We start from the raw sequence: 996030 nt of genomic DNA, 5'->3' as shown, positions 1-996030 counted from the left end.
GTGTATAAGAAATGAGGAAGCCACCTTTGCTCTACAATCTGATGTGAAGAATCTGCCAATGTGGTGCGGTGTAAATAGCCTGAATATAAATGCAAGTAAGTGTAAATATATGAGAATGAGTAGGTCCAGAAACCCCGTCACGAATAGTTATAAAGTAGGGGAGGAACATCACTCCGCAGTGCACTAATTTCAAACTTTTCTCTCTTTCTTAATCCGTTTACCGTCCAGGGTTGGTTTTTTTCTTCGGACTCGGAGAGGGATCGCACCTCTACCACCTCAAGGGCAGTGTCCTTTGGGTCGGGGGATAAAACTGGGGTGATGACCAGTACCTCGCCCAGGCGGCCTCACCTGCTATACCCAACAGGACACTTGTGGGGGTATGGGAAGAGTGGAAGGGATAGACAAGGAAGAGGGAAGGAAGCGACCGTGGCCTTAAGTTAGGTACAAACCTGGCATTTGCCTGGAGGAAAAGTGGGAAATCACGGAAAACCACTCCGAGGATGGCTGAGGTGGAAATCTAAATTTCGTGGTAGAGCCGGGAATCGAACCAGGGCCTCCGGAAGTGACAGATAATCACACTATCCAAAGAGGCGGACTTGTTTTAAATTACTTGGTATAATTATCGGTGACAATTTAAAGTGTGAAGAGGCAAGGTGCAAGGTAACAAACATCCTGGGGTTGCGAAATAGGAATTTAACAAGCTTCGGTCCACGAGCAATAAGGTCAGCTTATCCTTGCATGGTTCGGCCCGTACCGACGTAGGGTCTACGATCAGGGATGACGAACAGTGACACGCGAACACGATTTCAGTGGCACGGTACATGACCATATTAACATTTTTGTATACGCCTTGTACTATAACTATGCATATCTCGTGCATCGCATAATCATTGTGTTCACGTGTAAGAAACAAATATCGAAAATCCAAATTCTAGTTCCATTCCGACGTGCAATATGACAACACTGATAGGTCCGGAAGTCTAGTGAGATAACAGTGTCAGATGCGGCCGGCGAGCCCTTTACTGACACACGACAGTCAAGTTAAGGCCTCTACACACGACCCAATCTGCTGGGCCCGATCTGCAGGCAGTTGGCGCGGTAAAAATCTGGTGCTGCTCTCCACACGACACAATCTGCAGGGCCCGATCTGCAGTAGTGATGGGTCATTCCATTCATTTTACTGATTCGATTCATTTGATTCCGTTCACGTTACTGAATCGATTCAGTGATCCAATTCACTGCACATTAGAGTCACCGCTCCTACTGCATCTGTGTAGTATGTACTGGTAAGACAGTAGCAACAGCATTCATTGTTTGCTGCTGCCATCTGGTCTTCATACTATGAACTCCTCTCTTAGAAAAAAACAATGCTAGTCACACTAATACATCGAAGGTTTCCGGCGACGCAGGATGGGAAAGGTCCTGAATTAGGAAGGTAGCAGCCATGGCCTTAATTAAGGTACAGTCCCAGGATTTCCTGGTGTAAAAATGGGGAAACTACGGAAAACCACATTAACGGTTGCCGACGGTGGGATTCGAACCCACCATCCCCCGAATGCAAGCGCATAGCTACGCGATACTAACCGCACGTCAAACTCGCTCAGTCAGTTTTGAAAATATGTACTGTATTTTTTCTATCAGCAGAGGATTTTTTTAAATCGTCATATTTTGTATAGGCTACCCAAGATGTACAGTAGCCCACTGGTTTTCTGATTCAATATACTGTTGGTTGAGTTATTGGTCAGTCGGCTCACTTACTGTCCACATATTATTGAAGTCTTGTGCAACGATATGACATACGAACTGAGACAATACTGAACCGTTCTTCCCAATATAAAACAGGTAGTTTTGAGTGGTCATGAGAATGACTCATAGTCATAGGGCAGGCTAGAGTCGAGTTTAATTAATTGTTAAATGTCAACTAAGTTATAATACTAAGATTCATTAAACCAATAAATAGTACAACCTAATAGCCTATACCTACTTACTAGCTACTTTAGAATTATGTTTTGACTACCTTTTTAACACTGAAGATAAATCCATCTATTATTTAAACCTCCCTGTAAGAAGAGGACAGTGAATGCAAATGGGTATTATTTTCAAATGAGTTGAGCTCGGGAGTCCATTTAGCGTACGATTCTTTCAGTGTACCGTGGCTCTGTATGTATTGCTTCAGAGGAAGCCCGGCTCTCCGCCAGTGCCCACTGTCCAGTGTGCCGATAAGGAGCCGTGTCTATCTTGTGTCTCACTGAGCCGAGCTCGTTCACGATTCTTTCGGTGTGCCATGGCGCCGATAAGGAGCCATGTGTGTCCTGTGTCTCACTGAGCCGCGCTCGTTCACGATTCTTTCGATGTGCTATGATTCACTGTCCCGCTGCAGCGGAAGCTCGGCTCTCCGTCAACGTCTAGTGAGTGCGCCACTCAGCATTGTCCGCTGGGAGTAAGCTGAATCGTGTGCCGTGAGCTCGCCGTTCCTGTGAATCGATTCACTCGGACACTTGAATGAATCGATACACTGCTTCGAATCATGCATTCAGTAGCCAACACTGATCTGCAGTAGGCTGGCTCGCTCTGGCCTGGAAACGCGTGGTCATGGTTCCTTCATTTTCTAAATTTCAAAAAACAGGAATTGCATTGACTTTGTTATCATTGAAGACGATACGAAAGAGAAAACAGTGGGCTAAAAGGTGGTTATTACAGAGAAAGAAATTATCATACAAATATTATGAAAGAACTAGAATCATTCGATTTTAGAAATTTTCTGCGAATGGATATCGATACTTTCATTGATCTGCTCTACCTGGTGGCACCTTTAATAAAGAAACAAGACACTATAATGGGTGAAAGTGTGAGTGTTCAAGAGCGATTAATCGTGACTCTAAGATTTTTAGCTACTTGAGCGAGTTACAGATATTTGCAATTTAGTGCAGCCGTGTCACCACAGCTTTGCCCGGCTCCATGGCTAAATGGTTAGCGTGCTGGCCTTTCGTCACAGGGGTTCGATTCGCGGCAGGGACTGGAATTTTAACCACCATTGGTTAATTTCCCTAGCACGGGGCAGCCCGTGGGTGTATGTGTTGTGTTCATCATCATTTCATCCTCATCTCGACGCGCAGGTCGCCCACGGGAGTCAAATCAAAAGACCTGCTCCTGGCGAGCCGAACCCTTCCTGGGATCTCCCGACACTAAAAGCCATACGCCATTTCATTTGATTTTACCACAGCTTTTGTCTAAAATAATTCCATAAACATTTTGCGCTATTTTCAATAGTCTGAAGGGATACATAAAAGTAAGTGACTAAAATATATATTTCTTTAATGTAAGAGTATTTATTTCTGAAATTACGTATGAGTAGAAAATACGAGAAGAAACTAACCTAAAATGATAAACTAAATTAATCTAAACTATATTATTGTATATAGTGAACTACTAATCTAACTGAATCTGCTCACTGCCCTCTGACACACGTCGCACGTGCTAGGTGGCGACGAGGCAACTGATAGCTTATCGGCTGACTTCCGGAGTGTAAGTTGGGAGATTGTGTGGTCGGCCCGACCAACCACCCGACATGTGTTTTGTCGGCCAATCTGGTCCCAAGAAACCTACACACCACCCAATCTGCAGGGACCCTGCAGATCGGGCCCAGCGGATTGGGTCGTGTGTAGCGGCCTTATTAGTCAGTCAGTGATGTGCAACTTGTGTGTCGTTTTCTGGTGGTTTTGTATACGGACCTCGTAAACATGTTTTTGGTGCCGAAAGAAACTTAACGAAAGTAGTGACCGAATTTTTCAAGAACAGTGGACAAGGGAATTCGGAGTAATAGAAAGGAAAGATAAAGCTGCGTGTTCCCTTTTTTTCGGAAACAGTTGTATCCCGAACATTTAATGTAAAGCGCCATTTTGAGACGAATCATTCAAATGTTTGTCCCATGCGAAATGAAGAAAGAAGAGAGTTCATCTCACAAAAAGTGGAACAATATTCAAAACAAACTAGTTCTTTTGTATCATCTTTCCGGCCAAGGAATAATATCAGTGCGGCTAGTTTCCACCGCCTGTCTGTCTGGGAAAGTTTTCATTCCCCGTCCATAGGGCGGGGCGGGCCCCCTAGAGAGTTACGCTCTCTCTCGGGCTGGGAGATGTGTAGAGAGAGTGAGGTGTGATGAAGGAGAAAGATGGGAAAACGAAGGAGTGTGGAATGAAAGCGGATGGGGCCTCGTGGCTACGTAGATGGGATTAAAGGGATGATGTGTGCTAGGGGTGTAGGTTAGAAGAAAGTTCCAGGGTGGAGATGCAATGTGAGGAGATGAAGGGTAATTTTGATATTAGAGAGGGAAGTGGTGAGAAAGCTAAGGAGGTCTAATGTCAGAAGGGGTGGGAGGAAGAAGCTAGTTTGGGGAGGCGGTGGACGAACAGGTTGAGGGGGTGGAACAGGTGGAGGGGTTGGCCGGGGACGACGGTAGGAATTGTTGCGTTGGAAGCGAACAGTTGGGGGTGGAGAACGAGAGGGCTCCACTCTGTAGTGATGACTGTAGAGACGGGCACCGGTGCTAACCAGGTGTTGGACATCATCTTCAGTAGGAAGGTGTAGCCGCACCATATATGTAGGTCCGTTGGCGTTGTGAATTCGAAACGCGCGACGGGCGGGGACGCCTGGTCTTTGGAGTTCACGTATAATGTCCCTTTCGGAGATGGCAGGTTCGATGCCACGGAGAACACAGCTAGATACGGCATGGAATGATGGTGGAGGCTACTGGGGCGATGAAGGTGTGGCGGCGGCTGCTACGGTGTCTTCTTGTGAAGATGGTGATGGCGATGACGGTGCTGCGGTGGTCGAATCCAAGGAGGTGGGAGGGAGTTGCTGGGGACTAAGTTGTGCGGAAGTCGAGGAAATTATGAGAGATGATGACATGATGGACAAAGGGTGGCAAGTTGTGGTAGTAGTGACGGGAAAACGGGATGAGGTATAGACGGACGTGGTAATGGTTGTGGTGGAAGTAGTTGTGGGGTAAGTGGAGAGGGAAGGCGATGGCGGCTGCGGCGGTGTCCGGAGTTGAGATTCGTTGACGGTTGGAAGAGAAGATGGGTGTGCGAAGAGCTGATCGATGATGTACGAAGGAGTATGCACAACTTCGTAGAATCTGTGGTTAAGAGTCGCGCCGACGGCTTGGAGGCTTAGCATTTCGTCCACGCTGCGTAGATAGACCAGAATCTGAGTTGATAGTAAGGAAGTGGAGCCATCCAAGAGCCTGAAAACATCATGTACTAGGACGCCCGCTGTGCGAAGATCGGTGAGAATGTGTTCTTCAGAAAGGGCGGGATCCACATCGGGAATAAGGCAGGTATACATTGTCGTTTGGGAGGCCGGCTTCCAACTTGGTGTCTGCCGATATGCTGAATTGGCTCGGCGAGGTGCGGAGTTATAGTTGTAGCGTCACCCCGACCGATCAAAAATAGTGGATATTGTGGAAGTTAAGTCCTCTTATATAGAGATGTCGACGAATGATGAGCATTCCCACCCGTAGTTTCCACCTGTCTCACTGCATAGTACAGCATGGGAAACCGCTTTCTGACGGTGAGTTCTTGAAGGAGGCTTTCTTATTGTCGTCCGACACATTATTTGAAGACTTTCCTAACGAACAACAAATAATTAAGAGAATTAAAGAAATGCCAGCCTGCAGAAATACTGCCAAGGATAGAATGAGTGAAGATGTTTCGGAGCAATTGAAAGCTGATTTGGATAATGTATTCAATGCGTCTTGATGAAAGCTCGGATGTGACCTCACAAGCAAGGTTAGCTGGGTTTTCTTTTTCGATTTCCTTGTGGAAATGTGATGAGGGAGGAATTAGTTAATTTCCTGAACTTACGAACTATGACAACCGGGCAAGATATATTGAACGAAGTGAAGCTAGAACTTGTATTAAAAATGGTGTTTGACTTACAGGAAATTGTGTCCGTGACAACTGATGTTGCCCCAAGTATAGTGGGTGTTCATAATGGGTTTGTGGAAGAAGTTAAACACCCAATTTTACAGTTCCATTATTTATTACACCAAGAAGCCCTTTGTGCAAAAGAAGGTATGAAGTCATTTGAAAGTGTACTCTCGGTGGTAACTAAATTTGGGAACTTCATTTCTGCACGTGCTCTAAATAATCGCCAGTTCTTGAAGATGTTATACGAAGTGGAATCTCAATAGGGCGGACTTACAGAAAGAAAAAAAGGACAATAATATTTGCTGGCTGAGTCGTGGGCAGGTACTCCCGAGGTTTGTCGAGCTCTTGGCCGAAATTCGCTTCTCCATGACAGAAAACAGGAATAATTTCCAGAACTCATGGACCCTATCTGGCTGTGCGATTTAATGTTTCTCGGTGATTTTACAGCAATATACAGTGATGTTAATAAGGACCTGAAAAGAAAGGGACATACTGCAGATGGATTGTTTGAGATCATAAAATCATTTCAAAGAAAACTTGAAGTATTCGTCAGGGATGTTGAAACAAAGACATTTAAGTACTTTCCTTCACTTGAAGTGCAACTTGAATTGATGTCAAATTTTGCAGATCAATTAACTTTTGAATACACAAAAAAGTATTTGTAAGAAGTATGTGGACGTCGTACAAAATTCAAAACAAATAGATTCCAAGAGATTTTCCGAATTTCGAGATTTGGAGAAAACGTTTGCACGTTATTTCATAACCTCATATGGTACAAATGAGTGATATTAAGGTCAATATTTTTGACTAGTTAGATAGTTGATTGAATTTCAAGAAAGCAGTACATGGGTGAACAAATTCGTATAACTTGGTGAAACATTGGTAAAAATTGAGTGTCCTATTGATAGTGAATACTCTCTCCAGAAGCCAGAGAATTTAATACTTGAACAATGGAACAGCTTCCCACAAAAGTTTTCAGCTATGAAGAAACTTGCTACAGCGCTACTTACTTTGTTTGGGTCATCATACTCCTGCGAGCAGCTATTTTCTTCAAAAGCCTTTGTGAAGTCAAGTTACAACAGTTAGAAGCAGTCTTGGTTCAGAACTACGTGCATCGTGTGTGGTACTGAAGACAACAAGTCATGAACCTAACAGAAATGACATGGCTACTAAGATTCAGCAAAAAGTTTTACACTAAATGTGAGAACGATATTTCACTTAAAGTCCATTGGCACTTTTTGATTTTTATATCTAATAGTACTTAATGAGGAAGTGTGTTACAATGGGCGCTTATTACAGTATATGTTTTTACAAATAATGTTAGGTATTCTTAAAACTTACAAAAAATGTATTTTTGCAGTATTTGCAAATTACGACCACGGTACACACAATCAAATGTAATACTTATATCTAGTAAATAAATAAATAAATAAATAAATAAATAAATAAATAAATAATGCATTAATACAAACAGTTCGAAATTAGGAAAGTAAGTCGTTGTTGTCGGGAGGGAGGAGGCAGATGTAGCATTCCTTGAAGGAAAATAGCAGGTGGCACAGTAGACAGTTGGGAATAATAAACCAGACTTGAAATGGCACGCCAGTTGGAAAAGGTTCGCCATCCCTGGTCTACGTGCTTGACATCCCACAACAGCGGAGAACATGGGCTGGCTGCAAAGAGTACAGCGCCGCGCCGAAAGGCTAATTAACCGTCACTCCCCCCCCCCCCCCTCCTATCTAATAAGGTTACCTTCCATTGAGACAATAGTCAAACAAACTGACCTGACCTTTCTCTGGCATTTCCTCTCTGTCTCTATAGAAATCCATCCCTTCCAACGGCTATCGCTTATTTATCGCTCGGCTCGGAGAGCCCAAGGCCGTTTGCACACACGCCGGTTTAGGACGGCCGGTAAAAAGTCGGCCGTTCACATTCCTTTACTGGAGTGAAGAAGCTTATGGCTCATTTCACATAGTCCGGTAAAGGCCTGTTTTCACATGTAGGACTGTGCTGCGACTGTGCTTCGACCGTGCTGTGTCGTCCGCAATCGCCAAACAGTATAAACCATTCCATTTACATTGAACAGCAGTTGAGTATTTTCACATGTAGGACTGTGTCCCTACCGTGTTGGTACCGTGCTGTCATGGATCGCCAAGCAGAGCGATTATGGCCCACACAGTCGTCGCCTGGTCTCAGCACAGTACCACATGTGAAAATTAGAAACGGTCGCCCTAGTGTCGCCAAGCCGGACTTCCGTCTTATTTCGGTGGTAATCGGAAGCACTCGGTCGTACGTGATCCAGTGACCAACGAGCACAGAATAACATAGAGTGCGCAATGCACTGTCTGAGTACTGTGCTCGTTGGTTGAGATACATTGTGTGATAGTCTGCAGTAGTAGGGTGACGCAGTTGTCTTCCTTAAAAATAGACGAACAAGTGATAATTTTAGTTCAACAACATGAATGCCTTTATAATTCTTATTTCTCTTCTTCTTTTGTTGTAAAACAATGTACGCTGCGCAGGCAATAACTACGTCTTCTTCGTTCGGATCCATGTCTCCAACCTGTGAGCACAGATGCAATGAACAAGGACCACATGACCACAGCACAGTCGCAGCACAGTCCTACATGTGAAAAGACAGAGTAGGCGACACCGCCGTAGCACGGTCGAAGCACAGCCGAAGCACAGTCCTACATGTGAAAACAGGCCTTAACGGCAAAGAGCATGTCCGGCGCCGGCTTGCTGCCGGCCATTACCACTGCAGATGCTCCGGTGCCGGGCCGGTCCAAGGAGACCGTAGCATACGTGAGTTTATGCAGCATACGTGAGTTTATGCACGTTTGCACACAGACAGATTTTTATCGGCCGTCCAGTAACTCAGCGCACTCGCTCCAGTGAAGTTGTTGGTTCGCGTTCGTGCTTTGTGTTTTGTTTCTGTCGTAAAATGATAGAAGATATTGACAATGATGTTTTCATTTCTTTAGTGATGGCCAAACCTGTATTATGGGATAAAACTCTTGATACATTCAAAGACAACTAGAAATGCCTGGCGTGAGGTTTTCTTAGATCTGAATCCTGTTTTTGAAGAGACGGAGGATAAAGAAAAAAATGCATATGGTAAGTAAATGTAACTTTATTAAATTGCACTCATTTCATGTACGGTACGTTTCTAAAGCACTTGAACATTTTAAAACTACTGTAAACACTGAAATTCAATGAAGTGTAGCTAACTATGAGGTTAGTCGAATTTCTTTTTACGTTTATACAAAAGGTTCTTCGTGACACAAGACATTAGAGCGTAGTTTAAATTCACCTTATCATTAATGTCTCAACCTATTTACGTAAACACAGCATTAGTTGATGCAGATATTGTATATATTGTGTTTGGATAAACGAGTGGTTTTAAAGATATTTGTGGTTGAAATTAAACATAATTGAATCATAATTGAAACTTAACTAAAAAACACAAAGAACTCAAGATAATATATATAAAAATCGTCATGTAAGCATAACCGAGTGGTTGAAATTAAAAATTATTATTACATTTTAACTTATACTTAACACTTGTTACAAATAATATTCAAGTAAAATAATCTGAAGCAGTTTTGAAATCTGCCTGCTTTTATACCCCACATGAGATGCTATCCCTTTTAGATTTTGGACATTTGCCAAGGCACAGACAGCTCCAACACTTGATAGGAAGTACTTACTAAGAATGTTCCTAACAGTGTTTGCTGACAGACCTCCTCGTGTGTTCTCTTGTGGCACATCCTCCAGACCTGTGATTGTAGTGTTATCGTCAACCAGATATCCATCCCTTTCTCGTACAAAGTTATGCAGTATAATACAAGCATTGTCAATATCTACAGCAAAATCAGGATGTGCATTAAGAGCTAAGTGAAATACTCGCCACTTATTGGTGAAAATGCCAAAAGCGCACTCTACATAACGCCTAGCTCTACACACTCTTTTCTCCAGTGTGAGATGAGTTCCACCAAAAGGTCTCAATAGATGTTTGTGTAGACCAAACGCTTCGTCTCCTACAAAGAAATAGGGTACCTTCGAGCTCTTTGTACCTGAGAGACATTCCTCTTCTGGAAATGGTTGGGAAATGTTTCAATTGATTTCCGCAGACCGGATTTCTTAAATATAGAAGAGTGGCAGTCCTTGCCATAGCTCCCAACGTCGACAAATACAAATCTGTATTTTGAGTCTGCGACCGCCATTAGCACCTCGGAGTAATAATCCTTGTAGTTAAGATACAGAGACCCACTGGACACGTAATGTGTATATGTTTACCTTCAACTGCTCCTAAGCAATGGGGGAAGTTGGCAACGGCTTCAAAATAACACGCTATAGATTCCCAAAGCTCTTTTGTAGGCTTAGGGATACATTCCGATCTCATAACTGACCATATCACTTTGCATACATCTCGAACTATCTTCCTAGGAGTAGAAACTCCAATACGATAGGTATAGTGTAGGCTGGTGAATGTACACCCACTCGCCAAGTATCTGAAACCAAATAACCATTTAGTTGTAACTGACCAATGAAAATATGTATATTAAAACAAAAAATATGAGTTCCCCAACGTTTATAATAATATTATCATTTTGTTTTAGGCAAAGAAATAATAATAATAATAATAAGGGGAAATCTTCGCGACGCATATGCGAAATCTAGGAGGAAAATCCAAGATAGCAAGAAAAGTGGAGCAGGAGCGAAGAAACCAACAAAATACGTTTTCAATGACCAATTACACTTTATGGAAAAATTGTACGACTCAAGGGAAACTGTGGACAGTTTAAATGGACCTGAACCAGAAGGTAGGGAAAATGAGAATTTGTTCGGCCTGCAGAAGAAAGGGAGTTAGGTGAGCACATGACTACAAACGCAGCAGAGGAAACACTTACAACTATATCACGATCACGGAAGCATAGGAACTTAGATGAGGTTGATTTGAAAATGATGAAAGCCGTTGAACCCCCCAAATCAAACAGTAAGATGTCCTTTTTTGAGAGTATGCTCCCTCACGTGGAAAAATTTGGAGAGAGTGACATGCTTCATTTTCAAATGGGAGTGCTGCAGGTTATTGCCAATATCAATGATTGAAAAAATGGCATCTCAGCCTTCCCTAATTTTCTCACAGCCTAATCTCGCGATATTTGATCACAATAAGTCAGTACCTCAGCCTCAGAGAAACCCTATTTTTCTTCCATCAGACTATTTCAATGCCTCAGACAAACCCAAATGTTTTCCCTCACGCTACTTCAGTGCTTCAGACAAACCCTAATGTTTTCCACCAGGTTACATCAGTGCGCCAGACAAATCCTGAAATTGTTCAACCTTCTTATACAATGCCTCAGCCTAACACTAACAATTGCCATCAGACTACATACTTCACTGCCATCCCCTACACAGCAGTTGACAACAAACCCTAGCACTTCATAATTGCAAACTTCATTTTTACTCATCCTGGGAAAAGTGATAGAAAACGGCCCCTTTTATTAGCATAACAACTCAAGAGACAGGCAGTTCTCCAGCACGTGACAGTTACTCAAATTCCACCTGCCTACAATCTCCGCAATCGTCCACATATGATGACATGGACTTTGCTAATGTATAGATAACGTGCCGTAATTACTGCTCAGTGCTCGTGTCGCAAGTAAAGAATTTAAGTAATATTTATTTCACTTTTTATCTCTGTTGTCATTTCAATGTTAGTAGTAGTGAAGTGCGTTTGCAACATATTTAGCTACCAATTTAGCGGTTATTCCATTCCTGCTAATACGATTTTCTATTTTAAAAATTAAATTAAATTCATGTTGTAACCGAAATATTAATTAGTATTAAACTTTGAAAAAGTATTGTTTTTAAGTTTATTGTTTTACTAACCTTAATGTCACAGCTAACATTTTAACAGGCTGGATGCAGTATCTCATCTTCGTATTTTGACGTTGAAGAACATCCTTGAGTCTCGTGTGTAGTTCATCACATGAAGGAATGGACATACGAAACTAGTTGAAGATTTTATTTTCATCATTTCGCATATCATCAAACAACGTGTAGAATAATCCAACTTGCTCTCTTCTTTGCTTGATAGGATGAACTCAATGAAGGTGACCACGTCTTTTCTTTTTACGGCGATAGTACAACCACACTGCGGCAAAATTTTCCCGATCCCTTGTGAACCAGTGTTTACTCCCAGGTATCAAGAAGAGAACTGACGAACGTCGCCGCAAAAAATCGGCCTGTGTGAAAAGTCTCGATGTGGCGATAAATATCGGCTGACTTTTTATCGGCCGTCCAAAACCGGTGTGTGTGTGTGTGTGTGTGTGTGTGTGTGTGTGTGTGTGTGTGTGTGTGTGCGCAAGCGGCCTAGGAGTTACCCTTTGTCCGACTTTCGCCCGTACCTCTGCCTTCCAGAAGAGTTTCTACTGGAGTTTAGTATAGCTATGGAACTTGCTGACAGCAAAATTTCAGATTTATGTAAAGAAAAATGTAATTTACTGGAACTGCTGCATGTGTCTGTGAGTGAGTGGGTGAATGAGTGACAGATTGGTAGTGTGAAATGAAGCATGTGAGGAATGAGTGAATGGCAGACTGACGTAGCGAAAGGAAGTATGTGAGCACAGGAATGTGTGAATGACAGACTGGTAGAGTGAAGGAGGTATGTGGCACAGGATTTATAGGATGAATGGGGGATTAGTTAACTGTCGATAGAGAGAATGAACGAGGAGTAAGAAATTAATTATACATGTATATCTTGCACAGTGTTTTTAAGTTATAAACAAATACACTGACTGACAGAGCAAATGCAACACCAAGGAGGAGTGGTTCGAAAGGGATGAAAGTTGGGGAAAAAACAGAGACGGCACGGACGAATAATTGATGTTTATTTCAAACCGATATGCAGGTTACACAATGCGTACGGCATCGACTCATTAGGATGTAGGACCACCGCGAGCGGCGATGCACGCAGAAACACGTCGAGGTACAGAGTCAATAAGAGTGCGGATGATGTCCTGAGGGATGGTTCTCCATTCTCTGTCAACCATTTGCCACAGTTGGTCGTCCGTACGAGGCTGGGGCAGAGTTTGCAAACGGCGTCCAATGAGATCCCACACGTGTTCGATTGGTGAGAGATCCGGAGAGTACGCTGGCCACGGAAGCATCTGTACACCTCGTAGAGCCTGTTGGGAGATGCGAGCAGTGTGTGGGCGGGCATTATCCTGCTGAAACAGAGCATTGGGCAGCCCCTGAAGATACGGGAGTGCCACCGGCCGCAGCACATGCTGCGCGTAGCGATGGGCATTTAACGTGCCTTGAATACGCACTAGAGGTGACGTGGAATCATACGCAATAGCGCCCCAAACCATGATGCCGCGTTATCTAGCGGTAGGGCGCTCCACAGTTACGGCTGGATTTGACCTTTCTCCACGCCGACGCCACACGCGTCTGCGGTGACTATCACTGACAGAACAGAAGCGTGACTCATCGGAGAACACGACGTTCCGCCATTCCCTCATCCAAGTCGCTCTAGCCCGGCACCATGCCAGGCGTGCACGTCTATGCTGTGGAGTCAATGGTAGTCTTCTGAGCGGACGCCGGGAGTGCAGGCCTCCTTCAACCAATCGACGGGAAATTGTTCTGGTCGATATTGGAACAGCCAGGGTGTCTTGCACATGCTGAAGAATGGCGGTTGACGTGGCGTGCGGGGCTGCCACCGCTTGGCGGTGGATGCGCCGATCCTCGCGTGCTGACGTCACTCGGGCTGCGCCTGGACCCCTCGCACGTGCCACATGTCCCTGCGCCAACCATCTTCGCCACAGGCGCTGCACCGTGGACACATCCCTATGGGTATCGGCTGCGATTTGACGAAGCGACCAACCTGCCCTTCTCAGCCCGATCACCATACCCCTCGTAAAGTCGTCTGTCTGCTGGAAATGCCTCCGTTGACGGCGGCCTGGCATTCTTAGCTATACACGTGTCCTGTGGCACACGACAACACGTTCTACAATGACTGTCGGCTGAGAAATCACGGTACGAAGTGGGCCATTCGCCAACGCCGTGTCCCATTTATCGTTCGCTACGTGCGCAGCACAGCGGCGCATTTCACATCATGAGCATACCTCAGTGACGTCAGTCTACCCTGCAATTGGCATAAAGTTCTGACCACTCCTTCTTGGTGTTGCATTTGCTCTGTCAGTCAGTGTATAAAATAAATATTCAAGAATTGAAAAGAGAAATAACGGCGTGGCCTACCTGTCCTGTGAGACGTTCTAGTGGTTGGTCACTGGTCGTTGAAGTTGGCGTACTACCTTTCCTGCCGAGTGGTCCTGTAGGGAGGTAATTAGTAGGTGCGTACTTGGTCCCGGAACTCCCGAAATGAGAAGATTAAGTAAAAGCTACTGTTCTTTATTAATGAGGACGACGACAACTACTATATACAAGATATATACAAGTTCTCACTATGTTGGTCTGACGGGAGCTTGCTCACTAGCCTACTACTCTGCACTAAGATCGAACTCTGCCTTGCGGCACTTTACGTACAACTGCTTCTAGTTCACTGTCAAGAGAGCTCGAGTGACTGATCGAGAGAACCTCCCTGTCATTTTGGTTTCGGGTTTTATCTACCCTCAGTCAAGCAAAGGTCAGTCCCTTCCCACTACCTTAGGGGCTGGACTATGAGCGTTACCTAGCTATTCGCCCTGCTGAGTGGCGCCCTCTGGGTACTAATATCTCCATCTCTTACTCTGGACTTTCGTTTCTCTCTCTAGACCGGAAAATAACTGCACTGGAAATGCTAGCTTTGATCCCTTTGTTGGTCGAGCCGAGTGTTCTTGTACGGTCTGCTTAGACACTGGTTTGTCAATAACAAACATCTGCTCTCGTCAACATGTTGTTATTGTAGGCGCGTGAGGCAAGATCTCTGCCTGACTAAGACTTTTCTTTATTCTGATTTACTGGAACATTTCTCCTTCATTCCAACTATAAAAATATAATAGAATTAACATACTATTATAATGCCATTACAAGATGTCCCTTATTACTAACTCATACTCATATACTGGCTTCTTCGATACCATGGGGTTGAGTCCCGACTGTCGTTTATCGGACCGTCCACGGGTTCGTCCCCTGGGGAGGTCGGTATACACGACATCTCCCCCTTAGGGAAGAAATGGATGCAACCCTACATTGCGTCAATTTCTGTCCTGTACTGTTTACACCCTGGTGTCGTCTGTGCGCCAGGATCTGCGACTCTGTGGTGAAGGGGAAGGTTGTTCTCTAATCTGGTCAACACTTGTATTTATTTCTGCTGCTTCTATGGATCTCACAGGCCTACCAGTGCGTCCCTCAGTAGGCCTGGAGTGTAATTCCATGATTTCCTCAGACATCTCCGAGGTCCCCGGATCCACCTGGGATGTTCGAATATTGTTAAATCTTCATCTGATGTCTTAACCTTGCCTCAATTCGTAATGACTGTTTTATGCAAATATTTGGGCAATCAGCCATCTCTTCGCTGGAAACTCTAGTTTTGGATAACAACCAATTACAACAATATCATCCTAAAGTTAAACTTATGATACTAATGACAATCCAAACAATGTATGTATACACATTAATGTGTTGATATATCAACTGTGCAAGCATTTCTTCTTCCTTTTGTTTCACCATTTCTTCCACTTCATCATTCTCATGGGTAGCCCATTTTAAATCGTCAATGTGATTCGAAAGGTTATTCAACAACAACTTATTCATTTACGGTAATTGTTCTAAATTGATTTCACTGCCTATCCGTTCACAACAGTCATAATCAAGTCTTACTTCCGGTATGAAATCCTTATTCTGTGTAGTGTTTACTTCACCTACACCTTGTATTTTGCTATGCGGGCTATATATTGTACAGCCTGTACTTAACACAAGAATACCAGTGCTTGCTAACCTCATATCACTGGTGGTATCCTCACACATACACGTTATTTGGTTTCTACTGGGGATACACACATATATTTATTCACTCTACTGGGTATCCACACGAGCTGTTGAACGGCGAGTACTCTTTCATCACAATTATTTGGAATCTGATTAACTCCATTGAGTAGTTTTATCGCACAATTGTTTTGGGCGTATAACGTATTAATGGGGAATTTAACTAGACACAATTTCCATCTGGGCGTTACTATTTTGCATTGCTTTACCTGCTCTTTATCCAATTGAACATACCTTTGTTTTTCCTTGTCTATAAGGATATAATCCTTGGTCTCCTGAATATAAACAAAATGGTGTGGGTTGCCTTTCATATAGGTGGGAATGGAATCATGTGATACAACGTATAAGTCACTCTATCTGTAAGGGGTGTCCGTATAACATACACTAAATAATTCTTATTTGTGAACACTTCCTCCGTGGCTACTTTGTAGATCAAGTAACCGTAAGCTTATCTTAAATCAAATGGCAAGGGTCATCCTTTAGAGAAACCTCCCTGAGCTTTCTTATAACCCTTAATAATGTCATCTGGTGAAGTTATCTGCACTTGATTGACTCCTACCTGTGCATTAATTATACATCACTTTATCGTATGGCAAGTATAAAAAAGAAAAAGAAAATTTACACTATATACAAGGACAAAAATGTTGGTAGCGTTCACATTTACAAATCAGTGTCTTGCTGCTGTAGCCATGGTAGCCATTCTAAGAAGTGGGTTATAGCACTGATGACATCTTGGGCTGGTCCACCATACTTCCTCAGAGGGCACTCCTCAATAATATGCTGCACTGACTGGAAAGGGGCTCCGCAATCACAGGCAGGGGTTTCTCGAAGTCCCCACTTATGTAGCATGGCATTATATCTGACGAGGCCTGTTCTTAAACGGTTGAGTTTAGACAAGACCGACTACAAAATATCAGACCTTAATGTTTCTATCGATTGGGAGGAAAATGGCGACTTCGTGGGCGAGCGTTTGAGACATGTGGTTGGTTCATATCTGTGTTTACATTCTGCTAAAGAGTGTTATATTGATCGAGTTATTGAAGTATGAAGTATATGTTTGGTAAAATAGTAATCTATAACGGTTTATTAGTATGGTGTTTTGTTAGAAGTTTATATGATGGTATTTTTAATGTATAATAATGTTTATGATTGCCGTGCTGTAACATAACAAAAATGGGTCGTTCCTGCTGCGTTCGTGGTTGTAGATCTAATTATACCGTTGCTGAAGCTTTTAAATTCCCTGAAGATAGATCTCTACAGGAGAAATGGATAAGAAATATTCACCGGGAAAATTTGGAAGTCAAAGACCAAACTATTGTAGGCTATGAGTGTAACCAAAATTTGTGGTTAGGGAAGATCTCTTTTCAACCGATAATGGTGAGCCTATTCGTTTTTGTTTTCTCATTCAGTCGGAGCAATTTCATGTAAGTTGAGGATAAGTATTAGTTTCTATGTAGAATATAAGTGTGTGAGTGTATTTATATGGGTCAGTGGTCACTAGGATCTGTAATTATACGCAGTCATGTGAGAATATGTTTGTTTTGATCGTGTTGAGAACCGGATTTAAATTAAAAGAGAAGTGAATTAGGAACATACATTGTGAAGTAGTGTGCATATGTCATTTGAGAGTAAGTCTGAGATTAGGGAAGACTACTTTTTTTCTAACTTTAATTGGTGGACCTATTCGTATTCCTCGAAAAAGTTAATTTCGTTAGATGATAATTGATATGGTGATGTTCCTTCAGTGTCTATGCGCTTCAAAGTGTCGTGTGATTTAGATGCAATTGTATTTTGAAAGAAACTGTGCTTACCTGCGGGAACATTTGGCTAGATCTTGGTGAATAACAAAACTTATAGTGTGACAGATGGAGCAATCTGTACACTGTTACACAAAAGAAATAGTGACTTGCAGGGATGATTGTGGTGGTGATTATTGTTTTAAGAGGAAGTACAACTAGGCAACCATCCTCTATACAATATTAATCAGAGAGAAAGAATGGAAGGCGTCCGAAACTTCGAAAAATGAAGGTATCGGCCGAAGGAAGACAAGGGCCCCGAAAGGGCATGAAAATGAAAGACTCCCTAGGCCTCCATACGTAATACCGTCGGGGTCTGAAAAGAACAAGGGTTGACCAAGGGAGATCGGATAGGATAGATGAAAGTGAGGAGCCTGGCACAAGTAAGTGGAAGCAATGCCAGGACTCAGCTGAGGGTCCCGTGGTCGCTAACCCACGCTCCAAAGTTCAGAGCCCCTGGGACCCCTTTTAGTCGCCTCTTACGACAGGCAGGGGACACCGTGGGTGTTATTCTACCACACCCACCCACAGGGGGGACTTGCAAGGATTAGCTTCGTTTGTAACTCAGGGGTTTTATTGTACCAATACCTTCCGATTCATGCTATGGATATCTGTTATCAAGCAGTCTACACCAAATTGAAGCTCGTCCATGTATGTTAAAGACATCATTGTTTAGAGTCAATAGAGTTGTTTTACTCATGTCCTTAAATGGGGAAAATCCTATTATATCTTTAGTGTTTGAACGCTTCATTGCAAAGTTTTCCATCATGTTTGGAAATGCTACTATATCATACGTAAACATATGATTTAAGAGTTTCCAGTAAGGAAGGCTAAACATCACCGGGTCTGTTCATTGGGCTGGCATAATCATTTCGGGTGTACTTCATTTTCATCGAGTGCTGAACATTAGAAATTGTCGACCACTTCGAAACTAAGGCAACACGTTATGTTTCATGTAGTTCTTATGTATCGCGATTGACATGTCTAAAGCATTTGATAGGGTGGATCATGGGAGACTACTGGCAAAAATGAGTGCAATTGGACTAGACAAAAGAGTGACTGAATGGGTTGCTATATTTCTAGAAAATAGATCTCAGAGAGTTAGAGTAGATGAAGCTTTGTCTGGCCCTGTAATCGTTGAGAGGGGAGTTCCTCAGGGCAGTGTTATCGGACTTTTATGTTTTCTTATATATATAAATGATATGAGTAAAGAAGTGGAATCGGAGGTAAGGCTTTTTGCGGATGATGTTATTCTCTATAGAGTGATAAATAAGTTACAAGATTGTGAGCAACTGCAACGTGACCTCGAAACGATTGTGAGATGGACAGCGGGCAATGGTATGTTGATAAACGGGGCTAAAAGTCAGGTTGTGAGTTTCACAAATAGGAAAAGTCCTCTCAGTTTTAATTACTGCGTTGATGGGGTGAAAGTTCCTTTTGGGGATCATTGTAAGTATCTAGGTGTTAATATAAGGAAAGATCTTCACTGGGGTAATCACATAAATGGGATTGTAAATAAAGGGTACCGATCTCTGCACATGGTTATGAGGGTGTTTAGGGGTTGTAGTAAGGATGTAAAGGAGAGTGCATATAAGTCTCTGGTAAGACCCCAACTAGAGTATGGTTCCAGTGTATGAGACCCTCACCAGGATTACGTGATTCAAGAATTGGAAAAAATCCAAAGAAAAGCAGCTCGATTTGTTCTGGGTGATTTCCGACAAAAGAGTAGTGTTACAAAAATGTTGCAATGTTTGGGTTGGGAAGAATTGAGAGAAAGAAGAAGAGCTTCTCGACTAAGTGGTATGTTCCGAGCTGTCAGCGGAGAGATGGCGTGGAATGACATTAGTAGACGAATTGGTTTGAATGGCGTCTATAAAAGTAGGAAAGATCACAATATGAAGATAAAGTTGGAATTCAAGAGGACAAATTGGGGCAAATATTCATTTATAGGAAGGGGAGTTAGGGATTGGAATAACTTACCAAGGGAGATGTTCAATAAATTTCCAATTTCTTTGAAATCATTTCGGAAAAGGCTAGGAAAGCAACAGATAGGGAATCTGCCACCTGGGCGACTGCCCTAAATGCAGATCAGTATTGATTGATATTGATTGAATTGAATTATGAGAGTGAATAAATTGAGGAATTTCGCACCTTAAATTATTTTTAAACATTCAAAATGATGTTATAAATATTATTTTAAAAGTTTTATAATGTATTTCCATCTATCCAGCAAAGTGTAACCTAAGAGAAAACGTTATTTGACTAAGTGAAATTTCGAAATAATCAGCTTGTTGTTCTCTTTTGCTGTGGGGCTGTCCATCTAGTCTAGCAGAATATGTGTGATTCTAGTTGATTACATGTGATGAGTAGTTGTTCGCGAAGCGTTTTCATAGGTGTAGCAGTGATTTTCCCTATGATGTTACATTTATCATGTTAAATTACCACCGTTTGCAAAATATGTACGTGATCTTTTCGTAACTTCTGGCGGATTGAACCAGATATTGTGTAGCTCTTTCAGTGGTATCAACACAAGTAATTTAATGTCACGCCGGGCTGAGTGGCTCAGACGGTTGAAACTCTGGCCTTCTGATCCCAAGTTGGCGGGTTTGATCCCGGCTCAGTCCGGTAGTATTTGAAGGTGCTCAAATACGCCAGCCTCGTGTCAGTAAATTTACTGGCAGGTAAAACAACTCCTGCGGCACTAAATTCCGACATCTTCGAAAATCCTGAGTTGGTTTATCGTCGAAATGAAGTTTTTGCGTGCTACCCTAACCTTCATCAGACGGCAGCTACTGCGCCCACGATGTCCACCATCTTGGTTTTGATATTACGGTCTGATATATTGTAGTCGGTCTCGGTTTAGACCATTGGTGTCTCTTCAGGTGAAATCCAGTTGTAGGGTCTTGGATGCCTTGGTGTTTCACACATGCAGAGCTCCAGCTTTGACGCCATTTTTCCTGGATATTGAAGCCAGTTATGTCATTCCATATTGGGTTCCTTGATTTAAGACGAGAAGGAGGTAGGTCAGTAAGGACCTCATGGATTGTGAGATTCTGTGGATGATCAGGATGGTGTAACTTTTTGCACTCGCGTATAGTTGCTTCCTGTCGTCTCAGTTCCGGAGGTGGTATGTTACTGATAGTATGTAGCCACGGGATTATGGTGGATTTTAGTGTGCCTGTTATGGTTCTCATATATTCGTTCAAATGGACGTCGATCTTCCTAGTATGTGCGCTACGTTGCCACACCGGGGCACAATATTCAGCCACTGGATAAACCATGGTGAGGGCAGTAGTGCGTAGTGTGGATGCATCAGCTCCCCACGTAGTACCAGCTAGTTTCTTCATGATGTTGTTTCTTGACTTAAGTTTCTGACTTGTATTTTCCATGTGTTTTTTTTATGTTAAAGAACGGTCTAAGGTGATGCCAAGGTACTTAGGCTTGAAATTATGTTTAAATCTTTGTTGGCAGAACACAACGTTGAGCTTTCGGTGAGCTATTTGGTTACACAGATGGGATGAGCATACTTCTGTCTTAGCGGGATTTGGGCGAAGTATCCACTTCGTGTAGTATTCATTCAAGGTCTCCAAGTCATTGGAGAGAATGCTTTCCCCCTCTTCTAATGTGACAGCTTGGACAGCGATGGCTAAGTCGTCAGCATAGCAGAATTTCTAGCTGATGGTGTCAGGCATGTCACTGGTGTACAAGTTGAAAAGTAGTGGGGCTAATACAGACCCTTGAGGTAGTCCATTATTTACTTAAAAGACTTGCTCGTCTTTTTTCCTATGGTGACCTTGAAGTAACAATTTGTCAGCATGTTCTTCAGAAGGGCTGTAAGTTTTCGGCAGCGTGTATGCTTTTCAATTTTGAATAGCAGTCCGTCCAGCCATACTGTATCATATGCCGCTGTCAGGTCAACAAAAGAGACAGATGTCTTTAGCTTCTTCTGGAATCCTGCCTCAATATATGATGTTAATGCTACTATAATACTTGTTTACACCAGCTTCGTTTGGTTCTGAAACCCGCCTGGTATGTTGGTGTTATGTCATTTATTATTTCCTGGATTCGGTTGAGGATAAGGCGTTCCAACAATTTGTAGCAGACACTCAGTAGTGCAATAGGACGGTAATTTGAGGGGTCATCTGCTAGTTTTCCTGGTTTGAGGATAGCCATGATGTGAGCCATCTTGAACTCCGGGGAATGATTCCAGTCTCTAATACGTCACTGAAGAAGTTCTTGAGCCATATTTTCCCATGCTTCCCAAGATATCTTACGAATTCAGGGAAAATGACATCTGAAACTGCAGCATTCCTCATTTTTAGCTTTCTCAATTTCTTCTTGGCTGAATGGATTAGCAAGAGTAGACTCATTTTGGAGGCTGTTATCCAATTTCTTCATCTCTCTCTCAATGTGTTTCTTCATAGCGGGGTCTATTGGAATTTTGTCAGCTCTTGATTTGATATTCAGCGCCATTTCATTTGGTAGTATTCCTGGCTCCTTTTTGCGTATGTTTGAAGCAGCGCCAAGTTTCCTAAGGAGGGTCCATGCTTTTCTGCTGGAGTGAGTAAAGCTCAGCTGAGAAGTTAGATCTCTCCATTTCTTTTTTCTTCCTTTACTCAGATCTTCTAATATCCCTTTTCCCATTTCAGGATCTCCAGTTTTCTGATAACTATCATACATTTTTTCGGTAGTTTTATCCGAGCATGGAATATACTGCTTCCTGAATCCCCGGTGGATGTTTCGCTTAGCTGCACCGATGACAATGCCTACAAATCTCTTGTAATTTTCTGCCTTCGGGGAATCCATGTCAGATTACTATTTACTTCCGATCTCTACTGGTCCCAGTTTGCCTTATTGAAGTTCCATCTTGGTTTATGTATGGATCTGACAACTGGTATTTCAAGACCTACACTATATTGATAAGAGTGGGTCTGTGTTGGCTTCTTGGAAAAATGTTGAAGGACTTTTCTTGTGTGGTCTATGGGGAGTTTTCTTTCACCTTTGGAGACAATAACCATATCAGGGTTGGTGTCAGATTGCCATCTAGCAGAGCGGAATGTTTTCTCTGCTTTAGCATCAAAACTGAGATACAGGTCTTGGCTATCACACCACATAGCCAGTTTTCTCCATTTTCATCATTGCCTGGGTAGCCGCAGGATGTGTGACGGCTGTAAAGTCTCCTACGTATATGCAAGGAGTGGGCAGTGAAGGCAGTGGTGTAGTTGGCCAGTTGGAGTGAGGTGGTTTGTAAACTGATGCGATAGTCATATGACCTAGTTTAGCAGTGATTATTTCTATATCTTTCATTCCTTGGGAGTTCACTTCTGAAATGTTGCAAATATTATTTCTGGCATACATGATTGATCCATGGACAGGTGAGAAAAGGCTTGCTATAATTTTGTATCCTGCAATCTTACCCCTGCTTTCCAAATCTTCCTCTGTCAAACGAGTTTCTTGTATTGTTAGGATGTCAATTTTCAGGTTATCAGTTAGTTTACTAAGGTATTCACATTTGTCTTTTGACAGGCCTTCTGCATTTAACTGTAAAATGTGAGCGCTGGTTCCAAGCTTCCTTGTCAGTTGGCTCTGATAAGTGCCTTTGGTAGATTTCATATTTGGTTTCATCTTCTGATGTAACTTTGATTGACCGTGCGAAATCCAAGATCTAGTTCGGTCACCTATTTTTGTAGACTATCAGCCGTCCTGCATAAGCAGTCCGTTGCCCAGAGTACACCATGAGGAGGTTATCTACACGTCGCAACACTGTAATGCTCATACAGTTGTATGAGAAGGCCTTCAATTTCAATCAAACGTCTATTTACTGAATTTTCTAATTCTACTTCTTTAATTGTTTCTGTAATCTGAAGCGTGCCATTGACAAGATAAGATCTAATTTCTGCAATATTCTGAGTTAATCTCTGTTCGTTTGCAGTGTTGTTCATAGATTGCAATGTAGATTTTACCATTATCATTTGTTCTTTTGCAGTTTTCATGATTGAGATTTGTTTTGGTTCTAATCCACATATTTTGACGCGTATTTCTACGCATGGAACAAACGGCGTTAATCAAGCCTGGCTTTCGCCTAGTGTTTTCAGTTTCCCCTATTGGTTTAGTAAGCCGAGTAATTAATTCCTTTGATTCCTTAATTCTTTGTAACTGTGCACTTAAATTTTTAACATCCTGCTGACACGTTAATTTAGTATTTCTTTCTAGTTGTGTACATACTAATTGAGTCCAGTGTATGTGTCTTTTGACATTCGAAAACACATCATTCAGTTGATTCAGATTCACATAGGTAACCAGTGTCCATTCAGTATGGTATAATTGTATCTCGCCCTTATTGTCGAAGTATGTCCCAGGAGTGTTTTCGTATGGTGTCACCTGGACATCCAGCACTTCTCCGGCTATTTAGTAGCGGGATGACGTCAAGGCTATCACTGCTGCTATGGTGGAGAACAAACAATACTAGCATTTGTGCCATGGTCTTCTGTCTACCTGCAAGGGGAAGGCAGGACATTCGTTACCTTTCTACCTATAGATATTTAAGCTTTCCACATCCCATTTTGCTTGTCTACAAATACAGTTTCAAACGGTTCTTATGTACCTTAACCCTTCTTCCCATTTTGTTCAGTTGTAAGGTGCAATTTACCCCTGAAACTTCTGCTATCTCGTAGGGAATTTAGAATGGCGGGCTTAGCTTCCTGGATTTTTCCCCTTCGCAATGCATCATCGCGCAAGAGAACCTTATCGCTTTCCTGAGAGTTAACCTCACGTTGCCTTTTATCTTAGTGTTTTTCTCTTACGAGGAAGAGATTTGGAGGCCAGTTTTAATGGCGATTTCATAAAGTTTCTCGATGGCATATCTGGCTTTCTCAGGCATCCCGGTAATTATCGCTAGGTTTTCAGCAAAGCAAACCACTTTATTATTATTATTATTATTATTATTATTATTATTATTATTATTATTATTATTATTATTATTATTATTGATTCCGATAAGGCCTGCTAAGAACCACGTGTCAATTTCAATTCAATTCTTCATACTTTGTTGTTTTCTCTTCCATTTCTTCCAATATTCTTTCATCCTTTCACTATGCTGTTTCTGTCCTCGGACCACTTCGCACGAGGTTTCGTGTTCAATCTTCCTTGGAATCCTTCCATACTTACTACCCTCTTTCTAAAAATATCTCTGTCCACAGTTTCTTTTTCTCTTATATTATTTCTTTCTAAATCTTTCTTTACTTCTTGAATCCAGCTAGTTGTTGCTTTTTTGTCCCAAAGGTACTTGAAAATTATTTTTGTTGATCTGGAATTATCCATTCTGTAAACATGTCGAATTCCTGGTTTCTGTAATGTTTTCTATGTTTCTGTATATTTCATAATTAGATCTTAATTTCCATACTTTTGTCGTTTTCACAAGGCCTAAGATTTTTCTCATGATTATCCTTTCTAGTACCTCAAGTTTATCAAATCTATAGTTTAGTACCAGGCATTCACTTGCATATAGGCATTCCGGTTTCACCACTGTAGTAGGCCTATAGTGCCTTGTTTTAAGATTTTTAGATAGACACATTATTATTATTATTATTATTATTATTATTATTATTATTATTATTCGTCATAGCAGTGTTCCCAGTAGCCCAGATCGAGTTACGGAACACCCGCCTCGTAACATGGCTTAAATAACGACTGCCGTCTCCACCCTTAGTTCATATATCAGCCGCGACGATAAATCTCCGGGAATTTGTGGTAGCGAGGTACAGACTGATCTTGCTGATTCCATGGTCGTAATGTAACAGCAAGGCCAACTATGCATCGCTGAGCAGTTCCGTTACTTCCTGTCTTAAACATGTCAGACACTACTCTAATTGCAACCTGTTCATCCTCATTCCACCCACAGAGTTGTGGGAGATATTTCCACAATGCACAAAGTGTATCAAGAATCAACTGCAATATTTCAGGAATGTATTCTTCATAAAAAAAAAAAAAAAGAGAGGCTATGACAACATGGACCCGGACATGTATAATTACAGAATTATCCGAACTTTTCGTTCGTTCGTAATCAACAGCAGTCGAATACATTGCAGGTTTTACATGTCCCCGAAGATAAAAATAAATAAATAAATAAATAAATAAATAAATAAACCACTGATCTGCATTTAGGGTGGGCGTCCAGGTGGCAGATTCCCTATCTGTTGTTTACCTAGTATTTGCTAATAATTGAACATTTTCCTTAAAAAAATTATTCCAATCCCTAACTCCTCTTCCTATAAACGAATATTTGCCCCAATTTTTAATCTTGAATTCCAACTTTATTTTCATATTATGATCTTTCCTACATTTAAAAACACCACTTTTAATTCCGTTCGGATTCTTGTTTGGCTGACATGGAAGATGCGGGGAATATAGTAACTGATCCCTGCTGCAACTTTGAGACTGTTTCTCGGCTATCCCAAGGCCTCGGACGACTTAAAAACACCACTCAGACTTATTCTTCTACTAATGTAATTTCACGCTATCTCTCCACTGACAGCTTGGAACATACCACTCAGTCGAGCAGCTTGTCTCCTTTCTCCTAAGTCTTCCCAGCTCAAACTTTGCAACATTTTCGTAACGCTCGCTACTCTTTTGTCGGAAATCACCCAGAACAAATCGAGCTGCTTTTCTTTGGATCTTTTTCAGGTCTCGAATCAAGTAATCCTGGTTGATTGACAGGACTGGCACGTAACAGTATTTAGAAAAATGTTTCTCAATGCTTTTATATGGAAGTGAAACAATAAATAGTGCAAAAAGAAAGAAAGACAGATATTATTTCGCTAGTGGCTTTACGTCGCACCGGCACAGATAGGTCTTATGGCAACGTTGGGATAGGAAAGGGCTAGGAGTTGGAAGGAAGCGGCTGTTGCCTTAATTAATGTACAGGCCAAGCATTTGCCTGGTGTGAAAATGGGAAACCATGGAAAACCATCATCAGGGCTGCCGACAGTGGGATTCGAACCTACTATCTCCCGGATGCAAGCTCACAGCTGCGCACCCCTAACTGCATGGCCAGAAAGAAAGAAAGAAGGAAGAAAGAAGAAATAGAAGCTTTTGAAATCGGGTTAGGTCGCAAACATGTTGCTGGCGAGGAGGGTAGATCGGATTACAAATAAAGAGATACTAAATGAAGTTGTTGAGAGGAGAATTTGAAGAAATTTGACTCGCAGGAAAGACAGTTTGACAGGGCACACCTCGAGACACCCAAAGTTTGTGCAGTTCATTTTTCTAGGAAATGTAGGGAGTAAAAGCGTTCGGAAAAGGTATGAACATCAACATGACAGAGGAGAGTATAGGTCTAAATGGGACGCAGTAGTTATATAACGATAAAGTCTCTGTTGTGGTATTGAACATGGCGAACAGATTAGAGTAACCTGTGTATGGGGTGCAGTAGTTATATCCTCCCGAGGCCTGCAGGAGTTTTGGGTCAAATTCCATAAAAGTGATTTTATTTTTCAAACTGTTCGCTTAATTTGTCCCTATCACACAGGGAACCTATATCCTTTTAGTTCACGGTAATTACCACAACGTACAGGTGCGTAACGAAAGTGGTACGAGTCCGCCTGCCAAAATAAAAATTCGGGCCCCTCAAATCAAATTATAAATTAAATTAAGTATAAAGTATAAATGTAATTTCAGCAGGTAGAAATGGTCAAGTCATATGATCAAAGGTATTAAGTTATTCGTTATGGTAAGATTATTATTAAATAACGTTTAATAGGTTTCTACCGAGCTCGATAGCTGTAGTCGCTTAAGTGCGGCCAGTATCCAGTAATCGGGAGATAGTGGGTTCGAGCCCCACTGTTGGCAGCCCTGAAGATGGTTTTCCGTGGTTTCCCATTTTCACACCAGGCAAATGCTGGGGCTGTACCTTAATTAAGGCCACGGCCGCTTCCTTCCAACTCCTAGGCCTTTCCTATCCCATCGTCGCCATAAGACTGATCTGTGTCGGTGCGACGTAAAGCAAATAGCAAAAATAAATAAATAAATAAATAAATAAATAAATAAATAAATAAATAAATAAAGGTTTCATTTGGCTGCCTCCTTGGTCTAACGGCTAAGTTGCTGACCTGCCAACTCGAACCACTTAGATGTTCGAACTTAACTTTAATTGGTTTCATTTTTCAGTAACTAGAGAACTGTACTTTGTAAACAATACCTTCATTTCGGTTATAATAATTTATTTGATTAAAACACAGACAAATTTACGAACAAGCTTAAATTTAAAAATATTCAAAAACGTTTGAAATATAAAACCGCACAACTTATAAGCCTAGTCTCTTAACTTCGCGCAAAGAGAGCTCACTCGAAACTGAGTTGACTGATTGTTATTACACCAAATTCTTATTGGCCTTATACATTTTGTGAAATGTGACAACAGTTACATATTATGCAAAATGTGTGCACATTACGATCCCAGGTGCACTACACAACAAGACGGTATCATGTTCTAACTAAAATATGTTATTTTTTTACCAATTCTCATTGCCGTAATTATTTTTCAATATTTTTGTAAGGAGCGTGTTGCGGTGTTGCGAGAGACGACGAGGGCAAGCATTGCTTACAGCTGTGCTGCGTTACACACAAATTATTTCGACTGATTCTACAAAATCGCCCCGATTATTTTCATGTAGTAAGGCCCTAATGTCACGTCCCTGACAACGTACTGACATTTCCTGAATTGATACTACAGCCATGAATATGCGCTTCTTCCGAATGTTTATATTAATCGTTTATTTATTATAAATACTTTTATTAGTGGAAATGTAAACACTGACACTGAACGATGCAATCTGTAGACGCTCCATCTTGTTTGTGCCTCTCTGACTGTGTTTTGGTGAAGTCAGGGAAGTGACAATCAAACCACTACAGTAAATACATTTCCTACTAATTGAAATACAGACACTCAGTGATTGCTTTTTGCGGACGATTTGATATATTAAACTCTGCATCCTTTCAAAACGACATTAGGTTCAGGAGGATGTAGAGTTGAAGTTAAGACTGGATAGGGAGAATAGAGAGCTGCATGAAACCAGTCTATGGACCGATGACACACACAGCAATAATTTAGCGAAGAAGCTGTTGTAAGAAAAGTTTCATTTTACGATATACAAAGAAGGTTTATCAAACCTGATGATTAAATCTCGTCCTCTGACGTCAAGATAACGACATGCCACAGGGATCGTTAAAGTCGACCTTAACAACTCTTTCGTATAGAGACCTTCACATTCCTGAAGAATTTACAAGGCAAAGGTCAAATTTATAATGGAAGTTTTCAGTCGTCACAGTAGGAATTGACGTTACGGTGTGCTATAATAATAATAATAATAATAATAATAATAATAATAATAATAATAATAATAATAATAATAATAATCCCTAGAGACATCTGCCCAGAAGGAACTTTAGCCTACCAAGCAACCACTGCGTAGCCCGAAGGCCTGCAGATTATGAAGTGAAGCGTGGTCAGTGCGACGAATCTACTGGCCCTTTTTCTTCGCTTTCTAGACTGGGGCCGCCATCCCACCATTTGACGGCTACTCAATTGTAATCAGTTAATCACTTAGGCTGCGTGCACCTCCAAGCAGCTCTAACGTCCTGGTAAATTCCTATAATTCCCTGGTCTGGCCGGGAATCGATCCCGAAGCCTGTGGGTAAGAGGCACCCTTTCTAACCTTCACCGCGGGGCTGGCTTATAATAACATAGGCTACATACACATTCAAGATATAAATCTGACCAAAATATGACTTCCGATTGAGATAGCTAAAAATAAAATTCAGGAAACTCAATCGTCAAAAATTACCAGTGTTTCGCCCAGAGTGCGGGCTCATCAGTTGGATACCGCACCTTTTCCAAGACACTGGCCGGCTAGCACGCCGGTAGCGACACCATCGACCTAGGGAGATGTTTTCATTCCCCTTCCCAAAGGGAAGTGGCGGGCCACCTAGAGGGTAACGCCCTCTCTCTGGCCAGGAGAGTTGACGGGGTTGTAAGGTTTGCTGGAGTTGGGAGATGGAAAGGGGGACTTTTGTTTTTAGAGAGAGGTGGAGATGTGGCCTCTCGGCTAAGGAAAGTGCTGTTCCGCAGTGCTTTACTGACATAGATACATACATATATACAAAGATTTATGAATATGAATATTTATAAGAGATACATGTGCGACTTTACAACCAGGTTGCATATGATGGTGTAACGAAGTGAGGGGTTGAACCCTTGAACTTACCATTCCATCGTTGGTCGGCCACGGCTGCTACAGTAGAACAATTTAGAACTCTTAAATCATGGGTCGTTGCGGGAATAAATTCGGTCACGATCTTAACCAAACGATGGGGTTCAGAAGAAAGCCTAACTACTTGAAATGAGGAGCAAAAATGTGCTTACTAACTTTTATTAAACTGAAATAGCACGATAACATAATTAATTTAATATGCATTCTTGCGAAAAAAATATAAATTATTGGGTTTGAATGTTCCAAACACAGTCACATTACATAACGTCAATTTGTTTCTTACAATGCCGAAGATTTACTTCAGAGAAGCTAATATGTCAGTGGACAGCGAAACTGAAAAACTGAAAAAGGGGAAGACCTGAAAACCGGGCACCTATTATTCCAAACAAGAACTGAGAGTTAATCCACACGATCCGTGGAAAATCTGACTTTCAACAAGTAGAACGCCCGATTTCCTCTCAATTAAGGTTATCCACCAGTCAAATACCCTTCACGGATACGGAACATCCGCCGAATGGACCCTTAATCGAACCAAACTGACTATCAGTTGCTTTGGATAGGTTGCGAAATATTATGGGAAAGCATGGTGTTCACTACAAGTTAACAGCATCATTCACTATTGAAATAAAATCCCACCATGTATTTGTCATTCATGACACCCTTAAGTGATAAGATAATCCCGATGCTAACTGTGCATCACCCCAAACAGCTGTTCGGAAGGAACCAACAACAACTCCGGGAGGATCTTACGTTAGATCGTTCTAAAGGAACAAAACTGCGAAATGCAGGAAACAATTACTAATCATGCATTTAGAAGAAATGCCAAACACTGAAGTTAATCAAAAAGTGAAAAGTCACTTGAAAATATTATTATTGAACCGATTTTCAGGTTAGAAATGGGTTTGTTATGCTTAATAAAATTACCAGTCCACGCTAAAATTTACTACAAATTTAAGGAATTCTTTCCCTTGAAAACAATGCTACCAGTACAGATCTCTCTATTTACTGTCTGTCCCAACACACTACTATAAAGTGATTACTTACTTACGTTAACTATGAATAAAAATGAAAGTACGACAAGATTGGAAATAAATATGTTACTGGCTGACGAATCGAAACCGCATTCGCAACTCAAGTCTCACACTAATACACTGAGTGTCAATATGCACACTACCAAACGAGAACGGACGTTAAAACGAGAAAACAATAAAGTCCGTAAAAATAAATTAACATCTCGAAGTCATTAACGCTTAACACGCACGAAGAATTACAGTAAAAGCATTTAATCTATGTCGAGCCGATATCCAACACTTGGACAGCCCTCACTTCTCTGATAGCAGTCCCGTTATCTCAATGGAGAGCTCCGCATTGACCCTCGTCATAAAATCATATCGTATTGTAAATGCTACCTTTCCCCAGGCCGCTTCAAGAAACAAAACAAAAGAACATCTAAACTGAGACTTGAGTGTGTACAGCTACCATCCCAGACCTATCGTCGGGCTCACTTGAAATCTGTACACCCTAACCGTAATCATTATATACATGATGCCTTCCAAATTCTGTCGTCGGGCGTGACCTAGGACGTCTCATCACCAATGACTCCAAGAATAACACGTGACGTCCTAAATCTATCGTCGGGCGTCAAAGTGGGTCGTACTACACCTCTCTCAACATATCAGGCGAACAGCAATTTCAAACAAACTCTGATATTCAACACTAGATTTGGTCAGACAAATACCACACGACGGAACCAACGTCTCCATTATCAAAGGAAAGCAAGTCGAAATACAGTAAATATCTACCTCTCGAAAAATATAGTAAGTGTCTACCTCATTATAATATGTGAACTCAAAAATAAATAGACGTGACGACCGATTCTCCACCTCGAACACAATCTCAGCCTGTGCACTGAAGTGTTAGGGAAGCAAATGAAAATTCCCAACACACGTTTACCCTTTTAGTGGATGCCTTCAAAATAATAATCATCACCACCGCATTCGAAATTCTCAGATCGCCTATCATCAATTCCAACCATCTTATCAATGACTTCTCCAGTGAACAAATTCAATATAACCCAACCGTGTGTCCAAAGTGCTCGTTAATCCTTGAGGCCGCTCATTATCTTATCAAAAATCACTGGATGTTAACTACCCAGACTTTAACATTTACTAGAGTCGTTTTCACTTGGAATCGTTCTATAAATTTACAAGGCTTCACACCATAGTCGTCTCAAATTCGGATTGATCACGGAAACAATACAGCCTGTCACTACACAGCCTGTTTCCTAAATACTTCCTCTACAAAAATACAGCTTGCTTCAACACACTTTCTCATCGCTTTATTCCAGCGGTACCACTTCTCTCTCATCTCCACGTACATATAAATCCATCGCTCTCAATCCCTTTTCCTTCACGACCCTTTTCATACTTCGATCCCCTGGTGAAAACGACAACCATTATTAAAACACCTCTTACTTTACTATTATTACGATTTTCGAACCTCAAGAGTCCAAGAGCACACATCGACCTTTCGCAACACTGGTATACACGATGTCTCAAAATTTTCTTCCCATTAATAACTGTGACTCTAACAAAATTTATTGACATTATCTAAATATGCTTACGATCCTTGTAAATATAACTGGTTAAATGCAATTTAACAGAGAAGAATTTCCTTATCCCGCGGTAAACATTATTATTATTATTATTATTATTATTATTATTATTATTATTATTATTATTATTATTATTATCGACCAACATTTATGAATGCAACTGACACCTGAGATTACGATATTCGCCACGACAAATTTACACTTATAACGTTCACAAATCCGCACTTTGAATGATATCTCATCTCAACACAAAATTTTAAGCGTCGCATTTCACCGTTCTTGACATGAATTTTACACACTGAAATTTTCACACGCAGACCAAAATTTACAACGCCTTTCGCCTGATAAATACGAATATCAACCCGACAAGCATCTGGAAAATTTGTTTAGGACAGACAGTAACTAACTAACTACAACATAATATAAATTAGACAGACCTGCACAATGGTGACATTCTCAGCATTTTGGTTACATCCTCACCAGCAAACTCGTACTTAGCCACTCATTTTCACAGATAACATTTTCATCTTCAAAATATCACTCATCCAAACACTACCCTTCACACACACGAGATTAAAATTACCATATAAATAATGCACTTTCTCTGTAACTTGCACCACGAACTTCCCTCGTCCTGCAGTCGACTACAACTGTCTGATGCTTTCTCAGAGTGGTTTCTCTCTCCGTTGTTTCAATAAGAACAGGTGTTCAACCGATAAAGGGAGCAGAACTCCTCTGCGTAGCTTTCCCCAGACCCTCTTCACTTACAAGAGTACATGAAATGATAAAATATAAAATCTGCTGTGTATATTATCCAGCCTACACCTTCTCAGTTCGTCTGCAAACGTTCACAAATCCCAATCACTTTCTCTCCTTAACCAAATATATGGACCTTAGCCACGAACATGAATTTAGATATTTGTCGGTCAATCTGGCGCGAATTGGCGCAAGCTCCCGCGGCTCCAAGTTCCAGATCGACACTGAAAAATCTACGGTGGGGGTTTCTTTTATAATTTCCGGAAGGACGCTATCCCCTCTATGAGGCTTGGTTGTGTAATCTGCCAATTTTGCTTCTAATAAGCCGATTTTGATAAGACTTGTCCCAGAACTCCGGACAGACTTGCACTTATGTTCGATGTTAATTTTATAATTTTTCCACACTCACAACACGGGGAATAAATTGTTTCTGCCCGTGCGTTTCGCGCGTTTTCTTCTGCCCATGACCTTGGCACGTGTAGCTGGTTCGCTGATCTCACGCTAACATGCACTTGGGCTTAACTGCATTTAAAGTTTTCCCTGGTGTCACTAACTTCACAGAGGGTGTATGAATAATTTTGCTTAGTTATTTCTTCATTTACTATATTATCAAAATCCCTCGTTGTGCAGAATTCCACGACTTTACAGAATTGTCGGGCACTCGAGTCCCACCGAGGTGTCCCGGCAATTCACGAGCTCGCCGTGAGGAAGAACCTTTCCACGCGACATCAGGCTCTTGGGAGCGCAAAATGGCTGCCCTCAAACATACAGTAGTTTCTGAATACCAAATAAATATTTGAGAAAAAATAAAAATTTTTCTCACCGTAGAATTATGGGTTCAGGGTTTCGTGAAGTTTGAGGGAGGATGTGGAGTGCTAACATGTGATACAGGGATGAGAAGTTTATCAGGGAGGTGAGTAGGAGACTTAAAAGGTTAGATGGAGGAGGGGGTAGTGGGAAGATCGTGGGTGGGGGTGGTGGGAGGTTTCTATGTGGGGGTGGTGGATAGTTGCTGAGTGGAGATGGTCGAAAGCGAATGTGTGGACTGGGATGTTGCAGAGGGGGTGCGGGCCCGGGGCGTTTTCGGTGGTGGGGTGATTTATATTGGTTAGGAGTTTGGGGCGGGGAGCGGGACGGTTCTATCCGGTGGTGACGGCTGTTGAGATATACACCTTGGGCGATGAGGCGCTGGACGTCTTCAGGCGTAGGTAGGTGCAGGCGTACTAAGTACGTTGGTCCATCATCGTTGCGGATCCTAATGGCTTTGTTCACCGGGAGTCCTGCTTGTTGGAGATCTTGGAGGACTGCTGCTATTGGTAGGTAGGGTTCCACGCCGCAGGTAACACAGCTTATGTTGTTCAGGCTGGGCTGTGGTGATGGAGTTGGCGGTCGTGCATTATCTGGTGCTGATGGTCGTGTATTGTCTGCCTGGATTACAGTTGCCTCATTTGGCGGCGTTGTTGCTTCTTCCCGCTGGCCCTGGGCGGGGGAGGGTGGGGGTGGTATGCCATTAGGTGAGAGGGGTGGGTTGTAACTGTGGTGGTGGTGGGAGTGTTGAAGGTAGAATGAGAGGAGGTGGTAGTAGTGATGGTGACGGTAGTTGTGATGGTGGTCTGGGAGGTATAAGGAGAGGGCGGCTGCTTTTGGTGTGATGTGCAACTAGTGGGGGTGGCAGTGACGATGGCGGCGGCATGTGCCTTCATTAGGTGCTCGAATAATTTCTCTGGGGTAACTCTTACTTGATGTAGCTGTCTTTGGATACATACCCCATTATCTAGAGCGTTGTAACAGTCCTCCAGCGATAGGTAATATAAGAGTACTTCCCTTGTAGGTTTGCAGCTTTCATTCAGTCTAGCGGTGGCGTAGGCGCCGGTCGGGCGAAGTTCCTTGAGGATGTCATCTTCCGGAATAGCTGGATAAATATCATGGGCAATGCAGGTGTACATTATAGGGGAGGCCGACTTCCTCTTGGTGTCCGGCCTATTTGCTTTTTTGCGTCGGCTGGGTGCGTAATTAAAGGTGTGGCGCCACCCGGCCGAAAAAGTGTTTGTGGGTGTTTTTAGGGGTACACAGTCCACTTTCGGAGTCCGACATCACTGTTTTGTTTACAAGTTTTCATTCCCCACCCTGAAGGGGTGGGACGGGCCACCTAGAGGGTGTCACCCTCTCTCTGGCCAGGAGAGATGACGGGGTTGAGAAGGTGAGAGAAGAGTGAGATGGGTAAAAGTCGGTATGAAGAAGTTAAGGGGATGAGAATAAAGGATGTGTAGTTTATCTAGTGCTTTATAGACAGATTTACAAATACTTGTAGGAGAGAAGCCAAGAAGGGAAGGTTTAATCAAGGTTGCAAGGGATAAGATGAAGTGCAAGGATGTGATAGAAGGAGGAGTTAACAAGAGAAGTGAGTAGGAGGCTAAGGAGATGAGAGGTTGGCGATGGTGGCGAAAAGTAACGGGGTGGGTGTGGATAAGTTCGGAGATGTGGACTAAGTGGTTGAGGAGGAGGGGCAGGTCGGGGACGGCGACAAGGTGTGGTATGTCGGGGCGAGGTTTGGGGAGGCGAGCGAGATGATTTAACTTGATGGTGGCAGCCATATAGGTTTATCCCGTTGTCGATGGGACGTTGAGCGTCTTCGGAAGTTGGAAGATGGAGTCTGACTAAGAAGGTCGGACTGTCGACGTTGTGGATGCGAAACGCTCTTCGCACAGGCAGTCATAACTGGCGGAGTTCTTGGGCGATGACGTCAGCTGGTATACGTGGTTCCACACCGCGAACGACGCAGCTATACAGGATATTACGATCCGAAGGCGGTGGCGTCGATGGTGGACGTAACATACTTCCAGGAGTATCAGGAGTAATAGTTCCCTCGGCAGGTAGCTGATGAAATGTGCTCTAGGGACGTGATAGATCAGGGGAGGGATGGGGAGAGAAGACATCATAAGGGGGAAAAGATGGGACATCGTTTTGGTGGTAATAGTAGTGTTGAGTGAGGTGTGCGCAGAGGTGGTAGAAGTGGTGGTAGTAGTAATGGTAGTAACGGGGATGGTGTAACTAGAGGACGAGGGTGCTGGTGATGACGGGGATGGAGGGGCTGCGATGGGCGAAGCGGCTGTAGCCGGTGCGTTGTCCATGAGCTGCGCGCAGATGTTGGGAGGAGTAGATTCCACACGGTGAAGGCGATGTTCGATGAGCGCACCATTATCCTGAATGTTGAAGTAGGCATCTGCAGAGTCGATATACAGAAGTACATCCGGTGATGGAGCAAGGCCGTCGTAGAGTCGTGCGGCACTATGAACGCCGAGCATGCGGAGATCGGTCTGGATGGCGTTGTCGGAGATTGCAAGGTCACCATCACGGACTATACAGGTATAATACATGGCGGGAAAGCCGACTTCGAACTTGGTGTCTGACCAATATGCTTTGTTGGGTCGGCTGGGTGCGATGTTAGAGTTGCTGCGTCACCCGGCCGAATCAAAAATAGTTTGAGATGAGGTAAAATAGAAGACAGTATACTGTAGAGACAGACGACGAAAGAGTGTTGTCGAGAAGTGATGTGACACCACTGTTTTTTTCTAGTTTTCATTCCCCACCCTGAAGGGTGGGGCGGGCCACCCTGAAGGCGCCTTCACTCTGGCCAGGAGTTTCGGCAGGTTGGAGAAGGAGTGATGGTATGGGGAGGAGGGTAATTTGATGTATGGAATTGGGAGGTGTGTGCAGATAGTATTTAATTATCGGGGATGCGTACAAGGATGAAATATTCAGAGGAGAGTGCAAGGGTGGACAATATATGACTTAAGAGAGACATGACGGAACTGAAGGAAGAGAAGTTTTAAGCAAGGGGGTGATGAGGGAGTTGAAGAGCAAGGAGATGAAACACCGATGAGAAGGTTACAAGAGAAGTGAGTAAGAGTCCGAAAAGGTCAGTTGGGGACGGTGGTGGCGAAAAGAAGAAATTAGTTGGAGGAGGCCGTGGACTAACGGGTTGAGTAGGTTGGACGGGAGGAGGGGTCGGCCGGGGGCGAGGAGGGGTAGTGTAGGTTTGAGAGCGTGCTGGTGGTGAACGAGAAGGCTCCACTCTATATCGATGACCATAGATGGGGGCTCCGGTGGCAATGAGGCGCTGGACGTCGGCGACAGTCGGGAGGAGTAGACGTACCATGTATGTTGGTCCTGAACCGGTTTGAATGCGAAACGCACGACAGGCGAGGATTCCGGCGGCGTGAAGTTCTTGTAGGATGTCCTGGCTGGAGATGGAAGGGTCGAGTCCACGGATCACACAGCTGGGGAGACCATGATGAGAAGTGAATTGCTGCGTGGGCGATGATGACGGTTGTGCTGCTACGACGTTGTCTTGAAGCGATGATTGAGGCGATGGCAGCGTTGAGTCGGTGGATGCCAAGGGGTTGTTAGGAGGAGGGAGGGGGTTTACCGTCGCAGAAAATGTAGAAAGTGGAAAGCAGGAGGTCATAATGGGCGATGGGTGGCAAGTCGTGACAACTGTAGCCGGTACATGAGAGGAGGACAAAGGCGTCGTGGTAGAAGTCGTAGTGGTGATAGTTGTTGTAGGGGAAAGGGAAGAGGAAGTCGATGTGGGTTGTTGCGAGATTATGGTCGGCGGCATGTGGTCGACGGGGAGGGTGGTGGGGTCAGCGGAAAGTTGGGCAAGTATGGATGGAGGAGTAGATTCCACGGGGTAGAAACGGTTATGAACGGATACGCCGGCGTCGATGAGGCGCTGCTGGTTGTCCAACGTTGGTATGCAGAGAAGAATCAGTGGAGATGGCAATGAACTGGTGCCGTCCAATAGTCGGTAGGCGTCATGTATGCGGAAGCCAGCGGAGCGGATGGCGGTGTAGATATCATCTTCGGAGATGGCTGGAGCAATGTCTAGGATGGCGCAGGTGGACATGGCGACAGCCAACGAGGCTTCAACCTATGTTTCTTGGGAGGTCGGCTGGGTAGCAACTATAGATGATGGCCACCTGGCCGAAAAAAAAAGACGAAGGATGCGTGGACGTAAGTATAGTCCGATTTGGAGATGAAAAGCCTGTGCGTGTGTCCCCCACAGTGGGCTTTGAGAATCTCTCGTGAGATTCGGACACCATTTATTCTTATTCTTTATTCAAATAGTTATTTCATTCCTGCCCGGTAAGGGGCAAGCGGGCCACCAGCTAAACATGTAGCTCTTTGGCCGGTGAGTGAGTACATAAAAGTAGAATTTTGGAACACATACATAGAAGTATGTCTCGTACATACTGAAAACAAAACAAAGTCAAATACTGATTGAGACAGAGAAAATGTAAAACATACACAAGTATATAACAAGGAAATAGTATGTGATTTCTTCCATGTCAGTCTATTTTTCATCGATTTCGGTTGGCACACAAAATATAAACACACAACACATCGTACTGAGAGAGAAATGTCTTCAGTTCATCTTGATGTGCGATACGAAAAACACTATGGTGGAAGCAGAAGAAAATGAACGAACACTAGTGAAACAATGAGGACGCGAAAAACACAGAATGATGGAAAATGAACACGGATAGAGATGACACTGGTAGTGTCGTAAAGCACTCGGACACAGATATTGGAGGCCGGTACCACTGCCACGAGGAGCATCATAACATCCAGTAAAAGAATAGTAAGAATAAAAAGGCAGTGGAACAGAGGGGGAAGTTACGTGATAGGGGTGGGGAAAAGGTAAGAGATAGCAGGAGAGCGGGCATTATTAAGGATAGCGGTGGCAAGAGGAGAAAGGTTGAGGGCTTCTTTAATCGCAGAATGATTGATGGCTAGGGCAGATTGTAACTATTTGAGACGAAGATCATGGACATGAGTAAGGATGCTGGGGAAAGAATAAAGAGGTTGGAAGTCTGCAGAAGGGGTGTCAAAGGGGGGATGGTATGCAATACGCATAGCATGTCTGTCAAGTTTAAGCAAGGTCACGTATTGTTGTCTGTCAGCTGTGAACCAGGTCAGTGAACTGTATGTTACGACAGGTCGGATACAAGATTTATAAACTGTGAGGATTTGGGAAGGACGGAGGCCCCACGTTTTACCAGTAAGAATACGTAGGGCTCGGAAGCGTTGAATGGCACATTTGTAGACTTGTGTTAAATGATGTTTCCAATGAAGGTTGTTCTGGAATTGAATACCAAGATAGATTAGGTATTAGTTTCTGTTCGTGGAGTATTATACAACGTTAAAAGAACTCGGTGACGGGGCCTAGAGAGGCGGGATTTTTTCCGAAACACAATAAATTGGGTCTTGTTGGGATTAACAGCAATATGCCAGGCGTCGAACCAGGAATCAAGAAGGGAGAGGTAGGTCTGTAAATAACGGGTAAGAGTAACAGTTGTAGGTGTAAGTGCAAGGATAGCCAGATCATTGGCATATTGATAGAGTCTTAAAGGGGGGTCGGGATGTGGGATATCATAAGTATATAAAATATATAAAAGTGGGAAAGGGGGAACCTTGGGCTACGCCGCAGTCATACGAAAGGAATAGGAATGGGTACCACGGATGAGGATCTGTGCTAATCGATGATGAAGATAGTTGAAAATAAATCGAATGATAGTAATAGGAATGGGGAGATGGCGTAACTTAAAAAGCAACCCGGCATGCCAGACTGAATCAAAAGCCTTATTCACATCGAGGCAAACCAAAGCGGCAGTTTTACGGGGGCGAAGATGGGCATTGAGAGGAGAGGAGATGTGAAAAGGGGTGATCTTGAGTGGAATGATGGGAACGAAAACCTGCTTGAGAGGATGGAATACGACATAGAGAGTCGAGATAGGAGGAAAGTCTCCTACTCAGAATCCCTTCTAGGAATTTGCTGAGGACAGGGAGTAAGGAGATTGGGTGATAAGACCGAATGTCAGATGGGAGTTTATAGGGTTTTAGGAATAAGAGAAGATTGGCGTTACCCCAATGATCGGGGTACGCGCCAGTATAGAGAATGTAGGTGTAAATAATGCTAAGAAGATTAAAAATAATAGGAGGGGCTTCTTGAATATGACGATATGAGATGGTATCTGAGCCACGGGAGGTGTTTTTCCGATGTTTTAGGAAAAGCCGTATATCATTGGGTGTAATGGGAGCATTTAATGGATGAGTATAATCAACATGAAAAAAATGATGGAATGAAGGTTGAAGTTCAGGGAGGTTAGGATCAGAGTAAGCACTGATGGTGGGTTCGTGAGGATGATGGAAATTAGGGGCGTGGGAGGGGGAAAATAGTTTGATAATAGTCAGCGAAAAGATTAGCCTTGTCTTGGTCAGTTTGTGGATGATTGGGGGGATGTGTAATAGGGTAGCGAGGAAGAGGGTTGGTAGTTTTGGTTAGTTGTCGAAAAGTCGTCCAAAAACGTCGAGGGTCGTGATAATCTGCTAGCTCAGTACACTTGTCGGACACCATTGCAAGCCACACATGTGATAAGCGCAATGCAGTGCCGACGTACTAGGGGAGAATTGCATCTTCACTTGCTATATTGCCCTCCCGGGCTAGCATGACCAAAATATGGCTTTCGATTGAGATAGCTAAAAATATAATTCAGAAAACTCAATCGTCAAAAATTACCAGTGTTTCGCCCAGAGTGCGGCATGGGCTCATCAGTTGGATACCGCACCTTTTTCAAGATATACATCTTATGCACGAGTCCACTGCCCTCTGAAGTTTCATTATTTGTTCTACAGTTGCCACAGTTAGTACAGTACACGAACTAATCATTGGAAACAGGGTGTTTGAATAAGTGTTTTCACACTATGTTTATTTTTTTCGGGTATGGAGACAGTAGTGGCGATTAGAAGGAGCAAGGGGGCAGTTTCCCCTCTCTCCTCCTCCACTTGGTGGAGAAAACATTACATTTTTTATTCCAGTTTAGCCGGCCGGAACTAGGAATTATAGGAAATATTTAAAAAAGGTATTTTCACAAGTCGTGTTGTTTTATCAGCTAATTCTTTCCTTCATTATCTTTAATTAGCATGGGCGGTGCGTGGTATTGTTGCAGGGCTGCACAACTCCCAATAATCTTGACTTCATTTGTCGTCTTTTCTTCTAATGTTTTAGTTTAATAAACCTAAAATGTATTCGAAAACATGTTATAATCAACCACCTTCGGTCGTTCTCTGTACTAATGCTTCGTAACGGACCAACAAACGCTCCTGGCTTCGAATCAAACTCAGGGGGTTTGCTTTCCTACGGCAACTCCCTAGCAGACAGCGCGGCGCAATGTACCTCAGCAGGAACGAGCCTAAGCCTGCACACATCCCTCACAATTTTTTCGGCTGGGTGGTCCTCTTCTCATCTACGACTCAGTCGGCCCAAGAATAATCAATAGTCAGACGCCTCGTTGGCTGTCGCTTCCCCTCTCCACCATGATGTATACCTGCCTCGTCAAGGACGTGGGCACCACTTTCTCAGAACTATTCATTCAGCTTGAACTTCGCCAGTCCGGCTCCCCAGTCTTCGACGTTCTCCGGCTCCGAGAAGGATCAAATCCTCAACTTTCACAGCAGGTCCTGGCCTTCTTCACCAATCCAGTTGCCACGGCAGCCCTCATAACCAACGGCGCAACAATCTACGGCAGACAACATGAAGTGATCCCTACTCCCGAGGAAATCTTACAGGAAAGGCGCCATCATCCTAACCCCATCTCCACTGTTCATGTCCGTCACCCTCGTACACCCCAACCGTCTCCACCGCCCCCACCTCCATTACGTCCACACTCACCACTACTACTACCGCTACCACCACCTTCACCACTTCTGCTCATTCTCCCCCGTATACTTCTACCCATAATGCCACTACTAGCCACCCCTCTCCTATCATGTCCACACCCACCACCTCCCTATATACCACATTACCCAGTCCCCAGCAGCCCCCTGCCAACTCCCCGGATGCCACCACCCCAGCTCAGCAAGCCTCTCACGGACAAGCAGCCGCTGCAACAGCCCATCACCAGCTTCCATCGCCGAGCTGTGTCATCCGTGGCGTTGAGCCTGCCATCACCGAACAGGACCTATTGAACGAACTTCAAATGGCAGGCGTCCCAGCACTTCGAGCATACCGTATATTCAACGCCAATGGCCCGACGTTCATGGTCCACCTACAACTTTCATCTGATGACGACGTCCACCATCTTATCTCCAACGGCGTCCGACTTCATAGGCGAACCTACAGAGTGGAACATTCTCGCTCCCCACCCCGTGCCGTACGCTCCCCTCCTCATAACCCTCCTCATAGTCCCCAACCAATCTCGCCACCCCCCTCCCCGCAAACCGTTTACCTACCTGCTCCCCACCCCACCTTCGTCCTACCGCCCCTCCCGATATTAGACTTTCTTTGTCTTCTCGTCACCTCCATCACAAATATCACCACATCCCTCTACTACCTTATGTCGCAACACTACCCCAGTCCTTCTTCCTACAACTTCATACCGAACCCGCAAACTGTACAAGCACAATACATGTAAAATCTCTTGTATGTCATTCAATGTAACACATCTCTTTCAATATTGCGCGCCCGAGATACGTAAATCATTCTCTTGTCATTCTTAACTTGGTGTTTGTGAGGTTCTGCTTGGGCGGGGTGTTCTGTGTGTCTTCCCTGGGGCCCGGCTTGTTGTCGCGATACCCTTGCGCCACTCCATTATATTTTCTCCTTTTCTTGTATGTACAAGACATACAACCATCTTTTTCTTCAATACTTTTCTTCTTAACCGAAGGCCTAAGAGCTCCTAGTTGAGCTGATGGCCCGCTCCCTCCTAGTATGAGGAGTGGGAATAAAATCACCTCTTGATGATGATGATGATGATGATGATGGTGATGATGATAAGCCTGCATAACATCAGGTAGCATGCTCGCCAGTATCGGTCTCAGGGAGTTGCACGAGACTAGCAAGTCCCCTATCTAGAAACAGTTCCAAATGACCCCGTTAGATTGCTCTACTCTGCGGAGATTACTTCATTCCTACTTTCTCTCCTCTTGCAAAAGTAATTCATTTCCATTTTTAAAATTTACAAATTTAATTTACGTTGCACCGACGCAGATAGGTCTCACGGCAATGATAGATAGGAAAGGGCTAGGAGTTTCAAGGAAGCGACCGTGGCTTTAATTATGGACTTATTTTATTAAGTTTTTGAATTTGTGCATTAATGATTACGGCGAGAGAGTCAATCTATCGAGTTAAGTTTTATAATAAATTATTTCAAATTTATGTTTTATTTTTGTTGTTAATGTTATATTGTACTTTTAGAAGAATGAGCATGTTTTCTTTCTATTTATTTTTTGAAAGTAGCTTGATTCCTACTTTGTTTTTAATTTTGGGTTGAGGATACCAACCTGAGCGATTACAAGCAGGAGTATATTTGTTGTATTATACTCTATTAGCTTATTTGCCCCTGTTAGTAGGGTTATTTAATGTGTACAGAATTTACGGTAATTTGGATTTAAGTTTATTGAAAAATGTAGATTTATTTAATGTTATGTTTTACTTGGTTTTAATCTTGACCTTTTTGGTAAAAATTCCAATATTTCTTGTTCATTTATGGCACCATTTGCCTGGTGTGAAAATTGGAAACCATGGAAAACCATTTTTAGGGCTTCCGACAGTGGTGTTCGAACCCACTATACCCCGAATACAAGGTCACAGCTACGCGACCCTAACGGCAGGCCAATTTGCTGGGTAATTTCTTTTTTACGCCATACCAGAGCCCCCACAATATTACCAACATCTTGCCTCAATGAAACAAAGGACGGCAAATTTTCAATTCAGCCAGGCTGAGTGGCTTAGGCCTTCTGACCCCGACGTGGCAGGTTCTATCCTGGCTCAGTCTGGGGGTATTCGAAGGTGCTCGTATACGTCAGCCTCGTGTCAGTAGATTTACTGGCATGTGAAAGAACTCCGGCACCTCGGCGGCTCCGAAAACCTTAAAAAGTCCTTAGTGGGACATAAAGCCAATAACGTTTTTATTTTTTAAGAGTAACTATAATCTAGTTACAGTGTATAATTAGCCTCTTATTTCCTGGGTTGTAATTGCCAGATATATTACAGTTTTAGTAGGAATGTAGTTCATTACTTAACGATAATGCAGTATGTTGTTATTTCTATAAGCTATAAAAATGTGACGCTGGAAATTTTGGTGCAACACCCACCAGCCGCCACTGTTAATTAGGAAAATTGTTAGCGGAAATACGCACAAAATGTCCTTCGTCGCGGCTAAAGTAGTGGACACTTTGTATGTGCTGTGAGGAAGTGTAGCAGGGGTATATTTATTTTGCCAAGGTCATGGTTCACCCGCTTGCCGCGCTCATTCGTCAGTCTGGCAGTCTCTTTAGTGTCTATTCGTTTCTCAATGTTGTAACGGTTCAAATCCCTTTACAAGGTGATATCATTATTATTATTATTATTATTATTATTATTATTATTATTATTATTATTATTATTATTTCATCTGTGATATTATTATCTTTTTTTTGCTAGTTGCTTTACGTCGCACCGACACAGATAGGTCTTATGGCGACGATGGGACAGGAAAGGGTTAGAAGTGGGAAGGAAGCGGCCGTGGCCTTAATTAAGGTATAGCCCCAGCATTTGCCTGGTGTGAAAATGGGAAACCACGGAAAACCATTTTCAGGGCTGCCGACAGTGGGGTTCGAACCTACTATCTCCCGAATACTGGATACTGGCCGCACTTAAGCGACTGCAGCTATCGAGCTCGGTTATTATTATCTTATGTCCCTATTATTATTATTATTATTATTATTATTATTATTATTATTATTATTATTATTATTATTATTTTATCTGTGAGATCACTATTATTATAATTGTTATTATTGTTCAATTCAATTCTGCAATGCTTCTCGCTTGCGTGATTGTAGTCAAATTGTTACGTATATATGTGTGTGTAGATTAACACTAAAAAACATGTACAGTAAGAGTTGCTGTATATCAGATGTGGATGTAGTGTGTGCAATAACTTGTGACATTGTAACATTGCGAAATACTGTTGGAGTAACTGCCGAGTCATCGCTCTGTCATCGTGCGTATTTAGCGGTGAGCTCACTTTGTTTGAGAAACCCAGGATGCCGCAGGCGGTTTCACCATAGTGTGAAACAGTTTGAGGCGGGTGGGAATAGACCATAGTTATTTCTGGAGATTGCGTAGGTGTGTCAACCAATGGTTATAAATACTAGGACCAGCGTCTTATAGTTTCAGTCAACGGGATGGAGAGGCCTCAGTTCGTCATTAGTCATTAGTCAAACGGAAGGTGAACAGTCAATAAGTCAAATGGATAAGTGAACAGTGACGGAGTCAACTGGAAGGAGAGGCTACAGTTGGTCGGTCACTGCAGTTGGAAGGAAAGGCTTCCGATGAAGTCATATAGGACAGACTTACCAGGACGTCATCTGGATGGAGAAGAAGCAGTCACATGGATACTAGTCAGTGAAACAAAAAAGATGCATCACCAAATTAGGTTTGATACATTTACAGCAAATACCAATTCAAAGGAATGCGTCGTAATTACACTCAAAGTGTTGAAGGTACAATCAAGTGAACCAGTGAGAGATAAATTTCGTGTATAATTATTAAATGTCCGGTCAAGAAGAATTCAAATATATTCATGCCTAGTTTCTTTCAGGTGCAATGTCATAATTTCATATTCTCATCTGTTTTATCGCAGCAAGACTTACTAATTTTTCTATAGAATTCAATTTAAAGAATATATTTTGTTGTATCAAATTAATTTATCGTTTTATTTCCAGAGTAGAATTACTTAACCTCAAATTTAATGGGGGAACCGAACGCCAATATCCTTTTCCCAGAACTTATATGGTATGTTGTCAAAAGTAAGCTTATTACCCTAGATATTCAAGAATCTCATTCTCTTATTGCTGCACTGAGTTGTAGCTGGCGCCCTTCAAATAACGTATGTGTAAGTAATCAGGTAAGAACCAAGTGTGAGTACAAGGAACAACGATTGAGTATTTTATTTAATGAATATTAATTTTCATATTTTCAATTTTAAATTCAGGTTTATATATTTTAAAGTATCTAAGCGAGTTAGGAACACTTACAGTGTGTAGTCAAATACTAAATGTTTTTTAATTGTACAGTCATGCTGTACTTCTTTGTAATTGTAATGCATGAGTAATGTTGTTCCTTTTGCCCTTTTCTTCTTGCTGTTTGCTTTACGTCGCATCGACACAGATAGGTCTTATGGCGACGATGGACAGGGAAGGCCTGGGAATGGGGAGGAAGCAGCCGTGCCCTTAATTAAGGTGCAGCCCCAGCATTTACCTGGTGTGAAAATGGGAAACCACGGAAAACCATCTTCAGGGTCGCCGATAGCGGGATTCGAACCCACTATCTCCCGGATGCGAGCTCATAGCTGCGCGCTCCTAACCGCACCGTCAACTCGCCCGGTATGTTGTTCCTTTGGTGAAAGTGTGATTGTATAGTACTGAATCAAAATCCCCCCCCCCCAAATAAAACCAATTATTACCGAACTCAAGTTGATAAACTGCCAACCTTTACCTCTCTGTTGAAATTCGCTCAGAGAATATAACAAAAACTCACCATTTTGTAAACTTTTCTTTTTAAGGTTCGATGTATATAGCTCCACCCCTAGCGATACTATATCCCACAAACCCGGGTAATTTTCGTTGTCTGCACATTTTTGACTCCCACCCACCCACTTCTAATTCCCAATCGACGCTTAGTGATACATATAATTTTCTGCAGAGAAAGGTTGTAGTAAGGATGTAAAGGAGAGGGCATATAAGTCTCTGGTAAGACCCATGTAGAGTATGGTTCCAGTGTATAGGACCCTCACCAGGATTACTTGTTTCGTGCACTGGAAAAATCCATTGAAAAGCAGTTCGATTTGTTCTGGGTGATTTACGACAAAAGAGTAGCGTTACAAAAATGTTACAAAGTTTGGGCTGGGAAGACTTGGGAGAAAGGAGACGAGCTGCTCGACTAAGTGGTATAATCCGAACTGTCAGTGTAGGGATGGTGTGGAATGACATTAGTAGACGAATAATTTTGAGTAATGTTTTCAAAAGTAGGAAAGATCATAATATGAAGACAAAGTTGGAATTGAAGAGGGCAACTTGGGGGCAAATATTCGTTTATTCCCTGGGACTATTTTCCTACATTTTTGCAAGCTCTAGTCAGTTAGCCGTTACACTTGCCTTCGCTCTTTTTTATTACTTTCTTTTATACTGTCATTCCTTTGCGCATGGTACTCCTCCTGTTCGTATATCATTTATACACAGTCCAAAAAAAAAACAGGGGAACATGCTTTTGAACGTATGCCATATTCCACAAAACAATACCTCACACCCAGGTATGTTACCAACTAAACCTTTATTCTGTACCGTTGAAGTATACAAGAGAACATCGATAGATTTGCGTTCATTTTCAGAACACAAACGGAAATGTCCAAATAGGGGAGAAAACAAAGTGATAACAGTCTTCCAGGGTGTATTTTTATCACAGTTGGAGAGCTTGAGTATGGTGTATGTCCTCCACGAGCATTTATCACAGTTGGCACCTACGTGGCATGCTCCGTATAAGTAGACGGAGGTCACGTTGCGGTATCAGATCCCATCCTTCAATGAGAGCCTGTTCGAGGTCTTGGAGAGTCTGTGGTGGAACAGAACGCCCACGAACACTTCTGTCAAGCGTATCCCACGCATGCTCGATGGGATTAAGGTCGGGACTCACTGCTGGCCATTCCATCTCTTGAATGTCCAGTTCTCTCAAGACAGCTCTGGTGTTGCGCGCTACATGAACCCTGGGATTGTCGTGTACGAGTACGAATTCAGGGGCAACACCGTATGCAGCAACCAACACATGCTGTAGGAGTATCTGCTCGATGTACCCCGCAGCGGCAAGATTACCACGGACGACGACAAGATCCGTACGGCCATCAATACTGATGCCACCCCACAACATCACAGAACCTTGTCCGAATCGGTCGCCTTCCTGGACAACATTTGGCATGTACTGCTCACCACAGCGTCTCCATACACGTTGGGGAAATCTGGACTCGTTTGTGAAAAATACAGGTCTCCTTTGGCGAAGTTTCCAGTTGACGTGGGTACGGGCAAACAGAAGGCGAGATGCGCGATGTTGCTGCGTTAAACGGGACATTCGAACAGAACGTCTGGGTCGTAAGGACACTTTTCTTAACCTGTTCCTTACTCCAGTGACCCTCCTGAGGTCTTGTTTCAGTTCTTTGGCAGTTGCTGAACGACACCACAACGCACAGATGGTCAGATATCGTTCATCCTGTGCGGTTGTCATGCGTGCACGACCTTGTCCAACTCTCCTTGTGAATTGATCTCTCACAATCTAGCTATTCCACAAGCGTTGAGTAACTGACGGAGAGACATTGAGATCCACAGTAACATGACGAAAAGTGACGGCCCTTGCGACTTGAACCTCGTTAAGATGTCTCATGGGATGTGCTGGTTGACGTACAACGTACTCATATGACTGCAGTAGTCTACATACCTCAGAACGACACACGGACGCAACGCTATTCATTTTGTTTCGAGGGGTCACCTGACAGTTTAATGCATGGCTACGCCTACAGATGGAATATAATTTCAATTTGACATCCCTGAGTAGCTAAGGTCTCAAGGTACGCTGTACGACCATTAGAATCCCATCTACCAAATTAACGTTTGCATACCAGACGTTAGAAAACATGTTCCCCTTGTTTTTTTTGAAATGTGTGGTATGTATTGAGACTATTAGCAATATTATCTTCCCAGGGACCTTGGCTGTTCTCTTAGCGGCAAACATACAGTAGTTGACGGCCATCTACTTCTTACTCTACTTGGAAACACCGGCCTTTCCTTAGTACTTTCAACGGTACGTAAAATCGTTGGCTGAATGGTCAGCGTACTGGCCTTCGGTTCAGAAGGTCCCGGGTTCGATTCCCGGCCGGGTCGGGGATTTTAACCTTAATTGGTTAATTCCAATGGCCCGGGGGCTGGGTGTTTGTGCTGTCCGCAACATCCCTGAAACTCACACACCACACATAACACTATCCTCCACCACAATAACACGCAGTTACCTACACATGGCAGATGCCGCCCACCCTCATCGGAGGGCTGCACTCGGCTAAAATAGCCACACGAAATTAATTATTAATCGGAGAATAATGCACTACAATCTACTTTTATTCACGCGAGTGAAATGGTAGTTTAGGTAAAGGTGCCAATAATTTCATTTTTTAAATACCTATGTTACTGGTCCTATCGAAAAGTATTACATACCGTAACAAAAGTTATATAGAGAATACAAGTTCCAATCCTTTAAGGCGGGTACAGACATGCGCGCAACTCTGTAACGTAACCTCGTCGCGCCAAGGTTAAATGGGACAATGATACGCATCGCGTTTGCGAGGTAAATTTTTCCACCGCGCACTGCAGCCCGTAACGCATAACCTACTAGCGTTCTGAGCTAGTGCAGCTTTCAGACACGGAGATAACTGCAACAACCTGTAGTTATTTGCATTATGTAAGCAAACCGAAACGGAAACACAGGCGATGTTGGCAACCCAGTTATATACAACAGGGTGGTGCGAATTTGCTGGCTGACATGAAGTTTCAGACAGTTAGTGGGCATTTAAAAAATGTTACCAGAATGTCTCCTACAGTCTGATACCATATTTTATACATAATATTATATAGTTTTATTTATACACACCTGACCCTGTTCCCACGCTCTTCTTTACTTTCCCTTTGTCGCTTTCGGAGTGAAGAAAGCAAGGACGTCATTTTCTTCCGGCATACCTCGGTCATTGTGCTCAGTTCCGTCGCCAGTCCCTTCCAATCATAATTCCTTAATATTTCGTTGAAATGCCTGGGATGGCCAGCTAGCCACAGATTTTCCTTACATCTGTACGTTTCAATAAAATTCAGTGTGTTCTGTTCGGTCCACTCCATGTTTACTGATCAAACAAAGGCTAACGCGTGTTGCGTGACGAGGTTCTGTGTACGTCTAAGCTTGCTGTAACTTCCTCGCTTGCAGCTCTTTGATGCGACGCGGAAAAACCGACAATCAGTGGAAAGCAGCGAACCTCGTTCCGTCTCGATTAAGTTACTCAGTACGTCCAGACAGGAGCGCGACGCGGTTACGTTACGATTTTCTGTTGCAAGTCCGGACGCGCCTTTATGTCTTATACAGTTTTTTTTTTTTTTTTTTTTTTTTGCTAGTTGTTTTACGTCACACCGACACAGATAGGTCTTACGGCGACGAATATACAGTTTTACCGTTCCGACTATGATAATAGAATAATGAATTTAGACTTTTGTTGCTTAAACCATATCAACGTCAAGCATTGTTAACATGGAAATAATGTGTAACTGGCAATGGTTTTTGTCATGATTGTTTTAAGATGTAAAACCACGTGGTCAACGGTCCGTATCGACAAGGAAACATGTGAAGATGATTATAAGAAATGAAAAAATAGCGATAAGGAACGATCGCTTGAAAAAAAGAAAAACAAGAGGGAGTCATGAAAGAAGGCAGGCCTGCTTTTACATTAGATGCTCTAATATTCCAGAGTCGGAAGAAGACTAAATGTGAAGGTCTACAACATCGAAAGCTCACAAAATTGATCAACAATAACATTATTTGAATTACTTAATTGTTTTAATTACTGCATTGATGGGGTGAAAGTTCCTTTCAGGGATCACTGTAGGTATCTAGGTGATAATGAAAGGAAAGATCTTCTATGGGGTAATCACATAAATGGGATCGTAAATAAAGGGTGTAGATCTCTGCACATGGTTAAGAGGGGTTGTAGTAAGGATGCAAAGGAGATACCCCAAGTAGAGTATGATTTGAGTGTATGGGACCCTCATCAGGATTACTTGATTCGAGAACTGGAAAAAAGCTAACGAAAAGCAACTCGATTTGTTCAGAGTGATTTCCGAGAAAAGAGTAGCGTTACAAGAAGGTTGCAAAGTTTGGGCTGGGAAGACTTGGGAGAAAGGAGAAGAGCTGTTTGACTAAGTGGTATGTTCCGTGCTGTCGGTGGAGAGATGGTGTAGAATGACATTAGTAGACGAATTTTCTTTCTTTGCTAGGGGCTTTACGTCGCACCGACACAAATAGGTCTTATGGCGACGATGGGATAGGAAAGGCCTAGGAGTTGGAAGGAAGCGGCCGTGGCCTTAATTAAGGTACAGCCCCAGCATTTGCCTGTTGTGAAAATGGGAAACCACGGAAAACCATCTTCAGGGCTGCCGACAGTGGGATTCGAACCCACTATCTCCCCGATGCAAGCTCACAGCCGCGCGCCTCTACGCGCACGGCCAAGTAGACGAATAAGTTTGAGTAGTGTCTTTAAAAGTAGGAAAGCTCACAATATGAAGAGAAAGTTGGAATTCAAGAGGACAAATTGGGGCAAATATTCGTTTATAGGAGGCGTAATTAGGGATTGGAATAACTTACCAAGGGGTATGTTCAATAAATTTCCAATTTATTTGCAATCATTTAATAAAAGGCTAGGAAAACAACAGATAGGGCAAATGTGATCTGGGCGACTGCCCTAAATGCAGATCAGTAATGATTGATTGATTGATTGATTGATAGATAGATAGATAGATAGATAGATAGATAGATAGATAGATTGATTGATTGATTGATTGATTGATTGATTGATTGATTGATTGATTGATTGATTGATTATGTTGAACACTAGCTGATATACCCATGCTTCGCTACGGAATTCTGAGAAAAGCTGTCTTTATGGTTTTCCCAACTGAAGTCAACATAGGTCATTACTAGAGACGAGAATTATAAGCACTAAAACAGTTAAAATTGACAGACATATAGGCTCTTAAATTAGTCAAAATAGACATTTAAATAGGCACTAATGTGTAAAATAGGCAACAGAATAGGCACGAAAAATTACTTATAATTTAATAACACACTCAATTACTATTAAAGAAATTTACAAGCAACGTTTCAATGTTTTCCGGTAACAATCTTGTTTTCTTCTCATGCATAATGTTTTTGTACTGACAAGTGAGAGAAAGATCTCTCAACATTACATGAAGTGATTGGACAAAACTTCAATGAAGTCGCTTCGTCTGGTTTTATGTCCGGCTCCATGGCCAAATGGTTAGTTTACTGGCCTTTGGTCACAGGGATTCTGGGTTCGATTCCGGCAGGGTCGGGAATTTTAACCTTAATTGGTTGATTTCACTGGCACGGGAGCTGGGTTATGTGTCGTCTTCATCATCATTTCATCCTCATCACGACGCGCAGGTCACCTGCGGGAGTCAAATCAAAAGACCTGCATCTGGCTAGCCGAACTTGTCCTCGGACACTCCTGGCACTAAAAAAGCCATACACCATTTCATATCTGGTTCTATTTCGCTGACAGCGCTTGCCTTCATAGAGGTTCGGTCAAAACTTCCCCTGACTTCTTCCACAATCCTAAATGACTCCACCAGGGGCATGTCACAAATTGCTCCCGGCAGCTTGTTGAAATTTGAAGATGCTCCGGTTTATGCAGGGGCATATTAGCTCCCAACATGGCAGTGCATAGTTCTGAAGATGGTTGTTGTTCACTGCCCAAAGTGGATTGGTAGAAAGGCTGCGTTGATACAGATTTCTGTACTCGCATCAGATGCATCGCAGTATTTCTAAGTTGATCTATGTGGTATTTTTCTCACACTTGATCTGAAAAATAATAAAATTGACATAAATTACATTATCCCTATATTTTAAATTTCTGCAGTTAGGTTAATTGGCAATAATGCTTAGTACGGTATATATCATGCGTTTGTTTAATAAAAAAGAGACTATTACAGATTATGTTTCTAGAAGTACAAAACTTTAAAGTAGGAACAAGGGAATTAGTAATTTACATGGAAATATGTCCTCAAGGATTTTCAGTTATAATTTGGCAGTATCATGTCGAGTTCACCGGGTGAAAAATATAATAAAAAAGACGTGAAACGATACCATAGTAGTATAAAGGAGAAATCCGTCATTTTTGTCTGCCAAGGATTTATATAGAAGAATGAAAACGGAGGCACTATAAATCTCAGATTTGTGAACATTTTGTTTCCATTCGCCGGGTTTGGTCAGCCGGGTCAACTGTCATGAAGACTATTTTCTGTTGCCTACAATAGATCCTGCATCATGTGTGCCCACAAGGCCGCCACCCTCGTTGAAAATTAAAAAAACCACGCAATTCGAAATTGTCGTGACATGCGCCCATAGCCTTACTTTTGTCACAATTTAGCAAGACTCTAGAGGGGATGCTAGAGGCTTGTTAACCTGGGAGCTTACGCCCCTCAGACTCTCTTTGCTTCCCCAGACCCCCCCACCACAAGCACAACGATTACTTACCGGACCTCACCAATCCAGATCAACGGTCTTTTCGCTGGCCTAGTCGTGTAAAGATAGTCTTGGCAACCTCGTAAAACACGCTGTGGTATCGTCCTAACCGGGCTACATTGGATCTGCAACCTGTGTTTCACGAAGGCTTAGCGAAGTGTATTAGAATTCACGATTTTTTTTTTAAAGGGAGTTTTAAAAATTGCGTTTCAGTTGTAAATCTCTATCTTCACAGGAAATGAATCACGGTTCAAAATACCGATTTTCACCGGGCGAGTTGGCCGTGCGCGTAGAGGCGCGCGGCTGTGAGCTTGCATCCGGGAGATAGTAGGTTCGAATCCCACTATCGGCAGCCCTGAAGATGGTTTTCCGTGGTTTCCCATTTTCACACCAAGCAAATGCTGGGGCTGTACCTTAATTAAGACCACGGCCGCTTCCTTCCAACTCCTAGGCCTTTCCTATCCCATCGTCGCCATAAGACCTATCTGTGTCGGTGCGACGTAAAGCCCTTAGCAAAAAAAAAATACCGATTTAACTTTCATCCATTCTGTGATAAGAGACCACTGGCGTACCAACTCCTCGTTCAGTAATTTAATGATTATTTACAGTTTAGCAATATAAATTATTGAAAGTTCACGACTAATACAGCAGTGCAACAAAACAACTTGCCGCAATACATAAATATTAATAGGCCTATATATGCTACAATGAAATGTGATCATAGTTCTCAATCACAAAAAAAGTAAAAGGAACAAACGAACTTACCTCCTTACAGCAAACTTGACAGATCCGTAGTGAAATTGGGATCCCCTATGATCCAATGCTTCAGCCAGTAGGACTTCGACGATTTTTCTTTGGGCATTGCCGCAAGCACACTTCTTTTTCTTCTTGTTGTTCTCCCACTTCACAATAAATCACAACACGTTTTGAACATAAAGCGTACTCGTACAACAGTTCGCATAGAAAGGGAGGTACAGAACATATGGATTGTGCAACATAGTTCAACGTTGACTGGTTCTCGCATATGTCTTAGGAGGTTGAAGGGGTTGAAGGCTTCGAGGTCAAATTGTTCCTTGTTTCTCCTGATGGAAATTTCCCTAGAACTATTTCTGGTGACTTCTGAGAATCCCCATTTTTGTTCGTGGTGTAAACAGATATTTATAAAAGAGAAGATAATTTTGTCGAGCACACTGGCTACAATATAATGCACTGGAATAAAATCGGCTGTTTTAAAATACAGTCAAAAGGCATAAAATAGGCAGTTATACTCCAAATAGGCACAAACCCCTGAAATAGGCATTTATAGGCACAATAAAACCAACGAAATATAGCTAAAAAGACCCCAAAACGGATTTATGTCTCAAAAGCCTACGTTTTCGAACACAGGAATAAAATAGTCAAATAGGCAAATTCCCGTCCCTAGTTATTACGATGGCGTCAGTACGAATGTCGCGATTAAAAGCAATGCTGTCATATGAAATACTGAATCAAATGAAAAACCACAAATTTTGCCACTTTTAACGAAAGGTACTACGCTGCCGATCTAACAGTTCAAAGTTCCAGAGCCTGAATGACCAGGCCACAGACAGCCGCGAACACTAATAATAATCATCACCACCACTCTTATCATAGTCGGTATGGTAAAACTGAGTAAGACATATATGATCGGAAATTGTATTCTCTATAACCTTTGTTACGCAGTACTGTTTGATAGGAGAAATAACATACGTATTTAAAAATTAAATTTCAGGTGCTTTCCCCATAATTACTATTTCATCCAGTGTGAATAAAATTATTTATAGCGTACTCTGTAGTTCCTTATTCCCCCACTTTACATACCGATTTTCATTAAATTCTGTTTACCCATTTTCTCGTGGCTTGGCGCTGATATGGACTTTGGGTTGTAGTAAGGTTGTAAAGGAGAGGGCTTATAATTCTGTGGTAAGACCCCAACTACAGTATGGTTCCAGTGTATGGGACCCTCACCAGGATTACTTGATTCAAGAACTGGAAAAAAATCCAAAGAAAAGCAGCTCGATTTGTTCTGAGTGATTTCCGACAAAAGAGTAGCGTTACAAAAATGTTGCGAAGTTTGGGCTGGGAAGAACTGGGAGAAAGGAGACGAGCTGCTGGACTGAGTGGTATGTTCCGAGCTGTCAGCGGAGAAATGGCGTGGAATGACATTAGTAGACGAATAAGTTTGAGTGGCGTCTTTAAAAGTAGGAAAGATCACACAATATGAAGATAAAGTTGGAATACAAGAGGAAAAATTTGGGCAAATATTCATTTATAGGAAGGGGAGTTAGGGATTGGAATAACTTACCAAGGGAGATGTTCAATAAATTTCCAATGTCATTGAAATCATTTAAGAAAAGGCTAGGAAAACAACATATAGGGAATCTGCCGCCTGGGCGACTGCCCTAAATGCAGATCAGTATTGATTGATTGATTCATTGATTGATTGATTGACTTAGTGATACTACTGATCTGTGTACCCTTTATTTACAATCATATTTATATGATTACCTCAATGAAAATCTTTCCTTATATTAACATCTAGGTACTTACAATGATCCCCAAAAAGAACTTTCACCCCATCAACGCAGTAATTAAAACTGAGAGGACTTTTCCTATTTGTGAAACTCACAACCTCGCTTTTAACCCCGTTTATCATCATACCATTGACTACTGTCCATCTCACAACACTATCGAGGTCATTTTGCAGTTGTTCACAATCTGGTATCTTATTTATTACTCTGTACAGAATAACATCATCTGCAAAAAAGCCTTATCGCTGATTCCGTTTCTTTACACATATCATTGATATACTGTATGTAAGAAAACATAAAGGACCAATAATACTGCCTTGAGGAATTCCTCTCTTATTATTACAGGGGTAGATAAAGCTTCGCCCACTCTAATTCTCTGATTTGTATTTTCTAGAAATATAGCAACCCATTCAGTCACTCTTTTTTTCTAGTCCATTTGCACTCATTTTCCCCAGTAGTCTCTCACGATCTACCCTATCAAATGCCTTAGATAGGTCAATCGCGATACAGTCCGTTTGACCTCCTGAATCCAGGATATCTTGCTGGAAACCTACAAGTTGAGCTTCACAACAATCCAAATTCATGAATATCTGTGTTATCATAGCCAGTACGGCAAAATGTTTATGACATAAATGATGGGAAATTTAATTCTGTATAACTTAAATTATGTAGTATTTATCAATAGGACCAATAATAGCACAAATATTTGAAAAATAAATTTTAGGCCTTCCCCTAAACTATCATTTCACTCGGCGTGCATAAAATTATGTGTGACCTAGATTATAGCGACTTATTCCCCGACTTTATATACCAATTTACATTAAATTCTCTTCAGTCGTTTTCTCGTGACGCGTGTATGTACATACATTCATGCATACATACAAGTAGACAGACAGACAGACAGAAATTACGGAAAATTAAAAAGTGCATGTCCTTGTTACTGTGGTCACGATCGATACAGAAATATCATTGTTTTTAAATTCTGAGCAATGTACAGACAAAACTCTTTTATATACATAGACTGTTGTGAAGTGCATGTCCGTTAGATGGGTGTACTGCCGCGTCCAGAGTAAAACAGCCTGCCTGAATATTGGCGGAAGCTAGCTGGAGAGTTAGATAAATATGCACATGCTATATGATTGTCCCGTCAACGACAGATACTGCAGCTAGTTATTTAATAAAAGACTAATTAACCAACAGATAGGGAATCTACCACCTGGGCGACAACCCTAAATGCAGATCAGTAATGACTGATTGATTTATGATCATTCTAGTTCAGTGTGTCATTCATGATGACACTTAGGTTCTTTACAGACTTTTGAGAAAGTATAGCTTCACCACAGAGCATCGGGGGAAGCACAGGCGTGATATTTAGAACATTTAAAGCACGAATTCGATCGGAAGTGTCCTACATACAGTATAGAGGTATCCTACAAGAGAAGCTTCACGGTGTTCTGTACTCAGTGTTAGCGGGCTGCGATGCTCCATTCAGTCAAGTGCGTGCTGAAGGAGGGAAGATGTTGCTATAGCAACCACTGCTCCCGCGATGGGGGAGTTAGTCCCCAACACGCCGGTACTCTAAAAACAGCGCTTTGTGCGTCACAGATGTCGGTATGGAGGAGCAAAACATTTTTCCACTGGTGTGATGTCATTAAAATTACGTAGCTTGCTCAGCACTCAGATGGAATGATACTGCATATTCGCTCAGTGCCGAAAAATAGTAACGGCATTAATATTAAAATATTCATTGGTAATGACTAATGAAACAGTTGTTATTTTCTTAACCTTTAACTGGCAGGGTGGACTTGAAGTAGTATGGTGGTAGGAGTCAAAATGACCCGAACATATTTTTTTTTTTACTTTTTCTTACTAAACAGGTTCAGTTATTTTACCAATATTATTATTTATGGTGGCCATGATCGTTGAGGTGTCGAGTCTATTTGGTCTGACACCATGATTGGCCGGTTCGAATCCCGCTTGTTGAAAAATGTTCACCATTACAATGTTGGCCGGCATGGTTGGAGAGGTGGTGGTATACAATTTCTAACCACTAGATTGCGTGCCAAGAGCCTGGATTCAGTTCCAAATCTCTCGTCAGCCTTCATATGGAGTGAGAGCATATGACATTGTTGATGGTTGTTCGCCCATCGGATGGAGACTGTGAGCTTTGAGCAGACAGGAGTAGGTTACGTGCCGGCACCGGTTTTCACCCTCTCCCTTCCTACTATCACATATCACGTCATCCATTTCATCGCATTAACTCCTGTGAGGAGGTTGACGTCAGGAATGGTACCGTATTTGGTCGTAAAAACTCGCTCTGACGATTGATCTCACTTCATACCAGGCACTGTAGAGAAACGGGACAAGGGTTGGACATGAATAATAATAATAATAATAATAATAATAATAATAATAATAATAATAATAATAATGTATGTTAGGTATTCAGCCCGAAGGGTGGTTGGATACTCAACAGCTCCGCCAACAGCTGTCATTGATAGCTTAGACATCACTGAAGAGGCATACTAGGGAAATAAGGAGTGAATAGTTTCCCGTTGCTTTCTTCACCGAGCCGGAAGTTGCTATTGCATATGTCAGCCAAGCCCACTGAAATGCATGCACCAATCGACCCTATGAGCGATATTTTCATACCACACATAACAGGGACTGGCTGCATAAGGAATGGTATTACTAGCATCCCTCATACCTCGGTCACTTTCACGTATTAAAGTCAAGGATGGGACTGAGACAGTTCAATGAAAGTAACAAATTTATACTAGCCTACACCAGAAGACATAGTACACTATAAAAACTACATCTCGCCATCAAAGGAATAATAATAATAATAATAATAATAATAATAATAATAATAATAATAATAATAATAATAATAATAATAATAATAAGGGCTTTCGTGAAGAACAACAGCAGAACAGCGGGTGGACAGCAGAAAGAAGACAACGACAATGGACTGCAAAGAAGGCTTCTAAAAATGTGTAAATGTTGCTTATTATGGTCTCTAATGGCCGTAAACGTCTAAAATTAATAATAATAATAATAATAATAATAATAATAATAATAATAATAATAACCATCATCATCAGCGCCAGGATTTTGATGAACTAAGTTGTTTAAAAATATATTTGTGATATGGCGGCAAAAATCCAGTAAAATGGTCGAAACTTTACCAGTTGACATAGATTTTAAATTAAATTTTACAATCAATTTACTAATTGAGTTGGTACAGCCTATGTTTATGTTACAGACATTATAATAAGCTCTTGGCCTTTTGTCACGTCAAGCAAACAAGGTGAGATTCTTTACGTTTCGCAGAGAAGTTTGCTCCACGTCTTCCGAAGAAAATCTCGACTGTTCACGAGCAAGACTTCTACAGTGGAGGTGTCTCTCCTGGAATGTGGACATTTCCAAGAAGTAAGTGGTGAACAAGTGGAACATAAAGGACGTTTGACGGAACCAATTGAAGACTGGTGTGAAACAAGGATGTCTACTTTCTCCCGCACTGTGCCTTATGACTCTTGATGTTGTCATGAGAAGCACAATGAATTCGCGATTGGCAATCCAGTGGAATCTTATTCAACGATTGGAAGATTTGGACTTTGCCGACAACCTATGCTTACTTGCTCATAGTTGTAAAGATATGAAAATTAAGCTTAAATACCTGGAAACTGAGGCACAGGAAGTTGGACTTCGGATTAACATTGTGCCCGTTCGCGTGTTTAAATGTGCCCATTCGCACGTCCACGACAGATTACAAAATGGCGCCGACCTAAGGTATGGGCCTTGTAATCTAAAGCGAGCAAGGAATAGTCGCCTGCTACGATGTCTCAGAGGGCCATATACTTCATAGAATGATCGTGTATTCGGGTAAGACGGACAGTGGACGGTGCACAGTATTGTTTCCAAAAAAAAAAAATAGAAAAACATCATTATTGAAAATCTTCATCTTGAAATCTGCACGGCCTCGAGAGCGGACGATATCACCGTAATCGTAATATTTCATTTGGAGAAGCAAAGGATTGCGTATTAAGGAAAAGAAGAAATACAACTATTGAATGAGAATAAAGTATCAGTCTTCACCAAAATTCAAAAAAATCGGTTAAGACGAAAATATAAGTATTGAAGTCGTTACGCAGAAATTACGAATACGACGAAGAGCTACAAAGGAAATTATATTAAAAATTAAGGATAAACGTCGTCAAAGAAGAATAGAATAATGGCAGAATATCGTAATATTATTAGCTTCAATTTTGAATCTGTCAAGAAGATGATCAAGATGATGCACTGAACTCACATGATGGACCGACCTGGGAACAATTCATCTTGCCAGACGACCAGGAAATGACCAGGAGATGTCAAGGAAGGCGACGGGTAACCAGATAGAACTACCAGAGTATTGGAGCGGAGGACGTTCCAGATGACATACTCGTGATCAAACCGAAGACCCATCTACATCCAATGGGAATGGAACAGCTGGACCAGGGACAACTTAGAGCGAGCTAAGTCATTCATAACATTTTATTGCATAATTTTTGGTTTGCTTACACATGTACCTTAGGTATGTACTGATGGCAAATTGTAGACCGATAATTTGGCAATGCAAGCGTTGATTATCAACTAAGTGTGAGATAATTAAGTCTTAGTTACGAGTGAATAACATAGCAGAAGTTTTTGCTATATCGACGGAAATACTTGTAGGAAGCGTGAGGTTTGAAGAGAAATATGAAACAGTTGATTGAATTGACATAATAAGAGATTATAGAGTTTTCATTGATGTAATGCAAAAAGTTCACGTCACGAATGGTTGTGCGCAGTGTTGTAAGATACATGGAATTACTCATTTGTTTGGTCCATAATTAGGGCAATGAACTCGTCTGTAGGTTAAGTTGATCTGCGACTTGTATATTTTATTAAGAAGCAGTGTGGTATTTTAACGTAATCGTCAAGTTGGGAAACGCGATATATAATTATGGAGGCTACGGTGTTTATATCAGATTGATATTGTTATGAGAATATGAATATGAGATTGGAGGAAAGTTACGAGTTGTATATTGTGAATTGGGAAGGTTTGTACGCAATGCAGGACCATCGTGTATCTGCACGTTAAGTTTGTGCCACACTACAAGTGAATTTTATGTTTTATTTGCGTAAGAATGCCCACACCGCAGGAGCTGCACAAGCCAAGGTACGAACTGGATTTATTTGTATAGAAGTAAGCTCGTGACGTAATTACATTTCAGTGTAGATATTTTATAATGTATATTAGAATTCTTCGACTTTTAACAGCTGTAGTTAACCAGAAACAGTACGACACCGATATATATATATATGAGATTATGCTTTTCCAAACCTCGCAGCAAAGCGCTTCCATGTTAATTGCAAGAGAGTAATGTAGCTTGCATTGGGGTTGAATGTTATTGAAATATAACTACTTAATAGGACATTGAACCGATAAGGGCATGTGTGGGACAGCCAAAGATTATGCTGAAGTTAGATAGATAGCTAGATCAGTTAATATTCTCCGTTTAAAAGTACATTTTTTTTAACGAATTTCAGCTAGGTAAAGGCTAGAGTAGGAGCCGTATTTAACAGGCACTAGGAAAGAATGCCTTAGTTCATAAGTAGTTTTCAAAGCACAACGAGATCCTTACAACAAAGTCATGACTTCGGATTTTATTAAAATTTAACTTGAAACATTCAGATTTATTTTCGAATACCGATAACTCAAATTAGATTTACTTAGACGAATTCCAATTTATTCACACTAGACTTATTGGTGTTTTTGTGATGCATTGCGGATGGATATTATATCCATGTGAGATTGCTTAAATAAGACTAAAGAAAGTGGACTTTCGAAATGAGTTTATTGTGTCGATGTTTTTACTTACATTTCAAATGCGAGGTGGAACTCGAATAGGACCAGTGATCTGTTGTAAATATGTAATTTTAGAATTTCAATTTCGCAAAGGAACTGATCATTTATTAATTTAAATACTGAATTCTATTTTCTTGTTTATCATACGAGCCAGCGCTGACTCATCTTCTCAATCATATTACCAGTTAATTTAAATACTGCGTTACATAATGTGGAAATTGGTAATTTAGTATTTATTAATAAATATTTTGGTATTTTTCTACAATTGCTGGAGTCAAGAGTTCTTTAATTATTTCCTAGATTGTAAGTTAATGTATAGCGATGTAAGATATGGTGTAATTAAGTAATCATTTAACCATGGCAAATTTCTTGAGGTCGAAACTTTAAAAGGTAGTCGGCGATGATTATTATAATGTCGTGAGTAACGTTGGGTGACATCCGTGGGTCGGATTTCTCTTGGACTCACGTTAAGCGTACTCTACAGTAGGATTACATGTCCTACTAGCCATAATTAAACCCTGAGGTATCCGCTGAGCAACTCCATTGCGTCAATTTAGGCTGTCTATCGACAAGTTAGAAAATGGAGGTATCGGGCAAAGAATGTTTAACCCGTTGGTTGCATTTAATCGGTCGCCCTATGTGGTGCCACAACATCTGATAGAGGCAACAGCAAAGGTTCCACCTACCTTTGGGTTACATTTAATTGGCTGCCCAATCGTGGGGCCTAACTGAAGAGAAATACTTCGCGGCCACATTTAATTGATGCACAACCGTGAGGCTATTTAAGAGAAAAACACCGCGGGATAGCACATTAAGTTGTCGCACCAACGTGAGTAGTTGAGAAAGACACCGTGCGAGTATAATGCATTGAATTGGAGCACCAACGTTGACAAGAAGTGAAAGACACCGCGGGACCGGCGAGAAAGAGATTGAATATTAGAATAATTTAGCTAGCTCCTATACTGTGACCGTGAAGAGAAGTCGCCGTGGGAATGTATTGTCATGGAATACAATAAGTTCAGATAATATTGATCAACATAAATAATAATATGTAGAGGTATTGTATGGAAAGGATTTATTAGGTTTGTAATATTTGCAAGATATATGACGAGGATCTGTGAAGGAGAAGGAGGTATAATATATATGAGTATAAAGTTATATTAAGCGAAATGGTCAATGTTGAGGAGTGATTGAGGTTTGTTAAATATTTATTTTCTTCTGGTCATGTTAATAATATGAGTTAATTTTAAGTGTTTTTTGTTTTAAATATATTGCATATGTTAAATACTATGTAGGCTTGTGAATACTGTAGGTTGGTTGGATGCCACATAGTAACAATTTGTTTTCTTCTTTGAGATCAGTTCCGGAGTGAATTCAAAATGATAAAATCCGAACTCATGGTCTAGTTGTTCATGGTCTACCTGGTAAGATGATGTTGTTTCCAGCAAGGTCCATCCATATCATATGTGATTGAAACCAAGAAACTTTAAGCTAGTGCACGATAGTGACATAAGAGACTATTTTAGTATAAGTAGTTTAAGGAGTTGTGAATTGTGTTATATATATGTATGTGTATTTATACCCTGTGAACTTGGAGTATTGCTAGGAAACTTAGAGTACCTTAGGAAAATTGAAATTTTTTTAGGAATTTAAAGAAAGCATAATAGCATAAATAGAATTACTTAACGGAATTATGGCGATGCAAGGAAGAGTACAGACCAGAAGGGGACAGGAAGAAGAGATGAGAGAAATACAGGAGAGACACGACGGAACCCCGATATGGTTCTTAGAGTATTTGAAAAAGCAGGAAGAAGAAAAACAGAAGGAGAAAAAGGAACGCGAAGAGAAGGAGAAAAAGCAGGAAGAAGAAAAACAGAGGGAGAAAAAAGAACGCGAAGAAGAAAAACAGAGAGAGAAACATGAACGTGAGAATGAGAAAATAAGACAGGAAGAGGAGAAGGAAAGAAGACGAGCAGAAAAGGAACGAAGATTAATAGAATGGCAACAAAAACAAGTTGAGGATAGAGGAAAGGAAATACAGGAATTATATAAGAAACAGGAAGAGTGGCAACTGAAGCAGAAGGAGATTATGGAGGAAATCGTTAGCAGAATAGAAAGCGAACATAAAGGGATGATTCAAGAATTAAAAGGGAAACAAGAAAAGATGACTGAAGAATTTTTTGGAGTTAGGAATGAAATACAAGGTTTGCGTGCCGAGTTGACCGAAACCATGGAAAATAAAAACCAAGAGATGCGAGAGGAGATAAACAGAATGAGGACAGAAGTGGCACAGAATCCGAATATCATCACAGCACTGGTGGATGAAGAAATTGCCAAACTGAATGACAAGCTAGAAGAAATCAAAGGCACTAATGAGAAGAAATGGGAAGAGGTAAACGAAATAAAGAAGAAGATAACAGAAGGACAGGAAACTATCAAGAGATTAGAAGATGAGAAGATAAGTGAAATAGCGAAAGGCATGGAAGGTCTAAGCCTGAAACAACAAGACTTAGTAGGAAAATTTAACCGAGCTTCAGATCAGGTGGCCGACAAAATAAATGAACTGAAGGAGAAAATGGAAACTGATAAGGCTGATTCAGAGCGGAAGATGGAGAAGACCGATGAGGAAATGAAACAAATAAGGAAAGAACTTCAGGAGATGAGGGTAGAAAACCAATCGGCGAAATCCGTGTTTTCGAACTCAAGTGAACGGCAAAGAGTTATGGAAACACAAGTACAGGAAAGAGAAAACACACCTTCAGTAATGATCGATTCGAACAGGCGAGACATAGAAATGATGAACGGAAGTAACCAGAGTGATAGCACTCCCATTATTAATATTATTAAAAATTATGATGATCGGCCCAAGCATTTCGACGGGTCAGCGAAGATCTCTCCCAAACAATTCCTTAGAGATATCGAGGAATACTTTAGGGAAGGGAGAATACAGGAGGATAAGAAATTACGAATAATTGAGAAACACCTAGATGGGAACCCGAATATATGGTTTCGAGCTTTTAAATACACTTTTCACACTTACGATGAATTTAAAGCTGCTTTCCTGAGAAAATTCTGGGACTCAGAAATACAACAGCAGTTGAGATTGGAGCTCTACTCTAGGAAATTTTCTAATGCAGGGCAAACACGTTATTCCGATTTCTTTTCCTACCAGTTTCACCGTTTCCAAGACTTAGATTGCGCACCAAGTGAGTTAGAGGCGATAAAGACTATACAGAGACAACTACCGTTAGAGGTGCAGAGGTTGTTAGCTGCCACGGATATACAGACCGCTGTAGACATGGAGAAACGGCTGAGGCAGATTGACATGACATCATCATGCCTGGTAGAAAGAAATTCCAGAAATATTAGGCAAGTAGAAGCGATTAATACTATTAAGCATGAAAGCACGAGCGGAAGAGTGAGCGGATCTGAACAAGACAGGACGGAGAATCAGTTCAACACTCAAGATAACGCACGAAAAAGACATTGTTGTAGATGCAGCGGAGAACAACCTGCGAGATGGGAACCAAGAGAGCACAGAAGTAACCCACAATACAGGAACAACATTCGATATAATAGAAATAGGAGCCAACCCTATCCAAGAAATAGAAAATGGTATAATGAAAAACGACGGCCTAATGAGTATAATAGAAATGAAGAAAATAGAAGATATATACAAGAGCTTAGAGAGCAAAGGCAAAATAAGACCCGATGGGAGGATGCTATTAGAGACAAAGATATTAATGGTGACCTCGAAGGAGCCGAGAGTCTCGAGCTCCAAGAATTTAAGAGGAAAAGAGAAGAGGAGAGATATAGAGAAAACAATACCCAGAGAGGTACGCCTGATTCCGAACCATCGGTTTAAAAAAAAAAACGCCAATGGAACAATAACTCAGCTGGAAGATGTAAATGATCGGGAAAATAGGAACATTGTCAAAATTCGTAGTTGGATAATAATACAATTTGATCACTGGGACAGAATATTTAATATGCCATTGGAAAGGAAGCCAGATCCACAGCAAATAGAGACTATGATAAAGGAAAAACTACTGGAACAGTCACGAAAAAGATTAAAGAGGATGCAAAATAAGAAATTCCATGCACCTTATAAACGAGGTGATCTTGTATTAATTAAAACGGTACCAATATCGAATGCACCGAACAGAGTATGTGCGAAGTTCCTACCATTATACAACGGCCCATATAAAGTAGAGCATGTGCTAGGAAATAATGCATACGAATTAACGAGCATGAATGGAAAGTACAGAAATGTATACAATGCCTCTAACATCAAGCCTTATTACCAAGAGAATGAGACTAATGGAACCACAGAACTAGAAAAATAAAGGGACAAGAATGTAAAAGCTACATACCAATATCAAGTTATCGTCTACAAGTCATTAGAAATTACGATTTATTAAGCTTATTGTAGAAAAGAATCAACTGATTACATAAGCACAGTCGAATGTAGCAAAGAACATCTCTAAATCAGGAGCGATAATAAACGGTCGATATATTAAAATCGATTTGCCAGTCGCAATAGGACAAGGAATATGTATAAGAAGCGAAGGCACATTTATGATTTGAGTTTAAGTAAGGAAAATATATTGTGACCAATATATTTTGTTCGGGACGGGGGATAATAAATGTGCCCGTTCGCGTGTTTAAATGTGCCCATTCGCACGTCCACGACAGATTACAAAATGGCGCCGACCTAAGGTATGGGCCTTGTAATCTAAAGCGAGCAAGGAATAGTCGCCTGCTACGATGTCTCAGAGGGCCATATACTTCATAGAATGATCGTGTATTCGGGTAAGACGGACAGTGGACGGTGCACAGTATTGTTTCCAAAAAAAAAAAAAAAATAGAAAAACATCATTATTGAAAATCTTCATCTTGAAATCTGCACGGCCTCGAGAGCGGACGATATCATCGTAATCGTAATATTTCATTTGGAGAAGCAAAGGATTGCGTATTAAGGAAAAGAAGAAATACAACTATTGAATGAGAATAAAGTATCAGTCTTCACCAAAATTCAAAAAAATCGGTTAAGACGAAAATATAAGTATTGAAGTCGTTACGCAGAAATTACGAATACGACGAAGAGCTACAAAGGAAATTATATTAAAAATTAAGGATAAACGTCGTCAAAGAAGAATAGAATAATGGCAGAATATCGTAATATTATTAGCTTCAATTTTGAATCTGTCAAGAAGATGATCAAGATGATGCACTGAACTCACATGATGGACCGACCTGGGAACAATTCATCTTGCCAGACGACCAGGAAATGACCAGGAGATGTCAAGGAAGGCGACGGGTAACCAGATAGAACTACCAGAGTATTGGAGCGGAGGACGTTCCAGATGACATACTCGTGATCAAACCGAAGACCCATCTACATCCAATGGGAATGGAACAGCTGGACCAGGGACAACTTAGAGCGAGCTAAGTCATTCATAACATTTTATTGCATAATTTTTGGTTTGCTTACACATGTACCTTAGGTATGTACTGATGGCAAATTGTAGACCGATAATTTGGCAATGCAAGCGTTGATTATCAACTAAGTGTGAGATAATTAAGTCTTAGTTACGAGTGAATAACATAGCAGAAGTTTTTGCTATATCGACGGAAATACTTGTAGGAAGCGTGAGGTTTGAAGAGAAATATGAAACAGTTGATTGAATTGACATAATAAGAGATTATAGAGTTTTCATTGATGTAATGCAAAAAGTTCACGTCACGAATGGTTGTGCGCAGTGTTGTAAGATACATGGAATTACTCATTTGTTTGGTCCATAATTAGGGCAATGAACTCGTCTGTAGGTTAAGTTGATCTGCGACTTGTATATTTTATTAAGAAGCAGTGTGGTATTTTAACGTAATCGTCAAGTTGGGAAACGCGATATATAATTATGGAGGCTACGGTGTTTATATCAGATTGATATTGTTATGAGAATATGAATATGAGATTGGAGGAAAGTTACGAGTTGTATATTGTGAATTGGGAAGGTTTGTACGCAATGCAGGACCATCGTGTATCTGCACGTTAAGTTTGTGCCACACTACAAGTGAATTTTATGTTTTATTTGCGTAAGAATGCCCACACCGCAGGAGCTGCACAAGCCAAGGTACGAACTGGATTTATTTGTATAGAAGTAAGCTCGTGACGTAATTACATTTCAGTGTAGATATTTTATAATGTATATTAGAATTCTTCGACTTTTAACAGCTGTAGTTAACCAGAAACAGTACGACACCGATATATATATATATGAGATTATGCTTTTCCAAACCTCGCAGCAAAGCGCTTCCATGTTAATTGCAAGAGAGTAATGTAGCTTGCATTGGGGTTGAATGTTATTGAAATATAACTACTTAATAGGACATTGAACCGATAAGGGCATGTGTGGGACAGCCAAAGATTATGCTGAAGTTAGATAGATAGCTAGATCAGTTAATATTCTCCGTTTAAAAGTACATTTTTTTTAACGAATTTCAGCTAGGTAAAGGCTAGAGTAGGAGCCGTATTTAACAGGCACTAGGAAAGAATGCCTTAGTTCATAAGTAGTTTTCAAAGCACAACGAGATCCTTACAACAAAGTCATGACTTCGGATTTTATTAAAATTTAACTTGAAACATTCAGATTTATTTTCGAATACCGATAACTCAAATTAGATTTACTTAGACGAATTCCAATTTATTCACACTAGACTTATTGGTGTTTTTGTGATGCATTGCGGATGGATATTATATCCATGTGAGATTGCTTAAATAAGACTAAAGAAAGTGGACTTTCGAAATGAGTTTATTGTGTCGATGTTTTTACTTACATTTCAAATGCGAGGTGGAACTCGAATAGGACCAGTGATCTGTTGTAAATATGTAATTTTAGAATTTCAATTTCGCAAAGGAACTGATCATTTATTAATTTAAATACTGAATTCTATTTTCTTGTTTATCATACGAGCCAGCGCTGACTCATCTTCTCAATCATATTACCAGTTAATTTAAATACTGCGTTACATAATGTGGAAATTGGTAATTTAGTATTTATTAATAAATATTTTGGTATTTTTCTACAATTGCTGGAGTCAAGAGTTCTTTAATTATTTCCTAGATTGTAAGTTAATGTATAGCGATGTAAGATATGGTGTAATTAAGTAATCATTTAACCATGGCAAATTTCTTGAGGTCGAAACTTTAAAAGGTAGTCGGCGATGATTATTATAATGTCGTGAGTAACGTTGGGTGACATCCGTGGGTCGGATTTCTCTTGGACTCACGTTAAGCGTACTCTACAGTAGGATTACATGTCCTACTAGCCATAATTAAACCCTGAGGTATCCGCTGAGCAACTCCATTGCGTCAATTTAGGCTGTCTATCGACAAGTTAGAAAATGGAGGTATCGGGCAAAGAATGTTTAACCCGTTGGTTGCATTTAATCGGTCGCCCTATGTGGTGCCACAACATCTGATAGAGGCAACAGCAAAGGTTCCACCTACCTTTGGGTTACAACATTAAGAAGACGAAGGAAATGCGATTGTGAAACCGAAATAACACTCCGTTGCATTTGGATGGGCATGTTATAGAGAGAGTGAATAGCTTTTACTACCTAGGAAGCATTGTAACCAACGAGCTAGAATAACATAGAGGGGCTGTATGCCTGTCATCAGCGCCCCCTGCTTGAAGCAAGTTGATAAGGGGCAGCCATGTTAACGGTTGTCAAAACAAAGTGAATTGGCGCGAGAGCATATGTTGAGGTGACAGGGAGATCGTGCATGCCAATTTAATTCCCTAAGTTTTAAGAAGTGAAAACATAGATTCTCGCTTTCAAGAACGCCAGCCGTAAGCTCAGCGTATGGTTGTACTAATCGGAGTAATAGAACCAAGGATATATCGTACTTTAAGTACGTATTACTGAATTATAGCCGAGATTCCTTTTTGTAATTTCTGTTTGTAATTAAATCCATTTTATTGTTTACTTAGCGAAAGTACGGATAGCCACGGTAATAGTTTATCGAATTTTGTTTCAGATTTCGTTTAAAGAACAAGGAATTAACGGAACAATGCGTTGTGAGGGCGAAAAGAGATAAATGGTATCCCACTCAATTCAGTTGCTTATGCTCTGTACATTTCCAGCCCTATTTAATTTTCATTCACATTTACAAATGAAGGAAATGGAGCGCCCACCACCAAGAAAACGTAACCACACAAAAAAAAAAAACAACTTATTTCGTTCAAACGTGCACCAAGTATGGTAAATACAGTATTTTACTGCTATTTTTGAAATGTATACAGCCTTTATTGTAGATGTATGTTGCCTTGGTTTTTAAAACTATGCCACACTTCATAATGGACAACTTTCAAGCTTACCTTTCAGCTAGTAATCCCAGTATGATATGGTAATGGGAAAAACATGATATCCCCCCTATATTATAATAAATAATTACACTAAATGATTATTGTGGTAAGGTATTCATGGGCCGCCTCTGTGGTGTACTGGTTAGCGTGAGCAGCTGCCACCCCTCGAAGCCCGGGTTCGATTCCCGGCTCCGCCACGAAATTTGAAAAGGGGCACGAGGGCTGCAACGGAATTCTATCAGCCTGAGGAGGTCAACTGAGTAGAAGTGGGTTCGACTCCCACCTCAGCCATCCTCGAAGTGATTTTCCGTGGTTTCCCACTTCTCCTCCAGGCAAATGCCGGGATGGTACCTAACTTAAGGCCACGGCCGCTTCCTCCTCCCCCCCACAAGGCCCCTGTTCAGCATAGCAGGTGTAGCCCTCCCTCACAGTTGTATACCCCGACCCAATGTCTCACGCTCCAGAACACTGTCCTTGAGGTGGTAGAGGTGGGATCCGTCGCTGAGTCCGTAGGAAAAACCAAGGATAAACAGGGTAAACAGATTAATAAAGGAACACAGTACTCATGAGGATGCAATAATTTTAAAAATATGAACAGAATGAGGTTGTAACCTATTGTAGGTCCCTATGATTTTAAGGCTTCCTGTCATAAATGTTTATGTCCATCGTTTTTATTCTAATTTACGCTTAACCACAACAGCCAAGCAGGGTAACGCTCTTGTTCCGATTTCGAGGCCTATTCGTATGTCACTGTGCGATGATTTCGAACTATCCTACAATCAACTGATCGTGCTGTTGGCCTCGTGCCGCAATATGATGAAGTGGCGGTATTCGCTTTAATGCTTCAAGCTTTCGGCAACGGTCTTTAATTCTCCCCCAGTGATTCTAAAATGCGTATTTTCTACACTTTTCGTCATTTAAATGCCATGCCCCCTTGCTTGTGTGACAACAGGAAATATGGCGGACGTTCGTTCTATTAGCTTCACCCAGGCAGCGCTTCCGCCTCTCTTATGTTATTCTAGCTCGTTGATTGTAACGGTTAACGGAGGGGCACATGAAAATGTGACCAGCCAACACCTCCTAGATAATAAGGCCTAACAACAGCGTAGTGACGTCACGCTACGGAGGCGATGGCAATGCAGAGAAACGCGGAACATAGTTAAACACAGACATGAATTTAATATTTTTTGCCAATGGAATAATTTATTTACTAACAAATAGCGTTTCAAATTTGAAGGATATTGAATTATACTGTCGTTATTACCGTATTTTAGTGACTCTGCCATTAAAGGTAAACAGCAGACAGTTGTAAAACACGACAGCATTTTGCAATGTTAACTCACTTAGGCCGAATTGCTAACATTACAACAGAATGTTACAAACATATTTCAATTTAAATAGGTATTACGTGATCTTAAAAGAAAACTAGCACGTATAATATTAGCATAGGCCTAACATCTAAGCTGATGTAGCATCACTGGCAGTATTTGCACATGAGCCTACAATGTTTCCTCTCTTGAAGTTCATGTATGGTTTAATGAGAATTTCACCTGCCATCGATGTTACTAATTTGTAATTCTGTTCGAAACCTTTATGTATTCCAGAAAGTATGTAAGTTTCTAACCTAATATTGGACTACCATTCGGACTGGAGCCTACCCTTTTAAAAGTATTGACATATTGTGGCAACATTAAATTGCTACTGTCTCATAAATTTGTAAAAATCGCACGGCGCAACAGCCCCGAAGGGCTTGGCCTTGATCCTGCTCAGCCCGAAGGCCTGCAGATTACGAGGTGTCTTGGGTTCCGCATGACGAATCCTTTCAGCCGTTATTCTTGGCTTTCTAGACCTGGGCCGCTATCTCACCGTCAGATAGCTCGCAAATGTAAACACGCAGGCTGAGTGGACCTCAAACCAGCCCTCAGATCTAGGTAAAAATCCCTGACTTGGCCTGGAATCGAACCGGGGCCTCCGGGTAAGAGGCAGGTATTATATCCCCTCACCACGGGGTCGGCCATAAATTTGTAAACATGAGGAGATATCAGACAGAAGGTTGAACAAATAACAAGAAAACCATGCACATACTCCTTTATGAACTAAGAAATGTTTTAACTATGGCTATTAAATTAACTGTGGGGACATCATCCTCGGTGTCCAATTCACCAACTAGGACTAGAATTAACTTATTTATTGAATCTTTCTACACATTGTTACACTCATTCCTTGTGATGCAGCTATGATGTTTTGTAACTAAAGAATATACCGCATTTATATTAGTAATTTTGTCCACATATACATTAGAAATATTTTTACTTTAATAAAACCCGTTTAGAATAAAGGCCATGTCTTATAAGATGATTACATATGCCATGCAGTATGGTTTCCTTGATGTATCGACGTACAGAAAAATTACTTACGTTCCCTTCATCACAGTACAACAACCATCAGGTAACAACGTGTTTATTGTACTTTTCAGCTGTGTTGAAATTTTGTGTATGAGATATGTACTATCTTCAATGGCTCTGTTTATTGCTCCTTTCTATTCTACATTTTTGCCTGGTTCTTTTAACTACTCCTCTTCCAAGACCATGATTGTCAGAGACAGCAGTGGCTTATATCTTTTCCAACTGCCCATCATATTTATAGTCACATTCTGGCAGGATCAGTACCAGTTACTTCCCATAAAATATCACAGACTGAAATGTCTGTGGCATACCTGTAAAATAATGTATCACCGTGAGCGAAATTCGTGCATTTACAGAGTGAATCGGCCTACACCAGCAGCTCCTGTAGGTGGTATGTTTTAATGCGTATAATAATAATAATAATAATAATAATAATAATAATAATAATAATAATAATAATAATGATAATAATAATAATAATAATAATAATAATACCGTTGAAATAATGCATCCCATGATTGTGATCTAACATAACCTTATATCATTAAAGAGTAAATATGCCTACATATCACCAGCTGTTGCGTGTAGTTAAATACGTCAAAGGCCTATACTCATTATGATTGTGTGAGAATGTAATAATAATAGTCACTCACCATTGAGTTATTAGTAAATCTGTGGTCTTGTCTTGGAATTGCACGTAAACATATCTGCCGCATAACCTCGTCTTTCGTAAACTTAATGCATGCACTTCGTTATCACTGCCGGAATTCTCCTTCAAGTTGAGTACGCGACACATCAGTACCATTACGTACAACGGTATTAACAATTGGCACCATTAAACGAATTAAAACTCTTCTAATTTCAGCGTTACATGGCCAAACTCATTGCTGTGTTATTACTGAAAAGGTTCAAGCTTGCCTCCCGATTTTGACGTCACAGTATGTTCCCAGAACAGTTGTGAGGCCTTATATATCTAGGAGGTGTTGGACCAGCCGTATGAACAAAGCTAAGGGTGCGTTCGCAACACTCCGTCCCATATGGAGGTCTAAAGAACTCAGTATGAGAACAAAACTGCGAATCTTCAATAGCAATGTTAAGTCTGTGCTGCTTAATGCATGTGAAACCTGGAAAGTGACCAAATCTTTCACATGGAAGATGCGGGGATATACTGGCCAGAAGTGGTGTCAAATGAGGAACTGTGGAAGAGAACGCACCAATTACCGATTGAACAGCAGATTAAGAAAATAAAATGGCAGTGGATTAGCCATACACTGCGTAGACCTGATGGCAGCATAGCAAAACAAGCTCTCGAGTGGAATCCCCAGGGGCAGAGGAGAAGAGGAAGACCTAAGACGACATGGAGGAGATCAGTACAGATAAAGAGTGAGCAGCTTGGGTATACATGGGGAAAGCTGAAACATATGGCACATCACAAAAGCAAATGGCGAAACCTTGTCTCGGCCCTATGCTCCTCAACAAGAGTTTAAGAAATTAAATCAAGTACGAATAAATCAAGTGGTGAACAAAGTTTCTTTCGTTGTGAAGATTCTCAAGTCTTCGTATTCATCCTCATTTGAAGTTGCGATCATATCAAATGCGAGACGCGAAAATGCTTCAGAATCCTCAAACATGTAAGAAAATTACTCAAAATAATAAAATAGTCTACTAAATTCTATAAAATGACAAAATAATGACGTGTAGTTTTAGAAAGTGACCACAAAACAAAATGGCAGAAAATGGCCTAATAAATTAGCATTTCTACAATGTGGAAACCTATGACCAGGATTTCTGCTTTTTTTTTTTTTTTTTGCTATTTGCTTTACGTCGCACCGACACAGATATGTCTTATGGCGACGATGGGACAGGGAGGGCTCTGAGTGGGAAGGAAGCGGCCGTGGCCTTAATTAAGGTACAGCCCCAGCATTTGCCTGGTGTGAAAATGGAAAACCACGGAAAACCATCTTCAGGGCTGCCGACAGTGGGGTTCGAACCTACTATCTCCCGAATACTGGATACTGGCCGCACTTAAGCGACTGCAGCTATCGAGCTCGGTCAGGATTTCTGTACAAGTTAGCAATGTCTGTTGTGAACCAAATAAAAGATGGCATGTTATCAACATCCTAGCCCTAATAATAATAATAATAATAATAATAATAATAATAATAATAATAATAATAATAATAATAATAATAATAATAATAATAATCATAATAATAATAATAATTGTACCGGAAGGTACGCCTCAATGACGCGCATTTAAAACTAGCACCTAAATGAACTCCTCTATTGGTAACACAGTGAAACTGAAACTACACCTACTTAGAAATTTAATCAGAAGATGTCACCACTAAAATATCGGGCAATTTTGTTATTGTGCAGTTGCCTACACAGAATGAATTTATCAGTGTTTTGGTTGCCATTCATCAAGAAGTTTGGACATTTTCCCACAGATGACACCACAAAAACTATGATCATGCACCTTGGTGCGAAGTGAAAGAACACTTGATTTAAAGAAGTTTTGTATTCATAAGTTTTTTCTAATTGATGTTCATTTATTTTTGGGTTGGCAATATTTTCTTTTCCTCTCCGCCAGTTTTGAATCTAGCCAATCGCCAATTTCTGTAATTAATTTTCTGCCAATCACTCGCTTCTTGTTCGATGCTGAAGTGTAACTTTGATTGGACCAATTAAATGGAGAGGTTGTGGCTGGTTTATTCATGAATTATGTCGAACCTTCCCTGAGGGTTTATAAACTGCGGCTTTTCACGTCTCTTGGCCAATTGATCGTCATCTTACTAAGTGTGCGTGTCAAAGCAGGAGGCGGGCGGCCTCTTGCATCAGTCTGCAGTACATCGACAAGGTAATGGCCACATAACATCTTCTTTTTTTCAAACTCCGCAGTTTAACCCGAGGGAAAGGTCCGAATCCTTAACTATGTAATCTACTTTTCTAACAATGTAAATTTCAGCCGGCTAATGTAAAAACTTAAATCTTTAACTGTAAATCGGTGATAGAGAGTGGTGTACCCTCTCGAGCTCCCCTTCATCTTGGTTTGAGGTGACTACGTTTCATAACTGTTTTTCATCCTGTAACGTGGTAATGTAATTTCTATACGAGTCACCTGAGTAGTTTGGGAATAGCCCCTGTTTCATCGGCCTAGTGCCCTTTAGGTTTTTAAATTTTCACTATCTTGGAGTACTGTACGCCTCCATTCAATTTGTGTTTCGGGCAATCTACTTAACTTGTTCTTTTCCGCAAAGGCCCTGTAGGTTGGGTACTAGATACCCCTGTATAACATTCAATTTGTAAGTTGTGCCTTGATGGCGAGTGATAGTAATTTTCTGATATTGCCTTGAATAGGCTAGAAGAAACTGAGAGCCTGTTAGCTCTTTTTCAATTTTGGGATTGTAACGAGTACCTCTGGAAGGCTAGACATTGTATTTTGGGAGCAAGTGCTCCATGAATTAGGGGAATTTCTGCCCTTGAGTAAATTTGTGCTGTTTGTAAATTTGAGCTTGTAGCTCTGGAAATGTAAAGCTAGGGGCTTAAAGCCCAAGGTGTTAAGGTTTTGAATCTTGGATTTTTCCCCAGTCCTGTTTAATGTTTGCTACTTGTACATATTATTATTATTATTATTATTATTATTATTATTATTATTATTATTATTATTATTATTATTATTATTATTATTATTGTTACGGAGTTTTCCGTGGTAGGTAGAGGTGAAAGAAGGTGCGGGTGTGAATAGGTCTCCAGCTACGAAAGCAAAATTAATTTAAAATTTAACAAGGTTATATTTTCTTTTCAAAAACAAGAAATAACAAGCATGGCGGGTACAAAGTAGCAAGTCAAAAAGGGTAGTTACAATATTTACAGGAATTGGGCTTCGCGCCCTGATTTTACACAGCTTGGGCAATCAGCTCAGTTTTACCCCAAACACGAGTTTTAACAGAGGGGCAGAAAACCCCATTCATACCTAGGAGCCCTTGCTCCAAATTACACAGAAAAGCCTCCACGAGGCATACAACACTTAATTTTCAAAAGAGCCACTCGCTCTCAAAATTTAAGCCTCTCCCAGGCCACACCAAACTCCACCTTCAAGTTGTCCTCACTGGACATAGACACAGGGGTACAATACCCAACCTACTGAGGTCTATTAAATGAAAAGGGGCAATTACATGACCTCTAAAATAACAATTTGAGAGGAGGCGATCTTGCACTCCTAATACACTTGTTTTTAAAAACCTAATCTGGCTCTAGGCCACTAATGCAAGGGCTAATCCCATACTACCGAGGTGACTTTAGAAAAGAGCAATTTGTTTTACATTAACGAAGAATAGGTTGAGAAAATAAGTTCACCTCAAGACAATGTGAGTGGGAGCTCGAGAGGGTTAGCACTCTCTATCCCAATATGCAGCTTAAAAGAGAATAGAAGAAAAGATCGTTACATTTTAGGAAAAGGTTACATGGAGAAACGCTTCGCACCCGCCCCGAGAGTTAAACTGCTGAGCTAGCAAAGAAAGAATTTATTAATCGGCCATTACCTTATTGATGACCGCTGCCGAGGAAAGAGGCGCTTCCCGCCTCCTGCTATGTACTTTATACACTGAAAGATGGAACAGAAGTGGCCCGGAGACCCTAAAATCAGCAGTTTAAATCCTCTCGCGGAAGTTTCTAGGCGTTAGGGGAATGAAAACACCCGCCCACAATTACTTTATTGGCTAGGGTACAGAAACATATCCAAGATGGGGGAAGATACATCGGATTGGTCGGAAATTACTAAAAGAAATTCGGGATTGGATAAATCTAAAACAAGGGGGAAAAGAGGGGTATACAGCCAACTTAAACAATAACAGAAAGAAATTTAGCAAGAAACAAACATTTGAAATAAAAATTTCTCCAACAAAATAGTTCTTTGACTCCGCACTAGGTTGCACTATTGTTGATCTTCAGTAGTGTCCTCTAGAAGAGAAAGTTCACACTTCTTACTTCAAGCGAAACAAAAACACATCAAAAATGACACAGTTCAAAAACTCAAAATTTTCCACGTGGTGACATCTTCTGAGAAGGTAAAGAATTAATAGCGTAGATAAAGTTCAGACTTCCTCCAGCAGAGGAGTTTCAACTGGCGCACATTTTAAATTAGCGGAGTGGAGGTGTACCGCCCGGTACAGACCTCCCCCCCAAAAGTTCCTCCCGGGGTGACACATGAAATTGTTTGAAAACAAAGTCCAAGTTTTGATGTAGATATGGAGATTAATTGCCAAAATAATTTATAAGATTTTCTTAATTTGGTTTGATTTAGTTTCAAAATTTGTTGTTGCAGATGAAGAATAGTTTTTAAGTTTGTAGAAGTAGAATTCTGAGGATAAACTTTTAATACTTAAAAGTGATGAAAAATTTTGCAATGTCCACCAAATATTGCTGTTGAATTCCCGAGTGTAGTCATTGCTTATCGTAACTGTCCATGTAGTTGAGGTTGATGAAGTTGGATGGCCAGACCGGCCGTTGCAGCTTGCGTCCAAAGGAGGCCGCTCGGACCCCTCAAGTACCCTGAGATACCGCTCGCCCGCACTATGAGGGGAGCAGTGGTGTTGAAACACGCCGCGCCCGCGGTGAACATATACAGGCTGCGGGCAAGTAGCAGGTCGTGCGCCGCACATCAGCCTTGGCCGGGAGGAGAGCTCCGGCTCGCCGTGCACATGTCCTCGCTGGGGCCGAGGGGGCCCGTCCTCGAACCCAGCCGCGGCACAGCGCCGCGCGGCTGCGGGGGCACTGAAACATTTAAGCTAGGCGGCAGAATTGTGTTGGACCATCATGTTTCTTTTGAGGGCACAGGCATGTAGAGAGATAGAGGGGCCAGCGGCGTGCAGATATCCATGGCATTTCATCTAAGCCAGCCACTGTGTGTAGTGGAGCAGGAGACGGGAGCGTGGTAATGGCCGTGGCAAGGACAGGATGGCAGTTTAACAAATCGGGGGAGGTTTTACAGAAATGCTTACATATAAAATAAAATAGAAGGAGCAGAATGCCTTAAGAGTGGAACTCAAAAAAAAAATATAACCTTCATATTCCTATCAAATTATATGAAGCAAGTTGACACAAAATTTACACCGGTTTTACCTGGGACAGGTGAAACCTAAATATCCTCTCGGTGGCTGGATTGCTTACTAACAATGTAACCGGCGTAAGAAAATCGAGAATGATGCATGGCCCATGAAATCTGGGGGCAAGCTTGCCCGCGGGAACAAAATTCTTGACCATCACCTGGTCACCTACCTTCAAAGTGGTGGGTCTCCGTCCACGATCATACTTTTCTCTAACCTTTTCATGAGATACCTTAAGATTGGCTTTAGCCTTCTTCCAAAGATCTTTAATATTATCCGGATCTATTGTCTCGGGTAGAATGTCACTCAGAGACCAAAGGTTAGAGAGCGGCGTGTTGGGAACAAACTTGAACATCAAGGAAGCTGGAGTGAACTTATGAGATTCATGAACCGCCGAATTCAAAGCAAAAGCTAACCAATGCAGGGACGTGTCCCACCTGGAATAATCTTCATGATGATAGGCAATAAGTGCGGACCTGAGATTACGATTAACCCGTTCAGCCAGAGATGGTTGAGGGTAATAAGCAGAAGTAGTTACATGAGAGATGGATAAGTCAAAACAGAATTTACGAAATAAGTTAGATGTAAAAGCCTTCGCATTATCAGATACAATATATTGGCACGGACCAAAAGAAGCAAAAATAGAATTTAAGCAAGTAATGGTAGACTGAGCGGTAGCCAGCTTAGTCGGAAATAACCAAGAAAATCTGGTAAAACCATCTACACACACAAGGATGAACTTGTTGGCATTACCCTTTGACTGGGGGAATGGTCCTACATAATCAATATACAGGCGTTCCATGGGGCGTGACGCTTGCTGAGAAGACAAGAGGCCTACCTTGGTGGACATGGTCGGTTTACTAAGCAAACAGGATTTACAAGCCTTTACTAGTTCACGGATTTCACCGTCCATACCTTTCCAGATGAACATTTCACGAATCTTTTCACGAGTTTTAAAGATACCAAGATGCCCTCCTAATGGGGTCTCATGATAATACTTGAAGATCATAGGTACAAGAACCGCTGGAACAACAACTTTCATCATCTTATCATGCCTCGAAGGGCAACATAGAACACCATTCCTCAGAACATAAGGGACAACATGTTCCCCAGAAGAAAGGGTTTCCATTATCGGAGCCAGCGTCGGATCTTCACGTTGGTATTTCTCGATATCCCTAAAGAGCATGGGAGCATCTGTTAGGATGGCAGTAACCTTAGATAGTATGGACTCGGAAGGTGATGAACTGTCGACCGGTTCGTGGGTCTCGACGTCGTTAGAAAACATACGGCTGAGTCCATCAGCAACAACATTTTCGGTACCTCTGATATGTCTAACATCAAACTGGAAGGCAGAAATACGGATGGCCCAGCGGGCTATACGACCAGTACGACGCGGCCTACCTAAGACCCAGCTTAAGGCTTGATTATCTGTCTCCAGGTCGAATTTGACATGTTCCAGATAGAGACGGAACTTCTCTAAGGCGAATAAGACTGCCAAACCTTCGAGCTCATAGATGGAATACTTGGCTTCTTGAGCCGACAATGTCCTAGACGCATAGGCGATGGGGCGCCTCCCTAGTTCAGTCTCTTGAAGAAGGACTGCAGCTACCGCTGACGACGATGCGTCGGTTTGGACAATGAATTTCTTCGAGAAATCAGGCATAGCAAGTACAGGGGCATTACAAAGAGCTAATTTAAGGTCTTCAAAAGCGGCTTGTTGAGAAGGTCCCCACTCGAATTTGATGCCTTTCCTACGAAGAAGGTTTAAGGGCGCCGCTCTATTAGCGAAGTTAGGAATAAACTTCCTGAAGAAATTCACCATACCAATGAACCTGGCGATACCTTTAATGTCTTTGGGAGGTTTAAAATCACGGATGGCCTGTGTTCTAGAATGATCGACTGCTACACCATCCGGTGACACAATGTGCCCTAGGAAAGACATAGAGGGCTTAGCAAAGGCAACCTTGGACAACTTAACAGTTAACCCAGCCTTACGAAGGCGATCGAGAACTTCTCGCAGATGATCTAGATGTTCTTCAAAAGTCTCTGAAAATACGACGACATCGTCCAAGTAGTGATATAAGTACTCAAATTTGATGTCGGAGAAGACCCTATCTAGTAGCCTAGTGAGTACAGCTGCTCCCGTGGGGAGCCCGAAAGGCACGCGGTTGTATTCGTATAAATTCCAGTCCGTGGCAAACGCTGTAAGATGTTTAGACTCTTCGGCAAGGGGAATTTGATTATAGGCCTGATTCAAGTCCAAGATAGTAAAGAACTTGGCCTTACGAAACCATGAAAAACAAGAATGAAGGTCGGGAAGGGGCACAGATTGTAACACCACCTTCCGATTGAGAGCCCTGTAATCAATGACAGGCCTGAAGCCCCCTTGGGGTTTCGGGACTAAAAAATAGGCGAAGAATACGCTGACTTAGAGGGCCTAATAATACCGTCCTTCAACATCTGATCGATGATTTCTTTTAGAGCCTTCATTTTAGGTGGAGATAGCCTATAAGGTGGAAAACGGACAGGAATCGAATCCGTGACCTCAATTTTGTATTCAATAAGGTCAGTAACACCAAGATTATCAGAGAACACCTCGGGAAACGACTGACACAATTTGCGAATACTATCAGCCTGCTCCTCAGGTAGATGTCTAAGGTCTAACAACATCTCATCCTGGGTAGGCGAAATAGAAGAACATGATGCAGAATTACACTTTAATAGAGGGATATTACAATTAGAGGCAAATTTGAAAGTGCAAGACCTACTCTGAAGATCGAGCACAAGACCAGTGTGAGAAATAAAGTCCGCTCCCAATATAATGGGGCAAGACAAGTGCTTGGCCACAAACAATTTAACTTTCCATGTGAATTTAAAAATACGAATTTTGACATATAAGGAACCGAGAATTTCTAATGGAGAGGAATTAGCCGAAACGTATTGGATCGCCGACAAACAATAGTTAGGAAGTTTACAAACAGATTTCAATTTTGAATACCAATCAGCCGAAATAATAGAACAAACACTACCTGAATCTAAGAGAGCTGTTATAGGCTCGTTATTTAACTCAATTTTGAGAAAGGGGACCGGTGCGGGGGTATCCGCCGCAATCCTAAGACACTCTTTGGGACCTTCAAAAGATGAATTTGAAAATTGCTCGTTCCCTGAATTTACAACCTGTTTACCCGGGGCTGAGTCTCGGGAAGATGGATTAATCGACTCAGCCGAAGCCACTAGTCACTTTTTATTATTGGCATAGGTGGAATTTGCACCAGAAGTTGAGCAGGAGGGGGTGCTATTCGAATTGGGACAATTCTTGGCGATATGTGAGAAAGCCCCACATTTAAAACAGCCTTGTGATGACCCAGCTCCATTCCTTGTCCCACTTGACTTGATCAGTGGACACTTGTTGCGCAGATGGTCAGGCGACCCGCAAGCATAACATTTACGGGGATTGACTGGTCGGCGAGGTGGAGGCCGAGTATTACTAAAGGAAGGCGGGGGTTCTTTCGCGACACGCAAAGAATCGGCGTATCTAACTCCTTCCGCTGAGACGGCCAATGCTTCAAGTTCAGAGAAAGTTTGCGGGCACGCCGCGAAACACAAATATGACCTGTAGGGTGGTGAAATCCCTTCCACAATAGCTTGTACAATCTGATCCTCAGGGAAATGAAGAGCAAACACCCTAGTATAAAACTTAATGTCCTGTATGAAATCAGCCAAGTTTTCATCCAAGCGTTGTACACAGTAATAGTACTTCTGAATAAGGGAGGACCTGGCCCTAGCCGGGATGAAGTTAGCTAGCAAATGGGCATGGAAATCCTCAATAGATGATTGCTCGGCAATGGCTCTTACGATTTTATCTGAGAGAATACCAATAGCATACGGATAGATAATTTGCAAAATTTGACATGGAGAAAGAGAAAACACAAGGGCATGATCCTGAAATTCAACTAGAAATCTTAAAAATGAAATTACATCACTGGTGGTATTAACGGAAAACTTAGAGATACCTCTGAGCAACATTGCCAATGGATGAGGCAAGCTGCTAAACCCTGGTGACATAGTAGGTAAAGGTTTCAATGGCAAGGAAGTTAATTCAGAACGGATGTTACTCAATGATGCACGACGTTCAGATTCGTTGTCCAATGGGGCAGGGATAGTTTGAGCAGCAACGGTTATCCTATTAACTTCTCCCTTGGGAGGCACTTCCTCACTACCTGCATTCACTGTGGTGGGTAGATCGCTTTTGGGAGGAACCTCCCCAGTTAACAATTGAGTGACCTTGCTAGATAATTCAGACATATTTTCAAGCAGCGTACTAGCTTCCTTCTTCTGAACGTCATTCAACTTTAGAGACAAGAGATCGTTAACTCTATTCGAAAAATGATATAGCCTAGCTTGCACACGCTTAATTTGATTAGGAGAAGGATCATTTTCAACAAAAAAAACTAACTACAGAAGCTAGCCCAGTAATATTCTCCGTGATCGTGGAAAGAGAGTCATCAATTTCTTTCTCTCCCAAATTGGGGATGGAAATGGGCAAATCTAGGGACTCTCTAAGCTTGTTTGTGTCTACTGCAACCGTGCCTCCAGATTGTACATTTCTAATAGTCAATTCATAGATCAACTCCTCCTTGCGCAAATAGTTAAGATGGAGAACATCGCGAGGGCCGGGCATGGTGACAGAACAATTTTGAAAAACTCAAAAAATTCCAGCAACTGGGAAAATAGTTAGAGTTCGGAACAAACAATGTTTAGCCGTCAAAAGTGGCTAAATTGAGACCCATTCAACCACGCTCTGCTACCACTTGTTACGGAGTTTTCCGTGGTAGGTAGAGGTGAAAGAAGGTGCGGGTGTGAATAGGTCTCCAGCTACGAAAGCAAAATTAATTTAAAATTTAACAAGGTTATATTTTCTTTTCAAAAACAAGAAATAACAAGCATGGCGGGTACAAAGTAGCAAGTCAAAAAGGGTAGTTACAATATTTACAGGAATTGGGCTTCGCGCCCTGATTTTACACAGCTTGGGCAATCAGCTCAGTTTTACCCCAAACACGAGTTTTAACAGAGGGGCAGAAAACCCCATTCATACCTAGGAGCCCTTGCTCCAAATTACACAGAAAAGCCTCCACGAGGCATACAACACTTAATTTTCAAAAGAGCCACTCGCTCTCAAAATTTAAGCCTCTCCCAGGCCACACCAAACTCCACCTTCAAGTTGTCCTCACTGGACATAGACACAGGGGTACAATACCCAACCTACTGAGGTCTATTAAATGAAAAGGGGCAATTACATGACCTCTAAAATAACAATTTGAGAGGAGGCGATCTTGCACTCCTAATACACTTGTTTTTAAAAACCTAATCTGGCTCTAGGCCACTAATGCAAGGGCTAATCCCATACTACCGAGGTGACTTTAGAAAAGAGCAATTTGTTTTACATTAACGAAGAATAGGTTGAGAAAATAAGTTCACCTCAAGACAATGTGAGTGGGAGCTCGAGAGGGTTAGCACTCTCTATCCCAATATGCAGCTTAAAAGAGAATAGAAGAAAAGATCGTTACATTTTAGGAAAAGGTTACATGGAGAAACGCTTCGCACCCGCCCCGAGAGTTAAACTGCTGAGCTAGCAAAGAAAGAATTTATTAATCGGCCATTACCTTATTGATGACCGCTGCCGAGGAAAGAGGCGCTTCCCGCCTCCTGCTATGTACTTTATACACTGAAAGATGGAACAGAAGTGGCCCGGAGACCCTAAAATCAGCAGTTTAAATCCTCTCGCGGAAGTTTCTAGGCGTTAGGGGAATGAAAACACCCGCCCACAATTACTTTATTGGCTAGGGTACAGAAACATATCCAAGATGGGGGAAGATACATCGGATTGGTCGGAAATTACTAAAAGAAATTCGGGATTGGATAAATCTAAAACAAGGGGGAAAAGAGGGGTATACAGCCAACTTAAACAATAACAGAAAGAAATTTAGCAAGAAACAAACATTTGAAATAAAAATTTCTCCAACAAAATAGTTCTTTGACTCCGCACTAGGTTGCACTATTGTTGATCTTCAGTAGTGTCCTCTAGAAGAGAAAGTTCACACTTCTTACTTCAAGCGAAACAAAAACACATCAAAAATGACACAGTTCAAAAACTCAAAATTTTCCACGTGGTGACATCTTCTGAGAAGGTAAAGAATTAATAGCGTAGATAAAGTTCAGACTTCCTCCAGCAGAGGAGTTTCAACTGGCGCACATTTTAAATTAGCGGAGTGGAGGTGTACCGCCCGGTACAATTATTATTATTGTAAAGGAGGTACACCCGCCCGCTCATTGAAAATAAGCGCCCATTGGAAGGCTTTCTATACTTAAACTCCGAAACTGCTACTGGAAGAAGTTGAAACTTTTTTCGACAGAGGTCTCTATGGTCAAACCTGGTACTCCCTCCGATGAGAGGACGGACAATTACAATTTAAGATAAATTTAGTATTTATTAGTTGGTAAAACTGCACTGCTTGTAAATTCTTTTTGGTGTTCTTAAGTTATCAACACATGGAGGAGATCAGTAGCGTAACAGCTTAGGTATACATGGGCAAAGTTGAAACACATGGTACATCACAGAATCAGATGGCGAAACCTTGTCTCGGCCCCATGCTCCTTATGACTCTTGATGTTGTCATGAGAAGCGCAATGAATCGACGATTGGGAATCAAGTGGAATCTTATTCAACGACTGGAAGATTTGGACTTTGCCGATGACCTATGCGTACTTGCTCATAGTTGTACAGATATGGAAATTAAGCTTAACTACCTGGAAACTGAGGCTCAGGAAGTTGGACTTCGGATATTAATGTACCGGGTGGTACATCTTTACGCCGCAATTTTAAATCTTCCACCAATAAGTACTCCTCTACAGGAGAAACTCTGAACTTTAAAAACTGGATCAAATCATTAGTTTCTCAGAAGATGTCACTACCATAAATTTTGTGATTACAAAGTTGTCAATACTGTGTGGATTTCAACTTGTTTTGTTTTCCATTAATCAAGAAGTGTGGACATTCGCTCATAGATGCCACCGCCTTAAAACTATGTTCATGCACCCTGGTGCGAAGTGTAGGAACTTTCCTGAAGAAATTTTGTATTCATAAGTTTTTGTTTTTATATGTGGGTTGGCAATATTAATCTTTTCTTTCCACCTGTTTTGAATTGAGCCAATCCAGAATTTCTGTAATTAATTTTTGACCAATCATGTATTTCTTCTTCGAGTTTGAGTGTATTTTCAAGACGGACCAATAAACAAAGAGGGTGTGGCTTGATTATTCATGAAAGGTCTCGAATCTTCCACGAGGGTATAAAAACTGCTGATTTTCTTGTCTCTCGGCCACATCATCAACATTTACCTTAGTGCATGGACGTGTAGCAGGGGGTGGGTAGCGCCTCTTCCTTCGGGCGGCAGCTCTTCAACAAGGTAATGGCCGTTTAACATTTTTATTTCTTGCTAGCTCAGCAGTTTAACCCTCAGGGAAGGTCCGAAACCTTTTTATTATGTAACCTATCTCTTAAACGTGTAAAATTTTGTAAAACTTCACATATTTTTAACTGTAAATCGGGGATAGAGAGTGCTTTACCCTCTCGAGCTCCCCTTCCTTTTGATTTGAGGTGACTACGTTTTCGTAACTGTTTTTCTGCTCTTCCTTAATGTGTTAAATTTATTCTGTATACGAGTCACCTCCATAGTTTGGGAATAGCCCCTGTTTCACCGGCCTCGCGCCTCTTAGGTTTTAAGAAGTTTCATGTAGGAGTGCAAATTTACGCCTCCATTCTATTTTGCATTTTGAGCCATTTTCTTAACCTATTCTTTTTCAACGAAGGCTCAGTAGGTTGGGTACAAGATACCCTTGTTTCTTTGTAAGTGTAACTTGAGGGCAGTTGATAGTAAAGTTTGTTGTGGCCTTTGATAAGCTCAGAAAATTGAGAGCGGGTCAGCTCTTTCTGATGTGGTAAAAGTGCCTCTAGGAGGCTCGATATAGTTGTTGGAGCTAATGCTCCTTGAATGAAGCGGTTTTCTGCCCTTTGATCAAATGTGTGCCTTGGTAAAGTTGTGCTAGCAGCTCAAGGATTGTAAAATTGTGGCTCGAAGCCCCGACCTTGTAAAGACCCCGAAACTTGTGTTTCGTTGGTAAAATTATACCTTGTACCTGATTATTGGTTTGTTGTTGACTTATTATTTGTTAAAGTTTTTTTTGAAAATATAACCTTTAATGAAATTTTGATTTATATCTCAGCATTGTAGTTAGACCCATTCCAGCCCGCACCTTCTTTCACCTCTGCATTTCACGGGTATCCCCGTAACAATTAACGTTGAGAAGACGAAGGAAATACGATTGTGAAACCGAAATAACACTCCGTTGCAATTGGTTGGGCATATTATAGAGAGAGTGAATAGCTTTTGCTACCTAGGAAGCATTGTAACTGTGAACGGAGGGACACATGAAGATGTGACCAGCCGTCTGAACAAAGCTAAGGGTGCGCTCATAACACTCTCTTTACGCCAGCTTCATATTTCAACCAATAGGAAATTTTGTACATTTATTTAAGTAACCAAACAGAATCTTTGATATTGATTAAATTAACCAATAGGAATTTTGAGTTTGTCAGGGCCTCAGCCCAGAGAAATCTGGAACCTTCCTCTCCGCTATAAAAGCTGGGACCGTTCCCGCCATGTTGTCTTTGTGATCGCTCCAGTCGAGAGGTTTAGAGTGTGTTCGTAACGGGGGAAAAGGGGAAGGGCTGCCTCGTCCATCTTCGGGAGGTCCACCAGCTCGAGGTACCGTAATGGCAGATTCTGTTTAACCATGTAATATTCTTTGAAAGCTAACTCGAGGGGGAGGTTTCAAATATCTTTCGTAATGTAATTTTTATTTCTCAATGTAAAATCTCAAACAAGTCTTAAGAACTTAACCGAACTTAGGGAATAAAGAGTGAGTTACCCTCTTGTATTCCCTCTCAACTTGATATTGAGGTGACTATAATTTTAGTAATCTTTAAAATCTGTCTTAATTTTGTAAAGTTTCTCTCTATCTAGTCACCTCCATAGCCTCTGTAACTTCGGGCCATAAGCCCACAAAGGGTTTTAAGTATTTTCATGTGAATTTCAAGGAGTGTGACAGTTCGCCTCCTAACATTTTGGTTTTTGTCCAGTAACTTTAATTTTTTGTTTTTAACAAAGGCCACGTAGAATGGGTACTTGTTACCCCTTGTAATGTCAGCTTCTTCTTTTTTAAATTTTGTGTCTTGATAAATCAGACTGTTGAGCGATTAAGACAGTATCTACTGTTTGGTTTTGTTAAATATATGTAGGTACTTTAATAGGCCTGGAACTTGCAATTTTGGAGGATAGTCTTCTAGGAAGTAATTGTGTAGAGCAAAAACGCTCTTTCTACTGATCTAAAAATTGGGACCTCCGTCTCCGTGAGTGTGGGTTGTTAATGTTGTAACTAGGGAGCTTCAAGCTCAAGTTGTTAAATGGTTGTTATCTGTTTATTCGAGATTTTTCTAATTTTGTTACTCAAGCTCGCGAGTTAGACCTTGTACCTGATTTTGTTATTTGCTTAGCAAAGTGTAAAGTTTGAAAAGAAGAGAAAAAGGAGGAAAGAAATATATTCCGAAATTTTGGAGTTTTAAATTGCTATTTAATCTTTTCTCTATCCACCCATTCATGCCCGCACCTTCTTTCACCTCTGCGTTCCACACAAGCTCCGGAATAATAATAATAATAATAATAATAATAATAATAATAATAATAATAATAATAATAATAATAATAATAATAATAATAATAATAATGGTGTATGGCCTCCAGAAAGGCCTGGTGCAGGTAGACGGCCTATAGGTGACCTGCATGTCTGTGAGGATAGGGCCCTACCTAAGATGATTTCTAATGATGAAGATGGCATACACACCTATTCCCGAGCTAGACCCAATTAACCAATTAAGGTTAAAATCTCCGACCCGACGGGAAATCTAACCCGGGACCCTCTGGATCAGACGCCAGAACGCCAACGATTTAGCCATTGAGCCGCGCACATTACAAGTAGGATATGAAAATGAAAATCCACAACCTGTTTCCAGTCATTCGGCACGGACAGGAATGGAATGAATGAAGCCCCCATCTAGCGGCGAGGATAGGAATTGTGCCGGCTTCCGAAGCATGTCGTACTCCTCTGGGGCAATTATTAATGACTGACAGATGAAATTAAATGCAATTGGAGAGTGTTGCTGGAAAGAAAGATGACAGGGAAAACCGGAGTACCCGGAGAAAAAACCTGTACCACTTCCGCTTTGTCCAGCACAAGTCTCGTATTGTGTGACAGGGATTTGAACCACGAAACCAGCGGTGAGAGGCCGGTGCGCTGCCACCTGAGCCACGGAGGCTTAAGCAGGGCTGTATTCCCAAAACTTTTACAGGGTATACTCTAAAGTTAGGCCATGTCTAATTCCGATTTTCATATTGCCCCTGACCCTAAAATTAGTGGTTGGCACTTCATATACAACCGACTTTGCACAGTATGACTATCTTCGTTTTCATATTTTCTTTTTTGACTCAAACTACCCATTTTCAGAGTCTCTGTGGCTCAAATGACCACGCGCCGGCCTTTCACTGCTGGGTTCCGTGGATCAGATCACGGTCACTCCATGTGAGATTTATGTTGGACAAAGCAGAGGCGGACAGGTTTTTCTCCGGGTACTCCGTTTTCCCTATTATCTTTCATTCCAGTAACGCTGTCCAGTATCATTTCATTTCATCTGTCAGTCATTAATCACTACCTCAGAGGAGTGCGACAGGCTTCGGCAGCCGGCACAATTCCTATCTTCGCCGCTAGATAGGGGCATCATTCATTCCATTCCTGACCCGGTCGAATGACTGGAAACAGGCTGTGGATTTTCATTTTTTCACTACCCATTTTCAATCAACGATCCTTCTTTCTTGTTGCTAAAGAGCGTGTTGCTCCCGCAGGCCGCACTCGTCGGCGGCGGGCTACGACGCTCGGTTTCGGCTCTCGAGCCAGCCAGCTCCCTGGTTGATCCTGCCAGTAGTCATATGCTTGTCTCAAAGATTAAGCCATGCATGTCTCAGTGCAAGCCAAATTAAGGTGAAACCGCGAATGGCTCATTAAATCAGTTATGGTTCCTTAGATCGTACCACTTTACTTGGATAACTGTGGTGAAAATGAAATGTCGTATGGCTTTTAGTGCCGGGATATCCCAGGACGGGTTCGGCTCGCCAGGTGCAGGTCTTTCTATTTGACACCCGTAGGTGACCTGCGCGTCGTGATGAGGATGAAATGATGATGAAGACGACACATACAGCCAGTCCCCGTGCCATTGGAATTAACCAATTAAGGTTAAAATCCCCGACCCGGCCGGGAATCGAACCCGGGACCCTCTGAACCGAAGGCCAGTACGCTGACCGTTCAGCCAACGAGTCGGACGATAACTGTGGTAATTCTAGAGCTAATACATGCAAACAGAGTCCCGACCAGAAGTGGAAGGGACGCTTTTATTAGATCAAAATCAATCGGTCGGCTCGTCCGGTCCGTTTGCCTTGGTGACTCTGAATAACTTTGGGCTGATCGCACAGTCCTCGTACACAAATAAACTGTTTTTAAACACTATGTCCCTACAGAACAGTGTTGCAAACTCAAAGTCATGGAAAGAGGTTAGATCGACCCACAGCCACAAAACTGATCAATATACCAATGTTTTATGAAGTTACGTAATATGTACTTTTAAAATACTCAAAGCTACGCAATAACAGTGCCGTCCTGTACAATAGGCACCTCCTTTTTCGACACTATATTATAAAATACGCCAGTAAAATTTATTGGTAACACTAGGTACAAATAGATCAAACGGACATGCTCGATACCTCGTCGTCTAAACTCATGGTGGGTTGAACCAAGACCAACTACAATTACATCAGACCGTAACCCAGATGCAAATATGGCGGACATCGGTGGGCGATATGAGAGGTTAAGGGGAAGATTGAACGTGTTTATTGTGAGTCACCTAAAGAAAACCTCACAAGTCGAAGTCATAAAATGCAACTCATTAACTCAAAATATGAATAATTATGCACCAGAAGCAGCGTTATCACGTAATTCTATTGAAAATCTAATTGTAATTTCAGTGGGAAAATAACGAAGGGAAAATTATTTTATCAACGTCAGGTTGAAGAAAACAAACACACACACACACACACACACACACACACACACACACACACACACACACACACACCCACACACACATTTCACTTAGGAAACTCCGGATAGCAAATAAGATAAATAGTTGTCAACGAAAAACATTATTAATCTTACATGAAGTACAATGAAACATTATTGTTAGCCACAGCCCATTAGTTATGTAAACATTTCTCAAACAAAATTTCAACTCTCCAAAATTCAATCAATCAATCAATCAATCAATCAATCAATCAATCAATCAATCAATCAATCAATCAATCAATCAATCAATCAATCAATCAATCAATCAATCAATCAATCAATCAATCAATCAATCAATCAATCAATCAATCAATCAATCGATCAATCAATCAATCAATCAATAAATCAATCAATCAATAAATACTGATTTGCATTTAGGGCAGTCGCCCAGGTGGCAGATTCCCTGTCTGTTGTTTGTATGATACTCTTGAACATTCAAAGTACTAGTCACCTTAAAACTCGCCGGAATCGATGGCATACCATATTCTCGTAATTTATAATAAAAAGGGAGGTAATTCTCATTTCAACTAACGAGGAATGGGGTGAGGTTTTGTTTACGTACGGTATATCCGTTGTAAAACACAGAAAATTATTCAATTTCATCATCATGTATCCTTTTGAACTGATCTTCATATCTCAGTTGTAACTCTGGGTCACGAGTTTTCGGATTTTTCCGGGACTGATTTAATTTTGTAGTTAGATACGTTGGCTTACTTGGTAAAATGCTAGGATAGACATAATTAGGTAACTTCGTAAGTTAGCGTGACACCCGAACTGGATCAACACCTTTTACGGGTTTGATATCTTCCGTAACAAGAAATTTGATGTCAAAATGATTAATACACACAACACTGGTATTACTTGGTTTGATGTTTTCTCTATGAATTCACCTAACCATTTTACCTTAATATTAGGTCTTTTGGAAATCTGAATACTGAAGCTTTTGCTCTCCTACTGTAATTGGACTTTCATCCAGGCACGCAGTACATACCACCTATCTGATCAAACTATAAACATACTGCACAGGCAACTGCCAATATAAAAACAACTGGTTCTGAGAAGAACATGAGGACAATAACCTTATCATTATCACCACCAGAATTGTTCGAATACATACGCTTTTTAAGAACAAATCGATTCTTGCGGCACTGAAGATTATAAATAAATATAATTTTCTATTAATAATATTCAAATTTCCGTACATATTTGGCAACAACATGAATTCCACTAATCAAAATCAACACAAGCTAGCACTCTAATTGCCGCCATTATCGGAAGTTTCGATAGGTTGGTTAAGGTCTGAGGTATTGTGGTTGGTCTTGGTTGAACCAGGTTGAACTGTGTTTGTATCGTCTGTAACCACAGACGTAGGTATTTACCATTCTACCACACAGTATTTTGCCGAAAATAAAAGTGAAATGTGAATAAAAACAACATAAACCAAAACTTCACGTAACACAGTAACATCTCAAAAACAGACACCATGGTGTTCAGGAAAGGAGGGAGAGAACCCGCCTCAGCAGAGACCTTCATTCGGGATAAAAAATTAAAGATAGTATCAGACTTCAAATATTTAGGCATCACCCTGCAATCGAGCGCATATTGTTTCACAAAACATGTCACAGAAAAGGCAACTCAAGCAATGATGGCAATGCATGAAATAAAAGACATTAAATCACTTAGTCTGGAGACAGCAATGTTGCTATTCAGAGTAAAAATTCTTCCAATAAGGACTTATGGCATTGAAATTATCAGGACACATTTAACAACGAGGAACTTATCAACCTTGGAAAAGGTGAAAGCGAACTATATAAAGAAGGTGATAGGTGTATCAAAAACGACACGATCTAGACTTGTATATCTGCTCGCAAGGGAATCATTTCTCATAGAAGATTTCAGGACAAGTATGTCACTACCGAACACCGGTGCATCAAAGAAACTGCTAGCAAATCTGACGGAGAAGAGAGAAGAAGTCCAACCAGACTTCTATGGCACAGGGGCAATGATAGATCGCTCGTGGACAAAAGCTAATATTGAATTAAGACATGCCATTACAAGATTAGCAGTTCACGGTTTTCATCACCTACTCTGCAAATCAAAACACTTCCATGACCCAAGTATAGAATGTGAGTGCAAACTATGTGGAAAAACATGTGAACAGTACCACATTGAATTCTGTACAAGAAGAACAATGTCTATAAGTGATAATGCAAATATGTAACCCATCAATGTAACCTATATTCTCTGTTATGGCTATTTGGCTGCATTAAATATATTTATATATGTGTACAGTGGATCTGTAGTGGCGTAAGATGGCAGCGGCCGCAAGTTTTCGGCTTCACTAGCACCAATGCTGCGAGATACAGCGCTGCCAGTCTCTCTGCTATTTGTCTGGGTCTGTAACAATGATTGCCGTCTGTACTGGTAACGACCGCGCGCGGGTAGGTCGCTACTAGCAAGTTGCTAGATATTTCGATGGTTCACATAGTACAACGTTCATGATATTGTAAGCGTAATACTTAAGTAGGAATGGTAAAACTCAGTGGCAGAGGAGCGAAATTAAATTTAAATCAGTAAAGTAAAGGAGAAAGTATACGCAAAAAAAGAAAAAAAAAACAGAAGGTATACTCTACCGCATGAAGTTTAGCAGAAGGCATGCGGCGTATACCCGCGTATACCCTCGACTGCAGCCCTGATTACAGGTAGGATATATTTTATGAAAATAATAATGTCTTACGATAGCTGAATGTGTGTCTACCCCTTAGTCCCATTTCCAAATGCGAGGTCAGAAATGAGCTGAGAAGAAATTATATCGGATGTTTTACGCCCGGATGCTCTTCCCGACACAAACCTCAGTTGATGAAATATGATGGTGAATGGAACTTGGTAAGGAGGTGGAAGGAGTATGCTGTGGCCAATGGACGGGAACTGTACCAACATTTGATTGCAGGTGAAAATCGGAAACCACAGAAAACCATTTTTTGGACAATTGGCGGCGAGGTTCGGACCCTCTCGTCTGCAGCATTCAGAGTTTGGCTTCATAGCCGTAATGCATTAACAGCCACGGCTACTCGCTCGGACTAAAATACAAATTTCATCAAATTAGAGTTTTTACAAACGATGTTACCAGAAAAAGAATGTATGGTTGATTCGTAGAAACAGGTCGACGTTTGTAAGTGGCATATTGTTTTGTACCCTTTTCTTTCTTTTCCTTTGGTCAAAGTTTGACGATAGACTTTCCCAGTAGCGGTTCGTGACTCAAATGGCAGGTGGGACTAATTTGGGTATTATTATTATTATTATTATTATTATTATTATTATTATTATTATTATTATTATTATTATTATTATTATTATTATTATTATTATTATTGTACCAGGAGGTACACCTCCGCTCCGAATATTTAAAAGAAGCGCCTAAACTAAACGTGAAACAGCTACAGCATGACGTTGGGACATTAATCAGAAGATGTCACTCATAAAAAACAGAGTATTATGTTATTTTAAAGTTTCCTAAACTGACTGGATTTATTTATTTTTTGTTTTGGTGTACAGCAAGAAGTTTGAACTTTTCTCCATAGATGTCTTTACAAAAACTGTAGTCATGCACTCTGGTGCAAGATGGAAGAATTTGTGATTTAAAGAAGTTTTGTGTTTCTAGGTTTTCATAACTATATCAACGTTCATTTATATTGTTATTTCAAGGTTTGCAACACTTTCTTTCGAATGTGGCCAATTAGAAATTTGTGTATTTATTTTTCAGTCTGTCATAGGCTTCTTGTAACTTTTAAACTATCTAATAAAAATGAGAGGGTATGTCCGGATTTAGTCCAGAGCCTTCTGGAACCATTCCTTCGGGTATATAAGCTGCGGCTTTTTCAAGCTACCTTGTCTTATTGATCATCGGAGTACTGAGTGTGTGTGTTAAGACAGGAGGCAGGGTGCCTCATCCTTCGGCAGGCAGTACATCAGCCCAGGTAATGGCCACCAGTTTTCTATCTTTGTAGCTGTCTCCGCAAACTTATCCGAGGGGAAAGAACTGATCTTTAACTATGTAACCGTTTGATTTCTAAAATGTAATCTCCTTCCTCTTCATGTAAAATTTCATAAAGTCTTAAAAATTGTAAATCGGGGATAGAGAGAGCGTTACCCTCTCGAGTTCTACTTCAACTTATCTTGAGGTGATTACGATTTTGTAACTGTTTCTTTTCCTGTAATGCATTAAATTAACCTTTCATTCTAGTCACCTCAGTAGCTTGGGATTAGTGTCTGTATCATCGGGCCGCGAGCCCAATCAGGGTTTGATACTTGGTTTTCTAGGAGCGCAAGTGTACGCCTCCATACATTTTGTGTTTGGGCCAGTAATTTAACCTGTTCTTCTTTCCATGAAGGCCCAGTAGTTTGGGTAATATATACCCCCTGTGTACAAATATTGTAAATTGTAGGTTGGGCCTAGAGAGGCCAGAAATTGTAAGATTTTCGTGTAATGTTGCCTTGAGTAGGCTGTAAGAAATTGGGAGCACAGCCTCCTTGGTTGAAATTGGAGAGCATGTAAGCTCTTTTCTGAGATTGCTAATATTACTGTAATATTGAGGGGTGCCTTTGCAAGGCTGTAAATTGGAACGGTTGGACCAAAGTGCCCTGGAACTTTGTGTCGAAGTAAACGCTACATTGGCGACATTGTAAATTTGTAAATTAGGTGCTTGAAGCCCAAAGGTGTTAAATTCCCTATTCTGGGGTTTTCTGTTTTTGTATCAAAACTAGCAAGATACCCGTGCTTCGCTACGGTATTATACTGAAATTTATAATTGAATGCTTAACGTTTTACATATAATCCTCCGAAATTCGCGATCTGACTCGTTTTCTGAGAGAATCCGCCAAAATTCGCGATCTGACTCGTTTTCTGAGAGATTACGGCAAAGTTACTCCCAGTTTTCAATCTTTCTTTCCAGCAATCGATTTCGTACTTCCCGGGCTAGGTCCAGGTATTCCACGCGGTCAGTTGGGACCCTAAATCTTTGCCATATTTTCCTATAAGCATTTTTAGTATGGATCAAATCCTGAAGGAGATCCGGCGTGGTGCCGTCCTGGGTGCCTTGGCGGTACTGAACTATGTAACCATTTGATTTCTAAAATGTAATCTCCTTCCTTTTCATGTAAAATTTCATAAAGTCTTAAAAATTGTAAATCGGGGATAGAGAGAGCGCTACCCTCTCGAATTCTCCTGTATTCGTAGTCATTACCAGGCCAGGACCCGTTTCCAGCGCGGTCCGCACAATTTGGCGACGGTAAAGAACATTATTATTATTATTATTATTATTATTATTATTATTATTATTATTATTATTATTATTATTATTAGATGTTCTGGACCCCACAGCAAGATACAAGACCGCTACTTGGCGGTAAATTACATCTGCTGTCATTGTTGACAATGTGACCAGCACCATTGTCGCGCGTAGGCAATTTTGCGGGATTTTTGGCGATACGAATGACATACTTCCGTGTATTATTGACCTTATTATAGAGGTGAACAATTTGACGGTCAATCTCATTCCTATCCTTTATTTAAAATGTGTTTAAATTGTTATTTACATGCCAGGAGAGTCTACTGTAATCTAAGAACGTTCTCCGAAGGAAAAGATGGCTGTTGAAATCGAACCCAGGAAAGATTAAAAACGATCGGTTTATGATCAGAATAAGTACATCGAACATCTACAGCCTGTTTCCAGTCATTCGACAGCGTCAGGAATGGAATGAATAAAGCCCCATCTAGCGACGACAATAGGAATTGTGCCGGCTGCCGAAGCACTCTTCTGGGGCAATGATCGATGAATGACAAATGAAGTGGAATATTGGACAGTGTTGCTGGAATGAATGATGACAGGGAAATCCGGAGTATCCGGAGACGGGAGAAAAACCTGTCCCGCCTCCGTTTATACGCAGCACGAATGTCACATGGAGTGACCGGGATTTGAACCACGGAACCCAGCTGTGAGAGGCCGACGTACTACCGCCTGAGCAATGGAGGCTCCTTATAAGTACATTATGAACAGTAAAATAAATTGGTCTCACCTCCTTTTACACCCCACCGTCATTAAGTATATTTACTCCCCCCCCCCCCAAAAAAAAAATTAAAAGAAGGCGTGTTTTTTTATGTTCAAAGGAGATTCCAAACACAAATGTTCACGTCTATTACCTTCAGTTTTGAGATATAAGTATCCCCATAAAAACAATTCACTTTTTTTCACTTCCTTTCACACTCCTCCCCCCCCCCTAAGTGATTTTCCGGCAAAAAAATTACTTGTTTCTTTAATAGTAAAGGATCTTCTAAATACCAATTATCACGACTCTAACTTCTTCAGTTTTTGATCTATGTGTCCTCGTGAAAGGAATTCAACTCCTTTTCATTCCCGTCCCGCAAAATGCGTTTTTCTTTGTTTTCAAATGAAATCCAAATACCAATTTTCACGTCTGTAACAACTTTATTTTTATTAGATGTATGTATTCTCATACAATTAAGTCAATTAATTTTTCAATTCTTTCACTCCCCTTCATTAGATTTTCCGAAAATACGTGGTTTCTTTATTTTTAAAGCAGATTCCAAATATCAAATTTTACGTCTGTAACATCTTCATTTTTGAGATATCAGTAGTCTAATTAAAAGAAATCAACACCATTTTCAGTCATTTTTACCCCCCTCCCCTCCACCCAAGTGGTATTTCCGAAAACTAAAAATACACGTTTCTTTATTTTTAACAGAGATAAAAATACCATTTTTCACTTCTGTAACATGTTAAGTTTTTTTATATATATACTGTAGAAATTCTCATTTTAAAATTTCACTCCTTTTTATTTCCCCTTAAGTTTCCAATAAAAATCACCTATGTTTCTTTACATTTACAGGAAATTCCAAATATCCACTTTTTACGTCTGTAACATTTTACATTTCTCAGATATTCTGTAGATATAGTCTTTCGAAAAATTCACCCCAATTTGTCACTCCTGTTTATCTGCCATTAATTGGATTTTCCAAAAGCAAAAAAATACGTGTTTCTTTATTTTAAAAGGAGATCCCATATACAAATTTTCAGTTCTGTAATATCTTCAGTTTCTGAGATATATGTATCCTCATTAAAGGTATTCAACCCTTTTACATCCCTCCTATTGGGATTTAGTGAAAACAAAAAATACGTGTTCCTTTATTTTTAAATGAGATTCTAAACACCAATTTTTACATCTGTAAACTTTTCTAGTTTTAAGACGTAGACACACTCAGTTTTAAAATTTACCCCCATTTTCACCCCCCGCCCATTATTTGGATTTTCCAAAAACGAAAAAAATACCGGCTGCTTTATTTTTAGAGTAGTCCCAAATACCAATTTTCAGGTCTGTAATATCTTCAGGTTCTGAAATATAAGTAGCCTCATTAAAGGCATTCAACCATTTTTCACCCTTTACCACCCTTCCTATTGGGATTTTCCGAAAACAAAAAATTACGTGTTTCTTTATTTTTAAAGGAGATTCTAAATACCAGTTTTTACACCTATAAACATTTAAAAGTTTTGAGATATAGATAAACTTATTTTAAAAATTCAACCCCTTTTTACCCCCCATTAATTGGATTTTCCAAAAACAAAAAAAAAACGTGTTTCTTTATTTTTAACGGAGATCCCAAACACCATTTTTCAGGTCTGTAATATCTTCAGGTTCTGAAATATAAGTAGCCTCATTAAAGGCATTCAACCCCTTTTTCACCCTTTTCCACCCTTCCTATTGGAATTTTCCGAAAACAAAAAAAATACGTGTTTCTTTATTTTTAAAGGAGATTCTAAATACCAATTTTTACATCTATAAACATTAAAAGTTTTGAGATATAAATACACTTATTTCAAAAATTCACCCCCTTTTCACCCCCCATTGGTTGGATTTTCCAAAAACAAAAAAGTACGTGTTTCTTTATTTTTAAAGGAGATCTCAAACACCAATTTTCAGGTCTGTAATATCTTCAGTTTCTGAGATATAAGTATCCTCTCTGTGATCCACGAAACCCCGGTAACAATTATTATTATTATTATTATTATTATTATTATTATTATTATTATTATTATTATTATTATTATTATTATTATTATTATTATTATTATTATTATTATTGTAGCTTTGTTGCTTTTGCTGTGGTATATACACGCATATTGAACGTTGTCATTACATTTTTATTGGCAGTATCAGCACAGTTAAGCATGCGTGATTCTAATTCTAGCTAATACTGTAGTAAAATACTTTAAAAGTTACCTTATTTATAAAGGAACTGCACTCGTCGATTCTTCCGCTATGTAAACAAATCAGTCACTTTTCGGATGAATTCCGGAATCTCTACAATGACATCCTTATGAGAACTAAGCACAGCTAATGCCTTTAAACCTTCTTGTCCCATTGAGTTCTTTAGGTAAGTTTAACTCGTTTTAGAGTAATGAAACAACTTTCCGATTCCGCGGTTGAAACTGGGGTTGTAAGAACTATTTCTGCCAGTTTGTGTACTTCTGATGAGGCTGTTTTAAGATTGTTTTCCTTATTTAGGATCCAAAGAGAAAGTACACTCGTTACACATGCAAGCATGTCATTCCTATAAAGCACAGTTAGTTCACTTTCTAACTTATTCTTCATAAGCATGGGATAATATTTCATTGTTCTGGCTACAAGTGCCCTAAGAAAGTCAACTTCATGTTCTACGAAAAATTGTGGATCAATTAAAGAAAAGCATTGTGTGTGCTGCGCTTCTTCGAAACGGGATTTCATCTGATTCACAATATGTCACACGCTTCATTAGCATCGGCACTTTGTTCACTTCTTTCTGCACAGGTTTTGTTGGGTGTTCAGAATTTCGTTCCAACTCAGGTAAATTCCTTCTCATGTCATTTATTCCAGTTTCGAAATGCTGAATTGCAGTACGAACATTTAGGGCATTGGTTAATAATTTCTGCAGTGTGTTGAACTACAGAATGTCAACGTGTATCAGAACGGAATTTTAAAAATGAGAAAAAATATAGAAATTCCTCATCATTCAGAAGATTAGCTAGTCCTATTACCTCTCTAACTGTTACGTCATCCCAACCATCGTCATTTTGAATGGTGTCAAAACACTCAAGAAGAGCATCCTTAATGTTGGAGACAGTATTAACAATTCTGCTATGAAAACATCAGCGCATTTCTACAGTATTAGGAACCGCACTGCTGCAGACACATATTAATAAATCGGTGCGCTTGGAATAAACAGAAAAAAAATGGAAATCCCGATATATTGATGAAAAGCAACTTCACTGATTTCACAGTCGAGCACGCTTTCTCTATTAGCAAGTTTAGCTGATGGGCGTAGCAGTGAATGAAATGTGCATGAGGAAATGCATCTTTTATCTTTACCTGCACCTCATTCCCCACCCTACCCCCAACTAAACACGGCAGCACCATCGTAGGACTGAGCAGTTAACTTCTGTTCTAGCTTGTACGGTTCTAATTGTTGTTTCAGAACTGACGTTAAACCGTCTGCAGTTCGATCTGGAATACGAAAAAAGAAAATGAATCTCTCAACTCGGCCACTACGAGGAACATATCGCAACAACATAATTGTGACATGCATGATATATCTGAAGTTTCATCTGCCTGAATGGCTACATATTTAGCTCTTTGTATTTCCTGTAATATCGTCTCTCTATAGACCGCAAACATACAATCCAGTAATTCATTCTGAATTGTTTTCCAGGTATTTTTGATTATGATGATGCGTGTTGTTGAAAGGGGCCTAACATCTAAGGTCATCGGCCCCCTGAGGTTTTTTTTTTTTTTTTTTTTTTTGCTAGTTGCTTTTACGTTGCACCGACACAGATAGGTCTTATGGCGACGATGGGACAGGGAAGGGCCAGGAGTGGGAAGGAAGCGGCCGTGGCCTTAATTAAGGTACAGCCCCAGCATTTTCCTGGTGTGAAAATGGGAAACCACGGAAAACCATTTTCAGGCCTGCCGACAGTGGGGTTCGAACCTATCTCCCGAATACTGGATACTGGCCGCATTTAAGCGACTGCATCTATCGAGCTCGGTCGAGGTATTTTTGATAATGTAGAATTGATAAGGTGATCGCTTAGAATGCTATCTAATGCCGTTAGTTCCGACAACAGATCCAAGAATACCCCTCGATTGAGTGAATTGTCACCTTCGTTATGACCTCGAAGAGGTGGTGCATGTATTTTTCAAAACATAATACAGTTAATTATCCTGTTTAAAATGTGTCTGTTCTTATCTACAAGTTCATTGTGACGCTGATTTGAAACACGGCAGCCTTCATTTAATTGAGTCAAAATGTTTACACAACCAAAAAGATGATATTTTACGTTGATTTCAACAAGTTTTTCCGAAGTTTCGTGTTTCTTAACTCTTTCTGATAGATGTTTAAGATCAGTTATGCCTGTCACAGTACAACTAGTTTACCCACCAAACAATAAGTACACGAAACAGAAAAGCGACTTATTGTCTTCACTCACAGTCAGCTATATAAGCACACGAAACGGAAAAGCGACTTATTTTCTTCACTCACAGTCAGCTATATTTCTAGAAAATAGATCTCAGAGAATTAGAGTAGGCGAAGCTTTATCTGACCCTGTAATAATTAAGAGGGGAATTCCTCAGGGCATTAATTGGACCTTTATGTTTTCTTACATATAACAATGATATGAGTGGAGAAGTGGAATCAGAGGTAAGGCTTTTTGCAGATGATGTTATTCTGTATAGAGTAATAAATAAGTTAGAAGATTGTGAGCAACTACAACTTGACCTCGATAATGTTGTGAGATGGACAGCAGGCAATGGTATGTTGATAAACGAGGTTAAAAGTCAGGTCGTGAGTTTCAAAAATAGGAAAAGTCCTCTCAGTTTTAATTACTGCCTTGATGGGGTGAAAGTTCCTTTTGGGGACCATTGTAAGTATCTAGGTGTTAATATAAGGAAAGATCTTCATTGGGGTAATCACATAAATGAGATTGTAAATAAAGGGTACAGATCTCTGCACATGGTTATGAGGGTGTTTAGGGGTTGTAGTAAGGATGTAAAGGAGAGGGCATATAAGTTTCTGGTAAAACCCCAAGTAGAGTATGATTTGAGTGTATGGGACCCTCGCCAAGATTACCTGATTCAAGAACTGGAAAAAAATCCAAAGAAAAGCAGCTCGATTTGTTCTGGGTGATTTCCGACAAAAGAGTAGCGTTACAAAAATGTTGCAAAGTTTGGGCTGGGAAGAATTGGGAGAAAGAAGACGCGCTGCTCGACTAAGTGGTATGTTCCGAGCTGTCGGCGGAGATATGGCGTGGAATGACATTAGTAGACGAATAAGTTTGAGTGGCGCCTTTAAAAGTAGGAAAGATCACAATATGAAGATAAAATTTGAATTCAAGAGAACAAATTGGGGCAAATATTCATTTATGGAAGGGGGAGTTAGGGATTGGAATAACTTACCAAGGGAAATGTTCAATAAATTTCCAATTTCTTTGAAATCATTAAAGAGAAGGCTAGGAAAACAACAGATAGGGAATCTGCCACCTGGGCGACTGTCCTAAATACAGATCAGTATTGATTTATTTGATTTTTGCCACTTCTCCTTGTCAAATCAAGATAACACAAATGTTCTTTTCTGATTCTTGCAACTCTGATGAAGTTTAAAATCTCTAGGTTGGTGCGCGCCATAACTTTTTACCTCTATTTTTTCTTCTAATTTTAATGATGAGAATGGAGATTTCGCACGAGTATCTACCCCATTCATAATAAAAGACAAGTTATTAATAATTTCACCACGTCCTTTTCACTCTTTTAAATCAATGTTAAACAAAAACTATCTACCCTCCACAACTGCTGAAAGCGAACTGTAAACTAAAATTTGAAACGTGTCGACAGCTTCACTGTGTGAATTGTCACCAAAACATGATTAATGAGGTTAGAAGAATATAAGTGAGTTTGCAATAATTTCGACGTAACACCCGCCGCTACAACTTCGTCTACCTATATTGTTCTTTCTTTATTGCAGTAGCCCCTAGTTTGACATTTTAAAATGCATTGAAACGTTCACTCCCTCAAAGGTTAACTAACCTTCAAAACAGTTACTAATATTCACTGTGAGGACTGAGAGCGAATTAGCCCGTGTGTCAGGATAAACGTACAAAATATGTAATACAATTATACTTTCATTTTCTCATATCATTAATTACTTCAAAACAGTGGTACTCAGATATACATTTGATCTCATTAAATTAATTATCTAAAATATAAATAATATAACATTTCTAAACTCTTATGTCCAAAAATCTGGTGGGGCTAAGCCCCTTTAGCCCTCAATGACGCACCGCCCCTGGACTTTCCACATAATGTTTACTATCATATTACAGTATCTTCAAATTCTGCTGCGTTGTTATTGTTATTTGTCCGGTTCCATGGATAAATGGCTGGCATGCCGGCCTTTAGTTAATTGATCTGACTCGGGGACTGGGTATGTGTGCCGTCTCCATCATTAGGTTAAAAACATAAATCATACGTGACCCTGAAAACTCATAAATCTTATAAAACAATATCTATCAACTAAAAAAACAAGTCTAAACAAAACCAACGCCAATCTCACCTCATAAGACATTGTCTGAGCTGTACGCAAGCCCGTTAATAAAGCATCATTTTAATTAGATCACCCCGCAATTATTACGGATTAGAGGCTATCTATGAAAGTCTTTTGACCTTACAGCAGGTTTCAAGTTGGCTGATATTTACCTCGAACAAACTTCAGTTATTACAAGTGACATGGTAGTACATTCATAACTGCTGAAGTCAACACGCCTTTAGGCGTGAATTCGAAAGACCTGCACCATACGGGATAATAATAATAATAATAATAATAATAATAATAATAATAATAATAATAATAATAATAATAATTGTACCTGGGGTACACCCTCTCCGTCCACTTAAACTGCACGCCTTCTATAAAGTCATCTATGTAATTGAACTTAAACTAATGTTTTACAAGATACTTGGATGTTCAACCGCTAGATGTCTCTATCGTCGGTTTTGTTGCTCCCCCTAGTGGGTCGAACTCTAATTAAGAAATTTGTATTGTGACAGGTGGCAAATCTTAAGTTCTAATTTCATGGTTTAAATGCAGATTTTCGGCAAGTCTGAGGACTCTGTTCAAATCCCCGCTGGGAAACATATAATGTAAGGGAACAAAGAGTGATTTCCCTCCGTTGATTCTGATTCAACTTGGTATGGGGTGAATAAAGTTTCTAATCCTCTAAAATTCTTACTCTTCTGGTATTTAATGTTTGTCATCTAGAATAGGCTTAGCCTCTGTGGTTTTAAGTGTTTTCTATAAGGAGCGTAGGTTTTTTCTGCCTCCTTGCATATTGTTTTTGGCCAATCATTATCAACCTTTTTATTTTTTACATTATGGCCATTTAGTATGGGCACTTATTGCCCCTGTTTATGTTTCTGGAATAGAAAGTGAATAAACTGTTGAACAGAAGTGACTGTAAATACATAATTTGAAGTTTGTCAGGCATAATCTTGTGGTTGTAAGAAACTTGTGCCTCTCAGAGGCTGGACTATGTTAACTTTTGGAGCTCAGAATCCTAGGCTAGGTAAATTAGTGGAGCAAACATGCTCTTATCAATAGTGTTCAGAGCTATAATGCTCATTCCCTGTATGTTACCGTGTTAATGATTCTCTCGAGTTCTGTACCTGTTTTTGGACTTTAAGTCACTGTTGTTGGAGCTGACGAACTCAATTATTATATTGCTGTTGTTTATTTAGATTTTCTGTCCATCAAATTTTAAGAAAAAAAGGAAGAAAAGAAATAACATTTCAAAATTGAGTGCTTTAAATTATGTTCTGGTCATTTCCTTATCCGCCATTCATCCCGGCACCTTCTTACACCTCTGCGTTCCACGATATTTCCGTAATAAAGATAATAATAATAATAATAATAATAATAATAATAATAATAATAATAATAATAATAATAATAATAATCATCACCATCAACAAAATGAGCAACTCTTTCACATCCTGAAACGGGAGAACATATACTGTATCCTTCGAAACTCTAAACAAGGTGTACTGGGCGAGTTATCCGCGCGGTTAGGGGCGCGCGGCTGTGAGCTTGCATCCGGGAGATAGTGGGTTCGAATCCCACTGTCGGGAGACCTGAAGATGGTTTTCCGTGGTTTCCCGCAAAGCCACTTGAATAAATAAATAAATAAATAAATAAACAGGGTGTACACACATCGCAACTTCCATGAATGAATACAGTTCACTATTAGAGGCTATGTATGAAACTCTTTTGACCTTACAGCAGGTTTTAAGTTGGCTGGTATTTACCTGGAATGAGCAAACCTTCCGTAATCTTGATTGACGGACCTCACCTTTTGCTTCGCTTCGAACGCATAGTCACTTCATATAGCAACTTCTCGTAGTGATGAGATAATCGACTACAAAATAATAGCTTATTCGATTATTTAATTTTATTCGATTATTTTTCGATTATTCATTCGAGTGAATGAGGCAATCGAATAGTGAATTTTTTCCATTAGATTATTTTTTCGATTTTTCAATCTTAACTCCATTCGAATCAGTGAGGCAATCGAATAGTGAATTTTTTTCCATTAGATTATTTTTTCGATTATTCATTTGGAACTGCATTCGAATGAATGAGGCAATTGAATAGTGGATGCTTTCGAAATAATCGAATGAAAAGTGATGTTAATTCACTCGTTTAGTTTCAACATTTGGACATACGTTTGAAAAAAAGACGTATTTCTATTTTTCAAAAGAGTTCATCTATTCGTCTATTTCAATCGATTATCCATCCGATACACTTATACCAAGAAGTTAATTCATGACGCATCCAAATATTCTATGCGATACAATTGAATGATATTTGAAACTCATTCGATTATCTAAATAATCGGATGTAGGTTATTGGAATATTAAAAGTATTTGATTATGCCATCACTACCTCCTCGCAAACAAGGGTCTAACGCAAACTTCAGCTATTACAGGTGACATAGTAGTACATTCATAATAGCTGAAGTCAACGCTATTTTGAATGCAAGCATGCAAAATTTCACGTATTGCGTAGTACACGTGTCGTATTGCGACTACTACTCACTGATTTAAAATCTATAAATCTGAATTAAATTGAAATACAATCCATATTCATGAAATAAAATACTCAATCGTCGGACTATGTACTCACACCTAGTTCTTACCTAATTACTTACACATACAATATTTGATGGACGCCAGCTACAACTCAGTGCAGCAATGATAGAATGAGAGTCTTGAATATCTCTTTTTTTTTTTTTTTTTTTTTTCTGTACGTCGCACCGACACAGATATGTCTTGTGGCGACGATGGGATAGGAAAGGTCTAGGAATGGGAAGGAAGCGGGCGGTCATGGCCTTAATTAAGATACTGCCCCAGCATTTGCCTGGTGTGAAAATGGGAAACCACGGAAAACCATCTTCAGGGCTGCCGACAGTGGGCTCGAACCCACTATCTCCCGATTATTGGATACTGGCCGCACTTAAGCGACTGCAGCTATCGAGCTCGGTTGAATATCTCTAGGGTGTGGGTTAATAAGCTTACTTAGACAGCATAACATATTATAGGTTCTAGGAAAATGAGATTGTCGTTTTGTTTCCCAATTAAATTTGAGATTATCTAATTCTACCATTGAAATAAAACGATACATTAATTTGATCATCATCATCATCATCATCATCATCTGTTTACCCTCCAGGTTCGGCTTTTCCTTCGGACTCAGCGAGGGATCCCACCTCTACCGCCCATTAATTTGATACTGAACAGAATTCTTTAAATTTTGACTTTAAATAGCAAGATTTGCTGCGATAATTTACATTATAATATAAAATTATGACATTACAACTGAAATAAACTAGGCATTAAATTTGAAATCCTATTGACCGGACATTTAAAAATTGTACAAGAAATTTATTCCTCACTAGGTCACGAACAGTAACTTCAACACTTTGAGTGTTATTACGACGTATTCCTTTGAATTGGTATCCTGGCGAGTTGGTCGTGCGGTTAGGAGCGTGCAGCTGTGAGCTCGCATCCGGGAGATAGTGGGTTCGAACCACACTGTCGGCAGCTCTGAAGATGGTTTTCCGTGGTTTCCCATTTTCACACCAGGCAAATACTGGGGCCGTATATTAATTAAGGCCACGGCCACTTCCTTCCCATTCCTAGGCCTTTCCTGTCCTATCGTCGCCATAAGACCTATCTGTGTCGGTGCGACGTAAAGCAACTAGCAAAAAAAAAGTATCTCAAGCCCTAATTTGGTGATGTATCCTCTTTGTTTCACTGACGAGATATAGCATGGCCTGAAATTAGATTCACACTTCATAATCAAATTTACAAGTAATTCACTGATAACTGTTAGTCTGCATTCATTATTCATTCATTATTCGCCTGTCATAGAACTGACACAAAACATCGATCGATCAGATATACGAAACACACTCCGAACATTTAATCCACATGGTGACTGACTACTAAGTATCCATGTGACTTGCTTCTCCAACTCACAGACTGACTACTACCATCTCAGTAGTACTCCGTATGGCAAGGCTCTGTACCTAACTGACTTCATGGCAAGTCTCTCCATTCAACTCCAACTAACTGACCGACTGAGGCTTTATCTTCCAAATGACTGACACTATAAGAGACGGGTCCTAGTATATATAGCCATTAGCTGTCACACCTGCGTTATCTAAAAAAATAACTATGATGTTACTCCCACCCGGCTCCAAATGTTACATACTATGTTAAAATTGCCTGAGGCACAATAGGAACTTCCCTAAAAATGAGCTCATCGCTAAATGCACACAATGACAGAGCGATGAATCGACAGTTATGGTAGCAGTATTGCTAGTGGCTTTTCGTCGCACCGACACAGATAGGTCTTATGGCGACGAGGGGATAGGAAAGGCCTAGGAGTCGGAAGGAAGCGGCCGTGGCCTTAATTAAGGTACAGCCCCAGCATTTGCCTGGTGTGAAAATGGGAAATCACGGAAAACCATCTTCAGGGCTGCCGACAGTGGGATTCGAACCCACTATCTCCCGGATGCAAGCTCACAGCCGCGCGCCCCTAACCGCACGGCCAACTCGCCCGGTAGGCAGTATTGCAACATGTTGCAATGTCAAAAGTTATTTCACACAATATATCTATATCTGATATTATGCAGCAACTCTTACTTTACATGTCTTTAATGTTAATCTACACACACATATAAATATAGCAAATTAACTACAATCACGAAGCAATAATCAATTACTACACAGCGAAATCAGATTACAGAATTGAATTAAGTAATAGTAATAATAATAATAATAATAATAATAATAATAATAATAATAATAATAATAATAATAATAATAATAATAATAATAATACAGATATAATCTTCTAACGGGATTTGAACCGTTAGGTTACGTCGCGCATTCCTATCTACGAAATGTCACTGTAAAATTTGTCACAAATGGAACATAATAATTGCTTTTACACAGTTGAAGTCTAAAACCTGCGGTAAATTAAGAAATATTTTATTTTTGGAGAATATTATGTACAGCTACTTTACTACTTTACAAGTACCTTTGGTGCTACGCTCACAGTAACACACGTATGTCTTTTGTTTGTCTTACACTTTCAACAATTTCGTGTGTGATGTCTGTGTTCACTGAAGTTCTTTGCTTTCGTTTCATTGCTTCAGTTGTCAATGACATCATTTCCTGAATTGTATCGCGATATGCAAGATTTAATAGGCGACAAAAAGCTATGGCCAATGTATATAAGAAGAATTCTGTGGACTAGTGATTTATTGGTCCAGGGATCATGTTATTTTTCTTTCAGCAAAAATCATTTTTGTGGTGCCTGAGATATTTCTCTGTAATGTGCAGCACCAAGTTGTTGAATGGGTCCTTAGTTGTTTTTCCGTAGAGTTCCAGCCACATCACTAAAACATGGTCATTTGCCTCATTGAAGAACGAAATAACATCGTGAATGTTGTTGACCTCCATTTTGCTGTTTGAATTGGCCACTCTAGTCATATGGATAAAGATAATGAGAATCCACAGACATAGCACTCCCATTCCTCGGTGCTAGCCCTGGACCTCAAGAAATTAACAAAAGACGGCACCAGCAGCGGAATACGACATAAAGGAGTCCTGTCAACAAGCCTTATGTATTTCTCTAATAACGACGGTATTTCTTAATTTACCGCAGATTTTTCACTTCATTTAAGTAAAACCAATTATCCCATTCCTCGGTGTTAGCCCTAGACCTCAAGAAATTAACAAAAGACGGCACCAGCAGCGGAATACGACATAAAGGAGTCCTGTCTGCAGGCCTTAAGTATGTATTCATATTTCTCTAATAACGACGGTATTTCTTAATTTACCGCAGATTTTTCACTTCATTTAAGTAAAAGCAATTATTATGTTCCATTTGTGACAAATTTTACAGTGCCATTTCGTAGATAGGAATGCGCGATATAACCGAACCGTTACAATATGTCATTTTGTGGGATGGAGAACCAAACCTGGTGCACTTGGTCAGTCAAATCAGCAACGGTTCATGCTAGTATTGGATGACGCTGGATTCGTAGTCCCATACTGTAACAGTAAATTTGGTACTTTGGTAGAGATGAGACGCAGGGCGTGTACCAGTCGCTGAAGTGCATACAGAGGGAGAGGGTTTGTTTAAAAGAAATCTTAAAGACTTTTGTTTCAGAGTTTATTAAAAAATTGAAATTAATATCACCTCTGTACAGCGTATACAGTTGAAAACGTTCCTCGTCTTATGGCTGGCGATGTCCTTAGATTCCGGCAGCTCCATTTCCATAGCAGCGAACCACCATTCGTCCCCCGATGGAAGTTCTAGAAGATCTATTCGGTGCTTTGTAGATCCATGGCGTCGAGGTAGTCCTTGTAAATGGTGAACATGAATGAACATCGTTCAGCTCTGGGCGAGTTAGTGCAAAGGCTGCTTCTGCACAGATGATAGAGTGTTTATAAATGCTTTTAACAAAGTCCAAACACAAATGTCTCGGTGAAATGTCACTTAACTTTATCACGTGTCAAGTGAAAGAAACATTCACAAAATAAAGTCCACTCGGAACTGATTGTCCAGTTTAAAGTTACTTAAAGTTTGTTGCACCTATGACAACATGAAGTAAGTTCATTGAAGCACTGTTCAATTTAAATGAAATAAAGATGTTCCGCTCGTGAATCAAACTCGTTCACGTGTTGAAACCAAAAGACGAAATTAACTGAGTACTGACAGTCCTTGGTTTGACTGTCCATAAACTAAATGTACACTGTTCATTAGAATGGAAATGCACTGTTCATTAAAATAGAGATGCGCTGTTCACACCTGCACAGTTCACAGTTCATGACCACAGCTTACGGATTGGTAAATTAAATTTGGATTAAACACAGTTTATAACTTAAAGTATCGAGTCCTCGGCAAGGAGCAATCAGATTCAAGTCCATAAAATTTCAATTTCGAACACTCGAAAATGTTTGCGGGTCTCGGACACTCGTATAGAGTAACAGTCAATAAATAATGTCCAGACGATACACAATTCACCTCACGTCCTATCGGAGTAAAAGGTTGTCACAATATAAGGAAATCTGAATAAGTCCACATTCAACGTGACTATATTAAAGTCCACGAACTTGAAACTTAGCAGCGGCTTCACGCTCGATTACCACACCCGCGAACTGACGGTGCGAATACTACAGTCTAATGTGCTTATAGAAATCCCGGCCACAAACTGGTATCACATTCTGCAGCGCACTGCTGCTCACTATAACATGCTGCAACACACACTCACATTCACTGATCTGCTGAGCGAAGCAGCACGTATTTATATTTGATCCGAAACTCGTAGAACATTCTCCATCAATCCAGGCTTTGTAGTGCAGCGAGGCATGCCGTGACGTCACCCGCTCACTACGTCACACGCGCGCAGCTGTTGCTCGCTGCCTAGTCAGTTCTTCGTAAGCAGTCCGGAGCATAACACGTAAGTTTAAGATTTTCATAACGGGGACTTAGTCTGTACCGCCGTTACCGGTACATCTCCCCCTCCTCCTGGGGAAAAGAAAATTCGATAGGATTTTCTTTTAATGATATTCTCTCCTGAAATATTTCTTTAGGTTGGCTGCATTGTAAATGCCCTCGATGCTTCCATCCAATTTCTTAATTTTGTATGCCCCGTTCTCGAGAACCTCTGCAATCCTATATGGTCCTACATAAAGCGGGCAAAACTTTGCATAAATGCGAAGTTCAGGATGTGAAACAGCTGGTTTTCTTATCAAAACATAATCATTGACCCTAAGTGGTTGTCGAAACGCGCGGTTTCGGTATCGGTTCTCTCTGATTCTAGCAGCGTGTCTGAGCTTCTCCCTTGTTGCGTCCACGCGAGTCTGATGAGTAATTGCTGGATCTTGAGGTGATGGTAATACTTGGTCCCATGGCCTGTCAGGCATGACATCTCTATGTACAGTCATGGGGATGTCCTGCGTAGACTCATGAACAGTTGAATTTACACATTGCTGCATCACGGGTAAGACTTCGATCCATTTCCAGTGTTGAGTTCTGCAATACAAACGGCAAAACCTTGCAATCTCGCGCATGATTCTCTCAGCGGGATTAGCCTCTGGGTGTCGAATAGAATTCATAATGTGTCTTATACCGAGTTCTTCAAGTACTGTTTGGAACTCCATAGATGTAAATTGGGGTCCATGATCGGTGAGTAGGAACTCCGGTTTTCCCATCTCTGGAATAATGTTTTTCTTGATCCTTCGGAGGATGTTTCCAGCATTAGCCTTCTGTATGGGCAGTAGCATCGTATACTTAGAGAAGACATCTACTGCCACCACAATGTGCCTGTTGCCGCGGTTCGCCTTGGGGAGTGGCCCATATAGGTCTAAAGCCAATATTTCACCAGGTTTTTCGGGAAGAAGTGGCTTTGGAAACTCCCTTAATAATCTATTATTAGGCTTAGTTCGTTGGCAGACATCACAGGTTCGGAGAATGTTTCTAATATCACGTCTCATGTACTCCCAAGTGAACTTTTCCTTTATGATCATCATTACTTTATCCGTGCCGGCATGTCCAGATATTGAATGACAGTGCCAGATAATGTTGGACCTTAAGCGTGGAGGAGCATAAATTCGGCGTTTGGTTTTGGCATGATCAAGATACTTATACAGTAATCCATCATGAAAGCAAAAAGATTGAGCCAACATTGAGATGCGAAAATAGTCATCGTCATTTGCAGGAATCAAACCCTTAAAAAATCTAATCAATTCTCGGGACTTCCTATCTCTCCCCTGTGCTTGAGGTAAGTACTGTAATTTCCTAAGAAATTCCTCATCTTCGTTGCTCATGACTTCTATGTGATGACTAGTGACGACATCGACCGGATTGCGGCTTAAAGCATCAGCTAGGATGTTCTTCCTTCCTGGTCTGTGGATAACAGTTATGTTGAACTGCTGAATAAAGAGTGCCCACCGGGTTACTCTCTCGCTAGTTAGATCAGAAGACATGATAAATGTGAGGGCTTTGTGATCCGTGTAGATGGTCACGGGATACCCATATATAATCTTCCTCCAGTACAACAAGGAATATACAATAGCAAGAGCCTCAAGTTCCGTAATAGTATAGGACCTCTCATGTGGTCTCAACTTCCTGCTCATGAATGAAATAAAGACGCGGACATCAGGCTTCTCAGGATCGATTTGGTATAGCGCCGCGCCGATGCCTACGGAGCTGGCGTCGCACTCAAGGCAAAAGGGCCATTCAAAGTTAGGATATGCTAACTGTACGCTTTCCTGAAGCATCTTCTTTGTTTCGGAAAAAGCCTCCTCGCATTCTTTTGACCATTTCCACTTATTATTTTTCTTGAGCAGCAGCTGCAAGGGTGCTACTGTTTTGGTGTAATCTGGGCAATGCTGTGCAAAGAACTGACATAGTCCCAGAAATTGTCTCACATGTTTAATTTTTGTGGGTTTCGGGAAATCCAAAATACTTTGGATCTTGGCCGGATTAGGCCTGATCCCGTCTCCACTAATGAGGTGACCCAAGAACAGTACCTCTGTCTTAAAAAACTGGCTTTTACAGGCATTTATCTTAAAATTTTTGGTTTTGAGTTCGTCGAGTACCTTATTAACGTCTTCAATGTGTTGCTCTAAGGACTCCGAAGCTATTAGGATATCATCAACATAAATCGTTGCGATTTTTTTAATCTCATCGGATAATTGATTCTCAAGAGCCCTGATGAGAACTGCCCCTGAATTTTTGATCCCGAAAGGGAGACGATTGAATGCATATGTAATGTTTTCGAAAATGAAGCCTGTGAATTTCCTGCTATCCTCTGCCAATAAAATGTGAAAGTAAGATGACGTCATGTCCATAGTAGAGAAGAGCTTCATGCCTCTAAATTTCCGGATGACATCCCTGAGTGAAGGTGGGTGGTCATGTTCCAATACAAGTCTGTCATTGAGCATGCGCGCGTCTAGGCACAAACGCAGACTGCCATTCGGTTTTTTTACAATAGCCAAGGGATTTAGATACGGAGTGACACATTTAGAAATGATACCATTATTTTCCATTTCCTTTATCACAGTCCTGGCTTCTTCTCGGTACTTCTCAGGAACTGGATAGGGCCGTTTTTTATAAGGAGAGGTGTCCTTGACATTCAATTGGTATTCAAAATCTCTAATAACGCCTGGTTTGTCGTCAAAAACTTCAGGGAATTTCTCAAATATTTGTCGAGTTGCTTTTGCCACACGGGAATCGAACTCTGGGCTTTCAGCCGCACTGGTGAGAAATATGAAGTGATCACGACCTTCGTCGAACACATCCTCAACAATGGGCACTTCCTGGCCCTCGACGGGTCCCTCTTGACCGGGTCTACCCTCTTCGCAATTTATTTCATCGGCAGGCAAAGCATCGCTCATCTTGCCTCCGGTTTCTATGAATGGGGTACCCAGACCTTGGCACTTCAAATTATTACAGTCTACCAGCTGCAACTCTACAGAGTCGATATTAAAAAATCGTATGACGTTGGCAGGATAATCAATGATTCCCCCATACTTGGCTAGGAAATCTGACCCTAGGATGACGTTGAATTTCATTGGCGAAATAACTAGGAATATATGCTCGAACTGGACACCTTCAATGTCAAATGTAACAAAAGCTTGAAATTTACATTTGATATGCCTGTCCGGTACTATCCCTTTAATTTTAATCTGTGCGACGGGTATCAATAACATGTCTTCTCCTCCCTTCAACATTTCAATTAACCTCTCAGACATCAATGAAGCTTGAGCTCCAGAATCGATTAAGGCAGTTACATAAAGGGTATCCAAAGTAATATTAATAACTGGAAGGCTTCGTTGGACCTTCGGTGTTGTAGGAGTGGGATCTTCATACAAGAGATCTGAGTCATCCAAGTACCAGTAATTAATATTAGTGACACAAATTATTTCCCCTCTACTACGGTTTTCAGGCAATCTTATTGTTGTGTTGTCGAAGTTTTTTTTTTAATTGCGCCTGTCGATTCGAGGTTGGTCGCAGGCGTCGTGTTCTGTCTTCTGGCATGCTCTTGATATTCTAAAGAGGTAGCGCCAGGTAATCCTTCATCCCGGTTTCGATTCTGGATATATTCGCGAGTTTCTCTCCATCTTCTTTCGATCTCGGCTCTCGGCGAATCTCTATCTCGAGTAAGTGATTCGGTAGGTTTCTTCCACGTTTGATTACGTCTATAAGGCGCACTTTGCCTGTATGGACGTCTCCTGAATCGTCGGAAATGAGATAACGGATCTCTCCGTGGTTCTACTTCCTCACGGGGTTCGGGATTCGATCTTGGCGGGTTATTAACTTCGACATGGTTAGTTGCAACCTCTTTCGTCTTAGTAACCCTAGGTAGATTTTGTGTATGTGCAGTGTCAAGTTTCCTTAATAAATCATCAAGTTGTTCTAGGTCTTGAACATTGGCTGCCACAAGAATTTCTTGTACATGCGCCGGAAATTGTAAAGTTATTACCTGTATTAACTCCTGTTCTGGCAAAGGAGGATCAAAGAATTGCATCTTCTTTAATTGGGAAATGAGAAAATCAGAATATCGTGAAGAATTAATAGCTGTGTTGTATCTCCTAGAGTATAATTGTAACTTAATCAAGTGTTGAATTTCCGAATTCCAAAACCTCTTCAACAAGGCTTCCTTGAATTCATCATAGGTTTTAATGTTAAATTTAAATGCTGTGTACCAATTTAGTGCTTTCCCTTCCAATAATCTAGAAGCTATCCTCAATTGATGATCGGATCGTACTTTATTCTCTTGAAAGTACTCTTCAATATTGAGAAGGAATTCTTTCGCTGTGTACTCTTCCTTTCCGGAAAATTTTGCAGGTTTATCGTCTGATAATTTTAAAACAGTGGACATGCTAGAAGTATCTCCGCTAGACCCTTGACACTGATGTGTAGACACCTCCTTCTCCACCTGAGAGATTCTATTATCAATCGTCTCTATTTTTCCTTGCAATTCGACCTTGATAGTCTTAACTTGCCCACGGATGGAGTTTTCCACGCTCTGGACTTCCTTTTCGAGGTCCTGCTTCACTTCATTTACATCGCGGCCTATGCGAATGATTTGAGTATGTGCGCTATCTAATTGGTTTTTTACAAGCTTATCTGTTTCCTCCTGCCTTGTTTTAAGTAAATTGACTTCATTACTTATTTCCTGAAAGTTAGTCTTAAAAGATTCATGGATGTTATCCTGAATAGAGGCTATTTTTGCTTGTGCCTGTGATAACTGACCATGAGATTCTTTAAATTCTGCCTTTAAGCTTTCAACTTCCTTAATCAATTGATGTGAGGTGGGAAAAGAAGCTTTTAAGTCTTCAACTATTTGTAGTTTAAGGTCCTGTTTTACTGTTTCTAAGTCATGGGTGAGGCGTTCGTTTATTTCCGTAAACTTAGAATTAATCTTCGCATTAGTTTCTGAGAATCGTTTTTCAATCTCGGAACCAGCTTTAGTAAGCCTATTTTCCAAATTAGCATTAACTTCGGTAAACTTGGTATTAATTATTTTAGTTACTTGTGTGATACGACTTTCTAAGTTGGCTGTAGTTGCAACCTTAGATTCGTTAATGCGAGCTTCTAAAGTAGTACCTAATTGAGCAGTTACGGCATTGGCCTCATCAATACGAGTATTAATCTCAGTAACACGAGTACCTAATTGAGCCTCTGATTTGGCAATACGTTCATTTAAGCTAATCTTAAGAGCTTCAATAGCAGCTAAAATATTTTCCATTTTGACGGTAATGTATTTAAACCAAGCAACAAGAAAATCATAAATCACTTGAAAAGAATTCAGATATCACCATTATTGTCCAATGGTTAAAGTTCATGTTCAAAGTCATTCAAACATTCTCAAAAGAAAAATCTCCAAGACATTTAACACACAAAAATGATCCCATATCATTAATAACACTTCTTATTATAGAGAAGTTAAATCTTGTTAGAAAGTTCACTGTAATATTAATAGTTATTCCACATAAAGCACTGGAAATGTATCTGAATTAAATTACTAAGTCACACGATTTAGTGCGATTTTGTCTATCACTGCACTTCTTAATTATTACTAGTACTTCAACATTGAGTCTAGAATGGTTAAGTGTCAATTTAATGTCTACTGCACTCATAATTAAGTTCTGATATTGCTGAAGCGCTAATTTCTAATTTTACTGCACTCCAAATCGGCCCCGATACGACTGGGGCGCCAATTTCTACCCCTCTCCTCTGTAACAGTAAATTTGGTACTTTGGTAGAGATGAGACGCAGGGCGTGTACCAGTCGCTGAAGTGCATACAGAGGGAGAGGGTTTGTTTAAAAGAAATCTTAAAGACTTTTGTTTCAGAGTTTATTAAAAAATTGAAATTAATATCACCTCTGTACAGCGTATACAGTTGAAAACGTTCCTCGTCTTATGGCTGGCGATGTCCTTAGATTCCGGCAGCTCCATTTCCATAGCAGCGAACCACCATTCGTCCCCCGATGGAAGTTCTAGAAGATCTATTCGGTGCTTTGTAGATCCATGGCGTCGAGGTAGTCCTTGTAAATGGTGAACATGAATGAACATCGTTCAGCTCTGGGCGAGTTAGTGCAAAGGCTGCTTCTGCACAGATGATAGAGTGTTTATAAATGCTTTTAACAAAGTCCAAACACAAATGTCTCGGTGAAATGTCACTTAACTTTATCACGTGTCAAGTGAAAGAAACATTCACAAAATAAAGTCCACTCGGAACTGATTGTCCAGTTTAAAGTTACTTAAAGTTTGTTGCACCTATGACAACATGAAGTAAGTTCATTGAAGCACTGTTCAATTTAAATGAAATAAAGATGTTCCGCTCGTGAATCAAACTCGTTCACGTGTTGAAACCAAAAGACGAAATTAACTGAGTACTGACAGTCCTTGGTTTGACTGTCCATAAACTAAATGTACACTGTTCATTAGAATGGAAATGCACTGTTCATTAAAATAGAGATGCGCTGTTCACACCTGCACAGTTCACAGTTCATGACCACAGCTTACGGATTGGTAAATTAAATTTGGATTAAACACAGTTTATAACTTAAAGTATCGAGTCCTCGGCAAGGAGCAATCAGATTCAAGTCCATAAAATTTCAATTTCGAACACTCGAAAATGTTTGCGGGTCTCGGACACTCGTATAGAGTAACAGTCAATAAATAATGTCCAGACGATACACAATTCACCTCACGTCCTATCGGAGTAAAAGGTTGTCACAATATAAGGAAATCTGAATAAGTCCACATTCAACGTGACTATATTAAAGTCCACGAACTTGAAACTTAGCAGCGGCTTCACGCTCGATTACCACACCCGCGAACTGACGGTGCGAATACTACAGTCTAATGTGCTTATAGAAATCCCGGCCACAAACTGGTATCACATTCTGCAGCGCACTGCTGCTCACTATAACATGCTGCAACACACACTCACATTCACTGATCTGCTGAGCGAAGCAGCACGTATTTATATTTGATCCGAAACTCGTAGAACATTCTCCATCAATCCAGGCTTTGTAGTGCAGCGAGGCATGCCGTGACGTCACCCGCTCACTACGTCACACGCGCGCAGCTGTTGCTCGCTGCCTAGTCAGTTCTTCGTAAGCAGTCCGGAGCATAACACGTAAGTTTAAGATTTTCATAACGGGGACTTAGTCTGTACCGCCGTTACCGGTACAATACGTGCGAAATGGGCGAAAGGTCTGGTGAGGTGGTGGTGCCGTGGTGGTGGTGGTGGTGGTGATTAATGTTTTAAGAGGAAGTACAACTAGGCAACCGTCCTCCAAATAACACTAATCAGAGAGAAAAAATGGAAGGGATACGACACTTCAAAAAATGAAGGTATTGGGCAAAGAAAGACAAGGGCCACGAAGGGCGTGAAAATGCAAGACTCGCTAGGACTCGAGTGCTCTAACACTGTCGGGGTCGGAAAAGAACAGGAGTTGGCCGAGGGAGGTCGGACATGATAGATGAAAGTGAGGAGCCTGGCACAAGTAAGTGGAAACAATGCCAGGAATCAGCTAAGGGCCCCATAGTCGCCAGCTCACGCTCCCAAGTTGAAAGTCCCTGGGGGTCCTTTTAGTCGCCTCTTACGGCAAGCTAGGGATACCGTGGGTGTATTTTTCGTCTGTGTCCTCCACCCAGAGGGGGCTGGGGGAAGTAAGTGGAAGCAATGCCAGAACTCAGCTGAAGACCCCGTGGTAGCCAACCCACGCTCCTAAGTTAAGAGCCCCTGAGGCCCCTTTTATTCTACCCTTACAACAGTCAGGGGATACAGTGAGTGTTATTCTACTACCCCTACCCATAGCGGGTATTGTTGGAATTCTTGGTTGCAACAAATATAAGCAATAAAACCAACTATTATTCAAACATTTGTGCTTTATGTTACGTGAAATGCTTTTATTCTTTTTATTATACGTTTAAAATAGTTTCATCCGTATCTAGACCTCAAGATAACTGAGATTTTGTGCAAGGTACAGATCACATGTCTAAATACCTACTGTTAGGTTTTTATGATTTTGAGTTGCGCTACATATTTAGTATAAGGAATAAATAGTGATCTTTTGTGCGGGGTTAAGCTCTGAATGCCTCAGAGGAGAAGACGCTGCTATACAGAAGACGAAGTTCTCTCTCTCCACCAGTGATCTCAGCGAGTAGGAACTCGGAAACAGCTCATAACTCCCATGTGTTCACCAGCGATAATGAAAAGGGCGTCATAGGTTACATTCCGAACGGTTTGTCGTTAAGAAAATGTTGCTCATTAGCATGGCGTGCTTAGAGACCGCCAGCTTCTTGGATAAGTATTCATCAACTTCGGAATACCGTACTTAAAAGAGATCTTTTAATAGCTAATTTTGAGCTGTCGTTACCACAGTCTAATATATTAGACTGTGTCGTTACTTCTACATAATCAGACTCGTTGCGATGGTCTTACCGCCGGAAACCCAGCTAGACTATCTACCTCCTCCTTTTAGATAATAAAAAATTAACATTTTCAAAAGGAGGTTCTAAGTTCATAATAAAACAGGGTTAGTAAGCTGTTAATTTCAAATAACTCACAAACCGTTAAAAATCTCGAAAATCTGTTTTCAGATGTAGTAAGCCTACGTAATGTTTCCAAGTGGCTAAGCTTGCCTGGTACCGAGGGGAGTTCGCACGAACTGCTTCTCATCCCGGTGGTATTTGAAGGTGCTCAAATACGTCAGCCTCGTGTCGGTAGATCTACTGGCACGTAAAGAAACTCCTGCGGGACTAAATTCCGGCACCTCGGCGTCTCCTAAAACCGTAAAAGTAGTTATAGGACGTAAAGCAAATAACATTATTATTATTATTATTATTATTATTATTATTATTATTATTATTATTATTATTATTATTATTATTATTATTACGAACTGCTTGTCTCGCGACTTGCAGTCATGAAGAGTGTAGGTACGGTCAAGAGCAATTATTTACAGTGGCGCAACGAATATATTAAAATGTAAAATCTACGAATCTTTGTATATAAAATAAGTGTTTCGTCTATTCATTTCTGAGAATTTAAAAACAATGGTATTTCTGTATCGGTCGTGTCCACAGTAAGAAGGAAATGCTCTTTTTAATTTTCCGTAATGTCTGTCTGTCTGTCTGTACACGCATAACGAGAAAACGGCTGAAAATAATTTAATAAAAATCGGTATGTAAAGTCGGGGGATGATCCACTACAATCTAGGCTATAAATAATTTTATTCACACAGAGTGAAATGGTAGTTTAGGGGAAGGCCTCACATTTAATTTTCAAATATTTATATTATTATTGGTCCTACCGATAAATACTGCATAACTAAGTTATATAAAATTAAATTTGCAATCATTTATGTCTTACATGTTTACCGTACCGGCTATGATAACACAGATATTCATGAATTTATATTTTTATTGCTAAGTCCATATCAACGCCGAGCCACGAGAAAATGGGTGAACAGAATTTAATGAAAATCGGTATATAGAGTCAGGGAATAAGAAACTACAGTCTAAGCTGTAAACAATTTTATTCACCCTGGATGAAATTGTAGTTTAGGGGAAGGCGCCTAAAATTTATGTACCTACTGTATGTTATCGGTCCTATCGAGAAGTACTACGTAACAAAAGTTATAGAGAATACAATTTCCGATCATTTACCGTATCGACTATGATAAGAGTGGTATTTCAGAGTCGGAAGAAAACTAAATGTGAAGGCCTACAATATTGAAAGTGCATAACATTGATCAACAATAACGTTTTATTGACTACTAGCAAATGTACCCGTGCTTCGCTACGGTATTCTGCATTGTATACGAATATTGAAGTAAATACTGTGCATGCAGTAAATAAGATTGTTTTAAAACAGCATGTCTCTTAGCGTTATCCGAGAAACAGCATGGAGAGGTCCCCATACGTAGTTTCCAATGTAAAGTGCTTGTTGCGGATTTGTGATGATAACGACAGGCTCACTTGCCTACTGCCATTCACAATCAAGTTGGGAAGTTTACATTATAATTGCAGGCCCCATTGCCTACTGCGCAGTCAGAGTCGATTTGGGGAGTTTCCGTTGAAATGGCAGCCCCCTTTCCTACTTCCAGACATATTACAAATTGAGGAGTTTTTATTATAATGGCAGGAAACTTCCCTACAACCTGTCAAAATTGAGTTGTGCAGTTATCATTATAATGACAGGCCCCTTTTCCAACTGCCAGCCAGCTTACTGCCAGTCACACCAAGTTGGTGAGTTTCCATCAAAATAGCAGGCCAGTATGCCTAATGCCAGTCACATTTTAGATGGGTACATCTGTTTATAACTGCGGGAACGCTTGCCTACAGCCAAACACAATCGGGTAAGGGGAGTTTTGAACAAAACTCCATGCTCCCTTGCCTTCTGCAAGTCAAATCGAGAAATGAATTATTCATTACAATGGTAGGCCTGCCTTATTAATGCCAGTTACACAGGAATTGGAGAAAGACCCCATTCCTACTGCCAGTCAGAGTCGGTGTGGGGAGTACTGATTACAATAGCAGACACTCCCTTTCTCGATCGCTACAAAATCGACATAATTGAATACCGGTATATATAGTTCGACATACGAAAGTATGTGCTTGTTTACAATATTGCAGACCTTCATTTACAGATTAACTGCTGCTAAACGGTACATCATATCGAGAAAGGATTGTACCATAAGACGCCGGATTTAGCGGCCTAAATTGCTGGTCTTATGATATCTCATCTATTCATGGGTCAGATTGAGTTAGAAACGTGGAATAGGGTAAAATTTGTGTAAGGTTATCTCACATTGCATTGCTTTTCGGATAATTAAGTGACAGCTACATACATAGCATTTGGCTGGTATATGGCTACTGGGTGGACCAATTTTCGTTTAGAGTTTGATGATTCTATCTTTCCTATAAGTGATGGAAGGTATGAATTATGCATGTGAAAAGTCCAAATTTAACATCGAGAAATAGAGAAAAATCAAACGTAAAAAGGATAGAAATACGACAAAATGTCGTAAGACCAAGGTTGTAGATCACTCCAAATTGAACGGGGATTGTGCCAAACGTTATGTGATAATACTTCCCGAAGGTCTGCACCATCATTAAAATTGCCTCCATATTTCGATATTCTTCGGGATAAAAAGGGAAAAATTTAAAGATCTTGGAAGTTTTCCGTCCGTTACAGGCTAAAACGTATAATTTTGCCAAATTTCAATATCCTTCTTCGACTGGCAGATTATGCCGCAATCTGGGTTTTCGGTGAGGAGTGTAAAAATTAGGACTTTCAAGAAACTAAACCAAAAAATATGCAGATGGACATTATTACCCCTTAAACGTGTAGCTGTACGAAAATTTCGCCAAAATAGTCAATGTATAGGCAAACAGTCGTTACGATTTTATTTACATAGATAGAAAAGGAACCTGCTCCACGTACAACACCTTTTGGGCTATATCCGCTGGACTTAACCTGAAAAACGAACCGTTTATTATATCTCCCTTATTAATCCTCCTGTCGAAAAAATGCACATGAAAAAAGTTTTAGAGATGGAATTCCATCACGTTTGGTCGATTTCCAGTCAGGTTGGTTTTGTACTGTATACCTATATTGTGTAAGAGTAAAATCACCATTTCGGTTCCCGATAAACCGCCAGTCCATTCCGGGAACATGAAAAGTTATTGGCGATTAACACCTACCGTTGGACAGGTGGATGTTAATGTAAAGTTTGACTCAAATATCTTCAGTAGTTTTCAAGTTGTAAAAAAATACGCTTTACACGCACCCGGTCTTGAGTTAAGTCCGGTGGGACCTGTACCGGAAAACGGTCCATTAATGATATCTCCCTTATTAATCCTCGTATTGAAATGATGCACATGAAGAAAAAGGCTTAGAAATTAATTTCCATTAAGGCAGGTTGTGTATATTTTGTAGGAATGCAAAATCACGGTTTCGGTTTCGTATAATCCCCCAGTCAATTCAGGGATTTAGAAACAATATTTGCCCTAAAACCTACCAAAGGACAGGTGGATTCTAAATATCAAGTTTGGTGGAAATATATCCAGTAGTTTCCAAGTTATAGACAAACAGACAAACAAACAAACAGACAGACACCAAAATTGAATATATGCAGATGGTCATTATTACACCTGAAACGGGTAACTGTACGGAAATTTCGCCAAAATTCTCAATGTACAGACACACTCTAGAAGTGCAGACCTTTATTTCGATAGTTACTGCTTTGAAACTGTACGACGTATCTACAAACGGACTTCACCATCAGACGCCCCTTTCAGTGCTCTACATGGTTGGTCCTATGACATCTTCTCGTATCTCCTATATTTATGGGTTAGATTGACTTAGAGTCATTGAATGGGGTGAAATTTTGTACAGTTTTCACATACTACTTTATATTTGTGACAGCTAAAATCATAAAATTTGGCTATAACATGGCCAATGGTCATGTCAATGTGCGTACCGAATGTCATGATTCTACCTTTCCTATAAGTGTGCCAAATGATATATACGTATAAAAGTACAAAATCAACTTGAAATCGAGAAATACATCCGTATTTAACGTATTAGGGATAGAAATACGACGAAAAGTCATAGGACAAAAGTTGTAGATCTCTCCAAAATGAAAACGCCATTTGCTTTCTGACTTGTGATACGACTTACTGATTAGCCACCAATTACCCCGAAACAAAGGTCTGCGCCGTCGTTAAAATTGCATCCATATTTCGGAATTTTCCTGGGCCAAAAGTTATACATTTGCATAGCTTAGAATATATCCTCAAAGAAAAGAGTGTCCAGCATTCGGGATTAGCACTCGCATACATACGTGGTAATTAAGGAAGAAAATAATACAGTTTAGTAAGTTGAAATTAATAGAAAATGGATTATAACTGAGGACATCCGGATGACGACAAATATGTAAATACCAAGTGAATGTATTGGAAAATCAAATGCTACTCAATAAATTATGCCGGTGTGAGTTATGGATATAAGAAAGCGGTAATTGGAGAGAAATTTAGGCGCAGGGATTCTTACGTAATCAGATAAGAAGATGAATATTTGTGTTATTACTTTAGCTATTCGAGGACGGTTATAACCTCCAATGATATTCCGCCAATATCCCGCAGAATGGCCGATTGACGACTCTCTTGCTTTCTACCCAAGGAACAACCACGAATTTAAAGGAATGGTGAGGAAAATGGCAATACGGTACTTCCCTGCTGGCAAGCAGTCAGAGACGTTTCCATGGTAACCTATATATTCGTTTTCGTTCTGTCGGTCACTCAATGCAGAGCATGGTATCGGCAGAAAATAGTAAATTTCTCCGTCATTTGAAGAGTAAGATAAATTATGAACATAACAGAAGTTGTTTATAATGAAGAGACCTTTCACATACGGTCCACAGAGTTTACAGAAAATCAATAGTATAAGAGAAAATGGAGGAAAACCGTTGTGGTTTTCCTATAAAACCCCCGTCTTTTCAAAGATTTTAAAATGACATGCATATCGAAACCTTCCCCGGGATGAGTATACTCCAAATATGAAGTTTGGTTGAGATCTATCCAGCCGTTTCGACGTGATGGTGGAACAAACAGACAAACAAACAAACAGACACGAAAAGTAAAAACCACCGATTCGGTCTTGAGTTGACCTAAAACGGATAGATATTTGAAAATTTTGCAAAACAAAAGGAATTACAGACAGCGGACCCCCTACAACTTTATTTATAAGATTGTTTGCTGTGATTTTCTTTCTCTCTTATGCTGCCACTCAACTCCGATAGATGGGATTACTGCTGCGTACCGAGTATAACAGTCTGACTGAATATTGGCGGGAAAAAGCTGAGGAGTTAAATTTTCTTCTTTAGGATGCCATTCTTCTGGTTCATACATTTTCTGATACTGCTGGTACGTAACACACTGGTTCATCATAGTATTCCAGTAGTATCCCTACTCTGACGCGCTGTTTTGAATGAGCAGTGTGCACACTGAAGCCAGAAGCTCAATTAGTAATAGTCAAATTAGCAGTGAAGAGCGAGTTTCTACTCTGGCTTGGAGGAAAAATTTGCGGCCAGTGTGGTGAATTGACATTTTTCCGACTCATCGGGTACTCCTAGGAAACACATTAGTAAAAGGGAATAGTTTTTACCCTAGGACTCTCCACTATTCGAACATCCCCCCCCCCCCGAAAAAAGACGAAGAGTGTTCACGGATAACGGCTGTCTGCGGCTTGGTCATTCCAGCTCTGGAAATTTGGACTGTTAGATCGGCAGCGTAGTACTGTTCGTAAAAAGTGCGAAAATGTGTGGTTTTTCATTTGATCGAGTATTTCATATGAAAGCATCGCATTTAATCGCGCTATTACTACTGACGTCGTTGTAATGACCTATGTTCATTTCAGTTGGTAAAACCACTAAGACAGTCTTTCTGAGGAGGTAAAAAGGCAGGTGGGGAGTGAGTGTCTGCCATCATAATGAAAACTCCCCAACCTGATTGTGACTGATGGTAGGTAAGCGGGCCTACCATTACATTAAAAATTCCCTAACACAGTCTTCATATGAGACTGAGCTATGCAATTTAATATAATCTTGCTAACAACGCATGCACTACCTAACTTAGAATTCTGTATACAATGTAGAATTTCGTAGCGAAGCACGGGTACATCACCTAGTTAGTTATAAAGTTAATTTTTCATCAAAATTTGTGCATAGTAGATCTTAAATGCACTATAAACCAAGAAAATGTACTTTTCTAACTAAAATATGATATTTTGGTATCAGTTTTCATGGCTCTAATTACAATTTGATGCAAGCCTTTTGTGAGGAGAGTGTCGAGTGAAGTGGTGTTGCGAGAGGCCGCGGGGGGGGGGGGGGGAGCATTGTTTACAGCTGCGCTATAACAACTGCTGCTAGAAGGCGATTCCTCTACGTACAAATTGTAAAACAAACTATTTAGACTGATTCTATAAAACTGCCCTGACTTTTCCCGTGCAGACTGGCATTAGGCTAGATACGATATTCTTCTTCTTCTTCTTCTTATTGTACCGGGCGGTACACCTCCACGCCGCTAATTTAAAATTTGCGCCAGTTGAAACTCCTCTGCTGGAGGAAGTCTGAACTTTATCTACTGGATTAATTTTCAAGTTTCTCAGAAGATGTCACTACTTGGAAATTTTGGAGTTTTTGAACTGGGTCATTTTTGATGTATTTTTGTTTTACCTGTAGTAAGAAGTGTGAACTTTCTCTTCTAGAGGACACTACTGAAAAACTACAATGGTGCACCCTAGTGCGAAGTGAAAGAACTGTTTTTTGGAGAAATTTTTATTTCAAAAGTTTGTTTCTTGTTAAATTTCTTTCTGTTATTGTTTAAGTTGGCTGTATACCCCTTTCTTTCCCCTTGTTTTGTATTTAGCCAATCCCGAATTTCTTTAATTAATTTCTGACCAATCTGATGTGTCTTCCCCAATTTGAATATCTTGCTTAACCCTAGCCAATAAAGTTTTTGTGGGCGGGTGTTCTCATTCCAAAAACGCCTCGAACTTTCCGCGAGAGTATATAAACTGCTGATTTTCGGGTCTCCGGGCCACTCCAGTAACAGCTTTTGGTGTGTAAAGTACGTAGCAGGGGGCGGGAAACGCCTCTTTCTTCGGGCAGCAGTTCAACAACAAGGTAATGACCGTTTAATAACTTCTTTTCTTGCTAGCTCAGCAGTTTAACTCTCGGGGCGGGTCCGAAGCGTTTCCACCATGTAACTTTCCCTAAAATGTAAAGACACTTTGTATTTATTCTATCTTTTAAACTACATATTGGGATAGAGAGTGCTTAACCCTCTCGAGCTCCCACTCATATTGTTTTGAGGTGAACTTATTTTTCTCAACCGATTCTTCCGTAACAGTAATGTAAATTGTTTCTTTCTTAAGTCACCTCTTTAGTATGGGATTAGCCCTTGCATTAGCGGCCTAGTGCCAGATTAGGTTTTTAACAAGTGTATTAGGAGTGCAGATCGCCTCCTCTCAAATGGGCATTTTAGAGGCCATGTAATTAACCTTTTCTCACTTAATAGGCCTCAGTAGGTTAGGTATCTTACCCCTGTGTTTATGTCCTTAGAGGACAGCTTGAAAGTCGAGTTTGGTGTGGTCTTTTATAGGCCGGAACTTTGAGAGCTAGTTGCTCTTTCCAAAATAAAATTGTGTTTTCTGCGCGCCTCGAGGAGGCTTTACTGTGTAATTGGGAGCAAGTGCTCCTGGGCATGATTGGGGTCTTCTGCCCCTTTGTTGAATTTCTGTATATCGTAAGATTGGGCTAATTGTTCAAGTATTGGGTTTGGCTCTCGGAGCCCATCCTGTAACTTTGTAATTGTACATTCTCGAATAGTGGCTTTGCTACTCTGTACCTGCCATGCTTGTTATTTCTTGATTTTACAAAGAAAATATAACCTTGTTAAATTTTATATTAACTTTAATTTCGTAGCCTGAGACCTGTTCCCCCGCACCTTCTTTCACCTCTAACTACCACGGAGATCTCCGTAACAAGTGGTAGCAGAGCGTGGTTGAATGGGTCTCAATTTAGCCCCTTTTGACGGCTAAACATTACTTTGATTCGAACTCTAACAATTTTCTCAGTTGCTGGAATTTTTTGATTTTTTCTGTTTCAAAATTGTTCTGTCATCATGCCCGGCCCTCGCGATGTTCTCCATCTTAACTATTTGCGCAAAGAGGAGTTGATCTATGAGTTAACTATCAGAAATGTGCAATCTGGAGGCACGGTTGCAGTAGACACAAACAAGCTTAGAGAGTCCCTTGATTTGCCCATTTCCATCCCCACTTTGGGAGAGAAAGAAATTGACGACTCTCTTTCCACGATCACTGATAATACTACTGAGCTAGCATCTGTAGTTAGTTTTTTTGAAGAAAATGATCCTTCTCCTAATCAAATTAAGCGTGTGCAAGCCAGGCTATTTCATTTTTCAAATAGAGTTAACGATCTGTTGTCTCTAAAGTTGAATGACGTTCAGAGAAAGGAAGCTAGTATGGTTCTTGAAAATCTTTCTGAATTATCTAGTAAGGTTACCCAATTGTTAACTGGGGAAGTTCCTCCCAAAACTGATCAACCCGTCACGGTGAATGTAGGTAGCGAGGAAGAGCCTCCTAAGGGAGACGTCAATAGGAAAACCGTTGCGGCTCAAACAACCTCTGCCCCATTGGACAACGAGTCTGAACGCCGTAACTCATTGAATAATGTACGTTCTGAATTAACGTCTTTGCCACTTAAACCTTTACCGACTATGTCACCTGGGTTCAGCAGCTTGCCTCATCCATTGGCAATGTTGCTCAGAGGTATCTCGAAGTTTTCTGTTAACACCACCAGTGAAGTTATTTCTTTCTTAAGGTTTTTAGTTGAATTTCAGGATCATGCCCTTGTTTTTTCTCTTTCCCCATGTCAGATTTTGCAAATCATCTATCCCTATGCAATAGGTATTCTCTCAGACAAAATAGTTAGAGCCATTGCCGAGCAATCATCGATTGAAGACTTCCACGCCCACTTGCTAGCTAACTTCATCCCGGCTAGGGCAAGGTCCTCCCTTATTCAGAAGTACTATTATCGGGTACAGCGCTTGGATGAAAACTTGGCAGATTTCATCCAAGATATTAAGTTCTATATTAGGGTGTTTGCTCTTCACTTCCCTGAGGATCAGATTGTACAAGCTATTGTGGAAGGCATTTCACCATCCTATAGGTCATATTTGTGTTTCGCGGCGTGCCCGCAAACTTTCTCTGAACTTGAAGCATTGGCCGTCTCAGCGGAAGGAGTTAGATGCGCCGATTCTTTGCGTGTCGCGAAAGAACCCCCTCCTTCTTTTAGTAATCCTCGGCCTCCACCTCGCCGACCAGTCACACCCCGTAAATGTTATGCTTGCGGGTCGCCTAACCATCTTCGCAATAAGTGTCCACTGATCAAGTCTAGTGGGACAAGGAATGGAGCTGGTTCATCACAAGGCTGTTTTAAATGTGGGGCTTTCTCACATATCGCCAAGAATTGCCCAAATTCAAATAGTACCCCCTCCTGCTCAACTTCTGGTGCAAATTCCACCAATGCCAATAATAAAAAATGACTAGTGGCTTCGGCTGAGTCGACTAATCCCTCTTCCCGAGGCTCAGCCCCTGGTAAACAGGTTGAAAATTCTGGGAACGTTCAATCTTCAAATTCATCTTTTGAATGCCCCAAAGAATGTCTTAGGATTGCGGCGGATACCCCCGCACCTGTTCCTTTTCTTAAAATTGAGTTAAATAATGAGCCTATAACAGCTCTATTAGATTCAGGCAGTGTTTGTTCAATTATTTCGGATCAATGGTATTCAAAATTGAAATCTGTTTGTAAACTACCTGACTATGGCTCATCTCCTGTTCAATATGTTTCGGCTAATTCATCTCCATTAGAAATTCTAGGTTCTGTAAATGTCAAAATCCGTATTTTTAAATTTACATGGAAAATCAAATTGTTTGTGGCCAAGCACTTGTCTTGCCCCATTATATTGGGAGCTGACTTCATTTCTCACACTGGTCTTGTGCTTGATCTTCAGAGTAGGTCGTGCACTTTCAAATTTGCTTCCAATTGAAAAATCCCATTATTGAAATGTAATTCTGCATCATGTTTATCTATTTCGCCTACCCAGGATGAGATGTTGTTAGACCTTAGACATCTACCTGAGGAGCAGGCCGATAGTATTCGTAAGTTGTGTCAGTCGTTTCCAGAGGTGTTCTCTGATACTCTTGGTGTTACTGACCTTATCGAATACAAAATTGAGGTCACAGATTCGATTCCTGTCCGTTTTCCACCATATAGGCGGTCTCCACCTAAAATGAAGGCTCTGAAAGAAATCATCGATCAGATGTTGAAGGATGGTATTATTAGGCCCTCTAAGTCGGCGTATTCTTCACCTATTTTTCTAGTCCCGAAACCCCAAGGTGGCTTCAGGCCTGTCATTGATTATAGGGCTCTCAATTGGAAGGTGGTGTTGCAATCTGTGCCCCTTCCTGACCTTCATTCTTGTTTTTCATGGTTTCGTAAGGCCAAGTTCTTTACTATCTTGGACTTGAATCAGGCCTATAATCAAATTCCCCTTGCCGAAGAGTCTAAACATCTTACAGCGTTTGCCACGGATTGGAATTTGTATGAATACAACCGCGTACCTTTCGGGCTCCCCACGGGAGCAGCTGTACTCACTAGACTGCTAGATAGGGTCTTCTCCGACATCAAATTTGAGTACTTGTATCACTACCTGGATGATGTCGTCGTATTTTCGGAGACCTTTGAAGAACATCTAGATCATCTGCGAGAAGTTCTTAATCGCCTTCGTAAGGCTGGGTTAACTGTTAAGTTGTCCAAGGTTGCCTTCGCTAAGCCCTCTATGTCATTCCTAGGGCATATTGTTTCACCTGAGGGTGTTGCAGTCGATCATTCTAGAACACAGGCCATCCGTGATTTTAAACCTCCTAAGGACATCAAAGGTATCGCCAGGTTCATTGGTATGGTGAATTTCTTCAGGAAGTTTATTCCTAACTTCGCTAATAGAGCGGCGCCCTTGAACCTTCTTCGTAGGAAAGGCATCAAATTCGAGTGGGGACCTTCTCAACAAGCCGCTTTTGAAGATCTTAAATTAGCTCTCTGTAATGCCCCTGTCCTTGCTATGCCTGATTTCTCAAAGAAATTCATCGTCCAAACCGACGCGTCGTCGTCGGCGGTAGCTGCAGTCCTTCTTCAAGAGACTGAACTAGGGAGGCGACCCATCGCCTATGCATCTAGGACTCTATCGGCTCAAGAAGCCAAGTATTCCATCTATGAGCTCGAAGGTTTGGCAGTCTTATTAGCCTTAGAAAAGTTCCGTCTCTATCTGGAACATGTCAAATTCGACCTGGAGACAGATAATCAAGCCTTAAGCTGGGTCTTAGGTAGGCCGCGTCGTACTGGTCGTATAGCCCGTTGGGCCATCCGTATTTCTGCCTTCCAATTCGATGTCAGGCATATCAGAGGTACCGAAAATGTTGTCGCTGATGGACTCAGCCGTATGTTTTCCAACGACGTTGAGAACCATGAACCGGTCGATAGTTCATCTCCTCCCGAGTCCATGCTATCTGATGTTAATGGCATCTTAACAGATGCTCCCATGCTCTTTAGGGATATCGAGAAATACCAACGTGAAGATCCGACGCTGGCTCCGATAATGGAAACCCTTTCTTCTGGGGAACATGTCATCCCTTATGTTCTGAGGAATGGTGTTTTATGTTGCCCATCGAGGCATGATAAGATGATGAAGGTTGTCGTTCCAGCTGTTCTTGTACCTATGATCTTCAAGTACTATCATGAGACTCCATTAGGGGGGCATCTTGGAATCTTTAAAACTCGTGAAAAGATTCGTGAAAGGTTCATCTGGAAGGGTATGGACGGTGAAATCTGTGAACTAGTTAAGGCTTGTAAATCCTGTTTGCTTAGTAAACCAACCATGTCCACCAAGGTAGGCCTGTTGTCTTCTCATCAAGCGTTGCGCCCCATGGAACGCCTGTATATTGATTATGTAGGACCCTTCCCCCAGTCGAAGGGAAATGCCAACAAGTTCATCTTTGTATGCGTAGATGGTTTTACAAGATTTTCCTGGTTATTTCCGACTAAGCTGGCTACCGCTCAGTCCACCATTACTTGTCTAAATTCTATCTTTGCTTCTTTTGGCCCGTGTCAATATATTGTATCTGATAATGCTAAGGCTTTCACATCTCATTTATTTCGTAAATTCTGCTTTGACCTGTCCATCTCTCATGTGACAACTTCTGCTTATTACCCTCAACCATCTCTGGCTGAACGGGTTAATCGTAATCTCAGGTCCGCGCTTATTGCCTATCATCATGAAGATCATTCTAGATGGGACACGTCCCTGCATTGGTTAGCTTTTGCTTTGAATTCGGCGGTTCATGAATCTCACAAGTTTACTCCAGCTTCTTTGATGTTTAAGTTCGTTCCCAACACGCCGCTCTCTAACCTCTGGTCTCTGAGTGACATTCTACCTGAGACAATAGACGCGGACAACATTAAAGATCTTTGGAAGAAGGCTAAAGCCAATCTTAAAGTGTCTCACGAAAAGGTTAGGGAAAGATATGATGGTGGACGGAGACCCACCCATTTGAAAGTAGGTGACCAGGTGATGGTCAAGAATTTTGTTCCCGCGGGCAAGCTTGCCCCCAGATTTCATGGGCCGTGTATCATTCTAGATTTCCTTACGCCGGTCACATTATTATTAAGCAATCCAGCCACCGAGAGGATATTTAGGGTTCACCTGTCGCAGGTGAAACCTGTATAATTTCTGTGCTAACTTGCTTCATATAATCTTGAAAGGAATATGAAGGTTATATTTTTTTTAGTTTTCACTTTTAAGGCATTCTGTCCCTTCTATAATATTTTGTTTTATATGCAAGCATTTTGTAAAACCTTCCCCGAACCGTTAAACTGCCATCCTGTCGTTGCCACGGCCATTACCACGCTCCCGTCTCCTGCTCCACAACACACAGTGGCTTGTTAATGCCATAAATATCTGCACGCCACTGGCCCCTCAACCTCTCCACAAAGCCTGTGCCCTCAAAAAATGATGATGGTCCAACAAATTCTGCCGTCGAGCTTTAATGTTTCAGTGCCCCCGCAGCCGCGCGGCGCCGTGCCGCGACTGGGATAGAGGAAGGGCCCCCTCTACTCCAGCGAGGTCGACTTGTGCACGGCGAGCCGGAGCCCTCCTCCCGGCCAAGGCTGATGTGCGGCGCACATCCTGCTACTTGCCCGCAACCTGTATATGTTCGCCGCGGGCGCGGCGTGCTTCTACACCACTACTCCTCTCATAGTGCGGGCGAGCGGTATCTCAGGGTACTTGAGGGGTCCGGGCGGCCTCCTCTGAACTCAAGCAGTGGCGGCTGGTCTGGCCGTTAAAATTATCAACGTTTGAAGTACATATCCAGCTATATGGACATTCCAGTTCAACATTACTACCTTTTCTTGGATTTTACTGCAATACCTGGTGGACTTAGAGAATTTTTCCTCAACTTTAAAAACTAAAGTTTTCCTTCTGAATTCAACTTCTACAAACATAAAGACATTACTTCAGCAGTTACTACGAGAATTTTTGAAACTGGAACAAATCAAATTTCAACAATTTTGATAAATGCTTCTGCAATTAATCTCCATAGCAACATCATAACTTGGACCTTGTTTTCAAACAAAAGTTTATGTTCTTCTGTGTTACCCCTTGGAGGAACTTTTTTTGGGGGGGGGGAGGTCTGTACCGGGCGGTACACCTCCACGCCGCTAATTTAAAATTTGCGCCAGTTGAAACTCCTCTGCTGGAGGAAGTCTGAACTTTATCTACTGGATTAATTTTCAAGTTTCTCAGAAGATGTCACTACTTGGAAATTTTGGAGTTTTTGAACTAGGTCATTTTTGATGTATTTTTGTTTTACCTGTAGTAAGAAGTGTGAACTTTCTCTTCTAGAGGACACTACTGAAAAACTACAATGGTGCACCCTAGTGCGAAGTGAAAGAACTGTTTTTTGGAGAAATTTTTATTTCAAAAGTTTGTTTCTTGTTAAATTTCTTTCTGTTATTGTTTAAGTTGGCTGTATACCCCTTTCTTTCCCCTTGTTTTGTATTTAGCCAATCCCGAATTTCTTTAATTAATTTCTGACCAATCTGATGTGTCTTCCCCAACTTGAATATCTTGCTTAACCCTAGCCAATAAAGTTTTTGTGGGCGGGTGTTCTCATTCCAAAAACGCCTCGAACTTTCCGCGAGAGTATATAAACTGCTGATTTTCGGGTCTCCGGGCCACTCCAGTAACAGCTTTTGGTGTGTAAAGTACGTAGCAGGGGGCGGGAAGCGCCTCTTTCTTCGGGCAGCAGTTCAACAACAAGGTAATGGCCGTTTAATAACTTCCTTTCTTGCTAGCTCAGCAGTTTAACTCTCGGGGCGGGTCCGAAGCGTTTCCACCATGTAACTTTGCCTAAAATGTAAAGACACTTTGTATGTATTCTGTCTTTGAAACTACATATTGGGATAGAGAGTGCTTAACCCTCTCGAGCTCCCACTCATATTGTTTTGAGGTGAACTTATTTTTCTCAACCGATTCTTCCGTAACAGTAATGTAAATTGTTTCTTTCTTAAGTCACCTCTTTAGTATGGGATTAGCCCTTGCATTAGCGGCCTAGTGCCAGATTAGGTTTTTAAACAAGTGTATTAGGAGTGCAGATCGCCTCCTCTCAAATGGGTATTTTAGAGGCCATGTAATTAACCTTTTCTCACTCAATAGGCCTCAGTAGGTTGGGTATCTTACCCCTGTGTTTATGTCCTTAGAGGACAGCTTGAAAGTCGAGTTTGGTGTGGTCTTTTATAGGCCGGAACTTTGAGAGCTAGTTGCTCTTTCCAAAATAAAATTGTGTTTTCTGCGCGCATCGAGGAGGCTTTACTGTGTAATTGGGAGCAAGTGCTCCTGGGCATGATTGGGGTCTTCTGCCCCTTTGTTGAATTTCTGTATGTCGTAAGATTGGGCTAATTGTTCAAGTATTGTGGGTTTGGCTCTCGGAGCCCATCCTGTAACTTTGTAATTGTACATTCTCGAATAGTGGCTTTGCTACTCTGTACCTGCCATGCTTGTTATTTCTTAATTTTACAAAGAAAATATAACCTTGTTAAATTTTAAATTAACTTTAATTTCGTAGCCTGAGACCTGTTCACCCCCGCACCTTCTTTCACCTCTAACTACCACGGAGATCTCCGTAACAATTATTATTGCGAGGAATCTGCGAGGTTCCTTAGAGGCATTGCGGGTCCCAACGTTACGCTACTGATTATTTAATTTGATTAATAACTCATTTTTATTACAACGTTCTTTTCAATGCATCAAAAAATAACAAAGACTCACTTTACCATCGATTCCAGACTCAAAAAAAAAAGCTAATTTCATTGTTTGATCATAAGAAGCTATATATATCATATATACATTATGTACTGACTTTGTTTCTTGGTTCCTAAAGCTCACGCCAGTCATCGTAAGTCTTACAGGGTGTCTTGGATGGCAGCCATCTTACGTCCAACAAGGTGTTCTGTGCTTACACCACTCCTATTCCAGTAATTAAATTACGAAAAGATTTCAAGATACTTGGAAGGAAAACGGATAACACGACCTGAACGAGAACTCTTTTTTATTGATCCAGAGTCAAGTTATTTTGATGTCGGTTGTGGCTGATCATCACTTGAGGTTCTTGATGTTAATTGAGATGTGGCTGGGAGATCTACCACTGGAACATCAGACGGAATGTTCGCAGGTTTCATTCTACCGATGGAGATGTTTACCTCTTTGTTCTTAATTGCAATGGTAAAATATTTCTCGATTACCCGATATGATCCCTCATAAGGTTTTCGATAGATGACTTGATCCATATACTCTGACGAAAACAAGCCTGGAACTGTGAAGATTTTTATGTACAAACTAGCAAATGTACCTGTGCTTCTCTACGGTATTATACATTGTATACGGATATCGAAGTAAATTACTGTACATGAAGTTAATAAGAATTTTTAAATTGTATGCCTCTTGGCGTTATCCGAAAAAAAAAGCATAAGAAGGTCCGCAGACGTTGTTTCCAATGTAAAGTGCGAGTTGCGGAGTTGTGAAGATAACGACAGGTCCACTTGTCTACCGCAATTCACTATGCGTAACGTCAGTCACATTTTGATTGGTGAATTTGTTTGTAATCGGGGGCACCCTTACAAGGGGGAACCAATACCTAATGATAAAGAGAATCACGTAAAAGAGTTTTGAAAAAATGCACGCTCCCTTGCCTTCTGCTAGTCAAACCGAGTCGGGAATTATTCATTGCAATGGTACACAGGCGTCGGAGGAGGACCCCATTCCTACTGCCAGTTAAAGTCGATGTAGGAAGTACTGATTACAACAGCAGACGCCCTCCTGCTGGCAGTCACTATTGATTTGTAAAGTATTAATTACAATGTCAGACACACCCCTTCTAGATCGCTACAAATCGACTTAAATGAATAAATGTAGATCGTCATAGGGAGTATATGCATGTTCACCTTCATCTTGATATGGGGGAGGGGATTAAAATTAGCACTTTTAGGAAACTTTTAAGCCCATGAAATCTATAGCTTATCGTTCTGGATAAATATCACCGACTGTGTTCTTATGCAGATTTGAAACTCCCAGCGTGTCCCCCTCAGAGAATTTTGAAAATTTTAGATTTTTCTAGGGATCCTGAAGTCATCAGCTTGTCTGGTACCAAGTTCTAAGTTTCCAGGATGCCTAGAATGGTCTCATTAATTCACGCCTGTTTTCATTTTATGCCTTAATTTACACATATATATATCGTATATAGATCGCGCCAAACTAACTTCCATTAATTAATATGGATTATATTTCACCCGTTTCCCTAGTGGTTCTAGGGGCGTCTTACTCCCACAGTATGTTTTCCAGGTAGTAAGCCTGCTTGAAAGTCATACTGGAACATACACACGTCCATTATCTCTGCCATTTTTAACAATTTATTCTTTTTACCCTTTTTCACCCCTATACCAAAGGGGGCTTAAGTTGGACTTTAAAAATCCGCAATGTTACTATTCATCTCAGCGACCAGGAAAACTATGGATTCGGCAGTATATTCGATAATTATTATATCTCACACCCCGTCCCTCCACCATAAAGGGGCTAAACTTTGAGTTTAAAAAATCGGGAGTGTTACTATTCATCTCAGCGACCACGAAAACTATGGATTCGACACTATTTTTGATTAATTTTATATCTCAATACCCCCTCGCTCTCCACCACGAAGTGGGATGAGCATGGACTTATGGTTATATAAGGAGTCTCACTCTTCATCTCAGCGAACCCGACAACTATGGATTCAATACTATTTTCGATTATTTTTATGTATCACTCTCGCATTGCCCCTCAACACGAAGGGGGCTGAACTTTAGAAAATTCCGGAGTGTCACTATTCATCTCAGTGACCCCAAAAGGTATGGATTCGACACTACTTTCGATGATTTTTATATCTCAGCCCCTCGCTCCCCGCCCCTAAGGATTCCTGGGGGTGTCCTACCCCCACGTGGTTTGCCTCCTGATACTAAAAATTCGAAGTGTACAATTCACCTCGGGGACACCGAAAACTATGTATTCGATACTATTTTCGGTCAATTTTATTTACCACTCCCCCTCGCCCCCAAATCGAGTAGGGAATTGTTCATTGCAATGGTACACAGGCGTTGGAGGAGGACCCCATTCCTACTGCCAGTTAAAGTCGATGTAGGAAGTACTGATTACAACAGCAGACGCTGAACTTGGACTTATAAAATATCCGGAGTCTCACTATTCATCTCAGCGACCCCGACAACTATGGATTCGACACTATAGTCGATTATTTTTATATAACACATTCCCATCGCCGCCACCACGAAGGGGGCTGAACTTGGACTTTAAAAAATTCCGGAATGTCACTATTCATCTCAGCGACCCCGAAAAGTATGGATTCGACACTACTTTCGATGATTTGATATCTCAGTCATCTCGCCCCCCCGTCCCTAAGGGTTCCTGGGGTGTATTACCCCCAAGCGGTTTGTCTCCTGATACTAAAAATCCGGAGTGTCACTATTCATCTCAGCGACCCCGAAAACTATGTATTCGACACTATTTTCTAATCACTCCCCCATCGCCCCCCACCACGAAGAGGGATGAACTTGGACATAAAAAATATCCGGAGTGTTGCTATTTATTTCAGCGAGCCCGAAAAGTGTGGATTCGACACTATTTTCGATTATATTTATATCTCATCCCCTGGGCCCTAAGCGTTCCTGGGGTGTGCTACCCCCACGTGGTTTGTCTTCTGATACTAAAAATCTGAAGTGTACAGTTCACCTTGGCGACCCCAAAAACTATGTATTCGACACTATTTTCGATTAATTTTATATATCACTCCCCCCTCGTCCCCCACCCCCAAAGGGGGATGAACTTGGACTTAAAAAATATCCTGAGTCTCACTATTCATCTCAGCGACCCCGACAACCATGGATTCGACACTATTTTCGATTATTTTTATATATCACTCTCCCATCGCCCCCTACCACGGTGGGGGCTAAACTTGGACTTAAAAAATTTCAGAGTGTCACTATTCATCTCAGTGACCCCGAAAAGTATGGATTCGACACTAAGGCTTTCTGGACTGTCTTACACCCACGTGGTTTGTCTCCTGATACTAAAAGTACGGAGTGTACAATTCACCTCGATGACCCCGAAAAACATGTATTCGACACTATTTTTGTTTAATTTTATTTATCATTCCCCCTCCCCCACCCAACTTTGACTTCTAAAAAATCGGTAGTGTCACTAATGATCTCAGCGACCCCGAAAACTGTGGATTCGGCACTTTTTTTCGATTATTTTTGTATCTTGTCCACCTGACCCCCACCCCTAAGGGAGCTACGGATGGCTTACCCCCACTGTGCTCGTCTCCAGATAGTAAGTTATAAGTATACCAAGTTTAGGTGAAATTGCTCCAGTGGTTTAGGAGATGTGTCATTTACACACACACGAATGCATACATACATACATACATACATACATACATACATACATACATACATACATACATACATTTTTCTATATAGTAAGATGACGTGTCTCGATTTTCATGACTTCTTTCACTGGTTTTAATCTTGCTATTTCTCGTTGTCGCTTACTGACAAAAGACGGAGATTCTTTTTGGTGTGTCGAATCTGTTGTATGTCCGGCGCTCCCTTCTCGCTCCGCCAGCCAGCTGCACGCGCGCCTGTGTATCATTCTGCTAGCTTCGACGCGCAGCCCTCAGTGCGCGTGCCTGACCATCGAGTGTACTATAAATAGGAGCTCCCTGCCTGATCACTTGCCCACTTGCCCCGGTGTCCAGCTCCAGAATACACCCTACGTCGAGCACGGAGGCTACTCCTCTTGAAAATGTGCTTCGACCAGGTGGACTGAATTTCTGGCAGTACGAGGTCTCACCTCTGGTCACCGCTCCCTTACCTGTTTCCGCTGCCTATGTTCCGTAATTCTTTTACAAGCCATTTTCATTCCCTAAGTTATGCAAGCTCCCTTAGTTTCGCTAGGTGGAATTTCTTCAATCAATTGAACTTGCTTTTTTGGAATTCAGGCACTTCAACAAACAAGGACTCTCATGAACATTTATATTTGTGTGCCAGATAGTTCTCGACTATCAACGTGTCAATTCACAAAGACTATCTTTTCGAGATAGAAGTGTATATAAAGACTGCAAACCTGTACATATTGTATAAAGACAGACTTTTCTCAAGATTCAATATTCCTTTTTGCTTCAAAATAAATTTCAGTTATTTGTGTAAATATTATAAAGTGAAGCAAATAAAGTTGTGTTCTGTAAACTTCAACCTTGGTTACAACAGAATCATCAAAGAAATGACCAGGCAATGTAATTGTTGAGGCATCAATCATTTGGGAAATAGAACAGTTTGTTTCTTCTTTAACAACACATCTTAATCCTAAAAGGACTGTAGGCAGAACTTCTGTCCATCTGGACACACTGTGAGCACTATTAGGGTCCTACAGAAGGTCGTTCGGGATCTCTGGGAACGATGTTTGAAGGGCAATTAGCTTATAAAAGCCATGTCTCCACCAACGATCATGCTAAATTGGAAAGCCAGCATTTCTAGCTATAGCCCGACAACGTAATTTCCATTGCAGCAGACATTGTCGCATGCCTATCTTATCCCACTGCTCCTGACAGGCTTTTCAGAGGCCATTGATAGTACGTGGAAGTCTATTTCTTAGGGCCCTTTTTATGAGTCCAGAAGGACAGAAGTCCATGGGTGACTCATCGGGTGCCTTCATCGGAATGCCAGTAAAAGGAAATGCGTGGATTCCAGTTTACATCTCTATTCTCTCTAAGAACAGACGAGTGGAGAGGTGTGGCCACTGCTGCCATACACGTTGTACCGTAGATACCTGTCGGCCAACACGTGCAGTGACAGTCCTTAGCGATACTCCAGCCTTACACAGCCCAATTATCCGAGCCCTCTCAAACGGCGACAGTTGTTGATAGCGTGCTCTTCTCTGTCGTCGAGGCATGTTTGACGGGGAACACTTCACTGCACAGACTGCAAGTCAACTACGCTACACCAGAGTCCGTATACTGGAGTTGATTCCTCCGCGACCAATCACGTAGCAACAATCCAATGGGTATGAAACTTTGATCGTTTACATACCTACATGGCATCGTTCCATGTCTTGAAAATCAACACAAACGACCAATGCCTTCATGGTGTTGCATTTTCCATTTTCTTAAGTGTATGTTTAGCATCGGAAAGGGCTGTTATGTTGCCCTCCCAGTAAGGGTCAATCCGCTTCGGCATCGTTGCAGCTAATGTCACGAAACTCTACACACACGTTCTCAGTACTGACGTGAATCATCACTCCGCGTTTTGACGTGCTCCAATTGAGAACAGCGCCGCCAGAGGCGTTCTAACTCGTCACCAGAGATCCCGATCGACCTTCCGTACAGAGAGGATTGGAGCAGAATCATCGCCTCCAACTGAACAGCGACGATGCCTCTTCCACTTTCGAGGCACAGGGGATACACTTCCCTCTCGAGAACTTGAGATTCGTGGAGGCGGAGGACTACCAAACTTCGCCAATATCTACTACTGGAGGTGGGGCAGACTGCTGCACAGGCTGACAGTGTTCAGAAGTTAAACCAGAGTATAATAATAATAATATTAATAATAATAATAATAATAATAATAACAATAATAATAATAATAATAATAATTAATAATTATTATTATTATTATTATTATTATTATTTCGTGTGGCTATTTCTAGTCAAGTGCAGCCCTTGTAAGGCAGACCCTCCGATGAGGGTGGGCAGCATCCATCATGTGTAGGTAACTGCGTGTTATTGTGGTGGAGGATAGTTTTATATGTGGTGTGTGCGTTACAGGAATGTTAGGGACAGCACAAACAGCCAGCCGCCGGGCCATTGGAATTAACTAATGAAGGTTAAAGTCCCCGACCCGACCGGGAATCGAACCCGCGACCCTCTGAACCGAAGGCCAGTACGCTGACCATTCAGCCAACGAGTCGGACTAAACCAGAGTAATGTGGAAGGATAGGTGGTGACCGAGGTGGTAGATCTTCTTTCCGCTAATGGAAACGTTAAGCCTTGCAGATTCCTTAGTAGTATTCAACAGGAGGAGGGTATGTGCCGACATCCTCAGTATCATCTAGGGCTCGGTAGTTGAGAAAAACATTTTTTTTTTCTCGAGTGTCCGAAGACGAGGCCCAACATAATATATGTTCATTCTGGGTCATTGAGGACCAGAAAATGCTGGGTTTTATTAGTCTGTTTTGCCTTTTTCGGCATTTTTTGCTTATTGGACCTTTTTAGACTATGTTTTGGTCTTACCGGCTTTTTTTTGCAACTTCACCTTCTTTCGACTACATTTTTACTGCCCATTCTTAATTCGAACCATCATTACTTCATCCATTACCTCTTAAACATTTTGTTTCTAGTAAATACATATATTTGAACCATATCTGACAAGAGAGAAGATGAAATGAAAATGAAATTCAATGAAAAAATGATACTGGTGCTTGAAGAAAAACAGGAGTATCAAATTAAGTGTAAGATAAGTAAAATGTTTAAAGGACGCCATTTTTATGTGAGTATTTTTGAAAAAGATGTCACCTGCTTCAAGTATGAACCCTTAACATCCATTGATATGGAGAGGACTGCGTCTGCAGCAGAAATTCGAGCGGCAGTTGACACCACAGTGACGCAACGATCTGTTCGAAATCGGTTACGTGAAGGACAGCTCCGAACCAGACGCTCTTCGGCGTGCATTCCGCTTACCCCAAACCACCGCCGCGCCGTCTGCGACTTCAGTTGTGTCAAGCGAGAGCTCATTGGAGGGTGGAATGGAAGTCCGTTGTGTTTTCCGATGAAAGCCGGTTCTGCCTTGGTGCCAGTGATGGCCGTGTGTTAGAAGGAGGTCAGGTAAGCGCCTGCATTCCACCTGTCAGCGGCGTCGACACAGTGGACCTACACCGGGAGTTCTGGTCTGGAGAGCACTTTCCTATGACAGCAGGAGCACTCTCATGGTTATCCCACTCACCCTGACTGAAGATGTGTATGCCCGTCTGGTGATTCGACCTGTTGCGCTGTCATTCATGAACACCATTCCCGGGGGTGTTTTCCCACAGGATAATGCACGCCCCCATGCCACTGTTGTAACCCAACGTGCTCTACAGAGTGTCGACATGTTGCCTTGGCCTGCTCGATGCCCCGATCTGTCCCCAATCGAGCACGTACGGGACATCATTGGACAACAACTCCAGCGTCATCCACAACCGGCATTAACGTCCCTGTATTGACCGACCAAGTGCAACAGGCATGAAAGTCCATCCCACAAACTGGCATCCGGCACATGTACGACACACAATGCGTGCACGTTTGCTAGCCTGCATTCAACAGTCACGCGATTACACCGGTTGATAATAGACCAGCATGGCATATTTGCGATGGGTTTTCTCGCACGGATATTAACCTGTTGTCTTGTACCTTTAATCAATTAAATATGTTACCTCGACAAATATATTGCCAAAATTACCATATTCTACATTCCTTATTTCATGGTGTTTTCATATTTTCTTTTCCGCTACTGTATGATTTCCAGATATACTACTTTCAAATTTTTTAAAATACAAAATATCCATAGCGGGTTCGCTAAATTCATTCTAGGAGGAAAAAATTCATTTTCAATTCTGAAAGTACTTTCTGTAACAGCACTGAATTCCTTTTTAAATTATGGTTACCTTAAATATATATAACTAGCAAAATACCCGTGCTTCGCTACGGTATTATACGGAAATTTATAATTGAATGCTTATTGTTTTATATATAATCCGCAGAAATTCGCAATGTGACTCGTTTTCTGAGAGAATCCGCCAAAATTCGCGATCTGACTCGTTTTCTAATAGATTACGGCAAGTTTCCTCCCATTTGTCAATCTGTCTTTCCCGCAATCGATTTCGTACTTCCCGGGCTAGATCCAGGTATTCCACCCGGTCAGTTGGCTCCCTAAATCTCTGCCCTATAAGCATTCTTAATATGGATCAAATCCTTCAGAGGATCCGGCGTGGTGTCGTTTTGGGTGCCTTGGCGGTACTGAACCCGCGGCCGGTCTGCATTCTTAGTCATTACCTGTCAAGGACCCATTTCCAGCGCGGTCGGCACATTTGACGACGGTCCAAAACATTATTGTTATTATTATTATTATTATTATTATTATTATTATTATTATTATTATTATAGATGTTCCGGACCCCACAGCAAGATGCAAGACCGGTACATGGCGGTAAATTACATCTTCTGCCATTGTCATTGTTGACAATGTGACCCGCACCATTGTCGTGCGTATGCAAGTGTGCGGGATTTCTGGCGATACGAATGACATACTTCCGTGCAATATTGGCCTTATGAAATGAAATGTCGTATGGCTTTTAGTGCCGGGATATCCCAGGACGGGTTCGGCTCGTCAGGTGCAGGTCTTTCTATTTGACACCCGTAGGTGACCTGCGCGTCGTGATGAGGATGAAATGATGATGAAGACAGCACACACACCCAGCCCCCGTGCCATTGGAATTAACCAATTACGGTTAAAATCCCGACCCGGCCGGGATTCGAACCCGGGACCCTCTGAATCGAAGGCCAGTACGCTGACCGTTCAGCCAACGAGTCGGACATTGGCCTTATTATAGAGGTGAACAATTTGACGGTCAATCTAATTCCTATCGTTTATTTCGAATGTGTTTAAATTTTTATTTACATGCCAGGAGAATCTACTGTAATCTAAGAACGTTCTCCGAAGAAAAAGATGGCTCTTGAAAACGAACCTAGGAAAGATTAAAAGTGATCGGTTTATGATCAGAATAAGTACATCAAAAATCTACAGCCTGTTTCCAGTCATTCGACAGGGTCAGGAATGGAATGAATAAAGCCCAATCTAGCGGCGAAAATAGGAATTTTGCCGGCTACCGAAGCACTCCTCTGGGGCAATGATCGATGAATGACAAATGAAATGAAATATTGGACAGTGTTGCTGGAATGAATGATGACAGGGAAAACCGGAATATCCGGAGAAAAACCTGTCCCGCCTCCGTTTTGTCCAGCACGAATGTCACATGGAGTGACCGGGATTTGAACCACGGAATCCAGCTGTGAGAGGCCGGCGCGCTGCCGCCTGAGCAATGGAGGCTCCTTATAAGTACATTATGAACAGTAAAATCAATTGGTCTCACCTCCTTTTACACTCCACCGCCGTTAAGTTTATTTACCCTCCTCCCCCCAAATTAAAAGGCGTGTTTCTGCATGTTTAAAGGAAATTCCAAACACCAGTGTTCACGTCTATTACCTTCAGTTTTGAGATATAAGTATCCCCATAAAATAATTCACTTTCTTTCACTTCCTTTCACACTGCTCGCCCCGCCCCCCACCGAAATCAATTTTCTTTCAAAAATACTTGTTTCTTTAATAGTAAAGGATCTTCTTTCTTCAGTTTTTTGTTTATGTGTTCTCATGAAAGGAATTCAACTCCTTTTCACTCCCGCCCCCCCCAAGATGGTTACCACCCGAAAACGCGTTTTTCTTTGTTTTAAAGGAGAGCCAAATACCAATTTACACATCTGTAACAACTTTAGTTTTTATTAGATGTATGTATTCTCATACAATTAAGTCAATTAATTTTTCAATTCTTTCACCCCCCCCCACTTCATTGGATTTTCCGAGTATACGTGTTTCTTTACTTTTAAAGCTGACACCAAATATCAAATTTCACGCCTGTAACATCATCATTTTTGAGATTCAGTAGCCTAATTAAAATAATTCAACACCATTTTCAGTCACTTTAGCCCCCTCTCCACCCAAGTGGTATTTCCGAAAACTAAAAATACACGTTTCTTTATTTTTAATAGAGATTAAAAAATACCATTTTTCACTTCTGTAACATGTTAAGTTTTTTGAGATATACTGTAGAAACTCTCATTTTAAAATGTCACCCCTTTTTAGTTCCCCTTAAGTGGATTTTCCAAAAACAGTTCACCTATGTTTCTTTACATTTACAGGAGATTCCAAATACCCACTTTTTACGTCTGTAACATTTTAAGTTTCTCAGATATTCTGTAGATACAGTCTTTCAAAAAAAAAAAAATCACCCCAAATTGTCACTCCTGTTTAACCGCCCTTAATTGGATTTTCCAAAAAAAGAAGAAATACGTGTTTCTTTATTTTTAAAGGAGATCCCGTACACAAATTTTCAGTTCTGTAATATATTCAGTTTCTGAGATATATGTATCCTCATTAAAGGTATTCAACCCATTATTCATCCTTTTACACCCCTCCTATTGGGATTTACAGAAAACAAAAAAATACGTATTCCTTTATTTTTAAAGGAGATTCTAAATACCAATTTTTACATCTGTAAACTTTTAAAGTTTTAAGATGTAGACACACTCATTTTAAAAATTCACCTCCCTTTTCACCGCACATTATTTGGATTTTCCAAAAACGAAAAAATACCTGTTTCTTTATTTTTAAAGTAGATCCGAAATACCAATTTTCATGTCTGTAATATCTTCAGGTTCTGAAATATAAGTAGCCTTATTAAAGGCATTCAACACATTTTTCACCCTTTTCCACCCTTCCTATTGGGATTTTCCGAAAACAAAAAATACGTGTTTCTTTATTTTTAAACGAGATCCCAAACACCAATTTTCAGGTCTGTAATATCTTCAGTTTCTGAGATATAAGTATCCTAATTAAAGGCATTCAACCCTTTTTTCACCCCTTTTTACCCCTTTTCACCTCTCCTATTGGGATTTCCCGAAAACAAAATAATACGTGTTTCTTTATTTTTAGTGAAGATTCTAAATACCAATTTTTACATCAGTAAACTTTTAAAATTTTGAGACATAGATACACTCATTTTAAAATTTCAATCCCCTTTTCACCCCTTTAGCGACGGAATATCCAAAACTCCTCTCTTAGCGAGCACCTGCATCTTAATATGAATGTGTCCCCAAAATTTCATTTCTTTATGTCCAGTAGTTTTGGCGTGGCGATGATGAATCAGTCAGTCAGTCAGTCAGTCAGTCAGTCAGTCAGTCAGTCAGTCAGTCAGTCAGTCAGTCAGTCAATCAGTCAGGACAAGTTATTTTATATATATAGATGTCTGATAGAAGAAATATTTCACTCAAATATTCTTGCACTGTATATTGTATACCACCAGTATCGTGCATTTTTAAACATTATATTCCTTCGTTAAACATGTCATTAAAACTTAAATTATGAATGAATTTCCGTCGCATTTTTACGTCCTTTTTACCACTTGTATTTTTATACTATTTTTTAGCAATTTATAGATCTTCAAATTCCGAGCCCTAATCATCACACACCCAGACGCACAGGTCGCCCGTGGGTGTCCACTAGGAAGACCTGCAGCACGCCTCTCCGTAGACCTCATGTCATGACATTACTGTCCTAACGTGTAGCATGCCTGTCTCTTACTCGCAGACACTGGATTCCATTCGTGGCCTGAGCGCTGGTTCTAGGTCCACTTAGCCTACGTGATTAAAAGTGAGGTGCTATCTGACGATGAGATGGCGAACCTGGTCTAATAATAATAATAATAATAATAATAATAATAATAATAATAATAATAATAATAATAATAATAATAATAATATACCTCCCTTTCAAAAACGTTTAATGATTTTTGTAATTCCTTATACATTTCTTAAAGTTCAAACTTTATAAAATTAAATCTAAAAATTCTAAAAGCACATTTTCTTGTTTTGGAATGAATAAATATTGAAAGTACGTTTTCCAATTGTCATAAAAAATATTCCTTGTTTTACTCAAAGGTTCAGCAAATTAACGAAATCTTTATATAGGTATACGGCACTATTTCATCCCTACATAATTGTAATATACAATAAATTAAATTTGACTAAATTCTGCTCTGCTCTATTTAATAGGTTTGTTTGTATAATTTGAAGTTCTTCGTCATTAAATGAGGACTTGCATTTACATGGGCGCCCATATGACAGTTTGTAGGGGGAGGGGGGTGCAGACCTGGGGGTACGTAGTATTAGATAAATGGGGACTTGTATTCTGCGGTAGAATAACCCACGGTATCCCCTGCCTGTTGGTGGGGGACGGCAAAACCGCTTCTACGTAATACTGACTTTTAAATCATTTTCTTGAAAGGAAAACACCTGACTACACTAGATTTTTGCCTTTACCTGAGAGCTAGAGTGGGGCCGCGGCCCCACCTTGCCCCCGGATATGGGCGCCCTGAGGCCTCCCTTTAATGTGGAGCCCTTGTGGAAGGGCGGGATAGCTTCTTTTCTAAATGAAATGGAAGTAATATTCAGTAGGCATTTGAGATAAAATATATTGGCAGCCTGATGTGGTCGTAACATACAGTAACTTACCAAGCGAGGTGTTCAATAAATTTCCAATTTCTTTGCAATCATTTAAGAAAAAGCTAGAAAAACAACATAGGGAATCTGCCACCTGGGTGACGGCCCTAAATGCAGATCAGTAGTGATTGAATGATTGAAAAATACAGCAGAATACAACCCTAAAGTGTAGCACAATACTTAAACTGCCTTTTATCTAAATTATACATGTGGCCTGTTATTAATGTTTTTGGTTCCTAAATACTACCGTGCATAGAAAGGTTATATCCCAAAAACGTAATTATTAATGGTTTACTGTTAGGCGTAGTACTATATTTAAAATTAAAAATACATTATTACTCAACTGAAGATAAATACGATTTAACTTCCGGCTTGTAGTAGTTGCTCATAGGGACGGATAGTATACTATCTAATCAAATGAAAAACGAAAGACAAACAGTTAAAAAACTTTAACAAGTGAACTTACTACCGCGTAATTTCCAAACGAATGCTATTACTAAACTAGAAAATTAAGATCGAAATCCAAGCAGATAAACTGTCGATTGAATATAAAAACTGGGCTAAGTGACAAAACCTAAGTTCTCAGATAAACAGAAAAAAAAAACATTGTCATTTTCACAATTTTTATTTTTTCTTCCGAAAAAGCGTAAAAAGGTTAGAAGCACTTACATTATAAACACTCATGAAAGCTTAATGTTACCTAAGAAATATTTGTGTTGTAATTACCTCTTTTGTCTGAACATTTTATGAAATGAGGTATGTACCAACCCCTGTTCCATTAAAACCTGGCTAAGTGCCGTTAAAGTATCACAATAATGAAAGACAAAATTTACAAAAGCAGAGTTAGCAAACAACAGATATGGATAACGTTTCGATAAAGAAAGGAGAAAATATTTTTTTAAATGATTTTTATTCATAAAAACTAAGTACTCAAATCATAATAATAGCAGGCCCTAAGTAAAAAGTAGTGTTCATGAAAACTTTATTGTGGAAACAATTAATAATTTGAAAACAATGTAGTACAGTACTTTTCTTTAGGCTATAATAATGGTTATACAAATATTAAAAGTTTTAACGCGTAAACGGTGTTCTTCAAACCATGGCTATTGTGTTAGTTCAGTGTAAAAATGTTTGGTTTCTTCCTTTAGGTACGGAATCATCTTTTTCAGATCTGCCTTCTTTTCAGGCTTCAGTCTTGATGTCATTCCCAACCTTGGCAGTTCAAAGTTTCTTATAGTTTCATTCGTTACCCCTTTTTTAAACACGTTAGTTTTTGCCCAGAGTTGCGTATAGAGCTCTTGGACTTTTCTTGGTGACTGACCCAAACAACCTTAGGAATTTCTAAAGTTGTCGTATTTAGGCAACTTTCAGCTGCTGCGCTGAAGTCATAAAAATATTCTTCATCCATCAAAGTTGTTTTATATATATATATATATATATATATATTTTTTTTTTTTTTGTGCAAGCTGAACAGAGAAGTCAGACAACATCCAAGGGAACCTCACATTTCTCAACTCTTTTTCTTCTTTCTACGAGACCAAAGTTGCAGTTGTAAGCTTAAGTAGGAGTGGCCTGGGACAACATACTTATGTTGAACCTCATCAACATAGTTGTTAGAAACCAAATATACAATAGCATCCTGTTCTTATTTTGGCCCCCACAGTTGTTGCTCCATACGATAAGTTTTTTCTTGTTTGTTATGTTACTGCTTCTGAATGTGCAACTGGGAATTTCATTGCCTCCCCGGCCACTAAAAATCTCATGCCAAACAAACATAAATCCCTGATTGTTGTCAGCCATGTGCAAACCCAGATTGAAACAAGACAATTGTCATAAGTAATATATTTGACAGTGGGTTAGTGTTGGTAAAGAAAACACTTGCTGCAAGTCGACTGAAATTGTACAGGTATCACTTACGGGAGCAGCTGATTCTTTGCGATTTAGTTTCATCATTTCCCTGGCTCACTCTGCTTTCCTGTGGTGAATTTCCAGTGAGGTTCGGTGTAGTTCGTTGTTTCTCTGGTCATTTTGTACTTTTTTATGCAACAAATCGCAAGTATTACACGTGTCTTTTGTCGGTTTCCGAAATCTTAGGTTTGGAAAGTATTTTCTCACTGTTTCTGAGTAAAACCGGTACCGTACTGAACTGCAGTATCATGTAACTACAAAACCAGTCACATGACGCTTGGCACATAGCGCGGATTTTGATACATGGTAGGTGGCTAAAGTTTGAACTACTTCTGGACTGAATATCACATAGCCCGGTTTTTACTGCACAGGTATAGGCACATAGCCCACGTTTTAGCAATAAAATGGAATTTGATTGTTTTGGCACTTAGCCCGGTTTTTATATTCGGTTGACAACTAACTTAGCTGTAAATGACAATATCAGCTACTAACATTGTTATAACGATAAAGGAAGGGCGATGAAACAAATAGAGGAATGGAGGAGTTAGACCGGCAGTCTCAACAACCGCACGCTGTTCCCTTGTAGACAACCATAGTGCGGGTTAATCAAAGCAATGTAAAACCTACACTTTTCTATTATGTTACTTACAAACACCAGAATACAAAGATAACCACTAATACATTGTAGGCGTTTCTCAAGTACAACCAGACATTTTGGTTGGCTTATTTCATTTGCTTTTCGCTTTTATATTCATTTACTTTTTTTTTTTTTTTTTGACAACTACGCCTTGGGCCTCCGCCCCGGGGCCCCAAGGGAGGACCGGGCCCCGGAAAAATGACCCGAGAAAACCGGCCTGTCTACGGTCCTGGCCAGGGGCGTAACGAATGCAGTAGAGGCCCGCCTGCCAAAATATAAATTCGGCCCCCACAAATAAAATATAAAAACCTATGAATAACTAAATTTAGCTACAGCAGTAGAAATAAGTCAAGTTATATAAACAAAGGGATTATTCGTTATCTTAAGATTATTTAATAGGAAGGCATGAGAGGAGTGGACCACGGCAGAATAGCCTGGAAGATTTTTACTATATTCTTTCTTAATCAGTTTACCCTCCGGGGTCGGTTTTTCCCTCGGACTCAGCGAGGGATCCCACCTCTACCGCTTTAAGGGCAGTATCCTTGAGCGCGAGACATTAGATCGGGGCATACAACTGGGGAGATTGACCAGTACCTCGCCCAAGCAGCCTCACCTGCTATGTTGAACAGGGGCTTTGTGGAGGGATGAGACGATTTGAAGGGACAGGCAAGGAAGAGGGAAGGAAGTGGCTGTGGCATTAAGTTAGGTACCATCCCAGCATATGCCTGGAGGAGAAGTGGGAAACAATGGAAAACCACTTCAAGGATGGCTGAAGTGGGAATCGAACACACCTCCACCCAGTTGACCTTCCGAGGTTGAGTGGACCCCGTTCCAGCCTTCGTACCACTTTTCAAATTTCATGGCAGAGCCAGGAATCGAACCCGGGCCTCCGGGGATGGCAGCTAATTTTGCTAACCACTACACTGTATTAATAGGTTTTATTTGACTGCCTCCATGGTTTAACAGCTACGTTGCTGAGCTGTCAACCAGCACCACTTAGATGTTCGTACTTAAGTTTGGTTTCATTTCTCAGTAACTGCAAAAGACTCGGTTATGATCAATTATTTGATTTTAAAAAACCTGTTCAAATAAAGCTTGAAAAATATCAAAGCACACAACTGATAGGCCTAACAGAGAGCTTGTTCAAAACTGAGTTCGCTGATGGTTACTACAGTATACGAACTTCTTATTGGCATTATACATTATACCGAAGTTCTCCACCCACTGATAGGTGGACAGAGCACTTCACGTCTATTCTACACACCAATGACATACCCTCATCTGTCCCTCAGACCACATTAGGCAACGCAATGAATATAGAACACTTTACAACTGATGAAGTAAATAAAGTAATCAACCAATTGAAGAACGGCAAAGTGTATGGACCGGACGGCATATTCAACGAACATTTGAAGGAAAATAGTGCATATCTTGCTGAGGACTGGACTGTCTTACTCAACCAGTGCGTGGCTTAGGCTAAGATACCAGAGAAATGGAGATACTCCATCATAAAACTCCTATACAAGGGCAAAGGCAAGATGGATGATCCAAATACTTATCGAAGTATAGCTTTGGAGAATACCGGGCTCAAACTCCTCTCCACTCTAATACTTAACCGACTAACAGCTCTAACGGACTCAGTGATACCTGATGAACAATTTGGCTTCCGGAAAGGGCACTCAACCACTCATGCTATCCAATGCCTAATAGGAAACATTACTGAAACTCTCCATCTTCCAAAAGGAAAACTTAATGTATTGTGTATAGACTATGCTAAAGCATTCGACTCTCTAGACTGGAATGAACTAAAAAGTAAACTAGCACAATTTATAGGTCAGGATCACTTACTACCTATACAGGATAATTCATTCACTCCTATCAAAATTTTTTATATACATTGACGACTACCTGTCTAGATCAGAGGCAATCCAGCAGATGATGGGAGTGTTGCAGGAAGATCCTTTAACTTCGATATTGTTCAACATTGCCACAAGGGACTAGTTGAATCAATCACCAGTGAGGAGGTGTCCATTTACATATATGCTGATGACATGGCATTAGCCTCAACATCACATAAAAAGCTACAGGAATTGTTTGATAAACTTATAACTTGATCGAACACAAACAGTCGAAGTATTAATTTAGAGAAAAGTGTCCAAATGACATTTAGGAGAGGTGGGAAACTACCAGCTGCAGAGTATATAAAATTCAAGAATAAAGATCTTGCTAGGGTCAATTCTTACAAGTACTTAGGCTTGAATTTACAATCAAACGGAAAAGGCTTCACCAAACACACAAGAGACAAAGCAGCCTCAGCAGTCGCAGCAATGAATGACATCAAGATTCTTCAACAATTATCTATACATTCTATAGAGACAGCAATAGCACTGTTCTACATCAAGATCTCCCCCATCATGACATACGCATTAGAGATTATCTGGGAGTACCTAACAAAGGACAACCTAGCTGTACTAGAATGAGTGAAGGCCACGCATCTCAAGAAAGCTCTCTGCCTGGCAAAGAATGCTCCTTCGAGGTTAACCTATGAGCTGACAAGACAACCCTTCTATATAGAAGATCTACGATTAAGAATATCATTGCCTTCCATGACACAATACCAAGCCTTACTTCAAGAGCTACAGGATAAAAAAGCCAATATTTGGATACATTTCTACCGAACAGATGCCATGATGGCATCAGAATGGAAGAATTCTGGCTATGACTTGCGACACACCATGGCATGCTTCACGGTCCATGGATTTCACTACAAAATGTGCAATAGGAAGTACTTCCACGAACCAGATGGAAAGTGTGTTTGTAAACTGTGTGGAAAATTTTGCCAACGGTATCAACGGAGAGCTGTGCTCCAAAAGAACAGTATCTCTAGTTGAACTATGCAATTAAGATAATTTATCTTTCCTATATGCACATTGTGCACTATCCTCCTATAATTAATTATACATTGTTGTCTAATAAATGTGTCAACAAGAATACTCATCGATATGGTCATGAAGTGGACTACTTGCAATAATAAATGTGTGTAAAAATTTCAATGTTCCAATAAAATTTGTGCATAATATTATCTCAGGTGCACTATAGTTCTGTTTCTATGAGTTTTGACTTGACAGTTAACCGGAAATCATACATTGGTGCCAAAACTGTTACGAGTACAAACAGCTGATTCATGGCACATGAATTGAACAGAAATGTATGTACTCGAATATAAGTCCACAATCAATTATTCTTTGTAGCAACCTGCTTAACTCACATAAGATTAACAATAACGCATAACATATTTAGGATAAGGCTATACGATAATAATAATAATAATAATAATAATAATAATAATAATAATAATAATAATAATAATAATAATAATAATAATAATAATTGTATGGTCTCAGCTACCGTTTGCAGACATTTCGATTTGATGCCATCTGACTGTCTGCTCGTCAATTTCGACGTTCCGTTTTACTCTAGGTCCGCTAGACGGCAGACAGAGTAAACCGGATCTCTCTTGGGTGTCTATAGCTGAGATTTAATTAATTTTGTCGGGTAAATACCAAATAATAATAATAATAACTTAAATGTTTCCACCTTTTCAATACAATATATTCACAAAATTACAAAATTATACGGTACTAGTTTCGACCCATCTAGGGGTCATCATCAGCCGTATTGGAGCGCTTGGGTACATGTTTACAATATCGAAAGAGTGGATGGAGTGATCCGGTTGCAAATTGAACTTGTTTAGTTTTTCTACTAGCTCAGATGTGTTTTTAATAGACTTTTTGGATAAGAATTGATAATTATTTCTTAAGAAACATTGGATGAATTGTGATATTCTGTATAAGGGGCTCGGTCTATAGTTGATAATTGGCCGGATGGGAATTCCGGTTTTGTGAATTTTGGGAAGAGCTTTAGCAGTGGGGAGTCCTGGGTTCATATGTATGAGTTTGGATTTTTCCTGTTCGGTAAATAAAAATGAAGTGTTTTTAAGAGTTTGTTTAAGTAGTTTTTGAATTTTTTGGGTGGGGTCTTTTTTGATTATGGAAAATTCTTATCCAAAAAGTCTATTAAAAACACATCTGAGCTAGTAGAAAAACTAAACAAGTTCAATTTGCAACCGGATCACTCCATCCACTCTTTCGATATTGTAAACATGTACCCAAGCGCTCCAATACGGCTGATGATGACCCCTAGATGGGTCGAAACTAGTACCGTATAATTTTGTAATTTTGTGAATATATTGTATTGAAAAGGTGGAAACATTTAAGTTATTATTATTATTATTACTTATATATTGTTCAATACGGACCAAAAACATGAAATTCATAACCATCAATAAATACCAAATGTATCACCAGAGATCTTTTACATGCCGACATCGTACGACATGGAGTGTCGAATGGACTTTCTTCCGCCCTTCAAAAATCTGACTACCTCTGCCGGGTTTGAACCCGCTATCTTGGGATCTGGAGGCCGACACTCTACCACGGATCCATCAATGCTCAAATAGAAAAAATGCAAGAAAATGCAATGAAATGAAATTTCTTCTCACCATCAAGAAGAGTTCCGGTTGCAGATAGATTCAGTTTCTCCTAAGGAAGGAAAATATTCTACAAAGGGAATACACCACTCATTTCTGAGTGGTGAACAATGTTATACCCATGCCTTCTAACTCTGGGTACCATGGGCTGGTTTTGTTTCACAACATGTATGAGATTCCCCCTTCCTCATGTCATCGCGAACCGACATACAGAGTCCGCCAGAAAAATGTATACACCCTTTGTTAGACAATATCGGGATATGGACATTGTCAACTGTTATCATTGTTTTTAAATCTTGTGGTATGGTCTTTCGCTCAACATATGTCGGTAGTTGCATCACGATAGCGGGAAAACAAAATGGCTGGAGCATGCTTGACATTCGACCAACGAAAGTACATTCTGAAGTGGTTTATCAGGTTTGATAATGCCACTGAAGTGCAACGTCAGTGAAGGAGGGAGTTTGAAACAGAACCCCCAACACGCCTAACAATTAAATGTATTACTGGGAAGTTTGAGGCGCATGGAACTATTTATGATATTCACAAAGGAAGATCGGGAAGAACACGCACAGCTACCAGTCCTGCTTTGTCGGCTCACGTGTTGGAAAGTTTTCCTAATTCTCCACAGAAGTCTGCTACGCAATGTGCATGGGAAGTGGGGATTAGCAGTACAAGTGTACGACGAATTTTGAAAACAGCTAAGTGGAAAGTTTACATCCCACAATTACTGCATGCGCTTAATGAGGATGATCCCAATCGTCGAATACAATTTTGTGAATGGTATCAGCAAATGGTAACCCAAGATGAACAATTTCTGATGAAGTTAGTGTGGTCTGATGAAGCCCAGTTTAAATTTAATGGAACAGTGAATCGACATAACTGTGTCTACTGGGCTCTGGAAAATCTGCATGTTCATGTGGACAAGGCGGTTAATCTACCAGGGGTTAATATCTGGTGTGGACTGTGATCGAGGGGCTTACTAGGACCCTTTTTCTTTGATGGTACTGTCACTGGAGCAGTGTACTTGGAAATGTTACGCACATTAATTTTACCAGCTGCACGTGTGCTTTATGGAGCCAATGATGAAGTCTTCTACAACAGGACGGGGCGCCACCACACTGCCATGTAACAGTGCGAGCTTTCCTGGATGACAATCTGCCGGAACATTGGATTGGACGATGAGGGCCCATTGAGTTCCCCCCACAGTCGCCAGATCTTACCCCTATGGACTTTTACTTGTGGGGAACTGTGAAAAATCAAGTCTGTCGACGTAAGCCATGCACACTGGAGGCCCTTCGCCAGGAGATTACAGTGGCATGTGCAGAGATCCCCATTCAAATATTGACGGACGTACAGTAGTTGCAGTGACCGCTTGTCTTTTTGCTATGAGTGTTGGTGCATTATCAAGAATTACCGAGTGAACTGACAAAGACCGCGAAAAGAACTGAGCACAATACAACGCACAGCTGATAGCACGTGGTTACAGTAAACAACAGATCGACAACACTGGTAACCAGAACTCAAGTCTAACACGCTCTATTGGAGTGATCAGCTGCCTATGACTGGTTGTTTATTAATTCACTTAGCCTCCGCCAAAAGGCAGCACACAAATGTCAAGTCGAAACTCATAAGAACTGAACTATACACATTAACCAAGGATCATTTCTTAACCAAAATATGACATTTCGGTATCAATTTTCATTGTTGTAATTATTTTTTCAGTAATTTGGTGCTGGTCTTTTGTGAGGAGCGTGTCATGGTGTTACGAGAGACGGCAATGGCAAGCATTGTTTACAGGCTGTGCTGTGTTACTCACACAATAAATTGCTGCCTGATGCAACTAAGGGGATATTCCTCTATGTACAAATTGTAAAACACAAACAACTATTTCAATTGATTCTACAAATGGAAAATTCTAAGTTCCCATGGAGGGAATTAGATATTTTTCACCAATAGAGCATGTCAAAAACAGATCAGATGTAAGGCTTTTCACTCTGATGAGTCTAGTGTCAGACCTAAGATGAAACACTGGTTAATAGAGCAAACACCTGAAAAGCCTTACATCTGATCTGATTCTACAAAACCGCCCAAATAATTTCTGTGCAGAGGTTTTTGCTATTTGCTTTACGTCGCACCGACACAGATAAGTCTTATGGCGACTATGGCCTTAATTAAGGTAGAGCCCCAGCATTTGTCTGGTGTGAAAGTGGTAAACCACAGAAAACCATCCTCAGGGTTGCCGACAGTGGGGTTCAAACCCACTATCTCCCAGATACAAGCTCACGGCTGCGCGCCACCTACAGCACGGCCAACTCGCCCGGTCGTGCAGAGTGACATTAGGCTGGATATATATTTATTTATTTATTTATTTATTGCGAGGAGTCTGCGATGCCCTTTAAAAGACCCGGGCCCGCATAGCAGGCCTTGCAGGCACTAACGTTACTCCCCTGCTTATGGCATTATAGTGTTCTTACTTTCGTATAATGCGGAATCTCCTCAATGCAGAAAAGGAAGCAAAAATGAAAATAATTCTTTAAAATCTACTTGTACAATGCGGAAAAGGTTAAGAACTGATGTACAATATTTATGCATTTCTGGCCCTGGTATGATCAATGTCATTGTTTGGACAGACTGACATACGTGTTTGGAGAAAGTGATAATACGGATGGTGGAACGAATGAAGCGCTTGAAAACGCATATGCAATTTCCAATTTGTAATGAACAACTTACTACCCACCACATTTTCGAATAAGCTACAGGCCTTCTAGCAGTGAGGAAGGCCAATAAAGAGGTGGAGATGAAAGAAGGAGACAAGCAAGAAGATTAAGATCAAAACAAGATCTGAACCCACGAACAGACTCACAGTGTTTTTGTGATGTAAATCAATTTGCCCCATTACATCTAACTCTTCCACTCTTCTTAAAGTAATGCACTCAGCTTAGGACTGCATTCAGAAAGACATGATTAGAAAGAAGAGGGAACAAGTTTCTTTGTTTGATCTGTGGAAGAAAGCTTAGTGTTGTGAAGTGCTGTATCGAGTTTTAAGATGGAAATACTGCAAGTTTAAGAAGCATATATCCAGTGTTCTGAAATGGTATCATGACAGTGTCAAAATGATATACTGTGTATCATTCTGCACGTAATAATAAAGCGCAGTAATAATAATAATAATAATAATAATAATAATAATAATAATAATAATAATAATAATAATAATAATAATAATAATAATAATAATTAATAATAATATTAATAATAAACAAATCAGTGTATTACTGCAGTACTACAGACATCAATCTGGATAGCCGAGCATTATGCGTAGGCAGATAAACTCTCAATAATATTTAAAATTGTTGTTTACTGTTTTAGACAAAAAAAGGAAACTCTGATGAGCAAGTTTTACTATACTACTACTACTACTACTACTACTACTACTACTACTACTACTACTACTACTACTACTACTATGTTACTGGTCTTACATCCCACTAACTAATTTTACGGTTTTCTCAGATGCCGAGGTGCTGGAATTTTGTCTTGCAGGAGTTACTTTATTTCCCAGTAAACTCTACTGACATGAGGTTGACATATTTGAACACCTACCAAGTTCGGTCCGGAAGGCCAGCACTCTACTGTCTGAGCTACTCAAACTGGTGAGCCTGGTGTACAAAGCCACGACAGTCAAGACAATTTGTCATGCTGACCACGTGTCACCACATAATCTGCAGGCCTTTGGGCTGAGCAGCAGTCGTCCGGTAGGCCAAAGACCCTTCGGGGTCAGTAGCATCAAGGAATAATTTTGGTTATGTCCCCCTTTATTATATTCTTTTAACCCTTTCTCATTATCAATGTTTTTACCAAATAAATACAACTTTGGTTTAATTTCAAAAATTTGATTCCTAGTTGTACTTCCTCTTAAAACAATAATCAACATCAACTCAACAACAACATCTGCCACAAAATTTGAAAAGTGGTACGAGGACTGGAATGGAGTCCACTCAGCCTTGGGAGGTCAACTGAGTAGAGAGAGTTTCGATTTCCACCTCAGCCATCCTAGAAGTGGTTTTCCGTGGTTTCCTACTCCTTCACCAGGAAATGCCGGGATGGTATCTAACTTAAGGCCACGGCTGCTTCCTTCCCTCTTCCTTGCCCATCCCTTCCAGTTTTCAAATCCCCCACAAGGCCCAGGTTCAGCACAACAGGTGAAGCAGACTGGGTGAGGTATTGGTCCTTATTGGACATATTTGTCCCGAACAAGTAAATTTATAATACCAGTATAGTTGGTCCGTTATTGGACATTATAAATTTTCCAGCTAACTCATTCCTGGTTGCCAGCATTTCGCCCCAGTGTGCTAAGTTGGGCTCATCAGTTGGTAAATAGCACACCTACCAAGCGCATGGCTAGACGGACCAACGATATTGGTATTATAAATTTACTCATTCAGGATAAATATTTTAGGTTTCCTATGGGAATCAACATCTATACCATCTGATGGCCAGGCAGGCATCAATTTTTGAAAATGAGACAAAGTCTCTCATAGTGCATTGGCACTGCCGGTGGCTCCAATTAGCCTACGCAGTGGCCTCCACGGTATGCACTAGCCATGCATCTTGGTAGGTGTGCTATTTACCAACTGACGACCTCAACTTAGCACACTGGGGTGAAATGCTGGCAACCGGGAATGAGTTAGCTGGAAAATTTATAATGTTCAATAATGGACCAACTATATTGGTATTATAGTCATCTAGTAGGCGAAGGGCAGTGCATAGTGGCACTTCTGATGGGATAGTGAGTCACTGTCTCAGTCTCACTTGAGAATGTTTCGGAACAACTGATACTCAGTGTTCCGGAAATTAACTGTGCACCGGCACAGTGTACTGAAACAAGGATATAGTGCCCAACACTAAAACCTGCTACGACAGATTCATATCACCTCCTACCAACCCCATAGAGAAAGGGGACAAGTGTAGGACATACAACAGAATATGACCTTTCCACGTGTATTTGTTAATGTTGCGCAGCAGGTTACACCAAACTAATTATAAGACAGCACAAATTTCAAGCTGGTGGGCCTGAAAAATAAACAATTATTTTAAGGTATTTTCAGGTAGTTTATAAATTTATTTATTCAAAATTATTTTAAGGTATTTTCAGGTAGTTTATAAATTTTATTCAAAATTAGTTTTTGCAGACTGAAGAAACTAACAGTTATAGATTAACTGAGTCGAAAGTGAAAAGAGATGGCTTCAGATTAAAAAAATCCTTTGGTATTGCCTAACAATCCTAGTTTTACTATCTTCCTATCACAATGTTTTTTAATTACGACAAGACAGCTTAAGGATCGCTTACCGTATAGCCTACTACTAATCTCTGCATTTTCTCTATATAGCTCATCTGATTTTACCAGAACTGTGTATATTATATCCTTCCCTGCTGTTGGTTCCATCACTTTGTGATTCAGCTGTCCTTCCCAGATTAACATATTTACCATTACTTCCTCCATCCCATCCTTGAAGGGAAAATTCATGAATGAAGATCTATGGGGAGATGGTGAAATTCTTGACATAGAGGCTTGTGCTGATTCTATGGACGAACTGCTATTGAAATATTTCAAGCTGCGGTTTTGTGAGTAATCTTAATTAATTGGATTGCCTACATTCTTAGGGAAGGGAAATGGCATCCTAAGAAGAATGAAAAGGAACAAGAGATGATTCAATTCATGCAGAGAAAGATGGGAATATGATTAGAAACACATAATAGGATAAACACTAGGATAGGACAGCATCAAAGATGGAGCAACAGAAAAGGAGACAAGAACAAATATAAAACACAGAAGTGGTGATGGTAGTGATTATTATTATTATAATTTTTTTTTTTTTTTTTTTTTTTACAACTGGGTAAAGGATGATTCTTCAATCACTGGTCACTCCTGATCAGTCCCATTTCTTCTCAGCACCAGATAAGCTTGTTTCTGCTTCCCCACTTCATTGATCACTTCAAATGATCAAAGGCCTCATCCTTTCAAGATGAACTTCAGTTTGGAGAATAGAAAAAATTTACTGGGCTGTAGCTTACGTGAGTAGGGTGAATGGTGAATCATAGCTGTCTTTGTGTTCATCAAAAATTTGCAAGTAAAATGCTATATGTGTACTGGTGGAGGTTTCAGGAATTTTCTCTATAAATCTAATCTTTTTCGCCAGACGTTTTCTCCTCAAAGTCTCAAGATTTGATGATAATATGAGTACTATTGGCTCACCATTTGATACTCCTGTAGGAATTCATGGACTGAGTGAGTTGGTTGTATGGTTAGGGCTGCTCAGATATGAGCTTGCATTTGGGAGCTATAGGGCTGTTGCCCAGGTGACAGAGCCCCTATAAGTTGGTTACCACCTTACCAGTTCTCACACTCCTCAGCAGTTGCTTTAACCCTTTGCACTTGTATGTCAGATATGTTGCAACATAAGTTTATTCCAAGAACAGTTCACGTTAATGGCATCATTTCAGCTTTCAGCAATTATTGGACTGTATCACGTATGTATGGTACCAGTTTACGGTCTGTGGAATGTATTTTTTCATCCAAGATGAGGGGCTACTGAATGGAAAGCCACACTTCATCTAGGCACACACTTGAAATATTACAAAGGAATATACTAAGTCCAGTAATAGAAAGAACAAAGAAAAGCAAAGAGAAACCCACATCTTTTTCAAAATCTTTGCAATGAAACTAGGCCTTCGTTGAGATGTTCTATACAGAGTGTAAAAATAAACATCAAATCAAAATCTCTTTATTTGCAAATGAGGTGTCTACCTTGGGCGCAAATGGTACACTAAAATACATTATTGTTAAGCACTAAATTTTAAATTAACAAGAGAAGAAAATTTTTCTAGAATACAATAATATACAATTTACACTAACAATTTTTCTATTAAACAAACAGATCATCCTTAATAAATTTATATTGATTACAAAATTCTACTTATAATATCTCCTATACTTACAAACATAGTCGACTCATATACAGTATGTGGAATTACTTCAAATAATACTATGCAACTGGTATAAGATTAAAATTTACATTGCATTTATTTACTTATTTTTTTAAATACCCATTTTGGAACCTAAGTAGCATAACGACCTGCTGCGTCTTAACCAGAGCCCCTTTTGCCACCACTTTTCAGAGTTCCTGAAGGTCCTTCAGAGCTACCGTAGCGGTCCCAGGGCCCTCAAAGTCCCCACTGTACTTCACCCCTACAGGCAGTCCCCTACTTTGGCTGTCCAAACTCCATGGACCAGGGGATGGAATTAATTTTTTCACACACATTTTTTATTTACAATAGCCTGCACTGGTCTAATGCCCTCTAACATTTCATTTATTTTCCCCATTGCTGTTTATTCTTTTCTTGAATATCTGTATAGATTTTGGAAAAGGATCAAACACCACCCCTGGTAAACTGTTCCACTCCTTCACGCCCTTCCAATGAATGAAAATTTACCCCAATCGCTTCTGCTAAAATTCCTTCTAATTTTATACTTGTGGTCAATTCTGCCAATATAATTATTTTCCAACTGAAGCCTCTCACGGATTTCTTGCCATGCTTCTTCTTCTGTATAGGCTCTATATAATCCTATAAGTCTAGTTTTCTCCCTTCTCTTACTTGAATATCTGTATAGATTTTGGAAAAGGATCAAACACCACCCCTGGTAAACTGTTCCACTCCTTCACGCCCTACAGGCAGTCCCCTACTTTGGCTGTCCAAACTCCATGGACCAGGGGATGGAATTAATTTTTTCACACACATTTTTTATTTACAATAGCCTGCACTGGTCTAATGCCCTCTAACATTTCATTTATTTTCCCACCCAAGTTCCTCTAACATTTCTGATACACTACTGTTTCTCCTGAAATCCCCTGTTACAAATCTTGCTGCTTTCGTCTGCACACTATCTATTTCTTTTATTAGGTATTCTTGGTAAGGATCCCAAACACTGTTTGCATATTCCAATAATGGACGAACCATACTTAAGTAACTTTTTTCTTTTATTTCTTTGTTGCATCCTTTAAGTAGCCTCATTATGACATGTAACGATCTGTATACTTTACCAACAATGTCATCAACATGACCCTTCCGGTGCAAACTACTTTCAAATCTCGCACCTAAGTATTTGCACTTGCCATCTTTTGGAATAACTACCTCATCCAAAGTACATTCAAATTCAGTTTTAAAGCTCCTGTTTGGAAATGTTGTAACAGTTGATTTGCCTCCATTAACCTTCATATTATTTTCTTCAACCTGGTGTTGGATACTATCCAGGTCCCTTTGTAATTCTGAACAATCATCAATATTATTTATTTCCCTATAAACAATTATGTCATCTGCATACAATCTTATTTTTGATGTTATATTGTTCCCTAAATCATTTGTGTATATTAAGAAACGTAACGGACCGATTGTACTACCCTGTGCAATTCCCTTCCAAACTTTCTCTTCCTGTGATATATTATTTCCTACTTTGACTTTCTGACCCCTTGAATTGAGAAATGTTCTTATTCAATGTATAACCCTTACATCCAATCCTATTCCCTCCAATTTCTTTAATAATATTCCATGTTCCACTCTATCAAAGGCTTTGGAAAGATCTATGGCTATGCAATCTAACTGACCTCCTGAATCCAACTGATCTGATGTGTACTGCTGAAATCCGACTAGTTGTGCCTCACAAGAAAATTTATTTCTAAATCCATACTGGCTCCTCATGAACCAATTTTTATCATCACATATCCCTCTGATGTACTTTGCTATTAAACTCTCCAGTATTTTACAAACTATACTGGTCAGGCTGATTGGTCTGTAGTTCTCTGGTTTTCTTTTATCACCCTTTCCTTTATAAATTGGTATTATTATAGATTCCTTCCATTCTTTTGGTATTACACTATTATTTATGACATAGTCAAAGAGAAATTTTAAATAAGGCACTATGTACCATCCCATTGTCGTTAATACCTCCCCAGTAATTTCATCACTTCCTGCTGCTTTTCCTTGCTGAAGCAGTTGGATTTCTCTGAAAATATCTTCATTTGTGAATGAGAAGCTTCTTGTTTCCCTATGTGTCTCTCCCTCTCTATCTTCTGTTACTGTTTCCAACTCCTAACAATCTTCTACTGAATCTCTGAATTCCCTACTAAATAGATTTACTTTCTCAGTATCTGTTAAATAGTGTTCACCCCCTTCTCCCACCATTGTAGGAATTTGGATTCCTTTTCCTTTTTGATTCCTAATATATGAATACAGCTTTTTCCATTTCCCTTTGTGGTCATTAGCCTCTTGATGTATGCCATTCATATATTTCTCTTTTGCTTCCATTTTCACTCTATTCAGTTCCCTCATTAGCTGTTTTCTAGTTTCTCTATTCTCCCTACCCTCTTTGGTTTTCCTGTTTACTATTCTACATTTCCTTTTTAATTTTATTATTTCCCTTGTATAATAAACAGGGTCTGAGGTCATTTTACCCTTCTTAACAGGTACAAATCTCTTCTCTCCTTCCCAAATGATTCCTTTAAATTTAGCCCAAAGTGTATCCACATTACTCCCTTCACTTATCCAACAACTGAATTGTGATTGAAGGTAAGTCCCAAATTCATCAACTTTAGTTTTTCTGTATAATTTCTTGTCTTGTGTGATCCTCTTATTAAGCATTTTTGGTACGAGTCCTACATCCATTATGGTCACCTTATGGTCACCTATTCCTTCAATTACCTCAGTTTTATCAACAATTTCCCATGGTTTAACCAAGAATACATCTAGCAAGTTATTGAGACGAGTCGGTTCTTGTACTACTTGTGTAAATCCTCCCTCCCAAATTAACTTATTTGCCAGTTTCTGTTCATGGGCTTTACTTGCAGCTCCATTCCATTCAACTTCAGGCAAGTTTAGATCTCCCCCAATTATTACCATATCATTATTAGTGTTTTTATGAGTATAATCTATTATTTTCTCAAATATTTCCATGTCTCTTTCCTCTCTTCCAGGCCTATATGTTGTTCCTATAATTCCCACCTCCTTCATATTATCACAAACTAATTTTATCCCTAATATTCCATCCCTTTCATCAGTAAACCATTCATGTGAACAATAAGTTTCCCTCACCAAAATAAACACCCCCCCCTCCCTTTATATCTCCTCGGTCTCTACGATAGACTGTATACCCTTCTGGACATACTTCTCTTTTACCCACCCCTTCTCTCAACCACAATTCCACTCCTATCACCACATCAGTCTCATAAGATTCCATCAATGTACCGAATTTTAATTGTTTATTTACTACACTCTGACAGTTTACGAAGAGCAATCTCAGACCCCCTTCCTCCCTAAAACTTGACTGTTGCAATTGTGTAACATTTGACTCATGAGTTGAGAACGTCCCTGGAACCCAGATCCTTGTACATAGATCTTTATTTAACACGTTCCGTGCGGTTCGGGTCACCATGTGCCCCGAAACATGTTACTCTCCTCCGTCGGTGCGAACTTCCTAGAATTGCGAAGTAAGTAACTACGTCCTAGTTACGAATTTCTGTTAACTAATGGCAACCTAGTGTTCCAATTGAAGTAAAGGATCGAGGCATACTGCTAGTTTTGATCGGCCCACCGGTGACCCGAATGAAGTTTTTTTCATCTTCCATTCATATCGCTTCGGGTCACCCTGAGTCCCGATTGTTGTCTGACCTATATTTTTACGCGGGAATCGCTTAGCGCGGTTACGGTGAATTAAGCCTAGAGTGTTGCTGCCCGCAGATGGTAGATTGTTGTTTAAGGAGTACCACCCTTCTGATATCTGCTTTCTACATTGCTCGTAGGAAAGCCTATAGAGGTTACTGGAGTAGTTATTGATATATTTATTATCTTCTGAATATAATATTTACAAGCAATTTCACGTCCTTTTTAGGTATGGAGCTTTCACGTTCTGACACACCGGTGGCACGGAAAAGAAAGAGGGTTAGGACAGCACTGGGGTAGGCTTATATCACGTTCCGTGCGGTTCGGGTCACCATGTGCCCCGAAATATGTTACTCTTATCCGTCGGTGCGAACTTCCCAGAATTGTGAAGTGAGTAACTACGTCCTAGTTACGAATTTCCGTTAACTAATCGACAACATAGTGTTCCAACGGAAGTAAAGGATCGAGGCATACTGCTAGTTCATGATCGGCCCACCGGTGACCCAATTATTTCCGGGGTCATTTCTGTTTCACGCAATTGTTGAATCGGAACACTGTCGCACAGGTAAATACGCTGGAATGTCTCCTCAACAATAACGCACACAACAAGTGCACATGCATGGTTTAGGATGTCATACTAGGGAGTAAACAAAGTCAAATTTGTCAGGTCACCGGTGACCCGAACCGATAATAACTAAAGGCAGCATCGGGTCACCGGTGGGCCGATACGACGTAATATTAAGTCATCGAAATTCACTGCCGCAGGGAACGTGTTAAGGATCTAAGTTTTCTGGCAAGTTTCCCTGTATATGCCAGTTTAGTGGTATGGGTTTTCTTAAGTGCATATTAGTTTGCAAATCTCTGTTGATAATTGTAGCAATTTGTCTACAGAGATGCTTTTCCATTACCATTCAGATGTAACCCATGCCTAGTGAACATTTGCCTGCCAAGACCTAAAGTATCTACTACATAGACATTTCTAAAACTCTTAAATAATCTCTTGATTTTTATATTTACATCATGTACAGCTTTGTTCACACACGAGTCCTCTAAAAGGTCATACCTGGGTGGCACATTAACTACAATTACTTTTGAGTCAGATAGTTTGGAAATCTTATCTCTGAGGGTCGTAATTATTTCCTCACTTTCATTTGCAGCAATGTCATTTGTACCACTCACAATCACCACATAATTGTCCTTCTCTAACACAGGATCACAACTTGAAAGGACATCTTCAGTTTTGGCACCTGGTTTTATTAGTCCTAAAACCTCAGTTTCTGGATTATAACGGAAGCATACCAAAAAATCTTCATTTCCAGATTTATGTAATCACTTTATTTCAGTTGTTGTTCTGATTTAGACGTGAGAATAAATAGAACTCCACCCTTACTTTTACTGAAAAATAAATATGAGTAGAGTGTAAACAGACAAACTTATTCAATTACTAAGGGTTAAACCCATCAAATAGGCTGCTTGCATTTTTATTTACCACTCTCCACTGATTATAATTATTTTTTAAAATTTCCCCCATACCTCTCTCATCAACCATATGGTACTGCTTAATAGTCCTTGGAGTGGGGGCCAGTCTCTTTTCAATTTTGACTTAGTTAACATATTGTTGTGGAATATCCACCATGTTGTTTTGGAAGCGGGAGGGATGAGTTAATTTGGCTCCACCCATGAGCGAAACTATTGGCCTGCCCCTCACACTGTCCACCTCTACGGAAGGACGAGCCAGAAGTAGGAAATGCCTGACCTTTCTCTTCATCATCCTAGAAGTCTTTTTTACAATTATCTTTATGTTGCACTGACACAGAGGGTCTCATATGGTAGGAATTACTCAAAGGATGTTCCACCAATCAACACAGAAATGAAAATAATAAACAATGACAAATAGGTCTTATGGTGATGATGGGATAGGAAAGGCTTAGGAATGGGAAGGAAACATCTGTGGCCTTAATTAAGGTACAGCAAGCATTTACCTGGTATGAAAATGGGAAACTATGGAAAACCATCTTCATGGCTGCTGACAGTGGGGTTCAAACCCACTGTCTCCCAGATGCAAGCCTAGAAGTCTCTAGAGGGATAAACCAAGAGTGTTCTGGATTGATCTCGAGCCGCTAAGCTCGCCTATATAAGCTGTACACGTGATCAGTGAGCAGTCTGTTATTGAGTCGAGTCTCTCAAGTCTGTCTGTAGTGAAGTCAAGTTAGTTTGTGAGTGTCTTGAGTACTGTGTCATATCTTTGGTATGATGAAGACCAGCAAGTGATGTTGAATGAAGACTTATGGTGTATGACTGATGAATGAATGCCAGTGATTCATTGTGACAGACAGTGTATGACGTGAATAATTGTGAAACTATGTAATATGTAGTTTGTAAGCTGTTGCACTGGGGTGATTGTGTTGGTAAATAATAATAGTGGAATAAATCATAGTATTAGAGTTAAACATTACCGGTTGTGTCTAGAGAGATGCTTTTCCATTACCATTCAGATGTAACCAATGCCTAGTGAACATTTGTGTTGGCCTTCTTTGTTACAAATAGTGTCACAGGTGGGATAAACTGGTAGCATATTTAATAGTTTGTAGAAATTTCCAGTAATAGCAAAATGGATGCCCAAAAATAATAAATAAGACCAGAGGCAAACTTAATTCTAGCCAGGAACAACTTAAAATTGAGCTTACTTTCAAGCAGGACCAATACGTTAATGAACTCAAAAATGAACTTCAGTGTGAGCTAAAATTGAGTCAGGAAAAAATTAAGTGCAAACCAAAATCAGAAATGAGTAAACTTAAAGGTGGACAGTTTAAGTTAGAACAGGAATGTGTTCTCTTGAAACAAAATTAAAGAGTGACATCATGCAAGACATTAATGAACTGATCAAGAAGCAGTTTAAGACAATACCCCAGGCTGTGTAATCTAGAGTTCAAAACCTGAGGAAGGAAGTGTGTGCCTTGTGCTGAAGGATGATGGCCACAGAAACCCAAACAAACCTCATCAGCAGCGATAGCAGTTCAGCGCCGTGAAGGTAAAACCTCCGTGTCCTTGGAAATGTTTTCCCCAGTTTGAAGCAGAAGTGAATATTGATCATATTTTGATGTCTTGACAATCCCAATACACACTTCCACACTTGCAAACCAACAGCTACTGAGTTGTTTCAGAAATTTGTGACAAATGGCTTGTTACTTTGGAAGGATACTACCACACAGTGCCACTTACTGAAAATCGCTAACAAGGAGAGGCCAGACCCTGTGTCCAACCGATTTCAACGAGCTTCAATGTACCTGTTGAGGAACACTCAGCCGTAACTCATGTATTAAGGTTTTAGGTCAATAGGCTAAATTGAGGACGAATGTTATGACGCAGGATCCACTTCGGACCAAGTGGAGATGATAGAACACTAAAAGGCAAACACATTTTACCTAATAATTTCCGAAAAAATTGATGAGTCCCCCATTTCCAATGCGACACACATATATTTGAAGATTTACAGCTTTGTTCACACACGAGTCCTCTAAAAGGTCATACCTGGGTGGCACATTAACTATAATTACTTTTGAGTCAGATAGTTTGGAAATCTTACCTCTGAGGGTCGTAATTATTTCCTCACTTTCATTTGCAGCAATGTCATTTGTACCACTCACAAGTGGTAGCCGAGTGGTCACCATATTTGTCTACGAACCTCAACAACAAGAGTTCGAGTCTCACCGTAGCTATACTTTTTTTGTGCAAAATGAATTATTATTTGAGAGGACGTGAAGATAAAACTGCGAATAAAAATATTAGGTAAACTGCAGTGAACTTTTATTTTCTACCTCATATATATATGTACTGTATATATAGAGAGATCCAGCAGTAGCTGTGAGAATGTTTAGGTCTATATTAATTTCAGATAGAAAATAAAGTTTGCTGCAATTTGTGTAATATTTTTGTTCCCATTTTTATCTTCACATTCCCTCAAATATTCATTTATTTTGTACAAGAAATATGGCTACAATGAGACTCAAACTCACATCTTTGAGGTTTATAGACAAGTATGGTGACCACTTGGCCACCGCTCCACTCTCCAAGTATACATGCGTTGCATTGGAATCGGGAGACACATCAATGTTTTTGGAAATTATTAGGTTGCGGACCTAACATGTTTAAGTAAAATTTGTTCACCTTGTAGTGTTCTGTCACCTTCCCTTTGTCCAAAACAGATCCTGTGTCATGACATTTGACCTAGTTAACAGTAACACAAGTTACTGTTGAGTGCCCCTCCAAAGGTACATTGAAGCTCATTGAAATCAGTTGGCCACAGGGTCTGGCCTCTCCTTGTAAGACTTTGCATCTGTGCAGTGTTATTGTTTATTGTTTGAACAGGCCTCATATGTCTGTATTAGATTTATTCAGTGCAATAGACTTGATGGTTCTTCATTTTCTTTACTGCTGTCTCGACTTCTATTTCTGAAAACAGAAAATCACATGGAATGCTTCAGGAATGGAACTTTCTGTGTGGGTGAGAATGACTTTACTCACCTGTTAATGCACTTTATGCTTCATGGATCTTAAGAAGTCACATGGTATTTTGAAATGTGGGCTGAAAAACGTAACATATATATAAAATTTAATTATTTTATTCCTGATATATATACTCTTTAATTTTCCATATTTTCTTCACAAAATGTAACAAGGGACTTAGCAATTTACAACTGCCTTATTCTCATATTATTATATTAATAATTTAAATAATACCCTTCAATTCCATGCTTCAGTGTTTTGTGATCATGCCAGTGTAGGATTATAAAGTGTGTGATATTTTCAGTCAGGACATCACAGTATTGTATAATTCTGCACTGTTTATTCCTAATTCCTGAATGAGTACTACCAAATATAACAGAACAAAAAAAGTAAACAGATATTGCTATAGGCTTAAACACAGGTAATGTAGCCTATTAATTAGTTACATTAATCGTTTGATTGTTTATACAGTTCATTTATTGTACATTTTCTGTTGATGGAGTCATTCAGATTAACATATCAAGTGAAGTACATATAGTAACAGAGCATTTCATTGGAGTGGTTATATATCATAAACATACAACTCAAAATTGAGATTCTGAAGATGTCTGATTCATGAAGTTAATACTAATAATCAACTAAATTATTCCTGTTCATTGTTGTCATTGAGTGACAAAAGTAGGGGGGTCCTTATCTAAGATACATCTCTACAAAGCCTTAATGCCTGATATCCAGTTGCTTTTACAGCCTCCATGTGAAGTTTGCATGCAGGATCTTTGTGGATAACAGCCCAAGTTTCATTTTCTTGTAAAATCATTAACAAATCATTTTGAATTCATATATTTGAGAACATTTCATTGAAGACCAAACAAGAATGTGAGCTGTGTCACATCACCTGAACAACACAAGAAATCAAGAACCTTCTGAAAAAATTAATACCTTCTTCTTTCAGCCAGAAGAAGAAGTACCGGTATGCAACATTTCACAAGTTCCTAGCCAATTAGGGTTGCCATTTGCCGTGGATTTCATGGGCAATTCATGAGTTTATAGAGAAACGAGAATGTCCATGTTGAAGAGACAAAAGTCTGCAATATTTTACTGTAATTATTTATTGTTGGAAATTCTGAAAGTCAAATTCATGTAATTTGAATTTGCCACCAAGTATCTATAAGCCATCTGGAGCAAAAGTGTATCTTTGATCCTGGGCAACAGCATTCTGAACTGCTCAAAATTGTAAGGTATTATTTCCCTGCTTCTGGGCATAATGTGAATGAAAAAATGATCTTTTCTTTTATGTCTGCCCAATGGACAGAAGAAAAGAGCTGGTTAACACCAACATCTGTAAGTACAATACAACATGAAACACATGAGTTGCAGTGAGTCTCATAGGCTTATTCAAAATCAAACCAAGTTCCTTTTTTTCTGTTCTTGGTACTGAGAAATAAAATGCTCAGTACACTTTTTGGTAGTAATACACATTCTCATCTTTAAATGAAGTAGATAAAAATACCAATATTCGTGTGATAAATGATACCTTGTATCGACCATACTAATAAGTAAACTACATCATGGTTTTGGACTCTTGGATTATGGCAACCCTCTAGCCAATGAAATTGAGATATCTTAATAAAACAGATGCTGGTGATCTTTCAAGGACAAGAAGAAGAGGAAATCAACAGGAAATATATTAAACTATCCATGTTGATATCCATTATGTATAGTAAAGATAAAATCATACACTTAATTGCACCAATTTCACTTCACTATTCACATCATATCTGTCTAAATGCAGTGGGCACTATCATTCAACTGTTCCTATTCTGAAGTTAAAAGTAGAAAGTGTTCCATCAAGTAATTTGTAAATCTTTGAAGAGTATAATGGAAATGGTTAAATTAAATGCAAGACATTAATTCTGTTCTTACGGTACTTGTTTCTCTCAGATTTACACAGGGTGTTAAAGAAAGGTTAGATGGTTTTGCAATATTGTTGTGCAGAGACCCATTTGGGTGGAAATGTTGACTTTGCATGCAGTGTGTTGTCAGGTTTGAAACTTTTCAGTAACAATGGATAGCATTTGTTGTGGAGATTTATTTACAAAAATAATGATTTTGTTATTCTTACTCAATGAATATTTTGCAAGCATTTCAATACTTAACAGAATTAGAGAATTCTTAACCACGATACTGTGAAGCTGTGGGTTACAAACTTTTGAGAAGCATCTTCTGCAATTGAAAGGGAACTGCCAAGCAGAGAACTTAGTGTCAGAAGTTCTAAACACAGTGAATGTGTGCCAGTCAGGTGGTAAAGACAAGCTCACCATGATTAGTACACAATTATGCGCCTGCATGAAGAACGATTGATCGTGCTGTCCATCAGTGTTACATGAAGATTTCAATTATCGTCCATGCAAAAAGGCGTTACTGCCTGTTTCAGGCAACTTGAACCACATAGTGCTAAAATATGATTAGGTTCATGATAGCAGGTATAGCTCCATGGTGTTCATAGTCAACTGTTGGAAATAGTTCTCATCAGAGAGTTACCTAAAACAGCTTGGATGAGGTCTATTGTAGCAGTTTATCTTGCATAACATCAATTTATTATTTACAGTATTTAGTAAATGACATTATACAAAACACTTAACCTTAGGAAATTAACAACAATGGAATGCTAATTTAACTGATGAGCAACAAGAACACTGAACATTTTCATTGTTAAATAAATCCTATTTTCCTTGATTTGGTGGAGAGCAAACACTTCCAAATAAAAAAAGCAGTGAGGGGAGAGGTATTATCATGGATACTCTGAAGTGCTGTGAGAAAGATGAGAATTGCTTTCAAAATGGTGACACATTGCCAAAACTGTTCATTCTGAAAGAATAAGGTATATTTTGAAGAGAGAGTTCATTTGCGGTGCATGCACAAAGCTTCATAATGCCAGCCTCTTTCTTTCTTCCAACCCTGTTATATGGCTGACATACTATATTGCATTATAAAGTTCTTTTGAATGCCCTGTATGATTAAACTTAAGCAGAATTTCATGTCACATGAAGCAAATTTCCATTCTACTAGTGATGCCAGTTCTCAAAATTGTTGTTACCAGACATCACAAAATTCTCGAGAGATTCACCTCCTGAGAAAGTTCTTGTTGGATGCTGCCTGTCACGTTATAGAGTAATTGGGCCATATTTTCTCAAGATCAAGCAGGTATATCAGTGATAGTGAGCTGAGTGCTCTACATTGAGATGTTCATTAATTTCTTAACTTGGAGCTAGAATGACATGGACTTGAAATCCAGATTGTCTGGTTCTAGCAAGATGTGGCACCATCTCATACATTGGAAAGTGCCATGGCTGTACTGAGAGAATGTTTCCAGGTCTCCTCATCTCCAGAAGGGGGGAGACCTGCAAGATCCCCATATTTAAATGCTTGTGACTTCTTTCTCTGGGGTATCTTAAGTAAAAAATAAGTCAAAATAAACCAGAGGCAATAGGAGACTTGAAGAGGAATGTAAGAGATGAAGTAGAAGGAATTTCACCTGCCATGCTGCATTATAACAAATTTATAAATTATGATCTACATTAGTAAAATAAACAAAGGGAATGAACAAAAGTGTGATGTGCAACACATTTGTACTCTAAGCTTTCAAACTATGTCCTCTTTCTGATAGGTTTTAATTTTCTAATTCAACTGTTCTGTATGCTTTTCATGTTCTTCACTATCTATTTTTATGCTTTCCTTTTTAATCTACTGACTGAGAACGCATACCCTTGATAGAATGAGATTTTAGAAACACTGTGATTCAAATAATAATCAAATCCAGTTACTGAGTCATAAATACAGTTGTCCAATCCCTCCATTCTTTTCGTTATGGAGGTCTTACAAGGAAATAGGCAGTGGTGTGCACTGAACACCAGCTACCCCAGCGCTGTTGGGACAAAGAATTTTGTATTAACATTTCCTTATTATTCCTTAAAATGTTTCTTTATCAATTTAAAACAATTGCAAACAGCTAAGTCAAGACACGTACAGCCGTTTGCTCTACCACAGTTTCTTTGCTGGCGTGAAACCAGTCCAGGTCTCTCCAGCGAGCTGGGTTCCTTTGCCGGCATGAAAGAGAGCTACCCAGCGAAATTCAAGTTGCTTGGTTGATGTACCGCTTTAAGCCTCCATTTCTCGGCGTGGCAGGGTGATAGCTGTTGGTGGTCGCTTGAGATTCACAGTGTCTTAAGGTGGGGAGGAGTTAGCTTGGGCATATCTTAGTTGTAATAGCTAACACTCGAAGTGTTCAGCGCCCCACACCAGAGGCTACAAGAAAAAATAGTATAGTCACTTGCAGATAGTCTTGCTAATAAAAATAGCTATTTTTGGATTCCGGCATGTATGAATTTTTTGGGAGCAATTCATTGATACCGTGTATAGAGGAAGTTTTTTCATACATGCGGAAAAATATTTAGGTTGCCCAGTGTGAACACAGAGCCAAGTGCGAAGTACAAAAGATTTTGTATTTCGTTGTTCTGAATGAGTGGGTTTTCTAGTAATGCTAGTATATTGTGAATTTTCGTAGCATTCCACTTGCATTATAGGTGAAGTTTTCACAAGTTCTGTGGCATTCTTCGTGAATATGACAATGGTATACATCGTGAGGAACTTTTTATCTCGTTTTTCATTGCTGTACCTACACTAAGTAAGCGAGTGAAAGTGTAAAACTGGCGACAGTAAAATACCTGCTGAATTTTGCTCATTCAGTTTAGGTTAGGCTTATTTTAAACAAAAGTCCCAAAATATTTATGCGAAAACTATGACTGTACTATTACAAAGCAATAGCAAGTGAAATTGTAAGTAAAGTATTTAAAATTTGCTGTAGCTTAAGTTATGATAGTGTCGTCACTGCCGTGAATACCAATTTGGAAATATGTGTGAGTATGTGGTTGAAAATATTCTTATTCAAAATTATAATTTCATAATTTCTTCAATACCTAAATTGTCTTATTCATTTTCTGATCTGTTTGCTTATTATATTTCCACTCAGTTATCGAGTGTGTTTATAAAATAGTAATGTTGGCTTTAGGGAGACTGGTTGGGCTGCAATTGCCTTTTTTAACATTTTTGCGGCTGGGGGTAATGGATGTGTTCACCGCACGCCACTGGAAATGAGAATGTGAACCAATGATAAAAAATGACAGAGGGAAAACCAACCATTTTGAACATGCAACATCCAGGACACCTAATTGCAAGTTAGCAAGTATAAGCATTGGTCCTTCATATGGTTATCTAACAACACATAGTATAACAGTGATGAAGTACAGCCTACTTTTGTTCTGGCTAGTTTCACTCAGGTAAGAAGGAAGGACTCCTCTCCTATAGCAATATCTATGTACTCTTGTTCACCATTTAATAATACAAATAGATTTCTATGTACAGTAATTATTAACTAATGTTAAATCCATCAATCTTCTATTCTTCCCATTCCTTTATATATTACCTTAACAATCACATCCGACTTCTTTCTCAGTGTTCTGTATTTACAAAGTGCACAGTGTCACAAAGTGAAGCCTCACCTTCACTGTCTTCACTTAGCATTCATTAGAAAATTCATTTCACTATATACTCCTAATTTGTGATGTTCAAATCTATAAAATTTCAAGAGTTCATATGAAAGTGTGGTACATCTGATAGATAACTGAAAAGAGAATATTATTTTAAGTTTTCATAGATGAAATTGGAAAATATGGCCTCAAAATAAATCTTATTCTATGTGAATCCTGTGAACTATATAAATAGAGTAGAAACTGGTTTATACATAACTGGAGGACCCATGCTGATCTTCAGCATTCATTATAAATAGGTCAGGTAACTCATCTTGATATGCCTGTTATAATCATATTATTTTGCCTGCCCTTTCCAAATGGTTTTATGAACATTTAATAAGAAGTATGTTATGGTATGCCACAGTTCGTAGTCAGAATTCATCTATTCTGATGTCAACATACCATCTGTTTGGTAAAATTATATCCATACTGTATACAGTATTCGCTTTTTTCATCCTACAGTTCTTGATGTAAAGCTTGATAGGTGTCTAAATTCAGCCAACTTTGAGTAATCATAAAATTAAATCATTATAAGATGACTCCAGTAATTGCAGGTGAAGGCTTACCCTAACCCGCAATACATTCTGTACCTGGTTGTCTTGTGAGCTCATAGGTTAATCTCAAAGGAGCATTTTTTGCCAGGCAGAGAACATGGCCTTCACTCTTTCTAGTGTGCATAGGTTATCCTTTATTAGGTGTTCCCAGATAATGTCTAAGGCATATGTCATGATGAGGTCTGTTTGTACGTAGACTTTTTTTTTAGTAGCATGTAAGTTATTAGGAACGCTCTGCCATCTGTTGAATATACGGTATTTGGAAGCTGGGAAAAGTTAGAGAATCCAAGAGGATTTAGTAGAGAATAGTACTCTTCATGATCAGATGAAGTGTACACTGTCTGGCTTTACAGGTAGTAATCGAACATGGCTGCATGGAATGACATTACTTAGGATGAAAATAACATATATCAGAATATTAATGAAAGTGTTAGTCACTTAGCAACCTGCTAAGTACAGAATGTATTGCCTTCACCTGCAATTATTGGAGTCATCTTATAATGATTTAATTTTATGATTACTCAAAGTTGGCTGAATTTACACACCTATCAATGTTTCATGATTCACTGACAGGTAATTCTGGGGAGAATAAAACAAAAATGAAGCAAATCGGTCCAGTAGAACAGACGGACGGATTTGCCAAAGCTGTTTTTAGCAAACTCTTTTAATATATAGATTCAAGAGGAATGATTTGAACTTATAATTCAGAACTACTTGTAAATGAGTTTGTGTTTCTAATAATGTTATTATGCCTATGTCTCGCTAATTGCTTTTTCAGTTTTGGAGATGCCAAGGTGCCAGAATTTTGACCCACAGGAGCTCTTTTATGTATGAGGCTGGTGTTACTAGATTGAGCTGGGACTGAACCTGCCAACTTGAGCTCAGAAGGCCAGTGCTTTACCGTGTGAGCTACTGAGCCTAGCAAGTTTGTGTTTCTTTTTAATTCCTGCAAGTGAAAAATAAAAACCTTATTTTCATATATTGATTTCATTTTGTATTATAGTTAAATTTAAATTATACGTATAATACACCATGCCCAGGGCAATTCATCTTACTGTAAATATCAATTATTTACAAGTAATTAACACGTGGTTTACTGGTCAGATGTATTTTACTTATGAACTTCTTTAAAAAACCTTGCTGACTTACATATATAATTTATTGAAATTCCAATCTTATGGCAGAATTTCTATACATAATATTGCTTTGAAAGCAAATCACCAAAGTGTGGCAACTGAAATTACATTCTCTAAAATGGAGAATATTTTGGAATTACAGAAAATCCTTCCTGGGTGTTGGACAGAAGTCCTGGGAAAAAGGAGGACGTTTGTTGACCCTGCTCTGGTGCAGTAGTATGACTTCCTTTTTGTGCTAATTTTGATTGTAGTATAATACATATGTACTGCATTCTGAGAGCAAGAATGGAATAATAATACAGACAACTCAATCCAGAGATCAAAAATTTGTTACACATAAATGAGAATTACTTTTAAATCAGAAAACTATTGAATGGAATTTAATTTTTCACTGGGGCTTGTATTATTGGTACATATGGCCCTGAGGTTCACTCAGCCTACACCAAAAATAAGTACCAGGGTAATTCCTGGGGGCAAAGGCGTTCAGGCGTAGAGCTAACCACTCTACCCCATCACGTGCCGAGGTTAACAATGGTGGAAGTCTTTACCTTCCACTCTTCCAAGGGCCTTCATGGAGGTGGCTTTGCTTTGCTTTTTTGGCTTGTATTATTATTATTATTATTATTATTATTATTATTATTATTATTGCCTGCCTGGTGGCCATGGTCATTAAGGTGTTGAAGTCTCAATGGTCTGACACCAAGGTTAGCCGGTTCGAGTCCCGTTAGTCGAAAAAAAATTCACCATCAGAATGTTGGCCAGTAGGATAGGGGAGGTGGTGGTACACAATTTCTAATCACTAGATTGCGTACCAAAAGCCTTGATGAAATTCCAAATCTCTCCGCAGTACTCATATGGAGTGAGGGCATATGACGCTGTTGATGGTGATTCGTCCATTAGGATGGGGACGTTAAGCCTTGAGCAGATCGCTATTCGACAGGAGTAGGCTACGTTCTGGCACTGGGTTTCACCCTCTCCCTTCCTAGTATCATATATCAAGTCATTAATTTCATCTCATTAACTCCTCTAATGAGGTTGAAGTCAGGAAGGGCATCTGGTCATCATAAAAACCCACCACGACAGATTCATCTCACCTCAACTCATACATTAATCCGTAGAGAAACGGGACAAGGACTGGATGAATAAACATTATTATTATTATTATTATTATTATTATTATTATTATTATTATTATTATTATTATTATTGTTGTTGTTGTTGTTGTTGTTGTTGTTGTTGTTGTTGTTGAGGAAAGCAACGGGAAACTACCTCACTCCTCATTTCCCTAGTATGCCTCTTCAGTGATGTCTGGGCTATCTATGATAGCTTTTGGTGGAGCTGTGGGGGATCAGACCAGCCTTCGGGCTGAATACCCAACATACACATTATTATTATTATTATTATTATTATTATTATTATTATTATTATTATTATTATTATTATTATTATTATTATTATTATTATTATTATTATTATTATTATTATTATTATTATTATTGACTTTGCAATACAGAAAATGAATGGTTCCTTCATGGAAACCGGGAGATGTGGGTACGTTATGGTCCCAGGTATAATTCTGTTACCATATGTTTTTTCAGAAGACTGGAGAATGTATCAGTTATAAATTAAGTCAAAAGTAGAAAGGAATGGCTTCATATTTTAAAAAAATATTCTTCTTTGCATGTTACTGAAATGTACAACTCAGTGCATCAGCAATCAATGCCAAGAGTTAACTGGAAAGTCTGAGTGTAATACATGCACAAATAGGCCGTACATTGATTGTTGTGTTGGAAAGCATTTTAATGGTGAAAACATTTCTTAGCAGACAAAGTAGGGGTCCCCATACTACAAAAAATGTAAAACTATGCAATTTCCTCAATTGTGCCAAAAGTTGAAGGGCTAAAGGGCTTGGAAATGCTTCAAATTATGAGTCTTGTATATCTCTATTTAAAAAAAAAAAAAAAAAAAAAAAAAAAAAAAAAAAAAAAAAAAAAAAAAAAAATTGAAAATCACTTCCTGCCTAAATGCATTTCCGGTTTTGATTTTTGAAAAATGTCAGCACCAAATGTGTTTCATAAGGGCATGAGTGAAACTCTGCATTGACTCACATTAGCAGCCATAGTGGTGCTTAAATGAAACAATACATTGACTCACATTAGTGCTCATAGTGGTAGAAAAAGGAAAATAAGGAATATATGCTCATACTTTATTATATTTTATTGACCTAAAATTTGTAGCTCATATCCGTTGGATGTTTTCAACAATGAGTTCCTTGCCTGAAGGGCTAGAACTGTGGATTTTTTTATGCTGCTCCTGATCGGAAAGATCATGTACTGGTACAGGAACTTTGTTGGAAAGAAACTTCTATATTGTTACCAGGCTATACCGAGACTTGACTGATCCAGGAGTCTGTTGATCTCACAATCAACTGGGGAGGTAAACAATTAGAGTAGTCAAATACCTGAATGCAGTGAAGATAATGCCAAGTGAGACCACCCTCCATGACTGCACACTATCTTGTTTGGAAGATGATAGGAGATGATTATTTCTAAAACTGACTACTTTCTTGGAACTCTTCTCATGTGCTCCCGACATGTTGAGTTTCGCACTTCGTATTATCAAAGTCTTGCTTGGTCTTAGAAGGAATAAAATGTACTGGGGATGAAAGTTGTAGCACTTAGTACATCTTAAATGATAACAGTTTAGCATCAGCAAAATGCTAAGGGAAATGGAATACGTACAATTCTGAAAATGTGTAAAGCACCAACAATTCATAAAGGTACAAACTGTGGCAGTGCCAGTAAAGTACCACATATAAACAGAGTGAGCAGAACAAAATCATGAGAGAGAACTTAAAAAAACAACATTATTCTTTAGTTTACCCTTAGAATGCAAAATATGGTCTAATCATATCATTGGTTAAGATACATTACTAACTTCTTACAAGTCAGGGAATGTTGTAACTGTATCACATTTGAATAGGAGGTACAAGCTACAAGGTCATGAAATGAGACAAATTAATATATTCTTTGGAGCACTATCAGTAGTAAATGTAGACAGGGAAAAGGAGTCCACCAGTACACAACTTGAGAAGGAAATACTGAGTTATTTGATGGAATATGATGAAAATATGCAGAATTAATCACTGTGCTTGAAAAGTATGAAAACTAAAAAATTAACCTTACAAATTTTGGGAAATTCTGGTTCTTTGAAAGGATTAGAAAATTAAAATTTCAAGTGTTTATGAATTTTTAAAGAAATTCTTCAACTTCAATATATATAAAAAGAAAACAGGGAGATGCAACAAATATTCCTCATATAATCTACAGAAATGGATGATGATGATGGATCTACAGATTATGATGGAAGAAATGAAAGGAATAAGAGTGTGTACATTAAGGTAAACTAGCTTGACACCTTATGTTGTGGAATCTGTATGACTGGCTGACACCCAAAGGGTTAAAATGAATGTCTCAGGAAAGACATGTGTTACTGAAATTTTTGTAGAAAAATTCACAACTCCTAAAAGACCAAATATTACCAGTAATCAAAGTCACAACTCATTTTAAAAAAATATGAAAAGTGAAGCAGTCACTGGGGTTTTAAAACAAAATTAAATCTGTATCAACATCCTTTTATGCACAAATGTTTAATTGTATAGTAGAGTGAATGAACTATATCAATAATAATGTATCTGTAAACAATTAACATTGTTTTTCCTATTAACTGATATTCCCACTATTCTGATGTCTTGCCAGACCATTTATGTCAGATAAGCGGGACTCTACTTCATACTGTTTTATTTTTCCATTTAAACTCTTTGGGCTACAGCCTGCCTTTATGTCAGCTTCAACAGAATGACAAAGTTATGTCCTGTTAAGTGTGTGTTCTGTATTATTGAAGACAAGTGAGGTTTAGGACAAAGAAGCTATAAAGATGATTCAGTGTGCTGTTCTGGTGGATTTACATAGAGACAAGTGCAACTGGGTCCGATAAAACTAAACTAAAGTGATAATGTGAAAATGATAAAATTGAGGTGATAAGCAGCTATGATTGGTTGAAATTCCTGGTATTCTTATATTGATTAGTCATCGATGCATGAGCTAAACAGTTATTTTAAAATGCAAAAGGAATTTGAAATTTGAACAGGATTACATTAAACTTGGCTAAATGTGGAAAATCATAATACTAAACATAATGTACCTATACAACAAATCAATATCTTGGAAGAAATAGCCAACAAAATGAGTTTGAGAATCTCTGAAAAAGAAAAAAAAAAAAATTACAAACAAAAATTGCTCCAAAATTTTTGACCTCACATATTAGTCGAATAAAGAAAGTAAAGAAATAATTCAAGAAAATGGTTTAGAAAAATCTGCTGTGGAAGAAAGGTTACATAAGACGGAAAGAGCGTATATGGCATCACTAAGAATTTTTACTACAAGAAATGCTTATCTAAAAATGTTAAAATACGACTCTACAACACAGTGATGAAACTGGAATGCCTTTCTGCAAGTGACAGTTCTGAACTATAGTTTAGATAAACTGGAATGTGAGAAAAATCTTAGGACCAATGAAAACAACAGAACAAAGGAAATTGAGAAGTAATGTAGATATATACCAGAAAGAAAAATAACAGAAAAAATAAGAAGAAGGAGATTGCTAATTTTTTCAACATATCTATAGAATGGATGATAACAGATTGACAAAACAGATATTCAAGTACCTTTGGGACAAAAAGTCAACAACGAGCTAGATACAAGAGGTCAAGAAAGATTTGGAGGGAAATAAAATAAGAGGAAACTAGAGAAAGAGAGATTAAAAAAATGTTTTAAGAATGGAAGGATTCCAAGGAAGAATGAAAAGGAAACCTTGTCCAAAGTGGTCTGAGGAGAGAAGAAGAAAGCATAGTGCAATAATGAAGGAATACTGGAAAGGACGGAAGAGGAAACAACACGGAAGGATGAATTGAAATTGACATGTGGTCCCTAGCAGGCCTTATCATTAATAATAATAATAATAATAATAATAATAATAATAATAATAATAATAATAATAATAATAATAATAATAATAATAATAATAATAATAATAATAATAATAATAATAATAATAATAATGTACCTGTAGGGTTTAAAATAATCTGAATTAGAGCATTACAAAACTTATAACATAATAAGGTACATACTTTTACGCATAATTAATTATATATATAAAACAAACAGTGGCTGATGATCGTGAACAACTTGCTTTACGTCGCACCGACACAGAGAGGTTTTATGGTGATGATGGGACAGGAATGGGATAGGTGTGGGAAGGAAGTGGCCGTGGCCTTAATTAAGGTACAGCATCAGCATTTGCCTGGTGTAAAAATGGGAAATCACGGAAAACCATCTTCAGGGCTGCCAACAGTGGGGTTCGAACCCATTATCTCCCGAATACTGGATACTGGTCGCACTTAAGCAGTGTGATCGTGAACAAGATGGTTGGGGGATGGCACTGAAAGGGCTCATGGGGTAGAGCTGTCCAGCAAATAATAATCAAATATTGTGGATAATGTGACATGGCAATAATGATGTAACTGATATGGATTCACTCTTTTTTTGATAGTTCAAAAGTTAAACATTCTACCCGTAATCAGCAAGCTCTTATTAAAGAATGTGTTCCTTTCATCCCCAGTACGAAGACGTAGGTTACTGTTGCATCCATTGTGAACACTGCAGCTGCTTGAAGCAGGCGTTTGAGGCACGTATCGTGGCTGAGCTGGAGTCTAGTCCATGGCACTGGGCTCCCAGAAGGAAGTAATATACACAAGTGTTCACCAGGGAGCACTGTGCAAGACATTGAACCACTGGCTTTACTATGCACAACTGTATGCAACTGTCCAGCAGCCAATAATTAACCTGAGCTGGAATTAAGCAGGTGAAAAAGAAAAGACAAAAATATTTCACAGATTTTTCCAACTTGCTCACCTATAAACACTTGTACAGCATGCTTTGGATATACAGGGTGGTTGAAAACAATGTGAACCGGTTATATGAGCGCTACAGGGTTGGTCATACTGATAAACAATTCATTATGTAATATTAGCTTCATTCCCTGTTGACAGAGGCATGATTTTTTCGCATTAACGATAAATGGGAGAAAAAATATTTTGAAATATCTAACAAATCATATAATTCTGGTTAAGAAATCAGTGATTTTTTTTCATTGAAAAAAAGTGGCATATGGCTTTTAGTGCCGGGAGTGTCTGAGGACATGTTCGGCTTGCCAGGTGCAGGTCTTTTGATTTAACACCCGTAGGCGACCTGCGCGTAGTGATGAGGATGAAATGATGATGAAGATGGCACATACACCCAGCACCCGTGTCGGCGAATTTAACCAATTATGGTTAAAATTCCCAACCCTTCCACGAATTGAACTCTGGACCTCTGTGACCAAAGGCCAGCATGCTAACCATTCAGTCATGGAACCGGACTTGTTTTCACTAATTATAGCGAATTAAAACGACAAGATAAAATGCCTATTCTGTTTGTCATTCACAACAATAATGAGAAAACAAGAATGTTTCAACTGTTGAAATTGGTACCAATTACAGACTGTTATCTCTTCTTTACGACAAAAATGCAATAAACCTCTCACGACCACAACTTTTGAACTTTCATAAAGAAAAACATGCTTTCAGCGAAGTAATTTTGTTAAATTTTTTGCAATGATGTATATCTATCGGCTTGAGTTCAAACTATGCAAATGCTGACTTCTGTTGCCTTCCACAGATTTATTGAGGAAACAAAAATGTTTGTGAGACTGGAACTGGTACCAGACATAGGTTACAAGGAAAAGCAATGATGACCATCATACTTGAACTGATGAATGAAACATACTACCTTTCACTGAAGTAAATGAATCACTTCTTTACATTCTGGCATATGAAAACACATTATTTCCATCGATAAGCATGAGACACAACTTCTTCTGCTGAGTCTGAGGAATGTCACCTTAATACATTTTGATTATACATGCTTCATTGTAGGTATTTCCATGGTAAAGATATGATTCGAGTAAGATGGAATTTCATATGCTTGGTTCTTTGCCAATAAAGTGCCTCTTATTCAATGAGGTGAGATTGTCATTTTGTTGCTTGTAAGAACATTAACGATTTGTATTGGCATATGACTAAACCAAGTCCTACTATCTTCTTTCAAGTTTTCACGTATTGAAAGATAGTAATTTTGACTGTCGAAGATGAATAATTTGGAAAAGATAATTCAATATCTCAAGCTGTTGTCACTTTATCAGCTGCTGAAGTCAATGAATCAGATCGCTTCCCAGGCAAATTTAAATGGGCTTTTTTGCCGTGGTGTTGCTGTATCTGCAGGTGGCTTAGACTGGCTTGAGTGTAATGTCGAGAAACCAACATAAACACTGTGAGCTTCAGCTGGTATCACTGAAGCGTACCTGCTGAGGTGTGATCCTGTCAGTTCGGAGGTTCATGTTGAAATTCTGCCCATGGAAAAGTTTTTTCTTCTATTGGCACTCTCAAGCACTCTTATGCCATGTGCAGATTTATCAACACCACCTCGCAAAGCGCATTTGAATTTGCCTGCAAAGTTATCCGATTGGCTAACTTCAGCAGCTGATAAAATGATGATGGCGAGAAATATCAAATTAATTTTTTCAAATTATTTATCAGTATGACCAACTCTCAAATGCACATATACACAGTTCATGTTGCATACAGCTCAGTAAGTTGGGCTGCTTAAAGTAACACGAACTTCAGAGAGGTAGATTTTAATCCATATGCTCAATGTGCTGGCAACTTCCCTGCTTTATCTGTGCAGGGATGTACTCTAAAGGAGAAAGCATCGAGTAATGGAATGAAGGAAAATAAATAAACAGTGCAATTTTGTTAATGAGCAGCATAATTTTTTTTCTACAAATGATGTTTAAAATATCTGTTAAGTATGGCTTTGTAATTTTATGATGATTATGATTATGATCATGGGAGAAAAATATTATAATTTGGTGGTTCCAACAGAAGAAAACTCAATTTGAATTCTAATTCTTTAAATAAATTATATTACTCCAGTTGGACCTTTTATTTCACACAAAATGTGGGGGTGAGTGGAGAAGATTATCCTGAGAGTGGAATCTCTGAAGTATAGGAAGTGCAAAATAGGAATAATTATTCCGTGATGGTTGCCAATAACCTTCCTTGAGGAGTATGCATCAGAGGTTCAAAAGTATAACAAAGATATATTCATTTGTTTAGGGTTTTATTGCCAGACGAAGACATGGGTAAGAGTGCCAACTCATTTTTCACCTCTAAAGTTTACCTTAATGAAAGGTAATCAAGAATAGTGATATTCATGAGAGATTAAGTAAAAGAGGTTATTCTCTTCTGCCCACCACTGACCTTTGTAAACATCGGAGAGAGTGAACTGGTCTATAAGCCTAGAAAACATGATGTTGGTTGTTGAAATGTAGCTATCAACAACAGTTTAACAACAGCCAACATCCACTCATTGTAGAGAACCACTCTTTCCATAAGTGTGTCAACAGACCAGAAACTATTTTTTAAAATGATAAATTATTCCCAACTCTTTGACATATGGATGTAATTCTAAACAGGATTGAACCTCTCAGTTGTGAGTGTTACTGACTGCAATACACAAAGCTTAATGTATAATTTGACCTGGGTGGGGTATCATTGTTCAAATAATATGAAATATTTACTCTTACACTTCTTTTACATTAGTGCAGTCATAAAGAAATCACACAGATGATACAGGGTCTTTATTTTAAAGTTGTGTAAAGTAAACATGATGCAGGTTGTATGATGATCTTATCAGGCATAGCCACGAAGTGGAATTATCTGCACCCTCAGGCCCTGAGTATGGTGATGTAATGTTAACATTGAGATCACAACCTTGACAGACAACATGCTAAGTAACAGAATATTCCAAGTTTACTCCGAGAACAGCTGAAGCCAATTCCACAAACTGAATAATGGCTTACCACAAGGTTCAGTTCTTTCACCTGCTCATTTTAATTTGAACACCCATGATCTTCCTAAAAGTGTCCCACAAATTCTTATTATGTGCATGATATCAATCTCACTGTTCAGTGTACCAGTCTTGCTGAAGCAGGGAAAGTTCTCATCCAAGGCCTTGCAGTTCTGGATTTCTACTTCTAAACATGGTGCTTGCAACCCAACTCTCAGAAAAGTGAAGTAACTGCTTTTCACCTGGACAACAGGCTTGCAAACTACTTCCTCAGAGTCATTTTTAGAGATAAGGCATTAAAGTACAATGCCACCCGTAAATATCTGGGGATGACTCAGGATAGACCTCTAACATACACAGCACATCTACATAAATCTGCTGCAAAACTGAAGAACCGCAATATCCTCCTTCAGTGTTTAGCGCCGAAACATCACGGGGTGCTGATGCCAACGCACTGAGAACAACTGGTCTAGCGCTTACCTACTCTTCAACCGAGTATTGCTCCACGGTATGGCTTAACAGCTGCCACTCTCACCATGTGGATGTTCAGCTCCACCACAACATGCAAATCATAACTGGTACATTGCTTGCTGCTCCAGTCCAGTGGCTTCCAGTGCTGAGTAACATCCTGCCTCCTCTGATCAGAAGATAAATCTTGTTCATTTGTGGTCAAGAAAGCTCATAAACATAGCACATGAAGATGTAAGTCAACTAGAACATCTAGACTGAAGTCCTGCTAAGCAGCACATAAAACTGCCTTGGAATTGAAAAAAATCACTTCAATGTTTGATATAACTTGCCAAATGTTCTCCAGTAGTTCTCCTCTTGTGTGTGTGTTGTTGGCAAGCATACATTCTTATTTTTAATATACCTTGTAGGTAATAATCACGTGGATTCAAATCAGAGAATCTAGCATGTCAGTTAATCACATAATCTTTGAAAACTTCCTTACCACTGCCATGAATCTATTAGCAGTGCATGTCAATCAGTTACCAATGATCTGCATTTAGGGCAGTCACCCAGGTGGCAGATTCCCTATCTGTTGATTTCCTAGCCTTTTCTTAAATGATTGCAAAGAAATAGGAAATTTATTGAATTGGTAAGTTATTCCAATCTCTAACTCCCCTACCTATAAATGAATATTTGCCCCAGTTTGTCCTCTTGAATTTCAACTTTATCTTCATCTACTTTTAAAGACACCATACAAACTTATTTGTCTACTAATGTCATTCCACACCATCTCTCCACTGACAGCTCAGAACATACTGCTTATTAAAAAGTTACAAAATAGTTTATTAATATCCACCTGTTCAATACAATTGCATCCTATTTTAAGGATGGTATTGTATTGAACAGGTGGATATTAATAAACAGAGCCCAGATTTCCATGCAAATGCATGTTTTAAATATGTTGGTTACACGTCTCAAACTTTGCAAATATTCGTTTTGTGACTTAATGATTCCAAATAAGCATTCTTTTTCCATGCATGTTTGCATGTTTTGTCCTTTTTAGGAGAAACTTCATGCATAATGCACATTTTGAATATTTTGGATTTAACAGCAAATATTTGGACGTTTATATTGCATAATCTGAATTTTCTTCTGACTTTGACTGTATATAATGTTAAAGTTGCATGATAGTGTCTTTTATGAATGTTAGTTTGCAGACGTGTTGTTCACTTATAAAATTAAGATCCTGCATCATAATGAAGTATTGTGGTGTAAATTTGCAACAGCAGGGGGACTTAAACAATGTAGTAAGATGGACAATAGACAATGGTATGAATGTAAATGGGATGAAAAGTCAAGTTGTAAGTTTCACCAAGAGGTAAAGTCCTCTTAGTTTTAATTATTGTGTTGATGGTGTGATAGTACCTCAAGGAGAGCAATATAATTACCTAAGTGTTAATTTAAGGAATGATCTTCATTGGCATAATCATATTAACAAAGTAGTTAAGAAAGGTTACAGATCTCTTCACATGGTTATGAGAGTATTTAGGGGTTGAAGTAAGGATGTAAAGGAGATGGCGTATAAGTCTCTGGTAAGACGAGAGTTAGAGTATGGTTCCAGTGTTTGACACCCTCACCAGGACTACTTCATACGAGAAATGGAAAAATTCAAAGGAAAGCAGCATGATTTATTTTGGGTGATTTCCGACAAAGGAGTAGTGTTACTATAATGTTGCAAACTTTAGACTGGGAAGACTTGGGAGTAAGAAGATGAGATGCTCAACTGTGTGGTATGTGTTAGATGTTGATTCCCATAGGTTCCCTATGGGACAAAGTCTCTCAAAGTGCATTGGCACTGCCGGTGGCTCCAAGTAGCCTACGCAGTGGCCTCCACAGTATGCACTAGCCATGCGTCTTGGTAGGTGTGCTATTTACCAATTGATGAGCCCAACTTAGCACACTAGGCGAAACGCTGGCAACCAGGAATGAGTTAGCTGGAAAATTTATAATGTCCAATAACGGACCAACTATATTGTAGTGATATGTGTCAAGCTGTCAGTGGTGAGTTGGCGTGGAATGACATAAGTAGAAGAATAAGTTTGAGTTGCACTTTTAAAAATAGGAAAGATCATAATATGAAGAGAAAGTTGGAATTCAAGAGAACAGATTGGGGTAAATATTCATTTATAGGACAAGAAGTAAGGGATTGGAATAAATTATCAAGGGAAATGTTTGATAAACTTCAAAGTTCATTGAAAATATTTAAGAAAAAGCTAGGCAAAGAATTATAAATAAATGTAAATATTAGGTGTAAACAATTGATAGGGAATCTGGCATCTGGGCAACTACCCTAAATGCAGATGATTGATGATTGATTGATTGATTGATTGATTGATTGATTGATTGATTGATTGATTGATTGATTGATTGATTGATTGATTGATTGATGCCTATCCTCTTTCTTATGTGAAGAGTCGGATTCTTTAAAAGCGCATGGATTAGAATACATAATCGTAGAGAGACCCTGGAAATTACTCTCGTTGAAAGATCTTCTCTATTAAAAAAAGTTAAAAGTTGATGATGATGCTTGTTGTTGAATGGGGCCTAACATCTAGGTTATTGTCCTCCAATGTTAAAAGAGAAAGAAACAATTACTCAATTTAAATAGCAGTTTGTACTAAATGAGATTTCTGCATAGAACACAAGATGATGGATGGGCATGTTACTTAAGTACTATTTAATTCTGTTAATTCCAACCAGCAGAATAAGTACAGAATAATATAGGCCTTAATCACAATGTGCATAAGTTAAACCAGTGATATCAACGTCATTTAGCCATGTGTATGTCTTCTCTGGTGGTGGCAGTTATAATGGACAAGAGTTCCTAGTTCCTACTGCAGGGCTGCCATGTGTACCACCACCAGAAGCCCACCGTGATCGAAACAGTTCCAGTGCCCTCTGATGCTACTGCGGCGCACAACGCACTTCAACATCGCCAGCCATCTCGCTGAACTTTTTGTCGATCGGGATCCGATCGTCGTACAGAGTCGGTGCTTGCAGGATGATCCCAGCTGTGCCGACCAGGACTGCCAGGGTAAATATCCATAAGAAGAGGCGATCAAGCACCATGGCTACATACTTCCAGTCTTCTTTCACCTGAGAACAATTTCATAAGATCATATTTTTCATATTAACAGTTACATTTGATAATAATATAATAATAATGTTAATTTTTTTATATCCCAGTAAGTGCTTTTCAGAGATGCCAAGGTCCCAGAACTTTGTCCTGCAGGAGTTCTTTCATGTGCCAGTAATTCTAGCAAATACCACCAGACTTAGTCATGACTGAACCTGCCAAGCTGGGGTCAGAAAGCCAGACACTCAGATCGGCAGTTACAACTGCTGAATGACAGAGAAACATGGGTGGGAGACGCTCACGCTGGGTATTCGTCCTGTGGACACACAGCATGTAAGAGGGTAGGCGAGCGATCAATATGTGCGCTTCAGCGACAGTAACATTATGGTTACGTCACAGGCCGTGAATGTAAATGAACAGTGAATATTCTTTGAGCATTAAGTGAATAGCACCTTTTACTGGTGCACTGAAATCCAGGTAATTTTCAGTGTAAGAAGTTGGTTATTGCTTGATGATGCTTGTTGTTTGAAGGGGCCTAACATCGAAGGTCATAGGCCCCAAGTTGGTTATTTCTGTTCTGTTTATGTGTATTGACAATAAAGAGTTTACTGATACCACAAAAATATATTTGTACTCTATGCAATGAATTACAGTTTTCACAATTGAGGAATTAGATACAATAACAGTGTAAGTCTACTTATGCTGTTATTGCATGAATACAGTTTCTGAATTCCCCAGTCCAGGCCTTAGTTTGCTAGGATGCCACTACAGATCAGGAGGTCACTAAAACCAGCACCATGCGCTACGCTGTTATTATTGCATGAGGCATGCTTCATAAGCACAAGTTCAGTTGCCGCCAGTTCTTTGGCTGGAGAATATGTCATCAAGTGGAAAGGAAGGATTTGTGAATGGTAGCTTGCATCCAGAACCATTCAGTGCAGTAATGGCATCACAGTTAGTAAAAGACTGGCTATAAGCACTTTGACCTATGTTTCTAAGAATGCTGTCTGCTAAAGGCAATAGATTCATGATACAGAAATTTGTGCGGCTTCATTACGACAGACCGACCGACCGACCGACCGACCGACAAATCCTGATCTGCATTTAGAGCATGTTGTCCAGGTGGCAAATTCCCTATCCGTTGTTTTCCTAGCCTTTTTTTTTTTTAATGATTGCAAAGAAATTGGAAATGGTGTTGTATCAGGTCACAGTTCTACACTCCTAACTACTTAGCATTTACCTTCTTAAAGAGGAATATTACTAGCTTTCTCAAATTTAATTATTTGAGTCTACTTAATGTAAGAAAACCTGGTGTAAAAGCAGACAAAATGGTTGATGTTCTTTCACAAATGAATTACTTAAAAACCTGAAAATGTTGAGCGGTATGAGAAAGTCATGTCAGTGTGTAATGATTCTGTAGAGTTTGATGATGCAGCATGTGAAGATGAATAATCATGATTTTAGTCAATGATATGTTATTAGCAAAGTATTTAAAACAATGGGTGGGTAGGAGACAGGGATCTATGCCCAGATGGCCTTCACTTAAACCGCAGTGATACATATAAGTTAGGAAACTTGTTTAGAAGGGTTATAGGCAGGTACATTCAGGGAAACGGGATGGCTTAGGGAGCGGTGTTAAGCAAGCACGGAACTGGAAATCAAGTAGGGATGACATAAAAATGTTAGTGCTCAACTGTAGAACCATTGTAAACAAAGGAATTGAATTAAGTAATTTAATAGATATATACTTACCAGGTGCCTTTGCTGGCAGGACCTAGTGTTTACAGTGCACTATGTCTTCTGGTATGGGCTAGAGCAATTTTGTTACTTTCATTGACCTGTCTCAGCTTTATCCTTAGCTTTGACAAAATGAAAGTGACTGAGGTATGAGTAATGCTAGTAATGCCATTCCTTCTGCAGCCAGTCCCTGCTATGAATGGTGTGAAAATATTGCTCATAGGGTCAGTTGGTGCATGCATTTCAGTGGGCTTGGCAGACTGATGTGTAATAGCAACTTGTGGCTCGGTGAGGAAAGCAACGGGAAACTACCTCACTCCTCATTTCCCTAGTACGCCTCTTCAGTGATGCCTAGGCCATCTATGACAGCTGATGGCGGAACTGTTGAGGATCCAACCAGCCTTCGGGCTGAGGACTAAACATACATACATACATACATACTTACCAGATATTGTAATAGGAGTTGAATCATGGCTGAGAAATGATATAATGGATGCAGAGATATTCTCACAGAACTGGAGTGTGTATCGTAGAGATAGGATAGGAATGGTAGGAGGGGGAGTATTCATTCTGGTGAAAGAAGAATTTGTAAGCTATGAAAAAGTTAAGGATGAAAAACATGAAATTCTGGGTGTAAGGCTCTTCTCTAAAGATAATTGGCAACTTGATGTCTTTGGAGTGTGCAGACTGGGAAAGGGTAGCGTTGAAGCTGATTCAGAATTATTTGATAAGATAATCAGCTATGTTGGAAATGATATGGAAAGGAATGTGATAGTAGCAGGTGATCTCAATTTAACCAAATGTAAATTGGGAAGGTAATGCGAATGACAGGAAGCATGACCAACAAATGGCAAATAAGTTAATATGGGAAGGGCACCTGATTCAGAAAGTGATGGAACCAACTAGAGGGAAGAATATTTTGGATGTGGTGCTGATAAAACCAGATGAGCTCTATAGAGAAACCGAAGTAATAGATGGTATTAATGATCACAAAGCTGTTTTTGTCGTAGTTAAAAATAAATGTGAAAGAAAGGAAGGTATTACATTTAGGACTATTAGGCAGTACCATATGGCTGATAAAACAGGCATGAGGGACTTTTTAAAAAGTAACTATGATCAGTGGAAAACAGTAAATAAAAATGTAAACAGACTCTGGGATGGGTTTAAAGCAATTCTTGAGGAATGTGAAAATAGGTTTGTTCCTTTAAAGGTGGTAAGGAATGGTAAGGATCCACTATATTATAACAGAGAAGTAAAGAGACTAAGAAGGAGGTGCAGACTGGAAAGAAATAGAGTTAGAAATGGTTATGGAAGTAAGGAGAAATTGAAGGAACTTACTAGGAAATTGAATCTAGCAAAGAAGTCAGCTAAGGATAACATGATGGCAAGCATAATTGGTGGTCATACAAATTTTAGTGAAAAATGGAAGAGTATATATAGGTACTTTAAGGCAGAAACAGGTTCAAAGAAGGACATTCCAGGAATCATTGATGAACAAGGGGAGTGTGTATGTGAGGATCTTCAAAAGGCAGAAGTATTCAGTCAGCAGTATGTAAAGATTGTAGGTTACAAGGATATTGTCCAGATAGGGGATGTGAGTAACACTAAAGAAGTATTAAAATTTGCCTATGATAACAATGACATTTACAGTAAGATATAAAAGTTGAAAACTAGAAAAGCAGCTGGAATTGATAAGATTTCTGGGGATATACTAAAGACAATGGGTTGGAATATAGTACCATATCTGAAATACTTATTTGAGTATTGTTTGGTTGAAGGAACTATACCAAATGAATGGAGAGTTGCTATACTGTAGTATAATAATTTCGTGTGGCTATTTCTAGCCGAATGCAGCCCTTGTAAGGCAGACCCTCCGATGAGGGTGGGCGGCATCTGCCATGTGTAGGTAAGTGTGTGTTATTGTGGTGGAGGGTAGTGTTATGTGTGGTATGTGGGTTGCATTGATGTTGGGGACAGCACAAACACCCAACCCCTGGGCCATTGGAATTAACCAATGAAGGTTAAAATCTCCGACCCGGCCGGGAATCGAACCCGGGGCCCTCTGAACCAAAGGCCAGTACGCTGACCATTCAGCCAACAAGTCGGATGTTGCTATAGTAGCCCCTGTGTATAAAGGAAAGGGTGATAGACATAAAGCTGAAAATTACAGGCCAGTCAGTTTGACATGCATTGTATGTAAGCTTTGGGAAAGCATTCTTTCTGATTATATTAGACATGTTTGCAAAATTAATAACTGGTTTGACAAAAGGCAGTTTGGGTTTAGGAAAGGTTATTCAACTGAAGCTCAGCTTGTAGGATTTCAGCAAGATATAGTAGAGATATCCTAGATTCAGCAGGCCAAATGGACTGTATTGCGATTGACCTATCTAAGGCATTTGATAGGGTAGATCATGGAAGACTACTGGCAAAAATGAAAGTGGACTAGAAAAAAGAGTGATTGAATGGGTGGCTATATTTCTAGATAATAGAACTCAGAGAATTAAGAGTAGGTGAAGCTTTATCTGACCCTGTAATAATTAAGAGGGGAATTCCTCAAGGCAGTATTTTTGGACCTTTATGTTTTCTTATATATATCAATGATATGTGTAAAGAAGTGAAATCAGAGATAAGGCTGTTTGCAGATGATGTTATTCTGTACAGAGTAATAAATAAGTTACAAGATTGTGAGCGGCTGCAGGGTGACCTCGATAGTGTTGCGAGATGGACGGTAGACAATGGTATGATGATAAACGGGGTTAAAAGTCAGGTTGTGAGTTTCACAAATAGGAAAAGTCCTCTGAGTTTTAATTACTGCGTTCATGGGCTGAAAGTTCCTTTTGGGGATCATTGTAAGTACCTAGGTGTTAATATAAGAAAATACCTTCATTGGGGTAATCACATAAGTATGATTGTTAATAAAGGGTACAGATCTCTGCACATGGTTATGAGGGTATTTAGGGGTTGTAGTAAGGATGTAGGGTCGCCTCTGTGGTGTAGTGGTTAATGTGATTAGCTGCCACCCCCGGAGGTCCGGGTTTGATTCCCGGCTCTGCCATGAAATTTGAAAAATGGTACGAAGGCTGGAACGGGGTCCACTCAGCCTCAGGAGGTCAACTGAGTAGAGGCGGGTTCGATTCCCACCTCAGCCATCCTGGAAGTGGTTTTACGTGGTTTCCCACTTCTCTTCCAGGCAAATGCCAGGATGGTACCTCACTTAAGGCTGCGGCCGCTTCCTTCCCTCTTCCTTGCCTGTCCCATCCAATCTCCCCATCCCTCGACAAGGCCCCTGTTCAGCATAGCAGGTGAGGCCACCTGGGCGAGGTACTGGTCATTCTCCCCAGTTGTATCCCCCAACCCAAAGTCTGAAGCTCCGGGACACTGCCCTTGAGGCGGTAGAGGTGGGATCCCTCGCTGAGTCTGAGGGAAAAGCCAACCCTGGAGGGTAAACAGATTAAGATAAATAAGGATGTAAAGGAGAGGGCATATAAGTCTCTGGTGAGACCCCCAACTAGAGTATGGTTCCAGTGTATGGGACCCTCACCAGGATTACTTGATTCAAGAACTGGAAAAAATCCAAAGAAAAGCAGCTCGATTTGTTCTGGGAGATTTCCAACAAAACAGTAGCGTTACAAAAATGTTGCAAAGTTTGGGCTGGGAAGAGTTGGGAGAAAGGAGACGAGCTGCTCGATTAAATGGTATGTTCCGAGCTGTCAGAGGAGAGAAGGCTTGGGAGGACATCAGTAGATGAATAAGTTTGAGTGGTGTCTTTAAAAGTAGGAAAGATCACAATATGAAGATAAAGTTGGAATTCAAGAGGACAAATTGGGGCAAATATTTGTTTATAGGAAGGGGAGTTAGGAATTGGAATAACTTACCAAGGGAAATGTTCAAGAATTTTCCAATTACCGAGCTCGATAGCTGCAGTCGCTTAAGTGCGGCCAGTATCCAGTATTCGGGAGATAGTAGGTTCGAACCCCACTGTCGGCAGCCCTGAAAATGGTTTTCCGTGGTTTCCCATTTTCACACCAGGCAAATGCTGGGGCTGTACCTTAATTAAGGCCACGGCCGCTTCCTTCCCATACCTAGGCTTTTCCTGTCCCATCGTCGCCATAAGACCTATCTGTGTCGGTGCGACGTAAAACAACTAGCAAAAAAAAAAAAAAAATTTTCAATTTCTTTGCAATCATTTAAGAAAAGGCTTGGAAAACAACAATCTGCCACCAGGGCCCGCCCTAAATGCAGATCAGTAGTGATTGATTGACAACAATAATGCAAAATCAAAATCCAAATTATATACTTTTTATCGGTTTTTGTTTTTCTTTTGTGTGGATTTTAGGAAATCACTTTGTAAATAATAAGAGGAATAAAAGTTACTGTTAAAAAATTCTAATTTTTTAATGTTCCAATTTTTTTGTTGGAGAGAGAGTGGTGGTGGTGGTGGTGGTAGTGCTGGTGGTGGTGGTGGGGTGGTGGTGATGCGGGTGATGGTTGCAGTTACTGTAGCCTAATACCTTAGTTGGGGAGAGTACAGCAACCAATCTCTCTCAGCCCTTCTTACAACAAAGAATAAAAAAGTTAAATAATAAATAAACATCAACTTAAATTTTTAAAACTTTTTTAAAATTTGACACATTTTCAATCTCTTTAGGAATCTGGTAGACATTTTAGAGATCCCAGGTGGGATAAATTGTCACTTCTGTCCTCCTATAGTGAGCAATCATGCTTTCCTAACACCCTGAGTAATACCGGTATATGACAAAATCTATGGCAATATTCGTGCTTCATGCAATAAAAGCATATAAAATAACATTTTAAACATTTTTAATAACTCTTAAATAACAAATATTCCTGTTAACTTGGAACATTTATAAACTTCATGCTTCTGTTTCTCCAAATAATGTAAATCTACTTATGCTGGTATTGCATTCAACTCCTCAATTACAGTATATTTTAAGAGGGGGTATGCTTCAGAAACATTTCTAACATAATGAGAAGTAAAGTGGATGAGCTCTGGCCTGTTGTTTGAGTTTAAATTATCTGATAAACTCATTAACAATCCAATAATGTTTACTGGGAAAAAATTAGTTAGATTATTTATTTGAAGACATACTCTATATCTACTTGTTACTGCAATTAAAGCATTGTTGTACTGTACTTTTTTTTTTTTTGCTATGGGCTTTACGTCGCACCGACACAGATAGGTCTTATGGCGACGATAGGATAGGAACGTCCTAGGAGTTGGAAGGAAGCGGCCGTGGCCTTCATTAAGGTACAGCCCCAGCATTTGCCTGGTGTGAAAATGGGAAACCACGGAAAACCATTTTCAGGGCTGCCGATAGTGGGATTCGAACCTACTATCTCCCGGATGCAAGCTCACAGCCGCGCGCCTCTACGTGCACGGCCAACTCGCCCGGTATACTGTACTTGGATAGTATATATCTGTGTCATCACTAGTGATAAAAGTCACTCACTATTTAGAGGGTGGCCATCATTGATGGACGTCTGATGATAAGTTTTAAATACTATTTTCAGAAACTCAATTAACAGGGAAAGTCACATAGCATTACAACACTGAGCAAAATCAAGTATTAAATGGGTTGATATACGTAAATATTGGGTCAATGGATAAGTTTGTGTGGTTCTCATATTTTATATTTTATTTGATTTTATTTTACTGTCACGCACTGTAACTCACAATCACAATCACCTTCACTCTCTATGACCTTCTGCCAACATTCAGGTAGCAGTTGAATGCCTCACCTGTAGAAATGGTTTGGTTTTGACTGGAAGAAATCTGTTAGCCATTGGTCAAGAGAAGCTCCAGCAGGAAACACTTGCCCCTGAATGTGTTTAGAAAGAGAGCGGAAAAGATGGAAATCTGAGGGGGCAAGGTCAGAGTAAATATGAAGGATGAAGAAGAGGTTCCCAGCCCAGTTCAGCACTCACACCTTTGGTCAATTGCACTGTATGTGCACGAGCGTTATCATGGAGCAATAAGACTGGTTGTTATTCTTTCTTGTCAATAGCAATGGCAAGCCGTCTTAGCTGGTCATCATACACAGCAGAGGTAATTGTTATGTTTTTCAGAAAAAGTTCATGGTGAAGAATGCTATCTTTGTTCCACCAAACACACAACATGATTTTCTGTGGATGGGCACTATCCTCGGCATGGGGAGTTGCTTTTTTGATGGGCTGAGCCACTATTTCCTCTTCTTCATGTTGACATACAGGCACCATTTCTCGTAACCGGTGACAATGTTCAAAAGGAATGCTTCATGCCTGTCATAAGCCAACCGGTGCCGGGCAAGTAATGATGAACAGATGTTTACTCGTTGATTTTTGTTACTGTCACTTAGCACATGTGGTACCCATATACCCAATTTCTGTACCTTACCCATAGAATGTAAATGGCGTACAATAGTTGACTGATCGCATTCAAAAACTTGTGCCATTTTCTGCGTTGTTTGACGAGGATTCTCATGAACAACTCATTCAAGCAATTTTTGTAAAAATCTGAAGGTCTTCCAGAACGTGGATCATCAGAGAAGTCAAACCATCCTGCTCGAAAGCAGTAAAACCATTTTTGTGCTGTTCTTTCAGCAATTGCTTCATTCACGTACACTTCACAAATTGTTCTCACAGCTCCTGCTGCACTGGATCCTGGATGTCGGAAATGCTCACTTTTCTCAACTGCTATATCTGTTTGTCTGAAATATACACAAATAATAATTTCACAATCAAGAAAACCTGTGTTTCACAACACACAAACTCCAAACTCACTTAAAACAATGGAATAATGATAAGCAATCCCTTTACACCGCATTGTTGCCATCCCAAAAGAATACCGCATGAACTTATGCATTGACCTTATACATTATGATTTACTGTATGAAGAACATAAATTTCACTTTTCTCAGTGGAAATTATGTCATTTCCATCCAAGAAATCATAAATCCACCCCATATATTTGTACACTGTAACACAAAACATTTAACGTGTCAGTTTTCTTTGAATGTGTAAATACAGGAAATTAAAATCATGTCTGTTAATATCGAGCCCAGCCCTTGTCCAGTTCCTGCCAGGTTGGGGTGTTGATGGCACTTCTCCACCATTGCCTCCCCTTCACAACTCCTCTTCAGTAATTGTGTTTCAGTCCAGTCTTCTTATTCTTATACTGTTCTTGACGGAGTCCATCCATCTCGCTCTGGGCCTTCTTCTTGCCCTCTTTCCTTCTAACTTAGACTCTAACACTTGTTTTGGTATCCTTCCCTCCTCCATCCTCATAAAATGTCCAAACCATCTCAATTTATTCTTCTCTATCCTATCACTCAGGTTTTCTACCCCTATCTCTTTCCTGAACTCAACATTTCTTACTCTGTCTTCCCTTATCTTCCCTACCATACTCCTCAGGAACTTCATCTCACTTGCCTGAATTTTACTCTCATTTCTTGCTGTCAAAGTCCAAGTCTCTGATGCATGATATAGGGGTACATTATCTCTTTACATTTCATAGGAACTTCTCTGTTCCACACCAGGTTCCTTACATACTGCTAAAATGTACGTGTACCCTTCTGCTGATCTCCTTATCCAACCTTGCATCTTGTCTGGCTCCATGGCTAAATGGTAAGCATGCTGCCCTTTGGTCACAGGGGTCCTGGGTTCAATTCCCGGGCAAGGTCGGGAATTTAAACCATCATTGGTTAATTTCGCTGGCACGGGGGCTGGGAGTATGTGTCATCTGCATCATCATTTCATCCTCATCATGACGCGCAGGTCACCTACGGGAGTCAAATCAAAAGAACTGCACCTGTCAAGCCGAACATATCCTCAGACACTCCCGGCACTAAAAATATGCCATTTCATTTCAATTCTATTTCCTTGCATCTTGCATTATTTCACCTCCCAAACATTTGCAGTATTCAACAACCTCAAGGTTTTGTCCCCTAGTACTAACAATTCCTTTTCCTTCTCTTTCCCCTCTTGTCATCACCATTGTTTTGCTCTTCTCCACACTGATTTTCATACCATATTTCTCAAAATTGTTATTTAAAGCGTCAAGTTGGATTTGTACTTCTGTATTGTTTACTCCCTAGATCACTTTGTCATCTGAAAACAACAATATTTTCATATCCCGTCCATATCATGCCTTTGTTTCCTTTAGAATTTCATCAATAATCATCACAAACATAAGTACAGACACTGCACTTTTGTATGCCTTCTCTAGATCAAGGAGTATAATCACCAGATTGTTTCCATATTCCGACTGAATTTCCATCAGTAATCTCATGGTAAGTATAGGATCTATTGCTGACCTGCCCTGTCAAAATCCACACTACTCTTTTTCTAAATTTCTTTCCACCCTTCCTTCCATCCTCCCTTCTATTATTCTCTCCAATATTTTGGCCCACTATGAATCAAAAACTAATAATTTTAAAAGTTTTTGTTTGTTTGTAATTCGTCGTTGTCGGCAGTTACTCGTTTCTGAGTTTACAGATTTCCTGGCTAATATCCCACTTTTTTTTTCTTTTTTCTTGCCATTGGCTTTATATCACACCGACACAGATATGTCTTATGGCGACGATGGGACAGGAAATGGGTAGGAGTGGGCAGGAAGTGGCCATGGCCTTAATTAACGTACAGCCCCAGCATTTGCCTGGTGTGAAAATGGGAAACTACGGAAAACCATCTTCAGGGCTGCCGACAGTGGGATTTGAACCTACTATCTCCCGAATACTGGATACTGGCCGCACTTAAGCGACTGCAGCTATTGAGCTCAGTAATACCTCACTTCAATTCACAGCAGTTTGTGTTTAAACTTCCAGTGAGTGTACAGGCCAATTCTTGTGTAGAACATACGTCCACACATTGCGCAGCTGAGGGATGGGGGAGATCTTGGCTGGGTTTGGCGAAGTTGGCGTTCCCATTGTTTAATATCTTCATATCTGCGGCGTTCTTGTTCGAAGTGTTGAACCGAGCCACAGGCGCTTTACCGCCAAAGTAAACGGTCCTTAGCAAGTGTTTCCCAAGTTTGTGGGTTTATTTCTGTCATCTTTAAGGTTTGTTTCAGTTGGTCTTTGAAACGTCTCAGGGGGGCACCCTGTGGTCTTGAACCGGAGCCAAGTTCACCGTAGAGGATCAGGTGCGGCATTCTGTTTGTGATTATAGTGCATGTAGTAGTAGCAGTATCTGTTTTTAAATATGCTGTATTTCAATCAACATTTCGTTGAAAAGGTGTGAGGAGAGCTTCTTAGTCACAATCAAATGTCACCGCTCCTTATTCCATGCTGAATGCATTCACTTTCTTGCTTGACCGTGACATATGCTACATAGCTGCCCACATTTCAGACAAGTGAGCCTGGTTGCACAGGGCTAGCTCAATGGGCACCCAGCTGAGTAGCTCTGTGTTAGTGGCTAGAAGGAGGGGGACGGGGAAGAGCAATTATAAAAGATTCTGAAATCTAGTCAACAGAGAGCAAAGAAAGCTAATGAGATAGTGCAAGGAACCAGTTCCTTTCCGCTCCTCCATTCCCTTACCCCCCCACCAACAGCATGTGGCAACCCATCCAAATCTTGACCACGCCCAATATTGGAGCAGGCTCAAATGATGTACTGAAGAGACTAACAGAGAAATGATAGGAGCAGAGGAGAGGAATTGCAGAGAAGCAATCTTTGGATTGAGGATTAAGATGGCAGTTGAAATTATTTAAACTGGGAAGAAAGACAGGAACTTGGTAAAAATATGAATTTACATTACCTTTGTGGAGTCTTCGAGCATCCTTGTATGTTCAGCAATGAAGCGCACACAGAAGCAGCTCTTGTGCACTTCAGGTGGACATGTGGAGTGAGAGAAGGCTGGGTTACGTAGCACTGGGCTTTTGTTGCTCTCTTCTGCAGACAGTGATAACTCTTCAGATTCGGAATGGATTGCACTCACTACAGCTGGCCCGTGGATCTGACAGCTGCCACCAAATGGGCCACCATCAGCTAGGCTGCAAAGTAAAACAACTAGGAATGTTAAATCTGAATACATTTCAGTGCCAATAATATTACACCCTTATTTCATAATTATACCTATTCTGGCCAAAAGTACTGTTTACAACAACAATATATGAGGAATATAAGTGTAAAGTGGTGTTGTTCTATGTTTCACATGAACCTAGGAACCACAGAAAATGAAATCATTTCAGAACTAATTTTACAAAAAACAGAGAAAACATTTTGGACATAAAAATATTTGATCCGAACATTATGGTAATAAGGTTTTTGCAATTACATTGAATTACTTAAATCTTTTGCTGCCAGCTGCCTGAGCAGCTTGCCAGTGCTGGAGCCTAGCCACCTACTTGACTGCTCAGTTCTACGTTAGTGCATATTAACACATTCACTCCCAGCTCCGTCCATGGGCACTGTGTCTCGCAGTCCAGCAATATTTAAATGCCGCGCTGGAATCAAATTCGCCCTCTCCAAGCCAGCATCTAGCGACAGGTGTACAGTAAAGGAAACTGGTCATTAAGCTGTACTGGTATTGGCCTAATTTTGTAGTGCCTATCTGCCTGTTGTCATTGAAATCAAGGAAGGACATTATATTTTTGAAGCGGTTCCTAGGCATTGTTTTTAGAAAAAATTGGAGTTTCAAAAGTGGGATCCTCTGCCCAGTACATTTTTATATCTGGCTTCCTAATAATACCAGTAATGAACATTAGCCCTAAAAATTGCTTCAATTCTGACACTGAAACTGGTTTCCATGTCAGCATTACTGAATACATCACGAATGGGCGTGGCACGGTACTAATTACCTGTTCTGCGTACAGATTTGTCTGATCACAAACATATGTGATAAAATCTTCTACAAAATTTTATTGATGAAACACATCACATTGTCTCTGTTCTGAACGTCGATATTTAAACTGGCATTGGCCACGAACTTTGGTAAAGGAGGGTGATAACTCGGCAACTCATCAGACACAGTTGGTATGTCATTATCAGTGCGAAATAAAGAAGTCTCTGCCTCCTCATTTTCACTATCACTAGAATCTGATTCTGGAATGAGATCATTACCCGAATCTTCAGCTTGCAATAACTCGGTCATTTGCTTGAAAGATATAAATTCTTTACTTGCCATATCTACTTTGTTACATCACTCAGTGCCACTTGATTTTCAACTGTGCAGATAAGAGAACTGGAGACCAGCACATGTTTACTTAGATCACAAAGCCCAGACCGTAGAAAATTACCCGTAAGCTGTTGTGAAAATGTTCATCCGCCCGTTATCTACCGGGAAACTGTTATACTGCGTCATCTAATGTACTTTTGAATGTACAAAGTTGGCGCAAATTAAAATCCGACTAAGGTCAAGATCTACAGCAAGAGTGCTCAAGAACCTAAGATATCTACAAAAAATTATCTTCACTAAAAAGTGCTACATGAACTTCAATTATTAATTCTTCAAGAAAAATGTCATAAGTGTTACAATTTCTCTTTAATGTTTTTTGTATGTTGACTTCTTGCCATTTTTGTATCGGCTGATGATGACATGGATGTATGTCGAAACCAGTCCCATAACATATTAAACATGTTGCAACATTAATTTGTGCAATAATTTTTTATTGTATTGAATAGGTGGAACATCTTTCTCTTTTAGCATTGTAAGGTCGGATATGGTATTTTACACACATGAAACCTAATCCATCCATGGTCAAATATGGGACTAATGTGTTAAAGAAACCTTATTAAAAAAATATTTACAAAAGACAGAACATCACCTTCCTCACTGTTTTTATTTACATCCATACATATGTTGAATATTAGAGCCTATGGATGACAGAAAGGATACTTGGTCATTGTTTGTGGCCAGATTACTATTCACCCTTCCAGCATTTTAACTGTGCACATAATCCCACTCACTTTCACTATCTGAAGCTATCATATCGTTATTGTGCAAAATATCACACATTTCTTCTTCTGGAATCACTCTTATTACTACAAAATGTATTTGTTTTAAGCTTTGTCTACTATACAACCACCATTGCTTGCAATTTCAATCAGTTTGAGAAGTGCCAAAATTGGCTTCTAAACAATGAGTAAGTAGTAAAAGAACACAAAGGAAGGATTGTACAGTGTCGAGAAAAGAGGACACTCGAGACATCTACCAGAAGAAAAAGAAACTTCTAGGAAGAACTCTTTTGGTCTCTGAAAACACAAGCATATTGTAGGATGCTACACTGAACAAGTGCTAAACGACTTTACTTCTCTACGTGAGTGAAGGTGTTAAATAAGGGAACATTATTGCAGATGTCAAATCTGAGGGAATCATGTGTATGATGTTCACAGATCGTATTGTCCTGTGCGGTTTGAAGAAAGCGGAGAGAGAAGGGAAGCTGGAAAACTGGAGAATGGATCTTGCAGACAGAGGGTTAGAGATTAATAGGCAGAAAAGTGAGTACATGAAATCTGGAGTGTCTGATGACAGGAATGGATGGATTCAGATGAGTGGAGCAAGGCTGAATAATGCTGACACTTATAAGCACCTGGGGTTAACAGTGGCCAAACATGGAGATCTAAGTGCATAAAAGACCCATATAAAACAGGAAGCCTGGATGAACTTAAGAAAAATGTTGGTAGTACTCTGTCAAATGACTGGTTACTAAACTTAAGGGAACTGCATAATTTTATTTATTTATTAATTAATCACATGGCTTCTCATGACAGGAGTGTCTGAGGACATGTTTGGCTCGCCTGGTGCAGGTCTTTCTATTTGACGCCCATGGGGGATCTGTGTATGATTATGAAAATGAGGTAGGGAGAAGGTGAAACCTAGTGTCGGCATGTAGCCTACTCCTGTCCAGTAAGACCAAGGAGTCTGATCGAAGCTTTATGTTCCCATCCAATGGACGAATCACCATCAATATTATCATATTCCCTCACTCCATATGAACACTGCGAAGAGTTTTGAAATTGAATCCTGGCTTTTGGCACGCAATCTAATGATTACTATATACCACCATCTCTCCTACCCTGTTAGCCAACATTCCAATGGTGAATTTCTTTTTCAACCAACAGGATTCGAACTGGCTAACCACGGTGTCAGATAATTTAAACTTAATGCCTTAATGATCATGGCCACCAGGTGGGCTGGGAACTGCTCATAAAATGGTGGTTAGACTTGCAATACTATACACGGCAGAGTTATGAGTCATCAAGAAATCTGCAGAGAAGAAACTCGATGTGACAGAGATGAAGGTGCTAAGGTTGATGTGTAGGGTTACAAGCAGCAGTGGCTGGTGAATTCTCTGACTGTACAGGTTATAAACACCATTTAATTCTATGCTATCATGTTTATCCAAAGAAGAATCAACAGTTAAAAACAAAATACAAGATACAAAAAGAACAATAACTATCAAATCCGCAAAAATTCCTGGATTTTCCAAATTCATTGCCTCATCATACCCTCTAAGCACAAGCTCAAGTTTCCCACTAAACTTAATTGCATCAATTGACTTACTAAGAATGTAATGATTTTTGACCACTTATTCATTGAAATGTTTTGTATGCAGAATGTAATCTACAGCTTATGTTTACTTTCTCAAGTTTCACAAATTCAGCACTGCTATGTATATGAATTTCACTCATACTATGGCTCTCACTAAGGTACTTTGTGTCTAAAACACCATCCAAAGTCCATGCAGGATCACAAATATTCATCACGAAATAGGTGTAACAAAAGAATGCATTCCTAATATAACACACATTCAGCCAGTCATTGAACTTATAATGGGAAGGATTCAGTTTTCTAGAGATCCTTGCCCATTCTTAGGTAGTGTGTAAATTACAGAAGGTCCTGCAGATCCCAACCTCTTCAGTTGTAATCTACAAAGTCATTCCTGCCATTAGTTAATATAGTATTCATGCTTGTCCTATAGTGTATCAACCATACATTAAGTATAAACAAATATTAAACATTTTTACTGTCTAATACTGAGCAGTGTCCAAGCATGAGGAAGTACAGTGGCTACGAATCCGAGCTCTCCATTTGTGAGGCGAATGGTTTCCTATTTTCACTTCCAGGAAAGCTCCAGGACAGTTCCTATTCATAAGCCACAGCCAAAGAAACAGAGAGAGAGAGAGAGAGAGAGAGAGGGAGGGAGGGAGGGAGGGAGAGAGAGATTAAAATTCATTTTCTTTTTATAAACTTTTCTTTTCATCTTCATTCTATTCTTCTTCTATCCTTGTCAGGCCGGACTGAGTGGTTCAGACAGTTGAGGCTCTGGCCTTCTGACCCCAACTTGGCAGGTTCAATCCTGGCTCAGTCTGGTGGTATTTGAAGGTGTTTAAATACGTCAGCCTCGTGTGAGTAATTTTACTTTGATTTTATTTTATTTCTTCTATCATATTTCTCCCACATTGCCTTTGATTCATCTGATGACCTTGCAGTCTGTTTGGCAATGCTCAGATGTGTGTTGAACAGGTAACATCTTAACTCGGAAGGCTAGTGCATAGTGAGTCATCTGGTGTCAAATGAGCTTACCACTTACAATAGACCAACAGTCAAGTATTCTCAAATTCAAACCATCATTATTAGAGAAGTCTTCCTCATGGACACACGTGTTTTTCTTCTAAAGAGAGGGAATGTCTCCATGAAACAAAGAAATCCTCCTTGTTTTCTTTGACATGGCAAAACTCCAAAAGTTACATTATCACTCTAACAATGTGGGCTATGAAACCATAAACCTAAGTAATAAAATATGTTTGTGGACATTGTACTGTCTGCTCCAGTGATTTCAGTGGACAATATACAATTTGAAATGTCATTTTCATTTCATTTACACTAGGTCAGCACATGGTTTCACACAATTCGATTTTACAGAACGAAAGAGCACGTGAATATCTACATGAAACCTCATAAGACTCAATTTTATCCTGGGGTGGACACATTACTGTTTGCAATGATACTCTTTGTATGATTGAGCAAGTGGTTGTGCTGTTTTGGTCACAAAGCTATTAGCTTGTGGGTTCGAACCCTTCTTTCGGCAACCCTGAAGATGGTTTTCTGTGGTTTCCCATTATCACACCAGGCAAATTAATTAAGACCATGGTTGCTTCATTCCCACTCCTAGCCCTTTCTTACACCATCATCTTCACAACACCTACCTGTCTTGGTGCGATATAAAGCAAAATTCTATAAAAGAAAAAAAAAACTCCTTGTATGGAGTACAGACTGAAAAAGAGAAATAAAACATTTAGGTATGAATGAACATGTACTATTTATACTAAGAATTTAGGTATACTATTCAAAATATCCACCTTTCTTGAACAAAGAACTTTAAGAATTTGGGTATACTATTTAAAATGTCCACCTCTCTCGAACAAAGGACTTTAAGCTTGCTCCCTCGCCTTGTATTGATAATATCACGCTCAATGTTCATGGGAATATCAGCTACAGCAGCCTAAAGGCTTCTTTTAGGCTATCAATTTTCGAATGTCTCTTCATGTAGACCATTCCTCACGCACTAAGCACAATTTATGATCCAAAGGACTGGACCTGGACTACCAGACAGCCAATCAGCATCAGAAGTAAAGTCAGAAAAATTTGCTTCCAACCATTTTTTGAGTGGTCTTGGTCTTGTATGCTGAAACAGAGTCCTGCTGAAATTTCTAATTCCATCCCATGAATAAAGTTTGACTTAAGGGGATTACAACAGAACATAACATTGAGTTTTGATACACTTTAGAGGATGTTTTGACACTTTTCTCTTTCAAAAATGAATGTCTGAGATGCCATAGTAAGAAACTTCCCACCAAACCATCACTGATGCTGGATGATGAGCACTCCAGATTTTTTAAGCTACTTGACGAGTTGTGAGTACACCTGGGGCATGATGGTTGAAGTGTTCTTCAGTTGTGAAAACTTTCTGATCATTACAGAGAATTTTCTTATGACCATTTTGCATGAATCACATAAAGCAGAGCTCAGCATTTGATCAGCTTCTACTTCTTCAATTGTGTTATTAGGAAGGGCTCAGTGCTACAGAAAAGTGCTTTCAGACCAAGTTTACTTCTTAGCACCCTGGACATGATTTGTCTCGAAACGTTCATCTCTCGTCTTTTATTTTCATGCAGGATTTCAGCTAATTTTCTTATATGCTACCAAATGGGATCACAGCAAAAACAACAGAACTTGGCAAGTATTTTGTAGGAGTATTTATAGCCAGACCACTTAAAATATGTATAAGGGGAAATCAAAAAGTTCAACGACAATACAGTCCTGAATTGGGATGCCAATAAGGCTAAAATTGCCGTGAGCATTGAGGCACTCATTCCACCGACGCATCACATTGAAGATCCCCATGTGGTAAAATACCATGTCCTGATGCATGAAGAAGTCCGTAAATGCCTGCTGCATATCATCGTCCAACAGGAAGCGTCGATGCTTCAAAGTGTTTTTGAGGGGACCAAAGGTGTGATAATAGCATGGGGAGAGATTAGGACTATAGGCCTCATCCACTGCCCGCTTGTTGTCCATAACTGGATGAGGCTTGCCTCTCAGATCGACTGGTGTCTTGTGTCAAAATGTGACCCGAACGGAACATGGTGCACCATCCAAACAAGGTGGTTTTTGACAAACTTGCTGCCCCATACACAGTCTTCATTCTCCGATCGATGTCCACTGGTGTTTGCCCTTCGGAAGCCAAGAACAGAATAACAGCATGTTGGTTTTGTTTGGACGCATTTGGTAACGTCACCATAGTTCATGTGGCCGCATTTAACGCACGCACCTTGACACGACACGATACGACATGACTGCCACACTAATACCTTTGCCTACCATGTCTGTGCTTGTATAGCTGCATCAGAGTCGCGCTACGTTGCATGTTTGCTGCAACAACACCCTCAAGCGGAAACTTTTTCATCATGCCTTATACATGTGTAAAATTTGTACTCTTTTACGTTCCTTTCCATTACGTACATACAATGAGAATAGGATGAGAAATGGAGGCATGACTGGGTAAATTGGATGGAACCATACTTGCCCCAATATGGTGAAGAAAAGGTATCAGATGAATTAAGGTATGATCTTAGTGCACAGGTACATGAGAAGAGCCAAAGAAATCAACAACACAGTAGATAGTAATTTCACTGAGGTTTCAGAAATAATTTGTACAGTAAGAAGGAAAATGTCATACCAACAAGCATGAATATAAATGTTCCTAATTGCCTGAAACATATCTGAATACTTGAGAGCAGAAAATAAACAAGATTTTTCTACTTCATCACATCAATTTATATATAAAATGTCTTCAAGTTGTAACTGTTATTAAGAAGTTCTTGATAGTATTTTCCATTGTCTCCTACAGGGTTTCTCTTGTAAACCCAGACCGAATTCATGGTGTTTGTACTCTGTGCAACGGCAGCTGCCTCAGCCAAACTTACATCACACGCAGCCGCCCTGCTTTAAGCGTGTATACAATCTTAAATGGGATCTTACCTTATAAAAGATGCTGGCAGTGTTGTCCTTCCTGGGTTATACAGGCATTATATCTGGTAACCACATTCTGGCTGATGCAAGTGAGTTCTGCCACTGTGCTATTTCTGATTTCATTCGTAATGTTTTCTTTCAGTTCCTTCAATGTGTGAGTATTTGTTCGATACACTTGTTTCTATCAGTTTACCCCCCAAGTAAGAATCACACACTATTAGATCTGAAGAACGAGAGGGAAATAGACCAGCACTGATCACTCTGTCTGCAAACACCTTCGAGGTTGTAAGAAGGGAATCTTTTGCTATTTGAGCAGGGGCTGAATCTTGTTGAAACCACCCACATGATTTTTCTTCTTCTGTTAACTGATGGAAGAACAGCATCAAAATGTCATCTTGGTACCTCTATGCATTTACGGTCATCTCGAAAAAAAAAAAAAAGGCCCAATTATTCATCTTGCACTAACAGCACACCAAACACCAATCTTCCTATCATAATGAGGGACTTCATAAACACTATTAGGATTTTCTGCACACCAATAGACCGAGCTCAATAGCTGCAGCTTAAGTGTGGCCAGTATCCAGTATTCGGGAGATAGTGGGTTCGAACCCCACTGTCGGCAGCCCTGAAGATGGTTTCTCGTGGTTTCCCATTTTCACACCAGGCAAATGCTGGGGCTGTATCTTAATTAAGGCCATGGCTGCTTCCTTCCCACGCCTAGCCCTTCCCTGTCCCATCGTCGCCATAAGACTTATCTGTGTTGGTGCGATGTAAAGCGACTTGCACACCAATAGCAAGAGTTATGATTGTTCACACGACCATTAAGATGAAACCAGAGCTTTAACATATGAAAATACAGTGTTTCCATGATAACTGTCTCACTATGTTAACAGCTGAGATTCAGACTGGCCACTCATGCTTGCCAGGTTGAACACGTGCAGGTTGCCTTCAAGGTCAAGAACTATTCATGCACCTCCCATACTGCAACTACCGTAGCCCAGAGTGCAAACACCATGCGTTCGGTCTGGGTTTATGCATAGAAAACAAATGGAAAGCAGCAACTTACTGCATAAGCATGTATACATAGAGAACATATGAAAGAAACACATTGGTTAAAAATTTTCAGCTGAAATCTCACCGGAGGAGGATGGTGGTGATTCAGCACTGGCCGCAACATTAGATAACTACTTCTTTATTTTTCATTCTCTTGTCTCATTTATGTTTCTCTGTTTATCTCACAACAGCATCTACTTCGTCAAACATGAACACCACCATTCTTTTTGTATCCTCCACTGACGAAGACTGAAGCTAAAAATTTTGGACCCATCCTTTTCTTTTATGTGTACTCTATCCCTGTGCACTTACATGGTAAGTCTCCATCTATTTCCTATATTTATTTATATTTCACTTGAGTTATCATTTATCTTCTCTATGTTATTATGTTAAACACTGACCTGCCAGGGGAGAGGTCCTCTTTGGTAGGGGAGCGCTGGCGAGATGCTGGCCCACTGGAGTCACGTTTGAGGCACATGGGTGGCTCGTCGTCACTGGCTGGGGCCGAAGGCTGGTATGGGTAATAACACGGCGGTACTTCCTTACCCCGAATGGTGTGCATCAGCACTCTCCCTGCACTGTATAGAGATAAGATCATAATTTATTGTCTGCCTCATTCCTGGGATTTCAATGCTGTAGGAATTGTTACAGGGGAAATGGGCAACTATTCTTAAACCAGGGGAAGTTTTCTGGATCACTTGACTTCAAGAAATATTTTAAAAAACAAAACAAAAATCCTGCTCCAATCCTGTAATTAAAGACTAAGGAGTCGTGTTTGTGATGGCAGTTCAATTATGTGTAAAATGCCATCTTTATTGTGACATTGTGTATAGGCTTGGTGGTGACCTAATGAGGATAAAATGAATGATGAATATGTCAGAAACACCCAAGCCTATTGTGATATTTCCTTGAAATATGTGAAGTTGGTATATATGTTTCCTTGTGGTGACAAAAATTCAGCATCATTGCCATTTGGACAAAGCTATCCATAGTGTAATTTGTTTCTACAAGGTTGTCAGTCATGTATCTGTCAAGGTGGTGTTATGACCAGTGGCGTATGCTGGGATCAAGACATGGGCTACCACTAGACTTACGTTACCCCTTTTCCATGGTTGGTTTAGTGAATGTCAAGCCTTCAGCATTTTGAGCTGCATCCAACAGCCAACGGAGAAGCCTGCTGTGTTGTTAAGGCTGCTTCACAAGCTACTGCCATGGCCTCTGCTACTGCCAATGCTCAACCCCTGATCAGTGGAGATGGTAGCGTAAGGTTTTTTAGCAAATTAAAGTCCGGCTTTGTGGGTAATTGGATAGAATGCTTGCCTTTGGTCCGATGGCCCCGGTTCAATTTTCAGAATCAATCCCCTCATACTGTTAATTCCCCTGGCTTGGGGACTGGGTGTTTATGACATATTCGTCATTCATTTTATCCTCATTAGGTCACCACCAAGCCTATACAGATGCCATGCACCATTATTATTATTAAATGAAAATGTTGAATTATACAGCGATCGTACACATCGTTCACTGGTTAATTAGCTTCCTCGGGAGATCAGTGGTGGGGTCCAACCCATGATCACAGGTTTGATTCCAACCAACAAAAGAGAACACTAAACCTGAAGGATTGCATTTCATTTTAGCCGATCTACCAATAAAAAGAAACCTATATTGCTCCTATAACAGCAATCCTGCAGTGTCTTCCTAGAAGGATGTAGAAGTAAAAAGAAAGGAAATACCAGCACTCTGTTATCCATATAATTGCGTCAGAAGTATGAGGTTAGGAAGTATATAAGATGAGTAGCGCGTGGCTGATAGATAGCAGCGGCGATCTGACGCACCGAAGCCTAGCACACATATCCCCACGTCCCTGCTCCTATGCAATATACAGCAGCAAGCCGCGTGGGGCGAGTCAAGGGGAGAGGGACGAGAGTCTGGGCTGAGTATATGCCACGGGTTATGACCCTTCATCTCTTAGAGAGAAAGTAAACCCACCTGCCTGTACGCGATGCTAGGCAGTGATACCGGACTGAACTTTACTATGTGATATCAACCTTAAAGGTCATGCTGGACAATATCATGGCAGGCAGCGGTAAATGCCAGAAGAATGAGGTAGTGATTCAAGCCTTAGTATAGTATAGGTACCTTCTTCTGGTTCAAGAGACTGCTTTAACTAAATTTCATGATATAAATTTTAACATAATTTGAATGTGTCTTTTATTATTATGATACCTTGTTTGTGGTGTTCTCTCTTTCATAATCTTGCTTGATTAAATGATTTCTTTGACATTTTTTCTCTCCCTTTGATGCAGTGTACTATCTAATTGCTTAATATCTATGCTGTAGTTATTGTAACTTGATTTGTTTTTATTTTGTGTTTATTTTTTGAATGCTATTTTGTTGAAAGTGGATCTTTCTTTTGTTTATTTGCATTGAAGTGTTAAGTTGACTTCACTTTACTTTTTATGAAATAATATTTATGGTAATACCCTCTGTTTTCTGCCTATAATTTAGTATACCTCACTCAGACCTAAGACCTCCACCCTTCTTTCCTGCTACATTTACAAACAATTAATTGTACCAGTACTGTGTGAGAATTCTGTATCGTTTATGGGTAATACAGGAACAAACAATGGTACAATTATCAGTTAACAAAGACAAAATTTAAAATTCTAGTGGTGTTCACACAACATTAGTACCATGGTTACCACTTGCATCACCAATATCTACGTGCAGTATGACTGTCCTATGTTTTCTCGCAGATGACAAAGTACAACAGTGCCACACTCGCATGTAGACCCATGGTATCTCTCACGTTATGGTACTAATCACAAGTAGTTTCATGGTTCTAGTTCCATCATCCCTTGGTCACTCCTTTTAGTCACCTCTTACAACAGGCAGGAGATACTGTCGATTCATTTGCATTCCCCATGCACAGGGGGTTAGGAATTAAGCACTCGGTCACACTCAAGGTCAAGATCAAAGTAGCCAAGACGCACACCAAAACACACTGTTTGCTGGTTCCACTACAAATTCAAAGGACACGCAAACATGTAGTGCCTACTCAATCATGTTCTTCTCTGCACAGACCCCTAGGGACACAAAATCGGGAAACCTCAACTCAACGCGACACGAGATGAGAAGGCCTAGATGTCATGCCGCCAGTTCGTAACTGACAGCAATAGCCTACTTGGCTAAGATTTTTAGTTGGTTCTGAAGCAGACACCTCAGTCTTACCCACAACACAGTCAGAACGGAAGACTCTTCATAAGCAGCCACAAATTATTCGTTACACAAGTAATTCAATTACTTTTACTCAATTATCTACTTCTGAACTCTGATTTCCAACCACTAAAGCATTGCTTTTCTCGAGTAGTGACTATTCACTTCAGTGGGCGTGATACCACTTTGAATGACGCCACCAAAACATTGCCACATTAATAAAGGGGTATGATCACTGTGGTAGAAAGAAGACTATAAACAGAGTGGCTAGCATGTCTGCTACAGCACTCTGGCTGGCACCAAGCCGAAATGGCGTTGCCATAACACGGCCAACTGGATCCCACGGTGTGTTCAGCTAGCTAGAGTGACGCATCAAGTCAGCTGTGGCCATACTTTAAGCACCCTCTGTATAGATTCGTCAGCTTAAGGTTTATTTACACTTAGCAGTGACGTGACCGTGGCGTGACTGGCACGTGCTTCGACCAGTGAGCCGGAAGATATTCTTGTAGGAAATTGAGTGGCGGTGTTCACACTCGCCCAGTGCCGGTCTGTGACAGTGCGGTCAGTGCTCCCGTCGGCACCGTACAGTGACAGTCAGGTTAGTTCCCACCGATATTTTTCTCATTTCACAAGTTACAATTAATTTAGAACGTCTTTTTGTCTAAGTTAAAGATGAATGATGAAAAGCTTATTGAACTAGTGCGCAGTTATCCTGTGCTGTATGATCTGTCCAACCCCAAGTACATGGACACGGATTTTAAGAATAATATATGGAGTAAAATAGGAGAGAAAATGAAAACAGATGGTACGTAAATGCGTTAATTTTATGAATTTATACAGTAAACATGGCTAACGTTTGTACATTAATGTACAAACTTATGAGATCCACATAAAGAGTTATTAGATCCACCTGGAGGTTTTTAGTCTCTTTGATCGAGAGAGTTGATGACCTAGGGAGCGATCCATTCTCAGAGCTGAAGTATTCTGTGAATAACTCTCTGGACCGAAATGCATGTGACGTAGCATTCCCACATTGCAGTTCTAAATTTTGTAGTGTGCTGTCCTCATTCCTCGACTCACATTCTGAGGAGCGTAATTATAACTATTTCTGTCATATTTTTTCATAAAGTTATGCAAATATGCACATGGCAAGAATTACGTTATCAATGTTTTCTGGATAAGCCTGAATACGCCTATTGTAAATCTGAAAATTTTGTGACAAAATACCAAAATTATTTTCTGATGTGCTCTGCATGCGACTCAAACGATAGTTGAAGTTTTGCTTACGATCATCCAAATTGTCACCCGGATATGGTCGCATCATGTAGTCTTTAAGCGGGAATGCTTCATCAGCGACAATAACATATGGAACTTGAATATCTGTATTTGGTATCATAGATTTTTCTGGTACATTCAACGACCTTTGTTGAAGTGCTTTACCTAAATTTGAATTAGCAAAGATTCTCCCGTCACTGTTCCCACGGTATGCCCCTACATCAACTGCAAAAAAGTTGCAATGAGCATCCACAAGAGCCACCAAACAATGGAAAATATTTTTTTGTAATTAAAGAATAATGATCCAGAGTTTGGAGGGGCCTGGATAACAACGTGTTTACCATAAGTTCCATATATCATAAAAATCAGTAGCTATGTTCTTCCACATTTCTGCTGTTGGTGTAGGCAACAATTCCTCTATCAGATTTTCAGTAATAATCTTACAGGTTTCTCGCATGATCTTGTCAACTGTACTATGAGCCATGCGATAGCTAAAGGAAATCGTGTTTAGCGCATCCCCAGTGATCAAATGCCTGCAAGAAAAGAAAAACCAATAGCAATAAATTACTTTGAGTTTTTATGCTCTCATTCATGTGTGTCTAGAATTCGATGTATATTTTCCTATAACAGAACCTATAGATGAGTTTACGATTTAATAAATAATAAATCAAAGCCAGTGATTTATTTTCAGGGCAGTCTTGTAAAACCAGATGGGGCAACATAAAGCCAATTTTAGGAAGTCTCTAAGGAAGAATACTACTGTGAGTGGTCAAAAGGCAAAATCTAGGAAACTCTACAAATATTCAGAGCAGCTGAGTTTTCTTGAAAGAATTAATACGAGGGAGACCAGGAGCAACATTGGTGATGAGGTAGGAAACCAGGACCTATCAGGAGATGATGACGAAAATTACAATACAGACAACAATGAGACACAACAACTTTCTACATAAGTCGACAGTCCAGTGAACGAGCAGTTCCAATGTCATACGCTGTCTACTCCAATACAAACAGGTTCCTTATGATACTTGACATCATAAGAAAAACTAAAACTAAAACTAAAACTAAAACTGTCATTACAAAACAAGAATCCTCCTAAAAGTGCCACTGCTACTGTTAAGGAGTATCTTCTAAAAGAAAAGGAAAGTATGGGATCTCCATCAATCCAATCACCAGGATCCTGTTGACGCCCTTTTATCAGGAATAGCTCCAGCATTGAAATAGCTGCCCCCACGTTACTGGCATTGCGCTAAAGTGGATATATTTGCCGCTGTGCAAAAGTACGAGCTTAAAATGCTCAGGGGAGAAGAGCCAAGTGCAGGATCATCCGCAGTTTCTCATTCTCATTACTCTACTCCAACTCTGGACAGCCTTCTACTGCAAGAAGCTACAATGAATGTGTTGTAGTGCATGAAAATCAAGGGTTAACAACTGGTCAAAGGCAACCGGCAACTTCCCTGAACTACTCAGTGCAATAGTATTTTGAGAATTATTGACAGGAATAAATACATATCGAAACTGTAATTGAACCAAAATACATTTTTACAGATGAGTGTTTTAAAGTATGAAAATATTTTTTGTAAACTTTGATTAAAATAATAATTTATGGTACCAAATATTTGTAAAATACCACTTCAGTTTAAATTATTGCATAGAATTATTGTATAAAAATTATTCAAAATATTTGTACACTTAGTTGAAGTTTATTGTTTTCAAAATAAAATGTTAAAATTTATATTGTAATGCTATTCTACCTTACATACCTCAAGCAAACTGCGAGTCGTTCCCTCGATGGCTTTTCTCCAATTTTGCATCCTGTTTTTTCAGGTTGACTTCCAGTTTGCTCAACAGAATGTTAAATGCACGTTCTGACATTCAAAGTATTCGTGAAACTTTGATCAATCATCCATCAATTCCTTATAAAGAGTGGCGAATTCCCCTTCTGTTCTTCTCTTGTTCCAGGCCTGATGAACCACTTCCATTTTCTCACTTGTTGCTCCTCTTCTTCATTCAAAACAAGAGCAATCATCCATAAATCAGTTTTTGAGAGTTCCGCCATTTTCCGTGGTACTATAGAAAACACTGTCTGATGCCGATCACGCCACGTTAATAGTGTGAATGGAAAGCACTGTGAGATCACAGGCGGTGGGATTATGCTCCGGTCACGTCACGGTCACGTCACTGCTAAGTGTAAATAGACCTTTATCGTGCGTTATTTGCACCGCCGTCTTGATTCTCCTATACTGCCTGCTGTATGCGAGGCTTTTTGCGAAAATGCTGCGACAAAATTTCTCTGTTAGATGGCAGGCATAGACGCACAATGTTCTAAATGTATTCTAATGACGGCAGCCTATAGAACACTATGCAGTATGATCATATGTTCACTGAAGCTCATAAATTACATCAGTAATATTAAATATTGGCAATATTACCTGTATGAAGTCGCAGCTGACCTCTTCACGTCACAATTGAAAGATTTTCTTGAATGTCTTCTAGGCTAGGATGGACAAGAAAATTCCTAGTATACAATTTGTTAAAAATGTATATTGTATGTACATTCTATATAAAAAGGAAAAAGAAAAAGAAATAAATAAATGAATAAATAAATTGCAAAATCCTTAGGCATAAGCAAAATTCCTCTCCCATCTCTTCCTTCTTCACATCCTTTACCCACCTCCTTCTTCCATCATATCTCCCCAACCCGCCCGCATCTCTTGGCCACCTCTAGGTGGCCCACTCCACCCCTTCAGGGTGGGGAATGAAAACATCGATAGATAGATAGATAGATAGATAGATGGTCCTGGATGAAGGCTTGGAGTGGTACCATATACTGAGTGGTTAACATTTTAGTCTTCTTGCCAACGCAATATCGGTTAATAGAGGTCTTACGAACTTGGTTAGGATAATATCACTAACAGTTTGCTGATGTTCTTTGACCTCACACTGTAACAAAACACATTTTGAAAGGAAGTCGAAAGTCCTTGTATTACGCTTGTAAGTTTGAAGGACTTCAACAATAGGGCACAGCAGCTTCAACGAACTCCTGCAGATGCTTCAAGGTTTTGGGTATCAAACTCCTCCTCTGTTCTAATGCATAATCAGTTCCATTTAGTGGTGCTGAAAGTCTAGGGCAGTGAGATGTTGCTGACGCAAATGTCACAATCCATCCTCTCTTCAACAACACGAACCAAGTACCCACAAATTAGGATTTGATTTCCTGATTCTAGTGTGATTAGGATATTATCATCTGGGTATTTGAGGTTGTCCAAAATGTTGACAACGTTTGTTTTATGATTGTCCGTCACAATTCTTATCACAAGTAATCCACTATCCACCACGGCTTTAATCACCTTCTGAAATAAGGTGTAAAAGCTACAGATGCAAGATTAATTGGAGGATATCCAATTACTTCCTTTATAGGTCCTTGCCTAGATATAGCTGACGGCCGCTTTTATCTTAATTCCCTTCTTGAAGGTATTTCATGGAGTAATATCTCTCCTAGCTGCAAACCACCTTGCTGAGATTGGCAAAATGGTACACAAAAGTTGAATATTTTGGGGAAAGAATCTGAAGTTTCTGTTCTACAAAAAAATATAACTTACACAAACGGAAAGAAACAAGTACACCTTAAAATCACTTTTAAAATATCTATAAGCATAACATGATTAATTCATTTCACAGTTCTATACAAAATATCTCTTGTATGAACAGAAGTGAACAGACATGTTTACTCATTGCACAAAATAACTCGGCTTTTCACACACATGCATGTACCAATAACACATTGTTACACCCACAGACAGCGATGATTGTGCATCTACTACTGCACTGTTACTGCTACTTGAAGAAATATTGGTATTCACGCCTTCCTGTGTTAAACTAGCAGCATAGAGCAGGCAGTATAAGAGGATTGAGACGGTGGTGGTTATTTGGTATGATTTGCTAGAAAGCATTGACTACCATCGTTAGAGAAGTTAGTTGTAGCGTTATTTGTTGATAGAGGGAGTGCGGCGATCGAACAGTTCTATAAATGATTTTGTATGGTATGCTCCCAAGTCGGTGAACTTCCTGTTTAAAATGATTGAAAGCAGGAGAAATTAGCCGGTCTAGAAAGCCAAGAATAACGGCCGAGAGGATTCGTTGTGCTGACCACATGACATCTCATAATCTGCAGGCCTTTGGGCTAAGCAGCAGTCGCTTGGTAGGCCAAGGCTCTTCAAGGTCTGTAGTGCCATGGGGTTTGGTTTTTTAGGAGAAATTAGTAGTAGCAAAGAAGGAAAACTGTTGATAGATTGTGTGAAGAATCGTGAGATGTTGTATAATATGAAGATAATTTTTAGGCTATTGGTTCAATACATAATGAAATAATACTGATGTAATATTTGAATAGATTAGCTCAAGACACACCAGTCCTATATTAGCTTTACTGTTCACCATCAAGCCGTTCATAATTTACTTTCTGTTGTGTAGCGTAATTCATCATATTAGGGCCACTAGATTACGGCACCACTACCCAAAGAAACAACTAGATCTACACTGTGCTCTAGAGCTAGCTGGAGTGATGCATCAAGTTGGCTGCAGCTCAATACAACCAAAGGCAAATACACTATAGAGAACATGCACCACTTTGCGAGATATTGTAAGACGTTGATTGCCAATGCACATAGCAAGACGGCCTTGAAACTGAGTGTAGTGGTGCACTAAACACTATAAATTATGCCAAAATTGCCAGGTACCACGTTATCTTTAATTAAAAAGTGATTACAGGAGTTTTCCCATTTCACATTGGATGGTAAATTATATTCTGTGATGTTTGCAGCAAAGAGGTGAGTGAAACTTGTTTTATATTTACCCCTAATCAGTTATAATCAATTTAGCAAAATAAACATGGTATTTTAATTGATGCCTATTAAAATGCATAAAATTGAAGCTGTATAAAAATATTTTAGAACCTATTTGAGAGTCTATTTTACGCAGCAAAAATTACATTTAAGCATCTAAAATCTGAAGTCTAGTAATCACTATTGCATGTTTCTGTGGAGGTTGGAAGTGTAGTGTGTTGTCTAAATATGAAAAGAAAAGTGTTGGAACAAACACAGACCTCCGAGCCAGAAGAATTAATTAGACGCTATTAAAATTCCCAATCAGGCCAGGAATCAAATCCGGGACCTTCTGAACTGAAGGCCTCAACGCTGACCATTCAGGCAAGGATTCAGACAAAACAAAATCATTATTGAGTTTAATTATTTCTATCAGTATTAACATTCAATTCAATCAACATGCAACAAATTGGGACAAATATTTGTTTATAGGTAGGGGAGTTAGGAATTGAAATAATTTACCAATAAATTTCCAAATTCTTTGCAATAATTTAAGAAAAGGCTACGAAAACAACAGAGAGGAAATCTGCTTCCTGGGCATCTGCCCTGAATGCAGATCAATGTTGACTGATTGATAGTGATTTGATTCAACTTGATTTGATTCAACTTTCGTACTAGAACAAAGCAAAAATCATTATTTAGTTTAATTATTTCTATCAATATAACATGCAACTTTTGTAGTTTCAATCTTGCCACCAGGTGCGCCACTGTCAACGTCTCTCTGTTTAGTATGGCAAAACACGGAAGTGTCCAAGTATTGTCTATAGTGTATTTACCACAGGCATAAAAATACGTACACTAACAAGAATTTTCCAAACAACAGAGGCTCTGCTAGGCAGGCAGGCAGAGAACTAGGCCAATTATGTATTTTGCACCCGTATGCATGTTAAGTCCTCAGCACTAAGGCTGGTTGGATCCTCAACAGCTCTGCCATCAGCTGTCATAGATGGCCTAGGCATCACTGAAGAGGCATACTAGGGAAATGAGGAGTGAGGTAGTTTCCAGTTTCTTTCCTCACCGAGCCAGAAGTTACTATTACATATCAGTCTGTAAAGCCCACTGATATGCATGCACCAACCAACCCTATGAGCAACATTTTCACAGCATTCATAGCAGGGACTGGCTCCATAAGGAATTTTGCACCCACTTAATGACAATTTTTTTACACCCATGCCACTAATACTCATTTAAATATTGCAATGATGCTAATGCTATCATTTATAAGAAAAACAAGAAAATATTTTCACACGGGTAACCTATGACATGTGAATTACTCACGTGCTATCGAAGGGGTACTGTGGACGCCGCATGACCAGGAGACGCGGGAGAATGTGGATGAACACCCGCTTCACCCACGGCGCCATCTTGTGAGTCTGTGGTGACCGGAAGTGAACGTTGAGCACCACCACAGTGACGCATATGCTGTGAACAAAATGAAGAGTCTTAGCTCAGTGTATTTGTATATTGAGCCCTCAGTCTGAAGGTTCCACCATCAGGTGTCACTAAAGAGGCGTATTAGAACTAGAGAAATGAGGAGTGAGGTAGTTTCCCTTTGCTTTCCTCACTGAATTACAAGGTGATGTTATAGTACTCGGCATTTTACTACATAGACTGGCTGGACGAGCTCATACAGCGCTCCTAGCTGAGGAAAAATGCAACACGTCAGCCACGTTTCTTGGCGCCACTCGTCTGCTGCTAGTTGTCAAAAAAAAAAAAAAAAAGATACCTAAGCCGTTGTCCGCGAAAAATAAACATACATAAATATATGTCAGTGGAAATACGCTCCTCATCGCCAGATGTTTCAATCCAGGCTTGGGTCAATGACATACTTTCATATGTGTGTACACCTGTTATGCTATGTGACCCCCTCAGACGGATTCTGATGGTTCCGTCAGCTTACGCTAGCGCTGTACCGCATCCGGTGTGCCATCTGGTGATGAATGAACGTACCATTTCCACTTCTGAACGTCTAAATTCAAACCTAATTGTTTGAGAAGGCTTTCTCGTGAACAGTCGAGATTTTCTTCTGAAAACGCAGAACAAAGTTCTCTGCGAAATGTAAAGAATTTCACCTTATTTTCTTGACATGGCATAAGGCCAAAAGCCTATATCATGTCTATAAGTACGAGCCGTGAAAGCACCAATGGCAACATACGACAGTTATACCATGCGGACATATTTGCGATGCAAGTGGTGACCCATTCAACGACCTATATTGTACATTACAACAACCTATATTATACTACATAGACTGGCAGATGACCTGCCATATTTGAAGAACGCTGACAGCTGCTCCGCATATTTCGTGGGGGCATGAAAAGAAAAGGTGGCGGGGCAACGTAATGTATAATATAGGTCGTTGAAACATGAATGGGTCACCAGTTGCATCGCTAAAATCTATGACTGTCATATGTTTATTTCTCGCGGACAAGGACTTAGGCATCTTTATTTCTTTTATAACTAACAGCTGACGAGTACCACCAGGAAACATGGCGGACGTGTTGCAATTTTATTCAGCTAGGAGCGTTGTATGAGCCCGTTCAGCCAGTCTATGTAGTATAATATAGGTCGTTGAGTTATACGGTACACTAAAAAGCAAATACCGTATTGCCGACCTACTCTCTCTCTTTTTTTTTTTTTTTTTTTGAATGGCTCATCACTGCTGACAACTTGACTAGTTACAAATTGAAATCACGAGACATAACCGACAACAAACTAACCCCAATATATCAATAATGGAATTTCCCTTGCCCAAGTAAATGATCAATCAAGATATTCATAATTAAGTCAGTTTTCAAGCTCAGTGAAGATATAAGGAAATACTCTCTCTCACCCTTATTCATTTTAATGTTACCGGTATATATCTCTGCCTTTATTTTGATATAAGTACGTATTACCAATACAGTAGAGACAATATGCGACACTCAGCGAGATATCGAGGGACAGCTGTTAGAGCTCTCTCTAGCGGATTGACCTGAGAACTATTGATTCTGTCATAAGAGCACATGTATTTGTGTGTGACATTTTTGGTGTTATTTATGCGTTTCCAATGAGTTGACATAATTAAATAGTAGCGTGTGTCATTCCCTGATATCTCCTCTCAACATGAGAAGAAAGGTATGTGCTGTGTTTGGCTGCAGTAACTATGAAGTAGAGAAGAATGCGCGGTCTTTCTTCCATTTCCCTCGTGACAAGAAAATGTAATATTGTGTTTGTATATATATTCTTCCAGTGACAAAGAGATTTTTATAGTACTTCATAACCTTCTGAACTGCTCGACCCATATTTTAACTGGTTTAAAATATAATATGCATATTTTATTGTATAGTGCAGCAGTTAACCTTCAATACTGATGTCTTGTTGTAGGTGTGATCTGTGGGTTTGATTTAATTCAGGAAAATACATATGCATATGAGTGTGGCTGGTTGTGTTCCAAGTTACCCCATTTGGAATGCTGTAATGCGTTGTCAAGCACTGAAGGAAATATGGGTGATTTAAGAAATGTACATATTTTGTTGAAACAATATGATGATGCAAATTTGCTTTACCCTAATGTAATGGCATTATGGCAAGCATTGCTTATAGGGAAAGTTTGAATGTTTTTGAGGCTAAATTTATAGATTTTCTTTCTGTTAGTAGGCTTCATGTTAAGAGGAAAATTGTCTAGCTCTTAAATGCAAATTCGCTGAATCATGTGCGTAAGGAATGTGCCGATATTTTTGTTGAGAAGTGTTTTAATATGATACAATACTTTTAAATGAGAAAAAAAAATCTAACCGTGAATGTTCAGGCAAGAATTCTAAAGCTAAAAAAGTAATGTATAAATGAAAGATGAAGCCCTTTCACAGCAGTCCATTTCACATCTTGATTATATGTCTAATTTCAGTCTTTAAATAATAACCTGTTAAATGATTCTTCATTCATTTATCCAGAATTGCTTTAGCAACTTTGAAGTTAATATCTTAGTAACACTTTCTTTCTAGACGTAATTTATTTATCCATTTCCGTATATACATTTCCATTGATATTTGAATTTAGCGCGAATTTTCAGGTCAAGCCACTAGGAGCGCCACTTGCTACTTGTCTCCCATTTTAACAAGGCTAAATCCGGAAGTGTCGCGTATTGTCTCTACTGTATTTGGTATTACTATAACCGCATTCTTTGGTGTTTGCCTCGTGTAAATAAGACAGATCCCTTCTTGAAATTTTTTATTATGTGTCGGAGTGATATGAAACCACGCTGTAATAATACACACAGGCAAGTACATTACATGCACATATTCCGTAAGTTAATAAGAATACACAAAGGCTAAGTTTGCAAACCGTACAAAAGTCGTAACAAGACAAAGTTAAGTTACGTTAGGTTGATGACAACATTTCCTTCCATTTCATCTGAATTGATCTTTGTAGAGCAGGTAACGTTGATTTCCTTTTCGGAGGAGTTATTGCAGATTTTCCTTGCTTCTCATACATTCTAATCGTATTCTATACATACGGATTGGACGAAATACCGTATTAATAAAATGCTGCGTTCGTCATATAACACCAACTACCGTACGTTATTAAATGCATTGTTCGAACATGCCACAGTTCTGATACTACCCAAACAGATTTACAATCCTACAGAAAAAGACAATATCCTTTACTTATACCTGCAAATGTACGGTAACACTAGTGATTTTCATAATATGGCAGTGGCAGAACGCAATCTCGCAAGTGACGAAAAAAACAAGAACAAAACATAATAATGACTACATAGTACCATCCTGCAAGATTAATACTAACTGTAAGACATCGTATCTTCAAGTAGGGTCCCTAAACTATATGGTTAGCGACACTGAATAGAATCCAACAGTTAGAAAATAACTATAAATCAGTACCTTCAGTATTATCAGGGGAGAAAAATGAGATTTTACCCTTAATGGCAGGGACTATACATTCAGTCCGTTAAACCAAATACAGTAAAGATAATGCGCGACACTTACGGATATAGCCTTGCTAAAATGGGAGACAATTCAACGGTGGCGCTCCTAGTGACTTGACCTGCAAAAATCGCGCTTAATTCAAATATCAATGGAAATGTATATACGGAAATGGATAAATAGATTACGTCTAGAAAGAATTATTGAGATATTAACTTCGAAGTTGCTAAAGCAATTCTGGATAAATGAATGAAGAATTATTTAAAAGGTTATTATTCAAAGACTGGAATTAGACATATAAACAAGATGTGAAATGGACTGCTGTGAAATGGTTTGATCTTTCATTTATGCATTACTTTTTTAGCTTTAGCATTCCTGCCTGAACTCTTACGGTTGGATTTTTCTTTTTTCTCATTTAAAAACATTGTATTATCACATTAAGACACTTGTCAATAAAAATATCGGCACCTTCCTTACACATATGATGCAATGAATTAACATTTAATAGCAGGACAATTTTCCTCTTAACATGAAGCCTACTAACAGAAAGAAAATCTATAAAATCCCGGCACCTTCCTTACACATATGATGCAATGAATTAACATTTAATGGCTGGACAATTTTCCTCTTAACATGAAGCCTACTAACAGAAAGAAAATCTATAAAATCCCGGCTTTAATCTGAGAAGAGGGATAAAAGAAAGAAATGTATGAAAATGTTGTCGATAGTGATGCTTTGAGGAATATTTACGTACAATTAGAGTAAAAATGTAACATACCCTTGGCTGTATAGACGAGGATTTTTAAAGTCGCTGGCCTGGAAATGATCTGAACAGATCTTATGATTCTTATATAAGCGTAACGTCCCTTCCTTCTTGTACACCTTATCCAAATAACTTATGTGACATTTCAAAACCCACAGATCACACCTACACCAACACATCGGTATTGAAGGTTAACTGCTGCACTATACAATAAAATATGTGTATTACATTTTAAGCCAGTTAAAATATGGGTCGAGCAGGTCAGAAGATTATGAAGTACTACAAAGATCTCTGTCACTGGAAGAATATATATGCAAACACAATATTACTTACATTTTCTTGTCACGAGGGAACCTGAAGAACGACCGCGCATTCTTCTCTACTCCATAGTTACTGCAGCCAAACACAGCTCATACCTTTCCCTTCATGTTGAGAGGAGATATCAAAGAATGACACACGCTAGTATTTAATTATGTCAACTCACTCAAAACGCATAAATAACATCAAAAACTTCACACAAAAATACACGTGCTCTTATGACAGAATCAGTAGTTTTCAGGTCTACTCGCTAGAGGGAGCTCCAATAGCTGTCCCTCGATATCTCGCTCAGTGTCGCGTATTGTCTCTATTGTATTTGGTTAAACCCACTAATTGTCATACACCAACTTAACCTACAAGCCGTAACTTATTTTCAGACCATTTATCACAGGTACAGGCTACACCAGGAAGAGTGATAGGAGAACCTGTCCTAAAAAGACATACTTCGATAAAACGACATACTGGTCGTTTCTCGTGAATGACGCATTGGGCAGCACTTACCTCTAGCTGGAATTATTCATGAATTGGTAAGACTGGAACAGAATTTAGAGCATTGCTGCTGTTGACGCGGTTTTTGTGTAATAGTGAAAATCCATCAACATCAGGTCATTGAATTATAAAGTAAGTGTAGATCTATTACCAAATATGTTTATTTCAAACAGCGTAACAAGTTTTTTACATATAGGGTAACTAAAAACATTCATTCTGATTATTTTGTGGTCTTTACATAACCCCTCACACAAGGCGTTTTTGAGAATTGCTGTGATGTGTTTGAGGTTATCAATGTAGGAAAAATGACATACTGTGCCCCAAGGTAAAATTACATAACCGGAGAAAATTTTTAATTTCATTTTGCTCCTCCGCATTCTTAAACTATTGGTAATTAGACGAATAGGACTAACATCACAGATGTTGTTGTTGTTGTTGTTGTTGTTGTTGTTGTTGTTGTTGGTGGTGGTGGTGGTGGTGGTGGTTGCTTAAGCTTTTGGGGTTTGGGAAATTTGTGGTCCTCAACCCGTTATTATTATTTTCAGAGATAATGGTTGGGAGTTACAAAATAACTAGTACTCGACAACCATGGAATAAAACAAACACGAGCAATGCCCCACAAGCTGCGCTGAGGAGGAGAATTCTAGAGAAAAATAAGAAAAATGAGAAGGGACAGGGTCGTTATCATACTACTTTTCCTTTGTTCCTGGAGGTTGATCTTATACAGCACATTCAAGATCTTTAATCTAGTCTTTTTGATTTACACTGGATGATGTTAGAAGGCTAACCTGTCAATTGGCTGAAAGTAATGGATCAGATCATCGTTTTAGCTAAGAAGAGAAGATGGCAGGTAGTATATTTCTGATAAATTCTAAGCTATACGTTAAAAAGCTGAAGGATAGTGGCACTAATTTATTACAAATGCGTCGATCTTTTCTGTGCTGAGAATGGTTACGTGGTTTTCGGAAGAGGCAAACCGAACTTTCATTGAGGTGACCAGAAGCAACTTCAACAGGAAGAGCCCGAGCATTCAATAAGCCGCTAGTCTCTACGTTTTTTTGACAAATTAGAACTTGTTCTTGCTCAGAATGATATCCATTCAACAAGGATTTACAATGCAGATGAATCGGCTCTCACCACAGTTCAGAGGCACCAGAAGATTCTAGCGTCTAAAGGCATAAAGCAAGTTGGTTCTATGGCCAGTTATGAAAGGGGTCAGCGTGCGACAGTGGTATGCTGTATGAGCTCTGCTGGAATTTTCATTTCGTTTGCTATAATATTTTCAAGAAAGAAGTTCATAAACAAACTTTTTGATGGAGCACCTCCAGGAACATTGGCTCTTATAAACGAAATGGGCTGGATAACAGGAGAACTGTTCCTTTAGTGGTTGAAACACTTCCAGTAACATGTTAATTCATCTAAAGGTCAGAGGGTGCTTCTTCTACTCGATGGCCATGCTAGTCATACGTATGGTTGATGTGCTATCATATGCTAAGAACAGTGGTATCATCATGCTCTCGTTTCCTCCTCACTGCACCCATCGGCTTTAGCCCCTGGATGTGGCATTCTTTTAACCACTGTTACAATTTTCACATATATTTCTAGAACTTACGATTGTAAACCATGTGATTATAAGCAGCTGTATTAGATTGTCACTACGTCAGGATTGGACGATGTGTACGTCATTGGGTCATGTGGCCGTTCAAACAAAGCTATCTCATTGGCTACTCCTATCTCGCCTATTCACAGCCTAAGCTTTCCCTTGACCTCCAGTCAATCGTCGTGTAGTCTGCACCCGTATCATTCCGACTCCTTAGCTGATGTGGTACTTTAAAAATAACGTTTACTTCTACTGATTATCTACCTCAAGGTGTTCCATACGTAAAAATTGGCGACGAGGTAAAAATCGTCACATTGCAGCGAGTGCCAGTGCTTCCTCATGGCAACAAAACGTTTCTGGTCTGTTTTCACTGTGAGTAACGCAACATAGTACAGTCCGATGTCTCGGGCCTTCTCCTGAAGCAACGTAATATTGGGTATGCCTTTCACTCCATGCCCTTAGACAACAGTTTTTTCGCCGCCTTTTCAACTTTAGCTCACTTATATCACGCCATGTCTTTAATTGGTAATATTGGACCATTTGACAGTTCGGAAGAAACTTGGTCAACCTACGTGGAACGCTTTGAACTTTACGTACAGTGCAATGACATTCCGAATGCTAAAAAGGTTAGTACCTTTCTAACAGTGGTCGGTGTTAAAACCTACAATTTACTGAAAGATTTAATCACTCCTGATAAACCTTCTGAAAAATCCTTTGAAACCATTGTTAAAATTGTCCAAGACCATCTCCATCCTAAACCTTCATTTATAGTTGAACGATATAAATTCAGCAGGCGAGATCAATTGGAACATGAGACTGTGTCAGAATATATTGTTCAACTAAAGCAGTTATCCAAGTATTGCGAGTTCGAGGACGAACTTCCTGATTATTTACGGGACAGATTAGTCAGTGGCATCCGTGATGAATCCATCAAGAAACGACTGCTGTCGGAGAAGAACCTCACATTCCAGAAGGCGGAACAGCTGGCGTTATCATTGGAAGCAACTGACAAGGATGCAGTGTCCTTGGCCTACCACACCACACCAAGACTGCAGAAGTTTTCAGCACGGCATTCTCCACGCAGCAATGTACCTAATGTGTCATCACGTGTTGTGAAAGTGTCTCAGTGTTTTTCTTGTGGTCATAAAGGTGGGCATTCTACTACTAAGTGCCGTTATCGTGAATATATTTGCAATTTTTGTCGGAAGAAGGGTCATTTAGAGAGGGTTTGCAAGTCAAAAAAATGAGCAAGTCTCAATTTCAGGTAAAACCAAACATGCTTACAAATAATCCTTCAATTTCTAAGGGAATTAAGAAACAACAGGGAAACAGACTTAGACCCAAGCAACATTATGCAGACTTACATGAACCCAATGTTAGTCAAGAAAAATTGTGTGATGAAGTGTATGATATTTCTAACATTTTTCAGTTTGATGAAAATGATCAAATCATTCAGCCTAAGTTAGGTAAAATAACAAAAATTGAGCCCATTAGAGTAAATTTAATTGTTGAAGGAAAGCCAATTAACTTTGAAGTAGACTCTGGTGCTTGTGTGTCTGTTGTTTCTGAAAATTTTTATAAGGCTAAATTAAGTCATGTAACATTGATTCTCACAGACTTAGTTTTAAATTCTTACACCAACGAGAAAATCAAGCCTGTGGGTAAGTTAGAAGTAAATGTTAAATATTAGTCCCTGGAAAAGAGTTTAGATTTGTATGTTATTAGTAATGGATCTAATCCTCTCATGCGGCGTGATTGGATAAAAGAGCTCCAAGTTGTTATGAGCATTCCCAGCAGTGTAAACAACGTAAACTTATCGAATGTAAAAACCAATGCAGAGTCTAAATTAGTGCAAGACTTATTTAATGAATTTCCAGAGGTATTCACTAGTAAATTATGCTGCTTTAAGGGAGACCCAGTAAAACTAAACCTTAAGCTAAATGCAGTACCTAAGTACCATAAACCTAGGTCAATACCATATTCTTTAAGAGAAAAGGTTGAACAAGAGTTGAAAAGTTTAGTGGACGAGGAAATTATGTCCCCAGTATCCTGAAGTGAATGGGGCACTCCGATTGTTCCAGTATTAAAATAGAATGGTAAAATCCGTATTTGCGGAGATTTTAAGGTCACTTTAAACCCCTTTCTAAAAGTAGATAGACACCCAATATCTAGAACTGAAGACATCTTTGTTGTCTTACAAAAGGGAATTAAGTTTTCTAAAATAGATTTGTCATCAGCTTACATGCAGTTGTGGTTAGACGAAGAAAGTAAAAAACTATGTACTATAAGTACACGTAAAGGGTTATTTGCTTACAACCGTCTTTGTTATGGAATCTCGTCACCACCGGCTATTTTTCAAAGAGTTATTGAACAAATACTACAAGGTATACCAGGTGTGGCCTCATTTCTTGATGATATTATTGTGACGGGAGCAAATACAGCAGAACATTTGTCAAGATTACGAGAAGTTTGTAAACGCCTAAGTAGTCATGAGTTGACTGTTGGTAAAGATAAGTGCAAGTTTTTCTGTGCCAGTCTAGAATACTTAGGCTATGTCATAAGTAAAGATGGTTTAGCTACAGCCAATGATAAGGTCAAAGCAGTTGTTGAGGCTCCAGTTCCTAAAGATGTTACACAACTTAAAGGATTTCTTGGTCCGGTGAACTACTATGCTAAATGTATCCCCAATGTAGCCACTGTTCTTACACCCTTGTACCAGCTCCTTAAAAAAGATGCAGATTTTCACTGGAATTTAGCTTGTCAAAAATCTTTTGAATTAGTCAAAGAAAAATTAGTTTCGGCTAAGGTACTAGCACATTACAACCCTGACTTACCAATCAAGTTGTCATGTGACGCGTCACCTTATGGCATTGCAAGTGTTTTAAGTATAATAGAAAAAGATGGTACTGAGAAACCAATTTCTTTCGCAAGTAGAGTCCTAAACTCAGCTGAAAAAACTACTCTCAGATTGATAAAGAAGCCTTGAGCATTGTGTATGATGTAAAGAAGTTCAATCAGTATTTATGGGGAAGATATTTTACTCTGTGTACAGATCACAAGCCGCTTCTAACCATTTTTGGTCCAGAAAAGGGCTTACCAGCCTTTGCAGCAGGTAGATTGCAACGCTACGCATGTTTCTGTCAGGTTATGACTATGACATTCAGTATGTTAAATCTCAATGCCATGGCAATGCAGATGGCTTATCTAGGCTACCTTTATCAGCCAATCATTTTGAGGATGTTGATGTTAATTTAGAGTATGTAGGTAGTTACTTACAATGCATAATGGAATCTGATGTTCCGATACACTTTAACGATATACGTATTGAGACCCAAAAAGACCAGGAGTTAAACAAAATCCTAGGTTATGTGTTGTACGGATGACCTACTACGCCAGATCCAACTTTAAGTAACTTTGTTAAAAGGCAAGCTGAGCTAACTGTAGAACAAGACATTTTGATGTGGGGCTACAGAGTCGTAATTCCAAGGTCCTTGAGAAAGTCCTTGTTAAATGAATTACACAGTGGACACCTTGGAGTAGTTAAAATTAAATCATTAGCTAGATCGTACTTATGGTGGCCTTCAATTGATAAGGACATCGAAGCAGTAGCCAGCAGTTGTTCAGCGTGTCTTGCCCAGCGAGATAGTCCTAATAGAAGTACACTTCACGTATGGGAATTTTCACCCAATGTATGGCAAAGAATTCACATAGATTTTTTAGGACCTTTCAAAGGAAAACTGTATTTAATTGTAATGGACGCTCATAGCAAATGGTTGGAAATTGAAACAGTTAACTCAACTTCAGTTAAGCAAGTCATTGAGAAATTGCGTCCTATGTTTTGTAGATTTGGTCTTCCCGAACTCATTGTTAGTGATAATGGCCCTCCCTTTTCCTCTGAAGAATTTTCTCGATTTTTGAAACGAAACGGAATAAGGCAAACGTTGATAGCACTATACCATCCTGCTTCCAACGGGCAGGCTGAGAATGCAGTTAAAACTGTGAAAAAACGTTTAAAATGTGCAATTTTTGAACATGAAGATGTAAATTTAGCTTTGAGTAGATTTTTGATAGCTTTTCGTAATGCTGTACATAGCACTACTAATGAAACTCCTGCTAAGCCAGAGATGGCAAGCCTTTACCTACCAGCGTGTCAATTAAGGTCTTGTTTAGTACTTTTTGCTGTCTAGTGTGCCCCTTATTTGACTTCATTTAGCTATTAGACTGCATGTTTAATGATTTTATTTTACAAAGATAACTGAAAATTAGACTTTAAAGAGCATATAATTTAAAGAATAAGGCATATTTTTTATTTAACCTATAATGTATAAAAGATATGACCAGATAATTAATTGATACACATTTCTTCATTGAAGCGTAATGATAAAATATGCTACGTTGTTATATTTTCGACCTTTTTATTATATGTTAAAATCACAGTTTTGTAACTTATTTATTTATTTATTTATTTATTTATTTATTTATTTATTTATTTATTTATTTATTTATTTACTTATTTTATATGGCATAGCCTGAGTATTAAGATTCGTAATTACATATAATTAATTATAAAATTAAACTTAAATAATAGTTACAAACAAAGGTAAATTTCTGAGAGTTACTATAAAGAAAACATTAAATACTAATTTTTTTACATCTTTTAGAAAATACATTTCTACTATTTATGTCTCCAATTACAGCCGGAAGGGAATTCCAAGAGAGTATGGCTGCAGAAAAACATTTAAAATATGTTGATATGTTGTCTGATGTGCCTCAAAAGTCGGGTTCGCGTGTCACCTAGTAATACGCGTGTCATAGGTTTGCCATCCCTGTGGTAAGCTAATGTTCAATCGTCCTTTGAGAACTAAGTTAGATTTGATCAGACCTAATTTGCAGAAAGCTGTAGCAAATAAACAGGACGAACAAATAACTAACGCAGGAGGCAGTTACACTAGACAATTAACTATAGGACAACCGGTATTAGCTAAAGACTACAGAGGAAGAGATAAGTGGGTAGAAGGTAGGATTATACATAGACTTGGCCCAGTTACGTATTTAATTCAACTCGAGTCTGGGTTGACTTGGAAAAGACATATAGACCAGCTAATAGGGTTACAGTCAGGGCCCGTTGTTTTTAGCTCTGACCGCTGTAGGGCTAATCCTTTACAGCGAAGGACGTCACAGTTGATTCTCCCTCACTGACCACTCCTCTACTGACACCCGCCTCTGAGTTCCAACAGAGTTCTCCTACTTCTCGCTCCCCTCCACCCTCACAACCTGTATCACCACCACGTCATAGTCCAGTTGCAGCTAGCAGACGATCTCTGCCCACCCGCACAGGTAACTGTTACGTCACCTGTCGCAACTAGACGCTATCCAATTCGAGACAGGAAACCTATTGTAAGGTTCAATTCAGAATAGGTCACTCTTTCGTATTGTATAGTATTGTATAGTAAGATAGTATATTAAATTGATGTGATTTTTCAATTTGTATGGTTGTTTGTTTAGTTACATAATCACTTGTTGTATTTGGTATATATTGGCTTGTTTTGTGTTTTCTAATGAATGCTTACGATACTACATTGGCCTGATCTGTTGTAATCAAGATCTTAAGGAGGAAGGAATGTAATATATTCTGTTACAATTTTCACATATACACTGATTGACAGAGCAAATGCAGCACCAAGAAGGAGTGGTTCGAAAGGGATGGAAGTTGGGGAAAAAACAGAGACGGCACGGACGAATAATTGATGTTTATTTCAAACCGATATGCAGGTTACACAATGCGCACGGCATCGACTCAGTAGGATGTAGGACCACCGCGAGCGGCGATGCACGCAGAAACACGTCGAGGTACAGAGTCAATAAGAGTGCGGATGGTGTCCTGAGGGATGGTTCTCCATTCTCTGTCAACCATTTGCCACAGTTGGTCGTCCGTACGAGGCTGGGGCAGAGTTTGCAAACGGCGTCCAATGAGATCCCACACGTGTTCGATTGGTGAGAGATCCGGAGAGTACGCTGGCCACGGAAGCATCTGTACACCTCGTAGAGCCTGTTGGGAGATGCGAGCAGTGTGTGGGCGGGCATTATCCTGCTGAAACAGAGCATTGGGCAGCCCCTGAAGGTACGGGAGTGCCACCGGCCGCAGCACATGCTGCACGTAGCGGTGGGCATTTAACGTGCCTTGAATACGCACTAGAGGTGACGTGGAATCATACGCAATAGCGCCCCAAACCATGATGCCGCGTTGTCTAGCGGTAGGGAGCTCCACAGTTACTGCCGGATTTGACCTTTCTCCACGCCGACGCCACACTCGTCTGCGGTGACTATCACTGACAGAACAGAAGCGTGACTCATCGGAGAACACGACGTTCCGCCATTCCCTCATCCAAGTCGCTCTAGCCCGGCACCATGCCAGGCGTGCACGTCTATGCTGTGGAGTCAATGGTAGTCTTCTGAGCGGACGCCGGGAGTGCAGGCCTCCTTCAACCAATCGACGGGAAATTGTTCTGGTCGATATTGGAACAGCCAGGGTGTCTTGCACATGCTGAAGAATGGCGGTTGACGTGGCGTGCGGGGCTGCCACCGCTTGGCGGCGGATGCGCCGATCCTCGCGTGCTGACGTCACTCGGGCTGCGCCTGGACCCCTCGCACGTGCCACATGTCCCTGCGCCAACCATCTTCGCCACAGGCGCTGCACCGTGGACACATCCCTATAGGTATCGGCTGCGATGTGACGAAGCGACCAACCTGCCCTTCTCAGCCCGATCACCATACCCCTCGTAAAGTCGTCTGGCTGTTGGAAATGCCTCCGTTGACGGCGGCCTGGCATTCTTAGCTATACACGTGTCCTGTGGCACACGACAACACGTTCTACAATGACTGTCGGCTGAGAAATCACGGTACGAAGTGGGCCATTCGCCAACGCCGTGTCCCATTTATCGTTCGCTACGTGCGCAGCACAGCGGCGCATTTCACATCATGAGCATACCTCAGTGACGTCAGTCTACCCTGCAATTGGCATGAAGTTCTGACCACTCCATCTTGGTGTTGCATTTGCTCTGTCAGTCAGTGTATTTTTAGAACTTACGATTGTAAACCATGTGATTATAAGCAGCTGTATTAGATTGTCACTACGTCAGGATTGGATGATGTGTACGTCATTGGGTCATGTGGCCGTTCAAATAAAGCTATCTCATTGGCTACTCCTATCTCGCCTATCCACAGCCTAAGCTTTCCCTTGACCTCCAGTCAGTCGTCATGTAGTCTGCACCCGTATCATTCCGACTCCTTAGCTGATGTGGTACTTTAAAAATAACGTGTACTTCTACTGATTATCTACCTCAAGGTGTTCCATACGTAAAACCACTGAAGACATATTATAATCAAGATCCAAATGGCTCAAATCTCAACCAGGAAGAGTTGTTACCTAGTACCCAATGGCTGGTTTGTTTTCATTATCCTATGGCAAAGCAGCTTCAATTCACAATGTTACCAGCGGGTTAGCCAAAACAAGCATCTGGCCTTTAGATCGTGATGAGTTTCCAGATCATGTCTTCTGCGCAGCAGCAGTTACTGAAAGGTCTATGCAAATCGAGCAACACGAGGAAGCAAGCCAGGAAGACCAAAACAAGACAAACGGTGAAACGTAGGAGAAGGCTGCAACAGCATCCTTTTCACCTCCTCAAGTTCTGTAATCCCCTCCAGTTTCTCGTGTGCAACACCGTGATCTTCTAGGTCTTTTCCAATTGAGAGTAGGCCTACATCTACTGTCTGTTCACCGTCTTCATATATCAGACCAGTTCAGATACCTCCAATTCCTTCTGCATCACACACTGGATGTGTCTCAAGAAAACGGAAACATGAAGCGTCTCAAATCCTGACTAGCAATCCATACCTCATTGAAATAAAAAGTAAGGCTGCAGAGAAGAAGAATAAGGTAGTATCAAGGCAAGGAAAAAGCTTTCTTTAGGTGCTACAGTGACGAAGACGTGGATATTGATGCTGATTATGACAATGATGTACCATGTCTCTATTGTAATGACTTATTCAGTAACTATACATAAACCAAGGGAGACATGGTCAAAGTGTACTAAGTGCATTGTGGACGCACAATGAGTGTGCTGGACTCTCAAAAACATCAAAAGCAATTATTTGTGAGTTGTGGGAGTAATAAATCTTTTTTACTTGAGATATTCAGCAAGTACATCATTTTTACCAAGTACCTTAGATAACATGACACAGTAACGTTTTTTTGGAAATATTCAAATTAAAAGAGGCAGAAACATTACATCAATACTTAAGTTATGCCACAATAGTGCTCTTTCCTAGGGTTATTAATGTTCAAAAAATAAATTTATCTAAAGAATTATGTCTAGAGCAGTATTTTTATTTTATATTATGCCATTTTAGGACAGGTTCTTCTACTGGCATCGTTCATATTTCAAAGATTAGATTGAAACAAGTCGATGGAAATAGCAAATTGGTTATATTTTTATTTGGTTATATTAGTATGACGTGCCTTCGGTGGGCGACACCTTCGGTGTATGCAAAACTGCGTGTACGTGGGGACACCCAATCCCCGAGCAAAGGGAACTATTCGTTCAGGATTAAAATTCCATGATCCAGCCAGGAATTAATGCAGACCATTTAGGCCTTGTAAGATGGATCTGAAATGTATAGTAAGATTTTGAAGACTAATATACGGATAGCCTTCGGTTTTCAAGAGTCACTAGGTTCGATTTCCGGTCGGGCCAAGTGCTCCAGGATTTAAACTGCGTATGGTTAATTCCCCTGTCTAGCGGACCAGGTGTCTGTGGTAGTATTAATATACATTTTCCAACCATCACAGTAACATGCGGTAATGAGTATATCTCTCCACATAGAGTTGGCGTCAGGAAGGGCATCCTGTCGTAAAATTGGGCGCAATCCACATTAACCTACAATAGGTATTCATATAAGGAAAGATCTTCATTGGGGTATTTGGGAAAAACAAATTCACAAGGTTGTAAATAAAACTTAGAGATCATTTCGTAGGGTAATGAGGGTATTGAGGGGTTGTAGTAAGGATGTAAAGGAGAGGGCATATAAGTCTCTGGTAAGACTCCAATTAGAGTATGATTTCAGTGTATGGGACCCACACTAGGACTAATTGATTCGAGAACTGGAAAAGAACCAAAGGAAATCAGCACGTTTTGTGTGGGTGATATCCGACAAAAAGAGTTTGGTACGAAAATGTTGCAAACTTCGGACTGGACGACTTGGGAGTAAGGAGACGAGCTGCTCGACTAGGTGGTATGTTCCGAGCTGGCAGCGTAGATACGGCGAGGAATGACACTAGTAGATGAATAAGTTTGAATGACATTTTTGAAAACAGTTAATGATACCACTGGTATTCAAGAGGACAAATTGTGGCAAATACTCGTTCATAGGAAGGGGAATTAATTAGGTACTGAAAAAAAAAAAATAGATTTCCAACTTCTCTGAAATCGTTTAAGAAATGATTAGGGAAGCAACTGTTAGGGAATTTGCTACCTGACTGACAACTCTAAAAGCAGATCGGTGGTGATTTTTCAGTAGAGTTACCAAGCAGAAAGATGGAGTGGAATTACATTAGAAAAACAAATACATTTGAATGGAGTTTTTGACAGCAGATAATTATAAAGTTGGAATTCAAGAAGACAAGTTGTGGCAAATACTCGTTTATAGAAGAGGAGTTAGGGATTGGAATAATTTTGATTTCCAACTTCTTTCAAATCATTTAAGACACGATTAGGGAAACAACTGATATGGAATTTGCCACCTGGGTGACCGCACTGAATGTATACCAGAGGTGATTGATTAATAGAGTTATCGACCTCCCTTGGTCGGTCAACTCTTGTTCTTTTTCGATCCCGATTATATTAGTTTTATCGAGGTTTAGGGAGTCTTTCATGTACACGCCTTTCGTGGTCCTTGCCTTTTTCCGGCCGCTATTAGCCGTGGGCGACTAGTGGCGCAACTAGTTGCTCTGGCGAGTCACGGACCATTGGATCAAATGGAGTCTATTAGCCGCGGGCGACTAGTGGCGCAACTGAGCAACTAGTTGCCTGCCGTCATCTGAGCCGGCAACTGCTCTGGCGACTTTTAGGCCGCTATTAGCCGTGGGCGACTAGTGGCGCAACTAGTCACTAGTTGCGCCACTAGTTGCCAGTGGATTTAAGTACCGGGCGATCAGTGGCGCAACTTGTGAATACTTGCTCGGTTCATACCGGGGAATAGCCAGTTGAGAGAATGGCGTCCTACGAAGAACTTCTTCTTCGTGAGCATCTATTAAAAAGGAAAAACCGAAGGGTTAGGAAAGTGCGGAAACATCCTATATTTGTTTCTCGGCTGACTAGAGGATTATATTATACATTGTTTGACGATCTAAATGAGGATGACAGTAAATTTTTCAATTACCTGCGCATGTCAAAGTCGTCATTTTGCGAACTGCTTGGCCACATAAAAGAAGAAATAGCGGAAAACGACATACGACTAAACAAGTGTTTCCCAGTTGAGCTGTAATTCACTAATAGAGCCATATAATGGATCAATGGTACTTGTAAATGTAAACGATTATAGAATTTATATGGGCATTACATACTGTATTTCCATATAAGAGTAGTAAACTTTTTATAATACTCACACACCGGGCGAGTTGGCTGTGCGGTTAGGAGCGCGCAGCTGTGAGCTTGCATTCGGGAGATAGTGGGTTCGACTCCCACAGTCGGCAGCCCTGAAGATGGTTTTCCGTGGTTTCCCATTTTCACACCAGGCAAATTCTGGGACTGTACCTTAATAAAGGCCACGGCCACTTCCTTCCAACTCTTGACCCTTTCCTATCCCCTCGTCCCCATAAGACCTATCTGTGTCGGTGCGACGTAAAGCCACTAGCAAAAAAAATATAATACTCACCTAAAGTTCTTTAAAATGCTGTTCCAAGAATTCAGTGTTTTTATTTTGTCAGTGTAGGCCTAAGCTTCAGTTCTGGAATCCCAAGTGACCGGTTTTCATTCTAAGTCAAAAATGGTCTTCATTATTTATTTGACTTTCAAATTATTTTGCCATCTCCTTCATTTGCTGTTGTAGTTTATTTGATGTCTCCATGTTCAACAAATAAACTATCACAATAAGTAAAATATTCACTCTGCCACAGCACGAGACCAAACAAGGTAATGAAGATAATGGTTAGGTGGATCGCTGATTCAATTGCGTTCCATCGTCCGCATTACGTCAAGCTGGTGTGAGAACACGAACCTGAGTGACGTTTCCGTATGCGCGGAGAGGTACATCCGCCGACTAGTTGCGCCACTAGTCGCCCACGGCTAATAGGCTACATTTACTGCAATGCCCCGTCACGCAGTTGAGCAACTAAAAGTCGCCAGAGCAGTTGCCGGCTCAGATGACGGCCGGCAACTAGTTGCTCAGTTGCGCCACTAGTCGCCCGCGGCTAATAGGCTCCATTTGATCCAATGGTCCGTGACTCGCCAGAGCAACTAGTTGCGCCCACGGCTAATAGCGGCCTTAGTTGCTCAGCTGGGTGACGGGGCATTGCTGTAAATGTAGCCAATTAGCCGTGGGCGACTAGTGGCGCAACTAGTCGTCCGATGTACCTCCCCGCGCATACGGAAACGTCACTCAAGTTCGTGTTCTCACACCAGTTTGACGTAATGCGGACGATGGAACGCAACAGTCAGCGATCCACCTAACCATTATCTTTCTTCATTACGTTGTTTGGTCTCGTGCTGTGGTAGAGTGAATATTTTACTTATTGTGATAGTTTATTTATTGAACACGGAGACATAAAATAAACTACAACAGCAAATGAAGGAGATGGCAAAATTATTTGAAAGTCAAATACTGAAGACCATTTTGAGGTAGAATGAAAACCGGTTACTTGGGATTCCAGAACTGAAGCTTACACTGACAAAATAGAAACACTGAATTTTTGGAACAGCATTTTAAAGAACTTTATTCCAGAATTCGAAGCAAAACCCGTAGGCGAGAAGAATGCTCTAGGTGAGTATTCAATTTTTTTTGCTAGTGGCTTTACGTCGCACCGACACATATAGGTCTTATGGAGACGAGGGGATAGGAAAGGGCCAGGAGTTGGAAGGAAGCGGCCGTGGCCTTAATTGAGGTACAGCCCCAGAATTTGCCTGGTGTGAAAATGGGAAACCATGGAAAGCCATCTTCAGGGCTGCCGACAGTAGGATTCGAACCCACCATCTCCCGGATGCAAGCTCACAGCTGCGCGCTCCTAACCGCATAGTAAACTCGCCCGGTATTTGCGTATTATAAAACGTTTACTACTCTTATATGGAAATATGTAATACCTATATAAATTATATAATCGTTTACATTTACAAGTAACATTGATCCATTATATGGCTATATTAGTGAATTACAGCTCAACTGGGAAACACTTGTTTAGTCCTGTGTCGTTTCCCATTATTTCTTCTTTTATGTGGCCAAGCAATTTGCAAAATGACGACTTTGACATGCGCGGGTAATTGGAAAATTTACTGTCATCCTCATTTAGATCGTCAAACAATGTATAATATAATCCTCTAGTCAGCGGAGAAACAAATATAGGATGTTTCCGGACTTTCCTAACCCTTCGGTTTTTCCTTTTTAATAGAAGAGCAAGGAGAAGAAGTCCTTCGTAGGACGCCATTCTCTCAACTGACTATTCCCCGGTATGAACCGAGCAATTATTCACAAGTTGCGCCACTGATCGCCCGGTACTTAAATCCACTGGCAAGTAGTGGCGCCACTAGTCGCCCACGGCTAACAGTGGCCTTACTTTTCCAAAGTGTCGGACCCCTCCCGTTTTTTTCTTCTGATTAGTGTTAATAAAGTATGGTTGCCTAGTTGTACTTCCTCTTAAAACAATAATCACCACCACCACCACGTACCACCACCGCCACCACTATCACCACCTTCAACTTAGGAGTCGCCAGCCCGCTCCACCCCTTCAGGGTGGGAAATAAAATCTTGTTCGCACGCTGCTGATTTTGGCTAGCCTTGCAGCGCTACATTCAGGAGGCAGAGGGGATGGTCCCCACCATCAGCTATCCTGAGAATGATTTTCCGTGGTTTTTCATTGTCCTACACTAAGGTGAATGCCGAGACTGTTACTAGTAAAGGCCACGTCTGCACCCACCTCACCTTCTCCGCAAATTTCACTGACCTGAGGGACGGTGTAAACCGTCTAGGAAAGGGTTTCCCAAACTTTTCGTCTCTGAGGCCGCCTGAGCACATCGCATGTATGCCCAAGGACGCCTTTGTCACACACACACACACACACACACACACACACACACACACACACACACACACACACACAAAATAAACCAGAATTTTGTAATTATACCATGTTTGATTGTATTCTAATAATGTTTGACTTGGCCCTTGTCTTTCTTCGGCCAATACTTTAATTTTTCAAAGGGTCGGACCCTTTCCGTTTTTCCCCTCTGATTAGTGTTAATAAAGGATGGTTGCCTAGTTGTACTTCCTCTTAAAACAATAAACAGTATTTCCTTTCTAGAAATTGTAGGGAATACGGGATGTCATGAACACATACGTCGATCAGGAACGTGGAGTTGTGATACTTTCATGGGACTTCCTGGAGCTAAACATGCCACTCCATTTGATTATCAAAAAAACACACACATATATATAATTCAGTTTATTTTTGACTTTCTCTCTGCCAAGATACTTTGGCTAGTTGATCTTCTTCAAGGTAGGACAGTTCATGTTCAGTTCAAAGAAGGGGTAAAAGATTACTAATTTATTTTCTTATCTCTACGAGTATTTCGCGTTCGTTGTTACTAGGTTCGTTATTCTTGTTATCAGTAGCAGTGCGGGCAGCTATCCAATCCACTGTTCGCTGTAGCCATAAAGCCAAGTTGAACTGTCATGGGCTATGATCGTTACCGCCCTCCCCCACCAATCCCATTGTGGGTGGAAGATTAATAGAACATCTCTTGCCTGTCGTAAGGGCAGCTAATGCGGTCTACACAGGCTTGTACTTGTGCACATGATCCGGGCGCAGGGTGGCAAATCTTCTATTCATCGGGTATGAACTTATTTATGCCAGGCATTTCACTTACGTCTATCCTATCCGACCTCCCTTGGTCAACTCTTGTTCTTTTCAATGCCGACCAACAAAGTGATGGGGACTTGAACCGACTAACCACGGTATCAGTCCATAATAGAGTTGACGCCTTGATCATGGCTACCAGTCGGGCTTAACGTTACCGTAGTAATGACTAGAATTTTTTTTAACACGAGGGTGATGTCCGACATATTGATATTCTGTAATTTGCCAAGCGTGGTAAGAGTACGGCCGCCTGTGAGAGGTTCCTTACAACAAAATATACAGGAAAACTTCTTCTCCTTCTTTATCTGTTTACCCTCCAGGGTCGGTTTTCCCCTCGGACTCAGCGAGGGATCTCACCTCTACTGCCTCAACTGCAGTGTCTTGGAGCTTCAGACTCTGGGTAGGTGGATACAACTGGGGAGGATGACCAGAACCTCGCCCAGGCGGGGGGGGGGGGGGTGATGGGAAGATTGGAAGGGATAGACAAGGAAGAGGGAAGGAAGCAGCCATTTCTTTAAGTTAGGTATCATCCCGGCATTTGCCTGGAGGAGAAAGGCAAGGAAGAGGGAGGGATGCGGTCTTGACCATATTAAACTTGCCTGAAGAAGAAATGGGAAACCACAGAAAACTACTTCGAGAATGACTGAGGTGGAAATCGAACCCCCTTCCCCTTTACTTCGTTCCAGTGCTCGTAGCACATTTCGAATTTCATGGCAGAGCCGGGAATCGAACTCGGGCCTCCAAGGGTGGCAGCTAAATCTCATTAACCACTACACCACTACACCACAAACCTAACAAAGGAAATACAATAGAGAGTTTGCTTACCATAATAACAATATAACAAAAACAATAACAATATTGAAGAACCCAGAAAAACAGAAGAGCCATTAAATACAAGTACAAGAGAACCTCTGAACCTTTGATCATCAAGACACCCGTGAAGAGCCACACCCCACAGTTCGTAGCGTTCGGCGCCCACCCGTCACCATTTTTTCGGAACACATTAGCGACATTTTAATTAGAATGATGGGGGAACGTAAAATTGAACAACAATAGAAATTATTTCAATTAACATTATATAGGCAGCCTATACGATTTTGCAAATATCATTTTGTTTCATTGAGCTGAATTAAACAGGGTAACAGAGCAACAAAAATCGTCCCTATAACATATGTATTTCTAAGTTTGTTACATTTGGTTTCCTTTAAAATATTGTGGTTGCCACTGCCACCCCTTGCCACCCACGAATTACGTCCATGCTGAAATTGTATGTATGTCCAGCACTCTTATCCCGTTTCTCTACAGGGTCTGGTATGAAGTGAGATGAATCTTCGTAGCAAGCTTTTACGACCGGATGCCCTTCCTAATGTTAACCTCATCAGGGGAGTTAACGAGATGAATAATGTGATGTATGATAATAGGAAGGGAGAGGGTGAAGATGCCAACACATAGCCTACTATTGTCGAAGAGCACTAAGGGGTTTGCTTAAGGCTTAACGTCTCCATCTGGCGGATGAATCACCATCACTCACTCCATATGAACACTGTGGAGAGGTTGCAATTAAATCCAAGCTTTTGGCACGCAATCTGGTGATCAGGAATTGTTTGCCATCACTTATTCCACCCTGCCGGCCAACATCTGACGATGGACATTTTTTCGACGAACGGGACTCGAAACGGCTAACAACATGCGCCAGTGGAAGGAGTGCACAGGCGTCACAATAGTGATAAGGAAGAATATTTCAGTAGCTGAGAGTAGTACATGGCCCTAGAAAGGACCTCCCATTTAGGCTAGTTAAACTTAAAAAATCAATCACTCACATCTGATCTGCATTTAGGGCAGTCGTCCATGTAGTAGATTCCGTATCTGTTGTTTACCTATTCTTAAATAATTTCAAAGAATTTGGAAATTTATTGAACACCTCCCTTGGTAAATTATTCAGATCTCTAACTCCTCTTCCTATAAACGCATACTAGCCCCAATTTGTCCCCTTGAATTCCAACTGTTCATATGTTCTTTCCTACTTTTAAAAACACCACTCAGACTTATTCGTCTACTAATGTCATTCATTACTGACAGCTCGGAGCATACCACTTAGTCGAGCAGCTCGTATCCTTTCTCCCAAGTCTTTCCAGCCCAAAGTTTGCAACATTTTCGTAACACCACTCTTTTGTCGGGAATCACCCAGAACAAATCGAGCTGCTTTTCTTTGGAGTTTTTCCAGTTCTCAAACCGAGTAATCCTGGTAGCGTTTCCAAACAAATTCAGTTGCAAAGAAGACTCCTCTAATTTTCTATTAACCCTTATCTTTTCAAGGTAACGATATATCGGTACCCACGGTTTCTGTGAAAACTGACATGGTAAAGATCCATCGTTACCGGCCTTTGTTGTTATTATTTCGTTATTTACGTTATTTTGCACGAAATAAGAACAACACAGTTTCAACTCACGTTATACTCCGAAGAAAACTGCCGACTAACCGTATTTATAGATATTCTTAGAGTTTAAAACATGTGCTCACTGTTTACGTCCCTTTTTTTGTTGATGATATTGATTATATAGTGAAATTAAGGTATCATATGCATCTATCTTTAGGAAATTTAAAAGTTGAAGTATCCGCAACGGCATAGGCCTAGTTCGATTTACAACCAGGAACGCAGCAGGAACGATCCATTTCGTGAAATGCTACAGTACGGCAATATATACACACTATTATATACTAACAATACCATTATGTACACTCCTAACAATTCACCATAATAAATCGTTATAGATCACTATTTTACCAAATATATACTTTATACTTCAATTACCGGTACTCGATCAAAATAACACTTTTAACACAATGTAAACACAGCCATGAACCAAGCACATGTCTCAAACGTTCGCCCACGCAAGCGCTATTTTCCTCCCAATCGATAGTAAATATTAAGGTAGCAAGACCGACTCCAATCCTCAGACCGTAATATATATAAAACATGGCGGCCGAAGTAGCCGGATTGCTGGTATTGGCGGTTACGTCGCGCATTCCTATCTACGAAATGTCACTGTAAAATTTGTCACAAATGGAACATAATAATTGTTTTTACACAGTTGAAGTCTAAAATCTGCGGTAAATTAAGAAATATTTTATTTTTGGAGAATATTATGTATACCTACTTCACTACTTTACAAGTACTTTTGGTACTACGCTCACAGTAACACACGTATGTCTTTTGTTTGTCTTACATTTTCAACAATTTCATGTGTGATGTCTGTGTTCACTGAAGTTCTTTGCTTTCGTTTCATTGCTTCAGTTGTCAATGACATCATTTCCTGAATTGTATCGGGATATGCAAGATTTAATAGGCAACAAAAAGCTATGGCCAATGTACATAAGAAGAATTCTGTGGACTAGTGATTTATTGGTCCAGGGATCATCCTATTTTCGTTCGAAGAAAAATAAAAAACATTTATTGGTCCAGGGATCATGCTATTTTTCTTTCAACAAAAATCATTTTTGTGGTACTTACGATATTTCTCTGTAGTGTGCAGCACCAAGTTGTAGAATGCGTCCTTAGTTGTTTTTCCGTAGAGTTCCAGCCACATCACTATAACATGGTCATTTGCCTCACTGAAGAACGAAATAACATTGCGAATGCTGTTGACCTCCATTTTGCTGTTTGAACTGACCGCTCTAGTCATATGGACAAAGATAATGAGAATCCACAGACATAGCACTCCCATTCCTCGGTGGTAGCCCTTGACCTCAAGAAAATAACAAAAGACGGCACCAGCAGCGGAATACGACATAAAGGATTCCTGTCTACAGGGCTTAAGTATGTGTTCACATTTCTCTAATAACGACGGTATTTCTTAATTTACCACATATTTTTCACTTCATTTAAGTAAAAGCAATTATTGTTATGTTCCATTTGTGACAAGTTTTACAGTGACATTTCGTAGATAGGAATGCGCGATGTAACCGGTAATGGCTAACGCGAAAATATCACGTACATATTATATAAACGGCGGTAATTTAACATGATAAATGTAACATCATAGGGAAAATCACTTTTACACGTATGAAAACGTTTCGCCAACAAGTAAGCACCACATATAATAAACTAGAATCACATGTATTCTACTAGAAAAGAGACCAACAAGCTGATTATTTAGACATTTCAATTCGTCAAATAACGTTTTCTCTTAGATTTCGCTTCGCTGGATAGATGAAAATACATGATAAAACTGTTAAAATGATATTTCTAACATCATTTTGAATGTTACAAAATAAACTAAGGTGCGAAATTCCTCGATTTATTCGCTCTCATGAGAACTGTGAAACATAATTTGTTGCCTTAGTTTTGAAGTGGTGGACAATTTCTTATATTCAGCACCCAATGAATGGGAAGTACACCCGAAATAATAATGTTATTGGCTTTACGTCCCACCAACTACATTTTTACGGATTTCGGAAATGTCGAAGTGCTGAAATTTAGTCCTGCAGTAGTTCTTTTACGTGCCAGTAAATCTACCGACACGAGGCTGACGTATTTGAGCACCTTCAAATACCACCGGACTGAGCCAGGATCGAATCTACCAACTTGGGATCAGAAGGCCAGCGCCTTAACCGCCTGAGTCACTCAGATCAAGTACAACCCGAAATGATTATGTTAACCCAATGAACGGCCCTGGTAATGTTAATATAATGTTGACATATGGCATAACAGCACTTCATACAATGATAGTAACCTTAGTAATGAAACGTTCAGACACTAAATATATAATAGGTTTTTACCCATTAAAGAACATGAGTGCAAAAACTCTATTGACTAAACATTGATATTTAACCACATGGACGAGCTTCAGTTCGGCGCAGTCTGCTTGATAACAGACAGCTACAGCATGAATCGGAAGGTGTTGGTAGTGTAAAACCCTACGTTACAAACCCAGCTAATCCCTCTAAGTCACTATTTCTTTTGTATAACAGTATAGATTGCTCCATCTGTCACACTTATAAGTTTTGTTATACTCCAAGATCCAGCCAAACATTTCCGCAGGCAAAGCACAGATTATTGTAAAATACACTTGCATCTAAATCACTAGACACTTTGAAGCACATAGACACTGACGGAATAACACAATATCAATTATAGTCTATCTACGTTAATATTTTTCGAGGAACACGAGTATTTTGGAAGTAGAGAACTGGCTTCCCTAACCTCAGACTTATTCTCAAAACGATGTATGCACGCTACGGTTTTGCCATGGACTTCAAAATAATCACGATGTATATTCCTAATCGATTTCTTTACTAATGTTCTATTCCATAGGAAACTTAAGAACAGTTATATTAGAGGCATTGCCATAGTTAGACTAAAAACTGCTCCACCTAGTGCACTCATAAAACAAGCACATTCTCACATTATTGCGTATAATTACAGATCCTATGTATCCACTGACTCATATAAATACACTCGCACACTTATATTCTACAAAGAAACTAACATTTATCGTCAACTTTCATAAAATTACACCGACTACATACGATAACAACAAACCAAAACAAACCCATATTTACAACAATTCCGGCTACTCGATTCGCTATCTTTGAAGACCGAGAGTAGCATTAAGGTCTGAGGATTTGGAGTCGGTCTTGATTGTAGTCGGTCTTGCTCAGACCTTAACCGACCTATCGAAACTATCCATAATGGCAGCAACTGGAGTGCTAGCATGTGTTTGTTTCGGTTTGTGTAAGTCGTGTTGTTATCAAATATTTACGAAAATTTGAATATTATTAATCGTAAATTATATTTATGTATAGTCTTGAGAAAGGCTATAAATCCTCTTTCAGTGTCATAAGAAGCTGTTTATTCTCAAAAAGCTTATTTATTCCAACAATATCGGTAGTGATTAGGTTAATGTTCATTCTCGTTTTCTTCCCTGAAAGTACTTTCTTTATTTTTAGTTACCTATGCATTATGTTTATAGTTTAATGTGCTGTGTGCCTGGATGTAAGTAAGGGGTAGGGCACAAGCTTCAGTGTTCCCGTTTCCAAAAGACCAAGTATTAAGGCAAAAAGAGCATTCTTAAGGAAAACTTCGAACCAAATGATAGGCCTAATAATGTTGTGTGCATTAATCATTTTGAAATCAAATTTATTGTCAGGGAATATATTATGTACCCATAGAAGGTGGTGATCTAATTCGAGTGCCGCGCAAACTTCCGAAGTTAAAAATAACGATGCCTATCCTAGCATTTTCCCCTACAAGCCAACGTACCTTACCACAAAGAAAATGAAATCAGTTCCGGAAAGATCCGGAAAATCATGATCGAGATTTATGATTTAGAGACTAAAATAGTCTTAAAAGGTGGTGCAAGAATGATGTAATTACTTGTCAACGTTTTACAATGAACGTGCGTAAACTAAACCTAACCCCAATTACCGTGAGTGAAAATGAGTATTATATTCTTTTTTTAAATAAAATACTATTGTGTCATCAATTCTGGTGAGTTTTAAGGTGACGAGTGCTTTAGATGGTCAAGTGTATATCATACCAATATCACTTGTACCTACTCAACAATCCAGGTGGATTTTGGAGGGTTGAAATTTTGTTGAAGAAATTTGTTTGAGTGTTTTACATAATGGGCTGTGGGTAATGGTGGTGTTGCATAGTATTTCATGTAAGGTTAATAATTTTTTTGTTGACATTTATATATCTTATTTGCTGACCGAAGTTTCATATGTGAAATATTTTTATACTGTGTGTCTGTTTCAACCTGACGTTGATAAAATAATTATCCCTTCCTTATTTTCCCACTGAAATAACAATTAGACTTACAATACACGATAACGCTACTTTTGGTGTTTAATTCTTCATATTTTGAATTGTCTGTGTCTGTTAGGTCATCAGCCCAGAGGCTGGTTGGATCCTCAAATAGCACCACCAAAGGTTATAAGGAAACCGCAAAAACCAATGGCAGCACCAAAATGAGGCGTACTAGGCAAGACGAGGAGTGAGGTAGTTTGCCATTGCTTTCCTTACTGGGTCAGAAAGTGCTATTGTTGCACGACTGACCCTATGAGCAACCCCTTTCATAACACTCAGATGCACTAGTCGTGCTCTGAATGTCATTACTCAGCACCACCCATACTCCACCAGCTTCCATATTGTCACAGCCATGGATGAGACTGGGACTTCGGTGAAAGCTACACTTTACTCTGGCCTGAATTAGTGAGTTGCATTTCATGATGTTCTACTTGTGATCTTTTCTTTAGCTGACTCGGAATAAATCTGCATAACCTCTCATATCGCCCACCGGTGACCGCCATGGTTTTTCTGGATTACGGTCTGATATAATTGTACCGTACGCGCACCTTTTAGCGATACATGGACACCCTAGTGCTGAATAGGTCGACCTCGGGTATCTTCGAGATTCGTATTGGCAACCTTTGAAACACAAACTATGAATCGCTTATGCATCGCTGTGTGACATCTGGCGTACACTTTACGTACTAGTACTGTTGTTTACATAGCAAAGCCAAACTATAGAATTCATGCTGGGAACAAGATTTGCATCGAGAAATGTTATATAATGTTATATAAAGTGTGTATGAAACAGTTGTTGACTTAAGATAATAAAGGTTTAGAAAATTCATATCGATCGATTCAGATTTCATTTTCATTCAGTTGGCAGTATAACCGGAACCGAAAGAGCTCCCTCCTTTCTCCACCCTCGTACAAAGAAATATCGCTAAAAGGTGCGCGGACTATAGTTGGTCTTGAATCAGCCTGTCCTCAGACAGAACGGAAGGGCGCGTACCGGGGTATCACGAATCTTACGTAAACGTTGCACACACGTTAAATGAGCCAAGAATAACAGAACAGAAAAATATTTCTTTCGGAAATTAATTAATGCGATCTACAGAAAGCGTTAAAGTTTGCACGTTTGGATTGGCGCGTTCGGATGCGCAGGACTGCGGCGTGTGATGGGTTCATTCGTCGAAAGATCGCGCCACTGCTCTTTTCCTTTCCGTTAGTAATTGCGTAGCACGTCGTGAAAATGATGTAGCGGCATTAAGAGAATATAATTCCTACATTGACTGTGGGTCAATAAAGGCAACAGAATAAGGTTGTTGTAGTAAAAATAAAGGTTAATCTGTAAAATAGGGGATGTTACACACAAAAGGAAGCTACTCCTTATAGCTTCTGCCACAGAACACCAATGACACTCGTGCTAGAAATGTTGAAAACACAAAGTGGTTCTACAACCACCACACCTAACGAAGCGAGGATAAGGGCTTAATATCACATGTTCCATATTTTTCTTCCAATGCAAAAATAACTTTGCCTATGTTGATTACCATTATACAAACAACCACTTGTCCCATACAACGACTATAAGCGTATGTCAGCTGTTGGACAGTGCGAGTTGCGTGAAGTGTCTGGAGTAGCAGCCGCGCTAATCCAAACATACGCACTTGAACGCTTTCTGTAGGTCACACGAGTTAATTTCCGAAATAAGTATTTTGGCCATTGTGTTATTCTTGGCACATTTAAAGCGCGTGCAAAATTTACGTAAGATCGGCGATTATCTGGTACGCGTCCTTACTTTGTAAGACGTACTTTCGGTCACTTCCACTTATCGTCAATAATCTTGGATAACTAACCGCACGCCATTCGTGAGTACGGCTGCTGTATACAATTTTAAAATAAGCATCAACTCGCCTTGAAAACAAGTTTAGTCATATCATCTCAGCAAGCAATGAACTCTCCTCAACTACTGGTCCATTTATTAAAAACAGTTTGCGGCCTGCGGTTTGAAAGCTCAAGGATGAAAGAATGTTACTAGGCATTAACCATGAGCGCATGACGTCACAAGATGATCGCTAATTTGGAGTGGAAAATTACTGGTTAGTCGTGCGGCAAAATTAATAAAGCTCAGGAAGGCGTGCGCGTAGGTAGAACGTTGTGTGCTAATAGAGCTCGACGAGTTCTGTAACATAAAAGTTAGTGAGAGAACTTACAGAGACTAAGTATTGAACCTGGACAAATTTTCCCTACACATTCAAAAATATCGAAATATCTTCAAAGGTAAACGCTCATAAAGTGAAAGAATTATCCACAAATTGGGGTACTTTAAGCGGTTATTTTAAGATCTCTGTACTGAAAGCTTGTGGTGCTCATTCCTTTTTTTTTATCAACACTACAAACATCCTACTTGGGTAAGATGTTTTCTGCCGAAAATCTCAGCGGTAATGTAGGATGTAAAGGAGAGGGTGTATGGGTTTCTGGTATGACCCCAGTTAGAGTATGATTTCACACCAGGACTATTTGATATGAGAACTGGAAAAGATCCAAAGGAAAGCAGCGCGAATTGTCGTGGGTGATTTCCGACAAAGGAGTAGTGTTACGAAAATGTTGAAAACTTTGGGTTGGGAAAACCAACCAACCAACCAACCAACCAACCAACCAACCAACCAACCAACCAACCAACCAACCAACCAACCAACCAACCAACCAACCAACCAACCAACCAACCAACCAACCAACCAACCAACCAACCAACCAACCAACCAACCAACCAACCAACCAACCAACCAACCAACCAACCAACCAACCAACCAACCAACCAACCAACCAACCAACCAACCAACCAACCAACCAACCAACCAACCAACCAACCAACCAACCAACCAACCAACCAACCAACCAACCAACCAACCAACCAACCAACCAACCAACCAACCAACCAACCAACCAACCAACCAACCAACCAACCAACCAACCAACCAACCAACCAACCAACCAACCAACCAACCAACCAACCAACCAACCAACCAACCAACCAACCAACCAACCAACCAACCAACCAACCAACCAACCAACCAACCAACCAACCAACCAACCAACCAACCAACCAACCAACCAACCAACCAACCAACCAACCAACCAACCAACCAACCAACCAACCAACCAACCAACCAACCAACCAACCAACCAACCAACCAACCAACCAACCAACCAACCAACCAACCAACCAACCAACCAACCAACCAACCAACCAACCAACCAACCAACCAACCAACCAACCAACCAACCAACCAACCAACCAACCAACCAACCAACCAACCAACCAACCAACCAACCAACCAACCAACCAACCAACCAACCAACCAACCAACCAACCAACCAACCAACCAACCAACCAACCAACCAACCAACCAACCAACCAACCAACCAACCAACCAACCAACCAACCAACCAACCAACCAACCAACCAACCAACCAACCAACCAACCAACCAACCAACCAACCAACCAACCAACCAACCAACCAACCAACCAACCAACCAACCAACCAACCAACCAACCAACCAACCAACCAACCAACCAACCAACCAACCAACCAACCAACCAACCAACCAACCAACCAACCAACCAACCAACCAACCAACCAACCAACCAACCAACCAACCAACCAACCAACCAACCAACCAACCAACCAACCAACCAACCAACCAACCAACCAACCAACCAACCAACCAACCAACCAACCAACCAACCAACCAACCAACCAACCAACCAACCAACCAACCAACCAACCAACCAACCAACCAACCAACCAACCAACCAACCAACCAACCAACCAACCAACCAACCAACCAACCAACCAACCAACCAACCAACCAACCAACCAACCAACCAACCAACCAACCAACCAACCAACCAACCAACCAACCAACCAACCAACCAACCAACCAACCAACCAACCAACCAACCAACCAACCAACCAACCAACCAACCAACCAACCAACCAACCAACCAACCAACCAACCAACCAACCAACCAACCAACCAACCAACCAACCAACCAACCAACCAACCAACCAACCAACCAACCAACCAACCAACCAACCAACCAACCAACCAACCAACCAACCAACCAACCAACCAACCAACCAACCAACCAACCAACCAACCAACCAACCAACCAACCAACCAACCAACCAACCAACCAACCAACCAACCAACCAACCAACCAACCAACCAACCAACCAACCAACCAACCAACCAACCAACCAACCAACCAACCAACCAACCAACCAACCAACCAACCAACCAACCAACCAACCAACCAACCAACCAACCAACCAACCAACCAACCAACCAACCAACCAACCAACCAACCAACCAACCACCCACCCACCCACCCACCCACCCACCCACCCAACCAACCAACCAACCAACCAACCACCCACCCACCCACCCAACCAACCAACCAACCAACCAACCAACCAACCAACCAACCAACCAACCAACCAACCAACCAACCAACCAACCAACCAACCAACCAACCAACCAACCAACCAACCAACCAACCAACCAACCAACCAACCAACCAACCAACCAACCAACCAACCAACCAACCAACCAACCAACCAACCAACCAACCAACCAACCAACCAACCAACCAACCAACCAACCAACCAACCAACCAACCAACCAACCAACCAACCAACCAACCAACCAACCAACCAACCAACCAACCAACCAACCAACCAACCAACCAACCAACCAACCAACCAACCAACCAACCAACCAACCAACCAACCAACCAACCAACCAACCAACCAACCAACCAACCAACCAACCAACCAACCAACCAACCAACCAACCAACCAACCAACCAACCAACCAACCAACCAACCAACCAACCAACCAACCAACCAACCAACCAACCAACCAACCAACCAACCAACCAACCAACCAACCAACCAACCAACCAACCAACCAACCAACCAACCAACCAACCAACCAACCAACCAACCAACCAACCAACCAACCAACCAACCAACCAACCAACCAACCAACCAACCAACCAACCAACCAACCAACCAACCAACCAACCAACCAACCAACCAACCAACCAACCAACCAACCAACCAACCAACCAACCAACCAACCAACCAACCAACCAACCAACCAACCAACCAACCAACCAACCAACCAACCAACCAACCAACCAACCAACCAACCAACCAACCAACCAACCAACCAACCAACCAACCAACCAACCAACCAACCAACCAACCAACCAACCAACCAACCAACCAACCAACCAACCAACCAACCAACCAACCAACCAACCAACCAACCAACCAACCAACCAACCAACCAACCAACCAACCAACCAACCAACCAACCAACCAACCAACCAACCAACCAACCAACCAACCAACCAACCAACCAACCAACCAACCAACCAACCAACCAACCAACCAACCAACCAACCAACCAACCAACCAACCAACCAACCAACCAACCAACCAACCAACCAACCAACCAACCAACCAACCAACCAACCAACCAACCAACCAACCAACCAACCAACCAACCAACCAACCAACCAACCAACCAACCAACCAACCAACCAACCAACCAACCAACCAACCAACCAACCAACCAACCAACCAACCAACCAACCAACCAACCAACCAACCAACCAACCAACCAACCAACCAACCAACCAACCAACCAACCAACCAACCAACCAACCAACCAACCAACCAACCAACCAACCAACCAACCAACCAACCAACCAACCAACCAACCAACCGTGCATTGTTTGTGAGACGTATCAATCTATCATTGTTCACTGTTAAAACAATATATACACCTTTCCTAGATAAGGCACTGTGTGTTAATAAATACACATAATATATCATAATTATTAGGGCTGTAAGAAAACACAAACGTGCTCGACTAAGTGGTATGTTCCGAGTTGTCAGTGGAGAGATGGTGTGGAATGCCATTAGTAGACGAATAACCTTGAGTGGAGCTTTTAAAAGTAGGAAATATATTAATATGAAGATAACGTTGGAATTCAAGAGGACAAATAGGGGTAAATATTCATTTATTAGTCGAAGAGTAAGGAACTGGAATAATTTATCAAGAGAAATATTCGAAGTTCTTTGAAAACATTTAAGACAAGGCTAGGTAAACAATTCATAGGGAATCTTCCACCTGGACGACAGCCCTAAATGCAAATCAGTGGTGATTATTTTTTGTTTACTAGATACCACGACTGTGCAGGTGAAGCTACGTGTAGAAGCCAGGAAATACATGCATTTATGTTTGTACGTCCTGTCCGTTACACACCTAGTCTTCTTGTGGAGGAAGATAGTCCTTCGGCTACAAGAGAATGTTACCGATCTGAACGGACGTCGTTTTAACAAAGAACATTCGCAAGTTTCAACTGCAGCAGATCTGGATGACAGAACAGTTAATGAAGGGCCTATTGTTTCGTGGCGCTCATTTATCACGTCTGCGAGATACCGCCCATTTTCTTATCCTACCCGCACTCTTTACTCAGAACAGAAGCTGCTGGCATCGGGGTATCCCAACATTACTTATTATAAACACCGAGTGAGATTATAGAAAACACGTAAAAGACTCTAAGTTCTTCCAGACGCATCTTCAACAAACCACCGAACAGTGGACAGAAACAGTGAAAGTTCTGTTTTGTTGTGAGATTACACAACACCCCATGTAGCATAAAGAGTGTTCAATAATTAGCAGCAAGCCGAGCACATAAATACCCTGTCCTGTTCTCGTTTAATGTGTTTTCCAATTCTAATAGCGCATAAGCCACCTCATCAAACTGTCGTTTATGTTACGGGTTTGATGACATACGAGGTGATATGTAACGAGTGACGAACCTTTGTGCCAATTAATTCTGCAATAAACAAATGATCGGTTTGGCATTAATTCATACAGCGTCGTTAGGAAGACAACATTACACAATGTAAGGTTCATTTACAAAATGGACATAACCATCGTTTCTCACGGGAAGTGAAGAACCTTTGAAATGAAATGGCGTATGGCTTTTAGTGCCGGGATTGTCCGAGGACATGTTCGGCTCGCCAGGTGCAGGTCTTTTGATTTGACTCCCGTAGGCGACCTGCGCGTCGTTATGAGGATGAAATGATGACGAAAACAACACATACACACAGCCCCCGTGCCAGCGAAATTAACCAATGATGGTTAAAATTCCCGACCCTGCCGGGAATCGAACCCGGGACCCCTGCAACCAAAGGCCAGCACGCTAACCATTTAGCTATGGAGCCGGACTGCAGAAACTTTGATTTTAATATACTGTACGTCGCCGTTTTTGTAGACTTGACCTGTTTAAACACTAGGAAAAACGGCCGAATGGATTTTTGTAAAAGTGTCCTCTTTTAAACATACAAACATACATCTTCATTATAGACTGTTGTGCCTTTGCTGGCGGGATGTAGTGTTTACAGTGCACTATGTCTTCTGGTATGGGCTAGAGCAATTTTGTTACTTTCATTGATCAGTCTCTGTCTTATCCTTGACTTTGACAATATGAAAGTGACTGAGATATGAGCGATGTTAGTAATGTCATTCCTTATTCAGCCAGTCCCTGTTATGAATGTTGTGAAAATATCGCTCATACGGTCGGTCGGTGTATGCTTTTCAGTGGGATTTAATAGAAACGTCTGGCCCGGTGAGGAAAAGAACGGGAAACTACCTCACTGCTCATTTCCATAGTATACCACTTCAGTGACACCTAGGCTATCTATGACAGCTATTGTCGGAGTTGTGGAGGATCAAACAAGCCTTCGGGCTGAATACCCAACATACATGTCTTTCAGCGTTCAGTCTGCAATCCTCATTTGCAACGAGCTTTGTGGCCTCATGTACTTCTACATGAAAGTTAACATGAAAGTCCACAGCCTGTTTCCAGTCACTCGAACGGGTCAGGATTGGAATGAATGAAGTCCCCATCTAGCGGCGAGTATAGGAATTGTGCCGGCTGCCGAAACTTGCCCCACTCCTGTGGGGGCAATGATCAATGACTGACAGATGAAATGAAATGATATTGGCGAGTGTTGCCGGAATGAAAGATGACAGGGAAAACTGGAGTACCCGGAGAAAAACCTGTCCCACCTCCGCTCTGTCCAACACAAATCTCACAGGGAGTGATCGGGATTTGAACCACGGAACCCAGCGGTGATTTTTTAATCACTGAAATAACATCGCATACCTTCTCAACACGTGAAGTTGCTGTGTGTGTTGGCGCTATTAATGTCTGCAGTGGACTGAGCGATGGGACAAGCCCTTTCACCACAAGTTTAGGGAAATGTTCCCGCTTTCTGGTCGGTCGTAAACCGAAGCATCGAAGTATGAGATGTTGAATGTTACGGGAGGAGTGATAGGAACCACAATAGAACGAAGTGTACAATTGCAGCCAGGTCTACATCTACTCTACACTTCTCACTGGAGTAACAAATAAATATTCGGGCCCCCTCAAATAAAATGTAAGATCCTATGAATAACTAAAACAAATTCAATAACAGCAGATAGACGTGATGCAATGTATTGGTCAAGTTATATAAAAGGGGATTATTCGTTACTGTAATAATAAAAATGTGTTTAATAGGTTTTATTTGATTGCCTCCGTGATTTAACGGCTAAGCTGCTGAACTACCCACCATGAACCATTTAGATGTTCGAACTTAACTTTAATTGGTTTCATTTAAGACTAACTACAGAACTGTACTCTGCACTCTTGGTTACAAAAAAAAAAAAAAAAAAAAACCACACACAACAAATACCAATAAAATAAAATAAAATAAAATAAACTGTTCACATAACTTTTTAAAATATATCAAATCGTCCATGCCACGCGCCCTCGCTTGTCAGGGGCCGGACACCTGCCCCGAAGGGCGGCGAATCAACTCCGCGCGCACACATACCGTCGAGTCGTCGGCCGGAACACCGGGGGTCTGTCCGACAAACACGCCTTGCGACGCGGACGAACAAGCTACACACCCAGGCCTTAGACCGACACCCAACGGGTCGCGACGTCCAACGAGGGGAGAAGTGCGGCCCACCGACCTCCCCACCACTACCCGGCCGAGTAGAAACCCGTTACCACCCTGACGCCGGATTGCTCCGTGCAGGGGGACGGACCCATCTGGCCAAAGCAGGGGAAGAGGCGCGGATAAGGCTTGAATCTCCCCGGTTGAGGTATTTTCGGGTTTTTCACGTTTACCCCCGAACGGTTTCACGTACTCTTGAACTCTCTCTTCAAAGTTCTTTTCAACTTTCCCTCACGGTACTTGTTCACTATCGGTCTCGTGGTAATATTTAGCCTTAGATGGAGTTTACCACCCACTTAGGGCTGCACTCTCAAGCAACCCGACTCTAAGGAGAGATCCTCCCGGAAGCCGCAGCGGTCTCTACGGGCCTGGCACCCTCTGCGGAGCGTGGCCCCATTCAAGAAGGACTTGAACTCGCCGCAGGTTCTCGGGATAAGTGGACCCTCCCAAATACCACATTTCTCGGCAGGGTGAACCTGCGAGATTCGGTGCTGGGCTCTTCCCTGTTCGCTCGCCGCTACTAAGGGAATCCTTGTTAGTTTCTTTTCCTCCGCTTAATAATATCGCATAACTAATAAGCCTGGTCTATTATTAACTTCACGCAAAAAGAACTCGTTTGAAGTTGAGTTGACTGATTGCTAAATGTGCGACAAAAGTTAATGTTTTGCAAAATTTGTGCATAATACGATCTCAGGTGCACTACACATCAACAGAGTATCGTTTTCTAACTAAAATATGATATTTTGATATCAATTTTCATTGCTGTAATTATTTTTCAATAATTTGGTGCAGGTCTTGTTTGAGGAGCGTGTCGTGGTGATTGTGAGACGTCAAGGGCAAGTAATTGCCCCACATACAAAACGTAAAAAAATAGAATAAAAGGCCTGATTTTACAAAACCGTCCCTGATCCTTTCCGTGCAGAGTGACATTAAGCTAGATATATATTATTTTTTTGCGACGAGTCTGCGTTCCTGCCCCAGACACGGTGTTGAAGCTTGGACACTAACCGATGCAATGGAGATGAACAACCAAGACTTCGAAATGTACGTCTACAGGCGCCTGCTCAAGATCACGTGGGTCCAGCGAAGAAGTCCTTCGACGTATGGATTGTCAGCTTGAACTCGAGTTTACCGGTAAGAACAAAAAACTGCAGTGCCTAGGTCATAAAATGCAAAATGAGCCGAAGTTTTCAGCTCTTCTTGCAAGGAAAGATTTACGAGAGAAGAGTACCTGGCAAGAGGAAACCTCTTAGTTGGATGACACTCGCAGGTGGTGAGACATAGCGTCCAAGGAGTTCCTTAAGGGGGAGAAATTCAAGACAACATCGCCATGCCGATCGCCGACAGGTGGTGATTTTTGTTTTAAGAGGAAGTACAACTATTATCACTAATCCACGGACATCGGTTTTGTGTGAAAATGTATATTTTGTTTGCCGATATGTAGATCCTCCAAAACCTACAAGGAAGTGAGTTCGAAGGCGACATTGGAAAAAATTATTTAATAGTGCATATATATATATGCCTTTTTGAGATTAGTGTATACATTTCAAGTTTCGGATTTATTCTGCATATTTTCGACTTGTATTATGCATATTTTAATGTGTTTTAAAAGCATACGTACTACATACATACATACATACATACATACATACATACATACATACATACATACATACATACATACATACATACATACATACATACATACATACATCATCATTGTATGTATGTTGGGTATTCAGCCCGAAGGCTGGTTTGATCCTCTGCAGCTCCGCCAACAGCTGTCATAAATAGTCTAGGCGTTACTGAAGAGGCGTACTAGGGAAATGAGGAGTGAGGTAGTTTCCCGTTGCTTTCCTCACCGAGCCAGCCGTTGCTAATACATATCAGTCTGCCAAGCCCACTGAAATGCATGCACCAGCCGACCCTATGAGCGATATTTTCACACCATTCATAACAGGGACTGGCCGCATAAGGAATGGTATTACTAGCATCACTCATACCTCAGTCACTTTCATATTGTCAAAGCCAAGGATGAGACTGAGACAGGTCAGTGAAAGTATCAAATTTGATATAGCCCATACCAGAAGACATAGTGCACTGTAAAACACTACATCTCGCCAGCAAAGGCATACATCATCATTATAGACCATTATACCTTTCAGCGTTCAGTCTGCAAGCCTCTGTGAATTTACTAAACGTCACCACAATCCACTATGTGCAACTAATGCTGTGACCTCATTTAGTTCTATACCTCTTATCTTTAAATCGTTAGAAACTGAGTCTAACCATCGTCGTCTTGGTCTCCCTCTACTTCTCTTATCCTCCATAACTGAGTCCATTATTCTCCTACGTAACCTACCCTCCTCCAGTCGCCTCATATGACCCCACTACCGAAGCCGGCTTATGCGTACAGCTTCATCCATCGAGTTCATTCCTAACTTAGCCTTTATCTCCTCATTCCGAATATCCTCCTGCCATTATTCCCACCTGTTTGTACTAGCAATCATTCTCGCTACCTTCATGTCTGTTATTTCTAACTTATGAATATGATATCCTGACTCCACCCAGCTTTCACTCCCGTAAAGCAAAGTTGGTCTGAAAACAGACCGGTGTAAAGATAGTTTCGTCTGGGTGCTGACTTCCTTCTTACAGACTACTGTTGATCGCAACTGCGAGCTCACTGCATTAGATTTACTGCACCTTGATTCAATCTCACTTACTATATTACCACCCTGGCAGAGCACACATACTAAATTCTCGAAATTATCTATCTGTTCCAGATTTGTTTCACCAATCTGACATTCATATCTCTTGGAATTCTTACCTACTGACATCAATTTAGTCTTCGAAAGGCTAATTTTCATACCATACTCATTGCACCTATTTTCAAGTTCCAAGATATTAGACTAGCCGACCCCGTGGTGTAGGAATAGCGTCCCTGCCTCTTACCCGGAGGCCCCGGGTTCGATTCCCGGCCAGGTCAGGGATTCTTACCTGGACCTGAGAGCTGGTTCGAGGTCCACTTAGCCTACCTGATTAGAATTGAGGAGCTATCTGACGGTGAGATAGCGGCCCCGGTTTAGAAAGCCAAGAATAACGGCCGAGAGGATTCGCCGTGCTGACCACACGACAGCTGGTGATCTGCAGGCCTTCGGGATGAACAGCGGTCGCTTGGTAGGCCAAGGTCCTTCAAGGGCTGTAGTACCATGGGGTTTAGTTTTTGGTTTAAGGTATTAGACTGCAGTCTTTCGGCACAATCTGCCATTAAGGCCAAGTCGTCAGCGTAGGCCATACTGCTTACTACATTTCCACCTAACTGAATCCCTCCCTGACACTTTGTATCTTTCAGCAGATGATCCATGTATAGTACGAACAACAAAGGTGAAAGATTACAGCCTTGTCTAACCACTGTAAGTACCCTGAACCAAGAACTCATTCTACCATCAATTCTCACTGCAGCCCAATTGTCAACATGAATGCCTTTGATTGATTTTGATAATCTACATGGGCGCCCGCAGGATCTTTTCCAAGGGGGGGCACATTAACAATTTTCTTGAATATAAATACCAATATAACGTCAGCAACATTAAATTTTTTACAGAAATTTGCGAATATAACAGATGCTAGATGACTGTCAGTAAGTTCAGTTTATGAAATAATCTGGTATGATATTAAACAATTGAACATCAACTTTTTAGAATTCCAGGGGGGGCAAGCGCCCCCCCTTGCCCCCCCTTGCGGGCGCCCATGATAATCTACCCTTAATCCCATAGTCTCCTAGTATGGCGAACATCTTTTCCCTCGGTACGCTGTCATATGCTTTCTCTAGATCTACGAAACATAAACATAATAATTAAGAGGGGAATTCTTCAAGGCAGGATTATTGGACCTTTATGTTTTCTTATATATATATCAATGATATGTGTAAAGAAGTGGAGTCAGAGGTAAGGCTTTTCGCAGATGATGTTATTCTGTACAGAGTAATAAATAAATTACCAGATTGTGAGAATCTGCAATATGACCTCGATAATGTTGTGAGATGGACACTGAGCAATGGTATGATGATAAACGGGGTTAAAAGTCAGGTTGAGAGTTTCACAAATAAAAAAATTCCTCTCAGTTTTAATTACTGAGTTGTTGGGGGTGAAAGTTCCTTTTGGGGATCATTGTAAGTACCTAGGTCTTAACATAAGGAAAGATCTTCGTTGGGATTAATCACATAAATATGATTGTAAATAAAGGGTACAGATCTCTGCACATGGTTAGATGGTATTTAGGGGTTGTAGTAAGGATGCAAAGGAGAGGGCATATAAGTCTCTAGTAAGACCCCAACTAGAGTATGGTTCCAGTGTATGGGACCCTCACCAGGATTACTTGATTCAAGAACTGGAAAAAATCCAAAGAAGAGCAACTCGATTTGTTCTGGGTGATTTCCGACAAAAGAGTAGCGTTACAAAAATGTTGCAAAGTTTGGGCTGGGAAGAGTCGGGAGAAAGGAGACGAGCTGCTCGACTAAGTGGTATGTTCCGGGCTGTCAGTGGAGAGATGGCTTGGGAGGACATCAGTAGACGAATACGTTTGGGTGGTGTCTTTAAAAGTAGGAAAGATCACAATGTGAAGATAAAGTTGGAATTGAAGAGGACAAATTGGGGCAAATATTCGTTTATAGGAAGGGGAGTTAGGGATTGGAATAACTTACCAAGGGAGATGTTCAATATATTTCCAATTTCTTTGCAATCATTTAAGAAAAGGCAAGGAAAACAACAGATAGGGAATCTGCCACCTGGGCGACTGCCCTAAATGCAGATTAGTAGTGACTGATTGATTGATTTTCAGTGAATACTTTGCTTGGTATACTAATCATTGAGATACCTCGATTGTTGTTGCAATCCTTTCTATTCTTTGCTTATAGGTAAGTGCAATTACTGCTTGTGTCCAATGTGAAGGTACCTTACCAACACTCCTTGCTAATTTTATTACTCTATGAAGCCATTTCATCCCTGCCTTCCCACTGTATTGCACCATTTCGGGTCTAATTTCATTTATTCCTGCTATTCTATTCAAGCAGATTTCAAGAAGAATGTACAGTAATTAACGCCGTGAACTCTTTCGGCAATGAAACAGTACAAAGAGAACTAGCACTTATCAAGACTCACCTCCAAACCATACCAGCTGGAATCAATCAAGAAGTTAGAAACACGTGGGTTGCGTCTTGGTGATTCGTTAGACATTATGGAGAACGTGAAGCGTGAAATGTAAGGTATCCCAGGACACCTCGGATTCCGCTTGCAAACAAAATATCGTGATGTCCTTGAACGAAATGCGGACTACGATATCAGGGTGGCTGGTACCGATAATGTGGATTTACTAGAATGTTTAACACCTACACACGCTCCCGAATTCAAGTAGGCCTACTGTCCTGTAACATCCGTAGATGTAGGGAGATTATTCTCCACGTTGAAGCTGGTTTTAACAGACAGACACCACACATTTATAACGAAAAACTTGGATAAGGCTGTTTTGATATACTGAATACAAATTATGGACAGGGAAAGTAGAATTTGCAGTTTAAAATGAAAGAGAAATTGTGTGTATTTTAGTGTGTTTCTTCGTGTTCGTGTTTTTTACAAAGGTTTCTTACAACCATATTAATTGATTTATCATGTGCATTAATCAACGCACTGTGTCTTATCTAGGAGACGTGTACATATCGTTTTAACAGTGAACACTGATACGTCTCACAAACTCTGCTCGGATTGTTTGATCTAGTGGAACAGCCGCAGCTGTAAGCAGTGTGATTTTTTGTTTTTCATTTTGTTTATTCATGATAATGATTTTATGTATTGGTGTGGGTGAATCGCGTGAGTCCAGTAAAGTAATGTTACGTTTGCATTTTATACAAGTGTTTAATAACATGAAAATAAGTGCATACGTAAATGCATATTTCACCACTTTTTGCAGCTTAGTTGCAGATTATATTGGTGATTTATACAGCATATAAACCCGATGAAATGACATGGCGAGTATAAGTTCGGCTTGCCAGGTGCAGGTCTTTCGAATCGGCGCCCTGCACGTCGTGATGAGGATGAAATGATGATGAAGATTCCTGACCCTGCTGGAATCGAACCCGGGGCCCTTGTGACCAAAGGCCAGCACGCTAACCAATGAGCCATGGAGCGGGACTTACAAATTCGATGTCTTTAATGAGAGAGGAAAAAGGAAAATGAAGGAATCGATAAAAGGTAGGGAAGGGACGGGCCACGAAGGGTGTGAAAATGTAAGAGTGTCTAGGCCTCGTAATCCTAACAGTCAGCGTCGGAAAAAAACAAGAGCTGACCAAAAGAAATCGGATAGAAAGGATTAAAGTGCAGAGAGTATATAAGTAGTGGGTACAATGTCAGCCTCTGCCACCCATGCCTGGGCCCCTTTTAGTCACCAGGGGATACCATGCGTGCCACCCACAGGAGTTCATCACCGTCATCCTTTGGAGTATTGAATGGACTTCTTTCCGTCCTTCAAACATCCCGGGTTTGAACTCGTATTCTTGGGATCCAGAGGCCAACACTACCAATAATTTACTGATGAAGCTGATCGTATGCAGGCAAATAGAATCTACGAGCGAGTGTATATTACATTCTTACAACTGGTTCGTTCAGCGTTGTCTTGTGAAACTGATTACTAGGGCTCGCAAGTTGAAGACATATAAATTGCCTAAAAGACCTACAAATGTACAGAAAAGAACCTAAAACTGGAAAAAAGGACGTAAAATGCGATCCAAATTCATTCATAATTTTAGTATTAATTGTATATTTTGGGCCGATGACCTAGATGTTGGCCCTTTTAAACAACAAGCATCATCATCATCAATTACATATTTAATGCAATATAATAAAATGCAAAATTCTGGTGGTATGCAACACACAGTGCAAAAATAAATGAGTGAAATATTTCTTCTCGTTGGGTGAAAATGTGACTTTTTCTGATTCTCACAAATTTTGACATCTTGTAGTCTGTTCTATCACATACCAATTGCATGTTTTGGTAAATCGTCCGGAACATCCTGTAATGTCGTTTAAATATCATAGTGACAGCTAGGGTTACAACCCCTTTTTCTGTCATTTCAACATCGTAGCTTTTAGTTTGTAATTTCGCGGCATCAACTTTCGTAGAAAAATTTTGTGTTGGCTAACCTGTCCAGTGACATGTGGCTTTGCTGCATTCATTTGTTCATTAGTGTGTTTGCTACTACAAAACATCGCACGTGTATTTGTGAAGTGAAAACTAATGTCCTTGAAGATGCCTAGATCACAGAGAGTGTACAAAAAATGTCATGGAGGTCCGGGGAGAAAAAGCAAAACACTAACAGATAGTAATAAATAATAGTAATGCTCCAGTAGTAAATATTGCGTCAGGTGTTAGTGATACTACCAGTAATTTGAGGTAAGATAATTCGCCCGAAAGTTCTGCCGAAGGTAAACCTCAACTTCCCAGTTCTTTAAGAAGAAAACTCTTTTCTGATCATAGTGATAACAACTTTCAGGTAAACACAGAGTGTGAAACTGGTCAGGGGAGCTATGGAAATCATCGGGGTGCGACAATTAAATAACAAGACTGCGCCCCTCCTACTCCTTGGTCGCATGGTGGGAGGTTGTCATTGGAATGTAGTTGACCTTGATCCTTCCTGAGCAAGCACACTTCGTTTCAGGAAGGTGAAAGCAAATGCAGTAGAGATAATACGCGACACTTACGGATTTCGCCTTGCTAAAATGGGAGACAATTCTACGGTGGCGCTCCTAGTGACTTGCCCTGAACAAATCGCGCTAAATTCAAATATCAATGGAAATGTATATACGGAAATGGATAAATAAATTAGTCTAGAAAGAAAATGTTATTGAGATATTAACTTCGAAGTTGCTAAAGCAATTCTGGATAAATGAATGAAGAATTATTTAAAAGGTTATTATTCAAAGACTGAAATTAGACATATAAACAAGGTGTGAAATGGACTGCTGTGAAATGGCTTGATCTTTCATTTATGCATTACTTTTTTAGCTTTAGCATACCTGCCTGAAATCTTATGGTTGGATTTGTCTTTTTTCCTCATTTAAAAACATTGTATCATCACATTAAGACATTTGTCAATAAAAATATCGGCACATTCCTTACACATATGATGCAATGAATTAACATTTAATAGCTGGACAATTTTCCTCTGAACATGAAGCCTACTAACAGAAAGAGAAATCTATAAAATCCCGGCTTTAATCTGAGAAGAGGGATAAAAGAAAGAAAAGTTTGAAAATGTTGTCGATAGTGATGCTTTGAGGAATATTTACGTACAATTAGAGTAAAAATGTAACATACCCTTGGCTGTATAGTCGAGGATTTTTAAAGTCGCTGGCCTGGAAATGATCTGAACAGATCTTATAATTCTTATACAAGCGTAACGTCCCTTCTTTCTTGTACACTTTATCCAAATCGCTTCTGTGACATTTCAAAACCCACAGATCACACCTACAACAACACATCGGTATTGAAGGTTAACTGCTGCACTATACAATAAAATATGCCTATTATATTTTAAGCCCGTTAAAACATGGGTCGAGCAGGTCAGAAGATTATGAAGTACTATAAAAATCTCTGTCACTGGAAGACTATATATGCAAACACAATATTACTTACATGTTCTTGTCACGAGGGAACCTGAAGAACGAAAGCGCATTTTTCTCTACTTCGTAATTACTGCAGCCAAACACAGCACATACCTTTCCCCTCATGTTGAGAGGAGATATCAAGGAATGACACACGCTACTATTTAATTACGTCAACTCACTGAAAACGCATAAATAACACCAAAAACTTCACACAAAAATACATGTGCTCTTATGACAGAATCAGTACTGTTCAGGTCTATCCGCTAGAGTGAGCTCCAATAGCCGTCCCTCGATATCTCGCTCAGTGTCGCGTATTATCTCTACTGTATTTGTGAAAGTCTAATGGGGCTTATGGTTCCAATCTGTAGCTGGCTTCAGGTAGTTTTAGTCTCTTCTTTTAGATGGCGCTGGAGGTCATTCATAACGTGTAAATAGTTATATACAGGTTCCGTAGATGGCATGCAAGTAAGCATGAAATGAGCGATGTTAATAATTAAAGGCAGTTTGTCTCAAAGTGAAGTATTTCAAGTATTTCAAGTCTAACCTCAATCAGTGGGCCCTTCTAACAAATTAATTAGTCATATAACGTCAATCATTGTGAAGATAATATTGCTGGATTGCATCGAATTCGACTTTAACCAATCGATTAACCTTGTTGAAACATATCGATTTTAATCGATAATTCCCATGATGATACAGTCAAATACAGTAGAGATAATACGCGACACTGAGCGAGATATCGAGGGACAGCTATTGGAGCTCACTCTAGCGGATAGACCTGAACGGTACTGATTCTGTCATAAGAGCACGTGTATTTTTGTGTGAAGTTTTTGGTGTTATTTATGCGTTTTCAGTGAGTTGACATAATTAAATAGTAGCGTGTGTCATTCCTTGATATCTCCTCTCAACATGAGGGGAAAGGTATGTGCTGTGTTTGGCTGCAGTAATTACGAAGTAGAGAAAAATGCGCTTTCGTTCTTCAGGTTCCCTCGTGACAAGAACATGTAAGTAATATTGTGTTTGCATATATAGTCTTCCAGTGACAGAGATTTTTATAGTACTTCATAATCTTCTGACCTGCTCGACCCATGTTTTAACGGGCTTAAAATATAATAGGCATATTTTATTGTATAGTGCAGCAGTTAACCTTCAATACCGATGTGTTGTTGTAGGTGTGATCTGTGGGTTTTGAAATGTCACAGAAGCGATTTGGATAAAGTGTACAAGAAAGAAGGGACGTTACGCTTGTATAAGAATTATAAGATCTGTTCAGATCATTTCCAGGCCAGCGACTTTAAAAATCCTCGACTATACAGCCAAGGGTATGTTACATTTTTACTCTAATTGTACGTAAATATTCCTCAAAGCATCACTATCGACAACATTTTCGAACTTTTCTTTCTTTTATCCCTCTTCTCAGATTAAAGCCGGGATTTTATAGATTTCTCTTTCTGTTAGTAGGCTTCATGTTAAGAGGAAAATTGTCCAGCTATTAAATGTTAATTCATTGCATCATATGTGTAAGGAATGTGCCGATATTTTTATTGACAAATGTCTTAATGTGATGATACAATGTTTTTAAATGAGGAAAAAAGACAAATCCAACCATAAGATTTCAGGCAGGTATGCTAAAGCTAAAAAAGTAATGCATAAATGAAAGATCAAGCCATTTCACAGCAGTCCATTTCACACCTTGTTTATATGTCTAATTTCAGTCTTTGAATAATAACCTTTTAAATAATTCTTAATTCATTTATCCAGAATTGCTTTAGCAACTTCGAAGTTAATATCTTAATACCACTTTCTTTCTAGACGTAATTTATTTATCCATTTCCGTATATACATTTCCATTGATATTTGAATTTAGCGCGATTTGTTCAGGTCAAGTCACTAGGAGCGCTACCGTCGAATTGTCTCCCATTTTAGCAAGGCGAAATCCGTAAGTATCGTGTATTGTCTCTACTGTATTTGATACAGTATTTGTGTTGTTTGAATTCCAAGTGCTCATGTGCTTGTGCTGTAAATCTTTGTTCCTTGTGCTTGTTTATTTGAAATATATCTTCGCCAGACCTTCTGAAATCCTGTATTTTCTGTTTGAGTACACATCAGGGGCTGAAAGCTGAATGGTTCTATTAATGCAGTTCTATATATTTCCTGTCTCAGTGCATTTAATTCTGTTATTTTTATTTTCATGTGGTACTTGGATATTGATGTGATACCCCATTCTCTTGCATATGGTGTGGTCTGCTGTCTTGCTTTCGAAGGGATTTCTTATTTGTTATAATATCAGCTTTGTGTTAATGTGTCAGTCATTCATTTGAAGTTAAAACTGCTTTGAGGTGTGTGGTTGTTCTCAGTAACATAGTATGCCATACGAACTAGGGGTATCAGATCATTATTTACAATATAGTAAGTACTTGGAAACAAAAATATATAAATTACAATGTATTGGGCATAGAAGTAGTAGAACTGCGTTATTATTGCCAGCGGTTTGCGGGGGGGGGGGGCGAGGGGGAGAGGCTGTAAGCATACCCGGATGTGCGTCACTGCGCTGGATGTCGTTTCTCTGCGCTATCTGTTGATAATAGCGGTAAGATAGTGCACAAAATGCGCACTGTGGCGCTATCTCTGACGGGGGACTGAAACTACTAGCGCCGAGTGGCATGGTACCGAAATTTATCACTGAGTTTCATCTCTATTCTATTCTATCCTCTTTGCGTCGTTTCGTCGTTCTACCTGCTTTAGTTTGCTTTTGAGACTTGGTTGTAGCGGACGCTGTTGTGTAGTCGTGCCGCGATCATGGTGGACATAAAACTCGAGCTGCGCATTAACATGAAATTCCTCACAAATGTCATCACAGGTGACGAAACACGGATTTTCCAGTATGACCCGGAAACAACACGTCAATCCATGCACTGGAAAACCCTCTCATCGCCAAGAATGAAGAATGAAAAAAACGCGAATGAGCAAATCAAAACTGAAGGCAATGTTGATCGTTTTTTTCGATATTCAGGGTGTTCTGATGATTGAATGGGTTCCTGAGGGTCAAACCGTAAATCAGCAATACTATAAAGAAGTCCTAATCAAGCTAAGGGAAAAAGTAAGGAAGAAAATACCAGATGCATGGAAGAACGGCCCATGGATTCTTCACCACGACAACGCACCAGCCCACAACGCCCTGTCTATGAAGCAGGTTTTAGCTGACAAGCGCATTCCTGTGCTAGAACATCCTCCGTATTCGCCTGATCATGCTCCGTGTGACTTTTATCTCTTCTCAAAAGTGAAAAGTGTATTGAAGGGGACACATTTTCAGTCTGTGGAACACCTAAAAGTAAAAACGGCAGAGTTGTTGCGTAGGGTGACAAATGATGACCTACAGCATTGCTTCGAACAGTGGAAGGCACGTATGGAACGGTGTATAGATAGGGGAGGGGAGTATGTTGAAGGGGATAACAGTGTATTGTAACTTTGTTTGCAATAAATCACCTTTTTCACATCAGTCTCAGTGCTCAGAGTGATTGCGTGAAGTGCAAACACTGTAGTGAAGGTAAGGTAAGCTTATATGAGGATAATAAACAAAGGAAAGGCTTAGCAGCTAAATTAGTGCTGAAGTGTATGGATTGTGATATGGAATGTGAGTTCTACACTTCTGTACAGACTCCACATGGATTTGAGGTAAATATTAGTTTCGTGTATGATATGAGGTCAATGGGAAAACGATATGAAGCAAGAAAAAAATTATGTGCAATGATGAACTTGTCCAGATCATTGATGCAGAAAGAGTGAAGAAATCAGATCTGCAATCTGAGGCGGCCATTAAACAGTCCAGGGTAATAAAAAAATTCAAGAAGAGGGCCAGGAAGGTGAAATTGATGATCCAGATGAACCTGAATATGGACCAGGCATACACTGAGGTACTGTTACTTTGCATTTTATTCCAAGCTACAGTTTTCAATGTTCATGTACCTTTTTCTCAAAACCTATTTATGCTAGAAAGTTGAAATTTTACCAGTTATTCTCTTGTGGTTGTTTAACTTTAACCCATTTTGTTAGGTCTCTAACATAAATAATGACAAAGTTGTGGTCTACAAACTACTGAAAATTTTTGATTTTTTCCTTCAAATTTTAAATCTTCTTTTGGCATCTGTGTGGCTAGAAACTCTTTGAGACAATGGGATAATGAACAAAATTCATCATTCTATTAGTACGCCAATTTTTATCAATACAGGTTTACTAGTTTATTCAAAAAAGGTACATGAAGAAAGCATACTTTAACATTGCAGAGATAGGGTGTACCCTTAAGAAAATGAATTTCTTGTTTGTTAAGAAAAGTACTTGAAAAATTTATAGTGAATTTTTTCACACCTTGAATTAATTCAGCGAACCCCCAATGGACATCTCGGAGAAAGAAATTGAAATGAGTATAACTGGAATCATATTTGGATTAACCACACTAGGGTTACAGAAATGGGAATTCGGAAACCTTACGGCAATTGGCTCCGTAGTATATCAGAATAATCATCTCCAGGTTCTTAGGTGTAAAGGATCGTCGGTTTCCAGACAGCACGTTGCGAAACATCGAGAAACTTCTCTCCTCATCAACGGATGTTACGTGTTCATACTTGAATCAACTGAGATATTCCTCTTTCCAAAAACACTCATCAAAATATTCGCCTTTCAATAGTTCACTTATCTTGCACATAATTTGATACCCCTGGTTTTTTCAAGCACTAGTTTCATCTTTTAATTTCCATTTCTCTCTTTTTAGAGATGGTTCACATATATGTATTCACTAGAGAAAAGATATTTAAGAGGTGATGGGTGAACTAACGACGATACGAATTGAGAATGAGCGGTAAAAATGTAGTCGGAAGAAGGTAAATAATCACATAAATGAGATTGTAAATAAAGGGCACAGAACTCTGCGCATGGTTATGAGTATGAGGGTATTTAGGGGTTGTAGTAAGAATGTAAAGGAGAGGGCATATAAGTCTCTGGTAAGACCCCAACTAGAGCATTGTAGCAATATATGGGACCCTCACCAGGATTACTTGATTCAAGAACTGGAAAAAATCCAAAGAAAAGCAGCTCGATTTGTTCTGGGTGATTTCCGACAAAAGAGTAGCGTTACAAAAATGTTGCAAAGTTTGGCCTGGGAAGACTTGGGAGAAAGGAGACGAGTTGCTCGACTAAGTGGTATGTCCCGAGCTGTCAGTGGAGAGATGGCGTGGAATGACATCAATAGATAATTAAGTTTGAGCCTCACAATATGAAGATAAAGTTAGAATTCAAGAGGCCTAAATGGGACAAATATTCGTTTATAGGAAGGGGAGTTAGGTATTGGCATAAATTACCAATGGAGGTAAACAACAGATAGGGAATCTGCCACCTGAGTGACTGTCCTAAATGGAGATCAATAATGATTGATTTATTTATTGTAAACTTGCAAAAAAAGCTATTAAGTCCTAAAGAGGCATAAAAAGAACCAATAAGCTAGAAAACGCCGAATAAAGACAAATAAAACCTACCATTTTCTGGCCTATAATGACCCAAAATAAATATATGCTATGTTGGGCCTCGTCTTCGGACATTCGAGAAAAAAAAAGGATTTTTTTTCTCAACTTAATAAATGTTTTCATTCCTCCCCTGAAGCCTCCTAGGGGTTAACGCTGTCTCTCAGGCCAGGTTTGTTACGGTGGAGGAGATGTGCGGAGTGGGTGAGAGGTTTGGCGACAGTAGCCTATACTCAGGAAGTAAAGAATACAGGGAGCTGCCCGCTACACTTCTCTCTGTGGCTATCGCTTGAAGCCAACGGCCACGCCCCCCATTGTTAGCAAACATGGCAATTCTTACGTTGTGGATATATACAAACTAAGACATTGTCTCGGGAGTAGGAAAACTTTGAATCGCTCAATGAAGTACAATAGTTTTCAAAATAACACGGCGATTAGCTGTAACAACATTTTCTGGCAAACAGATCTATTAATGCTTTTTTACTGAGCTCTAAGGAAGCGTTTCTCATGACCCGCAGCCTTAAATCTACCCTCTCGCTAGTTGACTATCGGTACTAATAAACTGAGTATCTTAAAAACAGAACATGCAAATGTTCATCAGATATCAGTAAAGATAAGGATTAGGCTATTAATAAGGGCATACCGCAATCTGAATGCTTTACGAAAATGCGCAATAAATCACCAAACTGGGAATAGCAACATCGCTTACTACATCCTCTGACACAAGTGGAAACAATGCAGAATTCAGCTAAGGGCCCCTTGAACGCCAACCCACACTCCGAAGTTAAGAGCCCCTTAGGCCACTTGGACGCCAAACCACACTCCGAAGGTAAGAGCCACTTAGCCCCCCTAAATAGCCTTTTAAGACACGTGGTGGTAAATAAAATGGCATATGGCTTTTAGTGCCGGGAGTGTCCGAGGACATGTTCGGCTCGCCAGGTGCAGGTCTTTTGATTTGACTCCCGTAGGCGACCTGCGCGTCGAGATGAGGATGCCACGATGATGAAGACGACACATACACCCAGCCCCCGTGCCAGCGAAATTAACCAACGATGGTTACAATTCCCGACCCTGCCTAGAATCGAACCCGGGACCCCTGTGACCAAAGGCCAGCAGGCTAACCATTTAGCCATGGAACCGGACACACATGGTGGTGATTATTGCGTTAAGAGGGAGTACAATTACTAGGCAACCATCCTCTATTAACACTAATCAGAGAGAAATGAAGATATCGGCCAAAGAAAGACAAGGGCCATAAAGGGCGAGAAAGTGGAAGACTCCCTGGTCCTCGAATGCTCTTATAGCCTCGGGGTCGGAAAAGAACAAGAGTTGACCATCGGAGTTCGGACATGTGATTACAATTAACCTGGCACAAGTAAGTGGAAGCAATGCCAGGACTCAGCTAAGGGCCCCGTGGTTGCCAACCCATGCTACCAGATTGAGAGCTCCTGGGGCCTGTTTTAGTCGCCTCTTACGAAAAGCAGGGGATACCGTGGGTATTGTTCTACTACCCCCAACTCCACAGGGACTTTTACGACAGGTAGTGATTATTGTTTTAAGAGGAAGTACAATTGGGCAACTCTGCTCTATTAACACTAATCAGGAGGAAAAATGGTAGGGGTCCGACCCTTCGAAAAATGAAGGGATCGGCCAAAGGAAGACAAGGGCCACGAAGAGCGCGAAAATGAAAAACTCTCTAGGCCTCGAGTGCTCTAATTCTGTAGGTAAGAAGCGAATGCTTCGAAAATAGCAGGTAAGTTATTGCATTCCCCTTCAAAACAAATTTCTTCATGGACCGATCAAACAGTTCCGGTTTGAATGTGCTGAACATATTCTGGTGTATGGAGAAGTTATCCAATTTTCCCTCCTAAAGGCCTTTATCCACTCTGTTCTCCTTTTTTCATGAACAGGAAGCCCCAGGAAAAATTAACGATAAACAACAAGTCTAACCTAAACATTCTTACGAAAAGTGGACGGTGCTTTTGAGACTCCAAAATACTAGCACAATAACAATGGAGGTAATATACTGTACTACATATTACAAGCCATACTTAGAATCTTACTTGTGAAATGTTATTCCAGGAATATTGTTGGGTTTCTGATTCGTGCAACCGTATGCACAACACGACATTGTAAGAGCTACAACATCAACTAAATATTAGTATATTTTTTACGTTTTAGCGTATTGTACAGTGTTTGCATCTGAAAATTCCCGCAATTATAACTTGTGTTCGCCGTTTTCATTTCAGTGAGCTGTGACAGATTTGACTATCAAAAAATAGCATGAGCATGCGTTCTCGCGCCTATTTACGACCACGGCCCCTATGTAGACCACTGTCATTGGGTTTCACTCTCAGAGCTCCAAGTCATCTCCCTGTATTATTTACTCCCTGCCTATACTATACTCCGCACTGCTTTACTTCTAAATTGACGTTTCGGCCGATTTTGGCTCTATCTGGTTGTTATGCGCTGAAACATAGACATCCAACCAATCCTAAGCTGCCATTCATATCGACTTATGTCGGTAGTGTGCGATCTCGAAAACCAGTTGCCAACTCTAATATTTACATTCAGCACGTGGTTAATCTATCTCGCTCAGCGTGTGTGGTATTCTGTACTGTTCGCGATCTTTTGGATTTAACTTCAGTAATTTGTGTTTCTCACATTAGTGCTTATCTCTCTACATGGGCGCCCGCAAGGGGAGGGGGGAGGAGGGAAGGCGCTTGCCCCCCCTGGAATTCTAAAAAGGTTGATGTTCAATTGTTTAATATCATACCAGATTATTTCATAAACTGTACTTACTGCCAGTCATCTAGCATCTGTTATAATCGGAAATTTCTGTAAACAATTTAATGTTGCTGACGTTATATTGGTTTTTATATTCAAGAAATTTGTTAATGTGTCCCCCCCCCCCCTGGAAAAGATCCTGCGGGCGCCCATGTCTCTCTAGTATAATACAGTTTAGCACAGCATAAGTTAGTACAATATAGGTTTTGTAGTTCAGTGTATAAACATAGATGTAGTTTTATTTACGTTCGTGTATTGGTTTGTGTACTTAGTTCGTGCGTGTTTAGCATGTCTCAGTGTAGTTCGGGAAAGACAAGTGGCATGAAATTGACTCGGATCAGTGCAGTGTTCCCTTTGTAGGCCATAACCTCCTTCCTGTGTCAGCCATTAGGGGTGAATGATGTGTTATTTCCTCGTTCTTTTTTATTCTTAATAATGTATTCTGTTTTAGTGTCGGAAGTTGTTAGTAAGTGCAGTGTTTGTAAATTTGATTTCAATCCCGATTCATTAGCTTTCCTGAGTACGGTATTACATTTTACGAGGACTGTTTACCACGGGCATATTGCATCAGCTGTTCTTGCGGCGCACTGGCAACAGATGTAAGGCGGTGCTGATTTGTTTTGCGACACGTCAGTTTAGGAGTAGAGCCGTGCGGAGTAGGGGAACTGTCCCAGGATTCGAGCCCTACTGATTACATATCATAGAATTCCCAGCTTTCATAGTGATTCATTTGTTAGACAGGAAGATAAGAGGGATTGAGAGTTCTGACAAAGTGGCCTCTCAATAAATGAAGTGTCTCTCTTTACATTTGATATCAAGGATTATCTCCTATTGCAGATTTCAGATGAAATGAGTGTATTGATTCAAGCCTGGCAAATATTTATGTTTCTGTCTGCGATGGTACCAACAAAGTAGAGTCGTGCATGGCCGACTCGATGCGTCGCTCTAACTAGCTGTATAAGGGGCGCAACGAAGGATCCAGTCGGCCATGAGTCGTGCTACTGCACGAGGGCAGATTGTTCCGTGCCATGCACGTCTGTCAGTAGCATTCACATTTAGAAACGATCTATCAATAAGTAATCAACATTTCAGGATCCTCAAGTAATTTAAATACCGTGCTTTTCAGAAGCACTGTATTTCGTTGACTCTTCTTACTGAACTCCGGGAATTTCACAGACTCTTGTGTACAGCAGTGTATGTTGTATCTGGACTCATGCCTATACTGTAGTTGAGCCCACGAGAGTTGGAGTCTGACATTTGATCGGCGAAAGTAGTTACTACGAGCTACACTGCATTGTTATAGTTACCTCCATCTGCGGCATATCACCCTTTCATACAGGCTGACTATTTAATCAAATATGTAGGCCTAATGTAATTCAATAAACTTTGACCCGTTCCTAAGCTCGAGCTAATAATTCCAGCATTTAAGACAGAACACGTCATTGCCGATAAATATGAGATTTCATAATCACTAAATTGACAATAACTTCAACAAATACACATGTTAAATACGTAGAGAATAGAACTGTACAACTAGCCACCGATTAACTTACAAAATCATATTCAGGAAACAAACACGTAAACAATTACATAAACCAGCAACAACTAACACAACTAACACATTACCACTCCGAATAATATCACAAAAGCGACTGAGAGCAAGCCAACCCACGTGGCGATAGCTTTCTTAAATGTGGCATCTCTGTTATCATTGCCATAGCAACAGACCCTTTTCGAGCAGCGTTAGTCAACTTTTTCTCGCCGAGGGCGCTAAACGTCAGATTAAGACCGTAATATCAAAACCAAGATGGTGGACGTCGTGGGCATAGTAGCTGCCGACTGATGAAGGTTAGGGTAGCACGCAATAACTTCATTTCGACGATAAACCAACTCACGGTTTTCGGAGATGCCGGAATTTAGTTCCGCAGGAGTTCTTTTACCGTTTACTTACCGACACGAGGTTGACGTATTTGAGCACCTTCAAATACCACCGGATTGAGCAGGAACGACCCATTTTGTGAAATGTTACAGTACGGCAATATACAAACTATTATACACTAAAAATGCCATCACATACACTCCTAACAACACACCATAATAATAAACCGTTATAGATTACTATTTTACCAAATATATACTTTATACTTCAATAGCTCGATGAAAACAACACTCTTTAACAGAATGTAAACACAGATATGAACCAACCACGTGTCTCAAACGTTCGCCCACGGAGCGCCATTTTCTTCCCAATCGATAGTAGCATTAAGGTCTGATATACGTATTGTAGCAAGCCCGCCTGGTGGCCATGATCGTTAAGGCGCTGAAGTCTAAAACGGTCTAACACCGAGGTTAGCCGGTTCGAGTCCCGTTGGTCGAAAAAATTTTCACCATCAGAATGTTGGCCGGCAGGGTAGGGGAGGTGGTGGTATACAATTTCTAATCACTAGATTGCGTGCCAAAAGCCTGGATTAAATTCCAAACCTCTCCGCAGTGCTCATATGGAGTGAGGGCATATGACGCTGTTGATGGTGATTCGTCCGTCGGATGGGGACGTTAAGCCTTGAGCAGACCCCTTGGTGCTATTCGACAGGAGTAGGCTATGTGCCGGCACCGGGTTTCACCCTCTCCCTACTATCATATATCACGTCATTCATTTCATCTCTCATTAACTCCTCTGATGAGGTTGATGTCAGGAAGGGCATCCGGTCATAAAAAACCGCCACGACAAATTCATCTCACCTCATACCCGACCCCGTAGGGAAACGGGACAAGGGCTGGACAAACAAACAATACGTATTGTAGCAACACCTCCTAGATATAAGGCCTCACAACCGTTCTGGGAATGTACTGTGACGTCAGCATCGGCAGGCAAGCTTGAACCTTTTCAGTAATAACACAGCAATGAGTTTGGCCATGTAACGCTGTAATTAGAAGAGTTTTAATTCGTTTAATGGTGCCAATTGCTAATACCGTTGTACGTAATGGTGCTGATGTGTTGGGTTCTCAACTGTAAGGAGAAATGCGACAGTGATAACGAAGTGCATGCATTAAGTTTCCGAAAGACGAGGTTATGCGGCAGATTTGTTTACGTGCAATTCCAAGACAAGACTACAGATTTACTAATAACTCAGTGGTGAGTAACTATTATTATTACATTCTCACACAATCATAATGAGCATAGGCCTATGACGTATTTAACTACACGCAACAGCTGGTGATATGCAGGCATATTTACTCTTCAATGATATAAGGTTATGTTAGCTCACAATCATGGAATACATTATTTCAACGGTATTATTATTTTTATTATTATTATACGCATTAAAACATACCACCTACAAGAGCTGCTGGTGTAGGCTGATTCACTCTGTAAATGCATGAATTTCGCTCACGGTGACACATTATTTTACAGGTATGCCACAGACATTTCAAAGTCGATGATATTTTATGGGAAATAACTGGTACTGATCCTCAGGAAAAACTCGTAACTACTTCTCTTCCAAGACCATGATTGTCAGAGAATGCAGTGCCTTATGTCTTTCCGAACTGCCCATCATATGTATCGTCACATTCTGGAAGATGAAGAGAAGAACCAGGCAAAAAATGTAGAATAGAAAGAGGAGCAATAAACAGAGCCATTGAAGATAGTACATATCTCATACCGTACACAGAATTTCAATCCACACTCTTACACAGCTGAAAAGTACAATAAACATGTTGTTACCTGATGGTTGTTGTACTGTGATGAAGGGAACGTAAGTAATTTTCCTGTACGTCGGTACATCAAGGCAACCATACTGCATAGCATATCTAATAAGACAGGGCCTTTATTCTAAACGGGTTTTATTAAAGTATAAAATATTTCTAATGTATATGTGAACAAAATTACTAATACAAATGCGGTATATTCTTTAGTTACAAAACATCATAGCTGCATTACAAGGAATGAGTGTAACAATGTGTAGAAAGATTCAAGAAATAAGTTAATTCTAGTCCTAGTTGGTGAACTGAACACCGAGGATGATGTCCCCGCAGTTAATTTAATAGTCGCAGTTAAAACATTTCTTAGTTCATAAAGGAGTATGTGTATGATTTTCTTGTTATTTGTTCAACCTTCTGCCTGATATCTCCTCATGTTTACAAATTTACGGCCGACCCCGTGGTGAAGGGATATAATGCCTGCCTCTTATCCGGAAGCCCCGAGTTCGATTCCCGGCCAAGTTAGGGATTTTTTCCTAGATCTGAGGGCTGGTTCGAGGTCCACTTAGCCTACGTGATTACATTTGCGGGCTATCGTACGGTGAGATAGCGGCCCTGGTCTAGACAGCCAAGAATAACGGCCGAGAGAATTCGTCCTGCCGAACACAAGACACCTCGTAATCTGCAGGCCTTCTGGCTGAGCAGGGCCAAGGCCAAGCACTTTAGGGCTGTTGCGTCGTACGATATTTACAAATTTATGAGACATAGTAGCAATTTAATGTTGCCACATGTCAATACTTTTAAAAGAGTAGGCTCCGGTCTGAATGGTAGTTCACTATTAGGACAGAAACTTACATACTTTCTGGAATACATAAAACATAAAGTTCAAGGTTTCGAACAGAATGACAAATTGGTAACATCGATGGTAGGTGAAATTCTCATTAAACCATACATGAACTTCAAGGGAGGAAACATTGTAGGCTCATATGCAAATACTGCCAGTGATGCTACATCAGCTTAGATGTTAGGCCTACGCTAATATTATACGTGCTAGTTTTCTTTTAAGATCATGTAATGCCTATTTAAATCGAAATGTATTTGTAACATCCTGTTGTGATGTTAACAATTCGGCCCAAGTAAGTTAACATTTGCAAGATGCTGTCGTGTTTTACAACTGTTTGCTCTTTATATTTAATGACAGAGTCACTAAAATACGGTAATAACGACAGTATAATTCCGTATAATTTAAAATTTAAATGCTATTTTTTAGTAAATAAATTATTCCATTGGCAAAAAATATTTAAATCGTGTCTGTGTTTAACCATGTTCCGCGTTTCTCTGCATTGCCATCGCCTCCGTAGCGTGACGTCACCACGCTGTTGTTAGGCCTTATTATCTAGGAGGTGTTGATTGTAGTCAATCTTGGTCAGATTCCAACTCTCGTGGGCCCAGCTATAGATATATCTAGGTATAGCACGCATCGATATATCCGATCAGAAAGTAGGATGGGCTCTTCAGGCTAATGAAAAAAGGTAATAGTAATTATAATAAAATTAGTAACTTTTCAGCTGTGCTCTAGAATACGTGATGAGGGAATGGTATAAGGAAAATTCTAAGAACATACAAAATGAAACCAAGAAAATTCAATTAAACTTAACTTGCTTGGGATTCGCGGACGACTTAGCGACATTCAAGAAGCTAGGAATCAAATAAGTCGGCAAAATATAGCACCAAAAAGGACCCCATTTATCTCATTCAAAAAGACTGAGATAACAGAAAATAACAGGAAAGTAAAAATAGTGAAACAGTTTAAATACCTAGGAGAAATTACAACATACAACCTGCATGGCAAGAACGAATAAAATTATAAAAGCTCAAAAATGAACATGGTCGATATACAGTAAAACAAAATTAAAACGTTACAAGATGGTGATTCAACCAGACGTAACATACGGAAGCGAAACTCTCTTTAAAGTCACTCAGACAAACAGAATAGACAATATCCTAAAAGTAGAGAGAAGTATAGCAAGGATATGCATAAATAAAAAATATCCAAAAGATGGACAATGGTGGATAATGCCAAATGAAGTGGTGTACAGAGAACTGGAGCCCATCACAAATCCTATATGGAAGAAGAGAATCTCTTTTCTGGTCGCATTATGAGAACACCAGAAATCTGAAGCAACAAGTAGGATGGATTAAGGAAATTGCGAATGGGAGAGGATATGGAAGAACTAGAAATAACTCTGGACGATTTGCTAAACAAAACAGAAAAGTTAAAGGAAATGAAGAACATAAAAATAAGATTTAAACCAAAAACAGACAAACGAATAGGGTATTTACAGATGAGGAACGACAGAAAAAGGTTAGAACGAATGAAAAACTACTGGGAAATTCGGAAAGGAAACTTGTCGAAGAAAATAACCAGAAAATGATTGACTCAAGTGTTTCACTGAGGCCGTAAAACATAATAATAATAATAATAATAATAATAATAATAATAATAATAATAATAATAATAATAATAATAATAATAATAATAATATCCGTATGGGGATTTACCAGTTACCTCCATCGGCGCGTCCCATTGGAGTTGGGGAAGCTCGCTGGCTCTGCCGCCAGCAGAGTCAGAGGGTAGTAGGGAGATAAAATACCACCGTAAAAAAAACTGGTCCCTTGTCAGGGTTACGACGAAGACTGGTAAATGACCTGAAGCCAGAAAACATCTTGAGGCAACCTCTAGGGCTAACAACCCTAGTTGTAAAGGATGGGTACCCGTCCAAAGCAAAGTCAAGTCAAAAAGCATGATGGCACAACATTTCAAGAAACATACCCCAGGGGGTAAATCTTCGGATAAATCCCTCGACGTGAACGCCACGGCGCACGAGTCTCGTTCGGATTCTGGGGGAGACTCGACATCATGCAAGAGACGAGTCGGAGCGTCTCGGTGTACCCCGAAGAGTCAAAAACTCAGGCCAAAATCTAAAGCCTTTCTAGCAACTTACAACATAAATTCACTTACACAAACTGGCAAGCTGAAAACCCTCACCAAAGCTCTTTACGAAAATCAGATATCCATAATGGCCCTACAGGAAACAAGGTACCCAGATGGAGAGATTTTTGAATCCGAAGGCCACCGATTTTTCAAGAGCAAAGCGCAAAGAGAAATCCGCAATGGAGCAGTGATGCTTGGAACCGCGTTTGCTGTTAGAACCGAGATTCTTAAATCGGTTGCAAATTTCGAACCTGTGAATGACAGATTGTCTATACTCACAATTAAATGCGCGAACAAAACCTACGCCCTAGTTAACGCACATGCTCCTACAAACGATAAGAACAAGTCTGATCCAGACAAAGTTGATAATTTCTGGGACCTACTGGATGAAAAGTTAAACAAAATCCCCAAACACCATGTCAAGCTTCTTTTGGGTGACTTCAATGCCCAAGTAGGTCGTGAACAGAAGTACAAGAAAGTTATAGGAAATTACCCTGCTCACAAAAGAACCAATCCCAATGGTAAAAGACTGGTGTCCATTTGCGAAACTCATACCTGCAGGTCATGTCTACCCACTTTCGCCATCTACCCAGAAAGCAAATGACTTGGCGTTCCCCCGTCCAAACTCTCGGAGAGTTCCAAATTGATCATGTTGCAATCTCCAGGAGAAACAGCCCTGAGATTATGAATGTCAAAATAAAGAAAGGCATCAATGTGGCCTCAGATCACTATATGTCTCTAATCAAATTCAAACCAATTCCCGCAAACACAAAGAAGACAACCAAACAGATCACACGCTTCGGCAATGATAAACTTCGGCAAAGGGTCGAGAAGCTCCAGGAGAAGGCTAGACCAAATGACTGTGACTTTAACAACGCCAAAAGTCTCCTTGTTGAGGCCGCCAAAGACGTTGCAGAAATCAAGAGAAGCAAAAAGCATGCCTGGTGGAATGGTACCTGCGAATCAGTCCTCCAAGAAAGACTCAATGCGTGGAAACAGTACTACTCTACGAAATCAGAAAATGATTGGGGAACCTACAAATCCCAACGTGCCCAAGCAGCTAGGGTGTTCAGAACTAAGAAACGTAAATACGAGAAATCTCTCATTGAAAAGATAGAACAAAGCTTTAGGAAGAATGAAAGCAGAGAGTACTACAGAGCCTTCAGACGCAAACTCACTGGCTATAAACCACCGTCTCTATGCTATGATGGCACAGTGGCGACGTCAAATGAAGAAAATTGCAGCATTCTGGCAGACTACTTCAAGAATTTACTTAATTGCTCTAAACCGCAAAGCCCCATTGAGACCAAGGAACCCTTACTCAGGTACCCAGATTCCAGACCACCCGACAGAGATGAAATCAAGCGCCGCATTGCCCGTCTCAAAAATAACAAAACCGAGCTCCATAGCTGCAGTCGCTTAAGTGCGGCCAGTATCCAGTATTCGGGAGATAGTAGGTTCGAACCCCACTGTCGGCAGCTCTGAAAATGGTTTTCCGTAGTTTCCCATTTTCACACCAGGCTGTGCCTTAATTAAGGCCACGGACGCTTCCTTCCCACTCCTATCCCTTTCCTGTCCCATCGTCGCCATAAGACCTATCTATGTCGGTGCGACGTAAAGCAAGTAGAAGAAAAAAAGTGCCGGGGAGGACTCAGTAGTAGCAGAACTATGGAAATATGCCCCAGAGGAATCACTTGATATTTTGCAAAAGCAAATAGAAGAAATTTGGAACAAGGAGACCCTACCCGAAGATTGGAAAATAGCTTTGATCCATCCATTACACAAAAAAGGCAACATGAAGAACATCAACAACTACAGAGGAATATCTTTGCTGCCCGTGACTTACAAAATTCTATCACTTGCCATCCTGGAGCGTTTGGAAGCTCAAGTCGAACATCAAATAGGTGAATACCAAGGAGGGTTCAAAAAAGGTCGCTCAACAGCCGAACAAATCCAAAATCTCAAAACGATCATCAGATATTGTACACTAAGGTCCAAGCAGCATGTGTCTGTCTTTGTAGACTTTAAGAAAGCGTACGACTCCATTGACCGGGAAGTCCTGCTAAACATCTTAAATGAATTTGGAGTTGATTTGAAACTGCTGGCATTAATTAGAGCCACCCTGACCGATACAAAATCCAAGGTGAAGTTCCACGGATGTCTCTCGCATTCCTTTGACATCAAAACAGGAGTCCGACAAGGTGATGGGCTATCCCCGATACTCTTCAACTGTGTTCTTGAAAAGATCATCAGAACCTGGCGGGTGAGATTACAGGAAAACAAATACAGTCCATTGAGAATAGGAACCAAATCCAAGGGGATCGCAACAGACTGCTTAGCATTTGCCGATGATATTGCTGTTCTCTCAAACGACATAGATCCCGCTAGAGCTCAAGTTGAAATTTTAAAGGAAATTGCCGAACAAACTGGTTTGCAGATATCTTTTGAGAAAAGAGAAGTAATGACTAACATCAAAGAGGCTCCACCAAAACTCCATAAAAAATACGGGGACATCACCCGAGTAGACAAATTCAAATACCTGGGTGAGATCATCATGAAAAATGGACTGGACAAAGAAGCACTTCAGGAGCGAGTACGCAAACTGGAAATAGCCTACCAAATATCCGGCACAATCTACAACAAAAATGCCTTTCCCAAAACACCAAGATACGTCACTATGAAACAGTTATGAAGCCAGTAGTTCTATATGCAGCCGAAACCCTGTCTCTAAATGCCAACAAAGGACTCCTTGAAGAACTGGAGAAAAAAGAACGCAAAATTGTGAGAGGAATCTTGGGATCAAAGTACAGAAATGGAATCCATCAAATGAGATCCAACGAGGAAGTCTACAGCAAAATAGAGAAAATTACCGACACAATCAGAAAAAGACGGGCACGATTTTACGGTCATCTGAAAAGAATGGACGGAAGAAAGTTAACTAAAGAAATCTTTCACTTTTTAGATTCAAATCCCAAAACCACAATTCCCTGGTTTAGAAATACCAAAGAAGACCTGCAAATGCTACATATCTCAGCTGAAGACGCCCTTAAGAGAGATCTCTTCCGCAAGAAAATATTGACGAACGGGCTAAACCGAGATGAGCAACCGAAGAGAAGACACGGTGCTCCTTGGACAGAGGAGCGTAAGCAGGCCCACTCACAAAGAATGAGGGAAATTTGGGCTCTAAAGAAGGCCAAGTTCAGTGTCAAATGCCACAAGACTTAACGTGGTCCTTGATGGCCCCAGCGAATTATATAATAATAATAATAATAATAATAATAATAATAATAATAATAATAATAATAATAATAATAATAATAATAATAATAATAATAATAATAATAATAACGAACCGGCGCCACGATCTACGGGTTGTGAGCCTATCGCTTATCGAAACGCCTAGGGTTCGATTCGTAACCAGGTCAGGGAATTTTTAAACCTAGATCTGAGGGCTCGTTCGAGGTCCACTCAGCGTATGTGAACTCAATTGAGGAGCTATCTGACGGTGATAGAACGGCCGAGGTCTAAAAGGACAGGAATAACGGCCGAGAGGACAGGCGGTGCTGACCACTCGCCCCTCGTAATCTGCAGGCCCTCAGGTTGAGCAGGAGTTGGTTCGTAGGCCAAGGATCAGCAAGGCTGTAGGGCCATAGAGTCTGACTATGTTTGGTTTACTTTGAAGAATAAAAGTGCAAATGAATGGATATGACATTCAAATCATTATTCATGATGACGACGATGGTTATTTATTTAATTAATTAATTTATTTATTTACTTATTCATTTTTGTTTGTTTACAAGTGGCTTTACGTCACATCGACACTGTCTTACTTCGACGATGGAACAGGAAAGGGCTAGGAGTGGGATGGAAGCGACCACAGCCTTAAAGTAAGGTACAGCCCCAGCATTTGCCTGGTGTGAAAATGGCAAACCACGGTAAACCCTCTTCAAGGCTGCCGACAGTGGGATTAGAACCCACTATCTCCCGAATACTGGATACTGGCTATTGTTGTTTTAATGGGCCTAAAATCCAGATCGTCACCTCTGTGGTGTAGTGGTTAGTCTGATTAGCTGCCATCCCCGGAGGTGCGGGTTCGATTTCAGGCTCTGCCACAACATTTGAAAAGTGGTACGAGGACTGGAACTGGGTCCACTGAGCCTCGGGAGGTCAAGTGAGTAGAGGGGAGTTCGATTCCCATCTCAGCCGTCTAGAAGTAGTTTTCCGTAGTTTCCCACTTCTCCTGCAGGAAAATGGGGGGATGGTACCTAACTTACGCCCACTGCCGATTCCTTTCCTCTTCCTTGTGTATCCCTTACAATCTTCCCATCCCCCCATAGGGCCCCTGTTTAGCATAGCATAGGAGGCCGCCTAGGTGAGGTTCTGGTCGTGCACCCCAGTTGTATCCCTTACCAAATGTCTCTCGTTCCAGGACACTGCTCTTGAGGCCGTAGAGGTAGAATACCTTGCTGAGTCCGAGGGAAAATCAACCCTGAAGGGTAAACGGATTAAATAATAATAATGATAATAATAATAATAATAATAATAATAATAATAATAATAATAATAATAATAATAATAATACATTTTCCAAAGTCAAATTCTTGGGAGAATTGTCGGCTCCTTTTGAGATCAAAACTGGTGTCCGACAGGGTGACGGACTGTCCCCCATACTGTTCAATTGTGCCTTGGAGAAGGTAGTCAGAGAATGGGATAAGACAACTAGTGGTGGAATTCGATTGGGATCGGTAAACAAGGGTATCAAGATCAAATGTTTCGCTTTCGCAGACGACATGGCCTTACTAGCTGAGACGTGGGAGGAAGCCAAGGAGCAGTCCTTCCAACTGCTGAAGCAAGCAGAGAAGATAGGTCTCAAAATCGCCTTTGGAAAGACCAAAATAATAACCAACATTAAGAATCCTCCAAAATATTTGAAAGTGGGGGAACAAAAAATAGAGATCGTCACAGATTTCAAATACCTTGGTGAATGGATCAGTTGGAATGGTCTTGAGAAGAAAGCAATGGAATCTCGGCGAACCAAAATAGAAACAGCCTTCCAGCTTACGAAAGACACCTATAACAAAAAATCCCTCTCCTGGAATTCCAAGATCAGACATTATAATACAGTAGTCAAGCCTGAAGCCCTGTATGCTGCAGAAACTCTATCTATATCTATGCATGGTCCAATGGAAAAGAGATAAAGGAAAGGAAAACTCTACGAAAAATTCTAGGCCCCAAATTTCATAATAACGAACTTTCACACATCCGCAATGAAACTCTGTATAGGAAATCAGAAAGGATTTCTGACACAATAAGGAAAAGGAGAATTGACTTCTATGGCCACATCCTAAGAATGGATCCGAAAAGGATAACTAAAAGAATCTTCGACTATTTCCGTAATAAGAAAACCAAGCCGAACTGGTTTAAGGAAACTGAGAAGGACCTACGAGAATTCCAAATTACAGAAGAGATGCTTGTAGATGGATCTGCAAAGAAAATAACCAAAGATAAAATGAGGTTTCAGGACAGGGTGAAGCCCAAGCGACTATACAGAATTTCTGAAGAAGAGAGGAAGGCAAGATCTGAAAGAATGAAAAAGTACTGGGAGGACAGGAAAACACGACTCACTAACCATTGATTGATCTATCGTACCCCAAAGAGGGTGAAACGGATAAGAATAATAATAATAACAACAGTGTTTTGAGTAATTTAGGTGAACTCAAAATAGAACCCAGGGAATTACTGGAGAGGTAGAGGGAATATTTTGAACATCTTCTCAATGTAAAAGGAAATCATTCTGGTGGTGTTGCAAACAGCCAAGCTCATGGGGAGGAGGAAAATGATGTTGGTGAAATTAAGCTTCAGGAAGTGGAAAGGATGGTAAATAAACTCCGTTGTCATAAGGCAGCAGGAATAGATGAAATTAGACCTGGATTGGTGAAGTATAGTGGGAAGGCAGGGATGAAATGGCTTCATACAGTAGTAAAATTAGCGTGGAGTGTTGGTAAGGTACCTTCAGATTGGACAAAAGCAGTAATTGCACCTATCTATAAGCAAGGGAACAGGAAGGATAGCAACAACTATCGAGGTATCTCATTGATTAGTGTACCAGGCAAAGTATTCACTGGCATCTTGGAAGGGAGGGTGCGATCAGTCGTTGAGAGGAAGCTGGATGAAAACCAGTGTGGTTTCAGACCACAGAGAGGCTGTCAGGATCAGATTTTCAGTATGCGCCAGGTAATTGAAAAATGCTACGAGAGGAATAGGCAGTTGTGTTTACGTTTCGTAGATCTAGAGAAAGCATATGACAGGGTACCGAGGGAAAAGATGTTCACTATACTGGGGGACTATGGAATCAAAGGTAGATTATTAAAATCAATCAAAGGCGTTTATGTTGACAATTGGGCTTCGGTGAGAATTGATGGTAGAATGAGTTCTTGGTTCAGGGTACTTACAGGGGTTAGACAGGGCTGTAATCTTTCACCTTTGCTGTTCGTAGTTTACATGGATCGTCTGCTGAAAGGTATAAAATGGCAGGGAGGGATTCAGTTAGGTGGAAATGTAGTAAGCAGTTTGGCCTATGCTGACAACTTGGTCTTAATGGCAGACTGTGCCGAAAGCCTGCAATCTAATATCTTGGAACTTGAAAATAGGTGCAATGAGTATGGTATGAAAATTAGCCTCTCGAAGACTAAATTGATTTCAGTAGGTAAGAAATTCAACAGAATTGAATGTCAGATTGGTGATACAAAGCTAGAACAGGTCGATAATTTCAAGTATTTAGGTTGTGTGTTCTCCCAGGATGGTAATATAGTAAGTGAGATTGAATCAAGGTGTAGTAAAGCTAATGCAGTGAGCTCGCAGTTGCGATCAGTAGTATTCTGTAAGAAGGAAGTCAGCTCCCAGACGAAACTATCTTTACATCAGTCTGTTTTCAGACCAACTTTGCTTTACGGGAGCGAAAGCTGGGAACAATGGCAGGAGGGTACTCGGAATGAGGAGATAAAGGCTAATTTAGGAATGAACGCGATGGATGAAGCTGCACGCATAAACCGGCTTCGGTGGTGGGGTCATGTGGGGCGAATGGAGGAGGATAGGTTACCTAGGAGAATAATGGACTCTGCTATGGAGAGTAAGAGAAGTAGAGGGAGACCAAGACGACGATGGTTAGACTCGGTTTATAACGATTTAAAGATAAGAGGTATAGAACTAAATGAGGCCACAACACTAGTTGCAAATCGAGGATTTTGGCGACGTTTAGTAAATTCACAGAGGCTTGCAGACTGAACGCTGAAAGGCATAACAATCTATAATGATAATGTATGTATGTATGTATAATAATAATATAGTCACTATTGAAAATAATTACGGACATTATATTGTCAGATTATGTCATCGGATGTCCACCATCACGACAAAAATGTATAATTTGTTCTACGATGATCGGCCTTTTTTAGAATCCACCTTGTTATTCTCCCCTTTCTGGACCCAGTCGAGGCTTTGCGCGGTTCAAGAGGGCTATGTATAGAATTTTGTATGTTATTGAAAGAAAATAAATTCCTGGGTAGTTGTTGGGGTCTGTTTTGCTTTTTTGTATAATTTATGACAGCTGCCTTCCAATCAGCTGGTATTTTAATGTTGAGAGCATTTCTTAGCCAAGTAGGGGCCCATACTATGAAAAAGGTAAAATTGAGCAATATCCTCAATTGTGCAAAAAAGTTGAAGGGCTAAAGTGCCCGGAAAGTTTTCAAATTGTGAGTCTTGGATAGCTCTATCAAAATAAAAAACAAATTTCGAAAATCACTTCCGGGCTAAATGCAGTTCCAGACAAACAGCCTAAAATCGCTTGTTTCTTTAATCGCTTTCTTTCTTGATTCAAATCCTAACCAAATTCACTTATTTACATGATTCTTTCTGTAATGTGTTCCTTGGTTCAATACCCGCAGTGGTTTTTTGATTTTTGAAAAATTTCCACATCGAATGTAGTTATAAGGGCTTAAGTGAAACTCTGCATTGAATCACATTAGCGCTCTTGGTGGTAAAAGAGGCAACCAGCTTATTTAATCGACCGGATAACGAAGAGAAAAAAGGATTATAATTTTTAGGAGTAAATAAAGAAGATATTCTCATACTGTATTATATTTTATTCAGCTAAAATTCGTAACTCATGTCCCTAGGATGTTTTCAACACTGAGTTGCTTGCCTGAAAGGCTAGAACTGTGGATTTTTGTTCACGAAGTTAAGATCAGTGTATTTATAGTTTTCGGCTGGATTTTCTCTTTGTTTTAAAATATTGCCATATCTCCTCCTACCTCAATAAGTTATTTTGGCTATATTATAAGTATAGCGTTCTACGGAGCGAAACAGCGGTTTACTTGAGAGATGACCTTCAGTACCTATCATCCTGCTGGTCTTTTCAGTCTAGCCTAAGCTAGCGAACGTGCTGAGTGGAGAGTGGAGAGTGACTGCGGTTATAACTGTGCTACTGGTAATTGGGGGGGGGGGGCTGGTGGAAATAAACTCCTGCCCGAATACTAGTGGCAGCCTTAGCTGGGAAGACGTCGAGAAGATTAGGGAGCAGGTGAAGGAAATAGTCAAAGAGATGACAAAAGAGCACAAACAGATGATGCAAGAAGTCAAGGAATACGGAGACTTCAAGAAGTGGATACAAGAAAAAAACAAAGAATCAGTTACCAAGGTAAGAAGTAATGAGAAAGGAATGGTGATGCGAAGAGGGAAAGTAAAAAATCTGGAAGAGGAGGTGTCGAAACTAAAGAAAGAAGCAGAAGCCAGCAGTCAGGAACGCATGAAGAAATGCATACTTATATATGGTGTGAAGGAAGATAAAAAAAAGCAAAGTGGACATAATCTACAAAGTGGTGGACGTGATTCCGAGTAAAATGAAAATCAATTACAGTGAAGTTGACATAGACGACGCCGAAAGCGTAGGTAAAGATAGAGGTCATAGACCAATAAGTTATTATCGACTCCGATGGCGGACATTGTGCCAAAAATGCGGGAAATCTACAAGGAGAAAAAAATTGGGTCAAGAGGGACATGGGAAGGGAAGGAAGTGGAAACTTGAAAATTTTAAAGAGACATTTAGTGAGAGCCAAACATCAAGGGCTGCCGGCACACATAAAGGGACAACAGCTGGTGGTTTCCAATGGAAGATGGGTTCGAAAGTGGCCAGAGACAAAACTGCAAGCAATGGAGGAGAAACTCAAGACGGAAGAAGCCATGGGGACAAGATAAGGGGGAGAACAGCTTGCAGACCGAACGGAGGGACGAGACGAGGTAAAAGACAGTGACCAGTGCAGTGCGGGAACAGAAGTAAGAGCCCGGGAGGTGGTGGAGGAGGGAGTCTCTCAAGAAGCGCCAAGGGCGGAGTGCAGTGGACAAGTGAATAACAAATGTGAAGGTTCTAGGGACGGAATGAAGGAAGAGAAGCTATGTTTAAAGGGAGAAGTATGAGTTTAAGAGACCTGTGGGGTATACAAATAAAGGTACAAAAGACAAAGAGAGCAAATAACGCCCCAAAATATAAAGAAAAGAGGTAACTGAGATAGAAGGAAAGAGGGCCATAGTAACGAGAAGCAAAAATAAGGGAGGAAATGGAGACGGTTGGGAGGGCAAGTTTAATAACTAGATTGGTAGATAGGGTTTGTAAGTATTGAGTGATTGTTAAGTAAATTAGGTAATACGAAGGTTAAGGAAGTAATGGAAAGCTTCGACATTGTGGTACTCATAGAGACGTGGCTGGAAATAGGAAAAGAGATAACGTGGGAGGGGTTTGTGATCAAGTATAAGTCCAAGAAAAAAGAGCGCAATAAGGGGAGAATGCCGGGGGATAGTAGTGTTAACTAAGGAAGAGATTTGTGAACTAGTAGAGGAGATCGAAAATGAGGTGGAAGAAATGGTTTGGCTTAGGTTTAATATGAGAAAAGAAAAATGCAGAGTAAAGAATGTATGTTTGGCGTTTACATACTGTCATCCTAAAAGCTCCTTATACGCGAATAACAAATCGTTTAAAGAGGTATTATTGGAAATGAACATTCTAAGGGGGAAATTTGAAGAAGATGGAATCTTATTATTTGGTGATTGGAATGCTAGGATTGGAGAGCAGTGCCCAATGTTTAGAAAAGTGGATGAGATAAAAATAAGGGGAGGAAGACGAAGTGAAGGTAAAGAAAAAAATATCTACGGAGCAAAACTCTTGGAATTGTATGAAGTAGGGAATTTTTTACATTTTGAACGTTTACTGAGAGGGGGATAGGGAAGGAAAACTGACATATATTACAGCCCAGGGAGGATGCGTTATTTATCTAGTCATTAGCTCGGAAGATATGTTAGGGCAATTTAAAGGATGGAGGTAGGTGATTGGATTGAATCCCATCATTCACCGGTTTGGGTATTGATAGAAAGAAGTGTGGAAGAAGTAACGAAGGGAGAGATAAAGAGGGGAATCGGGAAGGGAAGAAGTTACATTAAATAAAATAAACAGATAATGTAAAACGGGAATTATAGAAAACGAATTAGAACTAATAATGGGTGGTTGGGAAGTTGCTTTGAGGAAAGATAATATTGAGAAAGCGTTGGAATTAATTGAATATCCTATTAAAAGGGTAGCTCAGTTGGACAAAGACAGGAGAAATAAGAAAAGGGAGGTAGGGTGGTATAACAAGGAATGTGAGGAATTAAGAAAAACATTTATGACATCGCTGAAAGTATTTAGGAAAAACGGAGGGAGTATGGAAGGAGAAGTTTTCTGTAAATTAAGGGCAGGATATAAACATAAAATTGTGGAGAAGAAGAAACTATGGATGAAAGAACAAACCGAGTTAATAAATAGGGAATGTAGGATGAATCAACCCGAGAGTATGGGGTAAAGTGAACAGGATCAATAATTGAGGAAAGAGGTTTGAGAAACCGAGCATTGAATATGACCATTGGGTGATCTACTTCCGCGAATTATTAGGAGGGAAGAATAATTGGAATTATGAACTAGATAAAGTAATTGCAAAAGAAGAAGTACTCGAGTTGATAGGCAAATTAAGGATAGGTTGGCGGGGGGAAGGATCGGAATCAATAACCAGTTTTGCAAAGAGATAGGTAAATACGGACAAATGATTGAGGGCATAGGGTGGATCATGGGAGACTACTGGCAAAACTGAGTGCAATTGGACTAGATAAAAGAGTGACTGAATGGGTTGCTATATTTCTAGAAAATAGATCTCAGAGAATTAGAGTAGGTGAAGCTTTATCGGACCATGTAATAATTAAGAGGGGAGTTCCTCAAGGCAGTATTATTGGACCTTTATATTTTCTTATATATGTAAATGATATGAGTAAAGAAGTGGAATCGGAGGTAAGGCTTTTTGCGGATGATGTTATTCTCTATAGAGTGATAAATAAGTTACAAGATTGTGAGCAACTGCAACGTGACCTCGAAAATGTTGTGAGATGGACAGCAGGCAATGGTATGTTGATAAACGGGGTTAAAAGTCAGGTTGTGAGTTTCACAAATAGGAAAAGTCCTCTGAGTTTTAATTACTGCGTTGATGAGGTGAAAGTTCCTTTTGGGGATCATTGTAAGTATCTAGGTGTTAATATAAGGAAAGATCTTCATTGGGGTAATCACATAAATGGGATTGTAAATAAAGGGTACAGATCTCTGCACATGGTTATGAGGGTGTTTAGGGGTTGTAGTAAGGATGTAAATGTGTGGGCATATAAGTCTCTGATAAGACCCCAACTAGAGTATGGTTCCAGTGTATGGGACCCTCTCCAGGATTACCTGATTCAAGAACTGGAAAAAATCCAAAGAAAAGCAGCTCGATTTGTTCTGGGTGATTTCTGACAAAAGAGTAGCGTTACAAAAATGTTGCAAAGTTTGGGTTGGGAAGAATTGAGAGAAGGAAGAAAAGCTGCTTGACTAAGTGGTATGTTTCGAGCTGTCAACGGAGAGATGGCGTGGAATGACATTAGTAGACGAATAAGTTTGAGTGGCGTTTGTAAAAGTAGGAAAGATCACAATATGAAGATAAAGTTGGGATTCAAGAGGACAAACTGGGGCAAATATTCATTTATAAGAAGGGGAGTTAGGGATTGGAATAACTTACCAAGGGAGACGTTCAATAAATTTCCACTTTCTTTAAAATCATTTAGGAAAAGGCTAGGAAAGCAACAGATAGGGAATCTGCCACCTGGGCGACTGCCCTAAATGCAGATCAATATTGATTGATTGATTGATTGAAAATTATTCAACAACATTTTCGAAGGTGGTAAATTTCTAAAAGAGTGGGGAACTGGAATTATATGCCCGATTTACAAGAAGGCAGTAGAAGTATACCAAGTAATTATAGTGGGATAACTCTATTGGACACATTAGGCAAGATTTACACAGATGTATTAGCAAATAGATTAAGGGATTGAGCGGAAGAGAAGTCGGTGTTATCAATTTTTCAGGGTGGTTTTAGGAAAGGCAGAAGGATTTCGACATTGAAGATTATACTAGAAAATACCTGAACAGGGAAAGAGGCAAAGTATACTTAGCTGCCGTAGACTTAAGCGTTTGATACTGTAAGTAGAAAGCCTGAATAGAAAAAACTAGGAAGGTTGGGGGTATCAAGGAAAATCATAACTGCAGTAGAAGCGATATACCTGAATGTTTATTGTTGTATTAAACTAGAGGAAAATATATTAAGTAGTCCGATGGATTGTAAGATAGGATTAAAACAGGGATGTAAATTATCGCCGATTCTATTTATATTGTTCATAAGTGATATATTGCAAGGGCACGGAGGAATTAATTGGGCGGTGCCGGTGATGAACGGCATAGAGATCCCAGGACTGATTTTTGCTGACGACGTGATTATGATGGATTTAAAGGGGGAGGGGGTGCAGAGGAGTTAGAGCAAGGTTTTGGAATACGCTAGGGTGTGTTCACTGAAAATTAACAGAAATAAATCAAAAGTGATACAAAAAATAAAGGAAGGAAGATAGAAATGATGATTGAACAAGTAGATAAATTATGATATTTGGGAGTGATTATAAACGGATCAGGCGGATGGGAAGATCAAATAAAGAGAATGAAATGGAATGAGAGGCAGCCCTCTCAGTTGTTAAAATTTTAGAGTCAAAGTTCCCGGGGTAAATTATAAAATACTACGGCTAGTAATCAGGACATAGGTTTTGGGTAGAGTATCATATGGGGCCGAATTATGGGGTCTCGAGGAAAAGAGAGATACGGTAAACCAAACTGTTTGTAGATTTGGCAAGGTGATAATGCGGATTCCGCAGTGCACAGCGAATGCCAGAGCGGTGTTAATGTGCGGGGAATCTATAGAAATAGAATATGCTAACAGAGTACTCAACTACTGGAAGCGTTTGAAAAGGGGAGGGGGTGAAGTGCTGCAAACCGGGCGAGTTGGCCGTGCGTGTAGCGGCGCGCGGCTGTGAGCTTGCATCCGGGAGATAGTAGGTTCGAATCCCACTATCGGCAGCCCTGAAAATGGTTTTCCGTGGTTTCCCATTTTCACACCAGGAAAATGCTGGGGCTGTAGCTTAATTAAGGCCACGACCGCTTCCTTCCAACTCCTAGGCCTTTCCTAACCTATCGTCGCCATAAGACCTATCTGTGTCGGTGCGACGTAAAGCCGCTAGCAAAAAAAAGAAGTGCTGCAAAAGGCTTTCCAACAACAATGGGAAAGTATGCATACTGAGAACTGGTTATCAAAAATTAAAAGGTATGTGGAGACGATTGGGATGGGATATATTTGGAATGATTTCTGGAACAGGAAGGGCGGTAGAAGCCAGAAAGCGATTATAACGATGATCCACAGAAACAGGGACAGATAGAAAAAAAGCAGAAATAGAGTATCCCTCAGCGTATTCAATACGGTAATTGCAGTCACAGAGATAAATATAAGGATCGGGGATAGTATGATGAAAGGAGGTATATTGTGGTGGCTTATGGGATTATATACAAATAAAGGGTGGATAAAGAACAAAGATAAATCTTTATGTATATTATGAGGGAAGGTGATCGATGACTTACACTCGGTAGCTCAATGCAAAGAAAAGGAGAAGTTAAGAGGGGAGCTTTTGCGATAGTAATAAAGAGATTGTGGCGGTATAATTTAAAGGGGACTGGTATAACTACTGCCATCTATGACTGTTAGTACGTGTGGAATTTAAAATGTATCATTTAACAATGCCCCATGAACTGCTAGACGGCAATTGGCTGCAATTTGTTAATTGTGGTACTTCTAATATCTTGATTGGACGAAGTGGAGTAATTTCTGCGGCTTTTATTCCTTGACCCTGCGAAGCGCTAGTCAATTGTGAACGTGCGTTGACTTGTGGTCCTACTCTGTGAACAGAAAGTCTACGAATTTAAACGTATCTGACTGAAATATTTACTATACTGTGCTAATGGCGATGTGTTGATAGTTCCTACGGTATTGTATGAAAATACCTCAAATTTGGTATTCATCGGTCGAAATAATATTTGAAGCACTTTAAAAGTGTTCCACTCTAAATTTCAAGATGATATCCGGTATGTACGTTGACGGCCTTAAAACCAAAGAACCTGTGGTCTCCGTAATTAAGTGTTCTTTCAGCATTATATTTTAAGGGGACCTGGGACACATTTTGTCGGTAAATGGATGAAATTGTCGAAATTTGAATTCTGGCATAAATACATTACAGTCACTCTACATAACAAAAGTGGTTTTGTGCCGCTGTGACTATTTTTGACGTGGTTACAGCCGTTTTTAAATAGCTCTGCATAGTCATTTAATTCTCGGCTATCTGTGTCCCTTCCGTTCCCTCTTTACAGTAGCATTGAAATGACACTGTTTCTGAATATTGCAATATATACAGCAATCTGTTGACTATGTTATGAACTACTTAAACCTACAATTTAGTCAACATAAAACTTTACATTTTAGAACATGTTTATAATTATATCCATTCTAGTGAACATGTTTGACTTGAAAAATTCTATGTGTTTTTAGAAGTAGTGTTTTAATATGTTTGACAGTTGTATTCAAATGCATATATTTAATAAGTTAGTGGACAGCCGGACATCGGCCTATACATTTCCTTGTTTACACTAAAGAATGTGGCATGCGCTACACAACTGTGCTTTCTGATGGGGATGCCAAAACATTTCTCCACCTTTCAAATGAAGCAGTATATGGACCAGATGTACAATTGAAGAAAGAAGAAAGCATTAACTATGTTGCAAAAAGGATGGGGACTGGTTTGAGGAATTTGGTGAAAGAGTGGAAAGTAAAAGGAACTACACTTGGTGGAAGGGGGCCTGGAAGTTTGAAAGAAGCGACTATCGTGAAGCTCACAAATTATTATAGGCAGGCAATATGTGCAAATATTCCCTCAGTAGATAATATGAAATTTCCAATATATTCCACACTATACCATTACTCCTCCACAGATGAAGATCCTAAGCATATGAAATCCCCCCAAGGACCTGAATCATGGTGCTTCTACAACAAGAGTATCCAAAATGGACAAGCCCCTCAAACCCACAAAAAATTGTCAGTTCAGTTCACAACTGCAATGCTGCTGAAAATTGTGCCTGTAGACCAAAGGCTGGCATCAACAGAACTTCTGTCTAGATGTTGTAGAGGGGCTACTCAAAATGCCAATTAAAGTCTTCATGCACGTATATGGAAAAGTGCCCAAAAGAAACCTTTGTGTCCTCAAAAAAACTTGGAATAGCTGTTTCTAATGCAGTTGCAGAATACAACATGGGATGCAGTGCAACACAAGAAATGAAAATGGCTGTAAGGAATTATAAACTTTTACCAGTATCCACCAAACTTGTCACACAAAGTGATGAAAGAAGAAAATTTGACAGGCAGCGGTCAGTCACCCAACAAAAGAAAACAGCCAGGAAAAAAACTGAAAATCCTCAAGGTACACAGGGAGGAAGCCAAGAAGGAGCAGGAGGGTAGGAGGTATAGTGCTGGTGAATTTTAAGAGATTTGTAAAGGCCATTATGAAAATTTTTAATGGTTTTAGAACTAAAATTCATTTAACTCAAAACACAATTTTTTTAACCTGCAGTGTTCCATGCGGGTCAAATCACAACCTATATTTACCAAAGTTTGTATGTAGCTTCTATGTGACCTAACAAAGAAATTGTGGGATGGATTTTGCATTCTTCTTCAATATACTCATTTTATGGGGCAAGATATACAGAAAATTAGTGGAAAATTACATAAAATAAAATTAAAAAATTGAAACAGGAGTTAATTGAGCAACATAGGGTGAATCAAAAATTCCTTCCTTGAGTTTTTTATGTTATAAGGAAGAATCATTTCACAAGTTTTCAAACTCTCAGGTAAAAATCCATCCCACAGGGAACTTTTTGAAAGTTGCCTGTTTTGCGAGTGTCATAAACACAAAGTACATCATATCTTATAAACTAATAAGGATATTAAGCTGAAATTAAGGTATGCCCTTTCCATTATAGCCCTACATATTCCATAACAATTTCATTGTGATTGCTCAAAAATTGTGGAAAATAAAAAATGTGTCCCAGGTTCCCTTAAAACTATTCTAGGCTCTGCTAAGGCCTAGTAGCATATTATTATTATTGTTAATATTTAAATTTGTCGTTCTCAGATGTGTTCTACCTAACTTAATTTTCTTAGGTTATTACTATTATTATTATTATTATTGTTATTATTATTATTATTATTAATAGGTGCTCTTGGAACTCATTTTCTATATAATATTGAAGGTGCTATTATCTGTTTGGAGCATTATTTCCTTTAACGTTACGGATTTATTCTGTTTCTTGTAACCTTAATTCTTGCTATTGTTGTCGTTGCTCCATCTCACAACGGTTATGCCATTGTTATATCAAGATGATAAGACAATTATGAAATAATTTGATAAGCATTACATCACCGTTACGAATTGATTGCCTTCGTGAATCAGACGCTTGTGTGGTGCAAAGGTCAAGAGCTGATTGATGATGACTGTGGTTTATTGTTCCTCATATTAAATAATATTGGCGATGTGCTTTAAGGAATGTTGATTGCTACGCTATTTCTTTCGTTTAATGTGTGATGCGATTTTGCGAAATTAATTCTTTTTGGCGTGATATGTCGTGTTTTGACATGTCGCCGACTTGTAAATTTTCTTGTTTCCTACTTCGCCTTCTACCACTTGTGCTATTTTGAATTAGTTGGTTGGGATGTGTCTTCTTCCCTTCTGGTTTATCTTCTTAATTTTAATTCTTGTGTGACCTGTAAATGGTGTTGTTATTTTCAATGCTCTTCAATATTCTAGTAGAAAAATTTTGTCTACTAAAAATGGTGCTCCGTTCTTTTGAAAAAGTTAATTGAGAGCTCTCAACCCGGTATAGTCATATTACCATTGATTTAAAGGTTTTCGTCTTACCAAAAAAGGAACTGCAGTTAGCGTGCAAAATATTTTTAAAAAAAAGGTTTGTGATTTAATATGGTTCCAGTGAATAAATTGATTTCTTATTCTTTATTTAATTATTTAGTTAAATTTTGTTGTTTCTTTTAAATTTTATGGATTATATATGGGTATTACTCTCTTTTTTAAATATTCTTATTTATTAAATTTTATGTGGTCAAAACGATTCAGTGTATCAGCTTTGTCCTATTCCCCTGGATCCACCCTCTGTTGAGGTTTCTTTTGACCTTTGGTTCTGCCCAGATTCCATCGCTTCCCTGTCCTGTGTTTGTGTTTTTATAAAGCCCTACCCTAATAAGGCGTGATCTCGTGCTGGGATGGCCTCTTGTCTCTTTTGTGGTAATACTGGAAATCGAAACCGAGTTTTTGCGGTCTTCTGCCGTCAGTTGCTTGATTGTCCTTTTCTTCGGTTGTTGGTACGCCACAAGATATTAAAACAAGGAGATGGATAAAAAATTCTAGTGTGGGTGATTAAGGAATGGTACAGGGGTGGAAACTTAAACCGGTATTTAAGTGCTGTCAAAAGATTATGTGTAAAAGAACTAAAAGAAGGAGGGACATAAATTCATAAAGGAAGAATGAAAAGTAGATGGGGATAGAAACTGTTTAATTAGTATTGTGGTGGCTTAAGAAAAGGTGGTCAGATTTAGAGTAGAATTAGTGTAGATGTAAGGGTGGCATCTTACATGCGGACTGGTGTTCCGCCCATGTGAGAGGTAACAACGTAGATTTAGTGTTTTAGAGTTTAGATGTAGGGGTGGCGTCTTGCATGTGGACTGGTTTTCCACCCACGTTTAGTTAAGTATGTGGATAGAAAATGCTAAGACAGTAAGTTACAATGAGGGAAGAATGAGGAAACTTGGTCTTGAATGGTATGCACGTAGCGGCTGATGAAATGTTAATGATTGTCTCAGCAGGTAGTGGCATAATGTAATACTAGACGTGCTGACACAACCAGGTCAAAGAAGTGGACATACTCAGCGATTGACGAACGTTATGATTGTAGCAGCAAACCTTAATACAGTAGGTTATGATTAGAGTGAATAAGGTATGTAAGCAGAGTAAGCATGTAAATTTGGGCTTGCTGTCACAATCAGGTCAGAGGAGGCAGCTCAGCGGCCTCCCTTGGGGAGAGGTGTTTTTTATTCCAAGCATATGGTTAATACTAGGGTTCACGCAAAATTTCTGATTGGTGCCTGGCGCGTCCTTGACTAGATGGGGGCACTATTATTCCTATAATGCTTATTGTTTAGTATTTAGGTGGAGAGTAAGTTGAAAGAGCTTGTTTATGCTAGACTTTCTTTTAGTAATGATAGACCATATTGTGAAAGTAGATGTATAACGGAAATATATGAATGGTAAGAGGTAGTTTAAGGAAGTGAGATGGTAGAGGGTAGGACACAGCTGAAAGAGGGAGGGATAGGTCTGCCCTATCCTAAGAATGTATGGTCAGAACGTTTGCATGTGTAGAATAGATGGTAGGACGTGAGCTGTCAATGCGACAGCGAAAATTGAGTTACGGTGGACCACGTGCAGAGCTGGTTATCCGCTCACATGTGGCCGGTCGCATAATGGAACGGTGAGGAATTTAGCATTGTCAGCTAGAAGGGTCTGTGGGGTCACAGTAGGGGCACCATGAGAGAGGGTCCGGCGTGGCGTCCCAGCGAGGGTGGCTTATTCCTCACCAGGGATGGATGACACGGCCGGTCAGATTTAGAGTAGAATTAGTGTAGATGTAAGGGTGGCATCTTACATGCGGACTGGTGTTCCGCACATGTGAGAGGTAACAACGTAGATTTAGTGTTTTAGAGTTTAGATGTAGGGGTGGCGTCTTGCATGTGGACTGGTTTTCCACCCATGTGAGAGGGCACACAGTAGATTTAGTATTTCAGAGTTTAGTTAATTATATGTATGGGTGGCTTCTTGCACGTGGACTGGCTATCCGCCCATGTGAGGAGCCACATAATTATGCAGGGGTGGCGCCTTATATATGTAGCTGGCGATCCGCCCATGTATGAGGGGCTACATAGTAGATTAAGTATGTTTTATTGTTTGTCTGTATTCTGTAGTGTTCGTTTTAGTAGTTACTGTAATTTTGAATTTGGCATAGTGGAACATGTAACTGGGGCGAAAGCCTGTTTTGTTCAATAAAAGATTCATACTCTGGTCTCATACCTATCATCCATAAATAATCACCAAACAAGGTCATTAACTCCCAGAAACGTTTCCCTACCCATCACACTACTAGTTACAGTGATTCATTATCCCCGCTACTATCCGCCTGTGGATTTCGCTGCCGGCTGAAATTCGACATTCGTAGTAGGTACTCAGCTGCTCAAAAGAAGGTGTTGCGAACATTAATTACGTATAAGAATAATCTAAAGGATGTATGGAAGACAATTTACTTTCTTCATGTAAATATTAACCGTAGGAACTAGACGATAAGCATCTATTCTGCAAGTTACGTAATTTTAGCATGCTGTAAAATTTAAAATGAATTAAATAGTGTATTATGGTTGGGCATAATAGCAGGCTCTATAGTCTGAGCCACGCCGTAGAAAACAAGACGATAATAAATAAATAAATAAATAAATAAATAAATAAATAAATAAATAAATAAATAAATAAATAAATAAATAAATAAAATGACTAAAATGAAGATTTGGGTGAGAGGTTTTCTTTCGCTATTTGCTTTACTGTTTGTATTTCGTTATTGAAATCCGTTTTGTTCTATGGGCATTGTTCTGTGTGTCATTGTATGCAGAACTGAATACAGACCACCATCGCCAATAAATATGGACAGCAAATTGCACTAGAATTGCTTATCTGTTATTGTAGTTATCGACTGGCGATCTCTCTGCCCTGGGGACTGGGCGGCAGTTCTCACCTGCCAGCTCGGTCTAATCCCATTTGTGAGGTTCTGATTGGACTACATTCACTCTCCTTGAGACCCAAATGAGATTATAGACTGCTACTTGTTTATCTCCAATACAAAAAGCGTCTCCTAATTCAGGCACAAGCCGCAATGGAAGTAAAAAGAGTCTAACTCACACCTACTTCTCTGCTATAGCAACAGATCTAGTAGTAGTATATTGTATGGCCTCGGCTGCCCAAATGCAAGCAGTTTCAATTGCTGTCACCAGCACGACAAACCCTGTTGGCGGGGGCGGTATTATACGTCTTCGTTATACTCATGCTAGCCGATGATGAGAATGCATCTGATCTCGTCATTCACATCATGTGCGACAGCAGCCTCTTAAGCCTTTCTTGACCATTGAGGTTTCCAAGCTCCACTCTAACAGTATCTGACGGTCAAGGACTTGCTTGTCCCATCTCTGAGATAGGACAGAATGTAAGATCAGGCCTGTGTTTACATCAAGTTGAGGAAGGTCTGGGACGTATAAAGTTTGTAATGTTCATTTGTGCTATAATGAGAAAAAACCTTCTTAATAATCTATCATGATATTTACAAGAGCTAAAATGAAAATACACTAATTTTGACCAGTATTTGAATTCTGTATATTACTATTATTATCAATCTGAAAAACTCTATGAAATATTTTCGCAATACATCAAACAAATGATTTTTCATCACATTTATAGACGTCAGGTGATGCAGGACATATTAGATTAGAAAATGAAGTCTTGCAAGAATAGATGGATATTTTTACTTGGGTAGTAGAATGAGTAACTATGGGAAACGTAGGGATAACATCCTGAAGGTCAGATGGGTAGATTGAATCACGAATAAAGAGGTACTGAATTGAATTGTTGAGAGGAGAATGATTTGGTGAAATTTGACCAGAAGAGGAGACAGAATGATAGGACCCATAGCTTTGTGCATGTAAAAAAATGTATTTCTTGACACACTAATAAATAGAATCCGACCATTAAAATTTGGGTATGTATTTTCAAGAAGAAACCCAACCAACCTGGACCTCTGTTGAGGAAGCCAGGCTCTGTCTGTCACAAGTCAGGACCAATGGCGAGTGATAGAGGAGTAACACCTCTTTAAAAACCTTAGGTCGCCTGTCCCGGGCGATAGTTCCTTGTAAGGGGTCCTAAACAGGTAATGATAAAGACCTCAAGGGCCGTTAAGGCGGAAATAAATTTATTGGTGCGGTGGAACCGGCGGAATGGGCACCTGGCATCTGAGGTTAACGGTAGCAACCTACTGCCTTGCAGGAACAGGAGGGATCCTCAAAGGCTAAGGGACAATCTCCGACAGAAAAGGCAGCCACTCAACAGGATGTGAAGGGGCAGACCCCCTGTTGGTTGTGCGCAGGGGTGACTTCTCGCCTATGTAAAAAAGTAAGTAGTCACGAAAATATCGAACACATGTAGAAACCGGACAGTCTCTATGATGACGACCAATCAACGGACACGGACTGATCTTAGAAGGGCGACGTGGAACGTACTGAGTTTAAATGAGCAGGAGGTTTCAAGAATGTGAAAGATCAACTGAGGAAGTACCAGATAGGAATAGCAGCTTTGCAGGAGATCATTTAGAAGGAAACATGCACGATTGATTCGGAGGACTACACAATGTTTTGTAGTAGTAGTGGGACAGAACACTTTGGAACATGCTTCCTTGTACACAGAGCACCTAAGGCGGCGATACTGAACTTTGAACCAATAAATGGAAGGATATGAACATTGAGAATTAAAATGAAATTCTTCAATATGACTTTGATTTGTGCTCATGCTACAACAGAAGAAACGACTGATGAGGTTAAAGATTCCTTTTATAAACAGCTGGAACGTCCATATGATACAATTGCTGAAAATTAATTAAAAGTGATACTAGGAGATATGCATGCTAAGGTTGAAAGGGAAACCGTGAATCGGCCAAATGTGGGAAAGTGTAGTTTACATGAAGAGTGCAATGACAGCAGAACGAGGTTGGTTGATTTTGCGGCAAGCAAAAATCTCACCATAAGCAGCACTATATTCCCACATCATTATATACATAAAGGAACTTGGACTTCACCGGATGGAACCAGAGTCAACCAGATAGATCATGTGCTTATTTAAAGAAGGCATGGCACAGATATAAGGGATGTGAGGGTGATGAGGTGGACAGATACTGATTCGGACGACTATATGGTGATGGTTAAGTACAGACAGAGGATATCAATAATCACCTATAACCAAGTAGTAAGGGATAAAAAGTATAACGTAACTATAATCAGCACTGATGAAAAGGAAAGAAAGGAATTTCAAAGAGGAATGAAAGAAGCAATAAGAGCGATTACTGTTGAGGAGGAGGTAAGCCCTGAGATACACTGAAGAAAATATGGAAAGAGCAATCCGGCAAACAATGTACTCCAAGTTGGTTCAGGAAAACAGAGATAGGCGAAGGGAGTGGTATGATGAGGATTGTGAGAAGGCAATAGAAGAACGAAATAGTACAAAGAAGATGCTTCAAAATGATACGCGGGACGCCAGACATAACTATGAAGAAATGAGAAGAAAGGTAGAAACTATGTGCAGAAGGAAAAAGAAAGAATTTGAGAAAAACAGATTGAAAGTCATTGAGGAATATAGAAACGAAAAGGATAAAAGAAGAATATTTAGAGGTGTAAAGGAGATAAAACAGGGATGGCAGTCCCGTACAACAATATGCAGGGACAAAGAAGGAAAGATGATCGGTGACTAAAGGAGAATTATTGAAAGATGGAAAGAAAATTTCAAAGAACTGCTGCAATCGGACGAAACCCAGGAGCGGGAAGATAAGGAAAATGGGGAGCAACACAGCAGCTGTGATGAGGAAGTTGAACCAACATTGGAAGAGGTGACGGAAGCTGCAAAGGAGATGAGAAATAATAGTACTGTGGGAGAAGATGAGATACCGAGCGAAATATTCAAGCATGGTGATATAGAGTTATTAAAGGAAACGCATAGATTGATAAAGAATATTTGGAGAAGCGAGGTAATGACAACAAATTGGAACACAGTCATTATTGTAGCAATATAAAAAAGGGTGATAGGACAAAGTGTAATGATCACAGAGGAATAGCGTTGCTTAATGCAGCGCATACAATATTTGATAGGATATTGAACAGGAGACTACGACCATATGCAGAAGCCACTATAGGAGAATACCAGTGTAGGTTTAGGGAGGAAAGAGCAACAACAGACCAGGTGTTCACCCTCAGACTATTAATGAAGAAGTGGTATGAGTACAATATAACGGCACACCAACTTCATGTGGACTTCAAGGCAGCCTATGACAGTGTTAATAGAAGGGGGCTTGTTCAGGTGTTACAGGATTTGGAAATACCGCCAAGGTTAGTGAGACTAGTGAAAATGACGCCAAGCAACACCAACTGCAAAATAAAAGCTAATGGCAGATATACCAATAATTTTCCGATCAATCAAGAACTAAACCAAGGAGATTTTGTATCACCTACACTTTTTAATCTGGTATTGGAAGGGATCATGCGCAAACTGACAAGCAAATTAAATGGCACTATATACAACAGCACGTACCAGATTATGGCTTTTGCAGACGATATCGCCATGCTTGGGAGGAATAGAAAGTACTTGCTCGAGAACTACACAGTTTTGGAAAGTGAAGCGGCTACATTGGGCTTGATCATAAGTAAGGAGAAAACAAAATATATCATCAAAACCAGAAATAAAACAAGGTGGAGGGGCACAGAGAAGTTTGAAGAGTTTGAAAGGGTAAATCAGTTCAAGTATTTGGGAGGAATAGTCACGGAAGATAATGTAGTGCCAGTGGAGATAAAGGCAAGAATAGCGGCGGCAACAGATGCTATTATATTGTCATTGATGCTTTCACGGCCCATACTTATAGACATGATATAGGCTTTTGGGCTTATGCCGTGTCAAGAAAATAAGGTGAAATTCTTTACGTTTCGCAAAGAACTGTGCTCTGTGCCATCAGAAGAAAATTTCAACTGTCCACTAGAAAGGCTTCTTTAAACAATGAGCTTTGAATTTAGACGTTATAATAGAAGGGGAAATGGTACGTTCATTCGTCGCCAGATGGCTTCCCAGACGTGGTACAGCACTAGCCTTCGAAGTGGAAGCTGACGGAACCATCAGAATCAGTATAAGAGGGTCACATAACACGTGTACGTAACATATGACATTGGCAGGTGTATGACATTGACACAAGTCTGGATTGAAACAACTGGCGATGAGGAACGTAGGAATTCGGAAAACACCTAGACGAAATAACAATAGTTTACTCCACAAAGTGGCGAGGGGCGGGGGCGACATTCCCTTCACGCCCCACCCCCTAATCGCCGCTACTGTTTGTTAACACGCCAAAGATGCAGAAAAGGAAATTTAATCACTTATTAATTTCGACACGTGTAGACATTCGACTCGATAAAAGAGATGATTGCATGGAACAAAAACGAATACTGTTCGGCGAAATATGTGTGTAGAAGTCGTACGTCTGTTTGGAGCTTCTGTTGCATTCCGACCAGGTTGTCCAGTTTAAAATAATGTCTATGTATTCGTCGCTGCTGATCACACTAGCCATTGCCGATATGCAGACAGCAAATATAGTGCGGCTGTACCACACACCAGCCTAGAACTATACGGTTGAAAACGATGTTTACGAATGCAACGGATGCATTCGACCGGCCGCGCTGAGTAACATGCTGCGAGTGTGACTCTGTTTCTTATCTCTTCATATTCTGTCGTAACCTGCCCGCTGGCAGTAGTTCCCCTGTTAAAATCGGTTGGTAGACACCCCACACATCACTTATGCATGCGGAACATTTATAAGTAGAAAGTACGGCGTCCGTGAGCCACCTGGTATTTAGATAAATGAGAGGATCTCTTGTGTTCCGGCCCATACATATGGAGTTATAGTGAAGGGGAAAGAGCAAGATTGAGATGCAGGACAATTTTTGAAATATTCACCGCATGAAATTTCTGGAATGTCACCTTAAGGATGTGAGATCCTGAATGTACTATAGTTAGATTATGCTAATCTCAATATTACATGATATAGGAACAAAATTCAACTGAATTCTCTAGAGTTATACACCATCCAGAGCACACTTTTAGTGTTATTCCAAACTTCTGTTGAGTTCTACTACTGTTGGTACTGACGTAGAATGTTTGGATGAGCCAACTGTTTAAACATTTCCAGTTTATCATTTTATCTGTCGATAAACCCAGTAACCAGTGGGCTATAGTAATACACTAAGTTTGTTAAGCTTATAATAACGACAGCTTCACCAGCGGTGACAAATGGAAACGAACAACTAATATAGGAGAACAGGCAATTCTCGATGACCACACAAAAGCACGAATGATGTGAGGTTCCTTGGAACGCGTGATAAGATTAAGCACCACATCCAAAATATTTGGAAGCAGACAGCCTGTAATAATCAAATTACATGGACGTGCACAATGAAATATTCAAAGTAATCTGCAACTCAAGAAACGCACAGGTGGTACTCCCGTTAACAATGCTATTGCGACTTAATATTACAAGATATCACAATCAGTTGTTTGGTATTCATTTCATAAGTTTGTGAACTGTAGGTGGCAACAGAGCTAGATTTCGTTTAAAAGCCATACATTTCGGTTTTGTATGGTCAGAATAAAGGGGGTCTGGAAAAGGGAGCAATCTGGAAATGTTTATATTTATTTTTTGCATATCATACATCCACGAACTCTTCCCCTTCCAGTGATACGTAATACATGCCGTTATATTCGTTGTAAGTAAACTTTAAGTCCAACCTGTAGGGGCGTGCCCCCTCGGGAACTGTCAAAATGCCACTGATTTCCGAAAATTAATCTATGTTATATAAAAAGGTGCTCGGTAGAACTTGAATAAGACTCCCGCACCGTAAATGGCATTATAGCGTAAGGTAAATAATATAAATCTTACCTCATATTACTTGTAGAAAGGAAATGCTTTCATTATGAATGCCAGGGACCCAATAACCCGTCACAAAGAACATATTTACTTTTATAACCTAATATCATTATTCACATGCCATCTTCCATACCCCGTGACTCACGAAATAAATACTTTACTACTGCATGAAAGACAACTTAAAAAACTACGAAACAAAGAGCACCTCTGAGCTGCACCCTTATAAGGTACTCGATCAGGTGGGTGCATAGCAACTATGACAATCGTGCCACAGACAGAGAAAACTTCTATTTTTCTCATCTTACTTCTTCGAAAACTAGACAAGTCATTCCCAGAATCAAATCGGAGTCCAAAGGAAAAGGCGATATAGGGATTGAATTCATTTACATTCTGACTACCAGACCATATTTACGTACATGTCCCTGGAAACCAGACATTTTCTGCGATATTTACATTTATTTTGTGTTTTAATTATGCTACCATCTTTAATGAAACATATAATTTTGAAAGTATATTCTTCTGCAGTAACACATAAATAAAAAACAAAATTATTTCCAATAAATATAAAAATTTACGGGGCATTTTAAAAGTACGTAAATGTCACAAAATGTCCAACAAAGGATCACTGTTCATAAAATTGTATCATTTCACTTATTATTACTAAACCTATGGCGTAACAGCACCGAAGGGCCATTGCCTACGAAGCGGCCGCTGCTCAGCCCGAAGGCCTGCAGGTTATGAGGTGTCGTGTGGTCAGCGTAACGAATCCTCAAAGCAGCTATTATTGGCTTCTAGACCGGGGGTCGCCATCTCACCGCCAGATAGCTCCTCAATTGTAATCATGCATGCTGAGTAGACTTAAAACCAGCCGTCAGATCCAGGTACAAATCCATAACCTGGCCGGGAATCGTACTGGGGCCTCCGAGTAAGAGGCAGGCATGCTACCCCTATTCCGCGGGGCCGGCACACTTATTATCACTATGGAAAGAGTTTATTGCATGTTTTACACAGTTGTTATTAGTTTTAGCTACATTGCTACACGGAATCATATTGTTTATTCGTGGGTATGATGACCCAGATCTTAGGCACTTTTAAACAACAAGCGTGTTTCTTCGTGTGATACTTTGAAGCATGGCTCCATACACAGCGCAACACCGCACTGTCTACACTGGTGGCGTGTCTCCTTTACGAGAAACTTTCCCATTTGAGTTCTTCCTTCTTGCGCTGTAGACGTGCTATATCCTAGCAGCATATTTCTTGGTTGTAGAAGAACTCACTATGCGTATGCCTGGAGTTGATCAGAGTGATCAGCGCATTCTGTATAACCCGCTTAGAGATAGAACTGTGAAATGGTTGAGGCAGTTGTACTGTTTTGTAATCGCTCAATATTTTTATTATACCGTGCTTATTGTATAGTATTTTTCAAGTACGTAACTTCAAATATACCAGCATCTAATTCTTCATTTACCATATCATACACATTGTCATCTATATTAGAGAAACAATCCTCAACATCATAACCCTCTGCAATGCAAATGATACTGTGTTGTGTGCTGTAACTTTATCAGCAGCGTGTAAAATGTAATTCTAATGAACTATAGAGGATGGAGTTCCTTAAGGGTCTGTTTTTAAGACCTCTTTTTTTCTCTATTTTGTAGGGTATCACGTCATCAATTCATACTTGCAGACTTATACGCAGACGATGTACAATTATACTTGCATTGTAAGCTGAAGGACGCCTCAAGCAATAGATACTTTCAACTATATTTTTTAAGAAAATCTATATCTGGATAATAGTAGGTGGTGGTGGTGATTATTGTTTTAAGAGGAAGTACAACTAGGCAACCATCCTCTATATAACACTAATCAGACGGAAAAAAAGGAAGGGATCCGACACTTCGAAAAATGAAGATATCGACCAAAGAAAAACAATGGCCACGAAGGGCGTGAAAATGAAAGACTCCCTAGCCCTCGCAAACCTAATAGCGTCGGGGTCGGAAAAGAACAAGAGTTGACCAAGAGAGGTCGGATAGGATAGATGAAAGTGAGGAGCCTGGCACAAGTAAGTGGAAGCAATGCCAGGACTCAGCTAAGGGCCCCGTGGTCGCCAACCCACGTTCTTAAGTTCAGAGCCCCTGGGGCCCCTTTTAGTCGCCTCTTACGACAGGCAGGGGATACCGTGGGTGTAATTCTACCGCCCCCACCCACAGGGGGATTCCGACGAAGTTGTCCTAAAGGCAGAATGTGCTGAAAGCCTTCTATGTAATATCTCGGAGACAGGCAAGAGGTGAAATTAGAATTTTCTAGATTGATATCAGTGGGGAAGAATTTTTTTGTATTTGCTTTACGTCACACCGACACAGATAGGTCTTATGGAGACGATGGGGTAGGAAAGGCCTTGGAGTGGGAAGGAAGTGGCCGTGGCCTTAATTAAGGTACAGCCCCAGCATTTGCCTGGAGTGAAAATAGGAAGCCACGGAAAACCATCTTCAGGGCTGCCGACGGTGGGGTTCGAACCCACTATCACCCGGATAGGTCACAGTTGTTCGACCCTAAGCCCACGGCGGGAAGAAAGTAAGAGGATGCATATTCTTCCAGGATGGTAGAATAGAAAGTGAAGTGAATCAAGGTGCAGTACAGCTAATGCAATGAGCTCGCAGTTGCGATCAACAGTATTCTGTAAGAAAGAAGCCAGCTCTCGGATGAAACCATCTTTACACCGGTCTGTTTTAGATCAAATTTGCTGTACGAGAGTGAAAGCTGGGTGGACTCAGGACACCTTATTCATAAGTTAGTGGTTTTGTTTTTTAAAAGTTGCTTTACGTCGCACCGACACAAACAGGTCTTATGGCGACGATGGGACAGGAAAGGGATAGGAGAGAGAAGGGAGCGCCATGGCCTTAATTAAGGTACAGCCCCAGCATTTACCTGGTATGAAAATGGGAAACCACGAGAAACCATCTTGAGGGTTGCCGACGGTGGGATTCGAACCCACTATCTCCAGAATACTGGATACTGAAGTTGGAAGTAGCGAGAATGATCGTTGGTACAAACAGATGGGAACAATGGCAGGATGGTACTTGAGATAAGGAGATAAAATCTAAGTATGAAACGAACTCTGTGGATGAAACTGTACGCACAAACTGGCTTCGTTGGTCGGGTCACCTAGGAGATTAATGGACTGGTGATTCGTCCGTCGGATAGAGACGTTAAGCCTTGAGCAGAACTCTTGGTGCACTTCGACAGGATTTGGCTATGCGCCGGCATCGGCTTTCACCCTCTCTTTTTCTAATATCACATCTCAAATCATTCATTTCATCTCATTAACGCCTCAGATGAGGTTGACATCAGGAAGGGCAGTCGGTCATAAAAAGGCTCGAAGAAGAGTCATCTCACTCTACACACGAACCCTAGAGGAACGGGGAAATTGTTGGCCATGCATTGTTCTTTTTTGTTCGTATCGGCCTACTAAGGGCCACGTTATTTCAGCTGTCTTCTCTGGGCTTTGATCTTTGCCCAGTGCTCCTTCATTCGTTGCCAGTGTTGCTCTTTCGTCCACATCTTTCGAGTCTTCAACTTTGGCCTTTCTTGCAAACCCTGGTGATCTTTTAGTTTCCTCCTGAATGGGTTGCGTTCTTGTATATCTTCATAAGTGAGCCCCATCTCCTGTAGGTCCCTTTTCACCTCCTTGAGGCAAGTTGGCTGGATCTTCTTATCTTTAAATAGGAAAAGATCTGGTTCGATAATAGTCCTGAGCAAGTGGCCATAAAATGCAATATTCTCCTTCTCCGTATGACATCAGAGATCTTCTGGACATGAGCATACAGCTCATAGTTATGTCGACGTCTGTATTCTTTTTTTTGCTAGGGGCTTTACGTCGCACCGACACAGATAGGTCTTATGGCGACGATGGGATAGGAAAGACCTAGGAGTTGGAAGGAAGCGGCCGTGGACTTAATTAAGGTACAGCCCCAGCATTTGCCTGTTGTGAAAATGGGAAACCACGGAAAACCATCTTCAGGGCTGCCGATAGTGGGATTCGAACCTACTATCTCCCGGATGCAAGCTCACAGCCGCGCGCCTCTATGCCGTCTGTATTCATCTTTGTCTTTAACTGGGCCAAGAATTTTTCCTTAAGATCTTTCTTTCTTTAATTTCCCATTTTTCTATCAGCAGTTTCTTGTTCATAGCAAGGCATTCCGCTGGATAAAAAGCCTCTGGTCTTATGAAAGTGCAATAATTTCTGAGTTTAGCGTTCAAGGATATGGACTTTTTGTTGAAAACATCTTTAGTCAGTTGATAAGCCATTTCCATTTTATTCATGGAAAAGCTTCTTTTTCAGAGATGTTTGGTTCTATCCTCTCACCAAGATACTTAAACTTATTCTGTCCGTTTCATTTCTCTCTGGTTTATTTTTGGCCATACATTATTATTATTATTATTATTATTATTATTATTGTGAAGAGTTAAACAAATTTACATCGAAATGTCTACGATATTAATTCTACTTACGAAGGTTCTGTTTTGTTAATACTTAATGGCGCACTAACTACACAAATTTAACGTTCCAGCTAATGTCAGGTTAAAAAGCTATTAGCGCTCAAATTAATCCTGTTGAACGGTGTTAACGCTATCAGCTGCAGGTGTTCCATTGTCGAAATGCAAAAATCTCTCTTAACTAGGCGCTGAGTTGATTATTAGAGTTCATTAAAACTTTGAGCGATGGATATTCCTTAAAGTTTTGATTACTCCTATTTATGTCAGAACCGTACTGTCAATTACAGCTGCTGCTTAACCGGCGGTGAAGATTCGCGTGGCTCGCATGATGGGATGCAGGTTCATTTCTCTCAGGAGGAATTTAGGAACGACTTCAACAAATCGAGGGAGGCATTAGGCAGCAGCCTAAACAGATGTGTGCACCAGATTAGATACTCAGAGCAAAGGCAGCGGACATAGAACAAACACTCCATTCCCATAGTTTTGCGGAGGTCTCCATTACCTGTCCAAAGGTTTATTTAATTTTCTTGTATCCTCAATTCTCTGAATGATTCAATTTTGTTACTTTGGTACTTTTGGATATTTATTGACCATTTCAACGAATAATTACTGGTATATAAAAGAAATATTTATTAAGGACTCTCAATTATAAGACTAGTATTCGAATGAAATACAAGATTGTCTCCTAATTACACTCATCAACAAAAAATATCTTTCGGCGGATATCTTGGTATCCAACACGCGTTCTAAGACAACTGAAAATTTTGATTCAAAATATGCAAACCATTTGACTCTATCACCCACCGTTCTTGGAATATACGGCCTCGATCATTTTCATGTTGTTCCGTGCCAGCCCCGTGGTAGCCCCTTTCGGTACTTCCAGGGAGAGGCTGGTGACTCAGAGGACTCAGCCGGCTTGTAGGATGGGGCCGGCCTTTCTGTGTATTTTTCTCGTCGGCCGGCTTACCTGTGAGTATCTTGGAGATTCAACGGAATGTTCTGCCTCTAGTGACATCCTGAAATTTCTGGCTCAAATCACCCGTGCTATAAAAAGAGAGGCTAGCCGCCGAGAGTCAGTCAGTGCTGGACTCGGAGTGACAGTTGGGCTCTGAGGTGGAGTTGGTATGAGACTCGGTGTGTTGGGGTTCGGTGGCTGGGCTGTGGGCGACAGAGATGCTAGCTGTCACTAGTGTCTCACCGATGTCTGAACCAGGAGCTGTTGTTGTTGTGTCGGAGAGACCAGTGAGTGTGTGGATTGGGGACGACGGAACGGACTCACACGACCTGGGATCTCCGAACCGGCTTGTAGGGTGGGGCCGGCCTTTCCAAGTATTGTTTTCGGTCTGACTCGTTGGCTGAATGGTCAGCGTACTGGCCTTCGGTTCAGAGGGTCCCGGGTTCGATTCCCGGCCGGGTCGGGAATTTTAACCTTCATTGGTTAATTCCAATAGCCCGTGGGCTGGGTGTTTGTGTTGTCCCCAACATCCCTGCAACTCACGCACCACACATAACACTATCCTCCACCACAATAACACGCAGTTACCTACACATGGCAGATGCCGCCCACCCTAATCGGAGGATCTGCCTTACAAGGGCTGCACCCGGCTAGAAATAGCCACACGAAATCTGTGAGTTTCTTGGAGATTCAACGGAATGCTCTGCCTCTAGTGACATCCCGTAATTTGTGGCTCAAATCACCCCTGCTGAAAACAGAGTCGTGTATTTCTGTGTGAGTCAGCGAGGGAAGCCGCTGACGCGAGTGTGAAGGTAAATGGACCTGTGTTAATGTTCGCTGTTGTGAGTATCGTCGTGCTGTTGAACACTGCTGAGCTGTTTGATTGTTCACTGCATGTGACTGTAAATTACTGGACTGGCTGTTGAGTCGAACTAACGACCAGTCGTCGGGTGTCGAGTAGCCCATAGCTCTGTGTTCAGATCCAGCTGTCTACACACAGTTGATGCATGAGGTGACTGGACTTGGGGAAAGTGAAAGTAAGGCTTACGCGTCGGCAGGTAGACGAACGGGCTGGACCTCCTGCTCTGCCGTAAGGAAGAGGGACTTGTGAATACACTTGTAATTAGTAAGTGTGGCATTCATAACTAGTTACAATTGTGTGTATTTAAATACGTGTGTATGCATTTAATAGGTCATACTAAAATAAATTAGAGTAATGAAACAGCTGGAGTTTTAATCGTAACAATATGTTTAACATTGCATCAAGAAAAACAACTCACAGGCAAAAATTTTATTAGAGGGCTGACTACTGTAACGTGCTTCTGCCATAACCTCTGTATCTACGTTTCCACGACATTCTGGAATAATCTTCGCAACTACGTCTCTACATACTCCGGCAATATCTACGCTTCTACTGCATCATCTGTTTTCTATTTTAATTATTATAAACTGCTTTTGTCATATACGTTTCTATATATTAATGGTTTAATCATATTTTGTGCTCACCCGTCTCTTCCCTCTCGTGCCTCACTGCATACTGACTGCCACTCTGTGTCTACATTCTACGGCCTACGTCATCTGCTACGTCACCTAAAACTTCTTGAAGTTACTAGTTTTCGCCTCCTTGCGTATATATAATGCATAACATTGCTCGTCTCACCAGCCTGGCATCGAACTGTATGCAGTGTGTGTGTGTGAGTGGAGGGGCCACTGACCTTGTGCGGCTTGCCGTACGGAGGGCAAGTCTTTTCCGTCCAACTGGAAACATCGTATCGTCGGACACTGGGTTAGCTAACACTTCACTTCTTATTTTGCAGAAACTAAATTTGCCCTTTCAGGCGACCTGGCTGTTTATTCATTCTACTTATTGAAGGCTTTATTTAGTGCCTTAACTGTTTCGATTTTCTCCGGACTTAAAACTTTCATATCATGAAATGAAGATGAACATCTTTAATTTGGACTAAGAGTGACCACCGTCGACATGATAGGCCTATATTCAAACTTTTAATAAGGACAGTAGCGGGCGAATGAACTCTCTCAAAGCTTGCACAGTCGGATTCCTATTTTTCTTTCCTCTCTTATCCTTGTTATTTTTTCATCTTCCTCCTTTCCCTCCCGTCCCTCTTTTACTTGGATTATTAGAGTTTTGTAAAACACCCTGGAGGTGTTAGGTTTAAAATTGTGGCCAATAATTATGCTTGTTATGCTAAAATATTGCTTTATGAAAAGTTTATCCTTGTTTCCTAAAAAGGAATGTTATACGTCTACGATATGTGTAAATCGTTCTAATATTTGTAAGAAAATTTCGGGTAACAGTTCTTTCTTTTTCTTTAACTGTTCGAACTTTGTGGTCTTTAATGAATGTAGGAAAATGCATTAGTGGTCTTCTTCTATGTTAATTCTTGGATTTTTTCAAATACCACCTTAATCTGTGTTTGTAATACAAAGTCAGTTGTGTAATATATTTCATTATCCGAGTTGTCGAATGATGGTCCTTTTCTTTATTCTGGTACCTACCACGGAATCCTCTCCTATCCCCCCCCCCCCCAGTGTTGCTTCCTATCACTCTGCTCGTTGCTGTTTTGTTCACGTAAGATCTTGGTCTCATCAACCTTGTTAGAAGAATTGGTGATATATTACCACTATTGCTTTGGAAACGTCCTATTTTTCTAACAGCGCCGATGCAAATATACTATGCCAAAATAATTTATGTTGCAACATTGCGTTACACTACTACATGGAGTATTAATGAAAATGGCTTCAGCTAAGATTTGTGCAAATGCACCACATGGCACATATTGGATTAGTTTGTTACATAGCCGCGCCCGTAGAATAACAGGTGTGGTGAATTTATGCAACCTCTGGACCTCATAATTTCCATTGTTAAACGAAAATATTTGACTTTGCATAAAAAATAACGAAAAAAACGAAATCAATTTTCAATGACCGCTATTCCATGAAAAATAAAACTTTGACAACATCTTCAAAACCTGAGACGGTAGAGCAAACCGGTTTTCAGATTTGAAATCAGCATGCAAAATTGCACTAGGAACAGCAAATATAATGCCAGATATCTAGCCGTTGTATGTCAGTATTACTATTAAATGGCTCATCTTTCGTCAGTTTAGTGTGATGACAGTCCGAATTTTGGCGGCAAATATGCTGGCTGTCGCTAGTGTCCCACCGATGTCTGAACCAAGAGCTGTTGTTGTGATGTCGGAGGGACCAGTGAGTGTGTGGACTGGAGGCGACGGAACGGACTCACACGACTTGAGATCTTCTAGCCGGCTTGTAGGGTGGGACCGGCCTTTCTGTGTATTGTTTTCATCGGCCGGCTTACCTGTGAGTTTCTTGGAGATTTAACGGAATGTTCTGCCTCTAGTGACAGTGGCATAAACACTCATCCATCCATAGTGGCACCTGGGTGAGTCTTGGGAAACGCGAGATGAATGATTCTGTCTGTAGAATTCGCCAAATTTAATTTAATCATATTCGTATGAATAAGAAATAAATGACAGAAACCTGTCAGTAGAACAGTGTAAATCAAGCTTGGAGGGATACTTTGGCGGAAAATGAAATCCCAACACCAGGAAGGAGTTGTGCTACATAAATGGAAATGAGAAGGCGTGTTTGCGCATCTGAAAGATATCGTCCATTCTAGTCGACGAGGATTGATGTTAGATGTTAGTAGTGACACTATGACCTTGGAAAGCAAGTTTGCTTTAAATACGCGCTACACTTCGTGAGGGTTAGTCATCGTCCAGTGTTGACGTTGTGAGGTAAGTGTGAATCAAACATGCCTTTACGAAGAAGAAGAAGAAGAAGAAGAAGAAGAAGAAGAATAAGGCAGTATCAACAGCTTATTGAGTTTGAATGAGGTCGTGAAATAGGGCTACGAGAAGGGGATATTACAGGGAGACATGGCAGGGAAGTATCCAAAGTGCATCGGTGTTGGCAGCAATGGTCACGGGAAGTTACTGCCTCAACAAGACCGGGTTCTGGTCGTAGACGGGCCACTACGGAGAGGGAAGACCGCCGTATTCGCCGCATACGTCCTATAGCGTTCATGTCACTAATTCCGAATCACTGCCATCTGCGACTTCAGTGGTGTCAAGCTAGAGCTGTCTTGGTGCCAGTGACGGATTTAGTTTGGTGAGAAGGAGGGCAGGTGAGCGCTTGGAGCCAGCTGTCTGCGGCGTCGACACACTGGGCCGATACCGGAATTTCTGGTCTGGGGAGCGATTTCCTTTGGTGGACCTGTTACAGCACTCTCGTCGTTATCCCAGGAACCTTAACTGCGGATTTGTACGTCAGACTGATTTGAACCGGTTGTGCCGCCATTCATTCTCAGTATTCTATGAGGTATTTTCCAACAGGATAACGCTGCGCTGTTGTCTCTCAACTGGACCTACAGAGTGTCGACCAGCTGCCTTCTCCTGCGAGATCACCACACTTTTCGCTCATTGAGCATATGCGAGACATGATGCAAGGACAAATCCAGCGTCATCCAATACCAGCATTAGCATACTTGCATTCAAAATCATCGTGACTAGTGGTTATTAATGTATCACCAGGTCACATATCTTTTCGCGCATACTTGAACTTTTGACCCGAAAACTTTAACCAAATCATGTTAACTATGCAATTGTTCGGCCTAAAGTGCAGTTCTCTAATGTCTACATAGTGTTGGGATTTAATTTCCTCCCGGTATATTTAAGTACCTCGGTGAGTGGAAATAACCCAACATGTTTGAGAGAGAAGCCCTCCCCGTGAGAGTTTACACGCTAGTACTGGGCTATTGACTGACTCAATACAACTACAATAAGCGATACCTGTCACCAGGACCCCGCATACCCCGGGGGGCGGGGAGATGGCTTGTGAGAGTCCCATGACTCTTTCTTACTTCAGTAGCTGAAGAGTGGTTGTACTTGTTGATAAAGCTACAGCACACAACACAGTATGATTTGTATTACAGAGGGTTATTCCAAACGTAGGCCGTCGTAGTGAAAAACTTTTTTGATCAGTAGGAGTACGGTAGTTATTTCTGAAACAATGTGAGTTCCCAACCTGTTCCAATAATAACCATCCCTTGCTACCACTCACAACAATCAACAGGGCTCTTGAAGTACGTAATTAGCCAGTTCTGAGAACCCAGTAGTCAGCAGAGATGCGATAACAAAGACATCCTCCTTACCTAAACTCTAAATACTGAAGTTTCGAGCCTGTTTATAACTCTCGGCAGTCAGTGTAGCTAAGTAGGCCTACGATGGACGGTTGAGTTTTAAATTATTTGTTCCTAGGAACGAGATTATTTCTTAAAATTGTGATGGTCAGCGCGTTTTGTTCTTGTTTATTGTAATAATATACAACCCTGTGCTATGAAATACATTTGTAACTTTCCTTATCAGGAAACGAGGGGCCCATTTTCAATTATTGCGGGGGCCCCGAGCTTCTTAGTGCAGCTGCTGCTTGTCACGCAATCTGAAGTTGAAACACTGCCCTACAGTCCCTGCATGCCATGGAGTGTTGGCCACTAAACTGAAAATGGTTGATTGAAAAACAAAAACAAAACAGGAAGTCAGAGAGAGAATAATTTTCACAAAGATCCTAGGTTTAGTACTGGAAGGCGCAGAATTTACAGCTGCACTCGCATATAAAGGGTCTCTCTGTCTGTGAAGGACAGGATAGTCATCTCCAGCTCCGGGGAGGCATTCTTTCTGATTATATTACACACGTTTGTGACATTACTAACAGCTTTGACAGGAAGAGAGTCCGGGTTCTTGAAGGGTTATTATAGTAAGGCTAAACTTGCATGATCTGTGTATTAATACGGTCTCTGATCAGAAATATAAGACAGGCGGTGGGTATAAGAGTCTGGAAAGGCATCTGCACAAAACATCTCTTACCAATCTGTGAGGCTAGCGTTATCTGAAGTTGACCACAAGAAGGGAGAAGAAGGAAAAGTAAGGAAATGAGTTTCTCTGCAAACTTGTCGTGTGTTCTTTCTCATTAAACGAATCTGTAGGAGCAGAGACGTGTTCTTATGAGTTTACTTCCCAAATCTTGGCAGAAAGAGCGATATAATTGGTTAGAGGCTTTCTCCGCACGCTCAAGTGTTAGGAATCTCACCACGTAATCACAGTTAAACATCTTCATTGGAGTAATCACAAAAATGAGATTGTAAATGAAGGACACATATCTCTGTACATGGTTATGAGGGTATTTAGGGGTTGTAGAGTGTGTTTCCAGTGTATGGGTCCCACACAAGGTCTAGTTGATTCAAGAACGGGAGAAAATCCAAAGAAAAATAGTTCGATTAGTTCTGGGTGATTTTATACACAAGAGTAGCGTTACGAAGATGTTGCAAAGTTTGGGCTGGGAAGACTTAGGAGAAAGGAGACGAGCTGCTCAACTAAGTGGTATGTTCCGAGCTGTCAGTGGGCAGATGGCATGGAATGACATTAGTAGACGAATGAGTTTGAGTGGTGTTTTTAAAATTAGGAAAGATCACAATATTGTTACGTGCCAGCCTCTTGGTATTCCCTTTCCTTATTTCCAGAAAGGGGCTAGTGACTCACACGACCTGGGATCTCCCAGCCGGCTTTCCGTGTATTGTTCTTGTTGGCCGGCTTACCTGTGGGTTTCTTGAAGATTCAACGGTAATGTTCTGCTTCTAGTCACCTAGCGAAAATTCTGTCTCATATCACCCGAGCTATAAACAGGGAGTATAGCCACGGACAGTCAGTCACAGTTAGGTTCCGTGATGGAGTCAGTGTTGGGCTCCGTGGTATGTTGGGGTTCGGTGGTTGGGCTGAGATTGACAGAGGTGTTGGCTGTCGCCAGCGTCCCACCGTGGTCTGAACGAGGAGCCGTTGTTGTGGTGTCGGAGAGACTTGTGAGTGGGTGGGCTGGAGACGATGGAACGGAACACTGTACTGTGTGTTCGTGTGTTTCTGTGGATTGAGGCTCGGCTTGAGTCAGCGAGGGAAACCGCTATCATGAGTGTGAGGGTAAATAGACATGTTCGCTGTTGTGAGTATGGTCCTGTTGTTAAATACTGCTGAGTTATTTAGTTGTTCTCTGAATGTGACTGTGTGAATTACATGACTGCCTCTGAAATCGAACCGGCGAACAGTCATCGTGTGTTGAGTCTCCCGTAGCCCTGTGTTCTGATCCAGCAGTCCACACGCAGCTGCTGTATGAGGTGACTGGACTTGCGAAGAGAAAGTGAGGATTAACCATCCGCAGGTAGGACAATGGGCTGGACCACCTGCTGTGTCATAAGGAAGAGAGACTTGTAAATAGACAACAATTAGTACGTGTGGCCATTCATAGCTGATTAGACTTGTCTGTGTATATATATGCGTGTGCGTGTTTATTGAGTCATCCTGAAATAAACTAGAGTAATGAAGGAGATGGAGATTTATTCGTAAGAATATGAAGATGATGTTGAAATTCAAGGAGACAAATTGGGGCAAATATTTGTTTATAGGAAGGGGAGTTAGGGATTGGAATAATTTACCAAATTTCAAAATTGTTTGGAGTTATTTAAGAAAAGGCTAGGTGATCAACAGATAGGGCACCTGCCACCTGGGCGACTGCCCTTAATGGAGATCAGTGATGATTGACTACTTGATCGATTGATTGAATGCTTGAGGACGAGTTCCACTTGCCAATATACTGTTTTTACCGGCTCGCTACGGAACCCCTCTTCAGCACCATGTGTGTACTAGATGTTTTGTTAAGAAGGAATGCATACTTTTTAGTGTCGACTCAGTTTAAATGTACGTAATTTTAAGAGCTTTTCAGAGTGCCGAGCACACAATTTCAATATAAATATTAGCTATAACAGTGCCTCTCAAACGTCCAAAATCGCACGCGTGCAAATCGAGGTGCAGAGGTTCTGTGCACCGTGCATCGGTCCTACTCGGCTTAGTTCGGACCGGCGTTCTACCTCGGGGCAACTCGTTACAGCTCGGCTCAACTCGGCTCGGATGGAGGGCGAGTGAGGAAGGGGGAAACAGGCGGAGGGAACGAGACAGGCGTAGGGAAAGAGGGAGACAGCGCTATTGCTCAAACTCGAGGAGTGAAGGTCTGCACTCTAGTCAACCTAGCGAAGTCGTCTTATGCACCTTGCACAGCACAATACACCAGCACATGCACTCTGAGAGGCCCTGCACTGTAACATCCCTTAAAAAACACATTATTAAACAAGGAATGTGACTTGATAGAATCTAATGATGTTCTTTAAGAATTAAATATGTTATTCTTTCTTTTTTAACATCGTCACGCCCTCATTGGGCCATTTTTATTTAGGTTTCCAACCATGTTTACGTAACCTTGTCTGCATGTCCTTCATTCTCTGTCCTCTGACCAGGGAAGTCGTTTCGCTGGTTTGACCTCATCTTCAGATACCCTTCAATTCTACATTTTTGTTTAAAGACAGTAGCGGCGCTAAGAAGCTCGCCCCCTCCGCGCAATAATTGAAAATAAGCCCCTCGTTTCCTGATAAGAAACATTCCACGTTTATTTCGTAGTACAAGGTTGTATATTATTACAATGAACAGCAAATACGATAATAATAATAATGATAATAATAATAATAATAATAATAATAATAATAATAATAATAATAATAATAATAATAATAATAATAATAATATGTTCTTGAAAAGATCATCAGAACCTGGCGGGTGAGATTACAGGAAACCAACTACAGTCCATTGAGAATAGGAAACAAATCCAAGGGGATCGCAACAGACTGCTTAGCATTTGCCGATGATATTGCTGTTCTCTCAACCGACATAGAAACCGCTAGAGCTAAAGTTGAAAATTTAAAGGAAATTGCCGAACAAACTGGTTTGCAGATATCGTTTGAGAAAACAGAAGTAATGACTAACATCAAAGAGGCTCCACCAAAACTCCATACAAAATACGGGGACATCACCCGAGTAGACAAATTCAAATACCTGGGTGAGATCATCATGAAAAATGGACTGGACAAAGAAGCAAAGGAGCGAGTACGCAAACTGGAAATAGCCTACCAAACATCCCGCACAATCTACAACAAAAAATGCCTTTCCCAAAACACCAAGATACGTCACTATGAAACAGTTCTAAAGCCAGTAGTTCTATATGCAGCCGAAACCCTGTCTCTAAATGCCAACAAAGGACTCCTTGAAGAACTGGAGGAAAGAGAACGCAAAATTGTGAGAGGAATCTTGGGATCAAAGTACAGAAATGGAATCCATCAAAAGAGATCCAACAAGGAAGTCTACAGCAAAATAGAGAAAATTACCGACACAATCAGAAAAAGACGGGCACGATTTTACGGTCATCTGAAAAGAATGGACAGAAGAAAGTTAACTAAAGAAATCTTTCACTTTTTGATTCAAACCCCAAAACCACAATTCCCTGGTTTAGAAATACCAAAGAAGACCTGCAAATGCTACATATCCCATCTGAAGACGCCTTTAACAGAGATCTCTTCCGCAAGAAAATATTGACGAACGGGCTAAACCGAGATGAGCAACCGAAGAGAAGACACGGTGCCCCTTGGACAGAGGAGCGTAAGCAGGCCCACTCACAAAGAATGAGGGAAATTTGGGCTCTAAAGAAGGCCAAGTTCAGTGTCAAATGCAACAAGACTTAACGTGGTCCTTGATGGCCCCAGCGAATTATATATCATAATAATAATAATAATAATAATAATAATAATAATAATAATAATAATAATAATACACAATTTAGTTTTCAGATCCGAAGGAATAAAAATAATATACTTCTAAGGCACGAACACACGCATACACACATAAACAAGAAATGCAGATTCCAATTATAGTAACCAAAACACGCTGACCGTCACAATATTAAGAAATGAACTCGTTCCTAGAACCAAACAATTTACAACTAAACCGTCCATCGAAGGCCTACTTAGCTACACTGATTGCAGAGAGTTATAAACAGGCTGGAAACTTCAGTACGGTATTTAGAGTTTAGATAAGGAGCCTTGTTGATTGTTGTGAGTGGCTGCAAGGGATGGTTATTATTGGAACAGGCTGGAAAACCCACATTCTTTCAGAAATAACTACCGTACTCCTGCTGACGAAAGAAGCTCTGCACTACGACGGCCTAAGTTTGGAATAACCCTCTGCGGGGTCCTTATTGCCGAGACTGTTGAAAGATACGTTTGTCAAAGACATCTTGTTCCATTATCCCGCTCAGCTTCAAATTATCAGCCATTAAACCGTCTCAAGGGAAATAGGGTTACCTTCCCTATCCTCCACTTGAGTAATTCTTGTCTGGTGCATCCACGCTGCGGGGGTGGGCATCCTTCACTTCAGTAGGCCGGAGTGACAGGATGGCGAAGTTCAGGTGAGGACCCAGTTCCACAGGGTATGTTGTGGAGTCCATGCCCAGGGTTACGGGTGAAGAAGACTTTAACGGCATCTACGGCGGTGAAGATGGACTTCTATACGGTGGAGCTGGCGGAAGGGGGCAGTCTATTGTCCAAGATTGATATGGACAAAGGGCCCTGGTTATCCGTATGTGCCACTTATCTCCGGAGAGATAGGTGTTGTGAAACGTACCGATACCGGTGCTCTTTATCGCGCTCCTCGCTCGGTCCGTAGTAGTTGTATTATGATTAAAAAAATTGAAAGGAGGTAAATTATTCGTTAAGTGGAGATTAATTTATGGGTAGAAAATATAGATTTGTAATTCTTTGCGTGTATGTGTGACCAGGGCAGCTGTCAAGCTATTATGTTGGCTGATACAGTAATTAATGTGCATCGGTATGTGGTAGTCCTGTTGCTTATGTATGGTAACGGGACTGTACCGGTGGTATTGCGCATTGACTCACATATTTATAATTGATGTGAGTATGCGGATATTAACATTTGGAAATGCAGCATTTATATAAATTGGCACTCCGCCTCGGCTGTACCCATTGCTTCATTTTTGCTTTAGGTGGGAAGTGAGGAAGTGAGAACTTTTGATCTTTTTCGTTGCGGGGTGGTTTTACTTGGTAAGGGGATGAGGAAGGGTTTGATGTAGGATGAGTTGTTTGCTTGGCATGGTGGGTAATAGGGGCGTGTTTTGGGACGAGAATAACTTGAGGAGTGTGGCAAAAAGATCTTCATAAGTCGACGCCACGAACAATTATTTAAATAATAATAATAAAAAAACTTGAGGAGTAGTATGTGTAGGAGGGTGAATGTATCTTGGCTGGGCTGGTGGGTGGGTAGGTTGGTGAGAGGACTGGGGTTCGAGGGTGGTGGGATTTGGAGGCTCGATAGAGGGGGAGGTTTTGTGTGCGTGTTTAGATGTTGTGTGCGCCTGTAATGAGCTTTAATTACCTTTTTAAGACAAGGGCCACCAGGAAATGAGGCGGCCACATCTGTTGCAGAGGGTGTGATAAGTATGGATGTGGTGAGTGTGCGGGTTTGAGTTGCTGGGGTAGCGTCTGTACCATAGGTTAGTGGCGGCTTACCTATTTTCCTCCAGGGCTCACAATCTCGGATGTATCTTGTTAGTCCAATTACTGAGCTAGCCACGAGCATGTCATTCTTTGTTTAATACTGTGTATTTATTCGTAATTTATTAATGTGTTTTTTTACAGATATGTTCTAGTATAATATTTATACTGATATTGTATGTTGGGCAACTGGAAAGGTTTTAAGTTTACATTTACTCGTTAATGGATTTAAGGGATACATTTTCTCTGAAAATAAAAGGAAGTTCGTCTTTGGAACAGCTACGAACAAGAAGCTTTGGTTGCACGTAGTCTTCACAACTAGGATGTTTGTGCATTTGGGCATATTATGCTGGTAGAGTGATATAATATATGCTGAAGATCTTCAAATATACTATCATTCTCTAGTTGGAAACGTGCATTTTGCAATAAAGAAAATTAATGACGATCTCAACAATTTAATACAATATTCCGGCGAATATTTTTTCATTATTAACCCGAGTACAATGTCCGACTCTCTGGCTGAATGGTCAGCGTACTGGTCTTCGGTTCAGACGGTTCCGGGTTCGATTCCCGGCCAGGTCGGGGATTTTAAACTTCATTGGTTAATTCCACTGGCCCGGGGGCTGGGTTTTTGTGCTGTCCCTAACACCCCTGCAACTCACACACGCCACATAACACTATCCTCCACACGCAGTTACCTACACATGACAGATCCCGCCCACCCTCATCGGAAGGTCTGCCTTACAAGGGCTGCAGTCGGCTATAAATAGTCACAGGAAATCACATATACCCGCATACAATGTAGGCAAATATCTTTGGCCAAACTAAACTCATAACTAAAGTCAAAAGCAGCAATATCCCCAACTTAGAGCTAAATGGTGTTGATATTGTTACGAATAAAACAGCGCACTCTACCTATTTCTGGATGACCCAGTAAATGCACACACAATTATATTCAAGCATGAATGGTCACACTTACTAATTACAAGTCTCTCTTCTTTCTACACAGGAGATGGTCTGACCAGTTCGTATAACCTGAGGACGGCTGAAAATCCTTCGTTTCACTTCTCCAAGTCCAGTCACCCACACAGCAGCTGCGGGAAGACCACTGGGTTTGAACACAGTGCTACTTGATACACAACACGCGATGACTGTTCCTTGGTTCGACTCCAGAGACAGTCAGTAATTTACGCAGTGAACAAATAAACAGCAACAGCTCAACAATGTTAAACTGTAGGACATTACTGCTTAGGACATGACTATTACAATAGCACAATTCCCATTACACTCACGATAGCTGCTCGGACGCCGCCTCTGCGACAATCCTCAGTTCACAGAAGTACACAAGCACACGGTACTTCAAGGCAGTACACAGTCTTCTGTCCAGCTACTCACTCGACAACTCCTCGCTGAGACCTCGGTGGGACACTTATGGCAACCAATACCTCTGTTGCCCTCAGCCCTGCCACCGAATCCCAACACACTGAGTATGACACTAACTCCAACACTGTCTGTCCGCGGCAGCTTTCCTTTTTTATAGCTCGGTGATGTGTACCATGATATTCGCGACGTGGCTAGAGACGGAACATTCTCGTTGCATCTCCCAGAAACTCACAGGAAAGGCCGTCCATACTTTATTTAAATGTAATAATTTATTTTGCTTACGCAAGAGTTTATCCTCGATTTTCACGTCCACTGCTGAATTTCTCGAAATGACTTAGCTTTTCAGCTAAGATCTTGTACCTTTTGTTTCGGAGGCAATACCTTTTTTCCCTTAACCTTGTAACTTATAATGTAATTAACCCTCGGATTAGCCTCTCCGCATTTCTGTGTCGCCTTGCATAAGTACTGGAAATCTATGCACATTATCTGAAGTGTTTTAGGTAGTGGTGCAAGTTTCCTGTACCTCTGTGTTTGGTAGTATTCCTACATTTGTGTAGACTGGGATTAGCTATCCTTTTAATTGGCATGTGACGCTGAATAGTGCTTCTTTCAATTCAAATTCTGTTATTACATTTCTTTTAACGAACTGCGCATGTCTGCAGGTGTGGTTAATACCTTAATTTTCCTTTATAAAAGTATTTCTGTTTTGAGTTTTGATTTGTTTCCTTTTTAAAAAATAAATGAATGTGTATAATCCACGGGCATTTACCCTGTACGTTTTCTTTCTTCGCAAAGGACTACGTCCCTTTACCTCTCAGGGTTCCATGCCGCTTTCCACATCCATTCTGTAGTTGTCATGTTTCCTAACCTGTTTATTTACGTCTTGTGCTGCAATGTTTTGTTGGACCTTAAGTTTTCTTTTACTCTGCTCAAAATTAATTATTTTTTATTTGTGTAATCAAGCCAATCACTGATACAATCATTATGATTGAAAATCTAAATTGGAATGAACACGTGATGGGTGTGTGCAGGAAAGTAACCTACATGCTTCCCTTCATCTTCCTAAATATCAGCAATCCTATTTTCCACTAAATAAAAATACAAAAATACTAAATACAAAAAGCGTTGAATTAATGTAGAAGATTCATACTTACACTAAATTGCTTTGTTCACGTAACACACTCTTTTGAAAGACTTTTTTTCTTTTTTTGCTAGTTGCTTTACGTCGCACCGACACAGATAGGTCTTATGGCGACGATGGGATAGGAAAGGCCTAGGAGTTGGAAGGAAGCGGCTGTGGCCTTAATTAAGGTACAGCCCCGGCATTTGCCTGGTGTGAAAATGGGAAACAACAGAAAACCATCTTCAGGGCTGCCGATAGTGGGATTCGAACCTACTATCTCCCGGATGCAAGCTCACAGCCGCGCGCCTCTACGCACACGGCCAACTCGCCCGGTTTTTGAAAGACTAGGCTGGTTAAAATTCGACGAATGTGTAAGTTACACTCGTCTCTTCTAGTTTATAGACTGTGCAGAGAATTACAATCCCATCACCTTTCATTTCTGTTTAACTCTCTTCCCTCCTTCCGTGCTTGTATTAAACGTTCCAGTTCCCATACCTTTGCCATTCTCAACAACAAAACTACTATTTTCAACCGATCGTTCCAAGTGTCGGGTTCCAGATCTCGGCACTTGGTGAGGTAGAGTGGTTAGCCGCCTTTGCCCCCAGGAATTAGCCTGGTACTCATTTTTGGTGTAGGCTGACTGAACCTCAGGAACATGTGCACCTCCGGAAGTGAAAATCTCGTTTCTTAAATTTTGTGACTTCCGGACGGGGAATCGAAACCACGTCCTTTCAGGTGAAAAGAGCACGCCTTTACCACCTGTATGGCACTATATTTCTACACAAGGATGTCCCCATTTGAACGCTACATGGTTCTGTTTTATATTTGATCAAATACTCCGCTAGTCCTTAAGATGAACGATCCAGGTGCCGCTATTATAATCTTCTAATTGAAGAGTTCAATAAACACAACTTTTAACAGAACTGTGATGAACATTTCACTCCATTTTAATAACCTGACCATGCACCATTATTTAATAATTGTTGTATGAACGTATTCCACATGCGCTGGAGTTTCTTATATATTTTTCAAAACCGAACCTTTACTTGAATTTTGACGATACAATCTAATATTGTTAATTTTAGCCTTGTACACATCTGTTTTAGTATTATTCGTATGACATGACTTGTCTTAACAACAACTTTCGGCCGAAGCTAGCACCGAATATATGTAATCTTTATATTCTTTCTTTCGTAATTCGTTTACTCTCCAAGGTCGGTTTGTCCCTGGATTCAGCGAGGGATCCCACCTCTACCACCTCAACGGCAGTGTCCTAGAGCATGAGACTTAGGGTCGGGGGATACAACTGGAGAGGTGGACCAGTACCTCGCCCTGGTAGCCTTCCCTGCTATGCTGAACATGGGCCTTGTGGAGGGATGAGGAGATCGGAAGGGATAGACAAGGAAGAGGGTAGGAAGTGGCCATGCCCTTAAATTAGGTACCATCCCGGCATTTGTCTAGAGGAAAAGCGGGAAACCACAGAAAACTACTTCAAGGATGGCTGAGGTGGGAATCGAACCCCCTTCTGCTCAGTTGACCTCCAGACGCTGAGTGGATCCCATTCCAGTTCTCGTAACACTTTTTAAATTTCGAATCCGGACCTCCGGAGGTGGCAGCTAATCACACAAACCGCTACACCACAGAGGCGGACTGTAATTTTTTTATATACTGTGTAATTAAAAAGTTTTGAACAGGTGGAACATATTTAGAATTTGCTTTCCTATTTTTACTCAGCAAGCTGTTGACAGAACGGGGTGGTGCGTTCCTGGTCTGCTGGCTTGGTCAAGCCCTGCCAAGATTTCGCAGCTTTATTCAAGGACAGCCATCAGTTGGCGAGGACGTGTTTGGTACTGTTAGTATGCTAGAGAAATTGTAGAGAGCACAGTGTTACAAACGACACGGGAAAGGAAAATTGCGGACTTCTCTTCAATACGAATTTGTCTTCTTCTTACTCTTCCATCGCTTTTCCTACATCTGTGGGGTCGCGGGTGCGAACAGTGTCGAAATTTTTTTTAATGTGGATATGACCCTGTTTTACGGCCGGATGCCCTTCCTGACACAATCCCTGTATGGAGGGATGTAATTACTATTGCATGTTTCTGTGGTAGTTGCTGGTGTAGTGTTTTGTCCGAATGTGAAGAGGAAAGTGTAGGGACAAACACAAAAACCCAGTCCCCGGGAAGAATTAATCAAACGCGTTTAATATCCCCGACCCGGCAGTGAACCGAAGGCCTCAACGCTGGCCATTGAGCCAATGAGTTGGACTTCAATAATACGAATATGTAAGTATCTGAAATGAGAACAATAAAGCTGGTTATAACACAGCAACTTTTAGATGTAGAGAAAATAATATAATGGTATTGCTGAAGCCAAAGTACTGTAGAATGCACGTATTTCTATACCTCGAATGTTCGATAACTCGAAGTGTTTTACAAGCACGTCGAGATATCGAAGTTCGATTGTAGTTCTATGAATAGCGGGATGTTTATGGAGTCGCTGAGATGAGGAGAGGCTAATATCAGAATTTGGCAGCGGAGTTTAGGATAGGACCGAAGGAGGACACAGGCGCATCACCTACCGTCCGTGGATCAATACCAGGCCGAGTAGTCCGGGGAGTGGGGAGGGAGGAGGTGTTGCTCATCCCCACCCCTAACCCTGTCTGATTGGCTCTGTCACTCATTACCACTTGTCAAGATCTGGAGCATTCTCTCCTCTTTCATCTGGACCGTGTCAAAACTGACCAGTTGACTCCAAGGAGGGAGATCTCTTAACACGCTCCTTCGGAATATTTACACACCCCGCTCTGCACCAATGGCTGTCTGGCCGAGACGTGCTTGGTTCACCCGGCAGGATGCGAATTCATTCATTTATTTATTTAGTTATTCGGGAAAACAGCAATAAGCCGAATTACAGAGTTCCGTAATGAAAAATAGGCCTACATTTAGTTACAATGGAGTAGCACAATGCAAACATAAACAAATAAGTGAAAGAACCATGAGGAAAAATCATATAATGATAAAAGTAGTCCACCTCTGTGGTGTAGTGGTTAGTTTGATTAGCTGCTACCCCCGGAGGCCCGGGTTCGATTCCCGGCTCTGCCACGAAATTTGAAAAGTGCTGCGAGAGCTCGAAGGGGATCCACTCAGCCTCGGGAGGTCAACTGAGTAAGCGGAGTTCGATTCCCTCCTTATCCGTCTTCGAAGTGGTTTTCCGTGGTTTCCCACTTCTCCAGGCAAATGCCGCGATTGTACCTAACTTAAGGCCACGGCCGATTCCTTCCTTCTTCCTTGCCTGTCCCTTCCAATCTACCCATCCCTCCTCAAGGGCCCTGTTCAGCATAGTAGATACGAACCCCACTGTCGGCAGCCCTGAAGATGGTTTTCCGTGGTTTCCCATTTTCACACCAGGAAAATGCTGGGGCTGTACCTTAATAAAGGCCACGGCCGATTCCTTCCCGTTCCTCGGCCTTTCTTATACCATCATCGTCATTAGACAAATCTGAGTCGGTGCGACGTAAAGCAAATAGCAAAAAATGTAGCGTCCATATAGCATTTGTCTCTTTCCCTCTAGAAATGGTGTTGACGATTCTTGAGGTCAGTCTCTTGTTGTTCATTCTGACTATGTGGCCGTAGAAGATGTTTCCTTTTTGTCTTGACTGTTGTTATGCTCTCTAAATTTTGGTAAAGCTCGTTGTTTGCCTGATTCTGAATTCACCTCCCTTTTTTAATGGGGCCCATTATTTTTCTCTGGATCTTTCGTTATTTCAGTTCCAAAATCCTGAGTTGTACCTTTTTGACCATGTTCAAGCATTCTGAGGCATACAGTACCGAAAATCTTACTACGGTTTCATAGTGTCGAAGTTTGAGGCGAAGGGAAAAGAAATTGGATTTGTAAACGTTCGTACAGAGATGGAAAGTTCTCTCCAGTTTGGTACACCTGACCTTCATGGCTAAATACTCACTAGCTCTACCGGGCGAGTTGGCCGTGCGCGTAGAGGTGCGCGGCTGTGAGCTTGCATCCGGAATATCGTGGGTTCGAGCTCCACTGTCGGTAGCCCTGAAGATGGTTTTCTGTGGTTTCCCATTTTAACACCAGACAAATGCTGGGGCTGTACCTTAATTAAGGCCACGGCCGCTTCCTTCCAACTCCTAGGCCTTTCCCATCCCCATCGTCGCAATCTGTCACCTATCTGTGTCGGTGCGACGTAAGGCAACTAACGTTCGAGGGTTATCTATTCTCCGAGATATTGGTAGGAATTAGACTTTTTATTATTCTACCCCCGTGTGAGTTGGGTGCATCTCTGATGTTGGTGATGAACTCCGTTTTGTTAATGGCGATCCTCAACACCACTCTAGCTGCTATTTGACTGAGGGAGGAGAGTTGGTGTGTAGCTTCCTCCATGTTTGATGCTAGGAGTGTGAGGTCATGTTCGAAGGCCAGGCAGTTAATTAATTGATGTTTAACTTCTTGAAACCAATTCTCAACCCCGAGTTGTCTGATAGAGTTTTTTGTAGCATGCGGTTTAAGATAATAGGGGATAAAACATCCCCTTGCCTAACACCGGTCCTGATATCAAAGTTTTTGATAGTACAATATTATCTTTGAGTTGGTGTTTATTTTTATTTATTATTTATTCTACCGCATTCGTCCCTGATTCATCGGATGACCTTGCTGTTTATTTCGCACGCACTTACGATGGAACAAGAAACATCTTAATTGGAGCTCGGTAGGCTGGTGCACAGTGAGCCATCTAGTGACGAATGAAAGAACCACTTACTACAGACCAACGGTAAAGCACTCTTAAATTCAAACCCTCATTATTGGATAAGTCTTCCTTGTGAACAGGCGAGATTTTCTCCTGAAGACGCGGAACACAAAGGAATTCGCCTTGTTTTCTTGACACGACAAAAGCTCAAAAGCATCAATCTAAATTTAATTATAATTAATTTTGATTCGTGTCTTGCTACGAAAGATATACGTGGTGTGTACATGGGGTTACGTTGTAAAAAAAGATATGGCATTTGAAACAGCGAACAGTCCACTAAGCTACCAGAGTGATAAACATGGTCCTCTGGATTGTAAAATGCAATACGAACTTGAGGATATACTGTGATATTTATCTGTTGGAAATGGATTAACCTGTACCTTACTTAGTATTCTGTTGGCGGCAGATTAATTGAGTTGCGAATGCAGAGACGTCATTTTTGGTGTAGATGGGTACGGAGCCACAGTGCTGCAATCTGGCGGAGAGACAATTCAACAAGGTTATCTTTGATGGTCGCTGATTCATGATCTCTCTGAATATCCGTGTTTACATTACTGAAGCGGTGTTCAACTATCTGTTGGCCTGTTTGTGCACTCGTTCGTTTTAATAAAAACCCGTCATGTCAAGCATGAGTAGCCATTTGTACCAGACGTATTGTTGTCCACCGCCATCTGTTGGTTATTTTGTGTACTGAATTTTGGTGTCAACAAACCACATCTCATGCCAATCAAGTATGTCAATTATTACCTCCCTACCTCCAATATTCTGTGAAGTATTGTCTCGTCAACTGTTAACGCACTTTTGGGTGACTCTGTAGTTACGATAACTCTCCCAAGTTCCAATGCGCTCCTAAGGCAGCATATATTCAACAGGGCGGAAAGTAATTACAGTATGGTAAAGTGTCATTTTCCGTACTCTTTTGAGTACGGAAAGAAGAGAATTATGTCATAGTATGATAAAAAATGTCCTTTCTGTCTGTGGAACTACAGGTGATTCCTCCACGTGTTGCCCTTGGATATGTACCGGAATGGAAGTTCCACTACTGAACTGAACGCCAGCGGTCGACTGCCAGACTATCGTACTTGACCTCTGGCAAACAAATCAACAAGGTTCACTAAAATTTGGAACCTCTACAATTTACCACTTATCGCAACAAAATTTAAAACACAACCACATATGAATAAGATATAGCACCGCATAAAATTTGGACTTGATTAATTCATTTGTTGCTAAGTTATCATAAAGTAATATTTATTTTTATATGCTGCATGGAAAATGCCTCTTGCGGCACAGTTTTCAATATTTGTGGCTACTATTTGACACACTTGGCAAAATTACTCACATGCTTCGAATTTTTTTTTTTTTTTTTTTTTTTTTGCTAGGGGCTTTACGTCGCACCGACACTTCGAATTAACTCTGAGTTTTGCAGTCACGTATAAACTCTTGTCAATATAAGTTTTTCCCTTTTTCTTTATTCATACAATAGGCAAAATTTCTAGTTTGGTGCTATTTCAGATGCAACAATACGAAGGTAATATTCAACTGATAATATAATGGAGAACTACAGAGTGACGCAACATTCCTTAACATTTACGAGGCAATACTTGAGAGAATCATGAAGGTAGAGAGGTAATAATGAACACACATGATTGACATGACATAGGGTTTTTTCACACAGAAATAAAGGTCACAAAATGGCGAACAGATGGCGCTGGACAGCAACAGATCAGGTACAAATAGCCACACATGCTTGACATGACATGGAGTTTTCTTGACACCAACAACGAGTGCACAAACATGCCAACAGATGGCGCTGGACAGCAACACGTCAGTGATGCCGCATGAGACCCGTGTACGCTATACTGTAAAAGGAGCTGTCGTGAGAGAGGGCGTCAGATGCGCCTGAAATCGCGGCATGTTGACGTTACGAGAAGTGGCACTGTTAGTGAAGTTTGTGTACTTTATTTTGGTGTCAATAGAACTCCATACCATGCGATCATGTGTGTCAGTTATTACCAATCTACCTCCAATGTTTCGTGAAGTATTGCCTCGTCTCATGTTAACGCACTTTCGGGTCACCCTGTACTTCTAATTCCTGTACATATTGAAACATAATCTGAAAATTCCAGTTGAATCCGATAAGAACTCTGCCGCAAGGAGCATTTCATTCATGCCAAAGAGCTGAAAATATTTTAAGCTAGAGAGTTGTAAGAAACATACTTGCTTTAAAACTACCCTGACTGTAAAATACTCCCTGAAACTTCTTTCTCCTCTTATGCACAGCGTGGGCCTACTGCAAGGTAAATGTCGTCGCTGTCGGGACAAAACCTCCTATGTGAAGTATTTTAGCTCAGAACTTTGGCCGCTAAATTTCTGTCATCTAAGGTACAATATTGTGTACATATTGTAAGGCATTCTCGCTCTTCATAATGTACAGTATGTGCTGCGGGTCAGTATATCTCCAAAAATATCACAGAGGATGTTTTGTCCCGGCAACGACGATATATTCCAGCGGGATTACTGAAATGGTAGTCGTAAAGAAATTTGAAGCCTTATTATCTGACAGCATGAGGGAAAGGAGTTTTGCTCTCTATACGCCGCACCACTACCCTGTAATTCCGGCAAATAAACCTTTAAGAATGGCGTTAGATCAAAACTGATAACGAAATTTAGAAGAAGAATCGGGATTTTTAAAGGGAGAAAAATATGTTGCTTTTTATTTTTATGGAAAATTGTTATTTGCAGTTTCTTCTTTAAATTCAGGATGTTTTGTTGATTTTGGATAATTGCAAGTATTTATAAATTTAAAAAATATTACTACACAAGTCATTTCTACAGATTTTGTGAACACTTGTTCAGTTATGACAAGATATTTCGAGAACTGTTTGCTGTAGAAGGCGGTAATTTGTGTTGATTTATAGTAAACGTTCTGATGCATAAGTGGATACATTGTTTGGTATGATGTCACTTCCTATCTTATGTTTTTATGGTAAGAAACATCGTGGCATCCATGTGTTTTTTAAAAGGGGCATTATATTTTCAAGTTTGATTTCTGAAAAGCTACTTTTTTGCAAATGTTTCCCATTTTCTCAGAAACTACATCATCTATCATTAATAAAATTATTATTCTTATATGGAACCACATTGGTGGAGTTATCACATATAGCTTGATCATAAATATTTTTTTAATAATAATAATAATAATAATAATAATAATAATAATAATAATAATAATAATAATAATAATAATAATAATAATAATAATAATAATAATAATAATAATAATAATAATAAATAATAATAATAATAATAATAATAATAATAATAATAATAATAATAATAATAATAATAATAATAATAATAATAATGTTATTTGTTTTACGTCCCACTAACTACTCTTTTACGGTTTTCGGAGACGCCGAGGTGCCGGAATTTAGTCCCGCAGGAGTTCTTTTACGTGCCAGTAAATCTACCGACACGAGGCTGACGTATTTGAGCACCTTCAAATACCACCGGACTGAGCCAGGATCGAACCTGCCAAGCTGGGGCCAGAAGGCCAGCGCCTTAACCGTCTGAGCCACTCAGCCCGGCTAAAAAATATTTTTTTTAAAAAAGTAAATAAATTTTGAAAATTAAGGACTTGAGTTAAGAACTACATATCTTGATTTCTAATAAAGGCAGAACCAAGAAAATAGATCAGTAAGTGTACTAGATATGAGTCTATATCTTGTAAAATTTTCATTACATTACCTTGAATAGTTCCAGAGAAACTGGGATGTAAATCCCTTAAATTTAACATTCGCCTTTAGGTTAAATTTGAAAATTTGATTTTGGTCAAAAATCATAACATTTGTCATGATTCCCCTTAAAAGCCACGATAATACCGGAAATGACAAACAGGAAATTAATACAATTGATGATCGTACAATTTGTATCATAATATTTAATTAATGTGGAATATTAAAAACTGTAGATATTAAGATAAACGACCATCTCCACTCACACTCCTATTACAGAACAGTAATTTGCAGAACCTCAACGTCATGTATTACATACACGCGTAGCCTTGGGGTATTTCTAGTTTGACGTTCTTTGTATCAGATGGACAAAACCAGAGTACTGCTCACAGAAAGAGGGAGATATTTCAAATATCATGAACTGAATTCATTCATGTAGAGCCTGTAACGAAACCCCGCGGCATGACTTCAGGAATGGTTTCCTCGTATAGTGAGGTAAAATGATTACAGCAACGTGGGTCTGGAAATGCATGATTACTGAGTTATCAACTGTTCATGGAGCGCTTCAGCACATCTCACTCCTGAAACTACACGTCGATGGTCTTCTAAGTCGATTTTTATTAAAATACTAGCAAGATGCCCGTGCTTCGCTACGGTATTATACTGAAATTTATAATTGAATGCTTATAGTTTTATATATAACCCACCGATATTCTCGATCTGACTCGTTTTCTGAGAGATTCCGCCAAAATTCACGATCTGACTCGTTTTCTGAGAGATTACGGCAACGTTCCTCCCATTTTTCAATCTTTTCTCCAGCAATCGATTTCGTACTTCCCGAGATAGGTCCAGGTATTCTACCCGGAAAGTTCGGTCCCTAAATCTTTGCCATCTTTTCCTATAAGCATTTTTAATGCGGATCAAATCCTTGAGGAGATCCGGCGTGGTGTCTTCTTGGGTGCCTTGGCGGTACTGAACCTCTACTTGGCGGTAAACTACATCTGCTGCCGTTGTCATTGATGACAGTATGACCAGCACCATTGTCGACCTTAGGCAAGTGCGCAGGACTTCTGGCGATACGAAAGACAGAATTCCGTGCATTATTGACCTTATTACAGAGGTGAACAATTGCACGGTCAATCATATATCTATCGTTTATTTCAAATATGTTTAAATTTTTGATTATATGCCAGAAGAATCTACTGTAATCTAAGAAGGTTCTCCAAAGGAAAAGATGGCTCTTGAAAACGAACCCAGGAGAGATTAAAAATGATCAGTTTATGATCAGAATAAGTACATTGAAAATCCACAGCCTGTTTCCAGTCATTCAACCGGGTCAGGAATGGAATGAATAAGCCCTGCCGAAGCCTGTCGCACTGCACTGGGACGATGATTAAATGAATGACAAATGAAATGAAATTATATTGGAGAGTGTTGCTGGAATGAATGAAGACGGGGAAAACCGGAGTACCCGGAGAAAAACATGTCCCGCCTCCGCTTTGTCCAGCACAAATCTCACATGGAGTGACCGGGATTTGAACCACGAAACCCAGCGGTGAGGAGCCAGCGCGCTGCCGCCTGAGCCACGGGGGCTCCTTATAAGTACATTAGGAACAGTAAAATCAATTGGTCTCACCTCCGTTTTCACCCCAACGCGATTAAGTTGATTTACCTCCCCCCCCCACAGTAGTATAATGGGAGAGTTCTGGCGCCTCCTCCGCCGCCGCCGCCCGCGGGAAATTTGAATTTTGGCGGGAAATTTGAATTTAGGCGGGGGATTTGAATTTGTAAACAAAGCCACGTGCTTTTTGACAGCTGTCATCGACAACAACGCATCGCTAACCTCACTGCTGCCATCTTGACGGGCCTAAACCTCACTAGTGCCAACTTAACCTAACTAGCATGAGGTAAACAAACCCACGTGTTTTTTGACAGCCACGTGCTTTTTGACAGACAACAACGCATCGCTAACCTCAGTACTGCCATCTTGACGGGCCTAAACCTCAGTAGTGCCAACTTAACCTCACTAGCGCGAGGTAAACAAAGCCACGTGCTTTTTGACAGCCACGTGCTTTTTGACAGATTTGTAAACAAAGCCACGTGCTTTTTGACAGACAACAACGCATCGCAAACCTCAGTACTACCATCTTGACGGGCCTAAACCTCAGTAGTGCCAACTTAACCTAACTAGCATGAGGTAAACAAAGCCACGTGTTTTTTGACAGCCACGTGCTTTTTGACAGATTTGTAAACAAAGCCACGTGCTTTTTGACAGACAACAACACATCGCAAACCTCAGTACTGCCATCTTGACGGGCCTAAACCTCAGTAGTACCAACATAACCTAACTAGCGCGAGATAAACAAAGCCACGTGCTTTTTGACAGCCACGTGCTTTTTTGACAGCTGTCATCCGCCATCTTTAAACTACAGAGCACCGTGCTGCCCTCTTTCGTTACCTGTCATCGGCAGTGCTGCTATCTTGACGGACCTAAACCTTAGTGCTACCAACTTAACCTCACTAGCTCGAGATAAACAAATCCACATGCTTTTTGACAGCCACGTGCTTTTTTGATAGCTGTCATCCGCCATCTTTAATCTATAGAGCACAGTGCTGCCCTCTTTAGCTACTTACCTTTGAAATGTGGTGGCGGATAATTTGAAAAATGCTTTTCGACAAGCAGCCATCTTTAATCCGGAGAGAACAGTGCTGCCCTCTATGTGGTGGCGGCAAATTGAAAAATTCCACGTGCTCTTGTTTGAAAACAAACTCACGTGCTTTTTTGACAGCTGTCATCTGCCATCTTTGAGCACAGTGCTGCCCTCTTTAGTTTGAAATGTGGTGGTGGTAAATTCCACGTGCTCTTGTTTGGAAACAAAGCCATGTGCTTTTTTGACAGCTGTCATCCGCCATCTTTAATCAACAGAGCACTGTGCTACTATCATGCGGGCAATTTCATCACCTGTTATCCGCCATCTTTAATCCACAGAACACCGTGCTGCCCTCTTTATGGCTACTACCTTAAGCACGTAGTAGCGGACAATTTGAAAAGTTCTGTTAGCTATCATCCGCCATCTTTAATCAAGAGAGCACCGTGCTGCCATCTTTAGCTAGATACCTTTGAAATGTGGTGGCGGCAAATTGAAAAATTCCACGTGCTCTTGTTTGGAAACAAACTCACGTGCTTTTTCGACAGCTACCATCCGCCATCTTTAATCAACAGAGCATAGTGCTGCCCTCTTTAGTTTGAAATGTGATGGCGGCAAATTCCACGTGCTCTTGTTTGGTAAACATAGCCATGTGCTTTTTTGACAGCCGTCATCCGCCATCTTTAATACAGAGAGCACCGTGCTGCCCTCTTTATCGTAGTAGATGTAAATTCGTCACCTGTCATCCGCAGTGCTGCCATCTTTAGCTAGATACCTTTGAAAAGTGGTGGCGGATAATTTAAAAAGAAAAATTCTACAGCAGCCCTCTCTCGACGCTAATTGCGTAAGATGGCGGCTATACATGACTCCTTAAGGGTGCTTACGCAAGATGGCTGCTATACACAGGTTCTTATGAGACGCCCTTGGGATGCTTGCGCAAGATGGCAGTTATACATGGCTCCTTATGAGATACCCTAGGGATGCTTGCGCAAGATAGCGGCTGATCTTATGGGATGGCTTAAGGGTCCTTGCACAAGATGGCTTGAGACGCCCTAAGGATGCTTGCGCAAGATGGCGGACACAAGATGGCAGCTGTACATAACTCCTTATGAGACGCTTTAAGGGTGCTTGCGCAAGATAGTTGCTACTCTTAGCTTAGAGGCTAACGTGTCGTGATAGTTCGATTCATTAAATTTAGGGCTTAAATGCAAAATGTTAAATATATCGAAAACGGTGCACCGTAGAGCAAAACGGACAAAATTTTTCTGCCTAATACCTAGGTTCGCAGTATGAGGAACAAGAAAATCATAGTATAATGATGGGATCAACGGTTCGGTTCCTACTTAGGCCCTTTGGCATTTGCTCTGTTTTAGCTTGTATTGAAGCGAGTCTTCGTAACATGATCAGGTCTAGCTATGGTAGAGAGTATAACGTACCGTGCAGGTTCGATTCATTAAATTTGGAGGCTTAAATGCAAAATGTTAAATATCTCGAAAACGATGCATCGTAGAGCAAAACGGACAAAATTTTTCCGCCTGATACGTAGGTTCGTAGTATCAGGAACAAGAAAAAACATAGTCTAATGATGAGATCAACGGTTCGATTCCTACTTAAGCCCTTTGGCATTCGCAGCTATCTATTTCTACAAGATGGTGGCTGCTCTTATGAGAAACAAGATGCCTTGAGACGTCCTAGGGATGCTTACGCAAGATGGCAGACACAAAATGGTGACTATACATAGCTCCTTATGAGACGGCCTAGGGGTGCTCGCACAAGATGGCGGCTACTCTTATGAAGAAAGCTAGCTTAGAGGCTACTGCGCAAGATAACAGCTGCTGTTATGCATGTGGTGGAGGGCAATTTGAAATTCTATGTGCTTAATCAACAGAGCACCCTGTTGCCCTCTTTAGCTGAAATGTGGTGGTGGATAATTTGAAAAATTCTTTTGACAGCTATCATCTTTAAAAACAATGGCGACTATACATAGGCTGTTAAGGTCTTATCATTCTCCTCCTCCTCCTCCTCCTCCTCCTCCTCCTCCTCCTCCTCCTCCCCCTCCTCCTTCTCTACCTCTCCTCCGCCTCTTATGTCAAGGCATAGCTTTATATCGAACAAGTTTAAACCTGCATCGCGAAGGCAAGCGTGTGCAGCGATAACATTATTGTGCATGTTTAGACTTTCGAAACATAAGAAGAGTAGAATCAAACGCTGTACTCGATACGACATGTGATCAGAACATTGATTGATGCGTTCAGAAAAACAAAATAAGTGATCAAGACTAGAATCGAACAATGTACTCAATACATCATGTGTTTAGAATATGTCAGGGGATACGCTTGTTCTAAGAAGATCAGATTGAAACATAACAAGACTAGAATAGAACACTGTAATCGATGTTGTTAACTTCAACATGTGATCAGAACATTGATTGATGTGTTCAGAACACAAAATAAGTGATCATGACTAGAATCGAACACTGTACTCGATACAACATGTGATCAGAACATTGATCGATGTGTTCAGAACACGAAATAAGTGATCAAGACTAGAATCGAACACTGTACTCAATACAACATGTGTTTAGAACATGTTAGGGGGTACCCTTGTTCTAAGAAGATCAGAATGAAACATAACAAGACTAGAATCGAACACTGTAATCGATGTTGTTAACCTCAACATATGATCAGAACATTGTTTGATGTGTTCAGAGCAAAAGTACAATTTTGATGATTTGCTTAGTGTAAAATCAAAAACTATGGAAACACACTGTGCACATATCGCGTAGCTAACTCGCTCAGTAAGCAATATTGCAAAACTACAACTTCAATGATTTGCATAGTGTAAAAATCAAAAACACACTGTACCCATACTGCGCAGCTAACTCGCTCGGTAAACGATATAGCCAAAGTATAACTTCAAATTATTTACCTTCCATCATTCGTCTTGTGTGTAAAAATCAGTCGAACAAGTTATCGCATAAACATGGCTGAAAAAAAATCGTGATAGGGTATGGAACCCAGGGGTTACATCTTATCAGAAGGGCAAAAAGGATGAAAGGACTCTTCCTCCTCCTTACCGCACATTCCTTGAAGGGCTAATTAGCTGAAGAGCTAATGGGCTAAAGGGCTAAAGGGCTAATGGGCTAATGGGCTAAAGGGCTAAAGGAGCAACAACCTCGTCGATCGCTATCAGCAAGAACGCTTGTACTTTGTTAAGTGTAGAAAATTAATCTTTATTTGTAAATGGTTTCATGTTCAGAACAAGGAATGGAAAATCCCCGAGGTGCGATGAGTTACGTTTTTCGAACTAGTGTTTGGAACACTGAACTTTTCAAGATGATAGCAGAGAGTTTAGCAATGTTCTGTTGTTGGATTTTAAATTCCGCGCTACAACATGCATAAGGTGGTAGCCTTGAGGTTTACCGCCGTAAAGATGGCAAGAGTGAGGTTAACAATGTTCTGTTGTTGGATTTTAAATTCCGCGCTACAACATGCATAAGGTGGCAGCCTTGAGGTTTACCGCCGTAAAGATGGCAAGAGTGAGGTTAACAATGTTCTGCTGTTGGATTTTAAATTCCGCGCTATAACATGCATAAGGTGGCAGCCTTGAGGTTTACCGCCGTAAAGATGGCAGCAGTGAGGTTAGCGACGCTCTATTGTCCTTCAAAGTGAGGTTAGGGTTCGTCAAGAAGACAGCTGTCAAAAAAGCACGTGGCTATGTTTACCAAACAAGAGCACGTGGTCGTGACGTCACGGTCACGTAGTATGTTGCCTCAGCATGTAAAGTTCAATGTCTACACCTACGTAGTTAACACTCTGCTATGTTCACAAGATTTTTTACACATAACTATTCTTTATGCTTTAAGTTCATGCACATAGGCTATGCTAAGATAGCAGTACAAACACATGCGAACTTTGTACATTCTAATGGAATAAGTTTAGTACTGTGTGCATCATGGATACATGATGTGTGCACGCATTTAATCTTGACTATACGTAATGCTGCTGCTTTGTTTACAAGATTTTTATACATTGCTATTCTTTATGCTTTAAGTTCGTGCTCACACAAGCGATACTCGTACGCTCTAGCAGGAGAAGTTTAGTACGATATTCGATACATACATTATCGATAGGTGATGTGTACACGCTTTAGAACATAGCTCATCTTTATGCTTTAAGTTCGTGCACAGGGGTTTGGGATACACAAAAGCGATTGCTACATGCTCTAGCGGCAGAAGTCTAGTACGATCGTCGATGCATGTAAAATCGATAGGTTATGCTAAGATAGCAGCACACCTACATGATTTTAGCACAATCTAGTGGAAAAAGTTTAGTATGATAGTCGTTTCGTGCAAAATCATTAGGTAATGTGTAAACGCTTTGAAACAAGGCTATTCTTTGTACTTTAAGTTCATGTGTATGAGTTATGCTAAGATAGCAGCACAACCTAGCGGAAGAAGTTTTGTACGAGAGTCGATACATGCAAAGTCGATAGGTAATGTGTACACGCTTTGAAACATGGCTATTCTTTGTACCTTAAAGTCATACGTATAGGTTATGCTAAGATAGCAGCACAATCTGGCGGAAGAAGTTCAGGGTGATCTGTACACGCTTTGAAACAAGGCTATTCTTTGTACTTTAAGTTCATGCGTCTTAGTTATGCTTGCGATAGTCGATGCATGTAAAATCGATAGGTTATGCTAAGATAGCAGCACACTTACACGATTTTAGCACAATCTAGTGGAAGAAGTTTAGTACGAGAGTCGATGCTTGCAAAATCATTAGGTAATGTGTACACGCTTTGAAACAAGGCTATTCTTTGTACTTTAAGTTCATGCGTCTTAGTTATGCTAAGATAGCAGCACAATCTACCTGAAGAAGTTTTGCACGAGAGTCGATACATGCAAAATCGATAGTTGATGCGTACACGCTTTAAAACATGACTATTCATTGTACTTTAAGTTCATGGGTATAGGTTATGCTAAGATAGCAGCACAATCTAGCGGAAGAAATTTAGTAGGAGATTCGATGAATGCTAAATCAATAAGTAATGTGTACACGCTTTGAAACATGGCTATTCTTCGTACTTTAAGTTCATGTGTATAAGTTATGCTAAGATAGCAGCACAACCTAGCGGAAGAAGTTTAGTACGATATTTGTTGCATGCAAAGTCGATAGGTAATGTGTACACGCATTGAAACATGGCTATTCTTTGTACCTTAAGGTCATGCGTATAGGTTACGCTAAGATAGCAGCACAATCTAGCGGAAGAAGTTTAGTACGAGAGTCGATGCTTGCAAAATCGATAGGTAATGTGTACACGTTTTGAGACATAGCTCTTCTTTGTTCTTTAAGTTCATGCGTCTTAGTTATGCTGAGATAGCAGCACAATCTACCTGCAGAAGTTTAGTACGAGAGTCGATACATGCAAATTCGATAGTTGATGTGTACACGCTTTGAAACATGACTATTCATTATACTTTAAGTTCATGGGTATAGGTTATGCTAAGATAGCAGCACAATCTAGCGGAAGAAATTTAGTACGATATTTGATGCATGCAAAATCAATAAGTAATGTGTACACGCTTTGAAACATGGCTATTCTTTGTACTTTAAGTTCATGTGTATAAGTTATGCTAAGATAGCAGCACAACCTAGCGGAAGAAGTTTAGTACGATATTTGTTGCATGCAAAGTCGATAGGTAATGTGTACACGCTTTGAAACATGGCTATTCTTTGTACCTTAAGGTCACGCGTATAGGTTATGCTAAGATAGCAGCACAATCTAGCGGAAGAAGTTTAGTACGAGAGTCGATGTGTGCAAAATCGATAGGTGATGTGTACACGCTTTGAAACATGGCTATTCATTGTACTTTAATTTTATGGGTATAGGTTATGCTAAGATAGCAGCACGATCTAGCGGATGAAGTTCAGTTCGATGGTCGATGCATGTAAAATCGATAGGTCATGTGTACACGCTTTGAAACATAGCAATTCATACTGCTGCTCTGTTCCCAAGACTTTTAAGCATAGCTAACCCTAATACTGCTCTTAACGACGTCGAGCTAAGGATTGATTACGTGACCGTGACGTCACGACCACGTGCTCTTGTTTGGTAAACATAGCCACGTGCTTTTTTGACAGCTGTCTTCTTGACGAACCCTAACCTCACTTTGAAGGACAATAGAGCGTCGCTAACCTCACTGCTGCCATCTTTACGGCGGTAAACCTCAAGGCTGCCACCTTATGCATGTTATAGCGCGGAATTTAAAATCCAACAGCAGAACATTGTTAACCTCACTCTTGCCATCTTTACGGCGGTAAACCTCAAGGCTGCCACCTTATGCATGTTGTAGCGCGGAATTTAAAATCCAACAACAGAACATTGTTAACCTCACTCTTGCCATCTTTACGGCGGTAAACCTCAAGGCTACCACCTTATGCATGTTGTAGTGCGGAATTTAAAATCCAACAACAGAACATTGCTAAACTCTCTGCTATCATCTTGAAAAGTTCAGTGTTCCAAACACTAGTTCGAAAAACGTAACTCATCGCACCTCGGGGATTTTCCATTCCTTGTTCTGAACATGAAACCATTTACAAATAAAGATTAATTTTCTACACTTAACAAAGTACAAGCGTTCTTGCTGATAGCGATCGACGAGGTTGTTGCTCCTTTAGCCCTTTAGCCCATTAGCCCATTAGCCCTTTAGCCCTTTAGCCCATTAGCCCTTCAGCTAATTAGCCCTTCAAGGAATGTGCGGTAAGGAGGAGGAAGAGTCCTTTCATCCTTTTTGCCCTTCTGATAAGATGTAACCCCTGGGTTCCATACCCTATCACGATTTTGTTTCAGCCATGTTTATGCGATAACTTGTTCGACTGATTTTTACACACAAGACGAATGATGGAAGGTAAATAATTTGAAGTTATACTTTGGCTATATCGTTTACCGAGCGAGTTAGCTGCGCAGTATGGGTACAGTGTGTTTTTGATTTTTACACTATGCAAATCATTGAAGTTGTAGTTTTGCAATATTGCTTACTGAGCGAGTTAGCTACGCGATATGTGCACAGTGTGTTTCCATAGTTTTTGATTTTACACTAAGCAAATCATCAAAATTGTACTTTTGCTCTGAACACATCAAACAATGTTCTGATCATATGTTGAGGTTAACAACATCGATTACAGTGTTCGATTCTAGTCTTGTTATGTTTCATTCTGATCTTCTTAGAACAAGGGTACCCCTAACATGTTCTAAACACATGTTGTATTGAGTACAGTGTTCGATTCTAGTCTTGATCACTTATTTCGTGTTCTGAACACATCGATCAATGTTCTGATCACATGTTGTATCGAGTACAGTGTTCGATTCTAGTCATGATCACTTATTTTGTGTTCTGAACACATCAATCAATGTTCTGATCACATGTTGAAGTTAACAACATCGATTACAGTGTTCTATTCTAGTCTTGTTATGTTTCAATCTGATCTTCTTAGAACAAGCGTATCCCCTGACATATTCTAAACACATGATGTATTGAGTACATTGTTCGATTCTAGTCTTGATCACTTATTTTGTTTTTCTGAACGCATCAATCAATGTTCTGATCACATGTCGTATCGAGTACAGCGTTTGATTCTACTCTTCTTATGTTTCGAAAGTCTAAACATGCACAATAATGTTATCGCTGCACACGCTTGCCTTCGCGATGCAGGTTTAAACTTGTTCGATATAAAGCTATGCCTTGACATAAGAGGCGGAGGAGAGGTAGAGAAGGAGGAGGGGGAGGAGGAAGAGGAGGAGGAGGAGGAGGAGGAGGAGGAGGAGGAGGAGAATGATAAGACCTTAACAGCCTATGTATAGTCGCCATTGTTTTTAAAGATGATAGCTGTCAAAAGAATTTTTCAAATTATCCACCACCACATTTCAGCTAAAGAGGGCAACAGGGTGCTCTGTTGATTAAGCACATAGAATTTCAAATTGCCCTCCACCACATGCATAACAGCAGCTGTTATCTTGCGCAGTAGCCTCTAAGCTAGCTTTCTTCATAAGAGTAGCCGCCATCTTGTGCGAGCACCCCTAGGCCGTCTCATAAGGAGCTATGTATAGTCACCATTTTGTGTCTGCCATCTTGCGTAAGCATCCCTAGGACGTCTCAAGGCATCTTGTTTCTCATAAGAGCAGCCACCATCTTGTAGAAATAGATAGCTGCGAATGCCAAAGGGCTTAAGTAGGAATCGAACCGTTGATCTCATCATTAGACTATGTTTTTTCTTGTTCCTGATACTACGAACCTACGTATTAGGCGGAAAAATTTTGTCCGTTTTGCTCTACGATGCATCGTTTTCGAGATATTTAACATTTTGCATTTAAGCCTCCAAATTTAATGAATCGAACCTGCACGGTACGTTATACTCTCTACCATAGCTAGACCTGATCATGTTACGAAGACTCGCTTCAATACAAGCTAAAACAGAGCAAATGCCAAAGGGCCTAAGTAGGAACCGAACCGTTGATCCCATCATTATACTATGATTTTCTTGTTCCTCATACTGCGAACCTAGGTATTAGGCAGAAAAATTTTGTCCGTTTTGCTCTACGGTGCACCGTTTTCGATATATTTAACATTTTGCATTTAAGCCCTAAATTTAATGAATCGAACTATCACGACACGTTAGCCTCTAAGCTAAGAGTAGCAACTATCTTGCGCAAGCACCCTTAAAGCGTCTCATAAGGAGTTATGTATAGCTGCCATCTTGTGTCCGCCATCTTGCGCAAGCATCCTTAGGGCGTCTCAAGCCATCTTGTGCAAGGACCCTTAAGCCATCCCATAAGATCAGCCGCTATCTTGCGCAAGCATCCCTAGGGTATCTCATAAGGAGCCATGTATAACTGCCATCTTGCGCAAGCATCCCAAGGGCGTCTCATAAGAACCTGTGTATAGCAGCCATCTTGCGTAAGCACCCTTAAGGAGTCATGTATAGCCGCCATCTTACGCAATTAGCGTCGAGAGAGGGCTGCTGTAGAATTTTTCTTTTTAAATTATCCGCCACCACTTTTCAAAGGTATCTAGCTAAAGATGGCAGCACTGCGGATGACAGGTGACGAATTTACATCTACTACGATAAAGAGGGCAGCACGGTGCTCTCTGTATTAAAGATGGCGGATGACAGCTGTCAAAAAAGCACATGGCTATGTTTACCAAACAAGAGCACGTGGAATTTGCCGCCATCACATTTCAAACTAAAGAGGGCAGCACTATGCTCTGTTGATTAAAGATGGCGGATGGTAGCTGTCGAAAAAGCACGTGAGTTTGTTTCCAAACAAGAGCACGTGGAATTTTTCAATTTGCCGCCACCACATTTCAAAGGTATCTAGCTAAAGATGGCAGCACGGTGCTCTCTTGATTAAAGATGGCGGATGATAGCTAACAGAACTTTTCAAATTGTCCGCTACTACGTGCTTAAGGTAGTAGCCATAAAGAGGGCAGCACGGTGTTCTGTGGATTAAAGATGGCGGATAACAGGTGATGAAATTGCCCGCATGATAGTAGCACAGTGCTCTGTTGATTAAAGATGGCGGATGACAGCTGTCAAAAAAAGCACATGGCTTTGTTTCCAAACAAGAGCACGTGGAATTTACCACCACCACATTTCAAACTAAAGAGGGCAGCACTGTGCTCAAAGATGGCAGATGACAGCTGTCAAAAAAGCACGTGAGTTTGTTTTCAAACAAGAGCACGTGGAATTTTTCAATTTGCCGCCACCACATAGAGGGCAGCACTGTTCTCTCCGGATTAAAGATGGCTGCTTGTCGAAAAGCATTTTTCAAATTATCCGCCACCACATTTCAAAGGTAAGTAGCTAAAGAGGGCAGCACTGTGCTCTATAGATTAAAGATGGCGGATGACAGCTATCAAAAAAGCACGTGGCTGTCAAAAAGCATGTGGATTTGTTTATCTCGAGCTAGTGAGGTTAAGTTGGTAGCACTAAGGTTTAGGTCCGTCAAGATAGCAGCACTGCCGATGACAGGTAACGAAAGAGGGCAGCACGGTGCTCTGTAGTTTAAAGATGGCGGATGACAGCTGTCAAAAAAGCACGTGGCTGTCAAAAAGCACGTGGCTTTGTTTATCTCGCGCTAGTTAGGTTATGTTGGTACTACTGAGGTTTAGGCAAGTCAAGATGGCAGTACTGAGGTTTGCGATGCGGTGTTGTCTGTCAAAAAGCACGTGGCTTTGTTTACAAATCTGTCAAAAAGCACGTGGCTGTCAAAAACACGTGGCTTTGTTTACCTCATGCTAGTTAGGTTAAGTTGGCACTACTGAGGTTTAGGCCCGTCAAGATGGTAGTACTGAGGTTTGCGATGCGTTGTTGTCTGTCAAAAAGCACGTGGCTTTGTTTACAAATCTGTCAAAAAGCACGTGGCTGTCAAAAAGCACGTGGCTTTGTTTACCTCGCGCTAGTGAGGTTAAGTTGGCACTACTGAGGTTTAGGCCCGTCAAGATGGCAGTACTGAGGTTAGCGATGCGTTGTTGTCTGTCAAAAAGCACGTGGCTGTCAAAAAACACGTGGGTTTGTTTACCTCATGCTAGTTAGGTTAAGTTGGCACTAGTGAGGTTTAGGCCCGTCAAGATGGCAGCAGTGAGGTTAGCGATGCGTTGTTGTCGATGACAGCTGTCAAAAAGCACGTGGCTTTGTTTACAAATTCAAATCTCCCGCCTAAATTCAAATTTCCCGCCAAAATTCAAATTTCCCGCGGGCGGCGGCGGCGGCGGCGGTGGAGGCGGGCGGAGGCGTGCGGAGGCGTACGGCGGAGGAGGCGCCAGAACTCTCCCATTATACTACTCCCCACCAAAAGAAAACGTGTTCCTTTATGTTTAAAGGAGATTCCAAATACCAATGTTCACGTGTGTTACCTTCAGTTTTGAGATATAAGTATTCCCATAAAAGTAATTCACTTTTTTCACTTACTTTCACACTCCCCACCCCCCTTAAGTGAATTTTCCGGCAAAAAATACTTGTTTAATTAATAGTAAAGAATCTTCTAAATACCGATTATATTCAGTTTTTGAGATATGTGTCCTCATGAAACGGATTCAACTCCTTTTCACACTCGCCCCCCCAAAAAATTCTCCGCGCCCCTGCAAAAAACCGCGTCGTTTTCTTTTTAAAGAAGATCTAAATACCAATTTTCACGTCTGTAACAACTTTAGTTTTTATTAGATGTTTTTTTTTTTTTTGCTAAGGGCTTTACGTCGCACCGACACAGATAGGTCTTATAGCGACGATGGGATAGGAAAGGCCTAGGAGTTGGAAGGAAGCGGCCGTGGCCTTAATTAAGGTACAGCCCCAGCATTTGCCTGGTGTGAAAATGGGAAACCACGGAAAACCATCTTCAGGGCTGCCGATAGTGGGATTCGAACCTACTATCTCCCGGATGCAAGCTCACAGCCGCGCGCCTCTACGCGCACGGCCAACTCGCCCGGTTTATTAGATGTAAGTATCCTCATACAATTAATTCAATAAATTTTTCAATTTTTCACCCCTCCCCAACCTTCATTGGATTTTCCGAGAATACCTGTTTCTTTACTTTAACAGGAGATTCCAAATACCAATATTTACGTCTGCAACATTTTACGTTTCCGAGATATACTGTAGATATAGTCTTTCTAAAAATTCACCCCAATTTGTCACTCCTGTTTAACCCCCATTAATTAGATTTTCCAAAAAACAAAAACATAAATGTTTCTGTATTTTTAAAGGAGATTCCATATACTAACTGTCTGGTCTGTAATATCTTCAGTTTCTGAGATATAAGTATCATCATTAAAGACATTCAACCCCTTATTCACACTTTTCACCCCTCCTATTGGGATTTTCCGAAAACAAAAAAATACGTGTTCTTTTATTTTTAAAGGAGATTCTAAATATCAATTTTTACATCTACAAACTTTTGAAGTTTTGAGATATAGATAAACTCATTTTTAAAATACACCCCCCTTTCACCCCTCCACTATTTGGATTTTCTAAAAATAAAAAATACATGTTTCTTTATTTATAAAGGAGATCCCAAATACCGATTTTCAGGTCTGTAACATCTTCAGTTTCTGAGAAATAAGGAACCTTATTAAAGGCATTAAACTATTTTACACCCCTTTTCACCCCTCCTATGGGATTTTCCGAAAACAAAAATATACCTCTTTCTTTATTTTGAAAGTAGATTCTAAGTACCAATTTTTACATCTGTAAACTTTGAAAGTTTTGAGATATAGATACACTCATTTTAATAATTCACCCCCTTTTCCCCCTCCCATTAATTGGATTTTCCAAAAACAAAAAAGTACGTGATTCTTTATTTTTAAAAGAGATCAAGTGTACCAATTTTCAGGTCTGTAATATCTTCAGTTTCTGAGATATAAGTACCGGTATCCTGATTAAAGGCATTCAACCCCTTTTTCACCGTGTTCACCCCTCCTATTGGGATTTTCTGAAAACAAAAAATACGTGTTTCCTTATTTTTAAAGATGATCCTAAATACCAATTTTTACATCTCTAAACTTTTAAAGTTTTGAGATATAGATACACTCATTTTAAAATTTCAACCCGTTTTTCACCCCCTTAGCGACGGAATATGCAAAAGTCCTCTCTTACCGAGCACCTACATCTTAATATGAATGTATCCACAAAATTTCATTTCTTTATGTCCAGTAATTTTGGCTCGGCGATGATGAGTCAGTCAGTCAGTCAGTCAGTCAGTCAGTCAGTCAGTCAGTCAGTCAGTCAGTCAGTCAGTCAGTCAGTCAGTCAAGACAAGTTATTTTATATATACAGATGAGTTACTAGCTGTTACGCGCGGCTTCGCTCGCATGGATTTCGTAATTCGATAAAAGTACGGCAATCGCTCGTCGGTACTGCACTAAGACGTTATATGAAAACTCCTAAAGTATAAAAACTACCGAAAAATTGAGTTTTAGAACTAACACTCTAACTTTGAAACATGGGATATAGAACTGTAAATGTGAGAAAAAATCGAAAAAACCCCCCCGTGTTTTTCAGTTTTAAAGGAGATTCCAAATACCAATCTTCACGTCTCTAACATACTCAGTTTTGAGATACCAGTATTTGAATTAAAGGATTAAAACACTCTTTAGTCCTTGTCGTAATATCCAAAAATCCTTCCTTACACTGTAATATAAATGTATTTCCAAAATTTCATTTCTTTATTTTGGAAATATTCTTTTCCGCCCCTTTCCATCGCCATGCTAATGGGGCTGATCTTGGCCTTAAATTATATCTGGAGTGTGACTATTCACCTCAGCGAGCCCCAAAACTATGGATTCTACATTAACATAGGTCATTTTCTATTATTTTTATACTTCACCCCTTTCCATCCCCGCCCAAAGGAGTCCTATGAGTGTCTTACACAACAGTATATTTTTTCCAGATAATAAATCATATGTGTATCAATTTTGGTTGGCAGGTATGCCCAATCTCGCTGCTGTAGAATCCTGGTGCTGAAATTGTATGGTTATGGCAGTTTATTTCTTTATCCGATTTCTAGAGCAGGGGTAGTGTGGTGCCAATATCTCCATAATGTTTGGTTTTAGGGCCTTAAAACATGGTTTTCGGGCCCGTTGTTCCTTGGCTTACCGAGTTTTCTTCTTTGCGTCAAGGGTCTTGAAATGAGCCTTGTCTCGTCCTTGTACGGCAAAGTCGAATTTTCGCCTATATTAGCCTATTTTTTTATTATTTTTATATCTCCCCCCGTTGCCCCCTCCTAGAATTATTTTGAAAATAAAATACAGCCCATGTCTCTCAGAGATAATGTATATTTACATGAGTAAAATAATGTTTAAAATCGGTCCAGTAGTTCCTGAGATTAGCCATTACATACAAACAAAGTTTATCTCTTTATATATTTGTATAGATGAAGCCCCCGCGAATGTCCCATGTACAGAGCTATGCTGTGAATGACAGGGGGAGAGGAGATTCATTTAAAACACCCGATATAAACAGAACCGTTTTGCTCTATATCCATTTTCCTACTCATTTCCAGACTATACTGTTCCATGTTCAAAAATCACAGTACTAACGTCTCTTCAGGCACAACATGTACATTTCCTTAATTACTTTTCGGAAAGCGATAACCATAAGATAAACATCATAGAACATAAATACAAAGAATCTTGTCATAGTGCTGTTTAAGAGGTCGATTCAGTGCATGCAGTTATAGAGGGACACATTAGAAATAGGTAACTCCATAGTCCATTCTCTGTGTCCTGAGTTGTTCTGGACTACAGGCCATGTAAGAAATTCAAAGCTAGCCAAATGGTGCCAAAAGATGCTTTTGATTTTGGTTTAAAATCAATTGCTCTTAAATCAAATCTAAACAAAGTGACATGCTCAAAATTAAAGCGTGTACTATATTTAAAATTTGCAGTACTTCAATGAAATACAAATGCTCATTTAACGAAGTTAACATATTAGTGCGCACTAAAACAAGGTATAATTCTGCTGTAAGTTTACCACAATCAAAAGTAATTAGCACTGCAAGCCGTAGAAGTGGTACAAATGATAAAAGACATTAAGTCACTTTACAAGTATTTCTCATGTATCAATGATGTCGGAAAACTGAGAATAATAGTGTATTAAACTTATTGGTAAAATACATATAACTAATATGAATGTTTTATGTCCTATAAATCTATTTATGTAAGCCATTTTGTTCTATGTCCATCACCATCACCTTCTTTGGCCTATTAATTTCTAATATTTGGAGTTCTTTGTTCGTTAATACATCTTATAATTACATAGGATCCTAATAAAGTTACTAGGTCAGAGTTTGAAAATAAATAACGTATAAATTGACTGCCCAAAAATGAAATCGCTTCTGCCGTAAAATGAGATAAATGGGGCTTGGTTCTAGACGATTGACGTGTTCATTCAGCCTGCCAAGTTAATTTCTGGGGAGAAAGTCAGCGGAGTACAGGGTAAACCACTCTCAGTGCCGGGGTTGCGGTAGGTGAGAGCTTTTGCATGCTGTACGGAGGTTAGGTTACTTGATTTTAGTAAATGAAATGGTGTATGGCTTTTAGTGCTTGGAGTGTCCGAGGACATGTTCGGTTCGCCAGGTGCAGGCTTTTCGTGTCGTAAAGAGGATGAAATGATGACGAAGACAACACATACACCCAGCCCCCGTGCCAGTGAAGTCAACCAATGATGGTTAAAATTTCCCGCCCTACCGGGAATCGAAACCGGGATCCCTGTGACCAAGGGGCAGCACGCTAGCCATTTAACCATGGAGCCTGACAATGAGTTTGTTGTACATCATCATCATCATCATCATCATCATATTCTGTCTCAAGTTTCCCGGGTGTGGTACACAAGTGCCTGTCTAGGCTCGATCTGCTGTCTCTATAGCCGGCGTTCCTCCACATATTATTTGATCTGGTCAAGGCAAATTTCCTAGGTCTGCCTCTGGGTCTCTTGCCTTAAACAGTAGTTTCCATATTTTCCTTACAATTGGTTGTGTTTCCAACTAGAGAGCATGAAAATAGGTCCTATAACGAGTGTGTGTTCGGCCGGTTGTCAGTGACCGGCACAAAATCTATCCTCCTATTCTCTAGTATGTTTCCAGAATATTTAGGTGATTATCGGAACCCCAATGTTCTTGCAGTGATAGATTATAATGCAAACTTACTGAAGCGAGTACTACGCTAACCTGCACAACGGGTTTGCTATGAGTTTTTGCCTAAACATAAGGGTGCATCCCATCTGAACTCCTAGAATTTATGTTACTCTCTCTACATTATAAAAGAGCGGGATAGCTGACATTTACTTTTATTGCTATTTGCTTTACGTCGCACCGACACAGATAGGTCTTATGGCGATGATGGGTCAAGAAAGATCTAGGAATGTAAAGGAAGCGGCCGTGGCCTTAATTAAGGTACAGTCCCAGGATCTGCCTGGTGTGAAAATGGGAAACCACGGAAATCCATCTTCAGGGCTGCCGATAGTGGGATTCGAACTCACTACCTCCCGGATGCGATCTCACAGCTGCGCGCCCCTAACCGCACGGCCAACTCGCCCGGTCCGACATTTACTAATAGTCAAATTAGTTTGCATTCTAACCTGTTATTGCATGAAGATCGGGGCTCTAGCGATCATGATTGCTCTGACCCAGTGGTATTCAATGTGTGGTACGTGGGGTCATCCCAAGGGGTACGCAAATTTATCGTAGCTTCTGTTTTCAGTGAGCAGTCCAGAAAAAGTTGAGCCTGCTCATTTTCAATAACATTTTGTTATGATTTAGTGTCCCCTTCCCGAATTATTCATTGTTAAATACGTGTCAGTTTGTACCTCCCATTGACTAGGTGTGTACAAATGCTTATGATACGTATGCTGAATTGCTCCTTTTTAAATTTCTTGTTTCGAAATCCACTCATTCGCTTCCACTTTTTTCAGTTGCGGTGTATATAGTAGAAGAGTACTTGTTGCATCTTTGCTAGACAATGAACACCTCGTAATTTCACTCACGAGGAAGCCACATTTTTCCATCTCTCCTGTGCAGGTTTGCCGCGTTGCCTGAGCAGGGAACAGAAGACTCCAACAGACCAGTTTTGGACTTCTTCTGTAAACTTTACTCAGAAGGAGTTACGAGGTTTCCTTTGCCCAGCATTTACATACAATACCTAATTGTTATTATTGGGGAACAGCAGGGTGATGTAACGGTTTAGCTGCTTGCCTGTCTTCCCGGCGACCGCGGCTTGATTCCTGGTGTGGTGGGGTGTGATTTTCAGGTGAAAATTCCGTGGTGTCAGGAAGGGCTTGAGACGTTAAATCTCCGACCACAAATCTTCCATTCCTCAGTGCAAGCAGGGACCGTAAGCAAATGGAATAATTTGCAGATGATAATGATGATTATTATTAAATGTTGAATTTTGACGACCACGCTGAAATAGAAATAGACTTTCAACCTATTAGGTCGTGTCACGTACATTTAGTACGTATTGAAGAGATATTAAGTACAAAACAAAAATGGCCAACCGCACATGTACTGTACGTAACACGACCTAATAGGTTCATTTTTTTGCTATTTGGTTTACATCGCACCGACGATAGGACGATGGGATAGGAAAGGCCTAGGAATGGGAAGGAAGCGGCCGTGACCTTAATTAAGGTACAGCCCCAGCATTTGCCTGGTGTGAAAATGGGAAATTAAGGAAAATAATTTTCAGGGCTGCCGACAGTGAGGTTCGAACCCACTATCTCCTGTTGCAAGTGCTGCCTATAGTGCACGGCGTTCCAAACTGGTTCACGATTTGAGCTTTCTCAACCTGCTAGTTTCAATGGTTTCAACCAGAAAAACCATCTTAGCCCGGCCTTGGATAAGGTTTCACTTAGTGACTGTCCGACTCCATGGAAAAATTTGGCGCAGTTTCGATCAACAGTATTCTGTATGAAGGAAGTCAGCTCCCGGACGAAACTATCTCTACATCGGTCTGTTTTCAGACCAACTTCGCTTTATGGGAGTGAAAGCTGGGTGGAGTCAGGATATCTTATTCATAATCTAGAAATAATAGACATGGAAATAGCGGGGACGATCGCTGGTACAAACATGTAAGAACAATGGCAGGTGGGTACTCGGAAAGAGGAGATAAAGACTAAGTTAGGAATGAACTCGATGGCTGTAGCTGGACGCATAAACCGCCTTCGGTGGTGGGGTCATGTCAGGCGAATGGATGAAGATAGGTTACCTAGGAAAATAATTGAATCTGTTATGAAGGGAAAGAGGGGTAGAGGGAGACCAAGACGACGATGGTTAGAATCAGTTTCCAATTATTTAAAGATAAGAGATATAGAACTAAACGAGGCCGCAGAACTAGTTACAAATAGAGGATTGTGATGGCGATTAGTAAATTCACAGAGGCTTGCAGACTGAATGCTGAAAGGCATAAAAGTATGAAGATGTATGTTTTGCAGTTCATTTTTAAATTCTTTCGTTGAATGAATAATTTTGTTTTATTTTAAATTTGTTTTCCAATTAATTTGTTCAGAGAGGATTATTATCTAGTCGTACTTCCTCTTAAAACAAAACCACCACTAGACAGAGATCTGAAATGTATATCTCTGGACGTCATACGCCATTATTATTAGCGACCTTTTTTATCCAGGCAAATGCTGGGACTGTACTTTAATTAAGGCCACTGCCGCCTCCTTCCAACTCCTAGACTTTCCTATCCCATCGTCGCAATAAGACCTATCTGTGTCGGTGCGACGTAAAGCCACTAGCAAAAAAAAATGCGACTGTTTAACTTGGAATGTCTGAACTATAACTTGATTGTGGATTTTGTCCTTTCTTGATATTTCGGTCCATTGTTCTTAGGCATGTCATTTCCACTGCTTGGAGCTTTTCTAATTCTTTTCTTTGCTGGTTAGAGAGTACGTTTCAAGGCTGTGTGTGATCACGGCCATAAAAAAATCCTATCGTAAATTGTGCTGTACGTTGACCTCTAAGGAAAGTAAAACTTGATGGTATTTACAGCACCACCTCGAATTATTGAGACGTTGAAGCCGAAGCTCGTCAAAAACCTTGTTAATTACTATAGAAGCTTAAGTACATTCATTAAAATAATACGGATTTTTACAAGAAGAAATGCTTATCTAAACATCTTAAAATGAGGCACTAAAATACAGTGGTGAAAGTAGAATTTATTTACGCAAGTGAATGTCTAGATTTGAACTGTAGTTTATATAAACTGGACGTACTGGAAAGGAAAGTAATGAAAAAAGTCTTAGGACGAATGAAAACAACAGAACAGTGGAAAATAAGAAGTAATAAGGAAATACATCGCAACATAGAAAATACAACAGAAACAATAAAAAAGGAGATTTCTAATTTCAATGTCGAAAACATTTCTTAGCGAAACAAAGCAGGGGTCCCCATACTACGAAAAACGTAAAATTAAGCCTTTTTCCCAACTGTGCCAAAAGGTGAAGGGATATATGGGCCAAAAAGGTTTCAAATTGTGAGTCTTGGGTAGCTCTATCAAACTAAAGTCAAATTTCGAAAATGACTTCGGGCCTAAATGCAGTTCCGTAGAAACACCCTAAAATTGTTTGTTTCTTTACAGATTTTCTTTTTGATTTGAATCCCAGCCAAATTAACTATTTTTACACAATTATTTCTGCAATCTGTCCCTTGGTTCAATACCCTCACGCATTTTTAGACTTTTTGAAAAATGTTCACACTAAATGTAGTTATAAGGGCGTAATTGAAACTCTGCATTGACTCACATTAGCGCTCGTAGTGGCAGAAAAAGGCAAACTGCTAATTTAATCGACCGGATAACGATGATTAAGAAAAGGATTGTAATTTTTAGGAATAAACAAATAATATATTCTCATACTTAAGTATATTTCATTTACCCCAACTTCGTAGCTTATGATGTTTGCAACATTGAGTTGCTGGCGTGGATATTTGAACATATCTATAGAATGGACATTAACAGATTGACAAAGCAAATATTGAAGTACATTGGAGGAGAAAATACAATGAGCTAAATACAAGGCATCAACGAAGTTTTATGAAGAAAGAGGACAAGAGAAGAGGAAACTGTACGAAGACAGGTTTTTAAAACGAATGTTTTAAGAATGAAAGAATTCCAGGGAAGAATGTAAAGGAAACCCGGTCCAAGGTGGTCCGAGGAGGGAAGAATAAAGCGTGGTGCAATGATTAAGGAATACTGGAAAGAGCGGATGAGGAAACAACAAGGAAGGATGAATTGAAATTGACCCGTGCTCCCAACAGGTCTCGTCGTGAAGAAGAATGATATTTTAATAGCCAATAGCTAGGAATGGCGGTTGTCTAAGCAGATTCTATTATGAGCTCATGTTCATGTTCTGCACCTTTGTGAACGGCAAGTCCAGGAAATACTTTACAATGAAGTGTAATTACTTTGCTGCTTTCTACGAAAAGCTAAGTAAGAGTTATTCCACGTCCGTAGTTCAACGGCCAGATGAATTGACATATATCCTGAATCAAGTTTCAGGAATGAGCAGAATGAACCTGAATGGTACGGTTTGCTTCATAGGAACAATTTATAAATCACTTCATGCAATCGTTACTTACAACAATGTTGGAATGTAGAGTGATTCTGGTGAAAAAACATTTTTATTATTGGTAAAAAGGTGTAGGTTATAATTCCATCCCCCCTGAAGAGGCGCGCCTACAATGTCCCAAGTGCATGGTCGACAAGTGTGAGGCCATGATTTTATACGTGCCAATATTTGTACTTAATATACGCTTTTCTAAACCGAAGATGTTCCGAAATGTAATGAAACATGTTCTTGTAATGTTTAGCTAGAATTTAAACTGCCACATCTTTGAATACGCATAAAAACTAGCTATAAAATAAGTACTGGAAGGTGGGAAAATTCCTTTCACCTTAGTTGTTAAAGCCAATACGGGATAATAAAATTAGATTTATAAGTTGCAACCAATGAAGGTTAAAATCCCCTATTGTCATTTTATTTTGCATCGCTACAATATGTGTTCTGTTGCTATGAAGATTGTACATTTTTTATTGGAATTCACAATGGTTACTTTGTATTATCATAATCACCCTATACACTATAAATAATAATGTTATTGGCTTTACGTCCCACTAACTACTTTTACGGTTTCTCGGAGACGTCGAAGTGCCGAAATTTAGTACCTGCCAAGTTGGGGTCAGAAGCCCAGCACCCCAACCGTCTGAGCCTCTCAGTCCGGCCGCTATACACTGATAGTGCCCACCTGGTAGCAATGATCGTTAAGGCGTTGAAGTCTAAAAGGCCTGATACTGTGGTTAGCACATTCGAGTCCCGTTTTCGAAAAAAATCATCATCAGAATGTTGGCCGGCAGGGTAGGGGAGGTGGTGGTATACAATTTCTAATCACTAGAGTGCGAGCCAAAAGCCTGGATTAAGTTCCAAACCGCTCTGCAGTGTTCATATGTAGTAAGGGCATATGACGCTGTTGATGGTGATTCCTTCGTCGGATGGAGACGTTAAGCATTGAGCAGACCCCTTGGTTCTATTCGACAGGAGTAGGCTATGTGCCGGCACAGGGTTTCACCATCTCCCTTCCTACTATTATATATCACGTCATTCATTTCATCTCATTAACTCCTCTGATGACGTTGACGTCAGGAAGAGCAACAGGTCATAAAAACCTGCCACGACAGATTCATCTCACCTAATACCCGACCCCGTAGAAAAGCGGGACAAGGGTTGTACGACCGACCGATCGACCGACCAAACCCTATATACTGATGCTCTCGTTTTTAATATTCCTGTAAATTTTATGTTTTTTCATCGGACTATTTTGGGGAGGGGGGGATTTCTCTCATCTCTTCCTATCTCCATTTGGATTCGCGGCTGGAAAGAGGAGATACCAGTCATTAGAAAAGCAAAGCAAAGATATGAAGAGGTAAAGAAAAGGGTGCAAGGCAGAAAGATATGGAGGTCACCTGTGAGTGAGAATGGAGAGATTAGGTTTAGTTTGTCTTGTCCACACCAAGTAGCGGTGGACACGGCCCTAGAGTATGCTAGCTAACCATCTGTCAAGGTGAAAATTAATGAGTCAATTAGTAACGTCACGCTGAGCGGTCTCCAAGGGAATGAACCACGCATTAACACTAAGTGGAGAGTCACGTATTAATAAGTTTAGATTTCTGTACGGAAAATCGCGCACATTGACGTAGTAACGTCTATAATATCAGGATATACACATTCGAACCTCAGTGTAAGGAAAATGAGCTCACATTGTAACATCACCACCATTCTGAACGTACGCTTCAGGGCGGACAGGCGAAGTGTGCAAATTGTCTCGGCAATCACGCAACTTCATATCCTGGCTGCCCCTTCTTAAAAAATTGCAAAGCTCTAGTCCTTCAGCCAAGCAACTCAATGTTGAAAATATCGTAGGTATTTGCGATACGAATTTTAGGAAAATAAAATATAATACAGTGTGAAATTATATTGTTTATTTATTCCTAAAAAATACACCCCTTTTCTTGATCATCGTTATCCGGTCGATCAGAGTAGCATTTTGCCTTTTACTACCACTACGAGCGCTAATGTGAGTCAATGCAGAGTTTCATTTAAGCCCTTATAACTACATCAGGCGTGGACATTTTTCAAAAATAAAAAAGAATGAGGGTATTGAACCTAGGAACATATTACAGATATAATTATGTAAATTTGGCTAGGATTTGTATAAAAAGGAATACGAGCGATTTTGGACTGATTTTCCGGAACTGAATTTAGGCTGAAAGTGTATTTTGAAATTTGTTTTTTTAGTTTGATAGAGCTATCCAAGACTCACAATTTGAAACCTTTCCGGGCTCTTTAGCCCTTCACCTTTCGGCACAATTGAGCAAATTGCCTAATTTTACGTTTTTCGTAGTATGGGGACCCATAATTTGCTATCAAGGCACATCATGCCAGAAGAGAACATCTAGCACCTCCACAACTAGACATTCAACCTCTTTCGTCTCCGCTAAGCCTCAATTTGGTTTGAGCAGACAACTTATCTCCTCTAGCACTTCTTTTCCTTTTTCTTTGCAATTTTACCAGTAACGTCTTGAACAAGAGATCGGCTGACAGAATTGTGAGAGCGTTCTTAAAATTGCGATCAGAAATACCCGCACGAAATCTAGTTTTCGTACAAGTCAAATCAGAAAAAAAACCTTTCATATATCGTCCCTTAGGAACCAATACTGCGTTCTTTCTAATACTTTCCTTAAGACTGGTCACGTCTCGTAGTCACATGCGGACATGCAGTCCATCAGAACAATATTTATGTTCTGTTCATTTTACAATAGAGGTTGCATTGCCGAGGTGGTAAAGGCGTGCTCGGTTCCCCGTCAGGAAGTCGTAAAATTTAAGAAACTAGATTTCCACTTCCGGAGGTGCATATGGCCCTGAGGTTCACTCAGCCTACACCAAAAATGAGTACCAGGTTAATTCCTGGGGGCAAAGGCGGCCGGGCGTAAAGCTAACCACTCTACTCCATCACGTGCCGAGGTTAACAATGGTGGAAGCCTTTACCTTCCACTCCTCCAAGGGCCTTCATGGCCTGTACGGAGGTGACTTTGCTTTGCTTTCGTTTTCCTATACCGTCGTGTAAAGGAAAATGAACCTTACCGTACGGAACCGTATCGTATGTCTGCATGACGTACTGTATATGCGCAGTCCTACAGTAGGCCTATGATGTATTCAAGCCTCAGTTTCTTTTATACTACAGTATAGGAAAATGAACACAACGTAGATTGCTGTGTTGGTCTGCATATCCACAAGTGGCTGGGGTGCGTGACCCGTCCACTGGTAGGGATATTGCCTTGGAGGTCAACAGGCTTATTTTTTTATTGAAAGCTTCTTTAGCTTGGGCTATTCGAGAACGCATGCCCTTTTAACACCTCCCATCAGATGCAATGATGCTTCCCAAGTAAGTAATATTTGTTTTGAAAGTGGCTTTACGTCGCACCGACACACATAGGTCTTATGGCGACGATCGGATAGGAAAGGTCTACGTGTTGGAAGTAAGCGACCTTGGCCTTATTTAAGGTACAGCCCCAGCATTTTCCTGTTGTGAAAATGGGAAACCACGGAAAACCATCTTCAGGGCCGCCGACAGTGGGATTCCAACACACTATCTCCCGGATGCAAGCTCACAGCCGCGCGCCCCTAACAGCACGGCCAACTCGCCCGGTCCCAAAGAACTGAACTGATTTACTTGAGCCAATTTTTCTCCTTCCAACCAAGTATTAACATCCTGTTTACCATCCGGAGTGCATTTCATTATCTTGGTTTTTGTTTTGTTAACATTCATGTTAGATTTTAGTATTAGTAGATCATTCAATTTCTTTAGTGAGGTCTCTATCTCTTTCTCATTTTCAGCTTTGAGGACAATATCATCCTCGAAACGTATTGTTTGGTATAGTTGGCTATTTATTTTTATTCCATGGGTGGAGATGGCTGAAAACTCTTTCATTGCTTCTTATAAATACACATTGAATAATAGAGGTCACATCCTTGCCTTACTTCTTTTCTTATTTTCGCGTATTTGCTCCTTTCCTATAAGCGCTGTCTGGTTCTTGTACAGCTAATATATGATTTTCCGACCTCTGTAGTCCACTTTCAGACTTCTAAAGGCTTTAAACATAATATTCCAGTTAACATTATCAAACGCTTTCTCTATATTAATGAAAGCAATTAGGATGTTCTTACTGATTCTTAGGGCTTGTTCAATAACTGTGTTCTAAGGCTCAGAATTGCTTTTCTTGTTCCTCTGTTTCTTCTAAACCCGAATTGGTCCTCTGAGAGATTTTCTTCTATTCTTTTCTCCATGCGGTGGTAAACAGTTCTTGTAATAATATTGGAGGCATATGTTACCAGGCTTAAAGTTCTATAATCTTGACGTCTCTTTGCATGGTTACTTTTGGGATAGGTATTAATACAGTTTTCTCAAAATCTTCCGGTATTTCTCCGCTAGTATAAATATCATTTACTAGTTGATATATAGAGAATTTTTGTCTTATACCCTAGAGCTTGTAGTATTTCACCTAGAATTGAATCTATTCCAGGAGTTTTCCTTTGTTTTAGCTCATTGAGAGCTTTATCAAATGCCTCTCTAAGTATACATGGTCCCAGACCATCTTTTTCTATATTACTATAACAGTCTAATATATACAGTCGCGAAGCTCTGATGATATTTTTCATCCGAGGCGGCTACAGCGCCCCAAGCGGCGAGGTAGAGGCAACTTGCTAGCAGGCAACAGGGAACGATTTACTACTACAGTCTAAAATGGTCATAACTTCTGAACCATTCATGCAAGTACTATCCTGACAAGGCTATTGTAATACTTATGAAATAGTGGAGGAGGTCAAACAATTTATTTCGATGAGGTGTTCGAGGATAATATCGAAATATTTATTTAATCTTAAGGAGTTATTTTTCTTTACCGTGGACTATAACATAAAATCGCTTCTAGAAGGCAACCGGTTCGAAATAAGTATATACCATCGGGGAATTTTTTGTAGAGGTTTCTATGCTCTACAATTCTTACGCTTACACTTGGGGTCTATCGTTGACGGTTTACGCAGCGTAAGCCAAGAAAGCAAGTGACCGACCGACCGACATTGAACCTGCCATGTTGGGCTAAGAAGGCCAGCGCTCTACAATGGTTGGTCACTTACTCACTCTAATCCTCAGAGTTCTATTTTCTCTTTTGCCTAGTGCAATAGCCCTCATATTCGTCAGTAGTTTCCAATGATCTACCCTAGCAAAAGCCTCGGCCAGTTCAATATCGATACAGTCCATTTGACCTTCTGAGTCTCTCACCGCCCACACACTCTCTTCTACACACTCAGCGCCTCTCTCTCTTTTATATACATAACCCTCTCTCATATAACATAACCTACTCTATGCCACTCCATCTCCCAGTCTTCACGTTGCGACAGAACTCAGGTGGGGACAGCTCTTAAGTTTCAGCTGGAAAGCTGTTTCAAAGACTAGAAAACCGACAGTACAACCATGTGAGGGTTGCTGCTGTTCTGGTGAAAGTTAGGGACAGCGTTACACCTTGTCCCTTTTGTGCAGAACGGTAAGATAGCTGGAGGCGGTGGAAGGGAGGACAGTTCAATTACGCTAGCGACGGATTTACGGGAATGTTGTGCTTATTTGTCTGCATAAATATTATAATGAATGGTAGTGGTTTTATAACTTTGTTAGTCCCTCTGCTCGTCTTTGACATTTTTCCAGCTTGCTCATATTGTCATCAGCGGTTGCCTTAAAACTGATACGTAAATTGCTTGCAGGGCTCGACACCTGGACCCCTGTGGACTCCTTCGGTTGAGTCCAAGGATTCTAAAAACCTTGCACGTTATTCCCTCTACATGTATAGATAGTCCACTACTACAGATATTTAATCCTAATATTTAATAACAAATGTTTTGGAATGAATGTTGTTTCTGAGTGATAGGTTATGAAAGACTGTCTGTGTGGTTATACTTAAAAACAGGTTGATACACTTCTTTACTTTCAAGTATGTAACACCATTCTGAACACCATACAGAATACTGTTCAGGTCTTGCTATGATTCTCTTTTTGCGTCTGTGTGGTTCTTGGTGGTTCTGTACATAAAGAAATGATCGGCATACTGTCTTATAGTGGATCACGAAATTTGATAGGTAAAAGCGTGAATGATACGTTCAATTAAGGCCCCCATCACCAACGCCTGAGGTACTCCCGAGGTGACAATCGAACTCGATAAGTTAATTCTACCGAACACAACATATTGCGTTCGGTCTGCTGAGAATGACTTCAACCATGACAGCAGATTAACCTTAATACCAATCTTGCTAAGCTGTAAAAAAAGGCGCTGACTTGGCACTTGATCAAAACCCTGATAAAGTCCAAGCCACGCAGTTTATTTGACATATGCCTTTGCCAGTCATGAGTGAGTGTGGTGGTGGTGATTTTTGTTTAAGAGGAAGTAAAACTAGGCAAGCTTCCTCTATTAGCACTAATCAGAGGGAAAAAGTGGAAGGGGCCCGACACTTCGAAAAATGACGGTATCGGACAAAGAAAGACAAGGTAGACAGTCTGTATTTTTTCCACCTACTATCACTTGCGCATTGTTTCCACATCTTAGTTCGGAGAGTATTTCTTTCGCTATCCACGGTGCCTTTCTTTTATTTCTTGTGGATACTTCGGATACAATTTCATCCGCGAATTCGAAAAATATTTTCCTCAATATTTGCCAGATAATCTCTGTCCATTTTGTTGGTGAGTGTCTTCATGATATTAGCTAGTGTACCATAGGTCAAATCCGAGGGTTTTCCCAGGCCACCGTCGAGTAGCTAAACACTACTCTGGTTGGGAGTTTCTGGGAGGCTGGTTTTGTTAATGAATTATATTAGAACGGCTTAGTGGTTGCTAAAATCTGGAGTTACCTGTGAGGAATGAATTGAAGAGGGTGAACTGGTAAGGAATAGATTGATAATCGAACGAGCATACTGGTTATACGGGTAGCTTCAAGAACCAGTCGATGGAGGAACAGGTTGTTGAGGGAAGAAAGGGTTACAAGATGGTGAGCAACTGCAAAGAAGACCTCGACAGGCAACAGTATAATAATAAATGGGGTTAAACGTTAGGTTGTAAGTTTCACTAATAGGAAAAGTCCTCTCAGTTTTAATTACTGCGTTGATGGGGTGAGAGTTCCTTATGGGGATCGCTGTAACTACCTAGGTGTTAATATAAGGAATGATCTTCTCTGGGGCAATCACATAAACGGGTTGCAAATAAAGGGTAAAGTTCTCTACAAATGGTTAAGAGGGTATCTACGGGTTGTAGTAAGGATGTCTCTGGTAGGACTCAAACTAGAGTATGGTTCCAGTGTATGGGATCCTCACCAGGATTACTTGTTTCAAGAACTGGAAAATAATTCTAAGAAAAGCAGCTCGATTTCTTCTGGGTGATTTCCGACACAGGATTAGCTTATAAAAAAGAATGTAAAGTTTCACGCTGGGAAAACTTGGGAGAAAGGAAACGAGCTGCTTGATTAACAGTTATATTCCAAGCTGTCAGTGGAGAGATGGCGTGGAATGACATCAGTAGACGAATAAGTTTTAGTGGTGTTTTTAAGAGTAGGAAAGCTCACAATATGAGATAAATTTGGAGTTCAAGAGGATAATTTGGGGCAAATATTCGTTTATAGGAAGAAGAGTAAGGGATTGGAATAATTTAACAAGGGAGATGTTAAATAAATTCCCAAATTGTTAGCAATCATTTAAGAAAATCTAGGCAAACCATATACATATCTCGGTAGTCACTACGCCGGTTCTAATTATTGTTATTTTATTAACGCAAGATGTGAATGGGCGTATCAAGACTTTTATGCTTTGATAACATATCAAAATACCTTCTTTTTATCTTTGAATGGTAGAAAACTATGTACATGCTTCGATGTGTCACTACGCCAGTTTTAATTATTATGCCATTGCTCATTTGTTTGACGGTTTGTTTGACACATGGTGTAAACAGGCAGGTAAAGACTTTTACACTCTGAAAATATGTCGAAATCTTACATTAATCTTTGATTAGTAAGAAAACATTGTACATATCTCAATGTCTCCCTACGCCAGTATTAACATAAGGTATGAATGGGCGTATAAAGACTTTTGTGATTTGATAACATTTCAAAACCTTCTCTTAATCTTGGAATGTCCGGCTCCATGGATAAATGGTTAGCTTGCTGGCCTTTGGTCACAGGGGTCCCGGGTTCGATTCCCGGCAGGGTCGGGAATTTTTAACCTTAATTGGTTAATTTCGCTGGCACGGGGGCTGGGTGTATGTGTCGTCTTCATCATCATTTCATCCTCATCACGACGCGCAGGTCACCTACGGGTGTCAAATCAAAAGACCTGCACCTGGCGAGCCGAACATGTCCTCGGACACTCCCGGCACTAAAAGCCATACGCCATTTCATTTCATCTTGGAATGTACATATTTCAATGTGTCACTACACCAATTTTAATTATTATGTCCTTGCTCATTTGTTTATGGCTGAGGATGACGTTTAAATGTAGAAACCGGTCCCATGTTAAATAAATGTTGTAAGTAACATCTATACAACACGTAATTAGTATTGAATAGGTCGAACCTTATAAACAACTCATCTCTGTGATATCAGTTCAATGCGGAAACAACAATTAAATGAATGGAATGAAAGGCATCTGTTTGATAGAAGACTCTTTGCTATAGGAGCGGTACTTTTTATCCATGTTATGTCTAAGAGAACAGCGTCGAAATTTTGTTGGTATGTTGCCCGTGGGATTACGAGAGAATCAGCCGGTCATTTATAATTTCAGACGAGTCTGGGGAACGATAATCTGAGCCCATTAAAGCTTACTACCATTGCCACATGTCACCTCGAGCTCTGCTCTCCAGTTGATGAACACGTTTAGGATTACGCTCAAACTCCGCCCCTTAGAGTTGAGCGATCTTTGTAATAGTAAATACGTGTCCGGCAGCTTCTCACATTACTGGGCAGCCACGTTTCACTCACATACAATACTCGATTCACTGCAGTAATTGAGGCTTGTACCTAAATCTGTTGTCTGCTATGACCCACAGTAGGGAACGAATTTGAATAAGGCGCAAGTGTCATCTAGCCGCTCTACAGCTATGTCGGTGAGTTGCATAAATTTTAGGGGTTCTCATAGTTCAGATCGCAAATCTCACTGCAGAACCGTTGTGCGGGTAGTGGACACTTGCGCCTTGGTTAAGTACGTTTGCATTCTAAGCTTTAAGTGCCTAAACTTATTATTCATTCCCTACAAGACTTGCTGCGTCGAGGGACAGGAGTGATAGATGATTATTTACATGTCCACAACTGCCACGGGATGTGACCTTTTACTTTTCGAGTGAAATGTTGACGTGGCATGAGGTCTCTCTTACTAGCTCTGACATGGTTTCTCCTTGCCATTCAATAGACACCTCACCTGTTATGAATTTCGTCCCAGATACGTTAAACATGTCCACGTATATATATTGAAACATCTCGAAACATATAATTAAAAAATGTAATCCGTTCACCCACCAGGGTTGGTTTCGCCCCCTAACTCAGCCAGCGATCTCACCTCTACCACCTCAAGAGCAGTGTCGTGGAGCGTGAGACATTTGGTCGGCGATACAACTGGGGAGTAGGACCGGGTGGCCTCACCTGTTATGCTCAGCAGGGGCCTTGTGGGGAATGGGAAGATAGGAAGAATAGAATATCTATTTATCATCTCTAGCGCAACCCAATTACAGACGATGTCATCATCATTATCGGTTCTCTGCCTATCGGCAGGTTGTCGCATGCTTTTTCCAAGCCGATCTGTCTTCTGCCATCCTTTTAGGCTTCCAGAAGCTTCCATTAATTTTCACACTGTTCATCATCTGATACCTCTTTCTTCCTCTGAAACTTCTCCCTGCAACGTTTCCTTCCAGTGCCTGTGTTAATAAACATTTCCTTTGTAAATAATGACCTAACAGATTCTTCTTTCTCTTTTGAATGGTTTCCAGTATTGTCGTCCTTTCTTCAGCTACTCTTTCCAGTACGACTCCATTCCTTAATTTGTCTTGCCAGCTAATCTCCTCCATTTTTCTCCATAACCACATTTCAAAAGATTTCAATGAAATTAAATTACATAACTGTAATAAGAGGAAATTTACTCATCTTCTAACATTTTCTACAGATATTTTGCACACTACGGACTATTCACATAGTAATTTACACGATTACCTCGTTCCACCCCTGAGAAGGGCATTCCGTATTGCAGTGGAACGGTGATTAAAATGTCAAGTGACACTTCCAGTTGATTTCCTAGGGTTTTGCATGAACCAAGAATTTTGGTGTGTAACCGTACTACATTTGGGAAAATAGAATGTAAGTGGCCGGGGCCTTAACGTAGGCGGTTAACGAAAATCAGAAGTATATTAGATAGGTTGGGATATGGAAGTTATTGGGAGAGGTTGGAAAGATCAACGAATAAACTAATCATTAGACGACTCAGAGATATTCAAAGACAGTGGTTGGTATCCGAGTGTAGAAGCAAGGCGACCCTCTCAGAGTTTATTAGGATAAGGCAGGATATGAACATAAATATTGTGAGTGTAAATAGAAGAGAAATCAGGGGTTTGATATGGTGGTTAATGGGAATTTACAAGAATAGGGGATGGATTAAAGTGAAAGATGCAACAAGGTGCCTTCTCTGTGGTGAAAACAGAGAAGAATTTCACATGTTGAAATCATGTAAAGAAACCATAGCGGTGAGAAGGACATTTTTGAATAACAAGGAACAATATATGATAAATGAGGATGAGAATGGCTATAGGATTATTAAGATGATAAGCAAAGAATGGTATAAACCTGGTAATCTCAGTAAACTGTTAATTGTAATTAGAAATTCATGTAGAAGAGTGTTGAAAGAGCCTACAATGAGGGTAGGTCATATTACGGATGGATGATTGTGTTGCGAACCGATTAGTTAAGAAATTGCCAATAGGGCTATGTAGTAAAAGGAATATTAGTATGTATAGCACTGTAAAGTCGATATGTTAGTAAGCCATAACGTAATTAACTGTCAAACTGTTTGTAATGAGACAGGGCCCAATGGATAGAATGTTTCATCCTCAGCTGCTGGTGATCCGTGGCTGTAGGTTGATAACATTCACTCATTCATTCACTACTCATTCCACATATATTATTCATTCAATCATTTATTTAATTCATAATAAGGGCTCTCTCCCCAGTTACTGGTTATCCGTACTGGGAGGGATGAGTATTTTTTCCTAACATGCATGCATGAATATCCATATACCCATTCATAAATCCATCCATACGTGTTTGCTCAATACAGTTAGGGAATTGGTAATTAATTAATTAATTCATTTATTCATACACTCTTGTAGATAATCGTAGGCATGGCCCTTAACGTAGGCACCATCCCGGCATTTATCTGAAGAAGATGTGGAACCACGGAAAACCACTTCGAGGAGGGCTGAATGGGAATCGAAGCCTCTCTCCTCAGTTGACATCCTAAGGCTGAGTCGACCCCGTTCCGGTACTCGTACCACTTTCCAAATTTCGTGGCAGAGCCGGAAATCGACCCCGGGCCTCCAGGGGTAGCAGCTAATCACACTAGAAACTACTCTACGAAGGCAGAAGAAACGTATAATTCATGATACAAGAATTTACTAAGGGGGTAGTTAAGACGATGCTGTGTTATTAGAAGCGCAGTTAGAAAACAACTTCTAGTTAATATTATATTTTTCACCAAGCTTCAAATACTACCAAAAATTAAACGAACAATTAGAGATTAAAGAAAGAAAATTAACGAGAAAAAGTTTAGGCCCAACCCCAACTCGGAAACATCTTTAAAATATCTAAAATTACTGATGCAATGAGACTGCGACGAATTCAATTTTTAAGCGATTTGGAAAGAATGAATAACAACAGACTTACTTACCGAATACACACATTTTTGCAAATCAAACGTTCAAGATCAAAATGGTATAAACAAGTAGAGAAAACCTTCAGTGAATTAGAATCACCAAATCTGCAGGGTAGAAATATAATCAGGAGAATTTTTCACACAAGGAGATTTGATGAAGACGAGAAGGAACCATCACGACGTACCTGGTCGGAGCAACAGAAATTGCAACAATCGAAGAAAATGAAGAACTATTGGGCCAGCAGGAAAGCTAAACAAATGTTGATTCCGTGTGGTCCTGTGACCCATTCGCGCGAAAAGGAGAAGAAGCAGAAGCAGAAGAAGAAGACCAGAAATATTACTTCTATCTGAAAAGTATACGTGACAACACTTAGAGCAAATCATTTATCTCAGGTATAGTTTTACCGTAGGAGCTAAAATAATGGATATATTCATGAATTTCTATTTTCTAATATAAGTCCCTTAACGGCGCGCTTCGTAGACGTGGAAATATTGTTCCGTCATCATGATAACAAGTAACTGGCGAGGGTGTGGTCGTCGCGATCGTTTTCATAAGTTGAGAAATCGCGTGATCATCAGCCCCATTCCATCAGGAAAATAATGAAGAATACTGTGGAAAGAAAATAGAGTGAAGGAAATATCACTGGAAGAATCCCAGTCTGTTTGGAACTTCTCAACATTTCGGAAATCGATTCTCAAGAAACCATAAATGCCCGGAACGGTCTATACAATACTAAAAAGTTCGGCAAAAATTAATAGAATCCGCCTCTGTGGTGTGATGATGATGATACTTGTTGTTTAAAGGGGCCTAACATCTAGGACATAGGCCCCTAATGGTAAATTTTTTTGCTAGGGGCTTTACGTCGCACCGACACAGATAGGTCTTATGGCGACGATGGGATAGGAAAGGCCTAGGAGTTGGAAGGAAGCGGCCGTGGCCTTAATTAAGGTACAGCCCCAGCATTCGCCTGGTGTGAAAATGGGAAACCACGGAAAACCATCTTCAGGGCTGCCGATAGTGGGATTCGAACCTACTATCTCCCGGATGCAAGCTCACAGCCGCGCGCCTCTACGCGCACGGCCATCTCGCCCGGTCCCTAATGGTAAGAAATGAGACGAAATGAAATTAAAAATTAAAAGTCCAAGACATCCACTGATCACAATTCAAAACACGAGGACGAAGAATGCATGGATTGATTGATATGAATTTAAAACGATCAGTGGATCTGACCCACAGTGCCTCACATGCACAGAAGCTGGCGTAAAACAATAGTATTACTACCAAGGGACTGCTTCTATAGCACGATACTGAATCGATGATACCTGTAGTCGAAAGGGGTCCAAAATCCAAGTCAGTGGCCCTTCACAATGATACTTATCGCTAGGAAGGTAGAACCACGGTATTTGTCATGTTGTGGTACTAATCAAGGGTAGCGTAGACTCGTGGTTTTCCAAACATTATGGTACTACTTACAGGTAATGCAATTCGCACATGTATTATAGACCTACGGGGTTTCGCAAATTGCGGCGCCATTTACAGGCAACGCAAACCTATGGTGTTCATCAAATAAGGGTACTAACCACACGGACTCGTACTATCCCGTGGTGTTCCTCATATAGAGGTACTAATCGTAGGCAAGCCAGAACCATGGGTTCCCTCATTCCATCGTGTCGCTCATATAGTGCTACTAATCACACAGGTACTGTAAAAGCCATCATGCTCTCGTTTGCTGCTAATCACAGACCTATTTGGTACCCAACATAGTGGTACTACGTGGAAGTAAAAGCGACCCATGGTGTTCCCCGCGTGGTGGTACTAATCACAAGTAGTTTCATGGTTCTAATTTGATCATCCCTTGGTCACCCCTTTTAGTCGTCTCTTATGACAGGCAGAGGATACCATGAGTAAATTATTCGTCTGCATCCCCACCCACAGGGGGTTGTGTGTTTGGTCCGCGAGAGGTATTTTATTTTCCTCAAGTCCGCCGGCAAGCCGGTTAGGACCCCCCTATCTGCCACCTAGGACTCGCCACGTGGGAGTATCACCTCTCCCCCTGCTGCGACAGCGTAGGAGGTTCGTGGCCTCTGTGGTGTAGTGGTTAGTGTCTTAGCTGCCACCCCTGGAGGCCTGGGTTCGATTCCCGTCTTTGCCACGAAATTTGAGAAGTGACACGGGGGCTGGAACGGAGTCCACTCAGCCTCGGGAGGTCAACTGAGCAGAGGGGGTTTCAATTCCCACCTGAGCCATCCTCGAAATGGTTTTCCGTGGTTTCCCACTTCTTTTCCAGGTAAATGCCGGGATGGCACTTAAAGCCACAGCCGCTTCCTTCATTCTTCCTTGTCCATCCCTTCCAATCTTCCAATTCTCCCACAAGGAAATAATTAAAAGGTCGTGAATTTTCCTCTTGGTGTTCACTAACTCAAAGAGGGCTTGGAGTAGAACTATACAAAAGTAAACGCCAGCAAATTCTTGGGTCAGAAACCACATCGCCCTCTCTAATAACAAGTGGGGAGAGGCGATAAAAATGGCTTCGAACGTTTGTGGAGTGCAATCTGTGCTCGGCAGATCCCTGGACATCCTCTGTCGGTGCTGCTGCGGACAGAAATAAATTCTTGCTCATGTCCTAGGGTCCTGTAAACATGGAGAGCTTCTGCGAAACTCTCGACACCATCAAATTAGATCCTTCATAGCCAAAGAACTGAGGAAGAAGGCCCGTAATGTTCATGAAGAAGTTCACGGATTGGCCATGAATAGCCGTTCTCGTCGTTTCGATATGATAGTCTTCAGAGAACACAGCCCAGAAGGCTTCATCATACGCAAGTGTACGGATCGAACACGCAAAAGGCCAACCAGGAGAGGTAAACGTAGAGAAAAAATAGATTTACGAACACATAATCCCCTGTTACAAGTCTAAATACCATCTTCAAGAGATTGAAGTAACAGGATTAATGGTTGGAGCAGGTACCACCATAGCTCGACACTTCGCCGACGCGTGGAAACATTTCCAGCTACCCATGGGGGACATTCACGAAATACAGGATGACCCAAAAGTTCGTTAACATTTGACGAGGCAATACTTCACGGGTTAGAGGTAATAATTGACACACATTGTTGGCATGACATGGGGTTTTATTAATACCAAAATAAACAAAGCTTCACTAACAGCGCTTTTTCTGGTAACGTAAAAAATGCCGCAATTGCAGGCGCATCTGACTCCCTATCTCACGACAGCTCCTTTCATACCGTAGACGGGTCTCATGTGGCATCACTGACGTGTTGCTTTCCAGCGCCATCTGTGCGCCTGTTTGTGCACTCGTTGTTGGTGTCAATAAAACCCCATGTCAGGTCAAGCATGTGTGGCCATTTGACCTGACGTGTTGCTGTCCAGCGCCATCTATCGGTCATTTTGTGTACTAAATTTTGTTGTCAATAAAACCCCATGCCATGTCAAACAGGTGTGTCATTTATTACCTCTCTACATCCAATATTCCGTGAAGTATTGCCTCGTCAAATGTTAACGGACTTTTGGGTCACATAGTTATGATAACTCTCCCAGGCTCCATTAGACTCCTGAGGCACAATATATTATTCAGTGCACAATGTTGTTACTGACAGGAAGTTTCGAAATTATGTAATTTCTCTGTTTATTTCTTTATAACGTCTTCATAAGATATACGTATTATCTTGTCCATTCATGGCAACTTGTTAAAATACAGGAGGTTGGTTTTCGGTTTTTAAATAATGAACATGTATATACACATCGTCTCTGTTTCCCTTCCGCTCTCCTCCTTTTGCTAGGTGGTTATTGAAACACGGAACTGTGGAAATTGCTTTGGTATTTGTGACGTTTGTGCATTCATTTGGACTCAAGCGGTAGAAGCCGTGGATGACTCCTCCACTTTCTCGTTCGAAAATTGTGGCCAGGCACTGAAATATCAAGATTCCAGTACAGATATATTAGTACACTCTCCACAGCGTTAGATATTCACTTTAGTGCCTACGTGGTGGGAGAGATATTATCATCAGGATAGGCGTACATCTTGTAGCGAATGTAGTTTAATCAATCAATCAATCAATCAATCAATCAATCAATCAATCAATCAATCAATCAATCAATCAATCAATCAATCAATCAATCAATCAATCAATCAATCAATCAATCAATCAATCAATCAATCAATCAATCAATCAATCAATCAATCAATCAATCAATCAATCAATCAATCAATCAATCAATCAATCAATCAATCAATCAATCAATCAATCTGTGATGATCAGGCCAAGAATATTCCTATATGTTGAAAGATGTAAATGATGAATGTTCTTTTCACTTTTTTAGGTCTGATGACATCGTGAAGCTACTTAAAGGGGTTCTTTCTACAATGGATGTGCTTTCTTGGGCTGAGGGTCTATCCGGAATTCCCCTGTGGCTGGGAGTGGCGGAATAACACCCACGGTATCCCCTGTCTGTTGTAAGAGGCGACTGAAAGGGGCCCCTGAGTCCCTGAACTTGGGGAGCGTGGGTTACGACCGCGGGGCCCTAAGCTGAGTCCCCGTATTGTTTCCATTTACTTCTGCCAGGCTTCTCACTTTCATCTATCTTGTCTGACTTTCGTTGGTCAACTCTTGTTCTTTTTCGACCCCGACGGTATTAGGTTCGCGAATCCTAGGGAGTATTTCATTTTCACGCCTTTCATGGCTCTTGTCTTCGTTTGCCGGATATCTTCATTTTCGAAGTGTCAGACCCCTTCCATTTTTTCTCTCTGACTTGTGTTATGTAGAGGATGGTTGCCTAATTGCACTTCCTCTTAAAACAATAGTCACCACCACCGCTATGAGGAATTAGAGACATCAATATTTAGCATAGACAGAAAACCGACACCGCGGTAACTATGCAACCACTGTTCGTCATCTGTCTATACTAAGTCATCGACATCTTCTGGCTCACGTTGTGTCAGAACACTGCCTTCTATATAGAGTAGGTACAAATGGCGCCGTGTTTTAAACAAGGCCACACACCACTGGCTGCGCAGAAGCGTGTGACTGAGGAAGATATGTCCATGCGCATACCGCCATGTTGTGAGCGCTTCTCAGTTTGACGAGGAGATCGTAGCATGGGATTCATGCGTTAACTTGCATTACGCACACATGAAAACACCCGTCGACATGTTATGTTTATTCGTACGAAACGGGATAACAGAATGAGAACAGATAATAATAATAATAATAATAATAATAATAATAATAATAATAATAATAATAATAATAATAATAATAATAATAATAATAATAATAATAATAATAATAATAATGGCGAGTGGCCTCTAAATATGAAGAAGGTAACACGACATGGGAATGATGTGTTCTGGATCAGCTTCCATATTGTTGGACGTAGATCTTGATAGGTGGTGGAATCTTATGACATGGCATGGGAAAGTTGTGTGCTGGATCAGCTGCCATATTGTTGGACGTAGATCTCGATAGGTGGTGCTATTTGTGACATGGCATGGGAATGTTGTGTGCTGGATCACCTGCCATATTGTTGGACTTAGATCTTGGTAGGTGCTGCTATCTTGTGTAATGGCATGAAGATGTGTGCTCGTTCAGCTGCCATACTGTTGGAAGTAGATCTCGATAGGTGGTGCTATCTTGTTACATGGCATGGGAATGTTGTGTGCTGGATCAACTGCCATATTGTTGGACATAGATCTTCATAGGTGGTGCCATCTTTGACATGGCATGGGGATGTGTGCCGGATCAGGTGCCATATTGTTGGAAGTAGATCTCGATAGCTGTGCTATCTTGTGACATGACATGGGAATGATGTGTGCTGGATCAGCTGCCATATTGTTGGACGTAGATCTTGATAGGTGGTACTATCTTGTGACATGACATGGGAATGTTGTGTGCTGGATCAGCTGCCATATTGTTGGACGTAGATCTTGCTAGGTGGTGCTAACTTGTGACATGACATGGGAATGTTGTGTACTGAATCAGCTGCCATATTGTTGGACGTAGATCTCGATAGGTGGTGCTATCTTGTGATATGACATGGGAATGTTGTGAGCTGTACCAACTGCCATATTGTTGAGCGTAGATCTTGGTAGATGGTGCTATCTTGTGGTATGACATGAAGGTGTTGTGTTCTGGATCAGCTGCCATGTTGTAGGATGTAGATCTCGATAGGTGGTGCTATCTTGTGATATGACATGGGAATGTTGTGTATGGGATCAGCTGCCATATATTTGGACGTAGATCTCTACAGGTGATGCTATCTTGTGACATGACATGGGAATATTTCGAGCTGAATCAGCTGCCATATTGCTGGACGTAGATCTCGTTAGGTGGTGCTATCTTGTGACATGGCGTGGGATTGTTAAGAGCTGTATCAGCTGCCATATTTTTGGGCGTAGATCTTGATGTTAGTTATTTTTTCCATTTATCGAACTCTTTATCTTCTCTATGGGTGGAGTGAATCGATGCTTTATCTGAACCCCTGCATGTCGTAAGCGGCTACTAAGAGGGGAACAACCAAATAATATCTGCACTCGTTCTCTCGGAGCAATTTTTATTAAAAACATTCTCACTGTATGTTTTTAACGTAGACTTACGTTCCTCGACAACGGGTGCATATAAAGAAACATTTTAAGACGCTTTAGCGTTTGGGTAGAACGTGTATATCACTGAGAGTATTTAACTTCCGTTTACGCTTAATGTCTCGATTGACAGATAAAAGAGGAGACTACCTGTTGAAAGAAATTGATAATTTTAGGAGTAAGCGAAATAAGAGGCTGCCTGGCCGAGGTGGTACAGGCTTGCTTGGTTCGCCAGGAAGGACGTGGTTTCGCATCCCCGTCAGGAAGTTGTAACATTTAAGAAAGGAGATTTCCACTCCCGAATGTGCATATGGCCCTGAGGTTCACTCAGCCTACACCAAAAATGAGTACTAGGTTCATTCCTTGGGGCAAAGGCGGCCTGGCATAGAGTTAAGCACTCTTCCCCATCACGTGCCGAGGTTACGAATAGTGGAATCCTTTACCTTCTACCCGTCCGAGGGCCTTCATGACCTGCAAGGAAATGAAGCGAAATTATCTACATACATGTTTCAATTTAAACTGAAAGTGTGTTTGACATATAGTCTACATATTTACTTGTAAACCCCCAGACTCTTCAGTGATTTTTAGAAGATATGCATATCCAAACTTTTCCTGGATGAGTACACTCTAAATATGAAGTTTGGTCGATATTTAATCAATAGTGTAAAGGGAAACTGGAAATAATTCTTCTGGTTTTGGTATAAACCCTCAGTATATTAAGTGATTTTTAAATGATATTGATATCTAAACCTCCTCCTGGATGAGTAAACTCTGAATATGAAGTTTGGTCGAGATACTGTATAATCAATTGTATAAGAGAAAATTGGAAAACTCTTCTGGTCTTCGCATAAACCCCCAGCCTATTCAGTTATGATATGCATTTAGAAAACTACTCTTGAATCAGTAGACTCTAAATATGGAGTTTAGTCGAGATATTATTATTAGTAGTGTAAGAGAGAACTAAGGAAAAAACTTGTTATGGTCTTCCTATAAACCTCTAGTCTATTAAGTGATTTTTTAATGATGCGGATGTATAAACCTTCTCTTGGCTGAACAGACTCTAAATATGAAGTTTGGTCTAGATATAATCAATAGTGTAAGAGAAAACTGAAAAGACCTCTTCTTGTCTTCTTATAAATCTCTAGTCTGTTCAGTAATTTTAAATGATATGTACATCGGAACCTGATCCTGGATGAGTAGGCTCTAAATATGAAGTTTGGTCGTGATCTATTAAGCCGTGTACCCGTGATGGTGGAACAAACAAACAAACAAACAAACAAACAAACAAACAAACAAACAAACAAACAAACAAACAAACAAACAAACAAACAAACAAACAAACAAACAAACAAACAAACAAACAAACAAACAAACAAACAAACAAACAAACAAACAAACAAACAAACAAACAAACAAACAAACAAACAAACAAACAAACAAACAAACAAACAAACAAACAAACAAACAAACAAACAAACAAACAAACAAACAAACAAACAAACAAACAAACAAACAAACAAAGAAACAAACAAACAAACAAACAAACAAACAAACAAACAAACAAACAAACAAACAAACAAACAAACAAACAAACAAACAAACAAACAAACAAACAAACAAACAAACAAACAAACAAACAAACAAACAAACAAACAAACAAACAAACAAACAGATACAAAAGCTAAAATCTACTGATACGATCTTGAGTTGACCTAAAACGGATAAATACACTACATCAAAATATGGCGAAATAAATGAAGTTATTACCAGCGGACCCCCAGAACTTTATTTATAAGATTTTATGAAATGTACATTTTCTAGTGTACGGAACCTGTAATATTGTCCAGGCACTGAAGAAAATATTTGTTGAGATACGACTTGCAGGTAGTTTAGTACAAATTCCTTGAAGTTCAATGACCACTTATTTCCTTCTTACTTGAAGTGTAATGTTTCTCTAATAGGTCAGAGATCGAACTAGCATCTTCCTTCTGAATGACTTGTTCAACCTATCTGAGTCAGCCTGATAACCTCATCACAAGACATAAAGCTCGTCAGCGTTATGGTCCAGCTGGTAAGAGCTCACTATATGAAAGATGTGCGATAAAAATGCACTAGAGATAGAACATCCTCACCCTTCTTTTTCTTTATGTCCATCAGAATGTGATGGCAAAAACATATGACGATCTCTTCCCAATACCTTCGAGCATCATGTTCAGTGCTGTGATGGCTTCATCTGTGCTAAAATCTCCTTTTATTTGGACTTTGAGGTGTTTTTACAGCGAAAGCATTTCGAGTTTGTGTCAATATATGCTAGTGAATATATTTACAGCTATATCCCAACTGTTTAGTAAACCCACTTCTGTGGATGATTATTTAACGAATGGAATGTTATTCAACTTCCTCTCACTACAGTTCGACAGTTGACAAAATATCATCGTAAGTGACAACATGAAATCGCACAGTTCAGAGTTTATTAGCATAATATTTCGTCACTAATTCCGGTATTACTTTAGTATTAATGCTACTGAAATTTTCAGTGTAGTTATAATAACTTGATATGGTACTACTGCAGTACCTGTCCTTGACGGGACAATCATATAACAAGTGCAAAGCTACTTTCCGCGGATATTCGGGCAGGCTGTTTTACTCGGGACGGAAAAGTAATCCCATCTTTCGGAGATGAGTGGCAGCAGAAGAGACAAATCACATTAAGACAAAGGTCAATATAATATTGTTGGTCAGTTTTATGAGCTTTCGATATTCTAGTCATTCCCATTTTTTCCCGACTCCGTGATATTAGGGCATCTAATATAAAGGGAGTACTTCTTCTTCCTTTCATGATTCCCTCGTTTCTCGATCGTTCCTTTACGTTTTTCCTCATTTTTATAATAATTTTCACAATTTTCCTTGTCGATATGGACCTGTGACCACGCGCTTTTACATCTTAATATTGTCATGACAAAAACTATCGCCAGTTAACACGATTTAACAATATTTCCATGCTAGCAATGCTTGGCGTTGTTATGGACTAAGCAACACATTTCTTAATTCACCAAATCTATTATCATAGCCGCTATGGTAAAACTGTATAAGACATAAATGATCGGAAACAGTATTATCTATATTTTGATAGTACTTTTAGACAGGACCAATGACATAGGTTTAAAAAAATTAAATTTTAGTTGCCTTCCCCTACACTACCATTTTATTCAGCGTCAATAACATTATACGGTAGAGTGTAGTACCTTATTCCGCAACTTTACATACCGATTGTAATTAAATTCTGCTCACCTATTTTCTCGTCATTCGGCGTTGATATGGACTTTAGCAAGAAAAATCGTATACCATGAATATCTCTGCTATCATAGCCGATACGGTAAGAAAATGTATAAGACACAAATGATTGGAAATTTAATATAATTCTATACAACTTCAGTTATGTAGTATTTATCGATAGGACCACTAATAACATAATTATTTGATCATTCGATTTTAGGCCTTGTCCTAAACCACTATTTCACTCAGCGTGAATAAAATTATTTATAGCTTAGATTGTAGTGCCTCATTTCCCGACTTTAAATACCGACTTTCATTAAATACTGTTCAGTCATTTTCTCGTGATGCCCGTACAGACAGACAGACAGACAGACAGACAGACAGACAGACAGACAGACAGACAGACAGACAGACAGACAGACAGACAGACAGACAGACAGACAGACAGACAGACAGACAGACAGACAGACAGACAGACAGACAGACAGACAGACAGACAGACAGACAGACAGACAGACAGACAGACAGACAGACAGACAGACAGACAGACAGACAGACAGACAGACAGACAGACAGACAGACAGACAGACAGACAGACAGACAGACAGACAGACAGACAGACAGACAGACAGACAGACAGACTTGACGGGAAATTAAAAAATGCATTTCCTTGTTACAGCGGACATGACCGATACAGACATACCATCCGTTTTAAATTATGAGCAATGTACAAACACAACTCTTATTTTATATATTAGATTCGATTAAAATAATTTTGTACAACTAAGTATCCAATTAAATTTCGGAATGGTTCTTCTGGCGCTTATATTTGATCCTAAAACCTCGATGTTCCGTCTAACACCGTATTTTTCCTTCAGGTAGGGAAGGATGAGGTCACATCCAATTTTTTTCTATTACTTTACGTGGCTACTCAGCATTGTCGTCAAACGTGTCAGATCAATTACAACAGCTCATCCTTTAGTCACGTTTCTTAAGTAGCCCATATGCAAGACTGCCTGGAAGGTACACGTGAACAGGTTAATACATGAGTGGCTTGTTACGTACTGAAAGCGGATATGGGCTCATAGTTCATAATAATGACCGGGTGAGTTGGCCGTGCGGTTAGTTGCGCGCAGCTGTGAGCTCGCATCCGGAAGATAGTGGGTTCGAACCCCACTGTCGGCAGCCCGGAAGATGGTTTTCCGTGGTTTTCTATTTCCACACCATGCAAATGCTGGGACTGTACCTTAATTAAGACCACGGCCGCTTCCTTCCCATTCCTAGGCCTTTCCTGTCCCATCGTCGCCATAAGACCTATCTGTGTCGGTGCGACGTAAAGCAAATAGCAAAAAAAAAAAAAAAAAGTTCACAGAGTATTAATGCAATTGTTTTGAACATTGCCTACAGTAGTCGACAGATTTACAATTACCAGTACTTCCCTTCCATTGCTAAACTAGTGCAAAACACATTTAACATGTAAGGTTGGGGGCCAAATTCCGCCCCCACACCTAATTTCGTCCCCCTAGGGATTTCCAGTTTGCACGGTTGGTACCTAATGTTTTTATTTGCTTCTTGCTTTACGTCGCACCGACGCAGATATGTCTTATGGCGACGATGGGATAGAAAAAGGCTAGGACTGGGAAGGAAGCTGCCGTGGCCTTAATTAAGGTACAGTCCCAGCACGGTACCTAATGTTTAGCCGCACGCACACGCGTAGCCTCATCCCGTTGTCTTGTTGAGAGAGTCTGTTGTGTGCACCACGTTTAGTTTCTGTGTACAAGGAGGATTAATTTTTCATGCTGAGTTGAGTTAGTGCAGCATTCAAATTAAGAGCCTGTTATTCCTAGAGTAGGAGCCTCCATGGCTCAGCCGGCAGCGCACCGGCCTCTCACCGCTGGGTTCCGTGGTTCAAATCCCGATCACTCAATTTGAGATTTGTGCTGGACAAAGCGGAGGCGAGACAGGTTTTCCTCCGGGTACTCCAGTTTTCCCTGTCATCTTTCATTCCAGCAACACTCTCCAATATCATTTCATTTCATTAATCATTCATTAGTCATTGCCCCAGAGGAGTGCGACAGGCTTTGGCACCCGGTACAATTCCTATCTTCGCCGCTAGATGGGGGCTTCATTCATTCAATTCCTGACTCGGTCGAATGGCTGGAAACAGGCTGTGGATTTTCATTTTCATTATTCCTAGAGTGAACACTGATATGTGTATGAAATACTGAACTGCATTTCAGTCGTGTGGTGTAGTTCCTGGCGTGTAATAGCTACAGTGAGGTGGTTGGTGTGAGTTACTGTAGTAGCCATTATAATTAATCAAGGAATGTTCGTAATTTCGTCTCCTTAACTTTATTTGTTATTTATGAAGTTTGTTATTATTTTCAGATGGGAAAACACAAACAGTGGGATAAAGAGGCTATGAAAAAGGCTATTAACGCAGTGAGGTACAAGGTAATGGGTTACAAACGTGCAAGTAGTGCGTTTAACATCCCACGAGCAACGCTGAAAAACTATGTTAAAAAGAATACCAACAAAACATTGCCTTCAAGGAATAGGGAAAGTGTTTAGTAAGGTTAGAAAGGAAAACCATATTAAAAATAATTGTACTTTTATAAATCTGGTGGGGGAGAAATTACGAACATATTTTTGGTAGGCTAGTTCAGTTTCTGTAGTGTTTATGTCAAATATTGACTACCTTACGTTATAACAGTTTCATTTTAAGTTGCTCGTAAGTGGAGAATATATTCAGTAATTCATATACCATCATCTTTCTCGAAAAAATTCCAGAATAATTCCCGATTTGGAATAACTAAAGTAACTGAAAATGTGTGTAGTACAACCAGATCTGAAGTAGGTCTACTGCTGAAGACACTAAATCGTCAGCATTCTAAAAATGCACCGGCTATCAAAAAAGCGGCAGTTTGCATACCATATGACGACACTGAATGGTTTAAAATCGAAAAGCGTGTCCGTCAAGGCTGCATTCTGTTAGCATTGCTTTTCAATCTGTATGCAGAAATAATTATGTGGAAGTTAAATTTAGAGGAACTCGACATCGGTGTGAAGAGTGGAGGAAGAATTATAAACAATTTAAGATATGCTGATAATACAACCCTGCTAGCAGAAACCGAAGAATTCCCCGCCTCGAAGATGAAAGTGAAGAACTGGGTCTCTATGTCAATATTAAAAAGACGAAAGTTATGACTACGGATGAGCGTGGTACAGTTTGTCTAAAGCTAAATGGGGAGGAGATGGAGAGCGTGGAGAATCTCATCTTCTTGGGAGCCAAAATCAGTCAAGAAGTCCTGAAATTAAAAGACGGATTTCGCCTGGATAAATCTCTAGGATTACTATGTTCCCGACCTGGAAGAGAGCAGAGGTATACGTCTGGCTAACAAGTACGGATTAGTCAATGCGATTATATTCCCACTGTTCATGTATGGATGTGAGGGCTGGATGCTCAAACAGGCAGACAAGAGAAGATCGGCGCTTTAGAGCTCTGTTCTTGGCGAATCTCCTACGAATACCATGGACTGCAAAAGTCACCAATAAGGCAGTTTTAGAGTGCATAAAGCCCCGTGTGTTGTTGGTTGGTATGATTATTAACCCGAGGCTATCATACTTTGGCCGTGTTATGCTATCAGATGCATTGGAAAAAGCAGTCATGCTGGGAATGATCAGCGGTACAAGAAGACTAGATCGCCAGAGGATTCGTTGGTTAGACACCATTAAAACAGTCACCACCCTCACCCTGAAACTACTAAAGGAGGCAGTGTGGAACAGGATAACTAGGAAAGCTCTAATTCATAGAATCGCCAATGGTCGGATTCGACTGAACGGATTACATCATCATCATCATCATCATCATCATCAAAAAGTGTGGTGCTTAAAAACAGGAAATATTGGCTCCGCCCTGTCCCTTGTGCAGTGTAAACGAGGCAACTGATGGCCGCGCCGTTTTCATCCGATGGGGCAAAACATCCGGCAGTTAGTTAGTAAGAGAGAAATCCGCAGAGAGTGTGCGTCTGCTGGAACTAATTCCATCAAGTGTTGGGCTCCGGTCCCCATCGCTATTAGAGTGTATTTAATCCTGCTTCGTTAAATTTTACCTTCAACCCTTATTCCTTACAATCAGCTGGATATTTTTAGTTCTCTTAACGGAGTGGAGGTTTGGTGCACTTTCACTTGAAGCTCCAGATTCCATTGTCTCTGCGTTTACACCGCAGCGCTTACAAACTTGAAGCCACTGGCCACTAGGCATAAAACACTGCCTGCACGGTTGACAGGTAACACTGTGTGGCCATACCTCCATGTCTTACATCACTGCTGCACGGTTGACAGGTAACACTGTCTGGCCATACGTCCATGTCTTACATCACTGCTGCACGGTTGACAGGTAACACTGTCTGGCCATACGTCCATGTCTGACATCACTGCTGCACGGTTGTTATGGTTACACTTTTCGTCACACATTTTGCCGCATCACACGGCGTATCTGCGATGTGCATTCTATTCGGTACAATTCAATTCTAGCAAAGTTGGCAGGTTACATGTCTAACGTCACTTTAGCATTTCCGTGTATGAATATAAGGTCTAGAAATTAACTATTTGAAATTAATATTACTGGAAAATCTGTGGGTTGATTCACGTTGGAAGGAGAATCATGATGATGATCCGAGGGCAAATACGACCATGTAATAGAAGAGGGTACTCACCTAATGGAGACGAGGATCATCGCGAAGATGAGGTACTTGCCCAGGAGGGGCACCACCAGGGACGTTGGGGGAATGATCTCCACCACCAGCAGGAAGAACACGTGGAGACTGATGAGAATGGAGATTGACAGCGTCACCTGGAAATTCAAGGAATATTGGTAATCAATCAATCAATCAATCAATCAATCAATCAATCAATCAATCAATCAATCAATCAATCAATCAATCAATCAATCAATCAATCAATCAATCAATCAATCAATCAATCAATCAATCAATCAATCAATCAATCAATCAATCAATCAATCAATCAATCAATCAATCAATCAATCAATCAATCAATCAATCAATCAATCAATCAATCAATCAATCAATCAATCAATCAATCAATCAATCAATCAATCAATCAATCAATCAATCAATCCTGATCTGTATTTAGGGCAGTCGCCCAGGTGGCTGATTCGCTATCTGTTATTTTCCTAGCCTTTTCCAAAATGAGCCAACGGCCGTAGCCGTATTGAAACACCGGATCTCGTGAGATCTCGGAAGTTAAGCAATATTGGGCGTGGTCAAGATTTGAATGGGTCGCTACGCGCTGTTGGTGGGGGGTAAGGCAATGGAGGAGCAGAAAGGAACTGGTCACCCTACCGTAAGTAAACTCGGTTTAGGCACACCTGTGCGGAGGTTTGGACCTGCCTTCGGGCAGAATACAGCCTTACCTTACCTTCCGATATGGTTCCAAAGAAATTCGAAATTTACTGAACATCTGCCTTGGTAAGTTATTTCAATCCTTAACTCCCCTTCCTATAAACGAATATTTGCCCCAATTTGTCCTCTAAATTCCAACTTTATCTTCAAATTGTAATTTTTCCTAGTTTGAAAGACACCACTCAAACTTATTCGTCGTTACCGAGCTCGATAGCTGCAGTCGCTTAAGTGCGGCCAGTATCCGGTATTTGGGAGATAGTAGGTTCGAACCCCACTGTCGGCAGCCCTGAAAATGGTTTTCCGTGGTTTCCCATTTTCACACCAGGCAAATGCTGGGGATGTACCTTAATTAAGGCCACGGCCGCTTCCTTCCTACTCCTAGCCCTTTCCTATCCCATCGTCGCCATAAGACCTATCTGTGTCGGTGCGACGTAAAGCAACTAGCAAAAAAAAACCCAACTTATTCGTCTAAAAATGTCATTCGACGCCATTTCTCCACTGACAGCTCGGAACATACCACTTAGTTGAGCAGATCGTCTCTTTTCTCCTAAGTCTTCCCAGCCCAAACTTTGCAACATTTTTGTAACGCTACTCTTTTGTCGGAAACCACCCAGAACACATCGATGTGCTTTTCTTTGGAGTTTTTCCATTAATTGAATCAAGTAATCCTGGAGTGGGTCCCATACACTGGAACCATACTCTAGTTGAGTTCTTACCAGAGACTCCTCTCCTTTACATCTTTACTACAACCCCTAAATACACTCATAACCATGTGCAGAGACCTCTGATTTATGTGATTACCCCAATGCATATCTTCCTTATATTAACACCTAGGCACTTACAGTGTTCCCCAAAAGGAACTTTCACCCCATCAACGCAGTAATTAAAACTGAGAGGACTTTTGCTATTTGTGAAACTCACAACCTGATTTTTAACTCCTTTTATCATCATACCATTGCCTACTGTCAACCTCACAACGTTATCGAGGTCATTTTGCAATTGCTCAAAATTTTTAAAATTATTTATTACTCTGTATAGAATAACTTCATCTGCAAAAAACCTTATCTCTGATTCCACTTCTTTACTACTATCATCTATATATATATAAGAACATGTCCTGACTGACTGACTCACTGACCCATTCATCATCACCGAGTCAAAACCTACTGGGCATAAAGAAATGTTTTGAGGATACATTTATATTACTATGTAGGTGCTCGCTAAGGGAGGATTTATGGATATTCCGTCGCTAAGGGGGTGCAAAGGGGAGTGAATTTAAAAAAGGGTGTATTTATATCTCAAAACTTTAAAAGTTTACTGATTTACAAATTGGTATTTAGAATCTCCTTTAAAAGTAAATGAAAATTTATGTTTTGTTTTCGGAAAATTCTACTAGTAGGGGTGAAAGAGGGTGAAAAAGGGGGTTGAATGCCTTTAATGGGGATACTTATATCTCAGAAACTGAATATATTACAGATCTGAAAATTGGCATTTGAAATCTCCTTCAAAATTAAAGCTTGCTTGTTGTTTAAAGGGGCCTAACATCGAAGGTGGCCCTCAAAATTAAATAAGCACGTATTTGTTGTTTTTGGAAAATCCAATTAATGGGGGTGAATTAGGAGTGACAAGCGAGGTGAATTTTTAGAAAGACTATATCTGCAGTATATCTCGGAAACGTAAAGTGTTATAGACGTAAAAACTGGTATTTGGAATCTCCTGTAAAGGTAAAGAAACACAGAATATTTGTTTTCGGAAACTCCACTTAAGGGGAACTAAAAAGCGGGTGAAATTTTAAAATGAGCATGTCTACAGCATATCTCAAAAACTCAACATGTTGCAGAAATGGAAAATGGTATTTTTAATCTCTATTAAAATAAAGATTTTTTTCGGAAAACCACTTGGGTGACTGAAAATGGGGTTGAATTCTTTTAATTAGGATTCTGATATCTCAAAAACTGAAGCTGTAACAGACGTGAAAATTGGCATTTGGAATCTCCTTTAAAAGTAAAGAAATACGTATTCCTTTGATTTCGGAAAATCCAGTTAAGGGAGGGGGTGAAAAAAATGGAAAATTAATTGAACTAATTGAATGAGGATACTTACATCTAATAAAAACTAAAATTGTTAGAGACATGAAAATTGGTATTCGGATCCCCTTTAATAACAAAAAACAGCTTTTTTTTGGGTAAAATCATCTTGGGGGCGGGGGTGGAAAAGAGTTGGAATTCCTTTTAGTAGGACATATATATCAAAAACTGAAGATGTTACAGTCATGATAATTGGTATTTTGAAGATCCTTTACTAATAAAGAAACAAGTATTTTTCCGGAAATTTCACTTAAGGGGAGAGGGAGTGTGAAAGGAAGTGAAAAAAGTGAATTCTTTTTATGGGGTTACTTGTATCTCAAAACTGAATATAACTGACGTGAACATTGGTATTTGGCATCTCCTTTAAACATAAAGAAACGTGGGGCATAAACCAACTTAACGGTGGTGGGGTGAAAAAGGAGTTGAGACCAATTGATTTTGCTGTTCATACTGTACTTGATTCTGTTCGTAAACTGATCATTTTTAATGTTTCCTAGGTTCGTTTTCAGGAGCCACCTTTTCCTCTGCAGAACTTAAAGTTAGATTGCAGTAGATTCTCCTGGCATATAAATACAAATTTAAACACATTTTAAATAAACGATAGGAATGAGATTGACCGTGCAATTATTCACCTCTATAATAAGGTCAATAACGCACGGAAGTTTATCATTCGTATCGCCAGAAATCCCACGCACTTGCGTAGGCGCAACAAAGGTGCTGGTCACATTGTCAGCAATGGCGATGGCAGAATATGTGATTTACCGCCAAGTGGCGGTCTTGCACCTTACTGCGGGGTCAAGAGCATCAATAATAATAATAATAATAATAATAATAATAATAATAATAATAATAATAATAATAATAATAATAATAATAACAATAACAAGATAGTTCTGGACAGTCGACAAAATGTGCGGACCGCGCTGGAAACGGGTCCTGGCCGGGTAAAGACTACGAATGCATTCCGGCTGCGGGTTCAGTACCGCCATGGTACCCAAGACGACACCATGCCGGATTTTCTCAAGGATTAGATCCATATTAAAAATGCTTATAAGAAAAGATGGCAAAGATTTAGGGACCCAACTGACCACACGGAATACCCGGAGCTAGCCCGGGAAGTACGAAATCGATTGCTGGAAAGAAATATTGAAAAAATGGGAGGAACGTTGCCCTCTCAGAAAACGAGTCAGATCGCGAATTTTGGCGGATTATATATAAAATGTTAAGCATTCAATTATAGATTTCAGTATAAGACCGTAGCGAAGCACGTGTATCTTGCTAGTTGATATATATAAGAAAACATAAAGGTCCAATAACACTGCCTTGATGAATTCCCCTCTTAATTATTACAGGGTCAGATAAAGCTTCGCCTACTCTAATTATCTGAGTTCTATTTTCTAGAAATATAGCCACCCATTCAGTCACGTTTTTTGTTTAGTGCTATAGCGCTCATTTTTGCCAGTAGTCTCCCATGATCTTACCTACCAAATGCCTTAGATAGGTCAATCGCGATACAGTCCTTTTGACCTCCTGAATACAGGATATCTGCTATATCTTCCTGGAATCCTACAAGTTGAGCTTCAGTGGAATAACCTTTCTTAAACCCGAACTGCCTTCTATCGAAACAGTTATTAATTTCACAAACATGTCTAATATAATCAGAAAGAATACTTTTCCAAAGCTTAAATGAATGCATGTCAAACTGACTGGCCTGTAATTTTCAGCTTTATGTCTATCACTCTCTCCACTCACTTGGTATAGCTCCTTCATGCAAACAATAATAAAATAAGTACTTCAGATATGGTGCTATATCCCAACCCATTGTCTTCAGTATATCCCCAGAAATCGTAACAATTCCAGCTGCTTTTCTAGTTTTCAACTTTGTATCTTACTGTGAATGTCATTATCAGAGGTAAATTTTAATATTTCATCAGTATTAGTCATTTCCTCTATCTGGATATTATCCTTGTAACCACCAATCTTTACATACTGCTGACTGAATACTTCTGTCTTTTGAAGATCCTCGCATACACACTCCCTTTGTTCACGAATGATACTGGAATGTACATCTTAGAACCTGTTTCCACCTTAAAGTACCTATACATACCCTTCAATTTTTCACTAAAATTTGTATGACTGCCAATTATCTCTACAATGCATAGTGATTCATATGTGAATTGTAGGATTTTCTAGCTTTCTGGTTTAACCTGTTACTGTAATTTTATGATACCAATGGTACAGCTTCAACTGTACAGACCGGACGCGTTGGCCGTGCGGTTAGGGGCGCGCGGCTTTGTACTTGCATCCGGGAGATAGTGCGTTCGAACCCCACTTTCGGCAGCCCTGAATATGGTTTTCCGTGATTTCCCATTTTCACACCAGGCAAATGCTGGGGCTGCACCTTAATTAAGTCCACGGCCGCTTCCTTCCCACTCCTAGGCCTTTCCTATATAATCATCGCCATAAAATCTATCTGTGTCAGTGCGACGTAAAGCAAATAGTAACTGTACAGACAATCTAACACATATACCAGTCATGCCTTGTTTCTTTCTTTTAATACATAACAGACGACAAAGCAGCCCTACAACCAAAGGTACTCCTTCCACCCCGTCAACATCCACGCGTACCAACCATCGTTTATTTTACATGGGCTCTCCCTTTCACATTATCACAGGTTTCAGGAGTGCAAGTATACTTTCTCCTTGTGCTATGTACCCATGGCTAGTACGCAGTATTGTTGGTGTGCCTTATTTTTGGGAATTGTATTTTGTACAAATTTATCGTGTAATGAAATTAAAGAAAGTAGTAACGAACTATTTAATGCAATGTCAAGAAGTGTGACATACTTAGAAGTATCTTTATATATGTTTGTTTATCTAACCCATGGTTGGGCACTGAGATAGCCCCCACTTATTGAGGGAACGGCTTGAGCGCTGTAAGAGCCGAGAACAGCTGACTTCTAATAGTTGGTGCTGTAAAGAGTAAATGGTGCAAGTATAGCCACAGCATTTTTGCTGAGTACATAATGTTTACGTAATACAGTCACTAACAAAGACGGGGAAGGAAGGTCCACCTATTCAATACCAGTTAAATAAAGTCTAATTATCTTTATTAAATGTTGGGAATAGTTTCGACCCTGTTTCTTGGGTCGTCTTCAGCCTTAATAACAATACACTGAAATTGGCGTGTCTTAGTCTTGTTTATATAATACGCTTATGAGCACATGTGAGTCGTAGTTGTTTACATATAAATCTGAAATTAAATGCGGTAAATTACCCTCGTTAAGGTAACCAACACTAGTGTTGGTCTTCGCGTGTTCACACACTAGCATGGGAGCACCAGCGGACATACACTCTATACGGAATTGACGGATCACTCCACCTCGACCGGAAGGCCACTTACTCATTATTCAGACTGTGAATGTCAGCTTTGAACTTCACAGTAAATTGCTAGTAGTATGCCTTAGCTAACAAACATAATTTGTGGATCAACACATCCGCTCCTTATATGTCAAACCCTAATATGAACAGTAACGCAAGGTTTAAAAAACATATCAAAATATATTGCAATAACTACGTAATACTGGAAGAAGCTTCTTATATGCCATTTTTCTTTTATTTTTATTTATGACTTTGTTTTCACTCTATTGTACTGTTTTACTTCAACACTTTATTCCTAACTAGGGTAAGTTACCCTATTTAATTCCAGGTGCATATGTAAACAACTACGACTCACATGTGCTCATAAGCGTATTATATACCAGGTGTATGCATAAGGTCTTGCCCGTTTTTGTGGTAAACGTAATTTTCAAGGAAAATTCATTTTTTGTTTATTCAAAATATTGGCCTTCGGCTTCTACATACTTCGCCCATCTTTCAGGTAAGTTATGAATACCATGCCAGAAAAACTGCTTGTCTTTTGCGGCAAACTGTTCGTTGAGCCATTTTACAACTTCCTCTAAATTGCTGAAGTGCTGCTCTGCAAGAGGTGATAGTCAGATGGCGCCAGGTCGGGAGAGTACGGCGGGTGCGGAAGGATGTTCCATCCAAGGGATTTCAAGGTGTCTTTAACTGGTTTTGCTGTGTGAGATGGAGCATTGTCGTGTAACAAAATCATTTCACCATGTCTTCTGTCCCATTCCGGCCGTCTTTCGATCAATGCACGATCTAAATTAATATTTTATATGCGATAGCGTTGTGCATTAACGCTTTCACCGGGCTTCAAGAGTTCATAATACACAATACCGCTCTGGTCCCACTAGATGCAAAGCATGGTCTTCTTGCCGAAGCGATTTGGCTTTGATGTTGAAGGACCGGCTTCGCCAGGTGACAACCACGATTTTCTCCGTTTCGGATTTTCAAACACACAATCATCATCATTATAGACCGTTATGCCTTTCAACGTTCAGTCTACAAGACTCTGTGAATTTACTAAATGTCGTCACAATCCTCTATTTGTAACTAGTGCTGTGGCCTCATTTATTCATATACCTCTTATCTTTAAATCGTTAGAAACCGAGTCTAACCATCGTCGTCTTGGTCTCCCTCTACTTCTCTTATCCTCGATAACAGAGTCCATTATTCTCCTAGGTAACCTATCCTCCTCCATTCGCCTTAAGTGACCCCACCACCGAAGCCGGTTTATGCGTACAGCTTCATCCATCGAGTTCATTCCTAACTTAGCCTGTACCTTCTCATTCCCAGTACTCTCCTTCCATTGTTCGCACCTGATTGTACCAGCAATCATTCTCACTACTTTCATGCCTGTTAATTCTAACTTACGAATAAGATATCCTGGGTCCACCCAACTTTCGCTCCCGTAAAGCAAAGTTGGTCTGAAAACAGACCCATGTAAAGATAGTTTCGTCTGAGAGCTGACTTCCTTCTTACAACTTGATACAATCTCACTTGCTATATTACCATCCTGGGAGAACACACATCCTAAATACTTGGATTTATCTACCTGTTCCAGGTTTGCATCACCAATCTGACATTCAATTCTCTTGGATTTCTTACCTACAGACATCAATTTAGTCTTCGAGAGGCTAATTTTTATACCATACTCATTGCACCTATTTTCAAGTTCCAAGATATTACACTGCAGGCTTTAGGCACAATCTGCCTTTAAGACCAAGTCGTCAGCATAGGCAATACTGCTTACTACATTTCCACCTGACTGAATCCCTCTCTGCTACTTTATACCTTTCAGGAGATGATCTATGTAAACTACGAACAACAAAGGTCTAACCCCTGTAAGTACCCTGCACCAAGAACTCATTCTACCAACAATTCTCACTGCAGATCAATTTTCAACATAAATAACTTTGATTGATTTTCATAATCTACTCTTGATTCCACAGTCCAGCAATATTATGAACAACTTTTCCCTCAGTACGCTATCATATGCTTTCTCTTGATCTGCGAAACATAAGCACAACTCTCTATTCCTGTCGTAGCATTTTTCATTTACCTGGCGCATACTGCAAATGTGATCCTGATAGCCCCTCTGTCTTCTGGAACCACACTGGTTTTAATTCAACTTCCTCTCAACGACTGATCGCACCCTCCCTTCCAAGATGCCAGTGAATACTTTGCCTGGTATACTAATCAATGAGATACCTCAACAGTTGTTGCAATCCTTCCTGTTCCCTTGCTTATAGATAGGTGCAATTACTGCTTTTGTCCATTCTGAAGGTACCTTACCAACACTCTATGCTAAACTTATTATTCTATGAGGCCATTTCATCCCTGCTTTCCCAATATACTTCACAATTTCAGGTCTAATTTCATCTATTCCTGTTGCTTTATGACAATGGAGTTTATTTACCATCCTTTCCACTTCCCCAAGCGTAATTTCACCAACATAATTTTCCTCCTCCCCATGAGCTTGGTTGTTCGCGGTACCACCTGAAAGATTTCCTTTTACTTTGAGAAGATTTTCAAAATATTTCCTACAGCTGTCCAAAGATTCCCTAGGATCTATTATGAGTTCACGTGAATTACCGAGAAAACTGTCCATTTCCTTTTTCCCTCCCTTCCTAAGATTCTTTATTACTGTCCAGAAAGGTTTTCCTGCTGATCGACCCAACCTTTCCAGGTTATTACCAAAATCTTCCCACGACTTCTTCTTGGATTCAATAACTGTTTCTTTGGCTCTATTTATTTTATCTACGTACAATTCCCTCACTATATCAGCCGTTATTTGGAGCAATTTCTGATAAGCCTTCTTTTTACGTTTACAAGCTGCTCTCATTACATCATTCCACTATAATGTTCGCTTTTTCCCATCTTTACACACAGTTGTTCCTAGGCATTCCCTTGCTGTTGCTACTACAGCATCCCTGTAGGCCATCCATTCCCTTTCTATACCCTGAAACTGCTTACTGTCCACTGTTCGGAACTTCTTACTTATCATATTTATGTAATTCTTCCCAATTTCCTCGTCCTGGAGATGGCCTACCATTATTCGTTCGCAGACAAATATTACTTTCTCTATGCTAGGCCTTGAGGTACTTAGTTCACTACAGATCAGATAGTGATTTGTATCATCGAAAAATCACCGGAAAACCCACAAATTCCTAACAGATTTCCTGAATTCGAAGTTGGTTGAGATATAATCTATTATGGATCCGGTACCCCTACTCTCCCCATGTGTATTGATGAATAGCCTTATGTTTGAAGAATGTATTCGTAACCCATACTAGCTCAGAAGTCCAGCAAACGCTTCCCATTTCTATTAGCTTCCATATCTTCCCCACATTTACCAATCACCCTTTCGTATCCTTCAATTCTGTTTCCAACTCTCGCATTGAAATCGCCCATTACCTCTATACTATCCTTGATGTTGACCCTAACTACGATGTCACTCAATGCTTCACAGAACTTTTCAACTTCATGTTCACCTGCAACCTCACATGGTGAATACACTGAGATAATTCTCATCCTAATTCCTCCAACTGCAAAATCTACCCACATCATTCGCTCATTTACGTGCCTAACAGAAACTATGTTGCGTGAAATAGTATTCTTGATGAACAGCCCTACCCGACACTCAGCCCTTCCATTTTTAACACCTGTCAAGTACACTTTATAGTCTCCTACCTCTTCCTCTTTATCTCCCCTTACCGGAATATAATCTAATCCTAGCACATTCGGGTGCATCCTCTTTGCTGACTCAGCCAGTTTTACTTTCTTTCTTCTATAAGCCCCATTAATATTGATAGCTCCCCATGGATTTCCATTTCGTTCGTCAAGTTGTTTCCAAGGAGTCCCTCGCCTATCAAATTGGAGTGGGGCTCAAAAATCAATTTTTCGTCACCCGTCACAATTCGGTACAGAAACGATTTCCTTTTATGGCGCTGAAGCAGCATTTCACAAGCGACTCTGCGATTTTCCGTTTGCCGTTCATTCAAATCGTATGGGACCCATTTACCGAGTTTACTGATCTTCCCGGTTGCTCGTAAACGTCTGCTGATTATTTCTTGTGACACATTTAAAGCTTGTGCCAATTGCAGTTGAGTTTGAGTTGGGTTATCATCCAGTAACGGCTGCAATTGCTCACCATGTTTAAATTGTCTAAACCATGTCTCTCATGTTCGAATCGATGACGCGTCTTCACCATATGCTTGTACCTGCAAACGCTGACTTTTTAACAACCTTTCTCTTTTGCTTAAATATAAAAAAATCAATGCGTGCCACAAATGTTCTTTTTCAGACAGAAACGTTGACATGAACACTCAACTATACAACATAGACGCTAGTGTTTAGCGGGCTCAACTTTTGTGTGTTGGTAGGTTAATGCCAGACGATCAAACTAACGTATGTGTGAAATTCATACGGTGCGTACTGTTCGCTGGCGCTATCTCTTAGTGAAACCGCGAAAGATTTATGCACACATCTGGCAAAGAAATCTAAGACATGGCAATTTCAGTGTATTACTGGTGATTGTATTGCATGTTACAATATATGTTTTTCCATCATGTGAATAAGGCTGAAGGTGACCCATACAACAGGGTCGAAAGTAGTCCCAACATTTAATAAAGCTATTTATACATTATTTAACTGGTACTGAATAGGTGGACCTTCCTTCCCCTCTTTGTTAGCGATCATCGTCAGTATAGATCCCAATGAAATTTATTACATACGAATAATACAATCGTACAGTTCGTTCGTCGTTCATTGTTGATATTGTATTCCAAAACGAGCTTTTATATTGGCCTACAGTAATTCATGACTACAAGTAGTAGTCAAATAAGTATTTAGTTAACACATGTCAAGATAATTAATGTTGTTTCCTACACATTTACTAAGCACATGGCGTTTGTATACACAAAACAACTTATTTTATTTCCTCACCATAATCTAATTCACTGAGATATTACGTACAATAGAACTGTTAACGGTTTAAAACTGTTTACATACGCACCACTTCACTAATTGTAACTGAGAGCCGTGCAAGTAGGTGCTAAGCTGTACTCTGCTCCTTCACTAGTTGTAACTGAGAGCCATGCAAGTAACTGCTAGGCTGTACTCTGCTCCTTCACTAGTTGTAACTCAGAGCCGTGCAAGTAGTTGCTAAGCTGTACTCTGCTCCTTCACTAGTTGTAACTGAGAGCCATGCAAGCAGCTGCTAGGCTGTGCACTGCTCTTCACTAGTTGTAACCGAGAACCGTGCAAGCAGCTGCTAGGCTGTGCACTGCTCTACACTAGTTGTAACCGAGAACCGTGCAAGCAGCTGCTAGGCTGTACTCTGCTCCTTCACTAGTTGTAACCGAGAGCCGTGCAAGCAGCTGTTAGGCTGTGCTCTGCTCCTTCACTAGTTGTAACAGAGTCGTGAAAGAAGTTGCTAGGCTGTACTCTGCTCCTTCACTAGTTGTAACAGAGTCGTGAAAGAAGCTGCTAGGCTGTACTCTGCTCCTTCACTAGTTGTAACAGAGTCGTGAAAGAAGTTGCTAGGCTGTACTCTGCTCCTTCACTAGTTGTAACAGAGTCGTGAAAGAAGTTGCTAGGCTGTACTCTGCTCCTTCACTAGTTGTAACAGAGTCGTGAAAGAAGCTGCTAGGCTGTACTCTGCTCCTTCACTAGTTGTAACTGAGAGCCATGCAAGTAACTGCTAGGCTGTACTCTGCTCCTTCACTAGTTGTAACAGAGTCGTGAAAGAAGCTGCTAGGCTGTACTCTGCTCCTTCACTAGTTGTAACTGACGGCCGTGCAAGCAGCTGCTAGGCTGTGCACTGCTCTTCACTAGTTGTAACCGAGAACCGTGCAAGCAGCTGCTAGGCTGTGCACTGCTCTACACTAGTTTTAACCGAGGACCGTGCAAACAGCTGCTAGGCTGTACTTTGTTCCTTCACTAGTTGTAACTGAGAGCCGTGCAAGCAGCTGCTAGGCTGTGCACTGCTCTTCACTAGTTGTAACCGAGAACCGTGCAAGCAGCTGCTAGGCTGTACTCTGCTCCTTCACTAGTTGTAACCGAGAGCCGTGCAAGCAGCTGTTAGGCTGTGCTCTGCTCCTTCACTAGTTGTAACTGACAGCCGTGCAAGCAGCTGCTAGGCTGTGCACTGCTCTTCACTAGTTGTAACCCAGAACCGTGCAAGCAGCTGCTAGGCTGTGCACTGCTCTACACTAGTTGTAACCGAGAACCGTGCAAGCAGCTGCTAGGCTGTACTCTGCTCCTTCACTAGTTGTAACCGAGAGCCGTGCAAGCAGCTGTTAGGCTGTGCTCTGCTCCTTCACTAGTTGTAACTGAGAGCCGTGCAAGCAGCTGTTAGGCTGTGCTCTGCTCCTTCACTATTTGTAACCGAGAGCCGTCCAAGCAGGTTCTAGGCTGTACTCCGCCCCTTCACTAGTTGTAACCGAGAACCGTGCAAGTAGCTGGTAGGCTGTACTCTGCTCCTTCACTAGTTGCAACCGAGAGCCGTGCAAGCAGCTGCTGGGCTGTACTCTCCTCCTTCACTAGTTTTAACTGAGAGTCGTGCGAGCAGCTGTTAGGCTGTACACTGCTCCTTCACTCTGCAAGCAGCTGCTAGGATGATGTACTCTGCTCCTCCACTAGTTGTAACTGGAGCCGTGCAACCAGGTGCTAGGTTGTACACTGATCGTTCACTAGTTGTAACCGAGAGCCGTGCAAGCAGCTGCTAGGCAGCACACTGCTCCTTCACTAGTTGTAACTGAGGGCCGTGCAAGCAGCTGCTAGGCAGCACACTGCTCTCTTACCTGCCTGAGCAGGAGCGCTGCTCATTGTGCCCTCCTTTGACCTAATCCTTGGTCCCGTTTCTTGATACCAGGCCCCCCTATGGGTGGGGCCGGTAGAATAACACCCACAGTAACCCCTGTCTGTTGTAAGAGACGACTGAACGGGACCCCAGGGTCTCTGAACTTGGTAGCGTGGGTTGAAGACGACAGGACCCTTAGCTGAATATTCCTTCCAGTTACTTGTGACATGCTCCTCAGTTTCATCTATCCTGCCTGACCTCCCTTGGTCAATTGTTGTTCTTTTTCGACCCACCGGTATTAGGCTGCTAGGCGTAGGAAGTCTTTCACCATCACGCCCTTCGTAGCCGTTGCCTTCCTTTGGCCGATACCTTCATTTTCGAAGTGTCGGATCCCTTCCATTTTTTCCGTCTGATTAGTGTTATGTAGAGGATAGTTGCCTAGTTGTACTTACTCTTAAAACAATAATCACTACCACCACCACTTGGCATATATATATTGATTTATATGGCATGTTTTTACGGCCAGATTGCCTTCCTGTCCCCAATTTTATTTGAGGAGTTAATGAAGATAAAATGAATGATGGTGAAAGAAATTGAGTACGCGGGTAGATGGAACTGGGTGTGGCCTATGAACTGGAACTGCCCCCGCTTTTGCTGGGAACTGAAAACCGGAAACAATAGAAAACTATTCTCAGGATACTCGACTGTGGGGTTTGACTCACGCATCTCACGAGTACAGAGCTTGGCTCCGTAACCGCATCGCGATAACATATTAAAGGAAACAAGAAATACAGAGACACATATAATAGCACATCGAAATGAGGAATATATACCTAGTAATGTTTATTATCCGACTGAACTTGTAACCAGAAACATGGAGAACTTCCCAGACATAGCCCATTAGACATTCCCTTCGGCAACTTGTTTAGCGGAACGAGACGTCGTCGTCGTATTTCAAGCGTCTTTACAGACGGATGATGGTGCACGCATACACAAAAATAATGCCCCGACATAAAAAAATCAACCCTGCCCCACTCCAGGACTGAAAGGGAGGGGAGAGAGTGAAGGATTAGGGTTGAAGGCTACTGCACTACCGAAAGAGGAGGGGAGGGAGTGAAGGGTTAGGGTTGGAGGCCACTCCAGTACCGGAAAGGAGGCGAGGGAGTGAACGGGTAGTGTTGAAGGCCACTCCATTACAGAAGAGGAGGGGAGGGATGAATGGTTAGGGTTGACCACTCCACCGCCAAAAAGGAGCGGAGGGAGTGAAGGGTTAGTATTGAAGGCCACTCCAGTATTGAAAAGGAGGGTAGGGAATGAAGGGGGTAGTGTTGAAGGCCACTCCAGTATTGAAAAGGAGGGGAGGGAATGAAGGGGTAGTGTTGAAGGCCACTCCAGTACCGAAAATGAACGAAGGGACTGCTCTACTGTGGCCCATTTCAGTCACAACAGTCTTGTAGCAGGCTATCTACCTGTAGGTGTTGGGGGGGGGGTGATGGCATGCACTGTTTATATCGGGATGCCATTTCTGTGCATGCGTGTGTTTTGGCATCTCGTATTGCTCCTCGCCATCAGCCTGCCGGGCTGGTACTGAACGGGGTTTCTACGAGGTGAAGTGAACGGGTTGGCGCTGACACCTCTAAATCTACAAACAGTTTACTGATAATTATTTTGTTTAGGATAACTGAAATCTTTCTAAAAATCTTTCGATTGAACTTCGGTATAATAGGAATATTTCTTTTTGTCTTCTAGACGAATTTATTGCTTTTACTGTGGAGGAAGCTAGTCACAATTATGACAAAATACACCGGTGGAAAATGAAATCCCATCACCTACAAGACATCAGTTTGGAAGAACGCAATTTAGGCTAAGCAATTATCTAGGCAACATAACCCCTGTGGGTGAGTGCGGTGGAATAACACCCACTATCAATCAATCAATCAATCAATCAATCAATCAATCAATCAATCAATCAATCAATCAATCAATCAATCAATCAATCAATCAATCAATCAATCAATCAATCAATCAATCAATCAATCAATCAATCAATCAATCAATCAATCAATCAATCAATCAATCAATCAATCAATCAATCAATCAATCAATCAATCAATCAATCAATCAATCAATCAATCAATCAATCAATCAATCAATCAATCAATCAATCAATCAATCAATCAATCAATCAATCAATCAATCAATCAATCAATCAATCAATCAATCAATCAATCAATCAATCAATCAATCAATCAATCAATCAATCAATCAATCAATCAATCAATCAATCAATCAATCAATCAATCAATCAATCAATCAATCAATCAATCAATCAATCAATCAATCAATCAATCAATCAATCAATACTGATCTGCATTTAGGGCAGTCGCCCAGGTGGCAGATTCCCTATCTGTTGCTTTCCTAGCCTTTTCCGATATGATTTCAAAGAAATTGGAAATTTATTGAACATCTCCCTTGGTAAGTTATTCCAATCCCTAACTCCCCTTCCTATAAATGAATATTTGCCCCAGTTTGTCCTCTTGAATTCCAACCTTATCTTCATATTGTGATCTTTCCTACTTTTATAGACGCCATTCAAACCTATTCGTCTACTAATTTCATTGCACGCCATCTCTCCGCTGACAGCTCGGAACATACCACTTAGTCGAGCAGCTCTTCTTCTTTCTCTCAATTCTTCCCAACCCAAACTTTGCAACATTTTTGTAACGCTACTCTTTTGTCGGAAATCACCCAGAACAAATCGAGCTGCTTTTCTTTGGATTTTTTCCAGTTCTTGAATCAGGTAATCCTGGTGAGGGTCCCATACACTGGAACCATACTCTAGTTGGGGTCTTACCAGAGACTTATATGCACTCTCCTTTACATCCTTACTACAACCCCTAAACACCCTCATAACCATGTGCAGAGATCTGTACCCTTTATTTACAATCCCATTTATGTGATTACCCCAGTGAAGATCTTTCCTTATATTAACACCTAGATACTTACAATGATCCCCAAAAGGAACTTTCACCCCATCAACGCAGTAATTAAAACTGAGAGGACTTTTCCTATTTGTGAAACTCACAACCTGACTTTCAGCCCCGTTTATCAACATACCATTGCCTGCTGTCCATCTCACAATATTTTCGAGGTCACGCCTGCCCGTCGTAAGGGGCGACTAAAAGGGGCCGTCAGGGGCACTTAACTTGGGAGCGTGGGTTCGCGATGACGGAGCCCTTCTCTGTGCCCTGGCATTGTTTCAACTTGTGCTAGGCTCCTTACTTTCATCTATCTTATCTGACTTCCAATGGTTCCTCCTGTGGGTGGGGGCGGTAGAATAACTCCCATGGTATCCCCCGCCTGTTGTAAGAGTTGGCTTTAACCGTCCCCAGTAACTCTTGGGACCGTGGGTTGGCAACCATAGGGCCCTTAGCTAAGTCTTGACTTTGTTTGCACTTTCTTGTGGAAGGCTTCTCGCTTTCATCTATCCTATCTGATCTTTCTTAGCTAACTCAGTCTTTTCCGATCCCGACGATATTATATTCACGTGGCCTAGGGAGTCCTTCATTTTCACTCCCTTCGTGGCCTTTGTCTTTCTTTGGCCGATGTCTTCATTTTTTTCTGTTTTCCCTCTGATTAGTGTGAATAGAGGATGGTTGCCTAGTACTAATGAAAATACATGGTAATTAATTACGTCATGTTAATAAAATAATGTCTGAGCTTATTTCCTTGGTAGTAAATATTTGGGATAAGTGGTAGTAAAAAGGAGTGATAACAAGTAGGGAAAGGCTATTTAGTCACTAATAGGTTAGAATGCAAACGGATTCAACCAAGGCGCAAGTGTCTACTACCCGCACGACGGTTCTGCAGTGAGAGTTGCATAAATATTAGCGATCTGAACTATCAGAACCCATAAGATTTATGCAACCCACCGACATAATTGTAGAGGGGCTAGATGACACTTGCTTCTTGGTTAAATACGTTTGTATGTTAACCTATTAGTGGCTAAACATGCGTTGCCTATTAACATATTATAAAAGGCATTTTTCCTGTCTTTTCATTGTTATACAAGGTATTCCACGGATGATATTTTAATGATAACATTTAGAATGTTTCACGTGAGGTGAGACTGGAGTACTCACCTTTTCGCCGCTGTCGGACGGCAAGTAGAAGGTCAGCACGGTGAGGAACGAGATACCCATGCAGGGGATGATGATGTTTACGGTGTAGAAAAGAGTTTTCCGTCTCATCGTGATGTTGAACGTGATGTCGAGGTATGGCTCGTCGCAACACGTGTAGAACTTTTCATTTCTGAAAACAAAGAAAAGTACTGTGAAGACATTCCCGCATGAGTCATAGTCCACGTTTAAATAATACTAAACACTTAGGGCCGATTGCAGAAACGATGACTAGTTTTAAGCCTTAGACAACGTCTAAATCGAGCACGATCTTCCGTTGCATAAACAATGTTCAACTGGTGTTTAGCTAGGCATCGTTTAATGTTTCGATATTGGTAATTAAAAAAAATAAGGAGATAAAAGTATCTTTCACGCAACTCTTTGCTTGTCGCAACCAATGAAATTCGTCGGTGTGCGCACCGAACGCCAATCAGCTGTTTGTCTTCCTACAAACTACTCAAATGTGGCTGAACATGAGCATGACTTGCCCACAGATAAGAGCATCGCTTTCGGTGGAAGTTAGCCTAAATCTCATAATATATCGACACTAAAGCTACAGGCCACCGTACGGGGAAGTGTATCTTTGATTATAGCGTTGTTACGGTGAGTGTAATCAACTGGTAAATAGCTTCGACTAAGGAAAGATGAAACGATAGTAATGTGTAACCGAATGTGTTGTACGAGCCATATAGATCTAGCTTGCATTCTGGAGATTGTAGGTTCGAAACGCATCATCGGCAGCCCTGAAGATTATTTTCCGTAGTTTCCCTATTTCTACATCAGGCAAATACTAGGGTTGTTATTATGGCCACGGCTCTTCTTCACCAGTCCTCATCTTAAATTAATAATCACCACCATCACTACTTGCCTTTTCCTATCTTATAATTTCCGGAAACTTATCTGAATTAGCGCAACGATTATATATAGAAACCACATACAACCTACTTTTTAGTTTTCACTTGGCAGTAGATATAAATGAATCCCTCCCCGTGAATGTATGTGACACCCCTCTGACGATTGGGACAAGTAATTCTGACATGTATGGAGTCGAAGTGACCTATAATTCCACGGAAATCACCCCACGCATAATAAAATATATCGGTTGTCAAGAATTGTATTCAAGTTGACATTTAACGGACTGTCCCTTTGTCAGTTCCATAAAACAAGCGAAATCTTATTTTAAGCTCTACCTCCCCCTACATTTCAAATGAATTGCTACAATTTCGCAGCGGGTGACCCACAGAGAGGTCGTCGGACTAACCTTCCTTCCCAGAATCGTCTCAACGTGATAATACAAATTACATGTTTCACGGCACATAACCTCTGATTGTGATTCACTTCCCTCATTTGAGGTTAAACAGTGTTCTCAGCAGTGTTTAAACATGGCCGGTTGAACATCACAGTGTCCAAGTGATAAATAATGTATTTGCAATGCGGCAGCCATACTTAGGCGTTGTTTTGTTTTGCTAGTGGCTTTACGTCGCACCGACACATATAGGTCTTCTGGCGACGATGGGATAGGAAAGGCCTAAGAGTTGGAAGGAAGCGGCCGTGGCCTTAATTGAGGTACAGTCCCAGCATTTGCCTGGTGTGAAAATGGGAAACCACGGAAAACCATCTTCAGGGCTGCCGACAGTGGGATTCGATCCCATTATCTCCCGGATGCAAGCTCACAGCCGCGCGCCCCTAACCGCACGGCCAACTCGCCCGGTCTTAGGCATTGTTTAACCGTATATATCGTTTAATCACATTTCCTGCAATCGGCCTAATGTGTACATATGATTTAAAAATACAGAAAAATCATTGTCACTACAAGGTTTCATCTTCGGCCTGCCTCTTACCCGGAGACCCCGGGTTCGATTCCTGGCTAGGTCAGAGATTTTTATCTCAATTTGAGGGCTGGTTCGAGGTCTACTTAGCCTACGTAATTAGAATTGAGGAGCTATGTGACGGTGAAATAGCGGTCCCGGTCTAGAAAATCAAGAATAACGGCGGGGGGTATTCGTCGTGCTGAACAGACAACACCTCGCAATATGCAGGCCCTCGGGCTGAGCAGCGGTCGATTGGTAGGCCAAGGCCCTTCAAGGGCTGTAGTGCCATGGGGTTAGTGCTTACAAGGTTTCATCATTTGCACAAAGAGAAAGAGGAAGTGTTTTTTTGTGTGCCGTTGAACAGGTGGTATAGAGAAGGTCGTTCGCGATATCTGATGACGAGTTTGAAGGCAGCTGGAGGCGCTGTTGTCAACTTGAGCACGTCAAAACGGGGAGTGATGATTCCCGACAGTACTGAGAATTTGTGTGGCATTAGCTGCAACGATGCCGAAGTGGACTGACCCTTACTGGGAGGGTTATATAACAGCCCTTACCGATGCTAAATATAGCTATTCTGTTATCCAAAGAATGTGCAAGAAGCGTGAATTCTTGATATCAAACAGTACCTCGGCAAATTTCGGAATGTTGCACTTACGCGGTAGAGGGAAAAACCAACTCTGGACGGTAAACGAATTAAGAAAGAAAGAATGAAAGAAAAATTACTTCCAATTATAGCTTAAGCTATAAAAATAAAATATTGTTTTTTATAAATGAACTAAAAATTAAATGAAATGGCGTGTGGCTTCTTGTGCCGGGAGTGTCCGAGGACAAGTTCGGCTCGTCAGATGCACGTCTTTTGATTTCACACCCGTAGGCGAACTGCACGTCGTGATGAGGATGAAATGATGATGAAGACGACACATAAACCCAGCCCCCGTGCCATCGGAATTAACCAAATATGGTTAAAATCTCCGACCGTGCCGGGAATCGAACCCAGGACCCCTGCGACCAAATGCCAACACGCTAACCATTTAGCCATGGAAACAGACAACGCATGAGTTCATTTGGGTACTTGCATATGCAATTGGTTCATGAAATAAACCCCAAAAATAATTTTCTTCTCCCCTGAAAAGTTACTGATTTGTTGTTTACATTCTTATTCCGGAAGGTCTTCAATTTACTTGTAAAAAGGCTCAAAATTGTATTATGGAAGTCCGTATAATAGTCTGAGCTATTTGTATGTCGAAGATTAGAAAGGTCTTGCTGTAGTGATATCCACAGCGCAATATTACTTTCCTATTGATGAAGTGCAGGAAGTAACATGCAGAAAATCGCAAAGGCTGTAGGCCATACGGAATATATTGTTTTGCTGCTTGTTTAACGTCCAAGGTTTTTGGCGACTGAGGGATGGGAAAGGGCTAGGATTGCTAACGTAGTGATCGTAGCTCTAGGATTTTCCTGGTGTGGAAATGAGAAACCACAGTAGTATTAGAACCCACTATCTTCGAATGCAAGCTCACAGCCGCGCGACCCTAACTGCAATGCCGACTCGCTCGGCACGGAATTTTTAGAAAATTCCTGAAAGGGAGTAGTGCATTTCTCATCGAGGCTTGGGCAGTCTTATCCCTCTGTGGGTGGAGGCGGTAGAGTAACATCCACGGTATCCTCGTAAGAGGTGACTAAAAGGGGCTACAGGGGGAGCGTGAATTGGCGTCCACGGGGCCCTTATCTAAATCCTGGCATTGCTTCCATTTACTTGTGCCAGGGTCTTTATTTTCATCTACACTAGCTGACCTCCCTTGGTCAATTCTTGTTCTTTACCGACCCCGACGGTATTAGGTTGTGAGGCCTAGGGAGTCTTTCATTTTCATGCCCTTCGTAGCCCTTGTCTTTCTTCGACCGATACCTTCATTATCGAAGTGTCGGACCCCTTCCATTTTTCTCTCTGATTAGTGTTATATGGAGGATGGTTGCCTAGTTGTAGCCCGTTCGTCACTATCTTTTTTTCGGAAAAGTCCTCTGTTAAAGGTGTCTTCCGGTTTGATCTGTAGCACTTGAAGGTCTTCTTTGGTGTTTCTAAACCAAAGCATCGAGATTTTAGGTTTTGAATCAAGCAAGTGAAAGATCTGTTTGGTCAACCTGTTTCCGTCCATTCCTCTAAGGTGCCCGTAAAATCGCGTCCGTCTTTTGCGGATCTTGTCTGTAATTTTCCCTATTTTTTATAGACTTCGTTATCGGATCTTTTTGGTGGATATCATTTGTGTCACACCTAGTGGTCTTAGTATTTTATTCCTTAAATGGTCTTGTTATTATATTGCCTGATATCAATATCGTATGTCTGTTATTTGAATATGGTAACTGTTCTCAGACTTGACATCTACTTCCTCCCTGTTACGACAGATGGTGCTTCATACAATTATGTATTTCCAAACCATTTCTTTCTATCCTAACTTTGCTTTGTATGATCTCTAATGAGAAAAGAATAATAATTGTTATGATGTTTTGTGGATTTGCAGAGGTGAAAGAAGGTGCTGGCTGGAATAGGTCTCAACTACAGAATTAAAGTTAATTTAAAACTTTGATTAAGGTTATATTTTCAACAGACAACAAGGTTTAACAATTTTCATATAGACTTTCAAAACTCAACAAATAACAAGTCAGCAACAAGCCAAAATCAGGTACAAAGAAATTACAAGATTTCGGGGGTTATTATCAAAATCTGGGCTTCAAGCCCCAAGTATAATTCCTGAGCTCTCAGCTCACAACTACCATTGCTGAAGGGCATAAAACCTCTAAGTACAAGGAGCACTTGCTCCTAATTACAGTGTTAAGAAAAAGAGCAGACCCGCTCTCAATTTGACAAGCCTATCAAAGGCTACAGCAAACTTCATTTCTATCTGCCCTTAAGGCACACCAAGAAACAGGGGTATTTGATACCCAACCTACAGGGCCTTTACATGAGGAAAATAAAACATCAGGTTAAGTTACTGGCCCATAATACAAAATAGAATGGAGGCTAAGCTTGCACTCCTAATACACTTTTAAAACCTACTTGGCACTAAGCCGCTTACGCAAGGGCTAATCCCATACTAAGGAGGTGACACGATAAGAAAACTTTATTACATTACGAAGAGAAGAAAACCGGTTATGAAACCGTAGTCACCTCAAAACAATATGAGTGGGAGCTCGAGAGGGTTAGACACTCTCTATCCCAATTTATAGTTAAAGAGACGAAATTTTACCAAATGTCTATTACATTTTAAAGATAGGTTACATGAGAAAAGTTTCGAACCTGCCCCGAGGGTTAAACTGCTGAGCTAGCAAGAAATCAAGTTATTAAGCGGCCATTACCTTGTGGATGAACTGCTACCCGAAGAAAGAGGCGCTTCCCGCCCCATGCTACATAATCACACACTAAGCAAGATGTCGATGAAGTGGCACCGAGACAAGAAAATCAGCAGTTTAAATACCCTCGTGGAACATTCGAGACCTTTCAAGAATGAGTACACACACCCCCCTCAACTTTATTGGATAGCTTAAAGCAACATCTCCATATCGGAGAGGACATACGTTATTGGTCAATAATTAATCAGAGAAATTCGGGATTGGCTAAATTCAAAACAAGCGGGTAGAAATGATTAATGTTGCCAACCCACAAACCACAGAACAAAATTTAGTAAGGTCAAAAACTTATGAACACAAAACTTCTTGAAGAAGGTTCATTCCTTTGCAAGAGAGTGCGTAATCCTAGTTTTTTCTCTGTAGAGACATCTAGAAGAGAATGTTCACACTTCTTGATACGGAATAAACAAACACAAATCAAAATAGACACAGTTCAGAACACTACAAGATTACCAAATTTACAGTAGTGACCTCTTTTAAGAAATAGTAAAATTGGTTCAGTTTTCAAGGTTCCAAACTTCTCCCGTAGAGGAGTTTAAATTGGTGCAATATTTGAATGAGCGGCATGGAGGTGTACCGCCCGGTACAATAATAATAATAATAATGGCGTATGGCCTCCGGAGAGGCCTGGTGCAGGTCTTTTTCTAGTAGACGGCCTATTAGGCGACCTGCATGTCCGTGAAGATGAGAGCCCTACCTAGGATTATTTCTAATGTTGAATACGTCACACACTCAGCCCCCGAGCCATTGGAATTAACCAATTAAGGTTAAAATCCCCGATCCGGCTGGGAATCGAACCCGGGACCCTCTGAAGTGAAGGCCAGTACGCTGACCATTCAGCCAACGAGTCGGACATGATAAAAGAATGGAAGCCTTGGTTAAAAGGATGGAGAGGCAGAGCAATGAAATGTATTACATTTCTTTACTACTTCCCTTGGCTTGCCACAGCTATGCTAGGCTAGTGTTCCGTGTGATCCCGGTTATGTTCTTTGGTCTTCATTTTAATTGTGGCGGATTAATTTTCACTTTCCCCTTTACTTTATAATTTACTTGATATGTATATATATTTCTACTTAGGGACCAAAAAAGGTAACACTGACCCGTTTTGATAGAGGTGTGTGTGATGTTGTTTGATTATGAAGATTTTTCAATTGATACATGTTTCTTTTTCTCCTACTGCGACGTCTTACTTGAGCTCATGTTGTGATGTGTAATTAAGACGCTAATTCCGTACAATTCATGTTCGCTACAAGGAGTGATATGAATACGTTCCACAGCGTATTTGTGGTGTGATTATTGTAATGACTAGGTGAGTCTTGACCTGTGTTGCGGCCACCCTGATTATTTGATCTGGACTCTCAGATAGAGCTCATGAGCCTTTCACTCACTTCTCTCATGCTACTGCGGTTTTTATCGCGGTATGTCTTGATTCTGCATTTTATGTTGCCTTGCGCATCTGGTCTCTACGTGTGCATGTGTGGATGTGATGTATAAATGTCGGGTCTGTGTTATTTTTTTGGGGTACCTTATGGATGTAACCTTCAGTTTTTCTCTTATGGTTGTGTATGTGATTACCTTGTCTCAGCTCCTGGCTGGTTTAGCCGTTTTATTTTTATATTTCTGGATCTTATTCTATGACTTACATATCATATTTGACTATGTTTATTTCACTATGGCAACGTCCCCCTTTTTTTCCTCCCTATAACTTGTTTGTGTTCTGTGATTATTCCTTTTGGCTGAAGTGCTTCTATGTCATTTTAAATTCTGAGAGAGGCTACTCTTTGGAGATTGTTTATGTCTTGGGGATTAAAGTTTGGCCTCGTTTTGTTCTGGAGCGGTTCCAATTACTTTTCGGGTTTAAATGCCGATATATATTATTAATCATCAATTCTTTGATTGAGGTTCCACTTTCACGAAAGAAATGTTTTGTGACAAATTCAGTGTACCATTGGTTGGTATTGTCTGAATCTATTGATATTACCCTTCCCTATGTACCTATAAAAATGAGAAAAGTGAAGAAGTTGATGAGATTATTCCTGAGGAAGTAAAAGACTCCTATGCATTTTAAAGAAAATAGCCTCCAAGAATATGTATGTGATTAACATTTTTTCTTATGTATCCTTTTGTTTGTTACGTGCCCATCTCATATCTACTTCAGCCAATTTTATGATAATAAACCCTAATCTATTTTAACCTATTTATGTCGTGGGTTCTTGCCTTTTAAGATTTATTCATTTGTATAAGAGGCCCGGGTTCAGTTTCTAGCTGTCTTTTTCCAGTTTCGACCAGTCCACAATTAACGTCCTCGTTATAAAAGGGTAGTGGGTGGACATTCTTGTAGTTGGATCCTATATTTCCCCTAATTTTCTGCTCTCCTTTTTCTCCAGTTCTTCTAGGAGTCTTTTATTAGCATTTATTGCTAGGGTTTCGGAAGCATACATAACTACTGCTTCGGAACCGTTTCATAGTGACGTACCTTAGCATTTTGGGAATGGCACTTTTTGTTGTAGATCGTGCGTGAAGTTAAAGTAGGCTATTTCACGTTTGCGTATTCTTTCCCTAAGTGCTTCCTTGTCCAGTCCATTTCGCATGATGATCTCACTCATCCAGGTACTTACATTTTTCTACTCGCCTGATATCCCCGTATTTCCTTCGAGGTTTTGGTGGTGCGTCTTTGATGTTATTCATTACGTCTGGTTTTTCAAACGATATGTGCAGGCCAGTTTGTTCTGCGATTTCCTGTAACAATTCGATTTGAATCCTAGAGGTTTCTACGTCGTTCGACAGAATGACAATGTCATCGGAAAAAGCTAGACAGTCTACCATGATTACCTGGGATTTGGTTCCCATTCTCAGTGGGCTATAGTCGATTTCCATTATTATTATTTTAATAACGTTATGTGCATCTGTGGAGCGCGGTAGAACTTATTTAGCTGATGGTGAACTTTTCTTCTCCCAAAATCTCTCCATCTGGGCACTGAACATTTTTCCTCCGTTCTTCAGTCCATGATTTATTAGTCCTGGTATTCAAAATGATGGTTGTTGGCTGATTTTTTTTAACTGGAGTCAATCTTGAATAATTTCCTATGGGATGCCAATTTCCTGAAGATCTTTTTCTACTTTATTAAACCAGTTATTCTTGACTTCCATTGAGGGAGGAAGGTTGAGAAACCTTTTGGTGAACCTGTCATTGTTAATTCTGAAAACGAATTTTCTTGATGGTGTTGGTGATCTTTTCAGAATGCTGATAAAGCTCCCTAGACTTCCATTTCATCCAGATTCCCTCTGAGTGGACTGGACCATTGATTTCCCTCAACATTTTTCTCTCCTATTTCTATATGTCTTTAATAAGTGATCTACCTCCAATGATTAAGATTTCCGAGGCGTATAGTTCTTCAGGTTTGATAACTGAGTTGTGATGTCTTAATTTTGAGTTCCTGGATACTGATTTTTTGTTATATCTGTTCCAGGTGAGTCTATAGGCCTTCTGGAATTTTGAGATCCTCTCTTTATTTGCTTTATGATTTAAACCTGATGGCTGAATTACTTCTCCTAGGTACTTGAACTTATTCACTTGATAAATTTTGCCGAATTTAGTTCTTAGAGCTTTCCCATTATTATTATTATTATTATTATTATTATTATTATTATTATTATTATTATTATTATTATTATTATTATTATTCGAAGCTCTTATAACACGAACCAATCCAGAAATAGGAAGGACATTTTCTGACTTAGAGATACTGAATTTACTAAAGCAATGATGAATATGCTGTGCATGTCGGCTATTGATCAACATGTGGAAACATGTGGAGTCATTACCAAGTACTCTGGCGTTACTCCACACAAATAACAGACACGAGGAAGAGTTTTATGCTACATGTCGCAGTCCGCGCATCATAGAAACATAATATCATTAGCTCATTACGTGATAACATTTATCACCTAACATTCAATAAGCCCATTGATTTTCGTGCGTGTCATGCCATATGCGTTAGCAAGGCAACATGCTAGCAGTTTCTTCCCGTACAAAACAAATGTGGTTTGTTCCACTGTCATCCTCGTCAACAGCCTCATCAGTAGAGCCCATTTTATCTGACAGGTGTGATTTTATTTAAAATTCAATAGATTCTTTTATTTATTTTTCATTACATATATTTGATGAAGATGATGATGTTTGTTGTTTAAAGTGGCCTAACAGCTAGGTCATCGGCCCCTAATGGTAAGAGGTGAACTAAACGGAAATTAAAACTTCAAAATTTATCCACTGTCTAGGATCTAAAACGAATGAGGATGAAAAAATAATAGTGAAAGGAAAACAATCAGTGGATCCAGTTCACAAAGCCTGAATTACTGGGATGATGCATTATTAAGTAAAGGGATCCAAAACCAAGGTGGCAAATTCAGGGGCTGGACCTTAGTTAAGGCCACGGCCGCTTCCTTCCCATTCCTAGGCCTTTCCTGTCCCATCGTCGCCATAAGACCTGTCTGTGTCGGTGCGACGTAAAACAAATAGAAAAACCAAGGTCGCTGGTCCCTCATAATGGTACTAATCATGGTGTTCCTCCTACAGTGGTACTAATCACAGGTAACGTAGACTCATGGTATTTCTCTGATGGTGGTACTAATCACAGGAAATGTAGACCTATCATATGTCGTATACAATGGCATCACTCACAGGTAACACAAACCCATGGTGTTTCGCACATAAGGGTACTATTCCAAATATGATTCCAGTTATACTAATTTCAATTCAATTTTCCATGCTGTCCATAGCGTGTTCGATAAATTTATGCATTCTAGGTGGAAAAATCATTTCATTCTAAACTATTCTAGCACTTTTTAAAAAGATACGAAATTTCTTTTTTAAAATTGTTAATCTGAAGCTATATAATGTCCGAAAGAATATTCCACTCATATATTTCTGCACTATATGTTGCATTCCACCAGAATTTTGTATTTTAAACATAATAATCTTTCAGATATCCGTTCAGAGGACATCAGGAGAAGAACGAATATAACAGACCTCCTAGTGAGAGTAGCATGACTAAAATGGCAATGGTTAAGACATGTAGTTCGACAAGACTACAACAGACGGATCTCTAGGATTGTTCACTGGAGACTATGCGAACACAAGAGAGGCATTGGAAGACCCCAGAAGAGATGGCTCGTTGACGTAAAGCTGTTGGCTGGAACACGCTGGTTCCAAGTGGCTCAACCCGCTATGGACAGCATGGAAAATTGAATTGAAATTGGTATAACTGGAATCATGTTTGGCTTAACAACATGAAAGAGGTCTATATCCAGTAGTGGATTGAAATAGGCTAGAAATTCTGATGATGATAAATGCTTCATTAAATTTTTAATTAAAATTATGGATGACTTTGGATCGCATTTATTCCTCATTTTTGTCAGTTTTTTGATATTGTTAAGGTCTTTCTATCGGCAGCCCTGAAGATGGTTTTCCGTGGTTTCCCATTTTCACACCAGGCAAATGCTGGGGCTGTACCTTAATTAAGGCCACGGCCGATTCCTTCCAACTCCTAGGCCTTTCCTATCCCATCGTCGCCATAAGACCTATCTGTGTCGGTGCGACGTAAAGCCCCTAGCAAAAAAAAAAGGTCTTTCTACAGGCCGGTTTTAGGCAATGTACAGGTCTTCACGTTCCTAGCTCTAGTAATAAATATATGCAAGGTGGTGGGAAACAACATGAATTGGGTGTATGAGCGTTAGAAGGTTCGTCATACTGGTGTTGTGAAATCTGCACGTGGCTTATAACCGGCGTTTGTACTCCAATAGAAGAAGAAAACTTCGCTGGGGGAGAGATTTGAACACTGACTTCCATACTGACAGTACGTCACGGTGACACTGGCTGTGAGTGTACCACGTACAGAATTGTAAGACTGTGTTGCACCCGTGTAAGTTATGAACTGTGGATCGTGATGGAGTTCAGTGAGTGCAACTGTGAACTGCCCTATGTATAAGTGACCAGTGTGATTGAGCTAGTTGTAAGTGACTAAATTAACGAGAGCAAGAGAGAGAGAGGGATGATGTAATTGTGTGCCTGTGTAGCAATATTAGTTAGTCAATAAATCCTAGGGTATCCGCTACCAGTTGTGTCTTACTAAACATATATTTGTAGAAAATTAAGTTTTAAGTTTACGCAGTATATTTGCTTTTAGCATCCGCAGACACACAGTTGTTATGACTTACTGTATTGTACCCGTCTAAATGGTGCCTGATTGAATTTGGGGAAGCTGGAGTAATTTTTGTTACAGAACATTGGGTTACAAGCAAGCATACATCAGCTGTTACCGTGCCGTGCCGCTGCAGGCGGACGTGTTATGTCACCAGGCTGGTGAAGGTCGCCACGTCACGCTCACGTCACTTAGCGAGCCGACCGCCGAGAGGGGAAGGATACTCTGGATACATCTGCTTGACGGTGTGAAGGACCAATTACGTCGCAAGGAGGGCGACAGCCAATGAACATCGAGGAAGGTGCTGGAAGGTCTTGAGATTATTCTAGAAAGAATTCGAAGAGAAGTCTCTAAGGAAAAGCTGAAGAGAACAGTATAGTTTCTACGAGAGAATCGAACGGAAGAGTCTCTGAGGAGAAGTTAAGTAAGACAGTCTTCAGGGGGAACATCGTATAATTTCAACCATCTAGCAAGAAGATGAACGTTCGCAGATATGGTTACTTTCTGCCTATTTCTTGTATGGCACAGCCACTATGTAATTTGAGTGCTAATTCAACTTTTCTTCAGCCTACTTCGGTGTAGAGCGAAGTGTTATAGCCCCACGATTCACCGGGTGGAACTAGAGAAACCACAGACAGTTCGTGCGCTCACTTAAGCCGAGTGTTGCAGTAGAAATTTATGGAGTGTCTCTTTGGATATTGTAAGGGAATTGAGCTATATAAAGCGAATATTCGAAAGGAAACCTGGCCCATAGAACGTCAAAATACTAGTAATAATGTTCCGTCAGCTTCAAGACTCACTGTAATCTTGTGAATGTGCTCGGAATTTGAAGCTTGGGGTACAACTGAACCTGATCGTACATCATTGTGCCAGTTAAGTGTCGTAAATAATTTAATAGAATACAACTAGTGTGGAGCCACTTTTCTTATACAAAATTTTAGTTTCAGCTACCATTGTGAAGAGGAACCGACAGCATGCAACGAACGCGAGGAAAATCCTGGAGTTTTCTGGAACGTTGTGGGAGTGATACAACGCTGCTGTTCATAGCCGTAGTCATCATGGGTTAAGCCAAAGTGTGCACGCCAGCGCGATGACCTTGTACGTCTATGAGCCTCCGTAGAGCAAGAAGAGGACGCCGACGCCCATAGTTGCATCCCGACGCCAAGGATTTCCATCGGTACCTTAAGTACCATTGTAAAATTTCTTCTCTTTCGGTAGATGAATAGTAGATTGTATTCTTGCTTAGAGCAGTGTATTTTCTTTTAGAAATGTTGTATTTAAATGGTGATGGTGGAGTATTCATGTATTCTTTAATTTATGGTTTCTACATTTTCAATCTTTGCATTTCCTTAGACCAATGTTTGTGTTTTTGATTCGAAGATAAGTAATCCCAGTTGTCAATGAGTTACATGAGGTCATGTACAATTACGATCCTCAAAAGGAATTATGGGGGATTAAGACCTAATAATAATAATAATAATAATAATAATAATAATAATAATAATAATAATAATATTAAAATATGGTTATAATAATCACGACGAGGAGGATAAAATTAAATATCAGAGTAAATACCAGTAAATCGAAGTCTTAATGAACTATTAGTTTATGTGATATAATTGATATCAGAAGGGATGGGCATTGATGTGTACTAGGAGCAGCTCATCGAGAAGACGTTTCTAGTAGCCATAATAGGAGGAATAAAAATAATTCCTTATAATAATAATAATAATAATAATAATGAAAGTCGGGTATTTGACTGGTTGTTGAGAATAAAAATGTACGACGTTATGATGGTAGATTTTACGATGAAATTGACTATATGGGACCATTAGGGTGCATATCAGTCATAATGATTATGGTGAATTATGGTGAATGATAGTGATTTATAGTGATTTGATAATATTTAGGGACTAATAATAGTTCATTCCTTCGCTCAACAACCGATATTGTATAACGTACGACTTGCTAATTATTAGCCTTTCCTGGGGCTCACAGACGCATCCTTCTGATGATGGTGGTAATAATTATTTCTTTGAGATTAACTTAGTCATCCTATGTCGTCTTGTAACAACAGTCTTAGTGAATTCTGATTATGATCGATTCATGCTATAAGGGTCTTCAATAAAATTTAAGAGGAGAATATAATAATAAATGATGATAATAATAAAATATGACAAGTTCAACTGTATGGTAAATTGGCCTATGAACAACTGGTGTGATTGAGTTATTCGTGAATATTATTCATGTCTTTCCAGGAATGCTTATTCTTTCTTATATTTTATGTGATTTATTGGTCAACGATGTTGTTGTTGTTGATTACGCGTGGTATTACGTGATGCTCTATCCATCCATAGAATACTAGTCAGATAGAAATTGTTGACATAATTTATAAAGGAATACAATCGAGCGAAGTCTGCGAGAAGGGGAAATGCGCCAAAGAATTTTTCAAAGAATTTTTCAAAGAATTTCTCAAAGGAATTTCTCAAAATTGTATAAAATTTCTTAACCTGTAAAATATTTCACAAAAATAATTTGAATAGAATTCCTCGAGAATAAGTTGTAAAGAATTTCTCAGTGGTGTGGAAAAAATGAGTTAGGTAGGATTTTTCAGAAATGTCGAAGTAATCTCTCAAGAGAATTGTCTCCAAGTATGCCAATACAATTTAAATAGAAAATTTGTCGCAGATGTGTTAAAGTAAAAATTATTTAATGTGAATTTGTGAAGATTAAAACAGTAATGAGAAATAGTTATTTCCATGTTCAATGTGGCATTGTTTCGTTGATATTAGTACGACGGTATCACTAATTGCACGATCAATCAATGTTATAGAGAACTGCTTCGGTTGGAGTTCATTGCAGATATTACTGAATCCCATGAAGCGACAAAGCATGTCAAGGACTTATAGTTATTTGTAAATGAGAAGATCAAGCAGTTAATTATGTTGAAGAGATGTTAAAACAATTTTTTTTCCTTTTGGTGCTTTGTCCAGACTGAGTTTTGTTTTTATATTTTAATAAATGAAGTGGTTATTTTGTTCTGATTTTTATTTCACATTATGTCTCCTATCCAGTCACCAATGGCCCCGTAAATAGAAATGTTCTGAAGGTCGGTCCCGTAATAGCAAATCGGCCCTGCGAACAGTCCACCCTTTTGGGACTCTCGCTCTGCCGACTGAGCGACCCCGGAGAAGGGGACAGTACATTGTTTAAACCATCCAGTCTCCAGATAAGCTACCATAGTCATATGTAGCCTGTAACAATATGGAAGAAATAAGCTTTGAGTAATAAAACGCTGACTGTAATAAGTTACGTGGTTCCCGAGATTTGCCTGAACAAACCAAACCAAACCAAACCAAACCAAACCAAACCAAACCAAACCAAACCAAACCAAACCAAACCAAACCAAACCAAACCAAACCAAACCAAACCAAACCAAACCAAACCAAACCAAACCAAACCAAACCAAACCAAACCAAACCAAACCAAACCAAACCAAACCAAACCAAACCAAACCAAACCAAACCAAACCAAACCATTGCCTCTTTATAATGTTAGAAAATAATTCGTTCACAAAGAATAGCTAAGTATCAAATTGAAACAAGTGCAACATTTCACATGCTACGGTGTGCAATTCTCCAGACCAGTCGAAAGTAAACTCAACAGAGACAACGTGGTGGGTTTTAACTTTAGGATTTAGGCAATGTGCTTCTAAAGCGGTGAAATTGCAGGTTGCAATCATCGTCACTTCTCCCGACTTTTAGGGTGCTCAAATTTGAGGGGCTTTTGCCAGTGTATTTCTGTTATGTCTTGTTACAAATCCCACATTTTCGGTGTGTAGGAGTCATGATAGGTCGAGACTGGTCAGAAACAGGAAGTCGATATTTTGCACGAATAGACTAGACTATTTATCATCAATGGGACAGGAAAGAAATGACGAAGAAACATATATGGACACTATTTAGATTTGACAAAACAAAATATCCTGCATTTTATATTAAACTTCTACACAGAAAATTTCAGAAACGTACGAAAAAATAAAACAAGAACATTTTCTTGGAGTAGAAATTAATAATCTATGCGATAAAGGGGTAAGTTATGAAATATACAGAATAGATATTATGAATTTTTCATTTATAATACCCGAAATGACTAAGGATATTTATAACATATTTAAGCACGTTTAATGGTTTTTCTTACTCTACATGAATATGATATTACTTTTCAATATTTTTGATTATGCTCATATTCTTAAATAATATTTAACAGACCAGGTTTGGATAATGTTTAATACATTCTGAAATAAGGCGCACTTGTGTTATCAACAATCACTGCCTTAATTTTTGAAATGACTGGTAAGTTTAAACTTTTCAAAGTAAAATACATCGTACAAAGCTTTGCCTTTGTGATATTACACCATATATTTCATGTTATTGGCAATTTTAATAATGTCATATTTGCATTATATAATATCAAGAAATTAATGTTTCAAATAGATAAATAGAGATAAATGAAAATAAATAAATATAGCATTCTAAGTACACAAAAGGGATATGCGGTCTTACCTGACTGCTGGCACTTCGAGGATGTCCCACTCGACGGACATATAGAACTCGCTGAGGTCAACCCCCACGTCTACGACATTGGAGCCTGGTTTCTCGTCCATGTGGCGCAGATCCACCTGCCACATAGAGTCATGTTAGTCACAGCGTACAAAGGGTTAACATTCGGGAAGGAGACTGAAACTCCTAGATCAGTGTATCAGTGAGGGCCATATGAGGTCTCAACATCCTCTGACAAGTGCTCTTATTCCCACGGGTCTCAGTGATTCACCTTTGAAGCTTAGATTTCCCAAATTATGCACTATTATTTTCGTAAGTTCAAATGAGTTGAAGAAATATTTAAGAAATATGTATTCCATTAAATTCCTCTGCAATTCCATGTATTATTAAATACGCCACCATGCTTCAGAATATCATCATATGGATTCAATTCCTTTTTGGTAGGTATATACAAACTGAATCATGAAAATATTTACGTGAAGATCTGAAGTAAATAAATCATAGTAGTAAGACAATCTACAGCCTCCCCCCTTTATTGGTTTCTACGAAGGTCTCCCATGTGGTAGCTTCAAAGGCTTGCGTGTACAAGTCATGAACACAAATTTAGTGGGTAAGGAAACTCATGCTCTGTATGAGTCTCTATTTCTATGAAATGTGTATATGTCAGCGTACAGACTTGAGAGAACAATGGGATTTTTCGTTGACGTGATTTTCCAGCCTGATGAAATAAATAATACAACAGTATTAAGTGAACTTTGAAGAATGTAGACCAATGGAAAGAACGTGGAAAAGGTAATTCGAATGAGGACAGTCAAAAGAGACGAATTACTGTACCTCTGTGAAGAGTGTATTAATTTTAGCAAACACTATCACTACTTCTTCATGTTCATGATAAGGTAGCGTGAATATACCGATCAAGGTCTGATGAATGATGCGTAGAATGTTTAATATGAAACGATATGACAGCATGTGAATTTCAACGTGAAACAGAACATAGAGAGGAGGCAGAACACAGTCTATAAGGAGGAGTTGTTTACTTGGAGAATTGGTGATGCATTTTGCGCTACAAATATGCAGAGACATAAGAAATTTGGAAGACATTGAGCATGGATTATTAGATTTAAACCGAACTAGTGTATGTCAGATCAAGCCTACTGTAATGTAGTACAAAACAGAAATACGGGTATATTTATGAAGGTAAATGGAACGGATAAGAACTCATTTTCTATCCTTCTACTGGCCTGTAATTAACATCCATCATTCCAGTAGGACGACTTAAAAGATCAGATCTCATCAGTGCACCCTTTCATAAACCCCACCCAGTTATTGGAACCATATCTTCTGAAATACGAAGAAAGTTGGCAACTGATGCCGAACGAAGGAAGCAAATTGAAGAATCATGTCATCCTTTACACAACTATCAACCTCCAGATCGCCGGCTGAAGTTCGGGAATAGCTTCTTCAAGGATTTCCAAGGATTCGAAGAAACTAATCTTCGCGATATATGGAGGGATAAACTGATTACCTCAGACTGGAGATAATCTCCCTTACATCATCTGGAGAACCCTTAACAGACTAAAAACCGGTGTTTCACCGGGCAAGCCGAACCTTTGGTATGAAGTGGTACTGAGTGCGAATGTGAAGACTTCCGGGATCAGGAACATCGTCTAGTCTACAGGAGACTCAGCGAATGCTGTACAAATCAGAATTTATTGCAAGTGATTGCTACATTTTGGAAATATTTCTTTTGACCTCGGCACGGAAATTAAGAAGAAATCACAAAGCACCGAGAAGGTTAAGAAATATTTGTATGAAGAACTTTATAAACCAACAATTTACACCTCCAACTGCAAACCTCTTTTAACCGACCAGGACGTGTTTTGTAGGGAGGGGGGAATGAGAATCTTTGAGGGTAAAGAACCACAGAAAGTGGAATAAGAAATGTGCTTGTGAAATCCTTCTCATTTGAATCAGAATGCTTAAGTGTCTGTCTGGTGGACGATTCTCAACCAAGACACTCGTGTTCTACAACTGTATGAGTATGTTCATCGTTGAAAGCCAACAAGTTTTTTTTTATAATTGCAACATACGGTACTGTAGTTGACCAAGTCGGTTACTTGCAGTAGCTCTGCTGCCATTGATATTTGTTATTGTGGCGTTTTGTATCAATGATTGAGTTTCTTTTCTCCACCGAACTTACATGCCGAGTTCAACAGTTGTTCTACAAGCATTACTTCCAAATTCAGACTGAGATACCTTGTACATAATAGCTGTTATGTGGTGAAGAACTGTGAATGTGTTATGTTTATGAGATTTATTAGTGATTATATAAGACCATTGTAAGGTTTAGTGGATTGCATTATGAATAGTCTTATGAATGGCCCAGCGGAAGCTCTAACAAATCTACACATAATTTTAAATGAGAAAATTCTTTCATATGTGATTGCAGCTAGCATATTAATTAAGATTTGTTGAATTCAAAATGGAATTGTGCCCCAAATAGATTTGTTGGATGAGAGTAAACAACTGATCAGGATGGAACTGATTTAGGACCTCTAGTGGTCTGCTATGGAGGGAAGAGGGTATTTCGATGAGGATATTTCTCATTAGTTGCTACACAAGTTCATTATTCTATAGAACTTTCTGTACCTGACATATATCCCCTTAGATCACTTAGACTTAGACGTCAGAGAATGGTCAACATATTAATGTTTTCAATTTATCACCGTCTTGAATAAGAATACATATAGTTTATATTTTTGTTACATTCCTCCCAAATTAATTTAAATGAACTCAACTGCAGTAGTGAATGGTGCCATTTGTGTCTTGCTTTCCTATAAAACTGATGTTTTGCAAACAAATATACATCTATCTATGAAACCTTTCCTAATAAAGGAAGGTAGATTTTTTATTTTATATTTTCTGTAAAAAATGAAGGGAATTAATTGGAAATATTTCAATTATATTGTAAGTATTTGCAAGAAAATTTATAATATTTTTTTGGTGAAAATGTCGATCAATTATGTTTGTAAATCAACAAAGATGGTAGTGAGAAATTATGAGCATGCAATGGTATAAACTGCGATATTTGGTGTTATCATCATAATTTATGAATTTCATGATGCCCGTGTTGATTTCCCAGTTTCAGTAGTTTTAACTATGTTTTGAAGCCTTTCACATTATCAGCACTTACAAATTGTGTAATACAATTTTATTCTATCTCATTTACAGTAGAACTACTGCAGTTTCGGTCTATTGTTTAGACCATCTTCAGCTACAACGATATACTTAAGAACCTTACACTACAAACGATAAACAATAACAAAAATTATATACTTTAAAGTATACAGTCCTTTTCTTCAAGAATTAAAAAGAACATTTAAAACTAATATATCCAAATCAAAACAACGATAGAGGGGAGATAGTTGCCTCTTACGAATTTTATGTTTTAGATAATTGTTTTAACACATTCGCACTTATCCATCCGCAACCTTGTAGTGTAAATTAAGTGATTATATCGGGAGACTTATATGCACAGGGGGGAAATGAAAGACAAGGAAAGGAGGAAGTAATAGGACCACATGGATATGGGAAAATTAATGAAGTAGAAGAGAAAATACCGGTAGTAGAGTTTTGTGAGAGAAACGGAATGATTGTGTTGAGTAGCGCAAAACTTTAATACTCATTATTAAAATTGGTGTAAAACATCGAGTGAAGATTAATGTTTTAAACTCTATTTTATTGTGTTCACAAATTTTTAGGACAACAACAGAGATTTCATAATGTTGAAAAATGGACAATTAAATTGTGTTTCTTTAATTGTTGAAGACATCGCCAGGAAAAGAAATGGAAACTTTATAACATAGATTTTTGATCATTATTTGTAGTTTGTAATGTATGGTTCTTAATTTTATCATTGTAACTGAAGATGGTATAAACAGATCGAAACTAGTTATACTGTAAATAAGACAGAAAAAGTTGAATAACACAATTTGTAAGTGCTGATTAGGTGGAAGTGTCCAAAGCAAAGTTAAAGCTACTGAAATATTTGGTGCTGCTTTTTGAAATTCTATCTGAAAAATATATGCCTAAAATGCTTCGTATTCTGAATTTTAGAAAAGTTATTTCATCACTTATTGATATAATAAATAAAGTTTTACAATAAACAATAATATTTAGCATTATCGTTTCAAACAGATTCTTTAATAAATGAGCCATATTTCGTGACAATCAGGCGAAAAGTTGTTGATAAATTCCAGTTTAAAGAAATTTAAGTTTAAATTTGTTCTCACTTCCAGATCTTCTTAACAGGTTGTACAAGAACATTAATCGATCTTTCTTCATGGGTTCTCCACTGTAGAAAACATTTTGATTCATTCGAAGGGATAATATTATAGTGCATATCCTGAATGGCCTAGTGTAGATCTCTTCATTCTGCCGAAACTAACTTCGAGTAACAACCTGAGAGAGAAAACACATGGTAACAGTATCACACCTGAAAAAGGAACAACTTTATTACAATAGAATAACATTTTTCGTACTTGAAAGAACATCATTAGATTCTATCACATTTTAATTTTATTTATCAAGTTTTTATTTGATATTCGTTTAGGAAGCGAGTTCAAAAGGTTGTTCAGGTACGTCGCATCCAGGTTAAGCCACTCGCTGAGTATTTGATCGCGCAATTCCGCCAAATTTCGGGGATGCTGATGTCGGCGTTTTACCCGCTGTTCCAACATGTCCCATAGATTTTTGATATAGTTCAAGTCAGGTGATTTTGCAGGCCAGTCGAGATGTAATAGGATGGGGAGTATACATAAAACCACTCATATCTGCGTCCAGCTCGATGAACTTTGCTGTTGTCATCTTGAAAAAACCGGGGTATCAATGGCAGACTGAAAGGCAACACCTGATTATCCAGAATGTTTAAATAAACATTCTAGTTCATGTTAGAGGTCACCTCCGTGAGCGGGTCCAATCCATGATACAAAAAACAAGCCCAAAACATCACAGACCCACCTCCGGTTTGAACCTGACCTTGCACACATCCGGGATGAAATGCTTCATTTGGTCTTCGGGGCACTCGGTGGCGTACGTCATTGGAATACAGGCAAAAGAAGGTGATTCGTCAGACCATATTACGTTCCGCCACTCAGCTACTGTGCATGTTTTATGATTTCTATCCATTGAAGACGCGCAGCTTTATATGCCTGTGTGAGCAATGGCCTCTTGCGAGCCGACCGACTACAAATGTTCATTGCATGCAGTTCCCGTACTTCGTTCTCTCACTAAATGGTTGGGATGGACCTTCATTCACTGAGTGCAGCAGACCCTGTCGGGTTTGGATATGAGTTTGGTTCACAAGCCGAGAAACGCGCCTTCAGCCCTTCTGAGTCTGCATCTTTTCCGCACCACAATTCTGCCGTCGTGTTTCGTGGTCACGTGCAGTACACCACTGCTTGTACACACGTTAAACTGTCCGCTACTATACACCAACAAATCCAGCAACTTCACGCCCTGTATGGTCATGGACACAGCCAAGCACGATTGCCCCTTTTTTGCCACTCTGTCACATCCTTACATCTACCCATATTGACGTTCACTGTCCGCTTCAAACATCAATGTCTCACTGATCCCTACTGCCTTATGCTCACGTAGAGGCAGTGCGCGTGCGGTTGAGTTGTGCCATCTGTACAGGCTTAACTATCCACCTAGGGTGACTAATTTCTTGTCCGGTGAGCTTACTGTTACCAAATGTTTTTTCTTTCAGGTAGTTTATAAATTTATGTACTAAAATCAGTTTCAGCAGAACCTGTCAGTTATAAATTAATTTAGTCAAAACTGAGAAGGATTGCTTCAGATATGTCAAACTTAGATTAGACTCAAAGTTGGCCTGACGTTAGAATTAGTGTATAATTTCTTCATGTAATGATATTCTCCCCCTCGGCTGCCTGTCGTAAGTGACGACTAAACGGGGCCCCAGGGACTTGGGAGCGTGGGATGGCGACGTCAGGGTCCTTAGCTGAGTCTTATCATTATTTGCACTTACTCTAGCCAGTCTCCTCACTTTCGTCTATCCTATTCGACCTCCCTTGGTCAACGCTCGTTCTTGTTCGACCCCGATGGTATTGGAGGCCTAGAGAGTCATTTTGACGCCCTTGGTGGTCCTTGCCGTTGTTTGGTCCATACCTTCATTTTTCTAGGTGTACTTCCAATTTTCCCTCTGATTATTGTTATAGAGAGGATGGTTGGCTAGTTGTACTTCCTCATACAACAATAATCACCACCGCCACCACCACCTGTAATGCTATTGAAAACTGACACAACATTACTCACAAGAGGATAAAAGAATCATAATGCAATCCACTATTGATGAAACATGAACAAATAAGAGTGAGGGAGTGTGTCTCCGGAGGAGCTTCTTCGCTGTGTGTGGCAGCAGTGAGGACCGCGCAGCCGCGTCATGCTAGACAGAAGAAGAGCACTCGATAATGACATGCAGTAAATGACACAGTGTACAGAGAAGATGAAGAGAGAGAGGGAGAGTACTTACATGCGCACAGCCCGGCACAGCACACGTTTGTAAATCTAAGGTAGGAAAATGTGCCCTGGTGAGTGTCCTCGAGGTCATAACAGACGTGCTTTCCCATTTTCCCCGTTTGATACGGAGCGAGGTGGTACGCGGTACGGGATGGTGGATTCAAACCCCGCTCTCGGCAACGCTAAAAATGGCTTTCTGTTTCTTCCTATTTTCAATCAATATTAATCAATCGCCGCTGATCTGCATTTTGGACTGTCCCTAGGTAGCAGATTCTTTAATTATTGATATGGAAATGAGCTTTAGGCCTTTGTCGTGTCAGAAAACAAGGTGAATTTTTTTACGTTTCGCAGAGAACTCTGCTCCACGTCTTCAGAAGAAAATCTCTTTTGTTCACGAGCAAGATTTCTCTAATAGTAAAGTTTTGAATTTAAGAATGCTCTCTAGTAAGTGGTATACGTACGTCACTATAATTTATAAGTAAGTCATATTTGACCCGAAACCTGGCATCAGAGTACCTTTTTGGTCGTATTATAATAGTTTTGACCGTGCACATATATTTTCATGACCGTAGCAAGTGATTTTGTTTGTATACTTTGGATATGATTTCCGCCCCAGAGCTCTTAACTTGGGAGCGTCGGTTGGCAGCCACGGGGCCCTTACCTGAGTCTTGGCATTGTTTCCACTTACTTGTGCCAGGCTACTCACTTCATCCATCCTATCCGACTTCCCTTCGGCAACTCTTCTTCTTTCCCGACCCCGACGATGTTAGGTTGCGAAACCAAGGGAGTCTTTCATTTCCTTGCCTTTCTGCGGCCCTTGTCCTTCTTTGATCAATACCCTAATTTTTCGAAGTGTTGGATCCCTTCCAAATTTTTCCTTCTGATTAATGTTAATAGACGATGGTTGCCTAGTTGTGCTTCCTCTTAAAACAGTAATCATCACCACTGATATTCTTTCCTCCGAAATATTTTTTGGTAAAATGTTTAAAGGTTTTGCTAACGTGAAATGGAAAGTGTAAAAAAAATTAAAATGGCGTCTCTTTACCGGTGGTCTTCTAAGAAACGTTTTTTTGTTATATTTCTGAGTTATTATGTGATACTTTAGTAATTTTTAGCGCATACTTGCAGAGTTTTTAGGTCAGAGAAATCTGAACCCTGGTGATAACAAACGCAAAAATGACTGAAAGAGATGTACATGGCCTTGGGGTTCACTCAACCTACAAGGTCCGCCTCGAGGTGTAACGGTTAGCGCAACTAGCTGCCGTATTCCGAGGTCCGGGTTCGATTCCTAGTACTGTCCGTGATTTGAGATTGGCTGAAGGGCTGGTATGTGGTAAATAAGTACACGGAAATGAATTTTTGGCTCTAATATGTTAGAATGCAAATGGTTTTAACTAAGGCGTAAGTGTCCTCTACCCACACAACAGTCCTGCAGTGAGATTTGCATAAATATTATCGATCTGAACTATTAGAACCCCTACAGTTTATGCAACTCACATAACTGTTGAGTGGTTAGATGATACTTGCGCCTTGTTCATAATACGTTTGCATTCTAACGCATTGGTACCTAAAAACCCTCCCCTATTGATAAAGGCGCAAGCCGTTTAGTTCGATTGTGGTGTGCCTGGAAAGAGCTGCACAACTTCGGTGATACGAGTTTACTTTAACCTACGATGGAAAATATAACCAGATTCATTCCTGGAGGAAAGATGGCCGGGCAAAGTGCTAGCCACTCTTCCCTATACGGAGATGATGGCTTCTTTGCCGTCCTGACGGCAAGGCGACTAGATCACGGTCTACGTGTCACATATAAAGTCAGCCAGTTCAACTCTGAGGACCTTGTCCTGGATATAAGAACATTATCAGCAGAAAGTAGAGACGTAAAGACAAAGTTGGGAGAGCTTCAACTCACTCCCAAGTTCGGGCCACCTTAAGAGATCTAACGTAATAATACTAATGTTGTTAGAGGACTCAGGCGCGAAGAGCAAGCGCTTCTTTACTACACAATACTTCTCTCAGAAGGTACTCTCCGCGAAATGAAAACACATGAGCGGTCCGGCGACCAGATGGCGAGGTGAAAGTTAAAACTCTGCATCAACTACATGTTGAAGCACTATCCTTTATTTTTTAAAGAGAAGAAATCGTTCTGATTTTGTGAAAGAGTTTGTTTTATCAATGGCTACGTGCGTACCATTATCCAATCTGGTGAAGGGGATTTGGATGGGAAACACTTCAAAACCCCCCTCTACTGGCCAGAGCTTTCACCTTGTAAATTTCAAGTTTTTGTGACCTGAAGAAAGACAATCGTGGACGTCTGTTTCATTCAGATGAGGAAGTGCAAGAGTGGATGTAGTTATGGATCCGTCAGCGACCTACCTCTTTCTACAAAACTGAAATTGATCGCCTCTTCTCCCAGTGGCGTAAATGTATTAACGCTTTTCCTAATTAATTTTGAATAAAACCATTCCATGGTCACGTTGTAGCGTGTGTTTGGTTTTCATTTGACTGCCCCTTACAAGTCCTTCCGTCGGATGAGTAGAACCTAATGTGGCTAACGGGGACTTCCAGTTTTATGTGGCAGATGATATCGTAATCATAGCCAGGGGTATCCTCAGTTTTACATAGCTATTTATATCGTGACGATTACCAGGGCACCTTTAGTTTTGTATAGGTGTTGATATCGTGATAATAAAGTGAGCACCTCATAACCTTGTGGAATAAGGGAGCCCAACAACACAAACACCTTATGAAGATTATCTGAAGAAAGATGCATTTACGGGCTGTGCGCACGTATGGAGATAAAGAAGAGCATTGTGGGTAATCTACTAGATCATTTGTGTTTTACTTTATTCCTCTAAGAAAATGTTGGATTAATTTCTGGGAAAGACTGAAACAAGAATGACAATGCTCTTCTGTAGAATGCAGAAAAGTGATAAAAGAGAAACTAAACTACAGCGAGTTAATGGAAAAAGTATAGTGAATTCGTGATGCAAAATATATCGTGCCAACAATAGAAATCTCTTATATTTGATCAATGATATAAAAGACATGAGCTACTCGTTTACAGGAAGATGTGTGAGTTAAAAACACATAAATACACATACAAGTTTAGAAACGTTCTTTTAAAACAGTAGTTTTAAAACAGTTCATGCAATTAGAAAACAGTAATCTAATGATTGAGAACATAACCCCTGCCTCTTCTCCATGAGTACTGATGAGCTGTGCTTGGTTATTCATCAGCTGTACTTAGTGTTTCTACTCATGCAGTGAAGTGAGAACAATTTACATAAATATTTTAAGAAATACACTTGTTATGATTGGAATTCATATTAATAAATTACGACAAGCACTATCTTACGTTAGAAGTAGGAGATCTTAAGCATCAATTGTCATAGTCTACATCAGATTGCTAAATGGACATGCATACTAAGAGGCTGCGTGTATTTAGAGTAGAAATTCTCAAACTGGTTAAGAAAACAAGGATATTTTGGCAAGCTGTGCAAGAAGAAGACGGAAAATCAATATAATTAAGTAGAATCTTGAACTGACTGATGTTAAATTTCCTCTTAATATAAAGGTGGTAGTTTAAAATCAGATTCTTATTGATTTGAAGATATTTGATGGTTAGTACACAAGGTGAATAAACAAACAGCTGCTAAGAGACTACAGCATCGAACTTGTTAAGTTCAATTCAAATTGTGCGCTATGGTTTTGCCTGTATCTTGTTCTTTAGTTAGGACTTACGATCACCGGGCGAGTTGGCCGTGCGGTTGGGGTCGTGCAGCTGTGAGTTTGCATCCGGGAGATAGCGGGTTCGAACTCGACTGTCGGCAGCCCTGAAGATTGTTTCCCATTTTCACACCAGGCAAATGCTGGGGCTGTATCTTAATTAAGACCACGGCCGCTTCCTTCCAACTCCTAGGCTTTTCCTGTCCCATCGCCGCCATAAGACCTATCTGTGTCGGTGCGACGTAAAGCAAATAGGAGAAACAAAAAAGAACTTACGATCAGTGACCGGGGGGAATTGTGTACCGCGCTTATGGGTATTGTAACTGGGCTTTCCAGCCCAATGATGCGTAATGACATAGGAAATAGTCTGCGAGCATTTGCATGGCTTACGTGTCGTACAAGAGCCGCTAATCTTAAAAGAGCATTGTTCTTATAAATCATTTTAAATCACATTTGTTTACACTTTAGAATTGGACAGAGTAGGGAGAATATAGCGTTCGTATATTCAATTATTGTTAGCCTGTGGTGTATTTATATTTTTCCTTTATTTTTCTGATTTTCATATATAGGGTGTATCAGAAATATACCGACAAGAAAGTTAGGGTTGCTCTTCGTGTTATGTTAAGAACGATGGTACAATCGCAGTGGCGGAGAAAACTTTTCTTTTTGAGAAAATGATGTTACTTTGTTATCTCCGGGGGCGCGATTAAAATTGAAGATCTTGCGTACTTACTGTTCCAGAGAGCCGGCTGCTGCCTGTTGCTGTGCGTCAGAGGAGGGAAGGGAAGTGGGAAGAGGAAGACAGAGGTAATTCTCGGTGCGAATGCACAAGTTTACATACATACATACATACATATCTTTATTGCCCACCCTAGTGTACACCATCGGCTTACAGGCAATAAAGACAGACAGACAGCGAAACAAAGGAAAACAAGCAATAATAACAACTACATATCTCTTAAAACTACTTAACTACATTTACTACCTCTACATCTACTCAGTATCATCCCACACGTACGCGGATAGCCAGCACACATGCAGGACGATACCGGACTACTAACTACCCAAAGCCCAACCCCTAACTACCACCTAAAAAAAAATAATAATTAGACTGGTCGCTGCAACAGCCCTGGCATGGAACACACGCCCACCAACCCGTCTACAGCAGCCACCAGCCTTGCCACGTGAGAACTGGTATCGTATCTCACCGACCCTCGCTGACAAACACTGTGTTCCTTTCCTTATCATGTGTTACAAGCCACCCTGGCTGAAACCAGACCCAACAGGTGGCCTGCAACACACTTCCGCTATGTACGTCACACATACTCTTGTCCCTTGTCAGCACACTACCTTCCCTATCCTTTTCATTTCCGTGCGGACATGCTCAAGTCTATCTTCTTTGGAGTGGGGTCAAGTCCCCCACCCCTCCCTCTTCCCTTGATACGTCACCCTCACCTCTCACGCACTACTCCCGCTATTTACATCTCACCTTATAAAAACTTAAGACTTAAACATCAGCTAACAACCATTTAAAATCCCTCATCAACGCACCTAAAACAATTAACACTTTTTTTTTTTACACAGACAAACTTTTTTCATTCGAAGTCCATTAGTTCACTCAGTCTTCTCCACCTACCGCCCACACTTCATATATCAAACCGATTCACCTTATTAAGCTTCAGACTTAAACATCAACTAACAATCATTTTATATCTCACTTAAAACAATTTGACTTTTTTGTTTTAAACATTTCACTTACACACCAACAAACAGTTTCCATTCCAAATCCATTAGTTCACTCCGTCTTCTCAGACTACAACACCTCAATTACATCAAACTGTTAGATCCCATTTCTTCCATCCTATTAAACTTAATACATAAACATCAAGAATCCCTCAATTTTTACACCCCTCATCAAGGCATCTACACTATTTAAATTCTTTTTAAAAGAATTTTTTTTGACCTACTTTCATAATTTCCATACTGCCAACATTTTCTCCTTAACTACATTCCCACTTAATCTATCACAATTCTATCACATATACCTTCTTTATACTCCCTCCTCACACAAATACACTTAAACAATCCATTTTTTTTCACTCCTCATTTACACACCAACAGACAGTACTCCATTCCAATTCCATTAGTTCACTCAGTCAACTCGCTTTTTTTTTTTTTTTACTTCCACCTAAGCTTTACACTACCCTCAAACCTACTCAACCTCCCTTTTTCTCAACGCTTACCTAATTTTCTCAGGCTTTCCCTTTGCCCCAGGCGGATCACCTTTCCACAGGGCAAGGTGTTCTCCCCCTTTCCCCTAACACTACAGCCCCCTCTTCTGATATCATGATTACCATGATACCCTTCCCGCATTTGCTCAGGGCGGATATCCATTCCTCTGAGCAGAATGCCTTCCCCCTTTCTCCCTCAGCACGAACCACATTATCTGCACAACCCCTGTTACTCCCTCAATTTCTTTATAAATATAGCTCTGGCCACATTTAAGAATTTCGCTATATTCGTTCCTTTCTCCCACTCTCTACATAACCAAGATGTTATCTTATAGCTTTCCCCTACCATATGCAGCTCCTTCTTACTTAGTAGTTTGATCTTTATCTCCGCCAAAGGTCGGCATTGATTAAAAATATGCAGGTCCTCCCACTTCTCTCCACATAACACACATCTATCCCTATTCTCACTACCAACCCACCCCCTATTCCTCGGAAGACCCAATACCCACCAATACAAACCTCTCTTATCCCTTCTACCCTCAAACTCCGTTTTCGGGTTTATTACTTCCACCAATTTATTTAATACTGATAAAGAGACTCTCTCTCTACATTCCTCTATTAAGCTCTGTCTTTCAATATCTAGTAGTCTTCCCTTTATCCTTTCCCATACCCATTTATTCCTACCATCCCCCCAGACCTCTCCATATACCCCCAATCCAATCTTTTGTAACCATTTTTTGCACTTATTCACCCAGTAACCTTCATTCGTCATACCTTTCTGAAAATTCAACGTTTCTTGTACTAACGCCCCACCCTTCCCTTCCTCCAATCTCATCCAGTACTTGAACACCCTCTTAGCAATTTCAACCTCTATCGATTCTTTACAGACTAATCTGGCCCCGGCATTGGCAGTACAATTCGGTAGGTCCATCATGATCTTGCTAAATTTCGCCACCACCTGGTTTAGTTCACTCCTGCCTTCCTCCATTCCCCATACTTCAACCCCAAATAGCATTTTGCCCATTACCAGTGATTTAAACACCGTTTTCTGAATTTTGTATTTAACGTCTGGAAATTTCTTTTCTAATACTCCTACTACAGCAAGCGCTCCTCTTCCTTTAAGTTTTGCCTTCTTACACTGATTTTTCCAAGAAGCATTCTTACTAATTATTACACCTAGGTACTCAATTTTCCCCCCTGGTTTAATTTCTTCCTGCTCAAGCCTCCAGACTTCCTTATTCTTTCTCCCACCCCTTTTCCTACACACCATTATCTGAGTCTTTCTTACATTTACTCTGAGAGACCATTTCCTAGTATATTCAACTACCTTGTCCAACCCTTTTTGTAAGCCATTTGCCGTCAAAGCCAAAATCAATAGGTCATCCGCGAATAGCAACCCCGGAACCTCCATTTTCCCTACCCAAGGGCATTGCCATGCGTCTCCACCATGACCCTCTAAAATATTATTTATAAATAATATAAATAATATCGGGGATAGCTTACAACCCTGTCTCACCCCGCTTTTTGACTCAAAACACTTACTCAACCTTCCATCCTGCAATTTAATCATCACAAACACTTCCTCATAAATAGTTTCAATTGCCACCCTCATTTTTTTCGACATTCCAACCTCCCCTAATCTCAAAAATAGCGCCTCCCTACTGACCGTATCAAAGGCTTTTTCTAAATCAATCGCTGCTATAAATAATTTACGCCCTGCTATCCTCACATACTTTGTAATCAAAGTGTCCAGAATCCAAACATTATCAACTGTATTACATCCTTTCCTAAATCCATTTTGGAACTCAGATATCCTACCGTACTGTTCCGCCCAATTTGTTATCCTATTCGCCAAAACCCCTGTGTACACCTTTGATAGCGAGTCTAGGAGTGTAATTCCTCTATAGTTGTTTGGATCACTACTAGCTCCTTTATTTTTATAAATAGGGCATAATACCCCCTTCCTCCATTCTCTAGGAAATTTCCCCGTTTCCAGCAACCTATTAAAGAATTTCACAATCCCTCTCAACATCGGTTCATTTGCCCCTACCTCTTTCCATACACTATTGGAAATACCATTCACACCTCCTGCAGCCTTGGGTCTAGCATTTTTTAATACTGTAATTACCTCCTGCCTTGTTATCTCCCCATCCAATATTGTAATGCCTACTTCCAGTTCCCTTCCAATTTGTGACTTGTCTATTTCTCTACCCAATTTCCTCTCCCCTTCTAAAAGCCTTTTAAAATGCCTAACCCACTCGTTTTCTCCTATTTTATCCCCCTTCCCCTCCGGTTTCGTTCTTCTAATCTTGTTTATTGACTCCCAAATTCTCTCAAATTTCTTCTCTCTACAATATATATTTATTTTTTCAGCTTCCGCCTCCTTCCATCCTCTTTTCTTCTCATTCAATACCTCCTTATATTCCCTTCTCAATTTACAATATTCCTTCCTTTTTTCTTGCACACCCTCCTTCCTAAACTCCGCTAGGGCTCTCATTACAACCTCACGTTTTCTCGTACAGTCTTCATCAAACCATCCATTCATTTTATTCTTTTTTCCCTCTACCCTTCTCCTCACTTTCTTCCCCACCCTCCATACAGGGAGTTCAATTAATTTTAGCACGTTATCCATATCATTCCCTTCTACCGCCCTTTCAATTCCTACCCTTAATATATCTCCCTCCTCTTGCAAATGCCGTCTTAATTTCTCTTTAGTATTATCATCCCATACATACTTCCATCCTCCATTCCTATACCTCTCCTTACTTTCCTCCATCTTTCCCTTCTCATCAGCGACCAACGTTCTCAATTTTATTTTGATAGGCATATGTTCTGTCAACCCATATTCTAACACCTCAAAACTTATTATTCTCCTTAACGCTATCTCTGAGCTTATTCCTATGTCCACCACACTCCCTCCATTTGTTGTAATATACGTCAAATCTCCCACACTATCCCCCTTCATCCACCCATTTAAAATAAATAAATGTTCTAGAGCACATAACTCTAATAACCTTTCTCCATAACTATTTACAACATTATCCTTACTCTTCCTTTGCAGTACCCCGTCTACTTTTACTTCTTTCTCGTATACCGGTACTCTATTGCTCACTCTCGCATTCCAATCCCCCAATAAAATCATCCCATCTTCTACATACATTCCTTTAATTGTGTTTATTTCTTCAATCAGTTCGTCAAAAAAATGTTTATTTGCATACACTGAATCGCTCGGATGGTTATAAAGCAGTGCCAGACAAATTGCTTCCGCTGCCCCCTTCCCCATTTTTACTCTCAACCACACTACCCCTTCTACCCTAGTCTGTAACGTCTCCACCCATTCAGCTATCTCATTTCTTATTAAAACTACTATGCCCCCTGGGTTTCGGCCCCTCTTCCCTATTTTTTTCCTTAACACGTTAACTACTCTATAACCGTCCCATGTAATTTCAACCCCCTTCCCTAACCACGTCTCTACTAGAGCAATAATCTCAAAATCTTTCACTAAATCCACAATTTCCTTATTCCCTAACTTCCCCATCAACCCCTCAATATTCAGCATCCCTATCACCATATCTAGTTATTTATTTCCTCCCCCTCCCTCCCTATACTTCTGCATTTCACCACTTCCCCCCTTACTTCTCGTAATCCTTCCTTTTGGCTCCACCCCACCCCTCTCTTTCTTCTCACCCCCATCCTTCCCCTTTTCCGTGCCAGAGCCTTTTTTCCCACCCCATAGATCTTTTAAGCTTAAGGATCTCGCCTTATTTAACGCCTGCTTTCTCTCCAGGTTTATTTCTGCATTATTCCTATTCGGGGAGGTTGAGTCACTACCCTGACTCCTTTCCCTTCCCGTCACCTCTTCACTACCTGTATCCACTTCACTTCGGTCTAGTGTCCTACTTGTTGATTCACCCCTTCCTGGGCTGTTCTGACTCACCAAGGACTCTGCTGTCTTCGCTACCTGCCCGCTGACACCGCAGTCCCCTCTTCTCTCTTCCTTCTCCGTACTGATGTCGCCCTGCTCTCGATTTCTGCAACTCATTTCCTCCTCACAATTTTCCATCCTCAGCAGTTCCTCCTGTGTCCACGATCGCGACCAATTTCTGCCTGAAGTAACCAGACACCTCCCCACTATCTTGACTCGCAATCCCTGCGCTCTAGCACGCCACATATGCCGCTTATAGACATCCGACCGCATCCTGTCTTCTTTCTCTATCTCAGCCTTCAAATAAATGTTCGATCCTTTCAAATTTCCAGCATTCCTCAGAAGTATATCAGCCATCAGGGTTGATATTAATCTTAACTTCACCGGCCTATGTCCCTTGTTTCTTCCCACTCTATATATATCATCTATATCAACTTCAGAAAAGTTTATCTTCATTTTGTTCGAAACTATGTCCACCACTTTCAATACTAATTCCACTTTTGATTCTGTTCCTTCCTCAGGTACACCATACACAAACACATTTTTTCTTGCTGATTCGTTCCTCGCTAACCTCACTTCTCTCTTCATTGCTGTTAATTCCTCTTCCAGTACCACCACCTTCTTTTTCAAGCTCCCTACCTCATCTTCTATCTCCGCTAACTTGTCATTTACACCTCCAATTTCTTCTTTTATAAAACTTTTTAAGTCCTTCATCTCCTTCATTTGGGTTGCCTGGTGTTCCTGCATCATTTCCTTAATTTCTTCTCCTTTGCTTGCTTCCTTCACCACTCTCTTGATCTCTTCAAGCTCCTCCCAGCCGAACGGTCCCTGGTTTGGACCCGGATTTTTTTCTATACCTCCTACCACCAGCAGCGTCGCAATAACCGTCGCACACAACATAATCTCCAACAGTCCTTTATAACCACTATTTTCTCTTCCTCTCTCAACTCCACCTTCCTTCCAACACTGCCTTGTACCATGCCATCTTCCAATTCTTAGCCTGTATTGCTGTATCGTTATTCCCATATTGCGCACCTCAGCTCATTCACAGGTCCGCACTTCCCGATGTCTCGCTCGTGACTGGCACAAGTTTACCCTTCGTTTCTTATAGTCGATTCCCAGTCCCAGTAGACAGTTGACTACTATGCGAACTCCGTGGAAAGAGAAGATGAACTTGTACATACCACACATCCTTAACAGAGTCCAAAGGTCACTAGTACACCGTTGAGAATTGTGCATCGAAGTAGGAGGAGGGGATACTGAACATCTACTGTAATCAAACCATTGGGCGTATTGTTTCCCTCGTTCAGTGTTTCATTCCATTTACAATGCTGTGAATGAAGGAATACACAATCGTGGGACGGCATCGTTGTAACTTCGAGCATGTTAGGTAATAAAGAACGTTACTGCGAACAAAGGCGAGAGGAGAAACGATCTGGTGCATTCCTTGACTGACAAGTGTGTCTTAGTTTTAGTATGTTATTGGACTGTGTGTGAAGTTACGGCTGTTTCCCTGTAAAAGACAAGGACAATGCTGTGGGAGTACAAGGAAACTTGGGCATAGACTACGAGCGGAGCATTATCTCTGTCTCCATCATACACCTAACTTCCCCTCCTCCCCCTTCTCATTCCTGAAGCACGGTAGCGGCTTGTGGTCTGGCATAGCAAATACGACGAGTTCGTCAGTTTGAATCGCGCACCGGAAGTAACAACGTCACCTCATTTTCTCAAACCGGAACATTTTCTCCGCCAAACCGTTTGCACCATCGTTGTTAACATAACACGAAGAGCATCCCTGACTTTTTGTCGGTTTAGTTCTGTGACACCCTATAAGCTCTGTCTGCTTTTAAATATTTTATTCTTCATTTCATTGTCCTCACATGTTAAATAAATTGTCCTGTTGGGGTGCTTTCAACCGCATCGAGTTTCATTTTATAAGTATATTTTTGTAAATTGTAGGAGAGATAGTTGTAGAGAACAGCCGGCCAGAGAACCCAGTCGGAAGAGCTCCAATTTATTTACCATCAAAAACAATAGTAGATATATATCGACGGTAGTATACGTATATTATTAGGTATAAAATCTTTCTCATTACTACGTAACGGACATCAGCTGAGGTGAAATGAGAAAGTTAAATATAATGATATCGCAGTAAATCTTAAGAACTAATCTGACTATTCGTAGGGTAACACGAAGGCCGTGATTGGGCTGTAATTATGTCATGATGCACGTAATGTAATTCATTGTTTGTACCGGGCTGTGTGGCTCAAACTTGGCAGGTTCGATCCTGGCTCAGTCTCGTAGTATCTTAAGGTGCTCGTGTCATTAGATTTACTGGCACGTAAAGAAAAGCCTGCGAGACAGAATTCCGGCACCTCGGCGTCTCCTAAAACCATAGAAATATAGTTAGTAGTACGTAAAACCGAAAACATTATTAACTTTTTATGTAAGTACCTATTCGTTTGATTATTACACGTTTTTAAGTAATATTTAATCATTCGTAATGAACCTCTTGGTCCACAAGGTCATGGGTTCAGTACATTGCTTATTTTTAAAATTCTTCTTTCGTTAATATGACTTTTAAAAATTTTGATATTTTTTTCCAGTATCTTGTTTTGATGTAGTTCTTTCTTGTTATGCAATTTATACTTTCATTCAGTTCTGTTTCTATCGTAGGCAAATATTACGTAATATGTTTTTAATAATAATAATAATAAATGTTGTAATAACCTATTTTCAAAACCTGTGACACTTTTAGGAGATAAGGAAGTAAAAGGATTATGTTCTCAGTCGGTAGACAGCAAAACTACATACGACACGACACAGATCACGATACAACACCATTACAACACAGAAACAACACAACATAAACAAGCAGGTTACAAGGGTACTCACCTATTTCGCTATCCCCGGCTTCACTTGTTGGTTTGTTACTTTGTTTGTTAACTTCTGGTTTAATGTTTATACTAGGTCATTTAATTGAGGTGTAATATTAATTTTAATTTAATTGTTCAGTTATGATATAAATTCAATAGTACTAATTGTGTTCAACATTACTAGACAGTCCACAAGCGCTTAGAGAACTTAAAGAACATCTTAAAACCATTTATCTTATATTCTTAGAGGAATTTTTCTTAACAGTTCAATTATAAGTTTTAATTCATTGCTGTCGATGGATGCATTTAGGTCGCTAAACATGATAGTTAAAATATAAGTCCCAGTTTTAAGTTCGTTATACAGTTTAATAGCTGGGGGTCAGTCGCCCGTAGTTCTGATGCTTCGGCGATGTTCGACTCCATTTATTTGGCGTAGACTCTAAGATGAGTCTCAATAAGTGAACACGTACACCGGATGTTCCAGGCTCTGTTTGGTATATTTCATACCGGCACGGTTCCGAATTGAAAGAAACGGAATAATTTTGTGTTCTTTACCGTATTACGAACAAGTAGCCTTATATGTCATAAATGGAGTCGAAACCATTTATTAAGACATCGCTTATAACGACGTACCTGTTATAACGACGATCTCTTCTAAATCATATATAAATACTGTATTTAAAAAAATAGTTAATACGACATCGCTTATTATGGCATATCGTATAAAACGGCGTATTTTTACCACATTTTCGGGAAAATGTATAGTTTATAACGCCCGGTGTTGACTTTTGTTTATTACACGCTTTTGGATTGCTGACATTAGTGCAAAGCTTATTTTCAAACTCTTGTTTTTAGGAGATTGCAGATTTCAATAATTCTGTTAAATAATCAAGGCAAGCGTCGCTGTAAAGACTTCGCAGAACAAAGGGAAATTTTTTAATATTGAATGTGAGCTTGCATCCGGGACATAGTGGGTTCGAAACGCACTGTTGGCAGTCCTGAAGGTGGTTTTCCTTGGTTTCCCATTTTCAAATCAGGAAAATGCCAGAGCTGTACCTCATTTAAGGCCATGGCCGCTTCCTTCACATTTCTAGCCCTTTCATATCTTATCTTCGTCATAAGACTTATTCGCGTCGGTGTGATGTAAAGCAAATTGTAATAAAACATATTTAAAGAAAAGTCACACATAATATGGTGATTTCAAAACGTCAGCAGGACAGAAAGAACATCTCATTTATTAGCCAAGACCGTGTGTGACATTATTAATCAATTTACATTGTTAGTACTTATTTACTCATTTATTATTTTTTATTTTGCTGACATATTATTGCTGTAAGAACTGTATAAATATTAGAAGAAAAACTCTCCTGAGTCCCACTCCACAATAATAGGGTATTACAAATACAGTATTTATTTATGTCTTTTGAACTTTTAACATTATCGAGTTAATTAACCATGTAAGTGTGCAGCCTAAAATTTACAGATATGTATTTTTAGTAAAAAAGAAAACCGGTTTGTACATTTTCCCGCTATAACGACAGTCGGTGTAACCGGTTTCGATTGTATTTTATGTGCGTTATTCTGTAACCAGTGATTCCATTACATATGTGAAGCTGAGGATATATTTGCTAAGGGTATATTGTTGTGAATACGATAAAAAACCGATCATTTGTTTAAGCTTATTCACGAAATCTTCCCCTCTCTGAAGAAGATTGTAATAATATGTAATTATGTTTACTTTAGCATCTCACGCCTGCAAAATTTTAACACGTATTATTTACCGAAGAATGGAAGGACAATTTGAAACAGAGTTGGGATAAGATCAATTTTGATTCAGAAGAAATGTAGGAACACGTGAAGCAATCCTGACTTTACGTCCGATCTGAGAGAATCGAATTTAGAAGGACAAGCCCACGTACATGGCGTTCGTAGATCTTGAAAAGGCATTTGATAGTGTTGATTGGACCAAGCTATTATAGTTTCTGAAGGTGATCGGGATCAGGAACCAAGAACGAAGAATTATATACAATCTGTATAAAATCATTCTGCAGTGATAAGAATCGAGGGCTTTGAAAAAAGCAGCAAACCAGGAAGGAGTGGGGCAAGGTTGCAGTTTGTCCCCGCTCCTTTTCAATATTTATATAGAGCAGGAAGTAAAGGAAATCAAAGAGGAATTTGGGAAGTTAATCACAATCCAAGGAGATGAAATCAAATCCCTGAGATTTGTTGATGATATTGTTATTTTATCTGAGACTGCAGAAGATCTGGAGGAATTGCTGAATGGTATGGACAGAGTCGTGGGTAAGGAGTACAAGATGAAAATAAGTAAGTCCAAAATAAAAGTAATGGAGTGCAGTCGAAAGGAGGGCATAAAATGCAGACTAGCACGAGCAAGGAAGGCCTTTCTTATATAAAATACATTTCCTCACTTCGAATATTGATATGGGGATTAGAAATATACACTGACTGACAGAGCAAATGCAACACCAAGAAGGAGTGGTCAGAACTTTATGCCAATTGCACGGTAGACTGACGTCACTGAGGTATGCTCATGATGTGAAATGCGCCGCTGTGCTGCGCACGTAGCGAACGATAAATGGGACACGGCGTTGGCGAATGGCCCACTTCGTACCGTGATTTCTCAGCCGACAGTCATTGTAGAACATGTTGTCGTGTGCCACAGGACACGTGTATAGCTAAGAATGCCAGGCCGCCGTCAACGGAGGCATTTCCAGCAGACAGACGACTTTACGAGGGGTATGGTGATCGGGCTGAGAAGGGCAGGTTGGTCGCTTCGTCAAATCGCAGCCGATATCCATAGGGATGTGTCCACGGTGCAGCGGCTGTGGCGAAGATGGTTGGCGCAGGGACATGTGGCACGTGCGAGGGGTCCAGGCGCAGCCCGAGTGATGTCAGCACGCGAGGATCGGCGCATCCGCCGCCAAGCGGTGGCAGCCCCGCACGCCACGTCAACCGCCATTCTTCAGCATGTGCAAGACACCATGGCTGTTCCAATATCGACCAGAACAATTTCCCGTCGATTGGTTGAAGGAGGCCTGCACTCCCGGCGCCCGCTCAGAAGACTACCATTGACTCCACAGCATAGACGTGCACGCCTGGCATGGTGCCGGGCTAGAGCGACTTGGATGAGGGAATGGCGGCACATCGTGTTCTCTGATGAGTCACGCTTCTGTTCTGTCAGTGATAGTCACCGCAGACGAGTGTGGCGTCGGCGTGGAGAAAGGTCAAATCCGGCAGTAACTGTGGAGCGCCCTACCGCTAGACAACGCGGCATCATGGTTTGGGGCGCTATTGCGTATGATTCCACGTCCCCTCTAGTGCGTATTCAAGGCACGTTAAATGCCCACCGCTACGTGCAGCATGTGCTGCGGCCGGTGTTCAGGGGCTGCCCAATGCTCTGTTTCAGTAGGATAATGCCCGCCCACACACTACTCGCATCTCCCAACAGGCTCTACGAGGTGTACAGATGCTTCCGTGGCCAGCGTACTCTCCAGATCTCTCACCAATCGAACACGTGTGGGATCTCATTGGACGCCGTTTGCAAACTCTGCCCCAGCCTCGTACGGACGACCAACTGTGGCAAATGGTTGACAGCGAATGGAGAACCATCCCTCAGGACACCATCCGCACTCTTATTGACTCTGTACGTCGACGTGTTTCTGCGTGCATCGCCGCTCGCGGTGGTCCTACATCCTAATGAGTCGATGCCGTGCGCATTGTGTAACCTGCATATCGGTTTGAAATAAACATCAATTATTCATCCGTGCCGTCTCTGTTTTTTCCCCAACTTTCATCCCTTTCGAACCACTCCTCCTTGGTGTTGCATTGTCACTGTCAGTCAGTGTATTTTTGAAGACTTTCATCTGGAGCCTGGCATTGTATGGAAGTGAAACATGGACGATAACTAGCTCAGAAAGAAAGAGAATAGAAGATTTTGAAATACGATGTTACAGAAGAATGCTGAAGGTGAGATGGATAAATTGAATCACGAATGAAGGAATACTGAATGGAATTGGTGAGAGGAGATCGATTTGGCTAAAATTGACGAGAAGAGATGGAATGATAGGACATATCTTAAGACGCCCACGACTTGTTCAGTTGGTTTTTGAGGGAAGTGTAGGTGGTAAGAACGGTAGGGTTAGAAATGAAAGAAATGAAAAGGTAAGCACAGGATAGGGTGGCATGGAGAGCTGCATCAAACCATGCTATGGACTGATGACTCAAACAACAACAACAACAGCAACAATAAACGCGACAACATCAATTGTTTTATATGAATTCAAAATGATATTGAGGGAAATATGAATCATCGTTCTGAAACAGGGTGAGTTAATGCGAAATTTAACTGCAGATTTTCTGCAAACTCATTTTCTATAATTTTGGGTACACGTGGCATGTGAACTAATATATGTAGAGAGATTAAAGGTTGCTCAGTGATTTGTACTGTGGCACTATGCTTGTTATAAAACGTTATATGAGTTAAAATTTATTTTATACGTATAATTTGATAAGTCAGTGAAGTAGTATTTTTTTTGTCAAATGTGGAGTTTTACGTAGATATGAATATACAGGGTTATTCAGGTAAGTTGTCGACCTCTCCCGAGCGAGTTGGCCCAGCACGCAGCTGTGAGCTTGCATTCGGGAGATAGTGGGTTCGAACCCCACTGTTGGCAGTCCTGAAAATTGCTGAAGAGGGTTTCCCGTCGTTTCCCATTTTCTCACCAGGCAAATGCTGGGACTGTACCTTAATTAATGCCACGGTGGTTTCCTTCCCACTCGTACCCCTTTCCTGTGCCGTCGTCGCCATACGATCTATTTGTGTCGGTGCGACTTTAAGCCAAATGTACACAAAAGAGGTAAATATATCCTTTTATCTATCAAAAATATAGACATTCTCTCTTCAAATTCATAAATTTTATTCAGGTGCTCATAAGATGTTGTCGAATTCGTCTCCATCACGTGCTAGTTTTACAAATATGACGCGTACTTTTGCAGATAATAAAGGGTTTTCATATTATACAGGTATTAGACAGAAAGCGATGATGCTGTGTGGCTCACACATAACCCATCCACTTTTGACCGAAGTTTGGAAATATTGGTACAAGTTTTCCACATGTAATGTTCCCCATACACATGTTCGTGGGTCGCCGTGTGCTGGTAAAGGACTAAGATGCTCCATTTCAGCAATGTGTTGCTGTGCCTGCAACTACACGTTTAGTAGAAAAATGGGAACTTTAAAAAAATAACTGTCTCAAGCAATGTGTTGAAATGTCTGGTAAACACTCTACGAATAGGAATTTGACGCGTCGGAAAGCGCCGGCGGTGTTCCTCGACAACTGCCATCGCAGTGTAGATGTGTGGCATTTTATCGAGCGCGTGTACAAGTATTGTTAACCGATGCTTCTATCTGACATACTCTCAATCCCTCGCACTACTTCACTCACAGCACACCATGGAAAACTGCGCGTTCAAACGGGCTACTTTAATGGCAGAAAGACATCTCGAGCAAAGAGGTTGAGGTAGGTTGGGCTAGAATAAAACATCAAAGAGGTTGGGTGGATAAGACACACACGTGCGCGCCAGTAGCCCGAAGACAAATGTGCATTAAGTGTGTTCTATCTCAGAAACAATTCGGACTAGGGCATATGTTCATATGAAGTTTTTTCCTTCAAATGATCGCTCCTGTCATATCTCTGAATATCGACCATTCCTCTTGAGACAGCCCATGTAAGAAGTTCTCCGCTACACGGGAAATCATAGAATCATGGATATATTTTTGGGGTTAGAAGACGAGAGAGCGAATACAGATTCTTTCATTATTCCCCAGTTAGTAGTCTCTTACAGGGGGGGGGGATTAGAGATAATGCATCCCTTCTCTCCATCCACAGGGGAGATAAAGAGTTCTGATAAATCGAAAGAAACAAGGAGCATCAAGATTTACGTCCAACAATATGGCATCTGTTCCAGCACACAATACTCCCATGTCATGTCCCAAGATAGCACCACCTATCAAAATCTACGTCCAACAATATGACAGCTGATCCAGCACAAAACATTCCCGTGTCATGTCACAAGATAGCACCACCTATGAAGATCTACGTCCAACAATATGGCAGCTGATCCAGCACACAACATTCCCATGTCAAGTCACAAGATAGCACCACCTATCAAGATCTGCGTCCAACAATATGGCAGATTATCCAGCACACAACATTCCCTTGTTATGTCACAAGATAGTACCACCTATCAAGATCTACGTCCAACAATATGGCAGCTGATCCAGCACAAAACATTCCCCTGTCATGTCACAAGATAGCACCACCTATGAAGATCTACGTCCAACAATATGGCAGCTGATCCAGCACACAACATTCCCATGTCAAGTCACAAGATAGCACCACCTATCAAGATCTGCGTCCAACAATATGGCAGATTATCCAGCACACAACATTCCCTTGTTATGTCACAAGATAGTACCACCTATCAAGATCTACTTCCAACAATATGGCAGCTGATCCAGCACACAACATTCCCATGTCATGTCACAAGATAGCACCACCTATCAAATTCTACGTCCACCAATATGACAGCTCATCCAGCACACACATTCCCTTGTCATGTCACAAGATAGCACTACCTATCAAGATCTACGTCCAACAATATGGCAGCTGATCCAGAACACAACATTCCCACGTCATGTCACAAGATAGCCCCATCTATCAAGATCTACGACCAGAAGTATGCCAACTGATCCAACTCAAAACATTCCCATGCCATGTCTCAAGATAGCACCACCTATCAAGTTCTACGTCCAGCAAAATGGCAGCTGATCCAGCAAAAAACATTCCCATGTCATATCACAAGGTAGCCCCACCAATCAATGTCTACGTCCAGCAATATGGCAGCTGATCCTGCACACAACATTCCTATGTCATGTCACATGATTGCACTACCTATCAAGATCTAAGTCCAGCAACATTGCTGGTGATCCAGCTCAAAACATTTCCATGTCGTGTCATAAGGTGGCACTACCTATCAAGTTCAACGTCCAGCGGTATGGCAGTTTATCATGCTCAAACATTCCCATGTCATGTAGCAAGATAACCCCAGCTATCAAGATCTACGTCCAGCAATGTGGCAGCTGATCCAGCACACAACATTCCCATGTCATGTCACAAGGTAGCCCCACCAATCAATGTCTGCGTCCAGCAATATGGCAGCTGATCCTGCGCAAAACATTCCCGTATCATGTCACAAGATAGCACCACCTATCAAGATCTACGTCCAACAATATGGCAGCTGATCCAGCACACAATATTCCCATGTCATGTCACAAGATAGCACCACCTATCAAGATCTACGTCCAACAATATGGCAGCTGATCCAGCACACAACATTCCCATGTTATGTCATAAGGTAGCACCACCTATCAAGATCTACGTCCAACAATATGGCAGCTGATCCAGCACACAACATTCCCATGTCATGTCACAAGATAGCACCACCTATCAAGATCTACGTCCAACAATATGGCAGCTGATCCAGCACACAACATTCCCATGTCATGTCACAAGATAGCACCACCTATCAAGATCTGCGTCCAACAATATGGCAGATGATCCAGCACACAACATTCCCTTGTTATGTCACAAGATAGTACCACCTATCAAGATCTACGTCCAACAATATGGCAGCTGATCCAGCACACAACATTCCCATGTCATGTCACAAGATAGCACCACCTATCAAATTCTACGTCCACCAATATAACAGCTCATCCAGCACACACATTCCCTTGTCATGTCACAAGATAGCACTACCTATCAAGATCTACGTCCAAAAGTATGGCAGCTGATCCAGCACACAACATTCCCATGTCATGTCACAAGATATCCCCATCTATCAAGATCTACGACCAGAAGTATGCCAACTGATCCAACTCAAAACATTCCCATGCCATGTCTCAAGATAGCACCACCTATCAAGTTCTACGTCCAGCAAAATGGCAGATGATCCAGCAAAAATCATTCCCATGTCATATCACAAGGTAGCCCCACCAATTGCACTACCTATCAAGATCTAAGTCCAGCAACATTGCTGGTGATCCAGCTCAAAACATTCCCATGTCGTGTCATAAGGTGGCACCACCTATCAAGTTCAACGTCCTGCAGTATGGCAGTTTATCATGCTCAAACATTCCCATGTCATGTAGCAAGATAACCCCAGCTATCAAGATCTACGTCCAGCAATGTGGCAGCTGATCCAGCACACAACATTCCCATGTCATGTCACAAGGTAGCCCCACCAATCAATGTCTACGTCCAGCAATATGGCAGCTGATCCTGCACACAACATTCCTATGTCATGTCACAAGATAGCACCACCAATCAGCATCTACGTCGAACAATATGGCAGCCCATACAGCTCAAAACATTCCCATGTCATGTCACAAGTTAGCAACACCTATCAATTTGTAAGTCCAGCAATATGGAAGCTCACACAACATTCCCATGTCATGTCACAAGATAGCTCCACCTATCAAGATCTACGTCCAAAAATATGGATGCTGATCCAGCACAAAACATTCCCATGTCATGTCACAAGGTAGCACCACCTATCAAGATTTACGTCCAACAATATGGCAGCTGATCCAGCACAAATCATTCCCATGTCATGTCACAAGGTAACACCACCTTTCAAGATCTACATCTATACTAATATTATAAAGAGGAAAAATTTGTATATTTGTTTGTAACGGATAGACTCAAAAACTACTGAACTGATTTTAAAAATGACTTCACCTATAGAAAGTAACATGTGCTGTATTTTATTTTCAAAACAATTCGGGGGGGGGGGTACGGGGGTAGACATAAAAATATTAAAATAATAGGCTAATATAGGTGAAATCGAATTTGTCGTACAAGGAGGAGACAAAGCTCATTTTAAGCCCCTTGAGAACAAAATGCGGTATACCCTTCAGGCCCGAAAACCATTTTTAAGGCCCTAAAACCAACCGTTATGGAGATATTGGAACCACACTACCCGTGCTCTAGGAATCGGATAAAGAAACGAATGGCCGTAACCATGGCAACGTCAGCTCCAGAATTTTACAGCAGCTAGGTTATGCATGGACGTTTGGGCATAGCTGCCAACCAAAATTGATACACATATGACTTACTATCTGGAAAAAATAAACTGTTGTGTAAGACACTCATAGCACTCCTTTTGGCGGGGATGGAAAGGGAGTGAAGTATAAAAATAATAGCCCCGGAGATCTCCGTAGTACAGCGATCACCGATTGCCGACGAGCCTCCGTTTTTACGCACTGGCTTAGGTTTCAGCATTTTGCGGAGTCTGTTACCTATAGTTTAAACTATTTTCTATCAAATCATGGAGTAGTTGGATCACTGATGTTATTTGTGCCGATATTTTGATCCATTTTACGATCATTGTAACCATGAAAAAACCTATATATTCTGTACACAATTGTCAATTTCTCAACAATTATACTCAAATTCATTATATGGTGTGCGACATGAGGGACAAGCCCTGAGAATTATAATTCTCGATAATTATAGTAGTTTCTTTTATGCATCGCTTATTTCCTTGATCATTTGTAATAGTTATGGAATGTCGGATCAAACACATACATTCAATAATATTTATATTTGTGGTACTATCTAGCGGAAGAATACTTACACTAAACCTGCAGCTTTGTGAAGGGAGCAGGTAAATCTAGGTGGGAATGTAGGAAAAACATGGTAGCAAAAGATCTTAGAGGTCGACGATAATTAGGAACTAATATTTAGAGGCCCCCATGAAGAATAGGAGAAGAAGACACACTATAATTCTAAACATGACAAATAATTTCTACGTACTTAAGTAAATACACCAGTGCTATAAATATCTAATGAAGTCAGTTACGCCGATAGTACGAGTAGCCTAACTAAAGCCAGTTTCTTATAACCCGTACGAAGAACGGGTACTTCTGCTAGTCCAACAATATTTTAGGTGATCCAGCACAGAACATTCCTATGTTATATCACAAGATAGCACCACCTTTCAAGATTTACATCCAACAATATTGCAGGTGATCCAGCACACAACATTCCCATGTTATATCACAAGATAGCACCACCTTTCAAGATTTACATCCAACAATATTGCAGGTGATCCAGCACACAACATTCCCATGTTATGTCATAAGGTAGCACCACCTATCAAGATTTACTTCCAACAATATGACAGCTGATCCAGCTCAAAACATTCCCATGTCATGTAAAAGGTTAGCACCACCTATCAAGATCTGCGTCCAACAATATGGCAGCTGATCCAGCACACAATATTCCCATGTCATGTCATACGTTAGCACCACCTATCAAGATATACGTCCAACAATATGACAGCTGATCCAGCTCAAAACATTCGCATCCACCAAAATGGCCGCTGATTTAGCACACAATTTTATGGCCATACGTATTATGAAAAAATCTGCTGCCTTCGGTGACGTTACAGCGTGTAAGGGGTTTTGCTGTGACATAGACGAAATTCCAGTCAAAGACAGTGGAAACTCGTTTAAAACACGGCTCCACTTGTACCTACTGTATATAGAAGGCAATGTTCTGGCACACCGTGAGGCAGAAGATGTCGATGACTTAGTATAGACAGATGACGAACAGTGGTTGCCTGGTTACCGCGGTGTCGGTTTTTTATCTACGCTAAACTGATGTCGCTTTTTCCAGATAATTCCAAAGACATATCAATATTAAAATGGAAAAAATGATCGTGTATAAGTAATTTCAAAAGTTGTTATTGAGACAGTGCTTTGGAAAATTGTTCATTTTAATGGGTAGCTGAGTCTGTGGATATTAAGACACTTTTACTGGGTGACGTTACTTGCGGGAAGCCTGTGTTCCGTCACTATCAATTGCTTTTCGCTTGCTGTCCGCCCATGGTGTCACTCTAGAACTTCGTAAAGCATCCTAGCTTAACTCTGATCGAACAGCGAAAGATTTAATCCCAGGGACTAGCCAGTTGCAGGTTACGATAACTAAGGCGGGGCTCGTAGGAGTGTCCATCAACAAATTATAGTGTGAACACAACTAGAAGCTTTCTTTCGCCTTTTTGTCATTACAAACACGTGACAGCTACAGGCAGGAAATCTACAAAAGTGCGATAACGTCAGACTAGTGATATTGGTGTTGTTTTATTCAAAGGATGTGTCTTTCAAAATCTTGCTCCTACCTGTGAAGTCGAAGCATGTTGTAGAAATATAAGAACACTATTTTAAGACTAAGAGTTAGTCTCTTTGAAAGAGCCTGACTAGCGAAACGCCATTATTAAACATTTACGAAGAAACTTCATAATCTTTAGAATGAACTGTACAAACATAAAACTGATAAGGCTGGCATGGACAAGCAGGTGTCCTTACCTCAAAATGAAGCCCAACAAGATAGTATTAAAGCCATTTATTGCAGAAAAATACTAACTGTGAAGGTTGTTTACAATCTATTTCTCTCTCTGCGAGTGATCCTCTGTAGGTGGGGTGGTAGAATAACACCCACGGTATCCCTTACCTGTCGTAAGAGGCGACTAAAAGGTGTCCAGGGGCTACTTACTTTGGACCATATGTTGGCGAGCACGTCCCTGGCATTACTTCCTCTTACTTGGGTCAGGCTCCTCACTTTCATGTATCCTATTCGACCTTCCTTCGTCAACTCATGTTCTTTTCTGACGCCGATGCTATTAGAGCATTCGAAGGCTAGCGAGTCTTTCATTTTCGCGGATTCGTGGCCCTTGCATTTCTTTGGTCGATATCTTCATTCCTCAAGTGCTGGATACCTTCCATTTTTTCTCTCTGATTGATGTTGCCTAGTTGTACTTCCTCTTAAAACAATAATCAACAACAGCATACCCTGAAAATGAAATCCTAGTACTCAGCCTCATACATTTTTAAGATCGTAGACGGCTGATGTACCCTGAAAAATCATTTGTGGTGGTATTACAGCAGGTGTCCGATTCGTTGGATGAATGGTCAGCATACTGGTCTTCGGTTCAGAGGGTCCCGGGTTCGATGCCCGGCCGGGTCGTGGACTGTAACCTTCATTGGTTAATTCCAATGGCTAGGGGGCTGGGTGTTTATGCTATCCCCAACATCCCTGCAACTCACACATAACACTATCCTCCACCACAATAACACGCAGTTGCCCACACATGGCAGATGCCGCCCACCGTCATTGAAGGGTCTGCTTTACAAGGGCTGCTCCCGGCTAGAAATAGCCACACGAAATTAAATTAAATTTCTTTTATTTCTTCATCATTCACTTTTCTCATTTCATCTCGTTATTTTGCACGTTTTTGTTGAATCCTGATAAAATCTTTCTTTTCCATTATTTAGTTTGTTATTTTATCCAACTGACCACGATGTATTCACAACGACAGTTAACCCCCAACTGAGCGCGTGAGTCAACACAGCGTCATCTCATAACAGAGTATGCGTGTGACGTCACATATTTAGCACAAATTTTGCCTTATATTTGAGCGCTATTTCATGAAAACTACGTTTCAGGTTTTCAATTTCCTTTTTGCAATAGGTAGCCTCTTCTTTTGTCTGTCAGTTGAGACATTCAACATAAGTGAAATACTCTGTCTAAATTTTTTTGTTTACCGTGTGAGTTGGCAGTGCGGTTAGGGACGCCCGGCTGTGAGCTTGCATCCGGGAGAGAGTGGGTTCGAATACCACTGTCGGCACCCCTGAAGATGGTTTTCCGTGGTTTCCCATTTTCAGACCAGGCGAATGCTGGGGCTGCATCTTAATTAAGTCCACGGCCGCTTTCTTCCAACTCCTAGACCTTTCCTATCCCATCGTTGCCATAAGATCTATCTGTGTTGGTGCGACGTAAAGCCCCTAGCAAAAAAAAAAAAAATCTTTCCGTGTAACTGTTGTCGAGAAACGTAAGCCAATACATTCCTTCCTATCTAGAATAAATTCATATACTGAACTTATATGTGAAGCCTCAGTGGCTCAGGCAGCAGCGCGCTGGCCTCTCACCGCTGGTTCGAATCCCGGTCACTCGATGTGTGATTTGTGCTGGACAAAGCGGAGGCAGAACAGGGTTTTCTCCGAGTAATCCTGTTTTCCCTGTCATATTTCATTCCGGCAACACTCTCCATTAACATTTCTTTTCATCTATCAGTCATTTATCATTGCCCCAGAGGAGTGCGACAGGCTTCGGCAGCTGGCACATTTCCTATCCTCGCCGCTAGATGGGGCTTCATTCATTCCATTCCATTCCTGATCCGGTCGCATGACTGGGAACAGGCTGTGGATTTTCATTGAACTCATATGTAGGGTACTAAAACGCGATCCTGGTGGCAGAGATGTGAACTCTACTGTTAGCTCGTTGCTGCACGGCACCTGCCGGACTTGCATAATACTATTTGTAGTTCATAGCAGAAGGTGATGGTTAAGGAAGTCAAGGAGGCTTAGAACCTTGCGAGAGACAATGGCGTTGGTGGCAGCGACATCTCTGTGGCAGAAACGGTCCTCCATTTCGATAGTATCAGAGAGAATCAAGTGCAGTGTCTCGCTGGGATTTAATTTGATGATGAAACAAACTAAACTGCGTTAGATGCTTCAGTTGGATCCAAGAACAGTAAGGCGCTCGTGAACATATATTCATTCAGCTTCATTATAGACCGTTATGCCTTTCAGCGTCCAGTCTGCAAGCCTCTATGAATTTACTAAATGCCGCCACAATCCTCTATTTTTAACTATTTCTGTGGTCTCGTTTAATTCTATACGTCTTATCTTTAAATTGTTACAAACTGAGTCTAACCATCGTCGTCTTGGCCTCCCTCTACTCCTCTAACGTTCCATAACAGAGTCTATTATTCTCCCTGGTAACCTATCCTCCTCGATTCGCCTCACACGGCCCCATCACCAAGGCCGGTTTATGCGTACAGCTTCATCCATCGAGTTCATTCCTAACTTAGCCTTTATCTCCTCATTTGAAGTTCCCTCTTGTCATTGCTCTCACCTGATTGTACCAGCAATCATTCTCACTACTTTCATGTCTGTTACTTCTAACTAATGAATAAGATATCCTGAGTCCACCCATATTTCGCTCCCATAAAGCAAAGTTGGTCTGAAAACAGACCGGTGTAAAGATCGTTTCGTCCGGGAGCCGACTTCCTTCTTACAGACTACTGTTGATTGCAACTGCGAGCTCACTGCATTCGTTTTACTGCACCTTGATTCAATCTCACTTAATATATAACCATCCTTTTAGAACACACTTCCTAAATACTTGAAATTATCTACCTGTTCCAGATTTGTATCTCGAATTTGACATTTAATTATCTTGGATTTCTTAACTACTGACATCAATTTAATATTTGCAAGGCTAACCATACTCATTGCACCTATTGTCAAGTTCCAAGATATTCGACTGCAGGCTTTCGGCACAATCTGCCATTAAGACCAAATAATCAGCATAGGTCAGACTGCTTACTACATTTTCACCTAACTGAATTCCTCCTTGCCACTTTATACCTTTAGGCAGATGATCCGTGTAAACTATGAACAACAAAGGTGAACGTTTACAGCCTTGTCTTGTGAAGAGAGAAATAAATTAATGCTTCTTGTGGTCTCTAGGAGATGTTATTGTTCATAATTGTTGGGTACTTTTACTAGCTGGGAGTAATTTTGAAGTTGATTTACTATGGAAGTCAACTGTCAATTGTAAATCACCATTTATACGGTGTATGCAAAGAAAAATGGAGTATTCCTCGTTGGGGAAAACTGTGCAACCATAATTAAAAATTTATAACCTCATTTTATTCTATAAATGCTCTAAAAAACTTTGAATGGCTTTACCATAAATAATGTCGCTCTCGCTCTGATTTTATTTATTTACTCGTGTCCGAAGCATACTTAATCATACAGTTAAAAATAAAATTATAATTAAACTATTTACAAAAATTAACAGACAGAGGAAATTGACCAAATTTACTGTACATCTAGATGATGTCTTCCCAAAACTGAGCCACACCTAGGGCGTTGTCCTCAACAATCATTAAATCTTGCTCTGAGCAGGAAAATGGGCAGGGAGGACATTCATACATATGGTTCACTGTTTGTTCTTCACCGCAGTCGCACTTACTGTCCACTGATGTGAAGCCCCACAACTTAAGGGAGGACTTAGCGCTGCCGACACCAGTTCTTAATCGGTTAAGGGACCTCCAAACACTTCAGTCTTCATTATAGCCAGCCGGAAGTTGTTCATGCGGCTTCATCCATTCTTGCTGCTTAGATTTCCACAAGGAAAGTCTTGCCTTATCTGGTGGTCCTTTCAAGGGCTTTGATGTCTGGAGGAAGCTTTTCCTGGATTTCAGCCTAGATTGAAATTGTTGATGAACAAACAGCGGGTGAGCTTCAACGTTCACAACCTCCAGTCGTTCTTGATCGGCAGCGACTTCTCGACGAATACTTGGAAGTGCAACGCCAGCAAGACAGTATAGCTTCTCAACAGGGGTAGGTTTCAGGCATCCTATGATTAATCTACAATCTTCATTTAGGGCAGGGTCCACAGTCTTGGCGTGGGATGATCTGTACCACACAGGCGATGCGTATTCTGCAGCAGAGTAACACAGAGCCAATGAAGTGGTTCTAAGAACTTGTGGCTTCGTTCCCCAGTTTGTACCTCTTCTGGAATGGAACCCCCTTGGAACATTCTTTCACCTCAAAGTGCCTAGGGGTAACGCTGGACCGCTCCCTCACTTTCAGAAAACACTGTTCCAACATCAAACACAAAGTCAGTGCCAGAAACAACATCGCTCTGATGCTGTTAACGTATGGTACCGCTTGTTCAAGGGCAGCTATTCCTTGTGTCAAGTCAAGTCAAGTCAAGTCAAGTGAAGTTAAGTTTAACCTAGAAAAAATGCATGTTTAGATTCCCTCAATTTAACGTAAATTAACACAAACAAAGAACAAAGTGAGAGAATTTCCAGACGATTCATACTACATTCATAATAAATAAAATAAACTGTGGAAATAATAATATTACACATTTACATTGCTGACAATAAATTTGCTTCGTTAATAATAAAGTCGACCTTAAGGTAGTAGGTAGGGAGGCAGCCATACCCAGGGAGCGACGCCCCTATCTATGTGAATCCGAGAGCATACTGATAAGGGTCCCGGCTCAGGGTAACGAGTAAAGATGTCAACGACATCTACAGCGAGGAAGGTGGACTTCGGTACGGTAGACATGGCGGAAAGACAGCCCTGGACTCGTGAATAAATACGAGTACAATCTAAAGAGGCCAATGGTTTCCGGCAGATGAGGCTCTGTAGGAGGGCTGATGGTCTCTTGGTGGAGTTAATACCACAAAAGTACATCTAGCAGCGTCTGCATTCCATGTTATTGGCGGCCAGAACATTTCTTGACAGTAGGTATAAAATTCGTTAGGGTGCGGCGAGCCAATCATACTAATAGCCTATGAAATGATTGAGAGTGAGTCGAGGCCTCGGGGCTCTTAACTTTGGAGAGTGGTTTGGTGACCACCGGGCCCTCAGATGAGTCCTGGAATTGCTTCCAATTACTTGTACCAGGCTACTCACTTTAATCTATCCTATCCGACCTCCCTTGGTCAACTGTTGTTCTCTTCGACCCCGACAGTATTAGAGCCCTCGAGGCCTAGTCATTGATTTTCGCGTCCTTCGTGGCTCTTGTCTATCTTTGGGCGATACCATCATTTTTCGAAGTGTCGGACCACTTCTGTTTTTTCTCTCTGGTTAGTATTGTACAGAGGTTGGTCGCCTGGTTGTACTTCCTTTTGGAACAATAATCACCACCACTTCCACCAAAAGCGACGCGCAGTTACGGTGTTCTCGTCCTGGGGAACTTTGAAAAACAGGAAACTGTGGGGGTTTAGTTGATTCAAAACCCGACCAAGAAGACTGGAAACGGGAAATCAAGAAGAAGAAGAAAGAATAATAATAAGAAGAAGTAAAGTTGACTTAAAGAACAGGAATTGAAGGTAATTTAACAAAAACGAAGAACACACACGTTTATAACTAACTTTCACTAGTTTCATAACAGCATTCAAGATACGTAAAAGAAGAAAATGTGGAAATAGAAGAGAATAATTATACGCAGTTACTATGCTGTCAATAAATCACAATCAATTTCAATAATTTAATCTATCCTATCCGACCTCCCTTGGTCAACTGTTGTTCTCTTCGACCCCGACAGTATTAGAGCCCTCGAGGCCTAGTCATTGATTTTCGCGTCCTTCGTGGCTCTTGTCTATCTTTGGGCGATACCATTATTTTAGGGTAATTTAGGGTAACAACGATAATTTAGGGTAACGTAAATTAAGAATTGACAGAAAATTCCAACTGCGGTTATTCACATAACGAGGAGATCCTTCATAGGCAGCGCAGGGGTTAAAAAACCAAGCGTAGTTGGTTCCGTTAGTGATAGAGTCCGTCACAGGTATCACAAGGGCTTAGAGAAAGCCATGTATACTTGGTCAGACGACGAGGGAATCCCTCATAGGTAGCGCAGGGATTTAGAACGGGTGATGAAAATGTTTCCGTTAGACAGCCATACATTTGTGAATCGGGATGCGAATCAGCCAAAATCACCGTGAACATTAAGGCATTCATCCCATCGACGCACCAGGTTGAAAGTCTCCTTGTGGTGAAACACCATGCTCTGCTGCGTGAAGAAGTGCGTAACCGCTTGCTGAACATCATCAACCGACAGGAAGCGTCGACCCTTCAAGACCTTTTTCAGGGAACCGAAGGCACAATAATTGCACGGGGAGAAATCTCGATTGTCGATTGTCTCCTACTTGAGTTGCTGTTGTCCGTAATGGATGAGGCAGGCCTTCCAGAATGACCGGCGTCTTGTGTCGAAACGCGACCCGCACGGAACTTGGTGCACCATTCCACAACGGTGGCTTTCGACAAACATCCTGCCTCATACACAGTTTTCATTCTCCGATGGATGGCCACCGGTGTCTGTCCTTCGGCAGCCAAGAAAAGAATAACAGCACGTTGGTCCTGTTTGGATGCATTTGCTAATAACTTCGCCACAGTTCACGTGGCCGAATTTAACGCACGCACCTCGGCACGACATGATTGCCACACTAATCCCTTTGTCTACAAGTCCATACTTATATACCCGCATCGGAGTCGCGGTACGTTGCATGTCCGCTGCAGCAACCCCCTCAAAGGGAAACCTTTCGATCACGCCTTATACAAACACGTAAGTGTAGTTTGTCACGTTGTGAGAATTTCTCACAGGTAGTGCAGGGTTTTATTCTTGAAAACAATACCAGATTTTGACTAAAGGTCATTTACTCAGCTAGAGAGAAAAGAAGAATTTAGGATAAAGATATAAACAAATATGTACATTTTTAAGAAGGTATGATGGAGATGCTCATACAGGGCGTACTGAAGAGTTACTGAGACTGACAGATAAAGCCAGCCATTTTCCGTTATTTTTCTTGTTCTCTCTTTCAAGTTATCGAAATGTGAGTGGTCATATTTTAAAGTGTACTTGTTGTACCCCCCCCCACAAAAAATACTGTTGTTCAACGTTCTGTCTTCTTCATCTCTTGATAGCTACTAAACGTAAATGAATGAGTATAATACATCCGTTTTTATATCCTCAGCTTCACTATATGTGTTCAGTGGAATGATTATAGAATACACAACACATTTCATTCAGAAATAAAACTGATTAATCTGAAATATTAATGTTAAAACATAATTTACAGGACATCAAGTTGAAATTTAATAAAAAGTAAACGTTTATAATTTTTAAAATTTCTTGGACAGATAAATTAAAATTCTAAATGTTATAATGAGCTTTATTTCTGCGTATCAGGTGTAACAAGAATCAGTTTGAAATTTATTATTATTAAACAGATACATAAATTAATGCTCATTGTGAGTTTGTCTTGCGACAGGGTAGTCAATTGCCAACTCTGCTATATTTTATATTTATAAGGAATGTTAATGAAATTACTATTTGATCTAAACTGTGAGAGATGTTTGCGCAAGGTATATTATTTTCTATTTAGTTCCTAGGACTGATAAAGAGGTCGTTAAAATCACATTATTCATGGTGTAATGAAGGGAACAAGAAGATTACATATATGTACAAGTGGTAACTATATATTTATCAGTACAACTACGACAAGGAAGACACCGAAATTTAAGACGATTCTATTACAAAAGTATGTAGTAAGGTATGTGAAGTTTGTACATAAGGAAGGAGAGTCGAAAATACAACATTTTTGCGTTTCAACGAGCATTTGTTTGTCATTAGACATTTTTCAATACGCTAGGTCATTCAGTTATAGATTGTCATAATAAGAATTACGATCCTTTCATTTTCAACTTATTCAGAATTGTAGAATTCTTCAGCATCCATATTGTAGTTAATAATTAAGTGGTTACAAGGGTGGTATTAAGTAGGAGTAGCAGAATTCCACATCAGCTTATATGAATAATTCTTGACTCGGATTCTCTTGTAATCATTTCCTTCCCTAATCTGAAATCTTTTGAGATGCTTCTGTACGATGATCTAGATAAAATTTGGCGCTTCGGACAATTTATCTTTTTGGGGCATCAGTGGTGTGGAATTTAGCAACTGGCCATTTACTAACACGTTGTGTACATCAGTAGGTTCAGTGCACGAATCACGCATTTTAGTCAAAAGCACGACAATTACCGCTCTTAGGTATCTGCATCTTTTCAGTTATTGTGAATATTTGGGTAATAAAGGGCAGCCCACCAAAATGTTCACTTCAATTACCTTCTGACCTGTTGATCTTAACGATAAGCGGCTTTTATCTAGGTGAATAAGAATAAGATTCCCTTAAAAGAACGTAGCAAATGCGTCCCTTGCTTTAGTATGCATCTAGGTAATGATATCGAGTTTCATAAAGGGAACTACACCCGTTTCTGTCGTGTAACTACGTTGTTGGTGAGAGGCTACTACATTCAGCCTTGCACCGCCGAAATAGCGTGATAACGTGCGCATTTTTTACAAATATCATGCCATCAAGAGTTACTAGACCTCGTCTGGAAGTCATCGGAGAGTGAACGTAGGAACAACCCTCCCTATGTCTTCGACATTCAGAATGTTGGCGCTGAATTTTATCCAATGGTGCACATCTGACTGTGAATATAATCGCGTCCTTGAATGTAGTGGCCCACGAACAACTAAGTATACGGCACAAATGGGTGAAACTACATTAAGAAGACACAGTTAATATCGCTGGATAGGTGATAATAAAATAACGGACACACATTTCACGTTCTTTCATGTGTTCCTTATTGATTTCCTTAAATGAAAACTGCCCATCATTAATTGTTTTTTCCTTATACATGTGAAGACGACGGCCACGCGGTACGTCCCCTCCTCCCGCTGAACAGAGTTGTTCCCCCTCCACATTCCGCCATCGCGGCTACAGAAAATTTTAAAGCTGGATATGAGCTGGGTTAGCGTAAGCAATTTAACGTCGACCAGAAACCGACATCGTAAGGGGGCAACCAGTTTGCGTTACATGGTTGGAAGAACGGCGCCATTTTGGTGGACGTACAGGCATGTCTTTGGAAGATATTGATGTTGGACTATTACGCCTACAAAGAGAGGCTTTATTTTTACAATTACCGAGCTCGATAGCTGTAGTCGCTTAAGTGCGGCCAGTATCCAGTAATCGGGGGATAGTGGATTCGAGCCCCACTGTCGACAGCCCTGAAGATGTTTTTCCGTGGTTTCCCATTTTCACACCAGGCAAATGCCGGGGCTGTACCTTAATTAAGGCCACGGCCGCTTCCTTCCAATTCCCAGGCCTTTCCTATCCCATCGTCGCCATAAGACATATCTGTGTCAGTGCAACGTAAAGCAAATAGCAAAAAGAAAATATGTTTACCATCTTCAGGGCGGCTGATAATCGGGAAGAGAGGCTGTAAACATAGCAATGGCGAATAATTGAAATTGGAAAAATTAATTAAAAACCAATTGATACCATCTTATTTCCTCTGTCGGTGGAGTGAAAGAATGCATTCATAATCTCTACCCCTTCATGTTGTAAGAGGCTACTAAGAGGGGAGCAACAAAAATATATCAATGATTCTATGTTTTTTCAGTGTAACGGAGACATTTACATACATATTTTTGTTAGCAATCCAAAGTCAATCAAGCAACCTGGATTGTTACTCGAGGTAACGGATGTGAGGCTGGTTATAGGATAACTACAGAAACTTTGCTCAAACTTAGTAAAGTGTCAATGACGGATATGTACATTCATAATTTGTGTCACTTATTCATAATATATTACCAATGCACTATCGTTGATAAGCATGGCTTAAGGGGATTCGACAGAATGTGATGGAGTTTCAGTATTGAAAAGATTTCTTAGCAGACAACGTAGGGGTCCCCGTACTACGCAAAACGTAAAATTAAGCAATTTCCTCAATTGTACCGGAAGTTGAAAGGCTAAATGCCCCGGAAAGGTTTCAAATTGTGATTCTTGGATGGTTCTACGAAACTAAAAGAAATTACTTCTGGCCTAAATGCACTTCCGGAGAAATAGCTTGTTCTTTACTCATTTAAAAAATTAAAATCTTAGTCAAATTCACATAATGTTTTCTGTTATATATTTCTTGGTTCAATACCATCAAGTGTTTTTTTTGATTTTTTGAAAAGTGTGCACTCTGAGCCTAGTTATAAGGGCTTAAATGAAACAATGCATTGACTCGCATTAGCGCTCGTCGTGGTAAAAAAAGGCAAACTGCTAATCTAATCGACCGGATAACGATGGTTAAGAAAAGGATTGTAATTTTTAGGAATAAATAAGGAATATGTTCTCGTACTTTATTCTATTTTATTTACCTAAAATCTGTAGCTCATATCCCTAGGGTATTTTTCAACAATGAGTTGGTTGCCTGAAGGGCTAGAACTGTGGATTTTTATATTTCATATTTAGACAGGCTGATACATTTTAAATTACGGTAAGATTATCTCCAACTGGTCAGAAAATCCTTGAGGTGAAGAACTTAGATGGACCACCCTATTTATTCTCAAAGGCAGACACAAATTATTGTTTCAATAAAGAGATATGTTCTATAAAATTATGAGTATTACGTTTTCCCTAGATAAATATTTTCTATACATTCATCAAGTTGAAAATTAATGCTTAACAAATTTTTAGAATATTGAATGTTCCGAATGATTTACAGTCTGAATGCTGCCTCCTTGGCTGTCATGTTCTTTCATGCGCCGCAAAAGATAACTGTTATTCGCGTTATTCGCGTGTCATGTCACAGTTTCATTTCCTTTTGCTGATAGACAGAATTCATACGAACCTTATTCCTTTCTACATTTCTTCTTTTGTGAGAATCGCCACTGGACCTGAGTTCCAGGCAGCGGCACAATAGCGAAGGGAGGTGGGGGAGATATACAACCAGAGCTACAGGACAACACACACAACACAGAACAGCAACACAACGCATCGCTGGAAAAGGTATAAAATTGGCTTAATGAGCACAGTGGCACATGAAAATATAAACAAGACAGGGGTTGGGGAAAATACAGACACTCAACACACAACTCCTTACGACACTAGCCGCAAGAAGATATATATTTTCATGTTCACTTTATTTAGCGATCTCCAATGTCTGGGAAAATTTCTCACTAAAGCTAGTCAAAAATCTGTACAAATTCCGCCACACTTGAACGTATCTACTGAAAAAATTCTGGGAAATTACGTCTAAATAAAAACAGAATATCGATTGTTTGCTGTAGAACATTGAAATCAAAGCTGTTTGGTTTCTTCACAATAATGTTTCTAATCTATATTATTAATCAAAATGCAAATAGTTTCCTGAAAATTATGCTCGCGTAGTGGCGGCAAAATATAGATTAAGTAGCATATAAAAGAATTGCTAATCAAAAATCAAAAAACTAGCAACAAAAAATCTTAATCGTTGCTATTCTAAATGGCCTACGCTACGGTGCAAGACTTGGCAACAACGCACAGGTAGTACAGGGAGAGAAAATTTGGAAAGGGAGGAACGTTTGAACTAAAAACAGGGAAGTTAAGGTTTAAACATTAGATTATTTCCTAAATGCAAACTTCTTATATTTTGTTTGAGGATAAATAAATATTTTTACACAAACCTATTGAAATTTTAGAAAAAACTTTACATAGAATCATTTCAGTGGTAAGATATTTATAGTGCTTCTGATTACATCTTCTGTTGTTACTGTTTAGAATTCACCTCAAGGTTTCTTTAGATTACCTAATATACCGGATATTTTTAAAAATTATTCAGTAAGTGGATGCCAGGTGAGCTGAAATGTGATCATTTATACTTTTATGTATTAAGATAAATTCAGATGTGCCAAACTTAACAGATTAGTACATGATTTTAAGACAAGCGTGTAGACATTTAAATCAATTCATTTTACGAGATGCAAATTGTTCTTCATTATTCAAATTCCTATTTAAGGAATATCGTTAAGTTAACATATTTTATTACCGTAATTTGAGGCCATTGTTATGTTAAATAAGCGCATTACCTATTCTCTGTTTATATCGACGTAGTTGAAGATTGCCAAGGAGCCAGCGAAGGGCGACCTCCCACAGCGGGCGAAAGAAGCGAGCAGAACATTTGATGTCGCCTCCTGGAATTTAGTCTATGCAAAGACATATTAAAATATGCAAGGGCTACCAGATTAAACCAGGTACTGGGGGGGTAATTCCAGCAACCTACAGTAATTGTCTGTTATTTATTTACTGACTAATTCCTGAGCATTGCAGACACGAAAAATACTTCCATTTAGTAAAAAATATGACTATGAAATTTTGATTCATAATTTCGTGATCTGGGATACTAAATAGCCTTTTGGGTTTATGGTTTATACGACACAATCAGCTGGTTAATTTGACGTTTCTCACATTATTCGTTAGCTCCCTGAGAAGTTAACGTGTTTTCTAAAAATGCATTTAGTTTTGAATATCACCATTACTTTTTTGATAGAAGTATACATTTACTGGTCTCCAGATGGCTCACTGTGTGCCACTGAATTCAGAGCCGTTCATGTTCGAAGTTTGTAACATGTGTATGGAAGTCTAATGTTTTCTCAGCAGTAGGTGGGAGTATAGATACGAGATAGTTCCTGGTATTTCCTTGACAGACGTCCGTAAATCATTAATTCTATTGAATCCCTAAGGAGTTAGAGTGGGCCACTTAAAGGGGAACATCCTCTCTGTGGACTTCTCTTTATAGGCCAACTACTACCGTCAATGAGTTCGTGGACTAACGCCTAAACTGTAGACAACATGGCGTACACTCTTGTATTACAGTGCAGTCTACGAACTTAATGACTGTACTACGTATAGTAGCGGATAGCGAGTTATTTGATGAGGAATAATGGTAAGTTTCTTATAAAAGGAGCTAGAATAAGATTTAAGTTATTCGGATCTGGTAATTATTACAAAGTTCGAAGATGTTTTGAATATTACTTCATCTAAGATTACAATTTATTTTGAAATGGCATATACGAATATATCTTGTTATGCTTTTGATAACATGGCGTCATCTATCATAAGAATAAATGAACGACAAGTTTGCAAGGATGACTGACAATGCACTGGGTAATGCAACCAATAGATTTTCAATTTCATGATTAACATACTACTGAATGTCAAAGAGCTTTAAGTTTTATATCTTGTCGAACACAAGATATGACTATATGAAACACTACAGTAGTACAGGTGACCCAAAAGTCGGTTGACATTTGACGAGGCAATACTTAATGGAATGTTGGAGGTAGAGAGGTAATCATTGACACATATGTTTGGCTTAATATGGGGTTTTATTGACACCAAAATAAAATACACAAAATCACCAACAGTTAGCGCTGGACAGCAACACGTCAGAGACTCGTGTACGGTATAAAAGGAGCTTCCGTAAGAGAGGGCGTCAGATGCGCTTGCAATGGCGGAATGTTGACGTTACCAGAAAAGGCACGGTTAGTAAAGCTTTATTTACTTTATTTTGGTGTCAATGAAACCCCATATCATGCCAATCATGCGTGTCAAATCTACCTCTCTACCTCCGATATTCGGCGAAGTATTGCCTCGTTAAATGTTAACAGACTTTTGGGTCACAGTGTACATACTTTAATGAATGACAAACTATTTTATGGATGGACTTTAGCGAAGTCTGATCACTGAACCACAACAACAGTCTGCTCCAATATTTCATGACACATTTTTGCATTCGTTAAGGTATATTTCAGTGTTTTATAAATTTGTATTTTGTGTTCGAAAGACTAAAAAAATAGAGGTTATATTAACTACATCAAGTTGGTATTGAAAGGGATGACTTCCATATCACTAAAATCCATGTTACAGGGCGGATACTTATTTTGGGCCTCTTGTAATTTGTGCGTGAAGATGGACATATTTTTTGGCTCCAAAGACGATAAAAACTTTTTAAAAGATATTCCTTAACGTATGCTCTTCCAGGAGGCCTGATAAAAAGTCCATGGAAAAAATGTAACTCTGAAAAGTTTAGTTCAAATCTTTTGGCAATGTTACAACAGTCGAGTGAAGGTTCGCGCTTATCGCTGTGTTCCCGAGACCTGTACATCACATGAACACGGGAAACTACAACTGATGATTTCGTCGTGAAGTATTCATACTGATACGATGAATTTGAAGAAGATAACGTAGAAAGCTAATATTATCGGGATAATGCGATAGCAGGTTAAGATAAACTGTAAATGGTTTAATTCAGTAATATTTATTTTCCATACGTACAGCGTATTTCGGTAGAAATACTATATTCTGATAGTCAAATCAACTATAGGAAAGTACAAATACAGCTTGAGTGATGTAAGTCCCCTGGCATTGCAATATTTACGCTATAAAGCAGATGAGCGTTGTCTACAATATAATAAGTACGTATATTTACTTCCTAGTTCACTTCCAAGTTTGACTAATGTGCGGACGAAATTTCTCTTAACTGTCTGAAAGAACTGATCATGGAATCATATACTTCATGTCAACTGGGTATAAATTTTATATTTGTATATATTTGCACCGGAGAATATTAATGGTTGATGTACTACGAATACAGAGCTACTCCCACAGTGAAGATGATATACAGACTCAGTGTTGGGATGAGAATTCCTCGGTTACCTTCAACGATGATGACTGATGTAAGGATAATTTCTTGTCTACGTAGTACACAGAATTTTTATAACAAAATAATGGTCCTTCTTATTTATTCATGATATGTATCTAGAGAACTGTATTTCACATCACTCCTTATCCTGCTACCATAAGAATCAATGATTCAGTCTTAATATAAATTTATCCACATAGACATTTGAGTTCAACTTATAAGTTAAACTGGTTAAAATCCTGAAATAAATTTTCACTGTTACCAAAACTATTAGTGAACGAATTCCTAAGCCTTAAACGTTCAACGCTAGTTACGTACATGAACTATTGTAGTGAAAGATTTGAAATTAGGCACACGGAGAGAAGAATGCTCACATTACATTTCAAATACATTATTGGCCTAGTGTTTAAGGTTTACCTTTAAACTTATTTTTCAAATATGTAATAATCAAGAAACAATTCTAAGTTATTATTTTCTCAAGTTCTGTGAAGCATATTAGTATTATTATTCATCGGATTAATATAAACAAAATCTAGTAATTCAAAGTTGATTTATGCAGTATACCTTATTCTTATCAACGTTGAACTTATAGGAAATGTCCACAAAAGTATCTAAAACTGTAACAATAATTTTAATATCCTTAGTGATTTTCCAGGAAAATTCAGTATAATCAGTGTAAGTGTAAATCCTTCGAGTGCAGTGAACTGTGATACTTTTCACCCAAACGATATCACCTTAAGAAGTATATATCATTCCATTCTGGCTAACTAACAACTAAATGGAGGGGATAAAACAGCCAGAACAATCATAGTCGGTACGGAACACATATTACTTCATAATGGATTGTTCTAGTGCAAAGAGAAAGGTTCTACATTAGGTAGGAGGGAAATTATAAGAGGCAGTGAAATTAAATCCGAACACCCGTCATCACACACATTCCGCGCGAAAGGTGGCAACACGGTCGTTATACTGCCATCGCTGTAGTAGGAGAACTACAGTACATAGTGACAACTCGCAGGTGCACGCAGTTGTTGGGTTATGTCTTTGTTGGAACGCGGACTGGTTTAGTGTGTTCGTTCAGCTATAGAAATGGAGGCAGGCAAAGAAGTGCAGAGATATGTGATTCGTTTTCAAGTGGATGAGGATGCTGTAGTAAGCGAAACTGTCTGCTGTGTGTGGCGAATACTGCATGCCCATGACAAATGTGCATGAGTGGCATAGGAGATTCCGAGAATAATGCACTATCACTGCCCTCACATTTGCAATCTGGCGAAGACTATGCTTCAGCGAGTTGGTTGGGAAACACTTCAACATACTTCGTACAGCCCGGATCTTTCACCTTGTGATTTTGACATTTTTGGCGAACTGAAGAAAGACATTCGTGAATGTCGGCTTCATTCGGACGAGGACGTGCAAGAGTAGGTGTGGTTTTGGTTCGGTGAGCAATCTACCTCTTTCTACAAATTGGAATTGATCGCCTCGTCTCCCAGTGGGATAAATGTATTAACACATTTGGAAATTACTTTTGAATAAAACATTCCACTGCCATGTTGTAGCGGGTGTTCGGTTTTCATTTGACTGCCCCTTATATATGGACTTTGTTGTTTGAAATTTTATGGTAAAAGTATCTAGTCATAAATGCAAGATTGATAAAAACTTGTTTGATATATTGTGAAGGCCTACACAAAGGATACGATAAACGTATAGCAGTCTGTGGGATACTTCATCAAAAATATCCCATTAACATTACTGACAGAATCTGAAACATCGCAATTCACAGAACTCTGAAACTAGATGAACGGGACAAAATAAAATTTATACTAGCAGGATGCGCTACGGCGAGGACAACAAGATAGCGATATGAGAAGGACACTCTCCTTCCCAGGAATAAGATATAGTGACCAAGAAGTGTTTAAATGCCTGAAGATAAAATTTAAGTTTGTCGAAAATTTTGGTTATTTACAGTTTCGGTTTTGATGAAATAAATTAGGTCTTTGCTATGGAAATATTGGATGAAATCTTCTGGCAGATTTTGTTCGTAGAATTATCTCAAAGACAAACGAGAAGAAGGAACTGAAGAACTGTGTAGCGGTACGCCGAACGTTTCTCAAAGAAATCATTTCTTTATTTGAGGCGTCTGTTTTCAGAACCGGACAAGTCTTACACATGAGTTTCAAAGTGGACAGGTAAAACTATTTTCCAATAAATGATAATTAATTTAGGTAAATGATCACACATCAGTGTTATAAAATATTCTGTGGCATACATCTATACAACATTTTCCCAACTGGAAAAATGGACATGTCTTTGAAACTAGACGCCTCATTTGTAAATTCACCAGTGGTTCCCATGGCAGTGGAATGCCCCTTCTCACAATTCCAATAAAATAAGTATATCCAGTTCTTAGCAAAGTGATTTCGAGGTTATTTAGTCGATTCCATATCACATTTCGTTTGCAGAGATAGTGAGTTCGAACCCCACTGTCGGCAGCCCTGAGTATAGTTTTCCATGGTTTCCCATTTTTACAGCGGGGAAATGCTGAGGCTGTAGCATAATTAAGCCTACGGCCCATTCCTTCTCGCTACCATCCCGTTCTTATACCGTCGTCACCGTAATACCTACCTGTTTCTGTGTGACGTAAATCAAGTTTTTTTAAAAGATATACGCCATGGTTTCCAATGTACACTCACAGTAGTTAAGACAATATTATTGTTCAAAAACTGTTTTGTGGTATGTACTAGTATTTTAAGAATTAGTATATTGTGTTCGACTGGAAACTGAAAGGCTATTATGATCCATATCACTCTTTACCAGAATAATATCTAACAAACACAGACGATCAGTGCAATTTTAACTCACCTAGTGGCGTGATCAGGAGGGTGAGGAGCAAGGAAACTATTCATCCTTTCACGTTGTCAACGACCCACACAACCACGGCCGTACCATCACAGGACTCAACATTGGCTGTTCCGTTCCATCTTAATAGTCAATACATGAACACGCTCCTCATCAGTCCGTCACGTTGCCCTAAAGTGATAAAAGAGCGGAGTTGGGGAAGGGGCTACTGTGCAAGATGGCGGCCACGCGCATCTAATTGGTGCTAGGGATCCTGAGGCAAGATGGCCGCTATACATTAGTTATATGAGATTAACTCTAAGGAGCTTGGTTACCGGCTAATGGTGATACATCGTTCTTATAGGCCTAACTCTAGAAAGCTATCTCAGGGGATCACAACTTGTAACTTATGACCTATTAGTTTTATAAGAGTAAATATACATCAGTTGGACACTTTGAGTTCCTATAAACCTTCAAAACTCAACATCAGCTCCAAATGTCTATTCGGTTGCTCTCAACAACGGCACTTTTGTACATTTTATAACGGTGCTTTTAATGTGTTAAATTAGATTATGTGTTTTAACTCTTTTGACAGCTCGACTGAAAATTAGGTGTGTGAAATATCACATGAAACCCATAGACACTCCACAAGATTTGCCCGTAAGCACTGTATAACACACAATTCTTCGATTTAATGAATTGTTCAAATAGTTTTATCACGATAATTTCGACTTCAAGGAAGCTATTTTTGTATTTAACATATTTTATACGACACATACTCTTTGTTGGTCACTTGAAGTGTATTCTTAAGCTTATCTGTTTGTAATGCGTGTTTAATCTAATTTCTTCTTCATTTATATAATGAATGCGCAGGGGATGGTTCGAAGTAAATCGAAACCGGTACTTAGTAATTAAATTTGCATAATTTACCGTTTGAAGTGTTGATTGGTGGAACATCCACCGAACAAAGTCATTCATCAATACGGAAATGAAAATAATTGATTGAAGAGGTGTGAACATTATTAGACTCAAAGGAAATATTCCAAAATGAAAGAGAATGAGTTTTTAGTTTTCCCCCTCAATTTCCTTTCCAGTTTTCACCATAGAACTTTCTACCTTTCAGTCAAATATTAATTCGACTAAATAACCATGTGACCTTGCCGCGGTAGGGATGTTTGCATGTCCCAAAGAAGCAGTTAGCCGTGCCGTAGGTGTAACCATATCGGATGGGTATCTGTCGAGAGACCAGACTAACGAATGATTCTTCGAAAGGGGGGTAGCAGTCTTTCGGAAGTTGCAAGGGTGGCAATCTAGATGATTGACTGATTTAGTCTTGTAATATTACTTAACATGGCTTAGCTATGTTGATACTGCTACATGGCTGAAAACATCGGGAAACTAGAGCCGCAACTAACTCCCGAGGACACGCAGCTCTCTCTGAATGAATGATGTACTGATGATGGCTTCCTCCCGGATAATATATTCCGGAGTTAAAATAGTACCCCATTCGGATCTTCCGGTGGGGACTACACGAGAGGAAGATGGATACTGGTATTCTGCGAGTCGGAGCGTGGAATATTAGAAGTTTGAATGGCTGTGGTAGGTTAGAGAATCTGAAAAGTATGATGGATAAAGTTAGATGTGGTTGGTATAAGTGAAGTACGTTGGCAGGAAGAGTAGGATTTTTTGTCAGGCGACTACAGAATCAACACAAAGTCAAAGAGGGGACATTCAGGAGTTGGTTTAAGAATGAATAAGAAAATTGGGTAGCGGGTAAGCTATTACGACCAGAATAGTGAAAGGATTATTGTTGTCAAGGTAGATACCAAGCCAATGCCCACCAAATTAGTGCAGGTCTATATGCCTACTAGTTCAGCGGATGATGAAGAAATCGAAAGAATATACAAATACAATATGTAAAAGGTGGCGAGAATATAATTGTGATGGGAGACTGGAATACCGTGGTAGGCCAAGGAAGGGAAGGAAACATAGTAGGAGAATTCGGATTGAGACAAAGGAATGAAAGAAGATGCCGGCTGGTTGAAATCTGCACGGATCATAACTTAGTCCTTGCTAACACTTGGTTCAAACACCAAAAACGACGGCTGTACACATGGACGATACCTAGATACACTGGAAGGTATCAAATAGACTTAATTATGATTAGGCAGAGATTCAGAAACCAGATGTTGGATTGCAAGACTTTCCCAGGAGCAGATGTGGGCTCTGACCACAACCTGTTGGTATTGAAATGCCATCTACAATTGAAGAAATTGAAGAAAGGGAGGAATGCAAGGAGATGGGACCTACACAAGATAAAATAAAAGAGTGTGAGGGATTGTTTCAAGGAACATGTAACACAAGGACTAAATGGAAAGGCTGAAGGAATCACAGTAGAGGAAGAATGGAGAGTCATGAAGAAGGAGATCAGTAATGCTGCTGTGGAAAAGATAGGAAGAAAGGAAGGATCAACTGAGAAACAATGTACAACTCAAGAGATATTAGACCTGATTGACGAACGACGAAAGTAAAATAATTCAAAAAATGGGGAGGGAAGAAAAGAATACAGGCGAATTAATGAATGAAGTGCAGGACAGCTAAGGAAGAATGGCTGAAAGAGAAGTGCAAGTATTTTGAAGGTTGTATGGTCCTAGGAAAGGTATATGCTGCATACAGGAAAATCAAGGTAACCTTTGGAGAAAGGAAGAGTAGGTGTATGAATATAAAAAGCTGAGATGGGAAACCACTTCTAGGGAATGAAGACAAGACGACAGGAGCATATCCAGCAGTTGTATCAAGGAAAAGAAGTAGATGAAAGTGTTCTGGAACAAGAACAGGCTGTTGATGCTGATGACATGGGAGACCCAATTTTGAGGTCAGAATTCGACAGAGCTTTGAGAGACCCAAGTAGGAACAAGGGAACTGATGACAAACGCACAGATTTACTGACTGCCTTTGGAGAAACCAGCATGGAGAGGTTATTCCGTTTAGTGTGTAAGATGTACGATACAGGAGACATGCCATCCTGTTTTCGGTAGAATGTTGTTGTACCTACTCCCAAGAAAGCCGGTGCTGACAAGTGTGAAAACTACCGCACCATTAGTTTAGTATCTCACGTCTGCAAATTCTAACACGCGTTATTTACAGAAGAATAGAAAGACAAGTTGAAACTGAGTTGAGCGAAGCTCAGTGTGGCTTCAGAAGAAATTTGGTAACACGTGAAGCAATCCTGACTTTATGTTTGATCTTAGAGGATCGAATAAACAAAGTTAAGCCAACGTACATGGCTTTCGTAGATCTAGAACAGGCATTCGATAATGTTGATTGGTCCAAGCTGTTTGAAATTCTGAAGGTGATCGGGATCATATACCGAGAACGAAGAATTATATACAATCTATACAAAAATCAGCCTGCAGTGATAAGAATAGAGGCTTTGAAAAAGAGGCAGCAATTCAGAAAGGAGTGAGGCAAGGCTGCAGTTTTTCCTCTATCCTTTTCAATGTTTACATAGAACAAACAAGTGATATAGAAAATCAAAGAGGAATTTGGGAAAGAAATCAAAGTCCAAGGAGAGGAAATCAAAACTTTGAGATTTGCCGATGATATTATTATTTTATCTGAGACTGCAAAAGATCTGGGGAAATTGGTGAATGGTATGGACAGAGTCTTGCAGAAAGAATAGAAGATGAAAATAAATAAGTCCGAAACAAAGGTAATGGAGTGCGGTCGAACAAGGCCAGGTTAAGCAGGAAATATTAGATTAGGAAATTAAGTCTTAAAGGATTTATATGAATATTGTTACCTGGGTAGTAAAATAACTAATGATGGTAGAAGTAAGGAGGACATAAAATGTAGACTAGCACAAGCAAGGAAGATCTTTCTTAAGAAAAGAAATTTGTTCACTTCGAACATTGATAAAGGAATTCGAAAGATGTTTTTGAAGACTTTCGTCTGGAGCGTGGCATTGTATGGAAATGAAACATGGACGATAACTAGCTCAGAAGGAACGAGAATAGCTTTGGAAATGTGGTATTACAGAAGAATGCTGAAGGTGAGATGGGTGGATAGAATCACGAATGAAGGGATACTGAATCGGAATGGTTAGAGGAGATCTATTTGGCTAAATTTTACCAGAAGGAGTGATAGAACGATAGGGCACATCTTAAGACACAGTTGGTTTTTGAGGGAAGTGTAGGTGGTAAGAACGGTAGGGGTACACCAAGATACGAACATCACAAGCAGATTAGAGCAGATGTACAATATGGCAGTTAGGTAGAAATGAAAACGTTAGCACAGGATAGGGTGGCATGGAAGGCTGCATCAAACACGTATATGGATTAATGACTCAAGCAACACAATAATATTTGTAAATAATAATATTACTCATGTATGTATGTTGGGTATTCAGCCCGAAGGCTGGTTTGATCCTCTGCAGCTCCGCCAACATCTGTCATAAATAGCCTAGGCGTCACTGAAGAGGCGTACTAGGGAAATGAGGAGTGAGGTAGTTTCCCGTTGGTTTCCTCACTAAGCCAGCCGTTGCTATTACATATCAGTCTGCCAAGCCCACTGAAATGCATGCACCAACCAATCCTATGAGCGATATTTTCACACCATTCATAACAGGGACTGGCTGCATAAGGAATGGTATTACTAGCATCACTCATACCTCAGTCACTTTCATATTGTCAAAGCCAAGGATGAGACTGAGACAGGTAAATGAAAGTAACAAATTTGATATAGCCCATACCAGAAGACACAGTGCACTGTAAATACTACATTTCGCCATCAAAAGCATAATATTACTCATAATATTTTACACATTACGTATATGGATTAATGACTCAAGCAACACAATAATATTTGTAAAAAATAATATTACTCATAATATTTTAAATATTACATTGGGAGTATATCTTCCTATTTGGTCAACTGACACTCCTTTAATATCAGTTTCCAAGAGTTTCTATAGTACAGTGAATTATATAAATGCTGAAGTAAAACATAACATCACAAAACCAGTTCGTGTGATTCTATTATATCAACCACATTCAAAAGAGGGTCTAAATTAGCTGTAGTTGCATCACTGATCTAATTTAAAGAAAATATAACTTGTGTTTTATAATTTACTTTAAAGGGAAAAGTGACTCATCAAAGAGTTTCACTGCCGCACAGAAAGATTTTACGGTCATTTGTATGGGCAGGAAGTAAAAAGTAATGTGATAATGAAAATATTCGGAAATGGTGTTGAGTCTAATAATTTTCACATTTCTGTATGATAATAACTGACAAGACAAGGGCATTTCTTAAATCAGTAGATATACCGAGCTCGATAGCTGCAGGTCTTAAGTGCGGCCAGTATCCAGTATTCGGGAGATAGTGGGTTCCAACCCCACTGTCGGCAGCCCTGAAGATGGTTTTCCGTGGTTTCCCATTTACACACCAGGCAAATGCTGGGGCTGTACCTTAATTAAGGCCACGGCCGATTCCTTCCCACTCCTAGCCCTTTCCTGTCCCATCGTCGCCATAAGACCTATCTGTGTCGGTGCGACGTAAAGCCAATAGCAAAAAAAATATTCAGTAGATAAATGCTGTAAGGAACCCAGGATCTTGGTTCTGTGTCTAGATATGAATTACGTACGTTTTGAAGTAATATGCGTTAGTACCATTAACCAAACTCGTAAAATGGGTAAATAATGTTCCGAGAACTTGCAGTATTTTCGGACCCCCGCCCATCAATAACCCTAATTGAAATATCGATTATTTAGCTGCCGTTCTCAGCTCAAGGATTTTCCATGTCTCGTACGAGTACGTCACTCCAGCTGACGCTGGTCTGATAGTGGCGTCTTTGTTCCTTCAGCGACGAAAGTGGCGGACTACATCGTTGTCTCACGCAAAGGGCGCCTGGCGTCTGACACCAAACTCCCTCCACCAGTTAATCAAGATGTTCTCTTTGACACACAGTTAATTCTTGAAGTCAGTATAGATTGCTACTTCTTCTAAATTAGGAGTGCAACATCTAAAGAACAACCCAGAAATTACTTTCCACACCATATGATAATAATAATAATAATAATAATAATGATAATAATGATAATAACGAAAATGAAAATGAAAATTCCACAGCCTGTTACCAGTCATTCGACCGGGTCAGGAATGGAATGAATGAAGCCCCCACCTAGCGGCGAGGATAGGAATTGTGCCGACTGCCGAAGCCCGTCTCACTCCTCTGGGCAATGATTAATAAAGTGAAGTGATATTGGAGAGTGTTGTTGGAATGAAATATGGCAGGGAAAACCGGAGTACGCGGAGAAAACCTTTCCTGTCTCCGCTTTGTCCAGCACAAATCTCACGTGGACTGACCGGGATTTGAACCACGGAACCTAGCGGTGAGAGGCCGGCGCTCTGTCGTTTGAGCCGCGGAGGCTCAATAATAATAATAATAATAATAATAATAATAATAATAATAATAATAATAATGCTATTTCTTTACGTTCCACTAACTACTATTTTTATGATTTTCGGAGACGCCGAGGTGCCGTAATTTAGTCCCGCCGGGGTTCTTTTACGTGCTAGTAAATCTACCGAACCAGGCTGACGTATTTGAGCACCTTCAAATACCACCGGACTGAGCCAGGATCGAACCTGCCAATTTGGGGTCAGAAGGCCAGCACCTGAACCGTCTGAGCCACTCATCCCGGCGGAATAAATAATATTTTCGTAACTTTACTGTTTTGCCGGCAATCACCTTGAACAAATCGAGCAGGTTTTCATTGGATTTTTTCGAGTTCTCGAATCAAGTAATCCTGTTGAGGGTCTCCTACATATCGAACCATACTCTATTTGGGGTCTTACCAGAGACTTATACGCCCTCTTCTTTACATCCTTAATACAACAGCTGAATATACTCATTCCATGTGCACAGTTCTGTACTCTTTATCTACCACCATGTGATTAGCCCAATGAATATCTTCCCTCATAATAACACTTATAGTGTAACGCAGTAATTAAAACTGAGAGGACATTTTTCTGTTAGTGAAACTGACTTTGCGTATTAATGTGTTTCTTAAAGTATTTGTGGGGAACGTGGCGGAGTATGCAGGCGAAACATTGTCTCTAACGTCCATCCTCGAAGTATGTATTCCTTTGTCTTCCTCTTCCTTTCTTTCCTAGTATTTTTCCTTCAAATGCGTTAACTAGGAAGTCATCATCTTCCTTTTCTATATCCTTTATGCCCCCGTTGCTTATTGACTTCCTCTAGAACATCTCGCTTCGTGTTTTTTTGAGTCCAGCATGTCCTCGCCATTTTCCTCCAAATCCACATTTCAGTTGCTCCCAATGAATCTCTTTCCTTTTCTCCAATAGTCCATCTCTTACAACCGTAAGGCAGTACACACCAGATAAAGGATGTTTAAAAAGCAGTCTTTTTTATAAATTTATATGGGCATTTGTTAAAAGATTTATTTTATTTTGAAAGGCCTGTTTAGCAAGAGATATTCTTCGTTTAATTTCCTTGGTGCATCGATTGTCTTTGGTTATAATGGTTCTTATGTGACAAGCATACTGTACTTTTTATACTTTGAAATTTCCTATTCTTATGTTTGTATTACCTCCCCTGCCATCTTAGCTCACAAAAAAAGTTTGGTTTCTTTACTATTGATATTGATATTAAGTTTAAATGTTTCAATATATCACATAGAACATTCACCATTCTATTTAATTCCTTCTCAGAGTCTGCTACTATGGAAATGTCATCAGCAAATATAATACTGTGGATTCTTTTCCCGTTTATCTGTATTCCCTTAGTTCTTTGCTTTAAAACACATGTTGCTTTTCAAATAAATAAGTTAAAAGTGTATGCTGAGAGTGGACAACCCTCCCTCACCCCTTTATTAATTCTTACCATTCTTCAACGTCCATTCATCGCTACATCTGTACACTGGTTATTGTGAATTTTCAAGATGCATCTCCTATCTTTCCAGTCAATTCCTACTTTTTTCATAGATTTATGCAAGAGTTTGCAGATTATCATTTTAAAGGCTTTTTTCAAGTCAATGAATGCTACAAACATGTTCCTATCCATTTCTAACCTTTTTTCCAGTATAATTTTTTAACGGACGGATTTCTTTTCTCGTTCCTTTGCCGTGTATAAAACCAAAGTGATCTCCAACTATGCACTGCTGTATTTTAAATTTTATCCTGTTCTTTGTTACATTTAGGAGTACTTTTAGGCACGGGATACGATTAAGATCATTGTATAATTACTACATTCCATGGTATTTCCTCTTTTGGGGACAGTGATTGCTCTGCTTTTACTAAAGTCGTCCGTTTCATAACACAATGCGATTGCATTAAAAAGATAATCCTTCAAGTTTGAAGCGGTACTAAATAATAGAACGCATGCTGTCAGTCAAACTACTACAGCTGCTATTGCTGTGGATCACAATTCACTACCCAATCCACAAAATAATCTGATGCAATGATCGCCTTTAAACACTTCGTTTCCACATTCTGTTCTGGTATATGGTCGTGAATAATGCATGCTGGATCAATCCTGTATGCCCGAGGCAGGCACAGTGACGTCAAGAAAACAATTGAAGAATAACAGGCGGAACGTGATCTTCAAGCCCGAGGCAACTGGAGTATGATTAGGGAAGCTTGGCTGAGCAAGAGCAAGGCAAAGCTCAGTGTGGCGCCAGTACTCGAGTAATTAAACACTAATTTTAGGGGAATTATTATCGTGATTATTTTTTTCACAACGTTGTGCCCAACTAAGAAGCGCGATTGAACTTATTTAGCAGATGAATTTGCTTTCTTCTCTTCCCAGAATTTCTTCACCCACTCGCTGTGTTTGTCATTCCGTTCCTTCGTCCATGCTGTGGTAGTTGTTATCTTTGGTTTTTCATAAATATGATGTTAGTTCTCCAACGTTCTAAAGCTCTGTGCTATATAATTTCACCTGTTTTTTGAATGTCTTTTTCAATTTCTATTATTCGTTCTATTCTAGTTCCTGACTTTTAATGAGGAGGCATAATTAAATACCTTTTTAGCAAGTTTCTCACTGTCCATTCTTTGAGTATGACCATAAATTTCAGTCGTCTTTTTCTACTACTATCTGGTATTTTCTCAGAATTCTGGTATAATTCAGGAGACCTCCTTTAAATCCACACTCCTTTTATACAAACTGGGCCAAAGATTTTCTGAAGATTTACTTTCTTGTTTTACTGAAATTTTATTTAGTGGTCTGCCTCCAGTGATCAATGTTTTTGATGCCTATAACGCTTCAGGCTTATTTAAAGTGTTATATCGTTCCCAGATATTGATTTTTTTGTTGTTGTACCTGTTCCATTCGATTCTACAGGATTTTTGTAATTTAGAAATTCTCTCTCTGTTTGCATCAGGATTTAATCCGGATGGTTGGATTATTTCCCCTATTTGAAGTTATTTACCTGAGGGAATTTGCCAAAATGAGTTACTAGATGTTATTTATCTAAGTATAGAGGAGGTCTTTCCATGTATAGAGTTCTCTTATATAAGATTTGGAGTCCTAATAATAATGTCATTTACTTTACGTCCCACTAACTACTTTTCGGAGACGCCGGGGTACCGGAATGTTATTTTATGTGCAAGTCCAGTAAATCTATCGACACGAGGCTGACGTATTTCAACACCTTCAAAAATCACCGGACTGCCAAGTTTCGTTCAGAAGCCCAGCGCCTCAACCGTCTGGCCCAGTCAGTCTGGCCGATTTGGAGTCCAGTTTTAGATGAAATTGCATGATGTTTCCTGCAGGGAATGAACTGCTTCTTGTCCATTATTGGATATAATTACTAGACAATCAGCGGAGATCAACCATTTATTATTATTATTTCTTTATTGTTCGCTAATCGGCCACCTACGTACCACGATAAGTTTCATTATACATTCTGGCGTCCACTCAATTTTTAATTGATGCAGTAGGTTTTCATTAGCTCGCTGTGTCGCACACACCCGTTTCACAAGTAATCCTCCTCGTATTCTGCACCTTTCAAAACACTTATCACATTTTTCTTGAACTTGGCACTTTGCACCTTTTTCAATTAAGTATCCGATTGTTCATAGATATTTGCTAGGGTTTAATGGTACTACCTCTGTGTAGATATGCGATAGTTTTATTTAAACACTCTATATCCTCAGTAAGTGAAGAACTCTCTCAAAAGTAACGAAGTAGTTATACGCTAAAGCTTTCTTATTCAGTATCTGCCCTATCATCGAAGGCGTATTCTTAATTGTTGGATGCTTCGCATACTGTTTTTAAACATATGTATAGATTTTTGTGAGTGTTTCTGGTTGTGAGCTGAAATCAGGGACTAGTTCGTTAGGAAGGTGCGTGCGTTGGGGAGAGTTGTATATTGTGTAGTCACGCAACAGCGAGAGTTTGCACGCTACGAACACTCCTCCACATTCTAAAGTCCTTGATGCTATGCGTGATGTAGATGGTAATGATAAAGAATTCCTGCCGGAAAACATAAATTCATCTTTCTAAACATGTTTTAAACGTATTTACACACTTATCATTAGGATTAACAAATGTCTAATGATATGACGAGCAATTGTATGAGAGGCAAGTTGATGAGATGGTGGCCGGCTGCGTATACTCTACCTGTGTTTGGTTGTATGTAGAAACTGTGTGATAATCCATGCATGAGTATTCAGGTAATCTCCCAATGGAATAAATAAGCAGGATGACAAGGCCCAGCTGATACATACGGTATGAATAATTACGCAACGTCGCTCGAGATTTCTGGTAACGAGTTTCAAGGCCGCTGGCAGCGCTGTTATCAATTTGAGCACGTAAAAATGCGGAGTGATGATTCACGTCAGTACTGAGAACGTGTTTGTGGAGCTTTACAACATTAGCTGCAACCATGCCTAAGCGGACTGACCATTCCTGGGAGGGTTACATGCTAACTTTAGCTATTCTGCAATCCAAGGAATGTGCAAGAAGTGTGATTTATTGATATCAAAGAACGGGAACAATGCTGTATTGAATAAACAAAGGCAAAGGCCGACTGGGCTTAATTCCAGAGGGGGAAACAAACAAATCTACTACCAGCCATCAGCCGTACACCAGAATTGGTGAGGAAAGTGAAGGCCTCTGCCTCCCAAAGGACTATCGCACGTAAGTTGGGAACGTCCGTTCCGTAATCAACAAGGCCCTGCAATTAGAAAATCGGCACAATCGCCGAATTCACAAGCTGTTGCCTCGTCACATTTCCGAATGTTACACTAACGCAAGAAAGTTGTATGGGGGATATCTGGCAGGGCACAGACGGAAAAATGTAGTGACATTAGACGAAGAATATTTATACCTTAGTGTTTGTAATAAAGCACCGCTCGATTTACTACGGCCCTAGAGACAAAACAATCATTGTATAAAGAATTCCAGGAAAGTTTTCCACGGGGTTTCGTGATCATCGCTGCATACTGCTACAATGGTAAGTTAACCATTCGCCGTGTCGCTAATAATATGCAGGTGAACTCTACATACTATCAGCAAGAGGTTTTAACACCCATTTACAGCACAGATATCCCAACACTGTATCAGAGGGCACTCGATGGGTACATGACGATAAAGCATCCATCCACACCTCTCGTTCGACTCGCCTGCTTTTAGAGAGAATGAAGTTGGAAACTGAAATCTGTGCAGTTCCTTTTATTGACAGTGCCGAGAAGGCACCCGATGGGTCACCCATTTGGACTCCTAAAATAGGAGGAAATAGACCTCCACACACTATCAATGGCCTCTCGAAAGCTTTTCAGGAAGAGTGGGATAAGATAGACATGCTATCTCTGCAAAAATGTCTGCTGCAACGGAAATTACATAATCGGGCTATAACTAGAAATGCCGGCTTTCCATCTGAACATGATCATCGGTGGAGAGACGACTTTTCATAACCTAATTACCTTTCAAACATCATCCCCAGAGACACCGAATGACCTTCTGTACTCGGTGAAAACCATATACAGAGCCTCCTTCCAGGAAATTCGCGTAAAAGTTTCAATTTCAGGAATATTCATTGATTGCAATGGTCGGTTGTGTTATAGTAGGGGTTATCAGCAGGGTGCTTCCAGATTGGCTGATGACATTTAGACGGTACGAGAATTAATTAACTCCTACTTTATAGGCTGACATTAGGAAAAAGCATAACTAACACATGTACATGAATAAAAATGAGATGGTGTCTGTTTGTTTGTTCGGGATAGGCTCGGAAACTAATGTAGCGTTTGAACTGAAATTTAGTGAGAGCATATCTTGAAATCCCGAGCCACGCAATATATATTTTGTGATATATTTCAATGTTTCCAACTCGGGGTGATTCTACACCGTTATGTCCAAAATTAGGCAGTTTTTGTCCTACATCAAATAAAATAACAAGTAAACGGTTAGCCTTATCCAGAAATGAAGGGTGCCATTTGGACTTAAAATTAAATTATATTAATTCATAACGAGAAACTCATTCATAATTATGTTGTTTTATGGATTTTTGTGTTAGGAATTTCTGACCAATATAAATAGGTTTGTGTTTAATATGTTATTTTATTTTAATTATTCAGCAGAAGAATTAGGGTCGGGACATGTTCTATTATTTAATATCATATGCACTCTATTGAATTGCTGGATCAAGCTTTTTGTGATTTCCTTCGAATAATTTTTGCCTAACTATAGTGTAAGTGAGTAAGGAAGAAGTTTATGACGTGCAATCTCATTATCTTGCATACTTTGTAAAATTATCCACTGAATCGAAAAATAATGTTTGTTCAGAATTTTTCCTTCTGTAGTGCCGAAAGAAATGTCTTGAATTCCAATTTAAAAGCCTTGACGTGAAATATGAGAACTACAAAGAAATTGGATGTAATTTGCGACGTTCAGTTGCTTTAGATATGTGACGCTTTGATGGTGTCAGACGGCCAATTGCCCCTTGAAGGTGTGTGACTGCAGCTTATTGACGCTCGACGCCTTTGTCTGGAGAAAGCCTAGACGACGGAGTCGATGCGAGACATAGCTCATTCGAGCGTCAAACAGCAGCATGAGGGTTAAGTGATGCCTTTGGAGCACGAGACAAGTTTCTTCCCAACATCACAACACAAGAGGGCTGCCCTACCCCAGAAGTTCAGGTCGTGCGATCCTAAGTAAGAGAGGAATCTCATTGTCCAGATAATAGCGACAAGCGTGAGTAAAATAGGAGACTCAAAGCACATATTAGAATTAGGAGAGTTTCCGTTTGCTTAGGAACAGTATTTAGAATAACATTAATTTCACTTTGTAGTTGGTCAAAATTTTAACGAAGCTCAAAATTATTTTGAGTGGATGATGCAATTAACCGATAAAAAGAAAAAAACCTCATTGGGAACATAAAAATGGAAATGGTATTTGTAGAAAGAAACTAAATTTAAAGTCATGAATAAGTATGGGGTGTTCAATAAATAATACAAGGCGGCACGCGAGCGTCGTACTTTCTACTTACAATTGTCTCGCGTACACTACTGATGCATATAATGCCTAATCACTTGTTTCCGAAGGAGCGCCACGACGTGCCGTATTTCGGATGTTGTGAAACAAACAGCAGTCATTTTACTGCACACGTTGCATAACAGGGTGCATTTGTAAATACGCCAAAGACGTAGAAAAGGATATCTAATAACTTATTAATTTATACACAAGCAGACATTCCACTATATAAAAGAGTTGTTTGTATGGAACAAAACTAATGCTGTTCGGCAAAATACGTTTGTAGAAGGCAGACGTCTGTTTGGAAACTCCTGTGCACACCGTTTGCTAGCTTCGGCTGCATTCGGACTAGATTAAAATGATGTCTGTGTACTCGTCGTTGTTTAACGCACTAGCCATTGCCGATATGCAGACAGCAAATGTAGTGCTGCTGTGCCATAAACCAGCTTAGTAGTATGCGGTCGAAAACGAGGTTTGCTAATGCAGCAGGGTTCATTAAACGGGTAGCGCTGAAGAACATGCTACGAGCGACCATCCGGTTGTTATCTCTTCATATTATGACATAACCTGCCTGCTGGCAGTAGTACCCCTTTGAAAATCAGGTAGTAGACATCCGATTCATCTTTAGTGCATGCGGATCATTTACAAGTGGAAAGTACGGCTCTCACGAGACGCCTGGTGTAAAATTATAAACATCTTGAAGATAAATACATATAACAGAGAATATACTTTATTATCTTACTTTAAATGGGTAGCGAATTACATATTTCACCTTAAAGCAATATTCAGCCCTGAGAAATAATATTAGCACTGATATTAGTTACTCATATTAATATTTACAACAATTTTAGTGCATGTTTAGAAGGAGGGTTAACATCAAACATAATAACAGGAAAAACTATTAAGGACACATGTCTGTGAAGTCCGCAGTAAAGTAGTGGATAATCACTACTATTGCCATCATAATTTGGACAAAAATACTTATTCTAGATGGGTAACAATTATCATGTGCAATTAATGAACATTGTGGGTTGTTATAAGCTTATTAGTTCCAATAATGGTTGATTTTATATGATAGTTTATTCCTTGCAAAGCATTTTTAGGGCTGCAAATTCAGTCCAAGGTGTCGGAAGGGTGAAGTCGGAACCAATCATGTGACATGAATGAAATTGTAGAGCTACTATCCACAGTATGCAGGTGCAAGACTACAATAATTATATTTCGTAAAGTAGATTTTTGTCAGAAACACTCAAATGTTTTATTCAAAATTTCATAAATTTTGTCGAACATTTCATTGTCCTCATTTTCATAAATAATTCATATAATTATAATTAATTACACACTAAAAGAGTATGCTAAATTTAATTTGTCATTAGACTCATTACTAATTACAGAGATAATTTAATATTCTAAAATAGTACCCTTTTACAGGAGAGCAGTTGAAAGTAACAATTACGTCCGATTTCTCAGTTGAGGTTAAATCTTGATAGAAAGATTTTAGGTGTTGAAGGGAGTCTCCCAGCCAGTCCCACTGTATTTATTTGCCTTACGTCGTAAGTTTCTCCCGGTCGTCGTATTTTAAATTTAGGTATATCATCATCAACAAGTTATTTACAGTACATACTAAAAATTATAGCAACTTCTCCAGTATTTTGAAGGAAGGAGATCACTTTCGAGGATCCCTTACGAACACAGATTTTATTAAAAATTTGTACATTGACGTATTGAGTGTCTTAACTCAATATGAAAGGATATTTTATCTCATCATCATAAATGTTTTTATTTCATACTAGCAAGATACTCGTGTTTCGCTACGGTATTATACTGAAATTCATATTTGAATGCTTATTGTTTTATATATAATCCGCCGAAATTCGCGATCTGACTCTTTTTTCTGAGAGAATCCGCCAAAATTCGCGATCTGACTCGTTTTCTAATAGATTACGGCAAGTTTCCTCCCATTTTTCAATCTTTCTTTCCAGCAATCGATTTCGTACTTCCCGGGCTAGGTCCAGGTATTCCACCCGGTCACTTGGGTCCCTAAATCTTTGCCATCTTTTTCTATAAGCATTTTTAATATGGAACAAATCCTTCAGGAGATCCGCCGTGGTGTCGTCTTGTGTGCCTTGGCGGTACTGAACCCGCGGCCGGACTGCATTTTTAGTCTTTACCCGTCCAGGACCCGTTTCCAGCGCGGTCTGCACATTTGACGACGGTCCATATTATTATTATTATTATTATTATTATTATTATTATTATTATTATTATTATTATTATTATTATATGTTCCAAACCCCACAGCAAGATGCAAGACCGCTACTTGGCGGTAAATTACATCTGCTGCCATTGTCATTGTTGAGAATGTGACCAGTACCATTGTCGCGCGTAGGCAAGTGTGTGGGATTTCTGGCCATACGAATGACATACTTCCGTGCATTATTGAACTTTTTATAGAGGTGAAAAATTGAACGGTCAATCTAATTCCTATCGTTTATTTCAAATGTGTTAAATTTTTTATTTATATGCCAGGAGAATCTACTGTAATCTAAGAACGTTTTCCGATGGAAAAGATGGCTCTTGAAAACGAACCCAGGAAAGATTAAAAATGATCGGTTTATGATCAGAATAAGTACATCGAAAATCTATAGCCTGTTTCCAGTCATTCGACAGGGTCAGGAATGTAATGAATAAAGCCCCCATCTAGCGGCGACAATAGGAATTGTGCCAGCAGCCGAAACCTGTCGCACTCCTCTGGGGCAATTATTAATGGATGACAAATGAAATGAAAGTATATTGGACAGTGTTGCTGGAATGAATGATGACAGGGAAACCGGAGTATACGGAGAAATATCTGTTCCGACTCCGTTTTGTCCAGCACGAATGTCACATGGAGAGACCGGGATTTGAACCACTGAACCCAGCTGTGAGAACCCGGCGCGCTGCCGCCTGAGGAACGGAGGCTCCTTATAAATACATTATGAACAGTAAAATCAATTGGTCTCACCTCCTATTACACCCCACCGCCGTTAAGTTTATTTACTTCCCCCCCCCAAAAGAAATAAAATAAGGCGTGTTTCTTTATGTTTAAAGGAGATTCCAAACACCAATGTTTTCGTCTATTACCTTCAGTTTTGGGATTAAAATAATTAACTTTTTTTACTTTCACACTCCTTCCCCCCCTCCAAGTGAATTTTCCAGCAAAAAATACTTGTTTCTTTAATAGTAAAGATCTTCTAAATACCAATTATCACGACTGTAACTTCTTCAGTTTTTGATTTATATGTCCTCGTGAAAGGAATTCAACTCCTTTTCACTCCCGCCCCCCAAGATGATTCCCCCCCAAAACTGGCTTTTCTTTGTTTTTAAAGGAGATCCAAATACCAATTTTCACGTCTGTAGGCACTAACAACTTTAGTTTTTATTAGATGTAACTATTCTCATACAATGAAGTCAATTAATTTTTCAATTTTTAACCTCCCCCCCCTCTCATTCATTGGATTTTCCGAGAATACGTGTTTCTTTACTTTTAAAGCAGATTCCAGATATCAAATTTCACGTCTGTAACATCTTAATTTTTGAGATATCAGTAGCCTAATTAAAAGAATTCAACACCATTTTCATTCACTTTTACCCCCCTCCCCCCAAGTGTTATTTCCGAAAAATAAAAATACACGTTTCTTTATTTATAATAGAGATAAAAATACCATTTTTCACTTCTGTAACATGTTAAGTTTTTTGAGATATACTGTATACATTCTCATTTTAAAATTTCACCCCCTTTTTAGTTCCCCTAAAGAGGAGTTTCCAAAAACAAATCGCCTATGTTTCTTTACATTTACAGGAGATTACAAATATCACTTTTTACGTCTGTAACCTTCTAAGTTTCTCAGATATTCTGTAGATATAGTCCTTCAAAGAATTCACCCCAATATGTAACTCCTGTTTAACCGCCATTAATTAGATTTTCCAAAAACTAAAAAAATACGTGTTTCTTTATTTTTAAAGGAGATCCCATAAATAAATTTTCAGTTTTGTAATATCTTCAGTTTCTGAGATATATGTATCCTCATTAAAAGCATTCAACCCATTATTCACCCTTTTACACCCCTCCTATTCGGATTTACAGAAAACAAACAAAGAAAACGTGTTCCTTTATTTGTAAAGGAGATTCCAAATATCAATTTTAGTTGTGCAAACTTTTAAAGTTTTGAGATACAGATACACTCATTTTAAAAATCTCCTCTTTCCACCCCCCCCCCCAGTATTTGGATTTTTCAAAAGCAAAAATAATGTTTCTTTAATTTTAAAGGTGATCCCAAATACCATTTTTCAGTTCTGTAATATCTTCAGTTTCTGAGATTTAAGTATCCTCATTAAAGGTATTCAACCCCTTTTTCACCTCTCCTATTGGGATTTTCCGAAAACAAAAATACATGTTTCCTTATTTTTAAAGGAGATTCAAAATACCAATTTTCACATCTGTAAACTTTTAAAATTTTAAGATGTAGATACTTACACTCATTTTAAAAATTAATCCCCTTTTTCACTCCGCATTATTTGGATTTTCCTAAAACGAAAAATACCTGTTTCTTTATTATTTTTAAAGTAGATCCCAAATACCAATTTTCAGGTCTGTAATATCTTCAGGTTCTGAAATATAATTAGCCTCATTAAAGGCATTCAACACATTTTCACCCTTTTCCATCCTTCCTATTGAGATTTTCCGAAAACAAAAATATGCATGTTTCTTTATTTTTAAAGGAGATTCTAATTACTAATTTTTACATATATAAACTTTCAAAGTTTTGTGATATAGATACACTCATTTTAAAAATTCACCCCCTTTTCACCCCCCATTAATTGGATTTTCCAAGAACAAAAAATACGTGTTTCTTTATTTTTAAAGGAGATCCAAAACAACAATTTTCAGGTCTGTAATATCTTCATATTCTGATATATAAGTATCCTCATTAAATGCATTTAACCCCTTTTCACCCCTTTCCACCCCTTCTATTGGGATTTTCCGAAGACAAAAACATACGCGTTTCTTTATTTTTAATGAAGATTCTAAATACCAATTTTTACATCTGTAAACTTTCAAAGTTTTGAGATATAGATACACTCATTTTCAAAATTTACCCCCCCTTTTCACCCTCCCATTAATCCGATAGGCCTATAACAATTTTTGTGTCTTTATACACGTTTTTTAGCTGAAGATGTCTGAAATCAGAGGAACGAATCATGTACGTTTTTTGTCATTTAACTAGACTTGGTAAGCTGGAATATGTTTGTGATTACATAAACTAGCCATAAAAAGCAATTAATGTGGGATTATTCCTTCACCCTAAACCATAGTTGTAATTCAAAATAATAAATTGTGACGAAGAACTCTTGTGGAATATTAAAATATTAATTATTTAATCGTTTCGGAAGAATCACTATACAATAATAATATATTTCAAATGAACACGAAGGGCAAGGAAAGCCGCGGTCTCTGTCTTATATAATATATGACGCATAATTAAAAAGAGAAAGCGTTAGATATTGATTCTTAATACGTGGCTGAAACAAAGAAAGGCAAATAAAAACTATGCATGGCATATTGATACGGCACTAAGGACACATGTACGTGTATTATTTTCAAAAATTGCTTTTTGGATTTTTGTGTATCATTGTTCGTTAAAGTTTTGTCTTTCAGAATATATATGCCTTACATACGTTAACAAATGTTTAAGGTTGTTTAAGGTTCTAAGTATTGGTTTCGGAAATGACTGAACTATCTAGCCACGCCCCCTTTAAATGTCAAACTGCTCGCGTGGGTACCAAAAAGCAAAGACTGACGGTGAGGATTATTCTCATAAACTTTCATTAACGTATGCTGTTATTGAAGCAACAAAACCTCTGTATCGAGACCTTAGTGACAAAAGATTCTTGAAAAAATGCTTACATCTACAAACACGAAATCTTAATAAGAGTTTCCAACACTGTATTTGGGAACGTGTACCAAACGGGGCATTGGTAGGTCTTACCACACTAAAATTGGGTGTTTTGGATGCAGTTATTTGCTTCAATGAAGGTGCTGAATCCACGTGTAAAGTTTAAGAGTCGTTAAGAATGTCTTATGGGGAAAATATGTCTTCAGCCCTAACAGAAATTGATCATCGTAGAATATGTGAGGCTGATAAGATCGTATTTGTAAGCTCTAAGGAAGCCAGAACAAGGAGGAGGAATAGAAAAGACAGCAGGAAGATGAATATGTCCTCAGTCATAAGGAATATGGTTCTAGAGTGCATTGATACTGCACAAGTTGGTCATAAACTTAAATTTTTATTTTGAAGTGCTCTCCTGTAAAATTGTATTTGTTTTACAATATTTATTTTACTGTCTTTGTTGCCGTTAATGATAGAACAGACAAATGGAATTTGGCACACAAATTTAGTGTACAATTGTTTTAAAAGCGGACTACAATCACGAGTGAAACTCTTTATTTATGAAAACAAGGTCATAAAATATGCAAGAAAGTTTTTAAAATTTGAATAACAACTCCCACATAATTTTCAAAATAAAATTTCCTGATTGTAGTCTGCTTTGTAGATACAGGCTGTGAGTACAAGATGTAAAAATATCATTCATTTCACATGAGTACTATCACGAGTGAAGCTCTTTATTTATGAAAATTAGACCATAAAATATGCAAAAATAATTTAAAACTTGAATAACAACTCCCCCATAATTTTTTAACCAAATTTCCTGATTGTAGTCTGCGTTTTAGATATAGACTGTCCGTCTTACTAATAAACGGTGTATAACTTTTATACAAGGTTTATACACCGTTTACGCGAAATTCGTTACTAATAAACCGTGTATAAGCCTCCTATGTATACATCTGTTATAGTTATTCACTGAATTGCTTATACAGTCCAGGACCCTTGTATAAGCGTTGTATAGCAGCGTGTAGCGGAAAAAAAAAGAAACGAGTGAGCAGTTTATTTTCGTGGTATTTATTGTCAAAGTAATATAATCGTTGTAAAATATTCCACTTGTCCATTTAACATTGAACACACGTTGAAAGAATGACGATAACGTTGATGATCTTCACGATATTTTAAACATAGAAGACATACGGTACACCATTCAGAGGTTATGGAAGCTAGACATCTTCGTAAAGTAAAACACTTTAAAGAGACGGAATGACAATGAATAACTATAAAAGAAATGATGGTTGGGCGTATTTTTTTGTAAAAATGTGTTACAGCTTAATAGACCTTTGATATTGCGAATTTATTATACACTATCTGCCCCTACAAAGATCTTTCTCAAATTTGAGTACCTATAAAAGGGGACATTTCCTCGAGATAAAAAATGGCATAACTTGAAAACCATACGTAATATGATTTCCATACTTTGTAGTTGAATACGTAGAAATGTGGTGTATAAATGCCTAATAGAAACTTTTTTGATCTAACCTTTCGTTTAGCTACAAAACAGGTTTTCCTTTCTCCTGAAAAGTAAGGATTTTGGAATGTGTACCCTTTTCAACTCGCCGATTCAATTACAATTGCTCACGTTTTCCGAACTACCCCAGTTAGGAGCTTTTGATATTTTCTTAAGCTTTTCCATTTCTTTTTTAGCGTCCATTACACAAGCAAGCTGAAGAAATGTTGATATCAATATAAGTCAATTTCCAGCTGTCTCACGGAATGACAATGAATAACTATAAAAGAAATTGTGGTTGGGCGTATGTTTGTGTATTAAGGTGTTACTGCTTAATAGACTTTAAATTGCGAGTTTATTATACATTATCTGCCTCTACAAAGATCTTAGATCTTTCTCAAATTTGAGTATAAAAAGGGACATATTCCTTGACATAAAAAATGGTATAACTTGAAAACCGTACGTAATATGATTTCCATACTTTGTAGTTGAATACGTAGAAATGCGATGTATAAATGCCTAATAGAAACTTTTTTGATCTAACCTTTCGTTTAGCTACAAAACAGGTTTTCCTTTCTCCTGAAAAGTAAGGATTTTGGAATGTGTACCCTTTTCAACCCGCCGATTCAATTACAATTGCTTACGTTTTCCGTACTATCCCAGTTAGGAGCTATTGATCTTTTCTTAAGCCATTCCATTTCTTTTTTTGGCGTTCATTACACAAGCAAGCTGAAGAAATGTTGATATCAGTATAAGCGAATTTCCAGCTGTCTCACTTAGTGTTGCCACTGCCTTTTCGATATGCCGTGCTACTGTGCGACTTTCCGGAAAGTTTTGCTCGTAGATAACCAGCAGAAGCGATCATAAAGGCGGTGAACGTGCGAAATACGTCAGTGAACTGCAGGAAGAGATTCCTACTCCTTGGAACGAGTGTATACGTGCTGTGTAGTAATACAATGCGTATACCTCGTTTATTAGTAAGAAAAATGTAAAACGCTTATACAGGGTTTATTCACTGTATAACTAAACAAGAGTTAAACAACGGTATAAGGACTTTTTATTAGTAAGACCCTGTGAGTACAAGTTGTAAAAATATCATTCATGTCACACGAGTAATTTCTGAGTTTACCCTTCGGACATATGGGAGTGAATTTGCAGCCTTAAAACTCATCGCAAGAATTAGACTTTTGTAAAAAATTTAACCATGAGGTATAACCAGTAAGTACAAAAGTAGCAACAATCTACAATGTTCATTCTTTACACAATATAATTTTTGTCCACGTAGAATAAGTTCATCTGTCGAAATTATGTTGGGAGATATAATGATTTGTCGCTACTTTGCTGCGGTCTTCACAGACATGTGGCCTTATTAACAAAACAGCACTCAAAACAAGATTAAATAGTATCTGATCAATGACGTTACGGAAATTGGCTGTGGCATCAAAATATTACAAACTGGAGCTGTGTCTAATAATTTAGACTCGTCTGTAAGTTCATTGTAGAATAACAACCATTAATATTCTTACTGTGCATCTAGAATACATTACCAGTTTATTGTTTGATGGAGGAGTTCATTAAAATACCTGCATGAAGATAAAGAAGACGAATTTTGTATAAATACGTATTGGTTTCTGAAAGGGTTTGTTTTCTTTCCAAGACAGTCTAAGTCCATGATGTTGCAAATATCGTTGACGCCATTACGCAGCTGGAAATTAATATAAATTCACACTTTCGATCTGGATAACTGACAAGATAGAACAAGTGAACTATAAATATGGACGATGTAAGTCACATATGGATGAACCTCTCTCACCAAGTCATAGAACTACTTCTACTTATAAATGACTACTAATAAATGGAATTAAAACAATTAAAGTTAAAAGTATGGAGCTACTTCTACAGAGTAGATAATGATATCGCAAACAAAGTGTTCTAGTATTTACTCGTTGGTGTTGTCTTCAGGACATCGTTGTTATTCCTTCGACTCAAGGCACTGCAATGCTCATGCTAAGACTAGAGAAAGCAGCCCAGGGAGGTAATATGTCTGTCATGCATGAAGCCATGCCATGCTCAGCGGGTGGGACCCTCACTGCATTTCGAACTACCCCTGTACTCACCGAACACCGCAGAGGGGTCGCCACTGACCTCCACTTGCCAATGACAGCTTGTCTTTCACTAGCTGCAGATGACCTCAACACGTGAATCTCTATAGGCCAATCGCACTTTCCCCTCAAGTTTGTACTGAAATATTTTTTTATTACGTACAGTCTAGGACACGGAATTGTGCCGATGTATCTGCTTTCCCTTATCCATGACATTTGTTGGCCACGCCAGCCCTTTGATGAGACAGTATCTTATTTGTTTGAATTAAACACTAAACTTTCAACAATGACCAGCTTTAGGGAAGGACTAAACCTAACTGATAAGAAACACACTGCCTTGTAAAGTGTGTCTACCGGCATGTGGAACAGTAGCACAGTGACACACAAACAGGCGGGTTCTATAGTCATATTAGTTAATCGTAGTTTTACATGAAATCTTAAATATGATGTATTGTACAGGGACATTATTTTGTCTGTTCGGGAGATTCTCACTCACTCGGTCGCCTGCGCTGCGAGTCTCTCTCCCGCCAAGCACTTTGCCGTAATGCGGCAGCGCGTGTTTTCGCACAAGATTTGCTGTACTTTATGAAGGTATTATGCATAAGCGCACGCTCACGTAATGAAAACGGCATTGGAACAACACACTGAGCAGCAAGCACGTGAGCAATTGAGTAAACTGAACCTTACGCTGATAAAGCTCTCAGCAGACTGCAAAGGAGGGGAACTTGTGGCAGCGCGAAGTGCATCACGACGAAGTGCTTGGCGGGAGACAGACTCGCAGTGCGGGCGACCGGGCGAGTGAGAATTCCCCGAACAGATAAAATAGTGTCCCTATTAGTACGTTTATGATTGCAATATGACTAAACTGAATGAAGTATTGACTTGTATTTGCAGTCATTATTATTGTAGATAAATGAAGTGATCCACCTAATCAATGCGATGTAAAATTAACACTTCAGTTTATTTTAATATTGATACTAGGATCGGTCTATTGTTAATAGTTCAAGTATTGTGCTATCTATTTTTGTTACATGTATGGCCGATTAGTTTTTTAAATGTTTTAAGATCTTATGGCTGATGATGTCCTAATACCAATAGGCCGAAACTAGTACCATGATTAAAACAAACTGAACTACTAATATTGTACTGATTAGCTGTATTACCTCATTTGTTTATAATGATTATATTGTCATCGATACGGAATATGCAGAAACACAACTAGGTATTGTAAATTATATTTTTAATTGTATAGCACAGTAAAAAGCACTGAATTTTGTATTAGAAGTAGGGGATTGAAATATTCGTTTTGAACTCATATTCTAGCAGACCACTGGGCATAGAATTAAACGAACATTATTGATTAATCATGAATATTGATTAAGTTTCCAGCCTATCAGATTGTTATTACGTGATAGTTTATCTCGTTAGAATTTGCCGACAAAAGGGTAGGGTAGGCTGCCGGTCAACACGAGGGAATTGCTGGAACCATATAAGGCTGGGGCAGAGGTTTGGTAATGTTCCATTACCAACATACGTTGTTTCTACATCAGCAAGATTCCGTGCACTCGACTCTACTAAAAGAAGGTAGTGTGTTAGTGTGTAATATTTGTCTAGGGATTATTTGTGTGTGTCAATGTCTTGGGCATACGTGGAGAGATGGATGAAATGGAAAGACCTTTGCCCACAAAAAATTTACTCCTTGCATCTCTGAACAGGAGGAATTTTACTAGCTAAGGAAGTTCACTTCAAATAATTCTATAAACTCCTAAAATATATGACTTTCAAAATATTTACCAGGACAAATATATTAGCATCTACAGAATACCATGAAATTTCTTCATAAATACGGAAAGGTTTTTTAAATATTAGAATGGGTACGTATTTGAAGAAGCGAATGCATCATTTAGCCGCTCTACAGTTATGTGAGTTGCATATATTTTAGGGGTTCTGATAGTTCAGATAGCTAATATTTATGCAAATCTCACTGCAGAACCATTGTGCGCGTGGAAGACACTTGTGCCTTGGTTATATACGTTTGAAATCTAACCTAGTAGTGCCTATAAGTCCTTTCGCTGGTCATAAACAATGTCACTAATCTCTAGTCAACAGAAACCAAGAGTGGGAAATATACATCTGATCTTTATTCTCCCTTCATTTGACTTGAAGTACGAGATGCTGTCTTTAATAGTCCTTCATTTTTGATTATGTTTACTGTATATCGCGGGAAGAGTAATTTAAAAATGAGCCAAAATTTAAATACAGGGTGACTCAAAAGTTCTTTAGCATTTGACTAGGCAATAGGAATATTGGAGATAGGGAGGTGATAATCGACACACATGATTGACATGACATTAAATTTTTCCGACACCAAAATAAAGTACACAAAGTGACCGACAGATGGCGTTGGACTGCAGCAGGTCAGGTACAAATAGCCACACATGATTGACATGATATGGGTATTTATTGATACCAATAACAAGTGTAAACAAGTGTACAAACAGGCCAATAGGTGGTGCTGGATAGAAACACGTCAGCGATGCCGCATGAGACCCGTGTACGGTATAAATGTAGCTGTCATAAGAGAGGGCGTCAGATGCGCCTGCAATTGTGGCATATATTGCTTGGATTCCCCGGTCCCCCAACCACAATCTTTGTGATCATTGGTTGTAGAGTTACCTCAAGTCGCAAGTCTACCGCGATCGTGTGACCTCATTATTGATGCTAAACGACAACATCTGACAGCAATTTCTCACCATACCTGGGGATATGCTGTACAGTGCTGTTCACAACATTGTCCCTCGACTACAGGTTTTGTTAATGAATGACGGCCGACATGTTGAGCATGTGTTATAAAGAACATCGTCTTTGCTAAACCTCGATTGTTATGCTGATTATTTCCTGTGTATCTGTTGGTCAATTCGTGCAATTTATTTTGGTGTCAATAAAACCCCATGTCATGCCAATCATGTGTGTCAATTATTACCTCTCTACTTCCAATATTCCGTGAGGTATAACCTCGTCAAATGTTAACAGACTTATGGGTCATCCTGTACTTCAAAGTGGTTGGAATTCCTAATGCTTTACAGTATTGTATAAAAATGTACAGAAAGAGGAAACTACAAAGCTTTCTAGGAATATAAACACACAGTATAATTCTGGGACTGAATTCAAAAGAATCTTATTAATTTAACGTAAGTACCTTTAAATCATTATTGACGAGAAGAACGGACTTCTTCGATATTTTTCTTATGATTGTTGTCAAGGGAGGATGATTGATGAGCTGATATTCCTCTTAAAACAATAATCACCACCATCACCACCGTCACCACTTTCGTGAAATATTAATCAAAATTGATATTGAACATCCTAGTGTATTAATGGGTATTATGCGCAATGAACTTAGAAGTATTTCCCATATTTACTGCTAACTTCAAGTTCCATTTTGAATTTGAGCACACTATATGCTCCCTGCAACTAAATCAAGTAAGATATACATTCACGGAGAAGTCGTGCACATTTACATAGATGTGCAAGAAATCTGTGTTTATCACAAAATCCAGTTAGCAACTTTACAGAAAAGTTTATGAGGAACGGTCAGTCCTTAATGTTGCTGTGATATATTATATCACAGTTGAAGACAAAGCACATCAGTTCGCTTTGAACTGTCTTGTGTTGCATGCATAATCTCAACAGCTTACTAAATAAAAAAATACACAATAATATTCTTTTGATAACTTATTCTACATTAAGTTATTCATTAATAACGGACATGTTTCATCCTGTTTTAGGACATCCCCAGCTGTGTTTTCTTGTTATAGATTCAAATTGGGACGTATAACAAGAATTCGTAGAACACTACATAATAATTAGCAACACTTAAGTTACAATGTCTTGTCCATGACAACGAAAGTAGGAAAAATTCCAACAGGTCTTGTGCATCTTATGTTCTAATTATATATAACATAATTATATTGTTTATTTATACAACATTGTACTTGTGTTCATGTTTTAAAAATCTTCAACAGTCTTGTATATTATAAATCTTCTTTTGATCAGAATTTTAACATAAATGAGCACTATTCGTAAAATCTGTTACGTCCAAATCCCACAACTTCCCACAGCCGAGTCACTCACAGCCACCTACTGTGCTAACAGCTCCTCTGCCTTTCCACCTAATGACAAATAGGCTACAGATGTTTTCCTTGTTTTAATAGTGTTCATGTATGTTAGTGGTGGTGGTGGTGATTAGTGTTTTAAGAGGAAGTGCAATTAGGCATCCATCCTCTATATAACACTAATCAGAGAGAAAGAGTGGAAGGGGTCCGACGCATCGAAAAGTGAGGTTGTCGGCTAAAGACAGACAAGGGCCTCGAAGGGCGTGAAAATGAATTAGTCCCTAAGATTCCCAAACGTAATACCGTCGGAAAAGAGCAAGAGTTGATCAAAGAAGGTGGGATAGGATAGATGTAAGTGTTGTGTTTGGCACAAGTAAGTGGAAGAAATGCCAGGACAGCTAAGGTCCCGGTGGTCGCCAACGCACGCTCTAACGTTCAGAGCACCTGGGGCCCCTTTTAGTCGCCTCCTACGTCAGCAAGTGATACCGTTGTTATTTTACCGCCTCCACCCACAGGGAAACTCATTTATGATACAATTCTGGCCAGAAGATTTATAATATACTAGACTGTAGAAGATTTTTAAAACAACAGCACAAGTGTGATGTATAAATAACGAGTTCTAACAAACAATATAATTATGTTATATATAATTAGAACATATGATTCACAAGACCTATTGGAATTTTTACTACTCTCCTTATCATGATAGGACATTTTAATTTACGTCTTATTGATTATGAAATGTTTTATGGATCCTTGGTCTGTGTGTAAATTGTAAACTATAACAAGAAAACAAGACTAAGGACGTTCTTGAACAGGATGAAACTTGCCCCGTATAACTTAATGTAGAATAAATAATCAGAACATTATTATTGTGGTGTAAAGATTAATTTTTTACTTACTATGCTGCGATTATATATACCATGTGTCCACCACGGGTCTAAATGAAACTTATAACTTGTAATTGCACGTAGTTTCAGTTCATTTTGTGAATTTGTATCTTTCTGTACAGTGCAGAAAAGTAAAGCCAAACCAATGGCCTTGTTAAGTCAATTGCTCCCCCGTCATATGACTTGCAGATACTGGAGTACAGCGGGATGATATCCCAAGCTTCCTTCACTGGAGTACAAGTTAGCGTTTTGATGAAAGTGAGACATTGACCATCTGAGAGGACAGCCTCATCATCGTTAACCCTACTGATACCAAGGTATTTCAAAATAACATACCGAGCTCGATAGCTGCAGTATCCAGTATTCGGGAGATAGTAGGTTCGAACCCCACTGTCGGCAGCCCTGAAAATGATTTTCCGTGGTTTCCCATTTTCACACCAGGCAAATGCTGGGGCTGTACCTTAATTAAGGCCACGGCCACTTACTTCCCACTCCTAGCCCTTCCCTGTCCCATCGTCGCCACAAGACCTATCTGAGTCGGTGCGACGTAAAGCAACTAGCAAAATAACATGCTACTATTGGAGGGATATTTTGTGCCTAATTAAATGCACTTATTTATGGAAGATGTGTGCTATCATTTATGGGAACAATGTGTACTGTAATTGTGAACTGAAATATTTTTCTATTTCTAAAAAATCAGATTAGTTTAACACTCACAGAAATCAGTAGATCGACAAGATCTTGACTGAGAGGGACCGGAGACGCGTTTCACGGTTAGTGAATCAAAATCGCTTCAAAACCCGACAGTAATTGATTGTTACATTCAGTGAATGAAGGTCCATCCGAACCATTTAGCGAGAGAAACTGAATGCAATGAAGGTTTGGCAAGAGGCCATTGCTCACACAGGTGCGTCTTCAATCGAACGTGGACAGTAGCTGACTGGTGCAAAGAAATGTGATCTGACGAACCACGTGTTTGCCTGTATTTTAATGACGCACGCCGTCCAGTACACCGAAGGCCAAATTACGCATTTTATACTGGATTTCTGCAAAGTCAAGCCGGAGGTGGGTCTGTGATGTTTTGGGGGCGTTTTTCGTATCATGAATTGGGCCCGTTCACTGAGGTGACCACTAACATGAACCAGCATGTTTATTTAAACATTCTGGATGATCACGTGTAGCCATTCAGTCAGCATCTGCATGATGAGTATGCTAATGTTACCCAACTTATCAAGTTGACAACAGCAAATTTCTTCGGGTTGGACGCATATGTGACTGGTTTTATGAACACTTCCCCACCTTATTACACATCTATTGGTCTGCAAAACCTCCTGACTTAAACTCCATCGAAAATCTGTGGTACATACTGGAACAGCGGATAAAACGCTGACACCAGCATCCCCGCAATTTGATGGAATTGCGCGATCAAATCCTCAGAGAGTGGCTTAACTTGTATGCGACGTACCTGCATAACCTTGTGGACTCACTTTATCACCGAATCCAGGTGCTTATGAAGTCCAGAGGCGGAGTTAGATGGTATTAAATGATGTTTATAATGATTTCTCCAGAGGTGATTCACTTTTTGTTCGGTGAGCTTATTTTTCATATCGTATGGTAATGAGTGTGGAAGACTGTATGAAATTGCGTCCCAACGTACCTCATTTCCAAGTTATCGTTGTACTGTCGTTTTGCTGGACCTTGGTAAACGCTGCGGACACGAGGTTTGTTGTAATGTGAAGGTACGCAAGACTGTTTAGACTTCTATCGCCCCCTGTGCACATCCACCCGCAGCTTAGTCCATAACTGGTTAAATGTTGACTAGATTCAAGTCACACCAGATTGTAAGTGCAACAAGAGCGGTTGGTCCGTTCTTGTGTGGCAGACGCGGGAACATGGTTTATTAGACCATAACAGACATGCATTTGATGTAAGGGCACGATGCATGTGATACAGAAGAAGCTACCTTCCAAATGGATAGGTCGCGTAGGACCCTTTCGATGGCTTGCGCGTTCCCCAGACTTCGACTTAAATCCAAAATAATTTTATTTGTTGTTTATTCTGAACGGAATTTAAAATTTTCATTGCCGTATACAAGATATCTGCCAACGAATCTGACAGAAAAATCGTACGTTTGAAAGATTTTAGGATTCTGAATACTTTCATTAAAGACACAGGTGGCCATTTTGAGCATCTCCTCTGTCGGTACGCATCTCTACCATTATAGAAACAGAACTGGAACTTGCGCATAGATTTTTCTCTTTTTGTGTGTGTCTTCTGCCCTCTAGTATCATAGTTCTCAAATATAACAATAAACCCTGTATATAACATCTCAGAATAAGGTAAATGAAAATATACAGAGTGTCCTTGAAAGGTTTCCAACATTTATAGAGATGACAGCACGCAACAAACGAAGGCATTTACGTAGGTTCGTATGCAACAAAGGACGTAAATAGGTTCTTCCCCGTACATTGGTCATAAAATGCTGCAAATATTGTACGTGGATGATGGGGCACCGGACCAATTTCATCGTATGCTTAAACGACACCTAACACGGATTTTCCATTAGCGATGAATTGGATGGTGAGGGACAACATATTGGCCTCCTCGGTCGCCTGACCTTAACCCTTCAGTGTTTTGGCTTTGGGTACATGTATAAACCAAAGTGTATGCCGTCCCCATTAATGATGTGGATATACTAATATAAGGCGTGTGATGCAGCCAGGGATGTTCCAATGAATGCGTGATTCTATGCGTCGTAGGGTGCAAGGCTGCATAGTGGTCACATGTTGTGAAGAGCAGATCAAAGACATGGTGATAATTGATGATAGCAGACCATAACTCCGAAGATATTGGGTTTGCAACCAATGTTTATATTAACTTTCTCCCGCCGTTTGTTGTGTGCTGACACCTCTGCACATTCTGAAACCATTTTCAAGGACATCCTGTATCTGTAAGATACACAAAGTAAATATTCTTTAGTTAATCGCAATCGTTATTTACTTAGTTTTATGCTCCTTAATTAAGGAAATAAGTGTATCATACTTGTGATAATGAGGACTACAATATATCTGTTGGAAACTCTTTCTCATTTAATATCAAATGTATTAAAGACCTTAGGTTTTCAGTTCAGACTTTTGGCGAGTGAGCAGACGGCGAGGGAATTAGGACAGTGTGAATCCTAGTACAATACTGGCCTAGTGTCTCAGGTCATCTACAGCGTTAGAAGATACTTCACTAAGTCTCATAATCCCAAACTTTTCCCGTAGTAGAAGAAAATGAGTCTTACGAAGTGAAAAAAAAAATGCTGTGGCAGAGTGGTGGATTGAGTAAGTGAAACCTGGGCTGCAGTGTCGCCCTCTAACGGTGCAGGAGAAAGTTAATGCCATTTGGTTTAAACAACTAATTAGCTTCTTGTTTACTTGGCAGGTTTATTGTTAAAGTTTATAAGGCCTTAGAGCTGCTACACTAGGTACGAACAAGGTAACTAAGTAAACAAAAGTTTACATAATATTAGTTTAAAATATAACAATGGCAAAATGATATTAAGACCAGGGTAAACAAGGGTATGCATATATCATTTAAAAATATCTACGTACTTTATCTGCGTCCAGCGTTCTATTGTTTTCTGCAGCAAACACCAGAAAAACGCGCGCGGTAATGCTGGTTTCCGGCAGCTCGATACTGGTAGGACTTGGCTAATTTTATACCTTTCCCATATACTAGGGCGCTAACAGTACGCAGATCCATGGACAGAGTGATGTCGCCACGGGAATATCACTTGCTGCTCTTCCTACGGAAAACATTTCTCGAAAGATTTGATGAACGGTGAAGGAAAAATAGGACATCATATGAGTCGCTGATGTTATGAACATCTCATAGAAGTACACTGCCTTCTACACCATGCATTTCTGCAGGTAATAAACTCGTTATTATTCAACCGCTTCATTGAACGGAATAAAACACTGGGGTATTCTATCATTACTTGTTGAAATATCATGGCAATAGAAGTTTTGATGAATAGTATGTGGATTGTGGTAGTATTATATTTATGACGTGACTGAGGTGATTTTAGTGCACGTAATGGTGTACGCGATACCGGATCGAAGGTAACTCACGCGCCAGAGTAACACAGTTAACAGACCATGGGGTGGAGATCATAATGTCACAAATTTCAGGTCTGCAGCTTGCATAGTTATGATATAATATCACAATGAAGTTCAGTGATGCAAAGGTTTAATGACTTGAAACGTAAGACGAAGGAGCTCGTAAATACCTATGAATACGTATCAGATTGCTTATTTATCCAGTATCTCGATGCTGTTAGCGAAGAAAATTAAAATCTTTGACTTGAATGATAGCAAAGAACATGTGGAAAGGCAGCTACGATGAAGCGAACGGTGCACAAGGTCGGCAGCTTCGTTGGGAGGAGATGTGCTACCTATGACGTCATTTTTACAACACGGGCATGATTAGTGTGTAGCTAGTGAACATATGCCGCTTAGTCATGGCACAGGAATAAGAGTAGGCCACAGCGGGTTTAAACACTTGCGCACGTACCCCAGCAGCCTCATCAGCAGCTACCGCCAGCCACTGTGTTGCAATTCTTGCAATTCCCAAAACACTACTTTTTTGACAATTGTAAGAGCTTACAGATCTATAACATGTGCCACTGCGATCGTCTTTCCAACATATATTACTTGTGTTACTTTTTTGCATCAATTACCTTCCACCCTGTATGTTCAAGGGCACCGGAGAGGACAAATGACATTAAGATATTAACATTTTGCTTTTTTCACTTATTGAAATACTTCACTGAATCCAAAAATGTATTTTATGTGTTTGTTCGTGCAAAATAAGTATGTTTTAAATGGCAATATAAATATGATTGCTCCGGTGCATCTCCTCCTCAGCAATTATCTAACGTTGCATTTCACAAGTTACATTTTTAATCTTTAGGTACAACCATACTTCCTTAATTACCTAAAATCTACAAGAGAACTTAAAAAAGTTACTTTTCCCGCACAAGCAGTTAATAACAACCACCACATTTTCGAGGGAGAAATATTTCCTTTTTGACAACCCATTTTAAAGTGTGCATCCTTTTTGGATACACCTGTAAGTATTTATTGTGTTCAGGTGTTAAATAGAACCCACAATACAAATGTTCAGGAGTTAGATACAACCCACGATACAAATGTTCAGGAGTTAGATACAACCCACGATACAAATGTTCAGGAGTTAAATACAACCCACGATAGAAATGTTCAGGAGTTAGATACAACCCAAGATACGAATGTTATGTTTAAGTTATTTTTAATCCCAATTTTATTGCCTCAAATATAATTTCAGCACATTAATTGATACACCAAATTCTTCAGGAAAGGTTGAAGATTTTTAAGTTCGAAAACGAAAATTGACCTTTTTGAGCCCATCAAACTTCCTCGTTGCCTAAGTTGACGGGAAGACAGGGGAAACATTTTCTCCCGGTTAAACTTAGAGTAGTTTATTACGTTCCTTAAATGGTGAGGTTACAGCTACAATACTAATTCTCATTGAGTACCTTTGGTATAGACGTGTCAGAACTGAAGAGGGGCTAGGAAAATAGTAAGAAACGTAACCAAGTATAACATGACATTAAAGCAGTATTTTAATGTTTGCGAAGTTTTATAGATTCGAAAATTGATCCCTATATCTGACAAAATGTTCGCATACTGTTTGAGTTTCTACGTAAGTGGAGAATCTTTTATATAACTCAATATAGGAGAGTGTTTAGAATGAAATGGAGATCAAGAGTTGCCCCACTGATGCCTTGATAATGCCGGGGTCGATAATCCGTATAATATACGAATAAATTTGGCAGTCACACCCACCAGGTCCTCAGAAACCTAGCGCCTATTTCTCAGTCCAAGGAAAAGTGTAAGGACATGATGGCGAGAGATCCAAAAACTATTACAGCCAACACCTTTCTGCCCATCAGAATGGTTTGCGATCTGAACGGCCGGACCTTTCTGACGGTAAAGGTGTTCTTTGGAGGTAAACTCAGATATATACTTTATATTATTCTACGAACGCTTTAAGCTTTTGAGGAAGATGGAGATGTAACCCTTTTTGATTTTATAACGTTTATAAATTACTATCAAGGGAATAAAATTCTGGGTTGTCACGGTGCAATAGTTCCAAAATTGTGGGGGAAACCAACAAAGCCCATTCAATGTTTAACTGAATAATTAATTGCGCAGGTAAGTTAAAATTGAAGTTTAAGTGGAAGACATCAAGTATTCTACTGAAAATAAAAAATAATATTGCCACTGGGAAAGGCGCAAATATATCTGAGTTTAAAACTGCTTTTCCCTTGTGTACAACGCCATTTTCTGGACTTAGTTTTCACATGTATCTCTCAGTTCGCCCGTTGTACGCTAACGTGTTTGTATCTGAAGGTTTATTTACGTCAGGAATAGCATTTTAATTATTATTTGTTGAAAGAAGTGTACCGAAAAAATGTACAATTATACATGTACATTACTAATATAAATAAATGGAAGTCGGTATAAAGGTATAAAGATGAAAATACACGTAACTTAATTAGGCACTTCCGGGAATCTTAGAAACTTAATGCTTGGTACCAGAGAAGCTGATGACCTTAGGGTCCCTAAAGAAATAGAAAATTCGCATAATTCCCTGAGGCGGACACGCTGGGGCGTTTCAAATTTGGGGCACAGCAGTCGGATATATTTATCCAAAACAATATCCTATAGGTTTCTTGGGCTAAACGTTTCCTTAAGTCCTAATTTTTACCACTCTCCCCCAAATCAAGATGACGGCACAATATACCAGACGAGCTAGGAGATTTGACATCTAATTTTGTTCATATCTTCCCTACACAATTGTGCCTGGGAGTGTGCAAGTGTGCCCACCATTATGAACATATTTACCCATCTAAAATGTGACGGACAGCAACACAATTCAATTTTGACTAGCAGTAGGCCTGCCATTATAATGAAAACTCCTCAACTGGAATGTGTCTGGAAGTAGGAAAGGGGGCCTGCCATTATTATAATAAAATTAATCTCTTTATGCACCACTGTAAGATCCTACTGTAATTTCACTTATTCTGATCGCTCCCACCCACAGGTGTTATCTTTGTACCTGGAGGCGTACGGTATTCCCTGCCACTCGTAAGAGGTGACTGAAACGGGAAACAGAGGCCCTTATCTTGAGATTGTGGTTGCCAACTACGGGGGTCTTAGCTGAACCTGTAATTGCTTCCACTTACTTGTGACAGGCTCTTCACTTTTGTTTTTCCTGTCTGACCTCACTTAGTCAACTCTCGTTCTCTTCCAACTCTGTCAGTTTGCGAGGCCCAGAGAATCTTTAATTTTCATGCCCTTCGTGGCCCTTCCCAATTTTTCTCTTGTACATCCATTTTCGAAGGTTGCGTTCTCTTCCCTTGACCCTGCGATGAGTGTTAACAGAGGATAGTTGTCCAGTTGTACTTCCGCAATAATAACTGCCACCAGCACTGATATATACGGTGTTTATATCACTTATATAAAATTCCATAATTAGAGCCCTGCATAACAGCTGTGCTATGAGTTTTGCATAAAAATTAAGAGTTTTTTCCACCAGACCCCTAGAGTTTATGTTACTCTCTCTACATTACGAAGGATGGGCTGGATGACACTTCCTAACAACTCAATTGGTTTGCATTCTAACCTATTATCGTCTAAAATTCGGGATCTAGGAGAGATTCCCCCTGATGTTGCTACATACGTTGAGCGAGATAGAAGTGTGGTTTAATCCTTACGGAGCTGATGAAGTGAAGGCATCTGTATTCCTAGAATTCTTGTGTATAAAATGGTCCCTAAATTTTTATCTGTCAACAGTTAATCAGCAGCACAGTGACGACTACGATAACAACAACTGTTTCGTGGAGGAAACACAGTAGAGAAAAATTCATACAGTTCTTGTCGCGAGAACTGCTATAATTTCTTAACAGTCATTCATATTTATTGTTCAAAAACTCTTTGTACGGTGTGCAACGGTTTCCACTTATGCTATGGAGCACATTGGTTAGTTTCTTCTCAGTGATCTAAATGACAAAATAAAATATTGTCTAGGAATATTTCTTACTCGTATTCATTGGTCATAATGTTCATAACATGAACGAATTACAAGATGTCATATCAACACAAAATCTGGAATACGACATTACGTTTGATTGAAACCCTTGTTATGTTAGATATTATTTAGAGCAGTGAATGTGGAGTACAAGAATATTTTGAAGCTTATCACCTAGTTTTATTTAGTGACGTAAATGTTACAATAATCTGACTCAAGGTAGACAACAGATTAAACTTTAGTATTCTTACAGGAAATATTGATGACACTTCCAAGCTGTAGAACCGTCAATATGTAACAAATTTACGGCCTTTAGGGCAGTGATCCATGATGACGATGTGAAATAACATATTTTTACAACGAAAGGAGGGAACTCTAACTTAATTTCAACTTCTGCGAATATTATAAATGTATTTAAGCAATTTAGGACTTTTCAAGCGTTATGTTACCAGCATTCAACCCCACTGTGGCGTTAGGTTGATTACTTGAATTGCCGACTCTCCAAGACTATACCGTTGAGACCCACTGCAAGACTCCTTTTAAAGCACTTGCAGTGACAGTGCACTGGTAGAGAACCATATGGAAGGTGGAGGTACATATATTTTGCTCGCGGTGATGTCCCAACGGCGCAATCCACTGCCTCACTCGTGTGAAACGCTGATAATTTCGTGATTGAAAACCTAAGGAGCTAGAATATTTCTATAATATGTTTTACGAATTCTGATTTCAAGCTGATAATGTAACCACAGAAATGAAATTATTATCGTGATAAGCAGAATAAAGTATTGTGTGTAATATCTGATAACAAATTTAGTTCATTTTAGCAGTTACAGGTGACGACATGAACAACTATATTCGACTATAGTGATTATGTAATTATTACGGAAAAGAATTTTAGGTGCTAGTAGGTTATCGTGCAAGTCGCAGATATCATGTAGCCCATATAATTGCTCTGTAATGAGGTTTACATAAATATTAGGGATATACCATCAGAACCCCTAAAATGTATGCAAATCACGTAGATAAATGTGGAGCGGGCAGCAATATACTAGCGACTTACTGAAGTACGTTTGCCTCCTGAAGTATTAGCGCCTAAAACTTCTTTCTCTACTACAGTCTAGGACAAGCCTAACTGAGAAAGTTCATGATTCACATATTCCAAACTCACAAATCATCTCTTGTTTATAACAAGCTATTGGACTGAAGTTAGATTTCTTTTTTATGAGGTAAGTAAATGCTTATCTTTATTCTGCGTTTAAGAAGGTCGATCGCAACAGAGATGCTCCTTCATTAAAAGCACATTATCGCGGAAGAAATATACGCTTCTACTAAGTGATGAGAAACAGCTTGGAAGTGATTAGAGCCACCGTAGAACAGAGGCCGAGCAGCAAGTTTAGTCCGTAGCGACATCATTATTCGACACCGAGGGGGCTTCTTCACCTTGAAGCCGTCATACGTCCAACTGCCTAGTTTCAACACGCATGTCTGAACGTCGTACGGAAAGAACTCAACGTCTATCGCGCAGGACGATTTGTACACGGCTGGAGGCTGCCACACCACCAGCCCAGAGTGGAAGACAGTCGCCTTGGTCTTAATGGTGACCTCGTAGCTGCCGTCCGCGCTAGAACAACCCATAACAACAACACCTACTTGGCTTCACACTAGTCTAAGGTCAACACACTGTTCGAGTCTCCACCAGCAGGCAGGTATTCCTTGAGCGATCATCACTGGCCACAGTCAGCAAGAGAACCTTCAGTAATGAAGCAGTCTAGCACTGAATAAATAATACAATTTATCTTGAAGGTTGTGACATTCAATATCACTGGTTCACTTTCGGATTTGATGATCCACATGAGAGAATTCAGTAGAACATAAGTGATACTGGGAACGGTACTGAGTAAAATAGAAGTGACAATAATACAGACGTAGTTATATTTTGAACAGGATTTCAGGTTCGTGGACTGCATCGAGATTGTAATGTTTACTTACCTCTTCTCAGCAAGTGTAGACATCATCTTTACAGAAGGTCATCTAGTCATTGTGAAGGATGGGCCACGGTAGCACCGAGTTTATGCACGGTGTCCAGGAGGAATGGTAAATATTCAGGGATACGACAGGAACGATCATTTGAAGCAAAAACTTCATATGGACATATGCACTATTCCGAATGATTTCCTAGATAAAACACATTGAATATACATTTATTTCTGGGATAGTGGCGTGCACGTATGTGTTACCCACCCAACCTCTTTGACGTTTTATTCTAGCCCAACTTAATTCGTTGCTTTCAACCTCTTTCCTTCGGATATCTTTGTGCCATTAAACTGGCCCCTTGTAAGCGCAGTTGTCCATGGTGTGCTGTGAGTGAAGAAGTGCGAGGGATTGAGAGTGTGTCAGACAGAAGCAACGGTTGACTGTGTTTGTACATGCGCTGGCTAAAATGCCACACATTTTCACTAATGAAGAATATGCTGATACGGTGTATCATTACGGCTTCTGCGATGGTAGTTATCCTGCTGCTGTCGAGGAATACCATCGGCACATTCCGACACGTCAAATTGATGATCGTAAAGTGTTTACTGGAGTTTTCAGCACATTGCGTGAAACAGGTATTCTTCCAAGTTTCCATTCACATTCTTAACGTGTAGTTTAATAACCTGTTCAGGAACAGCAACAGTTATTGTTGACATGGTGCAGCGTATTCCTACTACCAGCACACGGCACCTTCCTGCAGGGAAACGTTTATGGCGGAAATCTCATACCCATTTCAAAACTTCAAAAATGTTTGATGAGTGACACATACGTGCGTGCCACTAGCCCAAAACCGAATGTACATTAAGTGTGTTCTATCTCGGAAACCATTCGGAATAGGGCACATGTCCATATGAAGTTTTTGCTTCAAATGATCGTACCTGTCATATCCCTGAATATTGACCATTCCTCCTGGGATACCCTGTATAGTTCGAAAAAACATTGTAGATGAGCCGAGAATTGTAATGTTTATCTGGATATTTTCTGTACACAGTATCTCCATGCGGTTGAGTTTGTCAGTTTGGGAGATTTGGATCGCAATTTTGCTACGCTCAGTCTGATCTTTTCTTGACCGATGGGATAGGAGTTGGGTTGCATGTGGTTGTATGAAACGTCAAGTGGTATATTGGTAGCACATACGGCTGTGGACAGAGGTAGAGTCATCCTCCTCTCCAGTTGAAAGAATTTAATGTTTATATAATTCAGTGACTTCTGTAAGTAGCATGGTATGAGAATTTGTGACTCATGGAAGAAACTGACATAATACATTTTAAAGACGCTAATTTGAATGTGAGTACATCAAACTACAATATCAGACTCCATAGGGTAGCCGTAGAAATTTCAGTATAAAATAAGAACTATTTCTATATAATATTTTGCTGCTCAGTTCGTAACTGCATCGCGGCATCTGACCAAATGCAGCTTGATATTCTTCCCACAACATTGTGACTGACGCTGAGCGGGGAGAGAAGCACTACTCGCCAGTCTGAGTAAAAACTGAGCCTGGGAATACTGCAGGGTAGAAGGTTTCAGACATTCTCAAAATTAAGAGTCGTGTAGAGCTTCCTTTCAAATTCTACTAGGGTCTAACGAAACCCTTGGGAAAAACTTCAGGAATTAATTTATCACATAAAGAGAAGAACTTAAAAAAATATGGCTCGAGAAATGCTGAACAGCTGACTTATCCGTTTACATTTTTCGTAGTACACTACAACGCGCCTTAATTGTTGAAATGAAATGCGAGGTACTTCTTACATTATTTGACTTGTGTAGCCATTTAGCGGATAAATTGATATTGAGCTGAATAGTCTTTAACACATACAAATGTTTCTTCGGTCCAAATCTGGCAGGTGAGTTGATAGGTGAATATGTAGATGAGGACATATTACTTGGCCCCTAATCTCTTCTAGTTTGAATCGACTGGACGTCTTTCTTATAAAACCAAGCCCAACGCCACATCAACCCCGAAGACACATGGTCTACTGTACCCGACAGGGACATGAACCAAGGACTAGTGATCAAGTGGATGCCCATTTCCTTGTCTGGGAACGAGGTCGTGGGACCTCGAAGCTTGGAACGCCACGGGCGTGGCTACGATGTATTTCCCCCACGCAGAGCTAGGGAATCCCTGGATGAAAATAAGGGAGAAGTTATCCTAACCACATGTCGTTGGTGAGTGGGAGAGGTAAACTTTTTAGCATCGTAATCTTAGAACCGTTTTTAAAACGGCTTGGCCAACTTCGTTTTCTATAATAAAGGAATTAACGTAGTTAATAATATTGCACCGTACAACGATTCAAAAGATCTGTTCGTGATTTGTGAATTTATTTAGAGTGTGTAATGTCCTTCATGGTAATAATCTTCTGTTAAAAGAAGGAATATCTGATTAAATAACAGTGAAACGTTACAGAGGCCATGTTATAAATGTCTTGACGCCCACTTAACAGGGGGAACCCGTGAGCGAGCTGAAAATTAAAGACAGTTATTTATTCATTACTGTGTATTCTGCGATCAGATTTCGTCCTGGTGAGTCTTAGACATAATATAAGATTACTGGTCAACTGATAATCGCACTATTACGCCTCTTAGACACCGAGACTAGGCTGTATAGGAAATTTGAGGGGGAGGGACTTAACAGGTAATACACGCTTTGGGGAGCGTCATTCCTCGGCACTCTGTGTTTTTGTCTAGTGAGACACAGACGTGTGATCGTCTCGAGTAACAGTTTCTCTTGAATGCGAACTTTTATTTTAAAGAATGATAGTTAATGTCTTAAACAATTGGTGTATGAGAAGAAGTGATATCGGAGATATATAAGAGTGCGCGTTCGGGTTTTCGGTCATAATACAGAGCACGAACTCGAATTACTATTTTGTTAAGATTATTATTGTTACTGGCATCACTAGAAACAAAGAAGGGACGATTGGAACCTTTATAATAACAGTTATAGTGAACAGAGGCACAGGGTTTGACACTAAGACGTCACTACTAAAATAAATGTGGGCGTTTAATTAATAACCCTTTATGTGTATTTTGATCCCGGGACCTTGGATCGAAAATCGGGATTTAAAGTGCGCGTTTGAAGCAGACGTACGTAACGGGCCTAACTGTGTGTGCTCTGTGCCGTAGACCAAGGAGATTCCATTGCCAAGGATTATGGAGTTTCATCCTAGGAATTCCAGTTCGGACCCGGTCATCAAGGCAGTCGACACGGAAGCTATGAGGTAGTGAATCATTACGATGGACGTCCCGTAGCTACACGAGGTGTCTAGAGGAGGAGGCTAAGTACCCTTACTTTACTAGCATGGTTCGTTGTACACCCGAATATCCATTTAAAGTCCTTTAAATGTGTAAATAATAAATTGATAGGGGTTCTTTCTTTTAATATGTAAATATGCTAATTAAGGACACGGTGTTCAATTGGAAACAAGTCTGGGTGAATTAGACTTTGTAAATACGGTAGATTTTATTTTATTCTTCTTTTTCTTTTGGAAAATTTTTCGGTTTCACTTTTTACACAGTTTGACTTATAGCAGAATGGTTAGTGCCAGTAGTGTCCACTGGAATGTTCTTCTTACGTTGACTGGCATTCAACCAGTGTACATGCGAGTAGTATTTGATGTAGTTTAGTCGTTGGATGGAAGGAGTGCCGGAGTGAACCGTCGTGGGGTTCGAACCATGTCTTCCCATGTAGGTATGCGAGAGACGGAGGTTTTAAATTCGTTAATAAATTAAATAAATGGCTGAGAGTTGAGAAGGTAGTAATGTCATCCTATGAGCTTAGTAGAATCTTTGATGGAAGTATTTTTAATTGCCAGTTACTGGGTAGTGAGTTTTTGTGTCAATGTAAAATAGAGGGAGAAATGTAACATAGGGAGACAGCAGAGATATGAACTCGGTAATCTGAGTTGGATATATTGTACACGCCCTGTGAATTGGAATATAAGACGAAATGCCTCTGTAAACTAGTATATTAAGGGGCTAAGTATGAATTTATAATCAACGATAATATGAAAGCCGCGAAGGCAGATATGGATGGAATATAAGACGAAATTCCTATGTAAAATAGTATATTTACGGGCTAAGAATGAATTTATAAGCAACGTTAATTTGAAAACCGTGAAGGTAGGTAAAGTTTTACGTGAGAGTGAAGTTTTGCGCTCTAATTAAGATGTGTGTAGGTTGACCGACTGCAGCAGATGAGGAGATATATATTTATGTGACAGGGAACGCCCGCAAAGGGGACTCCTGTAGAAGGAAGAGAGAGCTGTGATGCTTTTGTGAGGCGAAACATAGCCAGTGTTTTGGACAGTGGAGTGCTGTTTTCAAGACATGTGATTTATGTGTTAGGTGACTCATTAAGAAGACTATCCTTTTCTTTAATGTACTTTGGTCAGAGAGAGAGACTCAATAAGCTAGTGTAATGCAGATATCTTTTTGCATGAATATGATAGTTAGGGTTCCCAGTGCCCATCTGCGGAGTCCAGTGATCGCTGGTTCGAACCTCACACCGTGGATATCCGTGGTCATTTGTATCTGTTGATTATGTTTTGTTTCAGTGTGGTGAGTACATTTTATTTTGATTTGTCAACATAGGTTCCATTAGAGAGGTTGATTGTGTGTATGCTGGGTTCGATTCCGAAACAGAGCATTTCGTGTTGAAATATTCCTGTGTGGTGAGCGCTTTTTTAAAATGGGTTCATTTCTTTGTTTATCAAGTTGGATGTAGGATAGGCTTCACTCAGACTTGTGTGTAAGTTATGTAAATATACCGCAATGTTAATGGGGATATTTTTAGTGATTTATTTGTTTAATATTCCGTCTATGCGAGGTCATGATCATGATCGTCCTCAAAACAAACTGAAATAATCTTCACCATGTTAGCTGCGAAACATGTACTTTTCATGTACGTTCAATATGGTATATTTGCGTCCTTTTTATCATCATGAGGTGTATGATAATATACACTTTGATTTTAAAATTTTAAAACAATTCTCATGCGATTGTAGTTATACGACACCCGTATTCCCCTACCCTTTATGCCGCTGAGTTATTTTATATATATTTATGATGCCCATTTGATTTATACCCAGTTGACGACCCTGTAGATTTATTGCTGGAAACTTCATGGGTAAGGGCGGGTGCATTACCAAGCGACGGCAGATCGGACCAAAGGCCTGCAGATTATGAGGTGTCGTGTGGTCACCACGACGAATACTCTCGTCCGTTATTCCTGACTCTCTAGACTGGGGCTGCCATCTCACAGTCAGATAGCTCCTCAATTTGTAATCACATAGGCTGATTAAACCTCAAAGCAGCCCTCAGATCCAGGTAAAATCGCAGACCTAGCCGGGATCAAACCCGGGGCCTCCGGGTAAGAGGCAGACATGCTACACCTACATTGTGGGGGAACGTCTTTCTAAGAGGTTACTTGAAATCTTTGTTTTATATGACTGCTGTGGATGATGCAGTGACTCTTTGTACGTGAAATGTGTCTGCCTCTCTGGCCGTACTCGCTATACCTGACATTTCTTTCGAGCGTGTTCGGAAACGAAGACGATGCCTGTATTTTGAACGTTTCATATGATGTGCCAAAAATGTGTTCCAGCGGATGTTTAAGACGTGGTGAGTGCAACATCATTCATGCAACATACTAAAAATTTGTAACATTAAGGTGTGTTGGAGAGCACTACGAATACACTCTGATAACTCAGCATTCATGAATGTTGATATAATCTTCTATATGAGGAATCCAGTCTTGGAGTTTAGACCAGGGCAGCCTCTATGAACTCTGCACTACTGCTACATTTTATTGAGTAATACTGGATCATTTACTGCAAAGATGCAGGTGTTTACTGCGAAAAATTATGTGTACATTGGTGTATACTGTGTTACCTACACTGTAGGTGCCAGTCCAAGAACTTATTGACTGTAGTACATGAGTGCACGTCGTGTTGCCTATCCTGTAGGGGCCAGTCCAAGAACTTATTGACTGTAGTTCATGGGTGCACGCTGTGTTGCCTACACTGTAGGTGCCAGTCCAAGAACTTACTGACTGAAATACAGAAGTGTACGCCGTGTTGCCTACACTGTAGCTGCCAGTCCAAGAACTTATTGACTGTAGTACATGAGTGCACAGCGTCTTGCCTGCAGTGTAGGCACCAGTCCAAGAACTTATTGACTGTAATACAAAAGTATACTCGGTGTTGCTTCCACTATAGGCGCCAGTACACGAACTTATTGACTGTAATAAAATAGTGCACGCCATGTTGCCTGCACTGTAGTGGCCAGTACACGAAACTACCGACTGAAGTACATCAGTGTACACTGTGTTGCCTACACTCTAGGCACCAATCCAAGAACTTATTGACTGTAATACAAGAGTGTACGCCGTGTTGCCTGCATTATAGGCGTCAGTACACGAACTTAATAATACAAACATTAAAAATTCGATATAGTGTGATGTTGTAATAGTCTACTGTAGAGAAACAGTACCCTTCCTTTATTATCCACATCATATAAATGCGAATGTTTTGAAGCTAGAAGTACGATCCACTAACGTGAATATCTTCAACGAAAATGTGTTAGGAATTTACCAGTTGTCCAGCCTTCATCAGAGAGCTTGGATTTGAACCAAAGATAAACACGAGTGTATTATCTCCGTGAGGCCTGTATTTATAGCAACTGCTGGCCCTGTTGTACTACCTCTTAAAGCAATGTACACTACTACCACCACCGACCTAAAGATTCAGAATTTTCATTTCTGTCTCCTGGTGCTACTGGCTGTACAATATTCCTAAATATGGTTGAAGTGAGGGGTGAAGAGGTGAGACTAGTGAGCTGAAATATTTATATCATCCTATACCTAAACTCTGCTAAAAATATTTAAAGGAAGGGAATCGGGAACAAAGATTGGATTGTATCGTCATTAAACTAAGTTCACAATACATTAGGCTAGAGTGTCCAAGTTCTTTATTGCATTCGATTTCTTGGTGGCTTTTACTGTAGAATGTTTGGAAGGGAGTATAGGAAACAATTTCTCGCTGGCACCCATGTCCTCAATAATTCTCCTAAGTAAAAAATATCACGTGAAGCATAGTTATCATTCGCCTGAAATGCCGAAGAGTTGATCATGGTCTGTTTGATTAATGGGATTTTCTTGAAATAGTTGATAATTTATTAGGGACATCGAGTTTAAATATCTGTACATATTAAAGAGACTAGTGAGTCGAAAATTTGTTTTCTAACGTTTGTTTGGTGACTGGGAATACAAAGTCTCTCTGGTTTAAACATATTTTGATGATGATGATGATGTTTGTTGTTTAAAGGGCCTGACAGCTAGGTCATCGACCCTTAATGGTATGAGGTGCAATGAAATGACACGATAATCAAAACTTCAGAATGTATCCACTGACTAGATCCTAAAACGAATGATGAAAAAGTGACCATGAATCCAAAACAGTCAGTCGATCCAATTCACAATTTCTTATTTTCAGAGATGATGCTTTTTGTCCAAAGGGGTTAAAAATCAAGGCCACCGATCCATGATAATAGAAATCACTGGTAAAGCAGAACACTGGTGTTCCTCCTATAGTGGTACTAATCACAGGTAACGTAGACCCATGGTATGCCACACACAATGGCACCGCTCCCAGGTAACATAAACCCATGGTGTTTTGCACATACTCACAAGCAACGCGGACCTGTGGTGGTCCTAACACAGTAGGACTAATCACGAGCGATAGCCAAATCCCGTGGTGTTCCTCACATAGTGGTACTACTCTCAGGCAGTGTAGACCCATGGTGTTTCTCATAGAGTGGTACTACCCAGCTCCGGTATTCCCGTGGTGTTTCTCACATAGTGGAAATAATCACAGGCCACGTATACTCATAGTGTTGCTCACATAGAGGAACTAATAATAGGAAACGTAGACCCACGGGGTATCACATGGTAACACCCACAGGCAACACACACCCATGCTGTTCCTCACATAATGGTACTACTCTCAGGCAACATAGACCCATGGTTTTCCTCACATAGTGGTACTAATCACGAGCGATAGCCAAATCCCGTGGTGTTCCTCACATAGTGGTACTACTCTCAGGCAGTGTAGACCCATGGTGTTTCTCATAGAGTGGTACTACCCATAGCTAATGCAGACCCATTATGAACACAGTAGAACAGACCGGTGGAATGCACACGTTGACACTCATCACAACCACCACCCAGACCCATAGTGTTCCTCGCGTAATGGTACTGCTCCTAGGCAACGTAGAACCATGGTTTTTCTCGCAAGGTGGTACTAACAGCAAGTAACGTCGACCCATGGTGTACGCGCGTATAGTGATACTAATACTAATCACAAGTATTCTAAAGTTTTTAATGCCATCATCCCTTGGTCGTCCCTTTTAGTCGCCTCTTACGCCAGGCACGGTATACCGTGGAGGTATTCTTCGTCTACACCACCCACTGGGGGTAAAATATAGTTATAAAGGTGTATATTAATGTGGTACTGTATACGCCCATTTCATTTATATTATTTGGATATAAGGGAAGCGTCTATAGAAGCACACTCGAGAATGTTAAAACTGCAAGTCGCTGGAAATCAACTGTATTCAGGTTTTAATGCACCTGTTAGCTCGCTGAAGAGTGAGGCATTAGAAATGTAATTAAGGAAAAATGAAACAATCTCTACTGTTGAAAACAAAACTCCACGAACCATTAAGAGCAGACCTTTCACTGTTATTGGCTCAGGTTCAGAATTAGATGTTCTATTTTAGAAAAATATGGCAGCTGACACACTTTAACAGGATCTTCCTTGAGGTCGTAGAGTGGGGAAACATTGATGATGTCACAGCATCTTGCTATCTTGGCTCGTGTAATGTGATGTCGCAGTTCCACAGTCCGGCTCCATGACTAAATGGTAAGCATGCTGGTCTTTAGTCGCAGGGTTCCCGGGTTCGATTCCCGGCAGGGTCGGGTATTTTAACCATAATTGGTAATTTTCACTGGCTCGGAAGTGGGTGTATGTGTCATCCTCATCGTCATTTCATCCTTATCACGATGTGAAGGGTGCCTAAGGGTGTCAAATCCAAAGACCTGAATCTGGCAGGCCGAACTTGTCCTCGGACACTCCCGGCACTAAAAGCCATGCGCCATTTCATTTCATGCATTTCCACAGCGCTGTGTAGCAGACAATATTTACTGAATGCACTACAGTAATTTCTCTTCCCTGTGACTTGGGGCGGTAAAAACATCCACAGTAGACTCCTGCCTGTTGTAAAAGGTGACCTAAAAAGGGAGCCAGGTGCTCTTAACTAGGGGGCGTAATTTGGCGACGATACAAAAGGGGGCCTCTACCCCAGGGTTTAATGTGCAAGATGGCGGCCGCGCGCAACTACAAGTGTTAAGGCTCCCGAAGGAAGACGGCCGATAGACATTGGTTATATGAGCATATTTTAAGGAGCTGGGTCACAGGCTAATGGCGACACATTGTTTTTATACACCTAATTTTGGAGAACTACCTCACGGGCTCACAACTTGTAACTTATAACCTATAAGCCTTATCGATCTAACTTTCGAGAATTGACGCAAGCAGTGATGTGCAAGATGACTGCTATACTCTATTCGTATAGACCTAACTAGAGAGCTGCCTCAGGGGCTCATAACTTGTACCTTATATCCTATTAGTTTTATCAGCCTAACTTTCGAGAACTGACGCAAGCGCTGCTATGCATGATGACTGCTGTACTCTATTCGTACAGACCTATGTAGCGAGCTGCCTCAGGGAACTTTCGGGAACTGAGGCAAGCGCTGCTATGCATGATGACTGCTGTACTCTATTCGTACAGACCTATGTAGCGAGCTGCCTCAGGGAACTTTCGGGAACTGAGGCAAGCGCTGCTATGCATGATGACTGCTGTACTCTATTCGTATAGACCTAAGTAGAGAGTTGCCTCAGGCGATCATAACTTTAACTTATGACCTATTAGTTTGATTAGACTAATTTTAGGGAACTGAGGCAAAGACCACTAGGAGAGATGGCTGCAATACTCTATTCGTAAAGACCTAACTAGTAAGCTGCCTCAGGGGCTCATAACTAGTAATTTATGACCTATTAGTATTATCAGCCTGACATTCTAGCACTGAGGCAAGGGCTACTGTGCAAGATAGCTTCTATACTAGATTCGTATAGATCTATCTAGTGAGCTGCCTCAGGGGCTCATAACTTGTAACTTATGACCTAAAAGTTTTATCAGCCTGACATTCGAGAACTGACGCAAAGGCTACTAGGCAAGATGACTGCTAAACTCTATTCGTAAAGACCTAACTCGAGAGCTGCCTAGGGGGCTCATAACTTCGAACTTATGACCTATTAATTTTATCAGCCTTGACATTCGGGAACTGACGCAAGGGCTACTAGGCAAGATGACTGCTAAACTCTATTCGTAAAGACATAACTCGAGAGCTGCCTCAGGAGCTCGTAACTTCTAACTTATGACATATTACTTTTATCAGCCTGAAAATCGGGAACTGAGGCAAAGGCTATTAGGCAAGATAACTGGTAAACTCTATTCGTAAAGACATAACTCGTGAGCTGCCTCAGGGGCTCATAACTTGTAACTAATTTTATCAGACTAATTTTCGGTAACTGGGGCAAGGACTGCTATGTAAGAAGGCTGCTATATTGTATTCGTATAGATCTAACTAGAGAGCTGCCTCAGGCGGTATCTGGGGCAAGGACTGCTATGTAAGAAGGCTGCTATACTGTATTCGTATAGATCTAACTAGAGAGCTGCCTCAGGCGGTAACTGGGGCAAGGACTGCTATGTAAGAAGGCTGCTATACTGTATTCGTATAGATCTAACTAGAGAGCTGCATCAGGGGCCCATAACTTGTAACTTATGAGCTATTAGTTTTGTCAAACTAATTTTGGAGAACTGAGCTAAGATGGAAGATGACTGCTATAGTCTATTCGTATTGACTTAGCTAGAGAGCTGCGTCGGGGGCTCATAACTTGTAACTTATGTCCTATTAGTTTTATCATACTAACTTTCGGGAATGATTCAAGGGCTGGTATGCGAGATGGCTCTCCACGTATAGACCTAACTAGAGGGCTGCGTCAGGGGCTCATAACTTGTCACGCATAACCGATTAATGTTATTAGACTAATTTTCGGTAAGTAAGGCAAGGAATGCTATGCAACATGGCGTCTAAAGTGTATTCGTGTAGATCTAACTAAAGAGCTGCCTCAGGAGCTCATAACTTGTAACTCATGACCTATTAGTTTTATCAGCATAACTTTCGGGAACTGAGACAAGGGCTGCTATACAAGATTATTGCAGTGCTCTATTCGTATACAAGTAACTAGAGAGCTGCCTCAGGGGCTCATAACCTGTGACTTACTACCTATTTGTTTTATTATACTAACTTTCTGGAGTCCGGCTAGTGCTGCCATGCCAGATGCCTGCTATACTCTATTCGTATACACCTAACTAGAGAACAGCCTCAGGGGCTCATAACTTGTAACTTATGACCTATTAGTTTTATTAGACTAACTTTCGGTAAGTGAGGCAAGGGCTGCTATATAAGATGATTGCTATACTCTATTCGTATAGACCTAACTAGAGAGCTGCCTCAGGGGCTCATAACTTGTAACTTATGACCTATTGATTTTATCAGACTAATTTTGGGGACTGAGGCAAGGGCTGCAAGGCAAGATGGCTTCTGTACTCTATTTGTCTTGTATTGTTTCCGCTCCTGTCAGACTCCTGACTTTCAACTTTCCTGGATGTAATTTCACTTAGTATACTATCACATTAAACCTCTGTGGTGTAGTCGTTAGTGTGATTGGCTTCAGCAACTGTAGGCTCGAGTTCGACTCCCGGCTTTGCCACGAAATTCAAAAAGTTTCACGAGGACTGGAACGGGGTGCACTCAGCCTCGGTAGGTTAACTTATTAGAGGAGGGTTCGATTCCCACCTCAATCATCCTCGAAGTTGCTCTCCATGGTTCTCTCCTCGAGGCAAATGCCGGGATGGTGCCTAACTTAAAGCCACGGCCGCTTCCTTCCCCCTTTCTTGTAGTGTTGGCTACTGAATGCATGATTCGAAGCAGTGTATCGATTCATTCAAGTGTCCGAGTGAATCGATTCACAGGAAAGGCGAGCTCACGGCACACGATTCAGCTTACTCCCAGCGGACAGTGCTGAGTGGCGCACTCACTGGACGTTGACGGGGAGCCGAGCTTCCGCTGCAGCGAGACAGTGTATCATGGCACATCGAAAGAATCGTGAACGAGCGCGGCTCAGTGAGACACATGATACACACGGCTCCTTCGGCTCACTGGACACGCGGAGAGCCGAGCTTCCGCTGCAGCGAGGCATACAGTGAATCATGGCACATCGAAAGAATCGTGAACGAGCGCGGCTCAGTGAGACACATGATACACACGGCTCCTTATCGGCTCACTGGACACGCGGAGAGCCGAGCTTCCGCTGCAGCGAGACATACAGTGAGACATGCTAGACTGAAAGAATCGTATGCTATAATGGACTCTCGAGCTCAGCTCATTTGAAAATAATACCCATTTGCATTCACTGTCCTCTTCGTACAGGGAGGTTTAAATAATAGATGGATTTATTTGCAGTGTTAAAAAGGTAGTCACAACATAATTCTGAAGTAGCTAGTAAGTAGGTAGGCTATTAGGTTATACTATTTATTAGTTTAATGAATCTTAGTATTATAACTTAGTTGACATTTGACAGTTAAACTCGACTCTAGCCTGCCCTATGACTATGAGTCATGCTCATGAGTCATGACCACTCAAAAGTACCTGTTTTATATTGGGAAGAACGGCTCAGTATTTTCTCAGTTCATATGTCACATCGTTGCACAAGACTTCAATCATATGTGGACAGACGCAATAACAGTATGTTGAATCAGAAAACCAGCGGGCTACTGTACATCTCGAGTAGCCTATACAAAATATGACGATTTAAAAAAATCCTCAGCTGATAGAAAAATACTTTTTTTAAAAAGACTGAGTGAGTTGTCGTGCGGTTAATATCGCGTGGCTATGCGTTTGCATTCGGGGGATGGTGGGTTCGAATCCCACCGTCGGCAGCCGTTAAGATGGTTTTTCCGTAGTTTCCCCATTTTCACACCAGGAAATGCTGGGACTGTACCTTAATTCAGGCCATGGCTGCTACCTTCCTAATCCTAACCTTTCCCACCCTGCGTTGCCGGAAACCTTCGATGTATTAGAGTAACTAGCATTTTTTCTAAGAAAGGAGTTCATAGTATGAAGACCAGATGGCAGCTGCGAGCACTGAATGCTGTTGCTGCTGTCTTACCAGCACATACTACACTGATGCAGTAGGAGCAGTGACCAATGAGCCGTGAATCGGATCACTGTATCGATTCAGTAACGTGAACGGAATCAAATGAATCGATTCAGTAAAATGAATCGAATGTCCCATCACTACTTTCTTGTCCATCCCTTCCAAACTCTCCATCCCCCACAAGGCCCCTCTTGAGCATAGCAGGTGGGGCCGCCTGGGAGAGTTATTGTTGTTCCTTCCCATTTTTATCTCTCTGACCAAATGTCTCACGCTCCAAGGCACTGCCTTTGAGGCGATATAGTTGGGATCGCTCGCTGAGTCCGTGGGAAAAACTAATCCTGGAGGTAAAAGTTTAAATAAATAAATAAATAAATAAATAAATAAATAAATAAATAAATAAATAAATAAATAAATAAATAAATAAATAAATAAATAAATAAGGAAATGATTTTTAGACCCTCGGTTTGAATGCAAACTTATTTGAAGAAGGCGCAAGTATCATCTGGCCACTCGACTGTTTTGTAGGTGAGTTGCATGAAATTTCGGAGTTCTGATAGTTCACATCGCTAATCTCACTGCAGAAAAGTTGTGCGTGTAGAGGACACTGGCGCCTTGGTTGATTACGGTTGCATTCTAACCTACATCCTTTCCCTGTGCCGCACAGCCACTTGCTCGGCGATGCAGGACTCGCAAGATCTCCAATGCTCTAATACCGTCGGGTTCGGAAAGAACAAGGAGCCTGGCACAAGTAAGTGGAAGTAATGTCAGGACTCAGGTAAGGACCTCGTTGTCGCCAACCCACGCTCCAATTTTGAGAGAGATGGAGAAATTCCACTAAGTAGAAATGCAGTAAGCTGTTTGGCCAACTTGCTGTTTATGACAGACGGAACTCTTGGAACTTGAACTGAGGTGCAGAGTATTTCCAGGACAAAGTGATGTCAGTACGGAAAACACCCGAGAGGGTTCGGCTACGCAGCTATCAGCTTGGGTTCGAAGCCCGTTGTGTGCAGCCCTGAAGGTGGTTTTCGGTGGTTTCCAATTTTGACACCACACAAATGCTGGAGCTGTACGTTAATTCAGGCCACGGTCGCTTCCTTCCCACTCCTAATCCTTTCCTTTCCTATCGTCACCATTAAACCTATTTGTGTCGGTGTGACGTAAAGTAAAACAGTTGTCTTTAATTTTCACGTCGTTCGTGGCCCTTATCTTTCTTTGGCCTACGACTTCATTTTTCGAAGTGTCGGATCCCTTCAACGTTTCCCTTTCGTTAGTGTTATTTAGAGGATGCTTGTCCGGATGAACTTCCTTTTTAAACAATAATAACCACCAGTTTTATTCATTTGAGTAAATGATCGATTTATGTTATGAGCTAAAAGGGGGTCTGCTCCTGTGGTGTAGTGGTGGGTGTGATTAGCTGCCACCCTTTGAGGCCCCGGTTCGATTTGTGATTCTGCCACGAAATTTGAAAATGTGGTAGGTGGGCTGGAACGAGGTCCACTTAGCCCTGGGAGGTCAACTGAATAGAGGGTGGTTCGATTACCTCCTCAGCCACCTCAAAGTGGTTTTCCGTGATTTCCCCCTTCTCCAGCAGGCAAATGCCGCTTCCTTCCCTCTTCCATGTCTATCCCTTCCAATACTCCCATCCCCCGAGAAGGTCCCTGTTCAGTATAGCAGGTGAGGCCACCTGAGCGAGGTACTTGTCCTCCTCCCCAGTTTAATTCTCCGACCCGAAGTTTCGCGCGAGGTGGTAGAGGTGGGATCCGTCGCTGAGTCCGAGGGAAAAAACTAACACAGGAGGGTAAACGGATTAAGACAGAAAGAAATAATCAAATATATTGGAAGGATTACATTCTTATTTAAATGCTTGTAACATCTTTGAACCGTGGCTTTGGAGGAGAATGTGTACAGGAAGTGTGTTTGGAAAGAGATCAACAACTCTGAATGGAATCTTCTAATTTCTGAACACTCGAAGTATTTTATACAAACATATTTTCAAGGTTTATCGTTGGCTGAACCGCGCTTTCGGTCATATCTTATGCACTTCCTCCGTCAGGAAACCGTATATTACAATGAAAAGGCTCCCCAAACCAGCTTGGCAAAGTTCCCAGTAGAATGGGAAGGACACAAGTTAAATATCGAAGCGCAAGTTGCGGTTTGAGAGCGAGAGATGGAGAGAGAGAGAGAGAGAGAGAGAGAGAGAGAGAGAGAGGGAGAGAGAGAGACACTCCTCCCACGCAGGGAAGAGCGAGTTACGAAATATACTGCACTTTCGTCTTTATAATATTGTATATCCCCCGGTAAATTGAAGCGCACAAAGGAGATCTAGATGAGACTGAATTCATCGACATGACGAATAGGTTGCTAATCCCTCGGCGATGATGAGTTCACTGTTATTTTACAAGGGTTGGTTTCAGTCATATCCACTTCTCTGGTGTAGTGGTTAGTGCGAATAGCTGCTACCCCCAGGATCCCGGGTGCGATTCCCGGCTCTTTTTCTTTTTATTCTTAGGACGCCGTCTCCCTATCAAGGTTGGCGATCCAATTGATCATGATAACTCTCGAAACAGCGGCTCGAGAATGTCTATGGAAGTTCGTGATTACCGACGGCGCAGGTCTTTAAGCCAGAAATTTCTCCGTCTCCCCACAGATCGTTTTCATTCAATTTTCCCCTCGATGATGAGTTGGAGGAGTTCATATCAACCTCTCATGATGTGCTCGATGCACCTGAGCTTTAGTTCCTTGATGCTTGTTAGAAGTTTTTGTTTCTTATTTAAGAGGTTCAGGACTTACTCAGCAGTCTTCTTTTCTTCCCAGGATGTTCAGAACAATCTTCTGCATAAGCACATTTCGAAAGCTTCAATCCGTCTCTCCAGCAAAAACTGAGAGTCCAGTCTTCAAAACCATACAGAAGGACAGGGAAAACATATCATTTCAACATCCGAACTCGGAGCTGAAGGTTGAGATCTCTACTGGTGAATAGTCCCTCATACTGTTGAACAAATTATAGGCTTGCCCAATCCTGGATAAAATCTCATTCTTGTGATCGCAATGCTCAGTCACTATAATCCCAAGCTATTTGGAGGATGGCACTTGTTGAGCAATTGTGTTGTTAATGTGCAGGGCGGCCTGCTTAGGCGTTTTCGAAAATACAATCAGCTTGGTCTTGTCAATATTCATGAACATACCAAATGCTGCGCTGATCCTTACGATGTTATTAATAATAATTTAAATGTCAGCAATGTTACTCTATCATCAGCAAAGCGTTTGAAATTAATGACTGCCATTTATCTTAATCCCTAGGTTAACATACTCGACAACTACTGAACACGGCCTCAGAGTAGATATTAAAAAGGAGAGGGGACCGGATACAGCCCTGTGGCACACCTCTACGTATTTATTTGTCCTCACTTGTGTTTGCCTCTATTTTGACCAGCTACGAAATTTGAAAAGTGGTAAGAGGGGTTTGGATTTCCACCTCAGCCATCCTGGAAGTGGTTTCCCACCTCATATCTGGGCAAATGCGGGATGGTACCTAACTTTCCCGTCCCTTCCAATATTCCCATCCCCCATAAGGCCCCTGTTAAGTGTAGCAGGCGATTAAATCCCTCATGGTACAGGACACCGTCCTTCAGGCGGTAGACTTGGGATCCCACGCTAAGTCTGAGGGAGAAACCAAGCCTGGTCGGTAAACCGACTAAATAATAATAAAAAATACTTTCAGTCACGACGTAACGAAATGCGATCTATTTCTAGGAGACTTTATGTTAACTTGCCGCCTAAATTGCGATTGTTCCAAATGACTTAAGGTTTGCAGAAGATGGTTGCCTAGTTGAACTTCCTCTTAAAACAATAATCACTCTCACCTTAAGATTTAAATAACTAAACACATTTTCGTTGAATTTCCATGATTTTATTATAGGGATATGCATGTCTATATACAACCCGCCTGCTTGGCTGAATGCTGATCGTTGAGGCCTTTAGTTCAGAGGGTCCCGGGTTCGATTTCCGTCCAGGTCGGGGATTTTAATCGCGTGTGATTAATTCTTCTGTTGTCCCAACACTCTACTCTTCATATTGAGACAAAACATCACACGATGATATGGATACAGATTCCCTCAGGGAGCCTGAATTATTTGTCACCAATGGGCAAATTTTTAGTACCAATATAATGGGAACATATACAGTATATCCATATCAGATGATAGCCTGGCAAGCTTCAAACTGCCTGTGGCCTCCACGGTATGCACTAGCCATGCACCCCATAAACACGCAACAGCGATTACATCCCTGCTGTCAAGGTTTGCATCAGGAAGGGTATCCGGCCGTAAAATACGGCCAAGTCCACATGTTCGACACAATTCGCACCTGCGACTCCACAGCTGTGGGGAAAGTGGCAGAAAAAGAATAATGCATGTCTATAGGCCTAAAGAATGAAACCACAGCCTGTTTTCCAGTCACTCGAGCGGGTCAGGAATAAAATTAATGAAGCCTCCATCTAGCGGCAAAGATAGGAATTGTGCCGGCTGCCGAAGCCTGCCGCACGTCTCTCGGCCAATGATTAATGACTGACAGATGCAATATAATTAGGGAGTGTTACTTGAATGAAAGATGACAGGGAAAACCTTTGTCCAGCACAAATCTCACATGGAGTAACCGAGATTTGAACCACGGAACCCAGCGGTGAGAGGCTGGTGCATTGACGCTTGTGCCACGGAGGCTTATAGACTATATATATAAGAAACAAAATCATATCCTCGGGAAGTAACTCAGTAGAAAGTGTTCGATTCCCTCCTCAGCCATCCTCGAAGTGGTTTTCTATGGTTTTCCACTTTCACCTCCAGGCAAATGCCAGATGGTACCTAACTTAAGGTCACGGTCGCTCATTCCCTCTTTTTTTGTCTATCACTTCCAATATTCTCATCCCTCCAGAAACTGCCTTTGAGGTGGTAGAGGTGAGAAACCAAACCTGGAGGGAAAACGGGTTAAGAAGGAAAGCAAAGATTACCTACATCAAATACTTTATTATTGCTTTTTATCTGTTCACTTTTCTTTCTTTCGAATTGTTTCTTTCAAATTATTTATCAGGATGATCAACCCTCATATACCCGGTTCACGTTATTTCCGGCCACGTAGTATTTAGCAGTTTACGAGATTTTTGAAGGTTGTTATATTAGCTGACTCATCCTTTATTTTTAGTCTCATGCCAGTAACCTTACTTCTATAACACTTGCTCTCCATCTTCTCTGAAGTAATGCTATGGTTACATCTCGCGTGCTGAAGTTAGAAGGAAGGTTCCATTGATCGCTGATAAGAACTCTTGTTTCCTTTCGTGACGCTGGACAGGTGGCGCTCGTTGATGCAACGCGAGAGGTGGTGTGCGGCACTTTATGACCACTATGATTGAACTTGCTCTAATAACAAAGTTACAAATTTTTATGTATCATATAATATTAGGTTTATTAACTCAATAGCACGATATATGATCAAAAATAAATGTATATATCCAATACTAATTAGTTTCAAAGCATATGAATGTCATGCTCAGGAATAACCTTTACTAAATACCACATCTTGCTAAATTCAGAGACAGGCTTATATTCTGCTAACTACGTAATGCAATCCCTGCAGTATATCCCTGTGTGTTGGGACGGGCTCCTTCCCAAAATAATTACGCTACTGGAAATAATGATCCGCTTCATGACTATCTCGTTATACGTAATTCGTTTGCGAGTATAATTTCTTCTGTTTTACGTTTTCCAAGGTTCGTGCAGTTTAAAATGAGTTGTAAAATATTATAATTTGTGAAAAAAAATGCTCCAAACTTCTTAAGGCGATGATGCACTTCTTGGTACGAGTTTCACTCCCGGAAAAATGTGACAATGTTTTCTCTGGAAATAGAGTTTTTAGGAGGAGGAATTTTTGTCCATTTTGTAACATCATCTGTTTCTGTTATTGTCCAAAACCGCTCAGAAAGAGGAAAATCATCATCACTAATATTTACTATTTCTTAATTAGCGCTCTATCCCGTATCACTTTTAGAGTCCGTTTCTTCTAATTCATCCTCTTTCTCACTAAAATTTTTCCACTTCTACAGACTGTAAAAGACATAGCAGCCTTGTCTCATACACTTCATAACTCATTTCAGGGATAAGGGATTGACTGAGTGAATTCATAACATGATTATACAAGTAACTTACTGAGTACACTCAACACTGATGCTGGTGTACTTCCGATGAAGGGAACTGGTGGCACGGGATCTAACAAGGCACTTTATTGCACCACTTGATAATAATCCCTTTTTCTAAGAATCAACACCCTTCACTACAATGCCACTGACCTCAGACGAAAGGTAAGGAATGTGGGGAGAGGTACGTGGTAGTCAAGGTCTCTAAGTTTAAACATAAGCGCTATCGAACAAAATAAGTTTGCGTCAGGTCAACAAAGACTCCGCGCCACCACTCCCGGGTTAAACGGAATCAACGCAACGGTACTGAAGGAAATTGTCGCTGAAATATGTGGCCAGTGGAGAAACGCTCATTATTAATTTTATGAGTGAATGGCATAAAATACAGTTTGTCTACCATTTAGTACATCCGCAGTCGAATGAGGAGACCTGCTTGTGGCTGGTGTAGCCGAACAGTGTGTATCCCTACTTTTTCTGGCTCCATCGTACTCGAATATCTCACTCCAGTCCCCTGTGCTCAAACAGCACAGAGAACAAGAGAAACAGAATAGAATACAAAAAGAACAACACACTCCACTAGAAAATTGTGGGGCCAGAAGCACACAATTTCCTGTACGAAGTGAGGCGGACATCGTCCACCAGGAACTGGGATGTTGTCCGCAGCAAACACTGTTCACAACAAGGAAACAAATTAAACCCATTCTTAAAGTTAATCTTACCTTAAACCCATCATAGGTCCAACTACCGAATTTCAAAACGCAGGTTTGTTCGTCAAATGGGAAATACTCAACGTCTATTTCACAGGATGATTTGTATATAGCAGGCGGCTTCCACTCCACCAGGCCCTGGTGGTAGATGGTGGCCTTGGTCGCTAGCGTCACCTCGAAGTTGCCGTCAGCGCTGCAAGCGGAGACAGAACCAACCAGGGAGAACACACACGCTTGCTAGGAGAACACATACGTACACATTGCTGGGATGTGGGCTGCACGGAATGGGGAGCTGATGCAAGCGGAGACATAAGCAATCGGGATACCTTCACTCCATCGCTAGAACACTGTAAGATTAGATGCTTGCTTATGTGTCAAGATGGTGTGATTTGTGAGTTCAGTGTTACATGGAGCCACTAATCAGAGATGGTGGTTTTGCATTCATGAGTCTGAAATACGTACCAGCGTTGCCAACCTCCGAAAATTGAAAAAAACGTACAGAAATTCAAAATAAACCTTATTCTTGATCGCAAATCCATAATTCACCCATATACACTAAAATGCAATAGATTGCGTGCAATAATAGCGATTAGCCACAACATCAAATAGGAATACTTAACTGAAACGTATAACTAGAAGTAAGAAAATGCAATTGTAATAATTAAGTTTCTCCGTAGTTTTACTGGTGATTCTAAAAGAAGTTGTTTTCTGATTTGAGGTAAAGCCCCGTGGTGTAGCAGTAGTGTGCCTGTCTCTTACCCGTAGGCCTCGGGTTTAATTGCCGGCCAGTTCAGGGATTTTTACCTTGATCTCAGGGCTGGTTCGAGGTCCACTCAGCGTACGTGATTACATTTGAGGAGCTATCTTACGGTGAAATGGCGGCCCCAGCCTAGAAAGCCAAGAAAATAACGGCCAAGAGGATTCGTCGTGTGACCACACGATACCTCGTAATCATTAGGCCTCATTAGCATCGGTCGAGAAACTATTAACTACAGGCGTAAGAAAAGTCAAAAACAGTCTGCATTGTATGTGACAAGTATTATGGCGGTTGGATACAGTGCAATAGTTACAGAAATCGGGCTCATGGAAACTGCGCCGAAATTGAAAACGAATTGTTTTATCATTGTAGTACATGCCAAAAGTGACGAGCAAAATTCATAGTGTCGTAATTTATTGCTCAGGATTTCATAATAAATACATTAAATAACGTACAAGTGTTTGTATTTACCAGTCCAAATTTCACGATGACCTGGTTCAAGTTACACGCTATCGGTCCAAATTACACGATCATTTGGTCCAAGTTACATGATAATGGTCAAAATTGCACGATCACGTGCTCCAAGTCACACTCTATCGGTCCAAATTACACGATCACCTGGTCCAGGTTACACGCTATCGGCCGAAATTACACGACCATCTGGTCCAAGTTACACGCTATCGGTCCAAATTACACGATCACCTGGTCCAAGTTACACGCTATCATCCAAATTACACGATCATCTAGTTCAAGTTAAACGATATCGGTCCAAATTACATGATTACCTCGTCCAAGTTACACGCTATCGGTCTAAATTACACGATAACCTGATCCAAGCTACCAGATCTAAGCTACCAGAGTCGTAAACATGGTCCTCACTCTCGGATTAATGAAGTTAATACGAACTTTATGATACTTTTACTGTCATTAATGATATTTATCTGTCGGAAATGGATTAACCTATACATTAGTCAGCATTATGATGGTGGCAGATTACATGAGTGATATGAGGCAAAATGTAAAATAATATTCTTTTCCTTCAGCGTTTGCCCCTACTGCCGGCGGTGTGCGTTACATGGATTCGGTGTCTCCATTTAGTTCATGTCAGGGTGGAGATTGACGCTCTTCAGATCTTTGTGAAGGGTATCGGCTCATCGCTGTTTCGCTCGTCCGTTTGGTCTCCTACCGGCGACTTCTATCATGTAATCCGTCTTCGCGATAGTGTCGGTGTCTGCCCTTAGTACATATCCAAACCATCGTTGATGACTCTTGCACATTTTTTCTTGAATAGGTGTAACGCCAAAACTTTCCCTGATGGATTCAATGGAGATGTGATCCAGTTTAGTGACGCCAACTGTCTACCTCAGCATATTAGTCTCCATGACACCCAGTCAGTGCTCTGTCTCAGGCGTAGTCTGCTAACATTCGCAACCATATAGTGCAATAGGTCGGATGATAGCACGTTAGATTTTTGATTGGAGATTATCTTTCATTCTCTGGTCGCAAGTGACGCCGGTTATTGTTCTACATTTCATCCATGCTGCGGATATCCTTGCATTAACCTCTTCGACAAGTCGGCCATCATCAGTGATCGTGGTGCCAAGGTACTTGAATCTTGTCAATCACCGTCTACATGAATGGTTCCGATTGCTTGTGGTTCTGACGTCATATGTTCAGTCTTTCTTTTATTGAGGCGCATGCCGTATTGCGCCGGCCGATCTCTCCAATTCTTGGATTTGGCATTGCAAATCAATCTGGGTCTCAAAGACCAACATGACATCGTCTGCGTAGAGAAGCGTCCATGCCAAAGAAAATAATAATAATTGTACCTTCCCTGGCTACTTAAACTGCGCACCTTCTCTACGGTCATCTATGCCAGCGGACATGAGCTTTCAAAAACTTTCTTCTTCGACGGGGAGATGGCTCTGCCATCTAGTTTCTGATAATATCTGGTAGACTAAAAACAAACCAATAGCTTAGGACATTTTTGTTTTTGTTATTGGTAAAACTATTTTCTGAGAATTGTTTTCGAATTTATCAAAGTTGTCAACACTTCAGCTGGTTTCTCCTCTACTGTAATGTACCTAGAATATACTTGTAACTATGTTCTCTAGCCAATCAAAACTGGGGGTGTGTATGGAAATTCAGCCTATCAACATATTGTAATTTAGTATGGAACTTTCTCCAACGGAACTATATAAGGAGGGCACTTTAGGGCCGTCTGGTCTGAATTGCTCCAATTATTGAGAGTGCGACTTGACGGAGGCCAGAGAGGGCTAGGGAGGCAGGGGCGCGGCCAGCTTGAAGAAGGTCCAGGGCTATAAGGTAATGGCAGAATTTACCTAAACATGTGATCGTGCCTGCGGATTGTTCAAGGGGGAAGGTTTCAGCCGTTTCTTAATGTAATTTTGTATCTTTGAGTTGAAATGCAAGATCTTATGCGCAGTCTTTGGACTGTATTTCTATTACAATGCTAAAAAGAGAGATGTTCCACCTATTCAGTACAATGATAAACTATTGCACAAATTAATGTCAAAACATGTTTAATTTTAGCTTGTTATTCTCAGTTCAGTACGGATCAATTATGAAGTTTTTAACTTTATATGTATTTCTAATTCCTACTGGGAAATATTTAATGTAAGGGAGCACGATTGGTAACCTTCCCTTCAAATTTCGAGTTGGGTGACTAAAGTTTGAACATATAAATTTTGAAAATCATGGCTCGGCTTTTAAATTTTCCACCTTTAGTCATCCTTATTAGTATGGGATTAATCTCTGTGTCATTGGGTCTTAAACACACTTGGGTTATCGTCCTTTCTGAAATTTCTATGAGGAATGCTGGTGTTTCGCCTTCTTATCTCTTGTTAATGGGCTGCTATGTGTAACCTTCTTTTTTATTCTTAAGGCCTTATAGTATGGGTAATTATGTCCCTGTATATTCTTAATTATTCTGAGGGTAACTGTATCTTCGTTTTGGTTTCCTATGGGAACACTAATTTACCTTATTGTGGAGCCTTGCAATTGTTAAGCCTACCACGGGGCAATCGCGTATGAACACTTTGAAGTGGGGTCATCCTATGGGTTGCTTAGTGTAATTAAGAGTGTCAAAGGCATATAATTGCCTGTTCGAGGCTGGACCCTTGTATTTTGGAGCTGAAACTCCTATAAAGTGTACCTGTTCGAAGCACCTATGCTTTTTCGCAATATTTTACCTATCAGGAGCAATTATGCTCTTCTGAATGTAATTTAACGACTGGGAGTTTTCTCAGTAAATAGAGAGATAAATATTTACTGTGATTAAATCAATACGGACCCAATACTGGCCATTATGGACAAGATTTTTAATAGTGGGAGTTTTCTCCCAAGTTATTTTGTACCCGATTTAGGACTTATAAGTCCAATGCACTCTTAGAGTTGACGAGCTCGTTGTTAACATTACAAACTGTTCTTTTTTATACCATTAAATTTCTATCTCTTACTTTTTAGAAAGGAAAGGAATAAGATTTCCAAATTTGTTATACTAAAAGTTGCATTAAGTAATCCCCTGTCCAGCCATTCAACCCAGGCGCGTCATATTCGTCTGTGAGCCACGGAATACAACCAGAACAACAACAATAATAATATATTTTCAACAATATAACTGAGTGAATATCAGAGTGAATTTAGAAAGGGCAGATCTTCCTCAGAACAGATATTCAGCGTGAAGTCCATAATCCGTCACAGATTAATAATGCACTCCAAAGACATAATACTAACGTTTATAGATTTTATGAAGGCTTTTGACTCTGTTGATAGGGAAACTCTGGAGAAATAATCCGAGAGTTCGGAAACCCTCATAAACACCATATAAAAGGTAAAGTGTGTGGGGGAAATGTCTAAACCATTCATAATAATTAAAGGTGATGTTTTATCTCCACTCCTATTCAACTGCGTCCTGGAGAAAATAGTAAGAATTTGGAAAGAAAAACTGAAAGAACATAAGCTATCACCAATAACACTGGGAAGAAAGAACAGAGGTATTGAAATAAACTGTCTAGCATTTGCAGATCATTTTGCCATACTTTCAAAAACTGGAGAATGCAGCAATACAAGTCAATCACTTGGAATAAATAGCCATCAGAACACGTTTAAGAATAAAAAAAAACTTATGACGAATATTAAAAAATCTCCAGAATTTCTAACAACAGAAACTGGTCAAATAAGAAAGGTAAAGACATTCAGATATGTAGGACGAACAATTAAAGAAAATGGTTTATAAAAATCCGCTGTAGAAGTGATACACAAGATGGAAAGAGCATACGGTGTAACTAGCAATATCTACAGCAAAAAGTGTTTATGTAAAAACCTCAGAATGCAACACTACAACACGGTAGTCAAACAGGAATGCCTATACGAGAGTGAATGTCTAGGACTGAATTACAGGATGAATAAATTAGAAGTACTGAAAAAATATACGGAAAATACTCGGTTCGCCAAGAACTACACAACGCTGGAAATGAAGAATAATAAAATATGCCGGAACATCAAAAACACAACAGAAACAATACGGAAGAGGCGATTGATACTTTGTGGACATTTATTCAGAATGGATGACAACAGGTTAACCAAATAAATCTTCAAATATCTTTGGAACAAGAAGTCAACCACAACCTGGATTCATGAAGTCAAGAAAGATTTGGAAAGAAACAATATAAGAGAAGAAGAAGCAACAAAAAAAGAGAATTTTAGAAAGAAAGTGTTAAAAATGGAAAGATTCCAACAAGGTCGTGAGGGAAAGAAAAAGGCCCATTACCGTCCGAGGAGAGGAAAAGGAGGCATAGTGAGGAGATGAAAGAGTATTGGAGGAAGAAGAGGGAACAACAAAGGATGAAGCATTGAAATCGTCACGTGGTCCCTAGAAGACCCTAACGGAGAAATAGTAATAATAATGAAATGATGTATGGCGTTTAGTACCGGGGGTGTTCGAGGTCATGTTCGGCTCGCCAGGTGAAGGTGTTTTGATTCGACGCCGTAGGTGACCTGCGCTTCATGATGAGGATGAAATGATGAAGACGACACATACACCCAACCCCTGTGCCAGCGAAATTAAGCAATGATGTTTAAATTTCCCTATCCTGTCGGGAATCGAACCCGGGACCCCTGTGACTAAAGGCCAGCAAGCTAACAATTTATCCATTAAGCCGGTAATAATAATAATAATAATAATAATAATAATAATAATAATAATAATAATAATACTTCTGATTTGGCTGAATTTTTGTTTTATAATAATGAATGAGTTCCACATTTAATTGAGATGTCTGAGAAACGCTAGTAATAGTAAGTGTGGAATTTGTGCAGTTTCAGCACTGTTTGGAAGGAAGAATTTGCTATAACAAAAACTTTGGAGAGTACAATATTATTAAAGTACTCCCCCTGTCCAAAATTGAAGACAGCTTGCTTGTTATTTGAGGAACGGATTCAAACCGCTGAGTCCTTAATTAATGAATCAGATATCGTAGGTAGGAACTTTCCAAATTAGAAGGCAAACACAGAACTATTCGTTGTTTTGTGCTGTAATTAATTTGTGGCTGTAAGAGATGACCTATCCAGTTACATTGTTCATAACTTAGTTAGTGACTAGAGGGAAGTTATTTAAATGTTGCTACGGTTTATGTAACTGCTTTCATATCGTCGTCGCCGGCCGCTACTGGTTTCCGAGATTACATTTTTCTCCTGCAATTCTGTTGGCTCTGTGGAGATGTTGCTGATGACTGATCAAGCCAATCTTCACATAGAACATGCGGCCACAAATGTCACATCTAAAGGTGGGTGGAGGGTGCGGTTGTATCTGGCGTAGTTTCTGCTTTCCATGGGTTTCAATTGAAGGGGTCAGAGACATAGTAGGCCAAGCACCATTTTCAAAAGATGGAGAAAACAAGGGTTAAAGTTAAACACTAGTCATAATTTAACGGAACAACAATCAAGACACTCAATACATGCACATTGTAATGAAAGGATACCTCAATCTTGAGGGAAAAGTAATATTGTAATCTTGACTCCAAATACACCCATGTTCATAAAAACCAGAACACATTGAAAGACAAGAGATGGGAAGTTCATATTCACATGACATCTGCACCAGTATGTTCTGAAGAAATGATTCGTATTTGAACCATGTCAGACCTCAGGTTCAAGGTCCACATCGATATCTCAGCGCACCACCACCGGCTGGTGAAATCTCTCGTTGTCGCTATGAACCGAGGGTAATGAATAAGTATGATTTGAGCAGACGTGCAGGATGCCTCGCAGACGTATGCGAGAACCGTACTGCCAAACGAGCGAGTTTAGAAAAGTGCGCATTATTGGCATGAGAGAACGTGATGCATCCTTCCGGGCAATTGCTGCTCGTGTGAGACGAAGTGTGTCGGCAGTGCAACGGGTATGTACAGAATGGTTCATAGAAGACCATAGAACACGAGGAGATGGGTCTGGTCGCACCACCCAGACCACCCCCCCGAGAAGATCGGAACCTCATCCGAATGGCATTGCAGGACAGATCTGTGTCCTCCTCGGCTCTGGTGCAACAGTGGAACGATGTAACACATCGTACACTATCAGGAGTGACAGTCCGTCGCCTTTTATTACGGTCTGGATTACCAGCGCGTCGTCCACTTCTCCGCCTACCTTTGACTAATATGCATAAACATGATAGATGCAATGGTGTGTGGAACGACGTCAATGGGGACAGGAATGGCAGGAGATAATGTTTTCGGACGAATCCAGGTTTGGCTTGCTTGAAAATGATGGCCGTATTTCGGTTCGCCGCAGACGGGGGAAGAGGCATCATATTCTCACAAGACATACAGCGCCAACTCAAGGAATTATGATGTGGGGAACTATTGGGTACAACCACAAATCACAGATGGTGCGTGTCCAGGGCACTGCGACCAGTTTGACTTACGAAAATGGCATCCTGCGACCCGTAGCCATACCCTTTCTGCACGACACCCCAGACGACATTTCAGCAGGACAATGCGCGACCGCATGTTGCTGAAGGAACACGTGCCTTGTTGTTGTCACAGGATGTGAGACTGTTGCCCTGGCCCGCCCGATCACAGGACTTGTCGCCAGTCACAAATGTGTGGAATATGGTGAAAGGACGGGTGAGGCGCTGTGACCCAATGCCAACCACCAAAGATGAACTGTGGAACCAGGTGAATGCAGCATGGATGACTATACCCCAGGATGCCATTCGCGCCTTATACGCATCTATGCCATCATGCATGGAACAAGTTATCAGTGCCCATGGAGGACCCAGTGTCTACTAGGCAACAGAACACATGCTCAACCTAGGTGTCTGAAATGCTAATAGTTTCTGTAGAACATACTAATGAACATGTTCTGTGAATATGAACTTCCTATCTCTAGTCTTTAAAGGTGTTATGTTTTTTATGAACATTAGTGTTCATGCGAAGTCGACGTTTCTGACAAGTCGTTTTCATTTCCTTCGGTCTCAAATGCCATTTTCTGTTAACTGCTTTTCCCTGAGATCTTTCCGCACACAATCCATCCATATTCTTCTGGGTCTAGCCCTCTCCCTCCTACCTTCTTCCCACATAGCTTTCATCCCTGCGCTTAATGTGGCCATACTAGAGCAATCGTCTTTTCTCGTAACCGCACACTTCCATCTCAGCATCTTCATTTCAGATACTTCCTGCCGATTACATTGTGACGGCACTTTTAGTGAAGTTTCTGCACCGTGTCGCATTTCAGGTCACGCCACGTATTTATAGGCTTTCCCCTTTGTTCGGATATTTAGTCTACTGTCACAGAGGACACCAGACAACCTTTACCAGTTAGAACAGACATCCTAAATTCGGCGAGTGATTTCTAGATCTAGATTATAACAGCAGACATAGTGGATCCTGGTTTCCATCCATCTGAACAGTTTCATTCCCAGTTGTTCCCAGGCGCATGCATTCCGGCTGATTTTAAGAGCCCTTTTCTCTAGACCTCTTCTCCAGAATACTAGTTTAGCGCCGGTTAAGAAACAATACCGCGTATCTGACATTTCTCTTCCTATCCACTATTTTCCTTTTAAGACAGGTCACGTCTCCCACCCACATATGGGGTATGCTGCCCATCAGAACAGTCCTTATTGTATTCATTTTCCTATGCGTACGTATAAAGGAAAATAAACCTTAAATACATTATTCTGTACGAGTGCGTAAATACATCATGCAACCATACATTCCTACAGTGCGGCATGGTAAATTACCAGGTATCACTCAGTAATGAATTGTTGTAAAATGTATGTGCAAGCCAATTATAGTTATTTAAATGAGTTTAATTTAGTTAAAAAGAGCAGTTAGACGTTTCTGCACCAAGCGAGTTGGGCGTGCGGTTATTAGGATCGCATAGTTGTGAGCTTGCACTCGGGAGATGAAGGGTTCGAATCTCATCATTACCAAGCTCCATAACTGCAGTCGGTTAAGTGAGGCCAGTATCCAGTATTCAGGAGATAGTGGATTCGAACCCTACTGCCGGCAGCCATGAAGATAGTTTTCCGTGGTTTCCTTTTTTCACACCAGGCAAATGCTGGTGCTGTAGTTAAATAAAACCACGGTCCCTACCTTCCCAGTCCTAGCCCTTTTCCATCTTTACGTCGCCGAAGACCTTCGATTTGAAAGGGGGATGTTAAACTAATATTGCAAAAGAAAAAAAATGGTTTCGAATTTCCCTTTAGGAAACTCAAACGACCTCTCGGTCAAGGCCATCCATGAACGGGTGCTCGGTGACGTACGTTTCAGATCACATCCAGCCATGAGGCATAGAAAGTGGCGGTAGGGTCTCACTATTATAGCCGCCGCAGGGTTTTGAGTGTATCGTAGACATACTTATTAAATTGTTTTCTCTGTTTCAGGTAAACTACAACTGCGCGTGCGAGTCAACACAGCGCCGTCTTATAGCAGAGTATGCGTGTGACGTCACATACTACTCCTAAAGTTTACAAAACTAAGGTTGGTTGGCAGCAGCTCTCCAAATGTACAATTCTCTTCAGTTCTACATAAGATTTTCATCCCAGCTTCTCCACCAGTTGATCAATATATTCCAGTCCAGGCCTTCCTCTACAATGTCTTCCCTCCACAGAACCCTCCAGGATGAAGGCTAGTAAACTCTGTCTCATTATATGTGCAATCCATGTATTTCTTCTTTTTTTTCAGTATTCATTGACAAGCTCGGGGTTTCTCCAACTCTTTCCATTACTTCCTCATTAGTAACTCTGTGTAACCAAGGAATTTTCAGTATTCGTCCATAGCAACATTGTCCAAAGGCTTCTACCCTCTTCCTCTGTGTTACCCCTAGTGACCAGGTCTTACCTCAGTACAGAAACACGCTCGATACATATTTCTTGTTTTTCCTACCACTTTTTCCCACATGTGGGAGTTCGCGGGTGCAAACTGCATCGCACATGTGGATGTGGCCCTGTTTTACGGCCGGATGCCTTTCCTGACGCCAACCCTATATGGAGGGATGTAATCACTATTGCGTGTTTCTGTGGTGGTTGGTAGTGTGGTGTATTGTCTGAAGATGACGAGGAGAGTGTTGGGAAGGGCCAAAACATCCAGTCCCCGAGCCAGAAGAATTAATCAAAAGCGATTAAAATCCCCGACCCGGCCGGGAATCGAACCCGGGACCCTCTGAATCGAAGGCCAGTACGCTGACCATTCAGCCAACGAGTCGGACACATATGTCTTAAAAAGGCACAACTTTTCCTCAGTTTTAAGTTGATAATTTTAGATGTGAAGAGCTTTCTCTTTTTATTGAAGGCTTTTGGCACAAATGTTTTATTATTTGTTTGATATTTTATATTTTGATATTTATGTGGCGAAGTTAGGGCTCACGCTCCTCTTATACACTTAACCACAACATACAGTACATAGTCACATGATTTGGAAAAATACATTATTAACAGTCTCTAGAAACTACCTAAATTAATGGAGTAATATCATAACAAAATTATTATAATAGTTACTTTTTAATTATCAACATTATCTATCGACATTACCTAACAATAGCTCTAAATCATACTTGCACTCATACACACTAATATTCATAGAAGCTGATCTCTGCCTTACTTTGAAGAGCTATTTCATGAAAATTACGTTTGATATTTTCGTGTTTTTTGCAACAGGTGGCCTCCTCTTGTCAGTTGAGACAATAAACGTAACCGTAAGTTGAATACTCTAGGCGATATACACGTTCTACCCAAAAGTCTTAAAATTTTTCTTTCCATGAACCTATTGTCGAGGAACATAAGTCTACGTTAAGAAAAGGAAATATATCGTCGCTGCCGGGACAAAACCTCCTATGTGAAATATTTTAACCTAGAACTTTGTTCGGTAAGGTGCTGTCATCTAAGGTTGTGTGAATATCGTCAAGGCATTCTCGCTCTTCATAATGTATGTGCTGCGGGTCAGTATATCTCCAACAATACTATCACATAGGAGGTTTTGTCTCGGCAACGACGATATTTCTGATTAACAAAATCACACTTTGTCAATCTATTTATTATATTGACTTTAAACAATTTTTAGTATTTACGTTTTATTAACGCCACATTTAACATAAATAGAATTGTTGTGATTTGTTATTGTACATAACCGTCATCTCTGAACTCTACTACCATCTCCTCATATTGACTCCATGACTTGAGAGTGTGAACGTGAAAGCTGAGTTGTTTCATGGTGTTATGTTGAAAACAAAAATATACGATATTAGGAAATTTGGTTCTGGAGTGTCGTGTTAGTAACCTCGAAATATAATTTAAACGCCTCACTATTCGCGAAATTTGTTCTAGCCAATCATGTGAAAAATACTGTCCATAACAAACATGCTATGTAAATAAATAAATAAATAAATAAATAAATAAATAAATAAATAAATAAATAAATAAATAAATAAATAAATAAAGACGGAAGGAAAGAAAGAAGGAAAGAAAATATGTTTCATGTCACTGGTCTGTATAAGTAGCATTTTGTGGCAACACAAATTCCTACAGTGTTCTGAGCGGCCTGCGTTCAGAGTAAAATAAAATATTGCAAAATAAAAATTAAAAGGTGTGTTATGCCATTGCCAGAAAGCTATTCATTATTAATTAAACTTTACCACTAATTCCACATTGCGAGGTTGTATGGAGTTTATTTCCTCTCTCATTTTACGATTGTTGAATGATAATTTCCAATTTAATATGTTAATATTAGGTAGAAATGTTTAGTGGCAAATCGCTTCAAACAGGGAGTACAGTATGATGACTCAAGTGTGACACGGACATTCGTTTTAAAATGCAAAATATCACAGAAGAGGAGGTGCAAGAATTCTATCATGTTCCATGGTTTTGCTTCCTGTAAGAGAGATTTTTATGTATTATTAATACTAAAGGAAACCAGAGTAAGACTCCCATTGTATTATCATTATATCCGATATTATAATTAAATAAATAAAGCATGAATACTCTGCACTGATCAGTCATGACATTATAGACAATTGTAGCATTTGTAGATGTATTAGTGTATTAGCTTTGAGCGATCTAAGCATTGTGAAAACAATTTTATAGAAATCCTTTTTAATTGAATGTGTGAAAATGATGATGTTGCTCATTTGGCGTTAATAATATGAATTTACAATATTACTGTAAGTAGCCAATCAACTTCTTCTGTAACTTATATTGAGGTCAGGCAGCGTATGGAGTGAGAGTTCATAAATTAAACACTGAGCGAGTTCGCCGTGCGTTTACGGGCGCGCAGCTATCAGCTTACATTCGAGGGATAGTGGGTTCGAATTCCATTGTCGGCAGCCCTGAGGATGGATTTACTTGGTTTTCCATTTTCACATCAGCCAGTTCAGGGCCACGTTCCCTTCCTTCTCACTCCTAGCCGTTTCCTATCCCATCGTCGCCATTGGTGCGACGTACAGCAACTTGTGACAAAAAAGTTTAAATTAAATACGAATGGATTGAGTGCATGTGTGTGTTTTATTATTAAGGTCCGCGGTATACTTACTACCTATTAAGGGAAACGCTGAAGTTAGCTCCAAATGTGTCTTTCTAAACTAATCCCATCCCGGCTATGCCACGAAATTTGAAAAGTGGTACGACGGCTATAAGGGGGTCCACTCAGCCTCGAGAAGACAACTAAGTAGTGGGAGTTCGATTCCCATTTCAGCCATCCTCGAAGTGATTTAACGTAGTTTTCGGCTTCTTCTCCAGGCAAACGCCGGGATAGTACCTAGCTTAAGGTCATGGCCGCTTCCTTCTCTCTTCCTTGTCTATCCCTTCGGATCTTTCCATCCCCCACATGGCCACTGTTCAGCATACGAGGTGAGGCCGCTAGGTCGGGGTACTGGTCCTCCTTTCCACTTGTATCCCCGACCCAAAGTTTCACGCTCCAGGACACTGCCCGTATGGCGGTAAAAGTGGGATCCCTCGCTGAGTCCGAGAAAATAAACCAACCCTGGCGACAAACGGATTAAGAAACATTGAAAGAAAGAAAGTGACCAAGCTTTACCTGATTTAAAGCTACGGCTTTTTACTTCCAAGAAATTGCCCTTTCCCATTCTAATATCTTCGAAAACCTGTATGTGTAAGAGCGATCTTAAGTTGTTAATAAAATAGACTTTCCTTCCTTACAAAGACCAGTTAGCCACACGAGTTTTGCATTCGATAAAACTGTGACTAGCAAGTGAGTACGAGGGCGGAAAATGAACGGATTCGTTATTTTGGATATTGCTTATGTTCTACCTTCAAATAATTTCTTTACTGAAAATTGTTTTCTTCCACTCTGAAACGTAAAGCGTTTTAGGTTAAAAGTTTTACATGCTCCTCACTGAATGTACATTGTTAATTTATATTTAGCATCGTAAATAAATGAACTGTACCTATTAATATGGATACTACTAATCAAAATGCTCTTTATTTATTATGTTGAAAATGCAATTAAACAGCAGGGAACTTAGAGTCTGGTTTCCTTTATTTTTCTAAAATTATATCATGACAAATGCTGTGGACTTATTGATGCACTCCTAGAAATCAAGAAGAACATATCAAAATGAAACAAACGGTACACATATTATTGAAGAGGTCAAGAAATTAGATGTTAGATGTTTGTATAACAAGATTATTTTCCTTCTGAAGTGGCATGTTCCTCAAACTCTAGAATAAACTGTACAATTAAAGAATAAATCATGTGGCAGTTTTCTAAGTGCATACAGAGGTATTGTTCATTTCTAATGAAAAAACAAAGACGGCCGATGCGTAGATGTTAGGCCCCTTTAAATAACAAGCAAATAGTAACAAGAAAAAGGAGACCACTTTCCACTTTCTGAGAATCAAATGGTTATAAATATGTCTCCTGGTCATGGCCATCCATCAATGGCTCCTAATTTCTGATGGCAACGGCATGGTTGCTAGGTAACATTGTCTGACCATCCATCCACACCTCACATCACAACCTGCACGGTTGCTATGGTTACACTTCCGTCACACATTTTGTCATCACGTTACACACATTTTCATATGATCCGTACCCATAAGACATACCTTCTGCTGTAACTGAAAGGAATGATTCATGAGCTAGTCAAATGATATTCGTCAGTGTCCACCGTACTTGTAAAGTTTTTACATTCTTTAGAACACTCCTACAGAGTACAAAATCTGTAACTGGACTTCGATGTGGAGGAATGACTTGGGAGGTAACGATTCCCATCTCGTTATTGTTAAAACTACACTTGTCTTACTGCTACCTTACTATGATCAATCACTAAAGTATATTTTAATTTTTGGAGCTTCTTTTTTCAATTACACAGTTTACACACTATGGGTACACTCGAACGTAAACACGAGATGAGAGATGATGAATGGGCGCGAGTGCTGAATGTTTTTATGAGATAAAGATTTGGAGTCTGTCCAAGACTTAGGCAATTAAAGAAAGGCGAGGGTCATTAAACACTAAAAAATGAGTGACCTCTGAATCTTGTAACTTCGTACTCATTCGGTAGGAAGAGAAATCAACAAATAAAACGCACTTCCAATATACAACTGAGTCCTCGGCGAATCTGCCATTGCGTACCCTTATTTGTAGTACGTCCATTATTATCTTTCCTGTCCAATCTTCCTTGTTTAATTGTTGTTCTCTTCCAATCGAGACAGTACTAGATCTCCAAGTCCTTCATTTTGTCGTTACCAAGGCCTCACAAAACTAATAGCATTGTATTCGGGAGAGCAGGTGAAAGGCACAAGTTATCCATGGTTCGTCAGTTTTACGCTAGGGAAATGCCGGGGTTCTACCTTAGATATATACCTCCACGGTCTAAGTTCCTTCCACAGAACTACAGGGCAATTGGACACGTATAAGGCTATGAAGAGATTGAACATACTTACATATATCTTCATTTTAGAGTTTTATATCTTTCAGCGTCCAGTCTGCAAGCCTCTGTGAATTTGCTAAGCTACGCCACAATCATCTATCTGTAGCTCGTTCTGTGGCCTAGTTTAGGTCTATAGCTCTTATCCTTAAATCGTTAGAAACTGAGTCTAACCATCGTCGTCTTGGTCTCTCTCTACTTCTGTTACGCTCCATAACAGAGTCCATTATTCTCGTAGGTAACCTATCCTCCTCCATTCGCCTCATATGACCCCACCGCCGAAGCCGGTTTATGCATACAGCTTCATCAATCGAGTTATTTCCTAACTTAGCCTTTATCTCCTCATTCCGAGTACCCCCTGTCATTGTTCCCACCTGTTTGTACCAGCGATCATTCTCGCTACTTTTATTTCTTTTACTTCTGTGTTATGAATAACATATCCTGAGTACACCCAGCTTTCACTCCCGTAAATAGACTATAGTTTCATCCGGGAAGTGACTTCCTTCTTACGGAATACTATTGATCGCGACTGCACATTCACTGCATTAGCATTGCTGCACCTCGATTCCATCTTTCACTTTATACTACGGTGAAACTCCTCACTTTGGAGGCCCCTTTTGATTGGACATATATTGAACGCACCGTTTAATTTCTTCTGTATTTACATGTTAAAAAACCTCTGGACATTGGACAGCCATTAAATGGCAGTTTGGACAGGTTCAGAACTACTTTTTTGCTGTTTTTTAATGGTTTAGTGCAAGCAATTTTAACATAATCGGAAATGCTGCCTGTCGAAAAGTATTTAAAAACAATAATGTTACGGGAGATTGTTTTCGTATAATTTGACTGATAGGTGTAATAATGCAATCGAATTTACACGGCCCTCGAGCAAATTTTTTGGATCCATGGTGCTTGGATTGACGTGTCTAAAGAAGCAATTGTGAAATGTGTTATCTGAAGTCCTTCGCAGTGAATTTTGAGACGTTTTATGAACCGCAGGTGGCCAACTTAGAGGTGTTTCATTGTACCACCCTGGGAGAGTACTTGAACTGATCTACCTGTTCCATCTTTGTATCCCAACCTGACATTAAGTTCTCTTAGAATTTTTACCTGATGACATCACCTTAGTCTTAGAAAGGCTAATTTTCATACCATATTCATTGTATCTGTTTTTAACTTCCAAGAAATAAAATATTTTTAATATGACAGCTTTGGACTTCAAATACCATTCGACTGAGCCGATTCGAACATGCCAACCTGAACTCAGAAACCAGCGCTGTACCTTCTGAGCTACTCAGCCCTAAAATAAATAAATAAATAAATAAATAAATAAATAAATAAATAAATAAATAAATAAATAAATAAATAAATAAATAAATAAATAAATAAATAAATAAATAAATAAATAAATAAATAAATAAATAAATACAGTAATAAAATACGGAACAAATGCTGGACTTTGGAAGTCGATAGATATCTCACTAGTTATATAAAAACTCAGTTGACCTGCGGCCCGGAGGTACAGTAATACGCTCATGAAGGAAGCCATTAATTTTGTGTAGTGGTATCTAACTATCGTGTGCTTCTCTGCAGGCCAGATAAACTCTTATGTCGATTGCTGTAGCTTACTGCAGTCTACTGGCATTTTATCTTCCGAAGTACGAAACATTACCCGGCATTATCGCTGTGGCTAGTGTTAATGGCGCGTGTCTCTCGTTAAAAAAATCCTTTGTAGCGGGGCGCTCTTGAGAAAACGGAGTTAAATAACAGAGCAGCCATTTTCGAGTCATTTTAATATGGAGATTACAATACGCGTCACATATTCATTTATAATTTTATTTATTTACTTAACGGCACATCGTAATTCACCTTTATTGCCGTTGCTCGCTTAATACTACCCAGGGGTCACGTGTAGGAACAATAAACCAAAAATGTTGTTTATCGGTCAAATGCTGAGATACAATCTTTACCCAGAATATCTTGGAGTCACTTTAGACAGAACCCTGAACTATAAAGCTCTCTCATAGAATTGCATCAAGAAACAACATATTGCATAAGTTCAGTGCTACGTCCTGGGGAGCGTCTACCGCCTGCCTGGCGTTAGCCTTGTCTACTCGGCCGCCGAGTACTGTGCACTTCTTTGGTTCAGTCTCTCTCCAAACTGAATTAAGTGGCTGGGAACCTTGTATGTAGTTTGTAATCACCTTAAGACTAAATAAATGCAGTGTGGCAAACACATGGATGAGGGAAATTACAATATTGTAACTCGATGGTGGCTGAAAGGGAAATAAATACAAGACTGGTAGCGTCTAATCTAATATTTTTTAACTAACTCTAATAATTACTTACACGTAGGCACACAATTAAACTAGTCGGCGCTGTTTCGCTGTGTTCTCATTGTTCAGTTACACTAGTATTTCATTCTGGGTGTCAACGTTTCTTGTATGATGGCTGCTCAGCCAGTATTCTGCTGCTGAAAATACAAGTCCAAGGGCTGAGCTTCGCTACGTAACTGATGAAACACCTCGTGAAACACCTCACAATTCCTGGAGGCGTGTGCTAAGCTTCCGTGCTAGATTTACTAGGTGCTCCCTGTAAGACAGAGTTTGATCGAGGACGCCACCAAGGTACAATATTTCGGGTGAGGATTGGGATGGTTCAGGGCACCACTGAAATGTACTCTCACCTGTGTGTTCACCAGTGGTGTATGCTCGGATCAAGACATGTACAACCACTAGACTGTATTACTCCTATAACAGCATCCCTGCAGTGTCTTCCTACAAGGATGTTGAAGTAAATGGGAGTGAAATACCAGCACTCTGTTATCTATATAATTAAGTCAAAAGTATGAGGTGAGGAAGTATATACGGCGAGTAACGCATGTTTGTCGTTAGCAGTAGCGATCGGACGAAGGGAAGCCTAGTACACCTATCTCCCCGGTCCACGCAACTATCAGACATACAGAGGCAAGTAGCATGGGGAGGGCCGAGGAGAGAGAGACGCAAGATCAGTCTCCGATGCCTAGCTCTCAGAAATCAGGAAGACGTTTCCTCTCATTGCTTTCAAGTTTTGTAAATGGAACAATGTGTCAGGTGTTTACGTGTGCTTTATATTCCCGTCGTTCTCATCTGAGGTTTGGGCTTCACCGATAGCTTTGGTAGTCCTCAGTATACGCCACTGGTGCTCACCAATTTGTTACTAAAGAGGAAGCATGATGATACTATCTTGCTCATATCTGGCTATAATCCCCAGTTTTGGAAATAGGACGTAAGTCGGCATCGATCCCTGGGCAGTATTCTATCCGCAGGCTTGATGTGTGTATGTTGAGTGGCGATTGATAAATCATGTATGAGCAAACTTCAGATCTGTGGCCGAAATGAAGTCAACTTGAGATAGAAGAAGAGTTACCAAGGTAGAGTAATGACTCGATATTCGGTATCTGTCTCTGTATTGTTTGGGTCATTAGTCCGTAGACTTAATAGAGGAATCTCTCCATGCCACCTTATTCTGTCCCAATTTTTTCATTTCTACGTAACTATTGTATCCTACATCAACTCTAATCTCCTTGTATCATTCATACATTGATCTACCACTACTTTTCTTATCGACTACACTTCCCTCAAAAACCAACCGGTAAGTCCTGGCTGTGTTAAAAAATGTGTCCTAAAACTGGTCAAATTTCATCAAATCGTTGTTCTCTCACCAGTTCGGTTCAGTGTCTCTTCATTCGCGATTCGGTGTACCCAGTCTTGTGTAGCACCACATTTTCAAAAGCTTCCATTCTCTTTCTTTCTGAACTAGTTATTGTCCATATTTCTCTTCCATATAATGCAAGGCCTCTCAGAGTGCATGTACCGGTGCATTGCGCGGTGCAAGGTGCAAAAGACGACATCGCTAGGTTGACCAGAGTGCAGATCTCCACTCTTCGAGTTTGAGCAATAGCGCTATGTCTCTCTTTCCCTACGCCTGTCTCGCTTGCTCCGCCTGTCTCCCCCTTCTTCACTTGCTCTATAGCGCTCCACCATCGGAGCTAAGTTGAGTCGAGCTTAGTCGAGCTTAGCCGAGGTGCCCCGAGACGAAACGCTGGTCCGAATTGAGCCGAGTCGGGTCGATGCACGCTGCATAGAACCTCTGCGCATGGGTTTGCATACGTAAGATATTGGGCGTTTGAGAGGTCCTTGATACAATGCCACGCTCGAGACCAAAGTCTTCAAAAACATCTTTCTAATTTCTATCAATGTTCGAAGTGAGCAAACTTCATTTCTTAAGAAAGGCCTTCCTTGTTTGTGCTAGTCTACTTTTTATGTCCTCCTCACTTCTGCCATCGTTAGTTATTTCACTATCCAAATAGCAATATTCATCTACTTCCTTTAAAACTTCACTTCGTAATTCTAATATTTCCTGTATCACTTGACTTCGTTCGACTGCACTCCATTACTTTTGTTTTGGTTGTGTTTACTTTCGTCTTGTACTCCTTCTCTAAGACTCCGTCTGTACCATTAAGCAATTTCTCCGTATCTCTTGATGCCTCAGATTAAATAACAGGTAAATCTCAGAGTTCTGATTTCCTCTCCTTGGATTCTTATTCCTTTCCAAGTTTCTCGTTGATTTTCTCTTACCACCTTTTATATGTAAACATTGTAAATGATGGTGGCAAACTGCAGCCTTGCCACAATCCTTTCTGGACTTTTTAATTAATTTAATTTCGTGTGGCTATTTCTAGCCGAGTGTAGCCCTTGTAAGGCAGACCCTCTGACGAGGGTGGGCGGCATCTGCCATGTGTAGGTAACTGCGTGTTAATGTGGTGGAGGATAGTGTTATGTGTGGTGTGTGAGTTGCAGGGATGTTGGGGGCAGAACAAACACCCAGCCCCCGGGCCATTGGAATTAACCAATAAAGGTTAAAATCAGTACGCCGACCATTCAGCCAACGAGTCGGACCCTTTCTGGACTGGTGCTGCTTCTTTATAGCCCTCGATTATTATCACTTAATCCTAATTTTATAGATCCAAAGGTATGACTGGAGCCGCAAATAGCACACCAGAACTTATTCTATTATAAGGAGACAACAAAAACTGATGACAGCGCCAAAATGAGGCATAGTGGGTAATACGAGGGGTGTAAATAAAGTAGTGGCGATATTGACAGAACGCAACATTTAATGAACTAACAAGTACAATAGAACTACATTCCTTGAATGTAATCACCCGCAGCGACTGTTACCTTTTTACAATTGTCAGGAAGCCGTTGGGGACCGTTGGCAAGACGTTCTCGGGCGACGACAGTGACGGAGCGTCCTACTGCGCGGAATACAGATATCACGTCAGGAATTCGGTGGCCTTTGGGGGGTTCCTTCAACTTCGGAAACAGGTCGAAGTCACACGGTCTCATGCCTGGTGAGTACGGAGGGTGTTTCTAGACCTCCCAATGCCAGCGTTGCAATAAAAGCTTGACATTGTTTGCGACATGACAACACGATAGGACGAGCATCTCGCAATAAACGTGGATGTTTGCACCGCGTAGCCGGACGCAGATGTCGTTCCAGAAATCAGCAATAGTAATCGCTGTTGACGGTGTGTCCCTCAGCACAGTAACACCCTTGTAGTCTTATACCACAATCTCTTAGCTTTTTGGATTTTCTTAACAGAAATTGTAAGGATTTTGTTTCTGTTTATACTCTGAAAACTCTATATATTTCGTATATTAGGTCATGGTAGGGATATGGTACCGAGATCTGGATACCATTCCAACAATATTTAATTGACTCTCTAGACAGAGTGCAGGTAAAATTTATGAAGTGTTTGAGTTACATGGGCTTCGGAATTAAGACTACGTCTTCATTAAATTATGAGTTTTGCCACGAGCTGCAAATGGAGAATTTACTGCTGAGTCGAAAATGCGCTGACGCGGTGGTTAAAATAAAATTCATAACAAACAGAATAAATTGTCCGAAGCTGAAGCAGCGAATACCATTTCATATTCCGGTACGAAAGACAGGACACGGTGAACAGTATTGGAGAATCTGTGGATTGCTTCTGTTCTGATGTAAAGACAACGAGAAAGACAGTATTACGTATGGAAAATAACAGATATCTGTGTAATATTGTAAGATGTTAATTTTTGGACATTATAGTTTGTGATTGTTTTTAAATAATATGTAATTATATGTAAATAATAAGTTAGTTGTAGACAATATATTATAGGTGTGGTACGCCATCTGTTATTGGGAATAATCTGTTGGTGGTTATTAAATCTATCTCTCTCCAGTCTTTTGACGAAATTGACTGTATCGAGCTTTCATAGTTAGAAAGAGTTGCCATTAATGCCCTCGTTTCCAATCACGCCTTCACGATAGCAGAGCGAGAGCAACTAGAACTTCGTTATGGTTACTTGAGTGGGGAATAATCCCGTAACTCAACTGAAGACTACATTTGGAAACACAGAAATAAGTCTGTCAGGTATTGTATAAGCAGAGCGATCAGTTATATCCTATTTGAATTACATCGAGTTGGAATTTTGTCGTACTCTAATATGCTGTAAGCCTTACATTGCTTCCCATTTTCACATTAACAAATCCTGGGACTGTACTTGATAAGGACACAGCCGCTACCTCCTCAAACTTAGTTCTTTCCTTCCTTATTATTGTCGAAAACGTATCAGTGTTACAGTAGCGTTAAAATTTGCAAAAAGAAAAAAAGTATTAAATTGGCGGTAGCCTGTCATTACTGTAACGGCCGCAAGGTTTGGAGGGTTTCGTAGATTTACTTATTAGACAAATATTACTCGTATATGGATAATAAATGTTATTCACTAGAACGTGATGCACTTGGAATGAGGGGTAATTACTCGGTGTAGTCTAGATCTGTGATATGAGAAGTAAGGGACACCATTTAAGATAGAGGGAGTAATATTACGAGTAAGAGCGCGAGTCAACACAATTCTATCTTATAACAGAGTATGCGAGTGACGTCAATTGTTCTTTTTCATTATGGAATTTGTTCTTCTATACAACTGATCATGATGTATTCAGAACGACAGCTAATCTCAAACTGAGCTCGCAGGTCAACACGGCGCCATCTTATAACAGAGTATGCGTGTGACGTTACATATTAAGCACACATTTTGCCTTACTTTGAAGCACTGTTTAATAAAAACTAAGTTCCAGATTTTCAGTTTTTCCTTTATTTTCAAAACAGATATCCTCCTGTTTTATCTGTCACTTGAGACATTAATCATAAGTGAAATACTCTCGGTGATGTACGCGTTCTACCCAAATACTAAAAGCGTCTTAACATGTTTCTTTCCATGTACGCGTTGTCGAGGAACGTAAGTCTACGTTAAAATAAACGACTTTTCCCTTTGCAAAAATCAAATGATCATACATATAGAGGGTGAAGCGAAATTCGGGCACTCGGGCGTCGCAGCGCGACTCCTCACATGCCAGCAATAAAAATGTCTCTCACAAAAGTTCATCCTGCGAGTATATCCCGCAGAAAAAGGAAGTTGAAGGGTGGTAATCTGGCAACACTGTAACTACATGTAGGGTAACTACCTCTATCAGCATATGTTAGGTGTACTCTACAGTTGGTGCAGTGGGTAGAGTTTTGGGTTAGCATGCAGAAGGTCGAAGGGTCGATCCTGCGTTGAGGAGTATGTTTTTTATTTCGTAAATGTAGTCCAGTCCGCCTCTGTGGTGTAGTGGTTAGCGTGATTAGCTGCCACCCCCGGAGGCCCGGGTTCGATTCCCGGCTCTGCCACGAAATTTGAAAAGTGGTACGAGGGCTGGAACGGGGTCCACTCAGCCTCGGGAGGTCACCTGAGTAGAGGTGGGTTCGATTCCCACCTCAGCCATCCTGGAAGTGGTTTTCCGTGGTTTCCCACTTCTCCTCCAGGCAAATGCCGGGATGGTACCTCACTTAAGGCCACGGCCGCTTCCTTCCCTCTTCCTTGCCTGTCCCATCCAATCGCCCCATCCCTCCACAAGGCCCCTGTTCAGCATAGCAGGTGAGGCCGCCTGGGCGAGGTACTGGTCATTCTCCCCAGTTGTATCCCCCGACCCAAAGTCTGAAACTCCAGGACACTGCCCTTGCGGCGGTAGAGGTGGGATCCCTCGCTGAGTCCGAGGGAAAAACCGACCCTGGAGGGTAAACAGATTAAGAAGAAGAAGAAATGTAGTCCAGTTGGTATGGTATCTGGAATCTTAATCGTCAACAGGGATTGCAGCGGGACCTCTAGAAACCATTTGCACTTACATACTACGATCCTAGAAATGGACGAACAATCGTTTTTATTGGTTAGCTTTGAAACAAGTCCTTTCCACATCGTGGGTGTGAATTAATTCCCACCACTTCATCTACTAGATGCGTTACAACGTGTTCAGCGTTCCAAAATTTTGTAAATGTGGGATACATATGACCTAAGAAACGGTGTCTTACTGTATTACAGTATGTAATGTCCGATGGAAGTTAGCAAATAAAAGAATGCACCTCAACCCAGGATCGAACTCTCGACCTCCCGCATTATACCCAAAACTCTATCCACTGCACCAACTTTACAGCACGACTAAAGTGTGCTGACAGAGGTAGTTACCCTACATATGGTTGCAGTGTTGCCAGATTGCCACTCTTCAACTTCCTTTTTCTGTCGGATATACTCGCAGGACGAACTTTTATGAGAGACTTTTTTTATTGCTGGCATGTGAGGAGTCGCGCTGCGACGCCCAAGTGCGCGAATTTCGTTTCACCCTGTATATCCCAATCATGGCCATTCATCAATGCCTGCTAATTTCAGATGGCCGCCAGTCATAAGACACAGCCTGCACGGTTGCTACGCAACATTTTCTTGCTATCCATCCATACTTTACATCAGAGCCTGCACGTTTCCTAGGCAGCATTATCCATCCACGCCTTACATCACAGCCTACACGGTTGCTAAGCAACATTTTCTTGATATCCATCTATACCTTACATCACAGCCTGCACGGTTGCTAAGCAACATTTTCTCTATATCCATCCATACCTTACATCACAGCCTGCACGGTTGCTAGGCAACATTGTCTTGCTATCCATCCATACCTTACATCACAGCCTGCACGGTTGCTAAGCAACATTTTCTCTATATCCATTCATACCTTACATCACAGCCTGCACGGTTGCTAAGCAACATTTTCACTATATCCATCCATACCTTACATCACAGCCTGCACGGTTGCTAGGCAACATTGTCTTGCTATCCATCCATACCTTACATCACAGCCTGCACGGTTGCTAAGCAACATTTTCTTGATATCCATTCATACCTTACATCACAGCCTGCACGGTTGCTAAGCAACATTTTCACTATATCCATCCATACCTTACATCACAGCCTGCATGGTTGCTAGGCAACATTGTCTTGCTATCCATCCATACCTTACATCACAGCTTGCACGGTTGCTAGGCAACATTATCCATCCACACCTTACATCAGAGCTGCACGATTGTTAGGAATCTTTATTCATCCATACCTTACATCAGAGCCTGCACGGTTGCTAGGCAACATTATCCATCCATACCTTACATCACAGCCTGCACGGTTGCTAAGCAACATTTTCTTGATATCCATTCATACCTTACATCACAGCCTGCACGGTTGCTAAGCAACATTTTCACTATATCCATCCATACCTTACATCACAGCCTGCACGGTTGCTAGGCAACATTGTCTTGCTATCCATCCATACCTTACATCACAGCTTGCACGGTTGCTAGGCAACATTATCCATCCACACCTTACATCAGAGCTGCACGATTGTTAGGAATCTTTATTCATCCATACCTTACATCAGAGCCTGCACGGTTGCTAGGCAACATTATCCATCCATACCTTACATCAGAGCCTGCACGATTGCTAGGAAACATTATCCATCCATACCTTACATCAGAGCCCGCACGGTTGCTAGGCAACATTATCCGTCCATACCTTTCATCACAGCCTGCACGGTTGTTAGGCAACATTATCCATCCATACATTACATCAGAGCCTGCAAGGTTGCAAGGCAACATTATCCATCCATACCCTACATCACAGCCTGCACGGTTGCTAGGCAGCATCATCCATCCATACCTTACGTCACAGGCTGCACGGTCGCTATGGTTACACTTCCGTTACACATTTTTTTGCGTTACGTTACACACATTTTCGGAGGACCCCCGGCCATAAGACATATTTCTGTCAAAATAAAATAAATATCGGAATTCTTATGTTTGAATTCTTGCTGGCTACTGTCAGGAGGACTGCCTCATTAGATCGCTTCCAGTGGAGATGTGGTTTTGAATTGCCATCGTTAAGAATGTAGCAAAATCAGTAGGCACATATCTCGGAGGAGCTTATGAATCACAGTTCTTTTGTAGGGAACAGACTAACACAATCCCTTGTGTGTGCGCAGAAAGCAAGGAGCTGGGGCAATCAAAGATGGCCCACAGGCCGGGCGAAGTAATCCGACACTGCAGTGGCTTGTTAGGTTAGCTGAGGCCTCCGGGCTGAGCTTTGTGGCCATTGTCCGCAGCACTTACTTTGCACGGTACTGGGAATAATAACGTCTCTACGTCAACCATCGATTACTTTACAAGAGTCGAGTGGTTAGACAACACAGTCTCTTATGCTGAGGATTGTAGGTTTGCTCCCAGACAAGTACTGTCATAACATCTACTGATTTATCCGTTGAGCTCCCAAGAAGGAACTTGGTCTATTTTATGTGAAATGAAAGTAAAATTAGCATTACTTCCCTTAGGAGAAGATATGACTGATATTTTAGAACTACAGTTTTCTAATTTTCATCGCCAAATTTTAACCGCTAATAAAAACTCTAAGGAGATATCGTAAAATAAAAAATAAAATGGGAATATTGGCGTAACCTATTATTATATTTTACAATGGAACATGAAGAATGGTCTTGCCACAATTTTTTTATATTTGAAGTTGAAATTTGGACATTTGGTTTATGGGAACTGAAAATCCACAGCCTGTTTCCAGACATTTGACCCTGGTCAGGAATGGAATGAATGAATGAAGCCCCTTCTAGCGGCGAGGATAGGAATTGTGCCGGCTGCCGAAGCCTGTCGCACTCCTCTGGGGCAATGATTAATGACTGACAGATGAAATGAAATGATATTGGAGAGTGTTGCTGGAATGAAAGATAACAGGGAAACCCGGAGTACCCGGAGAAAAACCTGTCCCGCCTCCGCTTTGTCCAGCACAAATCTCACATGGAGTGACCGGGATTTGAACCAAGGATCCCAGCGATGAGTGGCCGGCGCGCTGCTGCCTGAGCCACGGAGGCTTCTTTATGGGAACTATGTAACTGTTATCCTGGGTTTTGTCGTCGGACAAGAAATGTTGGAGGTGCAAAATTTGCAATTTTGTCTTCCTTTAAAAAATTGAGTACAAGTAGTTCATGGTTATTTTGAGAGGCAAAGTGATATTCTCTTGATGATAAGCACGAAATCTAATGCTTATACATACTGGAAGATATCCTGAATATTTCGTATATGACAAATACAGTGCGTCCGCGAACTCACTCTGCAGCGAGCTCGATCTGCTATCGGGAAAAGCTCCCCGCTATTCAATTGACTTCCAGAAGCAGAGTGGACGCAACCCCACGAACCACTTTTCGAATTTCGTGGAAGAGCAGGGGTGGCAGCTAATCACACTAACCACTACACCACAGAGGCGGACTAACCCTTCATTTTAAAAACAAATACGTAAATCGATTGAGTAGAACTCCTGAACGAACTGTCTTTAGAGATGGCCCCGTGTTTTGAATGTATTATTATTATTATTATTATTATTATTATTATTATTATTATTATTATTATTATTATTATTATTATTCTTATATCGGTCGGACCCGCGGCGTAGGGGTAGCGTGCCTGCCTCTTACTCGGAGGCCCCGTGTCCGATTCCCGGCCATGTCAGGAATTTTTACCTGGATCTGAGGGCTCGTTCGAGGTCTACTCAGCGTACGTGATTAGAACTGAGGAGCTATCTGACAGTGAGATAGCGGTCCCGGTCTAGAAAGCCAAGTCGTGCTGACCACATGACACCTCGTAATCTACAAGTCTTGGGGCAAAGACCCTTCAAGGGCTATAGTGCCATGGTTTTTTTCGGATTTTATTATTAGCATTGTTACGCAGGGTACATGTTTTGAGACCATATATGAGAATTGGATTGAAGTAGGTATAAAACATGGTCAGTTTTGTTTTCTGGGGTATTTTATCATCCCAGAGTAGATTTCCCACTTGAAAATAAAAATAGAAGCTTTCTGAGTCCTACTAAGTATTTCTTGTTTTGATACAAAATTCCGGCACGTCGGCGTCCCCGAAAACCGTAAAAGTAGTAAGTGGGACGTAAAGCCAATAACAATATTATAATAATGTTAGCCGCATGAGCACAAGGAGGGCCACTTGTATTAAATAGAAATTGGTATCCCGACTCTCAGTACAACTTACTAGACCACTCAAGCGTTGATCGTGGTCCATGAACTAGGACTACATTGATCCACACCATGAACCACACCCATTACAAAATGCAAGGAAAGTGAGAAAAATAAAGAGTTAGCACTCGGATCTCGTAAATGAAGTAGTAAGTTTATGTAAAAATGTTTGTTACTTCTTTTTCTGTAATCTTGCATTATTTTTCTTGTTTGATGCAGCTCTCCATGCCACCCTACCCTTTCCTAACCTTTTCATTTCTACATAACTAGTGCATCCTACTTCTGCTCTAATATTCTCCTCATATTCATACATTGGTCCACCCCTACCATTCTTACCACCTACACTTCCCTCAAAAGCCAATTGAACAATTCCTGGGTGTATTTTTTGCTAGTGGCTTTACGTCGCACCGACACAGATACGTCTTATCACGACGATGTGATAGGAAAGGCCTAGGAGTTGGAAGGAAGCGGCCGTGGCCTTAATTAAGGTACAGCCCCATCATTTGCCCGGTGTGAAAATGGGAAACCACGGAATACCATCTTCAGGGCTGCCGACAGTGTGATTCGAACCCACTATCTCCCGGATGCAAGCTCACAGCCGCGTGCCCCTAACCGCACGGCCAACACGTCTAGGTGTCTTAAGATGTGTACTATGATTCTATTTCTTCTTCTACTCAAATTTAGCCAAATCGATCTCCTCTCACCAATTCGATGATCTCTTCATTCGTGTTTAGGACTTCATTATTTTCATCTTGTACTCCTTATCGAAGACTCTGTCCATATCATTCAGCAATTTCTCCAGATCTTCTGCAGTCTCAGATAAAATAGCTGTATTATCAGCAAAGCTCAGGGTTTTGATTTCCTCTCCTTGGATTGTGGTTCCATTTTTCAAATTCGTCTGTGATTTCCTATATCGCCTGTTCCATATAAACATTGAAAAGGACGGGGGTGGCGGTGCGGGGGGACCAAACTGCAGCCTTGCCTAAATCCTTTCTGGATTGCTGCTTCTGTCCGCCCTCGATTTTTGTCACTGCAGACTGATTTTTATACAGATTGGGGATAATTCCTCGATCTCGGCTCAGAATCTCAAATAGCTTGGTCCTATCAACATTATCGATTGCCATTTTTTAGATCTACGAACGCCATGTTGGTGGGCTTGTTCTTCTTAGTTCGATTCTCTAAGATCAGACGCAAAGTGAAGATTGCATCACGTGTTCCTACTTCTCATCTGAAGCCAAACTGAAGAAATGGAATAAAGAATTATGGAACTCATAATCATTTTGTAAAAATTTAACCCTTATGTGAAAGGGATTCAATGGAAGGAACATGAATGAAATATCCTAGAAATGCTACTTGCTAATGGTGAACCTTACGATAAATCGTGATAGTTTTGAGATTCCTACATGGCAGTATTTTAGTGTTCTTCTGAAAGTAGCTCACTCGTGTAAAGAATGAATTAGGGCCCGTTCTCCTCTATACATTGAGGGCTGCTATTCTTGCCAGACGACAGCGTGGTTCAATTAAACCTTTGTACTGTTTCGCAAATCCCATCGCTGTGACGTCGCTAATTAAGAAGTAACTGGATTTCATGAATTGATGTGTTTGTGTCCCTTCAGGCATTACGGAATATCATTTGTGTTTCAAAGAATTTGTTTATACACGGTAATGAAGCAGAGAAAATCTAAATGAGGGATGCTTGGAGCATTACTTTTATATAGAGGAGGTGTTGCTAGCCGAGTGGAGCGGATAGGATCACGTGTGGTGATCGCTGGAAGATATGAATGTTTAGAATTGAAGTCGACATACTCGCATGTGTGTGAGACATGGTTGTATCCTGTTTTTGCAATATTGTATAACTTATCAATCATCAATTATCTGGATGTTGGGTCAGTGGGGCTGACTTTTGTGGGAGGGAGGCGTTTTATGCCCCCTCCCCAGAATTATCTCAAGGGGTTAGAGTGCCATTCACCCTCCAAAAAAATTATCCTTCTAAATGTTAAGTTCTCTCAAAACTTTGAATTTGGTAGTTTTCGGAGACTGATAAGGTGTTAAATATGTAGGAGGTGGTAGATGGTTTTATATCAAGATCATCATCATCATCATCATAGGCATATATTCGTCAACGAATATATAGTAAATAAATACAATGTTATTTGGACGTATGAACTGTGTCGTCTCAGATGGCTGAATCGTCCAATTCTGGATGTACAGATTTTATTACAGTGACAGCACACACTAGTAGTTGCAACAGATGCTTGTGCAAGAACACCATCCCTCGCACTCGCTAGTTCTTTCCTGCGGTTCACCTTCCAGCTTCTAATCTTCTCCTATCTTGTTACAGATGTTCAACTCCGTTGTATACAATACTACGCCATTTGGGCCTATCCTCGGCTGTAGTTTCCCGGTTGACCTATCAATTTGACACTTTTTGAGATTACACTTTAGAATATCATTATATCGTTTAAGCTGTCCTTCATGGTTACTCAGCCCATTATTTAGTTGGGAGTACAAGATTTTCTTTGGGAGGTGTGTATTGCACCCATAAGCGAATGTGCATAATTAATGCATAAATTAAATGTTTAATAATTCGCATATGAGAATACAGCAGTAGGCTGGGAAAATATTGCAGTCTCACAAAGAAACAGCCAGACGCCGGTTAGACTGAAAATATATCCACAGAATACGTCTTAAGGCACGAACAGGAAGTAGCTAGGCTGAGTGGTACGTCCAATTATGTTTTATGATGCCGACAAGAAGTGGAAACTTTCTATCCAGTTCCCACGTGAATCCGCACCTCCAATTTGCCCTGCCTAAGAAGAGCGAGAGAGACACGAATAATACCCGTCATCCCTTAGCATAAAATGGAAGAACCCAAATTACTAAGAGCGCGAACGTCTCAGCCAATCACAAAATTGCAAATTTTAATGTCTTGTCATAACGGGAATCTACAGCTAGTATTTCGCGATTTGGTGCCCGAACTAGCTGTGAAAGATTGTGTCCTGACTTCCAAGCAATATTTAAGGATTTATCAGTGCAAATGTGCGGTTAATCAGTGGTTAAATAAGAAATTTTCAACTTTACATGGAAGAGTGGTATCGCCCAGGAAATGAACCGTCATGGCGGGAAGGCGCCATACTCTGACAGAAAATAGAGCCAGTGACGCGCGACGTCGTAGGAATTAACCTGTGATCGTTTCTCATAACGCAATGTAGCACATAAATCGGACCAAAACTAGGAATGTTTTGAGCACATTTTCTAAAATTCTAACCTACGGACACATGATAAATCGGTCCCAAGTGCAGGATTATTACGCCACATCCCTTCCACAGAACTATTTTCGAAGTGGGGGAGGACTGTTTACAAAAACGAAGACACCAGTGTGGTGAACGTCAGTCTCGTAGAAAACCTCAGTCTTGTACGAAACCTCAGTCTTGTACGAAATCTCAGTCTCGTAGGAAATCTTCAGTCTCGTGGTGAATCGCAGTCCTGTGAGAATTCGCAGTCTTCAGTGTGTTATACAGTAGTTGACATCCGAGTGAGTAATGTATTTATTTGTGTGAGTAATATCTTAGCCGAAATGAACACTTTGACAAACTTTTATTCAACTTTAGATTATGCAGATATAATCAGGCAATTAAATTAACAAATGACAATGGTAGTTATATTCTCAACACTTGCCATGAATGAACTTAAAGTGCTAGGACCGAGGTGAACATTGAATCTCGTCGTAACACGTAGCTGCATAACATTTTCCCTATTTCACGTGTAGCTTATATATTTCGTGGAAAAGTCATATTTTGGAGGACGATTATTATAAAATTCTCCACATCATCGGGAACATTACATTTAAATTTTTCCACACTCTCATAGAACTATTATTGCAAGTGAAATATTTAAGGAGCAGAATTTAGTCAAGCCAGTTACAGGGAGAAAAACTTTGTTTCCACAATTGGAATGCTGCCGCACTAAGACCTTGAGTCCAGTGTTATGGTCAGAGAAGGTGAATAACCAATAATCCTTTACACAAACAAACTGAGAGGGGTGAGAGAGAGAGAGGAGACAGCAGGCAGGTAGCGGAGTTCAGACTTTCGACTTCACATCAGGTGCTCAATGCAGTGTCATTGAATATTCATCGTAGGAGTGTTAAAATGCGAGTGTTAATATAAGTATGAACGTGTGCAACGCTATTGGAAAAATGCATCAAGTTTGCGTGTGTGACCTCTTGGATAACATCAGCTTGAAGATGAAGTACTAAATTCATCATGACGGGGTCCGGAGGATGATCCGACCTGCCTCCAGCACAAATAAGGTAAATGAGCAAAATGTAAATATGTAAACACGTAGGGCTATGAACAAATCGATGATCAAGAATGTAGTTTAGAATTTTAGATAGGCTTGTAAATAATTCACGGATCGGATGGTAATTATAAAATTTAGGATCGTAATAATAATAATAATAATAATAATAATAATAATAATAATAGTAATAATAATAATAATAAATAAGTGTTAGCGAGTGTTACTTGCGTAGTTTTCCTTTTGAAATAAGTCATTTTGACATATGAGAATCCTATTTTACTAAGAAATTCACATACGGTGTAGTGTAGATTTTTAAAGTGATGATAATAATAATTGTGGTAATGAGTGTTATTTTGTTGACGCTTTGATTTTGTGGATGCCGCCATGTTAGTTTAAATCTTTATTTTTGCTATTCGCACATTCAGTTTATTATTTCATGTTTTTTAATCATTATTCAAACGACCGTTTCCGGTAGCTTTCATACTTTGTATTTCGCGACGATCTGGTTGATACGCGAAAGTTAATTTCTTTATGTAACGTGGTTACACATTCGATAGCTGTGTTTTTGAGGGGCAATCTCTATTTCAGTTAATTAACTAGTGATAGGAAGCCATTGATAAGTTAGCTCTGATATTTCATAATATGTGAAACGGTGGATGATCAAAATAACGAGCAAAGTAATAGTAATATCCATGATGTTCTGTGTTGAGAAATGGAAAATGTGATATTTGGACCATGTCATTAATAATGTCGTATAAATGGATGTGTGAACGACACAGTTATTTCGCCCGCCGGATACGAGCGAGGCCGTATTATGAGTTACTACGTCGAGAATATTGATGAATAAATAGAATTGAGAGATGAATAATTTAACCGAGAGTGTTAAATATGCGACGACATGTGTTATGGTTGTAGGCGGAAAGCCTGTATTGCTTCAAATAGTTTCCAGGGAAAATAAATGCTCGGAGATATGCAATTGAGGGCCCGAGATAAATTGTGAGCAGAGCGACTGATCAATGCGTGTTTTGACAGTCAAGAATAATTATTGATGACATGTACTACCAATAATTATTGTCCGTAAAGATTGAATAAGGTGATGTCCAGACATTTTAGTCTGAGGTTAGAAGATTGCCATCAAATTCACGTGATTTTGCTACTTGGACCAGGGTAATATTTTATACTTCTACATTGAGCATTTTTATATTTTTTTAATTTTATTAGGCAGCGATTTTTGGGATGTAGATTTTTATTATGATATCATTTCTTTGTATATATTTTGTCACCGTATTATTTAAAAATCTGATACGTGAATTGTGTTGGATTTATGTCTGTAAATAAAATAAAATAGGTGTAGTCAAGTTATTTAATTTCAGTACTTCTTAGGAGCAGTGTTTCTCCATTGACATGTTCATTTGTGTAAATAAGATTTCATGTGTTAGGGTAAGAGATCATCGATTAGTTCATAGTCAAAACCATAGTAGTGGTATGCTCATACCAGAAAGGAGTTTGTAATCACCAAGTCTTAAAATCCACTACATTTCAGTTAGGCAAATGAAGCGATCTTTAACAAGCAGTTGTATCAAATGCCGCAAATGAGTCAGATAAATACGATGAAATCTTCCTCCGTCTAGAGTTGGTACCACAAATATGCATGCACAATGAAAACGCAGACAGCGGCAAACTAGGTAAAGTTAACGATGTAAAGGGATCGCTTTCATTTGAGATGAAAAACTTGAGGCACTTGGCCTAATTAATTTTAGTATTTTAAGCGTCCAGACTATCACAGTTAAGTGAATAAGGTTTAACAATATAAATGAGTGGTGGTAGCACTCAGGTGTTCAGTTCAATAAATTCTCTTGCTTTCAGCCACGAGTAGTTTAAATATGTGGCAAAGGTTATATAACGGATAAAGTACCATGTTCATAGTTGTGTTATTTTTCCCTCTTTTCTTTTATTATTGCACATGGTTAGTGTATTCTATTATTATTTTAGAGTTGGGTGCTTCCCAAATGAATTTAGACACGGGTTAAATATTTGATAGACACCTCAAAGTCAATGTCAATTGGATGAATTAATAAATTAATTAATTAATTACTGAATTTATTGTGAGATGACATTTTCCAAGGTATTATAAATCATTCATTCAAATAAGACTGTATTTCTGACCAGTGTTTAAATGTGGTCATGACATCGTCATGGAGACAGTGGTTCGATATAATCCAGAACACTAAAATTTAATCGACCTTCAGTCAAAATTCATTAAGGCAGATAATTAACTTATTGTAATGCAGATCCTTTAATTGTTTTAATTTTAATTTCATTTCACATTATTTCATTTTACACCATTTTACTTTCATTTCACACTTTGCAAATTTTGTTAAATGAACCATTTTATTTATTTCAATTTTAATTCAGTCTTTGGCTACCGTCATTTAGTAGTTTAGTTTACCCCATCTTTCATTTCCTCACCCCTCGATCGACGTGAGGAAGAAGAGTCTACATGAGGCGGTAGGTATTTTTAAAATGTCATTATTTTCAGGAGCAGTCGGCGTACATATCAAGAAAGAAGACCACCGCATTTGGGTGCCTTTAAAAGGGCACAGTATCTGGCATGCGGACGACATGGCCAGCCCAGCGTATTTGATGCCTGACTTTGCCTCCATGCTTTTAGTGTTTGGCTTCCTCTAGGATACTAATTTTCGTTCGACGATCTTGCCATTTATTTTTCACTGTTCTCCGCAAGCATCGTTGATGATATTTTTCCAGGTATTTTAGGTTTCTCCTGTAAGTTGTCCAAGTCTCGCAACCATAGATAAGAGTAGAGATTACAACAGCATTGTAAACGTAGAGTTTGGTTTTTACACTGATATCATGATTGTCAAACATCCTTTTCAGGAGGCGACCGAAAGCCGCACTAGCACATCTTAAAGGATATTGGATTTCTGCATCAATATTTGCACACGTTGACAGGTGGCTTCCAAGGTAAGGAAGATGATTTATGTTCTGCAGAGATTGGCCATTGATTGTAATAACCGGATTTCTCTTATTGGAATTTGGTGCCGGCTGGTAAAGGATCTTAGTCTTATTAATACTAATTTCCAGTACGATACTTTCATATACATGATTAAAAGCATTTAGGATTGAAGATCTTCCTCTGTGTTGGCTAAAATAACATTGCCATCCGTGTTTTGAAGCTTTATAACTGACACTGAGGACACCTTGTTCTTAACTCGTAGTCTGTAAATATTAAACAGATTTCCGTCAGCTCTATACACAAGTTCCACACGTGATGGCAGTTTACCATCCACAAGGTGTAGTGTAGTTCCAACAAATACTGAGAACAATTTTGGAGCAATTACACAACCTTGCTTGACTCCGGTAGAAATACGAAAAGGGTCTCCTGGTCTTATATTGGAATGAATAGTAGCAAACATGCCGTCGTGCAGTAGTCTAAGTATCTGTACGTATATGTTTGGACATCCAATCAAAGCTAGAATTCTCCACAGAGCTTCTCGATTAACAGAGTCAAACGCCCTGACAAGAGCTATAAAAGTCATATACAAGGGCTGTTTTTGCTCTCTAGACTTTTCCTGCATTTGTCATGCACTGAAAATCATATCAATTGTACTTCTGTTTGGCTTGAAATCACGCTATGTTTCTGATAAACACATTTCAGTCAATGGCAGCAGACGATTGGACAATACTCTAGCAACAATTTTTCCCGCAACAGAGAGTAATTATACTCCTCCATAATTGTTACACAGAGTATTGTCCCTCTTCTTGAAGATAGTGATGATGTAAGCATCTCGTAGATCAGCAGGGATTGTTCCAGTGTTCCATATTTTCACAATCAGCATGTGTATATGCTGAATTAGCAAAGGACCACCCTCCTTAAAGAGCTCGGCTGGAATCCCATCTTGTCCGGGTGCCTTTTTATTCTTCAGCTGTTGAATGACCTTCTCGATTTATTGAAGGGAAGGGACTTCACCTAAGTGATCTTGAACTGGCTATTGTGGAATATCAGCAAACGCATCTTCCTATACATGCGAGTTTCTATTCAGGAGGTCTTAAAAATGTTCTTTACAACAGTAAGCTATCGAGTCAGGGTATTTAAGAACTTCAGTACCGTCTTTGGATTTTAGACAGTTAAGACCTTTGGTGAAGGGACCATAAATATCTCTGGTAGCACTGAAGAAGGCACTGGTGTTGTTGGAGGCGATTAAATTCTCCATGTCCATTGATTTATCTATCCACCCTTTATTCTTGATCATCCTGCATCTTTCCTAGAATTTCCTTTACATTTGTTGATATCTCTGTTTCATGGGAAGTGAATTTGGATCATGTTGCCAAACTTTGTAGGCTTTTCGCTTTTCATCAGTTAGGTTACATATTTCTTTGTTGTTCTCATCAAACCATTCCTGATGTTTCCTGTTATTAAAACTAACTGATTCTTTGCCAGATGCTATGATAGCTTATTTTAATAATCACCAGTGCTGCTCAATATATTCTGGTTATTAATTTGGAAGTTTATCAGCCAATAGTACCTGATAGGAAGATTTGATCCTGTTGTTCCTATGTTGTTCAGCATTTAGTTTGTGTTTTATCGCCTTCCCCATAATCCATCGTTTTGGAGGAACCTGTGTAGCCATCACAGATCGAACTGAGCGGTGGTCAGTCCAGCAATCGTCAGCACCGGTCATAAATTTCGTTAAATGAACATCGCGCTGGTCTCTGGTGCGGACAATAACGTAGTCGATTAAGTGCCAGTGCTTTGGTCTGGGATGTTGCCATGCTGTTTTAAATATATTGTTCTGGCGGAAGAGTGTATTTGTAATGACAATATCATATTCAGAACACTTCGTGAGTAGGAGGGTTCCATTGGCGTTGACTTTGCCTACACCCTTTTTACCAACAGTTCCAGGCCACAGTGACGTTTCTCTGCCAACCCTAGCATTAAAGTCTCTTAGCAGAATAAGTTTATTTGACTTGGGTACATTCGACAGGAGTTCATCAAGTTGGTTATAGAACGCTTCCTTTTGATCATCTTCTGACTTCAACGTTGGGGCATATGCACTGATTGCCGTAGTTTTTTTGGTTGTTCTTGAGTTTCAGACGGAGTGCCATGAGTCTTTCATTAATTTCAGATGGGAAATCAAGATTGTGAATAAGCTCATTCTTTATTTAAAAAACTACTCCATAAATTCTTAGTTCACTTTCACCTTTTCCTTTCCAGAAAAATGTATAGCCACCACCAAGCACCTTGAATTGACCTTCTCCAGCACGTCTAGTTTCACTAAGAGCATCGATATGTATGTTATATTTCTTCAACTCACGACTTATTATTGCTGTACGTCGCTCTGGCCGGTTATATACATCAGTATTCATCAGGGTACGAATATTTCCGTTAGCTATATTCATGTGGCAAATCTTTCTTTCGTTTCTACCGTAAACTGATATACCCACTGAATGCGGTAATCCAGTAAGTTGAGATTAGAAAGCGGGATTTCCTCCAGAGAACTACATTTCCTAATGGAGAATGTTCAGGCGGTCTCCTAGCAGTCGGCTGGTGAAGCTTTTCACATTTCATATCATGAAATGCATAATGTCCAGTACGGTAACAGAATATTTATTAAGAAAAATGTGTTTATGAGGCAAGTTCTAATTTGTTTATTTGTGATCATTTTGATAAATTCTTACATAAAACATCTTTCAAAATATTGACTGTATTTATGAATCAAGTTCTATTTTTCTGTTTGCTATGAATATTATTGAATATGCATAAGACTCGTTTTCAAAGAACTTGGAAATATATTGAACAGTTTTCCTATAAATATTTGTTTCCAAAATTTGTCCTCTTGAATTCCAACTTCATCTTCATATTAATATTTTTGTAATTCTAAAATATCTGCTATACTTTATGTTCTGAAGATATATTTTGAATTTTCCCTGACAAAAAAGAAACAAATACTATCATGTTCTGTTTATTTCCGTTTGTTTGTGAATATTGTTATTATACAGGAATGTTTGCATTAACATTTTTCCCTCATTTCACATGCCTATGATCATCTCAATCATGCCCACCAAGAACTACCCGAAGTCGGCGCACCTGTTTAGGGTTCTCACCTAGGTGGCTGACTCCCTTAAACGGTTTTTAAGAACTTGGAAATTTACCGAACATTTTTCCTATAAGTGAATGCTTCCTGAGTTTGTCTTCTTAAATTCCAACTTTATCTTCGTATTATTATCTTTCCTACTTTTGAAAGCTGTGCTATGCTCTATGCTCTGAAAATATTTTCTAAATTGTCCTTGACAAAAAATATCAATGACTGTCTGATAAACATAACCTAACCCAGTATGGTGACGACACCATGATACTTGAATTCCTTTCGAATAGCATCCACGAAGTATGCAAGTAGTTGGAACTTAAAATAAAAATTCACTATAAACAATTCATGGTTTTATTTATTTATCACCGGGCTGAGTAGCTCAGACGGTAGATCGCCGGCCTTCTGAGCGCAACTTGGTAGGTTCGATCCTGCCTCATTCCGGTGGTATTTGAAGGTACTCAGCCAGATGTCGATTGATTTATCGGCTTTTTAAAGAACTCCTGAGGTACACAATTGCGGCACCTCGGCGTCTCCGGAAACCGTAAAAATAGTTATTGGGACTTAAAAACAATAACATTATTATTATTATTATTATTATTATTATTATTATTATTATTATTATTATTATTATTATTATTATTAATATTATTTTTACACGTTATGCCCATGTGTGGAGCACGACGGAACTTACTTAGCTGAAGTTAATTTTTCTTCGCCGAAAATCTCTTCATCTGGGCACTGAACATTTCCCCCGTTTTTCAGTCCATTATTTATGGGTCCTGCTATTCATTTTCTCAGAAAAATGATGGTTGTTGACTGCTTATTTTGACTGGAGTCGATCTATAATAATTTCCTGTGGGATGTCAATTTCCCGAAGGTCTTTTTCTATTTCACTAAGTCGGTTGTTCTAGACTTTTATTGAGAGAGCAAGGTAGAGAATCCTTTTGGTGAGCCTGCCATTATTCATTTTGAGAGAGTGGCCATGAAATATTAACAGCCCTTTTTTGATGGTATCGGCGATCTTTCCAAAATGCTGATAAAGCTCCCGAGGTTTCCGTTTCATCCAGATTCCCTCTGAGTAGACTGGACCATTCTCCTCAATATCTTCCTTTTCTTGAGTTCTAGTTTCCTGAGAGGGCCTTTCCTGGTCATCACAAGACAGTCAGAGGCGTAGAGAACAGGTGGTTTTACTACTGTGTTATATTAGTAGCTGCAGTACCCATCGTTGACGGGACAATCTAACTCCCCAGCCGCTTTCCGCCAATATTCCGGCAGGCTGTCTTACTCTCGGGACGCAGCAGGAATCCCATCTATCGGGGATGAGTGGCAGCAGGAGAGACAAATCACACAGTGGTCAAAATAATGTTATTGTTGATCAGTTTTATGCGCTTGCAGTTTCCTTACGACTCTGTGATATGAGGGCATCTAATGTAAAGGGAGTCCTTCCTTATTTCATGACACCTTCTTGTCTTATTCTTCAAGCGATCGTTCCTTTACGGATTTTTCTAATTTACTCCCGCTTCTCAGCGTCTCCGAAAAGCTTAAAAGTAGTTAGTCGACGTAAAGAAAATAACATTCATTCATTCATTCATTCATTCATTCATTCATTCATTCATTCATTCATTCATTCATTCATTCATTCATTCATTCATTCATTCATTCATTCATTATTATTTATTTATTTATTTATTTATTTATTTATTTATTTATTTATTTATTTATTTATTTATTTAGCGTTTGGCTTTTAGTACCGGTAGTGACCGACGGCTCGCGATGATGACAGTGTAGGAAGAGGTCGAAACTCGGTATCGACACACAGCCTACTCCTGTCGAATAACATCGATGGGTATACTCAAGGCTTAAAGTCCCCATCCGATCACGGTGTCTGACCATAAGGACTTGACATCTTAACGGTCCTAGCCACAAGGTGGACTGTGAAGTGCGACACTGGTTGCAGTAGCCTACCCCATCAGGGGCAGCAGAATGTGGGAGTTTAATCACTGCTTGTTTACAAATTTAGCGCAATATCTAGAGCTCTGCAATTTGTCAGGTTGTTGACAGCTCAGATTATGAACAGTGCGGCCATAAATGAGAGATTACGTCAGTGATAGGAAGTAGCTGGGAAAGTGATCTATTTGACCGATCCTAGCAGCCAAGTGATACATTGTTCGCTTGTGTGATTACAATAATCTGGCATAGGTCAGATCAGCACACACGTGTTGCACAGGCTCACACCTCCACACAGGGTAAGATGGACGTTACAATGGCTAAATGTACGAAGGCTGATAAAAAAAAGTTACAAGACTGCTTTTTAAATACCGAATCGGAAGATTATTTTACAAGCTGCTTTACGTCGCACCGACACAGATAGCTCTTATGGCGACGCTGGGATAGGAAAGGGTTAGGAGTGAGAAGGAAGTGACCGTGGCTTTAATTAAGGTACAGCTCCAACATTTGGCTGGTATGAAAAGGGAAACCACGGAAAACCATCTTCAGGGCTGCCGACATTGAGAATCGAACCCACTACCTCCCGTAAGCTGATAGCTTCGTGACTAAATATGTGTGTAATATGTGTAGTATATTGTTAAACAGAATGTGCATTATAAGACAGGGTGTGGCAGAATACCTGGCTTCATAGCCCGAGTCACGCCATTTAAATAATAATAATAATAATAATAATAATAATAATAATAATAATAATAATAATAATATACTCTTCGTTCATTTTATTATATTTTTACTGCGTTGTCTGTCTATCGAGCGCGACAGAACTTATTTAGCTGATGTTGATTTTTTCTTCCAAAATATCTTCATCTGGGCACTGAAAACTTTCCTCCGCTTTTCAGTCCATGAATTATTGGCCCTGGTATTCATTTTGTCAGAAGAATTATGGTTGCTGACTGCGTTTTTTGAACTGGAGTCCATATTGAAGGATTTCCTATGGGATGTCAATTTACTGAAGGTCTTTTTATATTTCACTAAGCCAGTTGTTCTTGACTTTCATTGAGAGACATGGTTGACTATCCTTTTGGTGAGTCTGTCATTGCTCATTATAAGAATGTGGCCACAAAACTTTAATCTTAACTTTTCCAGATCGTGTCGGTAGATTGAGTGGCTCAGTTTCTGTTGCCGGTCCGAAGCACGGAGAAAGGAGCAGGGTTAGCTTAAAGCCGTAAAATAACAGCCAGAAAACGTTTTGAGGTCACTACTAAGGCTCACTACCTTTGTTGTAACACCGAGACTGATTACAATCAATCTCGCCAATACCTTCAACTTACTAGCATGATTATTATTATTATTATTATTATTATTATTATTATTATTATTATTATTATTATTATTATTATTCTCTCAGATATGATCGTTAAGGAAATATCGGGAAGGAGTTCCATCGAATCCTTCTACGCCCACTTGTTGTCAAATTTTATCCCTGTAAGAGCGTTGTCATTTTTCCCTGAAGTCCAGTGCCACAAAAGTTACATTCTTCAGTGCATCTTACAGAAGAGGTTCAAAAACGCCTCCGAATCATGGACTGTCAAACACGAACATAAGTTTCAGGATTTTTCGAAATTTTCCCAGATGCTACAACTACCCTCACAACCAGTGTCTCTTCAATGTGTAACCGTACAACAGGGTTACAAACTCCATTCTGTATTTATTTTTATTATTATTATTATTATTATTATTATTATTATTATTATTATTATTATTATTATTAACCTGATTCATTAGATTTTATATATTCTGTTTCTCATCATTTAGACTGTAATAATTAGGTATCGCGTATATTATTGTATTTAATCATAGGTTAAGTGAATATGTTTGTAATTATTCTGTATGGTAGTAAGTGAGATTTGTTGGTTTCATATTGTCATGCTGTGGCTTGTAACTTTGGCTAGATGAGCTGGCATAGTATTTTGCAATCGAGGCTATGTTTAACTGGGAATGTTGTGTACAAGGAGATTTCCCGGTGACGCATTCGGCATAGTCATTCTCGGACCGCTTGGGTACGCTTAGACGACACATGACTGATGACATCAGTGCGTGGACACGTGATTGCGACCAAGTGTCATTATTCGCCAGCTACTGTATGTGGAAGTGGAAGGGATGAACAGTGAGTGGGGAGATGAGTCGTCATCGCGAGGAGATATAAGGTGATGCTACGGTAGGGAGAGGTACTCAGTTCATCAGATCTACTCAGTTCATAAGCAGTTCATATCGTGCAGATCATATGTAACAGTCAGATGTATCAAATGGAAGAAGTGGTCTTAGTGTGATGGTCAGAGCTAAGAGTTGTGTTTGAAGAAGTAATAATCGAGGAGGTCTACAAGTGGTGGTTGTATCCGAGCAGAGACGGGTACTATGCTGATAAAGAAACATCATCTTCTTGTGAGGATGGACTTCACAAGGTGCTTCAAGAATATTTTACAATTTCTTATAATATATTGAGTGGACGTAATTACATTGGAGCTCCCTACACGCGTACATGGTATGTAGGCCAACTCCTTGTTATATAAGAAGATTACAACAGACGGCTCCCGACTTCAGCTCACAGGTTTTCCCAAGAATTTCAAGTTCAACAGCGGTGTATGCAGACAACAGGTAATTAAAGCATCAGACATGTTATGCATTCATAACATGAAGAAGAGTGTAATCAGCGGCGATATCACATCTCACTTCAAGTTCATGCCAATAGCTTTTTTTGTTTAGATTAAATTTTCCTTTTCTTTGTACCGCAAATCTCACGATATATTTCTTTTGTTAAATTAAAAGACGTAAATGATTGTTCATTGTGACGTAAATTTAGTCATAAACTCAGTTTTATTTTTAATTATAATAAGTGATTCCAGTTCCATGTACAATCCTCAATTGTGGAAATGCAACAGTAATTTAATATTGTCCTGATCCATATCCCTGTATATTGCCAAATATGTGAGTTTATCACCTCACGCCTTGAGATAATTGATATAAGAGGTATGCTCTACCAAATTTTGTTGTTTTTCTTAAAAAAGCAACTGGCGCTCAAACAAATGTTATTTATATTATGTGGAAGATATGAAGGTATAAGAGTAGTGGTCAGAGAAGCCACAACGTGTCGCCAGCAACGTGGGACTCGAAAGGTTCAGAAAAAGTGTTTCTGAATGGCAATATACATGGATCAGTTCTTTTAATGAGTACGCACATGTTAAATTCACCGAGTAATGTTAGGAAGGTCATTTTGTTGAAGTTTGTATTTAAGGGGTAATGTCAGAGGAATTGCAAGGGGAAATAGCTTTGAGATCGCGAAAAATTAGTAGGAAACCGAAGATGGACAAGGATAGCAATATGCAGTCAGGTGATGAGGCTGAGGTTATTGTGTCCAAGGAAATCCAAGGTGGTAACATAAATAGGAAGTTGGTGACTAAGTTGGGACCTGCTGAAAGTCAGAAAATAGTAGAAAGTGAGGAAAACGCTGTCACGCAAGATCAAAGTAAAGGGGTGATTGACCTGGGTTTATTTAATTTGCTGATGTCCAAAATGACTGAGCAGAATAATATCATTAGTGAGAAAATTGAATCTCAGAGTAATATTATGAGTGAGAAAATTGAATCTCAGAATAATATTATGAGTGAGAAAATTGAATCTCAGAATAATATTATGAGTGAGAAAATTGAAGCGGTCATTAGTGAGAAAATTGAATCTCAGAATAATATTATGAGTGAGAAAATTGAATCTCAGAATAATATTATGAGGGGGGAAATTGAAGCTCAGAGTAATGTCATCAATAGTATTAATAAGAAGATTGATGATGTTAGTAATAAGATAGATCATAAGGTGTTAGAAATAAGTAAGCAAATTAATTCTTTAGAAAGTAAGGTAAATAGGGAGTGTAGTGACATCAGAGCTGAGATGGAATTGGGTCGGAGCAATCTCCATGCGGAAATAGAGCAAATTAGTGAGACATGCATCAAACAGATTGATGAATTAGGCGCCAAGATCGAGTCTAATAAAGGAGAAATCAATGAGTTAGTAGAAGAAAGGTTTGAAAAGATAACCAATACAGTGGGGCAAGAAACTAGGAAATGTATTAGTAGAGTAGAACTTGTGGAAAGAAAACTTGGAGAAGTAGGTGATCTAGGGAGTGAGCAGAAATCATTATCACAGAAGGTGAGAGAATCGGAAAAAAAGTTGGAGGAATTAAGAAAAATTCAAGAAAAGACTGAGGAAACAGTAGAAGAAAAATTTCTGAGTTGCCAGAGAGTACTCCAGCAAGAAGTGCGTGATAGTAAGAATGTACGTGAGATAATTGTAAATAATGGTTTAATCACTAGAGATCATGATTTACCTAAGTTTTCTGGGAAAGAATTTAACCCGATGGAATTTATGAGAGTAGTAGAGAAGAAATTTGCTGTTCAATTAAGAGACAATATTATTAGCTGGGAAACTGTATTGGAGATCTTATCTAATGCTTTCGTAGGAGAGACTAAGTCTTGGTTTCAAGTATATAAAAGCTCGATGTCTAGTCTAACTGAATTTAAGGAGAAATTCATGGCTAAATTTTGGAGTGAAGGTGTTCAGAGTAGAGAGAGAGAGAGAGAGAGTAATGTTTGGCAGGTATAATTCTAACGAGGGTGTTAGAATGACTGAATACTTTTTGGCTCATGTTTTGGTGTGGAGAAATTTAGAATTAATTGGACCTGAGGCTGATATAGTAAGATTTATGGCTAAGCACTATCCCGATAGAATAAGAGAAGCTGTTTGTATGCAAAGAGTGGAGACTATTAAGGAAATGGAGATTTTGTTGGAAAGTTTTGATGCTTGAGGTAGTAGCTTGAATAATAGTAGGACACTAAATAGGAATGTAGAAGGAAGGGGTAACCAATCTAATAATCAGGACAGGACTATGAATAATCGTAACTACAGAAGAGAATATCAGGAGAGACCTAATAATAATTTCCACAGGGAGAGAAACTATCAAAATAGTTCGGAAAATTTCAGGACTGGGAGGCGTGATTATGGTAATCAACCAGAAGCTGGGAGGCGGGAGAATACAGGCCATAATAATAATAATAATGACGCTAGAGGAAATAGGCAACAGGGGAGGCCGACTGAGGTGTGTAACCAACAAGTCGTAACCGAACCAAGTACTTTAAACGCGCAACGGACTGTATAAACAGGTCACTGAGACAGTCCGTAAATGGTGAGTTCACGTATAAGGTAGATAAGTATGTTAATGTCGATCAGCCTATAGTTGTAAGTGAACATGATTGTGACCTAAGTAGCAATAATTCAAATGTTTTAAGTGACGACTTAATCGTAGACAATAAATTTTATAAGTGTAATTTAAATTTAGATATAAGGCAAGATTTGTTAAGTGATCTTATATTATGTAATGAGGATAATTTAAGTAGTGTTACTGTTACACCGACGATTGAACTGCTGATATGGGGCAGAAAGTTAAGATTTTGTTGGACTCTGGTAGTGAGAAGTCATGTGTAAATTCCAAGCTGTATGAGGAAGTTTTGAGAGAGAAGTATGAGGTAGCGGAAATTCCAGTGAGGAATACGTTCATCGTAACAGCTGTTGGAAACAAGTCTCAAAGAGTGAATAAACAAATAGCTGTCCCCATTAGCATAAGTGGAGAATGTATTTTCCAACCATGCTTAGTAGTGCCTAATTTAGTTTATGCCGTTATTTTAGGTACCGACTGGTTAACGTGTCACAAGGCTAAATTAAATTTTGATCTGTGTAATGTCAATCTTATTTGGGGAAAGAGTAGCAGGGAAGTCAGTTTACCATATGATGTTTTGTCAGAAATTAGTGCGAATAAAGTGTGTTCTAGTACGGAAGGATCTTGTGAAATTCCTAATATGAGGAAAAATATTGATGTCTGCCATGTGTCTATACAGAGAGATTCTAGAGATGAATTGTATGAGACAGTGGAGAAATGTAATTTAGCGGAAAGTCAGAAGGACGAATTGTGTGAATTATTGATATCACATAGTGATGTTTTTAGCGATCGGCCTGGTAGAACACATCTTTACGAACACAAATTTAATGTTATTGATAACTCAACTTTTGTAGGACCGAAATATCCCATTCCGTTAAAATACGCTAGCGCTGTTGAAGAGCAGATTGACATTATGCTAGATTATAATATAATTGAACCATCATGTAGTCCTAATTTAAATCCACTTGTTATTATACCTAAGAAGGATAACACGGTAAGACTGTGCATTGATGGCAGATTAATGAGTATGAGGATAGAAGCCGATCAGCAAAGGGCGGAGACGGTAGAGGAACTTATTCACCGTTTTGAAGGTAGAAAATGGTTTTCTACTTTTGATTTGTCGTCATCTTTCTGGCAGATTCCACTTAGAGAAAGTGACCGTCCACTTACGGCCTTTGCATACAAGAATTGCTTGTATCAGTTCGCCAGGGTGCCCTTCGGGACCCGTACTTCTTCTGCAGCATTAGTTAGAGCCATGAATAAAGTATTAGGGAGAGATACGGATAGTTTTGTGACCATGTACATCGACGACATTGTTATAGCATCCCACACGTTTGACGAACACATGAAACACTTACAGATTGTTCTACAGAAAATCAGGGAAGGGGGATTTACATTAAAACTGAGTAAATCGACATTGTGTTCACAACAGATCACATTTTTGGGACACACTGTATCTGAACAGGGGGTAAAACCGGAACAGACGAGATTAGACAAGATAAACAACACTCCTACTCCACGTAATGTTAAGCAATTGAAATCTTTTCTGGGAATGTGTAATTACTTTCGACGTTTTGTGGGTAAATATTCTGCGCTGTTAGAGCCGTTTCGTGAGCTATTGAAAGGAGGTGCGAAGTGGAAGTGGAGGAAAGAACATGATGAGGCTTTCCAGAAGTTGAAGGATGGATTTAATGAAGCTGTTATGTTGAGATATCCTATGTCAGATCGTGAATTTATTCTCATGACTGATGGTTCAGAGAAGGGAGTTGCTGGATGTTTATGTCAGAGAGATGATAACGGCAATTTAGGCATAGTTTCCTTGGCAAGTCGTGGGCTCAGTATGGCAGAAAAGAGATATACGATCACTGAGATTGAATTTCTTGCAATCATGTATTCATTAAGTAAGTTTAGAATGTATGTTTTAGGTAATAAATTCGAGATATGGACTGACCATCAGGCTTTGGTATTCTTAAATACTTATAAATTAACTAGTAATCGTATGACTCGTTGGATTTTAGCCATAAGTGAATATGATTTTAAGATACGTCATATTAAAGGGAAAGATAATGTTATGGCTGACTTTCTCAGCAGGTATCTCCCTAAGGAGGAAAATACTGTCTCTTTAGAGGTGAAAGAAGGTATTTTGATTTGTGTTGGCTCGATGACTGATAATACTGCAGAAAGAGATAGACTTCGTTATATGTTGTCCGAGCAGGAAAGAGAAGAAGAGTTGGCGGGACTGTTGACCTCGCTTAGAGATAAGGAACCAGGTACTGTTCTAGTGAACGGTAAATTTACGTATAAGTTATGTAATGGTTTTCTCACTCGGAAATGTTATTCTGGGAAGTTCAATGTATGTGTACCTAAAGCCCTGCAAGAGGATATGATTTGGTTTTATCATAAGGAGCTGGGTCATTTTGGAGCAAATAAGGTCTTATATGCTATTCAGGGTAACTTTGTGTGGAGGAATATGGGAAGGCACGTGAGGAAAATACTCGCTACGTGTGATCTCTGCCAACGCTCTAAGCACCCGACTAGACTTCTAGAGGGGCCCAGGCAGGCTGTTATTGTTGACAGACCCGGGAAGCTTATTAGTGTTGATCTGTTTGGACCGTTAGTTAAATCCAGATATGGTTACCAATTTGTTTTTGTCTTGATTGATGCCTTCAGCAAATATGTCAAGATGTACCCATTGAGGAAAGCTACAGGGAGGGGTTGTCTCAAACAGGTCGTGGACAGATATATTCCTGAGTTCGGATGTCCCCTCAGAATATTATCTGATCATGGCAGCCAGTTTATTTCGAAGATCTGGAATACCAAACTAAATGAACTGGGGATCAAAACTATATTTTCATCGGTACGTTGCCCGCAAAGCAATATGGTTGAAAGAACGATGCGTGAAATAGGACGTATATTTAGGGCATATGTGCATGACAAACACAACTCGTGGTTTTCACAGTTGGGTAATGTCGAACGTTGGTGTAATATCACGTTGCACGAGTCCACTGGATTTACGCCCTATGAAATTCATCACGGCAGGAAGCCTACTGATGAAATTGCGAGTATGTTAGGCTTGGACTTGGGAGAGGAGAAAACTAAGGATTTTTATATCCAGCTGGCTAGGGAGAATTTAAAGAAAGCAGGAGATAAACGTATTCGCCAGCAGAAAAAGACTACATTGGATGAATTTGAGCTTGGTGACAAGGTTTTACTCAGAGTGCCACTTCCGTCATCAGCAGAAGCTGGTCAATTTTCTAAGTTTTTCTTGTTATATCAGGGATACTTCACCGTAGTGAAACGGATTGGGAAATGTGCTTATTCATTAGAAGACAAGGAAGGAAATATCGTAGGCACATACAATATAAGAAATCTTAAGAAATATATCATGTGAGTTTGTTGATTAATTCTCATTACTATGTTAATTCACCATATTTTATGAAGCTGGCATTGCGAACAGGACTTCAGTGAAATTAGCGTGTGTTGTGATAATAAGTGAAGCACGGCAGTGCAATAAACTCCAGTGCTTGGAGACAGTGTATATAATGAAATGTCTTCGAGAATTACTTTTGAACACTCAATGAACGTTTGAAACGACAGAAGTGAGAAAGAAATGTAATCTGTATGTAAATAATACTGTATAATCAAAGTGAAAATGATAATTGATAAATGTTTTATATGTGTAACAACGAACATCCAGATGGATGATACTATGTACAAAATTTGTAAAGGGCATTTTTATACATGTATCTATGGTGTACTCGATTTCAGGTGATTGTGTAGATATTTCATGAATCAATCGATTCATTTAATCGATTATTTCATGAGGGAGGCGTTCTGTAACCGTACAACAGGGTTACAGACTCCATTCTGTATTTATTATTATTATTATTATTATTATTATTATTATTAACCTGATTCATTAGATTTTATATATTCTGTTTCTCATCATTTAGACTGTAATAATTAGGTATCGCGTATATTATTGTATTTAATCATAGGTTAAGTGAATATGTTTGTAATTATTCTGTATGGTAGTAAGTGAGATTTGTTGGTTTCATATTGTCATGCTGTGGCTTGTAACTTTGGCTAGATGAGCTGGCATAGTATTTTGCAATCGAGGCTATGTTTAACTGGGAATGTTGTGTACAAGGAGATTTCCCGGTGACGCATTCGGCATAGTCATTCTCGGACCGCTTGGGTACGCTTAGACGACACATGACTGATGACATCAGTGCGTGGACACGTGATTGCGACCAAGTGTCATTATTCGCCAGCTACTGTATGTGGAAGTGGAAGGGATGAACAGTGAGTGGGGAGATGAGTCGTCATCGCGAGGAGATATAAGGTGATGCTACGGTAGGGAGAGGTACTCAGTTCATCAGATCTACTCAGTTCATAAGCAGTTCATATCGTGCAGATCATATGTAACAGTCAGATGTATCAAATGGAAGAAGTGGTCTTAGTGTGATGGTCAGAGCTAAGAGTTGTGTTTGAAGAAGTAATAATCGAGGAGGTCTACAAGTGGTGGTTGTATCCGAGCAGAGACGGGTACTATGCTGATAAAGAAACATCATCTTCTTGTGAGGATGGACTTCACAAGGTGCTTCAAGAATATTTTACAATTTCTTATAATATATTGAGTGGACGTAATTACATTGGAGCTCCCTACACGCGTACATGGTATGTAGGCCAACTCCTTGTTATATAAGAAGATTACAACAGACGGCTCCCGACTTCAGCTCACAGGTTTTCCCAAGAATTTCAAGTTCAACAGCGGTGTATGCAGACAACAGGTAATTAAAGCATCAGACATGTTATGCATTCATAACATGAAGAAGAGTGTAATCAGCGGCGATATCACATCTCACTTCAAGTTCATGCCAATAGCTTTTTTGTTTAGATTAAATTTTCCTTTTCTTTGTACCGCAAATCTCACGATATATTTCTTTTGTTAAATTAAAAGACGTAAATGATTGTTCATTGTGACGTAAATTTAGTCATAAACTCAGTTTTATTTTTAATTATAATAAGTGATTCCAGTTCCATGTACAATCCTCAATTGTGGAAATGCAACAGTAATTTAATATTGTCCTGATCCATATCCCTGTATATTGCCAAATATGTGAGTTTATCACCTCACGCCTTGAGATAATTGATATAAGAGGTATGCTCTACCGAATTTTGTTGTTTTTCTTAAAAAAGCAACTGGCGCTTAAACAAATGTTATTTATATTATGTGGAAGATATGAAGGTATAAGAGTAGTGGTCAGAGAAGCCACAAGTGTCAAAAGGAATCTCATACATAAAAGCCCACATCCGACCCCAAAGGAGAAAAGCTAAAGTGGATAAATCCATTGATCGGGGCAACCATAGAATAGGACTTCCTCTCCAAATCTAGCGATGTACTCCTCTCTCCTTCGAGGAAGATGCCCAGCTCTCTGAGTGTGACGTAATTCAGATGGGAGTGTTGCAATTGACACACGCGTTCTGCTGTTTGTTGGCACTTTTTCTGGAAATTCCTCATCACGGCTATGTCCATGTCCGCGGAAGGAGTAATATATGCAGATACTGTGCGAGTCGCTCGGGAACCACCACCGTCTTCTAATATTTCTCGGCCACTACCTCACCGAACCTTCTCTCCCCGCATATGTTATGCATGTGGGTAGGCGGATTATTATTGTTATTATTATTATTATTATTATTATTATTATTATTATTATTATTATTATTATTATTATTATTATTATTATTATGGCTGACTCGTTGGCTGAATGGTCAGCGTACTGGTCTTCGGTTCAGAGGGTCTCCGGTTCGACTCCCGGCCGGGTCGGGGATTTTAACCTTCATTGGTTAATTCCAATGGCCCGGGGGCTGCGTGTTTATACGGTCTCCAATATCACTGCAACTCACACACCACACATAACACTATCCTCCACCACAATAACACGCAGTTACCTACACATGGCAGATGCCGCCCATCCTCATCGGAGGGTCTGCCTTACAAGGGCTGCACTCGGCTAGAAATATCCACACGAAATGATGATTATTATTATTATTATTATTATTATTATTATTATTATTATTATTATTATTATTATTATTATTATTATTATTATTATTATTATTATTATTATTATTATTTAAATTTAGTAGTCACGCCAGCACACAATTTTTGGTTCAGAATATGTTTTCAGACCATAAGATTTGTGTTAATATTACATTACTGTGAAGCGCAGTTCAACCATACAAAGACGATTTCTAATAAAGCAGTGTGAAAAGTAATTACAATACTCTCTTGAGTGCGGGAAGAAGAGAATTACGTCATAGTACAGAAATGAATCAATTTTACACAATCTTTGTTTCCACACTTCTCTAAACCTCTTCTAAAATTTTCGAAATTTTTAAAGATCCCAAGTTTATTTTTGTAGTATTTTGTCTAATTTGACACAGAAATGTTCCTCTATTTCGGTTTCCCAGAAGTCAAAGGTGCTTTGCTAGTTGCTTTACGTCGCACCGACACAGATAGGTCTTATGGCGACGATGGGACAGGAAAGGGCTAGGAGTGGGAGGGAAGCGGCTGTGGCATTAATTAAGGTACAGCCCCAGCATTTGCCTGGTGTGAAAATGGGAAACCACGGAAAACCATTTTCAGGGCTGCCGACAGTGGGGTTCGAACCTACTATCTCCCGAATACTGGATACTGGCTGCACTTAAGCGACTGCAGCTATCGAGCTCGGTAAGTCAAAGGTGACAGGGCTCAGTGGCCCAGAAAGAAGAGATTGTGTCAGCAGGCGGTAGCCTCACACCACATCGAAGAAGGAGAAAGTGAAGATCGAGGCTGAGAGGAAAGAACAATAGATGCAAGAAACGCTGCATACAAGACATCGCTAGCAACTTGAAGAAGTTCATGTGGAGAGGGAGGCGCCAAGCAAGTGGCTGAGCTCAGGAAATCTATTGAGTGAAACTGAAGGATTTGTACAGCACCACGTAGTATATCTATGTTATTATATTATAGAAGCAATAGAGCAGAATTCTGCGTAAGAAGTCAGAAGGAGTTTTACGGTACAACTAGGAATGAGACGAATTGATCAATTACTTACTGAATAATACAGTATTCGTAAAACGCTATCTACATTGTAGAACCGTCACTATAGGCTGAAAGGAATGAACAATAGATGCAAGAAACGCTGTCTGTATGATCCAAAATTATTTTCTTTCTCTAGAAAAATATTACACACAACCAGGAGTAGCCATGGGATCGTAATTATTATATGGATTATATCGATATACACCTCTATGGCATAGTGGTTAGTATGATTAGCTGCCACCACCCGGAGGCCCGGGTTCGATTCCCGACTCTACAGCGAAATTTGATTAATGGTATGTGGGCTGGAACGGCGTCCATTCAGTCTCGAAAAGTCAACTGAGTAGACGGGTGTTCGATTGTTCGATTCCCACCTCAGCCATCCTCGAACTGGTTTACCATGGTTTCCCACTTCTCCTCCAGGCAAATGCCGAGATGGTACCAAACTTAATGCCAGGGCCGTTGCGTTCCCCACTTCCTTGTCTATTCCCTCCTTTCTTCCCATCCCCCCATTAGGCCTCTGTTCAGCATAGCAGGTGAGGCCGCCTGGACGATGTACTGGTCCTTATCCCGTGTTGTATACCCCTCCAAATGTCTCACCCTGAAGACACTGCCCATGAGGCGGTAGAGATGAAGGGTAAACGGATTAATAAAGAAACATATCGATATACAATTTTTCAGTAAATTCTGAAATCCAAATTTACTATACCCTCTTCAGAGCAGACGCTCTCATTAGTGGATTAATACAATATCTCCTTCTGGAGTTCCAATACTGCTGTTATGACCATCTATATTAGTTTTTTCTGTAACCGGTGGTCACAAGTGTTATTTGTCTACATACGTGGTTCTTAGATTTGTGATATTTCTGGGTCTTCTTATATAAACAAACTATTAATCATACTCAGAATTATGTTCGGAGGTAGTAGAAAGTTTTGCCCACCTCCGTAGTGTAGCGTAGTGAGCTGCCGTCATCGGAGGCCTGGGTTAGATTCATGGTACTGCCGAATTTTAAGAATGGTGGAAGGGCTGGTATGTGGTTGAATGGTACATGGCAGCTCACATCCATATCAGGATGAGGACACGAGTAAATTTTATGTTATTTATCACACAATTCTTGACCTGACCCATCAATGGGAAGAACGAACTCACAAGACTACAATTCACCAATTTTTATCTTAAAATAATTCAAACACTCAATGTAGGTTTTCTTAACTTTTAGGACAAAGAAATATGTAGAAAGGATAAACTATAACAGTAACCATAATGTGGTACGTAGCAGGGGCGATTTTTGTTAAGAATCAAAGGAACGCGTGAACAACCTGGCAATCTCGAACAATTTCGATTTACACGATAATATGTGATGTGAACAAGATTTTCGTACATTGAGAACGCATTTTCGAAGATTTCAGTGCCGATTCACTTTCCATATGAATCACGCGCCACGCCAGGCGATCACAAGCGCGTTGTGAAGTACAAAGTTGGGCATATTGCATAGCGAGAGCTTGTAGGGGAAAGGCTGTGGGAGTAGTGAATATGAACACAGTTTCCTGTGTGATCACGGTCCGCTGGTCCACTTATAAAGCCGTCTCCAAAAATTCTTCTGAAATCCTAAAGATGGCAGCACAATCACGTAGTTCGTGGCAGTGAGTAAGGCACAGGGCAAGGGCAGCTCCCACTGAGTGGTTAACTGTCACTCGCAGATGAAGCCTAATAATTGCGCTTAATGAACAGAAGAGGCTTTTAGCTAACTGGTTGCTAACAGAATAGATTTGTACTTTCAGCTTGTACAATTTAAAATGTTAATTAATCAAGTACAATTCCTACAACTGTGTTGGCAACACTACAATAGGATAGGAGTGTATATTCCTTGAAACGTAGGACAGGGTTCGTTTCACAGCAATATTCTCGGTGTGTAAGTTATTTATAAATTTCGGGTGTTAACCTCATATTTGTATCCATGTCGGGAATATTATTGACAGCACAATATAGACCGATTGGGCTGCCGCTAACTTATTAACCGACGTCTGCTCTGTGTCCACACTCAGACATTTTAAGCACGCGATACCACTGGTACGTAGTATCACCATCGTTCAAGTACAGAATGTAGGTTCTTCCAAGAATTTTATGGGAGATTATCAACGTTCTATCATCAGTCCAGTCAAAGGGCTAAAATGAAGGTTTACAGAAAGTTCATGTTATAAAACAGATTTGAGAAGAAACCCAGGAAAAATTATTGGGAAAATAATATTTCATTAATATTCATATATTGAAATGTATTTTTCCACGTATGAGAACATTGGGTCTGAAGAAGATGTTATCGATATGAGGATGTGGTCGGGAAATGAAAGGCAAATCTCTATAAATTTTTAGACAGAATCAACTGAACAAACTCGAAAATCATATTTATTTTACAATTTTAAATTTTCTTGACCTCATATTTCATTAGTTAATAGAAGTATTAGTTTTCAATTGTTAGAAATTTATTTACAGTGACTTTGTGATCCACAGTTATTCCAATCATCCTATAGCCAATTAACATGCCGGTTTTCATAGAGCGATCGATCAAGTGGTGACAATTCCAATTGCGGAAATTGCTTTGATAAAAGAAAAGTTTCTCATTAAAGAGGTAACTGTAAGTAAAGGCTACAACGAACAATTAATGGATTTTATTTGGGATGAGGTATCTAAAAAAGTATACTTCAGAGATATCTAGTCTAACTAAAAACAGTCCAGTAGATGATAGTAAGCAATAGGTCTTCTTCTACCACTTTTCCCACACTTATGGGGTCGCTGGTGAAAACCATGTCGCACACGTGGATTCGACTGTTTTACGTCCGATGCCCTTCCTGACACAACCCTGTGTGGAGGGATGTAATCACTATTGCGTGCTTCTGTGGTGGTTGGTAATTTGGTGTGTTGTCTGAATATGAAAAGGGGAGTGTTGGGACAAACACAAACCAAAGTCCCCGAGCCAGAAGAATTAAACAGGCGAGATTGAAATCCCCAACCCCGCCGGGAATCGAACCCGGTACCCTCTGCACCGAAGGACTCAACAGTGGGCACTCAGAAAAGCAGTTGGATGATAATCAGCAATAGTTAACGGTCACTAATTAAGTGAAACTATCACGAAAGTTTCGGAGAATTTTTAATAATGTACCCGATGCATTTACTGGACGTATTACAAAATGGCGCCTACGGAAGATAGAGGCCAGCCAAGGCAAAGAAATGTGTAGTAGGATATCGATACTTATATATGTCAGAAGGCCATGACTAACTTAAACCTACCACTATGAAGGCGGTGTACAATGGTGTAGAATCGATAGAATTGTTTAAAAAAAAATAAGAAGGGTCAATCGGATTATTATAAAAACTGACTTAAAAATTGACCTCGTAAGGATAAGACTTCCTGAACATCGCTCTAAAAAAATAAGCAAGATTTGCAGTATCTAACGTGAATTTTAAGCTCAGAGGTCGGTAATATTGAAGAAAACGAAGAGATAAAAGTTGAAATACAGTAAAGAAGAAATAAAATCCAGAAATTTCGAAAAGGTCGTCAAAATACTTAGACGCAAAATCGTTCGGAAACAAGAAGTTGATTGAGTCGCGAGAGCTTGAAATTGAGCTATATTAAGTGGAAATAATAGCAACGATAGCCTAAATAAAGAGGCAGTCATTATAAAAATATATATATACTTCGCAGAACCATGATGAATTCACATTTTCCAGTATCGATGGATATTGTCTACTGTGTTCCTGAACAGATAATGGCTTGCTAAATCGGCATAGACCAACATGGAGGGTGATGTCATCCTGGCATTTAAAACCACCCGACCCGTGTGGAGGATGTCACTCTACCCGAGATACCAGTGATGGAGAACCTGCCCAGTTCTCAATCCAAGGCCTGTGACCAGACCGAAGAGCAACTAAGGCCCGAGATATTGAATGGCGAGCTAAGTAATAATATTAAGTAGTATAATTTCTTATGTAGAGTATTACCAGTATATGCAATAGATCTGAATAGCCTAAACGTGAGATAATTAAGTGTGCAGTGAATACAAGAATGTGCAGTGTGAAATATTTAAGACGATATCTCGTGACAGGTTGGTAACGTATTTACTATATCATCTTATCCAAGGAAGTAAGAATACGATTTAAAAGTGCGACGTAGTGTAACATATGTTTCATAGAATCCCGGTTAGTTAGAAAGATCCATGAATGATGTAATACCAGTCAAACCCAGTTTACGTCACAGAGGGACGCATGTTTGAATTGGTTAAGTTAAATTACCATACTCTTTGCTGTGTTATTATATTGAAAAAAAAGGTACTGAATTTGGGGTTATATGTTAAATTGTATGACAAATGCGTTTTGAGGAACGAATTCTGTGCTATTGGAGTGATACGTATCGTTGTGTTTAATTAATATTGGAGGTTAAACGCGATAATTATAGATGTTAAATGAATTAAATATGGGTTGAAACGAAGGTTAGTAATGAAATAATGAAGTATATATGATACTTTAAATGTATTATTGCGCAGATTAACAGGAAGTAAAACGTATATATATATAATGTGCGATATAGGAGCACAAGTAATGCGACTACGGAATATAAGTATGCCCCAGGGAGGAACTATAGCAAGGTATGGACAATAACATTACGCATATTTTAATGAAGTGTGAAAGTGGTTTGACTATTATAACAACCGGTGATGGGTATATGAATGCATGACTGTGTCGTATTCTGAATGAATGTTAATAGCGTGGAAGATCAAACTAGGATGTAACTAGTATGGTAACGTAGTGTTGAAATATCTTAATGTAGGCACTTGCACATCCATATATGAAAAAATGCTTATTGGCTACGTGCATATTGAACTGGAATACGTTACATAAGGAATTATATAGCTAGAGTAGGGAAATTATTTGAGATTTACGTAGGATATCGTCGATGCTTTGTTAATCTGAAATATTATTAGAGCGAATATTTAGCTAGGAGCCATACTTAAGTGGCAATTGGACCGAGAAGCTTAGTGCGTCATTCAATATTTCATTTTCTTCACTGTAGTCTGCACCAACGAACTCAGCTAATTTTCAATGTAACTTAGGTCACTGATATTAGTATTCAGAACACTTTTATTCATATTCAGTTCATTTCCACGATAATTTGAACAATGTAATGATTATATTTTTGATGAGGGTGTATAATTATCACCGTGAGTGATGGAATAATTTACTGATATACCGAATTTTGACCGTGATCAGAAGACTATGATATACTGTATACTTAAATGACCAGATGTAAATTTTAATAGGAAGATGAAACAAAGCAACAATTAATTTCAGGAATACGCGACCCAGAATGTTAAGATATGAAAACTTAGTTTAGGAATAAGCCAGCGCTGACCTAGAATATTTGATTTAGGAATTAGAATATTTATTTATTAGGTTGACAATTGGAAGATCATGAGCAATATTTGACATTAACCATTTCTTTCGCAAGTCTTGATAATTTAATAAATGTGTTTCTTGATTGATTTTTTATAGAATGGAATGAGTTTTCATTTGTAATGGTAGTCTGTAGTTATACTTAGTGAGTAAGGTTCTCGTTAAGCAGACGTGTTTGTCGAAAGGTTGACTGAAGTTTGCGTACGCAAATCCACTACTGAGCGTTGAATTACGTAATGCTGGACCGCATATGGTGTCATTATTTTCTCTTTGAACGCACGTTAAACCAAAACATAGAAAAATTAACCATTTTTCTGGAGGCATGAATACCCTGAGATATGTAACTGACTAGTTGGGAAAAATACTGTGGTCACCCTGACCCGTAGGGTGCAATAATAATAATAATAATAATAATAATAATAATAATAATAATAATAATAATAATAATAATAATAATAATAATAATAATAATAATAATAATAATGTTATTTGCTTTACGTCCCACTAACTACTCTTTTACTGTTTTAGGAGACGCCGAGGTGGCGGAATTTAGTCCCGCAGGAGTTCTTTTACGTGCCAGTAAATCCACCGACACGAGGCTGACGTATTTGAGCACCTTCAAATACCACCGGACTGAGCCAGGATCGAACCTGCCAAGTTGGGGTCAGAAAGCCAGCGCCTTAACCGTCTGAGCCACTCAGCCCGGCGGGAGAATTTTTAGAAAAATGGATTTTTGTCTTGCGTTCAAAACAAAGCGTAGTCTATGGATGTGTTAAGTCCTAAGAATCAGGACAAACAAGAAGAAAAGTCTGCATAAGAAAGGCTGGCAGGGTAGAAAATGTGAGTTATCATTTTCAAGTCATCAAGTGAAACTGGCAGCAGCAATAGTCTGATCCATCAGAGAGGCAGCAGGTTAAATTCCTACACTTTTGCAGCAGATAACAATAATAGCAACAAGAGAGGGAAAATTCCAGGAAGTTCTACACCGATGGATTTACTTTCATTTAAAGCCGTCAATGGTTAGAGTTTATTTATTTATTTGCAGAGCACAGGATACAGCTACACTAAGCGCATTTCACTTGCACTGGCAACAGACTAATTGTATGTACGTCCAACCCTTGTCCCGTTTCTCTACGGGGTCGGGTCAACAGACTAATAAACAAATGTAAACTTTCATAATAAAATATAACACACATAATGGACGAGTAACACGATCAGGCACACAGCGTACTAATAATAACAACTCTCCGAACCATGAGTTTATCCATGTTCATAGCCAAGTCGTCATTTCAAAACTTTCGTTTCGGTGTTTTCCTCATTCGTACGTTCATCATCACTAGTTATGTGTGATGCCATACTTTCATAACGTGTGTATACCCCCCTCCCCACTGATACTGTCTCAGATCATTATCATCCTCTGTTATGTGCAAACATTTTCTTTCCTTTGTTCTATGCTATCCTGGTGACTTCGTTTCATTTTATTTTATTAGTTTCTATTTATTTCTGCTACCACATTCGTCTCGGATTCATCTGACGTTCTCTCTGTTACTCCTACGCACACAGCGCTGTGCCAACATAGAGCGAGCCACCTGGTGACGAACGAGCGTACCACTACAGTTCCAACTGTAAAGCATTCTGAAATTCAAACCTTCATTATTGCAGAAGTATTCCTCCTGAACAGTCGAGATTTTTTCTCAAGACGCGGACCAAAGTTCTCTGCGAGAAGTAGTTTTACCTTGTTTTCTTGACATGACATAAGGCCAAGAGCCCAAATCTATACAAATTAAGTTGATGTGTCTGTTTGCAATGTCAAAGATTTACTAAGTTTATATCAAAGTATATACGGTACTTATAACTAAAAAACAATTTTTACGATTTTTGTCTGTCTGTCTGTCTATCTGTTTGTTCCTGCTAATTTCCGAAACGGTTGGACCGACCTTGACGGGACTTTCACTGGCAGATAGCTAATGGTATAAGGAGCAACTTAGGCTACTTTTAAATTTTCTAAACAATTAGAGGGGGCGACGGGGGGGGGGAGAGGAGGTATAAGAGTAATAGGCGAAATACCTAAATTTGTCGTATAGGGACGAGGCAAAGCTCATTTTAAGCCCCTTGACGCAAAGAACAAACCTCAGAAAGTTCTACGGGCACGAAAACCACGTTTTAAGGTCCTAAAACCAACCGTTATGGAGATATTGGCACCACACTACCCCTGCTCTAGGAATCCGATAAAGAAACGACCAGGTGTAACCATGGCAACGTCAGTTCAAGGATTCTACAGCACCGAGATTTGCCACCCAAAATTGGCACTGCAACCATACCACCCCCGCCACTGCCTAAACCAATTTTCAATTAATTACTTGTATGACCGATACGGTTACATCTGCCCTTCCGTCATACTCAAAGAAATTTGGAATGGGTTAGGAATGTCTTGACCTATTACTCAATTGATTGAAAGAAACTCCCATGCAAACTATAGTTTCTGCACTCTTTGGCCGTGCATTGTTCTAGTAAAGTCCCGGTTTTCCATTTTCAACCTTTGCTTATCCCGCTGGAGAATAAAACCTAGTTGATCCAAAATTTCCCGTCGTTGTTTTAACTCTTCACAACCTTCACACCATCGGATGCCCTGGTCTTCCTGGTGTTCAAGTGTTATCATCTGGACCTCTGCTTCCTCAAGATTCTCATCTTCTTCGTCCCGTGGATTGTCGCCATCTTCTTCATCTTGGTCCTCTCCTCTTTCTTCGGAATTCTGGTCTGGCTGTACCGTCCACTTGTCGATCGTTACTATTGTCCATGGATAAGTCTGTGGATTGATAGCCTCCGAAATTCCGGGTATCTCCTCGCTCAGCAGTCGCGCTTTTTCTTAGGATAAAAATCCTCGTGCCCCTAAATATGAGGCCAACGAGGGGCGCCAAATGCAACCTTACCACCCACGCCAATGCCAATTTTCAATTAATTATATGTATGACCGATACGGTTACAGTAGACATATGAATTACTATCTGGAACTTAGGCTACTTTTAAATTTTCGAAACAATTAAAGGGGGGCGAAGGGGGCAGAGATATACAATCATGTCTACAAGTACGGGCCGTGAAAGCATCAACGTTAACAAATTGATAGGGTATTTGCCACCTGGGGAACAGACCTCAAAGTATATCATTGATGACATATTGATTCAATGAGTTAATGAAATGCAGAATAATTAGCTATTTCGACATAGCAACACGATAACCAACTTCGGTAAAGTTGGAAGGCTACCTTGATTCTCAGTTGACCTTACTAATTTTATGAACCATTTAGAAGCTATATCTGGTATAGGTCGAATGTGAAAATGAATGCAATACATGCAGTCTGAAGACGCTGTCGTTGAGACTTCTATAACTTTTATATGACACATATATTTTTATAGAAGTTATAAAATGGAAAAGACGCGAAGAAAAGAAAATATTTTACGGCACTTGGAGAAATGGGATTCATTCCCTAACATTTGAAAAAAAATGAATTGAAAATGTAGTGACTACGCGAGGAATGCATGGATCTGCAGTGTAACTGTACAGCGCTACTGCTGTTAGATACAGGGACGTAACGTTATGGCCTGCAATGCCTTTATGAGGGCCAGCAGACGCCACGCAAGAAAATAAAAATATAATACAGTATATCTAGCCTAATGTCACTCTGTACGGAAATGATCAGGGCGGGTTTATAGAATCAGAAGAAATAGATTTTTCTTTTTCACGTAGAGGAATTGCCAATTGGTTGCATCCATAGAACATTCCATGTTAAGGAAACAGTATTACTCTTGTGATAACAAGTATGCTATATCGATCGGCTCTGTTCAACAGCATCACGGAAAACGGTGGCACGTAAATTTGTGAACCAAAGGTGGAAAAGGATGAAAATGCCAGAACATTTTTTTTTGAGTGAACGCCGATAATAGAGTTCCCGAGGACAATGGCATATTCACCTTTCTCTACCAAAGTAGACCAGGAATTAATGATTACCCACGGCCTTTGAAGTGCAAGTACACTACAGGCAATACATTTTATATAATTACATAACAATACTTATCTTCTATAAATTTCATTTATTTAATTAAGTGGCTCAGAAATGAGAAAATACATGAGTGATAACACACTGACTCAATGGACAGCAGAAAGAATTGTAGCGCGAGACGCTGGCGCATTCAACCTTCCCCACCAAACTGAGCTGGGCACACTGGAATGTGGCTCTACATGTTGAACTTCTTACCAACTAAAGTAACTACCTCCGGCACATGCACAAGCCACCACCAAATGCAGCATGGCTACTACATTCTATTATTACAAAAAAGCACATTTTTCTTATATCGGCACTTTCACCCTTCCATCTTCATTTGTGAAAGTCGATATTTATGCATTAATAAAAGGCTATTGGCTTCACGTCGCACCGACACAGATAGGTCTTCTGGCAACGGTGGGATAGGAAAGGCTAGGAGTGGGAAGGAAGCGGCCGTGGCCTCAATGAAGGTACAGCCCCAGCATTTGCCTGGTGTGAAAATGAGAAACCACGGAAAACCATCTTCAGGGCTGCCGACAGTGGGGTTCGAACCCACTATCTCCCGAATACTGGATACTGGCCGCACTTAAGCGACTGCAGCCATCGAGCTCGGTCAATGATAAAAGTACCAACAAACATATGCATCACATATATAGACAACCGACTGCCAGCGATTTACAGAGTAATGGATTACGCGTTACATTTACTAGAGCGACACGGAATGAAAATGACGGGAGGCAACAATGCCATGGCTGTTCCAGCCATTGTGCTCCCTACCTCAGAATATACTCTAGTTACGAAACTTCTTGTCCCATATCCTCATTGGATGTCACTAGGGCGATCTGGTTCTTGTTCTCAGCAACTCAGAGAAGAGTGGGTGTACTGAGCCCACACCATTCTCGTAGGTTCCGTAGCCAAGATATTCTTCTTCTTCCCCTACCTCCCCTTCCTTCAGTTTTATCTTGTAAGATAAGCTGAGCGAGTCTATATTCATCATGTCGAATGATATAGCCAAAGTACTAAAGTTTCTTCTTTTTGATATTGTGTATGACCTGCATATCTTTGTTCAGGCGTTGGAGTACTTCAGTGTCAACCCACGATATACTGAGCAGGCGTCGGTAGGACCACATCTGAAAGGATACAAGTTTTTTGGTGGTGTTCTCTGATACGATCCAAGTCTCGGCACCATAAAATAAGAGGGAAAATACATAACGGTAACACCGAAGTAAATGGAGACGGAGATAGATCTTAAAGTCCCTGTTACAGAGAAGTTTGCTCATTCTCTTGAATGCAGTCTTTCCCTGTTCAATCCAGGATCTAATTTCAAAAGAAAATCTTAAGTATTTATTTTAATAACGCATGGCGAATAAATGCCTCATTCGTTTTTATTTCTTTAATAATACAACATAAACTGCATTACAATATTCCTTAATCACGCAGAATTATGGATGACTAAATGTTCTCTCCTTGTAGGTCCATAAGAGCGGTACTGTTTTCTTGACATGGAATGATCTATAGCAGCAGTTTATTGTGTGAGTGTAACAATGCTTGCCCTCGCCGTCTCTTGCAACACTCCGACACGCTCCACACAAAAGACCTGTTCCGAATTATTGAGAAAGAATTACAACAATAAAAATTGATACCAAAATATAGTAGTTTAGTTAGAAAACGATACTTTGTCCAGCTGATGGGCGCGTGAGAGTGTAGCGTATGCCGCATGAGGCTATGGATCCTGCATGTCAACAAGGTTGTGTCCAGACGGGAGGTGGCTCAGTTCTGGTCCGGGCAGCGTTCTCATGGGCGCAATTAGGCCCCATTGTCCGGCTGCAGGGATTGCTGACATGTGCACATTATGTGGACATTCTTTCAGACCACCTCCATCCCTTTCTGGCCCTAGAGTACCCTGATAGACAATGCGCCATGGTGGCACGCAGGTTGGAGGACCACTCCAGTGAAGTTTCGACCATGAATTGGCCCTCCATATCCCCCGATCTTAATCTTGTCGAGCATTTGTTAGATGCTGTCGATGCTGCTGTACGTTCCATGAACCTCGCACCAACTACAGACGACCAGTTGTGCAAAATGCGTGGGTCCAGATCCCTCCCGAGCCACTCCAACACCTTGCAGAGTCGATGCTTCGCCGTACTACTGCGGCCTTTTGAACGCTCGCGGAGGAGGAAATCGTAATTAACATCACATTCAGTGTCTTCCCATGACTTTGGGCCACTCAGTGTATATCATAACATAAAAAAACAGAACAGAAGGCGGAAGAGGCGACTGATAGTTTTTGTACATTTATACAGAATGGACGACAACAGATTAACCGAGCAGATCTTCAAATATATTTGAAGCAAGAAATCAAAACAACCTGAATTAATGAAGTCAAGGAAGATTTGTAAACAAACAATATAAGATTAGAAGCAGCAACAGAGAGATTTTTAGAAGGGCGAGTTAAAAATAAAAGGATTCCAAGGTCGGAAGGGAAGGAAACCAGGCTCAAAATGGTTGGAGGAAAGCAAAAGGAGACATAGCGAGAAGATGGAGTACTGGAAGAAGAAGAAGGGACAGGATTGTAACATTGAAATTGTATCATGATCCCTAGAAGACCATAAGGGAATAATAATAATAATAATAATAATAATAATAATAATAATAATAATAATAATAATAATAATAAAATAGTGATAATAATAATAATCTGAGCAAGTTGGTCATGCGGATAAGGCCGCGCAGCTGTGAACTTGCATTCCATAGACAGTGGCTTCGAACTACGATGTCGGCAGCCCTGAAGATGGTTTTGCGTGGTTTCCCATTTCTACATAAAGCAAACACTGTGGTTGTACCTTAATTATGGCCACGGCCGCTACCTTCCCAGTCCTAGCCCTCTATTATCCTTGGATGAGTAAGGATGTAAAATAGAAGGCATATAAGTCTCTGGTAAGACCCCAACTAGAGTATGGTTCCAGTGTATGGGACCCTCACCAGGATTACTTGATTCGAAAAATGGAAAAAAGATCCAAAGAAAACCAAGTCGATTTGCTCTGGGTGCTTTCCGACAAAAGAGTAGCGTTACGAAAATGTTGCACAGTTTTGGTTGGGATGACTTGAGAGAAAGGAGACGAGCTGCTAGACTAAGTGGTATGTGTCGAGCTTGTAGAGATGGCGTGGAAGTACATCACTAGACGAATAAGTTTGAGTGGTGTCTTTAAAAGTAGGGAAGATCACAATATGAAGATAAAGTTGGAATTCAAGAGGACGAATCGCGGCAAATATTCGTTTATAGGAAGAGGATTTAGTGATTGGAATAATTTACCAAGCGAGATGTTCAATAAATTTCTAAATACCTTCCAGTAATTTAAGGAAAGAGTAGGAAAACAACAGATAGGGAATGTGCCACCTGGCAGACTGTCATAAATTCATATCAGTGGTGACTGATTTATTGATTGACTGCGTCACCGAAAACCTTGGATGTTTTAATGAGACTTTAAATCAGTAGCAAATACAATTAAATACAAATCCTACGGCTCAGCTGCGATGTGCAGACATTGTAATGTGACACCATCTGGCCGCCTGCTCGTCAGTTTCAACATTCCGTTTTAGTCTAGGCCTGGTATTTGGCAGAGTAAACAGAACCTTTCTCGGGCATCTGTGGCTGAGTTTTAATGAATGTTGTCGGGTAAACACCAAATGTGTCACCAGAGATCTTTTACATGCCGACATCGTACGACATGGAGCGTGAAGCTGACTTCTTTTCATTCTTCAAAAATCTGACTACTTCTGCTAAACCCAAGATCTTGGGATCCGACGGTAGACACTCTGCCAGTGGACCACTGAGGGAGCTTTCTTCTCATCTAGAAAATAGGTGAATATTGATTGGTCAACCTTCCTGTGTACTTTCGGATCAGATGATCGTGAAACGCGAAGTTCATTTCCCGAATTGCTTTAGTGATCCTTCCCAAGTAAAAATTCGAAATCCGGTTAAGGGGAGTCATGACTGAAATTTTGAACTATAAAGTTTACCACTTTTCAACACCAAATTGAAAACAAAAGCACAAATTAATAACATCTAGCCCCACACCAAATGTGGAGTTGGTTGCAGAGTTATTGACAAATAATTTTTACTTTTGATATGTTGCATGGAAAATGCTCCCTGGAGGACAGTTTTCAGTTATTGGGCTATAATTTGTCAGGCGTGTCAAAAATACTCGTATATTTACGAAAACCCCCGTTTTCTGCAGCCAGATATAAACTACTGGAATAATAAATTTTTCAATTTTTCAATATTAATGTAACAGGCAGAATCTAGTTTCGTGCTATTTCAGGAGTAATAATATGAAGATAATATTGAACTGATAGTGAAATGCAGAACGACTATTATTTCCTGTGTATATTCAAATATACTCTGAAAATTTCAGGTGAATCTGATAAGAACTCTGTCTCAAGCAGCATTTTATGCATGGCAAAGCGCTGAAAAAGTTTTAACGTATATACTATTAAAGCAATTGAAAGTTTTAAGAAATATACGTGGTTTCAAACTGCCCTGGACTGTGAATTATTCCGCAAGGTGTCTTTCTCGTCTTATTCACAACGTACGCCTACTACAAGGTAAACTATTATTGAAATGGTAGTTCGAAAGAAACTTGAAGCAAATTTTGTCTGACAGCGTAAGAGAAAGAAAGTGGAGTGGGCTTGTTCTCTATAGCAGAATCACTACCAGTTTGTCCAGCTCCATGGCTAAATGGTTAGCGTGCTGGCCTTTTGTCACAGAGGGTCCCGTGTTCGATACCCAGCAGGCTCGGGAGTTTTAACCATTATTGGTTAATTTCGCTGGCATAGGGCTGGGTGTATGTGTCGTCTTTATCACCATTTCATCCTCATCACGACGCGCAGATCGCCTAAGGTTATCAAATCAAAAGACCTGCACCAGGCGAGCCGAACTTGTCCTCGGACACTCCCAGCACTAAAAGCCATACGGCATTTCATTCCATTACTACCATTTAAAACCGATATTTAGAGCTTTAAATTATCGTGAGAGAAAAGTGGATAACGGGATTTGAAATGGGAAGAGTAGAGGGATATCTGAGCTTAAATTTGACACTTCGATTATGAGTCACGTCTCCCCTTACTGATGATGATGGAGGTTCTTGACCTATGGTGTGAGGCGCTGCGTAGCGGAAGTTTTATCGGAAGGACTTACCAGTAGCACATGGCCCTCAGGTTAATTCAGCCTGCATCAAAGTTAGTACCAGGTTAATTCCCGGGGAGAATGGTGACCGAGTGTGTTAGAGATATCGGAAGCCTTTACCTCCCATTCCTCCAAGGTGGATGTGATTGTTGTTTTAAGATGAAGTAAAACTAGCCAAACATCCTCCATCTACCACTAATCAGGGAGAAAAAATGGAAGGGATCTGACATTTCCAAAAATGAAAGGGAGGTCGTGTAAGATAGAAAGTGAGAAGCCTGGCACAAGTAAGTGGAAGTAATGGCAGGACACATCTGAGTGCCCCGTGGTCACCAACCCACGCTCCCAAGTTCAGAGCCCTTGAGGACCCAATTATTCGCCTATTACGACAGGCAGGGGTTACCGTGGGTGTTATTCTACCACCCGCCCACGCAGGGGGAGTTCCTCCAAAGACCTTCACGGCAATGTCTATTATTCCTTGATCGGACGTGATAGTAAGTCCACTTCGGGTGTATTCCCTCCAATACCGGCTTCCACTGGGAATCCATTAAAATTGGCAAAGCGTTCTTAATTCCCTGCCAAAACCGGTAATCCAATCTGAGGCGTAGAATTTGGGAAACATGAGGCAATGTGTTGAAATTTGACATTATAGTCCATGTAACACTAGAAGTAGCAAGTGGAACTCCTGAAGGCATTTTTTCAGTTCTAATTCGGTAAATATTACATTAAAATTTTTCCAGTCAGTCGAGTTTTAATATCCTCTTAAAGTTAAGCTGGTGCTCACACGTTGACAGTAAGGTGACAAAAGGTGGGGATTTGAAAGACTTCCTCTTAAACTCGCCAGTTTAGAGACATCAGAGTTGACTAGAGGAGCTTGAATAGCGAGGGTTTGCCGTACAGTTCTCACAGATTGTGAATCCTTGAAAGGCCTCGAAACTATATTTCCGCTTTCCATTTTTAGGGACGATCTCCTTTGTATTCAGCCTTGTCTGCTGTAATATTCCGTCGTATGTACCACGGATCGATTTTCGTTACATTTCCGGGGTTGGTAATACCGCAAGCATCTGCCTGTGGAGATAAATGAGTTCCTCCTCTCTGAAACCCATCCCGACTAGGGAGGCTCAGGGGTAGGAGATTGGCAAGTGTGGCGGCTACCAGGAGTATGCGGCCCACCAACTCCCAACAGCACACTAATTGTGAAGTGGGAGGGAAGCGCGGCCGCGCAGTGTAGGTGGCAACGCGTTCGACTGTCACCCGGCGGTCCCGGGTTCGGTTCCCGGCTGGGTCAAGGGTTTATAATTGTAAATGATTAATATCCCTGGCCTGGGGACTGGGTGTTTGTGTCATTCTTAACGTTACATTTCTCACATTCAATACTCTACACGTCTTCCGCCATTCCAATTACACGCAGTTTCATATTACATGGTGCAAGTAGGTCGACGTCCCGAACAAAGCATTTTTAAAAAGGGAGGGGAAAATGTCAGACACTGTGGAAAGTGAGATAAAGCGAAAGAAAGGGAAGAATCACGAAAGGTTTAAAAATGAGACTGCCACCTGGTAATTGATTGGATGTGTTAGTGCGAATTTACGTCAGTAGCAAAGAAAATTAAATAAAAATCCTATGACTTCAGCTACGGTGTGCAGACATAGTAATGTGACACCATCTGATTATCTGCTTGTCAGTTTCAATATCCCGTTTCATTGTAGACATTCTTTGCAATCTTCATAAATCCGACTACATCTGGCTGGTTTGAACCCGCGGTCCGAAGGTCGACACACTGCCAATGAACCACTGAAGGAGCTTTCTATACCTGTGAGCCGATGATCGTGAAACACAAAGTTCCTTTCCCGAAATGCATTAGTGATCATTCCAACGTGCAAATTCGAGAGGCGGCTTAATGATGGTGGAGGTTAGGGATTCCTATGTAATACCGTTGGCGCCGTTAGAGTACAATAGTTTATGTCTTACGGTAGTGGGTCAACTGCAAATTTGCGTTGCGGAAATTAGTGCGATGAAAGTGTAAACTAGCAACTGTACAGGTTGTGGTGTAAGGCAAGGATGGCCAGACAATGTTACCTAGCAACTGTACAGGTTGTTGTGTGAGATATTGATGGCCAGACAATGTTACCTAGCAAGTGTGTAGGCTGTGGTGTAAGGTATTGATGGCCAGACAATGTTACCTAGAAAGTGTGTAGGCTGTGGTGTAAGGTATTGATGGCCAGACAATGTTACCTAGCAAGTGTGTAGGCTGTGGTGTAAGGTATTGATGGCCAGGCAATGTTACCTAGCAAGTGTGCAGGTTGTGGTGTAAGGTATTGATGGCCAGGCAATGTTACCTAGCAAGTGTGTAGGCTGTGGTGTAAGGTATTGATGGCCAGACAATGTTACCTAGCAAGTGTGTAGGCTGTGGTGTAAGGTATTGATGGCCAGACAATGTTACCTAGCAAGTGTGTAGGCTGTGGTGTAAGGTATTGATGGCCAGACAATGTTACCTAGCAAGTGTGTAGGCTGTGGTGTAAGGTATTGATGGCCAGACAATGTTACCTAGCAAGTGTGTAGGCTGTGGTGTAAGGTATTGATGGCCAGACAATGTTACCTAGCAACTGTACAGGTTGTTGTGTAAGGTATTGATGGCCAGACAATGTTACCTAGCAAGTGTGTAGGCTGTGGTGTAAGGTATTGATGGCCAGACAATGTTACCTAGCAAGTGTGTAGGCTGTGGTGTAAGGTATTGATGGCCAGACAATGTTACCTAGCAAGTGTGTAGGCTGTGGTGTAAGGTATTGATGGCCAGACAATGTTACCTAGCAAGTGTGTAGGCTGTGGTGTAAGGTATTGATGGCCAGACAATGTTACCTAGCAAGTGTGTAGGCTGTGGTGTAAGGTATTGATGGCCAGACAATGTTACCTAGCAAGTGTGTAGGCTGTGGTGTAAGGTATTGATGGCCAGACAATGTTACCTAGCAAGTGTGCAGGTTGTGGTGTAAGGTATTGATGGCCAGGCAATGTTACCTAGCAAGTGTGTAGGCTGTGGTGTAAGGTATTGATGGCCAGACAATGTTACCTAGCAAGTGTGTAGGCTGTGGCGTAAGGTATTGATGGCCAGACAATGTTACCTAGCAAGTGTGTAGGTTGTGGTGTAAGGTATTGATGGCCAGACAATGTTACCTAGCAAGTGTGTAGGCTGTGGTGTAAGGTATTGATGGCCAGACAATGTTACCTAGCAACTGTACAGGTTGTTGTGTAAGGTATTGATGGCCAGACAATGTTACCTAGCAAGTGTGTAGGCTGTGGTGTAAGGTATTGATGGCCAGACAATGTTACCTAGCAAGTGTGTAGGCTGTGGTGTAAGGTATTGATGGCCAGACAATGTTACCTAGCAAGTGTGTAGGCTGTGGTGTAAGGTATTGATGGCCAGACAATGTTACCTAGCAAGTGTGTAGGCTGTGGTGTAAGGTATTGATGGCCTGACAATGTTACCTAGCAAGTGTGTAGGCTGTGGTGTAAGGTATTGATGGCCAGACAATGTTACCTAGCAAGTGTGTAGGCTGTGGTGTAAGGTATTGATGGCCAGACAATGTTACCTAGCAAGTGTGTAGGCTGTGGTGTAAGGTATTGATGGCCAGACAATGTTACCTAGCAAGTGTGTAGGCTGTGGTGTAAGGTATTGATGGCCAGACAATGTTACCTAGCAAGTGTGTAGGCTGTGGTGTAAGGTATTGATGGCCAGACAATGTTACCTAGCAAGTGTGTAGGCTGTGGTGTAAGGTATTGATGGCCAGACAATGTTACCTAGCAAGTGTGTAGGCTGTGGTGTAAGGTATTGATGGCCAGACAATGTTACCTAGCAAGTGTGTAGGCTGTGGTGTAAGGTATTGATGGCCAGACAATGTTACCTAGCAAGTGTGTAGGCTGTGGTGTAAGGTATTGATGGCCAGACAATGTTACCTAGCAAGTGTGTAGGCTGTGGTGTAAGGTATTGATGGCCAGACAATGTTACCTAGCAAGTGTGTAGGCTGTGGTGTAGGTATTGATGGCCAGACAATGTTACCTAACAAGTGTGTAGGCTGTGGTGTAAGGTATTGATGGCCAGACAATGTTACCTAGCAAGTGTGTAGGCTGTGGTGTAAGGTATTGATGGCCAGACAATGTTACCTAGCAAGTGTGTAGGCTGTGGTGTAAGGTATTGATGGCCAGACAATGTTACCTAGCAAGTGTGTAGGCTGTGGTGTAAGGTATTGATGGCCAGACAATGTTACCTAGCAAGTGTGTAGGCTGTGGTGTAAGGTATTGATGGCCAGACAATGTTACCTAGCAAGTGTGTAGGCTGTGGTGTAAGGTATTGATGGCCAGACAATGTTACCTAGCAAGTGTGTAGGCTGTGGTGTAAGGTATTGATGGCCAGACAATGTTACCTAGCAAGTGTGTAGGCTGTGGTGTAAGGTATTGATGGCCAGACAATGTTACCTAGCAAGTGTGTAGGCTGTGGTGTAAGGTATTGATGGCCAGACAATGTTACCTAGCAAGTGTGTAGGCTGTGGTGTAAGGTATTGATGGCCAGACAATGTTACCTAGCAAGTGTGCAGGTTGTGGTGTAAGGTATTGATGGCCAGGCAATGTTACCTAGCAAGTGTGTAGGCTGTGGTGTAAGGTATTGATGGCCAGACAATGTTACCTAGCAAGTGTGTAGGCTGTGGCGTAAGGTATTGATGGCCAGACAATGTTACCTAGCAAGTGTGTAGGTTGTGGTGTAAGGTATTGATGGCCAGACAATGTTACCTAGCAAGTGTGTAGGCTGTGGTGTAAGGTATTGATGGCCAGACAATGTTACCTAGCAACTGTACAGGTTGTAGTGTAAGGTATTGATGGCCAGACAATGTTACCTAGCAAGTGTGTAGGCTGTGGTGTAAGGTATTGATGGCCAGACAATGTTACCTAGCAAGTGTGTAGGCTGTGGTGTAAGGTATTGATGGCCAGACAATGTTACCTAGCAAGTGTGTAGGCTGTGGTGTAAGGTATTGATGGCCAGACAATGTTACCTAGCAAGTGTGTAGGCTGTGGTGTAAGGTATTGATGGCCTGACAATGTTACCTAGCAAGTGTGTAGGCTGTGGTGTAAGGTATTGATGGCCAGACAATGTTACCTAGCAAGTGTGTAGGCTGTGGTGTAAGGTATTGATGGCCAGACAATGTTACCTAGCAAGTGTGTAGGCTGTGGTGTAAGGTATTGATGGCCAGACAATGTTACCTAGCAAGTGTGTAGGCTGTGGTGTAAGGTATTGATGGCCAGACAATGTTACCTAGCAAGTGTGTAGGCTGTGGTGTAAGGTATTGATGGCCAGACAATGTTACCTAGCAAGTGTGTAGGCTGTGGTGTAAGGTATTGATGGCCAGACAATGTTACCTAGCAAGTGTGTAGGCTGTGGTGTAAGGTATTGATGGCCAGACAATGTTACCTAGCAAGTGTGTAGGCTGTGGTGTAAGGTATTGATGGCCAGACAATGTTACCTAGCAAGTGTGTAGGCTGTGGTGTAAGGTATTGATGGCCAGACAATGTTACCTAGCAAGTGTGTAGGCTGTGGTGTAAGGTATTGATGGCCAGACAATGTTACCTAGCAAGTGTGCAGGTTGTGGTGTAAGGTATTGATGGCCAGGCAATGTTACCTAGCAAGTGTGTAGGCTGTGGTGTAAGGTATTGATGGCCAGACAATGTTACCTAGCAAGTGTGTAGGCTGTGGCGTAAGGTATTGATGGCCAGACAATGTTACCTAGCAAGTGTGTAGGTTGTGGTGTAAGGTATTGATGGCCAGACAATGTTACCTAGCAAGTGTGTAGGCTGTGGTGTAAGGTATTGATGGCCAGACAATGTTACCTAGCAACTGTACAGGTTGTTGTGTAAGGTATTGATGGCCAGACAATGTTACCTAGCAAGTGTGTAGGCTGTGGTGTAAGGTATTGATGGCCAGACAATGTTACCTAGCAAGTGTGTAGGCTGTGGTGTAAGGTATTGATGGCCAGACAATGTTACCTAGCAAGTGTGTAGGCTGTGGTGTAAGGTATTGATGGCCAGACAATGTTACCTAGCAAGTGTGTAGGCTGTGGTGTAAGGTATTGATGGCCTGACAATGTTACCTAGCAAGTGTGTAGGCTGTGGTGTAAGGTATTGATGGCCAGACAATGTTACCTAGCAAGTGTGTAGGCTGTGGTGTAAGGTATTGATGGCCAGACAATGTTACCTAGCAAGTGTGTAGGCTGTGGTGTAAGGTATTGATGGCCAGACAATGTTACCTAGCAAGTGTGTAGGCTGTGGTGTAAGGTATTGATGGCCAGACAATGTTACCTAGCAAGTGTGTAGGCTGTGGTGTAAGGTATTGATGGCCAGACAATGTTACCTAGCAAGTGTGTAGGCTGTGGTGTAAGGTATTGATGGCCAGACAATGTTACCTAGCAAGTGTGTAGGCTGTGGTGTAAGGTATTGATGGCCAGACAATGTTACCTAGCAAGTGTGTAGGCTGTGGTGTAAGGTATTGATGGCCAGACAATGTTACCTAGCAAGTGTGTAGGCTGTGGTGTAAGGTATTGATGGCCAGACAATGTTACCTAGCAAGTGTGTAGGCTGTGGTGTAAGGTATTGATGGCCAGACAATGTTACCTAGCAAGTGTGTAGGCTGTGGTGTAGGTATTGATGGCCAGACAATGTTACCTAACAAGTGTGTAGGCTGTGGTGTAAGATATTGATGGCCAGACAATGTTACCTAGCAAGTGTGTAGGCTGTGGTGTAAGGTATTGATGACCAGACAATGTTACTAGCAACTGTACAGGTTGTTGTGTAAGGTATTGATGGCCAGACAATGTTACCTAACAAGTGTGTAGGCTGTGGTGTAAGGTATTGATGGCCAGACAATGTTACCTAGCAAGTGTGTAGGCTGTGGTGTAAGGTATTGATGGCTAGACAATGTTACCTAGCAAGTGTGTAGGCTGTGGTGTAAGGTGTTGATGGCCAGACAATGTTACCTAGCAAGTGTGTAGGCTGTGGTGTAAGGTATTGATGGCCAGACAATGTTACCTAGCAAGTGTGTAGGCTGTGGTGTAAGGTATTGATGGCCAGACAATGTTACCTAGCAAGTGTGCAGGTTGTGGTGTAAGGTATTGATGGCCAGACAATGTTACCTTGCAAGTGTGTAGGCTGTGGTGTAAGGTATTGATGGCCAGACAATGTTACCTAGCAAGTGTGTAGGCTGTGGTGTAAGGTATTGATGGCCAGACAATGTTACCTAGCAAGTGTGTAGGCTGTGGTGTAAGGTATTGATGGCCAGACAATGTTACCTAGCAAGTGTGTAGGCTGTGGTGTAAGGTATTGATGGCCAGACAATGTTACCTAGCAAGTGTGTAGGCTGTGGTGTAAGGTATTGATGGCCAGACAATGTTACCTAGCAAGTGTGTAGGCTGTGGTGTAAGGTATTGATGGCCAGGCAATGTTACCTAGCAAGTGTGTAGGCCGTGGTGTAAGGTATTGATGGCCAGACAATGTTACCTAGCAAGTGTGTAGGCTGTGGTGTAAGGTATTGATGGCCAGACAATGTTACCTAGCAAGTGCAGGTTGTGGTGTAAGGTATTGATGGCGAGGCAATCTTACATAGCAAACGTACGACTATGTGTTATCGCTGGTGGTTATCTGATGGATGGCAATGACCGAGAGACATATTTGTGAGGAATTGATTTTCGCAAAGACATAAGTAGTTTTTTTTGTTATTTTTTGTACTTATGCCGTGTGAAACCTTTATTAATGCATTCTGTGTAAAGATAAAAGTATATAGTATGTAAGTATAGTCTTTTATTTTCACGACCTCCATGGCCCTTATCTTTCGTTGGCCAATACCTTCATTTTTCGAAGTGCCCGATTCCTTCCACTTCTCTCTGATTGGGAGAGATGGGAATTATAAGCACTAATACGTTAGAATACAAACTTCTCTGAACAAGGTGCAAGTATAATCTATCCGCTCTACACTTTTGTCGGTGAGTTTCATAAATTTTAGGGGTTCTGTTAGTCAGATCGCTAATATTTATGCAAATCTCACTGCAGAACCGTTGTGCGGGTAGTAGACTCTTTCGCCTTAGTTAAATACGTTTGCATTGTAACTTATTCGTGCCTGTAATTCCCATCTGTACTGATTATTAGTGTTAATAGAGGATGATTGCCTAGTTGTACTTCACCTTAAAACAATAATCACCACCACCATCCTCGTCGAAGGGACTGCCCTATAACGGTTGAACCAGGCTAGAAATAACCACATGAAATCATGGAATTATCACGAGGCATAAACAGAAAGACACGTTCACTGGTTGAGCCTGTATTACTATACAATTTACCGCCTTGAATGCTTCACGTAAAATATGTTTAATGGATACTTTCTGGATGGCATAAAATTCATCTTTAAATGATAAAATTCGGTAACACACCACTTGGAACACCGGTTGGGAAACTTTGGGTTTGGTTAAAGCACCCTATAGTCCTTATCACTGCATTAGTCGAAGGTTATCTCAGAGATATACGCTTGTAATTGTTTGCTGTAACTTGAACTTGCTTGAGTCTAGAAGCCCATCTCTCTTCCTAGCTTCCTGTATGGGAAGTGGTGACATCCAGTAGAGTTGTGACTTTTATACAATACAAATGTCTCGAGCTGCTGCGAGTTTTGTCTCAAAGGTACGACGTGAATATATTTGTAAAGTTTTCATGTTCATTACTATGCGTTTGATTTGCTGTGAATTAGCTCATTGTTTGTGGTAGTGCTTACAGCTCGAGATCTTTTGAAATTGAAAATGATAATGATTTTTAGAACTCAATTGTGTTCAGTGATTTGTTTGACTAATCAGTAACATTTCGATTTCAGGATCCTGAACCAGGTTCCTGTGCAAGGAACAATACGATAATTAGTTTAATTGTTTCACTATTTATCATTAGTGAGTGAAGTTTGGCCTTTTTCATTCCTATCGTTTGGAGAGAAAACTGCGAACACATATGGGGATGATACTGCTATCAACAATTCACAGTTCACTGGTTTTAAATATTCAATTGATTTGTACCGGCAGCAGGTAGTCGATCTCCACGGGCAGGGCTCGGTTACTCAGCGGACTTTTACTGTAACAATGTGAACATGAGAGTGAATGTTTACTGCACCTCTTCATTCATCTGACACCAAACCCAACTATCAAAATGTTCCTGGACGAACGACTCCAGAAAACTGCAGAAATTGGCCCACAATTCTTTAATATTCCCACCATGAACAATGATGAATTGAAAGCAGCCCATTTTGAGCTACAGCTCATCTACACGAGAGGAGCAATTCATGGATTTCATCACCGTATTTGTAAAAAGAAAGGTTTTCACCAGGTATTTAGCGACTGTGTTTGTGAAATCTGCGGTTCACATTGTTCACTATACCACCTGTTCGTCTGCACACAAAGAAGACTTCCTCTTTATCATTAAGTAGAAGATGTAACCTTGTATTGACACTGTAATTTTTATATTTTCAAATCATCTGTACACGTTATGTTTAATATTAAATTTATCTTGCCGGGCTATGACGTGAGGTTCAACATACTGAGCACCCCTTGACCTCTTTTAAATTCGGCATCCCTGAACACATCGTCACTGGCTCACCAAGGCGTCCGTGGTTCAAACTCAAACAGCTAAGCACTCGAAAAGAATCAAAATTAATCCACAAGAATACAGTCCCGTACGTGTAGGAATGAACAAACGACAATATGGGGATACCAAATACACGCGTGTGGGACAAGGACAGGCATAGTAAGCGAGGCGGTAGAAGACGCAAACTCGACAACAAGAGCACGAGAGCCAGAAAGGTTTTCTTTTTTTTTGCTAGTTGTTTTACGTCGCACCGACACAGTTAGGTCTTATGGAGACTATGGGACAGGAAAGGGCTAGGAGTGGGAAGGAAGCGGCCGTGGCCTTAATTAAAGTACAGCCCCAGCATTTGCCTGGCGTGAAAATTGGAAACCACGGAAAACCATCTTCAGAGCTGCCGACAGTGGGGTTCGAACCTACTATCTCCCGAATACTGGATACTGGCCGCACTTAAGCGACTGCAGCTATCGAGCTCGGTCCATAAAGATTAAGGGTCCCATTCACAGTCGAGCGGGTCTGTGAGCCGGTTCGTGACCTTGGTCGCACTGACCGGCTCGAAGGTGCATGGGGGGTTGTTGAGGGTTGGGATTGAGGTTGGGCCCGTGTTGGCGGTTCGACGGCTAAAGGCTCGCTCCCACTTAGTGGAATCGAATCGAACCGAACAGCCGAAATTTCCACTCGACCGCTCACATCTAGCGGAACAGAATCGAACGGGATTCTACGGGAAACGTCACAAGCTTGCAATGGGCGGTCTGACAGAAGGTGTGAGGAGGCAGAAAATTATGAGAGATCGGAGAAGTTTCTGGGTGCATGAAATTAACAAGAGAGCCGAAAGAAGAGTACTCAAACTTATTTGAATGTTGAATGCGCGATGAAGCTAAGTTTCGACGGTAGGCCTACTTCAGAGTTACTGTATTGCAATTTCAACAGCTATTTCAGATAGTAGAATTTAACAGAAAATTTAATTTTACAGGAGGAAATGCTACATCAGATGCAATGGGAGGCCGTGATCATTTTTAAAACTACTTTAACGCAGTAGATTGCGTCCCGTGGTAGGACGAAATCATTAATCGAGGTAGCCTCAACATTCCTTTCTTTCCAATTTGCTAGGTCTTATGGCGACGATGGGATAGGAAAGGGCTGGGACCGTGGCCTTAATTAAGGAACAGACCCAGCATTAGCCTGGTGTGAAAATGGGGAAACCACGGAAAACCATCTTCAGGGCTGCCGACAGTGGGTTTAGAACTCACTATCTCCCGAATGAAAACTCACACCTACGCAACCCTAACCGCACAGCACACATACGACAGTTTGAAACCGTGGGAATGCCACTTACGAAATCGTTCACTGAAAATATAATAAACACTTAAAGGATACATCCTATGTGTGATATGATGTCAATTATCGTACTGGTATACTGTATGTGGACTCCGACATAACATGATTTTGTGATGAAGTCAGCAAAAATTATGAAATAAATTGTATACAGGCTACAGTAACCTACCACAAAATTGAATATTCTAATAAGTTTGTTTTTCCATAGCCTTGCTTATATCCTCCCAGGCAGTTGCAGTAATGCTCGTGGGTCTTGTAGTAGAGGAAATTATATTTTTGAACTAAACTAATATGTTTTTCCGTGTCTAGTATTAATAAGTTAAATAAACGATCACAAAACAGAACATTCCCGATCGTATCCAACAAACAGCTGACTCTCCAGCTGAAGCTGATACGCATTTGCCGGCTTGCCGCCAAATGGTCGTCCTAAAGATCTCGACTCGACCCGACCGTCTACGAAGTTGCACGAATCTTGATAATTCTGTTCGATTCCGCTCCGCTAGTCGAAAAATATTCTTGGCAGAGAATCCTGTTCCGTTCGGTTCGATTCGATTCGACTCGTGGCGAACGCCATCTCTATCTCCTATTTAAACACATGTTAAAAATAAGTTCTGTTCGGTTCGATTCGATTCCGTTCCACTAGGTGGGAGCGGGCCTTAAGCCGGCGAACTCGACCGGTTTGCCAACCCGGCAGTGTGTGTATGGCCACTACCTGACCGGCTTGCTGCGGTTTCATCTGTATCTTAATTTTGTTTCTGTGTGAGTCAATGAGGACTACCTCGAATAACAATGACTTTTGAGGAGAATAAGCAGTTCTGGGAAGAATTTATTGAAATGTACCGGGCGAGTCCTGGAGCTTTCCCATCCTTGCGTCACGCAATACCTTCCATGTGTTAGTGGGACATTCAAACACTAATAATAATAATAATAATAATAATAATAATAATAATAATAATAATAATAATAATAATAATAATAATAATAATATGATGATGAAGAAGAAGAAGAACCCATGGTCTCCCGATACTCTCCTTCAAATATTATTAGCCTATAGACCATTTTGCTATGACATATATATGCCTCTCGCGCCTCTGCACTTAAGTTGTTAATACTGTAAGTATGTATCATCATCTTCTTCTTCTTTTCTAGCCTATTTCAATCCACTGATGGATATAGGCCTCTTCCATATTCTTCCATCGTCTTCTGTCTTGAGCCACTTGGAACCAGCGTGTTCCAGCCAACAGCTTTATGTCATCGAGCCATCTCTTCTGGAGTCTTCCAATGCCTCTCTTGTGTTCCCATGGTCTGCAGTGAACATATATTACTACAATAGTGAAATTTTCTGTATTTCATAATTAATAGTGAAATAACATTTCTCAAACTAATCACTTTCATAAGAATGTTACGTTTGTTATATAAAAACGATCTTATAATACATCACAATCAAAATTGTGTAGGCCTACTTACGTGCAAATATTCCGGCTGCAACGTATCGAAGATTGTCCAACATGTCTCGGGAATGATTTTTCCAAGTAGCTGAGGAGATAATACACTGCTAAATTTCAGGTCTTCATAACTTCTCCCTGTCTCTAGAAATCGCAATGTTCCAATTAACCTCTCTTCAGCACTGATGGTGTCTCTGATGTGTGTCTCCTGTTTCTCTATGTTTGGCCGAATCAACTCCAACAATTCGCAAAAACTGTCACTGTCCATACGCAGAAAGTTCTTATAATCTGCAGGTTCTTGTACGCACAGAGTTCTTAATAGGCTGACGTGTGAAAATCGTGGTTTGTTTCTCAACCATTCCTTCATCCACACACGTTTCTTCTTCTTTTCTTCATCAACGCACAATAATTCTGCAACAGCTACAGCCACTTTCGAATGTTTTCGTTGGGCCGTAACAAAAACTAGGCAATGCACATACTATTTGCCATACATACTGGCGGACTGGTCCGCCAACGGGTTCGCCAGTGTATGGTCACGGTCGAGCCAGTCGGGTGCGGGGTGGGGATTATATACATGGAACGGCTCGCCAACTGGCTCGACTGTGAATGGGCCCCTTAAGACTATGGATCGCCTACAAAATCTCTGAACATCACCCGGGATGGAAAACACCAGAAGGCAACGTGCAGAAGGTAGACATTTTTCTGAATGGGGACCAAGGTTCCCGAAACTTAGGAGCCTATGTTGGCCACCACGAGCCCTCTACGTGAGTCCAGCATAAGTTCCACATCAATCAATCAATCAATCAATCAATCAATCAATCAATCAATCAATCAATCAATCAATCAATCAATCAATCAATCAATCAATCAATCAATCAATCAATCAATCAATCAATCAATCAATCAATCAATCAATCAATCAATCAATCAATCAATCAATCAATCAATCAATCAATCAATCAATCAATCAATCAATCAATCAATCAATCAATCAATCAATCAATCAATCAATCAATCAATCAATCAATCAATCAATCAATCAATCAATCAATCAATCAATCAATCAATCAATCAATCAATCAATCAATCAATCAATCAATCATCTGCATTTAGAGCTGTCGTTTACCTAAGTTTTTCTTAAACGTTTTAAGAAACTGGAAATTAGTCGAACATTTCCTTTGATAAATTATTTCAAATCCTTACTCCTCGTCCTATAAATGAATATTTACCCTAAATTTCGTCCTCTACACTTCCAGCTTTATCTTCGTATTGTGATCTTTCATATATCTCTACAATGACAGCTCGGAACGTATCACATAGTGGAATATCTCGTCTCCTCACTCCCAAGTGTTGCCAGCCAAAAGTTTACAACATTTTCGCAAAACTAATTCTTTGTCGTAAATCAACCAGAAAAAACTGCGCTTCTTTCCTTTGGATATTTTCCAGTTCTCGTATCAAGTAATCCTGATGTGGCTCCCATACACTGGAACCATACTTTAGTTGGGGGTCTTACCAGAGACTTACAAACCCTCTCCTTTACATCCTTAATACAAAGCCCTAAATACCTTCATAATCTGGAGTCACTTTCAATTTTCCTATTCAACCTGTCTTGGTCAACTCTTATTCTTTTCCGACCCCGACTGTATTAGGTTTACGATGCTCAAGAGTATTTCATTTTCACACCGTTCGTGTTCGGCTCCAAGGCTAAATGGTTAGCGCGCTGGACTTTGGTCACAGGGGTCCTGGATTCGATTCCCTACAGGATCGGGAATTTTAACCGTCATTGGTTAATTTCTCTGACACAGGGACTGTGTATATGAGTCGTCTTCATCATCATTTCATCCTCATCATGGCGCGCAGGTCACCTACGAGCGTCAAATCGAAAGACCTGCATCTGGCGAGCCGAACATGTCCTCGGACATTCCCGGCACTAAAAGCTATACGCCATTTCATTTTAATTGTCACACCGTTCGTGGCCCTGTCCTTTCTTTTGACGATACGTTCATTTCTCGAAGTGTCTGACCTCTTCCATTTCCCGTTCTGATTGTTGTTAGTAGAGAATGGCTGCCCGGCCTCCTAAAACAGTAATCACCACCACCACCGGCCACCTAGACTCTTCTCTCGCTCATCGAATCAGACATGTAACTACAGTGACGGAGAAAGGGGCTATCCTTTAGCGAGCGGAACGCTGTACGAAGTTATCAGCTATTCAACATTCACCAATATCCTATTCCTTCCTCCAACATCCCCTCGTGTAAATACTGCATTACGCAAATTCTTTCTAATATGTGCCGACTTATTCAATTTCCTCAACCTTTCTCTCGCGAGAGAGCAGAGTTGGTATTCAGTAAGTTAACAGAAGTCAGAACATGAAAAGGTGTGCGCTAGGAAGACAGAAAAGGAATATTTATATTACTGCGCCAGGTCATGAATAGTGATGAGCCGAACACCAAGGTGCGATTGTGGGTTGTGTGAATCTAGGTCGCAGTCAGTAAGAAAGTAGTATACACTGCACTCTTAAAATTGATTACTTTAAATAGAACAAGTCCGTGTAAATTGGATGTGCGTGTAATTTGCACAGATAATAGTTTTGGTATTTACAAGTTTGGTCACCCCCTGTTTGAGGCAAGGTCAGCAAGACAACCGAGGGTAGCTTTCTTCCTGGAAGTTGCTTTCCTAATGGACTTAAGGTAAAAGGGGGAGAGGAAAACTATAATAATACTCATATTCCTTGTAAGCTGATACAGTGACAAGTAAGTGTAATGTGAAGTAGTTACTTCAGCAAAGAGGGTGTTTAGCTTTCACAAGTAGTGATGAAGTATCTAGACCAGTTTTAACATAGTTTCATTGATAAATTTGGAATACTTTGCATACTTAGTTTTCGATTAAATCTTTGCATGCCATGTAATTTGGACTGCCCGAGAGCGTGTAATTTGCATCCTTGAAACAACTGTAATAGTGTTTCTACGTAGTTTTACGGTGATTAAAATAGGAGATGTTTAATAATTTCAGGCTGGCCCCGCGGTGTAGCAACAGTGTGCCTGCCTCTTACTCCGAGACCTCGGGTTCAATTCCTGGACAGGTCAGGGATTTTTACCTAGATCTGAGGGCTGATTCGAGGTCCACTCAGTGTACGTGATTGCAATTGAGGAGTTATCAGACTGTGAAACGAGGCCCCTGTCTGGAAATGCAAGAAAACGGCCGAGAGTGTTCATCGTGCTGATCACACAACACCTCGTAATCTGCAGGCCTTCGGGCTGAGCAGCGGTCGCTTTGTAGGCCATGGTTTATCGGCCGACGCGGATGTGAAAACTATCCAAAGAATCACTACAGACGCAAGAACAAATCCAAATCCTTTTGCATTGTACCCATGTGACAAGTATTATTATGTTTATTGGATTCAGTGCATCACTTGCAAAAAGTGTGCTCATGAAAACTGCGCTAAAATTCAGGATGAATTGTTTTATCATTGTCCTATATTCCAAAAGTGACGACCACAATTTATAGTGCCGTATTTTATTGGTTACAATTTCATAATAAATACATGAAATAACTTATAAGTGTTTATATTTACTAGTCCATATTACATCTTACAGGATCACCTGGTCCAAGTTACACACTATCGGTCCAAATTACACGATCACCTGGTCCAAGTTACATGCTATCGGTCCAAATTACAGGATCACCTGGTCCAAGTTACATGCTATCGGTCCAAATTACACGATCACCTGGTCCAAGTTACACGCTATCGGTCCAAATTACACGATCACCTGGTCCAAGTTACATTCTATCGGTCCAAATTACACGATCACCTGGTCCAAGTTACACGCTATCGGTCCAAATTACACGATCACCTGGTCCAAGTTACACGCTATCGGTCCAAATTACACGATCACCTGGTCCAAGTTACACGCTATTGATTCAAATTACGCGATAACAAGTTTTAGAAAGAAAAATAATTTTAAACAAGTCTCAAAGAAAATATTAACATTTATTTTCACCAAATCATATGATACAATGTACTAATTATCATATATACAATTTGATAAATTTTCAATACGGTCAGTAGAGTTATGGACGTTTAAAGGTGAGTGGTCCAAATTACACGGACTACTCTGCCTACAGTGTAGGTAACACGGCGTACACTCGTGTACTACAGTCAATAAGTTCGTGGACCGGTACCTACAGTGCAGGCAACATGGCCTATAATGTAGGCAACACGGCGTACTCTCATTTACTACAGTGAATAAGTTCGTGGACTGTGGCCTACAGTGGAGGCAACCCAGTGTACATCTGTGTACATATCAGGGTCAATATGTCCCTGGACTGGCGCTAACATTTCAGGGATCGTGTAGTCTTTATACTTGTCTTTTCACTTCTTTTTCCCGTCGTGGTTGTCCGGGCGATTTCGACTTGATCATCACAAACGTTTCGCTAGCAGATTTGTCTAACTTTTGGCAGAACTTGAAGTTTTCTCGTTGCTCAAACTACGACATTCTCAAGTACCGCCGTTGACATTCAACTACCCTAAATAGAGACCGTGTTAGCACACAACTACCTCTTGCTGGGACTAGCGAGGAACTGTGCTGTGGTGCAATGTCTGCGCTATATTGGACCTCAGCGACACTAGACGGCCAGTCCACGAACTTAATGACTCTACTACAGTAAATATTACGTATCTCAAGCTATATTATAAGGTTCACATTCATACAGCTCAGGAAGTTCAGCAACCTAAAGTAACAGGCGGTTCGAAGAAATAGATTTTTCAGTCCACACTCCCAATGTGGTTGATATGTGCAGCGGTACGGTCTGTTCTAAAAGTGAAAGGCTCGAATAATGGAATTAAGAATAACATAGTGGGAGTCGTAATGCTGTATATCGTCAATACTAAAATAGCTGAATAAATGAACCTTTTTATCAGTAACAATTGAAAGTAGAAAGGTTTTATTTAATACGATGTTAACTTAACTTACATCTTTTGCATACACCATTCTAGAATAGCTTTAAGATATTTGCTAAGAAAAAAGTCATGACTTTTTCAAATATTCCCAATTTTAATATCTTCTGCAGATATTTTATTATAAAAATGATCTATTCGTAAAATGCCAACCGAAGTAGAGCCATACTACCACAACAGTATCACAAACATTAGGTAAACATTTCTTGGAAATGTACCCAGTAGTTTCTGAGAAAACGGAGCATTTGTTCCGGAAAAAGTGATTTTGAGTAAATTGCATTTAAAAGTAAAAGTGTCGGTAAAGCTCACCAGCTGCAGAATAAAAGCTTTAAAATCCTCCGCCAAAACTTGTGATTGTGCTCAAGAAGGTTGCTAACTAATAAAACAGATATTTCTCTCAAGACACGGCAAACCACAGCCTTGTAGAGTGTTTATCTCAGTGTTTATCGAGATATGTACATACCAGTGACACATTGCACAAAACGTGTCCTGAAATAGAAGTGCACCAATATATTAAATACATTATTTAAAATAGTAAACACTCGAATATTTGAATTTAACAAATGCCACATTAAACAGAATGATTAATAAATTGTAAAAAAGTGAATATTTCAAAATTTGCCGGTTTCGATCTTTACGACTTCCCTTAAGAATAAGTACAATTTCGTTACTATGTGAAACCATTTTATTGAAAAAATATGTTTAAAATACCCACCCTCTTGTTACTTCTCGTAATGCCTTCTTGTACCATTAAGGGTATAAAGAATATGGCCTCTCACTTGCTGCCCTAATTCTTCCCACAAGATGATGCATGCTATCAGATAATGTTACGTAATTTATGTCACGCTTGTAACTCCAAAAAAGATAAATCCATTTCTTCTAATTTCCCCATACACTAACACCATATCGACCGTCTCGTTGTTACTAACGCCTCGGCCCAATAACAAAGAGCAAGCAACGAAAATGTTTACTGTCCGGTGGTATTTGAAGGTGTTGAAATACGTCAGCCTCGTGTTTATAGGAAATAACTTCTGGGAGACGAAATTCCGGCACATCGTCATCTTCGAAAAACGTAAAAGGATTTGGTGTGACGTAAAACCGATAACGTTATTAATGCTTGCATCTAGTTTAATAACACCGAGCTGGATAGCTGCAGTCGCTTAAGTCGGCCGGTATCCAGTATTTGAGAGATAGTGGGTTCGAACTGGTTGTCGACAGCTCTGAAGATGGTTTTTCCGTGGTTCCCATTTTCACACCAGGAAAATGCTGGGGTTGTACCATAAGTAAGGCCACCGCCGCCTTCCTTCCACTCCTAGCCCTATCCTATCTTATCGCCGGCATATGACCTATCTGTGTCCGTGAGACGTGGAGCAACTCGGAGAAAAAACACCAATCAGTGTAATGTTGTTTTCCGAGCGATTTCATTACGCAGTTTGTGTCACATAGCTGTCAGCATGCGTTTGGGGGATAGTGGGCTTGAAGCCCTGAAGAGGTTTCTCCGTGATATCCCATTTCCACAGTAGACAAATACTGGGGTGTAACTTAATTCTCGCCTGTTGAGGGGGCGGTAGAATTACACTTGAAGTGTCCCCTGCCTGTATTAAGAGGCGACTGAAAGTTCTTAATTTGAGAGCTTGGTTGGTGACGACGTGGCCCGTAGCTGATTCCAGCATTAACGAATGAACAAACAAGCAAACAAACTTAATCTTGATTTATAGACATGACTCTACGATCTTAACCATAAATATAAAATATACACAATGTTGTGAAACAATCACAGCACTTGTTTTTGCAATAGAGCAGTTGATGTTTGATCCTCACACTACCAGAAGTTCCCAGAGGGTACATGCACAGTAGTCTGCGTGCGACTTGGCGGATGTCGGGGAAGGCGGTTCTGGATGTTCAAAAGAGACCTCTTTTACCTCTTCAGAATAGGTTTCCTGTAACTCGGGAAACGTGGCCTAGAGGCCCTTGTGTCGCTTATTGGCTCTCCTCTGTTCCTGACTCGTCTTCAAGTCTTTTACCCAGGAAGTTAGTAAAATATCCGAACAATAACGAAACTAGAGTGTATTTTGAATGTTGAGGGGTGAAAATTTTCAAGTATTTTATTACCAGCTGTTGAGCAAGTTGTTGAAGGGTTACAGCGGTAATGACATCTGGTGGAGATGAGTGGTAACAGAAGAGATAAGAGCACATCTCATAATTATACTAGGTGTAACCATTATTGCCATGTGCCAAGTGTACGCGCTGTTTTGTTTTGCCCAACTAAGTAGATAGATTTGCAGGCGCGAGTCCAGAATAGAATTACAATATTCAAATCATGAAGGCAATAATTAGGGCCCGGAAGTTGAGGAAAAATTCTTTTTTTCTCGAGATTCTGAAGGGTCTGAAGACGAGGCCGTACATTCTCATTCTGGGTCATTGTTGGCCAGACAGTAGTGTTTTTTAAAATCCTTTTAGCATTTTCCGGCGTTTTCGGCTTATTGGTCCTTTTTAGTCTGTTTTAGGTATTAAGAATTTTTATTTTCAATTTTCACCTTCTTTCGATTACATTTTTAGTATCCATTCTCAATTCATTACTTTATCCATCACTTCTTAAACATCTTTTTCCTATTGCAAGCTGTCCAATTCATTGCCGTATCGATGAGTATAATCAACAAAATCTAAAAAGCCACCTAATCGATACTTTATTTCTTTTGCCTTAGGCAAAATTAAAAATACATTAGCACACACAGAACATGTTTCGACCACTTAGTGGTCATCTTCAGCTGTATATACACTGACTGACAGAGCAAATGCAACACCAAGAAGGAGTGGTTCGAAAGGGATGAAAGTTGGGGAAAAAACAGAGGCGGCACGGACGAATAATTGATGTTTATTTCAAACCGATATGCAGGTTACACAATGCGCACGGCATCGACTCAGTAGGATGTAGGACCACCGCGAGCGGCGATGCACGCAGAAACACGTCGAGGTACAGAGTTAATAAGAGTGCGGATGGTGTCCTGAGGGATGGTTCTCCATTCTCTGTCAACCATTTGCCACAGTTGGTCGTCCGTACGAGGCTGGGGCAGAGTTTGCAAACGGCGTCCAATGAGATCCCACACGTGTTCGATTGGTGAGAGATCCGGAGAGTACGCTGGCCACGGAAGTATCTGTACACCTCGTAGAGCCTGTTGGGAGATGCGAGCAGTGTGTGGGCGGGCATTATCCTGCTGAAACAGAGCATTGGGCAGCCCCTGAAGGTACGGGAGTGCCACCGGCTGCAGCACATGCTGCACGTAGCGGTGGGCATTTAACGTGCCTTGAATACGCACTCGAGGTGACGTGGAATCATACGCAATAGCGCCCCAAACCATGATGCCGCGTTGTCTAGCGGTAGGGCGCTCCACAGTTACTGCCGGATTTGACCTTTCTCCACGCCGACGCCACACTCGTCTGCGGTGACTATCACTGACAGAACAGAAGCGTGACTCATCGGAGAACACGACGTTCCGCCATTCCCTCATCCAAGTCGCTCTAGCCCGGCACCATGCCAGGCGTGCACGTCTATGCTGTGGAGTCAATGTTAGTCTTCTGAGCGGACGCCGGGAGTGCAGGCCTCCTTCAACCAATCGACGGGAAATTGTTCTGGTCGATATTGGAACAGTCAGGGTGTGTTGCACATGCTGAAGAATGGCGGTTGACGTGGCGTGCGGGGCTGCCACCGCTTGGCGGCGGATGCGCCGATCCTCGCGTGCTGACGTCACTCGGGCTGCGCCTGGACCCCTCGCACGTGCCACACGTCCCTGCGCCAACCATCTTCGCCACAGGCGCTGCACCGTGAACACATCCCTATGGGTATCGGCTGCGATTTGACTAAGCGACCAACCTGCCCTTCTCAGCCCGATCACCATACCCCTCGTAAAGTCGTCTGTCTGCTGGAAATGCCTCCGTTGACGGCGGCCTGGCATTCTTAGCTATACACGTGTCCTGTGGCACACGACAACACGTTCTACAATGACTATCGGCTGAGAAATCATGGTACGAAGTGGGCCATTCGCCAACGCCGTGTCCCATTTATAGTTCGCTACGTGCGCAGCACAGCGGCGCATTTCACATCATGAGCACACCTCAGTGACGTCAGTCTACCCTGCAATTGGCATAAAGTTCTGACCACTCCTTCTAGGTGTTGCATTTGCTCTGTCAGTCAGTGTAAATATCTTATATGAAAACATTTGGAAAGTAAGCACATTAGATCTTAAAACTATGTCCTATGGGATCCTAAAAGCTATTGTTCTAGGTTTCATTGTTTGCGGAGTGATAGCACAGTCACTGTGAGGGCTGTCTGCCAACCCCACGAATAACAGTAGTGGTTCTTCCCAGGCCAAATCAGATGCGGTTGAGCCCACTCCAAACACACCTTGGCAGATGTTCTAGATGTCTAGATGTTCCTAGTCGATTCACGTCTTCATGTATTGGTAGTGCTATGTTCTTGAGCAATCTTGACCACAGATGGACAAGATTTCTTATCTACTGTTGGGAGGAGGAAGGTTGTTACTCAGCACTGGAAGCCACTGGACTGGAGTAGCAAGCAAAGTACCATTATGTTTGCATGTTGTGGGGGAGCCGAACATCCACAAGGTGAGAGTGGCAACTGTTAAGCCATACCGTGGAACAATACTTGGTTGAAGAACAGTTAAGTGCTAGACTAATTCTTCTCAATGCGTTGGTGTCAGCACCCAGGGAGGATAGTACGGCTCTTTAGTTCTGCAGCAGATTTATGTAGATGTGCTCTGTATGTTAGAGATCTATCGAGATTCATCCCCAGTTATTTAGGTTTGAATTGTACTTTTATGCCTTATCTCAAAAAATGACTCTGGGGAAGTAGTTTGCAAGCCTGTTGTCCAGATGGAAAGCAGTTACTTCGCATTTCTGAGGGTTGGGTTGCAAGCGCCTTGTTTTGAAGTAGACATCCAGAACTGCGAGGTGCTGGGTGGTAACATCCTGCACTTCAGCAAGACTGGTAAGCTGAACAGTGAGATTGATATCGTCCGCATGATATCGTTCGCATATATGAATTCATGGGACAGTTTTCGGAAGATCATGGGTGTACATACCAAATTGCAGAAAAAAGTGTAGTACAATTTTTATTTGTGATGTATTTGAAACTGTTTGTTCATATAATATTACATTCTACTACCACAAAGGTTCATGTTATCGTTTCATTACCTCGGAACATCGCAAGTACATCTAGAGGAATATTAATAAATAACATGATACATTGGAGTTTAAGCCAGCGGAAAATTACTAGTAAAAATTAAACAAAATTTCAAATAGGCCTACAGGTATTAACATGCTATCTCTGCTATATTTTGACCCTCAAAATAGTAATTAACAATTTTGCACTTTTTTGTTACTTGGATGTAAAGGAGAGGTCATTTTAGTCTGTGGTAAGACACCAACTAGAGTATAATTCCAGTGTATGAGACTCTCACCAGGATTACTTGATTCGAGAACTGGAAAAATCTATTAAAAAAAACTAAAAAAAACAGGAGCTCTATTTTTTCTGGGTGATTTCGAGCAAAAGAGTAACATTACGAAAATATTGCAAAGTTTTTGCTGAGAAGACTCGGGAGAAAGGAGACGAGCTGCTAGACTAAGTGTTGTGTTCCGAGCTGTCAATGGAGAAAAGGCTTGGAATGACGTTAATAGACGAATACGTGTAAGTAGTGTTTTTAAAATGAGGAAATATCACAATATGGAATTCAAGTGGACAAATTGGGGCAAATATTTATTTATTTATTTATTTATTTATTTATTTATTTATTTATTTATTTATTTATTTATTTATTTATTTATTTTGCTTTCTTAGTGGCTAAGTTACGGCTCATGGTCCTCTCTTACACTTAACCACATCATTGTACAGAAAATTTTGGAGATTATTAAATATTTATAGGAAGAGGAGTGAGGGATTGGAATAATTTACCAAGGGAGATGTTCAAAAATTTACAAATTTTTTGCAATTATTTAAGAATTGACTAGGTAAACAAAAGATAGGGAATCTGCCACCTGTGCGACGTTCCTACGTACAGATCAGTGATGATTGAGAGGAAAGGGAAAACTTGCATTAGAGTGGACACTTCTTTCCACTTTCATTGTTGGTATCACTACCTCTATTTGATCAAGGCGCTGGCCCACTTAAAATCGCATAAATACAATTTTACCATTACATAGCCTGTTGTCTGCTAAAGCGTACTCGGAGAGCAAAGAGCTCCCACGGGATACTGACAAATAATTCAACCCTCGTCTGATTTCGCCTGCCGCAATAGGGTGTTGTCTCATATGATCTTCTGTGGCAGAGTTCGCATCCTGGAGGAGATCGGTTCAATTCCATTTTACGAGCGGAGGATGGTTGCTGTAGAATTGTCCCGAAACGTTTTACGAGTGCCTACATTGCTGGCATGAATGTTGTATTGTCAGTGGAGAGAAGACTCTGTAGGGAATGGAAATCGGGCGGGTACAATACAGAAATTAGAAGACTCATTTCAGCATTGAGGTCAGGGAGTTGTTCATGGTGGGTTGGATAGGGAAGAGGGTCTTGCCACTACTCGAAATTATAATTCAAAATTACTGAAATGACAGCCAAGAAAGGTAATTGACTTACCAGCTCCCCAAAGATGTTTACAACATGAAATCTATATCCGCCAGTGCATCAGTCAGACACTACATCACCAGAGTGCATGTACACAGCAAAATGCTTGAAGATATCAGAAATAAATAAAAATATTCAGAAAAATCTTAGATGCACGTAAGAATAAATAATAATGTTATTGGCTTTACGTCCTACTAACTAATTTTGCCGGTATTTACTCCCGCAGGAGTTCTTTTATATGAGAGTCAAGTGTGTACAAGTGTGGAGCCGTACAGTGAAGTGGGGAAAGCCCGTTTGGTTTAAGTGTTTTGCGTATTATACGCTTAGGGAACTAAAGACATTACGGAACGATGATAGTTGAAAGGAAAAATACAATCGTCATCACTTTCACAGAACGAAATATACCAAGACAGCCCCCTATGAAATCCACGAGTGGATTTTTGAAAATTTGGAACTTGACGAAGCCAACATCGAAACATTACAGCTCAACGGAATTTCCCGACAAGTCTTCATTAAGTGCAGGAGGCAAGAGACAGTTGATCACCTTCTCAAGCACTATGCAGGTGAGCAATATTTTGTTCATAGCAATGGCTATCGTAGTAAAAAAAACTGTTGATTCCGCCGGCCTAGGGATTAAACTTGTGAGAGTTTTTAACCTCCCCACCGAAACATCTCATGGACAACTCAGACGTTTTGCGTCAGTACGGGACTGTACTTTCAGTAAGTGATGAAACGTGGAGTTCCAATTTTCGATATAAGGTGCACAATGGCATACGTGCAGTACGCATCATGCTTAAAAAACATATCCCTTCCTACGTAGACATAGCAGGAAATAAGGCTTTAGTAAGTTATGATAACCAACCACCAACCTGTGCCAGCTGCAGTAAGATAGGCCATTACCGTAGTGAGTGCCCAGCGCGCCGTTTACCAGTTCAAACACCTGCTACACCCGACAAGCCAACCTGGGCGACCTTGACTTAAGCCTTGGGGAAGCTACCGACGCAACGTATACCTCTCACAACAACACAACTCACCCCAGAATTTCCAGAGGTGGACATACGATCAGCTGATACACCAGACTCACATGTAAACACACCGTCCGCACAACAGGCAGAAATTACCACAGAAGAGGAAGAGACACAAGTAGCCAAGCCAGGACACAACCACCTTGAGGAGACAACAGAACCTGTTTGCGATAGAAATTCCCCAGTGGAACAGTCGCTCAGCTTATCAACCTACCAAAATAATACCCAGTTAAATGATGTACCGGTACTATCAGAGCCACCCTCACAGCACCAGACACAACTTTGTGAACCTGTCAGCGAACAGTTCCCGACACCTACCAGTGACATGACTGGCTTAAAAAATGACACCACCACACAGTCTGTGCAGACGCATTCCGCACAGTGTACAAACAAAGTAGGCGGTTACGAAGGTAGTTTAATGGAAATGGAAACCACCAATTCAAAATCCAACCAAGCAGTTAGTCACAGGGATCCAAGATTAAAAAGATCGGTTGAGGGGAATGATAGGAAGAAAGTAATAAAATTAAGTAAATGTCTTCCACAAACCTAATCTGAAGAATATTTACGTGCTGTTGGGTAACGCCAAACGAGTATGGAAGCTGCTAAAGTATTTTCCTGGTAATCTTAGCTGTGACGTCAGTAGTTAGCTGCTACGGTACTCTGAATGTGAACTGCCTCCGAAGTCAGAGCAAGCAGGTCTTGCTAAAATAATTTATTAAAGATTATGATTTAGACGTAGTTTTCTTGCAAGAGGTTAACGTCACGAACTTAGCTTTCCTTGGATCTCAATACAGTTATATAATCAATGCCGGAGAAAATTTAAGAGGAACTGCCATAGTCTATAGAGCAGGGATAACTATCAAACTCAGTGAATGTCACCCGAGTGGAAGAATTTCATGCATACTTACCGAAGATAATACACTGATAATTAATATATATCTACACTCAGGAACGCACAGACGCCAAGAACGGGAAGATTTCATTCAGAAGGAACTGCCATATTTTCTGCGTCACAATTATGATCACATTATTCTCGGAGGTGATTTCAACTGTGTACTAAATGCAAAAGATTATACAGGTGAATTCCATCCCTCCCTGGCATTAGGGAGAGTATATCGCGAACTTAGATTTTGTGATGTGTGGGAAGTTCTTCATGGTAACAGAGTCGAATATACTTTCTTACGAGGTACTGCTGCTTCACGTATCGACCGATTTTATGTAAATAAAGAATCAGAGAATAATATCCGAGCAGTAACTGTTAATGTTGCACCATTCAGCGATCATCATGCAGTAGTGATGAAGACTGCGGGGCATAGACCGGCGGCACAGATGGGAAGGGGTTACTGGAAAATAAACAGCTCCTTACTGTCTGACGACGATATACAAAATGAATTTTCGCTCCTGTGCTGGAAACTCGTGAGCGAAGAGGTGGACAACTTTCGATCAAATCTTGGCTATACAAGTTTAAGCCAGCTATTCAAAGCTTTTTCAAACGAAAGGGAGTAGAAAAGGCCATCAACAGACGCCGTACGCTGCATTCTTATTACGTGATTCTTCACGATCTTGTCAGCCGTCAGCAAGCCGGAAATGACGTATCCAATCATTTGACCGCTGTTAAACGCCAAATCAACTCAATACAGGAAACTATTCTCCGAGGAGCAATCATTCGCTCCCGTGCAACTTCAGTCATACACGAAGAGAAAGCACAGTTGTACCACCTTGCCTCCGAAAAGAATAAGGCGAAAAATAAATATATTCACTCGTTAATTACAGATGACAATAGGAGTCTTACCACTACAAGAGACTGCATTACTGAAGCCGAAAAATTCTTCCAGAGAACATGTAGTGAAAGTGAGATATCGATACCCGACCAAAACAAAATACTATCCTACTTAGATCAACGTTTGCCTGAGGAAGGAAAACAGCAGCTGACTCGTGAGATCACCGAGGAGGAAGTTCTAAAGGCCCTGCGCACTGCAAGTGACAGATCACTTCCCGGCCCAGACGGTTTCAGCTTCACCTTCTACAAAAAGTACTGGCCAGTCATTAAATATACGCTCGTAGAATTGATGAACATTCTATTAAACAACTCCGAAGTATCAACTCAGCGAAGGCATAATCATTCTTATTCCAAAAGTGTCAATGCCCCGAACTTTATCAGACTATCGTCCTATAACCTTACTAAATGCAGACTACAAATTATTTATGAAAATTCTGGCCAACAGGTTACGGCCGTTTCTGGAAACCATCATTCAGCTAGGGCAGACGTGTGGCATTCCGAAGAAGAAAATTACTTTTAATCTCCAAGCAATTAGAGATGCTATATTATTATGTGAACACTACCCCCACAATGACGCAGCAATACTTAATCTTGACTTTTAAAAGGCTTTTGATCGAGTTCACCATGGTTATTTGTTTACGATTCTCGATAAGTTTGGTATTCCACAGTCAACATGTAGTATCATTAGAACTCTATACACTCATGCTCATTCCCGAATTCTCTTCAATGGTCATTTCTCCAAACCTATTCCAATACGAAATTCAGTGCGACAAGGATGTCCTCTATCTATGATCATCTTCGCCTTAAGTATAGAACCCTTCATTCGAGCTGTCCATCACCTCCTAAAGGATGTACCAAATCCGCACAAGATGTTTACCGTCCGAGCGTATGCTGGCGACGTAACACTTTTATTACGGAACCAAGCCCAAGCGGATTAGCTGATTGGAATAATATCTGTGTACGAAAGAGCCGCCAACGCGAAAGTGAATTATCATAAATCTGTCTTGTTACCTCTCGGTACCTGGCCAAACCACATCACAATTGCTGGAATCCCTGTCAAAGAAGAAATAACAATTCTCGGTTTGAAATTTACATGCAGATTTCAGGAGACAGTCGAAAAGAATTGGACTGCAGTAATCAACACTGTCCGGAACGCAATGACTAAGGATCTCAGCAGAAATCTTAATCTAATACAGAAAGTATGGCACATTAACTCATTCGCTCTGTCCAAGATATGGTACGCGGCTCAGATCCTCCCCATTTCAGAGAAACATGCACAAAGAGTGGAACTTGGAATTAGTTACTATCTATGGAGAGGATACATCTATCGCATATCTAGAAATCAGCTCAGAAGGCCAGTTGATCAAGGGGGCCTAGGCCTCATCGCCGTCTCCGGTAAATGCCAGGCTCTGCTTCTGAGGTCAATTCTAATGGCAAAGAACGGACTCGGAGATATTAATGATATGCATTTTTGGACATCACCTCGAAGTGGAAGCTTTAAACGAGTACTGCATACTATTGAATCTTTCTATCCTCATGTGAATCCACAGTGCATTCCACCCACGCAAATCATCTACCGTCGTCTTTTAAACCGTCAACTTGTTACCCCACAGATCATGGAAAAATTCCCCAACAGAAATTGGAAAACATATCTGGAAGCAGTTCACAACACAAGAGATCCCAACAGACTGGAAAAGTTCAGCATACATAGCCATCCAAGATGCCATACCAACCGGGGAGAAAAAATTTCGCCACAACTTGGTCCAGTCACCCTTGTGCCAAAAATGTGAGATTCCAACTATTGACACACAACTCCACAGACTAACACGATGTGATGGTATGATGGACGTTTGGCGATGGCCACTGACTCTGGTGCAGCAGTTAACATCTTCCAATAACCCTAACGATATATATCGTATCTTGTTAGCTTTGGACATACCCAACAGGAACAACAAGTTTGCCCTAGTATGGCTAGCAATAGGCTTTCTTCATAACGCGCAGACCAACGAGAAATGCTCTGTTCAACGTTTTAGGCAGTTTCTCAAGACAGCGAGACAAAAACTGAAAGTGTATAGTGCTTCTGGAGGGCAGGAGAAATTCAATTAACTTTATGTTCTTACCTTGTGATGATACAGCTTGTGTAAATACTACTTTGTTTCTGTTTGCCTTTATTTGTTTCTATATTAATAATCTAAATTAACGATGTAATTGTATAGTGTATCGGTCACCGACGAAAATGGATCGCCTTTCCGTTCCTCATTAAAGTGATGGATCACGTGTGTTAATTATAAAGAAAGAAACGAGATATCTTAATGGTCGTGTATCTCAGAAGATTTGTTTTTTGTTGATTTTGTATTTGATGTTTATCTCTCACAGTATGTCTAATTTACGCAGCACTGTAATTAATTATGTATCCTTTACTTTGCTCTAGAAAATAAAATAATTATTTGAAAAAAAAAGTAAATCTGCCGACACGAGCCTGATGTATTTGAGCACTTTCAAATACCACCGGACTGCGCCAGGATCGAACCTGCCAAGCCAACTTGAAGTTAGAAGGCCAGCGCCTGAACCGTCTGAGCCACTCGGCCAGGCTGCATGTAAGAGAGATGATTAAGGGAAGTAATGAAGAACCATGTAGAAATACCGAGATAATAACAGATATAATGAGGAAAGGAGAATGAAATTTTACGAACGCTTAGTAAGAATGAATGACAATAGAATAACCTAGAGACTATTCAATCACTTCAACAACAACCCACATACCGAGCGAGTTGACAGTGCGGTTAGGGCCACGCAGATGAGAGCTGCAATGGGGAAACAGCGAGTTCAAACCTCACTGTCGACAGCCCTGAAGACGGTTTTCCGTGGTTTCCCATTTTTACACCAAGCAAATGCTCGAGCTGTATCATAATTAATGCCAGTACGCTTCCTCCCCACTCCTAGCCCTTTTCTCTCCCATCGTCGTCATAAGACCTATCAGTGTCGGTATGACGTAACGCAAAATAAAATCTCACCAGGCGAGTTGGCCGTGCGGTTAGGAGCGCGCAGCTGTGAGCTCGCATCCGGAAGATAGTGGGTTCGAACCCCACTGTCGGCAGGCCTGAAAATGGTTTTGCGTGGTTTCCTATTTCCACACCAGGCAAATGCTGGGGCTGTACATTAATTAAGGCCACGGCCGCTTCCTTCCCATTCCTTGGCCTTTCCTGTCGCATCGTCGCCATAAATCATTTTAATGGTGTGAAAGTGGGAAACCATGTAAAACCATCTTCGGGGCTACCGACAGGATCACGAATTCTGGATACTGCCTGCATTTAAGCGACTGCAGCTATCGAGCTCGATAGTGGATTTCTTCCCATTCTGGGTTGGTAATGAAAAAATTTGGACATGAATATTTTCGCACCTCGAGATCGCTTGAGCATAATCAGGGTCCTCCAGTAAAATGACTAACCACCCTAGATCCTGCATCAGGCCGTCGTCAAGAAGAATGTGTTAATTTGTTGCTGGAGGAAATACATTTTAGGCACTAAAAGGTTAAAATACAAGGCGCAATTGTCCTAGTCGCTTTACTGTTATGTAGCTGAGTTGCATACATTTTAGTGGTTGTGACAGTTCAGGTCACTATTAGTTATTCAAATCTCATAGTAGAACCGTTGTGCGTATGCTAGACACTTGCTCCTTGGTTAAATATGTTTTTACTCTGACCTAGCTTCTTATACAGACTAAATTTCATTTCCGTATGGAACAGAAAAATCTTAATTGGGGCTAATGTGCCGTCGACACTTTCCACTCGGAAGGCTAGCGCACGCTGAGCCATCTGGTGACGAGCGACAGTTCCTCTTACAATAGACTAACGGTAAAGCATTCTTAAATTCGAACCGTCATTACTCGTGTCTTTGTAAATACTCCATGTCATTATGTATCGGAAGCTGAGGGTTTCCTAAATTTTCCCCCCAAGAATAGACCAAATTTTCTTCTGAAGAAATGTTCTCTGTGAAACGTAAATAATTTCACCTTGTTTTCTTGACATGCCAAAAGCTGAAAATTACGAGTCGTGAAATAATTAATCTAAATCAAATCAAATCAAACGTGGTTGAGCCTGGAGATCGTTGTGACTGTCTGGCTGCCTGAGTGTTGCTGCTCACTTAACACCAGCTAGGGGACACATGCAGGTTAATGAGAAGATAATTCCTGCGGACGTGAACAAGGGCGGAAGAACGCTCTTCTTCGGGAGTACAAGAAAATTTTAGACAACCCTCATCTTTCGATACATATGACATAGAGGATTTACAACGACACCGAATAGTATCTAGGCATCCACCAGTGATCACTGGTGGGGAATAAACTATGAAAAACTTATAACTTGTTAGTTCCATTAAGCAAAGCCGGCAAAAGAACTACCTTCCAAGCTGTCAAACTCCACCCTGCATCTAGAAGAAACTTCCGGCATTTGGACAGCCTCGCAGAATTTGGCTTAAATTACAATCTCCAAAAGGTGAGTGTTGAGCTGACAGGCAAAACAAGACCAGGTCCTATAATGGGAACTTCACCGACATCTTGATGTAATAAAATATGTCACTAATTTAGATATCTCAGTGTGGTATTTACGATATAAAGAAAGTATTGTTAATTTTACAGACTAATTGTAATGTGTAGCCATACGATAAATAAATAAATAAATAAATAAATAAATAAATAAATAAATAAATAAATAAATAAATAAATAAATAAATAAATAAATAAATAAATAAATAAATAAATAAATAAATAAATGCATCATCATTATAGACTGTTATGCCTTTGAGCGTTCGGTCTGAAAGCCTCTGTGAATTTACTAAACGTCGTCACAATCATCTGTTCGTAAGTAGTTCTGTGGCCTCTTATCTTTAAATAATAAGAAACTGAGTTTAACCTTCATCGTCTTGGTCTCTCTTTACTTCTCTTACCCGGCACAACAGTGTCCATTATTCTCCTAGGTAAACTATCCTCCTCCATTCGCCTCACATGACATGCGTAAAGCTTCATCCAACGAGTTCATTCCTAACTTAGCCTTTATCTCCTCATTCTAAGTATCCCTGCCATTGTTCCCACCTGTTTGTACCAGCAATCATTTTCGCTACTTTGATGCCTGTTACTTCTGGCTTATCCTGAGTACACCCAGATTTCACTCCTGTAAAGCAAAGTTGGTCTGAAAACAGACTGATGTAAAGATAGTTTCGTCAGGGAGTTGACCTCCTTCTTAGAGTATACTGTTGATCGCAACTGCGAGCTCACTGTATTAGATTTAATGCACCTTGAATCGATCTCACCTACTATACTACCATCCTGGGAGAACACACATCCCAAATACTTGAAATTATCTACCTATCTATTATAGCGACAATGAATGGTAAAACAAAATGGAAGGTGAAGAATCGAGTGAGGGTAGCACCAATCTGACATTCAGTTCTCTTGGATTTCTTACCTACTGGCATCAATTTAGTCTTTGCAAGGATAATTTTCATACAATACTAATTGCACCTATTTTCAAGTTGCAAGATATTATACTGCAGGATTTCGGGACAATCTGCCATTAATACCTAGTCGTCAGTATAGGCAAGACTGCTTACTACATTTCCACCTAACTGAACCCCTCCCTGCCACTTTATACCTTTCAGCAGATGATCCATTTAAACTACGAACAACAAAGGTGAAAAATTACAGCCTTGTCTAACCCTTGTAAGTACCCGGAACCAATAACTCATTCTACCATCAATTCTCACTGCAGTCCAATTGTCAACATCAATGTCTTTGATTGATTTTTAATGATCTACCGTTAATCCCATAGTCCCACAGTATGGCGAACATCTTTCCACTCGGTACCCTGTTATATATACTTTCTCTAAATCTACGAAACATAAACATAACTCTCTATTCCTCCCGTAACATCTGATTCTGATTCTGACAGCCCCTCTGTGGTTTGTAACCACACTGGTTTTCATCCAACTTCCTCTCAACCATTGATCGAATCTCCCTTCCAAGATGCCAGTGAATACTTTGTCTGGTATAATAATCAATGCGATACCTCGAAATTTTTTTTGCAATCCTTCCTGTTCCCTTGCTCCTAGATAGGTGCAATTACTGCTGTTTTCGAATCTGAAGGTACCTTACCAACACTCCATGTTAATTTTACTTCTCTATGAAGCCATTTCATCCTTTCCTTCCCACTATATTTCACCATTTAAGGTCTAATTTCATCGTTTCCTGTTGCTTTATGACAATGGAGTTTATTTACCATCCCTTCCACTTCCTCAAGCGTAATTTCACCAATATCATTGTTTTCCTGACCATGAACTAGGAAGTTCGCGGTGTCAGCAGGAAGATTTCCCTTTACTTTGGGAAGATTTTAAAAATATTCCTTCTATCTGTCTAGTGTTTCCCTGGGATCAATTATGAGTTCACCTGAATTACCCAAAATATTATTCATTTCCTTCCTAATATTATTTGTTACTGTCCAGAAATTTATCCCTGCTGCTTGACCTAGCCTTTCCAGGTTATTGCTAAAATCTTCCCTCGACTTCTTCTTGGATTCAACAACTATTTGTTTCTCTCTGTTTTTTCCATCTACGTACAATTCCCTGTCTGCATCAGCCCTGGTTTGTAGCCATTTCTGATACGCATTCTTTTTTTACGTTTCACAATCTTCTCTCACTTCATCACTCCATAATGATATTTCTTTTTTTACCATCTTTACACACAGTTGTTCTTAAGGATTCCCTTGATGTTTCTAGTACAGCACCTCTGTATACCATCCATTCCCTTTCTATATCCTGAACTTGCTTACTGTCCACTGTTCGGAACTTCTTACTAATCATATCTATGTAGTTCTGTCTAAGTCCCTCGTCCTGGAGATTTTCTACAATTATTCGTTCGCAGACAGTTTTCACTTTCTTTATGCTAGGCCTAGAGATACTTGATTAACTACATATTAGATAGTGGTCTGTATCATTGAAAACTCCCCGGAAAACCCGCACATTCTAACAGATTTCCTTAATTCGAAGTCGGTTAAGATATAGTCTATTATGGATCCGGTGAATAGCCTTATGCTCGAAATATGTATTAATTGTTAAAGCCATACTAGCAAAGAAGTCCAGCAAACGCTTCCCATTCCTATTAGCTTCCGTATCTTCCCCACATTTACTCATCACCCTTTCGTATCACTCGGTTCTGTTTCCAACTCTCGCATTGAAATCGCCCATTCGTACTATCCTATCCTTGCTGTATACCCAGACTATGATGTCACGCAATGCTTCATAAAACTTGTCAACTTCATCCTCCCCTGTACCCTCACATGGTGAATATACTGAGACATTTTTCATCCTAATTTCTCCAACTGCCAAATCTATCTGCATCACTCGGTCATTTACGTGCCTAATGGAAAGTATGCTGCTTGCAATAGTATTCCTGATAAACACCTCTACCCGACACTCCGCCCTTCCCTTTTTAACACCTGTCAAGTACATTTTATAGCCTCCTATCTCATCGTCTTTATCACCCATTACATGAATATCACTTACTCCTAACACATCCAAATGCATCCTTGTTGCTGATTCAGCCAGTTCTACTTTCTATCTTCCATAAGCCTCATTAATATTGATAGCTCCCCATCGAATTCCATTTCGTTCGCCAAGTTGTTTCCAAGGAGTCCCTCGCCGGTCATACGGGAGTGGTACTCCGTTACTCTGATTGGTCAGAGGCCTGCTTAAAATGTTGTGAGCTCGGTAAATTCTGTGAAGAAGGATGCTACCTTGCTTACGCATAGTCCAAGTGAGGATCTCTCCTCTAACGGGTTATGGACCGCGGTTGATTGTATTGTCCTAGACGCCTGAGCACAGGGAGGGCCATGACACAATATATGGCCGAGATGCCCACTCCCATTCCGCAGCAACTGGTATCCATACTTTCAAGACCACACAATAGGCCATTCAACCGTTGCCCATGGTTCGCGCACTAGTACGTGACTACAGTAACTCACACCATGACCCATATAAATAAATAAATAAATAAATAAATAAATAAATAAATAAATAAATAAATAAATGATTATACTGTAAAATGTATGCTGTGTCGAGATGTTCTGTAAGGAACGGAATTCAAGTAGCGAGCAGGTCTTATCCTAGGCGGCAGTCGTTTGGATGAAAGAGGCTGGAAAACTTCTCCATCAATTTTGTCCTGCGAAAGATATGAGGTTTTTTACGACCAGTCGGTATAAATATGAATTTATATCTACGTTCTGCGCAGGCTTGAAATACGACATGGTGTATTCCCCACCCCATTTGTCACAGCCTACAAGGCAATACGCCAACGTCCCTCTTCTTTAAACAAATTATTCCGCTTTGAATTTAACTGCCTCGTATGAAATATACTTCAATATTCCACGAGTAAATTCAGACCAAGTTAAATGAATAAAGAGCATATTCACAACAAATTGTGAGAACGTTTGGCCAGTTCAGTGCACGGAGCGAGGCTAAATTCGTCCCTGTTTACTCGTATATGTCTTTTATCTTTGTCGTCTGATCTGCCTTAATGAACCTTCGTTTAATTTTCACCCGACAACAGCAAGTTTTGCGAGTGGTAGAAAGTGTTTCATTTTCCAGTGCTTCATCGTACTATCTTTTATTTACGTTGATATGAAGCTGTTGACTATGTTGTCAACAACAACAATACTGTGTGTAAACGAACTTCCTTTCTCGTTATTCAGAAAGAAATAAAGAGTTGTTTTACTGATATTTATGTTTTGCTTTATTAATTGTCACTATGCTGATTATTATTATTATTATTGCTTGTAATATTACTAATATAATAGCAATATCACAATTTTTAAATCTTAAACATTTTTTTTGCATCTCGTCCATGAACTAAGGGAGGTAGATATTTGATATTATGGAAGTATTTTTCTCTTCTTCTTCTCGTACCATTCCTCTTTGGATGTCGGCTGTGATCAGCGAAATCTGATTATTGTTCTCAGCAACTCAGAAGAGAGTGGGGTACTGCGACCCTACCATTCTCGTAGATTCCGTAGCCAAGATATTCTCCTTCGTCCCACACTTCTCCTTCCTTCAATTTTACCTTGTAAGATAAGCTGAAGGATTCTATAGTTATCATGTCGAATGATATGGCCAAAGTAATCAAGTTTCTTCTTTTTGATGTTGTGAATGACCTCTTGCTCTTTGTTCAGGCGTTGGAGTACTTCAGTGTTACGTATTCTGTCAACCCATGATATTATGAGCAGACGTCAGTAGCCCCACATCTCAAAAGATCGAATTTTTTTCGTGGTGCTCTCTGTTTGGGTTGAAGTCTCGGCACCATGAAATAAGACAGAAAATACATAACATCGAAGTAAACGGAGACGGAGATTGATCTTGTAGTCCCTGTTACAGACAAGTTTGCTCATTAACTCCTTGCCTATTCAATCCGGCACCTAATTGCAACAACATTGTTCCAGCTGTGATTAAGTACGTTGCCGAGATACTTGAAGAGTTGGACTTACTCCAGTGATGTGCCAGCTACTGTCAAGTTAACAGGTTCAACAACATGTTTGCTTATGACCATTACTTTGGTCTTTTTCGTGTTTAAACCTAGATCTGCTGCAGCAATGTGTTCGACCACACAGTTTAATAATGTCTGCAGAACTTCAGCTCTTGGTGCAAGCAGGACAGTATCATCTGCATATTGTTGATTATTTATTATGAACCAATTAACAACGATTCTCTCCTCTTTTCCTTCTAGTGTTTCAGAGATTGACCTTTCAGAGTAAATATTGAGCATGAGTGGAGATAGAACACAACCTTGCCTTACTCCTTGCTTTATTTCAATAGCACAGCTGTTTGCGCTGTCAACCTTAACTGATGCTGTCTGATTCCAATACAGGTTGACAATAATTTGTTAATATCTCCAATCTACGCCGATATTATGTAGGATATGCAGCAATGTTTCATGTTTCACATGGTTGAAAGCTTTTTCATAATCAATAAAACAAGCAAATGCATCCACAGACATATTTATGCATCTTTGTACCAAAACCTGCATCCCCAGCAATGCCTCTCTGATTCCAAATTCATTACAGAAACCAAACTGGATTCTACCTATGTAGGATTCACTTTTGCTGTATATTCTTGCATGTATTACTTTTAGAATGATTTTGAGGACATGGCTCATTAGACTTATGATTCTGTAATCTCCATGAGATTTAGCCATTGTTTTCTTTGCCATAGGGATGAAACTTGATGTCAAACAGTCAGAAGGGATTGATACATTGGTATATACCAGACTGAATAGCTCTATCAGGATATGTAGTGGTTGGACTCTTTAAAGAATTTTTAATATTTCTACAAGTATACCATCCGATCCAGGTACTTTTCTGGTTTTGCAGTTATTGAGGGCATATTCTACCTCGTGGCGAGTTGTGAATAGTCCTTCATCTATATCACAAAGAGAAGGACATGGTTCCCTGTTATCATGAAAATGATCAGTCACATAGACTTGATGCTTGATGATGATGCCTGTTGTTTAAAGGGACCTAATATCTAAGGTCACCCGCCCCACATAGACTTTCCAGCTGTTCAGTTCTTCTTCATGTTTGATGATGACCTTCCCTTGATCGTTATATAACAGTCCATTTGTCTTCCTTGTATGTAACATTTCTGCGCAAGTTAAAAGTGTCATGCTTAGATTCACACTATTCTATATCCATACCGTTACCACTGATTACCCATCCATCCATACAGTTTTTGCCCTTCTACTCATTTGGTGGATTTTGGTCCAGAGTTCCTTATACTTATCCCAGTTCTTGATTTTTTTACTATCCACTGTTTGTCCATCAAATCAAGGATTTCATAAGTCATCCATTTGCTTTTTCTAACTCGTTTGTCTTGCATTAGACGTCGATTTCCTGCATCCAGTACAGTTGTTTTGAATCGACTCCAAATGGTTTCAATGCTATTTGGTATTTCAGTCTGGTTGGATAGCTATTCACTTAGGTCTTTCAATACTGTTCTCTTAATGTTTGCATCGTGGAGCTTAGCAGTTTCAAATTTAGGTCCGACGAACGTTTTATTATCTTTTTTAATTTTCGCTTAATTTTAGCGACCAATGGATTATAATCCGATGAAATATCATCACCAGGATAAGTCCTCGATATTAAAATTGAGCAACGTTTGTTAATATGTATAATAATAATATTGGATTTACGTCCAACTAACTACTTTTAAGGTTTTCGAAGACGCCGAGGTACTGAAATTTAGTCCAGCAGGAGTTATTTTACGTGGCAGTAAATGTAACGACACAAGGCTGACGTATTAGAGCACCTTAAAATTCCACCGGACAGAACCACGATCGAGCATGCCAAGTTGGGGTCAGAAGGCCAGCGTCTCAATTGTCTGAGCCACTGAGCTCGGCATGTTTGTTAGTCTTAAAGCAAATAGTTTCGTAAATGGCAATCTACATGGTGGGCATTACACATACAGGCTTGACGTCTAAGGTCGTTAAGGAGCTATTATGCATTAAAATCCACCTTGTCATGATGAGCTTCGTGTACATAGTGCTAAATTTCTCTTGCTAAATGTTATACACCCACCAAGCTGCTCGCCATTGCAGAAAATATTTCACGATATTCCGGAACCAACGCTGCGAAACACATTTTGAGAACCATTAGCTCTAACAGCTTCAACAAATAAATCTACCTTAAGAAGCTCTCAAATCATCGTCATGCAGAATACCTTGTGGTATTTTCTTCAGCACAACAACAGGTGCTGCCACAAAATGAGATCCCTTCACCTCGAGGGAGCAAGGAGGGTATTGTATGCACCAGATGGAGTGGAGGGCCGATGGGAAATCATAAGTGAAACCAGTCGATTTCTACAGAGAGCGATAAGACACGGAACACTGCCTTGCAGCTTAGAAAGAAATGTTTATTTACTTTGGGACCGAAGAAGAGGTGGAATATACTCACCGAAGAAGGATATTACGTCAACTAGTGGTCTGGACAATTCAAGCATTTATTTCATATGTAAACAAGGTAGTCGTAATACGCAGTAGCAATGGCTCAACAGCAGATCAATGAATGAACGCTGTGTGAAAGCTGTTTATTTCTTGGATCAGACGAAATAAATATATTTCTTTATTTCATGCCAACTTATCTAGATCTTTCTTTTTATTGTTAGAAATCCGAGGTTCCTTTTTTTTTGCTATTTGTTTTACGTCGCACCGATACAGATATGTCTTATGACGACGATGGGAGAGGAAAGGCCTAGGAATTGGAAGGAAGCGGTCGTGGCCTTAATTAAGGTACAGCCCCAGCATTTGCCTGGTGTGAAAATGGGAAACCACGGAAAACGATCTTCAGGGCTGCCGACAGTAGGGCTCGAACCCACTATCTCCCGATTACTGGATACTGGCCGCACTTAAGCGACTGCAGCTATCGAGCTCGGTAAATCCGAGATTCGCGCTACTAGGATCAAACATGGAGTACCGCAAGGATGTGAATTATCTCCCATGCTCTTTAATCTGTACTCTGAGCAAACCATCCGAGCTGCTCTTGAACAAGCGGAAGATGCAGTAAACGTTAACGGCAGGCTGATCAACAATCTGAGGTATGCAGATGACACTGACAGAACTGAAGGTCTCCAGCGTCTGGTAGATAGAATTGTACCAGTCTCAGAATTAACACCGACAAGACCAAGGTGATGGCTGTTTCCAGAACACGTAACACGCACATTCGTATGACAATTTATGGAGAACCAATTGAACAATTACGGAAGTTTAAGTACCTTGGCAGCTGGATTACTGAGGAATTAGACCCGGCTTTAGAGATCCGTGTACGAATAGAAATGGCTCGTACGAGCTTCCTGAAAATGAGAAATCTACTTTGTGACTGAAGCCTCGGTTCGGAGACACACCACAACTTTGTCAGATGCTATGTATACTCAGTGCTTCTGTACGGCGCTCGAACATGGACTCTGAAATGTAACACCATTAAGAGAGTAAATGCCATCGAGATGTGGGTGTTCCGAAAGATGTTACCACGACTCCAATGCTGCCGAACTCAAACGCATGAGGAGGGAACGAATGTTGATGTGTACAATCAAGAGAAGAAAGTCAGCGTACCTCGGGCCTAGTGAACTGATGAGGACAGTCGAACATCGAACATACTTCGCTGTGATTATGGCCAAAATTCAGTACTGGAGAAGGCACAGAACTCGTAGAGGCAGGGGACCAGTGTTGGACACATAAGCGAGTCGCACCATATCAAAATTTGCCATAAACCTTTTTGTACTTTTTTCAGAAAGTTGGGGAAATATTTTACGGCTTTCTTATTGGCGTTTCTACCAATACTTTTCATTTGAGTAGGTAAGACAAGTCTTGTAACGTAGACAGTCATTTGCTTATATTACCCTTTCATTTAGAATGATTTATTGACAATTCAAAGCGCCATGAATGCTAACGAAACTAACATTTCAACAAAATAATAGTACATTAAATTATTTTAATTAAGCATCATGTCCATTTTTCCAATGTGACATGTAGTGACCGGTTCCCGGTAACAGACATGATGAATGTCATGAAATATGACGCTACCATTGTCTGAACATGGATGTGGCAAGTTCTGAAGAGACGGTTCTATTTTGAGCACATTTTTGTATAGAAGTGCTTGACCATCTGTCTGTTGCATGTATCAATCAATCAATCAATCAATCAATCAATCAATCAATCAATCAATCAATCAATCAATCAATCAATCAATCAATCAATCAATCAATCAATCAATCAATCAATCAATCAATCAATCAATCAATCAATCAATCAATCAATCAATCAATCAATCAATCAATCAATCAATCAATCAATCAATCATCTAAATTTAGGACAGTCACACAGATGTCACCAAATTCAGTAAATAAACTAATACATAAATTCGTAAATAATTTCAAAGAACTTGGGGGTATTTATTAATCATCTACTTCAGTAAATTACGTCAATCCCTAAGTCCTCTTCCTATAAACGAATATTTGCTTCGATTTGTTCTCTTGAATCTTAACTTTATCTCCATATTGTGATCTTCCCTATTTGTAAAACAGTCAAACTTATTCGTCTACTTATGTCATTCCATGCAATCTCTTCAGTGATAGCTCGAAACATACCACTTACTCGAGCAGCTCGTCTCCTTTCAACCCAGTTCTTCCCAGCCCAAAGCTTGCAACATTTTCGTAACGCTACTCTTTTTACGGAAATCACCCAGAACAAATCGTGCTGGACTTTTTTGGACTCTTTCCGGTTCTAGAATTAAGTAATCTTGTTGAGGGGCACATACACTGGATGATGATTATGATGATGATCATGTGCTAAAGTTGGATTTGATGGAGTCTATCCAGTTTTCCGCTAACCACCCCCGTCCCCGAGCCCCCTGCCCCTTCCCGAGCATAATAGTATTTTGCAATGAATCAGAGCATCTCATAATGCGTCCAAAACATGACAGCTGTAATCTTGTAATGAATGCCTCAAGAGACTGATCTGGTGTGGTCTCCTTGCCTGTTCTAGGGATGCGCAACATCATTCTCCAACATCAGAGTTCAAATGCAATAATATCCTTCCTATCTCGCTTTCCTTACAGTGGAACCATACTCAACTGTGGTCTTACCAAATACTTATATGGCCACTCCCTTACATCTTTATATTCACGTTCCATTGGGATCAAGAAAAAAAATGCGGTCATAAATCGAATTTTGATTTCGGGTGGATAAAGCGAGGTTTGGAATGATATGGCTCAAATAAGAACCTCATTGATAACACACTCGTGTTTGTACATCTCAGCCGGGCTGAGTGGCTCAGACGGTTAAGGCGCTGGCCTTCTAACCCCAACTTGGCAGGTTCGATCCTGGCTCAGTCCGATGGTATTTGAAGGTGCTCAAATACGACAGCCCCGTGTCGGTAGATTTACTGGCACGTTAAAGAACTCCTGCGGGACTAAATTCCGGCACCTCGGCGTCTCCGAAGACCTTAAAAAGTAGTTAGTGGGACGTAAAACAAATAACATTATTATTATTGTACATCTCAGCACATCCGACTTGTTCTCTTACTTCGTGGTAATTTGTTTGAGTCTGAAATGTTGACTGGTAATATGGCTCTGTATATATATATATATATATATATATATATATATATCAGAAGACAAAAGAATTAATACATTTTCATTACAGACTTCTCATGTTAAGTCTGCAAGCGTGTGTGAAATAACTAAGTTCCTCCTGAGACGTCTAATTGAAACTAGCCCTTAACATCATTTAGTTCCACCACCAACACCTTGGTCTCCTTCTGCTTCTTCTTTCTTTGGCCGATATCTTCATTTTTCGAAGTGTCAGATCCCTTCCAGTTTTTCCTCTGGTTAGTGTAGTGTAGTGTAATGCCTAGTTGTACTTCCTCTTAAAAAATAATCACCACCACCATCCGTACAGACTCATTTTCGCCTTATCTACTACATGCTGGGAGATACTTGATAGGATCCACATGTTGCAGATTTGTAATATTCACTTCTATTAGATTTCTTCTCTACTTGCATCCGACTTAGATATGCTAATTTCCATATCAAACTGCACATCGTTGAAGGCTCTTAGATATTAGATTGCAGGCTTTCTGTACCATCCGCCATATAAACATTAGACAAGCGTCATAAGTCAAATGTGGTAGGGACGTATGTCCGTTTGCATTGTAATCCATACACCAGGAATATTCAGCCTGGGGAGGCCACAACCCGCTCTACAGCACGATAACAGAGGTGTCCTTGCATTGGAATGGCCAAGAGTTATGTCGGCAACTTGTCCATCCATCCATCCATGCCGTTAAGAGGCTTTTTTTTTTTGCTAGTTGCTTTACGTCGCACTGACATAGATAGGTCTTATGGCGACGACGGGACAGGAAAGGGCTAGGAGTGGGAAGGAAGCGGCCGTGGCCTTAATTAAGGTACAGCCCCAGCATTTGCCTGGTGTGAAAATGGTAAACCACGGAAAACCATTTTCAGGGCTGCCGACAGTGGAGTTCGAACCTACTATCTCCCGAATACTGGATACTGGCCGCACGTAAGCGACTGCAGCTATCGAGCTCGGTGTTAAGAGGCTTCACATACCTTCCAAGCGTTCTCACCGTGACCGGACTGGCCACAAAAATGTCCGTAGTATTCTATGAGAAATAAATCCAAAAACGTAATAACGAAATGTTTGAAATACACCTACATGAAATATACGCGTACAACACACCAGGCTGAGTGGCTCATACGGTTAAGGCGTTGGCCTTCTGACCGTAATATGGCAGTTCGATCCTGGCTCAGTCATGTGGTAATTGAAGGTGCTCAGGTATGTCACTCTCGTGTCGGTAGATTTACTGGTACGTAAAAGAACTCCAGCGAGACTAAATTCCGGCACTTCGGTGTCTCAAAAGAAAACATTAAAATACTGTTAGTGGGAAGTAAATCCAATAACATTATTATTAATGAACAAGGTGTGTCTAAGAAGTACGGTCTGATATTGCAATGGCAACGTGTGGCAACACCGCGTGCATGCGCATGTGAAAAGAGAGACATCTCGAGAAGCACCACGTAGCGTTGAACACACGGAACTGAAGCAGGTTATTCTGCTGATGCCATTCCAACGTAGTGTGTATGCAGATTCGTGTTAGAGCGCAATGGCGCAACGCAGAAACTGCAGCTTTTGTTACTGGTTGGGAAGACGCTGACGGAGGAGCACGCGATGTTAATACAAGTGTACGGAGCAGAAGCCGTAAAAACAAAGTATGTTTACGACTGGTTCAAACGCTTTCGGGTTGGACAGAAATCTCTTAATGATGCACCACGTCATGAACATTCACCGTACTGCACTAATCTGGTGCCTGCAGACTTGTTTCTATTTCCGTGCCTAAAGCGAATCCTGAAAGGCACACCATGGCGAACAGAAGACCTAGTGTGATCACTCAGCCTTATTAAAATTGTCGTTTGTGGCTTTGTCGGAGTGTGGCGTTGCAGTGGCAACGAACCAGCTGCAACAACACGTACGCCAAATTGTCGAGGAAGTGCTTGCGTGAAGTCAATGTGATAATAACGCGTGTCGAGGAAATTGGTTTATTTTTATATTTTCCGAAAGGCTGTATTGATATCTGTGCAGTCCTTTGTGTGTGCAATAAACTAGTTTCTATGATTACGAGAAAATGTCGTACTTTTTTGTTCCTGGTTGTAAACAGCGCTACGGAAGGAACCCAAAGAAAAGAATATGTTTGCGATGAGGACGAGAGTTATTCCACGGAAAGATAAGCAATTGTCAGCCGAAAGCAGAATATGTGACCTGAATTTTTCGGCAGATTTAATTGATGTAAAGACGGACTGTTTCGTTATGAACGGTAAAATCATGGAACACCCTCGTGTGAGGTGGAAGTTAAAACCAGGAGCGGTGCCTCATATTCTTCCAAATTTACCGAAATACCTATCCACTGAGGTAAAACCGCTAAAGGAACCCAGAAGGAAAAGGAATGAAGACAGTATCAAGAGGATAAGGAACAGGAATCATGATGTGAGTGATGGCAACAGTGAGCCATAAGCTTCAAGGTCAGCCTAGTTGTAGTCAAATTCACGGCCAGTATAGTTCTCGTATCGATGGCAAAAAGCCAATAGTCTCTCTCAAAAGGCGACTAAAGAAAGAAACTCATAACTGAATGCGAGGTAAATGTCTCTTTCCACAGTCAAAGCTAGGATTAATTTCCTACAGGGGCAGATGAAGAACGCGGAGTGTTTAATATTTTATATGTTCCGTTTCAGATGCATTTTTAAAAGTATGTAAAGCACAATATTGCTTTCGCTTTTCGGTAATGTTACATTTTATCTCGTGTGTTCTCTTATTAAAGTCCGAAGACATTTCTTCGTGGGGACTGAGAATATTATTTACAACTCTCTGTCAGTATTGCTCATGATCGGCTGTAGTGTGTGGTTATTAGCGTATGAGTGTAAGCTCCACTACAACAACTCACCGTGTTGCGTTGGTGATTGGCTCCGCTTGCGCCACTCTCGGGAGCGCGCTGGAACTCGGTGATTGATCTCGCTAGGTATTCTATTATTCGTCATGGGCACACATTGTCCTGACATACCGGACATTCAAGGACGTAATATCAGTGCTTTAATCCGTTCCCAAATACACTTCTCCTTTGTCAAAATTGTATGGAGAGGAACTTTGAAGGCGACTAAAGGTATTTTTTTTACCTTCTGTGTTCTTAATGTTATGATATCATTCACGCAATATTTAGAATGCAACTTGTATTCTTGATTTCAGCCTTGTGGTGTTTATCCGCTAATTCTCATCCATTACATTTCTCTCCAAATGACTCTCACTCACTTCCTCTTAAGTACGGATAATGTCATAATCTCTTCACCGCACTGTAGTTTAATTTGCGGCTAAGAAATGGAAGGCACGTGCGTTCTTACATCACGTGCTTAGTTTATTGCAGGCTTCAGTGCATACATGTTAAAGGTACTAGACATTATTCTGTGTTGAATCTTATTAAGACAGGAAGCAAAGTACTTTGATTTTTTAATTTTGTTTGGACTGTAGTCTTATTTGCTGGATGAGTCCAATATTTCGATTCACGAGGGAGCCGAGAAAAATTGAAAAGTTTATGAGGTGAATAATTCACTCCTATTAAGTGAAATAGAACATCTTATCAAGGATGTGAGAGATGAGGGCTGAGTGAAGCTATAATACGAGTTGACTTTTCGTGTGATGTAGGAATGTTAAGGAACTGTCAATAAATAATGTTACTCGTATATGGTGTCTGAAAGGTAGTTAATTATTTATTTCTGTATCGGAAATAAAACAAATACGAGATAGCTGTCCAATGTTGAGTTAAACAAGGTTCTTTTCTGTCCCCATTGTTATTCAACCTTTACTCAGGCAAAATTTTCGAAACATCTTGAGAAATTCACCCAGATGTAGTAAACGTAAAAGGTGGCGTATTTGACAAAGTAAGATATGCAGATGATACGGTCATCTTGTGTGACAATTTTAATGGTCTCCACTCTTGCTCAAAAACATCAGTAGAATAAGTGACGAAACGGGGCTAAAATAATTGCAAACAAGATCTAGTTCATGATCTTCAACAGATATGCCAACGAGGAGGCAATATTACAAGTAAGCAACCGAAAGACTGAGAGAGTAACTACTTTCAAATATATGGGTACCAAGTTACAGGAGTCCCTTTTGAATGGAGGGCGCAAATGTATCCAAAATCCATAGAACCATAATTAGAACAATGGCACTGTATGTTGGCCAGTCACAAGGAGACACGAACAACAGCTGTATATCATGAAGATACAGGTGCTTAGCTGACAATTGGACTCACTAGACTGGACCACATCAGAAATGAGGATATTCGGATGGTATTTGGTGCGGCCCCAGTCCTTGAGAAAATGCGAGAGAATCGTTTGCGATGGTATGGCCACGTTCTACGCAGAAACTGTTCTTCAGTTGCGAGAAGGGCATTAAACTTTAGTCCTGAGAACCGCAAACCGCGAGGGCGCTGGCTTGACCCTATAATTATGGGAGATAAATCCTAAGAAGAAGTAAAGAAGAAGAAGATTGTAACTGAACCACTTGATCCTAAGGAAGAAGTGAAGCAGAGGATAGCAAGTGCACGAAGAATGTTGACAAAAATTAAGTTCTTCCTTTGTAATGACTATTTACATTTAAAACTGAGACAAGTGCTATATCTAGTGTGGAAACATGGAACTCAAGAACATATCAATGGAACGCTTGGAGGCCTTTGAAGTGTGGATCCACGGGAGGATGATCGAATAACGAGCCAAGAGTTATTCAGCTGGGCAAGGGGAATTCGGGAACTCATTCGAACTTAAAAGCGTCATAAGATTTTCCACCACCGAGCGAGTTGGCCGTGCGGTCAGCGGCGCGCAGCTGTAATCTTGCATTCGGGAAATAGTGTCGGCAACACTGAGGATTATTCTGCGTGGTTTCCTATTTTCAGACCAAACAAATGCTGGAGCTATCTTAATTAAGGCCTACTGTATCGGTGTGACGTAAAGCAAATTAAAAAAAATAAAGAGCTTCTCTTGAAGTTTCTCTCCGCTCGGATCGCAGAGAACGACGTTGTCTACATATAGGAATTATGGTAGCATGCATTTTAATGAAAACACATTTTTTGTCATGGCTGTACAATTCTTCCTTTCAGGTGGTGTATTTACAGTATTTCACCATTAACTATATTGTGGTTAATTATTACCAGGTAGCAGGCGCGTGACAAATTGCTTTAATAATTTAGCACGCTATTTATAACAGTTAATTACACCGCATTAAACACGTGATTGAGGTATTTTACAATGTGTTGACATTGATTTATTATATGAAGCTCGTTTATCAATGAGTTTGTTTCTGTGTAATTAAGAATCCCAAGTCACCCGTAACCCTTGACTGCACAGCATTGCATATCTTCAAAGGAGAATTTACTTGATTGTTATATTTGCTTTACGAGTTTACAATTGTGTGTTGACTTCTACCTTGCAAATGTACTCGCTAGGTGTCGCAGGTTTAGCAAAAAAAAAAAAAAAAAAAAAAAAAAGAGCAATTCTTCTTCTTATTTATTTATCACATATCAAACAGAGTTTTAGGATGGTGTAGTGAAAAAGGACAATTCCATGTATATTAGCTGCTTCACAGACTCACAAAGCTAGACAAAACTATAGGGAATCAGCTGTCTGCAATTTCGTTCGTTCTGCCATTTATTCAGATATTTGAGTTTTGGGTCAACTAAAGACCGCATCAGTGGTGTCTGTTTGTCCGTCTGTTCCACCATCAAGGCGAAAGGGCGAAACTTCATAATTATTTAGAGTATACCTATCCAGGGGCAGGTTTAGATATGCAAATGATTTAAAAATCACTGAATAGACTGGAGGTTTATAGAAAAAACCAGATACCGAGCTCAAAAATAGCTGCAGTCGCTTCAGTGCGGCCAGTATCCAGTATTCGGGAGTCAGTAGGTTCGAACCCCACTGTCGGAAGCCCTGAAAATGGCTTTCCGTGGTTTCCCATTTTCACACCAGGCAAATGCTGGGGCTGAACCTTAATTAAGGCCACGGCCGCTTCCTTCCCACTCCTAGCCCTTTCCTGTCCCATCGTCGCCAAAAAACCTATCTGTGTCGGTGCGACGTAAAACAACTAGCCAAAAAAAAAAAAATCAGAAGAGGTTTTTTCAATTTTCCCTTATACTATTGATTTACTGTAAAATCTGTAGACAATTGGAGAGCTTCCCTTCATCTTAAACAACTTTTGTTATGGAAATAATTTTGCTTACACTTCAAATGCCGGAGAAAATTACTATTTTCTGCGCGTTTCATGCCCTGCATTCAGTGACCAATACCAGCGTAGACCAACAACGAACCTACCGAATTTCGTCACTATTCCTGTAAACTCGTGGTTATTCCGTGGGTAGAATGCGAGACAGATGTCAAGCTGCCATTCTGCAGGATATTTGCGGCATACCGTCGGTGGTTGTAATTTTCTTCGAATAGCACTAAGGGGGCCTGTTAATATTTCAACAGTACCGCAGACTGCAGCTCATTATTAGACACCGTAAGGTGTTTTCTGGCATTTGCTATAATTTTCACTGTATTTCTCTTCTACTTCTGTTTTCTGCTTTAATATCTTTCCTCTACCCCTCCTATTTGGGCTTAAGTAATAACACCACATACATATTCATTTATATGTGTCTTACGTCTAAATTTCTCTTCTGTTACCGCTTTCTTAAATATCCACTATCTACCATCATCACAATTTTTTGAGCGACCTTTCGTTTTCCAATACAGCTACTTCGTATTTACATATTTGTCCTACACGCTTTCCTGAGTTATAATCCTATGTTGTATTAATGTCAACTTTCTTAACTGTATTATTTTCTTAATTTCTCCGTATGAATGTGAGTGCTAACCCCGAAACCTGGACACTCCTTCCTTTGAGGAGAAATTCCAAGATGTTCAAATTTATAACATTTTGGCTCCAGTAAATATCGAAATATGGAGGCAATTTTAATGACGGTGCATACCTTTGTTTCGGGGGTAATTAGTGGCTAAATGGCAAGTCATATCACAAAAGAGATAACACAATCGTTGCACAATTTCGAGAGACCTACGACTCTGGTCCTGTGACGTTTTTGTCGTATGTCGGTTCCTTATACTTTAGATAGAGCTGCATTTCTCGATTATAATCAAATATCTCCAGCTCGATTGTGACTGCTATTAGGAAAATGTGCCTGTCTTTGTAATGAGCACTCCCAATCTCTAATGTAAATGGTAGTTGGCAAGTGAGCCTTATGTTATAGTAGAAACTACCGAACCTTATTGTGAATGGCAGTAGGAAATGTGGCTTGCCATTATCATCAAAACTCCACCAACGCGCCTCTTACATCGGGAACAATGTATGGGGTCCTCCAAGTTTTATTTCTCGGATAGCGCTAAGAGACATGCAATTTAAGATAATCTTACTCACTGTGGGTACGGTAATTTACGTAGAAATCTGTAAACAACGTAGAATATCGCAGCGAAACACGGGTACATTTGATAGTTTTCCATAATTATATTATTTACATATTTACACTCGTACAGTAATTAATTCACTCGATAACACTCCCTTTCACTCCCGTCCATGTACATTTACGTCTGCTTTACATGTTTTGTAAACTGTGCTAGAGTTAGGTGGTAGCTCACTCCAGAGACGTGTGGAGCGCCCATAGTAACCGGACTGGTAGGAGGTGGTACGGGCTAATGAAGGGACAAGATTAACGCCTCTGCAGACAGAGCGAAAGTACAGGGAATGGCAGCGAAACGGGTCAAGGTTAATGGAACCGGCGAGGATAAAAAAAAAAAAAGGGAGATCAAGTCGGTTCTTTCGACAATGGTTTCTATTGAGGAGAGGTTAGCCGAATGAAGATAGGAGCAGTAAGTTACTGGCCTTTCCGTCCGACACTGTATGTTCTGAAGTTTATTTATATTTGCGACTGTGGTGGGACTCCACGCAGGAAAACCATAAGTTAGTATTTATTTTATTATTTTTCTTGCTAATCAGTTGGAGTGGTGTAAAATTAAACAGCTATGGTAAAACAATTAAAATGTAGTTTACCTCAGATAATTCGTGAGCAAGGACATCTGAAATGTGGCAGTAGCTACAATAATACTACAGCTTTGCATATACCGGTACGTAAAACATTCAAAACTCATAACATCTTGACTTATCCAAATAAATCCTTTTTAATTGTTTTTCTTACAATAATGTATTAGTTTTGGAATAAAAATCACAATGCTTGAAATAAATAATAAATTGCGCATTTAAGGGTTAAATATACGTCCTCATAGATTATAGTAAATGTAGGATATAGTATTTACGTAGAAGAGAAAAACTTTAGCACAGGACAGGCTGGCATGAAGAGCTGCATCAAACCAATCTATGTTACAAAAACGGCTACGTGCGTGCTGCAGTACGACATGGAGAAACAGCGAGACTGATAGATAGTTCCAATAACCGTAACCAATATGTTATTAAATGAACACAACATTTAAAAGTCACCAGAATTATTCAGGAAAAATATTCCGTATCAATTTAACCGCTGGTAGAAGGACAGGCTAGGTACTCAGTACCGTTCATATCATCATAATCACTGTCGAGTCCTCCGCGTTTAATTCGATTCGTTCAATGGCATTCTCTATCAGTCGATCTGTGTCCACATTGTTTCCTTCCGTCTCTATGAATGTTTTACACACATTTCTCAACGTTTTAGTGTCACTAACTCGATCTCTTCCATTAACAGATTTCTTTCTTCCGCAAGGATGTCAGTTTTGTTATGACGAGCCACATGACTGATTCACCATCTGTGTTTTACATAGTAATTTCTTAAATAATTTAAAGGACTATGGATATTTATTTCCCTCAATAAATTACTTCATTTAAAAATTTTCCTTCCTTTAAACGAATATCTGCCCCAGGCAGAGTCTGATTTGTGACGAGCTCAGGTCATCTTGTTTCATTTTCGTTTTCACCCTCTACGACAAAGCTTTTGTGCGAAATCACGTGATATGCTTGTCACGGTTCAAGGCTAAATTTGTGTCTATCGAGTGTGCGCGAAGTGGAACATTCTCTGAAGCAAGTAAACCAATTATGGGAAGCAATTTTGTAGTAAAAACGCCAATCGTAATGTTTATAAAAGCCACGCCTCCAACCACAAGGATATTTAACCCTAGTGAAATCGTACACATCTTCCCATTTCATTCCAGAAATATTCTTCAGAGAGCCATGTTAGGTTTTGCTTGAGACCTGAAATATTTGTTCTGGTCTCTTGAATTCCAACTTTATCTTCATATTGTGATCATCTCTACTTTTCTTAAAGACACCACTTCTGTCTCACGGAACACTGTTGATTCACTTACTCCCATCACACACACACACACACACACACACACACACACACACACACACCAGTTTTTTTGCTAGTTGTTTTACGTCGCACCGACACAGATAGGTATTACGGCGACGATGTGACAGGAAAGGGCTAGGAGTGGGAAGGAAGCGGCCTTGGCCTTAATTAAGGTACAGCCCCAGCATTTGCCTGGTGTGAAAATGGGAAACCACGGAAAACTATCTTCAGGGCTGCCGATAGTGGGATTCGAACCTACTATCTCCCGGATGCAAGCTCACAGCCGCGTGCCTCTACGCGCACGGCCAACTTGCCCGGTCACACACATGTTAGAGTTTCCTTTCAATCTTGAAAATATTTTTTAGCAGACCAAGTAGGGATCATCATACTATGTAAAAACCTAAAATTAAGCAATTTCCTCAATTGTTCGAATGCTGAAGGGCTGAAGGACCCAAAAATACTTCAAATTGTGAGTCTTGGATAGGTCTATCAAACTAAAAATACAAATTCGAAAATCACATTCCGGCCTAAATACAGATTTGGAGAAACAGCCCAAAATCGCCTCGTAGTTTTGATGTTTGAAAAATGTCCACACTGACATTAAAAGGCATAATTGAAACTCTGCATTGAGTCACATTAGCGGTCGTAGTGGTGTTTAAGTGAAACAATGCATTGATTCACATTAGCGCTCGTAGTGGTAGAAAAAAGGCAAAATGCTAACCTAATTGACCGGTGTCCGACTCCATGGCTAAATGGTTAGTGTGCTGGCCTTTGGTCACAGGGGTCCCGAGTTCGATTCCCGGCAGGGTCGGAAATTTTAACCATCATAGGTTAATTTCACTGGTACGGGGGCTGGGTGTATATTTTGTCTTCGTCATCATTTCATCCTCATCACGACGCAGTTCGCCTACGGGTATCAAATCGAAAGACCTGCACCTGGCGAGCCGAACATGTCCTCGGACACTCCCGGCACTAAAAGCCACACGCCAATTCAGTTCATCGACCGGTAAACGATGATTAATAAAATGATTGTAATTTTGGGGAATAAATTAAGAATACATTCTCATACGTTATAACACTCTATTTACCTAAAATTCATACCTACCGAGCTCGATAGCTGCAGTCGCTTAAGTGCGGCCAGTATCCAGTAATCGGGAGTTAGTGGGTTCGAACCCCACTGTCGGCAGCCCTGAATATAGTTTTCCGTGGGTTCCTATTTTCACACCAGGCAAATGCTGGGGCTGTACCTTAATTAAGGCCGCGGCTGCTTCCTTCTTATTCCTAGGCCTTTCCTGTTCCATCGTCGCCATAAGACCTATCTGTGTCGGTGCGACGTAAAGCAAGAAAAAAAAACCTCTTATCCCTAGGATCTTTTCAACACCGGGTTGCTTGCCCGAAGGGCTGGAATTGTGATTTTTTTGCCATCAGATAATTTTTACATTTTAGAAATGTAAAATTTGCTTTCAATTTTTTGGTTTGGATATGTTCTGCCATTGCAAACCTGTATTATTCTTTAATGTGCAGTAGAGTCTTTAAGTGGCCATCTAGTGTCGCTATGTGCACTACAGTGGACAGTTTGCATCACAGGATGTTGCCGGGATAGTTCTTCACTAGTCCCAGCAAGAGGCAGATGCGCGCCTCCAGTATAAGCAGAACTACGGTCTCTGTTGTGGAGGATAGTTGAATGTCAGCGGCGAAGCTTGAGAATCTAGTAGTTGGAGCAACGGGAAAATTTCAAGTTCTGTCAAACATTAGGCAAATCCGTTGGCGGAGCGTTTGAAATGATGAAGTCGTAATCGCTCGGGTCACCACGATGCGAAAAGGCAAGTCAATAAGTATGGGATCCCTGAAGTGTTAGCGCCAGTCCACGAACATATTGACTGTAGTAGTATTACCGACATCAAGAGGTATCAGTGCCATAGCGTAGGCGGTATTCCTTATATTCTGAAGATTATATTTCAGCGCTTGGGGATATTTCGAAGTTGTAACTCTGTTTGGTTGGCTTTCAGAAGTTTAAATAACTCCTGTCTGACAAAATTTCTACGCGTCGGTTTAAATAAAAAATATAGCAGTTGAAAGGACATAAAAATTATCATTTATGTAGTGTTGGTGTTGGCAGTACTGGAAAGAACAATAGAGAACGAGGATGAAAAACAAGCAAAGGATGGTGATACAGATTCTTTGGATGATGTGTTGGGTGCTTGTATTTTGTTCATGTTAACCCACTGGCACCGACTTAGGGAATCGTTCCGTACACCGTGGGTTTGGACCGAAAGCTGACATACGGAACTGTTCCATATTAACACAAAAATGGTAGTAGTTCAAGTAATTGGCAACAGATGTGTCTTGCGGTACTGCAGAGTACACCTTGAAGTTCAGGGAATCTTCTAAATAAAATATACCCTATTAAGTTCATAGAATGCTGTACAAAAAGATAAAATGCGATCAGAGTATGCTGGTATTAAACATCCATGGTTGATGGTAACAAAGATATCGTGAAGTGGCTACAAATGATAATGACAACTTTTTTTTTTGTCGGAAGACAGTGATAATCCTTACAAAGATGATGATAATGATATTCATAGTTCTAGTCAAAACGATTCTAGTGATGATTGCAGTATGAACGATGTAAATGAAGACCGTGATGAAGGGGGTGCTTTACGAGTTGGATCTTCAGCATGGAGTTGGTCGAACATGTCCAACACACTGAGGACAATTCCATTCACTGGCATTCAGGGAAATGTGTGGGCCATTTAATAGTTACTATCCCTCCAATGAAAAGGAAAAAGCGCCATTCCAGTCCCTGCAGGGTGTGCAAGGCTCATAAATTAAGGTCAGAAGTTAGGTGGCTATGTGAAAAATGTGGCGTGCCACCTTATCTGGAGAGCTTTTTCAAAAAATATGAAATGGCTATTCGCTACTGAAGACTGAACATTTAAGCACCGATCTCTGTTGAAAGCAGCTATCAAAAAATGAAAGTTTTTAATAATTCCCAATAAACCAAGTTACTGCAAAGATCTAAAAATTAAATGGAGTTTTCTCTCCTTCCAGGTGGAAAAAAATATTCAGGTTCCAAATGGGGCGTCGTTTTAATTTAAAAATATAGCAATTGAAAGGACATACAATATATCATTAATGAAGTGTTGGTGTTGGCAGTACTGAAAAGGACAAAGAGTCTGTATCACCAATGGCAGCACCAAAATGAGGCGTACTAGGCAAGACGAGGAGTGAGGTAGTTTGCCATTGCTTTCCTCACTGGGTTTGAAAGTGCTATTGCAGCACGACTGACCCTATGAGCAACACCTTTAATAACGCTCAGAAGTACTAGTCGTGTTCTGAATGTCATTACTCAGCACCACCCATACCCCAGCAGCTTCCATATTGTCACAGCCATGGATGAGACTGGGACTTCGGTGGAAGCTATACTTTACTCTGGCCTGTGCTAAGAGATGGATACAAAAGTACTGTATCCATCAAGAAATGGCAGCAGGCAAATATTTATTTTATTGAGTATATTAATACATTACGAGAACAAGGCCAGTGCCGTCCCATAGCTAAAGCGCGAGCCTTGCGCTCACTTCACGCTGATAGGCGAGAGGGAAACAACTCATAAGGCCCGAGCGTGGCAACTACTTTGTTAAAGCAACAGTTCAAGTTTTATTGCTGTGGATTTATAAAAAGTATTTCTTCCCACACGAGTATAAGAGCTCATTCTGCTAACAGAGGGATAAAGCCTTATTCACTTCGTGTGTTATTTACAGTATTATGAGCGACTGCGAAGAGACTTTGACAAAGTTGTGAGATGAGCCGACAATGATATGATTATAGGCGGGGTGAAGAGTCAGGTTGTAAGTTTCACCAAGAGGAAACATCTTCTCGTTATTAATTACTGTGCTGATGGAGGGATCACTGTAAGTATCTAGGTGTTAATATAAGGAACGATCTTCATTGGGGTAATCACATAACATGGATTAAAAAACAGAAACGATTACAGATTTCTTCATAAAGTTATACGGGTATTTAGGGGGTTATAGTAAAGATAAAGGAGAGGATGTATGAATAACTGGTAAGATGAAAATTAGAGAGTGTGGTTCCAGTGCAGAACATGATTCGAAAACTGAAAAAGTCGGGCTGAGTAGCTCAGAGACAGACCACCCGATATAGGACTGAGTTCTTATGCTGAGCCCAAAATTTGAAGTCCCCACAGCTTCCTCCCCCCCCCGGCAGGGAATATTGCGAATTTTCCATTTTTCTAGGAATCCTGAGATCATCAGCTTCTCTGGTACCAAGTTGTAAGTTTCTGAGATGCCTGGAACTACCTGATTAATTCACGTCTATTTTCATTTGTATACCTTTATATAGATCGCTCAAAACCGATTTGCTTTTATATATTTATAAGATCATTTCGCTTTGGAATAAAAGAACAGAAACCTCGAGAAGAGACACATGTTCCTGACGGAGAGAAATATCGGAGATGGACGTGTGAGAGTGGTAGCATATGTCCGCAATGAGACAGCGGGACAATGAGGAGGGCAGACATGTGGCTGCTAATGTGCGCCGCAATTAGCCTAGCGCTGCGCTCTGGTGGCCAGTATAAATATTAAACTATCTTGGGGTGACTTTCAAGTCCGGGCACGTTCCTTCAAACTACTTCTGGGAAAAACGTAAAACGTTTTGACCGCTTAACTCCGCGCCTTAAAAGGCTTTGAAGAGCGAAATTGAAAGAAATTCCGTACGCATTTTACATTCAAAATGATCTTTTGACACTTCAGAACATGAATGTTACTACGCTAAATAGGAAACAAACGACATTAGGATGATTTCAAAGAAAGTTGAGAAAATATTTTTGGCAATCTTAGGACATAATTTATTTATTGTATGAACATATTGCACGACCGGAGTTGTAGTAGGATTCACTTACACAACATAACTTGTTGGAGCGCTTCTCGAACAAGTAGAAAATAATAATTTATTTGTTGATAAATAGGGTTCCAGAGAGCAATATCTCTGATGAGAGGAGCAATATATTGGTAATTACAAAAATGGGCGATTAAGGTCTAATGTCTAAAAGTGAAAGAGTAGTTACAGTGGTTTTATATAAGCTTTGACTATCACTATTTACCTAATTGAGAGAATTACATTAACTAGGTGGATTATTATCAAAGTAACAATACAGGAGGAACAATTATTTAAGGTGACTTTGGAGATAAAAATGTAAGAGAAATAATTGTTACATATTCAAAGGGCCTAAGAGGTACTTCTTAAGCTTATTACGAAATGGCACAGTTTTAGAGATGATTGCTATATTGTCAGGCACATTGTTATATTTAGATATTAGTAAGTGTCCTAAACTTTGCTGTATAATTTTGAATTTATTTGCCTTGGCCTATGTAAATGAATTTCAGTGACTTTAGGAAATTCAGACTTGGTGATCATTTAATTACGCAAGATTTTATGAATAAAAAGTTCTGAATTTAATGAGATAAATTGCTTAAGTGGTAATATATTGGTTTCAGGGTACATTTTATTTCTAGCATATAGTTGATGGAATCCATACATAAATCGGATAACCCTGTTTTTTAAATGATCCAAAGTATGTAACTTATTTTGGGTTGCTTTACCCCAAATGAAACACAAGTAAAAAGTCGAGATTGTGTCATTGTGAAATAAATTAGACGAAGAGTGTCAATTGTTAGTACAGTAGGTTCTTAATCTTGGCAATGATACCAACCAACGTAGAGATTTTATTTTTTAAGTGAAATATATGAGGTGTTCAGGAGAGTGCGCTATTAATTATTAGTCCAAGATATTTAACTTCTTTAATTTATTGCAACTTCGGGGTGTGAGATAATATATTTGTAGTTGCATTTACGTAATTGTTTGATTTACAGAACATTATATAGACAGTATTTGAGTAAGTGGGTTTTAAGAGATTTTTTCTCAGCCATTCATCTATATATATATAAAATAAGAGTTTTTGTCTGTACATTGCTCAGAATTTGAAAATAATGGTATTTCTGTATCGGTCATGTCCATAGTAACAAGAAAATGCATTTTTTACATTTCCGTAATTTCTGTCTGTCTGTCTGTCTGTCTGTCTGTCTGTCTGTCTGTCTGTCCACGCATCACGAGAAAACAGTTGAAGAGAATTTAATGAAAATCGGTATGTGAAGTCGGGGGATGAGCCTCTACAATCTAGGCTATAAATCATTTTACTCACGCTGAGTGAAATGGTAGTTTAGGGGAAGGCCTAAAATTGAATTCTCAACTATTTATGTTATTAGTGGTCTAATGAAAATCGGTATGTGAAGTTGGGGGATGAGCCTCTACAATTTAGGCTATACATCATTTTACTCACGCTGAGTGAAATGGTAGTTTAGGGGGAGGCCTAAAATTGAATTCTCAACTATTTATATTATTAGTGGTCTATTTTAAATAAAATGGGTATGCAAAGTTGGGAAATAAGTTGCTACAATTTCGGCTATCAATAATTGTATTCACGCTGCGAAAAATCGTAGTTTAGGGGAAGGCCTAAAATTTAATTCTCAAATATTGTTGTTATTAGTAGTCCTATCCTGATGAAAATCGGTATCCAAAGTCAGGAAATAAGTCGCTATAGTCTAGGCTGTAAATTATTTTATTCACGCTCAGTGAAATTGTAGTTTAGGGGAAGGCCTAAAATTTAAATCTCAAATATTTCTTATTAGAGGTGTAATCGACGAATGCTACATAACTAAGGTTATATAGTATTAAATTTCCTATTATTTATGTCTTATACATTGCTACCGTACTGGCTATGATCACAAAGATATTCATAAATTTGGATTTTTGTTATTAAGTCCATATCAGCGCCGAGTAACGAGAAAATGGGTAAACAGTATTTAATGAAAATCGGTATGTAAAGTCGGAGAATAAGAAACTACAGTTTACGGTATAAAATATTTTACAAATCACAGAGTCGAAAGAAAACTAAATGTGAAGGCCTACAATATAGAAATCTCATAACGTTGATCAACAATACATTGACCATTGTTTGTCGTGATGTGCTTTGTGGCTTCTGTTGCCCCTCATCTCCGGTAGATAGGATTACTGCTGCGTACATAGTATTTTTTATTTGATTTACGTCGCACCGACATAGGTTTTATGGCGACGATGGGATAGGAAAGGGCTAGGAGTGCCTTAGGCCTTCATTAAGGTCCAGGCCCAGCATTTGACTGGTGTGAAAGTGGGAAACCAGGGAATACCATCATCAGCGCTGCCGACAATGGGGTTCGAATCCACTATCTCTCGGATGCATGCTCACAGCTGCGCACCGCTAACCACTCGGTCAACTCGCCCAGTCGTACAGAGTGTAACAGCCTGCCTGAATATTGATGGGAAGTAGCTGGGGAGTTAGATAACTTTCTTCTTTAGCATTCCATTCCCCTGAATTATACATTTTTTGATACTACTGGTACGTAACACACTGGATCGTCATAGCATTCGGGTTATTCAACCCCTCTTTTGAGGCACTGATTGGAATTAACAGTGTGCATATTTAGCAGAATAATGGCAGATGAGTGTTCATGGCAATCTGAGGCCTGGTCATCCCAGCTCTGGAACTTTGGACTATTAGATTGGCACCTCCATCTAACCGCAGCACTGTTCGTCAAAAGTAATAAAACGTGCGGCTTTCCATTTGATCGAGTATTTTATATGATAGCATTGCTTTTAATCGCTACATTCATACTCACGTTTTTGTAATGACCTATGTTGATTTCAGTTAGGAAAACCACAAAGTCAGTCTTTCTGAGAATCCCGTAGCGAAGTACGGGTACATCAGCTAGTCTAAGATATAACAGTCGTGCAAAATATCTAAACTAATTCATATTAAGAATTTGATGAATAGTAAAGTGAATTATCTTCTGCCAGAAGTGATATTTTTATCCTTAAACGAGCATAGGGATCTGCCATAAATATATATAAGGAAAAAACTGGATCCAACGTGGAACCACTTCACTTTTATTTATGGCAATCTAAATAAACAACCCATTAGTCTTGTAGCCTTTATCAACATAATTTTGAAGTTCAATTATAACATCCATTGTGACAGGATTTACCCCTGCCTTATCTCCGAAAACATATTGAAGTCTGGAAAAAGTAATTGCATTTTTCGACGTAGCTAATAAGCCTAACTTTAATACCATTTTCTAAGATTTTAGATAATTGATGTGGTAATGAGAAGGGTAGTTTCCTGGATCGTATCTGTCATTCTGTTTGTGTTCAGGAACCACTACCAGCAATACTACCAACAATAGTCTACAGATTCAAATACTTAGGTGGATTAGTCACAGTAAAAACGGTAGGGAAAGAGATAATGAAGGCACGAATTCACAAAATGAGGCTATTGGTATCAAAAGAAGCAATCTACACCTTCCCGAATTTTACAGTAAGAGTCAATTTTTATCTAATGCATTTCTGTTCACTCTACCTGAATGGTTTATGACTTACATATACAGAAAACGGGTTGTATGCGAATAGTCAAAGGATATCAAGGGAATGATTAATAGTTAATTAGATATTTTAAATTTTATATTGGAGATTGTCCCTGTTGATAGAAACTGAATTATTTTCGTCGATATTGTTATTTGTTATTTAAACATGCATGGAGATTGATGTTTCTATTAATAACATACAACATTGTGATACATACACTTAGAGACGAGCTTGACTGATATTTCAGAATACCGGTGACAGGCGTATCTGTGACACAAAAATATCTGTGACTTTTATCTGTCACTCAGTAACAGGAAGCACGAGCATATGATTATCGTCACGGTAACTCTTTGGTCGCAGGCGGCCAGTATGGAAATACTTCTAGTTGATATGATGACAACGGTGGGTAGTATTTTTCGGAAGATTCGGGACATTAGAAGTGGGAAATTAATATTCACATTTAAAATTTGAAATTTTAATAATGCATAGGGGAAAGGTTGTTAACATGATGCGCAATAAATTAATAAGCGGAATGTGATCACCCGTGTCGTGTCTCCGGGATACCAATTATTTACAGTGCTTAATATAGGTTTAAAAATAAAAATACTAAAAATAATAAATTTATGAACTTAATACGAAGATTTCTCCCATATACAGGGCTATTCAGCAAAGTTGTCCACCTCAAATAACTCGTGAACGGTTAAAGATATTGACATTTTGTTTTCACTTTCAGTAATGGTAGCAAAAGGCTAATACTCAGACTTAAATTAAGTACTGTGACATGACGTTAATATTTTATGGGATCATGGTACTTATTCCGCTTTTTTAAACGGTACCACACTATATTGTACACACAGCCTTACATCTACAAACATTACAAATTTAGCACCGTGATTATTTTGAAAATCGGACAAGTACTTCTCGAAAAACTATTTTGTATTCCAACATGTCTCATTTGCCAGCAAAGGACTAATCTGTTCGATTCTTGCTACGTATTGAACATGAGATAGCTGGTTTTCTTTACTATTTGTTTTACGTCGCACCGACACAGCTAGGTCTTACGGCGACGAAGGGATAGGAAATGCATAGGAGTGGGAAGGAAGCGGCCGTGGCCTTAATTAAGGTACAGTCCCAGTATTTGCCTGGTGTGAAAATGGTAAACCACGGAAAACCATTTTCAGGGCTGCCGGCAGTGGGGTTCGAACCCACTATCTCCTGGCTGCAAGCTCACAGCCGCGCGCCTCTAACCGCACTGGCAACTCCATCGTTGAACTAGCTATTGACATGTAGAGTTTATAAACAGGTATTCTCTCCACTGTGCTCATAAATACACTATGATAAAATGTATGATTTAGCACCTTTAACATAGCCGTAGGTGACTGGCAAATAAAAAACGGATATAGACCTTGAGCTATAGCGGATAACATAACCCAGTGAGCGTGATCCAAGTACACAACATAAACAATATTTTGTCACAGATACTTCCGTGACAACGTATCTGATATATCGGTGACAGAAAAAAATACCGGTGATAAAGTAACATGCTCTGATTTATCGACCATCTCTGCATACACTCCTTATTCGAGTATAAATGCCATTAAAATATTATTATTATTTATACTCTTTACACTAAACTGAATAGTCAAGAATGGCACTATAAGGTAGGTTTATTCGATACTGTTACAAAAGTGTCGGAAAATATTATCTACACGGAAAAACACTTAATTCATAAGGGCACTGCATTCTCAGCCTTGACTTACTACAGCATTAGTGAGTTTCAACACACACTTAAGAGGGTTTACATTTCACATTTACATGTCTTGTTATCACCCCTGCGATTTTTAACACGAGTGTTATCTGTTCGTGCATATATTTTAGCTTTAGTGTCAACAAGATTTCTGGAGACATGAGGGATGTTAAGAAAAGCTTGCTTAAATACAGGAATCTCTGAACGTTTATTTTTCGGAATTAAATTTGGTTTGAAATCGCTTTCCAATATGTTTTTCATATTTTGGCCTCCTCCTCTGCACAGGTTATTATTACATCAGATTTTTAGCAACAAGTAACTACCATTTCCTTTGATCCCGGGTCCATTTGCTCGCTTTTGTGTTTGACACAAGTTTCAAGTTTTGTGGCATCGTATCCATCACAGAAGACTACGAAGAAAATTGCAGCTTGGTTTGATAATATATGTTCTTGCACCTTCATGTAGTTTCAAAACACCGAATATGCCTCCAATATAAGTACAAATATGACAAATTAGCAGGACAGCTTCACTTTATGAAAAACTGTAATCCTTCGTGCAGTTTGAATACCTTCTCTAATAGAAGAATAAGCAAAACAGAAAAAAGAATCCTACAGAAAATATTATGGGAGCTATTTAGGAGAATGTTATTTACAATCTGAGATCAGAACAAGATTTATAGAAAACATCTGGAAAAGAAATCATGCTTTCAGCAAAGGGAGATTAAGATTCTTTGGTCACTTGTACAGAAATGGGCAAATTCATATTAACAAACCAAATTTTGAACACTATGAAACAATTTACTCCATATTAACGAAGAACAAATTGGAAATGGAAAAATATGAAAGCAATATTCGATGGTAAATTTGCAAACAAAGCCAAGAAGAAATCAGGCACTAAATGGGCGGAACAAAGAGAAAAACAAAAGCGAGAAAGGATGAAGTTATTTTTGGAAGATAAGAAGGAGAACATAGTTTATGTGGTCCTAAGATGGCCTAATCGAACAATAATAATAATAATAATAATAATAATAATAATAATAATACCCCACAAGTACCGAAAAATTACGTTAAGCCTACACAATCACTTGGAATACGTATAATAAGAAATCGCTTTAACTCCACCACTACCACACAGTTGTTCTCTCAGAAACACTCTACGTAATTGTGACGTCATCATTAACCATCAACATCAAGGACATAAGAAAATAAAAGAGCAGATACTCAGGAAGTTATTTGGGCCCAAGATTCAAGACGATCTGAATGCGTAAAAGCTCAGGACTGTATTCAATGACTGAGCGATTCTCCTCAGTTGCACGGAAGTGACGTATGACATTTTACGGACACATAGCACGAATAAACTTCTCTCGACTGATCAAAAATAAATCTTTTTCGTCATTAACGGAACCTGGCAAACGAAATTAAGCTGGTTGGTAGTCACTCAAAGCGACTTTGCAGAAATTAATATTGACACACTGGTAACTACACGGACACATTCAGACAGAAAGTCAATTCACACAAGTTCACGTCCAAGAACCCAACAGCCAGGAACTTGAAACTCAAAAATGCTTGGACACAAGGGATAAGACAAGCTCATAGTTAAAGGATATGGAAGTTTTGGGAGGATATGAAGAAGAAGAATTCCCTTGATAAATATTGGTTCTACGTGCTCCTTAGAGCGTTAAACGCATTATATAATGATAATAATAATATTAATAATGGGTTCACGTCCCAGTAACTAATTTTACACTTTTGGATATGCCGAGGTATCGGAATTTTTGTCCCACAAAAGATCCTCTATTTGCCAGTAAATCTACCGACATGAGGCAGGCATGTTAGAGTACCGATTATATGCGTAACTGCGCGAAAGCCCAAAATGCAGGTTAGTGGTGATTGACTGACTGACTGACTGACTGACTGATTGATTGATCGATTGATTGATTGATTGATTGATTGATTGATTGATTGATTGATTGATTGATCGTTTGGCTGATTGATAGTTTCATTGACTGAGCAAATAAATAATGGCGATGAAGGTGTTGCACAGGAAATATTTACACTAATGGAGGGGACATTTGCTAGTAGATACAATGTGCTGGAGGGGTTTGATAGTTTCGTACGGTAGCGAATCCTCTACGGTCAGTGAATCGTGAGCATGTAATTCACCGGAGTGCAGCGAGGGGAGCAATTCAATATTCACCACCCAGGAAAGGTCGTTGCAGCGTAGAAAATTAATTTTCAGCGGAAAAAAACGACAAATATTTACAGAGAAGTTAAAACCAGACAACCACTTGTAAGTACAAAGTGTATTGTGATATTGCGCGTCAGTAAATTAATTTATGAACAAGTGCGGAAGACGTTCTGCTAAAAGAAGAAGATTGCAACAAATTATATTTACAAAATTTAATGACACTGGGAAGATTGGAATGTAATTTCTTTACTAGCACTGGAAACTGTCATGAAGTCACATTAAATTTCTATTTTACAAGTCATTTATACTTATTATTATTATTATTATTATTATTATTATTATTGAAAATGAAAACTTACAACCTGTTTTCCAGTAAATGACCGGGTCAGGGATGTGATGAATGAAGCAGATATAGGCTATTAGTACGATAGGGTCGTCACTCCCAAAGTGATTTATTAATGACTGATGGATGCTATGAAATGAGAATGGGGAGTGTTTCTGGAAAGAAAGATGACAGGGAAAACTAGAGCACCCGGAGAAAAACCTGTTCCGCCTCCGCTTGGCGCAGCACAAATCTCACATTGAGTGACCGGGATTTGAACCAAGGTGTCCAGCGGTGAGAGGCCGACGCGCTGCCGTCTGAGCCACGGAGGCTCATTATTATTATTATTATTATTATTTTTATTATTATTATTATTATTATTATTATTATTATTATTATTATTATTTTGTTAAAATAAATTGCACATTACGATAGGAATTTTCCTGAGATAAGATTCGAACGTAATTTCTGTGTTACGTTTTACCGAAAGGCGCTTTACGATGTTTCTTTGGCCTTTATTTTATATCAATCTTCAGAAAAATCAGAAGTGAGAAAGTCACCTTGTTCCCTTGTAGGTAATACTGTATTAAAATATTGCTCCCATTTCCACATGGTACTACTGAATCAGTAATGCGAGCACCATAAACCACCTCAAGCCAAACATCCACCCTTTAAGGCATGGTAAACAGGCGGAGGTTATCCTACTTTGACCATGTAAGGAGAAGCACTTCCCTGTCAAAGGATGTCATGCTAGGAATGGTGGGTGGTAAAAGAAGACTTGGAAGGCCAAGTTTGCGTTGGTTAGATGGCATGAAACACGACACCGGTATGTCTCTTGTCGAAGTGATGGAAGCAGCAAGAAGGAGAGATGAAAGGCGACACGTGATGCATGTGATAACCGAGAGTCGTATTTGACTGAACTGATGAAGGAAGGAAGGAAGGAAGGAAGGAAGGAAGGAAGGAAGGAAGGAAGGAAGGAAGGAAGGAAGGAAGGAAGGAAGAGTTATTGAAACCTGTACATATTCTAAATCGGCTGTGTTGTTCACTAACCTGTAATGTAATTGAGGCATGTAATTGAGAATAGCTACATCAGGTGAGGCAGCTGCAGACTAAAAGATTGTCAGTCACGATACCAACTGTTTAATGTCGAGTAGAGTTCTCTAATCATCAGATGGTGAAATCACTAGGCACTAGGGAGCCATCACTATGCAACTGCTGCAACCATCTTATAAAGATAATTTTCTTTGTTGTAATCTAATTTAATTACGTCCTGAGTAGCTTGTTGAATGAATGGTGGAGACAAATGTAATCACGCACACGTGAAGTGATTGTTACGTCAATGATGGGTACAGCAGCGAACATTTTATAAGTCTCAGCCAAAGGCATGACAAGAGTGCTACAGTAAGTGGGTATAAGTAGCATATCCCTAACTCTGATAACGAAGTGTGCAGCTAGTGGCCTTTAGAAAATGTACATTTTGAATTATTTTATTGTAATTCGATTATTAATTAATTCACACATTAATTTCACACAGTGTGTATGGACACATTGCAACTGTTCGAATTAGTTACAAGCATTTATCATCATCAATTGTTCTTCCTCACCGTTATGGCTAGTAAGGACCGCGAGATATCAAATATCTGTCTTATTTCGGGCTCATCAGGTTTTCGTTCTTTCAGAGAGAGCTTTCTTCCTTGCATCAGAATGGACATGCTTCAGTCGTGTTGCGACTTCTTCTTGATGAACCTGTCTATGTTTGTGTTTGAGTGGTGCTCGGAATTGAATGCCTGTTTCTGTAATTCCATACTTCAGATAATACTTGTCAATTTCCACCAACCAAGGAGGAGTCGTTTTGAGACTTCTGAAATAGGATAACAAAAGTTTACAGTTTCTGTCATCTGACAATCTGAAGAGGTGAGCGTAAAATGTTATCCTTCTTTACCGGATTACGCTTGGCATCTTTTCGGCGTGGTTGAATATTTTCTAAGTTGCTCCGAAGTCTATAAACACCATTCTTGAGATTGGGACTAAGAATTTTTCTTATAATCGTCTTTTCCTTAATTGTCAGATTTTCAAGCAGACTATATGTTCGAAGAATTAAACATTCTGTTCTGTATCATGCTTCAAGTCTAATTACAGTTTGAGAATGTCTAATTTTTGGATTCCGAGAGATATTATTATTATTATTTAATATTATTTCGTATTGTATTCCGTCATCAAGTTTCACCATTAATTATTTATCACTCATACCATGTCATTTCATTTACCATACATTCTATTAGTGTTGCTCTTATACATATATGATACTCAAAATTGCCACCAAATGCATGTAAACGCACCGACAAACCATTAAGATCACCATAGTTAGCTTGATACTGCTCCTGACCAGTTAGACATAGCAGGGAAATGATCGTGGATTATTGCTACAAAGAGATGTGCGGCAATGAAACTGCACGCAAAGCAGCGGTATTTCTCGGCGTCCCTACCACTCGCTCACTGGCTCTCCCCCTACCACTCCCATTATAAACAAAATTGAAGTTGAGTGCGGGTTCCAGCCAGCACACACGAACTCAACGCGGTACGCAACTCCCAACCCTGTTGTGGAATAAAGCGAGTCTGTTCTCAACTCACTTTATAATTCGTTAGAACGATCTATTATTTATAATGGTAACTGAGTCAAATCAATAACAGTGTACACTCCACTGTGTTAAGTTTCAAACAATTTAAAGGGACCCATGACTTAAATTTCGTGATTTCCTTACAAAAATTTAGATTTATGGAATGATTGTTAAAAATAAGACCAATACGTCTGTTATCAGAAAATGGCAGAATATTTCAAGTTACGTCATTTTTAAAGGCCGTACGGACATTTTAATGGGCTGTCGTGTGGGTGTCACTGTCACGCCCACCTCACACTGATGGCACTTTCTTACATATTTTGGGAGTATTTTGCCGTTTGAATTTGGCTCCAAGGTTTGACAAATGACAGTGATACGGTGTCAGCGCTTTACGATGTTCCACTTTTTACCTCATAATCTTTAAAACATAATACGTGCATTCAAAACTGCAGATGCCTTTTTTTGACTTTTCACTTTTCCTGCGAAAAGCGCCATGTGCTGTGTATCTTTTATGATTGATTTGAAACTATCTGGAGTTAGAGTAATATATTAAACTAACAAAACATACTTATAAAAATTTTTATTTGTTGATTGGAAACAACGTTACATGCATTTGATTACGACAGACATTAGCAAACCGGAATATCAAATATTTATAATCTGACACATATTTGAGGTGAAATACCATTTTATGTTATTTACGTTTTATATATGTAAAAACCAATATAAAAAGCTTTATCAAAAAAGTCAAAGAAACCAAAATTGTGTCTCGGGGAACTTTTTCAGTACCGTAACTCATAACTAAATATCAAAAAGTAATAATTGAAGAAGATTGAATCAACTCACTGCTTTAAAAATGGGTATAATACGTAATGTTTACTTCATAAATGTGGGTACAAAATTTCATGCTGATATCTGCAGAATTGTGTATGTTAAGACCCCGTTAACGTTAAAGGATGCATGTTCTACCTTATTTGAAAGCGTGCGCCGCATGCATCACGGCTTGAGGCCGTATATGCTTGAATTTTTATGAATTAGAACAGTGGTTTGAAAGAAGTTTAAATTTTATTGTTCATCAGTAAGATAAAGTGTGCTACGGTGAATCTCATTGATATTGTAGACATGATATGAGCTTTTGGGCTTATGCCTTGTCAAGAAATCAAGGCGAAACTCTTTACATTTCGCGGATAACTTTGCTCCACGTTTGAATTTAAGAATGCTCTACTGTTGGAGTTGTAGTGGTACGCTTGTTCGCCACCAGGTGGCTCGCTGTATGCTGGCACAGCGCTCCAAGCGGGAGCCGACGACAACATTAAGCTCCATTCAGATGTTCTATCACACCGTGCGTGAGAAGTAACAGAGAGGACGTCAGACGCATCAGGGACGAATACGGTAGGAGAAATAAATATAAACTAATAAAATAAAATGCAACGAAAGACATCAGGATAGGATAAAACAGAGCTGAAGAATGCAAAGAAGGTATATGGAACAGGAAGTGATAATGATCTGAAACAGTGGAGGGGGGGGGAGTGTTAAATAACCGGTGTATACACGTTATGAAAGTATTATGACACTTAACACATAGTTTGGAATGAACCATCTAGTGATGACAAACGTTCGAATTTGGAAAACATCGAAACGAAATAACAGTACAGAAAGGACAGGGAAGAGAACTACCTACGTAATACCTTAATGGCTGGTAATCACGTATTTCTTAATTGATAGCCAGTGTCTCCAAATGATATTGTTCGACAGGAAGACAAGTGTACTACACGGGAAGTCTTAATTATGCTGTAAAACTGCTTGAGAGCATTGCAACGCGTGAATTGTAAATTACATTGATTGTCTGCAATATGAGATTGCTACGCGGGTAGCGTAATTTGCCTGTATGATTGGAGCGCTATGGAAGTAGCCTAAATATTAGGTAGTAAACACGATTGTGAGCAAAAGAAGACGTTCTAGATTAGAAGTAGGATTCGAGAAAAGAGAAACGGAACAAGATACTGATATTTATCTTGAAGGCTGAAGTGTTGCGAGCGAAACGTGGGGGAGATGATCGACTTCTATTGCTGTGCTCATTAAATCACAATCCCCTTCAGGGCTCGGAACTAAATTGATTCTAGACTCCCTTGAGGGGAAATTTGAACGTCTCCATTAAAAGGGAAGTATTTTCTCACCCACCTTAGAGAACTGGCAGGACTGCTCGGGGATACGTAGCCTACATAAGAGAGAATTTTCCTGGAATGAAGCATTCGAGGATGATTACTGCTGCCCTTAACTTGCCAATAATTACTATGACCTATGATAAACATGTCAAAATATGCTATTATTTAATTAATTTATTTATTCGGTTTGACAAAATTTAATTAATTCTGACATCAATACACGTTTGACAAAGGACACATAATAGCTCACAAGTTCTTTGAAAACATAATTGAATTGTTGGTTTCATAAAAGAAATGTCGATGTGCTCAAGAATATGAACTATTTTTTTATGTTACCAGGAGAAAATTAAATACTATGTTTTCAATACAAATGGTTCCGCATTATTGCCACTGAGAATTTTACAGTCATGGTAACAATTTTCTCTTGTATATTTCGGTCCAGTCTGTAGGATTGCGGTCGTTCGGCAAAATTTTTCGGGATTGTGCCTCTAGCAACCAGAAGCAGTCCTCTTACTCGCGTGTTTCTGACGCTGTAGACTCTCTGGAAGTAGGGTATTGTTTCTGAATGTACAGTATATCCTGTTTTTCTTTATCTACGTCATCTGGCTAGGAAAGACTGTCTTCAAATCTTATCGTAGGATCAATGATTTCCGCTTTGTTTTGTCTCCGACTGTTGGCAATTATGCCAATACAACGGTTACTTCCACCTTCTGCTACACACTGGACTTCTTCATGGACCTCAAAGGCTCTTTTCTTTGAGACTGCTCGCTAATAAAGATCTAATGCGAAGTAACCCTCCCTGAGGGCCGCTCCCGAGCACTCGGTGTAGGGTTTCATACTCACTGCTTCTTCCGTTGCCGTTTCATCACAACAAAGATTTGTAATATCTGAAGTTTCGACTGACTTAATTTATAACTCTAAGGTGGTTAAGTCTGCCGAAACTAATTCTGGGTGATAAATTTATAAACTACCTGGAAAGGAAAACAATTATGGTAACAGAATTGTAGAGTACTTTCAATTAGGTTGTTTCGTTTTCAAGAATAATACTGTTACCATATGCTTTACTTTTCAGATACAGTGAAACCTCTCTTCTGCGGACACCGTCGGTTCTGTGGACAAAATGTCTTTACGAGATGTGGCTGCTAAAACAAGGTGCACACGTTCCTGAGGTTCACTAAGCCTATACAAAAAATCAGTACCAGGTTCACAATATTGACAACTCGTGTCCAGATGTTTCTGACATAACGAAGTAGAAATTAATAAAATCTTACTTGGAATGAGTGTCAGAGAGACATATCTAAGAACCCACGATCCCGCCTCCAGAAGTACGTTTACTTTAATAACCTAATGAAGACCAGCGCACGACATTGTCAGTTGCTAAACTAGCTACTCGCATACCTATTGACCAACGTAAAGTCCAATGTAACGTCATTCCCAACAATCATGGTAATAACATTCCGTTACGAACCCAGGCAGAAGAAAAGCGCTTGTAAATGGAGCATGTGAAGGAAACAATGTAGTGTAAAGAAAAGGAATAGTGTGATGAATAGAATGCTCTGCAATCAGTAACAGGAAAGAAATACGGAAGGAACTTACAATTCACTTTTCCGCTACTAGTCTACATAGAAAGCGCTCTACCAAACCAAACCAATGCTCTTGTTCAGGGGCTACCCTAACCAGTCCAGACCAATGGTGTTTTCGCAGGAAACAAGAAGCCTACGGCTCTAACCTGGGGTCTTACTCCCTAAGACCCGCTTTGCTTGTCCCGATATGACTGGTCTTGTCCAAGCTCTACACTAACATATCCAGACCAATGGTCTTATCCAGGCCCTACCCTAGCCAATCCAGACCATTGGTCTTATCCACGCCCTACCCTAACCAGTTCAGGCTCTACCCGAACCAGTCCAAACCAATGGTCTTGTCCAGGCCCTGCCCTAACTAGTCCAGGTCATACCCTAAACATTCAGACCAATGGTCTTGTCCAGGGACTGCCCTAACCAGTCAAAGCCCTACCCTAAGAGTCCAGACCAATGGTATTGTCCGGGCCCTATACTAAACATTCCAGGCCCTACCTTAACCAGTCCAGATCAATTGTCTTGCCCAGGTCCTACACTAACCAGTACAGACCAATGGTATTGTCCAGGCTCTAGCCTAAATTACCCAGACCAATGGTCTTGTCCAGGCCCTACACTAACCTGTCCAGAACAATGGTATTGTCCAAGCCCAACCCTAACCAGTCCAGACAGATTGTCTTGTTCATGCCCTAATTTAACCAGTCCAGGCCCTACTCTACCCAGCCCAGACCAATAGTCTTGTCGAGGCACTACTTTAATAAGTCCAGACCAGTGGTCTTGTCCAGACCCTAGCCTAACCTATCCAGACCAATGGTCTTGTTCAGGCCCTAGCCTAAACTATCCAGACCAATGGTCTTCTCAAGGCCCCGGCCTAATCTATCCAGGCCAATCGTCTTGTCCAGGCCCTAGCCTAAATTACCCAGACGAATTGTCTTGTCCAGGCCCTGCCCTAACCTATCCAGATCAATGGTCCTTTCCAAATCCAACCCTAACCAGTAAAGACCAATAGCCTTGTCCAGGGACTACCCTAACCAGTCCAGGCCCTACCCTAACAGTCCAGACCAATGGTCTCGTCCAGGACCTACCCTAATCTGTCAAGGCCCTACCCTAACCAGTCCAGGTCCTACCGAAACCTATCCATACCAATGGTTTTGTCCAGACCCTACCCTAACCACTCCAGGTCATACCCTAACTTATCCAGACCAGTGGTCGTGTCCAGGGCCTACTATAACCCATAAAGACTAATGCTCTAGTCCAGACCCCACCCTAACCTATGCAGACTAATGGTGTTGTCAAGGCCCTACCTTACCTATCCAGACTAATGGTATTGTACAGGCCTTACGAAAACCTATCCAGACTAGTGGTCTTGTCCAATCCCTACCCTAACCTATCTATACCAAGGGTCTTCTCCAGGCCGTACGCTAACCAATCCAGGACCTAACGTAACCTATCCAGGCCAATCGTTTGTCCATGTCCTACCGTAACCTAACCAGACCAGACTTCGCGGCTCTGACCTGCGGGCTTATTTCCTAAGTGAACAGATTGGCAGCCTTGTGCACCGCCCGAATATGTCCTCCGCAAGAAGGCTGCGAGAAGTAAACAAAGGACAGTCGTTGCGCGTGGTGAAAGTTTGGTAGCGAGGGAGCTACTATTGATCATTCTCTCTCTTCTCGTACACCTCCCTTTTCTGTCTTGTGTTCTATGAGAAGTTGTATCAGAATTCATTTCACATTTCAAATAATCTGCCCGAAGTAGGCTGCTTTTTTACGTTTTGTGGTAAGGCTTAATATAATTTTCTAGTTTGACAGCACACTTGCTCGTTGGTGGCGTGGTCTAGCCTGCTCGATTTTCAACATACATCTTTCGAAGGCCTCCAGTCGGTTCATCGTTGAAGCTGGTGACTCCTAACATTTCATGGTACGCCAGCAAGTTTCGAAAAGGAAGGTACCATCTGCATATAACATATTTAAATTTAGAAACGAACTTCTTACAATGTTAATCCTACTCTTGATTTCTATATCTTGACTCCATTCTTGTATTAGCCAGCATCGACATACCTGCAGTTGTGTTTATATCCATGATGATAATAGCGATGGTATTATCTGATTCCTGATTACCGTGAATTTTGTTTCCTTAATTTTTACCTTAAGTGGATGTATCTTTCCCATGAAATTTTCGCAAATTTCATTCCACCTTTTCTTAACTACTAATTAATGTAAAAAGTAAGCAAACTCATTTCCGTACAGGCCATGAAAGTCCTTGGAGGGGTGGTTGGTAAAGGCTTCCACTATCCGTAGCCTCGGCACTTGGTGGGGTAGAGTGGTTAGCTCTACGCCAGGCTGCCTTTTATCCCCAGGAGTTAACCTGGTACTCATTTTTGTTGTAGGAGGGGTGAACCTCAGGTCGTGATAGGCTTCTGACAGCCGTTTCTTTAGATTACTTCTCTTCTCTCGTGGCTTATTTTACACTTCCCTCAAAGCTTTGTCTGAAACGCTAACCCTATCTTTGTCCAGCTTGTACAAGTCTCGTATGGTGTGATACCCAATGCTAATACTAAGCTTCTTCAACGCCTCACATCTTGACTTCTTGCCCTTGTTAAATGTCATTACAGCATCGCAAACACCAACATCCAGAGCATTAATTGAAACAAAAACTCTTTGTGGGATTATTGACGAAATAACACTGTTGATGCACTCATTCTGATTTTGGGTACGACCATGTAAACACTTTGCCAGTAACTGTACATCAGATAGGTCTCTAAAAATAGGCCTAAGTTCCTGTATGACAGCATATGGTAAACCATCCTTGTGTACCAATGTTTGGCCTGTTGCTTGTGCTTTTTTTGTACTTACACCATGTAGCAGTTCATTAAGGGCAGAGTCCGTAGTTCGATGCACAATCAGTTGAAGCAAGGCTGCCAAGACTACCACGCCGACACTGCTTTCCCCTAAATCGCTTATGTAATGCATTTCTACGTAACAAAAATCTATGTATTATACACCAAATTAAAGAGGACATACCAAAAATCAATAATCAGCAATAAAACCGAAAATGATAATATTGATCATTTTCCTCAATAGCGGAGCCCCTTAAGGCTAGACAAACGTAAATAAAAGGAAACCTCAGGATGGAAAATAAACCGTACACTTCCTGCCGAGTACGAAACATCTGTCAGTCCATTAAAATGTCAGAGTATAGAGGAGTAGTCTAGGTACACAGTATTCATTGAATGGGACGAGATAGGCATATTGAGTTATCCACATTAACCCAGGAGTGCTGATAAACAGCACGTCTTACAAGAGCTGTGGAGTGCCAGCTGTTGTTTACATAGCCCAGGCGCTTGGTAGTAAACCGTTTACGATCTGTTCCGCCACAAAGGAACGTGCTGGCCTGGAAACCGCGTTCCTCGCGCCCCATTGATGAAATGTGCTTGCGAGAGAGGGAGAATCTGAAAGCGCTGAGTGATGGGGAGTATTTGATAGCAAGGCATTTCGCCTTGTCTTTCTGAAATTGCACGTAACTTGGAGCGATAAGTTGACCAACAGTAAAGTACTCTATGGTGGGCAGTGAATCTGCGCGGTCGCGAAAATTTCCAACACTTGCAGACGGAATTTAACTATCCAATTTCCTAATGAAGTTTGCAACATTGCGTCTTAATGCATAATATAAATGTTATGGACGATGAAAATAATTTGCAAACAAGCTATCGACTTCTAAAACAGATTAGAGAAGGAAAAGACACAGGGTAGATTTGGGAGTAGAACTAAGCACAACAAAACATCGTTTTATGAACCCACCTTATTACAATCTTATTAAACATAGAATACTCAAATTTTACACATGAACTATAAAGTACTTCTTTAACCCAAAACAAAAATGTGGCATGATTTATGCATTAATTTCCAAAATAATTAAAGTTCATGTGTAAAATATTATTTTTAATGTATTTTTCCCGAAGATGCATTTCTAGCAGAATGTGGCCGAGAGAGAGCAACGATACTATATATATGATTTATAGATGTAGATTTACACACTAGTTGATTTTTTTTTGCTATTTGCTTTACGTCGCACCGACACAGACAGGTCTTATGTTGACGCTGGGACAGGAAAGGTCTAGAAGTGGGAAGAAAGCGACCGTGACCTTAATTAAGGTACAACTGCAGCATTTGCCTGGTGTGAAAATGGGAAACCACAGAAAACTATCTTCAGAGTTGTCGACAGAGGGATTCGAACCCACTATCTCCCGAATACTGGATACTGGCCGCACATAAGCGATTATACAGCTATCGAGCTCGGTCACACTAGTTAAGATATTATATTAATGTTCATAACAACTTGATTATAAACAAATATTAAAATTGAACCACCATATTTTGATATTTTTTACAGTAATTCTAATTTTTTGTGATCAACATTATATTTATTTTAAAGATATCTTTCACCTGTTATGTAGCTACTATTCCTGTGGATATTGTATATAAATATTAATTTAATTGGATCAACTGTTCAGAGGAAAGTGTACCTTTAGAGAAAAATACACTAGATTAAAACATAGTTTTCACATGAATTTTTTAAATGAATGAATAAATAAATGCCATATATTTGTTTTGAGTTGAAGAACTGTATTGTTCATGTGTAAAATTTGAGTGTTCTGTGCTTAATAGTAATGCAATAAAGTGGGATCACAAAGAACCCAAAATCTACCCTGTGTCCGTAAAAAAAAAAAAAGAAATATTCAAGTTCCTATACCCATACGTGAGAGGATGCTTAGAATTGATAGACCAAAGGATGCTAGGGCACAGATAACAAATCAATAATAAAACTAGTAGAAAAACGATAGCTAGGGCGACGCTTAGAATGAGAAGAGTAAATATGGACCGCTGTTTATTGAATGTGGAAGATCCAGATAGAAAGTTATAGAGAAGGAAGAGAGAGCGTTGTACAAATTTCTTCAAGGAGACTCGAAATACTCCAGCTCTGTCTTTTTAAAATGTCTGCAGATAGTCCTTTATCATATTTAGAGCAGTTTTTAACATGTTGTATGTTTATTTAAAAAATCCACGACGCAACAGCCCCGAAGGGTCTTGACCTACAAAGCGACTGCTGCTCAACCCAAAGCCCTGCAGATTAAGTGGTGTCATGTGGTCAGCACGATGAATACTCTTGGCCTTTATTCTTGGCTTCTTAGGCCGGCGCTGCCATCTCACTGACAGATAGCTGCTCAATTGTAATCACTTAGCTGAGTGGACCTCAACCCTCAAATCGAGGTGAAAATCTCTGACCTGGTCGGAAATCGAACCCGGGGCCACCGGGTAAGATGCAGTTCTGCTACCCTACATCACGGTGCTGGCTTGCATGTTTATTTAACTGAAATTACTTGTGGTTAAAATAAGATTAGGGTTCGTTTTCATACTTTTAACAATGTTTAAAGAGAAATATTTAAGTTAGTACATTTGAAGGAGTGACGTTCCCTATAATTACAGTCTACTGACTTCTGTTATTTGTTTCGTAACGTGTCACAAAAATTCAATGTTATTCCAATAGTATTTTATGAAACAAAATTATATATTGCATCGAAAATGTCAAATGCTGGACAGTGAGATCAAGAAAATCAATATAAAAACATAAAAAACCTAATCCTCAACTACGAGCAATTTGTTATAGCAATGCTGCCAACGCAATAAATGATAATCACTTCCTTACTTAGAGCCTTCTATGTCACGGGAGTTTTCGAAATACAGAGGTTTCAATACAACATATCAAAAAATATGTTAACATGTGTTGTGCTGGATATTTATTCAGTCCAAAGGCAGGTTTGATTCTTCACAGCTCAACAATTAGCTGTCATAGATGGCTTATGTGTCACGGAAGAGGCGTACTCGGGAAATGAGGAGTGAGATAGTTTGCTGTAGCTTTCCTCACCGAATCAGTCTGCACGATAGCTCGCTGATTCAGATCTGAAGTTGGTGTTTTAATGTGACAACCCCGTGCCATTTGCTTGTGACACACTAACGAATTGCTGAGTGACACAATTCTGACACATAGCCGTCTCTTAAAATCCACAACAATTAAAATGAAAATCTACAACCCGTTTCCAGTCATTTAACAGGGTCAGAAATGGAATGAAATGAAGTCCCCATCTAGTGGCGAGGATAGGAATTGTGCCGGCTGCCGAAGCCTGTCGCACTCTTCTGGGGCACTGACAGATGAAATAAAATGATATTGGAGTGTTGCTGGAACGAAGGATGACGGGAAAAATCGGGGTACCCGGAGGAAAACCTGTCCCGCCTCCACTTTGTCCAGCACAAATCTCACATGGAGTGACCGGGATTTGAATCACGGAACCCAGCGATGAGAGGCCGGCGGATGCCGCCTGAGCAATGGAGGCTTCTAACAACAATTCAAATAATGTTAATCAAATAATTTTATAATCAGATTTATAAATTGTGATATTAAGGTTATATCACGCACAATTCACTATCTATCATGAGTTTTATATAATTTGCCTATTTTATGAATTATTTGTACAAATGAAGATGACGCAAAAATGCGTCGAAACTAGTACTGTATGTAATTAGAATTGTAATGATATCTATAAACAACATTATTATTGTATTTAATAGGTGGACATAAAAAGTTTATTCATTGTAATTCTCAGTTCAATACGGACAAAAAATGAAATTTCTTACGTTAACTGCACAGATATTAATACATACTTTCGGAAAATATAAAAAACAAACAAATTCCCTCGATAGATGTTAAAATTATCACCATAACTTCACCCAGGCACGCTATTACTTTCGTCGACAATTTGGCGGACGTGTTTTTGCAGCTGGTTCATTGCAACTTCAGCGCCACACTCCGGCGGGGCCATTATCGACAATGTAATGAGAGCGGAGTGATCACATTCGTTATTCTATTCGTCACGGTGGTATGAATCGCAGGCTATGTATACTCATGGTGTTGCCTACATGGTTGTACTCGTCATGGGCAATGTTCCTCAGGTAGTAGATTTCGAACAACCAGGTAGCAAATGCGCCACTGATATAGAGAAATAATGTCGCTACTACTACTACTACTACTACTACTACTACTACTACTACTACTACTACTAACATGGGCAGTGAAGACCAAAAAGATGGTGTTTGAAACAGCACAACATTTAACGTACATGCACCTACAAACCCCTGTGGGTGGGGGACGCAGACGAAGAATACACCCACGGTAATCCCAGGCTGTCGTAAGAGGCAACTAAAAGGGGCCCAAGGGGTCTCTCAACTTCGGATAGTGGGTTGGTGACCATGAGGGCCCTTAGCTGAGTTCCGGCAATGTTTCCACTCACTTGTGCCAGGCTCCTCATTTTCATCTACCCTGTCCGACCTCCCTTGGTCAACTATTGTTCTTTTCGGACGCTGGCAGTATTAGAGCATTCGAGGCTTATGGAATACCATTACGCCATGAACACCATGGGTCGACTTTACTTGAGAATAGTACTGCTGCATGTGCCTAGTTGTGTTCCTTCTTAGAGCAATAATCACTACTACCTGAGGAACTCGGACCACTACTGCTTCCAGCTGGGGTCTGTGATTAGTATCATCGGGGGAGGGTTACTGTGAGAGTAGTACCATTATATGAAGTATACCATGGGTCCGTGTTGTCTGTGGGTGGTGCCATAGTGTGTGATACAAAGTCGGTCTACATTGACTACGATTAGTACCACTATGTGAAGAACACTATGGGTCTACATTACCTGTGATTAGTACCACCTTGAGTCTGCGTTACGTCCGATTAGTACCACTGTAGGAGGAATACCATGGTTCTGCTTTATCAGTGATTATTACTATTATGAGGGGCCGGTGACCTGGAGTTTGGACCCCTTTGGACAACAAGCACCATCCCAGAAAACAAGACATTGTGAATCGGGTCCACCTATTGTTTTGGATTCATGATCATTTTTTCATCATTCTAGTCAGTGGATACATTTTGAAGTTTTCATTATCGTTTCATTTCGTTGTACCCCGTATCATTAAGGGCCGATGACCTAGCTGTTAGGCCACTTTAAACAACAATCATTATCATCATCGTCATTTTAAATGTATGGTAATTACTTTAGGACAAAAATATTATTTCAGTGTACATGATGATCCAAAAGTTGGTTAAATTTGACGAGGCATTACTTCACGGAATACTGGAGGAAGAGAGGTATTAATTGACATACATTATTGGCATGACATGAGGTTTCATTGACATCAAATTAAAGTACACAAAATGACCAACAGATGGCGCTTCACAAGCAATAACAATTAGCATAATAATCGAGGTTTAACAGAGACGATGTTCCTTATAACACATGCTCATGTCGATCGTCATTCATCAACAATACCTGTAGTCAACGGACGAAGTTGTGAACAGTACTGTACAGCATATCCGTAGGTATGGTGAGAAATTACTGTCTGAGGGAGCCTTTTAGCATCCTTAATGAGGTCGACGATCGCGGCTTCAGTAACCTCACAACCAATAATCACAGGGATTGAGGTCGGGGGACCGGGAAGGCCAAGCATAATATTGCATGTGATGTCCTCTATCACGACAGCTTCTTTTATGCCGTACAGGGTCTAATGGGCATCACTGACGTGTTGCTGTCCAGCGTCATCTATTAGCCTGTTTGTGCAAATCGGTGTTTGTGTCAATAAAGCCCCATGTCATGTCAAGCATGTGCAGCGATTTGTACTTGATGCGTTGCTGTCCAGCGCTATTTGTTTTTCATTTTGTGCACTTTATTTTGGTGTCAATAATACCCCATGTCGTGTCAATCATGTGTCAGTTATTAACTCTCTACCTTAAATATTCCGTTAAGTATTAAGTCACCTAATGTTAACGGACTTTTGGTCACTCTGTGTGTAATTTGAAAAGTGACGCCTATGTCACATGTAAAAAAAGAAAGAGAATTACTGAGCCAGCTCACTCGTTCCATCTCACCGAAATAACTCATCACATACGAGAAGACACGGCCTAACTACAATTTATAAGAACTTGAGAGGTTGAGTCTACGTTAATTTTTCGCCCCATAAAGTTGATATCGTGTCCACCCATGTTCTCGCTCTATCGTCCTTGTACGTGCTGCATCAGCGGTTCTTGGCTAGCGCACTTGACCAATCACTCTTTTACGACAAGCAGCTCTTGGCGCGGTAATCGGGCAATGAGCCTTCGGTACGACAATGTTCACACTCCGTTACTACCCTAGTCCAATCCTCAGAAATGTTCCCAGCATCTCCTTGGCCTTTGTAACTCACTGGGAATTGTGGATTTCCTAAAGCGATGTGTTCCTAATAGTCACTTTTTTCTAATGTTCAAATGTCGTAATTAATTTTTCTGAGACTCTATATTTACTAAATGTACTTCCATGAAACAAGTAATGTTGAATATGAGGAGAAATACGAGTAACTGTAAGATAGGAGCCCATATTTAGTCCTTAGCAGATTTGGACTTGTAGAAATTCAGGAGTGTTATGAACAAGGCTAGAAATTGGTATATATATTACTGAATATATTCTACGCTTACGAGCAAGTTAAAATGAAACTGTTATAACGTAAGGTAGTCAATATTTGACCTAAACATAAACACTTCAAAAACTAAACTACTCGTACCATAAAATATGTTCGTAATGTCGTCCCCCACCATATTTATGAAAAGTGCACTTAATTTTAATATATATTTCCTCTCTAACCTTATGAAACACTTTCCCTACAATGAATTACTTGAATACCACTTATTAAAAATGTTTTCTTGTTATTCTTTCTAACATAGTTTTCAGCGTTGCTCGTGTGATGTTGAAAACGCTTTACTTGTTTGTAACCCATTATCTTGTCCCTCACTGTCTCCTTATCCCACTGCTTCCGTTTTCTCATCTGAAAATATTAATAAACTTCATAATAACAAATAAAATGAAGGGGGACGAAATTACGAACATTCACTGATTGATTATAAAGACCGCTACATTAACTCACGCTAACCACCTCACCGCAGGAATTACACCACACGACTGAAATGCAGTCCAGTATTTCATACACATCTCACTGTAGGAATAACAGGCTCTTAATTTGAATGCTGCACTAACTTAGCTCAGCATGAAAAATTAATCCCCCCTATACAATGAAACTAAACGTGGTGCACACAACCAACTCTCACAACAAGACAACGGGATGAGGCTACGCGTGTGTGTGCGGCTAAACATTAGGTACCAACCGTGCGACCTGGAAATCCCTACGGGAACCTAATTAGGCACGGGGACGGAATATGGCCCCTCTACTTTATATGCTAATTTATTTAGCAGATTAAAATAATTATATAGGGCGGGAAAAATAAAACAGGCCTTATAATATTTATAAGTCTGACGCGGAATTGACCTTTGATAATGAAGAGGAGAACTACCCATCACAGGGAAAGCTCAAAACCGCGATTTCGGAGCATCAATCGAGTGGTGTCACATGTCTGTGCTTGCACATTTCCCGAGTACGTCGCGTGTCATTATGTATGAGTGAGTGACAGGAGTGTTTAGTGACCAGTTGATTGCTCACGATAAAACAGCGCGTGTTCATTGTCGAGTGAAATGCGAAGCACGATTCGTGGGGAACCTGCCCGGAACTCTTTGAGCAAGAATTTAAGACTGGAAGTGTTTCGGCAAAACCCCCAGCAAAGTCTGCAATGCAAAATGACGTCAAACGGGCTCTGTAGCGAATAAAATCCACAACTATCCTGAAAGAGTTCGAACACCAGAAATCCTGGAACGAAGGCCGTTTATCTGTGAAAGTGGGAATTAAGAAATGGTCGTGTCGAAACATTATCAAGAAAGGACCTCATCTGTATCCTTACAAACTTACCGTTGAGCATTAAAGACGAACCTGGGCGTGTTCAATTTTGCCGGTGGTTTCTCAGTGAAGTGGAATCAAGATTTCTGGATCCACATTTGTTCATTTCTTCAGATAAGGCCATTTCCAGCATCTTCTCTCAAGGGAAAATCCAAGGTCAGTCCGCTTTTAATTATTTCCGGGACAGTTTCACTTTAACCACCCGAGAAAGTAAACATCGTTTTCTAATAATTTTGCATAAATCAAACATTTTGTTGAATATTGTGAGCTGTTGTAAGCTTTATACACACGCTTTCGACTTTTGAACCTAATACATTTCGTGTTTCATTGCGTTGGAGTGCAGCCGTATCTACAGAGTGATCGCACTTACCTTATAAAGGTTCTGGAAGTGTTGTCCTTCCTGGGTTATACAGACATTGTATCTGATTACCACATTCTGGCTGACGCGAATGAGTTCTGCCACTGTAATATTTCTTATTTCATTCGTAATATTTTCCTCCAATGTGTGAGGATTTGTTCGATACACTTCTCCTTTCAGTTTACCCCGCAAGCAAAAATTGCACACACTGTTAGATCTGGAGAACGAGGGGAAAACAGGCCAGCACTGATCATTCTGCAAACACTTCCGAGATTGTAAGAATGGAATCTTCTACTGTATGAGCAGGGACTGAACATTGTTCAAACTACCCACGCTATTTTTCTTCTTCCGTTAACTGATGGAAGAATGGCATCAAAATATCATCTTGATATCTCTCTGCATTTACTGTAGTCCCGAAAACGTAGACCCAATTATTCGTCTCGCACTAACAGCACACCAAACACCAATATTCCTATTGTAATAAGGGACTTCATTAACACCATTAGGATTATCTGCACACCAATAACGAGAGTTATGACTGTTCACACGGCCATTAACATGAAACCAGGCCTCATCCGGACAGAACACAAGCTGTGGGTCGAATAAACGATCATTCAATGATCCACTCACAATATCTGGGTCGTTGCTTAATTCAAGACAAAAGTATCACGCATGCCGAAGGGAAACTCTTGACAAGGTGATCGATGTTCAAATCACCTTTCGTTCTCACGAAACTTATGTTCCTATAGCAACGTACCGATGATGAACACTTGTTGTCATGGTTACAATGCGGTTCATTCCAGCGCGATAACAAATCCGTGTTAAATTAATTATCAAATGCGCGCTTCAGAAGAAGCATAGCCTCCATAAAATTGCCGTCCAGGTTTGGGTGGATAGGGCATTATATTTTATAGTGAAATTTTTAACATATATTTTAATACGAATTTTAACCATTTCTTCTGAGAAATATCTCCTCTGATACAGTAACGTTGCCAACTTTCTATATTGTGCTTATAAATCTTTTTGAGTAGGAATTTGTTTTCTTTGATTTTTTCAGTGTCGTTAAAAATGTCCCTGGCATCACAATTTCTTCCATTTTGCACCACATTTTGGAGAAACCTGCTGCATAGCTACGCTAATAGTTTATCAGTGTCAAAGTTTGTTGTTTGGCAAATAATTTGGCATGCAGAAGTTTTTGAAAGTGTAAAGTTTAATGTTTTTAAAAATATATGTACACACAATATTTCGTAGGTAAAAAATTATTTATAATCATCTTCCACCGTTAAATGCACATTGTCATTTATGCACCAGCTATCTAACTACTACTGTGTAAAATTTCACCTACATCAGGTCAAACTTGCATGATAAGGGACTGTTTTTATTGAAGAAATCATGGAGATTTTACTAAACCATAAACTGCAAAATAAAAATCTATGCAACTTCACTCACTTTAGAATTTTCCCGCACAATAAATGTGTCATTCAAACTTCTTTCTTCTCTCCTCCAGTGATGTTTACATCACTTTCTTCTTTTTCCTCAGCTCCTTTCCTCCATCATTTGAAGGAGGTGCTGTGGGCTTTAAAAATGGTGGCATTTAAAAAATAAAAGCATTTTGATAGAGCACACGTGAAGGGATTTTTAAGTGTTCTAAACCCAATTTCGATATTTATCTTGAAAATCATGAAATTCCACTGCTCAAATGAACTAATAGGTGCATTGTTTGGCTTCTTCATGTGGTGTAGCGACAGGAACTTGCTACAGCTGTTGTGCTGTGGAATGAATAAACCTAGAGGTCGTTACGAGAGTGACAGGCGGGCGCGTGGAGGTTTTTGATCTCGCACATCTCAATCGATTGCGCCTTGTCTGGATGGACGGCCAACATGCCTTCTGCATTAGCGAGCTCACCGCGTAAAGTCGTGGCTCGGCATGACTTAAAAAGTCAGCAAGTGCTTGGGGAGATACACCTGCAACAACCACAGTATCTTTCCTTAGGGATGACTTGACCTCTGGGAACATTAGTAAGTCTGTGTTCTACGGGCTGGTGTGTGGAGGACCATCAGTGCCCTTTTATCTTGCTTTCTATGGACAGTTATCTCACGTAGAATTCGCTTCAAAACAACAGCCCTCATATTAATGAACCAAAAATATATCTTGGTTGAAATATCGTCCCTCATTAATAATAATAATAATAATAATAATAATAATAATAATAATAATAATAAGACATACAGCCTAGTTAACACACAGGCCCTTACAAATGATAAGAACAGATCTGATATACTGGAAGTGGATAACGTCTGGGACTTACTGGATGGAAAGCTCGCAAAAATTCCTAAACACCATGTGAAACTTCTTATGGGAGATTTCAATGCCCAACTTGGCGGAGAACAAAAGTGCAAGAAAATCGTTTGAAAATATCCTGCTCACAAAACAGCCAATCAAAAGGGCAAGAGATTGTTCTCCATTTGCGAAAAAACATAACTTTCAGATCATGTTAACCCACTATCGCTATCTTCCCAGAAACCAGACAGCATGGCGATCTCCTGTCCCTATCATCGGAGAGTTCCAAGTAGATCACGCCGTAGTCTCTTGGAAAATAGTTCTGAGATTGTGAGTGTTAAGGTTAAAAAGGCGTAAACGTGGCTTCAGTCCACTACATGTCTATAATTAAATTTAAACCGGTCCCTGAAAACTCCAACAAGACCCCCAAAAATATCACTCGCTTTGACAATGATAAACTCTGACAAAAGTCACGGAGTTCCAGGAAAAGGCCCGACCTATCGACTGTGACTTTAACAACACAAAAAGCCGCCTGCTTGAGGCTACAAAAGAAGTTGCTGTCATCAAAAGAAGCAAGAAACATGTCTGGTGGAATGGTACCTGTATTTCATTTCTCAAGGAAAGGCTCGACGCATGGAAACAATATTATTCAACAACATCGCAAACTGACTGCGAAACCCACACAACCCAATGGGCCCAGATAGCTAAAGTGATCCGAGCTGAGAAACGTAAATATGAAAAGTCACTTATTGAGAAGATCGACCAAGACTTTAAGAGAAATGAAACCAGAGATTACTATAGAACGTTCAAAAGGAAACTTGCGCGCTATAAACCTCTGTCGCTAGGTTTTCAGCGAAAGGACGTTACGTTGGTGACTTCAAACGGAGGAAACTGTAACATACTCGCCGATTACTTTAAGAACTTACTAAATTGCGATCAAGCCAAAAATCCCCTCAAAACCGAAGAACCCATAATCTGATGCCCAGTATCGATACCGCCTGACAAAGAAGAAATCAAGCGCCACATTTCCCGACTCAAAAACAACAAAGTGACTCTGTTGTTGCAGAACATTAAAAATATGCCTCTGAAAAAGCAGTTGAAATCTTTCAGAAACAAATAGAAGAAATTTGGAAAGAAGAAATCCTACCCGAAAACTGGAAAATGGCGTTGATCCATCCGTTACACAAAAAAGGAGGCATGATAAACGTCAGAGGAATATCCCTGCTACCGATAACGTACCAAATTCACTCGCTTGATATCCTGGAGCGTTAAAAGCCCAAGTCGAGCATCAAATAGGCGAATACCAAGGGGGCTTCAGGAAGGGCCGTTCAACTGCTCAGCAGATCCACAACCTCAAAATGATCAGGCACTGTAATCTCAGGTCCAAACAGTACGTGTCAGTATTTGTGTACTTTAAGAAGGCCTACGATTCGACAGACCACGAGGTTCTGCGAAACACCTTCAACGAATTCGGGGTTGACCTGAAACTGCTGGCATTAATTTGAGCCACCCTGACTGACACATCATCTAAAGTAAAGTTCCTAGGATGCATATCAGATTCCTTCGAGGTCAAAGCAGGAGTCAAACAAGGTGATGGGCTCTATACGATGCTTTTTAACGGCGTGCTTGGAAAGATCATAAGGACCTGGCGAACACAAATCATTAGAAGCTTATTTAAGTCCTCTGAGAATGGGAAGAAAATCTAAGGGGATCATGATTAACTGTCTAGCGCTTGCTCATGACATCGCCATTCTGTCGAACGATGTAGAAACTGCTAGGATGCAATCGACCTTCTAAAATAAATCGCTGAACAAACTGGCTTGTAGATATCATTTGAAAAACCGAAGTATGACTAACATCAAAGATGTCCCTGCAAAACTCTAGACAAAATACGGGAAGATGAACCGAGTAGAAAAAAATTAATTATCACGGTGAGATCATAATGAAAAATGGACTAGACATAGGAGCACTTAAGGAAAGAGTACACATACTTGAAATTGCCTATCAAACGTCGCTGTCAGTCTACAACAAAAATGCTTGTCCCAGGATACTAAACTACATTATTATGAAACTCTTCTGAACCGAGTAGTTATGTATGCCGACGAAACCCTATCCATAAATGATAATAAAGGACTTTTCGATGAACTGGAAGAAAGAGCGCAAAATCATCAGAAATATAATGGGATCCAATTACAAGAATGGCACCCATAATAAAAAATTCAACAAAGAAGTGTACAGTAAAATAGAGAAAATTATAGAAACAATCCGTAAGAGACGGGCACAATATTACGGTCATCTCAAACGAATGGGAGGAAAAAGGCTGACTAAACAGATCTTCTTTTTGACTCCAAACCCAGTACCACAATGCCCTGGTTTATGAAAACCGAAGAAGACCACCAAATGCTGCATGTAAAACCCAAAGACGCCTTCAATAGAAATTCCTTCTGCAAAAGGATACTGGCGAATGGGCTAAATTGAGTCAAGCAACCGAAAAGAAGACAACCTGAACAGAGGAACGCAAACTGGCCCACTCAGAGAGGGTGAGGAAATTCTGGGATCAAAAGAAAGCGAAGCAAACTGCCAAATGTAACAAGATTTAACGTGGTCCTAGATGACAACGAATAATAATAATAATAATAATAATAATAATAATAATAATAATAATAATAATAATAATAATAATTGGATGGACGAAAATGCTAAAGGATGACTCTGGATTGAGTAGGCTACAAGAAAGACAAGTTCGCAGTCAACTGTTTAGCCTTCGCAGACGACCTTACATTCCTGGCATCCAGTGTGGACGGAGCTATCCATCAACAATCCTCTCTCGACCACATAGCATCTAATGTATGGTTGAAGATCGCCATCAACAAAAAATAGTTTATCACAACTTGAGAGATGCGCCCAAATCAATCCCACTGGCGAACAAAGCAGTAAAAAGGATTAACTCCTGCAAATACGTAGAACGGATAACCACAAACAAGAATGAAGATCAGGCCATCAACAACAGATGCATCAAATTTGAAAGCATCTACCACCTATGTAAGAGTACGTACAAATCCGAATCCCCCTCCCTTAACCTCAAAATCAGGCATTACAGTACTGCAGTGAAACCGTCAGTACTATACGCCTCAAAACGCCCAAACATGGTAAGAAAAAGGCAACTCAGAAAACTGGAGTTGAAGGAAAGGAAAATCCTGAGAAAAATCATGTGCCCTAGTAAAGAAGGAGGCAAGTACAGAATCAGGCACAACAATGAATTGTACCAACAATTAGAGAGCATTACAACATCTATGAGGAAGAGGATATTAAGCTTCTATTGTCATGTCATGAGAATGGACAATCAGAGGTTCAACTCTAGAATCTTCCACACCATCCCTAGGCGGAAAGCGACTAATGCCAAGAGGGCAGGACTTGTCATAAAATACCTTCAACAGTTGGTAGTTGCTCCCAGTGAAATCTATGACAGGGAGAGGTGCAGAACGTTGATCAGAACATCAAACTCTCTCCAGTCACTAACAGAAAGACAGTGCGTCCGGGAGGAGGTGTGAAATGGACACAGGAGCTGAATGATGTTCAGAGTGCAAGAATGAAGGAGTTCTGGTATAAGAAAAAAAAAACACTGCTAGAGATAAGAACCACGTGGTCCATAGCAGGCCGAAACGGAAATAAAAATGGGGTGGACGTTCTGTTTTACACTTGCAGATGGACTGCGTTTATTTGCTCTTGCCGAGTAAAGGTAAAATTTGTCAGCGGAGATCTTTTATATCTCGGAGTGCGAATGGAATCCCTTTCACTTTTAAAATTCCTGTCTTCTGGGTTAGAACCTGCGTTGTTGGCTCCTGGAGAGGTGAACGTTCTACCACGAATCCACATATTCGTATGTGAAACAAAACATTACGGAAACTGTCGTGATGTCAGAGGACGATTTATACCCTCTGAGGTCCACAATTAGTGGGAAAATCATTGGTTACTGAAGCTTCCATTACTGCGGATTTTGTTTGTTATACGGTTGTCTGCACTGACTAGTTCTGGCCAGGAAGGAGAAAATGTCTCCAATCCTTCACCACTACTGCAGACAAAACGTCGTGTTCCTCTCACAGCTTTTGGAAAGTAAGTTCGTACAGCTGAGTAGTTCGTCATTCAGGCCAGTCAATTGGACGCCACGAGCCTTTATTGTCACTCTCCACAGGGCTCTGATTTGGGGCCGCCACAAAGCGGGCCATAGTGGTGTAATCTGGTGGACAGTCTCTCTCTGTATCTGCGGTCAATAATTCTTTTGAATGTCAAAACATATTCATCACTGTGGCCCATGAATTAGAAAAGTGAAAGTTAGGAATGGAATTGAAGACCTCCCCGGATGTAACAAACAAATCGGGAGAGATGAACATTATTTTTGGGGTTTATTTCATGACATGCACTACTCAACCAATTGCGTATACAAGTGTACACATGAGTTCATCTATTAAAAATAATATTTGATTGTTATAACTTAAGACTTGAAAAAAATGTATGAATAGGAAGTAACACAATCTATATGCATATACAAAATAAGAGCTTTGTCTGTGCATTGCTCACAAATTAAAAAGGATTGTATTTCTGTATCGGTCGTGTCGACAGTAACAAGGAAATGCACTTTTTGTCTGTGTGTATGTATGTACACACATCACGAGAAAACGGCTGAAGATAATGTAATGAAAATCGGTATGTAAAGTTGGAGAATAATTCAATACAATCTAGGCTACAAATAAAATTTGTTAACGCTGAGTGAAATGGTAGTTTACGGGAAGGTCTAAAATTTAATTCTCAAAAATGTATGCTATTAGTGGTCATATCGATAAATACTACATAACTAAAGTTATATAGTATTAGATTTGCGATCATTCATATCTTATGCATTTTTACCGTAACTGCGATAACAGAGATATTCATGAGTTTGTAGTTTTGTTCGTAAATCAATATTAACGCCGAGACACAAGATAATGGATCAACAGAATTTAATGAAAATCGATATGCAGAGTCAGGGAATAATTAACTACAGTCTAGGTTATATATAATTTTATTCACACTGGATGAATTGATAGTTTAGGGGAAGGCGCCTAAAAATAATTTTTAAATACCTATTTTATTTGTCCTACCGAAAATAATACACAAGAAAATTTATAGAGAACACAATTTCCGATCATTTATGTCTTATTCAGTTTTACCGTACTGACTATGATAAGAGTGGTATATCAGAGTCGGAAGGAAACTAAATCTGAAGGCGTACATATATCGGAAATTCATAAATTTTTTCAACAATAACACTACGTTGACCATTGTTCTGATGATCTTTGTCTCTTCTTCTGCCACTCATTTCCGATAGATGGGGTTACTACTGCGTACCGACTATAACAGCGTTCCTGAATATTGGGGGTAAGTATCTGGGAAGTATATAATTTTCTTCTTTAGCATACCATTCCTCTGATTCATACATTTTCTGATATTACTGGTACGTAACACATTGGTTCATCACAGTACTTCAGCTATTCGTTCCCTATTCCGAGGCGCTGATTGTAATGAACACAGTGGACACGTAAATGAATAATGGCATAGATTGTCACCTAGTACTGTTCGTTAAAAGAGAGAAAATGTGTGGTTTTCCATTTAATCGCAACATTCCCAGTGATGTGTTGATTTCACTTGGGAAAACCAGCCTCTCTGAGGTTTCAAGAAAGACAGGTGGAGAGTGAGTGCTGCCATTATAACGAAAATTCTCCAACTTTATTGTGACTGATGGTAGGCAAGAGGGCCTCCAATTCACAGGTGAAAAAGTGTATGGTGACTTTCCCCTCGCGTTTCTGGTGTAACGTTAAGAGCTATGAAATTTAATAAAATTTAATTCACAACGCGCATACTACCCAGAATTCCGTAGCGAAGCAGGGTACATCGGAAAGTTTAAAGCAATCTGCAAGTATGTCTTACATTGCTATATAACACAAGAGAAATCATGTACATGCACTTGGAACGCAAATGATAGCAAATAATATTAGTGTAATAATAAAAATAACAACAAAATTAATTGGAACAGATGTAATAACAGAACTATATCAAAAAATTCAAAATTATGGCATTATAACACAGAAGTTACAGAAGCATTTTATGCATATGAAACGGTTATAATTCGTGGCAAGTCTCGAATAAAAATGATCGATAAACAAGAAAGAAAAATCCTCAGGAAAATGTTAGGAACAAAATGCGAAAATAGAATTTGGATTAAAAAGAAATCACATGGAATCTATTAAGTTACAGAAAAATTCACAGTTAAAATCAGGAAACGGCGATTAAAATTTTATGGTCACTTACATAGAATGGATAATAGCAGGCTCACAAAGAAAATTTTAAACTTAGCCTTAACAACGAAAAATGGCAATAATTGGCGAAAAGAAATCAGTGAAGATCTAAACGAAATTGGCATTAATGACAAAACCATACAAGATAGAATAAAATTCAGAACCTTAATTCACAAACACAAATTTTCTGCAAAGCCCAGACGACCAAATATAGGATGGGCTGAACAACGTGGAATGGAACACAGCTAGAAGATGAAGAGATAGTGGAAAGCGAAGAGGTAAAATAAAAAAGTGGTAGTGAGTTCAGATTGCCCTGGACAGCTACACGTCGGGTAAAAATGGCCACGCATGCTTGACATGGCACTGAGTTTTAATAACACCAACAACTATCCACAAACAGGAAAATAGCACGTCAGTGATGCCACACGGGACTCGTGTACGATATAAAAGGAGCTGTCATGAGAGAGGGCAGTCGCGGCATGTCGTGCTTGGCCTCTTCGGTCCCCCGACCTCAATCAGTGTGATTATTGGTTGTGGAGTTACCTGAAGTCGCAAGTCTACCGCGATCGTCGACGTCATTAAGAATGCTGAAAGACAACATCCGACGGCAATGCTTCACTGTACAGTGCTGTTCACAACATTGTCCCTTGACTACAGCTTTTGTTAATGAATGACGGTCGACATGTTGAGCATGTGTTATAAAGAACATCGTCTTTGCTAAACCTCGATCTGTATGCTAATTATTGCTTCTGTATCCTTTGAAGATTCATCTGTTGGTCATTTTGTGTACTGTATTTTGGTATCAATAAAATTACATGTAATGTCAATCATGTGTGTTAGTTATTACCTTTGTACCTCCAACATTCCGTGAAATACTGCCTCGTCAAATGTCAACGAACTTCTGAATCATCCTGTGCATCAGACTCTCGTTAAACCGACCATTCCTTGCACAGTGCCGGATAACTGAGAGCGTTGCAAATTCAGATGAATACCTTAAATCAAACTTTACAAAGCTGCATTCATACACTTAAGGCCATACGAAACGGTTAAAATGATCAAAATCATACTTTTATCCTGATATATTCCTAGCCCTTTACAGTTGTATTCACCTTCTTTTTCTCTTTCCTCTCCCAGCCTTTAAGTGGCTTTCTTCTTAACCCAAACTTCCCAACATATAGACTGCTCTTTAAAATAATGCATAATACATGATAGTTTAACCTTTTAAAAATAGGCACAAATTTAATTAAACATGCGCTTGCGACAAGAAAATTGCCAGAAACGCCAGCGAAAACGAGACGAATTACATTGCCATAGCTGGTGCAAATATTTAACAGCAGAAGAAGAAAGAATTCCCTATGTCCTCCCCAAACACACACGCACATCTTCATCTTGCCTGTATAAAGAAATGAAGCACATTTTAGAGACCTGTCCAGTCCTTAGTTGTTAGAAAAGTGTCTTCGTGGCAAAAGTCAAAACCCCAATGAATCGGTAAACAATGTTGTATGGTGTCGTCTTCCTAAAGGCACTTTTGTAGGCTTACAAACGTTAAGATTTGGAGTTCTGGATGCAGTGTAAAATTTTAATAAGGAAAACATTGACAAATGTATTTCAAGAGTTAAAAGTAGGAAGGAATTGTGTCCCTGCCATGAAGGGGTTGGACCGAGAGAGACTACGTATAGCTGAAAGAATGGCTCAGGAGGTGCAAACAAATTCTGGGGAATCCAAAGACAAGGCTAAACGGTACCTAGAAGAACAGTTGGATAACACACCATGGAGGCCTGTCTTGCAGTGACAGGCGTGATGCTGTAAAGTTGACCATTAATGTCACAGCCGTTCGAGCCGTCCCAGGCAGGACCGTTGTCTGCACCGCCACAACGAGATAGAAACCCTTTCTCATGTCCTGAGATACTGTCCCTTCGGCGAAACCCTGCGAGTTACTAGACACCATGCCATACGAAGCTCCATCGCTCAGTCATTGCGAGACGCTGGTTACACAGTGCACGAAGAGGTCAATGGATTATCGGAGAACGGCTGATCCCGTAGGATCGATGTGATAGCCTTAAAACTACGTTCGGTTCGAATCGCATGCTAATCAGCCCAGAGAAGTACACAAGGAAAAGAAAACCATCTAGGAACCAACTATCCCCTTCTACCGACGTGAATACGGACTGGATATCATCGAGGTTATAGGCCTCATGATCGGTGAAAGAGGAACAATAACAAAGTTCTTCGAAGAATTTCGCCCAAGCTTCAATCTAACTGAGTCGTTAACAAAAACTGTGGTCCACAAAGCCTTGAAATGTTTATTACGCATACTGAGGAATCATTTCTATAGTCATAAATATATATAGTATGTTTTGTCCTCATGGGCAACCTCCTTATGGGGGAAGTGTTAATTCTCTCTGGATATACACAGGGATATCCAGATTGCAGATTTTCCTTCGTATGGGACAGGGATGTACTGAGATATGAATACTTGTGAGAAAAGTTTTAATTGTAATTTTCTCGGTTTATCATCTTTTTAAATGTATGTTCCTTTATCTACGTGACTATTTATCACAGAGTTTTTGTAATTTTCACCATAAAACTAAAGATATTGATTCACATTTTAATGGAGGGAGTTACGTATTTAAGGAATACTCTTTGAGACTTGGCTGTTTATTTTAAGAAAAAGTGATTAAAGTTTCACATTTAAAAGTATATTTTCTGACTCACCTGAAGCTCAATCAAATAACGACTGTGAAAATATGTTAAATTAGAATATGTGTAGGAAATTTCAGTATCCTAACTTTTTTAGATCTTCAGGAAAAGGAGCATGAAGTTAACAAATTTAACATTGGCGAGATAGGCGGTTACGTATCCCCTTAAGAAAGAAAGGAATGAGGTAGCCAATTTAGCTTCGAAGTAAGGGAGCGTCCAGTTATGGAAAGAAGACCAAGTAATTTTGACAGTGTTGATGGTGTAAAATTTCATTTTGGGAAAATCAGGTGATCGTAAGTATGGTCTTTCAATAAATCAAACTCAGATTGACGAGGATTAATTTCTTTGCATCTAACGAATCTATCGACAGACATATGTCGAATTTCATGTCAGAAGATAGAGAGTTAAGGAGGGTTGTAACGCGGATAAATAAGTTTCTTTGAACAAGAGAGAGCCGGCAGTACGGAATATGATGTGGTGGATTTATGCTGGTTTTGCCAGTTGAGACATCTAGGGAAAAGAAGGATGGAGGTTCAGGAGAAGGAAATAAACCGTTAACAGCGTTATGCATGAATCTAAGGCCGGCTACTTTCCTGCGAGGTGTAGATAACGGGCGAAGGCTTCACTTATCCACTATCTGACTGCTGCTCATGTTTCGAATATCAGATACTCTGACTCTCACAATGGCACAGAAGAATGACTGCACGCTGTCAGTGTGGTTCATATTAATGGGTGAACAGGTAGACCAAATGGGAGACGCGAATTCAGTAATCGGTAGGATGCAATGTGCATAGTAGGCTCTGAGGGCGGTAACAGTGATGCCAGAAAATCTACACAACAAACTGAGAAGTGGGGAACAAATAACAATTTAGTGTCAAACAGCACTACTAAGAACTATACTCTGTAATCGATACCGACGTCTCGGTTGTAACAATTTATTTCATTAGAACACACAAAGCTGTGCCTCCGTGGCTCAGGCGGCAGCGTGCTGGCCTCTCACCGCTGGGTTCCGAGGTTCAAATCCCGGTCACTCCATATGAGATTTGTGCTGGACAAAGAAGAGGCGCGACAGGTTTTTCTCCAGGTACTCCAGTTTTCCCTGTCATATTTCATTCCAGCAATATTCTTCGGTATCATTTCATTTCGCCTGTCATTCATTAATCATTGCCCCAGAGGAGTGCGACAGGCTTCGGCAGCCGGCACAATTCACATCCTCGCCGCTAGATGAGGGCTTGATTCATTCCATTCCCGACCCGGTCGAATGACTGAAAACAGGCTGTGGATTTTCATTTCATACAACACAGAAAAATATAACTTACGAACAAAATTTAATAAAAACCAATGTTTATGTAAAGTTCGAAAAATATCAGACCGTACAACTGATAAGCCTGCTATTAATTCCACGCAAACAGCGCTTGTTTGAAATTAGTATTATACATTGTTGTCGAATAAATGTGTGAGAACTCTTAAATGTGCTGCAAAATTTGTGTATAATGCGATCTCAGCTGCACCACACAGCAAGAAAGTATACTTCTTTAACGAAAATATGATATTTTGTGTATCAACTTTCATTGCTGTCATTATTTTAAAATAATTTGATGCCGATATTTTCTGAAGAGCCTGTCCAGATTTCCCCTGACAAAGCGTGATGGACGTCAACATGTATGGAGACGCCGTGGTGAGCAGTATATTCCAAATGTTGTCCAGGAAGGCGACCGATTCGGACAAGGTTCTGTGATGCTGTGGGGTGGCGTCAGTATTGATGATTGTACGGATCTTGTCGTCGTCCGTGGTAATCTTGCCGCTGCGGGGTACATCGAGCGAATACTGCTACAGCATGTGTTGGTTGCTGCATATGGTGTTGGCCCTGAATTCGTTCTCATGCACAGCAATGCCAGGGCTCATGTAGCGCTCATCACCAGAGCTGTCTTGCGAGAACTGGACATTCAAGAGATGGAATGGCCAGCAGTGAGTTCCGAACTTAATCCCATCGAGCATGTGTGGGATAGGCTTGACAGAAGTGTTCGTGGGCGTTCTGTTCCACCACAAACTCTCCAAGACCTCGAACAGTGTCTCATTGAAGAATGGGACCTCATACCACAACGTGACCTCCGTCGACTTATACGGAGCATGCCTCGTAGGTGCCAAGCTGTGATAAATGCTCGTGGAGGACATACACCATACTGAAGCTCCCCAACTGTGAAAAAAATCCACGGTGGAGGACTGTTATCACCTTGCTTCACCCTATTTGGACATTTCCGTTTGTGTTCTGAAAATGAACGTGAAACCATCGATGTACTTTTGTATACTTCAACAGTAAGGAATAAATGTTTAGTTGGTAATATACCTGGCTGTGAGGTATTGTTTTGTGGAGCATAGCATACGTTCAGAAACATGTTCCCCTAATTTTTTGAACTGTTTATAATAAATTTATATTTTCGCGGGGAGTCTGCGGACCCTCTTAAAGACCCGGATCCGCTTTCATTGTAACATTACGGCCCTGCGACGACGACGATAGGGTAGGAAAGGACTATGAATGTAATGAACGCGGCCGTGGTCCTACTGGAGGTACAGCTGCAGCATTTGCTTGGTGCTACTGGGATCATCTTCTGGGCTCACGTCAGTGGGGGGTTCTAAACCTAATACAAGTTGATGGCTACCTAGTGAAAACCCCGTAGCCACTTGCTCGGTACTTCTGAGTGGTCTGTCAATACGGTACTCAGAACCTCTAAAATGTATGTTTCTCTCGCTACATAACGGAAGAACGGGCTAGGCTACACATCCCAATAACCAAATTAATCTGCAATAAAGGACCTGCGCTGCTCAGCACCATTCGTTATAAATAGGTCAGATAACTCATGACATGCATGTCGTCGTCATGTTGTTTTGCCTGCCCGTTTCAATGGTTTTATGAACGTTTAATAAGAAGCGCAGTTCTTAGTCAGAATTCTTCCATTCTTCCTTCGTCATGCCGTCTGTTTTGTAAAACTCTATCCATGTATTGACCCTTTTATCATACAGTTCTTGATGTAAAAATTAGAAGAGTGTGTTAGAAGGCAATGGTATTTTCAGTCACAGTTCTATATAGAGCGATTGTCTTGTAAGCTCATATGTTAGTCTCGAAGGAGCGGTTTTTGCCAGGCAGGGGACTTTTTAGTGTAGCTAGATTATCCTTCGACAGGTGTTCTCAGGTAATGTCTAAGGCGTATGCTATGATGGGGTCTGTTTGCACGTAGACTTTATGTAAGTTATTATCCACTCTCTGTCATCTGTTTAATATATTTGGAAGCTAGAAAAGCTTACAAAAATCAAAGAGTATCTAGCTGACAATAGTATTATTGCGTGATCAGATGAAGTACTTCTCTGGCTTGACAGGTAATAATAAAGCATGGCTGCATGCAATGACATTACTAAAGATGAAAACCACATATATCATAACATTAATGAAAGTGTTAGTCGCTTGGCAACCAGCTAAGTACAGAATGTATTGTGGGTAAGGGTAAGCCTTCGCCTGAAATCATTGGAATGAATATTTAATGATTTGAATTTATGACTACTCAGTTGGACGATATTACGGACTTTTCAATGTCTCACGATTCAGCGGCAGGTAATTTTGGAGAGAATAAAATAAAAATGAAACAAATCGTTCAAGTAGAACGGGGAAACTGCTTGGAAGGAGGACCTATAGGTCCATAAAGTTCACATGTTCAAATCACAAAATAACACTTAAAATAACATTATTACATTCGAGTTGAAGGAAGGAATGTTTTCTTTGTAGTCTGATGATAAGTGAAGGTGGACAAGTTCTTTAATAAAAGAAAGACTGAATTTCTTCGATCAGATAGAAAGAGTTGAGTCAAATGAAGCTAATGTTTACCATCAATTAATGCCACGCCTACTAATTGCTTCCTCTTTTCAGACAAGGCATCAACGTGTCCCCTCAGCTGAGGATGGTAATGAGTATCTATCGAGCCGTGCACTACTTTGATCTCCCGACCGGCAATCATCGCCGCTAGCTCTCAGATGACTTCAGCTTGAACAGCCGCATTCAACTGCTTCATTCTACATTCATGGATGCTTTCTTTATCTAGGAATAAGTAATACCATAAGGCAGCGTTTTCGACCAGTGGTACGTGTACCGCAACTAGCCATTGAGGTGTACGCTGGTACGGAACGACGTGGCTGCCTAACATTTTAACATAAGAATGCAGTCGGGGGACGTTACTTAGTTTTGTAAGTCTTGCAATTATCATATGATATTCGCGCCATGTCTTGAGAGTACATTTATGTCTCCAAAGTTAAGATTATCACAAAATTTTGAACATTTTGGTGTCCTAGTTTCAGATTTATAACACATTTTATAAAAATCTGTATATAGAAACCTGAATGTCTGTCTGTCCATGCGTCCATCTGTTCCTTATTCAAATTTACAACGTCTCGGCAATCTGAACCAAGTTTTGTGTACTTAACTTTTAGGACCCTGCGGATAACCCCAAATAAAATACATTTTAGCAGCCCTCTCGATTCCCTAGATTTAGGCCCTTAGGCGCATTAACAAAGGCTAATGTAAGCGAAATATCAAATTTGTCGTAGAAGGACGGGACACAACGCATTTTAAGCCTCACGATGGGAAGAACAAAACTCAGTTAAGCGGTACGGGCCCCGGAAACCATCTTTTAAGGGCTTAAAACCAACCGTTAAGGAGATATTGGCATTGCACTAGCCCGCTCTAGGAATAGGATAAGCACGCAAGTGGTTGTGTTTAGTTCTAAGATTTATTAACTAACTACTAGTGATTAAACTGGACGGATATACAATTGAAGGACTTATTTTCAAAATGACATATCTGCAAGAAACACAATTTTTCAGGAAACGGCATTTTTTAAATGAATATATTTCATAATAAGATAAGGACTTCACTTTTCCTATGTAGCGACATAACTTCAAAACATCTGCTTGTGTTGGTGGCTCTCATTCTAGTGCCAAGAATATCATCGAAATACGGGAGGGGGTCTTGGATTTACATCACGTTGGAACTGAAGAGGGGATAGAAATACTAATTAGACAGAACGGTGTAGGCTTGGTTACTTTATAGCTGCTAAAACTCTCAAATACAATGTTTAATTATATATTTCATCAAATACTTCAGCACCAATCCTGTACTTACAATTTAATAATTTCAAAATGCATGTAATATGAACAGAAAATAAAGATGCCTACAATGAAAACAAACGTAAAGGTGATTGTGTCAAGTTATATCTCGTATTTTTGAACACACATTTTCGGGGGAAAATGTTTAGAAGGAGGACCTATTGGTCTATAAAGTTCTCATGCTCAAATCACAAAATAACACTTAAAACATCATTATTACATTCGAGTTGAAGGACGGAATGTTTTCTTTGTGCGTTCAATATTCAAAAGTTGTAGTAGAATAACGCATTCTATCATAAAATGCCATGGAGAATGTCCCTCACGTGCACCAGTTTATCGAGTAGGATCTTAAAAACCTTGACTTTGTCTTCTTTCAGTATATTGCTCAATGGTCATTGCTGCATTTAAAGAAACGGCCATTCGTACCTCTTTTCAGAAGGGTGTGTTTGCACACAGCAAAACCACAAGCGAAAGATCAGTCCGCCCACAACCGCTAAGCGATCACGTGATATGTTTTGTTGGCCACGTGAAGTTGAGTCATTTTGTAATCGAATACAACTTTTGGAAGCCATTTTAACCACGTTTACACAAGATAAAGTACTATTATGGGAATACATTTGCATGTTCAGCTTGAAATCCGAAAAAGTGGAGTTGCGTCACTTTGGAAATAAGCCCTTCAATTACGGAGTTCGCACTCTTTCTGCTCTCACGACCAGTCACAGATTAACACAAATCACACTCACTCTTCCTCAGCTGACACAGTCTAACTTAGTTGACAGTTTTTCTCGCTGTCACTCTCCCAATGACACACCTCATAGCCCATGAATGACCGTCACATAGTCCCATTTGAAGTACGCTGTCCACACATCACAGCTGTCCCATGCCGATACCAAGTCTATGTTTCCCATGTCGCTCCAGACACAATGAACACTCAGTTCCACTCGACACACTACCTTCTCGGCACTCAATCCCACTGAACTCTCAACTCAAATTCAGCCCAACTGCTGTAACCAATCCACCTTGCCTTAAATAGCGAGGCCGCCCTTCCTGAGCCTACAGCGCCTTCTCGTAAACGAATTCTTTGAGGGCACCTTCCAGATACTTCTCAAAACGCCTGAGGCCCCCGATTAGGGGATAGTGATGGAAGAACGGCTGATCAATGTGCGGACGGCTCTCTCTCCTGATTGGCTTGCTATGTGGCGAATGCCGACGCACTAATTCGGTGATGTCACTCGCGGCCGGGGCCAGACTGGATCGTTCCCCTAAAGCCATCCGTACAAAATAGCGAACATGCCACAATATGAATACAGTCTCACCTTCATTGACAGTGCCCTGTTAACCGAACCTTTACGTCTCTAACGCGAAAGCAAATATGCAGTTTTCTAAGACAAGGAACTACAAAGCAACTGGAAGAAGGAGGGTAGATAACTTATTCTCATCCAACGTATCATATTAATCCACTATCGGAACGAGTTCATTGAGCCTTCATATCCTTATTCCAAATAAGCTCACTGGACAAAAAAATAAGTCACCACTGAAGAAATCATTACAACCATCATTTAATACTGTGTAACTCCGCCTCTGGACTTGATAGCCGCCTGAATTCGGTTCTGAAGTGAGTCCACAAAGTTGTGCACGTACGTCGCATCCAGGTTAAGCCACTCGCTGAGGATTTGATCACGCAAGTCCACCAAATTGCGGGGATGCTGATGTCGGCGTTTTACACGCTGGTCCAACATGTGTCACAGATTTTCAACGGGGTTCAAATCAGATTGTTTTTCAGGCAAATTGAGATGTAATAGGGTTGAGGGTATTCATAAAAGCCAGTCATATATGCATCCAGTCTGATGCCATTTTGAGAAAATCAGGGTATCACTGGTCATCGAGAATGTTTATATAAACCTGCTAGTTCTTGTTAGTGACCACTACAGTGAGCGGTCCTAATCCATGATTTCCTTCAATGAAGACTTCAGCCACAGTTCTCATTAAATGGTGACCTGTGCAGGAAGTGGTTGACTGATGCTGAGAAGGATTGGTTCACTCTGTCTAGAACTCTGCTGTTTGACATCAGCACATCTCAAAGGCTTCAAGATGGTTCTTTCCATTTCTAATTACTGTTCATGTTTCGCAATCATAAATGCAACTGTCCATACAAATGCATGTAGCATTCCCATTATCGGGGAAATACTAAGTTGACTCGAACATAGTAATCTATACTTCTGGTTAAATTTTGTTTTTGCCTGAGCTATAACGTATTTAGCTTCACTTGTGCTCTGTACATTCTCTGTAATCTTCTTCTCTAGGTAAGTAAAAGACTTGACTTGTTCTACTGTATCATCAATCTTTAAGCGAAGGGTGCGTGAGCCTGAGCGTTGTCTGATACGGTTCTGCCAAACTGGATTTTTGTTATGTGATGTTCCTAATTCTTCGACCTGTTTCGCCAGCTTGGCTATCTGACGTTCTAATCTATATAAATAAAATTGTAGGGGGTCCGCTGTCTGTAATTTCTTCTGTTTTGCCAATTTTTCAGATATTTATCCGTTTTAGATCAACTCAAGACCGAATCGGTGGTTTTTACGTTTCGTGTCTGTTTGTTTGTCTATTTGTCTGTTTGCCTGTCTGTTTGTCTGTTTGTCTGTTCCACCATCACGTCGAAACGGCTGGATAGATCTCAACCAAACTTCATATTTAGAGTATACTCATCCCGGGGAAGGTTTCGATATGCATATCGTTTTAAAATCTTTGAATACACGGGGGGTTTATAGGAAAACCAGAATGGTTTTTCCACCATCACGTCGAAACGGCTGGATAGATCTCAACCAAACTTCATATTTAGAGTATACTCATCGCGCGAAAGGTTTCGATATGCATATCATTTTAAAATCTTTGAATACACGGGGGATTATAAAAAAACCAGAATGGTTTTTCCACCATCACGTCGAAACGGCTGGATAGATCACAACCAAACTTCATATTTGGAGTACACTCATCCCGGGGAAGGTTTCGGTATGCATATCATTTTAAAATCTTTGAATAGATGGGGGGTTTATAGGAAAACCTGAATGGATTTTCCACCATCACTTCGAAACGGCTGGATAGATCTCAAACAAACTTCATATTTAGAGTATACTCATCCCGGAGAAGGTTTTGATATGCATATTATTTTAAAATCCTTGAATAGACGGGGGGTTTATAGGAAAACCCGAATGGTTTTCCTCCATTTTCTCTTATACTATTGATTTTCTGTAAACTTAGTTTACCGTACGTGAAACGTCTCTTCATTATAAACAACTTTCGTTATGTTCATAATTTACCTTACTCTTCACATGACGGAGAAATTTACAATTTTCCGCTGGTATCATGCTCTGCATTGAGTGACCGACAGACCGACAACTAACCTACAGGTTACCATGGCAACGTCTCTGACTGCATGCCAGCAGGGAAGTAACGTATTGCCATTTTCCTCATCATGCTTTTAAATTCGTGGTTGTTCCTTGGGTAGAAGGCAAGAGAGGCGTCAATCGGCCTATCTGCGGGATATTGGTGGAATATCGTTGGATGTTATAACCGCCCTCGAATAGATTAAGTAATAACACCATTAGTCATCTTCTTATTATTTGTTTACCTAAGAATCACTGGACCTAAATTTCTCCTCTGTTACCGCTTTATTATATCCATAACTCACACTAGCATAATTTATTGAGGGGCATTTGATTTTCCAATACATTCACTTGGCATTTACATATTTGTCGTTATCCGGCTGTCCTCAGTTATAATCCATTTTCTATTACTTTCAACTTTCTTAACTGTATTATTTTCTTCCTTAATTACGCCGTTTGTACGCGTGTGCTACAAACTACTGGATGTATTTCCATCAAGACTCACATTTAGAATACACCTGTCCTTGATAGGTTTTGGGCAAATATTGTTTCTAAATCTCTGAACTGACTGGGGGTTTATACGAAACCGAAACAGTGATTTTGCACTTCCACAAAATATACACAACCAAACTTAATGGAAATCTACCTACCTTGGTAGAAATTAATTTCTAAACCTTTTTCCTCATGTGCATCATTTCGATACGAGGATTAATAAGGGAGATATCATTAACGGACCGTTTTTCTGTACAAGTCCCATCGGACTTAACTCACGAGCGGGTGCGTGTAAAGCGTATTCCTTACAACTTGAAAACTACTGAAGACATTCGAACCAAACTTTGTATTTAGCATCCACCTGTCCAAAGGTAGGTTTTAAACTTAAATAACATTTCATGTTCCGGAATGGACTGGCGGTTTATAGGGAACCGAAATGGTTATTTTACTCTTCCACAATATATACAGAACAAGACCAACCTGACGAAATCGACCAAACGTGATAGAATTCCACCTCTAAACCCTTTTTTTTTCATGTGCATTTTTTCGTCAGTAGGATTAATAAGGGAGATATCATGAATGGTCACTTTTGCATGTTAAGTCCAGCGCACATAGCCCGAAGGGTGTTTTACATGGAGCAGATTCCTTATCTATATAAATCAAATCGTAACGACTGTGTGCCTCTACACTGACTATTTTGGCGAAATTTTCGTACAGCTTTCTGTTTAAGGGGTAATAATGATCATCTCCATCATTTTTGGTTTAGTTACCTGGAAGTCCTAATTTTTACCCGCCTCGCCCAAAATCCAGATTGTGGCATAATCTGCCAGAAGAAAAAGAAGATAATTGAAATTTGACAAAATTATATGTTTTAGCCTGTAACGAACGGAAAACATCCTAGATCATTAAATTTTTCACTTTTTATCCCAGAAGAATATCGAAATATGCAGGCAATTTTAATGATGGTGCAGACCTTCGGAAATTCCTATCACATAACGGATTGCACAATCTCCGTTCAATTTGGAATGATCTACAACCTTGGTCTTATGACTTTTTGCCGTATCTCTATCCCTTTTACGTTTGATTTTTCTCTATTAATCGATGTTAAGTCAATTTGGAATTTTCACATGCATAATTCATACTTTCAATTACTTATATCAAATACAGAATCATCAAACTCTTGGCCCACTCAGTAGCCATATGTGAGCCAAATGCTATGTATGTAGCTGTCACATAATTATCCGAAAAGTAATGTAATGTGAGATAATCTTACAAAACCTTTACCCTGTTCCACGTTTCTAACTCAATCTGACACAAGAATAGATGACATATCATAGGACCAGCCATTTAGGCCACTACATCCGGCGTGTCTTATGGTATAATCCTTTGTCGATATGACGTACGTTTAGTAGCAGTTAATCTGTAAATGAAGGTCTTCAATATTGTAAACACGCATATACTTTCGTATGTCGATCTATATATATTCACTGATGTCGATTTTTAGCGATCGAGAAAGGGTGGGTCTGCTATTGTAATCAGTACTCCCCACACCGACTTTGACTGGCAGTAGGAAAGGGTTCCTTCTCCAACTCCTGTGTAAGGAAGGCCTACAATTGTAATGAATAGTTCCCTTCTCGATGTGACTTGCAGAAGGCAAGTGAGCATGCAGTTTTGTTTAAAACTCCTTTACCCGATTGTGTTTGGCAGTAGGCAAGGGTGCCCGCCATTATAAAGAAGTGTCCTCATCTAAAATGTGACTGGCATTAAGCATAGTGGCCTGCTATTTTGATGGAAACTCACCAACTTGGTGTGACTGGCAGTAAGCTGGCTGGCAGTAGGAAAATGGGCCTGGCATTATAATGATAACTGCATAACTCAATTTCGAGTGATAGTAGGGTCATTGCCTGCCATTATAATAGAAACTCCTCAACTGTAATCTGTCTGGAAGTAGGAAAGGGGGGCTGCCATTTTAACGGAAACTCCCCAAATCGATTCTGACCGCGTAGTAGGCAATGGGGCCTGCAATTATAATGTAAACTTCCCAACTCGATTGTGAATGGCAGTAGGCAAGTGAGCCTGCCGTTATATCACAAATCCGTAACAAACACTTTGCATTGGAAACAACGTACAGGGACCTCCCCATGCTCTTTCTCGGATAACGCTAAGAGACATGCAATTTTAAAACAATCTTATTTACTGCATGTACACTATTTACTTCGATATTCGAATACAATGTAGAATACCGTAGCGAAGCACGGGTACATTCGCTAGTTGAGAAATAATTTTGTTTGAATCCTCTGATGACTCTGATGCCACTGAGTGCGTATGTGAGGTTAAATGCACTTGTTGAATTTTCTCTGCTGTAATGGCCAGCCGTTGACATAATTTCTTGCATTTATGCTTGTTACATCGCATTATCAAGTCCTCTCAGAGCTCTTTCATATCGTGAACTAAGAGCGATGGATGTTTGTCACCCACGTCTCTTTCAGTATGTACTTTCTTCAATAGTTGCTCTTCAGTGCCAGAAAATTCTTCTAATAACCGATGTTTTAGTGTAGTATACATGCCTGACCTTGGTGGTTTTAAAATAACATCACTGATTGTACCGAGAAAGTCGCTGTCGATTACGCCGACAACGTTAGAGTCGGCTTTAATTATAGTAGTTGTGAATTGTGATTCGATTTGCTGAACCATACACCTGGGTTTACTTCGCTGAAAGGTGGAATGTTCACCGCGGTAGCTTCTTGTTCTTCGCGTTGAGTTTATGGATGCGACATGCTAAATAATTAGCTAACACCCACTGAAAAAAAACGAACGGTATTGTTCAGATTACGTCGGGGTCACCACTTAGGATGCACTAGAATAATATGAGATTTATCATAACCGAATTACTTCACGTACGATGAACCAAGAATAAAAACTGACCAAGACAGAACAACAATTTTAAAGAGAGAATAAGTAATGACCTCTGACTGTCTCTGTGGAAAGCGTCTTCTACACCCTTTGATATTGCATTCCTTCTTGATTGGAAGTGCTGCCACAAGATTTTGTGAATTGCTAGACTGACACGTATTTTGTCTTTAAGATGTTTCTTTTCACACCGTATTTCTGCACCGTCGATGCAACTCTTGACAGCATTGCCTGAAAGAAAGGTGCTCTGCCGGCTAGAATGGACTGATCATCTACAAACTTGATTACTTGTATGGGTACTCCATTGATTTATACTCCTAAACTTATTCCTTCTAGAGCTTCCATCATCAACTCGTCGAAAGAATTAAAAACAAAATTGGGGATTGAGGAAATCTTAGTCTTATTCCTTTTCTGATAGCGACGGGATTTGTAAGACCTTCTTTCAAACGTGAGACTGAACTTTGGTCCAATATGAGCTGTTTTTCCACTCTTACATTCCCTAATGACGGGAATAATTTATGCCGGAAACGTTATGTAGTGCCCCTTCATAGTCAACTAGAGGATCCGTGTTGCTCCGCAGCATTCATTATAAACAGGTCAGATAACTCGTCTTGATATGTCTGTCGTAGTCGTATTGTTTTGCCTGCCCTTTTCAATGGTCTTATGAACATTTAATAAGAGCGTTATAGTATGCCGCAGTTCGTAGTGAGAAATAATGCATTCTGACGTCATAATGCTCTCTGTTTGGTAAAAATCTATCAATGCATTCGATTTTTATCCTCCAGTTCTCGTTGTAAATATTATTATTGTGTGGTAGAAGGCAATTGTACTTTTAAAGCAGTTCTTCTGTATAGAACAGATGAGCCGTATCCTGACGGCCCATAAGACACACTCAGATTATTATTTGCCATATTGTATAATTTTATTGAAATAAATTTCAGTCAGGCATGGTAAAAAGTAGTGAATCGCAGGATAGCTGAGACCGGAAGTCTGTGGAGACATCAAGTCGCTGTATATTGCGCGATATTTCCTCGGGACCGTGAGAAAGGCTTAGCGTTACCAGAAGTTAGCACATCTCGGCACGTGTTGAAGATGTTGGTCAAGAGGAATATTCAGCCAATAACAACGCGTGGGTGTGGCAAATATGGAGTCTGGATCGTGCGAAATCATAATCCCAGGTTAACCAACATAGATAATTGCATGGAGTCAGTTGTGTTAGTTGACGGATTTCCACAGGTCGAAAAGTGAAATATAATCAGGAGTACGCTATAGAAATAATATGAGTAAATTTGGTGTCATTGGGAGTGTGTTTTATGGTGTGTTACAATTAATATTAAGTCATTGTAAATGGCAAGCACGCTGATTGGCTGTTCTTTTAAACATGCGGGAATCCCATAGCTAGAACGGCGTTAGCCACGCTTCCTTAGCGTCTCAAGCTTTGGAGAGCGTCACTCTGATTGTGGGAGCCGACGTGATGGGAACGTTATTCGGTATTGCTCCGATACTTGTGCGTGAATGTTGCCACGTGGATATCTGTATAGCAGTGTATGGTTTTACGACCGATAAACAGTGCTTTTAGTCGTGGAGTTTACTGAATTAACTGGTGCAGTGTTGAATTGCTGATTATATTATGGCACAAAGTTTACTCCAGATAAATAGACGGAAATAATAGCCGCAGACTGGAAAGTGAAGAAGAGACGCTCAGCTGTATTACATTTCGTGTCGTTCGCGTTTCGCGTAGAACTTTCGAACCGTACCGCGAGCCGCTCTAAATAACTGTATATAGAAACCCTAATTGTTAAATTTCAAGTGTGTTTGTTTGTCAGTGTGTTGACTTAGTTCACAGCTAACAAGGGTTTGTTCGGCACATGCAAAATCAAGCAGTGAAGAGACATTCACCTAAAGCCTTTTGTGTTGCAGTGTTCAGGAACTTCCATCAAGAAGATGGCACCGTCCATGGAAGAAAGAAGATTGTTTATATGTGCTAAAGCAGTGATCAACATGAAGTAACAGCATACCCTGTCGAGGATGTGAGCCGTTGCCAATGTCCAGGGAGTTGTCCAAGATAAGACGCATGTTTTTAAATTAGATGGCATGTTATATGAATTATGTTTGAATACTAGTGCAATATAGTGTAGGGATTTTTCTTTAACGTAAATTTAGCCTGACGGCATGTATTTATTTCACATTTGTAATGTTGAAAATACGGATAAGAGAGGAATGCATGATTTCTATACTTTTATTTTATTTTACGATTAGTTAGATGGGATAATGAGGGAGTTATTAGGATTTATTTTGTTGTTACATTCTGCATGATAATTAGCTTAGTATTATTCCGATTTTCTTTTATATTAGTGATAGGAGGATTGGATCGACAAGATCATCCAATTTCCGACTGAAACACTTGCTACGTTGAGAGTAAATTCAATTTAATTTTGGTCATTTGGAAAGTTAGTAATAGATTGCATGACGCATGGAATTTCAGAAGCTGACACGTGTGGAGCTGCATAGCAACGTTGAATTCAAAGGAGTCTTCCATTGTAGGTTGGAAACTGTTTCGCACAATGATTTGTATGGGAATCTAACCTGCATTCATAATGGGAAAGGCTGATAAGATTGTAAGAAATATAAGAGGTTTTAATGCATGTTGATTATGCAGGCCGATTGCATGCCTGATGAAGTGAAAAGAATGATGTGCAGTGAATACGTCCCTGCTATTGTATTCCGAGAGAATATTCATAATCAGAATTGATGGAAATTGATGCCAGACCAGTGAGTCTGATGTGTGTGATAAATTATTGTAGCATGCTAGTAAGAAGCACGATTGTATGTGAGTTTCCGTGCAGTCGAGGAAATATGATATCGCCTTACAAGTTTACTTATCAGCCGTGTTTACGTAGATAGCGTGAAAGGTGTTAGTTCCGTGATGCAATCTTGGCGAACAGCAACCAAGCCTTAGTGCAGTATTGAGTTCCAACATTTCCTTTCAGCCCACAGCACAGCAGGAAATATGTGACGGATAAACGCGCTTTTGGGTGCGGAAATGCAGCAGAGGAATGCAATGTTGCCCATTGCTTTCCATATGTTTAATAAGGGATAATCATATGTTTTCTCTTACAGGATGGTGTTTTGTGATATTTTATGTTGTTTGGATATGTCGACTTTTTGTTTAATGGGGAACAGCCCGAGAGCTGAGTAATATTGGTCGTCAATCTAGTTCTCACTAGATCTTTTGGTGAACCGCGTTTCACGTCGAGTCAGTGTAGTATGTAAGATTTCCCTCTCCTTAACCGATGTAGATATGTGAGATACTTTGCTTATATTTGTGTTCGTTGTAAATATTGTGTAGGGAAATGCCGCTAGTATTTTTAATAATATATTCATATCGTGTCCCATTGCGTCTTAATTTTATTTTTATGTTAATTCTTGCGACGACTATATAAAATTAAAACTCGTATCAATGTGATACTTAATAACGTGTTACTCCATGCGAATCGAATACGTATCTGTATACGCACACGTATACTATTTTGAACTTTCGACAATCAGATGATGAATACTTTTTTAAAGTTCACAAGTATTCAATATTGTGCTTGAACTTTCATTTTTATGTATAATTCTTTGAATAATTCAAGGTTTAATGTCCAGTTATTTTTCAGTTTGTGAGATTATGTCATTATCATCGTTATAATTTTTTTCTTTTTTTATGTTAGTATGATTCGGGGTTATTTTGTAAATAAACTCATCCTACCCCATATTACTGTTTCTCATTCGAGTTATACCGCCATTTTCCTGTCATTTACTTATAATTAAGTGAGAAACTTCGACTTTTAGCCTGGCCCATCGACAACCAACCCACTTCTCTGCCCAAACCTGAGTTAGTCGGATGTTCATACAGCAATGGAGACATCGTCCTAGAGGGTAACTACCCCTGGGTATGGTACACGGTTGCCTTGTGAGCTCGCAGTTTAGTCTCGAAGAAGCGTTTTTTGCAGGCACAGATCACTTTTAAAATACATGGCCTTCACTCTTTCTAAGCTAGGTTATCCTTCGATGGGTGTTCCCAGATAATGTCTAAGGCGTATGTCATGATAGGGTCCGTTTGTACGTAGATTATTTTCTCTTAGCAGCATGTAAGTTATTAGGAACGCCCTGCCATCTGTTGAATATATTTGGAAGCTGGAAAAGGTTAGCGAATCAAAGATTATCTTGCAGAAAATTGTATTCCTCCGTGATCAGAGGAAGTGTGTACTCTCCGGCTTGACAGGTAGTAATGAAACATGTCTACGTGCAATGGCATAAACAAGGATGAAAATCACATATTTCAGAATATTAATGAGAGTGTTAGTCGCTTAGCAAGCTGTTACCTACAGAATGTATTGCGTGTTAGGTTAAGCCTTTGCCTGCAATTATTGGAGTGATCATTTAATGATTTCATTTTATGATTACTCAAAGTTCGCTGAACTAAGTGATCTCTCAATGTCTCATGATTCACTGGCAGGTAATTCCGGAGAGAACAATCAAAAATGAAGCAAGTCGGTCCAGTAGAACGGACGGATGGATTTGCCAAAGCTGTTTTTAGTAAACTCTTTTAATATATAGGTGAAGCATACGTACCGATTTCGCCTCCTGCTCATTATACGTTCTTCAAGAATTCTAAGAGTGCGAATGGTATCTCGGGTACCAACTCCTTGGCGGAAACCAAACTGTGTTTCTTTGATGTAGCCACAGACTCCTCCTCCTAATCTTGTTATAGAGATTCAAAATACCACATCAGCAGGTTATAACTTATAACGAATACTACGGAATTCCAAAAAATGATTTAATTATATTTGTCCATTTATTTCTTTCATTATTGGGATGTGAAGTGATAGTGAGATAATCCCGGTGCACACCTTGCTGTAGGAGGTTTAAAGGAAGTACAAAGTAATGTTACAAGGTGAGATCTTTACAGAAATTTCCCCGCTAATAGCCTCTCTTTAAGACTCATCAACCCTGAACGAGGAGTTCACATTCATCGATCGCCAGCGAGATAAACTTGGGTAATTACCTCAGACTGAAAGTGCTGAAGGAAAGACGTCTGCACACCTCGACGTACTGATAATCATCCGTGACGCTGTCATTGCTTCTGGAGATACCACGTCAATCTTCTACAGCAGGTTATTCGCAAGTAGTCTCTCTCACGCGTATTATTGAATTTCTGTCCTTCTGTACGTAATAATGTTTTATTCTATAAGAGACATTAAGAAAAGAAACAAGCCGAAGGCTATAAAATAAAACCTGTACAGTTATTTCAAATGTATTGCCGAGCACTGTTGAGGCCTTTGCCGGACTACGACACAAGGCGGTGAATGGCCGTCTCGAGAAATTCCAGGGGCTGTGTTTGAACCAGTTCCGAACGTACTGCATGACGTCGTCGTCCGAGGTAAACTGTTTGTTTCTCAGAGCCTTCTTTACCTCACCTTGGATTTTTTGGGTCGTGGCGACCCTGCATGCTTCCGCTGGAGACTTTGTCCTTTAGACTCGGGATCGAAGTGATGACACCATGTCTCGTCTCCAGTGATCACTCGTGAAATGAGCTCACCCACTTCTTTGGCACAGACCAGCAGATGTTCAAAGAGAGGTCCATTCGACATGTTTTCTGTGCTGGTTGAATACTTGAGGCAGCCATTGGGCGCAATTTTAGCGAAATTGCAATCTGTCCTTAATGATTGCTTGGATATTTCCGACTCCCACTCCGACCTTTGCGGCAATGGCTGCTACAGTAACTCGCCCGTTATACATAATATCAACCTCAAAGAATTACTTTACCACCTTAGGGGTTATTATTCAGATTTGTGTGTACATGGTTCTTCTACGAGCCTTACGATAAATAAACGGCCTTATACACATTAAGATCTCTTTATCCCCTTAATATGTCAGAAATATCCTTCAACACATTCTCGAGCTTTGATGTTAAAACGTAATTTCGACTTTCAGAAAATGTTCTTTTAATAGTTGCTTTACATCGCGTCGACCACAGACGGGTCTTATGGTGACGATGGGTTAAGAAAGGGCTAGTAGTAGTGAGGAAGCGGTCGTACAGCCAGGTGTGAAAATGGGAAACCACCGAAATCAGGAAAAGTTTATGCTATGAAAAATACAGGTCACCTCCTTGGTGAGTATATATCCGACTGGATGAAAGAAATGCTTACATTTGTGTTCTTTCCATGAGCCCAAATTTTGAAACCAACACACAAATAGGCCCCCTCGGGGAATCTGATAATTTCCTATTGTTCTCGGAATCCTGAGAGCATCAACGTCTCTGGAAGCAAGTTTTAAGTTTGAAGGATGCCTGGCAATATCTCAGTAATTCACGTCTAATTTCATTTTTATACTTCTGTTCAGATCGGTTCACATCGAGTTCCATTTATTAGTATTCTAAAACTGTGACTGGCATTCGGTAAGATGGGTGCCAATGTAATGTAGGGTCTCGAAATTGATTGTGACTGGTAGCAGGCAAGGAGGGCTGCCATTATAATGAAAACTTATCAACTGGCAGTAGGAAAGGGGTTCGCCAATATAATGAAAAATTCCCAATTTGACTGTCACTGGAATTATAATAAAAACTCCCTAACTCGATTAAGATTAGCAGTAGTCGTGGGCGTCTGTCATTATAATGTAAACTCCCAACTCGACCGTGACTGTCAGTAGGAAAAGGGACCTGCGATTATAATGAAAACTCCTCATCTCGACCGTGAATGACGGTAGGAAAATGGGCCTGTCATTATAATGAAAACTATCCAAGAGCTTTGTGACTGGAGTAGTAAACAGTGGCCTGCCATTATAACGAAAACTCTCCAACTCGCCTGTGACTGACATTAGGAAAGCGTGCTTCTCATTACAATGAAGACACTCCAATTCGAATGGGACTGGCAGTAGGGAACGGGCCTGCCATTATAATGAAAACTCCCCAAATGGAATATGACTGGAAGTACGAAAATAGGCCCATCTTTGTAACGAAATCTCCTAAAATTGATTGCATCTGGCAGTAGACAACGGGCCTGCCATTATAATCAAAACTGTGCAATTCAATTATGACTGGCACTTGGTAAGTTGACCCGCCTTCATTATCAAAATGCCAGTACTCGATTTCGACTGGCAGTAGGGCAGGGGCCTCGCATTGTAATGAAACCTCCCTAACTGGAATGTGACTCGAAGTAGAAAAGGTGGCCTGCCGTTTCAATGACACTCCCCAAATTGATTGTGACTGACATTAGGCAAATGGGCCTGACATTATAAAAAAGACTCCCAAACTCGATTGTGAATGACAACAGCCAAGGGGGCCTGGCACTATAATAAAATTTCCTAATCTCGATTGTTGCTGGTAGTAGAAATGGGGCCTGCCTGCCCTCATGATCAAAACATCCCAACCCGAACTTAGAATCAACGTATGGTGACCTCCCATGGTGATTCTTGGGTAACGCTAAGAGACATGCAATTTAAAAGTGTGCATTAATGTTGCCAGTTCTACATAAATGGCGAACAAGGAAATGTACTGGAATCGGGCAAAGATAAATATAGAAAAAGGCTGCAAATAGCAAGAAACAAGGGATTCCAAAGCACAGGAACACCCATAAACAACATTCTACAGGAGCACGTGTGTCCAGTTTCAAGAAGAGGATTAGCTTCATTGTGGAAAACAGTGCCTTCAGTTAATGCATTTAACGAATCGTTTTCGAAAGCCATCTCTATGAATTTGGGAGTTGTCATGGCCAATACATACCAATACTTCACATCACAGTCTCTACTCTAATCGTCGCCATAAGACCTATCTGTGTCGGTGCGACGTAAAGCCCCTAGCAAAAAAAAGTCTCTACTCTAACGCCCTTCTTTAATAGTATGTCTCTCAGTTATCGCCATCCATCAATACTTCACATCACAGTCTGCGGGATCACAATGAGCGTCTGTACTAAAAAGCCACTCTTTGATAATATGTCTCTCAGCCATCAGTACTTCACATCAGAGCCTTCAAGGTCACATCACCGAGCTCGATAGCTGCAGTCGCTTAAGTGCGGCCAGTATCCAGTATTCGGGAGATAGTAGGTTCGAACCCCACTGTCGGCAGCCCTGAAAATGGTTTTCCGTGGTTTCCCATTTTCACACCAGGCTGTACCTTAATTAAGGCCATGGCCGCTTCCTTCCCACTCCCAGCCCTTCCCTGTCCCATCGTCGCCATAAGACCTATCTGTGTCGGCGCGACGTAAAGCAACTAGCAAAAAGCAAAGATCACATCGATCATCTGTACTCTAACGCCCCTCTTTGATAATATGTCATTCAGCCATGGCCATCCATCAGTACTTCACTTCAGAGCCTGTAAGATCATATCGATCATCTATACTCTAACGCCCCTCTTTGATAATATGTCTCTCAGCCATGGTCATCCATCAGTACGCTCGTTCGTCACCAGATGGCTCGCTGTATGTTGGCACAGCGCTCCAAGCGGGAGCTGGCGACAATATTAAGCTCCAATTAAAATATTCATCACACCAGCAGTTACAAGATCAAGCATTCTTAAATTCAAACCCTCATTATTGTAGAAGACTTCCTCGGGAACAGTTGAGATTTTCTTCTGAATACGTGGAGCAACGTTCTCTGCCAAACGTAAAGAGTTCCACGTTGTGTTCTTGACACGGCATAAGCCCATGTCTACAAGTACGGGCCGTGAAAGCATCAATGTTAACAATATAAATAAATAAATAAATAAATAAATAAATAAATAAATAAATAAATAAATAAATAAATAAATAAATAAATAAATAAATAAATAAATAAATAAATAAATAAATAAATAAATAATTAAATAAATAAATAAATAAATAAATAAATAAATAAATAAATAAATAGCCGCGCTAAGACATTTTAATGACCTACAAGTCTCACTTTCACAATCAGGGCACAATATCGCTTGGCGACTTGTGAGATCAATCAGGTGTAGTATACATCATGGTTGGACCTCTTTAGAGACACTCGCTCTGGCATGCTGGTGGCACTGGCGTACATGGAGCGCCGTTTGTTCCTACAGGGTTGTTTTTCAGCGCAGCACCAGCCGCTGGGGGCGGACTTGACGTGGTGCGGATCCCACTCTTCCTCCTCGGATTCGTTCTGGTAGTTGTTGAGTGGATTCAGGCAGACGAGGTCATTCTGAATGCGGCTTAGTTCCTGTTCACACAACCGCTCTACCTCGAACAGACGGTGGCGAAACATTTCCTGGTTCAAGGCCGCCGTGGCGGCGTCGTGCCGTATCTGGCGCTCTTGCCACGCGTAATGGTCGCGCCAGGCCGGGGCAGACGTTCTGGGTCTCATGGGGATCTCTGGCTGCGGGCTGGAGCGAACATCGGGCAGCGACCAAATCATACCTGAGTATATGAATTACAGCATTTCAATCTGTTTTTGAAGAGCAACTATTAACTAAGGGGAGCGAATTTCAAAAAATAACCCACAGTATTTTAATTATACATACATACATACATACATACATACATACATACATACATACACATACGTACATACATTATCATTATGGACCGTTATGCCTTTAAGCGTTCAGTCTGCACGCTTCTGTGAACTTACTAAACATCGCCACAATCCTCTATTTGCAACTAGTGCTGTGGCCTCATTTAGTTCTATACACATTATCTTTAAATCGTTAGAAACTGAGTCTAACCATCGTCGTCTTGGTCTCCCTCTACTTCTCTTACCCTCCATAACAGAGTCCATTATTCTCCTAGGTAACCTGTCCTCCTCCATTCGCCTAACATAACCCCAACACCGAAGCCGGTTTATGCATACAGCGTCATCCATCGAGTTCATTACTAACTTACCCTAAATCTCCTCATTTCGAGTACCCTCCTGCCATTGTTACAATCTGTTTGTACCAGCAATCATTCTCGCTACTTTCATGTCTGTTACTTCTAAAGTATGAATAAGGTATCCTGAGTCCATCCAGATTTGCTCTCGTAGAGCAAAATTTGTCTGAAAACAGACTGATGTAAAGATAGTTACGTCCGGAAGCTACCTTCCTTCTTACATAATACTGTTGATCGCAACTGCAAGCTCACTCCATTACCTTTATTACACCTTGATTCAATCTTACTATATTACCATCATGTGAGAACACACATCCTAAATAATTTAAATTATATACCTGTGCCATCTTTGTATCACCAATCTGACATTCAGTTCTGTTGAATTTCTTACCTACTGATATCAATTTAGTCTTCGAAAGGCTAATTTTCATACCATACTCATTGCACTTATTTTCAAGTCCCAAGATATTAGACTGAAGGTTTTCGGCACAATCTGCCATTACGACCAAGTCGTCAGCGTAAGCCGGACTGCTTACTAATTTCCACCTAACTGAATCCCTCCCTGCCAGTTTTAATCATATCTGTACAAAAATTTACTACGACATTCATCATCATATTTACCATGTTAGAGCCGTATGCCTTTAAAAGCGCGTGTGTTAAATAATAATAATAATTGATTTTCTTCCGTTTTTCCTACACCTGTGAGATCGCAGTTTCTAACTGCGTAGCGATGTGGATTTGGCCCTGTTTTACGGCCGGATGCCCTTCTTGACGCCAACGCCATATGGAGGGATGTAATCGCTATTTGCACGTTTCTGTGGTGGTTGTTAGTGTGGTGTATTGTCTGAATAAAGAGAGAAGAGTGTTGGGGCAGTCGCAAATACGCAGTCCCCGTGTCAGAAGGATTAATCAGAAGCTATTCAAATCCCCGACTCAGCCAGAAATAGAAGCCGGGACCATCTGGACCGAAGGGCAGTACGCTGACCATTCAGTGAACGAGCGTGACCTCTAATAATAATAATAATAATAATAATAATAATAATAATAATAATAATAATAATAATACCTTCTCAGACAGACCAATAGGCAAAACAGTAAAGAGAATCCTCAGGATTAATACTTTTTTTTTACAATTTGCTTTACATCACACCGACACAGATTTTATGGCGACGAGTAGATAAGAAAGGGCTAGGAGTGGGAAGGAAACGGCCGTGGCCTTAAGGTACAGTCCCAGCATTTGTCTGATGTGAAAGTGGGAAACCACGGGAAACCATCTTCATGACTGCCGACTGTGGGGATTCGAGCCCACTATCTCCCGAATGCATGCTCACAACCTCAGGGACAACTCCCTCGGTTTGGTGGTAAGTATAGGCGGTAAAAACGGTAGGGGTAGACCAAGGTATGAATGTAACAAATAGGTATAGTATGTAGTAGTTATGTAGAAATGTAAAGGTTGGCACATAACAGGGTGGCATGGAGGGCTGCATCAAACCAGTCTATGGACTAATGACCGAAACAACCACAACAACAACTCCACAAAACAAACATCACCTCGGAATGGTTCTAACTATTTTGGAGACCTATAAGCGTAAATTAAAATGCGTTGTTTTAGCTTTGAGTAAACAATAAAATAATCGGTTCAAGTTCTTGTGTGGGATACAATGCGCTTATCTTGCGCTTGACAAATACATTGTTAGTGATTCTTTTAAAGACCTAGCCTGCGAATTTCACTACTTACAAACCATAAATTTATGTAGACAGAAAAATGCTAATTGTTTTATCTGTGAAAGGAAATTTTTCTACTCAAAAGGACGGAGTAACTGGCAGCAGGATGTCCAACCATGCCGTATTCCTTCTCTGAGAGAACTGAAGGTACTTGTTTAAACCTTATAAGTGATCTGTGTTTTATAATCAAGCGGCCAGTCATTTTTACTCTGATATACACGGAAAATATTCTATTAATGTCTCAGAACGAATAAGGAAACACATCATAAATTATCCTGCGAATGAAATACACTATTTTCGAGAAATAACAGGCAAAAATTATTTGGGAACTTACCTGGACATTTCAAAAGTGTATTCATTGCATGTTGAAGAATGCAAGGAAGAAGGTACTAAGAAAACAAAAGAGTGCCTTTGCAAGTGGGTATTTAATGAAGAATTCAATTTATCTCTCTACCTTCCTGAAACAGATACTTATGACCTGTATAAGTGCCAGCTGGAGAATGCGTCAACAGAACAGAAAGTAACTGCCGTTAAGGTAAAACAAGACAAACGCAGAGAAGAAGGAACTTTGAGTTACCGTCTAAAAGGTGAAGATAAGGGAAAGACAGCACACACTAGCAAGTAAAGAAATAATATCCGAGTTCAAAAAAATGTTTTCCAACAACATATTTGACTAATTCATACAGTTCTTACTTAAGGAAGCTCTGGACACTGAATTATACATTTTTCTACTACTCAAGAGTCTTCGTGCATGCTTTGTGACAGCAGAGCAGAGAATCTTCCTCTCTGCTCAATTGAGTGAGATAGATTATTATGAATTGTAGAATAGAAGTTCCGACCATATGGACAGATAACTGTGCAGGACAAAACCGCAATTTTCGGTAGATTTTTGTTTCTTAGGATTTTTATTCCATGTTAAAATGTGCTATATTCTGATTGAAATTATATATAAATCAGCTTAAAACTCACATGGGAAGAGTGTCATATGTATTAGTGTCATATATGTATTTTAATTATTGTCTGCGTTACTTGCAAGGTGAAATACATTTTTCATGTAGAAGGCTGTGGTTTGTTGAATTTGAAAGGAGAATTCCTCTTTGAGTCCAACCCTTCGTAAGAGTGTAGTGGCATCACGCGACAATCCATTTGGTGATCTGCCTCCAGGAGTCTCTGCTTTTGGCAAGGTAACTTGCTTGCTGTAAGCTCACCCTGGTCCATCCATCGTAACAGAGCACGTCCTCTACATCTTCGGCCGTCGACTACTCCCTCTATGATAAGTATTTCCCCATTGCCTTCTGTCTTCTGACAACACAACCAAAGTATCTGAGTTGTTTTCGATTGTTAAGGGCCGACAGTCTTGTTCTGATGCCGAGCTGATGGAGGATCGATTGATTAGTACGGTGTGCTATCCATGGTATTCGCAGTAATCTTCTATAGCACCGCAAATGAAATAAAGTGGCGTATGGCTTTTAGTGCCAGGAGTGTCCAAGGACATGTTCGGCTCGCCAGGTGCAGGTCTTTTGATTTGACACCCGTATGCGACCTGCGCGTCGTGATGAGGATGAAATGATGAAAGCTGACACATACACCCGGCCCCCTTGTCGGCGAAATTAACCAATGATGGTTAAAATTCCAGACCCTCCCGGGAATCGAACCCGGGATCCCTGTGACCAAAGGCCAGCACGCTAACCATTTATCCATGGAGCCGAACATAGCACTACATTTCTAGAGCATCAATCCTGCGACGATCCGCCATCTTCACCGTCAAAGTTTGTGATGCATAATTTGAGATAGGGAAGATCAGAGTTCGAATGAGGGTGACCTTTGCCCTGGAAGTGATGGAGATGTCCTTCCAGATGCGAGTAAGTTGTGCTGTTGAATTTCTCGCAATCGCAATGTGCTTACGGATCTCAGGTTCACAGTCTCCGGTATTTGTGACAATAGATCCCAGGTACTCGAAGCGACTGACAACCTCATAATCAGCAATTCTTGTTATGGCAGGTCTGTTGTTATTAAAACGATATACAGTCATCACTTTGGTATTGTTATTGTTGATTTCAAGACCATATCCTCTGCTTCGCTCGTGTAACCTCCGCATGATGATTTCTATTCCATGATCATCTATTGCAATTATCACAGTGACGTATGCATATCTGGGATTGTTAATTTTCCTGTAAATATGGCTGTTGTTTAGAAAATAAACATATAAACATGTGCTTTTTTGAAAGTGCCACCCGTATTTTGAGTAGTCATAAAAGGTAAAATATGTCTCCAAGAAGAAGTGCTTTCAAATTTAAGAGTACCTTCTACTTTTCGGCTGTTAATTTTCTTTCCTTCTAGTCACAAGGTTGTACGGGGTTATCCTCTGTTTCTCTGGCTCCGTGTCCCATTAGGTGATGGGGTTGCATACGTGGTTTCAGCATCTCCTATTCACTGCGTTGGACTATTTTTAAAAGTTTCTTTCTGGTGCTGAAGAGTAAGTTAGAAGAAAAAACAACCAGATTTTCACTAATTTTTAATCATTTCTAACCTTAAATTCCGATTATGTACATTTATATTTTTATTTACACTTGTCCTCATATGTCATGAGCCACTTCGTGTAGAATATTACAGTAAAATTCTCAAGGAATTATAAAATGCTTATAATGAGTCTTCTGAACTAAACTGTATATATAATGTTATGTATAACCAAATTTATTTTGGAGAATGTACAAAAGAATAATTAATAAATTATCCATGTAATTAAAAATCAGTATTTCCTAAACCGGTGACTGCAGTCCATTAAATTTACTTCAGTAAACTAAGAACATATTCCAAAATGTCCAATAAAAATTCATATCGGTATCTGAAGCAATGGGGAATAAATGAACAATATTTACCATTGTCGATATAAGGCTTTTCAACTCCCCTTGACCACAGTCCCTGTTTAAAAGACGCAAACCACAAGTTTCTTCTCAGAGGTCACACTCATAATATATGGAGGTCGACGGGGACCACAGCATTATAAAAAGAGCTGAAAAGCATATGTCAACTAGCATAAACTTCATCCGCAATGAGCGGGTAAATTTATTTTCAAAATGTAACAAGAAGACATCTGACAGGTTGAAGTATATGAATTTGGAAGACTTCAGAATTGTCACCTCTTAGATGGACAGCCGTTCATTTCACAAGAAAAGAACAGTGAAGGTGAGACATTTCAAAATATTTTCGGTGATATGGTTACAAGAAAGAAAGGATGCGTTTTGGATCCTATTTTACAAAACAAACTTCACGGAAGAATTTCAGTCTGTTGATATAAGCGAAATATTCGGAAGTCAGTATATTTGTCATTGAATGTTCAATTGGGACAAAGAACTAAAAATAAGCTGGTTGAAATATAAAGATTTAATGACAATGGGTTCCAGAGAATTATCGTTCCCACTACAGAAATCTACCCAATGAATGTGAAGTTGAAAATGATGTTTGAGGATTTCAGTTCATCGCAATTAAAACGAATATCCACAGCTTGTTTCCTGTTGCAGACGGGTCAGGAATGAAGCCCCCATCTAGCGTCGAGAATAGGAACTGTGCCGGCTGGCGAGGTCGGTCTCACTCCTCTGCAGTAATGATTATTGAATGACAGATAATACGAAATTATATTGAAGAGCGTTGCCGGAATGAAAGATGACAGGGAAAACCGCATTACCCGTAGAAAAACCATTTCATGCTCCGCTTTGTCCAGCACAAATCTCACATGGATTTGTTAATGCTTGGGTGTGGTTATTCAATATTGCATTTATTTAATTCATTTCATAACACTTAGCACAGCAAGTTTTGAGTATCGAAATAAACTTAGACTTATATTAACATAAGGCCAATGCTATTTTACTTTTTTGGAAATAACATTATAATTTACCATTTTAAGTGAAAATTATATTAATGAATGTGTTCAGTGATCAAAATTACACAAAATATATCAAGAACTATGAGAACATTCATTGCCTAAGTCACAATGCAGAAGAACTGCTCCATAACTGACGTTTATCCGTTCTCCTGCAAAATGACCAAAATGTGACACGTTGACTTAGCTCCCATTTCCCCCGGTCATGACCATACCTCAACGGCTGCCAATTTCAGATGAACACCTGTCATAAGTCATAGTCTGCACGGTTGCCAGTTAACAATGTTTGGCCATCCATCCGTACCTTACATGACTGCCTACACGGTTGCCATGTAAGGTCTGGCCATCCATCAACGGCTGTTAATTTTAGATGAACAAGCCATAAGACAGCCTCCTCGATTGTTAGGCAACACTGTCTAGCCATCCATGCATACTTTACATCACTGCTTGTATGGTTGCTAGGTAACATTGTCTGGCCATCCATCGATACCTTACATCACATACTGAATTGTTGCTAGGTAACATTGTCTGGCCATCCATCGATACCTTACATCACATACTGAATTGTTGCTAGGTAACATTGTCTGGCCATCCATCCGTATCTTATATTACATCCCGCACGGTTGCTAGGTAACACAGTCTGGCCATCAATCCGTATCTTATATTACATCCCGCACGGTTGCTAGGCAACATTGTCTGCCATCCATCCATGCCTTACATCACATCCTGTACGGTTGCTAGGTAACATTGTCTGCCATCCCTCCATACCTTACACTACATCTTGAACGGTTACTAGGTAACATTGTCTGGCCATCCATCCATACCTTACATCTCATCCTGCACGGTTGCTAGATAACATTTTCTGGCCATCCACCCATACCTTACACCACTGTCTGCACGGTTGCTAGGTAATATTGTCTGGCCATCCACCCACACCTTACATCTCATCCTGCACGGTTGCTAGATAACATTGTCTGGCCATCCACCCATACCTTACATCGCATCCTGCACAGTTGCTAGATAACATTGTCCGGCCATCCACCCATACCTTACATCGCATCCTGCACGGTTGATAGATACCATTGTCTGGCCATCCCCCCATACCTTACATCGCATCCTGCACGGTTGCTAGATAACATTATCTGGCCATCCACCCATACCTTACATCACATCCTGCACGGTTGCTAGGTAACACTGACTGGTCATCCATCCATACCTTACACCACAGCCGGTACGATTGCTACGTAACATTGTCTGGCTATCCATCCATACCTTACGTCACATCCTGCACGGTTGTTAGGTAACATTGTCTGGCCATCCATCCATACCTTACATCACAGCCTGCATGGTTGCTAGGCATTTTTTATGGCTATCCATCCATGCTTTACATCACATCCTGCACGGTTACTAGGTAATATTGTATGGCTATCCATCCATACCTTACATAACATCCTGCACGGTTGCTACGTAACGTTGTCTGGCCATCCATCCATACCTTACATCGCATACATCACATCCTGCACGGTTGCTAGGTAAGATTATATGGCTATCCATCCATACCTTACATCACATCCTGCACGATTGCTAGGTAAGATGATATGGCTATCCATCCATACCTTACATCACATTCTGCACGGTTGCTAGGTAACATTGTCTGGCTATCCATCCATACCTTACATCACATCCTGCACGGTTGCTAGGTAAGATTATATGGCTATCCATCCATACCTTACATCACATCCTGCACGGTTGCTAGGTAACATTGTATGGCTATCCATCCATACCTTACATCACATCCTGCACGGTTGCTAGGTAACATTGTATGGCTATCCATCCATACCTTACATCACATCCTGCACGTTTGATAGGTAACATTGTCTGGCCATCCACCACAGCCTGCACGGATGCTAGGTAACATTGTCTGGCCATCCATCCATACCGTACATCACATCCTGCACGGTTGCTACGTAACGTTGTCTGGCCATCCATCCATACCTTACATCACATCCTGCACGGATGCTAGGTAACATTGTCTGGCCATCCATCCATACCTTACATCACATCCTGCACGGTTGCTAGGTAACATTGTCTGGCTATCCATCCATACCTTACATCACATCCTGCACGGTTGCTAGGTAACATTGTCTGGCCATCCATTCATATTTTACATCACATCCTGCGCGTTTGGTAGGTAACGTTTTCTGGCTATCCATCCATACCGTACATCACATCCTGCACGGTTGCTACGTAACGTTGTCTGGCCATCCACCCATACCTTACATCACATCCTGCACGGTTGCTAGGTAACATTCTCTGGCTATCCATCCATACCTTACATCACAACCTGCACGGCTGCTAGGTAACATTGTCTGGCCATCCACCCATATTGTACAGCACATCGTGCACGGTTGCTAAGTAATATTGTCTGGGTATCCATCCATACCTTACATCACATCCTGCACGGCTGCTAGGTAACATTGTCTGGCCATCCACCCATATTGTACATCACATCCTACACGGTTGCTACGTAAGATTGTCTGTCCATCCATCCACACCTTACATCACATCCTGCACGATTGCTAGGTAACATTGTCTGGCCATCCACCACAGACTGCACGGATGCTAGGTAACATTGTCTGTCCATCCATCCATACCTTACATCACATCCTGCACGATTGCTAGGTAACATTGTCTGGCCATCCACCACAGACTGCACGGATGCTAGGTAACATTGTGTGGCCATCCATCCATGCCTTACATCACAGCCTGCATGGTTGCGAGGTAACATTATCTGGCCATCCATCCATAACTTACATCACATCCTACACGGTTGCTACGTAAGATTGTCTGCTCATCCATCCATACCTTACATCACATTCGGCACGGTTGCTAGGTAAGATGATATGGCTATCCATCCATACCTTACATCACATTCTGCACGGTTGCTAGGTAACATTGTCTGTCCATCCATCCATACCTTACATCATATCCTGCACGATTGCTAGGAATGGCTGTTTGGCCATCATCCATACCTTACAACACAGCCTGCCCGGTTGCAGCGGTTACACTTCTATTGTGATATAACTGGAGGTTCTTGCATGAGTGTGTTCTATAAATCATTATTTTACTGACTATGTCACGTGTTCACAAATGAAAATCGGCTTATCGATATTTACGCTTTGCTGAAGTAATTGTGAACATATGGTCGGTGCCATTTCTGGAGGATAATTTGAAACCTATAGATCTGAATGTCACCAATAGGAAGAAATTCACACTTCGTGTAAGGGATTGTGAATTTCCTGTTCTTTTCTGCTATGTGTGGGAAGAAATGTAAGCTTCGTGTAGGAGATGTCGAATCTTGAGGTGAATATTACTTTTTTTAGGGTAAGTACCGTGATCTATATCGATTGTCAAGTATTGACATTGAAGGTGCAACGCCAATCACTATGGAGAGATAAAACTTCCCTCTGGTAAGTCACCCTGAACATTTCAAAGCAATAATTTGTGTAGTTTTAGATATATGTGTTATTTTCTGGCGACGCCCAAAATTTGCTTAGCTAGGCAATTCAATTACCACCTGTATTCCAGTTGTCTCACGCTGCTTGAGTGGTTAAAACTATGGTTAGGGAGGTTGTTCACAGCCACTTTATGAGTTTACGAGAATTGTTCACAATAGTCTCCTTGTCTAGTTATCACGAGATTAAGCCGGGGGAGGGAAGGAAGTAAACAGCGCTTCCGGCCAATGATTTGATCCTAGTGTCTTTCACGTCACTGGTCAAATATAACTGCTAGTCCTCTGAAAATGAAACTGAAGCTTACATTTGATGACATTTATTAAGGTTAGCTTGTTATTCCGAAAATTATACCCCAGACTCGTACCTTTTCAAACAGGGAGTATGTCCAAAAGTACAATATGATATGTAGTAGTTCATGATAAATATTCGTTTGTAAATCGGTGAAGTGATGATTGGAATGTATTGCCTGCAGTTGTCTTAGGGCCTTTTCCCCAAAATGTAAGATACTTCAAGAATAGACTCGAGCATCCTGTAAATTGTGTGTACATTTCTACGTGATGTTGTCATGTTTTAATGCAACGCTCAACTCGCTGTACGTTGTAGTGTTAAGGCAGCTGAATCATTTAAGTTATGTGTGAACTTGTATATGAATGTGCTGTAGTTACAACGCAAAGATAATAGTAATTGGACCGCTCAAACCACTGCAAGTCATAGTGTGAAATTTTGAAATACTCAAGGTACGCGTGAATTTGTATGTGATGGTGTTGTAATGTCAAGCTAATAGTAAGCTCATCCTGTAGTATTGTAAGCCATAGTGTTAAGCACATGTATTTTTTATTATTTTATTATTAATACAACTTCCCCCATGAGGAGGCTGCCACAAGGACAGAGTATATCAACTGCACAGTATTTTGTCTTCTAAGTTTGCTAGTATGCCAGATAGGAAAACCCATCACAAGGCTCAGGAATAAGTTTGGAACGAATTTGGAATGTGGCATGATGTTTGGTTCTTCAAATGTTATATAGATGGTTGCGGAGTATGGTTACTGAACCTCGTATTGCAGTGATAGCGATGTCGTGAAGTCGTGTCCGCTTGAGACCGAGAGAATCCCATACCTGTACAAGAAATTTAGGCATTGTGCTTCGAGTTCCGATCATGAGTCCATGGACGGAAATATTGTCTAGGTGATATAAGTCCTTATAGTAGTTTACGGTTAGCTGGTTGTGTGTGAATTTGTGTATATGATGTTGTAATGTTAAGCTAGTAGTAAACTCAACCAGTAGTACTGTAAGCTGTAGTGTTAAGCACTGGAAATATTTAAGTTGTGTGTGAATTTGTATGTGATGATGCTAGATTTAGAATGTTAAACTAGTAGTATTTCTGGTAATATTATCTTACCATGATATTGTTTGATGCAGTCTTGCTGGTGTGGTTGTTGTTGTTGGGTAATTATGTGTTAACTTCATATTATTATCACACTACTGCATGTGATCAATGCCACCGGGTTATTTCACAACTGCGATGTATTTGTTAATAATAACTAATAACGATAACCATGTACGTAAGCACAAATTCATTCTTCGTAAGAGTGTACTGTGTCTCATGGTATGGGCTAGAACAAATTCGTTTGATCCTCAGCTTTCACAGCATGAAAGTGACTGAGGTATGAGCGATGCTATTTCTAATCCAGCCAATCCATGTGATGAATAGTGTGAAAGTTTCACTCATAATGTCGGTTGGCATTTGTGTTTCAGTGGGCTTGTCAAACTGATGTGTAAGAACACATCTTGACTCGGAGACGAAAGCAAAGAGCAAACTACTTAAATTACCATTTCTCTAGTACGTCCCTTCATTGACGCCTAGGAGACAGGTTATAATGCAGCTATTGGGGATCCAAACAACATTCGAGCCAACAAAGAATGGACTCAGCTACCAAATGTGGGCATTTTGATTTTATGCCATTTAGGCTGCCTGCGGGTCAATTATTCTATCAAAAGATATCACCTATGGTTAAACGACCTCCCACCTTCTGTAGATCGGGTAGTAGAATAATATCCACTGTATCCCCTGTCATAAGAGGCGACTATAAGGGGCTCTTAAGTTGGGAGCGTGGGTTGGCCTCCAAAACTTACAAGGAAGTGCGTTTGAAAGTGAAATTGGACAATGTATTAAATTTAATATTGCATATGACTGAGATTAGTGTGTACATTTCAAATTTCGGATTTGTTTTGCATGTTTTCCACATTTATTATGCATATTTTGACATGTCTTATAAGCAGTCTTCATGAAAATGTACAGTAATTAACGCCGTGGACACTTTCGGCAATTAAACGGTTCAAAGGGAACTGGCACTTATCAAGACACACTTCTAAATCATACCAGCTTGAATCAGTCAAGACGCTAGAAATTCGAGGGTTGTGTCTTGCTGGTTCGCTGGACATTATGTGAACTGGAAGCTATGCCAGGAAACCTGGGATTCCATCTGCAAACAAAATCTCTTTAACCAAAATCCGGGCTACGACACCATGGTTACTGTAAACAAATATTTGGCTGGTACTAATGATGAGGACCTACCTGAATGTCTAATACCTATACTCGCTTTCGAATTCAAGTACTGTCCTCTCATATCCGTAGATGTCGAGAGATCATTCTCAGCACTGAAGCTACTTTTAACAGAAAACCGCCACAGACTTATACCAGAAAGCTTAGAGATGACTGTTATAGTGCACTACAAAGCAAATTATCGACAGGAAAAGTAGGGTGTGAAGTCTAAAATGAAAGAGAGACGTGTTTTAAGTGTATTTCTTCACGTTTGTGTTTATTACACAGTCATCTTGCGACCTTACTAACTGATTTGTCATGTGTATTAGCACACAGTGTCTTATCTAGGAGCCGTGTGCATATTGTATTAACAGTGAACACTCATAGATTGATACGTCTTACCAAATATGCGCGGATTGTGCCGGAGCTGCAAGTAGTGTATTTTTGTTTTTCATTGAGTTGTTTTTTCATGATCATGATTTTATGTATTGGTGTGGGCGAATCGCGTGAGTCCAGTAAGGGAATGTTATGTTTGCATTTAATACAACTGTTTAATAGGACGAACATAACTGCATACTTAAATGCATATTTCACCACTTTTTTGCAGCATAGTTGCATGCTTATATTGGTGACTTATACAGCAAATAAATCCGAAGTCTACTTATGAATTTTAGGGATAGGTAACAAGTATTTGAGTATTATTAACATTAAACGTGGTCAGCGATAACACAACAGACACATTTAATCATACAAAATGACAGAGACTTACAGAAGGTACGTTAAAACTTCCAACATTCATTCGGTATCATAGCCTTAAGGTTTTCATACATACAAAAATAGTTATTGCCTTCCTTTGTGGTATACTTCGGCGTAAGTCAGAAGAAACTGCCTAACAGGAAATTAATGAGGACAATCTTTTGAAATTCGTTGGTAGTGAAAGGGGTAGAGAGTTGTAACTGGACCGTACAAGGAAGAACTGGGCGAATGATGACATAAAATTTGTAGACATGATATGGGCTTTTGGGCTTATGCTGTGTAAAGAAAACAAGGTGAAACTCTTTTCGTTTTCAGTGAACTTCGACAAGACTTGGAAGACTTCCTCGTGGATAGTTGAGACTTTGTTCTGAAGACGCGGAGCAAAGTCCACTGGGAAACGTGAAGAGTTTCACTTTCTTTTCTCGACACGGCAATAAGCTGAAAAGCCCATATCATGTCTACAAGTACGGGCCGTGAAAGCAGCAATGTTAACATTACATTTACTTTTTTGATAATTGCTTCTGAAGTAAATGTTTCTACTGGAGTGATGGAAACACACTATCGTCACGTTCCATGAGCTCACGCGTACGCTGTCTCTGTTTAACCTGTCCAGAAATATGTGCTAAAAGGCATTCGTACAGCAGCTCTTTCTTGGAATCAGGTCTTCTAAACCTGATGCCTGTCTGTTTCGTGAAAAAAAAGGAAATTTGTCTACTATAGTTTGGAAATCCTTTGTTTGAAATTCGATGCAGATAACAAGTGTCTTGTTAACGACACATCAATTTAAACAAAACTTCTAAAATTATAACCAAATATGACCTTATATCACTAAAATGAGGAAAATATGAGCAACACAATAAAAATGGCTGCAATTTATATTTATATAGAACATCAAATTGCTTTAAACGGAGTCAGGTATCCGTCATTCACACTTATTTTTCAGATTTCGGGTAAAAGGAGCTCATGAAAGAGATATTACTTTTTCTTTACTTCCGAGCCTCACTGATAGCTATGACCGGAAAAACGTATTTAAACCCTCTCCGTAAGCATTTTAGTGCTGGCTGCATTGCTGTTGAAATTTGTGTCTCTTTGCGCTATTTGCTGAAGCGTTACTTAATATGTGATTCCTAGTCACATGTTACCATGATATTCTCTACATTTGAGCATGAACTTCTACTGCAGGTGTGAAAGATTAATATATCGCCGTCTGTTATGCAGAGGTCACGCTTGATTCTGTATCGTGAAGTCAGCCATGAGTGTTTTGTACTCGATGGTGTAGGAAAGACGCGATCGCTATCCGCTCCGATTAATGGTTTGTGAGCTTCCCATGGACTCCGGATGAAGTAATAAGGTTTAGAGGGGGCTTCCGCCGTCAAAAGTTTTTACTCTTTTCTAATTATCTCTTACCACACACGTTTGGGATTTCTTCGTGTGATTTGAGTACCTTCTGACGACTGCTTCTATTGTAAGTAAGGATATGCTAACAAAGCACATTTACGGTTCCTGCAAGATTCAACAAACTATAAGTTTTATCTACTGGGTTATTAATTCTACGTGTGACGTTGGGCTCTAATGAACTAAAAATTTTAAAACATGAAGGTTTACGACGGTTCAAAATTACGTCAACTGAATTCTATTTTTTATCTGGGCGTTAAAACCTTTATCCGGTCGTAAAAGAACAGTAATGTAAAACCCATTGTAATTACAAAAAGGACTTGCGTTAATTGTAAACCTAAATAACTTACTTCTGTTCTTGATATTGTAATTTTACTACATGATTTTTGGCGAAGGTATCTTGCCTTACTAAATATGTCTTAAAGTAGTTTTGGTAGGGTTGTTAACCAAGTGAGTTTCTAGAAGGGTTTGGAAATTAAGGTCTTGTCCCACTCTCATTTTACCTTCATTTTCTCTTTCTATTTAAAATATTCATTTGATATTTCGTGGTCTGTCGGTGACCTGATGTTCTTTTGTTCTTTAAATTTAATTGTCTTCTGTTGTTTGATGGCCCAGGATTGGCCTTTCCCTAATGAGTTTCTCGTGTTTTCGTTGCCATAGGAATCCCAATGTTGATGTGTTAAGGAATGATTATGGATATGTATTAGTGTCCTTGTAAATGACACCCTAAATTTTGGGTAAACAACGTAAGTGGAACACGCTGAGTTTCCATCCAGTCTGCACTAATTTTCCTTGTTTCGCTGGCGTAGATAGTTGTTGGCATCACGAGTGTTTTATAAAGTTTGAGTTTTGTCCCTTTATCGACAGTTGAAGCGGACCAGATCGGTTTGCAGGCACTGAAAGTCTGCTTAGGCTTTGCCAATTCTGTAGCTGACATCTACACTTTCATATTGACATAGGCCACAGATAACGCACACAGTATTCGTGAAGACCGCTGGAAATACACAGAAGGTGGCTATTCTTCTTCGCGGATAGGGTGAACACAGATTATCAATCACCACTGATCTGCATTTAGAGCAGTCGCCCCGGTGGCGGATTCCCTACTTGTTCTTCATCTAGTCTTTTCTTAAATAACTACAAAGAATTTGGAAATTTATTGAACATCTCGCTTATAAATTATTCCAATCCCTAGCTCATCTTCATATAATCGAATATTTGCCCCAATTTGTCCTCTTGAATTTCAACTTTATGTTCATATCGTGATAACATCTACTTTCAAAAACACCACTCAGACTTACTCGTCTACTGATGTTATTCCACGCCATCTCTCCACTAACAGATAGGAACATACCACTTAGTTAAGCAGCTCGTCTCCTTTCTCCCAGTCCAAACTTTCGACAGTACAAGACCAGGTTGTCGATCAACTAGGTGTCGCTGAGCTAACCCTGATCTGTGCTACTTGTCACACTCTAACTGAGTCTATCGCTCTTATGAGCTGCTTTTTCAAGGACAGAGTTATATCTAATAATTTGTGGCCGCCATGATCGCCGAACTTAACGACACCAAATTATTTCCTGTTTAGTTACATCAAGGAGAAAGTGTATCGAAATCGACCACGAACTTTTGAAGATATGAAGACCAACATCTTGACTGAAATTTATGGAATATACGAGGAGGTGTTGCAGCGAACTGCTAGAAGATTGGAGCGGTGGTTATGGCTGTGTCAGCAGGAAGATGCAAGCTGCTTTCCGTCGCACTGACACAGGAGTCTTATGGCGACTATGGGATAGGAAAGGGCTAGTAGAGGGAAGGAAGCACCCGTGTCCTTAATTAAGGTACAGCCCCAGCATTTGGGTGGTATCAACATGAGAAACCACGGAAAACCATCATCATGGCTGCCGACAATGGAGTTCGAACGCACTATTTCACGGATGCAAGCTCACAGATGCGCTCCCCTAACTGCACGGCTAACTCGCTCGGTACAGGAAGATAGTCATTTCTAATAGCTGCTGTGGTGGTAACGGAATCTCGCACGGTTTCCTTCATATATGAAATGTAATTGTGTCTTCATCTCTGCTACCAGACCGGCTTTTTACAAATCACTCTGTATTTTGGTAACTTATGATGGAAATAATTGTTTGAAGGGGAAACGTGACGAGATTATCACCGATCATAAGTAACAAAGTTACAAGCAACAAGCGATGCCTGTAACCCAGTTTGAAACAAATACCACGCTACAGTCATTCGTCCAACCCTATATGCCATGGAGTGTCTGTTACAAAACACGTATTTATTTTTATCGAACAATACAAATAATGCCTATTGTTCACGGTAAAATGTTTCGTAAAATTTGTTGTACAATTAATTTTATAAAAATTTGGTGAAAACAAGTTGTGTTGCTCACGGTAAAATGATTTTATAAAATTCGTGAAAACATCAGGATGGCCATCTATGAACGTACGTTTGAACTAAGATGTGTATGTGCTGCTATCTATCGATAACATTTTAAACCAATAACCAGCTGTTCAACTTACAATGTGTTTGAGAGTATGGCTCCAACAAACAAAGCAAAACTTGCTGCTTTAGCTGCAATTATATGCTGTACAGTGGTAAAAAGGAAGAAAAGAAATGCCAGGAAATACTGGACTCGGGATTGGATCAAAAGAAGAGAAGAAGGTAGAGGATTGCTGTCCTTGGTCGAAAATTAGTTGAGGTTAGAAGACTAGTATTCATATAGGAATTTGGCGATTGTGTTTTTTGCCTCTCTTCTTGCATTTCTGATGTGGCAAAGTGGCGTTTTAACTTCGTACAAACAAGGATATTTCTGGTATTCGTCAGTAAAACACTAACAGCTTCCTTAGTCCACCCGCATCCTGCATTTTATAAAGAAGTGTTTGTTTACAATAGAGCTTCGCAATCTTCTCACAACGTAGCGCCAGCATCATCGTGATGTCAGCTTCGCTGATTGGTTCGTTTCGTAAAATTAATTTTACGGAATAGAACATGTCCTATTTTATGAAAAGTTTTATCAAAGGTTTTATAAAACTTGAATTTGACCGTGAGCAACATAAATTTTATCAAATTAAATTATTGTACAATCAATTTGACAGAAAATTTTACCGTGAGCAACAGGCATAACGCTACAACATAGCTGTAAAACACACTATTAAACAAAGAATTATATGTTTCATTCTTGAAAGAGCATCTTTAGATTCTATCACATTACACGTTCATTCTATTTATTTATTTCTTAATCCGTTTACCGTACAGGTTTTGTTTTTCCCTAGGACTCAGCCTCAAGAGTCAACTGAGTATAAGGGGTTTCATGTCACACCTAAAATAAAAATGTTAACACTTGAAAATCCGAGATCTAGTCGTCATACACAGTTACCTTGTGATCTTTACCCCACTTCACAGTATTGATGGTTCTACAAGCCCTCAAACCGTGCATTAGGACTTTAGGTACACTCTGTATCGAGCGCACATTTTGTAGCAATACTTGTCCTTGTCGTTAAATGATGGTGATGATACAAACGTACTAATCTCGTTTTCTGTTCGGCTCCATGGCTAACTGGTTAGCGTATTTGCCTTTGGCCATGAGGGTCCCGGGTTCGATTCCCGGCAGTGTCGGCAATTTTAACCATAATTGATAAATTCCGCTGGCACGTGGGCTGGGGGTACGTGTCGTCTTCATCGTCATTTCATCCTCATCAGGACGCGCAGGTCGCGTACGCGAGTAAAATCACAATACCTGCACTTGGCAAGCCGAACTTGTCATCGGACACTCCACCCACTAAAAGCCATATCATTTCATCTCATTTTCTTATGTAAATTATTTTGATAATCTGCTCTTAGTCTAGTGTATTCTACTGCAGAACATTTCTGTTATCTCTGGATTCTAGTTTCTGAAATGGCTTTGGCACAAGATATGTTTTATTTAGTCTTCTTGTATTGGTGGAAAGATGCCGGCACCTAAACCTGAATGTATTTGCTTGTTTTATAGACTTTAAAAAAGCTTTCGACAAGGTCCAACATACGAAGCTTCTGGAAATTCTAAGAGTATCTGACATAGATGACAAAAATGTAAGAATTATTGATAATATTTACTGGTATCGAAGAGATAAAGTACAAATAGGGAATCAAACATCAGAAGAATTTTAAATTTTTAAAGGAGTTCGACAAGGATGTATATTGTCTCCATTATTGTTTAAGGAGACACTACATTAAAATTTCATGAATTTCAATGAAGATATCGAAATTGGGTTTAGAACAATTAAACATTTCCCTGACATGTGTCCTATCAAAAATTATTTTATTTCTTAAATGACACCATTTTTAAAGTCCACGGTGTCTCCTTTAAATGGCGCTGCGCTGGCATTTCATTGTTCCAATTCTCTACAGGACACGTCCCAACAAAGCAGGAAAATGAGCTCAGGTGAAAGCAAAGAGCTGAGGAAAAAGAAGGTGATGAAAATGTCACTGGGGGAGAGAAGAATGAAGTCTGAAGGGCGCACTTATTGTGCAGGGCAATTCTAAAGTGAGTCAGGTTGCAGAGATTTTCATTTCGTATTTAATGGCTTAGCAAAATCTTCATGTTTTTTCCATAAAAAGAGTCCCTTATCATGCAGTTTTTGTCTGATGTAGGTGAAATTTTGCGTAGTAGTAGTAGTAGTTAGATAACTGGTGCATAAATGATACAGTAATGTGCATTTTAAGGTGGAAGGTGTTTAAAAATTATTTTGACCTACGAAATATTGTGTGTACACACATTTTTGAGCCAACGGCCGTAGCCGTGTTGAAACACCGGATCCCGTAAGATCTCCGAAGTTAAGCAACGTTGGGCGTGGTCAGGAGTTGGATGGGTTGCCACGCGTTGTTGGTGGGGGGTAAGGGAATGGAGGAGCGGAAAGGAACTGGCCACCCTACCGCACGTAAACTCCGGCTCAGGAACACCTCTGCGGAGGTTCGGACCTGCCTTCGGGCAGAACAACCCTTACCTACATATTTTTGAAAAGACATTTTGAACATAACATTAAAAAAATCCACATGCCAATATATTTGTCAAACAACAAACTTTGACACTGATATTTGTTAGCGTAACTATCAAAGCAGATTTGTACAAGATTTTGTGCCAGCGATTCTTTTAACGATGCTGAAAAATGAAAGTAAACAAAATCCTACTCAAAATTTTTATAAGTATAATATTGAAACTTGGCAATATTACTACATCAGAGGAGAAAATAATGGTAATCATTCACCGATAAATATAGAAGTTAGAAATTTCACTATAGTGTCACCTTAATATCTACTCCGAGAAGTTGTTCAGAGAAACTCTAAAAGATCCAGAAGATGTAATTTCCATACATGGGGTAATTATTAACGAACTTCAGATATGCTTATGACACAGTGCTAGTGCAGAAAGACTGCAAACATAACAATTGATCGAATAGTATGCCAGATGTCTGTGAAATAAATAGAATGCATCTTAACACACTGCAAACAAAACTGATGGTCATAAGTAAGAGCTGTGACAAACATAATCTGTTACTACTACTACTACTACTAAAACGTTTTCATTCCTCCCTGAAGGGGGAGGCGGGCCTCTTAGATGGTGAAGCCGTCTCTCAGGCCGGGAGATTTGTTGCTGTGAAGGAGATACTCGGAGAAGGTGAGGGGGTTGGGGGCCGTGGCCTATACTAGGAACTGTCCCGGCATTCGCCTTAATGCAGCAGAATGGAAAAACACGGAAAACCATTCTCAGGACAGCCGACGGTTGGGACCGTCCGTGAGGTCCAGCCTTGTCCCGTCTTCCAAATGCAGAGGCGTAGAGCCACGGTACAGCCGTGGCCACACCTCCTGTGCTCGGTTGGCCGTCAGACTGCAGAGCTGTTGGACCACGGACCAGCCGTGGCCACTTATGGGCCGAGACCCACTCTGCATCTATGCCAGTGGAGAACAACTGCTAAGAGTACAGGTCTACAGTGTTCACTAAATGACACGTGGACCCAGCATGAAAAAATGCACTGTTCCTGCCCTTCAGGCAAGCAGCTCAACGTTGAATATGATATGAGCTACGAATTTTAATTAAATATAATGAAGTATGAGAATATATTGTTCACTTATTCCTAATAAATACAATATTTTTCTTAATCATCGTTATCCGGTCGATTAGTTTAGCAGTTTGCCTTTTCTACCACTACGTGTGCTAATGTGAGTCAATGCTGAATTTCACTTAAGTCCTTATAATTACATTCCGTGTGGACATTGTTCAGATATCAGAAACGGACCTGAGGGTATTGAACGAAGGAACATCTTACGTAAAGAATTAGGAAGGTAAACAAATTCTAATATTTGGGAGAATCAATTCAAGACAATGGTTTTCTGCGTTGGAAGAAAGAATACACAAGATGGAAAGAGCATACGGTATAACTAGGAATAGCTATAACACAAAGCGTTTATCTAAAAACCTCAAAATACAACACTTCAACACGCTAGTCAAACCGTAATGTCTATACGCGAGTGAATGTCTGGTACTGAATTATAAGCTGAATAAGTTAGAAGTATTGGGAAGAAAATTATACGGAAAATACTGGGTCCGTTAAAAACTACAGAACTCTGGAAATAAAGAAATTACGACGAAATATACCGGAACATAGAAAACATAACAGAAGGAATGAAGAAGAGGTGATTGATATTTTTTGGACATTTATTCAGAATGGATGACAACAGGTTAACCAAACAGATCTTCAAATATCTTTGGAGCATGAAGTCATTAACAACCTGAATTCATGAGGTCAAGAAAGATTTGGAAAGAAACAATAAGAGAAGAAGCAGCAACAGAGAGAGATAGAGAGAGATTTTCAGAAAGAAAATGTTAAAAATGGAAGGATTCCAACAAGGTCGTGAGGGGAAGGAAAGAGGCTCAAAATGTTCCGAGGAGAGGAAAACAGACGTAGTGAGCTGATGAAGAAGTAAGAAGGAAAAACAAAGGATAAAGCATTGAAGTTGTCACGTGATCCCCCCAAGATGCTAAAGGTGAAAGAGGAAATAATAATAATAATAATAATAATAATAATATACGAGTAAACCCGATACTTGTTTTTTTGCTAGTGGCTTTATGTCGCACCGACACAGATAGGTCTTATGGCAACGGTGGGATATTAAAGGGCTAGGTGTGGGAAGGAAGCGGCCGTGGCCTTAATTAAGGTACATCCCCATCATTTGCCTGGTGTGAAAATGGGAAACCATGGAATACCATATTCAGGGCTGCTGACAGTGGTATTCGAACCCACTACCTCCTGGATACAAGCTCACAGAGGATGGTTGCCTAGTTGTACTTCCTCTTAAAACAATAATCACCACCACCACCACCACCTCACAGCTGCGTGTACCTAACCCCACGGCCAACTCTCCCGCTAAGAATGGACAATGAAAGACTTAACAAAAAGATACCGGTATTTAATTATGTCTCTCACTAAAAGTCAAAAACAATTGGATATTCGCAATTGAAGATCTTCTAGAAATCAGTATGACAGATTAAATGTTATGGGACAGCCCTAGCTTTAGAACGTTGGAGAACAAACATAATTTTTCTGAAAAATCCAAGATGAGAACCACCACTGCACGGAGGGAAGAACGGAACTAGAACCACACTCTGGGAAGAGGAGGAAGTAAATTCATCTGCTATATAATTTCCATCGCACTCCATAGTTGGGCACAACGTCGAGGAAAAGATATCGGCCGCACTAAGTTGTAAATGATAACTTGGTTTTAGACTTTTGGTTTATGACAACGCTTCCCTCATGAGGCGAGGACTGTGTGTCGGCAAAAGAAAATTCCTAGAACAAGACTCCCCAGTCTTTTCTTATTATTTCTTATTATTGATGGAAATAGGTTGTAGGAAAGATAGAAGTTAGAAAACTTGAAAATTAATGTTCTGAAATGCTTAGCAGTCTATAATGAATATTTAACTCGTAATAAAGAATTAAAAAGGACCTTGGATCATGGAAGACGATGCCTGCCCAATCGAATGCTCAGCAAATTTTGGTCTAAACTAATGTGAGCCATTGGGAGCAAGGAGACGAACAGATCGAGTAAGCGGCATGTTCCGAGCTGCCAGCGCAGATATTGTGCACGATATTGTTGTTATTTGAGTCATCAGTCAATAGACGGGTTTGATGCAGGCTTACCTACCAACCTATCCTGTGCTAAGCTTTTCATTTCTACGTACGGTACGTGAACCTTTTCTTGATATCATGTTTTACGGGGGTGAAGAGTAAGGAGAGAGCTCTGCCGGTTCCAGTTATACTGATAACTGAATGGAAATGAAATCTGAATTGAATCGAGAATATGATCGATCGATATGAATTTTCTAAACTTTTATTATATTACGCCAACAACTGTGTCACACACACATCATATAACATTCCTCGATGCGAATCTTGTTCCTAGCATTTTATAGTTTGGCTTTGCTGTGTAAACAACAACAGTACTAGCACGTAATGTGTACGCCAGATGTCTCATTCTGATGCATAAGCCATCCATAGATTGTGTTTCAAAGGTTGCCAATACAAATCTCGAAGATCACCGAGGTCTACCAATTCAGCACTAGGGAGCTCGGGTATCAAGAAAAGGTTCGCGTACTATAACTACTGCATCCTACATCTGCTCTAATCTACTTGTTATACTCATACCTAGGTATACCCGTACCATTATTACCTCCTACACTTCCCTCAAAAACCAACTGAACAAGTCCTGGATGTTTCCTATCATTCCATCGCTTGTTCTAGTCAAATTTAGCCAAATCGATCTCCTCTCACCAATTCAATTTATCTCTTCACTCGTGATTCGATATATCCATCTCACCTTCAGTGTTGTCTGGCTCCATGGCTAAATGGTTAGCGATATGGCCTTTGGTCAAAGGGGTCCCGGGTTCGATTCCCGGCAGGGTCGGCAATTTTAACCATCATTGGTTAATTTCGCTAGTACAGGGGCTGGGTGTATGTGTCGTCTTCATCATCATTTTCATCCTCACGACGACGCGCAGGTCGCCTACGGACGTCAAATCAAAAGAACTGCACCTGGCGAGCCGAACAAGTCCTCGGACACTTCCGGCACTAAAAGCCATACGCCATTCCATTTCATTTCACCTTCAGAGTTCACATGTCTAAAGCTTCTATTCTCTTTATTTCTGAAATAGTTATAATCCATGTTTCACTTCCATACAATGCCGCGCTCCAGACGAAAGTCTTCAGAAACATCTTTGCAATTCCTATATCAGTGCTCGAAGTGAGCACATTTCTTTTCTTAAGAAAGACCTTTCTTGCTTGTGCTAGTCTGTATTTTAAGTCCTCCTTACTTCTGCCATCGTTAGTTATTTTACACCGAGCTCGATAGCTGCAGTCGCTTAAGTGCGGCCAGTATCCAGTAATCGGGAGATCGTGGGTTCGAGCCCCACTGTCGGCAGCCCTGAAGATGGTTTTCCGTGATTTCCCATTTTCACACCAGGCAAATGCTGGGGCTGTACCTTAATTAAGGCCACGGCCGCTTCCTTCCAATTCCTAGGCCTTTCCTATCACATCGTCGCCATAAGACATATCTGTGTCGGTGCGACGTAAAGCAAATAGCAAAAAAAAAAAGTAGTTATTTTACTACCTCAATAGCAATATAACAATATTCAACTATATTATCAGACTAATAAACTTGAGCGGAGTTCTTAAAATATCATAATATGAAGACACAATTAGGAAGCGATTTCTATTAGAACTAAACTATGACACTATCAGACAGTAATCCAACCGGAGTGCCTGTATGCTTCAGAATGCCTAGGATTAGCAACGGGAAAAGACTGTGTAAAAACCGAGAAGAAGAAAAAATCTAGGAAGAATATGCTGATACGTACCGATTAGGTGGTAACAAAGAAGTATTTAAAACACGCAGCAGGTTTTCAGGTAACACACGCAAACACATTTTAAGATTATCCGACGACTGACTCACTAACCATTTCAACAAGCCGAATAGGAAAGGCAACTCTTATGAAAAATGGTTTGTTAACACCTAGAAGGATCTGCAAGAAAGAAACATCATGGATCAACACATCTATAACAGAACCACTTCCAGGAATAAGATACATGCATAAGAGTGGTTCCTAAAGGCAGAAACAGCGAACAAGAAGAAACGACTTTGGACAGCTGAAGAGAAAGAAGCTGTAAGCAAGACTGAAGGAATACTGGTAACAAAGAAATCTGAAATCATGAAGAGAGATTTACGTGGACCATAAAAATTAATCCCATGTCACTACAGCCTTGAAGGGTGTTGGCCTACCAAGTCACCGCTGCTCAGCCCGAAGGCCTGCAGATTACTGGGTGTCGTGTGGTCAGCACGACAACCTACTTGGACTATAGTTGGCCAAAATCTATCATGAATGAAGGTAAAGCTGGCATTCTAGATGAAGAATTGTTGAAAATATTCGCTTATAGGAAGAATAACTACGGGCTGGAATAATTTACTTAAGAAAAGACCAGGTAAATGGCTGCGAGGGACCGCCCTGGATTGATTATGTGCGATTGATACCTCTGATCGCGTTCATTGTACAGGCTGTATCAGAACTATACCCGCAAAAAATATCAGGGTTGCTTTTCGCGTCATGTTAAGAACGATGGTGCAATCGGATTGGCGGAGAAAAACTTTCTTTTCCAGAAAATGAGGTTAATTTATTATATTCGGGCGTGCGATTCAAATTGACAAAGTCTCCGTATTTCCTATACCAGAGCACAAGCCGCTGGCGTGCGTCAGGGAAGTGAAGGGGACGGAGGGGAAGTGGGGCGTACGATGGAGACGGAGATAATGCACCGCGCGTATGCACAAATTTCTTCGTTTGAGTGGCACAAGATCGTCCTTGTCTCTTACAGTCAATATCCACTGGTTGTGGTAATTGTTATTGTACGAGGAAGTGCAACTACGGAACCATCCTCTATATAACACGAATCCAAACCCAAAAATCAATCCCCATCTCGCAACAGCCCCGAAGGTTCATGGCCTACCAAGCGACCGCTGCTCAATCCAAAGGCCTGCACATTATGACGTGTCGTATGGTCAGCACGACAAATCCTCTCGTGCGTTATTCTTGGCTGCCTAGACCGCGTATGACACTAAACAGGGAGAAAAAATGGAAGGGATACGACACTTCGGAAAATGAAGCTATTGGGCAAAGAAAGACAAGGGCCAGAAGGGCGTGAAAATCAAATATTCGTTTATTAAATAGCCGTAACTGCACACAAGGCACATGAACACACTGCATGTATGACACACTTGTCAGTCAAGGAATTCACCAGATCGTTTCTCCTCCCTTCTGTTGGTTGCAGTAACGTTCCTTATTATTTAACATGCTAGAAGTTGCAACGCTGCCGCCCCACGATTGTGTATTCCTTCTCTCACACATTGTAAATGGAATGAAATACTGAACGAAGGAAACAGTACGCCCAATGGTTCGATTACGGTAGATGCTTCATATGCCCCCCTCCTACTTCGATCTACACTTGTCAACGGTGTAGTAGTGATCTTTGGACTCTGTTTAGGATGTGTGGTGTGTCGAGAAAGACCTAGAAATCTTCCTGTATTCTTGGTACACGTCCATCTTCTCTTTCTAAGGGCTTCGCATAGTAGTCAATTTGTGCATAACGAACTGTACACTGGGGCTGGGAAGCGGCTATGCGAAACGAACGAGAAACTTGTGCATTGGGACCGAGCGTTATCTCTGCCTCCCAGTTCCCACTTCCCCTCCCTTCACTTTCCTTCTCTGACGCACAACAACAGGCAGCGTCTGGCTCTCTGGCATAGCAGATACGGCAAGTTCGTCAACTTGAATCGCGCACCGGAAGTAACAAAGTAACCTCATTTTCTCAAAAAGAAACATTTCTTCCGCCATTCCGATTGCACCATCGTTCTTTAAGACCAAGAGCATCCCAGAATTTTGTCGATATAGTTCTGTGACACCTTGTATGCAACGTGGTGAGAGTATGAGGCTAACCTGTCTCCTTGTTGATCTTGTTATTCATCATATTCAGGTAGTTCAATGGCAACTGAGGCTCGACCCGGTTGGCAGTATTCAACAACTGCAGTATTTCTAGCCCACGGGGCGTTGACAGGGCCAGTTCCATTGTCTTCTGGATTTCATTCTGCAGACGACCTTTCTCCCTGTTCAGCTCCTGCTTGAGTGTGGAAATAGTTGCCTGAAGACTTTTAATTCGATCTGCTAGAGTCATCGCCCCGGCCTGGCTCGACTAGTGCTCTCGCATCATCGCGTGGCAACGCTCAGCTGCATTCTACAACAATACCTACTACCTCCCAGATGGCGGAGCTGATTGTCATCGAGAGGAAGTGCAGACAACTCTAGCATGAGATTATCAATACAGTATTGCACTTCCTCATAGTAAATTTACTACCATTATTATGATTTTTGATTCGTTATGCCCAACTAAGGAGCGCATGTGAATTTATTTAGCACAACGTTTCTTCTTGTCTTCCCACAATCTCTTCATCATTTCGCTGTGCTTCTTTTTGCGTTCTTCCGTCCATCTTGTAGCTTGTCTTTTATGTTGATCAGCAAATTTGTGTTCTTTATGAGATTTCTGAATTTTTCTCTCTTGCAAGATTTTTCATTTATACCAATTTCCTCAAGATCTTTGTTTATTTCTGTAAGCCAGATTTAGCGAGATTTAGTAGTTTTTTGTTAGCCTATTGTTATCCATCCTGATCAGGAGACTATAGTATTTTAATCTTCTTTTTTCTATTTGTGTATGCGATTTTTTTCTGTTACTTGATAGTTTTCCTGTCATTTCCTTTTCATTCAAATACCATTTTCGTATTTACGTCCTAGAATTTTCCTGAGAATTTTCGTCTCTTGTTTTTCGATGTTTTTTATTTGTGATCTGCCACCAATTATCAGAGTTTCTAATGCATGAAAGGACTTCCGGTTTGACAGCTGTGTTGTAGTGTCGTAATTATGCGGTTTGGAATATCGATTTTTGGTGTATCTCCTGCAGACAATTGTGTAAGCTGTTTGTAATTTTGTAATTCTTTCTTTGTTTGCTTGCTGATTTATCCCGTTTGGTTGTACAATTTTGCGTAGGTATTTGAATTTATCTACTTGGTAGATTTTCCCATATCTATTGACTAGAGGATGGTTGTTAATTTTCTGATTTTGTACCTTACATATACTTTGTCTTTTTGTATGAAATTTGCAGACCTGTTCTTGTCACTATATTATTATTATTATTATTATTATTATTATTATTATTATTATTATTATTATTATTATTTTAAGTTATTAGTTCACTGCTTCCATCCTAGATATCTATGGAACACCTTGGACGGTACACTTACATACAAGGTGGAGTACCTTTAAGCTGAAGCAGAAGATCTCTTCGAGGAACTGCCTCGTCCGTAAACTGGCAGGGACTAACTTGGGAACTCTTCCCCAAACGTTAAGAACAACAGCACTGATCTTATGCTATTCAGCAGGAGAATATGCTTGTCCTGTGTGGTTTAAGTCAGCCCATGCAAAACAGGTCATGTTGCCTTAAACGAGGGTTGCAGGATTATTTCAGGTTGTTTGAGGCCATTTCCCATCAATAAAGCGAACTACCTGGCTGGGATTGCTCCATCTGATATCATAAGAGAAGTGGCTGCCAACAATGAAAGGAGAAAATCATCTATTAAGACCTCACACGCCCTCTACGGATTTCAAGCTGCTGAAAGGAGATTAAAACCGAGAAAGAACTTGCTAGCAACTACTCGACCGCTACAATGAACAGTTTCAAATGCACGAGTTGCCACGTAGAAGGAGAGAACTAGTAATTGGTCTGAATGGATGAAACCGAAGGGATCTTACAGTTCGGAGAATTTTGATGATAAAATGTACCTGATTATCGACACGCCGGCACACTTCTAACTGCTCTGTCGGGCAGGTGGCTTGAAGACTGACTCTCACGCTGACGTTATTACCGACGAAGCTACAAGAAACACCTTTAATGCACGGCAGTCAGTATTAATTATGTGATACAGCTGGTCCTGGCCTCATTTCAGAAGTACTTGTCTGTTGTAACGTCGTCTTACCCTAGAGAGAATTAAACCCTCATAGCCACAACACGCTGATCTGATGGGGTTATTTATCTAGTTTTGCTTGCATTAACCCATTGAGGGTATAAATATTTGAGATATTTATTTATTTATTTATTTATTTATTTATGTATTTATTTATTTCGTTTTTATTTATTTATTTATTTATTTATTTATTTATTTATTTATTTATTTATTTATTTGTACTTCCTACAATAATATTTTTATCATGTGAACTGTCCATTTTTCACTAATTTCGGATTTATAAATTAAATAGTGGTTTTGAACATAGGTAATATATTTTTTCACTATATTTGGGTTCATACTTTCTACCTCATATCTGTAAGACCTGTAATACAATTGGTGACCCTTATCAAGGAAAATGGTGGATTGAAATTAGTAGGTTCATTTCTTTAAAACGTTCAACGCACAACCTTCTCTAAAGAAAATATGGCTGTGTTTACTTGGTTCTTAGGCCGTTCAGAACTGTTTGTAAAGGAGATAAATACACGTAGTAATTAGTCCATATTATGTGTGATCTGTTAGGTCTGCTCAGTTGGTTGAAATCACTGTCGATCCGTTTACAGTAGCTTCGTGCGCGGCCGCCTTCACTTGCACACTGCTGTCGAGTCGACACAGCTCTGAAACGATTTGAAAGGAAGAATATGATGTGTAGAGAAGAAGTTTGTTGCGATATGAACAAAATCATGTACTGCAGTGTTGATCAACGCATTTACGTTTGTTTCGTAGTAATAATGATGAAACCGAGCTCGATAGCTGCAGTCGCTTAAGTGCGGCTAGTATCCAGTATTCGGGAGATAGTAGGTTCGATCCCCACTGTCGGCAGCCCTGAAGATGGTTTTTCGTGGTTTCCCATTTTCACATCAGGCAAATGCTGGTGCTGTACCTTCATTAAGGCCACGGCCGCTTCCTTCTTACTCCTAGCCCTTTCCTGTCCCATCGTTGCCATAAGACCTATCTGTGTCTGTGCGATGTAAAGCAACTAGCAAAAAGAAATGAACATGAACAACTTGCATAGCCCGTTGCTGGATGGTCAAACTGTAAATTATTCAGTTATTTTGATGAGAAAAATCGATTATTTTATGACTGTACTTGCTATTTCCCCAATTTGTTGCGGCGCGTCCCACTGTTATTTACATGCTTTTCCCACAACTACAAATTATGTTTGCTTTTGACATGATGGAACTTTGTTTCACCGACGAAACCGAAAGCGGGCCCCGCTTACTACTTGAACATCCTTCCTCTTTAAGCGTATGTCAGCGTGGCCTGAAAACAGCTGTTCGACAGTGCGATGGAGTAGCGGCCTGCACGCGCTGCAAAATACATACATGCAAACTTTATCGCGTTCTGTAGGTCACACGAATTAATTTCCAAACAAATATTTTGACATAATTTACGTAAGATCGGCGATTCCCCGGTACACGCCTAATGAAAGAGATTTAAACGTTCACACCTTCGATTGTGCCTAATATCTTGTTCTATACAGTGCATTACATTATGGTGAAGAAAAAAATAGGCTATTTCGTATGCAAACGCCAGATACTAAATCAATACTTTTAATTACGTATATTAATTTCATTAGGCTATGTGCAGGATAAAATAATTGACATGCGTTAATTAAATACTCATTTGACTACTACCTGTACTCATAGAAATACTGCAGCCCAACATAAAAGCTTGTTTAGGAATACAGCATAAACAATCAACAAGAAAAGATCTGTACAATTATCTTGCGTAAACATACTATACTTAGCCAGGTGTTTTGTTGTGGCTTTGCTTGCGCCTTGACTCCGCATATCGCCATCTAATGTTTAAAGTCACCTACTCTCGGCTCTTCCCGCGTTCATGCCGTTAGGTTAAGGAGTGGAGCTCTCTCATTGCCCACATATGCACTGAAGGATTAGATTGAACAGTAATTAAACGCCTTGTGCTAAGTAAATTTGTTTAATTATGTTCATTCCACTAAGTTATGCGTAGGAAACAAGAAAGAAACCAGTTTTCTCTTTGCGTAAATCAAATGATCATTTATGTCTGCCCTCAACCAGGTCGGTAGATACAGAGTGGGTTTCGTCTCTTAAGAGGCCACGGCTTGCCCGTGATCCAACAGCTCTGTACTCTGACCGGCTCTACCGTGGCTCTACGCCTCTGCATTCGGGACACGGGCCTGGGGTATAGTGCCGGACTTCACGCCTGGCCCCACCTGTCGGCTGTCCTGAGAATGGTTTTCCGCGGTTTTCCGTTCTCCTGCACGAAGGCGAATGCTGGGACAGTTCCTAGTATAGGCCACGGCCGCCCACCCCCTCACCTTCTCCGCACTTCTCCTTCACCGTAACAAATGTCCCGGCCTGAGAGACGGCGTCACCGTCTAGGAGGCCCGCCTTCCCCCTTCAGGGGAGGAATGAAAACGGTTTAGTAGTATCCGTCAACGTCTGGTAATTACAGATGGTAACCAGCCATAAGACACAGCCTCCACGTTGCTAGGTAACATTACCTTACATCACAGCCTACACGGTTGCTATGGTTACATTTCCATCACACATTTTGTCGCATTATGTCATATTTAGTTCATTAGATCATGGTGAAGAAACATAACAATTCAACTCAAATAAGTGATTAAGTAGGAAGCACCCCTATAAATATACCATTTAGATTGTTACTAATAACAATTATAACTATAAAAATTGTACTAATATTAATATTATAACTCGACTTAGAGCCTTACTTTATTAATTTATTACTTATACATATTTTATTGGTAGATGATAACGTGAAGTCAACTGTATTCCGAGTCAAATATTGATTGTTATAAGTTTCACACATTCTAATAAGTGTTGATTTCTTATAAAACATGAACGTCAACTGTTGGCAATAAAATTATTGACGCACACGTAAATTAGATTTCTTTATGTTAAAACGTTATCTTTCTACGAAATTCAACATTATCAATTACATTGCTAACTGATTGGAAAATGCTGAAAAATTTCTCTGCGGTGTTATACTGTTTTGCATTGAAATTTCTTTTCATGTATGAAATAATAATAATAATACAAAAGTAAGACATTGCAATAATGTCATTTAACCAGAATGTCTTCGTGGATCAGAAAAGCTAATTTTGAACAGGAAAGCAGACATTGAATGTGTTGTGGAAAAGTTGCACAAAAACCTAAGGAAACTTCTTGGCCCAAAACTCGCAGGTGGACAGTATCGACTCTGAGGCAAACAGGAAATCTAACAATACACAACTATTCACAGTGACATTAAAAGAAGCATGTTTTCTATGGACATATTAAAAGAATGCATCCAGACAGACTTACAAAACAAGGAGTCGAATTCTATGAAAAGAGAAGTGAATCCAAAGCAGTCACAATGAAATGGATTGGCGAAATCAAAATCGATCTGAAAGAGGCAGGAATTACACCAGTAGTTGTCCAAAACCGGATTATCACAAAGTGCAAGTTAACCAAGAGAAAAGACCAGTGGAGAACACTGGAACGTCATGGTCCGAAGACAGAAAGGAAGCCCACAGTAATAGAATGACAGAAATATGGGCACAAAAGAAGGCAAAAGCACGCATCTAAGTACTATGACTAGTACTAGTGGGCTCATTCGCTAATAATAATGATTATGGCAATGACAATATATGTATTCAAAAAAATATTTCTTAGCCTGAAGTATGAAATAAGTGAGCTCTGTGTGACGCGCTGGTGAAAGGAGATATTTACTTGGATGAAGGAACACGTTTTAAACCGAGTTGAGTGTGAGCGACATAAAGAATGCAAGACGAGCTCCAGACAATGCTTGATATTGAGTTTCAGAGAACGCAGACATCTAATCTTCTAAGAGCCAAGATGAAAGAATTAACGGAGGATATTACATGGCAGAGAAATTATTTGCTTGAACTCCGACTAACAAAGAAGGAAAAATTAATGGAATATTATCCCGTGCTTACATCTGAATCAGAAACTTGGAGGATGTCCAAGAAGAAGGTGATCGTGTTAAAGTGTTTTATTGATTAGTACTCTAAGCTGAAATAGGTCACCATGGACCGAAGTCAGAAGTTAAGGAAATTGGAGCAGTAATTAGTATGTTGACTGGACCAAGCTCTTTGAGATTCTGAAGATGATCTGGATCAGATACCGAGAAATAAAAATCACTCTGCACCGATAAGAATCGAGGGCTTTGAAAAAGAAGCAGCAATGCAGAAAGGAGTGTGGAAAGCCTGTAGTTTGTCCCCCTTCCTTTCAATGTTTATATAGAACAGGCAGTAAACGAAATCAACGAGGAATTTGGAAAGGAAATCACAATCCAAGGAGAGGAAATCAAAACCTTGAGATTTGCCAACGATATTGCTATTTTGTCCGAGTCTGCAGAAGATTTTGAGAAATTGCTGAATGTTGTAGACACAGTCTTGGAAGAGGAGTACAAGATGAAAATAAATAAATGAAAAATACAAGTAATGGAGTGCAGTCAAACGATGTCAGGTGATGCAGGAAATACAGTAATAGATTAGGAAATTAAATATCAAACGAAGTATATGAATATTGTTACTTGGGTAGAAGATTAACTAGCGATGGCAGAAGTAAGGGGGATATAAAATGAAGACTAGCACAAGCAAGGAAGACTTTTGTTAAGGTGAATTTACTCATTTCGAACATTGATATAGGAAGACGTTGGTGTGGAGCGTAGCATTGTTTGGAAGTGAATCATAGACGATAATTAGCTCAGAAAAAAAGAATAAAAGCTTTTGAAACATAGTTTTATAGAAGAACGCTGAAGATGAGATGGATAGATCGAATCACGAATGAAGAGCTACTGAATCGAATTGGTGAGAGGAGATCAATTTAGCTAATTTTGACGAGAATATGAGAGAGAATGACAGGATACATCTTAAGACACCCAGGAATTGTACAGTCTGTTTTTGAGAGAAGTGTAGGTGGTAAGAACGGTAGGGGTAGACCGAGGCATGAATATGACAAGCAGATTAGAGCAGATGTAGGATGTAGCAGTTACGTAGACACGAGAAGTTTAGCACAGGATAGGGTGGCATGGAGAGTCTGTGGACTGATGACGGTCAAATAGAAGACATAGTGGCGTGGCGGTAGGGGAATATTGTTATTTTAATTTGAACCGAAGATTGCCTCTGTTCGGGCTGGTGTTACTGCTACAAGTCCTGACTTCCTTTACGTAATTCAAGACTAGCTGTACGCGCAATGCCACTGCTATCATTGTAGCTTTGTTCACAACAGCTGTAGGAAACATACAACACACGAATGCCGCTTGATCCTTCGGTGTACTGCTGCACCAAGTGTGTTACCGGAAACATAGGCATGAGCAAGAAGTAACGGTGAGCAAAATGAATATTACAAGTGTCCACATGCAAAAAATATTTTAGACGTGAAAAAATATTTTAGCAGACGTTTCCCGGAATCTCGAAAAGAAATACGAAAGGATATATAAATTAAGAAACACCCAAATGGTATGAATTTAGATTAAGGCTACAAAATTAAAATTAGCCACTAGGGAGCTCCGTAATGAACTCACTCATTGCCTTGAACGCTTAGCAAGGAGCACGTATGACGTCTCGAAAACCATCTTTCCAAGCTCATCCAAAAATTAATTCTGTGAAGATCCCGTTTGGAAGTTGGTGTATATTGCTATCCAAGGGTAAGCGAGCAATATTCTTTATTCTATAGAAAAGAAAGGAAATTAAGAAATAGGATGTCTTTCCTCAAATGGATCTACAAGGCGAACTGATATTGTTGTAATTGATGGGCAAAAGGTATAGGTATGTTGACTGATATCAGGAAAATGAACAGCAGGCTCTCGATTAGTGTGTGAGCAGGGAAGAAAGGTCATATAGGCCTGCACTGAGGATCTCGGAAAGAAATATCGTCATCATCATCATCATCATCATCATCATCATCATCTTCATCATTATACAGTGCAACCGTTATCCTCTCAGTCCTGCTGTTCTCTTCACTTTCTTGTAATTTTTACTTCCCATCAACTTTCTCACATCCTCGAAGAATGTCTTCCTTGGTTTTCCTCTTCCTTTCTTTCCTAGTATTTTTCCTTCTACGACGTTTACTAGGAAGTCATAATGTCTCAGGATATGGCCTACAAGTTTTATCTTCATTCCTTCCATATACTTTATCAGTCTCCGTTGTTCATTGATTTCAGAACATCTCGATTCGTTTTTTTTCTCAGTCCATTATATCCTCGTCATTTTTCTACAAATACATATTTCAGTTGATTCCTATGAATATCCTTCCTTTTCTTTAATAGTACAGCTCTCAGAACCATAAACTAGTACACTCCAGACAAAGGATTTTATAAAAACATTTCCTGTTTCTAAAATACGGGCATTTGTTAAAAGACTTCGTTTATTTTGAAAGGCCTGTTTAGTAAGAGATATTCGTCTTTTGATTTCCTTGGTGAATCCATTATCTTCAGTTATATTGCGTCCTAAGTTACAGACATGTTGCACTTGTTCTATTTTTGAATTCCGTATTCTTATGTTTGTATGAAATTCTCTACCATCTTTGCTCAAAATTAAATTTTTTGTTTTCTTACTAATTTTAAGTTTGTGATGTTTCAATGCATCACACAGAACAGTCAACGTTCTATTTAATTACTTCTCAGAGTCTGCCACTATGGAAATATCATCAGCGAATCTAATGCTGTGGATTCATTTCCCATTTATTTTTCTTTCCTTAGTCCTTTCCGGTTAAACACATATTTATTCGTCAATAAACAAATTGACACATAAATGAAATAAAAAAATAACAAAGAAATAAATTGACAAACTAACAAAAATTTTCTTTCAATTTGGAAAACAGTATGAGATTCAAAAATAGGAAGGTTAGCGCTGGATGAATAGTTCCAAAGGAGACGCTGAACATCCCAAGAATAAAAAAAATTCCGGAAACTATCATCCAGACTATAAAAATCTCTGTGCTGAAAAATTGGTTGGCGATTGTTCGACACCATTTGTGCTCCCTGATCTGAAATATCAAGTATTGGATTTTTTCCCAATAACATTCCGAAGAGAAAATCCGCCTGATGGTTGGTAATTTTAATTCAGAGTTTTAAATCAAACACCGCTAGCATGTAAAAATCATAAATTAGGAGATCGATCATCTCGATCCGCTATCAGGTGAATTATCACTCTCTGAATGACTGTTATACACAAGTTATCAACATTCATGACAGACCATGAAAATATAAGAAGAACCAAGACGGCCGACTATAAACGCAAGCAGGAAATTTATAACTGAATATCTTATGAATAAAAGTTACACTTTCCAGGTTTTATACGGCATTCAAATGGAATCTAAACAGGTATTGTGGTGTTTCGTTTCTTTCTTTCTATCTTAACCCGTTCACCCTCCAGGGTTGGTTTCGCTCGGACTCAGCGAGGAATTCCACATCTACCGCCACGAGGGCACTGTCTTGGAGCATGAGAATTTGGATCGGGGGGATGAAACTGGCGAGGAGGATCAGTACGTCACCTGCTCATTGGGGAAGAAAAAAACAAGGAACATGGAAGGAAGCGGCCTTAATTTAGGTATCATCCCGGCATTTGCCTGGAGGAGAAGTGGGAAACCACTTGTAGGATGGCTGAGGAGGGAATTGAATCTCTACTCAGTTGACCTCCCGAGGCTGAGTGATCACATTCCAATCTTCGTACCACTTTTCAAATTTCGTGCCGGGGTGGTAGGTAATCAGACTAACCACTACACCACAGACACTGTGATATTTCCTTATGAACCATACTGAGTGCAGTTGTAGCTCGGAATTGTACTTTGACGTATATGGATATGCCTACTACTGAAGGAGCTATGTACTACTGCCCAAAACGAATCACCAAACGCGTCATATGCCCTCTGCAGAGAGGTTCGTAGGCTTTTGGCACGTATTGTAATGATTAGAAATTGTTTAACACAATTTTTCGTGCCCTGATGGCCTGTATTATGGCGGTAAAAACATTTCTAACGAACGGGACTCGAACCACCTAACTACGCCGCCAGAAACTTGAACGACCATGGTCGCCAGCTGAGCAGCTCTATCTCGTACTTGTCAGTAGAGATAGAAAGATTTATTCATTTCATTGAACAGTTCAAGAATGATGGCCATCATTGCATTGTTTTTGGTACCACCAAATGTTCCCATTGTCTTGGTATGTCTGTGGAAGGTAACAGAAGTTAGGATGTACAGTTGTTTGAACTAATGCCGATATATACAGCACCTACCTGTTAGAAATGATTTTTTTCTTTGAAATAGTATAAAAGTCGTGGTTGTGAGAGTTTCATTGTAAAATGAGTTCCCACCCTGTGGTTTAATGGGTTAGTGCGATAAACTGCCTCCACCGGAAGTCCGATTCGATTCCCGGCTCTGCCACGAGATTTGAAAAGTGATACGAGGGCTGAAACGGGGTGCACTTGGCCTCTGGAGGTCAACTGAGTAGAGGTGGGTTCAATTCCCACATCAGGCATTTTCGAAGTGGTTTCCCGTGGTTTTCTTTTTCACCTTCAGGCAAATTCCGGGATGGTCCGTAAGTTAAGGCCACGGCCGGTTCGTTCCCTCTTCCACGTCTATCCCTTCCGATCTTCCCAGCCCTCCCCTTCCCGAAAAGGCCCCTCTAGGCGATTTTCTTGTCCTCCTTCCCAGTTTCATCCCCCAACCCACAGCCTCTCGCTCCAGGACACTGCTCTCGAGGCGGTAGGGGAGGGATTCCTCGCTAAATCGGAGGGAAAATCCAACCCTGGAGGGTAAGCAGATTAAGAAAGAAAGAAAGAAAGAAAGAAAGAAAGAAAGAAAGAAAGAAAGAAAGAAAGAAAGAAAGAAGACCTAACAATCTATAACTGGTACCAATTTCAGCTGCTGAAACTTTCTCGTTTCCTCAATGACAAAATACGGATATACATATCGAGAGAGAGATATTCTTTAAGTATAATGATCAAAGGCAATGCTGAAGTGGTAAAGGACTGTTCTTTTCACCAGGAAGTCGAAAAATTAATATATGAGATTCGCGCTCTCTGGCGTTCAGTTAGCTTACACAAAAATATGAGTACTGATTTAATTCCTCGGGAAAAGGCGCCCGGGCGTAGAACTAATCAGAGTACCCCACCAAGTGCCGATATTACGGATAGTCGAAGCATTTAGCTTCCGTCTCTCCAAGGGCCTTCATGGCCTGTACCAAGATGACTTTGTTTGCTAAGCAACGTGCGTAGGGACACATTTACATTACAGTCTAGGTTCCACTATGGAAAATTTCTTGGATATCCCTTCAGTAGCGGGATGAATTTTTAAAGTGAGTATATATATATATAAATAAAGAAACACATATTATTTTGTTTTCGGAAAATCCAATTAAGGGGATGAAAGGAAGTAAAAATGGGTTAAATCTTTTTAAGAGGATACTTATATCTCAAAACGTAAAGCTGTTAGAGACGTGGAAATTGGTACATGAAATATTTAAAAATAAATAAACACGCATTTTTTGGTTTTAGGAAATCCCACTTATGCGGGGTAAAAAGAACTGAAAAGGGGGATGAATTCTTAAATGAGTATATCTCAGAAACGTAAAATCATAAATTGGTATTTGGAATCTCCTTTAAAAATAAAGTTTTTTTATTCCGGAAAATCCATTTAAGGGGCTTGAAAATAACTGAAAAAAATGTGAATTTTAAAATAAGTACGTCTCAAAAACGTAACATGTTACAGACGTAAAAGTTAATATTTGCAATATCCATTAAGAATAAGCAAACAGGTACTTTTTGGTTTTCGAAAAATTCACTTAATGGAAGGGGGGGGGGGGGGAGAAAAGGACTGAAACGAGGGTTGAATACTTTTTATGCGAATACGAATATCGAAAAAATGAGCATGTTACAGGCGGGAAAATCGGTATTTGGAATCCCCTTTAACAATAATGAAACGTGTACATTTGTTTTCAGAAAATCTATTTAGTGGAGTGCGGGAGTTGAAAAGAAGTGAAGAAGGTGTTGAATTATTTTTATGAAGATAATTACATCTCAAAATTTGTATACGAAATATTTAAAAACAAAGAAACAGGAATTTTTCGATTTTTGGAAAATTCACTTAAGCGGGGTGAAAAAAAGGATGAATTTTTAAAATGAGTAGGCATATTTCTAAAAAACTTAAGATCATAAATTGGTATTTGGAATCTCCTCTAGAAATGAGGAAACACGTATTGTTTCAGGAAAATCCGTTTAAGGGGGATGAAAAGAAGTGAAAAAACGGTGTAAATATTTAAAATGAGTATATCTCAAAAAACGTAACATGTTACATACGTAAAAGTTGGTATTTGGAATCTCTGTTAAAAATAAAAGGTATTTTTTGGTTTTCCAAAAATCCATTTAAGGGAGGGGGTCTAAAGGACTGAAACATAATTTTATACGGATACTTATATCTCATAAAAACTGAAGCTCTTACAGGCGTGAAATTTGGTATTTTGAATCTCGTTTAAAACTAAAGAAACGCGCATATTTATTTGTTTGTTTTTGACTTGAGACGGGACTGTTTCTCATATGTAGAATTCTATGTCACATGTTCCAGAGTAGCCTGGAAATCTTAGCCCCGAAAGGCAATGACACAAACGTGGTTTACAAAGAGGTTCTGGGGGTAAAAGAAACTCAATTTTTCGGTGAATTTTTATACTTTAGGTAGGAATTTTCAATTAATGTCTTAGTACAGTACCGAGGAACGATTTACGAAGTCCACGCGAGTGAAACCGCAGGTAGCAGCTAGTTTTTAGAAAAGTATTTCGTCTTTCTAGCTATGGATCAAAAGTTAAATCTCTGAGATTGACAGTAATTATGAGCAACAAAAGAACCACGACAATTTTTCGACAGCCATTGAGTTTCATTCTCAGTCTCCTGATGTAATAAATCACTTGGTGAACAACTTCAACTTACGTGACGCTGACCAGATTTGTAGACTCCTATACCTTTTTTATTTACAGTCTTCTCGTAATTGAATATTAACAACAATAATATGGCCACAACGAGGCCAGGAGGCGAGTTGTGTTCGGCTTCACACGAACTAAATTTAGATCGAGTTATCATATAAATGGATCGATGGCGCTCCATTACGCTTGGGGATGTTATCTCCTTTAATTAAAATATAGCAGGCATGTCACAAGCTTCTCATTTCACGTAAAAATTGAAATCAGCCGCGTCGCTGTTCCTACAACTGAAAGGGAATGGTATCCACCAGGGATTGCCAAACTGCTGTAAATTTGTGGCTGTGTTGGAAGTTATCAGATAATGAAGAACACGATAGTGTTCAAAAACTTTTCACCCCCTTAAGTAGATTTTCCAAAAAACAAAAATATACTCTACATGCTTCTATTTTTAAAGGAGATTCCAAATACAAATAGTCTACCTATTTTCATTTCTGTAACATCTTCAGCTTTTGAGATATAGCCTAAATATCTTCATAAAAATAATTCTTTCTTCACTTTTTTCACCCCCGTTAAGTGGCTTTTCCTAAAACAAAAACATGTTCAAGTATTTTTAAAGGAGATTCGACTATCAATTTTAAGGTGTGTAACATATTCAGTTTTTGAGATATAAGTACCCCGATAAAACTAATTCAAATTCTTCTTCACTTCTTTCCAGCCCTCCTCCCTCCACCGCTTTAGTGGACTTTCCGAAAGCAAAAAGTACGTTTTCGTTTAATTTTAAAGGATATTCCAAATACAAATTTTCACGTCTGTAACATCTTAGGTTTTGAGATATAAGTATCCTCAAAAAATATTTCATCTCTATCCTCACTTCTTTCACCTTACCCCTCGTTTTAAGTGGATTTTCCGAAAACAAAAATTTGTGTTTGTATTTTTAAAGGAATTTTCAAATACCAGTTTTCACGTCTGGAACATGTTAGGTTTTTATGACATATTTTATATATATAGTACTCATCTTAAAAAAATCAACGACTCTTCCAATTCTTTTCACCCCCGTAAGTGGATTTTCCAAAAGAAAAAGTATACATATTTCTTTATTTTTAGAGGAGATTCCAAACACCAATTTTCACGTCAATAAATTCTTCAGGTTTTGAGATATATGTATCCTCATAAAAGTAATTCAACCTCTTTTTCGGTCCTTTCCACCGCCTCCTAAATGAATTTTCCGAAAAAAAGATGTGTTCCTTCATTTTTAAGGGTGATTCCAAATACAAGCATTCACATCTGTAACATATTCAGTTTTTCAGATATAAGTACCCCAATTATAGATTCAACCACTTTTCAGTCCTTTTCATCTCCTTAAGTGAATTTTCCGAAAACCAAAAAATGTGTGTTTCTTTATTTTAAAGGAGATTCCAAATGCCAATTGTTACGTATGTAACATGTTAAGTTTATGAGGTATGCCCATTTTAAAAAGTCACCCCTTTTTCGACTTCTTTTGATCCCATTAAGTGGGTATTCAGAAAAAGGTACGTGTTAATTTTTAAAGTTGATTTCAAATATCAATTTTCACGTCTTTATAGCGTTCTTTTTATGAGATATAGATACAATTCTTTTTAAAAATTACCCCTCCCCTGTTCACCCTCTTAGGGACGGAATATCCAAAAATCCTTCCTTAGTGAGCACCTACACTGTAATAGAAATATATAATCAAAATTTTAATTCTTTATTTCCAGTAGTTTTGGCTCGGCAATGATGAATCCTTCAGTCTGGACATGGTATTGCATATGTGTAATGTTAAATAGTATCAATGCCATACCTGAGGAATTAAAATTTGAAAAGTATCATCTTAATGCAAATGACCTCCAGATATTCAGGTTGAGTTTTAAGTCCACCGACAAAGTTCAGGGAGTGATTTCTGATTGAAAGTGGAGCACAGAAGTTCATATCACCTTGTGCCTGGAAATGCATAGTTTCCACGGTACAGAATCAGGCACAACAAGCAACTGTTGTCACATATGTCACATCGTCAGGATGGACAGCCAGAGACCCACTTCAAGGATCTTTAATACTATATCTAGACGGAAAGCAACAAATGCCAAATGGACAAATTTCATTCGGAAATACCTACAATATATAAGCATTGATCACAATGACATTTACAACCGAGATAAGTTCGGAAAGTTAAGCAAAACATCTGACTCTCTCCAGTCACTAACAACGTCCAGGAGTAGGAGTGAAATGGACAAAAAAAAAGATATCCATAGTGCTAGAATGAAGAAATACTGGGCTAAAGAGAAGAAATTATCTGGGTGATTTATCCCGCGACCGTTCAAAATTCGCTCCAATGTTATCCATCCTTTCCTCTGTTTAAACTGTTCGCGTGCGCGTATGTTTTTTGTTGAGCACTGAGCTAGTAGTTACACATTTATTTACAATTAAGTTACATGAATTTTTGCTAGTGAAGGAAAGTTTTCCAAGGGGTTTCATGGTCATAGTTGAATACTGCTACAATGGTTAGTTAGCCATTCGCCGTGTCGCTAATAGTTTCAAGGTGAGCTCTACATACTAACAGCAAGAGGTTTTACCCATTCACAACACTGATATCAAGAAATCCATGGAATTCATTTTACTGACAGCCCGGTGCAGGCACCCGATGGACTTCTGTGCATTTAGACGCATAAAAATGGCCTTAAGAAATAGACTTCCACGCACTATCAATGGCCTCTGGAAAGCTTGTCAGTAGGAGTGGGATAGGGTAGAAAACGTCTGCTGAAATGGAAATTACGTTGTCGGGCTATAGCTAGAAATGCTGGCTTTCCAATTGAACATGATCGTTGTTGGAGACATGGCTTTTCATAAGCCAATTACCATTCAAATATAATCCTCAGATATCTCGAGGGATCTTCTGTATTTACAGTTTCCGATTAAGGAATGCATTCAGTGAAGGCTGCACGTAGACACATTCAATAAACAAAGAGTGTTTTTATCCAATAGAAAAGGTGCACAGCGTGGTTTCTTCTGACTGGACATATTTTAACTTCATAGATTTTGGAAGAGTGTCAATAAATTGTAACATATTCATAAGATAGGGAGAGAAAGGTTTTTATAGCTTGAGGCTGATACAAAGTTCGTAAAATATTGTAAGGAACGAAGTTACTTTCAATTGTTTGCACTTTACTTGGAAACTTTTGGCTGGCACTCCCGGAGAAAGGAAGTTCATCATAATTTTTTCAGAGTGTGAGAGACATAATTGCCACTCCATCGTCTTTGTCTTCTCCAACACTTGCTTGAAATGTTATTGCACTGTCTTTCTTTCTTTCTTTCTTTCTTTCTTTCTTTCTTTCTTTGTTTCTTTATCATGTCTACTGTCTGAAGACGTTCGTAATCAACTGAGCATACTGTATTTCGCTCGGCAATTCTTTTCAGCAATCCGAAGGTGGCTAATCTTGACAATTCAGTGAGATGGTTAATGGTCGTTCTCAACCTTCCTTAGGTTATTGTTTTATTCTCTAGCAGTTGTAAGTTTCCGCTTTGTACGAGATGAGCGGTAGGGGATACGTACATTGCAGAACTACATTCAAATTTTCTCAATATGGATGATTTTTATGATCTTGTATCACTGTCGTGAAGCAATCCGGATAGACTTAACGCATTATCTCGGAGGATTGAATTATGAAGGACAACCCATGTACATGGCATTCATAGATCTAGAACAGGCATTCGATAATGTTGATTGGACCAAGCTATTTGAGATTCTGAAGGTGATTGGAACCAGGTACGGAGAACGAAGAATTATCTACAATCTGTCCAAAAATGAATATGCACGGATAAGAATCGAAGACCATGTAATCCAGAAATCAATCCAGAAAGGAGTGTGGCAAGTCTGCAGAAAAATTTGGAAAAGGAATCACAATTCAAGGAGAGGAAATCAAAACCTTGAGATATGCCGATGATATTGTTATTTTATCTGAGACCGCAGAAGATCTCGAGAAGCTGCTGAATGGTATGGACGAAGTCTTGGGTAAGGAGTACAAGATGAAAATAAATAAGTCCAAAACGAAAGTAATGGATTGCAGTCGAACGAAGTCAGGAGCTGCAGGAAATATTAGATTAGGGAAAGTCTTAAGGGAAGCAGATGGATATTATTACTTGGGTAGTAAAATAACTAATGATTTCAGAAATAAGGAGGACCAAAAAGCAGACTAGCACAAGCAAGGAAGGCCTTTGTTAAGAAAAGAAATTTGCTCACTTAGAACATTGATAAAGGAAGACATTCGTCTGGAGCATGGCATGGTACGGGAGTGAAACATTGACGATTGCTAGCTCAGGAAGAAAGAGGATAGAACATTTTGAAATGTGATGATACAGAAGAATGCTGGAGGTGAGATGGATAGATCGAATTACGAATGAAGAGATAGTGAATCGAGAAGAGATTGATTTGGCTAAATTTAACGAGAATAAGAGATCGAATGATAGGGCACATCTTAAGATACACACGTCATGTTCAGTTTGTTTTTGAGGAAAGTGTAGGCAGTAAAAACGGCGGGAGTAGACCAAGGTATGAATATGACTAACAGACCAGTGTAGATGTACTTGTTACGTAGAAATGAAAAGTTTCGCACTGGATAGTGTGATATAGAGTGCTGCATCAAAACCAGTCCATGGAATGATGACTCAAACAACAACAACAACGTACGCAGGACACACCTATTATGCTCCATCTCACTATTTCGCCATTACATATTCCAACTCTGGACACGACCAACGGAGTAGTGGCACCGGCGCAGGATGTCTTGTCTCATAGTGAGGAAAGCAATGGCAAATTAGTTCACCATTCTCATCAGTTAGCATACACTATTATAGGAGTGGTGATTATTGCTTTAAAGATGTTCTAATTGTCTTCTTCTTCTTCTTATTTCTTGGCCGTATATCTGCCTACAAAACGGGTACTTCTGAGTTCTGTCAGTGTCTCGGAGAGAGTATGTCCGACGTTCTGGCGCTAGATCTAGTGGCATTTCTCTTTACCTTAAAGCGGAGCTAGTTTTCCTCCTCCCAGGCGCTGATGGGGAAAACAAAAAAAAAACAAAAGATCCTCGCACATGCTCATTTTAAATGAACCGAAAACATAAGGGCTACGAAAGGCGCGAAAATTAAAGATTCTCTAGGCCTCGACAGCTTATATAAATGGGACCGTGGGAAAAGAGTCGTTCATGAGAGGCAGAATATGAAAGATCACCATTCAAGAGATAAGTGTGTTAGAATCCTACTATCAGCAGCCCTGATTAAGCTTTTCTGTGGTTTCCTGTTTTCACACAAGGAAAATGCTGGTGATGTACCTTGATTAAGTCCACGGCCACTTTATTTCTGCTCCTAGTCATTTCCTCTCCCATCGTCGCCATAAGACTAATATGTGTCGATGCGATGTAGAGCTAATTGTAGAAAAATTAAAATAATAATAATAATAATAATAATAGGGCAACATAGAAACTCTAAACTCCATAAGGCGTACAGACTAACGTGAAATTACCACAAGAGAGTCATATCGCGTAGCGCAAAATTTGAGGAGACTCTAAGGTTATAGAAACTGAAAAACAAGAAAAGAAAATTCTCCGAAAAATTTATGGTCCAACGAGAGAAAATAGAATGTTGACTAAGAGGAGAACAGGGGACCTCTATTCATTAGCTGACACGTTCACTGATGCCGTACCCAAGAGACACCTGAAATTCTATGGCCATATCTATAGAGTGGACAGTGACAGACCCACCAAAAGATTATTTGAAGTAATCACCTCAAAGAAGGTCAAAATAAACTGGCTAGAAGGAACTAAGGCCAACCTCCAAATGAACATTACGGGCGACACCATAGAAGATCGTGAAGCTTTTAGCACAATAGTAGCCAAGCACAAATTCGTGGAGAAATCTAAAAAGAAAACTGGTATGAAGTGGTCCACTGAACGCAAGATGCAACACAGTGCTCTTTAAACGGACATAACGAAGAAAGAAGAAAGAGAAAGCAGAACGATTGGTGTTCATACGGATAGTATTACAGTGATACACAACGACTTGGCTCCAGCTACATTCATGAGAGCTAATCCACCAAAGCATATGTGTGGGAGTACCAGGCGACGACAAACTTGGGTCTGCAACAGGACTTCAGCAAAGTTACACGGTGACCTCCCTCTGTTTACTGAGCAAGGGTGCAAAGCTAACTTGAAACTTGTATAGTATTAACATCAACAGCACATTCCTTACTGCTTCTTGCCTGGGAGAGAACGTACATTCCGTCCAAACATAGGAAGACACTTTTACAACAAAAATATTTCTTCAGTTTATGGCAACTTAAGCGACCCTCCTTTATCCTCATAAAAACTCGAACTCCCTTGACTTAAAACACGTACCGCGGGGTTTGAAATATTTTTGTCGACCGTTTGCTTCTTAATTACAAACAAACAAACAAACAAACAAACAAACAAACAAACAAACAAACAAACAAACAAACAAACAAACAAACAAACAAACAAACAAACAAACAAACACATTTTTACATCTTCATTAGAAATTGGATCAGCAATGGGTCTGTGATATGAGAAGCAACATATACAGGGTGTCTGAAAATAAGTTAAGGAAATTTTATGGGCATAATTAACACAGTAATATAAGAGAAGACACGTCATCTGTATTTCCCTAAACAGTTTAGTTATTCGCCAGGGGTAACTCGTTCATATATGTTATGTCGTGCGAGGGAGTGCACTGAATTAGGCAACAAAACGTTAGAGGCGAAGAGTGTTAATATTAACATTCAAAATACCCAAAGAAAATGCATGGGGTAAACAGAAATGATCAGAATATTTAGTAGTGAACGGTATGCAGACATGAGCGCGTGACTGAGGACCGCACGGTATCAGCTGTGCAGCTGGCAAAGAATACAGTACAGTGCTTTGCGTAGGGGAGGGGAGTGGACAAGCGGGGCACCGGAAAAGAGAAATTTAAAGCATAATCTCCTTTAAGTTTTCGCACTTGTGTCCTGCGCCGGAAGAAACACACTACATAATGAAATAAAAATATGAATGTTCACTATATTTACGATACATAAACAATTAACAAAGATCAATTATTACTAAACATATCTCCTCAATGGCCCGGTATTCTACGTCAGGAAATCTACAGGGTGTTTACAAATGAATATCGGAGTTTTAACGCCTTATAATATTTAATACGTTAAACTTACAGTTATACATTATATGTCAAATGAAAGAGCAACTCAAACAGTTTTGTTTGTTGGCACCAGTGCGTATGTACGTGCAATGGTTTCGCCGCAATCCGCTAGACAGCGGTAGTAGCAAAGATGGCAACTAGTGAACAGAAAGCTTTTTGTGTTTTGCAGTTTGCAAAGACAGAATCTGTAGTTACTGTGCAGCGTGCGTTCCGCATTAAGTTCGGTTGTGATCCTCCAAGTTATAATAACATTCGCAGATGGTATCATACGTTTGAAGACACCGGTTGCCTTTGTAAAGGGAAGAGCAAGGGACGACCAAGATTAAGTGAAGAGACTGTTGAGTGAGTGAGAGAGTCATTCACTCGTAGCCCAAAGAAATCAGTCCGGAAGGCTAGTCGTGAATTACAACTTCCTCCGTCGACCGTTTGGAAAGTTTTAAGAAAACGCTTACAGCTACGTCCTTACCGTTTACAGTTATTACAGGCTCTAAAGCCGGCAGACCACAGATTACGTGCCAACTTCGCAAACGACATGTTGTTACATGATTATGAGTTTATGAATAGTGTTGTTTTCAGTGATGAATCGGTCTTTCACCTTAGTGGACATGTAAACACTCATAATGTGCGCATCTGGGGTTCAGAAAATCCTCACGAGTTGGTACAAATGCAACGAGATTCCCCTAAAGTGAATGTTTTTTGTGCCGTATCCCGGCGAAAGGTTTATGGGCCTTTCTTTTATGGTGAACGTACTGTAACTGGTACTTCTTACCTCGATACACTAGAGCAATGGCTCTTCCCTCAGTTGGAAGAAAATGAGCCAGAGAACTTCATTTTCCATCAAGATGGTGCGCCACCTCACTGGCATAACGACGTACGCGATTGGTTGAACGTCACTGTACCCGAGCGCTGGATAGGCCGCAAGGGCCCCAATGACAGGACTTGCTTGGCATGGCCTCCACGTTCTCCCGACCTAACGCCATGCGATTTTTTCCTTTGGGGCTTCATCAAGGATCGTGTGTACGTGCCTCCGCTACCAGCTGACCTTCCTGAAGACACACTTAATAACATTTGGGAAGAACTCTACTATAGACTTGATGTATGCCGTGTAACAAATGGTAGTCACATTGAACATTTGTAAAGTTCGTAATAAAACTGTTTGAGTTGCTCTTTCATTTGACATTTAATTCATAACTGTAAGTTTAATGTATTCAATATTATAAGGTGTTAAAACTGTGATATTCATTTGTAAACACCCTGTATATAGCGTAAAGAAGATGTTTGGCATTAATAGTGGTACGGGGCGAGTTGGCCGTGCGGTTAGGGGAGTGCAGATGTGAGCTGGCATCCGAGAAATAGTGGGTTCGAACCCTGCCGGCAGCCCTGAAGATGGTTTTAGGTGTTTTCCCATTTTAACACTAGGCAAATGCTAGGGGTCTCTATCTTAATTAAGACCAGGGCCGCTTTCTTCCTATTCCCAGGCTTTATCTATCCTATCGTTGCCGCAAGACCTATCTGTGTCTGTGCGACGTAAATGAAATTGTAAGAAAAACAGTGGTGTACATTTCTGATTAACACCTATCAAAACACAATAATAACGTATGGTACTATGTTGGACTTAGTTCTATCAGCTTATATCCTAGGATACCCTGTTCTAAACCTTCAATATCCGTCAATACCACAGGACGTGCTTGCAATGTTTACCTTTGTTACATAACTTATGTTACTTGGATAGGTCATTTCAGTAATTATTTTTCAGTGTGGTGAACTTTGACATGCACGAAATGTACTGTGTTCACCGATATGCTTCATAAAACACATGCATTGATCTCAACCTAAACGGAGAGGAGTTTCACTACTAGGATTTCAGTTTTGTTCCTCAGTCGGTTCAGGATTATCATATGATAATCAGAATATAGACGCCACATTATCCAGGCTGCTCTGTGATACGCCTCCATTACTGACAAGGTTGCCCGAGAGCGAGCAACACGTCAGCGTGCTACGCTAGCGCACCGTCCAACGCAATCAAGCATGACAGCTTGGCCGGCTACACGCTGCATAGGCTTACACAAAAGTTGCTTACGATTGAACTTACATTTTCTGGTGAACTTTCACTAGGATGAAATTAAATATGCTAGAGGTAGATTTTTGTTTCAGAACGCTATGTTCTCTTATAATCTGCGTATCTTATTTTCAGACACTCTGTATATTATGATATAGACGCTTCCACCCTTCAAACGCAATGCCGCGTTCAGTTTTAGCAACCGACCCTCAGCCAGGCGTGGTCCAGGAACGGAATCCATGGACCGCAGTGTGCATTCGAAATGTCGATGTTCATGTATCCTGCAGTTCACATGTCGACGCACAATTTGCTGCGTTCTTCATCGACCCACGAGCCGAGTGATCCACCGTTCAGGTTTTTTTTTCTTTTCATTTTTCGATCGTTCTCTCCACGGTGAGTGAAGGAGAAGCAATCATTTTCATGGGATTCTCGTCACAGAGCTAAGAAGTGTTTCGAGCATGGGCGTTGCGTTCATTTAAAACCTGCCCGCCGGGCCGAAGCCGCGACGGGTCCCCTCGTGTTATCCCCGCTCCAGTGAGCGCGGGAGGTAGGTACCCAATGCCGAACGTCTGCATCGTAGGAGTCGCGGCCACGGGGACCGAGACACTCCCGCTGTCGGCGACGGGCAGGGCCGCCGCTTACAGAGTACGTACAGGACTCACCTGAGCTCGCCGGAGGACAGGACCGCGCGGGGCCGTCCGACTCCTCCTTCTCGAAATGTTTTTTGATAAAACAATTTCGGTAATGATCCTTCCGCAGGTTCACCTACGGAAACCTTGTTACGACTTTTACTTCCTCTAAATAATCAAGTTTGGTCATCTTTCCAGACACATCGGAAACTGCGCGAAGGAGATCCCTCGCACCGGTCCGAAGACCTCACTAAATCATTCAATCGGTAGTAGCGACGGGCGGTGTGTACAAAGGGCAGGGACGTAATCAACGCGAGCTTATGACTCGCGCTTACTGGGAATTCCTCGTTCATGGGGAACAATTGCAAGCCCCAATCCCTAGCATGAAGGAGGTTCAACGGGTTGCCCGGTCCTTTCGGACTGGGAGGACACGCTGATTCCTTCAGTGTAGCGCGCGTGCGGCCCAGAACATCTAAGGGCATCACAGACCTGTTATTGCTCAATCTTGTGCGGCTAGAAGCCGCCTGTCCCTCTAAGAAGATGTGTTGTCGCCGGTAGCACGAACGGATACCGGATGCGACTATTTAGCAGGCTAGAGTCTCGTTCGTTATCGGAATTAACCAGACACATCGCTCCACCAACTAAGAACGGCCATGCACCACCACCCACCGAATCAAGAAAGAGCTCTCAATCTGTCAATCCTTCCTGTGTCCGGGCCTGGTGAGGTTTCCGGTGTTGAGTCAAATTAAGTGGTGCAGTAGATTTGCTCCGGAGATGCTCGCCTGTTATGCGTTCTTGATCATCTTGAAGTCATTTAATGCCCATATGTAATAACGATTATTACTTATTTGTTACTAATAAGTGCTGTACAGCAGCTACAATAACAGAAATACGGCCAGCAATTGCATGAAAACCTAAATTGAGTAAAATCTGTCTTAAATAGTCCCTCGTAACCTTTAACGGAAAATCATCCCAAACCTCTGTGTTGAAAGTAAAACGTAACTTAACACCTTCTCTTTCCCCTTCCGACGGAGCTCGATAGCTGCAGTCGCTTAAGTGCGGCCAGTATCCAGTATTCGGGAGATAGTAGGTTCGAACCCCACTGTCGGCAGCCCTGAAGATGGTTTTCCGTGGTTTCCCATTTTCACACCAGGCAAATGCTGGGGCTGTACCTTAATTAAGGCCACGGCCGCTTCCTTCCCACTCCTAGCCCTTCCCTGTCCATCGTCGCCATAAGACCTATCTGTGTCGGTGCGACGTAAAGCAACTAGCAAAAAAAAAAAAAGTCCCCTTCCTCTTCCCCTCTTGGACTAGATGCATACTGTCAAAAGAGTAGCGGAAGCCAGCATATGCCCTCAAACGAAAATTATCCAATTCTCCTGGTGGATCGTTTAGGTATAATTTAGACATAAGCCTACTATATTGTGACATTTTGGTCTACTGTGATCGGCCGTGAATTTTATAAGACCGGACTGTACCCCAGGTGTCTCGCGCGGTGTGCCGACAGAGAAACACAAAGGGATGATTTTTTTCCAAATAAATGGGGTAACCTGCTGAGGAGTGAAAGACCATGTTATTACCACGAGAGAAGACGAGAAAAATTTTAATACAGCCGAACCTTTCACCCACGACAAGTATTACATTTAAAATCTTTCGTCAGATTAACACGTCAGATCCGACATCCTAATAGTCACTCTCCAACAAGTATGCATAAAACCGTGATACCATACTTCAGGAAGGCACGAATAGTAATAATTGAAAATTAAGTTAATTAGGAAATTAATTATATAATTATTTAACAAGAAATTAACGGACATCTCAATTACAACGCCGAGGAATTCAGGATGTCAATTGAACCACGAGGTGTGACGTCAGAGCTCGGAACATCGGTGGCAAGCTAGTACTGGAATATTCGCAGTCATTCTCTCAAGTCTGTTTCGCTGCTGTTCTTTGCTGACTGGGTGATTGCTCGGGAAGCTACTACAGAAGATCTCGTACAAGCCTGGACAGCTGTTATTCGCTCTACGAGGGGAGCCGTGTTATTTCAGTGCGGCTTTAACAGTTCATTTCAACATCCTCACAGACGTCAATAGTGTTAGGAAAGAAGGCACGTATCATCCTTTGCTAATTGTGAAACCACGAGTTCGATGCATTTGTGTTAATATTTTTGTGAAAGTTTCAGCGTACTACAAGTAATACGAGTTCGATACCGGCCAAGGACATGGAAGCCTGCAGTGTGAAGTTCGTGTGCCTTGGAGACATCACTTGGATCATGATGCAGCACTAATAACCCAGAACCGACGCCAACGACGTCCTAATGCCTTGAATCCTGCCTAGAAGAACACCATGGTCATCAAGACATCCAAGTTAAGTCGACATTTCATTTATACTGGGTATTATCTGTTCTATGTAGCTGTAGTATGTAGTTAACTTTCTTCTTGAAGGGATTATTAATTGTACAGTAGTTTGAGTAGCTTTTTGATATCTTTACCATGTTAGTGTCTGCCGTTATTCGATGTTGGAGTTGCGGTTTCACTTACTACGTGATTTTAAGGTGGATGATGACAGGGTGTCAACATCATCGGCCATGCGGGTTTCAAATAGTAATGTCATCGGACATGTATCTGATTTAAATATCAGCCATCTACTAATCTTTAAGGAATTTTACATTTCTATTCGGTTACTGTGATATTGAGGATTGTGTAAGCGTGATATTTTCATTCTTCGAAATATATTTCTCTTATATTTTGCCCTAAAGTGTTTGCTATATTTCACACGAGGCAGCCGGCTCATCTGACATATTAACGCTGTGCTAACGATACGGATAGCTTTCTTTGAATCCTATTTCATACTTTTTTAAGGAAGGATAGTATCTTATTATTATATTTATATGTGGTTCAAGTCATTTATGTAAATGTTCCTGTAATATTTTGAACGGATGTTGCGAGTTATTTTCGCTATTTTACCTCTCACCTTGTGCCATGTGGTGAATTATGGCATGAATTATGCTGATTTTATGTGCTATTTGAAGGCGAATCTTCACGTTTCTATGGATAGAGGCACATTTAATATATATTTTTGCGACGTTGAATGCATTGATGAACTGAGATTTTGGAATAATTTATCGTCATTTGACGCATGTGCGAGTTATTTGTGAGCGGTAGGCGATAGCGTCTTCATTCAATAATGAATCACGAAGTAAACCACATGTCTTCCTTTCAAATAAAACTGAGTGTATGAGATAATTATTTGTCATACTGGATGAGCGTCATCACCAATAGTATTAAATCGAAGTTGTATAATATTATTCACTTCCTCAATATACGCTAAATGTTGGTAACGTAGATTGGCGATATTATTATTATTTTTTCTTTCAGTCATCATTACCTAGATTGTTTGTACCAGGTGGATTTTATACAGGTACAGATCATTATTTACAGGAGTCTGCTATTCCCAGGAGATGAATGGACAACGTGCGGGCAGATGTATATTTGTAAATATTACTCTTAGTTGTAGTGGGTTGTAATTGTTTTTCTTTGGTGGATGATGGTAATGGGAGATCATTGCGTGTATTTTATGTTATTCCACAGGTTGTGTGACTTAATTTTGTCGTGCAATATCGATTTTTATGTGTAACCATCGTTGTTCCGAATTTCGGCGTTGTCAGGATTATGACACATGGTTAAGGATTTAATTTAAATTATTTTTTTTTTCTTTCTCTCATTTGCTTGCCTACTTTGCCACGTAATATCACGTGTGTTATGTTACAACGAGCAGATAATTATTGAAAAGTCGATTTAAATTGGAAAGTAATTAAATTAAAAGTGAAATTAAGCGATAGAAGTAAATCGTTAAAATTCTTTTGTATTTTTTTTTATTTTGCTCAGTCATAACTTCAATATTTAAAATCTTGTTCCAGATTTTCCGGCATGAATTGACATGCGTGCAAGCATCATTCTCTAGAAAATCAAAGATAATAGTCAAAGCAATATTCACAAAACAATGTGACATGGACGAAACAATTTTGTCAGAATTAAATAGAATTCATTAACTTGTACCATCTCATTTGTTTTAATTTTTGGATGTACAGCAAGAGTTGATATAAAATTAAATTTTAGCGATCATTTCACATAATCATCATTTTTAAGGAAGGTATTATTTTCTTTTGGAATAAATCATCCACCATTTATTTGGATTTGATGGTTCATTATTTACGAATATCTGCCCATCTCCTTGATCCACACCATTTTTACCATGGAACATGTCAATCCCTTACTGAGCACCCCTGAGAGGGTCGCGTGCCTCCAAATGCTAGTCGTGGCTTAAACGGGCAGATATTAATTGGCTTCTTTCACCGTGGGGCTTGATGGATTGACATGGTGGATCATAATCGTAATATTCGATACTTTATCAAATTTACATTCTTTGAACCATCTTGTTCTGTTATATTTGAATTCTGACAAATTACGCGAATTACTTATTTATTTTATTGTAGTAGGATCATGCGTTTTGAAAGAATGATGCTCGCAGTAAATACTTAATTTCACTTATGCTTGATGACCATACTGTTTGGGGGGATTCTTGGCATTATTGACGTCTGTTGGCTAGGTTCGCATTGTATAACTGATCCTTATTCATAAAGGACGAGATTAGGGCGTTGTTGGCTGCGCTGAATCAGCGTATGAACGATCATCAAGAAGAAAATAGGGTAGCTCGTGAAGTAACCACGAACACTTTAAGTAAAGTGATAGAAGAAAATAGGGTAGCTCGTGAAGTAACCACGAACACTTTAAGTAAAGTGATAGAAGAAAATCGGGTAGCTTGCGAAGAAAATAGAAAAGCTCGTGAGGAAACCACGAACACTTTAAGTAAAGTGATAGAAGAAAATAGGGTAGCTCGTGAGGAGAATAGGAAAGCTATAGAACAGGTGGAACAACGGATGAACCTTATGGGGGCGGTAATCCAAGAAGAGTCACGGAAAGGTCGGGACGAACTTCTTGCGAAACTGGACGAGACACATTGTCGCATTGATAACATCGCGTTAGAGTGTCGATAGAATCAGAATAAAACGGTAGAAAAGGTTACCCAGTTAACTCAACAATTACAAGAGGATAATAAAATTCTCACTGGCAAGGTCACTTCACTTCAAAGTGATATAGCCCTTGTTAAAGCCAGTATGGACAATATTAGGGACGAAGTTGAGTCAATACAAAAGGAGGTATCGGATGCGAAGGTGAAACAGGCAAAAGAAATAGGCGACATCAGGAATGATCTTAAAAATATCAGTGAAGATCTCACTGAGGTCAAAAGTAATTGCCAGGTGAATCGGATTGAGATCGAAGGATTAAATCTCCAAGTCGATGACTTAAAGAAAATCATGGACGAGGATAAAATTAACATCACGGATAAAGTCAGTACTCTATCAGAGGATGTTCGAGGAAACTGTCTCAGAGTCGGGGAAATGGCCGACGTTGTGAAAAACCTGGAAAAGGACCTCAGCTTTCTCAAACTCCAAGACAGAAGTACGAGAGTCTTAATCAATTCCATCCTGGATCGCCAGAGCCAGATCGAAGAAACGGTCAACGAACAGGCCAATGTAAACATCCGGACAGAGCGGGATAACGCAGAGGGTCAACAAAACCCTGTTAACTTAAATCTTTTCCATCCGGAAATAGCTAGTTCACCAATTGGGAATGCTCCGCAAATTATAAATATTATACGGACGGGAGAAGATAAACCTAGGAAATTTAGCGGCACTCAGGAACAGTCTCCCAAAGGCTTTATTCGTGAGCTGGAGGAGTACATGAAAGAAAACAAAATTCCACCTGATCGACAACTTAGAACTGCGGAGAAATTCTTAGACGGAGGAGCTGTAAACTGGTACCATGCGTTCCGCTATACTTTTGAAAATTTTGAAGGTTTCAAAGGGGCATTTCTGCAGAAGTATTGGAGTTCGGACCATCAACAAAATCTTAGATTAGAATTATACTCCAGGAAATACAATGTTAATGGACCTACACGCTATGCGGACTACTTTGCCTTACAGCTTAGGCGGATGAAAGAGTTGGACGCTCCATTATCAGAAACGGATTTAATTAGAGCCTTAGAGAAACAATTTCCACTAGAAGTCCAACGCATTTTGATAGCTGCCAATGTTCAAAATGCAGTTCAAGCTGATGCAATTCTGCGACAGCTGGATAATACTAACGCTCAGCTGGCGCAAAGACCTCCGAAACCACACCATCCACAAGTTAATGTCGTAGAAATCTCTGGATCAGAAGAGAAGGGAAATGTAACAGGGAGAAGAGGAGAAAATCGACAGTACTCTTACCCTAATCCACAACGCAGATCGGGCTTGAATAGGGAAGAAGAGTGCAGAAGATTACCTCCGCATTATAGGAGAGAGGATAGGAGACAGGAAGGGTATCGATACAATCGATACCGAGACGGATCTAGAAGGGACAGAAGAAATCGACCCTACGACCACTCACGACAAAATACTAGTCAAAATCAGCGGAACTTCCGAGATACCATGGAAGAACGACATAGAGAAAGTATGAGATACATCGATGAGCTACGGAGAAGAAATCATGAAGAGGACAAGTGGAAAAAGGCAATGCAAAATATGGCTGTAAATCCGGATTGTGAGAATGCAGAAAGTATAGCATTCCAAGAATATAGAAAACAATCTGGATCGAATAGCTTAAGTCCATCTGCACCTCCATACGAGCCAGATGGCTCCGAAAAAAAAACCGTCCCCATCAAACTAAACTTCCAGCGCGCCGAAAACAGTAATTTCCACCCGAAGAATGGACAATCGCCCAAGTAGACGCATGGTTTATTAAATCCGAGGATTTAATCGAAGACGCCCATCAATTTCATGCAAAACCATCCCAGGGTTTGCCTATTATAATAGCCAGAGCTGGTGGACTTAGAATCCATTGTCTTGTTGACACAGGAGCAACCATTAGTGTAATTTCAAAATCACTGTTTGAAGAATTGAAAAGAAGAGAGACACTTCCTGTTATTCCCGTATCCAACGTGAAAATTAAAGGGATAATTAATGATAGATCAGCTACATGCAAAGAACAGACCTTCCTTGACTTAATGATTGGCAACACTATATTCTCTCATCCATTTGTGGTCATGCCTAGAATTAATTTCAATATTATCTTAGGATTCGATTTTGTAAAGGAGCACAATGCTATTATTGACGTTCCCAATAATGAAATCAAGTTCCGTGGATCAGGCAGTACTGAAAGGATGTCCTTTACTATAGATAATCCTCTTGTACTGGAGGCCATTGAAATGGAACGCAAGGATTCGGAAGACGTTGATACCCAGGCCTTAAACGAAATACTTCTGTGGGACAGGGAGAATGCCGATCAAGACACGGAAGAAATCCTCGCTGCAATAGAGAAAGTAATGGAAGAAAGGGGAGAAGAAGACTTCGACGACCAATTAAGAAAGAAGGTTCAAGAGACTGACTGTTCCAACGAAGAAAGACGGAAATTATTCCATCTTCTAAAACGGTATGAGGAGGTTTTTGACAATAAACCAGGAAAAATCCCAAACTATCGGTACGCTCTACGAGTAAATAGTTGGGCACCTTACAAACGGAGACCGTACCCTATTCCAGAGAAACACCACTCCGAGGTCAAGAAAATAATTAATGAAATGGAGGCCAATGGTATTGTTTCGAAGGCTGTAACATCTTTCGTTAACCCACTGACGGTGGTGCAAAAACCTAATGGATCGTTAAGGGTGTGTTTGGACGCCAGACAGCTCAATGAGAGACTTATTCCGGAGTTCGATCAAGTACCATCTATTAAAGATGTGATCAGACGATTTCGAGGCATGTCCTTATTCACTGGGGTAGATTTCACATCTTCATATCACCACATTGTATTAGAGGAAAAATCCCGTTTGCTAACCGGTTTCTTATTCGACCAGCAGACCTATGATTTTGAACGTTTGCCCTTTGGCATTAAGACGTCTGGATCAGCTCTCATCCGGGCATTAGATAAGAATTTGACTGATGAAGTTAAGGAGGTTACAATTCGCTATGTAGATGATGTGTTGCTGGCCTCGAAAGATATGGATGAACATTTAACTAATCTGGAAAAGCTGCTGGAAAACTTAAGAGTCACCGGATTTAAAATTAATCTCCAAAAATCTAATTTTTGCCAGCAAAAGATATTGTTCTTGGGACACATCATTGATGGCACAGGCATAAGACCTAATCCTGTGAAAATCCACGCTATTCAAAACTTCCCACAACCATCCAAAATTAAACATGTCCGACAATTTTTAGGAATGTGTCAGTTCTTTTCTGACCATTGCCCGAACTACACTACTACCGTCGCTCCTCTGCAGGATTTATTAAAGAAAAACAATCGCTGGTGTTGGATTGACACGTGCAGTCAAGCTTTTATGAAAACCAAACAGATGCTGACAGACAACATTAAATTAGGATACCCGGACTTCAATTCTAAATTTATTATCCAGACAGACGCTTCCACCGTAGGGATTGGAGCAGTCTTGTATCAAGAGGATCCGGTTAACCTAGAACATAAAGTTTATCTTGCCTTCTACAGCCGTAAATTGAGGAGTCACGAGGTTTCTTACAATACCACCGAACTTGAAATGTTGTCAATTGTTTGTGCCTTGCAACACTGGAAAAAAATAATATTCGGTTTCCCAGTCATTTTACGAACTGATCATAAAGCACTCATTTTCATGCTTAAAACCACAATGTCAAGCGAACGCGTGTCGCGTTGGGCACTTTTTGTCCAACAGTTTCAAATTGAGCTAGAACATTGCCATGGCAGAGATAATGTCATTGCCGACGTCCTAAGCAGGAACCCTGACGTCAGCACCTTTAGGGTAAACTATTTGGCATTGAATGACGAAGATCAAGAAGTACTCCGTAAGTTGAGGTATTTACGGCAATCGCAACGTAGAAATGAGTTCACCAGGAAGATCATTGACTACTTTGAACAACGAATGGTACCTGGGGACGCAAATTACGAACAAGTACATCGTATGGCTCCTCGATACTCTTTAAGGAATGACATACTTTACAAGTTTGTGGATCAAGACCGCACGAAACTGAGAATTGTCGTACCGAATAAACTGCAAAAGGGAATTATCTGGCTTACGCACAGAACGATTGGACACGGAGGAGTAGATAGAACAGTCGCGACCATCCAGGAGGCATTCCAATGGGCAAAGTTACGCGAAAGTGTCAGAATGACAATTAGGACATGTGATAGGTGTCAGCGGGTCAAGCACAGCTCTCATCTACAGAAGCAGTACCCCATCCCGATACTGCCAACCAAACCCAAAGAACTGTTCGCATTAGACCTCTTCGGACCTTTGCCCCGTGGTGTCAAAGGCAACCGTCATGTGGTAGTTACAGTGGATGTTTTCTCAAAATTTGTGTCCCTGTTTCCCATTCAAAAGGGTAACACCAATGCCGTTCTAAGACGAATCACCCAGAATATTATTCCATTAATGGGTAAACCAGAGTTCCTACTGACAGACCACGGTTCCCAATTTACGTCGCTCGAGTTCCAGGAGGCTATGAGAAGACTGGACATTAAGCACACTTTAAATTCCGTGCGATACCCATCTGGAAATCCGGCTGAACGTATAATGTTGGAAATCGCCAAGTTTTGTCGCATCTATTGCAAGGACGCACATTGGAAATGGGTTAGTGTCTTACCCATCATCATGGAATGTGTAAACAACACGGTGCACGAATCCACGAGACAATTTCCAAGAGTCATTCATCTCAATCAGTATCCAGCGAGACCGTGGGAAAATGTAGTACCATGTTTACCAGACCCAAGACCAACTCTCGAAAGGTGTATTATTCAGACCGCCGAGCACCTACATAAACAGGCACAACGGCGATTGAAGAGGGTAGCGAATAAGAAGTTCCGCCAACCACTACATGAGCAGGATTATGTGTTGATCCGTAAACCCATACTATCTGAGCCTACTGAACGCAAATATGGGAAATTTGCAGATTTATACGTCGGTCCTTACAAGATCATTAAAGCCTATAACAACAATGCCTATAAAGTGCAAAGTTTGGACGGCAGACATGAATTTATGTTCAACTCGGCTCACTTAAAACGGTATTATCCATCCGAAGGCGAAAGTCCAGCACGTGTCCACGTTACGGAGCGAGCCATGGGAGAATAGAAGAAAGAAGAGACACACAAACCCCGTACGCTTAGTAACCACAGTCATCGTGTTAGCAACATATCTCCAATTTTCACAGTCATTGAAAGGACTCACTCAATAACTTCGCCTATGAATTACCTGCTGGATCTGAAACCAAAATGCCACATGATCAGACATTTGGAATCATTAAGTAAAATTTTATTGGGAATAAAATTTTAATCTAGCCAAGAGGTGGATGTGACATTTTGGTCTACTGTGATCGGCCGTGAATTTTATAAGACCGGACTGTACCCCAGGTGTCTCGCGCGGTGTGCCGACAGAGAAACACAAAGGGATGATTTTTTTTCCAAATAAATGGGGTAACCTGCTGAGGAGTGAAAGACCATGTTATTACCACGAGAGAAGACGAGAAAAATTTTAATACAGCCGAACCTTTCACCCACGACAAGTATTACATTTAAAATCTTTCGTCAGATTAACACGTCAGATCCGACATCCTAATAGTCACTCTCCAACAAGTATGCATAAAACCGTGATACCATACTTCAGGAAGGCACGAATAGTAATAATTGAAAATTAAGTTAATTAGGAAATTAATTATATAATTATTTAATAAGAAATTAACGGACATCTCAATTACAACGCCGAGGAATTCAGGATGTCAATTGAACCACGAGGTGTGACGTCAGAGCTCGGAACATCGGTGGCAAGCTAGTACTGGAATATTCGCAGTCATTCTCTCAAGTCTGTTTCGCTGCTGTTCTTTGCTGACTGGGTGATTGCTCGGGAAGCTACTACAGAAGATCTCGTACAAGCCTGGACAGCTGTTATTCGCTCTACGAGGGGAGCCGTGTTATTTCAGTGCGGCTTTAACAGTTCATTTCAACATCCTCACAGACGTCAATAGTGTTAGGAAAGAAGGCACGTATCATCCTTTGCTAATTGTGAAACCACGAGTTCGATGCATTTGTGTTAATATTTTTGTGAAAGTTTCAGCGTACTACAAGTAATACGAGTTCGATACCGGCCAAGGACATGGAAGCCTGCAGTGTGAAATTCGTGTGCCTTGGAGACATCACTTGGATCATGATGCAGCACTAATAACCCAGAACCGACGCCAACGACGTCCTAATGCCTTGAATCCTGCCTAGAAGAACACCATGGTCATCAAGACATCCAAGTTAAGTCGACATTTCATTTATACTGGGTATTATCTGTTCTATGTAGCTGTAGTATGTAGTTAACTTTCTTCTTGAAGGGATTATTAATTGTACAGTAGTTTGAGTAGCTTTTTGATATCTTTACCATGTTAGTGTCTGCCGTTATTCGATGTTGGAGTTGCGGTTTCACTTACTACGTGATTTTAAGGTGGATGATGACAGGGTGTCAACATCATCGGCCATGCGGGTTTCAAATAGTAATGTCATCGGACATGTATCTGATTTAAATATCAGCCATCTACTAATCTTTAAGGAATTTTACATTTCTATTCGGTTACTGTGATATTGAGGATTGTGTAAGCGTGATATTTTCATTCTTCGAAATATATTTCTCTTATATTTTGCCCTAAAGTGTTTGCTATATTTCACACGAGGCAGCCGGCTCATCTGACATATTAACGCTGTGCTAACGATACGGATAGCTTTCTTTGAATCCTATTTCATACTTTTTTAAAGGAAGGATAGTATCTTATTATTATATTTATATGTGGTTCAAGTCATTTATGTAAATGTTCCTGTAATATTTTGAACGGATGTTGCGAGTTATTTTCGCTATTTTACCTCTCACCTTGTGCCATGTGGTGAATTATGGCATGAATTATGCTGATTTTATGTGCTATTTGAAGGCGAATCTTCACGTTTCTATGGATAGAGGCACATTTAATATATATTTTTGCGACGTTGAATGCATTGATGAACTGAGATTTTGGAATAATTTATCGTCATTTGACGCATGTGCGAGTTATTTGTGAGCGGTAGGCGATAGCGTCTTCATTCAATAATGAATCACGAAGTAAACCACATGTCTTCCTTTCAAATAAAACTGAGTGTATGAGATAATTATTTGTCATACTGGATGAGCGTCATCACCAATAGTATTAAATCGAAGTTGTATAATATTATTCACTTCCTCAATATACGCTAAATGTTGGTAACGTAGATTGGCGATATTATTATTTTTTTTTTCTTTCAGTCATCATTACCTAGATTGTTTGTACCAGGTGGATTTTATACAGGTACAGATCATTATTTACAGGAGTCTGCTATTCCCAGGAGATGAATGGACAACGTGCGGGCAGATGTATATTTGTAAATATTACTCTTAGTTGTAGTGGGTTGTAATTGTTTTTCTTTGGTGGATGATGGTAATGGGAGATCATTGCGTGTATTTTATGTTGTTATTCCACAGGTTGTGTGACTTAATTTTGTCGTGCAATATCGATTTTTATGTGTAACCATCGTTGTTCCGAATTTCGGCGTTGTCAGGATTATGACACATGGTTAAGGATTTAATTTAAATTATTTTTTTTTCTTTCTCTCATTTGCTTGCCTACTTTGCCACGTAATATCACGTGTGTTATGTTACAACGAGCAGATAATTATTGAAAAGTCGATTTAAATTGGAAAGTAATTAAATTAAAAGTGAAATTAAGCGATAGAAGTAAATCGTTAAAATTCTTTTGTATTTTTTTTTTTATTTTGCTCAGTCATAACTTCAATATTTAAAATCTTGTTCCAGATTTTCCGGCATGAATTGACATGCGTGCAAGCATCATTCTCTAGAAAATCAAAGATAATAGTCAAAGCAATATTCACAAAACAATGTGACATGGACGAAACAATTTTGTCAGAATTAAATAGAATTCATTAACTTGTACCATCTCATTTGTTTTAATTTTTGGATGTACAGCAAGAGTTGATATAAAATTAAATTTTAGCGATCATTTCACATAATCATCATTTTTAAGGAAGGTATTATTTTCTTTTGGAATAAATCATCCACCATTTATTTGGATTTGATGGTTCATTATTTACGAATATCTGCCCATCTCCTTGATCCACACCATTTTTACCATGGAACATGTCAATCCCTTACTGAGCACCCCTGAGAGGGTCGCGTGCCTCCAAATGCTAGTCGTGGCTTAAACGGGCAGAATATATTTTACCAATGATCTGCGTTTAGGTGGCCTATTCCCTATCACTTGTTTACCTAATTTTTTCTGAAGTGTTTTCAAAAACTTGAAAATTTATCGAACATTGATTTTAATAAATTATTCCAATCCCTTATTCCCCATCCTATAGATATATATTTATCACAATTTGCCCTCTTAAATTCAAACTTTAATCAGCATACTACTTCTAAAAGCTCCACTAAAGTTTTTCCGTCTATTGATGTCATTCCACGTAATCTCTCCACTGACAGCCCGAAATATAAGCTTAGTCGTGCAGTTCTTTTCCTTACTCTCAAGTCTTTCCACCCAAAAAGAAAATTTTCGTAGCACTACTCTTTTGTAGGAAATCACCAAGAACAAATCGTGCCGCTTTACTTTGGATCCTACCCAGTTCTCATATCAAGTATTTCTAGTGTGGGTCCCATCCACTGGAACATACTCTGGCTCGGGTCTTACCAGATACTTATACGCCCTCTTGTATACATCCTTACTGCAACAATTAAATGCCCTTTTGACTATGTAATGCGATCTCTAAGCTTCCCTTATAAGATCATTAATGTGATTTCTCCAACGAACATCATTCCTTATTTTAACATCTAAGTACTTACAGTATTCCCCATCAGGTACTATCAATCTATCAACACAATAATTAAAGCTGAGAGAACTTTACCTGTTGGTGAAACTTATAACCTGATTTTTCATTCCGTTTACCATCTGCTGTCCGTCTCATTTCATTGTCTGGGTCCTCTTGTAGTTGGTCACAATCCTGTAACTTATTTAGTACTCTGTACGTCATCCACGGAAAGCCTTATCTGTGATTACAGATCCTTACTCATATCATTCATGAGCTAAATATCAGAAAATATCTGCACATTTCTCCACTAGGCCTACACGGAAAAGCATAGTATCTTGGATATGTAGTTGAACTTAGAGGATAAAAGAGCGAGTACAGATTCTGTAGTCGTTCCTCTTTTACTAGGCTCTTTGGATATGCAGGAGTACAGATAGTATAGACTTTCACTCCACCCAGAAGGGAGATAAAGACTTCCGATAAAAAAAATGAAATATGTAGCATCATGACCTACGTCCAACAACATGGCAGACCGAGCTCGATAGCTGCAGTCACTTAAGTGCGGCCAGTATCCAGTATTCGGGAGATAGTAGGTTCGAACCCCACTGTCGGCAGCCCTGAAAATGGTTTTCCGTGGTTTCCCATTTTCACACCAGGCAAATGCTGGGACTGTACTTTAATTAAGGCCACGGCCGCTCCCTTCCCACTCCTAGCCCTTTCCTGTCCCATCGTCGCCGTAAGACCTAACTGTGTCGGTGCGACGTAAAACAACTAGCAAAAAAAAAGAAAGAAAACAACATGGCAGCTGATCCAGCACACAGCATTCCCGTGTCATGTCACAAGATATTATGAGAGAACGTATGCTGCCTTTGGTGACGTTATTTTGTGTAAGGGGCCTTGCCGTGATCTAGACGAAATGCCAGTCAAAGGCAGCAGAGACTCGTTTAAATCAACGGCGCCATTTGTATATAGAAGGCAGTGTTCTGGAACGCGCTGAGGAAGATGATGACGAACTATGGTTGCCTGGTTACCACGGTCCACTCTAAGCTGATGACGCTATAACATATCCATGTTAAAATAAAGGCCCGAAATACTGCGCAGTGAGATCCCCCTCTTAATGATTACAGGTTCTAATTTCTTTACGTCGCATCGACAAAGATAGGTCTTATGGCGACGATGGGACAGGAAAGGGATAGGAGTGGGAAGGAAGCGGCCGTGGCCTTAATTAAGGTACAGCCCCAGCATTTGCCTGGTGTGAAAATGGGAAACCACGGAAAACCATATTCAGGACTGCAGACAGTGGGGTTCGAACCCACTATCTCCTGAATACTGGATACTGGCCGCACTTAAGCGACTGCAGCCTCGGTGATTACAGCATCAGGAAAAGCTTCACCTTCTCTAATTCACTGAGTTCAAATGTAGCCGCCCATTCAGCCACTCCTTTGTCTATCCCATCATTAACTTGGATGTGTTTTATTATACTTTAACTCATGTGGTCAAACTGTGTTTTATAAAAAAATTACCTGTAGTGCCTTGCTTTGCTCGGGTACATTTTTAATGTTTAATTTTAGTGATGATATCAACCCGCCTGGTGGCCATGATCGTTAAGGCGGTGAAGTCTGTACCGCCGTTAGCGGGTTCGAGTTTTCTTGGTCGAAAATAATTTCACCATCAGAGGGTAGGAGAGGTGGTGGTATAACATTTCTATGCACTAGATTGCGTGCCAAAAGCTTGGATTCAATTCCAAACCTCTCCGCAGTGCTCATATGGACTGAGGGCATATGGCGCTGTTGATGGTCTTTCGTCCGTTGGATGAGGATGCTAAGCTTTGAGCAGACCCCTTGGTGGTATTCAACAGGAGTAGGCTATGTGCTGGCGCCGGGTTTCACCCTCTCTTCTTACAATCATATATCACGTCATTCATTTCATCTCGTTAACTTCTCTGGTGAGGTTGACGTCAAGAAGGGCATCCGGTCATAAACACCCGCCACAACAGATTCATCTCACCTCGCACCAGACCCCGTAGGGAAACGGGATAAGAGCTGGATGAACAAGCTTTTAGTATTTGTATTACCTCATTGAAGTTAATTTTTCCATATTTTTTATTGTGACGTTTACTGATAGTTTACGAACACTTTCGAAGATTTGTTGAAGTTGTTTCTTGTTGAAAGGGGCCTAACATTTAAGGTCATCAGCCCTTTCGCAGATTTAGTAATATTGTAATGTGTATAATATTGGGTTGTAATTTAAGATTATTTAATTTCTTTGTGGCACACTAGATCGTCTGGGAATTATATGATCTTTTCAAGCAACTAATACAAATAAGTTGTAACTGTATGTTTTTACGAGTCGCGCTATAGATATGATGTAAACGATTCCAACTGTCACAGGGACTCATCAATCACCCTAGGGACCCCGAAAGGTATGGAATGCATAGTTCTCATGATCATTTTGGACTTTCTCCTTTTCACGCCTTCTGATCCCCCATGCCGATGGAGGCTGAACTTGGACTTGGCATCCAGATCGTCATAGTTCATCTCAGCGACCCTGAAAACTATGGACTAGACACTAATATCAATCGTTTCCGATTATTTTTGCATGTCATTTCCTGCCCTAGGAGTGCCGGCGGATGTCTTACCCTCACGGTATTTTTTCCAAGTAGCGTGTACCAAGTTTGGTTGAGAGCTATGCTGGAACACACACACATGCATCCGTAATCTCGATCAATTTAGACATTTTCATTCTCACTTCTACTCACCCCCGCCTCGTAGCGATGGTGCTGAACTTGGCCTTAAGCGACATCAGAACCTATGGATAATACATTAATACTGTGAAACCTCGGAATGCGAGTAACTTGGTCTACGAGTGTTTTGCAAGAAGAGCAAACATTTTAAATAAATTGTAACTTGATAAGCAAGTGAGGTTCCGCTATACGAGCGTCACGTGGGCCTACGTTTACCCCTCCTCTGTTCGTTTGTTGAATGGATGAACGAGTTCTTTGGTCCTGTATTGAAGAAATACCTTTCTGAAAATAATCTGCCGCTCAAAGTCTTGCTGGTTATGGACAATAATCCTGCTCATCCTCCAGCCCTTGAGGCCTTGAGGACGACTTAATGGAGGAATTCATGTTCGTTAAGGCTAAGTTCCTTCCTTCCAACACTACTCCACTACTCCAGCCTATGAATCAGTAAGTCATTTCGAACTTCAAGAAGCTATATACCAAAGCGCTATTTCAGCAATGCTTCGAAGTGACCGAAGGAACAAACCTTACCCTCCGAGAGTTTTGGAGAAAACATTTCCCCATCCTGAACTGCCTGAAGATCATCGATAAAGCCTAGGGTGGGGTCACCAAGAGAACACTCACTTCCGCTTGGGGAAAGCTTTGGCCTGACTGTGTTCTTGGATGTGACTTTGAGAGGATTGTTGGTGACAATGAGCCGACGATTGTCGATGATATTGTGTCCTTGGGGAAGACCATGGGGATGGAGGTGAATGACGTGGACATTCAAGAGCTGGTGGAAGAACATAGCCAGGAACTGCATCGCGAACAACAGGAGGAGGTTATGGAGGAGTTCTCGTCCGGTGAAGAGGAGGAGAAAAAGTCAATGGAATCTCTCACTTCAACTGAGTGCGAAATGTGAGAAACGGTGAAAAATTTTGTAGAAAAGCACCACCCGAATAAGGCTGTAGCGGTGCGAGCGATAAATCAGTTCAATGACAATGCAATGTCACATTTTCGTGAAATCCTCAAAAAGAGGCAAAAGCAACAGTCACTGGACAGGTTCCTCGTTAAAGTTGCACGAAAAGAAAACAATTCTAGTGAGCCAACAGATAGCAGTGATTCCGTTGGTGAAATTTGTGCTACACAGTAACTTTTCTCATGTCATCTCTCGTCTCCCTCACACCAACAACGATTCTGTTGTAAGGAAAAGTGCGCTTTAATTTGTTTTACGTTATATTTTGTTTTAGAAAAGGTATTGTAATAAATATTTTTGTGTTTCTGCCAAATCATCCGCGTTTCAGTTGTTTCTTATGAGAAAACTTGCTTTGATGTACAAGCGCTTTGGATTACCAGCATGTTGCCGGAACGAATTATGCTCGCAATCTAAGGTTCCACTGTATTGATCGTTTTCTATTATTTGCATACTTCACCCCGCCCACAGGGGTGCTATGGGTGTCTTACCCCACAGAATTTCTTTTTCAGATAATAAGTCGTATGCGTACCAATTTTGGTTGACACCTATGCTAGAACATACTGTACATTCATAATCTCGCTACTGTAGAATCACCCCCTGTGGGTGGCGGCGTTAGAATAAAACCCACGGTATCCCCTGCCTGTCGTAAGAGACGACTAAAAGGGGCCCAGGGACTCTGAACTTTGGAACGTGGGTTGGCGACCACTGGGCCCTTAGCTGAGTCCTGGCATTGCTTCCACTTACTTGTGCCAGGCTCCTCACTTTCATCTATCCTTTCCGACCTCTCTTGGTCAACTCTTGTTCTTTTCCGACCCCAATGCTATTAGGTTTGCGAGGGCTATGGAGTCTTTCATTTTCATTCTCTTCGTGGCCCTTGTCTTCCTTTGGCCGATATCTTCATTTTTCGAAGTGGCGGACCCCTTCCATATTTTCCCACTGATTAGTGGTATATAAAGGATGGTTGCCTAGTTGTACTTCCTCTTAAAACAATAATCACCACCACCACCGCCACTGCAGAATTCTTAACCTGACGTTGCCATGGCTACGGCTCCTTGTTTCTTCATCGGATTACTAAATGGTGGGTGTTGTGTGGTGCCAATATCACGATAACCTTCAAATGAAATGAAATGGCGTATGGCTTTTAGTGCCGGGAGTGTCCGATGACATGTTCGGCTCGCCAGGTGCAGGTCTTTCGATTTGATACCCTTAGGCGACCTGCGCGTCATGATGGGGATGAAATAGTGATGAAGACGACACATACACCCAGCCCCCATGCCAGAGAAATTAACCAATGGTGGTTAAAATTCCCGACCTTGCCGGGAATCGAACCCGGGACCCCTGTGGTCAAAGGCCAGCACGCTAACCATTTAGCCATGGAGCCGGACAACCTTTAAATTTAGGGCCTTTAAACGTTATTTTCGGAGTAGGACCTTACCGAGTTTTGTTCTTCTCGTCGTTAGGCTAAAAATGAACTTTCTCTTGTCCTTGTACGACAAATCCGATATGTCACCTGTTAATCTGCCAAAGGGTATAGGGAATGGAGGGGCCTGTTAAAATTTCTTGTAGATAATGTTACCTGCAGTGTCCTAAAAAGTAAGTACACATAATTTGGTTAAGGTTGTTGGAACGGTATGGATTTGTATAAGGAACAGACTGACAGACATACATTGTGCTTTATATATATATTGTAAATTAGATTTCTAAATTGTTACACTATTACTTTCACTGAATCTAATACGTATTCCTGCTTTTCCGCAATATAGCGAGAGTAACATAAATCCCAGGCGTTCTATAAGGGTGAGTCTCCTTTGTTTATGCGAATCTCAAAGCAGAACTGCTATTACATGTTCACTTCAGTAAGTTTTCCTTCTATTCTACGAAAGTCTAAACATCCGGGGTTGTTATTTTGATGGATTCAGATCCTCACGTTTGGCATCTAGGTTCTCGGATAGGCAGAAACTGTGTCGAGTCCAAAGAGTTTCTATTTAACCCCTTACTTTAAAAAAGTCATTAGAGCTCAGGAGGAGGTACAATGTCAGTGTTCAGATTGAAAACCCCTGGGAGATTTCATTCCAGTTCATGGTGCGCTGACCAACCTCACCTCCAAGTAACCTGTAGCCCCATGGGCTTTATTCTCCCTCACCGATAACAGAGTAACCTAATGAGATATGAGCAACCTCGTATTGTGAAATAATTCAGTTTCTATATTTGTGGAGAATAAATTGCAAATTAGTTTTTATGATTAACATTGCATGTTTATTAAATTCATCAGTTGACTCCATCAAACAAACAAACAAACAAACGTCAAGGTAAATATTGTTTTAGTTGGTAACGCACAGAGCGCTGCAAACACACGATGAAGCCCTTTCCCGCAGTGATGACCGCTACTCGTCCATGTGAATGACCCCGCGCCAGCACAGAGCCTTCTCCTTCATTATTTATTATAATTTGTATTATTAATGTTATTATTATTTTTTTTTCTTAATCCGTTTACCATTCAGAGTTGGTTTTTTCCTCAAACTCGACGAGAGATCCCACCTCTACCACCTCAAGGGCACATAATCCTGGAGCGTGAGACTTTAGGTCGGCGGACTACAACATGGGACTAGGAACAGTACCTAGCCTATCACCTTCTATGTAGAACAGGGGCCTTGTGAGGGGTATGGGAATATTGAAGGATTAGACAAGGAAGAGGCCTTAGCCTTTAGTTAGGTACCATCCCGGCATTTGCACGCAGGAGAAGTGGAAAACCACGGAAAACCACTTCGAGGTTGGCTGAGGAGGGAATCGAACCCCCCTCTACTCAGTTGACCTCCAGGGGCTGAGTGGACCTAGTTCCAGTCCTCGTGCCACTTTTCAAATTTCGCGGCAGAGCCGGTAATCGAACCCGGGCCTCCATAGGTGGGAGCTAATCACACTAACCACTACTTCACAGAGGTGGCTATTATTATTATTATTATTATTATTATTATTATTATTATTATTATTATTATTATTATTACTAATATTATTACTAATATTATTATTATTATTATTATTATTATGCATACATACATCATGTGATAGGGGAAATATTGTATTAGAAAATGAAGTCTTAAGGAACGTAGATGAATATTATTACTTGCGTAGGAAAATAACTAACGTTGCATAAAGTAAGGAGGATATAAAATGCAGACTAGCACAAGCAAGGAAGGCCTTTCTTAAGAACACAAATTTTCTCACTTAGAACACTAATATAGGAACTGGAAATATGTTTTTGCAGACTTTCGTCTGGAGTGTGGCATTGCATGGAAGTGAAACGTGAACTATAACTAGCTCAGAAAGAAAGAGAATAAAAACTTTCGAATGTGGTGTTACAGAAGAATGCTGAAGGAGAGATGGATAGATCGAATCAAGAGTGAAGAGAAACTGGATCGAATTGGTGAGAGGAGATCTATTTGGCTAAATTTGACGAGAAGAAGAGGTACAATGATAGCGCACATTTTAAAACACGCAGGACTTGTTCAGTTAGTGTTCGAGAGAAGTGTGGATGGTAAGAACGGTAGGGGTAAACCAAGGTACGAATATAGCAAGCAGATTTAGTAGGTACGTAGAAATGAAAAGGTTAGCACACGATAGGGTGGCGTCGAGAGCTGCATGTAATCAGTCTATGGACTGATGACTCAAACAACATATTCGTTATAGGCTTTAGGGGATACTTTCACCGTTCACTCTGCAAAGCTCTGTAACAAGCTCTGTGGCATCGTTCAGTTCCACACCTCGTATACTTAAATCATTAGATACTGAGTCTAGCCATTTTCATCTTGGTCTCCCTCTACTAGTGATGGGCAACGCTCTCGCTCGAGACTCTCGAGACTGACGTCGCAGATCTCGAGACTCTCGCGAGAATCCCGAGACCTATCCTCCTGTAGCGCAAGCTGTGCGACGTACCAGTAAGTAGGACTGTAAACTTGACAGTATATCGTTGGCAGTTATTGCGTGAAATAACGTTCTCTTATGAAAACGTTTGAGCCAATACATTTTGTCAAACGCCTGGAAAAGTACTGCATGTTCAACTATGAACCCCTTAATACCATTAACTAAAGTTGAAACAGAATGTCAGTATCTTAAACTGTTCACGACTTATTTGGGGTGGACATCTTAGGTGAATAACAATGCATACTTTGTGAATAACTGTAGATAGGATGTACACCTACTTGGATACTAGAGGCGTGCATTATTCGGACCTGAGACGGGGAAGATGTGCTTTGCTACATATGCAACCCCCATTACACTGCAGTGGAACGTGTAACAGGGGTGATGGGCAACGCTCTCGAGACCGATTCTCGAGTGCTGCGAGCTGTGCGACGTCCCAGTAACTACGAGTGTAAGCTTGACAGTTATCATCAGCAGTTCTCATATGGAAACGTGTGTGACGATAAATTTTGTCAAAATCCTATGAAAGCACTGCATGTTGAACTATGATGTACCGTTCCCGTCTGAAATACAGTCTACCGGCGCCAATCGGAGAGCTGCGTGTTCGGTTCTTAAAAAATTGATCGGGCTAAAATAAATTTAAAATCTCAGGAAAAAATAAATACCATGGGCATATGAACGGGAAACAGTATCATATTTCCGAAATAAAATACAAAATAAAGGGGTAAGATGGATTTATTGACTAATAAACATTATTGAAATTCGAGATAAACAAAAAATAATTAAAATATGGCTCAAATAAATGCCAAAAAAATTAATTTGTGCCGAGCACATAATTAACATAAATTTACAACAATTTACAAAGGACGGGCAATGTCCCGTTTCAAAATGAAAACATTTACAAAATAAACGCAACGACCTGGGGAAGAAATTCACACTTCACTTCGACTTACGCAGTTAAATTCATTTTAACGCATCCTGACGGATATCACTTAAATTATAATTACAGGACATACCGCGACAGAATAAAATTATGCTAAATCCGATCCATAATAAAACTATATATATACATCACTTATCATCAAATCAATATTTCAGGGACCTTAGCTTACATCTACACTGAATTTACTTAACAGACCGTTCTGTTATAAATTGGATGGCTTAGAAGCCTGCTTCCCAATAGAATGAGTTTCGGACTCATATTTAAGAACAAATCTTTTCAACGCTGGCCATGACATAAACAACAACAATCCAAGTAACACAAATTAATACAAAAAAAAAACACTCTCGGAGAAACCTGTAATGACATGCAATAAAAAAATAATAATATCATCTGTGTATTCAATATCTGAAATATAAACAATAAGATACTAGACTCCTTCATATAAAAAGAACACCGAACTCCAGGCTCAGCTATCCGTCTGTTGATCTTTCACTAGCACGCTGTAATATAAATCACGGAACACTTCTAATGCTCCAGCTATGAAACATCTTACTTCGCCAGAAAAGACTCTAACTAATTGGTTTGGTAAATCTTGTCTGAGAAATTCTAATATGTTTGAAAACATAAATTACGCTGCCATTCACTTCTCTGTTCATTTAATTAATACAAGGCCTCGAACTCCAATTAAAGCACAATACACATTCCTATGGCCTTAACTACATATTCCAATATAACACGGCTTGCAGATATGATACTCAACACATCTGGCCTAACACTTTGGGGTCCGTGAGTTCGATTCTCACAACCATAATGAACACTTGAGGCAAATCAAACCTCTCTCTTTCCATGCAGCTGACACCATTATATCTTTCCGATATTCACACATAGTAATCTCAGTTACAGGCTACTCTTGCCTTTTTCTCGTAAAAACATAACTCAATACCAATTAGCTAGTTCTCTCTGCGGATCTAGAAGATATTAGTTCGACGGTGCACTTATACGTTGGTCATCACTGCCATGTATTCCTATAAACGTGCTACATGCAGGAAAAAAAAATACCTTGCTAAATTTTATTCCCAGACCAAACTTTAGGCTGTGTAGCCTTCATACTAAAAGAGTCTACATCTTGTACCAAAATGGAATACACAGTTACCTTTAGACATATATATCCTCATCTACACCTAATCATTTCCCTCTTTCCCATCTGATAAAAAGGTAATAAAGTAAAATATAAAAATCAGGGTTCCAAACATGCATTTCCCTGAAACATGACACTAATCTATAAAAATACAACATAGCTCACTCACAACAAGACTGACATTTACATTTACATTACACTGGGATCGAATTAGCCTAATTCCTTCTATCTAAGCATGCCTATAATTAAAAATGAACTTAACTGGTAGCGTCTCAGTTTCTTCATGATTCCAGGCCACAGCGTCCAGCAAATTACGCCATTATTGCACCAAACTGCACCGGGCGAGTTGGCCGTGCGTGTAGAGGCGCGCGGCTGTGAGCTTGCATCCGGGAGATAGTAGGTTCGAATCCCACTATCGGCAGCCCTGAAAATGGTTTTCCGTGGTTTCCCATTTTCACACCAGGCAAATGCTGGGGCTGTACCTTAATTAAGGCCACGGCCGCTTCCTTCCAACTCCTAGGTCTTTCCTATCCCATCGTCGCCATAAGACCTATCTGTGTCGGTGCGACGTAAAGCCCCTAGCACCAAACTGCATGGCGTTATCAAATACTCTGCAAGTCTTTTCTTCTCTCTTCATTATGTAGAAATAGTGCTTCGCACACAGCATTTAATTGTACCGATACGATAACGACGGTTCGTACAAGTTCTTCGCGAAACCGAACGCGTACCGGACACGGTATTTGCACAAATCGTATGCAGGGTACGGAAATATCGACAGTAACTATCGTTTTATTGATATAATCCCGTGTCACCACCGCACTTTGACATACGTGATACCTGATATTATTTATATAGCAAAGGTAAAATGCTCTGTTAATATACTATGCACACTCGTAACTGCAATCTAACACTTGCATTCATGTAATGCATATTTTCAGAAAGGGAAACGTTTCAGCTTCACAAATTTACTACTCATATGTTCAAACTGGTCACTTAAAAAAAAGTTACTTTCCTATACCACTGGCTTAATATCAAAAACACCGACCCACGCGGTTCACAATTCAAAAGCAGAGTGACTTTCCATGTCCAGAGGCTACTATATACACCAAGCTCCAGGTATTAGTCATGTCTTAGGGGATTCCACTGACGCGATGACGTTACTGCTCACCCACTACTCTGCAAAGCGCTGATTCAATAAAAATATGTTAATTACTTTATTAATTCAAATTAAGTATTGCAACTGTCTACAGGTAGTTTTATTAATGTTTAACTGGCTTCTCTTTCATATTAAAACCGTGGAGTCGAGCTTTATAACATATTGCCTGATAAAATAAAGAGTAGTGCAGCACTGTAAATTTAGAAGTTGGTAAGACTGACTTAATTTGTTTTGTAAATCCCTTCATTCTGCCATATCGCTTCCAGGGCTGTGATTGGTCCTTTTATAATCGGCCGCTCTCAAACACTCTCGTGCATCCCCGAGTGACTCATTCGGAGTACGCGACATATTCACTGTTGCTATGCTTAGATAAGAAGCTATTACTGATGTCACCCGATGACGGAATACTGCATTACGCAACTTCTAGGTCGCATCATGACTCCCTTCGAATATGAACTGCAAAATATTACAACATATTATATAATTGATATTTGGGGCATATATGATATGGCACAATGAGCTCCTTACCATTAACGAAGGTGAATACAGAATGCCAGTATCTTAAACTGTTCACGAGTTATGTCAGGTGGACATCTTAGCTGAATAACCCCTATAATTTGTTAATAATTGTTATTAGGATGTAATCCTACCTGGACGCCTCACAATCGTTGTCGGCAGGGTAGTTTCTTGTGATTCAGACCGGGCCGGAGGTGTTCTGTGACGATTCCTCTTCATTGATTTTTTTTTCCTAAGGGCTTCACATCGCACCGACACAGATAGGTCTTATGGCGACGATGGGATAGGAAAGGCCTAGGAGTTGGAAGGAAGCGGCCGTGGCCTTAATTCAGGTACAGCCCCAGCATTTTCCTGGTGTAAAAATGGGAAACCACGGAAAACCATCTTCAATGCTGCCGATAGTGGGATTCAACCTACTATCTCCCGGATGCAATCTCACAGCCGCGCGCCTCTATACGCACGGCCAACTCGCCCGGTCTTCATTGATATTATGCGTTTGTAAGTGCCGGATCATCCCATAAGTATTTCTGCCGATGTATGTTACTTCTTTTGAATAAGCAACACAGTGGGCTGTGCTATGTGACATCTCTTAAAAATAACCTACATCCACGACTTACGTTGCGTTTCGGACATCGTCTTCAAGTTGTCACGTACAGTTCGTCACAGTTCACATTGCACCGTCATATATCGAAGTACCTACCTAATTATGATGCGAATGCTCTATAGTAATTTAGATTGCACATTCCACTCGTGCGTAATAGTGGTTGCATATGCAGCAAGGCGCGTCTTGCTTCGTCTCGAGTTCGAATAATGCACGCCTCTAGTATCCAGTTACGTGTACCTACAGTAGCCGGCAGGTTCTGTACTTAAATCACTCATTCGTGTACCTACCAGTGCATACAATGCCCAAATGCGTATCCTTTCTAATTATGTTATACTTCGTCAAAATAGACCTCGGTATAAACGAACGCCTTAGTCGCTTGTTGACACGTATTTACGAAAATGAGAAGGCCCGTGGGCTATTCGCATATTCGGAACAAACAACATTCAGCTCCGACTAACTGCAGGCCTACTACACGCTGCTCTCCGCACATTGTGGGGACAACGCTCTCGAGATTTCTCGAAATTTCTCGCGAGAAATAATGCCTGCGCTAGTCTCGAGAAATCCTGAGAAATCTCGAGACCTCTTCTCAGACTGCCCATCACTACCCTCTACATCTCTTACCATCTATGACTGAGTCCATTATTCTCCTAGGTAATCTGTCCTTATCCATTCGCCTCACACGGCCCCACAACCGTAGCCATTTTATGCGTACAGCTGCATCAATCGGGTTCATTCCTAAATGACCCTTTATCTCCTCCTTCCGAGTACACATTGCTCCCACCCGTTAGTACAAGGGATCATTCTTGCTACTTTCATGTCTGTTACTTCTGAATTTTGAATAAGATATGCTGTATCCATCCAACTTCCACTTCCGTAAGGTAATGTTTGTTTGAAAACAGACCGATGTATAGTTTCGTCAGGAAATTGACTTTTTTCTTCTTCTCCTCATTATTATTATATAATGATACTCGTCATAGGGACATTCATAACTCAAAGGACATCCGCAAAGTAACGTACTCTAGCTATCAGAGTTTATTCACCCGAGCACTCGCTCTCAAAACACGAACGCCTTGGTCCCACCACTCCTTCACGGTAGATGTCGAATGGGCTTGGAACTGCATTTCAGACGAGCTACTGGGCCTACGCGATCATCCAAATATTGTAGCTGAGTATCATGTTCCGGCACACTTTTTACTCTAATATCTGATTCTACCGGTATCTTGTAACCCGACTCTTCTTGTAAGAGAACTGCAACTGCTCACTGACGCAAGAGACGGATGCAGTTTGAACGTGTGGTGGTGTTTAGTTTGTAGTCAGGAAATGGCACGTTTCTGGACATGGGTTCCTATCCAAAATATTGTCTACTCAGTGACCTCTACAAGCCCTCAGTTACACTCTGTATTACGTTACCCTTATCTCGAATAAAATTCAGTTTTATCATCTCATGCCCTTGAATTGTTGACAACTTACAACAAAGCAGCCCAGTCCTATCAAATGTTTCAATGCTGACCTACTTTTAACATGCCGTTAGTCTCAACATATGTTAGTACTAACTGATCTACCCGTTAGACTTCTCCTGCTCCAGTATTGTGCTCCCACCAAATGAACCAGACGTTCAATTGTATTTAATATGAATCCACGTAGATAACCAAGTTCACTTCACAAGATGCAGCGAAAGAATGCATACCTCACTCTTACCAATATTATAAACGAACGAAAATCAAACCCTTACATTTTCAATAACATCTTATGAGATTACTATTGAACTAGAAGGTTTCAGATTAGGCACATCCCAAGAAGAACGTACATATTAGAATCCTGTGAAACATCCTTGTTGTAGTGTTTCATATTAACCCTAAAAGTATCCTTTAAAAATTCATAATCGAAATATTAATCTCAGCTTTTATGATCATATTACTCTTCGTAAAATTAAGGAACAACCTATAAACACAGTCGGATAATTTCATCTTACAGAAATGAAAGTTGCGAGAAATGTCCATCGAAGAACTCAAAAATATTTTAACAATACTGTTGATATCTTCAGTATATTCTTTCCTTCTTAGTCCGTTTACCCTCCAGGATTGTTCTAACCCTCGGACTCGGCGAGGGATCCTATCTCTGCCGCCTCAACGGCAGTGTCCTGGAGCGTGAGACATGGGTTCAGTCGAGCAGGACCAGTACCTCTTCCAGGCGGCCTCACCTACTATGATGAACAGGGCCTTGTGGGTGGGGGGGATGGAAAGATTGGAAAGGATAGGCAAGGAAGAAAGAAGCAAGCGGGAGTGGCCGTAAGTTATGTACCTTTCCGGGTTTGATTCCCGCCTCTGCCACGAAATTTGAAAAGTGGTACGAGGGCTGGAAGGGGCTCCACTCCACCTCTGAACTCTGGAGGTGAGCTGAGTTGAGGGGTATCGATTTCCTCCTCAGCCATTCTCGAAGAGATTTTCCGTCGTTTCCCATATCTCCTTCAGGTAAATGCCGGAATGGTACCTAACTTAAGGCCACGGACGCTTCTTTCCCTCTTCCTTGTCTATCCCTTTCGGTCTTCCAATCCCCTCATTAAGCCCCTGTTCAGCATATCAGTTGAGGCCGCCTAGGCGAATACTGGTCCTCCTCCCAAGTTACATCCCCATGACCGAAAGTCTCACGCTCCAGGACATTGCCCTTGAGGCGGTAGAGGTGGGATCCTTTGCTGAATCCGAGGAAGAAACCAACCCCGAAGGGTAAGCAGAGTAAGAAAGAAAGAAAAAAAAGAAAGAAAGAAAGAAAGAAAGAAAGAAAGAAAGAAAGAGAAAGAAGTAAGGAAAGAAAACAAAACTCAAAGGGGGTATTCATGTATATGTTTTACACTTTATTTTTTCTACACAAGTACATTACACATCGGTTGTTACGTCTACCTTCTCAACATAATTTCCTTGTAACTGTATGCACTTTTTATATTGAAGTGTCAGACCTTCCAGAAACCATTCTTTCGAAGTCCTGCGTATCCATGTCTCGACAGCTGTGTCCAGATCTGCAAAATCCGCAAAACGGTGACCGCGCAGAGGTTTCTTCATGTTCCCCAATAGGTGATAATCACTTGGTGCCAAGTGGACTGCCCCTATGCTTCCATTGCATCGATTGTTGTTTCATTTGTGGCTCATGGTACCGAAGCCATGTCTCATCACCAGTCACAATCCTAGCCATGAAGTCGGCTGCATCTTGACCTTGGCGTGCAAACGTTCTCTGCCCACGTCCACACCCCTCTGCTTTTCGTCTGCAGACTAGAGTCTAGGCACCCACGAGGATGACACCTCCCGCAACTGTATGTGGCCGTGCACGATCCGCTGCAGGGTGTTTCGGCTAATTCCCGTGGCTGTCTCAATTTCCATAAATATGATGAATTTGTTTCCTTGGATGGCCTGTTCGACCCGGGCAATGTCGGCTGGTGTTGATATTCTGCCACATTCCTTCCAGAACTGGTTCCCTTATCCATCGATGTGCGCCCTGTTTTCCAACCTTCCACCCAGTTGTCAACTGTTTTCCGTGACGGCACCTGTTCTCCACAGACTGCCACCAAGCGCTGATGAATTTCTGCCGAGGTAAAGCCTTCCTTTCATAGCAACCAAGTCGTATAGCGCTGTCCCTGATGGTTGCTTTCCATGTTGTCTGCTCCTACGCTGACAGTGTTGTTATGAAATGGTTATGAAGAGTGCATTAGTTGGCTCCTGTGCGTGTGCTGCTACCAAACGGCGGAACAAGGCACTAGTTAGACATCACCACCTTCAAATGTGAAATGTGAACGATACCCGGACGTACAAAAATTAACGTGTAAAACAATATAGTACGCCACTAGAACAAAAATGACGCAAGGAGCATTTCGCGTGTCACGTCGTAAATTGGAAAATGAAGGGAATAAGAAAACATCTATGAATAAAAAACAAACTTAGTAATCTTTTAAAAATTTTATTTATAAAGCATATAAAATATATTTTCTCACAAGACCGTGAACTATCCGTTAATATTTGGCGGTGATAGCTAGAGAACTGAAGAAGTTCAAAATTTAAGTCTTGACACTCCTTAAAGAAAAAGAAAAACCTTCTTAATTTGGTTTGCAGTGAACTGTGATATTTGAGAGCCAAACCTAGCTTAGTGCCACCTTAATAAGGCACCGTTTATGGCGGCTTATCTTTCAAACGTCAAAAGGCCCCTTTGTGACGGTAAAGGAGCTGCTCTGTTTTCATTAACTCCTGTTATCATATAATAGACAGAGCCCTTTATTAACTGTACATGTAGGTAATATCCCACTTAGAATATATTACTGCGGCTTGTGATGAGCGTGATACAAATAGGAAAACCCTTCCAAGCAGAAACCAATAGACAAGCAATGTTCCTAGATCCTTATGTTATCGAGACATGACGGAATAGTTATTGAGGTTATAAGAGGCGAAAATCAGAGCCGGGATGTTCAGAAGCAAAAAAGTCAATTAATGAGGGAGGTGAATACAGAATCATGCCTAAGAAAGAGTTTTACCAACAATTAGAGAGAGAAACATCAGCCAAGAAAAAGAGGAGACTTATCCTCTTCGATCACATAGAATGGACAAGAGATTGGCCTCAAGAATTTTCTGCAACCAATATTCTCAAACTTTTATGCAGGTTTTCTTACAGAAATGATGAGAACATCCGACACTCACCAGTCACTGACAGTTGCGTCCTTGAGTGGGAGTAAAGTGGACTCAGGAAAGGAAAGCAACCCACAATACAAGGATGAAGACAGTTCACCAGAGTTACGAATCACGTGGTCCACGGGCTTCAATGAAACAAGAAATAATCTATGAATCAAGAAGTAAGTCAACTGTATAGAGGCAGTTCGGGCTTAGGAAAAGTTATTTCAATAAGACTCAACTTGTAGGATTAGAGCACGATATAGCAAATATTTTACATCCAGGAGTTCAAATGGAATGTATCGCTTTTTACCTATTAAAGGATTTTGATAGTATAAATCATGGGAAGGAACTGACAAAAATATGGTTAATTGGACTAGACAAAAGAGTGGCTACATGGGTGGTTATATTTCTAGAAAATAGAGCTCGTAGAATTTGAGTAGGTGAAACATTATCTAATCCTGTAATCATAAGGAGGGGAGTTCCTCAAAGTAGATAGTTTTATGTTTTTACATATACATAAATGATACGTGAAAGAACTTGAATCAGTTACAAGGCTTTTTGGGGATGCTTTTATACAGGGTCTCTCATATAAACTCAGACCGAACGGACGGTGATTATACTCTGCGCTACGGCAGCTGCCTCAGCTGAACTTCTGTCGAGTGCGGCCGCCCTGCTTTAAGCGTGTATACAATCTTAGATCAAATCTTACCTTATAAAAGATGCTGGAAGTGTCGTCCTTCCTGGGTTATACAGGCATTGTATCTGGTAACAACAATCTGGCAGACGCGAGTGAGTTGTGCCACTATAATATTTCTGATTTCATTCGTAATGTTTTGGTTTTGTTCTGCTGTTTGCTTTTCGTCGCACCAACTCAGATATGTCTTATGGCGATGGGACAGGAGAGGGCTAGGAGTGAGAAGGAAGCGGCCGTGGCCTTAATTAAGGTTCAGCCCCGCCATTTGCCTGGTGTGAAAATAGAAAACCATCTTCAGGGTTGCCGACAGTGGGGTTCGAACCCACTATCTCTCGAATAATGTATACTGGCCGCACTTAAGCGACAGCAGATATCGAGATCGGTATTTAATGTTTTCTTTCAGTTCCTCCAATGTGTGAGAATTTGTTCGGTACACTTTTCATTTGAGTTTACCCTCATGTAAAACTCACACACTGTTAGATATGGAGAACGAGGAGTAAATAGGCCAGGACTGATAACTCTATCTGCAAAGAATTTCGAGATTGTCAGAAAGGAATCTTCTGCTGTATGAGCAAGGGCTGAATCTTGTTGAAGGCACTCGCACGATTTTTATTCTTCTGTTAACTTATGGAAGAACAGTGTCAAAATGCCATCTTTGAACCACTCTGCATTTACTGTCGTCTCGAAAAAAATAGACGCAATTATTTATCTTGCACCAACAGCACACCAAACACGAATCTTCCTGTCATAATGAGGGACTTCATAAACACCATTAGTATTTTGTGCACACCAGTAGCGAGATTTATGGCTGTTCACAGGGCTATTAAGATGAAACCAGAACTTTTACATACGAAAATACGGTATTGTAATGATAACTGTCTCACCATGTTAACAGCTGAGTTTTAGACTGGCGACTTATGCTTGCCAGGCCGAACACGTGCAGGTTGCATTCAAGATCAAGAACTATGCACGCACCTCCCACACTGCGGAACTCCAGTCGGAGAGTAAGAACGCCACTTCGACGGTCTTAGTTTACATGAGAAACCACCGGGCGAGTTGGCCGTGCGTGTAGAGGCGCGCGGCTGTGAGCTTGCATCCGGGAGATCGTGGGTTCGAGCCCCACTGTCGGCAGCCCTGAAGATGGTTTTCCGTGGTTTCCCATTTTCACACCAGGCAAATGCTGGGGCTGTACCTTAATTAAGGCCACGGCCGCTTCCTTCCAACTCCTAGGCCTTTCCCATCCCATCGTCGCCATAAGACCTATCTGTGTCGGTGCGACGTAAAGCAAATAGCAAAGAAAAAAAAACATGAGAAACCCTGTACTGTATAGAGTCAGGGGTCTCCAAATATAGGCCCGCGAGGTCTTCTGGATTTTTTAAGAAACGTGTTGAAAAATTTACAAAAAATATTTCACAGCTCATTAAAAATATAATAAAATGCATATTTATAGACTCAAGTCAGAACTAATTATTCCGCTAACATTAATTCCTCCTTTTAATTATTAACTTGATCTGTATCTACAATTGAGCCGGACTCTCTCAGCAGTTATTGGTCATCCTTGACTGGGAGTGAAGTGTTTTATTTTCATGCATGAATTCTTTTTTTTTTCTAGTTGCTTTACGTCGCACTGACACACATAGGTTGTATGGCGACGATGGGATCGGGAAGGTATAGGAGTTGGAAGGAAGCGGCCGTGGCCTTTATTAAGGTACAGCCCCAGAATTTGGCTGGTGTGAAAATGGGAAACCACAGAAAAGCATCTTTAGGGCTGCCGACGGTGGGATTCGAACCAACTATCTCCCGGATGAAAGCTCACAGCGGCATGCCCCTGACCGCATGGCCAACTCGCCCGGTCATGCATGAATTCTACCCTTTCGTCCATTCATTGAACTACTCATTCGATTTTGAATTCTGTCTCCTCATGAATACAATTCAGTCATGCAATCATTCATTAATTCATTCATGCAGCCACCGGGCGAGTTGGCCGTGGGGTTAGGGCCGCGGAGTTGTAAGCCTGCATGCGGGAGATAGTGGGTTCGAACCTCACTGTCGGTAGCCTTGAACTTGGTTTTCCGTGGTTTCTCAATTTCACATCAGGAAAATGGTGTACCTTAGTTAAGACCATGGCCTCTTCCTTTACTCTCCTAGGCGTTTCCTATTCCTATCTCTGTCGGTGCGATGTAAAGCAAATTTTAAAAATTCCGTAATTCATTAATTCTTCTTAATCAGTTTACCCTTCAGGGTTGGTTATTTCCTCGGACCCCTGCCGCCTCAAGGGAAGTGTCTTGGAGCGTGAGACTTAGGGTCGCGGATACAAATGGAAAGGAGGACCAATCTTCGTCCAGGCGGCCTCACCTGATATACTGAACAGGGTCCTTGTCGGGGGATGGGAAGATCGGAAGGGATAGCGGAGGAAAAGGGAAGGAAGCGGCCGTGGTTATAAGTTAGATAGCATCCCGGCATTTGCCTGGAGGAGAAGTGGGAAACCACGGAAAACCAGCTCGAAGATGGCTTAGATGGTAATCAAACATCCCTCTACTCAGTTGACCTCCAGAGGCTGAGTGGATCCCGTTCCAGCCCTCGTACCACTTTCAAATTTCGCGGAAAAGCCGGGAATCAAACTCGGGCCTCCGGGGATTGGCAGCTAATCACACTCACCACTACACAATAGAGGCTGACTTCATTTATTCAGTTCATTCATAATGTCTTTTGAATGTGGAGTAGAACTGTGTACAGACTTATGGCATAAATAAATTTGTATTCAAATTAAACATAGTATTTCAAGTTTATTTAGAATTTTGATGGCTGTATCGTGTCCGCAGTCAATGCAGGAGAAGTAACTTTACTCACAGATATTTCTGCTACTATGGTAATGGAGGGATCGCATAACTCCTTGGTGACAGGGGACAGCAGGTGCTCCCACCATTACTGATATTGTCTGCGTCACTAAATCTCGACACTGTTCAGTCGATAGATGAGCGATTACAGGACTCTGCACTGATTGAATTTGTAATTGAAATCACAAGTGATTAAACGGCCTCAGCCATCAATGTTTATTTTCATCTCAGCTGTGATCGTGTTCATCAAGCGAGAAACAGCAACCAGTTACCTGGTGTCTGCTTGTATGATAAGTTTGGATTTCCATATGCAGTGGAACCTCTATTCAACCGAAATACCATCAACTGGAAAGAATTGAAGGAACATTGCTTGTTACGTTATGACAAAGGGATGAGTAAGACTCAGATCTTGAGTGCCTCCTTCCCTACTCTATTTCCAACTCAGTTTGTTTTGATTCTTTCATTAGTTGCATAGTTTGATGTGTTATGGGCACATGACTGTGAATGTCACAGTAAAGTAATAGAAAATTACTGTTTCTGCCATCATAATTTGGACAGAAATACTTCTTATAGGTGGACAATGAACACCCGAAATTGTTATTAGTCACTGGTTATATGTCATGGTTAACTTTAAAGACAGTTTATTCCTTACAATGTTTTTCATGACTGCAAATGAGTAAATTTGCCACACTGTTTTAATGTGCAATTTTCTTAATCATGAACTAAAATCACGAATGTAGCTCTATATTTATGAAAAATAGACCATCAAATATTCGACAAATTTTGAGAATATTTTAATATAAATATTTGACATTTTCCTAGAAAAACCTATGTTACCCAAATATCATTTAATATATTTTGTACCTACATGATGTGGGTATCAGCTGTAAAAATATAATTCATGTAACATGAGTATTTTCGAGTTTATCCTCCCGATCTCTTGGAGCGAATTTGCAGTGTTAAAAATATCGAAGAGAATTAAATGTGATAAGAAATTAACCATCAAGTGTAACTGGTGAATACTAAGCTAATATCGGTCTACGATTTTCATTAACTGCACATGATAATTATGGTCCACCTAAAATAAGTATTTGTGTCCAAATGATGATGGATAAAGGAGATGAGTATGGAAATGCGTAGATTCTGTTATTGACTGCCTGCTTCCCTTCTTTATTGCGAATACAGTTTTTTTTGGCTAATTCATGATTTCCATTATCGGTTGTGTTAAGTCATGAGATAGGGGATGATTAACGCAATGCGTGGACACCTAACCTTCCCCGTTGCCAACACAGTTTATGATATGACGAATCAAATCCTTCTGACGTTTTTCTAATGAAACAATGGTGTGATATCGCGGCTAGAAAAAAGTGTGGAAAGAAAAACCGAAAAGAATTAGAAGACTTAAAAAATAGTGCAATATGTACAGTATATGTAGGCCTATATGAACTATGAAACTTGGTTTGTTCTAAACATGTACAGTAGTTTCTGATTATTAAAATGCGCTGTAATCATTTTTATGTATTATCTTATTTAATGTAATATAAAATTTCAAGACATTTCTTAACTATGAAAATGATATCTTGATTAATATCCGGAGGAACCTTTCCCCCATTTGTTCCGGTTAGCAGCGGTTCTCTGGTACAATAAAATATTTAGGAGATAACTTAAACGGGTGGTAGCCATATTTGATTAAACAGTCTAAACCGTTTATTGCTGCATCGCTTTTAACGACTTATTGGATGAAACGGCGAAATCTAACGGCCGTATCTAAATGCTATATTTATTTATTTACTGCGCACTACAGGATTTATAATCCCAATTACAGTGGCAAATGTTTACAGTTTTTTAAAATGTTTCAATCAGTCTAATGGCCTAATATCTAAACTATTATAATATTATTTTGAAGTTGAGAAAGAAATAATATTATTTATCTAATCCTTACAAGAAACGAGTAGATAAAAATCATAATTTCGTATCTAAACTAGTCTAATAACCTAATTCCTAAACTATTCTAATATTATATTTACAATGAGAAAGGAAGAGTATTTCACATCTAATCTAATTTAATCTTTACAGGAAAGAGTAAAATAAAAATTTAAAAAATCGCAATTTCATATCTAATCTATTATTTTCTTCTAGTTCTAACACTTATAGTTACATGTAGAATGTTTATAATACATTTTGTGGTTCAAATCAGCATTACAAATCAGAGACTTTTCACGGAGATGGTGAATTGTTGTAAAAACAGGTCTAGACGTACACAGAAGTCTAAATAATTACTTTTCTGAACTGCACTGTTGTAGAAATTGCATAGCCTGTAGAGTGGGGAATTTTTGTGAGCGGTTGTTCTGACTTTTTATATTATGAAAAGTTACACTTGTCCTCGCATTAAAGCGGGGCACGTGGAAGCTCAAGAGGCATAAACAGTCAGGGTTGTCAATAATAGAATTCACAGTTTTGTACAGAAAATTCATGACATCCCTTTGCCTCCTCAGTTCCAAGCTTTCTATTTGAAAATTTAGGAGAAGTTCGTTTTATGCAATGTGTGGATAATTACCGGGTATTTTGAAATGTAAGTATTTTAAATATCTCTTTTGGATTTTTTCGATCTGTGCAATATATATTTTGTTTGCTGGATTCCGTATAACGCTTGCGTATTCTACTTTGGGCCTGAAGACAGAGCTGTAGAGGTGTATACAGGTTTTTAGGAGTTTAAAGGGTTTGACATTCCTCATCACAAATCCTAATGTCCTGTATGACTCAGCAACTACCTTCTGTATATGTGGGGTGAAGGTGAGTTCTCGGTCTAATATATCCCGAAGTCTTTAACCTCATTTACTAGTTTCAGGTCATCGTAACCTAGTTTATAGTAAAAGGAAATACACGTTTTATTTCTAGTGAACGACATTGATACACATTTATCTACATTTAGATATAGTTGATTTTCAGTCGTCCATTGTAGTAAATTACTTAAGTCAGCCTGACGAACTTCGCAGTCGTTAATGGTGATAATTGATTTTAATACCTTAAAGTCATCGGTCTATAAACACGATGTTTCAAAACTCGCTTAGTACGACGTCGCTTATTACGGCGTATCGCATTAAACGACGTATTTTCACCACCTTTTCGGAGAATGTATCGGCTATAACGTCCAATGTTGATTGTTGTTTGTTACGTATTTGGGCAGGCGAGTATTCAGGTGCACAGTATCCGCTTTGCAGATTATATTGCTCTCGTAGCTAATTCCTAAAAGGATAAGTAAGGTGCCAAGAACATTCAACAAATCCTTAGAAAAATTTAAACTAAAAATAAATATAGAGGAAACAAAATTCATGATAGTAGACAAAAAGAAGCCAGAGAGAAAGCACTTAATATTAAGTAACAGACCGATAGAACAAGTCACAGAATACTCCTATTTGGGTAGTGGAATTACCTATGATAACAAATTCCTTTCAGAAATCATGAAAATATGAAATAATGAAAACAAGCCTTCCAGAATAAGAAAAACGTATTTCAGTTTGGAGACCAGAAAATCATTTCTCAAGACCTTTGTTTGGAGTGTGCATCTGTATGGGTGCGAAACCTGGACATTATGGAAACAGGAGGAAACAAAACTTGAGGATGCTGAAATAAGGTTTTGGAGAAGAATTACAAAAACAAGTTGGACAGATAGAAACATTACTTTGTTTTCAAGAACGTAAAAGAGGATCGAGGTTTATTAAATACGATAAAGAAGAGAAAGAAAAGTTCCCTGGACACGTACTGAGATATGACTCTCTTCTCCAAAACATTATTGAAGGCAAAGTACTGAGAAAGAGACCCAGGGGACGACCAAGGATATCATACATCAGGAACTCCGTCGGTGAACTGGCATGTGGTTCATATAGCAAAATAAAGAGGCTAGCAGAAGATAGTTAGATGCGGTTACAGCGACAAGGCATTGCCTTCAGTAGATGATGATGATGATGGTGATGGCGTATTTGGGGATTGTTGACGACAATGTAACGCTTATTATTGTAGATTTCAAATCAGTCTGTCTGTTAAATAGTCAAGGCAGGAACCGCTGTGAAGACGTCACAAAGAAAAGTAAAATTGTTTTAATGTAGAAGAGTTACACATAATTAGATTAGAAAATTGGGAAACAAACGTCAGAATCGCGAAGGATTTGTGGGTGTCTCACTGAACGATTTCTACAAATTGGAAGGAGTGAATACGTCTATTTTCGAAGAAAATTCCTTGAAAATAAAGCGTGCAAGAATATCTGAGTAAAGAGATGCTTTAAGCAACAAAGAACAATTAATGTGCCGATGAATGGACCTGTTCTTCAAGTGAAAGCCAATAACATTCCTCGCAGCCCCACTCCACAAGTACTGTTCTGGAAACACAGTACTTCTTTCAGTTACATTTTTTGAACTTTTGACTTTATTGTGTTAATTAACCATGGACGTGTGCAGCCTAAAACTTACAGGTATGACATTTTAGCAACAAAACACAAATCGGTTTGTGCAACTATCGGATATAACGGCCGCTGATTGGCGGTCCTTGTCTGTATAACCGATTTCTACTCTATTTTATTTCTAGAAAATGGAATAGCTCATAGCTGGCTCTTCTGTTACTGTGCTGCAGGAATGTTTTAAGAGTTTTGAACACCAGGACTTCATATAGAGGGTGTACCGTCGCCAGGTGAGTAGTGAGCTTACAGTATTCGACTGAGTCCTGACCGCTGACCGCGCCCAGGTCGCAGGTCACTCCCGGCAAGTTTTCAGGGGACAGGTGACAGATTACCTGGCCAGCTCACGGTGACGGCTATTGTCTAGCAGGACCTGCTACTTCGTGGGCAAGGGAATTGTCTTCAAATGGAAGCTCACTGAGTAACAGAACATTTCACGTCTGGGCATGCTCTAGTGCTTGTTTAGACATTCCAGTGAGCAAGAAACTTATTTGTTGGAAACATTTCTTAGAAACCAAAGTAGGGGTACCATACTACGAAAAACATTAAATTAAGCAATTTTATCAATTGTGCCAAAATTTGAAGGGCTAAAAGGCCAGGCAAGGTTTCAAATTGTGTGTCTTGAAGAGCTCTATCAATCTAAATACAACAAATTTCGAAAATCACTTCGGGCCTAAATGCAGCTTAACATCGCTTGTTTCTTTACTCGTTTTCTTTTCGATTCAAATCCTAGCCAAATTAAATTTACACAATTACTCCTGTAATATGTTCCTAGGTTCAACACCCTCAGGCGTTTTTGATTTATTGAAAAATATCCACACTGAATATAGTTATAAGGGCTTAAGTGAAACTCTGCATTGATTCATATTAGCGCTCGGAGTGATAGAAAAAGGCAAACAAATAATCTAATCTACCGGATGAAGGTGATCAAGAAAATCATTGTAATTTTTAGGAATAAATAAGGAATATCTTCTCCTTTTTTGTTATATTACATTTACCTAAAAGTTTGTCCCTATGATGTTTCATCACTGAGTTGCTTGTCTGAAGGGCTAGAACTGAGGATTTTTTAAGACACAGATAGCTGTTATGGTAACGATGGGATTCAAAAAGACTATAATCGGGAAGGAGGCGACCGTGGACTTAATTGGGGTACAGCCCCAGCATTTACTTAGTGTGAGAATAGAAAACAATCTCAGGGGTGCTAACAGTGAGGTTCGAACCACTATCTCCCGAATACAAGCTAACAGCTACGTCAACCGAACCACCCAGCCAATAGCTCGGTAATAATGATGATACTCTTACTAGTACTTTTCTTGATTCGTTCTGCCCAACTAAGGAGCGCGTTTGAACTTACTAGCTCCTTTTTGATTTTCTTCTTTACCTCCCAACATTTCTTCATAATCTCGTTGTGTTCCTTTTTACGTTGTTCAGGCCATACTGTATTCAGTCGGGTAGGCTTTACAAAAAAAAGTGTGTTTGTGAATTAAGGTTTTGAATCTTTTTCTATCGTCAATAGTTTCTTCATTACTGCCTATTTCATTTAGGTCTTCACTGATTTATTTTAGCCAATTATTCTGATTTTTCATTGATAAGGCTATGTTTACATTTTTCTTTGCGAGCCTGTTCTTATTAATTCTATATAAGTGACCATAATATTGTAATCGCCCTTCCCTGAGTGTATCTGTGATTTTTTTCAGTAACTTGATAGATTTCATGTGATTTAGTTTTCATCCAAATTCCATGTTCGCAGTTTTGTCCTAAGATTTTCCTGAGGATTTTTCTTTCTTGTTGTTCGATCATCTTTATTTGAGATATGCCACCAATTAAAATAATTTCAGATGCATAAAGTGCTGTTTTAACTACTGTGTTATAATGTCGTATTTTTTCCTTTTATGATATAGTTCTTTTATTGTACCTGTTTCAACTAATTTTGTATGCTTTTTGAAGATTTTCAGTGCTTTATTTGTTAGCTGATTATTATTATTTTTCTCAAGACGAAAATATACAAATTTACAGTTAATGTACAAGTCAGTTTGAAGTATACAAAACATAACATATGATATCTTACACGTGCCCAGTATTTTGCAGTGTCCAATAGGCCTATACTCGGAGTGGCTTATAGGAGATCATCCTCTGTGCAACATATTGGGCGTATGTGTCTCCTGGATTGTTCTTGTCCTCGTTCACAACTTGTATCACTTGTGCTGAACCCCCATTTCTTCAAATTATCCCTGGACCTTCTCACTCTTGATCGTAGCCCGTTGAGGGACTTTCATCATATCCAGGTGCTCATCTGGTGGCATTCATCCGCGAAGGTGAGGGGTTCTCTTCTACAACAGTTCCAGCCTTGCTTTTATTGGTGAGACGGTAAGAATCTCAGATGCCCTCAGGAAACTTTTGCGTGATCTCACCCGTTGATGATGAGGACTCGTACATGCAGCGGGTGGGACCTGCTCTGTTCCACTTTAGGCCTCTTCCTGTTGGCAGCTACTTCTCTATCTACACAGGATGGCCCTATTACAGCCAGGCAATAGCAATCTCAAATCAACCTGCAGGTTTCATTGAGGACCGTATCTCCCTGTCTGGCATGGGATGAACTGTACCAGTCTGGGGAAGCATAATCAGCGGAAAAACATAGTGTCACTGATGAAGTGCGGACTGTTTGAGGAAGAAAGCCCCATTGTGAACCTGCCAGTTTGCGAATAACATTTTTTCGTGCACAATATATTTTGAACGTAAGAGCTCTACGGCATTCCAGTAAAAGTAATTGCACGGATTCCAGTTTCCATCTCCATTCTCTCTAAGAACAGACGAGTCGATGTGGTTGGATGCTTTATCTTCATGTACCCATACCTGATTCTTCGCCCTCCCGTACAGCACAGCGCTGGGATATCTGTGTTGTAAATGGGCGTTAAAACCTCTTGCTGATAGTATGTAAAGTTCACCTCCACGTTATTAGCGACACAACGAATGGTTAACCTGCCATAGTATCAGTATCCAGCGACGATTATGAAACCCCTTGGAAAACGTTCCTTTGTATAAAGAAAGTCTGATAATTTTTGTTTCGTCTCTAGGGCGGTACTAAATCGAGCGGGATTTGTTAAAATCACTAATGTACACGTATTCTTCGTGTAATGTCACCACATTTTTCCATCTGCCGCAGCAAGATAGCTCTCATACAGCTTTCTTGCGTTAGTGCGACGTTCCGAAATGTGACGAGTCAACATCATGGGAATTTGGCTCTTTTGCAGCTTTACTAATTACATGCCCTTGTGATTATGGTGTTAACTGTTGAAACAGACATCCCCAACTTACGTGCGATTGTGTTTTGGCGGGTAGGGTTACCACCCTGAGACAAGGGCCTTCACTTTCCTCAATACTTCTGGTGTAGGGCTAGTGGCTGGTTGTGGATTTGTCTATTTTTTCCCTCTTGAATTAAGCCCAGTCGGCGTTTTCCTTTTTTATTCAATACAGCACTGATCCGGTTCTTCGATATCAAGAAACCACACTTCTTGCACATTCCCTGGATTGCAGAAAAGCTATATTTAACATCGGAAATGGCTGTTATCTAGCCCTACCAGTAAGGTTTAAACAGCTTCGGCATCGTTGCAGCTAATATCACGAAACTCTACAAACACGTTCTCAGTACTAACATAAATCATCACTCCCCGTTTTGACGTGCTCATGTTGATAACAGCGCCGCCAGCGGCCTTCAGACTCTTCACCAGAGATACCGAATGACCTTCTGTATGAAGGGTCACTGCCAGGTATTTTGGAGTGTGACAACACTGCAATGGGATATCTGACCATTCTAGACGTAAATCAGGATGAGCTTTCCCACTCCTTAAATGGAAGGCATATACTTGTGTCTTAGAAGGGTTGGGTCTGATTTGGTTCTGACTGTAGTTGACAGATTTCAAAAGGGGGTTTTCAGATTTCTCTTCGCCGATTCAAAGTTTGAGCCTTGTGCTCTACAGCAAAGGTTTTCAAACTTTTATGAGATTATACCCCGCACACAAGGCTAAAGTTCAAAGTACTCCTAGGAAGAAATCCCTAAGTAACAGGTTATTCCGCTTTTATAATTGCAGGTCCTTGTTGGTAAATGAAATGCCGTTTAGTGCCGGGAACACAAGTTCGGCTCGCCAAATGTAAGTCTTTTGATTTGACTCCCGTAGGCGACCTGCGTGTCGTGATGAGGTTGAAATGATAATGAAGACGACACATACCCAGCCTCTGTGCCAGCAGTATTATCCAATTATGGTTAAAATTTCCGACCCGGCCGGGAATCGAACCCGGGGCCCTGTGACCAAAGGCCAGTATGCTAACTATTTAGCCATGGAGCCGGGGTAATGGAACGTAGAAAAACTTATACGGCAGTTAAAATATAAACTGGATAAACGATGTTCAAATAATCAGCAGAAAAGCTGGCGATTCTGAAAGCACTTGAATCAAATTAAATATTGATATTAAAGGAAAATATATCGCGGAAAGCCAAGATATTCACTGACTGTAAAATAACAAATAAACAATCAGATTTCGTTCAAACCACTTCCTAAACCCTCCCAGCAGTAATAAGAACAAACTGTGAAATTTTCAGCGAAAACGGTTAAGTAGTTTTTTAGTCTACTCGAGACGAATAAACAAATATTCATTTACATATGTTTGATAATAATAAAAATGATAATAATAATAATAATAATAATAATAATAATAATAATAATAATAATAATAATAATAATAATAATAATAATAATAATAATAATAATAATCTACAGAGGTTCAAAATACCACAGGCTATAATGCTGGTGACATCTAGTGTTCACAATATACTGTATCTTCTGGTATGGATGAGAGTAAATTTGTTACTTCCATTAACCTGTCTGTCTTCGTTATCCTATCCCAATCACTCGCCATTTATTTACATTACCTTCCTTGTGTGTATCCAAGTATTTATGTATTTTTAATACCGTTTATTGACAGCATGTTCCATGACATGACAGTAATACTACATACTTTGAGTAATTATATTAGATGCGCAACTTAATTTTTAATTACATGCGAGATACATTTGTAATTCTATAATAACGTAAATAAAACGATATTCTTTTTTCTTAGTTGTCCAAATACAATTGAGTTCGTCAAATGTAATCACTGTTTAAAATAATTTTTGACTAACCTATTTTTGTTCACTGGCCATGACTCCGTACTTAAAATATATTTCATTAAAACGCTTCTTTCTCTGTCAAGTAATTCACAATGAAATAATAAATGGTCAGCAGTTTGATCGCTGGCATTACATGGTCATATGAGACTATTTAAAATGTGAAAACAATGAAAGTAAGCTCTTAATTGTCCATGATCCGTTAAATAAATATGTTGGGAGCGTCTGTCTATTACATTGGGATAATAAGATTTTGTTACTGAGCCATTCGTCGCTTGATCCCATTCACTGTGCCATTTTCTCAAGCTCCCAATTCAATAATGAAAAAACTTTAAGGAATTTTGCTGTAACACTGATTAATTCCATGCCGTGCCCATCATGGGCCTTAATCCAGGTGAACTAGATTTTCCACTTGTTCCTTTCAATAATCTTCGCTTTCATCTTGATGTGACGAATAAGGTAGTTGTGGTTATTAAATTATAATGAGTTTATTGTTATTTTCCTGTCCACGAGATATTTTCCTTTAATACCAATATTGCAATTGATTCATGTGCTTTCAGAATCGCCAGCTGTTTTGCTTGATTATTCGAACATCGTTTATCCGTTTATATTTTAATTGCCGTAAGTTTATTTTCCACAAATATAGCTGCTCCGGAACCAGCTCCGATTTCACTCTTGGTGCCATGTATGTACTGTATGTATGGAACAAATATTACGATATATGAATAGGGTAGTAAGCTATCCACCCAGTGATGTATGAAATGTTAAATTAAGCTGGCAGACGAAGAAAACTCCTCCTGTGTTGAGCTTTGATGTTTTGTGTGCAGATAGAGCCTTGTTACATTGGCCCAGTGCGAGCCGTGGCACAGAATCACGTTATCTGACAGAGCGGTTTTTTTGGCTGCTATCAGAACTGAGATAATTGAACAGGTTGACGTCATTCAAGTGTAGAACAAATGGAACTAATTCGGTCTTGTCAGTCACGTGCGAGAATCAATAGAGCCCAATAATTCGGGAGAGTCTGGCCTGCAGTCCCCGGTGTCCAGCGCGAGTGTGCACTGCTCATCAGCCTCCATATTACGGTAATGATAATAATAATAATAACATGCCTCTGCTGGTGGGACCTAGTGTTTACAGTGCACTATATCTTCTGGTATAGGCTACAGCAATTTTGTTACTTTCATTAATCTCTCTCAGTCTTATCCTTGGCATTGACAATATGAAAGTGACTGAGGTACGAGAGATGCTAGTAAAGCCATTCCTTATGCAGCCAGTCTCTACTGTGAATCGTGTGAAGATGTTGCTCATAGAGTCGGATGATTCATGCATTTCAGTGGGCTTGGCAGAATGATATATAGTAGCAACTTCTGGCTCGGTGAGTAAAGCAACACTCCTCATTTCCCTAGTATGCATCTTTAGTGACGCCTAGATCATCTATGACGGATGATAGCGGAACAGTTGAAGATCCAACCAGCCTTAGGGCTGAGGACCGAACATACACATACATATAATAATAATAATAATAATAATAATAATAATAATAATAATAATAATAATAATAATAATAATAATGATAATAATAATAATAATAATAATAATAATAATAATAATAATAATAATAATAATAATAATAATAATAATAATCGTCATCATCATCATCATCGCCGGGATGAGTGGATCAGACGGTTGAGGCGCAGGCCTTCTGACCTCAACTTGGCATGTTCGATCCTGGCTCAGTCCGCTGATATTTGAAAGTGCTCAAATACGTCAGCCTCGTGTCGTAGATTTACTGGCACGTTAAAATAACTCCACATTACGGTAATAATGATTGTACCGGGAGGTACACCTCAACTCCACACTTTCAAAATAAGCGCCTTAATGAACTCCTCTACCGACCAAAATGTGAAATTGTTACTACATAAAGTTAGGACTTTAATCAGAAGATGCCACTATTGAAATATTAAGTCATTATGTTATTGTGAAGTTTCATCAACTGATTGGGTTTCTCTTGGTTTTGTTTTAGCTGTACATCAAGAAGTTTGGACATATTTCCGCAGATGTCACTACCACTCAGGTGCAAGGTAAAGGAAGTTGTTATTGAATGAAATTTTGTGTTTATAGGTTTTCTCAACTTTCATTTGTTTTTATGTAATTCTAGGTTTGCAATACTTCTGTCTCATTCCGCGAGTTTTGAATCTGTCCAATTAAAATTTTCTGTAATTAATTTTCAGCCTATCGCAGGTTTCTTGTTCGGTTTTAAGTGTAACGTTTGGGTTCAGCCAATAAAAATGAGAGTGTGTGTCCGGATTAGCCCAGAGTCCTTTCGAACGTTCCCTGAGGGTATATAAGTTGCGGCTTTTCAAGTTTGCTTGTCTCTTGGTCGTCGTCTGTTAAGGCAGGAGGCGGGACGCCTAATTCTTCGGCAGGCAGTACATCAGCCAGGTTATGGCCACTTAAATTCTCTTTTCTGTAGCTACCTCCGCAGGCTTATCCGAGGGGATGGTACGAATTTTTAACTATGTAACAAAACTTTTCTAAAAAGTAAATTTTCTTTCGGCTAATGTAAAGCTTCACACAGTCTTTGACTTTAAATCGGGGATAGAGAGTGAGTTACCTTCTCGAGCTCCCCTTCATCTTGGTTTGAGGTGACTACGATTTCGTAACTGCATTAAATTTATTTCCATGCGAGTCACCTCAGTAGTCTGGGATTAGCCCCTGTTTCGTTGGGCCCAGAGCCCTGTTAGGGGTTTAGTATTTCATTATCTAGGAGCGCAAGTGTACGCCTCCATTCAGTTTGTGTTCGGGCCATTTATTTAACCTGTTCCTTTTCTGCAACGGCCCAGTAGGCTGGGTACTAGATACCCCTGTGTAAAACTATTTGCCATTTGTAAATCGTGCCTCGTGAGGCTAAAGAGTGTAAGATTTTGATGTAATGTCGCCTTGAGTAGGCTGTAAGAAAATGAGAGCATGTAAGCTCTTTCATATGTTTTGGCAATAGTGAGGGGTGCCTCTGGAAGGCTAGAGATTGTAACTGTGCTCTTGAATTGGGGGATTTCTGCCCTTGACTAAATTATTCTTCATTTGGAATTGTAAATTTTGTAAAATTGAGCTTGTAGCTCAGAACTTGTAAATCGAGGGCTTGAAGCCCACAGTTGTTAAATGCCCTATTCTTGGGTTCTCTATTTTAATCCACAAATTTGTTATTGTTCAATCAGAGAAGAAATTTGTTGAGTTGGAAATTCTAAAAGAAATATAAATTTTAGTTACACTATTAATTCAATTTTTGATATTGTAGTTGGACCCGTTCACCCCAGCACCTTCCTTCACCTCTTTCTGATCCACAGATATCTCCGTAACAACAACAACAACAACAACAATAATAATAATAATAATAATAATAATAATAATAATAATAGCGTCAACATGGACGTTATTATTTAATATTCATATGCTTTATAATGAACAAGCAGCTTCCTGGTACATTTTACAGGGGCATTAAAATTATAAATGTTACTGCAACATGGTATAATTGTAATTTATATTACACAAAAATATACGAACGTCTGGCATCTGCAATTATTTGATATTAAAAATTCTAAAATACAAAATACAAAGCATTTCGTTCATAAATAATCGCTGCGAGCTTGAAATTATATAATTGAATTTGTTCTTCATAAACTATTTGGAAAGTGAACACCCTTGGCATGAGAATTCAGTATCCTTGAGACATAAAATCCTTTCACAAAAATAGCAGTAGTACTATGGCACATATGGCAAATGATCCTTCTCTTCCTTGTCCGATTCCCCGAAGTTTATTCTAAATCACTTGCACACTCTTCTTCAAGAACAGTCTTATGCGCTCACTTTCTTGTTCAGGACATACTTCACTAAATAAAATGTCAGTAATATAAACGTTCCCACCAAGATGTAGGTTTACAAAATTTAAAACAATCCATTTATACCTCAATGCGACAAGAAGTAGTTTTTATAAAAGTGAGCTTGCATTTAGTTGCTTAACACAACTACGTGAGTCCTAAATGGCTGTTATATCCGGTTTTATAACTGACTACTATTACTACTACTACTATTACTTCCACTGAAAAGGGATGCGGGCCTCCAAGACGGTGACGCCATCTGTCAGGCCAGGAGATTTGTTACGGTGAAAGAGATGCTCGGAGAAGGTGAGAGGGTTGACGGTCATGGCGTATACTATGGACTGTCGCGGCATTCACCGTAGTGAAGGAGAATGGAAAACCATGGAAACAGCCGACAGTGGGGACCGTCTTTCAAATACGGAGGCGTAGAGCTGCGGCTCAGTTGGACGGTTGGAGTGCAGAGTTGTCGGACCACTTGTAGGCCCAAACCCACTGTGCAACCTCCGACCCTATAATTGATCACTAGGGAAAATAGAATGCAAACGTATTTAACCAAGGCGCAATTGTCTACTACCCGCACAACGGATCTGCGTTGAGTTGGGCATAAATATTAGCGATCTGAACTACCAGAACCACTAAATTTTATGCAACCCACGTACATGGCAGTAGAGTGGCTAGATGATACTCGCGCCCTGTTCAAATACGTTTGCATTCCAACCTAGTTGAGCTTTGCCTACTGGTCACGCAACCTGTGAGTGCAAGGTGGAACTAGATAAGGAGAAAGGAAAGTACAAAGACAGCAGCTTTGATTGGGAATTAGAAGTGGGCGAGGAAGGAGTGGGGCATGAAAATGTGCAGACAACAAAAGTACCCCGTTTGTAGGATATATCGGGTGGTGCGGGGCGGGGCGGTGTATTTACATCAAAGCCGAAATAAGCTACAAAGTTGTACGTTTTTTGTGCTCTCTGAGCGAATTTCTACAGGGAGGTACTGTAAAGCTTGACATTTTACCATCTTAAGTGCAGAAATTTTTGATATGTTAACCCAATACTGAACAATAAAACTATCAACAATGGAACAAAATTACAGATCTACTACAATTAAATATAAATACGGCATAAATACACAATTAACAATCATTTAGTATATGACTACACACTAAGAAACAAACAGACACTAAAGAGATTTCCACACTGACGAATGCGCGCCGGATGCGGCAGAATCACACCTCAGTGTTGAGTGCTACCCACTACTTGCTGTGGCGATATACAAATCGGTTACGCACGCCGAGTGACATTTTTTGAGTATTTACGCTAATAATTTTGTTAATTATATAAAAAAATAAAGGAAGGAATTAGCTGATAAGATAACAGGGCTTGTACAATTCGTTTTTATATAATCCCTATAATTTCTTTTTTCAGCCAGCTAAAATGGAATAAAATGTAATGCTTTCTCCACTAGCTGGGGGGGGGAGTGGGGTGGGGGTGGGGACTGTCCCCTCCTCGCTCCCCTAATCGCCGCTAGTGCACACAGAAACATGTTTGCAACCTCACAACGTACAAAAACATGTGGCATGTGTTTGTAAGACTAAGCGCCACTAATTCATGTGTATTATTCTACTTAATTAGCAATTTTTATTTACTTTTTGGATGAACATATGAAAAAACTCAATATTTTTAGTGTTCCTTTTCACTTAAGCCATTAGATTACCACTTGAAAGTGGTCGATTGGGAACGATACTCGTCTGAAGTACAAATGTAAATCAGAACTGTCAAGAGAAATGCTTCAGAGGAGCTCTCATTGCGGTCGTTAATCACGAACGAAGTGCTGTGCCTATGTTTTCGTATCTTGAGAGGAGGAGGGCATATCGATCGTATGTCGAGGTGTCGTGTAATCCTGTCATCGGTGCTGTCACTTCTTGAGACGCCGGGCACGTGGAGTATGAACAGCGCCTCGGGTGTTGAGTGCTCGGCGTTCCTCATCGACCGCCAGTGAACTCTGTCAGCACCTGCGGCATTCCTCACATTTCCCTTATTAGTACAGTACCAGGGAAAAGATGTACTAGGATACGATATGATAGGCTTTCCTGTGGGTATCGGAAAGTCTTCTTCCTTCTATTTAGTCCTCCGATTTTGAGAAAAAGACGCTACTTATATACAGTAGGTGTCCGTCTCTGTGGTGTAGTGGATAGTGCATTTATCTGCCACACCCCACAGGACCGTGTTCGATCCCCGGTTCTGCAATGAAATTTGAAACGTGGCACGAAGGCTGGAACTGGGTAGACTTAGCCTCCGGAAGTCAACTGAGTATAGGGGCTTCGATTCCCCCCCTCAGTCATACTTGTAGTGATTTTCCCTGTTTTCCCACTTCACCTCAAGGTAAATGTCGGGATGGTACCTAACTTAAGGCCACGGCCACTTCCTTTCCTCTTCCTTGTATATCTCTTCTAATCTTCGCCCCCCCCCCCACAAGACTTCTGTTCAGGATAACAGGTGTGACAGCCAGGGCAAGGAACTGGTCCTCCGCCCCAGTTTTATCCTACGACCCAAAGTCTCAAGCTCCAGGACACTGCCCTTGAGGCGGTAGAGTTGGGATCCCTCGCTGAGTCCGAGGGGAAAAAACCAACCCTGGAGGGTAATCGGATTAAGATATAAAGAAATAATTTATAGAAGGAACTGTTGTTTCATATGTGAATGAGAAAGTGGGGCAAGGCAGAAGAATTGCATAAAAAGGAACTGGCGTTTTCCCGTTCCCTTCATTCTGGAGGGAAAAATTATTAGTGAAAGACTGCTTGTTGATCACTCAGAAGTGACCTCGCCCTCTCTACATATAATTTTAGTTTTAATGTAGGCGTTTGTGTAATAAATACGGTCTTAGAATGAATAAAAATTAGACCGAATACCTGGAAACCACCCAAAGCAACGGCTCAATTCATGTTGATGGAGGGACCTTAACAAAGACCGCAATCTTCAGGTATCTGGGATCTCGCCTACAGACTGATGGTGGGATACGTGATGAAGTGCGAAGTGGGATAAAGGCACCATGGATGAGATGGACGGAAGCCACAGGCGTACTCTGCGACAGAAGGATGTCACTACATCTGAACTTCATTATATACCGCATGGTAGTGTGTCCTGTTGCTTTATACGGTGTTGAATGTCGACCAGCTGACAAAGCTACAGAGCGCCCAATAAAACACCACGGAAATGCGCATGCTCCGTTGGTCTATGGGCATCGCACTCCTGCATCATGTCAGAAACGACGCCGTCCTCCAGCAAATGGGTATTGTACCCATCACTGAGACGGCATGGCAAAACCGTCTCCAATGGTCTGGTCACGTCCTACGTGCTGCACATGGAATAGTAGCCAATTTCACCGACACCTTTAAAATGGGCAACGAATACGCGGACGTCCAAAGCAGCGCTGGCATGACACAGTGAGTTCGGATATGAAGACTCTGGACTTAGGACCACACGATGCTCAAGACCGTGCAAAATGTCGAGCCAAGATTAGAAAAACGAACCCTGCACCAGCAAGCAAACGCTAGGAAGTAGAAGAAGAAGAACTTTGTGAAATAAATGAAATGAGAAGAATATCAATATCGGAGGGAAATATTTTCTCATATGAAAGAAACGATGTTAATAATAGATACAAATAGATAGATGTTCATTGGAGCTGAGTAAAGCGTATGAATATCATTTGGGAATGTCAAAGAAAACTTTAAAGGGAACTTGAAAATTATTTATTTATTGTTATTTATTTATTTATATATTGTTATTTATTACGAAATTATCACGACAATGGATGCCACTGTTTTGGGGGCTGTTATCAAACTATTACGAAATTGGATGCAACTATATACAGTCAGCTGGAGAACTGTTTATCAAGTTGGGTGCAATGTTAATCAGTTGATTGAGGAGCCATTTATCAAACTATCAGGACATTGGTTACAATATTGTTCGACTGGTTGTGTGGGTTATGTCAAAACTATTACGACACTTGATGAAAATAACTTGTTGGCGAACTGTTAACAAGCGGTCACTGCCGTCGATAAAAATAACGTAATATACGGTTTAACTTTTTAAAATATGATTTTTTTTGCGTCGCACAGGCACAGAGAGATCTTATGGTGACGTTAGGATAGGAAAGGTCTAGGAGTGGAAAGGAAGTGGCCGTGGTCTTAATGAAGGTGTCTGGAGTGGAAATAGGAAACCAAGGAAAACCATCTCAGGACAGCCGACAGTGGGGTTCGATCCCACTGACCTAACCGCATGACCAACTCGCCCGGTACGGTTTAGCTCAACAACGCTACTCCTCAAGAAGGAGTACGTTCTGGTAAGTAAACGTGTAGTCAGTTTCAGTTCTGCTGCAAGTTATTCTAGAAGCCTTTCCACCGATGTTTGGATTACTTGGATCCAAAAATATCAGGGTGTCTCAGAAAAACACAACATGATTGCAGGTGTGTATTCCTCACATACAGAGAAGTGGATATTATAAACATGGGTCCGAAAATGCGTAATTCCCGAGATATCAGCCTCTGCCGTGAGTTAGACCCTCCAGTGTTGTGAGCTCTCATGCATGCTTTTTACACATGGATGCCGGGCACCGTCTTACAGGAGGTGTTCAAAATTCCCGCCTTCTGACATGTTGAAGTTTACAGCTCCTTTTCGCTTGAACTTACGTACGCGCTAGAGAATGCTCCGTGTTATACGTATGATCTGAAATGTCCTTAAGCATCGTCCGGATCCATGGCTAAATGGTTTGCGCGCTGGACTTTGATCACAGGGGTCCCGGGTTCGATTCCCAGCAGAGTCGGGAATTTTAACCATAATTGGTTAATTTTCTGGCATGGGGTCTGGGTGTATGTGTCGTTTCCATCATCATTTCATCTTCCTCATGACGCGCAGGTCGCCTCCAGGAGACAAATCAAAAGACCTGCACCTGGCAAGCCAAAGTCCTCGGACATATCTCGGCACTAATAGCCATACGCTATTTCATTTTTCCTTTAACATCTGCCGTAAAGCGTTGCTTCATTCTCCACAGGCATCACGTACACCAAGGACTTCGCGCAACCCCTCACAAGGATCTTCAACGGATTAAGATAAGATGATTGAGGAGGCCAAACAATCAGTCCACCTATAGCTATCCAGTGCCGAGATGATCGCAGATACTGCGAGTAAAATGTGCAGGGACGCCGTCGTGCATGAAGTACATCTCCTGAGGGTAACGTGGTGCGAAAGAATTGGTTATCATCAGAAAGCAGTGAGTTCACCTTCCAGTCTTTTCTAGCACCGTCAGGGAGCCTGGGATGTGATCACGGTTTGATGACAGAGGGGCATGGCATTGCGCGCTTGGCTCGATCCTAACTGGTTACTGCAGTGGTGAGGGTGTGCGAACTCGGTGAGGTCACTCGCGGCTGCCGTCAGCCTACCTTGCACCTCCCAAAACCTTACAAAAAAGATGTACACCGCCACACTATTTTAGTATCAGCTGATATGCACTGTATTTGTATTTGATCACTTCCGTCCTCAAACTGCCACACCGAAGACCATAACCTACCTCCATAAGCTGTCTGTTCCCAAACTGACTCCTTCCTTGTACACTGTCTAACCCCTCAATTTATTCACTGAATTTTATATCAGCGGCACGTCTTCGAAACGTCCAGCCTGTTGATGGAGAGCGCATGTTTCGGCCGAGTTCAACGTGAAAGACCAAATAATTTAGCTTCACTATCCATTTATATAGACAGAGGTACATATTCCTTTTACACTTTTTCTTTTGCGAAAATCAAATGACCAGAAAGGTCTCCCGGTCGTGACGATCCATCAATGGCTACTAATTTCAGATGGCAACCAGCCATAAGACATAGCCTGCACGGTTGCCAGATAGCATCGTCTCACAATCCATCCATACTTTACATCATCACTGCCTACACGGTTGCTATGGTTGCACTTCTGTCACACATTTTGTCTCGTCACGTTGCACAAATTTTCGGAATACACCCAGCCATAAGATATATTAATGTCTAAAGTAGCAATGATCATTAAACGAACAAAAGGTTGGAATTGAAGGGGAAAACTTGCGACAAGTACTTGTTTATAAGAAGACAAATTTGGGATTGGAATAATTTACCAAGGGAGACGTGTGATTAATTTCCAATCCACATATTTAAAGAGTTCACTAAAAACAGATTTGTCAAATCCGTGCGTCCGTCCGTTCTACCGGACAGATCTGCTTCATTTTTGTTCTATTCTATCCGGAATGACTTGCCGGTGAATCATGAGGCATTGATAGGTTTCTAAGTTCAGCTATGTTTGAGGAATCATAAAATCAAATCATTAAATGATCATTCCAGTAATTGTAGGCGAAGTTTTATCCTAACACATAATGCATTCTGTATTTATCAGGTTGCTAAGCGACTAATACTTTATTAATTAAAATAATATTTTAAATGATGTTCACCCTTAGCAATGCCATCGCATACAGCCATGTTTGATATTACCTGTCAAGCCAGAGAGTATACACTTCGTCTGATCACGGAAGAATACTATTTCCTACTAGATACTCTTTGATTCTCTAACCTTTCCCGGGTTACAAATATATTCAACACATGGCAGAGCGTTCCTACATGCTACTAAGAGAAAAAAGTCTATGAACAAACAGACCCAATCATGACATATGCTTTAGACATTATCTGGGAACACCTAGCGATGGATAACGGTTCTATATAGAAGAACTGCGATTAAAAATATTGCTTTTCTATAACACAATACCAAGCTTTACATCAAGAACTGCAGGGATAAAATGAAACGAATATATGCATACATTTTTACCAAATAGACGGCACGATGACGTCAGGGTGGATGAATTCTGACTACGAACTGCGGCATACAATAACACGTTTCTTATTAAATGTTCTTAAAACCATTGAAAAGGGCAGACAAAACAATATGACTACGACAGACACATCAAGACGAGTTATCTGACCTGTTTATAACGAATGCTGCGGAGCAACACGGATCCTCTAGTTAATTTAAAATAACATAAGAAATGTGTTGGTTAACAAGTGATAGGGAATCAGTCACCTGGACGACATTCACAAATGCAGATCAATGATGTCTGGATTTTGAACACATGTGAAAAATGAATCCACCACAATGAAGTTACTGGAAGTTTCAAAGTTGGTTATGTGAAAGTTATGTCATTGATTGCTGCTTCATGGATCAAGATATATGGAAAGATGAATATCACTGTGAAGCTTAAATGTAGTCATATGGATATCTGGAGTGAGCGGGCTGAATAGTTCCTTCTCAGGACTGAACTTTGTAGCTGAATCACTCTGCTACGTTGCAAAAATCGCAATTGCGATGGATTATTCCTTATGGGACTGGAACCTGCAGCTATTTGTCAGATACAAAATACATCTGGGCGATCAGAAGACACTCCACTGCGTTATGTTAAGGAACGTCCTAATGGACTGGGAACATTGCTTTGTTACTCCCCGCGCGCTAATCTGCTCACACTAATGAGTTCCTGCTACAGGCTAGCATTAGCACACGTGTCCACACTTAATGATGTAAGGTGCAGCCTACACTCGTGATGATACGGTGCTTCTCATACGGGCTCGACCTATGTCGACTGCAAGTATATAGGGTTACTCTTGGTCGATAAACTGTACGAGGGTAATTCAATAAGTAAGGCGGCCGGATTCAGGTGATATGCTTACCTTATCTCATGAGACGAATCCGCCAAGTGTAACAACCCGATTTCCCAGAAACTTTGCTCTGTGTAAGAGAGGTCGAAATAAGCGCACACATGTTTCGGCTTATCTGTAGAAACTCGACCGTTTCGAGAAAATGATGGTCAAAGTTCCGACGTGCTCTACGTCCATTTTGGAGCGTAATAAGTGAACCCCGTGCCCAAATCCCGATGACTTTCTTTGTTGTTTCATTAATAATATTATTGACTATACATCTCACTAACTACGGTACTTTTAAGGTTTTCGGAGATGCCGTGGAGCCGCAATTTGGTCCCGCAGAAGTTCCAGTAAAGCTAATCAGGCTGACGTATTTGAGCACCTTCATATACCACCGGACTGAGACTTACAAGCCACTCAGCCCGGCGTTGTTGTTTTATTTATCTACTTATGTCCAATGACGATTACTACACGAATGTTTCTTATCAAGGTAGTGGGTAAAAGGGCGTTATGTTGAATGTAAAATTACAACTGGTTTCCAAAAGGTGTTATGCATTTATTACGTACTTATTGTATTTTTCAGGGATTACAATATTTTGTAAGTTCATTCTTATGTTAACGCTTCAAAGAGATACGGCACATTCCTTAGGATGATACCGATTGTAGAACCATTCGAAAGATGGAAATTTCGCACACCACGAGCATCGCGAAAAGGCAGTTTTGCCACCGTTACAATGCTGGTTTGAAATGTAACTCGGGAAATAAATGTGGTTAATATTACTGAAGATTTCACGAGTCGGCAATAAGTCTGCGACAATCCAAGCATAACAGATCATTTTTCCAAAAACTGGCGCTTGCAATTGTTAATGAATCAATGCGTGGATTTTTATTTGATCGCGTCTAGCCGTGACATCTCTTCGTTGTGCAATGAGTGAAGAGCAATGGTATTCATTTACCAGGCAGAACATTAATAGACGACAAAGGACAAAGTTATTTCAAAATACATTGAACAAAACTGTTCGTGTAGTAATTGTCCAAGGACAATAGTAAGTAAATGAAACAAAATAAACCACAAGTAATCCAGATTTGAACACGGGGCGAAAGCCATTGCACCACCGGGTCGGTTCAATTTGCTACGCACTAATAGGCACGTAAAGCAAGCCGGAATCATAGACCGTCATTCCTCGGAAAAGGTCGAGTGTCTACAGATAACCCGATACACGTGTTCGCTTATTTCGTCCCCTCTTTCACTAAGCGACTTTCCTGGCAAATCGGGTTGTTACACTTGGAAGGTCTCTCTCGTAAGTTGAAGACCCACGTTACAGATGCAGGGACTGAGCTCGATAGCTGCAGTCTCTTAAGTGCGGCCAGTAGCCACTATTCGGGAGATAGTGGGTTGAAACTCCTCTGTCGGCAGCCCTGAAGATGGTTTTCCGTGGTTTCCCCATTTTCACATCAAGCAAATACTGGGAATGTACTGCGCCGTATCCTGACGGCTCATTTGGCGTATGTAATTATTTTATTAACATGGACTGCAGTTGGATAGTACGGAAGTTGCGGGTTATAGCTGAGATCCGAAGTTCCGGAGACAGTCAGGCATGAGAGACTTGCCAGTAACTTTCCAATGACCGTGAGAAGCTACCAATGTTAATCCAAGTCAGCATAGTACGCACGTGTATGAAGCGTTAGTCCACGAGTTGAGTTGAGCCAATGAGAAATTAGGGGTGTGGATAATTTAAAGTGTGGACTTCAGGATGACCAACATGATTCTGAGTGTGCTGTGTTCATTGTGAGATAGTGGTCAGTTCTGTTATTTAAGGCTTCTCCACAGATCTGAGAATTAGAAATATTCGAGACTAGCTGTAGTACCCGGCGTTGCCCGGATAGTTTCTACATATTTACCTTTAAGATTTGCATTACCAGTTAGTTATGTGTGATGTGATTTTTTATAGAATTCCTTTTTGACTTGCAGATTGATATGTTACGATCTATTATGCAGTTTTAGAATTATTTAGATGTGTTTGATTTCAAGTTTTAGATTATTTAATTTTCAAATAAAACCTCGTCCTTATGGAAGTTCGAATCGACTGGGAAGTATTTGATCCTGACAAAAATTAATAGGTGATAACTATATGTATTTTGCCGTCGCACTATAGATACGATGTACAAGATTTCAACTGTCAATGAGACTCTCGCGCTCTCGCCCCCCACCCCTAAGAGATAAAAATCTGGATTGTCACCATTCATCTCAGTGATCCAGAAAACTGTAGATTCGACACTGTTTTCGATTATTTTTATATCTCACTCCCTCCTCACCCACACCCCAAAGGGGGCTGAACATGAACTTTAAAAAATTCGGAGTGTCACTATTCATTTCAGCGACCACGAAAACTATGGATTCGATAATATTATAGATTATTTTATACCACCCCCTCGCCCCTGCCCATAAGGGTGCTAGGGGTATCTTACCCGCACGCAGTTTGTCTTCTGATACTAATTGATAAGTGTACCAAGTTTGGTGAAATTTCTCCGGTGGCTTAGGAGGAGATGTGTCATTTACACACCCACACACGCACACACATACATCAATTTTAAGATATAGTTTTATATATAGTTTTTCGCTTATTTATATATCTCAACCCCTTCGCCCCCCCCCACTTGGACTTGCAAAAAATCAGGAGTATTACTATTCATCTCAGAGACCCTGAAATCTATGGATTCGAAACTATTTTTCATTATTTCTATATCGCACCTCCCCCCTTCGCACTCCACCTAAAAAAGGGGCTGAACTTTAAAAAATCTGGAGTATTACTTTTCAACTCAGCGACCCCGAAAAATGCGAATTCGACACTATTCTTGATTATTTTTATAACTATCCCCCCGACCCCCCTTAAGGGCACTAGGGATGGCTTACCCCCACAGTGCTCGTCTTACGATAGTAAGTAATACGTGTACCAAGTTTGGGTGAAATTGCTCCAGTGGTTTAGGAGGAGATGCGTCATTTACACACAAACACACATACATCCATTTTTATATATAGTAAAACTTTTATACTTCAACCCCTTTCCATCCCCGCCCATAGGAGTCCTATGAGTGCCTTACACAACAGTGTATTTTTCCAGATATTCTTATTTGTACCAATTTTGGTTGGCAGCTATTCCCAAACGTACATGCATAATCTCGCTGCTTTAGAATCCTGGAGCTGACGTTGCCATGGTTACGGCAGTTCATTTCTTTTATCCGATTCCTATAGAGCGTTCCAACCTTAAAATACAGTACAGCAGTAATGGGATAATCCGTCTCTTTCCTTCTCCCATGTTTTGCGGGTAGCGCTGTCCTACTCTAATGCAGCGGGTTTGTCAAATACCCGTAAATCAGAATGTTCTCGGTTAAAAAGGGTGAATATCGTGTTATGTACAGAATTTCAAGGCGTATTTGATGCCGTTAACAAAGAAATATGTAAAAAAAAGTAATTTAATGTGAAAATGGTAATGTAATGGAAAATTACGCCAAATGCAAAATCTAAATTGCATAGAACTTATCATATCATAACTCCTATTTTATATTAATTATTTTCCTAATTTTTTACTGCTGGTAAAGAAACATTTCAGCTCGATGTAGATAAGTTTATTTTTAAATTTAAATGATAACAAAATGCAGTATATGCGTCTATTTTCAGTCATGTTCAGGGAATTTTGTGTGCAGGCACGAAAAAGTCAGTCGCTCGCCAGCGGCTTTCCTATTGAATTTGCATGGGTGGTCAATGCGAGGCAAATGGACTTCAGATATGGAAGTTATTTTTTAAAACAATCCCGAAGTTTTTATCTTGCTTAGTTCTTAATTTGTGGCAGGAAGAATGTCTCCTTGAATTTTGGTTTCGGGCGTGACTCGGCTGGCTGTCTGTCTGGCTGGCTGAAGTACCGGTAGTGATATCCCAAACATGCGCTTTTAACATTTCCAGACAGGCGCATGCAGTGCAGTGCTCATTTTGTCAGTAGTATGTACAATAGTGCTTAAATACATGTCCGTGACATATGTACAATTCTTTAGGGTAAGTGTATTTCGTTTGTGTGGTTCGGGAGTTCGTGCTCGTGCGTAGGGATCTTAGTTCGAAGAAAAAGTGCAGAAGGATCATGGCGTGGTTAAAGCGAAACAAACGATCTTCGGGATATGGAAGTTATTTTGAAATAATACCTGAAGTCCTTATCTCGTTATTTCCTAATTTATGACAGGGAGAATGTCTCGTTTGTCTACGTTTCACGAGTGACTCGGCTGGCTGGCTGGCCAGTGGGGATCTTCCAAACAGCTTTTAAATATACTGAAAGCCTTTTGCAGTTGGTGTTCATTTACTCGGTATTGTAAGATTGATTAAATAAAGAACAGTGATGTTTGTATAGTCCTTGAGGACAAGTGGATTGTGTTTGTTGTGTTTGTGTAGTCCATGTAGTTCGTGCTCGTGCTCGTGCGGGGGGTTCTTAGTTCGAAGGAAAAGTGCAGAAGGGTGTACAATGGATCGTCAAAACGAAAGGAATCGTTCCGTAGGTAAACTCAGAGGAAAAGAACGCAATATTCGTATGAGTGTTCTGGATTATTTTTTAAAGGCTCTGAATGTGAGTAAGGCAGTCAGTGTAACAGCTAAAGCTACAGGTTGTTCCGAAAGAAATCTATGCTATAAGCAAGGAACACACACATGGTCCTGTGCGAACTCCCGCAAAAAAGCAAGAGAAGGACGGCAGAAAAATGCAAGGCAAATTAAATGTGATGTAATTGTGCAAAGTGGAGTGCGTCGGGTGATTCACTCTCTTTTATTTTCTAACATACTATCGACCCTGAACGTGATTTTGAGTCCGGTAAATGGAGAAGATACTTTGCCACGATTTTACAAAACTACGTTCTATCGTTTCTTAGATGATACAGGCTTCCGTGATTTAAGACAGGGTAATAAAGCAGCTTTCATTGAAACCGATGAAATTATTAATTGGAGGCACAGATATCTCAGGGAGATAAAACGTTTGAGGGCACACAATAAAGCTATAATTTACACAGATGAATAGTGGGTAAATATTGGGCAGACAATGACAAAAGAATGGAAGGATACGACAGTGAAAAGTGCACGGCAGGCCGCCATTGAGGGGTGAGTTCGGGACTGAGGCCACCGAAAAGCCGAGGACGCAATTCGCCTTAGTCCACGCGGGTAATGAACATGGTTTTGTTCCAAATACTGAACTAACATTTTTATGACAAGAAAACATGGCGGACGCCAACGAGAAAATGACTGGTGAAATTTATGAGAAGTGGTTTTCGGAACAACTGTTGCCGAACACTCCCGATTGTGCCGTTATCGTGCTGGATAATACCACTGATCATTTCCGTAAGTTGGGAACCTTTGCCGGTGCCTTCTTGGCGAAAAGATGGCAGCGCGCAGTGGTTACGTAAAAAGCAAATATCTTCTGAGGACGGGATGCTCAAGCGAGAATTATTGCACGTCGCTTTTCAGCAGTAGGTTCTGTATGATAAGCAGAGAATAGATGAAACGGCAAAAGCAGCAGGTCGGCAGATTCTGGTCTCCCGCCTTATCACTGCAAGTAAAACCCTATTGAGATGGTGTGGTCCCAGGTGAAAAACTACATCCGCTATCATGACGTATCATTCAAGAAAAATGATATGGAAAATTTAATAACCGCAGCGGATAAGAACATTACGGTGGACAATTGCGCAAATTACGTAAACGAAGTAAAGGAAAATGAAAGAGATTTGTGGAAAGCAGACGAATTACAGGATGATGTCGACGATGAACAGTTTTTAATAAAACTTTCTTCATCGTCCGGATCATCCTCAAGTTCATCTCCCGAACCCGGTTCATCCAAAGGGGGAACATGGGGTCTTGCAGAAATGATAGAAGGTGTACGTCCAATGTCTGAGAGCAACGACAGTGATGAAGGTATTTTGTATTTATTTTACCATCCTACAAATATCAATTTATGAATGAATGAACTTAAAATAAAAAAAAAAATACAAACGAAAAATGTGGAACTGGGTGACGCCCTGTTTGAGTCACACTCGAGCGTGATCTTCACGAGTCGATTTCGCAAAAGCGCGCTCCATCTACGCTGTACTGCAATTTTAGTTTGGAACGCTCTATAGAGCAGGGGTGGTGTGGTGCCAATATCTCCGTAACGATTGGTTTTAGGGCCTTAAAACATGGTTTTCGGGCCCGTAGGGCTTACCGAGTTTTGTTCTTTGCGTCAAGAGGATTAAATTGAGCTTTACTTTGTCCTTATACGATATTTTGCCTATTGTTTCGAATTGTTTTGAAAATAAAATAAAGCCCATGTTACTCACTGGCAACGTAGCTTTCTATAGGTGAAGACTTTTTTTTTTTTTTGCTAGTTGCTTTACGTCGCACCGACACAGATAGGTCTTATGGCGACGATGGGGCAGGAAAGGGCTAGGAGTGGGAAGGAAGCGGCCGTGGCCTTAATTAAGGTACAGCCCCAGCATTTGCCTGGTGTGAAAATGGGAAACCACGGAAAACCATTTTCAGGGCTGCCGACAGTGGGGTTCGAACCTACTATCTCCCGAATACTGGATAGTGGCCGCACTTAAGCGACTGCAGCTATCGAGCTCGGTGAAGACATTTTTAAAATCGGTTCAGTGGCTTTTCAGTCTATTCGTTACAAACAAACATACAAATTTTTCCTCTTTGTAATATTAGTATAGACTAAATTATGAAATTTATCTCAGCCGAAATTTGTTTTATATGAGTGTATTTAATCATAATTTCAGTGAAGATTCGTTGTTGTTTTGAACATCCAGGGAATCCCCTAGCGCCAACAGCGTCTGCAAACATGCTTAAGCGCACCACATGTTGGAGCGTGCCTCCTTTCGCTTTGTGTCGTCGACTAGTTCACTTCGGTACTACCTCAGTGTACGTGAAATGCGGAGTGGCTGCCACGTGGGCAGAGTGAGACTTTGTATGGTCGCACAGACCTAGAACAGTGAAATTTATTTAATGAGCAGTGTTATCTCAAGCTAAATACAGTAAATTGCAAGTGCGGGAGGGCACTATTTCGTGCAGAACTGTGTAAAATAAACCTTCCGCCGTAGTCTGGTAACTAAGCGAAGGACGCTTTCGGTATATTACCATCGGACCGGGTGCGATCGCGAGAGACTTTTCGTTTACAATTCGTATCCGCGGGCCGCTATTACAGACAATTATTGAACCCCAGACATGTACATTTGAATGTAGATAAGGTGTATTTGCTAATTTATTTACGTTGCTTTCTCATTTACTGCCTGAAGCGGGGTTATTGTGGTGAATCGTCCACATAGCGGTGAAGAGTGACTAACTGTGTATATCGTTTATGTGTTGCAGTTATACAGGGACCTGTTGCAAGAGGATGGCTTCATAAATCGAAGATAGAAGAATGGATCCACGTGTGCAGAGTGTGTTAGCTAAGGAGCAGAGAACCATGGAAGCGAGAATGCTACTTGCTAAAGATGTCATGGGGGTTGTAAAGATTAGTAGTATGTGATATCTAAGTGGCATGATTTATGAAACAGATTAAGTACTAGTGAGGATTAGATTAGGGATTTTAGTGTTCTTCAGTCAGATGGCATGATTTCATTCTGTATGTTAGTAACTGTAAATATGGACAGGATTTGGATGCATGTTTTCTTTTTCTTTTTATTGCTTTATAATTAGCTAGTTGGGAAACCGAGGGAGATGATAGGTTCTATTTGATTTTTGTTTGTGATTTTTTATGCGTGATATTTAGTATAGTACTATTCCTGTGTTTTCTTTATAGAAGGGATAAAAAGCCGAAATCAGCAATATTAAGAGTAATACACTCGCAGCGTCGAGATTAAATTTTATTTAAATGACACAGAAATTAGATTGAGATAGGCTGCTTGGTTTGCATGAATTTTCAGGAGCTGTAAGATGTATGGAGACGCATATACGAAGTTGAATTTGAATAAGATCTTTAAATAGATTGGGGACTCTCTTGGCAAAGGTCATGCAGGGAATCGAACCTTGAATGGTAACGGAATGGCTGATAATAATGCAGGTTAAATATATGAGTGAAATGCATGCTGAGATATAAATGAAATTATGGGCACGTGCAGCATGTACATTTGATAATGTGATATATTTGTGAGACTAGAATCGACCTAGTATTCAGCGATGGAGAAATATTATTGAGAAGTAAAGACGCAGTGAATGAAATGTCAGGCTAAGAGAATATTGTATGTGTTGAGAAAGTAGTTTGCATGCCTGCAATATGTATGTCAGAATATGAGCTCACAAGAGCGGTTGTTGAAATATGTGCTCGCTATCAAGGTCAGATTATCAGTCAGAATTATAGCCCAGTTATGAAGTGAAGAGTAGCTTCCGTGCACGACCCTTTCAAAGAAATAAACAAATCTTGAGATTAGTCTTGTTTCTTAATATTTACAGCTGGTTGCCAAGCAGAAAATATGGAGAGGAAAGATGACGGAGGGCGCTGGCCTGTGCTCAAATGCAGCGTAATGAACGGGACTGTTGTCCGTTGTTTTCTCTGTGTACATTATATATATTTGACTTGTTTCTCTTCAGGATTGTGTACTTGAGTGATTTGTTGCATTTTTGTTTGATGTCTTGTTGCTAATGGCGAATTAGCCCGTATGCTGAGTTGATGATTGAGGTTATTCTAGTTCCGTCTAGATCATTGGTGAACCGGGATTCATATGTAGAGTCTGTGTAGAATGTAAGCTATTTTACCCACCTGATCCGGTGTAGATGATTTGTTTATTAAGTCCTTTTTTATGTTGTAAAAATATAGTAGATGAAGGCCACTAGTATTTGATCATATTTCATAAATTCATTTCACACAAACAACCGAATTAGATCACGTGTTGATGTACTTATCGTACGCAATCCTCCAAATTAAACAGTTCCGTAAAATGAGTATAGTATACGACGTAACGAGATGTAAACATAAACTTTGAATTCTAGCGTTGGATTGAAGTCAAATTTTAAATTAATTAAAATTGTAATTTAGTATTTATATTTAATGTTGCTTTGCGTTATGATTTTGTTCTGATTAACGTTAACATGATAGTTTGTTTGATTTAATTTCATTTCGGTGCCGTTTTGAGGCCATTTAATTTGCCTTTTCTTATTGTTGATGATTAGTTTGGTTAGGATTATTTTGTGTAATAAATCCATCTTACCCCATATTAGTATTTCTCATTCGACAAAACCTCCATTATTCCTGTCATGATACTTAGAGATAAGTTTAAACTTCGGCTTTTAGACTACCCACGACAACTTAACCCACTCTCTACCCACTTGAGTTTAGCCAGATGTTTAGATAGGAAGTGGAGACATCGTCCTAGGTGGTCCTTACCCATACAGTACGGTACAGTACCTTAATTAAGGCCACGGTCGCTTCCTTCCCATTCCTAGGCCTTCCCTGTCCCATCATCACCATAAAACATATCTGTGTCGGTGCGACGTAAAACAAATAGCAAATGAACAAACAGAAGCAGGAGATGTTGTGAGTTGTGAATTGTGAACTAGGCTCTCTGATTGTGAAATTATAATTATTGATCTGACCTACTAAAAGTTATCAGGTAGTTTCGTTAGCTGAATCGGTCAGTCGGTGAAGGGAGGGAGTGAGTCAATTTTAGATCTTTTCACTTCGATAAACTGTATTAAACTGACGAATAGAATATGAACTAATTAAAAACTAAGGAGGCATCATAAACATAAATTAATAGTGAGGTACAGGAGGCTTACATACAGAAAGGAGTATGACATGGGTGTAATTCGTTACCAGAGCTGTTCAACCTTTCTATTTACTAAATTAAGTACACTAAATAAGAATAGAAACATAAGAAACCTAGGAAAATCACCAAAAAGTTCAATAACAACGACAAATAAGGCCTTCATGCCAAATACATCAAATTATCACATCGAAACCGTGGAAGGCGATTAAACGGTGAAATTTGGTGAAAATGTTGCAAAAACTCCATTTTTAATGTTTTCCTTCTTACTACGTTCTTACCTTTTACTTTAATTTTGCGGCTTGTATTGGATAAATGCCAGCCTTTTAAAGCCATTAGTGGCCATTTAAATGAACCTGCCCAGGTGAGCGTTGCCTCACATTGTCACAATTCTCAGAAATATATTCAGCTTTGTTTTTTTATAAGTTCACGAATACATGGCAGTAGTAATATTAAGACTATACTATCTCCACAGGTAGTATGTAAAATAATAAATGTGTATCAAAATAGTGCTTCGAATTAGGTTTTAGAGGGCTGCACAGAATGCTAATGAATCATTGCATAGTATAATTTGGGCTAACTGCCCGAAAGTAGTATTTGTGACAAAGTAAAAAATGGATATTCCTGTAACATCAGCAATTGCTGAATTCGACATGGGTTGTGAAAAAAGTGAGAAACTGAAATGTAGTGTTAGGGGCGTTAAGTTAGCAGCTCAGGACAGAAAATTAGTGTTATGAGGGACAAGCGTAGACTTTACCACAGTGGAGTGTATGGACGAAAAGGATTCAAAACAGCCAAAAGGAAACTAAGTCTCAAAAACTGCTAGTGATATCAGGAAGAAGGCAGAAGAGGGTCAAAAATACGGTTCTGGGGAGTTTTAAGTCAACTAGATTGAGGTACCGGGCTATCACTCGTCTCTAAAATTTCAATCTCATTTTTCTCAGAATTCCTTTCCAGCACTTTTCAAGATTCAAAATGATACTAATGCTTCAATTTTCAACCAATCTGCTTGAAACTCGTGGACTGTTTTTAAATACAACAGAATAATAAACTGATGTGCAGATTTTACAATATATGAAATACTTGGGGAGCAACTATTTTTTCCATCATGACCATCATAAAAAAACTTTTCCTTTTAGTGTGAATAAAATTTGTCAAAACTCACACATAAATTATATTATATTAGTATTTTAAAACTGACTTAAATTTTTTTGCAATCTCTGTTGAGCTGTTTGGCCTGAGGAGCATTTTTTATGAAATGCTCCGAAAAGTTTTAAAAATGTGTTAAATATTTTATTTTCTCGAAAACTATTATTGATAGAAACTTGAAACTTTGTATGTTGTATCATATTGATACTGACACAAAACGGTCAGTATTCGAAGGTGAAAGGGTGTAAATTGTAGATTTTACCTTAGGAAAACCAACAAAAAGTTTAATGACAACGGCGTATAAGACCTCCATACCAAGTACATCAATTTATCACGCCGAAAAAGTGGAAGTGCCTCCGAACTCAAATAAATATAAAAACCAATAAAGTCAAATTAGAAAAAATGAATTGTTAAAACGTCTCTTCCTAAGAAAATCATAAAAAATAACATTCTTATAAATAAAATTTTAGCTAAGAAAATGAACGAACATCCACTTCTTTCGTACTCTAAATGAACCCCTGAAACCAATTTAGATTCCCCTTCCACAAAATCAAAAGGAGTTCGATTACTTTCAGGTAATTTATTAGCTGAATCGGTAGGTCGGAGAAGGAACGGAGTAAGTCTATTTTATACCTTTTTCACTTCCATATTTTAAACTGGCTAGTCTTTAGAGACACACACTGCTGTACATGATAATGTCACAGCTGCCACTGAGGAGAGCAAACAGAAACTAACAAAAGCATTACGAAGAATTAACAAGGAAAATTAATACAAAAAAGACTGAAATTATCGTTGTTACTATGAACATATTGCATTCGCCAATAGAATTAATGATTCTCAACTCAGACAAGTAAAATGCTTTATATACTTTGGCAGTGAAATCACTTGAGATGGAAAAACTTCAGCTGACATAATGAGGAGATTTGGACAGACAAATGTCGCCAATTACAAGAAGAGAGGGCTGTTTACATCAAGGAATCAAAATGTAGAGACTAGAAAGAGAGTTATAAAGTGCTATGTCTTGAGTGTGGCCTTGTATGACTCAGAAAAGTGGGCTATTGGTGCAGGAGATGGAAAACATCTTTGAGATGTGGTGCTGGAGGAGGATGGACAAAAACTCACACAAGAAGAAATTCTGAGCAGAATAGGTGAAATATTCTTTATTATCAACAATGAGAGCGGGAAGGTACCAATTAATTGGCCAATTGTATAGGCACAATAGTTTTATAGTGAGTGTAATGTGAGGAAGGCCTAGAGTGCAATACTCTGGATCAGTGGTTCTCAAAATGGCCTTTATCGGCGTATGCGAGCAGCGAAGAAACGAAGAAAAATAGCAACCGGAAATAAATAATAATAAATAATGAGGAAAATACGAAGCAACGGCTCGATAGAAAGTTTCACCTTGACTACGACACATCAGAAAACTGTGTCACGCCATGCAGGCGCACCCATCACATTGAAATTTTGATAGTTCTCAATTAAAAATTAAGATCCAAATTTTTATCCTTATATGTTAATTTGATATTGAGGGTAAAATCTAACCTTTTGTGAAACCCTTCACACAAACAGGCTATCCTGTGTTACCTTATTATCTTTGAATTATACCTGATACAGACACAAGCAATTACATTTCGTGTGATGTGTTATAAAATGTACTTAATTTCACAGTCTAGTTTTATTTACGATGTGTATTTAAAAGAATGTATTAGCTGACACTTCCGGAAGCCAGGGTTCGTTTCCCTGCTTTGCCGCGAAATTTGAAAAGTGGTGCGACGGTTGGAACGGGGTTCTCTCAGGCTTAGGAGGTCAAATGAGTTTGAGAGGGGAGATCGATTCCATCCTAACCCATTTTCGAAGTTGTTTTCCGTGGTTCAAGGTTAATACCGTGTGTGATAGAACTGTTGTTTAAGTTGTCAATTAATACGACGAGTCTACTTGTTAAACTTCTACGAGTACGAGTAAATTAACCAGTTAGGACTTTGGTTGTGGAAACTGCATGCCTAATACTTCATGGTTAGACGTAAAGGCAGTGCTATTAATTATTTTGTGGTTATAGAGTGATACTAGACTGTTTCTCAACACATAGTAAACATAGACTGAATCCTACACTAGTATCACGCGTGAAGAATGAATAGACTTTATTTCAGTTTCCTTGAACTGCATTAACCTGACAGTCAGAAATTAGTGAAATCATGGTATCGTGAAAGTTCAATTATCTTATACTTTGCATTGCACTAAACTGGCGAGTGGAACTTAGTAAGTTCAGTGTCTCATGACAAGTCATTCACCTTATTAATGGACTTGCTGCAAATTACTGTGCATATTAGAGGTGCTGCCTGGAACGAACGAATCCGAATTGACGTGAACAAACCACCGCCCCATGCATACTCCGACAGCCCGTTTTATCATATGAACTTCTACCGATGGAGACGTGGTAACTTCGAGGGATTCGTGGTAATGGTTTTCCTGATCTATGGTGGACGTAGTAACTTCGAGTGACCTGGTGATTGTGTTCCTGTTCTATGGTGGACGTGGTAACTTCGAGGGACGTGGTGATGGTGTTACTGACTCATGGTAGACGTGGTACTACAGATTGTGAGGACATAGTCAAACGGAACCAGCATTTCAGTAAGGTGATATGCATCTGTGTCATTAAGGAGCAATGTGAACTGTATCTTATCAAGTAATTTTTAAATTCAGAAAGTCACTTTAACACTTTCTAGCAATTTTAATCCCTATGATTTCGAACTTATACATTCAAATTTGTCAAAACTTAACCACTTCCTTAACCTGTATACGAACTGGAACTTTGCTTATACCCGTATTACGTTAGTTAGTTAGCTAATTGAAGAATGAACTTTAGCTAGGTATTTTATGGGCATATCGAGAATTCTAATTAATTACGTTAGTTCCATTTTCAAGAATGATCTTTATTCAATTCAAGGTGAACATAATGTCTTTATTTATGAACTTCAAGAATTAACATTATTCACTTAAAGTAATTAATTATGTCAAGGTGATCTTAATTAATGTTGTCATTTATAAAATTCAAGAATGAACTTCTTTATCCAAGTTAATTAATTATATCAGAATATATTTCATAAATTTGTCGCTAATAAGTTTGACGCAACCTATTATCAATTTATTGATCGTTAAATGTGGATGAGAGTCCAATTTGACAAGTATTCGAGAAAATGATAGGCCGTTCGTTTACTTTGATTGATTTTAATAAAGTTTATGTTGCCAGCCTATGCAATTTTTTACTCCCTCTTTGTACAATCTCCTAACATAAGACCGCACACGCCCTGCAAAATCCTCATGCTCCATTACACGCGTCAATGTGTGCGTGTCAGTTACTGATACAATATGTAGTAAATAAACGTATATTATTGTACTGAGAGATGGCCCATACTGTAGCTCTGTTTCGTAGATATTAAGAATGTTACAATTCAGTACGGTTGTAATAGGAACCATGTATTGTCAAGTTCGTTAATAACACATTTATGCCCAGGCGGGTCGTTTCCGTCCCATCAAATTCTGCTGTCCTTCTTTAAACTATCACATTGACACTTATAAGATCGATTAAGTAAACCATTATATATTTCGTCATACCTTTAGGTGGGAATTTGATTCATTGTTGGCGTTATTCTTGATCTGGAGTCAATAGAAGAAAGATGGATTGTCAACACTATGCACGTGGAAGAAAAGTGAAAGTAGAACTGGTAACTATTCTGATTGGCATGTTATTCTTTGCAACATTTACTGTTTAAAACTTCAGTAATATACGTACATAATTTTATATACTTGCCTATAATTTCCAGTATTTTCAATAGAACCTAGTGTAGGTCGTTGACGACCTGCTGGGCAGTTACCCGAGTATTATCACTGACCTTCACATTCGCTCGTTAATAACCATATATTTAGTTTAAACCTTATGTAATTTGTCTCAATATTCCTAATTGCTCTGTGATTTACTTCGGGGTACAGCACGTAACAGTTGCAGAAATTCTGGATTAGCTCAAAGCGGCCGATCCTTCAGATATCCACGACTCTGGTGTTGATATCTTTATTGGGCCACCTGAAGATGAAGGGGAAGAAACAGGTGTTGACTCTGGTGGTGATGAAGGTTGTTCAGATCCTGACAGTTTAAATCGTACTCAACTTCAAGCTCCGGCAGGGTTAGTGATGCAGGTACCAATAAACAGTAACTTTAATTCAAAACTTCATCCGCAATTCAGTGATGAACCTTAACCACTTCCGGAAAATGAACAGGTTGACGGCAGTGACTTGGACACAGATTGTACTAATGGGACAGATAAATCTCACTATTTCAATGGGGAAATAGGTGATAAGAAATTTCCACCCTCTTCTTCGTCCAATGTTCGTCATCCAGATAAAAGTAATGTTACGACCCAAGCACACCCTACAGATTTTGTGGATGCATTTCTCGAAGCAAATACAATCCTTCAAATATTTAAATATACCATTGGTTATTCCTCTTACACTAATAAATCACAGTTTCAGTTATCGTTGGAATAGATGTACTATTTTCTCGGCATACGTTTTCTGAGTGGATATAAACCCCCTACTATGAAGAAGGATGTTCTGGGAAAACTCGCATGATGTTAGAAACGAACTTGTTCAGAACAGCATGCGTAGGAATAGGTTTCAGAAAGTATTCCGATTTCTTCATGTTTGTGAAAATTTGGATCTCCCGGCAGGTGACAAAATTGGTAAATTGAGAAATGTCATACATCATCTAAACAAGTCATTTCTTAGAAATGCTCAAAATGAAGACAAAATATTTATTGGTGAGTCTACGATCACGTATTTCGGACGCCAATGGTGTAAGCAATTCATTCGCTGCAAACCAATGCGTTATGGCTTCAAAGGCTGGTTAGCCGCTAAGCGGACAGGCTACTATCTCCAGGATGACATTTGTCAAGGATATAAGGGAGGAGAAAGGAGGGGGAAAGGAGTGGAATTAGGTCTAGTATTGATAACGTTTGTGGATATTATTTCTGAAGTATTTCCTGGGACTATTTTTCTTTATATTTCGACAATTTTCCCACCTCAGCTAAGCTTCTATGTAGGATCTCTGAACGAGGCCATCACGCTACAGGAACTCTCAGAAGCCACAGCATTCTAAAGTGCCATATTTCTGTTGAGACACTCATTGAAAAGAAATAGCGTGGTTCCTTTGAATCTGGTTTTGATAAAGAGCATGGTGTGATAGTTGTGTCTTGGAGAGGCAATGGTGTAGTGATCATTATGTCAAATCAGTTTGGTGTAGCTCCCCTTCCAGAGATCACACGATACTCAGTCAGCCAACGGGGAAAACAAATGACAAAGAGCCAAATGTTTTCCGTAAGTACAATCAAAGCATGCGTTGAGTTGATCTCATGAATCGTAACGTGTCAGATTTACGAATTTCTATTCGTGGAAAAATGGTACATTGCTATTTTGTTTTGGTTTCTCGATTTATGCATGAACAATGTCTGTATTCTTAGCAGAAGCTATGGTATGTTTCTTGATGTCCTAGCTTTCCGTCGGGAAGCACCAAAGCAATTCTATACAAATACGGATCAGCTACTAAGGGAAGAGTTCGACTTACATCGCTTGACATTATCAAGGAACGCCAAAAGAAGAACCATCAAGGACACCTGCTGATAAGTCAACAACCTAGGCGCCGATGCAAGATTTGTAACAATAAAAGGCCTGTGCGAGGTGTAATGTTCCCCTTCATGACAGGCGTTTTTTAATTACCATGAGTGAGTCTCAATTCCAATGCCAAATATGGAATATGAAGTTATGTATTTTCGGTACTAAATATTGTTTTAATTAAAAAGATAAATGAAAATTATTGCTTTTTGTGTCATCATAAAAACACATTAAAATTTACAAAAGAAATAAGCAAACATGTGAAGGAAAAACACAACATAGAAATGGAGAGAGATGTATATAATACATAAAAGGGAAGGAAAATACTATATAAACAGAAATTAAGCAAAATATATACATAAATTAGTCCGCCTTTGTTAGGCCACCTGAAGTACTGGTCCTCCTCCTCAGTATTATCCCCGACCCGAAGTCTCACTCTCCAGGACACTGGACTAGAGGCGGTAGAGGTGGGATACCTCGCTGAGCCAGAGAGAAAAACCAACTCTGGAGGGAAAATGGATTGAGAAAGAAAGATGTATATATAAATTAAGTTATAAACATGAATTACGCTAGGAAGTCTAGTTTCTTCATCCATTTTGTGCCGAAGTAGTAATTTTCGTCACGAAAGTTAAATTAGTGTAGCTCACCACTTCTCGGTGGTAGAGTGTACAAATAGCATTGGTAGAATCGTTCCTGTAACACTATCCACGATTGGACACCGAGACGTACGTATACAATTTAGCGACCAGGTAGGTTGAAATAGTGAGTACTTTGGTGAATTTCCAAAATATACATTCAGCCAAACCAATCAATGCAATTCTTCAGCATATGGTACACTTTAAGTCCCAAACAAATTGAGAGAGAAAGAAAATAATTAAAAACAATGGAAAATTTACAAAAGAAATAAACAATCATGTGAAAGAAAAGAACACAATATAGAAATGGAGAGAGATGCATGCGTATGACTGAAGATCGATCTCCATCCATTGTGGACCTTAGCAGTCCATTCTTCATTCCAGGTTCTCAATCCTGAGTATCTTTCGAAAGCTTATGAGCCAGCAGCATTGATCAGCATTTAGGACTGTCACACACGTGGCATATTCCGTATCAGTTGTTTACCTAGTCTTTACATAAATTAAGCAAAATATATACATAAATTAGCCCGCCTCTGTGGTGTAGTTGTTAGTGTGATTAGCTGCCACTTCCAGAGGCCGGGGTTCGATTCCCGGCTCTGCCACGAAATTTTAAAAGTGTTACGAAGACTGGGATGGTCTACACTCAGCCTCTGGAGGTCAATTAAGTAGACAGGTTTTTTTTATTCCCCCTCAGACATCGTCGAACTGGTTTTCAGTGGTTCCTCATTTCCACTCCAGGCAAATACCGGGATGGTACCCGACTTAAGGCCACGGCCACTTCCTTCGCTCTTCCTTGTCCATCCCTTCCAACCTTCCTATTCCCCACCAAGGCCCCTGTTCAGCATAGCAGGTTAAGCCGCCTGGAAGAGGTACTGGTCATCCTCCTTAGTTTTATCGCCCCGACCCAAAATCTCACGTTCCAGGTAGAGGTGGGATCCCTCGCTGAGTCCGAGGGAAAAAACAACCCTGGAGTGTAAATGGATTCAGGAAGAAAGAACTATACATAAATTAACAAGATAAATTAACAATATGAACTAGGAAGTCTAGTTTCTGCAGGCATAGAACACCCGTCGTTGACGCCATCAGAAGGTCGTCGATAGTTCTGGAGAATGCTCTATATGGACATCTGATGGTGGTGTGTAGCATCGTCTGAAATTATTCACCACAGTGCAGCTTTCACAAGGTCTTAGGCCGCAAGAATGCTTTGGCGGAGCCTCTTCTCCCATGTCCAGTGTGCACTCGGTTTAGTCCGCGGATGAAATCCGTGGCTGCGGCAGGGGGGTCCGCGTATGACTGAAGATCGATCTCCATCCATTGTGGATCTTAGCAGGCCATTCTTCATTCCAGGTTCTCAATCCAGAGTAACTTTCTTTCGTAAGTTTTTGAGCCAGCAGCATTGATAAGCATTTAGGACTGTCACACACGTGGCATATTCCGTATCAGTTGTTGTCCTAGTCTTTACATAAATGACTCCAAAAATTTAGAAATTCTTGACCATTTCTCTTGCATATTATTCAAATCCTTAGCAAAGCTTTAGGCGCGTCCTAAAAGTTGCATGAGTGCTCGTGTCGTATCTGAGAGATACGTAAATTCAGTCCATCTACACAAGCACTATACTATTTGAGGAAGATAGGAACTAACATAAAATGCTTTAATGCTTATTTACAACACATCAATTAAACTATCGTAACAGGACGGTGGCATATTTGAAACAATTAAGCTAATTACCTGATTGTCCTTTTCATAGCTTTCAGGATCCTGAGATTGTAATTTTACTGATTAGTCAAACAACTCAGTAAACACGATACAGCTTTACAAATCATCTTCATCCTCATTTTCAATTTCAAAGTATCTCGAGCTGCAAGCACTAGCACAAACATTAATGAGATAATTTACAGAAAATCAAATGCACTTTAGAGACAAACATGAATACTTAAAAATTTACTCGTGTTCTATCTGTGGGAAGAAAACTGGCAGCATCTCGTGACGTTTCTATTGCATAAAGATCACAATACTACTGGATGTCACCACTTCCGTGGGAGGAAACTAAGAGACGAGATGCACTTCTACCCTCAAGCAAGCTCAAGTTACAACCAAATAATCACGACCGTGTATCTAGCTGATAACACGCGACTAATGCAGTGCTAATTCATATTCCTATAAATCCTCATTTGCCCAAATTTATGCTCTTGAATTCCAACTTCACCTTCCTCATTTATGGTTCATTAAACAGCAAAGTTTATGGACCAATATGAAAACTTTCAGAATGATATGAAAATAATCCACACAGCGTATTTGAAAATAATCGAAAATACGATTCTATGGATATTTTTCGGTCAGTTGTTCGCTAACCATACCGTGCCGAAAAGAACATCCATGTTATCCAAAAATTACTCTAATACAAGTAAGGAAAAGTCAAAGCACTTTCGGGAAACAGAATAAGAGGTTCTACAACAGTTCTCAAAATATGTTTCTCAAGAACGACATAAGATATTTTGAAATAATTTACGATGTTCGTTAATTCTGTAAACGAGTATTAAGAACGAATTCCAGGCAAGTGAACCCTCAGACAAATTTCACGCCCATTAGTCACAGAGAAAAGTTTAGCGAGTGAGAAATTCTCGTCCAACAGAGGCATATAAATTGTTACACTGCGCAGACTGTACCAGTTTAATGAAAGAGCTCCACGCTCGAGTCCGCCTATTAAAATGTTATTACACATCGTATAACCGATTATCGCCGATACAATGTAACCATTTTTGGAGTATTTATCACTCACGGGGTCACTAGACTGGTTAAATATTGCACGCGTATATTATGTGTTTTATTTTTATGCACTTGGTTTCCAAACAGTGATGCAGATACACTCTCTGCAACCACCCTGCAGAGAGTAATATTACCACTGTTATTGGCTGAGATGTGATAAGTTCAACGAACTCTGTGGAAAATAACTTAAAATGGAACTGTAAAATGAAGAGACCTTGATGGAAGCAGTTTTAAAGAAAAATGTCACGAAGATTTAATGTACCACTCGCGGTAAGAGTGTAAGAAGTTTTTGTTAAAGCTCGTCTCCAAGCTCTAGAAGCATTGATTCCTGTGCTTAAGGGAACCTATTCATGTATGCAGCGAAATAAAACAAGACAATGTCTAAAGTGTACAGTAATCCTTTCTTAGAAGGTTATGTTTTAACGGGGATAGATTGAATTGAATTGAATTGAATTTTATTGTCAACAATTGTGAACAAAAATGAAGTCATTGATGGCAGTGATAACATGCAGTGTAAAATTAGAACTACGATGGGGAAATGTCATGTTTTCAGCACAGAAAGAAAAGGTTTCATACAATAACTTGCTAAATGTTGTAACGGTTAGTATCCTCGGGGGCCCGGTTTCGATTCCCGGTACTGCCAGACATTTAAATGTGGAAGGAGGGCTGTTACGTGGTTGAAATAGTACATGCAGCTCACCTCCAATGGGGATGTGCCTGAAAAGAGCTGCACCACCTCGGGATGAGGACACGAGTTTACTTACTTACTTGCTAAATTAACTAAACTTTTCATCATTATTTAACATAAGTAATATACTGCAATACAAACTCATAAATAATGTGAGGATGACAGTGAACTTCTTGCTGGAGTGAACTTTACTGTGATCATCACGAATTTAAGAAAAATACAAAAGTTTTGTTGTGAAGACTCTAAAACAGTGAGCGACAAAGTTCTCTAGTAGTTAGAGTGTGTCACCTTTTAAAAAATTGCTACATGTAATCAGAGAGTTAATTTCACTATGACTCTTCGAGACTTCGCGCATCACGTGGAAACTGTAGTTACAAACAGATAACATCTTCTGATCAAGAATAAAATATTGTATCGTAATTTAGTAGTTAACCTAAATAAAAACAGGTATAACATGTGATTGTTGAAATATTATGTTAGAAAAGTGTATTTCTGTATAATAAAATTAATATTAATGCTAAACATGGTGGTGTACACAACAAGCTTACCGAATTTGTCGTATTACTTTTCGTGTCGGTTTTCCTTATTCATGTTTAATATTACTTTCGTGTCATTTATTTACAAATTCTGTTCTGTATAGTGTGCATTATGCTGTATAAAATCCGCCTGTAAATGGAGGATGTGTCCGTTGGTGGCATATGATTCAAATAAATAAATAAATAAATAAATAAATAAATAAATAAATAAATAAATAAATAAATAAATAAATAAATAAATAAATAAATAAATAAATAAATAAATAAATAAATAAATGAGAAGGATAACATTTCACCCTCACCTCTTCAGATTGCCGGCAGAAAGAGTCTTACACGTTTGTTATCCTATTTCAGAAATCTGAAACCATTCCTCCTTGGTTGGTGGAGATGGATAAAGATCTTTTAAATTGTGGAATATCGGAAACGGACATTCAACTCCGAGCACCACTCAAACACAAGCTTAGACAGGTTCATCGAGAAGAAGTTCCAATTCGACTGAAGCATATCCATTCTGATGCAAGGAAGAAAGCACACTCCGAAAGGATGAAAACCTGGTGGGCCCGCAAGAAGACAAACAGTTGAAATCTCGCGGTCCTTAGTGGCACTAAAGGTGAATAATAATAATAATAATAATAATAATAATAATAATAATAATAATAATAGTAATTCGTAGACGCAGTGGAAAGGATTTCGTTTGCAATTTAAAGCATTTTTGAAAAAACCTGTACTGTGATCCCGCGGGAATTTCAGTTTTTAGGTAACCGAGCACCTTTGCGATTTAGGGACTATCATTATACAACACATGGACTTCAAAAAGTAAACGCTGATGCTTTGCGATGACTTAATGTACGCTTGAGTTATTGGCACTGATTAATTTGCCAATAATGCCCAACACTTAGTGGAAGTTGAACAGTCTGATCAGGACTGACAGTGGCATAAGTAGTGAGAATTATTGCTCATACGATCTCCTCCCACCATCTGCCGAGCACTAAACAGTGCCATAAAATCGCATAACACAAACTCAATTTTATACCATTGAAAGGACCTGTATGTTCAGTCATAAAGAAAGTTTTTACGACTTCAGAGGAATAAAACTACTTTGTGCCATTTCAGTGTCTACAACGCTGTCGAGAAGTTTTTAAAATGAGTGTCGATAACCTAGTACTGTAGTTATTGAATGTCATCTTCAATGCGAAAAAGGTCGATTTTGGAGCTTAGGGAACAAGAAGAGAACAGCGAGGTTTTGATGAGTCCTATAATCATTTGAATTTATGGGAAGAAGTTTACAGTTTATTGATTCTGAAATTCATGTTACTCAGCTGATCTGCAAGTAGATTTACTTGCACTTTTAGGGACCTATTTTAGGCAACATTTGAGAGCACGGTTCTCTTTAATCTTTCATTTCTGCTCCATGTACTTCGTAATTTATGTGTAGTCAGTAACACGACAGCATAGTTTCTAATGTATCCTTTCCTATCCTGGACATCCCCAGCTGTGAGCTGAGTTCTACCACCTACGGCGGGACAGCAGACAATGAAATAGCGGTAAACGGGATGGAACGTCAGGTTGTAAGTTTTACCAAGTGTAAATTTCCAGAAATCACCATATCATTGAATTCATAATACGGTAGGGGGACAATATCCGGACAGCTCTTATTTCCAGGCACTCGTAACGTCAATGTGGTTCACATTTGGAATAAGCGTCAGATGAGTTTTCGAAGCTGCTAATTAGATGACAGCACCCTCTTGCAGTATAGTGAATAGCAGGAGTCGCGCGGTTCTTGCTCCAGATAATATCAAAAGAAACACGGTATGACGTGCATCCTATACTTTTCCTTGACTGTATATTTATTCTGATCTTTCGTTTCACTTAAATTGAGAAAATGTACAACCTGAGAGTAAGAGAATCCGTAGTAGGTAATGAATGGTCTGACCATGCAATGAGTATGTGGTAATATGTACGTCACGGCACGTGTGATCATGGCGCGAAATTTGAATGATGGACAAACTTTTTCTTATTTGCGGACGCTCGATTATTCCCAATTCCGTACACTAATGCATAACAATGATAATATATTTAAAGCTGGTAAATTTTACAGGTTAAAGAGTCCACCGACGTGTATAAATATAATTATTAAATGTTATTACTCTTTTACGTTTGATAACCTTGGTTCTCGTACTATCAGTTCAACTTACAGGGCTGCTCAAGGTAAAGGGGTATGACTTTTTCTTCACATATCAGTATAGAAGTGCGGTAGATACATTCCGAGATGATGAAATTAGTCAGTAAACGCAAGATACTATCTGGGTCTGACGGGAAGTCGCGGCAGCTTGTAGGTATGGCAGGAGTAACGGATACTGTACTCGTTACAAACATTAGTCGATACAGAAAAATCAGATCCATGTTTATTATTAAGTTGTTAATTATGCAGTACTTATAGTAAATGTAAACTAAGGCTCAATTGTACTACCACTTTAAAACTTCACAACTACACATTAGTTCGCAAGAGTCACCGCGTACGGAACAGATGTTTACTGTCAGGCCTGGAGACATGAGATAGACACATGCGTGGCAGCAATGCTTACATCTCGCACCCTTTACCACGCAACCATACGATTCCTCTCACTTTCTTCTTCTTCGAATGCCAGGTGGAATAAGGAAGATACAGTTACATGAAAACGCACCTCAAAAGCTATTTCTCTAAGACCATTTTGTATTGAGTTCATGACGACTCAACCCTCATCAGGAAATTTAGCACTTTTAACAGGACAGACATGATATGACCCTCGGGGCTGACCAACTTCGGTTATAGAGGGGTATCCAATGAGGCTCTACCTCAACCCCGCCCTGAAAAATTAAAAATGGTAAGGGCAATACATATTTATGTGTTTTTGTGGTATTGACTATTTCAGTGACGTTTCTGCACGAATGGGATCATGGATTCAGTGCGGTCTGTGCCAGGTATGGTTTAACGAAGTTTGTGTGGGGACAGTATGAAAGCGTGATTTTGTGTGAGGAAAATGTATTGTAAAACAATATGAAATGTAAATGGTACTGCACGGTGCCTGTGTTAAATTCAATAGTGGGGAACGAAACCGTCGTAACTGGCAAAAATATGATGTCTGAGAAATGACACACAATGTTTCAGTGATGTCCGGACTTAAGAGCATCCGTTCCTATTATCGGACGTTTTCAGTTAATTTTTTAAATATTGTTTTTTGTAAGTATGTAATATTATCCAGATGTTATTATACACACTAGTATCATAAAAGCATATTATATGAAACTCTATATATTTGAGTGGTAGAAATGTTCACTGCTATGTGATATATCCAAAAACATCTGAATCGCCCGAATATAGGGTCCGCTACCCTATGTCAGACTATTAAACATAGTGTCCTTGAAGAAGTTTCCAATATTTAGAGACGAGGCAGCACGTAACAAACGAAGGAAACAAGGTCATATAAAGATTAGTCACAAACCCAACATCTTCGGAGTTATGTTCCACCATCGCTACGATCAATGGTCACAGTGTTCCAATCATTTACAGAAGGTGGTAAGAAATAAAAGACGGAAATACGTTCCTTCCTAATCATTGCTGGTAAAATATTGCAAATGTGGTGTATAAATGATGGGGCACCGGCTCGTGGTGTTCCACGAGAGATCGATATCGATCGGCTAGTGTCTTGCCTGCCCGATCGCCTGTCCTGAACCCTTTAAAGTTTGGCTTTGAGGACATGTAAAGGCCATAATGTACAGTATCAGTTCCTATGCTGGACATGCCAATCAGTGAGCTATAAACGATGTGAGAACGCGTGTTCAATGCCTGAGATGCAATCCGGCAGCAGCCAGGTGTGTTCCAACAAATTAGTGACACCGTGCGACGTAGGGCAAAAGTCTGCACTACAATGGATGGTGGACACATCGAGCACATGTTGTGGAGAGTAGATCAAATACATGGCAGTTATATTGGACCATATCTCCAAAGATTACGACCTATGTTTATAAGACCATTTTTCCTTATTTTCTTTCGTGCCGTCTCGTCCGTAAATATCGGAACATTTTTCAAGGACATCCTGAATGAGAAGAATAAATTCAGGGTATTTATTTATGCTTGGCAAGGACTTTCTCGCTCGACCTTGGCGCATACTGTGTTAACACAATCGGAATGTCGAAATTGATAGGCAGGCCGCGTAGATAGTTCCAGTTCAGGAGGCCTATATAGCTTGATAGTTGAGGCCATATGATTATTTATTTACAGGGCAACTGTTGCCATCCCTCGATGGATGCAGCATTCTTACTTCTTTCTCTTGGTACGGACCTGTGGTAAATGTAGCTTCCACGGAAGTCTATGTCTCATTATTCACCGTAATATGGAATCTCCTTGAGTGCAACCTCCTTCCCGAAAGTATCAGAGGGTTGAGCACGATTCACATATTCAAAGAAGCACTTTGGAAATATTTTATGCACCAATAAGGATCTTTCATATATAAACTTGATGCTGCTACTCACAACCATTCTATTATCATGGATGCCCTTGTAGATAATTAGTTTAAAATTCTATATAAGTTTATTTTTCAAATGTTGTAAAATTTTCTGCACTACCTCTTTTCAGTTTGTAGTATATTAGTTTTAAGAATTTTTCCTTCAGTTGTATATAATTTATTTCAACTTAATTTATTTGCACCAGACATCAGTTTTGTATTATTATTAATTTAATAATAATAATAATAATAATAATAATAATAATAATAATAATAATAATAATAATAATAATATTGTCTTTACGTCCCACTAACTAATTTTTCGGTTTCCGGAGACGCCGAGGTGCCGGGATTTATTCCCACAGGAGTACTTTTACGTGCCAGTAAATTTATTAATAATTTAATATAATTTGTGTTTAATAAAATTGTTGTAATATAATACGTATATTTCAGTGTCTGGTTAGATGGAAGAGGTAAAAGGAAACATTACAAAAGTGCACTAAACTAATCTACTGAGGTGTTGATAGTGCTGAATATTGTCTGTCAGGGCACGAATAGAGTGTCTAAATGTTATTAAATATATATTTCATAGGATCATAGAAGGTTCTGATGCAGTGAGGAAAGCAATGATAAACAACCCCATTTCTCGTATTGTCCAGTACCCATCCTTCTTTGCGGTTTTACTGCAACCCCATAACCTTTATCGGTGCTTTTTGAGGATACACCAGTCTCCTCTCTGATAATAACCTCACAGAAACACCATTCACAATATTAATTTTTTCTATGCTCAGTTGCTCTATTTTATTAGATTTTCTCAAAATTAGTGCGCTCGGTTCCATCTCATAAAATGTATTGTATCCTCGTAACTAGACACCGTCTTTCACAGCATCGCTGAACCATCAGTTACAATAACTGTAAGAAAAGTTAACTTATTTTATTTGTGTTCATTTAACGTCCCTACGGTTGCTATACGCAGTAGAGTCATGAAGTTCGTGGACTGGCCATCTAGTGTCGCTGTGGTGCACTACAGGCGAAGATTTCCACCACGTGGTGTTGTCGTGACAGTTCTTCACTAGTTCCAGCAAGAGGCAGTTGCGTGCAATCAGTATAAACAGAACTACAGTCTCTGAAGTGTAGCCGAATGTCAGAGGCGGTACTTGAGAATGTCGTACTTTGAGCAACGGGCAAATTTCAAGTTCTGCTAAAAATTTGGCACCGGGCGAGTTGGTCGTGCGTGTAGAGGCGCGCGGCTGTGAGCTTGCATCCGGGAGATAGTCGGTTCGAATCCCACTATCGGCAGCCCTGAAGATGGTTTTCCGTGGTTTCCCATTTTCACACCAGGCAAATGCTGGGGCTGTACCTTAATTAAGGCCACGGCCGCTTCCTTCCAACTCCTAGGCCTTTCCTATCCCATCGTCGCCATAAGACCTATCTGTGTCGGTGCGACGTAAAGCCCCTAGCAAAAAAAAAAAAAAAAAATTGGCAAATCCACTAGTGAAACGTTTGAGAAGATCAAGTGAAAATCGCCCGGGTCACCACTACGGAGAAAATACTCGAAAAGGCAGGTCAAAAACTGTGTGATCCTTGAACTATTAGCGCCAATCCACGAGCATTATGACTGCAACGCGTCCATAGGTGTACACTGTGTTGCCTGGACTGTAGGCGTCAGTTCAACAAGTTACTGTGGTACATGAGTATACGCCGTATTGCCTACACTGCATGCGAAAGTACTCGAACTTCTTGAATATAGTAGTCTATGCAAGATAGTCCTCCAGCCCCAAACTTTCTACGTATAAGTATCTCGCATGCCTTAATAAGAACGGTATGTCTAATCGCTGGTTTACGAAAGAACGCTACTACGCTACAAACAAATAGCAGTCATTTTACTACAAACATTCTGTAATACGATGTATTTGTAAATACGCCAAAGACGCAGAAAACATTTTTTAATATTTGGTTTTACGTCGCACAGAAATAGATAGAACTTACTGCGGCGATGACATACGAAAGGGCTAGGAGAAGGAAGGAAGCGGCCGTGGCCTTAAACAAGATACAGGCCCAGCATTTTCCTGGTGTGAAAATGGGAAACTACTTAAAACCACCTTCAGGGCTGCCGACAGTGGGGTTCGAATCCAGAATCTCCCGAATGCAAAATCACAACTGCGCAACCCTTACCGCACGGCCAACTAAGTTCAATAGCTCATTAATTTGTACGCGTACAGACAATCCACTCTACCAAGGAGTTGCTTCTAGAGTGTGCCTTGAATGATCCATTATCTCTTAACTGCAATTATTTTCGACAAAATACTTGGATAGAAGGCAGGCGGCTATTTGGAAACTTCTGTGCATAACGCTCGGCAGCTTAGGTTGCATTTTGACCAGATTCTTCATAGATTAAAATTATGCCTTTGTATTCGTCGTTCTGAACACATCAGTCGTTGTCGTTATGTTGACAGCAATTGTACTGCTGCTGTACCAATTACCTACCTACTACTATGTGTTCGTAAAAGAGTCCTGCTAACGCGAGGCGCATTACACGTGTAACGCTGAGGAACATGCAGCGAGCGGCCGTCCGGTTTTTATCTCTTCGCGTTCTGACCTAACCTGCCTGCAAGCAGTAATGCCCCTGTGAAAATAAGTTATTAGACATCCCGTCCATCATTAGAGTACGTGGGACACTTATAAGTAGAAAGTACGATGATAGTGAACCACCTGGTATGCACTTTAGAGATATTGTGACCGAGCTCGATAGCTGCAGTCGCTTAAGTGCGGCCAGTATCCAGTATTCGGGAGATAGTAGGTTCGAACCCCACTGTCGGCAGCCCTGAAAATGGTTTTCCGTGGTTTCCCATTTTCACACCAGGTAAATGCTGGGGCTGTACCTTAATTAAGGCCACGGCCGCTTCCTTCCCACTCCTAGCCCTTCCCTGTCCCATCGTCGCCATAAGACCTATCTGTGTCGGTGCGACGTAAAGCAACTAGCAAAAAAAAAAAAAGATATTGTGTGGGGCAATTTAGTATCACAAGTGTTATTATTTTACATAAAAAGAAGTCGACAGCAAGTAGTTGTTGCAGTACACTCCATTAAATGTCGCCAATTTTAGACAAATTTAATGCACCACTTCTATTGCAAAAGGACAAAGACTAAGTGAATGGGGCACAACAGTTGTCTTCCTCTTCTTCTTAGAGTGCCATATCTGATCACCAAGACGTTGGCGATCACCCTACAGACAGCACCTCATTCTTTACCTAATTTGAAGAGTTGCTCGGTGTTGTTGATGCAAGTCCAGTATTTGACTTTTTGGAACCATGACTTTGGTAGTCTAATAGATACTCGCTTATAAGTGTCTTGCATGCACTAATGATGAATGGGATGCCTAAACGCTGGTGTACTGTATAAAGGAGCTCTACAACGTTTAATATTCGGATGTGAAAAGCCTTAACGCTTGATTATTGGATACAAAATATATCCAGCCTATTCTGAGCATTCTCTTACATTTCAAAGGGATTTTGCGTGATTATTAACTCCTGTTGTAACTAGAATAACAAATATTAAATTAAACGTTAAAAATAAATACTTTTTAAAAAATTGAGCAGATATTTGCCACTGACTGACTTCGCACTGGAAGGCAGGGATCAGGGACATCAATCGTGGTAAATGTTATTTGTCGTGATCCTGTGATAGTAGGAAATTGCTCGCTGTTTTATTTCCATAGCCTATTAGTCACATCACATATGAACTGTGATCGTTAAATGGTTCTTTCTGTCTCTCCCATTCATTAGGTCGCTCGCTGAGTGCAGGCTGACGTTTGATGGATGCAGAGAGTGCCCCTCTCATAAAGCTATCCACTCCCGAGCACTTGCAATGTTTACTTTCTAAGTGTTTCGTCCGTTACACACGAGTTGACAGGTGATATCCACCATTCTCTTTTGACTGTGCGGGATGTGAGTTTATTTCAAAATCGTGTTATATAGCTGCTGTTAGAAGAATAGGGTTGCACTGTGTACCACAGGAAGTTCGATTATTGATGTTGGTTTATATCTGTTAGCTTCTTCAATCTCTCGAAACTTTCAAAAATTAAATACGTTTTCAAACTACGTAAAAAGAAAATATTTACAGTCGAAACCGTTTATTACGACATCGCCATTAACGACGTATTGGATATAACGGTCCCGTCTAAATCCTATATAAACTCTGTATTTAAAAAGAAAATGCTTAGTATGATATCCTTACTACGACATCCACGTATTCTTATAACATTTTAGGAGAAATGTATCGACTATAACATTCAAAGTTGACTTTTGTTCGTTACGCATTTGAGGAATTGCGGACAACAATGTAAAACTTATTTTTCAAACTCTTGTTTTCAGTAGATTGTAGATTTCAAATCTGTTAAATAGTCAAGTCAAGAAGCTCTATGAAGATGTCCGAAAAGAAATGGAAAATGATCAATATTGAAGAAAATTCACAAAAAATATGGCGATTTCGAATTCGGGAAACAAATTTCAGTGTCGCGAGCGAACTGCGTGTGTCACACTCAACGATTTCTACTTTTTAGAAGGACAGAGAGAAACTCTTATTTATTAGCGAAGACCGTGTGCGACATTATTGATCCATTTACGTTGTTACTACTTCCTTTTTCCTCACATTATTTTATATTTTGCTGACATATTTTTGCTGTACGTACTGAAGGAAAACTTTTTTCAGTCCCACTCCATACATATTGTATAGCGAATACAGTATTTTATTTCAGTTACGTTATATTAGGTTCAGTTACTTTAACTAACCATGTCAGCGTGCAGCCTAATACTTACTCATATGACACCTTTAGAAATAAAAAATAACCGGCTTGTGCGACTATCGCCTGTAACGACCGTTGATTGGCCCGGAGTTGTTATAACCGGTTTCGAGTGTATTAACAGTACTATACTTGAACAAGAAACAATTAATTTAATTTACAATGACGTGCTACGTTCTTTTTTTTTTTGCTATTGGCTTTACGTCGCACCGTCTCTCAACTCAACCAGAGAATGCACTGTGCTGAGAAACTGTTGTTCTGTCATAGGCGTGAGTACAGCCAGCTAGGCAGTCCGTTAACCTTTCGCTACGCCGAGTCCCCTTTCCTTGCTAGGTCAATGGCACGTTGTATTTTTACTTTAGGCGTTTTATTTTTAGTGCTCGCTTTATTATTATTATTATTATTATTATTATTATTATTATTATTATTATTATTATTATTATTATTATCCTTGAATTACAACACTTTTGTAATATATGCAAGGGTTCTTAATGAGCATCTAATGGGCTGCCTATTATACTCGTAATTTTCCGTTATGTCATTTATTATTATTATTATTATTATTATTATTATTATTATTATTATTATTATTATTATTAATCTGGCATGTAAATTTAGTTCTTCTCTTCTATATATGTGGAGTTGCAGTTCGTTACTTGACACATGAGTTCATTCAAATTGAGCTACCATTTTCAATGATTTTATTATTGCTATTTTATTATCGCTACTTAAATTGCTTTGAAAACTATGCAGAGTTCGTCTAATGAGTTTGCGCTTGCTAGTTATTGCTTAATTTTCTGTTATGTAATTTAATTTTACGTGAACGCGTTTCGTTGAACATAATACGTACTGTCATTATTATTTTATTAATATTGTTGTTATAGTAGTTCTTATGTATTTGGGACATCCTAAATATACAATGACTGAGCAAATGTCACGGGATAGCGGAGCACTGATGCGCAGGTGTGTTTTCTGCACACCACACGCCCCCTGTGCAAGCGGCAGTTGTATAGGAGACCTTGTGAGCAGTGGCTGTGCATGTGACAGGTGTAACATGGAACGTCGTCGTGAGCTGACACCGTTCGAACGGGTTATGGTGGTCGGTGCCCGACGGATGGAAAGTACGATTTCGGAAGTGGTGCAGGAATTCAGCTTCACACGATCAACCATATTCAGGGTGTATCGTGAATGGTTGAATGCGGGTGTCACCGTCCACAACAGACGAACGACAGGCCGTTCAGCCACCCTCGATGACCGTGACCGGCGACATCTGAGACTGATTGTCAGTAGTGGCAGACGGGCAACCGTGCAACAAATCACGACTCAGTTCAACACAGGCCGTGCTAGACACGTCTCCCTGTGGACAATCCTTAGGAACATGGGTTCTATGGGGTATGGGAGCCGGCGCCGTACACGGGTGCCACTGTTAACCCTACGTCATCGGGTACATCGACACGCATTTGTCGCCAGTCAACAGGGATGGCCACTGGAACAATGGCGTGACGTGATATGTTCGGACGAATCACGATTTCAACTGCACCATGCCGATGGGAGGCACCGTGTCTGGCGCAGACCACATGAAGCGATGGATGCCGCCTGCCTCGAAGGTGTGGTCCAGGGCGCTGGTGTCTCTGTTATGGTTTGGGGTGCATTTTCCTGGTATGGAATGGGCCCCCTAGTTGTTCGGGAAGAGACTTTGAATGGTACGCGGTATGTTGAGCTGCTCGGAGACCATCTCCACCCATTTTTGTCCTTCCAGCGCCCAGACGGTTCTGCGGTGTTTGAAGATCATAACGCGCCGCCAACATCGCTCCCAGGTCGCCCGGGAATGCATCCAGGAATATGCAGCGGAGGTCCAACGACTGCCATGGTCACCCAGGAGCCCCTATATGAACCCTGTCGAGCATATCTGGGATGTCCTGGAACGCAGGCTCCGTGCCATAGATCCTGCACCCACGAACAGACCAGCATAGGCGACCGCTCTGCAAACGATTCGGTGTCAGCTGCATCCAGAGGACTACCAGGGACTTGCCGACTCACTTCCACGGCGTCTCACTGTAGTTCGCAGGGCCATAGGAGGCCCCACACGCTATTAGGTGACTGTCCCATGACATTTGCTAAGTCAGTGTATTTCATACGCTAGAATTTGTATACATAAACATTGAATCGCTTGTTACTGCAAGGAGATAACTATCTAAAATTATAATTTTTTTTGCTTCTTTCATATTCTTTATTAAAGTAAGATACTTTGCCAGTATAGAGAGGAGGGTTGACATTTGTAATTTGTTGTCAACACGATACAACTCAAGGAGTTGCTACATTTTAGAAATAAATATCTTGCAGGCCTGTAACCAAATTGGAAAATATCAGTCATGAGTGATTAACGTTGGTGACATTGAAAATATATTTCATTTCTTATAAAAATGAGCAGCTCAGAGTCAGAAATGACAGAACGCGATGAAAAAAAGGAATGAAGAATTAATGGGAAAGGTTTTATTACTTATATCCCGTCTGTCATTAAACCGAGATTCTGGTGTCGTGCAGTAAATGGCAGTCATAAGTGAATCTACCTACCTCGGTCACTTTAAGGTCTACGTAGCAAGTAAGAGTGAAATTTTAGACGTTAGGAACTGATGTACAAAAGGGCTGTCACCTCTGATGACCAATGCGTTTGTTCCCCAGTGGTTTGCGGAGTATGATTGCCATATGAGAAGAAAGGACAACAAAAGTCAGAATGCTTTATTTTATTATGCAAGCTGACAAATTTCCCACCAAAGATTTTAATTTTCCACTGCCTACCAAAAGTGCATAAACAAGACAAAGATGATGAGATTGAGAAACCGTTAAAAATATATCACAAAAGCACATTACGAAGGCCTTTATAATTAGTTCACGTCATGTTATGAAGTTGAGTGATCGGCACAGCCAACGCTCGTGAAATATCTGGACATCAAGTAAATGGATTTTATAGTAAGTGTATTGTGATTTTATTTTTAACAATTATTGATTTAAATAACACACATTAATCTGTAAATATTATTCCGTTATCTTTAACCAGCCGGCTACGCGGTGTAGCGGCAGCGTGCCTCCCTCTTACCCGGAGACCCTGCGTTCAATTTCGGTCAGGTCAGGTCAGGGATATTTTACCAGTATCTAAGGACTGTTTCGAGGTCCACTCAGCCTACGTGATTATAACTGAGGAGTTATCTGACGGCGATATGTAGACCTCGGCCTAGAAAGCCAGGAGGGTTCGTCGTGTCGACCAGGTGACATTTCGAGATGAGCAGCGGTCACATGGTAGGCCATGGCCCTACGGGGCTCTTGCGCCATGGTGTTTGGTGTTTCGTTCTGTTATCTTTAACCTCTTTAATTTAATGTAATTTCAAGAAATTAACGTGAAGTTTCTACGTTTCCCCGTTTATAGCTTAAAGAGAATAACTCCTCATGATAAAAGTCACGCTAGCAACCAACAGGGTGATATTATCGACACATATTACTAAAAATGGACCTTTAACAAATGAAATAAGGACAAAATAATGCAGATAACACAAATTATTGTAGAATTATTTTCCTCGTCCTGAAAATTTGGCTAATTCAAATTAACCAGATTTAGAAAAAAGCAGTTCAATTGACAGTTTCAAACTATTACAGCAAGCGACATAATTATATTATAAGATTATAATAATGTGCTGAAAAACTTTTGAAGATATGAATAACAACATTTATGTACATTCTACTGCATAATTTCTATGATTTTATAATATTGAGAGTACAAAGTAGAAGTTGTACCTGAATTTAACAATGAATGTACACATTTTGGTACGGAAGACCTCCGCAACGCGACTTTGATGGAACGAGCCTGTGTGAAGCTCCACCGGGTTGCGCCCTCACACTCACACCACTACGGACAAGCAATCATACGAGATGGGCTGGACAGTGCTGCCAACATATTTGCCGCCCTGCAGTGTGAAAGCGACGAGAACCACGAAGCGAGATCATTCGACATACCGAATTTTCGACGAGCTTTTATTGCCGAATAGATCTCGAACGGTCAGTTCCCTTATATAAAGGCGGTGGACAAGTGCGAGATGTTTCGGTTTGAGAGCGATCGTGACCGTTCAGTTCAGTGTGTGGAATGAGTGTGCCACCGATTAACGAGCAGCCAGTGAAGTGTGTACCCCTGAGTATTGAATCAGGGTGATACAGAGTGGTCGGAGATCAGTGAATGGACGACGAGAGAGTGAAGTGCAGTGTTGGTGCGAACCCTGTACCTCATACGGACTTCTTATACTGTTGTGCGCGGTTCTAATTGTGAACAGTGCGGTCTCTTGATTTATCTGAACTGCCCTAGGGCACAAATAATTGTGTACAGTGCGTGAGTGCGCGAACTGTGTAGCGTTACTGTTTAGCCTGTATTACACTGTAACATCATTGTGACCGAACAGTAGGAACTGAGAGAGAATGTAACTGTGTGTAAGTGGTCATTATAGTAAGGGCGTACTATATTGTCTCACACTTTTTTTGTACGTCCGGCTATGGTTCAGATTTACCTTTTGAAGGTAGTGATGTGTAATTAGTGTTTTGTTTCAACGTTTGGTAGAAGCATACGCACAGGGACCGACGAATGCACTCGTCATAGCCATTACATAATAACACTGTCAGCGTAGTAGCAGACAACATGGAAAGCAACCGTCAGGGACAGCGCTATATAACTTGGGTCTTATGGAAAGAAGGCGTGACCACTGGACGGTTCTGGACGGAATGTGACAGTATCAACACCAGCCAACATTGCCCGGGTCGAATAGGCCATCGAAGGAAACAAATGCTTCACATTTGCAGAAATGGAGGCAGCCACGGAAATTAGCCGAAACACCCTACAGAGAATCGTGCACGGCCACTTACAGTTGGGGAAGGCGTCATCCTCGTGGGTGCCTAGAATCTTCTCTGCAGACGAAAAGCAGAGGCGTGTGGACGTGTGCAGAGAACTTTTGCAACACCGTGATTAAGATACAGCCGACTTCATGGATAGGCTTGTGACTGGTGATGAGACAAGGTTCTATTACGATTTCTACTTCTCAGTGTCTCACTCTCCGATCGAGAAGTATTTCTGTCGACTTGATAACTCATTTCATAGTAGAAACCATTTAGAATTTTGTTGCAGAAGAATAGAATCCTTAATCACACATTGTGAGGAAAGCAAAATTTTTCATTTTGCATTTCCTTATTATTACTGTTATAAATAACAACTCGGAGACAGGATCGCCATGAAGCGATGCCGGTTCGACAGTGTAGCTGGTATCCAACAACAGGTGACTAGGGTTCTCCGGGAGATTCCAACTGCAGAAGGCAACCAGAGAAATAATATCAGCAGTTAATCTTTTGACACATTTTCGACACAATAACGCATTGCAATATTTCTGAAGCCACTGTGCTAGGAAATAGTGGAAGAGAAATAAGTTACAAAGAAAGAGGTCTAGTAGTTGCAGTGAGAAAGAATTTCATTTCCTTGTGATGGTGACTAGTTAGTGCATCGCATCGTTGAGCGTGGTGATGCTGCTCTAATCTGGTGGTGGACATCCCATCTTATGCCTTGAACTTCATACAGACTGTGCCAGTATTGTGAATCCAGTACTGAGGCTTTTAGAGGGACATTGCGACTTATAACCAGAATCAATCAGGAACTTTGCCTGGCTTTTTGGACCATATATGCGAAAAAACGGTAGAATCTAGTGCAAAATATGTGCCTAGAAGACATCTTGTAAAGTATTTTTTATCCATTTTAATTAAGTAGTGCTCCGTTAAATACAACCTGTGTCTGAAAAGTTCGGTGAATGGTCGCCTAGTTTGCAAACCGCGTTGGTTCGGATGATGCGCTCGCACATACGCATTGCGAGACATGACGCCAAGTGCCCCCTATCGGTCAACTGAACACAGATAAATGGAACTGAACACATCGCACGGAGTGAGTGTATGGACTCATGTCATTGCACAGTGGAGTGTAACACGGGGCAACGCGTTAACATTAAGTTTTGCTTCCACCTAGGCAAAACGGCAATGTTAGTGGAAGTTTACCACGCTCAAGCAGTGAGTAAGAAGTGGATATATGACTGGTTTAACCAACCACAAGCACATCTCCAGACAACATCGAACGAGTGCGACAGATGCTTGCGAATGATCGGTGACTGTCCTTACGAATGGTAGCCCTGAAAGGCCACCGGTTCGACAGTATAGCTGGTATCCAACAACAGGTGACTAGGGTTCTCCGGGAGATTCCAAAAGAAGCGTTTGCTACCAGCTTCTAGCAGCTTTACAATCGATGTCAAAAGTGAGTTGTAGCTAACGGAGCTTACTTTGAAGGCCAGTAAAGGAATTTTGTGTGTAACTTACGTTGCCTTTATATCATGAGACCATTCACCGAACTTTTCAGACACGGATTGTAATTATTGTAATCTCCACTTCACTTCTAAGGCAATACATACTTCATGTGAACCAGAGATAACATGAACAGAAAAACTGATGGACAGAGAAATGTTTGTCTTACAATAAACCTACGTAGTAGACTTTATAATAAAAAGCTTTTGACACGTCCTTTGTTCAATACATTTATCCATCCTTTGATGAACTGATTTTTAATCAAATATGTTCCGGCTCATTTTAAGCTATACTCAGTAAAAGAGTATTAAAATATACATGACTTGATGTTGAAAGAGTATCATTAAAGCCGGTGAGAAAGAGTATATAAAATCCAAGTGAGATCTGATGATAAATCTGAAACCAACACGGCTGTGACAAGGTTTCTTTAATGATACCTTTCCAACATCAATTTATGTATTCACAGCCGCAGATCTTAAAATCACAGCAATAGAACCCGCTTTTGGGTGGTTAGGCCGTGTGCATTATTTGACATTGTATCTCCAATGGGGGAGCATTTTTTGAACGGAGAAATGATTTCTCCTTTAGCAGGTTAGCAAACTTGATTTGCTAACACAGCGAGGCCACGCAGTTTGGTCTGCTACTGCTAAGCAGAGTCCTGGAGGGGCGTGCCATTCCAGCTGATGAGTCCAAATGGCACGTCTGGACGAAACTCTGCATAATGCACACGGCCTAACCACCCAAAAGCGGGTTCTATTGCTGTGATTTCAATTTATGTAGATTTTAATATATGTGCTTCACTGAAGATAGCTTAAAATGAACCGAAACATGTTTGATTAAAAAACACACCATCAAGAGTTGGATACATGTATCGAACAGGTGTGTACTTGCAGCGGTCATCTAACCGTGGTACACATCCTTACGGAGTGCGTGGACCTGGCCGATCTGCGCTGTAGTCTACAGCTCCCGAGTGCCACTTCCCTCGTCCTACGAGATGACAAACAGTCAGCAGACCTTGTTATCCGTTTTATGAGGGATAGTTGTCTTTTTTATCGTGTGTAGTAATGTCCTTTGTATTAGTGTAATTTTGTTAACTACGCTTTTATCCCACTGACTCTAAATTAGTTCGTGTTTTAACTGCTAACTTGAATGATATATATATCTGTACTTCAATGCAATGACTTACTCCATTGTAACTTATAGTTTATAAAACAATATTAGAAAATAAGGCATTGTGAATTAGATCCACTGATTGCTTTAATCTCATAATCACTTTTCATCATAATTTATTTTAAATTCTAGTCAGTGGATATATTTTAATTATCATTTCCTTTTGTTCCATCTCGTACCATTAGGGGCCGATGACCTAGCTGTTAGGCCCCTTTAAACAATAATCATCATCGTCATCATCGTGTATCGAACAGCAAGACGAAACAAAAGCGTTTTTAACTGTAAAGTGAAAACCCTCAATACGGAATGATACTAATATCTTGTAATATATATTAAAGTCGTTAAGTTCGTGGACTGGTCTTCTAGTGTCGTTGTGGTGCACTATAGCGTAGAGTTTGCATCAAATGATGTTGCAGTGACAGTTGTTCGTTAGTCCCAATAAGAAGAAGTTGCGTGCACACAGTATAAGCAGAACTACGGTCTCTGTTGTGAAGGGTAGTTAAATATCAGTGGCGGTACTTGAGAATGTCGTAGTTTGAGCACCGGGAAAATTTCCAGTTCTGCCAACAATTAGACAATCCCGCTAGCGAAATGTTTGGAATGATCAAGTCCATATCGCCTGGATCACCACGACGGAAAAAATATTCGAATAGGCAGGTCAAAAGACTATGTGATCCATGAACTGTTAGAGACAGTTCACGAACATATTTACTCTAGTACATAGGTGTACACAGTGTTGCCTGGACTGTAGGCGCCAATCCAAGAACTTACTGACTATAGTACATAAGTGTACACCGTGTTGCATACACTACAGGGGCCAGTACACGAACGTACTGATCGTAGCACTAGATTCAGTTTTAATACTTGCTTTTAATAAAAAATAAAAAAGTAAAACTTAAAAAGCATATACTGTATGCTGATGATAAGTCATCAATTCTTTGCCGTTCATCAAGTTTAAAATGAATGCAGACATTGCTCTGGTAGCACACTTAGAAAACTGCCACAAGAGATAAAACAACACTGAGCACAGATGTGATGAAGAGTGAAGAAGGGTTGTACAAGATACTCACTTATTGTACAGAACGATGTCCGGTCTCCAGATGTGATCGGACGGTACGTGGAGCATGTGGACACCGCCATACTCCTTGGGCTCCCACCGAAGTTTGTAGTCGTACCAGGACTGAAACACGACAACATACAAGTTAAATGTTAAATGCTTACTTAGAACTTATAAAATTTACCAACATCTGCAATGGTTCTGATTAATCCTGAACCACTGGTTTGCGAAACGTGTACCGTAACCCCCGGGAGATCCGTGGAATAGTACAAAATTGCATTATTTACTCAGTTTCCAAAGCAATGTACAAATATGCAACACATACCAGTTTTAGTGCAGCCCACTAACGTCCTCCGTATATATGCCCTTGCCCTGTGTTTCTCTACTGCAGAGAATCCTGCTTCAGTCTGGAGGAATTCCGCTCATACAAACCAAGTGGATGTTGCCCTCCACAAGGCAGGTCGTATTGTTACAGACTGCTTACGACCAAATCCTGTTAATAAGATCTTTCCACTTATGGGAATAGCACCAGCAGATGTTATGAGAAAAGTTGCAGCAGATATTGAGAAGGAGAAGCAAGAAGTATAAAACACCCGATGTTTGGACTTCACGCCCACACATCAAGATAAAAACGAGGAAGAGCTTCCTACTAGCAACAACAATCCCATCATCAGCAGAATCTCTGCGAAAGGAACTCTGGAGAAGGAAGTCGCCTGTAGGATTATGGGAAGTGAAAGAGAAGCCAGCTGCAGGACATCATCGTCAATATGGACTTTGGAAGACGCTTAACAGATTAAGATCTGGAGTGACACTATGCAAAGCAACTTGAAAAGGTGGGGTTACGGTAATCAAGATTTGTGTGAGTGTGGTGAAAAGCAAGATCATGGGCACCTTCTTATCTGTAGAATTCTGCCTAAAACATGTACTACGAAGGATTTGGTGGAAGCCAATGAATGTGCCATCACGACAGTTGAATACTCGAAAAACAAAGTGTAAATAGAGTAGTTGTAATATATTGTAGCGATTTTGGACTCGGATAAATAAAATTGCTGCCCAGTTTCTCAACAAATAAATGAATTCACCTAAATGTCTACTAAATTGCGTTCTGAAATAATTATGTATGTTTCTGGATTGTTCTAGAAGCATATAGAACTTTCTCGTTACATTGTATTTCTAGATAAATATTGTCTTTTTTTGTGCGGTGTATAGTTAGTGCGCCGTCACTAAATCACTTTAGTGGTTTTCTGCTCAAGCATGCTGCTAAGCCAAATTATTTTTAAGAAATTCCTTGCTGTTTACTTCAAATGGACTGGATTTGATTGAACATTAATAACTGTTGTGAGAGTGAAATAAAGAGGCCGCGCAGTCAGTTTTTTGTACATCAGTAATGGACGATTACTCCTTTCAAAATAATGTAATAAAGGTCAGAAAATTTTAATTCTACTTACCACTAATTTGAGGTAAGCTGAATTTTGGTGGTCACTCCTTTAAGGGAGGTTGTATCCCCTATGTTCACAATGCTTATTTTATCAAATGTAGGTATACATTGTGAGAAGAATAACAATAATTGTGAAATGTGGTCCACATACAGCGAGAGGGCGTTTGTATCAACGGTAGTTTTTAGACTTTGTGTATAAAACAGACTGAATTTATATCTTTTTAATGGAGACCCAGTTCACATTAATATTTTAACACTTTATAGCTAAATAAATACAATATTTTTAATTAATAAGTTTAGAAACCTACATAATATGTAAAACAACCAACAGTACAAGTGTTTTAAATGTCATGCTCTTATGCCTACTAATTCCTGAAATACTGGTACCTGTTCCTAAAGAACACCCCAATGAAGAAAACAATAAAAACGAATGAATATTACCTCAGTGCATACCAGAACCCTATTTTGGATCATCCATAGACCATTGCAGTTTCATTTGCACAGTTCCCGATGCTTTGGAGGAAGTACCTTTTCTTCCTCGTATCATAATTTTTTAATTATACATAGGGCGTTCACTCCTGGCTCCGTCCATAAGTGCCACTTCACTAACACTACGATTTACATTAATTACACTAAGAATGACATTATTATCTACGACTGTAATTACAGAAATCCCTCTTCCTCTAAAAGGACATGCTTTTCTACCTTTTCGTCTTTTATGAATCGATTACTGCCTTGGCATTTTGAAGAATTATTTTCAATAAGAGGGAACGAGGAGAGGTGGGCTAGCCGAAAGTACAGGCTGACCCGTAAGTCAGATCGCAAAATGGCAAATAATATTTCTGTAGAGGTGCAACAAGGATACAGACAAGGGATGCTGGGACGCTTCATGACTCATCAACGCACGTTACAAAGTGCAGCAATAGCAATAGGGTGGGAATGCCTGCACTTCGCAGTTATGATCCGTTCTTAGAACGTGTATTAAGTGTTGATCTGTCGCTCCACCTGTTCTCGAGTTGTGAAGTCTTACTTCTGGGTATAATTCTCATAATGCCTCCACATGTGTACACGGCAGAGAAACGGGTATTTCTGTACGATAATTATGTGAAAACCGAGTCTTGCAGCGAAGTCGTTAGGAGATTTGTAACACAATTTCCAGGTGTACGCCCTCCACGTAGACAGATCGTGTGGGAACTCGTAAACAAATTGGGAGGATCTGGTTCTTTACTCGATAAGAAGCGAAGTGCTAAGAAATTTGTACTTAACGAGGCAAAAGTAAATTAAATCGCAGAAAGGTTAGAACATTCGCCTGAAGAAATCCTAAGAAGACTTGGAGAAGAAGCCGGGGTTTAGAAGAGGTCGGCATGACAGGATACAGAAATGTTAACATTGAAACCGGAGGGAAAGAATCTCAATTACGGAATACGAACTTATGCGTGTGAATCAGAGTTTCGTAAGACGATGAAAGAAATGTGTTGATGCAGAGGAGAACATTCCCAACATCTCCTGTCATAAGGTAGAGCTTAACTTTTAATTCTTAATTACTAATTTTCTTAATTCTTATTTTCTTAATTTGAATTGTTATCTGATGTCATGCACGGATAAAGTGATTGAAGCACTGTACTTGTACCTATGTCGCGGATCGGGAAGTGATGAGTCAATGGGAGGTTGATAAACTGGTTGCCTTCAGGCCAACCAATGAGAAAACTTCATTGTAGATTTCTATTCATTGTCTCACAAACATACCAAGAAAAAAACAAGCGCTAGGAACAACATTCACATGAACATTAACCTAAGATCGTAAATTCAGAGCTCAGCTGAATTGTGTGAACTACTGCTGAACATACTGAAAATATCAACTGACCTATTGGTCAGCCCATATATGATTCGAGGTTCGTCCTTGTAAAGACTATGGTGAGCGTTACCCTTCTCTCATCCATTTGTCAATCATGTTGCTAGAAGCATACAAACGGGGTCGACACTGAATATGTTGCCGTTGTTGGACATTTTATTACCAACTTAGATCACCGATATCAAGTGGGCTATATTTTTTTGTTCACATGTGTATACATAACACAAACATTGGAACGGTTGCAAAAGTAAACGATTGATTTCTTGACCTAAGTTTATTAGGAATTTTGTGATCGTTTCATTCCCTGTGGAAATCTCTGCAGTTTGTATATATAATTTAGAAGCATACACTATATGAGCATTATTATCCAAAATACATAGGGAAAGTCCGTGTAATTTGGTCTATTGACCGTAATGACAAATTTCTTCAATTTTATACACGATAATTAGTACAATGTACCAAACGATTTGGTGAAAATAAATGTTAATGTAATGTTTAGGATTTGTTTAAAATGAAATTTATTCTCAAGTTTGTTATCGTGTAATTTGAACCGATGACGTGTAACTTGGATGAGGTGATCGTGTGATTTGGACTGGTAAATATCAACAATTATAAGATATTTAATGTATTTATTATGAAATACTAAGCAATAAAATACGACACTATGGATTGTGGTCGTCACTTTTGGTATGTACGACAATGTGAAAGCAATCGTGAATTTTGGCACACTTTTCATGAGCAAACCTTTTGCAACTCTTGCACTGAATCCGATGGCCATCATAATACTTGTCATATACAATGCAAACTGTTTTTCACTTTCTTCCTGCGTCTGTAGTGAATAGTTTGTCGACCGCTGCTCAGCCCGAAGGCTTGCACATTCGGAGATGTCGTGTGGTCAGCACGATGAATCCCCTCTGCCGTTATTCTTGGATTTATAGAAAGGGGCGGCCATTTCACTCTCAGATAGATCCTCAATTGTAATCGTGTAGGTTGAGTGGACCTCGAACCAGCCCTCAGATCCAAGAAAAATCCCCAACCTGGCCGAGAAACGAACCCGGAGACTCCGGTTAATAGGCAGGAACGCTACACCTATACCGCGTGGCCGGCAAACCAAGAGAATAGATCAGCAAATTGAAATAAGCCCTACTCTCAACGCAAGTAGATGTGTTACAATGTGCATGTGTTATAAACTCTGCTGTCATTGTGGAATATCTGTTACTGGGGCTTCTATTACCTGGAGCGGTGTGGTGGATAATACAGAAGTTTATCACAGTGAAATACTGGGTCATATCGTGCTCAGATTTAGAACCTGGTGCTTTAAAATTATCTCCAGCGCATAAGGATGAAATAGTGGTCCGCTGTTACATATATTGCTATAGCATGTCTCTCCGGAAATATTTCTGAAGACAAACTACCCACGTTCTGATCGTGTTTCACCGACATGGGTGTGTTTCCATTCATATCCGATCCTTATCTTAGTTCTGTGGCTCTTCACGTATTGTTACGTGGAGTCCGAGCCATAATGGAAGAATTTATCTCGAGATGATCTGGACGTTGAGCTGTATCGATAATTGAAAAATCAAGTAAGTAATGATGAAAACAACGAACAAATATAAAACAAATCAAATACATAAGTAGACACCGAATTTTTAATCAGCTCTCCATGCCACCCTATCCTGTGCTAAACTTTTCGTTTCTATATACAGTAACCGCTATAGGGCAGTTTTAATCATCGGTTGTCCGGCAGGCGCGCTCAGCTTATCTGCTTCCCGTTGACCCATCCCCACTGCGCCGCAGCATTTGTTTACAAGTTGCTTTACGTCGCACCGACACAGATAAGTCTTATGGCGACGGTGGGAGAGGAAAGTGCTAGGAGTGCGAAGGAAGTAGCCGTGGCCTTAACTAAGGTGCAGCCCCAGAATTTGGCTGGTGTAAAAATGGAAAACCATGAAAAACCATCTTCAGGGCTGCCGATAGTGAGGTTCGAACCCAGTATCTCGCTAATAATGGATACTCGTCGCACTTTAGCGACGCTCTGCGACATAACAACAAGGACATCACTGTGCTCACTTTATCTGTGCATGACATGGGATAACAATTACAATTAAGAAAATAAGAATTAAGAAAATTAATAATTAAGGACTAAGGAAATCAGCTTGTACCTTACTTTAACATTTTCATAGCCCACCATGCTAAGCACTTCGAAACTCCGGTTTCTTGTCCAGATCGTATAAGGATTTTGTAGGCATATGCTCTAATCTTCCTTCGACTTCATTTACTTCTTCCTCGTTAAGTACTCGTTTTCTTAACACTTCGCTTCTTATCGTGTAAAGAACAAGTTCCTCACAATTTGTTTAAGAGTTACATCACGGTCTCTCCATTTAGAGGGCATACATCTGGAAACTGTGTTACAAATTGCCTAACGGCTTCGCTGCAAGAGTCTGGTTTCACATAATTGTCGTATACAAATACCCTTTCCTTTGCCGTGTACAGATATGGAGGTATTAGGAGAATTATACCCCGAAGTAACACTTCACAACTCGAAAACAGTTTGAGCGACACATCAACACTTATTACACGTTCTATGCACGGACCCAAACTGCGAAGTGCGGGCATTCCCATGCTGTCGCTGCGCTGTGTAACGGGAAGTGATGAGCCACTGGGAGGCAAATAAGCTGGGCGCGCCTGCCGGCCAACCGATAAGAGAAACTCACTGTACATCCAACGTCTCCCCTAATCTGTTTATCAGATTCATATCTTGGTCTACCCCTATCGTCCTTACCGTTTAAACTTTGCTCAAAAACTAACTGAACAAATCCTGGGTGTTTTAAGGTGTGTCTTATGATATTATCTCCTCTTCTGGGGAAATCAGGCCAAATTGTCTTACTCTCACCAATTCGATTCCGTATCTGTATCTATTATCTATCCTTCCTGTTTCTGAGCTAATTATCGTCCATATTTCACTTCCATACAATGCTACACTCCAGACGAAATTCTTCGAAAACGTCTTTCTAATTCCTATATCAATGCATTATTATTATTATTATTATTATTATTATTATTATTATTAATAATAATATTATTAACAAATACATCGCAATTAGGAAGTATCTCGATGGCAATGATCACTTACAGTAGTGTTAACATAAAGTTAAACATATTTACCCAACAACAACTACTACTACTACCACTACTTCTACTACTACTACCACTACTGCTACAAGAGTACAACAAACAATTCCATGTAAAGAAAATATTTCAAGAAATACTACTGGTTTAACATTCTAAACCCAGCATCATCATTTACAAATTCACACACAACTTAACTATTTCCAGTGCTTAACATTACGGCTCACAATACTTTAGGTTGAACGTTCTACTAGCTCAACATTACAACACCGTCAAATACAAATTCACAATATTTCAAATATTGTTACACCATGACTTACAGTAGAGTGAGCGGTCCGATTACTACAATGTACAGTGGATTGAGCGTTACATTTAAATATGGCACCAACGTATAGAAATTTACACAGTGTCCGAAGAGATAAAATTTTGTTTGTTTTTAATGTTATTGGCTTTACGTCCCACTTCGGAGACGCCAAGGTGCCGTAATTTAGTCCCGCAGGAGATATTTTTACGTTCCGGTAAATCTACCGACACGAGGTTGACGTGCCAAGATGGGGTCAGAAGGCCAGCGCCTCAACCGCCTGAGTCACCCATCCCGGCAATTTGTTTTGTTTAAGAAAGGCCCATATATATATTGCGTCAGTATCCCTTTCATACCCTACTTCTTAAATCATCAGTTATTCTAATACCCCAGTAACAGCGTTCATCTACTTCCTTTAAGACTTCATTTCACGATCTAATATTTCTTGCCTCACCTGACTACGTTGGACTACACTGCGTTACATTTGTTTTCGATGTATTCATTTTCATCTCGAACTCCTTCCCCAAGCTTGGGTACATAACATTTAGCTATTTCTCCAGATCTTCTGCGAAGTCAGATTTATGATTTCCTGTCCTTGGATTTCGTTTCAAATTTCCTCTGTGATTTCCTTCGCCGGCTGTTCTATGTAAACAATGAGAATGAGAATGGACAAACTACAACTTCGCCTCACTCGTCTTGGGTTACTCTTTCTTTTCCATAGCCCTCGGTTCTTATCAATTCAGATTGTAGATAATGCTTCTTTCTGTGTATCTGACCACGATTCAAAAGGATAGTTACGCTAGCTAAAGTGAAGTTCTAATTTGTATAAACCCAGTCAGTAATTACAAAAATTCAACCTTTCTCTTTGATCAGAACTCATTAGTTCTCTTTGTTTACACGTCTTGCTTTCTGCCCTCATATGGATGGCAAAAGTCCGGTATAAAATCCAAGTATAAGGCTAAAATTCAAGTAGTGCAGACATATCTAGAAATCCTTTAAAACGTTTCTGGGATGATCTCCATAGCAACTTTCTAAGGAGTAAGATACCGGCTGTTGGACATAACCTCAACATATGTGTCTCTTGTTTTAGCACTGTTTTATCGCCAGAGTATGATATGAAGTAGTTTTAAAATACGATTCTGAAATAATGAATGTTGGAAAAGAACCCCAAGAGAAATACGTCGAGTTATAAGTTTTAAGCTTTCAAAAAAAAAAAAAAAAAAATCTCCCCTTGAGCTCTTAACTTGGGATCGTGGGGCGCTTAGCTGTGTCCTAGCATTCGTTGCGTTTACTTGAGACAGGCTTTCATCTATCCTATCCAACCTCACTTGTTCAACTCATGGCATTTTTAGGCCCCGACGGTATTAGATCATTCAAGACCTAGGGAATATTTCACTTTCACATTCCTTGGGCCCTCGTCTTTCTTTGGCCGATACTTTTATTTTTCGAAGTATCGGATCCCTTCCATTTTTTCCCTCTAATTCCTTTTGATATAAGATGTGCGTCTAGTTAAACTTCCTCTTAAAACAATCATTGCCATCGGAATCTCTCTGAAGACCCCTTCCTGATGGTATTTTGTGAATAGCATTATAGCTAAGATCCTACTCATTCTTATCACAAAATTAAATAGAAGTTTCCTGAAAATTCATTTATAATTTTCACGTAATGGTTTATTGGACAAACAGACAAACAGATAAACATTCAGATAGATTCCAAATAAACTGAAACAGACATAAACCAATATATGACTTTCATATACAAAAACAAAGTATTTATTTATTTATTTATTTATTTATTTATTTATTTATTTATTTATTTATTTATTTATTATTCTTCAGAGTGAGTTCTGCTGGGGACCGCTTGTCATTATTACAGTTCATCCTTCCTTGTTGTTTCCTCTTCCGTTCTTTCCAGTATTCCATTATCGCGCTATACTTTATTCTTCTTTCCTCAAACCACTTTCGACCGGGTTTAATTTACATTCTTCCTTGAAATCCTTTCATTCTTGAAACATTTTAAAAAAATATCTCTTCATTTATGTTATTTCTATCTAAATCTACCTTTCCCACTTGTATCCCGCTCGGTCTTGACATTTCTCCCGAAGGTACTTCAATATCTGTTTTGTCAATCTGTTATCATCCATTATATAGATATGTCCAAAATAGCAATCTCCCTTTTCTTATTGTTTCTGTTATATTTTCTATGTTCTGGTATATTTCCTCCTTAATTTCCATTATTCTGTTGTTTTCTAGTACGCCCAGTTTATCTAAAGTTCGCTTGCGTAAATACATTCTACTTTCACCACTGTAATGTAGTGCCTTATTTTAATATTTTTAGATAAGCATTTCTTGTTGTAAAAATTCTTAGTGATGGCATACACTGTTTCCACCTTGTAACCTTTTTTCTACAGCAGATATTTGTAAACCATTTTCTTGAATTATTTCTCACAGGTATCTGAAATCCTTTACTTTCTCTATTCGACCAATATGTGCTGTCAAAGAACTTGGATCATTTTTTGTGTTTGTAATCCATTTGTTCCTTTCGACAGAGATGAACAAATATGTCTTGTTGGTTATTTCTTCCAAGAGATTGATTTGTGTTGTTGCATATGTCAGGCACTCTGAAAGTGTAGAAAATTCATCTGCGAATGCCATGCAATTAATTTCAACACCTTTGCCTACACGTCTCTAATTTATTGGCGTAAATATTTTGGTTAAATTAATTTTTAACTCCAAATCCTTATAATTTCCTCTAGGATACATTTGAACAGAATTGGCGATAAGTCTTCCGTAGACATCTGCTTATCTTGATAGGTTTTGATATTTATTTATTTCATTCATTTATATCATTTTTGCCCTTATGGACAGTGTTTAAACTCGAATATCTCATGATGATACAATTTTAACTTTTTTGCCTTCTTCCTCTTCTCTTCCAAAAATCTCTTCATCATTTGGATGTGCTCCTGTTTCCTTTGTTCTCTTAACAATGTTACTGTTTTCTTCTTCTCATTGACTATAAATTTTGTATTCCAAATTTTGTGTCTGGATTATTTTCTGTCTCTTGTCATTTGCCTACTGATCTCCACCTGCCTTAAGTCTTCCTCTATTTCATGATACCAGTTTGTGTTCTTGCTTGAACTGTTTACTACATCAAATATTTTCTTTGTAAGTCTGTTGTTGCCCATTCTCTTTATGTCCCACAGAAAGTTAGTTTGTGTTTCGTAATAGTGTCTGTGAGTCTGTCAGTGTGCTGGTACAACTCTTCAGTAGGTCGTGTATTGGTCCCAATATTTTTCTGAGAATTTTACTCTTTTTTTTCTATCTCTATGATGCCTAATGCTCCAATCTGGGTCGTTTCTGACGCATACAATACTTCTGGTAATATGACTGTTTTGTAGGGTCTTGATATGCTTTTCTTATTATAATATGACCATGGGTGTTTGTATGCTTTATGGGGTCTTTTCGTTCGTTCTATGTTAGACGCCTTGTTGATCATCCTATTTGTACGTATTCCCCTAAATGTTTACATTCTTTGACTCTCTTTACGGATCCATATACAGTATGCATGGTGTGCACATTGTTGTTCTGTCGTTCCATTTATTGGGTCTTCCCGTAAGATACCTGTAGACCTGTTTTGGCAGCTATTTCATGCAAGCGTTCCAGTGCGTCCTTTGTCTCCTCTGTATTTTTTCTGAGTATGGCTATGTCACCCACAAATGCCATACATTTTATGATTGTTTTGTTTTACGTGTATTTATTTATTTATTTATTTATTTATTTATTTATTTATTTATTTACCCGTTTTGCATGGTGTGATTAAAGACATGGAGCCTTGTCTTACACTATACCAAGATTTTAAAATTCATAGAGTTAAGAAAGTTTACAGTAGATGAGAAATATTTTTTTTAAAACATCCCACACGCACTTTTTCCCCTACACTGAAAAACACGAATCAATATTTCTGGGCTTAGTAATTATTATTACTCTCATGTTTATACGAATCAGAACACCTTTAAAGGCTGGAGATATGATGTTCATATTTACACGACCTGTGCATTAGTATGTTTTGATGAAATGATTAGCATTTGAACCATATCGGCACTCGAGTTCAAGGTCCGCATCAATATTTTGGTGCACCACCACCGACTGGTAAAATGTGCCTGCGGCTCTCGTTGTCGCTATAAACCGAAGGTAACGGATCATTGTCACCTGAACAGACGTGCAGGATGTCTCGCAGATGTATTCGAGAGCCGTATCGCCAAATGAGCTTGAAAGCGGGCGCATTATTGGCATGCATCCATCCGGGAAATTGCTGCTCGTGCGACACGAAGTGGTGTGTACAGAATGGTTAACAGAAGGCAGTAGAACACGACTAGATGGGTTTGGTCGCACCACCCAGAACCTCCCTCCCCCCGAGAAGATCGACACCTCATTCCAAATGGCATTGCAGGATAGATCTGAGTCGTTCTCGGCTCTGGTCCAACAGTGGAACAGTGTAACACATCGTACACTATCAGAAGCGACAGTCCGTCGCCGTTTATTACGGTCTGAGTTACCGGCGCTCCATTTCTCCGCCTACCATTGATTAATTTGCATATACATGCTAGACTGCAATGGTATATGGAACGACTTCACTGGGACGGGAGTGGTAGCAGAGAGTGTTTTCGGACGAATCCAGGTTATGTTTGTTTGAAAATGAATGCAGCATTTTGGTTCGCCGCAGACAGGGGGAGATGCATCACATTGACTGCATTAGCACACGACGTACAGCGTCAACTCAAGCCTTATAGTGTGGGGTGCTATCGGGTACAACCACAAATCACAGTTGGTGCGTGTCCAGGACATGTGACCAGTTTGACCTACGTGATTGACATCCTGCAACCCGTAGCCATACCCTTCCTGCACGATACCCCAGACGCCATATTTCAGTAGGACAATGCGCGACCACCTGTTGCTGCACGAATACCTGCCTTCTTGTCGTCAAAGGATGTCAGACTGTTGCCCTGGCCCACCCGATCACCGGAGTTGTCGCCAATCGAATATGTGTGGGATATGGGGGAACGACGGGTGTGGCGCTGTGACCCAATGTCAACCACCAAAGATGAACTGTGGAACCAGGTGAATGCAGCATGGACGGCCCTACGCCAGGACGCCATTCTCGCCTTATATGAGTCGATGCCATCACGCATGGAACAAGTTATCAGTGCCCATGAAGGACCCGGTGCCTACTAGGCACCGAACTGCTATTCCTTTCTCCAGAACATTTTAATGAACATGTCCTTTGAATATGAACTTCCTATCTCTAGTCTTTGAAGGTGTTCTGCTTTTATGAACATGAGTGTATTATTATTATTAATTTGTGTATTATTTGCTAATCGTCCAACTAGTGAGCACGATAAGTTTCATTGTACATTCTGGCGTTCATAAAATTTTCGATTGATCCAGTAGGTTTTCATTGGCTTACTGTGTCGAGTACGGCGTACATCCGACCACTTTGCACCTGTTGTCCACTTCACATCCCCCTCTGCGGATAGGGGCTGTGGAATATCACTCACGGTTTCCTCTGCCTGTCGTAAGAGGTGACTAAATGGGGCCCCAGTAGCTCTTAACTGTTGAACGTGGGTTGGAGAGCACGGGGCCTTTAACTGAAGCCTGGCATTGCAACTGCATACTTGTGCCAAGCTCCTCAATTACATCTATCCTATCTGATCTCCCTTGTTCAACTCTTGTTCCTTTCCGTCCCCGACGGTATTACGGCACTCGAGGCCTAGGGAGTCCTTTATATCCACGCCCTTCGTGGGCCTTGTCTTTAGCCGATACCTTCATGTTTCGAAGTGTCAGATCCCTTCCATTTTTTGCCTCTGATTACTTTTATATAGAGGGGGTGGTTGCGTAGTTGCACTTCCTCTTAAAACAATAATCACCACAAACACCACGTTAAAGTCCCACAAGTCACGATGCTTGTTCTGAAAAGTCTCGTGTGTACGCGGCATATGGTCGTGGGCCTGTTGTTTCGAGGTCTTTCTTGGTGGCGTTCTTCTTCTTTCCTCCTACTTGTTATTATTATTATTATTATTATTATTATTATTATTATTATTATTATGATTATTATTATTGTTATTATTACCACCCAGACTTATGGTCTAGAGGTTTGTGCCTGTCTTTCATTTAGAGCGCAGGGTTCGTTTCCCGGCAAGTGCAAGAATTTAAATTCTGGTCTGAGGAGCGGAACGCGGATCGCTTGATACGAGATATTCTCAAGCTCCTAGTTACAGAAAGAAAACGCACAGCGAGATGTCGCTACTGACTTAGTGTACACTGGTTGCTATGGTTACACTGGTACCGGGAAATTGACGGTGTTAGTCCCAGATAGACCAAAACTTATCCATGTTACAACTGTCATTATCAGGTTAATATTAAAAAAGTACAGACAGAATATATATAGACAATACATTTTAGTTGACAGGGGAATACTTGCAGAAGAACAATAGAGTGGAGAGGTACTGGGTGTGTGAGTGGCTGCAGGCAGTTCATGAACTCGTGTGGTTTGTGAGAGAAGTTTGTACAGTTCGTTGTTTGTGGCCAACACTGCAGCAGTCACAGCGCTTTGTTAGCAGCTCAGCTCACTGGCGATGACGATGTAAAAAGTCGGAAGGAGAACGTTGGCATATATATACAGGGTGAACCAAAAATCTGTTAACATTTGACGAGGCAATACTTCATGGAATGATCGGCACGACATGGGGTTTTATTGACACACCAAAGTAAAGTACACAAAATGACCAACAGATACCGCTGGACAGCAACATGTCAGATACAAATGGCCACACATGCTTGACATGACATAGGGTTTTATTGACACCAACAACGAGTGAACAAACAGGGCAACAGATGGCGCTGGACAGCAACATGTCAGATACAAATGGCCACACATGCTTGACATGACATAGGGTTTTATTGACACCAACAACGAGTGAACAAACAGGGCAACAGATGGCGCTAGAAAGCAACATGTCAGATACAAATGGCCACACATGCTTGACATGACATAGGGTTTTATTGACACCAACAACGAGTGAACAAACAGGGCAACAGATGGCGCTAGAGAGCAACATGTCAGATACAAATGGCCACACATGCTTGACATGACATAGGGTTTTATTGACACCAACAAAGAGTGAACAAACAGGGCAACAGATGGCGCTGGACAGCACAACGTCAGTGATGCCGCATGAGACGCGTGTGCGGTGTAAAAGGAGCTGTCGTGAGAGAGGGCCTCTCCAACCCTTTCCGACGCTAGATATCTTTCGACTCCTCACCACTTCCCTTTGTAATCTCACGGCCACCCTCAACCTTCTAAACTTTCATCTCGGGGCCGATGACCTTCGATGTTAGACCCCTTAAAACAACAAGCATCATCATCATCAACCTTTCATCTCCACCCTGGAACTCTCATCTAACCTTTCCTCTCCCCACACATATCCTATCATTTCTCATTTCGTCTACCCACCTTCCTTCTCCATCATATCTCCTCGACCTGCTCCCATCTCTTGGCCAGAGGGCGTAAGCCTTTAGGTGGCCCGCCCCACCCCTTCAGGGTGGGGAATGAAAACTGCGCATGTAATCGTGGCGTGTTGTCGTTAACAGGAATGGCACTGTTAGGAAAGTTTTACGGTACAAATTTCGAAACTGACTTCAGTTTGTTGTTTTGGTCTGTCTCTCTGTCTGTCTATCTTCAAATGGGAGAAAAATGGTTGATTTCTAGGAATGTCTTTCTCAAGTTGTTGGACACCCGGTTTGTGAGGGGGGCTAGAAGTAGAACTGGCAAAGTCCAATCAACCCAATTTGACAGGAGAGACTGATTTATTAGAACTCCGTAACTAGAGAAGATGCATGCATGAATTTTGTACTCTTCTATTCTTAAGCATTTTAAAATGCAGTGTAACCTAGTACCTACAGTATACTTTGAGCAATGCCGTTATTAAAATTAAGAATTAACAGGTTTGCAACTAATACATGTAGATTTCCACATCTGCATCCAAAATTCTCAGGAGACTGCTATAACTGCAAGTGAAATAACAGAAAGTCATGATCAAATAAGAGTTCAGTGAGTATTAACTGTGTTTAATCACATAAATAGAACATCTAAGCCAGAGGATATAAATGACTGGGTCTTCTTACTCTAATCTTTATAGCATAAATCAATATAATTATTATTCTAAGAGTACAATATGAAAATTTGAAATTGTATACATATATAATAATATTCAGTAGAGTTTATGTAAGCATACATGTGGGGATGGAGGCTGTCAAACGTTTTCCACGGATTGCCGTAATGTTTGGTCAACAATTTGTCGACGTCTCGCAATTTCAAAGCATTCACTTTTACATCTCATTCAGTTACACTGTGAATAATCATTCATATATTTTTGTCAGTTTTACAAACAGTTTCAGCAAGAGTTACATCATCGCAAAACAAAGGCAGGAAAGGACGCCATCATGCAAGCTGCAGCAGAGTCAGAGAAAGATAAGGACAATTATGCAATGACGTTTGATCGTGAACAAGCCCTTCTTACCCTCAAACGCTGAACTGTTCCTAGTTTCTACGAAAACGAAACTCTTTCGCTACAATCTCAGTATCCGTGCTTGTTCAGAGAATGAACGGTATTTTCATATGTGGGATGAAGAGGAGCGAGTGAAATTGGCAGTTGTCTGTTGAAACATTTTGAGCTTCATGACATTCTGTATCAGACAACTGCACATTGTACCATTGTAGCAGTTTGGTTGTAACTTGTCGCAGACGGCAGGTTCAAGAATATTTAGCTCGTATTTCCGCAAGGAGGGCATACATGATGATGGTCATGATTGTTCTTGTTGTTTAAATGGGCCTTACATCTAGATCATCCGTCCCTAATTGCACGAATATAGAGACAATTTACAATTCCAAAATACATCCACTGACCAGAATTAAAAAAAGACGTCGATGAACAATGACTATGAACTTAAAACAGTCAGAAACTAACTTTAAACAAAAGGATGTACCGACAAAGTGGCTGCTGATGCTTGTTGTCCAATGGTCTCCAAAATCCGGGTCAACGGCCCCTCATAATGGTACTTATTGCTAGTGCAGTAAAGTAGAACCATTGTATTTCCCCTGTAGCGGCACTAATCACAAGTAGAGTCACGGTGTTCCTCTATGTCACTTCGATAATGAGGACCTCTTGGCCTCTTGTTAGAACGGAACGCTTGGTAACATTACATTTGAAACAATGAATCACGTGACATCGAGTTTACTTGTGATTGGACAACACTGAGATTCCCATTTCTTCAAATCATAACTACTTGGAGATAAATCTTTCGTATTGTTCTGAAGACGATACTGGTTGTAGGTTCGAAACGCGTCAGCGTATTACACGACCTAACATCCTCAAAAATAATACATTCTATGATCATGTGCATTACAAACGCAGTCACTTTCAGCTTTCAAAATTAGAGTAGAGCTTAGAATTCAAGAGATGCTGTGAATTACCTCACAAATGTGTGGCTCTGTTTGAAGAACACAGACCCCCAAATAACTGTATTCGAAATCATACTGGATTATCAGTCAGTGAAGGGCGTGACGGGAGTTAAATGGCTGTTAATGGGTATGTTGTTTGATCTATTCCACCGAGATAGTTAGCCCTGCTGTTAAGGTAGCGCAGATGTAAGCTTACATTCGGGAGATAGTCGGTTCGGACCGCACTATCGGCAGCTATGAAGATCATTTTCCATGTTTTCTCATTTTTAAACCAGGCAAAGATTGTGAGTGGGACAGCATGATTTTCCGTGTTTTCCAATTTTTATACCAGGCAAAGACTGTGCATGGGGCAGCATGATTTTCCGTTTTTTACCATTTTTATACCAGGAAAAGACTGTGTATGTGGCAGCATGTCTGTCGAAAACCACCTTTGTGGAATGTTCCACCAAGTCCCATGCGTACCTTAATGAAGGCTACGGCCGCTTCCGTCCCACTTCTAGCTCTTTCCCATTTCATCGTCGCCAGAAGACCTATCTGTGTCGTTGAGACGTAAAACAAATTGTAAAATAGGTCTTACATCTGAACCCCCTGTCGGAATTTCCGAAAAATAGGAATAAATAGCAAATTTCTCCAGAGAGGAAACATGAAGGGTCGCTGAAGAAGTATCCAAAATTGCCGATAACGGTAACAGAAGGAAAATTGTCATAATAGCCTACAAGGAATCAGGTAGTGTGGGACATATTTGACAGATCCCACAGTTCGTTCCTAAATCTCAACACACCAGGAATAAGACGTTGATATTGAAAAGAAACTAATCTATAAGGAGCGATCAAAAAGTTTACGTTCGACGGCCGTGCAGTACTGAATTGGGAAGCCAATCAGGCAAACTCGCCGTGAGCATTGAGGCACTCATCCCACCGAAGAACCAGGTTGAAGATTCCTGTGTAATAAAACACCGTGTGCTGCTGCGTGAAGAAGTTCGTAACTGTCTGCTGCACATCCTCGTTCGACAGGAAACGTCGAAACTTCAAGGCCTTTTTTGAGGGGACCGAAGCGGTGACTATCGCATGGGGAGAGATCAGGACAATAGAGCGGGTGCTAGAGTGTCTCCCACTTGAGTTGTACATGAGGCTGGCCTCCCAGATCGACCGGCGTCTTGTGCAACAACCCGTACCGAACTTGGTGCACCATTTCACAAGGGTGGTTTTTGACAGACATTCTGCCACATACACAGTTTTCACTCTCCAGCGGATGTCCACCGGTGTTTGTCCTTCGACAGCCAAGAACAGAATAACAGCACGTTGGTCCTGTTTGGACGCATTTGGTAATAACGTCGCCATAGTACACGTGGCCGCATTTAACGTTCGCACCTCGGCACGATACGACTGCCACTCTAAACCCTTTGCCTACAAGTGGTTATATACCCGTATCGGAGTCGCGCTACGTTTCATGTCCACTGCACCAACGCCCTGAAACGGAAACTTTTTGATCACGCCTTATATGACTATATTTAAGGACAATAAAATGATGGGATTAATGATATGATGTTGATGGAGTATTCCTCCATTGACAGTAAAGGTTTGGAAGCAGTTTAATTTAAACTTTCCAGAACTACTAACTTTATCATTATTAGATTTACGAGGTTAAATTTCGTTTCTGGGAAATAATTACTATTAACTATAATTCTTGTACTTTAACATCATAAAAAGGTAACTTAATCAATAAATGATCACCGGGTGAGTTGGCCGTGCGGTTAGGAGCGCGCAGCTCTGAGCTTGAATTCGGGACGTAATGGGTTAGAACCCCACTGTCGACAACACTGAAGATGATTTTTCATGGTTCCCCATTTTCACACCAGGCAAATGCTGGGACTGCGAGTTAATTAAGTCCACGGCCAATTTCTTCCTTCACAATCGTAGCCTTTCTCCGTTCCTGTGTCGGTGGGACGTAAAGCAACTTGCAAACAGGAGTTACAAGAAGAGAAAATAAAAGAAATATTTACCATTGTAAGCAGAAATTAGAAATGTTACAGTTTCATTACGCTTTGTCTATTGTGGCAGTCTTCGAGTCTTTGTAGATAACTAATTGTTACAAGTGTTTTGTTGTGACAGTTGCAGTAACTTTATGCGATTTCTTTTACAAGTTGCTTTACCTCGCACCGAGACCGATAGGTCTTATGCTAACGTTGGGATAAGAAAGTGCTAGGAGGGTCCGTGGCCATCTCCAGGGCTGCCGACCGTGGGGTTCGAACCCACAATCTCCCGGATGCAAGCTCACAGCTGCGGCCAACTCGCCCAGTCTTCGTGAGCGTAAGGCTTGGTGTAGAGCCAAGTCTGTTTGACATCCTGTGCCCATGTAGTTTTTGTACTGGAGAGGGCTACATGTTTCAAGCATCTGTCATAACTGAGATGGAAGCACTAAATGCTGCGTCAAATCCTGGAATGCACATCTGGCGCTGTATCCGGGCCATCAACATGATCAGGGTAGATGGATGGTCTCCCTCTGGACTAATACGGCCATTAGCGAACTTCTGCTCTCTGCACTCTGTCATTACACTGTAATCCGGGAACTCGGAGTTCCCTGTTCGCTCCCGGGAGAGTTAACACTGGCAGATCACCTGCCTAGAAAGATCTGCACCACTTCGGGACAAGGACACAAGCTCACCCGCCTAGTAGGCATCTTCGCTAAGGTCTCATCTCCACTGTGGTTATCCGGTTCTAGTTCTGTTGGTGGAATATAATTCACCATCGGAATGCTGCCCGGCAGGCAAGGAGAGGAGATGCTATTCAATTCCTAATTACTGAATTAAGTCTTCTCCTAATTATTACTTTCTACCGCTTTTCCCACACCTTTGAGATCGCAGGTGCGAACTGTGTCGCACATGTGGATTTTGCCCTATTTTACGTCCGGATGTCCTTCCTGACGCCAACCCTTTATGGAGGGACATAATCACTATTGCGTATTACTGTGGTGGATGGTAGTGTAGTGTGTTGTCTGAATATGAAGAGGAAAGTGATGGGATAAACACAAACATCCAGTTACCGGCACAGAAGAATTAATCAAAGGGGATTAAAATCCCCGACCAGCAGGCAATCGCACCCGGGACCCTCTGAACCGAAGGCCTCAAGGCTGAGCATTCAGCCAATGAGTCAAACAATCACTGAATTAAGTGATGGATATTAAATATTTTGTCTTTCATCGAACACCTGATTTTAGTCCCTACATCGTCGTCGTCGTCATCATCATCATCATCATCATCATCATCTCACTTTTAGACGTGCAGGTCGCCAATGTATCTCAGATACTACTAGAAAAAAATGCACGAGGCGAATCGAACATATTCTCGGACAATCCCGGCACTAAACGTCAATCAATCAATCAATCAATCAATCAATCAATCAATCAATCAATCAATCAATCAATCAATCAATCAATCAATCAATCAATCAATCAATCAATCAATCAATCAATCAATCAATCAATCAATCAATCAATCAATCAATCAATCAATCAATCAATCAATCAATCAATCAATCAATCAATCAATCAATCAATCAATCAATCAATCAATCAATCAATCAATCACGAGTGTTCTACATTTAGGGCAGTCGCCCATGTGGCAGATTCCCTATCTGTTGTTTTTCTAGTCTTTTCTTAAAAGATTGCAAAGCAATTGGAAATATCTTGAACATCTCCCTTGGTAAGTTAATCCAATCCCCTGACTCCCCTTCCTGTAAACGAATATTTGCTCCAATTTGTCCTCTTGAATTCCAGCTTTATCTTCATATTGTGACCTTTCCTACTTTTAAAGACACCACTCAAATTTATTCATCTACTGAAGTCATCCACGCTACCTCTCTACTGCCAGCTCGGAGCATATCACTTAGTCAAGCAGCTCGCCTCCTTTCTCCCAAGTATTCCCAGCCCAAAGTTTGTAACATTTTTGTAACGCTACTCTTTTGTCGAAAGTCACCCAGAAAAATTCGAGCTGCTTTTCTTTGGATTTTTTCCAGTTCTTGATTCAAGTAAACCTGGAAAGGGTCCCATACACTGGAACTATACTCGAGTTAGGGTCTTACCAGAGACTTATATGCCCTATCCTTTATATCTTTACTACAACTCCTAAATTCTCGTTAATATGATTACCCCAAATGAGGTCTTTCCTTATATCAACACCAAGGTATTTAGAGTATCCACCATGAGAAGCTATCACCCCATCAACACATCAACGCAGTAATTAAAACAGAGTGGACTTCTCTTCTTGCTGAAACTTACAACCTGAATTTTAACCCTGTTTAACATCATAGCATTGCCTGCTGTCCATCTCACAACATTATCGAGGTCTTTTTGTAGTCACTTCTTAGAGAACTATTTTCACTTTATAATTCATCAATTTTACGAACACATTGTTTAGTTGCTCGATCATGTAGTAAGTAACGTCCTAGTGCAGTTAATTGCTCAGGAAAAGTTGAGTACAACTTTCAGCACATCACAGCGGACTGGTGAAATGACCTGGGTAATTGGTGTCATATTAGACAGAAGAATGCCGGTCAAGTCGAAAAGGACTGGTATACAAGACCTTCGTTAGGCTAGTCATATGGCAGTGAGACCTGAACCGAGACATAAAGACACATTAGAGCAGTGCAGACGATCGACAAGAAGTTACTGAGTTGGATCGAGTGGAGTTGCAAGAAGCGACAGAATGTGGGCAGCCTTGGAGTACACGGTATCGCCGGTAAGCGTCAAAAATACGGTAATACTCATACCGCGTTGGAACAATGAAATTTCTGGATCACAAAGGCCATATAATTTTAAATGTGTGAACTTTTCTCTATAGAGAGCCATTATATCAGCCTAACCCTGGCTCAGTGTGGTGCTTGTTGTTAATTTAATATTGGTAACTTTTCTCCGCTACAAAGAAAGATATCGAAACGTGGAATTATTGGGGGGCACAGAAGACGAGGTATGGAGTAAAGATTCTTTGCTTGTCCCACTCCTGATAGCCTGCATTGACTCCACCCGCAAGGGAGGTGAAGAGTTGATAGAAATCGAAAGAATGTGAGAGTACCCACATAAGAATGGCGAGGCTAATGAACGGTAAGAAATCTAAATCTCGTAAATACTAATCTAATGCAGGGTTACTCAAACTGTTTGTCGGGGTTTCAATAAATATAATACACAGTACATTTGATATAAGAATAATAATATTCTTTTATTGTATACTGTAAGTCACAAATAGAACTAGGCATTTTAGTTGCAAACTTTATATCAGAATGGTGAAAAAAGGTGCAAAAATTTAGATTTAAGAGGTGCTAAAAAAATTGCAAATTTAAAATGTAAATATTCATTACAAAACTGTACCGAAACCAATTAGGAAACTAATTCAGACATGTGTTAAAATGGCTCCTAAAACAGTTGCCAAGTACAGTCATTTTTTATTCTCATTTTTTACAATTTGCTTTACGAATACGAATCTTCTTTTATTGTACACCGTAAGACTCAAATAAAGCTAGGAACTTTAATTTTAAAATGTGCATTAAAATGGTGAAAAAACGGTGAAAAAATTAGTTTTAAGTGATGTGAAAAAAAGATACAAATTGAAAATAAAAATATTCATTACCAACTGTACCAAAACCAATTAGGAAACAAAATCGCACATATATTAAAAGGGCTTATAAAACAGTTCCCAAGTACAGTTATTGTCTATTTTAATTTTTAGAATTTGCTTTACGAGTACGAATCATTTTTTGGTGTAAATTGTTAGTCACAAATAGGGCTACGAATTTTGGTTGCAAAATTTGCATCAAAATGGTGCAAAAATTTAGTTTTAAAAGGTCCAAAAAGTGCCAATTTTTAAACGTAAATATTAATTGCAAACTGTACCAAAACCATTTAGGACACAAATTTGCACATGTATTAAAATGGCTGCAATAAGCAGTTCCAAAGTACATTTACTTTTAACTATTTATTTTTGTACAGTTTGCTTTACAACGCACGGACACACATGCTGTAATACTAAATCATTACAACAGTTTTAATTCGCTTCCCACTACAACGGTCAGTCGTACTGATTGGTGGGATTGTTAATTTGTCAATTTGGCTTTACCTTCCCCCTTTTCTTTCTGTTCGAAGGTTTTCGCCTAACTGCAGTGCGATAAAATGCAAACTGATTTGTGGACATTTTGCCTAATGGTAGTTCATTGAGTCTCAAACTAATCTGAAAGTTTTCGCAAAACATGTCTGCGCTGCAGCAAAAGTAATGTGAGACCACTCTGAAAAGTGTAAGTTTTAATAGGATCGTACAGAGGTACTGGTGAATATTGCTTTAAAAGGAAGTACAACTAGGCAACCATCCGCTAAATAACACTAATCAGAGGGAGAAAATGGAAGGGATCCAACACTTCGAAAAATGAAGGTATCAGCCGTAGGAAGACAAGAGCCATGAAGGGCGTGAAAATAAAATACTCGCTAGCCATCGCAAACCTAATAGCGTCGGGGTCGAAAAAGAATAAGAGTTCACCAAGAGAGATCGGATAAGATAGATGAAAGTGAGGAGCCTGGCACAAGTAAGTGGGAGCAATGACAGGACTCAGCTAAGAGCCCAATGGTCGCCAAACCACCCTACAAAATTTAGAGCCTCTGGAACCCCTTTTAGTCTCCTCTTACGAAGGCAAGGCATACCATGGCTGTTATTCTACCCCCCACTCGCAGGGGTACAAGATCGTACAGAAAGTAGGAGATTTGTCCATTTATAAAACAGTCAACGGGAGAAAATTGAATTAAGCTACAGACGTTTGATTTCCTTTCTTGGAGTTTTATCGCAATGAAATGCGGCAAAGGAGGAAAACATTATTTGGGGAAAGAGCTCAACCGTGCTAGTATTGAGAACAGGTGTAAAAATGGTGCAACAAAAACACAGTTAAGATTGTTAATCTAATGTTTTCGTTGTAAGGCAAGTCAATTTGAATATTTTTCGTAGCTCAACTCATAAAGTTTTTTTTACATACATCACAAATGCTCAATATGTGCGCCTTTTCATACTCTACACACATCTACTTGATAGTCTATCTCTTCCCACAAACACCCTAACATGTCAGCGGTGATTATAGCGAAGGCTGCTTCATTTCCAGAATATTCACTGGTAGAGGAGGAACAAACTCTCGATCTTTAACGTATTCCAACAGGAAGAAATCACACGGTGTTAAATCTGGTGAACGTGGTGGCCAGGGAAGGAGCACCTGATCACAATCCGTTCCGAGTCCGATCCATCGTTGTGGTAGTTTAAAAACGCCCTGACCTCCCTGTGGAAATGAGGTAGTGCATTGTCCTGTTGCAGCACGTAATCCTCTCTGACGTCACTCAAGAAAACCCTCCGATTACATCGGGTACACGACACTTGAGCGGAGATCCCGAGGTAACCCCGAAATTAGTTGCCAGGTACATGAGAAAAGAATACCCTCTATCCCAGGATGATGTAACTGACATAACGAATTGGAGGAAGTGAATAATGAAAGCTGGTCCCACCACCATGGCTCGCGAGAGTGAATTGAATTGATTTGAACTGAATTGAATTGTACTGAATTTATTCATAATTTACATGCCACAGAGGCTGAATAGCCCCTTTATGTAGCGTCTTCATCTACTGTATATAAATAAAGTTCTAGAGGGTCCGCTGTCTGTAATGCCGTTTGTTTTGCCAAATTTTCCGATATTTATCCGATATTTATCCTGTTTAGGTCAACTCAAGGCCGTTTGTTTCTTTGTACGTCTGTTCCACCATCACAGCCATGTAAGCTCTTATATTTTTCCAGGGTTTACCCTGGTTTTCCACCCCTTTTGGGTGGGATTTTGGTAGGTTTTGTTTTATTTGGTTTATCTTGTATCTGTTAACGTAAATTGAGTTTGCGGTTTAATTATTATCTTTCCTGGATTCTCTTCCCGTCCTGGCATTTTCGTTAATACTAGGAACTCATTTGATCTTTAGTTCATAACTGACCCCTTTCCTAAAACACATTTTCTTCTGGTTCCTGATTTTAATTTTTCCGATCGTCAGTTATGTTAATTTAGACCTTCCGTTATGGAGGCTATCAAACTTGTTTTTTTAAAAAGAAAGGAATTCTGCGTCTGGGTTAATTTCCATTTTAAAACTTGGCGATAAGCTAAATATGCCTAACCGTTCTGTAAGGTTAACTTTTATCATCAACCACTCTGGGTGGTAAATTGTTATTAATTGTTTTAAAAGGAGCTGAGAAAAATGAATACCAATCCGTTCAGCGGTGTTGTGTCACTCCTTGACTGTCTGATTTTAATTTTATTGTGCGGTCGTCTTGGTGACATTTATTGTCATTGAGATATTTTGGTTTTGCTTGATGACTGGGGAGTTGGATTAAGATTCGTACGGATAACGTTTGGAATTGGTTGTCCTGAGCTTGACTTGGGATTTTGGTGGTGATCATTACCCATTTACCTTAATTTCACCACGCTAACTGATTATTTATTGTGTGATCTGCTTTAACTCTCCGGAGAATTTAAAGCGTGTATAATTGAATTTAGCAGTAACTTCTGCTTATCCTGAAAAGCTGTTGTAGAGTTGCTGACGATTTTTACTGTAATTACTTATTTTACCACTTCTTTGAATTTGCGGTGCCATTCTGGATTTATTGGGCTATGATCTAATCCATGAAATATTGAATTAAGCAGTATTTCTGCTTATCCTGTTATGCTCTTAAAGAGTTGTGATTATAATACTGAATTACCTTTTCCAGGAATCCACTGCATTTGTGGAGTCGTTAATGAACTATTTCCTGCGATTTATTTCCTAAAACTGAATTAAGCTTTTTCTTCGTGTTAATTAATTTGTTTTTGAGCCAGTTCCGTACCTTGTATTTGTGAATTACCTTATGATTTACGTTTTTGGGGTTTGCTTGATATCCTGTTCCTGTTAATTTATGCACCCTGTTCTGCATTACACCGTGCTAAGGATCGGTTTCATTTCTCTCTATTTGTGCTTGATAATTCATTTTAATTAACTACTTGCTCCATCCTTCTTGGACCTTAATTTCGAAAACCCCTTGATTTATTCCTGTTTTATTTAACTTGGGGTAAAGTTCACATTGCGTTGTTATTAAACTCAGCTATTTCGAAAACCCAAGTCTATCAATGATTTAAATTACTGTATTAATTTTAAAGAAAGAGGCATGATTGCAATGATCCATTGAAAAGGCACCTTCCACTTTCTCACTTTTGAGGTAAGTTGTCTTGCCTTTTATATAAAGATTTCCATTTACTGCTTCTGTGTGGTGACTCTATGTTGTGTTTATTTTGGGTTTTCTGGGTGCCAGTGTGTTGGCACAATCTTGGATAGTCTCTGTGCACTGGGTTACTGACTGTTATTGAGTTGTTAACTGCCTGTCACCCAGTACGTTATTGTGTCTTGAGTCTTACTGTGTCATTATATTTAATTTCTCTTAATTGGTGCCACACGTTACATTGTTACAGTGATTTAAAGGTGTGCATGTTGATTGGTTCCGTTTGGGCACGCCTTTACGCTAAATGAAATACTAACTCTGAAGTTGCTCTGAGGTTTATATGGAATGTTTCCTAACCTGGCACCTTACAGTGTTAAAAATGTTTATATGTCACCGTACCATACATGATAATGTTTTATCATTAACCTAACCGTAGCAGTGTCACTGTTTAACTTTTAACCATCATTGCATCGTCACAGGTTGATGGATGGTACAAATAATATCGTCGCTTCACCGGTAAAACGTTGTATCCCACAATACTCTTCCTATCCATTATTCTCCTTAAGACTGGTCACGCCTCCAGTATGGATACGCAGTCCATCAGAACAATGTCCGTTGTGTTCGTTTTCCTATGTCGACGAATAAACGAAAATGAACCTAACATGCATTGTACACTAGGAGTGCGTAAATACGTAATGCAAACGTACATTCCTACAGCACGGTACTGTAAGGTTCATTTTCCTTTACACCTGGGCATAGGAAAATGAACACAACAAAATTTGTTCTGATGGACTGCATATCCATACGTGGCTGGGAGGCGTGACCAGTCTTAAGGAGAATAATTGATAGGAAGAGCTTTGTAGAATACAACCTTTTACCGGTCGAGCGACGATATAATACAAACATTGTTTCCTTAGAGCTTCGGAATAAAATATAATAATGTCCTTCCATTAGGAGGTAAGTTGTATACTGTATTGTGTTTGCCTTTCGAACTCTTGAACAATCCACGTACAGTTGACAATGGCAAAGGCACTGTTTTCGAAGATGGAGTTCTACAACTTTAAGCGATTGTCCCGTGCCAAAATTTCAGATCACTGTGTGCCGTAGATTTGACTGGGCTTCGCATACATACACATACACACTTCCGAATATTACTGGCTGATGGTTCCTCGTGTCGCGGACCGAAAATGGCTTCCTACTCAATGGACTTGCAGTCCGAGGAATACTACTTCGCCTGTGGCATGCTCAGTCATGTTGGTGGCTTCAGTAATATTCGTCATCAGTTTCAGAGACGTGTTCATTGCAGAGGGAACGATTCATATTCCTGAGAAGGATAATCGGTGTTCTATAATTTAATTTTAGCACTCCTGAAGTGATGAAGGGGGCATATAAAGTAAACCTATAGTTGTGCTATGGGATAACGTGTTTGGGTGTTGGGAGGGAAATAAAAACTGGTTTTGTGGTGTTATAAATGTGTCGACAACATCCCACAATACTATGTACAGTTATACAAACAAAGGGCTCTTAGGTGCCATTGTGAAAGAATTATATTAAGGAAATTAGGTTGGGAAAGGCGGGGTTTAATATTTTGTTTAATATTTAGCATCAAACTATGAATATTAAAGAGCAGTATGTTAATAATAAGTGTCGTACATTCGTAATTATTGTTTCTGAAGTGATGTGTTGTACTGTGCTATGTTACTTAAGCAACATAAACTGCCGAAATTCCATGAGTGCGGAAGTATCAATACATTTGATGAGTGCTCCCAGTTCATCAGTACCAATCTTTATCGCATATGGAGCACAAGTGGTCATCACATCATCGCCATGATTGTTTGTAATCAAGGTTCAAAGGCCGTGTCTCTACAGGATATTAACGCGAAAATTCAATGCGCTGAGTGTAGTAATTGGTTTCACAGCTCACATGCTCAAATAATGGAGGAAGACATAAAATACTTACGTCCTTATGAAATAATATTGCGTTGTATTAATCGTGTTTAGTGTCGACGTAAGGTATGGCTTATAGGATGAATGTTTCTGTTAGTGAAGTATATAAGGTATCTAGTGTCACGGGAATTTATAAATTACTTCTTCATTTCAATAGTGAATTAGAAACGTTGTTGTTGTTTGAGTCATCAGTCGATAGACTGGTTTGAGGCAGCTCTCCATGCCACCCTAACCCGTGCTAACCTTTTCATTTCTACGTAAATACTACATCCTGAATCTGCTCTAATCTGCTTGTCATATTCATACCTTGATGTACCCCTACCGTTCTTACCACCTACACTTCCTTCAAAAACCAACTAAACAAGTCGTGTGGTGTCTTAAGATGTGTCCTATCATTCTATCTCTTCTTCTCGTCATACTTAGCCAAATCGATCTCCGCTCGCCAATACGATTCAGTATCTCTTCATTTGTGATTCGATCTATCCATCTCACCTTCAGAATTCTTCTGTAACACCACATTTCAAAAGCTTCTATTCTCTTTCTTTCTGAGCTAGTTATCGTCCATGTTTCACTTCCATAGAATGCCACGCTCCACACGAAAATCTTCAAAAACACCTTTCCAACTCTTATATCAATGTTTAAAGTGAGCAAATTTCTTATTTCTTTTCTTAAGAAAGCTCTTCCTTGCTTGTGCTAATCTGCATTTTATGTCCTCCTTACGTCTGCTATCGTTAGTTATTTTACTACCGAAGTAACAATATTCATCTAATTCCTTTAAGACTTAATTTCCTAATTTAATATTTCCTGCATCACCTGCCTTCGTTCGACTGCACTCCATTACTATTGTTTTGGACTTATTTATTTTCATCTTGCACTCCTTACCCAAGACTTCGTCCATACCATTCAGCAGCTTCTCGAGATCTTCTGCAGTCTCAGATAAAATAACAATATCATCGGCAAATCTCAAAGTTTCGATTTTCTCTCCTTGGATTATAATTCCCTTTCCAAATTCCTCTTTGATTTCCTTTACTGCCTATTCTATGTAATCATTGAAAAGGAGGGGGACAATCTGCAGCCTTGCCTCGCTCCTTTCTCGATTGCTGCTTCTTTATCAAAGCCCTCGATTCTTATCATTGCAGACTGATTTTTAAACAGATTGTAGACAATCCTTCGTTCTCGGAATCTGATCCTATTCACCTTGAGAATCTTAAATAGCTTGGTCCGACCAACATTATGGAATGCCTTTTCTAGATCTACGAATGCCATGTACGTGGGCTCGTCCTTCTTGACTCGATTCTCTAAGATCAGACGTAAAGTCAGGATTGCTTCACGTGTTCCAACATTTCTTCTGAAGCCAAATTGATCTTCTCCCAACTCAGCTTAAACTTGTTTTTCCATTCTTCTGTAAACAATACGTGTTAAAATTTTGCAAGCATGCGATACTAAACTAATGGTGGGATAGTTTTCACACCTGACAGCACCGGCTTTCTTTGGAATAGGTATAACAACATTCTGCTGAAAATCGGATGGGACTTCTCCTGTCTCATTCATCTTACACGCTAAATGGAATAACCTTGCCATGCTGGTTTCCTTTAAGGCAGTCAGTAATTCAGAGGGAATGTCGTCAATTCCAGGTGCCTTGTTCCTATTTAGGTCGCTCACAGCTCTGTCAAACTCTGACCTCAAAACTGGGTCTTCCATTTCATCAGCATCATCAGCCTCTTCTTGTTCCAGAACCAAATTGTCTACATCTTCACCTTGATAGAGTCCGCCTCCGTAGCGTAACGGTTAGTGTTATTAGCTGCCGTCCTCGGGGGCCTGGGTTCGATTCTCGGTTCTGCCAGAAAGTTAAGAATGTCAGGAGGGCTGGCATGTGGTTGAAATGGCACATGCAGCTCACCTCCAATAGGGGTGTTCCTGTAAAGAGCTGTACAACCTCGGGATGAGGACATGAGTTTACTTACCTTGATACAAGTGTTGGATATGTTCCTGCCATCTTTCTGCTTTGTCTTCTTTCCCTAGAAGTGGCCTTCCATCTGATCACTTAATATTCATACACCTATATTTCCTTTCGCCAAAGGTTTCCTTGATTTTCCTGTATGCAGCATCTATCTGTCCTAGGAACATACAACCTTCGACATCCTTGCACTTCTCCTTCAACCAGTCTTCCTTAGCTACCTTGCACTTTCTATCCACTTCATTCCTTAATTGGCTGTATTCGTTTCTTCCCTCTTAATTTCTAAAATTCTTGTATTTTCCTCGTTTATCAATCAAGTCTAGTACCTCCTGAGTTATCCACTGATTCTTAGTTGATCTTTTCTTCCTTCCTAACATTTCTTCAGCAGCCCTGCCGACTTCATTTTTCTTGAATATCCACTCTTCCTCTATTGTGTTTCCTTCATCCTTTTCATTTAGTCCTTGTGCAACGCGTTCCTTGAAACAATCCATCACACTCTTTTCTTTCAACTTGTTTAGATCCCATCTTTTTGCATTCTTTCCTTTCTTCAATTTCTTCAGCTTCAGATAACATTTCATGACAAACAAGTTGTGGTCAGAGTCCACGTCAGCTCCTGGGAAAGTTTTGCAATTCAACACCTGGTTTCTGAATCTCTGTCTAATCATAATGAAGTCTATTTGATACCTTCTAGTGCCCCCATGTCACGTCCACGTATAAAACTGTCGTTTGTGGTGTTTGAATCAAGTATTGGCCAGGACTAAATTATGATCAGTGCATAATTCAACCAGCCGACTTCCTCTTTCGTTCCTTTGTCCCAATACGAATTCTCTTACTGTATTACCTTCTCTTCCTTGACCTGCCACTGCATTCCAGTCTCCCACCACAATTAGATTCTCGTCACCTTTTACATATTGTATTATATCCTCTATCTCTTCATATGTTCTTTCGATTTCCTCATCATTCGCTGAGCTAGTAGGCATATAAACCTGCACTATGGTGGGCATTCGTTTGGTGTCTATCTTGACGACAATAATTATTTCACTATGCTGGTCATAGTAGCTTACCCGCTGCCATATTTTCTTATTCATTATTAGACCAACTTCTGCATTTTCTCTTTTTGATTTTGTGTTGATAATTCGGTAGTCGTCTGACCAGAAATCCTGTTCTTCTTGCCAACATACTTCACTTATACCAACTACATCTAACTTTAGTCTATCCATCTCCCTTTTCAGATTCTCTAATCTACCAAAACCATTCAAACTTATAACATTCCACGCTTCGACTCACAGAATGTCAGTAACCATCTTCCTGATGATCGCCCCGTCTCGTGTAGTCCCCACCCGGAGATCCGAATGGGGGACTAGGCCTAGTTTACCTCCGGAATATTTTACCCGGGAGGAAGCCATCATCAGTACATCATTCATACAGAGAGAGCTGCATGTCCTCGGGAGTTAGTTACGGCTGTAGTTTCCCGTTGCTGTCAGCCGTGTAGCAGTATCAACACAGGCAAGCCATGTTGAGTATTATTACAAGGTCACATCAGTCAATCATCCGGACTCCGCCCTTGCAACTTCCGAAAGTCTGCTACCCCCCTTTCGATGAACCATTCCTTAGTCTGGTCTCTCAACAGATACCCATCCGATATGGTTGCACCTGCGGCTCGGCTATCTGTTTCATTGGGACACGCAAGCCTCCCCACCGTGGCAAGGTCACATGGTTAGCAGGGGAGGTTAGAAAAGTTAAAAATATTCAAATGAACAAGAAACTCCTGAGTCCCTGAAAGTGGATAATTATTGGTCAGCAACCATATAATTTTGTTCTTCTGCCAGGATCTGTGGTCTTCTTAGACCCTTCCATTATGGTTCGTAATTTCCAAAGACAGTTTTCACATTAAGGAACCAACGCAGTATATACTTTTCCCAGCACCGTGATAGACAGGAAGTCACTTATATAGTCTAAATCTATCACATTGGGACCTTTCTTTAATGTTATGATTTTCATGTTATTATACACTTGTCTTTTGATTGTACTGTTTAAATGTATATATTAGTGCTTCTGATACGATAAATAAATAACGTATCGAAGAATACCTCGATTAGTGAATGAGATGATAAAGTAGCGGGGTGAAACTATTCAACTGTGTGTTGATAAATTTGATGAATTAAGAAGTACAGTACTTCCGATTTCTAATTTAAAGTTAGTAGTAGATGATTTTGATCAATATGCTAGACGAAATAAGATTTAAATACGTAGTAGAGCCTTAATTTTGTGGACTGTGGTGCACTACAGCGGAGAGTTTTCACCATATGATATTCCCGTGACAGTGCTTCGCTAGTCCCAGCAAGAGGTAGTTGTGTGCATACAGTATAAATAGAACTACGGTCTCTGTTGTGAAGGGCACGGTGGAACTTGAGAATTTCGTAGTTTGAACAACGTGCAAGTTCTGTCAAAATTTGTGTAAATAGGTAGCGAAGCATTTGAGATGATCAAGTATAAATTTACCGGATCATCAAGACAGGAGAAGGCCGCGAAATGGCAGGTCAAAGGACTGTGTGGTCCTTGAACTTTTAACGCCAGTCCAAATAACTTATTGACTGTAGTGCATGAGTGTACGCCGTGTTGCCTGCGCTGTGGGAGCCAGTGCAAGATGTTATTGACTGTAGTACATTAGTACAAGCCGTTTTGCCTGTGCTGTAGGCGCCAGTCCACGAATTTATTGACTGTTGTGCATGAGTGTACAATGTGTTGCCTGCACTGTGGGAGCCTGTCCAAGAAGTTATTGACTGTAGCACATGAGTTTAAGCCGTGTTACTTGCGCTGTAGGCACCAGTCCACGAACTTATTGACTGTACAGTAGTAGTTCCAGATATTCCCAATGGAGAAGCTTATCGGATAGATAAAAATGTAAGCAACGTTTTGAATGCCGATGTGAAGAGGGAAATGATTGGTGTCTGCCGTAAACTGAAGCGGCAAACGAGAAAAACATGGAGGAATTATTTTTGAATCTCCCAGACATGGGGATAAAGATGTTCTTACAGAAACGTAAAGTAAAGAGAAATATATTGAACCCATGACCTTTGTGCCCTAAGAATATTACCTATTAAATTGGCAATTGGATAGGAAGTTCGATTCTTGATAGCACGGAATTGACATGTGGAAAGGGGTGATTACCTTCGGTCCCACGCTCTGGTATACGTGACGTCAGTCGCACGTGTCAACGGCGGAAGAATCTTACATCATTTTTGTGAACTATTTCAGAAGAAGTGCGTGTATATGGCGTGCCCAAGCCAAGTCGAAAATATAGTGCCTATCAAATGAGGTCATTTATACAGCTAATTAAACTTGTATAAATTTTAAATGTCCATAAACACTACCGCCGAAAATGTAGCGAGTATGTAGTCACCTTCAAAATTCTTGTAATTACAGTTTAGTTAAGTCAGAAAAGTTATAGAAATTTTCTTGGCGGCAAGGGGAGATGCCCAGAGAGAGAGAGAGAGAGAGAGAGAGAGAGAGAGAGAGAGAGGGTAGCTGCTATAAATAAGAATTGACGCCATGGCGAAGCCCCTGCATTTTGTGTTACGAGGCTGACGACAGAGGGTTGAGCTGCTCTGTGAAATCGAACGACAAAAGTAGACTAAGTCCAACCAACATATTTCAGCCGATGTGGCTGGGGTCTTGACTCCATGTGGAGATAGTTTCTTGAGTGGAAATAATTGTACCAAATAGGACGGTCAAGGGACCGAATACAATTTGGAGTGGATGAGGAAAGTAATTCCTGTGCGGAAATAATTACAGTCTACCGTGTGCGCTCAACAAAAACAAGTGAAGGGTATTTTCTTTTTTTTAATGCTTTATTTCCAGGAAACCGAAAGAATTACAAATGATCTGTACAGCCAAAAATGTAAAAATGGCTAAATAAAAATGCCAGGGTCGCTGGTGAGCCCAATGATGACCGATGGCTTAACGTGAGGTATGTGACTTACCATCTTACCACCTATTATATCTTGTTTCACGATCTCTAAAATATGTGTATTTGAAAGGGGTATATACGACGCAGTTGGTCTCCCCTATGTGGTTTTTGTAAATGTTAGAATACGACGAAAAAAGGGTCATTTGTTTTATTTTCCACTTGGATAAAATTTTGAAGTCTTCCGAGTGCCGTGTAATGTTGTAAAATGTTGTTAAATAGAGTTTCGAAGTGATATCACGTCCAATGTAGATCGTCATTTCCGTGTGTATAGTGTCTATATTTGGTGATGTCAAATTAAGATGTTCATTCGACGTAAAATTATTCTGTCTGAAATTTTTATGTAAATAATATAAGAAATCCATGGTTACTCATTTTCAATCGAGTGGAAGCGCGCTGTCGGGTGATAGTATAGAGTGATGAATTTGGTCACGGAGTGAAAAGTTTTTCTAGGCCCATTTAAACTGTGTCTGACTGATAATAAAAAGATTTAGGAGAATTTTTCAGTCATTTTCGTGAAAATCCAGTTATTAAATCCGATATCATTTCATGCGAAGTTATTCATTATTAAAGCACTGTGCGTTATTAGACGTCGTGGATTCTAGTAAGGATTTTATTCCGGTTCTTTTGTCGGTGATAGTCGTGAGTTGGGAAACAGAGGTTAGTTTTGTCGTGTGAGTCGAGATGAGATTTGTAAATCAGGTTGAAGACCTGTCAATGAAGCCGGGACTTGTGGAAGCCCGAGGAAGATTTTACAATGTTTGGGGATGGAAAGTAGAAGTAGGGAATCCATGGCGGTATTAATTGGCGACGTGTATAATTAAGGTGGGCATTTTGGAAGTGTAATCTATGTGCATTTTGTTGGTCAGAAATATCGTATTTGTTTTATTATGTCGGCGGAGTTTTTTTGCTAGGGGCTTTACGTCGCGCCGACACAGATAGGTCTTATGGCGACGATGGGATAGGAAAGGCTTGGGAGTTGGAAGGAAGCGGCCGTGGCCTTAATTAAGGTACAGCCCCAGCATTTGCCTGGTGTGAAAATGGGAAACCACGGAAAACCATTTTCAGGGCTGCCGATAGTGGGACTCGAACCTGCTATCTCCCGGATGCAAGCTCACAGCCGCGCACCTCTACGCGCACGGCCAACTCGCCCGGTCGGCGGAGTTTAAAGGGAGCATTCTGAGAAGCCAGTCAGGTAGAACGGACCAGATGTCTCATGTAACTGCCAAGCGAACTTGGGGGCGAAATGCTGTCAGCTGATAGGGGTTTACCGCTGGGATAACGGGACATGCAAAGCGTGTTACGCGTGGAATTGAGATTGTATTTCTCGGCAGGGGATAACGTTAAATGTTGGATTTGGTTGAAATTTTCATCCGGTAATAACGTGTGTGTTATTAGACACTGTAATTTTGTTTAATTGGGAACGTAGTGTGCATTTGATGCCATGGACTTAGAGGATAATGAAAAAGATGAGCCAAATTCAGGTTTGTCCAAAATATAGAGCGATGGTAGTGATGATTGTTTGCCTGTGAGGGGTGCGCAAACTTTATAAAATGTTATGACGAGATATGACATCGTAATTATATGGCTAGTTGCTTTTGGTTTGTACGTAAATTATTAGGGTTATCCAAGTGTTAATAATGGCTAGGGTTAGGTTAGATTTAAAGTGTGAGGTCATGAAACAAGATATAAACTGGACATGAATGATGTAATAGTTCTTTTCCAGCTATCGGAATCAACAGATAAACATCACAGGATTAAAAATTTTACATCACAACTGCGTAGAATTTGTGAAGGCTTACTGATAAGGATATTCTTAGTTGACAGGTATATTATGGCAAGATTATTTTTAAAAATTCTTGGAAATTAACATGTATTCAATGGGCCTGTTTGGTCTATTTTTCTTAAATTTATCAGTTCATTTTCCGTGTGATTTTTCATGGTGAAACTTCAAGAAATTTGAGGAACAGTCCACCTGATGCTGTCCTGAATGAAGTAAAACATAATTTCAGGTGTTTGGCTCACCGACATACACCAAATATGCGTCTTGGAAGAAATCAAACCATAAACAAAAAATTAACTTCCTTAGCTGGAAGAGATGTCAATAAACTACGTTTTTTTCATAAAATGTCGTGCAAATAGCTAGAAATGATGCTAGTGTTAAACAGTGGGAATGTATGGAGAAGCGAGATATTGCAGAGTCTGGGATTACAACCAGAAAAGAGGAACAGTATCAGAGGAATGTGGTTACAGTCAGAGGTCAAACAGGAAGTGACCTATATTCAATCTTTGACACAACTTTTCCACAACTTATTACTAATTTTATAGAATTGCTTACCATCTAGGGTCGGTTTTTCCTTCGGACTCAGCGAAGGATCCCACTTCTACTGCCTCAAGGGCAGTGTTCTGGAGGTCCAGACTCTGGATTGAGGGATACAATTGTGGAGTACCTCGCCCACGCGGCCTTACCTGCTATGCTGAACAGGGGCCTTGCGGGGGATGGGAAGATTGAAATGGAGAGAAAAGGAAGAGAGAAGGAACCGGTCCTGGCCGTAAGTTAAGTGCCATCCCAGCATTTGCCTGGAGGAGGAGTGGGAAACCACAGAAAACCACTTCGAGGATGGCTGAGGTGGGAATCGAACCCACCTCTACTCAGTTGACCTCCCGAGGCTGAGTGGACCCCGTTACAGCCCTCGTACAACTTTTCAAATTTCGTGACAGAGCCGGGAATCGAACCCGGGCCTCCGTGCGTGGCAGCTAATCACACTATCCACTACAACACAGTGGCCTCTTTTGCCAATGTGAATTATTTATTTATTTATTTATTTATTTATTTATTTATTTATTTATTTATTTATTTATTTATTTATTTACTTATTTGATTATTTATTTATTTATTTATTTATTTATTTATTTATTTATTGTCGTGTTGTTATGTGCGGCGTGGCTAAGGCTGCAGAGCTTGCTATTATACCCAACGGAATACACCGTTTAATCTATTAAATTCTACAACATACTAAAATTATGTAACTTTTACACTAACTGGAAAAGCTTATCGTCTAGTTCCTACGATTAATACTTATATGAAGAAAGAAAATTAGATATGCCTTATAGATCATGTTCTTATATGCAAGTAATATTTACGACTCCTTTTAAACTGTTGAGTACTAGGAATATCTCTAATTTCAGCCGGCAGGGAGTTCCACAGGCGGATAGTGCAGGGATCTACTGTATCTACACCAGTGCCCAAAAGTTAAGCATAAGTTACGAGTAAGCAGAGCAACAGGAAATAGACCGCGAATCGCTCGACATATGCACCTACCAACCTTATGTGTTCGCTCTGTATGGGAAAAGAGTGTTCCCTGCTTTGACTAGCGGCGTAACCGCAAGGTAAACACAGCCAGTGCCTGCGACCCATATTCCCTCCGTCGTGTTTTCCCTGTTATAGTGTGCGGAGCGTAGCCTCGTGGTGTACGTGACAACATAATGGCAAAACGACGCCATTTGGACCCCGTTTTGCAGGGTAGAATACTCGGCCGCCTGGAAGCAGGCCAGACACAGACCGAAGTCGCCGCATCCTTGAATGTGCCACAAAGTGTCATTTCCAGGCTTTGGAGATGATTTCGAGACACGGGAGATGTTAGTCGTAGGCCAGTTCCAGGTCTACCAAGGGTAATCGCCCCACAGAAGGACCGATATCTGGCCTTAACCGCCCGATGAAATCGGAGTACACCTGCAAGACAATTGTCGGCGGAGCTTGCAGCCGTCTCAGGGGTTGTCGTTTCCCGGAAAACTGTGTGCCGAAGGCTCAGAACAGCAAGGCTGTTTGCCCGACGTCCAGTAGTATGCGTCCCGTTCACTCCAGCACAGAGCCTTTTCCGTTTACGGTGGTACCGTCAACATCGAAACTGGACATTGAATGAATGGTGCATGTGCTCTTCAGAGATGGATCCCGCTTCAGTTTGCAGAACGATTCAAGTCGCAAATTAATCTGGAGAGAACCGGGTAGCTGATACAACCACAGGAACATCGTGGAACGGGACCAGTATGGTAGTGAAGGCGTCAATTTGTGGGGAGGCGTCATGTTGAATGGCCGTACGGACCTGCAAATCTTCATGGGTGGTCCAAGGAACACTGTTAACACTCGGAGATACAGGGATGAGTTACTGAGACCACATGCTCGACTCTTCAGAGATGCGGTAGGTCCAGACTTCCTTTTAATGGACGATAATGCCCAACCGCACAGCACTGCTCTGGTGGATGCATTTTGGCTGGGGAAGATATTCATAGCATGGACTGACCAGTGAGGTCTACGGATGATTATCCTCTGGAACATCCCTGAGATGCATTGGGGAGGCGAATTGCATTCCGTCAGCCTCCATCACGACCCTCCAAGACCTTCGCATTGCCCTTTCGGAGGAATGGGATCGACTGCCACAAGAGCTCTTCGACTGTCTGACAGAGAGCATGCCACGTTGGTTCGAAGCATGTGTGGCTGTTAGGGGTAACCATACACCCTATTAACAGCATATTTTGTTGTGGAAGACACTGCCAAGTTTTGTTAGTTGTTGTCAAAGCTATCAGAACAATTTTTTTTGGCAAATTGTGTGACATATGGTGTGTGATTCTGCTTCCGTTTGTTCAGCAATCCGTCTGACATTCCTATCAGGCGGTATGGCCTCGTTTAGTGATTATGCTTAACTTTTGGACTCTAGTGTAGTAGTAAGATAGGTAGGGACTCTTAGAATGGGTTTAGTTAATGAACTCATTTGATGATTATTTCTGGATGATATATCATATTTCAAGTAAACCGGTGTTTCTCTCCGTAGAACACTATGAATAACTGACACAGGGTGCAGATTTCGTATCTCCTCTTTACATGGCCTACATACCTCAGAGAAAATCCAGTGTGTTTGGTTGTGGTAACTTTTGTGACTTCCTGACTGAGACATTTAGGTCATCAGCCAAGATAATGGTTGGGTCCTCAGAAAGAACCACCAAATGACATGCTGTTATAGCAAACTGATGCATACTGGGCAGAATGTGGACTGCGATAATTTGCTTTTGATTTCCTCGCAGCGCAGTCTAGTACTATTGCAGCATGAGTGACAATATGAGTACGACATTTAATAGCAATCAGACTCACTACCAGCCATGCATCAGCAGATTCTATATTGTCACTGCTATATATAAGACTGAGGAAGGAGGGTTGCTAGTTTGCCTTTAAATATTCCATAACTTGCTGGTTTAAAATGAATTCCATCAGTGTACCTGGTTTCTTGGAGTGCTAACACTTGGATGTTGAGTTTGTCCAACGTGTCCTTTAGATGATTTAGCTTGCCAATCTGGAGAAAAGTATTCATGTTTATTTGGAGTCATGACTGAAATGTTACGACTTCTGACAAAAAAGAAAAACGAATTTTGAATTTGACGTTGAAAATCCACCAATACTTCCTCTTTCAAATCCCGTTATCAGTTTATCCCTGAAGCCATTATTAAAGCTATAAATTGAGGAATTATAGGGTAGTGGCATGGCGTACAGAACAAGCCCACTCTCCTTTCTCTGACGCCGTCAGGCAATATTGGCTTCAATGTTATTTGGGACTAACATTACAATAATCCTGCTCGTGTGTGTTGTACACAAGTGGAGAACAACATCTCGGAGAGTACTTTACAGTCCAGGGCAGTTTTAAAGCAAGTACGTTTCTTAAAACTTTCAATTGCAGTTTTCTAGCTTCAAATATTGTTAGCTGTTTGCCATTTTAAAGAATCCTCCTTGCAACATATTTCTTATCAGATTCACGTGAAGATTTCAGATAATGTTTTAGTATGTACAGAAGGTGACCTTTATATTTTTGCTCCTAAAATAGCACAAAACTAGATTTTTCCTACTGTATGTATAATGAAAATTTGAAAACTTGTATCTCACATACTTTATACCTGACTGTAAATCACAGAGTTAATATTTATATGGGTATTTTGATCACGTCTGTCAAATTATAGCCCAAAAATAATTAAAACTCAGCCGCAAGGAGCATTTTACATGCAACAAAAAAACAAAAATTACTTATCAATAACTTTGCAACAAATTAACCAAGCAACTCCAAATTTTGTGTCGTGCTCTGTCTTGTTAATGTATGACTTTGTTTTAAATTTGGTTGCAATCAGTTGCAAATTGTAGAGGTTCCAAGGTTCAGTCATGACTGCCCTTAAAGAGCCAACTCATTGCCTGAGTGCGTTGAGGCCTTCGGTTCAGAGGGTGCCGGATTCGATTCCAGGCCTGGTCGGGGATTTTAATCGCCTCTGATTAATTATTCTGGGCGAGGGACTGGGTGTTTGTGTATGTCCCAAAACTTTCTTCTTCATATTCACACAACACACTACACTACTAACCACCACAGAAACACGCAATAGTGATTGCATCCCTCGATAAAGGGTTGGCATCAGGAAGGTCATCTGGCCGTAAAACAGGGCCAAATCCACATGAGCGACTCAGTTCTCACGCGCGACCCCACAGGTGTGGGAAATGGAGTAGAAAAAGAAAAAGAAGAAGACTGACCTTAAAGAGCCAATAAAATATTTTTACTTTTGAAGTGCTTGGGGTGGTTGCTTTGTGAGCTGCCGACGCTATCATGCTAGTAAGCTGAAGAGAATGAGGAGATTGGCATCGACCTCAGTGTTACAATTGAGGTACTGAACCTTAGAGGTTACCTCAGGGAGTTTACTGGCTATGCCTGTTCTGGTCCACGAGAGGTGTTTTATTTCCCTCGGACCATCTCGACAAGTCCGGCGAGCCCCCCGTATCCGCCACCTGGGATGCGCCCGTTTCTGCCATATTAGAAGTTATTTAGTATAGGTAATTCAGAGTGTGAATATTCAGCTGGTGGATGAGATTGGTATCACTCTAATGAACTTACTATTTTTACAGACAATAATACAGTTCGGTTTGAAATGATTCTTTTTCAGATAAATTTCCCCACCATACTACAACACAGTCATCAAAAGAAAGGCACTTTAGGCATCCGAAGCTCTGATAACTAGTGGCAGATAATTAAATAATCATCGAGAAACAACATAGGAACATCTCAGAAAAATCCTGGGACAAAAGGAAAGAAATTTTGCATTTGGATGAAAAAATTAAAACAGTATTTAATTTATTAAATTACAGATGCAATTAGAAAGACGCGGTTAAAATTCTACGGAGAGAGAATGGATAACAACAGGTTGAAAAAGAAACTTCTAAACCTCCCTGAAGAACCGCAACAATTGGTTTGTGAAAATAAATTGATATTACCGGAGAAACCCTTCCAGACAGAACAAAATTCAGAAGTTTACGAAGGAAATATACCGTACATTTGTAGAGAAACCGAAAGGGAAATATAGCCCATGGACAGAAGTACGCAGAAATGGAAAGAACTCAATGAATGGATTTTGGGAAGAGAAGAAAATACATTGTCCTAAATAAGTTCAAACGCGCTTCTTAGTTGGCCATACATAACTATAATAATAATAATAATAATAATAATAATAATAATAATAATAATAATAATAATAATAATAATAATAATAATAATAATAATGATGATGATGATGAAAATGAAAATAAAAATGAAAATAAAAATAAAAATCCACAGCCTGTTTCCAGTCACTCGAACCAGGTCAGGAATGGAATGAATGAAGCCCCTTCTAGCGGCGAGGATAGGAATTGTGCCGGCTGTCGCACTTCTCAGGAGCAATGATTAATGACTGACAGATGAAGTGAAATGATATTGGAGAGTGTTTCTGGAATGAAAGATGACAGGGAAAACCGGAGTACCCGGAGAGAAACCTATTCCGCTCCTGCTTTGTTCAGCACAAATCTCACATGGAGTGACCGGGATTTGAACCACGGCGTCCAGCGGTGAGAGGCCGGCGCGCTGCCGGCTGAGCCACGGAGGCTCCCAGTAATAATAATAATAATAATAATAATAATAATAATAATAATAATAATAATAATAATAATAATAATAATAATAATAATAATAATAATAATAATAATATGCTCCCTCTTTTGGGCTGGAATAAGTAGCTCGGACGGTAGAGCGCTGCCCTTCTTATCTCAAATTCACGGGTTCAATCTTGGCTCAGTCCGGTGGTATTTGAAGCTGCTCAAATATAAGAGTCTCATGTCGGTAGATTTACTGTCACGTAAATGAAATCCTGCGGGAAAAAATCCGGCACCACGGTGTCTTTGAAAACCGTAAACGTAGTTAGTGTTGACATAAAAACTAATAACATTATATTAATGACAGTTTAATACTGAAAAAGTGTGTTATCAGACAAGGTAAGGGTCTCCATAAGTTACCAGCTAAAACGTAAAGTTAAGCAGTTTCCTCAATTGTGTCGAACGTTGAAGTGCTAAAGGGCCCGCAAAGGTTTCAAATCTTGAGTCCTCAATTGCTCTATAAAAATATAAAATCATATTTCCAAAATCACTTCCGGCATAAATGCATTTTCGAAATAACAGCCCCCTAATCGCCTGTTTCTTTTCTCGTTTTCTTTCTTGATTCAAATTCTATCCAAATTAACTTATTTAAATCATTATTTGTGTAATGTGTTTCTGGTTCGATACCCTCAGGCGTTTATCGATTTTTCATTAATACCAACCTCGAATGTAGTTATAACGGTTTAAGTGAAACTCTGCATTGACTCACATTAGCGCTCGAAGTGGTGGTAAAAGACAAATTGATAACCTAATCGACCGGATAACGATGAATCATAAAAGGATTGTCATTTTTAGGAATAAATAAATACTATATTCTCATACTTTACTATATTTTATTTACCTAAAATTCGTAGCCCTTATCCGTAGGATGTTTTCAACATTGAGTTGCTTGCCTGAACTGTGTATTTTTGGAAAAGTCATGTCATTCTGTTTTAATGATCCCTTTTGTTTCTACTTCATGACTTCAGCCGTCATGTTTAGGCACTAATATGTTAGAATGCAAACGCTCTTCCGTAGTGTAGCAGAAATAACGTAGCTTTTAGTGGTTCTGAAACGCTGGGACCCTCATATCAGAACTGTTGTCGTGGTGGAGTATACCTCTTATTTGTTTTAGTATGTTTGTATTCTGATCTAAACATTCGGGCTCTATTCAAGACCATTACAAAGTTAAGAATTACTTGGACATATAGGGATTTGACAGGAATGCTACGTGCGGTTTTTAAAATATGATGTCTTTAAGTAATGAGTCATCTCATATTGTACCATGATACCTTCATTAAGAAATACTTCACGCTGTGTGTGTGCCTTATTCATACTATGCAATACATTATTACGATTTTGTTCTGCATTCCTACGAAACATAGCTTGGTTCACGTCCTATTGCTCGAATGAAGACCCTGTTGAAAAAAAGTCACTTTTACTCGTATGTTTTATGCAGAATTGTTATTTCTAATTTCATTATTAATTCTATGTATGATTTCTTAAATTTGATTGAAGGTATATTTAATTTATTTATTGCGTAGGGCATTTTTAGGATTTAATAAGCAATTGGTCAGTTAACAATTAATATTTCAAGATCCACAAGGCCTAGCAGGATGTGGTTTGTTATAAATTCTAGTTAAAACCTTGCTGCGTAAGTTGGTAGGTTTGAATAATATTTGTGATTTTGGTTTAATTCGTGCATCCGGTAATCTTGATGTGAAGATGAAGTACTGGGCGAACTTTCATTCCTAACCTCACTCATAACCTCCGATACACCAGGACAAATCCTGTAGTACCGATCTCCTTTGTTTGCCCTTTATTGAACCCTAATTTTTGCTCTTGTCATGATCAAATATAATAATTAACACACAAGATAAATAATACACTAACATAACAGCATAAAAATGAAAAAATACACACGTACAATTTATATTTCTGCTCCTTTCTCACCACCTTCTGGTTTTCTTTCTTGCTGTTTATGCTGCTAAAAATTTTAAGAAGGAAGATTATGTACTCAGACACGGTATAAGATAATGAAGACGACAGTGCTGGCTCGTTTTAGCTGTTGTTTCTATTAGAAAGCAAATTTTAATTTAAATGAATTTTTATTGCAGTTTCTGAAAACTTATTTTTTCAGACAAAGGAGCCCTTTTCTCAGGTACTATAGAAGATAAGCTCTTGATTTTTTCACAGTTTATTTATAACATCCTTATGATACTATACCTCTAGAATGGTAGAGATTTGCAATTATATCCTAAAATATAAGGAAAAATGATAATAAAACAGGAAAAATATATCCTTACTCTTGGGATATGGAGCCTACTGCAATACAACTAGAGGAGTAAGTACAGGAAGCAGGTAAACGTAACCTAAAAAAGTTTCATTGAGTTATATGAAGTGCTTCTTGAGAAAATCGGTCATAAATTTAGCAAATTTAACATTAGCGGGATAGTCCATTCGTACTCCCCTTAAGCCATTCTCTGGTGGAGAGAAAGGTGCCGGTTTATGATCAGTGTGAGGTCAGATTTTACGACTTCCACGGTGGATCAATCAATCTCTGTTGTATCGGATTTGCCTTCAACTGTTCGCAATCTGTAACTAGCCTCAGCCTTCCGCCGCAGCTATGAGAAGAGCATACTTTGCATAATTGAAGAGATGCCGGGGCACGTTACTTTCAGTCAGATATTCCCAGATGAGCGCGTTCTACAATTACCTTCATCACTTTCGTGCCGCATTTATTATAGCACTTCTCAGCAGTGAGTCATACATTTCCGCGATATTCTTAATCTAAAGGTATAATTCCCCGTAGACGAAGAAAGCTGCTACACTTACGTAACTTATTAAGACTTTGAATATTATAAGTTAGAATGCAAACCAACCTACTGTATTGCAGCGGGGACAACATAATTTTTGGGCGTTCTAAAACGCTGAGACCCTGATATTTATGGAAATCTCACGCTAGGATTCTAATATTCGCGCAAGTTTCATAACAGAAGTATCGTTCAGGTGGAGTATACCTATTATTTGCTTTGAGGGGCTCTAAAGCGCCAGGACCCTAATATTTGTGCAATACTCATAACAGGACTGTTGTCCAGGTAGAGTATACCTATTATTTGCTTTTAGGAGTTCTAAAATGCCAGGACCCTAATATTTGTGCAATCCTCATAACAGGACTGTTGTCCAGGTAGAGTATACCTATTATTTGCTTTTAGGGGCTCTAAAGCGCCAGGACCCTAATATTTGTGCAATCCTCATAACAGGACTGTTGTCCAGGTAGAGTATATCTATTATTTGCTTTTAGGAGTTCTAAAACGCCAGGACCCTAATATTCGCGCAAGTCTCATAACAGAACTCTTTTTCAGGCAGAGTATACCTATTATTTGCTTTTAGGGGTTCTAAAACGCAAGACCATAACATTTGTGCAAATTTCATAACAGAACTTTTGTCCGGGTAGAGTATAAGCCTACCTATTATTTGCTTTTTGGGGTTCTGAAACGCTAGAATCCTAATCTCACATGGAGTGACCGGGATTTGAACCGCGGTATCCAGCGTTACGTTCTGTTATGAGACTTGCACAAATATTAGGGTCCTGGCGTTTTAGAACCCCTGAAAGCAAATAATAGCTATACTCTATCAGGACAACTGTTCTGTTATGAGATTTGCATAAACATCAGGGTCTCAGCGATTTAGAACCCCTATAAGTTATGTTCTCCTCGCTATGTGTGTGCAAGTCACGTAACCGAACTGTTGTCCATGTAGAGTACACCTGTTATTTGGTTTAGTATGTTTGTATTCTAAACTATTAAAGCAATAGTATATTTAAGCAAATCAGATACAATTAAAGGAAGAAATACAGCTGAATGTGAGGAAGCAAATACGTAAACGACGTACGGCGTATGGGATTCTATGGTCATTTAGTACGGATGGATAACTGAGAGGCCACAAAACAACGGCGTCAATCAAACGTTTCAGTGGAATAAACTATTTTCTGTATCTTCTCACAGGAGAAAGAATTAAGTGCGTACTAACTTGAAGTTATTGTGAGGTGAAGTAAATTTATTCCGCTCAACCATGAATATTTGCCCGATGGAGCTGCACACCTGCAATACAGCAGAGGAACAGAAGCTGCCGAGGTCACGATAGGCAAGGGTAAAAAAACAGATTCAAGTGTTCATTCGGTTCAGAGGCTGTGCTCAATTTGTATAGTAATGCTATTCTGTCCAATTAAACCAAGTGAGCGAAGCAAGTGATCTTCCTCTTCAAAAATACTCACATGATTTTTTTTTAAAATTTCAATATTTCACTTGTTCTATGTTGCATATAACATGACACCCCTGGTTTTTAAGGAGTAGTTTCATTTTTTATTTACATTTCGTTTCTCTCATTTCAGATATGTTCAAATCTCATAACAGAAGTAATAATAATTCGAATTGAGAATGGTCTGTACAAATGTGGTCGAAAGAAAGGTGAAAAAACCGTTCAAGCTTAAAAATAGCTAAAAAAAGAACCAATATGCCAAAACACTCCTGAAGAGGCAAAAAGGACAAATAAAACCGACTATTTTCTGGCCTACAACGACCCAGAATGAACATATATTATGTTAAACCTTGTCTTCAGATACTCGAGAAGACAGGACTTTTTTCAATTTCCGAATTCTGCTTATAACATTCAATGTTGCCTTGCGAAGGTAGAAATACTAATTTTAGCATTTTGAGTGCGTCAGCATGTGCTAAAGCTACACATTAAGTTTGGTGGGTGAAAATATTATACCATAGTAATCAAATCAGATACAATTAAAGGAAGAAATACAGCTGAGTAAGAGGGAGCAAATACGTAAAATACGTATGAAATTTTAGGTTATTCAACACGAATGGATAACTCACGAGTGACCAAAAAATCTTCGTTATCGATGAAAAACGACAAACGAAAAAACGCTGGCTAGTAGACACACAATACAATCTTAAGTCGATATTGATCAACTGAGAACAACAAAAACTACACACAGACAGGAGATTAACACACAGAAGCTTGTAATAAAGAATCCAACGGCAAGAAACTTAAAACTAAAGAAAGTATAGACACAAGAAAGACGACTGGCCCATAGAGAAAGGGAAAATAAGGGGAATAATAAGGTCGAGAGGAAGAATAACAACTCTATATAATGGTTCTTCGTCCTCCTTAGAGGGCTAAACGTGTCAATGTATAATAATAATAGTAATAATAATAATAATAATAATAATAATAATAATAATAATAATAATAATAATAATAATAATAATAATAATAATAATAATCAGAGTTTAAATCACTATTGATCTGCATTTAGGGCATTTACTATCCTTTTCAAATAATTGCAGAGAATTTGGAAATTTATTGAAAATCTCCCTTGGCAAATTACTCTACTAATGCCATTCGACGCCATCTCTCCACTGACAGCTAGAAACATACCATTTAGAGAGCAGCTGTCTCCTAATACCAAAGTATTCTCCACGTAAATTTCACGTTTTAGTAACGCTACTCTTTTCTCGGAGATCACCCAGAACAAATCGAGCTCCTTAACTTTTGATGTTTTCCAGTTCTCGAATTGAGTAATCCTGATGAGTGTCTCAAACACTGGAACCATACTCTAGTTGTGGTGTTACCAGAGACTTATATGCCCTCTCCTTTACATTCTTACTACAACCCCTAAATACCCTCATAATCATGTGCGAAGATCTGGACCCTTAATTTACAATCCAATTTCTGTGATGAACACAATTTTAAGTTCTTTCCTTATTTTAACACCCAGATACATAAACTGATCGCCATAAGGAACTTTTACCCCATCAATGTAGTAATTAAAACTGACAGGACTTTTTCTATTTGTGAAGCTCACACCCTGACTTTTAACCCCGTTTATCATCATACCATTGTCTCCTGTCTATCTCAAAACATTATCGAGGTCTTTTTGCAGTTGCTCGCAGTCACGCAAGTTATTTATTACTCTATACAGAATAATATCATCCGCAAAAGTTATTCTCTGATTCCAGTTCTTTAGTCATATTCTTCAGGATTAGAGGATCACTTCTCTAATTATTCTCTAAGTTTTATTTTCTAGAAATATAGGCACCAGTTCAGCCACTCTATTTTCTAGTCAAATTACATTCATTTTTCCAGTAGTCTCCCATGTTCTACAATATCAAATGCGTTTGATAGGCAATGTCCATACAATCGTGATGATGCAAATAATATTAATAATAACAATAACAGCAGGTTGTGATTTATGTAACGTCCGAGATATAGAAAGTTACAGATTGCAATATCATGACTTTTGTCGTTAGTAACGTATTGGAGATAGGAGTAAAATGCGGAGTATTTGAAAGTGCAGAGTGGTGAGCCATTGCCCACTGTTTGTAATATACCGCTCATTCCCTCAGTACAACTATTGCGATAATATTATTTTAGTTGCGCAGCTTGTTTCTAGTGATAGTGTGAGCGTTTCTGTTACTAATATTTATTCTGTTTCAGATTGCATAGTTATATATTGTCCTTGCGCGTGTTTTATCTATGAACATGGCTTCACGTAGATGTTTGCACCGGATTTTAAGAGTGAATTCCGCAAGCAGTATTTTAAGTAGTTTAGTGGAATTATCTCCAGAGACCTCGATTGGCCCCGACCTGCGAAAAGTGATCGTACTATGCAGAAGTTGGTTTTGTTGCAAATTCAATGGCTCGTAATAATAATAATAATAATAATAATAATAATAATAATAATAATAATAATAATAATAATAATAATAATAATAAAAATAAACGAGCTCGATAGCTGCAGTCGCTTAAGGTTCGGCCAGTATCCAGTATTCGGGAGATAGTAGGTTCGAATCCCACTGTCGGCAGCCCTGAAAAATGGTTTTCCGTGGTTTCCCATTTTCACACCAGGCAAATGCTGGGGCTGAACCTTAATTAACGCCACGGCCGCTTCCTAGCCCTTTCCTGCCCCATCGTCGCCATAAGACCTATCTGTGTCGGTGCGACGTAAAGCAACTAGCAAATAATAATAATAATAATAATAATAATAATAATAATAATAATAATAATAATAATAATAATAATAATAATAATAATAATAATAATAATAATAATAATAATAATAATAATAATAATAATAATAATAATTGCAGATATTGAAAAACAAGAACGGAAAATTATTAGAACTATTTTTGGCCCCATACATGAACATGGAAATTGGATCAAAAGGCGAACTGCAGACCTGTATAGTTACGCAGATCAATACTGTACGGAGGAGACGTTTGAAATGTTTTGGACACGTTTTTAGGATGGATAACAATAGACTCACAGTAAGGTTATTAAACGTAATAAATACCCAAACCAGTAGATTAAATTCGCTGGAGGAAACAAGAAAGGGCTGAATGAATTGGGCATCGGGGAAGACATCATGACAAATCGCACAGGCTTCAGGACCTCAGTAAATAAATACGAGATGTTGGTGGTGAAAACTAGCAGCAGGACTAGTACAATGTGGGCAGAAGTACGGAAGAGGCACCACAGTGAGTTTATGAAGATATTTTGGAAGAATAGGAAGGCGAAAGTCATGAAGCCGATGAAAAAGTTCCAGCTCGCCTTATGAATTGTCATAATGAAGTAGTAATAATAATAGTAATAATCATAATCATAATAATAATCGTCATAGTTCATAACAAGCATCAAGACAGCTCCTAGAAATTAATAGGTCAATCAGGGCAAAGTAAAGCGGACAGAGAATTTGAAATACTTGGGCGAGTGGATAGAAGCTAACAATTAGTGTGAAAGGGGCATTGAAATCAAGAATCAACAAGATGGAAATGTCCTAGCACCCCACCAGGGATATCTACAACGAACGGTTACTATCCTCCAAATCCAAGCTTAAATATTACTGTACAGTAATTTGATCTGAAGCTCTGTATTCAGCACAATGCCTCTCAATGAATAAAAAAGGTGTGGCAGAAGATCTTGTACCCGGTAAAGGAAACTGGAGAATGTATGGAGAAAATAGCAGACACTATTAGGAAAAGAAGGAGACCAGAAAGACTGTCCTCTCGAATCATTGCCTTCTGGATAAAAAAACTAAAGGGGTCTGGTTCACCGAGATGGAAAAAGGGTTTACAAGAATTGGCGATCTTACGTGATGACATCTTGGAACGTGACCATTTAAAGAAGAAACATGAAGGTCTGCTGAGTTTTCGAAGAAAACCTAAAATGAAGACAGGAAATATGTGGACCGAAGAACGGAAGGAAGCTCACCAAACAAGGATGCAGGAGTACTGGGCGAGTGTTAAAGCTCAAGACATAAAATGTTTGAAATAGCGTGGTGCATAGCTGGCTGAAACGAAAGAAGAAGAATATTAACGGTACACCAACTCATCGAAGGTTCTATGCGACGCATGGATGAGAAATGTCTAGGGTTGGGAAGTGGGGGCGTGTCGTTAATTAAAGTACATCATCATCATCATTATCATCATCATCATCATCATCATCATCATTTGAATGTAATAAATTTCATCATCGGTTCCATATTGACTTGAATATATATGTAAATCTTAAAATGTATTTACAAGTGTATTTCCACTTGATCAATACAAAATTGTTACCATTTATTAAATGGCCTGTCTAAAAACTTATATAAAAGGACATGTTTCAAATTTACTTGAGAGTACAAAGAAAAACACACACATATACATATAAAACAGTATTACATATATTTTACTTTTTCCTAGTAGCTTTACGTCGCTCCGACACAGACAGGTCTTATGGCGACGTTAGGATAGGAAAGGGCTAGGAGTGGGATGGAAGCGGGAAATCACGGAGAACCATCTTCAGGGCTGCCGACAGTGGGGCTTGAACCCATCATCTCCCGAATGCAAGCTCACAGCTGGGCGCTCCTAAATGTACGGTCAACTCACCAGCTATACTACATAAATAAACTAATGAGATAAAAGACATTCAACAGTTACAGTAAAACTAAACGAATGCTTCTTATGGAGCCGCCATATTGGGTCTTTAAGCGAGCGTAGCCAAAGGCAAGTGTATTCGAATTTAGAGGATTTCTGTGCCGTACATTGAAATAAAGACAAAATACCAACTATTTTTCATAAAGAATTTAATTGGGCATCTACTGTTCATGTATATATAACTATAACTATATAAAACTCAAATGATATGATTACATTCACAGCTATTTGAATAGGCTGATAATTAACAGAGCCTGAATTTTTTTTTTAGAAACAAGTATCAACAGAAAAGCTTATGTCCTACTCTTTTACTTCCTTACAACTTTGTCTTACTGTGTTTCTTATTAATATCATCTGTCAAATACGCAATCTTATTGACAGAAACATAGAAATCTGTACAGTACCTGTGTCATATTATGATTACCGGTACATGAAATACTGAACTTGAAGTACTGTACTTAAAGTACTAAAAGACAGTTGTAATAAATTACCTTCAGCGTTTTCTTTATTAAGAAAGTAATTACCGATACTGCGTTTCTAAAAGGTTACTCCAGTATGTTGACAAGCACTGAATGCCTCTTGAGTTGAGCGCATTAAATTATGTATGGTAACTGTTGTTATCCATTCTTGTGGTATTTCTTTCGGTTCTAAGGCAAAAATACTCTGCACATGTGCAACGAGAGTGATGTTCTTAGCTACTCTTAACTAGTTTATTGATAACCCATGCAGCTATATAGTACAAAGTGGTGGTGATGATTATTGTTTTAAGAGGAAGTACAACTGGGCAACCATCCTCTATAAACACTAATCAGAAGAAAACAAATGGAAGGAGTCCAACACTTCGAAAAATGGAGGTATCGGTAAAATAAAAATGAAGGCCACAACGTGCGTGGAAATGAAAAACTTCCTAGGCCTCGAATGCGCTAATGCCGTCGCGGTCGGAAAAGAACAAGTGTTGACCAGGGGAGGTCTGATGGGCTAGAATAAGTGAGAGCCTAACACAAGTAAGTGAAAGCAATCTAAAGACTCAGCTAAGGGCCTCGTAGTCACAACCCAAATTGATTTTCCCCTGTGGGCGGGGCAATAGAATAACACCCACGGTATCCCCTGCCTGTCATAAGATGTGACTGAAAAGGGCGTCAGGAGCTCCTAACTAGGGAGCGAGGGTTGGCGACCACGGTGCTCTTAACTGAGTCCTAACATGCATGCATATAATAATAATAATAATAATAATAATAATAATAATAATAATAATAATAATAATAATAATAATAATGATAGGTCTTATGGCGACGATGGGACAGGAAGGGCTAGGAGTTGGAAGGAAGAGGCCGTGGCTTTAATTAAGGTATAGCCCCAGCATTTGCCTGGTGTGAAAATGGGAAACCACGGAAAACCATCTTCAGGGCTGCCAACAGGGGGATTCGAACCCACTATCTCCCGGATGCAAGCTCACAGCCGCGTGCCCCTGACCGCACGGCCAACTCGCCCGGTAATAATAATAATAATAATAATAATAATAATAATAATAATGATAATAATAATGATAATGGTTAAGAAAATTAAAGCCATTGGTAGACAAGATTCCATAAGAAATAGAAATTGTCACTATTAAGTTGAGTTAACCTAGGTTAGGCTATTTTAGGGATTATATTAGGATATTATGTTAGGCTACGGTATTTTAAATTACAGTAGTTGGTTAGTGCGAGTGTTGTGATTTTGAAGTACATGTCCAGCCATACAATGTACGCCGTATAGTATTTAAGATGAATGAAATATAGCTGTAAATAACAACTACAGTATCGTATAAGACTGCTATTCACAATTGTTGTTGTAATGATGGCAAGCTGGACACAAATGGTTGGTTTGAAGTGATAGGCCAGCGAAAGTAACCAATTACGGTTAAAATTCCTGACCTTGCCGGGAATCGAACCCGGGACCCCTGTGACCAAAGGCCAGTACGCTAACCATTTAGCCATGGAGCCGGACACATGAAAAGGAAATTTTCATAAACATCAGTACTACTATTACAAATTTCCTGTTACTTTTCTTGCTTGTTTTGGAAAACAATTCTCTTTCTTTGGGAGGTTTCCTATTATATGTCAAAGACTTGGGTGGATTAGGGACGTTGAAAATTTTTGGAATGGAATTCCACTTGAGTAGTTCACGTTCATCTGTCCCCTTTAGTTCAAATTGCAATTCTTCAAAATTATGCTAGAAGGAAATACATAATAAGACCTATAAATATAAAACATCGTCCATATAAACATACTATTATTCAGGAATAATACGAATGTATAACTTCACTAACCGCGCACAAGACGGAATTATCTGTAGATTGCCATTTGACACGCCTACAGTTTTGTACCCACTGAGCTCCCCTTTGCTTATCTCTCGGGAAGCGAAACACTCTAATTCCGTCAGTTGGCTTATTTTGACAATTTGGTGCGGCACAGTATACCATTTTCCTTCAAAATACAAGTAATAACTCACATCATTACATCGGGCACGCCCACGTTACGATATTTAAGACCCAATATGGCCGCCACCGCAAAGGATTGTGGTAGCGTGACCAGACCTCCCTAGACAGACCTTGCGTCGCACCGACATAGATAGGTCTTATGGCGACGATGGGATAGGAAAAGGTTAGGAGTGGGAAGGAGGTGGCCGTTGCCTTAATTCAGATAGAGTCGCAACATTTGCCTGGTGTGAAAAGAAGAAACAACGGAAAACCATATTCATGACTGCCGACAGTGGAGTTTGAACCCACTCTCTCCCGAATTTGGATACTGGTCGTACTTAAGCCACTGCAGCTATTGAGCTCGGTAAGCTCCAGCCACACTAATTTTCTTTCAAAAAAGCAATCATCTTACTGCAACAAGACTGGAGAATGAGTTTTTATTATACCTGCTGAATGTCCTTTATTTCATTAGTTTATGTACCACTATATTATATACACTGACTGACAGTGACAATGCAACACCAAGGAGGAGTGGTTCGAAAGGGATGAAAGTTGGGAAAAAAACAGAGACGGCACGGATGAATAATTGATGTTTATTTCAAACCGATATGCAGGTTACACAATGCGCACGGCATCGACTCACTAGGATGTAGGACCACCGCGAGCGGCGATGCACGCAGAAACACGTCGAGGTACAGAGTCAATAAGAGTGCGGATGGTGTCCTGAGGGATGGTTCTCCATTCTCTGTCAACCATTTGCCACAGTTGGTCGTCCGTACGAGGCTGGGGCAGAGTTTGCAAACGGCGTCCAATGAGATCCCACACGTGTTCGATTGGTGAGAGATCCGGAGAGTACGCTGGCCACGGAAGCATCTGTACACCTCGTAGAGCCTGTTGGGAGATGCGAGCAGTGTGTGGGCGGGCATTATCCTGCTGAAACAGAGCATTGGGAGCCCCTGAAGGTACGGGAGTGCCACCGGCCGCAGCACATGCTGCACGTAGCGGTGGGCATTTAACGTGCCTTGAATACGCACTAGAGGTGACGTGGAATCATACGCAATAGCGCCCCAAACCATGATGCCGCGTTGTCTAGCGGTAGGGCGCTCCACAGTTACTGCCGGATTTGACCTTTCTCCACGCCAACGCCACACTCGTCTGCGGTGACTATCACTGACAGAACAGAAGCGTGACTCATCGGAGAACACGACGTTCCGCCATTCCCTCATCCAAGTCGCTCTAGCCTGGCACCATGCCAGGCGTGCACGTCTATGCTGTGGAGTCAATGGTAGTCTTCTGAGCGGACGCCGGGAGTGCAGGCCTCCTTCAACCAATCGACGGGAAATTGTTCTGGTCGATATTGGAACAGCCAGGGTGTCTTGCACATGCTGAAGAATGGCGGTTGACGTGACGTGCGGGGCTGCCACCGCTTGGCGGCGGATGCGCCGATCCTCGCGTGCTGACGTCACTCGGGCTGCGCCTGGACCCCTCGCACGTGCCACATGTCCCTGCGCCAACCATCTTCGCCACAGGCGCTGCACCGTGGACACATCCCTATGGGTATCGGCTGCGATTTGACGAAGCGACCAACCTGCCCTTCTCAGCCCGATCACCATACCCCTCGTAAAGTCGTCTGTCTGCTGGAAATGCCTCCGTTGACGGCGGCCTGGCATTCTTAGCTATACACGTGTCCTGTGGCACACGACAACACGTTCTACAATGACTGTCGGCTGAGAAATCACGGTACGAAGCGGGCCATTCGCCAACGCCGTGTCCCATTTATCGTTTGCTACGTGCGCAGCACAGCGGCGCATTTCACATCATGAGCATACCTCAGTGACGTCAGTCTACCCTGCAATTGGCATAAAGTTCTGACCACTCCTTCTTGGTGTTGCATTTGCTCTGTCAGTCAGTGTATATCTTTTCCTTTCTTAATCCGTTTACACTCCAGGGTTGGTTTTTCCTTTGGACTCAGCGCGGGATCCCACATTTATCGCCTCAAGGGAAGTGTCCCGGATTGTGAGACTTTTAGTGGGGGTAAAACTGGGAAGGAGGACCAGTACGTCACCCAGGCATCCTCACTTGCTATCCTGAACTGGGGTCTTGCGAAGGAGTGGGAAGATTGGTCGGGATAGACGAGGAAGAGGGAAGGAAGTGGCCTTGGCCTTTATATATCTTTCTAATGTTGAAAATATTTCTTAGTAGACAAAGTAGGGTGTCCTCTACAACGAAAAACGTAAAATTAAACCATGTTCTCAATTCTTCCGAAAGTGTTTTTTTTATGTTTTGCTATTTGCTTTTAATATTCGCCTGTTTATCAAAAACATGTCCTTTTGAGATGTATTTAAGGTCGGGCCTGCCTGGCGATGATGGGATAGGAAAAGGTTAGGAGTGGGAAGGAAGCGGACGTGGCCTTAATTAAGGTACAGCCACGGCATTTGCCTGGTGTGAAAATGGGAAACCATCTTCAGGGCTGCCGACAGTGGGGCTCGAACCCACTATCTCCCGATTACTGGATACTGGCCGCACTTAAGCGACTGCAGCTATCGAGCTCGGTCTTCCGAAAGGTGAAGGGCTATAAGGCCCGGAAAGATTTTAAATTGTGAGTCTAACTAAGTGAGTCGAACTAAAAAACAAATTTCAAAAATCACTTCCGGCCTAAATGTAGTTCCGGAAAACAGCCTAAAATCGTTTGTTCTTCTACTCATTTAAATTTTGTTTCAAATCGTAACCAAATTAACTTATTTACATAATTCTTTCTGCAATGTGTTTCTTGGTTCAATACGCTCAGACGTTTCTTTATTTTTTGGAACATGTCCACGCCGAATGACATTATAAGGGATTAAGTCAAACCCTGAATTGACTTACTTTAGCGCTAGAAGTGGTAGAAAAAGGCAAACTGCTAATCTAATCGACGGAATAATAATGATTAAGAAAGGGATTGTAATTTTTAGGAATAAATACAGAATATATTCTCAAACTTTACTATATATTTTATTTACCTAAAATTCGTAGCTCATATCCCTAGGATGTTATCGACATTGAGTTGCTTGCCTGACGGACTAGAACTGTAGAGTTTTCTTTGTACTCTCAAGCTGAAGATGACGTCAAATAATGTCGAAACATGTATTTTTATATCATGTTTTAGACAGGGCATTTATTACGTGGTAACAAGGTTGTATTGAACAGGTGGACGGTATACTTGTAAATTCACTTTAAGGATTACATATTCATCACATTTTGTTCTGCCTTTCAGGAGGTACAATCATGGCTGTGACCTCTGCCTTTTTATTTACCTCTGCATATCTTTCCTGTCCTTTTATAATGTTGTCTAATTGTTGATAGCCCTTCCTTCCCCTTCCTTGTTTTCCTTTTACCATCCCCTCCATCGCTACTCATAATACGGAATCATGTCGTAGATTATGTTCTATCCATATTTTTCCTTTTCCAATCACAGCCAACATGCTTTCTTCTTCTCCCACTCTCTTCAGAACTTCCACTTTCGTTATTCTATCTCCCAAGCTCAGACCTTCTATTCTCCATCAAATCCACTTCACAAAGGCCTCTATTCTCCTCTGGTCTTCCTTCTGCACTATATAAAGCTATACTACACATATAACACCACACTTGTTTCTTTCCGAGACCTTTCTCTAGTAGGCCAAAGGACAGATTTTCTTCTTGTTGAAGTCTTTAGCGATGAAAATTCGAGCTTTTATATCGCTTACAAAGTGGAGATCTTTCCAAGACGTTTGTACTTGTTATTCACCTGCTCGATGATGATGGTGATGAATGGGAAGTACGGAAGGTACTAATGTAGAGGATGATCTTTGCTTCGAGTGACTTCGGTTGTTAAACCCTTGGTCTTTGGAAAGCAACACCATCCGTCCCGTTGATCCAACAACTGTACCAAGCGAATTTTTCTCAAGTAGGTTTTCATACCCAGACTGTTGCAATTATTAGCGAAGTGTCACAATGTTTTATAATTTCTATGCATATATAAAGTATCCTTATGTAAATGTAGTTAAATTTAAATTTAAATGGAAAGTAAATATTACTCCTAAATGATACGAATACAATCAAACATGTTAACATTGCAATATTCTGTTTATTTGGTCAATGGATTTAATATTATGTTCTGTGGTTAGGGGGTCCTTGGATATGAATGCTATATGCTAAGGGGACCTCAGACACAAGAAGTTTGTGAAACCCTGGTACAGGTAAAATAACGAAATGTACCGCCGCCCCTCTTTGATGTATGTTTGTAAGTGGTGTACACCCCAAATCATTGCACGAACCAACGTAGAACTCTGCCTTGAAATATTTCCCCCGTACTAACTTGTTATTCTCTAGCTGTGGGGGTAGATGGAAACAATCTTAGCTTTTCCTGGCATCTTGATCTAAGTCTTCAGTTGGCTGGTCCGTTATTTGATCACTGCTAAAATAATGAGGGAGCAGGCCGTGGTTTAGTCCAGAGAGTCTCCTTCAGATTGAACCAGAGAAGGTAGCCTATTGTCTGCTGAGCTATTATTCTGCAGGAGGACAAAGCTTTTGTATTTTCCAGCGCATTGTAGACAGCGAAATATTTCGTTTCATCATTCAGAATGTACAAACATAAAGTTATGCCCAGGGCCAAACATCTTACACAATAAGGGAGCAAATACTTTTGTAACAGGTTGTGTTTCATTATGTTTATTGAAATGTTCTTGAAAATTATTATTATTATTATTATTATTATTATTATTATTATTATTATTATTATTATTATTATTATTATTACTATTATTATTCGAATAACCCTTTTTGAGGAACGATAAATGAACTTTGGTTTCTTTCCTTTGCATTTAACTTTCTTCGTTTCCGAACTTCCTTCATTTTCTGAGACTGTTGTTCCTTTTGCTCTTGAGTCCATCTTCTTCCAGTTGTTAATTTCTTTCTCTCCAGAAATCCTGTCCTTGCTGCTTCTTTTCTGAAACGTGTTCTGTTTTCTATCGTATCTATTTTAATTCCAGCGTTTTTTATATCCTTTGCAATTTCAATGAACCACGTTGGCTTGGATTTGTAACTGTTCAATAGGTTGAAGATTTGTTTAGTTACTCTAGTGTTATTCATTCTATAAATGTGTCCAAAAATTGGAGTCGTCTTTTCCTCATTGCAGTTGTCAATTTTTCAACTTTTAAAAATAGCTCTCTATTCGATCGTAGTCTAAATTGGGCATTGTCGTTTCTTATAGGTCCCAGTATCTTTCTCAAAATTCTTCTTTCAACATTTTCCTAATTTTTAAAGATCCACAATTCTTGTAAGTTTAAGAGTTTCTGCTGCATATAAAATTTTTGGCCGGGCCACCGTTTGATAATGTATTAATTTCAATTTCCAGGATAGATATTTCTTATTGTATATACTTTCTGTCATATGAAACATCCTTTCCATTATGTTTCCTATTGTATATATAGCTTGCTTTTCCCTTATGTTGTTTGTTATCAATTCTCCGAGGTATTTAAAGCAGTCTGTCCGAGATATTATGTTGTTAATTGTGATATATTGTGAGGCATTAGTGATGTTTGACATGAAGTTCGTTTTTTCAAATGATATTTGCAATCTTAATTTGGCCGCTTGTTTCTGTTATTATTATTATTATTATTATTAATAATAATAATAAGAAGAAGAAGAAGAATATTTATTTATTTTCCTCAAATTGTACATGTACAATCTAGTGGTAGTCAGATAGATAAAGGACAAGCCCCACATACGCGGAAGTGCTTCCATCCCCACATGTATATTTACAAAATCTCTAGTGTGTACACAATTTCAAATTTAAATATTCACACTCCAAACGCTGTACTCTTAGAACAGTAATCTTGATTTCTGCTATACGTATTAGAGTAAGAAGATCCGGTCACTTATACCATCACTCATACCCCTGCATATACACTCATTCACAACCACTCTTACACCCGCATGCATACATATTCGCCCTCATTGAACTATTCTTCCACACATCATTCTTGAAATTATAATATAGACAAGTTATATATACATCATATATGGGTTTCTATTTGCATATACATTTTCTTAACTGCGTGTGGAATTGAGGAAGAGGAAACAGTTTTATTTTAAGTGTTAGAAGATTTGAGAGACGAGCATAAAATCCATTTAAGTATGAGGTTGTTCTGGTCAGGGGAGGGACAAGAGTAACTCCTTGGCCTCTCTTAACAGAGCGGTAATTCAGCTACAGATGTGTGTGTTGATTGTCAGGGATTGCCTAACGTGTGCTGAAAAAAACATTACCAATTTTACATTAATTTTTTTTTTTGCTAGTTGCTTTACGTCGCACCGACACAGATAGGTCTTATGGCGACGATGGGACAAGAAAGGGCTAGGAGTGAGAAGGAAGCGGCCGTGGCCTTAATTAAGGTACAGCCCCAGCATTTGCCTGGTGTGAAAATGGGAAACCACGGAAAACCATTTTCAGGGCTGCCGACAGTGGGGTTCGAACCTACTATCTCCCGAATACTGGATACTGGCCGCACTTAAACGACTTCAGCTATCGAGCTCGGTTTAATTATTTTTAACTAACAACGTCATGTTGAATATCACACTTAAAACTTCAACTGCCAATCATTGATGATGTATTCTTGCTCCTATTGCTGTATCATGAGGGGCTTGGAACACCAACGCTAACACCACCGCCTACATAACGCGTAACAAGGCCGATGACCAGTGGCTCTGTACTCCTTTAATAATGAGTGAATTTGCAGTGCCTTGCTCCTTGCTCACAGAATACTTGGACATCTGGAAAAGTTTCAAAGGAAAGCAGCATGATTTGTTCTGGGTGATTTCCGACAAAGGAGTAGTGTTACGAAAATGTTGCAAAATTTGGACTGGGAAGAATTGGCAGTAAGGAGACGAGATGCTCGACTACGTGGAATGTTTCGAGCTGTCAGTGGAGAGTTGGTGGTACATTAGTAGACGAATAAACTTCGACGAAGCTTGTACAAGTAAGATAGATGAAGATAAATCTAGAATTCAACAGGAAAAAATTGGGCAGATATTCATTTGTAGGACGAGGAGTAAAGGCTTAGAATAAATTATGAAGGAAAATGTCCGATATATTTCCAAGTCTTTGAAAACTTTTAAGAAAAAGCTAGGTAAACACATAACAGGAAATCTGCCACCTGGGCGACAGCGCTAATTGATGATTGTTACCTAGTCGATTTACTGAGACGTACTGGTCCATGTTCTTTTCAGTGTTTATGTAGAACAGGTGATAAAAATAAATCATAAATATGGCATTTTGAAACAGAACCACAATCCAAAGATAGGAAGTTAAAACTCTGAGATTTTCCGATGATATTGTTATTTTATCTGAATCTGTAGAAGATTTGGAGAAATTGATAAATAATATGGACTCAATGCTGGAGAAGGAGTACAAGATAAAAATAAGTAAACCTACAACACAAGTAATGGAGTGCAGTGGAACGAAGTCAGGTGACGCAGGTATTATTAGACTGGGAAGCGAAGTCTTAAAGCATGTAGATGGATATTGTTACTTCAGTAGCAAAATTACAAACGATGGCAATGTAAGGAGGATATACAATGCAGGCTAGCATAACCAAGGAAGGACATTTGAAAGAAAATAAATTTACTTCATTGCAACGTTGATATAGGAATAAGAAATATACTTTATAAGATTTTCGTCTTGAGCGTGGCATTGTACGGACGTGAAACATGGACAATAACTAACTTAGAAAAAAAAAGAATAGAAAATTTCAAATATGGTGTTACAGAATAACGCTGATGATAAGATGGACAGAGGGGATCACTAATGAAGGGTTAATGAATCGAATTATTGAAGAAGGAACGATTTGGCTAGAATTGACGGGAAGAAGAGATAGACTGATAGGACGTAACGTAAGACACCCGGGGCTTGTTTAGTTAGTTTTTGAGGGAAGAGCAGGCGGTAAGAACTGCAGGGGTAGAAGGTATGGATATGGCAAACAGATTAGGGTACGTATAGGGTGCAATAGTTATGTGCAAATAAAAAGTTAGAAAGGATAGGTTGGCACGGAGAGTTTCATCAAACCAGTACTGTATTTGGACTGATGACCTGAAACGGCAGGGAGGGATTCACTTGGGTGTAAATGATGTAAGGAATCTGGCCTATACCGGCGGCTTGATCTTAATGATAGACTGTTCTGAAAGCCTGCAAACTAATATTTGCACTTCCTGTAACGACAGGCTGCTTAAATCTGAGAAAGTATACCGTAACACTTTGTGTTAAATCATGAAAAGTTTTCTGGAGTTAATCCTCCTCGTATGCAGAACTATAGAGGTGATTTGGTTGGAGACTTTGATGACCAAGACGATTAAATCAAATCAGAGATCCTTGAGAATGCGCACACTTTTGTGAAATTTATTTTCATATGCTTCCTCTTGCTCCGATGAAAAGTCTTACAACCCTCACACAGGAGATGTTGTATGAAAAGAGGTACGGAGAGAATTGAATGAAAATTAGCATTTCAAGGAGGAAAATGGTACCAGAAGGGAATAAACTTAAGTGCATTAAATGTCAGGCACGAAAACAAACTGTGTACAGGTGGATAGGTATAGTAAGTGAAGCTGAATCAAGTTGTAGCAAAGCAAATGAAGTGAACGTATTTTTACTATCGTTGGTATTATGTAAGAATGTGGTGGTATTTTATAACTGATTTGTTAGCAGACTGATCTTGCTGTACAGGAATGAAACAAGGGGGGACTCAAGACATGGAGTCTTAATCATAATCACACCAAATGTTCCTCTAATTCGATCACGTTTCGTAAATCCCCTATTCTTATTAAATACCCCCTCCTCGGTAACGCGTTCCTATTCTAACATAACAAAATGATTTAGGAGTGTTGCTTGACAGTAAATTGTCTCCCATATACAAAAGATAACCTCATGAGCAACGTCACTTCTCGGTTTGCTGTATAGATTTTCTAACATCACCGATATCCACGCCCTACTATGTATCTTGCATCCGACCGATTATTAAATTCGCATCTCCCATTTGATCTACCTCTTCACCCACTAATCTGAATCATATTTACCACGTGCAGTCATTATTCTGTGCCATTGTTAGAGCCAGAGTATCTAACTGTGGAAACTTGAGCAGCATCATATACTGGATAAGTTAAACTTTCACCCGTTATCTAGCGGCAGGAAAATAGCCGGCCTTAGATTCCTATATAACACTGTTAACGGGTTTATTTCATTCTTCTTAATATGCACCCTTCTTTTCCCTACGTGTTAAAACTAATTCATATTCCGTATTCTCGCGTCCCACTTGTTCAAATAACTTTATTTATCCAAATTCCAACCCCATTTAACTTTTATCTTCTGACAGAAACTTGGACGTTTTCTTCTTCGTATGCCTCCTTTAATAGATTCTTCCCTAACTTCATCTAGCTCATTTTATTCGTATTACTTTTCCTCTTCTCGTTGCTGTCCCCACTACTGTACATAATGTAATATTTATATACTTTTTACTGTTCTAAACCCGCACTTATGTGTCATATCTGTATTTATCTCACTCTGCCGTAAGATAGAAAGCCACAGTGATAGATGGTAAACATCGGAGGAACAATGACAAGAGGGTACTCGGAATGAGGTAATGAACACTAAACCAGGAATGAACTCGCTGGATAAGGGGATGTGTGTACAGCAGGAGCGGTGATGCGGCCATGTGAGTGACTGACTGGGCCATGGAAAGTAAGAGATACGGTGCTAGACCAGGGCGGTGATGGTTAGACTCTTTAATAATGTAATGCTAAGGCCGTACGCACACGAGCAACACGAAAGCAATAAAAGTGACTAGGTGATGCTAGCGACACCGGAGATAGAGACGATATCGGTGCTCTGAGAAATGGGGCACCCACACACGGGGCAACATTTCAGACAGTCAACCCTACCTTCCAACATACTGTAGTAGTTTTTACAAAAGGTTTTTGAAGGTCCGACATCTACTTTTTTCATGTCCAGTGATTCAAGTAAGGAAGAAGCTGTACCTGAATCGGTACAGAAGATCCCGAAGAGGAAGAAGAAGAATCTGTAGGAAGTATTGTGTTCATCCCCACAATCAGAGGAATATACAATGCAGGCTATTCGTTCCAGCCAAAGAACTGCAAGAAAATGCCGCTAAATTTCTTCCATTTTATAGAGTGTCGAAAGGGTCATATAATATACTAGTCGAAATTCTTACCCCTATCAAAACACTTACATAAGGGAGTGCATTATGCTGAAGAAATAATTTTGATTTCATTTTATTTCCTCCAGTTTTTTTTATAGGTTTCTTAAAAACTAAGAAAACTAAGCACGTTTACAAGAATGAATACATTTTTAAAAATTGTGAAAAAATATGTATGCGACTCTCGATTACCCTTATGTTAATTACAATATTTTCTACTGTGAAGTGTTGAATCAAATCTAAAATGTAATATGTAAATTATTGTAATATCATACCGTTACATATCTCACAAACTGACTTCTCCTGCCACATGTTGCCATGCTTTGTGTGTCACGTCTTGTTGGAAATACTCCATGAGAGTGGAATCATATAAAACACATTTTTCCCATCAGTACCCATGAATTTTGCATTAAATGCCATTATATCAACAGCCGATATGAGAACAAGTTGCTCATATTGCGCTTCACTGCAGGTAGCCCGGGTTGCTCGGATCGCATCGCTGATGAATTTCATTCGTGTTGCTTCGTTGGTGGGTCCCCACTCCTTTACTTGGGAAGTGACTGGGAGGAAATATCGTATTGCTTGCGTGTTGCATCATGTGCGGACGGCCTGAGACATCAAAAACTAAATGAGACCCCAGAGGTTGATTCAAATAGCAGCCTGTGAAAGTGCATATCTAACGGAAGCTGACAGACAGAACGCTAAACGGTATACTGTTTGTAGTGAAGGAAACACTCTTAGGCGACCTGAGTAGCTCAGATGGTAGAATGCCAGCATTCTAATTTCAAATTGGAGGTTTAATTCAGCCTCAATCCGGTGGTATTTGAAGGTGTTCAAATATGCCAAGCTCGTCTATGTTGATTTTACTGGCACATAAGGGAACTCATGTTAGACAAACTTCCGACACCATAGCGTCTTCAGAACCGTAAAATTAGTTAGTTTGACGTAAGACCAATAACATTTCATTACAACATTAGTGATCTACATTTCTGGTACCATCTTAGTATTCAGCTCATTTCTTCTCAACTGCAGCATCTCCGGCTGACTGAATCCCATTTGAAGTTCTTAAACCAATTTGAAATTCAGACAAGAGACAGAAATAAAGTTAAATCCACTGTAGTAAACCACAAGTACGGCAGTAGAGTTGCAAAACAAGTGGCAAAACATATGACAACGATATTATTATCATTTAAAATTTTACTGCCCGTTAACAATTCGTGATGTAATATTTTTGGGATTATGCCGTGTAATAAAGTATATAAACACACTCAACGCGCGTTTCAAAGCATGCAATAAAGCACCACATTCGCATGGTTCTGATAATAGGTAGCCATGATTCACTGAGGTGTGAGCCTGAATCGCGGTTGAAATTATCTACGTGTTTACGTACTTCACGCACCTCCCTGATTATTCTGGGGCGAGATCGTTTTATACGAGCAAGAACATCCACTCCTTGGAACATGACATCATGACCCGGTGTTAAAGAATGATCAGCAACACCTGATTTATCAGGTTAATTGAGCCTGATAAACCTACTCTATTATGTTCTCTAACGCGAGTACATATCATTCTCGAAGTCTGGCCGACGTAAACTTTGCCACAAGTACAGGGAACTCTGTAGATATCCGACTGTTTCAATGTACGCAAACTGTCCTTAGTTGGTCGTAGGAGTTGCTTAATCCTACAAATACAGTTCATACATTGTACTTATGTAAGAATTTAGCAATACAACCTTTCGTGTTATGTATGTAAGGTAGGTAACCTGTCTCTCTTACAACTTTCTTCTCAACAGACGTCCGATTATGCATTTGTCTTAGAACCGTCGAGATCAAATCTTTTATATAACCGTTGCTCACAAAGGCCCTTGTAGAGGAAACATTTCACAAATCCTCCTGGTTCTGGTCGTTAGAGATATCTTTTGGTGTGTGTTGGCTTACGGTAAACTCTGTGTCCTAAAGATGCATCCCTTTTCTTGGTGACGAGCACATATAGAAATTGAATTTTGCCGGCAGATTCATTTCTATGCTGAAATAAATGGACGGGTGCTGGAGATTAAGTCCAGGAAATGACAAAAATTTTCCTTACCTTCCGTCCATCGATGCGTCGTTCTCAGCTTTCTCCTGATGAATAAAGGCAAGGTACCTTTCGAAACGCGCGTTGAGTGTGTTTATATACTTTATTACAAGGCATAATTCCAAAAATATTGCATCTTGAATGATATTATTGCTCATCTCTATTCCACGATTCTCTAGCAGAGAAGTATTCATTTAATGCATATGAAAGCTTGCTCTATTACCGGGCGAGTTGGCCGTGCGTGTAGAGGCGCGCGGCTGTGAGCTTGCATCCGGGAGATAGTAGGTTCGAATCCCACTATCGGCAGCCCTGAAAATGGTTTTCCGTGGTTTCCCATTTTCACACCAGGCAAATGCCGGGGCTGTACCTTAATTAAGGCCACGGCCGCTTCCTTCCCATTCCTAGGCCTTTCCTATCCCATCGTCGCCATAAGACCTATCTGTGTCGGTGCGACGTAAAGCCCCTAGCAAAAAAAAAAAAAGCTTGCTCTATTGTGAATTCATTGTTGATTTCTTAAAGAATGGTTCTCAAAACGGGGAATTTTATTTCCGAAGTGGGAAGTCAGAATAGACCTAGTACGTTTCACATTAAAGAACAGTGAGAGGAGTGAGGAGGTAGCAAATAACAGAACAGTGTTAGCAATCGTTGACAAATCCTGTCATATAGGATGGAACTTATGTAATCAAAGAAAGTTGACAACATGGCGTCCAAAAACCGTCACTTCAAATGAGCATCATGGTCGATTTCTCAAATAGATCTTGCAGTGCCCAAAGCGTAGTCACGAAGAACATTGCTGAAAGTCGGTTTATGCGATGATCTCTGTTCGGTGGATGATTAAAGAGCTTGGCGCTTTTGAATTGAAGTTGCTCAGAGTCGAGCAGAATGGTATGAGCGAGTTAGATTATATAAGGGGCAGCAAATGAAAACCAAACAACCGCCATAACGCACATTCCGCGCGAAAGGTGGCGGCACTGTTCTCAGGTTACGTACTGTCATCGCTGTGGTAGGAGAACTGCATAGTGACAATTCACAGGTACACGCAGTTGTTGGGTTTGTCTTTGTTCGTGCGCGGTCTAGTGTATTCGTCCAGCAGTAGAAATCGACGCAAGGAAAGAAGAGCAGATACCTGTGGTTCGTTTCCCGCTGGCTGAGGATGCTGGAGTACATGACACTGTCTGCTGTGTATGGCGAACACTGCATGTCCATGACGAGTGTGCACGTGTGGCATAGGAGATTCCGAGAAGGGCGCAAATCACTGCAAGACGATGCGCATCCAAGAAAGAGCCATTACTCCTGATTTGGTTGGGAAACATTTCAACGTCATCCATACAGGCCGGATCTTTCACCTCGTGATTTTTACATTTTTGGCGACCTCAAGGATGTCATTCGTGGACGTCGCTTTCATTCGGATGTGGAAGTGCAAGAGTGAGTGCAGGTGTTGATCCGTCGGCGACCTACCTCTTTCTAGATCGCCTCGTATCCCAGTGGGATAAATGTATTAACGTCTTTGGTAATTACATTTGAATAAAACCATTCTATGGTGACGTTGTAGCGGGTGTTCGGTTTTTATTTGACTGCCCATTATGTTACTGCAGCCGAGTGTTGACCATGACATATAGTTTTTAGATGACATCCATATCCACCTTGACGGCTACATCAACCGATAAACAACTGGGTACTTTTTAGGGTTTACACGGCCTGATATCATCGTGCAGAAACCATTACGCTGGGTGCTGGTTAGGATATAGTTCACTGTGTCCTGTCATATATTATACGGCCCTTATTTCGGTGAGGATCACCTGGTATTCTAGCGTGACCTCATTACTATCACATTCTTCGGGATTTGAGGCATTTTTGTCGCGCCAGAAACTGCTCTTACAACAACATTGGACGTGGCAAGATGGCTCTACAGCCCATACCACGAAGGAATCACTTTCTCTTCTGCAACAACGCTTTCGGTTAGGGGAAGTCCGTGTAATTTGGACCTGCGTGTAATTTGGACTGACAATATTTTTGGTATTTGCAAGTTTAGTCGCCTGTGTCTGAGACAACGTCGGCAAGATAGCCGAGGGTAGCTTTCTTCCTAGTTGTTTCGCTAATGGTCTTAAAGGTTGAAGGTGGAAGAGGAAGACAATCTTAATACTCACATTACTTGAAAGCTGATGTTGTGACCAGTAAGTGTGCTTTGAAGTATTTACGTCAGCTAAGATAGTGTTTAGCTTTTGCAAGTACTAATGAAATATCTAGGTAAGTTTTAACATTAGTTTCATTCAAAAATTTGAAATTGCATATTATTTACTTTTTGATTAAATCTTTGAATGTCGTGTAATTTGGACTGGCCGAGAGTGTGAAATTCGGACCGTTGAAAAATTTGTAATAGTTGAGTTTTTTCGTAGTTTTACTTATGGTTCTAAAAGATGAAGGTAAAGTTGGAAATAAAGAAAACAAATTGGGTCGAAAATTCGTTTATAGGAAGGGGAGTTATGGATTGGAATAACTTACCAAGGGAGATGTTCAATAAATTTATAATTTATTTGAAATCATTTAAGGAAAGGCTAGAGAAACAACAGATAGGGTATCTGCCACCTGGGCGACTGCCCTAAATGCAGATCAGTACTGACTGATTGGTTGAAAATAACTTGTTTTATAATTTGAGGACAGTCTCAAGGCGTAGGAGTAGCATATCTGCCACTTAACTGCCGGCCCCGGGTTCGATTGCCGGCCAGGTTAGGGATTTTTACCTGGATCTGAGGGCTGGTTCGAAGTATACTCAGCTTACGTGGTTGCAATCAATTGAGGAGCAACCTGACGGCATTGTATGTGACATGTATTATGATGACGATTAGATTCAGTGCAATACTTGCAAAAAGTAGGTACATGGAAACTGTGCAAAAATTCAGGATGATTTTTTATCATTGTCGTACCTGCCAAAAGTGACGACCACAATTCATAGTGTCACATTTTATTGCTTAGTATTTCATAATAAATATATTAAATATCTTGCAAGTGTTTGTATTGACCAGTCCAAATTACACGATCACCTGATCCAAGTTACACGCTATCGGTCGAAATTACACGACCACCTGGTCCAAGTTATACGGTATCTGTCCAAATTACACGATCAGCTGGTCCAAGTTACACGCTACCGGTCCAAATTACACAATCAGCTGGTCCATGTTACACGCTATCGGTCCAAATTACACGATCACCTGATCCAAGGTACACGCTATCGTTCCAAATTACACGATCAGCTGGTCCAAGTTACACGCTATCGGTCCAAATTACACGATCACCTGATCCAAGGTACACGCTATCGGTCCAAATTACACGATCAGCTGGTCCAAGTTACACGCTATCGGTCCAAATTACACGATCAGCTGGTCCAAGTTACACGCTATCGGTCCAAATTACACGATCAGCTGGTCCAAGTTACACGCTATCGGTCCAAATTACACGATCACCTGATCCAAGGTACACGCTATCGGTCCAAATTACACGATCAGCTGGTCCAAGTTACACGCTATCGGTCCAAATTACACGATCACCTGATCCAAGGTACACGCTATCGGTCCAAATTACACGATCAGCTGGTCCAAGTTACACGCTATCGGTCCAAATTACACGATCAGCTGGTCCAAGTTACACGCTATCGGTCCAAATTACACGATCAGCTGGTCCAAGTTACACGCTATCGGTCCATATTACACGATCAGCTGGTCCAAGTTACACGCTATCGGTCCAAATTACACGACCACCCGATCCAAGTTACACACTATCGTTCCAAATTACACGATCACCTGGTCCAAGTTACACACTATCGTTCCAAATCACACGATCACCTGGTCCAAGTTACACACTATCGGTCCAAATTACACGATCACCTGGTCCAAGTTACACACTATCGGTCCAAATTACACGATCACCTGGTCCAAGATACACGCTGTCGGTCCAAATTACACGATCATCTGGTTCAAGTTACACGCTATCGGTCCAAATTACACGATCACCTGGTCCAAGATACACACTATCGGTCCAAATTACACGATCACCTGGTCCAAGATACACGCTGTCGGTCCAAATTACACGATCACCTGGTCCAAGATACACGTTGTCGGTCCAAATTACACGATCATCTGGTTCAAGTTACACACTATCGGTCCAAATGACACGATTACCTGGTCCAAGATACACGCTATCGGTCCAAATTACACGATCACCTGGTCCAAGTTACACACTATCGGTCCAAATTACACGATCACCTGGTCCAAGATACACGCTATCGGTCCAAATTACACGATCACCTGGTCCAAGATACACGCTATCGGTCCAAATTACACGATCACCTGGTCCAAGTTACACGCTATCGGTCCAAATTACACGATCACCTGGTCCAAGATACACGCTATCGGTCCAAATTACACGATCATCTGGTTCAAGTTACACGCTATCGGTCCAAATTACACGATCACCTGGTCCAAGATACACGTTGTCGGTCCAAATTACACAAAAACTAATTTTATAATAAATATTACTTTTAAACAAATACTAAAGATATTCACGAATTACTGGAGAAGAAACGTAATTTTTTGTCTCGTTAGAGTAAATTTTGTTCATGGACGTATTCAATGATCTTCAGAACTGTTACGAACAATGTTTGACACGCGCAGGTGCACATTTTGAACACATGCTGTAGCAACGAAAATAATATCTCGCCTGTCGAACTGGATGTTATCGGTCAAGTGCTTTAACCCTGTAGCACAAGCTTTATACGTTGTGACTTGAGTGTTTGCGCCTAGTCTCACAGACACAAGAATATTTAAAAAATATAATGTGTGGGCAGGCGAGCTTGGTCACAAGATGGATGTATCATTTTAATGGACAGTGGTGGCAAAAAGCATTATGTTAATACACCTGCTGAACTAGATTCTGTTCTACAAAGGCTTGGTGCAGAGATGAACTGATTAATCCACAATGATTGTATTATACCCTAGTAATCTCAGGATAGGTTTATATTATAGTGCGTGTGCCTCAGTTCAGTTAATTTTTACGTGTGTGTGTGTATGTGTGTGTTTGTTTGAGTGTAAGTATAAGTTGGCAATACATCTAGAGATATGAAGGTAAGACGCATGTTTTCTCTCCTGGGTAATTACTTTATTACAGAGTACTGTCATGCCGACAGTAGGCCTGCTCCTTCCCCTTCCTCACCCTCCCAGCACTTACGCCCTTCCCTCCCATTGCACTGTAACACGCTAGAGAAAATATTTGTGACTAAACCCCATTCTTTGAACTGAATTCACACAAATGCACAGTCTGTTCCAGCCCATATTGACGAGCTTAAAGCTCTACTTCAAGACAGCAACGTGCATATTGCTGGAGTGAGTGAAACATGGTTCAGGAAATCCATTCCTAGTAGCATGGTAGATATAAACGGATATCGTCTATACAGGCATGACAGAGATGACAGGAGAGGAGGAAGAGTAGCTTTATACTGTAGAGACGATATCCGTTGTAAAATAGTTTACACTTCTGGCCACTCTGCTGAGACGAGACCTGAGTTCACGTTCGCGGAGGCAATTATTTCCCCAGTGAAGTATTAATCTGTGTTGTTTACAGAGTAGGGCATATGACTGAAGACATTCTACATCGACTATTACCGACTTATGAACTTATATTCGGAGACTTCAGTACTGACATATTACAGCAGACAAGTGAAACGAAGCAATTGCTAAACATATTCCAGTCGCGTAACATGACAGTATTACCACTACAACCGACTAAACACACTATCGGAACCACCTCCTCATCTCATACCCTTCTTGATTTAATGTTTACGAATAACCGTCAAAAAATTTTGCTTCATGGTCAGATTCCTGTTCCATGCATTTCTAAGCATGACTTGATATACCTGTCATATTCTCTTAAAGTACCAAAATATAAAACGAAATATATCACTTATATGGACATTAAACATATAAATATGAATGACTTTAGATTTGATACTTCTAATTCTCATTGGGAGGACATAATTAACATAGATGATATTGATATGAAACTACAAAAGTTCAATTCCCTATTACTTGGTCTCCTCAATAAGCATGCTCTGAAACGTAGAGTTAAAGTATCTAGACCTCCCTCACCATGGCTAACTGATGACGTCAAACGCATGATGTCCCATCGAGATTCATTACATGGGCTGTATAGACGAACCATCTGACCTGATAATCTCCACATTTGAACTTGTAAATATTTCAGCGAGTTGCAAGTGATAGTTTTATTTTGCAAAGTCTCCGATTTAAACTTTATAACACTGTGTGTGAACTTGTAAATTTCCCGTGATTCATGAGTGATAGAATCTAGCGTCAGTTAAGATTGATTTGAACCTTAATGGTGACTTATTCGGACAGATGTTTCAAACTTACATTTCATACAAGTGTTAATAACCAATGATTGATGAAACAATCCGAATAGTGATAAATTGTGAAGGATATTCGCCTTGTCAACTAAGTGAAATACTTCGCAAACTTTGTGCGTCAGATTTACAACTCTTGAGACTGTGACAAGGGATGAATTTTGAATTAATTTCAATCCATGACTGTGTCATCGAACTTATAGAAATCGTGAGATTTTTCCAATATCTCCTGCATTCAGAGTAGACATTGGACTGAGATTAGTTTCAATCCGTGTACTACGCATTTAATCTGTGCAGACATTGAACTGTGAATTAATGATAGACTGTGAAACACTTATTCGAACTGTGCATTCGTTATTGACAATAAGCTGTGTGTTAATGACAGACTATTAATATTTATTTAGGCCGTGCATTCATGGTAGACACTGGACTGTGTTAAGACGTGAAACGCGTAATTGAACCGTGCATTCATGGTAGACATTGAACTGTGCTAAGAAGTGAATTACGTATTCGAACTTTGCATTCATGGTAGACATTAGACTGTCTTTAAGGTGTACATTCACAGTGAAATTAAACTGTTTGTTCATGACTAGCAATGAACTGTGCATTTAAACTATGGGTTTTCGATAGATAGTATTTTTTCGTGTGATCAAACCACGGACTGTGGAAGAGTGAAACCCATTTCATATAATTTCAAATTAATGAACCAAATCGGTTTAGAAATGAAACATTTTCTTTTTCTAGTGATTGAGTTAAAATTGCACGTAACCCTAAACAAATATTTTTTGTGTGATTATTTAAAGCTGTTTCTAGTATCACATTTTCTTTATTCAATGTTATTGACATTTGATTACGTTAGACTACGAGTGATTCTTTTGTTCAATATTCAAATCTGTTATTCAAGAAACTCTTCCTATGCCCCAGGCGCTAATGTGTACAGTCATAAGCCATTCTCCGAGCAACTTTAACTCAATGCTCACATTACTACGTTGTCCCGATCTTCTGGACGTCGTATGGATATTCCAGGACTTCTATAATTTCCGTCGTAGGAAAAATCGTCGTTCCATGGTGCCGAGAGGAGACTGATGGCAGTAGAAGGAGAGCAGCTGGATTTCGAGTACATCACTAGCCTGGATGAGGAGAGAACTACTTTCTGCATATCTGCTGTATGAAGGGGATATCATTTTGAACTTCGTTAATAAATTCAGAATATTAAAAAAGAACTTAAGAATCATTTCAAGAAACCCGTCTTCCTCTGTTACAATACATGCATATTTTCATATATTTGATATTATTGCATACATTTCAAATTTAGGATTTATTGTTCGCATTTTCGTCTTTAATGATGCATAGATACTTCAACGTGTTTTAAAAGCAGTCTTCAAGAAAATGTAAAGTAATAACTGCCGTGAACCTGTCCGGTAATGAAACCGTTCAAAGGGAACTGGCTCTTATCAAGACACACTTCTGAATCATGCCAGAATCAATAAGGAAGCTAGAAAGACGTGTGTTGCGTCTTGGTGATTCGCTGGACATTATGGAGAACGTGAAGCGTGAACTGTATGGTATACCAGGAAACTTCGGATTTCGTCTGCAAACAAAGTATCGTGATGTCATTAAACGAAATCAGGGATATGACATCATGGTAACTATAAACAAACTATTGGGTGGTTCTGACATTGTGGGTCTACCAGAATGTTTGACACCTACACTCGCTCCCGAATTCAAGTACTGTTCTGACACATCCGTAGGTGTAGAGAGATTCGTATCCGCATTGAAGTTATTTTTAACAAACGCCACAGATTTATAGCAGAAAACTTGTAGGAAACTGTTGTAGTGTACTGAAAACCAAATTATGAACAGGAGAATTTGGGTGTGCGGTGTAAAGTGAAAGAGCATTATGTATTTAAGTGTGTTTCTTCACCTTTGTGTTTTTTCATGGTTTCCTTGCAACTTTATTAATTGATTTATGTCTTGTATTAATTAACCCACAGTGTCTTATCTAGGAGACGTGTGCATGTTGTTTTAACAGTGAACACTGATCTCACGAACTGTTTGTTCTTGTGGAACAGCCGCACCTGTAAGTAGTGTGATGTTTTTTGTTTTTCATTCAGTTGTTTATTCATGATCATCACTTTCTGTATTGGTGTTGGTCAGTCACGTGAGTTTAGTAAAGAAATGTTACGTTTGCATTTCATTTAAGTGTTTAATAGCATGAAAATAAATGCATGCTAAAATGCGTATTTCGCCACTTTTTTCAGCAAGGTGCAGCATCACATCACATAAATCCCAAGTCTAGTCATCACAATGTGAGGTGACAATTGACCCTAGGCAGGTACCACAGGGTCATTCTGATGGTACCAATGGTATGGGGGCCAAATTATTGCTATTCAATCGTCCGGGTGTTGAAACACAATCTATTCTCAGCCAGTCTATCAGGTACATAACTTAATGGTAAATTTTAAAATATATTCGCCGGTCAACACGGAGTGTATCACCAAAGACCTCTCAAATGCTGACATCGTGTGATATGGAATATCGAATAGAATCTACTACACTCATCGATATTTCTACTGCTTCCACTGGGTTTAAACACGCAATTCTTTTCGAAAGATCACAGTGTTCCAATGATCTTCAAAAGGAGTGTTTAGTTCGCTACTGTCTTCAATTTCACGTTCCTGAAAAGAAGATCATAAGATCTCCTTTGAGGGGCGAACCCATAGTTCAAAATTCCTAAATGGTCAGTTTTTGACCAATGATTCTCAAGGGTTACACTTTTATTCTCGGAATGGTCTTGGTATTCCGATATTCATCAATTAATGCCTTTTGCTCGAGGTCTGCATATTTTTAATATCCCAAACATGTCTGCGACTTATATACCACATGTAGCAGTCTGGTTTGCGTTGAGGAGCGATGTAATATTTTAGGATTATTCATTAGTGTCCTAACAACACCTATTTCTGGTTAAAACGAAAACGATTGGGAATATGTGAACAACTGTCCCGCTGGGCTTTCGTGATAACCTGCTGCGATATACTCGAACATGCGCAAACCGTTCCACTCCGTAGCATTCCGTACAGAAGGTGCGTATCTTTATACCAGGAGGATCTCGAGTCTCGTACTTTCTATTTACAAGTGTCTCTTATGCACTAATGATGAATGGGATGCCTTATCGCCCGTTTGCAAAGGAGCGTTACAACGTGTTGTATTTCGATTGCGAAACAAATATCAGTCATTTACTGCTCAAGTTCTGTAACGGGGTGCAATTGTAAATCCACCAATGATGCAGGGAATAAAGTTTAACAACTCATTAATTTATACACGTATAGACATTCCACTCTACCAAAAAACTTGCTTGTGTGTGGTATGAGCCTTGAACGATCAATGAACTCTTAATTGTAACTCTGTTCAGCGAAGTATGTGTATATAAGGCAGGCCGATATTTGGAAACTCCTGCTCAAACCGTCTGTGAGCGACGGTTGCATTCCGACCAGATTCACTATAGATTGAAATGATGTCCGTGTTTACATCGTAGCTGAACATACCAGTCATTGTCGATATTTTGACAGCAACTATGGTGGATACGTTTGACAAGGAGGCTTACTAACGCAAGGGGGCGAATTTGAAGGGTAGCGCTGAGGAACATGCAGCGACTGACCGTCCGGTTCTTATTTATTCATATTCTGAACTAACAACCAGGCAGTGATACGCCTGTGAAAATCAGATATTAGATATCTCGTTCGACATTAGTGCAGGCGGGATACTTATATGTAAAAAAACAGGCGGTGCTGATGGGTCACCTAGTATAATTCGTTTGATAAGTCGTGTAAGATTGTACAGGAAATGATGGGTCATGGGGCGGAAATTACGTTCAGAAGTCGGTGTTAAGGAAATAAGGAAATATATTTCCAATCCCAGGATATTTGTTTTCCCTAAGGCATGTATAACAACCATGATAACTAACGGAAAACAGCCCTCTGCGGCGGTTCAGTTTTATGTAACTAACATGGACTAATAAAAAGACAAAGACACCTCCGTACAGGTCATGAAGGCCCTTGGAGGAGTAGAAGGTAAAGGCTTCCACGATTGTTAACCACGGCAAGTGATGGGGTAGAGTGGTTAGCTCTACGCCCGGCCGCCTTGTACTCATTTTGGTGTAGGCTGAGTGAACCTCAGGGCCATATGCACCTCCAGAAGTGGAAATCTCGTTTCTTAAAGTTTACGACTTCCTGGAGGGGATTCGAACCCACGTCCTTCCGGGCGAACCGAGCACGCCTTTACCGCCTCGGCCAGGCAGCCCCTACATGGACTAATACCTTCAGAAAAGATGTTCCTTTAGCTACATACGAATCAGTTGAGCTATTTAATTGCAATAGACTAATTCCTAAGACTTCTAGATCATTCTCACAGCTTTAAATGTTGATTTTTTTGAGGTGTAATGTTACAAGTTTTTCCTTAGATCATACTGATTCATGAACAACGTTATAGATCGTATTCTTGGCAATTTGCATTCCTAACTCGTTACTTACCTGTTACTAGCGGGTTGGGGGGAATTATATTCTTATTCTAAGAGGTTTAAATGCACTTCTTGAATTCGCACCGTGTTAACAAAATTTTTCTTCTTCACTTCCTTCTTCTACAGCTTTCCCGAGACCTGTGGGAAGTCGCGGATGCGAACTGTGTCACACGAGTGGAGTTGGTCCTGTTTCACGGCCGGATGTCCTTCCTGACACCAACACTGTGTGAAGCGCTGTAATTACTATTGCGTGTTTCTATGCTGGTTGGTTGTGTAGTGCGTTGTATGAATGTGAAGAGGAGAGTGATAGTAAGAACACAAACACTTCCAGTCTCTGAACAGGAAGAATTAATCAGATCCTATTAAAATCCCCGACCCACCGGGAGTCGAACCCGTGAAGTTCTCAACGTTGATAATTGATCTAGTGAGACGGACGACTGTGTTAACAAAAATAATTATACTAATTAGTGACTAATCGTTATAACTTGAAAATATTTTCTCACTGATAATGGGAAATATAACATAAGGAGACGGCATACCATATGACTATGCTGTTATTATGGTTGAAGGTGATACAATTCTGCGGCAAAAAAGGATTTACCTGAGGAGTTCACTCGAAGAGAAAATACCAGGAGCGCCAACTTCGGGTAATTCTTGAGGGGGCACGATTAACATGAACACAGGTATGTGAAACAAGGAGCAGCTATTAATGCAAACATTCCTATATTATGACAATATTCATAAACAAACAGAAAAAACAGGTCAATAAGAGAGCTTGTTTCTCAAATACTTTTTAAACGAGTCATATGTACGGAGTTTTTAATAACATTCACAAGTAAGCAGAAACATGTAACTTGTTTCATAAGAAAAGTACCGTAAATATTTGAAGGAATGTTTTACGTACGAAGCTATCAAAAAATCCAAGGTAAAAAAATTAGACTGACTGACTGACTGACTGACTGACATTTATCATCGCTGAGCCCAAATTACTGGACATAACAAAACGAAATTTAGAGGACACCTTTAAATTACAATTTAGGTTCTCACTAAGGGAGGATTTTTGGATATTTCGTCGCTAAGGAGGTGAAAAGGGTGGTACATTTTTAAAATGGGTGTATCTATATCTGAATACTTTGAAAGTTTACAGATGTAAACATTGGTATTTATAATCTCAGTAGGAGGGGTGAAAAAGGGTGAAAAAGGGGTTGAATGCCTTTAATGAGGATACTTATATCTCAGAAACTGAAGATATTACCGACCTGAAAATTTGTATTTGTAATCTCCTTTAAAGATATAGAAACATGTATTTTTTATTTTCGAAAAATCCAATAAATGGGGGTTAAACAGGAGTGACAAATTGGGTGAATTTTTTGAAAGACTATATCTACAGTATATCTCAGAAACGTAAAATGTTACAGACGTAAAAACTGGCATTTGGAATATCCTGTAAAAGTAAAGAAACATAGGTGATTTGTTTTCGGAAACTCCTCTTAAGGGGATCTAAAAAGGGAGTGAAATTTTAAAATGAGCATGTCTACAGTGTATCTCAAAAACTTAACATGTTGCAGAAGTTATAAATGTATTTTTACCTCTATTAAAATAAAGAAACATGCATTTTTTTGTTTTCGGAAAAACCACTTGGGTAGGGGTAAAAATGAAGCAAAATGGGGTTAAATTATTTTTATTAGGATACTGATATCTCAAAAACGGTAGATGTTACAGACGTGAAATTTGGTACTTGGAATCTCCATTTAAAGAAATATGTACTTTTTGTTTTTGGAAATCCACTTAAAGGAGGGTGGGGGTAGAATTGAAAAATTATTTGAATTATTTGTATGAAGATACTATCATCTCAAAACGAAAGATGTTGCAGACGTAGAATTTGGCATTTGGAATCTGCTTTAAAAGTAAAGAAGCATGTATCCCTTTGATTTTTTAAAACCCAATAAAGGGGGAGTGAAAGATTTGAAAAATTAATTGAATTAATTGTATGAGGATACTTACATCAAATAAAATCTAAAGTTTTATAGACGTGAAAATTGGTATTTGGACCTCCCTTAAAACAAATAAAAACGCATTTTTGGGGGTAAGTCATCTTGGGGGCGGGCGTGAAAAGGAGTTGAATTCCTTTTATCAGGCCATATATCTAAAAAAACTGAAGATGTTATAGTCGTGATAATTGGTAATTAGAACATCCCTTACTAATAAGGAAACAAGTATATTTCCGGAAAATTCACTTAATGGGGGGAGGAGTGTAAAAGGAAGTGACAAAAGTGAATTCTTTTTATGGGGTAACTTATATCTCAAAACTGAAGGTAACAGACGTGAAAATTGGTATTTGGAATCTCCTTTAAGCATAAAGAAACACGCCTTCTTTCCTGGGCTCGGGGGGGGGGGGGGGAAGGGATTCAACTTAACGGCGGTGGGGAGGAAAAGGAGTTGATACTAATTGATTTCACTGTTCATAATGTACATGATTCTGATCATAAACCCTTAATTTTTAATATTTCCTGGGTTCGTTTTCAAGAGCCATCTTTTGCTTTGGAGAACGTAAAGTTAGGTTACAGTAGATTCTTCTGGTACATAAATAAAAATTTAAACACATTTGAAATAAACGATAGGAATGATATTGACCGTGCAATTGTTCACCTCTATAATAAGGTCAATAATGCACGGAAGTATATCATTCGTATCGTAGAAATCCCGTGCACTTGCCTACGCGTGACAATGGTGCTGGTCACATTGTCAGCAGTGACAGTGGTATCAGATGTAATTTACCACCAAGTAGCTGCCTTGCATCTTGCTACGGGATCCAGAACATTAATAATAATAATAATAATAATAATAATAATAATAATAATAATAATAATAATAATAATAATAATAATAATAATAATAATAATAATAATAATAATAATGATGATGATGTTCCGGATCGTTGTCAAAATGTGCTGAGCGCGCTGGGAACGGGTCCTGACCAGGTAATGGCTACGAATCCAGTCCGGCCGCGGCTTCAGTACTGCTATGGCACCGAAGACGACACCACGCCGAATCTCCTTAAGGATTTGCCCATATTAAAAATGCTTATAGGAAAAGGTGGCAAAGATTTAGGGACCAGACTGACCGGGCCGAATACCTGGAGCTAGCTCGGGAAGTACGAAATCGATTGCTGGAAAGAGAGAGTAAACAATGTGAGGAACCTTGCCGACAGATCTCGAATTTTGGATGATTATATATAAAATGTTAAGCATTCAAATATAAATTTCAGTATAATACGGTAGCAAAGCACGGGTATCTTGGTAGTAAATTAATAATACCTTGATACTCGGTGATACAGCGCTATGCAGGTTTCTCTTGGTTGTCAGCGTAGCCCCCCGCTAGTTTGGAAAGCATTCGTCTGAATTAAAAGACTTTGGAACACTTTCACACCGTCTGTGCCGCTTCTCTCCTTGAGCTCTGCTAAAGAGGAAAATTGCCGCTCATTATCCAGGTGCAGCAATCAGCCTCTTTGAGTTCGCTGGAGAGGCGGTGGCGGACACAAAACTAAAGGATCGGCACCGGCTGACATGAGAATGAAGCCTCGATACATATGGTGCAATAGAGTGATGTGTTCTTTTAGTCAAGGTAATGTTATAAGAGAAATTAACATCAATATTTATAATAATGGTCTCTACAGTGGATTGGGTTCAGGATAGGCAATCGGCCGTGAAAGTGGTCAAAATATACATTAAACAAGAATCCTCTTAGAGACAATTCAATTCATTCTTCAATTTTTTCATCACCAACTAAACTGGATTTTCCGAAAGCAAAAGAATACGTATTTCTTTATTTTAAAATAAGATTCCAAATGCCAATTGTCACGTCTGTAACATCTTCAGTGTTGATAATGTAGGTATCCTCGTAAAAATAATTAAATTCTTTCTTCACTTCCTTTTACCCCCTTAAGTGGATTTTCCGAAAACCAAAAAAACCACTTTTTTAATTTTGAAAGAGATTGAAAACGACAATTCTCACGTCTGTGATACATCTTCCGTATGTGGTGTATAAGTATCCTCATAAAAATAATTCAATCCTTTTTCAGTCATTTTTAAAACCCCGTAAGTGGATTTAGAAAAATGAGAAACACGCGTTTTTTATAAGGAATTTACACATACCAATACTTCTGTAACATGTTACGGTTTTGAGATATAATGTAGATATTTTCGTTTTAAAAGTTCACACCTTTGTCACTCCTGTTCACTCTCACCTTCTTAAGTGGTTTTTCCAAAAACAAAAATACACATCTTCGTTTGATTTTAAACAAGTTTCCAAATATCGATTTTGTCGGCTGTAACATCTTCAATTTTTGAGATATGGGTACCATCATAAAACGTATTCAACCGTCTTTTCACTTACTTTTACTCCCATTAACTGGATTTTAAGACAACAAATAAATACGTTTTAATTTTAAAGGGAGATTCCAAATATTAATTCTCACGTCATCAAACTGTTCAATATACTAGATATAAATATACTTACTTTAAAAGGTCACCCCAATCCCACTTTTTATCCCCTTAGCGACAGAACATCCAAAATTCCTTCCTTAGTGAGCACTTACAAAATATCCGAAACTTATTCTCTTTATATACAGTAGCTTTTGCTCGGCGAAGATGAATCAGTCAGGACAAATTATTTCTGACTTCAATAAATTGGGAAAAATACCAAGGAGAAGATTAAGAATAAGAAAAAAAAAACATGTTTTATCTTGCGTCTTACCATTTGTATGATTTGTGCATTCTTCTTGCCCGATTCATTGGCTGAATGGTCCTCGGTTTAGAGGTTCCCGGCTTCGATTCCGGGCTAAAACGGAGATTTTAATCGCGTGTGATTAGTTCTTTTGGCTCGGGGACTACCGACCACCACGGAAACATGCAATAGTGATTACATTGCTCCACTTAGGGTTGGCGTTAGGAAGGGTACCCATCCGTAAAACAGGGTGACACAGTTAGAAAACGCGATCCCACCAGGTGTAGGAAAAAGCGCTGGAAGTTGAAGATGGTTTCCGCCTTCCTCCAATGTTCCCACCACTTCAAACAATCCATAGCGTCTCGGGGGCTGAGTTATGTTAGCCGCATATCATCTCTCACCCAGTCCAGCCAGCGTGTTTGAGGTCGCCCTCGAGGTCGGGGACCCTCCACATTCAGTTGAAGGGCAGTCTTTGCAACTCAGTAATTACTGCTACCAAGTACATTTCCAGGCATTTTCTCTGCGACTGGGGCAACCTTGAACTTCTTCCGCATAGCATCGTTCCTGATATGGTCTGGTCGAGTCATGCCGTTTGACTATCGCAGCACCTTCGTTTCCAGTGCCTGCTGTTGTTAAGCCGGTATTCATCTCCTTAAAGGACCACCGGTCTGATCACGGTGCGAGAGACGAGATGGAACTTTCTTCTCCTGCAGATCTTGAGGTTAGCTGTTAATTAAGACAATGTCATCTGCGTAGACACTACAAGTTGTTCATTTTAAAATTCTTTCTTCTTTAGATTGCTTTATCACTTTGTCCATGAAAGTAATGAATAAAGAGGCCTTGGCTACATCCATATTCCATGCACTTTATTATCCTGCAGGACATACTTTTCTGTCCTTTAGTCCTAACCATTCAAAGAACACCTCGACAGATGCTCTGAATTACTCTATAAAGCAACCCCTGCGGCTGGGGTCGCAGACGAAGAATACACCAATGTTATCTCCTGCCTGTTGTAAGTGGCGACTAAAAGGGGCGACTAAAGTATGATGGAATTGGAACTATGCGATTACTTGCGATCTGTACCATTAAGTGAGAAACACAATGATTCGACGTTGCTTAAGATTAGTACCATAAGACCATGGGTATGGGCGTTTCCCGTGATTAGTAAGTTTGTGTGCATTCCACCGAGGCGGGAGTGCGAACTCTCGGCGTACGGACTGGCGTTCGTGCGGGAGGAGCTGCCGTGCAGCGCACTGCATTGCATTGGATCCCCTGTGTCCAGAACAGGTCTGCGTTACCTATGAGAGTAGTACCAGTATATGAGGAACACCATGGGTCTGTGTTAACTGTGGGTGGTACCATAATGTGCGATACACCTTGGGGTCTATATTGCCTGTGATTAGTACCACTATATGAGCAACACCATGCGTTACGTGGCCAGTGATTAGTTCCACTATGTGAGGAACACCACGGGAATAGCGGCGCCCGTGATTAGTCCCACTATATGAGCAACACCATGAGTTACGTGGCCAGTGATTAGTTCCACTATGTGAGGAACACCACGGGAATAGCGGCGCCTGTGATTAGTTCCACTATGTGGGCAACACCTTGAGTTATGTGGCCAGTGATTAGTTCCACTATGTGAGGAACACCACGGGAATAGCGGCGCTTGTGATTAGTCCCACTATATGAGCAACACCATGAGTTACGTGGCCAGTGATTAGTTCCACTATGTGAGGAACACCAGAAGAATAGCGGCGCTTGTGATTAGTTCCACTATATGAGCAACACCATGAGTTACGTGGCCAGTGATTAGTTCCACTATGTGAGCAACACCTTGAGTTACGTGGCCAGTGATTAGTTCCACTATGTGAGGAACACCACGGGAATAGCGGCGCCCGTGATTAGTTCCACTATGTGAGCAACACCTTGAGTTACGTGGCCAGTGATTAGTTCCACTATGTGAGGAACACCACGGGGATAGCGGCGCCCGTGATTAGTTCCACTATGTGAGCAACACCTTGAGTTACGTGGCCAGTGATTAGTTCCACTATGTGAGGAACACCACGGGGATAGCGGCGCTTGTGATTAGTTCCACTATGTGGGCAACACCTTGAGGTACGTGGCCAGTGATTAGTTCCGCTATGTGAGGAAAACCACGGTGATAGCGGCGCCTGTGATTAGTCCCACTAAGTTAGGAACAGCATAGGTCTGCGTTGCTTTTTAGTTGTACCCTTACGTGAGGGACAGCGTTACCTCCTATTAGTACCACTGTAGGAGGAGCACCATGGTTCTGCTTTACCAGTACAATTATGAGGGGCCGGTGAGGTGCTTTTTGGACCTCTTTGGACAACAAGCATCATCTTAGAATATAAGGCATTGTGAAGAGACTGTTTTGGATTCATGGTCATACTTTCATCATAATTTGTTTTAGATTTTAGCCAGTGGACACATTTTGAAGTTTAATAATCGTTTCATTTCTTTGCATCTCGTGATATTAGGGGCCGATGACCTATCTGTCAGTCCACTTTAAGCAACATAAATCATCATCATCATCAGCAGCATCAGCATCATCTTCATCATCATCAATCTAAGAAGCTTATCTCGAGCTTGAATTTTTCGAAAGATTTTCCATTCTTCTTCCTCAGACACAGGATCAAACGCTGCAAGTATACGCCAAGTATATGTCCTTACATTGGCTGTTCATCTTATCAGTCAACATTCGAATGCAACTGATATGGTTTTGAGTCTGTTGCACAGTTCTAAAAGCAGCCTGTTCCTCATCTAGCTCTCGGTCAACATTTTGTCGTAGACACTTTCCAACAACCCTTCTGTACAAATTAAACACTACACAAGAGTGCCATATGGCACGATAGCTTTAGCATATCGTATTGCTTACTTTCCTGTGTATGTGGATGATAACATATAACTCCCACTCACTTGGTATTTCCTCCTTGGTACTTATTTTTCCCACGTTATTAGGAACAAAGCTGTCAGGAACTTAAAGACCTTCGCTTCATCATATTTGATCATTTCTGGAGTTACATCATGAGGACCTGGTGATTTGCTCAATCTCATACATCATACAGAATCTGCTCCATCACAAGCCCACACGACAAAAAATTTGTCACCCAAGTGCCCACGCACAGATGGATCGTCAAGCATGTACAGACGGCCCCGTGCTCAACCGCAAGCACACTGCCTCTACGTGAGCATAAAGCAGTAGAGATCACTGAGACATTGATATTTGCGTCAGCGTGGACTCATGTAAGGGTGTGAAAAAGTGGCAACAAGTTGCGGTCGTGTTTGTCCGTGCCCATGGACATTCGGTGTGTGAAATTGCTCATTTCTTTGTTTTTCCCAGCGGACGGTTCTATGTGTGTACAAGCAGTGGGCCATGAAATGCATCCTCAGAATTGTGCTCAGAAAACAATCCTGACTAAGATGGACTGGAGACAGATTTCACGGCTTGTTAATCAAAATCGCTTCCAAACCCGACAGGAATTGCTGCAGTTAGTGAATGAAGTTCCATCCTAACCTGTTAGGGAGACAGCATTGCGAGAGGAACTGAATGCAATGAACATTTGGAGTCGATCACCTCGGAAGAGGCCATTGCTCACATAGACAGAAAAAGCTGCGCGTCTTCAGTGTTCGAGAAATCATCGAATGTGGACAGTAGCTAGCTGGAGGAACATAATGTGGTCTGACGAATCACGTTTTTGACAGTATTCCAATGACGCATGTCGTCGAGTGGACCGAAGGTCAAGTGAAGCATTTCACCCTGGATGCGTGCAAGGTCAGTTTCAGTCGGAGGTGGGTTGTGATATTTTGGGTATGTTTTGCGTATCATGGATTAGGCCAGCTCGCTGAGGTGACCACAACATGGACCAGCATGTTTATTTATACATCTGGATGATCAGGTGTTGTCTTTAAGTCAACATCTGCATGATGATTATGCTATTTATATCCCGATTTTTAAGATGAGAACAGCAAAATTTGTCGGACTGGACGCATATGTGTCTGGATTTATGGACACTCCCCTACCCTATTACATGTAAATTGGCCTGAAAAATCTTCTGCCTTTAGCCCCATTGAAAATCTGTGGGACATGTTGCAACAGCGATTAAAACGCCTACATCAGCATCCCCACAATTTGGTGGCAATGCGCGATCAATCCTTAGCGTTTGCTATAACCTGGATGCGACGTACCTGAAAAACCTTGTGGACTCACTTCCTGACCGAATGCAGGTGGTTATCAAGTCCCGGGCGGAGTTGCACGCTATTAAATAATGCTCGTAATGATTCATCCAGGTGGACTACATTTTTTTGTCCATTGAACTTATTATGTAATATCCTCACCTGTTCCTCCCGAACTTCCATGGTTATTATCTAAACAGTCAGGTTTTCCATTTACTGCAGGCAGTAACAGAGTAGGCAATAAATGTTAAGGACGAGGTATGCGGATTAATAACTCTAAGAGAAAAGTGGTGAAGGTCTGAGGCTAGGAAGAAGACATCAACATCAACTTTAAGAGATAACAACTGAAACAAATCATTTCCTACAACTGTCTGGGCGTATTAATGGCTGAAGATGCTAAGATAGAACATGAAATGAATAAGAGAGTTCAAGGAGCCAAAGCCACCTAATACTGACTGAGTAAATGTTTAGTAAGTGTCACAGAAGATCAAGCTTCAGATCTGTAAGACTCTGTTCCCGCCGACTTTGTTGTTTGGTTCAGAGACTTCGACTAGAAGAAGTAAGCAGGGCAGAAGAGTAACAAGATCACAAGTGAAATACCTACTTCGAATTTTTCAACAAGACTGGGAGAGATAGAATATAGGACAAATCTGTAAGAGAAGAGCTTCTGGTGACATGTGTAGTGGACGTTATTGATGAGAAGTTATTCGAGTGGTTCGGTCACCTGATCCGTAAAGATCTATACAAACGTTTGAGGTTAGACGTAAGGGAACTGGAAGAAAGAGACGTCTACGGATGAACTGGGATCGTATAGTCAGTGAAATCATGATATACGGGTAAAATCCCCAAATAAAGATAGGCAGTCGGCAGGGGAGAGAACATACTGTAGTTCCGAAGATGGTTGGAAAGTCCGACGCCGATAGGAAGAAAGGAACAGTGAAAAAGAAGAAGGAATTTGCTTATCGCAGAGGACTCCAATGACTTTGCAGCACTGACGCTTGTCCTGATATAGGGAATAGTACTACAGCCTGAGGTGATGGATGACACCAGGTATATGATTTGGGTCACTTTATTGAGGTGAACCTCACACAGAGTGATCGTTAGTTCCACCTGTTTGTTCACCATATTGTTAGTGACGGCTGACAAATTATATCTCAGGGCTAACAACCTTAAGAGTTAACAACCGTCACCCACTAGGATGACCCCACGTATATCCTCGTTGGACTCAATATGAAGAGAAATATTAACAAAAATATTACCTCAGGTGGTAACCAATCTCCATGTGTCTTGCGAGTAATACTCTGCAGGGGAGGTTCATCTACATACTTCCACATCTCTGCAGCTGTACCATATCCACCTGGGGCATTGTTGTTCTTGAGGTTTTTGATGATCTATTTTTCTTTCCTGTTGGGTGGTACAGTGTCGTGGTTTCTGACAGTGCACTCTCACCTTAGGTTCTTCTGCGTTGAGTAGTTTCAGAAAGTACTCTGCAAAGGTGTTGCTGCAGTCTCCATTGTAAACTTGTTCATTAGTCGGCCGATGACCATCAGAATGGAGGAGGCTACTCACCAACTACAGAGCCTCTACAGTATTGCAGCAAAAACCAGCTTGAGGATTAACCTAAATAAGACGGAATTTATCACTAACATTAAGCAAGCTCCTTCTACACTCCCACTAGGAAACAATTACATAAGTAAACTTCCTGCAGGTCCGCATCTGTGGTGTAGTGGTTAGTGTGATTAGCTGCCACCCCCGGAGGTACGGATTTGATTCCTGGCTCTGCCTCAAAATTTGAAAAGTGATACGAGGGCTGGAACGGGGTACACTCAGCCTCAGGAGGTCAACTGAGTAAAGGTGGGTTCGATTCCCACCTCAGCCATCCTGGAAGTGGTTTTCCGTGGTCTCCCACTTTCCTCCAGGCAAATGCCGGGATGGTACGTACCTAACTTAAGACTACGGCCGCTTCCTTCTCTCCTCTTTGTATATCCCTTCAATTATTCCCATCCCCCCACCAAGGCCCCTGTTCAGCATAGCAGGTGAGGCCGCCTGGGCGAGGTACTGGTCATCCACCCCAGTTGTATCCTCTGACCCAGAGTCTGAAGCTCCAGGACACTGCCCTTGAGGCGGTAGAGGTAGAATCCCTCGCTGAGTCCGAGGGAAAAACCAACCCTGGAGGGTAAGCAGATTAAGTAGGTAAGTAAGTAAGTAAAGTTCGTGCAGTCAAATACTTAGGAGAATGGATCTCAGCAAGCGAGAGCGAAATATTGGCCACAGTCTTGTGGATGGTGCCCGCTGTTGTTTCTCTTTGGGCAATGAAAGCCTGATGGTTGGGCTCATTATTGCGCTGGCTCCATTTGATCCAGGATCTGGAAGTCAAGGCAATAGTCTGTTCCGCATAATAGTAATAATCATAGTAAACATATTAACAAGTACCGAGAATCATTGCAGTTAAAACAGGCGCAATTAAAAGCAAAGTGACACTAGAATTGAGGGTAAAGTCTAAGTAAGTATAAACTCGATAGATGAATAGACGAATAAGCCTGAGCGGTGATTTTAAAAAGTAGGAAAGATCATAATATGAAAATAAAGTTGGAATTCAAGAGGACAAATTGCAGGCAAATATTCATTCATAGAACGAGCAGTGCACCAGGCGAGTTAGTCGTGTAGTTCAGTGTAGTGATGGGCAGTCTGAGACGAGGTCTCGAGATTTCTCGGGATTTCTCAAGACTAGTGCAGGCACTATTTCTCGCGAGAAATTTCGGGAGATCTCGAGAGCGTTGTGCGGCGAGCAGCTTGTCGTAGGCCTACAGATAGTCGGAGCTGAATGATGTTTGTGCCGAGTATGCGAATAGCCAACCACGGACCTAATCCATTTCGTAAATACGTGTCAACAAGCGACTAGGGCGTTCATTTCTCTCATTTCTATCCAAGTCTATTTTGATGCAGTATAACGTAAGTATAAAGGTTACACATTCTGGCATTGTATGCAGTGGTATTTTAAGTAAACGAATGAAAAGGCTAAGTACAGAAACTGACGGCTACTGTAGGTACACCGACCTGGATACTAGAGGCGTGCACTATTCGAACTAGAGACGAGGCAAGATGGGCCCTGCTGTCGATGCAACCACCATTACGCATGAGTGGAATGTGTAGTCTAAAATGCTTGAGTTTGCTCCAATTCTTTCGACAGGCTATCAGGTTATCGTTATCAGATCCCTCATTCAATATCATATTATGACCACTCCTTATATTTACCGGTATATTGGTGACGAAGGAAATAATCCCTTAAAATGTTATGGAGTATTCGCGTCATATGTAAAGTTAGCATAATTACCCAACAACAACAAGAGTACAATAAGAAATTCCATGGAAAGGAAATATTACAAGAAGTACTACTAATCTAACATTCTAAATCCAGCATCATACACAAATTCAGTATTTCCAGTGCTTAACACTACTGCTTACAATACTATACGTTGAGCTTTCTACTCGCTTAACATTACAAGTGATAATAAAGTGAACTTAAACCATCATTACCCTACAACTATAACGACAACAACAACGAGAGGAAATATGACAAGAAGTTTGACTACCGAAATTCAGCATCATTATACACTGACTGACAGTGACAATGCAACACCAAGGAGGAGTGGTTCGAAAGGGATGAAAGTTGGGGAAAAAACAGAGACGGCACGGACGAATAATTGATGTTTATTTCAAACCGATATGCAGGTTACACAATGCGCACGGCATCGACTCAGTAGGATGTAGGACCACCGCGAGCGGCGATGCACGCAGAAACACGTCGAGGTACAGAGTCAATAAGAGTGCGGATGGTGTCCTGAGGGATGGTTCTCCATTCTCTGTGAACCATTTGCCACAGTTGGTCGTCCGTACGAGGCTGGGGCAGAGTTTGCAAACGGCGTCCAATGAGATCCCACACGTGTTCGATTGGTGAGAGATCTGGAGAGTACGCTGGCCACGGAAGCATCTGTACACCTCGTAGAGCCTGTTGGGAGATGCGAGCAGTGTGTGGGCGGGCATTATCCTGCTGAAACAGAGCATTGGGCAGCCCCTGAAGGTACGGGAGTGCCACCGGCCGCAGCACATGCTGCACGTAGCGGTGGGCATTTAACGTGCCTTGAATACGCACTAGAGGTGACGTGGAATCATACGCAATAGCGCCCCAAACCATGATGCCGCGTTGTCTAGCGGTAGGGCGCTCCACAGTTACTGCCGGATTTGACCTTTCTCCATGCCGACGCCACACTCGTCTGCGGTGACTATCACTGACAGAACAGAAGCGTGACTCATCGGAGAACACGACGTTCCGCCATTCCCTCATCCAAGTCGCTCTAGCCCGGCACCATGCCAGGCGTGCACGTCTATGCTTTGGAGTCAATGGTAGTCTTCTGAGCGGACGCCGGGAGTGCAGGCCTCCTTCAACCAATCGACGGGAAATTGTTCTGGTCGATATTGGAACAGCCAGGGTGTCTTGCACATGCTGAAGAATGGCGGTTGACGCGGCGTGCGGGGCTGCCACCGCTTGGCGGCGGATGCGCCGATCCTCGCGTGTTGACGTCACTCGGGCTGCGCCTGGACCCCTCGCACGTGCCACATGTCCCTGCGCCAACCATCTTCGCCACAGGCGCTGCACCGTGGACACATCCCTATGGGTATCGGCTGCGATTTGACGAAGCGACCAACCTGCCCTTCTCAGCCCGATCACCATACCCCTCGTAAAGTCGTCTGTCTGCTGGAAATGCCTCCGTTGACGGCGGCCTGGCATTCTTAGCTATACACATGTCCGGTGGCACACGACAACACGTTCTGCAATGACTGTCGGCTGAGAAATCACGGTACGAAGTGGGCCATTAACCAACGCCGTGTCCCATTTATCGTTCGCTACGTGCGCAGCACAGCGGCGCATTTCACATCATGAGCATACCTCAGTGACGTCAGTCTACCCTGCAATTGGCATACAGTTCTGACCACCCCTTCTTGGTGTTGCATTTGCTCTGTCAGTCAGTGTACATAAATTGACACACAACTTAAGCATTCCCATTACTTAACAATATGGCTTACAATACTATAGGTTGAACTTACTAGTAGCTTAGCACTACAGGTGATATAAAAGTTAAAACATAACTACTCAACAACTACAACAACAAGAGTACAACAAGCAATTCCATCGAGAGAAAATATTAGAAGAAATACTACTAGTTTAACACTCTAAATCCAGCAGAAAATCACCAATTCAGTGTCCGTCGTTTACAGCTTTTACTTTCCACTTTACACTAGCGCTAATCGTCTTCTTAAACGATTTATTATCGGAAGAGGATCTATCATATACTGCTGCAGGTAATTTATTCCAATCCCTTATGGTCCCGTTTACGAAGGAAAACTTGCCCCCATCAGTATGCTGGTTATTATTACACTACTGTAAGTGACCATTGCCACAGGGATATTTCCCATTTGCGATGTACTTGTTAATAATAATAATAATAATAATAATAATAATAATAATAATAATAATAATAATAATAATAATAATAATAATAATAATAATCATAATCATAATAATAATAATGATAATCATAATAATAACAACAATAATAATAATTAGGTGCTTCGGTATATGACAGTGCAATATGTAATTGTGTCTAGCTGTACGCGACAACTTGAAGACGATGTCAGAAATGCAACGTAAGTCGTGGATGTCGGTTATTTTGAAGAGATGCCACATAGCACAGCCCGCTGTGTTTATTCAAAAGAATAAAATACGTTGGCAGAAATACTTCTGGGATGATCTGACACTTAAAAACACATAATATAAATGAAGAGGAGTCGTCAAAGAACACTTCCGTTCCGGGCGGAATCACAGGAAGCTACCCTGCCGACAAAGATTGTGAGCCATTCAAGTAGGTTTACATCCTAATAACAGTAATTAAAAAAATATACGGGTTATTCAGCTAAGAAGTCCACCTGAAATAACTCGTGAACAGTTTAACATATTGGCATTCTGTCTTCACTTTCGTTAATGCTATTAAGGAGCTGATAGTTCAACATGCAGTGGTTTCCTAGGCTTTTGACTAAATTTGTCGTCACACTTGTTTCTATATGAAAACTTCTGATGATAACTATCAAGCTTACACTCGTAGTAACTGGGACGTCACATAGCTCGCAGCACACGAGAATCGGTCTCGAGAGCGTTACCCATCACATCTGCTGAAAGAATTGGAGCAAATTCGGGCGTTTTAGATTACACGTTCCACTCGAGTGCAATGGGGGTTGCATATGTAGCAAAATACTTCTTCCCCCTCTCAAGTTCGAATAATGCACGCCTCTGGTATCCAGAGTAAGTGTACATCATATCTACAGTTATTCACAAATTATGCAGGATTATTCAGCTAAGATGTCCACCCCAAACAAATTGTGAACAGTTTAAGATACTGACATTCTGTTTTCACTTTCGTTAATGGTATTAAGGGGTTCATAGTTGAACATGCAGTACTTTTCCAGGCTTTTAAAAATGTATTGGCTCACACGTTTTCATATGAGAACGTTATTTTGCGCAATAACTGCCCATGATATACTATCAAGTTTAGTCATAGTTACTGGTACGTCGCACAGATTGCACTTCAAGAGGATCGATCTCGAGATTCTCGCGAGAGTCTCGAGATCTGCGACGTCAGTCTCGAGAGTCTCGAGAGTCTCGAGCGAGAGCGTTGCCCATCACTAATTCAGAGAGTGCTGCTGTGAGCTTACGCTCGAGAGATAGTGAGTTCGAGGCACACCGTCGGCAATCCTGAAAATAGTTTTCCGTGGTTTCACTTTTTCACACCTAAATTAGGGCCAGAGGCAATTCCTTCCCACTCCTGGGCCTTTCCTAACCCATCGTCGCCATAAGACCTACCAGTGTCGGTGCGACGTAAAACAAATTGCAGTTGACGAGGAGTGAGGGATTGGAATTGATAGGCAAGGAAGAGGGAAGGAATTGGCTGTGGCCTTAAGTTAGGTACCATTCCGGAATTACCTGGAGGATAAGTGTGAAACCACGGAAAGCCAGTTCTTAGTATGGCTGCGGTGGGAATCGAACCCTCCTCGAGTCAGTTGACTTCCCGTGGCTGAGTGGACCCCGTTCCAGCCCTAGTACAACTTTTCAAATTCCATGGCAGTGCCGGGAATCGAACCCAGACCTCCTGGGGCGGCAGGTAATCACTATACCTAGTGAAACACAGAGGCGGGATAATGTAACATAAAAATAAATATTTGACGAAAACCATAAATTAAAAGAAAATTAAAATGAAGGGGAAAAAGAATAAGTGTGTATGTCTGTATTGTGACAATGTAGGCGGAGAGTGCCGAAGGTGGAACGGTGACAATACTGGCGGAGCAGCGACAATGTGGCCGGAAAACAACACCGGCAGCAAATTGTTGAGTTTCGCGATAAGCAAGCTTTAGGTAATCCTAGTCGACTAAAAGTTCCATCAATGAACCGCCTGCAGGTCTTTGAAGCCTGCAGGTATCGCTGTGACTTCGTGAATACTCCCCATTTGGGGCTCATGACAGATGATGATTATGATATAGATGTTGATTCCCATAGGGAACCTAAAATATTTGTCCTGAATGAGTAAATTTATAATACCAATATAATGGTCCGTTATTGGACATTATAAATTTTCCAGCTAACTAATTCTTGGTTGCATGTGTTTCGCCCTCGTGTGCTAAGTTAGGCTCATCAGTTTGGACTTAGCACACCACCCAAGACGCAAGCTAGTGCATACCGTGGAGGCCACTGCATAGGCTATTTGAAGCCACCAGCAGTGCCAATGCACTATTTTTGGAAATGAGACATAGCTCTCATAGTGCATTGGCACTGCTGGTGGCTTCAAATAGCCTATGCAGTGGCCTCCATGGTATGCACTAGCCTTGCGTCTTGGGTGGTGTGCTAAGTCCCAACTGATGAGCCTAACTTAGCACACGAGTACGAAACGCAGGCAACCAAGAATGAGTTAGCTGGAAAATTTATAATGTCCAATAACGGACCATTATATTGGTATTAAGATGATGATTATTCACAATTATAACTGTTAGACTCTTCAGTCTGCCGAAACTAATTTTGAGTAATAAATATATAAACGATTTGAAAAATAACAGAATAAAAAATATGGTAACAAAATTATAGTTGAAAAAGAAACACCTTAATTAAAACATGTTCGTTCTTGAAAGAACATCATCAGACATGATACTGTATAGGCTTTCGGGCTTATGCCGTGTCAAGAAAATAAGGTGAAATTCTTTAGATTTCGCAGAGAACTGTGCTCTGCGTCCTCAGAAGAAGTCTCGACTGTCCACGAGAAAGGATTCTTCCATCAATGAACCGCCTGCAGGTCTTTGAAGGCTGCAGGTATCGCTGTGACTTGTTGAATTGTGAATTTCTCGAAGCCTTATTTGCAGCCCCAAAACGCTGCATTCAGTCTATGGCCGCCTGTCTTCTCTCTTCTGCCCAGACGCTCTTCTCCTTATTCCCATCGTGGAAGCTCTTAAAGTGGTTGATCACTATATTTTGATCGATTAGCGATGTCCTCCTGATTCAGTCCCATGCTCTTGAGGTCCGAGACGTTAGATCTGTTATCCAACACATTAAAAATCTGCTTCGTCAGTCGGGTTGTATCCATCCTGAACAGATATCCGTAGAAATCCAGTCGCCGTTTCCTTATTGGCTCCATCAGCTTATCATTATCCTGTATAACTCTTCTCTTCCTTGGAGTGTGTACTGTCCATCTGTTACCTTAGGACCCATTAATTACGGAGGATCTGGCGCTCATACTTCTCTACTTCTATCAGTCCAGCCTTTCCTGGCATTCACTTGCGTACAGACACTCGGGTTTGATGACTGTGTTAGACTGCCTGTGTTTAGCTTTCCGTGATATTGCCTCTTTCTTGTACAGGACATGCGTCCTACGAAAAGCTGTGGTCATCTTCTCTCCCCTACTGCTGTTAGCTTATTTCTCACTAGTTTTATTCGTCCTATCTCACCAAGATATCTAAAACTGTCCACTTTTTCTGTTTTACCGTACTCTGTTGTTAGGTGTTGAGTTGCTGTTCGGGTATTGGCTATTATTATTATTATTATTATTATTATTATTATTATTATTATTATTATTATTATTATTATTATTATTATTATTATTATTATTATATTCTTCTTGTTCTTATTCATATGTTTACCCTCCAGTGTTGGGTTTTCCCTCGGACTCTGCGAGGGATTCCACCTCTACCGCCTCAACGGCAGTGTCCTGGAGTGTGAGACATTGGATCGGGGATACAACTGGGAAGGAGGACCAAGCGACCTCACCTGCTATGCTGAACAGGGGCCTTGTGGGGGATCAAAACATTGAAAGGGATGGACAAGGAAGAGGGAAGGAATCGGCCATGGCTTTAAGTTAGGTACCATCTCGGCATTTGCCTGAAGGAGAGGTGGGAAACCACTCAAAACTACTTCCAGGATGGATCGCAATTCCTGTCTTTATACCACTTTTCAAATTTTATGGCAGAGCCGTGAATCGGACCCAGGACTCCAGGGGTTGTAGCTAATCACACTAACCACTAGACCACAGATCATCATTTTTGCCTATATATCCGATGTTGCCGTTTGTTATCTTACATCTGACATTATTTATCATTTTAATCGTTATTATTGTTGCTTTTTGAAAACTATTTAGGGGTTGTCCAATGATTTAAAAATATAAAAGAATAAACTCCACCGTGATGGTTTCCAACCATTTCTGAGGAGATAGTTCCACTCTTAGAAAATTCCATTTGTTTGCTCCGTAACTCTATCGATCCTGTGTGGATAAAGAAGAAGTCGCACTGAAGTCATAACTCTGCGTACGCTGACAGTTTTGGAGCTGTAGGTGGAAGTAGCGCGCCCGAGTCAACACATCGGAGAGAGTAGCACTTGACCCGCTCGCACACAGTATCGGTATCACAAGATAGTTATTGATTTTTGTTCCCATTAAATTATGGACATCCCCGTGTGCAGGCTTCACATACATTTAAAACCCTCTCACTGACATTATTATTACCTGTATTACCACCAAGGCGTTTAGTTTATTGATGTGACTCGACTATAAAATTATAATACGTACATTTCAATCTTACTGTAATGAAATCATTCACATACATTCAGACTTGTAGCTCCACCACTAAAGATCTCATCAAAATGGTTGAAATATATTTTAACTGTGATGCGACATGTTGTTGTTTGGGTTATCAGTCCATAGACTGGTTTGATGCAGTCCTCCATGCCACCTTATCCTGTGCCCACTTTTTCGTTTCTACGTAACTATTACATCCATAATCTGCTCTAAGGTTGGTGTCATATTCATACCTTGGTCTGCCCTTACTGTATATATATAAATATATCCGAATAAGCCCATTAAGACTACGAAAAATACTTAGAGGTGTACACTTTCCTTCCTCTGCACCCGAATTTCTTTCATTCTGTTACTGTGGGCTTCCTTTTCGCCTTCAGACCAGGTTCATGTAGTCTTTTTCTTTCGGCTTTCTGTGGGTCAACTTGCCATTTGTGAACTTTGGACCTGAATATTACCTTGTTTTTGACATATGCTGGTGTAATTCCTGCCTGTTTCTGATCGGATTTGATCTCGTCAGTATATTACATTGTGTCTGTTTTAGTTTTACTCCTGTTTTCATAGAATTCGACTATTTGTTTGGTATGTCTGCCTGGATGCATTCTTTTGATATGTCCATAGAACCTTAGCTTGCGTATTCTAATTTCACTTTGAATATTTGTGCATTGTTTGATTTCCTGTCCGACTCTACGAGTAGTTTGGTATCGCCCGTCGGTGAGTTTTGGGCCCATAATTTTCCTTATCATTTTGCGTTCTTTTCTCTCAATATTTTCAATGTCTGCTTTGCTGTTCAAAATTAGCGTTTCTAATCCATAAAGGCATTGTGGTTCAGTGACTGCATTGTATTGTCGTAGTTTTGTGTGCTTCGAAATACGGCTTTTGTTATAGATATTTTGGGTTATTCCATACGCAGTTTCCATCTTTTGGCATCTAATTACTTTTTTGTCTCCATGAATTTTGGTGTTTGTTTGTTTGTTGCAGGTCATGTATTCTGTCTTTTCAAAGGAAATCTAAAGGCTGAATTTTTCTGAGGTGTCTCTCAGGAGTTCATTCTCATTTGGGGCTGTTCGAATGTACCGGGTAAATATTGCTAGGTTGTCCCCAAATGCTAGGCAATCTCTCCCTATTTTTCCTAGGCCTAAAGCGATTTCTTGGCGAATTTTGAGGACCAATTTCTACTTGCGCCATTATTTGTCACTTTTTCAAGGACGCAGTTGAAGAGTAATGGTAAGAATCTGTCTCCTTAACTTACTTACCTTTTAATTTCAAAGAGATCTGAGGTCTTCCCAATGAATATAAGCATGGACATCGTGTCTGTCAGTGTCCGTTTTATGATTGCAAGTGATTTCCTGTGTAAATCTTGTTCTTTAAATATTGGGAAAGTGATTTGTAATCAACTGAATCATAGGCTTTTCTGAAATAAAAAATGTGCAGGCAAAACTTTTGCTACAAACTCTGCGTGGTCAGCTCTGAACTTAGTAAGAGCTAGGCATAACCGTGCGTGAGAGACTGGGATGGGGGCCTTCAGACCAGTAACGGGCCGTCCCAATAGGGGAAGTTCCTTTAGATATTCAGGACAGGTGTGAAGAAGGTATAGTCAAATTAACACACGCGTATCAGCTGAGGTAAAGGGAGAATTGGTCAACGGCCTCGAAGGCAGAATAGGGCATATCCCGATTGCAGAGAGGACGGAAGAGCCAGCTCAAATCCACTTCGCGTTTGACTTGAAGCAAGTAGCAAAGTGATCAGCGTCTGATCACCAAAGGTGCGGCTGTATATTCATGTTCTGGAACTCACAAATCCAGTCACAAGAACTGGACCTTGGTCCAAACTCAAGTACAATGAGGCGTGTTAGAAATCAAACTTTTACCTCAGATGGTAATCAATCTACTGCTGGCAAGAACTTTATCCGCTCAAGTACCGCTTCCAACATTTATTTTTAAATATCGGTTCGGACAAGGGTGTCCCATAGGTTACTGCGCAATGAATTCCATGTTAGAATTGTACTGACAACAAAATAATTATTGTAAAGGGTGGATCTGTGATTTGTTATTTTGAGGGTTAGCTTAACAACAGTTCTGGTCGGGATGTTATAAATGTTTGAGAGCAACTGGAAATAACATGTTAGGTAAGAGGTTGTCTGCTTGTATATTATTTTGTGGAGTAGAAGCAACGAATGTAGCTACGACACTGGTTTAGTTTAACCATCAAGCACACGCGCCAGATGTTAGGACGCAGACACACGCGTAGGGGTGCTTTCCACCCCACATATCATTGTATTGTAAAATATGAATTACTGTATTAATTGGAGATTTTAAGACGGATTATGTAAGAATGACTCTTTCTGCGTGGATCCAGCGAGAAAGGTACAAGAACGGGGAGTGCAGAGAAAAGTTATTTGTACATTTCACTAAGAAATAAAATGAACTGGGGTGGATTACACCCCATACGCGTGTGTTTGAGGGTTAAGCCAATTTAGCTCATGGAATCCAGGAGTTATATGATGGAATTTCGCAATGTTCATTATAAAGCGGACGCAAACATTCTGAGCTCTCTAAGGTCCATTAGAGAGGGCACCACTTAGTCTGCCTCCGTACACGACTTCACAGCAGTCAAACGTAGGTTTTTATAGCCTACACTTCCCTCAAAAAACGAACTGAAAAATTGTGAGTATCTTACGATATGTCCCATTATTGTATTCCTTCGCTGTCTGATTTAACCAAATCGATCTCCTCTCACGAATTAGATTCAATATCCCTTCATTCGTGAAGAGATGTGTATATCTCATCAGCATTTTCCGTAAGACCACATTTCAAAAGATTCTATTCCGAGCTAGTTATTGATCATGTTTCATTTACATACAGTGCCACGCTCCAGACGAAGGTCTTCAATACATTTTATATTTTTGAATTATATTTTTACAATTTGCCTTACATCGCACAGACACTGATATCTTATGGCGGTGATGGCACACGGAAAGACTAGGAGTGGGAAGGAAGCGACTGTCGCCTTAATTAAGGTACAGCTACACCATTTACATGGTGTGAAAATGGGAAATACAGAAAAACCATCTTCAAGGCTGCGGACAGTGGGGTTCGAACCCACTATCTCTCGAATATATTGGGGAATGAATGTGGATTTTGTGTAAGTACTGAGGTAGATAGATGGGAATGTGGATACATGGACCGAAAGATGTCATATCGTAATTAGTTGGAGGAAATAAAACTTTTGACAAAAATGGTAAGGAAGAGGAACTAACATTACAGAGCTACAGAGCGGATGAATCTATTGTAAAGCAAGGTTTTTTGTTTGTTTGCAGGTCAATAAGACACAAGTAGATGGTTAAATGATGGAATTACATCCTGTAAATATTTTTCCTGAAGAGTGTGGAATGTATACTTTGAGAGGGTAAACGATAAAATATATAGACATCATATGGGCTTTTGGGCTTATGTCGTGTCAAGAAAACAAGGTAAAAGTCTTAAAAACGTTTCGCAGATGATGTTTCTCCACGTCTTCAGAAAAAAAATATCGACTGTTCACGAGAAAGATTTCCACGATAAGTTTTACAAGCACGGGCCATGAAAGTATCATTTTTAACAATAAAATATATTTTAACAGGATCATTTTTCTCTTAATTAGGGTAAACAAAAAACTCAAAATACCTGTTATATGTAACTTGGGCATAGCCCACTCTCTCACTCACTGCCTCATTTGTGTTTATAAAATAATATTATTGCGAATTATCAATCAATGTACTAACAACATCTGAGATAGTTACTCTCCACTGTGTTTTGTCTCCAGCTACAAACTATGGATGTGCGGGGACTTTCAGAGCTTTACTAAAATGCACTTATTGGTACTTAGCGTGTGCTAACAATAACGCCAGCGAGAGATGGTAGTTTACAGGTTCAGTAGTAAAGAATGTAACACTGCCCACAAATTGTTGAGGACTGCGATAAGGGAGCTACTAGAAGAAACTGCAAGCTGATTGACAATGGTTTAGAACAGAGGTGCTCAGCTGGGCGACCGCTGAGGCTAGCCAGTGCGGCCGGGCTGGACTGTCGTAGCAGGCATACGTCACAGTGAAGCGAGAGAGTGGACACACTTTTCGGGGTAGTGAAGCAATGAAATTCGAGTGTGTTTACGATGCTCTCCTCCAATACTCAGTGATATGCTGATCGGGGTGCAGTATTTGAGAAAAAACCGCTATAATCGCAAGAAACCAGACGTTTTCAAGATATTCCGGTTTGATTTATACTGCGCTGGATGTAAACAGTCAGTTTTATTTTCTTATATTTATACATTCAAAGAAAACTAAAACTAAAGCATGAAAGCTACGATTTACAATTCCTTGGATGGGCATGACAACATTTCCATTAACAAAGTAATATTACTGTTATTCATTGAGCAAAAGGTAATATAATTACATAATTCAATAAGTTTAGATTTTGCACAGTGTTGTAGTGTTTTGCGATTTCCCTGTTCACCGAATTTCTGAACAGTTATTTAAAATTTATCAGGTATCTGATGATAATGGCAAGTGAGTTTCATTACTAGTGAGGATATTGATATTTACTATCCAAAGTTAAAGTACAACAACTATGTGAATGTATCTACAAGAAAGTCGTACATTATGCCTTCAAGTAAAACCTAACTGATGTTATTCCCGGTAAGCATAACTGGATTGTTAGTGAGTTGATCAGATAATTTACACGCAAACAACCGCAAGACACAGCGTATACACCTTAACTCCGTATTGTATTAAAAGAGTTTATAAAGCACCTCTTAAAATTTAATAGTGAGAATTGTAAATCGTTATTCACAATATAAAAATATTTGAGGTTGTAGGCCTAACTCCTTATTGTATCCGGTCAAACTGCAAGGAACGTAAATAACTTATTTCTTATAACGTACATTGAAAATGACGTGAATTTCTGCCCCCTTTCTTCCATTATTTTCTGCCTCCATTTCAAACTCGGGTATCGCCGCAGTGATCGAGAGTGACTGGGAGAACTTCGCCCAACCCTCACGGCCTGTGACGTAATCACAACGTCATTGTGGTTGAAGAGCACACGCTCATCGCCTGCCTGTCCGCTCGCTTACAGTCCTGTGTCCCCGCGGGACAAAGTGCCCAGCGTGAGCACCTCTGGCTTAACATTATCTAAAATTTTAAACTACTAGAATAGTCTGCGGGCCTTTACAAAGAGTTCATTTGGCGAGTCCTTGGCAGTCTTGAGTGCGCCAATCGCGAGTGGAGGTAAGCAGGCAGGAGAAGGTCAAGAGTTTGTGACGAGTCGTTCAGAACTGTTCTGGGAAGACACTGCATTATCAGAAGCCGTATGGAGAACAGAAGTGTCTGTGAAGTGTGCTCTCCCGAGTGTGTCAGTAGAGAAATAATACGTCGTGTGTAAAATTCAAATACACTGACTGACAGAGCAAATGCAACACCAAGGACGAGTTGTTCGAAAGGGATGAAAGTTGGGGAAAAAACAGAGTCGGCACGGACGAATAATTGATGTTTATTTCAAACCGATATGCAGGTTACACAATGCGCACGGCATCGACTCAGTAGGATGTAGGACCACCGCGAGCGGCGATGCACGCAGAAACACGTCGAGGTACAGAGTCAATAAGAGTGCGGATGGTGTCCTGAGGGATGGTTCTCCATTCTCTGTCAACCATTTGCCACAGTTGGTCGTCCGTACGAGGCTGGGGCAGAGTTTGCAAACGGCGTCCAATGAGATCCCACACGTGTTCGATTGGTGAGAGATCCGGAGAGTACGCTGGCCACGGAAGCATCTGTACACCTCGTAGAGCCTGTTGGGAGATGCGAGCAGTGTGTGGGCGGGCATTATCCTGCTGAAACAGAGCATTGGGCAGACCCTGAAGGTACGGGAGTGCCACCGGCCGCAGCACATGCTGCACGTAGCGGTGGGCATTTAACGTGCCTTGAATACGCACTAGAGGTGACGTGGAATCATACGCAATAGCGCCCCAAACCATGATGCCGCGTTGTCTAGCGGTAGGGCGCTCCACAGTTACTGCCGGATTTGACCTTTCTCCACGCCGACGCCACACGCATCTGCGGTGACTATCACTGACAGAACAGAAGCGTGACTCATCGGAGAACACGACGTTCCGCCATTCCCTCATCCAAGTCGCTCTAGCCCGGCACCATGCCAGGCGTGCACGTCTATGCTGTGGAGTCAATGGTAGTCTTCTGAGCGGACGCAGGGAGTGCAGGCCTCCTTCAACCAATCGACGGGAAATTGTTCTGGTCGATATTGGAACAGCCAGGGTGTCTTGCACATGCTGAAGAATGGCGGTTGACGTGGCGTGCGGGGCTGCCACCGCTTGGCGGCGGATGCGCCGATCCTCGCGTGCTGACGTCACTCGGGCTGCGCCTGGACCCCTCGCACGTACCACATGTCCCTGCGCCAACCATCTTCGCCACAGGCGCTGCACCGTGGACACATCCCTATGGGTATCGGCTGCGATTTGACGAAGCGACCAACCTGCCCTTCTCAGCCCGATCACCGTACCCCTCGTAAAGTCGTCTGTCTGCTGGAAATGCCTCCGTTGACGGCGGCCTGGCATTCTTAGCTATACACGTGTCCTGTGGCACACGACAACACGTTCTACAATGACTGTCGGCTGAGAAATCACGGTACGAAGTGGGCCATTCGCCAACGCCGTGTCCCATTTATCGTTCACTACGTGCGCAGCACAGCGGCGCATTTCACATCATGAGCATACCTCAGTGACGTCAGTCTACCCTGCAATTGGCATAAAGTTCTGACCACTCCTTCTTGGTGTTGCATTTGCTCTGTCAGTCAGTGTACAAAGTGAACTTGTGAATACTGTACATGCTGTAGTAATATTAATGAAATAGTGCTTACGACCTACTAACTACCTTTCGACGCTTTTCGGGGACACCGAGTTGACGAAATTTTGTCCCGCAGGAGTTCTTTCACGTGCCAGTAAATCTACCGACACGACCCTGGCGTATTTGAGCACCTCCAAATATTACCACCGGACTGAGCCAGGATCGAACATGCCCAGTTGGGGTCAAAAGGCCAGCGCCTCAACCGTCAGAGCCACTCAGCCCGACACAGATAGGTCTGACAAGGGAATAGGAGCGGGAAGAAAGTAATAATAATAATGTCATTTGCTTTACGTCCCACTAACTACTTTTTCGGTCTTCGGAGACGCCGAGGTGCCGGTATTTAGTCCCGCAGGAGTTCTTTTACGTGCCAGTAAATCTACCGACACGAGGCTGTCGTATTTGAGCACCTTCAAATACCACCGGACTGAGCCAGGATCGAACATGCCAACTTGGGGTTAGAATGCCAGCGCCTTAACCGTCTGAGCCACTCAGCCCGGCGGGGGGGGGGTGGGAAGAAAGTGACCGTCGCGTTGGTTAAGATACATCCCAATATGTGCCTAGTGTGAAAAGTGGAAACCACGGAAAACGATCTTCAGGACTGTCGATAGTGGAGTTCGCAACCACGATTTCCCGAGTGCAAGCCGATAACAGACACTTCCTCCGAAAAATAGTACGGTAGTTCAATAAAATTAGTGGATAGTAAAATACGCTGTATCTTTGTGTAGTGATTTGGGTTTTAAGGATCACGATGATACTCACAAGATACTCCTTGGATGAATGGTCAACACAAAGGTCTTTGGTTCAGAAGGTCCCCGGTTTGATTCGCGGAAGGCTTCGTAATTTTAATCGCGTCTGATGTATTCTTATGGATGTAGGACTGCGTGTTTGTGTATGCCCGAACACTTTCCTCTTTATATGCACACAACACACTACACTACCACATAAAGACACCATAATGATTACATCCCTCTACGTAGGGTTAACGTCGGGAAGAGTATGCGGACGTAAAACTGTGCCAAATCCACACGTGCGACACAGTTCGCACCCGCGAACCGACAGGTGTAGGAGAAGCGGCAGAATGAGAAGAAAAAGATGAACATGGGTGATAGAACAGACTCAGCCAGGAAGGTGATCAGTGAGAAAATGTGCCACGGTCACACAAACCGCAAGCTAAATGCGTCACCAGTGTTACATCGATATAGACACCCTGTGAGATGCAGAGAGCGCTATCCCATATCAATACAGGTTCCATCAGTGGGAGCAGCTCTTGACCCGTACTCACACTGTATCGGTATAACATGATCTTTATTGATTTTCGTACAGACCAGCTCTGTATGTTAGCTTCCCATTTATTTTCAAACTCTCTCCAGCAACACTCACTGACATTATTATTACGAGGTTGTTTTAGTTATTGACGGACAAGGAATCACGTATCAGACCGCATACATTCGAACCTTACAGTAACAAAATCGTGAGCTCACATTCAGGATAATTTTTGTTTGGATCTCGGTCATAAAACGTTCCATGCTCAACACACTGTAAGTTGTAGTATTAAGGCATCTGAATTATTTAAGGTGTGCGTGAATTCGTATATGAACGTGCTGTATTTACAATGCTAAGATAAAAGTTAATAATTGGACCGCTCAACCTAATTTAAGTCACAGTGTACAATTTTGAAATAAACACGGTACGTGTTAATTTATATATGACGGTGTTTTAATGTAGTAGTAAGCTCAACCTATAGTATTGTAAGCCGTAGTGTTAAGCATTGGAAATATTTAAGTTGTGTGTGAAGTTGTATATGATGATGCCGGATCTGGAATGCTAAACTTGTAGTCTTTCTTGTAATATTTTCTTTCCGTACAGTTGCTTGTTAGGGGCTGCCTGCCCGAGGCGGTAAAGGCATGCTCGGTTCGCCCGGAAGGACGTGCGTTCGAATCCCCGTCAGGAAGTCGTAAAATTTAAGAAACAAGATTTCCACTTTCGAAGGTGCATATGGCCCTGAGGTTCACTCAGCCTACAGAAAAAATGAGTAGCAGGTTAATTCCTGGGGGCAAAGGCGGACGGGCGTAGAGCTAAACCACTCCACCCCATCACGTGCCGCGGTTAACCCATTCCAGTCTGGACCTTAATATCCCTAACAAATGTTCTGGGCTGGGCAATTTTAAGTACATTTAAAACATTATATCTCTGTACTTATAGGAGATATTTGCATGATTCTTATTTTCTTTTTTTTTTTTTTTTTTTGCTTGTTTGAGTATCTAGTTTTGAAAAATGCAGTTTGTATTATGTCAACTATCACATGAGATATTAAAATTATTTATATATTGTGCCATGTTTTGCGAATGGATTAAAGGTCTGACGTATAACTAAACAAGTTCCATTTTCTGAAATATTGTTATATTTACCGTATTTTGCTAATATAAAATGTGCATTGCAATTATAAAACAACAACAATGCGTACGGTATAAAATAATATTTTTTCAATAATAATGGGAGCTCTTATGAAATTATATTTTAATTGATAAATTTTGTCAAAAGTTACTGAAATGTAAAAGTATTGTTCTATTTACCACAAAAGACTTCTGAGAAAGAGAAAATACAGTCTTCTAAATAAACAACTTTACTAATATGTAGACAATCTTACGTATCCACGCAAATTTGAAATACGCAGGAACATGCGCTAAGCCGTAAAACGAACTCCAAACATAATGGAGTGTAAGAAGTTATTTCGAATTCATATGTCAATAATATGTTCATTTGCGCATAAACTTATAATATATCATAAAATATCAAAAATATCACTTTCGTCAAGCACATGTTTGCCGCGGGAAGCCATGTCTTAGAGCTCACTGAGTGACAACATCTACTGATGCATGTTGATCGAAAATATCGTAAATTCTCTGACTTAGACATATAATACTGCCATCTGCCATCTGCTTAAGTACTCTCGTAACTAAAACATGAAGAAACACGATGTAACCACCAGATTGCCTGCGTAGCTCGTTCTCGATTTTTAGTGAATTGTCAAACCAAACTACGGGCTATGCACGCAGCGCGACCTGAGCGTAATTTCGGCCGCTGCGAGCTATGCTCACAGTTAGACCGGAAAGAGTTAACAATGGTGGAAGCCTTTACCTTCCACTCCTCCAAGGGCCTACATGGCCTGCACGGAGGTGACTTTGTCTTTAGAGTTGCTTGTTGTACTTTTGTTTTTGTAGTTGTTGTTGGATAATTATGTTGTAAATTGACTTCATTATCACACTACTGTAAGTGATCACTGCGGCCTTGATATTTCCCAATGTTAGTAATAAAAATATAATAATGCCATCCTCTACTGTGCTAATATTTTCATTTCTGCGTAACTTCATTATCATACATGTCGTCTAATCTGTTTGTCATAATCACACCGTCGTCTACCCCTACTATTCTTACCCCTACACTTCCCTCAAACAATGAGGAGCATGTCCTTGGTGTCTTGAGTTGTCTCCTGTCAGTCTGTCCGTTCTTATGGTCAAATTTCGTCAAATCGTTATCCTCAAACCAATTCGATACAGTTTCTCCTCATTGGTGATGTCCGGCTAAATGGTTAGCGCCCTTTGGTTACAGGGGTCCCGGGTTCGATTCCCGGCAGGGTCAGGAATTTTAACCATCATTGGTTAATTTCGCTGGCACAGGGGCTGGGTGTACGTGTCGTCTTCATCATCATTTCATCCTCATCAATACGCGCAGGTCGCCTACGGGAATAAAACCAAAAGACCTGCACCTGGCGGGCCAAGCATGTCCTCGGGCATTCCCGGCACTAAAAGCCATACACCATTCCATTTCATTGGTGATTCAAACTATCCATCTCACTTCAGTATCCTTCTGTAAAACCACATTTCAACGGCTTCTATTATCTTTCTTTCCGAGCTAGTTATCGTCCATTTTTCACTTCCATTGTATTCTTCTTCTTCTTCTTCAATTTCCGTTTCAGTCTTCTGGGTCGGGTTGTGAATCAAGGACCTCCACAGTTTTCGGCTTTTCAACAGATTCCCCAGGACGACAACACCAGGAACTGCGATTCGCTTTTGAGGGACGCCCTAACCATTTTTGAGGCCTCGATTCAGTCTCAATCATTTTATAGGCTATAGTACCATGGAATCGCCATACCCTAAGATATTTTATACCTACGGCCAGGATTCTTTCGCGCCACTCCTAAAATTTATTGCAGACGCTGCTAAATAGACTTTATTGGTATTACCTCCACCAAGGGACCATCAAGACTCATAAAAAGCCTCATCTGCCGTAAGCCGTAGGCCTCTATAGATTGTACTCGCATTTATTCCTGAGTTAAGGCTGTCTCTTCAGTCATCTCGATCGCACGGAAGTCCACCTTCTCTGCCGTAGATGCCGCTGAGGTCTTTGCTCGTAACCTTGAGGTGGGACCCTTATCAGAGTGCTCTGGGACACACATAGACAGAAGCGTCGCTCCCTGCATAGGGCTGCTTCCGAAGAGGTTCCCTACCTGGTACCTGCTCACTTCCATGGTACATGCAGCTCACCTCCATTGAGGGTGTGTCAGGAAGGAGTTACACCACCTCGGGAAGAGTACAGGAGTTGGAAATGAGGGATATGGCAGGTAAGGCGTGGTCGAAAAGTTTTGGTTTGAGGGCGTTGTTGCAGCGGACATGAAATGTAGCGCGACTCCGATGCGGGTATATAAGCACGGACATGCAGGCAAAGGCATTAGTGTGGCGGACGTGTCGTGCCGAGATGAGTGCGTTAAATGCGCCCACGTGAACTATGGTGACGTTATTGCCAAATGAGTCCAAACAGGACCAACGTGCTGTTATGGTGTTCTTGGCTGCCGAAGGACAAACACCAGTGGAAACACTGTTGTGGAATGATGCATGCAGAGAGACATCTTTACCATCGACTTAGAAAACAACTTGATTGCGTCAGCAAATTTTTGGGATAATCCATTAAACCCTACTTTGTTAGGTCATTTACGCATTTGAATGTGAGGTTTTCATTATACAGATAAATAAAAAAATTAAAAATGAAAGTTAATAATTTGCATTTTATCTTCATTCTGTTCATGTTCGGGTGACTTATCCTGACTGCGTGTTTCATATTCTGCCTCTTCAGTACGTTCAATATCAGTATCTTGACCGGTTAAATTTATCTTTCACAATAGCATCTACTTGCTGCACTGAGAACAGGAGGGAAATTGTAACGGGAGTAGGAAAGTGCTGCATTCAGTTAGGAAAAAAGAGAACTCTGGATTTAATTCAGTTCGCGTCAGAAAAGAAAACACTTTGATGTGTACAGACATTCAATTATCACAAATTCCCCAGTTTTGAACTTACACCACTTATGGTCTGCACGCCTCTTCTCATGGTGGTCGTCTTTTTCTGTCACTATAATACACTTAGGAAGCGCAGAGTTTCCGTTTAGCGGGGTTGTATTAGTAGCATGTCCAGGAGCGTACTCAGTATTTTCTTGAGGAGTGATAATAGCTCATGTAACTAGAACCATGCTGCAATGGGAAAACACGGTTATGTATTCCAGTTCACTCGGCAGTTAAAACCTGGGGATAAAGTAACTAGTTGGATTTCTGAATCGCTGATAATTTCAGAACTATTTTAGATGCGTGACAATTTAAGCGAGGTAAAACCACTCGTTTGTTGGAATTAAAATATAAAACTCGTAACTAAAGCCGATTATTGAACCGACTGACAAAAATTTCAAATATAAAATAAAAGCGAGTGGCAGATAAATAGAAATGCCACACGGATGATAAAACTCTTCATCTGTCACATTTTGAGATCCGTCTCGATAGATGAATGGTCAGAGTCTTGGTCTTGTATTGGAATAATTTGCAAAATTTTGATGAATTTTGAAGTACCGAGCAAGAGGCTGTGCAGATTGGGTCACGTAGCTATCAGATAGTGGGTTCAACTCCCACTGTCGGCAGTGCCGAGAATGGTTTCCCTAAGTTTCCCATTTTCACACCATTGTTGTGACGGTCACTTCTTTCGCAATCCTTCCATTTCCTATCTCATGGTCGCCATAAAAGCTATCTTTGTCGGAGAGACGTAAAGTAGATTGTAGACACTCTTGATGATAGAGTGTAGAGTTCACCTCCACATTATTAGCGACACGGCGAACGGTTAACTTGCCATTGTAGCAGTATCAAGCGATGATCATAAAACCCCTTGGAAAAGTTTCCTGGCATTCTTTCTCTAATGTATGATACATTTTTGTCTTCAGGGCAGTAGTATATTGAGCGGCTTTGTTACAGTCATGAAGATACACATACATGTCTTCTAATGCCACATTTTTCTATCTTTCCCCTGCCAGATGGCCCTCATGCAGCTTTCTTGCGTTAGTGCGACGTTCGGAAATGTGACGAGGCAAAAGCTTGTGAACTCGGTGCTTATGGCGCTTTTCGAATTGTAGGTCCCTGTTGATTATGGCGTTATCTGTTGAAACAGACATCACCAACTTATGTGCGATAGTCCTTTTGAATGATTGTGGTGGTGGTGGTGATGGTGGTGGTGGGCAAGATTACAAGCTAAGACAAGGGCCTTCACTTTCCTCACCACTTCTGGTGTACGGCTGGTCGTGGATTTGACTGTTTTTCCTTCTGGAATTAACCCAGTCGAACTTTGCTTTTTTATTCAATTCAGCACTGATCCCGTTCTTTTATATCAAGAAATCGCGCTTCTTGCACGTTCCTCGGATTGCAGAATAGCTCCATTTAGCATCAGAAGCCCTCGCAGTAAGGGCCAATCCGCTTTGGCATCGTTGCAGCTAACGTCACGTTCCCACTACACTCCCCGTTCTGACGTTCTCAAATTGATAACATCACCACCAGCGGCCTTAAAACCGTCACTATAGATCCCGAACGAAGTTCCGTATTGCCTAGGCCGCATATAAGCGTTCAGGCTTGACCTGAATTCTGTAATACCTGAATGTGTCCCAATAAGAGAGTGATTCCGATTTATAAGTGTTCTGAATACCATCTTCATCTTTCGCCTACATTCTTCAATTGCTGCCTTGTAGTAGATATTTGAAGTAAGAATCGGAACTAGGTACTTGAAAGTCTTAGTTCTTTTTATGTCCCAGTACTTGGTTTTCATTGTCCGGACTGATACTGTGTAAGAGAGAAAGATACGTAGAAGTATATTGAGTGTTAAAGAATATCGCCGAAGGTGGTTTCTTAAAGTACTTATTGATGATTTCAAAGCAGAAAGTCCAATATCAATACTCAAGGACTTTGGTAGGTGGAATGCCTTGCAATACTCAACGAACTTTCTAGGTATCGTGTCCCTACTCCATATTAGCAAGCGCATGACTTCGACCTCTTTTAGCTTGTACTTACTTGTAAAAAGAAACGGTGGGCTCGTATAGTTTCTCCTTCTCACGATCAACATCGTCGGTTGACGCGCCGAGGATTCGAAGCGGACTGTTGGATCGATTATATATCCTACATTGTTGTAGTTTTAAGGAATTATATCGATCCTACGGGTGCTTCCATTTTCTGCGAAACCATGGATCCCTTCATGGACGGTGAATGCGGGCCTGGGCGATTTGATGATGCCGAGCGATGCGCAGAGTTTCACCGTGCTGGCAGGAACCATTGAAGAAGATCGTTTTAAAGCTGTTTGAAATCAAGGATTCTGCTAGTTCTCCCAAGAATTTAACCTGCCATCGGGTGTTTATCAGTGATTATAATAATCATTTATTAAATATCTTAACAGTTTGAACCCTATTGTACATGAGTATATTAGGCTAATAGTTTTGATATTAATTCCGATGAGGGTGGGCGGCATCTGCCATTTGTAGGTAACTGCGTGTTATTGCGGTGGAGGATAGTGTTATGTGTGGTGTGTGAGTTGCAGGGATGTTGGGGACAGCACAAACACCCAGCCCCCGGGCCATTGGAATTGACCAATAATGGTTAAAATCCCTGGCCCGGCCGGGAATCGAACCCAGCACCCTCTGAACCGAAGGCCAGTACGCTGACCATTCAGCTAACGAGTCAGACATAGTTTTGATGAGTCTTTATAATTATTTTCCCTTGACAAAAATTAGGAAACTAAATTATTGAAGATGTGGCAATTGATCTTAAAGAAATGTTTGCAGTAGCGGCTTTCGTAAACAGACGGTATAATGGCTTTGAAAGTTCAACGTTGCAAACGTTTAGACGACATTCAAGTTCGAATCTTGTCCTCCCAAACATGACCCAGTAGAACAGTAAATAGCCACCGTTTGTAAATATCTACAATGCACAAATAATCCCCTCTAATGTTAATTTTGAAGAGTTGAAAGTAACACTTAAACTTTCCATAGCCGGAGAGAAACAGTGAGAATGAATTAGGGCACTAATATTTTGCACTGGGGTCGGCTATCAATATCTGGAAAAAATAATTCTCTTGTGACTTACCATTTTGTACTTGATGTCCAGAGGTGATTTCTATGTTGGTTGAGGAGGCCGCTTTTGCCTTTCCATTCCCAGAAGAACCGGTGTGCCCTCGGATCCGGGATGTACAATGTGGGGGCACTGCTATGCTGTAGATCTTATCGTAGTAGCTATTGGAGTGATATTGTGCTTGTCGTTGATTGTGTTCAATGCAGTCTGCGAGGCACTTAGTATCCGAGAACTACTGTTGTTTTGTTGATTATTATATTAGTCTATTATTATTTCACAGAATAAGCCAGTCAATAAAATGAACTGTTCATGCATATTCAACAGTGCTGCTTCTCTCTTCCTGTCACACCCGCAGTCATTCCCCACCTAATTTGACACACAATACAGCCATCTTAATAACAACATGAGACGTTCTTAATTTCTTTACATCCTGATACAATAATACTCTATCCTGCTATTCACATCACATAAACTAACATAGATAAAATTTCCCAGCAATGTTATTTTTAAATCTCCGGGATTTAATGATTCCATTTCGTCAGGCATGCCATTTTATAGCGGTAGTAAAATCCTGACAAATATGCTGTTGGACAAAAATGTTGTACAGCGGACGGGAGAGAGTATTAATGCTATTTTATTTGACGATTCAGCGCACAAATTGTCCCAAGAGTTGAGAAAAAACTAGAATTGTCATGTATACTGTCATCACACACTTTTATAAAATGTCACAATGGAGGTTTTCCGATTTGTACAAGTTAGTACATTCACCGCAGGATTCGTCTGGGTCATGGAAGTACTCGGTATTACACAGCTGATGGTGTTCAAGTGTTGCAGGTCTGGATTAGTGTTTATCCATGTCTTATTCATCATTGCCTGCATTGTATAAAAGTCGATACAGATTTTGTCCCTTTTCTTTACCCTCCCATGCATTATTTTCTGTCAGGCTTCTCCCAGATGGTTTCCAGCCCATTTGTAGCGACGCGAACTATTTTCGCGTCAAATAATCTCATAGTGGTTGCCAGTGAAAACTTCATTATTGTTTGAATGCCATGTACGGCTTTAGTTGCCGCCCTTGCTCGAGACTTTATGTGGGCTCTGTAGACTCTAGTTGTTGTTTGTAATGTCAATCCTAGGTATGTGAATATATTTACCGACTTGAGGGAAGTTGATCCTAAGTAAATCTTGTCAATACCTGCTTGTCTGCCTCCTTTCCAAAAGGTCATTTTTTTTTGTTAGGGCTTTACGTCGCACCGACACAGATAGGTCTTATGGCGACGATGGGATGGGAAAGGCCTAGGAGTTGGAAGGAAGCGGCCGTGGCCTTAATTAAGGTACAGCCCCAGCATTTGCCTGGTGTGAAAATGGGAAACCACGGAAAACCATTTTCAGGGCTGCCGATAGTGGGATTCGAACCTACTATCTCCCGGATGCAAGCTCACAGCCGCGCGCCTCTACGCGCACGGCCAACTGGCCCGGTAAAGGTCATTTTTACAGTTTTCTCAGTGTTGATTTTCATCTTGTTATCCTGTGCCCATCTGTCCAGATTTTCAACGGGTTTTTGCAATGCAGGCAGGAAACACGAGCCAATGACCATATTGTCTGTTTAGTTGCTAACACCACGTCGTATGTCGCTATATTAAAGAGCTGTGTGCGGCCTTTCTGAGACAAGTTGGTGGGTGTTTCTGACTAAGTTGAAGTTGTTCAAGTACGCTGACCGAGTTTTGGTAGATTTGCCGACACGTGAGAGAACTCCCGCGGGATAAAGTTCCGGCAGCTCGGTCTGTCTGATAATCTCCAGGAATCGTTAGGGGGACATAAAAAAATACTTCATTTTTATCATAATCATGATCATCATCATGATCCGAGTCCTCGAATGAATTATCATCGTTGAGAACTTTGATTCAGAGGGTCCCGGGTTCGATTCCCGACCAGGTCGGTGATTTTAATAGCGCTTGATTAATTATTCTGACTCGGGGACTGGGTGTTTGTTAAAACACTAACCTTTTCATATTTACACAGTAAACCGCACTACCAACCGCCACAGAAACACGCAATAATGATTACAGCCCCCACATAGGGTTTGCGTCAGGAAGGGCATCCGGCCGTAGAACAGGGCCAAATTCACGTGTGCGGCATATTTCGCACCCGCAACCTCACAGATGTGAGAAAAGCGATAGAAAAAGATCATCACCATCATCATTATTGCTACAGCTGGTCTGTTTGTGGACTTGGTTTTAGACGATCTGAATTATGAACGAATGTCTATAGAATTACGTCAACATGTTTGGGATGAATATTTGGCTCCTGAGTAGGAAGAATCTCTGCAGCTGATTTTTGATGGAGTTGAACACGGTTCTGTAATATTTGCTATTGAACCATAATCCTCCTTGCACTGAATTACTTCCTGTAAATAGAGAAGTATAAAGTCCTGCAATTTATATCCTACTTGAAACGTCGGGCTATGAGGCGAAAGTCACGACACGGAAAGGTACGGAATCCAAAGGAAAGCAGCACAACTTGTTCTGGGTATTTTCCGGTAAAAGAGTAATATTACGAAAATGTTGCAATGGTTGGGCTGGGAAGACTTGTGAGTAAGGAGAAGTGGTATGTTCCGCGCTCTCGGTGGAGGGATGGCGTGGAATGACATTAGTGGACAAATAAGCTTGAACGATCTTTTTAAATGTAGGAAAGATCACAATATGAAAATAAAGTTAGATAATTGTGATAATGGTCGCCAAAAATTGGTAGAAGGTGGCACCTCTACAGGAAAAACCAGCAGATATATATCATACCATAGACTGACAACAACTCTCCAATCGAGTCCTTGGAAGAAATGGAATTCACGCTACATAAATCTTCGTTGCGCCAGGAAAAACCACCATGTGTTAATATTGTTGGAGAAATACCGACCAGCAGCACATATGTTATCAAGAGCGAGTGTTCTGTGACGTGTCGCACATTTCCGGCTGATATACTTCACAGAGCGGTTTTTGACGGTATACACCGTCAACATAGAACTTTCCATTCTATCACGATTCTACAATCGTTAATGTGCGTAAAAAATATCTGATCAAAACGGTGGTTGGTCAACGATTTTGAAATTTTAAATTTTCAAGTACTGCTTACATCATCTTCAACATGTTGACAACCCTTACTTGGTAAAGGGGTTAGACAAGGTTGTCTTTCACCAAACTTGTTTAATATATACCTTGAGGAAATAATTCGAAGTCGTTATCAAGGCAAGCAAGGTGTTAATGAGATAGGAAGGAAAATTGAATGCATAAGCTTTGCTGACGACATGGTGGTCCCAGCAGAATCTGAGAAAGTGATTAATATCATGCTGGAAAAATTGAGCGGATCCTGTGAAACCTTTGGTATGAAAATTAACAGAAAGAAGACTAAGGCAATGATCATGAGTAAAAATAAGGATGTAATTGCAAAGATATTTTTCTCAGGTGAAGAAATAGAACAAGTGACTACATTCAGATATTTAGGAAGCACAATCAGAAGTGATCTGTACTGTTTAGATGAGGTGAAGAGCAGGATCGCAGTGACCCGAGGAAGTATACATGAAGCAAAGGTACTGATGAGTGGGGCTTAAGAAGATTTAGTGAAGTGTTGCTTTTTACGGGCCTGAGACTTCGACTTTGAGAAGGAAGGAAGGAAGGAAGGAAGGAAGGAAGGAAGGAAGGAAGGAAGGAAGAAGATATTTTGAAATGTGGGTATAGAGAAAAATGGAGAAGATCAACTGGTAATTTAAGGAATTAAGTATTATTGGAAACAGTAGGTGAAAAAAGGACGAGACTAGAAACAATTCAAAGAGAAGGAAGAATTCGTTAGGTCGCTGTTTAAGAATGAAAAGTTTATTAACACATGCACTGGAAGGAAAAGTTGCACGGAAAAGGTTGACAGGAAGAAAGAGATATCAGATGATAGACAGTGTGAAAATTAATGAGTGGAAGGCTAAAAGGATGGCAGAAGACACATCGGCTTGGAAAACGCATGCGAAAAACCTGCTGATAGGGAGAGAACTGATGATGATGACTTTCACCTAATAAGCAACGACATTGTCAATTCAACGTTTCTCCAGCAAACAAATTTCGCTCAGTTCTTTTTTACTCCACATTTTACCTTGTTTCATAACGGACTTCGGCATATTTTCATTCCGTAAATAGAAGTCAGTTTCGTAATGCGACATTATGTTCAACCTTTATCTGTCAACTTATATTCGGTTGTCGAGAAGATCATAGTAATATGAATAACTAAGAAATAAAAATACAAAATCTGTCATTTCAAATTTAAATTGCCCATCATATCATTGCATGAAAAACGAATTTAACAATGCTAGGCATCAATACTGATATTATTGTAGACATAAAACGAATCGTTGAACAGTTGTGAGGGAAGATGTTTTGTGTACATCCTCTGAACTTTTGATAGGCTTGCCTTGAATTTGTATTATTCTTTTTAATACGAGGATCATTTTGCACTCTGTCACGATTTTACTTGACGGAATTACGTCAGGAGGTTTATTTCTATAAAATAGACAGGTACCGACCGGCACGTTGTTTATATATTGAGGTGCATTAAATTATCTTTGAAGAATTAATGGAGAATATACAGTAGATTAGAATTATATCCATGCTGCTGAAATTTAATTTCAATAATTGTTTGTTCGTAATGTGAATCTCAAAATGCAAGCTGCTCTGTTCAGAAATTCATTTTTGTGAAATTTCAAGGAAAACAGCAAGTAATTTGACAGGGACTGAGATAAAACCACTGGTAGATGTTAACACTACATTAGGTGCGTCCTGAAAGCAGCATCAGTGTTCGCGTCGTATCTGAGAGAAACATGAATTCAGTTGATCTGCACAACCCCTATATCATTTGTGGAAGATGGAAACCAACATAAAATGCTCTTTAAGATTTATATACAACATAACTATGGAAATATTGAGAAAGGACACTGACATATTTGGAGCAATTAAACTAATAATTTGATTGTTCTTTTGACAGTCTTCAGGATCTTGATATCGTAATGTTACTGATTAGTCAAACAACTTACTGAACACAATACTGTTTTACAAATCACATTTATTTTCAATTTCAAAAGGTCTTGAGCTGCAAGCCCCAGTACAAAAAATAAAATGCTAATTTACAGCAAATCAAACGAATTTTTTAGATAAACGCGGATACTAACAAATTTACTCGCCTCGTATCTGTGAGAAAAAGCTGGCAGTGGCGCATGACATTTGTATTGAATGAAAATTACAACACCACTTGATGTCACCATTTCCGAGACAGAAAGCTAGCAGGGGAGATGGGCTTCTAGCCTCAGGCATGCTCAAATTACACAAAATAATCACCACCGTGTATCTCTCAGATAACACGTGACTACGTGACTACGTAATACGATGTAAAATTACCTAACTTATAATGAAAATGGATTTTAGTTAGCTGTGTGCGATTGAAAATCCCCTTCGTCCGATTTTTTTTTGAGATATGAATGTGCAAATTATTTAATAACGCTCAAATATTTCTGAAATTTTGCGGAAAATCAAGTGATTTGACAGCTAAAATCAGATGAAGCAAAACTTCCCATAGGCACGAAATTCTTCCCAAATCGAAATATATCTGGCAACTGTGTTAGGTAAAACAAAAGCAAATTTTATTTAGGACAGAAATTAGGCCGTAAGAGAATGAGAAAGTGTCACTAAAACAATAATTATACGTATGTTGAAAGTGGTAAAATAGCTGAGGACTCTATACACAATATATGCTATGCAAATGAATATAAAAAGTAGCATGTATTGAATTTCTTGGTACGACTGAGGATAATATTATTTCTTTCTTACCTGTTCCACCCACAAGTTCGTTGTCATGATCTGGTTCTTCAGGTTCTGAAACAAACAAAAAACCGTTGTTACTTTGTTGCTATCAAGCAGAGTTGGTAAGCAGTGAGTTCTGTGCAGAATAATCTGATTCTCTTTGATATGATGTAAACATTATGAAAATGTCTATTTCTTTCTTTATTAATCCGTTTACAGTCGAGGATTGCTTTTTCTTTCCGACTTAGCGACGGATCCCACCTCTACTGCCTCAAGGGCAGTGTCCCGGAGTGCGGGGCTTTGAGTCGAGGATACAACTGTGGAGGAGGAGCAGTATCCGTCCCAGATAACCTCTCTTGGTATGCCGCACAGGGTTCTTGTAGGAGATGGAAAGATTGGAAAGGATAGGCAAAGAAGAGGGAAGGAAGCGGCCGTGGCCTCAAGTTGGGTACCATCCCGGCATTTGCCTGGAGGATAAGTGAGAAAGCGCGGAAATCACTTCGAGGATGGCTAACCCCCGTCTACTCAGTTGACCTCCCGAGTCTGAGTGAACCCCGTTCTAGTCCTCGTATCACGTGTCAAATTTTGTGGCAGAGCTCGGAATCGATCCCGGCCTCCGGGGGTGGCAGCTAATCACACTAACCACTACACCACAGAGGCGGAAAATGTCTACATCATGGGACAAATGATACCGTTCTTCCTCGACCATCAGTGGTAGAGTGTCGAATTCTGGATACCAGGGCCACAGGTTCAAACCCAGAGGCTCTCAGATTTTTTAAGGGCAGGAAGAATTTCGTTTGACAGCCTATGCTGTAGGATATATACTTGTAATAATAATAATAATAATAATAAGAAGAAGAAGAAGAAGAATAAGAATCCGAATCCTTGGCTGAATGTTCAGCGTTCAGGTCTTCGGTTCAGAGGGTCCCGGGTTCGATTTCCGGCTGAGACGAGGATTTTAAACGCGTCTGATTAATTCTTCTGACTCGAGGACTGGTTGTTTGTGTTTGTCCCCACTCTCTCTTCTTCATATTCAGACAACACGCCACACTACGCATCACCACAGAAACACGCAATACTGATTACATATCTCCAAAAAGGGTTGCGTTAGTAAGAGCATCCGGCCGTAAAATAAGGCCAAATCCTCATTTGAGGCACATTTATCACCAGTGATCCCAGAGATATTGGAAAAGCGGTACAATAAAATAATAATAACAATATTACATATTATTTTTATAAAATTCGTAGGCCTAGTACATTGGCCACCCTGTTAAAGTTTGTCCTGGATTGAAATCAAGTTGCCACGCGGTGTAACATAGTGTGTTGATATCCTACAGAGACAACTGAGGTGAAAATTAGATTTATCATGACAGGGTCTACGAAAAATCCCAGAAAAAATAAAATGGTCTAATAAATTTAAAATAAAATATTATAGGTTTTGTGAATATTACAGGTTTTGTGACTGAAAATCAACGAATCAACACTTCACAAAAGCATGCTAATTTATGATAGATAATTGATTAAAATTCCGTATAAATTGTGTGTAGGAGGAATATATATCCATTAAGGAATCAAATAAGGCCAAAAGTGTATGAACAAAACGAATGAGACTGCAAACAAACGTGACCCTGCAGCGCCAACACATTATCTGATTCCCTTAGTGAGTGGGAGGGGGATTACCACAGGGGAGTATGTTTGGACCTTTGTGTTTTCTTATATACACGTAAATGATATGATTATGGAACTGAATTCAAAGATGAGGCGTCTTGAGGATGATGTTTCGCTGTATAAAATATTAAATAAGTTACAACATTGCGAGTGACTACACAAATACCTCGACAATGTTGTGAAATTGAAGCACGTAATTTTATATTGGTAAACGGGATAAAAATATAAGTTTTGCAAACACGCCATGGCCTATCAGATTTAATTACTGTATTGATGGGACGTCATATTAACGAGGTTGTAAACAAATGTTACATACGTCTTCACATGATTATGAGGATATTTATGGGTTGTAGTAAGGATGAAAAGACAGGGTATATGAGTCACTGGTAAGCCCAGAACTAGAATATGGTTCCAGTGTATGGGACCCTCACCATGATTACTTGATTCGAGAGCTGAAAAGAAAGCAAGGAAAGAAAGACGAAACGATTTGGTCTGGGTGATTTCTAACAAAAGAATGGTGTAAAAACATTTTTTCAACCTTTCGGCTAGGAAGACTCGGAAGCAAGGAGACGAGTTGATCGACTTAACTGTGTATTCGTAGCTGTCACTGGAGTTAGGAATTTAAATAATTTACGAAGGGAATTGTTCGATAAGTTTGCAAATTAGTGAAATAATCTAAGAATGTACTACTACAGTAGCGCCACAAACGTGAGCCTGCAGTACCGGCCTCTTTTAAAAACAGTGCAATAACTGTTCCCAAATGAGTAAGGTTGGGTGGTGGTGGTGGTGGTGGGGGACGGGGGTCGAGTCCCACAGGAGAGTATGTTGCGACCTTTGTATTTTCTTATTTACACATAAATGATATGAGTATGGAACTGGAAACTGTCATCCGGTCACTGATTGATGGGTTGTTACGTTATTTATCATTGTTTCATATTTTTTGACAGTTGCTGGAAGTTGTGAAAATGCATACCTAAAAGCAGTGAAAACTGTATCCTGTTACTTATTCAGAGTGATATTTTCCAGGACAGTTTTAATCATTTAGGATCCTGACATTTCGAAGAAATAAGCAGTTGAAGTTCTTCACATTTCGCGAAGATTTTCTTTGCGTCTCTCTAACAATGACGATTGCAACATGAATTTCTACATTGATTTATCTTACCTGATAAATCCCAAGAATATTTCCACGTCTTGTACTTTTAACAAGTGAATTGACAGCTTATTACCAAGCTATAACCCCATTTATTTCTATTTGGGTTCAGATATCTTTGTGCCCTTCTCTCTTGCCTCCATTGTTCTTCAGTCCAGGCTTTCACTATATTATTAGTTCCCTCTTCGGCTTGAAAACCTTCCATTTTTTCACTGTCTTCCTGAATGTACTTTTGTCTAACATTTGGACCTCAGGAATGTTTTAACCTCCGCATATCTTTATGCATAACCTTAAACCATGCTGTAGTGGTATTCTTTCTCCAGAAGTAATCAAGTATCTGTTCAACAAGTTTGTTTTCTTTCATTACGCACACAAATCCGAGAAACGTCAGCCAACTTCTCTTCATCATCTCTGAAATTCTCTACACGTTCCGGTAAACTTCTTGGTTGCTCCTAAGTTCTGCCTTCAGCCTGGACAGCGCTCACAATTTTTCTGAGAATTTCGTTTTTATGACAGCTTCTCCAAACTGTAGCTCATGGTCAAACATTCAGGGCATACTGACATTCTGTCTTGACAACGATGTTGCAGCGTTTTATTTCGACATTGCATGATATTATTATTATTATTATTATTATTGATGCTCTTGTTTTAAGGGGCCTAACATCGAAGGTCATCGGACCATTATTATTATTATTATTATTATTATTATTATTATTATTATTATTATTATTATTATTATTATTATTATTATTGTAGTTTAAACTGTCTAGGATTTTCTGATGACCTTACTCTATTGTCCAACAATATTAACGAAAATCGACACCCGATTCAAACTCTACAAGAAATAGCACGAAAAATAGATCTTAAAATATCGTTTGAGAAAACTGGGATCATATTTACAGATCCAAAACTGGTAAATGAAATAATAATATTGATGGACAAGAAATCAAAATTGTTGGTAAATGTATGTATTATGGAGAAATTATAACTTATAATCTTGATGAAAAACCAGCTTGGTGTAATAGAATAAAAACATTGAACAAAGCAAAATATATTACCAGGACTACATACAACAAAAGAAAGATTATCGATACCAGTAAAATGAAGACATTATAAAACAGTCAGGAATAAATTATGCTGGTGAAATATGACAGTGAAACAATTTTTTGACACTCCTAATACAGCTGAAATAGATAAAATACAAGAAAAATACCAACTAACACAGGTCCAAACATATCCTGAATTTTTTTGACACAGTTGTTATACTGTAAGGTGATAACGTACTTAGAATCGTCCTTGTGGTTTAACTGCAAGGCTCCGAAATCGTACGTCGAATTCTGTACGCAAACATGACGGGTGGCGCGGCTGGACATCCCTGAGTCAGCCCGGTGTAGTTGTGGTATGGCGGGCCCGTATATGCATGCAGTCTCCCAACCCGCTCTGAAGCTGTATTGGTTCCCTCATTTGTCACTCACTCATGAAATTGTAGCAAAAATGACTGGTATAAATAGCATGACGATATCACTAGTATTTTGTACACCAAGCACATCAAATTATAATTATATCACACTATTCTTCACACGTTTCTTTTTTCTTCTTCGAACAATATTTAGCAGGCACTACGAACTCTCTTGTCGCCCTCTTGTCGAATTTGCAAATTATGAATATGTTATCATATTTCAAAACCGTGGAGTTGATAATTGAAAGTGTACGGAAGACTGCAGTTTAAGGATTGTGTCTCTGTGGTGAACCTCAACTTTAACATCATTACGAGAAGTAATCGGCGGTATAAAGCTTTCCACTGCCGGAAGAAAAAATTACCTAACGATTGAATTATACCCGTGGTACCTGGAGAAATCTGAAGCAGTTCTATTTTTTTGTGCAGAGGGATGTCTTCAGGACAAGTTATATCAAGGTAGGTGGTCCACGGATCAAAAAGCATGGCACAGTTGCCTTCCCTTCAGAGAACGGGAAAAGGCTTCTCTAAACAATACATCCAGTTCTGTTTTCCCCATTTTTCCTGAATTTGTGCCAATAACAACGATGTTATATGCTTTAAACATCTGCAGTCGCTTAAGTTCGGCCAGTATACAGTACACGGAAGATAGTGGGTTCGAACACCACTGTCGGCAGCCCTGAAGGTGGTTTTCCGTGGTTTCCCATTTTCACACCAGGCAAATGCTGGGTCTGTACCTTAAATTAAGGCCACGGCCGCTTCCTTCCTACTCCTAGCCCTTTCTTTTCCCATCGTCACCATAAGACCTGTCTGTGTCAATGCGACGTACAGCTTTTTTTTTTTTGGCTATTTGCTTTACGTCGCACCGACACAGATATGTCTTATGGCGACGATGGGATAGGAAAGGCCTAGGCATTGGAAGGAAGCGGCCGTGGCCTTAATTAAGGTACAGCCCCGGCATTTACCTGGTGTGAAAATAGGAAACCACGGAAAACCATCTTCAGGACTGCCGACAGTGGGGCTCGAACCCACTATCTCCCGATTAGTGGATACTGGATACTGGATACCGCACTTAAGCGACTGCAGCTATCGAGCTCGGTGGGACGTAAAGCAACTAGCAAAAAATAGCTTTAAACATTTTTTGAAACCAGAGAACCGAAGGTTCCGGTCGACTCCTGCAGTAAAATAAATCATTTAGGGAACAAAACACCGTCCATTCCGATTGTTGGCATTATGGTGTATGAACGTGTGAGTGAACTGACCGATAGGGCTATCGTGTGTGTGTGTTTTTCACTTAGAAAAGTTCGTTCCTTTTCGATCGCATTTCCCATTTGAACACGTTTTGATCAGTGTTGTGAATAAAAGGTGGGATGTAATGGAGAAATCGCCCACGAGCTCTCTCCAGAAATTCTTCTGCGCCTTAGTATTTTGTCTTTCGTCCTGAATATGCGAACGGGATAAATATTTCATAATTTTCCTACTTCCGATTCTGTGTTGTTTCTTGAAACGGCTGATCCAGGCATGAGACGCGTTAAAAATGAGTTGTTTCTATAGATACAGTGAGTCAAAGTGAAACTCATACACCACTGTAACTAGTATGTGCTTATGAATAGAAATGTGGACAATAATTTATGTTTGCATTTTATGTGTGGAACAATTAAAAAAGAACATGAAATGGCGTATGGCTTTTAGTGCCGGGAGTATCAGGGGACAAGTTCGGCTCGCCAGGTGCAGGTCCTTTAATTTGACTGCCGTAGGCGACCTGTGCGTCGTGATGGGGATGGAATGATGATGAAAACGACACACACACCTAGTCCCCGTGCCAGCGGAATTAACCAATTATTCCCTGCCGGGAATCGAACCCGGGATCCCTGTAACCGAAGGCCAGCACGCTAACCATTTAGCCATGGAGCCGGAACAATAAAGGTATGTCTTGAATTATCAAGTCCCCACACGCTAGTTAGTGTATTTCTTAACTTAGCAAGGTATAACAGGTTCTTTTTCTATATGTTGCTGGGGAACATCAAAATGGAATTCATACAGCCCTATATGGGCAGATGAAAGAGAAGTATAAATGCTGTATGTTTGTGTTGAAATGGCGTATGGCTTTTAGTGCCGGGAGTGTCCGAGGACATGTTCGGCTCGCCAGATGCAGGTCTTTTGATTTGACACCCGTAGGTGACCTGCGCGTCGTGATGAGGATGAAATGATGATGAAGACGACACATACACCCAGCCCCCGTGCCAGCGAAATTAACCAATTAAGGTTAAAATTCCCGACCCTGCCGGGAATCGAACCCGGGACCCCTGTGACCAGAGGCCAGCACGCTAACCATTTAGCCATGGAGCCGGACATGTTTGTGTTTCGACACCACATTCAGTTTGTTGTGGAAAGCTGCGAAGTACAGACAATTTTCGGTGCTATCATTGAGCGTCAAAGAAAGCAGTCTTTGAAAGAAGAAACAGAACTGATCATTTTTCACCATAATAGAGAAACATGGATATAAAGAACACGCAGCATTGAATACAAACACAAAGTGAGTGGGAGAAAATTTTCAACCTCAGGGAGGACCGTTGGATAGTAAGACAAGTGAAGAAAATCCAACGATTAGTGCTCCAAAACTGGCTGTGATGGCTGAGGAACATACCGACAAGAAAGAACATCCAGAAACTATTCGACTTATGCTAAGGAAAGGTAAATTCGACTTATGCTAAGGAAAGGTAACAGGCATGGACGAATAGCTAGGAAGAAACAATTTTTAGCAAGATGAATTGGAAGGACAAATTGAGCTTCTAAGGAGTATGTAGAAACAGATTTTGACTTCTGAAAGACCGTTATTTCTGCAGATGAAGGCAAATACAATCTCTTAGGATCAGATGGAAAGGTTAATGTTTGGATGGAACCAGATGAGGAGTTGAAACCTAGCAATCTTCATCCAAGTGTCAAACATAGTGGAGGTAGTGTAAATGCCTGGGGTGCATGTCAGCTAGTGGACCAGGAGAATTGAATTTTATTGCTGGGACCATGGATCAACGTGTGTATCTGAATATACTGAAGGAACATATACGAACTAATGCTCGAAAATTTGTAACATTTGATCGATTTAAATATTACCAAGGTAACGACCCGAAGCACAAAGCTCATAAAGTACGGATGTGGCTGCTGTATAATTGCCCAAAAGTACTCGACCCCTGCACAATCACCAGTCGTAAATGTGATAGAAAATCTATGGCATTACTTGGAAGTAGCGATAAGAAAACACCAGATTTAGAACAAAGATTATCTCAAAATGGCTTCATGTGAAGTATGGATCAAAATAGATCCATCTTACTACGAAAAGTTGGTACAATCTATACCTAACAGTTTAAGAGCCCTATAAAGTGCTAAAGAATATCCTACAAAGTATTGCACGTTAAAAACATTGTGTTATTAGACATCGTTCAGGAACTCCTTGAAGATGTATGAGTGTTACTTTGACCTGTTTGATGCGTGTTTAAGAATAATGTATTAATTTTCTTTGTATGTATAAGAAATAGGAGTTGATTTACTTTGTACCTTAGTAGAGAATTGTGTATTTTGTTGAATCCAAATAAACCAGCTTTCGTCTAGTGTAGAGTTTCATTTTGACTCACTGTAGTTCATGTGCAGTTTACAAAGCTTCTTGCCTCCTGGAAACGGAAATAGAGTTTTTCACACATTATTTTTGTATGTTCAGTCGGACTTCCCGACATACCCGTATTTTACAACTGCTTTCTCCACAAGTGTAGATATCGCTCCAACCTTACTTAACTAAAGTACTTGCGGACGTGTGGAAGTGATACCTTCGTTAAGCCAGAATTTTACAGCCTTTCTCTTGTACTCCATACTGATGTTTTCGCGCACATGGTTTGCGGGAGAAGGAACATAACCAAAATTGGACGATTTTCATAGCGACAGACTCGTAGAATCACTATATTCCGGGGAGTCATATTCTGATTTGGTCCTCGGACCGGGAAGTTCACTTGCGATCGGAAGAAGGTTTTGACGAGCGGAATCACTCGAGTCACTTTCACCGTCTCCACTGTGTACATCAAGAGAACCTCCTCAGTACGTTGCACTCTTCTGCAATTATTTACCATCAAATCAATCACATATTGCCCCATTTCCTTTTCTTTCGAGCTAATTTCTCTGGAAGACATAAAACCCCTTGCGCGGGATGAAAACATTACAAATTCCGCTACGTTAATAAGATTTAAAAAGTCGTACACCTAGGAACTCACTTTCACAAGCTTGCTTACTTTAAAAACTATCAAAACTATAACGTTATTTCTGTATGCAGTGAAAACCCCACAGCTGACTAGGCTGTGCTTATTACTGGCCTTGACCATATGGGACGTCAGGGCTGTCCACTCTAACCAACATGAACATGTACGATACTCGCGCTACCTCCCATTCATCTATATGAGAGAATTGCCACATGATTTCTGAGACTTGTAGTTATATTTGGAGGCTGATTTTCCTCATGTTGTCCTCTTATACTACAACGATTGTGTCAAGGAATCAGGAGAAGCTTCCAATTGTCTGACCTGATATTTTACTTGCCGGCCGCGTGGTGTAGGGGTAGCGTGCCTGCCTCTTACCCGCAGGCCTCGGGTTCGATTCCTGGCCAGGTCAGGGATTTTTATCTGGACCTAAGGGCTGTTTAGAGGTCCACTCAGCCTACGTGATTGGAATTGATGAACTATCTGACGGTGAGATAGCGGCCCCGGTCTATAAAGCCAAGAATAACGACATAGAGGTTTCGTCGTGCTGACCACACGACACCTCGTAATCTGCAGGCCTTCGGGCTGAGCAGCGGTCGCTTGGTAGGCGAAAGCCCTTCAAGGGCTGTACTGGGGTGTGTGGGGGGTTGACAATTTTCCTTGTTAAGATGGAAAGAATAATAAATAAAACATGCGTAAATAAATAGCTTCAAGTTAATGTACAATGGAGAACAGCATCAAATAAAACAGTTTACGAGGAAATTGAATCGATATTGAGCACGATTATGGAAAAATGTATATCATTCTTCGGACATCTTATCAGAACACCTGACACCAAAATTAGCAGAAGAACAATTTAAAAAATTATGGAACAGCAAGATCAAGATTAAATGGATTGCGGAAATTAAGGATGATATTAAAAGTTCAAATAACAATAGATGATCTTAAAAACATATGAGACAAAATTATGACACTTCAAGAGACACACCAGGTTATAGACCAAGATCCATAAAAGGATGTTTTTCATTGCGGAAAGGAAGGCAACGCCTGTTAGAATGAAGAAATATTGGGCAGAGAGGAAATTTAAAATGACCTTTGTATAATTGACTAGAGTGGTCCAATGGAGGCCGTAAAATAAATTAAATAAATTAATAAAGTAATTAATTAACACACTGCCTGACAAGAAGAGTTAAACACCCCGAAGGAGTGTCCAATATCATCTCATTTCGGTATATGTACGTACCATTGATGTGTGAGTAAATTATTAGATTTACAAGGATCTGAAATGTGTAGAACGCCCACCAGAGTGCATTTGTGATTGCACTGTCCTGTTGTTGGTAAGTTGTTACCAGTGAGTCAGACAGTTAAGCAAGACGTGCAGAGAGGACTACGCACAGTAAGAAGCACCCGCGATTCCTCGCAGACGAGTTAGACAGCCTATCCACCAACTGACTGCATTTGACAGAGGCCGCATTGTGGGACTACATGAGGCTGGTTGATCGTATCGTGCAATTACCAGGCATGTGGGCCATTCAGATGTCACTGCGGCCCGATGTTAGACTCAATGGGTATATGAAGGCACCCAAACACGTCGTGCAGGTTCGGGTCGACCAAGAACCCTCGTATGAGGTGCCAAGCATTGCGGGATCGCATAACTTTGGCACCCGCCATCCGCAAACATGTACTGGAGACTCTACAACATACTGAGAGTTCCCGCACAGTGTCTCGACGACTCGCATCCGCTGGATTGGGGTCCTACCGCCCCATGCGTCGGTTGCCATTGACACCAGAACACCAACGTCTGCGTTTGGAGTGGTGCCTTGCCCGGGAGGCATGGGCAGAGAACGACTGGCGTTGCTTCATGTTCTCCATAACCTCCGATGACCATCGTGTGGGGGTTTGGATGAGTCGAGGGCAGTGGGAAGATCCTGCCCGTATTGTGGAAAGACACCCAGGCGTAATCCCTGGCATCATGGCGCGGGGAGCCGTAGGATATGAGCTCAGGTCACCTCTAACAGTGCTTCAGCAGACTTTGACGGCACAGCGATACGTCACAGACATTCTCCGTCCGTACGTCCTACCCCTTTCAGCACAGTCCCCTGAGACAGTATTCCAACAATATAATGTACATCCCACACAGCGCGTGTGTCTATGGACTGCCTAGAGCATGTTGAGATCCTCCCGTGGCCAGCAAGTTCCCCGGACCTCTCCATCATTGAACACATGTGGGATAACATTGGAAGGGAACTCAGTCCCGGTACTACGGAATTTTGAGGGTCAGCTGCAACAACTGTGGACGAACTTGCCACAAGAGAGGATCCAAAGGCTGTCTAACGCCATTCCGAACAACATAAGGGAATGCATTGCGTCCAGGGGGTGTGCGACACCCTTCTGACCTGACGCCAACATTCCACCTGTAACTGCCAACTGCCTTGTCTCTTTCATCCCATATTGTTCAATAAAGGCACATGGGCTCTCAGTATATATAGTTTCATTTACTTTCAACATTTCCCTCGATAATTTTCCAATCCCTTAATCCTCGCCCTATAAATGAATATTTACCCCAATTCATCCTCTTGATCTTTCCTACTTTTAAATCCTCCACTCATGTTCGTTGGTCTACTAATGTCATTCCACGCCATCTATAGTGAGAACTCGAAACATAGCACGTAGCTGAGAATCTATTCTCCTTACTCCCAAGTATTCCCAGTTAAACGTTTGCAACATTTCCATAATACTCCTCCTTTGATGGAAATCACCCAGAACACATCATGCTACTTTCTCCTGGATGCTCTCCATTTCTTGTATCACCTAACGATGCTGTTGGTCTCAGCCACTGGAATCATACTCTAATTGGGCTATTACGCCCTCTCCTTTACACGCGTATTACAGCTCCTATATATCCACATACTCATGTGAATACATCTGTACCGTGTTGGTCATTAGATGATTTTCTTCAATAATTTCATTTCAAAGGACTTGGAGATTTATAAAACATTCCCCTTGGTAATTTATTCCATTGCAGTCCAGTCCCTAATTCCTATTCGTTTCTTTCTCTCCTTCTTGATCCGTTTGCCGTCCAGGGTTGCCTTTTCCCTCGGACTCAGTGAGAGATCCCACCTCTACCGCCTCAAGGGCGATACTTTGGGTAAGGGATACAACTTGTCAGCAGGACCAGTACCTCACCCAGGTGGCCTCACCTGCTATGCTGACCAGGGTCCTTGTGGGGGTGGTGGGAAGATTGAAAGGGATATACAAGGAAGAGGAGAGAAAGCGGTCATGGCCTTAAGTTAGGTACCATCCCGGCATTTTCTTGGAGGAGAAGTGGGAAATCACGAAAAACCACTTCGAGAATGTCTGAGGTGGAAATTGAAGAACCCTCTACTCAGTTGACCTCCCGAGGCTGGGTTGACCAAGTTCCAGCCCTCGTATCACGTTTTAAATTTCGTGTCAGAGCCATGAATCGAACCCGGGCCTCCGGGGGTTACAGCTAATCACAATAACGACTACACAACAAGGATGCACATTCCTCTTCCCATGAAATAATATTTACCTTGATCTGTCCTCTTTAATTCCAGCTTTATCTTCAGATATGATCTTGCCTGCCTTCAGTAGCTCCACTCAAGATCATTCGTCTAGACAAGTAATGTCAATCCACTACATTTTTCCAGTTACACCTCGAATCAGCCCGCTTAGTCGAGCAGCCAAATTAAATTCATTATTATGTACAATTAGGCGAAAAATTAATACGTAGAAGTCTCCTGTGTAATGTAGTTTTCTTTATAAATTAGTTGTAAACTTGAGAGTTTATTAAAGTATATCCCTGGTGGTAACCGTGAAGTAGGGAGAAGCACATTACCGTACGTTCAGAGTTCGCGCTGCGTGTAATATCGTCTTGTACGAGTTGTAAGCCCGGGACTCGAGTGCTGTTATCGGCCGCACTGGATCGATGCTCAGCCACCGCCAGAGATGCAATATTGTGAGCTGGTCTCGGAGGATGCACAAAGACGAGACTATCTTCCCTACATTTCAATTCCAGGCCACATGACAAAAATCAATATAAACGAGGTCTTAGTGTATCTAACTTAGTGCATTTAAGGGAATACTATAATTAAAATGACGAGAAAATTGTGCTCCTATACGAGGTCTTCTGGTAAAATAATTCTTATTGGATATTCAGGATATCATAATTATGTAAATGGGGGAATTCGACGAAATCCACAGTACCTCGCAGTACCTGGCACGGTGAAGGTTTAGTTGCACATAGGTAGCAGGTATGAAATAGTAACTAAATAAAGTCCAGTGAGCCTCGTGTTGGAAGATTTAGTGGCACGTAAAACACCTCACGCTCGACAAAATTCCGGCACCTTGGTGTCTCCGAAATCCGTAAATAGTAGTACGAATAAAATACGCTCTGTTTAATCGATGTAATTTAATTCTAGGAACCAAGCGAGTTGGCCGTGCGTTTAAGGCGTGACGTTGCATTCCGGACATAGTGGGTTCGAATCCCACTGTCGTCAGCCCCTTGAATATAGTTTTCCGTGATTTCCCATTTTCACTCAGAATGTGTAGGATGTGAGAAATCTGATGGGTTGTAAAGGCTACAAAGAAGTAAAGAGAACAGTAGGACTGAGACGAGAATGATTGCAGGGACAAGGCTTAAACTTCAGTGTATAACGATGAGTATAACTGGGAAATTTGTATAATATAATTATAAATTAACGGATGCAATAAAGCAGAAGTGTTCGGAAAACAAGAGAATGGCAGGCTTGTGTTACAGTTACATACAGAATATTCAGATTCTAAATATATCTGTCCTGGAAACATTACATCTGCACCAGCTCATCCTTAATGCATTCATCCCCACAAACTTGAAGAGTAATAAGTCAAATTTTGATATGTAACATGATGGTACTCCCTACAGAGGAGGACCCAATGACTTTTATCTTTTTTCGTTAATTACCTAAAAACAGAGGTGCCAGAATGTGTTACAGAAGTGAACATTTGTTTTATGGTTGTCCCGCTCAATAATGAACAATACAATTATGAGGGTAATGCAGTATTTCCTAAGTCTGAACAGTTTTAGAGATGTTTCCCAATATTAAGCTATGCATGAACATTCATTTCTATCATGTGACGGTACATATTAAGTTATCAAATGAAGAAATTACAAAATATATTGTGTGAGTATATCTATTAAGGGGAGAAAAAGGCTAAAACAAAGTCATCTCGGTACAGGCCATGAAGGACCTTGGAGGGGTGGAACGTAAAGTCTTCCACTATTCGTAACCTCGGCACTTTATGGGGTAAAGTGGTTAGCTCTACGCCCGGCCGCCTTTGCCCCCCAGGAATTAACCTGGTACTCAGTTTTAGTGTAGGCTGAGTGAAACTCAGGGCCATGTGCACCTCCGGAAGTGGAAATCTCGTTTCTTAAATTTTACGACTTCCTGGCGCGGATTCGAACCCACGTCTTTCCGGTCGAACCCACCACGCCTTTATCGCCTCGGCCAGGCAGCCCTTTATTAAGGGGAGGCATAACTGAAATTTTCAACTTTTACAATGTGTCACTTATCATAACCAAATTTAAAACACAAGCACATACTCATACGATATAGCACCACACAACATTTGGAGTTTATTAGTTCATTCTGTCAAAGTTATCAACAAAATATATTTATTTTTTATTTGTCGCATGGAAAATATTCTTTGCGGCACAGTATTTTTATTTTGGTTTGTAATTTGACAGATTTCACAAAATACTCATATACTTAGTAATAACCCTAGATTTTGCAGTCAGGTATAAGCCATTGGAGATAAAAGTTCTTCTTTATTCAGTAGGCAAAAATCTAGTTTCGTGCTATTTTAGGTACAAAAATATGAAGGTAATATTCAACTGATAATAAAATGCACAACTGCTTTTTATTACTGAAACATTATCTAGAAATTTGAGGTTACTCTTATAACACCTCTGTCGCAAGGACCATTTTGTATGTGGCAAACAGATGAAAATATTTTAAGGCAGAAATTTGCAATTGACAGTTTTAAGAACAATACTTGCTTTTAAACTGCTCTGGACTTCAAGTTACTCCCTCAGATTTCTTTCTCGTCTTATGGACAGCTTAGGCAAACTACAGGTTAAATTAATTACAGCAGGAGTTTGGAAATTGTAGTCCGAAAGAACTTTGAACGTGACAGCGAGAGTGGGATAAGGTGTTGGCTTTGCTCATTCGTACGCCGTATCACTACCTTTTAATTCCGGCATTTATACCTTTATAAATGGTGTTACCTCAGGAATAATACCGGGATTTAAAGGATGGAAAATTGGGGGAATTTTGAAAAAATAAAAAATTCTACTTTTTCGTCAAAAATTGCAACGTTTCAGTCATGTCTCCCGTCAAGTAGAAGAACTCAAGTTATTCTTGTGTCAAAACATGAATCTTCTATTTAAGAATGCTGGATTGCCCTTAACTCCATTCAAGCATTCCTGGGAAAGAAATAAGGGAAAATAAAAGAAGCATTAACGAAAATAATGAAGTATAAGAGACAGGTTTAACCGAGAATATGTAACACTGTATTAGATCTAGTGCAAAAAGAAAAATGGGGGACAACAGGGGAAATTAATATAATTACTAGCAGGTTTAAATATAATACTACCGGGCGAGTTAACCATGTGGTTAGGGCCGCGCAGCTGTGAGCTTGCATCCGGGAGATAGTGGTTTTGAACCCCACTGTTGGTAGCCCTGAAGATGGTTTTGCGTGGTTTTCCATTTTCACTCCAGGCAAATGCTGGGGCTGTACCTTAATAAAGGCCACGGCCGCTTCCTTCGCATTCCTAGCCCTTTCCTGCCCAATCGTCGCAATGAGACCTATCTGTGTTCGTGCGACGTAAAACAAATGGCATATATATATAAAATATTAAATGTAGCAGTTGTTGTACTACAGTATCGTTATTCCTTTTTCTTCAGTTAATTATTGAATAGCATGCGAATTGAATAACCTTATTATTATTATTATTATTATTATTATTATTATTATTATTATTATTATTATTATTATTATTATTATTATTAGTAGTAGTATTATTAAAGCGTCTTTATTGTGGCGAAGTTAGGGCTCCCGGCCCTTTCTTACACTTAACCACTTCATGTATATGCAATATAATTTTTACATAAAATTTAAAATTTACATATATATAAAATCTTTCATGCATCCCAGTCACACTCAAGAAAGACTGGAAGTGCTTATAAGACGACGCTGGCCAAGGATTTTAAATTTTGTCTTAGTTTTAGTTTCCCTGATGGCATTGAGGTGTAGGGAACTAAGGTTGCGAAATCTGGTGGATAGGTAAGGAGGAGTGTTTCCGGAAAGCACTTGAGTCTACGTCTGTCATTCAGTCGTAACCAAGATAATGGTCTATGGTATGGGGATACGTGGGCATAAAGGCATATGGTCGTATACATTCGTTATTCATTCGTTCATTAAATCATTCATGAAACTCTCTCCCAAGTTGGTGGTTATCCATGACTGAGCGAGAAGAGTGCATTCATTCATTGTTGCACGAGCACAATTCACTCATGAAATCACTCACTCACCAATTCATATAGGCTTAACTTTTGCCATAAGCTAAATAAAGAATTACTCCTTTTTGACACAAGTTGACTCATGTTATTCGTGGATCCATCGTTTCTATTATTTATTGTTTAATTGCTGGGGCCATCGACCACCACGTACGGTCTTGTTACATTTGGTAGCGAACGTTAATTTCTTTTGAGCCCAGAATATCTTCATTCCTTATGAGTGGGTCTGCTTGCGTTCCTCTGTCCAAGGGAACTGTGTCTCATTTACTGTCGTTCATTTCGGTTTAGCCCGTTCGTCACTATCATAAAAGACCTCTGTAACAGGCGTATTCTGGTTTGATCTGTAGCACTTGAAGCTCTTCTTTGGTGTTTATAAACCAAGCCATCGTGAATTTTAGACTTTGAATCAAATAGGTTGAAGATCCATTTGGTCAACCTGTTTCGGTCCACTCGTTTGAAGTCACCGGAAAATTGTACGCGTATTTTGCAGATCGTGTCCGTAATTTTCTCTATTGTCTGATATACTTTCTTGTAGGACGCTTTTTTTTTGGCGGATGCCATTCTTGTATTTGGAGTTCATGATTCCCCTAATTACTCTGAGCTCATTTTCCTCCAGTTCTTCGAGGAGTCCTTTAATGAAACTTAGGGACAGGGTTCTGGCTACATACATGACTACTGGCTTCAGAACCGTTTCATCTTAGTGTTTTGGGAAATAATTTTTTTTGGTAGATCGTGCATGACGTTTGGTAGGCTATTCAAATTTTGGTATTAGTTTCCTAATTGCTTCCTTGTCCAGTCCATTTTTCATAATTTTATTACTATTATTAATATTATTATTTTATTACCTGTTCACGTTTACCGTCCGCAGAAATATCTCATGGATCCTATTTAATTTACAGTAGGCTCGGTCCGTCACTCCAGGACTACGGAAGAAATTTCCCCCTCCTAGTGATGTGCGACCTCCACTCCCGGCGAACTTGATGCAGCCCCCTCGTGCGAAACAGAATAATTTACGAAGTAACTGTCAGCCAGTGTTTACGAGACAATGCTCTTGGGGAAGAAACTGAACTCGAAGTTTATGAACGGCAAACTTCAGGTCGAGGCATTATATGCAACATGTTTACACGATTGAATATCGATGATATGCAGTGCAAGAATACATAGTTTTTTTTCATGTGTCTTATGTATGGGAAGGTATCTGATTCATGGTATATATAGAGTTTGTTTGCCTCTGAAGGGACAGGCGCAGTTTTTATTAGTGTTAATTCATTATCGAAGGCATAACTTCGCCATATTCAAGGGCGTAAAATAAATAATAAATACAAATCAAAATAAATAAATAAAGATGTTTGATGATTTGTTGTTTAAAGGGGCCTAACAGCTAGGTCATCGGATCCTAATGGTTCTAGGTGCAACGAAATGAAAATTAAAACTTAAAAGTGTTTCTATTGACTAGAATCCAAAACGAATGATGATGAAAAAATGATCTTGAAACCACCACAATCAGTGGATCCCAATCATAATGCCTTAGTTACTGGGATGATTCCTATTATCTAAAAGGGCCCAAACTGCAGGTCACCGGACCCTCATAATAGTAATCACTGATAAGGTAGAACCATAGTGTTCCTCCTATAGTGGTACAAATCACAAGCAACGCAGACCCATGGTGTTCCTCGCATAATGGTACCACTATCAGGCAACACAAACCCATGGTGTTCCTCACATAAATGGTACTATTCTCAGGCAACACATACCCATGTTTTTCCTCACATAATGGCACCACTATCAGGCAACACAAACCCATGGTGTTCCTCGCATAATGGTATCACTATCAGGCAACACAAACCCATGGTGTTCCTCACATAATGGTACCACTATCAGGCAACACAAACCCATGGTGTTCCTCACATAAATGGTACTATTCTCAGGCAACACAAACCCATGGTGTTCCTCGCATAATGGTACCACTATCAGGCAACACAAACCCATGGTGTTCCTCACATAATGGTACCACTATCAGGCAACACAAACCCATGGTGTTCCTCACATAATGGCACCACTATCAGGCAACACAAACCCATGGTGTTCCTCACATAAATGGTACTATTCTCAGCAATACATACCCATGTTGTTCCTCACATAATGGTACCACTATCAGGCAACACAAACCCATGGTGTTCCTCGCATAATGGTACCACTATCAGGCAACACAAACCCATGGTGTTCCTCACATAATGGTACCACTATCAGGCAACACAAACCCATGGTGTTCCTCACATAATGGCACCACTATCAGGCAACACAAACCCATGGTGTTCCTCACATAATGGTACTATTCTCAGGCAACACATACCCATGTTGTTCCTCACATAATGGCACCACTATAAGGCAACACAAACCGATGGTGTTACTCACATAATGGTGTTATTCTCAGGCAACACAAACCCATGGTGTTCCTCACATAATGGCACCACTATCAGGCAACACAAACCCATGGTGTTCCTCACATAATGGTACTATTCTCAGGCAACACATACCCATGTTGTTCCTCACATAATGGCACCACTATCAGGCAACACAAACCCATGGTGTTCCTCGCATAATGGTACCACTATCAGGCAACACAAACCCATGGTGTTCCTCACATAATGGTACCACTATCAGGCAACACAAACCCATGGTGTTCCTCACATAAATGGTACTATTCTCAGGCAACACAAACCCATGGTGTTCCTCGCATAATGGTACCACTATCAGGCAACACAAACCCATGGTGTTCCTCACATAATGGTACCACTATCAGGCAACACAAACCCATGGTGTTCCTCACATAATGGCACCACTATCAGGCAACACAAACCCATGGTGTTCCTCACATAATGGTGCTATTCTCAGGCAACACAAACCCATGGTGTTCCTCACATAATGGCACCACTATCAGGCAACACAAACCCATGGTGTTCCTCACATAATGGTACTATTCTCAGGCAACACATACCCATGTTGTTCCTCACATAATGGCACCACTATCAGGCAACACAAACCCATGGTGTTCCTCACATAATGGTGCTACTGTCAGACAACACAAACCCATGGTGTTCCTCACATAGTGGTACTACTCTCAGACAACACAAACCCATGGTGTTCCTCACATAATGGTGCTACTGTCAGACAACACAAACCCATGGTATTCCTCACATAATGGTACTACCATCAGGCAACACAAAGCCATGGTGCTCTTCACGTAATGGTACCACTATCAGGCAACACAATGCCATGGTGTTCCTCACATAATGGTGATATTCTCAGACAACGCAGACCAATGGTTTTCCTCACAAAGTGGTACTAAACACGGGAGACAGCTTAAACCGTGATGTTGCTTACATAGTGGTACTATTCACAGCAACATGGACCCATGGTGTTTCTCATAGAGTGGAACTACGCAAAGGTAACGCAGACACATTCTGAACACAGTGAAACCGACCGGTGAAATGTATACGATGACAGCTATCAGAGGAAACGCTCAGACCGTTAGTGTTCCTAGCATAATGCCACTGCTCCTATATAACTTCAAAACATCTTGTTCCCTTCGTAAGAGTACCAAACACAAGTAAGCACATGCTTCTTATGTCGTCGTCCCTTGGTAGCCCATTTTAGTCGCCTCATACTACAGGGAGGGGACACCGTGGGTGTATTCTTCGTTTGCGTCCCCCAGCCACAGGGGGTAAAAAAAATTAAAATGATGCTTTTGTAGACATGATAGAGTAATAAGCTCCAGACCTTATGCTGTGTCAAGAAAACAAGGTAAAATAATTCTTTACGTTTATCAAATAACTATACTCCGCGTCTTCAGAAGAAAAATCTTGACTGTTCACGACGAAGACTCTTCAAATAACGGAGGTTTCAAATGAAGAATACTGTACCGTTTGTCTATTTACTACAGACACTTGGCCATTCCAGTGCAAAGAACTGTCATCCCTGCTGTAAGGTGGGTTGCGGACCGCCAGGCTGAATATTTATCTTGTCTTGCAAAGGGAATTATATTCCCACCCGATATTAATACAATAGAAATAGTGTTTGTTTGTTTATTTCGGAGGGCTAGAAAACTACTGGACCTATTCAGCTGAAATTTATTAAGGCTAGAGCTTGAAATTCCGAGTAACCCAAGGCGTATTTTTGATTTTGATATATGCCACCGTTTAGATATAATGGAGGATTTTACAAAGGTATGTCCCAAATCTGGGCAATTTTCGCTCTACATCAACTGATATAGTGGGTAAACTGTTGGCTCTATCGAAAAATTAAGTGCATTACGTGACTTTAAAGGTAATGTTCTACAAGAGACGTCATATGAATTTTCTTCGTAACTGTGAAGGTTATCGAGAAAAAACACATTTCTTCTGTTTTGCACTCTGGTCGCCTTCACTAATGAATGGGCTACTCATTTCTTGCGTAAGTAGAGGTCACTATCATTCGTGTAGAGTCGTTGTTTGTTCGTTATGAGACCAAATGAAGAATGAACGCGCCATTCTGCGGTAAGAAGTGGGAGGCCACAGTTGTATTGCTGAGAGCCCTGCTGGGGGCTCTGGTTTATGTTTTCATTATCGTCATCGTAATGCATTAATATTCCATGTTTATATCTTTTTAATATTGCATACATTGGTTCACATTTACTGAGTCTATAATTCACATTTAATTTTGAGTCATTAATCTCTTTAATCCTTGCTAATAAATCTCTAATAATAACAGGCACTTATGCTGCTAGTTAATTAATTCGGAGATACTGAGTTATCTAATTCAAAGCTAAGGTGAGTATCAAAGTTCTATCTTGATAATTTTAAATTTAAAAGATTTACATCCCGGTTTCTCTGCAGCTGTTCAAGCTAAACGGAATGTTGACAGGATATAGATTAATAACTATCACATTTACTGATCTACTTTCTTTGCTCTATGTTTATAATTTATTCTTTAAAACTATTTATGATCAATCTATGTGCGGTACCTCTACCATTGTAATGCGTATACATAAAAATGCTGGTATTGAGAGGTAACAATTCAGTACTCTAGCTTAAGTAGTTTCTGAGAGAATGGGAAACATTCGCAAAGCAAACGTAGCTTGTCAAAAATCACACTCAAAATGTAATGCCACTTACGAAACGTGGATGCTATCATATTTCTCACCACGTAAACACCAAATATAAAGTAATATCGTAACAATCAGTGTAGGTGGTCTAATACCGCAGCAGGATGTTTATACATGACTGCCTTCTAGAGCAAATAATTCCCGAGATATTTTGCGTTAATTGAATAAGTACTCACAAAATCTGGAAAAATGGCGTGTACAGGAACGTAATATTTTAAAATGTATAAATACATGCAGACAACCAAAATCAATGAAACATAAAGCAAAATAAAGAGAAAAGTTCAAATTTTATATATATATATATATATATATATATATATATATATATAAAACTACTGGACATAAAGAAATGAATTTAGGGGATACATTCGGATTAGAGTGTAGGTGCTCATTAAGGGAGAATTTTTGGAAATTCCGTGGCTAAGGGGGTGAAAAGAGGGATGAAATTTATAAATGAGTATATCTGTATCTCAAAAACTTGAAAGTTTACAGCCGTAAAAATTGGTATTGTGAATCTCCTTTAAAAATAAAGAAACATATTCTATTGTTTTCGGAAAATCCTATTAAGGGGGTGAAAAAGGTGAAAAGTGGGTTGGATACCTTTTATGAGAATACTTATATCTCAAAACCTGTAGATGTTACAGATATGAAGATTGGTACTTGGAATCTCCCTTAGAAAGAAAGAAGCACGTATTTTTTGCCCTTGGAAAGTCCAATTAATGGGAGTGTCCAGGAGTGACAAATGGGGAGAACTTTTAGAAATGATACATATCGAGTATATCTCAGAAACGTAACATATTGCAGATGTAAATCCTGGTGTTTAGAATTACCTGTAAATGTGAAGAAACATAGATAATTTGTTTTCGGAAAATCCACATAAGGGGAACTAAAAAGGGGTGAATTTTTAGAATGAGCATATCTACAGTATATCGCGAAAACATAACATGTTACAGAAGTGAAAATTGGTATTTTTAATCTCTTTCAAGAATAAAGAAACATATATTTTTTCCGGAAAAACACTTTGGGGGAGCGGGTAAAAATGACTGAAAATTGGGTTGAATTATTTTTATTGGAATACTGATATCTAAAAAACTCAAGATGTTATAGTCCTGAAAATTGGCAATTGGAATCTCCTTTAGAAATTAAGAAATGCGTATCTCCGGTATCTCCTTTAAAAGTAAACATCTTTTCGATTTGAGACTTTTTTCTCATGTAAAGCTAAAAAGCAATAACACAAACGTGGTTTACACAGATTTTCTGGTGGTCCCAGCAGAAACTGAGAAATTGATGAATAACATGATGGAAAAATTGAGCATATCCTGTGAAACCTTTGGTATGAAAATTAACAGAAAGAAGGCTAAGGCAATTATCATGAGTAAGAAGAAGTATGTAACAGCAAAGATATTTCTCACACGTGAAGAAATAGAACAGGTATCTGCATTCAGATATTTAGGAAGCACAATCAGAAGTGATATGTACAGTTTATACGAGGTGAAGAGCAGGATCGCAATGGCCAAGGAAGCATAAATGGAGCAACTTAAGAAGAGGTTAGTGAAGTGATTTGCATGGAGGGTACTCATATGAGTCTGAGACTTTCAGAAGGGAGGAAGTAGGAAGATTGAAATGTTTTGAAATGTGGGTACGGAGAAAAATGGAAAAGATCAACTGGCAAAACAAATTCAGGAATGAAGTTGTACTGGAAATGGTAGGTGAAGAAAGGACGAAAATACTGGAAAACATTCAAAAGAGAACGAAGAATTCGTTAGGTCACTTTTTACGAAGGAAATGTTTATTTAACGCAGGCACTGGAAGGAAAAGCTTCATGGAGAAGGTAGAGAGGAAGAAAGTGGTATCAGATGATGGACAGTGTGAAAATTAATGGAAGATACTGGAAGACTAAAAGGATGGCTGAAGACAGATCGGCTTTAAAAATGCATGAAGTAAAGGCAGAGATCCGGTGATTATAACGAGTGAATTAAAAGGTGGATATTCCACATCTCATTTTTCATCTAGCGTATTTGATATCTTGTGGCTCCTATCCCAAACCGCGAATGTGGCAATGTTCTTCCTATCCATTATTTCCCAGGTCACGCGTCCCAGCAACATTTTGATATTCAGTGTACAGTGCCCCCCCCACAGGCTGTATCTAATAAATAAATAAATAAATAAATAAATAAATAAATAAATAAATAAATAAATAAATAAATAAATAAATAATCAGAACATATTTCCTTGAGTTTATTTTCCAATGTGTCCTCCTCAGTGGTGTAGTGGTTTGTGTGATTAGCTGCCACCCCCAGAGGCCCGGGTTCGATTCCAGGCTCTGCCACGAAATTTGAAAAGTTGTACGAGGGCTGGAACGGACTCCACTCAGCCTCGGAAGGTCAACTGAGTAGAGAGGGGTTCGACTCCATCCTAAGCCATCCTGGAAGTGGTTTTCCATGGTTTCCGACTTCTCCTCCAGGCAGATGCTGGGATGGTACCTAACTTAAGGCCGCGGCCGCTTCCTTCCCTCTTCCTTATCTATCCCTTACGAACTTATATCCCCTCTACAAGGCACCTGTTCAGCATAGCAGGTGAAGCCGCCTGGGTGAGGTACTGGTATCCTCCCTAGTTTTATCCCCCGACCCAGAGTCTGAAGCTCCAGGACACTGTCCTTGAGGCGGTAGAGGTGGGATCCGTCACTGTGGGGAAAACTGACCCTGGAAGGTAAACGGGTTATTTTCCAATGTTAATGGGTAAAGGAAAACGAACATTGCTGTATCGTACTGTAGGAACGCTTGCATGACATATTTACCCCACCCCTAGAGTATGATGTAGCCGGCCCCGCAGTGTAGGGGTAGCATGCCTGCATCTTATCCGGGGGCCCAGGGTTCGATTTCCGGCCAGGTCAGAGATTTTACCTGCACCGGAGGGCTGGTTTGAGGTCCACTTTGCCTACGTGATTACAATTGAGGAGCTATCTGACAGTAATATAGCGTCCCCGCTCTAGAAATCCAAGAATAACGGCCGAGAGGATCCGTCATGCTGACCAAACGACACCTCGTAATCTGCAGGCCTTTGGGCTGAGCAGCGGTCACTTGGTACGCCATGGCCATTCGCGGCTCTTACGCCATGGGGTTTGGTGTTTGGTTTTTTAGAGTGTGATGTATTTAAGGTTCATTTTCCTGTATACGTACGCACAGGAGAGTGAACTCAAAGAAAATTGGTCTGATGGACTGTATATCAATGTGTCTGGGAGACGTGACCAGTTTTAAGGGAAATAATAGATATGAAGAGCATTGTCACATTCGTGGTTTTGGCATAGGGGCGACGACATTTCCCTAATTCCTAGAAATTACAATCAGTCCAGCCCTGTGGATTGTCGTGACTACGGAAATAAAGGGCTCAGTACTGTACCGCGGAAAGAGGCCCGGAAGAAGAAGAGTTCAGATATAAGCGCAAGCGCATGGACTGCAACTGAACCATATGTAACTTTTACCTTTCCTCGCTTCACCTCGTTGACAAGTTGAAAAATAGAGCGCAACACTTCAGCCAGAGCGGTATTAAATTCGCACGTCGATGTGAAATGATAAACGGCAATACAGTCCCAGTCGGCTTATCACCTGTATCTGTCATTGCTACGGAATTTTCACCCTCATTTCAAGTGTATCCGAAATGTTCTACGGAGGATTGTTTCCAATATACTACCAAGATGGCTCTATACGTAGTCTGCACGGGGGACTTTATCAGTGCCTCTATATACGGAACGACCAATATCACATGTCAACTAGTGTCATGCGAAACACGCTCCATGCTCGGTAATACTTTTCGAGTATGGCTATGACCGAAGGTTTCTTCTCAGAGGTGAGGCGAGCCATGGTCGTTCGACCTTGTCCCTTGATACTCGCTCGTTGATGCGTCTCGCGTACCTTTATCTCTCCAAACATTACGCTTTTCTGTCAATGTTGAAATGACTGGGCACGAAACTGTCAATAATTAAACTAATAGTTTTATACTATGCTTCTACGCTCTACTGGGAGAAACGGTTAATGGATTTCACGTGCTGCTACGTGTATTCCTTCAGGCTAGCATTCTTTAATGCGGAAACTAAATACACGTCCGCCTCTGTGGTGTAGTGGTTAGTGTGATTAGCTGCCACCCACGGAGGGTCGGGTTCGATTCCCGGCTCTGCCATGAAATTTGAAAAGTGGTACGAGAGCTGGAACTGGGTCTACTCAGTCTCGGGAGGTCAAATGGGTTCGATTCCCACCTCAGCCATCCTGGAAGTGGTTTTTCGTGGTTTCCCACTTCTCCTCCAGGCAAATGCCGGGATGGTACCTAACTTAAGGTCACAGCCGCTTCCTTCCCTCTTCCTGGTATATCCATTCCAATCTTCCTATCCCCCGACAAGGCCCCTGTTCAACATAGCTGGTGAGGCCGCCTGGGCGAGGTACTGCTCATCCTCCCCAGTTGAATCACCTGACCCAATGTCTCACACTCCAGGTCCCTCGCTGAGTCCTATTTTCGAAAGATTCCTTTATGTTTGAACGCTGGTCTATTACGAAACATCATGTCTTTATAATCACACTGAGGAATATTTAACTTGTAAACTTCCTCAATTATACTTTTACTTGTTTTCTCTGTATCTGTAAAGTTTGTAGTAAAAAGTACATTACTGAAAAGCTTCCACTGTCTGTCTATACGCTGCATAATCAGAGTGAGATAATGGATCTGGACAGTCCACATATCAAAAGTAGCCAAGCCAATATTTGTCGTGCATGGCAGAAATAATTACTTCACTTCGTATTTCATCTGCCTTTGCTTGGACATTTCTACTAATGGTGGAAGGATGTGGTAACACACCAACAATAAATACTTTGCCAAAATTAGCCCTGTGTTAAGCAATTCTTGCCCTAATTCTTTAAAGCCTTCTTCTGCAACGGTCGGGAATCATTGACACATATTAAAACACTCGCGCTAGTTATAATTTGCTTTGTATTGTCGGGAAATACTTGGCGAGAAGAGTCAGCATTAAATTTACAAACGTGTTGGTTTTTTAATACAGTAAGTTGTGCCGTATTTATATGTTAACAGTACATTGCACGATTCACAGGAAACTGCTGATTGTCTGCAGTGAGCACAAGCAGGAATTTCTTCCAAACATCGGAACTGAGCCCATATTTTTTAATCAGTTAATTTTCACTGCTCTGGCTTTTAGCCATAACGCTATCCACCGATTCAAGTGGCATTGTGAACTTCAGCTCAAACCTAATGGTTAAATCAACCATTCCATCATCCTTTTATATCTCCAAATTCCCGGTCTTTGTAAACAAGGTCCTACTCATATCTGGATGAACCATATTGCGTGCAACGTCAGTAAAGCAAGCAAGGTATCCTCGCTTGTCAACAAACTTCACTTCGAACTTGCCCTGTCGAACGAATTGCAGCATGCTCTGACATTTTAGCTTACACGTTCCATTCACGCGTGATGGCGGTTGCATATGCAGCAAGGCACATATTGTTCCGTCTTGGTTACCCGTCTCAAGTTCGAACAATGCACGCCACTAATGTCCACCGGTCATATTAATCAGTGGTATTTTCATTCAATTTCCTACGGTTAAAATCCAATGAAATGTAGTATAATATAAAAAGAGGCCAAGTCATGAAATCTTTAATTTCTCATTTTAGTAACTAGGACAAAATACCTTTTTATCAGAATCTTGGGTGGCTGATTCACGTCTGGTAGCAAGAAATTCCTGTGAAATTTTACTTCAGCTTTTAATGGAAGGATATAACTCCTGCTGTCCTGCTAGAACTACAGTATATCTCTATTATAATTTTCACGTCGTATGACTCACGTGATACGTTTATATGGGATACAGGAGGGCACAATAAACATCACTTACTTCATTCATTTCATCACTCTCAATGTCCGGCTCCATGGCTAAATGGTTAGCGGTGCTGGCCTTTGGTCACAGGGGTCCCGGGTTCGATTCTTGGCAGGGTCGACAATTTTAACCATCACTGGTTAACTTCCCTGGCACGGGGCGCTGGGTGTATGTGTTATCTTCATCATCATTTCAACCTCGACACGACTAGCAGGTAGCCTACGGGCGTCAAATCGAAAGACCTGCATCTAGCGAGCCGAATATGCCCTCAGACACTCCCGGAAACAAAAGCCATACGCCATTTCATTTTTATCACAGTCAATATCTTCAACTTCGGACTGTACATTAGGCACAGACGAATTTATCCAAGACACAAAAAGGTTCTACAGTGAGATGTGCATGAACAGTAGCGATCAAAATTAACAGAACCCCTTAAATGTATCCAACTGACGTTCATAACTGTAGAGCAGCTAAATGACTCTTGCACCTTTCTCTAGTAACAATAAATGCCGCATTTCACGGAACAACAGTTTATAGTCGAATGTGACGTACATTTCTTGGCACATCATAGCAATAAATGAAAGGAGGTAGCTGCGGTAGGTAAATAATATACAGGTGTAATGAAACACTCACTGCTGCAGGCTAGGGACAGGCGGCACTCTTCTTGATTGCGTACGGGAAAGTTTCGTGCCATTTAAATCTCAAAATATATGCCGATCCTTATGACCGTCAGCTGTGCTTTAAGATAATAATTTTAATAACTGTCTCCATATGTACGACCTGAGTGATTTCTTTAGAGAACGCTCAGCTTAATATACGTTCAGGGCCTCCGATATGGTGGAAAATGGAGAAATTTTTCAATTTCTTATTTTTTTGCTGATTATTGACCCCTGGAATGCCCTTTTTAATTTCGTGATTAATACATATATTTTTTGTAACCTAAATAACCAACTTAAGAGAAATCAGTGTGTCCGTGGCGGTCTTCTGCAACGAACCACGGACTAATAACAAGAATAATTTTATCGTCTTTACATCCCACTACCTACTCTTTTACGGTTTACGGAGACGCAGAAGTCCCGGAATTTAGACCCGCGGGAGTTATTTTACGCGCCAGTAAATCTACCGATACGAGACTGGCGTATTTGAGCACCTTCAGATACCACCGGTCTGAGCCAGGATAGAACCTGCCAAGTTGGGATCAGAAGGGCAGCGCCTCAACATTCTGAGCCACTCAGCTTGGCAAAGACCACGGCCAATGCCCCTAAAGAACTGCTACATGATGTGAGTATAACAAAGCACAAGCAGCAGGCCAAATACAGTATTTGCACACAAGGATGGTTTACCATATGCTGTCAGAGAGGAACGTAGGTCTATTTTCAGGGAGCTATCTGATGTACAGTCACTAACAAAAGTGTTTACATCTTCATACCAAAAATCAAAATGAGTGCACCAATGTTTTACTTGGTCCAGAATTCCAAAACAGTTTATGAGTCAATTAATGCTCTTCATTCTGGTGTTTACGATGCTGTAATGAATTTTAACAATGGCAACTTGTCAAGCTGTGAGGAATTGAAGAAGCTTAGTGTTAGCGTTGGGTATCACACAATACGAGGCATGTACAAGCTTGTCAAAGAAAGGGTTAGAGCTTCAGAGAAACCATTGAGGGAAATGGAAAACAACGCACCAGAGAAGAAAACTAAATAGAAGGCTGAAATAAACCTATCAGGACAAACCAGGTGATCCAACTTATGGTTCTGGAATGCACTGAAACTTTCAGTGTAGTATCCTGTAAGATTACTTTTTCAAAAATTGAGTGTTCCTTTTCTCGAAAACTACCTGCATGAACTTCCCGAAAAGTTTACAGCCTTGAAAGTATGTTTCTTTGAGTATGTTAACACAAGAATATTGCATTATACCTCACAGTGTGTGAATTATTGACTGTACAGCACCTCCACAATTGCAAACAATTGGAGTATTTAAAAAAAATTCTGCCAAACAAAATAGTACTTTTGGAAATCCCTGTGTTAAAGTAATAGAAAACTATCATAACTTCAGTTATTTTTTCCAGACATGTACCTTATTTACTTGTTGAGAAAAATGGAATGAAGTTGTAAAAAAACATGAGAAATATACACTCAATCGGACCGCCTTAAAATAAATTATATGTGATTTATGTAGTAATAATACATTCTTACCGATCATAAAAACATGCACGGCATTTACTCAGAACAGATTCTTCGCCGGAGGGTAATGAGAAAGACAACTTGTAGCAGACTGTATCAAATCAATAATTTTATTAAGGAAATCTCTGAGATTTTTCTGATTGTCGAAACTTGCTTTAAATGTTTCCGTCGAACTAAATTTTCCTAAGAACCACCCAAGGTATATGTACAGCTTAAGGAATGCTTTGGAAGCGAACATTTGTTTTTTGAAGAAGATGCTGCGCACAAACGCCCGGCATACCGTGGTGACTTACGTGATACTCTGATTGCGACAGTAGGTTATATAAACAATCTAGAACTGTGTTTATAGCTTGTTCATTTAGTGGAGCCTCTTGACTTTATACGTAATTCTGTACAAGTCGCTGTAGTTATCTGCAGTGTGAAAATGAATCCCCACGGCCTGTTTCCAGTCATTCGACCG

General features: G+C 40.3%; 1 non-coding gene and 3 pseudogenes across 1 annotated transcript; all 4 read right to left on the bottom strand.

Annotated features, from left to right (window-relative positions):
• Positions 1 to 9577: 9577 nt before the first annotated feature.
• LOC137503703 (uncharacterized) lies at positions 9578 to 21901 on the bottom strand (annotated as a pseudogene).
• A 168181-nt stretch (positions 21902 to 190082) lies between these two features.
• Positions 190083 to 861955, bottom strand: LOC136856949 (acetylcholine receptor subunit alpha-like; annotated as a pseudogene).
• On the bottom strand, positions 755304 to 755458 carry LOC136858916 (5.8S ribosomal RNA). The gene has a single exon (XR_010858696.2). It is a non-coding gene; the product is annotated as a 5.8S ribosomal RNA (ribosomal RNA).
• A 17512-nt stretch (positions 861956 to 879467) lies between the features above and the next one.
• Positions 879468 to 880448, bottom strand: LOC137503701 (craniofacial development protein 2-like; annotated as a pseudogene).
• Positions 880449 to 996030: the final 115582 nt, after the last annotated feature.

This window comes from Anabrus simplex, chromosome 1 (assembly GCF_040414725.1).
Source record: "Anabrus simplex isolate iqAnaSimp1 chromosome 1, ASM4041472v1, whole genome shotgun sequence".
NCBI lineage: Eukaryota > Metazoa > Arthropoda > Insecta > Orthoptera > Tettigoniidae > Anabrus > Anabrus simplex.
This window is presented reverse-complemented; position numbering and strand designations above follow the sequence as displayed.